The following is a 1036138-nucleotide window of genomic DNA, read 5'->3' as shown; positions in this document are numbered from 1 at the left end:
GGCTGCCATTTGTATTTTTATTTTTACTTTTAAAGCGGCAGCAGCAGCGCAGGAGCCAGAAAAGTTAAGTAGGGTTTGTTTGTTTTTAATAAAAATTCTCCTTCCCCCCCATCCGCGATCTCCTCCCCAGCCCCATTCTCCTTCCCCCCTATCCGTGTTCTCCTTCACCCGCCCACCCACCATGTCCAATGCCCCCTCCACCCGCCCCGGCCACAATCTCCCCACCCTGGCTCCGCTCTTCCCCCCATCTCTCCCGCCAGGTCTGCTCTTCTCCCCCAGCCCCCATCTCCTCCCCCGGCCCAATGGGCACAGTGCGGCTTCTCCCGGCTACTCGCGAGTAAGCCACGTAGCCAGGAAATGCTGCAGAACTGGGTAGCCTTCCGCAATCCTGGGCTCAGCCCAGGGCTGCGGAAATACTGGGCCACAACCGGTGCCGGTTATCCTGGGCCAAGGGAGGGTGTAGCCCGGCTGGACCCCGGGATCCCCTGTGCGTCATCTGGACACACAGGGGTGAGCCCGGGTATCAGCCCGGGCTAAACCTTCATCTAGCAACAGCCTGGGTTTCTGGTTTGGTTGACACTCCAATCCCACTCAAAGTGAAATCGGAAATAATCTGGTCAGTATCTTTCTCAGGAAAAAAAAGCCCTGCAAAATTTTAAGAGAAGCCAAAAGAGTATAGCCAAAACTAAGCCACATCTATACCAAGCAAGATATAATGCTTTGAAAACAGTTTGAAAACTGTATTATTATTATTATTATTATTATTATTATTATTATTATTATTATTATTTGCATTTTTATACCTCCCAATAGCCAAAGCTCCCTGTGTATATGGAATGTGTCCTGGGCCCCAACAGTGGTCACTACTGTTATAAACCATTTCAAAGCAGTAGTGCAGATCCTGCCCAAGTAAATGTTTCATACATTCAATAATAAAAAAGCCAAGGCCTTGCTAGACCTGCCTGATAAGCCGGCAGGGAGGAGGGGCAACGGCACGCTAGAGTTAGCGCGCCGTCGCCAGCTTCCAGATGCACGACGCGACAGGGCAATGGGAAGCCCCGTAGCATGGGGGAGCCAGAGAAGGTAGGTGCTTTTTAAAAAAACAATAAAGCCCTCGCCCGCCCCTGATTCCCCCTCAATGCCCGATGACCCCCTTCCCGCTCGCTCGCTCATCCTCCCCCCATCCCCGATGTCCTGTCCCCGGCTTCCCCCCCCCCCCGTGCCATCCCTGATGTCCTGTCCCTGGCTTTCCCCCCCGCGCCATCCCCGATGTCCTGTCCCCGGTTTCCCCCCCCGCGCCATCCCCGATGTCCTGTCCCCGGCTTCCCCCCCCGTGCCATCCCCGATGTCCTGTCCCCGGCTTCCCCCCCCCGTGCCATCCCCGATGTCCTGTCCCCGGCTTCCCCCCCCGTGCCATCCCCAATGTCCTGTCCCCGGCTTTCCGTCCCTTGCCCCCGATGGCTGCTCTTCTTCCCTCACCGCCGTCCTCAATGCCCGGCCTTCTCCCCCCCTCTCTCCTGGCGGGTCCGGCCTTCCCCCCGCCCCTCTCTCTCCCCCCCCGCCCCTCTCTCTCCCCCCCGGGATCCCCCCAGCCTGATGGGCACAGCGCTCGTATGAGCGCTGTGCCCAGTCTGTGGCTTTTCCCGGCTACTCGCGAGTAAGCGAGCAGCCGCAAAAAGCCACGGACCCTGCTAGATGTTTTGCAGCCCCGGCCTCAGGCCGGGGCTGCGAAAAAGCCAGGCCATAAGCGAATTTGCTTATGCCAGCTTAAGGCAGGTTTCAGCGCGGCCTGACTCCGGATTCCCCTGTGCGTCATCTGGATGCACAGGATGGAAACAGGGCCTCACACCGCGCTAACGCCTGGTCTAGCAAGGCCCTCAGTCTCCATTCAACCACAGTATTTCATTGCTGTTGGTAAAGTAGATAAACATGATCAGGTCTCTCATCTTGCTGAGCTTCTCTCTGTTAATGTAATGTCCTTGTTGCACTCTCTTAACTCAGCTCCATGATCTGCGGGCTTTTCTAGTCCCATTTTGTCTCTAGCCATGTCGGGGGGAAGGAGACAAATGCCCCTGAAAATGTGTAAAGTGCATTCCCTTACCACAACCAGCCTCAAAACATCCAGTGATTAGAGGAAGAAACTTCTAGGGCAAAGGCTGGTACTCCTAGGCATCACCTCTTCGTTCATATATGTTTGAAATCGAAGGCCTTGGATACACTTAAGGTTTATCCCAGGATCATCCCTGCCTGCTCCCGGGATATCCTATGTGTCATTTACATGAACAAGAATGACCCCAGGATGATCCCGGGATAAACCTTAGGTCTAGCTAAGGCCAAAGTCTATAGATCATCCCTGTTTCCTTCTGCTAGTGAGTCAGGAAGAGCGCAAACCACATGCATGCACTAGTGGGCACAGGGTGCGTCTACTCCGCATTCTCTGAAACTCTGCAAATGCACAACTCCAATAAATGCCATACAGGCAACTAGTGAGATTTAAAAGAAATTGTCAGTGCTACTTAAAACAGCAGTAAAAATGTTCTGCATAGCTGCTTCAAGAATTACAGCTCATTTGTGCTCGATATTATGGTCATAATTAAATAAATGCCTTCATTTATTGTTCTTGTTTTCCCACATTAAACAATAATGCACCATGCATCTGAGGCATAGTTCACTCCAGGACATATATTACTGGGATGCTATTTCATGGTCCGTTTTCTGTGTTTACTGGAAATTAAACTCGCAATAGTACCTTGCCTATTTTGTGACTGACTGTTCATTTATTACAGGGAAATGGAAAGTATACCTATTAGAACCTACACATGCTAGAAAATATTGGGGCGATGCAGGAGGTAGGGGTCCCATTTTAGTGAAATCTGCCCCTTTTTCCGACCAGTGAATCCCCCCTGATGCCCCCGGCTCAGCTTGCATTTTGGAGCCAAGCTGTGGGTAAGATTCCAAAACCCAGGAACTTTTTGAGAGGGGTGTGTGTTATATTGTGCAAATAGCTTGAACAAAGAAGTGGCTGGACATAGTGTAATTTTGTGCAAATTGTGCTGTTTATTGTCACATTTTTGAGCAAAGGTCTATTTATTTTTTAAAAAATGAAAAATCCACCAGCTTGCCTTACTCATTGCACACTGGGTCAGACCAGCTGGCAGGAAGATGGAATGGAGTCTGGGGAGGGGGGGGGCAAGCTCCACACCCAAAATGGATTCCTCCAACATCCCTAGCAGGAGAAACGCTAAACATAAGAACATAGGAACATAAGAAGAGTCTTGCTGGATCAGACCAAAGGCCTATCTAGCCATGCATTCTGTCTGTCCTTGCACTGGTCAGCCTGATATCAATGGAAAGTCAACAACAACAAAAATAAAAGTTAGCAAGACATTTTGAAATGCTTGTACACTTCTAGGAAATATCTGAATTAAAAATTGTCCCTGGAATCCTGAGTGTTTATTTCCAACAACACAACCCACAAGCTGTTTGGCACACATGGTTAAGATGTGCCCATTCTGTAGCTCCAGTTGGCATAGATCTTTCTAGGGTTTTGTGGACCCGGCCTGGTCTGACCGTGCCATCCTGCTTCTTCAGACGTAATACTGTCTCACCTTCTAGTAAGTGCAACTGCTTCAGATCGGCTCCCCTGGGAACCACGAGTGTAAACAGGACAATTGTGGATCCCAGTCCAGCAAGCCGAGTACAAAAGCCCAAGTCCACTGGCATGTGTGCATCACTCCACACCATGAGGTCATCCAGTGCCATTGCTCCAACCCAGGCTAGGCATGAACAGATGTTTTTGCATTTTTAGAAATAATAAAGCGCCTTCATTTTGTTAAGTGAGCAGATAAAGCTGCCTTTTTTATTTGGAGATGCTGGAGTTTGAAACGAGGATTTCTGTATTCAGTGGTCCAAGGCTGGATACCGCAGGCAGGCAGAGCTGCTTCGACAGTCAGAGTGGAGAAGCCCCTCATCAGAGCTCCGCTTCGAATTTCGAAGCAGAGGGAACTGCTCTGCACATCCCTCAACATTACCCTAGGAAGGCTTATCTGTAAGGGTGTGTGTGTGGGTGTGTGATATGAGATAATTGTTGTCCTCCACATATTAAAAACTGTATCTATTGACAGTCAGGAACATTTGCATCCGTCAGATCATGCTTGTTAACAACCAGTCACTGTCGATGAGTCAGAATTTCCTCCAGTGACCAGATAGATTTTTGTTTTTTTAAGTTTGTGTTTTCCTTTCTGGTCACCAGTTTGTTTGACAATGACTATCAGGTGGGTAAGCAGGCCACTAATTTTAGAGGCTCTCTATTCTTCCTGAAAAGTAGAAGGCCTTAAAGATGTAGTCTTGTGGATAAGCTGGCTAATGATTTTTGTCATCTGTCCTGCGCGCTTGCTCTAGTAAACAGCCATGCTTCTGGGGACTATATAGTCTGCTATAGTCATTCTAATCATACAGAATATGGCTCCAGATACCTCAAATGCCTGATTCCATATATTATTAAAGGCCATGATCAGCAGAGCTCAGTAAACAAACTATGCTGCTTCCACAGTAAAAAAAAAAAGAAGATTTCCCCTCATAGTTTCAGGGTACAAATTACCACAGGCCTCAGGAGTTACTAATCTCCTTAATTGCACACTACATCCATTAGCAAGTTAATGAGCAAGTCTTGAAGAACCTTGATGAGTAGTTTATTCTTTCTTGATTCAAAAAACTATCATAAGCAGTTGTTGTTGAGATGAAAATCTTCCCCATGGAACACTATAAATGATAAAAGGGGGGACCAGTTGGCCATAACTCCTTCATTTTCAGAATAGAAATGATGGAGATTTCCCTGTTGCAGAAGGAAGAGTAAAGGATTAGGGATGTACATTGGAGTCAGACAATGCCCAAGCGAGGTCATTCCGGCCATTTCTGGTGCTTCCCAAGGCAAGTAGTATTCCCTTATTTATTTATTTATTTATTTATTTTAGTCAAAAGCCATCAGAACCAAAGCCAGCCCAAAACAAAGCTTCATTAATGGTTCCTGCTCAGAGGCACAGATATTTCATCTTCTCTCCAAATAGCCTATCTTGGTTTTGTTTCTCCAAAATGCTGAGAAAGGAAGGGGGAGGGAGGGTGCTTGAGTGACTGACAGGTCCACCTTCTAATTATAAGGCATGTTTTACCAGGGCTCCAGTCATTGTGCTTTAGGGAGGTCAAGGATGGCCCTGAGATGGCCATTCTTCCAATGGCACCAGGTTTCACTATGAAAAAGCCTTAAATCGATTTTCTGTCATCATAACTGTATATCCACTGCATTTATGCTTCTGAAACTTCACAAATTTCTTGGCTGGGGACATCTCTATGATGTGTGACATGTTCATACCAATCACTCCACACACCCGAACCAAAAAAACAAGAGGAGAGAAGGATCCCTCTAATGTGAGGACTCCCCTTCCACATGAACCACTGCAGCTACCCTTCTGAAATGTTGCAGTCTAAAGTACCCTCCACTCCTGCTTGTCGCTCCCCAAGAGGCATCTGGTTGGAGATACAGGATGCTTGAATAGATTAGTGATAGGGGAGCATTTCATCTGGTTCACATTTTAATGTGAACTTACCCAGTTTAGTACTTTCAGACCAACTTGTGAACCAAAACCAAGTTATTGTTTGAAGTTCTCGCTTTGAATTTTGAGGTGGAGCTCATCAGTCAAACAGTGGAGATAGCAATGCATCCAGTAGGGCAACGTGCCCCTCAGAAATGTGATTATTAGTGAAAATAATCTTAACCATGCATTCTGTTAGACAACTGACTTGCACAACATGTGCATGTCAGGCAAAACTGCCGATGAAATGTATGTACTAGGAGAAATGTGCGCAAACGTATGCAGATTTTCACGCAAACTTGAAGAAAATCTTCAAGTTCAGGATGAATAGAATTTAGGAGTGGAAAAATGAGAAACTGAAAGAAACAGAAATTGACATCTGTGATCCAGCAACAGGACTCTTCATTCTCCACTTTAAGGAAACAACACAGTGGGCAGAGGTCAAGGAAATGCAATGCTTTAATATATTTTTCTTCAGCAACTTTCATATACAAACACATCAAGGCTGTTTTCACCCAGTACTAGTCCTCTTAATCTTTAAAGTCATGGTGACTAATTTGGCTGTCACTGAAACAGCACAAACACTTTTTCCCTAATGACTGAGAGCTCCATCTGTTTTGTCAAGGTGATTTTCAACTTCCATGCATTATTCCGAGATGAGCTATCCCCCACTAATCTTGATTTGAGCTGTTAACGTGAAACCTCTAATTAAAAAGAGCTCTGGAAAATGCACTCTGCCTTTCATACACAAGTCACCCATGAGTTCATAAGAAGCTGGGGTTGGGACTGGCAATTTGAAGTATGGGCACCCATACAAATTTCACACACTTTCTCTTTGCTTGAGCTACGTTTAGCAGAATAACGGTGTACATATTACAGATAAATGTGCATATATGGAAATGAAATAATGCCTCAAAGGAAACACGATACCGAGGCTGCCAAAGTCAATACAACTGCATCGAGGCCACTCTGCTGTGCATCACAGTTCATAGATGTTATATAATATATCAGGATTGGAAGGGGAGGGACACCATAAGTTTTTTTTATTTGCACTTCCTGTGAAAGTATCGAAATGCAGTCTCCTCCTGCACCCATGATATATATGTACGATCTAGGGAATTCTCCAGAATCAGGCCTCCCCAGTCTTACTCCTGTCCTAAGTTCCCTTTCTTGGCCACACTAGGGTGAGAGATAGGTGAGAAATTCATTAGTATCACAGTGTTCTGTGAGATTACCCAATTCACATCTCCCAAACTGAACTAAGACCTGAACAAATTTGCAGTTGGATATCTGTACATTTCCAATTTTGCAATGTGTTTCACAAAAGAAAATGTATTTGAAAATATGTGCACATTTGAAAAATGTGCTCAGAAAATGTTCACATAAGAAAAATGTGCAAAACACTCTTTATCAATGGGAACATGTACACAAATGTGTAATCTGCAAGATTCACACACAAAAGCACACATTTTGAAAAATGCACACAAAAATATTTTCACATTTCTATGGAGGAACACCAACTCCACCCCTCCCCTGGATACAGAACAAATCTTGTGGTGGAAAAAGAACAACCTGATAAAGCTCACCAGATGCGGCCATCCCTGTACTACGGGGTGATGATGAACAGTAGGGAGAGGGTACAATGCGGGGGGCTGACCGTTCTACATGTTGATCTCTCTCTTCTATGATTGAACAGGGCTCGCAGTCATTTGTGAGATGAATGAATTGCTGACAGATGAACGGAAAGCCTTCCAAATCCCTTGTGGAGTCATCACACAGAGCCGTCCCTGTGTTGGTTCCATTCAAATATGCAGCTTTTCAGAATGCTTCATTTGCACCTTACTTTTGACATTAACAAATGATGTTTTCTCATTCTTTTAAACTCCGAGGAAACTCTAATAATTTGAAGATGACTAATACTGTTTATGAGAGTGAGTTTTGGTCCTCTAAATTTTGTCATGCAATTTTGTGTAACACACACACACATACAGAGAGAGAGAGAGAGAGAAATAATAATAATAATAATAATAATAATAATAATAATAATAATAATAATAATAATTGGGAGAATTGCAATCAAAAGGAATTATGCCATTTTTCTCCATGGGATGTAGATAGATTGCTCATTGGTCATATCAGAAAAAGTAATGTTCTTTCAGCCAGAAAATCAACCATTCTGTTCTCCCTAGTCTGGCAAATGTTCAATGGTTCCTTTGCGATACAGAGAAAGTTAATTCTGCGAGGAAAATAATTAAGATTCTGGCATTATTGACGTCTATTTTCACAACTCAAAGAGTGACTGGCATGAGGTCATTTAGGGCAGGGGCTGTAGATGAGGGCTGGAACCCTGCTTTGCGTGCAAAGGTCCCAGGCTCCTTCAGGTAGGGCTGGGAAAGAATTCTACCTGAAATCCTGCAGAGCCGTTGTTGCCAGTCAGTGTCAGACAATTCTGACCTAAGTAGACCAAAGGTCTGACTCAGTGCAAGGCAGCTTCTGATGTTCCTATGGCTCCCCCCTTTTTTATTGTGAATATCAACAAACAGAACAGAAAATGCATCGTGAAAATGGGGGGGGGGGACACACACACCATACATTGTGTATATAAAATTATCATAATTTTCCATCGTATGTACCATTCAAAAGGGCAGGGGGGGGAGAGTTATCCAAATCAGACCAGATATCCATACGTTTATCCACTTGCAAGTTGTGTCTATTTAACACTCGTTCAAAAGTTGATAATGTTATTAGGTCCTCGATCCACTGCATTATGGGAGGTGTGGATTTGTCCTTCCAATGTGATAGTATAAGTCTCTTGGCTGTCATAAGGGCTCTGAAGTTCTATCTGCGCTGACCAAGAAGCCGGTAGGTAATTTAGGAGCTGATGCATATTATAGATTTTATTTATTTATTTATTTATTACATTTTTATACCGCTCAATAGCCAAAGCTCTCTGTACTTCGGCTCTGTACTGATTGTTTCAGTATAAAGTTCATCCTTATTATAACCTCCTCCCAAAAAGCGGCAACTATGGGGCATTGATAAAATATGAGTTAAAGAAGCATTAGATGCATTACATCTCCAACAATTATGCAAGTTAGACAAACCCTTATTGAAAAGGCATTCTGGAGTCCAATAGACACCCCCCCCAAAAAAAATGCTGTATAAGACGTAACCTGAGATCCACAGAACCTTCAGATGCAGATGCTAGAGCAACCGTCCATTGTTTAAGCAAGATAGGGCACTCCAATTCTCTATTCCAATCTAGTCTTAAACTATGGGTATCATATTTACTGGCTGCTATTAAATACATATACGGTATATATGGGTTGTGGATCAACGTGTCAATTCAGCTGTTCTAAGTGTTTCTAACAATGCTGGAGGCTTTGAGGCTGTTAACGCAGCTGGGCCAAACCTAGGCCATAGCTAGACCTAAGGTTTCTCCCTGGATCGTCCAGGGGTCAAACCTGTTCATCTAGGTGACACACAGGGGATCCAGTGCTCAGGCAGGGGCGAACCCTGGATGATCCCAGGATACACCGTAGGTCTAGCTGTGGCCCTAGATTCCAGCAAGTGTTGCAATTGCAAGTATTGCCATAGAGCCGTAGCAGGTAACTTCTATTTAACACACAAGTCTGAAAAGGCTGACAGCGACTGAGGTTTGAACTCAGAAGCTCAATTTCATTACACCTTGCTAGTACAGAGGCCACTTATGCATCATTTTTAGGGATGTGCTCCGCTTCTAATCGGACCGGCAAATTAGAAGCGGAGCGGGGTGCTTCGCCTCCCCTTAAGGCGGAGGCGAAGAGGATTGGAGGGCCGGTGGAGCGTGGCGAAGAGGATCGAGGTGAAGGCAGATCCTTCGCCTCGATCCGGAGCTCCGCCGGAAAGGTAAGTGGGGTTTACCGGGCCCTGCTGCTGTCGCTGTCGCCCATGTGGCGACAGCTGCAGGGCACGGTAACCCCCCTCCTCTCCCTTACCTGCGTCCGTCCACGGTCCCTCGGCTTCTTCAACTGAGCCCGCGGTTTCGGCCCAGACTTCCTGGTTGAACTGCGGGCTCAATTGAAGAAGCCGATAGACCGCGGACGGACGCAGGTAAGGCCCCCCTCCCCCTTGGTCCCTTACCGGGCTCTGCTGCCATCGCCGGCAGGGCCTGGTAACCCCAACGTCCTCCTCTCCTGGCCTTACCTGGCGCCACTCCCCTCCACTGCAGAGCTCCGATTCGGAGCCGGAGCTCCGCGGCGAAGAGGAGCAGAGTATGGGCGGAGCGCGCGGAGCGGAGCAGGCTAATCCGAAATTTTCGGATTGGCCTGCGGGGCGGAGCGGGGGGTCCGTGCACACCCCTAATCATTTTACTAGAACCCAGAGATTCACCAAAGAGCGCCAGGTATAAAATACTGGTCGGGAGGCAGAAATACACAGAATTGAGGAATACCCTACCTTTGAGAGCAGAAATATTTGGTGTGGTTTTTTGCATCAGAATTGAGTTGGCAGTCATTTTGCACAAAAATGCACTCTTGGGACCTCTTCCCACCACTCCTCCAAGCTTTCTTCATTTCAGAAGCCTAAGGTAGGGGGCTAGAAGTTCATTTTTGTGCCAATTGTTAACCAACTCAGAATCAACAACAGTTGGCAATCCACCCCAGGATCTTCCAGCATGTCCTGATCTTCTGCCCCTGCATTAAACCATCAGTGGTGCCTCAGTGACGAGGGATATCTGGGTTCTGTAAAATCCATTTCATCTGCATTTTGTAGATTGTCAGGTGTGTTTTGTTCTATTGACAGAATCAGATCTTTTCCAATTTCCTGAATTTGCTCAAATTTCCATTTGTACAAATTTGCATTTGCAAAAATGTGCAAATCCTGTCCCAAAATGTACAAATCCCTCCTAAATGCACCCCCCACCCAAATGTGCATTTTCATGCTTTAGCCATGAGGGAAATACACATTTTCAACCAGGTTTTTTTTAATGCATTTTCTATGACTAAATTTGCATAAAATTCCAGAAAGTTCTTTTTTAAAAAAAGTCCTGAATTCTGTAGAATCCTTGAGACTCAGGGGAAACTGGTCCAATGTAGAATCTGCAGCTTGGATTCATAGAAATCCAAGCTCCTTTGATTCTATTGAATATTCTTCCGACATCTGGGATTCACTATGAGAGGCTGGAGTTGATGTGCACAGCCTGCCATTTGACTGGAGTCAGAGCCAAGAGAGAATGTAGATTGTAGCATGGGGCCTCAGTGAGTCGGCCGCCTTAAATAGTCTGGACGGAACTTCTGCCTGCTCCTGCAAACATCTGATTCTGGACAGGATCCGGCAGGAGGGTCACTACAGAGGAGGGGGGCTGTTGGAGAAATCCACAACTGATTCAAATGACTTTGAATTTCTATGACTCCTACCTGTGGATTCCGACCTGCGAGAGGGATTTGTGCAAAATTCATACTTGTGTTAATGTTCCCTTGTGCTAATGTGCCCTTCCACTAACACACATTAGTACTAATTCACACTTGGAATTCGCACAAATGTGAATTAGTGCTAATGTGAATTAGCGCTAATGCACATTAATGCAAATGGAACAAAAACTTTTGTACATCCCTAAAGGAAAAAATTCAGATTTTGTGAAAGAGCAAATGATCATAGAATCTTAGAATCAAAGAATAGCAGAGTTGAAAGGGGCCTACAAGGCCATCGAGTCCAACCCCCTGCTCAATGCAGGAATCCAACCTAAAGCATCCCCGACAGATGCTTGTCCAGCTGCCTCTTGAAGGCCTCTAGTGTGGGAGAGCCCACGACCTCCCTCGGTCACTGATTCCATTGTCGTACTACTCTGATTAAATGCAAGATCCCTGACAATCCACAAAACAGAGATGGAATGGATTTAACAAAATCCGTACTGCCTCACTGCAGAGACAGCAGCCTCCATTGCCCAATGTACCCATTGGGGGGCTTCCTGGGCTAATCCACCACTGTTTGAACAATGGCAGAGCAGTTTTTATGAGTGTGCGGCAGGGGGATGAACCCTCAGCCTCCCTGTAGTAATGGTAAGCTACCACAAGCCCCCCAAAGTGTTAAGATTTGGCAAGGCTCTGAAGAGCGATGCAATTTCTGTTGGCCATTTTCGCCTCTCCCACTTTCCCCAAAATTCTGCAAAAATCCAGTGTCAAAGTCAGCACTAGTTCTCATTTTTCCTAACATTACATTTCAAAGGGATACGTGTGTAACTGTGGGTGCAGTCCTATGCATATTGAGGCAGGGAAAACCCCTACAACAACCAGCATTGCCCAACCAGCCGGCCGGCCATGCTGCCATGCTGGCTGGGGAAAGCTGGGCCTTATGGGGCTTTTTTCTTCCGATACATGGGTAAGATTGCGCCTTCACTTTCTTTAGATTTGGCCCACCAAGCCCTTTGTCCTTTTCACAAACTCTTGTATGACATCCAAGCAAAGCAAAGTGTAAGAAAAACAACCCCAATCAATAAAGCCCTCCAAAGTTTGGGGGCAGGTACTAAAAAAGATCTGAATCTTAGCTCTTTGAAATGTCCATGCTCTTCATGCCTTTTCAAGTAAATTTTTCCATAATTTAAAACTGAAAAGCCCCCATCTGAAAAGTCTAATGCAATTTTCTGTTGTAGAGGCCACTAAAGGTCTCACTCCCCTTGATACTCCAGAATTAACCTTTTCTAATGTGTGCATAACCTTCTGCCTTCCTAAGCAGCTGAAGGTATCGCAGACCTTTGCTGCCTGACACTGTATAAATATTATTTGTCTGAAGCTCTTGAGTTCTACATTACAGGTCTTAATAAAATAGTTACTGACCTTTTTAGCTCATGTATAATTAAAGCTGGGCCAAACATTTTGCAAATAAATAAAAGATAACTATTTTCTTCTACAGATCAATGGCATCTCCTGCATTTTTTTTTAAGAGAGAAAGATTTGTAAGTTAAATTATAGCGCCTTTAAGTATAATAAGGGAATTTAATGTGCTGGCAACAACTGGCTGATCTTTGCACATTTTTCTAGCATGTTTCGCACTTTCAAAATGCAAACAATTATTAATATTGATTGGGACTAAAACAATATTGGATCTCAATATATCCCAACTTCTTTTATGAATTACTTTGCACCGCTACTATGATTATGATGGAGGACTATTCGCACGCTCAATTTCTTCCCAGTGAGAAACTTGGTCGGGAGCCGCCTGCATACGGTTGTGTTGATAATAATCAACCTATAGAATGTAAAGCCATTTAAAAAGTTCTGAGATGAGGCATTAAACGGAGACTTCAATCCAGTACATTATTAGAATCTAAGCCCATGTGGCAGGGTGCTGCTGTTTTATTTTTTCACCATGTACAGCATCATGTACGTTGATGGAATTATTATTATTATTATTATTATTATTATTATTATTATTATTATTATTCACTGTTGTGTGGTAGCCAGAACAAACAGTTCAGCTTTCTGTTAGAAGCATTTGCAATGGATCTGTGGTTGGGAGCTGGCATTCGCTCGAATGAGAAAGGGCACCATCCTGCACTCTTTGGTCACAGTGATCAGAGTATGGAATGAGAAATGACTTCAACAAGCCTTTAGACCATTTTGTTCCATAGCTAATGTTTGCAGGGCAATAGGATTTGATACTCTTTTTGAATGTTAGTTTTTTGTATTAGATTTTTCTGCACTTGTCAACTGCTTCATTTGTTCAGCGGTAGCAGTATGCTGAATCTGTGAATATGGATATGAGAAAGGTGATGGGGAAAGAGTGTTAAATGTTAAGAAAGGTGAGACTGTGGTCATCCAGTGAAGGATTTTCAGTTAGAAAAGATATTTAAAGGAAAGAGAGACTGTATCACACAGAGTATAGCAAAAACAGGAGTGAGTGAAGTTAAATTCAGATACATTGAATGTCTCACTTGTTCTTTATTTCAGTAATTTTAACATTAAGATGTTATGTAGAACAGGTTTGTCTTAATTGTGTGCTGTGAAATCAGACATGTGACCAAGGCCATGTTCAGGTGGGCACGCCCCCTTGGGGGCTGGACATGTTGGTGGGCATGCCGTCTTGGGGGGCAGCCATGTTGTCCTCCTTTTTGGTTTCCAAAATATGGTTACCCTAAAAACCATCAAAAACCGCCCAGAGAGCTTCGGCTATTGGGCGGTATAAAAATGTAATAAATAAATAAATAAAAACATAAAACAGTATAAAAACAACGGTATCCATTTTAAAACAACAGTTCTGGGGTCTGTTAAAAAAACAACCAAACTTAGCATTGTTAAATGCTTTTAAATGCCTGGGAGAAGAGAAAGGTCTTGACCTGTTGCCGAAAAGATAACAATGTTGGTGCCAGGCAAGCCTCATTGGGGAGATCATTCCATAATTGGGGGGGCCACCACTGAAAAGGCCCTTTCCCTTGTTGCCATCCTCTGAGCTTCCCTTGGAGTAGGCACTCGGAGGAGGACCTTAGATGTTGAGTGCAGTGTACGGGTAGGTTCATCTCATGCATTGTATTATTATGTCTTGGCAATTATTTCTAGGCCCTGATTTTATACTTACATTTGACTCCTTTTTTCACATTCACAGAGCTTAGCTCAGAATCAGGTCCTCAGAAGTGACTGGGGCCACAGCTAGACCTAAGGTTTATCCTGGGATCATCCAGGGTTCGCCCCTGCCTGAGCACTGGATCCCCTGTGTATCACCTAGATGAACAGGTTTCACCCCTGGATGATCCAGGGATAAACCTTAGGTCTAGCTATGGCCCAAGTCTGCCAGAAGTAACATGCTTTCTGAAAGTTCACAAGATCACCTTGGTTCTCTTGACACTCAAAGCAAGAAAGTGGGAAGTCAGGAATGAATAACAAAATTTACTACTGGAAAATTTACTGTCTCTTCAGGTGTTAAAAAATAGCACATGAAGAGGGCAGCAGGGCCAGATGTGCAAAGTTCCCTGTCTCAGTAGGAGGGAGTTTCAGACCTGTGTGTGTTTAGCATGACAGTCTGATGTGCTTTCTATGTGCTTTCAGGTGCACACACTCAGAATACAGTGGCCACTTATGCCTCACCAAAAATGAGGACACCAAGTTGCATGGGCTAATTTATAGTGAGATGCAAATTTAAAAAGTTCTGATTTAAATAGCAATACCAAAAATAGTAGGGGAGAATGTGGGCAGGTGAGCTGTGTGGCTGCTGCTCAGCTACTCAATCTGCTGTCCAGGTGCCAGATATTAATGGGCAGCTTTAAGGCCTCCACTGGTCTCCTCGCTTAGGCTTTGAACTGAGATTGGATTAGGCTGCCCTTCAAACAGCAGACACATTCAAAGTAGAGGACTGTCCTGAGGCTGCTATTCTAATAGAGGACTGCCTTGTGTAAAATAGCTTAGAAGCCTCCTTGTGATCTGTAACCCTGCCTTATCCAGCTTCTAGACACTGAGGAAGCTTTTAAGCACATCCAGCTAAATGCATGGAGAAACCTCTTTGGACCTGCATTCTCAATGTGCCAAGTTCTGAAGCTCCTCCCACAGGAACGGGGATGTTGTGGAAGGCCAAGGTGTACAGCCCCACTCCGTCTTTCGTGTCTTCCCTTTGATGCAATTGTGTGGGGCTCTGCTGATTGGGCTCCGCATTTGGCACTAAAATCTCGATGCAAGTTGAGCTCACGGATTTCACTGTGCTTCTTCTGTTGCACAGCTAAAGTCAAGTCTTTTGATTCCTGTGTCTGTAATTAACCAGTTCAATTTTCCCCAACCAGGAGCCATCCCAATGTGTGGAACTCCCAGGATTCCTGTCCACTGGCCATCTGACTGAGACTGATGGGGTTGAAGCCCCAAACTTCTTGAGAGTGTAATAGAGAGAAATAATCAAGGGTGCATTCCCTCAGGCAAACAGAGGGGGCAGTAAAGAGCACTATGCACAATGGTAAAAGGTTGAACAAAGAGACTGTTGTTACAAATAAGATGGTGTCATTAACCATATGGAAAGGAGGACAGGGCTCCTGTATCTTTAACTGTTACGATGAAGAGGCAGTTTCACCAGGTGCTGCATGCATACCAATGACACCTGCTGAAATTTCCTTTTCTATACAACAGTTAAAGATACAGGAGCCCTGTCCTCCTTCCAATATGGTCACCCTAATGGTGTGAGCCTATTTATGAGAGACCAGAGAAAGAACAGAGGGCACCAGACTGGGGAAGGCTGATCTAGCGGCATGGCTTTGTCAGACAGAGTCTTTCTGGGTGTCATCTCTGAAGGTACCTGGCAAGGGATGGGTGAGCATTTAGTTTCAGTTTGCAAATCATTTGAAAATACCCCCACTCACCACCCCAAAAAGGGATGCATGTTCTCAAAAACAGTTCACAACCTCCCAAACTTGTGTTTGCATTTGCAAATGTGGCATGTGCATTTTTAAAGGGTGCACTTTCACACTTTAGTCAATGGGGAGAAAGTGTGCAATTCTGGAAAATGTGTACTTTGCCCAGTTGGACAAACTGGAAAAAAAAACAGGCCACAAATGAGAAAAAGAGAGCACCAAAATAAGCTTTGAAGTAAAGTTTGGAGAATTCCAGGGAGCAGGGACATCCCTGGTTCACCCATTGCTATACTTGGCTTGGGCCACCTGCCAGCGGTTCTGTTGCAGCAAGGTCCTGGGAAAGTTCGTCATACCTACTGCTGTAGGAAGGTGGTCTCCCCGGGCTCCCCTGTCAGTTCTAGGGATCATTTATATGTCAGCCTTGGGTAATGTGTGGTGAAATGTCTCATTCTGGATGTCCAGCAATTGGGCACTTGTGTATTGCTGCACAAGTTCAATGCCACAAGCTGTAGAAGGTATTATAGGAGCCCCTGTGGCTGCAGATAGCAATGTTCCAGCTGAGTAGCCTCTTTCAGGGGGTAACAATTACTGGAGACTGGCACACACCCTGGGGGGAAAATTACAGCTTTGTCCTCAAGATAGCTTGCTACGTACATCAGGGAGTGGCTGGAGCATCATGCTGAGATTCCCTCAAATAACTAGGTCTAATATTCTTATTGAGCACAGCTAGAGTGGGGGATCCCACCCCCTGTGTATTTTGCTTTGGAATCTGAGTATCCCTTTATTTAGCCATCTTTACAATTGTACCTGAAATCTTTTCTTAGAGCATAATCAGTTAGCTTTTATATGTAATATACAGTGAAATTTGGCATATATCCCCCACATTGAAATGATTCATTCAAGAATAGCCAACAACTGCAATGCCTCATCTTCCATAGCAAGCAATGGAAAGGAAAGGAAAAGAAAAGTCACCCCACAGACCCATTTTTCACAGCTGTTTCTTAATGGCAGACTCAGGCCTTAGCTAGACCTAAGGATTATCCCAGGCAAATGGAGGGGTCATCCCTGCCTGCTCCCTGGATCCCCTGTGTGTCATTTGGATGCACAGGGATGATCCCGGGATATAGGCCTGGTCTAGCCATGGCCTCAGAGCAGAACTGGAGAGGGTGGCAAAACTCACACACTGGGGAAAAAAGAGGAATTCCATCACCAAAAAGAGAGAGCATGAAACAGGATACCATTTTGTATGCTTCAGTTGTGTGAGTCTTGGAAGTGTAGATTTGTGCACATTTCTCAAAAATATGCATTTTTTTCATGCACATTTTTATAATGTATGCACGCTGTTGAACACATCTTTGGGATGGGGTCCACAAATCATATTGCGAACTCAGAAATGTATGGACTTCTACTGCAAATTGTGCCCTAGTCCATGTTCTGTCTGGAAGGTGCAAATTGTGTAAAATTCTGATCAAAACTGAACTGAAACAAATTTCTCTATATCCCTAACTCTCTCTCTCTCTCTCTCTCTCTCTCTCTCTCTCTCTCTCTCACACACACACACACACACACACACACACACACCCTCCATACTTATACCCTTTGCATTTCATTAAAAAAGTATTTGTTTTGCTTTTGTTGAAGATACTATATAGTTCTGAAAAACTTGTATTTTCAGATATATTTCACACACACACTTCTCACGTATGCATTGAAACTGATACATTCAAATATATGTAACCACATTTTCCTTTTGTTTCCTTGATGAAAACTGCATAATAAAAATGTTTTTTAAAGGTTCTAAAATGGAAGCACTCCAGTAATATGAATCATCAGTAGCTGATAACTTTCTCCTACAGAAAGTGGAGGAAGGAACTAGAAGATCAGCTATCCTTTACTTGATACTGACCAATAGGGATGGCTTAGTGGATAAAGTAGCAGTTATGGGAATCCTGGGGGAAAGTGACCATGTTGTGCTTGATTTTAAAGGAAGAAAAAGCTGAGTGTAGCCATACACATACTCTGGATTTTAGGAAAGCTGATTTTAATAAACTCAGAACTATGATAAGTAAGGTCCCATGGCAAGTGAGCCTAATGAGAAAAGGAGTCCAAGATGGGTAGAAGTATTAAAGAAGGAAATTGTGAAGGCACAATTACAAATAATTCCAACAAGGAAAAAAGATACAAGACAACAGAAGAAACCAATGTGGCTCCACAAAAAGCTTAGAGATGACTTGAAAACAAAAAAGGACACATATAAGAAGTGGAAGGAAGGCCAGGCTACAAAAGAAGAGTACAGACAGGTAACACAGAAATGCTGGAATGTCGTCAGGAAGGCTAAAGCTGAGAATGAGTTGAGATTAGCGAGGGATGCTAAAAGCAACAAAAAAGCTTTCTTCAGGTACGTGAGTAGTAAAAGACAGGGAAGGAAATAGTGGTTCAACTACTCATTGAGGAGAGCAAATTGATTACAGATGACAAAGAAAAGGCTAAAGTGCTCAATTCCTACTTTGGCTCAGTCTTCTCCCAAAGGCAGGTCTATGACCACCCACCCACCCCCCAGCAAAAATGAAGCACAAGCAGAAGGAGCAGGATTGCAGTTTGAGATTGATGAACAAATGGTCAAGGAACACCTAATTTCTTTGAACAAGTTCAAATCTCTAGGGCCCGATGAACGGCATCCTAGGGTAATGAAGGAACAAGCAGAAGAACTCTCAGAACCACTGTTGATTATCTTTGCAAAATCATGGAAGATGGATGAAGTGCCAGCCGACAGGAGGGCTAATGTTGTGCCTATCTTCAAAAATGGCAAAAAGGAGGATCCTGCGAACTACAGACCAGTCAGTATGACATTGAGCAGATTATAAAGAGGTCAATCTGTAAGCACCTTGAAAACAATGAGTGATTACAACAAATCCTGTCAAACTAATCTGATCTCATTCTTTGATCGGGTACTCTCCCTTGTAGACTGTGGGAATGCTGTGGACATAATATATCAGCAAAGCCTTTGACAAAGTGCCCCATGACATCCTGATCAGCAAACTAGTTTTTGTGAACCACCCAGAGAGCTTCGGCTATTGGGCGGTATAGAAATGTAATAAATAAATAAATAAATAAATAAATAATGGGCTAGATGGAACAACTATTAGGTGGATCCACAATTGGCTACAGAATCGGACTCAAAGAGTGCTTATCAACGGTACTTTCTCAAACTGGGAGGAGGTAATGAGCGGGGTACTGCAGGACTCAATCCTGGGCCCAGTGCTCTTCAACATTTTTGTATGAGGTGGTGCAGGGAATGTTTATCAAATTTGCAGATGACACAAAATTGGGTTGGATAGCTAACACCCTGGAAGACAGAAACAAACTTCAAAGTGATCTTGATAGGCTGGAGCGCTAGACTGAAAACAAGAAAATGAAATTTAATAGGGATAAATGCCAAGTTCTACACCTAGGAAAAAGAAACCAAATGCACAGTTACAAGATGGGGGATACTTGGCTCAGGAATACTACAAGCAAGAAGGAACTTGGAATTGTTCTAGATCACAAGCTGAACATGAGTCAACAGTGTGATGTGGCTGCAAAAAATGCAAATGCTATTTTGGGCTGCATTAATAGAAGTATAGCTTCCAAATCGTGCGAGGTACTGGTTCCCCTCTATTCGACACTGGTTAGGCCTCACCTTGAGTACTGCATCCAGTTTTGGGCACCACACTTTAAGAAGGTACAGACAAGCTGGAGGGGGTTCAGAGGAAGGCAACCAGGATGATCAGGGATCCGGAAACAAAGCCCTATGAAGAGAGACTGAAAGAACTAGGCATGTTTAGCCTGGAGAAGAGAAGATTGAGGGGAGACATGATAGCACTCTTCAAAAGTTGTCACACAGAGGAGGGCCAGGATTTCTTCTCAATCATCCCAGAGTGCAGGACATGGAATGATGGGCTCAAGTTACAGGAAGCTGGATTCCAGCAGGACATCAGAAAAAACTGATGTCTGACTGTTAGAACAGTACAACAATGGAACCAATGACCTAGGGAGGTTGTGGGCTCTCCCACACTAGAGGCATTCAAGAGGCATTCCCATCTGTCAGGGATGCTTTAAGGTGGAGTCCTGCATTAATTAGGGGGTTGGACTCGATGGCCTCATAGGCCCCTTCCAACTCTACTATTCTATAATTCTTCTATGTCACTGAGCTAGGCTTTAGGGTACCAGGTAGAATATCTCTTGGTGCAGGTGTTTTGAACTGCCAGCCCACCTGGGGCTCCAATCCAGCTTTCAGGGTTCCCCTTCCCCTGGCCTCACCCCCTTTTCTCCTCTATTGATAATCTGGTCTTTTTCTGGCTTTTATGCATCCATCCACATGCTCTCTCTGTCTCTCTCTGAGGCCAAAATGCCCCTCCTAAGGCTTAGATACTGGCAGTAAGAGCTTGAAGCTATAATACACAGTCTTTTGCCCCCAACCTTTCTGCTTTGGGGCCACCCCCACCCCCAGAATGCACCCACCCACCAGCTTATCCAAAATGGAACCCAGCCCTCAGCCTGAAAGAGGTCATCTCCACTGGCTTAGTTGGACAGGAGACAATGACTCAGCAGCAGCTTTTGTGCTCTTCTATACTTCTGACTGAGGAGCTTTTTATTCCAAGATCTTATCACTCGTGCATTCTGGCTTTCAGACAGCCCCCTTGTCCTTAACAAGGAATGAAGAGAAGAGCAAAGGCCTGTATTATCCCTTTCTAGGTTCTGGACTGTGGGCACGTAGTCTTAACTGTTGATCCTATGTAACGGTTCTTCTGTGAGAAGAACGCTATTAAAAAAATGCATTGAGGAAGACGAAACCAAAATGCATAGAACAGTGTACAAGCTTTTGCGTTCACCAAAACTCTTCTTCAGGCCCAATGTTAAACAAATCACCAAAAAATCTGGAGAGAAAAAGCAATGTATGGCCCTGATGGATGCTCCAATCTGCAGTTTGCACACACTTTTTTGGAATGAATAGATGGAGGAGGCATTTTGCTGCATTAGGGCCACACTAAATGCAACACCATCCTTTAAAAGATTAATAGTGGGGCAGAGGGAGGTGGAAGGGAGCCTGATCTGGACTGGGATCCTAGCAGGGGTAGAACTTTAGCCCTTTCTACCTCCTACTGAACTCCTGATCCAGAATGCCCCCACCCACAACTGCCATTTGCACTGGTGCAAATGGAAGCTTTCCTTCCAATGCAAATAGTAAGTATGGGTGGGTGGGGTTAACTTCGATCGGGACCACAGTAGGAGCAAAGGTTGCAGACCCTCTACCCCCAGCCACGTTTTCAGCCTGGGTCAGGGGTCTCTGCAAATTATCGTTTAGATAATTAGTAACTGCATGAATGGTGTCATGGTCATTTGCCATGCTGACTGTGAAAGCAGTTTGGGCCCCAAAAGTTGTCAATATCATTCTAAAGTAGTTGTGCCTGGGAATTCCTGCCTGGGAATTATGGGAGTTGTAGTCCAACACATCTGGAGGACACCAGATTGGGGAAGTCTGGGCAAGTTCATGCCTGATACAAAAATGGCCGCTCTCCTTCTGAAAATACAGACGTCGACGCTTATTCTGATCTATCTCTAGCACTAATCAGAAGTCATCTTCCTTCCAATTACCAGGGGAGCACAGTCAGGGGCCTCTCCTCAGTAGACCCCCTGCCGGCATGTGGGCCTTCAGCAGGTGCCCAGCCACGCCAGTCCTTAACGCCAGCCCTGCCAAGACATATTTCAGACAACACGAAGTGGTTTAAAAAGCACACAGTAGTCCTTCTATATTAGCAAAGTTGGAGACTGATTATAAATGGTGCATTTGTTAGCATTAGTTATTGGCCAGTGCGACATCCATGATCCTGTCTGAGTAACCAACAGGGTTACCTGATATATAGAGATAGATAGATGACAAAACTTGCTGGGCTTTTGCATGACAACAGACATCCTCAGTGATATCTGGTGCCTCATTTCCCCCCTACTTTCTTTCTCTTTGTCCTTTTGATATCCTTGGTGCTTCTTTCATGAGTCCTCAGGGATTTGAAACTAATTTCCCTACCGTCATTAGTGAGAAACTTTATCCTTCATTAAAACCTAGCATAGGGGTAGAAGAAGAGTGTGGCATTTTCACACCCTTTTTAACTTGATGAAGTGATATGCAAATAATCCCGCAAGCCACGGCAGCAATAGTTAGACATTCAACACACACAAAACCCCCTCAAAAAACACTCTCTCTTCCTCATTAAAAAAAAACCCAAGCAATTATGCCAAGAACAGAAAGATGCAGAGTTCTCCTTCCCTGCCCGGTGCTAAAACTCCCCACATTCTGCAGATGTTTAATTGTCACCCAGGAGGAAAGAGCAGATTTAATTAATGGTGGAGGACAAAGAAAAGAAGGTGAGCCGAGCATTCACTTTACAGCCGGGCACTCAAGTAGCTGTGACTCTGCATATAGTGGGCTGAGTTGCTGGATGCAAAGTCACAGCCGCATGCAAATACTGAGCAAACACCAGCTACACAGGCTCCCAGCCACATGGCAAGACTGGCAGTCAGATCGGAAGTGCAGGAGTATGAATCGGCCCCAATCCAGCAGGCCCTTCCCTGCAAGGAAGACTTGCACAAGTGTACCCAAGGACGGAAGCAGGAGTCACCAGAGCCCTCTTCAGCTGGCTGGCTGCATCTTCCTGCACCCCCCACGTGCTGTGCACAACTCGCTGCCTGCAACTAGAGCTGGTTTTGCAAGTCTGCCTTATTTAACTTGAAGACATCTTAAGTGCATCTGCTGATACTGCTTCTGGATCTTGGAGGGCAACACCCAACGGTTCAGAGCCAATATAGGTGTTTTGTTTTTAATTACTCTATGCCTCCCTAAGGTGGCCACGTGTCTTATTTTAAAGGGAACAGTCCTGTTTTGGGGAGCTGGCAGAAGACAGTGTTCTATCTAAACACCAACAGTCTCGCCACATGGTAGTTCACTCGGCCTGGCCCTCGACAGAGTAGTTTCTGGCTCAAGTGTTACAGTCCCTGAAAACTGGCAGGGCAGAAGTGGTTGAAGGAGGTGTAGGGTGGCCACTTTTGGGATTGCCCAAAAAAGGAGGGGGGAAGGACACAGATGTGAATATGCAAAGAGATGCAAATCCAGACATAATGATGCTGATTTAAATAGAAATAAAGTACAACTCACCATAGTGGAGGGGACTGATTTGGTGACCTGCTGCTCAAAATATGGTTGTCATTGGACAGCCTTTCAAATAGAGGACTGTCTTGTGTAAAATTGGATACATGGCCACACTAATCCAACTTACCGCCCCATGTTGTCAGCCTAGTAGCAAATGGTGGATATGGGGGGTTGGGATGAAAGGGTACCTTGAAGAACTGAGCCCTCCATGCCTGGGAGGGGAAAATCCTGCTGGCTTTGTGCCCCACCCCCCACCCCCACCCCGCTGAAGTCTGACCAGGCCCTTCAGCTCCCTGACAGTTGTCTAGGGTGGGGAAAGAGCCCTGCAGAAAAATCTATCGTAGCTGTTTCAATTGCCAAGGAAACAATCTGGAACCTGTCATAACTATAAATGCGCAATAAAGACAGCAACACCTTCCCTGGAGCATATGGGTGGAATGAGCAAATGGAATTATCAGCTTTTGAAGGGCATGAATGTTTATTTCCTGATGGGCCCCAAACCACCCATCTCTCCATTTTATTGATGAGTCTCTCAGAAGTGCAGGAACAGAGAGAAGGCTTGATTTCATGCAAGGAAAAATTGGGGCTTTTAGTCAATTGAATACAGACCTTTTTAGCTGATTAGCCACGTAGCTAACTGGATAAGATTAAGTAGACCTGGAGATTACAAAAGCCTCAGTATAGCCTGGGCAAGGTGCTTGAGCGGGTGGTTGCAGGACAACTCCAGGCACTCTTGAATGAAACGGATTATCTAGATCCATTTCAATCGGGTTTCAGGCCTGGTTTTGGAACAGAAACTGCCTTGGTCGCCCTGTGGGATGACCTCTGTCGGGAGAGAGACAGGGGGAGTGCGACCCTGTTGGTTCTCCTGGACCTCTCAGCGGCCTTCGATACCATCGACCATGGTATCCTTCTGGATAGGTTGTCTGAGCTGGGAGTTGGAGGTACTGCGTTGCAGTGGTTCCGCTCCTACTTGGATGGCCGATTCCAGAAGGTGGTGCTGGGGGATTATTGCTCTGTGCCGTGGCTCCTAAGCCATGGGGTTCCGCAGGGCTCTATTTTATCCCCTATGCTGTTTAACATATACATGAAGCCGCTGGGGGAGGTTATCCGGAGATGTGGACTGAGGTGTCATCAATATGCGGATGACACCCAGCTCTACCTTTCCTTTTCATCAAACCCAGGTGAGGCAGTGGCTGTTCTGAACCAGTGCCTGGGCACGGTAATGGACTGGATGAGGGCTAACAAACTGAGACTCAATCCAGACAAGACGGAGGTACTGTTAGCGGGTGGTTCATTTGTCCGGCGAGGTGATGTTTGCCCTGTCCTGGACGGGGTTGCACTCTCTCTAAAGGATCGGGTCCGTAGTTTGGGGGTGCTCTTCGATCCAGAACTGTCACTTGAGGCACAGGTGAACTCAGTGGCAAAGAGCACCTTTTATCAGCTTAGGCTGATATACCAACTGCGCCCTTATCTGGACAGTGATAGCCTAGCTACAGTTATCCATGCTCTGATAACCTCTCGTTTGGATTACTGCAATGCGTTATACGTGGGGCTGCCTTTGAAAACGGTCCGGAAGCTTCAGCTGGTACAAAACAGGGCAGCCCGTTTACTAACAGGGACTGGCTGGCGAGATCACATTACGCCAGTCCTTTTACAACTTCATTGGCTGCCAGTCCAGGTCCGGGCCCGATTCAAAGTGCTGGTATTGACATTTAAAGCCCTAAACGGTTTGGGGCCAGGTTATTTGAAGGAACGCCTCCTCCCATATGTACCTACCCGGACCTTAAGATCATCTACAGGGGCCCTTCTCCGTGAGCCCCTGCCAAAGGAAGTGAGGCAGGTGGCTACTAGGAGGAGGGCTTTCTCCGCTGTGGCACCCCGGTTGTGGAATGAGCTCCCCAGAGAGGTCCGCCTGGCGCCTACACTGTACTCCTTTCGTCGCCAGCTGAAGACCTTTTTATTCACTCAGTATTTTAACACTTAATTTTAACTTAAATTTAAATTATACTGTTTTAACTCTGTATTTTAACCTTATATCAATTTTGCTGCGTGGTTTTATCCTGGTTGTGCTTTTTATATTGTATTTTGTATTTGTATTTTTAACTTGTTGGTTGTTTTATGATGATTTTAATTTTTGTGAACCGCCCAGAGAGCTTCGGCTATTGGGCGGTATAGAAATGTAATAAATAAATAAATAAATAAATAAGTATAGGTACCTTTCTGAGCAATGCAAATGAACTTACCATTTAAGAGGTAACACGCTTTGACTCAAGGCAAACCATGGTTCAGGAAGCATATAGTTTTGCATGGTACCTGAACTGTCAAAGCACAGTGACAGTTTGCTTTGCCTCCAGAGGCTGCTGAGCCATGGAGAGAGGAAGGAAGGAAGGAAGGAAGGAAGGAAGGAAGGAAGGGGAGACACACAGCTGGATTTATATTATTATTATTATTATTATTATTATTATTATTATTATTATTATTATTATTATTATTATTATATTTATTTGTATCCTGCCTTGTTTGGAAGCTCAAGCTGTCATTTGGTTTTGCCGCAAGAATCGCACCATTATTAAGGAGCTCCAGCTACTGGGCGGTATAGAAATGTAATAAAGAAAGAAAGAAAGAAAGAAAGAAAGAAAGAAAGAAGAAAAACCAGTTTGAATATACTCCTCCATTAGCGTTACACAGAAGAACCTCAAAAATGAAAAAGTAAACTTCTAAACTCATAGGTAACTGATTAAAATTTTCCCTTACTGGTTTAAATGGTTCTCCATCAACTAAAGCGCACATTTTTATTCATTTGATTGATTGATTTACATTCTGCCTTTCCTCACAAAGACCCCAGGGTGCTGAACAACTTACATAAAACACAGACCACCACCTAAACCAGGGTTGGGCAACACACAGCTTGCTCCCACCACTCCCAAAAAACAAAACAAAAATGGCATCGATAGCAGTTGCAGTGCTCCAAAAGAGCCAAATGTACCTTGTTTGCAAGCTAAATTTAATCCTCTTCATGCTCCATAGCTACTACAAAGCACTAACAGGGTTAAGTTTAGTTTGGCAGGAATTCTATTGTGACAGAGGAACAACCATTGCTTCCAGCAATCAAACAGAGTCTGGGGCTTGCCTTATATTGTGATCCTGATGACTAAGTGAGGCCAGCTGTGTTGAGCTGCAGCTAGCTTGTGCTTGCTCATGTGCTGGGCCCTTTCCCATATAATCTCAAGCTCAGCTGTTCTGTTTTTTCCTCCTCCGTCCCAAATGGAGGCACAACACACAACCGGGTTGCTACCACTAAGAAGGCCATGCTACATGTGATCTTAAATCCCAAGTTGTTCGCTATTAGGGAAGTCAGTCCTTCAAGCACCTGGGCCCTGAACCATTTAGGGCTTTGTACACTAGTACTAACACTTCAAATTGGGCCCAATAGCAGAATGGCAGCCAGTGTAGAAATTCAAAACTGGTGCTCTATGCTCTCATCTCACTGTCCCTGTCAACATACAGGTAGCAGCATCCTGCACCAGTTGCAGCTTTCAGACCATCTTCAAGAAAAACCCCGCCAGAGAGAGGCGTATCTTGAAGATCCATGCTCTAATAGCTTTCTGCTCAGAAAGCTATTAGGGCATAGACTGTTGTTGCCAGGTTAACCTGGTCCATAAGCACTCCTTGCCACCGAGGCAACTGGGGCCTCCAGTCCCAGCTTTGAGATGAGGATTACTCTGAGGTTATGTACCTTCTCCACCAGGGAAATCCTACACCTACCCAGAGAGCCTCCATCATATCAGCATTTAATTTCATCTTACTGGCACTGGTCCAGCCCACCATTGCTGCTAGGCACCTGTCAGGCACTTTCACAGCCTCTCTGAATTCAAATGAAATGGAAAGACAGAGCTGGGTGGCACCACGTCTTGGCAACACCATGCTCCAAATCCCCAGAGAAGACCCACCATTATTTTCATCATACACATGTTAAAGAGAATGGGAGATGAGATGGAACCTCGTGGGACTCCACAGCTCAACCGCCATGGAGCTGAGCAGAAATCTCTCAATGTCACTCTCTGGTACAGTAGGGTGACCCTATGAAAAGGAGGACAAGGATCATGTATCTTGAACAGTTACATAGAAAAGGGAATTTCAGCAGGTGTCATTTGTATACATGGAAAGGAAAAGGAAAGGAAAGAAACCTCTCATGCAAAGCACTTGAGTCATTACTGACTCCTAGAGGGACGCCTGCTTTCGCTGACATTTTCTTGGCAGACTTTGTAGCGGGTTGGTTTGCCATTGCCTTCCCCAGTGATGGTTACCTTTCCCCCAGCTAGCTGGGTACTTGTTTTACTGACCTCGGAAGGCTGAGTCGATCTGAGACAGCTGCCTAAGAACCAGCTTCCACTGGGATCAAACTCAGGCCGTGGGGAGAGTTTCGGCTGCAGTAACTGCTGCTTACGAATCTGCACCACATGAAAACCTGGTGAAATTTCCTTTTTATCAAACAGTTAAAGCTGCAGGAGCTATACTAGAGTGACCAGATTTAAAAGAGGGCAGGGCACCTGCAGCTTTAACTGTTGTGATGAAGAGGAAATTTCACCAGGTTCCCCAGCTATACAAATGACACCTGCTGAAATTCCCTTTTCAATACAACTGTTAAAGATACAGGAGCCCTGTCCTCCTTTTCATATGGTCACCCTAGATAAAGAACCTGAAAACAGGAGCAGAGCACTGTGATACATGAGCCTAGGCACTGACACACAGGCATCACTCTGAGCCTAAAAAATGGAAAGCTTTTAAGCATGAGCCTGTGAGCCCCACCCAAGACTCAGCTGCAGCCAATCAGTACCACTTAAAGAATGGTCTACTAATGAGGAGAACATATATATTATACACCCCCCCTTTACTCTGGGGAATCTTTATTCCTCAGGCAGGTATTTTTCTTCAGGGGGCCGACTGAGTCTGCACCTTTAGGCAGCAGCTAGGGATGTATGAGAAAGTCATTTCAGTTCATACTCCATTTGCAACATCAGATGTGAATGTACTGTAAATAGAAGTGCATTTTTTCTGAAAATGTTAACAAAGTCCCAAACTTACATTCATGTTTGTAACATGTGCACTTAAAAAAATGCACATGTTACAAACGAGGTTCAGGAGCAGGTATGAGCTTTTATATTGTATTTTATATTATGGTTTTATACTGTTGTTTTATACTTCGAATGTTTTTAATTTTTGTGAACCGCCCAGAGAGCTCCGGCTATTGGGTGGTATAGAAATGTAATAAATAAATAAATAAATAAATGCACTTTTAAAAATGACAAAACTTTTTAAATACACACTTTTTGAAAAATGCACAGCTTTAAAAAACTTTTAAAATGCCCAACTTAAAAGTATGAATTTTTAATAAATCAGAACTTTAAATTGCAGAAATTTAAAAATGCAGAACTATGAAAAAACACTTTTGAAAAATGCACAACTTGAAAAGAAATCTACAACTTTTGAAAAATGTGCACTTTTCCCATCTCGATCGAACCAAAAAACAGGTTGCAAACGAAAATGAGAGGGAGCCCAACTGAACTTTGAAGTAAAGTTCAGAGAGTTCCAGTGAGCGCGAGCATCCCGGGTTCTCCCGTCCCTGTAGCGCCTGCCCTTGCTAGGGGCTGGGTGGCCACTCAACATCTGGCTCTAACACAGAATAGGGATGTTTGGATTTTGTAAAATCCAAACTGTTTGCATTTCATAGATTGTCAGGTACCTGTTGTTCCATTGGCAGAATTGGATTCCCCCCCCTCCAATTTCCTGAATTTGGGAAAATTCTCCTTTGGGCAAATTCACACTTGCAAAAATACACAAGCCCCCCCCCCCCCCCGGGCAATGTGCAAATCCCCTCCAAAATGTGCATTTTAAAAAATTGATTTATCCGATGGGGGAAACATATTTTTGGCCAGTGTTTTTTTTTTTTTTTTTTTAGTTTATGTATTTTTCTACGACTAAAGTTGCATATAATGCCAGAAAAGCACTGTGCAACTCAGGAAAAGCCAGGAATCTGTGCAACTCAAGAAAAGCTGGTCCTCGTTTAATTGTGTTGCAAATTTCTCCAAAATCTGTAATTCAGGAGAGGAGAAGGCTCAACTGCCATCTCAGCCCAGGCCCCCTGATCTGCTTCAAGGTCCCTCAGCACCAGCAATATTTGGCCCAAAGAGCTTCAGGTCTGCTAGGAAGAGGACCCCTCTAGAATGAGAAAGACAGGGCAAATGGTCAGCCTAACCCTAAAAAGCATTCTGAGGCTTGATCCTACACAACCTATGAGGCTATTGCCTGCAACATGCATTGAGTCATCCATGGCTGTCATGGTGGACATAAAGTCCTGAGCCAGCCCAACTAAGGTGACTCTGGCATGAATGCTGAAGCCCCCCAGGACGGTGGCCTCTGGCTGAGTTAGCAAAGGCATTTTATGGGGTAGTGTTGGAGAACACACACACACGGAAATGCCTTTGCCAGCTCAGCCACAGAGATTGTTCAGCAGCAGGGTGGGCAGTACAATCAAATGGGAAGTTCTACTGTACAAGCCCCATGTCTGTGCACTACCCCTATTCAGGCTTTAATTAAGTAATCTACTGATAAAACCAATTAATGCTTGCAGTTCTATGGGGGGATGCCCCCCCTCTCCATGTCATGCAACCCTCCTCCATCCACCCTTTGCATCACTAAGAGATTTTTCTTCTGCAGGAAAGGCCAAAGGCCATTGCTGCATTTTCATAGTGGAACACTTCATACATAGCAAGCCTTAAAACAGGTTAATCTCTGCAGAAGAGCTGCCTGACAAAGAAATAATGATGGTGACCTCCGGGGCAGAAGGACCTTGTCATTAGGAAAAAGCCTGCCAATCTCAGTGCAATGAGCAAACACCATCGGCTGAACAAGATGGAAAGTGTGATCTCTCCATCGGGGAAATAGCATCCCATTCCAATTGAGGACCACCAAATTATTCTTCCTTGAATGTGACAGCTGTGAGAGCTCATCACAGCAAAGTACCTCTGCAGTGGCAGTGCTGAAGCAAGGGCACTCCCAAGCACGGCCCGCAAAATGCTCCTCCGTAAATGGCCACGTCAAACGTTCTCCACATTCAAACGGGCTGGTGGGTTCTGCAGAACAAGAGGTGAAATTCAGCCTGCTTTTTGGTCCTTGTCGCCCTGTTTGGGTTTACAAGTCACAGTGTTTGACTGTTAATAAAAAGCCACAATTGACCAAGGCCACAGCTAGACCGAAGGTTTATCCTGGGATCATCCCGGGTTCGCCCCTGCCTGAGCACTGGATCCCCTGTGTGTCACCTAGATGAACTGGTTTGACCCCTGGACGATCCAGGGTTAAACCTTAGGTCTAGCTATGGCCCAAGCGTCTTCAGAGCCTCTTTTGCCCTCTTATATCTCATTCTGTCCACGCTCCTTCTTTCAGCTCCTTCTTCTTCAGTCTACTCCCTACCCAGCAGCCTTCCTCTAGCATTCTCAGCCCTGGGCTCTATCCTTTAACTTCCCTTTGTCCTGGGATCTCCTTAACCTGCCCCTGTGTAATAAACTACTTCCCCCACAGAAGCTGGACTGCAAACTGTTCCAGTGCCACAGTAACTGAACATTCCATGCCACCACAGCAGCCTAGCCAATTAGTGCCAGAGGCTTCAATGTCACGTTCACAATACAGTACATATATTCTATGAATCTTGAATATTTCCCAAATGGGTTTGATTTTTCTGTTACATTTTATTTCAAGATTTGGCATTTAGCAGTTGACTGTGACATGCAATGGTGTCAGATTTGAAACTGACAGCTTATGAGATTTCACACTTGATGCCAGCCAAAACAATCAAAGGATTTCTACACGTGTAGAGCACGCTTATTTCCCATTTTTTTTCAGTCAGATGTCTGATTTAAAGGGGACCTGTTTCTGGAAAATCCTGTGTGTGTGTGTTGGGGGTAGCTGGCAGAGGAAGGGTGAAGAACTCCTCCTTCCTTGCCTGGCTCAAGTCACCACCCCTCTGCTTTCAACCTCGTCATCAGAGCGTCCTGCCCTCTCACCCTCAGAAGAAAAGACCCCGTGAGTTAATGGTTCAAGGACAGATGTCAGTTACACCCACCCACCCACACAAACCATTCTTGCCGTAGATGGTATATTATTCCCTGTCGTAATGCAACGTAGTTTGGGGTGGTCTTGAATGGGCAATTAAGACCCATGAGCTACATATACGAAAGTCCTGCTCCTGCTGATAGGGATGAGAGAACCAAAAACTCTCAAAAAGCTCTTCAGACTTTACTTCAAAGCTCAGTTCAACTCACTCACATTCTTGTTTGTGATGTGTTGATTTGGGGTTGTGGTTCATTCAAACAGGGAAAAGCCCCCATGTTTCAAAAGTGCATACTTTTCCCCATTGGCTAAAGCATGAAAGTGCTTTTTTTAAAAAAGAAAAAAGCACAACATAAAGTTGCGCATTTTTAAAGTTGTGCATTTTTAAAGTGCACATTGTGTGGACGTGAATGCAAGGTGGAGAATTTGCAAACGTTTTTGGTGAACATGCGCTCCTGTTCCATTCATGTTCAGGGCTGCAAATGGGGCAGTTTTTGCAAACTGATACAAAATGATCATAGAATCATAGAATAGCAGAGTTGGAAGGGGCCTACAAGGCCATCGAGTCCAACCCCCTGCTCAATGCAGGAATCCACCCTAAAGCATGATATATCCCTAAATAAAAGTGCTACAAGAGTTTTATATATATTTATATGGATTGACACAACTGCCTGCATTTTTGGCCTATCCTTGGAGGGCATAGCTATGGGGACTGTCATGATGAGTGCCTCTACTTTGGAATTCACCACTACACCACTGCATACGACTGCTTGGCCACACCACTGTTTTGTAAGAATGTGTACCGCTTCAGTTCTGGATCTAAATCCTGAACCAAAATGGGCCAATTCGGATTAGGCCCAGATCAGGCCGAAGCGGTCCAGAGTGGGTTGGATTGGGCCCAGAGCACTTCAGCCTGATCTGGGATGATGGCAAGCCACTGCCACTCAACTGCCAAGCTGCCAGGACTTGCCTGACCCATCCACTCGTGCCCATCAGCCGCTATTTTTTAGGAAGCTGAGGGCTCTCTATTGTCATAGATCTACTGTTGAAAACAATGGTGACAGTAAAGGATCATTTCCGGTTCAGGGGGGAAGCGGAGGGGGAAATCCAATGGACTCCTGCTTGGTGGGTGCCCAGATTTCCCAGGCGCATGCGAAGCAGCTGCTCGGTGGGCACCCAGGAAACCATAACATCTGACCTGCTTTGGATGTCCAGCACTTGCTTCGGATCCAGATCCAAAGTGGGTCAGACTCGGTCTGAAGTGGGTCAATTTGGAAGCTATGAATTGGCCTCCGAAGCAGGTTGGGATCCCTGACAGAAGATATTTTGCTGTATTTAATTGAAAAGAAAGCTTTCAGATTTTAATGACCCCACGAAAACACTGAATAAAATGACATTTTTATAACAAAAAGTAATGTTTTTAACCCCCTGCTTTCTAGGCAGAAAAAAAACCTAATGACCCCTTAGTGCTCCAACCACTAGGCAGTTCTCCTACACAATCTGTATGGTGCAGGATCTGCACAGCTCTTGTGCAACTCCATTCATTTCAGTGGGGGATGAGGCAGGAGAACCTCTTGATGGATGGTGCCCTTGGGGTGAGCTGACAGAGAGGACAGGGAGAACTACATTATATTTTTATGACACTGCTGTTCTTACAGTGTTCATAATAACAGAATCAAGAGGTGCCCATGATATATTCCAAAGAAGAGATCTAATAAAAATCGATAGCCTGAACTGACCTACAAAAGTGTGTGTAGTATGCAGTTATATTTATATATGCTTTGATAAGATCAGTCCAGCCACAAATTTATGCACACTTGCATTTTCAACATGTTTACAATACAACCAGTGACATCACAGAGAAATACCCTTTATCTGGTGGTGCAGGGGCTGGAAGGAGAGAGCACAATTCATTTCCAAGATCAGCTTTCCTCTGTAGGAAATGAACAGTACAGTTGGATGTTTTCATTTTTCTTGCGCTTCTCCTGTCTCAGGGAACCCAAGTGTCATTTCAATAGTCAGTCAGTATTCATTTTAGTGGAAACAGACTGCAAAATTTCTCTAAACTTTGAGGAAGAGATGCTTGGATATTTGATGCTTGACTGAGTGCTTTGGAAATATCCCAAGTGTTGAAGGAAACGGGATTACATTTCCCCCCTTAATCTCTGGGTGAACCACATCTGTATTCATGCTCACACTTTGAGTGTTCCTGTATTCTGAAAGTATTGCTGGATCCAAATATGTATGACAAAAACACTTGACTGGTATTTTACAAATGCCTGATAAGGAAGGTACTCTTTCCATCTGCCCCACACAAACACTCTTCACCCTTACACCTGAAATGTTTACTAAGGGAACTCCTTGGAAGAACGCACCCAATGTATTTCTTCATGAGTCAAGTGACCCTTGATGGTACAGCAATGAAAATATGTTCACCCCTTAGAGATAATTTTTCAAATACGGTGAGCAGTATATAAATATTGTTATTACTACTGCTGCTGCTGTAATAGTTTACAAAACTTTAGCTCAGATCTTATTTTTATGTTCTACTTACTCTGATATAGACCTGTTTCATCTTGAATCTATGGGAAAATCCCACCCATTCTACACACTTCAACAACCCATCTGATTTTACAAACCAGTATTTGATTAACACACTGGGCTTGTGTATAATGCAAACCATGCCATCTGGATCTGGGCATCTGCAATAAGGATACCAACCCTCTCTTGAGGAAATGACATCCCATCCCCCGTGGATGCTCAGTTACACCAGGTGTGGGGAACCTGTGGCTCAAGAGTAGACATCACCTCTCTCTACAAACTCCACTCCCTTTGACTCTCTAGACCAGGGATGGGGAACCAGCCTGTGTTAAGGCCCACAGGGTTCCCCATGTGTCCTAGCTGCTGCTTCCCCTGCCTCCAGAGGGAAAAGCTCTTATCTCCAATCAGCAAATCAGAGATAAGAGCTCTCCCTTACTTAGCACTGAAAAAGGCTCCCTTTCTCCATGCTTAGGAGGGAAAGGCATCTGCTGATTTGAAATAAGAAGTTTTCCCTATGGCAGTGGGACCAGGGGAGGAAGCTGCTGAGTGATTCAGCCCTGCTTCCTTCTGAGACTTGTCATGCTTACTTCTGAGTAGACATGTTGTGCATGCTTCTGAGTAGACAACCAGGGGTTTGGTATTTGGGATGCGATTTGAAAGTGCTTTCCTGAAGTTGCCTTCAAGCCAGGACCATTTGTCTAGGACAGCCTTCCCCAACCTAATGCCCTTCAGATGTTTCAGACTACAATTCCCAGGATTCCTGACCACCAGTCATGTTGTATGGGGCTGATGGGAGTTGATGTCCAAAGCATCTAGAGGACATGATGCTGGAGAATACTGGCCTAGCGACCTGCAATTCCCCCAAAGACTTGTCTGAAGAGAAGGCTGAGTAACCACCAGGTTCTAAACCTGGGGTGGAAGATGAGCTTGCTAAAATCCTTGGCGAATGAATTAGGCAACCCATCATCCAGGGCAGTTCGCTCTTCAAAGGTCTCCAGCAGCATATGAAGGACGTTCAACTGAGAAGCTGCAAGTCATCTTTGGTTGTGTTGTGGGGCTCTGTCAGTCTGGACCTCCTGGGCTTATTGGGGAAGGAGCTCACTTAAGCTCTGAACTCTGTCAGGTCAGCATCTGCCTCCCCTGGGGTTAGAGCTCTCCCAGCTCTTGCAAAGCCTGAATCTAGTAATGCCATCACTTTGGTGAGGTGGAGATTGCTACTTGATAAATGTTACCTGCCACTAGGTGACTCCAGCAGAATTTTTATTATTTATTTACTTACAATATCTATATACCACTACCCTTTCAGAATTTTGAAGCGGTGGACAAAATAAAATAAAATAAAATAAAATCAGAATAAAAACACATTAAAAGTACAAGTGCAAAATAAACCATGGTTGGCCACTAAGGGAAGGCTTCCTGGAACAGCAAGATTTTCAGGAGGTGCCGGAAGGAATACAAAGTTGGCACCTGCCTGACCTCCAGAGGCAGGGAATTCCATAGGAGGGGGCCCACCACCCTGAAGTCTCAGTACCTGAAGATCTATCGCTGGCTCTGTGTTTTGGGGTACACCCCTGCTGCATGGCCCCTTCGACAGATGGCAAATGCAATTCAACTGCCAATCTGGTCAGCTTTTGTCTATGGAATGGGTTCTGTTCTCACCTTTGCCTCAGGTAGCAAAATGGCTTGGGTGGCTCCTGTCTCCTTCCACATTTATCCAATGTAGTTGTTATACCAATGAATTCTTTTGATTGCCATATCTATTCTAGCTGGTGGCTCCGATGTCAGTGGGGCGGTGAATCTGCTCCGGGTTTCAGCTGGAAACAATCAGAACTCTAAAGGAGCTGTCTGGAGCACCTTGGACAGCTCCTTTATAGATTCACTGCCCTACTGCCATAGGACCACCAGCCTCCACTGAAAGGTATATACTAATTTTGCTCCTGGTTTGATTCAAACTCCTTTTCAACTTACATTTCATATAAAACAAAGGCTTTGACTTCTTTGTAGTTTTCATTCCTCTGCTTCTCACCCCACTCCGACCCATCCCCGGTCCCGGCCCTCTTTTCCCAGGTGTCTGTCTGTCCTCACCTGCCACCCCTCCCCCTCCTGTTCTTCACAGATGTCCCGTTTCTCCATATACTAATTGCTTGGCAGAATTTCTCACCCTCCACTGGCCTATTTCTGCCTCTGTCTCCTGGGCATGACCAGAATACAGCGAGACAATTTGGCACTTTTCATTTTGCCTCTTGGGAAGGCTGAACTCGAGGCCAGCTGGAGATTTTTTATTAAGTTGGGAGATGTGAGGCGTACGTCAAAAAGCTTTCAAATAAATCCTGTATGTTCTGAAGCGGATCAAAAGCTTCAGTGTCTGATGTGACATGGGGTAGGATTAAATTTGGACCATACATTTTTCAGGTGTGAGGATTAGGGAAACTAATAACGGCAAACTTTGGAGGAAAGCAGACCATGCGTAATTGTTGCATCTGGGATGGACCCCACCCAAGGGGTCTTGTGGAAATCTAAGCAAATTCTATTCAGTGCCAGCTTTTTAATTTATTTTTAATTTTTATTTAAAAACTTTTTTATAGCGCTACCTCACCATTTCTGGCATCGTGGCGCTTGACAATAAAACATAAAACAATTCCCATTAAAAACCCTCAACCCACATTAAAATTTAAACTATCCCTCCCCCAAACTCTTGTGAAAGTAAAAATGCCTTACAGAGGTGTTTGAAACAATTGAGAGTAGGAGCCTGTCTAATCTCCGGTGGCAAGTTGTTCCACAACCAGGGACTAATTACTGAAAAAGCCCTGGCCCACGCACATTCCAAATTGTTGCAGGGGACCATTAAAGCAACCCTGCTCCTGAGAGTGAGTCTGCCAATAGTGGGACACAGGAGTGAGGCCAGCACTCAAGGAACCAGGGCCCAGGCAGGGCAGGGCTTTATACATAGTTAACAAAACCTTGTAGCACACCCTAGCAGCCACTGGCAGCCCGTGAAGCTCTTGAAGCACCGAAGTGATGGAAGACCACTTCGGAAGCCCTTTGGCCAACCTGGCTGCCGCATTTTCAACAGCCTGTAGGGGCTGGATTTGCTTCAAGGCAAGGGAAGCCCTGTATAGAACAGGTTGCAATAATCAAGCCTGGCGATGACCAGGGCATGAACTGCGGTGGTAAGATCGGCCTCTGACCAAAAGGGGCGAACTTGGCGGAGCAGATGCCATTGATAAAAGCAGCTCCAGATGACAGTCCCCACCTGTGATGACATAGTTAGGGATTGGTCAAGAATGACACCCAGGTCTCATGTCACAGTCACAATCCTTGGTCGGATTCCTGAAAATGAAACATCTGTGAGCTCCGAGTTTTGGGGTGGGGGCTCAAGCAACTTGGAAAGGGCAGGTGTCACAACCAAGAACCCACTCGCACGCCCTCCCACCTTTCAGAGTGGCCCATTTAAAAAGCAAAGTGAGAATGGTGGTGTCGTTGGGGAGGTAGACCTAATGAACACCTTCAGGTCCTCACCACCCTCTGGAGAAGTGTCCTGTTTCTTAGCAACCCCAAAGTCGCAATATTTATTTATTTATTTATTTATTTATTTAATTACATTTATATACCGCCCCACAGCCGAAGCTCTCTGGGCGGTTTACAACATTTAAAAATAGTAAACATTAAAAGTATACAATTTAAAAACACACACACACACACACACACACACACATAAAAAAAAGTATAAAAACAACAGTATCCATTTAAAAACAACAATTGTGGGGTCCATTAAAAACAAACTTAACGTTGTTAAATGCTGTTAAAATGCTGTTAAAAATGCCTGGGAGAAGAGAAAAGTCTTGACCTGGCGCCGAAAAGATAACAATGTTGGCAATATCTGGAAGAAAGCAAACCGACATACTGCAAAGGCCAAATGAGAGGCAAGGTACCTTTCCGTCTTACCAATGGGTGAAACAGAAGCTTGTGGGGCAGGGACTTTCAGGGGGGAAACGGCATGGATGGACAGGATTAACCCCCTTTCCCTGCGAGTGTGGCCCTGCTCCAGATTCCCCCTGCCCCCATGGCTTGCTTTAATAAAAGGAAGCAGGGGCTCCAACCATCGAGTTCCCACATCAGGCCTAGTTTGACCCTAAGGTCAGAGCTGGTCCTAGGGGAAACAGCCACCCTAAGCGAGCAGCCTCTTCCGTGTCCCCGTCCCACCCAGCACCTTACAATTTATTCTATTACTATCTACAGCCCTTTATATTATTTGTAGTTCTCATAGTGCTTTGGTAATGTCCCAACATAAAGTCCTGTCTTGCTGATTTTTATCAAGAACAAAGGACATTAAACTGGAAATTGAAAAAGGAACATACTTTAAAGCTAATTGCTGGGGGAACTTTGGGGGGAAATGTTGAAGATGTTTACTCAGTGGAGGCTGTTGGCTTCGATGTCAGCGAGATGGTGAATCTGCTTTGGTTTCTGTCAGAACCACCTCACGTAGCACTTTTAGACATCTGATGTTTCTGACTGAAACCTGGAGCAGATTCACTGCCCCACTGACATGCAAGCCACCAGCCTCCACTGTGTCTACGGCTTTCCTTTGCCGTCACTCATTGCAAACAACACACTCAACAAACCCTGAATCACCAAGCTCCGCTCAGCAGCCCCTTCATCTTGGGACTGTGGGCAAGCACCCACCTTGCCGGTCCCTACAACCAGCCCTGCTGAAAAGGTCTGAATTGCTCAGAGAAGACACGGCTATGTGCAAAACTTGCTCTTTCTGCTGTAAACAACAACTGATGGTTCCCACCTACCCCCCCCCCCACCTCCATCCCAACCTACATAGTTTTCAGATGCAGGCAGGGCTGCTGACAGAATTTTCTGAGATTGGCGTAACACCTCCCCCCCCTGCATAATCTTGGGTCATCTGTAGAAACATATCAGAACCTAAGCAAGTTCCAGGCCCTCACCCTACGCCTTCACCACCTCTGCCACTGCTCAGGACCAGCCCACCCTATGACGGTTTTTTTTTTTTAAAAAAAATTTTTTTTAAAGACCCTCACGCATAGATGTGGGGATGGCAGACACAGGCCAGATCTACACCAAGCAGGATATGACCCTTTGAAAACGGTCTATGCCGTGTGCCCTGGGCCCCAACTGTTATCAATACCATTATAAACCATGATAAATTTGCAGTGTCGATCCTGCCACAGGCTCCCCAACAAGCTGTGAGTCCCCACTGCAAACACCGTCTCTCTCCAAGCATGATGCACACGTAGCCTGAGGCACAATTATGCTGCTGGAGTAACTACAACACGTGATTTGCGGGGACCCTACGAACATCCTCTGTGAGATTCTCCAGTCTCCTGGGGCAGCATCATTGGTGCCTTTAAAAATGTTTTCTGTCCCCCAGTGACCGCTTGGGCAACCAGGCCATCCCTGAGCAGATGAGACTTAAAAACTGCAAATGTTCCTCTCCCAGGATCCAAGGGCATAAATCACTGGTAATTCCAAGCATTCTGTCTCTTATTGATTTCTTTCGTGAACCGAGCCAGATGGGTTCAGATATGAGCATGATCTAATATTCCTCTTAGCTTGATTTATAGATTTCTTTGTGAATTACCTGACCACAAATGAGTCGCGTTATTTCTCGTGTGCCTGTCAAATTGCAGAAAAATATTCTTCTTGACCTTTAAACTCGGGGGAGGGGAGGACGGCAGGAAGGAGCCCGGGCAATCGGCATGCGTCACCGCGATCGGAGCTCCTTGTGCTGTCGGTTATAGATGTGTGTGAGTACGGAACAGGCCTAGTAATTTGCGTTGTGCATTTAATGATTTCATTCGGGAGGAAAGCACGCAGGAAACGTAAAGAGTGCAGAACAAGCTGGAGGAACAATTTGGCACAACACAAGCCCTTAATTCACACACCGGCACAAAACACTGAGTGTAAGAACTGGTTTGCTGGGAGTGGAGGGGGTGGGGTCCCCATTCCACTTAAGAGGAAGAATGTCTTCTAAAACGTAGTTACAATAAGACGAAAAGATAAAAACAGCTTCCATTTGAGCAGACACGGATACTGCTAACCCTGGGAGAAGGAGTATTAACCTTAAGCCAACTTCAGGTTCCTCTTGTGCAAACAGCATAGAATTAAAGATTGGAATGCAAAGTAGAGATGAGATGGAACCTTAAAATGGGGGCACACCATTTATTTCTGAAGTCTGCCTCCAAGACTCATTTCAGGCCAGATTCTAAAAAGGAACACAGGGAGCTGTCTTTTATTATGTAAGTTCCGTATGTAATTATATGTAGTATTTTCATATTGTTGTCTCTTCATATTGTATTTATTTTGTATGCAAATGGACTATGGCCTAAGCATTAATAAATTACTACTTCTATATAAAATCTAGCCAATGATCAACCTAAATGGTCCACTTAGTCTACGGTGAACACTACCATCAGCTCTTCTGGATTTCAGGAATGTGTCTTTCCAATCCTCATGATGGCAGAATGGCCACTTAAGCATCACCAAAAAGAGGAAATGCATCACTAAAAAAAAAGGACAAAAGAGGGCACTGATTTGCATATGCTAATTTGTATATAGTGATGCAAATTTAGAAACAATGGGTCTAATTTGAATAGAAACACCACACATCACCTGTGGTAGGGTGACCATATGAAAAGGAGGACAGAGCTCCTGCATCTTTAACAGTTGCATAGAAAAGGGAATTTCAGCAGGTGTCATCTGTGTATATAGAGAACCTGATGAAATTCCCTCTTCATCATCACAGTTAAAGTGCAGGAGCTACACTAGAGTGACCAGATTTAAAAGAGGGCAGGGCACCTGCAGCTTTAACTGTTGTGAAGAGGAAATTTCACCAGGTTCTCCATATATACAAAGGACACCTGCTGAAATTCCCTTTTCAATACAACTGTTAAAGATACAGGAGCCCTGTCCTCCATTTCATAGGGTCACCCTAACCTGTGGGGCTGCTCTGCCTGCTGTCCAGGTGCTTACTGATGATGTGCACCTTTGAATCTCTCCAATCTGTCAATCACTGTAACCACCACAAGCTCCATCACACCAGCGATTTAGTGCCCTGTCGCCATTCCGGGCGTGCGGATTTGCAGTATGGTACTCACATGACGCCATGCCTGTCCTGCTGACACCGTCTCTTCCCCAGCCTGTTCCGTCTTTTCCTAGAATGCCTAAAGTCTGGATTATTTTCCCTAAGCGTGTTTTCCTTTGTCGGGGGCGTGTGCTGTGAAGGGAGCTTTGCTGTTGGCTTGAATGGATCGCATCAGGTCCTGGCAGGGAAAAGCGAACTCTCCCAGCAGCTGGCTCCAAGCCTCAATATAAAACCCAAGCCTTGCATCCTAGGCTCGAAAGCATTTTTAAAAATTGTACAATGCCCAAATCTCTGCAGAGACAGGATTGTACTCCCTAAATGCCCCCAAAGAGCCAGACTAAAGGGGTGTTCCATTTTTGCTGGGCAGAAAGGCGGTCTGGTTGAAGTACTTACCTGACAGGACCTGTCTTGTTAAAGGTGGAGGAGCAACCAATGAACTGGAGGGAGAAAGAGGAGGGGCGGGGGGGAGTGGAAGAGCAAAGAAGCGAAAGAGCATTGGATGTAAAAAACACGGAGGCAAAGCAGGGGGGGAATTACATGTGGGTCTCAATACACACATGTGCTATATAGCACGGGGAGATGAGACAGGAAGTAGGACCATTCTAGACCACTTGCTTTCCCCCCCTTTTCCCTCCCCACTCCCTTTCCCGTTTGTGATATGTCCTTTTAGATGTTGAGATTTTTCAGCCTACAGGCAGGGGCTTTCTTGTTTTGATTGGCTGTGTGTAAGCCCCTCATCCTTTTGGCCAATGAGTGGGAGAAAACTTCTTCAACTCAGGGCCTTGCTAGACCTACCACTGAATCTGGCAGTGAGGAGGGGCCAGGCCATGCTAGAAGTAGCGAGGCCTGTAGGCACCGTCTACACCTCAGGCGCGACGGGGCCAACGGAAGCCCCGTCGCGTCCGCCATTTTTTTCAGTTAAAGCGGCTGCGTGCGCAGGAGCGCACCAACGACCGGTAAGTAATTTTTTTAAAAAAAAAATAGGGTCCCCCCTTCCCCCAATTCCCCCCCATGACCTCCCCTGGCCTCCCATCCTCCCTGTCCTCACATCCATGTCTCGCCGCCACCCCTGCCCCACCTGCTGTGTCCTGCCACCGCCAATGTCCCCAGTTGCTCTGTCCCATTGCCGCCGCCATCACTGTCCCCAGCCAGCATTTCCTGTTGTCGCCATGTCCGGTGACAGCATGCATCACAGGCCGGACATGGCGACAACAGGAAACGCCAGCTGGGGACAGTGACGGCGGCAGTGGCGGCAGTGGGACAGAGCAACTGGGGACATTGGCGGCAGCGGCAGGACACAGCAGGTGGGGACAGGGGTGGTGGCGAGACAGGGACGTGGGGACAGGGGGGATCGGAGGCCAGGGTAGGTCATGGGGGGGAATCGGGAGAAGGGGGCGGGAGTGCTGCAGCCCGTCTGCTGCTTTTCCTGGCTACTCGTGCGTAAATGCGGTAGCCGGGAAAAGCGGCAGAACATTCCACACACCCGCGGTCCTGGCCTCAGCCCGACCTAAGGCCGGGACCGCAGGAAGAACCGTGCTACAAGCTGTTCCGGTTAGCGCGGTGCCAGGGCAGCTCAAGCCCTGGCTGAGGCTGGGATCCCCTGTACGTCATTTGGATGCACAGGGACGAGCACGATCCTCGCACCGCACTAACCCCTGGTCTAGCGAGGCCCCAAATAAATAAAAATTGGTGCCCCTGCGTATCAAACACAGTTTCCCTCTGCAAAACACACCTGAATTGTAACCTGGAAAGAACGGCCTCTCCTCCACTTGCAAATGTACGCATCGTAACACTGATCAATTCTGCTGTGCAGGAGTATAATGCCGCACTCCTCAAGAAAGTGTTTCCAGGTGGGAAATAAGAAACAGCCTTAATTATCGGCTTTATACTGCTGGGCAGGGGAGAAGGAAACAGAAGAGGCCCCGACTGGATTAATGAGAAGCACTTCCCTGACCTTCTCACCAATAATCAATCCAACGTGAACACAAACGGAGAAGTGGGATCACAAAGCAGATCCACTGGAATCTTCCTCCTGCTGCCAGCCTCTTTTCAACATCCACAATGTATACACTCAGCCTCCAACATGAATGCAATGCTCTCGGGCCTGAAAGAGAAGCTAGAAAGACTTGCAGGGGCTTGCCTTGAAAGGCTAATTAGAGTCCGGTCGCTTAGCATAATTACTAATGCGGTGCCAAACATTTCTCTTTCGTGTGTGTGTGTGTGTGTGTGTGTGTGTGTGTGTGTGTTATATATCAATTCTCATTCAATTTGAAAGGAAAGAATTTGCTTTTGAGAAAAAATTCAAAGGAGAAGAACATTTTGGAGAAATTCTCATAAGTTGGGTTCAGGGTTTCTGGAGTTTACCTTTATTTATTTATTTATTTATTTATTTATTTATTTATTTATTTCATTTCATTTCTATACCACCCAATAGCCGGAGCTCTCTGGGGGGGATTCCACATGTCGTACTGAGGGCGCTTCCATGCGCCCCCAGTGCTTCCCAAAGTGATCATGTAGCTTGCCTGGAGAAGAGACGAGGAAGAGGCGTCCTTGCCGCCGCCGCCGCCACCCACCTACCTCCTCGCCGGCCGGGTCGGAGAGCTCGGCGGAAGAAAGCGGGGTGGAGAGTGGAGCTCTCCACCCCGCCTTCTTCCGCCGAGCTCTCCGACCCGGCCGGCGAGGAGTCCGCTCTCCACCCCGCCTTCTTCCGCCGAGCTCTCCGACCCGGCCGGCGAGGAATCCGCTCTCCACCCCGCCTTCTTCCGCCGAGCTCTCCGACCCGGCCGGCGAGGAGTCCGCTCTCCACCCCGCCTTCTTCTGCCGAGCTCTCCGACCCGGCCGGCGAGGAGTCTGCTCTCCACCCCGCCTTCTTCCGCCAAGCTCTCCGACCCGGCCGGCGAGGAGTCCGCTCTCCACCCCGCCTTCTTCCACCGAGCTCTCCGACCCGGCCGGCGAGGAGGTAGGTGGGTGGCAGCGGCAGCGGCGGCAAGGACGCCTCTTCCTCATCTCTTCGAACAGGCAAGCTACACGATCGCTTTGGGGGTGCACTGGGGCCGCATGGAAGCGCCCTCAGTACGACGTGTGGAATCCCCCCAGGTGGTTCTCTGGGCTTTCTTAAGAGGTGGCTGAGAAGTGTGTGTGACTGTTGTGTTGTCTTTCAGCACATTCCTCTCTCAGGCAGCCTGTAGCCTCCTTGCGGCCCAGACTTCCTGGTTGAACCGTGGGCTCAATTGAAGACGCCAACGGACCGCGGACGGAGGCAGGTAAGGCCCCCCTCCCCCTTGGTCCCTTACCGGGCTCTGCCGCTGTCGATGGCGGCAAGGCCCGGTAAACCTCCCGCCCTCCTCTCCCAGCCTTACCTGGCGCCACTCCCCTCCACTGCGGAGCTCTGATTTGGAGCTGGAGCTCTGCGGCGAAGAGGAGCGGAGTATGGGCGGAGCGGCGCAGAGCGGGCCGACCCGAAATTTTCGGATCGGCCCGCGGGGCGGAGCGGGGGGTCCGTGCACACCCCTAGCTACAAACCCTGCCAATGGTGAGCCCTACCTGTGTGACACTGTTGGAGAATTTCTCCTCGCCCTACAGAAATTGGGTGAAATTGTTCACCCCATTCCTCTGCCCACAAATAGGGTGGGGAAGTTTGAGAGGTCATTTGCACATGGCTCTAATAATTGCCATTACTAGATGGAAAAAAGCACCAAACGCCACTTGTGGGTGTTTCGCAGGCTGATATTCTTGAATTTCATCCCAATCTGACATGAGAATCCAAGATAGCTGACATTGATGGAAGGAATAAATTATACAACAGTGTAGCTCTTTGAATATCCAAACCAAAAAAACTGCCTGCAGCCAAAAATGGCTTCTTGTTACTCATGTAGAAGATACAGCTGTGGGTGTGCTCTAATTGAGCTTCGTCCTGCAAGTAATGTCCTACTCTGTCTGTGACATGCATGGCATGCAGGTCAATCCCACAAGGCTGGAACAGAACCCAAGGACGGCCGTATTTGGGCTCTGGGTCTTATGTTCTGCACTCCTGGTCTAGTAGGGCCATCAACTGCTGGTTCTTCTTGTGGCTAGACACAGGTTAGCCATGTGGACAAGGTAGGCATAGAGAAGTGGGTCATGCCAATGGCCTTGACCTTGAGAAAAAAGGTGCCACTCACCCCAACCCCCTGCACATCTGCACATTGGGGGTTCCAATCACATGGAGCACCTGCACTTATTCAACTGAACATGAGCAGTATCCCTTTGCAGATGTCAGATGGGCAGAGCCATCGGTGAGTGTGATATCACAGCTGGGGCCAGCAAGGTGGCCCTGCGCCCCTCTTAACTCTGTGCAGGTTGAATAGAGACGGGCAAATCTGCCAGTCTCGGTTTCTCTCTGTTGGTCATTTTTCAAGTCTTAACTTCGGTTCACCCCAAACTTTGCTTTTTTTGTAAACAATTTGGGCCAATTGTGCGTATTTTTGCACGCAATTTTCCTAATGAGGTTTGAAAGTTCTTTTCACTAATAAATTTATTTATTTATTTATTTATTTATTACATTTCTATACCGCCCAATAGCCGAAGCTCTCTGGGCGGTTCACAAAAGTTAAAACCATAATAAAACAACCAATATGTTGAAAGCACAATTACAAAATACAGTATAAAAAGCACAACCAGGATAAAATCATGCAACAAAATTGATATAATATTAAAATACAGAGTTAGAACAGTAAAATTTAAATTTAAGTTAAAATTAAGTGTTAAAATACTGAGAGAATAAAAAGGACTTCAGCTGGTGACGAAAGCAGTACAGTGTAGGCGCCAGGCGGACCTCTCTGGGGAGCTCATTCCACAACCGGGGTGCCACAGCGGAGAAAGCCCTCCTCCTAGTAGCCACCTGCCTCACTTCCTTTGGCAGGGGCTCATGAAGAAGGGCCCTGTAGATGATCTTAAGGTCCAGGCAGGTACATATGGGAGGAGGCGTTCCTTCAAATAACCTGGCCCCAAACCGTTTAGGGCTTTAAATGTCAATACCAGTACTTTGAATCGGGCCCGGACCTGGACTGGCAGCCAATGAAGTTGTAAAAGGACTGGCGTAATGTGATCTCGCTGGCCAGTCCCTGTTAGTAAATGGGCTGCCCTGTTTTGTACCAGTTGAAATTTCCGGACTGTTTTCAAAAGCAGCCCCACGTATAACTCATTGCAGTAATCCAAACGAGAGGTTATCAGAGCATGGATAACTGTAGGTTATCTCTGTCCAGATAAGGGCGTAGTTGGTATATCAACCTAAGCTGATAAAAGGTGCTCTTTGCCACTGAGTTCACCTGAGCCTCAAGTGACAGTTCTGGATCCAAGATCACCCCCAAACTACGGACCCGATCCTTCAGGGGGAGTGCAACCCCGTCCAGGACAGGGCAAACATCACCTCCCTGGACAGATGAACCACCCGCTAACAGTACCTCCGTCTTGTCTGGATTGAGTCTCAGTTTGTCAGCCCTCATCCAGTCCATTACCGTGCCCTGGCACTGGTTCAGAACAGCCACTGCCTCACCTGGGTTTGATGAAAAGGAAAGGTAGGGTCTTTCCCATAAATGGCAACTTTTGTCTTCATTTTTTAAATCAAACAACTCCACTGCCTGAGAAGTGTACATTTCAAAGAGTTTTAGTTCACATATTGCTTTAAAAGTGCAAAATTGAGTAGCTTGGACCAAATGAATTTCTCCCCCATCCCTAATCCTGTATGCATGGATAACTTGTGAATAGGGTTGCAGTTAATGCATGTTATTGATTGTGCTTCAGAGAAACATCAGCTCCAGGGTCTCCTCTTGAGACTCTCTCTCTCTTTCTCTCTTTCTCTCTCTCTCTCTCTCTCTCTCTCTCTCTCTCTCTCTCTCTCTCTCTCTCACACACACACACACACACACACACACACACACGAGAAAAAGGATTGGGTTTTTTCTAGAAATGCTAAAACTTTAATTTCTGAATCTGCATAATAAAAGGAGGAATCAGTCAGGCAGCATCACATAGATGCAAGGGATACAAAAGCTAATTGAATGGTGTCTTACAAAAACACGCAGGGTTTTGTAACCATAAAAACAGATAGCAGCCGGAGGAGGAGGCGTTCTTCCTGTTGAGGGCACTTGCTATCTCTATAGGACAAGTGACTAATGTTTTTGGAACTTGGATTCCAGAGTCGGTTTGGAGCAGATCCCCCCATGGCAGCCCTCGCTCTCCTTAGAAAGGGAGAGGAATCCAGCCAACAGAATATCCCCCCCCCCCATTGCCTGCTGGACAGCTGCACAGGAAGCATGTGGCACACTGCCTGGCATATCAACAGTAAATAACAATTCACTCATATTCCGCAGGGTACCCAACGAGCAACAATCCAGTTGGCTTGAACGCATCTGGGTATAACTTTGGGGATCCTGTTGCTACCTTTGGGAGCCTCTAAATCTCCACGATTCAGCTGATGCTGCAGTCTGCCAATAACAGGCACGCCACCACGGACTCTGTCCCAGAATCCTTCCTGTCTGGAGTGAGGCGGAGCACGACTGTGCCGTCTGTGCCACATGCAAGTGCTTTACCACGCTGCACAAAACCTCTTCCTTTTTTCTTGGCGCCTTCGTAAGAACAGCCACAAGTCAGGCTGCAACTTTATAGACAGTGATTTAAATTGTGCACAAAAAATAAGTGGGATGCACAATCTGAAGGAGCCTCCTCAAAGAACAAAGATATCCCTTCCCTTTTAATAATCTCAGTGCAATCCTATGCATTCCTACCAAGAAATAGGTACAGTTGATTTCCATGGGATGTGCTCCCCATTAAGCATTTTTAGCATTGCTACCTAAGGCTACAATCCTATGCACACATACCTTGGAGCAAGTCCCACTGAATTCAATGGGACTTACTTCCGAGTAACCATGCATAGGATTAGGCTGTTACTCTCTTTCCCCTGAACCCCTTGAACTGAGACTTAATCCATGATTTAAAACAGGGATGGAGGTCTTAAATTGGGGGGGGGGGGAGGCAGATGACAGCTGCCTCTCGTGGGGGAGGCATGAGCTGCAGCTCGTGCCTCCGAACCCTACAATTCGGAAGCTGCAGCTCGTGCAAAATGCAGCAGCCAGGTTGATTTTGGGAACCAGAAGGTTCAACCACATAACACCTGCTCTGGTCCGCTTGCACTGGCTGCCTGGATGTTTCCGAGCCCAGTTCAAGGTGCTGGTTTTGACCTATAAAGCCTTACACGGCTTGGGACCACAATACCTGACGGAACGCCTCTCCCGACGTGAATATACCCAGTCACTACGTTCAACATCTAAGGTCCTCCTCCAGGTGCCTACTCCAAGAGAGGCTTGGAGCGTGGCAACAAGGGACAGGGCCTTTTCGGTGGTGGCCCCCAGACTATGGAACGATCTCCCTGATGAGGCTCGCCTGGCGCCAACGCTGCTATCTTTCCCCCGCCAGGTTAAGACTTTCCTCTTTGCCCAGGCATATGGCGGCACATCTTAATCACCCACATGTTTAGTTTTTTAACGGTTTTTAATGCTTTATGTGTGTATGTTCTATGTTTTAGAGTTTTAAATTTTGTATACTTGTTTTTATCTCAATTTTAGAATTTCTGTAAACCACCCAGAGAGCCCTGGCTATGGGAGTGGCATATAAGTGTAATAAATAAATAAATAAACAAACAAACACATCTGGTGGGTGTCAAGTTGGGGAAGGCTGCCTTACTGTTTTCAGAGGTATCGCTTGTTGGTCTCTTACACCAGAACAACAAAGCCCCTGTGTCGGCATCAGCATGCACCCACGAGGGCTAAAATGGCGGAGTCAAGGGAGTGTGCATAAGCCCTGCCCTCAACATCCCTATCCCCACAATAACTATTCCTAAGGTGGTCATGTGCCCTCTTTAAAGAAGATAGCCCTAGATTTGGAGGCATCTTTTATTCAAGCTGTCCAATCCAAGTCCAGTTCAAAAATGAAGAAGGGAGAGCCCGGACGGGCCTTGAAGTTGTCCATCCACAGATAGCACCAAGGCAGTAGACTAAGCAGGTCACCTGGTTACATTCTTCCCCACCAGGGCAGGAGTAGTATTGCATTTCAATTGAAATTATAGTTATATTATTTCTAAGTTTGCATCTAGCCGTGGAAATTAGCACCTGCGTATTTTCTGCAAACTGCATCCTCTTTGGTCCCCTTTTCTGGCGATGCACAAGTGGCCGCTCTCCATGTCCGTCCGTCCCCCAACTCCTGCTGTGTTGAAAGGCAAGGCGTGAAGGGGCTTCTCCTCCCATTTGTTTGACTAGGAGAAGGCCCCTCCACACAAGTGGGAAACCTGCTTCATCAGAGTTCCTGACCACGCAAGTCGAAGCCTCCCTCAGACCTTGCTACTCAACGCAGGGGATCCAGCAGCCCATGCTCTTGCGTGTACGTCCCCCTCCCTCCCTCCCACCCACCCCTTTCTAGGCCTGAGGAAAGAAGGTGCCATGGCGCTATTGAGTCTTGGGATTCTCCTTGCTGCTCTTTCTAGGGGGAATGCGGCACTTGGAGGGCTGCCTTCCCCTAAATAGTGTGTTCCGTTCACCATCCTCTCTGCTTTATGCCAACCACTGGCCTGCCTGTACTGGTTTCTGCACGGATTATGTGGAAGAATGGAAGATGTTGCCACGTTTACATAGGGATGGACGAATCTAACAATTTCAGTTTCTCGCTTTTCCAGGCTTAAGTTTAGTTAGTTTAAGTTTAGTTAGTCTTGAACTCTTGAGAATTTCTCCTGTCCTTAATTGGTTTACGCTAATGTTATTTCCTCAAATATATGAATTTCTGTACACGGTTTTTTTTTTAATTGGAGAACTCCAGTGCAATATTTGGAGAAGTAAAACTTTGAAGAACAACTGGATTTTGGTTTGTATCTTGGTTCTAAAGTGTGAAATTAGGTAGCTTTGCATTAAAATGTGAACTGAACCGACGTCTTCCCCAATCCTTAGTTCTAGGATATTGTTAAAGAAGATGCTCACTTCATGTTACAGTCAAGTCTAGAGTTTAAAACTAAGTAACCAGGTGGACTCCAATTCTCTGTAAGACCCACAGCCTGCAGCACCAGGTAAATAAACAAAATGAATAATTCAGTGTAATCTATCCATTTTTCAAAACTCGTTCATTCATTTCTGGCAAATTTAGCCTCAGCAGTTGATAGGAGGTTGCAATTATAGCTCCATTGTAGCAATCTCAATGGGAAATGCCCTGGCCTGATATAATTTAAATGCTGTTTTACAGAAGCGCTTCATAACTCAAAGTTAGAACGTAATTTTTCGTCACTTAACCACCACACTTTGTTATTTTATTATCCGACATTAGACAGGGGGTTGGAAAGGGGGAGGAGAAATGTGAGAGAAAAATGAATAATACTTCAGTCTTGTACTCTGTTTCTGTAGCCAGAGGAGTTTTCTCCTCTTCTTTTTTTTAATGGGGGATATCATATTATTAGTTGCAGGTTGCAGATTCAAGAGGGGATTCTCTGTTGAAATCTTCATCAAATGTGAACAAGAACAGCGCGTGAACTCAAGAAGCTTGGATGGAGTTAAGGTGCCAAGGTCACTGCCAAAACCAGCGAGGAGAACTATAAATTGCAAAGAGCTGGATGGCGGCCAAGGCCTGGGGAAGCCACATTTAGCATATTCCCAGAGCAGCAGGATGAAACCCTAACTCACTTTTGGATGGGATTTGAATGGAATCTGTTACAGGTGCAGCTTGATTGAAACATTGCTCATAGTTTTCTCTTGAAAGCCCTGAGATGTGCTAGGATTTTGCACAGTGGTAAGGAAGAAGCGGGCAGTTTCTTTTGGGTAGCCCAAAACGCAAAGGGTCTCTGGATCCCCAGGCTGGCCTGCCTTGCAGGTGTGTTTAGGGATTATTGGGATAATGTACGTGCAGAGCTTTGGATGCCCTAAAGCACTGTGTAAATGCTTCTGAATAATAATAATAATAATAATAATAATAATAATAATAACAACAACAACAATAACAACAACAACAACAACAATGGAAAACTTCTATATGTCTGTTGCCCACTAATTCCCACAGCATTCCATGAGCTATAAACTTAATAATTAAAATCCTGTTGCATCTCTGTAAGAGTCACCACTCTGGCTTTGGCTGCAACTGGATTCTTCTGTCTGGATCAATCATTCTTGGTGCAGAGAGCTTGTCTGCTGGTGCTCTGGAGACCCAGATCAGGGACTCATGCAAGAAAGAAAGAAAGAAGGAAAGAAAGAAAGAGCAGCTGAGCTCCCCCTGTGAGGATGGGTTGCACTGTGTAAGTTTTCTTGAAAAATGCTTGCCCAATGCAACACCATCACCACCCCCGCTTTCCTAGACAGAAATCCCTTGCACTGGGTCTTGGGACAATTGAAAAAACTGCAGGGATGCTTTTCAGATGCAGAAATGTAAGTGCATGTGAGGGAGAGTGGTGCTGTGACAGACGTGGGTGGCTGAGGGAAATATTGGATCTCCTTTCCCCCCTCATTGATTGTGCATCTGTAACTAACCAAATGACAAGGACGATTCTCCTAGTTAATAATTTTTCATGCATTATTGAACAAGTATTCTGTGAACTGAAATGGCCACTCACATGGCCAGGAGAACCTTTGGGTCATTTCTTATGGCCAAACAAGGCCCCAGGTGAGCCCAAACGAAAGGTCATTCTCTCAGTTAACAGAACAGAGTCTGAGATCTCTAGCCCATGTTCCCTAGAGATTCTGAAGGCCCTCCCTCGCATTTCTGGGATACAATTCCCCTCTCTCACTCCCTCTCTCATCTCCTCATTCCCAGAATCCTACCACCATCATGCCTTCCCAGCCTCCTCATCCAGAACAGGGCTGGCATCAAGGATAGGCAGGGGGTTGGACTCGATGGCCTTATAGGCCCCTTCCAACTCTGCTATTCCTTGATTCTATGGCCGGCCCTCTGTGGAGGCCCCACACCCCAGCAGAGGCCTGCTGACAGGACCCCCTGGATCTGCCATTGCAACCTTCTGGTTCACCTGCCTCTTGCTCTGGTTCAGACAACGGTGGTGGTGAGGAGGAGGAGCAGGAGATGCCGTGGCCTCCTCCTTCACAGCAGTGACGAGAAAGAGGAAGCGAAGCAAGCATAGCCAGGGACAATGGCAGTGAGAAGGGAGACTCATTGATGGATGAGGCCCCACGGAGGGTGTCTTGCCTAGGATGGCCATTGGCCAAGTGTCCTCATTTACAGTGAACAGTCCTCTCTTTGAAGGAGTCGTCTGCTTGCAGAGCTGCTCTGTTCAGTTCCAGTTTAAAGATAATGAACTGCATTCCTATTTGAATTATAATACCTATTTTTCTAAGTGTGCACCTAAGCATATAAATTAGCACATGCTGTGATGCAAATCACTGTCCCTCTTTTTGGCCATTCATAAGTGGCCATCCTGGTCTTGCCCAGAGGTGCTCAAAAGCCTGGATCCGGCACCAGTCCAGGGACTCAGTTTGCCCTCGCTCAGCACACTGGAGCCTCTCCCTGCCTTTGCTCATCCTGCCTTCTTGTGTGGGTCTTGTCTTGTGCAGATCCCACACTGAGCGCTAAAGGAATCTTCAATCCCTCTCTAGAGAAACCAAGTCAATACAGTTCTGCTCCCTGGAATCCAAGCAGCTGTGTTATGAAAAAGGCTTTTGTTTTCTTTCCCAGCACCTGGCTAAATGAAAAATATAATTACACTTCTAAATCCCTGCACAAAGAACGGACTCCCAACGTCCTGGCAGATCTGGCATGCCTCGAGGCTCGTATGTTTTATTGGCCTGGATTCTACCTTCCCATTTCTCCCTTTTGTTGTGCTGAATTATTATCCTTCCGTAAATTAATTATTTTGTAACTCCTGAGAAATGCCAAATCCTAAAATAAAAAAAGGGGGAAGTGGCACTCTTCTGCTTCTAGCCAAAGGAAATGCAACCAAAGGGGTTCCGTTTGTGGTTAGGGCAGAGACACACAGGCTTGCAAAAAGCCACCAAGGCCGTAGCTAGACCTAAGGTTTATCCCAGGATTGTCCTGGGGTCAAACCTGTTCATCTAAGTGCCACACAGGGCATCCAGTGCTCAGGCAGGGACGAACTCGGGATGATCCTGGGATAAACCTTAGGTCTTGCTATGGCCCTAGTGCCTGTTAACCTAGTTGGGATCACTTATGGGATGCAGCCCCTGTGGTGTATTAGCTAGAGTAGCCTTCTCCAACCTGGTGTCCTCCAAATATGTTGGAATACAAGTCGATTCATCCCAGCCAGAATGGCCCATGAAGTTGAAGGTTGATCTAGAAGACAAAGCCATTGACATCAAGAAAACACTTTTCCAGCTTTAACAGGTTGTGGAAAGCTGATCTCGAGCAACTACCTCACACCAAGGAGATCTCTGTTCAAATTCTTGCTCAGTACAAAACCCAATGGGTGATCTCAGGGTAGTAATTCATATCTTTGCTTAGTGGCTTTGGCTTTTTTAAGAAGAAAATGGAGGTAGAAAACTACATCCTGAGCCCCTTGGAAGAAGGTCTGCATAGGTAATAGTCAGGCCTATATATGCAGGCCTATATATATCAATGCCTATTTCACTCAGAACAGACAAAGGCAGCTCAAATAGTATAAAACCAATACAAGGAGAGCAAAAGAAAAGGGGGAAACATTTTACTCTGTACCCAAATCCTAATCATGTAGGGCCTTGCTAGACCTCAGTGAGAATCCGGGGGAGAGGAGGGGAGACCTTGCATAAAGTTTCTAACTTTAACAGAAAAAAAGTTGTATACTTTTTTAGCTTAATGCAAGCCTATGGGGGGTGGGGAAACTGAGCTCCGATCCGGATCCGGAGCTCCACAGCGGAGCAGAGCGTACATAGGCGGAGCGGGGGCGGAGCGAAGCGGCCCGATCCCCATAGCCCAAGCTCTCCTGGCTTTTCCTCTTCAGTGAAGTCAGGCAGGCTTTCATTGTGGTTCAACTCCTTATTGTTGTTGTTGTTATTATTGCTATTAATATTAATTAGTACTGCTATTATTAATATTATTATTTTGTTGTTGTTTAATAATGGCTGTGATCACAGTGCAGTCAATCAACTCTGAAGCAAGGATCACAAAGCTTTACTCTTATCCTCCTAGCCTCCTAGTTAGTTATGGGATGCAAAAGAAAAGGCATCTCTCTGTGCTGCTCCCACCTCACAGGGATGAATTACTGGCTTTGAAACTATCCTTGGCTCACTTCCTTATGCCCCCAGAAATGTCTGCTGCCTGTCTGCCTTCCCTCCCTCCTCCCCTGCCCGCTTCGCAGGGATGGTTTGTGTGTGTCTTGCTTTGACTCAGGGGATAAGTCCTTCCTGCGCTCACTTAGACTTTTGGAAGTTCCAAATCAATTTTTCAAGTGTGGAAGAAGATTCATATAGGTTTATCTCTACTCCCCAATTCATGGCATGTTGGGATTTCCTTTGAAATGGCCCCATTGAGCTGTCTGCAGCTTTAAATCCCTGAGATACTGGGGTGTCAAATTTTCATAAATTCCCCAAAACTCAGGGGATGATGGGATTGGCTTGAGTCTTGGCATGCATGTGTATCCATGGATAATCTATCATGGTTCCAAGTTTGAGGTTTCTAACGTGAAAATTGACAGAGATATCGAAAGGGGTGTGAATTGGGGTTATGGGTGGTGCGTTAGAGGTTTAAGCCCCGCCAAAAATCAGGGGATGATGGGATTTGCTTGAAACTTGGCATGAATGTGGATCTAGATGGCATCTGTGAGGGTGCCCGCTTCCAATTTTTTTATCTGTCAAAATGTCGGAGAACAGTCCATGTCTGAAAATGGGGTGTCTGGTTTTAATAAATTCCCCAAAAATCAGGGGATGATGGGATTGGCTTGAGTCTTGGCATGCCTGTGTATACGTCCATGAGGTGTCATGGTGCCAAACTTGAGATTTCTAACTTTAACAGAAAAAAAGTTGTAGACTTTTTTGGATTTCAATGCAAGCCTATGGGGGGGGGGGAAGCGGAGCTCAAAGTCAAAGTCAAAGTTTGTTTATTTCGGTCATAGACCAGCACAACAGAAAACATCATCACAATAATATTAAAACCCCCAATATACAATAAAATACATACATAAAATCCATAACATTTCAAAGGAAATCTGAAGGAACGCCTCCTCCCATATGTACCTACCCGGACCTTAAGATCATCCACAGGGGGCCTTCTCCGTGAGCCCCTGCCAAAGGAAGTGAGGCAGGTGGCTACTAGGAGGAGGGCTTTCTCCGCTGTGGCACCCCGGTTGTGGAACGAGCTCCCCAGAGAGGTCCGCCTGGCGCCTACACTGTACTCCTTTCGTCGCCAGCTGAAGACCTTTTTATTCACTCAGTATTTTAACACTTAATTTTAACTTAAATTTAAATTTTACTGTTTTAACTCTGTATTTTAATCCTATATCAACTTTGCTGTGTGGTTTTATCCTGGTTGCGCTTTTTATACTGTATTTCGTAATTGTGTTTTAACCTGTTGGGTGTTTTACTGTGGTTTTAATTTTTGTGAACCGCCCAGAGAGCTTCGGCTATTGGGCGGTATAAAAATGTAATAAATAAATAAATAAATAAATAACAAAAAATAAAATAATAAAATCCGGATCCGGAGCTCCGCAGCGGAGCGGGGCGGAGTGAAGCGGCCCGATCCGCAAATTGTGGATCTGGAAGAGAAGCGGATCGGGGGTCCGTGCACACCCCTACTAAATACAGCTAGGGTAAAAAAAAATTCTTTTAATGCCTTTGTATCACTCAGCTCTATTGACTAAATACCTTTACTTGTAATTTGGTTGTTTTACTATTCTAATAAACTGTTGTGTTAAATCTAAAGTATCTGTAGTGTCACTCACCAGATGTCTACAGCCTAAAACCCACGTTATTGGGAAAAGGAAGGTAAAAAGAAGGAAGGTGGGACTCATAAGGCAGCAAGAGATTGTTAAAGAGGCCCAAGGGGTCCAGGACATGGAAGGAACCTTTTCAGGCCCACACAAGATTCTTGATCATAGCACAAAGGATTCAAAGCAAGGCCTCCCCAATGCATTTCGAAGAACAAGGAGGTTTGTGAATGGAATGCGAGGTGTCATTTTGCTGTGGACAGACCTCTCATCCTCCATGAATCTAATGAAGTGGACTCTAATCCATGAAAGCTTTTGCCGTAATGAATTTGATCATCTTCTGGGTGCCAAAGGACTGTGTGGCTGCTAATTTTTGCTGCAACCGAATGAAATGGCTATCCCTCAGGAAGTTCTCCAGCTTCATGCATTTGTCTGGGGTACCGCTTGACATGGATGGCCTCAATGACACAGAATGCCTTTGCCCTGCTTTGGCTGGTGCACCAGCTATGGCCACTCTTGGGCAGACATAGCTTAGCCACAGTGACTCTGGTAACTTCTTGTTTGGATTACAGCCATGCACTTTACAAGGGGCTGCCCTTGAAAAACTATCCAGAGGGGGAATGCACTTCCGGGTGAACGAGTAGCAGCGGAATCTGTAAGCTCCGGTCTCAAATAAACTTTGGAAAGCTATTAAACTCACCCAAAGCAAGATAAAGTGAGTATAAAGAGGGATTCTTGTATTGGAAAGCCTACAGCAGCTGAAAGTGGAGAAAAAACTGACTGTTGATAAACAATTTAGCTATAATAAGCTACTTTCACTTTCCGAGCTTCGGGAGTTGTTGGGTAAATGCCAGGGAAGGGCGGAAAAAAACAACAAACTCTCCCTGCATGGATAAGAGGCAAACCACAAGATAAACCCTTGGATTGTATAACAGCCAGACTTGGCAGGATTGACTTGGAGTTGGAAAGTGGAAACGCTAAAAATAATAATAATACCGAGGACTCACAAACAGCTGGGAAGGGGAAAGAAGATGGGGCCAGCCTGCCTGGAACAGCAAATAGATCTAAAAAGCAAGAGGAGGAAATGCAGATGGAGCAGATGCTGGTGAGCATCAAGGAAATGATGCAAGATAATAATGAGATTCTCAAAAAACAAATTGTGTCTGAGATATCGATTGAAATGAAAAGAACCATCTCTGAATTTCAAAAACAGTTGAAAGAAGTGAGTGGTAAAGTGGGAGAGATGGAGAAAAGTATATCAGCAAATGAAAAATCTATACAGGAACAAAATCTTAAGTTCCAGCAATGGGAACTAAAGCTGATGGATTTGGAAAACCGAGGCAGACGATCAAATCTACGACTTCGTGCCTTTGCAGAAACTTCCGGCGAGAATCCCAAAATATTGAGAGACCAAATTATGCAATGGATTGTAGTTATAGCACCAGATGTCACATGGGAGGATTCGGATATAGAAAGACTGCATAGGAGTGGCCCTAAAAGGGGAGAGATGCCCAGAGACATTATTATTAAATTTGCAAATTATTATAAAAAAGAACTCTTGATGAAGGCAGCTAGACAAAGTTCGGGTCAACTGATGTACCAATCCAACCCAGTACAAATATATAATGATTTGTGTCCTGAGACAATTAACTGGAGGAAAAGTGTGAAACCATGTGTGGTGGTTTTGATGGAAAATGGAGTGAAATATACTTGGGGATACCCAGTTTTTCTAAAATTTCAATGGAAAAGACAACAACACGGAATTATGTCGCTGGAACAAGGAATACAACTACTACGGAAGCTGGGATTACTGGAACCGGAGGAAGAAACACAGGGAGCAGATAGAGGAAATAAGGAGTAGAAGACACATATTAAAGACAATAACTTTAGGGGATGAGAGACATATTGACCGGGAGAAGAAGATGGCTGCTGCTGGGGAATTCGGAGAAGCTTCTCCCCCCCCCCCGTGGATCTGATTGATCTATGAACGAGGCTAACCACCTCGGGGAGGAGAGAGGGGGAGAGGAGTATGGATGGTGTGGGGGGGAGGTGGGGGAGGGGGGTCAGGAAGAGGGGGGAGGGGATGTAGGATGCTATTTGGGACCAACAAATACTATTAAATTTTATCAACAACAATATGGAGAGTAGATTAAGAGTTACATCACTGAATGTTAAAGGGCTAGGGACAACAATTAAACGGAAAAGAATAGAAACACTACTGAATAGAGACAAGGCTGATATTGTATTCCTGCAAGAAACACATCAAATTAAAGAAGGGATTAATGAGCTTAAGTTAAGGTGGGCGAATATTTATGAGAAAGCATATGGAACGTCAAAGTCTAGAGGGGTAGCTGTTATAATATCAAAGAAATGTGGTCTTCATGATATAGAGATAAAAAAAGATGAAAAGGGAAGATTTATAATCATACGGGGGAAGATAGCAGATGAATATTATACACTGGTGAATGTTTATGCCCCAAATGAAAACCAAGCAACCTTTTATTGTAGAGTGTTTAAAGAAATGGAAAATATACAAAAGGGTCATATAATAATGGCGGGGGATTTCAACATGGTAATGGATAAAAATAAGGATAAATCGAACCCCACCATAGAAGAAAGGGGTAAAAATATAACAAGTTTGAATAAATGGATGAAAAGGAAAGAAATGGTAGATGTTTGGAGAGAGATTAAGGGGGAGGAGAGAAGATACACATTTTACTCATCGGTACATAAGACCTACTCTAGGATAGACTACCTTTTTATATCAAAGAGCTTATTATCAAAAGTAATAGATACAGTGATAGGGGTCATTAAAGTGACGGACCATGCACTGATTAATATGGATATAAAAATTAAAAAAGAGTATAAAGTAGTTAAAAGATGGAGATTAGACACTAGGATTTTTAAATCTAAGCAAACAATAGGGAAAATTGAGAAAGAAATGCAAGATATATGGGAAATTAATATTAAAGGGCAATCGACCCATGCAATAGTTTGGGACACTATGAAGGCGGTGATGAGAGGGATCGGTATCAGGGAGTCATCTAAATTAAAAAGACAACAGGAAGAGGCTAGGAAAAATTTAGAGGCGAATATTATAGAGTTAGAAGGAAAATATATAAAAAAGAAGGATAAATACATTGGAGCACAGTTACAGGCAAAAAAGAAGGAATTGGAGAGTTTAGAAATAGGGAAAGTGCAGAGGAATCTGATTTATTTAAAAAGAGAATATTTTGAATACAGTAATAAAAATTCTAAAATGTTGGCCAGATCCACACAATAAAAAAAATTAAGAACCAAATTGGGGCAATAAAAGACAATACAGGTAAAATGCATAATTTAATGAGAGAGAAATTACAAGTCTTCCAAAATTTTTACCAAAAGTTATATACATCAAATAAGAGGCCTTTAAAGGAGATCAAAGATTATATTGAGAAAAATTGGAAAATAAAGATACAGGATACAGATAGAGAGGTTATGGAACAGCCGGTTACAGAAAACGAAATAGAGGGAATAATTGATGATTTAAAAGTAGGGAAATCACCTGGAACGGATGGATTGGGTCCAGAATATTATAAAATATTTTAAAAAATGTTGATACCAAAATTGAAGATGTTATATAATCAAATAATAAACGGAGAAAAGGCCCCACCATCATGGGAACAGTCTATAATCATTTTAATTCCAAAACCAGATAAAGATTTAACAGACCCGGGATCTTATAGACCTATATCCTTATTAAATCAAGATGCTAAAATATTGACAGCAATAATGGCAAGAAGGTTGAATAAATTTATGTTTAAATATATTAAAAAGGATCAGTGTGGATTTGTATCAGGAAGACAGATGTCAGATTTAAGTGGTAGAGTATTGAATACAATAAATAACATAAAGAAAAATAATTTGCAGGCGGGTATAATAGCCTTGGATATTTTTAAGGCCTTTGATTGCGTGGAATGGCCAGCACTAAAAATGTTAATAGATACTATAGGATTTGGAGAGAAATTTAAGGGATTGATAAATCAGTTATATTCGCAAAATATAGCAGAAGTAATAGTGAATGATGGTATTACAGAACAAATTTCCTTAGCCCGAGGCACTAGACAGGGGTGTCCCCTTTCCCCAATATTATTCGCAATGGTTATAGAAGTACTAGCAAATGCAATAAGAGAGGATGAAAGTATAAAAGGGATAGGGATAAGAGAAGAAATTAAGATCAGTTTGTTTGCAGACGATACCTTATTAACAATTCAAAAGCCGCTGGAGAAAATGGAGAAAGTACAAAAGCATTTGAAGGAGTTTGGGGAACTGACAGGGTTACAAATAAATTGGTCCAAATCAGAGCTGATGTTGTTTAATTATAAAGAGGAGGGAGAACAGGAATTAGTTAGGAAGAAATGGAATATGAAAGTTAAAAATAAAATAAAATACCTAGGGATATATATAACAGGGGATGCAGGAAAGTTAGAAGAAGAAAACTATAATAGATTAAGGCAGGATATTAAAATAAAATTAGAGGAGTATCGGCAAATAAGACTGTCATGGTTTGGTAGGATAGCATTAATTAAAATGAAGATATTACCTAAAATTAATTTTTTATTTAGAATGTTGCCAATTAGAATATCGGATACAGAGTTAAAGAAGTGGCAAATAATGTTGAATAATTTCTGCAATGGAGATAAAAAAGCTAGGGTAAACAAGAGAGTTTGGTATAAACAACAGAAGACAGGAGGACTAGGTCTCCCAAATCTAAAAGGATATTATATAGCTAATCAAATAAGATATGTGGTGGAGGGTATTCTGGGAGTAGGTGAAAGGACTTGGTTGGAAACTGAAACACAAGAATTAGAAAATATTTGTTTTAATAAGATTACTAAGGAATTTCTACAAAGAATAGGGAATCCTTTATTAAAGAATATTATGGAAATTTGGGCTAAAAATAGAATAAAATTAATACCTGCCATTTCCCCATTAACTCCAGTGGTAATGATGGAGGATTTTCCAGTAAATTTAAAAAAGGTGGTAGGGAAGGTATTAAAGGAACGGAATATAAATAGGTTGGAAAGGGTGGTTAAAATAGAGGAGTTAGATCAAATTAAAGAAATTTTGATGGGGGAAAAGTTGTCATGGTTTAACTATATGTAGTTAGAACAATGGGTAAAGAAATGGATAAAAGAAAATAAACAACTTAGAGAGTATACGAGTTTTGAAAAAATGATAGTACAAAGACAAGAGAAAGAAGGGAATTTGATCACAAAGGGAATAACGAGTGAAATATATAGAATATTGATGGCAAGAGAGGATTAGGAAGATGGTTATAAATTGGTATGGGAAAATGATATTAAATTTCAAATAAGTAACCAGAGATGGGATAAGATATGGGAAACACGGAATTTGAAAACCTTATCAGTAAGGATAAAAGAAAATTTTTATAAATTGGTATGGCGGTGGTACCTAACACCAGTTAAACTAAATCAAATCGAGAAGAAATATTCAATATTATGTTGGAGAGGATGCCAGGAGGTGGGCACTTATGTTCACATGTGGTGGGCATGTAAATATGTACAAAACTTTTGGCAATTGGTGTATAAAGAGATAAAAGAGATAACTGGAATAAGTTTAGAGTTATCCCCGAGCGTAGCACTGTTGTCCATATACGACGGGGTGAACTGCACACAACCTATTAAGGATTTGATCACGAACTTATTAACAGCAGCAAGATTAATAATAGCTAGGAAATGGAAGATACAAAGTGAATATCAGATTGAGGAATGGTATAAGGAACTATGGGACATAGCCATCAATGATAAATTAACATGTAATATTAAAATGGAAAAAGGAAGATGTAATTATAATGAATTTGAGATCATATGGAAACCATTTTTGGAATTTGTTTTGTTAAGAGGGAAAGGATGTACACCTGTACAAGAAATATTACAATTTTGGGAACAGGGATGAAGGCGTAGTTGGTCCTGGTGATGGTTGCACTGTTGTTTTATGTAATGTAATGTAACTAATAATAATAATAATAATAATAATAATAATAATAATAATAATAAATTTTTTTAAAAAAAAACTATCCAGAAATGACAAGCGGAACAGCACCATGTACATTGATGGTGCTATATAAATAAATAAATAATAATAATAATAATAACAAGAACTTGAGAGACAGAGGAGGAAGCAAGGCAGTAGAGGTGGAGGGTAGTCATTTGCAACTAAATACAGCAGGGGAACTGAGAAGATGCAACACCTCCGCTGTTTATACACTAATGAACAGAAAATGTGAAACGAAGAAGATAATCTTGAAATCCTCATATGGGATGGAAGTACAAAGTGATAGGTAACACTGGAACTTAGTGTGACTGGAATAGAGCAATTGACGGGTTTACCTTGTTCGAAAAGGAATAAAAAAGCCAACAGAAAGATGAGGGAGTAATGGTATATGTAAAGAACGTGTGCATCTGCATGGAAATCTGTGATTGTGAGAGCAGGTGTTAAGGGTAAGCAGTGAGATGCCCGAATTTGCTGATGGCACCAAGGTCATAGCTAGACCTAAGGTTTATCCCAGGATCATCCCGGGTTCATCCCTGCCTGAGTGCTGGATGCCCTGTGTGGCACTTAGATGAACACGTTTGACCCCAGGACAATCCTGGGATAAACCTTAGGTCTAGCTATGGCCCAAGTCATTTAGGGTGGTTAAAACAAAAAGGGATTGTGAAGTGCCCCAAAAGGATCTCTCCAAATTAAGAAGACATCAAAATGGCAAATGAGGTTCAATATAAGCAAGTGTAAAGCCATGCAAGTTGGGGCAATAAAATAAAGTTTACATATACACGGATATGTAGTGACTGAGAAAGAGATCTTGGGGTTGTCGCGGACAGCTCAATGGAAGTGTCAGCCCTGGTGTGAAAAAGGAAAAATCCAAGTTGGACTTAATTAGAAAATGAATCAAAATAAAAAATATCAGTATCACACAAATCTGTGGTAGGACCGTATTTAGAATATTGCATACAATTCTAGTCACCAAACCTGAAAAAGGTTACAGCAGGGATGGAAAAGGTGCAGCAAAGAGGAATCCAAATAATCAAAGGGTTAGAGAGCAACTACTCAGTTACCATGTCTGAGACTTTATAGTTGGTGTGGGGATAGGGGAGTAAGGTTTGCAAAGTTGATACATGATACAGGTTTGCAAAGTTACGCCTAGCGTGGATGAAGTGGACAGAGAGAAGTTTCCTCCCTCTCCCATAATACTAGGACCAGGGACCATCCCATAAAGCCTCCTCCCATATGTACCTGCCTGGACCTTAAGATCATCTACAGGGGCCCTTCTCTGTGAGCCCCTGCCAAAGGAAGTGAGGCAGGTGGCTACTAGGAGGAGGGCTTTCTCCGCTGTGGCACCCCGGTTGTGGAATGAGCTCCCCAGAGAGGTCCGCCTGGCGCCTACACTGTACTCTTTTCGTCGCCAGCTGAAGACCTTTTTATTCTCTCAGTATTTTAACACTTAATTTTAACTCAAATTTAAATTTTACTGTTCTAACTCTGTATTTTAATCTTATATCAATTTTGCTGCGTGGTTTTATCCTGGTTGTGCTTTTTATACTGTATTTTGTATTTGTGCTTTTAACCTGTTGGTTGTTTTATTATGGTTTTAATTTTTGTGAACCACCCAGAGAGCTTCGGCTATTGGGCGGTATAAAAATGTAATTAATTAATTAAAAAATAAATTAAAAATAGTGGGAGATTCATAATAGACAAAGGGATGTTCTTCTTCACACAACACATAGTTTGTTGATTTATTGATTTGTTACATTCATCAACTACAGAATCGGCTACCAGAAGATGTAGTGATGGCCACCAACTCGGATGGAGGGGAAGGCACTCAATGGCTACTAGCCATGATGGTGATAAAGGCCACAGCTAGACCTAAGGTTCGCCCAGGGTTCATCCAGGGTTCATCCAGGGTTCGCCCCTGCCTGAGCACTGGATCCCCTGCATGTCACCTAGATGAACAGGTTTGACCCCTGGACGATCCAGGGATAAACCTTCGCTCTAGCTATGGCCATAGTTTCAGCGACAGTATTGGCCACTCTGTGCCAGTGGCTGGAGAACGCAAGTGAGATTTGCTATTGCATTTGTGCCCTACTTGTGCGCTTCTCACAGGTTGGCCACTGTGTGCACAGAATGCTGGGCTACATAGGACTTTAGTCTGATCCCACATAGCTCCGCTTATGTGCCTAAATTCTTCAGATGAATGCCGTTCTGTATGCCACTCATATGAAGGCCGACATGAAACGCCAAAGCTGCAAGCTCTCATATTTTCAACACTTGATAGAGGAAGATTAATGGCAGAAAGGTCTTTATAAAAGGGCAGAATGCAAGTCAAATCAGCAGCAAATCCCTGCAGGGTGTAGTGACATGACTCACTGAAGGATTCGTGAGATACTACCTTCGAAATACAGAGTCCCGTAAACCAAGAATGGGTAGATTTAAACGCCATTTGGGTGCCAATATGGAGGCTACGAGTTGGTGGCAACCAGGGAGACGGCTTTCTTTGAGGACCCTGCAGTTGCGGATTCCCCGCCCCAGGAAGACTGGCCTTGTGAATTTTTAGCATTTTTTGGTGCTAAGTGAAGACTTTATCCCCCTTCCCACGGGTTTTTCAGGAGCCCTTTCATGAATGTTTAATTTTTGAAGTTCTAAGTGTTTAATTGCATTGCTTAATTTCTGCTGGAATGTGTTTTATGCTGCAATTGTATATTTATTGTGCATGTTGGGATGGCTCCAGATAGATGCTAGATCAAATGTACTGATGAAAGTGACTCCCCTGCCCCTCCCTTCCCGCAACAGCCCCTCCCGCCACCTGAAAATGCTGCCTAGAGGGTCAGGGAACCCCCTGCTGAATGGGGTGAGCTGTGGTGTGGGGGGAAGGAGGCTCTCCAAACATTGAGCAGAGGGAACTCTCACTTGCGGAGACTTTCCCCTTACAAAAAGCATTTCCTGGATCCATTTTTTAAATGTACACCATCCAGCAAATAATGGTTATGAGATGACATTAAACAAAATGTACATGAATCAAAAAACGTTCAAGTCCTGCTTATTATAATAAATAAACAAACAAACAAACAATGGAATGCATGAAACAAATGAGTTTCTGCACATGGAGATAATAGGCTGCTAATTTAAATCTATTTTGTGGGGGGCAAGTTCTGGACATTAATCACAACTCAGACAGAGCTAAGCAAAGGCTCCCAAAGGATTGTTTTTAAGACTTCCAGAAACTATGTGTAAGCCTAGGAAATCCCCCAAGCCTTGGGAACAAAGTGCTGTAACATCCTTGAGTTTGTCTGAAGAAGCACGGAAAACTCTCTGATCTAGATGTCCCACCACTCATGCAGAAATCCTTTATATATGCTCTTCACTAGCTCACCCTCTAGCCTCTCTTTTCATGGTGATGCCAAAACCTTTCCTCCAAAATGTCTACGTTAAATGCAATTTTTAAATATTGTAATTAGATAGATAGTTAGTTCTGACACATATATACCACTGAATATAATGAAGTCCCTAAATGGTTCGCATATAAACTATGTGGTGGGGGCTAGTCTGATTGATTAAGTTTGAACTGTTTGTTCAAGGATCCCACCCGCAACCTGATGAGTAAGGATAGACGAAGTCAACCACATCCGATTCGTCAGATGTTTGCCCCACCACCATCATCCTGCCCTCTTTTGAAGCTTGGTGAGCGTCCAATGGAAGTTCCGGAAATTACATATTTCCCCTCGATACTTAAATGGGGCCTTTATGGCCACCATTTACACAAGGGGGCACAACAGAGGCTCAGAAAATTGCGCATTTCCCCCCTTGCGTAAATGGATGCCATTTATGGACACTGTTTATGCAACAGGGGAAAATACGCAATTTCCGGAGGGTCCATTGTTGCACACTGTGGAGGCTCCAGGCAAGGGCAGACGACTGCGCGGGAGTTCGAAGCACAGGCTTGCTAACGCACTGCTGGTACCCAACTGGTTCCAGGGGGGAAGACATGGGGAGTCCATTGGACACCCAGACCCAGTCAGGCACCTGCAACCTCCCTACCTTTGAGTCTGTGGTTGTAAAAAGAGATTCCTTGAATGGGTCAAGCTGGTTGGGAAAGTTTAGCCTGGCAGATTCCATGCTGTTATGGAGATTAGCTGAGTGGCCTCAGAGATGGCCGTAGATGGCCTTTTCTGGAAGGCCACTTGCCTTTCTCTTCCTGTGCCCAAAGAAACATGCTACTTTCTGTTAAGGATAAGAACAACAGAGACAAGCTAAACCTGTAGTTACAGTCCACTGTGCTGGAACTGGCTTTGAAAAGGAGGCAGACAACTGTTCCCCTGGAAATCTGATGGGCAGCAGGAATCTGTTGGAGTGCTGATGTTAGGAACCCCTCCCTGCATCTTATGCTCAGCCTGCAGGTATGTGTAAATCACTTATACCACAAAAATGCCGTCCACCTCCAGTAACTTCCTTCTAAGGAAACTGAATGCCCATATGTCACAGTCTTCTAGAAATGTGGCTAAGATCAAGGAATGGATCTGTCAGAAACATGATGACAAGTCGTCTTGGATCGTGCCAAGAGTCAGAGGGCAACCCAAGTTACCTCCATAAAAGCTGCCATTGCTATTCACTACCCACCACCACCACCACCACCACCATTCCTGCTTGGTGTAGATGAGGCCCTAGAAGGGATCTTCTGCATATACGGAAGCAAGTGCCTGCCTATTATAATGATGAGGGCATGTTTAGGAGTTTGCCAATGCAATGCTAGACACGTCTACTCAGAAATAAGTTCCACTGGTTTACTCCCAGTAACTGGGTCTAAGATTGTAACATTTAGGAATTAGAAGTAGGGTGCCGTTTAATTTAATTTAATGGACTGCAATGTTATGTTATCTGCATTTTGACTAACTACATTTTTTGTCAGCATTCTGATCTGGGTAGATTCTACATCATCGTAACAGAAATGAGACAATCAAAGGAGAAAGAAAAACATGAATTGCTGATCGCTGTCATCTTAATTCTATTGTGTATGAAGGGAAATTTTCAGCCTTCAGTACTGTAAATTCTACTTTTAAAAAAATTAAGCAGGGCATTTTTTATGTTACAGGGGTGCGTTGTCCCTTCATATTATTCTCATAGCCTGCTCCCTAGGCTAAAAAGTGCATATGGTTTTATATTGCGTCTTTTGTCTGCGGTTTCCTTCTAATGCAGCCAGGTCAGAGCTGTACTGAGTGTTGTTTGGCCTTCTCCACACTGGTGCATGAAGGTTAAACTTGAACAAAGAAACAGACACATAATTGTATTGGCCATTGTCAACAAACAAACAAACGGTGGGGGAGAAAAATCACAAAAATAGCATGCCCCTGATTAAAATCAAAACTCAGAGAGAAATCTACAACAATTTTAAGTAGCGGCAAAGTATAAAAGAAAAAATCAATTTAAAATATCATGAAAGGCTAATGTGGGGTGAAGACATTTCCAAGAAGATCACATTCATCAATTTCCTATTAGCCAACACCACCTAGCCCCCCTGCTGAACTTTTCTGGGGAGCAAGTTCCACAAGAGTGCCCTTGGCCCTGGGCCAAACAAAGAGACTGGCGTAATAGCCCAGTACACCAAAGAGGAGGAATGCCCAGCCCGCAGATCAGAGGTGGCTCACCAGCTGTTTTGCCCCGCCCCCAAGCCCCCACCTTGCTGGGTTTCCGCCAGTGCAGAGCTGCAGAAAGTGCTACCTAATACCCAATAGACCATGGGTTCTCAACAAGGGGGGAATTCCCCCCCGGGGGGAATTTTAGGGTTCCGCGGGGGGGGGGGGGAATTAGGACCACAATTCAGCAAAGTACGATGTCCTTTGGGAAGTTTCAAGCTTCCCATTTAAAGGGGCAGCACAAGGCATGGGAGTTGAGAATGTAAAAGGGGCCATGCTTTGCGTTGCCCCTTTAAATGGGATGATTATAGAAAAAAATAAAAGATTTTCAATATTATATGCAGATTATTTGGAATGCACCTTTTGATTTAGACTATCTTGGGAAGGGGGGAATTACATTCTGAACAGGTTATCATGGGGGTCACATGGAAGTCAGCAACAGTTGAGAAATCCCAGACCTGAGCCACTTAGGGCTTGGTAGGTCAAATCCACACTTTAAATTGTGCACCGGAAAAAGTTGTGATCCAGAGTCCCGAGGAGCCTTCTTAAAGGGCTAGGATACCCCATCCCTTTTATCTATTATTTATCTATTACATTTCTATACCACCCATCAGACAAAGCTCTCTGGGTGGTTTACAAAACCAAAGAATGTTGCTTACTAACACCCTACCAGTCCAAGCCCATGTCTGCCTACTCTGAAGTAAGTCTGGTGGATTTCAATGAGATGTTATCCCCAAGAAGAGTTTTTATTATTGCTGCCTTAAGCTAAAATTAGAGATGGGTGGATTTTGTTAACGTCATTTCATCTGTGTTTCATAGGTTGTCGCTTGTTCTGTTGTCTGCTCATAGATGGTATAAGATTATTTTACAGTTTACTGTACATTTTGCCTCTTTTAAAATCTATTTTAAAGTGTTTTATTCTGTTTTTATTTCATTTTATCTTGTACACCACTCTGAAATTTTCAATGGGGAGCGGTATATAAATATTGTAAATAATAAAACAAAGAATGTATGGACAATTTCTTCCACTTGTACTAATGCAAAGTTGCCTCATTCCCTCAAAAAAAAACACCCACAAACTGATCCACAAGTCCACAGAATGCATCTGACTTCATGAAACCAGTCTGTAGAGGAATCTGCAGGGCAGATTCACAGAAATCCAACCTATTTGAAACCACTGCAAATTTTCCTGACATTCCTAGCTACAATCCTATTCACACTTACCTGGGAGAAAGCCCCACTGAACACGGTGGGACTTACTTCCAAGTAAACATGGATCGGATTGCACTACTGTTATTGGCCAGGATTGTGAAAGAGGCGGGCCCAGTGATTATCAGTGATAGTTACTAATTGTAGTGAAGGCTGGTGGCTCCGATGTCAGTGGGGTGGTGAATCCGCTCTGGGATTCAGTCAGAACCAGACAGAACTCTAAAAGGAGCTCTCCGAGGTGCTTGTTCCTTCAGAATCCTGACTGGTTCTGGCTTAAACCACGAGCAGAATCACTGCCCCAATGACATCGGAGCCACCAGCCTCCACTGATAATGGGGGTGGGGGGAATCTACACACATTCATCATATTTCCTTGTGATGGAGAGCTAAATATACCATTTCAGCTTAATTCTCATGGAAGTGTCTAAGCGAAGTCTGTTCGACCACTTCAGCCTGCAGATTCAGCTAACAAAATGTTTCTCCATACCACACAAGGCCCTGAATCCAATCAACTAACATGACTGAGAGCAGTGTTCCAGCAGTGCTTCCCTCTCCAATCATCCAGCCTTATAGCGGAGGGTTTTTTCACATCTGATTGAACACTGAGATTATATCCTGTTTGTTTGTATGTTTGTATGTTTGTTTGTTTGTTTCAAGGTGCTGGTTTTAACCTATAAAGCCTTACATGGCCTGGGTCCACAATACCTGATGGAACGCCTCTCCCGACATGAACCTACCCGTACACTGCACTCAACATCTAAGGTCCTCCTCCGAGTGCCTACTCCGAGGGAAGCTCAGAGGATGGCAACAAAGGAGAGGGTCTTTTCAGTGGTGGCCCCCCAATTCTGGAATGATCTCCCCAATGAGGCTTGCCTGGTGCCAACATTATTATGTTTTCGGTGCCAGGTTAAGACTTTTCTCTTCTCCCAAGCAGTTAACAACAGATGCTGAGTTTTTTAACTGACCCCAGAATAGTTGTTTCAAATGATATTGTTGTTTTTAAGCTTTTAAATTTTTGTATATTTGTGTTTCATGTTCACTGGTTTTAACTTTTGTAAACCGCCCAGAGAGCTTCAGCTATGGGGCAGTATATAAATATAATAAATAAATAAATATTGCATTTATTTTCTGTGGTTTTTTTCATCATGCAGGGAACCCAAGCTGGCATACATGATTCTCCTGCTCTCCATTTTGCCCTCACAACAACCCTGTGAAGTAGGCGGGTGAGACTCAACTGGCCCAAAGTCACCCAGTGTGCTTTGTGGCTGAGTGGGGGACTCGAACCTGCCTCCCCCCCAGTCCCCGTCCAACACTCTACCCACTACACCAAACTGGCTCTCCCATTTACTCATTCAATGGGACTTACTTCTGAGTAGACATTATAGCATCACACTTTAAATCATGTGAAAGCGCACCTGCAGTATAGCCCAGAAACAAATGATGGGAAAATCCATCTATTTCCAGTCTATGTTACTTTTGCATCTGCTCGCCCACAAGTGTTTTCTGTCCCATTTCCACATAAATCTGATACATCTATCTCAGAATGAAATAACCCACACTTCAAGAGGCAGCTGGACAACCACCTGTCAGGGATTCCTGCACTGAGCAGGGGGTTGAACTCAATGGCCTTGTAGGCCCCTTCCAACTCTGCTGTTCTATGACTCTATGATTCTATGAAAGTGTGCACTTAAATACATATTTAGACATATATCTTTAAATGTACTTTATTTCAAAATATGCATTTTTAAATATATTTGGGTGAATTTAAATAGCCAAAATAGGTCAAAACGTTCAGAGAAATCCAGAGGGTTGCGGAGTTTCAATTTGTGCATTAGTCCGGGAACTGCAGAGCAGGACAGCTTGCATCAGAATTCACAAAGCTCCAATTCCTCCAGCACAGCCACCGTGAGAACAAGGCCTGAGATATATGTTTCAAATAAAGTGTTTTGAAAGGTGTAGCACAGTTATCAATTTGGCATACTTAATGGCCCTTCTGGCTATAAACATTGTCAGAAATGTGTCTGGTTAATATCATTTTGACATGAACTTGGCATAAGGCAGCCATCCAGGGCATCGAATTATCATTGATCTGAAAAATGGCAGTGAAAGGTTTGTTAAATATGCCAAGTGCTCCAATCAATCCGTGGCTTCTCCTTCTAACAAAATATGGCAAACCTTCCCGGCCGTATTTCTTGGGACTTCTTAGAGATCACATCAAATCTGTTAATTTCTCTCAGAGTGTGACAGAAGGAGGACATGCTGTCAATCACCGGTGAGAAAGGGAAGTCAGGTGGGACGGAAGAGCGCGGCTCAGCCAGACTCAACCACAGGAGAAGTTCTCTAACTTCGGGAGCAGAACTGCAGAAAAGGGCAACATCTCCATGGAAGGGTGGGAATTTCTCTAATCTCATCAAAATTCTGATTATTTTATTATTAATTATAACATTTACATATCATCCTACAAAAGGATTTTCTCCAGAGTGGCTTAGAAATATCAATAGAATACAGTCTATTTACAAAAAAATAAAATAAAAAGCCCTCCTGCTGCTGCTCCTCTACCAGGTGACATCATCATTCATTCATTCATTCATTCTGATGATGATGATGGTGATGATGCTCACTGCCATCAGCCGCCCACTTTCCACCCCTGCTGCTTCTCAGCACCTGTTCCCAGTCCTCCTGCGCTCTGAGAAGGGGTCCAATAACAGAGGATGGGGTGAAGCTGGAGTCAAGAACTATCCAAGAGAAAACCTCTGAGGTAACCCCCTGTCCAGAGACTCCCGTGGAAGGGCAGCCCCAGGGACTAGTGATGCCCCCACCCTCCCTGCCTGAGCACCGATCCCTGCTCCACACGCCCTCCTCTAAGAACTCATATGTATCACAGGAGGGCCCCTGTCAAGTATCACACCACAGCCAGGGAACTGGAGGCCCACCACCTCACCAGAATGAACCAGTGCCTGCAGAATACAGCACAGTCCAAGCCGTTCTCCGCAGAAGGAGCAGAACTTGAAACATCCCACCTCATTGCAAGTTCACAGCTGGCTCCGGACTGTTCCTGCAGAAACATGCCAAGCTCTCTGCTTCCTGGCCAGCCTTAGAGAGCATCCATGAGCTGACCATGGTCCTGATCTCCTGTGACATGCTCAGTCAGTGCGCCCTTGCCCGCCCCCCAAGCCTGGATACTGCAGGTGACCAGTGAGCCTGAGAATCCAAAATGAGTTTTAGTCAGAATGAGTCAGAACTCTAAAGGAACTATCCAAGGTGCTGAACCAATTTGGGGAGGGTTGGAGATCAGCACCTCAGATAGCTTCTTTAGAGTTCTTGCTGGCTCTGACAAGAATGAATTCACAGCCCCATCGAAATCGGAGCCACCAGCCTCTACTGCAGGTAACAATGATGCCAGCAGAGAGGAGAAGGAGCAGCCCCTGCCCACCCACACCCCCATGTTGCAATCCTGACACTGATCGGAGGCCCAAGCTTGCAATGTGAATTGTCAAAAGAAGTCCCGTTGGCAATGAAAATTGCTGCTATTATTATTATTATTATTATTATTATTATTATTATTATTATTATTATTTTATTTATATACCGCCCCATAGCTGAGGCTCTCTGGGCGGTTTACAAAAGTTAAAAAAGTAAACATTGAAAAGAAATATACAAAATTTTAAACCATAAAAAGCATGAAATCCAAACAAAAACAGACAATATCCATTTTAAAACAACTATTCTGTGGTCAGTTAAAAAACTCAGCCTATGCTGTTAAATGCCTGGGAGAAGAGAAAAGTCTTGACCTGGTGCCGAAAAGATAACAATGTTGGCACCAGGCGAGCCTCGTCAGGGAGATCGTTCCATAATTGAGGGGCCACCACTGAAAAGGTCCTCTCCCTTGTTGCCATTCTCTGAGCTTCCCTCGGAGTAGGCACTCGGAGGAGGACCTTAGATGTTGAGCGCAGTGTACAGGTAGGTTCATGTCGGGAGAGGTGTTCCATCAGGTATTGCGGTCCCAAGCCATATAGGTCTTTATAGGTTAAAACCAGCACCTTGAATTGGGCTCGGAAACATACAGGCAGCCAATGCAAGTGGGCCAAAGTCGGTCTTATATGCTTGAACCTTCTGGTTCCAGTTATCCACCTGGCTGCTGCATTTTGCACAAGCTGCAGCTTCCGAACCGTCTTCAAAGGCAGTCGCATGTAGAGCGTGTTGAAGTAAGCTAATCTGGAGGTGTTGGGGGGCTGATCCAAATTAGGACCATAGTTGTGGTGCCAGGGTTGGGTGAAAACCTCCCTAGTCCCCCATGCTAGGGTTCCAATCCAGACTGGGAGGCCCACCCCAGCAAAGTCCTTGCATGCAAGAGCAGAATGGCATGCTTAACGTTACATGTAGTTTAGCTCTGGTAGGACATAAGATAAAACCTGAAGTCTGTCCTCATTCCTGCCGTCTTGGGCTAAAGAATAATCATCTTCAGCTCTTAGCCCAGCCTTTCCCAACCCGCTGCCCTTCGGATGTTTTGGACATCAATGATCAGAAATGCCGGGAATCGTTGTCCAAAACATCTGGAGGACACCAGATTAGGAAGGAGCATCCTGTTTATTGGGGAACAGCAAAGTAGAGGAGATCCTTCCACAGAGTGAGATGTTGTCTTGGGTCAAGCCATGAGGGTTCTCACCAAGAGCACAGCACTCAGTGCAAAGCCACACCACAATCTGAGTCCTATGCCAGCAAGCGAAGAGTACAGCACCAGGCAAGGAAAAGCCCAAACACGGCATCAATAGGCCATGCAGGATCTGCTCACAGTTGGCCATACCCTGATCTGCCTTCCTACCAATTTCCCCTGCAAGTCTCAAGGGAAGACAGAATGGGAGTCCCTGCACATGGAGCTCATTTCAGGGCTGTGCACGGACCCCTCAATCCACTTTTTAAAGTTATACAAAAATATATATCTCAATACAGTGTTTACACTTTAGTCAACAAAACCTGTGGCAGGAATGGAACCCGGGCAGACAGCCTGCACCTTTCAGATTGGGTCCACTTCGCTTCAGGTCGTTCTGCCTCCGCTCTGCTGCAGATCCAGAGCTCCGTTCCCCCCCCCCATAGACTTGCATTGCAAATGTAAAACACCTATAACTTTTTTAGTTTTCAAGTTAGAAACATGAAAATGGGCAACATGATGGCTTCTAAATAGATCCTTAGTCATGGCCACTTTGAAGGAAATCAGATCATGCCTGATTTTGGGGGGATTTTTAAAAGATCCCCCCCACCATTTACAGAAATGCAGTTATCTCTGGCGTTTTTCAAGATACACACATGTAAGTGGACACTGTGATAGCTTCCACCTTAGGCATGGCCAAATCAGATCATTTTAAAAATATTTCCAACTAACTCCTCCAAACACAGCTCCAGAAAATTTCACTCCTCACTGACTGAAGTCCTACCCCACAAAGACAGAGAGAGAAAAGTTTCTCTGTATGCCTCTAGCTTAGTCCCCCCTCCAACATTGGGATTGGAGGATGCATCACACGGGGTGATCACTTATCAGCATGATTGGGAGATGAAGCTGTCTGTCAGCGCCAAAAAGGGCTTATTTCCCCTCCCGCTTTTACCCATTAAATTAATTGCAACCCAAGCGCTGAACAGATATTTCTGAAAATCTACACAAATGACCCCCAATGAGCAATCTCTAAGCTCATTAATTTTCAGGGCTCTATCTTTAAAAAATAAGAAAGTTATAGGCATTTTTTCACCCAATACAATTCAATGGGAAAAATGCTCAAAATGGCGTCCGGACCTCCAGATCCAGGCAAAGTGATCCAAATTGAAGCGAACTGCTTCGCTTCGATCCGGAGGTCCCTAGATCCAATCCGGATCCAAATCTAGTGGGTTCGGATCGGGTCGCTCCGCTCCAGATTCAGGGATCCGAATGGAGCAGAGCACAGCCCTAGCTCATTTCATTTTATTTATTTTCATCTATTTTAACCCCAGAATTTGAAACAGAATGCTTTAGATTTGTTTTGATTATGGCAGGCTTCAAATATGAAATCTCTTTAGCTCTCAACTGTCAAGTATAGATAAATGCTATTTCTAGTCCATGCTAGCTATCACATGCAAGCAGATACCAACTACTATTGCATGTTATCTATTTTTCAGATATAAGAACACCAGTATAATATTAACAGTGCTCAAATACTGTCAAATAATAAATATCATCGTAGCAATCATCAGATGTAAACTCTAAGATAACAAATATTGGCATTGCATATCATTGTGTGTCTAACACAGATATCACATATTTGGTGAATATTTTGAAAATATTTGAGCACATGGAGAACTAGAGCATGTTGGACATTACATTTGTAAAGGAGAATTTGGAGAAGCAAATTCTTTTCATTTCCAAGTTGGAATGTTTGAGGATTTTGAGCGTTGAGCTTTCTGATACAAGCTAATCTTATCTGCATTTCCTGGACTAATGTCTTGACCTGAACTTACCCACCAGTGTTCATGCTTCCTGAAAGAACATTCAGCTCCAAAATGACAACAACAACAACAACTCAAAATGCATACTAAAATGCATGTTTCAGAACAAAATACATTGAGAAATGCACAGTTTGTGAGAAAATAAGTTTAAAATATGTATTATAATGTGGATTTTGGTTCAGATTTTTTAAAATGACAAATTGTCTATTTTTGAGGAAATGAGGTGGAGCACATTCATGAGTGAACATGTGCAAAAGTGACACATGTGCAAAATAGGCTCATGTGTCCAAACCCAGCTCCATGAAGTGCACATGAATAGAGCTAAATATACAGGGAGGGGATGAATCCTCTCTACAGCTAGAAACAAAGAACAGCTCCCCCCACCAGGCTCCCTGCTTTGTCTTGCTCAGTTGGTGACATGCTGTTCAAAGTGGGTGTTGTGCAAACCAAGTCCCAAGGTGGCAGATTTCATAGATTAGTCATGGCCAAAGCAGAGAATTTCACACCTCCTGCCGCATAGGTGTTAATGGATGATCCACCACCAAGTGATTAGTGGAGTTCTAATTGGGTAGAATAATAAATGTGTCAGAATTAGTCATCAGGAAGGAGCTGGTATTTCTTTCTGCTTTCAGATGAACCAAACAGGCGCACATACGCAAGAATGCTCCAGCCAAGATAACTTTTTCCAGTGCTGACTAAGGTTTTGTCAACGCTGGAAGCCCACTGACAGGAAACACATGGAGTTGCGTTGTATGGCCAATGAAGGTTTGCCCCCACCACCACCATTTGAAAGCTGAGGAGCCTGTCGGAAAAGAAGAGGGAGCAACCTGAATTTAGCAACACAAACGTGGCTGAATACACCGGGTTTCAAACCCAAATTTGTAAGATCTACTCACTCAAAGTCTTGAGCCTGGATAGACAAATTTATCATTTTTTCAAGTTTTTTTTAAAAAATCTCAAATTCCTTTTTTCCTGAATATGTAGAACTTTGCAAAATGTTGTAAATTTTTATCAAAAACAAACTCAAATGAAATTTTTACCGATCCCTACTTTGAAGAAGTCTTGCAAAGGAAGCTTTCTATTTATAATGCTACAAACTCCCCACAGATGCACACCAGTCCCCCAGCCCATAAATCACAGAATCATAGAATAGCAGAGTTGGAAGGGGCCTACAAGGCCATTGAGTCCAACCCCCTGCTCAGTTCAGGAATCCACCCTAAATGAATGGGGGGAAACCTACTATTGCCGCCACCAACACTATTTGATTGGCGAAAGATGAATTCTTAATGCTGCATTCCAGTTCAGGGTCTGGGAGTGTATGTTGCAACATAGGACGCTCTCATAGTAGCAAGCTCTGTCATCGAGTGGGAATCATCTGGCAGGAATGGTCATCGGTAAGTAGTAGCTGTATATTTACTGATCTTGCATCACCACTGATACTGGGTCCCTAAACTTTTTAGGTTGGTGGGCCCATATTTTGTGAGGGTGCCATGAGTGCTCTCACAAAATGGATGCCGTGGGTGACTTGGCTGATCATTAAATGGCTGCCATTGTGGCATGGCCAATCATGAGAATGAGTCACAGAGGGGTTTGAGCTCCAAAATACAAAACCACTCTGTTGAATTCCCATTTTCTGCCCCAGCATCCGTTTCCTTGAAGGCAAACTGATGGGCTTGGAGGCAAGTAACTTGGCCAAGAAACTGAATACACTGGCAGAGGTACTCTGCCTCGTATGTCAAATCACATAATTGCCCACACAAAGCACCACAAAGCACCTATTTCAGGCAAATTGGTGATACACAGGCAAACACCCACCTTACTCCACACACGTGAAACCCAGACGCACAACTGTGGGCTTGAACCCCTTTGGTGCAGACACCCTATAGCAATTAGAGGAAAGGTACCTGCATCAAGGGGTTTCTGACCTACAATTACAGACAGGTGAATCCATCAAACTGATTCTCGTGCAAGTTCTCCCTTTTTCCACGCCCAGGCGCATTCCATCCCAGTTCCATGCAAGGATTTTCTTTCCTGCGCAGAAATTCGTGTGTATTTTTGTGTGCATTTCCTTTTCCAAATATGCACATGTTTGTTTGTATGCACCCATTAGCATCTTTGTGTGCCTGTTAGAAATACACACATTTTCCTCTGCAGATGTTCCAAATGGGTACATTTGGCTTTCCAAGGTGCTGATCTCCGTTTGCCTTGCTCTCCTCTGTCACCTGACTCCTGCTAAAGATCTGACTCACAGCAGAATCTACAGCACAGAGCACTGACAGAAAACACAGCCTAAAGAGGTGCAAGGCCACAGTGCTATACCTCTGCCCCCTGGTTTGCTGTGTGTCAGCCCCCACCCTCAGGGGAATGGGATGGACAGAACCCTGTCTTTGGGTGCACCATGGCAGGAGCCCTGCCGAGGGATGCCAGTGCACATGGCTCTACATAGATGGGGGCAGGCACAAAGTATCCAACTCCAACAGGTATGTACCTCTCCTTAAAGGTTTACAATTCCAAACGAAGAGCAATTCCAACCCATGAGAAGTTGGGTCTGTTCACTAGAGAACAAATAACCAACTATGAAGCCATTCCACTTTAATGGGTCTGACTTATTAGAAGAGCTTGACCACATCTGGAGCAGGGCACAGTGAATACAAACATTGGCCATCCCTGGACCATAGGCTGTAGGCCTGGGTGATCTGCGTAGATTCCCTTTGCAGATTCTCTTCCCTCCCTCTATACCATCTCCCTGCTTTTTTCAGCCCCTGTTTTCTTCACATTTCATTCTCTTCTACAGCTAATTTAATCTTGACATTTCTAGAGCTCAAGGAAATAAATAAGATGCAGTTCACATTTCAACTTGGCTAAGGATGGTTGGATGACTCCTGTGCTGTAATTACACCCAGTGACAATCCAAAAAGGGGAATATTTCAGGGGGCAGCATAGTGACTCTTGGTATCTTCCCATCAGGCTCTCTAAAGGTCTGGGGGCTCAAGCTCCTCACAGATGGTTGTGAACATTTTGGCAATGTAAAACAAAACAAAACACTGCACCCTGTGGAAAAATGTTTATCTGCTTATGTGGCTTGCCCTCATTTGCTAACTCTCTAAATGGCCTTCACTTGCCCTGTGACATCATCATACAGCCGAATCTAATTGGCTGCATAGCAAAATTATGTCATCCAATTTCCTACGTAGTCCCTCACTAATTGGGATCACCTATGTGTCTAAACCAGGATGAAGACAGATGAAGTAGCCAGAGGGAAATCACTCCAAAGTAGAACCAGCAGCAGCATAGAGAAATAATGGCTCTTAATGAGTTTGAGAATAGGTCAATATTTGCAGCGTGGGTAAAATTTCTGCCCCATCAGAGCCTTGTCAGAGGTGGTCCCCTGATTATGGAATTTCTATGAAACTGTAAAGATTATGGACTCTCTCCCCACTGAGGCCTGCCTGGCATCAACATAGTCACCTTTTCAGTGCCTGGTTAAAACTGTCATCTACTCCCAGACATTTGGTGGCATATGATGGGGCATTTAGATCAGTTGTTTTTATCAGGTCCAGGTAAGGTTCTCAGAGAAAACCGTAACAGAACCAAATTGTTTTAGCTGTTTAAATTGTTTTTAAATTTTGTATGTTGAAGATTTTATATTATGTTTTGATTTCCTGTATTTGTAGTCCGTGATTTTTCTGACATGCCCAGAAAGCATGTCACAAAAATTTTGGGTGGTATAGAAATGAAATGAAATAAATAAAATTGATAATTTTGATCCTAAAGTCAAAACGGAAGAATATCCAACACAGAATTTCACCAAAGTCATCAACAAATTGGCCCAGATTTCAGCTGTCTCAGGACTGTCCTGATTAACCTTCTATGCACACCAGATGGTCCTGTGCCTTTTCCCTGCCCAGAAAGCACTGAACTATTTTGCAACAGATAGCTACAAAAGTGGTTACAGGGCCGTCTTGTTTGTGATCAGCAGAAACATAAAGAGCAGGTTAGCCAATTGATTTGGGTCATTAATTGTGAGGTGGAAAACCCTGGCTGTTTCCACTTCCCAAATAAGCAAAAGCTACACTACTGCTTTGAAGGTAATGCGTGACGACACTCGGATGTTCCCTTTGGAGCGGCTTATTCCGTTCCTTAAAGGATTTGCATAACATTTTCATCAATATCTTGCACCTATTTCATGACATTGTGATTCTGTGGCTGGAACTAGATGTTATGGTGCAGGCTGGGCTGCACCAAACAGTGTGTGACTGTGCCTCCGTCTCCTCTCTCCCATGGAACGCTTAGGGATACTCAGGATGAAATAGGAAGCTATCGGGCTGCAAGATTCATCCCCCCACCTAGTGTTCAGGGACCTGCTTGATTCATATATATAATGTGAGTGTTCAACCTCTTTCAGCCCAAGGGCTGGATCTCATTTCCAGGAAGCTGGCAGGGGCCACATTCCAGCAGTGGGTGGGCCAAAGGCAAAAAGGGTGGGGCCCTAATACCAAAACTACCCAAAACCTGGACATTTGAGCTTAAAGCTCTTTACTGCCAGTAAATAACGCCTTTAGAATGGGGAGGGGGCGCACACCAATACTGGGAAACCACCTAATGATTGGGGATCGGAAGAAAAGGCCAGGAGAAAAGATGTATGGCCATCTCGGAAAGTGCTACACCACTATAGAAATGAAATGAAACGGTGATTTTTGATCCGAAGGTCAAAACAGGAGAATATTCATCACAGTTAGAAATTCACCAAAGTAATCGACTGGCCTGATTAACCTTTCATGCACAGGCCTGGTGTTCAACACCCCTGGTGTAGAAAATGGGGTGGGGTCCTAATTTTATCATCAAAAGCTGAAGCCACCCTTGCTTTACTCCACCACATTTCCTCTCTATTCGGCCCTGGTTAGGCCTCATCTAGAGTATTGCATCCAGTTCTGGGCTCCACAGTTCAAGAAGGATGCAGACAAGCTGGAGCGTGTTCAGAGGAGGGCAACCAGGATGATCAGGGGTCTGGAAACAAAGCCCTATGAAGAGAGACTGAAAGAACTGGGCATGTTTAGCCTGGAGAAGAGAAGATTGAGGGGAGACATGATAGCCCTCTTCAAGTACTTGAAAAGTGGTCACACAGAGGAGGGCCAGGACCTCTTCTTGATCCTCCCAGAGTGCAGGACACGGAATAACGGGCTCAAGTTAAAGGAAGCCAGATTTCAGCTGGACATCAGGAAAAACTTCCTGACTGTTAGAGCAGTACGACAATGGAACCAGTTACCTAGGGAGGTTGTGGGCTCTCCCACGCTACAGGCATTCAAGAGGCAGCTGGACAACCATCTGTCAGGGATGCTTTAAGGTGGATTCCTGCATTGACCAGGGGGTTGGACTCGGTGGCCTTCTAACTTTACTATTCTATGATTCTATGCCTAAGTTCATCCAATAAGAAACTTGCTTTCCTACCTGCAAGCAAACAGTCTGCAGACCATAACACAAACCCCAACAACCTTGACGTGGCTGTCACCCTACAATGTGAGTAGTGCCCACCCATGCCCTAAAACAGCCTTTCCCAACCTGGGGCCCTTCAGATGTGTTGGCCACTGGCTGGGGATGATGGCGATTGTAGTCCCACACATCTGGAGGAGGCCCATTTGAGGAAGGGTGCTGTAAAGCATGTAAAAGACCAGCTGCCATTTGGTTCCTCCCTCCCCCAAGTGTCTACATGCAGATTGGTCATCACAAGGGAAGTGAAGTAGCAAGTGTCATTACTGCTGAAAGGCAGCAGACAACTTTTTCCAAAATTCGAGCATGATGGATATGAGATGCCCTTGTCCTGCTTCGTCCCATTCATAACTTTCACCAGTTTCCAAAGGCCGGGAAACTTGCGTCCGCGGCACGGTCTTTACACATCCCCTCCCCCATTCAGCAGCAACAAAAAAGCAAAATCAGAATTCACCTTTTTACCTAACAGCTCCAGCAATTTATAAATAAATCATCTGCTCAGGCTGATTGATGTCCCCCCGTAAATAATTAAGCTTTGACCTTATGCTATGGGGCTGTCTAAATTTTTCAGCCCTAGGAACTAACGTGCACTAAATTTTCACACGTTAGGAAGACGAGATGGAACAGGGGTTGTCAATATTCATTTATATATTTGTTATAATACATTTGATTTTACTCAAGATACTGGTTTACTATTGATCAAGCATCTCTTCCTAAGGCATCCAGGAAGGTGAATTGTTTCAAGTGGGTTTTTTTTCCTTGAAAAGGCTCCAATAAAGCTTATGTTTTGTTTCAAGGAACTGAATTTTTAGGATATTCTGCCATTAATAATTATATAATTGCTTTTAAAAAATGCACTCGGCCATGCAGGCGAAGCCCTGTCTGCTGCCCTCACTTTTGCAATGACATTTTTCCTCTCCTGGTCTAGGTAGCAGGTGTCAGCCAAAGTTTAATTTGGAAACCCATGAATTCAAAAGAGCTTATTCTCCAACACAGAGAGCTTTTCAAGGCCTCCTCCTGGAATAAAGAGCAAATCCCACAGACATGAAGGGAATTGATGAGAAGGCAGTTGTCAGGCAAAATGAGATCCTTTCATCAAACGGCAGCATCACCAATAAATAACAAGGATTTGGCCAGGACTGTTCTAATTTGGGAGAGCTTCGCATAGGTCAGTGGTTCCCCCAGCTGCATTCTAGGGCATGCGAGCGCAGTGCAAGGGAACCGCTGGTGTGCCGTGAGAAATAAAGAGGCTGAATAACCAAATATTCCTGTGAACTCAATGTGCACATGCACACTCAGAAGGACACACAGAGGGAAAGGGGATTCCCTGCAGCTTCTCTGTATGAGTCACTGCTCTAGCCTGGACTCCTTCCAAGCAGCCTCCATAGGCAGTAGTGGCTGATGCCCACTGGGGCTGGCAGGCTACGGATGAGGAATTCTGTAAAGTTCTTTCCATTCTGGTCGGGGGGTTGCCAGTCTCTCATGTACCTGCCCAGACCCTAAGGTCTCCCATCCCCCTGCCCCAGGTTTGTCTGTTTGTGCTCATGCTGGAGGGCAAGTCGCATGTGTGGGGGACCCTCTGCACTGATGCTGCCCCCCTGGGTGGAGGCACTCCTCACACATGGGGCATCTGGCCTGCATGGGCTGGCATCGCCCTCCTCACCCCCCTCTGTAACTCTGGTGGGGGAGAGACCTGGCTTCTGAGGGAGACTGGCAAAACATGGACTGGATCAAACCAAATTTTACAGAATTCCCCATCCTGTGCCTACAGCCACATCTGCCCCAGGGGCCACCAGCTGCTACTATCTATAGAGAACAGATGATTCTACTGCATTTTTGTGATTGGATCTTTCAGTCAATTCTGTCGCTGAGGTCCACCAGAATCACCTCCCCCAGAGGAGACTACCCAAGGAGTCTCTGCATGAATTGCTGGTCTGGACTGAGCTCCTTCCCATCAGGATTCATGCTCAGATGAATGGCTCACACAGAAACATAAGAGGAGGTGGTGATTTATCCAATGGCAGGTAATTAAAACAAATCCCTGTTACTGCAACAATGAAGGGGTTTTCCCCCCAGTTTTAACCCAGGGAGGAATAAAGCCTCAGCTCTCAGATGTTTGGGACACTGAAGCCATTCCATATTTTATTTCTGGGTTCACACAACATGCTAACCCACCCAGTGTGGGTTGTTGTTGAAGTCTCGGTTATCGTGTTGTCTGAACACAGCACTTTTTCTGCAAGGTGGGTTATCACGTTGTCTGAATGCAGTGTGTCTTCCACAGGCTTGCTTCTTAGCAATGCAGTGTGCCTTGTTAACCACCCTGAACAATCCAACAACAAGCCATGGGTTCTCAAGGTGGCTTGTGCAGAAAATAAATAAATTAACTACTGGATGATTAACAAACCACCCTGTGGAAAATGTGCTGCATTTGGACAAGAAAATATAACTCCTGGTGTTGTGTGAACCCAGTGTGTTGTGTGAACCCAGCCTGCTCTGCTGTTTTGAAACATGTTGAACTAAGAAAATAAAACGCAACCCTAACCAAAGCCAAACTTGCACTGCCAGTTCAAATCCTCCCTCACTGTATCCAGACACCTTTTGGAACTCTTCCAATGCAAGTACAATGGATATTAAGGATGCTTAAGAGTACGGCAAAACCACACACAAACACTTGTGGTCGCGTTCAATGGCCATTTTTATGTTCGCGGGGGGATAAATGTTCACAGTGCCAAACCTCCGAGCCATGGGCCAAATCAGGCACAACTGGGGTCCCAATCCCCAAATAGACATGCCCCCCTTCCCCGGCCCTACCATTTTCCCCCTAACCACCTTCCCCCCTCCCCCGATTTCCCAGGTTTTGTGCCGTTTTTCCCTATTCTAAAAGGTTAAGCACCTCTCCAAAGGCTTAGGGACTAGCAGTAAGAACTTTAAGCTGAAACGTGCTGGCATGTCTGGCAATTTGGCCTGGCCTCTTTCTGCCTATGGCTCCACGCACCGCTGGAATGTGGCCCTTGGACTGACAGAGGTTCAACCCCCGTGCAGCAGAGCAAGGAAGTGAGTAATCCTTTCCCCACCCACAACTCTCTGCGCCAGGTCTGCCCCCTACCCCCCCCGTGGTTTTGCCCCCTGCCCCAGCAGGATTCCATATGAGAGGGTTATCTGAACCAACTCACCTCCCCCCTTCCACAGCAGTTTTAGGAATATGCTTACTCCAGGTCAAACAATTTGCCCATCTAGCTCAGGATTTTGTTCAGCCCTGGGGTCTCCAGTATGGCATCCACAGCTGCAAAAGCACCCCTAAAGATCTTGGCCAGTGCCCATGGAGCTTCTGCACTTTTGGACCTCGCCGTTCCTCTCCCCGCCCACCCCCAGTTCCTTCAGCAGTGGGAAGGGAACGATCTCAGCCTTGTGAAGCGCGTAGAAGCGGGAGAGGATGTGAGAAGCGGCTCATTCTTTCCCGCTTCTCTTTCAACTCTATGTACTTTTCTAAACTGAGATGAGCAGCCAAGTGGACGGTGAAGCAACCAGGATTTATCCTGGAAAAAAGGAAATGGTAACTTGTGGTATGCCGGGAGCTGAGTGACCCAACCGGAGTGGGGAGAGGGAGGAGCTAGGAAGGATGTCTCGAGTGCCCAACTGAGTCCAGGAGTCTGACAGACTCCCCCACATCTCCCCTCCCCCCGGAAACCCAGTTGGGTGCCTGCAGCATGAGTGCTTACCAGGCGCCAGCGAGTACTCAGTACCCATCCATCCCCCGCTGCAGCAATGGGGCCTTTACAGCCGCCATTAGTGCAGCGGCTGAAGTGCACAATTTCTAGGAACGGCCTCCATTCGTGCCTTGACTCTTATATAAATGGGCCCCTTACAGCCGCCATTAACACAACAGGGGAGGGCGTAATTTCAGCGGTGGGGGCGGACGGCTGCCAAGCCTCAGAAGAAGCTCACGTGCCCAACGGCAGCAAGTAAGCGTCCGAGGGGAGGCCGCAGGCCCAAGAAAGAGCGGAATGGTTCTCTGGTTCTCTGGTTCTGTGGGGTAGGGAAGTCACCCCACTCTGGAACTGTGGATGTGCCCATGGTTTTCCCACATCCCCACTCCATTGGCATCATGAGCCCAGAGTCCAACAGGGACCTGGACACAGACTCAGAGGGTGCAGAGCCAGTGGCACTGGGCCCAAGCACCATTCGGGAAACAGAGGCCCCTGAATCCAAGAAGCCTGACCCGGAGATGCTGGCAATCCCTGCACCCAATGCCCTTGGTTGTGAAATAACAACTGAAGCCTTCAAGCCTAGCTCCAGCACTGGTCTGCCGACAACATCTCTCTGAGGTCCACCATTCCTGGAGGCAGTGCACCAATGCACCCAGCAGGAACGCTAGGAGAGGTGAAGGAGTGTTCAGCTCCAGGCAGTGGAGGCTGGTGACCCTGATGTCAGTGGGGCAGTAAATCTGCTCCGGTCAGATCTCTAAAGGAGCTCTCCAAGCCAGAGGCCTTTTAGGGCAGAGTCTGACGAGGGGTGTCTGGTCTGGTCCCTTACACACTTCCGTCTGGTCTCAGATACTTCATCAGAGAAAGTTGCTCCCTAGGAGCTCTCCAAGGTGCTGTAACATCTGGCCTGCCTTGAGCCTCAAGGGCCACTGCTTCAGACCAGAGCAGGACCACCTGTGATTTTCCCCACCCCATCTCTCTGCCTGCTTGTCTGTCTGGTCATTTTTTGCCCCTGATCTCAGTCTGTGTACAAGTCCTTCCTCTCTCCAGATCTGGTTGTGGCATGATAGCCGATTTGTGATTGGGGCTGTCTCTCCATGGCAGCCATTTTGTGATGGCACCTGCAACACTTTCTCAAAATCCCTAATGCTCCCATGGGGCCAAAAAGTCTTTTTGCATGCAAAGTTTGTACTCTGCCACTACGCTACAATTCCTACCCCAAAAGGAAAGGAGAACATGCAGCCCTTCAGTCTGTCCACTGTGGCCAGTGTGGGCCTCAAATATACAACCTATATAGGAAGACATTTTCACAGACTGTCTTAACTTTTTTTGTCTGTAGAACAGAAGCTGTTGAGGTAGCATTACACGTATGCATACACTGTGTGACAAGTTCCTCGTTCCAGCTGAAACCACGCTGTTATTAAATCTAGAGCACTTTTGAGCCCATAACTAACATAGATGTTTTCGAAATTATCTTTACCAGAACCCCTTTTCTCATCCTGCAAATAATGCTAACATCTCTGGATTCTAGCATGAGCCCCAGTCTAGGGCCGAGCTAAAATGACACCCCAATTTCACTATCCCATTTGCAGGTGGTGGAAATGGGAGGGGGATTTCTTAAATCTGGGGGATGAGTAGAGTGCGTGCAAAGCAAACCGCTGAGCCGTGTGCCCTCCCTGAAAAACAAATGCTTGTGAAAATAGGAGGTGATTGGCCTGGGCTCCCCTGATCTCAGTTTGAAGCTCAAAGTTTGCTAGATGTTTCTGCTCAGGTGTAACCTGACTCCTAATTAGGGATGGGGGAGAAATTCATGCAGTTTACATTTTAATGCAAACTTAACTAATTTTAGACTTTCAAATTGATACATGAACCAAAACTCCATTATCCTTCAAAAGTTGCATTTCTCTAATTTTTTCAGTGTTCTCCAATCAAAAACTGCACAGAGACATGTGCATATTCATGAAAAGGATATTAAAAATGCATTATTTTACGGCAGTAGCTGCAAACATGTGTATATTAGGCAAACATTGCACACAAAAATGCCTACAATTTTTCCTTCATTTTTTTTAAAAAACCCTCAATGTTCATTAAGAACTGCTTCCTTTTATCTGTCCTGAGTCTCCCACCTTTAAGTTTCAAGGGATGAACCTGGGATTTAATAAATATCTCATCCAATTTCTCCACACAACAGATTATTTTGTACACCTCTATCATATCCCCCTTTACTTACCCCTCCTTCCTAAGCTAAACAGTCCCAGATGTTGTAACATTTGTAACAGTCCTCACAGAGGAGTTGCTCTAACCCCGTAATTGTTTTAGATTCCCTTTTCTGCACCTTTTCCACCTCTGCAATATCCTTTTAGATGTGCAGTGACTAGACCTGTACACAGTATTCCAAGTGTGGCCACACATAGATTTGTATATATTACAATATTGGCAGTTTTATTTTCAATTCCTTTTCTAATTATGCCAAAGCATGGAATTTGCCTTTTTCACAGCGGCCGCACACTGCATCAATATTTTCATCGAGCTGTCCACAGCCCCAAGATCTCTTTCTTGGTCAATCACTGTGGCTTATATGTGAAGTTGGGATTTGTTTTTTCGTCCCGATGTGCATCACTTTACACTTGCTTACACTGAATCACATTTACTATTTAAAGCCCATTCTCCCAGTTAGGAGATAATCTTTCGGAACTCTTTGCAGTCCCTTTTTGGTTTACCAACCCAAGTAATTGGGTGTCATCAGCAAAGTTGGCCATCTTACTGGTCACTCCTAACTCCAAATCATTTATGAGCAAATTAAAAAGCGTTGGTCTCTTTAGAGATCCCAGTGAGACTCCCACGGTTCACATCCCTGCTTTGGGAGAAATTACCATTTATTCCTACTCTCTGTTCTTTAGCCAGTTACTGATCCATAAAAAGAGGTAAACACAATGTTAAACCATGGATTTAACATCATGCCTAGCTTGACCATTAGACACACACACACACACACACACACACACACACACAAACAGCCCACAGAAGCCCATTCTTCTGATGTTGCTTCTTATATATCCATCACTTTCTTCCCTTTCAGGTGGCACACTTTTTCAGTGCCTCAAATGGAGGAGGCAGAGATCTGACAGTCACTATAAACTGCCAAACATATTCAAAATCAAGGGTGGGGTGGGGGGGAAGGAAAACTAAAGGAAAACCCGGCTTTTATTACTGTAAACCTAGGATAAGAGTGATGATATGATACACCAGATCATCTAGTCTCACCCCAAGTAGAGATGTACAGATTGTATTCAATCTAATCTGTCTTTGTTTTGTGGATTCTCAAGCATCTTTCCTTCTGTCCTCTTTCTCATTGACAGAACCAGGTTTTTTTGCCAGAATTTCATTCTGCTTGCACTAATTCGCATTAGTGCTAATATACAGTTGTGCAGTAATGTGAATTATTATTATTATTATTATTATTATTATTATTATTATTATTATTATTATTTATTTATATAGCACATCAATGTACATGGTGCTGTACAGAGTAAAACAGTAAATAGCAAGACCCTGCCGCATAGGCTTACATTCTAATAAAATCATAGTAAAACAATAAGGAGGGGAAGAGAATGCAAACAGGCACAGGGTAGGGTAAACAGGCACTGGGTAGGGTAAAACTAACAGTATAAATCCTCCTCCCAAGTGAAAAAAACAGCTGGCAAGACCATCGTGCCTGTGTGACTCAGAAGAGGGTTGTTCCACTGTGGAATCTGCAGGATGGATACATAGAAATCTGAACTATCTGAATCCATTGCAGTTTTCTTTGATTTTCCCTGACCCCAACAATACCTAAACAATGCATCTCTGGAGCAAGGCATCATTGTTGCTGCTGCTGCTGCTTCCCAGAACAGATTTCAAACCATTTCAGGAGCATTTTATTACTAAATTATAATTTATCACCACAGGAAATCATTTTAGGAGAACTTTCAAACAGTTTCTCTAAGGAAATGCCACAGTGGCTTTACTTTGTGAGCTTTTTTCATTGCACGGAGTGCAGGATCGCAGGCAGCCAAGGTTTAAATACTCTGGGCATTTTCAGGTGGCTTTGTGCTGTGCAGCTATGGAACTGGCAGTAAATGCAGAACAGATCGTGTACAAGAGAAGAAATCAGATAAGTAAACGGATTATATTATGAATTAAACAGAAAGGTTCATTTTTCCATCTCCACGATTTATATATGAATATTTTGCTTTGGGTCAAACGTTATGGAATCATTTCTTCTAGTAGTGAATTCAGCTGGTGTTGTGGTGAGCACTAATGGGATTGTAGCCAGAATGGGGCTACTGAGAAACAAAAGGGAGGCATCAGTGTGCTTTAGGAGATCTCTGAGGATTTCAGGAAGAAGATGATGATGAAGAAAATGAGGAAGGAGGAGGAGGAGGAGGAGGAGGAGAAGGAGGAGGAGGAGGAGGAGGAGGAGGAGGAGGAGGAGGAGAAGAAGAAGAAGAAGAAGAAGAAGAAGAAGAAGAAGAAGAAGAAGAAGAAGAAGAAGAAGAAGAAGAGGAAGAAGAAGAAGAAGAAGACTTCTTACAGGGGCAAACTTCCCCCAAATAGCCCACTTAAGAGTGGCATGTTCAGTAACCACAGAATACAGAATAACAGGTGGGGGTGGTGGAACATGGTGCGGGAGGCAGGGAGGAGGAGGAAATGCCCTGATTGGAGGGAGTGGCTGGAACGCCTTTGAATGCACAGCTATTTGTTTTTCTACTCAACTGCAACTCTGTCTATGCTGGACGGTGCTGCTTTTGTTTGCAGATTATTGTGGTAACAATTCAGATAGTGCGGAATTACCAGGCTGAAATTACTGATTATACACGGGATAGAATGATCTGAAAGGAACTTTTTCAACATCAACATCGCTTGGGGCTGCTTGGAGCTCAATACAGCTGTTGGATTTCAACACCGCTGCAAATAGGTGGATGGTGTTGTTTTCGCCTAATTGAGCTTTGTGGTCGTTATTGCAGGTAGTGCGGGATTCAGAGTGAAGACAGCTGAAGAGTTGGTGGCTTGAAGAAAGACCTGTCTTAAGACTCTGTTTATCATCTGACCTCTTGACTGACTTTATATGCCCCTGTTTCTTTTCAGAGATGGGTCTGTAGGACTACGACTGGGTGTTAGAACCCCAGCCTTGGACCTGGTCTCTGCACATGATCTTTTGCAGTGCTTGGATATTATTCAGCACTGTGACTGCTTTTACATAACCTAGTTGTTTGATTCTTTCTCTGTCTGATTTCTTGTTCTTGTTTTTGTTTTGCAATCAGTTGCGACCGGTGGTGGCTGGGACAGCTCTGATTAATGCTGTTGTACTCCACCTGTTTTATTTTTCTGGCTTCATACTATTTATTTATTACATTTATATACCGCCCCATAGCCAAAGCTCTCTGGGCGGTTTCTCTCTCCTCATTTTCTTCTTTCTATTCTTATCTCCTCCTATCCATATCTCATGGCTCGTTCTCATTTCATTTCTCCTAATTTAATAATAATAATAATAATAATAATAATAATAATAATAATAAATTTATTTCTTACCTGCCTCTCCATTTTGATCGAGGCAGGGAACAACAATAAACGATAAAACACAAAATAATTAAAACATAATATACATTAGTTCCTCTTCGGTGTCTCCCCTCTTCTCAGCTGCCTTTTTCTTGTTCGTTATGGAGCTGTCAATCTATTGCTTCTGAGGCAATTGTCATTCTTGATTTATTTATCTCTAGGTCTCTTCACCACCTCACTCTTATTGAAACCTGGCTTCCTGCCCATGATACCGCCATTTCTGCTGCCCTCTCTCTTGGAGGGCTCTCTTTTTCTCACACTAGTTGCTCAGAGGGTGGTGGTGGTGGTGTGGGTCTTTTATTATCTAGCTTGTGCCAGTTCCAGCCTCTTTCTACTCCACCTTCACATTGTTTTTCTTCTTTTGCGGTACCTGGGGTGAGGCTTTTCATTCCACTGCAGTTGTGTATCGCCCCCCAGGCCCATTCTCAAAATTTATCTCTGATTTTGATTCATGGTTGACCTTTTTCCTCTCTGATAATTCTCCTACCCTTATCTTGGGTGATTTTAATATTCATGTAGATGACCCTCAAGACTCTGCAGCTTTACGTTTTCTCTCGTTATCCTCCTCTTTTGACCTTAAGCTTTGGTCTGACTCACCCACACATTCCCTCGGACACTGTCTGGATATTGTCTTCACTAGGAATTGCTCTATCTCGGACCTTTCTGCTGCTGACTTTCCTTTGTCAGATCATCATCTAGTTTCCTTTATGATTACTCATAATCCTCCTCCTTCACATCCTGTTTCTCGCTCTTGTCGTGACTTGCAATCTATCAATTATGAGGCTTTTTCTCAGTCTCTAGCCTCCTCTCTTCCTTCTGTTATTTCTGCTGTCTCCTTGGACTCAGCGCTCTCTCTCTTTAATTCTTCTTTATCCTCAACTCTTGACAATTTTGCTTCATCTATGTCACAGATGGTTCATCCTTCTCAACCCCAGCCTTGGCTCACCTTTTTCACCCGCTACCTTCGTTCTTGTACCTGGGTGGCTGAACGCCTCTAGCGTAGGACCAGGGACTGGGTGGATTTGTTCTTTCTTCTTTCTCTTCTGCTATTTCCTTGGCTAAAAAGCAGTATTAATCCAGTCAACTGCTACGCACCCTCAGCGGCTCTTTGCGTCTTTCAATTCTCTTCTGAAGCCTAGTTCACCATCTCTCCCCCTTCTTTGTTTGCTAACGACTTTGCCTCTTTGATTCAATACCAAAATTCAAACTATTCACTCTGATCTTGCCATCTCTGCCCCTCTTTCAGTTCCTGTCCCTCAATTGTCAGTTCCTACTGCAACTTTTTCTGCGTTCTCTTTGGTCTCAGCTGATGAACTGGCCAGAATACTGCACTCTTCGAAGGCTTCCACTTGTTCTCTTGATACGATCCCTTCTCGTGTCTTTATTAATATTATTCCTGTTATCCTCCCTCCCTTCCTTCATATTATTAATAGTTCTTTGTCCTCTGGTTCATTTCCTTGTGCTTTTAAGCATGCTAAGGTCTCTCCTATTCTTAAAAAGCCTTCTCTTGACGTGCTTTCTTTTCCTAACTACTGTCCTGTCTCCTTGCTGCCATTTGTTTCAAAGGTCCTGGAGTGGGCGGTCTACTCTCATTGCCTTGATTTTCTTTCTAGTAACTCTACTCTGGATCCTTTTCAATCTGGCTTTCGTCCTTTGCATTCCACTGAAACAGCTCTTACAAAGATTACCAGTGATCTTCTTATTGCCAAGTCTAAAGGCCTTTATTCTGTTCTTATTCTCCTGGACCTTACTGCAGCCTTTGACATCTTCTTTTGGATTCCCTTTGTGATCTTGGATTTTGCGACTCTGCCTATAACTGGTTTGCTTCTTACCTAGCGGGTCGATCATTCAATGTCTTGGCTAATGGCCGCTCGTCTTCTTCCTTTCCCCTTTTAGTTGCGGTTCCACAGGGCTCGGTGCTTGGCCCATTGTTGTTTTCTTTATATACGTTGTCCTTGGATAATCTTATTCGATCTCATGGCCTCCAATATTATCCGTAAGCTGATGATACACAATTATATCTTTCATCTCCAGAACTTTTTCCTGATGTTCAGGATCGTATCTCAGCATGTCTTTCAGCTATCTCAGCTTGGTTGCTTCATCGTCATTTGAAACTTAATATGGCAAAGACAGAATTGCTTGTTTTTCCTCCAAAACCTTCTCCCTATCTTTCATTCTCTATTACCGTCAATAATGTTACACTTACTCCAGTTGATGAAGCTCAAAGTTTTGGTTTTATATTTGACTCCTCACTCTCCTTTACTCCTCATATTGAGGCAGTAACTAAATCCTGTCATTTTTTTCTTATTCTTTATACTGTTTGTTTTATACTTTGAATGGTTTTAGTTTTTGTGAACCACCCAGGGAGCTTTGGCTATTGGGTGGTATAAAAATGCAATAAATAATAAATAATAAAAATAATAATATAATATAGCCAGGATCCGATCATTTTTGTCTGACTTGTCTGCCAAGACTCTTGTTCATGCTTTGTTATTTCTCGGATGGACTATTGTAGCCTTCTTCTGACTGGCCTTCCTTCTTCTCACATGAGTTCGTTGGTTTCTATTCACCTTCTTGGCTCATTGCTTTGATCATGTCACTCCACTCCTGAAATCCCTTCATAGGCTTCCAATTCACCTCAGAATCCAATATAAGTTTCTCCTGTTGACTTTCAAAGCTTGTCACAGTCTAGCTCCTTCTTATCTTTCTTCTATCATTTCACATTATTGCCCCGCTCGTGCTCTTTGCTCATTGAATGTCATGTTTCTTACCCACCCAAGGGTCTCGACTTCACTTGCTCGGCTTCGTCCATTTTCTCTCACTGCCCCTTATGCTTGGAATTCTCTTCTCTTTGCAGATCAGGAGTTCAATTACTGTTTTTAAAGCTCAATTGAAAACTTTTCTTTTTTCTGCAGCTTTTAGAACTTGACTTTGTTCTTACTTTCACACTGTTAGTTTTATTGTCCCCTGTGCCTATTTGGTACGTTCTCTTCCCTTTCTTATTGTTTTATTATGATTTTATTAGAATGTAAGCCTTAATGGCAGAGTGTTGCTGTTTTATTCTATTAGTATGTACAGCACCATGTACATTGATGGTGCTATATAAATAATAATAATAATAATAATAATAATAATAGGGGTACACTGCAATATTCTAGAAAACATAGCATTGCTCAGGCAAAGAAGTTCTTTCTTGGGAGTAAAAAGGAAGAAATTCCCCAAAGAAGAGCAGAAACACATGAGGTGAATACATTTTTCATAACACCTTTAGACGCAACTGGTCTTTCTTTCTCTCTTTTTTCTTTTTTGGTGTTGGATTAGTGTAGCTCTCTTCGAAACACAGATGAGACATCAAATATACATAGTAGCTGATGTGGATTTGCAATTTGCATTGGCTTGAAAGAATGATTGAATGCAGGCATTTCCCCATTTGGTGTTCTCCAGGGGTGTGAGATTGCAACTCCCATCATTCCCAGCTGTAATGGAATCAAATGAGTTTTGATTTCTATTTTGCAGCGGACCAGCTTTGTAGACTTTTTAAATTATTATTTTCCAGAATTTTATGCAAATTTAGTTATTAAAATATGTTCTAAAAATAACCAAAATGTGCATAGGCTAAAGCATGAAAGTGTGCATTTTGGGAAGTATTTGCACATTTTTGCAAATGCAAATTTTCTCAAGTGAGACTATGCACAAATCTGGGAAATTGGAAAAAAATAAAAACCTGATTCTGCCAAGGAGTAAACAATGGAACAAAATGTGCCTGACAATCCATGAAATACAAACAGAACAGATTTTACAAAATCTGTACATCTCTAAGCATAAGAGAACAACACATCTGGAGAGCAACGGATCGGGAAAGGCTGCATTGAGTGCGACACAACTATGCATCTCCCGAGTGGAAATTGGGGTGTTTGGATGATCTGATGGACTCAGGCAAACAAAGTGAGCCAAATTTGAAAGAGGGGGAAGCCTCAAGTTCAAATCCACAAGGGAATTTCCTTCTTGTTCTCAATTATATAATAAGGGACATTCATACACACAAGATCACCATTAAGTTCCCTGAAAAACAAACACCACCTTAATGCTTCAAGATAGTCCAGTTTATCCATCTCCATTTCTGGATACCTCTGAACATCCCAAGGATGAAAAACATCATATTCATGAGGTCAGCATGCCTTGACAGTAAACTTCTCAATCCCTTTAATTCAAAAACAACTGCTCCTTCATGCATCAGACGCAAGTAGGCTTTTGTCTGTGAAAGCTCACAACTGCAACCATATTCATTTTTTTTCTGATATGAGCCTTTATCGTTGTAAGTCTGGGCTGCTTATCTGCACATGGAATGATGGTGTGTCAGAGGGAGGCAGTGTTGCAGCTGCATCCCTTCCCTATATGCATTCACTCAGCAGGCAGATAAATAGCTTCTCAGCTGCATTTGCAGGCGATGTTTCCACCAGGGCCAGCCCTGCCATGCAGCAGGGTGTATCTACCTGCTTCAGGTGGCAACGCGCATGTGGGGGCAAGGATTTAACTTGGATCATGGTTTAATTTGTTTTTAACTGCATATTTATTGTTTTATAATGTATGTTTTTATCTGTACGCCACCCTGAGATCTTAATGATATAGGGCGTGATATAAATGTTTTAAATAAATAAATAATAAATAGATGCAGGCAGGATTTCATGCTGAAATGGTGCAGCAAGCCTTTTTCAAGTATTGGTCCAATGGCAGGGCTGGTGGAGAGTTTCGGGCTCTGTTTCCAGCAGCAAAATGACTTGGGGCAGCATTGTTCATTACATCAACAATATGATCTAACTGATTAGTCTATATAAGTCTATCGACCAGCCTTCCCCACTCTGGTGCCCTCCAGATGTTTTGGACTACAACTTCTGGCTTTCCTGACCATTGGCTATGCTGGCTGGAGCTGATGGAAATTTACATTCAAAACATCTGGAAGGTACCAGGAAGGCTGCCCTATATTATGGAAGATTCCATGAAGCAACCTTGGAGCTGGCACCATGGAGGTTTTTATTTATTTATTTATTTATTTTAAATTATTTATTTAAAATATTTCTAGGCCGTCTTTCAGGGAAGAACCCACCACCACCACCACCACCACCACCACCCCTGGGTGTTTGATAACAATAAAATCCCATATAGTAAACACCCATACAGTGATAAAAGAGCAAAAATTAATAAAATCACCAAACAGCAGCAATAAAACATCTGGCCTAGACAATACTGACATCCAGATCTGGAATACAACTGGACAAATGCCCAGATGGGTTGATAGGGCCAGCCATACCAGTAGGCAAAATGGTATAAAATATATTGTATAAAATATATATTTTATATTATGGTTTTATACTGTTGTTTTATACTTTGAATGGTTTTAATTTTTGTGAACCGCCCAGAGAGCTCTGGCTATTGGGCGGTATAGAAATGTAATAAATAAATAAATAAATAAATAAATAGTGGGAGGTGGCACAAGATGCTGCAGGTGCGAATCGTAGGTCACATGCTCTGCCCTGCATCTCCTAAGCTAAGCTAGTGAGCCTGGTGTGTTTTGGAGGAGGATGCTCCATGGTCAGGGTTGGAGAATGATCCCTCTGCCAGTCCAGTCAACTTTTGTACATGGAATAGGAGAGGCACCATCTACACCTCAGGCAGCAAAATGTCTTGGGCAGGCATGTGAGTTAGACTACAACTCCTGCCATTCCTAAACAGCTTCAGTAATTATTATTATTATTATTATTATTATTATTAATTTATATAGCACCATCAATGTACATGGTGCTGTACAGAGTAAAACAGTAAATAGCAAGACTCTGCCGCATAGGCTTACAATCTAATAAAATCATAGTAAAACAATAAGGAGGGGAAGAGAATGCCAACAGGCACAGGGTAGGGTAAGCAGGTACAGGGTAGGGTAAAACTAACAGTATAAAGTCCGCACAACATCAAGTTTAAAAGCTTTAGGAAAAAGAAAAATTTTTAGTTGAGCTTTAAAAGCTGAGATTGAACTTGTAGTTCTCAAATGTTCTGGAAGAGCGTTCCAGGCGTAAGGGGCAGCAGAAGAAAATGGACGAAGCCGAGCAAGGGATGGGCATGCTAGCTGGGGATAATGGGAGTTGTATTCCAACACATCTGGGGGGCACCAGATTTTTGCTCCAGGAACACCTCTTACAAAAAGTACCCATGTCATATTTAAAAAATGCTCCTTCGTTCCCAACTCACAAAACTCTCACCCTCTTAGCCAATGAGAAACTGCTTCTTCTCGCAAACGTACACATAGAAGTAAATAAATAAAATAAGCGAATACAGCCACAATGTCTTCCGGAGAGGAGAAGCACCTCCCTTAACCCTTCTCCCACCCTCCGCTACAAACTGCCGGACAAACTCCAGGTGAGGATCTATCCAAATTCACATTTGCACAGGGGGGAAATGGAGCAGAAGGTGGGGAGACACTTCAGCAAACCCCCCTCCCTCCCTCCCTCCACCCCCCTGGTCATCACCACCACTGTTGATTTGCCCTAAATTGCCCTGCCCCAAAACACCTGCTCTTGGAGGGGGAAAGAAGACGTCTTGGAAGGTGAAAGGCTCTACCTCCGAGGGGAGAGGAGAGGCTGCAGTCAAAGGTAACTTCCCTCCAAAGAACTGTGGGAATTTATTTTAACGGAAGCAAGCATAAACTCAGAGGCTCGGCTCCAGGGAGGAGTTGCCTTATTCCAGCCCCATGGAAATGAATGGGGACCTTGCCCATCTCCTATTTGTTTCCATGGGGCTGGTGCAGAAGCACTTCCCCTGCCTTTTGCCCTGGTGCGCCCCCCCCCCTTGAAGTTGGCACTTTTCCAAAAGAAACCCAGATACTTCCAGAGATGCTGCACTGATACATGTCGTGCCTTTAGGAAGGAGGCGTCTGGCAATGTAGCCCCTCACTCAGCATGGCTATGGACTGGCCATGAAAAACTAAGTCACAGGGATTATTAACGTGGGCAGGGGGCAGGGATACAGTAAGATTTACTTCTGAGTAAGCATGCACAGGTTTGCAAGCAGAGCTGTAATCCTGGACAGGCTAACTAGGGAGTAAGTCCAATTCAATCGGACTAATTTCTGAGTTCAGGCTGCTATATCCGTAGCCAAGAGCTTGAGACATGGACTCGGGGGTTCGAATGCTGCTCTCTGCCATGAACTAATGAGATCAGCCTCACCCAACCTGGTACCCTCCAGATGTGTTGGATTGCAACATTCATCATCTCCAGCTAGGATGGCCCGTGGCTGTGCTGACTGTGAATGGTGGAGTTGCAGTCCAACACATCTGGAGGGCAGCAGGTTGAGGAAGGCTGGGCTAGGTAGTCTTGAGCAAGCCACCCTCAGCCTGAATCCCTCACCTGCGATGTGGGGACAATGATACAGACCTACCTAACAGGGCTGTTGTAAGGGTTACCGTGTTGGTAGTACATTCTGGAGTGCTACACATGAAGCACTGTAAAGCGCTATACATCTCATGTGCTTGGGACATTTTAACTAATCCTAATAAAAGTTAAATAATTATTAAATAATATTGTAGTATAATTCATATCATATATACATTTTAATTTATTAGGAACAATCAAATATTATTAATAATTGCAAAATGCCTAGAGAAATCTATTTGATGAGTCATTGAATACATTTAATAAACAAATGAATAGATAATTGACCCTAATATTTGTTTAATAATAACTATTATTAAAAATAAGTATGATGATAGTGGTGGTGGTTATTTACTGTTGGCTCACCCCATCCCCCATGGCCGACGGACACAGGTCCCAGCAGTTTGCATCCCCGTGGGAACTGTCGCGAGGATGGGTGGTCAAAAGCTTCCCGAAGGCGCCGTCTCGCTTAGGGGGAAGGGGGGGGGGGTGGAACTCTGCCCCGGAGGCGTCCGCTGCTCTCAGGCCCGGGCTCCTCGGACCTCCTCAGCCCGCCAGCCCGGCCTCGGGGGCCAGGAGACGCCCCTCCTGGCTGGCCCCAGCAGCCTTCCCCCCACACCTGAACTAGGGTCCCTGTGCCCTCGTGGGGAGAAGGGGAGGTGGGCACGCGTGGCGCCCCCCCCTCCGCGCACTTCCGCCCGGCTCTTCTCGCAAACTTTCTTCCAACGCCACCGCCCCCCCCCCCGCCGGCCCGGCTTCTTTCAACAGGTACGAGCCGCCTCCCCCTCCCCCCCCCCCGCAAGAACTTCGGCCGCGGCCGCACGTGCGGAGGCGGCATCGGCGCTTAGCCGGGCGCCCAGCGGCTGGTCCCGTCGCGGCGGCAGCGGCGCCCCGATCCTTTGCTGCCGGCGTCGGGGGAAAGTTGCGCGAGGGAGTCTGGTTGCGCCCGGCCTGGGCCCCGCCAGCTGATTCCCCCTCCCTCCTCCCTCGAGCGAGAAAGCGGCATGCCTCTGGGCGCGTGCAGAGGGCTTGCTCCGAAAGGCGGAGCAAGGGTCCGAGGGTCGCCGCCACGCTCCCTTCACGCCCGGCCCGACGCGGGGCTTCCTCGGGAGAAAGTCGCGCGGAGTTCCCCCGGTCCGATGCCCCGCCCGCCCCCGCGCCCCGGTCGTGCACGGCAGGGGGAGGCGGGGGCTTCGGCGGGGAAAGCGCCGGGCTTCTTCGCGAGCCACTTGCCGCCAGTCCCGGGGCCGCCCGCCCGCCCGCCGCCGGAGCCGGGGCCGCCACTGACCTGGCCGGAGAGGGAGCGCAAGGCGGGCGCTCAGCCGCCCATCTCGGCGCTCGCCCGGCGCCCTCGCGGAGCGTCCGCGCTGCCGGGCCCGTCGGTGGGCGCGCCGCGGTCCTGCCTCCTCCGCCGGCTCCTCTGCGAGTGGGGCGCGCGGCGCGCGTGGAGCCCGGCTGGGCTGGGCTGGGCTGGGCTGAGCCGAGCCGCGCCGCGCTCCCGCCCCCTCCGCCGCGCCCGCCCCGTCTCCTCCCCCCCTCCCCTCCCCTCCCCCCTTTCTCCGAGGCTCCCGGCGAGACGAGGCGCTCTCCCCCGCCCGCAGGGCAGAGCCGAGCCGAGGCTGAGCCGCCGCCGCCTCCTGGCTTCCTTCCTTCCCTCCTGCTCGGCTCCGCCATAGCAACATGGCAGGAAAATTGCCAAGCCCCCCCCCCCGGCCACACACTCACACACATCGTGGAGCGGGGGGGGCGTCGGCGTCCGCGACCCCCTCCCCGGAATCCCCCCTCAGGGCACGGGTTTGCTGGACCCAGCCCCGGAGCTTTTGCAGCCCCGCACGAGGACGCCTTTGCGCACTCTTTGCTGCCTTCTTCCCGCAAACCGGACCGAGCCAAGGCCCAGCTCCGCGCACCCCCACCCCCACGCGCCCACGCCCACGCTCGCTCGGCTGCCTCAGGGGCAGGGGCGAGGCAGGATCCGCGCGGAATTCCCCAGGGGGACAGACAACCCAGGCAGCGCGCTTCTCGGAGCGCGTGTGTGGAGAGGGTGGGCAGCGCTTCCCTGCCTCTTCTAAAGTTGCGCACACACACACACACACATACACACACACACACACGGCATGGCTCGCCACTACCCCCAAAGTTGCCAAGAACTTACTAGTTGTGGAAAGGCATTAATTTCACGCAGGAGGAGAAGCTACAGCCAATTAAAGTACAAGCCAAGTGTGACATGCCCCGTCGCTCTCGCCGACGTACCGAAAAAGAACTGAGGCAGGCGCAAGTCATCGTGTTCCCGAGGCAGGTGTGACCAAAGAAAATGGTGATGACACACGTGCAGAGTGATGTACAGATGAGATGTCTGCACGTCACTCTGTGCACCGTTATCTCTAGCAACAACATCACTAGTAAAAACTAGTAAAAACATCAGGGATGCTCTAGGGTGGATCCCTGCATTGAGCAGGGGGTTGGACTCGATGGCCTTATAGGCCCCTTCCAACTCTGCCATTCTATGATTCCATGATTCTAATTCCAACATGTATCCATATGACTGAGCTACATTTCACCAGCTATAGTGAAACCGCTCACTGTCTCTATGCGCCGTCTGTAGAAGAGTTAATGAATTTTGATCCAAAGGGTGGGGGAAGGGGCTGATCATTACAAAAATAAATATTAACATAGCTTGAACTGCTTTTGTGTATCATGTGCCAAGGAATTTAACTTTGATCAAAGGGATATATATAATATGGAATGGGTTTTTTTTAATGTAGCATTCCCTCTGCCCCCCCCCCACAACACAGTATATAACAAACTGCTGAATTATTCATCACCTATAGAGGAAATTAATTTCGATGGGAGGAGGTATCATTTATATGTTTTAAAAATCTGTAACGGCGCATTGCTTGATGCTGAGCTTCAGGATAAAATAAGAATGCATTGACTTATGGAAACATTTTAAAATCCCAAGGAAAGCAATCCCAGGTGAATTTGCAGTTTGTTTCTGGTTACCTGGGCAGAAAAATATGTCCTAGCTGGGAGCAGAAAACCTCACTGAATTGCTTGTACTTTATTCCAGACATAACTCTCTTCGCGGTGCTACCTCCCACTTTTAACAGTTAACTAAATTTTGATTTATTGTTATGAAACCAAATAACCCAGGATCCGTCCCCCAGAGGGCCTGAGGGTGAGTAATCGCCCAAAGGGTAAGTGCACGAAGTAGCTGCCAGAAAAGCAAAGGAAGAGATGTCAAACAAAGAGGAGACGTCAGGTGTGTAGAGAGGCAGGAAGTTTTGCCCAGCGTCTAGGAAGGAAATTGGGCAAAGTGAGGATGGATGGGAGTCCCCTGTGGGGACCCCCCCAGAACAGAAAATCAATCGTGCTTGTTCAGCAGTGAGCAGGCAACACACCAGTTGTGCAAATGGGGGCGCGGGGGGAGGGGCGGCGGCAATGATCTCGTAACTATGCCTTTCTTTTTTTTAACCAGGCACATAGTGGATCCTGGAGCATTGAAAGAACTTAGACAGTGCCTCTGAGCCTGTGCAAAGCACACTCCCCTCACCGCTGAATAGCTGTTGTTGTCGTTTATTCGTTCAGTCCGACTCTTCGTGACTTCATGGACCAGCCCACACCAGAGCTTTCTGTTGGCCTTCGCCACCTCTGGCTCCCCCAAGGTCAAGTCCATCACCTCCAGAATATCCTCCATCCCTCTTGCCCTTGGTCGGCCCCTCTTCCTTTTGCCTTCCACTTTCCCTAGCATCAGCCTCTTCTCCAGGGTATCCCGTCTTCTCATTGTGTGGCCAAAGTACTTCAGTTTTGCCTTTAATACCATTCCCTCAAGTGAGCCGTCTGGCTTTATTTCCTGGAGTATGGCCTGGTTTGATCTTCTTGCAGTCCAAGGCACTCTCAGCATTTCTATGGTGAGAAAATCATTCTGTGCCCTTAGACTGAAGGGAAACGGCAAGCAGCCGGATGTTGCAGTGTGCTGGAGTTCCACGGCTGCAGTTCATGCTGGTACTTGGTGCCAGGTGGTGCTTTCCCCTCTGACACAAATCCTCTTCCTCTTCTCAACTGTATTCCCTTGGGAACACCGGGTGTAATCTGAGTGAGGATGAATCAGGTATAGCTCAGCCCTGGAACATCTGGAATAATAACAGACGGGGGAGAGAGGGAGAGCACGATCATGCCACCAGCTACACCCAATTAAAGTACAAGCCAAGTTTGACATGCTCCTTGGCTCTCTCCAAGGTACAGAAAAGGAACTGAGGCAGGCCCTGCTAAAAGACTTCCCCTAGGAAGGCTCCTCCTCCCTCACCTGTGATCAGCAGCAGCCATTCCAGCAGGCTCTGCTGACAGAGATGAGAGGAGGAAGCAGGGCCACCCCCACTGAAAGACTTCATCATTTTTCTCTTCCCTCCCCGTTCATTTTTCCTTGTGTGCCATGTCTTTGTAGAATGTAAGCAGGGAGTGATTTGTTTTACTGATTGCATGTGAACCACTCTAGGAGTCTTTGCCTTTGGGGGCTGAGGAGATGGATAAAAATACTATTATTATTATTATTATTATTATTATTATTATTATTATTATTATTATTATTATTATCTACTTCTGATGACAGACATAGCAGCACCACAGAATGGCCGCATTCACAGCTGTCCAGTTTGAGCCCCCTTCCTTGTAAAAATTTAACCGCCAACCAAGGCAGCTCTGCCAGGTGGTCTTTGCGAGGTTTGGAGTTGTCATTCTGGGGAGCAGAGGAGGGAACAAAGAAAGATCTGAGCCACCAGTAGACACAAACTTCCCATGGATCGTGCCCCATGTTAATTACATTCTGGGAGAGGAGGGAGATGTGTTAGTCAAGGGGACAAATTTGATTAATTTAGGGACAAATTTCCATCTGGGAACCTAGGAAGCTCAGAAATGCTTCCCTCCCCACTCCTGCATTGATTCAGTTAAAACATTTCTATACCACTTTTCCTATTAAAAAAATAAGATCCAAAGTGGTTTACAAAATCCAACAGAAAGCGGCCATGAAAGAAAGTATAAATCAATCCAGTGCCAAAGCATCATTAGCAAAAGACATGTGAAATCATCTGAAACCAGGAAGCCAAAGGCAGTTTATTTATTTATTTATTTATTACGTTTCTATACTGCCCAATAGCCGAAGCACTCTGGGTGGTTCACAAAAATTAAAATCATAGTAAATTAAAACAAAAAGAGCACCCTAATAACTCTGGGGAATGAGGACTTCTTGACTCGCCATCTTCATGGTAAAAGAGTTGCTGCCGGCCAAAGCCACCTAGCACTGGATGCTGATGGATCTGAAGTCAGTGGGGCCATGAATCCACTCCGAGTTTCAATCACAACCAGTCAGAACTGGTTGTCTGAGGTGCGGAATACCTTAGACAGCTCCTTTAGAGTTCTGACTTGTCCTGAGTGAAACCAAGAGCAGACTCACTGGCCCCGCTGACATCAGAGCCACCAGCCTCCACTGCTGCCTGGAGAGAGCATGCCATAACCGTGGTGCCACTACCGAAAAGGCTCTTTCCCCAGTCTAACCTCTGATGGTGGGGGCATCCAGAGGAGAACCTCTGACATAGATGAGACAATTGGGCTCCCCTCAGCCCCTATTCCCCACCCCCATCCCCAGGCAACTGGCCCTAAATCTTCCAAGGCACATTCTAACTTGCACGATTCTTCACTTCATATATTTATTCAATTTAGGAGCCACCTTTCAGGAGATAAATGGTCACATGGTGGCATACAAGAAATAATAAAGATAATTTACAGTGCAATCCTATGTTTACTTAGAAGCGAACCCTACTGTGTTCAATGGGGATTGCTCCCAGGTCATTGGGTATAGGATTGCAGTGTTAATGTATTCTTGGATAGCCACCAGAGCAGCTAAAGGTTATGTCAGGTAAAAGCTGGACAACTGCAGAACTGTTGACACTGATGTCTTGGCACAGAACCATGGCAGAAAAACGGAAGTATCAATTTAAACTAGCTAAAAGCATAGAAAAAAATATCTGATTTGTTTTCAGTTTCACATGACTGTGTTTCGTATACAAATCAGGGACATACACAGCAACATCTTTCAAAGCCTTCCCTCAGATTGTGTAAAAGAGACTGAATATAATTTGCTATTATGAAGAACCACAAAGAAATTCTCCAAGCAGCCAACGGATCTTGACCATATTTTTGCCTATAAAGTAAGAGGGAGATATATATTAAATGTACTACCCTCAGTCAACACTTAGACTTCAACACAAAGCCCTATGAAGAGAGACTGAAAGAACTGGGCATGTTTAGCCTGGAGAGGAGAAGGCTGAGGGGAGACATGAGAGCACTCTTCAAATACTTAAAAGATTGTCACACAGAGGAGGGCCAGGACCTCTTCTCGATCCTCCCAGAGTGCAGGACACGGAATAACGGGCTCAAGTTAAAGGAAGCCAGATTCCAGCTGGACATCAGGAAAAACATCCTGACTGTTAGAGCAGTACGACAATGGAATCAGTTATCTAGGGGGGTCGTGGGCTCTCCCACACTAGAGGCCTTCAAGAGGCAGCTGGAGAACCACCTGTCAGGGATGCTTTAGGGTGGATTCCTGCATTGAGCAGGGGGTTGGACTCAATGGCCTTGTAGGCCCCTTCCAACTCTGCTATTCTATGATTCTATGAACTTGATGTAATTTTCTTTTATTTTTTGATTGGCTGTCCTTGTATTTGGAAAATTAATAACATCTTATTCGAAAAGGATGGAGATGATACTAGATTTAAGAGTCTTCCTACAAGGCCATGGAGTCCAACCCCCTGCTCAATGCAGGAATCCACCCTAAAGCATCCCTGACAGATGCTTGTCCAGCTGCCTCTTGACTGCCTCTAGTGTGGGAGAGCCCACAACCTCACCAGGCAACTGATTCCATTGTCGCACTGCTGCTGGAATCTGGCTTCCTTTAACTTGAGCCCGTTATTCCGTGTCCTGCACTCTGGGAGGATCAAGAAGAGATCCTGGCCCTCCTCTGTGTGACAACCTTTTAAGTATTCGAAGAGTGCTGTCATGCCTCCCCTCAATCTTCTCTTCTCCAGGCTAAACATGCCCAGTTCTTTCAGTCTCTCTTCATAGGGCTTTGTTTCCAGACCCTTGAGGTTCCTTTTCTGAGAAGAAAACAACAGGGAAATTTCTGGTGACTCAATAAAAGTCAGTGCTTTTACAACCAACACAAGCTCTGCTAGCTGGATTCCCAAGTCAGAATAGATGTGCTTCCCACTGACGGCCATCATCACTACATTGAGCCAGTTCAGACAACCATCACAGGCTAAATAAGCCATGGTCGCTTGTCTAAACCACAGCACCTGCCAAATCCAATTTGTATTATCATCCACCCAGCTGTAGCTTGTCGTGTCATTCAAACCAGGGCAGCCTGGCTTGTTTGAGGGGGAAATAACTCTCAAATTACCCAGCAATACCCCATGGCGATTATGAAAATTGCACCCGGCACACGCCATGGTACAAACAAGCCACCGTGGCTTGTGTAACCTACAACGATTGTCCAAACCAGGTGCTGTGTCAAGGTATACTTCCTTTTATCTGTCCTGAAACGTCCAGCAATCGATTTCATGAGATGACCCCGAGTTCTACCATTATGAAAGAGAGAGAAAAAGGTCTCCCTCTCCACATCATGCATAATTTTGTACACTTCTATCATGTCTCCCCTTATTTGCCTCTACGTAAGCTAAAATGTCCCAGACATTGTAACCTTTCCTCGTAAGGGAATTGCTCCACCCCCTTAATCATTTTAGTTGCTGTTCTTGGCAAATTTTCATGGAGCTTCCCACAACAAACCCAAAATCTTTTTCTTTGTCCATCACCCATCAGCACATATGTGAAGCTGGGTTTTTTTTCACCCCAAGGTGTGTCATTTTACACTCGCTTCCCATTGAATCACGTTTGCCATTTTGAAGCCCATTCTCCCAGTTGGGAGAGATCTTTCGAATCCCTTTTTATTTTAACCACCCTAAATAATTTTCTGTCATCAGAAAACCTGGCCAGGACAAAGCCCCCACCCAAAGATCTTTATGCTATGGTCAGCATACAAGTGTCATTCATAGATAGAAAGACAGAAAAATAAATAAATACACCCTCACCAATAACAACAGTACAGGAAAAGCAGAGGTAGCCAGGTTGACCATAAGATAAAAATCTGAACTGTGTATTAGGTCAGTACTTTGATTAAAACAATTTATGGTCACAAAATACTGTTCAGGCTTTTGAGTTCCCTCAGAACTCTTCATGGTAAAGAAGGAGGGAGGGGAGAGGGGAAAGGTGGCTGGACGTTGAAGCCATGGATGTAGTTACAGTCCTGAGATGAGATGTGGGAGGAGGCTGCAGAGGTTTAAATTAGACTCTAGCAGTTTCTGAAATGATTTGAGGTTGCACCTGGGACTCTCCCAAGAACTGCTGGAATGGGGAAACAAAGAAGCCATGGTTGATCCCCCATTTTTGAAAATGGGAAATCCAGCTGTTACTCAGAATTTATGTTATGTTATAGTTAAGAGCTTAGCATGTTTGAAAAAGACATAAGGAACTGCACAGCCTGTGACTGGTTCCAGTTTATGGAGCACCTTCTCCTCCTTATCTTACTGTATATGGGTCTGGAACAGGTGGGAACAGAGTATTCCTCCAACCCCTTAAGTATCATGCATGAGCAAGACTGTCCAGAGCAGATGGGACACTTTTGCAGCTCCTGTGCTGCATTCTTTGTAGCTACTTTGGCCTTGAAAGAACAATAGAACTGTCACTTTACCAGTTTTGGGATTATGGAGGGTTCTGTCAGTTTTATGGCAGGTGTTGCTTTAGGAAAACATGCTATAGAGTAAATATGTTTGTTTAAAGAAGACTTTGATTCATGTCTCATCTTTAATACAAGGCCTCACACAGTGAAATATGCCTTACAGGATCAGTTCTGCTAGGCGCAAGCTGGTTGATTATTTGGGGTATGCCAAATAAATGTATTATTAATGTGCAATGCATTTTACTGACAGACTGGGGCATTGGCTTAATGCGAGTTGAGCGGTGTGGAGAGTGGCCATGCATCCCCTATGACAGCAGGCAGTCCTCTATTTCAAGGGCTCCCAGAGGACTGTGCATCCTCTCTTTGAAGGGCTGTCCACTCCAAGTCTAATTTAAACATAAAGAACCATCAGAAAGAAGAACTAAAGGGCCCTGGAGTTGCCCATAAGTATTTAGCACCCGTATTTGCACAAAGGTCACCTGATCACAATCTTCCACACCATGGCGAGATGTACTGTATTTCTGTTTTAATTATAATAATAATTTCTGCATTTGCATCTACACATATAAATTAGTATATGCAATTTTTATTTATTGATTAATTTAAAATATTTATATCCCGCCTTATATCACTAAGATATAGTGATCACTAATTTTATGCAAATGAGCATCCTGGTTTCTTTTCCCCCAGTGATTCATAAGCTACCAGCATTTGCATTGTTCAGCCTTCACTGCAGAAAGGAGAGTGGGTGATTCCTTCAGTGCATATCGACCCCTGCATTTAAGTCCTGCCTTCTGCAAAGCCTTTGGAAGTAGATATGGATTTAGTGGCATGCATGTTGTGGTAAATATGGGTTGGACTGGCATGCTGAAGCCAGCACATGGACACTTCCTGCAGCGTGCACTGAACAGCCTACTAAGACACTCAGCCAACGTTTCACAGCACAGCAATCTGCTAATGTAAAGTGGCCATCAGGTCCCACTGGAACTGGGCTCCTCCTTGGCATTAATGCAGAGGCTGCCTGGTGCATTTTGGAGTTGTGACTGGTCTCTCGGTGTACAGGGAAGAGCCAGTGTGGTGTAGTGATTAGAGTGTTGGACTGGGAGTCGAGAGAATCATAGAATCATAGAATAGTAGAGTCCAACGCCCTGCTCAATACAGGAATCCACCTTCAAGCATACCTGTCCAGCTGCTTCCTGAAGGCCTCTAGTGTGGGAGAGCCCACGGCCTCACTAGGTAACTGGTTCCATTGTCATACTGCTCAGGATGTTTTTTCTGACGTCCTGCCAGAAGCTGGCTTCCTTTAACTTGAGCCCATTAGTCCGTGTCCTGCACTCTGGGAGGATCGAGAAGAGATCCTGGCCCTCCTCTGTGTGACAACCTTTTAAGTATTTGAAGAGTGCTTTCATGTCTCCCCTCAGTCTTCTCTTCTTCAGGCTAAACATGCCCAGTTCTTTCAGTCTCTCCTCATAGGGCTTTGTTTCCAGACCCCTGATCATCCTCGTTGCCCTCCTCTGAACACGCTCCAGCTTGTCTACAACTTGTCTAGTGTCCGGAACTGGATGCAATACTCAAGATGAGGCCTAACCAGTGCTGAATAGAGAGAAGCCAGTACCTCACAAGATTTGGAAGTTGTACTTCTATTAATGCAGCCCAAAATAGCATTTGCTCTTTTTGCAGCCACATCACACAGCTTGTGGTCTACAACAATTCCAAGATCCTTCTCGTTCATAGTATTGCTGAGCCAAGTATCCCCCATCTTGTAACTGTGCATTCAGTTTCTTTTTCCTAGATGTAGAACTTGGCATTTATCCCTATTAAATTTCATTCTGTTGCTTTCAGCCCAGTGCTCCAGCCTATCAAGATCACTTTGAAGTTCCTTTCTGTCTTCCAGGGTATTAGCTATCCCACCCAATTTTGTGTCATCTGCAAATTTGATCAGCGTTCCCTGCACCTCCTCGTCCAAATCATTAATAAAAATGTTGAAGAGCACTGGGCCCAGGACTGAGCCCCACGGTACCCCACTCGTTGCCTCTCTCTTCAATTTGTGAACGTACCATTGATCAGCACTCTTGAGTCCAATTCTGTAGCTGACTGTGGATCCATCTAATAGTTGTTCCATCTAGCCCACTTTTAGCTAGTTTGCCAATCAGGCTATCATGGGGCACTTTGTAAAAAGCTTTGCTGAAGTCAAGATATATTATGTCCACAGCATTCCCACAGGGAGATCTGGGTTCTAGTCCCAACTTGGCCATGGAAGCTCACTGGGTGACTTTGGGCCAGTCACAAACTCTCAGCCCAACATACCTCACAGACTTCTTGTTGTGAGGATAAATTATGAGAGGAGAGGGTGACCATATGGAAAGGAGGACAGGGCTCCTGTATCTTTAACAGTTGTATAGAAAAGGGAATTTCAGCAGGTGTCATTTGTATGTATGGAGAACCTGGTGAAATTCCCTCTTCATCACAACAGTTATAGCTGTAGGAGATCTGCCCTTTTTTGTATCTGGTCACTCTAGTATAGCTCTAGAATAGTATAGTACAGCTTTGGCCCTGCCCACTATATGAATGTGGCCTCAAGAGCTTCTCCAAAATTGAGCTCAGCTCCCAGCTGAAAGATGGTCAACACCCCTGCTGTACGGGCATCTCACCCATAGTCCAGAACTCCTTCACAAGAACTTCCTTGCTAGATCAGACAAAGGTCCAATGAGTCCATCACTCTACCTACCTCCATCACTCTACCTACCTACCTCCTCCAACATATGGCTTTTTCCATAGCCCTTGGATGATAGGAACAACCGTATCAGGTGGAATATTTCCTTCTATACAACTCTTAAGGGCACAGGTGTTGTCTCAGGATCTGGATTTGGCAACCTCATAGGATTTGCATATGATCAAATATGGGCCATCCCAAGACATCCCTGAAGAAAAGGATAAGACTGGCTGTTGAATTTTAATTTAACAATGGTGATGGTAATTCAATACTGGTGATTGTAACTCAACACTTGAGAGCAATAGTCTAGTCTAGAGGTCCTTGTTTCAACCTAGAGCTCAAGAGGAATGCCTGAGGGGCTGCTGCCCTCCCCCACAACATCTGCCACCTGAGGCAATTGCTTCACTATGCCTAATGATAGGGTCGTCCCTGTCTTTCATGCCATGCAACAGATGACTGGACTAGATCAGATTTCCCCAATCTGGTGCCCTCCACATGTATTGGACTGCAACCCATCATTCCTATGGCCAGCATGGCCAAGGGAATGATGAGAGTTGCAGTCCAACTTGTCTGGAGGGCACCAGGTTGGACTAGATGGCCTTTAGGAAAATGTCACAATTCCTTCCCTGAAGCCCATTCAAAGGCTGCTCTCTGCTTCTGAGATGGTCTCCCTTCCGGTTATTTGTCCTTTCCCCCCAGCATGTATTTTCTTCCCTCCTCTGAGCCATTTTCCCACTGTTGTCAGACCCAGCAGGAATTGTAGATCGATCACTACTTTGCTTCCTGTTGACTCTTCCGTCGTTGCACCACTTGCTGTGTCTGCATTTGTGTCTATAAGGGACGTGGAATGGAGTCTCCTTAAGCAGGGCTGGGGGAGGGGACACCGAAGCAGAATGGAATTATTTCCCTATCGCAATCATATAAAACTGGCTGCTGGCCACCATCCGCTTAGCCTCGTATAACTCCATGAAAATCAATGGGACTGCTTGGACTTAAGGAGCATGTGGCCATTGTCCGTGTGCCCACGCAGCACCCATCTTTTCTAGAGACAGACAAAGAAGGAATAGGCCACCTCTGCAAAATGCCTCGCGTTGGAGCTCTGCAGCAGAAAGAAAGAAAGAAAGAAAGAAAGAAAGAAAGAAAGAAAGAAAGAAAGAAAGAAAGAAAGAAAGAATCATAGAATCATAGAACAGCAGAGTTGGAAGGGGCCTACAAGGCCATCGAGTCCAACCCCCTGCTCAGTGCAGGAATCCACCCTAAAGCATCCCTGACAGATGCTTGTCCAGCTGCCTCTTGAGGGACTGAGGCATTGCCTGTCTCTTTTCCCCTGCAGAATCAGGGGCAGCAAATTAGAAGTCAGGGACTTTCCTCAGGGAAAGGCCCGATGTTGCTCCCCAATGCCTTTTCCACATCTTCAAAGCAGCCCTTTGAGCCTGCTTGTTGTCAAAACAAAAAAGGCAGAAGATACGGCAGACGACTGTCCTAAAACTACTGGGGCTGCCTATGGAGTCCTCTGCTACAGCAATGGAAGCCATGCAACGGGCACATTTGATGCAGTTGCATTGCATCACGGGAACTGTGCACAGGCCTTTAGAAGCCTCTTCAGCAGCCTTCCCGAGCTTGGGGCCCTTTGGATGCCTTGGACTCCAACTCCCATCAGCCCTGACCTTTGGACACACTGGCTGAGGCTGATGCAGGATGCAGTCCAAAAGATCTGGAGGGCACCAGGTCTGGGACGGGCTTCTCCATTCCCTTCCTGAGCAAGAGCAATAGATTTCATCCAAACGGATGGACTTCTTCTGGGAAGGAAATGCATTGCTGGGAGGTGGCTTGATGACCTCCTGTTTCTCAGGGAAATGTCCCTGAGCTGTACACAAGGCACGTGTTTCTCTGTCGGGGCCATGGGAAGCTGCCTTACCTGAGTCAGTCCACTGGCCCATGGAGCACAGCATTTTCTTCTCTGGCTGGCAGCTGCACTGCTGGGTTTCTCACAGGAATCTCCTCCTGCAGCCCTCCCTGGAGATGCTAGACATTGGGCCTGGGGCCTTCTTCTCAGTAGCAACTGAGCTACTGCTCGGCACATCTGACAGGGACGTAGGAAGCTGCCTTGATTTTCAACCATGGCTCTGCAGGGGATCGGACAGGGGATCTCAGCCATAAAAGCCATGCTGGATCAGACCAAAGGCCTCTCTAGTCCAGCACTCTGTTTGCCCAAACAGGTGCCAGTGGGACATGAGTGCAGCAGCATCCTCCCGCTCATATTCCCCAGCAACTGGCATACAGTTGAGAGACTGTATGGTGTAGTGGTTAGAGCCCTGGACTGGGACAGGGGAGACCCGTGTTCGACTCCCCACTGAGCCATGAAGCTCACTGGGTGAGTTTGGGCACTGACTTGCAGCCAAACCTACCTCACAGACTTGTGGTGACGATGGAGAAGAGGAGGACCATGCATGCTGCCATAGGCTCCTTGGAGGAAAGGAGGGATATAAATGTAACAAGCCAACAGGGATAGTCCCCATGACCTTCTTCCTGCAGGGTGGCTGCTCTGCCACTCAGCTATGGCCCTTCTTAATAGAATACTAATAATTCCTGGATCTCGTTGCCACCCTCCGGTAAAGAATACTGAGCAAGTTTTCATCTGCAGATCTAAGAACACAAAGAGAACTATATGGAATGAGAGAAGGTGCTCTGAGGGATGATGTGTGGTAGACGTTCTCCTTACTGCTTGGCAGCGTGATTCACGAAGTAGGGATGGCATCAGGGATAGGCATGGTTGGGCACACCCCAGCAAGGGCCCATGGACAAGGGCCCTGACACGGCAACCCACTTGTTCACCTGCCTCTCGCTCTGGCCCAGACAATGGTGAGAAGAAAGAGAAGGAGACACCACTGCCTGTTTGCTCCCTGGGTCTCTACCTGTCCAACAAGCAAGTGGGAGCAATGATGCGAAAGATGAAGAGGAGGTGGAGGAGCAAGAGCGGCTGGTGACAATGGAGGTGAGAAGGTAGACTCACATTTGGAGGGGGCTAATTGTCCAAAGGTAGGGTGACCCTATGGAAAGGAGGACAGGGCTCCTGTATCTTTGACAGTTTTATACAAAAGGGAGTTTCTGCAGGTGTCATTTGTATATATGGAGAACCTAGTGAAATTTTCTCTTCATCACAACAGTTAGAGTTGCAGGTGCCCTGCCCTCTTTTAAAATGGTCACTATAGTATAGCTCCTGCACTTTAACTGCTGCGATGAAGAGGGAATTTCACCAGGTTCTCCATATATACAAATGACACCTGCTGAAATTCCCTTTTCTATGCAACTGTTAAAGATACAGGATCCCAGTCCTCCTTTTCATAGGGTCACCCTAGCTAATTGCCCAAAGGTAGGGTGACCCTATGGAAAGGAGGATAGGGTTTCTGTATCTTTAACAGTTTTATACAAAAGGGAATTTCACCAGGGGCTGCATGCATACAAATGATACCTGCCGAAATTCCCTTTTCAATAGAACTGTTAAAGATACAGGAGCCCTGTCCTCCTAGCCATATGGTCACCTTACCCAAAAGCCCTCAGAAGCCTGGCGCCACCACTACACAAAAGTGGCTGACCAGGTGGTTACATACATTCAATATTAAGCCTAAAAGTGCATATTTTGAAATCTTGAGAGCCAAAACTATAAATGCGATGTTTGGGTGTTTTTCTCGTGTGTGCATATGCAAAAAATGTGGTGGTAGAATCAATACTCTTGAGATACTTTTCTCTCCCTGTGCAATTTGCATAAAGCAAAGCACAACCTTTTTTCAATGAATGACAGAGTTGTTCATCATATCGTGTGTCTTTATTCACCTCTAAAAAACAGCAATGAGTTCGGTGGGGGGGAGGGAACAGAACATATGGTGCCTTCCATCGTCTTCATCACACCATGTTGGCAGCCCACAAATAGCAAAGAAGTGTGAATCTTTGTTCTGAAGGGGGGGGAGGAGAAAACTGGTTAGTTCTTAATAAAATTAATAAATATTAAAATACCCGTCTTTCTGATGGAATACTTAATAAAACATAAGGCACTCCGCAATGCACAGAAAGAGTCTAAAGTGTCAAAACAGAATCTGAAGCTTCAAAATGCAAAGCTAGAGCAGAAAATCTTGGGTTCCTCTGAATCTGATAACTAAGCCTGAAATATTGATGGGACGCAACCTCCTGCCCACTTCTTAGGAACGTTTCTGCGCTATTTAAGGCACTCAGAAGGAAAACGCTCAAACAGAAACTGAGGAGTGGGATGTAATCATTTCTCTCAGGGGCGCCCTGGATCTCCTTTTAAGCAGACATCAATTTTTTAAAAATCATTTAATCCCACTTGCGTAAAAGTTTGCAGCCTTGTCCACACAAAAAATAAAAAACCCTCAGTGGCTCTCCCACAAATTTCGTGTGTGTGTGTGTGTGTGTGTGTGTGTGTGTGTGTGTGTGTGTGTGAAGCCGTTGAAAGAGCTGCTTCAAAAACTTTATCAAACACAACACTTTAGAACATCTATCCCAGTTTTGGAAAGGCGGTTTCAAAATGAGACTGGTTGAGGTGGAACTTAAGATGTAGCGAAGGCATCAAGGTCTGTATCTGCCCAGGGTTCCAGAGGCCAAAACACAGCTGGAGTTTCAAAGCACTTAAAAGACTCAGGGCCCATAGAACACTCACTTGCATATGGCGCTGCTTTCTCACACTGACTCTATGTGCGTATTCTCCATTCCTTCACACCTGTGTGCATAACAGCTGGTGTTTCCACACTCTGGGCCTGTTCGCACAATCACGGAGGAGTGCATAAGCCATAGTGGATTCTTGCCCTCCGCTGTGCTTGCCAGTCGCTCACAAGGGAGATTCACAGAATTATCCTTGCAGGCGCAATTTGCCTTGTCATGAGAACACAATGAGGGTGGCTCATTGCTGTGGTTAACAAGCCATCCCAGAACCTTAAAAGGGCCCATGGTTTCTGAGTGGTTTGTTAACCACAGGAACAAGCCCCTCTCACCAGGTTCAAATGGTGGCTTATTTCTAGGGGTGTGATCCGCTCTGATTAGGAGCGTAGAAGCAGTAGCGGATTGGCCTGCTCCGCCTTACCCAGAGGCAGAGTAGGAGCGGACCACGGACCCCTAGAAGCAAGGCGAAGAGAAGCGGCCATTTTCGGAGCGCTCCGGTTTCCGCGGAGCGCTCCGATCGCCATCTTGAAAACATTTCGCCATAGGATTGCATTGCGGCAAATAAGCGCGGATAACTACGTTCTTTTTGAAGCTATCGTTCTGGAAATTCTTGTGCTCAGAGAGTCGTGGATGGGGGTCATTTTGAGACCACTCTCACCTCTCTGCGTCGTGCGGGTCGCGTGCTATATTTTTTGGAAAATTGGGTCAACCGCGCAGCTCAAACGGCGTTTTCGGCTTTTCGCCCATAGGATTGCATTGAGGGAAAGACTCGGGCATAACTGGGTTGGTTTTTAAGCTATCGTTCTGAAAATTCTTGTGCTCAGAGAGTCGTGGATGGGGGTCATTTTGAGACTACTCTCAACTTTCTGCGTCCTGTGGTTCACGTGCAATATTTTTTAAAAAATCGGGGTTTGGGTTTTTTTTGTTTTTTTTTTGAAGCGATGACAGGCACATTCAACTCCCAATCCTGATGAGAATTGATCACCTCAGAAAGCATCATCCTCCAATCCCAGCGTTGGAGGGGGGACTAAGGCAGACCCACCCTGAGAGCTTTCTGTTTTGTGTCTATTTGTGGGTTGGCGTTCGTGGAGAGAGGGTCTACTTACTTAGCTAGCTGCTGCTGTGTACTTTGGAGATAGATTAGGATAGATTTAGTTTGGTGCGTGTGTGTGTGTTTGTTTGCTTCTTTCTGACTTATAGCTTAGTTTGCCCTGTGTTTTTCCCTTACTTTGATTTAATATAAACTTCACTTTTAAATTTTGGAGTGTGTGTTTGGTGGGTTGGTTGGTTGTTCCCCCCCCCTTCCCTTTCTTAAAGCCTGACTGTGTTCCTTCTGCTTTTGTGAAAGCTTTCTTTTGAAAGCATACACACACTTCTTGTCCCATTTCCCTACATTTATTAGTAATATTCTTAAACATATTATTATATTCTTTTACATATTCTTAGTAGTATATTAGTATATTCTCATACATATTATTAGTAGTATTAATATTTTATTTTTCTTATACATATTAGTAGTAGTGTTTGGTTGATTCTTTCCCCCCCTCCCCTCTCTTAAATCCTGATTGTGTTTCCTTCTATCTATATACAAAAAAATACCAAAAAATACCAAAAAAAAATTATTCTCTTTTTCTTCTCTGTGTAACTTGGACTGAGTGTGCTGCTTTTGTGAAACTTGGCATCCATGTGGACACGTGGATAAGCTATCATGGTGCTGAGTTTGAGGTTTCTAACATGCAAATTGACGGAGCTATCTAAAGGGGTGTGAATTAGGGTTATGGGTGGTGCGTTAGAGGTTAGAGCCGCGCCAAAAATCAGGGGATGATGGGACTGCCTTGAGTCTGGGCGTCCATGTGGACACATGGATAAGCTGTCCTGGTGCCGAGTTTGAGTTTTCTAACATGCAAATTGACGGAGCTATCCCAAGGGGTCTGAATGGGGTGCCCGATTTTCAAAAATTCGCCAAAAATTAGGAGATGATGGGATTGCCTTGAAACTTGGCGTCCATGTGGACACATGGATAAGCTATCATGGTGCCGAGTGTGAGGCTTCTAACGTGCAAATTGACAGAGCTATCGAAAGGGGTGTGATGGGTGGTGCGTTAGAGGTTAGAGCCACGCCAAAAATCAGGGGATGATGGGATTGCCTTGAGTCTGGGCGTCCATGTGGACACATGGATAAGCTTTCATGGTGCCGAGTTTGAGGTTTCTAACATGCAAATTGACAGAGCTATCCCAAGGGGTGTGAATGGGGTGCCCGATTTTCAAAAATTCCCCAAAAATCAGGGGATGATGGGATTTGCTTGAAACTTGGCGTGCGTGTGTATACCCCCATGAGGTGTCATGGTGCCAAACGTGAGATTTCTAACTTGAACAGAAAAAAAGTTGTATACTTTTTAAGCTTTCAATGCAACCCTATGGGGGGGGAAAACGGAGCTCCGGATCCGGATCCGGAGCTCCGAGCGGAGCGGAGCGGAGCGGAGCGGAAGTGGGCGGAGCGGGGGCGGGGCAAAGCGGGCCGCTCCAAAAATGGCGGATCTCTAAGTGAAGCGGAGCGGGGGATCCGTGCACACCCCTACTTATTTCCCCCTCCAAGATCATGCAAACCCAGTAATTTCACATGAATTTGAACATTTAGCTGCACACATTGTAACCCTTACAAGCACCTTGAAAGGCTGCCCACTCTTATTATCACCAGTAGTGAGGAGTGGGAGGAGGGTGAGGGTGAGGGATGGAGCGGCTTCTCTAGAAGCAAGATTTGAATCTGGACTCTTAGCCTTGCCAGGCTATAAGTCCATACCATACCGACATGCCACAGCTTTCAAATTCTAAGCTTATTTTGTCATCCATATACATTCAGACTCCAGCTGTATGAAAGCAGAACAGAACCCTTTATTTGACGTCCGATGTAAATAATAGATTAATGTATGGCTCGAAATGTCACATTTCCCAATGTTTTTGTAGCTCACGAAGGAGGAAAAATATATATCCTGCTTTCTGTATCAGGGAGTGGTTGTTTCAGAAAACATGTAAAATGGAATTGTTGTTCTAGCAGCCTTCATTTCCAATGCCCTGATTGGATCCCCTGAATACTGACCATTCTTGAGCAAGGTGTTCAAAAACCTTGGTGGCAACTTCCCCAAACAGGTACCCTCTAGACTTTTTGCACTACAATTCCCATCATTCCCTGCCAGCTTGGTCATTGGTTGGGGAAGGCTGATTGAAGAGCTAATTGGGTTCAAGATTCAGGATAGAATATTACAGGGCTACAATTAGAATCATAGAATCATAGAATAGCAGAGTTGGTAGAGGACTACAAGGCCATCGAGTCCAACCGCCTGCTCAATGCAGGAATCCACCCTAAAGCATCCCTGACAGATGGTTGTCCAGCTCTTGAAGGTCTCTAGTGTGGGAGAGCCCACAACCTCACCAGGCAACTGATTCCATTGTCATACTGCTCTAATTGAAAGTTCCCTTAATGATCTTCAACATAGGAGTATTCCCTTAAAACAAAACAAAACTCATTGTTTCCCCAGCATGCTTTTAAAAAAGAAAAAGTCAAGTGCTGCAATTGTGATGGTACACAAAGTTACTCTGTCGAATATGGTATGGAAATTCACCATTATCAGAACTTCTGGGGGAACCGTAACTGACTGAAGGGATTCTCATGGGTTTAAAATCTCCTTCAGCTGGAATAGATCCTTGTGACCTGGAAGTTCTTCAGTACTTTGGATTGCCAGTAAGTTGCTTGAGGAGAAGCATTATTATTTTACTGTTCTGGTAGTCAAATCCTGTACTTCTAGTTGAAAATTGGGTTGAAAACCTCTTAAACTTGTCCATCAAAGAATAAATCATGCATTGCTGGAGGGATAAATGCAAGGAATTCAGTGCAACTGGGCCATTTTCCCTAGAAAATTTCTCTAATTGAAAGTTGATGTTTCATTGGTAATTCACCCATGTACAAACATTTCCTCATCTCCCCAATATCCTGCTTTTCATCCCCCCTTTCTTTTTCATTTCTAATTTACCAAGTTCACAGCCTCTTATGGACTCTTCTTTATTATTATTTTCAGAACAGAGTGCAATTCACTGAAGAACATTAACTGGGTAGGGAAGCCAAGCAAGGAGAGTGTTATGAAATCAGGATATGGCAGCTATACTGTATATGGGACCTAGACTAGGGTGACCATATGAAAAGGAGGACAGCGCTCCTGTATCTTTAACAGTTGCATAGAAAAGGGAATTTCAGCAGGTGTTATTTGTATATATGGGGAACTTCATGAAATTTCCTCTTCATCACAACAGTTAAAGCTGCAGGAGCCCTGCCCTCTTTTAAATCTGGTCACTCTCCTATAGCTCCTGCACTTTAACTGTTGTGATGAAGAGGGAATTTCACCAGGTTCTCCATATATACAAATGACACCTGCTGAAATTCCCTTTTCTATGCAGCTGTTAAAGATACAGGAGCCCTGTCCTCCTTTCCATATGGTCACCCTAACCTAGACCATTTATGGGCAGGAGCTCAAATCTGCTCTCCTGGGTTTCCCAAACAGCCACTCCCCTTTCCCCAACTGGCAATCATTCGGTGGTGGCCCAGATTTTGTGCAGCTTTTCCCCATTCTAAAAGGCTGAAATGCCTCTCCTAAGGCCTAGGTCAGCCTTTCCCAACCTGGGGGCTGTCTCTATGCGGCCAAACCCCTGCAATGGCTGCAAAACTGCACTGCGTCAGTTACATGACTCAGCCGGAGATTCGCAGATGAATTTTGTCTGTGGGAGCTCTTCCACCATCTGACCTCACTCCATGGCCAACCGGGGGAGTGTGTGTGGTTCCTGGTGGAAGGAGACTGGTCACTGGAAACCGGGGGGGGGGGGTCTACACTACTGCTTTAAGGTGCTTTATAACAGTTTTGACAACTGTTGGGGCCCAGGACACACTGCATATACAGGTTTCAAAACGTTTTCAAAGTGCTTAAAGCGCTTTAAAAGCAGTAGTGTAGATCCCCCCCAGGAAGAGGGCAGGGGGGCATCTCCAGTACCCAGATGATCGCCAGAAACCCTGCACTCCCTCCTCAGCTTCAGGATTACCTGACTCCACCCCAGGTAATCAGAAGGTTTGGGGGGAAGGCAGCACCAACTCAGCACTATGAAGACAGCCCCCTGGTGCAGATGTGTTGGACTGCAACTCCCATAATTCTAGGAATGATGGAGTTGCAGTCCAACACATCTGCAGGACATGAGCTGGTGGGGAGGCTGGCTGAGTTACTGGAGAGAAGGGCTTTTAGTTCAAAATGATAGCCCCACTCCATTTGGCCTTCAGCTCCTGCTCCTTCTCCCTTCTGCCCCCACCCTTCTCTTTGCCCCCCACCCCATCACTGGAATGCAGCCTCTGAAAGCTCCTCCAAAATGGAATTTGGACCTCGGCCTGTAAGACATTCTGCACCGCTTGGTGACTTTAAAGGCCAAACCAGCACTTTGGACAGAACCTGGGAACCAGAATTATTATTATTATTATTATTATTATTATTATTATTATTATTATTATTATTATTATTATTTCTTACCCACCTCTCCCTCTCGATTGAGGTGGGTCATAGCAGCCACATTGCTGTAACATTCTGGGGAGAGGCAGTTTCAAATACCAATTCACTCATGAGTGACCTTCGGCTGGTCCCAATCTCTCCCAGCCTAATCTGCCTCACAGGATTTTTATGAGACTAAAAAGCAGGGGAGAAAGTGGGGAAACCCTGTATGCTGCCCTGAGGTCCTTGGAGGAGGAGCAGTAGGATGAAAATGTAGTTTTAAAAATGTAACTCCAGGTGGTAAACTGGTCACAGCGTTCTGCAACAGTTGCCATTTTTAAGCAGTTCTCTCAAAGGTATCGTTACTGATCCAACCTGACAGGCTCCAGAGGGATCAAACTACAACTCCCATCATCCCCACCCAGCATTTATTCAAAAATTAAAACTCCAGAGTTTTAGCTGCATTCTGTATCAGACTAAATTTCAAAGCAATTGTCAAATTATTTTGTTAAACTCTTAATACAGCCTCACCCAACCTGCCACAGCTTTCATCACCCCAGTTAGCATGGGATTGGGAATGATGGGATTTGTAGTCTGACATTTCCAGAGGATGCTGGGTTGGGGAAAGGATGTCCTAGCAAGAGGGCAACTTTGGCATCTCCTGATCTGCCAAGTCCTTCTTGCCTGGTTCCATGATCCAATGAATGTTTCCCAGTGAATTGTAATCAAATAAAATCAAGCCTTAATAACAACCAACAATAAGGATTTTTCTCCAAAGTCAGTGTGCCTGGGACTTCAACCCTGAACTTCATTTACCACTTTAAGAACATCAAATGCAATATACATAACTTTGTTAGCAGCTAGCACATAAAATGGGAGGTTGTTGGGTTTTTTACAAGGTTAACAGGTAAGCTGTTCAAAGAATAATTTCAAATATACCCATTTGTTAGAGATGGAGCTGCAAGCTTCAAACCCTGAGGAACCGAAGCATATTTTGCCAGTTGGCAAATGGGGGGAAATAAAATAGAAAGCGTAAATAGAAACATTAAAGTAAACAAAAAGGAAGTTAATATTATTTGGACTTCGAAATAGAATATTATCATGCAACCAGAAAGAGAAGAAATTCCTTGCATCATGGGAAGGGATGTGTGAAAAATTCATTTCAGTCCAATTTACCCAATTTGCACCTTCAGGACCAAATCTGGATGCAAACCACAGTCAAAGTCCAAATATTTCTGAGCTGTAATGTGCTCCCAGTGATTCATGGATAAAAAAAAATGCTTTCCAGAGCACACAGACATTTGGAAAATGCACATGAAAAAAACTGTACTTTTGAAAAATGTGCACAAATATGCTTTAATCAATGGGAGGAAAATATGTACATTTCAAAGATGTGCACAATTCATGTGCACAACTACACAGGGAAATATGCACAAATTTTCATGTAAAAAAAACTTGTAATCTGATGTGGACTTGAGTCAGAACAACCCTCGAGGTGGCATTTGCAGAAGTTCAGTGAGCCCAGGCTTTGCTGATTCATATAACCCTAGTCATGGGGATGGGGATGGTGAACCTCCTCAGAACTGGATGGACTTACAATACAACTAACAGCAACATTTATTTAATTTTTAAGAAATCAGTTTTTCTTAATATTATCTGTTGTTCCATTTTTTCCATATTTGATTTTTACTTGAGGGAGGACAGAACAGCGGAGGGGGACTCATTTCCTACACAATATTTCTGCAAAACCATCCCTGACCCACAGGTCTTCACATATATGCCCGATGCATGTAGAAAGAGCTTAATCCTCAGAATATGGTGCTTGTTTTGCTATTTATTCTTCTTCACTGGATTGGCAAACTGTTTCCAATCAGGCACTAAAATAAATACCAATTTAGTCCACATCTTTTTTCCATGTGCCCAACTGATCATGAGAACAAGTGCAGAAAGAAAACAAATGTGTCCACTTCTGACGGAGGCGAATTCAGAATTGGAGGAGTTCAGAACATGAGATGATACTTGACCTAGCACCTTGAGCCAGACCTATGGTGACCCTTTATGGCCACCATAGTTTGCGAAATTTAATCTAGGAAAAAATAGAGCCCCCATCTCCCTTCAAAATGGTGGCTCTCATGGAAGACAGACAGCTGCTGGGAGTGAGCGGACAGGTCAGGTAAGTCCCACAGATGGGCGGGGGCTGTAGCTTGGCGTCATCCTGGATCAGGCAGAAGCAGTCTGAAGCACTTTGTACCTGATCCAACCCACTCTGGACTACTTTGGCCTGATCCAGTCCCGATCCAGATTCGTACTGAAGTCGTGCACAACCCGTTTTCAGAGCTTAACCCTGGAACACAGGAAAAGAACACAAAAGTGACACAAAGCAGATGCAACCCAAACTCCTCTCCCCACCGAGAGACAACAGAGAGTGCCCATACATCAGAAGCTAGAGGTCTTGGCAGAGTTCCACATCATATGGTGGGGCTCCCAGATATCTTGGAATCCCAGCACCAATAGTTCAGAAATTATTTTATTTATTTCAATAAATTTCCACCCTACTTTTCTATACAAGGGATTCAAAAGCATGTTTTGTTTTGTTTTAAATGCAACATCCCAATATAATACAGAACCTATAGACCAGGGCTTCAAAACTGAGGCTCAGGGGCCAATCCAATGGGAGGGGGAGCAGAGTGCAAGGGAATCCCCTGGTTATCTCTGATCACAGCTTTTTGATAACAAGGGGATTCCTCTTCCCCACTAAGCCCCCTGTAGCCTACAAGGAGGGAGCCCAAGCCTCTGTGATGAGATGGAGGACAGAGTAGGCTCAAGGTGGGGTTTCCCCTCCCAGATACAGGGCTTTAAAGGTCAAAACCAATACTTTGAACTGAGCCTGGGAACAAACTGGTAATTCAGTAAATCCTGCTCCCCTCCACTACATAAGATATGATGGGCAAAAAGTATCTACCTTCGCATGCTTGCACACACCCATGATTTCATTTAGGTTCGGTAGTCAACCACTAGGCATGTACTGTTAGCATGCCAAGAAATCTGGAGGCTGTGCTGTGCTGTGCTGGTGTGTTACCTCTCCAGGCATAGAACTGAAGGCCCAGTTTAGACAAGATATGGGAAAGTTAACAGGGAGAAATGTAAGGTATTACATTTAGGGAGGAAAAAATAGGGTACACATAGAAGATGGGCGGTTTCATGGCTTGGAAGCACCACATCAGAGAAGAATTTGGGTGTGGTCATTGACAGCAATCTGAACATGAGTCTGCACTGTGCAATAGCAGCTAGAAGGGCTAACGCAGTTCTGGGCTGCTTTAGAAGAAGCATTGTATCAGAGGTGTGTGAAGTCTTTATTCCTCTCTGCTCAGCACTGGTGAGACCACACCTGGAGTCTTGTGTATGATTCTGGGCACCACATTTCCAAACAGACACCGACAGGTTAGAACAGGTTCAGATGAGGGCAACAAAGATGATACAGGGACTTGAGGACAGGCCTTACAAGGTCAGGCTGAAGGAACTGGGATGTTCAGTCTGGAGAAAAGGAGACTGAGGGGAGACATGCGAGCAGTGCTCAGGTACATCAAAAGGTGCCATAGGGAAGATGGTCAAGAACTGTTTTCCATGGCCACAGAAAGCAGGACCTGAAATAATGGGTATAAGTTTCAGCTGCCTACATAAGGGGAAACTTCCTGATGGTAAGATCCATACAACAGTGGAACAGTCTACCTATACAGGTTGTGGGCTCTCCATCTCCGGAGGTTTTAAGAAGAGGCCGGACAGCCACCTCTCATGGATGGTTTAATTGGTTTTTCCTGCACACTGCAGAGGGTTGGACTGGATGATCCTTGTGGTTCCCTTCCAACTCAACAATTCTATGGTTCTATGATTCTATAAGGTCTTCTTGCTAGTCCTTGACACATTTTAATTGCGCCAGTTGGAAGCACCGTGGTGGAGCACCTGCTTTGTATGCAGCAAGATCCTGGCTTGATGCCTGTCAATTAGGTAGGCCTGCCTGAAACCCTGGAGAGCCATTGCTGCTGGTCAGTGTTGACAATACTGGACTAGATGGACCAAGGCAGGTGCCGATGTTCCTGTGTTCGCATGCTGTATGATATTCAGTAGGGGTGTGCACGGACCCCCTGCTCCACCCCGCGGGCCGATCCGAAAATTTCGGATCGGCCCGCTCCGCTCCGTGCTGCTCCGCCCATACTCCGCTCCTCTTCGCCGTGGAGCTCCGGCTCCGAATCGGAACTCCACAGTGGAGGGGAATGGTGCCAGGTAAGGCCGGGAGAGGAGGGTGGGGGGGTTACTGGGCCCTGCTGCCGTCGCCACCCGTGCGGCGACGGCGGCAGAGCCCGGTAAGGGACCAAGGGGGAGGGGGGCCTTACCTGCCTCCATCCGCGGTCCGTCGGCTTCTTCAGTTGAGCCCGTGGTTCAACCAGGAAGTCTGGGCCGTGCGGTCCAGACTTCCTGGTTGAACCGCGGGCTCAATTGAAGAAGCCGACGGACCGCGGACGGAGGCAGGTAAGGGAGAGGAGGGGGGGTTTACCGGGCCCTGCCGCTGTCGCCGCATGGGCGACAGCGACAGCGGCAGGGCCCGGTAAACCCTACTTACCTTTCCGGCTGAGCTCCGGATCGAGGCAAAGGATCCGCCTTCGCCTTGATCCTCTTCGCCACGCTCCGCCGCCCCCCCCAATCCTCTTCGCTTCCGCCTTAAGGGGAGGCAAAGCACCCCGCTCCGCTTCTAATTCACCGGTCCGATTAGAAGCGGAGCACATCCCTAATATTCCGCTCCGAGGCACACGGCGGATTTCCACAATTCTACACACACACCCCTTTATTTTGTAGGGGAAGAATTGCATGAATTGGGAATGCCCAGGGCCCATATATGGTGGAAGAGAGGGTTGCTGACTCATGCGCCACTTTACGTTCCTATCCATATTCGTAATATGTGAAAGTGGGGTAATGCTATAAATAGCTTCGTGTCAGGTATTTGGAACTTCACTTGAGCCTCTGTCTTTCCATGGAATATGCAGGTTACAAGGACTGTTAGAAGGCAAACCCGCCTGGAGTTTTCCTCCCCCTCACCTCCACATTATTACATCAGCAGTTCTGCTCACTCATCATGACCTGACAGGAAGAAATGTAATGAAATGCGAAGGGTGAACATGGCAAAAGGGGGGCGGGAGAGAAAGCATTGCAGCATCACAGGCTGGCTGTGAATAGGCCATGGTGGTATTTTGAGGAGGAGCTCTTGACCCATGTTTCCATCCTTGGCTCTACAGTCGGGGTCTCCAACATGGTGCCCGTGTGCGCCCATGTGCCCACGGACTCATCTCTGGGCATCTGCCTGACTCCCCGACCCTCTTGATTTTTATTTCATAAGATTTGTCACTTTAGAAATTAATGGGGAGTCTGGCTTTGCTGCAAAACAGAGTGCTGCCCTATCACTTGTGCACCCACTTAAGCCCATTCTATGCCCCCATTATTATTATTATTTATTTATATAGCACCATCAATGTACATGCGTCTTTCTCTATGCTGTGCCAAAAAATGTTTTATAACCCCAATCTTACACATAATTAGCAAAATTTCAAATGAAGAAATAACCTTACACTGTTCTGCACCCTGTAAGTTAGCCTGCTGCCTTCGGGTGCAGTGGAAGACGCCATCCCAACACCAATGTTGAGGGCAGATTCATCTGTCAGCCCAGTTGGCTTTTGGATGTGGAATAAGAGGAGGCACCATAGTGTTCTTCATTTCAAGCAGCAAAATGTCCTGGGCGAGCCCTGGATCCGAGGAGCTCACCAGGGAAGTCTTTTGTGTTCACTTCTCCATAGGACAGAGAGAGAATATCTGCCATTCTGAGGAAGATGAAAAGGAAGACCCAAGAAGTGAGTCACAGACTTTGTTCAGCCATAAGCTTAATCATAAGCTATGTCTTGTCACTATGAGAATTAGCTGTGGTGAGAATTTGGCTCACAAAATCTCCTCTTCCTTGCTCTTTCACACAAGGGGGAGATTAGAGACTTCCACTTCTACTTTGTGGCAAACCATAGTTTGCTTTTTCATCCAAATGTAGCAAACTATGGTTTGCACAAATCATATTTGTAAAAAGCTGCATAGGAAAGTGAGGATTTGCTGCAAATTAGACTTTGAAGCTTTTTGACTCTTCTGTGTGAAGGAGCAGAGGAGGAGAGGAGGGGGTGCACAGGTCTTTCTCGAAATGCAGCCACTCTGCATTGTGCTTAGCAAGCTATCAACTTCACAGAACAATATCAGCTCTCAAATTCTTCTCCATCTTCCCTGTGTTCCTAGCAAATTATCTTTCCTTGCAAAGGGATGAAGGTATTCAGCCCAGCTGACCTATCCTCATGTAAGCACAGTCTTTGTTCAATTGCACACTTTGTAAGATCACATTGGCAGGAAGAATCAAAGAACCATCCAGTCCAGCTCACTGTCCCAGGTGTCAGGGTCACCTTTTCACCAACCTTTCAGCCATGGTATATAAAACTGGGAGGTTTGTCTTTTAGCAAAATTTGCATTTACTGGAACTCTCTTGCAGGGCATGAACTGAAATGCATCTTTTCCAGTTTGAGTTATTATTTTTGTTGTGGAACTGTGGAGCCCATACCCCAGGACACAGACCAATGCCATATTATTATTATTATTATTATTATTATTATTATTATTATTATTATTATTATTATTACACTTTTATCCCACTCTTTAGCCAAAAGGGCTCTCAAGGCAGCTCACAAAAATATTTCTTAAGACAGTCCCTGTCACAGGCTTACAATCTAAAAAAGGAAGGGAAGGAAAGGAACTTCTCGTGCAAGCACTGAGTCATTACTGACTCTTGGAGGGACGCCAGCTTTCGCTGATGTTTTCTTGGCAGGCCTTATAGCGGGGTGGTTTGCCGTTGCCTTCCCCGGCCGTTATTACCTTTCCCCCAGCTAAGTGGGTACTCATTTTACCGACCTCGGGAGGATGGAAGGCTGAGTCGACCTGAGCCGGCTGCCTGAAACCAGCTTCCGCTGGGATCGAACTCAGGCCGTGGGGAGAGTTTCAGCTGCAGAAACTGCTGCTTTACTGCTCTGAGCCACACGAGGCTCAAAATCTAAAAAACATGACACAAAAGGAAAGGGGATCAGCAGGGAGGAGGGGAAAAAAAGAAGCAGCAAATTCAGGCACTAGATTCTTAGTTGCAAAGTTCAGCTGCTTTTTCCTGTCCCTCTGATGGCCTCAGCAGCAAAAGTTGGTAGCAGGAGGCAGGGGGGCTCTCAGCTGGAGCTGGACCCAGGCATGAAGGAGAGGTGCCTGGCTGCTGCTTCCTTTCCCTCCATGCCTTGTAAAAGAGTAAAGTAAACAGCGATTCCACCTGTTTTTTTCTAGAGCTAGGTAGCAACTGCCTGCCTCTCAGTCACCATCTTCCCTTGAAGTGACTTGGCTCACAATTATCTACAACATGAAAATGCAGGAGAATGTTCCAATTGTTCCTTTCCTCCATGAATTCTCCTTAATCTGAACCAAGCGTGTGTGACTTGTAACCAAGCTGATGGTAGCCCCTTAGCCAGGTATGGCAGCTCACCAGGAGAAACAAACAGGGGGAAGCAGAGATAAACCAGACTTGGAAGGCAACCCATCAAAAAGAGGACACCTTCAAGTAGAGAGCTGTCCTCTGCCCATTCTCCCAAATAGAGGACTGTCCTCTGTAAAGTAAGACACCTAGCCAGCCCTAGCTGCAATTAGTGGGTCATAAGTTGTACAGGCCCATCAGCTGTTAATGAACCTCAAACAGGAGAAGGTGGTCATCAGACATGTAATTGAGGACATTCTCCATTTGCAGCACCAGCAAACTCCAAGCCACGAAACAAGAAAAGACATGTTGACACCGGATGTCATCTTCCGTGATGCAGCCATTCCCTCAAAGCGGAGCCCTTTTGCACAGCCTAGATAACACCGGCACTTCAAATATTGATAGAAGAAGCTGCATTCCAATAAGAACAGAAGTCCCTGATTCATAGGGGAGGAAATGATTGCATAGTAACCTTTCATCGGATTGCCAGAACAAAATGAGCTGATTTTTTCTCTCTCCCCCCAGTGTCATAGAAGTCTGTTCTCTCGGAGGAAACTGTATTTCATTAGAGGGCCTAATTCCTCTGAACGGAAATAATCATTGCAAGAAGAGGCAGGCAGCAGATTGTGGGGATCACAAGAAAAATCCCAGTTTAATGAATCTCATCCAAGCAAGTTAATGGGTGAGGTGTCTCTTCCACCACCACCTCCTCCCATCATTTTCTCCATGGCTTTTTCAGGTTCCCAAACTATGGTCCACAGCCATATAGCACCCTCAGCAAATTCTACAACACCTCCCCCAACCTGACACCCTCCAAATGTGTTGGACTACAACTCCCAGAATGCCGGGAGTTGTCGTCCCATACATTTGGAGGTTCCTGAGTTGGGGGAAATTGCTCTACAGGCATCATTAGAGCCCTTCCCCTGAGACCCTTGCTGGCCATCTGAAGTTAAGCAGCATGGGGATCAGACAGGCAGCTGGGTGGATTCCACACGTCGTACTGAGGGTGCTTCAATGCGCCCCCAGTGCGCCCCCAAAGCGATCGTGTAGCTTGCCTGTTCGAAGAGACGAGGAAGAGGAATCCTTGCCACCGCCACCCACCTACCTCCTCGCCGTCTGGGTCGTTCTCCGACCCGGCCAGCAAGGAGGTAGGTGGGTGGCGGCGGCGGCGGCAAGGACGCCTCTTCCTCGTCTCTTCCAGGCAAGCTACACGATCGCTTTGGGGGCACACTGGGGGCGCATTGAAGCGCCCTCAGTAAGACGTGTGGAATCCCCCCTGGTTGTGTGGCATCCCAACTGCAGAAGACCCTCCCGCAAGGGGGCTCAAACATGATGTCTTTACAGTGTTGGGCGAAGATCTGTCATCATCATCATCATCTGCCCAAGCCATCCAGCATACCGTCAAAGCTGGCTTTAACTGTTGTTGTTTATTGGCCTGGCTGGTTTTATTGTTCTGCTGTGCTCTGTTGGTTTCTGCTGTTTTTAATGTCATATTCTGTTTTATTTGTTAAGGTTTTAAATGACCCCCAGGAGCTAACTTGGAAGTTTTGTAAACTGAAGGGTGGCATAGAAGCAACATAGAATCACCGAACAGTAGAGTTGGAAGGGGCCTCTAAGGCCATCGAGTCCAACCCCCTGCTCAATGCAGGAATCCACCTCAAAGCATCCCTGACAGGTGGTTGTCCAGCTGCCTCTTGAAGGCCTCTAGTGGGGAAAAGCCCATGACCTCCCTAGGCCATTGGTTCCATTGTCGTACTGCTCTAACAGTCAGGATGTTTTTCCTGATATCCAGACAGAAACTGGCTTCCTGTAACTTGAGCTCATTATTCTGTGTCCTGCACTGTGGAATGATTGAGAAGAGATCCTGGCCCTCCTCTGTGTGACAACCTTTCAAGTATTTAAAGAGTGCTATCATGTCTCCCCTCAGTCTTCTTTTCTCAAGGATAAACATACCCAGTTCTTTCAGTCTCTCCACATAGGGCTTTGTTTCTACACCCCTAATCATTCTGGTTGCCTTCCTCTGAACATGATCCAGCTTGTCTGCATCCTTCTTTGAGTGTGGTGCCCAGAACTGGATGCAGTACTCAAGATGAGGCCTAACCAGTGTTGAATAGAAGGGAACCAGTACCTCGTGCAATTTGGAAGTTATACTCTATTAATGCAGCCCAAAATAGCTTTTGCTTTTTTTGCAGCCACATCACCCTGTTGGCTCATATTCAGCTTGTGATCTACAACAATTCCAAGATCCTTCTCACTTGTAGTATTGCTGAGTGAAGTACCCCCCATCTTGTAACTGTGCCTTTGGTTTCTATTTCCTAAATGTAGAACTTGGCATTTATCCCTATTAAATTTCATCCTGTTGTTTTCAGCCCAGCACTCCAGCCTATCAAGATCAGTTTGAATTTTCCCCCCTGTCTTCCAGGGTATTAGCAATCCCACCCAATTTTGTGTCATCTGCAAACTTGATAAGCATTCCCCGCACCTCCTCATCCAAATCATTAATGTTCGCTGTTTTTAACTTTTGTAAACCGCCCAGAGAGCTTTGGCTGTGGGGCAATATATAAATGTAAATAATAATAATAATAATAATAATTACAACAACAACAACAATAATAATGTCGAAGAGCACTGGGCCCAGGACTGAGCCCTGCAGTACCCCACTCATTACTTCCACCCACCCCCATTTGAGAAGGTTCCATTGATAAGTACTCTTTGAGTCCGATTCTGTAGCCAACCATGAATCCACCTAATAGTTGTCCATCTAGCCCACTTTTAGCTAGTTTGTTAATCAGAATATGGCTTTGGATAGTTTTGGATGGCTTTGAAAGGGTATGAAACAAATTCATGGATGTAAAGCTAACACAGGCTACTAGTTATGATGGCTATACGTTACCTCCAGTATCATGGGCAGTATGCCTCTGTATACCAGTAGCTAGGAAGGCGGTTGGGAGGATGCTGTTTCACTCATGTCCTACTTGTGTGTTTCCCACTGGCAGCTGATTGGCCACAGTGTGAACAGAATGCTGAACTAAATGTACCTTAGTCAGATGCAGCAGGGCTCTTCTGATGTTCTTATGTAAAGCATGTTAAATAAATAACTGATTCCTATTATTGTTTGGGGATGGGAATAAAACTTGAGAGAGGTGCATAGTCCAGTTCTGTCCTTAAGTCATTGGTGCCTGTGAGCTACCTCTTTGTTCAGTTCACTCAGTTACCTACTTCAGTTCTGTCTCAGCGAACTCTTTATTTCTGATCAGCTTTCTGGTGGGCTAAGTGTCTTTCACATATCCCAATTTCAAGACTCAAGCCTGCAAAGTGCTAAGCCTTGGGATGGACTCTTCACACATTACACTTTCTAAGTGTACATCAAAGGTTTTCATGTGTCCCATCTACAAATATCAAGCATGAAGGCATCTAACAATGTATTTATTTATTTATTTATTTTATTGCATTATATTATTATTATTATTATTATTATTATTATTATTATTATTATTATTAATATAGCACCATCAATAACATGGTGCTGTACAGATTACACAGTAAATAGCAAGACCCTGCCGCATAGGCTTACAATCCAATAGCCAGAGCTTTCTGGGCAGTTCACAAAAATTAAAACCATTCAAGGTATAAAACAACAGTATAAAACCATAATATAAAATACAATATAAAAGCTCAACCAGATAAAAACAGCAGCAATGCAAAATTACAAATTTAAAACACCAGATTAAAATTTATTTATAGACTGTTAAAATGCTGGGAGAATAAAAAGGTCTTCACCTGGCGTCTAAAAGCATATAATGTAGGTGCCAAGCGAACTTCCTTACGGAGCTCATTCCACAGCCGGGGTGCCACAGCAGAGAAGGCCCTCCTCCTGGTAGCCACCTGCCTCACTTCCTTTGGCAGGGGCTCACGGAGAAGGACCCCTGAGGATGACCTTAGGGTCCGGGCAGGAACATACGGGAGGAGGCGTTCCTTCAGATAACCTGGCCCCAAGCCATTTAGGGCTTTAAATGTTAATACCAGCACTTTGAATCAGGCCCGGACCTGGACTGGCAGCCAATGAAGCTGGAAAAGGACTGGCGTGATGTGTATTATATTATAATACAGGCCCAATATGTCAGAAACCTGGGATTGGCCATCTGAGTGTACACTTTATTTATTATTTATTTATTTATTTGGTGCCAAACCCAGGTCTCATTGAATCATGGAGTTAGAAAGGGCCAGTTAGGCCATCAGGTCCAACCCCCTTGCTCAGTGCAGGAATCCAGTTTAATGCACCCCTGACGCACGGCTGTCCAGAATGCCTCCAGCAACAGAGTGCCTACCATCTCCCTAGGCAGTTGATTTGGTGTTTTTCAATGTGTGAAATGGCTATAAGAAACTGGGAATGGAGGCAAAGGTTGGTTCCAGTTTTGTATTTTTCTGCTCACATCTTTAAGGTATTTGTAGGGAAGGGAGGACATTATGGTCCTGAAGATGCAAAACTTTGTTCTATTGTGGCTGGCTGACAAGTGGTGCACTTTGCACTCACATGTGTTATACTTAGAATCATAGAATAGCAGAGTTGGAAGGGGCCTACAAGACCATCGAGTCCAAACCCCTGCTCAATGCAGGAATCCACCCTAAAGCATCCCTGACAGATGGTTGTCCAGCTGCCTCTTGAAGGCCTCTAGGGTGGGAGAGTCCACAACCTCCCTAGGTAACTGATTCCATTGTCGTACTGCTCTAACAGTCAGGAAGTTTTTCCTGATGTCCAGCCAGAATCTGGCTTCCTGCAACTTGAGCCCATTATTCCATGTCCTGCACTCTGGGATAATCAAGAAGAGATCCTGGCCCTTCTCTGTGTGACAACCTTTTAAGTATTTGAAGAGTGCTCTCATGTCTCCCCTACTTGTGGTTGACTGTTCTGAGTCTCAAAGTGTACTTTCAGGGAAAATGTGTGGGTGTTACCAACCCACTACTCTCCTGCAGGAAACATGATTGTCATGGATTAGGACCCCAACCCTCATCCTTGGTTGACCCTGGCCTCTTGTCCTCAGAAGAAGAGCCTCCTGAGTTAATGGTTCAAGGAGAGGATTTAGTTACAGAATTTTAGTCACTCCCACAATGTCATAGCCTAAGGCTGCTAAAACCGACCAGGCTCCTTTAAGTGGGAAAAAACAACCCACCACTCATTGTGGAGGTAGAACCAATCAGTCTAAAGGAAGCCAAATCTCTACTTAAGTCTCAGTCTCAAGCAAGCAATGTACAGACAAAGTTGTCTGGCTTCCATCCCCAACCCCATTCATAGCTCCTTGGGGTGCTGTTCATTTCATGCCTCTATGAAAAACCTGCCTTGCTTAAAACTTTGCTAAACACCTAACCCAGAGTTGAATCCTGTAACCCAGGAGGGAACCCAACATGTGAAGCCCTTATTACAACAGAAGCCAAACAGAACAATGGTGTCTGTTGATAGTGTTGAAGAAAGACCCAACTGCCAGTCCAGATGGTTTTTGTACAGTGAATGGAAAGGGCCACCATATTGTGCTTTGTAACAGGAAACAAAATGTCTTGGGGAACCCCTGTGTAAGAACTTTGTGGGGCCATGAAGGTCAACCCCCATGCCAGACATGCATTTGGTGACTTGAGTAGGGTCCCAACATGAACAGAAGTGGATTCCTGGGCCACACAGGTTCCTCCTTCCATGGAGGACCTCTGCATGGATATGTCAGTATGAACCTTGAGGCCCTGCTTCTGGTTGCTGAACATGAGGCATGGCCAACAGCCACAGTGGTGGCTGGGGGCAGGACTGCAGCACACTCACACACGCCTTTGTCAGGGCTGTGCCCTGGGCAGCGACATGAGCGGAGCCAGGAACCGTGGCACAAGCCAATACTTAGGACTGAAGGACAAACCAGGATGAGGCAAGGGCAAGAAGCAAGCCAGAAGTCAGACCCAAACAATGAGTGGGAGACGCAGGAACTATGAATGGCTGAATTGGTCAGTTTCACAGTCTCCCACATTCACATTTTTAAAATTGTCTCCCAAATAAAAAGAACTTTGCAAATGTTGATCAATTCTTATTAAAACTGAACTGAAATGAAATCCTCATCCATCCCTGGCAGGAATATGCCAAAGCCCAGGAAGACTTTGTTGCTAAAAGAAAGCTCAACTGGAACAGGAAGTCCTTTTCCTTCCTATTCGTTCATGGCTGGCTGGAGTCAGTCCAGAGCCTAAGGGCACTTCACTGAGAAGTTGGCACCTGCAGTTCAGTGGTTCACCACAAGAGGAAGCTGCCCAGGGATCCAGTGGGTCCTGACAGCTTTGAATGAGTGAGGTGGTTCACCTGAACCCCTCTACCATGTCATGCTTTTTTTTTCCCAACTACCTATTACTGGAGAATGAGCTATCTCTGTTGTAATGAAAAGTATTTGCGGGTGTGTGGGTGTAAATAAGACCAATTGGCTTTACAAAATACATATCACACGGAGACGAATCCACACAACTGCCTGCATTTTTGGACACTCCTTGGGGTTATGGCTATGAGGACTGCCATGATGAACACCTGCACTTCAAATTTACCAGTGCACCATTGATGCCCATCTGTGTTCCCTAAATTGCTGGTTTTTGCTTGGCTTTATGAAGCCTTGCATCTTCAACCACTCTGTTCCCAGCAAAACCACAGAGGCTTCCTTTCAGAGCAGTAAGGAAGAGCCAAGAAGGAAATTAACATCTGAATAAACTCTATTGAAGATCAATAAGTATTAGATATTTGGGGAAGACTTTCCCCGAAAATAATGTTGCACAGAGGGAGTACAATTTTAATGATTCCCTTACATCTGTGGAAGCATTCCATTTCATCTTGTTCAAACAACATTCTTTGTGGGGGCCCACAAAAAGCCATCTGCCTCCTAGGAGAACGGATCAATGTGGAAAACAGGCTCTCAAATCTGTCTGCAGGACAACTGTCTGTTCACACTCCGGAGTGCTAATTTCGTGTTCTGCTCACGGAGCTGGCCTGAAAGGGGAAGGGTGCCTAAATCGATCGCTGTCCATGGTACCGGCCTGTTCCACTCAGTGCAACCAGCAAATCTAACAGGAAGATGCATTTACACAGTGCCTTTAAGTTTTCAGAGACGCTGTGAAAATGCATACATTTCTTCTTGTCACCCTTACAACAAGTCTGTGGAGTTGGCCATTATCATTATACCCATACCACAGATGAAAGAGGGAGAGAAAGAGGGTTGCTCAGGCTCCCTAGCAGAGGTCAGGTTCAAACCAGTTTGGTGTAACAGCTAGAGTGTTCACTTGGGAGTCGGGAGATCCAGGTTCTCAGCCATGGAGGCCCACTGGGTGACTCTGGGCCAGTAACAACTCTCAGCCCAACCTACCTCACAGGGTTGTTGTATTGAGGATAAAATAGAGAGGACGGTTATGAGTTCCTTAAGGAGGAAAAAAGGTGGGATATAAATGTAATAAATAAATAAACCAACAAACCAGGGACTTCAGTCTCTTCGCCTCTATACAACACCAAGTTTTCAAAGTAGGTTTGTTCCACCTATTACTAGGCCTGGGCTTAACTCAACAGTGTAACTATGATCTCCAGTTAGCGTGCCTGAATAATGTACATATTCCCACACACTATTTATCACATTCACCCTTCAAAAATATTGGGTGTAAAGCTCTAAGGAAGGGGTGTTGAACCTCAGGCCCACGGGCCATATCTGGGATTGTTGGCTTCACAGTTTTACTCTTTGCCTAATTGGTATCTGCTTAAGTCCAAGCTATCAGCACTGACACCACATAAAAATGTAATTTGTGAAGATGCCCTTAGTTGTCCCCATTCATTTGTCTCTCTGGTTTGATTTCAGAGGCTGAGTCAGACTCAGAGGCAGAACCAGAAGAAGCCCAGCCAAGACAGAAGCAGGGGAGGAAATTCCCTAAGGCTCTCCAGGAGTCAGGGAGGAATCTTCCCAGGGGCTTATCAAACAGGAGGCCTAGGCCAGAGATCATCTCTCCCCTCCTACCCTAGGAAGTCAGTCTTTGTTGAGGGGGGGAGGGAGCATCAGAATTGATAGACCCCAGAGTACACCATAGATTCAAGTGGATGGAGCTAAGAGGAGGCGGGAGGCAGTCCACAAGGCTAGCTGCACATCAGAAGTTGTGTCATGAGGGCACTCCCTGAAGGAGGAGTCCAGTAAAACTTTGTCAGGCACAGCAAGAAACTATCCATTTAGTTAATAGGCAACTCCCTTGCTTTGGCTGGCTAATTAAGCTTAGACAATAGCTTCTAGCCTTCACAGTCACTTTCATAGAATCATAGAATAGCAGAGTTGGAAGGGGCCTACAAGGCCATCGAGTCCAACCCCCTACTCAATGCAGGAATCCACCCTAAAGCATCCCTGACAGATGCTTGTCCAGCTGCCTCTTGAATGCCTCTAGTGTGAGAGAGCCCACAACCTCCCTAGGTAGCTGATTCCACCGTCGCACTGCTCTAACAGTCAGGAAGTTTTTCCTGATGTCCAGCCGGAATCTGGCCTCCTTTAACTTGAGCCCGTTATTCCGTGTCCTGCACTCTGGGAGGATCGAGAAGAGATCCTGGCCCTCCTCTGTGTGACAACCTTTTAAGTATTTGAAGAGTGCTCTCATGTCTCCCCTCCATCTTCTCTTCTCCAGGCTAAACATGCCCAGTTCTTTCAGATTCTCTTCATAGGGCTTTGTTTCTAGACCTCTGATCATCCTGGTTGCCCTCTTCTGAACACGCTCCAGCTTGTCTGTGTCCTTCTTGAATTGTGGAGCCTTTAGGTGTGAAGAGGTGTTCTTTCTACGGAATAAGTACTTTGTGGATTGCACAGCAGACCTCTTTGTTGCCAACAAAGGGCTTGGAATCCTGACAGTAGGGCTTCCACAACCCATGGAAAAGTTTGGTAGCTGTAGTAGTAGATTTTCATCATCACCACCATCACCTCTGATCACTGATCACTCAGAGCAGCATACAAGAGAGAGAAATAGCAGCACATATACAATGCAATATTGTGGGCAGCCCAGTCTGCTGACCCATAGTGGTGGTTGGGAACATGCATGGTATCTACCAGTCTGAGCACTCAGGCTGTTGTCTGATAGGTCCCAGAGCCCTGTGGTTCACAGTCGCATGTGCATCCAATGGGCTCCTGCCCTTCATCACGTGCTGGTCCCTTTGCCCAAGGCATGTTGGGGTTTGAAAGGGGGCTGGCGTTAAGGTTGGAAAAATGATTTCCCAGCTTTTATGATTTCAGTTCAACCCTAACTCATGAACCACTGTAGGTTTTGCCACTGATACAATATAAGCACACACACAAACACTCACACAAAGAGAGAGAGACCGAGAGAGCGAGCCAAAACAACAAAGAGTCCTTGTGGCACCTTAAAGACAAACACATTTATTCCGGCATGAGCTTCCCTGCCCCTTTTGTCTTCGGTCTGCTCCCCCCGCCCTGGCTGCCGTTGCCCCCAACTGGAATTGGAGCTCTGAGAGCATCTCCAAAATCAAATTCAGCTTAAAGGGGTTCAAGGCCGCTGGGCTAGATGTCACCACGGAGGACCTAGGATGTGATGTGCAGCTGCCATTTGGAGCAATTCTCTGCATGTTCTGCAACTGCCTCCTTCAAGACCAGCTCTCTCCCATGTGCTCTGGAGGCCAGGGGAGAGTCACAGAGTGTAACTGCCACACCAGAATGTCTTGTCACAGTTCTGAATGTTTCACTTTGGGCCCTAGTGCAACTCTCGCCGTTGCTCTTTCTCACACATACCTTAGGGGACATCATCTCCTGTGTGAGTCACACTATAGAGCAGCCTTCCTCAACCTGGGGCGCTCCAGATGTGTTTGACTACAACTCCCAGAATGCCCCAGCCAGGCTGGGGCATTCTGGGAGTTGTAGTCAAACACATCTGGAACGCCCCAGGTTGAGGAAGGCTGCTCTATAGTCTGAGAGTATCAGAGCGGATCCTGCTCCAGGTTCACTTTTTGTCAGAACTGCCAGAAGATAGACTGCTGACGACAAGGAACGGGGCCTTTTTTGTAGAGGCACCTTAAATGTACAACTTTCCCTACAGATGCCCACCAACCCAGCTTGGTTTTTTACATGAAAGTAAAACCTTCACGTTCCAATGGTACTTTGGGGGATAAGGCCTTGTTGGCTGCATGAGCTGACATAGGTTTGTGTCTTTGCATTTTACAGTGAAATCCTATGCACGTCTACTCAGAAGTAAGTCACATTGAGTTATTCCCAAGTAAGTATGTATATTGGGTTGCATTCTTAATTTTCTAGGCAGGTCTTTCATTCTGTTCTCGTCTTTTCCTTTCCTTCCATCCTTTTTCTATCACTTTAGCCTGAGATAGATAGTCCTACCCCCCTTTGTTGCTGCTGCTGCTGCTGTGTTGCTGATATGTTTAATTTAAACTGACGTTGCTTTATACTATGTTGCTGGCTTCCCTCAGGGCTGCAAGGTGCCATGTCTGGGTAGGGTAGAAAGTTTAACATAAATAAACAAACAGGTACGTCCTTCCCGCCCTGAGATCCATTCTCACATGGTTACATTTCCTTGTAAAGGTGCCAGACAGAGGAAGAGCCAGCAAAAGAATCAGACTGACCCTTTGCCATGTGGTCATAACTAAGCAACTTATGTTTGGAAAGTAGTTAAAATCCAGGTGAAATATAAATCTGACCACACGAGGTCACCTTGCAAAAAAGGAAAATCAGCCACAGAAAGAGAAGGACGCGTAGCCTTGTAAAAGGTGATCTACTCAGGAAACAATTTAAACTGGGGTTGGGGAGTTGGTGTATATTAGGGATGGTCAAATCTGTAGATTTCCAGTTTCTCTCCATTTGTCAGTTTTCCAGCCTCAAGTTCACAAGGAACAGAGGGGAGTGTGCAGAGCCTATTTTGGGAATGCTCGAAATATAAATGCAGGTCTTGCACCTATTCACCATCAGAAGGTACAACTGTCCCTGCATGTTTCATCCAGTTCTGCCAAGAACTAAAGGAAAGTGTGTTTAGGAGAGCAAACTACATCAGAGGAAGTGGACTGAGTGGGATTAGCGTTTGTCAAAAAGCCACTTCCCATATATGTGGGGCAAAGCCCTGTTGGAACTGAACAAGTTCCTTGATCTGCTCTTTCCCCACCAAAAAAAGAGTAAAATATCCCTTAGGGGCAAGCTAAAGTAGCTCTTTGGATCTTGGCCACCACCTTTTAAATTTAACAAACTATGTTTTCTGTCTCTCTGGGGTATCCAGAAGTTATTAGCACAGAGTGAGGCTATGTGTCAATTGATGCGTTTCCACACTGGATGACACTCCACATTAATGTATTTGTCATGATTGAAAAGCTTTTATTATTCTAGCCTGGAACTCACGTTCTGTTGTAGGTTGCCTTAACTCCCGGCAGCGTAGGCAGGGACAAAAGCCTGCTTGGATTGAACACCAACCCAGCAAGGTAGTGTGCCACCAGCCTTATGTCCAACTCAGCCTGAGCCATGGAACACCGGGGCTGTTCACACAATTCCCTAGCCCCCATTCAGTGGTTGAATGTGGATTGTTTTCAATTGTGGGTCGTTTGTTGAACCATGGGTTGTTGTGTGGTCTGAACACAGCCATCCTTAAGGCTTATGAAGCAAGAGGCCAAGCCAGCACCTCCTATTTCAAAGCCCTATGCCTGAAACTTTAAACAGTAGCAGTAACCAAGAGGAAAGCTTTGGACTTATTAACAAGCCTTAATTGAAATGAAGCACACACGTTCACATATCTCCCACCATGAGTATTGCAGGTAAGAGCTTCATTGCGTGCATCCTTTAGGAAGTAGGTTCTGGCCTACCAAAACCGATGCCACAATGCATTGGTCGAACCAGGATCCAAAGAGCCACGCGATCAGCCCCACACACCTAAGGGGGCTTTAGGCTGAGGATTCTGGAACACCAGCCACCCAGGCCATGTAGTAAACCTCTGAGGGGACTGAGGGGACTGTCAACAGCAGGTGGTGATATGGCAAGAAATACTGCTGTTTAATGGCTGGGGAGGCCAGCAACAACCACGAAGCCCACGGGGGTGGGGGTGGGGATCGACGATGACACACAACCCTTTGGGCAGGCCAGTGATGGTTCCATGGAGCCCAGCTGGTCTCTCTAACTTTCCCCAAGATTCAACATGGCCACTCAACATGGCCAGCCAGAGCAACTGTCAATTTTACCTTGGGGCGGGGGTATCAAAAGAGCAACTCCTGTGAAACACTTCTAGAGGGGTCGCCATGTTAGTCTGCTGCAGCAAATCACAGGAGTCTTGACACCTCGAAATCTAATACATTCTTCCACCATAAGGTTTGGTGGACACCGTCCGCTTCTTCAGATGCATGAGGTAATAACCTCAAATTGCCAGGTTTATATACACACGTGAGGTGGTAAAGGTTGGGGTGTGTGGGCAGGAGCAGGGAAATTTTAACTCTGTTGTCAGAGGGAATTGTAATTGGGAATGTGCCCGTATCCGAGTCAAAGTGGGCTGATTTGGCCCACCTCAACCCGAATCTGACTCGTGACCACATCGGGCCACCTCAGCCCGAAGCAGTTGAAACGCTTCAGGCTGTTTCGGCCCAATGGTGAGCCGCTGCCCTTCTCCTGTCCCCCCCCCCCCAGGATTTACCTGATCCCTCCACTTATGCCAATGAGCCACCTGTCCTCCCAGCCAGCCTCCTCTGACCTGCCGTAGACCTAATGTCACAAACTACAGTGGCCAGAAAAAGGCATTTCTGGAAACGGATTTTCCCCGCCACCATAATTTGCAACAATAGATCTACAGTAGGCCAGAGCCATCATCTTCCTTAGAGACGGCATCTCTCCTGGAGGGCAGGCAGCTCGATGGTGTGAGCAAAGGGTTCAGGTAAGTACCACAGGCGAGCGGGCTGGTGGCAAAAGCTCACTGGGTTTGGGGGGCGAGCGGGAGAAGAGGGGAGTCCTATGGACTCCTGGTCGGCCTTGCACCTGCAATAGCAGCCCCGCTTTGAATTCTTAAGAAGGATAGAGAATGCAGTTGCAATTCTGTATCAGTTGAAGATACTATTCATGTACTGCTAGAATGCTCTTTGTATAATGATCTCAGAACCAAATACATTCATTCGTTGTTAAGATAGTTCAAGGGAAGGCCATGCCTTGTTAAGGCTTGTTTCCTATTGTCTGATGCTGAGAAGTATGTATCCTTTAGAACTCCCAAATTCCTTGTCAATGCTCTACAAATACATGCCACAATGTCTAAAAACTGTATGGAAAACTGGTTTGTTGTTGGAGTTTTAAATTGTATAGTGCTTTATTCTGTGTTTGTGTGTAATGGCAATTTGCTAAGACACAATAAAGAACTGCTTGAATATGAATTCGGAACCAAATCGTGAGTGGGCCGAAGTGGTTCCGAGGCACCACAATCCGAACTGGGGCAACCTTGGAAGCTCCGAATCAGCCTCTGAGGTGAATCGGGGGGCCTAATTGAAAGGCAAGAGGTGCTAATTACTAGGGGTGTGCACGGACCCCCTGCTCTGCCCCGAAGGCCGATCCGAAAATTTCGGATCGGCCCGCTCCGCTCCGCGCCGCTCCGCCCATACTCCGCTCCTCTTCGCCGCGGAGCTCCGGCTCCGAATCGGAGCTCTGCAGTGGAGGGGAGTGGCGCCAGGTAAGGCCAGGAGAGGAGGGTGGGGGGGTTACCAGGCCCTGCCGCCGTCGCCACCCGTGCGGCGACGGTGGCAGAGCCCGGTAAGGGACCAAGGGGGAGGGGGGCCTTACCTGCGTCCGTCCGCGGTCCGTCGGCTTCTTCAATTGAGCCCGCGGTTCAACCAGGAAGTCTGGGCCGCAACCGCAGGCTCAATTGAAGAAGCCGACGGACCGCGGACGGACGCAGGTAAGGGAGAGGAGGGGGGGTTACCGGGCCCTGCCGCTGTCACCACATGTCCCTACTAATTGCTAGGGATGTGCTCTGCTTCTAATCGGACCGGCGAATTAGAAATGGAGCGGGGGGCTTCGCCTCCCCTTAAGGCAGAGGCGAAGAGGATTGGGGGGCCGGCGGAGCGTGGCAAAGAGGATCGAGGTGAAGGCGGATCTTTCGCCTCGATCCGGAGCTCTGCCAGAAAGGTACGTGGGGTTTACCGGGCCCTGCCGCTGTCGCCCATGCAGCGACAGCGGCAGTGCCCAGTAAAAAAACCCCTCCTCTCCCTTTCCTGCCTCCGTCTGCGGTCCCTCAGCTTCTTCAATTGAGCCCGCGGTTCAACCAGGAAGTCTAGGCCGCACTTGCGGCCCAGACTTCCTGGCTGAACCGCGGGCTCAATTGAAGAAGCCGAGGGACCGCGGATGGAGGCAGGTAAGGCCCCCCTCCCCCTTGGTCCCTTACCGGGCTCTGCTGCCGTCGCCGTCGACAGCAGCAGGGCCCGGTAACCCCCCCCCCGCCCTCCTCTCCCGGCCTTACCTGGCATCACTCCCCTCCACTGCGGAGCTCCTATTCGGAGCTGGAGCTCCGCGGCAAAGAGGAGCGGAGTATGGGCGGTGTGGAGCGGGCCGATCCGAAATTTTCTGATCGGCCCGGAGGGCGGAGCGAGGGGTCCGTGCACACCCCTACTAATTACTTCAACAGCTGCCATTCACAAAATGTTGATGAGTGATAATACAGACATCATTGCAATGATGAGCCCATTCATATATGCAGTGTGCCTTTGCAGCTTTTAGTTTATTATGGCCCAGTTCACATGACATGAGGCTGATTAATAAACCGCAGTGGCTTATTAACCACGCCTGCTTGTGCTGGGCTTGTGGCATCCAAGTCCTGTAATCCCCCTCACTGGGTGTAGCTTGCTGTTACATGCGAACCTGCCAAGGGTGGGTGGATTAAGTGGTTAACAAACACAGTGTGGGTTCTAAATGGTTTGCTACCCAACCACCTTTGCTGGGTTCACATGTAACAACCCCCCCCCCCGATGCGCATGCGAACTCAGACTATATCTTTTTATATTTTACATTCAACTTCCTTCCTTCATTTTGTGAACTACCCTGAGAAGAGTTACTTCCAAACGAGGCTTCTATGACAACGGCTCCCTCCCTCATTCTCTGGATTTTACAGGCAGGGCGAGGAGGAAGGGGAGTTTCTAGGCATTTTCATCTTTCTCTCACAGCCCTCCCATGATTTCCCACCACGTCTTCAGCCTTTGTCCTTACTGCAGAAAACCCATTAAGGAGGGAAAGATGAGATTGCTGCACAAGGCTTCCTAATTCGTCGTGCTAGGGCCCCTCCATCTGGAATATGACTGAAGGGTAGTACAAAAATCCTTGCAATGAATGAATAATCCAACCCACAAGTGATGACATGTGACATGGTGACAGGAAGTAAATTGTTGCTAATGAAGTAGCCTTTTCTGTAGCAGCTTAGTCTGTTGCCGCTGCTTCCTCATGCTGACATTTACGCTTCCTCTACTTTCTGAAGTTTATCGGATTCTTTCTCTCTGCTGTATCTACTTTGGGTTTTGTTTCAGAATTGAGATTTGAGCATTAAACGGAGAACATTTCCTTTCCTGCTTTCCCACTATATAACCTCTAGGTGGCACTGTGGTCTAGTGGAATGGTGCAAATACACAAGTGAAAAAACATTTTCTTTTCACTTTTACAATCAAATACTGCATTTTCCCCTGCTGTAAAAAAACAAAACAAAACAAAACCTTACCAATAGTGTTCTTTAGACACAGAAGCACAACTGTGGAGGTTCACAACACTGTCTAAAATACCTGTAAACAATCGTGAGTGGGGAATGACAACCGCAGGATAAATGCTTCATGTAGAAAAGCCCATGGTCTTATGCCCCACATCCAAGACTGTTATATGTATTACTTCAGCTGTGAAGCACACAACCAACATTTGTCTTTTGTCACACACTCCTGCCAGCCATTCCATGCTTTACAAGTTTCTACGTTCTGAATATGTTGGACTCTAGGAGCTAGAGCAAAACAACAACAACAACAAAAGGTTTCCTGGTGCTGATACCAAACAAAAAACAATATTCTGAGCATGTGCAATTTAACATTTTAAATTCCATTAAATCAAGGGAAAGGAACCTCTTTCATCGTGAAGGCTGAATTCAATTTCTGAGTAGCTCTTGGAGGAGACATTCCAGTGTTGGGCTGGGCTAAAGTCAAAGCGGGTGAGGCCCAAAATACTAAATACGCCAGCATCATTTGGTTTAAAGCTCTTATTGCATTTCAATATTTTAGAATGGGGAGAAAAACTGCATGAAAGTTGGGAAGTCCCTAAATAATCAATGTTTGGGGTGGAGGAGGAGTGCAACCAGTGGGAAAGGGAGGGGCCGGTGGTAGGGGCAGGGGCATCTGCAGGCCCTTTGAGGGTCAAATCGTAGCCCGGGACCACCCACATTCCCCATCCCTGCCTTAAATTATGGCGCCATCAGGATTACAGGAATAGAATGGGGCTTGTTTCTGCTGCTCTAACGTTAAACACATTTTATTGGAAATACGCACTGTTTTATTGTAGAAAGGGAAAATACATTTTTGAAAGAAGTAAAAATAATAAAATGGGCATCTGTAATCATGTCCATCCCGACTATAAAATGTTTTTAAAATAAGAAGTAAGGAAGGATGCTGACTTCCCTGGTGAGCCCCAGCATGCGGATTCTGGCCCAGGAGCTGACACCAGGCCTCTTCTCGGCCCCCCTTCTCTGGGCAGTCACGGGGTGGGTGGGGGCTCTTGTGGGCCCTGGCCTTCGGTCCTGAGGCCCAGCCCTAGTTGCCCCATTTTTCGCCATCCCAGCATTCTATGACTTCATTGGGGCAAGAAGCACTACAGAGCCTGAAAGGCTACAGGTGCAACCCTATGCGTGTTTAGACAGGGGGGAAAGGCCTACAACTCCCAGCATGCCCCAGCCAGCCATGGCACACTGGGGCATGCTGGGAGTTGTACACCTTTTTTTCTGTCTAAACATGAATAGGATTGTGCCTTAAGACTGCCATTTCACCTTCTCTCTGAAGCCCAACTTTGCTTACCTCAAGAGGCATGAAACCGAGATCATGACTGCCCCCGCACTATGCCAGCTCTGTCCTTGGCTATTCCTGATACCATTTTTTTATTATTATTTAAGACCGAAAACAGCAAGTCTGGTGCCTTGAGGCATGAAGCATGACAAACTAAATTCCCAATTTTTTGTAACTGCTTTTCTCTCTCTCTCTCCCTCTCCCTCTCTCTCTCTCTCTCTTTGTGTCTTAACCATTCAGACTCTTCAGGGATGGTGGCTGCACAATCATGCGCTCGCCGTGATCACCCCAGCTTCAAAGGTGGGCCGGGGAGACTGATGACAAAGGGGTCTAAGCACCACCGGGAAGGATCTAAACGTCCAGCTCAATAATTACTCCTCCTGTGCCAGAAATATTTCTCGTGAAGCCTGGCCCCATTGTCTGATACCTGAGCAAAGAGACAATGGTTCAGGCAGAATGATTTCACCCGTTTGCAGAGTATTTCTCTCTCTTTCTTCTCATTTCATTTCATTTGCTCCCCATGTTCTCCTTTTGGATGTGGCTGATCGCTGCTTTTTTTTGCTGTTTAATGTTAGAGGGGCTCTAAAGGCCAGCTCTTAAAATTCAGGTCTTTGTCCTCTTCCTGCTTGTTGATTAAAAGCAGATAGATTTGAGGCAGCTGGTTCCCAGCTCTGCTCTGCTTCCACCCACCTTTTCCAATCTGCTAACTCAACATTGGAGTGGATCGTATTGAAGACCTGTTTTATTCTGTCTGCTTTTGAATCCGTTTTGGCCATGAAGAACAAGGCCATAGCTAGACCTAAGGTTTATCCCTGGATTGTCCAGGGGTCAAACCAGTTCATCTAGGTGACACACAGGGGATCCAGTGCTCAGGCAGGGGCGAACCCTGGATGATCCCAGGATAAACCGTAGGTCTAGCTGTGGCCTAAGTTAAGTGGATGTGACACTGGTCCTTCCTAGATATGGAATGGCTGTGGATAATGAACATCCCTGAAGTGTGTGTGTGTGTGTGTGTGTGTGTGTTGGGACAGGACGTGGCATTGAGGATGGCAGTCTCAATGGAATGTCTGCAGAGGGCAAAAGAGCCATGTAGTTCCGAGACCACGAGAGAATATCCCTTGCCAGCAGAGCCAATACAAATTTACGTCTAAAACGTCTCCTCAAAGTTCTCCTTGGCAAACTTTCAAGGGCCATATTTTAAGGCTGAAAGTTTTAGAACTTATTTACAAAGCCTTAAATAAATCATGACCAAGATACTTAAGAAGTCACCTGATCCTCTGTCTGCCGGCTTGGTTGCTGCACTCATCAGAAAATATCCTCCTGGAGGCACCCAATCAGATTTTTGGTATCATTAACAGCTGCTCTCTGTAACTCCCTACCACTAGGCAGGCGCCCCACCCCTCGGGGTTTCCAGTGCCAACTGAAAACATACTTTTCCCACCAAGCATTCCCAGGAAGGTAATATTGTCTTCTGTAGACAGTAATAATATACAGTATTTAATTATGATCTTATACTGTATTTTTGTACATCCACTAAACATTCTCTATTAATGCAAGTGATTCATCAATAGCATTAAATAAGAAAGAAATAAAGAAAGAAATTTTTCCAAAGCATATACAAAAACTGAATTCCAATAGAAAGTGGTTTAATTTATTTATTTATTTATTTATCACATTTATATACCGCCCCGCAGCCGAAGCTCTCTGGGTGGTTTACAACAGTTAAAAATGGTATGCATTAAAAAGTATACAAAATTTAAAAAACATCAAAAACATAAAAACAACAGTATAAAAACAACAGTTTTTATAAAAGTCAGGGATATAATGAGCTCCTTCAGAAATCACGTTCCCTTACCGATGACTCTGAAGCTGCATCTCTTCCACTTCTGCAACAAGCTGCAATTACACGGAGGAAGAGAGCCGGAAGAGAATTGACCACGTGGCCCATTCAGTGCAGTGGGTCAGCAACCGCTAGCGAAACTTCTCCTGTACCCAATAGGAAATACTGAGAAATGTTGCTATGGCTCAGAAGAGTCACGTTCTTGGACGATAATTTTACAATGAAAAAAAAATGTGGGAAGGAGTGAATCATAGAATAGCAGAGTAGGAAGGGGCCTGTAAGGCCATTGAGTCCAGCCCCCTGGTCAATGCAGGAATCCACCCTACAGCATACTTGACAGATGGTTGTCCAGCTGCCTCTTGAAGGTCTCTAGTATGGCATTCACAGTAGAATGACCTTCAACCTTCTTAACAATGGATGAATATATTTTGTTCTAAGAACATTATAGATAGAGTACTCTAGAAGTGCATGGAGAATAGCTTCAATTGATACCAAACTGCAACCTCATGCTCTATCCTTCTTAGGAATCCCCTTATGCCGACCTCCCAATGGGAAAGCATTTAATCTTTCCCGAGTGAAGGCTACCTTAATTTTATTATTTGGTAAATCTACCAGATATTTTGGAAGAATTAAATAAAAGAGGGAATAAAAGAGGTACAGAAGTTATTAGATTGGCAAGTCCTGATCTCAGCCACCTGAGATTGCATCTCGGATCCTTAAGCTTTTGGAGCAATATTACTTTAGCTCTATTGTGTCCTTGAGTTAAAAGAAAAGAGATAGAGAATTTCAAATTCATGGCAACCAGCTGCATTTTATTCTTCCATGAGCTTGGGTTCATCTCTTCCAATGCCATCAGACGGAATTCTAATAGTTGCTTAAAGATTATTTTTAACCAAAGAAAAAAAGGGGGGAAGCATGGCCAATGGTGGATGTCAGAGAGAGAGGGGTGGGGGGTGGGGAAAGGAAGGAAGGGAAGGAGCAAAAGGAAGAAATCACAAGAAACCACACTGTAGGCTATAGAGATCCTAAGGTTAGCTGTGGTCAAAATTCCCATGGACTAACTAACTGCAAGATTGCCCCTTTCCAGTAATTTGCAGACGAGGTTGCAATATTCTCAACACTTTACATGCCTTCCTGCCCTGGAAGAGCCAAGGTAGAGCCAGGCTGGATCTAGAAGGTTCTTCTCCATGAGACTACAGTTACATGGCTGACCACACGGGCCTGTTTCTTCAGTTAAGGACTATTAAGTCTTAAACCCAACTACTAGGGAGTAAGTCATGTTGAATACACTAGGGCCTCAGCTAGACCTAAGGTTTATCCCGGGATTGTCCCGGGGTCATCCCTGTTCAAGTAAATATATCCCAGGAGCAGGCAGGGATGACCCCGGGATGATCCTGGGATAAACCTTAGGTCTAGCTAAGGCCTAGGTCTTACTTTGTGGTGGTTTTGACTATATATATATATATATATTATATCTATCTATCTATCTATCTATCTATCTATATAGATATATGATCATATATTATGCATAAGTAGGAGCTATTACAGTCAAATGTAGTGAGCTGCTTTTAGAAGGCTTCAAGTGTAGCAAAGCTTTCTGACCTCTCCCTCACCCCGCCAATTAGTGCCTGGCAGCTGAAGCTCCATATCTTTTGCCTCTACTCTCAGCGATAAGGCTGTTGTGTATTATTCCATCCCTTAACCTGGGAGCCTTATCATAGAATCATAGAACAGCAGAGTTGGAAGGGGCCTACAAGGCCATCGAGTCCAAACCCCCCCCCCTCAATGCAGGGGGGAATCCGCACGTCATTCCGAGATCGCTTCTAAGCGACCCCAGAGCGGTGTGAAAGCGAGCGTGTAGCTTGCCTTTTGAAGAGCCGACGAAGAGACGTCCTTCCCGCCGCCCCCCGCCGCCTCCACCCAACTCCCTCCTCGCCGGCTGGGACGGAGAGCTCGGGGGAAGAAGGCGGGGTGGAGAGCTCCACCCCGCCTTCTTCAGCCGAACTCTCCTCGCCGCTCGGCGAGAAGGTCTGCGGGTGGCGGCGGCAGCGGCGGGAAGGACGTCTCTTCATCGGCTCTTCCAAAGGCAAGTTACACGCTCGCTTTCACGCCGCTCTGGGGTCACTTAGAAGCGATCTCGGAACGACGTGCGGATTCCCCCCAGGAATCCACTCCCTTGAGAAAGTTTTGGCTTTCTAAAGAAAACAGCTCATCATGCTCCCAGGGTAGGGCAAAATGTCTCAAAGACATAACCTTGGGAACAAAGGGGTTTAGGTGGTCTCGCTCCAGGAGGAGTCACAAACCAGCCTGGAGAATTTGCTTCAGCCCCTGAAGAGAGGTGTTCCAACCAAGTGGAGAACTGCTTTGTACCCTGAAGGGACGTGAGCTTTCTTTGTTTATTCTTTCTACCTCCATATATCATCTTTTGTGTATTCAATAAACTGTTAAACTGACCCATTTGTAATCTATATCATTTTCATCATCCTGGAACCTGGGATTTAGGTGGGAACCAGATCAATCAGGCTCCCATAAATCAAGCAATTCAAGACATACTTCCAAGTAAATGTGCATAGGACTGCACTGGAAGGCGGATGAATTGTTTTACCCCCGGTGATAAGAGTTAGGGAGGCTCAGGAATTTCATTCGGTCCTCATTTCAGCATGAACCAGACTGATCCACACCTCTCAGGGTGATGTGCAGATTGGAACACTGTTATCTTTTAGATTTCACACTTTTCCAAATTGTGTGATGCAGTCCTTGGCTCAAGAAGCACACCAGAATGTATATAAAACAAGCATTTTACGGTAAAATACATTTAAAAATGCATACTTCCTCACAATATACACACTTCTAAAGTATTTTCTCTCAAATACTTTAGAAGTCTGTATATTGTGAGAAAATACATTCAAAAACATATATTTAAATTCACACTTTTATGGATTTTTTAAAAAAAGAAATGTAGAATTTTTGAATGTAGACAGTTTTGAATGAACACGTGCAAAATTCACATGGACTAGGAACAGGTTGATCTGACCATCTTAGCAAGTGTTCCAGGAAGGGTCAGCCCTATGGTTAGGCAGAGTGAGGTATCACAGCAGGCTTCCGATGATAGGAGGCAGCCTCAAGGTGTTAGAAAAGAGGGAGTTGTGAGCTATGTGGTCAGCCCTGCGCCCCCTGAGCTAGCCTGCTGCCTTCCAGTGCTGCATTGCCAGCGTTGAACAAAGAGTCACCTGCCCACCCAGTTTGGTCTTGGACATGGAATGGGTGGGGTGCCACATGGTCCTTTGCCTCAGAAGCAAAATGCCTTGATTTGGGCCTAGTTTGTAGGTCTGTTCCCCCGTGTGTGTGTGTGTGTGTGTGTGTGAGAGAGAGAGAGAGAGAGAGAGAGAGAGAGAGAGAGAGAGACCCTTCCCTTCCTGGCTCTGCAACAATGGAGTTCCTAGGGTGACCATATGAAAAGGAGGACAGGGCTCCTGTATCTTTAACAGTTGCATAGAAATGGGAATTTCAGCAGGCGTCATCTATATATATGGAGAACCTGGTGAAATTCCCTCTTCATCACACCAGTTAAAGCTGCTGGAGCGATACTAGAGTGACCAGATTTAAAAGAGGGCAGGGCACCTGCAGCTTTAGCAGTTGTGATGAAGAGGGAATTTCACCAGGTTCTCCATGTATACAAATGACACCTGCTGAAATTCCCATTTCTATGCAACTGTCCTCCTTTCCATATGGTCACTCTACCTAACTGAGTGCACTAACGGAGTGACTTCAGTGAACAGGAGTGTGTTTTATCAGCTTAGGTTGGTGTGCCAGCCTATCTGGAGAGGACAGACCTTGCCTCAGTTATCCATGCACTAGTGATGTCCAGGCTGGACTACTCTAATGCACTGTACCTGGGGCTGCCTTTGAAGATGGTTTGGAAACTTCAGCTGGTGCAAAATGCAGCTGCCTGAGTATTGGTGGAGGCGAGGCGATTTCATCACCTGGTGCCTATAATGCATCAGTTGCACTGGTTACTGGCATGTTTCCAAGCCCAGTTGAAAATGCTGTTTCTGACGTTTAACCCCTTAAACAGTTTGGGACCAAATTACTTGAAGGACCTGCCCACACTTGAAGGTCAACCTTTTCATCGGCCCACCTGTGAGGGCAGTTAGGTGGGTGAGTGTATGAGAGAGGGGCTTCTCTGCAGTGGCCCCACACCCTTGGAACAAGATGCCATCAGGGGCCCGCCATGCTCCATCACTGCAGGCTTTTAGGAAGGGCCTGAAATCCGATTCCTTTTGTCTGGCCTTCTCCTGATTATGTTTCATCAGACTGGATTGTAGCTGCAGCTGGATGTGGTAGGTTTTGTTTTTATGCTGGAGATGGTTGTTTTCAGGATGTTTGCTGCTGTTGCCATTTTTTCTGTTTTTATTGCCGAATTGTGAGTTTTATCATGGTGCTGTTGTTATTGCTTTTTATTACTGTATCGGCTTTTATTATGTGAGTTTTACCGTTGTGTGTCACCTTGGGAGAGCTCCTGCCCAGAAAGGCAGCGAAGAAATATTATAAATAAATAAATCAATTGCAACAAAACAACAAATTCTGCAGCTAAAACATAATAATACATATCAGCCCCACCCTCCTCACTGTTACCCTTGAAAAGCTGGCCCTGATATGTAGGTCTTGCAGCCATAGTTATTCTGCCAATTCATTTTTCCCCACATGTGAGTGACATTCTTAACGCTGTGGCCGGGGTGTCTCAGGAAAAGCACAAGGTGTAAGAACAGCATTGAATTTGATGAATTGCTCCACACTGTGATATGCTCTTTAAATATTCACAGATCCTGATTGGTGAGATGCAGCTAATCCTATGCGTGACTACTCAAAAGTGAGGCCCATTCAGTTCAATTGAACTTACTCCAAAGTACGTGTGTATAGGATTACAGCCTGGATTTTTAAAGAAATATCCCTCAATGTTCAGCTTTAAAAGCAGACCGGAGCATTTCCGCATTTCCAAAAGTCAGCTATGGATGCTGACATTCTGCCACATTATACTGCCGAGGGAGTGAGGGGACATTTGCCTAAAGATAGTGGTTTCTGTGAACACATGTCTACTAGGAGTGTGCACGGACCCCCCACTCCGCTTCACTTTAAGATCCGCCATTTTTGGATCGGCCCGCTCCGCCCTGCCCCCACGCCGCCTGTGCCCACTCCGCTCCGCTCGGAGCTCCGGATCCGGATCAGAGCTCCGGTCCCCCCCATAGGGGGGGTTACCGGTCCCTGCCGCCATCGCCGCCCATGCGGCGACGGCGGCAGAGCCCGGTAAGGAGGAGGGGGGGCCTTACCTGCCTCCGTCTGTGGTCCGTCGCCGTCTTCAATTGAGCCCGTGGTTCCACCAGGAAGTCTGGGCGCGGCCCAGACTTCCTGCTGGAACCACGGGCTCAATTGGAGACGCTGACGGACCGCGGACGGAGGCAGGTAAGGGAGAGGAGGGCGGGGGGGGTTACCGGGCCCTGCCGCCATCGCCGCCCATGCGGTGACGGCGGCAGAGCCCAGTAAGGGACCAAGGGGGAGGGGGCCTTACCTGCCTCCGTCCGCGGTCCGTCACCGTCTTCAATTGAGCCCGTGGTTCCACCAGGAAGGCCCAGACTTCCTGCTGGAACCACGGGCTCAATTGGAGACGCTGACGGACCGCGGACAGAGGCAGGTAAGGGAGAGGAGGGCGGGGGGCATTACTGGGCCCTGCTGCCGTCGCCGCATGGGCGACAGCAACAGCGGCAGGGCCCGGTAAACCCCACTTACCTTTCCGGCGGAGCTCCGGATCGAGGCGAAGGATCCGCCTTCACCTCGATCCTCTTCGCCATGCTCCGCTGGCCCCCCAATCCTCTTCGCCTCCGCCTTAAGGGCAGGCGAAGCCCCCCGCTCCGCTACTGCTTCTCCGGTCCGATTAGAAGCGGAGCACATCCATAATGTCTACGACCGGATGGGGATTTATGTATGGAAAGAGGTGCTGCACGCGCTGTTCCTCAGCTCAATCCTACACCTGGAGCTTTGTGCATGGAGCATGCCTGATCATCAATGAGAGCACCAATCGTTTGTTTGCAAGAAGGAAGGACCTGAATTTAGCCTCCACGGCTGCCTCCTCCCTGCCAAACAGCTGAGCTGCATGAATGATTTTCAGACGGATGGATGGATCAAGGACTTTGAATTTGTGCAAACATCTTTTTAGTTCTAGAGATGAATTGTGCAGGTCAAAACTGTATCTCCCATCTATAATAATGAAGCTTTCAAGTTCATTATTATTACTAAAGCAATACACTACAATCCAAATGTGTGGGGTTTTTTTAAAAAAAACACGACAACACAAAACCAGCAGAGCAGATAAAATAATCAAAAGCAGCTAAAACAGCAGAACAACAGTCAACAGAATCAAAGATCTGTTTAGCTACCTAGTTAGTTGGGACAGGAAGGAGAGCTGTCAAGTTTGATAGCTGGAGCTCCTCAAAACTTCACATTCGATGGCAGTGAACTGTCATATTGTTACGGCATTTATATTTATAAGCCTGACATTTGCAAATGAATTAATAAACCACATGAATAATTGGCTGTTATATCCTCTTCATCATAATCGCCAAGGACATTCAGTTTTCTTGTCACAATTTTGGCCTTTGAGGGTTTCTTAGGTTAAAATTCATTATCATCACTGAGCTAACAAGCTAAAATGAGGAAGTATCTGAAGGAAATGGATAGAAAAGCAGCATCAGACCTTGAACTGCATGAAATCAGCATGTTGTTGTCAGGGATCAACCCTGAAGTTGATTGTGAACTGGTAACACAAGGCAGGGATTTCAACTGGCTATAGGAAAGTATAAGATGAGACCAGATGCAGAAGCCTCCTCCCACCAGGAGCAGAGGCAGTACGCCTCGGTACACCAGTTGCTGGGAAACATGGGTAGAAGGGTGCTGTTGCACTCGTTTCCTGCTTATGGGTTCCTGGTCAACAGCTGGTTGACCACTGTGTGAACAGAATGCTGGACTAGATGGACCCTTGGTCTGGCATGGCTATTCTTATATTTTTATGTTCACCACTGGCCAGAACAGGGCATAATGCCATCAGTAGTAATTGCTGAAGTGCAGGCACTCATCATGACATTCTCCATAACTATGCCTCCAAGGAGAATCCAAAACTGCAGGAAGCAGTAATTGTAAAAGAGTACGTGTATGATATGTGTGTGATAACATGCACATATGAGCACACACACACACACACGGTCAATATTTTTCAGGAGTTTATTTTCACAGCACTGGGAAGGAATATTTGTTTACCAAGGCCACAGCTAGACCTACGGTGTATCCTGGGATCATCCAGGGTTCGCCCCTGCCTGAGCACTGGATCCCCTGTGTGTCACCTAGATGAACAGGTTTGACCCCTGGATGATCCAGGGATAAACCTGAGGTCTAGCTATGGCCTAAGTCAAGAAACCAGCTCTAGCACCTTTCTTCTCCGGCAGGAGCAGGCCTTTTGTAAAGCTTATGATCTTAATTGTCCATTCGAGACCAAGCTACACCAAAATATGTCCCATCCAATGCAACAGCAATCTGTCATTGCTAGGAAAACCCATTTCTCCCCCAGCTGTTGTGAAGGTTGCACCCAAGCTTAGAAGGGAAACAGGGAAGCCTGAGTGGCGTGACAGATGGCAAAATCATCCGTGCTAAGAATAAGGTCCCAGCAGTTCAACCCTGTGAGCCCTGGTTCCGCTACAACACTGCATGTGGGACTCCCATGATTTCTAAAAAGTTTCTGGTTTAGACATCCTTGCCAGTCTAAGCAACCAGGTGATCCGCTCTTGTTGCATTCCGCTCACTCCCTCTTACACAGGAACTGAGTCTGACTGCTCCTAGGGGTAGGTGTCAGATAGCTAGAGGACTATAAGGACAACTGACTGAGATCATGCCTGCTCACACAAATGGATGTCATCCACCAGAAATCCATCTTGCACAGACCTGGTTGAACTGGATAGAAGTTGAGCAAGGGTCCAAACAGGAGGAAATCATAAGAACATAAGAAGAGCCCTGCTGGACCAGACCAAGGATCCATCTAGTCGAGCACTCTGTCCATACGATGGCCAACCAGCTGTTGACTAGGGAACTAAATGCAGGACATGAGTGCAATAGTATCTTCCTACCCATGTTCCCCAGCAAGTGGTGTATAAACGCTTACTGCCTTGGATAGTGGAGGTAGCACATAGCTATGGACCCTGTTCAGACAACACCCTAAGCGATGGTGGTTAAACATTTTGAGCTAAACATTATGGCTTAGCATGTTGTGTGAACCATGATTTAGCACATTGTGCGAACCATTCCTGGCCCTGGTGGCTATATAACCATGGTTTAAATATGCTCACTAAGCAGTTGCTGCAAAAGGATTAGCGGCCTAACCATGGCTTAGTGTGTTGTCTGAACAGGCCCATTAAGAGTAGTAGCCCTTGATAGCCAGAAATGTATCCACCACCACTCTTTTAAAGCCATCCGTAGCAGAATTTGGCTTCCTTTGCCATCTACATCTTTAGTTTTTAGATTCTAGTGATGGGTGAGAATTTCGTTTCAGTTAGATTCTGATAAGAATGTACCCAATTTGCACATTTCTTCATATTTGAAACAGAAAGACCATGTTATTTTAAAAAAATAAATCAAATGTGGAGGAAAAGTGGAACTGACAGATCTATCCATCGGGGCTCAGAGCTTTGAGAGCTTTGCTCCCTAAAAGAATAGATTTGAATCACTCGTGTTTGTGTTGCTTGCTGAATTAGGGTTGCCACCTCTTTTTTCAGACAGGCCCCTCATTTCTAACAAGTCCATGGCAGTCAGGTATGCCATGGTCCTCTCCCTGCTGGGAATAGCCCCACCTATTGCATTTGACTGGTGCAGATGGGTGAGGAATTTGTTTCATTTTTGAGAAGAATTCAGCAAAATTTTGACATTTCTTCATATTTGGGATGGAAGGATCTTGAGATTATTTTTAAATAAATGCAGTAGAAAGCAAACCTGAGTGATTTGTTCATCCCTAGCAAATCTCAGCCATTTTGCTCCAGCTGATTCTATTGAGGAGTCACTCACTTAAAGCTCAGTAGGTTTACCCTGACCTCTCCCTCTCCTCTCCCAGAGTAAATACAAAGCAGGGATCCATGTAAGGATAAAGCTATTACTGAGCTCCACCAGATGAAGTGCTTGTAATGTCCCCGTTTGTGAAAATCACAGCTTCAATTTCAGGGCAGCCCACATTACCCCTTCGAAGAAAACCTTTGGTGTAAAGCAAACCATTTTGGTTCCATCTTCAAATTACTATTTGCTCACCACCCTGAGAAACAAAGGCAAGTCCCCAAAGTTAACACAGTTAATCAGGCAATTTTAAAGCAGCTCAGCTGATATCTGCTTGCACAATGTCACAGTGTCCTGGCGATATTTAAACAGCAGACTCCCATTTCCTGGCCAATTTCACAGTCTCTTCAGTGATTGTCTTTCTTTTCCAAGTTCTGCAAATGTTTCATAGAAAGTAGAGCTGTTTCCAAGCATGGGGTCCCGTGCCGTTACTTGGAAATCCATCCTAGTGCATCAAATGTGACCTACTTCTAAGTAAACACACAGAACAGAATGCAGGATGAAACTGGAGGACCTGCAAATTATGAACTGGTTGGTCAAGGAAATATATGGAACAGAACTCCAAAGGAGCCAGTGAGGAGCAGGGGTTGAGACGGTTGGTTTGGAGTATGTGGAAAATCCATGTTCACATCCCCACTCAGTCATGAAGCTCTCTGGATTGTCTTAGGAAACTCACTATCTCTCAGCCTAACCTACCTTACAGGATTGTTACGAAGCTGAAATGCTCCCCTGAACTCCTGTAAAGAAAAAGGGTGGGATTAAATAAATAAAAGCCTGTCCACAGAAATCCATGTACAGGTAACCTTAAGACTATTGCAGTGCACTTTATGACCTTGTTCAAAAAACACGGTAAGCCATGATGGTTAAGCATTTTGACCTAAACATAGCTTAGTGTGTCATGTGAACCATTCCTAATCATGGTGGCTCCATAACCATGGTTTGAACACGCTCACTAACCATTTGCTGCAAAGGGGTTAGTGGCCTAATCATGGTTTAGCACCTTGCCATCTGAACAGGCCCTGTATGGGGCTGCCTGTGAGACCAGCCTGGAAGCTGCAGCTAGTGCAAATTGCTGTGGCTAGGCTGCTCAGTGGAATGGAACTCAATCTAGACAAGACTGAGATGCTGTTAGTAGGTGATTCCGCTGACAGGATGGGGGGTGTTCTACTGGTTCTGGATGGGATTGCACTCACCCTGAAGGAGCAGGTTCGTAGCTTGGGGGTTCTTTTAGATCCATCATTGTCACTTGAGGCTCAGGTGACCTCAGTGGCACGGAGCGCCTTTTACAAGCTCCGGTTGGTGGCCCAGCTACGCCCCTATCTGGACAGGGATAACCTGGCTTCAGTTGTCCATGCTCTGGTAACCTCCAAGTTAGATTACTGCAATGCACTCTACGTAGGGCTGCCTTTGAAGACGGTTCGGAAGCTGCAGCTCGTGCAAAATGCAGCGGCCAGATTGATTTCGGGAACCAGAAGGTTCGACCATATAACACCTGCTCTGGTCCGCTTGCACTGGCTGCCTATATGTTTCCGAGCCCAATTCAAGGTGCTGGTTTTGACCTATATAGCCTTACACGGCTTGAGACCACAATTCCTGACGGAACACCTCTCCCGACGTGAATATACCCGGTCACTACGTTCAACATCTAAGGTCCTCCTCCAGGTGCCTACTCCGAGAGAGGCTCGGAGTGTGGCAACAAGGGACAGGGTCTTTTTGGTAGTGGCCCCCAGACTATAGAACGATCTCCTTGACGAGGCTTGCCTGGCGCCAATGCTGCTATCTTTCCGGTGCCAGGTTAAGACTTTCCTCTTTGCCCAGGCATATGGCAGCACATCTAAATCACCCACATGTTTAGTTTTTTTAATGGTTTTTAATGCTTTATGTGTGTATGTTCTGTGTTTTAAAATTTTAAATTTTGTATACTTGTTTTTATCTCAATTTTAGAATTTCTGTAAACCGCCCTGAGAGCTCTGACTATGGGGGCGGTATATAAGTGTAATAAATAAATCAATGGGACCATATTGCACCAGTCCTGAAGGAGCTGAACTGGCAGCCAATAAGCTGCCAAGTCAGGTTTAAGGTGCTGATGCCACATAGAAAGCCCTACATGGCTTAGAAGAGGGATTCCAGATGGAGGCCCTTCTCTCTTACCTGCCTGGATATTAAGATCAGAATGCCCTCTTGATGTCACTTGTGCCTGGAGTTCAAGGTGCAGCGACTGAAGAGACGGCGTTCTGATACCAGCGCTCCGACTGAGGAGGAACGCCCTCCCCGCTCATGTACAGTTGGCATGAAGTCTTACAAGCTTTCAGCACCAACTAAAGACCCATGTGTCCAGCCAGGCTTTTGAATGAATTTGTTTTGCTGCATCATGTAAACCATTACTTATCTGTGTTACTGTTCTCACCTGTTTGCTTGTTTGTCTGCTTGTTTGCTTGTTTGTTGGAATGATCGTTGATGGATGCTGCATGGCTGTCTTGTGTTTTATTGGCTGTACCCCACTTTGGGATTATTTTATAATGAGAAATGAGTAATATCTGTTAGGTATAAATAAGTATTTGGGAGCCAGTGTGGTGTACAAGTTAGAGTGCTGGACTGGGGCTCAGGGAACCTGGGTTCTAGTCCCCATTCGGCCGTGAAGCTCATCTGCCACCCACCATTCTTGCTCTCCAGAATCTCTTGGTGGGACAGCACAGGAGCTACAGGACATTCATCCACCTCTCCCCTCAAGATGGATGCCGTAGGAGAAGGATTTCAACTCTTTAGAATGGGGAGAAAACTTCTCAAAAGCCAGGAAAATATCATAGGATTGGCAGGTGGCTACCAGAAAGAGGGTCTTTTCTGCTGTGCCCCCCCCCCCCCCACATTATGGAAGGCGCTTCCTAGAGAGGTTTGCTGGGTGTCAATGTTGTGCTCTTTCTGGAGCCAGGAGGTGAAGGCTTTTTTATTTTACCAAGCATTTTTTTTTAGCATTTTAGCATTCTAGTTTTTAGCTCTGCTGTTTTAAATCTGCTGTTGAGTTTTATGAGCTCCATCACACCAGCGATTTAGTGCCCTGTCGCCATGCCTGGTGTGCGGATTTGCAGCATGGTACTCACATGACGCCGTGCCTGTCCTGCTGACACCCTGTCTCTTCCCCAGCCTGATCCGTCTTTTCCTAGAATGCCTAAAGTCTGAATTATTTTCCCTAAGTGCGTTTTTCTTTGTCGGGGGCGTGTGCTGTGACGGGAGCCTTGCTGTTGGCTTGAATGGGTCGCATCAGGGAAAAGCAAACTCTCCCAGCAGCTGGCTCCAAGCCTCAATATAAATCCCAAGCCTTGCATCCCAAGCTCGAAAGCATTTTTAAAAATCGTTTAACGCCCAAATCTCTGCAGAGACAGGATTGTACTCCCTCAATGCCCCCAAAGAGCCAGACTAAAGGGGCGTTCCATGAAGTACCCATCTGATAGGACCTGTCTTGTTAAAGGGGGGAAGAGCAACCAATGAACTGGAGGGAGAAAGAGAAGGGGCGGGTGGAGCGAAAGAGCATTGGAGGTAAGAAACGTGGAGGCAAAGCAGGGGGTGGAATTACGTGTGATGGAGCCCTTAGGCACAGCTGCTAGTTTTTACTCTGGTTGCACTTTTATACTTGCAGGTTTAAGCCATTATATTTTATATTGTATTTTATGCTGTATTTTGTGGTTTTACTTTTTGTGAACTGCCCAGACAGCTTCGGCTAGTGGGTGCTATAGAAACGTAATAACTAAATAGTTGAGGGGGCAGGAGTGAGACCAGGGGGACCCTGGATGGTTGGTTTGGGACTTAGGAGGGCCATACTTGGTCCACAGAGCTGATGTTCTGCAACTCTGGTCTAGGCCTCTTCAGGAAGAACTCTACAGCCTCAGTGTGCCTCATTTCTGCCCTGATCCCCCAATGGGAAGCTGAGCTCCATGGAGCTGTGCAGGGGTTGAGGAGGGGTTCACTTCACCCTCCCACCACAACTGGACGAGCCCAGTCTTACACCCACACCCACCATCAGACTGCTCCAGGACGCACCGATCCTTGCTGAGATATTCAGAGTTCTGCAAAGAAAAACGGAAAACGCACATCCAGGATTGTAATCAGAAGGCATTATGCAAATTAAGTCAAGCATGTGTGTTTGCATATGTCTGGAGCATCAGCATCTGATTTTGGGCACAAAGCACAGCCAGCCTGGCCAAAGTCCATTTCCCTCTGGAATGAAATGAAAACACTATTTTTAAAGGCATTAATATGCATCCAATGAGAATGTATCTGGGTCGTCAAGTGAGAGCCTTTTCCCTCTTCTCCCTGCCTGTATGTTCTTGTTAGAGGTGTTAATTTCTTTAACGAGCCTCTTGCACGCACACACACTTGTACAGAGAATATCTGTAAGCTTTGCTGCCTAAAGTGAAAATTACATATTCATAGCTGCAGGACATTGTCCCCAAAAGTAAGAACAGTTTTTTTGGGAAGCTGTTGCAAAACTGTGTGCGTGTGTAGTGGAAACAGTGACTTGTTGCAGAAGATCTTACAAAACTAAGGTGAAATTTAAGTGGTTTTCTTGAGCAGTATGTGTTGGTAACCCTGCAATAGTATGGCTGGGGGTGGGAGTGGAGGGGCGGCAATTCCTGGGGACACCAAGGTCAACACTGCCATTTCCACCAGGAGAGGATCTACACTAGTCAAGTTAGAACGTGCCTTACCATTTTTAAGTGTGCATTTGGTAGTATTTCGCCACAATTCTTTTAGATTGTAAGCCTGTGGGCAGGGACTGTCAAGAAATACTTTTGTAAGCCGCCATGAGAGCCTTTTTTGGCTGAATGGCGGCATAAAAATCCTTAAATAAATAAAATAAATAAATGATGTATAGTTTGTGACGTTTTATTGTTGTCTGTTCTCCGGTTTTTATTTTGAACTTCTCTGAAATAAGTCATTCTATTTGGTATGATGTGGCCAATTTCATCGTATTAAATGGGTTTCCTGTAGTTCTTAATTAGCCAATCGCATTCCTGGGGGGCATGTTTATGTAATTTCTGTGCCCAAAGTTGGAGCTGTTTTTTTCTTTCAAGCCTCTTTTTTGCAGACACTTCCAGTTTCACTTTTGGGAGGCTGCTTGCTGGATTGTTTATAGGTGGAGGATTGTCTCGGAGAGAAGAGGAAGTGGGAGGGGAAATTGTCAGATGGGGAAATAGAACAAACGGGTTTCTTTTCTTAGTGTGGCCAAAAGGAATGCATTCCCCAGGAAAGAGAAAAGTAAGTAAACATTTTAAAAACTGCTACGTTTTAAATCGTTCAAAAACAAAATGTTCAATGACTGTAAAAACAATGTTTCATATACTAGTGTAGAGCATTCTTGGCTTGGCTGCTGCTGCTCCCTCCCAGGATGTCTTTCTGGTGGGGCACCCTCTCAGGAGTTGCTGGGGCTTAAATTAGAGCAGAGTACTGCTGCAACCGGGAGATCGGAACAGACGCTTGAGCAGGGAAGTTGCATTAGCCCTTCAACTGGCCCTGCTGTTGGATCCTCCTGGGCAGGAAGGGTTGTAAAAGGGGTTCCCCTGGGCACTTCTCACCCCCTCCATAAACAGTGGGGCAGCGAGGTCACTTTAGATCCTGGTCTTGTCCTACTGAGGTTCCCATTTGAAACTCACTTAAATCCTAGTGCAATCATGACAGCAGGGATAAAATGGAGTTCGTTTGTGCTGCCCTGATTGACTTGGGACTAAGCACCATAGAAAAGGACAAAAAGGATATATTTTAAAGTAAAAATAATAAATTGTGCACCTGTAACCAGGCACATGTTTGCCCAGCCACACCCCACTATAAAATTGTTAAAAAATAAGACGCAAGGACGCTGTGGCGAATGGAGCCACGTAGACTGTTTGCTGCCTGTCCACAACATCTGTTGCTCTCTGGGTCATAATTTGGGGGTGGGGGGAAGGGCTGGACTTGGCCCAGAGGTCCAGCCTTAGCCACCCATTGACTGTCTATAAATACTGAAATGGATCTAGATAATCTGTTGCAGCCTGGGGAAAGTAAAGCTGTCATGGTAACCTCTTTTCTTGCAAAGCAGAGCGAAGTACAGACTCCACCCATTCTGTTCTGTAATGGTTGAAATCGTGATATCCCTTTGGTTCCACTCCGGCTGACTTCCAGCAAGTCATCCGGATTTCAGATAGGGCCCAAAATCGGGGGAAACTATAAAGAATTACAGACAAAGTTCAAAAGCTACAATTCCTTTTTTAATATTATAAGTATATTTTATTCTAAAACCATTTGTGGGCTTGCACTGTTACACCATTTCTCTATTGTGCATTTCTATACACACACACACACACACACACACACACACATATATATATATATCACTAGGGGAGACTTTTGCAGGCAGGAAGTTCATATCTTAATTTACTTGATTTTTAAATGTTTTTTTTAACTAAAAAGAGTCAAAAGGGCAGTAGAAATCCTATACCCTCATTCACGCACAGCTTTCAAAATTCCAGAAATATCTCCAAGAACAATAATGGAGTCTAACATTTTGCATTCTGATCCCATAAACATATCCAGTACACGAGAACTTCAGAATCCGGATTGGAATCTGGCAAAGGCCAGATTCTAAAATCTACAATCCTCTACAATCTATTTATTTAGGCTGCAACACTATATGTATTTACATGAGAGTAAGTCCCATTTAACCCAGCGGGATCTACTTCTGAGAAGACATGCGTAGGATTGTGCTATCATTGTTTTTAGTTATAAATAGTGATCTGCCTATTTTGTTAAATCTATTCCATCTGTGTTTTATGGATTGTCAGGCAACTTTCGTTCTGTTGTCCACTCATTTAAGAAATCGTGTTGGTGTGCATGTTTTTTTTTAGAGACGTAGGAAAATTCTGTTCCTATTTGCGAATGCTTATTTGCACAAGTTACACTCAGAAAAAGCTCTGGAATGAGCAGGTTGGAGTCATAAAAATCTGAAGTCATTTGAATTCACTATGGATTTCTCTATTTATAAATGTATGATTTTCTTCTCAGCCTGTACAAGGTGATTTACAATTAAAATTTAACACAATTTTAAAACTTTGCAAAACAATTTTAAAATGTTGACAATTTAAAAACTTTAAACCTCACCCATAGCAGAATTAAGAGCAGGAGAGAATCTTGAAAGCAGAGTACAGAGATCAGACATTTCAAATGCTAAAAACAAAACAAAAAAACAAAATCTCATTGAACAAAAAGGCTTAACAGCCCACCTAAAACTGAATGAAGAAGGGAGAGAAGTTGAGGGGCTTGAGTGCTGCCACAGAGAAGGCCCTGTCCTGTGTTCCCACCAACCTGGGCACCTGTAAGAGGGCATCTAAAGAGGATCTTGCTACACCTAGGTCCATATGGCAGGATGTGATATCCTGACCCCATGCCATTTAGGGCTTCATAGCTAAGCACTCTTGAATTGTGCCTGGAATCTGAGTGGCAGCTGGTGCAGTTTATACAAGTAATACGGTCGAAAAGTGTGTACCTAGGGTGACCAACTGTCAGGATTTTCCCAGATTTGTCCTGGTTTTTGTTCTTTCCATGGTGTCAGGGGGGATTTTCTATAATTTTCAATAATGTCCTGAAATAACACACCTTCCCCTTTAAGGCTGCCATTAGCATGGCAGGAGGGAATGACATGCTTTCTTGAGGCACATCATTCCCCCACCCCGAGCTCCAATTGAGGTCTTAAAGGGGAAAGGGGTCATTCGTGGACATTATAGAAAAGGCCCCAATTGGAGTGGATGGTGGTGGTGCAGAATGAAATCCTTTCCCCTCCTCCACTCCAATCGGGTTCTTTAAGGTGGTGGGGGAATAATGTACTTTCTGCAGGACTCAGAAAGCTGCTTCCCCCCCACACACACACACTAGGTGTCCTCTTTTTTGGTTTCCCAAATATGGTCACCCTAGTGTACCAGAAAGCCATCTGACGACTGCATTTTGCACCAAATGCAGTTTCAAAACACTCTTCAAGGGCAGCACTGTGCAGGGTTTAAGGTTTCTGGTTTGCATTCTGAAAGCTGCAAACAGAACTAGCGCCATCTTCCAATTCCTTGCTCTAGGATATATCTCCTCATCCAGTGGTTTTGAAGCCATGTTCCAGAGGACCCTTGGATTCTTTGGGAGCTTATTACAGGTTCCTCAATGAAGTGGTCCATAAAGCCAGACACCACCTCATCTACATTCCAATGTCCACTGGGGTACTCAGCACAAGGAGAACTGGCTGTCCCCCACGGCACTTCCTGCCCACTGCCCCATCCCATGTGAAGCGGGGGGTGTCTCCTAGAATCATCTCCAGTGAACACTGGGTGGCAGAGAAGCCAATGTGGAAGGAATTCTGTGAATGAAGGAAGTTTGAAAAGCCCACCATTCACCAGCCCAAAGCCTTAGGGCACAATCCAATTTAGGCAGGAAAATAGGGCTGGCTGGGGAATGCCGGGAGTTGTGGGACTTTTTCTGTCTAAACATAATGCCTAGTCTTGCACCCTTAAGGGTTGTTTTAACCACAAACTAACCCAACCCTCTCTGCCTGAAAAATGATTTAATATGTATTCATTTAAAAGATTGTTAGCCTAACGTTTATTTATTTATTTATTTATTTATTACATTTTTATACCGCCCAATAGCCGAAGCTCTCTGGGCGGTTCACAAAAATTAAAACCACAATAAAACAACCAACAGGTTAAAAACACAAATACAAAATACAGTATGAAAATCACAACCAGGATAAAACCATGCAGCAAAATTGATATAAGATTAAAATACAGAGTTAACGTTCAGGATGTTAACGTTCAGGATGGACTGTTCTCACAAGGCAGCTTACAATATTATATGATTAAAAAAACATGAACACACAAATTGGACACAGTGCTCTCTCTCACACACACACAAAGCAATGAAAGCTAATGAATTTTCAGCACCAAATACACCCTGGAATAAATTTGTTTTAAGAGTTTCTTTTTTTCTTTTTTTAAGCCAATAGCGATGAGGCCCTATGTATCTCCAAAGGCCCACGCCACCTCCCCACCGGCCTTCTGCTGCCGGGGTAAGAGCCACCCGAGTCAGAGAGCTCAGCTTCCGCTTCCGCCGAGCTCTCCAACCTGGTGGCTCTTAGCCCGGCAGCAGGAGGCTGGCGGGGAGGCGGCGGCGGCAAGGACGCGGCCGGTTCCCCAGCCGCCACCTCCTCCTCCTCTTCCTCCGTCTCTTCTTTCTCGGTCTACACAGTCGTTGTGGGGGCGCACTGGGGGCGCATGTAAGCGCCCTCACGACGACGTGTAGATTCCCTCCATGACCCAGTTCTACTGGCTGGCAGACACATTAACTGTTTCATAGTCTTCAAGAGCTGAAACAAATTCTTTTCCTAAAGATCAAATTCCCCATTGTGGAAATTCGGTGTTGAACATTTCCCAAATGCTCCTTGCTGTCATGGCCTAGGACCTCAGTCCCTCAATCATGGAAGATGAGGCTCCCAAGTTAATGGATCAGGGAGAGGGCTTGGTTATAGAAGGACATCATGAATTCCCACCTCCTTAGGACCTAGTTCTACAAGGAGGTCCCAGGGATCAGCTGCCCTGGGTTCAGAGGAGGTCACATTGCTGTTCTTAGCTTCTGAATCTACCACCACGCTGCAGCCAAGTCAGTGTTCCCGCAGTGTGAGACAGAACATTTGCTTACTCCAGTGTAATCTATATCTGCATTTGCCAGCAATTTATGTCCGATTTCAATATTTGATAGTTGACAATTGACATGCAGCAGTATTTAGCTGAATCATAATGGTATATCAAAGACAACCAAGGAAAATTGAAGACTAAAAGATACATTTATAGTGAAATAGCTTGTATTTCTATTTAAATTGTAGTTATTCTTTCTAAATTTACAACTAGACAGGTCATGCAAATGTATGTCTTCTTTTTTGGTGATGCAATTCCTTTTGCAGGGGGGCAGTGTGTATGTGGCCACGCTACAGAGCAATGTCCTAGGAGATAACCAGGAGTCCAGGCTCTGCAACTGGCCTTTCCTCTATGGCTCTGCTTGAATAACGCTTGCTTCCCTGATGGAATCATTCCATGTCCAGAAGAGAGGAGGCCGGCAGAAGTGACAAGGCGCAAGTGGAATGGCACATGGAAGGCACAACTCCGTTCAAGGGGGCGCATCAGTGCAGCATCCAATCAGCACAGGAGCACCCTCAGATTCCTGCTCTTTTGAAATAAGAAACTATTTATTCACTTAGTTACAGACTGGGCTTTTATATAGCTGCCCAATAAGACAAATTCTCTGGGTGGGTCACAAAACAAACACACAATGTTAAAATGCAATATTAAACAATATCATTAAAATAAAACCTCAATTGAAACAGTCTTTGAAACTAGGGCTGTGCAAGGACCCCCCACCCCACCCTCACCCCACCCCACCCCGCTACCTGCTTCCAAGGCCAATTTGAAGTTTCTGTCTTCTTTTCTAAATTCCCAGCTCCTCTCCAGCCTTCACCTAAGCCAAACGAGGCTAGTGGCTCCGATGTCAGTGGGGTGGTGAGTCCACTGCAGGTTTCAGTCAGAACCAGTCAGAACTCTAAAGGAGCTCTCCAAGGTGCTTCTGAACCTTGGATAGCTACTTTAGAGTTCTCACTGTAACCCAGAGCAGATTCACTCTCCCACTGACATAGGAGCCACCAGACTCCAAAGGCTTAGGTGAAGTCTGGAGAAGAACTGGAAACTTAGCAAAGACAACAGAAACCTGAGTTTTGCAGCTGGCTGGAAAGAAGCTGGCTAAAAGAGAGACAGGGGCTTTGTGCTGTTTGCTTTTAGGGGAACTGATGCTACATTCTAGGAGAGCGTCCATGTGTCCACCCCTGTGTTCTTAGGTAATTATGGCAAGAAGTATTATGGAGCGTGTTCAGAGGAGGGCAACCAGGATGATCAGTGGTCTGGAAACAAAGCCCTATGAAGAGAGACTGAAACGACTGGGCATGTTTAGCCTGGAGAAGAGAAGATGGAGGGGAGACATGAGAGCATTCTTCAAATACTTAAAAGGTTGTCACACAGAGGAGGCCAGGATCTCTTCTCGATCCTCCCAGAGTGCAGGACACAGAATAACGGGCTCAAGTTAAAGGAAGCCAGATTCCAGCTGGACATCAGGAAAAACTTCCTGACTGTTAGAGCAGTATGACAATGGAACCAGTTACCTAGAGAGGCAGTGGGCACTCTCACACTAGAGGTGTTCAAGAGGCAGCTGGACAACCCTCTGTCAGGGATGCTTTAGGGTGGATCCCTGCATTGAGCGGGGGGTTGGACTCGATGGCCTTGTAGGCCCCGTCCAACTCCGCTATTCTATGATTCTATGACCCAACCTGATCAAAAGACACCCTGAACTACTGCTACAATTAAAGTACAACATAGTTAAACGTGGCATTCAGCCATCACTTTTGCTGCAAGTACAGTGAAGCAGAAGCAGACGTGCCTTTGGGATGCCGAGCAGTGAAATAACTTGTGCAGCTGATGGAGAAGGCCAGTGTCAAGACACCATGGAAGACAACACGGAGGGAGACAGTATTCTAAGAATTACATGGATTGCTACAACAAATGGGAGACGTGCAAGGTTGCACTAAGAGGCTGGGGCTATGTGACACACATTAGAAAGAAAGCATAAATCTGAGGAAGATTTAGGAGATACTGTCTGTAGCTAATACTAAAGGGCCTAATGAGGAAAGATGACAACGCCGAGAACCAAGAGAGCCAGGACTCCGAAGATGCCGTAAAAGGCATAAGAGTGAGCCCGTGCAGTGTACTGGTCAGCCTTGGATCAGGAGGATTCGTTTTCTTCTCCCTGTAACTAGGGTTGGATAAATCTGTAAATTTCAATTTCTCTCCATCCATTTCTAATTTGCTGCAATTTTTTTTAAAACTCCCTTTGGCACCAATGGAAACTTATAATAAGCCTTAATACAGTGTGGCAGGGAAACACAGGCTGGATAGGGTCCTCCTGTGGACTGGAGGCTTCCCATTCCTCCATTATGGGACGGGGAGCTTGTCAGCTTGCCATTCTGGGCAGGAGATCCACATTTGTGGTCATGTGGAATTCCACACGCGGCCTAATCAGGCAGGAATGGACGGTTTTCAGTAAGGTGACTCACAGTGTGCTGTTGCATTTTTCACAGGAAAACTTGGGAAGTGGTAAAATAAACTATCAATATATGTAGAAGTGTCTCTCCTGCTATTTGAAGACAGTACGGTGGTGCTGAATAATTTCTCAGAGGCATGAAGGCCATGATTTTTCAGAGACTTTCCTCACCAATACACTCCAGCTCATTCTGATGTGCAGCACGCAAACAGAACGTTTTTTGATCACTTACATTTTCAGCTTGGATGCCGTAAATTGTTTAGCTATGTTTGCATTAAAATGTCTCCATTTTATCTACTGTTTTGCCAGCTTTCAGTGAGACACATGTCATTTGTATTACATTTTATTCCTAAAGTGTCTGGTTTAATTTATGCCCTTGGCAGATCTTTCAAAGCAGACAGTTTGCTTTAAAACACACACACTAACACACACACACGGACACACTGAACATTTTCCTAGGCATTGCAGTTTGCCCCTTTTAGTAATGCCTGTTCTTTTATGTTCATCTTGGTGGTTTCTACTTGATTATTACCCAGATAATGTTGCAGAGAATTGTAAAAGCTGGTGCTGATGAACTGATGGCTCATTATTAATGAAAATAGCTTTTCAGAATCCATTTGTATGTTTTGCTGTGGTATTTCGAACAGTCCTAGAGAATGGGCGTCGTCCTCTAATTTGAAACAAGACGCTGATTCTTACTCAGCCTAATGCAGCAATCTTAATTGACAATCTCACCTCACTTTCCCTTCCATTTCAATATTCAAAAGTGATCCATCACTATAATGGGCAGGTTGGGCGAGGGGAGAAGGCATCTCACAAGGGGCTGTGCACAGGGGGAAATTACACCCAGAGCCGCAGCTATATCATTTCAGAGCCAGATGTTATGGACTTGTAGTATCTCTGTGTGGTCTTCAGATAGTCCTGGGTATTACGTCTGTCCCGAAGCACATGACTAACATTTCTCTTCCCACCACTATCTGAATTTATTTATTTTATTTTATTTTATTTTATTTTATTTTATTTTATTTATTTATTACATTTTTATACCACCTAATAGCCGAAGCTCTCTGGGCAGTTCACAAAAATTAAAACCATAAAGAACATAAAACAACCAACAATCTAAAACTACAAATACAAAATACAGTATAAAAAGCACAACCAGGATAAAACCACGCAGCAGAAGTTGATATAAGATTAAAATACAGAATTAAAACAGTAAAATTTAAATGTAAGTTAAAATTAGTTGTTAAAATACTGAGAGAATAAAAAGGTCTTCAGGTGGCGACGAAAGAAATACAGTATAGGCGCCAGGCGGACCTCTCTGGGGAGCTCATTCCACAGCCGGGGTGCCACAGCGGAGAAAGCCCATTTATGACGCTTCTACATTCTTGATATGTTAAATTTGTTAAGGTGCAGTCTTATGCATGTTTAGACAGAGAAAAACCCTACAATTCCCAGCATGCAGCCTGCATAGCTGGCTAAACATGTATGGGATTGCACCCATAGTTGACCCTGATTTTAAAACAAAATTAAAACAAAGAAATATTCTGAGCAGGTGCAGGTTTGCATTTTAATTTCACTCAAAGCATAGCATCGTTATGATGACAGGAGCAAACTGGTGTTTGCTTCTTCTGCTCAACACATTTACTTGGGAGTAAGCATCATTTTTATTATAGAAAATAAAGTGTGTTCCTGTTTTCAGCATAGCCTCCTGGTTTTCGTGTTTCGGTCACTCTAGAGCAGGGATGGTGAATCAGCGGCTTGCAGGCCCAATCCGGCTGCCTGCTTGTAGTGCTCAAGATGGCCGCACCCCCCTTTCCCCCCCATCCACCAGCCATGTGGTGACTTCACAGCTTTTGTATGTTGTTCCCAAGGCTGAAAGGCCTTTTCCTAAGGTTCAGTGACTGGCAGTACAAGCTTTTAGCTACAATCTGCTGGGGTTCTTTGCATTTGCATTTAAGCCAGATTCCAGCTGAACATCAGGAAAAACTTCCTGACTGTTAGAGCAGTACGACAATGGAACCAATGACCGAGGGAGGTGGTGGGCTCTCCCACACTAGAGGCCTTCAAGAGGCAGCTGGACAACCATCTGTCAGGGATGTTTTGGGGTGGATTCCTGCATTGAGCAGGGGGTTGGACTCAGTGGCCTTGAAGGCCCCTTCCAACTCTGCTATTCTATGATTCGGGCTCCACCCACCACTGGAATATTGCCCCTGAGAACTTCTCCAAAACTGAATTCTGTCCGGAGGCTGAAAGAGGTTCTGACACCCCTGCTTTAGAGGGTGACTGAATCCTGGAACTGTTGTATAAGCAGTTGTATAAGCAGTAGAACGAAGCCTGCATTTTGCAAGCATAGATGGATCTTTCTGGAAGTGCCCCTGCAATCCAAGCCTGAAGAGGCATCCAAATACCCACAGCTTAGGCTTCTGCCCCATTAGCAACCTTGGCTTGCTCTGTGCTGGAATGGTGGCACATATTACAAGGGAAACCTCATACCTCATATCTTGATTATTGGGTTCAGAACCACCCAGTTTTCAGACTTTCTTTGTAATGAAGATTTCCTGAGCCTCACTAGATCTGAATTTTAGGTTTCTGGGGTGCCTTTGTTTCTAGTTAGAAATTTGTAGGTATTTCCATCCGTTTTAAAAGTGTTCCTCCATGTTTGAGGAAGGCGTCAGATTTTAGAACTAGCCTGCTAGCTCCACTTCCACAGTCAAAGTGTCCCCTAACTTCCATCCCTGTGACCATCACATGGAGGGTGGAAGGTCTAGAGGGAATGGGTTTCTCCCCCTCCCTTATTCTAAAAGGTTTAAATGCCTCTCCTGATGACTAGTGACTGGAATGCAGCTCCCAATAGCTTCCCCAAAATGGAATTCAGTCCTCTAGCTGAAAGAGGCTCAACACAGCTGCACAGATTTAATATGTATATGATATACATTAGGGGTGTGCAGAGCGGGTCTGCTCCACTCCTAAAATCGGAGCAGGGCTCTGATGAGGCAATTCTCCACTCCGCTTTCCAGAGTGGCTCTTAAGTAAGGATTTAGCTGTGCCAAGTTTGAAGCTAATCCTTTCACCCCTTGATTTTTAGGGTTTTTTTTAAGTTTGAGGTTTTAAAATTATTATTTTAAAAAACTGCTATCATTTTTAAAGATAAAGAGATGAAACTCGGCAGCCTGTTAGCTCTTAAGTAGGGATTTAGCCAAGCAAATCCCTTCATCCTTTGATTTTTAGATTTATTTATTTTTTAAAAAAACACCCTCAAACCATTCCCTCCTTCCCATACATACACACACACACACACACACACACACACACACACAAATATCCGAAGGACTTTTTATCCTTTACTTTGCTGATGTACAGTTGAGGCATTCAAGAGGCAGCTGGACAACTATCTGTCAGGTATGCTTTAGGGTGGATTCCTGCATTGAGCAGGGAGTTGGATTCGATGGCCTTGTAGGCCCCTTCCAACTCTGCTGTTCTATGATTCTATGATTCAGTTTATAAAAATAGAGATCTGCTGTGCTGTATTCCCTGACCATTTGCTCTAATAGGGTGAAAGGGGGGATGCTCTCCCTATGAGAGGTCAGACAAGAACAAATGTAAATTATATATATATATATATATATATATATATATATATATATATATATATATTCAAAGCAAATAAACTTGAGTCTTTTCTTCAAAACAGGAGATATATTAGTACTAGCAATAGCAAACATTTCTCTCGCTGCTCCTTCTCTTGATTTTACGTCTGTCTGAGTTGCATCCATACTTGTGGTACACAGATCAAACTTTGGCACAAGATTCTTTTCTGTATCCTAATATTGGCTTGTGAGACTGTATGGATCTACACTGCCTGTGAGTCATCATCACTTCCTGGTGACACTTTTCATTATTTTCATAACGTAAGCCATTTTTCCTAAATCCTTCCTTTCAGCCAACATCAATTTTTCAAGAAGTGAAGAAAATTGTTTGTAGTTTCTTTCTAGTTCAGACACAGCTCCCATAAGTTAAACATATGGTATGTGGTACCAAGTTGTCACACATGGGGGACTTCAATTTTTGTAGGAGAATTTGTTTGCAATTCCTCCCTCTAAGCACTGTGATTGGAGGGGTTGGACAGGGGGGAGACTGTGGCTATTGGTTAGCCACAGATGTCAATCTCAAAACTACCCCTCCCTCACCCCTCAGCGATAGCGTCTTCCTCATATGGAAGTGTTCAGTTAGTTGTCCATCAACATGAAATGAGCCCTCATGTCGCCTAAAACACCTTTGTATATCTATGGATCCATTCGGGGCTCTGAACAACCTTCTAACCACACTGCAGGTTTCCGACTGTTTTAAAACTGCCCCTAACCAATTTGGAGGTCTGGCAGAGGTCCAGCGGACCCCCGGATTTTCGGTGCGGAACGAACACCCCTAATATACATACAGCTGCACATGGGTAGATTCCTCCATATGATCAGGAACTCTGCATAAGGGTTCCCCCATTCAGACATTCTAACAAATCTGTGGAGCCAGTAGGTCCCTCTCCTGCCCCACTTACAAAAAAAGCCTCCCACTTCAGACCCTGCAAGTAAACAATGTGTGTGCTAAATGTCAGGTTTTTCAGATTACTTGGAAATACCATAAACATTTGGAGTTACACTTTGAATTCCATCTTTTGAGGAAGTGGTATATAGATGACATTTACTTTTGCTCACTTTTAGTATTTGGGATGCCTTGGACTATGAATGAACCAAGCTTTTAGGCTCTAGCTCAACAAGAGGTACCTTAACATTTCCAATATTTCCAATATTGTTGTTCTCCAGGTGTGTTGGACTACAACTCCCAACAGTCCCAGACAACATGGGCACTAGAGAAGGCCTGAGAAATACAGCTAAATTTTATGTATCAAACATGCAAAACTATTTTTCCAGGTTAAGAATTAAAGAATCAATAGCTCTCCCCCCCCACCCCCACCCCCATAATCACCACTGAGAAACTTGGGATACAATCCTGTGTGTACCTACCTGGAAGTAAGCCCAATTGAACAAAGTTGGATTTACTTCTGAGTAAATAAGCATAGAGTTACGTTATTGTCATTGTGTCATCAGGTGTTATTGGGTTTATTGAGAGGCATAGAAATTAAACTGGGGTGTGTGTGAATGCGTATTTAACCACTCTGAGAAGAATATTCCTGAAGTGACCTAGGGCATGTCTACACCAGCCCTATATCCCGGGATCATCCTGGGATCGTTCCTGTGCATCCAAATGCCACACAGGAGATCCTGGGAACAGGCAGGGACAACCTCTCCATTTTCCTGGGATAACCCTTAGGTGTAGAAAGGGCTTTACTTTCCCTCTATGAGAACTAATTCAAAATTGTATCCTGAAACCCAGTAACCTATGCTTAAATAAAGGACAGCTCTTTTTGAAACTTCCATCCATAACAATATACTTTTGCATGCAATTTATAAATGCGTCCATTTGCTGTGTGCATGGCTGCTGTATGCATATTCGTGCATGAATGAAATAGGGAATGTGGAAGTCATGAGCCGGAAGAGGGACAGCACCCAGCCAGCTGTAATGGGAACATTCTGTTGACTTAAATGATCATCGCCATCATTGGGTGCTCATGTTCATCATCCACGTGCGGTCTCTTAAAAATCTCCAGGGAAAGTGATTCCAGCATTTTGATGGCTCTTCCGTTGATGGCATCGCTTAGACCTGCTGGATGTGACCACTGAAACCAAGTGCAGCTGATCAGCCACATATTTATTTATTTATTTATTTATTTATTTATTTATTTATTTATTACACTTATATACCGCTCCCATAGCCAGGGCTCTCTGGGCGGAATGTCAGGTTTTTCAGATGTCAGGGATTTCCAGGTTTTGCTGTCCACCCAGGATGGCAAAAGTTCTGAGGTTGTCAAGTGCCTGACAAACTGCAGCCCATAGACTGGTGAGTTGCATTCAGCTCAGGGGGTCAAACTTGAGTAGGTCTGTACTAGACCATCAACTGAGAATACCTCACAATACTGTAGGTAGGTAGGTATTTAACAAAAGTTATGAATCGCTTCTAGTAGACAAATTTCTAAGTGATGTAGAAAAACATGTCTCCATGCAGGGATAAGATTGCCTTCTTGGGGATGCCTGTTCCAAAAGGTTTCAAAAACCCAGAAGGGTTGGTGCCAGTTTAAGTTGTAGTGGGAGGAGTTCCAGAGAGTGGCCGTTATAATACCATTACCCTCCTGCCCCCCAGCCCTGGGAGGGGTGAACTTCAAGGACTTCACACTTCAGTTTTCTAGAAGGACGGTGCTGGAGTCCTGTCGTGTTTCTTTTATGAAGGTTTATTGACACACAGTTCAGGCTCCCAACAACCCAGCTCCAAGCAAACCTTGTTTCCTCTCAGCTGCCCTATCCCGAGCCATCATGGACAGGACCTTCAAAAGCTTGGGTGTACCAGGAAGGTCTCTCCTGGCAAGCTCCACCACAGAGCAAGCCAGCAGGGTCCTGAGTTGCTTAAGGCTTTGCAAAAAAAAGATTGAAATGTCATCCCTGGCCTAGCAGATATTAATGAATTAATTAATAATATATTTATTTGTTACATACCTCTTCCTCTGGATCAAGGTGGGGTACAACACAAATGCAAACACCATAAAGCAGCACATTATTAAAAAGGCATCTTAATAATAATAATAATAATAATAATAATAATAATAATAATAATAATAATAATAATATATTATAGGCAGCCAGTGCAGTTTCCTCATATGTGTAATATGCTGTTGATAAGCTGCTCTCTTTACCAACCTGGTGGCAGTATTCTGCACTGACTGCAGCTTCCAAACCAACCTTAAAGGCAGCCCAACATTGCAGCAATCCAGTTTTGAGGTTACTAATGCATGGATCTCTGCACTCAAGCTATCCCTGTCCAGGAATGGCCATAGCTGCCTTACCTGCCAAAGATACTTGTACCAACCAATGCCTTCAGTGACAGTGCTGGATCAATGAGTGCACACGCATGCACGTGCACACACCCCCCCCTACACTTCTGCTTCTTCAGAGTGTGTGGAACCCCATCTAGAGCAACTGACCCAGTTCCTGGACTTGGGAGCACCTCACCCTCAGAGCCTCCATCTCGCCAGGATTTAGACTCAGTTTATAGGCCCTTGTCCAAGTAGATGGACCTTGGATACTGACAACTGGCTGCATTGTCTTAGCTGAAGACTTGTCTTAGCTGAGCTTTGGCCATGGTAGATTGTAGGCAATTTCTCCCAGCAACTCACTGGAACATGGTGACACTGGCTTATTGCAGGAGGCCTAAGAGGAGCAGGTGGAGAAGGCGCAAGCAACCGAGCACTAATTGCAAGGCAGAATTCTGAAAAGAGATGGAATGCTGTGGCACTGATGAAGAAATCATTATTCTTCACTAATTTTGCATCTGAAAAGTGTCACCCAGCAGAGTTATTCTGGGCCCTGGGTAGTTGAGTCATACTGAGCTCATTGGCAAATTTCCTACTGATTTTGCAGAGAGATTCACTTGCTCAGAAGGAGCCGTTAGTTTGACTTCAGTTAGAGTTTGAAATAGGCGGATGACCGGTTAATACCCAAGGAGCAAATTAGAGCCATGCTAGTAAAAACCAATTAAGAAAAAAAAAAAAAAACCAGGATTCCTCTGGTGGTTGAGGTTATTGAGGCTAGAGATGAAGCAGAAATTCTTTCAGCTTGCATTTTAATGCAAAAATTGCCTAATGATGCACATTTGACCCACTGTGCAAACAAAAATTAATTGTTCCTTGAAATGTGCATTTCTCTGACTTTTGCAATGGAGTTCTCCTATTAAAAGTGCCTAAAATGGACGTATAAGGGGAAATAATGATAAGAAATGCATAATATTAGGGAAATTGCTTGCCAAATCATTAGGCAAAAATGCATGTACTAAGGGAAATGTACACAAAAATGCTTATGAATTTTCATGTGAAGTTCTAAAACATTCTCAAAGTTTGGGATGAACCAAATCTAAACCTGGAAGAATTCACAAAGGACAGATCATTTATTTATTTATTTATTCTTTCTCCACAGCTTTCTCCGCTGTGGCACCCCGGTTGTGGAATGAGCTCCCCAGAGAGGTCCGCCTGGCGCCTACACTGCACTCCTTTCATCGCCAGCTGAAGACCTTTTTATTCTCTCAGTATTTTAACACTTAATTTTAACTTAAATTTAAATTTTACTGTTTCAACTCTGTATTTTAATTTTATATCAATTTTGCTGCGTGATTTTTATTCTGGTTGTGCTTTTTATATTGTATTTTGTATTTGTGCTTTTAACCTGTTGGTTGTCTTACTATGGTTTTAATTTTTGTGAACCGCCCAGAGAGCTTCGGCTATTGGGCGGTATAGAAATGTAATAAATAAATAAATAAATAATAAATTTATTTATTACATATTTATACTGCCCAACAGCCTAAGCTCTCTGGGCAGATTACAACTAAAATCATAAAATCCAGACCCCGTGCCTGGTTCTTACCTCCTCACATTTACTCGCAAGGAGCCGGGACGAAACTGGGACAGGCACTCACACCTCCTGCGGTCTCAAGATGATCCCGAGACCGCGGAAAGAAACGGGCTAAAAGTGTCCCAAGATATCCCAGGGAAATGGAGGGATCATCCCTCCTTGTTCCCGGGATCCCTTGTGCATCATGTGGACGCACAGGGATGATCCTTGGATGATCCCTGGGATATTGAACTGGTGGAGACATGCCCCTTGTGTGAAATCATTATGATCCCATCCTGCTAACGCTGCATCCCTCTTGCGCATTTATACCTCATAGGACTCACAACGACATTTGTTGCAATGGAAGAAAAAGCAGGAAATAATACTGTGAAAGTGGTATATGGAATATGTATTGGGCCCAGCAGTTATCACTGCACTTCAATACCACTATAAAGCAGTAGTATAGATCTAGCTTTAGTTTGACATGAACCAAATTTAAGATTGGAAAAAAGAGAAACGAGAGAAACTGAAATTGACAGATTCATCCATCCCCTATTAAGGCCTGCTTTAAGGAGGCCAGGATGTCAAGAAGCCTTTGATTAAGAGTTGTTGGGCCCCATATAAAAGTTCACATCTCCAAATTAATCCCCCAGCCTCTTAGCCTGCCTCTGCAACCAACTCCCAGCTTTTTATTATGGATAATGTTGTGAACAGGGATCTGTTTGTTCATCTCCAGCACACGTGGATCTTCTTGGTTTCACGGGCCCAGCTCATCTGGTTTCCAGCCTGAATCTAGCACTGTGACCATGCCCTTGGCTAACCATTTGCAGCCAGACATCGGAAGAGGTTTATATTCCTCTTGTTAGGAGGGCAACGAGGATGAACAGGGGTCCGGAAACAAAGTCCTATGAAGAGAGACTGAAAGAACTGGGCGTTTTTAGCCTTGAGAAGAGAAGGCTGGGGGGAGTCATGATAACACTCTTCAAATACTTGAAAGGTTGTCACACAGAGGAGGGGCAGGATCTCTTCTTGATCATCCCAGAGTTCAGGACATAGAATCATGGGCTCAAGTTACAGGGAGCCAGATTCCAGCTGGACATCAGGAAAAAATTCCTGACTGTTAGAACAGTACGACAATGGAACCAGTTACCTAGGGAGGTGGTGGGCTGTCCCACACTAGAGGCCTTCAAGAGGCAGCTGGACAACCACCTGTCTGGTATGCTTTGAGGTGGATTCCTGCACGGAGCAGGGGGTCGGACTCTATAGCCTTATAGGCCCCTTCCAACTCTACAGTTTGATAACTTTAAAAACTTTATTGCAGCAATATGTGTAGTAAAAAAAAAGCAGAAGTGTTGAACCTCTGGCCCGTGAGCCAAATGTAGCCCACCTGGGGTCGCAGTCTGCCCCTTGTGGTGCTCCAAGTGGCCCATCCCATGGCCCCATCCCATGGCCCATCCCATGGGCTCATCCCTTTCTCCGCAATTGCTGCTCGTTTGGCAATTTCCCAGCTGATGCACATTCCCCCCTCCCCACTCTAAAGGACTGAAATGCCTCTCTTTGGTCTTAGTCACAGGCAATTGTAATTATTGTTTGCATTTTTATTTTGGAAGCTGCCTAAAGAGGGTTTGGGCCCCAAAGGCAGCCTAAACCATTTAAAATAAATAATTATAGGCCTCTCAATCTCCTCAGGACCCTTGCTAGGTGGATCTTCAGACCTTCTTTCTGAGCTCCAATACCCATACCATGTGCTGGTCATGGAGGGCCAAGACTGTCATATCTAGGGGTGTGCACGGACCCCCCACTCCGCCCCGCGGGCCGATCCGAAAATTTCAGGTTGGCCCGCTCCGCTCCGCACCGCTCCGCCCATACTCCGCTCCTCTTTGCCGCGGAGCTCCGGCTCCGAATCAGAGCTCCGCAGTGGAGGGGAGTGGTGCCAGGTAAGGCCGGGAGAGGAGGGCGGGGGGGTTACTGGGCCCTGCCACCGTCGCCACCCGTGCAGCGACGGCGGCAGAGCCCGGTAAGGGACCAAGGGGGAGGGGGGCCTTACCTGCCTCCGTCTGCGGTCCGTCGGCGTCTTCAATTGAGCCCGCAGTTCAACCAGGAAGTCTGGGCCACAAGCGGCCCAGACTTCCTGGTTGAACCGCGGGCTCAATTGAAGACGCCGACAGACTGCGGACGGAGGCAGGTAAGGGAGAGGAGGGCGGGGGGGGTTACCGGGCCCTGCCGCTGTCGCCGCATGGGTGACAGCGATAGCGGCAGGGCCCGGTAAACCCCACTTACCTTTCCGGCGGAGCTCCGGATCGAGGTAAAGGATCCGCCTTCACCTCGATCCTCTTCGCCACGCTCTGCCGGCTCCCCAATCCTCTTTGCCTCCGCCTTAAGGGCAGGCGAAGCCCCCCGCTCCGCTTCTAATTCGCCGGTCCGATTAGAAGCGGAGCACATCCCTAGTCATATCACCTTGTGTCATGTTTCCAAGCCCTCCTGCTGTGGTGCGAGACAATAAAGAGGCCTGCCAAGTAATCCACAAAACTTTATTCATCCAATAAACATCTCTTTGCACCTGAAGAGAATCTAAGGATTAGGAATTTTCCTCTAGGCTAAAAATTGGCTGGCTAAGCAAGACAATTGTCCTTTCAACAAAAGGGAAGGTCTTTTCCCTGAGCCACTTTATTTCAGGGAGGGTTCTTCTGAAGAAGCCTTTGGCGAGAAACTAGCTGAACTGATTGCTTCTTGCTTTCTTTTAGCTCTGCCCATTTGAGTCTGCGGTGGACTCTGGGATCGGTCAACTCTGAAGTCCCTTCCCCTTCTGAGGAAAGCTGAGTTCCCACAGACTCTGAGTTATTAGCATTTTCTCTGATAAAGTCCAGTGAAATTTCATCCCTGGCTCCTGAAGAGCCTGAAAGAATCTCCTCTCCCACTTCCTGTGATGGCTGCTACATTTCTAGTCCTGTTTCTTCTGGTTCAGAATCTGATTCCAATTGATAACCTGAAACTCCTTCCCCCACACTAAGGGGAGCAGGCACCTTGAAGATGAGAATCAGACCTTTCTCACTCTATCCCATCTCCCAACACCCAAATTCATATTACTTACTGAAGGTGGAGAGGTATGGGGAGGGTTCCATTCACAATCAGAAGGGAACAGCAGAGTCTTTGCCATACATGAGGCTCAGGGGAAGAAGACTGCAATGACCACAGTGCTCACTGTCTGCTCTGGGTCACATCAGGACCTTGGATAGTACGCTGGCTGGATAGTACGCTGAGCTGTTGTCCCAGTAAAAATCTGCCATCCACTGAAGCCTTAAGAAGGCTAGCAGAGCCTGATCTTTTAGTGGATGCCGACTGCAGACCTTAAAGGGCCAGTATACATTTCTGCAGTCTCATGCTCCTGCGTGGCTGAGGGGCAGGAGAAGTTGCAGGAGAATCCTCCTCAGAGACAGACATTAAAGACAGAGCTATGTCCCCAGGCTAGGACAGCATAGAAGGGAGTGTCAAGAGTTCCTCTCAAATGAGGCTGGCTACCTGTGACCCATCTGAATCCAACGCCCCCACAGGGAAATGTAAAGCCTCAAAACAAGGGGATCTGACACTCGTAAGCTAGGGATCATGCAAATTTACTCCCATGGGCTCCAGTTTCCCCAGAAACAGTGCAGCATGCCCCAGTCCAAGGATTGGAGGGAAATGCTGGAGTGCAGGACACAATGCCAGTTCTGGAGGCCTAGCGACAGATTACTTGGCCTGGTGCTATACAACAAAGCACAGGACTGGACTGCTAGATCTGTAGCATTCTTGCACATCACAACAATCAATACCTTGCCCCCCACCACCACCACTGTTTGCTAGGACAACAAGCCTCTTCCTCCTCCTTATTGGATAAGAGTCTTGTGAGCCACAATGATTTATTTATAGGACAAATGGAAATGCACTCTAGCAGAGGGGATTGACTATGCAGCGTGATATGGCAAGGTTATCCTTTATGCTGCAGTGCCAGAAGCTTTGTCATCCAGCATTTGAAAGGTCTTTCCATTATACGGATGATATTCTATTTCTCACCCCACCTCCAATAAAGAATAACTCCATCCAAGTCTCTGTGTTGTGTGTTGTCATGGGTACTTCAACTTATTCAGGAGCACATTTGGGAAGAAGCAAACACTTCAACATCTGAAATACGCATATGAGCAAAACCCAAGGGCTGCGTTTCTCAACACAATGCTATGAACGTACAGGAATTCATTACCTTCCTGAGCTCAGCGAGGACACTATCTGGCCCAGTGCTGACTCCATATTTTGGGGGGCCATGAGTGAGAACACCCTCCGTGGGGGCCCTCCTTCATTTATTTATTTATTTTATTTATTTATTTATTACATTTTTATACCGCCCAATAGCAGAAGCTCTCTGGGAGGTTCACAAAAATTAAAACCACAATAAAACAACCAACAGGTTAAAAGCACAATTACAAAATACAGTATAAAAAGTCTACCTTCTCACCGCCTTTGTCCCCAACTGTTATTGCTTTAATGAGAGAGATAAATGGACACATTTGCTCATCCCGAGGCACCAGCCAACCTCCTCCTCCTCCTCCTTTCCCCAACTTTAGTTGAAAGCAATGAGGAGGAAAACTGATGGCAAGGAGGGTTGGGGACAATAGAAACGCATCTTTAAGTTCCCACTGTGTTACATTTAAGAAAAGACTGCAATATTCTTGAATCGCTATCTTATCTATCTGTCTACCTTATCCATCTGACACTTCTCAGAATTCTACTACAAAACAAAACCCAGGATGGGGACAGTGCAGTGCTATCTCCAGTATTTGAGATAGTAATCCTGTGTGCACCAGTAGCTGGGGAACATGGGTGGGAGGGTGCTGTTGTTTGTTGGTCCCTGGCTGATGGCTGGTTGGCCCCTGTGTGAACAAAGTGCTGGACGAGATGGACCCTTGGTCTGATCCAGCATCAGGGCACTTCTGATGTTCTTATTTGTGACCAGGCTTGATTCTCAATGGATTGGGCACCACAGCTGAATAACACACACACTCACACACACACACACCAAGAGAGTCCATAAGCTATGTGTGCAGAGAATGACGTTTTGCTAGTTTGTAAATGGAAGCAATAAACATACCCGCCAGTTTCACATGATGGTATAAAAAGTATTTCCCAGCAATTTGATTGACCTAGCAATGGCTTCATCAGAGCACCATTTGATGGACATACCAAAGAAGAGGCAATATGAATTGGTCAAGGTACACTATAACCAGATGATACATTTCTATTTACATCCGTCTTTTCCATTTATGAGTCAATTATAGGAACATAAAAAGGGTCATACTGAATCAGACCAAAGGGCTGTCTAGTGCAGCATTCTGTTCACAGTGGCCAACTAGCTGCCTGTGGGAATAAGTAGGGCATAAGTGCAATAGCACCTTCCCATTCGTGTTCCCCAGCAACTGACATACAGAGACATACCGCCCCTCATTCTAGAGGGAATATATAGCTACCTTGACTAGCAGCCACTGACAGTTTCCATCTCCGTGAATTTGTCTAAGGGACTGTCTCTACACAGGGAAAGCCCCACGGTGGCTGCGGATCTGCACGGCGGCAGATGAAGCTGTGGACTGAAAGAGGCGGGGGTTCACCCCAACTTTTCCAATCAAATCAACGTCCGTAGCGCCTCCGCCATCTGATGTTGCTCCCAGGCCAATCCAGCGTCAGTCCAGTGGGGAGGCCTAGTGGAAGGTGACTGGCAATTGGTCGTCAAATACCAGGAAGAGGCCAGGGACGGCTCCAGTACTTGGATGGCCACCCAGAACCCCCCGTGCCCCCTGCTGACACCACCCTGGGAGACAGAAAGCACGGGGTTTCAGAGGGAAGTGACACCAACTAGGTGCAGTGAATACAGGCCCTACTTCACTTTTAAGGCCATCCAAGTTGGAGGCCATCACTTCATCTTGTGGCAGTGCACTCCAACTATGTGCTGTGTGACGGACTCCCTTTAACGATCCTGAATCTCCCACCATTCGCCTTCGTGGGATGACCCAGAGTTCTAATATTACGGGAGAGGGAGAAAACTTCTCTCAAACCATTTTCTCCGTACCATGCATAATTGTGTACAACTGTATCATGTCTCCCCATACTCACCTTTTTTCTAAGTTAAACAGACCGAAATGTTGTAACCTTTCTTTATTTGGGTATTGCTCCAGCCCTTTGATTATTTTGGTTACTCCTTTCTGCACCTTTTCCAACCCTGAAATATCCTTTTTGAGGTGCAATGACCACTACTGTACACAGTATTGTACAGTAAGTATGTACAGTAAGTATGATACTGGCAGTCCTTCTTTAAAAATGCTCAACTTAGAATGTGCAGCGAGGATATTTCCTGTTTTACTTACCCTTCAATCTTTGCAAAAATATGAAGTCAATATTCCAAGTTTCCAACTTGTATTGTGCAAGCTGTGTGGCTGCAATTTATACTAAATGTTTTACTAAAACATCTTGCCCTGGGGGTGTGTGAGAAGGAACAGATTAGGCTTCAACTGAAAAGAAGTGAAACTGCGGAAGAGAAGAAAGAAGAGGAACAGACGGGCGAAGAGCAGGCCAGCCCAGAAGGACAAGAGATGCAATGCAAACCCGAGTTCAATTAATGTATTCCCATCCATCTGGGCAACTGAATCCAGCCTCACCAGCACCATCTTCCTGCCCTGCCCCCCGCTCAGCCCTTTCCTTGTTTCTCATATGTCCTTTTTCCATTGTGAACCTGAGCATAAGGACGGTCTGATTGTTGCTTTTCGTAAGCCGCTCTGGGAGTCTTTGGGCTGAAGAATGGAATATAATTTTTTTGAACAGATAACTAAACAAACAAACAAAGGAATAAAATCATTTCAGTATTTTCAGAGAAGAGAGAGGAAGGCAGCAGGCAAACAGACTTATCATAGCATTGTTGCTGTCGCTATATATATACAGTATATATATGATACAAATGGAGATAAGAAAAAATAGCACAGAGCATGTGACACTTCATCACATGGGCTTCTTATCAATACTAAGCCAGGACATGACCACTGTAGTTTGGAAAGGGCTTGAAAAGAAGTAGTTACAACATCTGGGAATGTTTAGCTTGGAAAAAGGAGGCTAAGGGGAGACATGATGGAGGCATACAAAATATGCATGGTTTGGAGAATGTGGACAGGGAGACATTTTTCTCCCTCTCTCAAAATACTAGAGCCCAGGGTCATCCCATAAAGCTGATTGGTGGGAGATCCAGGACAGATAAAAGGAAGGACTTCTTCATACAGCGCAGAGTTAAACTATGGAATTCACTTCCACAAGATGTAGTGATGGGCACCAATTTGGATGGCTTTAAAAGGGGGTTGGATAAATTCCTGGAGGCAAAGGCTATAAATGGCTACTAGTCCTGATGGCTATGTGCTACCTCCGGTATCCAAGGCAGGAAGCCTGTGTGCACCAGTTGCTGGGAAACAAGGGTGGGAGGATACTGTTGCACTCATGTCCTACTTGTGGGTTCCTAGTTAACAGCTGGTTGGCCACTGTGTGAACAGAATGCTGGACTAGATGGACCCTCGGTCTGATCCAACCGGGCTCTTATGATTTGCCTCTGTATTGTGGCTTGGTTTGTTCTCTGCTGGCCCCTGTGATGAGAGATGATTCCCTGTGCATTGTTTGTTGACCTCAAAGTTGTTTCAGGGGGTTAAGGGGGTTGCTGCTTCCAATCCTCCATCCTCATTTATGACGGTCAGTCTTACATGTTTGTTTCCTTGGACTACTATTTTTGAAATCCTAATTCGTTTGAGGTTCTAGTTCATGCACTGTTATGGAGCAAACTGTTATGAGGTTTCAGCTTAGCTAGTGGAGTTGAATGTATCTTAACCATTTCAGTTTACACTTCCTACTTCCTGTTTGGTGATTTCTCCCTAGATTTGTTGTGGGGAAGACTCATCTATTTTACCAAGTTGAAGCCACCTTTATTTGTGCTTTTCTCCAAACTCATCCTCACTTTTAGAAGGAGGAGGAGGAGGAGGAGGAGGAGGGCCATTGTTTCTAGCCTTAACAGATGAGACCCTACAACAGGGGTGGTACCCTTTTTCCCCCTGTCATGGCCCACCTTCCCTTGTGGGTAATCTGTTAGGCACTGTATGATGGCAGCGAATGGAGTCAAAGTTAGCCATGGGCAGGGCCAGAGCCAAAGGTGAATGGGTCAGCCCTGTTCTCTTCATCTTTCTGTGACTTCCTTTTCTCTCTAACTCTTTCACAGGAGGCTGGTGGCTCCGAGGTCAGTGGGGTGGTGAATCCATTCTGGGTTTCAGTCAGAACTCTAAAGGCGCTATCCAAGGGCTGCTAAAGAAAAGTCACTTGCCACAGGACTGAACTGATCATATGCAGGAGGTTCTTGAACTTAGGCTGAGGGCTGCATGAATATAAGCTATGGACCATATTTGGCACATTCACGATTGCTACTACAAATCTCTCTCTCTCTCTCTCTCTCTCACACACACACACACACACGGTTGACAGTCTCTCTCTCTCTCTCTCTGTGTGTGTGTGTGTGTTATTTAATGCTCAGTCAATGCTGTAGCAAAAGCATTTACACTTTTGCGAGGGAGGTGAGACAGGTTTCAATTAAGGGGGAAGTCTTTGGATTACTGTTTTTATACTGCTTTCAACTACCAGGAATGACATAAACATCACTAAAGATAGGATCGGTTTTGGGGAAATGATGATTTATAGGAAAGTGTGTAATTTAACGAGGATAGCCATTTGGGCTACAGGGTCATCGCACAGAGCCATTCCAGTGTTCAGTTTGCATTCACTGAATAAAAAGGTCTCTGTCCACATCTGCCTCCCTCAATCAGGTACCCCTGAGGTTTGTTGGACTGCAACAAATACCATCCCATATTATTTCTCATCTTATTATGGGAAATAATAATAATTCTGTGGTAAGTTTAAACCCTAAAATACTACATGATAAACTATGAATCCTTTAAAACAGAATAAAACAGAGTAAAAGCCAGCAGTGCCAAGATTAAAAGCAATAAGTTTTACCCTACCCAGATCCTGTTTACCCTACCCTGTGCCTGTTTGCATTCTCTTCCCCTCCTTATTGTTTTATTATGGTTTTATTAGAATGTAAGCCTATGCGGCAGGATCTCGCTATTTACTGTTTTACTCTGTACAGCACCATGTACATTGATGGTGCTATATAAATAAATAAATAAATAATAACAACACAATAACAGATTTAAATACAAAACTGAAGGTCAAAAAAGCCCAGGGAGGTAAAAACTAGGGGTGTGATCCGCTCCGATTAGGAGCGTAGAAGCAGTAGCGGATTGGCCTGCTCCGCCTTACCCAGAGGCGGAGTAGGAGCGGACCGCGGACCCCTAGAAGCAAGGCGAAGAGAAGCGACCATTTTTCGGAGCTCCTAGTTCAGGCGGAGCGCTCCGGTCGCCATCTTGAAAACATTTCACCATAGGATTGCATTGCGGCAAATAATCACGCATAACTAGGTTGTTTTTGAAGCTATCGTTCTGGAAATTCTTGTGCTCAGAGAGTCGTGGATGGGGGTCATTTTGAGACCACTCTCACCTCTCTGCGTCGTGTGGGTCGCGTGCTATATTTGTTTGAAAATCGGGTCAACCGCGCGGCTCAAACGGCGTTTTCGGCTTTTCGCCCATAGGATTGCATTGAGGGAAAGAATCGGGGATAACTGGGGGGGGGGTTAAGCTATCGTTCTGAAAATTCTTGTGCACAGAGAGTCGTGGATGGGGGTCATTTTGAGACTACTCTCAACTTTCTGCGTCGTACGGGTCGCGCGCTAGAAGTTTTTAAAAAATTGGCGGGAAAAATACCTTTTTCAAAGGGCTGAGGGGCAGAGTCAGCTCCCGGTCATGATGATCCCAAAGTTAGAGGAGGGCATAGGCAAAACAGGTAACTTGGGATTCTGGGAAACTTCTCTTTCTTCATCTGAACGGGCTTTTCCCCGTGTTTTTTAACACAGTAGCCCCACCAAATGCACAAACACAACCTGAAATCATATACTAAGCCAAGAATAAGAGATAGAAACACAGCACTGCTCCCCACCCTAACTTTGGGGAACAACTGAAAAGATGTGGTGCAAGGGGATGAGCTCCCCTAGGGCATCTGATTGTGGACATGCCCCCACTCTCTCCTGCACTGGAAGGCCATTAGAGCCTTCCAAAGAGAGTAAAACGGTGGAGCAATGCCTATCATGAGTTGAAGTGAATGTTCACTTTTTAGTGGTGGAGCGATGCCTGTTATGAGTTGAAGTGAGCGTTTACTTCTTAATCTCAGAGCTGTTGGTGGCTGTCTTGAGTTGAACTGGCAGCTGCTTCCCCCTCCCCCGGGCATGTCCCCCTATTGCTGGTAAAAGACAGATATAGCCTTTTTTAAAAAAATCTTCTTGCTGTTTATTCAGCAACACTGCTGCTTTTAATTCCACCCCTCCTTTGTTTATTTATTGATTTATTCCATTTTATATGCATTACTGGCTTATCCTTGGCTCATTTCCTTATGCCCCCAGAAATGCCAGCTGCATGCCTGCCTGCCTTCCCTCCCTCCTCCCCTGCCCACCTCGCAGGGATGTTGTGTGTGTGTGGCTTTGACTCAGGGGAGAAGTCCTTCCTGCGCTCACTTGGAGTTTTGGAAGTTCCAAATTTTGCAGGTTTAAGCCCCGCCAAAAAACAGGGGATGATGGGACTGCCTTGAGTCTCGGCGTGCGGCGTATGTATCCCTGGATAAGCTGTCATGGTGGTGAGTTTGAGGGGGTTTTTTAACGTGCAAAATTGACGGCGCTATGGAAAGGGGTGTTGGATTTTCATAAATTCCCCAAAAATCAGGGGATGATGGGACTGCCTTGAGTCTCGGCGTGCGTATGTATCCCTGGATAAGCTTTCATGGTGGCGAGTTTGAGGTTTCTAACGTGCAAATTGACGGAGCTATGGAAAGGGGTGTGAATGGGGTGCCCGATTTTCAAAAATTCCCCAAAAATCAGGGGATGATGGGATTGCTTTGAAACTTGGCGTGCGTGTGTATACCCCCATGAGGTGTCATGGTGCCAAACGTGAGGTTTCTAACTTGAACAGAAAAAAGGTTGTATAATTTTTTAGCTTTCAATGCAAGCCTATGGGGGGGGGAAACAGAGCTCCGGATCCGGATCCGGAGCTTCGAGCGGAGCGGAGCGGAAGTGGGCGGAGCGGGGGCGGGGCGGAGCGGCCCGATCCGGAAAATGGCGGATCTGCAAGTGAAGCGGAGCGGGGGGGGTCCGTGCACACCCCTAGTAAAAACATCTTCACCTAATGCCACCCCCCCCCACCCCCCGCCACAAAGTAGGCATCAGCTGAGCCTCTCTGAAGAGGGCCTTTCACAGTGAGGTGCCGCCACTGAAAAGGCCCTCTCTCTCAAAGCCCTCTGCCACACTTCATTTAGCAGGGGCACCTGGGGAAGAATGTGTGAAGGTTATTTTTGGGTCTGGGAGGAAACAATCTTTCAGGTAAACTGACCCCAAGTGTTAGTACAAAAGATGTGCCATAGTCCAACACATCTGAAAGACCCCAGGTTGGGGGAGGCTGGTCTACAGGATAAGTAGAGCCAATGCCAAGGGTAGGCATAAGGGCCACACCCCAGCAGGGCCACACTGATAGGTGCCCCCAGGAGTTCCTCCTCCTCCTCCTCACCATTGCGACCTACTTGTTCAGCTGCTGCTTCCTCTGGACCAGACAATGGCCATTCCGGTGATGGTGGTGGAGGTGAAAATGAAGAGGAGGAGGAGGAGCAGATGCCGACTTGCTTTACTCGTTCTTTACCAGTTAAGCAAGAAACTGGTAGCCATGATGAGAGAGAGGGGCAATAGCAGGGAGAAGGTAGGCTCGTGCAGGGAGGGGCCCAGTGAAGGTGTCTTATTCAAAGGCCCACCAAATCCTAGAGCCAGCACTGCTGCAATGGGAAACCATGGAATTATAATTGATCAAGAAGTTCAATTCCATCACCTGTGGCCTGAATTGAGATAATGTCATCTGGATTCTCCATAAAAAGTGAGAGGACAAAGCATGACATTTCTAGAGAAATGGGCTAGAGTACAATGATGGTGCTATATAAATATAATAATAATAATAATAATAATAATAATAATAATAACAACAACAACAACAACAACAACAATCTTTGTCTATCTCTATTCTGGGAAGATAATCAGCTAGCCTTGCAAACCAACATTTTAAAACAACAACAGCAACAGACGCCAGACAATATTTCACAACAAACTGGTAATGATCTGCTAAACCTGAAATAAAGATCCTTATAGTTTGTAGCACAGGAGAAAAGATTCTCTCCCCCCCCCCCCTCGCCCCCTTGCTGGAAACTCTCTCTCTCTCTCTCTCTCTCTCTCTCACACACACACACACACACACACACCAGGTGTTCATGGGCTGTATGTGTGAACTTTTGAACTGCATTTCTTGGTTGCTGTATGTAAACGATACGAACAGTAGCTGCGAAAGCTACATTTCAAAATTTGCAGATGAGATCAAATTACAGCAAATCAGCCCCCATCTCTTACAGTCTGGAGGTGTTGGATTGATTATTATGCTCTGGGACTAATAGTTGGCAATTGCAGATAAATGGAGACTTTAGAGTCTCCGAGCTGAGAAGCAACAGAAGGAATAGCTATTATATGAAAGGCTGTGGCAGCATTCTTCCCAGGGAAGATGGATGAGAATCACAAGGCGGATATTGTGCCGGTTTGCCGGTGTGCATTCAAAAATGAAAAATGCAAACAAGATCATATTGCTAGAGGGTATGGTAAATACAGATAAACACACTGGCAATTTTCCTGAAGGCCACTGGCTAGATGCCATGGATATTCCAAGAAGGTGGAACTGACCTTAAGAATAGGCATGCAGTATCTCTTCAGAATAACATGGAATGAGTTTTTCTCTTCACTTTAACAAGTCTAAGCAAGGACGAAAAGTGACACCAGCACAGGTCTACTCCAGATGCTTTGGACTACAATTCCCATCATTATTTACCATTAACCATGCTAGTTGGGGCAGATGGGAGTTGAAGACCAACAAACAGTCTCGTGGCACCTTAAAGACGAACGTATTTATTGTGATATAAACTTTTGTGAACTAGTCTATTTCAATGGATACATGAAGTATTTTAGTTTATTCTATTTTTAATTCACCCAATAACTAGTGTTCTCTGTTATCCTAAGTGGCAAGTGTGTGTATATACTTATGGGGTGAGGTTGGATCTCTTCCGGCAGGCCTACTCAGTTGAATTTTAAGATGCCTTTTAATACTGTGCTGCTTTTAATAATGTATTAGTTTTAAATGTTTTAATCAATTATATGTATTTTATGGCATTTCCATTTGTGTTGTACCCCACTTCGATCCAGAGGGAGAGGCGGGTAACAAATAAATAAATATATTATTATTATTATTATTATTATTATTATTATTATTATTATTCAATATGAGATCAAAGGGAAATGAAAGGCAGAATGGACAGGCACAGTTAGAGCTTTAAGGGCGACTTCCACAAAGCACTGTTTGAATTAAGACATGTACTGTGATAAAAACCCATTATCTGCATTCCAGATTGTTTGGCATTTTCCTCCTGTTTTTGTTCAGACCTGATTTATGGACATTTTGAACCATTTAAAACAAAATTGTGGCACCAGACAGTCCAGTGTGTTGTGGGAAAGCACTACTGAAGCTATTCAGGCATCTTGTACCTTTAACTAAAAGCATCATGCTTGCTGGTCCTGCCCTTTTAAGGTTTCCAGGGTGTTCGCGAACAAAGGCCTGTTGTGAGCTTCTCTAAAGGAGTGATTTATTGCATGCTCGTGTCTGGCCACTCACAAAAGAGTGCAGGTCCATTACATGATGAGATCAACATCCAGGAAGCCTCCCACACTATCCCCTGGAAATCTCACTTAAACCCCACCCCAAGATAATGTGGTAATATCTGGGGGAAAGTGGTGTAAACTATCATTTTGCCACTAGATGGTGCTGACTCATTAAAGTGAATGGAAGTGAATGGAGCATACAGAGAGAGGAAGTACTCAGTTCAAATCACATAGCCGCCCATGGCTGCTCATGTAATGGCACCGATCATAATCCCAGAAAGAAAGCAGAAGCAGAAAGCCCTAGTAAGGCAGTGGGTTGTTTGTTTGTTTTAAAAAATGTAGAGGAGCTCTAAATGTCCCATGAACAGTTTCTCTTAATTGTTGTCAGCTTTTCTTCCAGTGGGGCACAGGGTTTTAATTATTAATTTCCTCTCATATGTTAATTTCTCTTTTCATTTTGATATATTCATTTCGATAAAAGAAAAGAGTAAAATTATGAGAGGAAGCCAGCAATTAAGGCCTCTACACCACCACTGTCCATGCAGTAACAGAAATTGACAATGACAGGGGCAAGGTTGCGGGGGGGGGGAAGAGAGAAGAATTGAAAGATGCTATTAAGGGGGGGGTTCTGTATTAAGCGTTCTGTAGAAGCTCTGTTATAATTTCACTTCTTGCTCAATGAAGAAAACCAATATCTCAGCTGCATGAAGAGGCTCAAATGTTGAAACACCCTGACCTCCCAGTCCCAGATTTACTCCGCACAACCCCTCCACCCCTCATATCTGTCATGCCCTCAAGCTCCCTCCAATTTGAGCCTGGGGTTGCGGGGCACGGGTGGGCTGGGGGGACTGACTGACTTCTGGAAACCTAGCTGTATGTTGTTATGCTGAATAAAGAGCAACTTCTGTATTCTCAAGGTCACTCCATTCCATTTTCCAGACCAGTGGTCTGGGGGCCAGGAGTGCTTTTGCTGCATAAATTGACCCATAATCAATTTGACACCCACTGACAGAAATGGCATCCTAGTTACAGAGCTCATGTCTTACAGACACAGCCTTATGTACAGGTACCCCCATGTAACATTCAACATTGGTTTGTAGTTGTCACAGATTGTGTTTCTAACTACTGTTGAAAGATACCTTAAAGGCTGATACTGGTGAAACGCAAAATATAAATGTTTTAAATAACACACACACACACACACACACACACACACACTAAAAGATAACATATCTGTCCACATTTTATTTATTATTTTTTTATTTATTTAGAATATTTATATACCGCTCCCCATTGAAAAATTTCGGAGCGTTGTACAAGATAAAATGAAAATAAAAAGAGAATAAAACAGTTAAAACCAAATTTAAAAGAAGCAAAAACAGAGATTCAAGGCTGCATATTAAGGAAAGGTTTCCTGGAATAAACATGTTTTCAGGAGGCGCCGAAAGGAGTACAAGGTTGGAGCCTGCCTCACCTCCAGAGGCAGGGAATTCCACAGGAGGGGAGCCACCACGCTGAAGGCTCTTCCCCTGGTGGGTTCCAATCGGAGGATGGATCTATGTAGAACCACCAGGAGTATGCCCTCGGATGACCTCAGTGTCCGGGCAGGTCACTCTGTTATTTTCCCCTGGGCTTCACTTTTCTCTTTCATACAAGTGAAACTGTGGGGAAAGCTATTTGCCTTACTGCGGGATTGCCACAGTGGGGGACACTGAAATGGGGGCAGATGTTGCTGGGTTTGGGGGGGGCTGGTTCCAGTTGCTCTTCCCCGTTATTCCAGCCAAGGTCATGCATGTCCAAAGTACAGGCAGAGTCACTGGGGAGTGAGGAAGTTCCTTAGTAGGGGTGTGCTCCACTCCATTACGGATCCCCGGATCAGAAGCGGTGCAGGCCGATCTGGACCTCCGAAGCCTGGTTCCGGAGCGGATCAGTGGAGGTCCGGATCAGCCCAAAGCGGTTTGGACCGGTCTGAAGCTCTGGAGCCAGGTAAGTGGAGGGGGGCTTGCACTGGCTGCCTGTATGTTTCCGAGCCCAATTCAAGGTGCTGTTTTTGACCTATAAAGCCTTACACGGCTTGGGACCACCATACCTGACGGAACGCCTCTCCTGACGTGAATATACCCGGTCACTACGTTCAACATCTAAGGTCCTCCTCTGGGTGCCTACTCCGAGAGAGGCTCGGAGTGTGGCAACAAGGGACAGGGCCTTTTCGGTGGTGGCCCCCAGACTGTGGAATGATCTCCCTGATGAGGCTCACCTGGCGCCAACGCTGCTATCCTTTCGGCACCAGGTTAAGACTTTCCTCTTTGCCCAGGCATATGGTGGCACATCCTAATTACCCACAAGTTTAGTTTTTAATTGGTTTTTAATGCTTTATGTGTGTATGTTCTGTGTTTTAGTTTTACATTTTGTATACTTGTTTTTACCTCAATTTTAGAATTTCTGTAAACTGCCCAGAGAGCCCTGGCTATGGGAGCGGTATATAAGTGTAATAAATAAATAAATAAATAAATTACCTGCCTCAGTCGTAGTCCAGGCAGCGGCTTCAACAGATGCCCAGGCCTAAGGCTGGGCATCAGTTGAAGCTGCCGCTCGGACCACAACGGAGCCAGGTAAGTGGGAGAGGGGGAGGGGTCTCACATGGCTCTGCCATCCGCTGCTGCTGTGGTCCGTGCGGCGGTGGACGGTGGAGCCAGGTAAGGGGAGGAGGCTTATTTGGCCCACATTTTGTCCCCCCTTCCAGAGGCAAGTAAATGGGGAAAGGGGGCAAAATGGGGGCCGAACATCAATCTGGACCTCCGGATCTTGCTCCAGATCCGGTTCTGAGTCGGATCGGGGAGGTCCAGATCGACCCGAACCGGTTCAGGCCCGATCCAGACAGATCGGGATCCGAAGTGGATGGGGGGCCCTGTGCACAGCCCTATTCCTTAGTTAAAATCCCGAGTGAGACCTGAGCAGGCTCAAGAATATACTTAAAATGGGAAGTTATGCAACTAAAAGGGTACAAATGGGACCTCTGTTATCAAGGATGCGGTCCTATTGATTGCATCCTTGATGATTGGAGGCTCCCAACCCTGGAGGCTTCAGATCGTCTGTGGGAGGAGCAGCAGAGGCAATCTTCAGCTCCCCATCCCCCCCCCCCCGCGCTGCAGTTTTCGCTAGATAGGCCTGTTTACCCATCTAGCAATGGTGCTTCAAAGGAAGAGTGAAGGAGAAGAGGACTCAAGATAGTTCATATCCTGGCCTTTCTGATACTCCTCCCTTCCCCACCCACTGAAACACCCACTTTTCCCCCTCCCCAAGGTCACTTTTCTGACCTTGGAGGGCAGCCAGCACAGTTGTAGCCACATTGTATGAGGCTGGAATGGGGGGCAGGGAGGGATCTTTGACTCTTCCTGTATCCAAGCTTGGAAGGGGGAATTCCCAGTATCCTAAGGCCCCTCAGACAATGTTTAGGGGGGCCCTTAGCTGCTGCTGCTGCTACTTCTGCTGCTGCTGCTGCTGCTGCTGCTTCATTATTATTATTATTATTATTATTATTATTATTATTATTATTATTATTATTATTTAGATTTATATCTCACTTGCCAGCTGGAGTCCTCCAAGTGGCTTGCAACATTTATAAAACAAAACATGTATAAAATATAATGGATAAATGAAGAAGTATATACTCAAAACAAAAGGAATACCCCTGCTGCAGCAGGAGGTGGCATCTGAAGCTTCGTCCCACAGGGCAGTTGGTGGTAGACGACACTTTGTAGAGAGGGAGAATCATTCCTGCTCCAATCCGCCTAGCTTGCTTTCCTTACCTGAACAGGTGTGCCTGTGACTCACCTGACCAAGAGAGAAAACTGCAGCCATATGGACAGGCTCCACTCAGCAACAGATGTATAAATCCCAGCTGAGTGTACTGTGCTTCAAGGATTAATTTATGGGTAGTGGCCCCTGAAGCGTCTCTCAAGCCAGATAACACAAAGAGGTTCCACAAAACAAATGTTTATGGCTCAGACAGTCTTACAGAATCAAACTATGCCATGGTAAAACAAGCAAGACACATTGCTCTATACAATATATAAAAGTAAATTTTACATTCTTATTTATGCTCTTAACCAACAAAAGAGTTATCTTTAGAATCTTATCTTTACCTTTCTGGCAGGTATGGTTGCCAGAGCTTAGGTAGTCATATTTGGTAGGCTTCTCATTTTCCCAGGACCTCTTTGCCCAACCAGGTCAAAATTTTACTATTCACAATGTTCCACCTAGCATTAGCTTAAGTCTTTTATCTTAAACAATCATCTACACAGCTTAACTCAAACAGGACCTAAACATGGGTCCTACTCTTATCACACCACCCAGGGCAGAAGTATGTGACTCTCCTGTATAGCCAGGATTACTACTAACTGTAGAAGCATCCAGTTCCATCCCCTACTAAGTTAAGGGCCTTTCATAGACCTCACTTTGCACCTGTGGCAAGCTCCCTTGGCCCGGATCTAAGAACATACTCTGCAATTAAAACTAGCACATAGCAGGCTCTGAGGTCTACTTCACCTCTTTCCCCCGATCTCCTGTTTCCAGTGGTGTAATTATACATTCTGAACACTCATCCTGACAGTCTGCATGGCCAATGGACAGTCCAAATATGCTGGCACCTGTGTTCATAGAATCATAGAATCATAGAATAGCAGAGTTGGAAGGGGCCTACAAGGCCATCGAGTCCAACCCCCTGCTCAATGCAGGAATCCACCCTAAAGCATTCCTCACAGATGGTTGTCCAGCTGCCTGTTGAAGGCCTCTAGTGTGGGAGAGCCCACAACCTCACCAGGCAACTGATTCCATTGTCGTACTGCTCTAACAGTCAGGAAGTTTTTCCTGATGTCCAGCTGGAATCTGGCTTCCTTTAACTTGAGCCTGTTATTCCATGTTCTGCACTCTGGGAGGATCGAGAAGAGATCCTGGCCCTCCTCTGTGTGACAACCTTTTAAGTATTTGAAGAGTGCTATCCTGTCTCCCCTCAATCTTCTCTTCTCCAGGGTAAACATGCCCAGTTCTTTCAGTCTCTCTTCATAGGGCTTTGTTTCCATGTTGATCCATAATGGGTCTTAAATACCCATTCAAAAGCAAGCCATCCCAAAATACTTTGTATTAGGGGTGTGCACGGACCCCCCGCTCTGCTTCACTTGCAGATCCGCCATTTTCCGGATCGGGCCGCTCCGCCCCGCCCCCGCTCCGCCCACTTCCACTCCGCTCCGCCCGGAGCTCCGGATCCGGATCCGGAGCTCCGTTTCCCCCCCCATAGGCTTGCATTGAAAGCTAAAAAATTATACAACTTTTTTTCTGTTCAAGTTAGAAACCTCATGTTTGGCACCGTGACACCTCATGGGGATATACACACGCACGCCAAGTTTCAAAGCAATCCCATCATCCCCTGATTTTTGGCGAATTTTTGAAAATCGGGCACCCCACACACAACATCCCTGCGAGGTGGGCAGGGGAGGAGGGAGGGAAGGCAGGCAGGCATGCAGCTGGCATTTCTGGGGGCATAAGGAAGTGAGCCAAGGATAAGCCAGTAATGCATATAAAATGGAATAAATCAATCAATAAACAAAGGAGGGGTGGAATTAAAAGCAGCAGTGTTGCTCAATAAACAGCAAGAAGAATTTTTAAAAAAAGGCTATATCTGTCTTTTACCAGCAATAGGGGGACGTGCCCGGGGGAGGGGGAAGTAGCTGCCAGTTCAAGACACTGACAGCCACCAACAGCTCTGAGAAGAAGTAAAACGCTCACTTCGACTCATAACAGGCATTGCTCCACCACTGAAAAGTGACCATTCACTTCAACTCATGATAGGCATTGCTCCACCGTTTTACTCTCTTTGGAAGGCTCTAATGGCCTTCCAGTGCAGGAGAGAGTGGGGGCACGTCCACGATGAGATGCCCTAGGGGAGCTCATCCCCTTGCACCACATCTATTCAGTTGTTCACCAAGGTTAGGGTGGGGAGCAGTGCTGTGTTTCTATCTCTTATTCTTGGCTTAGTATATGATTTCAGGTTGTGTTTGTGCATTTGGTGGGGCTACTGTGTTAAAAAACACTGGGAAAAGCCCGTTCAGATGAAGAAAGAGAAGTTTCCCAGAATCCCAAGTTACCTGTTTTGCCTATGCCCTCCTCCAACTTTGGGATCATCATGACCGGGAGCTGACTCTGCCCCTCAGCCCTTTGAAAAAGGTATTTTCCCCGCCGATTTTTAAAAAACTTCTAGCCCGCGACCCGTACGATGCAGAAAGTTGAGAGTGGTCTCAAAATGACCCCCATCCACGACTCTCTGTGCACAAGAATTTTCAGAATGATAGCTTAAACCCCCCCCAGTTATCCCCGATTCTTTCCCTCAATGCAATCCTATGGGCGAAAAGCCGAAAACGCCGCTTGAGCCGCGCGGTTGACCCGATTTTCACAAAAATATAGCCCGCGACCCGTACGATGCAGAAAGTTGAGAGTGGTCTCAAAATGACCCCCATCCACGACTCTCTGTGCACAAGAATTTTCAGAATGATAGCTTAACCCCCCCCCCCAGTTATCCCCAATTCTTTCCCTCAATGCAATCCTATGGGCGAAAAGCCGAAAACGCCGTTTGAGCCGCGCGGTTGACCCGATTTTCACAAAAATATAGCACGCGACCCAGACAACACAGAGAGGTGAGAGTGGTCTCAAAATGACCCCCATCCACGACTCTCTGTGCACAAGAATTTTCAGAATGATAGCTTCAAAAACAACGTAGTTATGCGCGATTATTTGCCGCAATGCAATCCTATGGCGAAATGTTTTCAAGATGGCGACCGGAGCGCTCCGCCTGAACTAGGAGCTCCGAAAAATGGGCGCTTCTCTTCGCCTTGCTTCTAGGGAGTCCGCGGTCCGCTCCTACTCCACCTCTGGGTAAGGCGGAGCAGGCCAATCCGCTACTGCTTCTACGCTCCTAATCGGAGCGGAGCACATCCCTACTTTGTATTATAACAAGAAACAATATATTGTTGCTGAGGAAATAATTTTCCCCAGCTACTGTGAGAATTGCAGCTAAGCTCAGAGGGAACAAGGAAGGTAGGGCAGATGATGTCAGCAGCCCTGCTGATCTCGGACTGAGGGCACCCTTTAGATGCAGTCGTTACCACCCTCATGCCATAGAAGTCAGGAGATGCAAAATTGGACAATGCCACTTTAAGAAGCAGGCGAGGCGTTCACAGCAAGTGCACACCGGCCAGACTTCAGAAGGCCTTTACATGTTGCTGAGACAACAGCTCTGCCTGAGTGTCTTCTACCTATTTTAAATCTCTCCAGGGCCCTGCCCTACAACCAGATTTGACTTGATTCTATCTCACCTTTCAAAAAACTGGCACTGGCTCTGATTGGCTCCCCTGAGATATTCTAGACAGGACAGTTGCCCCACCCCCATCCAGGGCAAGAAACAAACAAAAATCACACAATTCTGACCATAACAAGGATAATGAGTTGAGACATGTGTTAACAAGGACAATTTATTTACTTTAACATGCCAGGATATACAACAAACCTAACCGCTGTGTCAGATACTGATGCCAGGGCCGTCTTGCAGCTATCCTGGCCTTGAATTCCCACACTTCAACTTTAAAATCCTCTTTTTAAAAATAAAATAAAAATTGACATAAATTTTGAAGAGACAGCAGATCCAAGCCTTCCACCATCTCACTCCTGTCCTCTCCCCAATAACAACCCACAACACTTCAGCTCTTTGCCAGCTGCAGGTACTATGAGAGGAGCATCGCATGTTCACACTAAGCACATTCCTTTCATCAGAGTGGGACAACAGTTGTGATTCAACTTTCGCTCTACGAATGTTATTCCTTCCCCCCACAAAACCTTCCATTTCATGCAGCACCTGTCTCAGCTACTGATTTAAAATGGTCCAGACAAGGAGCTCCCCCTCCGCTTTCAAATATGGTGATGCCCGCTGTGGTGCCGTTTGAACCTTGACAGGTGCCATTTATTTATTTATGTGCAAGACTATCCCTTGAACTGCTGCTTGGAGCCCTTCTGTGACTGTTTTGCTTTCCCCCCTGCCAAGAGTAGCGATTTTATTTATTTGCAGACGACCTGCTCCTTTTGCGGCCAGGCTCTCCTGGATAAAAGCTGCCAAAGAACAGCAGAAGACCCAAAGGAGTTAGGGTGGCCCAGCAAGCTGTGAGGAGCTGTAGGATATCTGGAACCCAGTCCAAGATCCAAAAGGACTCACTAGGTGAGCTGAATAATGCAGAGGGAGCACAAAGTGGATAATTTTATCTGTACACCACCTGGAGATCCTAGTGATATAGGGCGGGAGACAAATGTTTTAATAAATAAATTTAATAAATAAAGTGTGTTGATTCAGCCACCACCGCCCCAAACACTAGTTAGCTGATGTACGTGTGGACCTGATCCAGAAAGGGCACTATATGTGCAGCCTGTAGTCCTGGCCAAGGCTTGTTGATTTCACCCTGCTTAGCACCTTTTTGCTAGATCATGTAAACTGTATAAGCAATATTAAATTTTATACTGTATTTTATCGTCTTGTATTTTATGGTTTTAATTGTTGTGTGAACTGCCCCGAGAGCTCCAGCTATTGGGCAGAATAGAAATGAAATGAAATGAAATAAATAAACAAATAAATAGTGTTTCACCCTTTCATACCAATAATACAACATCAATTTCATTTAACAGGTGTTCTGTGCAACAAAACCAATTCTTGGTACATCATGTCAGACTGGTGTGTTTGCCAGTTATATGAAGTGGATCTATAGTATCTCAGAAGAGAATGATTATGCCTGTCATGCTTGTGTTATTGAAATCAGTGGGGAAAGTTAGTCATAAGAACATCAGAAGAGCCCTGATGCTGGATGAGATCAATGGTCCATCTAGTCTAGCGCTCTGTTCACCCAATGGCCAACCAGCTGCTGACTAGAAGCCCACAAGCAGGACACGGGGGATGTCTACACAGCTTCTTTACCCTGACCTAAACACGCAGATTTGCATTTCAGCTCACATGATGCAACCGCCCATTCGCCACAGCGCCGGGTTTTTAACTGGAAAATGTGCAGATTCGTAGTTGCGATTTACTGCGGGTTTTGGTTCAACCTTCGAGTTTGCACCGCATTAAAGTTACGTGTCATTGGGGAAGTTAAATCGGATTTTGAAATGTGGGCATAGCTTTGAGGGCAGGACAAAGTGATTGGCCAATTTCCCACCTTCCCACCTATCATGTCCTCCTCTGGCTGCCTCGTTCCTTCCCGCTGTTTTCATTTTTAAATATATGAATCTGTGGAGCTCCAGAGACAGAGCTTATAAAATTAAAACAGAGAGGGGGGGAACAGGCAGCCAGAAGGAGGAGACATGTTCAGTCCCCCTGTCGCATCCTCCTCTGCTGCCTCGTTCCTTTCCCCCACCGGGTTTTCTCTTATATGAATCTGCGGAGCTCCGCAGATAAAACGGTAGGGTTCTGTAGCGTCGTATATGTGCATTAATAACTGCACTACAAAAAAGAAAGGTTCACACCCACCAGAGCAACTTTGCTCTGCATGGGCTCTTGTATGACTGCATATTCTGAGCAGTAAATTCAGGAGATAAATCGCTGGTGCTGCTGCAGTGTGACGCTCTTTGCCTAGATTCAAATCTACAAAAATTCAGGTTTATATTTAATGAGGAGCAATCCCGTTGTCATATAGACGGGGGGCAGGGGGGCAACAGCACCGTCCTGCTCATGTTTCCCACAAACCGGTGTATGTAGGCTTATTGCCTCCAAGACTGGAGGTTGCACTTAGCCATCAGGACTAGTAGGCATTGATGGTCTTCTTCTCCAAGAATTTATCCAACCCCCTTTTAAAGCCATCCAGATTGGTGGCCAATGTAGTCATGACTACATTTATTTCCATAGGATGTAGGGTGGCCAGATGGTCTATTTACAGTCCTCTGTTTTGGAGAACTGGCAAAGGACAGTCCTCCGTTCTCTGTTTGAGTCCAGTCCAAGTCTGGTTTAAGATCAAAGAACCATAAGGAGGGAGGGCAGCAACAGCAGGGGCCTTGGAGTTGCCCGTCCATATTTAGCACCTGGGCAGCAGACTGAGCAGGGATACACCCCTCAGCTCCTCATGTTCTTCTCCCCCTCTATGGTGAGATGCATTGTGCTTCTATTTAAATCAGGGGTGCAGAACCATTTTGGGAGAGGCCGTAGCTCAGTGTGACAGAGCATCTGCTTGGCATGCCAAAGGTCCCTGGTTCAATCCCCGGCAGCATCTCCACGTAGGGCAAGGAAACAATCCTGCCTGAAACCCTGGAGAGCTGCTGCTGCCGGTCAATGTTGACAATACTGGCCAAGATGGACCAAGGGTCTGACTCAGTACAAGTGACACTCCGCACTATAGCCCTATTCAGGTATTTGCTTGAGCGCGTGAGGGCTCGAAGTGTGCACTGGGTGCACCCTTGCCCCACCCCTTCCTCTCCATGAGTGCCAACCCCTCCTTAATTTAGAGCTCACCGTGTTGAACTGGCAAGGTCTGGACAGGGTCCTCACACCTTCAAGCAAATGCCTGAATAGGGCAAATGGCTCCTTGTTTTCTGAGTCATGCTGCTGAACCAGTGCCTGGATTTAGTCCTGAGAGGGCCAGGGCCCATCCAAGACATTTTTCTGCCTGAGGCAAAAGGCAAGACCTCCCCCTTCCACCTCTGCCAGCCCCATTCCACCACATACAGAAGCAAACTGGATTGGCAGTTGGACTGCACTTGAACGTTGGTGTCGAGACAGTGTCCTCCACTGTAGCTGAGGTCAGCAGGCTAATTTAGGGGTGCAGGGCAGGCCCTGTAGCACAAACAGTTCTGGACACATACAGAGGGGGCCAGGAGGAATGGCCACGAGGCTGCTCCTGCTGCCCCCACCCACCACCTGCTGCTCCCTTCTATAACCATCACATGACCTGCGGAGCCCAAAAGGAATATCCGTAGACCCCTCCTCCCCCATTCCTTCTTGAGACTCAAAACATGCAGACTCTGTGATGTCACCATCAAGTCAAGTTACTTCTCTCCCCTAATTCCCAAACCTGCTTTTTGTAACATCTTGCCTGAGAGCTCGCACAATAATCTATATCGCTATAATGAAGATATTACAGTAGTATAGATTTTGGATAGATTTACTTATGGTCAACATGGGTACCTTTGCTTTTTATTATCATTCAAGCTGTAGGTAAAAACGTTTTATTCCCCTAGGCTTTTAGGTGGATTTACGTATGTTAAGCCTGTGATCCTATACCCAGGTACTTGGGAAGAAGCCCCAATCAATTTCATGGGAGTTACTTCAAAGTAGGCATGTTTAGGATTAAACTATCAATAACTAAAACAGCACAACTGCGAAACAATGCAAAGTAAAAAATAGAAACTGGCGTAGGAAAGCCTGACGTACCCTATAATGAAAGTGCACAACTGTGAAATACTGCAGCAATAAAGATGGAACAGCTGTACTACGAAACAGTGCTAAGTGAAGAGGAAAGGAAGCCTGTGTCAAAACGCACTACTGCAAATGGGGGGAAAGGGGAGAATGGGAGGGGGAAATGGGACAGCCCCCACATGATGACGCAACAGGAAAACACCCCTTGATCAGGTTATAGATACACTGCTAGGCACACCCAGTATGCAGGATTTAATTCTGGGAGGGGGGGTGGAGCACACTTCAGCGGAACCATGTGAGAGCTGCATTTAAAGGAAAACGACACGGTAAAACAACTTTGCGAAAATGTGTCTTTTTGAGTGGGAAGCCATGTGGCTGCTGTGGAGTAGCGACAACGTCACGTGCCATGAACTACCATGATGTGCTCTCGCTCCACGTGAAGTCACCTGTGTAGATTGGCCCTGGAGAATGCTGGGAGTTGTAGGACTTTTTTCTGTCTAAACATGCATAAGATTGTGTCCCTAGCGCTTTAGTTTTGAGCTAGGAAGTACATTCTTGTTTGGATTTCTTGTGTATTGTATATTTTATTATTTTAATTATTATAAACTATCATGGGATCAACTGACGAAGTGCAGTTTAAAAAATTAAAAAATAAAATCTCTAAAATAAATACATAAATAAGTAAATAAGACTTTATCTGAACAGAAGTGTGTCAATCATGTAAAGAGAACCCTAGCACTGTTTTGCTGCCCACTTTGTGATGAAGACCCGGTTAACACGTCCCCCCATGCTCCACCCCACCCCATACTGCAATTTCCATGGTTTACCTTGAGGAATGCTGTGTTATCTAAGGAAACGTGCTAAGGAAAAAACACAATTGGATTTTGTGTTCCCGAAGAGTTTGGTTTAGTCACAGTAGCTTGTACCAGATGTTTTGTGCTGCTGTTGCTCCTCCTTTGCAAGCTGCCTTCCCGCATTACAGTCTGTCTCAAGGGACCGTTGGAGATAGATCCGGGCAAGCGTAATTGCTTTGGACCAAGGCGGAATGGCCGCTCCAGTCAGGAAAATATAAAATATGATTAGAGCGTCTTATGGGCAGTTGCTTGCCACTTTGTTTCTAAATTGAAGACGGGAGGCAGCTGGGTTAAAATTTTCCATCAGATGAAAAGGGGATTAGGTGTTCAAGTTACATTAATGAGAAGTTGTGTTCTAGTACGTGACAGTCGGAGACGAGAAATGAGCCCTCGCATTCATCTAGGGCCATGCACATTCACAGCTTTTGGAGAGGAACAGATGCGCCAAGGCGCGCACATTTTGCAACTATCAAGGATCCATGGCAACCAGGCTCTCGCTCTGTGGTCCTGTCCCCGGGGGTGGAGGGGGGGCAACAATAGAAGATAAGAACAGCTGAAGGCTCATGTCAGCCTTTGGGGTAGCTTTTTAATTGCTTCTAATTGTACGTCTAATTCTACTCTCTTACTTTTCCTGTAAGCAGCCATGAGAACCAGTCAGGTTGAAAGGCGGCCTAGAAATTTAACTGATATTTCTCTCCGACCCTCCCGAATTGGCCGGGAGTATCGATATTCACAGCTTGGGTCAGATCATCCAGTCCTGAGCCTACACCAGCCTTCCCTAACCTGGTGCTCTCCAGATGGACTACAACTCCCACCACCCCCAATCTAGGTGGGAAGCAGTCTGCTAGGTTAGCCACTCGCCAGAGTTTTCAACCTGAAGTCCCTCCGTGAAGGACAGATTCAGGAAAGGCTTGTTGGTCACTGTGGGAAACCATCTATTGAGTTCATAGGCAGCTGCCTTCTTTTGTTAGGCTAATTAAGCCTAGAGGAGAGCTCCTAGCCTTCATACTCCCTTCAGGTGTGAAGAGGTGTCTATTTACTGAATAAATCTTTGTGGATTGCACTGCAGATCTCTTTATAGTCTCACTTCTCAGCAGGAGGACTTGGAATCATGTCAGAGGGAGAGAGCCAGAAAAGACCAGAGTGTGAGAAAAGAGCAGAAAGAAGCAGCCTGAAAAAGACTAGATGAAACTTTGGGGAAAAGAACTTGCATTTTTGCAACTTTTATTTTGTTTTAATGCCTTTGTACTACTCAGCTCTGTTGACTAAATACGTTTCATTGTAATTTACTCATTTTAATATTTTAGTAAACTGTTGTGTTAAACTCCAGGTGTCTGGTGTGCCAATCACCCTATGTCTACAGCCTAAACCCCTTATAAGTGGGAAGGGGAAGGTAATAAAGAAGGAAGGTAGGACTCTTGAGATCCTTAAAGAGTCGCTCAGGGGGTCCAGGACACAGAAGGAACCTTGACATAGCCCAAAAAAGACATGGGCCATAGCTAGACCCAAGGTTTATCCCTGGATCGTCCAGGGGTCAAACTTGTTCATCTAGGTGACACACAGGGGATCCAGTGCTCAGGCAGGGGTGAACCCGGGATGATCCCAGGATAAACCTTAGGTCTAGCTGTGGCCATGGAAGGTACCAGATTGGGGAAGGCAGTCCTACACTGTCTTACCTAAAATGGCAGATTTCTTGGCACTCTTTGTTTCTGGGAAATGGTATTATCTGTTCTACATCCATATCCAGTCTATGAAGAACCATGGAGAGCTCTGACTGAAACCTTCAGCAGATTCACCGCCCCACCAACATCGGAGACACCAGCCTCCACGGGTCCATACTTATGAAGTTCTGCAGGTCGCTAAAAGCAACTGGCTGTCAGACCTGGTCCAAAACATTTTGCTGCCTGAGCCAAAGGACAAGATGGCACCCCTGCTTCCTGCTCTATGCCGCATACAGAAGCTGACTGGACTAATAGCGGAAGCTCACTTCTACACTGGCAACAAAATAAGGGTCTCTGCCACCACACTTGAGGGCACCAGGCTTGTTTAGGGGTGCAGGACAGACTGGGCCATTTCTCACCATCACAGCAGTCCCCCATGGGGTGCAGTGCCTGTCAGGAGCCATTTTGAAAATTCAACTCCCGGTGGCGAACTGCCATATTTTGCTTTGTCATCCAGACCCAGGTGGCAGGGGTTGATGATGAAGGACCAAACAACCTTCCCATAACTCTAGGCCCTGGGTTATTGGGAGATTGTTTTCTTCCACAAGCCATGCTGCCCAAATTTGGACAAGACGACAGGCTGAGGCTTGAATAGCCAACCTGGTGCCCACAGGCACTACAGCTCAGCAGGGTGAATGGCAGTGATAGTGCAATCCAGGTCACTGTGTGGAATGCATAGGTCTGTGCTCCAAGGGAGGAGAATGTTGAAGGGGCTCAGGAGAAACAGCTGAGGGGCTGCCATTGTTGTCTCCAGCAACTGCCACCTGAGGCACTCTGCCTAACAGTAGGGCCGGCCCTGCTGACCATCAAAACCAAGCTGGCTTGATAAAGGCCACTCACCCCTTTCCCTGCTTTGACAGGTTTATGAAGAGCCAGCAGATATTTTAAACTATGAACACAGAAAAAGCCAGCTCAGCTTCTGAAAAAAATATGGGAAATCACTGAAGGGTCTCTTGCTACTTCAAGAATATAGTGTATTGTAATTCATATCAGATTGATTTCCTGAAGCTACACAGGGTTGCTCAGGAAACATTTGCATAGTCTCTACAATAGATAATACTTGTTATATAAAATTCCAAGCAACTTTGGAAAATCGTTTATGAAGGGCTCTGAAATAATGCCTTGTCTTGATTTGTGCTGTAACGTATAAACATAGAGTTTCAATAAGAAGAAAAATAAGCATTCATAATAAATAATCAATGTGGTGCAAATCTGTCTTGGAGACACTCAAACTTTGGGTGGAGTGGATACTGTTCGATTTTAGAAACCAACACCGAACTCAACCGGGTGAGTAATAAGACAGCTGGAATACTACTTTCCCTTCACTGTCATTTACAATCATTTAGACATTGGGAGAAGCAAGGGCATATTTCAAGATCCCAAAGATCAATGCAACAGAATACATTTAGTGCGAAATTTCTTCATGATGAAGAGGCCAAAGGCAGGTGCTTTTGTTTAATCAGTTTGGCTGAAGAAGCTTTTTCATTCTCATTTTGAATAAAAGACTTGACTTGTGACCTCTTGACCAACTAGATATTGAGCATGTCTGCACCCTTCACCAATCAAAATTTTATATTTCTATAGCATATTAATTCTATAGCATATTAAGCTTGTGAAGGGACAGAAAAAGTTTCCATTTTTGTATTCAGTTTTCTTTTTGGATACTATGGGGTTAAATTGTGTGTGTGTCAGTATCAGCCAAAAGGTCAAAAGTTTAAAGTGTCTGCTCAGGAAGCCAAAGGGTTGCAGGTAGCTCAAATCAAAACTTTAGTTAGATATTGGAGCCAGGATAGCTCCCTCTGTGACATCTGAATCAGGAGATGCTGTGCAATCCCTGGACCAGTGTACAGACTCAATAGTCTGGATGAAGTTGATTCCTGGCAAGACGGAAGCTCTGTGGGTGAGTAGTTTCCGAGTCTGGGAGATAGACTCACTACTTCTTCTGGACAGGGTTGTACTCCGAAAGATCAGGTTCATAGTCTGGGGGTACTCCCAGGTCCATCACTGGAGGCCCAAGTGGCCATGGTGGTCTGGAATACCTCTGATAATCTTCCGCTGTTTTACCAGATATGAGCGATCCTGTACAGGGATAGCTTAGCCACAGTGGCACAGGCACTGGTATCCTTAAGACTGGATTACTGCAATGCACTCTATTGCGGGGCTGCCCTTAAGGCTGCTCCAGAAGCTGGAACTAGTGCAGAAAGAAGCAGCTCATCTGTTGTCAAGAGCTGCCTCTTTTCAGCATGCAATTCCTTTGCTGAGGGAACTGCACTGGCTGCCTGTTTGCTACTGGGCCAGATTTAAGGTTCTGGTACTAGTGTACAAAGCCCTGAACAACTTGGGACCAGGTTATCTGAGAGAGCGCCTTCACCTTTACCAGCCTGCGGCCGCCCAGTCACTAATGACATTAGAGGGCATTCTCCGGATGGTTCCACATGGACCCATTACCTAACTGAAGTCCACCAGGAGAAGAGCCTTTAGTGTGGTGGCCCCTTCTCTTTGGAACTCCCTCCCCCTGGAGGTCAGGCAGGTGCTGCTTCTGGCACCTCCTGAAAACAGAAGAAAAAGGGAGATGTGTACTCTGGTGCTAATTAAAATATTTAATAATGATTTCTTCAATAAAAATAATATGTAAATTCAACTGAGACAGATTGAAGCGTACACTAGCTTAACATTCCGGGCCCTTAGGTCCTTCAACAGGAGCTGCAAACAAATCATACAATCTATCAGAAAACATCTCTTTAAAAATAGACATACTTTTTACATATTAACTTCAATATACAATACAAACAAAGACCAACACTCATGCAAGCAAACGCCTTTCAGCAATCAGTTTTTAATCGACCGATCTTTTTCAAAGGATTCCACTGCCATGAACTCAGGGAGCCTATACTATAACTCCAATATTTTTAATGTGCTGTGTAAGCTTACGTATAACCATAACTCCCCGGAATCTATTTTAGATACGAAGAGGTGTATAAATATTGTAAATAAATAAATAGCCCTGTTCAGGTGAACACATGAGGGCTTAAAGTGCGGAGAGAGTTGGGGCTGTACATGCTGTTCTACATATCTAGGTCTGCTCACCTGAGTTTAGACCTTGCTGCGTTGAATCAGCAAGGTCTGAACAAGGGTTCTACCTGCATTTGCTTGATGGTAAGTGGAACTTTCCACACGATCACAGACCCTGCCTTCTCAGGGATCCATATTGGGATCAATGCTTTTCAACTTATTCAAACATGATCTGGAATTAGCAGTGAAGTGACCGAGTTTCCTGATGACACAAAATTATTTACGGTGGTTAAACAAAAAGGGATTGTGAGGAGATGGGAGAGTGGGCATGATTCAAGGTAAGTGTAAATTGACCTAATTGGGGCAAAAAAAAATCCCAATTTCAAGTTGGGAAAAGTTGTAGAAAAGGGCAACTAAAATACAAAATGCCCTATGAGGAAAAGTTACAACGTATGAGATTGTTTAGCTTAGACAAAAGGAGGCTAATGCGAGATTTGATAGACGTGTAAGAAGACGTTTTTCTTCCTCTCTCAAAATACGAGAATCCAGGGTCATCCCATGAAGCTGACTGGTGAGAGATTCAGCACAGATAAAAGGAAACCCTTCTTCATACAGTGCATAGTTAAACTATGGATGTATTCATAGAATCATAGAATAGCAGAGTTGGAAGGGGCCTACAAGGCCATCGAGTCCAACCCCCTGCTCAATGCAGGAATCCACCCTAAATCATCCCTGACAGATGGTTGTCCAGCTGCATCTTGAAGGCCTCTAGTGTGGGAGAGCCCACAACCTCCCTAGGTAACTGATTCCATTGTCGCACTGCTCTAACGGTCAGGAAGTTTTTCCTGATGACCATGCTGGAATCTCGTTTCCTTTAACTTGAGCCCGTTATTCCGTGTCCTGCACTCTGGGAGGATCGAGAAGAGATCCTGGCCCTCCTCTGTCTTTGAAGAGTGCTCTCATGTCTCCCCTCAATCTTCTCTTCTCCAGGCTAAACATGCCTAGTTCTTTCAGTCTCTCTTCATAGGGCTTTGTTTCCAGACCCCTGATCATCCTGGTTGCCCTCCTCTGAACACGCTCCAGCTTGTTTGCGTCCTTCTTGAATTGTGGAGCCCAGAATTGATGGCCACCAATTTGGATGGGTTTAAAAGGGGTTAGACAAATTCCTAGAGGAGTAGGTTATCACTCGCTAGTAGTTCTGATGGCTATATGCTACCTCCAGTATCAGAGGCGGTATACCTATGTACACTAATTGCTGGGGAACTTGGGAAGGGTGGTGCTATTGCACTCATGTCCTGCTTGTGGATTTCCTGTGGGCAGCTGGTTGGCTGCTTTGTGAACTGAATGCTGGACTGATAATCCTTTGGTCTGCTCCAGCATGGCTCTTATGTTCAAAGCTATGTACTAGTTAGGGACATCTGCCACTTAGTGACTGAAGATGGTACTGCAGGCTTGAAACACATGGACACATTTAAATTAATTAAAATTAAAAAAAGCATTTTGAAAACGAAATATCCCAGAAGGACCCACCCTTATGATGCCAAATTTCAGGTGTCTAGTTTCAGGTGTCCTGCTGCTATGGTGCTGGCATCGTCTTTACATTATTATGGATCTGTTCCCAATAGCACTCTAGCAGTTCCTTCATGGCATGCTTGTGTTCCTTGGCCAAAGCTCGGGAATTACTATTGTCAGCTCAATCAACCTAACTAATGGGAAGATCTTTGTGGACTTAGAAAAAGCTGTAGATAAATGCACCATCGCTTCATTATCCCATGGATTTTCTAGTAGACCCTCCTGCTAGGACTTCCTAACATTAATATCCCTCTCTTGGTTGCCAGGCAGCCTCAAAGCACGACACAGCAAGAATAACAGTTTAATCTTGGTACAGCAACTGCTGGACCTCTTTGCTCCTTAATCATACAGATGCTGCTTCTCCTCACCTGCAGCCTATCCAGAGAGAGCATCTGCCTTGATCTAAGACTTTATGTCAATTACTGGGGGACCCTTGCCAAGAGAGGACCCTGCCAACTCATCCCTAAGCCTTGACACGAGCCATTGCAATTATTCATCAGACCCAGGCAGGAGTGGCCTGCATGCCTGGAATGACTTTATCTGTGACATTTTCATGCCAAGAAAGAACGTCCATCTTTTCAAATAACCCAGGGCTCTGGTCTCTCATTTAAGCACCACTGGCATCAGTGGCATTTATGTGTTCATGACCCTGTGCAGGATAAAACCTAGGTGGTATCTCCAATAAATGTTTCTTTGATGTGGGATTGCCATGGGAGAGACACCCTTTTGGTACCAATCCATTATCAATTAATACAGAATTTCTGGAGATGCTTACAGGGCTACATAAATACAAGACCATACACTTCTATTCCACTTTAGGCTGCAATCCTATGCACATTTAACTGGGCGTAAATCCCATTCAACACCGTGCAACTTACTTCTGAGTAGACATGCAAGAACAACTATCACCCACCCCCCAAGCGGTTGGTTTTCACCGAATCCCTTCTTCCCTCTTACATTTGAATGGTTGGAATACTAAGAATAATTCTGTAATCATTCTGATAGTTGAATGAGACCGGTTCAGTAAAGGTCTACACCTCCAAGCATGTCCCAGCCAGCCATGCTTCCTGGGGCCTGCTAGGAGATGGAGTTTTTTCTGCCTGTGCCTGTACAGGATCGTGCCCTTAGAACATTGGGTTTGGTCAGTCCATTTGTATTGTTTTATAGCCCGGGATTGTTATGATGCTGTTGGACTATAACTCCCATCATCCTTCACCATTGTCTATGCAGCTGGGGCTGGTGGGAGTTATAGTCCACTAACCTTTAGAGAGCCACAGATTCCCCACTCCTGTTTTTATACAAAGCTGCATGGATGGATGATCACTGGATTTATATCTACACAATGTGTTTTCTTGTTGAAACTATGGTTGTTTCCAACTGTTCCTAATAGAGGGCACAGCCTGTCATGTTTCCAGAGCCTGAGCCCACAACTGCAAGTTCAGGGGTCCCAGAATGCCAAGGTGGTCAACACAAACAAGGCCAGGTTTCCACGGGCAACAAGTTTCCAAGACAACGCAGCAGACACGGGTTAGGCAGCAGGAGGGTCAGAGTCCAGTCAAGGAGCAGTCAGACCCGGAATCAGTCAAGGCAAGAAAAGGTAGGTTCAGGAAGGTCTGGTCAACATCATTTCCAGCAACCCTCTCAGCCTCACACTGCTGTTTTTGTGCAGAGGCTGTCAGAGCCACACCTGAGCTTCAGCTGTTGGTGACTGGAGCTGAAAAGGCCCTTCTTGTGAGCAAGCCTCCTATGTGCAAGTAGTCCTTTCCTCATAAGGAAACCTGTGGTGCAGTCTAACACTCAATCTGAGTTCCTGTATTTTCAGGCGGCGTCTGTCCTGAGGACATAGGAGTTCCTCTGCATCTAGTTCGGAAGCAGGGTCCTTGTACTCCACAGGTGCCCTCCTGATGGTCACCTTGTAGGGTTTGGGCTCTTCCTGGCCTATTGGCAGTTCCTGGGCATGGTGGTGGTTCCTGGTCCTTCAGCTCTTCCTACCAGGAGGAGTCTTCCAGTGGAGCCGTGACACACATGTCCTAGTTTACAGATGGCAGTCTGTAAGAGCTGTTAGAGAGCAGTCCTCTAGTTGACAGGCTAGCCAGTCCTAATCTTGTTTAAAGTCAAAGAAGCCCTTTCTTGTGGTGTCTCTCTGGTGTCTCTCTGGTCTCCTTCTGCCGCCTGTCATGTTTCCACCACCACCAGTAGCACCACCTCACCCTCCTTCCCTCCGTCCCACCCTGTTTGCTCCTGATTTGGGCAGAACTCAGCTAGGGCGAATATGAGCAAATTCTGCAACTGGACGGAGTGGGAAAACACTGGAGGGCTACAAATGGAAGACAGCATTATCTGGATACCTGCCCCCTCCACTGTCAAATGCCATGAATGAGGAATTGAGAGATGGAAGTCTCTAACAAGTTCTAGATGAAGGGGCTACAGAGCACCAAAAGAACAGAAACTGTAAAGAAGCCTATTGGATTTAAAGTTTGCACGTTTGGAACAGCAACTGCTTTGTTTCTGGCTGATGCGAATCTGAAAATAGATTACCTTCTGCTTAACCAGCAAGACATTCAAGGGAAAAGCAGTTCTGTATATTTGGCAATGATTAAACCACTTCCTTGTACAAGCTCAGCATCTAGAGCATTTGTTGTCTCTTGGGTAGATAGTGTGTGAGTGTGTGTATGTATGTGTGTGTTTAAAAAAAACATTTTTCTTTTAAAGGTTACTTTAAAATGGACTTCATTTTTCTCCCCTTTTTTCTTTTGTGCTGACACAATATTTTTTTTTTTAAGTGCCATTTAAAGCTCCATCCGACAAGCATTTTATTGCATGCTGGTTACTGGGCACTCACTTGAGGGGGATTCCACACGTCGTACTGAGGGCGCTTCCATGCGCCCCCAGTGCGGCCCCAAAGCGATCGTGTAACTTGCCTGTTCGAAGAGATGAGGAAGAGGCATCCTTGCTGCCGCCGCCACCCACCTACCTCCTCGCCGGCCGGGTCGGAGAGCTCGGCGGAAGAAGGCGGGGTGGAGAGTGGACTCCTTGCCGGCCGGGTCGGAGAGCTCGGCGGAAGAAGGCGGGGTGGAGAGCAGACTCCTCGCCGGCCGGGTCGGAGAGCTTGGCGGAAGAAGGCGGGGTGGAGAGCGGACTCCGACCCGGCCGGCGAGGAGGTAGGTGGGTGGCGGCAGCGGCGGCAAGGACGCCTCTTCCTCGTCTCTTCGAACAGGCAAGTTACACGATCGCTTTGGGGCCGCACTGGGGGCGCATGGAAGCGCCCTCAGTACGACGTGTGGAATCCCCCGGAGTTTGCTCAGGTCCCTCACATGACGTCGTCTACCTTCCGCCCCTTCTGGTCTTCCTTTCGCAACAACCCCCCGCCCCATTCAGCATTGCATCCTGAATTCCCATTCTGGATTCCCACTTCAGATGTCCTTCACCTTTGTCCCTGGAGGCAAATGAGTACCGGTTGTGTAGCAATGGATGAATGTGGGCTACACTTTATCACCTTCCAGCCTTATGCACTGAGCCAACCATTTGCTCTGCTTTTCAGGCATTAACAAGTGTTTTGAAAGGGAGCGCTTCTTCTTTTTTCTTTTCCTGACGTCTGTTTGCTACCTTTTTCATTTATGCCCATGTGGCCCACTGAAGCACCAACCCTTTTCAGACTATGAAAAATAAATGATCAGAAGCTTAAGAACATCAGAAGAGTCCTGATGCTGGATCAGAGCAAGGGTCCATCTAATCCAGCATTCTGTTCACACAGGGGCCAGCCAGCTGTTGACCACCAAGAACCCAGAAGCAGGATATGTGTGTAACAGCTCTCTTCCACCCATATTCCCCAGCAACTGGTGTATATATAGGCTTACTGCCTTGGATATTGGAAGTACCACATAGCCAGCAGAACTAGTAGCCATTGATAGCCTTCTCCTCCAGGAATTCATCCAACCCACTTTTAAAGCCATCCAAATTGGTGGCCATCATTACATCTGGTGAATTACAGGTAGGGCACATCTACACGGGCTCTTTACAACAATGTAAATGCTCAGATCCATGTTTTAGGACACATGACGCAGCCATCCATTCGCTGCAGTGGCAGCTTTTACCTGCGATAATGCACATATTCTCATTTCCGATTTACTGCGACTTTTAGGTAAATGACTAAGTTTGCTCTGCGTTGGTTATTTGACATTGTGGGAATTAAATTGCATTTTAACATGTGGGCATAGCTTTGAGCGTGCCCAGGGCAAACAGTGTGTGTGTGTGTGTGTGTGTGTGTGCGCACGCGCAAGGGCGACCACCTTCCCTCTCTCGGTGGTTGCAGCTAGCTTGCCTGCCCATGCACCTGCCGCTTCCACCCCCCCCCCCCGAGCACCGTGTTTAGCAGCAGCAGCATCTCAGCCATGGGGTCGAGTGGGCAGTGCGCAACGGTGGACCCACGGCGCCCCTAACCCCCGGGCAGCAGCAAGAGCAGCAGCAGCAGACGCAGAATAGCGCTGGAGCTCCAGGTACAGTGGTGGGGCCCAGCCGGCCAGCGATAATGTCACAAATCGGCGGTTTCAATTTCACTTTTCGCAAGAGGAATGGCCACCCAAGGAAGAAGAAGAAAAGAAAGTGGGGTTAAACTGCTGTGTTGGGTGAGTGCTTGGACACACAGGAGAGCATTTCCTGAACACCCCCCCCCTTCCCGGGGTTTGGCTTTATCTGTCCCGGAAGCAAAAGTGTTCCTGAGCATTGGCAGAGCGCGCGGCAGGGAATTCTTCCGCATCACCCCTTCAGCCTCCTTAATGGGGAAATGAGCGTGAGGCTTGGCAATGCTGAATTAATATTGGCTGGACACGCCATTTTTGCACCCAAATTAATTGATTATTGACCACCATCCTCTTATTATTGCTAAGTATAAAGTGTGCAGCATCAAGTACAACCAAAAAAAAGAAAAGAATTGAGGATATAAATTGCTGTTGCTGCTGCAGTGTGACCCTTGCTGCCTACATTCAAATCGGCTAAAATATGGGTTAAATTTAAATGAGAAGCAATCCCGCTGTCGTATAGACGAGGGCCTAGTGAATTCCATAGCTGACCTGTGCACTTCCGCTAGCTTTATCCCACTTGATTACAGACTTTCCCCCCCCCCATTTTACCTCCTATGCTACAATAAGGACTGAATCACAGAAGCAAGCTTTGTTATAAACATCCAACTGCCCATGGCTATAGAAAAGCCCTATTTTGATTTGCACTAAAGCCCTTAAACACAAATCTTTTATTTCAAAGGTTGCATCCATTTCTGGTTTCAATCCATTTCAGGCTTCAGAAATGCCTTCTTTTTTAAAATAAATAAATAAATGCTTGGAGTACATACCAGTAGGGTGACCATATTTTGGAAACCAAAAAGGAGGACAACATGGTCGCCCCCAAGGGGGCATGTCCAGTACCAAGGGGGCGTGCCCACCCGAACATAGCCTTGGTCACATGTCTGATTTTACAGCACACATTTAAGACAAATCTGTTCTACATAACGTCTTAATGTTAAAATCACTGAAATAAAGAACAAGTGAGAGATTCAATGTATCTGAAATTAACTTCACTCACTCCTACTTTTGTAGGTTTTGCTGTACTTTGAAACTTTTGCTATACTCTGTGTGTCACATTCTCCCCTTCCCTCAAATATCTTTTCTGACTATACCTTCACTCATTGCAAGCTGCTGTTGTTGTTAACAGGGTTTGCTACTGGCCCCAGATCTGTTTCAAATTTGGTATGGCTAAAGCTCTACCTAAAAGCTATCATGGTGCCAACTTTCAGCTCTTTATCTTTAAAAATGAAAGTTTAAGAAATAATAATTTTAAAACCTCATTTTAAAAAAAATTCCTAAAAAATCAATGGATGAACGGATCTGTTTCAAATTTGGTGTGGCTAAAGCACTACCTAAATCCTATCATGGTACAAAACTTCATCTCTTTATCTTTAAAAATGATGATTTAAATAATAATAATTTTTAAACCTCAATTTTTAAAAAATTCCTAAAAAATCAATGGATGAACGGATCTGTTTCAAATTTGGTGTGGCTAAAGCACTACCTAAATCCTATCATGGTACAAAATTTCATCTCTTTATCTTTAAAAATGATGATTTAAATAATAATAATTTTTAAACCTCAATTTTTAAAAAATTCCTAAAAAATCAATGGATGAATGGATCTGTTTCAAATTTGGTGTGGCTAAAGCTCTACCTAAATCCTATCATGGTACAAAGTTTCATCTCTTTAAATTTAAAAATGACGATTTAAAAAATAATAATTTTTAAACCTGAATTTTTTTAAAAAATCCTAAAAAATCAATGGATGAACGGATCTGTTTCAAATTTGGTATGACTAAAGCCCTTCCTAAGAGCTACCATTGTGCCAAGTTTCATGTCTTTATCTTAAAAAATGACGGAGTTATAAGCATTTCTGTTAATTCCCATTAGAGCTGCTTTTTGAAAAAAATCCGGATTTCCCCTCCCCCTCCCGGATTTGCCATCAAAATATGGGCAAATCCGGTCATATGGTCACCCTTCTAACAAGACTTTTATATATTAAAAAATACTTACAGTTTGGCAGACCTTGAATTTCTTGAAGGGGAATAAGAGGTAAACTGCTCCATGTTCTAAATATTTTTAACATGCTGGAGTCCAGGGGCAGGTTGGGCAGCAGCTCCAGGTCCAGGACCGGCAGCGGCGACTGCAGGCTAGGCTGGGCTGCTGCAGCGGCAGCAGTTCCACAGCCAGGCTGGGCAGTGGCAGTTCCAGGGCCAGGCTGGGCAGCGGTGGCTGCTGGTCTAGGCCGGGCTGCAGCAGCAGCTCCAGGTCCCAGCCAGGCCACGGTGGCTGCAGGGCTAGGCCAGGCTGCTGCCACAGCAGCAGCTGCAGTTTCAGGCCGAGCGGTTGCTGGGCTAGGCTGTGCTGCCGCCACTGCAGCTCCAGGACCAGGCTGGGCTGTAGTGGCAGTGGCTGCAGGACTGGGCAAGTCCAGGACGGGCTGCCTGCCACCTGTGCGCCCACCCACCACCGGCTCCAAGGCTAGGCTGGGCTACGCTGGCTCCAGGACCATGGCTAGGCCGGGCTGCGGCGGCTTGCAGTAGTTACGGCTCGGCCGGGCCACTGCTGCCACCGCCGGTGATCATGGTGCCACTGCCGCCACTGCTGCTGCTGCTGCTGCCACACCCTGGCTGGCCCCGCTGTTGCTGCTTCAGTGCCTGGGGTCTTTTTGGCGTGTGAAGGTGCACCTCGCCATCTCAAATCTTGCCAGGCTTCTAGGATGCAGGAAGTCTCACAAGATTTGCTGAAACTTCCTGGAAAAAGCAAATGGTGGTGAAACGAGGTCTGACCATTGCTGCCAGATGCCCCTATTGCCGGATAAATTGGCCTCACCCCCGGTTGCTCTGATGTCGTGTCATTTTACCAGAGGTCTCTGGATATTTCCGAGTTATATGGTCACCTTAATCAAACCAGACCACTGAATGGGCCCCATGCATGTTGTTTACTTCCTCTTTCAAAAGAGGAAGTAATGAGGGACAAACGCCTGGGGGGAAGAAGCGATGGTAAGCAAATGTGATTTCCCCCTGTGTGATTATGCTCTTCATCACAACATTTAAAGCTGCAGGAGCTATACTAGGGTGACCAGATACAAAAGAGGGCAGAGCCCCCAATCTGGAATGAAACCTCTGTGTGTGTGTGTGTGAACCGACCACCCACCAAGCTATTTGCCTGCTGAAAACCCACCCGTCCTTCCTGAAGCTGGGAAAACATGTGGGCCTCTCCAGATAATAAATGTTGTTGAGTGTGCTTTAGGTTACAGTTATTCTAGAAGTATGAACCATTCTGTTATGGGATTAAACATACTATTAATTATTAAATTACTTTTCTGAACTCAAAACCCAGTAAAGTTCAAAAGCAGAAAAAGACTATGATTACATAATTAATAAAAATAAGAAATAAAAATTAATGATCAAGTTTGCTAGTGCACCAGGATGAGGACCAGTCCAGCCTTAATTTTCTGGAACATATCTTGCATAAAAGAACCTCTGTCCTTACTTATCCAATATTGCTTTCTGAGAAAATGCATGCCAGGGTGCAATGCTTTTTAAATATTTCCAAATCTGTATTATCAGGCTATCTCAAGGATATTCAGTTTTCTTCATCAGGCAAGATATTACAAAAATGTAGGTTGGTGAATGGAGGTGGGGGCAAGGTGGAGAAGGAAGGTGGACTGGATGGTCAGAGGCTTCACATGCTGTGGAGGAGAAGGGCTGGCAGACATTCAATTTGGACTCTTCTAGGTGATGTGGCAGTTTCAGTACCTCGTAAGACCACTGAGAAGGAGAAAGACCCAGATAATTGTAGATCCTTTTTAAAAAAAATATAAAATCCAGCTGTTGACTCAAAACTCCCTCCAACCTGGCCAAACCAGACAGGTCCCTAGGTTTGGTGGAAAATACAAGTAGAGTATGTTGCAGCTGCAGTTATATCTTGAGCTTCATCTTGACATGAGAGAAGCCATGTTTGATCAATCTAATTAATCTAAATTATGTTGACCATATGAAAAGAAGGACACACCTCCTGCATCTTTAACAGTTGTACTGAAAAGGGAATTTCAGCAGGTGTCATTTGTATATATCGGGAACCTGCGGAAATTTCCTCTTCATCACAACAGTTAAAGCTGCAGGTGCCCTGCCGTCTTTTAAATCTGGTCATTCTAGTATAGCTCCTGCAACTTTAGCTGCTGTGATGAAAAGGGAATTTCACCAGGTTCTCCATATGTACAAATGACACCTGCTGAAATTCCCTTTTATTTATTTAAGCATTTTCTATGCAACTGTTAAAGATACAGGAGCCCTGTCCTCCTTTTCATATGGTCACTCTAGTTTTGAGTTGAAGCTACAACCATCACAACTAGACTTACTGTGAGATGAAATATTCTCTTTAAAGTTCTCGAGAGAGAAAGTGAGTTATATTTACTTGCGTTGTGCCAAAATATCTACAAACTGAGTAGAAGACGCTATAGATCTGATAAGGTGGCTCTGGCCCAAGAAAGCTTTGTCATAATGAATCTCACACAGCGTAATCTTCTCTCATAATACTAGAACCCAATGGGGCCATCCCATGGAGCTGATTGGTAAGAGATTCCGGACAGATAAAAGGAAGAATTTCTTCACATAGCACATAGTTAAACTATGGAACTCACTTTCACATGATGTAGCAAAAGCCACCAATTTGGAAGGCTTTAAACGGGGGTTAGACAAATTCCTGGAGAAGGCTATCAATGGCTACTAGTCCTGATAGCTATGTGCTACGTCCAGTATCAGAGAGGCACAATGCCTTTGCACACCAGTTGCTGGGGAACATGGGCAGAGGGTGCTGTAGCAATCATGTCCTGTTTTTGGGTTATTTGTCGGCAGCTGTTTGGTCACTGTGCGGGCAGAATGCTGGACTAGATGGACCCTTGGTCTGATCCAGCAGGGCCTCTTCTTAGGTTCTTAATTTTACTCATGTTTACTTGCAAGCAAGTTCCACCTTCTTCAGTGGATTAGACCAAAGTGATTAGACAAATTCTCGGAGGATGCTATCAATGTCTGTTAGTCATGATGGCTATAGATCACCTTCAGCACTTTTCAAATATTTAAAAGGTTGTCCCACAGAGGAGGGCCAGGAACTCTTCTCGATCCTCCCAGAGTGCAGGACATGGAATAACGGGCTCAAGTTAAAGGAAGCCAGATTCCAGCTGGATATCAGGAAAAACTTCCTGACTGTTAGAGCAGTACGACGACAATGGAATCAGTTACCTAGGGAGGTTGTGGGCTCTCCCACACTAGAGGCCTTCAAGAGGCAGCTGGACAACCATCTGTCAGGGATGCTTTAGGGTGGATTCCTGCATTGAGCAGGGGGTTGGACTCGATGGCCTTGTAGGCCCCTTCCAACTCTGCTATTCTATGATTAAGAGTAGGGTGACCAACTGTCAGGATTTCCCCGGATTTGTCCTGGTTTTTGTTCTTTCCGTGGTGTCAGGGGGGATTTTCTATAATTTTCAATAATGTCCTGGAATGACACACCTTCCCCTTTAAGGCTGCCATTAGCATGGCAGGAGGGAGTGACATGCTTTCTTGAGGCACGTCATTCCCCCACCCCGAGCTCCAATTGAGGTCTTAGAGGGGAAAGTGGGTCATTCGTGGACATTATAGAAAAGGCCCCAATTGGAGTGGATGGTGGTGGTGCAGAATGAAATCCTTTCCCCTCCTCCACTCCAATCGGGTTCGTTAAGGTGGCGGGGGAATAACGTACTTTCTGCAGGACTCAGAAAGCTGCTTCCCCACACACTAGGTGTCCTCTTTTTTGGTTTCCCAAATATGGTCACCCTAATTAAGAGACAGTATGTGTATGTACACCAGTTGCTGGGGAATATGGGCAGAACGGTGATGTTGCAGTTGTGGATTTTGCACAGGCATCTGGTTGGACATCAAGTGAACAGAATGCAGCACTAGAGTCTCGGTCTGGCCCATCTCCATTCTTATTACATTCTTAAGCGTTGTCCCAAAATGGATTTTGAGAATTTTCTTATGTCCTACACTGCAACCTTTGTTTTAAATGGTTGTTTTTAATGAAATGCTTATTAGTATTGTGTTTTAATATTGTTTTTTTAATCCTGGTTGTGCTTTTTATACTGTATTTTGTATTTGTGTTTTTAGATTGTTGGTTGTTTTATTATGTTCTTCATGGTTTTAATTTTTGCGAACCGCCCAGACGGTTCGCAATTGGGCGGCTATTGGGCGGTATAAAAATGCAATAAAGAAATAAAGAAATAAATTGTGTCTTTTGGTTTTTACATCTATTGTCAGCTGCTCTGCAGCTGCTTATTATTATTATTATTATTATTAACACATCTTTTTAACTCGGCCTTTTCAATTCTTATGATTTTTAAGGTTGCTTTTAATGTTTTTACTGTGCTGGCTTCTATTATTATTAATAATTTATTATTATTATTGTTGTTGTTGTTGTTGTTGTTATTTAGTATTTCTGTACTGCTGCTGCTGTGTGGGTGGCAGGGGGGGGGATTTAGCCCTGCCTGACAAGCAGCAGAAGCGCCCCCTGAAGCCGCGAGCGGATTCTTCCTCCGGTCCTCCCCCACCCAGCCCAAAGGGACTAGAAGCTTGGATTGGAGGGAAGAAAGCCTCTCGCCGGGCGAAGGGCTCCCCGTTGCCAGGAGCAACGAAGCCACGCCCCCTCTGCTCTAAGCGGCTGACGAGCGCTGCGGCAGCCACATGACCGAGCGGGTCCAGGGAGGCAACATGGCTGCGTCCGTGGGGTAAGCGAGAGCGCTGCCGCCGCGTTGTCCTGGCTGGAGCTCAGGGGCGCCCGCGGCTGCTGCGAGCGAACGGGCGGGCAGGCAGGAGGCACCGGCTGGCTTTCGTGACGCCTTCCCCAAGCTGGTGCCCTTGCAGAGCGGTTGGACTGCAACTCCCATCATCCCCAGCCAGCGCAGTCGCGGACCTGCTGGCTCAGTGTGGACGAGAGTTGCAGCCCGGCGCCTGTGCAGAGCCCCAGGTTGGGGAAGGCGGCACGAAAGCCGGCCAACCTCTGCAGGTCACTGCTGCCTCGGGATGTTGGGAGCTGTAGTCCAACATATCTGGAAGGCGCCAGGTTGGGAACGGCTGCCTTAGGGATTCCTTGCATGGACTGGAGGGAGGGAGAGCCGTGGTTCAGTGGCAGAGGCCTGCTTCTCTAAGGAGGGCTGGAAACATTCCGGCCAGAAACTCTGGAGAGCTGGTGGTGCTGCCGCTAGTCGGTGTCGACAGTCTCTGGCAAGATGGACCAGGGTCTGACATCATATAAGGCAACTTCCTATGAGAAATAGGTCGCATGTTCTTGCCCTGCGCCCTCCCCCTTGGGAAGATAGCCGACCCTTTCAGCTGCTGGCGTGCCCTGGGCCTGTGCAGGTTCAGCTCCCATTCCCGGTGCTACATGAGTGAATGGGATCCTTCTAGAATTCTGAATAGCCCTCATGGTGCAGATTTCTAAGCCACACAAAACGCCCCAGGCGCCACCTCCTTTCCCTCTGTTTTGTCACAGTCTGTCCAGATAGGTAGTAATGCGGGTGCATGAGTTGTAGCTGTTTGATAATAATAAATTTCTTACCTGCCTCTCCCTTCGGATCGAGGTGAAGAACAACATTAGTACGAAAACACAGTATAAATCAGATACATAAAATCAATATAAAATCAATACAACATCAAAATAACAATCAACACATCTTAAAAATTCTTGGCTTAACATTCATCTGGGTGGGCCTGCCAGAAAAGGCTAGTCTTTAAAGCTGCCTTAAATTCAGAGAGAGAGTTAAGTTTACGAATCTCCTCTGGCAGGCTATTCCATAGTATGGGGGCAACAGAAGACAAGGTTCTCTGGGTAACAGTTGTCAGCCTAGTTTTGGGCGACTGAAGTAAGTTCTTCTCAGAGGACCTGAGTGTGCAGGGTGGATTGTATGGGAGAAGGCGATCCCCCATTTAACCCGGACCCAAACCAATTAGGGCTTTAAAGGTAATGACCAACACTTTGTGCTTTGCCCAGAAACTAATTGGCAGCCAGTGGAGTGATTTTAATGTTGGGGTAATATGCTCACCCCTAGATGTACTGGTGACCAACCTGGCTGCCATATTTTGAACTAAGTGCCACCAGTTCCAGTAGGCTGTTAAACATGTGTGAAGCTATCGTCTTCCTTGCTTTCTGATCAGCTTCCTGCTTTCAGAAGCCTTTCGCAGTGCAGACAGAGCAGTGTCCTTGTGGGGCTGCAGCTCAGTAGTAAAGTGATTACTCTGTGTGCAGTTTCCACCCCCTTCTCTGCCTGGAGCTCTGGAAAGCTGTTATTAGTGGTAATCTAGACCTGAGGCACTTCAGAGCTTTTGGACAACAATTCCACATTCCTGACCACTGGCCATGCGGCTGGGGCTGATGGAAGCTGTCTAAAACATCTGGAGGGCACCGGGTTGGGGAAGGTAGTTTTCTAAGTCTCAGGCAGGGAGGGGCCCTTCTTACAAGTGCATTTGGGTGCTGCTAATTTCTTCTGTAGAGCATTGAAGGATGTGTGTGGTCATTTCTTTCAATTGTCTCTATTCCTCATTCTGGGGAGTTTTGTGTGTGTCTTCTATAAAATATTAGTGAGCACTTTTATCAGATGTGAATGAGAGTTCTTCAAGTTCCAGTCCTCTTTCCCAGACCTTTAGAGACATCGAATCCTGGAGTGGGGAGAGAATGCATCCAATCTCTAGTGTGCATGCATATAAACACACAGGCATGCATGAGCATGCAATGCCAGTGCGCTGCTTCCCTTCCCGCACTGCTCCAGAACTGCCTGTCCAGACAATAAATTCTGTTGAACATGTTTTGGGTTGCAGCTGTTATGTAATAAGTACAGATGGATCATCTGTAGATTAAACGCTAAAAAATGGGAAGCCTTCTGGCTGGTTTCCTAATGCACCTTGCCTCAAAAGCTGAGGGATGAGAACTGATTTAACAGATATACGAGTGTTTCTGTTTCCATTTGCGAGAGATTGTATTGGTAGAGTGCAGGTGTGTGTAACGGATATACCTAGCTGGCTTATCCTTGACCAAGTTGGCACACCTGTTGCCCTTTGTGCTCTACACTCCCTGAAACCTGCAAGTTGGTGTTCGTATGCGAAATACCACCTCTCCCATCTGCACGAGCAGTCTTCCCCAGCCTGGTGCCCTCTAGACATCTTGGAATTGAACTGGAAGGGCCGTGGCTCATGCAGAAGGTCCCAGGTTCGATCCTTAGCACCTCCACATAGGGCTGGAAGAATTCCTGCCTGAAATCCTGGGGATCCATTGTTGCCCATTAGTGGTGACAATACTTGGCTAGGTGGACCAAGGGTCCAGTATAAGGCAGCTTCCTACGTTCCCATCTGCCCCAAGAAACGTGGTCAGGAATGCTGGAAGTCATAGTCCAGAAAATCTGGAGGGTGTCAGGTTGGGGAAGGCCATGCTTTGGGGATCTTGTTGACCAAATACAATCTCTCTTGACTTTGCTGTTGGTGCGGACAGTTTTGCTTAACACATGCTCACAGGCACAGTTGTATCAGCACAATAAGCAGTCTCAGATTTTGTTCTTGCTCCCTCCCTGCATGCTCTATCCAGGAACAGATGTCTGCTCCTGGTTGGGTTTCCCTATGGATGGTAGTGTCCTACAGGAACTGGAGTGGGTGCTCAAGGAATCTGCTACCACTCTGAAGGTTGTCGGGGCTTGGTGGTGTGATGAGGAGGCAATAGCAGAGAAGAAGGAGGCTCTCCTTAGGGGTCCTTTTCTTTCCTTGGCTGCACGGGACCTGCAGCATCTCAAGCCTAGCAAGGCCAGGAAACTAGACGACTAGAAGGTCAGGTGGCACTGAGCCGTTGCAGGGACTTTACCTGCCCCTCTCCTACGTTCGTAAGGCTAGGAGAGCTGCAACTTCCCAAGTAAGCTGAAGATTTGCACCCTGAGTTCAGGATGCCTGGGAAGTGAGTGTTGGGAGAGGAAGGGAAATGGGACAAAATTAATAGGAACCTTATGTTTGAGTCCTTTTGGCATCAGGTAGAGAGAGAGGCAACTCACCTGCCAGATACAGTTTAGGAAATCATTTCCAGAGCAATAGCTGTGTTGGTCTGTTGCAGTAAAAACAACGCTGTCTTGTGGCACTAAAAAGACTAGCAAATTTATTATTGTATTATGGAATAATGTTTCAGGCATTGCAGTCCACTTCATTAGATGCATGAAGGATGATGTAGAGTTACCTACAATATATGTACGCACATGGTTAGGCGTGGTAAAGGAATTGCATACACTCAAGTTAAGGAGAAATGAAATGAAGATAGTACAGACAGTGTTAATTACTGTAACAGTTTCCAGGGTGGTAATTGCAGGACGCGTGGCTTTTTCACTTTAACTAATCACGCACGAAATGGTTGTCGGGTGCAAAGATCTCTGAGTTATACTCCAGCAACTGTTTTGTGAATGGATGCTATAAGTAAGGTTATTATCACTGTCTGTACTTCCTGCATTTACTTCCATGCTGACTCACTTGTAACAATTCCCCCCACTGCCGTGTGTGTGTGCATAATAGCTGTATTATTATATTTTTGATTTGCCCAGTTGCATATGTCATCTGGGCAGAAAACTAAAACAGTGGTGGGAACTGGTGGGAACTCCAAATGTTTTTGCCCACAGTCCTACCTACGCCATTGGCTCTTCTGCTTCGGTCTGTTAAGAGTTGTAGGCCAAAACATCTGGAGGGCCACAAGTTGCCCACCCTTGAACTGAAAGAATACAATACAATATAAAACCATAACAGCTAAAAGATTAAAATACAATATAAAAGCAAAAAAAGTAAAATACAAAACAAATAACAAAGAACACAGGAATAAATATGAAATTTATGAAGACTCCCATCACATCTAAAAACTAGGGGTGGAATCCTGCTGGGTGCTGAATGGGACCTGCCACTTGGGCAAGACTTAGTGCTTCCAGAAGCCCTGAAACAAGTGGAAATGTCGATTTCTCCAGTGAGACATCTCAGTGGGGCTTCCTTATGTGAGCCCCGCCTACCTGCCCTGTTCCAGAAACAAGTGTTTTTACTCATTTCCAGTTGCTCCAGGAGCACTGCACCTTCTTTCTGCATGTGATGGTGCTGCTTGGGGATGGGAATTGGCTGGGTGTAAAAGAATGGACAGAGGCATAAGCACCTCCCTGGATTCTGCCCTAGGTGCCTGAGAGAAATGAAAGGTCTTTGCCTGGTGCGGAAAAGGTAATAATGTAGGCATCTGGCGATCTTCCTTGCAGAGAGTATTCTATAAATGTAGTGCCACCACTGAGAAGGCCCCCTCTCATAGCCACCCACCTAACTTTCTTCAGCAGGGGCACCTAGCTTTGCCTTGTTGTTTGCTTTAGCGGTGGGCCAGCTGCTGTGATCTGGGCTACTGAAGGATGCTTCGGGGTGGGGAATCGGACATGCAGGAAGGAAGAGAACGCAGTAAGCTAGTTAGGGGGGTGGGGGTGGGGAGCCTAAGAAGCAAAGAGGAATGTGAATGGCTAGTTGCGCTGCACAGGTGCTGGCGGTGAAATTGAATGCATGGACAAAAGGTAGAGCCAAATGGACCTTCCCTGGGAAATCTTGCAGTGCCAGCAGGGCACTCTGTCAGTGATGAGAAAAAGACTCATTGCAGTCCAAAGACCAAATGAGCCTCTTGGGACGTGCCTACCTGGTGACTGACAGATAGGGCCTGACTTGGATGACGTGGAAGGGGAAGAGGAGGAAAAGCCAGAAGAGGCCTCCAGCTGAGTCCAGAGCAGAGTGTCACATTTCTTTACGAAAAATGTTTCCAAAGCAAGTGATGGTAATTAAATGTCCTACGAAGAGTCTGTCATGTTTTCTTTGTGCCTCACTGGGTGTGGGTGACCCACCTGATCTATTCATTCGTGTCAGAAAGATTTAACCTCCCCTCCACCCCCCAAGTTTGTACTATTCTTGGGTGAAAGATGTTCTGAAGTGAAGGCTGAAACTTTTGATTAAGGGAATTTCGGAGTTGTCCATGCCAATTTTGAATTCTTGACATAGATAAACCTTCACGTTCCTTATTTTGCAGCGTGTCGGCAAAGCGAAGTGACTGAGAGGCCCATTAAGTTCACACTGTGGGATTTACAAAGCATTTTGCAAAGGGCCTGAAAAAGCTGAATAGACCTTTGCCAAACCAGCTAGCTTTCCCCCCTGCTGTTTCTTACAGATCTTGGGGTGTGAGGCTTGGATGAAAAGCTGCTGGCTTTTATATGTGCATTTGTACTTTTGCCGTTTGATCACATGCAATATTTGTCCCGCTTAATTCCTTTGCAGTCGCAGTAGGATGAAATGATGGAATTGCTTTGGCATCATCAAAGCTTTTGCTAAATTCTAAGTATTCCTCTTAGTGATGTAGTGTTTTCTGAACTGGTCAAAGTACTTTATATAACTCTCATTCATTTGTGTAAGACCATTATCATTATTATTACATTCATGTGTTGCTTTCTGCTGCAAAAAACAGTCTCGAAGCAACTAAAACTCGTAAATACAGAAATGCATAATTAATTTGGATAAATTAAGAGAACATTAGCTATTGAGTGGATTAGAAATGTAATAAATAAATAAATAAATGAAAATAATAATGGGGGGGGGGAATCCAAAATCAGTAAAAGCCATCATCAGTGCAAAAATACAAATAGAAATAAACCCCATAAAAAAGAATCTAAAAATAATGCAATACCGTAAGCCTGCTGCTTTATTGGAAAGCAGAGATTCCAAGAGAAAAGTCCCCGATAGAACTGTGAAAATGGGATGGAGGCGGCGGCAACGTACAGTCCGATGTCCATGTACAGCCTTGCTGGCCTTTTGTATGGCCACCAAGACACCAATGATTATGTTTTAAAATGAGTGCATACTTTTTTTACAGCAAAATCAGGGATGGGACATAGGTTTGCTGCAGTGCCACGAAATATCAGTGGCAAATTTGTTGGCACAGCAGCAAGGGTTAAGGGTCTCCGGTGGGTTCTGGAGGGAAATTAGCCTCCAGACAGCCACCTCCCCCAAAGGAGTACTCCCAAGCTACACATCTGCTCCTTCAGAGCGAGTGCAACCTCATCAAGAACCCGGACTTTGCAGTCCGGGTTTACCCAATTCCCGGACTTGGGAACCACCAATCCACAGAGCTTCTGTCTTATCAAGATTCAGCTTCAGTTTATTAACCCTCATCCAGCCCATTACAGCCTCCAGGCACTAGTCCAGCACTTTCACTGCCCCAGCTGACTCCGATGACATTTGGAACCCCCCAATATCACTCTCTGGAATCAGCCCTGCAAGTAGGAGCAGAACCACTGTAACACAGTGCCTCCTACTCCCATCTCACAGAGCTGATCTAGTAAGATACCATGATCAATGGTATCAAAAGCTGCCTAGAGATCCAGGAAGATTAACACTCCCCTGTCTTTCACCCCGAGAAGGTTGTCGGTCAGAGCAACCAAGGCTGTTTCAGTGCGGTGTCCTGCCCTGAAACCAGACTGAAATGGGTCCAGATAATCAGTTTCTTCCAAGGACATCTGAAGCTGCCCAGCCACCACACGCTCAGGCACCTTGTCCCCAAAAAGGGGATGTTGGCACAGCTCGTAACATCAGAGACCTTCCCTAGGTTCCTCCCTTTCATCCAAGCAAAGGCTCGTCAGTTGCTTCTTCTCCAGTGTGAATGGTAAGGGGCACTTTGGCCAACCCTCCCGTTATTATGGAGTCCAGCTGTTTCTCTCCAATACATAAGCTAAGGCACAGTGTGGGAGTGTGAAGCTGATGTGTACAGAGCTGGGTTGGCTGATGTCAGGCTTGCAAGATCTATTTTTTGTTTTGTGTTACTATAACTCAGAAGATCCACCAGCCTGTTTTAAACACCATACACTTAGGGCTAAAACAAACATTACTTTAAATCTGTATGTAGCACCTATGTTTTTCTTATTTAGAGTAGAAACAGGGGGCTCAATCCGGACCTTCAAAGCGCCTGCCCCCTTGCTAGGGTCTCAGTTCAGATTAAGGCCCCTGCACCTACTCTAGAGTAGAAATGGGGTTTTTTTAAAAAAAGAAAAGAAAGAAAAATGTGGCTGCTAGATAGAGATTTAAACTCATGTCTGTCTGGACTGTTAGAATTAAAGAATCTTGAGCCAAGATTTTGTTCTGAGGACCAGAAATGAATGGAGCTCATAGTCTTTCCACATGAAAAATCCACTTCAAGCTTTTTTCATTTCCACATTATATTTTAGGAGAGAAAAGAGTAATTTTGTTGCTGCTATAGTTAAGCAATTACGAATCCTTGCCAGTCTGTTAGAAACTACCCAGAGATCTGGCAGTAGACTGAGAGCTGCCTTCTTCCTACCCCTGAAATAGAGGACCGGCGTTCCCAGAGTTGCTACCGTTGAGGAAGAGGAGATTCTGGAGTCCTTTGGCTGGTGCCTTCGGTGGGTGGGTGGAGCTAATGTCAATGGCCCTTCAGCTCACGGCAACTGAAGACAAGTTGTTGGCCGGGGCTTTAGAAGCTGCGTTTGCATATCGAAAGGCTTTGCAGAATTATCTCCAAGTGTTACAGATTAGAGTTCCTTTATGGTACAGTTGCTCCATGCAACATGCGTTTTGGACTTCTGATGCTGGAGTTGCACTGAAGTTTGGTCTTTGCCGCTATAAAACAAGGGTTCGCTTTCTGAGTTACTGTTTTCCAAGAAAGCCATATAATAATTAACACATGAGGGTTAATGTGCATTGATATCTATCTTCATCTTAGCAACAGCTGAGCATAGTGACTACGTGTAGCTGAAGGCACAGCTGTTGTTTTTTCGAGAATGGTTTATTTTGTACATAATGCACTTTAGTTACAGGGAGAAGCCCTTTCAGGAAGCTTTCTTTTCTTCTTTACACTTCACCACTCGGGAATCTTTGTTAGATATAGAGCAGTTTATAAATTTAAAAAATAAATAAGTGTTGGCTTTCTAAATGACTTTAACCAAACGTAGCTGCCTTTCTCGCTTGTAGGTCTATGCTAATGTTTCCTCCTCCTTCGTAGGTCCTCTTTTTGGTTGGGGAAAGAAACCTTGAGAGTCCCAGCGGCACTTTTTGCCCTGAATAGAACCCGCCTGTGTGATCGGTTGAGAGCAAGCAACAACGTGCCCGAGAAGTCCATTGTCCTCCTGCAGGGTGGAGAGCAGACCAACAGATACTGCACTGATACGGGTGTTATCTTTCGCCAGGTGAGCTTTGGGATGAACAGACATGAGGCTTATCTCTCCCTTTTTATTGTGTTCTTTCTCTCCGTATCTCTTTAAGAGCACACAAGTTAGGCTGCTTGTTCAGATCTCGGCCTTTTTATTAGTTGCCGGCTACTTTCCAGAAGCTCTGAATTGGAAAACACTTATTTGAACCAAGTACGCATACACATTTCATAAGGAATATAAAAATTGCATCGCATCAGTGTTTGAGTGCCATCAAAATTGCTTTTGCAACATTATCAAATCATAAAGTCAATCCATATACCAGCTGAATGTGCATTTTTTTGCCATAGGTCTTCGTTAGCCACTTGTATGTAACAGTTCAAGCCAAAAGTTACATTTAGAGTATGCTTGGGAATCTTCCATGACACAAAGAGCAACCAGCTTATTTCGAAAGCCTCCAGTATGAACCCTTTACTGTTTTGTAAGTTGGACATGTAACCATCTACACCCATAAACATGCAGATTCAGCAAACAGGAGAAAAATGTAGTTGCATTCGGTGTGCTACAGAGCAGAATGACTTCCTTAAGTAAGATAGGAGGCTCTTCTCCAGGGACACCCACAATTATTTATTTATTCAATTAACAGGGAGGTTTGAGCATATAACACAGATTCTGGCCCGCTTGCATTGGCTGCCTATATGTTTCCGAGCCCAATTCAAGGTGCTGGTCTTAACCTATAAAGCCCTACATGGCTTGGGACCACAATACCTGATGGAACGCCTCTCCCGACATGAACCTACCCGTACACTGCGTTCAACATCTAAGGTCCTCCTCCGAGTGCCTACTCCGAGGGAAGCTCGGAGGATGGCAAGAAGGGAGAGGGCCTTCTCAGTGGTTGCCCCCCGACTGTGGAATGATCTTCCCGATGAGGCTCGCCTGGCGCCAATGTTGTTATCTTTTCGGCGCCAGGTCAAGACTTTTCTCTTCTCCCAGGCATTTTAACAGCATTAACAATGTTAAGTTTGTTTTTAATGGACCCCAGAATTGTTGTTTTTAAATGGATACTGTTGTTTTTATACTGTTTTTATGATTTTTAAATTTTTGTATACTTTTAATGTTTACTATTTTTAATTGTTGTGAACCGCCCAGAGAGCTTCGGCTGTGGGGTGGTATATAAATGTAATAAAATAAATCCACTTTTTTGTCAAAACATGGTGCTCAAGGTGGCTAACAATAAAATCCAGATTGAAAACAAAATCTTAATTAAAACATCATATGAAAAGAAATACATTAAAAACACAACAATAAAAGAAATAAACAGCCTCAACCAGTCAATCCCACTCACTTCAGCAACAGACCAGCTCACATGGCAAAGGCCTGCCGGAATAAGAAGCCTTTGCCTGCTCATGGAAGAACAACAGAGAGGGGAGCAATCTAGCCTCCCTTGGCAGGGAGTTCCAGAGCCTTCGGGATGGGCTGTGGCTCAGTGGTTTTGCACGCAGAAGGTCCCAGGTTCGATCCCTGACATCTCCCGGTAGAGCATGAAAAACTCCTGCCTGAAACCCTGGGGAGCTGCTGCCAGTCAGTGTCGACAATACTAGGCTTGATGGACCAAGGGTCTGACTCAGTAAAAGGCATGTGCTCCTATGTACCACTGAGACGTCCCTCTCTCATATGTTCCTCTGGCTGCAGCAGTCCTGTAAAACAGACCTCCCTTTATTTAATTATTTATTCAATTTATGAATCACCTTATAGTCAAAGCTCTCGTGGCAAGATACACAATAACAGCCAAACAATTAAACCAAGGAGAAAATCAAGGAGAAAAGACATTAAGAAGTATTGCTTTCAAAGCAGCAACAAAAATCCATCGTTTAAAAGAGATAAGTAACTGAGCTGCGTAAAACAGAGAAGATGATTTCAAAAGGTAGCATTACATATATTTAAAATAAAGCAAGCAGCATTTAAAAATGTGTTTTAAAGGGAGAATAAAAAGGGCTTTGCCTGGTGCCAAACAGGCAAGAAAGTCAGTGTGAGGCGGACCTCTCTAGGGAGAGCACTGTAGGAAAAGGTCGTAGAACCCCAGCAGGCTTGTATGGGAGAAGGTGAGTGGTGGCCAGGGAGAGCGGCTTCTTCAGCTGTGACCCTGCCTACTTTTATCTTGCCAAGAGGGCAGGGCTCCTGCAGCTTTAGCTGTTGTGATGAAGAGGGAATTTCGCCAGGTGCTGCATGCATACAACTGACACCTGCAGGAATTCCCTTTTCTATGCAACTGTTAAAGATACAGGAACCCTGTCCTCCTTTCCATAGGGTCGCCCTCTTCAACACCCCTGTTGTAAGATGACGTGCCTGTGCTTTGCATCGCCTGCATATCAGATGGCATGCAGATATTCAAGACAGATCTACGCCTGCTTTTGTTTCCCATGGCATAGCCCCTGGGGATGCTTTGGTTTGTGCACTGCTGCTCATACCCACCCTCACAGGCCTGGGATAGCGTTTCTTCTTCTGGCATAAGCTCCAGTGTCTCTGACACCAGCGCAGAAAGGATTCTCGTTGCATCCTCCAGCTGTTTGTTGGCTTGGGTAAAGCACCGTGCAAGAGGTAGGTCAGTAGTCATGGCACCTTGTAAAAAGTTGCATCCCCATCTTGGGATGAGGAGGAGCTTGCTTTAATTGTGGCAACTACTCATCTGTCTTCCACAATGGGATTAAGTTCCATTGAAATAAACGTCTCTAAAATCGGAGTGCAGAGTGTCGTAATTACCATCGGTCCTATTTCTTACTTGGCCAGCGTTCCTGTTTACTTAAATAGCCTATTTAAAACTAGGCTAAGATGATCTGGAAGGTGTTTTGTGTTTATTTGAAATCATTAAACCTGATTTATGTTACCACACGTGGCACTGTTTTTGATACAGCTTGCCATCTTTCCAAATCTTTTTTTAATTAAAAAAAAAGAGTCCAGAGAAAAGGAACGGAACAATGAAATGTCCTTTAACTCATTGATTCTAGGAATCGTACTTCCATTGGACTTTTGGAGTAATTGAGCCCGACTGCTACGGAGCAGTTGAGGTTGACAGTGGAAATGCCGTTCTCTTCATCCCGAGACTCCCTGAAAGCTACGCAGTTTGGATGGGGAAGTAAGCTTTCTTTCATGTCTTTCTTTTCTTGATACTTCTGAAGTCTTCCTTGAATAGTCTTGTGCATTACTGTGGTTGAGTATTAAAAATAAATGTTCTTTTTTCTGGGGGAAGTGAGTGGCATTTCCTGTTTGGGACAGAAACGTCTCTTCTGGCTTGAAAGATAAAACAGTCCAGTTTGCTGCAGGGAATCTCAGCTGCACCCTTGTTTCGTTTCTGTAGGCAGTGAGTGGCCAATAGCTTTCCATCAGGCATAGCTCTAAATATCCTGTCCTCTCTGACTGGGAGGTTTAAAATTGACCAGCTCGTCTGTCAAATCGGAACACGTTCCTTCGTCAACTATTCGACTCTTAATTTACTGCAATGCAGAATGACAAAAACAGTCATAATGATGTTTAATGGCATACTTAAAACTACAAATCCTAGTTGAGTTGCCTAAACTAGGTAACATATAAAACATTGAAATGGAACAAAAACAGTTTTTTTTAGTTCTAATTAGGATTAAAAGTAGAAGAAGCAATTGTGTAGAAACATACCGGAATTGTCTTGAATATCCTTATATTCTATTAAGCTAATTCAACCATTTTAAATGTGTGTATGTGCGTGTGTGTAATTTATATAAGTTACGACATCTTCATCCGTCTTTGCTGGCTACATCTAAAGAATGGGTTTGTGTGTTTTTTTAAAAAAAGTCAAATTTGTGGATGAGACAAAACTGGGAGGGATAAACACCCCAGAAGAAGGCCATGAAATTCAAAATGACCTCAATAGAATGAGAAACTGGCTAAAACTAACAAAATGAAATTCAACAGAGACAAATGCAGAGTTCTGCATTTAGGCAAAAAGTAAATGCACAAGATAAGGGATGCCTGGCTTCATAGTGAAATAAATCTCAGGGTCGTAGTCGATCATAAACTAAAATCGGCAGTGTACAATGCAGCTGCCAAAAAAGGGCTAATGATTTTAGTTTGTATTAATGGAGCTATCTTTTCCAGGTCATGTGAAGTAATAGTTTCACTTTATTCTACACTACTCAGATCTCATCTGGAGTACTGTGTTCGGTTCTGGGCACAGCAGTTTTAAGAAGACTGTAGACACATTGGCATAGGTTCAGAGGAAGACAACAGAGGTGGTCAGTAGTATGGAAAACATGTCCGATGAGGAAAAGTTGAAGGAATTGGATATGTTTCCCTTGGAGAAGGGAAGGTTGATGAGGGCTAGTCTTCAAATTGTCAAAGCGGTATCACATAGACTTGGTCTCTGCTTGTCTGTCAAGACCCTGCGCTATAGCCTGGGTTGCAGGGTGGTGCTACTGATCAGATCTTGAACAGAGGTCAGGTCTCTCAGGGAAACAAGACAGAAAGAGATCAGCACAATGGAACAGCTGTTGCAGTGCAACACTGAGGTTTAAATAAGAGTGTGGTTTAGGCTGGTTGGCTCCATCTCTGTACTGTCTGAGGCTGGGTCTCTTAAAGGGCCCTGGCCAGTTTCAGCAGTTGCAAGTTTCCCCATGGCCTGAATCTGACTCCCTCTGGATGCAGGAGAGCTGGCGCCAACGGTCATTTTGGAAACCTGGGTCCTAGGGAGGTGGACACCTCATGATGCCTTTCTGTAGCCTTTCTGAGTCCTTTCCTTGAACCATTCGCTCTGGAGCCTCTTCTTCTGAGGCCGAGGGGTCAGGATCCTCTGAGGATTGAGGGTTCAGGGTCCCGGTCTGTGACACTGATGCCTGCCCCCTAGTGGCTGAAGATATTACTGCGGGCTTCAGCCACATGGCCACATTTAAATTAATTGAAATTAGTGAAAGCATTTTTTTTGCATTCCCTGAAAACTTAACTTTTATTCCATTTTATTCCATATCTGAGCTCCCCAGAGAGGTCCGCCTGGCGCCTACACTGTACTCCTTTCGTCGCCAGCTGAAGACCTTTTTATTCTCCCAGTATTTTAACACTTCATTTTAACTTCAATTTAAATTTTACTGTTTTAACTCTGTATTTTAATTTTATATCAATTTTGCTGCGTGGTTTTTATTCTGGTTGTGCTTTTTATATTGTATTGTGTATTTTTGCTTTTAACCTGTTGATTGTCTTACTATGATTTTAATTTTTGTGAACCGCCCAGAGAGCTTCGGCTATTGGGTGGTATAGAAATGTAATAAATAAATAAATAAATAAATAAAGCATTTTAAAGACAAAACAACCTCAAGGTCCCGTTAGCATGCATGGCAGGTTTTGGGTGTCCAGGTTTCATGATCCTGGCGATATAGTGTGGACGGATAGACAGTCATGCATCTGGATCTGACCCAGCTGCACTATGGCTCCTTACCACTAATCTCCATGTGTTACTTGGCAGTCATTGGAAATTGCATCAGCAGAGGGCGCATCCATTGGCTAACACATGTGCAGTCCAACGCTTCTGGAGAGCACCAAGTTGGGCAAGGCTACTCTAGACCGCAAAAGAGTCCTTGATAAGCTCAGAACCTGGGATAGAAACAATAGGCGTGGGAACGTATCTCCCCTCTGCCTGTGTTGGACTGTGGTTCCCAGCATCCCTTGCCATTGACTGTACTGGCTGGGGCTAATGTACGCTGTAGTCCAGCAATATCTGGAGGGCTGCATGTTCCCCATCCCTGTCCTACAAAGAAACCAACATGACATTTGGACTTAATGCTTTTTAAGTCTGGCATTAAAAACCATTATCTGCAGCATGCTCACCTGGTCAAGTGTTTCCTTGTGGATCCGTCGGAAGGCCCTGTTTGCAGGAGCACCTCAACTTCACACAAATTTTAAAAGGGGGATAAAGCTTTTTTACAAACTTTTTTTTAAAGCAAGGAACAGAAGTGATGTTTCCCCCGTAAGATTTTATGGCCGTTTGCTGTATTATTACTCTTAAGGAGACAACAAGGGATGGCATTTAGTTCTTTTAAGAAGTATTGAAATTTGAGATGGAAGTCTAATGGTTTTTATCAACTGCATATCATCATCAACCGTATGTCAAGGTGCTCGTTTGAAATGTATACTCTTTATCATTTTCTAAGTAGTTCCCTTGAAAAAGAGCCTTCAGCTCAAAATGCTTTGGGATTTTCCAGGAAATACCGTTCTGTGCCATTTAGGGAGTTTATTGCTTTTCTGCAGTGATTGTTCCCTGTACCCTATAGGGGAGGAATGTTAAACCTCTTTAAGAGCAAGAGAAAAATAATCCATTTTGCAGAAGCTACTGGAGGCCAGAGTGCAGTGGTGGGCAGGGCCAAAGGTTGGGGAGGAGCCAGGGGGAGGGGCGGAGCCACCTGGAGGAATCCCAGGCTTGAGGTTCTCCCCTCCCCTCTCTTAAAGGGACATGAGCGAAAGGCAAATCTGCGATCCTTGGGTAATTAAGAGGTAGTGAGAGTTGATGACTTCTGTGCATTAGCTAGAATTGCTAAAAACCTGTGTGTGGTGAGAGGTGTTTTTTTTAAAGATTCTGGAGCTTGCTGCAGGGAAACCTCCAAGTTCCACTTCTCTCCAAAGGCAAAGTGCAAGCAGGCCGTGGTCTGTAGTTGCTGGCAGGCTTATTCGTGCCCCCTCCACCCCCGGCCCCACGTTCTTGTCTTTGCATTTGCTGCTATTGTCAAGTTACCTCCAGTTCTTTGGGAGCTTGGGCCCACATTGCGCGTTGTTCATCCTCTCTGAATCATAATTATATTTATGCTGTGCCTAACACGTTGTAAATTTTCAGCCTCTGCTCTGTTTTGTAATTTGGAATTGTTTCTAATTTAATATTTTTGTCTCTTTCTCGGATTGGATGGCTTCTAATTGAAGCGATTACTCTTCTTTAAATGCTAATTCCAGACCGAGGATGCGGTTGCAGCTGTTCCCACATGGCAAAGTGTGCTGGATAGACCATATGGCAGGGAGGGTTTCTGTCTCTGTGCGAAGAGGGCTATTGTCTTAGAGCGATTCAGTTCTGTAAAAAGAAGACAGCCACCTGTGATGGTTAGGCAGCGCCTCCTGGACTCCCACCTATGCTGTATAACCTCCTCCAAACTGGAGCGTTTCCGAAATCCTTTATGGCAGAAATCTAAGCTGTGCTTTTCCAGGTGGTGCTTTTCCTATAGAAAATGTTAACCTTGTTTCAGAAGTTCTCCTAATTTGTGACATGACATAAAACTGCCCCATGCAAAGATGTTGGTGTAATTTTTTCGTCCCCCTGCCCTCTCTCTAGCAGCAATCAACGTGGGGAGGGGAGAAGCTTTGCATACTCTCCGTGAGCCCCTGCCAAAGGAAATGAGGCAGGTGGCTACCAGGAGGAGGGCCTTCTCTGCTGTGGCACCCCGGCTGTAGAAAAAGCTCCCTAGAGAGGTTCACCTGGCATCTATGTTATTCTTTTTCTGGCGCCAGATGAAGACCTTTTTATTTTCCCAGTATTTTAGCATTTTACCATCCTAGTCTTTTAACTCTGCTGTTTTAAATCTGTAGTTTAAATCTCTGCATTGCCACTCAGTTTTATTCTGGTTGTACTTTTATATTGTGGTTTCATATTGTGGTTTACTGTTCCATATTTTATACTTTAAGTTGTACTTTATAGTTTTTATAATTTTTGTGAACCACCCAGAGAGTTTTGGCTGTTGGGCGGTATAGAAATGAAACGAAATAAACAAGTATTTCACTTTATATTTCAGTTTACATATTTCAGTATCCTGATGTTATGTGCGTCCCCTACCCTTGCTTCATGTCAGAGTTGGGCAACTCCCGATGTTTTGACCTACAACTACCACCAGCCCTAGCCAGTATAGCTAATAGAGAGGGATGATGGGAATTGTAGGCCAAAATACCTGGAGAGCCATATGTTGCCCACCCTTGCGCTACACAATTCTCTGGCAAGAGCAGGGAAATACAGAATGTTGGAACTGTCATAAGTTTTAATTCTGTTGTGTCGCGGAAGGGAACGGTAGGATGCCAGGATGCCATTTTTGATCGTTGCAACGTGCAGTCCTTCCCTGAGCGCGAGCATCCCGAGAGCTGGCATGGGTGTTAGTTTTCCCATACACCATACTGCTCCTCGTCTTGCTGAGATTTCATCCCATCAACTCTGCTTGGGAAAACAAGTTTAGATCTCTTCCCAAACTGGTTAATACCGGAAGCCCTATGGCAGTGTTTCCCAACCTACTGCCCCCCAGATAGGTTGGGCCCCAGCTGGCTTCTCTAGGGATCTTCTGCATCTGCCTTGCACTGGAAGTCCCAGTCAGATCTGGATTCAACAACTCTTTGATAGGCCTTCGGTTTTGGCCTGTACCACCTTTCCGTAAGGCCTGACATGTGACCCTTGGAAACTTGTTCTTTGCCTATTAACTGATCTAGAGTATAAATCCCATTCTCATCCTAGTTCCTCCGCAAAAAGGCTGCGTTCCTATTTTCACAGCAGGATTATTCCATAAACTTAACTTAGCATGAGAATATAGATCAAACTGCAGCTGACAAGCTCTCTCTCACTGCTAAAATTGCAGGTGGAGCCATTTCTTTCTTTCTTTCTGTTCCTAATGCCAACCAGCAGAAAAGAGGTGTCAAATAAGTTGACTCCAAGACAACTTACCGAGGCGTACTAAAGGAAGAAAGATATCTTCCGGTCATTGGTATGAGATAACTGATAAGCCTTCGATCATGGCTTGAAAAACCACATTTATAATGGGCGAATCCAATATCTTGTCAATCTTCCATACACACCCACCTATTTACAAATTGTGTATGCATTGTGGCTTTACTGCAAAGTAGAACTCAGCGCAATGCAAGGCAGTATAAACCTAAAACAGCCACACTATCTGAATAAAACCATAATAGAACTTCAAACAAGACGAAAACAGCCATGTACAATTTTAAAAAACACAATGAAAGTGGAGTACCAACCTTTAAATGGCTAGATAAATGAGACAGATTTCAGCTGATGGGAGGAAAATGTACAAAGTAAGAATAATAATGCTTCGTGTTTATATAACATTTAGAAATCTTTCTATCAGTCTTGCTTATGGTATTTAATCCCATATTGCAAGTTGGGAGGCTAAGATGCCGTGTTCTCAGCATGCAGCGCAAGGAGGCCTAATAGATGTATGCATGTAGGCTCCTCCACAAGAAAGGTGTTTGGCACTATTTGATGTGTGTATACTTGTGTATGTGTAGAGCCCTTCACACTGATACAGGCTGGTGTTCATGTTAGGAACAACAGAAGCTGCTTTATACTGAGTCAGACCCTGGATCCATCCAAGTCCAGTATTGTTGACACTGACTGACAGCAGCTCTTGAGAGTTTCCACCAGGATTCCCTACCTGGAGAAGGCAGGATTCGAACCTGGGACCTTCTGCACGTAAAGCATCTGCTCTGTCACACTGAGCTATGGGGTGTGTGGCTGGCATGTGCTATACCTCAGCACTGTGCATTTGTGAGAATAATCATGTGAAGCCCCCCCCCCCCCCCATTATGACTTGTATGAACTGGGAGGTTGTTGCATCAGACATCACATTTTTGGCTCAATTCCAATTCACGCCCAAATTCACACCTCAGTACTGGAATTAACAAATCATGGTTTGCTAGAGATGTAAAATTTCTGGAAATTTTGAAGCCATGGGAAAAAATGGTTTTTTTCCGGCTTTTTCGGAAAAAAACGGAAATTTTCAGAAAAATTGAAATAATGCAACATTACCACTTTTTACAGATTGAAAGTCACTTTGTTACTTTAGTAACATAAAATGTAATTATGTCCAAGTTGGTTTGGCATAAAATTATTACATTTGGTATATTAAAAGTACAGTGTATTCAAGCAATTATTACAAATTTAATTTACTTTCTTTGTTTTTTTGGGTAACAAATGAGCTACAAGCTCCTGAACTGTTAGGAACACCTGAACTGTAAGGAACTTTGGTTCTGCCAGTTTATGAGGCGCAGGCAAAAAATCAATTTAAAACAACAAAAGTAGAAACCACCAACATTAGTAACAAACAAAATTATTTATGTTTCAGCTTGTCCTCCAGTGTCAAGACATAAAACCCCCATTCCCATAAAAAGAACTGAGAAAAAGGGACCAAGATTCAATGAATATGCATGAAATTTCAACAGACTCATTTTCTGAGCTATGGCCATCACTAACAGTTTCAGTCTCTTCTTCAATGGCAGTGCCCCCTAGAGCCAGAAATGCATCTTGCTCTTGCATTTGAGAGTTGTAGTCTCAGTTTGCAACCTAGGACTTGCTTGTCCTTGGTGCACAGACATTGTAATAATATGATACTGGACAGTTTTTAGAAAACATTTGGAGAAGTAAATATCTGAACACCTTGTCTTATAATTTTGTTCATCATGCTAAAATAAAACATCCCATAATCCGTTTTTCTTCATTTTTTCATTTTTTCCAATTTTTCGGGAAAAAAACAAAAGAGGCTTCGGAAAGAAATGTGAAAAGCCAGTTTCCCCCCGAATTTTTCTGTTTCCCTCCCCGGGCCTTTACATCTCTATGGTTTGCAAATAGCCAGCAAACCCAATTTCAGAAACCATGATTTGGAATGGGTGCTAACTGTTGTTTGGCACGATGGATTGGGGTTAAGGTAACATTATTCCCCCTCCAGGGTCTGCTGTGTTGTAGAGATAGAAGCGCATGTTGGAACTTGGGTAGCTGAGAGGACAATAAATGAAAATTGGACAGAGCAGCTCTAAACTCTGATTTGCCTGTTGACTGTTGGGAGACTCCAACCATGGCTTAGATTCTAAATTATGACTACCGGAAACCACGATGTGATATACCGGACTTGAGTTGGAGCCACTGTGCTACGGATGTCGAATCTCTGTCAGATGAAGACTGAGTTACATTTTGGAGAAGCTTTCAGTGGCTGAATTCCACTGGTGGGGTGGTCCTGAAGGCAGAAGGGGGAGGCCAAAAAATACCAACGTATATTAGCTTAAAAGTTCCTACTGCCAGTAACGACGCTTTAAGGAATGCATTTGAACCTATATAGAATGTGTTTTTGTGTCCAAAATCTGTCATTTAGAAGTTGGGGAAACTGGGTGTACAGATTTGGCCCACGGTGCTGAGGTCCAATATCGGAAGAGGGGCCTCCACTGCAGGAAAAACACTGCTCTGTGTCCCAACAGTTCTTGCCAAAGTAGAAGGGACCAGGAGCATGAATGCCTCATGGATTTTGACTTGCTTATGTAGATACAGTGTGTGCTTAGACATTTTAAAGTGTTCCTTCAAGTTGTTTAACACCCTCTTAACTGACGCTTTTATGTGTAATTCTTTAATGTATCGGAAGCAATAAAAACTCTCTTCTTGCTGTAGAGTTTTATGCAAAGTGAGCTGTTTATTCAAATATTGCTGCACGGCCATCAGGGGTGTTAAATTTTTCTTTCTCCTGCTGCACTCTGCTGCTTCCAAAAAACAGTTATCAGTATTAAAATAGAGCTGGCTTACAGATGGACTTGGTGCTAGATTACAAATTCGATTAGGAATATTGCAATTACCTTCTCACCAGCTGCATTCCATTTCTTTTTGGTGATCATTTTGTCTCCAAGCCAGTAGGCTTTTGGAAGACTAATGCAATATGAAATGATTATTGAAACAATAATAACTGTGAAAAGGGGCACATACTGTAAGTCATGCTGACAGCTGAAAGTGGGATGTAGAAACAGGAGAGAAATGCAGCCTTTGCCTGATGAAGCGGTTACTTTGGTTAAGCCGTTCTGTTACCTTGACTCAGAAATTATTTATATTTATTTATTACATTTATATCCTGCCTTTTTCCCTCCAATGAATCCAAGGCGGCATACATACTCCTCCTCCTCCTCTCCATTTTCTCCTCATAACAACAACCTTGTGAGGTATGTTAGGCTGAGAGTCTGTGACTATCCCATAGTCACCCAGTGAGCTTCCATGGCCAAGTGGGGATTAGAACCTGGATCTCCCGACTCCCAGTCCAACACACTAACCACTTACACCACACTGGCTCTCAAATTAATACCCACACTAATGATGTAATGGCCATTTCCAGGTGCAAACAGATCTGTACTTCGAAAGGAATGCCCTCATGTATTCATCTGGTGTGGATGCAATGCCAGTGTGTACCGTCCTTGGCGCAGCTGCATAGCAGGGTTATTAAAAAGAAACAAATTGGCAAGCAGTGAGGTCAGAAGGAAGTGAAATGCAAAAAGTACAGACAGTGATAATTACCTTAAGAGTCGCCATTTTAAAAAAAGTTGTTGGGCAGGAGAGCCTGTGTGGTGTAATCGTTAGAGTGTTGGATGGGGACTCAGCAGACCTGGATTCTAGTCCCCATTCAACCGTGAAGCTCTTTGGGCCAGTCACTGACTCTCAGCCTGACCTACCTCACAGGGTTGTTGTGAGGAGAAATTGGAGAGGCAGAGGATTATGTCCACTGCCTTGGTTTCCTTGCAAGAGGAAAAAGGTGTGTGTGTGTGTGTGTGTCACACAAATAATAATAATAATATTATTATTTAACAACCTATTTTGCTGGAACAGACAAAAAGTTAACAGGTTTATAATTTCCTAATCCTTCTTGAATTCTTTTTTAAAAATTGGCATTGCATTGGCCATCCACCAGTCATTGATCTTAGCAGCATGCTACATATATTTGTTAGAAGATCAGCAATTTCACTTTTGTGTCCTTTAAGAACTCTGGACCCACTTTCAATTTGTTTTAAGGTCGAGAACTTAAATATACTTATCACTGCACAGAAGTACAGGAGGATGAGCCTGGGAGCCCCATTGAGAGCATCTGGATTAAAATAAGTGGGGCAAGGAATAAAAGGAGCATGATAGTCGGAGTCTACTACCGACCACCCAATCAAGGAGAAGACGAGGATGAAACCTTTGAAAAACAAATTGCCAGTGTTTCAAGGAAGTGTGATGTAGTAGCGATGGGGGACTTCAGTTACCCTGATACCTGTTGGGAGACAAATTCTGCCCAAAGTGGTCCTTCCAAGAAATTCCTGACATGTGTGGCTGATAACTTTCTCTTACAAAAAGTGGAGGAAGGAACTAGAGGATCAGCTATCCTTGTTTTGATACTGAGCAATAGAGGTCATGGCTAGACCAGGCCTATATCCCAGGATTTTCCCAGGATCATCCCTATGCATCCAAACGCCACACAGGGGATCCCGGGAGCAGGCATGGACGACCCCTCCATTTGCCTGGGATAATCCTTAGGTCAAGCTAAGGCCAGAGATGACTTAGTGCATAAAGTGGCAGCTATGAGAACTCTGGGGGAAAGTGACCACGTCATACTTGAATACTTGATTTTAAAGGAAGCAAAAGCTGAGTGTAGCCATACACGTACTCTGGATTTTAGGAAAGCTGATTTTAATAAACTCAGAACTAGGATAATTAAGGTCCTATGGCAAGTGGACCTAATGAGAAAAGGAGTCCAAGATGGGTGGGAGTTTAAAAAAAAGGAAATTTTAAAGGCGCAATTACAAACAATCCCAATAAGGAAGAAAGATAGAACACAACAGGAGAAACCGATATGACTCCACAAAGAGCTAAGAGATGACCTGAAACCAAAAAGGGGCATATATAGGAAGTGGAAGGAAGGCCAGACTACAAAAGAAGAGTACAGAGAGGTAGCACTGGAATGGTGTCAGGAAGGCTAAAGCTGAGAATGAGTTGAAGCTAGCAAGGAATGCTAAAAGTAACAAAAAGGCTTTCTTCAGGTCTGTGCTTAGTAAAAGACAGGAAAGAAATGGTGGTTCAACCGCTTAACAAGGATGGCAAATCGATAACAAGTGACAAAGAAAAGTCCGAAATGCTTAATTCCAACTTTGGCTCAGTCTTCTCCCAAAAGCGGGTCTATGTGACCCCTCTGGAAAAAGTGAAGCACAAGCTGAAGCGGCAGGATTGCAGTTTGAGATTGATAAATGGTCAAGGAACACCTAATTTCTTTGAACAAGTTCAAATCTCTAGGGCCTGATGAGCTGCATCCTAGCGTAATAAAGGAGCTAGCAGAAGAACTCTCAGAACCACTGTCCATTATCTTTGCGAAATCATCGAAAACGGGTGAAGTGCTGGACTACTGGAGGAGGGCTAATGTCCCTATCTTCAAAAAGGGCAAAAAGGAGGAACCTGGGAACTACAAACCAGTTAGTCTGACATCCATCCCTGGAAAATTTTTGGAGCAGATTATAAAAAAGTCAATCTGTAAACACCTTGAAAACAATGCAGTGATTAATCATAGAATCATAGAATCATAGAATAGCAGAGTTGGAAGGGGCCTACAAGGCCATCGAGTCCAACCCCCTGCTCAATGCAGGAATCCACCCTAAAGCATCCCTGACAGATGGTTGTCCAGCTGCCTCTTGAATGCCTCTAGTGTGGGAGAGCCCACAACCTCCCTAGGTAACTGATTCCACCGTCGCACTGCTCTAACAGTCAGGAAGTTTTTCCTGATGTCCAGCCGGAATCTGGCTTCCTTTAACTTGAGTCCGTTATTCCGTGTCCTGCACTCTGGGAGGATCGAGAAGAGATCCTGGCCCTCCTCTGTGTGACAACCTTTTAAGTATTTGAAGAGTGCTATCATGTCTCCCCTCCATCTTCTCTTCTCCAGGCTAAACATGCCCAGTTCTTTCAGTCTCTCTTCATAGGGCTTTGTTTCTAGACCTCTGATCATCCTGGTTGCCCTCTTCTGAACACGCTCCAGCTTGTCTGCGTCCTTCTTGAATTGTGGAGCCCAGAACTGGACGCAATACTCTAGATGAGGCCTAACCAGGGCCGAATAGAGAGGAACCAGTACCTCACGTGATTTGGAAGCTATACTTCTATTAATGCAGCCCAAAATAGCATTTGCCTTTCTTGCAGCCATATCACACTGTTGGCTCATATTCAGCTTGTGATCTACAACAATTCCAAGATCTTTCTCGTTTGTAGTATTGCTGAGCCAAGTGTCCCCCATCTTGTAACTGTGCATTTGGTTTCTATTCCCTAAATGTAGAACTTGGCATTTATCCCTATTAAATTTCATTCTGTTGTTTTCAGCCCAGCACTCCAGCCTATCAAGATCACTTTGAAGTTTGTTTCTGTCTTCCAGGGTATTAGCTATCCCACCCAATTTGGTGTCATCTGCAAATTTGATCAGCGTTCCCTGCACCTCCTCGTCCAAATCATTAATAAAAATGTTGAAGAGCACTGGGCCCAGGACTGATCCCTGCGGCACCCCACTCGTTGCCTCTCCCCAGTTTGAGAAGGTTCCATTGATGAGTACTCTTTGAGTCCGATTCTGTAGCGAACTGTGGATCCACCTAATAGTTGTTCCATCTAGCCCACTTTTAGCTAGTTTGTTAATCAGAATGTCATGTGGTACTTTGTCAAAAGCTTTGCTGAAGTCAAGATATATGACGTCCACAGCGTTCCCATGGTTCACAAGGGAGGTTATCCTATCAAAAAATGAGATCAAATTAGTCTGACAGGATTTGTTCCTGACAAATCCATGTTGGCTTCTAGTAATCACTGCATTGATTTCAAGGTGTTTACAGATTGACTTCTTTATAATCCGCTCCAGAATTTTCCCAGGGATGGATGTCAGACTGACTGGTCTGTAGTTCCCAGGTTCCTCCTTTTTGCCCTTTTTGAAGATAGGGACAACGTTAGCCCTCCTCCAGTCGTCCGGCACCTCGCCCGTCTTCCATGATTTTGCAAAGATAATAGACAAAGGTTCTGAGAGTTCTTCCGCTAGCTCCTTCATTACTCTTGGATGCAGTTCATCGGGCCCTGGGGATTTGAACTCATTCAAGGAAATTAGGTGTTCTTTGACCATTTGTTTATCAATCTCAAACTGCAATCCTGCCCCCTCAACTTCTACTTCACTTTTTCCAGGGGAGTCATAGGGAGTCTTTTGGGAGAAGACCGAGGCAAAGTAGGAATTGAGCACTTCAGCCTTTTGTTTGTCGTCTGTTATCCATTTGCCATCCTCATTAAGCAGTTGAACCACCATTTCTTTCCTCTGTCTTTTACTACTCACGTATCTGAAGAAAGCCTTTTTATTGCTTTTAGCATCCCTCGCTAATCTCAGCTCATTCACAGCTTTAGCCTTCCTGACGCCATTTCAGCACTTCTGCGCCACTTGTCTGTACTCTTCTTTTGTAGCCTGGCCTTCCTTCCACTTCCTATATGTATCCCTTTTTGTTTTCAGTTCATCAATAAGCTTTTTGTGGAGCCACATTGGTTTCCTCTGTTGTCTTCTATCTTTTCTCCTTGTTGGAATTGTTTGTAACTGTGCCTTTAAAATTTCATTTTTTAAATACTCCCACCCATCCTGCACTCCTTTTCTCATTAGGCTCCCTTGCCACGGGACCTTACTTATTATAGTTCTGAGTTTATTAAAATCAGCTTTCCTAAAATCCAGAGTACGTGTATGGCTACGCTCGACTTTTGTCTCCTTCATAATCAAGAATTCAAGTATGACGTGGTCACTTTCCCCCAGAGTTCCCGTAACTGCCACTTTATCCACTAAGTCATCCCTATTGGTCAATAACAAGTCAAGGATTGCTGATCCTCTAGTTCCTTCCACCATTTTCTGTAGGAGAAAGTTATCACCCATACATGTCAGGAATTTCTTGGAAGAGCCGCTTTTGGCAGTAATGGTCTCCCAACAGATATCAGGGTAATTGAAGTCCCCCATCACTACTACATCACACTTCCTTGAAACACTGGCAATTTGTTTCTCAAAAGTTTCGTCCTCGTCTTCTCCTTGATTGGGTGGTCGGTAGTAGACTGCGATTACTAGAAGCCAACATGGATTTGTCAAGAACAAATCCTGCCAGACTAATCTGAACTCATTCTTTGATTGGGTAACCTTCCTTGTGGACTGTGGGAATGCTGTGAACATAATATATCTTGACTTCAGCAAAGCTTTTGACAAAGTGCCCCATGATATTTTGATTAACTAGCTAAAAGTGGGCTAGATGGAAAAACTATTCAGTGGATTCACAGTTGGCTACAGAATTGGACTCAATGAGTACTTATCAATGGTACCTTCTCAAACTGGGGTTGGGGGTGGAGGTAACGAGTGGGATACCACAGGGCTCAGTCCCGGGCCCAGTGCTCTTCATCATTTTAATTAATGATTTGGATGAGGAGGTACAGGGAATGCTTATCAAACTTGCAGATGACACCAAATTGGGTGGGATAGCTAATACCCTGGAAGACAGAAACAAACTTCAAAGTGATCTTGATAGGCTGGAGCACTGGGCTGAAAACAACAGAATGAAATTTAATAGAGATAAATGCCAAGTTCTACACCTAGGAAAAATAAACCAAATGCACAGTTGCAAGATGGGGGATACTTGGCTCAGCAATACTACAAGCGAGAAGGATCATGGAATGGTTGTAGATCACAAGCTGAATATGAGTGAACAATGTGATGTGGCTGCAAAAAAATCAAATGCTATTTTGGGCTGCATTAATAGAAGTATAACTTCCCAATTGCGTGAAGTACTGGCTCTACTCTATTCTGCACTATTTAGGCCTCATCTTGAATATTGTGTCCAGTTCTGGGTACCACACTTCAAGAGGATTGAGACAAACTGGAGCGTGTTCAGAAGAAGGCAACCAGGATGATCAGGGGACTGGAAACAAAGCCCTATGAAGAGAGACTGAAATTGAGGAGAGACATGATAGCACTCTTTAAATACTTGAAAGGTTGTCACACAGAGGGCCAGGATCTCCATTCGATCATCCAAGAGTGTAGGACACGGACTCATGGGCTCAAGCTACAGGAAGCCAGTTTCCGGCTGGATATCAGGGAAAACTTCTTGACTGTTTGAGCAGTACGACAATGGAACCAGTGACCTAGGGAGGTTGTGGGCTCTCCCACACTAGAGGCCTTCAAGATGTAGCTGTCATGGATGCTTTAAGGTGGATTCCTGCATTGAGCAGGGAGTTGGACTATAGCCCCCGTCCAACTTTATTCTTCTATGATTCTATGATATTTTATCACCACCATTTACCTCAATTCCTCAGACTGCCTTCCTGAAAATGTTAGTTCAGGCAGAGGTTTCTGTTTTAGAATCATAGAGAATGAAAAGAATTAATTTCTCTTCTCTGTAATTTTCTCTCTCCCAGTACTCATTTAACTCTGTTGTCATCCAGCGGTTCAGCTGCTTCCTTGTTTTGGTTTCCTGCTTTTAATTTATTTAAAGAATTCTTTATTGTTGGTCTTGATATGCTCTTGAGAATGTGTTTTTGCATCTCTTATTGTCTACTTGCATCACCTTTGTGTAAGCTTTTGTTCCCTTTTGTTTTCTTCATTTGGGCAAGATTTCCATTTTCTGAAGGAAGCCCTCGTTTCTCTAATAGCTTCCTTGCTTGTTAACCATGCTGGTGACCTCTTGGACTTGGTGCTACCTTTCCTAACCTGTGGTATACATTCTAGATGAGCTGTTATTGTGGTTTTGAGTAAACTGCAAGCATTTTGAAGGGATTTCACTAGGGATGTGCACGGACCCCTCAATCCGCTTCGTGGCCCGATCCGGAAAATCCGGATCGGGCCCGATCCTCTTCGCGCTGCTCTGCCCGTCTCCCGCTCCGCTCTGCGGAGCGAGAACCGGCTTCGCCGCCGTCACTATATGGACGGCGGCGGCGCAAGGGAAACCACCCACCCACCCCGCCCCCTTACCTTCCTCCGTCGCGGGATTCAATTGAGGCCCCGGTTGAAGCCGGAAGAGGCCTCAGCCTTCACTTCCAGCTTCAACCGGGGCCTCAATTGAAGCCGGCAACGGAGGAAGGTAAGCGTCCCTCCTCCCTGCTCCTTTACCTGGTGCTGCCGCCGCCGCCGCCGCATGGATGGCGGCGCCGGCAGCGCCAGATTAGTCCCCCTCCCCCCCACTTACCTTCAGGCGAAGCTCCGGATTGAGGCGATCCTGTTCGCCTCGATCCGCAGCCCCCCTGACTGTCTTCGCCTCCGCCTTAAGAGTAGGCAAAGCCCCCCGCTCTGCTCCTGCTTCTCCGGTTCGAGGAGAAGCGGAGCACATCCCTAGATTTCACCATCTTGACTCCCTCTTTCAAGTTCCTTTTTACCAGTTCCATCATTTTAGAGAATTTTCCAATCTCCTGCTTGGAGTGGGAGGAGTGCATGAGGCCAGGGCATGCTCACATAACACTAAACCATAGTTCAGCATTGCACCAAAACGGTAGTCTGTCCTTCAATTAGACATGAATAAGGAAGCTCCGTGGACACCTGGAATGGATTGCTGAACTGATGGAGCTTGGCCTGGGGCACCTGTTGTCTCCCCCTGCTATTTCAGTGCACTGCTGTCACTCGAGCCAATCTCTGGAGATTAGGTGGACTATAAACATGAATGCCTGATTTAAAGCCAGTGTACCTGCATCACTTGCTTGTAGGCTTCAGTGTAGTTAATTAATGCTGCACCTGCCATTTACCTCACCTTAATTATAACTGACAGAACGAGTCCGTGTATTGATTAAAGTTGTTTTCTGAAGCAAAACATACTGTACAACAGCTGGTCTGTGAGCTACATATGGCAAAATAACTTCATCGCCTTGCGGGGAAGCATCTTTGGCCTGGAATATCCTGGAGTGAGTGAATATCCGGATCCAACTTTGTGCTCTTCCTTCCTTTCTTTAAAGAAGGAGGTGCCACCTCCGTGGCTGGCTCCCCATTTGCTTTTCCCATAACTTGCTTTTTAGCAGATGCTTCTGGAATGCAACACGTTTACTCTTGTGCCGAGCATTGAACAAGCGAGCGGGAAATGTGGGAACAGCTCGGCACCAGTTTGATGTGTGATATTGAATGGAATGTTACATATTGCCCAAACACTGGCAAGGATTGAACTCTCTCTCTCGAACTCTCTCCTTCTCTCCCCCTCTCTCTCTCCAGAGCATCTGTCTCCTTTCTTTGTTCCGATGCATGCTTCACAGTCACCCAGCATGAGCTTTGTGGCTGCATTTGCTCAGAACGCCAGACTCCAAATAAGAAATGGTTGGATTTGCATTGCGACCAAGGTTTTTGGCCATGTCGGGATTCTGCATCATGGGAGTGTGCTGCATTCCAATAGAAATTATTATTTTTATTAGTATTATTTATTTCATTTCTATACCGCCCCATAGCCGAAGCTCTTTGGGCGGTTTACAGCAATTCATAAATTATTATTATTATTATTATTTATTTATTTACATGGTGCTGTACAGAGTAAAACAGTAAATAGCAAGACCCTGCCACATAGGCTTACATTCTAATAAAATCATAATAAAACAATAAGGAGGGGAAGAGAATGCAAACAGGCACAGGGTAGTGTAAACAGGCACTGGGTAGGGTAAAACTAACAGTATAAAGTCAGAACAAAATCAAGTTTTAAAAGCTTTAGGAAAAAGAAAAGTTTTTAGCTGAGCTTTAAAAGCTGCGGTTGAACTTGTAGTTCTCAAATGTATAAAATACAAAATACAATGTACAATGTACAATGTATTTTGTACAATGTACAAAATAAAGATACAAAATACAACATAATAAAAAAAGTCTAAAATATTTAACACAGAATCATTAAAACAATGCAAGTGGCTAAGAACAGTGTAAATAAATGATGTTTTTCCCTAGTAGAAATGTTCTAAAAAACAGCAGGCATTAATCATCATATACCATTAAATGCCTGGGAGAAGAGGATGATCTTTACCTGGCGCCGAGAAGACGGCAGTGTCAGCGCCAGGCAGGCCTCCATGGGGAAGCAGGGGCCTGGTGTCTACTGAGCGTGAGGATGGCACCTGGTGGTGAAGGAGACGGAAGCCTGGCTACACTTGGTAGCTCAGGATGGAATCTGGTCACCGCACCTCAAAACGGATCTTGTAGAGTTGGTAAAGGTGCAGGAAAAGGCACCCAATGGGATCAAGAGGCTGGAGCAACTGCCCCGCGAGGAAAGGTTGCCATGTGTGGGGCTGGTTTAGCGTAGAAAAACAGCAATTATAGAATCATAGAATAGCTGAGTTGGAAGGGGCCTACAAGGCCATCAAGGCCATCGAGTCCAACCCCCTGCTCAATGCAGGAATCCACCCTAAAGCATCCCTGACAGATGGCTGTCCAGCTGCCTCTTGATTAATGTGGGGGGACACGATAATTAATGCAGAGGGACACGATAGAGGTGTATGAAATTATGCATGGTGTGGAAAAAAGTGGATAGAGAGATATTTTCCTCCCTCTTTTCTAATATGGGAATAGTGAGAGATTCAGGATAGGTAAAAAGAAGTCCCTGACATGGCACATGGTTAAAAACTGTGGAATTGGCTGTTTGTATGGCGTTAAAAGGGGATTAATATTCATAGAGAAACTGTCTTATCAATGGCTTCTAATCACGATGGCTATCTGTATTGCCTCCAGTATCAGAGGCAGTGTGCCCATGTGCACCAGTTGCTGGGGAGCATGAGCAGGAGGTTGTCCTATGTCTGGACCTCATTCCCACAGCCTGAATAGTTTTGTACACTCCTACAGTGCTCCCATACACTTTTCTTTTTTTCTAAGCTAAACAGTCCAAGAGGTTGTGACATTTCTTCATAGGAAAGCGGGCCTTTGTATCTCTAGCTCCTGATCCCTCTTGCGTCCTTGTTACAATGTTTTGTACAAGGTTGTGCCTTCCCACTTGTAAAACATGTGCGGAGTGCTTTATCTTCAGTGTCCTCTTAACAATCCTGCAAGGTAAGCCGCTATTACTGCCTTTTGCAGGTGAGAAACTGAGGTTCTTCTTCTATCGTGGTCTTTGTGCATCACACATATATGGACTCTGCACCTGTGCAGAGCCTCGTTCGAGAAAAAACGTCTATAGCTGAGGCGTTTTAGGCAGACCCCCCTCCCCCACACCATACTGCGCATGACTGAAGGGGTTCCCACCTCAGTCTCCTCAGTTCCCTTTCGACTGCCATTGTGGTGACCTCGTCTGGGAAATTCTCCGTGAATTACAAATGAAACATATCTTCTAGAGGTCCAGGGCAGAATGGGAGACTTGAACGCGGGTTTCCCAGAACTAGAATACTCCTTCTCCTCTTCCCCCAATTCCCACCCACTGGACCACTCTGCCTTTTAAATGCACTCAATTGTTTTAAGCATCATTTAAAGGAGTGATGCATCGACTCGAGGATTTTTGTGCCAGGATGGCTGGGGAAAAATCAGCTGCCAAGAATTCCTCCTTTAGCTTTTCTTGGCTGTTGCTTTCATGACATTCTGTGATGCAGTACAATAAATCTCATAATCAGTTTTCAACTGCGTCGCTGAATCTCGTGTTTCTCTTTGGGAGGGAGGGGGCGCAGGTGTGCCATCTGTGCCTGTTTTTTTTTTTAAAAAAAGATTGAAAGCTTACTACCTGAAACAACACTTTCCGCTACGGTGGATGCCCAGCAGTGCGCAGAACCGAACGCATCAGATCTGGCCATGAATAGATTGTAATCGATTGTAAACCCACGCAAACTTTCATACCCGGCCACCACCACCGCAAGTAAAGGTACATATTCAATAGCCAAATTGTAAAATGGCCCACCTTAGCAGGGGAGCGTTATCATCTCTAACTTTTCTTCCTTTTTCTCTCTTTCCTGGCAAACATTAAAAATCTGTGTTGCTGTGCACAGAAGAGGTTCTTTTTGAATATTTGGCACTGTCAGAAACATCTGTCACTGCCGTCTAAAGTCTCCCATGTTGTCCTTCCAAGCTGGGCCTGACACCCTCTTGTTTAGTTAACACTTTGCCATCTGTGCATCTGATGTTACTGTAACGAGGAGCGAGTGGGTTGGCGAGCGTCTTGACAGCGTTTAAATGTCCCTTCCGCCTTGCTCCAATTTTCCTTGCCTCATTGATGGCTTCCTGCTTCGCTCAGCCAGTTACCGTCACGTTCCCTTTCCCTTTCGTCGAGACTTTTACTTGTCAATTTTCAATTGTAAAAAGTTACGCTATTGACGAGCAGTTCCTAGCTTTTACAGCAGCCTTCCTCAACCTGGGGCGCTCCAGATGTGTTGGACTGCATCTCCCAGAATGCCCCAGGGGCATTCTGGGAGTTGTAGTCCAACACATCTGGAGCGCCCCAGGTTGAGGAAGGCTGTTTTACAGGGTTTGGGTCTTGTGGATTTCTTTTTTCCAGGCTTCTGTATGTGTGTTAAAGCTGCTTTCATGGTGGGGTGGGGAATGTTTGGGAATAGACATAAAGCATGTGAGAGGATTGCACTGGGGCTGCAGTGATTAGTTTACAGGTGGGTGGGTCGGTGAGTGGGCCGCACATGGTCCCTTCTTTGGGGTCCCTGTATTTGGGGGCGGGGGGAGCTTTCACCTTACCCCGGTGCTTCCAATGTAGCCAAGATTGCTGTTCCCCTGATAGTGGGGAAATGGAAATCTGGATCAGGATTCCTAGGGGCCGAGGCTTTAAGCTCACTCCCCGCCCTCAGGAATCCCCTCCCATGATCTTGGTGGGCAGGGAGGGGAGGTTTGAACCTCACCACCTCTGCACAGTGAGATGTGGGCGGTGTGCAGGAACTTGCGTGCAGCTCCTTTCCCACCATGCAACAACACTCCCTGCAGTGCTCAGGGCCAAAAAAGGTTGCCTGCCCCCCCCCCCCCCCCCCGGGCTTAGCCAAAAGCACTTTGGCTAAAAAGATGCCTCCAATTTGAAACTGAGTGGCGGATTTTATAACTTTTATTTTCAGTGGATTTTTAAAAAATGTAGCTGGCAATCTTTGGAGAGGATCCTCTGTGAGACCAAGAAGACCTCTTCTAAAATGATGCCTATTCTGACCTACCTGTGCATAACCTGAAAGCAATGTATTTCCCCCCCTTTCAAACCATTTTTCTCATACATGCAAATGTAATCCATTTTTATTTGTATATTCACTCGTATGTCACCTTTCAGGACAAAGACCTTACAAGGCGGTTCACATAATACAATGTTTAAAATATATAATATAGTTTAAAATGTTAAAGCTCAGCTGATTGACTTAACATGTTTTTTTAATTGGATGCTAGTGCTGGGCAGTCTGGTCATCTAACACCAATACTGTGCCAGCTGAACTGGATTCCAATGGGGTTCCAAACCCAATTCGAAGTGCTGGGCTTAGCCTTTAAAGTCTTAAATGGTTTGGGCCCAAATTATTTCACAAACCGCCTTCTCCTGTACAAGCACTTTGTGCACAGTACTCTGAAGTCTCACTTGCCTGCAGCCAAGTGCAGTTAGACTGGTGAGTACAAGGAAGAGAGGGCCTTTTAAGTGGTGGCCCCATCCCTCAGGAATCAACTTCCATCAGGGGTTTGTTAGGCCCTTCCTTAATAGGTCTTCAGGAAGGACCTGAAACCCACTTGTTTTCACTAACCTCTCCACTGTTTGTCGGCTGCAGGTTTTATTGGTGTCATCTGTTTTTAGAGCATTTTTAATAAATATTATTAATTTTTCCATTGTATTTGTTTTGCGTAGTATTGGTTTTATCTTCTACACCAGTGGTTTGCAACTGGTCCAGACCCAAGACCCACCTCAGACTCCCAACCTGCAGCATGGGACTAACCTTCCACAATTTTCTCCATGTCCAACATGGCAGCAACAGCTTTTCTGCGACCCAAAAATTGGGTCAGGACCCACTGGTTGAAGACCACTGCTCTGCACCGCCTTGAGAGGGTTATAACCTTAAAGTTGGCCTAAAAATCATTATAAATAAGAAAATGAAAACAGCATAGTATATCATATATATATATGCGTATATGATATATACCTCCCTCAACTTGGTGTCCTCTAGATGTTTTGTACTAAAACTCCCAGGAGTCTTGACCATTAACCATGCTGACTGGGGCTGATGGGAATTGAAGTCCAAAACATCTGGGAGGCGCAAGGTTGGGGAATGGCTGATGTGTGTCTGTGGACTGAGGCTGCTCAGCCTGTTCTGGATGAGGTTGCATTCCCCCCCCCCCCCCCGCCGTAGGAGAAGGTTCATAGTTTGGGGGGTTCTCCTGCAGTGATCTTTGTCTGTGGAGGCTCAGGTAGCCTTCTACCAGTTTCAGCTGGTGACCCAGCTATGCGCCCATGTGGGAAGGGATAACCTGGCCTCAGCAGTTTATGCTCTGGTAACCTCAAAATCTACTTACAACTGATGTCAGATTTCAAGGGGACTTGGAAGATTAAACTACTTACCGTATTTCTTCGATTCTAAGACGCCATCGATTCTAAGACGCACCCCATTTTTAGAGATGTTTATTTGGGAAAAAAGGGCATCTTAGAATCGAAGAAATACTTCCCTCACCGCCCAGCCAACCTCCTCCCCCCCCCCCCCGCGCTTTCTTCTAATGGTTGTGTCCTTTTCTTTTTTCCCTCTATGAGAGAAGAAACCGCCGTTTGCATGGGAAGAAGGGGGGGGTGTTGAAACAAAGAGTAAAGAATATTTTCAGGCGGGGAGAGGGAGGAGAAGACGCAATTAAGGAGCTAAAACGCTTAACTCTCCAGTCCCGCTCTTTACTTGTCTGTGCACCAGGAGACGACAACGACATGCGAGTAAGTCCCATGGAAATCGATGGGACTTACGAATAAATTTGACTAACAAAAAACCAGGCGCTTACCCTCCCAGCTCCTCCTCGCTCGCATGGCTCGAGGCTGCTGCAGGAGCCTCCTCTTTTCCTCTTACCATATTGCTTCGATTCTAAGACGCCATCGATTCTAAGACGCACTTCATTTTTAGAGCTGTTTATTTAGGGGGAAAAGTGCGTCTTAGAATAGAAGAAATACGGTATATATAATGCAGCAGTATAAACGATTCAGAATGGCAAAGCTATCAGTAAGTGGAGATCATCTCTGGTAAAATCTGAATCAGCAGCAAAATACACCAGGATATGCATTTGTGGACAGAACAGTGCCGAAAGTGTTCTAAAGGAAGTCTTTGCCATCCCTCCAAAGGGCAGCAGGGAATGGACCTATTGTGGGGAGGGGGGATTTTCAAATGATGAAACACCCCCCATCCCCCAAGACCACTGCTCCACCTTACATGGTGGTGATTGATTTCTGAAAACCTCTGCTGCAGTAGCTGGATTTAGAAATGAAATGGACAGAACTCAAGAAAGATGATGCCCTCTGAGAAAGAAGTTGCAGCATCAATCCTGCATTGGGGACAATCTGTAAATCTTTTACTGCTAGAAGCTGGGAATGAATGGCAGGTGATGGAAGTCTTCCCTCATTTCCAGGCTCTTTTGTATGTCACTGTGTGTAGAACAGTGTTGTGCCCCTGAGACAAACACATGGAATTAGACCAGGGGTTCTCAAACTTTCTATCCCCACGACTCACTGGAGAGGGCTGAAAATCGCTGAGACCCACTAACCCAAAATGGCTGTGGGTGCAGGCGGAGCCAGAAAACAGAACTGTGACCACAGGTTAAGAAAACCTGGACATACTGAATATAGCCTTAAAATTTATATTAGGAATTAAATCATAATTTAACAAGAATCTAATTTCTTACAATCAGTAAATTTAGACTTATACAGTTATCACTTCTCCTTCCTACCACAATCCAGTTGTACAACTGTTCAACATTCCTAAAAAGAAATACTTTGAACATGTGCAGTTCTGCACTTTAGACTTGCTCATATCACCATCATGACTGCAGGCGTAAAATGGAGTTTGCTTGTGCTGCCCTGATGCAGCCTAAATTAAAAGTAGTAGAAAATGTGTGTGTGTGTGTGTGTAAAAAATAAAGGGAAGCATGAGCCAGCCAGGCTATCACATCAAGCTAGTTGTTCTCTCACCCAAAACATGTTTTGCTACCCAAACCACAAAAAGCCAGCAGACCAAAAATTATTATAGCCCTTGCCTCACAAGGAGGAACATCATGGTAAGGGGGAGACTGACCTGGCCCCATTAATTTCTTAGAGAAGAAAGAGCTGCAGGGAGCTTCTTTTGCCCTTTCCTGCCAGAAAACTTTATACCTTTGAAATGAACTGGTGCCTGAGTTTTGCTTCTTTTTTTCTCCTCCCTCCCAATCCTTTTTCCTTTTATTTTGTAAGCCTGAGGCAGGGACTGTTTTATTATTAATCTTTGTCAGGTGCCCTGGGTGCCTGTTTTGGCTGAAGAACGGGATACAAATGCTGTAAACAAAGAAACGAAACAGTCCCTAAAATAAAATAAAAAAATACAGGTCACTCGCAGATATCACATCAAGCCAGGAACCCCCACCCACCCCAAAGGTTCTTCCCCCAATAATTTTGGCTAACCACTCTCTTATCAAACCAGTAGGGAAAATATTACAACGCAGAATACCTTTTCCTTAATTACATGCCACCTCAAACATACCAGTTAATTCAAGTTGCCCAGTTTTTTTTAAAGCAGAAAAAATGTACAAGCATTGCAAGCCCCGAACCAGCACTGATTTTAACTTCCAACCAGAACAGATTCTAAGGCTGCCATCCTATACCCACTTACCTGGGAGTAAGTCCCATTGAACTCTGTGAGACTAAGCATGCGTAGGATTGCATTATAAAAGTAGACGTGATAATGATAATGAACAAAAAGCGTTTTTCCCTGTGCACTGGAATCTGAGGTGAGCTGTGATGGTGCCACAACACACTCATGGTCTCTGACATGCACACAGAGCTTCGGCTATGGGGCGGCATCTAAATAAAATAAATAAATAAATGTGCAGATCAGGAGTTCAATTACTGTTTTTAAAACTCAATTGAAAACTTTTCTTTTTTCTACAGCTTTTAGAACTTGAACTTGTACCTACTTCCACACTGTTAGTTTTATTGTCCCCCTGTGCCTATTTGGTGCGTTCTCTTCCCTCTCTTATTGTTTTATTATGATTTTATTAGAATGTAAGCCTATGTGGCCAGGTGTTGCTGTTTTACTCTTTTACTATGTACAATAATAATAATACAACAACAAACACACATAGTCCACAGCAAATGAGAGTTCAAGCCTATGTAAAGCCTCACAGTACTTTTCATGGTGAGTTCTTAGTAATCCAAAGTTTTACTTAGCAGGGAGCATGTACAGAGTGTCCCCGGAGTCTCAGATGATGAGGGAGGTTTTCCAGGAATGCAGAGCAGATGTTCCTGGAGCTCTTCACCTTTGCACCAGTTTAAAAAGGGAGGTGCAGGCCTTTTCCAGACCACTTGACAGACGGACGGCCTTTGGGCCTTTCAGCAATGGCCCTGTCCAAACAGGCCGGTACAGCTCAGCCCACCATGGTGATGCTTCAAGCTGGGCGATCTTTCTGCAAACCCCCAGCCCTTTCTCTATCAAGTTCTCCCAGACAGCTTCTCTGCCAAGGCCAAGACAAGCAGGTGGCTGCAGGGAACAGGGCAACTCCCCATCCCTGCACTGAGGACGCTGACAGAGATCGACTCACACAGATTCTGACATTCCAGAGACCGAACAGGCCCAAAGCCTTCCAGACTACTTCTAATGAAGCCTTAGCTAAAAAATGACAAGACCCCATGGCGATGCCCTAGCTATCCCTGACAAGTGCTGTTAACCCGTCTCTGTGTGAATTTCTTTCCAAATATGGCATCTGCGAGTTCCATCATAGAGCCTCGCTGGGTGCCAATACCCCCCCGTCCTGATCTTAGCAAAGGAGGAGAGGGAAAGCTCCCCTCCTCCTCTGCACATGCCTGAAAAAGGGATCTATCAAAGAAGAAGAGGAGATTGCAGATAAGCAGTGGGAACCAGCTCTGGGGTAAACAACGCTTTCTTTGAAGAGCTGGGGGCGAGCGGGCAGAGAACAATTAGGGGCAAACCAGCTGGAAGAGCCCCTGTGACCCGGTTGTCGATTGAGCCCCACAGTTTTGAGAAACGCTGCTCTAGACCTTGTCTAACTGCAGGAAATGCCAGGCTGAACGGTCTCCTCTATCAGTTCTCTGTCAAAACCAGTTTTGCACGTGTTCCATCAGGACTGTCCATGTCTGGGACAGGGGTTCCATACCTCCTAAAGCTCCCGCATCTGGAGACATTGGTGGCTTCCAACCTTAACCTGTCATCTCTTATTTTCTTCTAAAATAGAGGCTTTCAATCTGGGGTTCATGAACCATGTTGGTCCCCGAGCTCCATTCAGGTTGTCCACCACAGCGTTGCAAAAATAGCGCGTTCCCTGGGGTACGAAGTCCAATACAGCACACAAGGAGGAGAGGAGATGAAGTATGCGTCAAACAACGCTTATTCTGCAGAATAAAGAGACACAAGGAGCTAATTGCTCCAAAGCATGTGCCTACCTCACAAGGGTGGTAGCTAGGTTTTATACACTATCTTCTCTTGTGCTGCATATGTAGACACCATCTAACAGGCAATTTCTAGCTGAAAAGAGAATACATGGCATGTTCTTTTGGCAAGCATCAACACAAAGAGATAGGTACTCACTGTTCCTTAAGAGAACATTAACTTGATTTTGCTTATCCTTGGAATGGCTTCTCATAGACATTTTGCAACATTTCGTTAGGAACTACCGTAGCAACGCTGCCTCAGAGAGGACACTTTTCCAACATTCCCCACTCAGTATAATAGAAGAAAAGGTTTTCTTCACTTTTATATTCCATATTTATGCCTATTTAGCAAAGTGATCAAGGAAGGAATACATTGCAAACAGCAACAAGCACAGATACAAAGGCAGAAAATAGCAAGTTTTATTCCTAGACTTTTCCAAATCCAGGACAAGTTACTAAACCATGGAGTCAACTAAGACTTCTATGGAATTCTCATAATGTTTCAAGTGTGTAATTTCTTTTCCTTGTCCCCATCCCTTCACCAGGACTAGGAATACAATGGCCCCATACATGTTTGAACAAAAATGTAGCTATGTGAGTTTTTTGAACAATAGCTTCAGTCCTGTCTCCCCTTTTTGTACAGTCCAATCCCAATAGAGCAGCTGAGGGTGGCCCTACACTTCTTTTTTCTGGCAGTGCCATTTTGAACAGGTCCAGATTATTGAATAGCCCCCCAGAGCTCTGGCCTAGGACCTCTGGTTTTTATGATATAGTGCTAGTGCAATCTACTAATTTCCCCCTAAACACTTACTATTTAGAGGGGCCCTTGTCAGTGGCCTGGCCTGTTATTTATTTAATAGACTGATCATCCCATTTCTTGACTAGCGCCCTCAAAGCGGATTACAATATTTATAGAACACAACAGATACAAGAAGAGCCACATGTCTGAAGAACAACGGGCAGGAGCAGCATCCGATGTTTCTTACCACAAGGCAGTTGGTGTCAGTCTGGGGGTTTACAGTTCAACTGGAGTAAGCCACGATGTTCCTTTTGCTTGCTCTTCTTTCCCTTGGGACTGTCGTCGTCATAATGTGGCACTGGCTTTGATGCTGTTTCGGAAGGGGGAAAAGGTTTTGTATGTGCTTTGGCCTGAAGAACAAACAAGCAGAAGTTTATTAAGTGGTCCCCGAGACCCTGAGCAATTTTCAGGAGGTAGATACACAAACAAGTTTGAGAACTGATGTAAAACTGTGCAGCTTGGAATTGGAGTAGTTCACACAATGCGAATTAAGTTTCCAATGCAGTCCCTGTCCATCGCTCATTCAGAACACACATAAGGTAAATGGAAACCCGAAAGTTTGTGTTCCTGAAACTTCTAAATAAGCAAGTAACTGTGATTGCTGGGAGATTAGGATAGACCAGCTGTTTTAGATACTTATACTAGTGAATCCATAGACGTTACATGCCGGCATGTGCCTGTATTAATAATTAGTGACCTGCGAACGGACTTCTGTCAAAACACTGGGCCACTTGCTTGAATGCAATTCTGATTTTCAAGCGGTGAAGTCACAAGCAGTTTATAATTGTGTGTGCGAAAGAGAGAGAGAGAACAGGCTGAATTGGTCTACTTGCAGTCTATACCTTTTGCATATGTCCTCAGATCCACTGTCCTGTTTCTGCATCAATCTGTGAATTAAAAAAAATATATCTGCAGGAATGTTTGCATTTAAATGCCTATTTTAAAATGTGGATTCTTTGCAAATAAACTTTAAAACAGACTGTGATGCGTTTTGAGCTGAGAATTGTCTCGATGCTTTTGGGAAGTGAAGTAGTTGGTGTATAATGAAGTTCCAATCTGTGGATTAGGTTGGGAGGTATGGATTAGGTGAGTTCATAGTGGAATTCACAAAGGTGGCCTGCCTCAGGCATCCCTAATGAGGAGAGGCCATCCAAAGAAATTGAAGGCTTCCTAGCCCTGCATAAAGGCAACTTCCAGAAGTTACTGTGTGTGTTGCAGTGTGTGCCTGTTCCCACAGTTAGCTGCATGGAGGGAGCAGCATTAGGTAAGCTGTGATCCCACAGCTCCACCGCATGTCCAGTGTATAGTTTCCCGTATGTGTAGAAGGGGCCTTGATTGTGATCTCTGCCATGCATCCTAACCTGCATAACCTTCCCATTCTCAATAATAATAATAATAATAATAATAATAATAAGAAGAAGAAGAAGAAGAAGAAGAAGAAGAAGAAGAAGAAGAAGAAGAAGTTTCTTACCTGCCTCTCCGATTGGATCGAGGCGGGGAATAACAGCAAGCATAAAATACTGATTAAAAACATAGTATACACTGTTAAAAGACATCCTAAAAGCATCCTAAAGTTCATGACGTGCGTCAGGCCAGTTCTTCTTAAAGGCTGAAAAACGTAATATTGGAACAGAACCTTTTGAAATTGGCTGCTAAACAATGAAAACTATGATCAGAACAAGGACCTCTTATTTTTCCATGTCAAGGGTGGGGAACCTAAAGCCCATGGGCTAAATAGGTCCCCTAGGGTCCCAATCCAGCCCTCAGGGGTTGCTCGGATGGCCCCACCCCTTCCTCTGGCCCCACCCTCTTGCCCTGACTGCTGGCTCTTTGGTGGTTTCCTGACCTTTGCGTAGCTCCCCCCCCCCTTCTAAAATGCTGAAATGCCTCTCCTAAGGCTTAGTGATGGACAGTGAAAGCTAAAATAGGCCTGGTGTTCCAGCCCTCGGGCTGAAAGCGGTTCTCCACCCCTGTTCTTGGTTTGTGTTGCACCGAGTTCATGACGTGCATCAGGCCAGTTCTTCTTCAGCAGTGCTGAACGGAATTATCTGCAGTTAGCATCATCCGTCTCGGCTAAGGGCTGTCAGTCTTGAATTGCAAGGCTGTTGCCTAATGAGTGAATGGACAAAGCTGATCGCTCTGCTTTTAATTGTCTGTAGGCATCGGATCTTGGGCATTCTAATACTACCTTAGAATGGCTGATGACTTCAAAAGCTCTCTGAGCATTGTATTTAAGATGTGCCAGGTGTGCATGACAATGGCATTTTTAGGCGAAGGGAGCCTTTAGGGACTCAAAGATTGTAAGTGACTGCTGCAATTTAGCCTTATTACATATTCATTAAAAGCGTGCAGGTGGTCAGACTGTCTGAGAGTCTCCTGTTTTCAGCCTGAATGACAGGGCATTAAGGTGGCCTCTTCCTTTCCCGAGGAACTCATTAGCTGATGCTTCGTATGTTTCATGCCTTCAGGTGCAGCAAAGGGCAAAGCCGAGGGACTGGAGTAACACCTCTATGAGGAAAGGTTACACCATTTGGGATTGTTTAGGTTAGAGAAAAGGCAAGTGAGCAGAGATGGGATAGAGGTGTACAACATTATGCATGGCATGGAGAAAGCGGATAAGGAGACAGAATACTAGAACCCAAAGGGATCATCCCACAAAAGTGAATGGTGGGAGATGGAGGACAGAGAAACGGAAGTCCTTCACACAGCGCATAGTCAAACTATGGAATTCACCACCACAAGATGTAGTGATGGCCACCAATTTGGATGGCTTTAAAAGGGGATTGGACATGTTCATGGATGATGAAGCTCTCCATGGCTACTAGTCATGAGGGCTACTTCCATTGTTCTAGGCAGTTTGCCTATATATACACTAGTGAAACATGAGTGGGAGGGTGCTGTTGCACTCCTATTCTACTTGTGGGCTTCCCATAGGCTGGCTACTGTGGGAACAGAAGGCTGGTCTAGATGGACCCTTGGTCTGATACAGCATATGTTCAGTTTGACTGACTAAAAAGTTTGTTCCATTTGAGCCCAGTTTTTACATGTAGTACCTTCATTTTTGTGTTGGCTTCTCACAAAGCAGAGCAGCTCAGAGATGTTTATTGCAACACGTGTGATTGTGCAGTGCATTGCTTTCAAATCTTTGAACGCTTTTGACGTTCAATTCACTTAAAGGAAGAAGCAACTGTGGTTGCCAACATGGTTTTTCTCAAGGCCTTTGCTTGTCCTCTTGTCAGGGCTGTTTCATTTTTATTTTTTTAAAGAATGCTGAAGTTGCAGAATGTGCAGAATGCAGAAGTGGGCAACATATTCAACTTCCTCACAATCTTGGCTTTCTTTAAGGGCAAGTTCCTAGGCCTTCCCGATCCTGATCCAAGGATGTGCTTGGAAAATATGGACTTAGCTAGACCTAAGGATTATCCCAGGCAAATGGAGGGGTCGTCCCTGCCTGCTTCCAGGATCCCCTGGGTGTCATTTGGATGCACAGGGATGATCCTGGGACAATCCCAGGATATAGGCCTGGTCTAGCCATGGCCGGAGTGAGAAAGTGACTGCTAGGAGGTCAGGAGCCAGAGAAGTCGTTAGAGGCGAGAATTCACTGCCCTGCATAGCTTCTTGCCCCTCCCAAGGACTAGTAAAACTGAAATATTGTGCAAAATAAAACAAAAAACTTGCAGGATAAATTATATCACAAAAATGATATAATAAAATGATATATAATAAAAATGATATATAAAAATGAGGCCACCAGTGAGGGAGGAAGCAGCAGCCAGGCACCTCTCCACCGTGCCTGGGTCCAGCTCCAGCTGAGAGCCCCCTCCCTCCTGCTACCAACTGTCTCTGCAGAGGCCACCAGTGAGGGAGGAAGCAGCAGCCAGGCACCTCTCCACCGTGCCTGAGCCCAGCTCCAGCTGAGAGCCCCCTCCCTCCTGCTGTCACCTGTAACTGCTGAACTTTGCAACTAAGATTGTAGTGCCTGAATTTGCTTTCCTTTCCCCCCCTCCTCCTCCTCCCTCCCAATCCCCTTTCCTTTTGGGTCATGTCTTTTAGATTGTAAGCCTGTGGGCAGGGACTGTCAAGAAATACTTTTGTAAGCCGCCGTGAGAGCCTTTTTTGGCTGAAGGGCGGCATAAAAATCCTTAAATAAATAAATAAATAAAATAAAAAGCAAGCGAGTATACAAAATTCTCAATTTACATAGTATATCCTTTGTGTAAAATCTAATTTTATGTAGCACAGAATGTCAGTTGCCTGGATGCTGCAGTATCTTACATTTTTCAAGCAGAGATGCACTTAGCCTACATTCTAGTCCCGTTTCTGTTGCATCAGTTGTTTCCATCCCTTTTAGGTCCTTCCTCCCATGAATTTAACAAACTGACTTCCAACGGAATATATCCTTTCCCCACCAGTTAATGCTGGCCCTGGTCAAACTAGTTCGTGCATCCCTGAAGCAAGTGTTCTTACAATGCTGAAGGGTGTATATAATTAAGGATATTTGTAACATAAACAAGTGTGGATAATGATCTGTTTTGGATTCCATTTCATTTTAATGTTTCTGTAATTGTACTTGTGTTAAGCAGCTTTTATAGCTGCCTTTTTTATAGGTTGCTCCGCTATCATATTTGGCTGACAGGATGACATTTAAATGACTTTTTATAATTAGTATTTAAAAGAAACCAACTGCTCTTCAACTTTCTTTATGCTTGGCCTTTAAAATCTAGCTCATAAATGTCAGAAATTAAATTTGAGAATTTTGTTAAAATTAGATAGTGTGTTTAGAATGAAGAAATTGGAAACAGATTTTCCTCACTCCACGATTCCTCAACTTTTGGTATTTATGCCTTTTCAAATGCCTTTCCATCCTGAAGAGGTTAGCCTTCTGCCACTCAGCTCACTGCTGCTAAGCATCATGTCAGGGGCGGCAAATGTGTTTTGGCCCAGGGATCAAATTCCAATGTGGAGGCCATGTTCCAACAGTGGGCAGGGCCAAGGACAGTTGTAATTCATACCAATTTGGCCATTCTGAGATGAATGGAATGCCGCCATGAAGAACCTCGGCGGGCCTTCTCTGTGGAGGTGCCCACCCTCTGCCCACCCACTTTTTAATGTTTTAAATTTATACTTGTATTTTATGGTCTTTATTTGTGCACTGCCCAGAGAGCTTCAGCTGATGGGCAGTATAAAAATGTAATAAATAAATATTGCTGTCCAGGTGCTTAACTGTTGTTGGGGAATGTCTAGGCCCTTCAAATAGAGGACTGTCCTCTGTAAAAGAGGACACATGGCCACTCTAGGTGGATCCTTGGTCTGATCCGGTAGGGTGGCTCTTAGGTTCTTACAAATGGCTTTTAAAAGGGGTCGCTTTTCTATAAAGCATTATTTATCCATAAAATGTGTTGATACCCAAGGCAATGTCTGACTTAATCAGACTCCATAAAACAATGATATAAAAGAAATCCAGGTCTAGTCAGGAGGCGCAGACAGACCCCTGGCTGCAGCTAAGCAGGTCTGGGGCTAGTTAGGCTCTGGATGGGAGACTGCTTGGGAGGCCTTTGGATGTTTCTTGGAAGAAACTGGAGCCAGGATGTGTTGGACAGATGAATTAAATAGCAGTAAAAATCAGCAAACAATAGAACAATGCAAAAAGCAATAGCTTTAGAAATTAGATGCATAATAATAATAATTCACAAATCCATCAGCGAAGGGTCTTGGAGGCCTCTTTGGGTTGCCGGTGGAGGTGGGTAACCATGATAGGTTGCAAGAAAACGGCTGGTATGTTGTGAGAAATAAATTGAACTCCTCTATTTTGGATGCTGTTCATCGCCCTTCTGCATGCATGTCATTGGATTATATAATCCATCATACCCCGACCGGGAGTCATCCAGAAGTTGTTCAACTCCAGTCCGTTCCAGCCAACATGGTCAGTGATCAGGAATGCTAGCAATTGTCCAAAACATCTGGAGGGCCCCAGCTTGGGGAAATCTAGTTTAATCACTCCCATTGTGTAGGTGGAACATAGTTACCCATATGCAGAAGAGGCACCAGTTACAACGTTTTAGGCTTTGCTGCCATGGGGTTGGCCCCTTTCAATCTGGGATCATACTGAGACCTGTGGTTCGTGCAGAAAAATAAGAGAGAGGCTCATGGCATAGGTTGTCTTCAGCAATAACATTCCGCTACAGCAGAATGTCTGCCATTTGTGGAAGCCCTGTTTTTATCCTTGCGCAAATGTAAAATTCGATACTCTGATTCTGTTTGCACAAGCTGTAGTAGAAGCTGTTGCACAGCCTTCTGCAAATCGTTGCACAACACATTACGACTTCATTAGACTCGGCGTTGCTGTGCTTGTTGTGCAACTTCTGCTAGGAGCTGTGCAACTGCTAGCAGAACCAGACCAACTCTTGCAATTTTTCAGTAAGCATAAATTGGGGACGGACGGACAGGGGACGGACAACACAAAACTAGCAAAAATCACACAAGCAACAAACACCTAGTCTACTGAGGTCATGAGGTGTGCAATGACTTGTGTAAGCAGAGTCAGAATTTTGGATTTGACACTTGTGCAACAATAAATGAAAAAAACAGTGTTTCCGCAAGTGTTAGAAACGTTGCAACACACCACTGGATACAACCCATAGCCTTGCAAATCCTACAAAGAAAATTCTTTGAGGGCTAAGAGTGAATTATGCCTCCAACATCAGCTCACCAAGAAAATTGCGCCTTGGCAATCAGAAGGTTGGGAAACATTTGGAATAAAGCTTGTCTGCGGTTTTGCGAATAAAACTGTGAGTGTCTCTAATTGCTGAGTTTTGAATTTTTGGAGAAAGATATAAATGGTGATTTTAAAGGGGTGATTTGCAGTGCCGCAGAGCGTGCAAGTAACCGTCGTAAGTGTGCTTTTACTACTTTACAATTATTTACAGTCTATAGAGCATACCTTTTATTTATTTATTTTATTTTTTTGCTGGTTTTATAGCTGAGGTTTAAGAGGCATCAGATGAGATTTCATTTTTTAAAAAATAGAGGAATAATTAATGAAGTGCATTGGTGGGTGACACTGAATGCGCACATACAAAGTGGGTTATTAGAAATAGCTTTTGGGCTCTTTAAATGTCCTGTGCGAAGGGGAAACTATCATAGTTACATCCTGTAATAACAGCAACAAAATCTTGTGGCACATTAAAGGCTAACGAATAAATGATGGTATACGTTTTCATGGACTAGAATCCAGTTCAGCAGATGCCTGAATTGTTATCCTGATCTGCAGGTAGGATGGCTGAGGACAAGAAGAGCGGAATAGTAATTGGCGAAGTCAGAGGGAAATGAAATGCAGGTTAGATTTAGTTTAGATACGAAGGCAAACATGCTTATACCTAGATCAGGGGTGCAGAACCTCAGGCCTGGGAGCCATTTCTGGCCCTCCCGGAGTCCCAATCTGGCCCTCCAGGGTTCCCCAGATGGCCACGGACCTTTTCCCTGGTCCCACCCCCTTTCCCATGACCATCAATTATTTGTTATTTTTTCCGGTGTTTGTGCGCTCCCCTCCCCCTATTCTGAAAGTTTGAAATGCCCCTCCTTAGTTGCTAACATTAAGAGCTTCAAGCTACAATATGCTGGTATTTCTGGCTCGCCCCCCTTTGGCCTCATAGAATCATAGAATTGTTGAGTTGGAAGGGACCACAAGGATCATCTAGTCCAACCCTCTGTAGTGTGCAGGAAAACCAATTAAACCATCCATGGGAGGTGGCTGTCCAGCCTCTTCTTGAAAACCTCCAGTGGTGGAGAGCCCACAACGTCTATAGGTAGACTGTTCCATTGTTGTATGGATCTTACCACCAGGAAGTTTTTTCCTTATATTTAATCAGAGTCTAGGTAGCTGTAACTTATACCCATTATTCTTTTTCGTGGTCTCTGTGCATCACACTATGGGCTCTGCGCTTGCGCTGAGCTTTGCCTCGGAAATACTTCTTAGCTGAGAAAAACGTTAATTTAGGCGGGAACCCTCCCCCACCATCCACTGCGCATGACTGCGCGTGTTCCCGCCTTCCCCTCAGTTCCTTTGCGACCGCCTTAGCTGCTGCCTCGCAGGAATACTTCTCCTCCTCATCCAAAAAGTTTGAGTAGCTGAGTTACCTATATTTATCTTCTTCTTCTATCGTCCCTTTCTTCTATCTCTCTCTCTTTTCTCTTCCTAAATATATATATATATATATATATATATATATATATATATATATATTCTTGTTAATATTTTCTCTTACTTCTACTTATTTTGTATGGCCCTTAAGGCACCCTTTCGAAAGTGCGTCCGTTGTGGCAACAAACTACCTGCAGCGGACGGCCACTCACTTTGTCTTTTGTGCCTGGGTGAATCTCACATAGTAGAAACGTGCCATTTTTGCCAAGGTTTCTCTAAACAAACCAGAAGGCACAGAGCAGACAGACTAAAAGCTGAACTCTGGAAACAAACACTCCAAAAGGTCGATAATCCAAAAACTATGGCTTCCTCTACTACACCCATACAAGACGCGATGTCGACCGAGCCCTCAACATCGGCACCACGCAACAATCCATCGACATCGAAGCGCTCCCTTGCCGTATCAACGGCAAAAAAGCTAGCAAAGAAAGCAAAAACTGCTAAGTCTCCTCCTACCGTACAAGACAAACCAAAGAAAAAGAAACTCAAATCCGCAAAATCGGGCATGCCTTCGCCACGCCCAGCGGCTACAACAGAGAGTTCTAACCCGGCAGAATTCCCGGCTGTTGAACTACTCTCGACAGTTTCAGAAGGGGAAATTCGAGAATTACCGACACCTACTCAACTATCGAATATTCCTCTAACTCAAAGGGACCCGCCCGACTTAAACACAAGGCGCGACCGCTCTCCTCCACATCGATCTACATCCCGACCTACATCTACGGCAAGATCAAGAGAACGCAGTGAAACCCGCTCCCGATCGGAACGCTATGAGCGACATAGACGCCTCTCCAGATCACGGTCTCGATACCGATCACCGTCAGCCTATAGCGATAGATACGCCAACAGACGTCGACACTATTACCGTAGCAGATCCAGATCCCCATACCGTGATCACGATCGCTACTCTGAGTATTCATACCCTCCGAGGCATTATGAATACTATTACGACAGGAGACCATCTCACCATGACGATCGTAACTCACATCGCCCTCTTCAGGCAAAAGACCTGCCAACGACATCGACTAATACAGACGCAGGTCGATTACCAGCCCAACCAACACGCGAGGATACACGCGCAACCTCGCCAAGGTCTCCAATACTCGTTGACGACTATGAGTCTGATGCCTCTTCGACATCGGATCAACAACCTTCTCTGCCCTCACCCGACGATAACCTCGGCCCCAAAGAAAGAGGATCACCTTCCGAAGAGATGGGCTCCTTCGCAGAACAGATACTCCGTATGGCTCAAGCCCTCGGCGTCGATGCACAGCAACAACAAGAACAACTTACAGACCCTATCTTCGAACCAATATTTACTGAGGCATCAGCCCCAGTAGAAATTCCATTTGCACCTACTCTACTCCAGGCTATTAAACAGACTTGGACCTCTCCCTCTCTAATGACGCCGACATCACGTCGCTTAGAATCGATGTACAGGGTTCAAAAGAAAGATGTAGAATTTCTCTTTACTCACCCACGCCCGAACTCGATAATAGTCGAATCATCCCACTCAAGGTCTCAAAAGCTCCACTCTTCCCCTGTTGACAAAGAGGGTAGAAGATTAGATTTCCTTGGCAGAAGAGCTTACTCCGCATCAGCTCTAGGCTTACGTGTCACAAACTATCAAGCCCTCATGTCTCGGTATCAGTTATTTCTTTGGGACAAAATCGGCTCATTGTGTGATTACTTACCGGAAGACCACAGAGAACTAGCTCGCGTATTCCAATCAGAAGCCTCGCGACTTTCAAAACTACAAATCAATACGACTCGACACCAGACAGATTGCTTTGCAAAACTGATGATGGGCTCTGTAGCCCTTAGACGCCACGCTTGGCTTAGATCAGCAGGAATGGCACCTGAGGCACGTTCTAGAATAGAAGAATTGCCTTTTGATGGCGATGGACTATTTAATGCTTCCACAGATGAAAAAATGGACACAGTCCAAAAAGCCAGAAACAATGCAAAAAAGATGGGTTTAGGCCAGCAAAACCAACCCCAACAACAAAAAGGTCGTAAGTGGTTCCGCCAATATCAAACGTACCCTCAAAGACCAACGGACAAAACACCAAGATTCCAATCTTCACAATCTTTTCAACGGAAACCATATCCTCCAACCAATCGTTTCCGACCTCAACAGAAATCGGACAACCCACACAAACGGCGTCTTTGACTCACCCATACACAACGACCAATACCTTGCATTCAGCGATCGTCTATCCAAATTTTACCACGCCTGGGAAACCATCACCACAGACACCTGGGTACTCCAAATCATCCTCCACGGATACAAAATCGAATTCGAGACCCTCCCTCCTCTAGGTACAGTAAAGATTACAACCCCCTCTGTCACACTCACCCAAGAAACTACCGCTCTTCTTTCAAAAGGAGCTATAGAACGCACTCCACTCGAATCCAGCCACATGGGGTTTTTCTCCAGATATTTCACCGTACCGAAAAAGGATGGGGGTCTCCAACCCATATTAGACTTAAGAAATCTAAACAACTTTATTCGCCCCAAAAAGTTCAAAATGACGACGCTAAACAACATCTTACAACTTCTAAGAAGGAATGCATGGTTTGCGGTCATAGACCTAAAAGACGCTTATTTTCATATTTCCATTGCCGAGACACACCGCCACTACCTCCGATTCGCCATAGGAGAAGACATTTATCAATTCTGCGTACTTCCCTTCGGACTCAGCACGGCCCCACGAGTATTCACCAAATGCATGGCCGTAGTCTGCGCCCATCTCCGCCTATCCAATGTCGAGGTATATCCATACCTCGACGATTGGTTACTGACATCGGATTCAAAGGAAACTCTGTACCACAACATTTCCCTCACGCTTCAAACTCTAAACACTCTAGGACTTTATGTAAACATCGAAAAGTCAATCCTACAACCAACCCAATCCATAAAATTCATAGGAGCAAGACTAGAATCTCCTTCAGGAAGAGCATACTTACCTCAAGATCGAGCGTACCATCTAATCTACAAAACAAAAGCTCTCATCATGAAACCACACACATCAGCTCACAAGATCCAACGCCTCCTCGGTTACATAGCATCAACTACCACAGTCGTACAATGGGCCAGGTTCCACATGCGCCCTCTACAACTCTGGTTTCTTCAGCACTACGACAAAGATCGCGATTCAAAAACACACTTCCTCAATGTCCCTCCCATCGTTATCAACAGCCTACAATGGTGGACAAAGCCACATCACCTTTTAGGTGGAGTTCCTTTCCAACAACCGGCCCCATCCAGAATACTTACCACCGATGCATCCACAACAGGATGGGGAGCCCATTGCGGGTCATTACAAATCCAAGGCCAATGGACGGCCAAAGAGGCTACCAACCACATCAACTTCTTAGAACTAGAAGCAGTCCGGAAAGCCCTCAAAGCATTCGAGCCATACATCAAAGGTCACCATGTCCAAGTACTCACCGACAACACTACAGTGTTATGGCACATAAACAAGCAAGGAGGCACAAGATCCCCAAAACTAGTCGACCTCACTCTTCAAATCCTCAAATGGTCCATCCCCAAGAACATTTACCTGTCTGCTCTTCACATAGCAGGAACCGACAACACTCTCGCAGACTCCCTCAGTCGCACATTAACTCTTCACCACGAATGGCAGATGTCAAATGCCATACTGCATCAAATCTTTCAAACCTGGGGTCAACCAACAGTAGACCTATTTGCTACAGCAGAGAACGCTGTATGCGAACGGTTCTGCTCCAGAGGAGGACTAGGTCACAAATCCATGGGAGACGCATTCATACACAAGTGGACCAGCACCCTCTTCTATATATTCCCACCTTTCCCACTATTAAACAGAGTAATCACAAAAATCATACAAGACGAAATGAACTGCATTCTAATCGCACCGTGGTGGCCCAGACAAACATGGTTTTCACAGCTGATGCGCCTTGCCAGCGGTCACGCCTATCGACTACCTCTGACTCCATCACTTCTATCATGCAACCACGGCCAAATCCTCCACCCCGATCTACACAGACTCAAACTGACGGCATGGAGGATCAACCACAATCACATCTAGACAACAACACGCTACCCTTACCACCTGAAGTCCAACACGTTCTATCCGCATGTGTAAAACAATCCACCAAGACATCTTATGCCAAAAAATGGGCATCCTTCCGTACATTTGCAATGGCAAACTCCTTTCAATCTGATCAGTGCTCCATCACTGACATATTAACTTTCCTACGACACCTTTACGACAAAGGACTAAAATATTCCTCGATTCGTGTCTACCTAGCCGTTATATCAGCACATCGAGGAGAGATTCAGCATAGATCCATCTTCTCCACTCCAATAATAAAGAAATTCTTAAGGGGTCTCAAAAACTTAATACCTCCAGTTAAACCGATTACCCCCAACTGGAGCCTATCTGTAATTCTGAATGCATTGACAAAAAAACCATTTGAACCTCTTGCTACGGCTCCTATACACCTTCTCTCTTGGAAGGTAGCATTCCTAGTAGCAATAACGTCAGGAAGAAGAGCAAGTGAGCTCTCAGCCCTTCGCATCGACCCTCCTTTCACCATTTTCCATAAAGATAAAGTTGTCCTAAGACCAGACATCGCTTTCTTACCTAAGATAGTGTCGGATTTCCATATCAACCAGAACATTGTCCTCCCGACATTCTTCCCTTCTCCATTGACGAATCTAGAGAAAACATTACATTGTCTCGATGTTAGGAGAGCACTGGCATTCTACAAAGATAGAACAAAGACATTTCGAAAGTCCCAAAACCTCTTCATATGCTATGGGGGCAAACAAAAAGGACAAACACTCTCCACTCAAAGACTTGCTCAGTGGATAGTGCAGACTATCTCTCTAGCTTACCGTCTAGCTAAACTACATCTCCCACAGGCAGTGCGTGCACACTCCACCAGGAGCCTGGCAACTTCCACTGCCTTCGCAAGAGGAATTTCACTAGAGGACATCTGCAAAGCAGCGACATGGTCACGTCCTCTAACTTTCGTCAAGCACTACAGCATTGACACCCGCTCTCGCAGAGACTCTTCATTCGGCAGAGCAGTGTTATCAGCTGTACTCCAGTGACACCTCCCCACCACCGGTGAGTGTTAGCTTGGTAATCGCCCATAGTGTGATGCACAGAGACCACGAAAAAGAAATGCATGTTGCTTACCTGTAACTGTAGTTCTTTGAGTGGTCATCTGTGCAGTCACACAACCCTCCCACCATCCCCACTTCGGTGTCATACACTGAAGGATTATCCTCTCGGTACCAAGATCGTTAGTCGGTCTCAAAGGAACTGAGGGGAAGGCGGGAACACGCGCAGTCATGCGCAGTGGATGGTGGGGGAGGGTTCCCGCCTTAATTAACGTTTTTCTCAGCTAAGAAGTATTTCCGAGGCAAAGCTCAGCGCAAGCGCAGAGCCCATAGTGTGACTGCACAGATGATCACTCAAAGAACTACAGTTACAGGTAAGCAACATGCATTTTCAGGTCCTGCTTTCTATGGCCATGGAAAATAGTTCTTGGCCATCTTCCCTGTGGCGTCCTTTTCTGTACCTGAGCACTGCTCGCATGTCTCCCCTGAGTCTCCTTTTCTCCAGACTGAACATCCCAGTTCCTTCAGCCTGACCTTGTAAGGCCTGTCCTCAAGTCCCTGTATCATCTTTGTTGCCCTTCTCTGAACCTGTTCTAACCTGTCGGTGTCCATTTGGAAATGTGGTGCCCAGAATCATACACAAGACTCCAAGTGTGGTCCCACCAGTGCCGAGCAGAGAGGAATAAGGACTTCACACACCTTTGATACAATGCTTCTTCTAAGGCAGCCCGGAACTGTGTTAGCTCTTCTAGCAGCTATCTTGCACTGCTGACCCATGTTCAGATTGCTGTCAATGACCACACCCAAATCCTTCTCTGATGTGATGCTTCTAAGCCATGAATCCCCCATCTTGCATGTGTACCCTACATTTTCCATCCCTAAATGTAATACCTTACATTTCTCCTGGTTAAGGGACATCTTGTTCCTCTCAGTCCAATCTTCCAACCTGTCCAAATCAGAGTGCAGTCTCATTCTGGGTGTTAGCCAAACCTCCTGGTTTTATGTCACCCCCAAATTTGATAAGAAGCCTATCAATCCCATCATCCAGGTCATTAATAAAAATGTTGAATAACCCCTCTTCATAAACGGTGTCTTAAAAATAAGGCAATGTTGCTGGTGTTGACTAGACCAAAATGCCATGTCGTGTATTCTAAAGTTGATGGCGTATAATTTGTCCTGGTGTTTTCATATCAACATCACTGACAGTCAGATTTTCTTCTCCTCTTTCATTGGGTCTATCTTGCAAAAAGAGGGGTGGTATAGATGTGTAAAAATATGAATAAAACATTGAGCTGTTTGCTTAATTGCAAAATAACCAAGTGTGTTTTCTTAATTGTATTTCAAAGGATTCATCCTCCTGAGCACTTTAAGCAGAAGTACGCTGTCAATGAAGTACGTTTTACAGATGAGGTGAGCGTTCCACTTTTACCGAGATATTGCAAAAACATTTTGGGGTAAGCAGTTTTACGGTAGGTAACGTTAACCCTACAGTTTGAGGAGAAGAAGTAGGAAAGTGTCTTCTCTCTCTATCTGCTGGTTGTCTTCAGATTGCTCTGAACCTTGAACTGAGGGTTGCTAGTCCAAATAGACCGCGGGGACCACCACTGTGACGCAGTCCAAATTGGCTCCTGGGTGCCAAACCTTGGCGCTGAGTTTTGGTGCCTCTCTTGAAAAAGCATTTAGTGACCGAGTCCCAAAAGCTGTGGTGGCTTCAGGGAAGCGTGAGGGAAAGTGGCAGAGCCCTTGTTGCTGTTGAAATGAGTTACTGTGTCTTTGGCTGTGATCCAAGCAGATACTTTAGGCATGCCTGGTGGAATTTCTTTGGCTCTCTTTTCTTTTTATCCACAAACCTCCTTGCTCTAATGCAGTTTGCTTTTGAAAGTTCCCACTGTTGCAAAAATGGTTTGCCTCGTGCCAAGGGAGAGAGTTATTTGAGGAAACAGAAGCCCCAAACTGTCTTGGCACACGTAGAACTGTGTATTTATTTATTAAACGTTATTTCCATTTTAAAGCATTCTTTATCCTGCTCTCCAACGGAAAGGGCTCCCGGAGCAGCTTTCTTTCAATCACTGCAAAACAAGGTAGTCTCTGCCTACAGGCTTACAATCTAAATGACACAACACAAAAAGAAAAAGCAATGAGGAGGGGAGAGGGGGAAATGAGCAAATTTGGGGACCAGTTCTCAAAGTTAAATAGCAGAGAACGTTTGATATTGGCAGGATTAAAAATATAATAGACATAGACAGACAGACAGATGTTACTTATAATGACCAGCTGGAATGGAAACAATTCAAGCAGAAGAGAAATCAACAGCAGAATGGATGGAGAGGCCCCGGTTCCTATGCCCCTTTCTTCTCCAATCTGAACTTACAGAAGTAGTTGTATGGCTTTTGCCCTTCCTGGCTTCTATGTCAACTTTTCTTTCCTTCCCCAGAACCCCTCCCATTTTTCTGGGTGATGTTACCCATTGAGTTCCGACTCCCTGTGGGCTAGGGATAGGGTGACCATATGAAAAGGAGGACAGGGCTCCTGTACCTTTAACAGTTGCATAGAAAAGGGAATTTCAGCAGGTGTCATTTGTATGCATGCAGCTCCTGGTGAAATTCCCTCTTCACCACAACAGTTAAAGCTGCAGGAGCCCTGCTTCGTGTGACCAGATACAAAAGAGGGCAGGGCTACTGCACCTTTAACTGTTGTGATGAAGAGGGAATTTCGCCAGGTGGTGCATGCTTGCACATGACACCTGCTGAAATTCCCCTTTCAAAACAACTGTTAAAGATACAGGAGCCGCCTGTCCTCCTTTTCATACGGTCACCCTAGCTAGGCAAATATAATCATGTACATGTTTAACTAATTGCCCATTCGATTCCTGACTAAATGCATTTGCAAATTTGATTTTAGATTGTTGATACACTGTGAAATTTGATATGCTAGTTGAGAGCTTGTGGTATTTACTGGAAGACAGCTTGCGAATCCGGACGTTTCTGGTTGAAATGTTGCCTTTGTTGTGAACTTGCTTAATGGGCTTAAAACAGGGGTGCTGAACCTCTTTCAGCCCCAAGGGCTGAATTTAGTTTCAGAGAACTCTCGGGGGCTGCATTCCAGTGGTGGGCAAAGCCAAAGTGACAAACGGTGGGGCAGAAGGCAAAATGGGGAAGTGCCAAAAAAATAAAACATACCCCCAAATATCAGAGTATTTAGCTTACTGACAGTAGCTAAGCCTTAGGAGAGAACATAAGAACACCCGGTCACTACGTTCAGCATCTAAGGTCCTCCTCCGGGTGCCTACTCCGAGAGAGGCTCGGAGTGTGGCAACAAGGGATAGGGCCTTTTCGGTGGTGGCCCCCAGACTGTGGAATGATCTCCCTGATGAGGCTCGCCTGGCACCAACGCTGCTATCTTTCCGGCGCCAGGTTAAGACTTTCCTCTTTGCCCAGGCATATGGCGGCACATCCTAATTACCCACATGTTTAGTTTTTTAATCGGCTTTTAATGCTTTATGTGTGTATGTTCTGTGTTTTAGAGTTTTAAATTTTGTATACTTGTTTTTACCTCAATTTTAGAATTTCTGTAAACCGCCCAGAGAGCCCTGGCTATGGGAGCGGTATATAAGTGTAATAAATAAATAAATAAGAACCCTGACGCTGGATCAGACCAAAGGTGCATTTCATCCAGCACCCTGTTCCCATAGTGGCCAACCAGCTGTCAAGCAGGAACCCACAAGCAGGACATGGTGCAACAGCACCCTCCCACCCTATCTAAAGGAACGCCTCCTCCCATATCCTCATCCTCAGGGGTCCTTCTCCGTGAGCCCCTGCCAAAGGAAGTGAGGCAGGTGGCTACCAGGAGGAGCAGGGCCTTCTCTGCTGTGGCACCCCAGCTGTGGAATGAGCTCCCTAAGGAGGTTCACCTGGCACCTACACTATATTCTTTTAGACCCCAGGTGAAGACCTTTTTATTCTCTCAGTATTTTAACTTTGCTGTTTTAAATTTCTATTTTAAATTTTTATTTCTGTGCTGCTGCTGATTTTATCCTGGTTGTGCTCTTATATTGTATTTTATATACTGTTGTTTTATACTTTGAATGGTTTTAATTTTTGTGAACCGCCCAGAGAGCTTCGACTATTGGGCGGTATAGAAATGCAATAAATAAATAAATAAATAAATAAAGTTCCCCAGCAACTAGTGCATATAGGCATACTGCCTCTGATACTGAAGGTTGCTCTCAGTCATCAGGGCTAGTAGCCATTGATGGCCTTCTCCAGGAATTCATCCAACCCCTTTTTAAAGCCATCCAAATGGGCGGCCATCGCCACATCTTGTGGTAGTGAATTCCATAGTCAGTCTTTTAGAATGGAGGCAAAACTGTACAAAGCCTGGGCATCACTAACTGATTGGTGGCCGGGACAAAGTAAAGGGGCTTAATAATTTACATATATGGCAAAAGGCTTGGAACACTCTCTCTAAAGCTGTATTAATATTATATGTTTGCACCTGTATATCTAGCTGGGTCATAGCTGTATTTGTCTCCTGACCGTAAATTGAATTCGTTACCGGAGGCTCCGTTACAGATTCCACCAACCACAGTGGTGAACTTGGTGATTACTTGAGACAGGGCCTTCTGGGTAACAGCCCCCTGGCTGTGGAATTCTTTCCCTAGAGGGGTAGGATAAGCTCGTTCCTGTTATCCTTCGATCTTGTTCTGTCAGGCTTTTAAAGGTTAATGTTACTCTTTGATTTCATTGGTACTTAATTGCTTTTTATTTTTTTATTTTTTTATTTATTACATTTTTATACTGCCCAATAGCCGAAGCTCTCTGGGCGGTTCACAAAATGTCTTTCATTTTTCTTTAAATCCCGTTCTGTTTTATGGGATCGTGGGTGTTTTATTCTTTCTCATTGGCCTTTTTCTACTTTGGATATTACCTCAAGTGCACATTGAGTGGCGAGGCAATGCATAAACATGATAAACCAACCAACTAACCACTAAAGGATGCTTTCCAGGTCTATCCTCCCTCCCCCCCCCCCGGGGCCCCCGCAGCTTTGTCTATGATAATTGTGGGCTGCAATGTAAAAATTAAGATGTCTAAAACAAACAATCATAAATCCCACCCCGCGCATCCTCTGACGTTCTGTTCACAACGTCTCACTTTGGGCTGACATTTGAAATGCTGCTTGATTACTGAGATGAATATATCCGTGGAAATAGCGTCATGCTACTCATTTCCCTCCACTCCGGCTGTGTGGAGGAGGTTGAGCTGCTCGACATATCTCGATTGGAATCGTAGTTTCTTGTTATCAGGCTTTATGTGTCGAATACAGAAGTGCTAGTTAAGGACTCCTTATCTGCAGGAGTGGATGACAAGCGATTCCTGGCCAGAAATTCATTCTCCAGTGCTCAATATCACATTTATTGGCAAACTGTCAAATGTGCCATCCACAGACGCAACGCTCAGTTGGAGTTCGGTGCTGAATTTGTTCTGGGGGGTGAGGGGCAGGAAAAGAATGACACGTGGGGCCTTCCTTTTCTACCGTGGAAAACTCTAGACAAGGGGTGCGGAACGCGCATGGACTGCATGTAGGGCCCCAGATGGTTTTTGCTGCCTGCCTCTCCCCTGCCCCCAACTATACCTAATTTTGCCAGCTTGGTGGTAGTGGAATAAGGGGAAACTCAATTTAAAGGAAAAGTTGGCAGATTGCCGCTGAAATTCAGCAGTGTTGCAACAGCAAAAAAGGGGACTATTTTAAAGTAAAACAGCTCTTTTCCCTCCTGCCCCCCCAGTCGGTCATTTTTGTGGCTCCCCACTGTCCCACCGGTACTGTGGCGGGGGGGGGGGGAGCCCTGTTGCAAAAGGAAAGATGGGTAGTTAGCCCCGCTTTCCCTGCCCCATCGCCGAATTTGGGTGATGTGGCAGTGGAAGAGGTCTGGGGCGGGTATTGCAGCCTGAACCCACCCTAGAAGTTACCCGCCCCTGCCATAGACCTTTGCAGGGGTTGGAGAAATGCTTTCTGGGTGACCAAATTCCTTGGCCCCTATGTCAAAACAGAGCTTCTGCTGTTGGGTGCTATAGAAATGAAATGAAATAAATAGACAGCGCATGTGTGCTGAAGCATCAACGTGGTTCCATTCTACAGGTACTGGAACAGTTTCCCTATCGGATATAATCTGTAGCCTGCAGACCTGCCTTAGCAAAGTCCTCCAAATTTGGGATGGGCTTTGAAGACCTGTCTGTTCAGACAAGGCTTTTTATGTTTAGTGTGCTTAAATGATTTCTCCTTTCTGTATTGGATGCTGTCCATTTTCTCTGCTTACTTCTCCTTTTTGGTAAATTTATTGCAGTATTAACTTTTCCCTGACCCCTTCCCTTGGGCTTGAGGATTTGTTATTGAAAGGTGGGTTATAAATAGGGCTGTTGCCAGATTAGGGAAACCTTAGTCAATTAATTGCCTATATTTTAGTTAATCAAATTTTCATATGAATAAAATGGAGCAAAAAAGTGTATTTGGTTTTAGATTATGTATCTGCGTATTAGGCATTTCCTTAGTGGCATTCCCTCCTCTGCGCATGAGAGACAAGTAGGGATGGCCACTAGCTATTTGCAGTTTTTATAAGTACTTGTTATAGAAATAAACATTTTTAAAAATCCCGAAACAATCTGCTTGATTTGGGACACCATTTTATCCAATCAAATGTTTTTAAATCTGTGATGAGCCAATTAAAGGTTGTAACAAATTCTTTAACGAAATATTTAATAGTCTTGAACGCACAGGTCATACATTTTGCTATTATTTAGGGTGGTTAGAACAAGATGGACCAGTGAAGAGCTCTGAAAGGATCTCTCTAAACCAGCCTTCCTCAACCTGGGGCGCTCCAGATGTGTTGGACTACAACTCCCAGAATGCCCCAGCCAGCTGGCTGGCTGCATTCTGGGAGATGCAGTCCAACACATCTGGAGCGCCCCAGGTTGAGGAAGGCTGCTCTAAACGGTGGAAATGGGCATTAAAATGGTAAATGTAGTTCAGTGTAAACAAATGTAACATGATGCACAGTGGAGCAAAATATGGGGTCCAAAGTGGCGGCAATTGACCAGGAGAGGGATCTTGGGGTTGTGATGGAGATCTTGGTGGAAATGTCAACCCAGTGTTGACATATTCATCACTGGATTTGCAACTTCATTCTGTGTTGGGGAGCACTAGGGATGTCATTGAAAGTTAAATTGCCAGTATTATAATGTCTTTATTGAAGTGCACGGTGTGGCCATACTTGGGATGCTAAGTGCACAGTTCTGGCCACCGTACATAAAAAAGGATGTTGTAGAGCTGGAAAAGATGGAGAAAAGGTTAACCTAAATGATCAAGAGGCTGGAGCAATTCCCGTATGAGGAAAGGTTACAAACTTTGTGGCTCATTTAGGGGGGGAAAGGCAAGTAAGGGGAGACATGATAGAGGTGTACAAAATTATGCATGGTGTGGAGGAAGTGGACAGGGAGACCATTTTCTCCCTCTCTCATGATACTAGAACCCAATAGGGTCATCCCATGAAGCTGATTGGTGGGAGAGCAAAAACAGTTAAAAAGAAGTACTTCTGCACACAGCATATAGTTGAATGATAGAATTTGCTACTACAGGATGTGGTAGTGGCCACCAATGTGGGTGGCTTTAAAAGGGGTTTAGACATATTCATGGATGGCTGTGTATCACCTCCTGTATCAGAGGCAGCATTCCTCTGTATAGAAATTTCTGTGGAATATGAACAGGAGGGTGGTCTTGAACTCCTGTCCTGTTGCGGACATTAGCATCTGGTTGGCCCCTGTGGGAACCTTTGGTTGGATGAGTCTTTGGTGTGGTCCAACACAGCTGCCATTATGTTCTTAGTATATGTACCCTATATACTAAGAGCAGACTCAGTTCTTTGAGTGTGGCTGCTGATGGAGTGAAAGCAGTGAGCTTCATACCCAAGATGGAAGCATGAAGCTTGCAACAGTACAAATAATCTTTTTTTGGGGGGGGGGGACCTAGGAGGCAACCACCTCTCAACCCCCCCCCCCCCCGGGACCCATGAGGTCTGAGCAGGCTCAGTGGCGATGCAGTACTGACTGGCATTCAGGGTAGGAATGGAAAACCAGCTTGGTTTTATTTCTTACCTGCCTCTCCATTTGGATTGAGGCGGGGAACAACATTAAATTACACCAGTGTGGTGTAGTGGCTAAGGTGTTGGACTGGGAGTCAGGAGATCTGGGTTCTAGTCCCCACTCAGCCATGGAAACCCATGGGCCAGTCACATGGAAACCCTTTGGGCCAGTCACAGACTCTCAGCCCACCCTACATCACAGATTTGTTGTTGTGAGGATAAAACGGAGAGGAGGAGGAGGATTATGTACACCACCTTGGGTTCGTAATGAGGAAAAAAGGTGGGATATAAATGAAATAAATAAAATAAAATAAATACAACAATACAGTAGAAATCAAGTGCATAAAATTGATAAAAAGAGCATATTAAACCGACACAATATTAAAATAACTATCAGGACATCTTGAAATTCTTTGATTTAAAATTCATCTGGATAGGCCTGCTGGAAGAGGCTAGTCTTTAAAGCTGCCTTAAACTTGGAGAGAGAGTTCAGTTTATTTATTTATTTATTTATTTATTTATTTATTTATTACACTTATATACCACCCCCATAGCCAGAGCTCTCTGGGTAGTTTACAGAAATTCAAAAATTGAGATAAAAACAAGTATACAAAATTTTAAAATTTCAAAACACAGAACATACACACATAAAGCATTAAAAATTGTTAAAGAAACTAAACATGTGGGCGATTAAGATGTGCTGCTATATGCCTGGGCAAAGAGGAAAGTCTTAACGAATCTCCTCCGGCAGGCCATTCCACAGTCTGGGGGTGGAAGAAGAAAAGGTCCTCAGGGTAACAATTGTCAGCATAGTTTTGGCTGACTGGAGTAAGTTTTCCCCAGAGGACCTGAGTGTGCAGGGCGGATTGTATGGGGGAAGGCGATCCTGCAGGTAGCCTGGACCCAAACTATGTAGGGCCTTAAAGTAGTGTTATAACAACGATAGTCAGATATTAGATGTCTGGTGTTGAATGCAGTGCAAGTATGAATGGGGAAATGGGTTAGGGTTGGTCGGGCATTGCAGATTTGCCTATTGCGGCAAACACTGGCGGATAATAACAGCTGGGGCTGTCTTCTTATTTTGTCAGCTGTCCCAAGTCTTGGCTTCAAAGAATCCTTCAATGCTTCTGACTCTGGTAAGTGGCTTCAGATAATACGGTATTTGATCTACAAATAAGTTTATCCAGTGTATCTTCCTAAATGGTACAATTTGGCTTTTGTACAATGAAAGGAGCGTTTTTCCCCCCCCCAAATAAAAGTGCAGCGCTTGGATTTATTTATCTATTTCTATTATTATAGATTTAACATTTCCTAGGTGCTTTTATAAAGATGAAAAATGAGGCAGAATATGGCCTCAGCCTCACAATGCAAGACACAGTATATGAAGACGGGCAAGCAAATGCGGGCACCGAAACTTTTAATTACATTGTGACCAAGTTTCAGGAGGGGAGGAGGAAAATTTATTTATCATTTTCTTTAAGCTATTTATATACTGCTAGATATTGTAAGATTTCGAAGTACTTTACATAAAAAATACCCAAAATACAATATAAAAGTCATTATAAAAAACAATATATAACAATAAATACATTTAAAACATTAAAGAACCTATAACACAGAGGAGTGGAATTACACCTCAGAGAAAGCGTGAGTAAACAGGTGCATCCAAGATGCTTCTAAAGTTTGCCACAATTTCTGCCTGTTGGACCACACATGGGAGAGGGTGGGTGCCACTTCTGAGAAGCCCCTTTTAATGCTACTCGAAAGGTCTCAGGGTCAATTCGATATGTATAGGGGAAGATGGTTTGTGAGGCATCCTGGTCCTGAGTGGTTCAGGGCTCAAATGACCTTTGTAGAGTGGCCCCGTGCATTCTTGCCTCTCCCTCAGTGGTAGCCAGGTGGCATGACTGCAAATGCCCATGCTTTGTGTCAGCCATCCTGGTATCTTTCTCCAGTGGAAAATTATTGCACGCTAAGCTCCAAGAATGATACCTGATATCAGGGGAGGCTCAGACGCTTAAGGCTGAGGGAAGGAGGCTTGCCCATATCAGCACAAATTGATTGAGAGCCAGATTCAAGCTCCTCAGCAATCATGGCGGCCACTGGGGTGTCCCCAAGTTAATTAGTTGCCTCTGTGTCTAGCAGTCCTCACAGGGTGGTTATTGACGACAAAATTAGATCAAGATTTGCAAAGGGTTTTGCCTGCTGAAAAAGGCTTTTGCATGTTGCCCCCATTCATCAGGAACCGATAGCAGTGTGGATGGATGTGGGTTGGGGAGTGGTTGCCTTCTCCTCTGATGGTGCAAGAGGAATGCTTTCACCCCTCCTCTGATGGTGCAAGAGGAATGCTTTTCCTCCTCACTGCATGCCCACGTGCTGGCCTGTCGCCACTAGGCTTCCCAAACACTGATGCAGATGGGCATGATTCTCAAACCTTTTTTCTTTTGGAAAAAAATGGGAATGCCTGGACCTTCAGCCACTTTTATTTCCATCCTTCCATTTTGAACTGTACACCCAGGAGCCCCGGTCCCAATTTTCCCAGGGTGGGGCTGGCGCATTGGGTGCCTTGAGAACACACCCTCCTGGCTGAGACATGCTGGGAATTGTAGTCCAACATATCTGGGGGCACAAGGGTGGGGAAAGAGTTGCTCTTTGGTAGTTCAAGACTGAACCAACTGGTCTGTAGTTCAGGGTTTCACACTTCGTTTTTTCCCCTTCCCTTTCCAGCGAGGAGTTAATACTGACAGTGGAAGCGTGACCAGGGAGGCTTCGTTTGAAGGAATCAGCCAGTAAGTGATCTTCTGGGTTTGCGTGTTAAAAGCAATTGGAAGTTAGCGAATAATTTGAAATATGACGTCATTTTGAGGATGACCTTGCTTAGGCTGCAATCCTGCCATGGCCGCCTGATGATATGAGCAGCCGGGGTGTGAGAATCACTTGCATTTATACTGTGTTTTAGACTAGAATGTAGGCGAAGGTCTTGTAACATTATTTGGTGGGTGGGGGGGCTTGCAACAGCCCTGGGAAGCAGGTCAACATTAGCATGGCACTCATCAAAGTGCCATGAAGCAGCATGAAGCAGCAAATAATTTCTCAATTTAGAGCTAGGACTGGGTCAGCCCAAATTCTGGGGCTGGGTGGGTCGTTCAGGGTGAAATGACCTCCTAGTATTTCCAACTTTAAGCAGCGTGGGGTACGGGTGTGGGGGAGGACTTCCCAGAGCTTCTGCTGCTTTGATTGGCTGATGGTCACTATTTTGTTTCCCCCCAGAAGTCCCCATTCCAAGGGGCATTCTGGAGAAAATAGTGGGGGCTCACTCTCCCCCCCCCCCGAATGCACCATTCCATTTGACCACTCTGTGTCCAACGCTTCTTGGAGGGAACCTCCCTGTTCTTCAGCCAGTTTTCTCTCTGTGTGTTTGTAGATGTTCTTTGGCGCTCTAACCACAGAGCATCAATTCATCTTCCCGCTGCCTTTTGACAGCTGTGGATCATTTGTGTGAGCCCCCTGTCAGCGAGAGTTCACCCACTGATGCGGTGGTGAGCGGCACGCTGCTGGCTGTGTGTCAGAGCAACTATCCTCTCTCTCTCTCTCTCTCTCTCTCTTTCGTTATAGCGCTCCTTCTCCCTTATCTCCAATGTCTTGGGCGCAGACTTCTCGACAGACCTGCCAATTTTGAAATTTCCTTGACCACGTCGGATAGGGCTGATGCTGAGCCCTTGCAACTAATTAAGCTACGAGAGAAAGGGCTCAAAGTCTGCTCTCGGTTCCTGCAGCTGCGAGAAAATTGTGTTGCTTTGTCTGCCATGCAAACGGACTCCACACTGATCTGGACCTTTTTTTAAAAAAAGGGAAATGGTTCAATCAGAGCGATGGGCATGTTTTTTTGTTTTTTTAAACAAAACAAGTGTTGTGTTGTTTTTCTCTCCTATCCATCCTTGATTTAAGAGACTTCCTGAGGCTTTTAGTGGAATGTCAGGAACATGGCCACCCCGACCCTATTTGCTGAGTGCAGCATAAGAATATCAATTAGTATATTCATAGCTAATTCGGAGGAAGCTGAATAGGGTCACTTCTTATTTCCTTCTCCCAAATTCTTCTTCTTGTCAGAACTGCCATTGAGTAAGTTCCTTTTAAACTTTCTTGATACCCTATTTTGTTGAACGGGATTTATTCATACACATACACAGCCCGAGCTCGTGTCAAGTTTAAAGTGATGGTTTGAGTAGGTTATTTTGGATTACCGTATTTCTTCGATTGTAAGACACCATCGATTGTAAGACGCACACTAATTTCAGTACCACCAAGAGAAAAAAAAACAAAAACCCTAAGACACACCCGCGATTCTAAGACGCACCCCATTTTTAGAGATGTTTATATGGGGAAAAGTGTGTCTTAGAATCGAAGAAATAGGGTATTTATTATACCGCTTCTGCAGATTGCTGAGGCTTTGGATGATCTGGTTCTTGTGGAAGCAATCCCTGGAGAATCTCTCCTGTGCAGACCCCAGTGAAATAAACTCTGTGCCTTCATCCATTTCCCAGGGCTTCCACTGCCAAGGGTAGATTGTGCCCCTCAGAGTTCTGCAAATGTCATCTTGGACTGTTGTGGGAGATTACTCCACCATTTGTCTCCCCAGTTCCTCTGAATACAACTGACAAGGCGCCATTGTGCATTGCGTTCCTTCCTGCATCTTGTCATCTTCCACCCTTGCCCCATTCCGGAACTTCTCACAACAGCTGGACTTTCTGCTCTGCTTTCCAGGCTCTCTCTCTCTCTCTCTCATTCACTCGCTCTGTGTCTTCTATCAAAATCCGTCTCTTGCTGCGCTAATTATTGTGCTGCAGTTCTTCCGTTGTTCAGCTTCTTGAACATCTTCTGGATCACTAGTCCTCATTGACGTTCATGATTTCCCTATGACAGTAAGTAGCGATCTCTATGTACCTGCATACATGGATGCTTGCATGCAGTGGGCCTCTCATGCATGGTTTCACCGGAAGATGAAGGCAGGATATGATAGGGTTTCTACTAATATTAACACGCAGAATAATTTTGCAGGGGCGGCGAGTTGAAATGCCTTCGCACAAGTCGTTTGGTGTGGATGACCCATGCTCATTTCTGTCTGTTACTTTCGGTAGGAACGTAAGAGGAGACACGCTAGATTGGAATGAATGATCTCATTAATCCAGCATTCTGTCCACCCAGTAGCCAACCAGATGCCTCTGGGAAGCCCATATGTAGGACATGAGTGCAACAGCACCCTCACAGTCATGTTTCCCAGCAGCTGGTATACGTAGGCGTACTGCCTTTGATACTGGAGGTAGTATATAGTAGGGATGTGCTCCGCTTCTAATCGGACCAGCGAATTAGAAGCGGAGCGGGGTGCTTCGCCTCCCCTTAAGGCGGAGGCGAAGAGGATTGGGGGGCTGGCGGAGCGTGGCGAAGAGGATCGAGGTGAAGGCGGATCCTTCGCCTTGATCCGGAGCTCCGCCGGAAAGGTAAGTGGGGTTTACTGGGCCCTGCCGCTGTCGCCCATGCCCCCCCCGCCTTCCTCTCCCTTACCTGCCTCTGTCCGCGGTCCGTTGGCTTCTTCAATTTTCGGATCGGCCCGCGGGGCGGAGCGGGGGGTCCGTGCACACCCCTAGTATATAGCCATGGATTTCTCCTCCATGAATTTCCCTCAGACAACACAGCGAGCTGCAAATCCTTCCCACAGTGGTTATTTAGGGGGCAAAAGTACTCCGTCTCCTCCCCCTGCCCCACTCCAGTGGTAATTTCCTCTGCAGTTCTTCTTCTGCTATAAATATTGTGGTCTTTCTACTACTTTTCTACCTTAATGAGGCTTCTTGGGTCGTTCCATTGAGGCTGCAGGCATGGATTCTCATTTCCGCTATTTTATACACCATCAGTAAGTTGTGTGTTTATGGCTGATCCCTTGGTTGCATCGGGGATGCCAATTCTTTTAGTAACATGTAGACCATCTCTTCCTTTTTTACGTAGCCCAGGGGCTGAGGGCACATGGACCTGGTTTGCATGGCATGACAGCCCACTGTGGCTATCGTGTCATGTGTGGCTCCTGCAAGCGCCCGGCTTGCCGTGGCTTGTCGTGTTGTGTGAACCCAGGCAGCAGGGCTTGTTTGAGGATTAGACAACCCTCAAATAAGCTATGGGTTCACATAACAGGACAATCCACGGCAAGCCGAGCACTTTTAGGCACCATCTGCAGTGCAACAGCCCCCATGGATAGATTAAGCCACGATAGTCTGTCATGGCATGTGAACCAGGTCTGCGGCTCCTGTCGCTGGAAAGGCCTTGCCATTGTGAAAAAGTGTGGGACAAAGTGTCTGTGTGAAGCTGCTCTGGCCAGTCCTTTATAGGAAAAGAAGTCTTTCCATGCCTTGCCGGTATCCTCAGTACAGAACCGTGATCATAGATTCACAGGAGAGGCGCTTGAGATTTATATTTTTGCTGTGTCGTGAGTGTTTTTCTCCAACCTGCACTGTCATCTGAACACTGCCAGACTGCTCCCTTGAAGAAGGGAGCCTGCTGGCTGTGAAGTCATTGCTATTTTCACTTGTCCTGGCTCCCAATTGGGCTGCTCCCTGGGTGAACTCTTAAATGTTCAGTTCTCTGTATTGATCTTGATGCCAGAATTATGTCCCGCTATTCTGTGCGCAGCTCGCTTTCCTGTATCTCCTGGTTTCCTTCGTTGCTCGTTAAGATCATGGTGGGATGCTTTGAGCTGAAATGGAGCCCCGGCCTTTTGTTCCCTGAGCTTCATAGACTAAACATGCCATTTTTCTCATCAATGGGTTTTATATCAGGTCGCCTTTGTAGTTAACCAGATTTTGCATCCCTGTTTCTGCTTTTGTGCTGAACCATATATATATATATATATATATATTGCAGAGCTATAATGCTCTTAAAATTTTCCAATTGGAAGAGTGTTTCGTTTATGTTCAAAGCATGCGAATCTCATTAGCCACGCTCCTTTCCTCCCCCCCCCCCCCCCCGGTGACCGGCTGAGTTCTGTGAAGGGCCTGAAATTGTGTGGCTGACTTCATTGCGAGGTGTTGAGTTGAACACTGGCTAAAACTGAACACCTGACAGCGGAGGCGTCGAGAACAGGGGCTGAAAAAGGCCAGCCTCACACGTAGAGAGCAGATGGGGGTGCTAAGAATTTGAAATATCACTTCAGGCCTTTGGCAAGGCTGTAAAGCATGCACACAGCGGTGTCTTAGGAATGTCATAAATTTCTTTTGCCCTCGCGAATGGAAGACAGCCATTCATTTTGAATGCAACCCCTAAATAGTCCTGGGATGCTACAACAGTCAGGACCATGGGGGTAAAACAGCCACTGATGCCCTTGGGATGTTGATTCACATATGACTTTGGCCTCTGTTTCTTTTGTGTTGCTGTATGTGCAGATACATGTTCATTTCAGCGGAGAGAGAAGTCTCCAGTGGGTTCCCGTCTGCTTTTGCTCTGACTTCCTCTCCCCATGCATCTATCTAACCACATTATCCTGCAACAGGCCAGTGCAGCGAACTCTGAGTCACAGCTCTGAAACATCGGACACTCCCCGCCTCTCTCTCATATCACATGCAAATTCCACCCTTCTCTTAATAAACTCTAGCTGTGGTTAAGCATTTCTATCTGCACCAGTGTTTGCCTGGAGTGCCATCTTAAACAGGTTTTGAAATAGGTTTGCAAACCTTGCTTAAGCAGGGTCCTAATTGGCATTTACATCGATGCCGGCCAGGACCATTGTTACAACCCTCAGAGGAAGGACAGAAACCACATGGGAGAGGAAACGGGCTAAGAGCAGGCGTGTGCAGCCCTCTGGCCCACTCCCAGCAGATGGTGAAGAGGTGAGGGTGCCACAACCTCTCTGGCTCAATGTGTACGATAACCCAGAGACTCAGGAAATCAATTACTTGTGCATACATCCACAGCTTTTGTAAAATCTAGAGTTTAAATGAAGTTTTTGTAGCCCCTCCCAATGCACCACCCCACCCCTGCTTCAAATTACTCCCACTTTTACACTATACCCAAAAGAGTGCCTTCTTCCCACACAAGCCTGCCAAGTTTTTAATATCTTCCAGGGAAGCCCTTCTCCTGGTTCCACCACCACCAGAGGCGAGCTTGGCTGCAACTTGAGACAGGGCCTTCTTGCTGGCTGCTCCCAGGCTCTGGAATACCTGGCCAAGGGAGGCTGGATTGGCCCTTACTCAGTTTCACTTCTGCAGGCAGGGAAAGATGGTGCTATTCAGCCCGGACTTTGGCATATAACTTTGGCTGATGCTGAGGGGTCTTTTAATTGGTTGGTGTTGGCCACGGCAGCTCGGAGTGCCCTTTACCAGCTTTGGCTGGCTCGCCAGCTACGGCCTTTTCTGGACAGGGATAGCTTGGCTACAGGGGTACGGGCATTAGTAACCTCAAGACTGGATTACTGCAGTGCGCTCTATGAGGGGCTGCCCTTAAGTCTGCTCCGGAAGCTGGAGACAGTGCAGAACGCAGCAGCTCGGCTGTTGTCAGGAGCTGCCTCTTTTCAGCATATAACACCTTTGCTGAGGGAACTTCACTGGCTACCTATTGGCTACTGGGCCAGGTTTAAGGTTTTGGTACTAGTGCACAAATCCCTAAACAACTTGGGACCAAGATACCTGAGAGAGCGCCTTCTTCCTTACCATCCTACCTGATCTTTGGGGTCGTCAGAGGGCCTGCTCCTGGTGGTTCCGTGTGGACCTGTGGCCCGATTGGAATCCACCAGGAGAAGAGCCCTTAGTGTAGTGGCCCCTTCTCTGTGGAACTCTCTGCCCCTGGAGGTCAGGCAGGCACCAACTCTAGGCTGCTTCCGGCGCCTCCTGAAAACAACTCTGTTTTGAGAACCCTTCCCCAATTGACTAGCCACTGTTTTTTCTGGCTCCTTTGTTTTTAAATTGAACCATTTTAATTTGCTCTTTAAATCTTCTTTCTTTTGTTGTTTATACCTATGTTCACTGCTCTGGAATCTGTGTTAGATAATTGAGCAGTATATAAATATTGTAAATCATCATCATCATCATCATCATCATTGTTCTTTTAAGCTATTTGTTTTTATGTTATATTTAATTCAGTTTTTGGTTTGCTCTGCCTTTTGGCAGGAAGGAAGGCTATAAATTAATGCATAATCTCCTGGCAGCTGAGATGTTAACCTGGAGTGAAGAAGGCATCTTTGTAGCCTGGATCCAAAGTCAAACTGCCCCTAGTTCTTTCCAGGTGCCCTTTCTATGGACGCCTCGCCAAGAGCATCTGCTGCTGAACGGGATGGTTTGTGGCAGCAGTGAGTGAGCTGCTGAGGACACCCCACAACTTCTTTCTCTGAGGGCAGCTTCCGGCGGGACCTGCTGGCAAAGGTTCACGGGGCGGATTTCTAGGTGAAGGGAGAGGTCCGTTCCCCCTGCTGCTCCCTTTCTCCCTGCCTTCTCCATCCCTGCATCCTTTTCAGCAGGCCCTGGCTTGCATTCTGTGCTTGTTCAACGCCTAAAACCAGAGATATCGTGGTGGTTTGGGGACTTTGTTTAGAAGCCCCCCAATCCTCTCTCTCCTCAACTTGCTGCCCATATTTTGCAAAAGCTGTTATATCTTTAGATGAGGTACTACATGACTTGCTGGCTGGAAGCTAACCCTGTATGAGCAGCTTACATGGTTAATTTTTGTTTCCCTTTCTTCATATAGGTTTGAGGTAAACAACACAATTCTTCACCCAGAGATTGCTGAATGGTATGTTACCTTTTCACCTGTGTTTTCCAAACTTGACCACACCTGGATTCGGTCCCCTGGAGCTTCTCTGAAATGCAGTTCAGCCCTTGGCCTGAAAGCCGTTTGACTCCTGCTCCCGGGGAGGCCGCGCCTTTGATGCTCAGGGGCAGCAGGGAGTTTTTTCTCTCTCCCCGAGGCTGCCTCTGTCCCTCCTGGAGTGAACGGCAGCTATTCATTTCTGCGGGAGAAAACAAGGAGTGGTAGTGGTGGGTGCTAAGTCTGCCTCTAGTGACCTCCTGTGTCTGGGCTGAGGATCCAGTTTTCCCTCCTCTTGATGGATCCCAGATGGTGATCGATTTACTTTGCTCTGCAGAGTGCTGTAGAATCCATTCTGCCTGTGCAGCCCCGCCCTTAATTTGCATGGCCCCGCCCACTTTCCCTGCTGTTTCTTCCACCTGGTCAAATGTGACAGAATCAAACTTCGAAGTGATCTTGATAGGCTGGAGTGCTGGGCTGAAAACAACAGGATGAAATTTAATAGGGATAAATGCCAAGTTCTACATTTAGGAAATAGATACCAAATTCAGAGTTACGAGATGGGGGATACTTGGCTCAGCAATACTACAAACGAGAAGGATCTTGGAATTGTTGTAGATCACAAGCTGAATATGAGCCAACAGTGCGATATGGCTGCAAGAAAGGCAAATGCTATTTTGGGCTGCATTAATAGAAGTATAGCTTCCAAATCACGTGAGGTACTGGTTCCTCTCTATTCGGCCCTGGTTAGGCCTCATCTAGAGTATTGCGTCCAGTTCTGGGCTCCACAATTCAAGAAGGACGCAGACAAGCTGGAGCGTGTTCAGAGGAGGGCAACCAGGATGATCAGGGGTCTGGAAACAAAGCCCTATGAAGAGAGACTGAAAGAACTGGGCATGTTTAGCCTGCAAACGAGAAGATTGAGGGGAGACATGATAGCACTCTTCAAATACTTAAAAGGTTGTCACACAGAGGAGGCCAGGATCTCTTCTCAATCCTCCCAGAGTGCAGGACACAGAATAATGGACTCAAGTTAAAGGAAGCCAGATTCCAGCTGGACATCAGAAAAAACTTCCTGACTGTTAGAGCAGTACGACAATGGAATCAGTTACCTAGGGAGGTTGTGGGCTCTCCCACCCTAGAGGCCTTCAAGAGGCAGCTGGACAACCATTTGTCAGGGATGCTTTAGGGTGGATTCCTGCATTGAGCAGGGGGTTGGACTCGATGGCCTTGTAGGCCCCTTCCAACTCTGCTATTCTATGATTCTATGATTCTATGATGGAATGTTGGAAACTGGCTTTTAGATACTTGGATTTCTCTATTCCACAGTGTTGGCTTTTCTTAAAAGAAAAATATGCAAGTTATTATGGCTCCCTGAATAGAACACTTCATTCTTCTCAGCAGACCCTAAGCTGTTCGTGGCAAGAGTGTTAAGATTTATTTATTTATTTATTTATTTATTTATTTATTTATTTAACAGTATAAAAACACAATGTAAAAGTACAATATAAAAGCACAAGCAGGATAAACCCAAGCAGCAATGCAGAGATTTATACAGATTTAAATCAGCAAAGTTAAAAGACTTAGATAATAAACTGTTAAAATACTTGGAAAATAAAAAGGTCTTCATCTGGCACCAGAAAAAGAATAACATAGATGCCAGGCGAACCTCTCCGGGGTGCCACAGCAGAGAAGGCCCTCCTCCTGGTAGCCACCTGCCTCACTTCATTTGGCAGGGGCTCAAAGAGAAGGACCTGTGAAGATGACCTTAGAGTCCAGGCAGGTACATACGGGAGGAGGCGTTCCTTCAGATAGCCTGGCCCCAAGCCATTTAGGGCTTTGAATGTTAATACCAGCACTTTGAATTGGGCCTGGGCCCGGACAGGCAGCCAGTAGCAAACCTAAAGGATGCCGATAAAACCACACAATTACTGACAAATACTTTGAGGCCTGTTATGATAAGCATAGCTAGGTTTGCAGTAAAAGCAGCCCAGATCAGAAGAGACTGAGGCCGTAGCTAGGCCTAAGGTTTATCCCAGGATCATCCCGGGTTCGTCCCTGCCTGAGCGCTGAATGCCCTGTGTGGCATTTAGGTGAACAGGTTTGACCTCTGGATGATCCTGGGATAAACCTTCGGTCTGGCTACGGCCTTAGAGGCCAACTGCTCCGCTTAATAGTCCTGTGCCTGCAAACATCTTTGCTGCCCCTTCTGAATGTTTATTTTAATTACAATTTTAAACTTATGTATTATAACTTATGTGGCAAGTGGGTTTCACCTTTTTATTGGAAATATTGTATTGAGTGTATAATTCGAATTGAGACTCGTGTGGCGCAGAGTGGTAAAGCATCAGTTTCTGCAGCTGAAACTCTCCCCACGGCCTGAGTTCGATCCCAGCGGAAGCTGGTTTCAGGCAGCCGGCTCGGGTCGACTCAGCCTTCCATCCTCCCGAGGTCGGTAAAATGAGTACCCCGTTAGCTGGGGGAAAGGTAATAACGGCCGGGGAAGGCAACGGCAAACCACCCCGCTATAAGGCCTGCCAAGAAAACGTCAGCGAAAGCTGGCGTCCCTCCAAGAGTCAGTAATGACTCAGTGCTTGCACGAGAGGTTCCTTTCCTTTCCTTCCTGTATAATTCGATGGTTTTTTGTTTTTGTTTTCTCTCCCTCCTTTTATTGTAATTGTGGCTGAAACCTACACAGGTTGCCTAATAAACGTATTTGATTTGATTTGGAAAAGGACTGCTGTAATGTGGTCTCGTTGGCCAGTCCCTGTTAACAATTGTGCTGCCCTGAGAACATGGGAACCTTGGTCCATATAGCCCAGTATTGTTGACACTGACTGGCAGTGGCTCTGGATGGTTTCAGGCAGGATTCTTTCCTTACCCTACTTGGAGAACCCAGGGATCGAACCTGGGACCTTCGACCCATTAAGCTACGGCCCTCTCCCAGGTTTATTACTTTCCCATAGGCCAGACGTTTTCGGTGCGTAAGGCTGGCCTTGCTGTTGAAATACGAACTCCTTATCTTGAGACGCAGCCTGTTTCGTGGTCCTATCTATCATCCCCCCCTTAACAATATAGGCTGGTGGTTGGGAGGAAAACAATTTTGAATAATTTTAGATATACGTCATTTTTGTTTCATTTCTGAAGTCAGGGAATGCTAACTTTTGGCCCTTTACCATTTCAGGCTGTGGGTTCTGTCAGTTCTCTGCACTGTAGCTTGGGTTGCAGGATTCTGCTATGGGCCAGGTATTTCGCCTGCGTCAGGTTAGGTCAGATTCCTCAGGGAAGCCAGATAAAAAGGAACAGCGTTGTGGAATGCTCTGAATGGTCCTGGAGGTGGAGGCCAGACATGGTTGTCCGTATGATGCTCCAACAAGGAGCAGATCAAGAGTGAGCCTTAAGTGCTCACTCTTAATTATTTATTTATTTCATTTTTATACCACCCAATAGCTGAAGCTGTCTGGGCGGTTCACAAAAATTAAAACCATGAAAAGCATAATAAAACAACCAACAGTCTAAAAACACAATTACAGAATACAATATAGAAAGGCTCACTCTTGAGTGAGCCTTAAGCTGCAGTGCTGTGAGAGTCGCTGTGGCATACGGGTGTCCTTAGGGCTGAAGTTCTCAGAGTCCAAAGACGGCAACACAATCTCCTCTGGCTACAGGAGCGTGTCAACCCCTGGGATCTTTTTGGGGAAACTGGGTTCGGGGGATGCGGAAGCTTTGGGACACCTTTCTGTGACCGAATTGTCTGCCCAACCTGTTAAAACCTGAGCCACCTCTGAGGACAAGAGGTTGGGATGCTCTGAGGAAGAGTTTTCCAGGTCCTACAACTCCCATGTTTCTTCACCACTAGCTAACCTGGCTAGAGCTGGTGGGAATTTTAGGCTAAAACAACTGGGTCCTCCAGTTGTTTTAGCCTAAAATTCCCACCAGCCCTAGCCAGGTTAGCTAGTGGTGAAGAATCATGGGAGTTGTAGGACTAAACTCCTGGAGAACAACAAGTTGCCCACCCCTGTCTTAAATGAAGGTAGGTGTGTGTGTGTGTGTGTTTATTCCTACCCCCCATCTTGAATTATTTCTGCAACCCTTGTTTAGCATGATGCCCAAACTGGGATTCCTGGCTTGTTGTTCTCCTAACAAACTGGACTCTGAAGTTAGGGTTTATTCTTCTTTTTAGATTTTGGCCTGTTAGGAGAGCAACGGAACGCTGAACAAACCATGGACAGAGGTTTCCCGGTTTGTTTAGCCACTCCCACAGGCAGGAGGAGCCAAGCAGGAGGGATTGGGTGGCGCCCCCCAGCATGCTTGCTTGTTCCCAATATGTCAAAATTCCAAAGGATTTTGGCTTATTGTTACGTGCGAACCAGCCCATTTTGTAATAGCACGAGGAAGAAGAATGAAATGGTACTGACATAATTTGCTGAAAAATTCATTAATGTTCGCCACTGTGTAGGTACAAATACAAATAACATTCATTATAATTAACACCACGGCAGCAACTACCCAAAGAAGTATTAATTGAATGTCTGGCGGAGTGGGTAATGTTATATAAATGTCAGACTATTATTGCCTCCTTTTGGGATTCATTTTAAAAGCATTAATTCTAATGCATTCCATTGGCAAATTTATGGATGTTCTTTTTAATTACACTTGAATGTCAGTGGAGTCTGACATTAGCGGAAGCGTACCTGGAAGAACCCAAGTTCCAAAGTCTTATGCAATGGTAATATTTTTTAATTTTAATCCCCCCCTCTCGCCCCGGTAAGGTGGCTATTAATGGCAATTTTCTGTTATTAGAAAATAATAGTCCTCTTGTTCCAAATGGAGGTGCTATGAGCCAATTTTGTGAGGATTTAAGGAACAACCCTGTGTGTCTTCTCCTTTTCTCGGCTCTAGTGTGGCGTAATGAAAGCTCATGAGGCATCATGTGCTTTTCCATCTGTCGCTTCCCTGCCCTTGCGGGCGACAGCTGATGGTGCGGAGTTTGGGGGTGGGGAGATGCATCACATGGCCTCTAGTGCTTCCATCTACGCATGTCAGAGGGAGGAGGAGGGTGGGCGGGAGACGCATTGTCATTCCTGCCAGCTCCCCTTCGCCATGTCTAGTTCCGTGCTGCAAGTACAAATATCAAGAATATTCCCCCCCCCCATGATTTTACAGGCCCAGTTGGGTTGATGCTCCATGTCAAACGATGCTTTGTTCAGGCCAGATGAACTCTGTTAAGCTAAGCTGCTACTCAGGTTTTGACAGATCTAGGATGATGATGGTGATGATTTTATTTTATTTATTTATTATTGCATTTATATCCTGCCTTTTTTCCTGCAAGGAACCCAAGGCAGTATACATAATCTTCTTCCTCTCCATTTCTATCCTCAGAACAACAACCCTGTGAGGTAGGTTGGGCTGAGAGTCTGTGACTGGCCCAGAGTCACCCAGTGGGTTTCCATGGGCAAGTGGGGACTAGAACCGGGACCTCCTGACTCCTAGTCCAACACTTTAGCCACTATCTGATGATGATGATGTTTTGGCAGTCCTTTGAGATACCGGGGGGGGGGGGAGGGCACCTTGAGAAACAACTGTATAGGCCTGTTCAGTTATGAATTTCTTGAGGCTCAAGTTCCACTTCCTTTAATTTGATTGTGGCCTTAGTTCTTGGTTCTTGTGAGAACTCACCAATTTCAGACAGCACGAGTTCAAAATGGTCTAGTAAACAACAGCGAAAGCCAGATGAGCTGGAAGGGAGCAGGCCGCCTTGCAAGCAGGAGCAGCCTAAAAGTGCTGTGCTTCTTTCCAAATGCAACAGGTTACTTTTTATCCTCTCTGTTAAAAAGTAATTAATTCAACCATCTTAAGAAATAGTAGGAAAAACAGGAGCACCAAGGGGCCTGGAGGGTGCCAAAAGAGGTGGCTGTGGGCACATGGGTGCTCACGGGCACCCTGTTGGAGAAAGCCCTGCTCTAAAATAATGCCACGGATGAAGCCTCCCATTTCAGCTGATGTGAAAAGTTTGCCTCGGCTCTCAGAAATGTGGGAAGTGTTTCCTAAAGATCATCTCATTAGCAAGAGCAGTTCACGCTGTGGTTGGCCTCCTTTTGAGTCCTTGAGAATTAATGAGACCTGTTTGCAGACAGGAGGAAGCGGATACTTGCACAGAATGAGCAATTGGAAGCAACGGCTTAAAACGTCTTCCAGTGTTCGGCGCAATATGGCTGGGCAGCTGCCTCTCATCTACCCACCTACAAAGATGGCTGCTAATAATAATAATATTTGTTACCTGCCTCTCCCTCTGGATTGAGGCGGGGTACAACGCAAATGCAAAACACCATAAAATACATATAATTGATTAAAACATATCAAATTAATACATTATTAAAAAGCAGCACATTATTAAAAAGCATCTTCAAATTCAGCTGGGTAGGCCTGCCGGAAGAGATCAGTCTTAGCGCAGAGCGGTAAAGCAGCATTTTCTGCAGCTGAAACGCTCCCGCAGCCTGAGTTCGAGCCCAGCGGAAGCTGGTTTCAGGCAGCCGGCTTGGGTCGACTCAGCCTTCCATCCTCCCGAGGTCGGTAAAATGAGTACCCAGCTAGCTTTTTATTACCTTCCTGGGGGAAAGGTAATAACGGCCGGGGAAGGCAACAGCAAACCACCCCGCTATAAGGCCTGCCAAGAAAACATCAGTGAAAGCTGGCGTCCCTCCAAGAGTCAGTAATGACTCAGTGCTTGCACGAGAGGTTCCTTTCCTTTCCTTTCCTAAATTCCGGAAGACTCTTCAGTTGACGAATCTCTCCTGGGCATTCCATAATCTGGGAGTGGCAGAAGAAAAGGTCCTCTAGATAATTGTTGTCAGCCTTGTTTTTTGTTGGCTGGAGTAAATTCTTCCCAGAGGACCTGAGTGTGCGGGGTGGATTGTACGGGAGAAGGCGATCCCACAGGTAACCTCAACCCAAACCATGTAGGGCTTTAAAGGTAATAACCAACACTTTATATTTCGCCCGGAAACTAATTGGCAGCCAGTGAAGTGATTTTAACATTGGTGTAATATGGTCATGTACCGGTGACCAACCTGGCTGCCATATTTTGAACTAATTGAAGTTTCCAGACTAGGCACAAAGGTAGCCCTATGTAGAGCGCATTGCAGAAGTCGAGCCTCGAAGTTACCAGCGCATGCACGACCGTCTTTAGGTCTTCCAAGTCTAGGAAGGGGTGCAGCTGGCAAATCTGCCGAAGCTGATAGTAGGCACTCCTGGCCGTCGCATCTAACTGGGCTGTCATTTGGAGCACCGGATCCAGAAGCACCCCCAAGCTGCGAACGCAGTCTTTCAGGGGGAGTGTAACTCCATCCAGAACCGGTTGACACACCTCCAAACCCAGGTTATAGCCTTTGACAGCAAGCACCTCTGTCTTGCCTGGATTCAGCTTCAGTTTGTTTTTCTTCATCCAGCCCATTACCGCCTCCAAGCATTCATCCAGAGGAGACATACCTTCCTTAGCTGATGCTGTTGTTGAAGGCATAAAGAAATATATTTGGGTGTCATCAGCATACTGATAGCATACTGATTTTTTATAAATAAATAATTTATTTCTTACTCGCTTCTCCCTCTGGATTGAGGTGTGGAACAACATTGAATACAAAATACAAAATACATACAACTGATTAAAAACATAAAACCAATACATTATTAAAATTCTAAAACCTTTTAACGCATTTTAAAATTCAACTGAGTAGCCTGGTAGGGGCAGCCCCTGGTTTGGCTGCAGTTGGGACGTGGCGTGGCTTTTGGAATCAGCGTGCTCAGCCTTAGAAGACCATCTTGGCACCGTTCTGACATGCCGGTCTTACACTCCTGCCCCGTTGTTAAAACCAAAGTTGGTTTCTGAACCGAAGGACGGAATTAAAAAGCAGTATCACAATTTAAAAGTCCCGTTATTCCCTCTCAGTCCTTTTTGAAAGCAGGCTAAAACCATCTCCTGTTCTGCTCACAGGTATCATAAAATGCGGCAGAGATGCTGACCAAGGGCCTTGCTAGACCCGGCCGGATAAGCCGGCAGGGAGGCAGGGCAACGGCGCGCTAACTTTAGCGCGCGCCGCCCCGCCTCCTAGACGGCCGATGTGCAGGGACTACGGAAGCCCTGCAGCGTCGGCCATTTTTTTTGTTTTTGTTAAAGGGGCCACGTGCGCCCCAAAGACTCCGGACAAGGTAAGGTTTTTTTTTTTACTTAAGCCCCCCCATCCTCCCTCCCATGTGTCGCCCTCCGCCCCCCCTCGCCCTCCCGTGTGTCGCTGTCCCGTGTGTCACCGTCCCGTGTGTCGCCCTCCGCCTCCCCTCGCCCTCCCGTGTGTCGCCATCCCGTGTGTCGCCCTCCGCCCCCCCTCTCCTGCCGGTCCGGCCTTCCCCCCCCATCTCCCCGGCCCGATGGGCACAGCGCTCATAGCGCTGTGCCCAGTCCGTGGCTTTTCCCAGCTACTCGCAAGTAAGTGAGTAGCTGCAAAAAGCCACGAACCTTCCTAGACATTCCGCAGCCCCGGCCTGAGACCGGGGCTGCGGAAAAGGCACACCATAAGCGACTTCGCTTATGGTGTGTTAGGGGAGGCTTCGGTGCGCCTTGACCCCGGATTCCCCTGTGCGTCATCTGGATGCACAGCAGGGAAACCGGGTCTCAAAGCGCGCTAAGGCCTCATCTAGCAAGGCCCCAAGTTCTCCCATGCCAAGTTCTGGGCAAAGAACGTTGTGGGCTCATTAAAGCCTGCCTCGAGTGGGAAGCAAGATTTAAAGGCCCCTAAAAATCTTCTCCAGTTTGGATTTCAGTCCAGGTTGGGAAAGAATTGCTAGCCTGGCCCCTGCAGGGTCCCCCCTCCCTCCGCCCCGCCATATAAAAGCTAGTGGGGCGGCTTTTCTCAGCCTTCATAGAAGGGGCTGCACTGCCCAGCTACATTTGGAGGCTGGGGGAGGGAGGACCCTGCTGAGGCCTCTCAGACAATGTCCCGGAGCCAGGGGTTTGCACCCTTAGAAGGAGGCGGTGGGGGGGGGGGAATTGCACAAAAGTTGTGAAACCACAAAACGACCGGGGTCCATGGAAGGACGTGGGTCCAGGGCAATTGGCCGTGGCTCTCCGGGGAACTCCAGAGGGCCATTTGGGAACCCCAGGTGTGGGCTAGGGAGTTGGCTCCAGGCCAGAGGCATAGCACCACTGCTGTCAACGTTCCACTGCTCTTCTGCAGATGACTTCCCAAGTGTGCAATTGATTGCCTTGGCTGCTGTTCCAGATCCTTTGGGGAAGGACCAGAGGTCCTAGCTCCATGGTTGGTCCTTCAGTCCTCCTGGCTTCCCCTGTGAAATGCAGGAAATACTCCAAATGAAGTGCAGCTGGGTGAGAGGAAGGGTGTTTGTGGCTGAAGGAGCTCACCTGCTTCCTCCTTGTCCCTCTCGTTTCGATAAACGATTGTTGTCTTTGGGTTATGCGTGATTACTTCTGAGCTACAAAGAGTGCTTCTGTGAAGCTCACAGCCCTACAGTTGCAGTGTGCGGCCTCGACTGCTGCGTCTCTGGAAGTATGAACGAGATGGGAAAGCACTCGGTGAACTTGTTCCTTGCTTCCGCCAGGGTCGGCCTTTCCCTTAGTTGCACCCGGGTTCCTCCAGCCTGCCTGCGAGTGATTGCAGTAATGACTCTTTCTACATAAATCATTTTGTCCAAGTAGAAATATAATCATGGCAAGGAGACGGCACCAGGATAAATGGTGTCCCTGTTGAAATCTTGGCATTCATCTAAAAAATGGTTCTGCAGGCAGGCGGGCGGGTGGGCAGGCAGGCGCGCCGTTCTCTGCTAGCGCTCTGGCTTTGTAATTGTGGCAGGACTGAAATGTGATGTAGAAAAATGAGGGCTGCTGAGGCTTTTGAGATTTTGGGGGGTGCTTAAAGTTGCTTGCATTGTGTGAGTGTTGTCAAAATAGACCGAAGCATAGGTGGGTGGGTGAGGGGGTTACTGCTCCTTGAGAGAGACAGAGAGAGATGTTGGTCTGGTGCAGCCATTAACACTGTGGAGTAGGGGAGGAGCCACAGCTCAGGGGTGAAGCACCTGCCCCCACCTTCCATGTGCAGTGCTGCAGGCCGTGGCTTCCTCCGAGACTGGGGATTGAAACCATGGTCTGCAATGCAGCTTTCTCCTGACTGTGGCTAAAGGTACAGTGATGTTGCAACTCTACAGGGGCCATCTATGAGGCATAAGAACAGAAGAAGAGGCCCTGATGCTGGATTAGACCAAGGGTCCATCTAGTCTAGCACACTGTTCACACATTGGCCAAACAGCTCCCCACAGAGAACCCACGAGCAGGACAGGAGTGCAACAGCACCCTCCCGCCCATGTTCCCCAGCAACTGCTGCACACAGACTTATTGCTTCTGCTGCTAGAGGTAGCACATAGCCATCAGGGCTAGTAGCCATTGATAGCCTTCTCCTCCAGGAATTTATCCACCCCCCCCCCTTTTAAAGCCATCCCAATTGGTGGCCATCACTACATCTTGTGGTAGTGAGTTGCATAGTTTAACTGTGTGCTGTGTGAAGGAGTCCTTCCTTTGATCTGTCCTGAATCTCCCACCTATCAGCTTCGTGGGATGACCCCATTGGGTCCTAGTATTTTGGGAGAGGGAGAAAAATGTCTCCCTCTCCACATTCTCCATGTCATGCATGATTTTGTACACCTCTGTCATGTCTCCCCTTAGCCTCCTTTTTTCTAAGCTGAACAACCCCGGCTGTTGTGACCTTCTCTCATAGGGGAGATGCTCCAGCCCCTTGATCCTTTTAGTTGCCATTTTGTGTACTTTTTCCCACTCTAAAATATCATTTTTTAAAAATTTGGTGACCAGAACTGTACAACAATAACCATTTGCTGAACCGATTAGTTGTGTAAAAATGAGGATACTAAACAGCTATATAGAGCCTCGTGTGGCGTAGAGCGGTAAAGCAGCAGTTTCTGCAGCCGAAACTCTCCCCACGGCCTGAGTTCGATCCCAGCGGAAGCTGGTTTCAGGCAGCCGGCTCGGGTCGACTCAGCCTTCCATCCTCCCGAGGTCGGTAAAATGAGTACCCACTTAGCTGGGGGAAAGGTAATAACGGCCGGGGAAGGCAACGGCAAACCACCCCACTATAAGGTTTGCCAAGAAAACGTCAGCGAAAGCTGGTGTCCCTCCAAGAGTCAGTGCTTGCATGAGAGGTTCCTTTCCTTTCTTCAAACAGCTATATAGCACTTTCGTTATATCCTTATGATAACAAGGATATAATGTGGCAACAAGGCAACAAGTGTGGCAACAAGGGATAGGGCCTTTTCGGTGGTGGCCCCCAATGTTCTGTGTTTTAGAGTTTTAAATTTTGTATACTTGTTTTTACCTCAATTTTAGAATTTCTGTAAACCGCCCAGAGAGCCCTGGCTATGGGAGCGGTATATTAGTGTAATAAATAAATAAATAAAATAAAATAAACTTTGTAATAGAGGTCTGTACTGATAATAATTTATTGTGTTTAAAACATTTATTAACCACCTTTCTGCCCAGCTGTGCTAAAATAGCAATAAAATCAGATTTTAAAATATATCCTCTATGAAACGGCAAGAGCAGTAGTGATGGCTGCTGAGTTGCTTCTTTAGGTGAAAGGTGTGATAGCTGCCTGCAACGGGCTGGTTGGAAGCGGAGGAGCTTTTGTGCCCTTCACGTTCTATGCCAACGGTGGTAGAAGAGGGGGTGCTGAAGCCAGCATTGTGCCAAGGCACTGCTGCTCCCTGGGTGATCACCTTGGTGTGGACACTGGTTGCTTGTGTCTGCAGGAGTGACCATACGGTTAGTAACAGTGCACTTGCAGCAGCGCTACGTTCAATACTTTCTGCTTCTATTACCAATAGATGCTGTGTGTTTTCAATGGAAGCCTTGTTCAGTCACTCAAGAAGTGTATGCGTGGAAGTGAGTGGGAGGTGCTGCACACCCACCCACCTGCCCACGACCTCCCTGTGTTTACTGGGAAGGTCTGAAGTTAAAATGTAACCATGGTTGGGTGAGTGCGGTCACAGAGCTTTAAAAGATCCCCCACCCCCTCGGTCACCAGAAAAAGTGAAGGGTGGGAAGCTCCTCCCTTTTCTTTTGACACACTGAGGTTGCTGGCAGTTTCACTTATCATAGAATCATAGAATCATAGAATAGCAGAGTTGGAAGGTGCCTACAAGGCCATCGAGTCCAACCCCCTGCTCAATGCAGGAATCCACCTTAAAGCATCCCTGACAGATGGCTGTCCAGCTGCCTCTTGAAGGCCTCTAGTGTGGGAGAGCCCACAACCTCCCTAGGCAACCGATTCCATTGTCAAACTGCTCTAACAGTCAGGAAGTTTTTCCTGATGTCCAGCCGGAATCTGGCTTCCTTTAACTTGAGCCCGTTATTCCGTGACCTGCACTCTGGGAGGATCAAGAAGAGATCCTGGCCCTCCTCTGTGTGACAACCTTTGAAGTATTTGAAGAGGGCTATCATGTCTCCCCTCAATCTTCTCTTCTCCAGGCTAAACATGCCCAGTTCTGTCAGTCTCTCTTCATAGGGCTTTGTTTCTAGACCCCTGATCATCCTGGTTGCCCTCTTCTGAACACGCTCCAGCTTGTCTGCATCCTTCTTGAATTGTGGAGCCCAGAACTGGACACAATACTCTAGATGAGGCCTAACCAGGGCCGAATAGAGAGGAACCAGTACCTCACGTGATTTGGAAGCTATACTTCTATTAATGCAGCCCAAAATAGCATTTGCCTTTCTTGCAGCCATATCGCACTGTTGGCTCATACTCAGTTTGCAATCTATAACAATTCCAAGATCTTTCTCATTTGTAGTATTGCTGAGCCAAGTGTCCCCCATCTTAGTAGCCATTGCAGTGGTTATCACTGAAGTCAGTGCGTTAGGACCCTGTACCTCATTAATAGTTCAGGGTGAGGATTTGGTCATGGAAAGATGTTGCAAGGTATCTATCTCCCCAGGACCCAATTCCCCCAAAAGATCCCAAGGGTTGGCTCGCCTGTGTCCAGAGGAGGTTGCCTTGCCACCTCTGGACTCGTGCCATGAGGATATTTCCATGCTACAGCCACTCTTACACCGTTGCAGCTTGAGGCTGCTAAAACAGGCAAAAGAGACAAAATCTCAGTCAGTGTGGAGGCAAAACCATCTTAAAATTTTGTTGTTGTTTATTTGTTCAGTCGCTTCTGACTCTTCGTGACTTCATGGACCAGCCCACGCCAGAGCTTTCTGTCGGCTGTCGCCACCCCCAGCTCCCCCAAGGTCAAGTCTGTCACCTCCAGAATATCATCCATCCATCTTGCCCTTGGTCGCTCCCTCTTCCTTTTGCCTTCCACTTTCCCTAGCATCAGCCTCTTCTCCAGGGTATCCTGTCTTCTCATTATGTGGCCAAAGTACTTCAGTTTTGCCTTTAATACCATTCCCTCAAGTGAGCAGTCTGGCTTTATTTCCTGGAGTATGGACTGGTTTGATCTTCTTGCAGTCCACGGCACTCTCAGAATTTTCCTCCAACACCACAGTTCAAAAGCATCTATCTTCCTTCGCTCAGCTTTCCTTATGGTCCAGCTCTCGCAGCCATAGGTTACTACGGGGAATACCATTGCTTTAACTATGCGGACCTTTGTTGTCAGAGTGGTGTCTCTGCTCTTAACTATTTTATCAAGATTTGTCATTGCTCTCCTCCCAAGAAGTAAACGTCTTTTGATTTCCTGGCTGCAGTCAGCGTCTGCAGTAATCTTTGCGCCCAGAAATACAAAGTCTGTCACTGCCTCCACGTTTTCTCCCTCTATTTGCCAGTTTTCAATCAAGCTGGTTGCCATAATCTTGGTTTTTTTGAGGTTTAACTGCAACCCAGCTTTTGCACTTTCTTCTTTCACCTTTGTCATAAGGCTCCTCAGCTCCTCCTCGCTTTCAGCCATCAAAGTGGTGTCATCTGCATATCTGAGATTGTTAATGTTTCTTCCTGCGATTTTAACTCCAGCCTTGGATTTGTCAAGCCCAGCACGTCGCATGATGTGTTCTGCATACAAGTTGAATAGGTAAGGTGAGAGTATACAGCCCTGCCGTACTCCTTTCCCAATCTTAAACCAGTCCGTTGTTCCGTGGTCTGTTCTTACCGTTGCTACTTGTTCGTTATACAGATTCCTCAGGAGGCAGACCAGATGACTTGGTATCCCCATACCACCAAGAACTTGCCACAGTTTGTTATGATCCACACAGTCAAAGGCTTTAGAATAGTCGATAAAACAGAAGTAGATGTTTTTCTGGAACTCCCTGGCTTTCTCCATTATCCATCTGATATTGGCAATTTGGTCTCTAGTTCCTCTGCCTTTTCTAAACCCAGCTTGTACATCTGGCAATTCTCGCTCCATGAATTGCTGGAGTCTACCTTGCAGGATCTTGAGCATTACCTTGCTGGCATGTGAAATAAGTGCCACTGTCTGATAGTTGGAACATTCTTTAGTGTTTCCCTTTTTTGGTATGGGGATATAAGTTGATTTTTTCCAGTCTGATGGCCATTCTTGTGTTTTCCAAATTTGCTGGCATATGGCATGCATCACCTTGACAGCATCATCTTGCAATATTTTAAACAGTTCAGCTGGGATACCGTCGTCTCCTGCTGCCTTGTTATTAGCAATGCTTCTTAAGGATCATTCGACCTCACTCTTCAGGATGTCTGGCTCTAACTCACTGACCACACCGTCTGAGCTATCCCCGATATTATTATCCTTCCTATACAGATCTTCCGTATATTCTTGCCACCTTTTCTTGATCTCTTCTGTTTCTGTTAGGTCCTTGCCATCTTTGTTTTTGATCATACCCATTTTTGCCTGGAATTTACCCCCGATGTTTCTAATTTTCTAGAAGAGGTCTCTTGTCCTTCCTATTCTATTATCTTCTTCCACTTCCACACATTGCTTGTTTAAAAATAATTCCTTATCTCTTCTGGCTAACCTCTGGAATTTTGCATTTAATTGGGCATATCTCCCCCTATCACTGTTGCCTTTTGCTTTCCTTCTTTCTTGGGCTACTTCCAGTGTCTCAGCAGACAGCCATCTTGCCTTCTTGGTTTTCTTTTTCTTTGGGACGGTTTTTGTTGCCACCTCTTGGACAATGTTGCGAACTTCTGTCCATAGTTCTTCCGGGACCCTATCTACTAAATCTAGTCCCTTAAATCTATTCTTCACTTCCACTGCAAATTTGCAAATTCCAAAGAATTTAATTTAATTTAATTTCATTTTTAATTCTTAAAATTAGTCAAACTCTAATTTTAGGCTCAGTTTTGCTCTGCTCCTTGTTGAAGCAACATGCAGCAATCCTCTCTGACTTCCAGCACCACTTGGAGTTTCTACTGTGCTAATTTCCTCTGTGACTTCCCTGTGACTTCCCTGTGAAACCTGTGAAACCTGACCTACTCAGACCTCTGCTAAAGAACCGCCCCCGGTAGAACCCTGCAATCCAAGTTACAGCAACGCCCAGTGATGTGAAACCCTTGCCGTAACTGAGGCAGCGCAGAGCGTTATTATTATTATTTATTTATATAGCACCATCAATGTACAGGACCCACAGCCTGAGATGATACATCAGGAGTCCACTGTGTAAAACTCATGGCAGAAGGAAGATTGGAACTGGGGCCTTCCTGACTTGTAGCTTTGTCTCTTAGCTGCTACCCCAGCTCTCGTCTAAAGATATGTGAAACTTTGATTTTTGCTAAACTCTTCATCCAGGGGTTCATAAATTTAATACAGCTCTAAGCCAAAACAATGTGTTGAGATATTTTCCCCCTTCTCTGTCTGCTTCCTTTGCAAAGCTAGCTGCAATAACCCAAAGGATTTGATTGCTTTCGGCAAGAATTCATTCATATTCTATTACTGTACTTGGCTTTCAATTTTGTAACTTGAGAAATAGCAGGAAGCAGCCATGCTAGGAGCTTGGGCCACCTTTAAAAATGCCTTCTTATTCCTGGGGAAAACTGCAGTGAAACTAAATAAAATTCATCTTGGTTGGTCCCATAAAAGAGATGACTTCATGATTGTATGACTAGCACAATAAAAGTGGGGAACACCCAATCATTCAATAATAATAATTACGGATCGAGGGAGAGAAAGTCCAATAATGCATGTTAATAAGGATGTATTGATTAACCCCACCTGCTTTGAGCTTTGTGGACCAAATGATTATGTGAGTTTTAATTGAAGCCCAATTCAATCATCCAAGAAGTGTATGTGTGGAAGGCACAGCACCCACCCACACTCCAAACCCCATCACCTTCCTGGATTTACTGGGAAGGTCTGAACTGGAAATGAAACCACATTCTGGTGTGCGCAGTCATAGAGCTTCACACAATTGCCCCCTTCTCCACTGTACACCCAAAGGCTCAGTTAGCACATACAAACAGCCTACGTGTTGTTTAAGCCATGGGTTGTTAGGGCCAAATGGCAGTGAGTAAATACGTTCGCTCGTCACTTCTACTTTCAATTAGCAACCCAGGAACTCATCATTATCGTGATGTCTGAACCCAGAGACTCTGGGTTAACCCACAAACAACCCACAGTTTTATTTATTTATTTATTAAAATATTTGTATCCCGCTCTAGGGGATCTGAGGGCAGCATACAGATAAAAATCATGCAAACAGTAAAAAACAAAAAATATACACCGCTAAAACCAGATTAAACCATTAATCAAGCTAAAAACAGTATAGATTTAAAACAATTTTAATTGTAAAAACAGTTTAAACCATGTGCAACCTTGGTGAATTTAGCAATCAAAGGCTTTGTTAAAAAGCCATGTCTTAATTTGGCACCAAAATGAGGCCAGCACTGGCACCAGTCGGGCCTCCAAGGGGAGGGCATTCCACAGCCAGGGTGCCACAACTGAGAAAGCCCTCTCCCATGTCCCACCATAGCATGTGTCTTGCATTGGTGGGATGTGGAGGAGGGCTCCTCCAACAGTTTTCAAGTCTCAGGCAGGCATATATAGGGAGAAGTGTTCCCTCAAGTATCAAGGCCCCAAGCCGTTTAGGGCTTTGAATGTCATTGCGAACACCTTGAATTCTGACCGGAAGTGTAGGCAGCCAGTGCAATTCCTTTAAGACCAGTGTTATATGATCTTTGTGGGACGAACCGGTCAGCAGTCTAGTTGCTGCATTTTGCACTAGCTGCAACCTCCGAGTTGTCTTCAAGGGCAGCCCCATGTAGAGTGCATTGCAGTAGTCTAATTGGGAAGTTACCAGCGCATGCACTACTGCAGCTAGGTTCTTCATCGTGGTCTCTATGCATCACACATATGGGCTTTGCGCCTGCGCAGAGACCGAACCGGAACCTTCTATAGCTAAGTGGAACGTTTTTGGCGGGAACCCCTCCCCCGCGCTACCGCGCATGTTCATGGGGTTCCCGCCCTTACCTCAGTTTTTTCGTCGTCCGCCATTGTGCTTAGACTTGCAGAACGAACCTCTTAGCATTTTTCAAAAATCTCTTCTTCAGAATCCTGTTTCTTCAAACTTTTCTTCAGATTCTTCAATCTTTCTATTTTCTATTTCTCTCTCTATATATAAAAAATTGTTGTTAGTTAAATTCTCCTCAGCGACTCTTCGTCGCGCCTGCCTGAGCCGTATGGCAGTGAAGGCCCCATTTTGCAAATGCGTTAAATGTGGAGCGAAGCTTCCTCCCATGGACGGACATTCATTGTGTGTTCTCTGTCTGGGCGAGACTCACATAGTTCAAGCTTGTCATCACTGCATGGCTTTTACCAAGCAGACTAGAAAGAACAGAGCTGACCGTTTACGCGCCGTTTTGTGGGAGAAGGCCCTCAAGGCCACGAACGTGACGAAAATGGATAAAATGGCATCAAATAAGGCCGTTGGAGACCGCAGCACTGAAGTGTGCGATGATACCATGGCGAACAGTAGGGCACTGATACCCCTCACGCCTGGGCGGTCATTGGCAAGTTCCGCAGCCAAGAAAATTGCTAAAAAGGCTCGGACGCCAAAATCTTCCTCTGACCTGGAAAAGAGGAAAAAGAAGAAGAGGAAGGACTTGGGAAAGTCCCCCTCGACATCCACAAAACCGGCTCATAGCCGCTCAACTGTAGTGGCGGTATCGACAGTTTCTAAAACTGCCTCGGTACCGAGAACCCACTCGTTACCAACACTAGAGGCTACAGCTACGGTACCGACTCGGCCCCCGAGCTTATCTGAAGGGGAAATCCGAGATTCGGTTTCTGCAGCCTCGATAAGGGAACCAGCGCCCTTAGGAACCGAGGAAAGTAGTGCTGTACCTCAACCGTCACCGAGGCCAGCGGTCATGGACAGACGCCCGCCAAGGCGTGAGTGGGACGGGGTATCCCAGTACTCTGAACCCCAGTCCAGGCACGAGTACTATGATTGGGGCTATTATCGGCCACAATATTACTACCCACAGGACCAAACTTACCAGTACCCGCCCGAGGCTTACTTCGCCCAGCCTCCTCCTACATCTAGGGTTCTTCAAATCCCTGTAGCTCCACCTTCGTCTCATCAAACCTCCCCGATACCGAGCCATAGACGGCATAGCCACATCTCTTCGGCACCGATGTCGACCGCTATCGCTACAGTACATGCTCATCAGGATCAGGCTGAGCCGGCACAACAGCAACTCCAGCCTCTCAGATTGCCTTCGCCTGAAGACGATTATCCATCTGATTCAGTATCAGTTATATCAGTGACACCTTTGGCACCATCACCGGAAGATGCGGTTCACTCACAAGACCCCTCTTCACCATCTGAAGACATGGGCAGGTTCTCAGAACACATGCTGAGAATGGCTCGAGCACTCAGCCTAGATATCCAGCAGCCTGATGATCCAGAGGAGGACCCAATTTATGACGTTTCATACTGCAACTAATGCAGCAGTTGCTATTCCCCTGCTTTGAAACAGACTGCGCAGCTTTCTTGGAAGACTCCAACTTCCACACAAGCTACCTCGGGGAGGCTGGAAACTCTCTACCGCATACAGGAGAAGGATGCGGGGTTTCTATCTCAACACCCCAAACCCAACTCGATTGTTGTGGAATCAGCCCAGGGCCAATCACAAAGGACCCACTCTGCCCCCGTAGACAAAGAGGGCAGGAAATTGGACCTCACAGGCAGAAGGATCTACTCCTCTGCCTCTCTCGGTATCAGAGCCTCCACGTATCAAGCGACCATGGCTCGATACCAACTCTTCCTCTGGGAGAAAGTAGGGTCACTATGTGACTATCTCCCAGAGGACAAGAGAGAACTGGCGAGAGTTTTTCAAGCAGAAGCCTCAGCGATAGCGAAACAGCAACTATCAACTGCGAGACATCAAGTAGACTGCCACTCTAAAAGCATGATGGGTGCCGTCTCTCTAAGGAGACACTCCTGGCTAAGATCCGCCAATTTGACTCAAGAAACTAAAATTAGGATCGAGAATATGTCCTTCGATGGAGAAGGCTTGTTCAACTCCAAGACTGATGACATGTTGGACTCGATTTATAAAGCCTGTACTACGGCAAAGAAGATGGGCTTTACTGCCCCCTTCCACAATACAGACCTAGATGTTGGGCGAGACCACCTGCCCAACAACAACAACAACATCGCCCTCAATATCAGGGACAGCCGAGGCAGCAACACCAACTCCAGAGGAAACGACCTTACCAAGGCCGTTATCAGCAAGAAAAGCGTCAGCCCGACTTCAATAAAAAACAGCGGGTTTGACTTCTTCGTCCCAGATCCACTACCTTTTGCGAACCGCCTAGCACCTTTTTACCATCGATGGGAGTCAATAACATCAGACTCCTGGGTGCTCACTATCATCAAGTCGGGTTATGCCATCGAGCTCGATGTCCTCCCTCCTTCTTCGGGGGTGAGAGTAACAGCGCCATCCCCTCCTCTGCTTCTCGAGGTACGAACCCTACTAGCGAAGGGAGCCATCTCTCCTGAACCCATAGGGGAATTCAATCAGGGTTTTTTCTCGCGCTACTTCACAGTCCCGAAGAAAGATGGAGGTCTTCGACCAATCATGGACTTAAGGCAATTAAACAAATACATCACCCCGAAAAAGTTCCGTATGACAACGGTTACTTCTATTCTGCAGCTCCTACACAAAGGAGTTTGGTTCGCTGTGGTGGATCTGAAGGATGCGTACTTCCACATCTCCATCAGGAAGTCACATCAAGCTTACCTTCGATTCTCAATCGGTGCATCTCAGTTCCAGTTCACCGTCCTCCCCTTCGGGCTTGCCACGGCACCGAGGGTCTTCACGAAGGTGATGGCGGTGGTGTGCACCCACCTAAGACAAAGAGGAATTTACATATACCCGTACTTAGACGATTGGCTTCTGGTAGCGGACAACAGTTACACACTCCAGAAGGACATATTAACCACTCTCGACCTGTTGGACTCGTTAGGTCTATGGGTCAACGAGGAGAAATCCATCTTGACCCCACATCAGAAGTTGGACTTTATAGGGGTAACCCTATCGTCTCAAAACGGGAGAACATACCTACCCTCTGCCAGAGCAGACACCCTTCGGGATTTAGTCATCGCTACCGAGAGCCGTCTAAAGGTCTTGGCATGGACGATCCAACGACTATTAGGGTTAATGGCAGCGACTACCGCAGTCATCAAGTTTGCAAGACTCAGAATGAAGATCTTGCAGGGCTGGTTCTTAAGAACATTCGATCTTCGACGCGATGCCCGCCGAACTTACCTATCTATCCTGAGGCAAGTAAGAGCATCCCTGAAATGGTGGCTATTGACAAAGAATCTTTTAGAAGGGATTCCATTTCAACAAGAGACCCCTTCGGTAACGATTACAACGGATGCCTCGTTGGCCGGATGGGGAGCACACTGCAACTCACTCACCGCTCAAGGCCGCTGGCCTCCTTCTCAGAGGAAACAGCACATCAACCACCTAGAACTTTTGGCGGTGGAAAATGCAATAAAGACCTTCGCACAAATTATCGAAGGCCGAAACGTCCTGATCGCGACGGACAACACCACCGTAGTGGCATACATCAACAGACAGGGTGGAACAAGATCACACCCCCTGAACCGATCGGCACTCAGAATTTGGAACTGGTGCATAAAGAGAAATACTTACCTGACTGCAATCCACGTAGCGGGAAAGGACAACATCATCGCGGACTCCCTCAGCAGGTCCTTCCACGTCGACCACGAGTGGGAGCTCGATACCGAGATAAGGGAAGACCTTTTTCGGTACTGGGGACAACCTGCTGTCGATGTCTTCGCTACCGAAGGAAACGCAGCCTGTTCCAGATTCTGCAGCAGAGCAGGAAGAGGAAAGAACTCTCTAGGAGACGCTTTCACCAGAACTTGGAAAGGAGATCTTCTCTACATCTTTCCACCGTTTCCACTGTTGACGAAAGTACTAGCCAAGATCCAGACAGACAGGTCGGACTGCATCCTCATTACACCGTGGTGGCCTTGACAGATGTGGTTCTCCCACGCCCTTCGACTGTCGAACGGGAATTACATCAGACTCCCGTCGACACCAACGCTGCTGTCTCGACACCAGGGCAGGGTTCGACACGCAAATCTGTCGACCTTCAAGATGACGGCGTGGAGGATAACAACCACTCCTCTCCTCAAATCGAAAACTTAACTATAGACCATATATTGTTGGCATCACTAAAGCCTTCAACAAGAAAGTCCTACGCAGCAAAGTGGCAAAGATTCCAGAAGTTTGCTTTAGAAAATGGTCAAGCACCAGAATCTTGCCCTTTGTCATTGATTCTCAAATACCTATTGGCACTTTACCAGCAGGGACTCAAACTCACTTCAATCAGAGTCCACTTAGACGCTATTACGGCTTCTCATCGAGACATGGATGGTTTTTCACCCTTTACACATCCAACATCGAGGAAATTCTTAAAAGGACTTAAGAATACGATACCGACAGTAAAGAAGATTGTTCCGCCATGGAGTCTGTCAGTTGTATTACAATCACTGACAAGGAAACCCTTCGAGCCTATGGCCTCAACAGACCTTAGACTCCTAACATTCAAGACTGTCTTTTTGGTGGCCATTACATCGGCAAGACGTGCAAGTGAGCTTAGAGCTCTCAGAATAGACGCTCCTTATACTATTTTTCACAAGGACAAGGTGGTGCTACGCACAGACCCTGCCTTCTTGCCAAAGGTAGTGTCATCCTTTCATCTTTCCCAACACATCACGTTACCAGCCTTCTTCCCAAATCTTGCAACACCTGTTGAGTCTTCGTTACATACACTGGATGTAAGAAGAGCTCTTGCTTTTTGCAAGGCTAGGACAGAGGATTTTAGGAAAACAAATCAATTGTTTGTTTATTATGGAGAGCCTTCTAAGGGACTCCCTGTGTCATGCCAGCGGTTATCGCGCTGGATCGTGGAGACAATTGAAATGGCCTATGCCCTCTCAAAACTAGAGCTGTTGAAGCCTGTGACAGCTCACTCTGCTAGAGCCGTCGCAACGTCTGTTGCTTTCAGCAGAGGTGTTCCATTGACAGAAGTCTGTAGAGCTGCAACGTGGTCCACTCCGTCCACGTTTGTTAGACACTACAGTTTGGACACCCGTGCGAGACAAGACTGCTCATTTGGGAGGACAGTGCTTTCGGAGATCCTCAGATGATGCACCAACCCACCTCCAAAAATATGTCAGCTTGCTACTCGCCCATATGTGTGATGCATAGAGACCACGATGAAGAAATGCAGGTTGCTTACCTGTAACTGTAGTTCTTCGAGTGGTCATCTATGCATTCACACAACCCACCCACCATCCCCACTTGGTGGTGTGAAGCTTACAAATGACACAGTTATATGTGGAATGTACTTTATTAAATTTACACTCATGTTTATGGGGGCACAATGTCGGACTCCTGTAAACTGAGGTAAGGGCGGGAACCCCATGGACGTGCGCGGTAGCGCGGGGGAGGGGTTCCCGCCAAAAACGTTCCACTTAGCTATAGAAGGTTCCGGTTCGGTCTCTGCGCAGGCGCAAAGCCCATATGTGTGAATGCATAGATGACCACTCGAAGAACTACAGTTACAGGTAAGCAACGTGCATTTGTCCCTGTCCCTGATCTGTAGCTGTCAGATCAGCCGAAGCTGACCTCAAGTACTCTGGGCCACGGAATTAAACCATGATTTGTTGTTGAGTTAACTCTGGATTGTTTAACCCCTAAACAACCTAGATTTTCTGGGATCAGACATCATGGTAACAACCCAGGGATGGAGCATTCCTGGGTTGTTAATTGAAAGCAACGGGACTAAGAGACGGGAAGCTACATGCTTGCTTGCTCGTAATAGATATCCGCAATTCCATGTCGGTATCTTCCCACTAGAGAACATTTGAAAGAAGCAACCATCATCTTACTACATCATTTTGAAGTGAATAGTGATGTGGAGCGGAATGTTTCCCAGTGCTTTGTTTTTCTATGGATTACCCCCCCCCCCACGTGTGATAAGTTCATTAGTAACCATGAAAGGATGCCAATTGCAAATACAATATTAGGCAAGCCTGGCGGCCTCAAAGTTGTAATTAATGTTTCTCAGGTGATTATCCCAAGTAGCAAATATGTGACGGAACACATATATGTCACTGAAATACATGTGAAGTGGAACTAACAAATGGTGACACTGAAACTGAAGGTGCCCCAACAACTTTAGCGGAAGGGAGTTGAACTTTGCTGAAATAGATGCGTGATTATCAGCAGGTCATGCACAGTTCTTTGGGTTGCGAAGATTAATTAGCGTGTCAACTGTTTTCAGTACCTTTGTTTTTTTCTTAACTTTAAACAACGTAAGAGAAGCTGGTACAAAACAGGGCAGCCCATTTGCTAACAGGGACTGGCCGGCGAGATCACATTACGCTAGTCCTTTTATAGCTTCATTGGCTGCCAGTCCAGGTCCAGGCCCAATTCAAAGTGCTGGTATTGACATTTAAAGCCCTAAACGATTTGGGGCCAGGTTATTTGAAGGAACGCCTCCTCCCATATGTACCTGCCTGGACCTTAAGATCATCTACAGGGGCCCTTCTCCGTGAGCCCCTGCCAAAGGAAGTGAGGCAGGAGGCTACTAGGAGGAGGGCTTTCTCCGCTGTGGCACCCCGGCTGTGGAATGAGCTCCCCAGAGAGGTCTGCCTGGTGCTTACACTGTACTCCTTTCATCGCCAGCTGAAGACCTTTTTATTCTCTCAGTATTTTAACACTTAATTTTAACTTAAATTTAAATGTTACAGTTCTAACTCTGTATTTTAATCTTATATCAATTTTGCTACGTGGTTTTATCCTGGTTGCGCTTTTTATACTGTATTTTGTATTTGTGCTTTTAACCTGTTGGTTGTTTTATTATGGTTTTAATTTTTGTGAACCGCCCAGAGAGCTTCGGCTATTGGGCGGTATAAAAATGTAAGCAGCTTTTAAAGCTCAGCTAAAAACTTTTCTTTTTCCTAAAGCTTTTAAAACTTGATGTTGTGCAGACTTCTACTGTTACTTTCTACTGTTAGTTTTTCCCTACCCTGTGCCTGCTTACCCTTCCCTGTACCTGTTTGCATTCTCTTCCCCTCCTTATTGTTTTACTATGATTTTATTAGATTGTAAGCCTATGCGGCAGGGTCTTGCTATTTACTGTTTTACTCTGTACAGCACCATCTACATTGATGGTGCTATATAAATAAATAATAATAATAATAATAATAATAATAATAATAATAATAAATAAATAAATAAATAAATAAAATAAATAGGGGAAGTGCATCCTAGATACACTTCCAATACAACTTTCAACAGCATTTAAATCACATTAAATGTGATTTAATTTCCCCCCTCAAATATTTCAGTTCAAATACTCGTGGTGTGCTAAAGGGGAGGGGGGAATAGCATAGGGCACTTTTTTGAAGCTTTGTTTATTAAGTAGAAATAAAGTAAGTGTTACATTAGATCACTCTCTGGAGCAGCATAACATCTTCCCTTGCAAATCATCCCATGCAGATTTATGCTCAGGAGCCAATCAAATGCAGCATTCCGTCTCACTCAGTGGCTATAGGACTCAAAGGCAGGCCCTCCTCTAGTGGCCCATAGGAGCATGAAAAGGGCCTGATCCACAGAATCCATAGTGGCAGGCAGCTTTGATAAGGGTGTCACAACTTGTCATACTTTGGCCTTCAAAGAGTGCCACTTGGGTTTGAAGTACCGTGTGTGTACAAACATGCACATGCTCCCTGCCCACTCCCACGCTGGCATGCTGCCATGTTGTTTAGTCTACTGAGCGTGGAAGAAGGCAGCAGTGCACAGAAGGAGAACAAGAGGCAGCTGGACAACCATCTGTCAGGGATGCTTTAGGGTGGATTCCTGCATTGAGCAGGGGGTTGGACTCGATGGCCTTGTAGGCCCCTTCCAACTCTGCTATTCTATGATTCTATGATAAGACATGGATTGCGTTCACACAACATGGTAGTCAATGGTGGGGGTAATCATTAACTAGACAGTTGTTTATCTAGGGGGTACTCCCTGCACAACATGATAATAATCAACCATGGTGTGGATTAGGATCAGCATTGAGTTGATTATTAGTCCACATTGAGTTGACTCACTCATCTCCCACCCTCACTTCCCCCTTAGTCCTCCTGCTAATATCTCATCTGCCATGGCTGCCGAAAATCTATCCTGCCAGCTGGACTAGAGCGGCAGCCAACGCTTTGACCGCTCTTGCTTTGTGACTCTGTGGTTGCTGAAATAACCAACAGTGGCCAAGGAAATAACCAGGGGTGCTCTCCACACAACACAATAACCAATGGTGGTTCAAATAGGTGTTGGACTGGGAGTTGGGAGATCCAGGTTCTAGTCCCCACTCAGCCATGAAAACCCACTGGGTGGCTTTGGGCCAGTCACAGACTCGCAGCCCAACCTACCTCACAGGGTTGTTGTTGTGAGGATAAAATGGAGAGGAGGAGGATTATGTACTCCACCCTGGGTTCCTTGGAGGGGAAAAAAGCAGGATATAAATGCAATACCGTAATAAATAAATAAATAAAATAGCCAACTCTGGACAGTGTTGGTTATTTGCATTCGTTATTTCAGCCAATTAGTTATTTCAGCCAGTTGGTTAAAAAAAAACCACCTCCCTCCACACAACATAATAACCCATGGTGGATTAAATAACCAACACTTGACTATTTAAACCACCATTGGTTATCGTGTTGTCTGAACCCAGTCAGAGTCTTATGTCTGAAGGCCATGTTGGTTCATGCTTCTGCCCTGTTGACAATCGAAGCAGGGAGCGTGCCCTTTCTTTCTTCCCTACTTTCTGATGCCCAAACACCTTTTCCTGCTTGTCTCCCTCCAACTCCAAAAATGAACGCGAGAGGAAGGGAAATGTTAGAGCAATGGACTCGCAGACAGGTGAGGAAGGGCCAGCCTTCCCTTACTTGTGCACTACCTCTGGTGTTTAAAGATTGCAAAGGTGACTCTACTGATTTAAAAATCATTTGGTTCACCTGATGCCAACACGGCCGTCTTTTCGGCACCAGGCAATGACGTACTTCTTTCCCAGGCATTGGGACCCTGGTTACGGCCTGCGAGTCGTGGGCTGTTTCTTTGGGGTCCATTCTAGGCTGTGCATGGCGGGTGGGGGTGGGGTAGAGATTTTGTGTATTGTGGACGGATACATTTTGTATTGTTTTGGTTTTGTCATGCTGAATTTTAATTATATTTGTATTATTGTGCTGATTATGCTTTGCATTGATTTTTGCTTTTATCCCCCTGTTATATTAATTATGGGTTTGTGTGTATGTAAGTCACTTCGCAACTGCTTTTTGCAGTGGGAAGCGAAGATGATGATGATGATGGCCCTCAATATACCAGGATTGTGCTGACTTCTGTCTTCTTAACAAAACAAACACAAATCTAGAATTCCCATGGGCCACTGATGTGTTAAATTTACAAAGCAAGAGCGCATTCTCAGTCTCTCGTCACACTCCAAACATAGCTATTCTGTTAAATGATCCTGAGAATCCAGTCTTGCTTAAGAACATCAGAAGTACATTTCTGGATCAGACTAGTTCATTGGATGTGTGTTAGCTGGCAGTGTTAGCTGGTCCCACAGAGGACTGGGGCCGTAGAGGGTGGGCAGCTTGTGGCCCTCCAGATGGCTTGGCCTACAGCTCCCATCATCTCTCGCCATTGACTATGCTGACCAGGGATGATGGTAGTTGCAGTCCAAAACATCTGGAGGGCTGTCATAGATCCTTCTCCTCTTGTCCACAGACTGCTGCTGCTTGTAACCCACTTATGGCATATGTGCTGCACTTATGTTGACCAAACTCAATACATTGTAACAGCCTTGCAAATACTTCCCAGTGCGTCCTACCTGGGTAAATGAATGCCAAGCAAACATTTCATTTCTTAATGTCCCTTATTTGCTGCAATCTCATAATAGCTTCCTGCTTTCCTAACGCATCTGCTCTGCAATAGGTTTGCCAATTAGGTTACCTGGCTATTCTTTGTGCTCTCGACTTAATCATTGCTGAGCTGTAGGGGGAATTACTAACCTGATTTTCCTCTTCTCCTTTCCTTTTGAAGCCGTGTGATTAAGACGGACATGGAGTTGGAAGTCCTCCGCTACACCAATAAAATTTCTAGTGAAGCTCATAAAGAGGTAATGGATCTCTTACAGATAATAATTTTTTGCTCTTTGTGTAACAGTCGTTTTTCAAAAAAAATGTTCACCGCTACTTGAATTGCTTAGTAATAAAGTAATGGAAGAGCTAGGATAGAATTAGGAGGATAATGTTCCCCCTAATAGAATCCTATCATACACCTTGCCCTTGCCCTTGAACTTACTGTTGATGAGTAGGGAACAAATAGCTTCCACTGTGAGGCTAGGGCACTGAGAAAAGACCACCTTCAGGATCTGGTATGCTCAGTCCCATGCAAACGTCCTCCACTTTGCCCAAATATCTCCCTCCCCAGTTTTCTTCTGTAGTCAGCACAGATATATTTGCAGACAAACACTTTTTCTTGTACTTGTCTGTCAGATGACTTTCTCACATGGACTTCACACATGCAAGTCATCACTTGATGTTGCCTTAGAGCAGCCTTCCTCAACCTGGGGCGCTCCAGATGTGTTGGACTACAACTCCCCGAATGCCCCAGCAGCTGGCAGGGGCATTCTGGGAGATGCAGTCCAACACATCTGGAGCGCCCCAGGTTGAGGAAGGCTGCCTTAGGAACATGCATGTGGGAATCCCCACAGTCCTACCACCACCACCACCACCACCACCAGTTTATTGCTTATTAGCCAATCAGGCCATGCGCATACTGGAAGATAATAAAATACTCCTCACTCCAGAGGTAATACCAAAATACAAAGTGTTAATAAAATGGCTAACCAGAGCAGATTAAAACATCTTGTAATCCTGGGCAATATTTGCTGACGTATTATATTATATTAATAAGTTTAGTCTTTTATGGCTGCCAGTGACTTTCGTTTCTCCAGAGCCCGTTTGACAAACTTGGTAGTCCTATATGATGTGGAATAATCTGTACCAGCCAATAGTGATAGGGTTATGCTTGCAGAGGAGATATAATTGAACCCAACGATTAAGGGCTCTGCGTACAATGGGCCCTCTACTAGGGAGTGGACCATGTCTTCTGCCTTGAGACAGCCGGCTGGGTATCTGCTTTCACACTGTGGTGGGGCCTGTAGAGTGCCTTCGTCTCCATCAGCTGGAGTGAATTCAGCCTGCACCGAGTCATAAGCCATCTCAGCTCAGAGGAGGTGACAGAAGTTAAGTACGGGAGGACCTTCTCTGGGAAGGTAATAATACTTTTATAGATCATGTTGGAACTCCCAGCAGATCATGACTCCCAGCAGTGACGGACATTGCTGTCTGGATGTCAGCATCATGTAGCCTTCTGAAGCTCTCCTCTCTGGCCCTATTGTATCCCCTTGCTTGTAGGTAAGTTTGTGAAAAGCCCAGCTCAGAGATAGATATTCTTATCTTGTCTGCCCATGAGTCTTTCCCCATATCTTCATATGCTGATAAAACCAAGGGCGAGACCAGTTGGAACACTATCTTTAGCCAAAAGAAGATGGCTGCTTTTTGGACAAGCGTTCCCACTGAATGACAGGCTGTTTCTAATCGGACAATGGCCTTGGAGGTGGATCTAGGTACCCACAGTCCTACCTCTTTCTGTGTCTACTCAAACACAATGCTTTGAACTGAGTGACCCAGTTCGCACATAATGGCGGCAAATTGTGAGTTAATCAACCTATGATTTGCTGGCTTGTGTGCAGCGTGCAAGCCACTTCTGCTTTTCATAATCAACCTCCTATCAGCTTAGTCGTAAGTTGTTGCGTGATGTGTGAACCTTGGACACTTTGGGTTAAACAAACAAAAGTTACCCTACAATTAGTTCTTAGGTTAACTTTGGGCTATTTATGCCACAAACAATCCGAAGTGCCATGCCTCACACGTCACGCAACTTCCTAGGGTGAACCGCCCAGAGAGCTTTGGCTATTGGGCGGTATAAAAATGTAATAAATAAATAAATAAAATAAATAAATAAATAGGTTGGGCCAATCGGAGGTTGACTATGCAAAGTGGAAGCGGGTTGAGGGTGGCACACCATTACTCAAATCACAATTTGCTGTAGTTATATGCAAACAGGCTCAATAAGTTCAAGCAAATCACAGCCTGAGGACTGACCCACAGAGGTCTCTCTTGGTTTCCGCATCTCTTTGTTTCTGCATAGATGTCTCATGAGTAACTTTGGCTCAGCTGTTCAAGGGCTGGTTTGCACAACATGAGGATGGTTAACCACCTCCATGTGCCCGTCGCATGCCAGCCTGATTTACATAATTACCCTTGCTGGGCACACCTGGTTATGATGTGCAGACCTGGTGAGGGTAAGTGGTTGGATTGGTTAACAAACCACCCCAGAACTCTACAAAAGACCTTGGGGTAATTATCGACAAGTGAGTGTAATATTGCAAATCTGGTCGCGACCGGCATGCGCAGGGTGGTTAACAAGCTAGGTTATTAACCACCTTGCAATCATGCAAACCAGGTATGTGTGTCAATCTTGACTTTTAAGGTTTTCCTAAAAGTAAAAGTGAACGTTATTTTTAATACGCAGCATGCAGCCACATCTGTTTTGTTTTGATTTAAGTCTTTTCAGAATGTTCACATGGAGGCTGTGGGGGCTTTTGTTGTTTGCCCCCCTCTGTGATCCCAACATGGACTGTTGTCACACACACACACAAACACACACACACACACACATACACATACACACGCCCATGCCTGCAGTTTACATAAGGGGAAAGCATGTGTTTCAGTGGGCGTATTTTTTCCTATGGAAATTGCAGGCACACTGGGGAATAAAGGGTTAAGCTCCCCCTAACCTCCACCCCACCATAGTGAAGCTGGGGCATTCTGGGAGATGCAGTCCAACACATCTGGAGCGCCCCAGGTTGAGGAAGGCTGCTCTAGGGCAAGGGCTGCATTTCCTTAGGGTGACCATATTTTGGAAACCAAAAAGGAGGACAACATGGTCGCCATGTTAAAATTATTTTTAAAAAATAATTTTAAAACCTCAAACTTTAAAAAAAATTCCTAAAACTCAATGGATGGACAGATCTTTTTCAAACTTAGCATAGCTAAAGTCCTCGTTAAGAGCAATCATGGTGCTATTTCATCTCTTTATCTTTAAAAATAACATTTTTTTTTTAAAAAAAATTAAATCCTCAAATTTTAAAAAATTCCTAAAAATCAGTGGATGAACAGATCTGTTTCAAATTTGGTATGGCTAAAGCTCTACCTAAAAGCTATCATGGTACCACTTTCAGCTCTTTATCTTTAAAAATGACGATTTTAAAAATAATAATTTTAAAACCTCAATTTTTAAAAAATTCCTAAAAAATCTATGGATGAACAGATCTGTTACAAATTTGCTATAACTAAAGCCCTTCCTAAGAGCTACCATCGTGCCAAGTTTCATGTCTTTATCTTAAAAAATGACGGAGTCATAAGCATTTTTGTTAATTCCCATTAGAGCTGCTCTTTGGAAAAATCCGGATTTCCCCCCTCCCGGATTTGTCATCAAAAACCCAGACAAATCTGGGCAAATCCGGTCATATGGTCACCCTAATTTCCTGTCCTGGTACAGAAGTGTTTCTGACTTACAAAACTCACTTGCCACAGTATAAATCCTTAATACTAAACACCTTGGGTTTTGTAACAACAGGTACTTCATTGGGTACTGTAAAGTTTATTTTCCTCTTTTTGCAATAAGGAAGAGCGTGGATGATTCCTTTGCTCAAAAGCTTCCGAAGGAAATCACCTCAGCTGTTAATAAGAACAGTCATAAAACTCACGTGCAGTGTCAGACTGCCCAGTTCCTTCATGAGATGGAAAAGGTACACACAGTCCTCCTGTAGCGAAAGCTTCCCGTGTGCATGCGGGGGCAGCTTTAGTGAGCTCTCGAATGATGCAAATCGCCCCACTGCACATGACGCCGTCTGCACAAGACCTTTGTCACATGCGCGGTGAGGGACTCGGAAGCTGGAAACTGCATGAACTGGACCCCAAACTTGTAATCCACAAACCCTTTAAGCCTGAAATCCTGCCACAGACTTTATTGAGGGAAAGGCTCTGGGGAGATAAACAGGGAGCTAAATTTAATGTTTTGAAGCTAATCAGATAAAAAAAGAGCATTTTCCTTGAGATAAAAAAGCATGAGTGTTGGGAGGTGCTTTCTTCTTTCAGTTCTCAAGGTCACTTTTTGCCACTTTTTGCACTTGGTAACCTGGGTACAAAATATGCTTCTCCCTTATAGATTGTTGGTGTAAAATGTTGCTTTCTGTAGTAATAATAATAATAATAATAATAATGATGATGATGATGATGGAATGGCACATTGGATTATAGAGCGACACTCCTTCCTTCCTTCCTTCCTTCCTTCCTTTAAAATTATTTTAAAGCTGCCATTTAAGGGTGCAACCCTCTCAAGGTGGGGTACAAGAAACTATGCAATAGAAATAGAATAGAATATCAATTCTCCAAAATGGAATTCGGCCTTTGCATTGAAAGAGGTTCAAACCCCCTGGATTAAGGGTTGCAGCACTGGTACAAATGAATAACACCAATAAAACCTGCAGCTCACAGACTGTGGAAAGGTGCATCTGTATATGCTACTTGTCTGTGATTTTGTTTGGATTTCTGTTCCTAGGTACCAACAGTAAACCGCCCAGAGAGCTTCGGCTATGGGGCGGTATATAAATGTAATAAATAATAACAACAACAACAGCACACACACCCCTCCGGAATCATCCCCTAGATGTAGACATAGGCAGGTGTTCAACCTGGTCAAATGAGAGCAAAGTGTGGGGAGGAGGGGGCTTGGGTGGGCAGGCATCCAGTTCCTGCCCCCAGCATGCCCATCTGCTCAACGGAGCGAGAAGGTCTGAAGGGGACTTCTACACATGTACAGCTGAACGCACGTAGACATTTTCATGTGATCAGGAACCCTGGTTTCTCAGCTTTCCTGATTATGCTGTGGTTTCTTCTTGCATTCAAGTCTGCACAGGGAAAAGCCCCCCTTCAGGTCTTCTGTCTCAACACAGGCAGGCTGGGGACTGAATTGCTGCATGAATAACTCCCAGATTCCTTAGGGTGTCTCTCATGTTTGTGACCATAGGTGATGAAGGCTGTAAAAGCAGGCATGAAGGAATATGAGCTGGAAAGGTAAGTGCCTTTTCTTTTCTTCCTTTTTTTTACATTCATGGCAAAACTATGGGTAAGCATTTCTTGGTTAACAGGAAATGCCACGGATAAGGCCAAATGACACTGATTTAATGGCAATTACATGAGCTCATTTCGAGGTAGTGTTGGACATATTACTTTATTATACAGAAAGCATTTCATCAGTTTCCTTCGTCTTATTGGATGACAATTGCTTTTAGGTATGGTTTTAAAACCGTATAATTCTCTTTGCAAGACTTTTATGTAATTTACAGAAACTATACCTAATAGCCATTATTATTGCTTGATAGCACCCAATAAAGCAGCTTTTATGGGTGTGAATCTCACGGTTCTGCCTGTTGCGTACATGAGTATTTATGGGGGCCATAAAACGTCCTGGAGTGTTCCGTTCGATCTCTGCTGGAGCTGGAGCAAGCGTGGCTGCTTTTGTTTACGCAATTCGATTCCTGTTTGCTGTGTTGGTTTCCCCAATGATAATGAAGATCGCTCTGTCCTGTCCTGGATTCACAGTGCTTTGCCTCTTTGGAGAAGGCAGCTGTGGATTCACAGTGGTGGTGGTGGTGGTGGTGGTGGTATTATTATTATTATTATTATTATTATTATTATTATTATTATTATTATTATTATTATTATTATTATTTATATAGCACCATCAATGTACATGGTGCTGTACAGAGTAAAACTCTGTATGTGCTGCACTCTTCCCATGCGCTCTGCTGATGAACAGAAAGAGTGAAGTTCTCACCCAGTTAAAGGAACCTTAGGCGATTCACCTGAATGAGTTTGATGCTAAATCTGTACACAAGAGCATAGGAATGAAACAACTGTTTTGAAGAATGAAGGATATTTTTATGTGGTGTCTACATCGTTGCAACAGGCATCGTATTAGAAGAGGCATTCCATCGGTGGGAGAGTGGAAGAGATGCCTCATTGAAGGGGGCATGAGCCCCCTGGAGTTTTTATAAATTCTTACATTAAAGTTTTGTGAACCGCCCAGAGAGCTTTGGCTATTGGGCAGTTTAAAAATGCAATAAATAAATAAATTAAAAGTAATTGACTTGAGAATGCATTGCTTGGCTAATCAGCAACATCTTTTTAACCTTTGGGAAGGTTTTGAATCAACTGAATCTATCAAAACACAAGTGGAGAAACTCAGCACCAGGGCCCAAATCCTTCCCCTGGCCCCTTCCTGTTGACCACCGTTCCTTTGGTGGTACCGTAACTTTTGTGGCAGTTTTCCCCCCAGTTCTAAAAGATGGAATTGCCTCTCCTAAGACCCAGCTACTGGCAGAAAGGCTTTATTCCTCATAAATTCCTCTCCTTTATTCCTCATATTGAGGCAGTAGCTAAATCCTGTCGTTTTTTCCTGTATAATATTGCCAGGATTCTATCATTTTTGTCTGTCTCTTCTGCCAAGACTCTTGTTCATGCATTGGTTATTTCTCGGTTGGACTACTGCAACCTTCTTCTCACTGGCCTTCCTTCTTCTCACATCAGTCCGTTGGTTTCTGTTCACCACTCTGCTGCTAAGATCATCTTCTTGGCCCGCCGCTCTGACCATGTTACTCCACTTCTGAAATCTCTTCATTGGCTTCCAATTCACTTCAGAATCCACTATAAACTTCTCCTGTTGGCCTTCAAAGCTTTTCACTGTCTAGCTCCTTCGTATCTTTCCTCTCTCATCTCACACTATTGCCCCGCTCGTGCTCTTTGCTCCTCTGATGCCATGTTTCTCACCTGCCCAAGGGTCTCTACTTCCCTTGCTCGGCTTCGTCCATTTTCTTCGGCTGCCCCTTACGCCTGGAACGCTCTTCCAGAACATTTGAGAACTACAAGTTCAATCGCAGCTTTTAAAGCTCAGCTAAAAACTTTTCTTTTTCCTAAAGCTTTTAAAACTTGATTTTTCTCTGACTTTTATACTGCCTGTTTGGTGCATTCTCTTCCCCTCCTTATTGTTTTATTATGATTTTATTAGAATGTAAGCCTATGCGGCAGGGTCTTGCTATTTATTGTTTTACTCTGTACAGCCCCATGTACATTGATGGTGCTATATATAATAATAATAATAATAATAATAATAATAATAATAATGCTAATATAGGCTGGCCTTTTTGGCCACCTCCACCCCTTGTGAGTTTCTCCAAAATGGAATTCAGCCTTCGCATTGAAAGAGGTTCAACTCGATGGCCTTATAGGCCCCTTCCAACTCTACTACTCTATGATTCAACACCCCTGGATTACGGGTTGCAACGTTGATAGAAAGAAACTATGCTTTCGAAAGACAGAAGAGAGACAGACTGTTACGAGACCTGGTGAAGGTCAGACTGGGTTTCCTTGAAACGAAAGGTTGACCCTCAGGCGCTGAGCACAGCTGGCTTTCCTGTGGGTTGTGAGAACCGTTTCTCCCTGAGCCTGCCAAGGAAATGGTGCGTTTCTACATAGGAAACGCAACTGTGCTTTTGCAGCAGCTTGCCTGCCCAGATCATGTGGGGCTGTTTACATAAGATGGACCAGCTCTCCTAGATCAGACGAAACGCCTACCTAGATCAGTATTTTGTTCTCACAAGTAGAACGCAAGTGCACAACAGCACCCTCCCACTGATGTTCCCCAGCAACTGGGTTGCAGAAGAGTCCTGCCTCTTAAACTGGAGGCAGCATATCGCCATCAAGGCCAGCAGACATGGATGGCCTTGTCCTCCATGAATTCGTCTAATTCCTTTTCAAAGCCAGCCAAGTTGTTCACTACATCTTGTGGTAGCCAGTTCCCTAGTCTAACTCTGCACTGTGTGCACAAGCCCTTCCTTTTATTTGTTCTGAATCTCCCACCATTCAACGTCATTGGACGATCAGAAAACCTTTGTCAAGTCTTCCTTACTCTCCTTTTTTCTAAGTGAATGAATCTCAACTGTTGCAACCTGTAACTCATGGAGGAGTTGCTCTTTTGAAGCTGGTCCATTTTAAAAGTCCAAATGGTTCTCTCCAAAGTTTATTCTGAATCTCCCACTATTCAACTTCAATAAAGTAATAAGAAGTCCTAAAAACTATTGTAGCATTTTTGCCAGAGGAGTTGAAGCAATGTCGAGGTTCATCAGATTTTTTGAAAGAGATTTCCTGGGAAGTTGTTTGTTTGTTTGTTTGTTTACAATGTTTTTATATTGCCCATAAACAAAATGTTCTTTGAACAGCTCAATAATAATAATAATAATAATAATAATAATAATAATAATAATAATACAATAACAACCACCTGTGGCGTCTCGTTCCATGCATGTGGGAACAGGAGTATCTTGTGAAATACTATGGTGGTAAATATATAACAGAACACTTCTTTGTCCTTCAGAATGTACTGCTTCAGTATTTGATTTACACGTTTGGCCCTGGTTAGGCCTCATCTTGAGTATTGTGTCCAGTTCTGGGTATCACATTTCAAGAAGGATGCAGATAAGCTGGAGCATGTTCAGAGGAGGGCAACCAGGATGATCAGAGGTCTGGAGACAAAGCCCTATGAAAAGAGACTGAAAGAACTGGGCATGTTTAGCCTGGAGAGGAGAAGGCTGAGGGGAGACATGAGAGCACTCTTCAAATACTTGAAAGGTTGTCACACAGAGGAAGGCCAGGATCCCAGAGTGCAGGACACGGAATAATGGGCTCAAGTTACAGGAAGCCAGATTCTGCCTGGACATCAGGAAAAACTTCCTGACTATTAGAGCAGTACGACAATGGAATCAGTTACCTTGGGAGGTGATGGGCTCTCCCACACTAGAGGCATTCAAGAGGCAGCTGGACATCCATCTGTCAGGGATGCTTTAGGGTGGATTCCTGCATTGAGCAGGGGGTTGGACTCGATGGCCTTGTAGGCCCCTTCCAACTCTACTATTCTAGGATTCGATGATCCTATTCCAAAGCTCCTAAGGGCTTTACAGAAGGGGCGGCAACTTTCGAGTCGGGTGGCTGCATTGCCCCCCCAGACCCCACAGTTTTGGGACCCTCCCCCGTCCCCAGGTTCCATGCTGAATCCAAAAGGGGGGAATTTTTCTTGAAAATAATGTGTGCACTCCCCTTGTTTAAAGTACAAACAAAGATCGTTTGTTGCATCTTAGCAAATTACCGTTATACACAATTAAAGTGAAAAACCACTATACAATTTAAAGCTCTTTTAATGGACCATCAGAGGTTGAATAATTTTCCATATAGCCTTTAAACTTTATAAAACATATCTGTAGAGCATTGACAAGGTATTTAGGTGTTCTGAAAGATACGTACTTCTTAGCATCAGACAATAGAAAACAAGCCTTTACCAAGGATGACTTTTTAAAGTACAATTTGACCCTATTCGCAGCCCTGCCAGAAACCGCTGATATTTTTGCTGCTACTGCAGCAAATTCAGTAGGGAAAGTGGAGTCCACAAAACAGGTCAGGTCTGTGGGCCAGTATTTACTTATTTAAAACATTTCTTGGCTGCCTTTCATATTTAGATGTATTGTACATAAGTACACACATTCAACAAAAAGTAACCATTTATAATTCTACTTTCTCACTTCTCAGCTCCTCCCCTCTTCCCTTGCTGTGCCAGCTTTCGCTCCCACCCACCCACCACCCCATCTACTGTGTTTAGGGGGTGTCTGGGTCTGGAAAGTTGGCTCTACCCTACTTCTGTTTGTGGCACCAGGCCCGGGGGGGGGGGGGGGCGTGTTTGAAGGGGAGCCCTTCTTTACATTTGCAGATCCAGCCCTGCACTTCCCCAAATTTCTGCAAGCAATACACCTGTAACCTGCTTATTTTTCCCAGTTCAGGATCAACAGAGACTTTTGGATAATAGTTAAGGTTCTGTTCTGTTCAGGTAAAAAAATCTTCTTGTTTTTGGTTCAGGTTTATTTTACAGCCCTGCCTCCTCCTAAACCCATGATTTGGATTGTAAGGTACAGGGAGGAAGAGCGTATTTATTTATTTATTACATTTCTATACTGCCCAATAGCCGGAGCTCTCTGTTACCTTCTCCAGAGACAGTTTTCTCCTTTCTGTTTCTTGAATGTACTTGGGGTGTGACAAAACAAGTTAAACTTTGTGTGTGTATGCACATGTGCAGACACTAGTGAAGTGCATGTTTATGATAGGCCCTACTGCATACACCCCTACCGCAAGTTTTCTGTCGGGGGTGGGGGATGACCCAGAAGTGGAGGGCCAGGCTCCTGCTTCTTCATAGCTGCATCCCAGCACCCTGAATCTCCATTTTTGTTGTTTATTCGTTCAGTCGTTTTCGACTCTTTGTGACTTCATGGACCAGCCCACGCCAGAGCTTTCTGTCGGCCGTCGCCACCCCTAGCTCCCCCAAGGTCAAGTCTGTCACCTCCAGAATATCATCCATCCATCTTGCCCTTGGTCGGCCCCTCTTCCTTTTGCCTTCCACTTTCCCTAGCATCAGCCTCTTCTCCAGGGTATCCTGTCTTCTCATTGTGTGGCCAAAGTACTTCAGTTTTGCCTTTACTACCATGTGAGCAGTCTGGCTTTATTTCCTGGAGTATGGCCTGGTTTGATCTTCTTGCAGTCCAAGGCACTCTCAGAATTTTCCTCCAACACCACAGTTCAAAAGCATCTATCTTCCTTCGCTCAGCTTTCCTTATGGTCCAGCTCTCGCAGCCATAGGTTACTACGGGGAATACCATTGCTTTAACTATGCGGACCTTTGTTGTCAGTGTGGTGTCTCTGCTCTTAACTATTTTATCAAGATTTGTCATTGCTCTCCTCCCAAGAAGTAAACGTCTTCTGATCTCCATTAGGTTGGGCCAAATGTCTTGCCTGGATCCCCTCCTCACCTTTCCCTTTATTTGCTTGATTGAGGGGGGTGGGTGACAGCATTGGGAGGACCCGGGTGAAGGACACTCCCCTCACTTCCTTCCTTCCTTCGTTCCTTCCTTCCCTTTACCCCAGCCTCATTCTGCGGACCACCACCACCCTAAATTTCCCCTGCGGCTGGTCCTGCCATTCCCACATTCAGGTAAGTAAAAGGATTGGTGGGGTGGGAGTGTTTGGGGGACCGGCAAGGGTGGGGAGGGGACATTCCTTTCCTGGGCCCTATAGATTCATGTCCACGTCATTCTGAGCAGAGCCCTGGGGAATTGACCCATCTGGATCCATGGCATGCCGAAATCCCCCCAGAGCCCCTTCCGATGGTCATCCAGATTCTTTACTGCAGGCTCTGAAAGCACGATTGGGATGAGGCTGACAATATTCCGCGCAGTTAAGCTGCCATAAATAATGCCAAATCAATAGAGTAGAAGAATATTGTAAGGCTTAATGGTGTGTACATGCAGCCCTCCTTCATTTTATTGCTTGTTTTGGGGTTTTCTTTTAAATCCAGCTTTAATAAAAAGGTTTGTTTGACACTTAAGCAGTGACAAATTGTAAAACAGATAACAGGGGTCACAAGGGCTACGGCTCCGATCCAGAGCTGCTCCACTACGGATTGGGGCATCTTTACACCAGGAGAGACTGCTGAAACGTCCCAAGGCAGCGGTGGGGTGGATGGACGGGCAGGCAGGCAGACGGACGCAAGCAGCTTCGGGTGGGGAGGGGGGACTTTCAGCATTTGCTACGTAACCCTTGAAACCTTTCCAGAACCTTTGAGGTCAGTGAATGAGACCGAGTTGGTCACTTCCTAATAGAGGTGACAGAGCACCACACAGTCTCCTAGCACAGATCACACAAACTCCGCTTGTGGGGCAGAAAACTTTTGTGGGGCTATTTTGAGTTCTGTTGCCCCTCGCACTCTTGGATTGCCTTGGGGTTGATTTCCAGAAACAGCCAGGTCCGTGGATGTGTGCAAAACAGCTGGTGCGCACGGTGCTGTGAAGTTTAGCCTGCATAACCCCCTTTCTGCTTTTACACATTTTTGTGGGTCGGGGCTCTCCATCACTGCAAATTAAGAATGCACCTATGTTTCTTTGTTTTTCGCATTTCTTTTCGGACAAGCATTTCCCAGCTAGTGACTAAATCCCAGGCACTGCTTTAATGACATTCCTGTTTTCTGTTTCATTTATTGTACACTGCTCCAATGTCTTTGGGTGTGGAGTGGTTTATAAATTGTATAATAAATATTAAGTGAGTGACAGGAGCTCAGGCCTACTCAGGCTGCTTAAGAGACACGGGGGGGGGGGGGAGGGAATGCTGTGCTAAGCAGGGCCCGCCTCCTTCCTAGAATATAACTCTGGCTGTTGCCCATGAGATCCGCTTCGGCATTCATATCCACCCACCCCTTTTGGGTATGGCCCGGCCCACCTTCCTCCACATCCTTCAGAGGCATGGAAATGGACCAGCCCCTGGGAGAAAGCGCTCTTACGCCTGGCTTCACCTTGAACCGTGGTCTCTCAGCCTGCTTCTAGAGAGGCTCCTGTAGTTAACTGTCTTTTAAACTCCTGCCACCCACCCACCTGCTTCTCTGCCCTTAATCTGGTTTCAGGGCAAGTCTCTATTGCGTCCTTCTAAAAAATCAATAGTGTAAGTGGGATAAAGGAAATTGGGAGCCACGCAGACTCAGCTGTGACTTGTTTAGATGGCAGTGATGTTAAGTCTGAGCTCTTCCACTCGCACCGTCCCTCCCCAGCTTTTTGCATTGGCTGCATAGCTCACCCCTCCTCGCCCCGCAAAAATAGCGTCTTCACAGTTTGAAAGGTCAAATTTGGTTTGTTATTCTGTATTCTGCTCATTGTCGTCCTTTGATTTCTAAAGTAGAGCTCAGGCTATCAGATGAGTCGCTGTCATATATCTGTCGGTGTTACATCCCCATATCTGTGGAGCTCCTCTTATGGATTACGGCTCGCACCTTCCATTTATTCTCCCCCCCCCTTTTTTCAAGGGCACAAAAAGAAAATGAAGACTGCACACATCCTAAGAGTGAACAATTGGAGCCAATTTTTCTCCCTCTGATTATTTTCTTGATTTGTGGCTTCCTATCTTGTAGAAGATATTGCTTTTTAAGTTATTCAAATATTTATTTCCCTGTTTTCAGTTAGAGGGCAAACGTTTCATTGTCAAGACAGCTTTGTATTTTTATTTTTTAAGAAATGTTACCAGCCCCAGTCAAAATTAGAAATAACCTTTTCAAGTGGAGGGAGCGGGGGCAGGAATGTACTCCTTATTTTCTGGTGCATTGAGAAACAAGTGAATTCTTTCAACAGTTTCCGGAGGGGCAGCTGCGTTCGTCTGTTGCAGCAAAGAGTCTTATGGCCCCTTAAAGATGCAATTATTCTGGCATAAGCTTTCACGGACACTGTTCACTTTATCAGAGGCAACTGGCAGTGATGAAGTGTCCAGTGTCCACAAGAGCTTATGCCAGAATAAATGTGATACTCTTTAAGGTTGCACAAGACAAAGAGTCTCACAGATGTTTCGTAGACTGTCACAGAAATCTGATTCAGGCATCCATCCTGAACGTGGGAAGGCACAAAGTGTGTGCTGCCAAGCTCCTTAACATCTAGTTCAGTTTATGCACTTTGGTGATCCTGGCACATGGCGTGTTTCTCTACCAGCAACTGCTAATAAGAACATCAGAAGAGCCCTGATGCTGGATCAGACCAAGGGTCCATTTAGCCCTCTCTTCACACGGTGGCCCACCAGCTGTCAACCAGGGACCCACAAGCAGGACACGGTGCAACAGCACCCTCCCACCCATGTTCCCCAGCAGCAGGTGTATTTAGGCTTGCTGCCTCTGATACTAGAGGTAGCACATAGCCATCAGGGCTAGTAGCTAGTGAGGCCAGTCGCTGTGTGCTTAGTGAGTGGGATGTTGTTGATCTCTTACCAGTATTCAGCTAAGTAATTTTAGACCCTGGATATAATGGTCTTATGGTGGCGTTGGTTTCCTCAAATGACATTGTGCATTATTATAAATTGTGCATTATAAATTATTATTATTGTTGTTGTTGTTGTTGTTACATCAGTTGTGAAGAACGCAGTTACAATTTCTCATAAAATGAGCATCAGTAGCCGTGTACATGCTCGGCCATTCTAGTCCCCTGACTATAGAATTTAAAAAAAAAGAAGAAGAAAAGGAAGGATATTGTGGCAAGCGGCATGATGGTTTTGCTACTGCCCCCCCCCCATCTGCCATTATCATTTTTGCTGCAGCCCTGTCTCTTATGTTATTGTGGTCTCGCTGGCTGTAATGGAAGATAGGATGTTGACTCTGTGAATTCATGCCCGTGCATGGCAGATCCTTCAGATTCAAGAAGCAGACATATATTGCATGTTTTAAAAGTAATGCCTCTCACTGCTGTTGAATTGTTGCTAGCAAAAAGTTTCAGGTGCACTTAACAAGACCTCGTCTTTTCTGAAGTGCTCCCCCCTCCCCCCCGTTCTCGGGGTGTTATAATATCTCTTGTGCTCCAGTTCTCAGAGTTTTCCTTTGAGGCGCAGAAGTGAAAATTTATTTTCTTGGGTGTTGCTGGTGGGAATCTTCTGGTAGCACGTTTTGCTTCCAAGATTAGAAAAAGCTCCAAGTTGACTTTTTTTTTCTTTTGTCCCCTGCCAATTTTAAGAGAAAGGAAATCTTGCAAAATTGTCAGGAGCCAGAAGTGAAATGCACACAAAAAGCTCTTCCAGCCTCTTCCTGCAGCGCCTCAGGTCTTTTGTTCTGCCTCCCCAAGATGGAGGGACCCTGCCTTCTGTGTAAATTAGGTTTAGATCACTCTAAATAGGGTATAGATATCGCTTTAGAAATAGAGGAAAGGAAGGCAAACCTACTACTAATAAATAATATCCCACATTTCCTAGTTCTCTCCCTGATTTTCTTCTCACAACAGCCTTGTGAGGTAGGTCAGGCTGAGAGATGGTCACCCAGTGAGCTCCATGGCTGAGAGTAAAGCCTCTGTGAAGGGTTGGCCTGGCAGAGTACTGGCCCGAGGCCTACACCTCAGCAGGGGCCTGGCTGACAAGAACCACCTGGACTTGCTTTGCTCCTCCTCCGCACCATGGCAATTCCTCATCTGTTCCGCCTAGTGCAGTGGGGAAGGAAGCAGAGTAATGGTGTTGCTTCCACTGGCAGAGGGGCCGTGACTGTCTTATAGGAGAGTCCATATTGCCTCTCTCGGGGGGGGGGCACTTCTCTTTGTGTGTAGGGGGCAGTGAGGCTTTCGGAGCAGCAGAAAAGCCCTCTTGAGAGGGATCTCCGGAATCTGGCTTTGGACTGTAGGGGAGTTTACCAGTGGCAAGAAGGTGCCTGAGTGGACTTCCAGGTTATTTTAAGAGTTTTAACCCTGTCTTTGGGGTACATTGGTTTAATACAGGGGTGCAGGACCCCTGGCCCATGTGCCAAAACTGGCTTGCTGTTCTCCCCAATCTGGCCCACTGAGCCATGGGTTCCTCCAGAGTGTTGGGCCACGCCCACTGACATCACCTGGCCTGCAGGGGGCCTGGGGAGGTGCGATCTGGATCCTGCCCACGTACAGTTGTGCACCCTTGGTCTAAGGCAATCTGAAGAGAAGACCGAGGGGAGACATGATAGCACTCTTCAAGGGCTGGAAAGGTTTCCACACAGAGGAGGGCCAGGACCTCTTCTCCATCATCCCAGAGTGCAGGACACGGAATCATGGGCTCAAGTTACAGGAAGCCAGATTCCGGCTGGGCATCAGGAAAAACTAGGGAGGTCATGGGCTCTCCCACACCAGAGGCCTTCAAGAGGCAGCTGGGCAGCCATCTGTCAGGGATGCTTAAAGGTGGATTCTGGCATTGAGCAGGGGGTTGGACTCCATGGCCTTGTAGGCCCCTTCCATCTCAACTATTCTATGATTCTATGGCCCTCCGGAGTTCCCTCATTGCCACCCCCTTTCCCCCTAGCTCCCTTTCCCCCAAACACCAATCATTTGGTGGCTTCCCAGCATGTGTGCAGTTTTTCCTCCATTCTAAAAAGTGGAAATACCTTTCCTAAAGCTGAGTTACCGGCCCTGAAAGCTTTGTTACAACCTGCTGATATATATGTGAACCGTCCAGAGAGCTCCGGCTATTGGGCGGTATAGAAATGTAATAAATAAATAAATAAATAAATAAATATATTGCGTTTTTGGCCCCACTACTTGTGCCTCTGCCCCCACCTTCCCAAGAGTGTCTCCAAAATTAAATTGGAGTGTTGTGTTGGATGGGCGTTGTTTGGCAGTCTTGCCAAAACTTCATGTGCCGTGTTGTCTACCTCCTCCCTGCCCCCATTAGGTAGTACTATATATTAATAAGATCCCAGGTTACTTGTGGGTTGCTGGGATCCCATCCCTGCTGCCGGTTGTACATCGTTGCCCTGACTTTGTGCTCTCCTGGGGACCTGTTTTGGGGTGCATAATCCTCGTTTGCATGCAGCCCCGTTCCTTGGGTTTTAAAGCGTGCAGTGGCTTGTCCGTCTTTGATATGGGAAGTACTCTGCCTGTGCACAGGAAACGCTATCTAGTTGGTGCAGTAATATGAGCCTCTCTGAATTTCAGCTGAGGATGCTGTTATATTAAAATTACTTGTCCCACCTCCTAACCGAGTCACGGGTCTCACGTTGGCCGAGAAACGGAGAGAAAGATCAAAAAACAAGCCAAAGCAGTTGAAACCGATCTTGAAAGCGAGTGAGCACAGCCAGCAGATCCCAAAACAATCACGTCCCTAAAAGAACAGCAGCTGTCTGCCTTTATACCTTCAAAGATGACCTTCCGTTCACCTCGGGAGAATCGGGCCCAGTTTATGCAGTAATTGGAGTTGAGTGCCAAAGCTTTGCTTGAAGGGTGTCACATAATAATAATTTCAAAAGTAGATCCGCCCTCGTCAATTTGGCATTAAGGCCCTCTAGCAGACAGCTTGTGGGGGGGGGGCTGTATGATCGAATACTCCATTGCATGGACGGGCAAAGCCATGGCACAAAGAAACATTGCGGGGAAGGATCTATACACTGGACCACTTTTCCCAACCTGGGGGAGCGTTCAGACATGCACTTTCCCCCTGAAGTAAACAAGGTTACAGCTGCTATCTGGGTAGGGCCATCCCTTTGCCTACCCAAATTACTCATTAATAGCTCAAGGGGGTTGCTTAGATGTTCGTTCAGTGTGAGCAAATGGCCGGGAGGAAATAGTTGAAGGTGAGCATCTGAATGGGAGAGCTAGCACGGCCAAGAAGGTGATGCAACCCTTCCCCAGCCTTCTCTGGGGTGTTGTGTGTGTGAACAAGAAAGGCAGGTTTTGGGACAGGTAGGAGCAGGAAGAGAGGTGAGGGTTGACTGCAGGCTGGGAACATCTTGAGGGTGCAGGCGTGGGTGGGCCTGGGTTCACCGACCCCATTTTAGGAGGCTGTGTGTCACTTGCCCCCATCTGTGCTCTGCTTCTTCATTTGAAATAAAGGGGTCTGGATCAGGGGTCTGGAAACAAAGCCCTATGAAGAGAGACTGAAAGAACTGGGCATGTTTAGCCTGGAGAAGAGAAGATTGAGGGGAGACATGAGAGCACTCTTCAAATACTTGAAAGGTTGTCACACAGAGGAGGGCCAGGATCTCTTCTCGATCCTCCCAGAGTGCAGGACACGGAATAATGGACTCAAGTTAAAGGAAGCCAGATTCCAGCTGGACATCAGGAAAAACTTCCTGACTGTTAGAGCAGTGCGACGGTGGAATCAGTTACCTAGGGAGGTTGCGGGCTCTCCCACACTAGAGGCCTTCAAGAGGCAGCTGGACAAGCATCTGTCAGGGATGCTTTAGGGTGGATTCCTGCATTGAGCAGGGGGTTGGACTTGATGGCCTTGTAGGCCCCTTCCAACTCTGCTATTCTATGATTCTATGCTGTGAAACATCATTGGGGAACAACCCTTTACCCCCTGGACAGTGCCCGAGTGGCCATAGGATAGTTTGGATTCCCAGACTGAGGTTGGAGATGGCACGGCAGCCTTGGAGTGGGGAATCGGAGCTCTGACTGCCCCCTGCTCTCATAGCTGATGTGGAAAGGGGCGCACCAGCTGCCTCTCCGGGGGTGGAAACGCAATCTCAGAGAGGGGGGAAAGGGGGCCTTTTGGGGTGGGGGTAGGGAGGGGGTGAAAGTCTAGAGGCCCGGATAACAGCTATCTTGGGGACTCTCCCCCGTCCCTCCCTCCTCCGCCAAGGCAGTTTCGGTAGACGGGCAAAAGCAGCCCATCTAGCAAACCTGCCAGCCGGGAGGAGGAGCAGAGACCAAGGTCCCCTCCGCCACTCCTCCTGCCCTGCCCAGGATGAACGTAAACCTCTGAGTTTGAGGATTTATGATCATGAACCGTAGGGTTGCGCCCCAAGTCTCCAGGGTGCTCTTCTGCCTCAAGAGGAAGCCAGATCATGTGGAATGTGGACCTGGGAACCAATCACCATTCAGGAGTGGCGGGGGGGGGGGGGCGGTTCGTAGTCAGGGGTTTTGTTGGGCATTTAAAAGGTTCAGGTCCCAAAGGACAGAAGCCTGCATAAGGTTTGCCTATGTTGATTTATATCTATATATACAAATGTCAAAATAATGACTAGGATTTGTTTCAATTTCACAGGAGGCAAAGGCAGCTAATTAATTTCTCAGCCAAATAATCACAAATGAAATAAATTGTTCAGTTCATTTGCACCCTGTCCCAGATCACCCCGAACCATCAGGGAACAGTGTTTTCTAAGCTTAATTACCAGGCAGGGAAGATATTTGGGGGCAGGGAGGGGGTTGAAGTCTATGGGGAGGGGAGAATTATCCCATCCCTCCCCAGCAGCACCTTTCCCCCCCCCCTTGAAAACCACCACCCCCTGCATGGAAATTATGCTAGGCAAAACAAAACAAAAAATCCCACTGGCACCAGTGGACACTTGGCATCGATCCGGGGCTCTCGAAAATATGCCCCTGCCCTTAGCAGTAGGAAAGGGCCTTGGTCCATCTGTCCCATTATTGTCTGGGGTTTCCCCGGGGCCTTCCCTCACTTTTAGCTGGGATTGGCCAGAGATTGCAGCTGGGAGCATCTGCATCCAATGCTCCTGCTCTGCTGTTGAGCTATGCTCCATCCCAATAGGACGCTGCCTGAAGAAGTGCCATGTTGGATCAGACCAAGGACCCATCTAGTCCAACCCTCTGTTCACACACTGGCCAACCAGCTGTTGACCAGGGACAAACAAAGCAGGACATGGTGCCACAGGACCCTCCCACCCATGTTCCCCAGCACCTGGTGCACACAGGCTTACTGCCTTGAATACTGGAGACAGCACACAACCATCAGGGCTAGTAGCCCTTGATAGCCTTTGCCTCCAGGAATTTATCCAACCTTCTAAAGCCATCCCAATTGGTGGCCATCACTACACCTTGTGGTAGTGAATTCCGTGCGCCATGTTAAAGCACTGGTTTCTCTAAACCAGCCTTTCCCAGCCTGATGCCTTCCAGATTATTATTATTATTATTATTTATTTATATAGCACCATCAATGTACATGTGTTGGACTACAACTTCCAGCATCCTCCTGCTGGCTGGGGGGATGCTGGGAGTTGTAGTTCGAGTCATCTGGAGGGCAGCAGGTAGGGAAAGGCTGTTCTATACCAATATTGTCACCTGAGTCCAGCAGTGCTGTCAAGGATTTGTGGAAGAGGTTGCCCCTGGGCTTGCAACCAGAGATGCTAGGCCTTGAACCTTGGGATTTGCCAAGTACGGGCTCTGATGCTCAGCATGCCACAGGCTTTGCCCCTTCGTGCTGGGGAATGAATGCTATGGGCCCTGGTTTTTCTCTCTCTCCTCTCTCCTCCTCTCCCCTCCGTTGGTCCTTATTTGAAGTGGAAGCCTAGGCCTGATTTCTCTTGACTAACTAAGAGTAACGCTTGCATCTGAGTGGTTCTTTCCTTCACGGGAAAAGTCAACAGGGCTGGAGGGCCTCCTCACTTGTTGCATGTTCCCTTCCTCCTGCTGCTGCTGCTGCTGCTGCTGCTGCCGCCCGTTCAGACAAGTAAAGCCGAGAGATGGCCTGGATCGGTCTCCTCGACATTGTGCCCTGTTTGCTCAGCAACTGGGGAATTCAACAGTTTCCACACGTCGACCTCCTTCTTCCCGCGACCACAGATGCTGCATAATTGAGCTCTGTGGGCGCAAATGTCGACCGCTTCAGAGCAGAATGTCTGGAATATTAATTTTGGCCACTTAATAATAAGCTGTCAGATGTTGCAACCTTAAATTCACATCTATCCCGGGGAGGAAACTGAGGCCTGAGTCTCTTCCTCGCTTGCCGGCCCTCCCCCTGGTCGCAAAGCGCAACGGCACAGTGTTCATGCTATAGGTGCCCTCCGGGGAACGTGCATCTTTTTACAGTCACTCTTTACTCACTGTTTAAATATAGATTTGAATTGTGCACATCCATGTAAGTTTGCACAGAAAACGGTGGGTTCAATAGAATGGTTTTGTGTTTTGGAGTTCAGACTTGTACTTGGGGAAGTTATTTCTCTCTCAGGCTAACCCGTCTGTCTTCCAGGAAATGAGTGTTTTGTAGGGATGTGCTCCGCTTCTAATCGGACCGGTGAATTAGAAGCGGAGCAGGGGCCTTCGCCTGCCCTTAAGGCGGAGGCGAAGAGGATTGGGGGGCCGGTGGAGCGTGGCGAAGAGGATCGAGGTGAAGGCGGATCCTTCGCCTCGATCCGGAGCTCCGCCGGAAAGGTAAGTGGGATTTACCGGGCCCTGCTGCTGTCGCTGTCACCCATGCGGCGACAGCGGCAGGGCCCGGTAACCCGCCCTCCTCTCCCTTACCTGCGTCCATCCGCGGACCGTCGGCTTCTTCAATTGAGCCCGCGGTTCAACCAGGAAGTCTAGGCCGCACTTGTGGCCCAGACTTCCTGGTTGAACCGCGGGCTCAATTGAAGAAGCCGACGGACCGCGGACGGAGGCAGGTAAGGCCCCCCTCCCCCTTGGTCCCTTACCGGGCTCTGCCGCCGTCGCCGCATGGGCGTCGACGGCGGCAGGGCCCGGTAACCACCCCCCCCCGCCCTCCTCTCCCGGCCTTACCTGGTGCCACTCCCCTCCACTGTGGAGCTCCGATTCGGAGCCGGAGCTCCGCAGCGAAGAGGAGCAGAGTATGGGCAGAGCGGCGCGGAGCGGGCCGATCCAAAATTTTCGGATCGGCCCGCGGGGCGGAGTGGGGGGTCCGTGCACACCCCAAGTGTTTTGTGAATGGCCAACCCTCCCCAAGGTGGCCATTCTGTGAGAGCACCCATGACATACACTCAAGATTCCAATTGTGCTCACCAAACCCAGAGAAGTGGGTAATTAACTGAAAGAATTCACTATCACAAGATAGGATGATAGCCATTGTCTGGTTGTGGTTGTTGTTATTGAAGTTGTTGTTGTTGTTGTTATTATTATTATTATTATTATTATTATTATTATTATTATTATATTTATTTCTTACCCGCCTCTCCCTTTGGATCGAGGCAGGGAACAACATTAGGTACAATGATACAGTATAAATCAAATTCATTAAACTGATTAAAAGAGCATATAAAACTGATACAATATTAAAATAACAATCACAACATCTTAAAATTCTTAGGTTTAAAATTCATCTGGGTAGGCCTGCCGGAAGAGACTAGTCTTTATAGCTGTCTTAAACTCAGAAAGAGCTTTAAGCTGACGAATCTCCTCTGGCAGGCCATTCCACACTCCGGCCCTGGGGCGGCAGAAGAGAAGGTCCTCTGGGTAACAGTTGTCAGCCTAGTTGTGGCTGACTGAAGTAAACCCTTCCCAGAGGACCTGAGTGTGCAGGGCGGATTGTACGGGAGAAGGCGATCCCGCAGGTAACCTGGACCCAAACCATGTAGGACTTTAAAGGTAATGCGTGGATGCCAAAAAGAGAAACCAACTCTGGTGCTTGACAAACGTATTGAAAACTATTTTATTCTTAAAATCCAAAAATGCTCTGCTCAACGTTTCGGACGTATCGTCCTTCGTCAGGAGCTATAATAAAATATACAGTTCTGGAAACAGTTGCTGTGCTAGCAGGAGCTTCTGTGTCTCACTGGTTTTCTCACCCGCAGTTACAGCGTTGGTTTCTCTTTTTGGCATCCACGCTTATTGGTGTGTTTTTCCCCCCTACACCGGCATACCTTTAAAGGTAATGACCAACACTTTGTACTTCGCTCGGGAACTAATTGGCAGCCAGTGGAGTGTTTCTAATGTTGGTGTAATATGCTCACCCCTAAGTGTGCCAGTGACCAACCTGGCTGCCATATTTTGGTAGAGTTGACCATTTCAGATAATAGATGGCAGAATCACTTTTGGATACTCCCCAATGTGTGTGTGTGTGTGTGTGTGTGTGTGTGTGTGTGTGTGTGTATTTAGCAAAGCTTTTGACAAAGTGCCCCATGATATTCTGATTAACAAACTAGCTAAAAGTGGGCTAGATGGAACAACTATTAGGTGGATTCACAGTTGGCTACAGAATCGGACTCAAAGAGTACTTATCAATGGAACCTTCTCAAACTGGGGAGAGGCAACGAGTGGGGTACCACAGGGCTCAGTCCTGGGCCCAGTGCTCTTCAACATTTTTATTAATGATTTGGACGAGGAGGTGCAGGGAACGCTGATCAAATTTGCAGATGACATAAAATTGGGTGGGATAGCTAATACCCTGGAAGACAGAAACAAACTTCAAAGTGATCTTGATAGGCTGGAGTACTGAGCTGAAAACAACAGAATGAAATTTAATAGGGATAAATGCCAAGTTCTACATTTAGGAAATAGAAACCAAATGCACAGTTACAAGATGGGGGGTACTTGGCTCAGCAATACTACAAACGAGAAGGATCTTGGAATTGTTGTAGATCACAAGCTGAATATGAGCCAACAATGTGATATGGCTGCAAGAAAGGCAAATGCTATTTTGGGCTGCATTAATAGAAATATAGCTTCCAAATCACGTGAGGTACTGGTTCCTCTCTATTTGGCCCTGGTTTTATTTTATTTATTTATTTATTTAAGGATTTTAAGGATGGTTAGGCCTCATCTAGAGTATTGCGTCCAGTTCTGGGCTCCACACTTCAAGAAGGATGCAGACAAGATGGATGCAACACGCGTTCAGAGGAGGGCAACCAGGATGATCAGGGGTCTGGAAACAAAGCCCTATGAAGAGAGACTGAAAGAACTGGGCATGTTTAGCCTGGAGAAGAGAAGACTGAGGGGAGACATGATAGCGCTCTTCAAATACTTGAAAGGTTGTCACACAGAGGAGGGCCAGGATCTCTTCTCGATCCTCCCAGAGTGCAGAACACGGAATAACGGGCTCAAATTAAAGGAAGCCAGATTCCAGCTGGACATGAGGAAAAACTTCCTGACTGTTAGAGCAGTACGACAATGGAATTAGTTGCCTGGTGAGGTTGCGGGCTCTCCCACACTAGAGGCCTTCAAGAGGCAGCTGGACAAGCATCTGTCAGGGATGCTTTAGGGTGGATTCCTGCATTGAGCAGGGGGTTGGACTCGATGGCCTTGTAGGCCCCTTCCAACTCTGCTGTTCTATGATTCTATGATATATACACACGCATGCACACACACCTCTGCAAATAGAACATTGACACACACACGTTCTGTGCTGCGTTTCTTTACTATCTGCAGGGAGTTTATGAATGGAAGTGGCTTTAGACTGCTTAATTCTGCTGTTTATGCCTAGACGAGGCCTTGGGTGGTTTTGAAGCAGAGATAGTGGTTTGAGGATTTCATTCATGATCGTTACTCTTTTCCCAGATGGAAAACTCAAGTCTTCTACCTTCCCTACCTTTACACAGTTCAAGTATTCATGTTCAGTTGTGGTAGCTTCTTCACGTTTTAATTCCCCCTCGGGCTGTTGTTGTTGTTTTTTAAAAAATATTGTAACTCACCTTGCCTCTCCCTCATCCAGATCTACCTCGGAAAATCTGTTGTCTTAAGAGGCGTTTGGGAAGGAAGAGGGGAGACCCCGTGGGGGAGCGGAAGTTTAGCAACTACCGCAACTGAACATAATACATTATTAACCAATTAATACATTTGTATGCTATCTTTCTTCCAAGACGTTCAAGGTGGTGTACATGGGTCTCCTCTTCCTTATTTTATCCTCACAATGACCCTGAGAAGTGGGCTAGGCTGAGAGCCGCATTTACGTGTAAGGTTAGCTATGATTCTGGGAATCCTGGTTTGTCATGAACAGGCTGTGTGCTAATGCACACAGCTCATACACTCCTGCTTAGCTCTTCCTTCTAGCACAAGCAGGAAAAATGGATGGACACTGCATGTGTGTGTGAGAGAAAGGGCTTAGGTGAGATTTGGGAGGGATCCTGAGTGTGTTTTTGTATGTGCTTGCATTGGAGAGGAGGGAGGGGCATGCATGTAAGTGTGCATGCATGGTGGATACATGGTGTGTGCGTTTGTGTGAGAGGGGGTGGGGAAGCAAAATGTTTGCGTTCCATGAAATGGGTGTCTGTTGGCACTGAAAAATATTGGTTCAAAGGAGGTGTTTAACATGTCGGGACTCCAACCCCATCTCTGGATTGTACTCAGTCCGGGGGCAGGTTACTTGTCCTTTGTGACTAGCCACACCTCCTGTGGCAACCATTTTGTGGTGGTGCACAGGATGGTTTATCAAATTCCCAGATGTGCCCCTGGGCCCCAGAAGGTTGCTTACCTCCTAGCTTGTTGTTTCGAAACAAGCCAGACTTAATAAACCAAGAACAAACCCTGGATTACAATCCTGGTTTATAAACTAGGTAATCTTGGTAATAAAGTAGGTAACAAGCCAGGATACCTAGCTTGGACAACATGTTAAATAAAATCATTACTGGTTTGTTTCGGTGCTTGCTTACGCTACTGGGAGGAACCAAGTGGGAGCAATCAGGCACACAGCTCAATAAGCTAAGATCCCTCAGAATCCCGGCTTACTGCTCCGTATAGATGAGACCAGTGACTGGGCCAAGCTGAGCTTCATGGCTGAATGAGGATTTGAACCTGGGTTTCCCCAGTCGTATTCTGACGCTCTAGCTGCCATAATCTACTGGCTTTTTGAACTCAAGACCTGTTTAACTGAAGGATTTGGAAGATGAAAAATTCAGTCTGGAATAGAGACTTTGGATGCAATCTCTGAGCCATTTCCACTAACTGCTTGCTGCTAATCTCGTAATTTCGTGCGTATGGCTTACATGACAGCCCCCTTCTCCCCGCTTGGGGTAAACGGAAGGTTGCAGAGCACGGTGTGGAGGGCCATGCCACACGGCTGTAGCTGCACTACTTTTGTTGCCAGTGTAGCGGGTGTGTGCAAGTGCGCTGAGTTTAAAATTCTGCATTTACTAATAAGCATAACTAATACAATTTCAGGTAATTAATTATTTCTTGGGGGCAAAGCACTCCTCTTCTGTGCCTCCTAACACTGCATGAGAAGAATGAGAATTAATTCACCCTATTAAAAATGGTGAAATGAAAGAGTCGTTTATTTTCACCCTGTTTATTCCCCCCCCACACACACACACACTTTCTTTTTCCGAATGGCAAACCCCTTGCCCCCCTTGCTTGTGGGGACATCTGTTCCGAGCTGCCGGAGCGGCACCTTCCCCCTTCCGCTTCATGCGCCAGGGCAAACCATGATTATGCTGCAAGGTGAAGTTCAGGGCTTCACTGAAAGTCTCCTTCAAAGCTCCATTGCAGTCAAGCACAAAAAAACTCCCGTGACCTGTGGATTGGTCCCTGCGGGAGCAATTATTCTTTTCAGTGAGGTTTTAACTTTTGTTTTTTTAGCACTGAATATTATAAATGTCAGGGACAAGTTTTAACCTCACTATCTCTCAAAGAATATTTCCACACTCCATGCACCTGCAAGCGGTTTTGCAAGTAAACTACCTTGATTGTTGTTGTTTATTCGTTCAGTCGCTTCCGACTCTTCGTGACTTCATGGACCAGCCCACGCCAGAGCTTTCTGTCGGCCGTCGCCACCCCCGGCTCCCCCAAGGTCAAGTCCATCACCTCCAGAATCCCATCCATCCCTCTTGCCCTTGGTCGGCCCCTCTTCCTTTTGCCTGCCACTTTCCCTAGCATCAGCCTCTTCTCCAGGGTGTCTTGTCTTCTCATTATGTGGCCAAAGTACTTCAGTTTTGCCTTTAATACCATTCCCTCAAGTGAGCAGTCTGGCTTTATTTCCTGGAACTACCTTGTACCATTTATTTATTTATTTTAAGGAATACCTTGGCCCAATCCTACTCTCGGTCCAGGAATATTTGGGTGGCTGCAGGATCATTCCAAACCGCTTCAGCTGGTGGAACAATGTCAGCCGCCACATTGCACCAGGGCAAACGTAGCCTGAGCGAGCGCCTTTGAGCAAGCGGGGCTGAGGTGCTGCGTCACATTTGCAAGGCTGGCCGAGCGGGGGGCAGCAGCAACTCTGGTGGACGATCTTGGCCAGAATGCCAGGAATACGACACTGCTTTGCATCGTTGCAGCTGTGCACACAAATGTATTGCATCTCAGCCCTCGAACAGATTGCTCTGCCTTCTGCCTGCCTTCTCCTGAACCGTGTTGAAGGTGTGGGCGAGAGGATCCTCCACCCTCGGAAATCTGAGAGCAAGGGGAATATGAAAGACTGTGTCTAGCAAACAGCATAAGCTTTCCCCTGGGACTGTCTCTCACCACCATCCTTTTCCCTTTGAAACAGCCTTCCTTTGAAGTGCCCCTGTGACATCAGCAGGCATGACACCCCTCCTCGCCTTTTTCTTAGACCTATTTGCATGCCTAGCAACCAACACTCTGCACGCTAAGGAAAGGGACAAAAAGCAGGCCTGGGACAAAAGGAAAGGGCCAAGAATGCCAGAGATGGGCATCAGCCAGCACAGCTATTCCACGGCCTATTCTCAGCCCTTGGTGAGCATTTTGTGGTTACTTGTATAGGGTGAGTGATGTACAAGGTTCCTTATAGAGGAGAAGAAACAAAACTCAAGGAGATTGCAGGGAAGGAGCAGGAGAGGAAAGGCAGAAGCTGGGGTCCCAGGACGTTGATGTGAGAATTGAATGCAGTGGAATGTTCACAGGGCCAGCAGGATCTTACCCATCAGTGATGGAAGAGTGACCGTCTGCTTGCCTTTGCGCCCACGATGGGTTTGAGAAGGAGACATTCCAGTGGATTCGTTTCCTTTACTGACTGTGTGTTGTTGTATTCTTTGGATTTCGTTTCTATTAGTGGCCGTGTGTTTTTGCGTTCCTTGAGATAATGATGCATTTCCTCTATTTTAACCAAAAGTAAATAAAGGCCGTTGCAATCCCTTGGGGAATCTCTGGCAATGTGAAGGCAAGCGACGCGGTTCGGGCGGACCTCGAAATAACGCCATCCCTCTTTCTCGTTACCGTAGCGTTGTCACTTTGACCTACATCGCTTTCTCCTCTTGGCTCTTACCAGGGAATTGAGAGCTACCTGTTTGCGTTAGCAAGCTGAGAACAATGCCCAAGATGATTGTAAAGAAATCTCTTCTGAATTTGACAGGTTCCCGGGGAGAAAAGCTTCTTTTGTTGTGGTTGGGTTTGATCCAATTCACTTACGCTGTCAAGTGAACTTCTTGCTTGGTTCATGGTCAATGTCTTATTTAATTTTTTTTTTATCTTGCAGCTTTTCTCAAACAAAAAGATAAGCCTTTTGAGATGGAACTGAGCCAGCTGCCCTTGTAAAAGGTGTTTTTTTAAAAACACACACATACACACACATCAAGTGCTTGGAAAATGAAGGGAGTAGGGGGCACTCTTTGCCTGCAAGCAAAGCAATTGTGGCTTCTCCATCAACTATCTCTTTCAATTTTTAGATGTATGCTTAGAGCAGGTCATAGAGCCTTCAGTATCCAGGGCAACCTTGAAAACATATCCTGAATTGGAGGTCAGTGCTAACTTTCACACTTATGACTATTTTGTATTATTAAGTGAAGGTGAAGGGTTTTTTGTTTGTTTTTGAAGACTAGTAGGTTGTAAATGAACTAAATGACCCGCATGGGTTTTAACAAGCAAAATGTCTTTGAAAATGGAAGAAAATGCCACCCAGCATCCATAATCATCAGCATAACAGTTGACACCTTTACAGGGCCGTCTTGCCTGTAGGGATACAGCGATCCAAGGTTGGAGAGTGTGGCATATCCAGAGCCCCGCAGAGCTCCTGTTGACGGGGTCGCAGTGAAGAAGGAGTGGCAGCACGTTGTGTATCGCCTCTGTATTCCTCCACTTGAGTGGCTCATCTCTTTCTGAAGACCCCGCTTAGTGCTCTTTCAGGAAAGAGGGTGCCCTCTCTCCCATCCCCAGCCCCCACCCCGTCACTCCTCATATGCAGCTAAAAATAACATCCTTTTGTGTTCTTGCTGAAAGCTAGGAAAGGCTTGGAAGCAAACATGGTGATTTGAAATCCCGCTGCAACTGGGCTGCCAGGCTGAAATGCTCTCGGTGAGAGCTGGGACCGTTTTTGGAACTTGGCTGCCAGAGGTGTGTGAGAGGACGGGGAGGCTGTCTCACGGAATTAACACACGGAATCTGTCTTTAAAAGCAGCAGCAAAATGTATGATACAGTGGAGCACGTGATACAGTAAACCCAGATGTTGCAATGGATCTCATAGGCCAGGACAAAGCACTATGAAAGCGGTATGAAAGTGGTTTATGGTCTGTGTCAGTGGATCCCAACAGTTGTCCGTGCACTTCAATACCGCTATAAAGAAGCAGTGTGGCTCCTGCCTTTTATATACTGTTTTCATACTGCTTTCATAGTGCAATATCCTGCTTGGTGTAGATCTGGCCATAGTCTCTCTCCTCCTCTTCTCCTTTAGGGAGTGCATCTTGGCAGCATTTTGTTGGGATTCATTGCATAAAATTTTCTGTTAAAAGATAAATATGTTAAAAATTGCATGCAGGGTGATAAACCCTGCCAAAGGCTTAAAAACTAATGGCTCCCTATTTGCGTTTTGAACTAGAAGGACTTTGGCACCCAAATTCCTCCCACAATCTATTAGTTGTAGTAGTACTTATAATAGTAGCCCTGTTGCATTAGTACAGTGATTACACAACACAGGCCCCATTCAGAAGACACCTTAAACCATGGCTTTAACTGTGGTGGTTAAGCCAGAAAGCCGGGCTGTGTTCAGAAGACACCTTAAACCAGTGGTTCTCAACCTTCCTAATGCCGCGACCCTTTAATACAGTTCCTCGTGTTGTGGTGACCCCCAACCATAAAATTATTTTCGTTGCTACTTCATAACTGTAATTTTGCTACTGTTATGAATCGTAATGTAAATATCTGATATGCAGGATGTATTTTCATTGTTACAAATTGAACATAATTAAAGCATAGTGATTAATCACAAAAACAATATATAATTATATATTGTGAAATATTTATTTCTAATTACAAATAAATGAAATTTTGTCTCGGTTCCTAAGACCATCGGAAATATGTGGTTTCCAATGGTCTTAGGCGACCCCTGTGAAAGGGTCGTTCGACCCCCAAAGGGGTCGCGACCCACAGGTTGAGAACCGCTGCCTTAAACCATGGCTTTAACCATGGTGAATAAGGCTCATGGTTAAAGCCATGGTTTAAGGTGTCTTCTGAACATGGCCGGGCTTTCTGGCTTAACCGCCATGGTTAAAGCTGTGGTTTAAGGTGTTTTCTGGACGGGGCCACAGTGATTTTACGCCTTGAAAATCCTCAAGCCTTCCCTAGCCTCGTAATTCCCAGATGTGTTGTACCTCAAAATACCTTCCTGTTACTGCCTCTCACAGTTCCTCCTTCTGGCCACATCCAAACATTTGCTTGTCTCCTGAACGTTGCACCATTTTTGGAGTTTGTGCTGGTTGACTTCAGCTGAGGGCACCATCAGCAGCTCCAGGCTCTCCCTGAAAGGGCTGTTTGGCGGCCCGTGTAGCTTGGTGCTCTACAAGGTGTGAGAGGATACTGCCAAAAGACAAGAGGGCCCTCCATTGCTCCCCATGCATGCAGTCAGAAGCACTCTCTGCTCCCAGACCAGGGCAGGGGAACGGGTCTTGCCCTCCATGTTAAATGGGATCACAGTGGCCCATCTTGCAGGACAGGAGGCCAAGGCTGACGCAGTGTAGATTGTATTTCACACCATGAAAATCCTCTGCATCAGCCATTCCCAACCTGGTGCCCTCTGGATGTGTCTGACTGCAACTCCCAGGATTTATTTATTTATTACATTTATATCCCACCTTTTTTCCTCCAAGAAATCCAAGGCGGCATACATAATCCTCCTCCTCTCCATGTTATCCTCACAATAACAACCCTATGAGGTAGGTTGGGCTGAGAGTCTGCGACTGGACCAAAGTCACCCAGTGGGTTTCCATGGCTGAGTGGGGACTAGAACCCAGATCTCCCGACTCCCAGTCCAACACCTTAGCCACTACACCACACTGGATTCCCATGGCCGTGCTGGCTGAGAATGGGGAAGGCTGCTCTCTCTATTAATAGCCACAGAAGAAGAGAAGGAAGCCCTCCGTAGGGTTGTGGATTTGCATCCCCTGGGGACAGCACATCTGGTTGTGGCAGGCTGTTGTCTCCAGTTCCCTTCTGTTGATAAATCTGACCCGTCGCAACAGGTCTGAGCCAGTATCTGAAAGCAGCATTTATTTCATCATTGGTCCTGCCCCATTGCAAAGGCAGGGTTGCCGTGCATTTCAAGTTGGGATTAAGTCGCTTTTTTGCTGTTTCTTCTTTTAACTATGGGGTCACGGCAAGCTGGTTTTACATGTTTTTCTCCTGTCAACTTGAGCCACTTTCTGAGTCTATGAATCGCTTCTCTTGGTAGCTCTTCTTCTTTTCTCTCTTTTTAATGATTACTCTTTCAAATGGGCTGAAGGTGGAAATTCATCTGGCCGTCGGAGTGAAAAAGCAAAGCAAAAGAAATGAGTTTCTCAGCTGTTGTGCTGCATCGCAAACCCAAAGAGGTTGCTGGTGGCTTTTGAGATCAAACAGTAGTGAAATAGCTTCTCTGTTGAGAACCTGAGAAATGCTTAAGTCGATAACAAGGAGTGACTTCCTTTTGATTTGCAGCGGGGGCTTTGCAATCATCGGTGAGCTTTTGAAGAGAAAGGAATCCTCCTGGCAGAATGGGGAGGGCAACCCTATTAGCTCTTGCGCACCATTGCCGCCGCTTCTTGGATTTAAGGACTGGGTTTGAGAGGTCCTGCTGATGTGCGCGCCAGAGACTTCGGCTGCTCCACATCCCTGTGCGGCGGGCGACTCTTGGGATGCTTATATTGTACACGTGAATGTGAGCTGAAGAGAGAATGTGCGTACGAGGCCACCCGTAGCGTGTATTCACTAACATGGTGGAGAAAGCACACAAAATCATTGTCGTATTTTAACTATGTTTAATGTGAAAGTGTTTTATCAGTAATCGTTTATTACTGTTATAAGCTACTTTGTGCTCCTTTTGGAAGAAGGGAGGAGTATAAGAATTTTATATACGAGAACAAATGACATGAATGTAGGACATGACATTTGGCATATTCCCCATTGAATGCGCAGTGTCTCCATTGGGACACTGTGCACCTTCACTGATAAAGACATCTCCCGTAATTGCTTTGAAGTTATACTGACTGGCTGGATGGCATTCACACTTCCCTGTTCATGGTGCTATATGTGCACATATTCCTTGGCTTTCTGATGAGTGTGCACGCTAGCTGAATAATGATGCACATTCCCCATTCAGCAGTTGCAGAGCTTTTCCACACAATGGTTTCACTAGTGCTGCACTTGATGTTTGGTGATACTTTTAGCTCCCTGAGAATCTCTGCCTTATCTTGTAAAAGCAAGTTTCTAGCCCTCTATGATCTCAAAGTCTGCAGACAGTGCTGGTGAAATCTCTTAATGCCAGACCAGAGACAGAATAACTGGTGCCCTCCAGATGTCTTGAACTACAACTCCCAGCATCCCCCCATCCAGCAGGAACATGCTGGAAATTTTAGTCCAACACATCTGGAAGGCATCAAGCTGGCGAAGGCTGGTTTAGAGAGGCCAGTGGTCTAACACGGCGCAAGGAATTCACTACCACAAGGTGCAGTGATGGCCACCAATTGGGATGGCTTAAAAAGGGGGTTGGATAAATTCCAGGAGGCAAAGGCTATCAAGGGCTACTCGTCCTGATGGCTATGTGCTACCTCCAGTATCCGAGGCAGTAAGGCTGTGTGCACCAGGTGCTGGGGAACATGGGTGGGAGGGTGCTGTTGCACCGTGTCCTGCTTTGCTGGTCCCTGGCCACTGGCTGGTTGGCCACTGTGTGAACAGTGTGCTAGACTAGGTGGACCATCAGTTTGATCCAGCAGGGCACTTGTTATGTTTTTATATTCTTATGTCCTGTTGTATAAATTCTAACCCAGATTTTCCCCCTCCTGGTGCGCTCTGGATGTTTTGGACTTCAGCTCCCATCACTTCCAGCTAAGGGTCAGGAATGCTGGGAATTATCATCCCAAACACCTGAAGGGTTGATACCAGGTGTGGGAAGATGTTTCCAGAGATTGTGAATTCAGCATCTTCATGCAGCCTTAAACACCTTTCCCCCCTCCCCACTTGGCTAGACCCCTCCTGCTGAGACCACTGCACCCCCATTTTCTTTCCCCTTAATGGTACGACTTTCACAGAAGGAGGCTAGAGCCAATTGCCTGGAGAGCTTTGGCTGTTGGGCAGAATAATAATAATAATAATAACAACAACAATGACAATAATAATAATAGGCCTGTTGGTAGGAAGAATCTTCCCTGATATAAGCCACTCCATCCTTGATCCTAAATTTAACTCCATGATTCCCCACACCCCCAGTGCAGCCCATTATATAGCTTCAAGGGCATCACTGGAACGTAACAATTACCCGGAAAATAGAGCCTTGGTCATGTCCCTAAGGCCAGAATGAGCCAGGCAAGGGGATGCTGGAAAACCAAGGGCAATATCCACTGGGCTCCCCTGTCATGGTTGCAAGTAAGATACCTTCCCTTTGCTGTCGGAGCCGATTGAGAACATGTGTATGTATACCTTAGAGGACAAGATTTTTTCCCCCTCTTCACCCTCATTTTTTTTTAAAAAAAAATAAAAATTCAGGAAAATATATATGTATAGCTGTGTCTCAGGTATTAGAAGCTGGGAAACTCTGATATAATTACTCAAAAGGAAAAAACACACATGCACACACACTCGTTCTTGTGTCTTTCCCAGGGGCTGCGAGATCTCTCTCTCTCTGTCTGCTTTACTTTTCTTGATGCGACTGCTGAATTGCTTTGACGTCTCAGTAGGTCTCTGCTGCTCTTGAAAGTGGTCTGCTCTGCCCCTCCTGTGGCAACCCCCCACGGCCCCTTTCCTTTCTGCCGTTGGCTCAGCCACTCTCGTAGAGCAGCTTTTATCAGCTTGGAGCCCTCCAGATGTGTTGGACTACAACTTCTGTCATCCCTGGCCAGCAGCAGCCAACATAGACCTTGGTGCTTAATCCCCATCCCGCTCAACACGGTAATACCTACACACACCCCTTGACTTTTTTTTTTCTGCATAGCCACTTGCTACATGTGGAGCCGTGAGTCAATATTCACCAAGGATCCGACTGTCCAGCTAACTTTTCATTTAGCATTTCATTTGATCAGCCTTGTTCTTTTCTGAGCTTGAGTTGGGTTGGTTGACGAATACGACCCTGCCAGGACTGCACCATTAAAGAAGTGACTGTGACGAGTGAGGATCGAGGGCAGTGGCACTGCTAAAAATAATAAGAAATACTTCCATATGCTTTGTCCCCGTCCACAGATCCTTGTGCATTGGAGTAGACTGCATGCGCTAGGCTAGCCTTCCCTGACCTGGTGCTCTCCAGATGTTTTGGACTTCAACTCCCACCAGCCCCAGCCAATGTGGGCAATGGTCAAGAATTCTGAGAGTTGTAGTCCAATACATCTAGAGGGCACCAGGTCGGGGAACGCAACGCAGGCTGTGCGCAAGGGTTTCTGTTACTTGCCTGTTGAACTGACGTGGTCAAGGGTGGATGGGGAGGCGGTCACAGAAGAGTTCGGACATGTTATTTATTTAGTGTTGGTTTATGTTGCTGGCTCTCTGACCTGTGGTGCTGCCAGTGGAATTGGCATTGTGTGTTGCCAGTGGAATTGGCATTGCCCTGATGCTTTGGCTCAGGGATCCGTTGTAATTCTAGAAGGGACAGGCCGAAAACCCATCAGGCTCCGCGAGTGTTGCAGGAGCATGGGAGTCCCAGGAGAGGCTTGCTGCCGGCCTCCTTCTTCCTTGGTTGCCTCCCAGTCCTCCCGCTCTGCCCTTTCCATCATGCCACCTCCCTTCCTTTCCTTTTTTCTTTTTGACAAATGTGAACTTCCCCTATCTTAGTTCTTCTCTGTCTTTTCTTTTAGAACTTACATACTGGTGAGTGGGGTGGGATACTAAGCAAGCCATTTTAATCCTCTGTTACAAATGTGCCTGCCTGCTTGGGAACGAAAACCTCTATTTTGTTTGAGAATAGATATCTGTAAAAATAATGTTCCTGTTTTTGAATGAGTGCCTGAGCTAATTCGCTCATTTAGAAGTCGGTGTTCTCCATTTGAGTAACAGCCTGGTGCAGAAATCCGTTGTGTGTGCTCCACGGTGCTGATTAACCCACCCACCCACGACACATGTTGGTTGTTTCACATCTGTTAAGACACATGAATGAGAAGCCCTGAAGTCAGATGGAACGTAGGAGGGGGGCCCATTTCAAAGCACTTTGAGAAATGCAACTGTAATCTCAACAATGCAGCTGAGTCTGTAGTAGGTAAATCTGTGGAGTTCCCTTCCAGGTCTTGGTCTGATGAAATTGGAAGCGACTTCAAGGTTATCTACTCCAACCACGCATTGCGACATCGCATCATATTTGCCTCTTGCCTTTTCTCCAGGGAGGGGTGGTGTGCTTGGGATGATCCCCTTGTCTCCTTGCCACAACCTTCTGCCCCGTAGAGTTTTCTGGATCAGCATTGGTCCAAGGTACTTGAATGCTGAAGGGCCGTAGGTCAGCGGTAGAGCACACACTTTGCATGCAGAAGGCCCCAGGTTAAATCCCTGTCAAAAGATCCCAAGGTTTACTCTAAGTAGGGCTGGGGAGACCACTGCCAGTCAGTGTAGACCGTATTGAACTAGATGAACCAACGTTCTCAGTTTTCAGGCAGCCTCTTATTTGGCAAGGGGCTGTAGCTCAGTAGTAGAACACCTGCTTTGTTTGCAGAAGGTCCCAGATTTAGGTTCAGGTTGCTCTCAGGAAGACCTCTGACTGAAAAACTGCAGAGCTGCTGCTAGTCAGTATGGACAGTGCTGAGCTAGAAGGACCAAGGGTCTGACTGTATAGGCTCCTTCCCGTGATATTGCACCAAACCAATATGGTTTGCATTAACCGTACTTTAGAACTCAGATCAAACATACAACTGGAAAACCACGGCTGCGTGTCTCATTTGGTTGACATCCTGTCTTTGCTCACGTTCATATGTTTACTCTTATCTCCAATGAAGTGATGGCCAAAACTCTTGCCTATCAAGTGAGACATCACACCAAACCATAGTTTGCAAAACCACTTCAAACTGCGTTTTCTGATTCTGGTTTGCTGGCCCAGCGTAAACTGGCTTTTGACACTTGGACATGGCTCCAAACCATGACTAAAGTTCTCAAACCGTGGTTTGGTGTGATGATGGAAGTGATTTGCCTCAGCTGTTCAGTGAGCTCCATGGCTGAGTGGAAATGTGAACCCAGGTCTTACTTGTCTAAGCCAGACATCTCCACCAGCTCCACCAGGGGCTGGTGGAGTCTACTTGGCAGTCTACTCTGCAGCTGTCCTGGCTAAGCATGAGGCCTAAAGGAAGCAGTCTTCATAACAACACTCATTGCCTTTTCTTGGTCACCCTAAGCAAGGCAGGAGTCAAGACAAGACCTTGGATAGCATACTGCAGGAAGTGCCAGCTGGAGCATTCTCCCATAAGGAGCTGTTGTCTCAGCAAGGACCTCAAGAAGGCTGGTCTTTCAGTGGCTCCACCCCTGCTGAATGCTTACTACAGCTCTTAAAGGATAAGTTTCTTCAGTCTCATGCTCCTGCATGGCTGAGGGACAGCTATGAGTCATCTTCAGAGTCAAATGATGGGAGAGTAATGTCCTCTGGCTGGGAAGGTTTAGAAGGGGGCATTCAGGGCTCTTCCCAAAGAGAGGTGACCCATTGAATCAGAGTCCTTGGGGAAGTGTGGAGCCTCAGAATCAGGGGACATGACTAGAGATGTAAAATTTCCAGAAATTTCGAAGCCATGGGGGAAAAAACATTTCCCCCGGGTTTTCCCCCAAGGAAAAAAAAGATATTTATTTTTAAAAAATTGAAAATTTTTTTTGCAATATTCACACTGGTTTGTCCTCGGTGCACAGAAATTATAACAATCTGATACTGTACATAGTTTTTAGAAATCATTTGGAGCAGTAAATATATGAATACCTTGTCTTAAACATTGTAATCATCATGCTAAAATAAAACATTCCACAATTCATTTTCTCTTCATTTCCCCCCCCCCCCCCCATTTTTCCCGGTTTTTTCCCGGGCCTTCACATCTCTAGACATGACAGAATCCCTGAAAGGTTATCCCAAGTCACAATGCAGCAAGTCGCGGGGAGAATAGGCAATGGACGTCCTTTGTGCCATACAGAGCTGTTCTTGTATGACGTGGCGAAAGTTCCTTCTTGTGCCATGTGAAGCTAAGGGACGGTGCTCTTGCTTCAGTCGTTGCAATCACTGAGCCATGATTACCAGCTTTTGTCTAAAGAGCACTTGTTCAGGAGGAGGCAGGCACCGTGTAAGTGGAGCGGGTTTTGTCGACCATTGCTCTAAGTCAGCCTTCCTCAACCTGGGGCGCTCCAGATGTGTTGGACTGCACCTCCCAGAATGCCCCAGCCAGCTGGCTGAGGCATTCTGGGAGTTGTAGTCCAACACATCTGGAGCGCCCCAGGTTGAGGAAGGCTGCTCTAAGTGATTGCTTTTCAATAATGCGTACACAGTATCTTCACTTTTCCAGTACGAAGGAATAGGTTTTTCACTAAAGAGTCTAGGAGGTGTTTAACAAAATAAAACACACACAAATGTACACAGAGAGAGAGAGAGACAGACAGAGATGTTCTATCCGCTTAAGGCCCTTGCTTCCCAAATTAGTTATTAGTTATTGCCCGTATGAAATACTTGCTAAGCCTAAAAACACTTTTTCTGGCATGTATTTCTGCATTCATGCATTACAATTATTAATTATGCTTTCAGTGGAACTGATGTTGTTGTTAGCAACAAAGAGGCTGTGTTTGTACTGAGTGAATTTGTGTGAATATCATGAATGCTGAAGAGATCGCATTAGCATAGTGCATCTTTATTCTAGCAAATGCCCGTTCACAAGGGAGCCTTTTAGTGTGTTTTATCGTCTGTCTTCTTCTTTTCCTCTCAGTCCTACTTGGGTTTCTGTTTTTATGCAGGCCAGCAGTATCCAAGAAAATGTTAGGGTTGTTACCTGCCAGAATCCCCTTTGTAATGTCACTGTTTGGAATATCTGATTCATGGACTATAAAGTCTTGAAATATTGGGTGTTCTGGTGTTTACTCTCCAATCCATATCCCTAAAGTAGAAATCATGTTGATCAGCATGTTGGGGTATTTAGGTGAGAGTTGCAAATGATGGGGTCCTTTTGCTAATCGGAAAATGGGCGTGAATCAAATTAGTTCTTTACTTTCTCTAAACAATTGTCTCTTCTTCTTTTTTTCTTTTTTTGGATAATTTTAGCTGTTTGAGAAGGGACAAACTTTTCTGAGGGTATAACATCTGAACTTTTGTACCAGCAGGAACAATTTTGCAAATAAATAAATAAATGGGCTCTTCTCTGGGTGCCTCCACAGACAAAAGTGTGATGGGCAAGTTCAAAGGAAAGAGCCTTCTCTGTGGTGGCCCCTCATCTGTGGAATGCTCTTCCCAGGGAAATCTGCCTGGCATCCTCACTGCATACATTGAGACACTGGGTGACGGCTTTCCAGCACACATTTAATCTTTAATCTGTTACTCTGGTTAATTAATACTTCAGTATTTTTGATATTTTCATTGTTGAATTTATTGTTTGGGTTGTTATTTTATTGTTGTTATGGTTTTCTTTAATGATTGTAAATCACCACAAGCACATCTGCCAGTTGGACATTTTTGTGAACCGCCCAGAGAGCTCCGGATATTGGGCGGTATAGAAATGTAATGAATAAATACATAAATAATTATTGGACGGTATACAAATTTAATTAAATAAGTCAACAAGCTACCAGTCCTCAAACACCTTTAATACTTGTCTGCTACATCCTCCCTGAGTTTAAGTAATTGAGGCGTAAAAGAAACAGAACCAACTTTTGCAAGGATCTCTGCTATCCCAGGGGCTATACTTATTTTCCACAGGTAAGATGCCGATGTTGATGATCAGATCTGAATGCTAATTCCAGTCTGCAATGTTATGTGAGGATATGGTGTTAACCATTTTACTCCAGTTGCACTTTTTGAAGTGCTTACTGCAGTGCTTAGGTCTCCTACAGGAGCTTCAGAAAGGCCCAAAGGATAGATTTCAATTAGGAATGGCAGAAGCTCCCAGAATGTTTAATGGATCCTTTATGTCCACCCCCACCCCAATACAATATGTGCCCTTCAATTGGAGGATCTTTTAGTAGGCCAGCCCAAGTCCAGTTTAATGTTAAACAACCATCAGAAGGAAGAGCTGAAGGGCCTTGGGTCTAGGAATGGGCGAACTCCCTGGCATCCTGTTCGCACTCTGCTTGCCGGGCACACACCGGTTGCCTGACCACAGAAGATGTCTGGGGCGAGCCACCAGATGATCCGCAGGTGCCTGATGAGAGCTCATGACTTTTGTTTGTTTGTTTGCCTATGATCTACTGTTTGCGCAAAATTGCAGCTTGGAATATTTACAGAAATTGGGGGTTGCGCAAAATTGCAGACAAATAGTGCAATTTGCGTAAAACTGCAAACGCAAAGGACCATTTACACCTGCAATTTTGTACAAATTTCAATTTCACAAATTTCAGTTTCACAAATCGAGATTTGCACAAATGAAAGGCAAATTCATGAGCCGAGCCAGCTCAGGGATCCATGAGCTGGCATCTCAGAGGTCGAGCTTGTGAAAACATGACAAACTCCACCTCATGTATGTTGTTACATACATTGCCCAGTAGCCACAGCTCTCTGGGCTTATTCACAAAAGTTAAAACCATATAAATTACTGTATGCACATTTTGTGCAAATGGCTGTCCTCTTTTGTCTTCTTTTTCTGGTGATTCATAAGTGGGAAAGGAGAATGTAGTGTGGGGCTACATCCAGCCTTGGGGGCAGCCCCTTGCTTCTTAGGACACGTGGCATCATCTTGAAACGCCAACATCACAGGAGTATTTCTCAAGGTTTTCCCAAGCAAAGACCATCAAGTGACAGAGATGAGATGCTCTCTCCTCATCTAAGAAGCCCTGAATGTCAAATAAATGTGGTGACCGTAGAAATGCTAAACGAGGTAGTTCACAGTGCATGTGAGCAGGATTTTGGAATTGTAAAAACAAGATTGCAGTCTCACCCAGATGAGATGGGCTCAACTTCATGCATTCTCTTTTTAATCAAGAAAGCATTTTAAGATTAACTGTGAGTGCTGTGGGGGCAAGGCAATATCTTGCAACTTCAGATAATAAAACGTGCAAGGAGGCACGCTCATTTTATTCCTTTTTATTCTTTTGTTTTATTCCTTTTTATTAAACTTTATATCCTGGCAGTCAGTCCAAACAGAACTCTCAAGGTGGCTTACAAAGTTTACCCAAACTGTGTAGCAGTTTTCAGCTGTTTAGATATGAAAGGAAAGTGAGCAGTTTCTCCTGTGTCACATGCAAGTGCAGCAGAATTCTTCATGAAGGCAACTCAGGCCTTAGCTAGACCTAAGGTTTATCCCGGGGTCGTCCTGGAGTCGTCCCTGCCTGCTCCCGGGATATCCTGTGTGTCATTTACATGAACAGGGAGGAGCCCGGGACAATCCCGGGATAAACCTTAGGACTAGCTAAGGCCTCAGATTCTGTATTCCATGGAAAGCGTGTAATTCAGGCAAATTTGCAGAATTTGTCTTCATCTCAAACCCCCGGTCTCTCCCATGAAGCCTTTCCATTAATCCACCAGGGACTGCAGAACCCTAATCCCTAACTGATACTGAGGTTAAATAAAAATGAGTGCCATTTCATTTGCTCCTGCTCATCCGTGCCTTTTTCTCTCCCCTTCTCACTTTGGCTCCAACCTCATGGTGAAGTGACATGTTTATTATTGTTACTCATTTTGAGTATAAGCCTCCTGCAGAAAGAAAGATTTATATTTCCTCTGGCAGCGTTTATCTGTTATTTAGATCCTCTAGATATTAAATTTCTTAGAGCTTGTTCCCAGTAAAAGTACTGTGGTAATATTTAGCATAGCAAAGCGAGTAACTTGATCAGAGAAAAGAAGGGAGAAGGGGAGGCAGGGGGTCTTACAGAACTTTTTTGTCACCAGCAATGATTTTTTGAATATTTCGTATTCCCTAATCATACTCCTTTTCAATATGACGTGCTATTGATTATTTTGCAAGGAGCAATATTGACCTATTTTTTGCCTGATTTATTGCACAAAGCTATATCTATCTGTTTTACATATACATTTGGCAAAATACCATTTTGCAATGAACAGCCCTGCAATTTGGCCTAACTGGTTACGACAGCAAAAGGAGATGCGCTTCAGAATTGAATTTTAAAGTTATTTATGCATTGGTCCGTCTCTGTGCTAGTCTCCTCTAAATCTGGTCCAAACCAAGAAAGCTACACACACACACACACCGCCCTCAGTGGCTGACTGAAACTCTATTTGCATTTTTTTGCATTTGATCAAGAGATCAACATTAAGGCTGCTCAGAACACCCTTTTCTGGCTGTTTATGTATGTGTTTGATGACAGCAACCCACCTCTCTCTCCCTCCCTCCCTCCCTCCCTTCCTTCCTTCCTTCCTTCCTTCCTTCCTAGAATTGCATTGAAAGAGGGAAATCAAGTTATCAGTTTGGCAGGGATTGTCCATAGGACCAATGGCTCTCACTTGAAGTCAACTTCATTTGCCTTCAGGGACATCACCACATAGCCAGGTTTAGTCATGCGGTGTTGTGGTGTAATAGTTCTTCAGTACATCATCCCCGATGGAGCTAGGAAAGAGGCAGATTCCTAGCAGGAGAATATGGGCACCGAAACAGCAAGAGGCTATCAGGGAGCACTCCGCCACCAGCACATTAAGTGGCACATTAAGTGAAATATTTCAACACCCCTCAAAAGTTGTTTTATGTTTCACTGACAAATCCAGATTCAGTATAACCCTAATCCAGATATTATTTTATTGATGTCATTAGTGTGTGCCAAAAGTTTGAGGACAAGTAACCATCATTTAAATCAAAAGCCGTGCACTGTTGTAGTAATACGCATCACTCCTAATATAATCGAGGTGACAGATTTGGGACACCAGTTTAAAATTAGTGTTGCTGTAGAAAAATGATTATTTACTAGAATTAAAATTGGCTGGGCTGCATTAACATTTACGTTACAAATCTAGTTAGTGGTCGTGAGACTAGAAGTATAGTGTTTTTAGTTTCAGGTGTGGGCTAGTCTGTAACATCGTAGGGATGCTGAAGAAATTCGATGTGGACTACAGTGAGTGGATTTCTAAGAATCCAACCTGTGAAATCCGCTGCGAACCGGGCTCCACAGGCCATGCAGAATCTGTTGACTTCTGATTTATTTATTTATTAACTTTCTTGAAATTTATGCAAATTCATTCGCAGGAAAATACGCAAGTTTCTGCTGAGACATATGCCATGCTGTAAAATAGATGTGGGGAAAAGTCGAATGGAATTTGGGAGAATGTGCTAAATGTTAAATGCTAATAGAAATTATGTAGATAGTTGCAAACTATCTTACAGAATTATTGACGTATATTTCCACATAATGGGGAAAAAAATCAAATTTGTCTGTGAATGGATGCTGGAATGAACAATACTGCACAATCCACAAAACACATGTGGGGCAGATTTCACAAACTCCGGACATCCCCAGTAGCAAATCAGAACCTTTATACTGTTAGTTTTACCCTACCCTGTGCCTGCTTACCCTACCTTGTGCCTGTTGGCATTCTCTTCCCCTCCTTATTGTTTTACTATGATTTTATTAGATTGTAAGCCTATGCGGCAGGGCCTTGCTATTTACTGTTTTACTCTGTACAGCACCATGTACATTGATGGTGCTATATAAATAAATAAAAATAATAATAATAAATAATAATAATAATAAATAATAATAATACCATTACTGTCATAAGAAGAGCCCTGATGCTGGATCAGACCCAGGGTCCACCTAGTCCAGCACTCAGTTCACACAGTGGCCCACCAGCTGTCGACCAGGGACTGACAAAGCAGGACACAGTGCAACAGCACCCTCCCACCCATGTTCCCCAGCAACTGGTGCACACATCCTTACTGCCTCGAATACTGGAGGTAGTCATTGCAGGATCAGCCACTGGTGTGACCCAGTATAGTCATTCTTATATTCCATTATGTAGAAAAATGATAATTAAAACAGCCTATATAATAATATATTCCAACAGCTGTTAGCAGCCCTGGCTAGGCTCCCCCACTACGGATGTAAAAGCTGGGGTGGCCATATGAAAAGGAGGACAGGGCTCCTGTATCTTTAACAGTTGTATAGAGAAGGGAATTTCAGCAGGTGTCATTTGTATGCATGCAGCACCTGGTGAAATTTCCTCTTCATCACAACAGATAAAGCTGCAGGAGCCCTACCCGCTTTTATATCTGGTCACTAGTATAGCTCCTGCAGCTTTAACTGTTATGATGAAGAGGGAATTTCACCAGGTGCTGCAGGCATACAAATGACACCTGCTGAAATTCCATTTTCTGCACAACTGTTAAAGATACAGGAGCCCTGTCCAACTTTTCATATGGTCACCCTATAAAAGCTGGGGGGAGAGAACCCAACTATGTCTCACTCCCCCCGCCCAACTCCACAAGGATTTTGGAAAAAAAAAATTTAAAGTTCCCCCGTCCCCTTCACATCTCTGTCCCCCACGCCCCACCCTGTGTTCTGCCGAGGAGTATAACTCCCCTACTCGAAAGAGATTAGGCACCCTGTCACAATGCCAGGTGCCTCAGGGGCCAGGGATACACTCAGAGGAGAGATGCTGCAGGCAGGTGAGGGTGTTGTGCCGCTTGTGTCTTTCAGGATAGCGATACCAACACTGGGGGCCAATGCAGAGCCTCTTGGAGGGAAGTGGGGACTCCTCCATGGGATGAGCCATCCGGGTGCAATTGCCAGACCCCTCCAAAATGGTGTTCCCAGGACTTGCGTTCCCTTTAGCCAGGTGCCATCCTTGGTTGCCCTCACTCTGTGTCGGCTTGATTTGTCCTTCGTTATGGATAAACCTCCAGGCTGGGCCTACTTCCCCTCCCCTTTTGGGGTCTCAGACCCGATGGGGAGTTGGATGGAGCAAAACCTTCAGAGAACGTGGTACAGCCCAGACGAGCGACTGTGCTCAAAACCTCTAGCGATGCCTCGTGTTTAAAGAGGAATGGGCTCCACTCTGTAATCCCACCAGGACTCTCCAGATGACTGAGCAGACTAATCATGGTTGTTGCTATTCCCACCCACCACCCACCCTCGCTCCCCAAAACTCTGCTTTTCTAATTTTGTTTTCCTAACTCTTTAGGAACAAATTGCCACTTGAGCAATTGCATAGGAAACTCGATTAGCAAACATTATAATTACTGTTTACTTAAAATAGACAGAGCGATGTTAAGCTTGTTTTGAAATATTAATTATAATGTTTTTCTCTGAACACTGAGATATGAAATTCTGATCAGATCACAAGATCGAGTGGGGGGGGGGTAAGTGGATTTGCCTAGTTGGTGTGACAGGCGTGCATAAATATGCGTACTCGCATCTCCTGGCTGTATCGGTGTTCTTCTATGACTTGATGAAAGAGCATATTTATTTTTTTAGTTATTCAGAATCCAAACAATCTACTGCACAAAGCGGGGAATGCATAGAAGTAGCTCCACGCTGGGGGGGGGGGGGCGTACTCACATGAAGTGCATCACCTGGGTGTGAGTTCTTTGTAAAACTTTCTGAGGTGGCCCCTGGAGGAATACGTGGAGGGCCTGGAGTACAAATCCCACCGAGTATCCTGCTGCTTCCAGTTTACTGCAGGGGTGCAGAACCTCTTTCAGCCTGAGAGCCAGACCCAGTTTCTGAGGAGCTCTCAGGGGCTGCCTTCCAGGGGTGGGGGGGGGGGGGCGCGAAAGCAAAAGGGGGCGGGGGCAAAAAAAGAGAAAAAATGCCAACATATCTTAGTTCAAAGCTCTTACTGCCAGTAACTAAGCCTTAAGAGACACCTTTCAACTTTTCAGAATGGAAAAGCCTGGAATCCCATCAAATGATCAGTGGCCTGGGGAAAGGGGGAGGGGCCTTCTGGGTAACTCCAGCAGATGATCATGTATGCCACCGTGGGATGTAAGTGGAAGGAAAGGCGGAGTGTACATGGAACAAATAAATGGAACATATATAAATATTACTGGGTTGGATACAGATTTACACCGGATCAACTGTACGGACAGAAGTGGAATTCCTCACCACCTTCACCCCACGGCAGCCGCTCCTGCCTCCTGAAAATGCCACACAGAGAGTCAGGAGACACTGCCGAATGGCATGAGCTGTGGGGTGGGGCGAGAGGGATTCTCCCAAATCTGGCAGAGGGACCTTCTGTAAGCGGAGCACTTCCTGTCATGGAAGGCAGATTCTGGACCCAACCCTTTATATTTGTATTTGTTATGTTCGTATTTATAACCTATTCTCTTACTACAAAGTTTTATTGCAGATTTAGCCTTCTTAAGGACTCTGGACTAGAAGTAGAAAATGGAGCTAATATTAGAGGAATACTGGGATCTGGGGTGATCCAATGAAGCTGAATGGTCAGTACAGGCAAAAGAAAGGACTTCTGCATGCAGTGTGTAGTTAAATTATAGAATTCTTTACCACAAGATGTTGTGAGGACTACAAGCTTGGATGGCTTTAAAAGGGGATTGGACAAATTCATGGAGGAGAAGGCTGTGAATGGCTACTAGTCCTGATCACTCTATATGATCACTTGATCACTCTTGATAGGCTGGAGTGCTGGGCTGAAAACAACAGGATGAAATTTAATAGGGATAAATGCCAAGTTCTACATTTAGGGAATAGAAACCAAATGCACAGTTACAAGATGGGGGATACTTGGCTCAGCAATACTACAAACGAGAAGGATCTTGGAATTGTTGTAGATCACAAGCTGAATAGGAGCCAACAGTGCGATATGGCTGCAAGAAAGGCCAATGCTATTTTGGGCTGCATTAATAGAAGTAGAGCTTCCAAATCACGTGAGGTATTGGTTCCTCTCTATTCGGCCCTGGTTAGGCCTCATCTAGAGTATTGCGTCCAGTTCTGGGCTCCACAATTCAAGAAGGACGCAGACAAGCTGGAGCGTGTTCAGAGGAGGGCAACCAGGATGATCAGGGGTTTGGAAACAAAGCCCTATGAAGAGAGACTGAAAGAACTGGGCATGTTTAGCCTGGAGAAGAGAAGATTGTGGGGAGACAGGATAGCACTCTTCAAATATTTAAAAGGTTGTCACACAGAGGAGGGCCAGGATCTCTTCTCGATCCTCCCAGAGTGCAGGACACGGAATAATGGGTTCAAGTTAAAGGAAGCCAGATTCCACCTGAACATCAGAAAAAACTTCCTGACTGTTAGAGCAGTACGACAATGGAATCAGTTACCTAGGGAGGTTGTGGGCTCTCCCACACTAGAGGCCTTCAAGAGGCAGCTGGACAACCACCTGTCAGGGATGCGTTAGGGTGGATTCCTGCATTGAGCAGGGGGTTGGACTCGATGGCCTTGTAGGCCCCTTCCAACTCTGCTATTCTACGATTTTACGATATGGCTTCTAGTATCAGATGCTAGTTGCTGGGGAAGGCAAGTCAGAGGGTGCTGTTGCACTCGTGTCCTACTTGTGGGCTTCCGGGAGGCAGCTGCTTGGGTACTTTGTGAACAGGATGCTGGAATAGCTGGGCCTTTGGTCTGATTCAGCAGGGCTCTTCTTATGTTCTTATTGGAAGGTTCATGGGAGGCCTTTCAGAAATGTTCCCAACTTGAAATGTGTTAATGATGTTCGCTCGTACAGTATGTCATCTTTTTTTTTTAAAGGAGAATTCAGTAATTGGCTAGATTTCTGTATTGTGCTCATATATTTCATCAGAAGTTCCCGTGTGGGAGATGAGTGGATGCAAAGTCTTTGATGTGTGTGTCTCCATGGGAATCTTCTCCACACCACTATTACAAAGGAAAGTTTTATGTCAGGAAGCCAACAAATTTTAAGTTCCATGATCATGTACTTTGCTTGGCTCCATTTTATGGTCAGTAACTTTGAGTTTGGGCTAATAGTTCAGAGGGAAATCACACAACTGAAGACTCAATGGAGTCACCTAAACGTCATTCTCAGCTGTCTGAAATTAATGTTCTCCGTAGCCCAACTTTTTTCCCTGTGATGTATGACCCCCCTCCATTGTAGACATGCTTAATGGCTGATAGTTCCATAGTCCCACATGTGGCTCTGCAGAGTCATCCATCTTGGGTCTGGCTCTCCACAGAGTAATTCTGCTGTATTGAATCACCAAATGTTTGAAATTCAGAAGACTATAAAATTGATTTCTCCATAAAGAGGTAATTTGTGGCAATTGGCATAATCCTCTGGGCAGCTATTCACTCATTCTGCATGTCCAGGATTCCTAAAATGTGGCCGGGGAGAGCTTGGCAAGTTGTATTCGTGAAACACTTTCTTTCCACCCTCTCTTAGGATGATGATTTAGTATTTACCCAGAAGAGCCCAGCTTCTTTCTCTTGTTTGTATGCAGCAGCACAGTTGATGTGAAAGCAATCTCCATAGCAGCTATGGCTTCATTGCCACATCGCTCAGTCAACAACAACCATGTCTATCTAGCCACAAAAGTGTGTGTGTGTGTGTGTGTGTGTGTGTGTGTGTGTGTGTGTAGAGCCACTAAAGAGGGAGCACTTACATACACACCGCAGTATCAGCAAGCAACATATGAAAAGGTGCACTGTGACTGAGCAATCACTTGAGGAGTATTGTTGGTTTGAGAATTTGAGGTAGGCATGGAGGAAGTAACTGAGTAAATCAAACATGCATGGGCTTCACGGATGAGACCCCATTCTCGGTGACATGAGAGCTAGCTGAATCCTCTTCCTAGACTTCTTAGTGTTGGCTCCCTTCTGGATGGCTCTGTTCCTCCCATGATAGACAGAGCCTGAACTGGATGTGAGCTGCTCTCTCCTTTTCAAATGACAGAAGGACCTTCAGTAGGAGCATTTCTCATGGATCTGCCAAGCATCTCCACCTTTTTTCTTAGTATATGAACAAGTGATCTTGGGTTGTACAAAACAGGGGTGCAGGACCTCAAGCTCAAGGGCCGAATCTTGCCTACCTGGGGTACTAATTTGGCCCTCCAGTGTTCCCCACAACGCCCCTCCCACTTTCCTGGCCCCACCCATTTCCTTAACCATCAATTGTTTGGTGGTGTCCTGACTTTGTGCAGCTCCCCTCCCCCCCCCCAATACTCTGAAAGGTTTCAGTGCCTCTCGTAAGGCTTAGTTAGTGGCAGTAAGGACTTTGGTCATGCCTATTTGGCCTTTGGCCCCGCCCCCTTTTGCCTTCATCCCCGCCCACCACTGGAATGCAGCTCCTGAGAGCTTCTCTGGAAATGAATTTGACCCTTGGGCTGAAAGAGGTTCAACACTCCTTGCATAAATGGTGGCACCAAGATGATCAATCCATTGAGAAGGGACAGGGGAACCCCTCTCCTTTCCCCCCCCCCCCCGCCCCAGTTTGACCATGAAGACACAACACTGAACACACTCCTTGGCTCACTGGCCCAAGTGATGCTTGATGGATATGATGGTCAAGTACCAGATATGTTGCAGTCCTTATTCGATCTATTTTTACATATTTGTTTAAAATACACAGTGCAAAAATATTGTTTATCTAAACATTGTTTATCTAAATATTATTATCTAACAATATTTATCTAAATGTCCCATTTGTTCTTGGCTTGGGAACAGAACCTGATTAGGACTTTGGCCAGATATATAACTGCAAAGACCTCCTGGGTCTGGAAGGGCAATATCAGCATCTTTGAGAATGAACTGGAAGGGTCTAAGCTCAAATGGGAACAGGGGGCTCACACGTCCTTTTTGACACCGCGAAAACAACAGAAACTTGTTTCTCTTCCGCCTACCCCCGCCTCCCTCTGCTGCCCAGTTGTATTGAAACAGCTGAAGGTTCATAAGACAACGTCCCAGTATCTCTTCTGGCATTTTATCAAGTACAGTGCAAGAGATGACTCGTGCGATTTTATGCTATAGGCGTACAAGTTCCAGTTTCATCTTGACAAGTCTCAAATCATGGAATGCAGTAAAATCTTGACACTGGAACTGCAGTGCAATGTAAGTAACTGTGCTGGAGCAGACAGAATTTGGGAATCCATTTAATAACTATAATTTTTCAGGTGTGTTGGGCTGTCTCAGGAAACTAAAAATGCCCATAGTAAGCAACATAGAATTTTTAAAAGGTAGATTATACATAGAATCATAGAATAGCAGAGTTGGAAGGGGCCTACAAGGCCATCGAGTCCAACCCCCTGCTCAATGCAGGAATCCACCCTAAAGCATCCCTGACAGATGCTTGTCCAGCTGCCTCTTGAAGGCCTCTAGTGTGGGAGAGCCCACAACCTCCCTAGGTAACTGATTCCATTGTCGCACTGCTCTAACAGTCAGGAAGTTTTTCCTGATGTCCAGCCGGAATCTGGCTTCCTTTAACGTGAGCCCGTTATTCCGTGTCCTGCACTCTGGGAGGATCGAGAAGAGATCCTGGCCCTCCTCTGTGTGACAACCTTTTAAGTATTTGAAGAGTGCTATCATGTCTCCCCTCAATCTTCTCTTCTCCAGGCTAAACATGAACAGGTCTGTGCAGTGCTGGTGTTCAGTGTGTTTTGGAAACAAATAACTGATCCAGAATTTAATTTTTGCCACTTTTTGAAAGTAATTATGGACAAAACACCATGCTATCAATTAGTGGTGTGCAGTTCAACTGTGCGAGTCTATATAATCCGTTTACTGAGAAATATTTAGAAGTGGATCTTTGTTAGGTCCACAGAACTGTTCTTAATGCTGCATTTGGGCCTAAATCCAAGTCCGGCCTTTGTGCAGCTGTTGGGCAAAGCAGCTCCACTCTTTCCAAGCAAAGCCAAATGCTACATACATAGATAGGAATGATTGAGGATTTTCTCTGATATAAACTGAACTGATCCATGCCTCCTGCTTGAATGTGTGGTTTGTAATTTAGGGATAAATTACACCCAAAGTTAAATATGTCGCACGCAGTTCATCCTCGCGGTTTTGTTTACCTTAGTGTAAGTGTGTGGGGCCCTGATCTGACTGAGGATCACTGCAGACAGATCTGTCTGTTCACTCTTGAGCTCTCTGCCTTTTGGTGTTGAAAGTGAGTTGAAACTATCTGTGAGCTCTCAGAAAACTGTCCACAAAGTCTGATGCTTTGATTTATCATCTCCTGTCAAATCATGGTAGAGTGTCTCTCAGTCTGTAAATGCAGAAAAGAATGGCAATCTCTTGGACTTCTCACTGCATTTCATAGCATTAGGATGGAGTTCTACCCAGAACCAAAACCCCTCAATTGTTCAGTGGGAATCTTCAGAAAAAAAGGGGGGGGGGAATAAAACCCCAGATGTGTCAAGGACTATAACTTTGTTGTCAAGAGGCCTGGTCAGAATTCCCAAGCAACCATTAGTGGCAGCGGCATCTTGTTTGCAGAGTGTTATTTTCTATTCAGCTGTTTTGTGGTTGCATGGAGACTTCCAGATGACTAAATATCTTATTCTTAAGCTTGTTTTACCATAACATACAATTGTCCATACAATTGTCTGGTTATGTAGGAGGTGTGGAAGTTAGGAATCAACTGCACCACCGTTGGCCAACTTTACATTGACTAAATGCTCTTTTGTGAACTGCCATTTCTATATGCAAACTACCAAATAATAATTGCAAACCAGCAATTGGATCCATAGCAAAAACTGCGATCTGTTCTAGATTTAAGAATATCAGATGAGCCATGCTGAACCAGACCAAGCATCCATCTATCCAGCATTCTGTTCACACACTGGTCAACCAGCTTCCTGTGGGAAATTTACAAGCAGGACGCAAGAGCCCCCTTCTGCTCATCTTCCTCAGCAACCGAGCGGCATATTGCATTTGATACTCAATGTACTATATGTAGCTATCGAGACTAGTAGTCTTCTCCATAAATTTGTCTAATCCCCTTTTAAAGCCACCTATATCCGTGCCCTTGATTACGTCTTGTGGTTGTGAATTCCATACTTTAACCATGTGTGCCATGGGATAAAGAACTTACTTTTATCTGTCCTGAATCTTCCACCATTCAGCTTCATGGGATGACTCCTTTGGGTACCCGTATGAGTCTAGATTTGACTGCCAATCCAGTGGGCTCATCTGCGTGCAGTGGAGAAGGCAGGTGGGCGCCCATACTCTTGTCCGTCAGCTTTGGCCACGAAATGTCTTGCACTGCGCCCGAGTGCTTGTTTTCATAACTCTTCCTCTCAGTCCAGAAGGTCAGCTTCTGTTCCACTTAACTATGTAACTTTTTCTGCCCTCATAAATTTCAAAAGCCCAGGTCTCACCATTCTGTGGAGAATGACATTATAAAATTGTTATTAGGACTGTGCTTGCAAAATGCTGATTTCTGATTGTGACCCAGAGGTTGCACAGGGGCCATATTGGCTTGGGATTTATAGTAGGAATGTGAAATTAAACCAGTATAATTTCCTAAAGGAAAAATACCATCTATACAGTCTATTAATGCTGACTTCTGAATCTGAATGTATTAGAAGCAATTACACAGTGGATAGCTCTGCGTATTATTAATTTGATTGAAAGATTTTAAACACAGTGCATTACTCACTGGAAATCCCTAGCAGCCTATAGTCTGACTTTACATAATTCCTAGTGGCCTAAACCTATCCAAACAGCAGAAAAGGAGATGTAAAATTAATGTATAGTTATTACCAAAATTACCTCATAAATTACTTAAGTACCCCCATCAAGGTTAAAATGAACATTATTACTCTTGGAAAAAAAAGTCTCAAAGGCTTCCATTCTTGGTATTACTTTTATTGGGAAAGAGTTGTTTTGAAACGAGTCTGTAAGTTAAATATTCTGTCAGCAGTTCTGACAACAGTGGCATTCATGAGATTACAAAGGAGTTGAAAGTTGAGAAGTGGTTTGTTCTGTCACATAGATGGTGTACAACAAGATGTTTGTTTTGATTTTTCACATTATACTGCCATTTCATTGATGCCGTTCCTTGTAGCTTCTTCCTTGTGAAAGTAGTCTCTGAGGCAATGTCAATGTAACATTTCTGGCTGCATATCCTGTTGTTGTTCTGTCTCCATCATGGTGAGAGCTTAGCATTGTTGGGCACTGGTAAAGCCTGGTTTACATGAATTGTGCCCTTACCAGGATTTGGGGCAAATTAAGTTTCCCAGGGAGGCAGGAATGGGAATAGGACAGCACCAGCTCCGAGTGGTGCTGGGACTGCAATCCAGGCAAGCTTGTCTGTATTTTGCTCCAACAACTGCCAGACTCAGACTGAGCCTTAAGTATGACTTGGGATTTCTAGAGGTTACTAGCTCCTCCCACACACTGCATGAGGCCATACTAGTTTTTGAAGCCTTTGACTGTGAAGCCTTTGGGTGTGGTGTGGTGGTGGCTTCAGAACTGGAGTCCTCCGAATCTCAGGATGGCAATGCAACCTCCTTTGGAAGCAGTGGGGGAGGGGCTTGTCTCAGCAGCTCTTCTGGGTTGAGAGCCAGGAGGCAAGAGTGGCATTGATGGGTGCTTCCATTGCCACATCCTCTTCTGGTTCTAGGAATTTTCTCCTCCTGAGGAGGGGAAATCATAACCCTAGGTCATGACAATCAAGGATCTCTATGGTGCAGCTGTGAGAGGTGCCCCCTATAGACAAGGACTCCTTGAAAAGCACAAGCCTGTTTATTAATGAAATTTATCCCCCAGTGTTTTGGTGACTCAAACCAGCTGAAGAGGTCCATCTACACAAGCCACCTTCTGTGCAGGTATCACTTGCTGGATCAGGAACCATGACCATAACTACGATGCACTTCTAAACATGTGGACACACTATATTGCTTCCATTGGGTTGTGCATTTGAACACGTGGCCCCCATCCCTGTTCTGAATGTCATGTCCAAATACTTCTTAAAAGTGCAACTAGGGTTGAATTGTGGCAATAGTATATGCATGTGGTATAAACACCATCTCAGTGACATGTTAGAACCATTTCATATGCTTTGTTGCCTGTACAGCCATACTTGGGTGCAGGAAGTTATATGATGGCAATGACTTATTAGTTACCCAAGGTTTGTATGTTGCCCAAGCTATGGTTTCATCCAGTTTTGTTTGACATGCCCTGGTGTGATTTCGTGATATGGCTTGATTTGGGGACTAAGTATCTTTATTCTTGCAAGCAGGTGACTCCGAGAGAATTGGCTGCATTATTCTGCAGTAGTGCAGACATTAAAAGTGCCTTTATTTGGTTGTCACCCCAAAAGGAATTATTAGTGATTCATAAAGAAAGCGTATGCATTGTGCTACATCTATTAAACCATGTTTTATGTGTAACCGTAATTAAAATATAATTGAAATCATGAGTTCTTCTAATTATTGGTTTTACATAATGTACGTTTAAAGATTGGGTGCCTATAAATGTCTCCTTTTTATATCCAGAAATGGTTTTTTGGCAGCACCATAATTAAAAAGAGGGATTAGTTAGCATACAACTTAATCATTCTGTCATCAAAAGATTTAGACCTCATTAATTAGATTTTAATAAATCGTTATAAACACAAACAAATCAATTTAAAATATGTCAATTGAGATATAGAATTATTATACTGTGAAAAGTGGAGCAATAGGTCTTCAGTCGTCATGCTGGCTCTCTTTTATTCAGTATGAAATTGAATGTGCAATTGTGGCCGTGGGCTTGTGCTGGGATTTTCGTGTGAAGAGCCACGTCCTGGGTAGGGGGAGGAGGATTCCCACCCGGAACTTAAAGGGGTCATAGGTTGGGGCACCCGAACTTGGGGGACACTCCTCTTGGGGCCTGTATCCTCTGAGGTTGATTCCGTCCTTCCACCCACAGTGGGCCTGTAAGCCAGGCTTTGCCAACCTGGGAACAGCCAGATGTGCTGATTACAACCCCCATCAGCCCCTAGCCATATGGGATTTGTAGTCCAACACATCTAGAGGACGCCAGATTGGGGAAGGCTTGTAGTCCAACACATATAGAGGACGCCAGATTGGGGAGTTTGCAGGCTCTGGCCAAGTCCAGTTCCCTTCCAACTTCAGCACCAGGCTGAAGGAAAGCAAGTAACGGGTCGCCCGCTCCCCTTCGGCTTCATTCTCAACTCCAGGGTAGCGGAGGGCCCGTGTCTGCTCACCGCTCTGCTGCTAGCATTCCTGGTGAGCGTAAGGGCAGCAATGCACCCACCCATTTGGATGTTGGGCTTCTCCCCCAAGCCATTTCTTTCCTGCTAGCCAGCAGGGTTGCCATTGTGCCTGAGGGCCATACACTCTGGTTCTGTTCATTATAGCAGCTGGTGCACCTGCACGCCGCATAACACCCTTTACGACAGTGTCAGGTTTAGAGGAGCATCATTGTGATGAAGTGCGTAATGTGTCTAATGGGAAGGCTCGGTACTTCAGCCAGTGACGGTATCTGTGGTGTTGGATGCTCCTACTTGCTGCGCAAGTCAAGAAGATGATTTACGATTCCCTGTTATGCAATTAAAATGCCAATTACTACTCACCTAACTCTCCCCAGTCTTAAACTGAAACGATCGATTGATTTCATTCTCTGTAAATCACCCATGATGAATGTCGCTGGGATGTGTTTTATTTTCGTTTTAATTTGTGAACTCTGAGCTGCCTTTAATGTGTGTGTGCGTGCGTGCGTGTGTGTATATCTGTTAGCTTCTGCCCATTTTCCAATTAAGCTTTGTTTCTCAGTGAACATCTCTGCAGGTCGTACGCATTTTTGAAAGGAAGGAAAACATTGTATTGTTATCTACTGGGTTGATTCATATGTTCATGCATCATTCCTGCTTTACCTTTCTTGTAACTTCTGACAGCAGACATAACATTATTGATCCCTTAACCATGGTTAGCACATCAAGAACATGCTGGAGGCTCTCACACACCAACCCCTTCCCTTCCTTGTCCGCCTTATGTGCAAATCCCCCCTTCTTCCCCTTCCAGGGCAGTGTTAAGTCTGCACCAGTGTTATGCTAAATATTATTAGATTTAATCAGGGTTTGCAAACCTTGGTTACAAGCTGTAATTGGAAAGTAATGGTGGCTAGTTTTCACACTGGTGCAGACTTAATTCGGCACCATGTTTAACTTCAAAAGCGTAAGGGGGGATTTGCATCACTGTGCTTTTACCCAAAACTGGTTGGTATACATTTTTTAATGTGATGAACTCCCTTACCGATAAGACCCCACAGAACCAATGTCACATCTTTGCAATACTTAAGAGAGCTAAATATCTCCCAGCCTTGATCGTCTCCTAGGGAGGACTAATTCGTCACAGAGGTCAAAGCTTTTAGTGTCTCTTCACCCCAGCTCCTAACACTGTAACCTCCACCAATCCTCCGGAAATAAACTTTATCAGAGGACACCCCATCCCAATGCATTCCTCACCACCTTCTATGTTGGGAGAGTCAGCAACTGCAAAATCAAGCAATACCCCCTTTAAGGGACAGCTTCTCAGTAAGGGTGGGGTTAACAGTGGGTGCAAGTCAGCCAACCTCCATAAATACTCAGATCTCTGCACGTTGCTGGGACAACAGCTCTTCTTGAGTGATTTCCAGCCATCATAAATCTGTCCATTGTCCTGGCAGACTCCACCTTGCCCTTTTAGAAAGTGCAGCCGCTTCCGACGGGCTCCCCTGGGAACCCTGAGCCAAGCTAGACAGGACGCCACCATTTATATAGCAGCTTCTGTGCGTTGGACTTAAGGCTTGCGTCTGGCTTCCTGCCCCCACCCATTTCCAGAACACCATAATCGTTTTCAGGTGGACAACTTTGGGACCAAGTCCAGCTGTGTCTTCACCCCCCCCCCCCATACCATTTCTCTCAAAAATATTCAATGCAGTAACAAAAGAAAAGAAAACTTTAGCATGGATGCACTATGTGGGTGGGGAGAGGTGGCAGCATGTGTCCAATGCCCTAACCATGGAGCTTGCCCACATGCAGTTCAGAAGAAGAAGACGGAAGTCCTTCTGGGCAAAGAAATCTCCCTGTCAGGCTCTGATGATCCTAACTTGTGTCTTCAGAGCTGGTTTACCATATAAACACTGAGAGTAGCCACAAAAATAATTATATTTAGTATGAATAATAATTTCAAAACATCCCAGTCTCTTAGAATATTATGCGTGATGTACTGCAGCTTCATGGGGCCTCATATTCTGGAAGCATTGCCTTGTCAGCCCAAATGCTTGTTAAGAGCTTAACTTGTTGACACGTTTAGACCAAATTGATCCCTAGAGTTTCCTTAAGATTTGGCCTCCAAGCGTAGCTAGCAGTTCCCATTTCTAGGACGTTATCCAGGCCAGGACACTTACCGTAATAGCTTGCTTTTGATCTTGGGGTACATATCTTGGGAGCACATGGGAAATGCATGCATTGCCTGTCTCCAGTTCTGGCAAAAATGTGATTAGGGAACACAGGCAGAACCTATATCAAAATTTGACCCCCTTTTAAGATTATTAATGTGAGCCTTTCAGTACTAAGTATTGGCTGTGTTTTTCTCCCTTTGCATCAATAATGAGACATGTCTGAAGCACAACTACTTTTTAAATAAGTATTAATATTAATAACTATAAAATTACTTCTTGCATTTGGGCAAAGATAACAAATGTCTGGTGTAAGTCCTGCACTGATAGGTAGCTGATGTTTTGTTATTTTTGTTCTTATCTTCATACTGGTGAAGTTTCTGTATTCTTTTTATTAATATAATTTATTTATTAAATTTATATACCGCCCCATAGCCCAAGCTCTCTGGGCAGTTTACAAGGTCTCGGTGACTTTATTATTACCACCATGACCATTGCCTGCTACTTTCGCCCTTAGTATTAATTGCTGTGAGCCCAAAGTTTGCAAGGGATCCTAATGGATCATTGAGTGAGCCCCATCTCCTCACCTGGAAGCAGGACACCTTTTCCTTAAAACAGGGGTGCAAAACTGTGGCCCGCCGAGACATTCTCTCTAATCTCTCATTAGAGATAATGAAGAGATTCCTTAGCTAGTGCTAGCAAGGGAAACCACTCGTTTGTCTCTGATCTTCGGTGAGAACATGAAGATCAGGGAGGAAACCCGTTGGCACTAGCAAGGGAATCCCTGAGTTTGTTTGTGTGCGTGAGCGAGCGAGCGAGCGCACGCTTGTGCAGCCTTGGCACTGCCCAGTGCAGCCCTCGGAGCCAAAAAGGCTGTGCACTCATGACTTAGACCAGCCTTCCTCAACCTGGGGCACTCCAGATGTGTTGGACTACAACTCCCAGAATGGGAGATGCAGTCTAACACATCTGGAGCGCCCCAGGTTGAGGAAGGCTGACTTAGGCCATGGCTAGACGAGGGGGTTGAAGGGCGACAATCTCACGATTTTATGATCATGAGATCATCGCCCTCGTCTACACGTGGTACATGACATTGCGGTCACCATTTTGGTTGTGTGTTTTTAAAGGGAAAGGAGCGCTTGAGCGAAAGCTAAGATTTTTTTTAAAAACAAAACAAAAAACCCACCCCACCCCTGATGGGCACAGAGCTCCTGAGGAGCACCGTGCCTGGTCCCCATCTCCTCGCAGTTACTCGCGAGGAGCCAGGACAAACCCCGATGCCCGGACACACTTTCCGCAGTCTCAGGATCATCCCAACACCACGGAAAAAGCAGGAAAAAATGCCCTCCCTATATCCCCAGCCAAGGGAGGGATCATCCCATCCTGCTCCCGGGATGCCCTGTGCGTCACAGGGATAATGCCGGGGCGATTGCCGGATACCCATTCATCCCCATCCCCACAAATGTCTGAGATTTAATAACACATGCCATGTGCGCCATGATAGGTGCCTAATGTTTCATTGCTCTGGTAGTTAGATGTTTCTAACTTTGTGTGTAGCTGAAGCAATGTCTTAAATGCTCTTCTAATAGCTTTCATTGTAGCAGCTGCTGCCAAAGGACAAGGCCGTGAACAGCTCTGAAATCTGAATGGGTTCCATTATCACTCCGTGTTAATGAAATGATTTTAATATTACAACAAATGAGGATCCCCCTCCCCCAGTCCTTTCAGTATTAAAGGGAATTGGATCGTAATTAGAACATATTTCACAAAGACTGAAAGGGGCCCTAATATGTGCTTGACTCTTAAAGCAGTTAATCCTGTATTAATTGTTCTTTGCACACATCTGTCCTTGTCTGTTGGCTGAGCATCCATCACTCAGCGAATGTCGGAGGGCTTTGGGAGGCAGAAGAGCTCCTCCCGCAGGATGATTTTGAGGTAATACAAGATCAACTTTGGTGGAGATAGGCAATTTTTATTTAAGAAAGTGGATCTGATTACAACCAAAAAAAAAATTACTTTTTCATTCCAATAATGGTACTCGGGAATTCCTTTCGCAGCATGAAATGTATTTTGGATTGTAATCAGATTGAAGATCTGGTACATTATTTTGTCGTTCTGCCCCTACTATCTGGACTTTGAGAGTAGGGGGATACTGTTACAGATTCTTCAGCAATGTACGGATCAGACTCATGATCTGGTGGTAGAATTAGTGGCTGACAATCAATGCTTTTGTGATAGCCTGGGTTGCAGTGAGTTTCAAGAAGACACGTTGCAGTTTTATCTTGCTCTAGTTCATAAATTAAGGGCTCCTTTTTCTCTGAGAGCATGGAATATGGCACTATGGCCTAATGGTCAAAGGCAATCATAGAATCATAGAATAGCAGAGTTGGAAGGGGCTTACAAGGCCATCGAGTCCAACCCCCTGCTCAGTGCAGGAATCCACCCTAAAGCATCCCTGACAGATGGTTGTCCAGCTGCCTCTTGAAGGCCTCTAGTGGGGGAGAGCCCACAACCTCCCTAGGTAACTGATTCCATTGTCGTACTGCTCTAACAGTCAGGAAGTTTTTCCTGAAGTCCAGCTGGAATCTTACTTCCTGTAACTTGAGCCCGTTATTCCGTATCCTGCACTCTGGGAGGATCGAGAAGAGATCCTGGCCCTCCTCTGTGTGACAACCTTTTAAATATTTGAAGAGTGTTATCATGTCTCCCCTCAATCTTCTCTTCTCCAGGCTAAACATGCCCAGTTCTTTCAGTCTCTCTTCATAGGGCTTTGTTTCCAGACCCCTCATCATCCTGATTGCCCTCCTCTAAACACACTCCAGCTTGTCTGCATCCTTCTTGAATTGTGGAGCCCAGAACTGGACGCAATACTCTAGATGAGGCCTAACCAGGGCCAAATAGAGAGGAACTAGTACCTTACGCGATTTGGAAGCTATACTTCTATTAATGCAGCCCAAAATAGCATTTGCCTTTCTTGCAGCCATATTGCACTGTAGGCTCATATTCAGCTTGTGATCTACAACAATTCCAAGATCCTTCTCATTTGTAGTATTGCTGAGCCAAGTACCCCCCATCTTGTAACTGTGCCTTTGGTTTCTATTTCCTAAATGTAGAACTTGGCATTTATCCCTATTAAATTTCATCCTGTTGTTTTCAGCCCAGCACTCCAGCCTATCAAGATCACTTTGAAGTTTGTTTCTGTCTTCCAGGGTATTAGCTATCCCACCCAATTTTGTGTCATCTGCAAATTTGATAAGCATTCAAAGCACCTCCTTGTCCAAATCATTAATAAAAATGTTGAAGAGCACTGGGCCCAGGACTGAGCCCTGCGGTAGCCCACTCGTTGCCTCTTCCCAGTTTGAGAAGGTTCCATTGATAAGTACTCTTTGAGTCCGATTCTGTAGCCAACTGTGGATCCACCTAATAGTTGTTCCATCTAGCCCACTTTTAGCTAGTTTGTTAATCAGAATATCATGGGGCACTTTGTCGAAAGCTTTGCTGAAGTCAAGATATATGACGACCACAGCATTCCCACAGTCCACAAGGGAGGTTACTCGATCAAAAAATGAGATCAAACCCTGCATTTTATTTAATGATACTGTTGAATCTTTGTATATTGGTTGTATACAATTGAGTTTTACCTAACCTTATTGCATTGTAATAGCTTTATGGCTATATGCAAAAAAGATTACAATGAGAGTTGAGAGCATAGAATCATAGAATAGTAGAGTCGGAAGGGGCCTACAAGGCCATCGAGTCCAACCCCCTGCTCAATGCAGGAATCCACCTTAAAGCATCCCTGACAGAGGGCTGTCAACACTGGATCAGGCCCTCAGGCCACAGATTAAGCTCTCCTGCCTTAAAGACTAAAACGTTTATTCTGACATAAGCTTCCACGACGAACACTGTCTACTTCTTCAGCTACGTGAGCATCTGATGAAATGGTCAGTGTTCATGAAAAGTTATGCCAGAATGAATTTGCCCACTTTTAAGGTGCCACAAAATTGTTTGTTGCTTTTTCTGCAATATTTAATTTGTAATGACATTAGCAAAAGCAGATTGCAATTGCTGAATGAAGTAAAAATCTTAATATTATTATTTCTTTTTTACTGTCTTGGTTTTAGATTTTTAGGTTTCTTGATTGTTACTTTTTTTCTTGAAGTTTTATAACAGCCAATGGCTAAACAATAAAAACTAACTGAGCTGAACTGACAGAGTTACAACTTGTAATGGAACATATTGTTCTCTCCCCCCCCCCTTTTTCTTTCAAGAGGCAGACTTCAATTCTGGTAAAGAAGGGTTCCATGCTACTAGCTCAGAATCGTGGGTGTTTGTGGGTGTCAAAGCAGGTCATCACTTGCTCCCACCAGATTTTAGCCTTTGCGTGGAAGTTGCCTGTTCAGAGACAATGGCCTGTTTCGCACATAACACTAAGCCATGTTTGTGGTTTGTTGAAATCTGGCTTGTCGTTGTGTCTGAACCCATTCCTGCAAACAAACCATGGTGTATTAACCAGTCACAAACTACAAATAGAACCCATAGTCTGTTGTTTGCTTACAACGTCTTGCTTGTCTATGACTTGCTGTAATGTTGGAACGCAGAATGGTGGCTTATCCCTGGCTTATTTGCGCTCCTGTTTGCCTGCAAACAGAGGTGTCCAGGAAGAGCTGGCTGAAAATGAAACTGCTCTGAAGGCTGGCAAAATGGGCAGAAGAGAAACAAACCAGAAACAGGGAAAATAAGCCATTGTTTGGATGCTTGTCTGCAAGAAAGTTCATGGCCTAAGCAACAAACCGTGATCAACACAAACCATTGTTTAGTATTATATGCAGATACAGAAAATTATCCCTTTCCTGTGTCTGTCATCCCCCACCCCCCAAGGAATTCTCTTTAGAGGACTATCTGGAACCCCCTGAGCTGGATGTCCAGCAAGAACTGCTCTCTTGCTGGATTAATGCCTCCGTGTTTCACCATTTGCCTGTTTATTGATTTGCCCTAATACTAAATCTGACCCAGTCCTGCCATGACAGTGCCACGGAATGTGGTGGGAGTGGAGCCAAAGTTAGGACTGGTCCAGGATCTGAGCAATGGCACAACGGGATCATGGACCCAAAGAACCGTTGAGCGTGTGTTTCTCAACTGAAAGCCCCACATGGCAACCCAGTTTCTGAACTGAAGCAGTTTATGATCTGAAGTGGCAGGCAGGTCTGCTACTGTTCAAAGGCCCCAAAGTCCAGCCTCCCACTGGGGGTGCCCACTCCCTTTGGGAGTGCCTAAAATAGCTCTTTGGATCCTGGCCAAGGTATAAAGGAGATGGTGGCCCTGCTGCTTCATCACCCTTCTTTTTTATTATTTTACCAGCAAACAGACCCAGCATCACACAGGATGGGATTCCCCTTAGTTCAGCATTCCCCAACTTGGTGCCTTGCAGATGTTTTGGGCAACACCTCCCAGCGTTCCTGACCATTGGTCATTCTGGTTGGGGCTGATGAGAGTTGAAGTCCAAAACATCTGGAGGGCATCAGGTTGCCGAAAGCTACCTTAGTTTAATAAAGCAAAGCCTTCAAGCAAACATGCTCCGAGCTGGCCCTCCGGCACCCCTAAGGGGGAAGTCTATCCACTCCATTCAGCCCCATAGCCGCGGGCAGGTGTACAGTTGTGACCCTCGGTCAACTAATCTCCCCCGGCTTTAAACAGTATGAACTGCACAGCTATGTGCTACCGTATTTCTTCGATTGTAAGACGCCATCGATTGTAAGACGCACACTAATTTCAGTACCACCAACAGAAAAAAAAACCCTAAGATGCACCCGCGATTCTAAGACGCACCCCATTTTTAGAGATGTTTATATGGGGGGAAAAGTGCGTCTCAGAATCGAACAAATAGGGTAATTAGGGAGGTCTGCTCCTGGTGGCTAAAGACATGACTGATTCCAATCAATTAATGCTTTAAAAAATAAAATAATTCTGAGGTGCACAGTCCTAGGGGGCCCTTAGTACGCTTATTGGCCTTCAGGTGTCTAGCACTATGGAGCTGATAAACAGACAGACACGCACGCACACACTTTTATTTTTATGGGTTTAAACAAGAAGTCGTGGACTGCAGTGCCGCAGAAGGGGAGGACATATAATTCAACAAACTATATAAAATTTAAATAAAATGCAAATGGTACTTGTAATGGCTGTCAAGGGAGACAGTAGCCTTGGCGGAGTATTAAGAGATGCAATTGCGTGGTTCAGCAGAAGGGAGCTCAGTTTTTATAACAGTAAAAGGGCAGGGGGTGGGGGTGGAGGTGGGGAAATAAAATTAATGGTCACAAAATGGTATGGTGATGCCGGAGCTGCTGCTGGGTGAGGCAAGCGATGCCACGGGCACGATCCATAACATTCACGCAGCTGCATTAATCCACACAGCATTTGTGAACCGCCCAGAGAGCTTCGGCTATTGGGCGGTATAAAAATATAATAAATAAATAAATAAATAAATAAATAAAGGACTCACTAGCTAAGGGGGAAGTTGCATCTTCCTTGTAACCAAATATTGCTGGCTTGAATAACGACGATTATGCAATACCTGCCCTAACAGAAGCACAGCTTTGGAGAAAGGCTGGTCGATCCCCAGCAACGAATGAGTCACTGAATATTAAAAGATATCGGCAATAAAAAGGTTGCCAAGCAAGGCTCTCAGTCCAACTCGCTTTCTGCTCGGTCCCGTGTCCCCCGCCCCAGCGTAAACATGCCCACTGGCTTTGCCTTCCCACAACCTCCATGTGTCAGTGGCGGGTCTGAAGAGCAGTGCTACCCATGTACGCTTCTCCACATGACTGCGTCGAGGAGCTTGTGCAGATTTATTGTATTTATTTATTTTATTTATTAAATTTTTATACCGCCCAATAGCCGAAGCTCTCTGGGTGGTTCACAAAAATTAAAACCACAATAAAACAACCAACAGGTTAAAAGCACAATTACAAAATACAGTATAAAAAGCACAACCAGGATAAAAACACACAGCAAAATTGATATAAGATTAAGATACAGAGTTAAAATAGTAAGATTTAAATTTAAGTTAAAATTAAGTGTTAAAATATTGAAAGAATAAAAAGGTCTTCAGCTGGCGACGAAAGGAGTACAGTGTAGGTGCCAGGCGGACCTCTCTGGGGAGCTCATTCCACAACCGGGGTGCCACAGCAGAGAAAGCCCTCCTCCTAGTAGCCTCCTGCCTCACTTCCTTTGGCAGGGGCTCACGGAGAAGGGCTCCTGTAGATGATCTTAAGGTCTGGGCAGGTACATATGGGAGGAGGCGTTCCTTCAAATAACCTGGCCCCAAACCTTTTAGGGCTTTAAATGTCAATACCAGCACTTTGAATCGGGCCCGGACCTGGACTGGCAGCCAATGAAGCTGGAAAAGGACTGGCGTAATGTGATCTCGCCGGCCAGTCCCTGTTAGTAAACGGGCTGCCCTGTTTTGTACCAGCTGAAGCTTCCGGACCGTTTTCAAAGGCAGCCCCATGTATAACGCATTGCAGTAATCCAAGCGAGAGGTTATCAGAGCATGGATAACTGTAGCTAGGTTATCTCTGTCCAGATAAGGGCGTAGTTGGTATATCAACCTAAGCTGATAAAAGGTGCTCTTTGCCACTGAGTTCACCTGTGCCTCAAGTGACAGTTCTGGATCGAAGAGCACCCCCAAACTACAGACCCGATCCTTTAGGGAGAGTGCAACCCTGTCCAGGACAGGGCAAACATCACCTCGCCGGACAAATGAACCACCCGCTAACAGTACCTCCGTCTTGTCTACGACCATGCACATGTAATGCTCCCCATCTTAATACATGTCGCAAATGGGTGCAACACTGTTCCCCTGCCCATTCGTTCTCTCAGTGTGTGGAGCAGCGATGTGGAAATGGCTTACAGCTCAGCGACGTGCCCTGGTTCATCATGCAGCACCTTTGCTAAAGGTGCAGCGACGTGCCCTGGTTCATCAGCAGTCCTGGATCTAGTCTGGATGGGAGACTCTGTGGGAACCCTGTGCTTGGCAGTAGAACAAAGCCTTGGACAGAAATGTAACGAACACGTAGGTCCATTGAAAAGTATTGTTTTTAAGGTTTTGTTGGTTCTGTTATGCCAGGTATGTGTGTATATATATTGAGAAGAGATCCTGCCCCTCCTCTGTGTGACAACCTTTTAAGTATTTGAAGAGTGCTCTCATGTCTCCCCTCAATCTTCTCTTCTCCAGGCTAAACAGGCCCACTTCTTTCAGTCTCTCCTCATAGGGCTTTCTTTCCAGACCCCTGATCATCCTGGTTGCCCTCCTCTGACCCCCTGCAACTTGTCTGCATCCTTCTTGAAGTGTGATGCCCAGAACCGGACACAGTACTCAAGATTAGGCCTAACCAGTGCCAAATATAGGGGAACCAGTACCTCATGCGATTTTGAAGCTATGCTTCTATTTTTGGACAGTTTTTGGACATCTCCCTCTTCCATAATGCTAGAACCTGGGGTCATCCCATGAAGCTGATTGGTGGGAGATTCAGGACAGATAAAAGAAAGGACTTCTTCACACATCACATAGCTAAACTATGGAATTTGCTACCACAAGATATAGTGATGGTCACCAATTTGGATTTCTTTAAAAGGGGGTTAGATAAATTCCTGGAGGAGGAGGCTACTAACAGCTACTAGTCCTGATGGTTATGTAATACCTTCAGTAGCAGAGGCAGTAAATCTATGCACACCAGTTGCTGGGGAACATGTCCAGCTTATGGGTTCCTGGTCAACAGCTGGTTGGCCACTGTGTGAGCAGAATCCTGGACTAGATGCTCCTTGGGCTGATCTAGCAGGGATCCTCTTGTGTCCTTACATTCAAATAAATAAATAAATTTTAAGAAGCTATCAATTGTTTGGCTCCAGAAGCATGTAAATCTTGAAGTTTAGGGGATCGAAGTTCATCTTGCAACTGCTTATTTTCTGCAAGCACATGGTGAGCTCAAAAACCAAAATGAGATGATTGGTTGATGTACAGCTAAGGATAAATAACTCCTGGTTTTCTTTCAGTCATGCATTGTTTGCTGTTTATGTGTTTGGTCCTGAGCAAATTATTAATTTCTTGATTCCTTGATTTGCAGCCTGTTCGAGCACTATTGCTACACTCGCGGAGGCATGAGACACACCTCGTACACGTGCATCTGTGGCAGGTAAGCCACCTTGGGGGGGGGTGTTCATTTCCCGTGGGGTTGGCTGAACTCCGGGTGTGGTTTACAGTGGCATTTGAGAAGCCGTTCAATTATCTGCATGTGATTCGACTCAAGTACCTCTCCATCATGCCTGGGTCCAGCTCCAGCTGAGAGCCCCCCTCCCTCCTGCTACCCACTGTCAGTGCTAAGGCCGTCAGAGGCAAAGGAAGCAGCGGCTGAACTTTGCAACTAAGAATCTAGTGCCTGAATTTTCCTTTCCCCCCCTCCTCCCTCCCAATCCCCTTTCTTTTTGTGTCATGTTTTTTTAGATTGTAAGCCTGTGGGCAGGGACTGTCTTAAGAAATATTTTTGTAAGCTGCCTTGAGAGCCTTTTTGGCTAAAGGGTGGGATAAAAGTGCTATAATAAATTAATACAACAAATAAGTACTCCAGGAAGCAAGCCCAGTGGCATAAGAGAGGCCTGTCTTGAGTGTGTGGAGTGAAGCCTGTAGCGCCTTGAGCGGGGCCTCTCCCGGGCACACGAATTCGGGCCTTTCCACAGAGCTGAGGGCAATGGTCCATCTCTCCCGTCATTTCGAGTTGCACCAGTCCAAGTGGTTCTAAACTGGGGGTGAAAAGCTGGAGCTACCAAGGTGAAATGCAACCCTTGCTCCTTGTCCTGGCCCACGAAATGTTGCTGCCCGGAGCAGAGCGGAGCTCAGAGCACCCCACCTTTTGAAAAAGACCTGCTGAGGTCTTTTTCAGAGGCCAATTTCTGTCTCCGTCTGTCCACCTTCACGTGGCGTTGCCTGAAGCAGATTGCTTTGTTCTCTTGCATGGCAGGAAGAGCCCTGTCAGAGACGCACCGGCTGAGCTCCCCCACCTTGCCAAACTCAGCTAGTGGGGGCGGGGGGGGGGACAGAGCAGTAGCTATGGCAATAAGGGCTCGCTGACAGTCAGCGTTGTGTCGTGGTGCAGAAAGGGCTGGAGCCAATGGCGAGGGACCCACAGCGCCCCCCAAATCAGCATCCAGAGAGCAGCAGGTGATGAGGGCAACAGAAACAAACCCCATTTTATTCCGGTGGTGCTGTGGATTAAGTGAGTTTAAAATGCAGAGGGTTTTTTTAAAAAAAAAATCAGGGTTGGTAAACAATGTTCTTCTTCCTTTCTTGTTCTTCTAACATTATCAGGAATGTAGGAACAGTTTTAAAGCGTGGCAGTTACGGGAGGGGGAAGAGAAATGTTAGTTATGTGTTTCGCAATGCACCTAGTAATACGCACGGACATCTAAGGGGAGGGCATAAGGTCATTAAGGCTGGGGCCTAAAATTGCCCAGATGTGCCATTGACTTCGCAAGTAGGATTGGTCCACCATCCTTCCTTACAAGTTGCTGACCAGGATTCCAGACAGTCTCAAGGAATTGGGGTTATTTTCCAGCCCTAGCTCCTGATATCCAGTTCAACTGAGAGGGCTGAAGGCTGAAGCGAGGGTTCTCAAGCTGCCAAGCACCGGCCCTCCTGCTGTCCTGTGTCCCTACCGAATGCCCTGAGCTTCCCATGTGCCAGTTCTGTGCCTGCCTCTCTCAAGGGGCGTAAGGACCCTTAGCAGCTTCCATATGGGGAGGGGGGGTGTTGTGGTGATGTGCGTAGGATGGATGGGGGCCCAGCAGTACACTAAAGCCGCCTGCCGGCCATGATGCTTCGAATTTCACGTCTTTCCCAAGTGGAAGCTGGGTTTCAGGGAAGACAAAGCTGTTTGCCACAGGGGCACGAGGGTGCAAATGCCCTGGTGCAAATGCCCTTGCTGCTGACGATAACGCAAAGGAGGATGCAGGGAATGACATTTTGGGAGCTGGCATCTGGAGGGTGACGAGTTGGGAAAGGGGGTCTTAAGCAAACTCGGAAATGGAGGCTTCCTGCCTTCCGCCAGCCCCACTTGCTTTACTTGGGCTGCTCTCTCACATGCGGAGGAAAGGAAAGGGCTCCTTCTGCACAAAGGCTATTCTTTCCGAGTCACACTTGAAGTGGTTTGTTCTGCTTCACGGTGCCTTACTGTTCACTGTGTGATTTTCTTCCTACGGTAAGCCTATTTGTTACAGCTTCAACTGGCCCAGTAAAATTGTATTTTTCACTCTTCCTCAAAGTTCGCAGCTGCTCCTGCAAGGCAGCTAAGACTTAATTAGTGACATGAACTTGACCTGTTGTGAAATACAGGGACAGAAGGCAGAGAACATTTCTGGGGTGCAGGTCCTATCCAAAGGAGAGAGACCTCTGGATCCACAAAATTTACTCTGGGTGCCCCCCCCCTTAAGATTTTGGCTGTGTTCCCATTTGCCTGCTTGTTTGCTTCCTTTCCATACTGTTGATTTAAATGTCCCTGCAGCTCTGTTACATATAAAGGCTTGGACTTTATATATACATTTCTTGAATTTTATAAGTTTGGAAAAATGGAATTTTAGGACACTTGGAGGGACCATGGCTCAGTGGTAGAGATTTGATTGATTGATTGATTGATTGATTGATTGCATTTCTATACCGTCCAATAGCCGAAGCTCTCTGGCAGCATCTCCAGGTAGGACTAGGAATGAATCTTGCTGAAACCCTAGAGAGCCACGGCTGCCAGTCAGTGTTGACAGCATAGGGCTAGATGGACCAAGGGTCTGACTGCCAGTATAAGGCAGCTTCCTGTCAGCTTTCCCAGCCCCTCAGGCAAGCACACATTCTGGCAAGCTGACACGGGACACCCAAATCAGTGAGACTTCTTCATTGCAGGAAATCCCATGGTAAAAGCTTAATGGTTGCACACTTCTGAAATCATATAGCTGATGGTCAGTAGCTAGAGGCTCCAAGACATTCCAGAACAGTCCAAAGCTAATCACTACTACTATGTGATGAGATCCAAAAAAACATGGTTTCCCCGTCGCCATCTCCACAGTTCCGAACACAAGGGAAAGATCAATCCATACATGGGTTCCAAACCTGGACAAGGAGTGGTGATGATTCCTGACATGATCCCTCAGGCAATCAAAGGAGCAAATTGTTGAAAGGCCTAACAAACCACCCAAAGAGAGCTAGGCCAACTTTGGATCATTGGAGCATAACTTCAGGCAACATGGCCAAAGCCTAAACAAGATCAAAGGAAAGACATGAGGCAGTTCCATGCTGTGTGAGTCCAGGCAGAGGAAGTCCAAAAGCCATAGATCAAACCCAGGCTGCCGGTACACTGAGCTGATGACAAGCAAAGACACACAGTCCACAGCAAACGAGAGTTTGAGTCTACGAAAAACCTCACGTAACTTTTCATGGCAAGTCTTTAGCAATGCAAAGTTTCGATTAGGAGAGTCCATGTGCAGAGTGCCTCCAGAGTTTCAGACGATGATGGGTCCAAACAGGGAGGTTTCGGGCAATGCAGGTGAGATGTTCCTAGCAAAGGCTCCTCACCTTTGCATCAGCTTAAAAAGGGAGGCGTGGCTGTTAAATGCCTCCTCCGGACCCCTTGACAGACAAGGGTGTTTGGCCTTTCAGCAAGGCCCCTGTCCAAACAGGGCAGTAGTGCTCAGCCCCCCCACTCACCCTGCCCCCACCCCAGAAGATGTTTCAGTCTGGGTGATCCTTCTGCAAACTCCCAGCCTTCCTCCCTGCTCTGCCAGGCTCTCGCAGAGAGCTCTCCCAGCTTCTCAAGGCCGATTCGGGGGAGTGAAGCAACTCCTGCCTGCTCTGCTCTGAGAACACTGACAGACACAAGCTTGCACCAATTTTGACATTCCACAGGCCAAACAGGCCCAAGCACTTCCAAGACTATTTCTAATTACATCTTAGCTACAAACTACACAGCCCACTGCAGTACCCACACTATTCCTTGCAGTACTATAGTGTACTGCAACCTTCTTCTCACTGGCCTTCCTTCTTCTCACATCAGTTCGTGGGTTTCTGTTCACCACTCTGCTGCTAAGATCATCTTCTTGGCTCGCCGCTCTGACCATGTTACTCCACTTCTGAAATCTCTTCATTGGCTTCCAATTCACCTCAGAATCCAATATAACCTTCTCCTGTTGACCTACAAAGCTTTTCACTGTCTAGCTCCTTCCTATCTCTCCTCTCTCATCTCACACTATTGCCCCGCTCGTGCTCTTCGCTCCTCTGATGCCATGTTTCTCACCTGCCCAAGGGTCTCCACTTCCCTTGCCCGGCTTCGTCCATTTTCTTCCGCTGCCCCTTACGCCTGGAACGCTCTTCCAGAACATTTGCGAACTACAAGTTCAATCACAGTTTTTAAAGCTCAGCTAAAACCTTTTCTTTTTTCTAAAGCTTTTAAAATTTGATTTTGATCTTACTTTTATACTGTTAGTTTTACTCTACCCTGTGCCTGTTTGGTGCATTCTCTTCCCCTTCTTATTGTTTTATTATTATTCTATTAGAACGTAAGCCTATGCGGCAGGGTTTTGCTATTTTATTGTTTTACTCTGTACAGCACCATGTACATTGATAGTGCTAAATAAATAAATAAATAAATAAATAAATAAATAAATAATTCTCTGACCCTTCTTGGGTTCCTGTGACACAGTCCAGCTCTTGGGAGGAAAAGGAAAGTTGTCAGGCAACAGAGATGGAAAGAAAAGCTTTTCGGGGTTGGCTGAAGACAGAAAAGCTCAGGGGAAAGAGGGCGCTGGAAAACAAAGGGACGGGGCAAGCGTTGGGAGGGCAGATAAGGCGGAGGCAGGCTTTCAACGTTGCAAGCTTTTTGGAAGGCCCTTATATTCGTTGTCTGTGACCTTCCCCGGCACGGCACATGTCTCAGCGGACTGTTCTGGTTTCGTAGGTGCAATTGTGCTGTAGATTCCGTTGCCATCTGGGCAAGATGTTTTATTGCTGGTGTTCGTTGATTTTATTAATTTTTGCTGTTTTATCATAGTTGTGGGATTTGATTTTATGTGACTTTATTGTATAAGTTGCCTTGGGAGGGTTTTTGCCCTTAAAGGCTGCCTAGAAATATTTTAGAGAAACAGACAGACGTCTGGGACATAGGAAGATGGAGGAGGAGGTAGGCGGATACCTGAAAGGAAGATGGACGGGGCGTTGAGAACACGAGGGATCGGAGCAACCTCCCCCAACCTGACCTACAACCTGACCATTGGCCACACTGGCTGGGGATGATGGGAGTTGAAATCCAAAACATCTCAAGGGTACCAGGTTGGGCTCGTGGCAGACGTAGCTGCGCAATTTATTTATTTATTTATTTATTACATTTTTATACCGCCCAATAGCCGAAGCTCTCTGGGCGGTTCACAAAAATTAAAACCATCATAAAACAACCAACAGGTTAAAACACAAATACAAAATGCAATATAAAAAGCACAACCAGGATAAAACCACGCAGCAAAATTGATATAAGGTTAAAATACAGAGTTAAAACAGTATAATTTAAATTTAAGTTAAAATTAAGTGTTAAAATACTGAGTGAATAAAAAGGTCTTCAGCTGGCGACAAAAGGAGTACAGTGTAGGCACCAGGCGGACCTCTCTGGGGAGCTCATTCCACAACCGGGGTGCCACAGCGGAGAAAGCCCTCCTCCTAGTAGCCACCTGCCTCACTTCCTTTGGCAGGGGCTCACGGAAAAGGGCCCCTGTGGATGATCTTAAGGTCCGGGTAGGTACATATGGGAGGAGGCATTCCTTCAAATAATCTGGCCCCAAACCATTTAGGGCTTTAAATGACAATACCAGTACTTTGAATCGGGCCCGGACCTGGACTGGCAGCCAATGAAGTTGTAAAAGGACTGGCGTAATGTGATCTCGCCAGCCAGTCCCTGTTAGTAAACGGGCTGCCCTGTTTTGTACCAGCTGAAGCTTCCGGACCGTTTTCAAAGGCGGCCCCACGTATAACGCATTGCAGTAATCCAAACGAGATGTTATCAGAGCATGGATCACTGTAGCTAGGCTATCACTGTCCAGATAAGGGCGCAGTTGGTATATCAGCCTAAGCTGATAAAAGGTGCTCTTTGCCACTGAGTTCACCTGTGCCTCAAGTGACAGTTCTGGATCGAAGAGCACCCCCAAACTACAGACCCGATCCTTTAGGGAGAGTGCAACCCCATCCAGGACAGGGCAAACATCACCTCGCTGGACAAATGAACCACCCGCTAACAGTACCTCTGTCTTGTCTGGATTGAGTCTCAGTTTGTTAGCCCTCATCCAGTCCATTACCGTGCCCAGGCACTGGTTCAGAACAGTCACTGCCTCACTTGGGTTTGATGAAAAGGAAAGGTAGAGCTGAGTGTCATCCGCATATTGATGACACCTCAGTCCACATCTCCGGATAACCTCCCCCAGCGGCTTCATGTATATGTTAAACAGCATAGGGGATACGATAGAGCCCTGCGGAACCCCATGGCTTAGGAGCCACGGCACAGAGCAATAATCCCCCAGCACCACCTTCTGGAATTGGCCATCCAAGTAGGAGCGGAACCACTGCAACGCAGTACCTCCAACTCCTGGCTCAGACAACCTATCCAGAAGGATACCATGGTCGATGGTATCGAGGCCACTGAGAGGTCTAGGAGAACCAACAGGGTCGCACTCCCCCTGTCTCTCTCCCGACAGAGGTCATCCCACAGGGCAACCAAGGCAGTTTCCGTTCCAAAACCAGGCCTGAAACCCGATTGAAATGGATCTAGATAATCCGTTTCATTCAAGAGTGCCTGGAGTTGTCCTGCAACCACCCGCTCAAGCACCTTACCCAGGAAAGGGCAAGAGATTGATGCAAGGTCGGAAGACAGGCGAGGCTGCAGGCTGACCAGGATGGCTGAGCATCAGGGTGCCCAACGGAAAGACGGTGGGTTTGGCCGTGTCCAAGAGAGCAAGCGCGACGCGTGGTGAAGGCACGGCGCCGAAGAAAGGCGAGGCCATGGAGGAAGTGGGGCGTTCGCCTGCGTAGGGCCTGGGAGCAAGAGGAACTGGGCCTGGGAAGAGCAAGAGATCAAGGCATTACGGCTGAGGTCCCCAACGTGGCACGCTCCAGATGTATTGGGACTGTAAGTCCCATCATCCCCCAACTGACTAGTTCAACACATCTGGAGGGCAGTCGGTTGGGGAAGGCTGCATGAAGGTGAGCGATGCAAGCAGAACTGGGCCAGCATGTGCGTGTGTGTGTGTGTGTGTGTGTGTGGAGGGTGTTCCTTTGGTTTTGCTTTTGATTCTGCTTTTGCGTCGTTCACCTGGACCAGTGGTTCTCAACCTTCCTAATGCCGCGACCCTTTAATACAGTTCCTCATGTTGTGGTGACCCCCAACCATAAAATCATGCTACTTCATAACTGTAATTTTGCTGCTGTTATGAATCGTCTTGGTTCCTAAGACCATCGGAAATATGTGTTTTCCAATGGTCTTAGGCGACCCCTGTGAAAGGGTCGTTCGACCCCCAAAGGGGTCGCGACCCACAGGTTGAGAACCGCTGGCCTAGACCTTGTGCTGAGCCACACAAGCAGCAGACGTTTGCGCTGTGCCTTTTGGCTCAGTTCGCCACGTCAACGTGCCAGTGGGGATTCCACACGTGGGACCTGCCGCTGCATTCTCCTGCCTGTTCAGATTTCCAGCTCTACCCGCCTATCTCCCCATAAACAGCCCATCAGCCTAGCCCTGAGCGCACTTGGTCCAGGGTCTTTGCCCCTGGAAGGATTCCTTCTTCTCCTTTTTCCCCCGTGCCCCCCCCCCCGGTATTTCTGCAAACCTGTGTGTGTCGTTCCCACCCCACCCCAACCTGCTGATAGCTCTCTCTGGTGCTTGGCTATTTTGCTACAAAAGGGCCAGCACTTATTTGGAGTACTGATATTACTTTGAGCATATAAACAGCCTTCCCCAACCTGGTGCCCTCCAGGTATTTTACACTCCCACTCCCATCAGCCCCAGACAACATAGCCAGTGGTCAGGGTTGATGGAAATTCTGGTCTAAAACATCTGGAGGGCTTCAGGTTGGGGAAGGCAAATATTTATGAAGCTTTACCTACAGTCCTTCCCTCTGATGTGGTAGGGGTGTGTGTGTGTGTGTAGAAGGGGGTGTCTTTTGAAATATGTAAGATGAGTAAAGTGTGAGAATCTACCCCCCTCCCCGGGCACTCTAAAATGTTCCTGGACTGTGCCATGCTCCATCATGCTCGTCTCCTGGTTGTGCAGCTTGGCTCTGATTGGCTGCCTTCTTGATACTTTCCCTACTTCCTGGCCAAGACCACCGTGGGACTTACTTGGGCCACCATTAAGCTGCTTGGTTCAATAAAAATAACATCTTGCGGATCAATATTTCTAGAAAGCAGGAAATGGACGTTAGCGAGTCTTCAGAAACTCGTATTGAACATGCTGACCGAGTAAAGAGATGTACCTAGATGGTGGAAGAGTGCCGTCAGCACTCAGTGTTCTTTCATACATATTTCATTGGTGGTTAATTGATTAACTTATTATATATACAGCACCCTTTTAGCGCATATTAGGGATGGGTGGGTATCCCCTGGCCTGTGTCGGATCGGTGTAAGAATAAGCCAAGCCTCTTCCCAAACAATGGGAAATAGCTTGGCTCATTTTGGTGCCAATCCAGATTTGTGAGACCTGAACCCACCCACCCCTTCCCTTTGAATCCACTTACTAGGCTGAGATGGCCGTGGCGCCCCAGAGGCAGCCAGCTGCAGGAAGAGGAGAGTGGGTCTTTCCTCCCCCTCCCTTTTCCTGCAGCAAACACACACACACACACAGGAGACATTCTCTTTTCTCCAGGGCATTGGAGTCACCCTAGGGGAAGCTACACTTCCCAGTGGCTACTGAGGGATTGGTGCCGCAGCTGCTCCAGGGTTTGGAAGTCCCTTGAGCAAGACACCCTCCATGGCCTCCCTCCTGCCTCTGTGAGTCGACCTTCTCACCACCATGGTCACCAGCTGCTATTGCTCCTCTTCCTCTTCCTCCTCCTCATTGCTACCACTTGCTTCCTTGTGAGCCAGTGAGCAGGAAGGCTGAGCGGCATCTCCTCTCCTCTTTCTCATCACCAGCGTTGTCTGGGCCAGAGCGAGAGGCGGATTATTATTATTATTATTATTATTATTATTATTATTATTATTATTATTTTATTTATATAGCACCATCAATGTACATGGATGCACAAGCAGGTTGCCATGGTGAAGAGGAGGAGCAGGTGCAGGGAGCTCTTCAGTGGGCCGCTGCTGGGCCCAAACATGCCTACCCTTGGCTCCGGCCTTGGCATCATTGGCTTGCGGTAACACGACTGGCACAAAGGGTTGAAGAATCCCCTCTCCTCGTTTGCCGTAACGTGGCACTGCTGCTGGTAGAGAAGTGTCTCAGTAAGTGGGAGGGAAGGAAGGAAGGTATTTGGAGCGATCGGTCTGGTGATTGGGTGGCTGGTCAGTCAGTCGATCGGGGAATTCTTCTCCAGCTCAGGTTTTAATCTGATTTGGGGAACTATTCAGGGTTCTGTCATTTTGCTTATCTTAGATTAAGCTTTTGCCCTTTACCGTCGGTCCCTGCCAGAATTGTGCCTCTAATCTGCACGGGGTATGTTGCCAAGACTCCTATTTCCAGACTCAGAAATGCAAATTTGGAATTGCAGGGGTGTATACTGCTTACCTAGGGTGTCCATTTAATGCATCACCAAAAGAGAAGACTTAAATTTGCATCAGAATTTGCCTGTCCTAATTTATACAGGGAGTTGCAAGTTTAGCAAGAATTGAAGGAAAAGGAAAGGAACCTCTCATGCAAGCACTGAGTCATTACTGGCTCTTGGAGGGACGCCAGCTTTCGCTGACATTTTCTTGGCAGGCCTTATAGCGGGGTGGTTTGCCGTTGCCTTCCCCGGCCGTTATTACTATATTACTTGCTATATTACTACAGCAAGAATTGCTATAATTTAAATAGTAATGCAATACATCTCATTGTAGTAGGAAAGAGTTGTGACCGGATGACCTGTGAGCCTGCTCAGTCTCCTGTCCAGTGCTAATTGTGGATGGGGCACCTGCAAGGCTTCTCCTGCTCTCCTTCCTTATGGTTCTTTCTCTTTAATCTGGGCCTGGACTGGACAGCTCTTCAGACGGAGGGCTTGTTCAAAATAGAGGACTGAGACAGCCTTCAACTAGAGGACTGTCTTGTGTAATGCAGGGCACATGGCCACCCTGAACTTACCTGTATTTGAGGCAGATATCATGATGCAAATACTTAGACTAGTATTTGTGAGCCAGGAAATAGAAGTTGTGTCAGGAGAAACAGGGAGGCACGGGGACAGGCAAGACCTCAAGGTGCATCATCCCTGCCAGGCAGACCACCACACTTGGTGGGCCACCACCAAATACCCTGATTACTTTTTTATAAGTGAATATTGTTTGTTGTGATTTCCTTCATATATTTTGATGTTACTTGTAAGCCGCCTTAGAAGGATTTGTAAAATAACACTTCTGTAATAAATAAATAGAAATAAATACATAGTGGGATCTGTGATGTCATTCCCTGCAGCTGGATAGGAAGGGTGAAGGCTTAGTCTTCACTCTAGATGTGTTGGTTCAACTCCCATCATTATGACATTTATATCCCACCAATTTTCCTCCAAGGAACCCAAGGTGGCATTCATAATCCTTCTCCTTTCCATTTTTATCTTCCCAACAACAACAAAACTGTGAAGTGGGTTGGGCTGAGAGTCTGTGACTGGCCCAGAGTCACCCAGTGAGCTTCTATGGCTGAGTGGGGACTAGAACCCAGATCTCCCGACTCCCAGTCCAATGACCTATGGAGGTTGTGGGCTCTCCCACACTAGAGGCCTTCAAGAGGCAGCTGGACAGCCATCAGTCAGGGATGCTTTAAGGTGGATTCCTGCACAGAGCAGGGAGTTGGACTCGATGGCCTTAGAGGCCCCTTCCAACTCTACTATTCTGTGATTTTATGTAGCCACTACATCACACTGGCATCATTCCTAGCTAGCCATAACCATTGGCTTCCTGGCAAGAATGGGAGTTTCAGTCCAACACATCTGGAGGGTACCGGTCTGGAGATGGCTGCTCTAACATTGCACCCAGCATCTCTCTTAAAAAATAGTCGATTTCTGCAGCGGCATTCAGGTTTGCACCCTTCAGATGCAGTGGCTAAAACAGCCTTGGCTTATCTGAAAAATCCTCCTGTTTTAAGGAAGTCTGAATGTACACTTAGTATTTCTGGATTTTGTGCCATTTCTTTCTTTAAAAGATTTATAAGCCCCTCTTTTCGGGTCAACTCTCCCAAGGTGTCATACACAATTTGAAACCACAAAACACAATAAAGCAACAAGAGCAATAGTGTTTGTTTGTTTTTATAATCCACCGGCAAATAGGATCAATAATTTATACTATCATCTCTGTCTTAAAAATTGGCTTTGAACCGTGTGTGTGTGTGTGTAAATCTAGATGTAGCCTTGCCTTGGCGTTGACTCCTGGCTGAATGCTGGAGACGGTACCTCAACATTCCTGGCCATGTCCTCGCAGTGGGTTGGACCATGTCTGTAGGGCATAGATGAAGATGCGCTCATAACTGCACTCATAGGCCATGCTCAGTCTCTGGCACGATGCCAGTAATGAGGACCTCTGAGAGACGAATGTATAGTGGGCCTCTTGCTGGAAACGAGACAGAGCAACGAACTGTGTGGTTAGCACGAGCCACGATGCTGAACGGCAAACAGGGCTGAGGCACGCCCTGGAGCCGCCAAGTAAATGAAGGTTCTTTGTTCTCCTGCATCGAAATCGCAGCAGCAGTAAGCAAGAAGGGTCATAGAGTCCTGCTCCCCACCGCAAACCCCCCCCCCCCCGGTAATTCAAACTCAGATAGATGAGCGATTTTGCCCTATTCCTTTGCAATGCAAGTATTATATTCGGCATCTCCGATTGAGAGGGCACACATCTATCGACGGATCTCTACTAAATTACCCTTTTACCTCCGAGGTTTTTGAAGTATCCCCCCATACGGTGTTAAAAGGACTGTGACTTAAGATTGCCTACCCTGGCCCAAGCCTCAAAGAAGTCGGTGTGTAGGCGGAGAGAGCGCAGTACGCCTGGAGGACAGCAGAGTTAACAATAAGGATAATTTATTTTCTTTTGCATTGATGTAATCAGTTTGAAAATATTTTATAATACAATAATTATGCAATTAAAACTCATGGTGAGTCACTGGAGCAACAATATATCGTTCCCTCCTTTGTACCCAGACAGGCGGGAGCAGCAGCTGTCCATGCCGTTTACACCGCCGTCCCGTAGGAAATCTGCTTGTAATACAGACTGACATTTTTAATGTTCATCATTTGCTAATGCCTAATTAGTAATTGTCTATGTAGCATTCATGCCAGGGCGAAAACGCTGGGTGTTGGTGCAGTAAGTAGCGTATCAGTCTCGCCGTCCAAAGGTCATGAGTGCCATCCTCCACATCAGACAAGCCTTTGCTTTTTGTTCAGCAGCAATAAGCCTCTGTCCCATTCCGTGGTTATCTGAGGCCTGCAAGGAGAGCTAGCATCACCTAACATAGTCAGATCTGAGCAAGGAGGCTCATTCTATGTCAAACAGTCAGGTCAAGGCAGCTGAGGTTGAGTCAGGTGCCAAGGCAAGTGCATCAGTCACAGCAAGCTAGATAAAGGCAGAAGCCCTCTTGTGTAAAGGGCAGTTGCAACAGGACCATGGATAGCTCAGAGGAGCTTCGCTGGCTGGAGCGCTCTCCTACTGGAAACATAGGAGGATGTTGTCTCAGAAGTGAGCTAGAGCCAACGGAAGCCTTATGTAGGCAGCCACAATCTGTAGTTCTGCTGGGGGTACCTCCTCTGACTGATAGCAAGGCCATGTCTTTGGCCGAGGGGGTCCTGAATATACGAGTGACTGACACTCTGGAAGAGCAGTCTGATCTTCATCAGAATCTTCTCCTGCACCCTGAAAGGGCCGAGAGTTAGTAGACATGACAACCTCTGTTTATCAGCTCGTGGTGGGCACCAACAGGAAGTAGCCGTGTCCACCATGTCCACTTTGTTGGCTAATGAGAATGCTCCTGATGGAGTCAAAGTTGTGGCCTGGGTGGACTTTGGGGGTCTCTTTTTGAACCCTCACACATTTTTTAAAAATTCCTGTAAGTTGTGGCTTAGATGGACTTCGGTGTCTTAGCCAGTCCAGTGTAACATTTCTTGTGTCCTTAAAATTCAGTCTTGCAGGCAGATGATGTGGCGTTTGTAAGAAAACAAAAATATAGATTTCTCTCCCTCCCTATTCCAAGGACACAGGGTGGGTTTCAATTATTTCTCATCTTAACCTTGGTCCACAACCTTATGAGTCAAGCTAACCTGAGGTTGCTTTCATAAGCCAGGCTCCTTTTCTACATGTCATGCCTCTCCGCGGTAACGTTGCAGCCACCTCCTTTGTGGTCTTTCACAAAGGAGGATTTTTCACTCTCTTAATCCCCCCTTCCATCACACTTTAATTTGCAAGAGGTCTCGCTATCAAGAGGAAAGCCCTGATCTTTCATACTCAGTAATAACTTATACTAGCTCAGAAATGTGAGTGCGTTGGCACCTTTCAGATTAAAAGTCTGGATAGGTAGGGATGTGCTTTGCATTAAAAGGCTGTTTCTTGCATTAATTACCACAATAACAATATTCCAAAGCTCAAATCGGGCATAGTAGTAGGGGAATTGCATTTTCTGTATTGATTGCAAAAACTCCCCAGGGGAGGAGGATGTGTCCAGGGTCTGCAAATGAGCTTCATGGCTTTTCCACATGCATTGGACTGATTCTCAAAGGCCTTGAAAGAGCATCGACGCCTCTGGAGATGTAAGCCAATGGTGTGGGTTCAACCATCTGTGTAGATCTCTTGATTCTGGTGCTATGTTTTACTGTAAATATGACTTCCCAGTCATATTTGCTTGTGACAGATAGTTATCTTCAATAAATGCTCTGAGACTTATCACCCGTTGTATTAATATGTTGTCGAAACCAAAACAGTTAATCACTTGAGATATATAAATGAGGGGATTAGCAGCTGGAGGTCCTGGAGCCAAATCAAGCCTTCCGAGAAGTACCAGCTGACGTCCCCGGGCCCCTAATGCAAGGGAGATGGGTGGAGGGAGCAGTAGAAGTGAAGTGGGGGCATTGGGACTCAATGGCAGTCACCTTTGCAAGAGGAAAACTGGCTCTCCCCCTCCCCGCCTCAAAAATGACCCTCCTGGAGAAGTAGTTGCTAATTACGGGGTGCAATCGGTTGACCATCCAGTGCATACTATTGAGGCTGAACTCAAGGTGTGGACCAAGAAGCTGGAAGTGTGAGTGGAATGAAGTCCTATGCTAGAGACTGCAAGTCGTGTATCTGAGTCGGGCTTGGGTCATCCCACCACTAGCTGCCCCACCCCGCTTCCCAAACAAGAACAGATGAAAAAAAGCCCTTCTCTTGGCAAAGGCGAACGGCATGGCCGGCATCAAGGAGAGCTCCTTAGATAGCAGAAGATGCCTGGTCTGTGGTAGGCTTAGAACAGAAACTCCCCTCCTCTGGTGAAGATGCTGACACCGAAGACCCTCGGTCCCTCCCAGAGGCACCCCTCGCACCAGGCCCTTCGTCAACAACAGTCCTTGCGGGAACTGTGGGCGGGGCTCCTGGTGAACCTACCTCACCCGTGGAGTCAGAGGAGGAAGGCAAGCAGCCACCCAGTCCTAAGGGATGTTGGTGGCAAAAGATGCACGTGCAGGCGGACTCCTGTCGGTGAAGCAAATGCCAGAGGGCCCAAAGGAAACAGTAGGGGATCTTCAAGAGCAGGAAACCCGGAGAATTGTGTTAACCCTTTAGGGGTGAAGAGCAGGCTACATAAGCCTTCAGTTCTGGTCAACTGGTGCTGGAACAACACAGGCCTGTGTGACGCAGCTGTGCTCTCTGTTTTGCTGACTCTCAGCTTTGCCTTGCTCTCAAGGCTGTGCTCGTCCATCGTCTTCCTCACTTGTAAGTGAACCTGGCTTCCCTCCATGGACCAGCTGAAGCAGAACAGGACGCTCCTCACGGGAGCCCCTCCCCCTTAGCAGAAAGGATGCTTTGGAATATGTCCTGGAGTATCGATTCCCGCCTGCTGTCCTGAGGATTCTATCGCTTCCTGAACTGGCTTGGGAACAAATTGGCAACCATGAGGTCCTGGGAGCCTTACAGGGGAGGGTTCAGGAGCTGCCCCCACAGAGTTCTTCATTTGAAAATCTTTCCAAGAACCTGGTAGATTTGAGGCCTGGTCTACACATGAATACAGAATCAGTCGGTCGAGTGGACTGCACCACCTCAGACTGGTCATGAAGGGAGGAAATCACATTTCTAAATGGTCTCCCACATAAAAACAAAAACTGCAACTCCCCGCAAGCAGGAAGTGAACTGGACTAAGGCCTTTCTCCCTGACATGCTAGTTCCTTACTTGCAGGATTTTTTTTTTTTCAAATGCAGGAGGATTCAAAAATGGCTTCCTCCTGTCTGGATTGGTACATTATGCTCTAGCCTTTCTAGTTTCAACCAGCTCATTCTTCTGCATGTGCAAGCCAGGCCTTGCTTCTATCCAGCAGTTTCTTGGGTAGGTAGCAAAACCAACATCTTAATATAATTCTGTCCTTTAGGGAAGAATATACATCTCCCCCCTCCCCACATCTTGCATGGCTTTTTTCACGGCACCTGGCCCACAAACGCTCAATGCCTGTTCAAATGTTGGATGTTCTAGTTGCATGGAAGTAGACCACAAGTAACCCGTTGGGGTTGTCCAAATTACTAACGGTTCCACTTTAAACTGAATCGCCAGTTGGATTCTAGGTTGAAAAGGTGGGACATTGCCTGAGGGTGAGAGATCAGGCGGGTGCTGCAAGGAGAAGGTGTGTAGCTTTTGCCATGAAATGCATCTTTTTGCCTAATTTGAGGATTTATAGAAAGGGGGGGGCATACAGCTGAGAAGAATGAAAGGACATCTGCAGAACTGGATGTTCACTCTTCCTTTTATCCTAACGTTTGAGGGACCTAAAAGGAATAGCCAAAGATGAATTAAAAGATGCTGGAACCCAAAATAGGTCACTGAATGGATCACAGGGATCTTCTGAAGTGAGGAGCAAACACCTGTGTGGACCTGCTTGTGGTGAAGCCATTTTGCTCAGGGGGTGTAGGAATAAAAGTATCCTTTGGTCAAAACTGGCCTTCGCATGTTTCACAAAATTAAAAAGGAAGAGAGAATGAAAGAAGCCAACGATGGGCATTTCTCTGACTTGCAATGCTGCTGACAATACTTTGTGCTACAAGAAGAATTTCCAGTGCAGCAGGGAACACACACACACACACACATATGCTGGAAGCATTGGTGTGCAGACAACGGTGTGCAAGCAGGTTGGTTGGGCTGTTGGTGTCTTTTCACTGTAGCGGAAGCTCTGGAAAAGCATCTCATTGGCAAATCCATTCCTTCTCCCCTTTAATTTCATCACAGATCCTGAAATCTTCTCTTAAGCGATTGAATGGAACTTTTTAAGCAAAGAAAGGAAACTGAATTGCATAACATTTGCAAATATATGGAATTTTTACGTCTGCGTGCAAATTTAGAAATAATTATTATTTAAATAGAAATACAGAAGACATGTCACCATAGTGGATACCCTGTCATGCACCTGCTCCGTCTGCTCTCCAGGTTCTGACTCTGGATGGGCAACTTCAAGGCCTCTGACTGCTCTCGCTCTCCTTGGAGTTCTTTAACATTAAATCAGACTTGGACATCAAATAGAGGACTGTAGAATAGGACACCAGGGTACCCTATGTGTGTACTCAGAAGTAAGCCCCACTAAGTTCCGGGGTGGGAGGTTAGTCCCAGGCCAGTGGGTATAGGATTGCAGCCTTAATGTTGCTAATTTTCAAAGGCCAGGGTTAGGAATTTCACAAAATGGCTAAAATCACTAGTCCTGCTATGTGGCTAATTAATGTATGTACAGAAATGTGCCGTTTACATTTGCAGATCTCTCACTCTCTCTCACGTACACCCCTTGGAGGGTTCCCCCCCCCATTCTCTCTATTACATTTATTAATTCACAAATTTTATCGTTTTCTTTATTTCAGTGGACATAACAGCTCAATTTTGCACTATGGCCATGCTGGGGCTCCAAATGAGAAAACTGTTGAAGACGGAGACTTGTGGTGAGTAAAAAAATGACTGCTGCTTCCTCGTGGCCAGAACTACCGTCTACGCTGTGCCGCTTCTTTTTTAAATGAAATTCTGTGTCCAGGCTATCCAAATTCTGCACCAAGAAAAAGCTTAATGTTGCAACCAGTATACAGTTATAAAAATTGAACACTTTATTCATAATTTGTCTTATTTTGCATCGTTCTGCCATTTTTGCTATTTTGTGTAATTTTGGGGTTTGCTGGTCGAGCAAGGGGAAAGGACTTTAGAGGACAAATAAAAGGAAGGAATTCTTCACCCAACACATGGTTAAATTATGGGATTCCCTACCACAAGATGTAGTGATGGCCACCAATTGGGTTGGCTTTAAAAGGGGGTTGGATAAATTCCTGGAGGAGAAGGCTATCAGTGGCTACTGGCCGTGAAGGTTATGTGCTACCTCCAGTATCCAAGGCTGTGTGCAGCAATTACTGGGGAACATGGGTGGGAGGGGCCTGTTGCATCATGTCCGGCTTGTTGGTCCCTGGCCAACAGCTGGTTGGCCACCGTGTGAACAGAGGGCTAGACTAGATGGACCCTCAGCCCGTTCTTAAAGCACTTTCCCCCACAAGTGGACATCTTCTTCAGATATACCCTGTCAGCTTCTGAGATTTTAGCAGGTGTTTGGCCCACACAAGTCTGTGCATATATTTGCAACCACAAGGGCTAGAACCTTGGTTGTTGTTTGTGGTGTGTGTGTGTGTGTGGTGAGTATGTTTGTATGTAAAAGGGGGAGGGTTAATAAAAGCTGAGATTCCTAAGAACCTAGATTTTGCCTTCAGCATCAAATAGCGTTCTGTGACTTTTCCTGCAGTTCTCTGGAATGTGACTTCAGCTGCACTTCTGAACTACTTCAGCATATTTCATCCATATTATTAATATAAAAAAGCAGCCCAAAGACAACAAATATCAGGAATTTGGTGAACGCTGACATTTTTAGGAGGCCAGTGGGAAACTTCAGGAAATTCTACCTGGTCAATCACAAGCTCATCTGCAACTTGTTTTTGATAACTGTGCCTCAGTGAACACTGTCCTGTACTTGAACTGTGGGTGGAACGTTGGTTATTACTCAAGGCACTTGTTCGTCTTGAGACTTACTAGTTCATGTTAGAATTTTCTGACATTTACCACAGCCTTCTAAAAAACTTTCAAGTCAATGTCAGCCAAGGCCTCAGCAAAGCCATCAGACCTTGCCCCGTTTCAGAACTCTGCATGGCTGGGCTTCCTTGTTCATTTTGGTAGAGGAGCTCTGAGTATCCATCTTATTTAAAATAGCCGGAGCTCTCTGGGCGGTTCACAAAAATTCAAAACATTCAAAGTATAAAACAACAGTATAAAACCATAATATAAAATACAATATGTATTTCACATATGTGAAGCTGAAGGGCTGTGGCCCAGTGGTAGAGCATCTTCTTTGTACACCGAAGACCCTGGGTGCAATCCCTGGCATCTCCAGGTAAGTCCATGAAGTATCCCCTGCCTCAAAACCTGCAGAGCTCATGTCATTCAGTATAAACAAGGAGTCCTCAACTTTTTGAAGCCAGTGGGCACATTTAGAATGTTGAGAGAATGTCATGGGCGCTCTCACAAAATGGCTGCCATCCCATAAAAGGTCTTTCTCCTGTGTTGCCCCCAAACTAAGGAATGTGCTACAATTGACTCCCCCCCCCACACACACACTTTTTTGGCCTTTAGAAAGGGTGTAAAGATGCATCTTTTCAGTTTAGCCTTTTAAAATGTGTTGTTTTTAAGGTTTTTACTGTTTTAATGTTTTTTTATTGTTGCAAGGTTTAATTGTTTTAAATTGTTGTATGCCACATTGATGGCTTTTTAACAGATGAGGTGGTATATAAATGTTTATTCAGCAGCAGCAGCTGCCATGTTGGGCCTGGCCAGTCTCAAAACACTCATTTCCCAGAAGGCAAACTGGTGAGAATATAAGAAATTTGCCCCCAAACGTAAAGGTAGAGGTGGTGATGTCTGAGCTTCAGAACACACACAAAAGAAGACTGTTGAACCCAAATAAAGAGGGCGCTAGAGGGCAGCATGCCGGCCTCCCAATTAAAAACAACATTAAAAAAGCACCTTGAGAAATACAACCGAAATCAGAAGGAGCCTGGTGCGTGCCGAGAGATCCCAAGTATTGCCAATACTGAGCTAGCTGGACCAAGGGTCTGACTCTGTATAAAGCAGCTTCCCATGTTCCGTTGAAGTGAATGGGGCCGTCCTCCTGGGTGGGTGGGAGGGAGGGAACCAGTGGAAAAATTGTATGCCCCTTAGTTGGTCTGTCAGTTTCACCAGCTTGAGAGTGATGGGGCTGCCTGTGCTGTGCTTTGACTCTGTACTTAACTCGGCTGCAGATCCTGTCTGCTGCACGTCATCCGTTGTGCCTTCTTCAGTGACCCTCGGTTTGGGTTGATCACAGCACTTTGATTCCTCAGGAATGGATCAACGGGGCCCCTTCTGCACCCAAGGGGCAGAGAGAGCAAAAATCTGAGCTCAGTGCTGTTCAAGTCGGGGCTGCAGCGCCTGCCTTCTTTACAGGGTGCTCCTCTTCGTTTGCTTCTCAGTAACACACACAAGAGAAAAACCAGCATTGCATTCGGCAACTTTGGCAGGTTTCCTAGCCCAAAGCAGATCGCCTTTTTAAGAGAAGTCTCTTCTTGCCTTGCAGAATACAGACATCGTTTGGCTAAGGTGCAAAATGTGCTGCTTGGTAAATAGTGACACGTTCCATTTAGGGTTGCCTTTTTCAGAAGTCATCCACCTTCTGCCCGTTTCCTTGGCACCACGTTGCGTCTTCAGGGCGATGAGGGGGGTGAGTGGTGCTTGCTGAGCAGCTGGCTCCAGACTCAGAAGTCGCCTGGATGGACTTCCATGGCCGTGTGTTGGCAGACGGAGCCACGGACGCGCTGCCTTTAAAAGCGCAGAGGAGGCAGGCAGAAGGAGGGCAGGAGCCGTCTTGGCAACATCCAAAAGCCATCCTGCTCAAGGCAATAGGGAACCATGATGAAGCCAGGAGACCTGGAGGGGGAGGGGGGAGCGGCTGGGCTAGCCGGGGTGGACAGGAGGCGGCACCTGTGGCCCTGAGGCAAGGCGCTCATCCGTCCTCGAAGCAGAGCCTGCTTCCCTGAAGACTGGGGGAGCATCGCAAGCCTGGCTGAGGGAGCGGGTGAGTTGCGAGCCACGGCAAGCAATGTCAGGTTTGACTTGAGCCCAAACTTGCCGCTCTGAGACTTCTCTGAAGAAGCCTCAAGTCCTGGCCACACTTATACTCACCTGTCCTAGGACAGAAGCCATCCTAGTCCTCCCTTCCCCCCCCCCCCCATGTGTAGGAGAATATTTATCTCCTAGTACAGTCAAGAACATTGTATTTTCAACTGGAAGCTGGAGTCAAGCATTCTTGTTGCTGTTGCTGTTGCTGTTGCAAGCAAGCATTTCTGCTTTGTTTATGACGGAGCCCGCAGAGGCTGGGTTGATGCGCCCTTGCCGCCTCGCCACCAGGCACGGAAGGGGTTGACAAAATCCCAAGGCCTTTTTGCCGATTTGCACGGACAGCAGGGGAAACACCTCTGCGTTCTGCAGGAGGATGCGCAGGAGGTGTGAGGTCCCCCTGCCCCGGGTGGCTTGGATTGTTCCTTCAGCCACTACCACAGCAGAGATCCTTGCGGGGTGTTTGGTCTGGACGCCTGAGGCAGAGCGTGCCTGTGAGGCAGGCCTGGGGTTCAAAGCCAGCCTGTCTGGCATCCCAGTCTAGTCCACCAGCATTCCCCAGAAGGCCCCACCCCTCCGTCTTTGGCCCCGCCTCCTTTTGCCTTTGGCACCATCCACCAGGAGGTGGTCCGCAAGCGCTTCTCCAACGTGGAACCCAGCCCTCGGGCTGAAAGAGTCTCAACCCCCCTGTCCTTTGAGCCTAAGAGTTTCTCTGGCCACACCTACTCCATCACGGATTAAGTCTCGTGGTGTCTGTACTGATACTGCAGAGGATGTTAGTAGTGACCATATTCTGCTCGGCAGGCATAACGCGTGTGTAAGTTCGTGAGTCGGATCTCTCTGTAATCAAATTAATTGACCAGTTGCTGAACCCCAGAATGCTTTTCTCAAAACCTTTCATTTGCCAAAGGGCTGTATTTCTGCAGTCAAGGTAATGTCTGAGACCGTCTTTCTTGCCTGGGGGCTAAACACACTGATGACCAGAAAAGACTTTGGAAACCAGACATCTCATTGCCAGATCTTGATCCAGATCTTGTGCCTGCATTTGCACGCGATTTTGGAGAACTGTGCATTAAAATATCCAGAGCTAGGACTTCTTTGTCCAGATGGGGGCAGTGTTGCATAAAATAAAGAAAATTAAACCCTCATTTTTTTTCCATTGGATTATGAATGTTCTCTCCCTGTTCCCCCTCCAAACGAAACCTGCCTCCTCTGATGAAAAGACATTTTATAAGGCACATGAATTAGATATAGTTACTGATTTTAAGAAACCTACTTTTTTAAAGTGTGCTCCTAATTTATATCACTGCACTCAGCTCCTGTTGCAAGTTTGATTTCCCCATTCGCTTCAGTGGAAAAACACGGCATGTGTAGTTCCGGACTGACAGCAATTTCCAGTGCAGTGCTATGCATTTTTGCTCAAAAGTAAATCCCATTGTACTCAATGGGACTTACTCCCAGGTAAGTGTGCATGGGATTGCAGCCCTAGTGAATTCAAGTCTAGAGATTGCAGTTCTGCATGGACTTTTTCTAAGAGGTCCGTGTGACGTACCGCTGAAAGCGTTTTAGATGTGTACTCTTAAAGAGGCGAATGCACACTCCCAAACACAGAGAGAGTCTTAAACATAATAGTGTTGCTTATTTATTGAAATATTCTTATTCTGCCTCTTTTACACTGCAGTGCCCTATCTATGGCTTCTATTAAAATTGCTCTTGTGCGGTTTCTTCCCACTGTCAAAATTTCAAACCAGTAGGGGGGAAATATTAAAGTGGATGAAAATCCGCTTTTCTGCACTTACCAAATTCTGCCCATACCAGATTAACCGCATTCCATCCAGATCTTAAACCCTTCTCACCCTACACAAAGGTTACACGTTATAGTGTAAATGTTTTGATTTTAGCCTCTCCTGCTCAAGGTCCTACAGATTTAAGGCTCTGTTCTTATCACACCCCTTTCCTTACAAAACTCAAAGCAGCTTATAGAGTGATGACATCATAGTGGCCCTATTTTAAACAAGTTGATGTTTCCAAACAGTCCTCAAATGCAGGCCCCCTCTAGTCTATCCCTGCCCATGAGGGGTTGCAGCTGGAATATCACTCATAATGGGCCTGCTGGTTAAGGCTTTTGGTAGGGTGACCATATGAAAAGGAGGGCAGGGCTCCTGTATCTTTAACAGTTGCATTGAAAAGGAAATTTCTGCAGGTGTCATTTGTATATATGGGGAACCTGGTGAAATTCCAGCTTCATCACAACAGTTAAAGGTGCAGGTGCCCTGCCCTCTTTTAAATCTGGTCAAGAGGGCAGGGCACCTGCAGCTTTAGCTGTTGTGATGAAGCCGGAATTTCACCAGGTGCTGCATGCGTACCAATGACTCCTGCTGAAATTCCCTTTTCTAGACAACTGTTAAAGAGACAGGAGCCCCCTATCCTCCTTTCCATAGGGTCACCCTATAATAGATATAAAACAGAAACCATTGGTTTAAAAGCAAATGCAATGCACCGGCAGCCGTTACCAGTATAGGAGCACAATCCTGTGAAGATTAGTTAATCAGAAATGAAGACAAAAGAATGCTCCTTGCAGGAGACCTTGGCTGCCTTCTCTTGGTTGCAGAGGGGAACGAGTGAAGCTCAGAGCGACGTTTCCTAGAATTTGGCACCTGTTAGAATGGCTTCTCTGTATCCGTACATGATAAAGGGATGATAATTCCCAAGCATTCATAAGAAGGTTTTGAGTATTTCTTGTAAACACTGCCATCTTGTGGTGAAAGATGAAATGGCACCTTCCTTTTAAAAACAGCCCCCCCTTTTTTTAAAAAATGAACTTTTCTCATGGTCTCCTCTGCTAACTCTGCACACCAGAAATCACCTTATCCCCTTTTTCTCCTTGTTTGGATTTTCATGTGCTTAAAACATCAAACGCTTACATCTTCATCTCTGCTTTTCTCTCTTCAAAATATAGCAATAATTAAGGAGGAGTAGGATGTCTCTTTAATATTGACGCCTCTTCTTGAAAAATGTAGTAGCGAGTCTGTCTTCTTAAGCAAATTTTGCCTGTGTTTTTTCCCCATGCTCCGTGGTTTCTCCTCCAGGATCTCCTTACTAAATTTTCCTCTCCAGTACTTCATTGCAATAGAAGTTCCCTGTCTCCTAGCAAATGCGGTCAACTTTCTTAAAGTCTTCTGATTCCTGGCAGATCAGAGAAACCAAATTTCCTATACATGGACCCTGTTCAGACGACACGCTAAGCCACGATGGTTAAGCATTTTGAGCTAAACATGATGGCTTAGCATGTCGTGTGAGCAATGCCTTCGTGCGTCATCATCATCTTTATTTGCAGTCAATTGACTAGAAAGAGAAAAATACAAATCATTTCAACAGGGAATCAATACATTGACTTAATTACAGAAAACATACCATTAAAACACATATGGAAATAATACATAGGAATCAAATGTGGAAGGGAGCAGAATCAAAAGAAGGATACATAAATTAACGTTAGGTCTTGAGCTGAATATATTCAAACAATTATACAATCATACGTGGTCTGGTAAGGATGGCCAGGTTCAAAAACTTGGCGACCGGTATGGTAATTGTTTTATTTTGGCCCTGAAGGAGACTAAGCCTTAGTGTGTCATGTGAACCATACCTAACCACAGTGGCTACATAACCATGGTTTAAACACACTCACTAACCATTTGCTGCAAAAGGGTGACCGGCCGAACCGTGGCTTAGCATTTATCACCTTCCTTGGTGCTTGAAAATCTATCAATGCATTAATTACATTGTCACTACACTCAAAAGAGCGACTTTTGGATCCTCCTTGGAATATCTTTAGAGGAGGCATAATTCCCCCTTCTGCCCTATGGAAGTGTGCACTTTTTCTGGGCAGGCCCGGCTCTTGAACCCGCCACCATCAGAGCCACATTTGGTGTGAAATGCCAACTTCAAGTATAACCTGATGGGATCTGAGCTGGCGATCTTGGGATTGTGGTGGACAGCTCAATGAAAATGTCCACCCAGTGTGGGGCCACTGTAAAGAAGGCAGACTCCGTGTTAGGCATTATAAGAAAAGGGATTGAGAATAAAACGGCCAGTATCGTACTGCCCTTATACAAATCTATGGTGCAACCACACTTAGAGTACTGCATACAGTTCTGGTCACCTCACCTAAAAAAGGATATTATAGAGCTGGAAAAAGTGCAGAGAAGGGCAACTACAATGATCAAGGGGCTGGAGCAACTCCCCTACGAGGGAAGGTTACATCAACTGGGATTGTTTAGCTTGGAAAAGAGGAGGCTAAGGGGAGACATGATAGAGGTGTACAGAATTATGCATGGTATGGAGAATGTGGCTAGGGAGACATTTTTCTCCCTCTCTAAAAATAGTAGAACCCAACGGGGGTCATCCCATGAAGCTGATGGGTGGGAGATCCAGGACAAATAAAAGAAGTACTTCTTCACACAGTGCATAGTTAAATTATGGAACTCACTACCACAAGATGTAGTGATGGCCACAATTTGGATGGCTTTCAAAGGGCGTTGGATAAATTCTTGGAGCCGAAAGCTATCAATGGCTACTAGCCCTGATGGTTGTGTGCTGTCTCCAGTATCAGAGGCAGTAAGCCTGTGTGCACCAGTTGCTGGGGAACATGGGCAGGAGGGTGCTGTTGCACCATGTCCTGCTTGTTGGTCCCTGGTCGATGGCTGGTTGGCCACTGTGAACAGAGTGCTGGACTAGATGGACCCTTGGTCTGATCTTATGTTCTTAAACTGCTCTTCTGTTCCCCTGAGCTTTTCACTTTGCCTCAGTAGTCCTCAGACCTTCACAGAAGCATTCAGAGGTATCGTTCATCCGTGAACATTGCTTGATGATGCGAACTTGCCTGTATGAATGGATCCAGGTCTGGGCAGAATATTCACGTTGCCTCAAGGGTGGTGCTTTTCCCTGGAGCTCATTCATTCAGGGGTTGAGACCAAGGGGTCACAATCATTCCACTTCTCCCTGTGGCAACCAAGTTTTACAGGTTCTTGCATCATTTCAAAAACCTTGCAGCCTGTTTGAACAGATGCAAAAGTGTGCCCCATAGGAACTGAAGCCACTTCCCACTCGCTTGCTGAAAAATGGTCTAGAGGTGATCACAAAGTTCCACCAGGGCTTTAATAACTTCCACTCCACTGTCAACCTGAGCCATGACCAGTTCACACAATAGGTTCATGTTCTGGACATGTGCAACTATGTAGTGGACATATAAGCACCACTTTCTAATGGAAACCTACCGACTGTTACATATACTTACATTCTTCCACCTGGATCACACCACAAGATCTATTGTCTACATCCAACTATATCTGTTCAGATCCGTCGGACAGAAACACACCACTTAAGCATTCAAATCAGGCATCCCTCAGACGACAATGCCCACTCAGCAAAGTGAGAAAACAGATGGACTCGGTCAGGAATAATCTACTACTGGATAGATCCAGGAGAGAGAACAGCAGAGCACCACTTGTTGTCACCTATAGTTCCCAGCAAGAACGGCTCAAAGGTATCCTCAGGTGTCTGCAGCCCATCTCCTCTGGCAACACAATTGCAGGACCTAATAATGTCATCCACACATCTGCTCATCTTCCAATGTGAAATATACCATCATCTGCTAGCAGGGCTGCCCCAAGACATTTTGCTGCCTGAGGCAAAGAACAAGATGGCAGCCCTCCAATTGCAAGTACAAAAGCCAATGGGGCCTGGCAGATGAACCTGTCAACAACATTGATGATAGGACAACATCCTGAAGGGAACAGATTAACTTAGGGGGCACAAAGTGCACCACAAGGCACGCAGTCTCTCCTCCAACATCTTGTTGCCACCTCCCAGCATCTGCTGCCTGAGGCGACTGCTTCACTCTGCATAATGGGAGGGCCGGCCCTATTTGCCAGCAGTGCCCTACCTCAAGGGTGTTGAACCTCTTTCAGCCTGAGCGTGAAATTCAGTTTCAGAAGCCACTTTCCAATGGTGGGGAGGGGCAAAAGCAAAATGGGGGGGTGGGCAAAACCTACCAGGATACTTTAGATCAAAGCTCTCACTGCCGGTCACCAAACCTTTGGAAACAGATTCTAGAATGGAAAAAGCGGGAACTACTGCTGACGTGGTGAACGAGTGGGAACACCTGGGAGCCCCGGGGGGGCGTTTTTGGCCCCTGGACCTGAGGTTCAGCACCCCCTGCTCTGCTGTATTCTACATCAGGCAAACTGGCCCCATCTCTACGCAATGAATAAATGGACACAGATCTGACATCAGAAATGGCGTTGTTCAAAAACTAGTGGGGGAACACAGCGCCTGCTGCAAATTAGGGAGGTGCCGCTCCTTCTGGGTTCTTCTCAGTAGGGATGTGCTCCGCTTCTCCTCGAACCGGAGAAGCAGGAGCGAAGCGGGGGGCTTCGCCTACCCTTAAGGCGGAAGCGAAGAGGATTGGGGGGCTGGCAGAGTGTTTCGGAGCACATCGAGGTGAAGGCGGATCCTTCGCCTCGATCTGGAGCTCTGCCAAAAAGGTAAGTGGGGTTTACTTGGCCCTGCCGTGACGGCAGCTGGGCCCGGTAAACCCCCCCTCCCTCCACTTGCGGCCCAGACTTCCTGGTTGAGCCATGGGCTCAATTGAAGAAACCGAGGGACCGTAGACAGACGCAGGTAAGGCCCCCTCCCCCTTGGTCTCTGCAGGTAAGGGAGAGGAGGGAGGGGGCCTTACCTGGCGCCACTCCCCTCCACTGCGGAGCTCCAATTCGGAGCCGGAGCTCTGCGGCGAAGAGGAGCGGAGTATGGGCAGAGCGGCACGGAGCGGAGCGGGCCGATCCGAAATTTTCAGATCGGCCCACGGGGCGGATCGGGGGGTCCGTGCACACCCCTACTTCTCAGCACCTGCTGAAAACATTCCTTTTCCAACAGACATTCCCAGGAAGGTAATCTTGCATTCCAGCACATCCTTTAGAAATGTTGTTTAATATGAGTGATTCATAAATACCATTATAAGGAATAAAAAAACAGAGGTGGGCGATCCTTACGATGTATGCTGCAGAGCACCTGCTTTGTGTTTGACCTGATCCATATAATCCAAAGACCGCTCTTTAAAAAGCACGCGCGGAGACGCACAGCTTTCTGTTTCTGTGAAACGCAGGCGCATTTTTCTCAACCGGGGGGGGGGGGGGGGGGGGGAGAAAGCAGCAGCAGCAGCCGCCACCACGGACTTGGCTTGTGAAGCTGCACCCCCTTGTGACCACGTTGCCTGCTTGGTGGGGCATCTGCAGACGGAGAGGACCATTCCAAGCCCATCATCTCCTCGCTCTCGGGATGTCTGAGCGCCTCTGTGTAGTTAAGCCACCGCATCAAGAGGGCTTGATTCAGAGCCAAGGACAACTCAGAGGGTGTTCTAGAAAGGAAAGGCATTGCTCAGTGCGCCGTCTGATACCAGCCGCCTTACTCATGGCAAAAGTGGGAGGGGGGTGACCTTTTACATGCATGTGGTGGGCATGACGCTATTTACAGTAAAAAGTCCACAATTGGAAGGCTGCCTTTTGCCCTACTTCTCTAATCTCCGCATGTTTGATCAGCGCACCGGGAGCAAAATGTTCCAGCTCGGAGATCCAGAGGGAACAATTGGCCCAGCCGGCACTCCCAGTGTGGCCATGTCCCTGGGAATGGCCGCAAATCTTTGCCATAACGTCACTGGTTGGCCTGGCCAGCATTTTCTGGCCATGCTGCGTTTTGATAGCCGGTTTTTAAAAGTTCCGGCAGAGACATCACACAGAGAGCATTTCTCTCTGTCTGCAGCAAAAGCAGCAGAGAAACACCTTAAAATCCCATGGATTACACGCACAGAACATACTTGCGCACACACACACTCTTGCATATGCATACTCACTCTTACATGCACACACTCATGTACATGCAGAGATTTGCACACACACACACACACACACACACACTCATGGATACTCAGTCTCACTCACGCACACACCCTCTCTCACACAGGCACCCTCTTACACACACACTTGAGCACATAATCGTGCACAAACACGCACACTCTTGCATGGACACTCAGTCTCACACGCACTCTTATACACTCTTATACGAGTGCATACACACTCGTGCACATACACGCACACATACTCATGCACACTCACATACACATGCATACAGGCACACTCAGTCTTACATGCACACTTGTGCACAGATGCGCACACTTTCTCCCGCACACACACTCTCTTGAAGCACACACACACACACTCACACACACACTTGCACACTGTCACTCAGACATACACATACTACCCAAGAATAGTGGTAATAACGTCAAAGAGTGGGGGGTGAAATGGCTGTGACTATTGCTACAAAGCCTGTGACATCTCCGCGTAGGGGCCAATGTACAAAAGATAAAGAGAATAAAGTCACCGTTGGCAGGGGCAACAGCAGCAGTCACTGGTGATATTGGTCTCCAGAGCCCTGTTCAGAGGTTGGGGTCACACATGATACCAGAAGGAGCTTCAGATCGGGTGGAAGCCTTGGTGATGGTGGTGAAGGACCACCACACCTGCAAAGGCTCCCTCCCTGCAGATGTTCCTGCTCTCCTCATGGTGACCACGAATCCATGGTGACTTTGAGATCAGCAACTCGATATTGGAATTGTGCCTGTTTGGACCGGCCTGTTCATGTGTAGACAACCGAGGGCATTGCTTGCTTCCATCTGAGATCTTAATGATATAGGACGGGATATAAATGTTTTAAATAAATAAATAAATAATGTGCTGTTGGTGGCACATGTCAACAGTGGCCGGTGAGCAGATGCCCCTTAGGACATGTAATAGGGTGTGTGGTGCCCTTAGGACATGTAATAGGGGAGGAGGGGATGGAGCTAGCACCTGAGCTGATCACCTGCGCCCCGGTTTGTGTCACAGATCTGAGCTCAAAGCTCTTACTGGGATTAACGAAGCCTTAGCAGAGGCGTTTCAACCTCTTAGAATGGGGACGGGGGGATGGGACTGCACCAAAGCTGGGAACCATCAAACAATCTGCTCTTGGGGGGAAAGGCTGTGGCCATCTTGGGAGCCCTGGAATGCCGGATTGGGCTCCCAGGCAGGCTGGATTGGGCCTTCAGGCCTGAGGTTCAAATGGTGGCTTTTGTAGGACATCTGTCCACCCCTCTAATACAGCTGGCAGGAATCTCCAGACGTTTTGAGAGCTGGTGTAATGTAGTGGCGAAGGGAATGAGGCACTAAATGCAAAGTCCTTGCTTAAGAAAGCTATAAAGACTGATCTCTTCTGGCAGGCCCACCCAGTTGGATTTTAAGATGCCTTTTAATAATGTGCTGCTTTTAATAATGTATTAATTTTAAATGTTTTCATTAGTTATATGTATTTTATGGTGTTTGTGTTGTACCCTGCCTTGATCCAGAGGGAGAGGCGGGTAACAAATTATTATTATTGTTGTTGTTGTTGTTGTTGTTGTTGTTGTTATTAATATTATTTCAAATCTCACCTCTGCCATGGACATGCTAGTTGACCAGAGCCTCTGCAATACAGGAGTAGTAATGCTGGCCTACCTTACAGAATTGTGATAGGAATTGCTACAAGATAGTGAGGCTGTTCACACAACACACATTCAGTGGTTGAGTGTGGGGTTCTTCTTGAACTGTGGATTGTTTGCTGAAGCCTGGTTTAGCATATTGTCTGAACACAGCCAGGGTGGCTTGTTAACCATGCAGTGTGGCTTATTTTCCCAAACAAGCCATCTTGGGTTGTTCAGGATGGCTAACAAGCCATGCTGCGCTGCATGGTTAACAAGCCACGCTGGCTGTGTTCAGACAACACTATAACCCACAGTTCAGAAACAACCCACACTCAGTGTGGGTTAGTGCGGTGTGAGAGCAGTCTCACTGTATATACTGTAAAGGGCTCCAAAAAGACGAACAAAAATGCCAAGTCTCCTTATTCCGTTATACCCAGATTATCCACAAGGAAACACTTCGAGTTAGAACTGGTTTTGCTGAAGCCACAGATCAGCTGTTCTTGGAGACTGATTCTGGGCTGAGGCTGCACCTCCAATCCAGGCCCACATTAGGATTTCTTTCTCTCTTTCTTTTTATTCGCCGCCCACCCACCCACTCCGGATGCCAGGTTTTCACCCCGGGGCTGTTTTTCCCTCTTCCCTGCAGCTTATTTGACATGGGCGGCGAATACTATTGCTACGGCTCAGACATCACCTGCACGTTTCCAGCAAACGGAAAGTTCACTCCCGACCAGAGGGCCGTCTACGAGGCCGTGCTGAAGGCGTCCCGGGCTGTGCTGAACGCGGTCAAGCCAGGTAAAAGATCAGTGTGTGTCAACAGGGAAGAGGGGCCCTACGCAAATGGCCCTGCTGCCGGAGGCTGCTGTGCCTGGAGAGAGCGCCCTCCCTGCTCTAGGCTGATGCTTAGCCCTCGCAGACCAGAATGGGCCGGCCACGTCTCACACTGGCCCCAAACGGAGGGCGTGGGCGGCCTCCTGTCTGTCTGTGCAGGCAGACAAGGATTGCTGGCAACCCCTCTGCCCACCTTTCTTCTATGCACCAGGTGACTTTCCTGCCATGCTGCTCACCTCTTCCCTCTGCTGCTTAAATCTGTAACAGATTTGCTTCGCTTCACTTTCCTTAAGGGTAAACTTGGCAGCAGCAATGTCTGAGCCCTCTTTATAGTGCTTGAAAGCGCTGGTCTTCACGTTTCCCACCTTGAGGTTATTAATTAGTGCAGTTAGCTAAAGGCATTCTTGCCCCACTCTTCAGCCGAAAAGACTCCCGGCTGGCTTCCGCAGGGTCAGTAAAACAAGACCGCTCCTGCCCAGAGGCTGGCTGGCAATCTCACATACACAACACAAGAGGCAGGAGAGCGGAGGAGGGAAGACAAAAGCGAGCGAGCTCCGACGTCAGTTCCATAGCATTTGTTGTAACGGCCAGCTGAAAAGGAGACCGTTCCGGGAGAGGAGGAGCATGCTGGAGCGGGACTTTCAGCAGAGCCCACGGAGTGGCCCTGTTTTCGCCTCTCCCTCTGTGGCCAGCTAGTAAGGAAGGGTTGAGGCCGTTGGAGCTGGGGTGGCAGCAGAGCCGAGGGTGTGGCCCTGCTTCCCATCGCTCACGGTGCCACAGCCTGATGGAACAGAGGGCCCAGCGGAGCTGCTCACCCAGCGGAGCCCCCCTGCCTCAGCTTGTGTGCCGAGGAATCCCTGCACGTTCTGGGACACTCTCTCAGCCATGTGGGGCATTAGCAAGGGCCCATCACTCGGCGTCAGGGGTGGAGAACCTCAGGCCCGTGGGCCAAATCCAGCCCAAATCCAGTCCCGATCCAGCCCTCATGTCAGGGTTCCCCCCCCTCCCGATTTTGCTCCGTCCCCTCCGCTACTTAAAAGACTGAAATGCCCCTGCTAGTACTTCATTCTCGGCAGCAAATGCCTTAAGCTAAAAGATGCTGGTAATTTGGGGTGGGGGCAGCCCTTTGGCCCTTTCCACCACTGGAAGGTGCCCCTCCCCCCAAGAGCTTCTCTGAAATGGAACGCGGCCTTCGGGCAGAAAGGCGGCCCTGACCCCGGGGACAATGGAAACGCTGCCACCCAGGAAGACCCGGACGACAGTTCCCATAATCCCTGCCTGCTGGGCCATGCTGGCTAGGGCTGATGGGAGTTGTGGTCCAGAACATCTGGCTAGCACCGCATTGGGGAGTGCCGCCCTATTTCATTAGGCCCGTCTCCCTCTGAGACGCATCGTCTTCCAGTTCACAGCCTTTTTGTCTGGCAAACATCCCCCGAGGAAAGAGACGAGAGGCACCAACTTGGCCACCGCTGATGCCTCCCTCCCGCCAAGCCCCGTTGATTTATAACCTTGCGTGCCCCAAGTTCCCCCTGAGCTGACGTGGCAAGTGGGCTCCCGTTGGGGCAAGAGTTGATGGTGGCTGCTTCCATAAAACACGAACAACGCAAAGCGCTTTCAAACCTGCACAGTCGTGGACACGGTTTTCCACCCACCCGGCTCCTTTACCGGCAACTGTGCATCCAAGCTGTTAGAGCAGCCTTCCCCGACTTAGCACACACACACCCCCGATGTGTGGGACTACAAGTCCCAGCATTTGCCAGACAGCTGGGAGTTGTAGTCCTAACACATCCAGAGGGCTACAGGTTGGGGAAGGCTGTCCTAGCACGTTCCGTACTGGTGCTCCATGAAAACAAAAGATGTGCCTTTGGTCAGTTGTCCTGTGCAGCTCCCAGCCGTTCCACTCGGGCCTCTGCAGGAGAACTTCCCACGGGGCCAGGTCTGTCTGTCGGCTGCTCTCCGGCCCGATTCTGCCCCATCTCGCCACGTAGTAAGACCATTGAGGGGTCCTGGATGTCTCGGCCTCCCGCACAAGCCTCCTTGAAAGGAGCCCTAAAGCCACTTGTGTGGGGGACCTTCCTGCTGGATTGTGCCCCGTGAGTCGGGTCGGCCCATCACTGATGCTGCTGTTCTTGAGGGCACTCCAGATCGTCCGTGCCGGGCAGCCATTTCTCTGGTGTTCACGTCCCTCCCCACCCCTTTTATGGAGCAACGAGTGAACGGACCCCCTGGGTGAGACGAGCCCTTAGCTTGATACAGCGAAGCCTTCAAGCGAACGGACATCCTGTGCCCATCCCGCACTCGTAGCCACGGCCCCTGCCACGATGCACCCCCGTAGCCCCCTGAGGCCGGGGACTCCCCACTCCTTTCCAGCAGGTGGGAGAGGCAGCAGGTGTCTCACTGCGTCCCTCGGACTGCTGATCTCTCCTGGGTTCAGACTGTGTGGTCTGGCGTGTGGCTTAGGGCGCATGCGGCTGAAGAGGTTTCCGCAGGCTTCAACCCCACGGACGCATTAATTACATTTAATTTATGCATTGTAGAAACTTCTAAGGTTCTCTTAGTATGCATGACAAGTTTCAAGTTCTTGGTTACAGGGTCTCGGTGCTGTTCATTTATTTATTTATTTATTTATTCGCTGTATTTTTAAACCACCCCTAAACGGGTGCCACCATTGAGAAGATGCTCACCTCTTTAGGTAGGGGCACCGGAAGAGGACCTCAGGTGAGAATCTTAATCTCCCAGTAGGTACGTGTGGGGCTGTGACACAGCGAGACACGCACAAACTCATCCTCTGTTGTTGTTATTAAGAAAGAAAGAAGTCGCCTTCCCACTATGAAAGCTCTCTATCAAGGTGCACAACTGTGGTGGTTCTGGCTGTGATTTCTGGCTGCATTTAGTGTTAATGCAATTAAGCAGCTCTTCTTTTATATGGTGTGTGTGTGTGTGTGTGTGTGTGTGAGAGAGAGAGAGAGAGAGAGAGAGAGAGAGAGAGAGAGAGAGGACTGTTAAAGGTGTTCTGACCAGGCCTCTTGCCTCCATGGATGGCAAGCAAGAGCTGGCCAGTGAAACCTTTGTGAGCCTTTTGTTCATTGGCCTGCAGTGAGAAGGTCAGTCATTGGTTCGCTGACCTACATTGCATAGTATCTCCTTTGGCAACGAATTCAGGACGGAGCAGACGCACCATCAGCAGATTTTCCCCGAGCACAGACGTCTAGGGTGACAGCGGTCCAAAGTCCAAGGGTCTGCAGTCTGGCTGTGTAAACCTGGCCCTCCAGGCCTGACAGCTGGCTGGCTTATAAAACACACGGCGGCGTTGAGGGCCAGGCTGAATTGCCCAAGGATCTGAATGGGGCAGGACGGGTCTATAAATAACTCCAGAAGTAATTCATGGCAGAGGCCGTTTCAGATGGGGGTCAGTCTTTGCAGGCAAACCGTTTGAAAATGAATGGATGTTACAGAGGCACACGAGGGCAGCTGCTGGTTAAGGATCTGTTTTGCCTCCAATTATACAGAATCAATTTGCATGTTAATTCTCTTGCCTTTATTTGAGGATTGGACTAAGGCTGCAGAGAAAACTCAAGTCCAAATCCCGACTCATCCACGAAGCTCCCTGGGCAGCCCTGGGCCGGTCAATACCTCTTAGCCTGACCCACCTCATAAGATGGTTGTGAGAATAAAATGGGATGGGTGGATAGGGGCATATGGGGCGCTCCAGCTATTTGAAGGAAAAACAGGATATAAATGCAATTAAATAACAATAGTTTGTGTGGGGGACACGGGGGACATGGCTCCCACCCTGGCAGCCCCCCTTGACCTGGAAGAGGTGGTGTATGCAAGCCCCAAAGTACCCTATCCTGCCTTTGACCATTTTAGTTGCCCCGTGCAAAGTGTGGGAATTGTGGGTGTTGGGGCAGAAGGTGCTCTGGTGCCCTAGCAAATGCCCAACCACGCCAACCTGTTGCAAAGTAATTTCTGCGGATGCCCCCCCTAACACGAATAGCTAGGTTGCAAGACCGCAAAACATTTTTTTCTGGGTTCTTCGAGGAAGGGGAAAGTCTTGCATGGGCCTTAAAATTATTTCTCTAATGAAAGCTGCTTATTCCTGAGCTGTATGCAAAAATAATGAGGTGTTTTCTCCGACTTCTAATTTTTAGAATCGTATCTTTTAAATTGGAGGTTTGGAGCATGAGGGAAAAAGGAATCTGACGTCCCTCAAAGCACAATATATGAATATGTCTCTGAGCACCATTAATGAAGTTGCTTAGATGCACAACGCTTGGCATTGCGTCGTCCCTTCGGTCTCCATCAAACTGCAATGTGGCGTCAGGGTATTGGTGAGACCATCTTCCGAATTCCACTGGCCTGCAATGGTTTGTGGAGCATCTTGCAAGGACCTCGGCGTCCTTCGTTGGGCCTGTTGGTTGTACTAATAATTTGGTTACTGATGTGAAGTGTGTCTTCGGCAAAATCAAAGCGAATTGAGGCACCGAGGGGGTCGCCCTCCCCAATGCTTGGATTATGGTGAGAAAGGAAGGGGACCTTAATGAAATCCACAAGGCCCATCCTCCGGTCCCCCCTCCCCCAGCCATTTTCACCAAACCGTGCCCCCTTCGCCTTCTATAAACAGTCGCTAAGCACCTGTCCTTGTGGCTTAAAAGTGGTGGAAGATCTTGTACGCATTACCATATATTGTCCCTCGTGTAATGTGCTAAGGCAGCTGCCACCAACCTGGTGCCCTCCAGATGTGTTGGACTACAACTTCCATCATCACCCAACTAAGGGGATAATATTTGGGTCGGAATTTAGAGAGATATTTAGGGAGGTTTGTCCATGAGACTGATTTATAGGCAAGTTTAGTATCGGATGGGAAAGGGAGTCCGCGGTGCCTTGTCAGGAGAGGCAGAACTTTAACTTTATGGGCGATCTTATATAATATTATGCAGGTTTATATAAATTTATTTATTTATTTGTTGCACTTCTATACCACCCAATAGCCGAAGCTCTCTGGGCGGTTCACAAAAATTAAAAAAAATGAAGACTATTCAAAGTATAAATCAAACAGCAGTATAAAAACACAGTATGAAAGTATAACATAAAAGCAGAACCATGATAAAACCGAGCAGCAGTGCAGAGGTTAACACCGTTTTAAAATACAGATTAAAAACTGCAAAGTTTTTAAAAAACTAAAATGATAAACTGGTAAAATACTGAGAGAATAAGAAGGTCTTCATCTGGTGTTGAAAGGCGAACCTCTCTAGGGAGCTCATTCCACAGCCGGGGTGCCACAGCAGAGGAGGCCCTGCTCCTCCTGGTAGCCACCTGCCTCACTTCCTTTGGCAGGGGCTCACGGAGAAGGACCCCTGAGGATGTTCTTAGGGACCAGGCAGGTAGATACGGGAGGAGGCGTTCCTTCAGATAACCTGGCCTCAAGCTGTTTAGGGCTTCGAATACCAGCACTTTGAATCAGGCCTGGACCTGGACTGGCGTGATGTGGTCTCGTTGGCTAGTCCCTATTAACAAATGTGCTGCCCTGTTTTATGCCAGTGAAGTTTCTGGACCGTTTTCAAAGGCAGCCCCACGTATAACGCATTGCAGTAATCCAAACGAGAGGTTATCAGAGCATGAATAACTGTAGCTAGGCTATCTCTGTCCAGATAAGGGCGCAGTTGGTATATCAACGTAAGCTGATAAAAAGTGCTCTTTGCCACCGAGTCCACCTGTGCCTCAAGTGACAGTCCTGGATCCAAGAGCACCCCCAAACTACGAACCTGATCCTTTAGGGAGAGCGCAACCCCCTCCAGAACAGGGTGAACCTCACCTCACCAGACAGACAAACCACCCGCTAACAGTAGCTCCTTCCTGTCTGGATTGAGTCAGTTTGTTAGCCCTCATCCAGTCCCATTACTGTGCCCAGGCACCGATTGCACTTACTTTAACTAGAGATCAAGCATTTCAAGTTTATTCTATAATGGGCCTGTTCAGATGACATTTCAGGGATTGTGACTGGCGAAACTGTGGTTCTCTGGGGTTAACACTAACACAAGCTGTGCTGTTGAACACAACTCTTTAAGCCACGGTTAGAGCCACTAACCCTGCTGGGGTGAGTGAGTGAGCCGGGTTTAGCAAAACACATTGCAGAAGACACCTTAAACCCTGCTGCTGAACTAGCAGGGCTTAAGGTGCCTTCTGGGCCTGGGTTTGTGTGTGTAAATGTGCTATCTTTCTACTGACATCTTTTGTTAATTTTTTTTGTGATGGTCTGACAACTATATACAGTTAAACTGATCTGGTCTGATCAGTAGCTAAGGGGTTTGCCACAAAGGTAAGGGGAGGGTCCCCTAGGCCCACCCTGCCCCATAATTCAATGAATGAGCACCACCTCAAATCCCTAAATGAAGAGATTGCTCACAAGTCTTTGTTCTCAACAAGTTCCATTTTTCATACAGGGATTAAATCCAAAGCATCAGACATCCTAAATCCTCTCGTCATATGATACATGAGCATAAAATGTCGCCGTCTTTTTTTGCATGTTCAGAGGTTTAAAAAGCACCTGGTGGGTGCAGAATCTTAAGTTTCCTGAGGATCTTAGCTTTCTTTCCCCTCCCCATCTTTTTCTAAAAAGAATTCACCCTTGCAGAGCTGGAATGGTTTTCAGGAAGAGGTTTGATGGAAGGGAAGGGAAAGGCGTTGGCACCACGTACCTGTTTCAGAACGGAGCTCCACACACGCACGGCCTGTTTATGAATGTGGTGCACAGTCTTGAGAAAGGAGCTCCACACCAGCAACGGCGGGGCCAAAGCAGACTCTGAAGAGGGGCCGCTGCTCCCCCGATGTCCGCGTCAGCCATGCAGATTCCCTTCTGCCGCCGACTTCTAAGGAGAGAACGCACAGATCAATACAGTTTAGCGCCGGCACTTGGCTGAGCACCTGGCGGGACCACTTTCACTTCTGGGAAATCAGCTGCAAATTGCAGGTGGGGGCGTCATGCAGGTGGAAGTCCGCGCATCACCCGAGAGGCGCTGGGCCAGTTCACGCGTCATGGCAACCCACAGTTTTGTAAAACCCTGCGTTGCGCCCGCATGTGGCCCAGGCTCTCCCTCCCCGTGCAAGTGAGAGCAGCTCAACAGAGAACAAGCCATGGGTGCTTTCTCTGGCTTAGTGCAGGGGAGGCCAGACAGAGATTCGGGTTCAGATGCCACGCTAAGCAACCCAGGGACAGGGGCGGAGTCAGCTGGGCGGGGTTTGGCTAAGGGTCCTGCTGGTCTCAGAGCCGCCTGCGGGGGCCGTCCTTCTTCCTTGGTAGAAGCTGCTCACCCATTTTGAGATGAGCTGGCTACGTAATACGAGGGCTGCTAGACAAAGCTGAGGAAGGGGGTTTTTAATAGGCAAGCAGGAATAACTGATCCAATGAAAAGCAGAATGTACTTGAGAAATGAAGGTGGGGAGGAGGACGTGCAAAGGTGGAAGGAGGCAAAGACGCCCAAGTGCTGATACTGCAGACATTTAGCTGAATGGGACCAGTGGAGGCTGGTGTCTCCGAGGCCAGTGGGGTGGTGAATCTGCTCCAGGCTTCAGTCAGAATCTCCAGATGCATTTAAACCCCTTTTCTATTTATGTATTTCTCTCTCTCTCTCTCTCTCTCTCACACACACACACACACACACACACACACGAGTCTGTTTCATCCACTCTCTCTCTCGCTCTCGCTCTTAAAAAAAATAAGGACTGACCTGGTTTGCACAATCAAAACAGCCCACCATGGGGTTGTTTAAGCCACAGTGGGCTCTGGCGCATGCCGGGTGAGATTTGCCTTTTGAATGCCTGGCTGTGGCTTGTCATGTTCTGTGAACCCGATGACCAAGGGCTAAACAACCCTTCCAAAACCCACGGCCCACAGTTCCCATCACACAGCAAGCCGCGACCAGGCGAGGAATATTAAGTAAGCCAAGGTGGGCTGTGGTGTGTGCCGGAGGGTACGGATGGGCATTTTTAATAAGCCGTGGTGGGCTGTTTGATTATCTAAACAGTGAAATACGTATTCTCCAAGAGCATGACTGGGATGGCCTGCTTTGCTATGGGAAGGCGACGTCGCGTATCGGAACGGAAGCCCTTCTCCCGTGAGGTGCCAGGAACGACAACGTTGCCCCTGCCAAAGGAAGCTGTTGGTGCTGGGTCTTTTCAACCACAGCTCTGAAGGCTACAATTCCACTGAGAAACTCTGGCGCTGCCTCCACGTTCACCAAGTCCTTCCATTAGCAGGTCGAACCCTGGCCAGTGGGGTTTCTGCAAACAGAAATGTTGCTCTTCCTTTTCAGTTTAACTGAAACGTTATGATTGTGCCCCACTTGTGTGTGTGGGTGTGTGTTGCGGGGCAGGGGGTGGTGGATTTTATTTATTTATTTAAAGCCCACTCAACCAAACAGCCTCCCAGAGCAGCTTAGATACAACCAATAAGTACAAGACAGTCCAGAGGCTTACAATCTAGAAAGACACAGCACCAAAGGAAAAGGGGATGGGGACGCGTGGGCAAGTCGTATCTCTGCAGGGTGGCTGGAATGCCGTTTGAGGAGGCAGGAGGAGTCCAGCAACATGCACCTAATCTCGGGGAGAGGGGGCTCAGTGCCTGATTTAGGGTGCATGGGGGGTATTTTTGGTATTTGAGGGAGGAAGCAGCAGCCAGGCACCTCTCCACCGTGCCTGGGTCCAGCTCCAGCTGAGAGCCCCCTCCCTCCTGCTGTCAACTGTCTCTGCAGAGGCCACCAGTGAGGGAGGAAGCAGCAGCCAGGCACCTCTCCACCGTGCCTGGGTCCAGCTCCAGCTGAGAGCCCCCTCCCTCCTGCTGTCAACTGTAACTGCTGAACTTTGCAACTAAGATTGTAGTGCCTGAACTTGCTTTCCTTTCCCCCCCTCCTCCTCCTCCTCCCTCCCAATCCCCTTTCCTTTTGTGTCATGTCTTTTAGATTGTAAGCCTGTGGGCAGGGACTGTCAAGAAATACTTTTGTAAGCTGCCATGAGAGCCTTTTTTGGCTGAATGGCGGCATAAAAACCCTTAAATAAATAAATAAATATTTTTGTTATTATTTGTGGCGCTTACGAATTTTACTACTGCGGTGTGAAGCCGTCACCACGCAGCTCTGTCTTTTCAGGGGCTGCCTTGCGGCGCTCCTGCAATCTTCGAAAGTGGCCGGGGTGTGTGTGTGTGGGGGGGTTGCTTAAACAGGCGCTTGGATGCATGCCGTTATCGGAGGCTTCTTTGCTGCTGCGCACGTGGCGTCGCCTCTGGCCCTTGCAAGGAATGCTCAGCCCTGCTCTGCGTTCATGCGAGCCTCTGTGGAACGTTGTTCTCAGCCAAGCTGTGCAAGAAGGCCCTTATCAGCCAGAGGTCATCTGAGCCACCCAAGCAAATATCTCCTTGAGATATTTGGGTAAGATGGTAATGTCGAACAGATGTGATGCCTACACAGCGCGCACAAATCAGGATATTCTGCTACTGCCCTTTATTCCAGAGGCATGTGACGAGGGTAGATTTCTATTGGTGCTGAGCTTTGGGAGGATTCCTCCCTTCTTCAGCTTTCAACACATTTTGTGTCTGTTTTTTTAAAGAAACAACGGGTTATTCCATCCCCAAAGCTGCCTCCTCCACTCAGGGGGGTAAAAGCACATTTACATTTGGAGGGGCTTTTGGATGCGAGAACTGCTGACACGGGGATGAGCGTGCCAAAGCCGAACAAGGAAAAACGGCCACTGCTTAAACCTTGGCCCCAGTTACCTTACTTCAGCAGCTGCCTCCGCTGGGGGTGACTTCGTCCCCTTGGCAGAAGGAGCAAGCGGCGGTTCTACGCTGCGGCTGCCACCAGTGAGAGACAGCCCTCCAGGGCAATGAGGCCACGGAGTGCGCCGGACAAAACAAAGCAATGGGATTCCCATCACTGAAATGTCTGTACAGGGAAAGTTTACCTGCATGTTTTGGAATGTCTGTTTAGGACAGGAACGTCTTTTCAACCCGAGGGCCAAACAGCAAAACGGGGAAGGTCTTGGGAGCCACATTCCATCCGTGGACATGGCCAAAAGCAGAGCCAGGTGTGATCATTGCCATTTTAAGCCTACTCACAAGTAAGCAGGGCTGAATCACTCAGCAGCACTTTCAAATCGCATCCCAAATGCCAAGCCCCTACACGTCTACTCACAAGTAAGCAGGTTTGCGTGCCGGCACAGTGCGCATCTCAGTGCTATGCAACCGGTCTCCTGCCTGCATAATGCACGCTTTAGGTTATCTGAGACTTCCTTAAACGGTGAGCTAGCAGGCCCTTGTGAGCTGTTGCATGGAGGTGTGCGGGCAAGTGGTGGCCCTCCAGATGTTGTTGGACTACAACTCCCATCAGCCCTAGCCAGCATAGTCAATTGTGTGGGATGAGGCATCTGTACAAGTTGCTGGCCTCTATTTGAAAGAAGATTTATTTATTTATTTATTTATTTATTTATTACATTTCTATACCACCCAATAGCTGGAGCTATTGTTTGCAGAGGGCCATTTTGCTGCCTGCCTGCCATGAGTGCGTGGTAGAGTTCTCCCTACTGCTTGACAGGATGATACAGCTGGCAAAGTTACCCTGGAGCTCATCCGGGCCTACATCGGCCATCGACATGGGCTGAAAGTGATGGAGAACTGAGCACCTCCATTAGTTTGGGTCGTCTTGGGGCAAAGAAAGCCCACGATGAGTGGGTGAATTGTTTCTTTTTATAAAATTATATCCTGCCCTTTTCCACTTTAAAAAATATCTCCAAAATAAAATATTTTAACAAAAACAGCATCAGTTTTGCGGCTTTGACTGTGGAAGGGTGTTTTTTGTGTTTTTTGTGTTTGGTTTTGTGTGTTTGGGCCGAAGGGGAGTTTTTTGTGTTGCCTGTCGGAGAGTGAACATTTTAATAGAGAGGGGAGCTCCTCCTCCAAAAACGAGGGCAGGCATATGGAGAAATTGGCTAGAGAAAGGATGTAGGGTTTCTGGGCTCCCTGGTATGGGGTGTGGGGGAGGAGATCAGCTTAAAGAGAAAAGTGTCTCTGGGTGGCCTGGGGGTGGGGAGAGAGCATTTGAGGAAGGCTCTCATGAGATTGTGAACCTTTTGGGACAGTGAATTAGAAAAAGAAGGGATTGAAATCCCTTTGCTTTTCTTCCCTCCAATTTCTAAAGATTGGAACGAATGAGGTCCACGTTGCATTTGTGGAGTCATTTGATTTGTCACTTTTGCATCTTTGTGCCCCGTTCTTCGGGGAACGTAAGGCCACATTTATGAAATCCATCCTCTTTTCCTCTCCCCAAAAGGCCTGGGAGGTAAATGACGCGGGAAAGAGCGTGACGGGCCCAGCCTTTGTGGCTCAATGGGGACTTGAAACCCATTCTTCCCATTCCAACGCCAACATGGAAATAGACCTTGTAGTTCCCAAAGTGGGAGATCAGGCACATCCTTGCTTGCCTCTTGAGCGGCTCTTGTTCGGCGACATTAATTAAGGCTGATTTAGCTGTTTGTGTGGATCATTGAAAACAAAGGCATCCCCTGCCAATTTTAAAAAGATCTGGTTTCTTCTGCCTGCCCAGCCATTTTATTTCATTTGAAACACCATTTGTAATCACACGGAAGTAATGATCTTTTTGTCTTCGAAAATTAAGCCAGGCCGGGTGGGCTTGCTGTTGCTGCTGCTGCTGTTTATTTGATTTTTAAAATGTATGTGTCTATCTATCTATATAATCATAGCCGTTGCTTTCTGCTCTCCCCAAGGGGTTGCCTGGCCTGATATGCATCGGTTGGCAGACCGAGTCCATCTGGAAGAGCTCACGAAAATTGGCATCCTCCGAGGCAATGTTGACGACATGGTGAAGGTCCATATGGGCGCGTTATTCATGCCGCATGGGCTTGGACACTTCCTTGGAATCGACGTGCATGATGTGGGTGGCTACCCAGAGGTCAGTGTCCGCACGTCCCCCACTGTCCTAGACCGCCCCCGGGGCGCCTGCAGCCCCTGATTGCAAAATGGAATCAAAGCCCTGGAAAGGGCCAGGGCCACGCTCCGCGTGTGCAGCTCAGCTCAGGCCCACATGCTTCCACAGACCCTCCTGCCACCTCTGTACAGCGTTCTTCGTTTGGATATTTATTTTTCGAAGCTTAGCCAGCCTGATCAGTCTCTCGAAGCTGCTTTAAAAATCCTAAACCAACAACATCCAACGGAAACAACAACACCCCCAAAACAGTATTAATTTCGTTTGGGGCAAACTGAGCAGGGCAAGAAACCCCAAAGCCTTTCCGAATTATTATTAGTAGGGATTAGTAAGGCGGAGGCGAAGAGGATTGGGGGGCCGGTGGAGCGTGGCGAAGAGGATCGAGGTGAAGGCGGATCCTTCGCCTCGATCCGGAGCTCCGCCAGAAAGGTACGTGGGGTTTACCAGGCCCTGCCGCTGTCGCCCATGCGGCGACAGCGGCAGGGCCCGGTAAACCCCTTGCCCTCCTCTCCCTTTCCTGCCTCCGTCCGTGGTCCCTCGGCTTCTTCAATTGAGTCCGCAGCTCAACCAGGAAGTCTAGGCCCCCCTCTCCCTTGGTCCCTTACCGGGCTCTGCCGCCGTCGCCACATGGGCGGCGGCGGGGCCCGGTAAACCCCCCTCCCTCCTCTCCCTTACCTGCAGGTAAAGGAGAGGAGGGAGGGGGGCCTTACCTGGCGCCACTCCCCTCCACTGCGGAGCTCCGCGGCGAAGAGGAGCAGACTGTGGGTGGAGCGGCGCGGAGCGGGCCGATCCGAAATTTTCGGATCGGCCCGCGGGGCGGAGCGGGGGGTCCGTGCACACCCCTAATTATTAGTAGTAACATTTATATACCACTGAATATAATAGAATCTCTCAATGGTTCACAACTTTAAAATACAATGTTAAGAACACAATAGCATTAAAACACAGCATAAAGACAGCTACAATAGAGGAGCAGTCAAATGGAGGAGCCCCGTTCGTTTGCTGACAGCCCCGGGAAAGCCTGGGTGAACACGTGTGCCTTCAGGAGGCGTTTAAAAGATGCCACTTTTTCTGCCTTCCAAAGATACACCAGTATCTTGCAGGTTGCAGGAGACTCAAACCCAACGGGCGTCCCAGGGGAGCGAGTTCTGGCCCAGTCAGCCGCCATCCACACCTCCGCAAGAGAAGGGAAGCCGTGTCTCACGGATCGATAGCTCAAGGGTGCTGAACCTCCTTCAGTTTTGCATAAGTTGGGGGGGCGCATTCCAGTGGTGGGTGGGGCCCACGGTTCAAGTCCAGTAATCGCAGCTGAAAGCTCTTCCTGCTGGTTACTCCGCCTTAGGAGAGGCATTTCAGCCCTTTGGGATGGGGCAAGAAAGCTGAGAAACCACCAGTTGATGGGCAGGGAAAGGGATGAGGTTGGGGAAGAGGAGCACAACCCTCTAGGAAACTGCGGAGGACTGGATTTGTCCCATGAGCCTGAGGCCAGAAGAGTCCGCCTTTTGTGTGCAGGTTGACTTGTTCACTAAGGGTCAGCTGGATATGGGGTGGGGGTGAGCATTCCCTCTAATAATAAAAACTCTCTTCTGAGAGAGATTCCACCAAGTCCACCAACTTCAGCCGGGCAGTCCTCTGGGCTGCCCTGAATTCAAGGGTTGACCCTTTGCAGGGTCAGGCTGGGCGTGGGTGCCGTAGGAGAAGCTCCAACGTCTTTAGGTCGGGGAGGGGGGGAACGGTCTATGCACCGAGTTGCTTCCCTGACTCTCCTTTTGCAGGGCGTGGAACGCATTGACCTCCCGGGGCTCCGGAGCCTGCGCACGGCCCGCGCCCTCGTCCAGGGCATGGTGCTGACAGTGGAACCTGGCATCTACTTCATTGACCACGTGCTGGACGAGGCCCTGGCCAACCCGGCCCAGGCGTGTTTCATCGACAACGAAGTCCTCGCGCGCTTCCGAGGCTTCGGCGGGGTGAGTAACTCGCTTTGTGCTGCTCGCGTCCGAGTTCTGCCTTGGGATGGAGAGAAAGCTGTGAACGGAGACGCGGCAGTAATAATTATGCTTTGCACTTAGGAAGACTTGCATTCAAAACATTGTACATGCCTCATCTCAGTAAATCTGGCAATGATGTTCCTGGAACATAGGTGGTGGTGGTGGTCGTCGTCATCATCGTCATCATCATCATCACCACCACCATCATCCCTGTTTTACAGGTGCGGGTGGGGGAGAGGGTGACATTGAAAGAGAGAATGGTTCCTGCCACGACACAGGCTCTGAACACCAGACCTCACGGCTGCCACCACTCCTTATGGGGCGACACAGGCTCTGAACACCAGACCGGGCCAAGGCTACTCCCTGCTCAAGCCAAGCACCACCGCTTGATACGCCTGAGGCAGGGGATAAAACCCACCTTCCTCCAAACTATGTGGAGAAAGGGGTTAAAATGGAGAAGGATTTTAATATATATAATAATGCACTGTGAGTTATATCTGCTGAGGTGAATGATTGTCAGAGTGGGTGTTAAATGTGTAAACTTAAGATGATAAATGCCAAACAGACACGTGGGATTTTTGTGGTAGTTTAAAAACAAAACACTCAAAATTTATTTTTAAAAGTTCATAAGCTTTGTTTCAACTAACAACATTTAAAAACCTTTTTGAAACCTTTCATACAATCCTGTCACTCATTCACATACGCGCTTTCCTTTTTCTCACGCAATCACTCTTGAACTTTCTTTATTATCAGTATTGATTGATATACCTCAACTACGTGCACACCACACCCTAAAGACACCACTCACTACACTGACCCTCAAATTTCCCAGAACTTAAGTACCCTAAACACAGAGAGCACTACAGACTCTAAGAGTACCTAACAAGTCTCCCTGAAAAGGTTCCCCGAAAAGTTCTACTCAATCCCCTCAGTCCTTCCCTTATATATCACTCCTCCCCTCTCCCAAGACATTCTAACTCCGCCCACTCAGGCCAACATTCTAAAAACCACAGACTTACAAACCGCAGACATACATTTGGAATTGACTTGTGGGGTGTAATGCCACAGTTCCCTCCACTGAATCCAATACAAGCTGCTGCTGCTTCTTCCTTTTGAAGCCTGTCATGATCTGGCTCCTCCCTGCCTTTCGTCCCTTACTTCACTCCATCGCCCTGCTCCTGCCCGCCACTCCAACAACACCATGTCTCTTACCTGCCCAAGAGTTTCCACACCTCTCGCTCGTCTTCGCCCGTTCTCGCTCGCTGCCCCTTATGCCTGGAATTCTCTTCCAGTGCATTTGCGGACCACGACGTCAATTTCTGTTTTTAAATCTCGCTTGAAAACATTTCTTTTCTAGAAAGCTTTTTAACCGTAGCGTGGTCATACTAGTCTATATTTAGTTTTAATGTCCCTACCCCTGTTGGTTTTCCCCCTCCCTCCCCTGTCTGTTACGGTGATTTTAGATTGTCAGCCATACGGCAGATTGTCTTGTTTTGTTTTATTCTGTACAGCACCATGAAAATCGATGGTGCTTTATAAAATAATAATAATAATAATAATAATACCACCACCTAGTGAATTTATAGCCAGGGTGGACTTTGAACTGGAGAGCTCAGCCTCTCCGCCACGGTGCCCTCCTGTGCCTCACGCCCTGAGTCTAGCAGGGAGAGGGACCAGTGCTTGGAGAAAGCAGCCAGGATCCCCTCCCAATCAGGATAGCAAGCAGCTTGCTAAGGGGAATCTCCACACTCCTCCATCCGGCACCCCTGTCGGGGCGCAACGCAAGGTATTCCAGCTGGGAAGGAGCCTGTCCAGAGCGAAGCTGGGTCCCCAGTCAGCAGGAATAAAACTGCATCTGAAAAGGCCAAGACAGTTGAATGGACAATGGGATGAGTGCCATGCGGACCTCTCCGGGCAAAGCTCTCCAGAGATGCTGCACCAAGAAGGCCCTCTCCCTGATACCAACAGAGACAGGCAGGCTCAGGTGCCCTGGTCCTAAATCCCAAAGGGCTTTCAAGGCACTTTGAGTCGGGCCTAGAAATGAACTGGCAGCTCATGCGGTTGAGGTAGCAAATATGGGCCTCATGCCCAGTCCCAGTTTGTAATCCTGCAGTTTCTGGACAGTCTTCAAAGGCAGCCCTGTGTAAAGTGCATGAGAGTAGTCTAACCCGGAGGTTACCAGAACATGGATGACTGAAGGTAGGCGATCTCGGTGCAGGTGGAGCTGCAGCTGGTGCACCGGCTTTAGCTTGTGAATGGTGTTTCCTGCTGTAGGAGGGACTTCTCATAGAATCATAGAATAGTAGAGTTGGAAGGAGCCTCTAAGGCCATCGAGTCCAACCCCCTGCTCAGTGCAGGGATCCACCCCGAAGCATTGCCAGTCACTAAGCCCTGGGAGAGGCATTTTGACCTTTTAGAAGCGGGGGGGGGGGAGGATCGATGGTCTTGGGGAAGGGAGAGGGGCCGCCCGGAGAACCCCAGAGGGCTGGAATGGGGGACTCGGCAGGCCAGATTTGGCCCACAGGCCTGGGTTCAGTCCCTCTTGTCTAAGTTGTTGGCCAGGCTTGTGGGGCCTCTCTGTCCCCTCCGTTGAACTGAGCCCCCCCAGAACACCTCCAGCAATACCCTTTGGCTTCACATTTCAGGGGACATTTACCCACCGTGACCGACCTTCTTGTCGAGAAACCCCTGGCAAGGAAGGGCTCCTGGCCTGCTTAGTGGCCCACACATGGAAGCTTCCAGGCTCTGCTTGCTTTTCACCAAATCTGCATCAGCCTTCTGTGCTGAAAGTAGGAAATCCCCCCGCCCCAATTTAGGGATTGGTGTGTTATTTCCAGAATTAATTGCTTAGGGAAAGAACGGAGAGAAAGGAGAACGGAATCAGGAAGGCATCATCACTGCAGGGGCATTGCCAGAGAGAGCCCGGGCACAGGAGCCATGAAGCAGGGTTGCAGAACCTGAGACATAGGGGCCAAATCCAGACTACCTGGAGCCCCAATCCAGCCCTCCAGAGTTCCCCAAATGTCCACCCCCCTACTCCCCACTCCATCCCCCAATTGCCACTAGTTTGGTTGTTTCCTGGCTTTTGCACCTCCCTTTCCCCTTTTCTGAACTGTTGAAATGCCGCTCCTGAGGCTTGGTTACTGGCAGTAGGATTCTGCTGGTATTTTGGTCCCACCCCTTTGTCTTTGGCTCCGCCCACCCCCGGAATGTGGCCTCCAAGAGCTTCTCTGCGATTGAATTTGGCCCTCGGGCTGAAAGAGGTCTCGTGCCCGTGCCACAGAGGGACCCTGTAGGAGCAAGCTTCAAACGGGGACCTTCGGCCCGCAGAGCATGCGCCACCGAGCCAGCGCCCTTCCCCAGTTGCTGGACTGTTGGCCCGTTTCTGCAGTTGTGGTCTTCCCTCCGTTTTCTGGAGGAATTCTGCCACTGTTGCCAACCTGCGTGGAAAATGTCTGCGATTAATGTTCCGAATGGGAGGGAGATGCGAACTCCTCCCTGGGCCCCGCTTGAGCACTCCAGCAACAGAACGTAAGGGTGGGAAATGGCCGGCCCCCAGGTCCCACCACATCCCCAAATACAACCCTGTAATTCGGCACTCAGTGTGCCTAAAATCACCACCGTGATTCCACTGCGTCAAATTGAACGCGGAGTTGAGCTTCCGTCACCACCTTTACACCTGGAAGGTTCCCTGTTCCCTGAACATCCAGTTCTCTGAGTCATTCGGTCTCGGCTGTCCCCTCAGCGCTTTGAAAACCCTGTATGCAGAGCATACAATCTTATCAAGCCAGGTGGGACTTTACCTTCTGCTGGCGAATTCTCTCCCCAGGCCTGTGAGGTTATCTTGGCCTTGTGCTATTCCTTTATCAATGCATGTGAGCCAACCAGGATCCCGGGGGCTGAAAGGTGCGCGTCACCCGCCGCATTCAACGCAGCTTCTGTGCCCTCACTGATTTTGGAGCGTCACCTGGAAGGGCTCCTGGAGCCTGCCGTGAAGGGGTGGGGGTGGGATGTCCCAGGAAGCAACCCAGGCTGAGCGTAGGGCTGGCCCCAAAAGGTTGCCCCTCGCAGGTGGATGCATTGTACAGCCCGATAGGTTGGGGTGCCCCAGGGGTGCCTGGGAAATCCGAGTGCTCCCCAGCGGCCTTCTCCACAGCACTGCAGGAGCTCCTGGGACGCACCGCTCGGAACACACCGAGGCAGCTGTGGCTAGTAACGTGGGGGGGTAGTTGCCCTCATTGAGCAGGAAGAGGCGAGAGCAGAAGTCAAGATGGACAGTTTGAAGGCGGGGGGGGGGGGGACAACAGATTTTTTTTCCACCCAGAAAAACTGGAAATTTTGGAAAAATAAGTGATGCTTATTTTTTTATTTTTTTAGAGCTCTTTACAGATCTGAGGACACTTTGTTGCTTTAAGACAGCCTTCCCCAACCTGGGGCCCTCCAGATATTTTGGACTTCAGCTCCTGCCAGCCTCAGGCAGCAAAAGTCAGGAATGCTGAACACTGTAGTCACAAAAATCTGGAGGGCACCAGGTTGGTGGGGGCTGCTTCAGGGACATAAGGGAGCCAAAGGTTATTTATGTATAACTTTGTTAGTTATTTCTTTATTTTATTTACAATGTTTATATACCACTCCATATCTAAAATAGATTCCGGAGGTGGTGAACATAAAAAATAAAATAATAAAAAGATTAAAAGGGTTAAAACAGGATATTAAAAAGGGCCATTTTAAAGACAGAATACCGATCAAAACCACGGCTGTCAGTTGAAGAATGCTGCCTGGGAAAGAGCGCCTCCTAGTTGCCATTGCTAGTCCTGCTGGCTGGGAATTCTGGGAACTGTAGTTCAATATAACAGGAAGGAGCAGATTGAAGAAGGAGGCAATATAGGGGGTGGGGTAAAGGTGGGCTGCAAGGGAAAGCTCAGCCACGTTGGTGCAGCCAGTAGTAATGTCAAGACTGGATTACTGCCACGTGGGGCTGCCCTGAAAGCTGCTCCAGAAGCTGGAGCGAGTGCAGAACGCAGCTCTGTTGTCCAGAGCTGCCCCTTTCCAGCATGTAACTGGCTGCCTATTCGCTACCAAGCCAGGTTTAAGGTTCTTGTACTTGTGTACAAACAACTTGGGACCAGGATACCTGAGAGAGCACCTTCTCCCTTACCAACCTGAGGTCAGGATAGGACCTGGTCCTGGTGGTTCCACATGGCCTCATGGCCCGATTAGCATCCACCAGGAGAAGAGCCTTTAGTGTGGTGGCCCCTTTTCTTTGGAATTGGAGGTCAGGCAGTTGCCAACACTGTGCTGCTTCCGGCATCTCTCCATTTTATTCTCACAATAAGCCTCTCTCACTTTATTCACACGAAGTCACCCAGTGAATTTCATGGCCATGTGGGGACTAGAACCCAGATCTCCTGAGCCGCAGCCCAACGCATTAACCACTTCACCACACTGGCTGCCATAACTTAGCACATGAATTAGTAGGGATATGTGTGCTGATATGTAAAGAATAAAACAAAAATCTCAAATATAATCAGTGTTTGAGATGGAGTTGCAACCCACAGGCAAAATTTGGCAGGGTGGGGGGAATTTTTAAAAAAGTTTCATAGAGCATTCTAAAAGAGAAAATATTTCCTGTGGGTTATTCTCTTTCATTTTTCAATCAAGAAGTGGAGCGGGACCCTAACCCTGTACATGAGGTCTGTAAGTTGTGCCACCCAGACTAAGGTTCATTATCTAGCATTGAGCTCAGCACAGACTTTAAGCCCTCTGTGGATCCTCAAACACTTTGGACTGGTGTATCAGTCTGCAGTTTTTTTAAAGCCACTAAGCAGCTATACAATCTGTCCAGTGTTCAGTTTGCTGATGCAGTTCCTTCTTCTGTGGCACCAAGCCAGACCCCCTGCAAAACTGTCAGGGACTTAATTTGCAAAACTGACCATTTAATTTGCATCCCCTACCAATCTGCCCAACCAGGCACCATCCAGATGTGTGCGACTACAGCTCCCATCATTCCCAGCCAGCACCCCCATCTTCTGGGTGGCACCCAGTTAAGGAACACCTAGCTGGAGCGTGTTCAGAGGAGAGCAACCAGGATGGATCAGGGGTCTAGAAACAGCCCTATGAAGAGAGACTGAAAGAACTGGGCATGTTTAGCCTGGAGAAGAGAAGATTGAGGGGAGACAGGATAGCCCTCTTCAAATACTTCAAAGGTTGTCACACAGAGGAGGGCCAGGATCTCTTCTCGATCCTCCCAGAGTGCAGGACACGGAATAATGGGCTCAAGTTAAAGGAAGCCAGATTCCAGCTGGACATCAGGAAAAACTTCCTGACTGTTAGAGCAGTACGACAATGGAATCAGTTACCTAGGGAGGTTGTGGGCTCTCCCATCTTAGAGGCATTCAAGAGGCAGCTGGACAACCATCTGTCAGGGATACTTTAGGGTGGATTCCTACATTGAGCGGGGGTGGGTGGGTTTGGACTCAATGGCCTTGAAGTCCCCTTCCAACTCTACTATTCTATGATTCTATGACCATACGGCTACTTCTGTTGCTTGCCTTTTCGTGCCAATTGATTTCGAGGGGAAGGAACTGAGAGATTTCAAAAATGACATTGGTACAAGGGATTGGTTCTGCTTTGCCATTGCAAGTTTAATATTCCTGTTTCTCAAAGGCTCTTGAGAAGGAAAGGGCAAGAGCCTGCAGGTTTGGACTGGACACCTGTTAGCCTGCTGGGTGTGAATTCTGCAAAGTTTATTTAATTCAGGTCTGGAATACACTTGAATTAATATCAAACAGAGAAGACAATCAAACAGCCCTGATTACAAAGAACAGTTCTGATTGTAATGATAATCCGACAAACTTTAATAGAGCTCGATGACTCACTTTGTTTGAATAAATGGATTATTTTGCAAGCAGAAGGACAAATGTTAAACTAGCATTATTTTTAGATCAAACTGGCCAGAGGTCAGAAATAATTAAAGCAACTGTATGGTGGGAGTCACTGGGGTTTGTGTTCCTTTGGATTTGACACTTGGCTAAAATTGCTTTTATTGCAGCTTGGACTTACTAAGCACGTTTCTGATAAGATAAGGGATAATGACTGAGTCTGCATATTTAACTGGCAGAGATTAGAACGGCCTGGCCTTTTCTTTCACGCCCTGCGAGAATGGCAAAGATCGCAAAGTTCTTAGTAACACTATCAGCTGCTATAAGGCAGCCGTTGCCATGACCCCTATTTAAAAAGACAAGAGAGACTTATGGTTCCCAAATGGGGGATTTGCTGGATCTGGGTTTGGGCTATAAGTACGAACTAAGTATTGTCAAATTGGATCCAGCTGAGAAGCAGCTTTCCCCAAACTGGTGCCCTTCAGATGTATGGGACTACAACTCTCAGCATCAACCGCCAGCTGGCTGGAGGGTTCTGGGTGTTATAGTCCGACACATCTAGATTGTGGAAGGCTGCTGTAGAGGGAGGGTTTTCTCTGTGCAGCACTTATTTTTCCATATTGGCAGTAGCTCTGCCTTCATTCCATCTCTCCATCCCTGCACCTTGAAAGCATTTGTTCTCACTCCCCTTTTTCCTTCCCAGCTGAAATAGGTGAGAGATAGAAGATTCTTTCACCCTGATTCAGTTGGAAGAAACGTGTGCCTGTACGCATGGCATTGGATTGTATTTATTCCTACTGATTATTAATTTATGAGGGGGAGGGGTGTCTGTGATCCTCAACTGTGCCTCTCCTCTCCATCCCCAATAGATAAGAACATAAGAAGAGCCACGCTGGGTCAGACCAAAGGCCTATCTAGTCCAGTACTCTGTTCACACAGTGGCCTGTGGGAAAACCACAAGTAGGACAGGAACACAATAGCATCATAAAACTCTCATATGCCAGCTATTGGTGCAAGCGTATCTTCCTGTCACAATGGGATTGTAGCTCCAAGTCGTACTCTGACCAGCTAGGCCTAATCCACTTCACATTGTGCCCAGTGCCCACTCACCTAGAATATGCCAGTCAGGTGTGTGTTTCTTTTCCCAGGTACGAATTGAGGACGACATTGCCGTGACAGCCAATGGGATGGAGCTGCTGACCTGTGTCCCCCGTACCGTGGAGGAGATTGAAACGTTCATGGCAGAAGATCAGCACGGCGCCAAATCCTTTGCTTCCAACTCGAATCAAAAGCCTTAACTAGTACGATATTGTAGCCCCTCATGGGCACGGTGGCATTTAACTGGCATATCCAGTTCTTCAAGTGCTCCGTTCGGGTGAAGCAGATGCTTTATTAATACTTACTACAACGTGCCATATTTTAAAAAATTGCAACACAGATGATTGAACCGGATCTTTGCCTAAGCTAACTTCACTTCTTGCCTCTTTATCAAAAGCCCTACCCTGTCAATGCCAAGAATCTTTTTGAATGATGGATGTAGCCTCTGTGTAAGAGACACTAATCTTAAACAAACATAAAAATTTATATTTTACCACCTTTTTTTCTGAACTAACACAGCAGAATTCAGGTAGATCTTTATGCTGGAAACTGGATTGAATAAACAAATGAATAGAAATGTTGCCTTAAATATCGCTTCCTTCTATTCCTTTCTCTGGGATTGTTTTCCGTTGGGCTTTTCTTTGCATTTTTCTGGAAGGCTGGGCTGCCATCTACACTCCATTCATTTTGGGGTAACACCACTGAGATCAATTGGACAAGTTTGGAACTACGACCCTCTAACTCTGGAGGCAGCACTGGGACTCGTAAGAGCCCTGTCGCTTTGAGGTTTGAGCCTCCAGACGTTGTACAGTAGAGCAACCTCCAACTGTGGGGATTTGCCTCCTTTGGCAACCAGGCAGGGCCATTGGCAGGAAATGATGCCATTAGAGGCAGCTTCCGCTCATATCCAGCAGTCCGACTAGCAATAAGCAGAGATTTAGTTGCTGTGTTGGAACCTGCAGCGCCAATTCAGCCATTTTAAAAACGCCTCCCTCCCACACCCTTTCCCTTCCTTAGCCAGGGAAATCGGATGCACTGCATGCGTTCTGGCCGCAGGGAGTAGGAGCAATCTACAAGACCAGCATCTCTCTTGGAGGCAGAATAGAACGCATCAACAGGAATTCTACAGCCGCAAGGCCCATCAGCTCTTCTCCCCAACTTCAGGCCAGGAGCAAGAGCTGGAATGAGATACACCGAGCAGGCCAGACCAATTAAGTCCCACCTAGCAACTGCCAGAGTTCTTCTCCACAACCTCCAGGCTGGGAGAGTAAGGAGAAAACAGAGGCATGGCCACAGCCGAGCAAGCCGCTCTGTGAGCGCACGGCCAGAGTCCCTTCCTACAAGGCCTTCCCTACAAGCCTTACTCACATGCCCCCTATCTTGGTTGCAACGATGGAGACGGGCAACCAAGGTAAGAGTATTCACCATGCTGTGGTGGCTCACAGCACTGCAGGTACCATTAGAGGGGATGCCTCACCTTGCAAGACTGGTTTACTTGGGGAGGCATTGAGCTAACAACATGATTGTGAGAAGTTGCCCCCCAGCCCTGTTAGCCTGCCCCACTTGACAAACTTCTGCAGCTGACCATGCTTGGGTTGTACCTTTTTTCCCTGTCAGTTGTATATGCCAAGAAAATCAGAGAAGGGAAAGCATTATAGTCCAATGTTCCTGTAGTCTCTTCTCTTCCAGCCACCTCTAAAACTAGAACGTAGCTTCCTCAGACAAGCTCTCTGAATCTGGTCAAGCTTCTCAGCTTGAGGGAGAACTTTCCAAGGAAGGCTAAAGAACAAGAGTGCCTCTTTGGAACTTCTCAAAGTTCTTCAGATCTCAGAACTACGGGAGGATCAGAAAGAAGTCCAGAGCTCCCAGAGAAGCCAAGTAAAAGGAACAAAAGCCAATTTCCATTCCCGACTGAGGTTTTTGAGAAGAAGCTCCAAAGGAATGAGCAATACCCACGGGTGTTTCATATTGAAAGATGTGCTAGTAACAACTGAAATAGCAAATGAATTGAACATACTGAAGTATTGAATTGAACATAGTGAAGTATTGAAAATTTCCGAAGGTGAAGCTAGATAAGCATTCATAGTAAAGCATTGGTTCATGGACAATTTAATCTTGCTCATTTAAAAAGTATAGGAAAAAGTAAGAAAACAGTACATGCAGATAGAAGAACAACGTAAGAGAAGAAAGAAGTAATCAAAAGAGATCGACACAACTGACCATTGTAAAAGAGAAACTGCATATATTGGAGTTGCACAAGATATAAACAAATTATATACAAAACACTTCTGAATATGAAAATAAAAGTAGTAAGATGTTCGCAAAAACTAAGAAACGAAACAAGAAAAAAGTTTGATAGCCGCATTTCTCTTGAACCCTGAACAGTGTTATTACAGGAACATCAGATTAAAGGATATGAAATTGGAAGTAAATAACAAATTGTGTACACATGCTGGTGACATAGCTATAAATATGAAGGATGTAGTTTCCTTAGCTGATGAACTGAGCAAGTTAATTCAAAATTATGGAGAAATAACTGGTTTCAAAATAAGCAACATAGACAAACTTCTAAGTCTTTTTAAAAAAGTTGAACTAGACTCCAATAAACTGAATTTATAAAGTAATCTGGACATAAAGGGCATTACATTGCTAGGGATGAGTGCTCATGGTGATGTTAGAAATTACCATCAAATTATGCCCCATACAAGAAATCAGTACTGAAAACTTTGGAATGGAAGGAGAAATGCAAAGGTATCCTAATGTAATAAAATTGTCCATTTTACTAAAATAGATTTTTTTAATTTTCAAATGAATGGCAAAATATAATAAATGGAGAAAGAATAGAAGGGTGGCCCCAGACATGGTGCAGATGGTTGGCAAAGTCATGCTCGGGAATTATTAGAATCCAGGGCTCTCTTGCCTTTGCCAGCACACGTGGAACATGGATCCACTGGGCAGGGCTCAGGCTCTTTTGGGGCTCGGATCCATGGGCACCACTGGCAACAGTGATGGTACAGAAGCGCTCAGCCTCTTTGTTGTTGCAATTGAAAGCCCATGCAAACAAATTGTTTTCCATATGAATTCCTCTCTGCTGCATTTATATAATAAATGAATTTATCAGACCGCATGCTAACTCATGGTTCAACAAAGAACCCAGTTCAACAACAACTCACACTCAACCACTGAGTGTGGGCTAGCGTATTGTGCAAAACCAGTCGTTGCTTTCTCCTTTCGGATCTTGCATCAGCTCTGAGGAGTGGAGGTTCTTGTATACCGTGCAGGATTTCTTACATGCTGAGAAGGGTGATCCATTAACCAACCCCATCTGACATCCCCACCCCATCAAACTATAGTTTCACTGGCAATGAATCTCACCATCAACTGCTTTAGCTCAAAGCACTCAGATGTTTTATCCCTCTGTAGGGAGAGATTTCCACCAAGATTCTTTTGTAGTTTTACAGAAGTACAAGTGAGCATAGTTTTGTAAGGTTTTTTTTTATTATTATTATTTTCTATCACCATCACTGGGTTCTTGACCCAGTCTTTCTAAATACATATACAAACACAATGACTTAAAGGGAAGAGGAGGTATAAACGTCATTTTCGCTACTCCAATCAGTCATATGCAGACATACTATGAACGAAAGTATTTTGAAAGAGAAAATAAATTAAAAAGGTTACATCAACTTCCCTGCTTTGTTTAATGAGTTAAATTTCCTATGCACCACAAAATATAGAAGGGGCTTATCACCAACATTTGAAAAGTATCAAAAGGCTAAGTTCCCCCACCCCATCCCCAAAGGAATGCCAAAGAGCAAGGAATTACTTTTGTTGACTAACCTATGAGGAATACCTTTTGAAAAAATCTCAAACATACTTTATGTTCCTGTAGCCTGCAGAATTAAATACCCAACTAATTTGGGTCACGGGAGGTAATAAACAGTCAGGTCACCTATCCCAGTCTCACCACAATGCTTCATATTCCTTGCTCACCTCAAAGAATTAGCCAAGAAACTTCTTGGTCACTTGCACCTTGACAGCAGTGCAATTTCTGACATGCAGCGTTCTAGAATTAAGGATGTAAAAGTCATCAAACAGAGGCCAGAAGAGTAAGGCTTCTATCAGCTTTACTTTATACAGTTCTGCGTAGCCCTTCCTCACATAGCAGTTTTCTGTGGGCATCAGTTATAATCCATTACTATTTATCGCAAAAGGACTGTGAGCTTTGAAAATACTTTTCATACACCGAGCTCCTACACTGTGATCAGGCACTGCCATCAAGCAAGGTGATCTACATTAAAACACATACAAGTTCGCTCCGTTACGCTGTTACCTTCTTCACAAAGGGATGGGAATTGAGAAGGGAGCGAGCTTTAGACATAGGGCTGACAGCAGCCGCCTTCCAAGCAGAGCCCACTTGGGTTGACAACTGCCTTTCCTCTACCAACTCTGACACCCATTTTATCCACAGGCTTATCTGGCAGCTGGAGCTGGCAAAATGCCCCACAATACCCAAGAGATGCTATGGTGAGACACTATACGCTCAGGGTACCCAAGCATTTTTTGGGTTGGTGGGCGCACTTGGAAATTTGAGTGCTGACACTCTCAGAACATAGCTGACGTGGCAGGGCTTGCTCATTCATAATAAAAAGCTGCCATGGTGGACGTGGCCAGTCACAAAGCACCCATTTCCCAGAAGCAAAAGTGGCAAGACTAAAGGAAAAGTAATTTGCCCAAGAACCTAATGCAAGGCAAAGGTGAGGCTGAGCTTCAAAACATAAAACCACTCCTCTGAACCCAAATAAAGATCACTCTGCTGCATATTAGCCTCCCAGTTTAAAAAAGAGAGTAAAATCTCCTAGAACCCAGCTGTAGACAATTAAAATGGCAGGCAGCTTGCAGCCAAACGACACTACTACTTCCAGCTCCTGGAGGGAGGGGTGGCCTCAAACCTGGAACAGGCCCTGCATTCTCCCAGTCTCAAACCATGGGCCAAGTAACATTGGAGCAAGCCTACAGAATGCAGTAATCCTCTGAGTTGTTCCTCTGTCCTTCTCCTATCCTTACTATTTGTTAGGCACTGTTGCTGAACATACCCTATGAACTGTAGTAGCAGTATCAGCAAGGTTTTGTGCTACATGTTTGAAACACCCCACCCCAAAATAAAAAGCAAACTACCTCAGTGAACCTCACACTACAAAAATAAGTGGCGAAGAAATAAAACTTGTACAGGTTATATAGCCAGCTTTTTAGCCAATCACCATTACACAGGATATTAATTTGTCACCCTGATGAAGAATCCCATGTCATTTTAATCACTAATTTAAGGCTGTCACCCACTTCATAATCTTCAGTTGACAGATCTACATATACTTGCATATGAATAAACATTATGAAGATGGTTCATATTCCTATGATCCATATTCCTATGATCCATACACGTGTTTGCAGTAGGCATCGTCTTGGAAGAGATGTTTTCCTCCTGTACAAGAGAAATTGGGAGGGAGCCAAGAATGCCTCTACTATGGCACCTGTGGCTATTAACCATTATTTTTGCAAGTTCTTGTACATTTCTAAGAACTGTTGCTCAATTAGCATAATTTGAAAAGTATTTAAATCAATTAATAATTTAGTATTATTTGACTAAGTGGTGCAGCCCACATTTTAGTGAATACAATTTTACAGATGTTTGTCCATTTTTATAATTTCACTTAGTCAAAAATGCCAGAGCAGAAAATACATTAACACTTAATTCAAAACAAATACTTAATAATAAACAACTTGCATTTACTTGCATCAACCCTTCAGTGTTAAGCCTACTGTTTTTTTAAAAAAATGCCACAAATGACAGTTGTTACAAAGTTTAGAGAGAAGTCCCTTCTCTGTTGTTGCCTCTGACCTGCATAGGGAAAGCTGTATCCACACTGTCCTGTCCATGAGTTGGGTAAGCATATCTACTGTCCAGAGCCATCTGAATTTGTCGCCGTGTTTTCTGTGCCAAGAGGTTGCACATTGTCTGTGAAGTTGTGAGCATGTTCAAGAAACAAGTCTTTGAGTACACTCAGCTCCTTAGTAAGCAGTTTGATCTTGGCCTCCAAGCGTTCATTTTCTTCTTTCAGCTGGTTGACCCTCTGCAACGTATCCTGAGCCTTCTGCTTGCTTTTCAAGCGGCTCTTTTTCACCGCCATGTTGTTGCGCTCCCTGCGCTGGCGGTATTCATCGCTGTTTCTATCCACGATGGAATTCTTCTTGCCCTGCTTACTGGGAGGTGTAGCTTTGCCTCCACCTCCAGGACTAACAGGTACCAGCTGAGGAACCTGTTGCAACCCACTGGTGTGTGCTTGGGTGTAGATGACACTTACTCCATTGGATTCTGCAGTTGTGTTCTGCTGTGATGTCTTGCTCATTTGGACAGACTCTTCTTTAAACACCCAGTATGACTGATAAGAGAAAAATGTAAGATGTTCTGGATTTCCAGGATGTTTCTGGAACAACCTTCACATGGATTATACAGAAGGTGAACCTAGAAAGAAAAAAAGGTTATTGGTAATTTACAATGCCACACCTAATCAATCTTGTTTCTATTCAACATCTGCACTAGAAAGCCGCACAATTAGGGCATAAACATTTTTCTGTCACACATACATACATTTTTCCTAGGCCACTTTCAAATAGCTTTATAGTTATTCCATGTCCCTGCTGCTTCACCCTTAAGCAATTTCCCTGCAACATTGCCTGGATGTATTCAACTATCAAAAAGGCATCCCTAGTGGATGAATGTCTAGCCAGATCTTAAATGCTTCCAATTTCACAACCTTGTTTTGGCAACTGGTCTTACTGTCTAACTTTTGCTCTACTTTTAGACATTTTGCCCAATTCCTTCAAGCTGAAAGTTAACACAGGAGTCTGGAGAGCAATGCTATTTATACCCTTAAAAAAAATTAAATGGAGACTTCTATTTTCCTTCTCCCAAATGGCCTCTATTCTACATGTGCCACATATTGCTCAAGTGCTGCATCACTAACAGCAAAGGGATGTTAATGCCATCATTCAGTGCTTAATTTGTAAATTGAAGGGCGTCAGCACTTCAAGCCTTCCTGGAATATACAGCCCGTGACACAGAGGAGCTGTTCAGATAACATGCTAATCCACATTCAATGGTTGAGTGTGGGCTGTTGTTGAGCCATAGGTTAGTGTGTTGCCTGAACACAGGACATTTCCTGCAGGGTGGCTTGTTAACCATGTGTAGCATGTTAACTACCCTGAACAACCCAGCAACAAACCAAGGGTTCTCAAGGTGGCTTGTTCAAGAAAAGTAAGTCAGAATCTTAACTGATGTATTTCTTTTTTTTAAAAAAAAAAGGCTCACATGCACTAGCTTTGTTAGCATGGTACAGTATGCCAGGATCCAATTCCTGCTTGAAATGTCATGTTAATCAAACCATTTTTGTTTTATCCACTTGCATTAGCAGGAGAAACCATGTGAGAGTGAACTGACTGTGGTCATTCATGGTAAACCAGGATTCTGGGGATCCTGGTTTAGTAATTATGCAAATGCTGCCAGTCAGTTTTGTAGCTAGCCCATAAGAATAGTGAAAGCTCCTAGAGACTGAGGGTCAGACTACATGTTATGTTGATTACATATAGTATGCAGCTGACTCTCTCACTTTCTTACCCAAAAGTAAGTGCATGTAGCCCTGATTTGGATCAGGACCAGTGCAAACTAAGGAGAGATTCGGCGATTGGGTGGTATAGAAATGCAATAAATAAATGAATACTTAAACATCCCCAGCCGTTTGCTTCCTTTGTACTAGAAACCACCACTGAAGAGGTCTGAAGTCACCCTGTGGAATATGGCAAGGATGTTTTGGACTACAACTCCCATAATCCTCTAGCACTCATCAAGCTGGCTGAGCCTTATGGGAATCACAGTCCAGAACTTCTGGAGGACACCAGGTTGCCTACTTGTGCTATAGAACGAGATTAACATATGTCAGAGAATATTAGTAACTCTGGGAAAACTGCTTGTAAGAGAACAGAATTATACCTCACTGGTAGATGGCGTATTCAAACCCCTGCCAAGCTTATTTCCAATCAAAGGGGACAGGACAGAACAACAAGCCCCACATGCTTGCCATGTTTATCCCTGTTGAAATCAACCTACTAACTCACTCTGGTTTACAGGTGTCACTAATCTGCCACTGCCCTGGAGGTGGGGGGTGGAGGGGTCATAGGATTTCCAAAGCCCAATTCCTATTGAGCTCTGGATAGCTGTATCAATGCAAGTATCTGGGATAAGATAAACAGGACAGTTTCAAACACAGGAGAAAAACTTTAATTTTGATCAAGCTGATTTACTCTATATATTTTATTTTAATAGAGTTACTAGGGACAAGTAGCAAGAATCTGCTGTCTGGAAATATTAGGTCCAAGACACACTATCCATTGAACAGGATTGTTTCTATACATATCTCAAGCCATTTTTCTCAGACAATAAAGACGAGTAGGGACTTATTTGGCCATCTGCAAGAAGCATTTTTGTTTCTTTTCTTTACTATATATTGTCTAGGCACTTGTGTGAGTACATTTTCGCATTATTGGGGTCCACACTTTTGGGCTGACCTTGGCAGCTAACCCCAAAATTGTGGATGGCAGGACCCTGCCCCACCCCACACCGTGTTCCCTTTCCTCAGCTCCATATTTGTGGGGCTGGAAAAGGGCGGTGGGGCTGGTCTGTTGGCTCAGCACTACCAAGCGCTGCAGGTGGCTTGACATCACTACAGTCAAAGAATCATCCTTTCCTGGTGCACCCTCCAGAAATAAGGATGGCAAGGGATTATATGTCTAAGCCAGGTGCTGCCGAGGCCTTTCAAATGCCTTGGCAATGCAGGTCCAGAGGAACCTACACCTTCCTTCCTACCTTGAACTGGAAAAGAAGCAGGGATTGCCACACAACTACGTGGATGATTTTCACTGTATTCTACAACTCCAAACTTAGGAAGGAGACTGAAGCTGTCCCGCTTGCCAGACAGAAAGTATAGAAAGGATGCAAACCTCTGCATTATGAAAACTTTATTTCAAAGTATTGATGTACCATTTCCCATTTTAAAAAATCCTGAAGCTGTTTACACCAAATTATAAAACAATAAATCATTAAGACAAGTTAATGACCGGGAAAGCTGGGTTAAACAAGTTTTTAACAAACGCCAAAAGCATATGACCATCAGTGCCTGACATGTTGTAGAGGGCAGGTCATTCCAGAGAGTGAGCGCCACCACAGAGACAGCCTGTTCACGTTTTGGGGCCAGATGGGACTCTCCGGCATGTGGCACGAACAAGGCGTCCCTTAAAGATCATAGAGTAAATTGACTTAAACTGTTTAGGGCATTATATGGTAATACCTTGAACATGGCTAGATAGCAAACTGGCAGCCGGTGCAGTTTTCAGCAAAGGTGTTGTATACGCATGTCAAGGCTCAACAGCTTTGCTGCAGCATTCTGCACTTTCTGCACCTCCCAAACCAACCTCAAGCGCAGCCTCACGTAGAGAGCATTACAGAAGTATACAAATTTCCATTCAGAGTAATGCAGGGTAAAATTGTATACACCATTAGCTTTCACAAGTGCAGCTAAGCCAACCATGGACATTAATTTTTTGCCTCAATTCTACAATTTTATAGACATTTGATACTTAAGACTTTTAATGCTTATTAATTGCCATGCAGCTGATATAAAGTCCATATTTCTCCCACATGAGCCTGCCTAGGTTTTAAAATCTATTGGGTGTGTGGGTGTCTTGGTCCTACCACCTTCATAGGCATTATTTGCTGGAGACACATTCGCTGCAGAGGCTCCCAGGTTCTAGAACTCTCTGCCAAGGGAGGAGGGAGAAGGAAGGAGGCTGGAGAAGCCTGGGGATATAGCGTAACCCAGCTCCTCCCCTCCCCCATGAATTGCCCCCTTTGCACCCTCGGAGAGGCAACTAGTGCAGGAGAGGGCAGGGAGTGCAGATTCCCAGATCCAAGGTCTCTGAATTTGAATCCAGGAATCCAAAATATCCTACTGCCCCCCAGTCGCTATCCAGGGCCATAGGATTGCTTTCTCCGTCTATTTGTTTTATAATTGTTTAACCAAGTTTATTTGAATCTTGGTTTCATTATCTACCTTCGTAGAAAGGGGAGATATAAATCAAATAATCAATCATTCAATTAATTATGCATTTTAAACAAATGTAAATGGCAAGAAGATACCTGGGACCGCACAAGGAACCTGGACCATACAACTGCCGCATTCCTAAAAATGCAGGAATCATTCAAAGGGATTTTCCAGTGAGGGGTTTTAAGGTGCTATTGGCTTCCTTCGTTTGCGGAATTTAGGGAACTCCTCAGACTCCTGCAGTCCTCCCATGTAATTCCATGTTTCCCCAGTAATTACCTTCTTGCCCACTTATTTCCCTGATTTGCAAAAAAAAAAAAAAAAAAAAAAAAAGAAAAGAAAAGAAAAAAGATGTAGCTGCCTGATTTTGGGAGAGTGCATTGTTTTGAGGGGGGCTTGACGTGGAATGTGTTATCATGGCTTCAGGCCAGCCAACAGCCACATTTCTCACTTGCCCAAAGCCAATTGCATCTTCTCCACTCTCTCCACTGCTGCTTTATTCCCAGCCCTTTTACTGAGATGTAGTAAATTATATTTGTACAGAGGGATTTTTTTTTGTTCATTCCCCAGAAAATGTGCAAGTCCGGAAGATCAGAGGTTGACTGCTGCAGCTTCCTTCACACTTCCTGGTTTGTCTTCTACACTTACACTCCCTTCATACCTACCCCTCGCTCGCCTGCTGCTCGCCTGCCACTATTTTGCCCACTTTTTTGCTTTTGCTACGAGAATTTTAAACATTCAAGGTGAAGGAAGCTGCAGCAATGAACCTGATTGTCTAATGCACAGTTTGGTGGGAAAGAACAACAAAAACCCTCAGCACAAACAACATGTTGGGAGGGAGCAGCTTTGGCTACACCCACTGGTATGGACAGTAGGCAATGGGATTTAATGGCTACTTCCCCTGACATGGGAATTCCGCTTGTAGTTTTACATATACAGAATTATTTGCTTTTCTTTTTGGTACATCCACCTCTTGGGCAGCTGAATACCTTTCTTATATTTATACACTGCTTCCTAGCTAGAAAAAGTCTCTATAAATATATACAAAACAGAATAATCAGCTTCAAGAGAACAATTTAGAAAAGCTTTCTTTTTAAAAAAGGGCTTGATCAACTTTCTAAATGCAAGGAGGGAGATAGCTAGCAGAGGTTGTCTTGGCAAGGTGTTGCAGAGTGGGAACCACAGCGAAGAAGACACGCAACTTCAACACCTCTCATCTAGAACTTCATTGTGCAGCACATATCCCAACACCAGGGATCCTGCCCTTCCAGGAGCCTAAACATTGCCAAGGAATGCTGTTTCCCCACCCCCATTAGAGACACTATTGACACCAGGAGTCCTACTCAAGAGCCAAGATGAACTTCCTCCCCAAACTGCTCCAGCTATTCTCTGAATTTTATTTGCCAAACAGTTGATATCTGCATTCAGTACACAGAGAAGCCAGTCTTCAGTTGCAATATATAGATGAAAATATTGGGCTACTTTACAGGCTAGAAATCTAGCCAACATAGAAACATACATGCAGACATTACATAAACCCTTTTGAAAACTTGACAGCAACATTAAAGGGATAACTTTAAACACTAATACAACTGAGTCTATGAAGTGGCAAATTCCCAAAATAATTTGTCAGATTGGACAAACAACAAAAGTGCTTTTTTCCTAGAGCTTGGTTGAAGGAAGAAGCATCTTGTTGTTTAAAATGACAATATAATGACAGGGCCAAGAGATATTTTCTCTTGCTGCTGTGCTAAACAGCAATCACCTGATACAAAAAGCCCAACATGATTTTTTAAATAGACCAAGGCTCTTCAACCCTGCTGCACTTGTAAAAGAAAGAAGAGTATGCACCCAAAGGGTGTGGCCACACTAGGCAGAAGGTTTTCCCCACAGCACTATCCCCATGGAAACTGAAGGCGTAATGAGGAAGCTACACAGATTCAAACTTGCAGGAGGTAATGTTCCTTCCTTGTTGTCAGAGCAAAGCGGCTTCAAGAAATCCCGAGTCTCACGTTCTGGAAATACCTATGCAGCACTATCCAAATGACGAAAGGCAACTTTCTGTCTCCCTTGTACTTCAACCCTAACACCTTATTTCCCCCTGCATAAGTGCATTTGGGTACTGTGTTGATAGCCTCTTAGAAAGCCCAAGGAAATACCAGAAACTGATTGCAAGTTGTATTCTTTATTAGGGCAACATTAAAATTATTTAAAACCTTTAGGCATAATTTGTGTGCCATTTACAGTTTATTTTAGCATATTATTCTGACCAAGTTGCTACAGTGCAGTACAACAACATAACCAACCTAGAGAGGTCTTGGGTTCTACCACACTAGAGGCCTTCAAGAGGCAGCTGGACAGCCATCTGTCAGGGATGCTTTAAGGTGGATTCCTGCACTGAGCAGGGGGTTGGACTCCATGGCCTTATAGGCCTCTTCCAACTCTACTATTCTATGATTCTATGATTTTGTTTTTACTTTTTAAAGCCTGCTATTATAGCAAATACTGGTAGTAGGAGTGGGTGGAGGAAAATCAGGACAATTGAATAACAAAGAAACGCTGGGTGTTTTATGCCATCTTCCAATGAGCAGACTCCTGGGAAGGATAAAGCATTTTTGTTCAATGTTGTCTGCAAGAAAAGTCTACTGTGAGACCTGCCCTACATAAATAGCAAAACACAAGTGGAGATTTATGGTTAAAAATGTAAGGGCAATTTAAACAATGGGGGAGGGGGAGAAGTAAGTGAACAGTGCCCTCAACTACCAGCATTAAAGATGCCATTCTAGTGTTTGAAAGCAATGGTAAGACCTCTATGATCTGATTTTAAATATTTCACTTTTGTATTTTGGTTTTGTTTTCTTCTCTTATTGTTCACCTCTTAAGAAATCTGTTTAATATAGAGCAATATTATAACATTTGTAAATAAATAAATATAAGACCTCTATATGAAGTCCTGTAGACCATTAACTGGAGATGTCATTTAAGGTTTGCAAATTATTAAATATAGTTTTTGCTAGGGGAATGTGCCCTGGGTATTAGTTTGCTGGGCACCTTTCTAACAACTCTGGCCCAAGCAGCACATTGGTTGTGAGTTTACCGCTTCCCAGTTCTCAACTTCCTCAAAAGTTCTGTTGGGATTTCCATCAACACCACCCATGTGGAAGCTAGCTATAGAACTGTTAAGGGGAAGTTTTAAAAGGTAAGAACATTTGGGCTCTTTTGCCCTCCACAAAGCAAAGGTAAGAACATATGATGAGCCAAGGGTCCAGCATTCTGTTCACACAGTGGCCAACCAGCTCTACTCTATCTTATTTAGGGAGAATGCAGCAGAGGTGGCGGCTGAAGTATTTATCCACAGTGGCTATGCTATGTGGGTGATGGAGAGATGGATGAGCATGTGGCACTTGAGATACACTGAATGTAGGAAGCTAGTGGAGGGAGTGATCTTATTCCCCCCGCCCCCAGGTGCGGAGATAGGATAGTTTGGTTTCAACCTCAGAACCAGCAAACTGTGCTCCCCGCCCTCTCGTCCTCCCAGCTGGCGAGGAGAGAACCACGCCAACTATCTCTACAAGAGCAGAGACAGGGGAAACGGGGTGTTCCTGGGGACACGGAGGGGAGGAGACTACAGTGGTTGCAATTCGCCATATCCTATGGCCATCCCAGCCTCTCCCCGCCCCCCAAACCGAGCACCGCTGCTAGATGGATGAAATCACCTGTCTAGCAGGAATGCAGGGCAGCTGGAACAGGGAGGCAAAGATCCCCTCCACTGCTCTCCTTCCTTGCATTAACTACTATGTAGCCTCCAACTTTGAAGGCTGATGGCAATCCATACAGGATTGTTCCCTAAATCATCAAAGATTACCTACTGAAAGAACAAGTGAAACACTGGCCCAGAACCTAGGCTTGCCACTGATGTGATGGCATTTATTTTTATTTTCTAAATTTTTCATTAGAGAATTCAATACACCTAACAAAAGATTTTTAAAAAATCAAACAACATAAAATACAGGGCAAACAGTCAGGGGGAATAAGTGACAGAAGCAGCAGAAAATCAATCAGTCTCCCACACACCCCACATATTTTTCCAGGCAGCACAATATATGATGGGGCCCAGGCAAGTTTCCCTTGGGAGAGCATTTCAAAGCCTCAGCACCACAACAGAAGTAGCCCCATCTCTTGTACCTACCTCTTGCACCTCAGATATCAGGGGAACATGGAGTAGGGCCTCTCATGTTGATTGGAGTGCATGGAAGAGAATAAATGGAAGAAGGTGGCCCTTACGGTACCTCTCTTTTTTTATCTAGCATTTCTACCTGTTGCGAGAAGAAGAACTCTCACCCTGCCCAGCTGGCTAAATGTAGCACCATAGCTGCCCCACTGGAGTAGGGCCATCCAGTTGTGTGAATACACTCGATATTTCTCTCTAAGCATCAAATCAGGGCAGGCACTAACATCAGGAAAAACTTCCTGACTGTTAGAGCAGTACGACAATGGAACCAGTTACCTAGGGAGATTGTTGGCTCTCCCTCACTAGAGGCATTCAAGAAGCAGCTGGACACCCATCTGTCAGGGATGCTTTAGGGCGGATTCCTGCATTGAGCAGGGGGTTGGACTCAGTGGCCTTATAGGCCCCTTCCAACTCTACTATTCCATAATTCTATGATTCTAAAAGAGTGAGGGATCTAACAATCCAATGCTCTTCTACATCTGATGGCACGACCTGGCTCTCTTTTTTTATTGATGTGAGCCACTTTTAGAGATAGTAATTGTCTGAATAAGTGAGATATAAATACTATAATCATTATTATCATTAAAGACAATCAAGAAATTCTAGTTAAAACTGGTAACATGCATGACAAAGTAGTCTAGCAAGCCAACTATCTACTTTTTAGCTCGCTATAATATCCAAACTACCTCATCAGTTGGGACCGCAATACCTGATGGAGTGCCTCTCCCAACATTAGCCTACCCGTATGCTATGCTTAGCGTCTACGGTCCTGCTCTGAGTGCCTCCTCTGATGGAAGCTTGGAAGACGGCAACAAGAGAGAGGACCTTCACAGTGTAGCTCCCCCCCCACCAATTATGGAATGATCTCCCCACCAGGGTCTGCCTGTCACCAACATTATTATCTTTTCAACATCACGTCAAGCCCTTCCTCTTTTCTCAGGCATTGGACAGCATACAATGAATTTCATTAGGTCCTGGATTTATCGTTTCTTCAGGGTTGATTGTTTAAAGTTGTTTCAGATATGTGTTGTCTAAAGTCTGTTTTATGTGTTTTAATGTAAATGGTTTAAACTTTGTATATTGTATTTTTAATGGTGTTTAATCACTGTAAACCACCCAGAGAGCTTTGGCTATGAGACAATATAGAAACATAATATTAATAATACCCAGATAATTCTCAGAAATCAACAAAAAATAGTCTACCTGGTTTGAGTTATTAGTTGACTGTTGTCTCTAATACCCCCAAAATCGTTTTAATGAGAAGTGGATTGAGAGGAAAGGGAGACCTAAGAGCTTATACTCCTAAGTTTATCAACAAACAATTCCTTTATTTGTTCCAAAATACACAGGATTGAATCCAGTATCTGTCTTCAAGATGAAGGGGTCTGCTCATGAAAGGTAGCCCTATCACAGCTCGCCCCATTCAAAAGGGTCTCTTGACTCTATGTCTCATTTTCAAGGAATGGGAGGTACTGGCATGAGAAGGAGGGGGCAGGGAAATTCATTTTTGCAAATGCAGTTAATCCATCTTAAATGTGGATCGAAACCAGTGAATTATGAGCAAGCTTTCAATTTCTCTAGGACTCTTCATCAATCTGGGAGAAGGGGGAAGAGAATGGAGAAAGCCTTGCTTGATGTTCAAGCAGCAAAGTCTGTATTTAATCAAAGTATTAAACTGGAGTGCAGGAGGCTGTAGTAGACATGAATAGGCTCAACTAGGTCAGATGTTATATAGGTTTCAAATTTCCCTAGGATTACTGGGAGAAGGAAACACATAATGGCAGCTCCCCCTTTTTTTCAAAATATAAAATCAGTCTCAAGCCTTGAGTGAAACACCCAGGTTCCTTGCTAGGTAGAAAACAGAAGTAACAAGAAACATGGTAATTTTAATATTAGCAAAACTGGAGATTATTTTTTGGTGGTACATTAGGTAAAGTCAATAACTAGGGAATGTAACCCTCAAAGAGTAAATTTTCACATTCAAGTAGTAGAAAATCACCTTCTTCCAGTGTTAGGATTCCGCTCCTGTACAACATCTTAAACTTACACACACACAAAAGAAGCCATGTTGGAAGAAAGTCAGCTACATCCTCTTGTACTCTATTGCCCCATTAGTTGCTTTAACATCAAACCAGCTTCCCCAACTCTATTCCCACCACCACCACTTAACACCCAGCCTGAAGAAGAGTTCAGGAAAACCGGAAAGCTTGCTCACAATTTTGTACATTTTTATTGGTCCTAATAAAGGTGTTGCCCGATCATGGATTTGGGAATTTTTCTTAAGGACCAACATGGCTCCCTTTGGGATTTTTTGCATTCCAATCTTGAACCTTAAAGCAAAGAAAAGCTATAAGTCAAATAAAAGTAATATAACTTGTGAGACAGTCATGTTACAGTCAGTTGTATTTCTGCACAAGCTGATCTTTACGATTTGGTCTTCTCCTTCTTGTTAGTTTTTTCTACGGTGAGGTAGGCAACTTGTCCCATAATTCTCATCAGCCCTAGCCAAAGTAGCCAATAGCGAGGGGAGCTGTATGGCCATCATCTAGAGGGCCTTCAGTATACCAAACTTAAAAAGGCCCCATGCTTACAAGCACTTCAAACAACTTTTAGCAAATTAGTACACCCAGAAGCACCACCACTTTTGCTTGAAATGCTTATAGACAGCATCTAGAATTCTTATTAAATTATTTTCAAAAATCTTCCAATTTTGTGGTCTGTTCACAGCCTGTATGTTTTGTGTTTATAGCTGGTATGCTGGGGTTACTGAACTAATTGACTTGAAAGGGAAGGGGGGATACTGCAAGTTCTATTATCACTCCCCCCCCCCCAAATGCTATTCCTTAGTTATGCAAAGCTTTTGGTGACATTACAAATGCTCTACCAAGGGTTTCCATAATCAACGGCTGCCCCACTGGTCACTGATATAAGCCTTAGATCAACTGTAAGGGAATGCTCTGCATGTGCAACAGAGATTGTACACAGAACATTCAATGACAGTGAAAGGAATGAGTAGATTGCCATGGTCATCACTATCCCTTCATGTGAACTGAAGCCAATGCTTTGGATGAATAGCTACAAATACTGCAATTATGTATGTATAAATCTCAACCTGTAGCCTTGAAAACAATTACTCAGGGTTGTTACTGTAGTGTAGCACGATACTACTTCCACCACCATTCTTCTCCTCCCCAATCCCTATAGCCTTCCTCATCTACATGCTCCCAACCAAGAACAGGAATAAGGGATGCACAATTTTTTTCATACCTTGCCATTGCTTAATACAGGGCAGGACTATGGTGGTGGATTCTGCACCTATTGCTGGTGCAGAAGCAGTCAACTAGAGGTATAAGTTATTTGGCTTTACATCAGTGCCCACAAAAGCTAAATCGCAAGACTGTGCAATCTGTAATGGAATTATATGCGAGTACATCATGCATAATCACAACCACTAGGTTGCTGAGAAAAAGTCTAACATTCATTTTAGCTTCAAGTTTAAAACATCACCGCCCAGCACCACCCTGACCCCTATTTTCTTAGAGCCTGCATGGCTCTACCAAATTTGAGCCAAGCGATGGTAAAATCTTTGCTTACAGTTTCAAGTTATAACAAATATTTTGCAGATCTTAATATACAAATTCCAAAGGAGAAACATGTGGATGCACATATTTGCATGCAATGCTTGTTTCTACACACACATTCTCCATATGTAGAAAGTGCGGCAGGGACTTTATTACAGTGAAAGAGTACTTTGATTCTCACACACACTTCCAGCTCTGGGACCACTGTCTGGAGAATAGCATGACTCCTGAGAATACTAGCACAGGCAACCTTTGTCATAAACAATGCCTCCTTTAATATCCTTCCCTTAGTTTTTAGAAGTATCTATTTTAAAATAATACTTTGATATCTATATAGTGCTGTAGGCTGAACTGCAGAACATCCTAATGCATTTCACAAGCACTTCCGAAAGAATTTATAAGGTGTCTGTATTTAAGAGCCTGCTATTGGGTAATACAGGAATGTATCAATCAATAATAAAATAAGAAACCTATTCAGGGAAGGATCAGAACTTCTCTCAGAATCTGTAAGAGAGCACTTGCATCTGTATGCCAAGATAGACCATTGCTCTGTGGTACAACAAATCCTTTGAATGAGAAGGTCCCAGGTTCAACCCCCAGCCTCTCCAGATAGAGCTAGGAAAGAATCCTGCCTGGAGAGTCGCAGCCAGTCAGCACTGACAATACTAGGCTAGATGGACCCATGGTCTGATTCCATATAAGGCAACTTTGTATGTTCCTATGTGCAATCATTTTTATTTTCTTTGATCATACTTTAACAAATCCAAGGTATTTCAATGAATGCTGGTTGCAGATACCCAGGCAGAAAGTGTAGCTAATGAAGCTCAAGGAGTAACAATAACCACGTTGACTTGTTTTTTAGTTTCCTTTAGCCTGGGTAAGAGATGCTTTCACTTTTGCTTTGATTGTGGCACCTAGAAAGAGATCATAACCTTGAAGTTCAGCATTCTTATGACAAGCATAACATTCTATCTATCCTAAACAATTAAGTTGTTTTCTTAGATCCAATCAGAGAGGCGGGTAAGAAATAATTTCGACCAACACTAAAATTACCATTTCCTGAACTATACTACACTTCTAAACAGAGGGTTCTAAATTTAACTGGGAGACTGATCTCGAAACAGTATGCAAACAGCTAGAACCCAACTGGTGCCGTCGTAGAGAAGAAGGAATGAGGAGCTTGTAGTAAATACAGTGTAGGCTATCTACTTAAAATTAACCTGGGCTTGTTTGCCACAATATTAAGCGTGGAAGAGGAACACACAGCCCCTAACCAGCCTGCTGGATTCAGATCCACCTTTCTGAAGAGCTGGGAGTTCCTCTGTCAATAAAACAAAACAAAGGAAACCTGGGGACTTGCAGCTTGTGGGGGGAGGGGGAGGTCCAGGTGTGCAGCCTTAGAACTGTGTCCTCCAGATGTGCTGGGACTACAGCTCCCTGTTGTAGTCTAACATATGTGCGGAAGGCTGCCTTAGAGAATGGATACTCGTGGTGGTGTGGGGTGTGCACCTCCCCCCCCCCACACACTGCAAGGGGAGGGGGGGCTTTCTTCCCTGCTTCCTTCAGGCGGGGAGGCTCAGATGCGGGGACTCCGGCGCTCGCCCCCTCCCTCTCCCGCCCCCCCCCCACGGGATTTCCCTCGTGCCAAGACATGACCTCATTCCCAGCAGGGACGGGGCCGGAGTTGCTCCGAGGTTGCATCATACTTCGAGACACATACACACGCGCACTCTAGACACGCGCCGGCTCCACGCCACAACCAAGGCGGCCCCTAAGCGCCCCTGACCCCCGACGCCCCCCCCATCCCCCAGGCAAAGAGAAACTGCTCCCGTCTGCCCCACGGAGGGGGAGGGAAGGGGGGCTTCATGGAGAACGAACTCCTAGTGCGCGGGGGGGGAAGGGGAGGCTGCCCTTTCCGCCCCCCAGCACCCCATAAGTGCCCTCTCCCCCCCTACTACCGCCCCCCCATTCTACCCCCAGTCCCCGCATTGGCCCCACTTCAGGGTATACAGGTGAAGGGCCACCCCCACCTCACATATTCCGTTTAGTGGGGGGAGGGGGCCTCCCCCACATAAGGGCCCCCTTCGCACCCCCGAGAGGCCCCATCCCCTTCCCTCGCGCCGGAACTTTTCAAACTCGCCCCCAAAGAGGGTCTCCTGAGGGGACGGAGCCCGTCCACCCCCACCCCCACCCGTCCACCCCCACTTCCCGCCGCGCGCTTCTTCCCCTCAAAACCTGCCCCTGCTCCCCCGTTAACAGCAAACAGCCCCTCCACACACACCCCGTTTCCTTCTGCCCCACTGCGAAGGGAGATGGGGGCGGAGAGGAGCCTCGCCAACCCCGCCCAGACCCGTACCTGGCCGGTATCGATCCGGGGTGGGGAGGGGGAGGCGCGGGCCCGGCCAGGCCCGAGTCGCTTTTTCTCTATCTTTTTCTCCCTCTCGGTCCTTTCTAAAGGCGAGAGGGAACGAGAAACGATTGCGAAACCAGCGCCAGCCAATTAGGCGGCGGCCTACCTCAAGGATGATGCAATCCACCCGCCCCCGGTTTAGAGTGGCTGCTGCGTGATCCAACCGGTGGTCGCGTCCCCAGGGAAGGCCGCCCCTTCTCCCGCCGCAGCCAATGCGAAGCTGCCGTTGTTTGGATGGACAGGGCGTGGAGCTAATAGGATACATTGCCTCGCTATTTTTTGTAAAATAAAAATAAAAATAGGCGGTCTGACTGAGGGTTGGGGTTGTTGATGGTTTCCTTTTCAGAATTTATTATTTTTATAGTCTGGGTTTTATAACGTATTTCTCACAACTTTCAATGAAGCTCAACGTTTTCCTACCTGTTGCCCAATACTGTAAAAAAGGAATATTGTAAACCTGGGGGCCTGGCAGGTATTTCGGTGCTTCAATTGCTGTTATTGCTTCAAAATAATAAATGTTTAATAAATAAAAAATAACGAGGTACCCAAAGTTCTCTTACAAAAGATTAAAACCTTAAAAATAAAACAAAACACATAAAAGCCATATTATTATTATTATTAATTGCATTTTTATACTGCCCAATAGCCGAAGCTCCCTGGGCGGTTCACAAAAACTGAAACAATTCAAAGTATAAAACAAACAGTATAAAAGCATGATATAAAATACACATTAAAACGAATTAAAACATACCATACATGATTAAAACATCTTTAAAACATCCTGAAAACATTCTCAAATTTCACTAGATAGGCCTGCCGGAATAGATCAGTCTTTATTGCTTTTTTAAATTCTAAAAGACTGTCAAGTTGGCGAATCTCCTCCGGCAGGCCATTCCACAGTCTGGGAGCAGCAGGCGAGAAGGTCCTCTGGGTAACAGTTGTTAATCTAGTTTTCTTAGATCCATATAAAGACAATTTAAAATAATCAACAAGAAAAATAATAATCCCAGGACTGGTTAAAACCTCATTATGCTGTCAAAATAACCAATAATAGAAATCACAGGACCATGTTTTTAGGGTGTTAAAGGTGAAAGAAGAAAGTGCAAAAGCTGGGTTGCAGTTAAACCTCAAAAAAACCAAGATTATGGCAACCAGCTTGATTGATAACTGGCAAATAGAGGGAGAAAACGTGGAGGCAGTGACAGACTTTGTATTTCTGGGCGCAAAGATTACTGCAGACGCTGACTGCAGCCAGGAAATCAGAAGGCGTTTACTTCTTGGGAGGAGAGCAATGACAAATCTTGATAAAATAGTTAGGAGCAGAGAGACCACACTGACAACAAAGGTCCGCATAGTTAAAGCAATGGTATTCCCCGTAGTAACCTATGGCTGCTAGAGCTGGACCATAAGGAAAGCTGAGCGAAGGAAGATAGATGCTTTCGAACTGTGGTGTTGGAGGAAAATTCTGAGAGTGCCGTGGACTGCAAGAAGATCAAACCAGTCCATACTCCAGGAAATAAAGCCAGACTGCTCACTGGAGGGAATGGTATTAAAGGCAAAACTGAAGTACTTTGGCCACACAATGAGAAGACAGGATACCCTGGAGAAGAGGCTGATGCTAGGGAAAGTGGAAGGCAAAAGGAAGAGGGGCCGACCAAGGGCAAGATGGATGGAGGATATTCTGGAGGTGACAGACTTGACCTTGGGGAAGCTGGGGGTGGTGACGGCCGACAGAAAGCTCTGGCGTGGGCTGGTCCATGAAGTCACAAAGAGTCAGAAACAACTGAACGAATAAACAACAACAACAAAATATTATGTTTTAATTCAGTTTTATGTATTTTATATTTACTGTTGTTCCCCGCCTCGATCAAAATGGAGAGCTGGGTAAGAAATGATTTTATTATTGTTGTTGTTGTTATTGTTGTTGTTATTAAAACCTCATTATTTTATTTTATTCCACCCCATAGCTGAAGCTCTCTGGGCGGTTTACAAAGATTAAAAAGACTGAACATTAAAAATCAATATACAAAATTTAAAAACAAAAACATAAAAACAGCTAACATTTAAAACAATTTTAAAATGCTCAGCCAGGCCAAAGTTCATTTTGGAGTCATTTAAAACTCAACATATGCTGTCAAATGCCTGGGAGGAGAGGAAAGTCAACCTTGCACTGAAATGACTATGGCCACAGCTAGACCTAAGGTTTATCCTGGGATCATCCAGGGTTCACCTCTGCTTGAGCACTGGATCCCCTGTGTGTCACCTAGATGAACAGATTTGACCCCTGGACGATCAGGGATAAACCTCAGGTCTAGCTATGGCCTATGTTGGTGCCAGGCTGACCTCACTGGGGAGGGTGTTCTATAATTAGGAGCCACCACCAAGAAAGCCGTCACCTTTGTTGCCATCCTCTGAACCTCCCTAAGAGTAGGCACTTGGAGGAAGGCCTCAGGTGACGATCATAGTCGTAGGAGTAAGCCCAGTGAACTCAGTGGGACTTACTTCTGAGTACGTATGCATAGCATTGCACTGTTAATAACACTTTGAGAAAAGTTAGACTGATCTATCACACAGGGTTGTTGTGGGATAAAAGGCTGTAGCGTGCGTGCTGTACTGCTGAGTGGACATTTGAACATGGGACTCAGTCCTAGTTTCACACTTTAACCACTACACCACCCTAGCTTGCACAATTCAAGAAACATGGCTGCTGCCATCCCCTGTTATGTGGCTCTCAGCCTTCTTTTCAGAGTTTCCATGGCAAAGAACTAAATCACAGGGTATGTTTGCCAGATTTTACCCTCCCCAGACCCAGCAACTCACACATTGAAACTCAGGGGATGGAGCCTGGGACCTAAACGACAATGCCTCATAGATCACAAAGGTACCACGGATGGCTGCCATGGAAAGAACCTTCTCCTATAGAGGCTGGTGGCTGAGAGCAATAAATAGTGGAGCAATAAATCCACCCCAAGTATCAGTCAGAATCAGTCAAAAGTTTAGAGCTGTTATCCAGGGTGTGAAACACCTTGGATCGCTCCTCTAGAGTTCTGACTGAGGCCCGGAGCAGATTCACCACCCCAGTGACATCAGGGCCACCAGCCTCCAGTAGCCTACTCTGTAGCAGCCCCCAGTGCATGGAGGGAGCTCTGCATGGTGACCTCGCTATCTACATTTAGATGCCAGGTTTATTTATTTATCTATTTATGAAATACATTTCTATATCGCCTTTCTGCCAAGGCGGTTTACAATTTTTAAAAATGGGAGACGGAGGAAAATGTTACCAAAAGTCCCCCAAAACAAATAAACATTCAGCAGTACTTTAGGAGCTGATGGCATGACTTCCCCGGCCTGGGCTCCCTCTTCCAGTTGGCATTTTAATCTTTAATCTGTTGCTCTGATTATTAATTTTACCACTGACTCACTAATGTTTTATTATGTTAGTGTTTTCTTTATTGTCTTTATTGTTTTAGCTGTCATTAAATTGCTCGCATTTTATTTTATGATTGTAAATGGACCCAAGGGCATCTTCCAATCGGGCAGTATATATAAATGTAATAGACAGATAGATAGATGGGGGGTGATGGGGGGGTGATGGGGTGAAGCCAGGTGTGGACAAAGGTTGGCACCTTGGTGCCAGGTGGCAGCACCCAGCTGTGCCTGTCAGCTCAGGCAGAGAGCCTGATAGACATGGGAATGGGGAGGGTAGCAACAACTTCCATCAGGCCATGTAGGAAGTCCCCTTGACTTCAGCCCCTTCGACCTTCCCCTGGAGAGAAGACCCGGAGAAGGAGGAGGAGGAGGAGGAGGCTAAAATCCTGAAACTTCAAGGCGAACCCAAGATCTGCCAACACTAGCTCAATGTGAGAAGCCACAAGCAAGACATGTATTTATTTTTCACTTCAAGACCCATCCCCAGTCTGCTCATGCTGAAGGTTAATTCCGATAATGAACGAGACTCTGGCATGCTAACTAGTTATGCGACCCCCGAGCTAAAACTCAGCTAAAAAATTTTCTTTTCCCTATAGCTTTTAAATATTGAGTTTGTTCTGACTCTATACTGCTAGCCTCACCCTACCCGGTGCCTGTTTACACTTCCCTGTGCCTGTTTGCATTCTCCTTCCCTCCTTATTGTTTACTACAACTTTATTAGATTGTAAGCCTATGCGGCAGGGTCTTGCTATTTACTGTGTAATCTGTACAGCACCATGTACATTGATGGTGCTATATAAATAAATAAATAAATAATAATAATAATAATAATAATAATAATAATAATAATAATAATAATAAAAAAACTACTCTCTGCATCCCAACATTCTAGCATGTTCTTAGTATGTTTTCTCCTTGTAGGGGAGAGTGACAGAGAGGTACTAGGGAATCTCGAAAGCTGCTGCCAGCGAGGTTACACCAGAGGTGCAGAACCTCTGGCCCATGGGCCAAGTCCAGCCTGCCTGGAATTCCAATTTCGGCCCTCCAGGGTTTTCCATATGGCCATGTTCCCTTTTCCCCAGCCCCCAATCATTTGGTAGTTTCCTGGCTTTTTGCGTGTTTTTCCCCATTCTTAAAGGTTGGAATGCCTCTCCTAAGCCTCACTCACTGGCAGTAACAGCTTTATACTAAAATATACTGGTATTTTTATATACTTTGGGCCTGACCCTTTTGTCATTGGCTCCAACCACCACTAGAATGTCCCCCCTTCCCCCCCCACACACAAGAGCTTCCCTGAAATTGAATTTGTCCCTCAGGTTGAAAGAGGTTCAACAACACCCCTGGGTTACACAGTGCCAAGCTAGAGGGACCAACAGTCTAAGGCAGCTTCCTATGTTCCTATCAGTTGTGCCAGGTCATAGCTCAGTTATTTGTACAAGTTCCCAGGTTTGATCCCCAGCATCTCCAGGTAAGGCTGGAAGAGAACCCTATCTGAAGCCCCAGAAAGCCAACACGGGTTACTCTGGTAGACAATACTGATAGATAAGCTGAACAAGCCATATGAGGCAGACAACTTGCTGTGTTCCTTGAGGTTACAGAAGAGAGGCTTCAGAGCTCTTCCATTTTTTTAAAAAAAATCCTGTAGCTCCAAGCTCTGCCCTCTGATCCCACAGATCCCACCCTTGAGCCCCCAGCCACCCCATGATGGTTCTGAGAGTGTCATCACACAGGAGTTGGGGGGTGGGGGGAGTCACGTTTCCTTAACGTCACTTCTCATCCCACCGCTTTTGTCCATATTACTTCCTCTTTCTGCCTGGAGTGGATAGAGGAAGTAAACAAAGACAATGTGGCCCATTTAGGGGCCATTTTAATTGTGCTGCTTTTCCTGAACATGGCACATCATGGCACATTCTGGGTGGTGTTTTTTTTTTAAAAAAAAAGTCAGGTTAAAAGGGGTCTATTTTGTGACAGAAATATGAGCGGGAGGTGCATAGAAGGTGGATGATGTTGTCTAAAGGACACACGCACATCCGTAAGTGGACAGTAGCGAGCATGCAACAAAACACTCATCTGATGAACCTCTGAGTCTCAGGACACATGTAGCACACCCTGCACCATCACACACTGCTAGAAGTTCTTTTCCGCCACCTGTGCGTTAAACTGACTAGGCCCCTGTCTTGACAGCAGTGCTTTGGCGCCAAAAGCCGCCTCGCTCCCGCACTTGCATTCCTTCCCTGCATCTGCACGGGAAGGAATGCAAGTGCGAACTTTCCCCACGATCTGTAAAAATAATTTTTAAAAATGGGGGGAGGAGAGGAATGGTGCTGTTCCTCCCCTCCCTTTTAAAAAATATCATTATCTAAATCTGGGGGGGCTGGAGGAACGAGGCAGCCAGAGGAGGACACGAGGAGAGGGATGCCAGGTGAACCACCTCTCCTCCCTCTGACCTCCCTCTGGCTGCCCATTCCTCCCCCCCATTGTTTTTTTAAAAATATTATCTGTATCTGTGCAGCTGTGCAGATACAGATTTTTTTTAAAAAAGGGGGAAGAACAGCCCCGTTCCTCTCCTTCCCCCCCCCCCGGTTTTTTTTATTATTATTTTTACAGAGGCGCAGGGCCTGTTCCTCTCCTCCTCCTCCCCCTGATTATTATTATTATTATTATTATTATTATTATTATTATTATTATTATTATTTACCACAGGGCTCTCCTGAGTTCCTGGATGTCTGCAGCCTTCCCTGTCCAGCCCATGGCAATCAATCAAGGGGCACCATGGGGGTGTGACAAGGCACCGCGGCCAAAAAAGTCGGGGTAAGTGCCCGACTTCTTTTCAGTGGAGTTTCCGGGGTTTGCCTTCCAATGGCTTTGCAACGGCAGCTGCATCATGTAGATGATGTACCGCTACTGCGAAGCCACCCTTCATTTAGACATGCCCCATAACACTGAACTTAACAAAATGCAAAGTCTTTCAATATTTAATCTCACAGTGGGTCTAATTACATCTATTATAGAACAGATACATCTCAAGCAGAAACTGAGCAACATTTACTACCTGGATAGGAGGTTATGAGAAGTGGGGAAGAAAAGCCAAGTGATGCAGTACTCTGGTATTTTTGTGCCCAGTGTGCACATGGATCTAAACTCAAGTGCATGAGTATCAACACGCATCTAATGCCATCCCCCATTCAGAAACCCCAGGGTCTCCTATTGACAGAAACTATGCAAAACCCCTGGGTCCCCTGACATGATCTGTGTGGAAAAACACTTCATTGAAAGTGTGGCTCACTGATGCACTGATGACTACGTGCAGAACTTGTAGTTAATGCTCTATTGTTTCTCACCTCCTTCCCCTCAGGGAATTCCCTGTGGAATAATTTCGTCAAGAGTCGGGAAGGAAATATGAGATGTTTATTAAGGGTGATTAATTCTGCTTGGTGAGCAGGATAAATATGAGAGAGAGAGAGGGAGAGGGAGGGGGAGGGGGAGGGTGGTTGGGTGGGGTGGGAAAGTTACTACCTACCTTCTAATATTCCCCCTTTCTCTCTGGGATGCAAAGTGACCACAGTCTGAATCAATGAAATGCACAAGAGAAGTACTTTACAGAGGTGCTTCCAGATATGGCTTTTAGGGGGGCCATAATTCTGCTTCGTTCAAGGAATTATACAGGGCGTCCAAATATCACACAATCATAACCCTCCCTTGTTTTCTACCACTAATATCCCCCCCCTTACTATAGAAAATCTGTTAATGAAGAAAAGATAGGATAGTGGGACAATATTTATTTATTTATTTATTTATTTATTTATTTATTACATTTTTATACCGCCCAATAGCCAAAGCTCTCTGGGTGGTTCACAATGCTTTCTGTGCTTTAAGTGCTCAGAGCCCTCCGTCTAGAAGCACCTAAAGTTTCTCCACTACTCGAACCGTGAGGGGTAGAATGCTACCAACTTTATTTTTCAAACGGATTAATGAATTAATGGCTGAGAATGTGTGGCAACCTTATCAGAAACCTCAAACAATCGTTTTTAAACCTTAAAAAACAGTGTGTGTTTTTTTAAAAAAGGAGTCCTTACCTAACAACCTTAGCTGTGAATTTCCCCTCTATGTGTACTTTGATTCATCTATTACAAAGAAAGAAAGCTGCTTTTAGACAGCCCATGGTCCCACAGATGCTGCTATTGATACATGGCATTGCTGTGCACATGAAACTTCCTCAGTAAATTCAGGGAGCAGGTGTGCCCCTGTTTTCTGCTGCCTGTGATAAACTGCTGTCTCTGGACAATCTTTTGGAGGTTTAGGAGTTGCACTTTTAACATGTTATTAACATAAGATGTCAGAGCAGGTGTGCGCAGTTTGCTGGTGAGGGGCCACGTACAGCCCTCCAAGGCCTTTACTGTGCACCCCCTCCATTGCTGCCAAATTCACCCCAGTACCACCACCAGTTTCCCTGCTGCTGGCACTCTCCCCTCCCCCCCCCCCGCCAGAGTTCCTCATATAGATCACTTTTTCCATTGCAGCTTGCAGCAAGGAAGAGTGCTCTGTATCAGGATCCCTGGTGTGTGTGTGTGTGTGTGTGTGTGTGTGCCACAAGACTCTTTAAGGTGCCACAAGACTCCTTGGGTTGTACCCGATGTTAGTCCTACTTAAAACAGACCCAATGAAATGATGTTAGACTAACAGTAGATACAACTCTTTGTTGCTTTTATGGTAACAGACATAGCTACACCTCTGGAAACAGTTTTATAAGGGTACTTGTGCTAAAGCTTATTAAGAACCTAATTAGGACTCCACTTGCATCTTTAAGAAAAAAAACCCAAAACAATTTTACTGAATAAACATGAGCTCTCATAAGCAATTATTGACTTTATGGGTTGGATCCGGGATCTGCCCTGTGAAAAAGGGCTCCACTCACAGAAAGTCCCTCCCCTCAATTTTTGGAGATCCCCCCCCTCCTCCACACCACACCACACTCTACACCACTGGTTCCCAAAGTGGGCGGTACCACCCCCTTGAGGTGGGTGAGATTGCATAGGGGGGAGTTAAGAGGCAAGGGAGCGCTCAAGGTGGTATTTTCCGTACCAGGAGTTTTGGTTATAGAAGGAAATTTCTGATCGCTATCCTGCACTATGGAGAGTGGTTCAGAAGCCCCAACATCATATTTGGTGGAATGTGGTTTTAGTGTGGTCTGCCTACTTCTCTCCAAGCAAAGAAATCGATTCCAGATAACTAAACATGGTGATTTAAAACTCATGTTAAGGGACTTTAAACGAGACATTGGGAAACTGGTATCCCTTCATCAAGCCCATCCATCATATTAGGAATTTACAGAATAGTGAGGTACTCTACCCTAGTTACTAAATGTGATATCTAATATTCTTGCTAAACGACTTTCAGACTTTGAAAAGATGATATCACTGAATCAAGTTCATCAATTATGTTTAATTGAATGAACTAAAAAATGCAATTGGATTTTGAATAAATATTCAATTAATCGTTACTGTTTTGATTTTTAATGTTATTATCTTCCTTAGCGGGTCATTGAAAACCGCTATTCTGAATGATGATTTTTATAGTGTAGGGTAGGGGGCACTGGGCATGAGTTTGTGGAACCAAGGGAGCGGTTACCTGAAAAAGTTTGGGAACTACTGCCCTACACCATTCAGCAGGGTCTTCTGCCTCTGAGTAGCATTTTCAGGGGGTTAGAGGGGCTGCCATGAGAAGAAGGTGTGAAGGTCAACTTCCATTAGTGCAGTTGATCCAATATTTTCAATGTTGCTGTTCTGTATTTCTTCAAATCCAATTTGTGATGATTTTTTTTAAAAAAAAATTAAACACAGTTAAATTTACAACAATTACAATTAAAACACAATGTGGGCAGGGAATACAGGCTCTTGTGTCTTTAATTAAAACATTCCAGCTTTCAGCAAGTGCTGTCTTTTTATTGCTTCCTGTTCCCTGCAGCAACAGAAACTGATAAGGGGCAATTAAGAGAAGCTATACAAAGAGCAACTAGTAGGCTACTCACCAGTTATTGTACTCAACAGGAAGCAATAAATAGAGGCTGCAAGGATGAAGCTTTTAATGAACATTGTAATAAACCTTGCTATATGATGGAGACTTATTTCAATAAACCTCATAGAAGCTTTGCCATGGAGAAGGACATTGTTTGATAATGTAGTGCTAGATTAAGTGCTGTGTGGAATTTGTTTTAATTCCATTTCCCACTGATAGCCAAAAAGTAATCTTTCACCAGTGTTATGATTTCTAGAGTAGAAGCAACCACAGAGCAGTGTTTCCAAATCTTTTGATACTTGGAGGAATGTTGCTTTTTCAGGCTTAAAATTAGAGAGGTCCTTCACACTAAAAAATGGTAAATATCCATTTTACTAACCAGCTCCCAGAACAATGGGCATGCATCCCAACAAACCTTCTTTCTTGCACTGTCCCAACCAGACTTTCATAGAATCATAGAATAGTTGAGTTGGAAGGGACCTATAAGGCCATCGAGTCCAACCCCCTGCTCAATGCAAGAATCCATCTTAAAGCATCCCTGACAGATGGCTGTCCAGCTGCCTCTTGAAGGCCTCTGGTGTGGGAGAGCCCACAACCTCCCTAGGTCATTGGTTCTATTGTCGGACTGCTTTAACAGTCAGGAAGTTTTTCCTGCTGTTGAGCTGGAATTGGCTTCCTGTCACTCAAGCCCATTATTCCATGTCCTGCACTCTGGGATGATCAGAAAGACATCCTGGCCCTCATCTGTGTGACAACCTTTCATGTATTTGAAGAATGTTGGCTTGGATGCACCTGTGTGAAGGTGCCCCAGATGCTTTTCACACTGTAATGTCCAAACACCCCCTTCACTGTTCACTTGGGAATGGCCAGCAGGATCTTACCAAAGCAAATGCCAAAATGCAAATGCAACCTTTGGCAACTTTAAATAACACAACCATATATGATACCTTAATTGATTCAAAGAGTGCTATAATGTTATTTCAGAATTCTGAGATGATCATGAGCTAAAATGGGCTGCACTTCATTCTGGTGCTTTTCTCTGCCCAGATATCTTTTTGTACTGTAATTACTGGCATTCTTATCTGTTTCTGCTGGAGCAGGCAAAGATTATTGTGCACAAGAAGGCACACAATTGCTTTATGAATTGTTTTTATTCCAGAAAGGTAGTAACTCTCAACATCAGCATTAAGTAAGCTAGTGAATCCAGCACTAGAATGCCATGCACACATTTACTGAGTTTTTATGTGTTGCCTTCTGCTGTGGTGGAAGGACACTATAGCAAAGTGCCCTAGGAGTAGCAGATGTATCTAAAATGCCCACAACAGGTGGCATTAGAATTAAATTTATAGCTGGTATCCTAGGATCTCATGTGTTTGCTTTAGATGTAGAAAAAGTTTTATTTGCTGCAAGACTTGGATGAAGCAACTACCTATAGAATATCAATGTGTGCATAATCGGCCAAGAAAATCAGAGCAAAATTTGTGTGGTTTTTTTTAATGTGATAACTCTTTTGTTACAGCCTTTGGCTTGTACAATAAATTGAGTATGTGACATCCATTAGGGGTGTGCACGGACCCCCCGCTCTGCCCCGCGGGCCGATCCGAAAATTTCGGGTCGGCCCGCTCCGCTCCGCGCCGCTCCGCCCATACTCTGCTCCTCTTCGCTGCGGAGCTCCGGCTCCGAATCGGACCTCCACAGTGGAGGGGAGTGGTGCCAGATAAGGCCGGGAGAGGAGGGCGGGGGGGTTACCGGGCCCTGCCGCTGTCGCCGCCCGTGTGGCGACGGCGGCAGAGCCCGGTAAGGGACCAAGGGGGAGGGGGGCCTCACCTGCCTCCGTCCGCGGTCCGTCGGCTTCTTCAATTGAGCCCGCGGTTCAACCAGGAAGTCTGGGCCGCAAGTGCGGCCGAGACTTCCTGGTTGAACCGCGGGCTCAATTGAAGAAGCCGATGGACCGCGGATGGACGCAGGTAAGGGAGAGGAGGGGGGTTTACCGGGCCCTGCCGCTGTCACCGCATGGGCGACAGCGACAGCGGCAGGGCCCGGTAAACCCCACTTACCTTTCCGGCAGAGCTCTGGATCGAGGCGAAGGATCCGCCTTCACCTCGATCCTCTTCGCCACGCTCCGCCGGCCCCCCGATCCTCTTCGCCTCCGCCTTAAGGGCAGGCGAAGCCCCCCACTCCGCTTCTAATTCGCCGGTCCGATTAGAAGCGGAGCACATCCCTAACATCCATCATCTGGCAAATGAGAGGCAGGTGAGCAGTGGCAGCAAACTGAAACACACCCGCCAGGCAGGCACAGTCCCCATATTAGAGGGGGGTACATGCTGGAGCAGTAAAGACTTAGAAACTCATCATTGAAATGCTGCACTAAAAGAACAGCAAAGTGGGCAGAAGAGGCAAAAGGGCAGTGGCAATGTTGTGTATAAGTTCCAGATGCATGCAAGCATTAGCCCTGTGACTTCCCACATCCAGTGAAACAATTGCAGTCTCCAATACATCATTCTAGCAGTCAGTCAGATGGGCAGAGGCAGATGGGCAGAGGCAGCAAACTATCATTGTGAAGCAGTCTCTCTATTAGTGTGAGGGACTGTAATTGGTGGAGCAATAAAGTGCTTCAAGGCCAGAGCTGAGTTGCTACACTGAAGAAACCCAGATCCCAAATGGAAATTAAAACAGAACGAGAGGAAAGTCCTGGAAAGGCTGAGTGTAGCATCACAGTGAGGGTGAGGCACTCAGGCCACAGCTAGACCTAAGGTTTACCCTGGGATCATCCAGGGTTCGCCCCTGCCTGAGCACTGGATCCCCTGTGTGTCACCTAGATGAGCAGGTTTGACCCCTGGACGATCCAGGGATAAACCTTAGGTCTAGCTATGGCCTTAGTCACTGTCAGGAGCTGCTACACCTGTGTACAGCTCCCCCATGTGGTGAACTACTGAATTGTAGGTGGCAGCTTCTTGGTGAAGAACCAATTCTGCGCACCCAACCTTCTAGTCAGGAAGGAGTATTAGGAAGCCTCCTAGTCCAGCTGAGTCTTGGGCCTCATCTACACCAAGCAGGATATTGCACTATGAAAGTGGTATGAAAGTGGTATATAAAAGGCAGGAGCTACACCAAGCAGGATATAGCAGTATAAAAGTGGTAGATGGTCTGTGTCAATGGGCCCCAACAGTTGTCAGTGCACTTCAATACCACTATAAAGCAGCCGTGTGGCTCCTGCCTTTTCTATACCGCTTTCATACCACTTTCATAGTGGAATATCCTGCTTGGTGTAGATTAGGCCTTAGTCTGCCAAATTTATTTATTTATTTATTTAATTACATTTATATACCGCCCCACAGCCGAAGCTCTCTGGGCGGTTTACAACAATTAAAATGGTAAACATTAAAAGTATACAAAATTTAAAAACCATCAAAAACATAAAAAACAGTATAAAAACAACAGCATCCATTTAAAAACAACAATTCTGGGGTCCATTAAAAACAAACTTAACGTTGTTAAATGCTGTTAAAATGCTGTTAAAAATGCCTGGGAGAAGAGAAAAGTCTTGACCTGGCGCCGAAAAGATAACAATGTTGGCGCCAGGTGAGCCTCATCGGGGAGATCATTCCACAGTCGGGGGGCAACCACTGAAAAGGCCCTCTCCCTTGTTGCCATCCTCCGAGCTTCCCTCGGAGGAGGCACTCGGAGGAGGATCTTAGATGTTGAGTGCAGTGTACGGGTAGGTTCATGTCGGGAGAGGCGTTCCATCAGGTATTGTGGTCCCAAGCCATGTAGGGCTTTATAGGTTAAGACCAGCACCTTGAATTGGGCTCGGAAACATATAGGCAGCCAAAGCAAGCGGGCCAGAATCGGTGTTACATGCTCAAATCTCCCTGTTCCAGCTATCAATCTGGCCGCCGCATTTTGCACAAGCTGCAGCTTCCGGACCGTCTTCAAAGGCTGCCCCATGTAGAGGGCATTGCAGGACCTTATTGGTCCAAATAAGGACCAAGGAAGGCTTTGGGGTAATGGTGGAGCGGTGTTTGGAAGCCTATTAGCAATGGGGGAAGCTCATGTTTTAATGCACCGTTTGCTGCACGTGTGGGCAAAGCAGTTGGGTTTAGAGCTAAACCTGGAGAAAGAGAGAAAGTCCAAGAGGGTATATATTTACTTGTTTCAGAGGAGGAGGGAAACAGAAAGCTTCACTTCTACAGCTTTCATAAGTGTTCCGAGGATCACAGAGCCAATGGCTGACCCAACTCCAGCAGCCTTCTGGTTACAAACTAATGCTGAGGCAATCAGCCCAGTCTCATTGACAAAGAGGTTCTCAAGAGACATCCAAAAGAATGACTTTAAAGGAGAGGATGGGGGGGGGGCAGAACTGATAGAAGTCTATGGTGGGTTTAGGAACCCTGGAGCCTCACATGGTGTGGAGTTTAGTTGCAAAAACAGAACTTAAGGTGGAAGGCAACAAAGCAAGGCCTCTCCTGAGATTCTAACTAATCAAAAGAAAACAATCAGGAGTCACCCTCATGTGAGTATATAAAGCACAGGATCTCTGGATGCAGGCAGATGTTAAACTTCCCAAGAGGCCAGTTAAATGGGCCAATCCAAAACCTTGGCAGGAAATGTGCCCCTCTCCAGATCTGCTGCCTTATGTGGCTTTTATGATGTCATTGCCCTGTCTCATTCACAGAATTGTATGGCGAGTCCAGGTGTCATTGACTTCCATTGGTAACCCTCTGAGTGTTTCCCCATTGCTTTTGAACCGGGCCCCGGGGGTGTGTGTGTGTCGAGACTTCTGTTAAGGAGGGAAAGATGAAATAGCACCACAACGCCTTTGTTTTGATTAGTAGCACTAGAAGCCTTCTATCTGGAAGCACAGCTGAAGTGTTCCTTTCTCCAGAAAATCCATTGGTGGCTGTTAGTAACTCTCAAAGTTGGAGCACCTCCATCCAACCCACCACTGCATAGCTCAAGACCTGTGATGTACAAACATCCCCTAGACCTTCAGAGCTCTCATGGCCCCTGTGTTCTAAGGGCCCCACACTCCTCAGAAAACAGAGCCTTTAGAAGGATTTCCCCCAGGCACCATATTTGTTCAGATTGCCCCCTTAGATGCTCACCTTCCTCCCTTCCCACCTCTCCCCACCCACCACTGGAATGCAGCCCCCAAGAGCTCTCTGAAATGAAATTTGGCCCTCGGGCAGAAAGCGGTTCAACACCTGTTTCATGTAAATGATATTGGTGGCCAGCTGGGTACTTGTAATGTCGTGCGGCAGCTTCCATTGTATAGATTCCATGTCTCTATTCCAGTGAACAGATACATCTGCGACTTCAGTCCACCATTTTACCACTGACAGACTTCCAGCTCCAAGGTCATGGAGATGCTGGGACTAAGCACAACATAGAATCCTATGCCATATTATGATTGCCTATAGAACACACCTGTTAAGGGTGTAGCCCTTAGCAGCAATTTCCCCAACATGTTGTAGTCTGAGTGAACATGCTAAGCCCTCAACACAACACGTTAATACAAAAGTTTCTTTTTCTTTTTTAATGGAATGTTGTTATGATCTTAACCCACTTTCAGAGGTTTGGTTGCATGCTTTGGCCTGTCATCTCATTTCTGTTTGAATCCAAAGAAGAACTTGGCTTGGGGAAATCTGAAGCTCTTTATGCCCCTATTTATTATAATAGGGAGATCAACGAATGGTGTTGTCTTTTTCTGTCTTTTTCAATCAGGAGGAAAAATGATGTAGCTCTGCCACTTCTGTGTTTTCCTAACTTTACTCCTTTCACTGTTCTTAGTATGTACAGGAGGTTGTGTATATTTTTTGGATAGGGAATGCAAATAGCACTTTCTCTTATGACTGAAGAAGTATTATTTATTGTGTGGATTTGTACCCCCCTTTTTTTAATAGAGTCCTCCTCAAAGCGGCTTACAAACCATAATGGATACAACAAAAGCCACATGCTCAAAAACCAAAACTGAACGATACTTCAAGGGTTAAATCAGTTAATCGTGCAGCATCCTTACTATTTCTTCTGGCATCAGCTTTCCTGGAAACTGGACACATCATTGGATGTACCAAGAACGTCATCAGATGGGAGAGAAATCACATTTCCCTATTGTCGCTTCTCCCCCCCCCACCCCATATCTGTCCCACAATACTTCCTCTTTCTTCACACAGAGAAGAAAGAGGAAGTAAACAATGACCACATGACCCATTCAGTAGGCATTTTTATCGCACTGCTTTTCCAGCACACAGCAGGAAACTGGCAGCACATTTCGCTTCCCCAAAAAACACCCGGTTTTACTGGGGTCTTATTTTGTTATGGACCAGAAGGAGTGGGATGGTGGTGTCAAAAGGGCCAGTAATGAGTGTGCAATAAAATGCTCATCTGATAACGCTCCAGGTGTCAATCTGAAATTGGCCAATGAGGGGAGGGAGAGGGGAGATGTAAAAAGTGTTGCCAAAGGGAATTGAAATGCAGAAAGTGCAGTGAAAATTCCCTTTACAATTGCCATTCACAAAACATTGTTGGGTGATAATTCAGGTGTCATTGCAATGGTGAGCTGATTAACATACTGTAGTTAACATGATTATTTAAAAAAAATCAACTTTGTCCTATTCAAAGCACAGGAAACAGCTGAGTTTCTTAATGAATTGTTCTTCAGCAGTTTTGCATGGGTGTCTTGTCTTTGAAATTCCCTTGTTCAAGAATGGCCACTTTGATGTCATTCACTGGATGTCCTTGCAGGTGGAAATGCTCCCCCCCCCCCCAATGGGTTTCTGCACATTGCCATCCTGTGTCCATTGATTCTTTGTGGAGGGCTGGGCCTGTGTGTCCTATGTGGAGTGAAGTGGAGCATTGCTGACAAATGATAGCAGATAATAGAATGAGCAAATGTGGAGACCCCTGCTGTTGTGGATACCATCTTATCAGGCGTCCAGGGGTCGACCACACCAGAGATCAGTCTACAGAAGAAGGCAGGTCAGGAAAACTCAGTTGCAAGGTCCCTGGGAGGTGAAATTAAGGTGTCCGTTCAGCAACCCTCCCTGCCTGGGACTGAGGTTTATAAGCTGGAGCTTCCAGAGACCGCAGCCAGGATTCCACTGCAGCACCCCCAGAGGTATCTAGAAGAAGCCCTCCTCATAATAAAGGCCAAACCTAGGAGAAGCCCTTTACTAATGAGTATGAGAAATTCATTCCAGTTTGTTTTTGATCCAATTTTCCCCAGTTTGTACCTTCTGGACCAAACCCAGACTTGGCAGCAATCTGCAGTCGAAGTTGTTCATTTCCAAGCTTGCAATGTGATTTGCAGATCAAAAGCAACGTCTTGGACAGCATGTGGACATTTGAAAAATGTGCATGTAAAAATGCACTTTTGAAAAACGCACAAAAATGCACTTTAATCAATAGGAGAAGAACACGTACATTTCAAAGATGCGAACAATTGATGTATACCTTTGGGAAAATACACATGAAAACACACACTGATTTTCATGCAAACGGGGGTGGGGGTGGGAAATAGGGGTGTGCACGGACCCCCCAATCCGCTTCGTGGCCTGATCCGGAAAATCCGGATCGGGCCTGATCCTTTTTGTGCTGCTCCGCCTGTCTCCCGCTCCGCTCCGCGGAGTGAGATCCGGCTTCGCCGCCGTCACTACATGGACGGCGGTGGTGGAGGAAGATAAGCCACCCACCCACCCCGCCCCCTTACCTTCCTCCGTCGCAGGCTTCAATTGAGGCCCCGGTTGAAGCCGGAAGAGGCCTCGGCCTTCACTTCTGGCTTCAACCGGGGCCTCATTTGAAGCCCACGACGGAGGAAGGTAAGCGTCCCTCCTCCCTGCTCCCTGGATGTACAATTTTGGCTGGAAAGAGTATTTGGAAGTGCATTGGATGAGTGGCTGCCCATACAAATTCCTACGTTACCATTCCAGTATGAGGAATGAGAGTGCCTCTGCCCACAAAGAGACTTTGGGAACATGTCTGAGCATAGAGCATGTGCTACGGATCTCGGTAGATGATCGAAGTGGTCCAAACTACCACATCTGGCAGAAGTCAAAAGATTTCTAGGACTGAATGTGAACTGAGTAGGACTTCCACATAAAGCCATACAGAATGGCTGCAATATGAAACACTCTTAAACCTGCACGGCTTCAGTGTGAAACACATTGACTCGGGACGAAGGGGGAATCTACACCCGCTGTTTATTGCAGGATTGTATCACTGTCATCACTAATGGGCCACAGGACTTTCTCCAGCTCTCTCACACACATTCCAAAGTTGGTTTCCAGTGTGCCCCTCCCCCATTTGCGAGGTCATTGCTGTTCGCCCGAGTTCCAGGCTCAGCAAACAACCAATCAACTGTGAGGGTATTGGAGGTACGTGGGAGTGGACCTGTCTGCCATTTCCACCACATGTTTTGGATGGGGAGCAGCGTGTTTTACCACCGAGTGTGCTTGGTTTCTGTTTTGTTTTTTAATACAAACATATCTCTGCACAGGGGCGCATCTTCAACAGAGTTCATATCCCCTCCAGATGTTGCTGCATGTTTGCACTCATGTGCATCCCTCACGAGTCATTAAAAAAACCCTATCTCCCTAGCCCCGCCCACGTCTACCGATATAGTTATTATTAATTTATTTATTTATTACATTTATATCCCCCCTTTTTTCCTCCAAGGAACCCAAGGGTTACCCTCACAACAACAACCCTGCGAAGTAGGTTGAGTTGAGAGTCTGTGACTGGCCCAAAGTCACTCAGTGGGTTTCCATGGCAGAGTGGGGACTAGAACCCGGATCTCCTGACTCCCAGTCCAACACCTTAGCCACTATACCACACCATACAAGTGCCGTAACGGGGCACACGTGCGTCCACAACGGCACTCTTACCATTGTGGTAAACATCAGTCGTGTGTGCCACATGAGCACCAACCACAGAAGCAGGGAAAATTCAGAAGCAGCCCTCTTCTGTTGCGAAAGGACTGCAGGTGTAGATGATGATGATTAGGGTGACCTCCTATGAAAAGGAGGACAGGGCTCCTGTATCTTTAACAGTTGCATAGAAAAGGGAATTTCAGCAGGTGTCATTTGTATATATGAAGAACCTGGTGAAATTCCCTCTTTATCACACCAGTTAAAGCTGCAGGAGCCCTGCCCTCTTTTAAATCTGGTCACTCTAGTATAGCTCCTGCATCTTTAACTGTTGTGATGAAGAGGGAATTTCACCAGGTTCTCCATTATTATTATTATTATTATTATTATTATTATTTATTTATATAGCACCATCAATGTACATGGTGCTGTACAGAGTAAAACAGTAAATAGCGAGACCCTGCCGCAATTCCCTTTTCTATGCAACTGTTAAAGATACAGGAGCCCTGTCCTCCTTTTCATAGGGTCACCCTAATGATGATGGTATTTGCATAATGCCCCACAGATGAAGCTCTCTGGGGGGTTTCCTAGATTAGGGCTAAGTCCTCTAAAACACGATGGGGTTTAATTTTGAATAAACATTAATAGGGTCAAGTTGCATGGAATTAAAAGATGGAAAGGGTGATCTGGTGAGACAGATTATTTTGTTTATTATATTTATCTCTGAACTTTCCTGCAATGAGTTCAGAACAATGTATATGATTCATCCTTCTCCCCCGCCCAAGTTTATCCTCACAACAACCCTGCAAAGTAGGTTAGGCTGACAGATGTAGTGACTGTTCCAAAGGCACCCTATTCCACACTTGGAGGCTGAGTCTCTTCAGTCTTACTGTGCCACACTGTTAGTATTTATTGTTGTTGCCGATGAAGATGTTTGCAATTTAACAGCAAGAACTGCAATGGAGCGTTTTAAAAATGTGTCTGTGTTCATGTCGCTCTCTTGTGCACACCCACCCTCTCTTTCTCACACACACAGCTCTCTTGGAATGCACTGCTGAAAGTACCTTGGACTTTCCTGAACACTCCATGGCCTTCCTTATCTGAGCCCCCAGGTTGTTAAGCCTTTGGACAGCATTAATCTGCAGGGCAATTTGGAAAATAAAAAGGTGTTTTTGGCTGAGATCCGAGATGTACAAGTGCATTTGCCGGGTGAAATGGGGTTCGGAGCCAAAATCTAGGCTTTCCTGATATTGGCGCTGGAGCAGATGTGAAGTCTGTACAGGTTGGGACTGGGGGCTGGAGGGAGCTTGTAATCACTGGGGCAGGATCAGTGGGGGAGAGATGTCAAGTGATGCCTGTAGAATCAAGAGGTCTGCACAGACATGCTCTTGGGAACCTTGGGATATGAGGGGGGGGGGAGTTCATTCGGAAAGTAGGAAGCATTAAGCACCTTTCCTAAGCACATACCTCTCAATTGCCCTTTCCCAAAGCCGCTGCACCTTAAAAATAATAATCCTGAAGGAGGGGTGGGGATGGGGTGAGGCAGTTACACAGGTGTCGCTATCTCCCAGTAGGTTGGAAGTGGAATTTAGTACTGTCATACTACTACTTACCTTTGTAAGCGGCTCTGGTTGCGTTTTTGGTTAAAGGGTGAGGGGGGAAATGCTGTACAAATATTATTGTCGAAATAATGAAGTCAGTTTGGGAAGCGCGTGTTTGGTGGGGAGGGGGACAACAACTTGCACCCAACAGACCAAGGACCCACAGTTCCATCCCGAAGTGCATGGGAGGCGGTGGCGGTGGCGAGAGACGTTACTCCCGGTTGCTCCCAAGCAGCAGCAGGCAGGCAGGAGGCAGGCAGGCAGGCAGGTGCGCGCACCTCGGAAGTCGCTGCAGGGCGCTGGCGTTTGGCCCGTCCAGGCAGCCTGCCCGGAGAAGGCGGAGGGGGGAGGGAGGGGAGGGGAGGGGAGGGGGCGTCCCGGGAGGCCCCGTCGGGGCTCCGACCTCTGCCGAAAGGAGGCGAGGCCGGTCAAAGTTCCCCGGCGGTCCCAGCAGGAGGAGGTTGGACGCTAGAGGGCGATGCCCGGCCCTGTAGGGAAGGGGGCTGGTATAAAACGCAGGCCCAGGGCTGGAGCAGCCGGCAGGCAGCCCGGGCGCAAGTCGAGGCGGAGTGCGTTGCGGAGCGAGCAAAGGAGCCAGCCCGCGAGCCAGCCCGCGACCGAGGGCAAGAGGCGAGCCGGGCACAGCCTAAGCCTGGATCCGGCCAGCCCCCCACCATGCGCGGCAGCCCGCTTTAGCTACTCCATGGAGCCGGGCAACTTCTACGAGGCGGACTCGCGGCCCCCGATGAGCAGCGCCCTGCACCCGCACCCGCACGCGCACCGCCACCCCACGCAGCAGCAGCAGCCGCCCGCGCCTTCGCCCGCCTCGGCGCACCCGCACCTGCAGCAGGCGGGCGGCTACGGCTACCTGGCGGCGTCGGAGCTGCCGGACATCTGCGAGCACGAGAACTCCATCGACCTGAGCGCCTACATCGACCCGGGCGCCTTCAACGACGAGTTCCTGGCCGACCTCTTCCAGCACAGCAAGCAGCAGCAGGAGCGCGCCGCCAAGGCCGGCCTGGAGTGCGGCGCCGGGGCCGCCATGCCGGGCGCCGGGTTCCCGCCGGGCGCCGGCGGCCTCTACGGCTACGCGGACAAGCTGGAGGCCGGCGCGGCCTACGAGCGCCTGGGCCCGGGGCCCCCGCCGCCGCTGCCGGGCCTGCGCCCGCTGCTCATCAAGCAGGAGCCGCACGAGGACGACGAGGCGGCGGCGCTGGCCGCCCTCTACCCGCCGCCGCCCGCCGCCGCCGCCAACTGCAGCCACCTCCAGTACCAGGCGGCGCACTGCGCGCAGACCACGGTGCACCTGCAGCCCGGCGGGCAGCCCACGCCGCCGCCCACGCCGGCGCCCAGCCCGCACGGCGCCCACCACCCCCATCACCCCCACCCGCACCGGCTCCACCACGCCGCCGCCCACGCCCACGCCGCGTCGCCGTCGCCGGGCGGCAAGTCCAAGAAGTCGCTGGACAAGAGCAGCAGCGAGTACCGCGTGCGGCGCGAGCGCAACAACATCGCGGTGCGCAAGAGCCGCGACAAGGCCAAGCAGCGCAACGCCGAGACGCAGCACAAGGTCCTGGAGCTGAGCAGCGACAACGACCGGCTCCGCAAGCGCGTCGAGCAGCTCAGCCGCGAACTCGAGACGCTGCGCGGCATCTTCCGGCAGCTGCCCGAGAGCTCGCTGGTCAAGGCCATGGGCAGCTGCGCCTGAGCGCCCCGACGGGGCCGCCGAGAGCGCGGGGCCGGGGAAGCGGGGGGCAGGCCGGGAGAGGTGCCGGGGCTCAGCCCTCGCTTGCCCTTCTCCCGGGGGCCCCGCGGGACGCGAGGAAGGCAACCTTGGGCGCCTGTTTGCTCGCAGAAAAAACTGATCCGCGCCCCCCACACCTGCAAGGTTCCAAACCAAAACCGTCCTTTCTGTGCCTTAGAGCGACACCCCCCCCCCCCCCGTCAGCCGGGCTGGGCCTTGGTTTACGGGACCTCCCCCTCCCCACCTCCTCCAGCCTTGTCCTGAACTGTTTACTGGACTTGCCGGGTGGGGCTCAGAATGTGAACCCGGAAAGTTGTGGTCCCCCACCCCCGCCTCCGGGGCTCCCAAGAGCTGTCAGATCCTGCGCTGCCTGGTGCAAACTCGGAGGACTTGTAAATCCACCTGCCCCACTGGATCGGAGAGGAGGGTTTGTGGCGAAATGGACCAAGCGAGTGGCGTGGGGGGCTGGTGTGCTTTGGGGTTGGGGAGGAGGGAAGAGTGCAATAGGGGCGAGGGGATCCTCTGCTGCTGCTTTTCAAATTGACATTCCCCTCCCCCCTCCCCAACAATGTTGGCAGGCAGACGGGCAGAGAACGAGAGAAAGAAGCGCATCTTATTTCTTGCGTTGCCAAGCTGTTCATCCCCCTTGGACGGAAATCCAGGACTCAAAGGGATACCGAACGCCTCCAAAGGCGGCTTTGGGACAGGCCTCGCCTTACGCTCTTAAGGGCGAGCAGCGTTTTGCCCATACCGAACGTTAAGGATGGCAAAGCCCCAGACTGGACTCGAAAGACCTCTGGATGTGGGTATTGACTCCGGCCGCCTTCTCGGTTCTCTGCTTGGTTACTTTTGCCTTGTTTCTCTCCCTCCTCCTTTCCCTCCGGTCTGTGCCTTCTGTACTGTGAAAGCTGAGAGGTTCCCCTTGGTCTCTGCTCGGTGCCTTTTTATTATTATTGTTATTGTTGTTGTTATTATTTTGTATTTTATTGCTCCGATCCTTGCCATCTCACCAGCGGTGTCAACGGGACGCAGTCCTGCCACGCTTTTTTCTTCTTCATATTTTCACTGCTGGTTTTCTTGACCTGGAGGCTTACTTGGAGTTGCCATAGTAGTTCCAGTTAATGTAACTTGCATAGGATGACCACTTGAAGGGCAGGTGCAGGTTGGGTCTCACACGCTACTGCACTTGTAGGCATACACACACACACACACAAACACGTATCTCTGGGATCTCAGTGCCTAGAAGTTCTGGCTGTGTAGAGTTACCATTATTTGGAGAATGCAGGAAGCTGTTCTATCCTGCTCTTCAAACTGGACACCGCCACACACACCCAGTACCAGTAAGCACTTTTAACTAGCTGGTGCTTCTATTAAAGAAATAGCACTGAGTTTGTTCTTTTTTTTTACCAAAGTGCCAATTTTGAATTCTCATAGTGCCTGGTAGAGAAAAAATGTTTTTCTTCTTAAATATGGATGCCTGGAAAGTGTGTGTTTTTATATATAAATATATGGTGTATTTTTGGAGCTAAACTAAGGTACCACAGAACTAAAGATCCTGGTTTAAAACTCATAAATAAAATACAAATATTCTGCCATAATCCTTTCCCCCCCCCCTGTCTGCTGTCTGTTCGTTTGGAAGTTCTTCATGTGAGCAAAGGGATTTGCCAGGAATCTCTCTTAACTGACCAATTAGAACACACATCATGCTGGATTATTTTAACTATGTGCTAAAAATGGTCCAAGTAGTTGCGATTCCATGTGCACTGAACTACAAGTAAGGCTTTTTCTAAGCAGAGGGCTCCCAGCACTAACACTCAAAGGCCTTGTTCCGCTGTTCTCTCCTTCCTTCATTAAGGAGTTTTTCTAGTAAAAATGATGGGAGATTAAAAAAATAAAAGATGGGGAAAGATGTGGAGACACTGGAGGGCTCCAAACTGAAGGCAAAGTCTTCCATACCTCCTGTAACATTTTATGAATGAGGCAGTGCCAATGTACACCTGGAAGCACCATGTGCCTGCCATCCTATATGCATTTTCCTTGGAGTAAGACCCACTGAACACAGTGGGACTTGCTTCTGAGTAGACATGCATAGGATTGCACTGTTAGTGTCCATGCTTATGCATACTTACATGGGAGTTCATTTTACCAAAGTTCTGAAGATAGTTAAGACTTGCTTCTGAGAGACCGTGCATAGGAAGGGGTTGTGAGTTTGTTTCTGGAAGGAAGGGAGTGTTTTAATTCAGTGCCTGTTCCACAGGGCCCAGCTCTGATTAAAAGGTGTGTTTTTTAATGAGATTTTAATTTGCACCTAATGAGTTGAACAAATTAATGTTTCAGACCTAAGAGGGAGCAAAACGGATTATATAGCAATATGATTTGTAGGAGGTAACATTTGCCTCGCAAATGGCAAACTTTCAATCTCTTTAAATTCATTACTCATTTTAAATTTAGTTACTAAATTATATATAAAGCTATAATTCTTTGCCCCCTCCCCATTTTTGGCTGTGACTCTTGTATGACCCAGTGCTTTGACCTTAATAGTTTAATCTAGCTTTCCCCAACCTGGTGCCCTCTAGATCTGTTGGACTTCAACTCCCAGCTGCCAGTTGCAGTCTGACACATCTGGAGGGCACCAGGTTGGGGAAGGCTGGGGTAAGTAAACTTGGAGTGAGACCCTCTTCCCCTCCTTCTGCTACTTACCATGCATCAGCCAGTCCCATGAGGAATGTGTGTTCCAAACATGTTCCTTTAGGGGTTTATGTTGAGAGGCAGAATAATCCCAAAAGATTTCCCCTCTATTCCAGGGCATGTTTACTCAAAATGTTTACATACTTCCATTTCTTCCATCTGTAGATTAGCAACCTTAATCTGTGACCAGACTCTTTATCAAACTGACAGAACACATGGGTACGTTCAAGGAATAAGACCAGATGTGCAAATAGCTACTCGCTTGGGGCGAGAATGGCCTCCAGGTGACCAAGCAAAGGCTTCTAAAGGTGGCTTTTTCTAGGCTATGAACAATTAGCACTGCCTTGTGTGGGCAAGTACACCCTAGGGACGACTTTGAGCTCAGAGCATGGAGATGCAGAAGGGGAAATGGTTGAAGAGAGCAAGTATGAAAAGCTGACCCCTAGGGCTGCTGCTCCAATCCTATTCAGAGCCCACTGCAGTGTTTGGGTAAAAATGAAACAGGAGCCCTGATAACACTGATTCTTTTGGCCTTCCTTTGGCTAGAGGACGAAAGTTCAATGCAAAAAACAAGGCCAGCAGCACCACAAGAGAACCCGTCTGCTGTTCATTCCTGGTCTGGCTGCTACTTGAGTAATAACAACTCGGCTGAACATTTCCTGCATAATTCAGCTGTCTTTCTGCTGCTGGTTTTTGAGCAAAGGAATTGTGTAATGATCGGATAGATCAGCTCCTCTTCCTGATGTTTTTCTACTTATATTCTCTGACCTCTTCCCCTAGCAGGACTAGAGTGCTGATACTACCTTGAGGTCCAAATAGTTGTGCTTCACTCCCACACTGCAGAGAGAGTGAGAGAGCACTGGGCACATTAATTTGCAAATAAATCCACTGTGGAACATTTTCTGGAAGTATTGATTAAATGGTTGATTCCTAAAGAAGGAACCTTGGAAAATCAAGCCACCATCTTGGATACAGTCTAGGTTCATCCGAAGGGGAAGGAGTAAAGTTGCACTGGTGCTCCATGAGACAGCACATGCCACCGCTGACAAGTGTGAAGGATGATTCCCTGAAGCATTGCCGTGTTCAGAAAACATGGCCCAATCCCTGATTGACCAGGCAAAGGGAGGGCTGGGAGTGGGGGGAGGGGGCGACAGGAACCAGGTCATCCTACAGTTGAAAGGTAGATTTCTGCCTCCTGTGTTGGGAGCTATTTGCAAAAATCCTATCTAATAGTGAGCAGCTATTATGCTGCCCAAATGGCACCATCCTCAAACAAGAGGGAAGCACCTGAAAGCTTGGGGGACCCCCAAGAGTTACAGAAGTACAAAAAAAAAAAAAAAAAAAAAAAAAAACTTTTTTGGGGGGGGATCCCAAATTGGGGAAGAAACCTAAAATTACCTAGTGAGTAGTGGAGGCTGGCGGATCCACTCCAGGTTTCAGTCAGAACTCTACAGGAGATATCTGAGATGCAGAAGCTAGTGAGGACTGGGTAGGCACAGTGTCTATTTGGCTTGTGGGGGCAAGATGGAACAGAGTGTCGTGGAAAAGGGCATAGCTGGCTAATTGGGCCCCTGAACAGGTCCTGCTTACACAATGCTCCTCCATTGTTATAGTAACATGGGCTGTTCCTGGCTATCAAGGATGCTGATTTTACAAAGTGAGGGAGAGCTACAGAGCTGGGGCAGGCAGCAGGTGTCTGTGGCTGTTGGAACAGCACTGCCTTCCATGAGAAGGGAAATGGGTTGTTTCATATGAAGAGCAGAGCAGGAAAAAGTATGGGTCTCCTGCCATCCCTCCATGGGAGGAAGCTGAACTCAAAGGAGGGAGATATGGGCATCCAAACCATTCCCACAGGTGCTTTCGAGAGGAAGAACTGAAGACAGAAAAGGCAATGTTGCTAGATGCTGCCTGCACATTCAATGTTCGGTTCAGCATCTAGGTGACCCACCTAGAGTTAAGCACTTTTTTAAAAAAAAATCTTTTAAAAAATTACTTCTGTCATAAAACCAAACAATAAAAGAGTGTATGATGTTTACAAAATGTTTACAAGGTGCAGGGAACACTTATCAAATTTGCAGATGACACAAAATTGGGTGGGATAGCTAACACCCTGGAAGACAGAAACAAACTTCAAAGTGATCTTGATAGGCTGGAGCGCTGGGCTGAAAACAACAGAATGACATTAAATAGGGATAAATGCCAAGTTCTACATCTAGGAAATAGAAACCAAATGCACAGTTACAAGATGGGGGATACTTGGCTCAGCAATACCACAAACGAGAAGGATCTTGGAATAGTTGTAGATCACAAGCTGAATATGAGCCAACAGTGTGATATGCCTGCAAGAAAGGCAAATGCTATTTGGGCTGCATTAATAGAAGTATAGCTTCCAAATTGCGTGAGGTACTGGTTCCTCTCTATTCGGCCCTGGTTAGGCCTCATCTAGAGTATTGCATCCAGTTCTGGGCACCACACTTCAAGAAAGATGCAGACAAGCTGGAGCATATTCAGAGGGGGGCAGCCAGGATGATCAGGGGTCTGGAAACAAAGCCCTATGAAGAGAGACTGAAAGAACTGGGTATGTTTAGCCTGGAGAAGAGAAGATTGAGGGGAGACATGATAGCACTCTTAAATACTTGAAAGGTTGTCACACAGAGGAGGGCCAGGATCTCTTCTCAATCCTCCCAGAGTGCAGGACAGAATAACGGGCTCAAGTTACAGGAAGCCAGATTCTGGGTGGACATTAGGAAAAACTTCCTGTTAGAGCAGATTGACAATGGAACCAGTGACCTAGGGAGGTCGTGGGCTCTCCCACACTAGAGGCCTTCAAGAGGCAGCTGGACAACCACCTGTCAGGGATGCTTTAGGGTGGATTCCTGCATTGAGTAGGGGGTTGGACTCGATGGCCTTGTAGGCTCCTTCCAACTCTGCTATTCTATGATTCTATGAAAAGAATTTTTTTTATAAGGTTGAACACCTGAAGACTATTATTCCAGTGCATGAAATCACTTTATCCACTAATCTGCTTGGGTGTGACATATTTCCTTCATGTCTTATAAATATGTCCCTTTGGCTAGGAAGACCATGTCCCAAATATTTTTCTAACAATCAAGTAACCACAGAGGTCTTGGGGGTTTCCAATAGGAAGCAATAAAAAATGTGAACAACTGTAGATAATCACCTAATAATATTCTTTAAATATCCCAAGAGAACTATTTTCGAATGGGGATGGGATTCTGCATCTTGTCATTTCCTGCTTCCTAAATGTTGGTCCTAGAAAGTCTTAAGAAAATGGCAAGGCCAAAATAAAGCATAAGTGACAAGTGTGCTAATTGTTGAGAGTTAAGTGCTTAAGTTCAATTCATTTGAATAAAAGTGTTAAATTAATGGAACTTTCAAAACTGCTTAAGCATGTGCGATATTTTTAAATTGGATTCTCTGCTTCCATAAAGGGATTTCTTTCTGTCTCTGTAGTTATTTCTTCTTCCTCATCCATTCAATTAAGTACAAGTGGCTTAATTTTGAAAGCAAATGCCCGTCTCTTGAACATGTGAAATAGTAGTGGGGAAAGTGCCTCATAGCATGTGAGGAGCAGCTGTCCAACATGCTATGAAACCACATCCCAACCCACAGACATCTGGGTTTAGAACAGAGGGGTTCCAAAGGCCACTGCATGACTTCCAGGCAGAAGTGCCACTATTTCACTCGTCAGTAATGACGAACAGGCTAGCAAACCCCACTGAAGTGAATCGGTCACTGGCCGTAATGCGAAACCGGCATGATCTGACCGAAGGTGCCTTCCGCATTCAACAGCAGCTGAAGAAATGTCTCCAGGAAACCCACCAGCAGAGTTTGAAGGGCTTTTTCTTTTTGATATTACCGTAACTGGCATTTGCAGACCCATTGCCTTTGAAGATGGATGTTCCATTTAGCTATTTATGTTGCACTGTGTTGTGGTTTTATTTATTTATTTATTTATTTATTTATTTATTTATTTATTTATTTGTATCCCACCTTTTGCCCAATACTGGACCTCAAGGCGGCCTTACAAAGTTTAAAACATACATTGTAAAACCTAGGAAAATAAATGTACCAATTTTTTTTAAAAAAAACGTAAATGTTTAAAATACACAACAAAATTATAAGTCATTAACATAGATGGAGGACCAGATTATTCTCCAAAGGCCTGCTGGAACAAAGAAGTTTTAGCCTGCTTCCGAAAGCCCATCAAGGAGGGAGCCAGTCTAGCTTCCCCAGGAAGAGAGTTCCAGAGCACCGGAGCAGCCACCGAGAAGGCCCTGTCCCATGTTCCCACCAAGCGCGCCTGTGAAGAAGGTGGGACTGAAAGAAGGGCTTCCCCAGAAGATCTCAGAGCGCGGGCAGGCTCATAAGGGAGAATACTGTTTTTCAAATAACCTGGACCCAAGCCATATAGGACTTTATAGGTCATAACCAGCGCTTTGAATTGAGCCTGGAAACAGACTGGAAGCCAGTGGAGCTGTTTTAACAGGGGAGTTGTGTGCTCCCTGTAACCAGCCCCGGTCAACACTCTGGCTGCAGCTCTTTGAACCAGCTGGAGTTTCCGAACACTCTTCAAAGGCAGCCCCACGTAGAGCGCGTTACAGTAATCCAATCGGGATGTAACTAAGGCATGTGTCACCGTGGCCAAGTCCGACATCTCTAGGACCGGGCGCAGCTGGCGCACGAGCTTTAACTGTGCAAATGCACTCCTGGCCACCGCCGAAACCTGGGCATCCAGGCTCAGGGCTGTACACCCAAGCTGTGGACCTGTGTCTTCAGGGGGAGTGTAACCCCATCCAGCACAAGCTGAATCCCTATTCCCTGATCTGCCTTTTGACTGACCACCTCTGTCTTATCTGGATTAAGCTTCCATTTGTTTGCCCTTTGGTAGTGAAGCCTCTGGCCCTGGTTGCTTGAGCCATGTGATGGAAAGTGCAGAAACATTGTCACTGTTCAGGGAACAGAGTCAGCAACAGAATATTCACATCAGCATACTTCTGTAAGCAAGGATAGTTGTCAGTTTGGCTGGGAGTAAAACATCATGGGAGTAGGGGGGAATATGCAGTAGACTGAGATAACAGTAATCCAGAGTAGGACTGCCATGTGTCTGCTTTACAGAGAGCAGTCCTCTATTTTGGAGAGCTTGCAGAGGACAGTCCTCTATTTGCAGGTGTCCTCTATTTGATCGGCTGTCCAGGCCAAGTCTAGTGCAAGGTCAAAGAGCCATAAGTGGGGAGAGCTGGGCCTTGAAGTTGCCCATGCACAATTGGCACAACAGACACATATGGGTCACCTGGTCAGCCTTTCCCACTAGAGTGAGGTGTCTCGTATTTCTATTTAAGTGGCATCTATCGATATAAATATGCAAATGTCCTGCAAAGCGATGCCTTCTTTTTTGGCAATGTGCAAGTGGCCACCTTAACCCAGCCGGGGGGCGGGGGAACTGGGGAAAGACCTGCAGAATAGTCAAGGGTGGAGGGCAAGGAGGCATCAAACCGCCAGGTCAAAACCCTGCAGGGGGACTCCCTCCTGTGCCATTTCAGAGTTGTGTAGGAGGGAGAATCAGTTGCCCAGCCGGCCACCTGTAGCTTCACCCGTCAGGGCAGCGTGGTGTAAAGTGGGCGACCCTAAGGGGACGGTGAAGTCCCGAAGGTGGTGGGAAATGGGAAACCAAATCTTGCCTGCTGGGTCAGGTTGATCATCACGGTGTGGCTGCCGAGGTTTTCCAGAAGAGGGTTTTGCAGAAGGGCTGGAAGGCTGAGCAACGTTAAACTTCAGCGGGGGCGTTTCAGGCGACTTGGCAGTTCAAACTGAAGGTGGGGGCCGGCCTGGGCTGGGTGGTGGAGGCGGCAGCAGCAACAGCCTGTCTTTGCTCACTGCTTTCTGGGGGGCGGGCGGGGGAGGCAACAAACTTCCGTCATTGCATCAAACAGCCTCAAGAGACTGCGAGGAGAAGGAAGCTGCCTGTACCAAAAGAAAAAAAATACCCCCAAAAGAAAAAAAGAACCAGTTCCTGGAGCCCTGTTAGCAAAAACTGCCCAGGAAGTCCTGCAAAAACAACATGCAAAAACCTCAAGCAGCTACGGAATAAAATCTAGGGTGCCCAATATGTGGAACAACGTAGGGTCCAAGCAGACATTTTTAGAAATCTGTCCCTAGAAGCTACAAGTGCAGGGGACAGATCCAGACCTTAAACCCCCCACCACCACCACCACACACTAGGATCCCAATCTGGACCAAGGTCCCTGCACCCACTAGAGTAAAAAATGGCGGGGACGGGGGAGATGTAGCAGGTCGTGATGACCGTTTTGGCCCTTGGGCTGCGGCCCTGCCAGGCCTCCAGGGCTGGCATCGAGGGTAGGCAGGGTTGAGCACCTGTCAAGGGCCCCCTGAAGAGCCCCCTGGAGTGGCTTGACCTCCTCACTCTTGCAACCGGCTTGTTCACCTGCCTCTTGCTCTGGCTCAGCCAGCGGTGGTGGTGGTGGTGGTGGTGGTGAGAAAGAGGGGCAGGAGATGCCACAGCCCCCTTGCTCCCTGTCAAGCAAGCAAGCGGTGGCGATGATGAGAACGAGGACGAGCAGCAACAATATCAGCCAGTGGCGATGCTGATGAGAAGGAAGACTCACTGACCCCTCCAAAACCTGGTCCAGATCTACCCCAAGCAGGATGGGACACTTTGAAGGCAGTTTGAAAGCAGCAGGTGGCATGTGTCCTGGGCCCGTTGTCAAGCAGCCAGCGCAGCTCCTGCCTTGGGGTGGGCAGTGCCTGCCTTCCTCTGGCGTTTCTCTCGGCAGCCCTCTTCACCATCCTTGGCAGAAGGGCTGGGCGGCTGCAGGCTAGCACTAGGCAACCATTGCACTGGCGGCTCCGATGTCAGTGGGGCAGTGAATTGGTTCCAGGCTCCAGGCAGAACTCTAAAGGAGCTCTCCAAGGTGATTCCACACCTGGGCTGGCTCCTTTAGAGTTCTGACTGAAACCTGGGGCAGATTCACCACTCCACTGACATTGGAGCCACCAGCCTCCAGCAGCAACTAGTGGCCCTGATAATAAGGGTCCCCTTATTATATTCGCTAGCAAAGGGCTCTTCTCCGCTCGCATGTGTAGGGAACAGAGGCTTTGTCGTAGCTGCCCCCGCCCCACCCCATCTCTTTCATCTCTTCTCCTCAAGTTATATTGAGGCGAAGCTTTTACCTTGCAATCCCCCAGCCTCATTCGCAGCATTTTAATGGGGAATCTGCCACCATCTGCCATTTGTACACACACACACACACACACACACACACCCCTTTTCCCATGACTTCGTCCATCTTCCTTCCTGCAACAACAACAAGTTAAAGAAATTTGGAATAGCTGCTCAAACATAGGCGTGTGCAGCACATTTCATTAGGTGGTTCGGCCAGGGATTATTTTTTTTAAGGTAAACATTGATTTTTTTTTCATTCATCAAACAAACAAAATAAACGAAAACTGAAGTAAACTGTATTTTTTTTTAATTAACAAGTAATCTGTACTGCACTGTTGTAATTATTTGATTGGGACTGAAGTAGAGGAGCACTAATTTTACTGTACTTATTGTCTTTAAATATGGTTAAATATTTAACACAGTTACCTTGCTATTCTGTTTCTACAATTCTTTTTCTCCTGTCTTTTTTTCATCCTCTCTTCATTTTCAGGCTGCATCCTATGCACATTTACCTCAGAGTAAGTTTGATTGATCTCAGTGGGGCTTACTTCTGAGTAGACGTACATAGGATTGTGCTGCAGCTCTGTTTTAAAGTGACACAAGATACACACATCCCATGTTTACCAAAAGAACGTCTTGAGAAAAGGGGGTTGGACACCCTGAAATAAGCAAGGGCAGATAGGAATTGTTTTAGCAAGCATTCTGTAAAAGGTGCTGCTGAATGAACCCTCCTTAGCCCGGAGGACCTGGGGGGCATTGTGGTTCTCCCCCTTCTCCATTTCTTTTCTCTTGCTGTAATCCAGACTGGGGTGGGTGGTGGGGCAGCAATGAGGAGAGAAGGCACGTAAACAGACAGCTTCTCTCTCTCTCTCTTCCTGCCAAACATTACAGTACCTGCAGGGCTGATGGGGAGAGGAGGGCAGCAGCTCCGAAGGGGGGAGGGCCCCAATCCGCAGCTCCAGGCAATCTTACTCCTTACAGAAACAGTCCCCTCCTCAGCTCCACCACGTGCTGCTTCCTGGCCCCAGCGTGGCTGCTGCTCCCACCTTGTCCAGCAACTGTCGCGAGAGGTCAGGCAGAGCAGCTGGGAGCAGGGAACGGCTGAGTGAGTGAGTGAAAGAGCGAGCAGGGTGGGGGGGCAGTGGCTGCACCGGTGAAAAAAGCGTTCCGGAGGAGGAGCGGGGTGGGGAGCAGCTGAATTTGTCGCTCTTTCCTACAGCTAGCACCGGCCCTGCTACTGCAACATGGCGGCAGCAGATTAGGGTGTTCAGCTGAACCCTTTGAACCTGTTGTCCGCAGGCCAATGTGCACAAAATCTTTTGATTGGAAGCGCTAGGTTGGGATGACTAGGTGTCCTTCTTTACAAATAGTCCTCTATTTGAAGGTGTCCTCTGTTTGATGGGCTGCCCAGACCAAGTCTGGTTTAAGGTCAAAGAACCATAAGGATGGAGAGCAGGGGGGATTCTACACGTCGTACTGAGGGCGCTTCCATGCGACCCCAGTGCGACCCCAAAGCGATCGTGTAGTTTGCCTGGAGAAGAGACGAGGAAGAGGCATCCTTGCTGCTGGCCGCCACCGCCACCCACCTACCTCCTCGACGGCCGGGTCGGAGAGCTCGGCGGAAGAAGGCGGGGTGCTTCTTCCGCCGAGCTCTCCGACCCGGCCGGCGAGGAGTCTGCTCTCCACCCCGCCTTCTTCCGCCGAGCTCTCCGACCCGGCCGGCGAGGAGTCCGCTCTCCACCCCGCCTTCTTCCGCCGAGCTCTCCGACCCGGCCGGAGAGGAGTCTGCTCTCCACCCCGCCTTCTTCCGCCGAGCTCTCCGACCCGGCCGGAGAGGGGTCCGCTCTCCACCCCGCCTTCTTCCGCCGAGCTCTCCGACCCGGCCGGCGAGGAAGTAGGTGGTTGGAGGAGGAGGCGGCGGCAAGGACGCCAGGGCCTTGGAGTTGCTCATCCTCAGTTAACATCTGGGCAGCAGGCTGAGCAGGCACATTGGGGTCACCTGGTTAGTCTTCTCCACTATGGTGAGATGTCTCGTATTTCTATTTAAATTGTAGTGATTATTTCTAAAATTGCACCTATCCATATAAATGTGCATATGCATATGTCACTTGGATTTTTACATGGCTGAAGTGACCTGTCGAGTCAACGTTTAGAAGCCTGCCGTTAGGGCAAAACTGTTACAGCTTTGCAGAGCCTCGTGAGACGGGGCCTTGCATACGGGGGATGGTGCGTCTCTCCCAAATCTTTCTGAAGTCAGAATAACCACCTTTGTTGCAGGTGTTTTGACTCGCCGTGTCCCGTTCAATACGCCTGTCCTGTGGTTCCCAACAGGCTTCCAAAATGCATTTGATGCACGCCGCACGCATGGAGGCAGGGCTGCCGTCAAGGATAGGCTCAGTTAAGGCCCTGCCAGAGGCCCACATCTTGCTGCCCTGAGAGCTTAATGAGTTAGGGCAAGATACAAATGCTTTAAACAAACAAATAAATAAATAAATAAATAGCAGGGCCCCCTGGACTTGCTCCTCCTCTGCCCCGTTGCAACCTGCTTGTTCACCTGCCTCTTGCTCTGGCCCAGACCAGGGTGAGAAAGGGGAGCAGCAGCAGACGCTGCGGCCTCCTGGCTCACGGTCTGTAAGCACCTGGTAGCAGCGGTGACGAAGAGGAGCAAGAGTGGCTGGTGGCGATGGAGGTGAGAAGGCAGACTCCACGCTGAGGGAGAGAGCTCTAGCCTTGCCCACGAGCCCCACAAGGCCGGCGTGACTTGGAGAGGCCTCCAAGGCCCGGCGAGAAAGACTCGAGGTCCCAGTGCTAGTGGGAGAAGGCACCCAGCTCAGCCCCAAGGCTCCCCTGAGGTCTCTGCTTGCTGCCCCAGGAGCCTAACTGAAGAGAACCCTCGGGGGTGGCCCCCTCCCTCCCCGAAGAAGGAACGGAAACCTCCTTTCCCCTAGATCCAGCATCATCCGAGAGGGAGAAACGGCACCGTGCTGCAGCACTGTGCCCTTCTAGGTGCCGGGAAGGGCTCCCGCTGCTCAGAGTCCCTGCTAGATCTGGCTACTCACAGCCCTCCCTCAGGTTTTCGTGATGTCTGCTGCTTGCCCCAGCTTGTTTGGTTTCCAGTACTCCCCCACCCCCGCCGTTCAGACTGGATTCCAGTTTTTCTTGTTTTTCAGATTTATGACTAAAGATACAGGTCTTTCTTGGCTTCCCGCCTTGGCTGGATGATGGCACCTTCCCGAAAGGGGCCCATGCCCAGGTGCAGCTGAGCCCTGGTATTTGCATGGCTTGAGGAGAGGGAGGGAAGGAGGGAGGGAGGGAGGGAGGGGGGAATGACGGTCCCACCCAGCGCCAGAGCCTTTGCCTCACAAGGGATGGAGGCTGGAGGAGTCGCTCCTTCTTGCTCCCCCCATTTCACTTGTATCTCATTTGGCTTGCATGGCAGCCAGCCGGTCTCCCTGAGAGCCCATTCTGCCAACTTTAAAAAATGCAAAGGAGAGGGACTGGTTGACACAGGCTCCTCCTGCTGACCTTGAAAGCACTGGTCTCTCTCCCTGCCCCCCCTCCCCAGAGTCTTTGAGCCACAGTAAAAGTAATGCCAAGGAAACGAGACGAGGTGCTGCCAGCCTGGCTTGCCCAAGTGCGGATGCCAGGGGAGAAGGGGGAGAAGGCCACTGGGTAGGGGGGAGGACTCTAAAGTGGGTAAACTAACAGAGCCAAGGTGGTGTAGTGGTTAGAGTCTTAGACTGGAACAGAGGAGACCCATGTTCAAGTCCCCACTCAGCCATGAAGCTCACTGGGTGACTTTAGGCCAGGCATTGACTTGCAGCCTAGCCTACCTCACAGGGTTGTTGTGAGGATAACATGGAGAGGAAGAGGAGGATTATGTATGCTGCCTTAGGCTCCCTGGTCAGAAAAAAAGGCAAAGGCTATCAATGACTACTAGCCCTGATGGTTGTGTGCTATCTCCAGTATTCGAGGCAGTAAGCCTGTGTGCCCCAGTTGCTGGGGAACATGGGTGGGAAGGTGCTGTTGCACCATGTCCTGCTTGTTCATCCCTGGCTGATGGCTGGTTGGCCACTGTGTGAACAGAGTGCTGGACTAGATGGACCCTTGGTCTGATCCAGCATCAGGGCACTTCTGATGTTCTTATGACTTTTGCCTAGCAAGAAAAACAAATAGGGGAGCACATGCTGAACCGGCCCCAAACATTTTGTGCCTGATTTGAGGCAAACGACAACACCCCCTTGACCTCCCCTGCCCATTAAGTAGAAGCTGACTGGGCTGGGCAGGTGAATTTTACTTCCCCCTCCCTTTCAGAGGCCAACTGGACCCATGAAAGCCCAATTTAAAAAAGAAATCCCTGAAAGTTTGGGATGAACAGAATTTAAGAAGTTCTCAAAGTTTGAGACAAGTGTGGTTTAGTGGAGAGCCAGTGTTGGTGTAGTGGCCGGCTAGAGGGTTGGACTGGGAGTCAGGAGATCCGGGTTCTAGTCCCCACTTGGCCATGGAAGCTCACTGGGTGACTTTGGGCCAGTCACAGCCTCTCAGCCCAGCCTACCTCACAGGGTTGTTGTTGTGAGGATAACACAGAGAGGAGGTGGGTTATGTATGCCACTTTGGGTTCCTTAAGGAGGAAAACAGACAGGATATAAATGTAATAAATAAATAAAACTGTATTTAATATTGGAGAAATGAGAAATTGAAAGAAAGTGAAATTGACAGATTCATCCATTCCTAGTGTGAAAAGCTCAATTGCTCTGTGATGTCCTTTTATATTTCATCCAGGGCTTCTAGTCTGAAATTATAGTTCCAAACCATAGGAGAAAATTTAGGGAGCGCTGTGCATAGAGTGCATGCATGTGTGTGACCGGGGGTGGAGTTGGGTAGGAGGTCACATCAGAAATGTTCATAAACTGAACTTTTCCCAACCACCCAGGCTTGATCTGAGACATTCTGGGGCCTGTGATGGAAAATGAAGACAACGACATCCCTCTTCATCTTTGCTCACTCTTCCACTTCATTTAAATGGGGTTTGCAGAGGAAAACTTACCAGTGGATTTTGCCTTTGGGTCAGTTCCATTTAGGGAGGACAAAAGAGGATGGTACTTTGCATAAAATTTGCATATGCCAATTTATAGGCATAGAGCAGTATCCAACGGTGTCATTCCACAAACTCAAACAGTGCCAGCAGAAGGCCAGTTGTTAAAGCAGTTGTGCAAGTGTGATGCACACCCAGTACTACAACTGTTATAGTGCAAATGTAATCTTTCGTTGGATGGTTCACTTTCAGTGCAGGGTTCACAGGGTACCAGATTCCCCTAGCACAACGTCATTTGCAATAGCAGAAAGACACAATTGGATACTGCCTATAGATGCAAATTCAGTAATTATTATAATTTAAATAGAAATGCAGTACTAAAATGCATAATTTAAGTATTTAAGTGCATAATTTAAATAGAAATGCAGTACATCTCACCATGTATCTGTGACGAGGTGACCTGTACACCTGTCTGCTCAATCTGCTGTCCAGTCCAGGCACTAAGTGTTGATAGGTAGCAGTTCTTATAGTTGTTTATCCTTAAGCTGGAATTGGACAGGGCAGGACCTTCAAGCAAAAGATGCCATCAAATAGAGGATGATCAGGGGTCTGGAAACAAAGCCCCATGAGGAGAGACTGAAAGAAATGGGCAGGTTTAGCCTGGAGGAGAGAAGACTGAGGGGAGACATGATTGCACTCTTCAAGTCCTTGAAAGGTTGTCACACAGAGGAGGGCCAGGATCTCTTCTCGATCCTCCCAGAGTGCAGGACACGAAATAATAGGCTCAAGTTAAAGGAAGCCAGATTCCAGCTGGACATCAGGAAAAACTTCCTGACTGTTAGAGCAGTACGACAATGGAACCAGTTACCTAGGGAGGTTGTGGGCTCTCCCACACTAGAGGCCTTCAAGAGGCAGCTGGACAGCCATCTGTCAGGGATGCTTTAAGGTGGATTCCTGCATTGAGCAGGGGGTTGGACTCAAAGGCCCTTCCAACTCAACTATTCTATGATTCTGTGATCATCTGGCACCCTTCAAATAGAGGATTGCCTTCTGGAGCATGTTCAGAGGAGGGCAACCAGGATGATCAGGGGTCTGGAAACAAAGCCCTATGAAGAGGGACTGAAAGAACTGGGCATGTTTAGCCTGGAGAAGAGAAGATTGAGGGGAGACATGATAGCACTCTTCAAGTCCTTCAGCAGGGGGTTGGACTCGATGGCCTTGTAGGCCCCTTCCAACTCTGCTATTCTATGATTCTATGATTCTGTAAAAGAGGACACACAAGGTCTGTCTCCCATTCTGTTGTCTTCCAATGCCACCCAAGATTCATCTAAGTGGAGGTCACTCCAGAGAGGTGTAAACCAATTTGGTGTAGTGGTTAGTCAAAAACCTCATAGACAGCGACCTTACGCATACGTGCAAAGTCTCCCCTTGCTTGAGAAGCCCTTCACTTTGCAAGCAGGGAGTAATTATGAATCACACCTTGGCTACAAACAAGGCAAGCAGGAGAGACTCACAGGCACACAAATACATACCAGGTGTATCTTTTTTTAGCCTCAGGTGGGGGGAATGATCTGCCTCCTTCACCTCCTGGAGCTTGATAAGAGTGTGAAATTATTTCTTTGATAGAACTAATCGAGGACGGTGTGGAATTTCACTAATGCAGCCTTGAAAATAAACACTGTGCCTCCTCCCGGCCTTTATTAATCTTCTTCTTCTTCTTCTTCTTCTTCTTCTTCTTCTTCTTCTTCTTCTTCTTCTTCTTCTTCTTCTTCTTCTTCTTCTTCTTCTTCAAAGCATCAGAAGCAGAGAAATGAGTTTGGCCTAAATAACTGCTATCACTGGGACTAGCTCTGAACAGTGGAGGCTGGTGGCTCTGATGTCAGTGGGGCAATGAACGTGTTACGGGTTTCAGTCAGAACTCTAAAGAAGCTCTCCAAGGTGCAAGTTCTGGCTGGTTCTGAATTAACCCCAGAGCGCATTCACTGTCCCACCGACATTGTAGCACCTGCCTCCACCAGCTCTGAAGCCACTGTGCCAGGTCCACCTTGCTGACAGAGTCATAACTTGGGTCCCTCTCACTCTGTATTTTCCAGACTGATGGACTCCCCATCCCTGTCCTACCTGAGTGCTACCTGCTGCCCATCAGAGCTGGTGGGGCAGAGTCCAGAACAGCTAACTGCAGGTGGCCTGAATCATGCAGCAAGACAAAAGTGTGCCTTTGAACCCACATTTTTCTGGTCCAGCAGTAGCACATTGCACAGAAAAGGCAAACTCAGGCCAAGTTTTTTAAAAAGAAAAAAATCCTATATAGTTTTACATTTAAAAATAAATTAGTGAGGAGTAGGGGCTGGCTTCCAGCCCTCACCATCAAGTACAAGACAGCAGAGTGAAAAATGAAGAAGAAAGTTGAAAGGGGGGGACCCCCAGCCCACAATCACTCCCAACCCCCAAAACACCAAGTGAGAAATAATTCTGAAAACTCCCAAAAATGGGGGAGTGGGATGGAAAATGGAATAAACATTAGGAATGGGATAGAGGTTCCTGGAATTCACCACCACCACCACCCACTCACTGACATGATCACTCCCACACACCCAGGATGCCAGTTTAAAAAATGGGTGGAGAAATGGGGCACCCTCCTCTTTGCCTCCTCCCTTTCCTCTTTCACGCGCACACCATTAGTCCTTGGAAAGGGTTTTTGTTTTACTCTCCCAACCCCAGCTGAGCCAGAGCAAGCCGCCAGGCACCCAAGGGACAAGCAGGAGGGGAGCCAGGCAGCAGGAGGAGGAAGAGAGAGATGTGTTCTTTCAGGAACAGCTGAAGCTGGCTGCAGACACACGAGTTACTGCCCAGTGTCAGTATCCTCTGGAGGACAGGAGAAAGTGTGGACTCTGGCTGGGGGGCTCTCTGGCAAGCAGGAGGCAAGCAGGAAAGGTAGGAGGTCACTGCCTGCCCTGCCCTAAACAACGCACCATCCTTGCCTACCTGGTGCTCTGTGACTGGCCTTCCACCCCTCTCCTGGACAGAATATCACAGCCCAGAAATCAATCGCCTTGGCACAGGGTGGAATGGCACCATCCAGTCGGGGCATCCTAGGATTTTGAATGGCACCCAGATGCCCCGCCCTCTTTTGTATCTGGTCACTCTAATAGAGCTCCCGCAGCTTTAACAGTTGTGTAGAAAAGGGGATTTCGGCAGGTGTCATTTGAATGCACGCAGCACCTGGTGAAATTCCCTCTTCATCACAACAGTTAAAGCTGCAGCTTTAACTGTTGTGATGAAGAGGGAATTTCACCAGGTGCTGTGTGCATACAAATGACACCTGCCGAAATTCCCTTTTCTACACAACTGTTAAAGATACAGAAGCCCTGTCCTCCTTTTCATATGGTCATCCTAGTACGGTGTGTGTGTGTGTGTGTGTGTGTGTGTGTGTGTGTGTGTGTGTGTTTAAACTACCCTTTTTGTGTCTCTTGTCACTGTGAATGCACAGTGATGGTTAATACCAAGCCTAGATAATACTAAGAGGAAAACAGAGCCCATGTGGAGCCTTTGTTGGATGACTGTGACCGGCCTCCTCCAACTGACCTCCATGGATCACCTTTCCTGTCCCAGCATGTCGCCGTGCGTCCTTGTTCACACAGACATGTAGCATCTATGTATACACATGCAGCCATGAACACGGTTCTAAGGGGGGCTTTAACCTGAGGTGTGGTGCACGTACAGAGGATGGATGCAATATAAGCTTCCTAATAATAGAGGAATATCTATTATTAATTATTATTATCTATTTATTTATATAGCACCAACAATGTACATCTAGTGTTCAAACAGAGAAATTAGCTCAAATGCTTCACCCAAACAGCAACTCCCAACACTGCCAAGCTACCTGGCCCCTGTTGCCTGAGCAGCTGCTTCGAGAGTCTTGGTGGTTTACGCAACACGGATCCAGGCCTGGTATCGGCATCTCCCCACTACCCCAATCTTGGCTGGGGAGAGTTTGATTCTCTGGGGTAAAGAGTGCTGGCTGATAGGCATCATGGACATGCAAGGGTTCCCCAGGACAGAGAGCTCCAGGGCGTCACCTTCTCATTTCCTGGAGACGGCTCTCTGCCCAGCTAAACGGTGGCACCTTCCGGCCCCACAGGTTGCAAGGGGGAACAGAGAAGGTCGGAAAAGATTCGCTGACAGACTGGGTGGGCTCAACTGGCCAGTGTGGTGTAGTGGCTAGAGTGTCGGACTGGGAGCCAGGAGATCTGGGTTCTAGTCTCCACTTGGCCATGGAAACCCACTGGGTGACTTTGGGCCAGTCACAGACTCTCAGCCTAACCCACCTGACAGGGTTGTTGTTGTGAGGATAAAGTGGAGAGGAGGAGGATTATGTACGCCGCCTTAAGTTCCTTTAAGGAAAAAAGGCAGGATATAAATGCAATAACTAAATAAATAAATTGGCTGATAGCAGGCCATTCCCAGTTTGGTACATAATTTTCAAATCAGTGATAGCAAAGCACCCACAATTCGGTGGTGGTGGTGGTAGTATGGAAAAGCATCCACCCTAATTTTGAGAGGAGAGAAAATAAACCAGGATGAATGAATAGCTCAGTCCCCAGTAAGCTCTCTCTCTCTCTCTCTCTCTCTCTCTCTCTCTCTCTCTCTCTTTCTCTCTCTCTCTCTCTCTCTCTCTCTCTCTCTCTCACACACACACACACACACACACACACACACACACACACACACACACACACTTTGTATCTGCATCCAAGTGTGTGTGTTTTTATTTTGGGCCATTATACCTCATTTCCCAAATTTAATAAGCAGCCTTTGGGAAAGTCAGACCTGGCAGAGGAGAAACTTGGAACATCATGAGGCTGACTGACTCATGGTGCCTCAGAGAACCTTGCAAGAATCACACGCTGGCTTCTTCTTGCCAAGATTCTGTCAAGCCCATGAGATGGATCTCTCCATGTGTAATGGGCAGATTGAAAGCCTCACGCATCCATGGCTGGGGGTCTTGCATAGGATTCCTCCCCAGAAGGGCCTCAGACTCCCTGTGAGGTCCTTCCGGGGGCCTGGACACAGCTCAGCCCCTCAAAGGAATCCCCATCTCAATCCTCCCAAGCTTCCTTCTCTCCTACTTGTGTTTTCAATTTTACTAGCTGGAACAGACCAAGAGTCCATCTAGCCCAGCATTCTGTTTACACAACTAGCTGCCTCTGAGAAGCCCACAAGGAGGACACAAATGCAACAGTATCTCCTGCCCATGTTCCCCTGCAACTGGTCCTACTCCCTTTCAAAGCCATGCAAATTGCTGGCTATTGCCACCTACTGTGTGAAGAAGGACTTAGAATCATAGAATCATAGAATAGTAGAGTTGGAAGGGACCTACAAGGCCATCAAGTCCAACCCCCTGCTCAATGCAGGAATCCACCCTAAAGCATCCCTGACAGATGGTTGTCCAGCTGCCTCTTGAAGGCCTCTAGGGTGGGAGAGCCCACCACCTCCCTAGGTAATTGATTCCATTGTTGTATTGCTCTAACTGTCAGGAAGTTTTTCCTGATGTCCAGCTGGAATCTGGCTTCCTTTAACTTGCACTCTGGGAGGATCGAGAAGAGATCCTGGCCCTCCTCTGTGAGGCAACCTTTCAAGTACTTGAAGAGTGCTGTCATGTCTCCCCTCAATCTTCACTTCTCCAGGCTAAACATGCCCAGTTCTTTCAGTCTCTCTTCCTTTCATCTATCCCAAAACTCCCACCAATCAGCTTCATGGGAGACCCCATTGGGTTCTAGGGTCGTTGTAAAGCAGTGGGCAAAAGGAGGAGCTGTAGTGGTTCAGCCCACAGCTTAGAATGATTCTCATCTGCTGCTGTCGCTCCGTAGGCTTCCGTGTGATCCTGCTCTCCTCCTTGCTGCTTCCTTTCAGATTGGGCATGAAAGATTGTGTGCATGCATTTGCAAGACAGGCATGCCACAGCTGAGGCTCCGCCCCTTTCCCATGTTATGCACACATGTCCTACTTACAAAGAAGAAAACACAGGCAAGCTTAGCAAAACCTCCCGTCCTCCAAGAGCACCGAGCTCGATTACAAGTAGGGTGGCCAAGTGCCGTACTTTACAGGGAACAGTCCTCTATTTGGAGAACTGGCAGAGGAGCGTCCTTTAATTCGAAGAGGCCCTCTGTCTGAAGAGATATCCAATGCAAGTCTGGTTTGAAGTCAAAGCTCAGAGGGGAGAGCAGAGAAGTTGCCCACCCTCAGCACCCCGAACAGGCAGTTAAGGGTCACCTAGCCAGCCTTTCTCCTTATGGTGGGATTTATTGCCTCCCTGTTGAATGCAAATGAATGTCCCCTTTTGTCCTCTTTTTTGGCAATGCATAAATGGCCACCCAAATTACAAATTCTGACCAAAGGCAACTCTTGCTTGGTGCCTCCTGACTTCTATTACTCTAAGTAATCATGTACATTGATGGTGCTATATAAATAAATAAATAAATAAATAAATAATAATAATAATAATAATAATAATAATAATAATAATAATAAGTGGCTTAAGTGATTGAGGAAAGGGTTAAAGCCTTGATCCAGATCTCTCTCTCTCTCTCTCTCTCTCTCTCTCTCTCTCTCTCTCTCTCTCTCACACACACACACACACACACACACACACACACACACACACCACAATTTAATATTTTTGTTTAGAAAAAAACCACACACTCATTAATTAAATGAATGGAGCCATCTCTTACTTGCTCAAGAGAGAGAGAAGGAGAGGTTATGGGGAGAGACAGAAGTATAATACAAATTGAAAGCAGGTTCCATGTTATTCTTTGAGGTTAAAGGCAGATTGCAAGTCCAGAAAGGTCAAAAGCAATGGAAGGGGCTGGCCCAAGACTTTCTGTTGCCTGAGTCGAAGAACAAGATGGTGCCCCCTCCAACTCCATGTCCAAAAGCTGACTGGACTGGCAGTTGAATTTTCCTTCAAGACCGCTCTACTGTGCCTGAAAGCAGCAGAGGCTAGCTTTTTTGGGGGGGAGGGCAGGCTGCTTGGGACATGGCCCTCTCCTCCAACACCTTGCTGCTGCCTCTCAGCATCCACTGCCCGAGGCAACTGCTTCACTCTGCCTCATGGTAGAGCCGGCCCTTGCAATAGATACTTTAGTATGGTCCACAACCACTGGGTCAGAAGAGACAACAGTCTACCGTGCATTTAAAAGACCAAGGCCATCCTAATTTCAGTAGCAACGTGGATCCAATGAACTAAGAATGCGGTGCATTTTATGCCGGCATTAACAAGAACAGGTGGGAATTTGGGCTTCAGGCTCACTGATCCAGGACGCAATACATACAGGGAGGGCTTCTACTGCCTGCTGATTTCCTTGGTTGGATTGGGGCAGGAAGCCTAGAGTTAGGGTTGGAAAGGGAAAACAAAAGGAGGACGTCTTTCCTCCATTTCCTCCTGTTCTTCTCCCTTGTGAATGGGATAGAGGACACGAAGGGAGGAGCAAAATACACGTAGTCTGAAAAAAACAAAAACATGTTTTCACAGGTCTACTCTTGTATGTATGTATATTAAAATTACATATCTTAATGTACATCAGTATTATATTTTTATTGCCATTTTAATAGGTTTTACAATTGCACTTTATTGTTTACTGTTAGCTGCCAAATGAACTCACATGTTGGGTAATTTGGTGGTTGATACATTTTAAGAAAAGTACATATCAACAAACCTCACTGCTCCTCTGCTTGGCCTGGGTGAGAGACCTCATCCAGAATGCTTAATCCACCTCTGAACTCCAACCCACGTGGCTCCTGTCCACTGCGAAGTCTACTGCATGTTTGAAGCACCACGTTTCTCCTCAAAATGCGGAGACAGAAGACACCCATGGGCCTTTCCCAATATTACCGACTTATTTATTATTTGAAGTATTTTATCCTACTCCTCACCTAAAAACAACCTTCCATGCAAGCATCAAAAATGACCGACCCTTGTCAGCAGGCTTACAATCTAAAAAGGTGTGACCAAGAGGAAAAAGGGCTTTGGAGGGCAAAGGAAAGAATTACATCGCCTTTTACAGCAGGGCTGGTAGAATGGCCCTGCTTCCCCCTCAGCTCCAGCCTGCTGGAAAGGCTGCTGGTGGTGACAATGGAGGGAGGAGGTGCCTTCATGGGGAAGGTCTAAAGTGAGAAAATGAGCTGATAGAGAGAAACGGGTCGAGAAAAATGTGTGCTGGTGATGGACTGTACACGGGGAAAGGAGTGTTTTAGACGTATGCGTACCATTTTCAAATGGCTGCTGCCTCATGGGTCAGTGTTTAAATTTCTGAAATGCAAGGTGTTCAAGGGAAGAGGGGGTCATCAAGCCTCCCTGGAGGCTACTGATTCTGGAAGTGGGTGAGTAGGGCTGCAGGTGCCAACGGGCAGGGGAGCAGCATCGGGTCAGAACCGAGTACCTTCATCTCTGCTTTCTGCTGCTGCTGCTGCTGCTTGCAATAAGCCACTCAAGGGACTTATGTTCTTATTAAAAGGAGGTTGGATAAATTCCTGGAGGCGAAGGCTAGCAATGTGTGCTACCTCCAGTATCCGAGGCAGTAAGCCTGTGTGCACCAGTTGCTGGGGAACATAGGTGGGAGGGTGCTGTTGCACCATGTCCTGCTTGTTCATCCCTGGCCGTTGGCTGGTTGGCCACTGTGTGAACAGAGTGCTGGACTAGACGGACCCTTGGTCTGATCCAGCATCAGGGCACTTCTGATGTTCTTAAGGGCTAGAAACATAGGAAGCTGCCTTATCCTTAGTGCAACCTTGGGTCCATCTAGCTCGGTATTGTCGACACTGACTGGCAGCAAAGGCACCCCAGGGTTTCAGGCAAGATTCCTTCCAAGCCCTGTCTGGAGATGCTGCTGGGAATTGAACCTGGGAACTTCTCCAATGCAAAGCAGGTGCTTTACCATGGAGCCACAGCCTAAAACAGCGGAGAGGAACATCTGGAGCTGCCTTATGCTAACTTCACCTTTGCCTACCTTGACTGGCAACATCTGGAGATGCTGGGGATTGAGCCTGGGACCCCCTGCTCCAGTGGTGTAGCTAGGTGGTGATTTTAGACCCTGGACTCAATGGTCTCACCATTTCTCCTGGTGTGTGTGTGTGTGTGTGTGTGTGTGTGTGTGTGTGTGTGTGTGTGTGTTCACATGGCCATGTGCATTACTTTATCTGTGAAGCACACAACTAAAATTTCTCCCCCAACCCTGCACTGAACCTACATTCCAAGGTTTACAACTGCTTCTTCATTTGTGGTATGTTAGAACAGCAATGACAACAAAACACCTGCACCTCGGATCGTGCCTTTAGAGTTCTGACTGAAACCTGGCGCAGATTTCTCGGCCCACTGACATCGGAGTCACCAGCCTCCACTAAATAGCCGATGGGTGTGCATTGGGGGTGGGGGTGGAGCGTGACACTAAAGAAGGGCTTTTTTTTTTTTAGTCTTCCCTCGTGTCATTTTCCCCATTACAACCCTCCCTGAATGACCATTTGCTCTGTAGGGCTATCCGTGCAGTTGATGTTTTGCTCCATGGTGCAAAGAACAGATGTGGGGGGCAGGGGGAATTTTTTACTGGGAATATAGCAGGGGAGGAAAGGGTTAAACTGCCCCCCCCACGGTACCATAGCCTTTCTCCAACTCCCCCTCCTCCACCACACATTAAAAAGCCACAAAACAGGAGATCCTGCTCACAGATTTATTTATTTACAATATTTGTATATCACCCCACGTCCACAGATTTCAGAGTGGTAAACAGCAGGATGAAAACACCACGTTAAAATAATTAATATTTTAAAAAAAGAAATAGAGTTTTGATATAACTGAGTTTTGATAAACCATGGCCAGTCACTCCAGGAAGGCTTCCTGCAATGACAGGGCTTATCTACACCAAGCAGGATATTTCACTATGAAAGCGGTATGAAAAAGGCAGGAGCCACACTACTGCTTTATAGTGGTACTGAAGTGCACTGACAACTGTTGGGACCCAGGACACGTCTACACCAAGCAGGATATAACACTATGAAAGTGGTATGAAAGCAGTATATGGTCTGTGTCCTGGGTCCCAACAGTTGTCAGTGCACTTCAATACCACTATAAAGCAGTAGTGTGGCTCCTGCCTTTTTTATACTCCTTTCATACCACTTTCATAGTGGAATATCTGCTTGGTGTAGATGAACCCCCCTTGTGCTACAGATCTCCTGCCCCTGGCCTGGTTTGGTCCTCAAGGCAGAAAACAAAAAAACTGCTCATGTTCAATAGCTCTCTGGTCCTCTTTTTGGTTGATGTTCTGATTCTGGGTTCAAGGCCTGTGAATCCTGAGTCAAATTAAGCCCTGGAGTCAAGGATCTGATTAGGCTCTGGGGTTATTTGAAAGAGTTTCCTTTCCTTTCGGTTATGTGTACAAGCGCCTGAGACAGACACCTTAGTCAGTTCTTTTAATCTGCCTTGATTTTCATAACTGGTTAGCAGACATGCTTACATGGCCCCAGACAGTCTGAAAGAAAGATCTCTTCAGAAACTGCATTGCTGGTATGTAGAGCGAAAGACCTTGACAAGAATCTATCATCTATTTGTAAACTGGGATGCAAATGCTGCAAAATTGCATGCAAATGCTGATGGTGGCAAACTCAGGAAGGAAGATTTTGAGATGGAGACCCATAACTTTGCAAAGCACTACAGGGCTGTAAATGACTTTGCACCAATTTCACAGCTCCATGGCAGACAGACTAGGGACGGACAGCGAATCTGTCAGTTTCTCTTTCAACTTCATTCAAATTTTCGAAATCTTTCCCTCCCAAAATAGGAGGGCCAGGGTCTCTTCTTGATTATCCCAGAGTGCAAGACACGGAATAATGGGCTCAAGTTACCGGAAGCCAGGTTCCGGTTGGACATCAGGAAAAACTTCATGACTGTTAGAGCAGTACGACAATGGCACCAATTCCCTAGGGCCCAGTGCTCTTCAACATTTTTATTAACGATTTGGACGAGGAGGTACAGGGAATGCTTATCAGATTTGCAGATGACACAAAATTGGGTGGGATAGCTAATACCCTGGAAGGCAGAAACAAACTTCAAAGTGATCTTGATAGGCTGGAGTGCTGGGCTGAAAACAACAGAATGACATTTAATAGGGATAAATGCCAAGTTCTACATCTAGGAAATGGAAACCAAATGCACAATTACAAGATGGGGGATACTTGGCTCAGCAATACTACAAACGAGAAGGATCTTGGAATTGTTGTAGAACACAAGCTGAATAGGAGCCAACAGTGCGATATGGCTGCAAGAAAGGCAAATGCTATTTGGGCTGCATTAATAGAAGTATAGCTTCCAAATCACGTGAGGTACTGGTTCCTCTCTATTCGGCCCTGGTTAGGCCTCATCTAGAGTATTGCGTCCAATTCTGGGCTCCACAATTCAAAAAGGACACAGACAAGCTGGAGCGTGTTCAGAGGAGGGCAACCAGGATGATCAGGGGTCTGGAAACAAAGCCCTATGAAGAGAGGCTGAAAGAACTGGGCGTGTTTAGCCTGGAGAAGAGAAGATTGAGGGGAGACATGAGAGCACTCTTCAAATACTTAAAAGGTTGTCACACAGAGGAGGGCCAGGATCTCTTCTCGATCCTCCCAGAGTGCAGGACATGGAATAACAGGCTCAAGTTAAAGGAAGCCAGATTCCTGATGGACATCAGGAAAAACTTCCTGACTGTTAGAGCAGTACAACAATGGAATCAGTTTCCTAGGGAGGTTGTGGGCTCTTCCACACTAGAGGCATTCAAGAGGCAGCTGGACAACCACCTGTCAGGAGTGGATTCCTGCACTGAGCAGGGGGTTGGACTCAATGACCTTGTAGGCCTCTTCCAACTCTGCTATTCTATTAGGGTGACCAACTGTCAGGATTTCCCCGGATTTGTCCAGGTTTTTGTTCTTCCCATGGTGTTAGGGGGGATTTTCTATAATTTTCAATAATGTCCTGGAATGACACACCTTCCCCTTTAAGGCTGCCATTAGCATGGCAGGAGGGAATGACATGCTTTCTTGAGGCACATCATTTCCCCACCCCGAGCTCCAATTGAGGTCTTAAAGGGGAAAGTGGGTCATTCGTGGACATTATAGAAAAGGCCCCAATTGAAGTGGATGGTGGGGGTGCAGAATGAAATCTTTTCCCCTCCTCCACTCCAATCGGGTTCTTTAAGGTGGCAGGGGAATAACGTACTTTCTGCAGGACTCAGAAAGCTGCTTCCCCCCACACACACACTAGGTGTCCTCTTTTTTGGTTTCCCAAATATGGTCACCCTAATTCTATGGTTCTATGATTCTGATTCATTAGACACCTTTGGTGCATTCTTAACAATATCCAACTGAAATGGAATTCTCGCCCATCCCTATGGTGGACTGTGCTCGCACCCACATCTGGCTCTCATTCTTCCAGATTTCTCCAGCAACAGAGGGCAGCACTCAGGAAGTAGCTGCAGGCCTGCTAGGGAATGGAAGTTGCACTTTCTCTCCGGTACTCCAAACTTCCAAGGCAATTTGAAAAATTATAATCTCGTCCTCTACCGTGTTTGCACTTTTTTTTTCAGTTTTGTGCCATTGATGAGCAACCTTGACGAGCACGCTTTCTTTCCGAGGCCTGCTGCCTACGCCCTGGGCAGGGGGGACCGGCATTAGCACCCAGCAACATCAAGAACTGCAAACTGCCTGGGGCAGATCTTGCTCGACATCCCATGACGTTACTTGTCTCAGAATTATGCTGGGTGGGTAAAAATGAGTGTCCTGAATGAAGAGCAGTAACTTGGTAGAGTAGAGGTGGTTGTTTTTTCATCTCCCCGTGCTTTTGATTAGCCAAAAGGTTTCACTATATTCAACTTGGCGCTTTCTCTTAAAGTCACACAGGCACAAAACAAGGTCAGCTCTCCAGAGACAAATAGACAAGGCCTCGTGCGTGCTTAATTCCTGCTTTGCAGTTTTTATATGACTCTGTGGCAGAAAGAACAGTGGAGCAGAGGCCAATACGACCCAATGGTCTATTAGCCAGTGTTAAAGCCAAGTCTACCTTAACCGCTAAAGAATGACTCAGCTGTTTCTGCAAAGTTTTCTCTTTTTGAGGAATATGTGGTTCCCTCCTCCTCCCCGCCGCCCGCTCTGCGCTGGTGACATCTTTCCCACCCTCATGTTGCAAGTAAGGCTCAGAGCCATGCAGAGAGAGGTAATTCAACAGCTACACTTTGGATCCGTGATGTCAGTTTATAAAAAGGTCTTCTTGTAAAGGGGTGTATTTTGGGGCCCGGAAAATGGATTTTCTGATTGGATGACTGGGTTGGAACACCCTGATGTTTTAAGGGGAAGATTTATTCCAATCTCAACTGTATCGTGTTTCGTTTCTCTGGAGCCTAATTTATAACGCATCTTGGCTACATGTCAACCATGGAGATATAACTTTGTTGCATGCATGTCCACCCTCCCCCCAGGCTTCAACATTTTATTTATTGAAGAACTGCTTTAATCATTTACCCAGAGAATACCCAATACGTTATGATCATTTTTGTTCTTGTTCTAAAGTATGTCAAATAATGACCAAACAGAAACAAGGCTGAGAGATGGTGCTCAGATTGACCATCGAAGGGCAGGATAAACATTTTAGAAACAACAACAACAACTTAAGGGCCACACAGGGGTTAATTTGTGGAATCCATGAGCAGGGTGGACAGATACCTCTGCTTTACAGAGGACATAAGAACTTAAGAAGAGCCCTGATGCTGGATCAGACCAAGGGTCCATCTAGTCCAGCACTCTGTTCACACAGTGGCCAACCGGCTGTCAACCAGGGGCCAACAAAGCAGGACATGGTGCAACAGCACCCTCCCACCCATGTTCCCCAGCAACTGCTGTATATAGTAGAGCTGTGCACAAGTGGCCTCTCAAATTTCTCCACCCTATTTATGGATAGAGAAATTGAGGGGGGGGGCAGAAGCCCCATGCTCTCTCCTTGGCCTCGGAATTACCCAACGCCACCGTGGAGGAGGGATAGTGAGGTGTTGTCGAGGGACACGGCGCCAACCCAGCACCGTGAAGACACCCCCTAGGATGGGAGACACCTGGTTTGAATCCCCCCATCAGCTCTCCAAGCTTAGTGGCTAACCTTGCAGCAGTCACAATGGCTCAGCCCAACCTATCTATTTTTCAGGAAGTTGTGAGGATAAAATGGGGAGGGGGAAAACTATGTCCTCCCCAACGAGCTCCTAGGAAAGGTGGGCTATAAAAGTAAAATAAATAAATAAATAAATAAATAAATAGAGGCGGTGCTTCAGACAGGTTTGAGTTGCATCCCCTCTGGTTTCTACCAATGATGGAACTCCCAGATCAGTATTTTTCTGCCTGCCCTGTTTAGTGAGAAATTTGGGTCTGTGGAAGAGAAAACTCATAGAATCATAGAATAGCAGAGTTGGAAGGGGCCTACAAGGCCATCGGGTCCAACCCCCTGCTCAATGCAGGAATCCACCCTAAAGCATCCCTGACAGATGGTTGTCCAGCTGCCTCTTGAAGGCCTCTAGTGTGGGAGAGCCCACAAACTCCCTAGGTAACTGATTCCATTGTCGTACTGCTCTAACAGTCAGGAAGTTTTTCCTGATGTCCAGCTGGAATCTGGCTTCCTTTAACTTGAGCCCGTTATTCCGTGTTCTGCACTCTGGGAGGATCGAGAAAAGATCCTGGCCCTCCTCTGTGTGGCAACCTCTGTGGGACACAGAGGGCCCAACCCCCCCCCCCCCAGGTTTCACAAGCAGACACTGGACAGTAGAAAAGGAGTGCAGCTAGTGACAGGTCACAGGATGGCGTATGGACTGTGACACTTTCTTGCACACTTTTCTGATGTAGGTCACATGGTGAACTACCAGTCTGCACCCTGAGTCACTGATGAAGGGGCCTGAGTCACTCACGCACAAACCAGGAACAGAAGCAAAGAGAGGGAGAAAGAGAAAGATTTTCTCAAGGCCACGCAGTTCATGGCTAAGGTGGAACATGAACTCCAGAAGAAACTAAGCACTCCCTTATCTCTCTGAGCATCAGGGTTTACAGACTTTCTTCCTTAAGGGAACTCCTTCTAGAAGGCTGCATCTGCCCAAGTCCCCCTGTATGTTGCAAAGAATTCTGACTTGGAGGGGATCTACACGGCATACTGAAGGCGCTTGCGTTGCCTCCAGTGTGCCCCGAAAATGATGGTGTAGATCCTGCTGGAAGAGGCGGAGGAAGAGGTGGAGGAGGATGCGGCTGGGGAATCCCGCCGTGTCCTTGCCGCCGCCGCCACCACCCACCTCCCCGCCGGCCTCGTCCCAGCCATGGGGGTGGGGGGACCAGACCCCCTCCCACCGCGGACCAGGCTCCTCCTTCCCTGCCCAGGCCAGCCCCAGCCCCAGCACGTCCTCCGGGCTGATCAGGAGGCCGGCGGGGAGGTGGGTGGCGACGGCGGCAGCAAGGATGCCTCCTCCTCCTCCTCTTCCTCTGCCTCTTCCAGGGCAGGATCTACACACATGCTTTCAGGTCACACTGAAGGCGCTTGAATGCGCCTTCAGTACGCTGTGTAGATCCCCTCCTAGAGCATTCTCCATTCAAACAGGTTGCTGTTGAGCTTCACCACTGGTTGCATAAACCAGGGCTGCAGAATTGTTTTTTGTCCATGGGCCAGATAAGAACATCGGAAGAGCCCTGCTGGATCAGACCAAGGGTCCATCTAGCCCAGCACTCTGTTCACACAGTGGCCAACCACAAACAGGATATAGTGCAACAGCACCCTTTCACCCATATTCCCCAGCAACTGTATATAGTAGAGCTGTGCACAAGTGGCCTCTCAAATGTCTCCACCCTATTTATGGATAGAGAAATTGAGGGCCCATTTCAGTGAATTTCTCCAGGGGTTAAAGAAATTCTCCAACAATTTTTCACAGGTAGGCACCACCATTGGCAGCTTCTTTCCTTTCCCCCCTAAAGGTTTTTTGGGGGTTTTGCACTGCCAATACAAGGGGCAACAGCATCAACTGTGTTGGCAGCCTGGCCCCCATTTTGCATCCTCCACAATGACCCATAGATCTAGGATCACTCCACGGCACTGAGGAGAGGGAATGCAGCCACCACAAAAAATTAATGGTGCAGAAAATGAGAGAATTCTGAAAAGTGTCCTTTTATTTCTAGGATATAAGAAAAGAAAATTCTCAGGAAGTTCTTGAAAATTTTCTTACCCCAAGAAATGGGGTTCCATTTTTCTCTCTCATTCTCAAGGCATTTTATAATTTATTTTGAATGTGTGTTGGTGGGGTGTTTTTGTTTTTTGTTTTTTTTACCTTAACTAATCTCTGTGAGGTGGCTGAGGGTACTGGCTATATTTTTCTTCCTATTACACACCTCACCCTTGCTCTACAATCTCCCAGGCTGCCTGCACTTCCTGATCTGAAAAGGCCCCTAGGGGGAGGAATAGATTCAGGATGGGCAGGAAGTGGGGGAAGTCAAGGAGGCTACAGGCTGTCAGAGAGATGACTGTACAATGAAAGACAGGATACACATCCACACTCCTCAGTCATCTCATAAGTAAAGTAAGCACAAGAACCCTTGACTGAACCCATGAGAATTTCTCCAAAAATTCTTCTCGATTGAATTTCTTTTTGAAATCAATTTCTTTTCTATCAAATTGAATGAGAATTTTCGTTGGAGAAATTTTCAGCACAGCGCTAGTATATGGGCTTACTGCTTCACTAGACCTACCGCCTAATCCGGGTGGGAGGAGCGGCGAGCCCATGCTACAAGTAGCACGGGCTGTCGCGCCTTGCTAGATGTGGATGCGACGGGGGAAAGCAAAGCCCTGTCGCGTCCGCTATTTTATTTTTTAAATGGACCGGATGCAGGAACACTCCTGCGCTTAAGCAAGGCCCTTTAAAAACAAACAAAGTTCTCCCCATTCCCTCCACCCTGGCCATGAGTCCCCCACTCACCTGCCAGCTTCGTTTCCCCCCCATCCCTGCCAGCCCGTCACCCACCCACCAGCCCCCTTCCCCCCTGCCTCTGATCTCCCCCCCCACCTCCCCCGGGCTCCGATCTCCCACACACACCTCCCCTGGGTTCCAATCTCCCCCTCACCTCACTGGGCTCCGATCTCCCCCCCACCTCCCCCAGGCTCTGCCGCTTGTCCCGGCTACTCGCAAGTAAGCACGGTAGCCAGGAAAAGTGGTGGGCTCAGCCCGAGGCTGCGAGTAATACCGGGCCAAAAGAGGTTCTGGTTAGTCCGGGCCGAAGGAGGTTGGCGGCGGTGGCGGCAAGGACGCCTCTTCCTCGTCTCTTCTCCAGGCAAGCTACACGATCGCTTTGGGGGCGCACTGGGGGCGCATGGAAGTGCCCTCAGTATGACGTGTGGAATCCCCCCTGGTCGCATAGGGGCCAGCCCGGGGCTCGTACCGGGCTACCCCATCGTCTAGCAAGGCCCTGTGTCTGATACTGGAGGTAGCACAGCCCATATCCCTGCTGTTATCTCCAACCAGAGATAACAGTTGGAATTTCCCCAGGGAAAATTCCTCCAAAAGGTGGGGTTTGACATCCAAACACTGTTGAGGAAACCAAGGAGGTGTGGAACCTCCATGGGCCAGAGTTGGCCAGTTGTCTGGAGGTTCCACATTCTAGGATACTGGAACCTGGGGTCAACCCATGAAGCTGATTAGTGGGAGACTCAGGGCAGATAAAAGCAAGGATGTCTTCACACAGTGCATAGTTAAACAATGGAATTTGTTACCATGAGACTTAGGCCAGATCTACACCAAGCAGGATGACACTTTGAAAACAGTTTGAAAACGGTCTATGGAGTGTGTCCTGGCCCCCAACAGTTGTCACTACTGTTATAAACCAGTTTAAAGCAGTAGTGTAGACCTTGCCTTAGTGATGGCCACCAGGTTGAATAGCTTTAGAAGGCTGTTAACAAAAGTATGTACAACAAGTCTGTCAATAGCTACTAGCTCTCTCCAATATTACAGCCAGTATGCTTCTATACACCGGTTGCTGGGTCACATGGGTGAGACAGTCCTGTTGCTTGGTCAGACCAAGGGTCCATCTAGTCCAGCATTCTGGTCACACTGTGGCCAAGCAGTGGCTCATGGGAAACCCACAAGCAGGACATGAGTGCAATAGCAACCTCCCACCCATGTTCCCCAGCAGCTAGAATATGTAGGCATACTGCCTCTGATACTGGAGGTAGCATATAGCCATTAGGACTAGTGGGAAACCAAAAAAGAGGACACCTGGTAGAGAAGGACACTTTTTGGTGCCTCCAGAAAGCATATCCCCCCTCCCATGCTAACGGTGGCCTTAAAGGGGAAAGCATGTCAGTCCCGGACATTATATAAAATTACAGAAAATTCCCCCTGACACCCAGGATAGAATAAAACCCTGGGGAAATCCTACAGTTGGTCACCCTAGACGAGTAGCCACTGACTGCTTTCTCCTGCAGGAATTTATCCAACCCCCTTTTAAAGCCATCCAAATTGGTGGCCATCACTATATCTTGTGGTAGTGAATTCCAGAGTTTAATGATGTGCTGGGTGAAGAAGTCCTTCTTTTTATCTGTCCGGAATCTCCCACCCATCAGCCTCACAGAAATGACCCTGGATTCTAGTATTTTGAGAGAGGGAGCTCCTTCCCCAGTGCTAAGAAAGGAAACCCTTCCAGCATTGGGGTAGGGAATAGGGTTTATCTCCAAAAAGCTGGGGTCTGGAAGAGGGAGGGAACTGGGTTTGAAGCTTGGCAGGTTGGATGGTGATTTCCTGGGGGCCATATTTGCCCACAGGCCAGAGGTTCCAATGCTGCGATGAGGTGAAAGGTAGGGGATCTATAAAAAAAACCATACAAACAAGAGTCCCAAGTGAGTCTCACAAACTGCAAATCACTTCCGTTCTGCCTGCTTGATTCTTCATACAAAATCATTCCTTGTACATAGAAAGTGAGATACAAGGGACATTGAGTGCTAATCCTCCTTGCCATGCTACTTTCCTTTGTGTAGTATATTATGATTAGGATGATTAAGTTGGACTCGGATGGGGTCAACAGCGCTCTCGGAAGTGGGCTTCCCCGCACCCTCCGGCCAGTGCCGGCTCCAGTTTTGGAGGGCCCTTGGGCAAGACGCTCTCCATGCCCCCCCTCCTCCCTCAGTGAGTCGACCTTCTCACCACAATGGTCACCAGCTGCTCTTGCACCACATCCTCTTTCTCATCACTGCTCCCACTTGCTTGTTTGGCAGACAGAAAGCCAGTGAGCAAGCAGGACGATGCAACTCCTGCTCCGTCTTCTCACCACCAGCGTTGCGTGGGCCAGAGAGAGAGGCAAGTGGGCAAGCAGGTTGCAACGGGGGCGAGGAGGAGCAAGTCGAGGGGGGGCTCGTCTGTGAGCCCCTGCTGAGGAGTGGGCCCTCAGCAGGTGCCCAACCAAGCCTGCCCTTGACACTGGTCCTGCCCCCAGCCGCCTAAAATGACTACGCAGAGACTCAGGAGGCCCTGCTGAATGGGGTGAACTGTGCTGTGGTGGGGAGAGGGAAGCCGAAAAAATGATTGGAGGAATCCTTTGAGAGTGGAGCCCTTCCTCTCATAGAAGGATCCTACATTATTATTATTATTATTATTATTATTATTATTATTATTATTATTATTATCGGTATTATTATTGGGTTTCAGACTACTTCCTCCTGTAGTCTGACATGGCACAGTCAGCTCCTCTGCTGTTTGTGAAGATTGGACCTCAGGAGTTTCTTTGCTGCCCAGCTTCCTAGGAGCCAGCCGCTCAAGTGACTCTGCTTTATTACCTGGGAAAGCATCGGTCATTCAGCAGCCCTGCAAGCCAGCAACAAGCCAGGCACTGCCCTGATCCAGTTAATGACCATACATACAGAGACTCAGGCCACAGCTAGACCTAAGGTTTATCCTGGGATCATCCAGGGTTCGCCCCTGCCTGAGCACTGGATCCCCTGTGTGTCACCTAGATGAACAGGTTTGACCCCTGGACGATCCAGGGATAAACCTTAGCTCTAGCTATGGCCATAGTCTTCCATTTGTAACCCTTCCAGGTTTATCATGATAGTCTCATCTTTCTCTGTTCCAAAAAAGAATCCATTATGGAAAGATGGAACAGGTGCAAAATTGTTTTGGTTGGTAGAGCTAGGAACCAACCAAAAACAATTTTGCATCTGCTGAGGTGCAGATCCTTCTACCTGTACTAGAGCAGGCTCTCAACGCCATGTCCCTTGCTGTAAGAACAAAGGCTCCAAGGTAGCTGGTTGCATACCTACACAGAGGAAACATTCTGGACATCATAATATTTTGGTGTTAGGACCTGCATGGTGACCCCTCTGCTCCTCTGTATTTGGGGCATCTAAACCACTTAGGCCACAGCTAGACCTAAGGTTTCTCCTGGGATCATCCAGGGTTCGCCCCTGCCTGAGCACTGGATCCCCTGTGTGTCACCTAGATGAACAGGTTTGACCCCTGGACGATCCTGGGATAAACCTTAGGTCTAGCTGTGGCCAAAGACAGACAGACAGACAGACAGAGAGAGAGAGAGAGCACCTGCCCTCTCAGTGACCCCGGCTTTAAACTCAGCAAACCTCAGCACACAGGGCAGAGTTTTTGGGATTCAGTCAACATGAAACTGAAAAGGATGTGAAACTCAGGGAGGCAAAACATGTAGGAGGCTTTGCATGATTCCCCTGTGAGCTGGAGCTGGTGGTGTCAGGGCAAACAAAAGTCAGTGTGCCTCCAGGAAAAGAGAAGATCCTTCTCTGTCTCCAGGTAACGTTGGTATTTCCATATTGCTCCTCCTGATTCACTTGCTTGCAATTACCCACCAGGAGTTCCATCCAGCAAACACTTGTTCAACTTGCTCCCGGGCAAGCGAGCTGCTTTGTGTTTAATCCATACTGCCAGTGACGCCTTCCTGCAGCCTGGTGAGGTGTTCGGTTTCCCCCAGTTCTGCCTTGGCGCTAGAATTACTTGCTCTCATTGGGCAACAGTTTCCTCTCCCAGTGCCAACAAATAAAGTTACTCTACTCCATTTTTGCTGATCTCCAAAGTGGCTCAAAGGAATATTTTGTATAAACCAGGGTTGGGCAACCTGTGGCCTTTCGGATGTTGTTGGATCACAACTCCCAGAAGCCTTAGCCAGCATAGCCAGTGGTCATGAATGATGGGAGTTGTAGTCCAATATCATTGGGATGGCCGCAGGTTACTCAGCCCTAAGGTGAACAAAGAAGAGAGTGCCCGTTTGCCTGGGACTACATTTGGGCAAGTGCCAGGCTCGGTCTCATCCCATTTTGCCTCCCATAGAGCTTCTGAAAGTAAATGGAGGTGGGCACAGCATGATACCTGCAGGCTGAATTGAGTTGAAACCCAGGGCTGGCCCAAGGTATTTTGTTCCCTGAGTCAAATAAGATGGTGCCCCCTTTCATTCCATGTTCAAAAGCTGACTGGACCTGCAGCAGGTGAATCTTTCTTGTGACGGACAGCCCCCTCTCCTCCAATGCCTTGCGAGGCCCCTTCCAACTCTGCTATTCTATGATTCTATGATTCTACTACCTCCCACCATCTGCCGCCTGAAGCAGCTGCTTCACTGGGCCTCATGGTTGGGCCAGCCTTGTTGAAATGTGAGCCAGGCAGGTCTACCCACTAAAGCTCCCAGGCTAGGCAAAGTGCAGAAGATCTTGTGAGCTTAACAAGGGGATGCAATTTCATAAAGTTTGAGACATGCAACTAACAGACTGATTTAAAAATGGTGCATTGGGTTCTGCTACCATTTATCTGGAGTTTTCCAATGGGAAGATCAATAATAGCAGGCAAGCCTCTCAAAATAGCAACTTGCCCACTGTTGGCATTAAACTTACCTTTCTATGGGCGGCTACAGGAGACTGTTCTCATGCTGGGCAACATGAGTCCAACAGACCCAGTCAGTTGGAACTCTATGGAGACTGATAGTGCACCCTAGAATATGCCCAGGATCCTCTGTAACAGGACTTCAGGGGCTCCTCCAAGTTAAAATAGGATGTGGGTCTTCTCAGAGTTTGGAAGCCTCTCTGGGTGGTTCCTCTCTCTCTCATCCTAGTGATGATTTGTTTTTTAAATGCGTTGCTTACTACGTAGAGCAACCTTCTGCTCGTCTCTTTGTGGTTTCTTCCTACACTTGTGTCCACCAATTCCCAGACCTACTAAGCCAGCCTTCTCCATCAAATGTCATGGGCTACAACTCACTGCAACCCTAGCCAGCATGAAAACAGACATTTGTTTTACATAACAAAGCTATTTCTTGACACCATTTCCTCATATACCCAACTGCGGTTGTCAGTGGCTTTTAGCCAGCTGATACACGTAAAAACTGGAAGGGAAAGGTCATAGGGCAGGTCTCCACTATATTCTTGAACAGGTTTAACACCATTCCCTCTTCACAGGAAAGGCTAACAGGGTATTCTCACCAAACTACAATTCCCATGATTCTTCGGGGGACATCACAGCATTTAAATTGGGATCAAACTAATATAATTCTGTAGTCTTGATATGCTGTTGTACTGTTAGTTGTTACAAACTGCCATTTTTTCAGGGTGGTGGTGGTGGTGGTTGCTGGTGTGAGGGGGACAGAGGCTGAAAAGATGGACGAGGGGACAGATGTGTTACCCAATCCTATGTTACAAGGCCAGGACAAGCCATTTATATGCAATGCCAGCATGGCAGAGGCAGGAAGGCTGGTGTGGATTGAGTGGGGAAAAAGAAGAGTCAGGAGAGTGTGCCTAAGTCCAGGCAACCATTGCCAGGGGGACCGGGAAGGATTCTACACGTCGTACTGAGGGCGCTTCTGTCCCATCACCAGTGTGAAAACATAATTCTTCTGCCAGTCGACTTGGCATACTAGAATGGTGGGGGGTGAGGTGGGAGATGCCGTCTTGTACTTAACCTCTTGCAGGAAAATGCTTCAGGCCAGCCCTGTGCTCCTCACAGCTTCTCTGTCCCTTGCAGTTTAGGGTGTATCGCTCAGTCTCTAGACCAGCTGTCCCCTACCAGATGCTTTAGACGAGAACATCCAGGATTTCTGACCATTGGCCAGGCTGTCTGGGGCTGAAGGGAATTGAAATCCAAAACATCTGGAGAGCCCCAGGTTGGGGAAGGCAGCTGGAGGCTAAAGGTTGCTACCAGCACCTGAGTTCCGACTACAGCTTCCTCAGTGGCTCTCAATTCAATAAATCTAAAGCTGGGATAGTGAACCTTTTACATCCTGAGGGCCAGGTTCAATTTCAGGGAAGCCCTCGGAGGCCACATTGCAGTGGTGGGTGGGGCTGAATGAAAAATGGCGCGCCAAGCTCTCTGACCCGGCTGGCGAGGAGGTAGGTGGGACAGAGAAGCTGTGAGGAGCACAGGGCTGGCCTGAAGCATTTTCCTGCAAGAGGTTAAGTACAAGACGGCATCTCCCACCTCACCCCCCACCATTCTAGTATGCCAAGTCGACTGGCAGAAGAATTATGTTTTCACACTGGTGATGGGACAGAATCTTCTCCTGCAACTGAGGACAGCAGCCTGGCATAAGGTGTGGAGGGCAGGCTGCCTGGAATACACAGCTCCGTCCTCCAGCAGAGGGAAATGAGGCAGGCACAAGGGGTGTGCCGGGTGTGCCCAGGCACACCCTAATGTCTCAAGCAATAAGCGCTGAATTGAGAGGGCCATTGAGTAGGGATCCAGAGGGGGCTCCAGACGTAGCAGGAATGGTCCTTCAGCTTCCTTCTGGCTGCTCCACTGTTGCCGCCCCCAAGAGCATGCCGTTGCTCCCGGCAGCACAAGCGGAAAGGAATCACTCTCCTGGGAGCCACACTTCAAAGACGCCAGGAGGAGGAGCCCTTAAGGCTAATATTGCCTCGTAATCCCTCCCTCTGACCGATGCTGGGGCTTGAGGAGTGTGTCCTCATTCCCCCCCCCCTCTTTACCTGCAATGGCCCTCCCAGGCAAGCTGAGTGTGGAGTGGGGCATCAGTGTCTACAGTGTTTAACACATACATGAATAAAAACAATGTCCTTTATGACTGAGTATTCGATAAATGATTGCCTTTAAAACAAATAAAAAACTCCCTGTGTGCATAGCCTAATGAAGTGTGCCGCTGCGCACACCTATGCTGCCATACCACCACACAGCATCTGCGGCCTGAAGTGACCCCCTCACTCTGCTCATGTTAGGGCCAGCCCTGAAGGAACAGGAGAACTGGCAGCCTGCCGTTGCAGGAGGGTGACATTAGCATGGCACCCATGCAGCATCATGCAGCACTATGGCACCGAGCAGGACAGAGGCATCTGTCCATGTCTACTCAGAAGCAACCCCACCGGGTACATGTATATCAGATCACACGTAGTGTAGTGGTCAGAGTGTCAGGTCAGGACTTGGGAGGTCTGGGTTCTAGTCCCCCCTCCGCCATGGACACTCACTGGGTGACTTTGGGCCAGTCAGTGATTCTCAGCCCAACCTACCTCACAGGGTTGTTGTGAGGATAAAATGGAGAGAAAGAGGATCATGTAAATTGCCTCGAATTCCTTGCAAGAGGAAAACAAATGTGGGATGTAAATGTAATAATATAAATAATAATAAATACAATCGCACTGTCAGTTAAATATAGAGAACAAGGCTCAGCATATTGTATTGAAGGGATACAGGATCGTAACGTTGTCATATGTTGAAGGGAAGTTATGTATAAAGCGGTCGAAACCACTTAAGTGTTTCTTCAGGTTTCAAACTCCCCTCCCAGATTCCTATGCAGTCCAACCATAGTTTGCATTTGCCGCACCATTTATTATTGATAAAGGGTTTGAAAATAGTTTAGGGCTCAAACCCACCACTTGTACATTTGAAACATTTGCAACTTTGAGGCTTTTGCCTGACAGAATTCATTGTCTTGCAAGCCGTCATCCAAAGCCATAAAAACAATAGATTGAAATAGATGGGGTATAAGTTTCCTTTCCCCCCCTTTAAAAATATTTTGAGCATTGCAGGAAAAATTAAGTTATTTTGCCTTGCAATAAAAAGAAGAAGTTCAGGCAAACACTTATTCCAAATCACATTTAATATGATATATAAACACACACACACACACACACAGAGAGAGAGAGAGAGAGAGAGAGAGAGAGAGAGAGAGAGAGAGAGAGAGAGAGAGAGATACAGGGCAGCTAAAGATTTTGCAATATTTATTCATGCCAAATGAATAAGTAGCTGCAAAAAGCACAGTGGCTTCTGTAATTCACTGGGCACCTTCTACAAAGACTGACTCCATTCCAAACAACAAAGAACATAGCAACTCTAGGCTCATGGCAACATCACCAACTTGTACCCATCACTAGTGATGAGCAAACCTATCCCAAACCAGTTCATATTTCTTTGGTTCATATTTCTTTCTTTGGAAAGCAGTGAATGCATTCATGTAACCTTGGATGACAGTTCTTAATTCAAAAGATTGTTCTGTATATTTGAGTTTTTGTGAGCACACAATACCAAACTGCATCTCAGGAGCTGTAGTTTGGGATCAGGTACTGTGCCATGATGCATGGTATGAAGAAAGTGATAGGGAGACATTTTTCTCCCGCCCTCATAATACTAGAACCTGGGATGATTCTATGAAGCTGATTGGTGGTCGATTCAGGACAGATAAAAGGAAGGATTTTTTCACACAACGCATAGTAAAACAATGGAATTCACTAGCGCAGTGGTTCCTAATTAGCTAAGTACTGTGGACCCCTTGTTTTCCAAATGCCAAGCCATGGACCCCTACTTTAAAAAAATTTGTTATCTCTATGGTAGTTACCTGTGCGAAGCAATTTTTTGGAGAAAATAAGGGGTAGCCCCTAATAAGCAAAAGTTTTTAGATAAACTAAAAACAGACCATAAAAATTGTGATATTTGTGATATTACCACGCAAAAATGACAATGATTTAGTTAGGAATATAAAGACGAATTTAATTTTACTAACGTCTAGTTTACAATTGAACAAATTGTGACATGTCTAGCAGCTACTAAACCTAAATGTGATGGGAGAACTCATGCCTCTTTTTGTCCCGAACAATCCCTTCCACATCCAGTTCAATATTTCCTACTTTTAATCTCAAATCTGGATCAACATCAAGCCGATTTCTATGCTTGTTCTTCATAACAAAATGTCAAAAATGTTTGTTCACAAAGCTATGTGGAACAAAAGGGGACTAGATGTTTCAAAGCTTTTTCACCTAACTTCTTATAATCTGGAAAAACCTTCACCCAGAATTGGTCCAGTCTATGTTCTTTGAAAAATGATTTCAATGAACCATCACAAATCACGTCAACAAGTGCATCTTGCTCTTCCACAGATCGAGTTGTTAGTTGTACATCACACATTCAAAAGGATTTCTTATCCATGAGTTTTCGGGATTAGGTGCAGGGAAGTAATCTCTGAAGCTAGTGGCTAAATCACGCAGGTGCTCAGTGATGGTATGTTTTACTTCTGATAGGAATTCGTCGTCAGTGGACTCCAGAAATGAACAGTGAATATGTGAATAGTGCCACGGACCCCCTGGGTGGGTTACACGGACCCCCTGGAGTCCACGGACCACCAATTGGGAACCACTACACTACCATATGACGGAGTGATGGCCACCAATTTGGATGGGTTTCCCATAGGGAGCTGTTCACTATGTGAGCAGAATGCTGGTCTAGATGGACCCTTAGTCTGATCCAGGATGGCTGTTCTTATGTTATGATGTCACACAGCATCATCACATTATGTACCCCTTTCGTAATCCAATGATTCCACATGGGCTTTCTACATAATGTTTACATGTCATCACTGAGCATTATATGGAGGAGAGTTATATGGACTGGTATATGGAGGTGTCTACAATATACAGCCACGTAGGTTGTAGTTACCTCCATATACCAGTCCATATCTCTCTGCTTCATATACTGATCAGTAATGGCAAATAAACAGTATGTATAAAGGCCATGTGGAAACAACCAATTACAAAGAGGTAAATGATTTCATTTTGACGCCAAGTAAAAACATGGCTTTTTAACAAAGCCTTTGATGGTTAAACACATTGTTTTAACTGCTTTTGTTTTTAAATTATATATTGTTTTAACTTGGATCATGGTTTAATTTGTTTTTAACTGTGTATATTTATTGTTTTATACTGTATGTTTTTATCTGTATGCCACTCTGAGATCTTAATGATATAGGGCGGGATATAAATGTTTTAAATAAAATGTTTTTTAAAATAAATAAATAAATAAATAAATAATGTGGTACAAACATAATTGATTTGTGGAAACAGTTCAAATTCCAACCTTTCCCTAAAGGGTTAAAGTGACACCATCACATTTCCTCCTGAAAGAAAATACTCTGCGTATGGGCAGAAATGCAGATGCTCTATTCTGAACTTAATAACAAATTCTTAAGACCATGAACCAAGCTCTTTACAAAGATGAGCGTTACAAATGCAGACGTTTCAACCAACAAGCTGACTAACTGCAACATTAAGCAGCATCACAACCAATCACACAGTTGCATATACATGCAGTTACATGTGTCAGGGATGGAAAGAGCCATTCCACACATAATATATTTAATACCGTAAGCTGCCTCGGGAGGACTTCTGCCCTGAAAGGCGGCCAAGGAATGTTTTAAATAAATACATCAAATAAATAAAGAAGAGGAGTAGGTTCATCAGGGAGGAAAAGGTGGCCACCCCAGTTTATCACCACCAACATGGTGGAATATACAGGGATTCTAACCCAGGCAATTAAGAGCAAAGCACTCAAAGACTTGGCCCTGGACGGACAAATCTACCAGCTTTGCTTCCTCCCACAGCCCCATTTGTTTTTAATCTCAAATTCTTTTTGTCTCATTTATGGAAAAACGTGCAAATGTTGGTAAGTTCTTATCAAAGAAATGAACCAAAGGGAATTCTCACCCACTCATAGATAGGGCACAGGTATACTTTCAAAAGAGCAAATATTGGCACCTCACTATCTGGAGCACTGGAGCCAGACACAAGAGATATGAGGAATTGTGCTTCTAAAGCATAACTACAACTCCAAGTGGAAGAAGCTCCCACTAGATCAGCCTTCCTCAACCTGGGGCACTCCAGATGTGTTGGACTACATCTCCCAAAATGCCCCAGGCTGGGGCATTCTGGTGTTAAGTATATGAAAAGAAATACTTGCTTAGTCATTAAAATTGTGTGTGTATGGCTATCTCAGGGTTAAACAGAGAAAATCTATCTGTGGGCAATTACCTTGAGATAGAGGCTGTTCTGGGAACCTTGCCAAGATTCTAAGTTAGCCTCATCACAGCTGTATGTAATGTAGATAAGAATTGTGTAGATCTGTATATAGTTTCTCACTTGTGTAAAATGGAACTGATCAATGCTTACTGATCACTGCTCTATGATCACTGCTCTCTGTGTATGCCTCAGTGTGCTGATCTGAACTGATCTGAATTGGACTGCACAGAAGCCTGAAGGAAATAAACCAGCTCTGCTGTGTAAGACCTGCGTGATGTGTGTTTGTTTCTGAGCACAAACAGAGTTCCAGATAGAGAAAAGTTCTGGCACAATAACCCAACAAAGGTTATGGGCCCAGTCCAGTCCAGGAAGCCTACGCCAGCCTAACCCAGGCAGAAGAACCAGAACTTGATGGGAACGGTGCAGTATCAGAACCAGGAGTCTGCTAAAACAGAAAACTGTTGATGAAGGAAGACATCAAGCTAAAGCCAGTGCTGCAAAGTGAGGAAAAATCTCAGTCGGCTGACTCTGAGGAGGACTCTGAGCAGGAGGACGGTGAGATACCAATTCCTAAAGCAGAGGGAATGGCAGGAGCTAATATGTCTGGTTTGCATCAATTGTTAGAAAAGCTGAATGACTCTAACTATGCATTATGGTCTTACAAAATGCAAATGTATCTGATTCAGGCTGAACTGTGGTATGTAGTCACAGAGGATCCACCAGATAGAGCAGATCCACAGAATGCTAAATGGTTTAAGGACGATGCAAAAGCAATGGCAGTTATTGCATTAGCTGTGGAAGACTCTCAAATTTCCTTCATTCAGTTTTTGAATACATCAAAAGAGTGCTGGAATGCGCTAAAAGCTGTATATCAAAGAGAAACAGCGGGCAGTAAAGTAATTCTAACCCGGAAACTGTATGGAATGAAGCTGAAACCAGGGGAGTCTATGTCAAACCATTTGAAAAGCATGAGAGAAATCTTCAATCAACTCAGGGCACGAGGGATGGAGTTTACAACTATACACCAAGTCTATGTGATTTTGTCAAGTCTTGATTCATCGTATGATGCGGTTGTTACCATGATGGAAAGTCAAGAGGAGAAAAATTTAACCCTCGAGTATGTAGCTGGAAAACTACTGGAAACCTATGAAAGAAGACAAGCTTCAAAACAACAGAGCCTTAAACATCCTGTGGCTGAATTTCAACAAAGCCATAAATCTTCTGACGTGGTGGCTGCATTAAAGGCAAGGAAATGCTTTAATTGTGGTTCCACAGAACACTTAAGGCGGGATTGCAACAACAAGAAGAAAAAGCAGTCAACAGCAAAGTGGAGAGAAGAAAACAACATGAATGAAGCTGAATCAACAAAGAAGTGTCTTCTAGCAAGAGTCAAAGAGACAATGAATCCTTGGTTTTTGGACTCTGGGGCTTCAATAAGTATGGCAAAAGACAAACTTTCATTTGTAACCTTGGAAACTTCTACTTCAGAGCAAAAGTGTGTTACCCTTGCAAATGGAACAAAAATCCAGATTTGTGGTGTGGGTAATGTATATTTTGATTGTCTGGGAGTTGAACTACAAAGTGTTTTATATGTACCAGAATTAGAAACAAACCTTCTAAGTGTGTTTCAGTTAACAGAAATGGGGTATGAGGTTTGTTTTACTGAAGAAAATTGTACTATAAAACAGGGAAACAAGGTGTGTGTGCAGGGAATAATGAAAGAATCTTTGTATATAATTAATACTTGTACAGAAAATGAAGTTGTAGCCAGCAAAGTCACAACAAAAACAATAGCCAATTGCAAACCACACCAAGAGTGCATCCATTTAACTCATAAAAGGTTTGGTCATGCTAACTATAAAACAATTTCTAAGATTCCAGAATTGTGTGAAGGGGTGAAAATCAAACCATGTTCTAACTATGTAAAATGTAATGTATGCAGTGAAACCAAGTGTCATAAGTCAAACATTCCAAAACATAGTGAGAGAACAACAAAAAGAATTTTTGAATTAATTCATGCAGATCTTGCAGGTCCTTTTGAGACAAGTCAAGGAGGAAACAGATTTTTCTTGTCTATTGTTGATGATTACAGTAGATTTGGATTTGTGTATGTGTTAAAACAGAAGAGTGAAACTTTTGGAAAGTTTAAAGCCTTTGTTAAGTGGAGTAAAAATAGATTTAAAGAACCTATAGCTAATCTAAGAACGGACCGGGGAGGTGAATTTCTTAGCAACCAATTAAAAAAATTCCTCAGTGATGAGGGTATACAACATGATCTTACTGCTCCATATTCACCATTTCAAAATGGAGTTGCAGAAAGGAAAAACAGAACCTTGCAGAACATGTTAAGAGCTCTATTGAAAGAGTCAGGATTGTCTAATCTGTTCTGGGCAGAAGCTTTGTCCACCTCAAATTATTTGTTAAACAGGCTTTACCACTCTGTACATGAAAAAACTCCATATGAAATGTTTTACAAAAGAAAACCTAGAGTGTCACATATAAGGGTTTTTGGAAGTAAATGTTTTGCTCATATTCAGAAAGAAAACAGACCAGGAAAACTAGCTCAAAGAGGTTTGGAATGTAAACTGTTGGGATATGATACACAAACAAAAGGCTATCGTTTGTGGTCTCCATATCACAAAAGTGTAATTGTGAGCAGAGATGTAGTTTTTCATGAACAAATGCAGGAAACAAAACAGTATGTAAGTTTGCCTGTAGAACAGAAAGCTGTAGAAACAGAAGAAATTCCTGAACAATCTCAGCAAGAGAGGGAGGGGGAAGAAACTGTAAAGGAGGAAACTGTGCCTGTAACTATGCCAAAGCGACCAGAAAGGGAACGCAAAGCTCCAATTCGTTATTCAGATGAATACCAAAGCAAACAGGTTTCTCATAGAGCTTTACTGATAGCATATGAACCTACTTCATTTGAGGAAATTCAGGAAATGGAACCTACAGAAGCTCAGGGCTGGCATGAAGCAATGTCAGAGGAAATCAGAGCAATGAAAAAAAAAATGAAACGTGGGAGCTAGTACCTTTACCTGAAGGGGTCGTAAAGCCATTACCTGTAAATGGGTATTCAAAGTAAAACAAAATGAGAAAGGACAGGTGGAAGGTTCAATGGTAAAACACAAAGAGATGCTTTAAAGATAGGTCTCAGATTGTAACACAATTTAAACAACATGCGCAAGAGGAGGACTGTTAAGTATATGAAAAGAAATACTTGCTTAGTCATTAAAATTGTGTGTGTATGGCTATCTCAGGGTTAAACAGAGAAAATCTATCTGTGGGCAATTACCTTGAGATAGAGGCTGTTCTGGGAACCTTGCCAAGATTCTAAGTTAGCCTCATCACAGCTGTATGTAATGTAGATAAGAATTGTGTAGATCTGTATATAGTTTCTCACTTGTGTAAAATGGAACTGATCAATGCTTACTGATCACTGCTCTATGATCACTGCTCTCTGTGTATGCCTCAGTGTGCTGATCTGAACTGATCTGAATTGGACTGCACAGAAGCCTGAAGGAAATAAACCAGCTCTGCTGTGTAAGACCTGCGTGATGTGTGTTTGTTTCTGAGCACAAACAGAGTTCCAGATAGAGAAAAGTTCTGGCACAATAACCCAACATCTGGGAGTTGTAGTCCAACACATCTGGAGCGCCCCAGGTTGAGGAAGGCTGCACTAGATGTTATAGAAGGAGTTGAGCTCTCCCCACCCAGGCTAAAGTTACCTAGGGAGGTTGTGGGCTCTCCCACACTAGAGGCCTTCAAGAGGCAGCTGGACAACCATCTGTCAGGGATGTTTTAGGGTGGATTCCTGCATTGAGCAGGGGGTTGGACTCGATGGCCTTGTAGGCCCCTTCCAACTCTGCTATTCTATGATTCTATGATTCTATGAAATTCTACATATACAGCCCACCCATCCCAGAATTGATGTTCTCCCGGAGCGCACTTGTTCTATGTCAGTTTTGTACTTTCTCCCCGTAATCGCTTCCTTAATACCAAGTGCATGAAGGGGGGGGGGGTTGTCCCACATGGAGAGTGAGACTTGGATTTCTGCCCTGTGAGTTATGCTCAGAAGCTATTGAGAAACCAAATCAATCAAAATATTCTCTATGGAGTCAACAATGTGCATGAATCATAGAAAGTGAAGACGCAAATTTCATTAAAGAGCCTATACCATGAGAACTGTCATCAAGGCTGACAGACTTCTTTTCCTATTAATTAGTGCAAAGTGATTGCAAGTGATTGCAAAACGTTCTAATTATTCCCGTGGCAGCTTTTGGGCCTGATATCAAAAGTTCTCAAAACAGTGGGCCCCACAAGCTGAAATTGTAGCAGTTTAGAACCTTGGATGTATGGTTGTGATTCCCTGAATAACCATTATTCAGCTAATGAAGTGGTGTTTAACTATTGTGCCCACCATGTAGAGCACCTCCATGGCTAAGCACATTTTTGGAGGCAGTCACAAGATGAAGCTGATGTTTAAACTGAGCTTCAGTCCCATGGAAGCAGAGAGCTGCTAGATTGTAGAATGATTCACCCAGGGATGAGAGGAGAAATGCATTGATTTGCATTTTATTTTCACACTTTCAAACCAGTATGTGAAACAAGTTTCAGTTACATTTGCACTTCTCGGAGTTTTGCAATGGGGATCTCCTATCCCCCATAAAAAAAAGTGGTACAAAACATGTATATTAGCAGAAATCACTTGAACATTATATTAGGAAAGTTGCTTACAAAAAACACATATATTAGACAAAAGTGTCTACAAAAATGCATACATTAGGAAAAATGCACACAAAAACACATATGAATTTTCATTCAAACCTTTAAAAAGAACATCTCAGTATACAGGGTGAACCATACTTGGAAAAATGAGAAATCAAAATTAACAGATGCATCCATCCCTAATAATAACTACTGGATGACTTCTGGGACTTCAGCTGAGTATTCACAGGGGTGAATGGACCATCACAAATCTATCAACCTAATTAACACCTCTAGATTTCCCAGGGCCACCTCACATGTAATACTTTCCAGTGGGGAATCAGTCCATACATGCAGACCTCCCACCATGAGTGGAGCAATGAGATACATGCAAGTGAACCAGGCCTGTGAGAAATGTTCTCTAATGGATTTGGAGAATTCTTTCCTTGCTGATTGACAATGGAATACAGCAAATGGGATGTCAACTTTTTTTTAGCCTAGAAAGGATTTGGCTGCTACCACCAGAGTGTATTTACTTAATGGTATTATTTAACATTATCATTTGGTAGTCTCGTGTCTATCAAGGTTAAAGGCATTTTCAGGACCACAAACTATCACCCAGAAATGGCACTGCTCAACTCTGTGCCAATGTCTCTCCCTCATTTAATCTGAACATGGTTGTCTGCTCTTGAAGTAGCTGTCCAGCAGTATAACCTGCCACAAGCTGCACAGACTGAGTGCAGAAACAGCAGTTACAGAGGGCAAAATGAGTTTTTATTGGCACTGGCAGCTCTAGGTTTCTGAGGGCCCTTGGGCAAGATGTCTTCAACGGGCCTCCTCCCCTACCTTCTCACCACCATTGCCACCAGCTGCGATTACTCCTCCTCATCTTTTGCAGCATTGCTACCACTTCTCGCTTAACAGGAAGAGAGCCAGGGTGCAAGCAGGCAAGAGCATCTACTGCTTCTCTGGCTGCTCCACGGCTACTACCCCCGACCGCGTGCCGTTGCTCCTGTCAGCAGGAGCGAAAAGGAATCATTTTGCTGGGAGCCACACTTCAAAAAGGCCAGGAGGAGAAGTCCCCGAAGGCTAACGTCACCTCCCAAGCTCCTCCTTTGGCCAATGTCACCACATAGCCCCACCAATGCTGGGGCTAGAGGGGCGTCTCCCCTTTCCCCCCCCTTACCTGCAACGCCCCTGCTACAGCCACGCAAGCCATACGCGGAGTAAAGCATCAGTGTCTACAGTGTTTAATAAATAAATGAACAAAGATAATGTCCTTTATGACTGAGTAGTCAATAAATGTTTGCCTTTAAACAAAACCTGGATTCACACCCCAATGAAATGCGCTGCGCATGACTATGCAAGTGGGAGTGTGCAATTGCACATATCTCCATTATGGTATCTGGAAGACCACTGTGGGAATAGTCTGCTGGACTAGATCGGCTTTTGGCTTTGATGTTTTGATGGCCCCACATCTGCAGAAGGGTCATATTTAGACCCAGCCATAGTTGGACAGAGATGTGACTCCACCTGGAGAAGAGCCATTTCCCCCTAAATGGCACCCCTGATTGAAACCATGCTTCTTCACACCAAGGAAGCAAAAGAGAAGAGGCATGTTTCAACCCCTTGTTACTGCCTCCTGTAATGTGCAGAGCTGCCCTTGGATTTTATGTAGGAAGGGCTTTGCAGAGCTGTGGGGCAGCTGCCAGCCATTGCAAACACAACTGTGGCCACAGCTAGACCTAAGGTTTATCCTGGGATCATCCAGGGTTTGCCCCTGCCTGAGCACTGGATCCCCTGTGTGTCACCTAGATGAACAGGTTTGACCCCTGGACGATCCAGGGATAAACCTTAGGTCTAGCTATGGCCTGTGTGTGTTCCCATGTTAACCATCACATCATGATTCTTTGGAGTACAGAGTGTTGCAAGAGCACCCAGCACATTGTCTGCACAGTTTAATGATCCTGTAGGTGGGACTGGTTAGCTCAGCCGTGATACAACGGAGTGACTAGAGCCCTCCAGGCAACTAACAATTGGATCAGCCTAAAGTGCAGTGAGTCTCCAGGCATAAGTGCTGTCTCAGCAGCACCAGGAAGAGGTCCACTTGTCTTGCTAGCTAGGAAGGTGCTGTGCTCTGCAAGAAGATTTATGGCTCAAAGGATTTGGTTTTGTTTGGTCAATCCTGGTGGTGCCTTGTCCTCTGGATGTGTTAGACTGCAACACCTTTCATCCATAGCAAACTACACATCGGGAAGCCACCAAGTTGGGGAATTATCCCTGCTGTAGACCTAGCAGAGAGGGCTCCAAAATCCCATTCGCTGGCTTCCATTTCCTGTTTGTTTCTGGGCACGATTCAAGTTTTTTTTTAAAAAATTATTTATTTTTATTTAAGGATTTTTATGCCGCCATTCAGCCAAAAAAGGCTCTCACGGCAGCTTACAAAAGTATTTCTTGACAGTCCCTGCCCACAGGCTTACAATCTAAAAGACATGACACAAAAGGAAAGGGGATTGGGAGGGAGGAGGAGGAGGGGGGAAAGGAAAGCAAATTAAGGCACTACAATCTTAGTTGTAAAGTTCAGCAGTTACAGGTGACAGCAGGAGGGAGGGGGCTCTCAGCTGGAGCTGGACCAGGCACGGTGGAGAGGTGCCTGGCTGCTGCTTCCTCCCTCACTGGTGGCCTCTGCAGAGACAGTTGGTAGCAAGAGGGAGGGGGCTCTCAGCTGGAGCTGGACCCAGGCACGGTGGAGAAGTGCCTGGCTGCTGCTTCCTCCCTCACTGGTGGCCTCTGCAGAGACAGTTCTGGTTTTGACTTACAAAGCCCTAACAGTTAGGGCTCAGGGTATCTGATGGACCTACCTCCTTCCATGTAAACCTGCCTATAATTACAATAACGTTTGGAGGTTTGGTTATAAGTCCCACCACCTAGAGAGGCCAGAATGGTGAGTGGTCAGGACAGAGTCTTGTTGGTAGCAGCACCATGACTGTGGAGCTCCCTCCCAAAGGAGGTGAAATTGGCTCCTTCCTTATTTTGTTTTAGAAACACAATGAAGAGTGTTCCTGTGTTTGTTTGATCCTGTCTTCCTTGGTTTTACCATGAGTTTTCATATTTTCTTGATTGGATATGGCCATGGGTGCCTAGAAGGTGGAGGACACGATTTATCAATTCAATAAATGAATAAATAATAAATGTAGGAAGGCTTTTTGCATATATAGCCTTCCTACCACCCCAAATCAATACTTTTTCTAATAAGCACTCCCAGGAAAGTAATCTTGTTGAGCTCTGTATTGACCTGTGTGAGAAATTCGGTTCAGATCATTTTTGATCAGTATTTACCCAGTCCACACATTCTGGACTGAACACAGACACAGTCTGTACATTTCTGAGCTTGGAATGTGATTCACAGACCCCAAAAATACGTTCGACAGCAGGCAGACATTTGAAAAATGCATATGAAAAATGTGTACTTCTCAAAAATGTGCACAAACACACTTTAATCAAAGATACAAGAATGTGTCCATTTCAAAGATGTGCACAACTGATGCACGCTTGAAATATGCACAAAGATATGAACTGATTTTCAAGAGAAAAAAAAAAAAAGCTCACAATCTGATATGGCCTCAAGTTGGAACAAACTTTGAGACAGAATTAAGAGAACTTCAGTGAGACTTGAGTTTTTCTGATTTGTGCATCCCTATTTCTGTATACGTTAATTCATTACATTACATTTGCTACAGTAATAATCTACAGTATTAAAGTATGATCTAATCCTGAAGTTTTGTGGATTGATTAGAAATATCTTTTACTGTAAGTGATTTATGTCTACCATCTCTCTATCTATCCAATGATTTTTTTCCATTAATAACACAACATGCAGTGCAAAATACTCAACAAATGAAGAAAAATTCTCCTATATACCTCTGTTAGCTACTTTAATTAAGTTCCTCCTCTTCCTCCTCCTCCTCAACCTCCTCCTCCTCCTCCTCATCATCATCAATAATGGAAATAATGTGTTCAAGTTACAGAAAGCCGGATTCCTGCTGGACATAAGGAAAAACTTCCTGATTGATAGAGCAGTACAACAATGGAGCCAATGACCCGGGATGCTTTAAGGTGGATTCCTGCACTGAGCAGGGGGTTGGACTTGATGGCCTTATAGGCCCCTTCCAACTCTTCTATTCTAGGATTCTAGGATCACAAAACCAACAAGGTGCCAGAGGGCACAGGAACCAGGGACATAGTTAGCAAGGCCTTTACTCTTTACATCACTGGGGTAGCTCTTTGGCAGAGGAAGCCATTGGCCTGATCTTGGCTACTCTGCAGCAGCAGCACCCGGATAATGGCCAGAAGTTCATCAGCCTAACTGGACCAGATGATCTGAGCCGGCTCGCCTTATGTAACTGTTGCTTCAGGACGAATTTCAATCTGAACAACTTGCCAAAGAACAGCCCTGCAAAGCCCTGCTCTGCTCTAGCCTCTGTTGGCACCTGGCCATTTCGCCTGCACACACATCCCTCTGGCCCACCAATCTTTGTGGGCTGCTTTGGCTCAGACTTTGGCCTGATGTGGAATATATACCTGCTGCCTCTGGCGCTTGCAGTTGCAATTCTGCTGTTGCACCGGCTGAAAACAATTCTCCCAATGATCCAAAAGACCACCGTTCAAGCCTGAGCAATCTAATAATCTGTTGCAGTTCTACTGCAGGTTTTTAGTTCATTTTCTCTTGCGTTTTTAATCTGCCCTATAACAAACATTCTCTGTGACAGTTTTGGCAAGTTTCCTGAGTATGCCTCACCTAAAATCAAGCTTTGCAGCATAGTTGCTACTGCTGCTTTGAACACACCATGGTGCAGCAACAGAGAGCTTGGGGAAATAGGTATACTATATACTCCCCAATGGTCTGTACTGACCAGAAGCAGTGGCTATTTTCTAGAACTAGAACAGGAGAAACCCCAGAGAAACCCCAGAGCACCCATGAGCCAGATCGGAGCCACAGACCCCACAAACCAGATTAGCTCCACAGATTGGGCATTCTGTCTCCCCGTAATGCATGCACCGAACCTGGGTGGATCTGCTTTGGTCCATGAATAAACAAAGCAATGCACACATGTTGAAGAGATCGAGGCATGGAGGCTATGGGAGTCCCTTAGTGCAAGGCAGATGAGCATCCAAAAGGAACACACACACACACACACACACACACACACACACACACACAGAGAGAGAGAGAGAGAGAGAGAGAGAGAGAGAGAGAGAGAGAGAGAGAGAGAGAGAATACATGCTCAATAAAAATCCATAAAAGCAGAGATTACCCATAAAAATAAATGAAAACAGATTTGTGATAAAACCTGCTAGCCAACTGTACTAAAATTGAAATGTAGTTCTACACTGGAAATGGGACAGCGTTCTCCTTTGCACAGCAGGCTAGTTTAGGGGGTTCAGGGCAGGTCGCCCGACATAGACCCTGTTGAGACAACCCGCTAAGCCACGGTGCTTGAGCATTTTGAGCTAAAAGGCTTAAGCACTCTGCAAATGCAAAGACTTTTCAACAAACATGCTCACTAACCATTTACTGCAAAAAGGCTAGCATTCTAACCATGGTTTAGCATGTTGTCTGAACAGGGCCATGCACAGCTTTGTCCTCCAATGCCTTGCTGTGTCTCCCTGCCCCCAGCATCTGCTGCCTGACGCAGCTGCCTCACTCTGCTTAATGGTAGAGCCGACCCTAGAGAATTCTTAGATGCATTAGGCCCACCTTGGAAACAGGGCTCAATCCAGGAGTCCAAAATCCAGGGATACGTTCAGATGATGGGAAGGTTTCAGAAGCGTGGTGCCCATAACCCTAATCTAGCCTATATTTCCAATAGAACTACACATAAATGCATTTTTATTTTATTTATTTAAAATTACTTTTAGGCCACCTTTAAGGGTGGAACCCTCTCAAGGTGGCATACAGGATAAAAACCATACCAAGTGGATGCAATAACAATCAATAAGTACATATTAAATACAAATCCATAACAACATAAATTACCAATACAAATCAATACAATCAGAAATTACCAATAAATCCAGCAGCCCACGACACTATGGGAAGGCCAGTGAAAACAGGTAGCTAGAAATGTAGGGTAGGGTAAATATAGCCCTATATGTGTACATAGCCTTGAAATTGGGCTACAGCCATGTCAGAAGTACCATCTTGTTCAGACTCTTACGAGTCAATTTTAATGAATCTCCACTGGAGCAAAAATTAAGCAAATCTTTACAGAAAATTAGATGCAAGCGGCTATATTCAGGTTCAGTGTACTCAAGAGAACTGTGTGGAAAAATGACTGAGTCAATAAGAGATGCAGGTTTGGTTTGGCTCAAGTTGAGTGTCTCTGCAAATGCAAAGACTGTTCAACAAAGCAAAGAAACAAGAAAAACCAGAGTCTCTCTCACTCATTCCAAATGCTCTCAGCCCTTGCGCGCAGTGACATAATGTACCCTAAAGGAGTCTGTAATTAATCCAAATAATTACCCCTCATGATAAAGAATCACGGCATTGACTGGCAAAGGCTAAAACTTTCACCTTGTTTACAGAGCACCTGATGTTTTCATGATTCAGAGTGATCGTGAGTTTCAGCTGATTTGCAAGAGAAATAATGAAGCTGCAACCCCAGATGAGCAATGCAAACTCTTTGACACCATTGCCAACATCTGATGGGCTGTCGGTTTTTCATGAGTAGGCACAGCAGCTTACGTAACGTATTGATTTATTTTATTGCCTTGAAATTATTTCTAGGCCGCCTCTCAAGGGGGTATACAAGATACAAACCATACGAACTGGATTCACTAAAAATCAGCAAGTACATGCTCAATAAAAATCCATAAAAGCAGAGATTACCCATAAAAATAAATGAAAAGAGATTTGTGATAAAACCTGTAGCTCACCGATTATGGAAAGGCCAGTCAAAACAGGTGGGTCTTCAGAGCCTTCTTGAAGACCTGAAAAGAAGAAGCCCAATGAACTCCTAATGGAAGTCGACTCCAGAGGTGTGAGGCCACCACTGAGAAGGCCCTCTCATTTGCACTCAACAGCCTAACAACACTTGTCAGTGGGCAGGTGAGAAGGGTTTCTGTTGATGACCTCGAAGTGCAATGAAAGTAATTTGGGCCCATCCCATTTAAGTCTTTAAAGTTTTAAACCAGCACTTTAAATTGGGCTTGGAAACACACTGGCAAATATGTACATTGATGGTGCTATATAAATAAATAAATAAATAAATAAATAAATAAATAAATAATAATACCTAATTGAACCTCTCAAACAGAAAGCATTCCTGGCCAGGGGGGTGGGCAGCAGTGTGGCTGGGAGCTGGCATTGTAATTTCCTATAGTGTAGTTCCAGGGCATTCTGGGAAATTTAAATGGTGGCTTGCAAACTCAGCCCCTAGCATAGGAGGCCCAGGGCAGGTGTCAGTGTTGATGGGCCCTGTGGGGGCCATGGTGTCCCGGCAGCTGCCCGAGGATCCCAGGTGCTGACATAGGGCATGATAATGACACTTATTTCATATATTTCGAGGGCCCACCCTGCACCAATATTACTATCTTTTTGGCACCAGGTCCAGACTTTTCTCTTTTCCCAGGCATTTTGCAGAATATGATGGCTTTGTCTTACGGCTTGGCTGATTGGTCAAAGTTCTTTTTAGCTATATGTTGTCTCTGTGTATACTGTCTGTTTGTGTGTTTTACATTTTGCATATTGTACTTTTAACATTTTTAATCTTCATAAACTGCCCAGAGAGCATCAGCTATGTGGAGAGGGTTATAGAAATGTCACAAATAAATAAATAAATATTTCAAACATTCATATGCTGCACTTCCACTATAAGCAACGTTTCAAAGCACAGTTTACTGTAATATTAAAACTAGGGTGACCAACTGTCAGGATTTCCCCGGATTTGTCCTGGTTTTTGTTCTTTCCATGGTGTCAGGGGGGGATTTTCTATAATTTTCAATAATGTCCTGGAATGACACACCTTCCCCTTTAAGGCTGCCATTAGCATGGCAGGAGGGAGTGACATGCTTTCTTGAGGCACATCATCCCCCCACCCCGAGCTTTAATTGAGGTCTTAAAGGGGAAAGTGGGTCATTCGTGGACATTATAGAAAAGGCCCCAATTGGAGTGGATGGTGGGGGTGCAGAATGAAATCCTTTCCCCTCCTCCACTCCAATCGGGTTCTTTAAGGTGGCGGGGGAATAACGTACTTTCTGCAGGACTCAGAAAGCTGCTTCCACACACACACACTAGGTGTCCTCTTTTTTGGTTTCCCAGATATGGTCACCCTATTAAAACAAGATATCAGTTATTTTTAAAAAGTGACCAGTTACAAAAAGACAGTAGATTGAAGCAGCCTTCTCCAACCTCGTGCCTTCTAGGGATGTTGGACTGCAACTGCTGGTTAGGCATGATGGGAGCTGGACTCCAAGAAGAGTGGTCTAAAGAACTGAAACTGATGGGACCTCAATATAGTACCCAAAATTTCTCATCCTTGCCTAACAATTTAGATGGGGCAAATTATATTTGGAAGCAAACGTCCCAGCCAGGAAACACAAATGTTATGATTTAAGCAGGTTGTAATTTCCTTCTACTTCATTTTCGAGTGTTCAAAATGCTTGTCATACATTATCCCTACAACAACCTGTTAAAGTAGGATAGTTTATTATCCCCATGTAGTATGGAAGAGGCATTTGGAGGGTCTTGCTCCCAGGAGAAAGGCTACATGTCTCCCCTACACAGTCTCTTACCTTCCTCCCCTTGTCAGCTCTGTCTCAGTCAATACTTCTCCTGCATACCCTGAAAAGATGCAAAGGGAGATAACACAGACAGATAAACAGGCTAGACCAGCCTTTCACAAAGTGCCCCATGACATTCTGGTCAGCAAACTAGTTAAAAGTGGGCTAGATGGAACAATTATTAGGTGGATCCACAGTTGGCTACAGAATCAGACTCAAAGAGTGCTAATTAATGGTACCTTCTTATACTGGGGGGAGGTAACAAGTGGGGTACCGCAGGGCTCAATCCTAGGCCCAGTGCTCTTCAACATTTTTATGAATGACTTGGATGAGGAGGTGCAGGGAACGCTGATCAAATATGCAGATGACACAAAATTGGGTGGAATAGCTAACACCCTGGAAGACAGAAACAAACTTCAAAGTGATCTTGATAGGTTGGAGCGCTGGGCTGAAAACAACAGAATGAAATGTAATAAGGATAAATGCCAAGTTCTACACCTAGGAAAAAGAAACCAAATGCACAGAAGACTGAGGGGAGACATGATAGCACTCTTCGAGTACTTGAAAGGTTGTCACACAGAGGAGGGCCAGGATCTCTTCTCAATCATCCCAGAGTGCAGGACACGGAATAACGGGCTCAAGTTAAAGGAAGCCAGATTCCAGCTGGACATCAGAAAAAGCTTCCTGACTGTTAGAGCAGTATGACAATGGAATCAGTTACCTAGGGAGGTTGTGGGCTCTCCCACACTAGAGGCCTTCAAGAGGCAGCTGGACAACCATCTGCCAGGGATGCTTTAAGGTGGAGTCCTGCACTGAGCAGGGGGCTGGACTTGATGGCCTTATAGGCCCCTTCCAACTCTACTATTCTATGAGTCTAGGAATCTGGTGCCCTCCAGATGTTTAGGAGTTTATTGCCATCAGCCCCAAATTCAATGGGCCTGTTCAGATGACACTTTGGTTAGCGAAACTGTGGTTCTCTGGGGTCAGCACTAAGCACAAGCTGTGCTGTCGCAAACAACACTTTTAAGCCACTGTTAGAGCCGCTGCAAATGGTCCAACTGTGGTTAATGAGTGAGCACAGTTTATCAAAACGCATCGCAGAAGTCTGCTGCTTAACCAAAAGCCTTAACCAGCAGCGTTTAAGGTGTCTTCTGAACAGACCCTATAATTTAACTAGAAATACAACACGGGCTAATCTTCACCTGCAGGCATTTCGGCATGGAAGAGGGATACTTCTGAATGTTCCCCACTTCTGCAATCAGCACTCAAGGGGCACACAGCACTGATGTGTACCGCAATTTCAGGAGTGCCGTTGAGGGAACACATGTGCCCCATTATGCTGCTTGTGCATGTGAATCGGCAGAAGTGAGCGGTGCGGGGCAGATTACGTGGCTATGAGGCAGAGACTTTTTTTAATGTCTCGTGAGGTATTCGCACGAGCGCAAAATCACAGCTATGCATGGGTTGGATAGGAGGTCCAGAGAATATACGCTCCTGCGCAGAGGTATGTTCGTATTATAAAAAAAACAGCCCACACACTTGACGGGAAGACACACCTACCCATCCAAAACATGTGGCAATGGTGAGCAGGTCCGCTCCCACACACCTCCGATACCCATGCACATGCCCCTCACAAATGATTGGCTGTTGGGACTTGCAGTGAACAGCGACAACCTCACAAGCGGGGCGGGCGCACTGCAAAGATTCTTCAGAATTGACACAAGAGAGCCAGAAAAACAGTGACAAAAGCAGTCAGGGATATTCCAGGAAAACTGAGAGGTGGAGCCGAGATCGACGCGGGAGCAGGCGGACGTCATGTGCCCCGTTAGGGATGACTGCGATACAGTCCTGCAATAAACGGCTGGTGTAGACTCCCCCTACACCTCACCATAGTGGAGAAGAAGAGTGACCGGGTGACTAGTTTGTGCCTGCCCAGGTGCTAAGTGTGGATGGACAACTCCAAGGCCCCTGATGCTCTCCCCTTATATTTTTCTTTTCTTTTAATTATTATTATTTTACTTTAAACCAGACTTGGACTGGACAGCCCTTCAAACAGAGGACACATTAAAATAGAGAACTATCCTCTACCAGCTGTCCAAAACAGAGGACTGTCAACTGTAAAGTAGGAAACCTGACCACTCTATTTGAGGCAGAGGGAAAGCTTCACTGCGGCAGAGTGGCGGGTATCTAACTTGGACTGTTTACAAATGGCAGGAATGGTCTGTTTGCTCAAAGGAAAATAAAGGTCAAGGTAGAGGCCCAGTTACTCTTTGTTAATCAGTAATTAAAACTTCAATACAATGCAAGTTTACAGATTCTGCCTGCCCAGCACCATCGGCACCAGACCACAGTGCCCGGTTCTACCCTCCTCACCCATTTCTCTTTCTCATCCCTTTGGTAGGTCCAATTGAAATGCACAGAGAGAGAGTGAAAAGAAAGACCGAGGGCCATCATATGCTGCCTGCTGGGACTCAAGTTAAAATTGATAGAAGATGACTTTGGAGGTCTCCTTCCTAAAATGTTTGCTTTACAGGAAATGGCTGCCAGCTTTACGTGCTTGGCTCCTGAGTAATTCTCTCTCCCCCATTTTCTTTTTCAGTTAGAACCATTTGGATTAAAGCAATCAAAACCAGGAGTCAACTGAAAGCCAAACTTTGTCAGATGGTGACAGCCATGTTAAATTACTCATGCGTCTGCCTCGTTTTGACACATGACTAGACTGGGAGGTGAGAGATTCTGATTTTAATACTTAAAGGGGTGCAGGAGTGATGGACTTGAACCTTTCCTGCTTAAGGATGTATGGATTTTCTAAAATCTGTTCTGTCTTGTGTTTCGTGAAATGTCAGGTGTTTTTCATTCCATCATATGCTCACTGAGGGAATTTGAATTTTTCGCAGTTTCCTGAACTCATATTCATATTGGAAGCTGCGCACTTGTGCAAATGTACACTTCCGAAAATGAGCATTTGCACAAATGCGCAAATCTCCCCCAAATTGCATTTTCAAACTTTAGCTTAGGGAGTCCCCCCGCCCCATATGTTTTGCATTTTTGTATGACTAAATTTGTGTAGAATTCTGTAAAGTAAAAACTCAATCCGCAAATCCATGAGACTCAGAAAAAGCCGGACGGCTGCGGAATCCGTCGCTTGGATTCATAGAAATCCAGACTCATTTGAATCTATTGCAGATTTCTCCCACATCTCTACCCCTGCCTTAACCTCCCCACTTCTACCATTTCAGGCACGCATACGCCCCACCCTGCCTGGCCTTAACACTGGGAATCAGCCAGGCTGAGAGAAAAATGCATGAAGTGATGGACCATGGAGAGGTAAGGCAGGGGGGTAGGTGAGGGTTCTGTTGCCCTCAGCCATGCTCCTCTTCTTGAAGTGAACATTAGGTCACTTCCTCCCCCTCCACGCCCACATGCCTAATCTGTGAAGGGAACAGACTGGCGACTAAACAAACATGACCACCACTGTCAAGTTTTACCCTGCATTGGACCCAGCTGCAGCCAATGTCATTGACGTCGTCGTGGGTCAGAGGGTGACACAGGCGCCTGCATCACCTATGAATTTTACCCACCGCCTGTGGTTAAAGATCAAACCTAGATGATTGAGATATCCACTTCTGTGAGGTCCTCGGACAATTCCCTCACGAGGAACGTTGGCACAAGTGGCAGCCACGGTGAAGCGCAGCAAGGCAGATGTATTCACAGTGAAGGACAGTTGTTAGGATTTGTATGGATGCAAAAATTCAGTCTTGAACAAATCTATTTTGCTTTGATAAAATGGCCGCTGGTCTTCCACCAATAGGCTGACCTAATCATGCCCTTGGGCTCATCTACACCAAGCAGGATATTCCACTATGAAAGCGGTATATAAAAGGCAGGAGCCACACTACTTCTTTATAGATGTACTGAAGTGCACTGACAACTGTTGGGGCCCATGACACAGACCATATTCCGCTTTCATACCTCTTTTAGAGTGTTACATCCTACTTGGTGTAGATGTTTCCTGGGCCCCAACAGTTGTCGGTGCACTTCAGTACCACTATAAAGCAGTAGTGTAGATCCTGCCCTTATATACCACTTTCATACCACTTTCATAGTGGAATACCCTGCTTGGTGTAGATGAGCCCTTTGTCACAACCATCACCTTTTTATTCAGCTTTCTAGTACCTTCTTTACTACAGTGTGTAGTGTCTTTATTGCCCCCTCTGGTAGCCTGAGAGAACGCATCCTTGACTATTTCTATATATTACAGTCTCTGGAAATGGTTACTACCAACATGCAGCGCACATGGGCGAGGGTGACAAGTTCCTGCACAAGAGTAATATCCATTATTTTTCATTAAAAGACTGAAGACATTCCATGACTCATCTCTGACCTGGTTCACATGACACGACATCCTACCATGGGTAAACGTCCATGGTGGGGTGTCATCAGTGGAGCGTGGAGGCTCCGATGCCAGTGGGGAGATGAGTTTGCTCCGGCTTCCAGTCAAAACCAGTCAGGACTCTAAAGGAGCACCCCGGATAGCTCCTTTAGAGATCTGACTGGTTCTGACTGAATCCCAGAGTGGATTTACCACCCCACTGACATCAGAGCCACCAGCCTCCACCAATTGTTGGGACGTCTGACCCCAGCATGGTTCCCACAGGGTGGATCACATTTTTATAAATCTTCAAAAAACAAAACAAAATCAGTTAAAGCTGCAGGAGCCCTGCCCTCTTGACCAGATACAAAAGCAGGCAGGTCTCCTGCAGTTTTAACTGTTCTGATGCAGAGGGAATTTCACCAGGTGCTGCATGCATACAAAGGACACCTGCTGAAATTCCTTTTTCTATTCTCTTTTAAAGATGCCAGAGCCCAGTCCTCCTCTCCAAAGTATTACATTCTATTTTTACATCAGCTTTGGCAAGCAGTTATTTTGCTCTAACATATAGAGAGCGTAGAAACAATTGCACAGCATGAAAAGGGGGCGGGAGAAATGTTCACTGTGTGCTTCACAACTCAGGTAACACACATGGCTATCTAACGCCCCCACCCGGGTAAGACAACTAAGTCCAGGGTCTAAAATCGCCCAGTTGAACCACCGCTGCAAAGGCAGTGTGACCTCTGGCTAGGGGGCAATTTCCAGGCACACAGCAGGAGGGTAATGAGTCATAAACAGCCTTATTGCTTTCCCCTCTTCTACTCCCAAAGAAGTAGCTTGAGGGCCAAATCCCATTTCAGGGGAGCTCTTGGAGGCTGCAGACAAAAGGGATGGAGCCAGCATACCAAAGAGGCCAACATATTTTAGCTTAAAGTTCTTGCAGCAGTGATTAAACTTTGGGAGGGGGACATCAAACTTTAGAATGGGGGGAAACATTGCAAAATCTGGGAAAGGGTGTAAATCCAGGGTAAGGGGGCTGCTTTGGGAGTCCTTGTGAGGAAGGGAGGGATATAAATCTGTTGTTGTTGTAGAGCTTCGGCTATTGGGCGAAATAAAAATGTAATAAATAAATAAAAATGAATAAATATTCATTTGAAAAACATGGAAGGGATGGATTTGGACCCCAGGGAGGCCAGGTTGGGCCCAGGGGGCTGAGATGCTGCAACGGTGTCCCAACGGCTGCGTTTCATTAGAAAGGAAGAAGGAACTGCCAGGGGACACGAGCCTCTGTGCCACATCTTGTTTGGTCCTGAGGGCGCTGGGAGAGAGTGACGTTTAAATTCCGGGGAATACATTTGCAACATCGCTGGAAGAGATGTGGAACAGAATTCTGGCCCTGCTCAAGCTCAGTTGCGGGGGATTATCCTTTCATTGGCTGCCGCAGCGCTAAGCTGTTGTGTCGTGTTCATTGTGCGGAAGTGTCGTGCGAACGCTGGCAGGCTCTGTCCCCGTGCCAATTTTCCGCAGCAGAATCAAGAGCAACCTGTTCGTTCAAATGTCCTCCGGCAGACTCCGCTACCTCACCTCACCTCTTTTGTTGCCAACTTTTCCATGCCTTGTTTTCCCCCACGAGATGTGTCCTGTTTTAAACCAGGGTGTTCCTTTGTCTGGCCCTGACAGCACCAGCTACCCTGTTTTCCCGAAAATAAGACAGTGTCTTATATTAATTTTTGCTCCCAAAGATGCGCTAGGTCTTATTTTCGGGGGATGTCTTACTTTCGGGAAAACAGGGTATTACTGAGACGTTTGATGCTCCACCTGCCTCAGATTATACTTACGTGTCAGTAGAGCGATACCCTGAAGATCCAACGAGAGCATTTGATTGCTGGCTGGGCTGTGGTCCATGGCTTTGATCCTGATGCGCCAGTGGTTTCAGGGAAACGTGACAATCAGAAACGGAGGACAAGATTTCCAGAACAACACTTGCCCTGTTAAGCCCCTTCACTGCTTCCCTGATTTTCTATTTACAGGACCTTTTTAACATAGCAGAACATTAAATGGTGCTGTTCTCCTACCTGCAACTGATGTTTCCTGGAGCAGGAGAAGGCTACCACTGGCTGCTAGTCCCAGTGGCACTATGCTACCTCCAGTATCAGAGGCAGAATGCCTATGTACACCAGTGGCTGGGGACCATGGATGGGAGGGTGCTGTTGCACTCATGTCCTGCTTGTGGGACAGCTGGTGGGCCACTGTGTGAAGAGAATGCTGGACTAGATGGACTTAGTCTGAACCAGCAGGACCCTTCTTATGTCCTGTTCTATACGTTGTCGTAATTGTTACTTTGATCGATTACATTATAAACTCGAACCTAGGGTGACCCTATGAAAAGGAGGACAGGGGGCTCCTGTATCTTTAAAAATTGTATTGAAAGGGGAATTTTAGCACGTGTTCTTTGTATGCATGCAGCTCTGTTGAAATCCCCTGTTCATCACAACGGTTAAAGCTGCAGGAGCCCTGCCTAGCATGACCAAATACAAAAGAAAAAAACACACAATTGGGGTGCTGAGCACTCAACCACAAAGACTCACACGTGAAATATAAGATAGATGCAATATATTACAAATGTGGGTGATATATACAGTATTCTTACATATACAGTTTGTAAATAAGCATACAAAACACTTTCTCCTTACTGATACACCGCCTTAAACCCCTCCAGAAAAATCCAACGGTGCAGAAGCCTCTACTATATAGAAAATAAAGAAAACAATCACAATAATTGTGTCTAATGTGTCAGCACTAAAGTCTCAATAACTATTACCAAACAGCATATGGGAAAAATGTTTTTGTAGTAAAAGGATAGAATTGTATCCCCACACACATTCACTAATCAGGGCGACTAAATAAACATTCACAACTCTGGGTGTCTAAATAATTCTAGGTGTCTAAATAAAACAGGTGTCCAGTACAATTCCTGTTTCGACGAGTCTTCATCAGTTGGACACTTGTTCATAGAAGGAGCCGTAGCTGTATGTGTGGGGTGGAGCCCTCCAACATTGTCACCTTGTAGTTTTCATGTTTAGATCAGCCACATAATGCTCTCAACACTCCACCCTGCTCCCTCCCATCTGCTGCCCCCGCCCCATTCACTTGCCCACCGATTCACAGGACTTTCCTTAAGCCTCCACGCAAACCGCTTTGGCAATGATAAGTTTCAAATGCTGCCGCTCCCGCCCCCACCGCTCCCTCCCAGACACTTCCCCCACTCCCAGCTGTGTTTATATACCCTGTTTCTTAGGAGCTCAAAGTTCTTCTCATAGCTCAGAACCTCCAGGGTACAAAGTTCTTCTCATAGCTTAGAACTTACAGTGTGGCACGCATTGACATGTCGTTATCTAAGCATTTTATACAGAGAAATGATTAAGATTATGATTTACACATTTGTTGCACCTGATATAGAGGAGACATCTATCATCAAGGAAACACTTCTGCTATAGGGAAATTCCTTCCCCCTGCCCCCATCACACAACTTTCCACCAACCGTTTAAAGCCCTAAACTGTTTGGGGCCAGTTTATTTGAAGGAACGCCTCCTCCCATATGTGCCTGCCTGGACCTTAAGATCATCCACAGGGGTCCTTCTCCATGAGCCCCTGCCAAAGGAAGTGAGGCAGGTGGCTACCAGGAGGAGGGCTTTCTCTGCTGTGGCACCCCGGTTGTGGAATGAGCTCCCCAGAGAGGTTCGCTTGGCACCTACATTGTTTTCTTTCTGTCGCCAGCTGAAGGCCTTTTTATTTTCTCAGTATTTTAACACCTAATTTAACTTAAATTTAAACTTTGCTGTTTTAATCCCATATTTTAACCTATATTAATTTTTGGTGTGTGGTTTCATTCTGGTTGTGCTTTTTATATTGTATTTTGTATTTGTGTTTTAAATTTGTTGGGTGTTTTTATGCTTTTCATGGTTTTAATTTTTGTGAACCGCCCAGAGAGCTTCTGCTATTGGGTGGTATAAAAATGTAATAAATAAATAAATAAATACCACGATGTTACTAGTAATGCTCAGTTAACACTTCCATCTGAGTCAGGAAAAGGGTGAGGAGCTGAATGTAATGGAGGCAATGGAAGGTTCTGTTTATCTTTTTTATATAGAACATTTATTGGTCACATCTCTGAATTGCAGCCAAAGCCACTTATGGCCTAAAAACAACAATAAAAGCAACCAACAAAAGCAATACCATAAACAACCAACTACTGACATTTCCAAATTAAAAAGCCACACAATGATGGTAAAACGATCACAATAAACATCACAAACATCTAGATGAATAAGTCTACATAAAACAGCAGGAAATTCCTATCCTCCAAAAAAGCCTGATACATACAAAGACTGATATATAAAAATTAAAGAGCCTATTTTTCATTGACACTAGTAAAAAAACAGAAAGGTGGTCTGCAAGACCTCTTGCCACCATCTTGCTATTCCCCCCACCCACCCCAAAAGAAAGTGCGTCAGCGCTACATCGGAGATTGATTCTTCCTCTGTAGAAACCAGGGCAGAATTTCCTGCTTTTGTTTCCCTTGGGGCTGCTTTTGTGAGAACTCCAACTTTAACCACTACCACAGGAAGTCTAAACACCAGGGTCAGGAAACTTTCTTCTGTTGAGGGCAGCATCCCCTCCAAGTGGGCCGGGCATCCCTTTTCTCTCTCTTTCTGTCTCCCTTTTTTCTCACCCTGTCATCTCCCTCCCTCTCAGCACCATGGGGGAGACTCACCAGGGGGGATTCCACACGTTGTACTGAGGGTGCTTCCATGTGCCCCCAGTGCGCCCCCAAAGCGATCATGTAGCTTGCCTGGAAGAGACGAGGAAGAGGCATCCTTGCTGCCGCCACCCACCTACCTCCTCGCCGGCCGGGTCGGAGAGCTCGGCGGAAGAAGGCGGGGTGGGTCCACCCCACCTTCTTCCGCCGAGCTCTCCGACCCGGCCGGCGAGGAGGTAGGTGGGTGGCGGCGGCGGCAAGGACGCCTCTTCCTCGTCTCTTCGAACAGGCAAGCTACACGATCACTTTGGGGGCGCACTGGGGGCGCATGGAAGCACCCTCAGTACGACGTGTGGAATCCCCCCTGGTGACCGCTGAGATCTTGCCTGCTCAGGTTGCTGTCCAGGTGCTGCTAAGAGTGGAGAGGCAATTGCAAGACCCCCTGGCTGCTCTTCTGCCTTCTCGTTCTTTATCTTTAAACTTTAGACTAGACTTCAAATAGAGGACACCTTCAAACAGAAGGCAGTCCTTTGGCAGCCGTTCCAATAAAAAGCTTATTTTGTAAAAGAGGACACATGGCCACCCTAATTCAGAAACCACGGAACGTAGGGTGACCATATTTGGGAAACCAAAAAAGAGGACACCTAGTGTGTGTGTGTGTGGGGGGGAAGCAGCTTTCTGAGTCCTGCAGAAAGTACATTATTCCCCCGCCACCTTAAAGAACCCGATTGGAGTGGAGGAGGGGAAAGGATTTCATTCTGCACCCCCACCATCCACTCCAATTGGGGCCTTTTCTATAACGTCCACGAATGACCCACTTTCCCCTTTAAGACCTCAATTGGAGCTTGGGGTGGGGGAATGATGTGCCTCAAGAAAGCATGTCACTCCCTCCTGCCATGCTAATGGCAGCCTTAAAGAGGAAGGTGTGTCATTCCAGGACATTATTGAAAATTATAGAAAATCCCCCCTGACACCATGGAAAGAACAAAAACCAGGACAAATCCGGGGAAATCCTGACAGTTGGTCACCCTAACGGAACGGCCGTTGCTAGGGCAGTGGTATCATAGTCGGCTTTGAAAGTACAGGTGCTCAAGGAGAGTCCAAAACTGCAGGCAGCTTTGTTATTCCATATCTACGAAGCAGTTCTAGCCACCACCACCCACCACCAGGAGCAGGATGTTTGCAAAGCTGTTGGGTTGTCTTAACTGCTCATTCAAGACCAGGCCATCCCAAAATACTTTGCAAAATAACTTGTTGCTGGGAAAATCCATATTCCTCACAGCTGCTGTAAGGATTACAGCTAAGCTCAGAGGGCATAGGGAAGCCTGAGTGGGTTGGCAGATGCCGTCATTCCTGCTAACAAAAAAGGTCCTGGTGCCCTGTCCCTGCAAGCCCTGATTCTACTGCCTCATTGCCACTGAGGTGCCACCGCCTTCAGGCCTTTGCTCCTGGGCTTCCCAAAGTCATCTGGTTGGCCTCTTTGAGAAGCAGGAGGTGAGCGTAGTTTGTTGGCCCTCATCCTTTCAGAGCCTGGTCAGCCTCATAGGGCTTGTTCTTCTGGTTTCAAAATTCCTTTCACTTCCTTCATCCCACTTGGTCCTGGTTGCAGACCTCCTCCTCCTGAAAGTTCAAGCATTGCTTTTTACAAATGTAAAAAATTCAGAATAAATTTCAGTTTTGCACCCATTGCCTAGCTGTAATGTTGCAGATTATATGATGATAATGCTCATGGCGATGATTTATTTATTTATTCTATGAAATTAATATTCTATGAAATAAATTTTGATGGCAAAGAAAAATGGAGAGACACAGTGGTCAGATAGAACCATAATGCAAGATTTCACATGCTCCAATTGTGCAACATTCTTGCGATTCTTGAAAGAGGTACCTCTCTCTTTTCTCTTTTTGTTGTTGTTGAAAGAAACCCAGAAATTGAATGAAAACGGTGATGGATGGTTCCAGCATGTGGTGAAAACTTTGTGCCTCTTCCTTATTGAGAGAAGGTGTCATCCAGAGCAGCCCCTGTATAGCAAGCACTGCAGCAGTCAAGCCTCATAGTCCCAAGGGCTCTCCCTGCAGAAGGCTGCCAGTCATAGAATCATAGAATCATAGAATAGCAGAGTTGGAAGGGGCCTACAAAGCCATTGTGTCCAACCCCCTGCTCAAAGCAGGATTCCACCCTAAAGCATCCCTGACAGAGGGTTGTCCAGCTGCCTCTTGAAGGCCTCTAGTGTGGGAGAGCCCACAACCTCCCTAGGTAACTGGTTACATTGTCGTACTGCTCTAACAGTCAGGAAGTTTTTCCTGATGTCCAGCTGGAATCTGGCTTCCTTTAACTTGAGCCCATTATTCCGTGTCCTGCACTCTGGGAGGATTGAGAAGAGATCCTGGCCCTCCTCTGTGTGACAACCTTTTAAGTATTTGAAGACTGCTATCATGTCTCCCCTCAATCTTCTCTTCTCCAGGCTAAACATGCCCAGTTCTTTCAGTCTCTCTTCATAGGGCTTTGTTTCCAGACCCCTGATCACCTGGTTGCCCTCCTCTGAACACTCTCTGCATGTCCTTTAGAGGCCTTTCTCTATGGGCCCTCTCTGAGAGGAGTTGGGCTGGAGGAGACAGTTTGAGAATGGGCATTTTTATGTCACCATGGAATGCTCTCCCAAAGGAAGCTTGCCTGGTACTGACACTCTCATCTTTGAACCATCAGGCAAAGACACAGTTATTTTCCCCAGGCATTTGGACATAGTTATGGCCCAATTTTGAGCTGCTTTTGTGGTGGTCATTCTAGGCTGCGAAGTGTGTGTGGGAGGGAGGTTTTCTGTATTGTGGATTAGCACTTTTCATATTGGAGAGTTATTATGCTGATGATGGTTGATATTGATATTGTTCTCTTATATTAATTATGGATTTCTGTATTTGTGTGTGTCAGAGGTTTTTGTGTTGAGAACTGACACTTACATTTAAGGTAGGGGCCATAGCTCAGCGACAGAGCTTCACATACAGATGTTCCTAGATTCAATCCTTAGCAACTCCAGGTACAGTTAGGAAAGAATACTGCCAGAAATCCCCGGAGAGCTGCTAGGTTAGATGGACCAAGGGTCTCACTCAGTGTTAGGCACCCTACCAGACAAATCTGATCTTATTCTTTGATCATGCAACCTCCCTTGTGGACTATGGGAATGCTGTGGACATTTGTAGATGACACAAAATTGGGTGGGATAGCTAATACCCTGGAAGTCAGAAACAAACTTCTAAGTTTTCTTGATTGGCTGAAAACAACAGAATGAAATTTAATAGGGATAAATGCCAAGGAAAAAGAAATGCCCTAGGAAAAAGAAACCAAATGCACAGTTACAAGATGGGGGATACTTGGCTCAGCAATACTACAAATGAGAAGAATCTTGGAATTGTTGTAGATCACAAGTTGAATATGAGCAAACAGTGTGATGTGGCTGCAAAAAAGCAAATGCTGTTTTGGGCTGCATTAATAGAAGTATAGCTTCCAAATCACATGAGCTACTGGTTCTCCTCTATTCAGTACAGGTTAGGCCTCATCTTCAGTACTGCGTCAATTCTAGGCACCACAGTTCGATCTAGACAAGCTGGAGTGTGTTCAGAGGAGGGCAACGAGGATGATCAGGGGTCTGGAAACAAAGCCCTATGAAGAGAGACTGAAAGAACTGGTCACGTTTAGCCTTGAGAAGAGAAGGCTGAGGGTAGACATGATAGCACTCTTCAAATACTTGAAAAGTCGTCACACAGAGGTGGGCCCACGTCTCTTCTTGATCATCCCAGAGTGTAGGACATGGACTAATGGGCTCAAGTTACAGAGAGCCAGATTCCGGCTGGACATCAGGAAAAACTTCCTGACTGTAAGAGCAGTATGACAATGGAACCAATGACCTAGGGAGGTCATGGGCTCTCCCACACTAGGGACACTCTAGAAGCAGCTGGACAACTATCTGTCATGGGGTTGGACTCAATGGCCTTCTAGGCCCCTTCCAACTCCACTATTCTATGATTTTATGATCTTCCAATGTTAACAACAACAACAACAACAACAACAACAACAACAACAACAACAACCATACTAAACATATTTTCCCAAAACAATCTTGGAAAATGCAGATCATAAAATATACTGGGGCAGAACAATTCATACAGACCAGACAATACCTTGCAATTGACCAGACATAACAGTTATAGACAAAAAAGAAAAATACACATACCTCATTGGTATAGCAATACCTAATGACAAAAACATTGTAGAAAAAGAACAAGAAAAGAGAAAAAATAGACACCACTGGCTATGGAAGTTAAAGAACTACAGCAACAGGAAAAGGTCACAATTATTCTATTAGTCACATCAGTCACTGGCATCACATCAAAAAACTATACAGAAATCCTTCAGAAACTGGGCCTACCAAAATACATTCATACCAACATCAATCAGTCAATCATTATTTACAGTCAACAGACCATTATTATAGCATGTAGGCACACACGTTAATAAAAATACATGATGATAAAAAGAAAGGATAAAAAATCTGTACAAATGCTAATCAGTAGATTTAAAGAAATGATCAAACATCCATGAATGCTCTAACGAGAATAGCCAGATTCAGAAATTTGGCCACCTGCTCAGTAATAGGCTTATTGGTGCCCTGGAGTAAAATAATCATAGGAGACTCAGGAGAGTGGCCAGGGAAACACTGTATAATAGGACATATTAGGTCTTTCCTGGCCTCTTGATAGTCACTGCAGTAGAATAAAACATGTGAGATGGACTGGGCATGTTTAGCCTGGAGAAGAGAAGATTGAGGGGAGCCATGATAGCACTCTTCAAGTACTTGAAAGGTTGTCACACAGAGGAGGGCCAGGATCTCTTCTCGATCCTCCCAGAGTGCAGGACACGGAATAACGGGCTCAAGTTAAAGGAAGCCAGATTCCAGTTGGACATCAGGAAAAACTTCCTGACTGTTAGAGCAGTACGACAATGGAACCAATGACCTAGGGAGGTTGTGGGCTCTCCCACACTCGAGGCATTCAAGAGGCAGCTGGACAACCACCTGTCAGGGATGCTTTAGGGTGGATTCCTGCATTGAGCAGGGGGTTGGACTCAATGGCCTTGTAGGCCCCTTCCAATTCCGCTATTCTATGATTCTATGACTCCACCTCAGCGTTATTACAGGGGCAGTATCTATTATTCATTGGGATTTTCCTGAATCTGCCCTCTAATAGCTTGGAGTTGAGAACATTGAACCTTGCTAAGGAGAATGCCTTCCTATATTTAGGGCTAGTTAGCCATCCTAAGTATGGGATTCCATCTTTGCAGGTATGGCCTGGTAGACACAATGACTGAGTGGAATATGGTCCCCATTGAGCTCCCTGGAGCTCCTGGTAGTCTATGTCCAGTAATCTCTGTTGAACGGTCAATTTGTCACTTTCTCTGTCTAAGTGGGAGGGCGAAAGCCCTACTGAGGTGACTTTTTGCACCACTGCTTTTGTCCAAGGAGATTCAAAAGAAGGAGCGATTTTGCTACAGGGGTGACAAAGTTAGTCAGTATTCTCCCCTCAACCTGTGAAAGAACATGGAAGACAAGGGCTGTTGGCACTTTGTGTGCCAAAGTGGATAAGTTATTTGTCAAAATAAACATTGACAAAATGGATGAGAACTAGGGCTGTGCACGGACCCCCCGAACCGCTTCAGGTCAATCCGACCCGACCCTACTCCACTCTGCGGAGCGAGATCCGGAGGGTCAGATTGAGATTTTGTCCCCCTTCCTCACTTACTTGCCTCCGCAGTGGACAGCGGAGGCAGGTAAGTGGGGAAGGGGGGACAAAATGGGGGCCAAATAAGCCCCCTCCCCCTTACCTGGCTCCATCCGTCGCTGCACAAACAGCGCTGCCGCCAGGTAAGCCGACCACTTACCTGTGTCCATTGTGGTCCGGCGCTGGCTTCAACTGAGGCCCAGGCCTCAAGCCGGAAGAGGCCTCTTCTGGCTTGAAACCTGGGCCTCAGTTGAAGCCGGCGCCAGACCGCGATGAACACAGGTAAGCCCTCCTCCCCCTTGCCCCCTTACCTGGCTTTGCTGCCAGCGCCGCATGGACTGTGGCGGCGGCGGAGCCAGGTAAGTGCTCCTCCCCCCACTTACCTGTGTCCATCACAGTCCGGCGCCGGCTTCAACTGAGGCTCAGACTTCAAGCCGGAAGAGGCAGCAGCCTGCTTCCAGCCTGGGCCTCAGTTGAAGCCGTTGCCGGACCACACTGGAGGCAGGTAAGTCCCCCTCGCCCCTGCCCCCTTACCTGGCCCCGCTGCCGTCGCCGCACAGACTGTGGTGCCAGCACCAGGTGAGCCCCCCTCCCCTCCACTTACCTGCGTCCGGATCTCCGGATGGAGGCGAACCGCTTCGCCTCAATCTGCAGCTCCCTCGACTCGATTCGGATCCACCTTTGGCGGAGGCAGATCGGGTCGCTCCGCTCCGGATTCGGGAAACTGAAATGGAGCGGAGCACAGCCCTAATGGGAACATAAGAAAACCCCTTCTCAATCAGACCAGAGGCCTATCTCGTCCGGCATTCTGTTCCCACAGTGGCTTACAAGATGCCTGTGGGAAGCCCACAAGCAGAACATGAGGGCAACAGCATCCTCCCACTTGTGGTCCCCATCAACTGGTATACAGAAACATGCCTGGAAATAGTTTATAGCCACCATGGCTAGAAGCCTTGTCCTCCATGAATGTGTCCAACCTCATTTTAAAGCTATCTAAACTAATGACAGTCACCACATGTTGTGTTAGCAAATTCCGCAGCTGAATGAAATGCTGTGTGAAGAACTTCCTTTTCTTTTTCAGTTGCATCTTCTACCATTGTTGTTCTTGTGTTTTAAGAAAGGAGGAAACCCTTCTCTTTATCCACTAGCTTCAGCAGAAACTGGGCTAAACTAGGACTTGGCAGCCTATAATGCTCTACTAGGGATAAAATTAGTTCAGTGAGTGGGACAGCTGTATCCTCAACAGCATTAAGGAGGAGGATGTGATTCCTCTCAAAGATGCAGGAAAGTCAGGGCTGTTGAATCTCTATTGGCCTGAGGACCACATCCAATTTCAGAGTGCTTCTCAGGGGCCACATTCCAGCAGTGCGTGGGGCCAAAGGCAAAAAAAGTGTGGCCAAAAACACCAGCATATTTTAGTTTAAAGATCTTACCGCCAGTAACTAAACATTAGGAGAAAGATTTCAATATTTCTAAATGGGGGCAAAACCACATGTACAAAAAGCCAGGAAAACACCCCCCCCCCCAAAAAAAACCCAGCAGTTGGGCAAAGGGGCGTGTGGCCTTCTGGAGATCTCCAGAGGCCCAGATCGAGACTCCAGGAGGACCAGAATAGGTCCCCAGACCTGAAGTTCTGCACCTTGCGTTGCGTTGACTTTTCCCACTGGCTACAGAGTTCTCTGGCAAGAGAGGCAAAAGGAGCGGGTGCCACTCTAGGACAGCCATCGGGATTGGGTTTTTCCCCCTTTAAGTAGTGGCTGATGGGATACCATCAGGAGGACTGGGGGAGAAGAGAGGGTGGAGGAACTGTCAATCAAACATCACGTTACCTTTTACTCAACTCCACGGGAGCCTACAGTCACACAATGGTGGACTTAGAACATGTTGTGTGGGAGTACCTCCTAAAAACTACACTGTTGAGTGGAGTTTTTGAACTGTGTAGAGAAATGCATTGTCTGAAATGAGCTGATATAAAACCTTCAAAAGAGAATAAAGGCAGGGTAAAAATCACCAGCAGGAAAAGATCTAAAACCACAAGAACACATGTTTACAAACAAACAGAAGGACTGAAAAGACTGGGGAAATAAAACGTGGCACCGAAAAGACCACAGTTAGGTGCTAGGCAAACTTCTATGGAGAGGGCATCTCCCACTCTAGAGGCCTTCAAGAGGCAGCTGGACAACCACCTGTCAGGGATGCTCTAGGGTGGATTCCTGCATTGAGCAGGGGGTTGGACTCGATGGCCTTGTAGGCCCCTTCCAACTCTGCTATTCTATGAGTCTATGATTCTATGACCCCACAGGATAGTTGTGAGGATAAAATGGAGGATGAGAGAACCATGTACTCCACTTTGGATGCCTTGGATGTAATTAACACATACATATCATGAATAGAGAGAGCCTTTTCCCTCAGAAGTTCTTCTAGTTACACAGCTTTCTCTTCCACAGCATTCCTAATGTTACTCAACCTCCTGAGCCTGCCTTGTGAGCATTCAGCAGACGGGGCAACCACCGAAGGCGCAATGAAGATACGTTATTGAATGCCAGTGGCTTTTCGCCCCATGAATTTTTCCTTGACTGCTGTTAACTTAAGACCAGTTCACCTGACGGAGCAATCTTTGGTCTGGCGAGTTCTTCCTCTCTTTGGAGCATATCAATTATCTTGGTGTTACCTTGCGAAGGTGTTGCTGTGTGATCGCCGTCCCTCTGCTGCAGGGAAGGGGGCGGTTGAATTCCTGGGCAGCACTTCTCCGAGGCTGGTGGGTGAAGGGGTGGGGAAGCCAAGCTATAGTCCCAAAGAAGCAATACAGAACTGTCCACACCCATGGCACCCTCAGTGTGTGTGTGTGTGTGTGTGTGCACGCGCACACACACTAATCCTATGAGACAGGAGAGTTCTCTGAGAAGGCAGATGAGGTTTTCCCAAAAAAACTCTTGTCAAGAAAGTTCATAAACTCAGAGCCAATTCTGATCTCACCCATCCTTATGTTAACAAGTGTAAACAACTTGTAAGCTAACAAACACCCAGGTTATAAATCACAGAATGTACTTATATAGATTGGTTATCGTGTCAGTATTGGGGGGGGGGAATGTAACAGGGCATCCCTGAGCTTTCCCCTTCCTAGTGCCATGCTGGTTTGAGTCGATGACTGCTCTAGGGAACCAGGTTGATCGTGTGGAGTGGGGGGGGGGGGACCCAGAAACAACACTGAGGATTTTAAGGGGAGACCAGTGAAACACAGTGGTACGATTCTCACTTTTGTATGGAAGCCAGAACTCCTGAAAGCACCACTCAAAGTTGTGCAAACCCCATGGAATAATTTAATGGGGTTTGTTGTGGCTTTCTGAGCTGGGACATAGCTTGGCAGAAAGACACATCCCCTATAACTCCAGCTGAACCTTGTAATGATGTTTGAGGGAGCAGGGGAAGTCGGGATGCTTGCAAAGAGCAAGTTAACAACACATCTGGACAGTGACAACAAAGAATTTGGCAGATTTGCCGAGAGAGAGAGAGAGAGAGAGAGAGAGAGAGAGAGAGCGCAGCAGCTCCACCATCACCTTTCTTTCATAGCATCTCTTTCCTAACATGTTCTTGTGCAGCCATCCTTTGTGGTTAGATATATTGGATCTCCAACAAAATCCAAAGACACTGATAATAAATAAATAAACAAACAAACAAACAAACAAACAAGAACACTTTCATCAAGAGCAAACAAGGGGCTGGTCTAAACCAGCCAAAAAAGGAAGGAACCCCAAGAAGGAAGCCAAACAAGCCAGAAGAAAGGGGGTAAAAACGGAGATGTGGTATTTTATTTTAAAAAATACCAACACGTTTCGCACTATAGGTGTAGGAGACCGCGGGTCCACGAGAGAATTGATAGCTTTTTTTGTTCCGAATTACCCTGACGAAGGACTTTATGGTCCGAAACGCATTGGTAATTTTAAAATAAAATATTAAAATTTTTGCCCAATGCTGGGCCTCAAGGCGGCCTTACAAAGTTTAAAACGTAATAACTACATTTCTGTTTTCATCCCTTTTGCCTCTGGCTTGTTTGGCTTCCTCACCAACACCAAATAGGACATTCCATTATCAAAGTGGTATGAAAGCGGTATATAAAAGCCAGGAGCCACACTACTGCTTTATAGCGGTATTGAAGGGCACTGCAGGATCTACACTACTGCTTTATAGTGGTACTGAAGTGCACTGACAACTGTTGGAGCCCATGACACATCCACACCAAGCAGGATATAACTTTATGAAAGTGATATAAAAGTGGTATATGGCATGTGTCACGGGTCCCAACAGTTGTCAGTCCACTTCAATACCACTATAAAGCAGTAGTGTGGCTCCTGCTTTTTATATACCGTTTTCATACCACTTTCATAGTGTAGGGTGACCAACTGTCAGGATTTCCCCGGATTTGTCCTGGTTTTTGTTCTTTCCATGGTGTCAGGGGGGATTTCTATAATTTTCAATAATGTCCTGGAATGACACACCTTCTTCTTTAAGGCTGTCATTAGCATGGCAGGAGGGAATGACATGCTTTCTTGAGGCACATCATTCCCCCACCCCGAGCTCCAATTGAGGTCTTTAAGGGGAAAGTGGGTCATTCGTGGATAGGGTGACCATATGAAAAGGAGGACAGGGCTCCTGTATCTTTAACAGTAATGTAGGAAAGGGAATTTCAGCAGGTGTCAATTGAAGTGAGTGAAATTCCCTCTTCATCACAACAGTTAAAGCTACACTAGCTATAGTAGAGTGGCCAGATACAAAAGAGGGCAGGGCTTCTGCAGCTTTAACTCTTGTGATGGAGAGGGAATTTCACCCTCTTCAATTGACACCTGCTGAAATTCCCTTTCCTACATTACAGTTAAAGGTACAGGAGCCCTGTCCTCCTTTTCATGTGGTCACCCTATTCGTGGACATTATAGAAAAGGCCCCAATTGGAGTGGGTGGTGGTGCAGAATGAAATCCTTTCCCCTCCTCCACTCCAATCGGGTTCTTTAAGGTGGCGGGGGAATAACGTACTTTCTGCAGGACTAAGAAAGCTGCTTCTCCGCACACACACTAGGTGTCCTCTTTTTTGGTTTCCCAAATATGGTCACCCTATCATAGTGGAATATCCTGCTTGGTGTAGATGAGCCCAAGGTTTGCAATGTGCCATACAATCTTTCAAGTTTCACAGTATTCTTTCTCAGATGGGATCTCCGATTTTCAGGGAGGGAAGGTAAATTCTGTTTGCAGTGCGGTTCAGTCTCAAACGATGCTGGAGGAAGCCTGAGTACTGGGGAGAAGGTCTCAGATTATATAGCACCAGCTTGGGTTAGAGAAGCTATAGAGGACTTCTTTTTGGAAATACAAGAAGAAAACCCAGTTACTTTAACTGGCCTGTGGTACTAATTTCCATCTCTCTAATGTTTTGCATAATGAAATTAAGATGCGCATTCTCTCTCTCTCTCTCTGTCTCTCTCTCTCTCTCTCTCTCTCTCTCTCTCTGTGTGTGTGTGTGTATCTTTTGAGTCAGTGGGTTCATTTGGAATTTTGAAAGTGTGGTGGGCACTCTCACAAAATGACATTTGTTTCCAATGACATGCCTGTTCAGAAAATGTCTACCATAGTGGGCAGGGGCAGGTACAAATTAGTTATTTCCCAGAAGGCAGATACAAAACCACTCCTTTGAACCCAAATAAAAAGTCCAGTGGGGGGAGGGGCAGAACTTTACAGCATGGCAATCTCCCAATATAAACAGCGAATTTAAAAAAAAGAAAGGAAAAAAAGCTAAGATATAAAATAAAAACCAGGAGGAGCACTGAGCCTGGTAATCACAGAGGGGCAGGCACATTGGTGCACATGTGTACCATGTTGGAGACCCCCCCCCCCCCGATGTACATAATAACTGGCAGCTGAGCAGAATTGGGACTAATGGGCAGAGGGAGTCTAAACTTTCCCCTCTGGCCAAGTTACTTCTCATTGAACCACATCACTTTGCTTTGAAATGGGTGTTGGAGTGGAAAATTGGGAAATGGGTGTTTTGTGAGTGGCCATGTTGTAAGCCGCCTTGTGAGGACTTCTGCCCTGAAAGGCGGCCAAGGCATGTTTTAAATAAAAAAAGAAATGGTGCTTCCATTCCAGCAGGCTGTATGGCAGGGGATAAAAGAGAGAGCAGGGCCATTCCACTGCTGAAAGAACTGCTGTCCCTGTTATTGCCAGGGTAGGCATCACTGGGCTCCTGCTGAGGGCCCACATCACAGCAGGGGCCCACTGACAAAAGCCCCCTGAACTTGTTCCTCCTCTTCACCACTGCAATCATAGAGTCATAGAATAGTAGAGTTGGGAGGGGCCTATAAGCCCATCAAGTCCAACCCCCTGCTCAATGCAGGAATCCACCTTAAAGCAACCCTGGCAGATGGCTGCCCAGCTGCCTCTTGAAGGCCTCTTGTCTGGCCCAGACAATGGTGATAGTGGTGAGAAGGAGGATCAGGAGTTGTCATGGCCTCCTTGCTCCCTGCCAAGTAAGCAATGATTTTTCCCACCATAGCTAACCACTAGCACAACTTTCTTTTAGCCAATCCTGCAGCCTACACAACACTCATTAGTGGCATCAGTGACCAGGATTCCAGCATAACATATACTCTTGCCAGCCATTCCATCTGGCTACACCCACAAAGAGATGAAAGGCATTGTGGCACCTTCCACCAACTCAACCCAACTGATGCTTAGTTCCTCCCTTCCCAGAACTGTTCCCTCCAGGGCCCATTCCACCTGGTCATTATATAAAGTCATTATGCATCAGTGAGAAAGTTTTGAAACCTGAACACACCTGTGCTCCTCTTCACAGCCCGCTCCTTATTTCTTTTGTATGATGCATCTTGAGATGGCAAACCACTGGGTTTGGCTTTGAAATTACAGACCACCTTGAGTGCCTTGGCTGAAAGGTAGTATATAAATGTTGTAAATAAATACAGAAATAGATACCCATGATTATGCTGAGGTTGGAGGTAGCCTTTTGGCATCTTCCTGCTTCAGCAAAAGAGAACACTAGGGTTTGAGTGATGGCGGGGTGGGGCGGGGCATGGGCAGGGCCCCTTCATCGGGATAAAAACAGGGCACTTACTTTGCAAACTGGGAATTATCCAGTGCAGACACTTCTTGGCTTTTTTAGTACTGCGTGTGAAGTGAGAATGGTGCTACCACTGAGGCTGTGAAAGGAGATGGCGGGGACACTGACAGTATTTTGGCTCCAGCAAATGGTCAACTTCGCCATTATGGTTAGCGTTTGATCAGTTAAAAATGTGATCAACTGACTAATCAAATACTGGTCAAATATGTTCAAAAGTAATCAAGTATTTAAAGCTCAGGCTCAAGGGCCAAATTCAGCCAGCCTGGCATCCCAGTCCAGCCCTCATAAGGACATCTGAAGAGCCCTGAGGCTGGATCAGACCAAGGGTCCATCTAGTCCAGAATGTTGTTCACACAGTGGCCAACCAGCTGTCGACAGGAATCCCACAAGCCAGGCATGAGTGCAACAGCACCCTCCCGCCCATGTTCCCTGGCAACTGGAGGTAGCACATAGCCATCAGGACTAGTAGCCATTTATAGCCTTCTCCTCCAGGAATTTGTTCAAATTGGTGGTCATCACTATGACTTGTGGTAGCGAATTCCATAGTTTCACTATGCACTGTGTGACGAAGTCCTTCCTTTGATCTCCATAAAGCTCCACAGATAGCTGTATGCAGAACGGTCTGGGAACAGCTACATCCCCTCCCCGCAACTACAAACTCTCCATTTTAACATGGGCTGGGAAGGTGCTGCTGCACTCATGCCTGGCTTGTGGGATTCCTCTTGACAGCTGGTTGGCCACTGTGTGGCCACTGTGTGAACAACATTCTGGACTAGATGGACCCTTGGTCTGATCCAACCTCAGGGCTCTTCAGATGTCCTTATGAGGGCTGGACTGGGATGCCAGGCTGGCTGAATTTGGCCCTTGAGCCTGAGCTTTAAATACTTGATGACTTTTTAACATGTTTGAAATGCCTCCCCTATGGCTTTAGTCACTGGCGTTAAGAGCCTTAAGCCAAAGCATCCTGGTATGTGTGATAGTTTTGGCCCCGCCCACTTTGCCTTTGGCCCCGCCCACTACCGAAATGCAGCCTCTGTGAGCTTCAGTCTGAAAGCAGCTTAGCATCCCCAATTTAAAGCACTTATTTCTTTAAAAGATTCATATCCTGACTTTGATTGAATGTTAATAGGTCGTAATAATACACCTCAATCCCACACAAGTGAGAAGCCTCGAGTCCCTGGCTTAGCTTGTTTCCCTTCAGTTCTGTCGTCCTCGGGCAACAGTAACAAAGACCAAAGATAATTATACTAATTTCAAAAATGATTTGTCATCTAGAAGACTTCGGCATCTTCCTGAAAGTTTCACAGAGCACTGTGCCAGATCCCACTGAGGCCTGCCTTCCCCACAGCAAATTCAATGAACTCCATAGAAGTCTTGGCTACTGGCCATGTGCTACTGCTGCCACTGATGGCTGCTGGTGTGAGTTTGCTTCCTGTTTCCTCCTGTGTTCCTTCCTGTTCCTGTGCAGTTCCTGCCTGCAGTTCCAGACATGGCCAGAAGGATTAATTGGGAGAAAGGGAGGAGAGGATTATTCACCTGGTATTGGTTGCAGGGCAGGATTGCATCCACGCCAAAATTTGAGGTGGGCATCCTAAAACTCTGTCTAGGGACCCTCATTGTTATCAGGTGACCCCAAAGGCAGATGCCATTTACAAACGGGCATTCTTGTCAGCAGGGGATATTTTACCCCATTTGAGCATGGTCTAATTATAGGCAGTCAATTGACTGACCAATGGACCATATTTGATTAGTCTTCTGTAGCCCTCTGGGTGTCCTTCTGTGGTAAACAGTTGCATGAGATGGCTTCCCAACTCTCTGGCTCTATGATATGTGAACTTCTGGTTGCAGCGCATACTTGCTGTGGCGTTAGCTAATCGCATGCTTTGCTTTAATCATTTTCTTTAATGGGCTGTCTTAGAGATAAGCAGGTGTTGACTGGGGCCCTTGTTAAACTTGTTTTGAAGCAACAAGGAGGTACTGGAAGAATGAATGGCATATCTGCCACCACCTGTCCCCCAGCCACATGTGGTGGTGGTGGTGGTGGTGGTGGTGAATTAAGTTTGACTTTGGGACCTGGGGAGTGATTTCATATGAGTGGATGTTTTAATATTACACAGTGTGCCAATCCCACAGCTGGAGACTAATGCTTCATTAAAACATGGCATGATTGTCACATTACTGCATGGGTTGCTTCTGCTGGTCACATTGCATGTAAATTTTGTTTTAACTGTTTTATTCTGTTTTTATTTTCATTTTATCTTGTACACCACTCCGAAATTTTTCAATGGGGAGCGGTATATAAATATTCTAAATAATAATAATAATAATAATAATAATAATAATAATAATAATAATAATAATAATATTTGTCCTTGCAATGTGGCCCTCTCTTTGGAATCTATTAGGAAAGTCAAATGTGCCTTCCTCCATTGGAAGCCGAAAAGTTCTACCTCAACAGACATGTTGGACTACCACTCCCATCAACCCCAGCCAGTGAGGCCATTGACTGTGCTGGCCGGGGATGCTTGGAATTGTACTCCAACACATCTGGAAGGCACTGAGCTGGGGACAGCTGTCTTATAGCCAGTTTCCTTTGCTCAAAAAGCATCTGACTCACCTCCAGCCGTAGGCAATTAAGTGGTTATTATGGGCTGTGGATTCCCATTATTGGGTTTATAGAGCTCGGTCTGGAATGGATTGTTGCGGAGATTAATTGGAGGGTAAAACTCATCATTTTCTCAGGCTCTCCGTTGGCTCAAACTCCTTATATTGGTGTTTACGTTACACATTTTCTTGTTTAGAGTGTTGATTTCCCCCGCCCCCCTGCTGTAATTATGCTTTCAACCATTATCCTTTCGGCTGTCCTTATCCTACCTGCTTCACACTCTCAACGTCAATATATTATTTAATACTTCCATGGCTGTAGGAAGGAAAGTAACCCCAGGCGGAATGGTTTGAAGATTCACAACAAATGTTATGAAATGGTGTGGGTGCCCCCACCCTATAACAAAGCCAAGTTGCAGTAGAAAATATAATTTTGAGGAGCCCCCACCTCTCCCCACAAGTATCTATCATATATATCTTGCAGCATCATGGAAAAAAGTCACTCTCATGAAATAAAGCAAAATATTGGCATGTTCGGGAAGTGGTGGTGGGGGCACTTCCTGAGCCTGCTGGGGTGTGTGGGAGCTAAGAGACAACCCCACCACCACCACACACACACACACACACACACACACACACTCAAAAGAAATCTCAACCCAATGAGGACTGAGAATGCTCAGTAGCCAATGCACGTTAGGTGCAATTCCAAACTGCAGTCCTGAACAGGAGATGTCCCATTAGAAGATGTGGATGCACTGCAACGTTATGCAAGGTCAACCTGAGAGGGCAGCTCACCCATTTCCATCCATTCTGCTTTCTCTAAGTAAAGGTATTTCAGTCTCTGTTGTGCATGCGCCATACACTCACCCATTGCTCATAACAAGCATAACAGTATATAGAACTATTGAACAGGACGATCTCCATATAATTGGGGGGGGGGCACTGTCCCCTCCCTAAATGGTGCATTTGAAACAAAAGCCAGGCTGAAGGAACTTGGGTTTGCCAATTTCTGATTTTTTATTTTTTAAAAAACTGGTCTCTCTGTAGAAGCACAGGTTGGTCAATGGCTGAGGCCTAGAGAAGGTTTTGACTTGTTGGGGAAGTGGGGTGGCATCTGGTGAATTTTTGGTGGATCTGGGCAGATTCTACACGTCGTACTGAGGGCGCTTCCATGCGCCCCCAGGGCGGCCCCAAAGCGATCGTGTAAATTGCCTGGAGAAGAGACGAGGAAGAGGCATCCTTGCCGCCGCTGCCGCCGCCGCCACCCACCTACCTCCTCGCCGGCCGGGTCGGAGAGCTCGGCGGAAGAAGGCGGGGTGGAGAGCGGACTCCTCGCCGGCTGGGTCGGAGAGCGAGGAGGTAGGTGGGTGGCGGCGGCGGCAAGGACGCCCCTTCCTCGTCTCTTCTCCAGGCAAGTTACACGATTGCTTTGGGGCCGCACTGGGGGCGCATGGAAGCACCCTCAGTACGACGTGTGGAATCCCCCAAGGAAAGGGGTAGAGCAGGCTTCCCCAAACCAAATGCCCTCCAAATGTGTTGGGCTGTCTGGGAATGATTTGAGTTGTACTCTGGAGGGCACCAGGTTGGATAAGGCTGGGTGAGAAGATTTTGGTAGACCTGCAGACAGAGCCTGTTGGATCGTGATGGGGGTGGGTGGGATGAAATCCCGCCTCCAGTGTCACCACCCTGAAAAGTCTCGTGTCTGTCAAAGCCTGCCTAAACTTTCACTGCCATTTACAGAGTCTCTGTTTGGTTTATTTCTAATTACATTTTTCCTCCTGTTCTTCCTCTAAGAAATTCAGAGGGGTGGTGATGAATGTTTTCCTTTCTGAAGTCTCACCACAGTCCTGTGAGATAGGCCAGGCTGAGGAGGGAGCGCTTGGCCTAACTTTGCCCAGGAAGCTTTGGAGGTGAGTAGTGTCGGCGCCAAGTTTTGGAAGGTCCTTGAGAGAGACGCCCTCAGCGTGCCCCCTCTGTCACTCAGTCTACTTCCTTCCCTCCATTGTCACTGGCTGCTCTTGCATCTCCTCCTCTTTCCCACCTCCTTGCTTGATAGGCAGAGAGCCAGGGAGCAAGCAAGCGGTGGCATCTCCTGGTTCGTCTTCTCACCACCACCACCACCGTTGTGAGATGTAGGTGAAGAAGCAGGTTGCCATGGTGAAGAGGTGGAGCAGGTCCAGGGGGCTCTTGCCAGTGGGCGCCTGCTGGGGTGTGGGTCCTTGGCAGATGGCTGACCATGCCTACTCTTGGCCCTGGGGCTAAGTGAGGATTTGGACCTAGGTCTCCCTTGGCTATGTGTGACCCCACATTGGTTCTCAGTTAGAATTAGGCTCTCCAGGGTTTCTGAAGGCTCCTTAACGAGTGATTGATTTCATGCTTGCAATTGGCCACTCACGGAAGTTTTCATGATCCAAAAACAACCAGGGGGACTCCCTCTGAATCCTCTGGAAATCCCGGGATAAAAAGAACCACTTTTAAAGTGGTAATAGCACAGAATCTTCCGTCCTTAGATGGCGCTGTCTCAATAGAATTCAATGGGACTGAATGGAGGGGAAGTATTCAATTCAAACCCATTATTATTATTATTATTATTATTATTATTATTATTATTATTATTATATTTATTTGTATCTTGCCTTTTGCCCAATACTGGGCCTCAAGGCAGTATTACAAAGTTTAAAACATACATTTTAAAACACAGGAAAAGAAATGTAAAAAAAAATAATAATTAAAAATTAAAATTCACAACAAAATTATAAGTCAGTAGGAGGAGAAAACAAAACAAGCAAGCAAGGGGACAGGACCCGCCCCCAAAGGAGCCCGCCTCTTAAGCTCCCAGTCCCAAAAAGTTGTTGCAGCTGGGAGTGAGATGGTTCTGTGCTGGGAGCCTGAGTCTGCTAGGAGGCAGTTGGAAGGTCCCGCAGACTAGGCAAACTCCCAAGGCAGGACAACAGCAGCCGCTGACTGGCCCCTTGCTTTATAGACTTCCTCTCCTGGCTGGATCAGATGGACACGATCCCAGGTAGCAGGAGCCTGCCTCTTATCGCTTCGCTCTTCCTGTGTAATGCAGCCCATAACAATTGCACCAAAGAACTAGGAAGCACAAAAGCTCCAGGTAAACAACGTGATTTCCCTTAATATAGAGACACTCATTGGCCACGGCCAGACCAGGCCTATATCCCGGGATCCTCCTGGGATCCTCCCTGTGCATCCAAATGACACACAGGGGATACCAGGAGCAGGCAGGGATGACCCCTCCATTTGCCTGGGATAATCCTTAGGTCTAGCTAAGGCATGAGTCTCAGGGAGTTTAGCCTGGAAGCAAAGTGATGGTGCCTGGTAGACTAGGGGGTGGTGTCAGGTGGGGGCTCCTATTGGGTCAGGGGAGGAGCAAAATGAATACCAGACCTCTAAAGCCAACGAGAAAACAGCATTCTCCCTGGATCCCTCAGCCAGAGATTTAATGCCTTCCCTTGGAAATCTTTAGGAAGGCAGTTCTCTTGGATCCTAGCCCAGTCTTCTGAGCAACTGTAACTCTGACATGAGACCCTCTAGGTCAAGTTGGCCTCTGGGCGAGGAATCACTGTGAATCCTGGGAGAAAGCTATGATAGCTCTAAGGCGCTTTTCAATCAGCACCCGGAGGTCCTAAGTGCACAAAGTTAAGCACACAAAAACAGGTTTAGCATGGCCGCGTTTATTTTCCAGGAACAGCAAACCTGTTAAACTAATAAAAGTAAAGGATCTCTGTAACTTTCCTTGCCTCTGTGTGTGTGTGTGTGTGTGTGTGTGTGTGTGTGTGTGTGTGTGTGTGTGTGTAAAAAGGAAGTGTGTATGCTCTCTCTGTGTGTGTGTGTGTGTGTGTGTGTGTGTGTGGCAGAAATTATAGGATATTGGGATAAGGAAGTTGCCTAAGTCAAAGGGCCTGTTTAGACAACAGGCTAAGCCATGGTTAGGCTGCTAACCCTGTTTAAGTAACTGGTTAGTGAGCATGTTCAAACCGTGGTTATGTAGCCACCATAGTTAGGAATGATTCACACAACATGCTACATTAAGCCATAATGTTCAGATCAAAATGCTTAACCACTGTGGCTTAGCGTGTCGGCTGCTGATAATACCCTTTGACAGACCTCTCCTGCACAAATGTGTCTTAACCATGTAAAAAAGCTATTGGGGCCACAGCTTTCACATCATCTCATGGGGGTGAATCCCATATGTTAATTAAAAGTTGGAGTAGAAAAATAGGTTGCACATCTAGGGTGAGACCTTTGCAGAGAGAGAGAGGAGCATTATGGGATCATAGAATCATAGAACAGTAGAGTTGGAAGGGGGCTATAAAGCCATCTAGTCCAACCCCCTGCTTTGGACATATAGAACAGTTACTAGAAGAGAAAATCTTGAAATTGAGGCTATCATGTTTTGGACATAATGAGAAGAAATGACTCATTAGAAAAGACAATGGTGCTGGGAAAAACAGAAGGTGGAAGGAAAAGAGGATGACCAAACAAGAGATGGATTGACTCTGTAAAAGAAGATGAAGTTACAAGATCTGAATAGGGTGGTTTACAACAGATGTGAATGGGAGGTCTCTGATTCATAGGGTCATCATAAGTTGAAGCTGACTTGATCGCACATAACAAACTAACTAGAGTTGGAAGGGGCCTATAAGGCCATCGAGTCCAACCCCCCGCTCAATGCAGGAATCCACCCTAAAGTATACCTGACAGATGGTTGTCCAGCTGCCTCTTGAAGGCCTCTAGGGTGGGAGAGCCCACCGCCTCCCTAGGTCATTGGTTTCATTGTCGTACTGCTCTAACAGGAAGTTTTTCCTGATGTCTAGCCAAAATCTGGCATCCTGGAACTGGATCCCATTATTCCGTGTCCTGAACTCTGGGATGATCAAGAAGAGATCCTGGCCTTCCAATGTGCGACAACTTTTCAAGGAGCTGGAAACTGGCTTCTGTAACTTGAGCCCATTATTCTGTATCCTTGGATGAACTGTTCTAAAAGATTGAAATGCTTCTCCTAACGGTTACTTAGTCAGTAAGATCTTTAAGCTAAAATGCACTAGTATTTTTTGTTTTTTGGCCTCATCCACTTTAGCCTTTCGCCCCACCCACTTTGCCTTCTGCTCAGGCCACTACTGGAATGTGGCTCCCAGGAGCTTCTCTGGAAGTTCAATGTTCCAGTGCTAAAGTTTAGGACAATCTGGTCTGACACGTATTAGCAAATGGGTCTCCCCCTGGTTTTCTTGATTGCAGCTCATGTTCCCTTGCTCCAAACAGGTAAATGGGATGGATGGTACAGGGATCTGAATAGGTGTCCCCATCCTCCAGTCACTTCCAGCAGGGCCTTCAGAGTCCAGAGAGGATGCTCACTGAACTTGCTGCATATTTTTTCCACTTCTTAATTTTGCCTCAGATTTATTTTTATTTTTTTTATGGCATAACAACATCACAACTTTGAAATCCATTTTGGAGCAGCACCAGAAAGTCATTGGCAAGTTGGCCATTTGAGTCCTTAATTGTTCTTAGAAAAGAACACTCTTCAACTCTTGATAATCTTGCTCCATCTACAACTCGCATAGTTCGCCCTTCTCAACCCCAACCGTGGCTCAGCTCTTCCCTCCGCTACCTTCGCTCTTGTTCCCGGGCAGCTGAACGCCTTTGGCGTAAGACCAGGGGCTGGGCAGACTTTGTCCATTACAAATTTGTACTCTCCTCTTTCTCTTCTGCCATTTCACTGGCCAAACAGCAGTACTACTCAACGTTGATCCAGTCAAATGCTAGGCATCCTCAGCGGCTCTTTGCGTCCTTCAATTCTCTTCTGAAGCCTAATCCGCCATTTCTCCCCGCCTCTCTGTCTGCTAATAACTTTGCCTCTTTTTTCAATGCTAAAATCCAAACTATCCGCTCTGATCTGGCCAGCTCTGCTCCTCTTCCAGTTCCTGTTCCTCATCTGTCAGTTCCTCCTGCAAATTTCTCTGCGTTTCCTTCGGTCTCAGCGGATGAACTGTCTACAATACTGCGCTCTTCGAAGCCTTCCACTTGTTCTCGTGATCCGATTCCTTCTCGCGTCTTTATTAATCTTCTTCCTGCTATCCTCCCTTCCTTGCTTCATATTATTAATCTTTCTCTGTCCTCTGGTTCATTTCCTTCTGCTTTTAAACATGCTACAGTCTCTCCCATTCTCAAGAAACCTACTCTTGATAGGCTATCTCTGTCTAACTACCGACCTGTCTCTTTGTTGCCGTTTGTTTCAAAGATCCTGGAGCGTGCGGTCTACTCTCGCTGTCTTGACTTTCTTTCTAGTAACTCTGCTTTGGATCCTTTTCAATCTGGATTCCGTCCTCTGCATTCCACCGAAACAGCCCTTACTAAGATCACCAATGATCTCCTTACTGCCAAGTCTAAAGGCCATTATTCCGTTCTTATTCTCCTTGATCTAACTGCAGCCTTTGACACGGTTGATCATGATCTTCTCTTAGATTCCCTTCACGACCTTGGATTTTGTGGCTCTGTCTATAACTGGTTTGCCTCCTATCTAGCGGGTCGCTCTTTCAGCGTGTTGGCTAATGGCAGCTCGTCTTCCTCCTTTCCCCTTTCAGTAGGGGTTCCGCAAGGCTCGATGCTTGGCCCGTTGTTTTCCTTATACATGTTGCCCTTGGGCAAGCTTATTCAATCTCATGGCCTCCAATATCATCTGTACGCCGATGATACACAACTATATCTGTCATCTCCGGAACTTTCTCCTGATGTTCACGATCGTATCTCGGCATGTCTTTCAGATATCTCAGCTTGGCTGCTTCATCGTCGTTTGAAACTCAATATGGCAAAGACTGAATTGCTTGTTTTTCCTCCTAAACCTTCTCCTCATCTCTCATTCTCTCTTACTGTCAATGATGTTACGCTTACTCCGGTCAAGGAAGCTCGTAGCCTTGGCTTTATATTTGACTCCTCGCTCTCCTTTATTCCTCATATTGAGGCAGTAGCTAAATCTTGTCATTTTTTCCTGTATAATATTGCCAGGATTCGATCATTTTTGTCTGTCTCTTCTGCCAAGATGCTTGTTCATGCGCTGGTTATTTCACGGTTGGACTACTGCAACCTTCTTCTCTCTGGCCTTCCTTCTTCTCACATCAGTCCGTTGGTTTCTGTTCACCACTCTGCCGCAAAGATCATCTTCTTGGCTCGCCGCTCTGACCATGTTACTCCGCTTCTGAAATCTCTTCATTGGCTTCCAATTCACTTCAGAATCCAATATAAACTTCTCCTGTTAACCTTCAAAGCTTTTCACGGTCTAGCTCCTTCCTATCTCTCCTCTCTCATCTCACACTATTGCCCCGCTCGTGCTCTTCGCTCCTCTGATGCCATGTTTCTTGCCTGCCCAAGGGCCTCTATTTCCCTTGCTCGGCTTCGTCCATTCTCTTCTGCTGCCCCTTACGCCTGGAACGCTCTTCCAGAACATTTGAGAACTACAAGTTCAATCGCAGCTTTTAAAGCTCAACTAAAAACTTTTCTTTTTCCTAAAGCTTTTAAAACTTGATGTTGTGCGGACTTTACACTGTTAGTTTTACCCTACCCTGTGCCTGCTTACCCTACCCTGTGCCTGTTGGCATTCTCTTCCCCTCCTTATTGTTTTACTATGATTTTATTAGATTGTAAGCCTATGCGGCAGGGCCTTGCTATTTACTGTTTTACTCTGTACAGCACCATGTACATTGATGGTGCTATATATATAAATAAATAATAATAATAATAATAATAATAATAATAATAATAATAATAATAATAGCTAATTTGCAGTGGCCACCTCTTGCATACCTGGCTAGAACAGCACTGGGGAATCTGGATTCTGGCTCACAATTATTATGCAGGAATGGTTCAAAGGAAAAGCACCTGCTGTTGCAATACCTCCGGTTATATGAGGCCAACCATGTTTTCACAATACAGTATTAAAGATGAAGGAGATACTTCTGAAAGTGCGGAGTACAGCATGCAGCTTACAGGCTTCAGTGTAGTTGCTAAACTATAAAGACTGTGCATATATACCAACAGTCAACTTTTATAGCATGTATCCAGTAGTGTCATGAGAGCAGGACTTTGGACCCTGCTCAAATTATTCCAGGCTCATACTTTCTTTTTTGCTGCTAATCCATCTTCACTTTTGTTGTTAATTTCACAATAAAAATTAAAACCCAAAAATCTTTACTTGGGGCTTCTTTTTCTTACAGCCCAGGTTGAGACTTAAGTCAAATTCTCCCGCAGATTTTGCAATGGAAGTAAAGCAGCCTCTGCTACCGGAGGAGTCTTTCCTGAAATTTCCCCCCTGACAACACACACACACACGCACACTCATTACACAGCAAATGCAGGGACCAAACATTTCCCACAGTGCATAGTGTGCAGCTCCCTTCTGAGAAACTGAAAAAAATGGCCACAGTCTTAAGAATGATCTTCTCCCCCTGCTAGAAGAGCTGTTGATTTGCAGAACGTGTCCCTGTAAAATGCTCTCCTCACCCCCAATTTACCTTGTGTTGTAAATAATATCAATTTTCATGATCTGCAAATCAGTAGTCTTCTCAGGGCCTTCTTAGTGGCTGCTCCCAGGCTCTGGAAGCTCCTCTCTCTGCTGTCTTTCTGCCAGCAGGCAAAGCTGTTTTTATTCAGGCAGGTTGTTGGCATGCAAGCTGATCTGATGGCAAACCATTTTTTAATTGTTTGGTGCTTTTAATTTTTTCTACTGATGTGTTTTTATTTGTGTTTATGTTATTTTTTTAATTAAGATATTGTTTTTAAGCAGGGTTTTATTGTTAGCTGCCTTGAGCACCATTGTTTGTTGGGAAGGTGGGATTAAAAATAAATAAATAAATAAGTGTACAAATAAATAATCTTACATAGGGTGTCAATCTTCTTTCCATATGTGTTATTGTTATGTCATCTAAGCACCATCAGGAAATAATTGAACCTGTCCAATTGCATAATTAGCACAGCAGAGAAATTGAAGCCTTTTAAACTTTTACTTATAGAAACAGTGCAGTTATAGTCAGCATAATGGACTGCTGGATTTACTTAGCTGCTGCATTTGTGATTCAGTGATAATTAAATGAATACTTAGTTATAATAAAATTACTTGTGCCTTGTACATCTCATATTCCTCATCAGATTCCTTCTAATACCATTGCATCGAAGGTCCTTTTTGGCATAGCATGTAGGTTTATATTTCAAATATTGGTGATGATAAATTTTAATTAAGTCCTACTCATTTTGGTGTCATAAAAACAATGCTAGTTAGAACGGATTCAAATGTAGGGAAGAGTCCCAAGAAGAATGTGGACTTTTGCAATCAATTAACAAATGTAAGGGGATCAGCTACTGAGCTTCAGCTATTGGGCGGTATAGAAATGCAATAAAGAAATAAAAAATAAATTGTGTGTGCACTGTAATTTAGCAGTTTGGATGGTTTCACTAGGGCCAGCTTGTATTGATACTTTGCTTGGTATTGATACGATCCCATCACAGGGCAAATTTATACCTCCTACACAATGAGCGTCATCGCACGAGGGGAACCGCCCAGAGAGCTCCAGCTATTGGGCGGTATAGAAATGTAATAAATAAATAAATAAAATAATAAATAAATTGCGTTTGCTTACCATCGCTTCTCCGCCCATGTGACTGTCTGTCATTACTTCCTCTTTTGAAAGAGGAAGTAAACAATGTGCATGTGGCCCATTCAGTGGGCTGTTTTGATCCCGCCGCTTCTCCTGCACACGACAGCAGATAGCGGCAACTTCTGACTTTAAAAATAAGTTGAACTTGGGTGTTTTTTGCCATGCAAATAAGGCCAGGAGGGGCGGGAGGCGTGTGGGAAGCAGCCGACATTGTGAGGGGGTTCCGCGAAAATCCGTGAGTGCCCATTAATGAGTGTGCAATAAAACACTCGTCTGATGGAGCTCAATGATATCTGAATAATATGGAATAAAAAGCAGGGAGTAACTCTTCTGCTGCAGTAGATTCGCCACACGAATTCTCTCTGTGGCTCTCTGGAGCCGGGGCCTGCCCAACAGCACACAGCAGGCGCTCTGGAGAGTCCTACCAGCCCTGTACACTGCCCCCACCCACCGTCTGGCTCGCTCTGAGGATGCCTGGCGGTACAGTGACCTCCAGGGACACCCTTCCCACAGCCCTTGGCTCTGAAGAAAGACCCCCTCACAGCCAGGCATTGGGGCCTGGCCAGCTCTCTGAAGATCTGTGCCGGCTGCTTTTTCTGGCCAAGGCAGACCTTCAGAGAGAAGGCCTATGGAAAGGTGGGGGAGGAGGAGGGGGTAAGGGGTGATGAGTGACAGGTGACTCAATTGTGCCTGCAGGGGTGACATGGCGGCTCATGTGTGCTCTCCTACCATAGGCCCTGACATATTGGCTACATCTACTTGATTCATAGCATTCAACTACCATAAAACTGAATGAACACTGGTGTGTTTGTGTGTTTGTGTGTGTGTGTGTGTGTGTGTGTGAGAGTGAGAGAGAGAGAGAGAGAGAGAGAGAGAGAGAGAGAGGTGTTAAGGGTGCAATCTAATCAAAGTGAACTGCTTTTAAGTGTAATTTATTAAATGTGTTTAACTTAGCATTCATTTATTAAATGTGTTTAACATTTAGCATTCATCTATTAAATATGTTTAACATTTAGCATTCAACATCTAAGGTCCTCCTCCGAGTGCCTACTCCAAGAGAGGCTCGGAGTGTGGCAACAAGGGATAGGGCCTTTTCGGTGGTGCCCCCCAGACTGTGGAATGGTCTCCCTGATGAGGCTCGCCTGGCGCCAATGCTGCTATCTTTCCGGCGCCAGGTTAAGATTTCCTCTTTGCCCAGGCATATGACGGCACATCCTAATTACCCACATGTTTAGTTTTTAATTGGTTTTTAATGCTTTATGTGTGTATGTTCTGTGTTTTAGAGTTTTAAATTTTGTATACTTGTTTTTACCTCAATTTTAGAATTTCTGTAAACCGCCCAGAGAGCCCTGGCTATGGTAGCGGTATATAAGTGCAATAAATAAATAAATAAAAATAAATAAATCCTATGGGGAGGCTTATGGCCATCCATTGCAAAACAAGGTGGTGCTGCGCCTTGGAGAGCTCCTTTAGAGTTCTAACTGGTTCTGACTGAAACCCGGAGCAGATGCATAGCCCCAATGACCTCAGAGCCACCAGCCTCCACTGGCACCTGCTCCTTCCCTCTCCTCATTCTGCGCTCTCACAGAATCACTGCATCCGTACGGCTCTGAAGATCGTGGCTTGGCTGCCTGACTCAATCCTGGCTTTCCACACCACTAAGATTTCAACGGATGGTTGGAAAAAGTAGAAAATATAGGCGAAGAGACAAATGACAGTGAGATATTGGTGAAACACATGTCTCCCGTTGCGGCTGGTGCTCCAGAGTAAACAACAGCCTGTTAAGAAACATTGACCTGATTTGTTTTTAATCACATGCTCCAGCATGAACACTCGTAAAGCTTCCATGCCAGGTGCAATCATTACTCAGTAAATTAATCATACATAATTACCGACTTCGAATCTAATTCACTTGGCTCCCAGTTTCCCACCAGAAGCTCAGTGAAACTGACTAGTTCTTCTGGGGGGGGGGGCTCTCACTCTCTCTTATGCACACGCAAACACACACGGATTTGCAGCCTTTGGCAGTGGTTCAGCTAGAAACTCTGGGCTTAAAGGTGTTCTGGGAATCCCCTATAATGTGCGTGGTGTAATGGCTGAGGTGTTGGACTGGGAGCCGGGAGATCCAGGTTCTAGGCCCCAGTCAGCCATGGAAACCCACTGGGTGACGTTGGGCCAGTCACAGACTCTCAGCCCAACCTACCTCACAGGATTGTTGTTGTGAGGATAAAATGGAGAGGAGGAGGAGGATGTATGCCACCTTGGGTTCATTGGAGGAAAAAAAAGGCAGGATATAAATGCAATAATAAATAAATAAATAAATAAATAAATAAATACATGTGTATCAGTTGTGAAGCACAGAACTAACATTCCTCTGGTGTTCCCCTCCCTACATTCCACACTTTAAAACTGCTTCTACATTCCAGGTGTTAGATCAGCCCTCCCCAACCTGGTGCCCTCCAGATGCTTTAGACCAGTGGTTCCCAAAGTGGGCGGTACTGCCCCCTTGGGGGCAGTGGAATTGCATAGGGGGCGTTAAGAGGCAAGGGGGCAGCGGGGGGGGGGGGCACTAAGAGGCAAAGGGGCAGCAGGGGGGCATTTGAGGTGGTCTTTTCTGAGAAGCGCCTCTCCAGAAGGTCTTAAAACCCAGGGACATTTTTATGGGAGAAGGTAGTTTAGTCCCAAGCCATATAGGGGAAGAATCCACACATGTAACAGTATTATGTATTAATACAGTTTAAGAAGAGTCCTTTTAATGGTGAATTGTAATGTTTCAAAAGCACCAAAACGCTAATGAAGAAACATACTCTGCTTGGTGTGCCCTGCCACACCGGCTGCAAAACAGAGGCATTCGCTTTCTTTTCCCTCCCTCCCTCGGTAAGCCTGCGGCGGGTGCTTTAGATTTTGAATAAATATTCAATTAATTGTTACTGTTTTGAATTTTATTGTTATTATCTTCCTTAGTGGGTCATTGAAAACTGCTATTCTGAATAATGATTTTTATAGTGTAGGGTAGGGGGCACTGGGCATGAGTTTGTGGAACCAAGGGGGCGGCTACCTGAAAAAGTTTGGGAACCACTGCTTTAGACTATAACCCACCCACCACCACCCCACGCAGTCTTTACTTTTGGGCATGCTGGGTGGGGCTCATGGGAGTTGAAGTTCAAACCTTGGAGAAGGCTGTGTTAGACTCTGAGCATAAAACTACAAACTACAAATGAGAAGGATCTTGGAATTGTTGTAGATCACAAGCTGAATATAAGCCAACGGTGCGATATGGCTGCAAGAAAGGCAAATGCTGTTTTGGGCTGCATTAATAGAACTATAGCTTCCAAATCACGTGAGGTCCTGGTTCCTCTCTATTCGGCCCTGGTTAGGCCTCATCTAGAGTATTGCGTCCAGTTCTGGGCTCCACAATTCAAGAAGGACACAGACAAGCTGGAGCGTGTTCAGAGGAGGGCAACCAGGATGATCAGGGGTCTGGAAACAAAGCCCTATGAAGAGAGAATGAAAGAACTGGGCATGTTTACCCTGGAGAAGAGAAGACTGAGGGAAGACATGACAGCATTCTTCAAATACTTAAAAGGTTGTCACACAGAGGAGGGCCAGGATCTCTTCTCGATCCTCCCAGAGTGCAGGACACGGAATAACGGGCTCAAGTTAAAGGAAGCCAGATTCCAGCTTGACATCAGGAAAAATGTCCTGACTGTTAGAGCAGTACGACAATGGAATCAGTTGCCTGGTGAGGTTGTGGCCTCTCCCACACTAGAGGCCTTCAAGAGGCAGCTGGACAACCATCTGTCAGGGAAGCTTTAGGGTGGATTCCTGCATTGAGCAGCGGGTTGGACTCAATGGCCTTGTAGGCCCCTTCCAACTCTGCTATTCTATGATTCTATGATTCTATGAAACAACAAAAGCACAGTTTGACAACTCTGTTTTATGTTTTTTATAGTGTTTTTTAAGGAACGCTCTGAGCAAGTGTGATTTCACATTTTAAATTCCTTTAAAGCTTGGCACCATCAGGATTACAGGAGTAGGAGTCCTCCCCCGCCCCTAGTGCTGTGTTTACTGATGAGTATGTGTGATTGCCCTGTCTTTCATTGTACAACCAACTCTCTCGCTCCTCAACTTCCTGCGTTTCAATTAAAGCCCAGGGGAAGACATCATGGGCTCATTCCTCCCATAGGGCTTTTACAGATCAGGAAGTGCAGGCAGCCTGGGAGGCTGCAGCCCAGTGGGGAGTTGTGTAATAGAACGAAGAAGAAAAACATGCACGGAACCCTCAGCCCCCTTGCAGTGATCAGGGAAGCTCAGAAACACTCCCCAAAGAAGTTCGAAATGAATGTTAAAATGCCCTGAGAACGGGGCAGAAAAATGGAAGCCGTTTTCACGGAGGAAGAAAAGTTTCAGGAAATGGGAGGACAGATTTGGGCACAGCACTAGCTCCACCTCTTTCCTAGAGCTGGACACAATACTGCCTCCTCAAACCTACTATAAGGCTTTCAGGGAGGTTGAAGAAAGTGTGGTGGGAATTCTGTGAATTGGCCTTTTATATCTAGAGGTATGGGGTGCTAAGAAAAGGAAAATCTCAATAAGTTTTCGGAGAAAAATGCCTTCTGAGAAATCGTGGCTCAGTTCTGGTTGCAATTCTTCAGAAAAGGACCAGTAAGAGGGAAAATCTAAGGAAGCATCTCTCAGGGGATCATTGGACTCCCCTACTAAGGGGATACTCCTACTTTGACCCTCCCCACCCCATCATATGTCCTGGGTAAAATTTGCTTGTCCATTTGAGCAACCAGGTGATTGTCTGGCTACAGGCTTCCTTTGCTCTTGTTTGATTGCTGTTTTCCTTTTAAGCAAGGTAGAAAGGGAGGAAGGGAGAAAAAAGCAACCTCTGGAAACCCTGAGAAGCCCACTGAAGGAGAGAGACGCCTTCCTGCACAAAGACGCAGCTGGACCGCCATCTGCCAGGGATGCTTTAAGGTGGATTCCGCATTGAGCAGGGGGTTGGACTTGATGGCCTTATAGACCCCTTCCGACTCTACTCTATGAAATTGATCTCTGATGGTGACAGTGATGATACCGGGAGGTGCCCCAAAGAGGATGCTTGGATCACTTGCATCTCTTCTTTTTTGTGCAGTCATAGAGTCCAAACCAGAAGATGTCACAGAACTTTAGTCTTCTTGCTCCTCAACCAGCCTTCCCCAGCCTGGCACCATGTTGGGGGGCACCAACGTATTTCAGACTCCAGGCCGAGTTACATTTTGAAGAAACTCGGGGGGAGGTGTACATTCCAGGGCTGAGTGGGACCAAAGGCAAACAGGGTGGGCCCCCAAATAGCAGCATATTTTATCTTATAGTTCTTACTGTCAATACCAAAGCATTCTGAGAAGCGCTTCAGCCGCTCGGGATGGGGAGAAGGGGCTGGATGGAGAAAAGCCAGGAAACCTTCAAATGATCAGCACTTGGGGAGGGGTGAGGGGTGGGGCCACCTGGAGAACCCGAGAGGGACAGATTGGGACTGCAGGTGGGCCGAATTTTACCCACAGGCCTGAGGTTTAAAACCCCTTAAGTGGACGAAGCCCCAATTTTGCACTTAGCAACAACCTAGTAGCTGCTGCCCGTGACTACTTCATCACTGCTCTGGGACCCTCAGATACAGCAGGTCTGCACAATGCACCTGGTCAAATCCAGTGTACCAGCTGGGGGCTTGGCAAAGCTTCCTGTTTTCTGGTGCCTGCCTGCCTGCCTGCCTGCCTGCCTGCCTGCCTGCCTGCCTGCCTGCAACAAAAGGGAAGACTGCTAAGTACCCGGCCAGCCTCCATCCACAACAATGGAACCAATGACCTCTGGAGGTTGTGGGGTCTTCCACCTTAAGAGGCCTTCAAGAGGCAGCTGGACAGCCATCTGTCAGGGATGCTTTAAGATGGATTCCTGCACTGAGCAGGGGGTTGGACTTGATGGCCTTACAGGCCCCTTCCAACTCTACTGTTCTGTGATTCTACGATTCTATGGTTGGTGGGTCAGCGTCTGACAGGCGAGGCCTAGGGTACAGAGCCTGGACCTCCTGGTTGTGGCACGCTCACTGTTGCAGGGTAAGGATGGTATAATAGACAAAGTGTTGGAATAGGACCAGAGTGACCTGGGTTCAAATCCCTGCTCAGCCATGAAGCTCATTGGGTGACCTTGAGCCATTCACTGTCTCTTTCACCTACTTCTCAAGATTGTTGTGAGGATAAAAAGCGGGGAGGAAGAACCAGGTGTGCCGTCAGTGTAACGGGGACCAAATGTCACTTCCTTCTTTCAGAAATTTGCTGAGCTGCAGTTGCTGCTATCAGGAGAAGTCATCCTACATCCTGATGCTGCCTCTTGGTCAACTTCACAGCCAACTGGTGATCTCTTGCATTCCTGGATCTTCAGGTATGAGCCATCTACTCAAACAAAGATACTATAGTCTACCATTCCCATGAGTCACAAATGTCTGTAATCTTAAAATTGAGATAATTGCAAGAAATTATGGTGTGTGTCCCCCACATCCATCAACACGGATGGCATTCAGACTTTACCATAGGCTGTTGCTTGTCAGTGATTGTAAACCGCAACCCAAAACAAACAATGAGTTTTGAATTCTTGGCTTGGTCCCCTGGATTTCAGCTGCTATGTTTAGCCGCATTTCCTGCAGGGCCTGCTACAGCGACATGCAAACAGAAAAGCCTCTCTTCAGGGCTTGAATCCCAGGGCCTCCGTAGTCTGCAGTGAGCGACTGAGTGATTTAGGGCTGCATGGCTGCACAGAAGGATCACAGCCAGTGCAATTGGTGGGCGGCACGACGCCGTTCAGTTGGCTGGACCTAGTATAAGAACTAAGTCACCGGAGGCTGCTAGAGTGGCCAGGTGTCCTACTTTACAAAGGACAGTCCTCTGTTTCGGACAGCTGGTAGAGGACAGCCTGGTGCCAACATTGTTATCTTTTCGGCGCCAGTTCAAGGCTTTTCCCTTCTCCCAGGCGTTTTAACAGCTTTTAACAACGTTAAGTTTGTTTTTAATGGACCCCAGAATTGTTGTTTTTAAATGGATACTGTTGTTTTTATACTGTTTTTTATGTTTTGAAGGGTTTTTAAATTTTGTATACTTTTAATGTTTACTATTTTTAATTGTTGTAAACCGCCCAGAGAGCTTTGGCTGTGGGGCGGTATCTAAATGTAATAAATAAATAAATAAATAAATAAATTTCTGAAAGAGTCTTCTACTTGATGGGCTGCAACAGTCCAAGTCTAATTTGAAGTCAAGGATCAACAAGAAAGGAGAGCAGGCAATAGGACACCTGGCCACCCTCTTACTCTGTGACCTCACTGGAATCCCAGCTGCAGTGCGCATCATTATATATTAGAAAACATAGTTCAGCTTTGGATAATATTATTTCTCTCCCCCTTATCACCACTTGATTCAGAGAACCCACAACTGCTGCTTCACAGGTAAGGAACTTCCAAGATGTAGACATGGAGCCGTTTGCTCCATTACAGATAATGGAGCAGGTGAGCTCTTTAGGGCCACTGCAGTTCCCACCCACATAGAAGATTGGGGTGTAGATTTCTCAACTGTGGTCACAGCAGGCCGTTGAAAACAACACCTCTTAGACCAGAAGGTGCTTAGGATGTTCTCTTATCCTGATTTTAGAAGGGATCTGTGTGATGTGAATCATCAGGGCTTGATTGTGTTCCAACTCGTGTCTGTGTCAGAACATCAGCTTTGTGTTTTTCTTTTCACATAAAAAAAAAATACGTGTGAGCAATTTCATGCATGTTTTCCCAAATGTACACACTTCTCAAATGAATTTGGTATTGCAGCACAAACTTGGGAATGAAGAAACTCTGACCATATATTGTGTTTGCTCCCACATTTGGTTCCAGGAGGTGGGAATTGCCCGGGGGGGGGGGGGGAATGAACGGACACAAATTTCTTATACATCCCTGGATTAAAAGAACTGGGCAGCTTGTCCAGCTGACTGGTAGTGGTTGTCCAGAGGTCTTTCCTACCCCTATCTGGAGATTCTTTGATTTGAATCCTGGCCCTTTGGTGTGTAAGCCAGGCGTTCTGCGCTCGGCCACAGCCCTACGCAATAGGCTCCATTTCCACTGGGAAGTGTCCTAGCAGGAACTTGTATTGCTGGGTTCTAGCCACAAGAACAACCTACAGTTGTGGAAGGAACAAGTGTTACCCTTAGGGCTAGGAGACACACAAAAAGATATTCAAATAAAATAATTATGATAGGCCGCTCTTCAGTAAAACCAAAAAATATCCCAGGGTAGATGACAAAGTGTTTTAAAAACAAGCACAACAATAAAATAACAAAACAGAAAAAAGTGATGGTATTAACAAGTTTAATAAAACAGGGCAAATCGTAAGGTCTTCATCTGTCAGCAAATGGAAAAACGGCCCTACCGTTAGGCAGAAAGAGGCAACTGCCTCAGGCAACAGATGCTGGGGGGGGGGGAGTGGACAGCAGAGCCATTCCACTATCTTGGAGGGCAAAGCTGTGTGTGCCACATAGTCTATCCTGCGCCTCCTAAAGCTAGCCTGCTAGCCTGAGTTGTGCTGGCAGACCCTATCCTGTTGCAGTGTTGAAATAGGACACCAGTCCAGTTGGCTCATGGATGTGGAATGGAAAGGCTGCCATCTTGTCCTTTTCTTCAGGCAGCAAAGCGCCTTGGGCCAGCCCTGCCAAGTGGGCATCAGACTCAGTACAGTCCGCTAGTTGGAAGAGCTGGCAGAAGACAGTTCTCCCTTTGCAGGTGTCCTCTTTTTGATGGCTTGTCCAGTCTAAGGGGGATTCTACACGCCGTACTGAGGGCGTTTCCATGCGCCCCCAAAGCCATCGTGTAGCTTGCCTGGGAAGAGACGAGGAAGAGGCGTCCTTGCCGCCACCGCCGCCACCCACCTACCTCCTCGCCGACTGGGTCGGAGAGCTCGGCTTCCGCTGAGCTCTCCGACCCGGCCAGCGAGGAGGTAGGTGGGTAGCGGCGGCAGCAAGGACGCCTCTTCCTCGTCTCTTCGAACAGGCAAGCTACACTATAGCTTTTGGGGGCGCATTGGGGGCGCATGGAAACGCCCTCAGTACGGCATGTAGAATCCCCCTAAGTCTAGTTTAAAGTCAAAGATCCAGAAGGAAGGAGAGCAGGCTGAGGCCTTGGAGTTGCTCATCTACAGTGGGTACCTGGTCAGCAGACTGAGCAAAGCACATACAGGTCTCCTGGCCACCATTTCCCTTACTGTGGTATTTATGTATAAATTATAGCTATCATTTCTAAATTTGAACTTATCTATATAAAAACATGGTAGTGAAAAGCTTATTACTCAAGAACTACCAGACTGATTTTGCTCATTTTTGTTTTAAATTGAAGTTTGAACAGTGTAGACATGCAGCAAATTGTGGGAAAGTTCAAAGCTCAAGCCTTATTAGCAATTAATTTCCTCCACGCCAAACAGGCAGGGCAGCCCTTCTGCCAGTGGGATTACGGACAGCCCAGCTTGGCCAATCAGTGTGGCTTGAAGGCAGCCCACCACCACCACCAGGCACAGTCACAGGGTTAGGCTAACACTGCCAGCGGGAAGGGTTAAGTGTGAGGCAGCGTGGTGTAGTGGCTAAGGTGTCGGACTGGGAGTCAGGAGATCCGGGTTCTAGTCCCCCACTCGGCCATGGAAACCCTCTGGGTGACTTTGGGCCAGTCACAGACTCTCAGCCCAACCTACCTCACAGGGTTGTTGTTGTGAGGATAACATGGAGAGGAGGAGGAGGAGGAGGATTATGTACGCTGCCTTGGGTTCCTTGGAGGAAAAAAGGCGGGATATAAATGAAAATAAATAAATAATAAGGGTTAAGGGGACGGAGGCAGCCAGTCAGGGCATGCAAGGGAGGGTGTGTGGCCATGCCAATTTTAGAGGGGGGGATTCATTATGCATGAGCCACATTTGCACTATTCACGAGCCCCTCTGTGGTGGGGGGACTGAGGGGCAATGTAGCAGGGCTCCTAGTGCCTGTGGCATCATGGGAGTTATACTAGTGCATATATAAATGTGCATGGGAGCTTAAGAGGCAGGCTCCTTTGGGGACGGGTCCGCCACCAGCAGGGTCACCCCCGAAGGGCCTGTCCCCTGGTTGGTTGGTTTTGTTTTCTCCCCCTACTGACTTATAGATTTGTTGTGTATTTTAAACTTTTTTTTTTTTTTACATTTCTTTTCCTATGTTTTAAAATGTATGTTTTAAACTTTGTAATACCGCCTTGAGGCCCAGTGTTGGTCAAAAGGCAGGATACAAATAATTATAACAACAACAATAATAATAATAATAATAATAATAATAATAATAATAATAATAATAATAATGTGACTTATTATTATTATTACTGTTGTTTTTATACTGTTTTTATGTTTTTTAAATTTTTGTATACTTTTAATGTTTACTATTTTTAATTGTTGTAAACCGCCCAGAGAGCTTCGGCTGTGGGGCGGTATATAAATGTAATTAATTAATTAAATAAATAAATACTAACGTTATGCAAAGTAGTATCCTCATTCATCCTCTTTCTTTCTTTCTTTCTTTCTGGCGATGTGTAAGCGGCCACCCTCTTGAAGAGAAAAACAGCTAGATTTTATGACCACCGCCTGGACAGCCTCGGTGCAAACCGCCTGTATCCACCCCCCTTGCCATTTTTAAACTTTAAACATTCCATAGGATGGGATGTAATTTACCATACCATCACTCCTCCTTTCCCTGGGAGGAGGCTTTACGCTGGACGGGCACGCTTTCCGACTCCTTCCCTCGCGCCTGATTCTGTGAGCCTAAGCAGAGCTGTGCAGAAGAACGCCAAAATCATGGAGGCTGCCAAACAAATCAAATTTTGTGTGTGGAAAAGATGAAAGCGAAAAGGACAAGGATTGGTGAAACACGGACTTAGAAGGGAAATAGATCAGAGCGGACACATTCCTTTGGAAGACTGGAAAAAAGAAATGGAGATATCTTTTCTTTCACGTAGTAGTACCAGATTCTGAGGGGACCCAATGAAACTTGGAGGGGCCGAGGCTCAGTAGTGGAGCACCTGATTTTGTGTTGGGGGGAGCCCTCAGGTTCAATCCCCGGCAGCATTTCCGGACAAGGCTGGAAAAGAATCCTAACTGAAATCCTGGGGAGCCGTTGCTGCCAGTCAGTGTTGCCAATACTGGGCTAGGTGGGCCAAGGCTCTGGCTCAGTTTAAGGCAGCTTCCTATGTTTAAACTAATCCACAGTTGCTTTTAGACAAGGGCTACCTAGAGCACTTCTTGATGGCTGGTAAACCCTGCAAGCCAGATAAGAACATAAGAACACCAGAAGAGCCCTGATGCTGGATCAGACCAAGGGTCCATCTAGTCCAGCACACAGTGGCCAACCAGCTGTCGACCAGGAACCACAAGCAGGACATGAGTGCAACAGCACTCTCCCACCCATGTGTCCCAGCAACTGATGTAGTGCTTCTGCCTTCTGGCCACAAAAGGAACAAGAGCAGGTCTACCCAGTAGGGCTGTGCAAGCTTTGAGCCTCGGATTCGAAGTTTGAATCATGGAGGCCATTTTCTGGCAGATCCGCCATTTCCTCTCACAGCCCTAAGCCCTCGTGCAGACTACAACTCCCAGCCTGCAGTGCCTGGGAGGGCTGGACTTAGCAAGGCCCAGGAACAGAGGGAAGATGTGTCCTTGCTGCCACCATTGGCTGCTCCTCGGCCCGTTCACCGCCTTCCCTGCAGCCATCGCCACCTTTCCCGTGCAATCAGCCACCTTCCTGGCGTGAGATCGCCTGCCGTCCCCGCGAGATCGCCCGTGGTCGCCGGCCAATCTTGCAGGGATGCCAGGCGAGATTGTGCCAGGAAGGCAGCTGATTACATGGGGAAGGTGGCGATCGCACCGAGGAGCGGGTTAAAATTAGGAAAGGGGGGGGGTACTAGCATCAAACCCGACATGACTTCAAGCATGTTTTGAATCACATGCATGCAATTGGCCTCTTATTTGAAAAAAGCGACCATGCCCCCCTCCAATCCAGATTGGGGGCACCCTTGGGAGGTTAAACTTCCTTCTCCTGATCTGGATCCAGCCCACCCCCTTCCCCGTTGCATGGCTGCTTTTTATAATCGAAGAGCTATGGCTAGTCTCAAGCATGTGATTCAGAAATGTGTTCTATATTGACTCTCCGATTCTGTTGTTTCCAGGATCTTGAGTGGGCCAGTGGCTGTGTTCCCCATTGAGAAATTTCCGGAGAAGCCTGAAGTCCATCAAAGCCCACCAGCCTACGCATTGCCTGTGCTGACTATTGGTTTGACTATCTTCAAAGGGCAACATCAGTACCCTCAATATAGGTTTCTGCTGTTCATTTTTCTCTAAGGTCGTTGCTCTTCTGGCACGCCAGAGAAGATTGCATCTCCAGAGCTATATTAAAAATCCAGACCTTCAAAACACTCCATTCTTGTTTGTACCTGAAAACTCATAAATTTGTCTGTTCGCAAAGCACTGGCATCCCGCCTAGATCTCCCCTTCATGGCCCAGGCGCTCCCTTAAAAAGCTGTGCAATGCATCTCCCGGTGTCAAAATGGGCATCTTTTGCATGCAAAGGATATTTGTCTGAAGCTGCATCTGTGGTCAAAGACACACACAGTCAACTGACCACATGGAATTCCAAGACAATTCTCCCAGTTTGTTTGCCCTAGCATTCCATTCCATCTCCTACATTTGCCAGGACTGAGTTCAAAAGGCGAGCATAAATAGTTTTATTTTTTCGGGGCGGGGGGGAGGGACAGAGGAATGAGAAGCCACACAGGGTCAGAAGTCCAAAGCAAAAATCACTTCTGCCAACATTTGTGTTCTTTCTGCAGCTCAGAAGCAACCACTCATTTTAGTGATTCAAGATGGTATTTAAACATCCACAGTCCATGATGCACCTAGGGCGGAACTTGGGGCCAAAGTCCAGGGGCCAAAGTCCAGGGGGCTCAAAAATGACCACCCAGAGAGCAGCAGGTGATGAGGACATCAAGGCAGAAGAAGCGAACCCCATTCTATTGCTGTAGTCATGATGGTGCTACTACTTCAGTAAGTCTTAAAATGCGAAACCACAGATGTTGAGAGTATTATTATTTTTGAAATTGGGTTTGACAAACAGCGTTGTTGTAGAAGTTGTTCTAATATCACAGGATCGTAGAACAGGATTTTCTCCTGTCCCTTAGAAGGTGAAGGTGTGAAGATGCATCTTTTCAATGTAGCATTTTAAAAGATACAGTTGCTACGGCCCCTGTCTCCCTCTTTGGAGACAGATCTGACTTTCCACCTCCCCCAGTGACTCTTTGCAGCTGGCATGGGAAGAACCACATTGGCTGCCCTCCAAGATCTGGGGGGGGGGGAGGGTGGAAAGAGTGTTTCACTGGTCAGGGAGGGGAGGAGACTGGAGAGGCCAGGATACAAGCTCTCCCGAGCCTCTTCCAGCCTCATTCCACTGTTGCTAGATGGGTAAAAAAGGCCTTCTAGCAAAAAGTGCAGAGTGAGAGGATGCGGAGGCAAAGATCTATTCTGGATTATCAGAAGCCTCTGAGTTTGGGGGCTTCACTCACCAAGGACCCAATTGACAGAGCTGCACCCTTAATGGTTTTAATGTCCTTGTTTTTATTGTTTTAAGGTTTTGTGGTTTTACATCTTTTGACACCACTTTGATGGCTTTTCAAGAGGTATATAAACATTAATAGTAAATAATAAAATAAACAGAAGCAGTTTTAAAGCATGGAATGGCAGTTGTGGGGGACGACGACTGTTAGTCGTGTTCTTCACAATTGAAGTAATACACATGGTCATCTAAAGGGGCTTTCCATAATACCATTACGTCCAGGATCTAAAATTACCCAGCTGCACCAGTGTAGAGTGGAAACCTTTCCTAGGAAAAGACCAAGAAGAGCAAAGGCCCACATAAATCCATGCAAGTGGGATTCTTCTACCCCCTACATAAAATAATCCTCTTGGACCAGATCTACACCAAGCAGGTTATAGCACTATGAAAGTGGTATGAAAGTGGTATATGGTATGTGTCATGGGCCCCAGCAGTTGTCAGTGTACTTCAATACCACTATAAAGCAGTAGTGTGGCTCATGTCTCTTATATACCGCTTTCATACCACTGTCATAGTGCTATATCCTGCTTGGTGTAGATGTGGCCCTGGTGGCTATTCTCCCTTCACTCTGCCATATACTCCCTTATTTATAGGGTGACCATATGAAAAGGGGGACAGGGCTCCTGTATCTAACAGCTGTATTGAAAGGGGGATTTCAGCAGGTGCCATTTGTATGCATGCAGCACCTGGTGAAATTCCCTCTTCATCACAACAGTTAATGCTGCAGGAGCCCTGCCCTCTAGAGTGACCAGATACAAAAGAGGGCAGGGCTCTTGCAGCTTCAACTGTTGTAATGAAGAGGGAATTTCACCGGGTGCTGCATGCATACAACTGGCACCTGCTGAAATCCCCCTTTCAATACAACTTTTTAAAAAAGATACAGGAGCCCTGTCCTCCTTTCCATATGGTCACTCTACTTATTTATGGTACTCTCACACAACCGTGTTCAGATGACATGCTAAGCTATGGTGGTTACGCATTTGGAGCTAAACATGATGACTTAGGCTGTGTCTATACCAGCCTTTTTTCCAAAGGGAACAGACGGGGACGACCCCTCCATTTCCCCAGGATAACTGAGACCTTGGTTATCCCGGTTTTACCTGTGGTCCCGGGATGACCCTGAGGACTGTGGGTGCCGCCCCGGCTTCTTCCCTCCTCCCCATGAGTAGCAGGGGTCCGCAGAGGGAAGGAGTCAGGCCAGGAGGAGTCCAGAGACATTGAGGGTGGAGGGGAGCGGGGTCGGGGCTCCTTCTTTTACTTGCTTTTCACTGGAGTGCAATTGCGCTTCCAGGTCCCGCCTTTAAAAAAAATGGCGAGCGCAATGGGCGCAACGTCCCTCTTCCCTTCCAGGACATTGTGCTTCCATTTGGACGCCAAGGGAGGATTGCGGAAGCAGGTAAGTCTGTGATCCTCCCCCTCCCTCCCTCTATCTGTACCCTTAGGTGCAGAAAGGGCCTTAGTGTGTTGTGTGAACCACTCCTAACCACGGTGGCTACATAACCACAGTTTAAACATGCTCACTAACCATTTCCTGCAAAACGGATAGTGGCCTAACCATGGCTTAGCCTGTTGTCTGAACAGGCCACGCACATGCACTCTCTCTCACACTCAACATTTTATACATGAAGTCTAAAAATTGGCCAAAGCTGCAAGAATGCCGCCTGTGGCGTTCTCTGTTGCAACCTTTCCCAACCCCCATGTGCAACCTGGGGGGAATCTACACGTCGTACTGAAGGTGGTCGCGCGTGCCTCCAGTGCGCCCTCAAAACGATGGTGTAGACGGAGAAAGAAGAGACAGAGGAAGAGGCGGAGGAGGAGGAGGCTGGGGGACCGGCCGCGTCCTTGCCGCCGCTGCCTCCCCGCCGGCCTCCTGCTGCCGGAGTAAGAGCCACCCGGGTCGGAGAGCTCGGCTTCCGCTTCCACCAAGCTCTCCGACCTGGGTGGCTCTTACCTCGGCAGCAGGAGGCCGGTGGGGAGGAGGCGGCAGCGGCAAGGACGCAGCCGGTTCCCCAGCCGCCGCCTCCTCCTCCGCCTCTTCCTCCGTCTCTTCTTTCTCCGTCTACACCATCGTTTTGAGGGCGCACTGGAGGCGCACGCGAGCGCCTTCAGTACGACGTGTAGATTCCTTCTAGTCTACTGTGATGACAGTTAAAAAAAAAAAACACCTCCTGAGCTACTGGAATGCTCATAAACATTCCATAACACCTCAGCAGTTGAGTCAACGGCCTTAATATTTACATCAGCTGGAACAAGAACTGTTGCAGCCGATTGCTATGGAAGTCTCAAAAACTACAGCCTGGGTTCTCCCCAGTTCCCCCACCCCACCCTTACATTTGATTATGAAGTAAATTAGCAAAACCACCATCTTCCGGCCAATCTATGCTTTCTGTCCTTTAATTTGATACTTCATTCACCATCCTACATTGGCTCAAGTGAACAAAGGAGCTGTAATGCATTATACACGAAGCTGCCATTGTTCAGAAAACTTCCATTCATTCAGAATACAGCTGCTGGCTACTAAGTGGGACCAGCTAGAGAGATCTTATCTCATCAGTTCTGGAACAATGGCACGGGCTGCCTGGCCATTTCTGGACACCGTTCAAGTGCCCCTGCTTCGCCGTTAAACTCTCAGACTGAAGGTAACAACAGGGGTTCCTCATGGGAGGGGGAATCCTCTGGGGGGTGGGCCTTGGAGGTCAAGCCCTGCCCCCTGGAGGAACCCAAGAAACCTCCACAAGCCAGAGTGGGAAGCCTGGTGCAGCAGATGCGGCCCAGAGGCTGGGGCTTCTGCACCCCTGTTCAGAATGACCACCTCCTCCCATGTGAGCCTGCCGTCATATTATGTTCATCCTCTGAGGCCCTTCTTCAGGCCCTTCTGAAGGTCAGGGACAATGGCCTTTCCCAGTTGTGGTGCTCCCACAGTGATGTACAACTGTTTAGAGAAAATCACAGGTGTGTGAATGAGTGAATGAGTGAGTGAGTGAGTGTGATCTGTATTGGAACCATTGTGCAAGGGGAAGGTGGCTTTAACCTTTTGTTTCCTGGGTTGAGCACTCTGTGCCTGTTATTTGCATTTGGAGGAAAGTTCTTATTGGCTCTATTCACACAATTCACATGGGGAGAGTTCACCTGAATCCCATGGCCCATTTGGGATCACCACAAGTTTACCCTACCCCCTTAACCTCTCCTGCCGGGGCTCTGATCTGGGAAAACAACCTCCCTTCGGCCAAATCCAGAGGCCCCTCTCTCCATTGGGGCCAATAAGGACCCTGTACTTCCCCCTCCACTGTGCTGTCTATATACCTTGTTCCTGGGCAGCCCCATTACTTCCTATGGCTTTCAATGCTACCTGTGCTACCTAGATGATACCTAGCTATATCAAAGATATGTCACCCTCCTTCCAATCCCACATCTGCAATTGCTTCTTTCTGATATTTCTGCGTGGATGCTTCATCATTGTCTCAACCTCAATGCGCCCAAGGCCAAATTTCTCATTTTTCTTTCCTTGCCCTCATCTCCTACCTATTGACAGTGCTCAGCCAGAAAGCCCTGGTTTTCCGTTTGAGTCTAATTTGACATCCTAATTCAGTCCATCTTGTCGCTTCTCTCTTTACAACCCTTCAGTGAAAACTCTTGTCCACATCCTGGTCATCCTCTCCTCTCTGGTCCTCCATTGTCTCACCTTCATCCATTCATGTCCACCTTCGCTCTGCTGCCCAAATTATTTACCTCTCTCATCATCCTGATCATGCAGACCCTTTCCATAACCCCCCCTTGCACCAGCTTATGCTACTAGCATTGCACTTGAGGTCGCTTCCGCTGGTGCTATGTCGTCACATAAGCGCAAGGGCCATTCCCACAGAATAGGGAGGGAAGTGGGTTATGGGGGGGGGGGAGAGAAATTAGGAAATTGAAATTAAACCTTTTGTTAAAAAAAAAAACCCTGCAAATTCAGAAACACACATTTAATAACCTTGCTCCAAAAATGCATGCAATGTCTATCATCCATTTTGCACTGCAGGAACTAACTCCATAGCCGTGGCATGAGTAACTGTCCCTTCAGGGGCCCTGGCCTACATTGGGAACCTGCAAAGTTCCTCTGGATTTTATTTTCCCTCACTCCTTCAAGATAAAAGTGACTCATGAGAAACTTTGAGGTGGAGTGCTTGAAACAAGGAGTGTAACCGATTATGAAGGGTAGGTCAGTGTACTCGTCTTTCAAGCCTGAGCATGCCCCGTTGTTGATGGCACATAAACAATACTCATTAGATGCCTGTGGTTGTGGATGAATTGTTAATACCCTCCACGGCTTTGTCACCCTTTGCTGACTGGCAGTATTTACCATCCATGCAGGGGCGCCATTTCAGGTCTGGGCTGGCTGAGTGGGGCTTTCAGCAAACTTCCAGCGGCGGGTCAAGAGGGGGGAAGGGAAGTTGGCTAGAGAGAGAAGGGGGGCAGAAGGTAAATTTGGATCTACTGGTAGATGTCTGGGTGATTTGCAGTAGGCACAGGGAGAAATTAGTTCAGTTCCCTTTTTAAAATTTTTTTACAATATTTATATACCACTCGCTATCTGAAAAGATTCCAAAGCGGTGAATGTAGGTTTAAACAGTAAAAAGAAAGAAGATTTTGAAAGCAAATTAAAATTGTTCAATTTAAAACAAAGGAACCAGAAAAACAGTGGCTAGTCAGTTGAGGAAGGTTCATCTATGATCTATCCTAAGCAGGATATTCCACTATGAAAGTGGTATATAAAAGGGCAGGAGCCACACTACTGTTTTATAGCAGTATTGAAGTGCACAGACAACTATTGGGGCCCATTGACACAGACCATATACTAATTTCATAGTGTTATATCCTGCTTGGTGTAGATGTGTCATGGGCCCCAACAGTTGTCAGTGTACTTCAGTACTACTATAAAGCAGTAGTGTAGACCCTGCAGTGCACTTCAATACCGCTATAAAGCAGTAGTGTGGCTCTTGCCCTTTTATATACCACTTTCATACTGGTTTCATAGTGGAATATCCTGCTTGGTGTAGATGAGCCCAGAGTTGTTTTCAGGAGGTGCCAGAAGCAGCCTAGTGTCGGCACCTGCCTGAGCTCCATGTAAATTTATTTAATTTCAAACTTTCAAACCATTACGCAAACTGAAACTCAGTGATCCTTTGAAATTCACACTTCTAATTTTTCACTGGAGTTTTCCCATTAAAGATGCATACAAAGAAGTGCATATTAGAAGAAATAATGTCAACACATCTATTATATTAGGAGAATTGATTGCAAAAAAAAAAGTGTATATCGGGCAAACTGCATAGCAAAATGCATGTATGAGGTTAAATGTGCACAAAATTGCTAATGATTTTTCATACAAACTTTAAAAAGAAATGCCCAAGTTTGGAACAAACAAACCTTAAGACTGGAGAAATTCTCAGTGTTTAAGACAATACAAACTTAAGGTTGGAAAAATGAGAAACTGAAATGCGTCCATTCCTAATTTACAGGACATAGGCAAGGATTTCCATCCCCCAATCATTTAACAACAGAAGCAAGAAAATGATTCCTCCCACCTGGCAGCTGGATTATACTGCTGAAATGGTGGTGGTGGGGGGAGAAGTTTGGGGTAACCAGGAGGGAATCTACACGTTGTACTGAAGGCGCATGCATGTACCCCCAGTACGCCCCCAAAACGATGGTGTAGATTCTGCCTACCTGCAGCCCAGAAGAGACGGAGGCGGCGGCAGCGGCAAGGACGCGCCCGGTTCGCCAGCCGCCTCCTCGCCGCCTCCCCACCGGCCTCCTGCTGCCAGGGTAAGAGCGACCCGGGTCAGAGAGCTCGGCGGAAGCTCTTACGTGTGGAACTGCTCCAGGGAGTGGATTTTGGTATGGAATAACTGTGAGCTCCATTCTGTTCTGGTGCTCAAGACAGATTCCTGGGCTCAGTGCTGGTTCTAGGTTTTGGGCAAAATACCCTCCATGGGCCCACTCCCTCTCTGGGCCTCCCTTCTCACCACCATGGTCACCAGCTGCTCTTGCTCCTCCTCCTCCTCCTCTTCCTCATCATTGCCACCACTTGCTTGCTTGATGGGCAGAGAGGCAGGGGGCCAGGGGGCCGCGGCATCTCCTCCTCCTCCTCCTCACCACCACCGTTGACAGAACCAGAACAAGCCGTAGGTGAAACAAGCAGGTTGCAATGGTGAAGAGGAGAACCCTTCCAGGGGGCTCTTGCCAGTGGGACCCTGCAGATATCCGGCCCTAGGGCAGGTTCTTAATAGGGGTGCGCATGGACCCCCCCCCGCTCCGCCCCGTGGGCCAATCCGAAAATTTTGGATCGGCCCGCTCCGCCCCGCTCTGCCCATAGTCCGCTCCTCTTCGCCGCGGAGCTCCGGCTCGGAGCTCCGCAGTGGAGGGGAGTGGCGCCAGGTAAGGACCCCCCCCTCCTCTCCCTTACCTGCAGAGCCCGGTAAGGGACCAAGGGGGAGGGGGGCCTTACCTGCGTCTGTCCGCGGTCCCTCAGCTTCTTCAATTGAGCCCGTGGCTCAACCAGGAAGTCTGGGCCGCAAGCCGAGAGACCGCGGACGGACTCAGGTAAGGGAGAGGAGGGAGGGGGGTTTACCGGGCCCTGCTGCTGTCGCCGCATGGGTGACAGCGACAGCGGCAGGGCCCGGTAAACCCCACTTACCTTTCTTGCGGAGCTCCGGATCGAGGCAAAGGATCCGCCTTCACCTCGATCCTCTTCGCAACGCTCCGCCGGCCCCCCAATCCTCTTCGCCTCCGCTTTAAGGGGAGGCGAAGCACCCCGCTCCGCTTCTAATTCGCCGGTCCGATTAGAAGCGGAGCACATCCCTAGTTCTTAAGCACCTGTTTGGCCTCCGCACTTATTCTTAAAGTGATGAAAGAGGCAACATGTGTTGCCGTGCAATATCCAGACCTCCCAAATGTCGTGCTTTGGTAATATGAATACCAAACACAGTGGATTTTGCCACATCAGATATGATTTGTGCCAGGGGCCTTTTCAATAAACTTTGATATGATATATCAGATCTGTCATATCTGAAGCCTCTTTTCTCTCTTACATAAAACTTAATTTAAAAAAACAACTATCAGTGTCTTTGTGGGTCATCGGAGGATGACAGTTTCCTAATCAGCGAACAGCTGGAGAAGGATCAATATTGGATGGCTCTGAAGCAGCAGATAGCAGCTTGGAGCTGGCTAAGATGGACTCACATTACACTTAGCTGCCGGCTCTTTGCAATGCTTAAATGAACTTACTTTCTCTTTTGGATGTAGTGCTTGCTTCCCAACAACGTTATACAATAGCTCGTACGTCAAATTTCAAAAGATTTGGACACCTGCAATAACAAACGGGGACGTCACTGGAGCTACGTGATGATCACAACTGAAAGATTTGGTCAGGAGGATCCAATGGTAACAAACTGCAGTGGGGTAGCTTGGTTAGTCAGTTGCCAAAAATGCTGGGAGTCTTGTGGTGACATATGATTCATGTTTGTGTGGGCAAGAACCAAGACTCGCCTCCTCAGTGTTTATCTATTGATTGTTTGATCTTTTAATCTGATTCCACCAACAGTTGTGCCATTCTTCATAGAATCATAGAATAATTGAGCTGGAAGGGGATTATAAGGCCATCGAGTCCAACACCCTGCTCAGTACAGGCATCCACCCTAAAGCATCCCTGACAGATGGCTGCCCAGCTGCCTCTTGGTATGGGAGAGCCCACAACCTCCCTAGGTCATTGGCTGCATTGACATACTGCTCTAACACTCAGGACATTTTTCCTGATGTCCTGCCAGAATCTGGATCCCTGTAACTTGAGCCCATTACTCTGTGTCCTGCACTCAGGGAAGATCGAGAAGAGATCCTGGCCCTCCCCTGTGTGGCAACCTTTCAAGTATTTAAAGAATGCTATCATGTCTCCCCTTAATAATAATAATAATAATAATAATAATAATAATAATATTTCTTGCCCGCCTCTCCATTTTGATCGAGGTAGGGAACAACAATAAACGATAAAATACATAATATTCAATTAAAACATAATATACATTGTTAAAAACATCCTAAAAACATCCTAAAAACATTTTAAAAACAACTGGATAGGCCTGCCAGAAGAGATCAGTCTTCTTCTTCTCTTCTCCAGGTTAAACATGCCCAGTTCTTTCAGTCTCTACTCATAGGACTTTGCTTCCAGGCTCCTGATCATTCTTGTTGCCCTCCTCTGAACCCCCTCCAGCGTGTCTGCATCCTTCTTTGAGTGTGGTGCCCAGAACTGGATGCAGTACTCAAGATGAGGCCTAACCAGTGCTGAATAGAGGAGAACCAGTACCTCACACAATTTGGAAGTTGTACTTCTATTAATGCAACCCAAAATAGCATTTGCTTTTTTTGCAGCCACATCACACTGTTGGCTCATATTCAGCTTGTGGTCTACAACAATTCCAAGATCTTTTTCACTTGTAGTATTGCTGAGCCAAGTATCCCCCATCTTGTAATTGTGCATTTGGTTTCTTTTTCCTAGGTGTAGAACTTGGCATTTATCCCTATTAAATTTCATTCTGTTGTTTTCAGCCAATCAAGAAAACTTAGAAGTTTGTTTCTGTCTTCCAGGGTATTAGCTATCCCACCCAATTTTGTGTCATCTGCAAATTTGATAACCATTCCCTGCACCTCCTCATCCAAGTCATTCATTTAAAAATGTTGAAGAGCACTGGGCCCAGGACTGAGCCCTGCGGTACCCCACTCATTACCTCCCCCCAGTTTGAGAAGGTACCATTGATCAGCACTCTTTGCGTCCAATTCTGTAGCCAACTGTGGATCCACCCAATAGTTGTTCCAGCTAGCTCACTTTTAGCTAGTTTGCTGATCAGGATGTCATGTGGTACGTTTTCAAAGCTTTGCTGAAGTCAAGATATATTATGTCCACAGCATTCCTACAGTCCATAAGGGAGGTTACCTGATCAAAGAATGAGATCAGATTAGTCTGATTAGGATCTGTTCTTGCATTGTTTTCAAGGTGCTTACAGACTGACTTCTTTGTAATCTGCTCCAAAATTTCCCTGGGATTGATGTCAGACTAACTCATTTATAGTTCCTCCTTTTTGAAGATAGAGACAATGTTAGCCCTCCTCCAGCCATCCAGCACCTCACCCATTTTCCATGATTTTGCAAAGATAATAGACAATGGTTCTGAGTGTTCTTCTGCCAGCTCCTTTATTATTCTAGCATGCAGCTCATCGGGCCCTGAAGATTTGAACTCATTCAAAGAAATTAGGTGTTCCTTGACCATTTGTTTATCAATCTCAAACTGCAATCCAATTGCTAATGCCCTGGAAGACAGAAACAAACTTCTAAGTGATCTTGATTGGCTGGAGTGCTGGTACTTCACATTTGCCAGCGGTGGGTGGGGTCATAGACCCTCTTTCAGGAGAATACTTAGCCAAAGTAGGAATTGAGCACTTCGGCCTTTTCTTTGTCATCAGTTATCATTATGCCATCCTCACTGAGTAGTTGAACCACCATTTCTTTCCTCTGTCTTTTACTGTGCACATACTTGAGGAAAGCTTTTTTGTTGCTTTTAGCATCCCTCGCTAACCTCAGCACATTCTCAGCTTTAACCTTCCTGATGGCATTCCTGCACTTCTGTGCTACCTGTCTGTACTCTTCTTTTGTAGCCTAGCTTCAGGCACTGCCCTTAAATTAAAAATATAATCCAGCACAGACATCATCAATAGCCCCTGCTCCATAGCACCGTACAGTCTGCATGAATGAATAAATGGTGTCTACAATGATTTCCCAAACTCTGACATAGCTTTCTATTTGTCCTCAGATTTCTGGAAAATTCCACCAGAAGAAACAGCTAAACAGTTGAATGAGGTTGTAGAATTGACTGTGCCGCTTCAGGCTGCAGGTGATCAAAATTCCCTCTAAGTGGAAAATTAACACAGCAGGGAGAGAACTAGTCTAAAAACCCTCTTCCTTGAAAGGCTAGTTTTCTACTAACAAGGGGGTGGTGGTGGTTGTTTTTTTTAAAAAAATTGGCACACACACACCACCTGCAGTCTGGTGAAACATATCACTGCTCTGAAAAGGGAGAAATGCTATTAAAATGGTTTAAGTCTACAGAAAAGTTGAGAGACTAGCAGAATTTCCAAAGCTCAGGGAGCAGGGCCCTCCATGGCTCCTCTGATCTGACTGGAGGCAGCACCAGCAATGCAAAATACTATTTTGAGTTGCTTTATTTTGGAGCTCCTCTAGCATAGTGGCAAAGGGCCAATCTACACCAACGTGTAGATCTACACTACAATCTACACTCACTCACATGGCACACTGGTTGTCCCGATGCTGTTTCTCCCTCCACGTTTCATTTCCCCCCGAATTATTTTTAAGACTTTTTTCAGCAGTTGCTGTTTCCATGCACTACACAGCGTACTGAAGGCGCTTGCATGAGCCCCCAGTGCGCCCCGAAAACGATGGTGTAGATCCTGGTGGAAGAGGCGGAGGAAGAGGCGGAGGAGGAGGCGGCTGGGGAATCCAGCCACGTCCTTGCCGCCGCCCACCTCCCCGCCGGCCTCCTGCTGCCTGGAGGTGGGCGGCGGCAAGGACGCAGCCGGATTCCCCAGTCGCCTCCTCCTCTGCCTCTTCCTCCGCCTTTTTGGCAAGATCTACACCATCGGCGCACTGGAGGCGCACGCAAGCGCCTTCAGTACGCTGTGTAGATCCGCCACAGGTAATGTATATTCTAGGGTGACCATATTTGGGAAACCAAAATAGAGGACACCTAGTGTGTGTGTGGGGAAGCAGCTTTCTGAGTCCTGCAGAAAGTACGTTATTCCCCCGCCACCTTAAAGAACCCGATTGGAGTGGAGGAGGGGAAAGGATTTCATTCTGCACCCCCACCATCCACTCCAATTGGGGCCTTTTCTATAATGTCCACGAATGACCCACTTTCCCCTTTAAGACCTCAATTGGAGCTCGGGGTGGGGGAATGATGTGCCTCAAGAAAGCATGTCACTCCCTCCTGCCATGCTAATGGCAGCCTTAAAGGGGAAGGTGTGTCATTCCAGGACATTATTGAAAATTATAGAAAATCCCCCGACACCATGGAAAGAACAAAAACCAGGACAAATCCGGGGAAATCCTGACAGTTGGTCACCCTAGTATATTCCAGCCTAGTGGTATTATAACTCTTACCAACAGGTGTGGCTTTAAAGCTATAGAACCTGTTTTGCAACATTTCCCCCCCCCCCCCCCCACGTTCTCCCCACTACAGTTTTCTCCTTCTCCACCACTTCCTTGCTTTCTTTGCATGGATTTTGATGCGATTTGCAGTCAGGAAATCCATGATTTCTTAACTCTATTTTTCACAGTGAACCTACAGAGCTACAGAGCTGTGAATAACCACACAATTTGTTTTTAAACCTGTATTCCTGCACAGCTGTAAAGCTCTGCATGCAGTTTCCAAACATAAAACACAACCTGAACAGTCAGCATCTCCTCTCACTTCTCTTGCAGATGCAGCACAATATCTTAGCCTATAAACACAAATGATGAAGCACATGTGATCTTTCAAACTGTTCCTTCTTTGCCCTCAATTACAACATTATGCATTGCTGTGTGCCACTTGATCATGTTAGAAACACAGCACTATATTCATTAACATGTGTATGACAAAATAATACTGGCACAGCAGTGCCTCACAAATGAAAGAGGTTCCAATGGAGAACCTAGTTAAGAGATTGAGCTACAAAGCAGGAAGATTGAGGGGAGACATGATAGCACTCTTCAAATACTTGAAAGGTTGTCACACAGAGGAGGGCCAGGATCTCTTCTCGATCCTCCCAGAGTGCAGGACACGGAATAATGGGCTCAAGTTACAGGAATCCAGATTCCAGCTGGACGTCAGGAAAAACTTCCTGACTGTTAGAGCGGTACGACAATGGAATCAGTTACCTAGGAAGGCTGTGGGCTCTCCCACACTAGAGGCAGCTGGACAGCCATCTGTCAGGGATGCATCAGCGCTTAGCCACTGCTGTCGTACTGCACATGAATTCTGGTTGTGCGCTGTGTTCTGCTTAGTAGGTTGTGCGTGCAATCCTCCAAGGTCTCCTCTTTGCATAGTCATCTTCAAATGCTTTTCTGTGGAGCATAAAGTAATGTGAACCGCCCAGAGAGCTTCGGCTATTGGGCGGTATAAAAATCTAATAAATAAAAATTAATAAATAATAAATAAAATAATAAATAGTAATGAGACCTTTGGCTGCAGTGTTTTAAATTACACCTTGATGTGGAATGTTTATTTATTTTCATAATTTTATTGGAAAATGTCAGCTTTCCCCTCAGGAAATACAACACAGGTTCCTATTTTACACGGCTGCGAGAGTTCTTAGTAGTCGTAACGATTAATCTCCATTTGGAGGATGTTTATGTAATATCAAAAATACCAATCTCTGGTATTTTTGTAGCATCGTGTTTACATGGGCAAGCTGCCACCCACAATGAAGAAATAAACAAAGAGCTGTTCTTTGCGGGGAGGGAAAGCTTTTTTTTTTTTAAGTGTCCACTCTCTCTTCATAAGGCACTCCTTGTTATATTGCTTAAAGTGGTTCTTTAAGATAACCCAGTTTTGATAAAACATGCAATTTCTGGGAGAGTTAATTGCAGCGCCTAAGAGAGTGAGTCAGAATTTTTCTTTTCTTCAGGGTTTTTTCTTTTCTTTCTTTCCTTCTCAAGGCTAGTTTGTCAAACTTTGCTGAAGGGGCATGTTGGATTAGTAAAGGATAAGGAATATGGAGCATCTCACCTAATTGCAACAATCCAATTTCTCTTGTCCCAGAGGCCAAACCGATCTATCTTTCATGCATGGTTGGTGAAAATACATAAAATGTTGGCGCTGGACAGGGGTTCACATTCTGACCGAGCCAGAAGAAAGGCCTTTGGCAATTGACACACACCTCTTGGCCTGCGTTCCCCAGCTGTAAAACCCGAACCTATGAAGTGTCCTCCCAGTGACCAACTGCTGACCAGACAAAGGAAGCAGAGTGTGCCTTGCATTTTTCAAAAAAAAAATTTTTTTTTTAACATATCTGCCATCACCTTGATTTAAGTTGATGGAGAATTAAGAAAGACAGAGTGGTCTAGTGGTTAGAGTGTTGGACTGGGACTTGGGAGACACTGGTTCTAGTCCCCACTCAGCCACTGGGTGACTTTGGGCCAGTCACTGACTCTCAGTCCAACCTACCTCACAGGGTTGTCGTGAGAATAAAATGGAGAGGAGGAGGGTCCTGTGCACTGCCTTGGACTCTTTGAAGGAAAGCTGGGATATAAACGTAACAAATAAATAAGGTGGCAAACACTACCTGAGCTGTACAAGCCAAAATTCCCCCCTCTTAGTATTTCTGCTGCACATGGATTTAGGGCTGGTTCATTTAGGGCGCTCTCTGTGCGAGCAACCCCAGGAGGGCACACGGGCTTCCACTGGACTTGTGGCCCCACTTAGAGGCTGTGCAGCAGCCACAGGGCTCTGCATCACCTTGCTAACCCTTTTTATGGTGTGGTTATGCTCATTGCAGGGTTTGCCTGTACAGCCAATGACTTGGGATCATCCGTATGATCGACAATGAGCGCCAAAGAGCTCAGCCCCTTGCTAGACAAGCAGATTTCAAGAGGGGCTCCTCTCAAAGCCTGTCAATCTGGGCCATGCATGTTTGCTTCCATGTTTTGTTCTGAAGCCCCAACCTTTATCTGAAGCATCTCAAACCTCAGGCCCACCTGGGGGTCCAAAAGGGCAGAAAATGATGGGTGTATGCATGACCCCGACACCTTTATGAAAAGGGAGCAAGGGGTTTCCCTCAGTGCTATTTTAAATTGCCCCCATGTGCAATTTAAAAAGGCTGCCAATTTTTGCAAGGCCATTCTTGGTTATATTGAACATTTGACAGTAGTTTTTATCATGGTCAAATAACAGGTGGCCCGTTGACAATATTTAACCATCAATTGACACACCGCCCAACTCTACCTTACAACGGATAAGGAGATGATCATTCAGGAGACAGAGCAGAGAACTGTGGCACCTGTTTGAAAGTATCCCCATGTCACTGGTCCAACTCTGGCTGAAGATAGCATCCCAGTTTTATGGGAAGAGCCATAGCTCAATGGGAGAGCATCTGCTTTGCATGCAGTAGGTCCCAGGCTCAATCCCTGGCATTGCCAGATAGGCCTGGGAAAGACCTCTGTCTACAATTCCCACCACCTGCACCCAGCATGGTGACTGGTGATGGTGAAAGTTGTTGTCCCTCACATCTGAACAGCACTAGGTTGGGGAAGGCTGGTGTAGACAACACTGAGCCCAATAGGCCTATAACCTTACCCAGTATGCAGCAGCTAGGAGCCTATGCAAGTGTACGTGAGACAGCTTTTCCAGCCAGAATCGTTTGATTTGCCGCTGTTACCAGGGCCTGTGCTACCATAGAGGCCACTCAGGCGGCTGCCTAGAGCGCCAAGCTAAGAGGGGCGCCAGGCGCAGCACAGCACTCATGCGCGTTGGCTGTGAGCCGGCCCGGTCCGAGGATTCAGCTGGGCCTGGGCGGGCGAGATGGCGCCCCGCGCCCACCCAGCTGAAGCAAAGCCAGGGACGATGCGGTGAGGGGGGGCGGCTCCACATTCGGGCATCTGAACGTGGAGCCGCCGCCCCCACCCCAGCGTCCCTGGCTTCGCATTGGCTGGGCGGGTGCAGAGCGTCATCTCGCCCGCCAAAGTGAAGCCAGGGATGCTGGGGTGGGGGGTGGGCAGCTCCACGTTTGGGCTTCCAGAACGTGAGTGGGGTGCATGGGGTCTTTGAGTGATTGCATGTGTTCATGCATGTGTTTGTTTGGAATGAGTGATGCTGAGTGTGTGTGTGTGTGCACGCATGTGTGTGAGTTGGGGGGGATGATTTGGAGGTGATATTCCTATTAAATAATGCATTTTAGACCCATAGATGTTCCTTTCCAATTTGTTTGCTCTAATTGGCATGATGTATTTCTTGGACTTTAAAATAAATTTAGTAGTTTCAAGTTTTGTGCTTCTTATTTTTTTCCAGGAAACACATGTTCTTAAAAAATCAAAGTTGGCATTTTTGGGGGTGGGGGTGAAAGTAGCTCGCCTTGCCCAGGGCGCAAAAGAGTCCGGCACCGGCCCTGGCTGTTACTCATAAATGGTCCTCTCACCCAAAGAGGTGGCTGCTGACAACACTTGTGTATGCAGGCAAAAAAAGAGAAAAAGTGGCACTCCTAGCTGACCTCAAATGGTAGCTGATATTTACTTACAGAACAACAGTTCCCCGGCTCTTAATCTTCTCAAACACTCAGACAACTCATTTAGGTAGCCGCAGCTTTGCAAGGAATGCCGCGGACATGAAGAGATCAGGCAACATGATAGGCCGTGAGTTATGGGCGCATTGCTCAACTGTTGGGAAGAAGTTTGGTACCTTTCTGTGTATTCTCCACATGCAGGTCTGCAAATAAGCTAAGCGGGCTAATTTATTTACTAGTCAAGCTTGTACTTGTTCCTGTGTTAAGGATTTATGGGGAAAGTGAATAAACACAATTGTTGTGGTAACAAACTCAAGGTAGATTGGAGATCTCTGCTTTGGGCAGACTTTTGTTTATAGTGCTGTTGTTAAGCGGTAGTTTCTGCTTCCAGGAGAGAAAATTCTCATACAAAGGTGTTTTTTTTTTTTTTTTTCATTTCCCAAAACCTGGCACAAGTCCTCAAATACACCGGGCAGTGTGTGGACAGACACCCATTTCAACTGGGCTTTTGGCCAGGATATAGGACTGAGACTCTGGGGGATTCCACACGTCGTACTGAGGGCGCTTCCATGTGCCACCAATGCGGCCCCAAAGAGATCGTGTAGCTTGCCTGGAGAAGAGACGAGGAAGAGGCGTCCTTGCTGCCGCCACCACCCACCTACTTCCTCGCCGGCCGGGTCGGAGAGCTCGGCGGAAGAAGGCGGGGTGGAGAGTGGACTCCTCACCGGCCGGGTCGGAGAGCTCAGCGGAAGAAGGTGGGGTGGAGACCGGACTCCTCGCCGGCCGGGTCGGAGAGCTCGGCGGAAGAAGGCGGGGTGGAGAGCGGACTCCTTGCCGGCCGGGTCGGAGAGCTCAGCGAAAGAAGGCGGGGTGGAGAGCGGACTCCTCGCCGGCCGGGTCAGAAAGCTCGGCGGAAGAAGGTGGCCTCCGCTCTCCACCCCGCCTTCTTCCGCCGAGCTCTCCGACTCGGCCGGCGAGGAGGTAGGTGGGTGGCGGCGGCGGCAAGGACGCCTCTTCCTCGTCTCTTCTGCAGGCAAGCTACACGATTGCTTTGGGGGCGCACTGGGGGCGCATGGAAGCGCCCTCAGTATGACGTGTAGAATCCCCCTATATTGGTCACCTGAGTGGATGACCTATGCTTTGACCAAGACCCTATTAGTTCTCCCAGACCTCTCAGTAGCTTTTGCTACCATTGGCCATGGTGTTCTTCCGGACGCCCACCAAGACTGGGCCTTGGAAATGCTGTTTTGCTGTCAGACTGTGTCCAAAAGGTGGTGCTGGGGGGTTGCTATTTGACTCCACAGCCATTGGCGTATAGTGTCCCCAATGGGTTCTATCATTTACCCCATATTATATAACATTTATAAGAAATTGCTGGGAGGGGACATTCAGAGCTTTGGAGTAAGGTGCTATCAATATGCTGATGGCACCCAGCTCTATGGCTCTTTGTCAGATCAGTTCTGTTCATTGCTCAACAGCCAACCAGACTTTTGCACAGGGCTCTTTGTCATCGAACATCAAGGCAGCGGTCAAAATCCTTGGACTTGTCTAGGTTTAGCAATGGGCTGGATGAAGGTGAACAAACAGAAGTTAGACCCAGATACTGGTCAGTAGAAAGCCTGATCCTGGGATTGGGATCCAACCTGTTTTGAAAAGATCAAGTCTGTGGCTTGGGGGTGCTACTTGATCCCACACTGTCCCCAGATCATCAGTTGGCAGCAGTGTCAAGGAGTGTGTTGGCACAATTATACTCAATATGCCAGTCGTAACCCTTCCTGAGTCAGCCTGACTTTTCCTTGCCTTGGTTACACCATGTTTAAACCATTGCAAGGTGCTCTACGTGGGGCCACCCCTGAAGAGTGTCTGGAAGCTTCAGTTGGTGCAAAATGCAGCAACTAGACTGCTAACCTGTGTATGGTATCAAGACCATGATTACGCCTTGCCTGGAAGACCTGCACTAGTTGCCAAGCACTTTCCAGGCTTCCTTCAAGGCATTGGTCTTAACATTCAAACCCCTAATGGTTTGGGACCCAGGTATCTAAGGGGCCACCTGTCTCGCTATGAACCTGCCCAGGTATTAAGATCTGCAGTAGAAGTTCTTTTGAGGACAACATTACCCACAGGGATGCGTGGGATGCATGGAAAGGCTTTTATATTGTCTTTTATATTGTGTTTTTATACTGTTGTTTTATACTTTGAATGGTTTTAATTTTTGTGAACCGCCCAGGGAGCTTCAGCTATTGGGCGGTATAAAAATGCAATAAATAAATAAATGAAATAATAAATTAATTTATTATTTATTTCATTTTTATACCGCCCAATAGCCGAAGCTCTCTGGGCAGTTCACAAAAATTAAAACCGTTAGGAACATAATAAAACATCCAACAAGCTAAAAATAATAATTTTCTCCAGTTCCTCCCAAGCGGTGGAATGCGCTCGCTCCTGAAGTACAAAGAGTAAAACGTTTGTAATGTTCTTATTTTTATTGTTTTGAATTGGTGTACACCACTTTGTTGGCTTTTTAGCAAAAAGGAAAAAAAAAGATGGTAAAGGAATGCCAAAAACAAACAAACAAACAAGCAGAGGGAAGCCAGAGCAGGATAAGAAAACCCAGGTGTGCCTATTAAAAATGACTCCATTGGTTCAGGATTTGACCCCCTCGGCCTGATGATGAACAGTTGTCAAACTGGATACATTAGAAAGACTAAGCCCCCCCCCCCCTGCTTTGGGAATTTCATTTTCATTTTCAAGCTGCCTCGATGTTTCAGAATAGGGCAGTTAAAACTGGAACATCCGACCTGGTGATGCGCATATGTACATGTGCGAGTAAGTTCTCTGACATGGTATGTTGAGAGAGAGCCAGACTAGGCAGCGGCAATTCCAGGTTTTGGGGGGCCCTTTGGGCAAGGCAGCCTCAATGAGCCCCCTCCCTCAGCGAGTGGATGTCACCCCCATGGCCACCAGCTGGTATTATTATTCCTCATCCTCTTTGCCATCACTGCTACCATTTGCTTGCTTGGCAGGTAGGGAGGAAGGAGAGTATGCATCTCCCGCTCCTCCTGCTCCGCCTCCTCCTCACCACCACCGTTGGTGTCTGGGCCAGAGCTAGAAGCAGGAGAACAACCAGGTTGCAATGGAGAAGAGCAGGAGCAACTCCAGGGGGGCTCTCGTCTGGAGCCTTTGCTGGGATGTGAGCCCACAGCCGGGACCCAACTATGCTTACCCTTGATGCTGGTCCAGTGCATGAGAAGTCTTTCCCTGCAGAGTCACTGCGGAGGTGGTGAGGTTAAAGCCATCAAGTTTTGGCCACATCGCTGCAATGGGGAGGGGGCTTTACCCTCACACACATCGCACATCCATGTCAGCCATGTTTCAATTTGCATATTGGTTCAGGAATTGTGAATTAGGTAGGCTCACATTAAAATGTGAGCCATGTTTATATGCATGTGCACAAGAGATAAGATGCATTCCCTCCCTCTATGCCAGCCTTCCTCAACCTGGGGCGCTCCAGATGTGTTGGACTACAACTCCCAGAATGCCCCAGCCAGCTGCTGGGGCATTCTGGGAGATGCAGTCCAACACATCTGGAGCACCCCAGGTTGAGGAAGGCTGCTCTATGCGGTATTAATTATTTAGAATTCTGGGACAGTGGGCTGAAATCTGAAGAACTTTCATATAATTGTACATACATTTACATAATTAAAAAGTCACCCCCTATCTTAAAGCAAAATGGGGACAGCATTTTCCAGGAAGATGAGCCAGAAAGAAGGGGTGCTTAACAGAGACAACTACAACTTGTAAGCATCATAACTTTGGACATGATGAGCTCTCAAAACACCCCATGGTGTTCATCTCTAAATCTCAGCATGCTAATTTCGCGGGGGGGGGGGGGGGCTCCATTCCCATGACCTGGACCCATTAGCATTGCACCTCCCACCCCCAAATTTCCTCCATAGGCTACTCTGGAGAATAATTTTTCACCCAGCAGAAAGAAAACTACAAAGCCTCATTTCAAATATATTTAGCAATTTGCATACCAAGCATACTATAGAATACCCCCAAATCCTGGGAGGAGGGAGTGTGCAAAATGTCCCAGACTTCTAGAACCCAGGAACTACTCTTCCCATAATCCCTTGAGACGCACATCGCTGAGTGTGCTCGAACGTCCTCACAAATGTTCCATTGTTCCTGCAGCTCAGTGTTTACCACGAACTGTGGCATTGGGCCACAGCCGCCAGGGAGATGTTTCAGATACACAAAACAATCTTCTCCAAACAACTGAGGAATGTCCTCTGGGCCTGGACTCTCACATGATGGCCCACAGTGCTCTGCCTGCTGGCACTGGTTTCTTACCCTCCAGAGGGACCTCTTCCTGAAAACATCAGATTGTTCCACCTTTAGCTTACCAGGCATTATCCATCCATGTTAAAGTTTGGTTCGTCCTGAACTTGGGAGAATTTGGGTTTTTTAAAAAGTTTGCATGAAAATCCATACGCCCTTTTGTGCACATTTCTCCTAATATATGCATTTTTATATGCTATTTTGCTTAATTTGCACATTTTTGCCAGCAGTTTTCTGAATATAATGCACGTTTGGATGTTATTTGCACGAATATATGCATTTTATTTATTTATTTACAACATTTATATAACACTCAATTATCTAACAGATTCCAGAGCAGTGAACATAGATATAAACAGTAAAAGATAGGCTATTAAAAAAGCAAATTAAAAATATTCAATTTAAAAACAAAGGAGCCAGAAAAAACAGTGGCTAGTCAATCGGAGAAGACTTCTCAAAACAGAGTTGTTTTCAGGAGGCGCCAAAAGCAGCCTAGAGTTGGTGCCTGCCTGACCTCCAGGAGCAGAGAGTTCCACAGAGAAGGGGCCACTACACTAAGGGCTCTTCTCCTGGTGAATTCCAATCGGGCCACAGGTCCACACGGAACCACCAGGAGAATGCCCTCCGACGACCCCAATGATCAGGTAGGATGGTAAGGGAGAAGGCGTTCTCTCAGATATCCTGGTCCCAAGTTGTTTAGGGATTTGTGCACTAGTACCAAAACCTTAAACCTGGCCCGGTAGCCAATAGGTAGCCAGTGCAATTCCCTCAACAAAGGTGTTATATGCTGAAAAGAGGCAGCTCCTGACAACAGCCGAGCTGCTGCGTTCTGCACTAGCTCCAGCTTCTGAAGCAGCTTTAAGGGCAGCCCCTCATAGAGCACATTGCAGTATTCCAGCCTTGAGATTACTAAGGCCAGTACCCCTGTGGCCAAGCTATCCCTGTCCAGAAGAGGCTGTAGCTGGTGAGCCAGCCAAAGCTGGTAAAAGGCACTCCGAGACACCGTGGCCACTTGGGCCTTCAGCGACAATGATGGACCTAGTAGTAACCCGAAACTACGAACCTGATCTTTCAGAAGGAGTGCAACCACATCCAGAACAGGCAATGAGCCTATGTCCCTGACTCAGGAACCACTCACCCACAGGGCTTCCGTGTTGCCAGCATTCAGCTTCAGTTTATTGGCCCTCATCCAGCAAAGGAATGCAGTCGGTTCAGGCCTTAAGAAGGTTGACAGAGCCTGGTCTTTCAGAGGCTCCAGCCCTGCTGGATGCTGACCACAGTTCTTAAAATGCCATGGCCCAGTCAAGCCTGCAGCTCCATAGTTTGCCCTGGTAAATTACACTGTTTTTCTCCACTAACTTTGCTTAGAGGTGCATTGAACCAATCAGACTCTGACTCTGTGTGTGTGTATATGTGTGTGTGTGTGATCAATGAGGGCAACAGAGAGGTAAGAAGCTATCAAAGCCTCTAGATTAGACTTAGGTTTGTGAGGGCAGCAGCTGCCAGCCTTGACCTCAGCTGCTGTTCTCATGCCCCCTTCTTTCTGGGTTCCTCTCAGTTCCTGGTCTGAGGGATTTGTTCCTATGGCTGTGCATCTCTCTGGCTGCCTATGGCCAAGCATGATATGAGCCTTTCTGATCTAGAACCTCATTCTGAAGACCACCAGCATACCTTCTGGTGGCTCAGTTTTGACCTCAGAGAAACAAACACGTTTCCCCAACAGCCCACAGACTTCCCAAAGGACCACCACCCACCAGACGTATGCAACCAGAATTGTAATCTAATAAACCAGGTTTGTAAATGACAACAAGTGCATTGCTCTTGTCAGAAGGGAACGCCAAAGGCAAAGTTCTAGGGAGCGTTGGCCGAAGCAGTTGAGGGCAGAAGTTGTACCAATCTGGGAGGCAAGCTAAGATGCCTAGAAAAAGGGTCTTTGATTTGTTTTAAGTCTCAGAAAACCTATATAAAAATCATGATAATCAGTTCTGTTTCCCTGTCCCAAACAGTAGAAAAATGTGCTGGTGATGCAAAATTCACCCAATCTTATGGGTGCATTCCCATTATTCATGCCTTTCTCAGGCCTTCGCTAGACCTAAGGTTTATCCCGGGATCGTCCCGGGGTCATCCCTGTTCATGTAAATGATACACAAGGGATCCTGGGAGCAGGCAGGAACAACCCCGGGACGACCCTGGGATAAACCTTAGGTCTAGCTAAGGCCTCAGTCTCAGTTTTGTTTAGCTTAGGCACACAATCTTTTTAACCTACATTTGTGCTCATGGGTCACATTGTCTTAAAGTTTCTACTCAGTGTTCAAATTTTTAAATAGATCTTTATTACAGATGAAGCTGTGGGATTGGACAAGATGAGGGGGGGGGCTTTAATGGGAAAGGGATGGTTAATTGTGAAATATCAATGGCTTGTTGTTGTGTACTCTTCATAATACTAGTACGAACAGACAAATTTGTCAATTTTGTTTTCCCTCTGTTTCTCATTTTTCCATTCTCTAGTTTGTTTCAAACTTTGAGAATTTCTCCAGACTTCACTTTGGTTCATCCCAAACACTGAGGTTGTTGGGATTTTTTTAAAAAAAAGTTTTCATGAATCTTAATAAGTATTTTTGTGCACGTTTCTTCCAATACATGAAGTTTATATTCATTTTTTGCCTAATGTACAAGCGCTTCTCCTAAGATAATGCAAACTTGTTTTTCATATGAACTCCATTGCAAAAAAAAAAAAAAATCAGAAAAGTGCGAATTTTCAAGGATAACTGATTTTGAGTTCACATGGAGGTTCAAATGCGCAAAATGAGAGCGAAGAGGAAGAAGAAAAAGCCCCAGTGCTTAGACAGGTTTGCTGTATCATATTCACTTCCAAGCAAATTTCAGAACAAAGAAAAGGCTTCAACAAAAAAATCAACCAATTAAAGCCAGATAATTATATGAGAGACACAGAGTTGAGCCAAAGCAAGCTGCCACTTTGTTATCAAAGACAAATTGAGAAAGAAACATTTTAGTTATCTCTGCAAAGGCTGTGCGTGTGTGTAAGAGAGAGAAGGTGTGAGAAGAGGGGCAGTCAAGTGCACCACTTGTGGGAAGGCATTCCAAAGCAATGGGGCTGCAACATAAAAGGCCCTACTTCTATGTGTTTGCATATGGTCCAAACATTATAAGTTCCCTGTATTTCCTGCACATCTTGGGGTCACTCTGATACCCTAGTAAATATACTATATTAGGGTGGGCACTTATAGAATCATAGAATCATAGAATAGCAGAGTTGGAAGGGGCCTACAAGACCATCGAGTCCAACGCCCTGCTCAATGCAGGAATCCACCCTAAAGCATCCCTGACAGGTGGTTGTCCAGCTGCCTCTTGAAGGCCTCTAGTGTGGGAGAGCCCACAACCTCCCTAGATAACTGATTCCATTGTCGTACTGCTCTAACAGTCAGGAAGTTTTTCCTGATGTCCAGCTGGAATCTGGCTTCCTTTAACTTGAGCCCGTTATTCTGTGTCCTGCACTCTGGGAGGATCGAGAAGAGATCCTGGCCCTCCTCTGTGTGACAGCCTTTTAAGTATTTGAAGAGTGCTATCATGTCAGAAAATGAGGAAGTGCACTGACAAGAAAAGTGGACAAAAGAAGGCAGATTTCATAAATTGTGCAGTTGCTGGTGTATGTGTGTAAAAGTGCAACTTTAGAAATAATTACTACAATGTAAATAGAAATTAAGTCCATCTCACCACACATTGGGAAGACTGACCAGGCCCTGCTCAGTCCGTTGTTCAGATGCTAACTGCCAATGGGCAACTGCCTAGTTTCTTTCCTTATGGTTGTATTGAAACTGGACTTGGACTGAGCAGCCTTCAAATAGAGGACCGTCCTGTGTAAGGTAAGACAGCCAACCTAGGCTATCTGCATTTGCCAATGCACACTTGCTGGGGGATGTTCTCCTAAGTAAACACGCGCAGGATCATGCTGGGTTACAGTGTGATCCTCGGCAACTTCAAACAAACAAACAACCTACCCTGCACATAATAGTCCCGGAGTGTCCCCCCGGGCTGAGCCCCAAGGGGCATCATAGAGATGAAGCTTGATTTAAATGGGAATGGCAACAGCTTCTTCTCCTTGATTGATTCCTTTTATCTGAACGATCTTGACAAAGAGGTGATGTTCCACCCATTCAGGAGACGCTGGCAATCGCCCAGCTTGGGAAGCTGACTGGGAATGTCTGTGTTTCCTGCTTGCCTTACCAAAAGATCTTCTTTCCCCTCCAAGAAGCCCTGGAGTCCTGGAGGCAGCTCTCTCCACATTCGTCATCCAAACAAATTAGGAATAAACAGAAAGGTATCGCTTGCCCAGAATCTTCTGGCTGCTCCACCCCTTGAAAAGCTCAAATTGCACGCTACTGGGAGTCCTACGATGATTTCTCCCCTGTCCTTCTTTAAAACCCCAAAGCACCCCAGGAGGAAGCTGCATTTGAGGGGACGAAGGGGAGTGGGGAAGGGGTGCAGAAGTCTCCCCCCTTTGAACCCAGCTTGCTTCCCAAGCAAGGGCGCTGGTGTCCATGTGCAAACGGAGAGTGTGCTTGAGAACAGGGTAGAAAACTCTGGGGGCACTCAGCTTGTAGGATCATAGAATCATAGAATAGCATAGTTGGAAGGGGCCTACAAGGCCATCGAGTCCAACCCCCTGCTCAATGCAGGAATCCACCCTAAAGCATCCCTGACAGGTGGTGGTCCAGCTGCCTCTTGAAGGCCTCTAGTGTGGGAGAGCCCACCACCTCCCTAGGTAACTGATTCCATTGTCGTACTGCTCTAACAGTCAGGAAGTTTTTCCTGATGTCCAGCCAGAATCTGGCTTCCTGTAACTTGAGCCTGCTATTCCGTGTCCTCCACTCTGGGAGGATCGAGAAGAGATCCTGGCCCTCCTCTGTGTGACAACCTTTTAAGTATTTGAAGAGATAGCCATGCTGCTAGCAGTGTGGGATGGATGGTACACGCTCTGGAGGGGCAGCCACCCCTTGGATTGTGCACCCTTTGGGCTGTGCCACCTTAGGGCTCCACCTAGCCGGCCTCTGCAGCCAAACTCTCTGTAGGTCGGGGTGCTATCATCACAATTGAGAGAGATGCTGTGATGTCCTGCCTATTTCCCCAGCTTGTTGGGTGTTCTTAGACTGTGCACCGATGATTATTCTATGGAGCAGTCGGAGAGTCTTCCCTCTCACTGTTACCGTGACACTAACTCTGTTCTAGCACACACCTGTAGGAACTGTATAAACCTAAAGGGAGGAGAGTCCTGGCAGCAGGAAGGAAAGCCCATTCTCTTTGCTCTTCCATCATTCCTAGTTGTTCTCGCTAATCTAGAGGAACAACTCTAGATTAGTGGCCACTTGCACATCTCTTGGGTTCCTTGCAAGAAGAAGAAAAGGTGAGCTATAAATGTAATAATAATAATAATAATAATAATAATAATAATAATAATGAAATTGCATCACCAAAACGGGGACAAAAGAAGGCACAGTTTTGCAAAACATTTGCATGTGCTACTTTATAGAGAGAAGTGCAAATTCAGAAAGAATGGCTAGAATTCAAATAGTAATACAATACAAGACATAGGGAAAACAGTGACCAACTGTGTAGCTAAATGTACTAAATGTTGTGGGGCAACTTCAAGCCAGACACACACACACACACTGCTCTCCCTTCTTTATCTTTAAACTGGGCAAGCGTTCAAATAGAGGACATGTTAGAAATAAAGGACTGCCTTCAGACAGCCCTCCAAATAGAGGACTGTCTTCTATAAAACAGGACACATGGGCACCCGCAATGAAATCTAAATGGCTTAGTCTTGAGGGCTTTCCACCTGGTCCCCAGGGTGCTCAAGACCCCTTCTAGGCACTACAACCCCAAGATATGCGCCTTTCTTCCATGTAGAAGTGCAGGGAAATAAATTCTTCCCCACCACCACTCCAGGTGTGATTGAAGTCCCTTGGAAATCAGCTGCATAATTAAATTAACTAGATTAGATATGAACATAAGAAGAGCTCTTCTAGATCAGACCAAGGGTTCATCTAGTTCAGCATTGTGTTCGTACAGTAGCCAACCAGATGTCAACCAGGAACCCACAAGCAGTACATGAGTGCAACAGCACCCTCCACCCATGTTCCCCAGCAACTGGTGCATATAGACATACTGCCTCTGATACTGAAGGTATCGAGCACAGAGCCATCCAGACTAGTAGCCATTATGGCCTTCTCCTTGAGGAATTTGTCTAACCGCCTTTTAAAGCCTTCCAAATTGGGGGGCATCATCACAACTTGGGGTAGCGAATGCGATAGTTTAACTATGCGTTGTGTGAGGAAGTCCTTCATAGAATCATAGAACAGCAGAGTTGGAAGGGACCTACAAGGCCATCAAGTCCAACCCCCTGCTCAATGCAGGAATCCACCCTAAAGCATCCCTGACAGATGGTTGTCCAGCTGCCTCTTGAAGGCCTCTAGTGTGGGAGAGCCCACAACCTCCCTAGGTAACTGATTCCATTGTCGTACTGCTCTAACAGTCAGGAAGTTTTTCCTGATGTCCAGCTGGAATCTGGCTTCCTTTAACTTGAGCTCGTTATTCTGTGTCCTGCAGTCTGGGAGGATCGAGAAGAGATCCTGGCCCTCCTCTGTGTGACAGCCTTTCAAGTATTTGAAGAGTGCTATCATGTCTCCCCTCAATCTTCTCTTCTCCAGGCTAAACATGTCCAGTTCTTTCAGTCTCTCTTTATAGGGCTTTGTTTCCAGACCTCCTCTGAACACGCCTCCTCTGAACACGCTTCCTTTTATCTTTCCTGAAATCTCCCACCAATAAGCTTCATGGGATGACCCCATTGGGTTCTAGCATTTTGAGAAAGGTAGAAAAAATGTCTCCCTATACCCAGCTGCTAATTTATTACTTTTTTAAAAAAATAATGTTTATTCCCTGCATTTTTTGTGTTTAAAAATAAGCAAATATTGCCAATTGATAGTATTATATTCTACAATATGCAGGAGGGTGGGTGGGAAACCAATCTTCTTCTAATAGCCTCAGAATATATTTTGATGTAAGAATAAACTTGAATGACATATGAGGGGACATGAAAAAAATATGTACCATATTTGTGAACATAAACCTTTTTTAAATATATAAAGAACATAGTATTTCACTTTGGGATATGCTAAAAACTCCAGCAAAGGAGATCGTTACCTTGTCATCGTGCCGGAGCTTGAGCACCTCAAGGATACCATGAGCTAAACCGTGAAGGGACACCCAAGACGGGAAGGTCATGGTAGAGAGGTCAGACTAAATACGATCCCTGGGGAAGGTAATGGCAACCCACCCCAGTATTCTTGCCGTGAAAACTAAATGGATCAGTACTTCTTCTTGGCCCTGTGGGGAAGAAGAAAGAGCAAGGGGACAGGAGCAGGCAGAAGAAACATCATGGCCTGCTCCTGAAGAAACATCATGGCCTGCTCCTGTTGGACTCTTCCCCCACCCCCACAGGGCAAACTGTCATCTTGACAGTTCCGTTCTTATTCTCCTTGATCTAACTGCAGCCTTTGACACGGTTGATCATGATCTTCTCTTAGATTCCCTTCATGACCTTGGATTTTGTGGCTCTGTCTATAACTGGTTTGCCTCCTATCTAGCGGGTCGCTCTTTCAGCGTGTTGGCTAATGGCAGCTCGTCTTCCTCCTTTCCCCTTTCAGTAGGGGTTCTGCAAGGCTCGGTGCTTGGCCCGTTGTTGTTTTCCTTATACATGTTGCCCTTGGGCAAGCTTATTCAATCTCATGGCCTCCAATATCATCTGTACGCCGATGATACACAACTATATCTGTCATCTCCGGAACTTTCTCCTGATGTTCACGATCGTATCTCGGCATGTCTTTCAGATATCTCAGCTTGGCTGCTTCATCGTCGTTTGAAACTCAATATGGCAAAGACTGAATTGCTTGTTTTTCCTCCTAAACCTTCTCCTCATCTCTCATTCTCTCTTACTGTCAATGATGTTACGCTTACTCCGGTCAAGGAAGCTCGTAGCCTTGGCTTTATATTTGACTCCTCGCTCTCCTTTATTCCTCATATTGAGGCAGTAGCTAAATCTTGTCATTTTTTCCTGTATAATATTGCCAGGATTCGATCATTTTTGTCTGTCTCTTCTGCCAAGATGCTTGTTCATGCGCTGGTTATTTCACGGTTGGACTACTGCAACCTTCTTCTCTCTGGCCTTCCTTCTTCTCACATCAGTCCGTTGGTTTCTGTTCACCACTCTGCCGCAAAGATCATCTTCTTGGCTCGCCGCTCTGACCATGTTACTCCGCTTCTGAAATCTCTTCATTGGCTTCCAATTCACTTCAGAATCCAATATAAACTTCTCCTGTTAACCTTCAAAGCTTTTCACGGTCTAGCTCCTTCCTATCTCTCCTCTCTCATCTCACACTATTGCCCCGCTCGTGCTCTTCGCTCCTCTGATGCCATGTTTCTTGCCTGCCCAAGGGCCTCTATTTCCCTTGCTCGGCTTCGTCCATTCTCTTCTGCTGCCCCTTACGCCTGGAACGCTCTTCCAGAACATTTGAGAACTACAAGTTCAATCGCAGCTTTTAAAGCTCAACTAAAAACTTTTCTTTTTCCTAAAGCTTTTAAAACTTGATGTTGTGCGGACTTTACACTGTTAGTTTTACCCTACCCTGTGCCTGCTTACCCTACCCTGTGCCTGTTGGCATTCTCTTCCCCTCCTTATTGTTTTACTATGATTTTATTAGATTGTAAGCCTATGCGGCAGGGCCTTGCTATTTACTGTTTTACTCTGTACAGCACCATGTACATTGATGGTGCTATATAAATAAATAAATAAATAATAATAATAATAATAATAATAATAATAATAATAATAATAATAATTGGACCTGTGGGGAAGAAGAAAGAGCAAGGGGACAGGAGCAGGCAGAAGAAACATCATGGCCTGCTCCTGTTGGATTCTTCCCCCACCCCCACAGGGCAAACTGTCATCTTGGCCCTGTGGGGAAGAAGAAAGAGCAAGGGGACAGGAGCAGGCAGAAGAAACATCATGGCCTGTTCCTGTTGGACTCTCTCTTTCTCTCCTCCCACCCTCCCTCCCTCCTGAACTCCTGTTCCTTGTGTGTCATGTCTTTATTAGACTGTAAGCCTGAGGGCAGGGTTTTTTGCTAAGTGTAAGCCGCTCTGAGAGCCTTTTTTGCTGAGGAGCGGGGTATAAATATGATAAATAAATAAATAAATAAATAAATAAATAAAAAATAAACCAGAGATATGTCGGTATACCATCGGAAGAAGGGACCCCCAGGTCAGAAGATGGTCAAAATGCTACTGGGGAGGAACAGAGGATAAGTTCAACTAGCCCCAGATGTAATGACGCAACTAGCTCAAAGCCGAAAGGACGGCTAGCGGCCGACGGTGCTGGTGGTGAACGACGAATCCGATGTTCTAAAGTTCAACACACCATAGGAACCTGAAATGTAAGATCTATGAGCTACGGCAAATTGGATGTGGTTATTGGTGAGATGTCAAGATTAAATATAGATATATTGGGTGTCAGTGAACTGAAATGGACTGGAATGGGCCACTTCACATCAGATCACCACCAGATCTACTACTGTGGACAAGAGGATCACAAAAGAAATGGAGTAGCCTTCATAATTAATAATAAAGTGGGATACAATCCAAAAAATGATAGAATGATCTCAATTCAAATTCAGGGTAAGCCATTTAACATCACAGTGATCCAAATATATGCCCCAACCACAGATGCTGAAGAAGCAGAAGTAGATCAGTTCTATGAGGATCTGCAGCACCTACTGGATAATACACCAAAAAGAGATGTTATTTTCATTACAGGAGACTGGAACGCCAAGGCGGGTAGTCAAATGACATCTGGAATTACAGGTAAGCATGGTCTAGGAGAACAAAATGAAGCAGGACATAGGCTGATAGAATTCTGCCAGGACAACTCACTGTGCATAACAAACACTCTCTTCCAACAACCAAAAAGACGGCTTTATACATGGACCTCACCAGATGGCTGACACCGAAATCAGAGTGACTACATCCTTTGCAGCCAAAGGTGGCGGACATCTATACAGACGGTAAAAACAAGACCTGGAGCTGACTGTAGTTCAGATCATGAACTTCTTATTGCACAATTTAGAATCAAACTAAAGAGAATAGGGAAGACCCACAGATCAGTTAGATATGAGCTCACTAATATTCCTAATGAATATGCAGTGGAAGTGAAGAATAGATTTAAGGGACTAGATTTAGTAGATAGGGTCCCGGAAGAACTATGGACAGAAGTTCGCAACATTGTCCAAGAGGTGGCAACAAAAAACGTCCCAAAGAAAAAGAAAACCAAGAAGGCAAGATGGCTGTCTGCTGAGACACTGGAAGTAGCCCAAGAAAGAAGGAAAGCAAAAGGCAACAGTGATAGGGGGAGATACGCCCAATTAAATGCAAAATTCCAGAGGTTAGCCAGAAGACATAAGGAATTATTTTTAAACAAGCAATGCGCGGAAGTGGAAGAAGACAATAGAATAGGAAGGACAAGAGACCTCTTCCAGAAAATTAGAAACATCGGAGGTAAATTCCAGGCAAAAATGGGTATGATCAAAAACAAAGATGGCAAGGACCTAACAGAAACAGAAGAGATCAAGAAAAGGTGGCAAGAATATACGGAAGATCTGTATAGGAAGGATAATAATATTGGGGATAGCTCAGACGGTGTGGTCAGTGAGTTAGAGCCAGACATCCTGAAGAGTGAGGTTGAATGGGCCTTAAGAAGCATTGCTAATAACAAGGCAGCAGGAGACGACGGTATCCCAGCTGAACTGTTTAAAATATTGCAAGATGATGCTGTCAAGGTGATGCATGCCATATGCCAGCAAATTTGGAAAACACAAGAATGGCCACCAGATTGGAAAAATCAACTTATATCCCCATACCAAAAAAGGGAAACACTAAAGAATGTTCCAACTATCGGACAGTGGCACTTATTTCACATGCCAGCAAGGTAATGCTCAAGATCCTGCAAGGTAGACTCCAGCAATTCATGGAGCGAGAATTGCCAGATGTACAAGCTGGGTTTAGAAAAGGCAGAGGAACTAGAGACCAAATTGCCAATATCAGATGGATAATGGAGAAAGCCAGGGAGTTCCAGAAAAACGTTTATTTCTGTTTTATTGACTATTCTAAAGCCTTTGACTGTGTGGATCATAACAAACTGTGGCAAGTTCTTGGTGGTATGGGGATACCAAGTCATCTTGTCTGCCTCCTGAGGAATCTGTATAACGAACAAGTAGCAACGGTAAGAACAGACCACGGAACAACGGACTGGTTTAAGATTGGGAAAGGAGTATGGCAGAGTTGTATAATCTCACCTTACCTATTCAACTTGTATGCAGAACACATCATGCGACATGCTGGGCTTGATGAATCCAAGGCTGGAGTTAAAATCGCAGGAAGAAACATTAACAATCTCAGATATGCAGATGACACCACATTGATGGCTGAAAGCGAGGAGGAGCTGAGGAGCCTTATGACGAAGGTGAAAGAAGAAAGTGCAAAAGCTGGGTTGCAGTTAAACCTCAAAAAAACCAAGATTATGGCAACCAGCTTGATTGATAACTGGCAAATAGAGGGAGAAAACGTGGAGGCAGTGACAGACTTTGTATTTCTGGGCGCAAAGATTACTGCAGATGCTGACTGCAGCCAGGAAATCAGAAGGCGTTTACTTCTTGGGAGGAGAGCAATGACAAATCTTGATAAAATAGTTAAGAGCAGAGACACCACACTGACAACAAAGGTCCGCATAGTTAAAGCAATGGTATTCTCCGTAGTAACCTATGGCTGTGAGAGCTGGACCATAAGGAAAGCTGAGCGAAGGAAGATAGATGCTTTTGAACTGTGGTGTTGGAGGAAAATTCTGAGAGTGCCGTGGACTGCAAGAAGATCAAACCAGTCCATACTCCAGGAAATAAAGCCAGAGTGCTCACTTGAGGGAATGGTATTAAAGGCAAAACTGAAGTACTTTGGCCACATAATGAGAAGACAGGATACCCTGGAGAAGAGGCTGATGCTAGGGAAAGTGGAAGGCAAAAGGAAGAGGGGCCGACCAAGGGCAAGATGGATGGATGATATTCTGGAGGTGACAGACTTGACCTTGGGGGAGCTAGGGGTGGCGACAGCCAACAGAAAGCTCTGGCGTGGGCTAGTCCATGAAGCCACGAAGAGTCGGAAGCGACTGAACGAATAAACAACAACAAAATCTTAAAAAAAAATAATCAATAGAAGGTTTCTTCTTTTCTTGAAAGATATCCCATCTCTGTATGATTTCTTTTCTTTCTTTCTTCTAATATAATTAGTGAATTTAGCCATCACTGCTGGATCCCACATTTTATTATACCAATCTGTCACAAAAGGGATGTTTTTGAGATCTCTAGTTCACCCTAGACAATATCCAAGTAGCAGCAACAAACATATAAGACACCAATTCTTTGTGTCTTGAATTCAATAAAGTTCAAAGAAACATTACTGGGTCCAAAGAAATTTCATTACCTAAAATCTTTCCTATAATATGTTTCATTCAGTATTTTTGAGCTAAGGAACAGTACCACCAAAGATGGAAATACTCTCCTGTTTTGTCATGACATTTCCAACAGATAGGGGAACAATACTTATTTATTTTGCTTATTTTATGCATTTCGTGTATTCTTTTTTAGTCTAAATCTGCTTGAATACTGCCTTTGTATTACCTTTTAAAAGGGATTCTATTTGCACACATGTGGTTATGTGCCCATCCTTTCAAAGGTACAGAACAAACATAGCATTATTATTTTTTAAAAGAAAGAACAAGTCCTGCTACTTGGTATTCAGGGGAAAGGTGAACCTAGGCAAGGGCTGGAGCTCAGGGGTAGCACACCTGCTTCACCTGCAATAGGTCCCAGGTTTGACGATTTGCCTTTGCCTTTGGCTAGTTTCAGTTGGTACATCAAATTTTCTGCCAAGGCTTTTTGCCAGAGTCCCATATACCAAGATTTCAATGTTAGAGGTTCTGTGGTTTACCGACTTTTAGCTCTGACCCTTCGGGTTGCCATCAGCATGAACACAATTAAGTGATTAGATGTCACTTGCCAGGTGTACTGGTGTGATATACCACCTGACTCTTATAAAATATGGCAGTATTTTATTTTATATACTCATCAGGGACATACACAGCAGTATCCATCAAAGCCTTTCCTCAAACTATGGGTAAGAGACTAATTATAACCTGTTAAGGTGAAGAATTATAAAGAAAACCTCCAGGCAGCCTATGGATTCCATCTATATCTTGGTTTCTAATGTAAAGGGGCAAAATATACATATATGTTAAATGTTCTTCCCTCTTGCAATGATCCAATTTAAATCCCATGTGTTTCTTTTTAATTTTTGTTTTCTCTTTTGCTTGGTTTGTTTAATTTTGTTTTGGGGAAAATAAAATCTTTTCTTTTTCTTTTTTAAAGGTCCCAGGTTCAGTTCTGGCATCTCCTGATAGGATCAGCAAAGATGACAACTGAATCCCTGAACAGCTGCTGCCAGTCAATGTAGATGAGATTTGGGGAATGGGAACATCTTACAGCTCAATTCAGACATAGAAAAGCTCTCGGGTTTTGCAGTCCAGTGGTGGGACAGCTGGAGGCAAAATGGGAGAGGGCAAACGGGATGGAGGCGACACCCCCACCCCAGCCTATTGTAGTTTAGCTTGTATTTCCACTAATTTATATTTATCTTTAACTCGCCAATATTCTTCCTCCAAATTTGTAATTTCTATCTCTAACTTTTCCTGCTCTGCACGTTGTTGTCTTTTTAAACTACACGTTTCTCTAATACAAATTCCTCTTACTACAGCCTTCATGGTGTCCCAAACGACTGACCCAACTGTTCCTCCCTTTTCGTTAATTTCCCATGACTCCGACAGTTCCTTCTGAATTTTCTCTACCACTTTATTATATTTCAGTATTTTTGTGTTTAACTTCCATCTATAAGCCTCTTTATAATTCTTCTTAACTGTAAATTCTAAGCTTAACAAGGCATGATCAGTTACTTTTATTACCCCCCTTTCCATTTTACAAATCTTCGTTGCTAAATCTTTTGAGACAAATATATAATCTATCCTGGAGTACGTATGATGAACTGGGGAAAAATATGAGAATCCAGGCTCAATCCCATTGAGTAAACGCCACGAATCTGAATAATCATTTTCTTTTACTAATTTATTAAATATAGTTATATTATTCCTTTTTTCAACATTAGTGGGATTTGACCTGTCCCATCTATTATCCATAACCATATTAAAATCCCCAGCTAATATAACATACCCCTCCTTGAATTCTTCTATTTCTTTAAATAACTTTATAAAAAACTCTCTATGTCTCTCATTTGGGGCATACACATTAATTAGCGTATATACTTTTCCTTCAATTTTACCTTTTAACATAAGATATCTGCCTTTATCATCCTTTTTTATTTCTTCTAATATAAACCCACTTTTTTTTGAAATCAAAGTGGCCACTCCATTTTTTTTTGATGTCCCTAATGACTTTTCATAATAGGCTAACCACTTTAATTTTATCATATTCGAATTCTCGGAGCCTTGGTGTGTTTCTTGGACCATTATAATATCCGATCCTTCTTTGTTAAACATTTGTTCTATTCTCTTCCTTTTCACGACTGCCCCCAAACCTTTAACATTGAGTGTTGATACTTTTATCTTTTTATCCATAATCACCCTTTTGAAATCTCTTCCGATCCCTTGTGCTCTGCAACTCACATTTACTTACATAAAAACACAAATTCCATACAACAATCCCCCACCCTCCTACCTTAGCCCCTACCCTCCTACCTTCCCCCCCTCCCCACCCCCCCACTCTGATCCCCCCCATATCCCCGTGAGTCTAATACTCCAGCCATCTACTTTAAAGGGGGGGGGAGGCAGTGCTGCGCCTGGCCGGCAAGTTTCTATATTGGCATTTCTATTTGCAATTATCTCAAAACATAGTTAACAATTCTATTACGCAATTATCTCAAGACATAGTTAACAATTCTATTACTCCCCAGATGTCCCAGCCTCGTTCCCTCCCCCACCCAGTCCAGTCCCACTTGCTTCCCCATACAGACCCAGCCTCTTCAGCAACTCTTTACCTTGATCCAATGAGGTTACTCTGTGTTCCCCCCTCCCATATGTAAATCTTAGAAAAACCGGGTAACCCCATGCATAAGGAATTTTATTCTTCATTAATGCTTCAGTTATTGGTTTGATACTGCGTCTCCAATTTAATGTGTGTTGAGAAAGATCATTATAAATTTGCACTGCTTTGCCTTTGTACTGCAACTGAGCCATAGATCTCAATTCTTTCATAACTTGCTCTTTTTTGTAATAGTTACCAAATTTCACCAAAATGTCTCTAGTCCCTTTGTAATTTTGCCCCCCCACACGGTGGACTCGATCCAAATCCGATCCATCAATTGGTATATCAGGCATCAGCTCCTTGAACCAATTCAGAATGATTTCTCTAAGATCTTCTCCTTGTGTCTGCTTCAGCTGTTTTATTCGAATCGAAGATCTACGAGATTGGTCCTCCAAGGCTATCAATCTTAATTCACAATCTTTAAATTGAATATTAGTTGATTTTTCAAAAGCCTCTTGCTTCTTCTGGTCCAAATCCGCTTTTGCCTCTAAATCTTTGATCTTATCTGAATTTTGAGCAGTCTTATCAGCCAGAACACGCATTTGTTGTCTAAACACTTCCATTTGCTGATCCATTTTTTTGAAAATAATAACGTTATTCTCTGCTATTGCAGCTTTAATTTCCACTAAAGAGGGAGGGTGACTGCCAATTGCTTCTCCCCCTTCAGCCATGTTTTTTTCTTTATTTGGTACTGTATCTAAGAGAACTGGGTCTATATCTTCGTCTTCCTGTTCTGCTCCAGGGGCTGTATCTTCCAGGTGGCAGAGATTATGATTTGAAGGTTTCTTTTTTTGTATATTTAGCTTTTGCCACTTCTTCCTAATTCTGCTTTTAACGTTAGACATAGGAAACTTCTGGGCAGGGCATAAATCTTAGAGTCCGGCTCACTTTCTTGGCAACTTTTATTAGCTTCTCTTCTGTATCTTAAACACTCTTCCTTCTTCCCAAGGGGGGGGGATATATCCGATTCACTACAGCATTCACTAGAGGGGATCAGAACTAATCATTCACAGTCTATCCATATCCCACATCTCCCTCACAGAATGCTGTTTTCTTCCACCCCTACACCCCCCCTTCTCGCCACACCGATAATTTCAATAAGCAACTTCCACTTTACAAGGCCAGTCTTTCAGTCTTTCCCATTTAAGATAAAGGATGAAAGGTGAGAATCGCTATAAATCAAGTCAGCGTCTGACAAACACAAATTCCTTCTTTTCAAACTGCGTCACATACAGTCCAGTTACTTTCGCTTTTGACGCCGCAGCTTAAACAAACATTCCGTTCATCTCACCTTATCTCTTCAGTTCTTCCCAGCATCAGAAGCCTTTATAGTCTTTTTTTCTGTCATTTGCTCAAAGATTTATGCCCATTAAAAGAGAGATAATTGCTTTTCCCGGCAAAGCCGATCAGAGCCTCAAAAGAAACCCGCCATCTCCGTGGCCGCCAAGCTCCGCCCCCAGCCTATTGTAGTTTAAAGCTCTTACTATCAGTAATTGATAGCTTCATCACACCAGGGTTATACTGTGCAATCACAGCAAATTGCGTGCAAAGGACTCTGAAGTTTTCCATCTTATAATCTGCTTTGACAGTGAAGTACTCCCATGCATCCTGCTTTAATTGTGCTATAAAGCCAAAAGACCCGACCTATTTTGCTACTACTTTTGGAGTGAATCATTTGTTGTTTTCCAAGGGGCCACTGGGGGGCGCAGGAGCAGGATTTGATAGGTTTAAAGAAAAATTAAACAAATGCTTACATCTGTGTAAGTTTTAAAGATAAAGACATTAAGGAGGGCTTTCAGCATACCAAATTTGAATTGGATTGGGTCATCTGTTTATTTTTTATGATTTTTTACATTTCCCCCCCTTAAACCCTTTTCCTGGTATGCAAAGGATCTTAGGAGCGCTGCCGCCCAGGGTGTGATTTAGCTAACAATAACAACAGCTTTATGCTATGGGGATAATTCAAGGGAAATGGGTACGTGGGATGAAGCCCTGAGAAGAAGCATTTCAACCTTCTATAATGGGGGGAAATGAGCAAAAGTCAGGAGAAAACCTAGCAATCCATGGTTGGGTAAAAGGGAATGGACCAGGGGAAGAGGGCATTGTCTCATGGTGAGGACCAGATTGGGACCCCAAGAGGGCTGGATTCGGCCTCCAGCGCCAGTTTCTCCACTCCCGTGCTAGCAGGAAGAACTCTAGTTTGAAGCAGCAGGTTGGAAGAATCCTTCCTGTGCAATGAATCTTCGGATCAGTAAAGCAACAAAGTGTGGGGAAAGAACATTATGGGAATAGGAAGGACAAGGAGGAACTCAGGAGTTTGGACAAAAAACCCTATGAGGAGAGACTGAAAGTACTAGTCGTGCTGGCTGAAAACAACAGAATGAATAGGGATAATTAATAGGGGAAAATGCCAAGTTCTACATCAAGGAAAACGAAACCAAATGTACAGTTATAAGATGGGGGATACTTGGCTCAGCAATACTACAAGCAAGAAGGATCTTGGAATTGTTGTAGATCACAAGCTGAATATGAGCCAACAGCATGATGTGGCTTCAAATAAAGCAAATGCTATTTTGGGATGCATTAATAGAAGTATAGCTTTCAAATCACGCGAGGTACTGGTTCCTCTCTATTCGGCCCTGCTTAGGCTTCATCTTGAGTATTGCATCCAGTTCTCGGCTCCACAATTCAAGAAGGACGCAGACAAGCTGGAGCGTGTTCAGAGGAGGGCAACCAGGATGATCAGGGGTCTGGAAACAAAGCCCTATGAGGAGAGACTGAAAGAACCGGTCATGTTTAGCCTGGAGAAAAGAAGGCTGAAGGGATACATGATAGCACTCTTCAAATACTTAAAAGGTTGTCACACAGAGGAGGGCCAGGATCTCTTCTCGATCATCCCAGAGTGCAGGACACGGAATCATGGGCTCAAGTTACAGGAAGCCAGATTCTAGCTGGACATCAGGAAAAACCTGACTGGTAGCGCAGTGTGACAATGGAACCCATGACCTAGGGAGATGGTGGGCTCTCCCATACTGGAGGCCTTCAAGAGGCAGCTGGGCAGTCATCTGTCAGGGATGCCTTAAAGTGGATTCCTGCACTGAGCAGGGGGTTGGACTTGATGGCCCTTTCGGCTCCTTCCAACTCTACTATTCTATGATTCTATGGAGCCACCAGCCTCCACTAGAGCATGGCAGGTGTTTACAAGGTGTGGGACCGTCTCTCTATATATACATTTTTATTTTGTTTCTCAATACAAGCATTCAAAACAGTTTCAATACTTCAAAAATTCACATCTTTTTCCATTGTATCAGAGCTAGTATGCATGTTGAGCACCAAGCTTTTTTTGCTAAGGGGATCCTTGTGTCTATTAACGTGTTACTCATCATCTCCATTAAATCTCTAGGAATCTGATTTTTACTCTCAACCAGCAGTGTAGTTGTTGGGGCTAATTGTAACTCATAGCCTGTACTTTCTCTGATAAACAGCATATCTCCTTCCAATATTCCTCAAGAAGATTACAATGCCGCCATATATAAGAAAAATGTCCTCTACCATTACACCTCCAGCATCTATCTGTTACCACTAGGAACATCCTAGAATTCTTGGTAGATGTATAATGCCATATGTATATTATTTTATAGAAATTTGCTCTAGAAGTCATGTCTAGTACGTTTCTACATAATTCCATTTCTCCTCCAAAATTGTTATGTTATCTTTCCCACTTTTGTTTATTTATCTCTGTTCTATTAACATGTAAATATTTTATAAACTTTGGACAATAATCTTTTCTGTATGTTTGAGCTCAATCACTTCTCAAAAGGAGTATGAGATCTAGCCAGATCTATTCCCCTAATTGGTTCCTGAACAAAGTTCTAATTTGCAAGTATTGGAAAATGGGAAGGCACAAATTATCTGCAAGCTAGGCCCATGAGAAAATAACTGCCGGTAAAATATAAGCTGTAAATTTTCAAACCCGCTTTCCCCCCAATCTTTTAAATACTTTTGAATAGTTGAGTCCACTGTACCATTGCCATTAATATAGCTGCTTGCTAATATTAGGGGTTGAATGTCCTCCTCTGTCTCTCTCCTGTTGCAATATTTGTGATCTAACCTTTGCCTTTTTATAGTTATAGATGATAGATAGAGATTCCTGAATGAATTTTATCTAAACACCTAATTGGCAATGGAAGAAAGAGAAATCTAGTTAAAATGTTCATCTTAATGACTGCATTTTTCCTTGGCCATCAAACAGGCAATTTTGGCCACTTTTTAAGATGGCTGCCAAAATAATATGTTATATCTTTATTATTTGTTCATAATCCAAACACATCCTGTATTGCTATCACCTTAATTCAAATGTTTACGATTTACAAGCATTATGAACACGACAGCTAAGGACCCCCCAAGACAATTCATCTATACGACAATGGAATCAGTTACGGAGGGAGGTTGTGGGCTCTCCCACACTAGAGGCCTTCAAGAGGCAGCTGGGCAAACATCTGTCAGGGATGCTTTAGGGTGGATTCCTGCATTGAGCAGGGGGTTGGACTCGATGGCCTTATAGGCCCCTTCCAACTCTGCTATTCTATCATTCTCTTAATAGGAGGTAGTTGATAGAATCCATGCCACTTACTCATTAATCAAAGTACTACACATTGTTACAAAACCCTTCCATTTAGCCTTACACGATGAATTCATGCTTGCAGTTATATGCAGGCTTCCCTGGGCAGGGTTTCCTCTGACACAGTCCAGGGGGAAATTACAAGCCAACACCTCATCTCCCCTTCTGCCAAGTTGGAGGCGTGGCAGAGTCCTCACAAATGCACCTGGATTAGTACTGGAAACTCCAGCAATAAGACGTTTGGGGAGCTGCTGACACCTGCTCCCCCAGTCCTTTGGCTTCTACACTCATTCGTTGCTCTGCTTGGAATTGTATACAGGCTTTCTTGGCTGGGTTTGCCACAAACCGAGGCCTTCTCAGTGTTGGCATCCCAGCTCTGGTTTCCTGACCACTTCCCTTTCCAGTTGGCAGGGAAAAATGGCCCTCTTTCCAGCACCTTTTTTTTCCTAGCTGAAATGAACAGTGCAATCCTATAAATGCCCATTCAGAAGTAAGTTTCGTCGAGTTCAGTGGTTATTATTCCTAGGCAAATGGGTAAAAGATTGCAGCCTTAACTGTTTTAAACTGGAAAACGTCCTGCTTTTAATCCTTACCGTGATTTTATGGTCACCTTACAATTGTGGGGTATATTGGTTCCTTTTGTCGTGATCTGATACATTTTTGTAAACTGTTTTGAGAGTACCAGGAAGTCCTCATTAAAGCAGAGTGACTCATAAATACAAATCTATCAGTCTGTGAGGATCATTGCCATGCAGACAGCAGCCACAATCAATATAAGCGGTGAGGCCATGAATTAGTCTGTAAAACCTGGCTTCTGAAGTACTTAGATGTTTGAAGTGCTTTGTAAATAATAAATACGTATGGTGAGAACCTACAATCATCACACTCACTTCCACAGATCCAGCTAACACCCAAAACTAAATCTCTCTCTCTCTCTCTCTGTCAGAAAGGTTCTCTTTAACCACACACCCTCCATTATTACCGACATGTTTGAAAATCACAGGCTCTAAACCAGAGGTATTAAAACTCTTTTAACGCAAGGGCCAAATTCAATTCCGGATAAAGTCTTGGGAGCCATATTGTAGTGGTGGACAGGGCCAACACCGAAACAGGTGCAACCAAGATACCAAAGGTAACAGCATATTTTAGCTTAAAACTCTTATTGCCAGTAGCTGAGCCTTAGGAGAGGCATTTTGACCTCTTCAAACGGGGGGGGGGGGGATCTGCGAAAGCTGGGAAGTCACCAAACAATCAGCATGATGGGTTTATATGATATTGCTGCCTCTTGTTAAAGAGGCAGTTAGCAGAGCAAAAACAAAAGGCAAAACAGCGCTTATCAGCCTGCGTGAACACGCAAGGCTTCTTTTGGTGAAGAAAAGGAGGAAATGGTTTACTCACAATTTCTTGCACATAACATGCAGACACAGTGTGTAGTTTGAAAAAGGAGTTTGTTCAATCCATTCCATTATGTTCCATTACACAGGCAGGAGAGGGAGCAAGAACATGTGCTCCCAGCAATGGTGGAAGGCGGGGGGGGGGAGGGGAGAGGAAGGGGAAGAGCAGTAAAATGAAGACCGTAGAAATCCTCAGTCTAGGTATGTCCAAAATTCCACGCTTTAATTAGCTAACCAGCCCCTTCCTGTAACTTGCAGATGAGGTTGCAATATCCCCAACACAGTGATCAGGGGAAAGGAGCATGGCCATCTGGAGAATCCTGGAGAGATCTGACTGGCATTCTAGATCCCTGCTCTAAATGGCAGGCTGTGACTTTTTGCATAGCCATTGATCAGTAGGCATCTCACTCATTAAAAGTCAATGACACACATCCGACAAGCCATGAATGTAGCCAATGACTTCCATTTTTCAACCCAAGGACAATTCCCTGTGGGTTCAAGCCATTCCACAGCTGTAAAGTAGACAAGAGAATGCCAGCTGATTAGGGGTCTGGAAATAAAGCCTTATGAGAAGAGACTGAAAGAACTGGGCATGTTTAGCCTGGAGAAGAGAAGGCCGAGGGGAGACATGATAGCACTCTTCAAATACTTGAAAGGTTGTCACACGGAGGAGGGCCAGGATCTCTTCTCAATCATCCCAGGGTGCAGGACACGGAATAATGGGTTCAAGTTACAGGAAGCTGGATTCCGGCTGAACATCAGGAAAAACTTCCTGACTGTTAGAGCAGTAAGACAATGGAACCAATGTCCTAGGGAGGTAGAAGGCTCTCCCATACTGAAGGCATTCAAGATACAGCTGGGCAGCCGTCTGTCGGGGATGCTTTAGGGGGATTCCTGCATTGAGCAGGAGGCTGGACTCGATGGCCTTATAAGCCCCTTCAAACTCTACTATTCTATGATTCTATGATATCAGAGATATGTGCAGGGTGAAATTTGGATCAAGGCTGAGGTGCATTGCAGTTGGGGGGATCCCAATTCAAACTGCTCCCCATATCGCTGCTACTAGCCATCGAGGGGAAACATTCAGGGGCCTGTCTTCATGGTGCTGGGTTGGCACCGCCACCCTCTAAAACCCTGCACTTTCCCTCTCCTGGGGCGTCGTCGGGTAATCCAATGCTGAGGAAGGATCATGGGGTTTCTGGGCGTCCATCTGGGTATCAGAGTCACCCCTGCCCTCTTCCTGGTGGAAGGCGACCAATCGCCGTTCTCCTTCCACCAGGCACCTCCCCAGGATTGGCCCTGGAATGATGTCAGATGGTGGAAGCACTCTGATTGAAAAAGTTGGGGGTAAATCCCTCAGTTTTCCAAAGCACAGCATTACAGGAGAGCTCCGCGGTGGCCGCAAAGCTGCACCTGTGCTGTCTAACCAACGCAGCACAGGTCCACAGTCACCGTGGGGCTTTCCCTACGTATAGACAGCGTATAGGCAGGGCCCTGTTTTGCTTGTACGTTTCCTCATCCACAGTTAACAGCAGCTCTGGAGGGGCAGAAGCTGTGTCATGGCGGGGGAAGGATTAAAAAGAAATCCCTCCCCACCCACTGCTTCAAGGCTTCAGTCTAGAACGAGCTTTTCTGCTACTTTTTTCTTTAGCAACAAACAAAAAACAGGCCAAAGACGTCAGTGATGCATTCACACATCATGCTTAATTTAGTTGAACTTGAACCTGAACCAGAATGGATGAAAGCCCTGGAAAAGAGTAGCTGGTTCAAAAGATCTTTTCACCTTAGAGAGGCAGGCAAAAGAGATTATATTCCCAGGAGGAGCAGGAGGCAGGTTCTGAGAAAAGTCGCCCTTCCAACTCCTGCATTTACACTGTTAGAAGAGAACCAGTTTGCGCTCTCAGACACCATTCCTGATTTTTTAAAAAGCACTGCCATGTCCCCTCCAACTCTTTCACCCAATAATTGCAGGAAGATGCACCAGGGCCTTATGCCGCACGATCATCTGAAGTGCACTTCCTCAGAGGTTCAATGGGACTCACGTTTTAGTAAGGATGTTTACTGTTAATGACTGCAGCATTAGTTGTCTTCCTTTAGCTTTTTTTCTCTCAGTTCCCCATTTTTTATTAGATCAAGTGACCACAATTGTACACAACATTCCGTACGTGACCCTGCCGCAGATTTACACAATGGCATTCTGCTTGCTGCCCTTTATTGCTGGGAGAGACAGAAGGGGGAAAAGAAAACTGAACTGAGCTATCGCTCTGCTTTCTTCGTGATCCCACAATGCCTCTGCACATCAACGTAGAAGGATTTTGCCCTCTCAGTGGGCCAATATGATGGACTGAGTTCCAGAGGATGTGATTCTGGAGCATTCTTCCCCAACCTGGTGCCCCTTAGATGTTTTGGACAACAACTCCCATCTAGAGTGGTCAAGTGTCCTACTTTACAGAAGACACTCCTCTATTTTGGAGAGTTGGCAGAGGCCACGTTCTGTTTCAAGAAGTACTCAGTCCAAGTCTAGTTTAAAGACAAATCTCCATAAGGCGGAAGAGCAGGCCGGGGGCCTTGGAGTTCCCCACCCACACAGAGCACCTGGTCAGCAGACTGAGCAGGATCATATGGCTCACTAAGTCACTCTTCTCCACTATGGTGAGGTGACTTTTATTTCCATTTCATTATTTCTAAAAGCGCCCCTATACATATCAATCGGCATAGGCAAATGTTATGCAAATGGGTGCCATCTTTTCTCCTCTTATTTCATGGTACAATTCCTCTTCTCTTTTTTTTTAGTAGTGCATAAACAGCCACCCTACTCCCATCCCGCCAGACCATTGGATATGCTAGCTGGCGCTGATGGGAGTTCTAAACCCAAAACATCTGGAGGGCACCAAGTTAGGGAGGAAGACTGTACTTAAGGATGTACGGATTTTGTACAATCCGTTCCGCCTGTGTTTCGGGTGCCCTTCCGTTCCCATCACCTGCTCCTTGGTGGAACTGGATGTCTTCCAATTTCTCAAATTTGCTCAAATTCGCACGTGCAAATTTGCACTTGCGAGAATGCACAAATCCCCTGAAAATGCACAATTCCTCCCCAAAACCCTTTCATGCTTCACCTATAGGGGGTATGTGCACATTTTCAACTGATATTTTTTTATTTTAGGGTTTTTAAATTTGTAATTTTGCATTGCTGCTGTTTTTATCTGGTTGAGCTTTTATATTGTATTTTATATTATAGTTTTATACTGTTGTTTTATACTTTGAATGTTTTTAATTTTTGTGAACTGCCCAGAGAGCTCCGGCTATTGGGCAGTATAGAAATGTAATAAATAAATAAATAAATAAATAAATAAATAAATAAATAAAATCTTATGTATTTTTCTACAACTAAATTTGCATAAAATTCCAGAAAGTAAAATAAAAAATGATCCACAAGTCCAGGGAATTTGCACGACCCAGGAAAAGGCGGTTCACTATGGAAAACATGGGTTGGATTCGTATAAATCCAAACTCATTTAATTCCGTTCTGTGTTTTTCCTACATTCCTACCTGTACTGCTAGAAAGTGCAAATAGAATATCTATGGGGGGTGGAGGTATCACTTTTCTCAAGTTACATATTCATCCTCATATTAATTTTGAAGGTGTTCCATTGCCGTTTTAAGAGTTCCTGATATTTACTTAATCTTGCACAATGTGTGACTTGCTAAGACACATGCAATCCACGAACCACTGAGCAAATCTCCTGGTTTTGCTGCTTGCCTGGGACTGTAAAAATAGCTGGGGTTGTGGGGAGAGAGGATTGCTAGGCTCCTTGGCAGGCCAGAATCTGTTAGCAGCAGGGGGGCTGCCTTCAGCCTTGTGGGTGACAAGTTGTACAGGAGCAGGGTGGCCACTTAGGTATCACCAAAAAGAGGACAAAAGAGGATACCAATTTACAAAAAATCTGCCTATACTGTTTTATATGAATAGATGCAAAATTAGAAATAATTTCTGGAATTCAAATTGAAATGTCAAACATCTCACCACAGTGAGCAGGAGGCCTGCATGTCTCCAATCCAATCCAAGATCATCTACAGGGGCCCTTCTCCGTGAGCCCCTGCCAAAGGAAGTGAGGCAGGTGGCTACTGGGAGGAGGGCTTTCTCCGCTGTGGCACCCTGGTTGTGGAATGAGCTCCCCAGAGAGGTCCGCCTGGCGCCTACACTGTACTCCTTTCGTCGCCAGCTGAAGACCTTTTTATTCACTCAGTATTTTAACACTTAATTTTAAAAAAATTAAATTTTACTGTTTTAACTCTGTATTTTAATCTTATATCAATTTTGCTGCGTGGTTTTATCCTGGTTGTGCTTTTTATACTGTATTTTGTATTTGTGCTTTTAACCTGTTGGTTGTTTTATCATGGTTTTAATTTTTGTGAACCGCCCAGAGAGCTTCAGCTATTGGGCGGTATAAAAATGTAATAAATAAATAAATAAATAAATAAATGTCTGGTCCATCATGTTGTCCAGCTGCTCTTGACCGGCAACTTCCAGGCGCTTTAGCTATTCCTTCTGAGGGTTCTTTATCTTTAAACTGGAGTTGGCCTGGACAGCCAATCAAATAGAGGACACCTTCAAAGTAGGCAACAGTCCTCTGGCAGCCCTTCAAATAGAGGATTGTCCTCTGTAAATCAGAACACTTGGCCACCCTGGCAGCCTGCCTCAATCTATGCAAAAGAACAAGTCCATTTTTAATCAGCATCAGAGTTCTTTTCCAGAGAGTTAGAAAGGCAGATGAACTTGAACCAGAACTAAACCCAAACATTCAGAGTTAGAAAAAGTGCAGAAAAGGGTATGTGAAATGATCAAGGAACTGAGCAACTCCCTTATGAGGAAAGGTTACAACATCTGGGGCAATTTAGCTTAGAAAAAGGGTGAGTAAGGGGGGACATGTAGACATAGAGGTGTACAAAATTATACATGTTGTGGTGAAAATGGATAGGGAGATATTTTCCGCTCTCACTCGTAATCCTAGCACCCAATGGGTCATCCCGTGGAGCTGATTAGTGAGAGATTCACAGCAGAAAAAAGGAAAGACTTCTTCACACAGCTCCTAGTTAAATTCACTTCCACAAGGTGTAACAACGGCCACCAATTTGGATGGCTTTAAAAGGGGTTTGGATCAATTCCTGGAGGAGAAGGCTATCAGTGGCGACTAGTCCTGATGGCTATGTGCTACCTCCAGTATCAGAGGTAACAGACTTATGTACTCCAGTTGCTGGGGACCATGGGTGGGAGGGCGCTGTTGCTCTGCTGTCTTGCTTGTGGGTTTCCCATGAGCATCTGGTTGGCCATTGTGTGAACAGAACGCTGGATTAGATGGACCTTTGGTCTGGTCCAGCAGGGCTCTTCTTATGTTACAGCCTTATATTCAATTGTTGACTCCCTGATGACAACCCTCATGCTCAAATCCTCCCTGTCACTTTCCTGGTGGCCTGTGGTTGTGAGATATATATATATATATATATATATATATATATATATATATATATATATATATATTTAAGTGGCCACGACTGAGTTGGTGCTCCTAGTCTTTGCATCCTTCCACTGGTCACACCCAAAGTCAGCTCCCTGCTACCGACATGGGAGGCCATTTTGAAACCAGATGTTCAAGCCTACAAGAGGAAGTCCAGCAGCTCAGAAGATCTTATCTCTGCTTCACACATGGCCTTGAAACAGGAAATGAGTGGGAAACAAATGAGCCAGCCATACCACCCAAGACCCGAACTAAGCACAAGAAGTTTACACAATAGCTACCAACCAAGGCCTGCCATCTCACCCACTTCTTTTTTTGGGTGGGGGGTAGGGATCCTGCATCTTAAAAACTGCAAACAACAGGCAGAAATGCAGGAGATGCAAACGTGGCCTAACATAGGTAAGTGCAGAGATCAACGCTGGACCTTTTGAATTTCTGCATGTCATGTGGAATGGCTAAAGGCACCAGAGTCCAAACCAAAAAGTTTGCGGCAACCTTGTAAAAGATGGGCAAATTGGTCACACTGGCTGAAAGCATCTGCATAATTACTGTATTTATTACTGTCTGTATATACAGTACTGTAAATAAATACTGTATTTATACACATGTAAAAACGGCATATGTGTCTGTAAATGGATTGAAGTCAGATAGCTTTTTAGCTTGGCACCTGTTGGGATTTCCTCTCTCACTGCATTTATAGAACCTACTGTACACTTGGAGTACCTGGAGAAGGACCTCCTGTCCAGACCGTTTAACCATTTAGGAGAGCAAAAAGTACCCCCCCTCTCTCATTTCATTTCATTTCATTTCTGTATCACCCCATAGCTTAAGCTCTCTCAGTAGTTCACAACAACTGATTAAAAAAAAGAGAGGACTATACAACATTATGGTAAAAACAGAGTCTAAAAAAAACAACTTAACAGCTAAAAACAATATCAGTAGACAATTTTTAACAGACCTATTCAAACAAATGCCCCACCATAGGTCATTAGATGCCTGCGAGAGCAAGGCGGTCTTTACCTGGCGCTGAAAAGATGACCGTGTCAGTGCCAATTGATACGGGACCCTAGGAAATAAGATCTAGGATTGGGCCCACATAGGCTGAAACATGTTCTCCACCCCTGCTTAACGGGATAAGGAGCTTCTCAACATCTGGGCCTGGAAATGTGCGAAGTGGCATTGATGCCACTGAATGTGGCATCGAACTCCCACTAGTTTAATTTGCTTTCAAAATGAGTTAGATGACTTCACAGAGGTCTGGTCCATCTATGGCTTCGTGCCATAGAGCCTCCATCTTCAAAGGCTGTATATCTCTGAACAGCAGTCACCTTTGTGCTCCTACTTTTGGATTCTCTGGCAGCATTTTGGCTGGCTCCTGTAGGGAAGAGGACCCAGGGCTAGATCAACCTTGGTCCTTGCTGAGTGATTGTCCCATGGGTTTCTCAAAACCAATATTTTCCCTGCATGTTTCTGTTTCTCTCATTAGAAGTGCTGGGGGAATATTGCTTGTGTTACTTGAAGCAGTTGGGATTAGGTATCAAGAAGACAAAAGCCTCCTTTGTGGCAGAGCGAATGTGAATGGCATTGTACTAATTGAGAGCACAGCTGAAAAGGAATCAGACTGCACGTTCTGTTTAAATCCAAAGACTCAACATCTCCACCAGGGCTGTAATGATGATAATCCCTTAATTACTGGCCCTTGAAGGCCTGCCTTGCAAAGGAACTGATTGCATTAATGAAAATGTCTCTCGCCTGTGTATGGAAACCCAACTGAAAAGGGAGAAGAGAGTGTGAGGGAAACAAACACTCCACACACCTTATATCACTTTGATACCAGTGTCTCCAGCGTGGCTGCTGGGAATTGTAGTTCGGAGGGACTGCTCAGCTCTCTCCGTTAGCTCCCCACCCTCCTGCCTCAGATCTACAGCTCACAGGATCCCCTGGGGAGACGGAAAAACCATACAAGAGGAGAGTTGAACCTCTTTCACCCCAAGGTCCAAATTCAGTTTGGGAAAGGTTCTTCGGGGCTACATTCCAATGGTAGGTGGGGTTGAAAGCAAAAGGGGGGCAGGGCCAAAAGTTCCAGAATTACTGAAAACACCAGTGTATTAAGCTTACTCCTAGGAATTAAGGGGGGCACTGCAACCTTTTAGAATGGGGAGAAAGGTGCACAAGCCAGGGAAACACCAAATGATTGGCAGTTGGGGGGAGGGGCTGCGGAAACCCAGGTGGGCTGGATTTGGCCTGTGCTCCTGACCATATGCCCGGATTTGTCTGGGTTTTTGATGACAAATCCGGGAGGAGGGAAATCCGGATTTTTCCAAAGAGCAGCTCTAATGGGAATTAACAAAAATGTTTATAACTCCGTCATTTTTTAAGATAAAGACATGAAACTTGGCACGATGGTAGCTCTTAGGAAGGGCTTTAGTTATACCAAATTTGAAACAGATCCGTTCTTCCATTGATTTTTTAGGATTTTTTTAAAAATTGAGGTTTTAAAATTATTATTTTTAAAATCGTCATTTTTAAAGATAAAGAGCTGAAAGTTGGTACCATGATAGCTTTTAGGTAGAGCTTTAGCCACACCAAATTTGAAACAGATCTGTTCATCCATTGATTTTTAGGAATTTTTTAAAATTTGAGGATTTAATTTTTTTTTAAAAAAAATGTTATTTTTAAAGATAAAGAGATGAAATGGCACCATGATTGCTCTTAACGAGGACTTTAGCTATGCTAAGTTTGAAAAAGATCTGTCCATCCATTGAGTTTTAGGATTTTTTTTTTTAAAGTTTGAGGTTTTAAAATTATTTTTTAAAAATAATTTTAACATGGCGACCATGTTGTCTTCCTTTTTGGTTTCCAAAATATGGTCACCCTAAACACCCTTACTATGTCCACGGTCATTACAGATACAACCCAGGAAGAAGGAGAAAGAACCTGTTGGGTTTGCAAATATGAAGAGTTTCCAATTTGCTTTTTATTTATTTATTATTTATATTTATTTATTTATTCCATTTCTATCCTGCCTTTTCCCCTCCATAATCCTCCTCCTTTCAATTTTATCCTCACAACAACAACTCTGTGAGTTGGGTTGGGCTGAGAGTCTGTGACTGGCCCAAAGTCACCCAGTGGGTTTCCATGGCTGAGTGGGGACTGAAACCCGGATCTCCCGGCTCCCATTCCAGCACTTTAGCCACTACACCACACTGATAGGTGCCAGCCAGAATTAAATTGGGCTGCTTTCAATTGGACTGCTAACTAAGGTCTATGCATGCATTTGTCTGCTGTGCCTTTAAAATAGAAATTTGGCCCATTAGCCTTTTCCCCAAAATCCAATACAAGTGATAGAGAACAGCATCTGATGAATGTCCACCCGTTAATAAAGGTGCAGGAGCCCTAGTTAAAAGCCATGCCCAGTGAGTGTGGGCGTTCTGTGGTTACTCAGGGGTAATGGAAATGCTCTTAGCACATGCTCAGAGGCATTCCTTTTTATCCATGCTTCTGCATGGATGCACAAGGCCTATCTTTATGGCAGATGAGATCTGTTCAATCATTTATTTGAAATTATTTTTAGGCTGTCTTCATGGATAAAAAATGAGGGGGGCAACTTGAGAACCTGGGATGAAACACAGCCAGGGTGGCTTGTTAACTCTGCAGTGTGGTTTATTTTCTCAAACAATTCACCTTGAGAACCCACGGTTTGTTGTTTGGTTGTACAAGGTGGTTAACAAGCCACCCTCCCTCTCATGGATGAACAAACAACCCATGGTTCAGAACAACCCACACCAAATCACTGAGTGTAGGTTAGCGTGTTGTGTGAACAGCCTCACAGACTCAGGGCTCTGTGGCCACTGCACATTTTCAGCTCTGATTGAGTTGTTTGGGGAGGTTTTGTTCCCTTTGATTTCCTTCCCACAGATTCTGTTTTTCCTTCCGCAAACCACGTGGTCCCCCACAAGGATGCGAGCCTCTCCCTTTTAGTGGCCGCATTTGAGCTACAGTTATAACGACACGCAATGGCAGGATTCGCTCTTACTAGTGGATACGATGATGACTTGATTGCCATGTTCCAGGACTGAGCACAGGTGTGTCTCACCTCAAACAAATCCTGATTTTCTCACACTTTCTTGGCACTTTACACTTTTCACCGCTCCATTTTTATTTCATGAGGCAACTGACCGGACGGCTGACTTGGGTGCGCACCGTGCAAAGAGTTCCAGGTGTGGCTTTAGGGGAACACCGTGTTCATCTCCCAAATGCTTCCTCTGCCCGCCACACTGGAAGACGCGGGCTGTGATCCAACAGAGCGCAAACAGAGGAGTCAGGGCTGCTCACGCATGCAGCTCAGCTTTCCCCCAACCCAGTGCCCTCCCAATGTCTTGGACTGCAACTCCCATCATTCTCGGCCTGGGAGAACAAATCGCTCACCATCAAAAACCTTTCCAAGATGTGTTATGGCATTTGCCACTTACCGGGGGAATGGGGGGGGGGGATGTCGCACAATTGCTGGGTAAGGTGGGCCCTCTCTTGGTCCAAACTCAACTGTACTCTAACCTCAAGGAAGTCAAGGGGGGAGGGGCTGCTGTTTCCCAGGCTCATAATTAGGGATGGGTGGGGATTTAGTTTCAGTTCAGTTTTTGATAAGAGTTTGCCAAAATTGGCAAAAGTCCTCCATATTCAGAACAAAAAGGAGGTTTTAAAAATTAGAATGTGGGCAAAATCAAAGCAGGCAGATTTGTCCAACCGTACCGAGGACTTTGAGCAGTGGCGGTTGGAGACTCTGATGTCAGTAGGGTGGTGAATCCACTCCAGGTTCCAGTCAGAACTCTAACGGAGCCACCTCGGAGCGGATGCACCACCCCACTGACCTGAGAGCCACCTGCCCTCACTGAACAGAGGACACCTTCAAGGCAGAGTATAGTCTTCTGGCAGCCCTTCAAACAGAGGACTGTCCTGTGCAAAAGAGGACACATGGCCACCCTAAATGGGGGAAGAAGGAGGGGAGATGCAACGTGCTGGTTAAGGGGTTGAGCTGTAGTCCCCCATTTGACTTGCCCCATCTCTGCCCTGAATTCACTAGCAAGCCTTTGTCAAGACATCCTCACCCGCCTCTCCCTCCCTCTCTCCCTCCCTTTGCCCCCTGCCTCCACTTTCCTCTCCTTCCTCTGTTGCTCCCCAACAAAAGCCTCCTCTGACTTTGAGGGAATCTACACGTCGTACTGAAGGCGCTCGCGTGCGCCTCCAGTGCGTCCTCAAAACGATGGTGTAGACGGAAGAAAGGAGAGACGGAGGAAGAGGCAGAGGAGGAGGCGGCTGGGGAACCGGCCGCGTCCTTGCCACCGCCGCTACCTCCCCGCCGGCCTCCTGCAGCCGGGGTAAGAGCGACCCGGGTCGGAGAGCTCTCCGACCCGGGTCGCTCTTACCCCGGCAGCAGGAGGCCAGCGGGGAGGCGGCAAGGACGCGGCCAGATTCCCCAGCCGCCGCCGTCGCCGCCTCCGTCTCTTCTGGGCAGGTAGGCAGGAATCCACACCATCGTTTGGGGGGCGTACTGGAGGCGCATGCAAGCGCCTTCAGTACGACGTGTAGATTCCCTCACTGCCTTCCTCTAAAAAGTCTGGAACTGAATCCCCATGCATCCACCGTGTGTGTGGTGATGAATTTGGGTGGCCACCTCTCCTTTTTTGACAGAAGACAGTCCTCTGGCAGCCTTTCAGATCTGATAAGCATTCACCAATGTTCTGGGGAGAAATCATGTGAGATTTTAAAAATCCAAATGGGGAGAAGGTGAAACTGGAAAGGATGTAAGTGAAATTCCTCCTCATAATCCAACCAGCCTATTTTACCAGGCTGTTGCAGGGGTTACTTAAGGAACTTGTGGAAAGTGCTTTAGGGCTGGCTGGGGCATGCTACAAGTTGTAGGACTTTTTTTCTGTCTAAACATGCATAGGTTTGTACCCTGTCACTTAATAAAGGCATGGTATAATCCTATGGGTTTGGTATCTGGAGAATCGCTATCTTTCTAGTGAGGTGGGTCTCTAACTATATGCAGAATCGAATCAATGAAGTAGAAGACTCAAAGTCCTGTGTTCTCTTAGAATTCCACCCTATAAATTATCCCCATATTGCCAAGGTGAGAAGGAGGAGTCACTTCCACCCCCACACCTAGAGAGCTCCTGGAAGAGGCAGGATGTGAGCAAAGTGCCCCCCCTCGCAGGATGAGCAGAAAGTCCAGCAGGTGCAGTGGCTCCAAATCCATCCAGTTCAGAGTATCAAATTGCTTCACTGCATCACCAGATTTGAGCTGGGAGCTTCTGGGTTCAGAACACCATTTGTTGACCCCCAGTCAAGACCAGCCATACCATTAGACAAAATAACATGGCTGCCTCATTTGAGAGATGCCGGGGGGGGGGGGGGGCATTGGCAGGCGTGGCCATCTACCCTGCAGCTGTATCACCTGAGTCCCTGAGCATGGATAAGACCAGTGAAAAACCAAACAATTTGGGGGGGGGAGGGCTGGGGCCATCTGGGAAAGCCCGGAGGGATGGATTGAGATGCCAGGTGGTCCAGATGTTACCTGTGGGGCTGAGGTTCAACACCTTGCATTTAAAGTTACCTCTGTCCTTGTAGGCCCCTTCCAACTCTGCTATTCTATGATTCTATGATTAACTGAGGAGAGGGTGTCCTTTGCTGCCAATCATGTTCAAAGGCACAGCAATATGGGGTGCCTTCACCTCCATATACCAATCCATGTACATCTCTTCCACTTACTGATTAGGGACAGCAAGTAAACTAGGGTGACCATATTTGGGAAACCAAAAAAGAGGACACCTAGTGTGTGTGTGGGGAAGCAGCTTTCTGAGTCCTGCAGAAAGTACGTTATTCCTCCGCCACCTTAAAGAACCCGATTGGAGTGGAGGAGGGGAAAGGTTTTCATTCTGCACCCCCACCATCCACTCCAATTGGGGCCTTTTCTATAATGTCCAGGAATGACCCACTTTCCCCTTTAAGACCTCAATTGGAGCTCGGGGTGGGGGAATGATGTGCCTCAAGAAAGCATGTCACTCCCTCCTGCCATGCTAATGGCAGCCTTAAAGAAGAAGGTGTGTCATTCCAGGACATTATTGAAAATTATAGAAAATCCCCCCTGACACCATGGAAAGAACAAAAACCAGGACAAATCCGGGGAAATCCTGACAGTTGGTCACCCTAAGTAAACATTACATAGAAATCGCCAGGTGAGGAACAGGCTGCAGACTTTAAGCTGGCATTTATGTTGCCTTTCTGTTGTTCCTCTGTTTTGTTCCTCTCCTCCTTCTCTCTCTTCATAACAACATCTGGGGACTTTGCAAATTTCTATTGCTGTACTTTAGACTGGTTTGGGTGGAAATATTTGTGAGGAGGTTCGACAGCAAAGGAGCAATTTGCATACACAGTGGAACAGCTCATAAGAACTGAGGCTTAGCTGTGCCCTTTTAATTATGCCGGCAGCACCATATGCAAGATGCCGGCCCCGTTTTTTGTGGTAATTATTTAATTAAAATTATTCAACAGCCTCGATGTGTTTAGAAACAAAACTACTGGCATCCCAAATGAGGATGTTCCCCATTTTCAACAAAGAGAAACGGAACAGATGTTCTTTCTGTCGCCGTCCTTTACCAACTCAGTGGGGGGAGCAGCGGAAATTTGCCATTCAGAACAATGGAGCTATTAAACTAATGGTGCACTTGAATTTTAGCAGGGAAAATGAACCAATCTGAACAGAATTTGCATGGGCACAAAGTAGAAAAGGGGAGGGGGATATATTCTGGGTGCTAGATGAACAGTTGTAAAACCAGTACTTTGGAGAGAAATGGGGCAGTGTGCGTGAAATCCAGCCCCCCCCCCCAAACAAGGCTAATTCCTTCAATTCGCTTCTCCTGTGGTTGTTCACAAAGTTCACTGCTATGGAAGAAGCCGGTTGCAGCCAAACTCTGGAAGCCTCGACAAAGGGGAGGGCAGCTTCACACTTGCCTAATGAGGCTGCAAAGCTGCAGCCTGGACCTTGGCTCAGCACTAATTCTGACACTTGTTGGGTTTATTAAAACCCAGCCAGGTATAAGCCGCTGCAACGCTTTATATAGCAGATGGAGTTTTATTTTGCCCACTGGATAGGGACGCAATGCTATGTTTAAGCCGTTGGATGAACCAATGGAAAACATGTCAGTTGGTTAAAAAGGTGGCCTCGATTCATCCGCGCCTGGGCAAAGGCAACGCTTAAGGGTCTGAAGGGTGCATGCAGGGGGAGAAAGAAGGAGGTGGGCCACCGGTTTCGCTTTAGAGCAGCGCAGCTACCAAGAGCAGGAAGCCTGAGTCATTGCCTGGCAAGTGTGGATGCTTTTTCTCCAGCAGCTTTAAGCTCCATTCGGGAAGTTTTGGCAGCCCAGAAAGTTGCCTGGTCTGTCTTTATGGTAGGGCCGACCCAGACGATGGCTCCAGAGACACAACCCCCAGTGGATCTTTTGAATGGGAGCTTTGGTATCTCTCACAATGGCACCCGGTGGCAGCCTTCTCAGAACATGGCTGCTGCTCCTGGGTTCCTTTGCCATGGCTCCAACTGGAAATTCAGGGATGGTAGAATCTGCTTATTTCACTTTCTCTCCATTTCTCGTTTTTCCAATCTTAAGTTTCATTCATCCTGAACATCTTAAATCTGGCATTTCCCGAACATTGAGACTTTTTAAAAATGTGTACTCATTTTCCTGCAATTTTCCTAATATGTGCCTTTTTTGTACACAAGGTTGCCTAATATACACATTTTTTGCAAGCAGTCATGCTAATATAATACATTTTAAATGTTATTTTTATTATTTGAATTGAGCTGAAATTATTTGTCTCCAGCACAAAGGCCATTTCAAAATACGATACCAAATAAAATATAGCAAAGTATAAAACAAAATACCAATAAAAGTGAGAAACACATTTACTAAAGGCCTATAACAGAAGCATCTCCTTTACAATACATTGCAGACGATGTTTACATTTTCTGTGCTGTTACTGCAAAGGTGACCATGTTTGTGATGGAGTTCCTATAATCTCCCAACAAGTCACAGATAGTGTCAGTTGGAGGCCATCCATTTGCATCCACTTCCCCCCTAATATATGACTTTTGACACATTTTTGATTGGAGACTTCAATTGCAACATTGGGAGATGCGTGAATTTCAAAGGAATTTGCAAATTGTTTTGAAAGTGATGAATTGGACAATATAACAATAAAATGTAAACTGAGACAATTTCTCCCCCATACCTAGGAAAAATTGACCACATTGGCTTGGTGCTTCCCCTGATTCAGAAAGCCAAGAGAAGTTTTGTTTCCCGTCAGTTTGGTTAGCTTTCCTGTGACTATCACCCCACAGGACTGAAATTGCTGCTATTATTATTATTATTATTATTATTATTATTATTATTATTATTATTACGTCCCTTTTCCCCCACAACCTCTCCAACAATCTGCTGAGTACTGCTTATTTATCATATTTAATCTTACTGGAGTTAGATGCCACCTCCATATAATTTTATAATAATTCTCTTTTATTCTCACTGACATATTCCTTAACACTCTTTCTTTTAAAACCTCTTCTATTTTCTCACGTGTGTCCATCCCTCTTAAGTGAACACCATAGCTCAATCGCAGACAATGGCCATGATGATTCAATTTGACCAGTGCTTTACAAAGAGCAAGGGGACAGTTCCCTGCCCTGAGGAGCTAGCAATCTAAAATTAGACATTTGAGAAACAACAGAAGGAGGAGAGGGAAATGGAGGTGGGGGAGAAGGCTGAGTGTGTGTGGGGGGGGGGGGGTCTTGACAAAGGCTTGCTAGTGAATTCAGGGCAGAGATGGAGCGAGTCAAATGGGGGACTACAGCTCAACCCCTTAACCAGCATGTTGGATCAGTTAAATGCCTGGAAAACCTCCCCTCCCTCTCCCCCCCTTTAGGGTGTCCACATTTGCACAGGACAGTCCTGTGCTGCTAGAGGGCTCTTTCTGTTTTGATGCTGTCCTCTATTCAGTGGAAGCTAGGCACTCGGAATCTGCTCCAGGGTTCAGAATTCTACAGGGTCTTGAATAGCTCTTTTAGAGTTCTGGCTGGTTCTCACTGAAATTCGGACCAGAATTACTGCCCCACTGACCTCAGCGAGCCACCAGCCACCACTGCCTCTATTTGAAAGGGCTGTTTTGTCCAATTCCAGCACCTAGACAGCAGACCGAGCAGGCCCTGAGCTCCCTCGTCACGCTCTTCCCCACTGTGGTGGGATGGACTGTATTCCTATTTAAATTATAACAATTATTTCTAAATTTGCACCTACAGCATTCACGAGGCAATGAATCGAGTGCTGCTGGATGGAATTCTTCTGCTCCGTCTGGACCTGGGTTTGTGACCAAATGCTAAGGACCTCATGGCAGAATCGCTTGCTAAATACGTTCCCTTTCATCCGGTTCTGCACGCCTTAACTTACTCCGTGCTAGTCCAATTCTCTGAAATGGCAGCATGACTGAGGGCAAAATATTGGGATGGCGCGTTTCTTGGGCATTCCTGCTACACAACCAACACATTCTTGTGAAGTCCTCTTGGCCACTCTTGGAAAACAGACGTACTATGAGACAACTAAAAGCAGGCCCCTCTCAATCAGGGGTGTTGAACCTCAGGCCCATGGGCCAAATCCGGCCCTCTGGGGTGCCAGAGGAGGCCCCTCCCCCTTCCCCTGGCACCAACCCCTTTTTCTCTGACCACCAGTCATTTGGTGCTTTCCCAGCTTTTGAGTGAGATTTTTCCTCTCCTAAAGTTTAGTTACTGGCAGTAAGAGCTTTAAACTAATCTATGCTGGCATGTGCTATATATTTTGTCCCTGGCCCTGCCCCTTTTTGAATTTATGATGATGATGATTTATTGCATTTGTATACCACCCCCATTGCCGAAGCTCTCTGGTCAATTTACATAAGAATTTAGCCCCACCTACCACTGGGATGTGTCCCTCAAGAACTTCTCTAAAATGGGCTTCAGCCCTCACGTCGAAAGAGGTTTGACCCCCTCTGCTCTGAAGAAAGCGGCTGGTTGCTGAACTTGTATTCCTAGAAGAACCCTTTTCACATCTTCTTATCTATGCATATTCCAGAGGATTCTCAGGGATACTCTCAGAGTCTATGGTAGACATTCAGTCTGAGCAGAGCACTGGGCACAACCCTGCATTTTCCCCTTTGGCCCTTCCCCCGTGGTTTGAGCCCTATAGGGAGAGGCAAGGCAAAGGACAGCAGAATTGGGAAAGGCAGCTTTATTTCAGTGGCTTCCTCATTCTAGACCAATCTCCCCCAACCTGGTGCCCTCCAGATGAGCCACAACTCCTAGCATCCCCCAGCCAACCATTACCTGGGGATTTTGGAAGTTGGAGTCCGACACATCTGCAGGGCACCAGGTTGGAGAAGACGGTGCTAGATAGACCAGAAGGGTTAAAGCATCTCCCAAATGCCCTTGGGGCCTGGCGATGCTGCCTGCACACTTCGCCAGATTGGGCTCTATGACTGAACCGTGGTGTTTTCACTGACCTCCCGCCCCGATTCATTTGGCCAATCTAAACAAACGCCAATCCCGGCGATGCATTCATTGGATATTATTCTAGCCAGACCAGTTGTGAAACTTTACTCCACCACCCCTCAAGCCACAAAAAAAGCTGCCAAGTTGTTCAAGCCCTGTGTTTCCATAGCTTTCATACCATTCGGAATAGTTTGCATTATTTCGCGCACAGAATCAACAGACCTTTAAATCAGCCTGGACTGCTGAAATAGGAAAGAGATGGTTGTGTTTTAACCATTTGCTGTGCCCCCTACCTTTGCAAAGTCAACTAGAGTGTATGTAACAACCTCCTCCTGTCTTCCAAGGCACTGCTGCCAGAATGCAGAGGTTCCCCACCTCAAACTGAAACCCTAGATGGGTCAGAGTTTGGCCTGTGGGCCTGAGGTTAAACACTCCCCAGACTAGATGTTGCAAAGAACCTGGTCTGACTCTGAAAATGGCAGCCCTGCACCTCCTCTTTCCCCTGTGCTACAATATGCCCCATATCCTGATGCTGTTACCATATGTTTTTCACTCCCCCACCCCCTCACATCATTGGGTGGGAGTGGAAAAACCACACGTATATCTTAATGACAGCAAGTCAATGGATAAGTTCCCTGGATACTACTTTTAAAGGGGAAGTTTCTTGACAGGTGGCTGCCATTTTCAGTGGCAGCCCCACGTCCTTAGCCCTTGGCTGTGATCTGCAAACCCACTCAGATTAGAAGGTAAGGCAGCGGGTGCAGAACCTCTTTCCAGCCAATGGCCAAATTTCATTTCGAGGAAGCTCTTAGGAGCTGCATCCCAGTGCAGGAAGGGCTGAAGGCAAAGGGAATGTGCGCTGCCCAAGAGCTTTCCTGAAATGGAGTTTGGTGCTTGGAAGTGAAGAAGGTTCAACACCCCTGCTATAGACTCAAGAGTGGATTGAAGATGGGAGAACAGGATATGAAACACACACCTGCTTCATCAAGGAATGGATCCCTTGTATTGAAATGAGCAATCATGCATGTACATTCGGGGGGGGGGGGGAGAAGAGATGCAGGAACGAAACTGATATCTATGGATTCTAGGGTCAAAGCGAAACTAAAGAAAATATTGTAATGTGGCACAATGCAAAATTCTATGCAAATTTTATGCAAAGTGCAATCCTCTATTTTGGAGATACATTTCCTTTTTTTTTTTTTTTTAGTGATTCATAAGTGGCCACTCCTAGTTCCAGGCCAAATTTGGCAGGTGTTATCCCTGGGATGATGGGTGGTGGTCGGATGCCTGAATATTTCAAGGCAAAGGGAGAGAAAACATGGAAGTTACAGGCAACAGAAGAAGAACGGACTCTTCCATTGAAATCTATGGGAATGAATTAAAAACCCATTGGAATGAGAAAGATGGACAAAATTTTCAGATGAAATGAGCTTATTCCCTACCCACCCACCCACACACACACACACACACACACAAGCCATGCTGAAAACCCATGGCTTCTTGTAGGGTTGTTCATACCCATGATGGGTTATCACAGTATCTGAACCAGGGAGAATATTTTTTGTGTGTCTTCCACTTTTTCAACACTTCCCCGAATCTCCAGCTAATCTAGAACGGGGAGATATTACCTTCTCCCCACTTTTCACTGCTCCACTTTGGACCAGTTGCTCTTCAGCAAATGTGTGTTAGTATTTACATTAATAGGGCCCCGTTGGTGTGTGTGTGTGAGTACTGCTGGTGCAGACATCCCATTTGCTCTGTCCTGTTCAGCCACCTTCTCATGGATTTTTGTTCAAACCTGTAGTTGGGAAGTAAAACAAGGTGAAATTTGCTCACATTGAAGGGCTGGGAAATACATGGGGGGGGATTTGCACACCTGCAATATGAGCAGGAAAAAGGGGGGAGAGCCAAAACTCCCCTGTCTGGACTTGCTGGAGTTTCGGAGAAGTGTTGAATGGGAAGAGAACATTTAGAAGCAAGAGGATGACATTGCCAAGAGGGAGGTATTGTCCTCTCCCCATTTGGTTCACTTACTCTGTTCGTCTTTTCCTTCCATTTTCAGGGGTTCTGAATTGTGCTATTTTCTCTTACTCTGATTTCTCTCCAGTCCTTTGCAACTATGTGCAGATTAGCCTAGATGCAGCCGTGTCTTGTCAATGTCCTTGCATGTTGCCTGCTGTGCTTCAGGCTCCAGTTCACAGCTGCAGCAAACATGGCCATGGACAAGGCAAGATTACACATATGGCACAGGAGAAAGTGCACTCTTATGCACTTGCAAAAGAATGGGGGTTAATAATTTAATAATTGTGAACACATTTCCATACTTCTGAAGCACCGGGGGGGGGAGTTAAAAATTAAAATAATATTTTTTAAAAAAAAAGAAAGATGGAGAATGTAAAGGAGTAGCAATTGGAGCAGGAAGAGATCCAGGGCATGGAGATAAGACAGAGTCTGCCACAACGGCATCTGGGATACATGCCGGAGCCATCTGGAAGACTGAGGCAGGAAAATGGGGGGAACAAACCACTGCAAGCACAATCGTCTATCAGTGAACAACCAACCCACCATGGCTCATTTGTTTTGGGTGGCTTAATACCCATGTCCATGTCTGCTAGGAGGGGAATTCAATTCCATGGATTCTGCCCAGAGATCCCATTTCTCAAATGCAGCAAAGTGTGCTTAACCAGGAGGGAATCTACACGTCGTTGTGAGGGCGCTTGAATGCGCCCCCAGTGCGCCCCCAAAACGACTGTGTAGATCGTGCCCTGAAGAGACAGAGGAAGAGGTGGCCGGGGAATCCGGTTGCGTCCTGCTGCCGCCGCCGCCGCCCACCTCCCCGCCAGCCTCCTGCTGCCGGCAGAAGCGCCAGCCGGGTCGGAGAGCTTCTTCCGCTCTCCCCCCCCCCCCCGCCTTCTTCTGCTGAGCTCTCCGCCCCGGCCGGCCCTGAAGAGACGGAGGAAGAGGCGGAGGAGGAGGAGGCTGGGGAATCCGGCCGTGTCCTTGCTGCCGCCGCCACCTCCCCGCTGGCCGGGTCAGAGAGCTCGGCAGAAGAAGGCCGGGGGGGGGGGGGGAGAACGGAAGAAGCTCTCTGACCCGGCTGGCTCTTCCGCCGGCAGCAGAATCTGCCTTAGCTTGCCGTCATGTTTGAAATTATTTGGAAAGAGGTGTGCGGGCAGATACGCAAGGTGTATTGTACAGGTGGCAGTGAGAGAACCTGAGGTTTCTCCCCAGGTGGGATCGAAGGCCAGATGCCAACGCTGTAACCCTTTTTAAACGTCCTGTTAAAATTCAGTTAGAACACTTATGACTGCAATGAAGGAAAGAGCTTCACTGTATATGACCTACATTTTTAAAATTTATTAATCCATTTAAAACATTTTTACCCCACTTTTCATCCAAAAAACATTCCTGAAGCAGTTCTAAAATATTTCTTTTTAATGACATTATTACTATTGTAAATGAAATGGCAATATATTACAAATGATTTAAATTTAATACGGATTACAATTTTTTATCTATTTAATTCTGTTGGTTATTCTTTATCTGGAACTGTATTACATTAAAAAAAATTAAATAACCTCCTCCCCCATGTTTCATTTGTTCTTTGCCCGGTCACTGAGGTCATCCGAGGGCCTGCTCCTGGTGATTCCACATAGATCCATCCTCCGATTGGAGTCCACCAGGGGAAGAGCCTTCAGCGTGGTGGCCCCTCTCCTGTGGAATTCCCTGCCTCTGGAGGTCAGGCAGGCACCAACTTTGTATTCCTTTTGGCGCCTCCTGAAAACGTCATTATTCCAGGAACCCTTTCCTTAATTATTTATTATTTACTTATTGTAGTTATATACCGCCCCATAGCCAAAGCTCTCTGGGCGGTTTACAAAAGTTAAGGGCAGTTTACAGAAGTTTCCTTAATGACCAGACATGGTTCACTGTACATTTTGCTTCTTTTAAAATCTAAAGTGTTTTCTTCTGTTTTTATTTTATTTTATCTTGTACACCACTCCAAAATTTTGAATGGGGAGCAGTATATAAATATTAGGGGTGTGCACGGATCCCCCCGCTCTGCCCCGCGGGCCGATCCGAAAATTTCGGATCAGCCCGCTCCGCTCCACCCATACTCCTCTCCTCTTCGCCACGGACCTCCGGCTCCGAATCGGAGCTCCGCAGTGGAGGAGAGTGGTGCCAGGTAAGGCCGGGAGAGGAGGGGGGGTTACCGGGCCCTGCCGCTGTCGCTGCCCATGTGGTGATGGCAGCAGAGCCTGGTAAGGGACCAAGGGGGAGGGGGGCATTACCTGCCTCCATCCGTGGTCTGTCGGCTTCTTCAATTGAGCCTGCGGTTCAACCAGGAAGCCGACGGACCGCGGACGGAGGCAGGTAAGGGAGAGGAGGGGGGGTTACCGGGCCCTGCCGCTGTCGCCGCATGGGCAACAGCGACAGCAGCAGGGCCCGGTAAACCCCACTTACCTTTCCGGCGGAGCTCCGGATCAAGGCGAAGGATCCGCCTTCACCTCGATCCTCTTCGCCACACTGCGCCGGCCCCCCAATCCTCTTCGCCTCCGCCTTAAGGGGGGGCGAAGCACCCCGCTCCACTTCTAATTCGCCGGTCCGATTAGAAGCAGAGCACATCCCTAATAAATATTATTAATTAATTAATTAATTAATTTATCTCCTAGTAGGGATGCTTAAGGATTTTGTTTGGTCCACATTTTGAAATGAATGCCCCTTGATTCACACTTTCCAGGTGCAAATCAGAACATGATTATCCTTCAGTTTTGCACTTCTCAGATTTTTATAGTAGAGTTCTTGGCTCAAACTATCAAAACGCCTATAAAAATGCACAAAAAAGGTGTATTTGGTGGATAAATGCATTCAAAAGTAATGTAAACCTTTCTGCTTTTTCAAAACCAGCAGCATACATCACATACAGAGAGAGATTGATGCAGAAAGCAGGATGAAACAGCCTTACTAGTAAACACATGTGAAACTGACAAGGGCTGGAACTAGGCCAATCTGGGGGGGATCTACACTACTGCTTTTAAAGCGCTTTGAAAACGTTTTGACAACTGTCTATGGAGTGTGTCCTGGGCCCCAACAGTTGTCAAAACTGTTATAAAGCACTTTAAAGCAGTAGTGTAGATCCCCCCCCTCTCCACCCTGATCTCCTGATGGAACCAGCTCTTATTTCTGTTGTCCCTGACCTCTTTTGCCACGGAATTTGCCTCTTTTAAATCAGGAAAACATGAACCATCCTTCATTTGAGAAGATGGCATGTAGAAAGATGTTCTAATAAACGAAATAGTGTTTCTGTTTCCTGTTGAATCTTGTCCTTCATCTTTTTAGAACCCTTTTTTAAAAATATGTTGCTCATGAGTATTTTATGAACTAAAAGTCATACCAACCCTTTCACTTGAAAACAAGGATAGTCTTTATCTTTTCTTTTTCTGAAGGTATGTTCAGTAATTTTGTGATCCTCATTGTTCCACAGAAATATTGCTGATGGCAAAACATCTCTTTCAAGGTTTGGGGATTTTACAATCATTGGCAGTAGTTCCCATGTATAATTGTTTTTGGACCACTCTGCATGTTCCTTGCTGCCAACCTTTTCCACCAAGCAAACAAGGTAAATGAAAAAGGACTTATTGTGCTGCTACTCCTACAGGTGTTGGAGCCATTATGTCATGATATAATTTACATTTTGCACTTAGACTATAGGGGTGATGGGGGGGAGAAGGGATATGTTTTCCCTCAGGGGGGTTGACTGCTGAAGCTTCCAATGAAAACAGAGGTGGTTCATTGGAATCCATGAACAAAGACCATTGAATAGCAGCAATCCAATTAATTTTACACCCGTATTAACAACATGTTTTTGCAATGCATTCGTGGTGCTACTTGCCTGAATAACTATCATAGAAGTGTCATCAGCAGAGCTAGAGACTTTTAGCTTTATCACACCAGCGTTATACTGTGCAATCACTGCGAATTGCATGCAAAGGACTCCGAAGTTTTCCAGCTTATAATCTGCTTTGACTGTGAAGTACTCCCATGCATCTTAGCCAAAAGAACCAACGTATTTTACTACCTCTTTAGGAGCGAATCTTTTGTTGTTCTCCGAGCGGCCACTGGGGGCGCAGGAGGTGGATTTGATATGTTTAAAGTACAAATTAAACAAATGCTTACATCTGCATAAGTTTTAAAGATAAAGGCATCAAAATTGGCACAGTAATAGATACTAAGGAAGGCTTTAAGCATACCAAATTTGAATCGGATCGGATCATCCATTGATTTTTTAATGATTTTTTATATTTCTCCCCCTTAAACCCTTTTCCTGGTATGCAAAGGATCTTAGGAGTGCTGCCGCCCAGGGTGTGATTTAGCTAACAACAACAAAGACAGCTTTATGCTATGGGGATAATTCGAGGGAAACGGGTACTTGGGATGAAGCTCTTTAAATTGCTTCTGGCTGAAAGGGGATACAGTCCCATACCAATTTGGGGGCAAAAGTGGTTTGAGGCATTTTTAACTGAAATGTACTCAACCTCTGAAATGGCTCTGGGGTTCAGGAGTGGCTGTAATATCGAGATCTGATCTCTCATTGCTTGCAGAAACCATTTTCAAATGATGTTCTTATGAAATCAAAGCTTCATAATGTTTCATAAGAACATAAGAGGAGCCCTGCTGGATCTGACCAATCGTCCATCTAGCCCAACATTCTGTTCACTCTGTGGCCAACCAGCTGATGACCGGGAACCCACAATAGCACCCTCCCACCCATGTTCCCCAGCAACCAGTGTATATAGGCCTATGATACTGGAGGTAGTGCATAGCCATTAGGACTAGTAGTCATTGATGGGCTTCTTCTCCAGGAATTCATCCAACCCCCTTTTAAAGCCATCCAAATTGGTGGCCATCACTACATCATCAAAGAGAACATTACCAATGGTGGACACTGGGTTGCCAGGTATAAGGCTATGACCTGAAGTTTCAAGGCTTTACCAAGGCTGGAATCAAGGGCTGGTAGGGTTGGGGACCTGCCAAGGGCCCACAACCCAGCAGGGTCCTTCTGACAAGGGTCTCCCTAGAGTTGTTGCTCCTCTTCACCACTGTAACCTGCCTCTTGCTCTGGACTCAACAATGTAGGGGAGGAGGAGGAGGAGGAGGAGGAGGAGGAGGAGGAGGAGGAGGAGGAGATGATGATGCCATGGCCTGCTTGTTCACTGTCTCTCTGTCTGTCAAAGAAGCCAATGATAGCGAGGAGGAGGAGGAGGAGGGGGAGCTGGTGACAATGGCAGTGAGAAAGCAGACTGAGGAGGGTGGAGCATGGAGGGTGTCCTGCCCAAGGGCCCTCCAAAACTTGGAACTGGCACTCGTGGAAGTGCACTGTGGCCCTGTGCAGGCATCCAAGGCTTAGTGAGAAGGTAGACTTACAGGGAAGTCTTGCCCATAGGCCCAACAAAACCTGGAGCTGGCACTGGCTGTAGCTATGGAATCTCACGGGGAGGGGACACAGCCAAGGAGTCTGGCTATTTGCTGCTTCACTAGGGAGCTTTTGCTATTCATTCTCCACCATCCACCAGGCTCCATGCTGCAAAAGCCAGGCACCACCTTTGACCCACCAGGTGCTGACTTCTGCACCCAGCAGGCACTGCTAGGCTCTACCCACTGACCCATGAGGCACAAGCCCCAAGCTCCAACCCCTGAGACTCAAGGTTTGACCCTTGGAGGAAAGGTCTGTCACTTGGAGGACCTGGCAACTCTAGGCAGACGAGATGCCCCAAACGGAGATTGGCAAAGGTGAAGGTCTTACCCAGAGATGCACAATTGCAAGGGGCCAGTTGCACAGTTGCAGCTCACGAGGATGATACCTGAGCTTGACTGGCATATCTTGCAGCCTGTGGAATCGAAGTATGCCCTAGAATGCGCCCCAGGATTCTCCGCCATGCTCGGTGCCGGTGCAAGCTCTCCTGCCACCTGAGCCTGCAGAGCACATGCATCACAGCCTGCCACCGCCGCTGCAGTTGCTGCAGCTGTCCCAGCCCCCGCAGCCTCCATCTCCCCTCTCTCCCTCTTCCCTTTGCCCTGACCAATTGTGCCTAAGGCTGCAATCCTACGCACACTTACATTAAGACACGTTGAACTCAGTAGGGCTTACTTCTCAGTATGTAGATAGCAAAGAAGTTAAGGAAATAGGTAATACAAGAAGTGTATAAAATTTAATACAAAGTATAGTGATCATAGAATCATAGAATAGCAGAGTTGGAAGGGGCCTACAAGGCCATTGAGTCCAACCCCCTGCTCAATGCAGAAATCCACCCTAAAGCATCCCCGACAGATGCTTGTCCAGCTGCCTCTTGAATGCCTCTAGTGTGGGAGAGCCCACAACCTCCCTAGGCAACTGATTCCATTGTCGTACTGCTCTAACAGTCAGGAAGTTTCAGCTGGAATCTGGCTTCCTTTAACTTGAGCCTGTTATTCCGTGTCCTGCACTCTGGGAGGATCGAGAAGAGATCCTGGCCCTCCTCTGTGTGTCAACCTTTTAAGTATTTGAAGAGTGCTATCATGTCTCCCCTCAGTCTTCTCTTCTCCAGGCTAAACATGCCCAGTTCTTTCAGTCTCTCTTCATAGAGCTTTGTTTCCAGACCCCTGATCATCCTGGTTGCCCTCTTCTGAACACGCTCCAGCTTGTCTGCATCCTTCTTGAAGTGTGGAGCCCAGAACTGGACGCAATACTCTAGATGAGGCCTAACCAGGGCCGAATAGAGAGGAACCAGTACCTCACATGATTTGGAAGCTATACTTCTATTAACGCTGCCCAAAATAGCATTTGCGTTTCTTGCAACCATATTGCACTGTTGGCTCATATTCAGCTTGTGATCTACAACAATTCCAAGACCCTTCTCGCTTGTAGTTACTCCGCTTCTGAAATCTCTTCATTGGCTTCCAATTCACTTCAGAATCCAATATAAACTTCTCCTGTTAACCTTCAAAGCTTTTCACGGTCTAGCTCCTTCCTATCTCTCCTCTCTCATCTCACACTATTGCCCCGCTCGTGCTCTTCGCTCCTCTGATGCCATGTTTCTCGCCTGCCCAAGGGCCTCTATTTCCCTTGCTCGGCTTCGTCCATTCTCTTCTGCTGCCCCTGACGCCTGGAACGCTCTTCCAGAACATTTGAGAACTACAAGTTCAACCGCAGCTTTTAAAGCTCAACTAAAAACTTTTCTTTTTCCTAAAGCTTTTAAAACTTGATGTTGTGCAGACTTCTACTGTTACTTTCTACTGTTAGTTTTACCCTACCCTGTGCCTGCTTACCCTACCCTGTACCTGTTTGCATTCTCTTCCCCTCCTTATTGTTTTACTATGATTTTATTAGATTGTAAGCCTATGCGGCAGGGTCTTGCTATTTACTGTTTTACTCTGTACAGCACCATGTACACTGATGGTGCTATATAAATAAATAAATAATAATAATAATAATAATAATAATAATAATAATAATAATAATAATAATAATGTAGTATTGCTGAGCCAAGTATCCCCCATCTTGTAACTGTGCATTTGGTTTCTATTTCCTTGAAGTAGAACTTGGCATTTATCCCTATTAAATTTCATCCTGTTGTTTTCAGCCCAGCACTCCAGCCTATCAAGATCACTTTGAAGTTTGTTTCTGTCTTCCAGGGTATTAGCTATCCCACCCAATTTTGTGTCATCTGCAAATTTGATAAGTGTTCCCTGTACCTCCTCGTCCAAATCATTAATAAAAATGTTGAAGAGCACTGGGCCCAGGACTGAGCCCTGCGGCACCCCACTCGTTGCCTCTCCCCAGTTTGAGAAGGTTCCATTGATAAGTACTCTCTGAGTCCGATTCTGTAGCCAACTGTGAATCCACCTAATAGTTGTTCCATCTAGTCCACTTTTAGCTAGTTTGTTAATCAGAATGTCAGGTGGCACTTTATCAAATGCTTTGCTGAAGTCAAGATATATGATGTCCACAGCATTCCCACAGTCCACAAGGGAGGTTACCCTATCAAAATGAACACTTACTATAAGTTTCCAAGAGCACTTATTATACACCTTCAAAGTCAATAACACGATAAAAATCGTGCTCAGTCATCACAAAAAGCATAGGTCAAACATTTTGGTTTTGGTTATGGTTAGCCCCTGTTTTTTGTGTTACTGTCTTACTTCTCAGTAGACATGCATAGGGTTGCACTATGAATTAGTGATTATAATCAAGTGTCCTATATCATAATTTTTGTACTTGCCAAGTGACTGTGCTAAGTAATTGGTTGCTTTAACAATTAAAGCATACTGGTTTGGCACTAAATAGAAATTTTATATGAGCATAATTCTAAACTGCTGCCTGAAGAAAAAACAACATAGAAGCTGCCTTATTCTGAGTCAGACCATTTTGTCTATATAGCTCAGGACTGTCCACACCCAGGGTCTGGATCTACTGTGATGTGTTTTGGCAGAGGCTCAATTTGAAGACATTCAGACCTTAACGTGTTTGTTTCTGTTAAATTCCAATTTCATTTTAAACTAGTTTTCTTACATGGAGCAAATGCAAAATCATTATAATTGCTTTTTTTTCAAAAGCAATTTATTTATAAATAAGAAATAAGAAATTTATTTATTTATGAATAATAGCTTCAGCTATCAGGCAGTATAAAAATGTAATAAATAAATTTGGTTGATTCCTTTAAAAAAATATTAAACAGCCTTCCTCAACCTGGGGCGCTCCAGATGTGTTGGACTACAACTCCCAGAATGCCCCAGCCAGCTGGCTGGGGCATTCTGGGAGATGCAGTCCAACACATCTGGAGCGCCCCAGGTTGAGGAAGGCTGTATTAAAAGAATAATCCACTTCGTAATAACCGCAGTCCTGCTTCAGGAACCATGAGCAAGAAGAGCTGCAGCGTATGTGTCAAGAGAAAGAGAGAGAGGACTTGATGCACATGCTTATCTTGTAAAGAGAGTGATGACAGGGCTCTCGGAAGATAAACAGACGTATATGGAGAAGGTGCCAGCTCTAATTGATACTGACTGAAATGATAATTGTGCTTTTTCCGGAATCTTGCAACTAATTCTGCTGGCTGTGCAGCACAGCCGTTTAGATGTTCTTTTGCTGGTATATGAATCCATCATTGATTTCTGAGGAAGTTGCTTAATTGAGCAACTAGCAAAAACAGCTGCCTGAGCCTGGCTGTGAAGGATGCGAAAGGGCCCGGGTGTCAGCATCTCATAGACACCATAAACTTGACTTCATTCCTCTCTGTGGAGCTGTGTTTTGGTGGATTGCACTTGATTTGCTTGATAATCCTTGGATGAAAACATTTAGGTCACTCCTGCCCTGCTGTGCACCCCCTTGTTAATTGTGAACCTATCAGTAAGGGCTGTTCCCTCCGCCTTCCCCACACACCCACACCCACACCCATGAAAATGGCTGTAAAACACAATTCACAAGTTCAATCGCAGCTTTTAAAGCTCAGCTAAAAACTTTTCTTTTTCCTAAAGCTTTTACAACTTGATGCTGTTTGGACTTTATACTGTTATACTGTTAGTTTTACCCTACCCTGCGCCTGTTTACCTTACCCAGTGCCTGTTTGCATTCTCTTCCCCTCCTTATCACTCTACTATGATTTTAATAGAATGTAAGCCTATGTGGCAGGGTCTTGCTATTTACTGTTTTACGCTGTACAGCACCATGTACATAGATAGTGCTATATAAATAAATAAATAAATAATGATAATAATAATAATTCACTGCAATGGTGTTCCCCCCTGTCTCTATCAGGAAAGATAATGGATGGACTGCTGTCACCTAATCTTGGGAGTCCTTTAGGAACCTCATGTTATTCCTAATCTCTGATGGATTTTCTACTGATGTCATCACTGGCATCAGATAAGTAAGGCAAAACGTAGCATTTTCAAGGGAGAAGAACATAAGGAACCACTTGAGAAGTAAGGGGGGGGGGGGAAAGCAGGCAAAAAGAAGAAGAAAAGCACCCTCGAATGTGCCATAAACTCTAAGTGTCACACAAAAGATGAAGGTGGCCATGTTGACCAAAAGAAAATTTTCAGAAAGAAAATGCTAAACTCCATATTAACATAATTCCTTTATTATGCAGCCCTGAGCTCATGTAGATCAGTTCTTTCACAGTCCCCTCTTTGCTGGTAAAGATCAGCCCCGGGGAAAGAGGGGCTAAGTAGAAATAGTGTCCCTAAGCTCTGTTCGGTGTAATAGGGCTTCCTTCTGAGTAGACGCGTACCGGATTTTGCTGTCAAGCACAAACGGATTTGAGAATTATTTGTGGGGGAAATCCCTCTGGTGATTCCAGCATCGAGGTAATACAGGGCAACTGAGAAGACGTGGGAATGAACAGATAATATTTTCAGAGGATTTCAGAGATTCTGAGCAATTTCATATATTTGGGAGGAAAAGGATAACAACAACAACAACAACAACACACACACACACACGGATTTCTCTAAAATCCTTTATGCCTCTTTAGCTGTCATAGATTCTCTGAAAGATTCCTGGATTCTGTAGTTTGGTGAGAGTAAAGAGACTCTCTCTGCTAGAGTTTCCTAAATTCCCCTCACTGAACTGCGAATCCCACAGATCTGTGGGGAAAGGGAAGGACTGTTAAACTACTTGAGCCAGCCTTCCCCAACGTTGTGCCCCTGGGAGATGCTGGTCATTGTACTCCAACACATCTGGAGGGCACTGGGTTGGGGAACGTTGACTTAAGCTGTAGTATCAATACTCTGCTGCTTTGTACGAACAAACGTTGCAAATCTTACCCTCACCTCTCTATTCCTCTTGGTTTTTCATGTAATGTTCCAGCACCAGAAATAATTGCAAAGTGGAGCAGAGCTAAAGAGTGGCTAAAAGAGCTCAGTTTCCCCCCCTCAAATATTTTCAGCAACATCAAAAACCATCCCGCCCTTTCTTGACGATGCTTGCTGATCGCACAGAAAGGGGAGAAAGTTTTCTGAATTGGCTTTATTTGCCATTAGTGACATCAGCATGGGGCCTGATCCAGGTTTGTGGGGTCCCTCAGCATTCTCTCTCTCACACACACACCAGTTATGGCCGTTGACTTCTCCATTGCAATGGGTAAGAGACAGCCCCAGTTCTTCTCTCTTTAAAAAGCCCCTATTTTTAGAGAGAGAAGGGCAGAGAGGTGGGTGAAAACTCCCTGCACAGGGGAGGAAAAAGCAGCACGGATGGAGGAACTGGAAGTCAGGTGGGGCAGCATCAAAGGCAGTGCTAGGCTATCAGCAGCAGCCTGACTATATGACTCCTGGTGGCCAAATCTGGTTGGTTATGTAGTGGTGTGGTGTGATCCCTGATTGGCTGGGATTGCCCATAAGACTAACTGAGGAAGAGGAAGAAAGAAAGATGCTGAAGCAAAAGCAGAGAAGGGACAAAAATGACACCAAACAGGACTGGGGGAAAGAAGAAGCTTCTCATAATTTGGCTTTTCCCCCCTCCAGGAAATATTTCACACATAACCCAACTACTACTTTAAACCTGAAAAGTGAAATGGGGAAACTTCAATGCAGCCTTAATACAAAGAGGTGCAAAGCACAATTCCTGGTTAAAACAGCATTTTCAATAGCCTCTGTCCCTAATAATAATCACATTCCCTGGAAGCTGTTTTTAGCTTGAGTCTAACTTTAGATTGTGCAGCAGCGATCAACCTGGCTCTCTAGAAGTTCAGACTCCCAGCTTTGTATGATTAGACTGACCTCGTGCCCTGCATGGCTTAGATTTTAATCTGTTGTCTGTCTCCCCCTCTTTCTTGCATGAATCACGCTCCCGATTCATTTTATCATGCTAACTAAACTGTTTTTGCCCTCACTTTACGCTCTAGAGCTAGCCAGATGTGAAGGGTAGATAACTATTTGGAGGTGGTGGTCTTACTGCCCGTGCATCCTTGTTTAAATGGATGAATCCAGATAAGCAGCCCCAGAAGGTGTTGGGTTTATAATAAATGGTCATTTTCTTCCTTTCCCCAAAGAACATGTTATAGGAAGCAATCGACCACAGAAAAGAGCTGCCCTCCTTTGATTTTGCTGCGGGTCTGTCCACAGGAAACGTTGCACATTTCGGTCAACCAGGATAAACAGCTACAGCTTCCTCTTTTGAGAAATCATCCTAAAGCAGAACCCCTCCCCAGGAAAAGAGGTTTGCCATTTTACATAATGTTGCAGCAGAAGTTGCAAGAAATGGCTTGTTCTTGTTGGGTTTCTCTCCCTCTCTTCTTCTTCTTTTTTCTTTTTTCTTTTTACAGAGCAGGTTGTGAACTTCAGAACTCTGACCACAGATCAGTTATGTATCATAACAGGAAAGATGAGAGCCAAGATATTTCCCAACCTTCGCAGAGCCAAGCACGCTGACAAGCTCCAGGGTTGTCTATTCAACTGACAAAGGTTCTTCAGAAATATTTCATTGGGTTTCTTTCTGGGTGCTCTTGCCGTGTGCTCTGTCTTGGTTCCAGGGTCCCCAGGAACAAAGATGTAGGCAGACTTATGCAACAAAACATGAGGTCAGCCATCATGTAGCTCTCTATGCAGGGGGAGAATGTGACATTTAGTTTTAAAAAAATCCTATAAAAAGCCAGTACGCTGCATCTACCCCTGATAGCATGTTCTTGGAAGCCCTTAAATAAAGAATCCACAAAGAGGAACTAGGGTGGCCATCTGCCCTCTTTTACAGAAGAGAGTCCTCCATTGGAAGGGCAATTCCAGTTTTAAAATACAGCGTTTCCCATCCACAGTTAGCACCACCTGAATAGCAGAGTGAGCAGTCGGCACACAAGATACCTGGGCCAGATCTGCACCAAAGAGGATATAACACTTTGGAAATGGTTTGAAAACTGTATATGGAGTGTGTCCTGGGCCCCAACAGTTGTCAAAACTGTTATAAACCACTATAAAGAAGTAGTGTAGATCCTGCCCTGGTCAATCTTCCCAACTATGGTGTGATACATTGTATTTCCATTTAAATTCTAGTAACTACGTTTTAATTTAACTTTACGGTCACAGACCAGCAAAATCAACACCAAAACATACAAAGGATAGATAAAAAGTGACATAAAAACAAAATACAGCTTGGTGAGTTACTTCTCTCAGAAGGACTGCAATGTTATTTTTCTAATTTGCATTGAGGTCATGAGAAACTTAGAGACCCTTTCAGTAATATGGGAGGACACATCCTTTAAACAGATTAATACCAACGTTGTGGGGCTATATCCAGAAAAGGCTGTTAATAAAGGAAAGATTAACTTTTTTCTGCATTCCTCAGACACGTTACATTGCAAAATGACATGTTCAACACACTCTATTGCTCCAGAACCACAGGGACAGATCTGTTCATTAACCGGGATCTTACTAAATTGTCCTTCTAGTAATGCTGATGGCAACACATTAAAGCGAGCGAGGGTAAATGCTCTCCTATACTTGGGAATGGTTAAAGCATACAGATATGAAGCTGCAGTGAGCCCATAGTTATTAAAATTATTGCAGAGCAGTGGAGAGCAAGATTGGTTAGCAGCAGTTCTTAAATGCTGTAGATCTAGATCTATTAGTCTTTGAACAACAAGAGATTGGGCCTTCTGGAGCCCATAGTTGCCTACAGCTTCCACAGAGAAGCCCAGCCTAAGTAGTTTCTCCTCCATCTCTCTCATCCAACGACTGACGTAGGAATCTGAGAGCAGTAAAAAGAGATAGCTACCAGGAGCTGCAAGGAAGTGTAGCCGTAGCCACCATTTAAAGGCCTCGATCCATGCTTTGCATTCAACTAATCTAATACCCACTTCCAGATAAATAGCTGCGTTCCCCACACAGGAAGGGAGGCCTAGTAGTTTTCGAAGAAATACAGATTGGACTGTTTCAATTTGGGCATTAAATCCCAGTATCCGAATAGGAATACCGTAAGTAAGTTGGGCCAGAGTCTTAGCTTTGTAAATTTGAATTGCAGAAGGGATGAAAAAGAATCTTAGGATCAGCTGCTGACTAGAATTCAATCCTAGAAACTATTTGTGTTTTTAGACTGTTGGTTGTTTTATTATGGTTTTAATTTTTGTGAGCCGCCCAGAGAGCTTCGGCTGTTGGGCGGTATAAAAATGTAATAAATAAAGAAATTAATTAAAATAAAATAATTTTTAAAAATGTATCTAACAAATTAGCATATGCAATAAGTATGCAGATCTGCACCCTCTTCTATCCTCCTTTTTTTATTACACATTTCCCCTTTGGGGGGTTGAATGTACAAGCCCACCCTAAGGAAGGAAGGATGAAGCCTTTCATGTTCTGTACTAACAAAATGGGAGAACACAACAATTAAAGTAAATAAAAATAAAACAACAAAATAAGGAAACCTAAAAACAAATGCAAAACAAAACTCCGCAATATTGCCAACCAAGATTCAAGACAAACAAAAGGAAGACCTTCTTCATGGGACACATAATTAAGGGATGAAATTCACCACTACAAGATGCACTGCTAGCCATAGGGAACCAAAAATACGAATGTTTAACGTCGCCCTTAGGGTCCTGCTAGGTCACTTTGATTGGCTGGGGAAGCTCTTCTGGTTAGTGTGTCCAGATGTGCGCATCGCCAGAAATGGGGAAATGCATCACCAAAAAGAAGGACGAAAGAGGACACCAATTTGCATGACGTTTGTAAATGCAAATTTGTATGTTGAGATGCACATTTAGAAATAATAACTGATTTAAATTGAAATACAAGACATCTCACTATACCTGAGAAGACTGACCAGGCGACCTGTGTGCAGCTCAGTCTGCTGTCCAAGTACTAAGTGTGGATCATAGAAACATAGAGTTGGAAGGGTCCTATGAGGCCATGGAGTCCAACCCCTTGCTCAGTGCAGGAATCCACCTTAAAGCATCCCTGACAGATGGTTGTCCAGCTGCCTCTTGAAGGCTTTTAGGGTGGGAGAGGCCACAACCTCCCTAGGTAACTGGTCCCATTGTCGTACTGCTCTAACAGTTAGTTGTACTGCTCTAACACTTAACTTCCTTCTCAATCTTTGACTTTAAACTAGATTTGAACTGGATGTAACAACAAACAGAGGACACCTTCAAATAGGAGACTGTTCTCTGTAGAGTAGGACACCACACCACTCTACTTTTGGTTGTGGCACAGGTTGAACGGGTGCATTTTGCAGGAAGCAGGAAGCAGGGCCTTCTCTGTCGTAGCAACTCTCCCTGTGAATCAGTCTTCCCCTTGAACTCCAACTGATGCCGGCACGGCTGATCTTTCATCACCTCTTGAAAACTCAACCCTTTGCTATGGTCACATTCCAGTAGTTGGCATTTGGCTTTGCCTGATGGCTGTTTTTTTTAAAAAATATTTTAATGTGGTGGTTTTTTTAAGGTTGTATGTTTTAGATTGTTTAACTTGTTTATCTGTTCTTCTTTTTTGTGCATCATCTTCTGAAAGGTGGGATGGAAATGCTTAAAATAAATAAAGACATAATGGCGGAGAAGGAGGTGGGGGGGAAGAGACCCTATCAACAGCTGTTAGCAGTGAAGGCTACATAGGAAGTCCACATTCAGCAATGGCAACACCTCTTGAGTACCCAATGCCAGGGCCAAACCATGAGGTGGGAAGAGGGCTGTTGTTTTTATATCTGGCTGTGGGCTTTTTGGGGTGCTATGGTCAGGTGTTCTCGTTTACAGAAGACTGTCCTCTATTTTCCTCTATTTGAATAGTCCAGTCAAAATCTAATTTAAAGATAAGGAACTCTAAGAAGGGAGGGTCCTTGAGTTGCTCACCCACAATTAGCACCCGGACAGCAGACTCAGCAGGCAGACACATTACCTGGTTACAGTTTTCTCCACTATACGATGACATGTATAGTGTTTCTGTTTAAATTACATGGTTTTTCCCCAATTTGCCCCTATACATATACATTTTCATCGTAGCATCTTCTTTCATCCTCTTCTTTGGTGTTGCGATTCCTCTCTTTTCGCAAAGTGTAAGTGGCCACCCTATCTTGGAAGTATCCACTTGGCCACATCCAGAGACAGGAGACTGGAGCCGAAGGAGCAAACCAGGCTCTTCATCTGTTGTTCTCTTCTTAGATTGTTCCTGACCTTCTAGCGACCTTCAGCCCATTCAGCATCTCTTCTCCGTTCATGGCATTTAATTCTGTGATCCTTAGAGGACAGGAGGTAAACATCCCCAGGATGCTATCTTGCCACCTTCATGTCACAAGAAAGCTGTGGCAATGGATCCTTTTCTGGTGTTCCAGTGACTTTATCCTTTTGTTTGCATGAATAGCAGTTAAACCAGGTGCTTTTCAGCCTAGTGGAAATATCTCCCTATTTTCCCGCTGAGAATGCCTCCACCTACGCGCATGAATTCCATGGATCACATCTGGGCCAGTCAAATCACTTGTCTATAGTCAGTGAGGGATTTGCACGTGGGAAGCTGCTCACAGCTACTGGCCATGATCCAAGACAAGTACAGTTCAACCACAGGAATCAGAACAGTTGAACTGGATCATGACTAGGGAAATATGGAGGCAAAACCTGGCTATGAGATTCAGTAATGAACCAGGAAGATCTGGTCCAGATTCCATCTCATCCGTGAACTCAGTAGGTTACCTTTGTCATCCACAAACTGGGAATAGTTACGCAGATGTGACAGCAGCCGGTAGAGAGGAGTGGGGGATGTGATGTGAGAGAATATGGAAGATCACAGCCATATCTTTCATGATTTAAAGAACTGCACCATGTTGTCTTCCAGGATCCCCCACGTCACTCGCTCCACTGCTCCCACATATGGGCCACCTACATAAACAGTTATTTGGGAAGTTCAATGGACTCCTGCACCCCAGTCTTTTGTACAACAGCCACTTATGAATCACCAAAGAAAAGAGGAAATGCATCACCACAAAGAGGACAAAATAGGGCAACGGTTTGAATTAACATTTGCATATGCTAATTGTTATAGAGAGATGCAAATTCAGAAATAATTATTATAGTTTAAATAGAAATACAGCACATCTCACCATAGTAACCTAACATTGTTGCACGGAGATGCTCGTGATGTAAAATTGGGTCGATTAGGATCCACTGGTAAGCCCCTGGCTGATTTGAAGGAGTTCTTACCCCCACTGTTTTAACGGTGGCAACGGCAAAATGGCTCTCCTCGCCATTATACTGCTGAAATGACAAAAGCTTGGAGGAAGCAGGAGTGTTTTTGTATGTAGAAGGACTCCGAGCTCCATTCAGTTCTGGTATGAAAACAAATTCTTGGTCGCAGAATTCTTTAATTCCAAGTGTACATCTTTTGCACCAGGTTCCGGCTAGTGAATCTCAGAGTTCTAGTAAAAAGAAAAAAAGAGGGGGGGAAAGGACATCTTGGTGGTGGAATAGACAAGAGAGATTCTGGGGAGACATGAGGTTAAATCCTTTCCCCAGATGTTCCAGCTGCCACTGGTATTATTCTTTTATGGGGCTTGTGGAAAGGCTAAATGAAATACACCCTCTCTTGGAAGTGTCTAGCCCTTTGGGGGACTGTGAATGTCTTTGCCTGGAATCCTGTCTCCTGAAAACCAACCAGATTGATCGTAGAATCATAGAATAGTAGAGTTGGAAGGGGCCTCTAAGGCCATCGAGTCCAACCCCCTGCTCAGTGCTGGAATCCACTTTAAAGACTGATCTCTTCCAGCAGGCCTATCCAGTGGAATTTTAGGATGCTTTTAGGATGCTTTTAGGATGTTTTTAGGAAGTTTTAAATATTGTGTTTTAATTAATATTTCATGGATTTTATACTTCTTGTTGTTCCCTGCCTCGATCAGGATGGAGAGGCGGGTTAGAAATATTATTATTATTATTATTATTATTATTATTATTATTATTATTATTATTAAAGCATCTCTGACAGATGGCTGTCCAGCTGCTTCTTGACGGCCTCTAGTGTGGGAGAGCCCACCACCTCCCTAGGTAACTGGTTCCATTGTCGTACTGCTCTAACAGTCAGGAAGTTTTTTCCTGATGTCCAGCCGGAATCTGGCTTCCTGTAACTTGAGCCCATTATCCCATTATGATGCTTAAAAAGAGTACAGAATCTAACACTGGCATTGTTTTTCAATGTTGGAGCTCTCCAGATATCTACTGTTAAATATATACATGCATCCATACAAAAGCCCAAAGCAATTTTAACTCTGCCCGCCTCAAACCAAAGGTCAAAGATCATCTGAAGCTAAACACAAGTGGTATCCCTTGATCAAATTTGGTTGTGAGAATAATAATCAAAAATACTTAATTTAATGATAAAAAATGCTATTTTAAAACTAGAGTTAAGGCTGCCTTAAGCTCCACAAAGCCAGGAAACTGGAAGCTAAGTCTGATGCCTTCACAGATGTGCCCCATGTTCAGTAATTACGTTGCGTAATGACACAAATTGTGTTTGCTAACAATTTACCTTGCCTGCACCCAAATTTTTCCTGCATCTTTAAGGCCCAAATTCAGAGGGGAGGATAAAATGACTGAGAATAGCAAAGATGCCCCATGTTGTCCTGGTCCTGGATTGCCCTTATGAAACATATCAGCCTCACTGTGATGCTACGGGAATCCTCCATTGAGGATCCACTGAGTTGATCCATGCCTATTTGTTGATTGTTGAGAAAATTCATATGGGGTGGGGGTGGAAACATGGCAGATGATGATGATGATGATGATGATGATGATGATAATAATAATAATAATAATAATAATAATAATAATAATAATAATACCCAGTGCTGCATAGGGATGTTGGAGGAATCTGTCCAAGGGGTCAAACTCACCAAACTTTCATCAGCTCTCTCTCTCTCTGTCTCTCTCTCTCACACACACACAGACTTCAGCTCATTTTCCCTGCAAGCTGGTCCAACTCAATCTGTATATGTCGAGCCAGGTGGAGGATTTTTCTGTTTCTGAATTTTCATAAATAGAAGTGTGTGGAAGTTTTGGGGTGCAATTTGCATGATTTACACAAATTTCAACCATAATTTGTGCAAATTATGCAATTTGCAGCCAAAATTTGCTTAAATCACTCAATTGTGCCTCCGCAATTTGTGTATATTTCTATGTACATCATTTTTAAAAAACATGAAAAGTTCCTGGATTTCCAGGAGAGCCCTCACATGCACAACTCAGCCTGCAAATGCAAGGCAAGTTGGGTGCTCAGTAGAAGTCCATCAAGCCCCAAAAGGTCCAGATTCCACAGCGATGGACATCTCTAGTGCTACATCCTTGTGAATCCTGGTTCCACTACACCACCAACCCATGAAAGGGGATCGAATTGGGCCCACTCACCCTGCCCCACCCTCCACATATTAATCCAACGCAGTGAACAGCCTATGATCAAGAATCTGTTCAGAGCTGCTGAACAGATGGAAGGAGGGGCAACAGGATTCATCCCAACCCACTCCTCCCTTCATATTCATAGAATCATAGAACAGTAGAGTTGGAAGGGGCCTATAAGACCATTGAGTCCAACCCCCTGCTCAGTGCAAGAACCTACTTTAAAGCATCCCTTGCAGAGGGCTGCCCAGCTGCCTTGTGAAGACCTCTAGTGTGAGAGAGTCCACAACCTCCCTAGGTCATGGGTTCCATGGTCATACTCCTCTAACAGTCAGGAAGTTTTTCCTGATGTCCAGCCGGAATCTGGCTCCCTTTAACTTATTCTGTGTCCTGCACTCTGGGATGATCGAGAAGAGATCCTGGCCCTCCTCTGTGTGACAACCTTTTAAGTATTTGAAGAGTGTTATCCTGTCTCCCCTCAATCTTCTCTTCTCCAGGCTAAACCTGCCCAGTTCTTTCAGTCTCTCTTCATAGGGCTTTGTTTCCAGACCCCTGATCATCCTGGTTGCCCTCCTCTGAACACGCTCCAGCTTGTCTGCGTCCTTCTTGAATTGTGGAGCCCAGAACTGGACGCAATGCTCAAGATGAGGCCTAACCAGTGCCAAATAGAGAGGAACCAGCACCTCATGCGATTTGGAAGCTATACTTCTATGAATGCAGCCCAAAATAGCATTTGCTTTTTTTGCAGCCATGAACACCTCGCACAAACGGGGCTTTATTTGGTACAATGGATGTATATTTCTAGGTAGAAGCATAGGTATAAGAATGATCCCATTGACAGCAAAGCAAATCTCGGCAATGCATCATCATCATCATCACAACAACAGCAATAACAACATGCAGAGAGATTAATTGATTCTCCCGTAGGATCCCATTATGGTTTTAGTTACACAGATTAAGATGGAAGGAACATTATCCTCTGTTTAGAGAGCACGGGAGTGCTGTAAAAATGGAGATTGTACGTAAAATTCAGCTGCAGAGAAGCGCGTCCAATGGTCCGTATCCACCTTCGCTGCAAATAACGGCAATAAAACAGTACACTGGAAAGAAAGAGATTCAAGCGACTCCACCCGCAGCCCAAGGAGTACAGTTTACTGAGACATTCAGTACTACCAGGTTTGAAAGGCTCCACCAGCGAAATTCTCAACAGCAGCCCTGGGGAGGGGCGTCGCTGGCAGCGGGTAGGCAAAGGATGTGGCTACTGGCCGGCTAGCAGCTCACACCAGGGGTGTGGCGGCTGGCATCCCATGCTGCTTCTGGGGCCAGCTGGGATGCCCACTTCCTCCACTCTTCCCCTCCTCCCTTGCCGTGGCAGGATAGAGACCCCAGCAAACTCCCTCACTGCTCTTCGCTGCTCATTCCACAACAGGGCTCTTCGACCTCATGCCTGCGGGCCAATTCTGGCTCACCAAGACCCAATCTGGCCCTCTCTGCTTTGCCAGACGGCCACACTCCCTCCCTCTGACCCTACCTCCTTCCCTAGGGTAATCATATTTTGGAAACCAAAAAGGAGGACAACATGGTTGGCCCCCAAAGGGGCATGTCTAGCACCAAGGGGCCCCGAACATAGCCTTGGTCACATGTCTGATTTTACAGCACACATTTAAGACAAATCTGTTCTATAAAACAATTTTAAAACCTCAATTATTAAAAAATTCCTAAAAAATCAATGGATGAACGGATCTGTTTCAAATTTGGTATGGCTAAAGCTCTACCTAAAACCTATCATGGTGCGAAGTTTCATCTCTTTATCTTTAAAAAAGACGATTTTAAAAATAATATTTTAAAAACCTCAATTATTAAAAAATTCCTAAAAAATCAATGGATGAACGGATCTGTTTCAAATTTGGTGTTACTAAAGCCCTTCCTAAGAGCTACCATCGTGCCAAGTTTCATGTCTTTATCTTTAAAAATGACGGAGTTATAAGCATTTTTGTTAATTCCAATTAGAGCTACTCTTTGGCTGGGGAAGATTAGAAAAATCCGGATTTCCCCTCCCCCTCCCGGATTTGTCACCAAAACCCCTGGCAAATCCAGGCAAATCCAGTCATATGGTCACCCCAGTGCCAATCATGTGATGGCTTCCCTGCTTTTGTGCATCCCCCCCACCCCCATGCTAAGGTGTTGAAATGCCTCTCCTAAGCTTTCATTACTGGCAGTAAGAGCTTGACATTCAACTATCCACCACTGGAATGCAGGAGAGGTTCCCCAAAATTGGAGAACTCCATTTCAGAAATGCCCTCGAGTGCCACATTCCAGTAGTGGGCGTAGCCTGATGTAAAAGGAGTGGGGCCCAAACACCAGCACATTGTAGCCTAAGGTTCTTCCTATTAAGTCTTAGGAGAGTCATTTCAAACATTTAGGGCCTTGCTAGACCTGCTGGCTTACGCCGGCAGGGAGGCAGGGCCGAGGCGCGCTACCGTTAGCACGCCTCCCCCAGGCTTCCAGACGGCGGAGACGCAGGGAGGACGGAAGCCCTGCATCGTCCGCCATTTTTTTTTTTGTTTGTTTGTTTAAAGGGGGCGCGTTTGGCCCGAAGACTCCAGAGATGGTAAGTGGCTTTTTGACTTATTTTTTTACAACCGGGGGGGGGGGGGGCGAAGGATGGGAGGGTGGGTGGCACGGGGGGAGGGCGGGTGCGATCACGCCGCCGCCGCCCAAGCAAGCAGGCGAGCGGCGCTTGCCCGGGCAATGCCTGGGATGGGGCGGCATTGCCCGGGCAAGCGCCGCTCGCCTGCTTGCTCGGGCGGCAGCGGCGCGATCGCACCCGCCCTCCCCCCGTGCCACCCCCCTCCCATCCTTGCCCCTGCCATCCTTCGCCCCCCCTCCCCCCGCCGATGGGCACAGCGCTCCTATGAGCGCTGTGCCAGGTCTGCGGCTTTTCGCGGCACCTCGCGAGTAAGCGAGGCGCCGCGAAAAGCCGCGGAAGTCTACACACTTTCCCCAGCCCCGGCCTGAGGCCGGAGCTGGGGAAAAAGCGTGCCATAAGCGCATTGGCTTATGGCGCGTAAGACCAGGCCTCAGCGCGGCCTGTCTCCGGATTCCCCTGTGCGTCATCTGGACGCACAGCAGGGAAGCCAGGTCAGAAGGCGCGCTAAGGCCTCGTCTAGGAAGGCCCTTAGAATTGGAGAAAAAACTGCGCAAAAGCTGGGAACTAACCAAATGATTGACAGTTTGGGGAAAGGAAAGAGGGTGTGGCCATCTGGGGAACTTCAAGAAGCAAAGGCTATTTTGGGATGCATTAATAGAAGTATAGCTTCCAAATCGTGTGAGGTACTGGTTCCCTTCTATATGGCACTGCTTAGGCCTCATCTGGAGTATTGTGTCCATTTCTGGCCTCCACAGTTCAAGAAGGATGCAGACAAGCTGGAGCGTGTTCAGAGGAGGGCAATGAGGATGATCAGAGGTCTGGAAACAAAGCCCTATGAAGAGAGACTGAAAGAACTGGGCAGGTTTAGCCTGGAGAAGAGAAGATTGAGGGGAGACAGGATAGCACTCTTCAAATACTTAAAAGGTTGTCACACAGAGGAGGGCCAGGATCTCTTCTCGATCATCCCAGAGTGCAGGACACAGAATAATGGGCTTAAGTTTGAGGAAGCCAGATTCCGGCTGGACATCAGGAAAAGCCTCCTGACTGTTAGAGCAGTACGACAATGGAACCAATGACCTAGGGAGGCCATGGGCTCCCCCACACTAGAGGCATTTAAGAGGCAGCTGGACATCCATCTGTCAGGGATGCTTTAGGGTGGATTCCTGCATTGAGCAGGGAGTTGGTCTCCATGGCCTTATATGCCCCTTCCAACTCTACACTTCTATGATTCAATGATTCAGTTGGGAACCCGCGGCTGGTTGTTCGTTATTTGCATTTTTTTAAACAATGTGCACGCTAAGTGCCCTCATGCAATTAACCTCAGATTTAGCTTTGCCCTCTAGGCTTCACTTCCAGAAACTGTGGGGTTTGTGTGTGTGTTTGTTCTGAAATCAAAATCATTTGTATGCTCAGCGCTTTCTAAGAAGGCACCGCTGCTACCCTACCTCCTCAAATTTGGCAGTGTTTTACAAACCAATGAGGCACTGCTCGACCAGGATGGTGTGAACATTTGAAACAACCCCTGCCCCGCTCTGTTTCCTCAGAGAACAAATTGGCCACCTTTTACCCACCTCCAACAACAAAGCCTCGGATAATTCTATATTTAGTTTAACTCAACCAAAGTGCATTTCTATTATTAACAGTGTTGCACAAAAGATCTGGTGCTGGGCGTGGAAGGCCTGCAAGAGAAGCCAAGTGCCTGCTTGGAACCAATCGATACGACGAAAGTTCTGACCTTAGTAACCAAATGTACGTGCAAACAAATAAAAGAATGAGACGGAGATTTTCTTGGAGGAATAATTGCAATGTGCAAATTTACTTGGGCCTGGAGCCAGCTGATGAGAATTGTGAAGTGCCTTTTTTCATGCCAACACCCTGTCTTGGAGCTCAGAGACTCTTGACTCCTCTAGCAGGAGAGATTTTTGGCTTCTTCTCCCAACCCATATTGCTGACTGCAGGGCTCCAGCAGCAAGAAGGAATTACGTGTAAGTGTCAACAGTCTTGAACATTTTGACACCGCATGATTAATATGACAACCATCATAGTTTCCAGCAAAGTCAGTCCAGTGGGCTGACCAGTAGTGGTGAGGGGGTGGAAGGGCCTGGTCAGACTTTGCCAAAGTCATGAACAGCATGGCACTGTTCCTCCCTAGTCTTCTTGAACATACTCAGGGGGACATCAGAAATAACAGGGCTCTTCACACAACACACAAACTGACACTCAGTGGTTGAACCGTGGACTGTTTGTTGAAGTGTCAGTTAGGCCATAGCTAGACCTAAGGTTTATTCCTGGATCGTCCAGGGGTCAAAACTGTTCATCTAGGTGACACACAGGGGATCCAGTGCTCAGTCAGGGGCGAACCCTGGATGATCCCAGGATAAATGTTAGGTCTAGCTATGGCCTTAGTGTATGGTCTGAAGCCAGGACATTTTCTACAGGGTGGCTTGTTAATCGTGCAGCATATTTTATTAACCACCCTGAACAACTCAACAGCAAACTATGGGTTCCTCAAGAAAATTAAGCCACACTGCATGGTTAACAAGCCACCCTTCGGAAAATGTCCTGTTTTCGGTCAACACGCCAACCCACAGTTCAACAAACAACCCACACTCAACCACTGAATGTGGGTTAGCATGTTGTGCGAACTCAGTTGATGTTCCATCGGTGTCAGCTCCAGACTTTGAGGGCCCTCGTGCAAGACACCCACAACATTCAAGCAAACTTTTTTTTAAAATCTCCAGTTCCATGACGAAATAAACTTAAAATTGGAACAATGAGAAACTAACTTTGACAGATTTGTCCACTGCAATCTCTCCCTCCTGGAGCTGATGCTGTGTTCCACCTGGTGGCTCATCAATTTGCTGGCCTCTCCTGGGGATTGCTTTGAACGGCGGTGGGGAAACTCTGGCTAGAGGCCACATCTGGCCTCCCAGGCCTTCTCAACCAAACCACTGAGACCGAGAGTGGGCCCCCACTGTGAAGTTCTGCCCTCTGGGAAGGCAAATGAACGTGGCTCCATTCGGAGCTGCTGCTGCCTCAAGGTGCCTGGACCACCTTGACGTGTCAGTTCCTGAAGACGTTCCTTTCCTTCCTCACTGCAGCTCCAGCTCTGGACTTCTGTGTGAACATGAGGCCACCTGCTCTGCCTTTGTTCCTTGGTGTCCCTGGTGGGCCTGGAGCCAGGGGGGCCTGGAGTCCAGATGCTTCTGTTCTGCCAATGCCACAGCCTCCTTCATTGGGGCATTGCTCCTGGAGGTGGTCTCAGGAGGCCTATCAGTATTGTCTGACTATTCCTGACCCACACAACCTCTACAACTGTTGACAGGATCCTCCTCCCCCTCCTCCTTGATGTCTCCTCAGGTTCCAAGGTTCTCCTGCCATGAAGGTCATGGGATATGACACCACTGCTCAGCTGTTTCCTGAGATGGGGGGAGATTATAGGGAAGGGAAGGGAAGGAACCTCTCGTACAAGCACTTGAGTCATTGCTGACTCCTAGAGGGACGCCTGCTTTCGCTGTCGCTTTCTTGGCAGACTTTGTAGCGGGGTGGTTTGCCGTTGCCTTCCCCAGTCACAGTTACCTTTCCCCCAGCTAGCTGGGTCCTCATTTTACCAACCTCAGAAGGCTGGAAGGCTGAGTCGACCTGAGCCGGCTGCCTGAGAACCAGCTTCCGCTGGGATCGGACTCAGGCCGTGGGGAGAGTTTCGGCTGCAGTAACTGCCACTTACCACTCTGCGCCACACGAGGCTCAATATGAGGAGGGGAGTTTTAAATGTTGGTGGGTCCTGGGGAAAAAGATGGCCCAGCCCTGGGCTACAAGAGCAGCCACAGGTCTCTGGTGTTTCTGGTGAGAGCCTTTTCCCAGCTCTACCTGGAAATGCTGGGGATCGAACCTGGGGTCTTCTGCATGCAAAGGAGGGGCTCTACTGTTGAGCCACATCCCGCCCATTCAAAGTCTACACTTCGAATGGACAGTGCTAGGGCCCATGCAAGTCAGGGCACCTGATTTTTGCTGATCTCCCATATCCACTCAACCCCCACCCACCCCAAACAGCTGGTCCTGAGCGTTGTGTGACCCTCTGGAAAAGAATGGGATATGATGCAGAAGGCTGCAATAGATCTGTGGAGATGGGTGAAAAACCAGTGTCCGAACTTGCACATGTGCTGTTGGATAATGGGAATAATTCCATATGCTGCCAGACACTAGGGGGCGATAGAGAATATCCCATAGCTTGATCAGTTCCTATTTCCTGCTCCCTCCACTTCCGCTTCCTTCTTTCTCTCTCCTTCTTCCTCTGCCACAAGGAGTGCCATGTAGCTCACTTCCTGAAGGAAGCAAGTAATCATAGCTCACACCTTCACTCACTTTCACCCACTTACTTTGGTGGGTGCTTGCACTTAAACAAATGTTAAATAGCCCTCTCTGACAATGTGTCTAAAAGCACTAATAAAGTAAGTTGATTTAAACTTCTTTTACAATGGCTCTAGCCTGCGTTTATGGCTTCCAATACTAAATGCTGTGTTGCCGTGTTTTCTCTATCTAAAGCAACTCTGCTATAAGTCACACCAGACTTTCCAACAAGACTCATGTCTGTAACCATGCCACATTTTGTGCTGGTCCCTCCTACTTTGGATGTGGCCACGCCTGCTGCTAGAATATGGGTCACAACAGTTTCCAACAGGAAGGTTCTGCTTTAGGCCAGCAGTGCAAAATATCTTTCAGCCTAAGGGCTTAATTCCATTCCAGGGAAGGTTTCGGGGGCCACCCTCCAGGGGTAGCTGAGGCCAAGGGTCCAAGCATGGAGGAGAATGGATGGGCTCTTCAAAGAGAAGGGAGAGCAGCATGGTTCAGCCGAGGGTGGTAGAACTGGTGAAGGGAAGGTCATATCAGGACCTAAGGTCAGAGCAAGAGAGAGCTTTGAAGGAAAGGGCAAGGAGTCTGTGCTCACAATGGAAAGGAATGGGAAGCTCGGGCATCATCCAACTATTTATTTATATAAAGTATTTTTTTTTATCCTACTCCTCAGCCAAAAAGGTTCCCAAAGCAGTTTACATATAATCAATTCAACAAGATAGTTCCTGCCTGCAGGTTTACAACCTAAAAAAAAACATGACACACAAGGAAAAAGTGGTGGAGAGGAATGAGGAAAAAAATCAATCATTTTTTTCAGCTTGGCTGGTGGCGTGGCCCTGTTTCCTCTCTCACATCCTCTCTACAGGCTGATGGTAGTGACAGTGAATGGAGGAGGAGCTGTCATGAGGTGATTGCCAGCCGGGCTGGAGCCTTCTCATCATCTCAGCTCTACAGGGCGTTGTGATTCTTTGAGCTGAAAGGATCCAAAAGGGGTTGCGTTGCCAGCCACACCATTTCCTTGTGTGTTTTCGGGTGCTGAGCATTGTATGCCTCAGCCACACACTAGACTTGGGAGAGGGGGGTGCCCCTGTGTCTATAGGAAGAGCAGATGCACCAGAAACCGAGCTTTGCATAACTAGCTCTTCCTATTTCAGTGTCAAAACCCTGTGATGACCTTTAAAACTCCTTAGCAAGCTGATGCCTTTGAATATATTTAGACCAATTTTAAAAAAAACCCTTTCCATCAGAAGGTAAAAGGAAGAGACAGGACTCATTTTTTACTCTGAGTATATTGTGAATCATGAGCTTATTAAAGAGTTCAGAAGTTCATCACAGGTCCGTGACTCTTATGCCATTTGGGAAAAGAAAAGAATTCAGCAGAAAAAAGTCAAACTCCAGTCTTTTTGCGTGTATATGTTTGCTAAATTTTTTAATTTTAATTCATATACGCATTATTTTATTTTTAACATCTTGCAACAGAGTCTGGATACAGGCAGATGTAATGCTTCAACTTCAGCAAAGTTCAGCCAGAATTTGGCTCAACCAGAATTTTGACTGGTTCATCTTGATGGAGGTATGTTACGCTAATTCTTAAAGAGCTATCCTATTCATGGCTGGAGCATGCTGGGAATTGTCAGCCTTTTTGCTCTCTAAACATGCATAGGATTGCACCCTTAAGGAATTGCATGGTCTCCCTATTCATTACCAAGCCCAATTCAATTAGAAGAGAGACTGAAAGAACTGGGCATGTTTAGCCTGGAAAAGAGAAGATTGAGCGGAGACATGATAGCACTCTTCAAATACTTAAAAGGTTGTCACACAGAGGAGGGCCAGGATCTCTTCTCGATCCTCCCAGAGTGCAGGACACTGAATAACGGGCTCAAGTTACAGGAAGTCAGATTCCGGCGGACATCAGGAAAAACTTCCTAACTGTTAGAGCAGTATGACAATGGAATCAGTTGTCTGTTGAGGTTGTGGGCTCTCCCACACTAGGGGCCTTCAAGAGGCAGCTGAACAACCATCTGTCAGGGATGCTTTAAGGTGGATTCCTGCATTGAGCAGGGGGTTGGACTCAATGGCCTTGTAGGCCCCTTCCAACTCTGCTATTCTATGAATCTATGATTCTATAAAGCCCTAAAAGGCTTGATGCCCAAATTCATGAATTTATTTATTTATTTATTTGCAATATTTATATACCACTCCCCTGTCAAGAATTTCTGAACGATGACCAAATAGAATAAAAGAATAAAAACAGAATAAAAACACATTAAAATACATTTTTAGAAGAAACAAAGTGCAAATAAAACTGCAGCTGGCCATTAAGGGAAGACTTCCTGGAACAACAATGTTTTCAGGAGGCGCCAGAAGGAATACAAAGTTGGCGCCTGGCTGACCTCCAGAGGCAAGGAATTCCATAGGAAGGGGGGTCACCACGCTGAAGGCTCTTCCCCTGGTGGACTTCAATCAGGTCATAGGTCCATACAGAACCACCAGGAGCAGGCCCTCAAGATGACCTCAGTGACCGGGCAGGTTGATAGGGGAGAAGGTGTTCTCTCAGGTATCCTGGTCCCAAGTTGTTTAGGGTTTTATACAGTAGTACTAGGACCTGAAACCTGAAGGACTGCCTCCTCTCATTCTAACCTATTCGGGCACTAAGATCTTCAGAGGATCTGCAAATAACATCAATGGGAGATAATACGCTATGTGTTTATGAAGGAGACGGCCTTCTGTGTTACGGCACTCTGACTTTGGAATGTCATCCGGATGGGTGCCAAGTTGAAACATATCTTTTCGCTCAAGCAGTTTAACATGTTGACCTGCTAACTTTTTAGAACTTTAAATTAAGCGTCTTCTTAAACTATTGTGTTTTTGTTTGCCTTGCTGGATGAGAAGTCATTGTTTTAATTTGACTTTTAATGGGTAATTACATGGCTTTTATATCTGATTTTTTTAGTTGTTTTAACACCACCCTAGGATCCTTTGTGGTTTGCACAGTAAATAAATAAATAAATTACATCTCCACCAGTGTTTTCACTTACCAGGTTCAGCTCACACCAAAGAATGTGAATCTGCTTCCATCCCTAAGTGCAAAGTGCAGTTTGGTGCCCATCAGGATTGGTTAAAATGCCTGGGCAGATGCAACATGAACCATGATCAGTGGAAAAAATGAGTGCCATGCAAGGCAGGAGGAGAAAAGAAAAGGAAGGGTATGCAAACCCACAGGGCGTTCCTATACACTAACAAAGGGTCAATGCCCTCGTTTTCCAGGCTCAATTCAAGGTGTGGGTTTTAGTCTTTAAAGCACAGGCTTTTAAAGCCAGCCCTGAGTGGACTTGCATGAGAGGTGCAGCCATGTCTGCTCTTTGCGTCTCTCCTCCGCTCACATCTGAATGGGATGGACTGGGGGGTCAGCTTCTTACAAAAAATGTAGTTAGTTACGGTGGAGAGCAACTGAATTCTACGCAGCGCCAGCTCCAGGTGTTTGCGGGGAGAGGCTTGGGCAAGGTGCCCTCAAGAGGCACCCGTCTCAAGTATGTCTTCTTTCTCACCAATGTCCCCAGCTGCTCTGGCTCCTCCTCCTTTTGCTCATGTTTGCTACCACTTCAAGGGGCCGGAGCAACTCCCCTATGAGGGAAAGTCACAACAGCTGGGACTGTTTAGCTTAGAAAAAGGGTGAGCAAGAGGTGGCATGATAAAGGTGTACAAAATGATGCCTGGTGTGGAGAATGTGGACAGGGAGACATTTCCCTCCCTTTCTCGTAATACTAGAACCCGGGGTCATTCCATGAAGCTGACTGGTGGGAGGTTCAGGCTAGATAAAAAGAAGGACGTCTTCACACAGCTCATAGTTAAAGTATGGAAAACGCTACCACAAGATGTTGAGGTGGCCACCAATTTGGACAAATTCCTGGAGAAAGCTATAAATGGTTACTGATCCTGATGGCTATGTGCTACCTCCAGTATTAGAGGCAGTATGCCCATGTACAACAGTTGCTGGGGAACATGGGCAGGAGGGTGCTGTTGCACTCCTGTCCTGCTTGTTGGGCTTCTCGTGGGCCACTGTGTGAACAGAATGCTGGTCTCATCTACCATGGTGCTCTTTATGTTCTTATGTTCACTTGCTTGCTTGACAGCCAGTCAACAGTGGCATCTGCTGCTCCTTACCACCACCGTTGTCTGGGCCAGAGTGAGGAGAACAAGCAAAGATGAAGAGGAGGAGCAACTCCGGGGGGCTTTTGTCAGTGGGACCCTGTGGGCCTCAGTAAGCACCCAACAAGGCCTACTTTCGATGCAGGCCCTGCCCGTGTCTTCCACCTTAGTCCATCTTGTTGAGTTGCTGCTGCGTGATGGAGCAGGGCAAGACACGGTGTGGAGGGGCAGGCTCAATTCCCCTCCCCCAGCACCCCTTGTTGTAAAATGGAGGCTCCCTATCCACATCTTCGACATGAAGGCCAATGAATAAGTCATTGTGGCCGGCAGCCCCATCTCATCTCATTTGCCCCTCTGCCTGGGCCCTGGGGTAATTTGCATTTTAAATGGACTCCTCTCCTCCCTGCTCCCACATCTCCCAGTAACTCAAGCCCTACGCAGGCGTCCTAAAGCGCGTTGGGACTACGTGCGAGGAGTGCTTCGGTCTATTACAAAATGAGAAAGTTTGAGAGTGAAGGTTCTGATGTCCTTGAAAGTGCTCTGTGAAAGTAATGGTGGAAGTGGAGGGGGAAATGCATATTCCGTTGGTTAATTAAAAAAAAGGGGAACGCAAACTCTACGAGGAGCCAGGGCACGTACCGGTTACTGAAAATCAACAGAAGGTATTCCAGTAAAATCTGAGCAGCGGAATGACTCATCCGATAGCACCATGGATACCTCCTGGTTTAGATGCACTGGCTGGATCACTCTGCATCCAAGGGCGGACTTTTAGAAAAGGAACTGAAAAAGGCTGACTGTCAAGGTCGGATGCTGAGAGTTCATCATTTGTGCTTCAATAAAAGAGATTAACCCTCGGGAATTTTAAATTAGATCAGAGCAGCGTGCGCCTTGTCTTGTCTTATGTGCTTCAGCTCTTTGGTCACAGGTGGTGCGAGGCGAGCTTGAACTTGGCGCATGGGTCACTGTCATCAGGGGTGGGGATGGGAAATGGATTGCTGGATTTCTGTGGAACATATGAAGCTGTGAGACCATTGGTGTGTTTGGCTTAGTATCAACTGGTCCATCTCCCCGTAGTAATAGGGAGAGAGAGGTCTTTCTCAGCCCCATTTTCTGTGAGCATTTGACCCACTTTCTAGAATGATAGAATCAGAGGCCCTTTCTACACCTGAGGATTATCCTAGGAAAATGGAGGGATCGTCCTTGCCTGCTCCCGGGATCCCGTGTGTGTCATTTGGATGCACAGGGACGATTCCAGGATGATCCTGGGATATAGGGCTGGTGTAGAAATGGCCATAGAATCATAGAACAGCAGAGTTGGAAGGGGCCTACAAGGCCATCGAGTCAAACCCCTGCTCAATGCAGGAATCCACCTTAAAGCATCCCTGACAGATGGCTGTCCAGCTGCCTCTTGAATGCCTCTAGTATGGGAGAGCCCACAACCTCCCTGGGTAATTGATTCCATTGTGCGCATTTGCAAGGTAGGTTGGTCCTACCTTGCAAGCAAGGGTTGCCCTGGCTGGCCTAACTGATGTAAGAGGTTAGGGGTGTTCAGGAAAGACCTTTTGCCACCTGAAATGCATGACCAGAGAAATGTGAGCCCTAGCATCATCAGATACATTGCAACGGATTTTGGAGCAAGCACTCTGTTAGGTTTTGTCCTGTTCTATGTTTCCTTGACAATCACAGGGGAACCTGATAGCAAGACCAAGGCAGGAAAGCAGATCAGGGCAGGGGGAAAAGTAGGATCTTGGAGAGCTCCAAGTGGGTCCTGTTGACTAGAACTCTCTCCTACTAGGACCACAGAAGAATGCTGTCTCAGCAGGGAGCTAAAGACAAGTGAAGCATTATGAAATCTGTACTGGTATTAGCTCCACCCTTCCTGGAAGAGTCTGGATTGTTAAAAGGCTCTCACCTGAATTTCTATGAGGTTGGGCAAATGGAAGTTTGGCTGGGGACTCAACCTCTGAGCTAGAGGATGATAGCAGGGCCCTGAAGAAGGCACTTACTGTCCTACCCCCAAGGAAGTTTCCTCGTCAGAATCCTCTGCTGCACACTGGAAGATCTGAGGGAACTGGGGGTCATGCAGGTTTCATGTATAGTCGAGCCTGCTCTGGAGATCAGCCCACATAAGATAGGGGCAGAAGCTAGGCTGAAGCTTGCCCCCCACAGCAGATGGACATAAGAAGCTGCCTTCCTTTGGGACTGACCATTGGTCCATTGAACTGACTCGTCTATATTTTCCAGACCTGCTCGTTTGATATCCTTTGCCAAAGCTGCTAAGGATTGAACTTATGACATTGTGCGTACAAATCATATGCTCTCTGGGGTGTTACACCCCACAAGTCAGTTCCTTAATGTATGTCTGTTTTGGTAAGTCTGTGGTGCTTAGAATGTTGACCTGAGTGGGTGGAGTTAGAATGTCTTAGGAGGTGGGGAGGAGTGATACATAAGGGAAGGACCGAGGGGATTTGAGAGAGACTTTTAGGTACTCTTAGAGTCTTTAGCGCTCTCTGTGCGTTAGCTCTTGGTGTGTAGAGTACTTGGGTTCTGGAGAATTTGAGGTTCAGTGTAGAGAGTGGTGTCTTTTGAGGGTGGTTTGCTGATAGTTGGTGTATATTAATCAATACTGATAATAAAGGAAGTTCAAGAGTGAATGTGTGAGAGAAAGGAAAGCGTGTATGTGAATGAGTGAAAGGATTGGATGAAAGGTTTCAAAAAGGTTTTGAAATGTTTTAATTTGAAACAAAGCTTGTGAACTTTTAAAAATAAATTTTAAACAATTTGGTTTTTTAACCACCACAAAAATCCCACGTGTCTGTTTGGCATTTAACATCTGAAGTTTATACATTTAGCACCCACTCTGACAATAATTCACCTCAGCACATATCATTCACAGCACTTTATTTTATTATTGAAATCCTTCTCCATTTAACCCCTTTCTCCACATAGTTTGGAGAAAGGCGGTGTTTGTCCCTCGCCTCAGGCGTATCAAGCGGTGGTGCTTGGCTTGAGCAGGGAGTGTCCGCGGCCGGGCCTGGTGTTCAGAGCCTGTGTCGTGGCACTCTCCTTCTGAGCTTTGCCCCCTTCCCAGGAAATGGAGGTGGGACATGTCAGACGTTCCTGCAAGACAGGCATGCACACACAGGGACAAAAACGGGGAGATGAATGAGCCATGACATGCATCTCAGGGAAAGGAGGAATAAATTCACCTTATAAGTTTTGACCCTTACTGTGGATGGAGCAATTGGACCCTTCCCCTGACAAGAGAAGCTTAGCAAAGAGAGCAGCAACCCAGAGAAGCATATTTCACAAGCCAGAGGTGAGGGAGGGAGGGAGGGAGGGGAGAGAGAGAGAGAGAGAGAGAAAGAAAGAAAGAAAGAAAGAAAGAAAGAAAGAAAGAAAGAAAGAAAGAAAGAAAGAAAGAAAGAGGTCAATCAGTCTGTTAGCAAGGTACAATTTGAAGGCTAGTAAGTGGATGGAACGTGTGTGTGTGTGTGTGTGTGTGTGTGTGTGTGTGTGTGTGTGAGCGAGCTTCCCCAGAAGATGTGCTTCATGTAATCTGGGAGGGAGAGAAGCATTCACATTTCTTCCATAATTTAAATGTTTCTCCTTGATGCTGTTTTGTTGTACCATCAGAGGCAGAAATATCGCTTCTTTACAGACAGAGCTATGGTCAGCAGCTACCCTTTTCTCTTGTCATGCTCAAATTTTAAGGCTTTTAAAACTCACTTGTGCATGTTGTTTGTGGGATCACTGTCCATCAAGAGTTGACTTGCATGTGTGGAACAGCCTATCCCAGATCTGTCAGCAAATGCACAGCTTGCATACGATGACAAATGCAATATTTTTCGCTGCAGGCAATTCCCATGCTTAGCTGCAAGTCATGAAGTAGTAAGCAAATTCAGACATTAGATCTTTATGCCATGTTCAGTTCAGTTTATTGCTCAACAGCCAACCAGGCTTTTGCATATACATGTACAGTACATATACGGGTTAAAAACACAAAGGAAAAATATAGAATGCCAACATACAAGAAACAGTAAAAGTTTAACAAACCATCAGCAACTGGTTTGTATACTAAAAATGATTACATTAATTTAATAGCTCAACAACCTGTATTATCATCTTTCAAGATTTTTTAAAAAATCATTTTCCCTAGAGCAAACTTGATGAATTTAAAAGTACAATATGTCACAAAATAATCTGTCCCAGCCAATAAAAACAACATCCTATTTAAAGGGGAGTTATCTCTAACGCCAACAGAAAGCTGATAAAAGTGCCAAGTCCTCAAATCTGGATACAATGGGCATTCCAGAAAAAAGTGAGCCAATAACTTCTGGCTTCTAACTGTAGCATCTATCTGCTACTTACCTTCCATTAACTACAACTAATGGGTTAGATCCAGGACCTGCCTTCTGAGAGAGAAAGGGACCTTCTGTGAAAGGCAGCGCTCTGCTTGCGAAAGGCCTTTCCTCCCAATTTTAGGGATCTCCTCCCTAACTACATTTAGAAGTGTCTCCCAGCTCTCTGAGTAGCATTTTCAGGGGCTTGGAGGGGCTGCTGTGAGAAGGAGGGACGGGGAAGTCCATTTCCATCACCACAGTTGATCCCACGTAGGTCTGCATCCATTCCAAGATGTTTTAAATGCACCTAAAACCAGAGTATGAATGAGACAAACCCATCTTTTGCAAATATGAATATTTTACAAGTAAGATCGCCTCTATGTTTAATTCTACATCAGTCGCAGCCCTCTGCTTCAGCTCAGGTTTGCCTCTGTGTAATTTTTTTATTTATTACATTTATATCCCGCCTTTTTTCCTCCAAGGAACCCAAGATGATGTACATAATCCTCCTCATCTCCATTTTAACCTCACAGCAACAACCCTGTGAGGTGGGTTGGGCTGAGAGTCTGTGACTGGCCCAAAGTCACCCAGTGAGCTTCCATGGCTGAGTGGGGACTAGAACCCGGATCTCCCGAGTCCCAGTCCAACACTCTAACTACTATACCACTACTGTCCCATAATGTGTGAAGCAACCCTCTGAGATAAGCTAACTGTGATGTCATAGTTAAAGTGAATCTAGAGTGCAGGACATGGACTAATGGGGGTCAAGTTACAGGAAGCCAGATTCCAGTTGGACATCAGGAAAAACTTCCTGACTGTTAGAACAGTATGACAATGAAACCAATAGGGGTGTGCACGGACCCCCCGCTCCGCTTCACTTAGAGATCCGCCATTTTTGGAGCGGCCCGCTTCGCCCCGCCCCCGCTCCGCCCACTTCCACTCCGCTCCGCTCGGAGCTCCGGATCCGGATCCGGAGCTCCGTTTTCCCCCCCATAGGGTTGCATTGAAAGCTAAAAAAGTATACAACTTTTTTTCTGTTCAAGTTAGAAACCTCATGTTTGGCACCATGACACCTCATGGGGGTATACACACGCATGCCAAGTTTCAAGCTAATCCCATCATCCCCTGATTTTTGGGGAATTTTTGAAAATCGGGCACCCCATTCACACCCCTTGGGATAGCTCTGTCAATTTGCATGTTAGAAACCTCAAACTCGGCACCATGAAAGCTTATCCATGTGTCCACATGGATGCCCAGACTCAAGGCAATCCCATCATCCCCTGATTTTTGGCGTGGCTCTAACCTCTAATGCACCACCCATCACACCCCTTTCGATAGCTCCGTCAATTTGCATGTTAGAAACCTCAAACTCGGCACCAGGACAGCTTACCCACGTGTCCACATGGACGCCCAGACTCAAGGCAATCCCATCATCCCCTGATTTTTGGCACCCCAAATCAAGTCCCATTCTACAACTACGTCAATTTGCACGTTAGAAACCTCAAACTCGGCACCAGGACAGCTTACCCATGTGTCCACATGGATGCCAAGTTTCAAGGCAATCCCATCATCCCCTGATGTTAGGGGAAGTTTTGAAAATCGGGCACTCCAGTATGTCAGGGATTTAAAGTTGCAACGCAGACAGCTCAATGGGGCTAGTTCAAAGGAAATCCCAACATGCCATGAGATAACCCTAAATCTTCTTCCACACTTGAAAAATGGATTATTGAACTTGATAAAGTCTAAGTGAGCGCAGGAAGGACTTCTCCCCTGAGTCAAAGCAAGACACATACACCATCCCTGCAAGGCGGGAAGGGGAGAAGGGAGGGAAGGCAGGCAGGCAGGCAGGCAGGCAGGCAGGCAGCATGCATTATAGTGCCGCAAGGATGGCTTGAGCACTAACGCATAGCAAACCAACCCGTAAGCGGGCGCAAGGAGCAAGTGAGGCAAAGATGGCTGGTTGTTTCTTTCTAAGCCAGCAGTTACGCCTTGAGGGGCACAGAGGAGGACGACTGGGAGCAAGCGTGCCAGAGGGTGCTGGGCACGAACCGCAAAGCCCATCTCCCAGGCACCTGGCGGGCAGAGCAGGCGAGGAGTCAGTCCTGGCAGATGCCCCACCACAGCAGCACCCCGGGGGAGGCGGGCAGACGGGCAGGCAGGCAGGCAGGCATGGGTTGGCGGGCCCAGAAAAGCTGGTACCTTGCACAAGTAAGCCATAGATCTGTGGGGGAGTCAGTCCCAGCAGATCCAGCTACCTCACAAGGACGGCTCCCAGCAGGAGAGGCAGCCTGCTTACTGGTGCCAGCCTGAGCCTTGCTGCTTTCAGCACACCTGCTCCCTCTTTTCATGATGACTAATAAAATATTAATACTACTAATAATATGTATAAGGTACTACTAAGAATATGTATAAGAAGAATATAATATGTTTAAATGTAGGGAAATGGGACAAGAAGTGTGTATGCTGTATAAGAAGAATAAAATATTATACTACTAATAATATGTATGAGAATATATACTACTAAGAATATGTAAAAGAATATAATAATATGTTTAAGAATATTACTAATAAATGTAGGGAAATGGGACAAGAAGTGTGTGTATGCTTTCAAAAGAAAGCTTTCACAAAAGCAGAAGGAACACAGTCAGGCTTTAAGAAAGGGAAGGGGGGGGGAACAACCAACCAACCCACCAAACACACACTCCAAAATTTAAAAGTAAAGTTTATATTAAATCAAAGTAAGGGAAAAACACAGGGCAAACTAAGCTATAAGTCAGAAAGAAGCAAACAAACACACACACACACGCGCCAAACTAAATCTATCCTAATCTATCTCCAAAGTACACAGCAGCAGCTAGCTAAGTAGACCCTCTCTCCACGAACGCCAACCCACAAATAGACACAAAACAGAAAGCTCTCAGGGTGGGTCTGCCTTAGTCCCCCCTCCAACGCTGGGATTGGAGGATGATGCTTTCTGAGGTGATCGATTCTCATCAGGATTGGGAGTTGAATGTGCCTGTCATCGCTTCAAAAAAATTTTAAAAAACCCAAACCCTGATTTTTTAAAACATATTGCACGTGAACCACAGGACGCAGAAAGTTGAGAGTAGTCTCAAAATGACCCCCATCCATGACTCTCTGAGCACAAGAATTTTCAGAACGATAGCTTAAAAACCAACCCAGTTATGCCCGAGTCTTTCCCTCAATGCAATCCTATGGGCGAAAAGCCGAAAACGCCGTTTGAGCCGCGCTGTTGACCCGATTTTCAAAAAAATATAGCACGCGACCCGCATGACGCAGAGAGGTGAGAGTGGTCTCAAAATGACCCCCATCCACGACTCTCTGAGCACAAGAATTTCCAGAACGATAGCTTCAAAAAGAACGTAGTTATCCGCGATTATTTACCGCAATGCAATCCTATGGCGAAATGTTTTCAAGATGGCGATCGGAGCGCTCCGCGGAAACCGGAGCGCTCCGAAAATGGCCGCTTCTCTTCGCCTTGCTTCTAGGGGTCCGCGGTCCGCTCCTACTCCGCCTCTGGGTAAGGCGGAGCAGGCCAATCCGTTACTGCTTCTACGCTCCTAATCGGAGCGGATCACACCCCTAGAAACCAATGACCTATGGAGGTTGTGGGCTCTCCCACACTAGAGGCATTCAAGAGGCAGATGGACAGCCATCTCTCAGGGATGCTTTAGGGTGGATTCCTGCATTGAGCAGAGGGTTGGACTCGATGGCCTTGTACAGGTCCTTTCCAACTCTACTATTCTATGATTCTGTCCCCGTTCAGCCACAAAGCTTTGGGTCAATTGGCATATTTCAGCCACACCTACCTTATAGGGTGGTTGTGATGGTAAAAGGGAGGGAGGATTAGGGATAGATGGATCTCTATCTTGCTGAGATTCTCATTTTATTTAATTGTGTGCTGTTTCTGCATGAACTTGTGGGGAAAACATGGAAATTCATAACTTTGTTGTGCACATTTTTCCTAGTTGTGCATAAATATAGACCTTGTGTTATTAATATACAAGAAGGGGATGTCTTGTCAAGAGTCCCCAAACTAGACTTTTTGGAATATATACAGAAATCAGTCCAAACAGATGATTAATTGTGAATATGCTAACACAGAAATGGTTTTTACACAGAAGAATGTTCAGGTGACATCAAAAGCTGGATTATTATTTTTTAACATTTGTAATAAAACTGACATTTGGTAAGAATGCAGAAGGTCTTCAAATATATGCCATGTCATATGGTCTTTGTTAGTTAGTTACTGGAACTAATTTATTAGATATCAAAATATCCCTTTAACATTTTTCCTATTCTTTCCGTATGTCCTTGGTTTGTTACCATCCCTTCTGATGTATCTACTTTTTGCACGTTGCTTTTTAATTCATTTGAAGTGGATAACAGGATTAAGTAGTTGCAATTTCTTTAAGCTTCCGTTTTTTTCCCAATCCACTCGCTGCCATGCAGATTTCACTGAGTGGAAAACTCTAGAAAGGAAGATGACTCACACAACGCCGGCAAGTCATTCACTTTTCACTCATTTAACTATGGTGAGCTCCTGTCCAACTGTGGAGAGAGATAAAATTAGGCAAGGTTCAGGACGTAGAGAAATAGAAATAGGGAAGTCTTCTTCCTAGAAGTGACTAGAATCCTATTTCCTGTGTGCGCCACCCCCACTATTCATCAAGCACATCTTGATGTAAATTAGCCAAGAAGGATCCCTGTTATCAAAATAGATAAGGCCGGGATGTTCAAAGGAGAACCCACTACTGAACATTTCTTATTGAAATGTCCAGCCTCTCCCCGCCCCATCCCTATTCCCCATGGGCTACATTTTGGAGAAGTTTCACCATTTATCAACCTGGCACATGGCTACATAAATGCAGGCTGGAAAATGCCGTGTATATACACACTTTTTCCAGTTAGAACTGGATGGAAAGTGAGGTTTATGTAATATTACTTTCGGTTTTGTGGCATGCAATCTTTGGCCTCACTTTGCACTTCTGTACTGTTCTATTTGGAACCATCATCATCCTCTATAATAAAAAAAGAGGATGTGTGTCCTTCTGTCTGTCGGTGCCATTGCTCCATGGCCATGAAATCTAGACACCTGTAATTTGGTATGCACACTAAGCAGACCCTAGGGCTTTTTTAATGCATTAATTGTTTTAAATTCATGTAAACATCTCTATGTGCTTGAATCTGGCAGTACCATCTTCAGTCACTAGGTGGAAGGCTTCCCTAGCTGACATATACTTTTGCAGTCAATTAGGGATGTTGCAGCTCACCGAGCTTTCATCAGCTCACCCCCCCCCACCCCAGACTTCAGCTCATTTCCATCAAGCCAGTCTGACCCAATCTCCATCGAGTCAGGACAGTCAAAAAAATTGCATAAATAAAAATTTGCTCAAATTGCAACTGCAATTTGCAGAAGTTGCACAATTTTTGTCAGGTATAAGGCCAGAGGCCTTGTTCGCTGTAGGTAGATTTATTAGGAATAGTTTTAGAATGTCAATGTCTCTGCATGCTTATCTTTGCCAGAGTTTCTCACGGGAGTAGCTCTCTCATGCCCTAGAAGCTCTGAAGGTTCTCTGGGAACTTAGCAGTGTTTCGGAAAGGTGGGGGCCCACTTATTGAAGGGTAACTCAGATGGTAGCATCACCTTAGTGGGTTGCGCAGTTGGCACATGGGCACGGTGACGAGGACCTGTCTGTCAAGTGGCTTTGAACAGGCCAGGCCGCTGGTCTATAAGAGCGGGGAGCAAGGCTGAAGAGCCTTGCTAGGTTTCATCTCTCGACGCAAGACCTGAAATCCCTCCTGCCTGGATCCATCTCCGATTTGGACTTTGAAAGCACTCTGCACATGGACCTGCTGCTATTTGGATTTCTAAGGATTATGCAATGAAAATTACTGTGAGGCTTTTCATAGACTTGAACTTGCACTTGCTGTGGATTGCGTGCGTGTGGCCTGACTCAGGTGACAGAGAGCTCCCTGGAGCTAACGTTACATGCAGGGGAGTGCTTGTGCCTGAGATATTTCCCTTCCCAGTGATCATGTCTACCGGGTCAGCTCAGTGTATGGCAGGCTGGGATTGACTGGTGCATGATCTTTCTCTCTGCCAGACTCAAGTGGCAGGGAGTTGCCAGTGCTAAGCAGAAAGCGTGGGGCTGGGGCTCCTGTGCCTTGGTGCTTTACCCTACCCATGATCTTGTTTAGGCTTTAGTCACGTCCCCTTGAGTTACCAGTGTATGCAGCACCTAGAGAAGCTCCCTTGGGAAGGTTTGTTTAGCTTTTCAAGAATTCCCCCCACCCTGTGTGATTGCCTGTGATCGTATCAGGAATGGAGCCTAAAGTGTTCTGACCATCATTCAGCTTTAAGTGTGCTTTTGGAGTGTGTGTAACCATTAAGCCTGTTACCCTGAGATTTCCTCAATAAAAAGAAGTCTCACTGATGTGAGTGTCTCGGGCCAGTTTGCCAGCAAGTGTGAATGCCAGAGGGAACAAGTATACACACGACAATTTTGGCTGTAGTTTGAATAATTTGCACAAATTGCCACCACAGTTGAGTAATTTGAACAAACTGCGGCTGAAATTTGCACACATTACAATCACAATTTTTTGCAAATTTCTATTTACACGTTCCCAGATTTCAAGAAAAAATCCTGGCTCTGCTCACAAATGCAAACTGAGTTGGGGGCACCACAGAAATCTGGCAAACCCCAAAGGGTCGAATTTTCCAGCAACAGACATCCCTACACTCAATACAGTTTAAAGCCAGGGAGAGTAAACTGCTTCTCCCTCCCCCACCCGATGGTGTGAACAACAGACCCCTCTCAAGAAAATGGAATGGGCAAAGCACTCCTCAGGAGGCGATACGGGTTCACCATGGGAGGGGATGTGCCTAAGGGTGCCATCAGCAGTGGTTTCTAACTTTGACAACTTTTCTCGAAGGCTTTGTGTATCAAGCTAAGGGTTATTTCTACCCATGTGAACCCATATCGATTCACTAGTAATCATATAATAACATAAAGGCAGCTGCTGCCTGTTGGAACATCACTCTGTATCCTATGAATCAAGGCTGCAGGAACCATCCCAAGGCAGCATGCAACACAGAATTGGCATCCTAGAATCCTTTGAGTCATTTGGATGGCATCTTGGGAGAGGGGGGAACGTGATGGAATGCACATTATTTTATTGACACTTTATCAACATTGGCAAAGTACCCTCCTACGTTGCAGTTTTGGAGATGAAAAGTCTTAATAAACATGATAAGGGGGATATCTATACGGCTTCTTTACCCTGACCTAAATGCGCAGATCCGCGTTTCAGGACACATGATGCAGCCGCCCATTCGCCACAGCGCCGGGTTTTTAACCCGATAATGCGCATATTCGTAGTTGTGATTTACCGCGACTTTTGGATCAACCTTCGAGTTTGCACTGCATTATAGTTACGTGTCCTTGGGGGAGTTAAATCACATTTTGAAATGTGGGTGTAATTTTGAGGGCAGGACAAAGTGATTTCCCGATTTCCCACCTTCACACCCATCGTGCCCTCCTATGGCTCCCTCATTCCTTCCCGCCGTTTTCATGTTGAATTTTATGAATCTGCAGAGGTCTGCCCAGTAGTCCCAAACCAGAGGAGGGCCCTGTGCACTAAGCTGGAGGTAAAAGAACATGAAGTTTAGTTGGGCACCATGGATTTAATTAGCATGTCGCATATCCCTGAGATTCTCTGCCCATCTATCATCTTTGAGACATCCTGGAGAAATGTTGAGGTGCCATACGAGTGGAGGCAGGCTTTACTTTACTTTCTTTATTGCAATCTATAGATCCATAAAAAGAAAACAACCAAACAACAAACAACCAAACACAAGAATCAGACATGAAATCATACAATTAGAGCTATTATCAACTTTAGTCTAATACACAAAGAGCTCTAATCTTGGCCGCCACTGTAAGAAATTTAGCAACAGCCAAAGTTACACTTGAAGACTTATCTTCCAACAGAAACTTAACATAAAATTTGCCTGAAGTTCTGGACAGTTTGCTCAACAATGGGGTAATCATAAGATGGCGGGCCTGATTATAAAAGCTACAGGACAGAAGGATATGCTCCATCGTCTCCACTTCCGTATTCCTACAGGGGCACCGTCGTTCCTGATAAGGGATACCAGCATATCTGCCCTGAAGTAATTCAATAGAGTAAACATTGCATCTGGCCTTGGAGAAGGTAATACGATATTTAGCGACCGACAAGTTCTTTAGATAGTCAGCCAGCTGAAGAGGCCCAACGTAATGAACGTGCAATGCACTGGGAGACCAAGAGACATGAGAGCGAGCACGTAAGTCGCAGAAGGCTATATCCCACAGTCTTTGTTTGATAGCTTTAAAAGCAAAATTCAAGCCCAGATTAAGGAGGAGGGAAGAGGAGAGACCTATTGAAGCTGCCTTCCTGGCAAGAAGCTTGGACCAGCTGTTCACGTAGTTGTCCTGAGCCAGACAGGGAAGCAGACCTGAGCCCCTCCCAAAAAGACTAACTTCCATCCAAAATTTTAAGGCAGACCACCAAGCCCTAAGCGAAAGAGAGCTTTCCCCGGTTTCCAACAAAAGTACCGAATTAGGGACACACTTTGGGAGTTGAAGAAGGGTCCTCAAAAACCTTGTCTGCAGCCTATCTATCTCAGATGTTAATCCCCCTATCCAGATATTGGAGGCATATAAAAGCTGGGCTGCAGACTTGGCATTAAACACTTTGATGGCAGACGGTATAAACATTCCCCCTTTAGTAAAGAAAAAGCGTGTTATTACAGCTGAACTGACTGAAGCTTTATTAAGGGTGGCCGATCTATGGGCACTCCAGGACAGGGTATGATGGAATAGCAGCCCCAGGTAAGAGAAAATTTTCACCCGTTCCAGGATATGCCCATCAAGGGACCACCGACGTTGAGAAAATCTATTTTCAAAGACCATGACTTTAGATTTCTCAAAATTAATTTTCAGATCATTAGTCAAACAAAAGTTGGAGAATTTCATTAAAAGATGTTTCAAACCAGGTCTAGAGTGGGAGAGAATAACAGCATCGTCTGCGTAAAGTAAAATAGGAATTTTCCTTGCGCCAAGTTTGGGCAAGTGTCCTTCATGGTCAGACAGGGCCTCCTCAATATCATTTATGTATAGGTTAAATAGTGTAGGTGCGAGGATACAGCCCTGTCTTACTCCTCTAGACATAGGAATTTCATTTGAAAGCTGTCCCTGTGTGCCACATCTAACTTGCATCCTGCTGTCGCTGTATAGAACCATTATAAGATTAAGAAGTCTTTTGTCCACCAGGATTTTATCTAATTTCTCCCATAGTTTAGTTCTAGGGATGGAGTCGAAAGTGGACTTCAGATCCATGAAGGCGACAAACAGTTTGCTACGTAGAAACTTTAGATGTTTCTCGGCTAAGTGAAAAAGAATCAGACCATGATCAGAAGTGGAATGATTCTTTCTAAAGGCAGCTTGGGCCTCCGTGACAACATGATTGGCCTCGAGGATGTCAGTTAGTCTATTAGATAGAAATCGAGCACAAAGCTTGCCTATTATTGAGAGGAGGCTGATAGGTCTAAAATTCCCAGGATCCTTTGGATGTCCCTTTTTGTATATCGGAACCACAATTGCGTGTCTCCAACTGTCAGGGATTTTGCCAGATTGATTTATAATGGTAAAAAGAGCGGCTAACAAAGGGGCCCACCAATCCTGATTGATTTTAATAAATTCAGCAGGGATAAAATCTATGCCGGGTGCCTTACCCCCTTTAAGTTGTTGGATTAATTCAATCACTTCCTCCTTAGAGACTGAATTCCAGGGGGGGAGGGAAGAGAAAGTGACATCCTGCATATCAACCTGAGCTGATTGTATAGTGTCTGGGTCGGTAAAAATGGCTCTGAAATGATCCTCCCAGACCTGAGCTGGAATTGTACAACTGGGTGCTTGGCAGTTGGATCGTAAGGCGCCCGACACAATCTGCCAAAACATTTTTGAATCATTATTCAAGGAGGCATTTAACAGCAGGGACCAGGAGTTTCGTTCAGCTTGGCGTCTTTTTTGGGCTATGAGGGACTTATATTGCTTTTTTAGCTGAAAATAGGTAGAAGGGAGATAATTGTAGCCCGATTTTCTGTAGGTTATATACGACTCCCTTAACTCATTTTTCTTCAGGTAACATTCTCTATCAAACCAAGTAGGGCCCTTATAGATCGTAGGGGCAGTATTGTCTGGGGCTGACCTGCCTGCATGAGTTAAAGCATCTTGGAAGGAGTCGATTAAATCATCATATGCTTTTATAGAGGATGCAGCCGATTCCTTGCACAAAATTGCTGATCTTAATCGAATTATTGAATCGGAGTTTAATCTTTCCTCTAGAAGACTGCTTAATTTATCAGACCATTTTACCCTTATTCTGTGTGGGCACTCAAGCAGTTAAATGGGTATGGGGTAGTCTTAAATTAGGAGTTGGGGCACATAAAGTAAGGGTTAAAGGCTGGTGATCGCTACAGGTTCTGGTACCTATATAAAAATGATAAACTAACTGGAAGGCATTTCTAGACGCCAGCCCATAATCTATTGTGCTTGAACCAAATAAATTTGAGAAGGTAAATTCACCTGAGCCTTCCCAAAGGTCCACCCCATTTAAAATAATTAAATCTAGACTGAGCTGAAGTTGAGCCAGGCAAAAGCCAGCATAATTCAGAAACTGATCTTTTCTGTGTGGAAAATTTCGATTTTCCCTAAGTTCACTCAAGAAAGGGTATCTTGCTTCTAGATCGTTGTTATTGGAGCCAATCCTGGCATTAAAGTCACCCAGAATATATAAATATGCATCAGGGAACCTAATAATTTGAGTGGATAAATAGCTCTCTACTTTATGCCAGAGTTTCTTGATCTGCTCATTGGATTTAGCAGGAGGGATATAAACATTCACAAAAATAAAGTGACTAGCATAAATTTCCAAGCAAATTCCAAACACCAGTTGTTCACAGTTTTCTAATTCAGTAACCTTAGCTATCAGTGAAGAGGACACCAGAATGGCAAGGCCACCCCTTGGACGGCCTTTCTTATTTACCCGGTGAGCATTCAAAGAGTAGGAGGAAAATCCATTAACAACAGTATCCATGGCCCAAGTTTCCTGAAGCAAGATCACATCAAAGCAAGAGATATATTGACAGAAGCAGCTATCCCAACGTTTGTTTGCCCAGCCTGCAATATTCCAGGATATGATCCTGAGGTAGGAATCACCCTGGGGCCACTGGCATCAATCCAGTGGGGTAATCCCGATCAGTGATCCATCCATGTCCCTCTGAATGCAGCCATTCCTTTTTGCTGTCATGTGGTTCGATGGAAGCTGTGGGTCGGAATCGATGACACTGGGCGATATTAACTCTGATGTCGGCCCTACTTGATTAGCATTAGGCAGCCCTCCAGACAGCTGTGGCAGTTGGCAGAATGGGATGGATGACATCTTGCTCCCCACCGATGTATGCAGCACTCCTGGATAGAGGCACGACGTCGGATGAACATTGTCAACTTTCACAGGAGTGTCTTGGCCAAAAGTTATCAGATCTTGCAAGGTAGAGATGGTATGTTGCCCTTCGACCAAGGGCTGAGCACAAAAGAAATCGCCCTCCACCCCCGAATGAAGTGAATCAGGAGACAGTTCCTGTTCCAAGATAAGGGAGTCGGAGGGCCTGCTCGGAGATTGCTGCATGCTTTGAGGTTGGTATTCACACAGTAGGCAGGAGGATGGTATAAAGCTTTTGTGTGGTAAATCTACTTCTTCAGTCACCGCAGTTGAAAAAGCCATGGATTTGCTGCTACTCAGTTTGGGGGCATTACACTGCAGCTGGAGGGTAGAATTAGAGCGGCTTTTGATGGATATTAATGGTTTAACCTGGAGATCTTTAAAAAGCCGTGATGGGTAGATCCCCACAGTGTGCAGAAAAAGTTTTTCCTTCATTAGTAAATTTGGGGTGGTAGGTTTAGTAAACTTCAATAGGTACCTCTTATAAACAGGTGAAGAGAAAAGTAGTTCCACAGCCAACAAATATGATGGCTGAATATTTAGCAGCCATTTGAGGTTTAAGTTAGCACTTTGAACCGATGCCCAGAATGGGTGTTGTCCTCCATGGGGATGTACATCTATAACCATCGAGCAGGGCTGAAGAACTAGGCCACCATTTTTTAGCTCTATTATTCCAATATCTGGTCCACTATTGGGGGTTGTAGATAAACAGCCTCCATTATTGCAGTGAGGTTCGAAGACCAGATCTAAGCGGGGAGGGCGTGGTGGAGGTTGAGCCTGGATGCCTTGGCAGAGAAGCTTTTCTGGGAGCCACGTCAACAGTTTATTTAAAGAGCTAAGCAGAGTTTCTAAGTTAGAACTAATCGATTGGAGTGTCCTCGCTGTTAGAAAACATTGCTCAGCCAGTAATTCAAAGGAAGAAGCTTCACTTTGGGAGTTTTCCGTGGATTTGCCAGTTGGCTGGTTTGTTTGAGAAATGCCAGCGTCCCCTAAGATAGACTCACCGGTAACTTCACCTCCCTCGGCCAGAGGAGCATATCTGTTAGACAACGTGATTTCATCTCTCGGAGAAGCAGCAGAGACGGCATGAGGAGGCTGCCGAGCAATAAAACTGTCGAGCCTGCACTGTTTGGCACGAGGCGCGTTACTTGCATTTTGTGGAGGTGATAAAACTCGTTTCCTTCTCATGGTCAGTCAAATGACCAAGAGGTAAGCAAGCTAAAAAAGTCCACCCTACTAAAAAGTTTAAAACCCCTTTCAGGGAGTGGCAACTAATACTCGAGTGTTAATTAAATTCTTGGTAAAAAGCAGTTTGCAGTTCAAGGAAGGAGGCAGCACGTCAAGAGCTGCAAAACTGCAAGCTGGAAATGCAGAGGCAGTAAGAGCAATTAAAAACAAGTGAAAGAGTAAAACAATAAAACAATAAAACTGCTTAAAATAGGTCAATAAAACAGTAAAACTTCTAAACTAAATTCTATTGAGTCGCGGAGACTCACACAGCACTGCAGCCTCCAACGCCATTTTCCCGGAAGTGTTCTGTAATAGTGAAAGGCTGGGAGGGATTCCTTACTAAACAGTCATAGTGGAGACAGGCAAATATTGTTATAATCTTATTTATTTATTTATTGCATTTCTATATTGCCCAATAGCCAACGCTTTCTGGGCAATTCACAAAAATCAAACACATAAGTACATTTTAAAATATCAAACTTAAACCATAATGTAAAAACACAATACAAAAGTGCGATATAAAAGTACAACTAGAACAAAACCGAGCAGCAATACAGAGATTTAAAATACAGATTTAAAACAGGAATGTGAAAAGGCTAAGATGATAAAATGTTAAAATATTGATCTTGGGAAAGGAGGATCCAGGAAACTATAGCTTGGTCCGTTGGACTTTTGCTAGCAGGGAAGACAGCAGAAGAGATGACAAAGGAGACAAATTTGTGAGCACTCAGCTCATTGCACCAGGATGGCTTCGAACCCTCGGCTGTGTCCATCTAACCGGTGCTGTGCAGATTTGGAGCCATCCTAGGGCAAAGAAGATGTCAAGGCTGCCCCTGGAGGGTAATGCCACCTGGCGGATTCACAGCTGGTTGGAGAGCTGTGTCAATGCCTCCCCATCGAACTGAAGGGAGATTTCTGGTGGGGTGCTGCTGCAGGGCTCTTTCTTGAATCCAGCACTCTTAAATGGGGGGTGGGAGTTATATGAAGGAGTAGAGGGAACCTTTGTCATATCTGAAGATCACACAAAACTAGGACAGAGAGCCAACACCTCAAAAGATGGGAATAAAATTCAGAATACTGTTATGAGAATGGAGAACAGCGCCAAAACCAACAACATGAAATACAACAGAGACAAATGCAGAGTTCTGCATTTAGTGTGGGGGCAGGGATCAAACGTACAGCTGTGGGACGAGAGAAACCTGGCTTGGCAGTTGTACATGTGAAAAGGATCTCAGTGCTGTGGGTCTGAAGGATACATAAAGTTAGCTGTTGTCATATGCATGCCAAGCATGTGCATGAGAATGCATTAAAGATATACATGTGTGTGTGTTTCTAACTCTTATAGCCTGACCAAAGGGGGAAGCTTACGAATGTACTCTCTATAACCTGTGAGATCAGCATCACCTTATATCTTTGTTAATTTTCAAATCTATTTATGTTAAATGCGATTGCAGGTTTTTGTTTTTGTCTTAAAGGTAGTCAACCTCTCGTCCTGCCTCTTTTGGACTCTCACTTAAAGATCTGCTCTGGGATGTTTACTAGAGAATGCATCAAAAGATGGTTTGGTGTTGATCTCACCTCCTCCCAGAAATGCAGGTTTGCTCTTTTTGGGCCCACAGACATTCTCTCCACCCCCCCCCCCCGCCCCACTGCCATCACTGCAAGGGAGCACTCCCCTTCAGGCTGTGTAATTGTTAAAAAGAGGAGCACATGTGTTGGCACAGAAGTTTTTGTAAATAGAGTCCATGTCCACAAAAGCTTCTGGTCAAATACATTTGTTCCTCTTTAAGGTGCTGCACTTGCTGCTTTTGCTGTAACAGGCAAACACCTTTGTCCCTCTGGATGTTGTCTCTAAAAATGAAGTATTTCAGGTGTTTGCCTCCAATTTCAAATTGGGGCTGTGTTCCTTGGCTCCACACACACCTACGGCCTCCCAGGCACCAACTCCAAGCTTCACTCCCACAGGTCCGTGAGCACTGCTGGGGCTGTTCAGCTAGCAGGCATTCATCACAGGCCTTTTTCCTGGCCTCAGAGAGTGCGAGTCCACGCTGTGCCAAAATCATGTGTGCATTTATTTGGAGAGCACAACTCTCAGGACGGCCCAGTGTCAGGCAGCTAGAGCAAGAACACATGAACTGACGAGGGAGGCTGCAATACAACAATCCCTTTAGGACTGAGATGGAAGATCCATCTCCCAAGCAGGTATGGTTTTCCCAGGAAATCCGAATTATAAGGGATGTATGAGAATTTCATTTTCGTTTGTTGAAGACATGGGTGCATGTCTTAATCATGGCCTCCTGTGGTCTCAATCTGGCCCTCTGGGGTTCCCCAGAAGGCCCCACCCTCCCTCTGGCCCCACCCCCTTTCCCCTAACCGCCAAATTTGGTTGCTTCCCTGCTTTTGAGCAGTTCCTCGGCTACAGGTTTGAAATGCCTCCTAAGACTTAGGCTGAGTTCGGACAACATGCTAATCAACGGTTGTTTCCCATTTTGTTTCTATTCTGCCCCCGCCCCCAGTTGATTAGCGTGTTATCCGAACTCAGCCTTAGTTACTGGCAGTGAGTGAGACATTCAATGTATGTGAAACTAACTTCACTTCTACTTTTGTGGCTTTTGCTGTACTTTGAAGCTTTTGCTATGCTGTGTGAAACAGTCTCCCCTTCCTCAAGTATCTTTTCTGACTGCAAATCCTTCACTGGATTACCATAGTCTCACCTTTCCTAACATTTAACACTCTTTCCCCCATCACCTTTCTTGTATCCATACTCACATTTTCAGCATACTGCTACCACTGAACAAATGAAGCAGTTGACAAGTGCAGAAAAATCTAGTACAACAAACTAGCAACCTAGCATTCACAAAGAATATAAAATACTATTATCCTGCAGCCATTAGCCATGGAACAAAATGGACTAAAGGCTTGTTGCTGTCTCGTCTCACTAGCAACACTTCATTTCTGGTTTATCAGTGAGATAAACCAGTGTTATCAGTGTTTTAACTTCTGATTTATTAGTGAGAAACTAATCTAAAAATGTGTCATTATGTCTCTGGTTCATTAGACATGTAGACAAGACCATGGTCAGTAGCAATACAAAGAAATGCCTGAACAGATGCCCATTATCATAATGCTGGACAAGAATCTTTCCCTCCTTTTATCCAAATATCTCCTGAATTTATTACAGTGCGTTAGTGTGCAGAAAACAGAAATCCCAATCAGGGTCCCAAAGAAACCTCAGAAACAAGCCCTACTGATTTCAATAAAGCTTACTCCCAGATAAATGAATATAGGATTACAGCCTCTTCACATCTGTTCACCTTACAGTAGCAAGTACAAGCCCCTCCTGTCAAGGACAACCATGCGCTCACAGAACGTGGCCTCGTGGCTCATGCAACCAACAGGTGCTCTCCAGAAAGATGCTTTCGGAGCCTAGGAGGTCCAGACACACTCAAAGAAGACAAGCCAAACCATGCTATGCACTCGCATAATTATCTTGCTGGGACAGAACAATTCTGGGACAACATTTGAGACATCAGCTGCCATGTCACGATAACAGTTTATTTGCAGATAATTGAGAATAAAATGTGAACACGCCAAGATAAGCACAGGTGGCTACTGAGAGGAGATTGAGTATAGCTGAACAAGTAGCCCATGCTTGCAGTGTAGAGCAACGATGAATCAGTGATCCTTGTCCTTCAAATCATGCCGAAAGACAAGCATGCTGCTTTTCAAAACTACGGGTTGTATTCAGAGGCTACATTCCATTCATTTCAATGGGTCTAATTGATGTAAGACTAACATTGGATACAGCCAATTGTTCTCTTTCTCAAGGGAATTTTCATACACCATCGTCTTCATCTTCTTGCTGTTGGTTACACAAATGTGTACGGCAGCTGCAGATTAAATGTTGCTAGCATGCTGACATGAATACTACTAAAACCAGATATCTCCAATATATTATACCGTTTACAAGCCTACCATCAGGGATTTTACTGAAGCAACTGCCCCCATCATTCCAGATGCTCTTAAAAGGACTAACGCCTAAACTTTCAGATAATCCCATTCATACAACGAAATACAATGGAAAACTTTACTGAGGTATCATTTTATGGCAATTCCAAACTCACCCTCCCCAAGACAGTTAAAAACAAACAAACTTCCCCACACACACTTAACTGGGGGGCAGGGATCCAGCCCACACTCATGAAAGGCAAAATAATAATAATCCACAGCCACCCACACAAGAAAAAATAACATTCATCAACATAATAAATCCACACAGACATACACACCCAAGGCAAAAAAAGCCTTTGAAAATGCAACACACACCCATATACTCTCCCAAAGCATCATGATCATCACCATAATTCCACACGTGCACCAAGGCAAAAACCAACCAAACAAAAAACATACATACACAACCAAGGCTAAAAATAAAATACAAATCCACACCGGCTGAAGCAGAGGGCAAGTCTGGTCATGCCCCCCAAATCAACCAATTTTCTATCTCTCTTCCTTCTTTTTTTAAATTTACCCTTTTTTTGCTCTCTTAGTCTTGGTTATAAGAACATTGTTTTTGGGTTTTTTAATAGAAGGTAAAAATTAAACGTTCACACAGGCCAAATAGAAGGAATAGAAAATTATGCAATCGTGCAGGCCAAATGGAAGGCAAGATAGGCGCTGGGAGGGGCTAAGGGACGTGTTTCCGGAAGCCCGGAAATACGTCCTTCCAGCCCTACCCCCGTGCCAATCGAGGCCTTTACTTGGCCGGCACAATCGTGCAGGCCAGATAGAAGGCCAGATTGGCACAGGGAGGGACATGTTTCCCTGCCGGGCGCCCATTTTCCCTGGAATTTGGGGGTCAGCCCCAGTTGCCCCGGAGACGCTTTGTTTTACCAGATGTCTCTGGGGTTTTGCAGGTCATCCGGTCACTCTAACTAAACCACCTGTCTGTTGCAGTTAGTTAATGCATGGGAGTTTAGACCACTGCTACCTTTAGGACCTCTATAGCCTACATTGTGGTTTCCTGCTCTTCCCTTTCCTTCCTCTTCTCCCCCCCCCTCTCTCTCTCTGACATCCTCCATTGCTAGGAGCACCTGAGCTTGCTCTCTCTTGCTCCTGCCAGTGTAATAGACTGGGGGGGAAACACAAATAGACTGAACAAACTTTATTGAAACTCTACGCTTGCCTATATTATATGTTCAGGAATATTGTCAGTAAACTAAAGAAACGTCTGTTCTCTTTTTCAGTCTTGTGTGCCTGTGGGACTGGTAAATGCTCATGCTGTTCCGTCTTTTGTTTTTTCTCTGCTAACTGCCTTTTTAACAGGAGGCAGCAATACCAAATAACCCCCATCATCTTCCAGATGTGTTGGACTGCAATTCCCATCAACATGCCCAATGGCCATGGAAGGCACCAGGCTAGAGAATACTGCTTTAAGGTGTCACAAGATTCTTAGTTGTTGTTTTTGCTGCAACAGACTACATGGAAACAGGTATCTGGGTTTTCAATGAACATGGGGGGCCCTGAAGAGTATTCCCACATGCTGCCAGAACTTTCTCCCCCTTCTTATGATGAAAGTCCAATGGACATTCATGAGATTGAGTTCTCCGGGTATACATATGTATGTGTGGGCAACTCCTACATTGGAGATGCAGGGTGGATTCCTGCATTGAGCAGGGGGTTGGACTTGATGGCCTTGTAGGCCCCTTCCAACTCTGCTATTCTATGATTCTATGATTCTATGATTTACGGTGCCTCCTAAGAACATCAGAAGAGCCCTGCTGGATCAGACCAAGGGTCCATCTAGTCCAGCATTCTGTTCACACAGTGGCCAACCAGCTGTTGAGCAGGGACCCACAAGCAGGACATGGGTGTCCAGCACCCTCCCACCCATGTTCCCCAGCAACTGGTGTACATAGGCTTAGTGCCTCTAATACTGGAAGTAGCATATAACCGTCTGTTAGGACTAGTATTTGTGTTTTTAGACTATTGGTTGTTTTACTATGGTTTTAATTTCTGTGAACCGCCCAGAGAGGTTCGGCTATTGGGAGGTATAAAAATGTAATAAATAAATAAAATGTAATAAATAAATAAATAAATAGTAGCCACTGATAGCTTTATCCTCCATGAATTTGTCCAGTCAATCCTGAAGTGTAGGAGCTCTCCGTAGGTATACAGCGAGTATACACCAGCTCTTAGCTACAACTCCAAGTAGAGGCCAAAAATGGAGGCAGCAGTAGTGATCCATTTCAGCAAACCAGTTCTAGCAGATTTCTTCCCCATCAGGAGCAGGCCTACTGTAAATCTAACGGTTCTTAGTTGCCCATTCAAGGCCAGGTCATCCCAAAACAATTTAAAGTACAATAGCAATAGTTCAGACAAGACATTACTGCTGGCGAAAAACATTTCTCCCTGAGCTATCGTGAGGATTGCAGCTAAGCGCAGAGGAAGCATTGGGGTGGCGGCAGATGATGTAATTGTTGCTGCTACTCAAAAAGTCCCGTCACTTCAACCCTGCGACCCCTGGCTCCATTACGCCACTGGTATTATACATGTTGAGATCTCATTCCGATGAGCGTTTGCCAGACATTCATCTGGGGAGGCAGCCTAGAGTTACAGTGGTGCGTAGGGCTAATCCACACAGCTGTGCTACTCCCTTCACATGGTCTTTCAATACGTCGAGGGCAACAGGAACACAAAGGTTTCCTGCGGTGGTCAAAAACAAAGCGCTCACATCTGGTAGTTCTCCCTGAACTTTGGCAATAGGAACTCCAAGCCAGAAAGCTACATTTGCAAATTACAATGCTGAGCATTTTCATAGAATCATAGAACCATAGAATAGCAGAGTTGGAAGGGGCCTACAAGGCCATCGAGTCCAACCCCCTGCTCAATGCAGGAATCCACCCTAAAGCATCCCTGACAGATGGTTGTCCAGCTGCCTCTTGAAGGCCTCTAGTGCGGGAGAGCCCACAACCTCCCTAGGTCACTGTTTCCATTGTCGTACTGCTCTAACAGTCAGGAAGTTTTTCCTGTTGTCCAGCTGGAATCTGGCTTGCTTTAACTTGAGCCCATTATTCCGTGTCCTGCACTCTGGGAGGATTGAGAAGAGATCCTGGCCCTCCTCTGTGTGACAAGTATTTTAAGTATTTGAAGAGTGCTCTCATGTCTCCCCTCAATCTTCTCTTCTCCAGGCTAAACCTGCCCAGTTCTTTCAGTCTCTCTTCATAGGGCTTTGTTTCCAGACCCCTGATCATCCTAGTTGCCCTCCTCTGAACACGCTCCAGCTTGCCTGCGTCCTTCTTGAATTGTGGAGCCCAGAACTGGATGCAATACTCTAGTTCTGGGCTCCACAATTCAAGAAGGATGCAGACAAGCTGGAGCGTGTTCAGAGGAGGGGAGAAAGCAAAATGCCAGCATTTTCAAGTCCAGGGCATTGCACTTTTCCACTTCCCCGCCCCCTGCCCCCACTCCAAAGACGAAGATTTTGGCTATACCTCTTGATCTTGCCATCTACACCACCATCCCAGTTTCCATCAGGGACGATGTCAGTGTGGGGAGGAGCCAAAGCATAGGCCCTTCCCACATGGCTCAACGAGTGTCGCCTTACCTGAGCAGCATAGGAAGAAATTTAGATTTAGCAAAGCTGTCATACAACCCAATGCAGCTGCGAGATCTTGCAGAGTGTATTATTGTCTTACAAAGTTGCATGGCTACAGTTGGCAGGCAGGCCTTAATTGTCAATAATAGTGTTTGGGGGACCACAGTGAACATGAGCTCGGCTAGAACAAAGCACGACCAGGTTTCATTTGTGTTACTGTGGGACGTTTTCTGCAAAAACTGGAAGAATCAGAATATCTGCACTTGGACGCTGTGGATGTGTGGGACCCATCCTGGTCTTCTTTGTGGAACACTGGTGTAAAATTTAAATCAGCTGCAACCTGGAAAAGTTATGCGTGGGTTTACAGGCTACATTTAACTTTACGCTAAAGAGTGTGATTTGGCCCTGATGCTTTGAATTCTCAAAACAGACTGTGACTCATGTTCATACAGTTTGCTCTCCCAGGCACATGTACACCACAGTGCAAACCACAATGATGTAGAGAGATTTTCTTTTTTCTTCTTCATTTTTTTTTTTTGCTCAGTGATTGAGTTTTGTAAACACTTCAGGCAGCAATGAAGACTTGGCTTTCCATTTATTACATACAGAAATAATTCTGCGAGTTTTAATTTCAGCTGCAACCTTATGCACACTTGTGTATCACATTCCAAATGTTGGAGACAGACTCCCAATTATGAGGAGAACGTATGTTGCTAATTCCCACTAGTGAAACAGCAACTGACCGTCCAAGGCCATTTCCCTAACAAAAGATGGTCTTCCAGCATCTCTTACTATCTGTCTATCTCTCTATCTATCTATCTATCCATCCTCTGCATACCTCACAGTTCTTGAATGGTGGACAGATGATTCTGTCTCTCTCCTGCTTTGAACTTTGGGCTTTGAAATGTGGCTTTGTCCACTTCCATTGGTAGTGGTTAGGGCAGTCTCTCCCCCCAAGCTGAGCTCCTTAGATCACAGCAATTGGGTTTTTATTGTTTTTCAAGCTAGCTCAGCAGCTGAGCATGAAAATACATTTTGCCTAATCTGAGCTGCTGCTAGATCATTTCAAGCCCACTGAGGCATACGTTGCTAAACTCAAAACGATGAGTTAATCCTTCTATAAGGGCCTGTAAACAGATTTTGCTAGACTTTATGTTCTACCCTCTGTTAACAACGGGATGTAAATAATTCTGGGACATCATAGAATCATAGAATAGTAGAGTTGGAAGGAGCCTACAAGGCCATCAAGTCCAACCCCCTGCTCAATTCAGGAATCCACCCTACAGCATCCCTGACAGATGGTTGTCCAGCTGCCTCTTGAAGGCCTCTAGTGTGGGAGAGCCCACCACCTCCCTAGGTAACTGGTGCTATTGTCGTACTGCTCAGGAAGTTTTTCCTGATGCCCAGCTGGAATCTGGCTTCCTGTAACTTGAGCCCGTTATTCCGTGTCCTGCACTCTGGGTTGTAGTTACATGAGGAGGTTGAAATCTCCAACAGCGGATTCTCTCCCAGCAGATTCCAGAATTCTAATGTATAGACATGTTAATAATGCTGATCACCCCATGGAGTTGTTAAAACTATTTTCTGCCTGATAGGAAAGGGTTAAGAAACTCAATAAAGAAAAAAAAAATCTCATGCAAAACATGCGTTCAATTTTATACCCCTTCCAAAACCTCCAGCCTTGTTTCTGCCAGTTTCGACGTAAACCTCCTGCATTCCATCCTTCAGTGGCACCTGCCTTAGGCGTGGCAGATGTCTTGCACCCTTCCCACCCCAAGGCGTGCAATAGCGATTGTAAATATTGCTCATGAAAAGTGACAGATCCCTGAAAAACATGGAATTCCATTCCTCAGTTGAAAATGTGTATCTCGTGGGAGTAGTTCTTCAGTTTTCCAAAGTGAGTTTTCCTGACCGCAGAATGACAACATGCCTCTTTTTCTAGCGTCTTTCAACACTTCCTAATAACTTTTCACCTTGTGTTGAAGCATCTCTGTTTCTGAGAAATTGTCTTAGGAAAGAAGGAAAGGCAAGGTTTTGAAGGGAATCCTTTTAAGTTATGATGTGCAGACCAGCAAAGGGTGGCATAGCTTAGTGGTAGCACAGCACCTGTGCAGACGTTCTGACCTCTCCAGGTAGGGCTGGGGAAGGACTCACACCTGTAGCCTTGGAGAGACACTGCCAGTGAGCAGAGACACTATTGAGCTAGTATAAACAGTCTGACTGGGTTGAATGCAACTTCTGGTTTAAAGCAGCTCTTACTGCAAAACCATGAGAAGGACAGCCTGCTTTGTATGCAGAGTCCAATCCCTGGCATCTCCAGGTAGGGCTGGAAAATTTTCCTGTCTGAAACTCTAGAGAGCTGCTGCCAGTCAGTGTATACAATACTGAGCTAACTGAACCAATGACCTGACTTGATGTAAGGCAGGGTTCTGTGTTCCTAAAGGTAACTGTGTAGTAACTGTGAAAGGAGAGAAGGAAAGGAGAGGGGGGCAGTTTCACACAACAACCTAACCCACACTCAGTAGTTGACTGTGGGTTATGGGTGAACCATGGGTTCTTTGTTGAACCATGGGTTAGCGTATCATCTGAACCTGGGTAATGTCCACAGGATGACTTGTTAACCATGCAATGTGGCTTATTTTTCTTGAACAAGCCACCTTGAGAACCCATGGTTTCATGGTTTACTGTTGGCTTGTTGAGGATGGAGCGTGTTCAGAGGAGGGCAACCAGGATGATCAGGGGTCTGGAAACAAAGCCCTATGAAGAGAGACTGAAAGAACTGGGCATGTTTAGCCTGGAGAAGAGAAGATTGAGGGGAGACATGAGAGCACTCTTCAAAGACTTAAAAGGTTGTCACATAGAGGAGGGCCAGGATCTCGTCTCGATCCTCCCAGAGTGCAAGACACGGAATAACGGGCTCAAGTTACAGGAAGCCAGATTCCAGCTGGACATCAGGAAAAAATTCCTGACTGTTAGAGCAGTACGACAATGGAATCAGTTACCTAGGGAGGTGGTGGGCTCTCCCACCCTAGAGGCCTTCAAGAGGCAGCTGGACAACCATCTGTCAGGGATGCTTTAGGGTGGATTCCTGCATTGAGCAGGGGGTTGGACTCGATGGCCTTGTAGGCCCCTTCCAACTCTGCTATTCTATGGTTCTATGATTCTATGAAAATGCTCAGCATTGTAATTTGCAAATGTAGCTTTCTGGCTTGGAGTTCCTATTGCCAAAGTTCAGGGAGAACTACCAGATGTGAGCACCTTGTAGGCCCCTTCCAACTCTGCTATTCTATGATTCTATGATTCTATTAACCATTCATTCTATGGTTAATAAGGCACACCACATGGTTAATAAGCCATCCTGCAGAAAATGACCTGGCTGAGTGTGGGTTAGCATGTTGTGTGAACAACGCCAGAGAGGGGGGAGAGAGCTTGGGAGGGGTGCATTTGTCTCTAGCTTGAACTGATTTTTCAGAAGTTTCATTTTGCTTTCAAAACCTGCAAATCCTGTTCAACCTGTAGTGACAGAGGAAAAAACGAAATGAGTGCATACAACAGCCTTCCCCAACCTGGTGACCTCCGGATGTGTTTGACTGCATGCTGGCTGTGAGAACCAATACCTCTTCTCCAACCACATACATGCTTATGGCTTATCTGACCCCAGCCTCACATGCATGTAATTTAGTTTGGCTTGACGGTGATCATGCAAGAGGGAATCATTGACAAGACTCCCCCACAAAAATTCTTCTTTTTTTACATGTGAAAAATGCTGTCATGGATGTGATTACAGATGTTTTATGATGGACAATGTAGAAATTCCCTGCTGTTAAAAGAATCCAGGCAGCATTTGCAAGCTTCTCAGTCTGAAAGAAAGAAGGTCTGATGCAAACGTTGTAGAGTCATCTGCTTCCATCAAGTACTCCAGGTCACTGTTCAGATATGTATCCCTTAAGGCTTCCAGGGCCCCCGAGAATCTGGGCGGAGCAGAGGAGATAAACAGGGGGGGCTTGTAGGTACAGTGGGGAGCACACTGGGAAGGAGTGGGAGGCAGTGGGAGGAGAGATGTGGTGCCTGATGGATCAGGGTCATTTATTTGCAAGCCATCGACATTAATAAAACCTGTACAAAAAATTGGATTAGGTTTAAGCGCCAGCCAAGAGTATGGCTAGACAATTTTAGACATAACTGTCTTACGGGCAGGTGGCCCCTTATGTATCACCCAAAAAGAGTAATCCCATCACCAAAAAAGAAAAAAAAGGTAACAGTCTTCCTAATGTTTGCATATGCAAATTTATATGTACAAATTTAGAAAACCATGATTTCAACAGAAAATAAGACATCTCATCATAGTGGAAATGTCTGACTATGAAACTCATGCTCACTCTGATGCCCAGTTGCTGCTGATTGTGTATGAGTAGCCTCAGGGCCGGATTAAGGCCAGCTGATGCCTTCCATTGCTTGGCCGGCAAGACATGAAGTGCTGAAGGTGAAATAAGACATTAAAAACTCAGTTTTCTTCAAGGGCATCCCCCACGCCAAGTTAAAATTATGAACAAAAAAACAACACCTGGTTGATTGGGTGTAATAAAGCTCAAATAATAAAAATTTGCCGCTCTTAGAATATGCCGCTAGGCCCTTTCTATGGATCTGGGATTCCTTAAAATTAGATGGCTACAGCTATACTCTGTGGTGCCACCCTTCCCTTGGTGCCCTAAGCAAGTGCTTATATTGCTTAATTTGATGTGCTGTCCAGTCCAGGTCTGGTTTAAAGTCAAAGGTCCAGAAGGAGGGAGATCAGGCCAGAGGCTTTCAGCTGCCCATCCACCCTTAGCACCTGGACAGTAGAATAAGCAGGCACATACAGGTCAACTGGTCAGTCTTCTGCACTACGGTGAGAAGCATTGGATAGATAGATAGATAGATAGATAGATAGATAGATAGATAGATAGATAGATAGATAGATAGAGTAATTATTTCTAAATTGGCAAATATTTAATGCAAATGTTAGGCAAATTGGTGTCTTCCTCGTTTGCTGATGCATTTCCTCTTTTCTTTTCTTTTCTTTTTTTTGCAGTGTGTTCAGTGGCCACCCTTCCAAAGACCTTCAAATTGAAGTCCTCATTTCTAAACAATTCGTAGCCATCCTCCAGAACAGTCAGTCTTAAAATGAAATTGGTCTGGGGAGGTTCTGTGTTTCTCATGGATGCAGCAAAGAGAGGGAGGGAGGAAGGGAGACAGTCACGCCGAGTTCTTTGACACCCTGCCAGGCCGGCAGGCATCTGGAAGACGTTGTCAATTTCACATCAACTTTTGTGTTCCAAGAAAAAGAGAACTAGCATTGGGTTAAAAAGCTGTTGCAATCATATCTGCTGGCGGAACAGGGCTTATTTTTGCCTAAATCTCACTAATAGTGAGCAAGAAACAGAAATTAGATACTATTATCACTCCTCAGCCTGCTCATCTGCTCTGTCTGGCCCAGGGTTTTATATATTTAGATGCACCCAAGACATTCCACATGAAACAGTGCGAAAGAATCCAGCAGCAGCTCATTTCTCAAGCCCTGAGTGCTTTCCTCTGCCTGGAAGTCCGGTCTTCTCTCCTGCAGCTCTGCTTGGTACGGAGCAGAGGTCTGTGGGCCCAATCTGGTTTTCCAGGAGCCCCAATCCTCCCCTCTGGGGTTGCCCAGACGTCCATGCACCCTTTTCCTCCTGACCCCCTTTCCCCCCCCCCCCCAACCCTTTGGTGTTTTCCCAGATTTTGTGCAGGTTTTTTTCCAGTTCTAAAAGGTTGACAAGCCTCTCGGAAGGCTGAGGCCATAGCTAGACCTAAGGTTTATCCAAGGATCATCCCGGGTTCATCCCTGCCTAAGCGCTGGATGCCCTGTGTGGCACTTAGATGAACACATTTGACCCCAGGACAATCCTGGGATAAACCTTAGGTTTAGCTACAGCTTGAGTCTTTGGCAGGAAGAGCTTGAAACTAGAATGTGCTGGTAGTTTTAGTATTTTGGTCATGCTCCATTTTGCCTTCAGACCCACCCCCCACTGGAATAAAGTCCCAAGAGTTTCTCCAAAAGTCAATTCCGCCCTCAGACTGGAAGAGGTTTCCTGCTCTGCTCTAAGGTTAGGATATAGCATTGAGAGAAATGAACCTTTGCATGTGCTCAGAGGCAGCCTCTCAACACCTCACATTTTCCGTAGGCTGAGCCCTGGCCCTAAAAACCAAGTTCCTAAAAGGAGACCAACATTATGCCCTGGGCTCACATCTTTTGACACCGAAAACTTTTACACTGCTATTGAATCGATGCTCAAGATGCTCAGTCTTCTCCCAGACTCCCCTTGGAAAAAGTGCAGTACAAGCTGAAGGGGCAGGATTGCAGTTTGAGATTGATAAACAAATATTCAAGGAACACCTAAATTCTTTGAACAACTTCAAATCTCCAGGGCCTGATGAACTGAATCCTAGAGTAATAAAGGAGCTAGCAGAAGAACTCTCAGAACTACTGTGTATTATCTTTGCAAAATCATGAAAGACGGGTGAAGTGCCGGATGACTGTAGGAGGACTAATGTTGTCCCTATCTTCAAAACGGGCAAAAAGGAGGAACTGGGAACTACAGACAAGTTTGTCTGATATCCATCCCTGGGAATTTTGGAGCAGATTATAAAGAAGTTAATCCATAAGCATCTTGAAAACAACACAGTGATTACTAGAAGCCAGCATGGATTTGTCAAGAACAAATCCTATGAGACTAACCTGATCTCATTTTTTGATCCGGTAACCTCCCTTATGGACTGTGGGAATGCTGTGGACATAATATATCTTGACTTCAGCAAAGCTTTTGACAAAGTGGGCTGAATGTAACAACTATTTGGTGGATCCACAATTGGTTACAGAATTGGACTCAAAGAGTGCTTATCAGCTGTACCTTCTCAACTGCGGGGAGGTAACGAGTGGGGTACCGCAGGGCTCAGCCCTGGGCCCAGTGCTCTTCAACATTTTTATTAATGATTTGGACAAGGAGTGCAGGGAATGCTTACCAAACTTGCAGACAACACAAAATTGAGTGGGACAGCTAATACCCTGGAAGTCAGAAACAAACTTCAAAGCCCAAACTGCTGGGCTGAAAACAACAGAATGAAATTTAATAGGGATAAATTGTTGTAGATCACAAGATAAATATGAGCCAATACTGTGATGTGGCTGGGAAAAAAACAAATGCTATTTTGGAATGCATTAATACAAGTATAGCTTCCAAATCGTGAGAGGTACTGGTTCCCCTCTATTTGGCAATGGTTAGGCTTCATCTTATGTACTGTGTCCAGTTCTAGGCACCACACTTCAAGAAGGATGCAGACAAGCTGGAGGGGGTTCAGAGGAGGGCAACGAGGATGGTCGGGGATCTGGAAAGAAAGCCCTATGAAGAGAGACTAAAAGAACTGATCATGTTTAGTCTGGAGAAGAGAAGATTGAGGGGAGACATGATAGCACTCTTCAAATACTTGAAAGGTTGCCACACAGAGGAGGGGCAGGATCCCTTCTTGATTATTATTATTATTATTTATTCATATAGCACCATTGATCATCTCAGAGTTCAGGGCACGGACTAATGGGCTCTAGTTACAGGAAGCCAGATTCCGGCTGGACATCAGGAAAAACGTCCTGACTGCTAGAGCAGTATGACAATGGAAAGAATTACCTAGGGAGGTCATGGGTTCTCCCACACTAGAATCATTCAAGAGGCAGCTGGACAACCATCTGTTTGGAATGCCTTAAGGTGGATTCCTGCATTGAGCAGGAGGTTGGACTCGATGGCCTTATAGGCCTCTTCCAACTCTACTATTCTATGGTTCTAAGAACACCTGCCATGCGCTGGCAAGCCACACACGCACTAATCAGACAGGCTGTGGGTGTTGATCAACTTTCAGCTCAAGGCCTGAATTCCATTTCCAAGAAACTTTCGGTGGCCACATTCCAGTGATAGGCGGAGCCAAGGGAAAAGGGGTGGGGTCAATGGCAAAAGGGATGGTGCCAAAATACCAGCACATTTTAGTTTGCATCTCTTACTACCAGTAACTAAGGAGGGGAATTATGACCTTTTCCAATGCGGATGGGGGGAGAAACAACACAAAAGCTGTGAATCAATTGATTTTTATTGGGGAAAGGGGGTGGAGCCATGGAAGGGGGCATGGCCTTCTGGGGAACTCCAGAGGGCGAGACTGGGGTCCCAGGTGGACTGGATTGGACCCTGATCTCTGAGGATCTGCACTCCTGAGAGAGACCCCGCTTCATTCATAGAATCATAGAATCATTTATACTGTTATACTGTTATACTGTTAGTTTTACCCTACCCAGTGCCTGTTTACCCTACCCTGTGCCTGTTTGCTTTCTCTTCCCCTCCTTATTGTTTTATTATGGTTTTATTAGAATGTAAGCCTATGCGGCAGGGTCTCGCTATTTACTGTTTTACCCTGTACAGCACCATGTACATTGATGGTGCTATATAAATAAATAAATAAATAAATAATCATAGAATAGCAGAGTTGGAAGGGGCCTACAAGGCCATTGAGTCCAACCCCCTGCTCAATGCAGGAATCCACCCTAAAGCATCCCCAACAGATGGTTGTCCAGCTGCCTCTTGAAGGTCTCTAGTGTGGGAGAGCCCGCAACCTCCCTAGGTAACTGATTCCATTGTCGTACTGCTCTAACAGTCAGGAAGTTTCTCCAGCTGAAATCTGGCTTCCTGTAACTTGAGCCCGTTATTCCGTGGCCTGCACTCTGTTGAAGGAAACAACAACATGTATTTGACCACAACTTAGTGAAATAAAAAACCCCAAATTCACACATACGAACACAACCCAGCAGCACTAAGTCCGCTACTCAGTCACTGGGAGCTGATCTTGGCAATTGGTGCTCAGAGGTCTTTCTGGCAGCTCCTCCTCCTTTGGCTCATGAATAGGGCCAGGCTTTGTCTTCCCTGTGCGATGATGTTATAGTAGTCGTCGTAGTCGTCGTCTTGTTATAATTATTATATTATTCTTAAAATTTTATACATTGGTTAATCTGTGTCGATACAGACATTCTCCGACAAAGCCTTTTAGATCATTCCTTCCACCAAAGGAGTTTTCTTCCGACCATTCAAATGCATAATGAAAACAAAGTTTATTTCTTTTCATTACACATTTGAATGGTTGGAGGAGAATTCCTTTGGTGGTTATTATTAAATGTATTAAGCGCCTCAAAAAATAAATTTCTATAGCTGTTTTACAATTTAAAATATCAACATCATCAACAACATATTGCAATAAAATCAACAATATAAAGCTAATAAACATGCCAATGCAACATAAAATACAAGATGAGATATAAGAGGTAAAGCCACATTGTAGGGATTAAAATAATAAAGTGCAAAAATGCTAAAATAATTGAACACTTTAAAAGATATGAAAAGGCTTTAAAAGCCAGGGAAAAGAGGAAAGTCTTAGTCTGACACCGAAAAGTGCGGTGTGACAGGCAATGTTCCCTTGCATTTAAACTGCCAGAATTTACACCTTATGAGAAATAGTTCAACCTTTTAGAAGGGGGGGCAGGGGGAGGAAAAAAAAAACCCAGGAAACCTCCAAACAATTGACTGTCAGGGAGAAAGAGGGCATGGCCAGGGTAAGAGTGTGATCACATGGGGAACCCTGGAGGCTGTTCTACTTCATAGAATAGCAGAGTTGGAAGGGACCTACAAGGCCATCGAGTCCAACCCCCTGCTCAATGCAGGAATCCACCCTAAAGCATCCCTGACAGATGGTTGTCCAGCTGCCTCTTGAAGGCCTCTAGTGTGAGAGAGCCCACCACCTCCCTAGGTCACTGATTCCATAGTCATATTGCTCTAACAGTCAGGCAAATAACAGTTATTTGCCTCTGTTGTGATGAGGGCTTTGTGTTGCCGGGTGCTGGTGAGATATGGGCTATATGGTTCTCTTATGGTTGAGGTGTTTACCAAGGTTTTGGGGAAGGCAGGTTTCTCAGGGAAGGAGGAACGGAGCAGGGCAGCACCTTGGAGAGCGCCACGTTGTGCTGGGGCTGGAAGCCAGATAAGCTCTATATGTTGTTCCAGCAAGGAGCAGATAGAGACTGGGCCTTAAGTTGAGAGTTGGCTTCCTTTACCTCTGGTTAGCTCCACCTTCACACTGACTAGGCCTTTTCTCTTAAAGGGGCCTGGTCAGCTTTAGGAGTGTCAGGCTGCAGGATTGGCTGCAGCATGCTAGACTCTTCATGGCTGGAGTCCCCAGAGTCTGAGGGCATCAGTGTAAGCTTCTTTGGTCACAGGGGTGTGTGTGTCAGGTCCCTGGAGTCTTCCTGTGGAACTGAATTCTGAAGGTCAGAAAGTCTTCTGACACCTTTCTGTAATGGAAACGTCACCCTGAACCATTAATTCAGGAGCCTCTTCTTTTGATGATGAGGGGTCATTATCCTCCAAGGATTAGGATTCAAAGTTCTGATCCATGCTGGAAGTACCCCAGGTGGGCTGGATTAGGGGAGAAGGGTTTTTTTTCCCCCACTTTTGAAAAATGCTTTGGGGTCAGTTAAGACCCCTTCCCCAAAGCACAGGAATGCTGGCTGTGGGGGAAATCGCTTGATTGGTTGTGCAATGTCTTCGTCTTGCTAAGCTATCACTTCATATGTCATAGTCATGCCCTGGACTTGCTGTGCTCTTTGAAGAGTCTCATCCCTTCTGATCTGGGCACAGCAGGCACTTCCAGGGTTATTTGAATGTTTAGCAACCCAATCCGTACACAGGAGCTTTTGGAAGAAAAACTATTGTTCACCACAACTTACCCTTTGCTTTGCAACAATTAAAATCTAGTTGAGACAATTTATCAGAATGTCCTGACAGCCTTAATGACTGGGAATTTCAAACCTGGCTGAGCTTGTAAGAGTGTAGGAGGGAGAGTTTTCGACAAGCCTTAAATAAAGAGCAGTATCCTGTATTCTCACCACCACCTCCACCCCACCTATCTAGAGCCTGGAATTGTTTTGATGCAAAAAAAGAAAGAAGATTAAGAAGCGTTTTTGTTGAAAATCATCAAACCTGTCACAACGAAGACAGAATACATAGTTCACCTTGTCAAACTACAGAGAGAAAGAGAGAGATTTAGGTCTGAAATTAGGAAGAATGCCTAAGATCTAAGAACAGTTCTCTGGAGAGCTGGATCAAGGCCAATACTGGGCCTTGAAGAAGTAGCAGCAATGACGGGAAAGACGATGAGGAACAAGAGCAGCTGGTGACGATAGCAATGAAAAGGGAGACTCACTGAGAGAGGAGCATAAGAACATCAGAAGTGCCCTGATGCTGGATCAGACCAAGGGTCCATCTAGTCCAGCACTCTGTTCACACAGTGGCCAACCAGCTGTCAACCAGGGACCAACAAAGCAGGACATAGTGCAACAGCACCCTCCCACCCATGTTCCCTAGCAACTGGTGCACACAGGCTTACTGCCTCGAATACTGGAGGTAGCACACAACCATCAGGGCTAGTAGCCATTGGTAGCCTTCTCCTCCAGGAATTTATCCAACCCTCTTTTAAAGCCATCCAGATTGGTGGCCATCACTACATCTTGTGGTAGTGAGTTCCATAATTTAACTATGCGCTGTGTGAAGATGTTCTTCCTTTTATTTGTCCTGGATCTGCCAACAATCAGCTTAATGGGATGACCCCGGGTTCTAGTATTTTGAGAGAGGAGGAAAAATGTCTCCCTATCCACATTCTCCATATCATGGATAATTTTGTACACCTCTATCAGGTCTCCCCTTAGCCTCCTATTTTCCAAGCTAAACAATCCCAGTTGATGTAACCTTCCCTCATAGGGGAGATGCTCCAGCCCCTTGATCACTGTAGTTGCCCTTCTCTGCACTTTTTTCCAGCTCTATAATATCCTTCTTTAGGTGTGGTGACCAGAACTGTACACAGTATTCTAAGTGTGGTTGCACCATAGATGTATGTAAAGGCAGTATGATACTGGCCGTTTTATTCTCAATCCGTTTTCTTATAATGCCTAACATGGAGTTTGCCTTCTTTACAGCAGCCGCACACTGGGTGGACATTTTCATCCATCTGTCCACCACAACCCCAAGGTCTCTTTCTTGTTCGGTCACTGCCAGCTCAGATCCCATTAGGTTATATGTGAAGTTGGGGTTTTTTGCCCCAATGAGCATCGCCTTACACTTGCTTATAGTGAACTGCATCTGCCATTTGGAAGCCCACTCTCCCAACTTGGAGAGATCACTTTGGAGCTCCTCACAACCTTACATAAGTTGGTGTAGTTGGCAAACTTGGCCACTTCACTGCTCACTCCTAATCCCAGATCCATGAAGGCTCCTTGCCCAAGAGCCTTCAAATGCCTGAGCAATGGCTCTAAACTTAGAGGCTATAATGTAAAAAACAAAACAAACAAAAACTCTCCCCACATTCACCACACACTCTGTTCCCAACTCTGAAATCATACACAGGACATTGACGCATGCAAATACACACACACATGTACTCAAAGAAAACTCATATATAACAACAACAATGCAGGGGTGGAGGGGTGGGGTGGAATCATGACATACTGTATCTTAGTGAACCATCATCTTCCATGGTCTCTCCTGTGAGCAAAAGACACTAATTCATGATCAAATGGTACTGTTCTTTATCAAGTCACTTTCATTGGTGCATTCATTGAATGCACCAATGCATTCAACCAACTCGCCAACTGTGTTGATCTGAGATGGAGGGATTTAATTACCAGCAATTTGGAAAATGAACATTCAGTATCTCAATTTGAAATTTGAAGAGCCTGATACAACCAAAATACAACACGTATGTTGGTAAAACATCTTTCAAACCATTTCCCAACATTTATTTATTTATTTTATTTATTTATTTATTTATTTTATCACATTTATATACCACCCCACAGCCGAAGCTCTCTAGGCGGTTTACAACAATTAAAAATAGTAAACATTAAAAGTATATAAAATTTTAAAACCATCAAAAACAGTATAAAAACAACATGTCAATCCAACCATGTCAGTCCTTTGTTTTTTATTATTATTATTTCTGCCTTTTTAATGCAGTGGTAAAAATGAGATTTCACTTTCCAATCTATAAAAGAGAACACTGCTGGTTGCTAATATTTCATCTGGTTGCTAAACAGAACTGCATTTGGTGAGCAACTTCAAAAAGTATGAAAAGTTCTGCAGGAGTTCCGTTGTGACAAAGTCAATAATAACATGAAAGGTTTTGACTTTAAGCCTCTTTGTGGGTGAAAGGTTAGCTACACTATGCATGTTTGCATCAGAGTATTTCTTCCACGGCAGTGTGTAGCTCTTAAAAGCCTGAGTTTGACTCCTCACGGACTCAGCCTTATCTGTGGAGCTAAATTAGGGTTTCCAGCTCTTTTTCTTGACAGGTTCCTCATCTTTAGGAATGGCAGGTTCCTAAACCTGGCAGGCATCATGGACCTTTTCATGCTGAGAATAGCTGTACCTGTTAGGTTTGGCTGATGCAAATGACTGAGAATTTAATTTCAGTTGGTTTTTGATAAGAAGTTTGCAAAATTCGCAAAGTTCTTCATATTTTGGAGATCTTGAAAAAAATTAAAAAATCGAATAAGGGAGAAAGTGGAACAGGCAGATTTGCTCATTTTGAGAACTGGAAAGTTTGGAGCCTATTGGGACAGGTAGTTTAACAGAAATGTATTGCTTGCAATTTTGTAATTTTGATGCATTGTGTACACGCAATTTAACTGATGCTCCTTTCTATCATTCTGTCCTTTGAAGTTGTGACATGGAATAATAAATAATAATCCAGCCCATCACACAGTGCACAATGCCAAGGTGAAAGGATGCCAGCTGCCCCTTCGCAAAGGCTAGGAGGTTGGCTCCCCCTGCTGGGCAAAGGAAGGAACTTGGAATTTGTTCAGCAAAGAAGGTCCCATGTGATCATTTATCTTGATATATTAGCTGTAATCAAGAATTGCAAGGGGTAGATTATGTCTCTCACATGCACTCTGAATCAGTAGAGTGCATTTTATGTGAGCTGGGGAAAGATTCTTTGTTCCAAGGTAGTGAAATCATAGTAAAAGGAATCTCTAAGTTCTCAGCCCAGATGAATGACATCTACACCAACATCATGGAGACAAGATATAACTTCTCCTACTGTGGGTTCTATGGGGTTTAATTAGAACAAACGTGTAAAGAATATATATATATATATATATATATATATATATATATATATATATTTAACAAAACATGTCTTTACTAAACATTCAAACATAGAAATATGCTACAGTCTGTCTTTGTTTGTGCAACTACTACAACAACAAATATGGATTTCTTGCTCGCAGCTCAATCCTGCTTGGTGCGCTGAGTACTCTGGGAGTCCCTTTTGGTAGACTGGTTCAACTTTTAATTCCCAGGGCAATCCCCAAGGAGTAACAAGACAGTTCAGAGTATTAGCCCTGCAATAATATAATTAGTACAATTATCAATACAAAAAATGGTTCTCCACCCCTTAAAATGCTACTGTACACAATTAACATTTGAATTTACCTTATACAAGGTGATAAGGGCTTATAATTAAACAGAATTCACATAACATTCAGCAGAACTGGCTCTCCTGCTGCTGCTTCTCTAGGCCTCTAGCTCACAGTGAGAGCCCCGCCCAAGGGACCAAACCATCTACTCCATAGGGGTTACAAAGACATACTGGGTTATATCAATATATGAATGGAGAAGCACAACTAGGTCATTTTAGACCATGGATGTAACGGTCTTAGTAGAGGGGCCCTTCAGTTGCGAAGCAGACAATTAATGTTCCTCTTTTCTCCCTACCACTTCCATTCTATGCTTTACAACTGCTTCTTATAGGCTAGAGCAATTGTGCACAACCTCCTTCAACACAAAGGCCAAATTCCATTTTGGAGAAGCTTTCAGGGGCTGCATTCTAGTGGTGGGCAAAGCCAAAGGCAAACAGCAGCAGGGCCAAAACACCCAAAATGATAGCAATTGTTTTTGATTATTTGAAAATTCTTCCTGCTAGTAAGTGGGCCCATTCAGAAGACATCTTAAATCATGGCTTTAACCACTGTGAATAAGGCCTTTTGCTTTATTCACCATGGTTAAAGCCATGGTTTAAGTTGTCTTCTGAACGGGGCCACTAAGTCTTAGGAGAGGCTTTTTGATCTATTAGTGTTGAAGAAACAACTGCACAAAAGTCAGGAAGCCATGATGGGTGGTTGGGGAAAGGGGCATGGCCAGGGGAAGGGGGTGTGGCCATCTGGGAGGCGCTGGAGGACAGGAGTGAGGCACTCAGGTGGATTGGATTTGGGCCGTAGCCTGAGTTTCTGCAGCCCTCCTATAGGCATTTGTTTCTCTTTGGATACAAAAAGAAAGGATCGGGTGAATGACATCCCTTTGCTCATTTACAATGCTTCTCCTAGAGAATTAATCTCTGAACATACGCATTGGAACCATCAGAGAGGCATCACTTTAACTGCAGAAATCATGAAATGCAGAACACATCCCTTCTCCCAGGACTCTTGTTAATAATATGATTTCTGTTTCAGAGCTAATAATCCATGAGGCCAGAATTTTAATGCATTTATTTTTTTTGGCTCTCTCAACTCCTGCTAAACTTTTATAGCATCAATATTCCCCATGGAACCTTGTACTCAGTTCCATTTATGTCCCAAGATTATATAATGCAGCCGTCGGCAGTTTCTTACCATTTCTATTGAGCACACAAATAAGAAAACCAGCAGTGCTGGCACTGGTCTTACCCTTTGTGCAAGGTGCCACCAATTACCCATCACCAGAAAGGAGGTAATGTTTCATCAAAGAAGAGGGCAAGAGAGAATGTCGACTCGCATAACTTTTGCACATTTTGAAACGATTGCTATAATTCAAATAGAAATGAAGGACATCTCACCATAGTGGATCTGCCTACTCAGTCTGCTCTCCAAGTGCCAACTCTGAATGGGCAATTCCAAGGCCGCTTCTCCTTTTTGATTCTTCGACTTTATAACAGACTTGGACTGCACAACTCAGCCTTATACACCCCTTCCAACTCTACTATTCTACTATTCTATGAAATGGAGGGCACGGGTAAATGACTGTCCTCTGCCTGCTCTCCTAACGGAAAGTCCTGCTGCATAAATATAAATCGCCTGTTAGGTCCATCTCTAGGTCAACACTTTGACCCGGAGAGCAGCCAGCCAGATGGGGCACGTGCATTGGAGGAGGAGAACCAGGCAAACTGGTCAAAATCTGGTCAAGCAGCAATTCCAAATACTCAGCAGGCTCTCCGAGTGCCTACTCCGAGGGAAGCTCGGAGGATGGCGACAAGGGAGAGGGCCTTTTCGGTGGTGGCCCCCCGACTGTGGAATGATCTCCCCGATGAGGCTCGCCTGGCACCAACATTGTTATCTTTCAGGCGCCAGGTCAAGACTTTCCTCTTCTCCCAGGCATTTAAAGGCACTGAACGCTAAGTTTGTTTTTTTAATGGCCCCCAGAATTGTTGTTTTAAATGGATGCTGCTGTTTTTATACTGTTGTTTTTATGTCTCGGATGGTTTTTAAATTTTGTATATTTTTAATGTTTACTGTTTTTAGCTTTTGTGAACCACGGAGAGAGCTTCGGCTGTGGGCAGTATACAAATGTAATTAAATAAATAAATTAGTCATCCTGAGTTGTAGAAATATCTACAGAAGCCAGCACTAAAACAGATCATCAAACAGTTTTGTTCAGAGTTGGGTAAGAACTTTCGGTTTGGTTTTGATTTACCAAAATTCACTTTTTTTCATATTCAAGACAGAAATAACGTGAGATCAAAATAAATGTGAATGTGAGAGAACTGAAACTGACGGATTTGTCTGTCCAGGCCCAAGGCTTTGAATGCCAAGCCATGTTAATGCTCAGTTAAGGTTGCCACCACTTTTTTTCGGACAGGCTCTTTATTTATTTTTAATAACAACATGGCAGGCAAGCAAGCCCATCTCCATACTGGGAACAGCTGGGCTTGTAGAATTTGGCTGGTGCAGCTGGGTGACAATTTCATTTTGTTTTGTTTACCAAAATTCACAAATGTCTTCATATTCAGGATGGAAAGAACTAAAAAAAAAAGTCTGAATGCATGAGAAAGCGGAACTGACAAATTTGTTTTGTTAATTCATTAAAATATGCCATTTTGACACTCATCTTTGGGCATCGAGGATGTCAAGGAAGTCATCAGTACTTTTCATAAATTCCTTTGATAGCACCAGTGTCAATATTTTTATTCCTTGTCCCCATGGCAACAGGCACAACTCTCCCCCATCACCCTCAAATAAATCCTGTTGAAAGGGTTGTTTCAGTGCCTCAAGCAAGTCAAGTTATTTTCCAGATATATATTCAAATTTTGTAGGTGTCAAGTTTTGGCATTCCATCTGATTTGTTTTTCCTCCTCAGGTGAGTAGGAATGTTATATTTCATGGGATCATAGAATAGTGGAGTTGGAAGGGGCCTCTAAGGCCATCGAGTCCAACCCCCAGCTCAATGCAGGAAAAAGCATCCCTGACAGATGGCTGGCGAGCTGCCTCTTGAAGGCCTGGCGTGTGGGAGGGCCCACCACCTCCCCAAGTCACTGGTTCCATTATGCAGGACCTCTTTCAGCCAGAGGGTCAAATTCCATTTTGGAGTAGCTCTTGGGTGGTGAATTCCACTGGCAGGTTGGGCTGAAGGCAAAAGGTGTGAGGCCAAAAGTATAAAAAAAACACCAGCATTTATTCACTTTTCACTCTTACTGCCAGCAGCTAAACTTTGGCAGGGACATTTCAACCTTTGAGAATGAGGGTGAAATAACTGCAGAAACCCCAGGAAACCCCCAAGCAATTGGTAGTCAGGAGAAAGGGAGTAGGGTCAGAGGAACCCTGGAAGGCTGAATTAGGACCCCTGAAGTCCTGCACTCCTGCCTTCTAGCTTGCCTGCCTGCCTCATTGCTCCAGGTTCTCTTCAAAGAGGTTTCTCAGCCCTCCCTGCCTCCATTTTTTGTGAACCGTCCAGAGCGCTCCGGCTATTGGGCGGTATAGAAATGTAATAAATAAATAAATAAATAAATAATAAATAATTTTGTCCCTCCAGTGGATCTGCTCCAGCGTTCCTTCTAATCCCAGTCCCAATCTGGCTGGGACTCTCACTTCAGCTGCCTTGGCTGCCAGCAGCCCAGCACTGCTGACAGCCAGGAGATGCAGTCCCATCTGTAAAGCATTGTGAGAACATAAGAAAGAGGCCTGCTTGCATCAGACCAAAGGTCCCTCTAGCCGACAGACACTTCCCTAAAGTAGCAAACCCAGATGCCTCCAGGAAGCCCACAGGCAAGACAGTTCCACACCCCTTGCTCTTTGTCCCCCAGCTCTGGGACTCGAAGATAAATTCCCTCTGAACGAGGGTGGTTCCATTTTGTGATAAGGATGGACAAACCTGACAATTTCACTTTCTCTCTTCCTTTTTTCAATCTTAAATTTGGTTCTTCCCAAAGTTTGAGAACTTCTTTTAAAAAGAAATGTTTGCATGAAAATTTGTACACGTATTTGTGGGCATTTCTCCTAATGCATGCATTTTTATGCAAATTTGCCAAATGTAAACACTTTTGTAAAGACTTTTCCTAACATAATACATTTTTGAACTTAATATTCACTAAGATGTCCATTTTTCTGGGCACTTTCCCCTAAAACGCACACCTTTTTATGGCTTGTTTGTTTGTTTGGAGAAACTCCATTGCAACATTGAGAGAAGTGTGAATTCTGAAAGAGAACTGAGTTTTGGCTTGAGCATGGAAGTGCAAAATCAGGTAAATTTACATTAAGATGTGAACTGAATGAATTCCTCCCCAAATGCTGCATCTCTCTTTCTCCCTGCCCATGTCTTGACGGTGGAGCGCCTGTGCCGCGAGGCCTCAGGCTCCCACATTGGCGCTCCTTCCTGGCATCAATGCGGAGTTGCCACCACTGCTGCCACCACCAGCAGGTTGAGCACAGGGGAGGGGGGGAGGAACGGGGCAGCCTCCTCTCCTCCCTCTGACCTCCCTCTGGCTGCCCCGTTCCTCTCCCCCTCCCCCATTTTTTTTAAACTGTAGATTTGAACCTTTGCATCTACAGATTAAAAAATAAAGGAGGGGGAAGCAACAGGGCAGCCAGAGGGAGGTCAGCGGGAGGAGAGCTGGATGCCCCATTCCTCCCTGCCCCCGGTGCTCAACCCGCCGGTGGCAGCAGCCTCCCAGCTGCCCCGTTCCTCTCCTCCACCCGTTTTTTTATTTATTTATTTACAGGGATGTGCAGTACCCACCTTGGAGCTCCCAGAGGTCAGCCCCCTTCCCTGTCCAGCCCAGCCAATGGAAACCAATCAGGGGACGCCATCGGCTGCACATCCAAAAAAGTCAGCGCCCAACTTTTTTCAGCCAAGTTTTTGGGGTTTGCCCCCGGATGGCTTCACAATGGCAGCTGCATCATGTAGATGACCTGCCGCCACTCCGAATCCACCCCGGGGCAAATCTTTCATCAAGACAAGCCCCATGAATGGTCTTCTTTCTTCACACCACACATGGTTTTATAAACCTCATCAGATCTTCTGCCACCTCGCTCACCTTTAATAATAATAATAATAATAAGTTCCAATGTGTTCATATTTTAAATGTACTTATTTTACCAAATTGGGTTTTGCATTCATGTTACACTGTGCGCTCAGTATGGATAGCTCCTCTGAAAATGTTAACACACCGTTTCTTCCTCAAAGTAGCCCACTATCAAGTCAATCTTGTTATGGAGTTACAGCACCATCTACTTGCTTGTTTGTTTATTTATTCATTTATAGAAAGGGGAGGATGCATCTATCCATTTTGGATTCACTTGGTTTCTCAGGTTTCCAATGTTAAATTTGATTTGTCCTAAACACTGAGAATTTTTAAAACAAAAACTAGAATAAAAAATTGTATGCATTTTTGTAAGCATTTCTCCTAAAAGCATTTTGTACACCATTATGCCTAATATAACATTTTTTGCAAACTATTTCCTTAATATAATGCATTTTGAATGTTATTTTCATTAATATACGCATTTTTGTGTGCACTTTCCCAAAATTTATTAAGTTTTGTATGCATATTTATTATTGGAAAACTCTATTGTGAAATTTTGAGGATTGTGAATTTTGAAGCATAACTTAGGGCATGTCTAGACCTGCCGATATTCCGGGAATCGCCCCAGGATCATCCCTATGTGGAAAAGTTACAAAATATGGGATTGTTTAGCTTAGAGAGAGAAAAGTAAGGAGAGGTGTACAAAATTATGCATGGTGTGGAGAAAGTGGCTGGGGATATATTTTTCTGCCCGTCCCATAATATTAGAACCCAAAGGGATCATCTCATGAAGCTGATTGGTGGGAGATTCAGGACAGATCAAAGGAAGGACTCCTTCACACAGCGCAAAGTTAAACTATGGAATTTACTACCACAAGATGTGTTGATGGCCACCAACTTGGATGGCTTTAAAAAGGGGATTGGAGAAATTCATGGAGGAGAAGGCTAGCAATGGCTACTAGTCCTGTTGGCTATATGCTACCTCCAGTATCAGAGGCAGTAGGCCTATGTACACCAGTTGCTGGGAAACATGGGTGGGAGAGTGCTGTTTCTCTCATGTCCTGCTTGTGGGTTCCTGGTCAACAGCCGGTTGGCCACTGTGTGAACAGAATGCTGGACTAGATGGACCCTCGGTCTGAACCAGCAGGGATCCTCTTGTGTTCTTATGAGCCCATCTGAAAACACACATTCTCGCTTTCTCTCCTGAGCTTGGGTTTTCAGGACTGAAAACTGATTCCCTACTTGTGGGCCCATTTAGGTGTAGTGGTCCCCTGTCCAATTTGTACAGCATACTGTGCAAAAAGCCCCTTTAAATGACACGGGGGGAGGGGAACTTTGATGAAAATCCAAATTGCTAAAGTTTAGTATAAAACCTTGAGAGAATAAGACGTTTGGTATAATTTTTGTTCTCATGTGTTTAGGGAGAGCGCTATTTTTGTTTTCATTTCTTTTCTAGGCAAAGATGCATCAGCACAAATTGATTGTCTCAAATGGGAAGTGGTTTGGAGCTTCCCCTTTCATGTCTTTGTCACTTTTAGAAAGTTTGTCTTGTGATTTCTATTTGGATAAACAAACCCAAATCTCCCTCTCTCCCCCTCCCATTGAATATACCTGAAGTAGAGTCCCAGGGATATCGATCCCAGAATTCAAATGTCAACATCAAAATTGCAAGCACTGGGAATCTGGCAACTTGCAAAATGTAGTACAATTCTGTTTCAGCTGTGTAGTATTCTCTTACGCAGGGGTGGGCAACACGTGGCCCCCTCCATGACCTGAAGTGCAGTGCCACCCACCCACCCCACTGCCCCCCCACTACTGAAATGTGAGGGTGCAGTGCGACGTCACCTGCCCCCTTCCACTAGGCCCGTCGCATAAACCCTTCTCAGGCCAAGCGCCACCACCTGAAAACCTGAGGAAGGGTTAATTAAAACCTTTCCCCTAGCTATGAGGGCAACAGGTTTACTTCAGGAGCTGCTCTAAATATACTGTGGGTATAATCTCGTGTGGGTGTTTAATAACAGTAGGGCAGATAAATAATGCCAAGGTATTTGGTAGCTAACAAAATAATAATAAGTTTATTGTTATTTAAAAGCTTTAAAGCAAAATATAATACTTTCAATCCTGCCTAATCTGAACTCTCCACACACCAACCACTTCACTCTCTTTACACAAATCCTAAATCCCTTTAATCCAAACTCTACAAATAAACAACTCCCCACACACTCACACCCCATACAAACTCCCAACACTCTCCATATATATATATATATATATATATATATATATATATATATATATACTCCTTTCCCCCCGACCTATGATATCACAAACCACACCCACTCAGTTTTAACCCTCCGTACTTACCAGACATACTAATCCAGACATATACTATATAATCAATTGTCACATGCAGCAGCAAAGAAAGTCAGCAGTTTGCTGCCAAAATTCAGCAGCAAACTGCTACGGTGACACAAAAGTGCCACATTTAGCTTGTTTTCAACCTAAATGTGGCCATTTTGAGCCTATGCAGTGGTTTGGTATTGAATTTTGTCAGCAAACTGCTGATACGTTTTCCTGTTGCAGGCAGTGCTGCAGTAAAAGTGTGGTCTGTGGGGGGGAGGGGGGGGAGTGGACCTGGGCCTGGAAATTGGCTCCCAGATTGCCTAAAGTTGCCCATCCCCAACCTAAGGACAGGAAGAACTGAATAATCTTTTTAAAATAGGTGTGGAGTCCAAATTCAGTTTTGGAGAAACATTTGGAGACCACATTTCAGTGATGCGGGGTGGTGAAGGAAAAAGTGGGGGGCAGTAATACCAAAATAATCACTATATTTTAGCTGAAAGCTCTTACTGGCATTAAAGCCTTAGGAGAGGAATTTTTACCTTTTAGAATTAGGGAAATTGTGCAAATGCTGGGAAACAACCAAACACTTGGTGGTGGGGCAAAAAGGGGTGAGGCCAGGGAAGGTGGGCCATATTGGGACCTCAGACAGGCCAAATTTGGCCCACTGGCCTGAAGTTCAACTTTAAGGCCATGAAGTTCATACAGGTTGTTGACGTATGTTAGGGTGACCATATGAAAAGGAGGACAGGGCTCCTGTCTCTTTAACAGTTGTATTGAAAAGGGAATTTCAACAGGTGTCATGTGTATATATGGAAAACCTGGTGAAATTCCCTCTTCATCACAACAGTTAAAGCTGCAGGAGCTATACTAGAGTGACCAGATTTAAAAGAGGGCAGGGCACCTGCAGCTTTAACTGTTGTGATGAAGAGGGAATTTCACCAGGTTCTCCATGTATACAAATGACACCTGCTGAAATTCCCTTTTCTATGCAACTGTTAAAGATACAGGAGCCCTGTCCTCCTTTTCATAAGATCACCCGATGTATGTACATGTGTTTTTGACAACATAGAAATGATTTTTTTTTTAGCCCATCATAAACACAGCCAAATGGTTAAGTTTCCTCCTCCTCCTTCTCTTCTTTTTCTTCTTGTTTGTGAAAGATTCTTGACCTGAAACCATGCCATTTGGCAGCTGGCCACTTCCCTAATAGCATGCTGCAGATTACCACGGAAATGTTTGTTTACAATGGTGAACACATTTCATGGGGGCCTCTTGGCTTTGCAAATGCTGGCTGCAGTGTGCTCATTTGTATGGCATTTACAAAAGAAACCCATTGAAGAAGAAGCAAGCATGAAACTCTAGGACAGAGAAGGGGGAATGCCAAAAGAACTTTTGTCATCAGATTACGTTCACGACACACAAGAAGGAGAGAATGGTCATTCTGTGCTTTCTACAAGCCCTATGGAGCCTCCAGGTGTGTTGGAATACAAATGGACCTTCTGGCTGGAGGAAGATGGGAGTAGTAGACCAGCACATCTGGAACCCACCCGACTGGGGAATGCTGCACTAGTATTATACCATTCCTTTTCCTTTTGATTAAATTACTTACGCCTGGTTCCTGATTTATGCACACAGCATATCAAGAATGTCAAGAGGTTCAAATCTGTTTGCCAGCACATAACTGGTTCCAAAATCTGGTTTATATCTACTATTGGACTTATGTGTTGACATTTTGGCTTTTAGTGCTTTGGGTTCCTTGAACTACTAATTTTGTTAAATAATCTATGCAACAGAGTAAGGTTATTCTCTAAAAAAAAAAAAAAAAAACACGGCCATGGCCAAAGCATTGGCAGTTTAGATTGCAGGGGAGGTGGGTGTCTGGGTGGGATTTCCATCAGAGACTTTTTCTGTTCTGAATATTTTCCTGTGTTTTAAAAGTAATTTGTCACTTCTTAAAAGAGTTGGAGATTCCTGTTAAATTCAGTTTTTTGAGTTGCACGTTCATGCATTTCATGTAAACCGCCCAGAGAGCTTCGGCTATAAGGCGGCATATAAATGTAATAAATAAATAAATAAATAAATATTCACAGTTCATGGGAGATTAAGTTCACAATTTAGCAAAGTACTTCTTGAATTTGGTAACTGGGGCACATATTTTCCTGAATTTGAATTGGAAGTGCACACATTTCATTCTCACACTTGAGGTGGTTCGATTTTAGGACTGGCTGCTGCCCGGGAACAGTTCCCATGGTTCCTCTTACCAATGGGGACTGTCCCTGGGCAACAGGCATTCCATCAGGTTGTAGCAGAGGAAGAAGGTTCCTCCACTTCTTCAATTGTTTCCATTCCAGCTGGTCTTTACAAGAACTATGTAACTTCAATATGCCCAAGTCTGCTTCTTTTCCTCCTCCTCCTCCCCACTTCCCTTCTGTGTTTAGTCATTTAGATGGTAAGCTGGTGGGCTGGGGCTGCCTTGTTTAGAGGTAGTATTGTTTAGAGGTATTTAGAGCAGTCCGACAATGGAATCAGTTACCTAGGGAGGTTGTGGGTTCTCCCACACTAGAGGCCTTCAAGAGGCAGCTGGACAAGCATCTGTCAGGGATGCTTTAGCGTGGATCCCTGCATTGAGCAGGGGGTTGGACTCAATGGCCTTGTAGGCCCCTTCCAATTCTGCTATTCTATGATTCCATGTAAGCCACTCTAGGAGCCCTTCTTGTTGAAGAGTGGGGTAAAAATGCTTGAAAGAAACAGGCATGACCTTACCTCCTCTTAGAGCGGCCCACCTGATGTTATTCTGCATGAATCACTAATCTGGGTGCGTCTCCTAATTGACTTACTCAGAGTCCCAATAAGCCCTGTAGGTGGGTAATTCTGTTACAGATCTGAATCAAGAACTACTGAATAATCCAAACACATCTGATGCAGTGAGCAAAGCAACGGGATTAGCATTACCCACCCACAGATGAGGCTCTTTAAAGGAAACAAAGCATGGAGGTAAATTGTGCTTCACAAGACCTTCTCTGTGGCGGCACCATGCCTGTGGAACTCCCGCCCAGAGGAAGTCAGGCTGGCTTCTTCTTTGTTCAGTTTTGGTCAGGATGTTAAGGCATGCTTGACCTGTATGACATTTTAGTATTTCAATGGGGCTCTCCAGCCTATGAGGGATGATCCCAGAGGATTGCACTCTTAGGGGGCAGTCCTATGGGTTGCACCCTTGATGACCATAATCCCCCAAATTTGGAGGTCTGTGAGCAACCTGTGCAGTCCTCCCGCCCTGCCTTTTTCACTAGACAGGCTTTTTTGCTCTTCTAGCAAAGGCATTTTGGAGAGGACTCAAGATATCGCCTATCCTGGCCTGCCAAGTCTCCTCCCCTCCCTACCCACTGAAAAGCCCCCTGAAAAGCTGGGTTCCCAACCTCAGAGGCCAGCCCCTGGGATTCGTTCCATGCCACCTGCCAGGGGGAGGAGACTTAGACCTCTGATTCCCCCTCCGAGGTTGGAGTACTGTCTCTGACCTCAGATCGGGGATTCCCAACTATCCAGTTTGAAGGTTTTAAATTGTTTTAAATTGGAATTGGAAGTTGCCATATGGGGGAGGCCATTTCAGCTGAAAGGAGACTCAGACACAGATAAATAAACAATAAAAATGTGCCAAGCAGCAACAGGCAGATACTTTGGGCTCACAGGGTCCTTCCATTCATTTCTCACAGCGTGCTCGCCCCTTCTGCACGGCAAGCCAGGGTGCCCGTACACGTAGTTTGAGAAATATTTGAAAGCTGCCCATCAGCATCACCTGGACAGCAGGCTGAGCAAGGCACGCCGGTCATCACATCACAGTTTTCCACATTATGGTGAGATGTACTACATTTCTATTCAAACTATGGAAATTATTTCTACATTTGTATCTACTGATATAAATCAGCCTATGCACATTTTATGCAAATCGGTACCCTCTTTTTGAAGATACATTTCCTCATTTTCAAGATTTGTAAAATGGCCACCACTGATGTGTGGTGGGATCATATGGCTAGTATTACTTCAGGCTGTAAAGTGGCTTAGCCAGGTTTTTTTAAGGCAAATCTTCCAATTGTAGAAATGCCCTGTGAGATTTTCCAATTGTACAAATGCCCCCCACCCCTGCCCAAGCAAATTTTCCAATTGTACAAACGCCCCCCACCAAACACATTTTTTCTCTTTCACGACTGGACAGATTATCACCAACACTAGTAGCACCTTAAACTTATAGACAAATTGACAGGGCAGTACGGATACCCAGGAAGGGAGGCAGACCAAGAGAAGCACACCACTGGTGGTCACCTACAGCCCCCAGTTGAAACCACTGCAATGGATCATCAGTGAACTCCAACCCATCAGCAGCACGGACACTTCTCTCTCACAAGTCTTGGGAGGCAGAACAGTCCTGGCCTACAGACAACATTCCAACCTGAAGCGGATGCTAACCAGAAATAGTACACAGGACAGAGACACAGACAGAGGGACCAGGCCATGCAATAGACCCCAAGTGCCAACTCTGCCCCCACATCTATTCAGGCAACACTGTCACAGGACCCACCAACATCAGTCACCCCATCAAGGGCTCTTTCACCACCTGCATCCTTATATAATTTGTGTTACATGCCATCCCTGACTTTGTCTATTGTTAAGTTCTTAATAAACACATGCATGTCTTATTTTTTGTGTCTTATTTTTTGCACCACTTTTTTGAACTGCACATTATCAGATTTCCAACTGCACATTTTTCCCCAACTGCACATTTTGTGTCCAACTAAAACGAAACCCTGGGTTTAGCAGAGCACAATTTATCATGGACTGGGTGTGTTTTGGCTTCAGAGCCTACTTCGGGCACAGAGGGGAATGGCCGAGTGCAACATTGGATTCTGTGATTCACAGGGCAGTATGAATCCTCTGGATTGGTCAGGCCTGGTATGACTATAAGATAGGGTGACCATATGACCGGATTTGCCCAGATTTGTCCGGGGTTTTGGTGACAAATCCGGAAGGGGGAGGGGAAATCCGGGTTTTTCCAATCTTCCCCAGCCAAAGAGCAGCTCTAATGGGAGTTAACAAAAATGCTTATAACTCCGTCATTTTTAAAGATAAAGACATGAAACTTGGCATGACGGTAGCTCTTAGGAAGGGCTTTAGTCATACCAAATTTGAAATAGATCCGTTCATCCATTGATTTTTTAGGAATTTTTTTAAGAATTGAGATTTTTAAATTATTATTTTTAAATCGTCATTTTTAAAGATAAAGAGATGAAACTTCGCACCATGATAGGTTTTAGGTAGAGCTTTAGCCATACCAAATTTGACACAGATCTGTTCATCCATTGATTTTTTAGTAATTTTTTAAAAATTGAGGTTTTAAAATTATTTTGTAGAACAGATTTGTCTTAAATGTGTGCTGTAAAATCAGACATGTGACCAAGGTAATGTTCGGGTGGGCACGCCCCCTTGGTGCTAGACACGCCCCCTTGGGGGCCAACCATGTTGTCCTCCTTTTTGGTTTCCAAAATATGGTCACCCTATATAAGAAGCCTGGTCTCTGCTGTTACCAGGACAACAGAATACCATCTTGTGCCTACTGCACTTGAGGCTGGATCTCAGGGCCCTGGCCTCAACGATCCCAGTCTGAAGGCTCAAGTGAGGCATGGCTGCCTGACACAGTGAAAGGAAGCTAATGTGTGTGAGAGACAGTGGAGGCTGGTGGCTCTGATGTCCGTGGGGCAGCAAATTCACTGCGCCATGGACATCAGAGCCACCAGTCAGCACTGATGGGAGAAGAAGGATCGTTCAATGAATATTGATAGAGATTTTCACACAGTCTTTTCAAACTGCAACATATCTCCTACTTTAGATTTCTGCCACTACTGAGGGTGGTTTTAAAGGCCAAACTTCCAAGCCCACTTTCATCACCAGGCTGCTATCTAACATGACATTTGACATGTAGTAACCTCAAGACAGAGTAACCCAAGGAATATAATATTCAGCATGTCTAGTGAATGGTTTTGATTGTGGGCTGATTTTGTGAATGTTATTTTTAGTTTCTCTTCCACGCCTTGTGTTTTGTTGGTTGGTTGTCACATCACAAGACAGCTGGGCTCAGAGACTGACTGCCGTGAACTTGCATAACACCGGGGTGGGAATATCTGGACAGAAAGGGAGGATGCCAGAATTTAATTTCCAATTCAGCTAATCATTTCTTCTCCTTTTGTTAACGCTGTTATAAACTTGCTCACCGCAAGCCATGGCGTATGAAGTGTGTCCGTGTGTGTGTCTGTGTTTTAGAAATAGAACCAAGTCTTGCAGAAATCTCAAGTTGAATGCTCACATTTCTCAATCTAGGTGGTCTTCTTAACATTTGGCCTCACAATTAAATATTTGGATATTGGCATTACGAACTGCTGTTGAAATTGACTGTTAATTAAGTCTATACAAAATGTACCCAATTCTTTGTAAGTCATTTGCCAGAGATTGTTCAGTATTGACTTGAAGGGCCCAGGTGCCTCACTTTACCGAGGACAGTCGTCTGTTTGAAGATGTCCTCTCTTTGATGGGCTGATCAGTCCAAATCTGGTTTAAAATCAAAGAAACTGAAGGAATCCGGGGCCTTGAAGTTAGTGATCCATAAGGAGGGAGAGTAGGCCAAGGCCTTGGAGTTCCCCATTCACAGTTGGCCCCTTGACAGGAGGCAGCAGGCACATTTGAGTCACCTGGTCAGTCTTCTCCATGATGGTGAGATGTATTTCTATCTAAAGTATAGTTATTGTTTCCAAATGTGCACCTATCCATATAAATTTGCAAATGCACTTATTATGCAAATTGCAGTTCTTTTTTCAGTGATGTACTTCTTCTCTTTGGGTGATGCATAAGCGGCCATTCTGTATTATCGGGTGACCCTATGAAAAGGAGGACAGGGCTCCTGTATCTTTAACAGTTGTATTGAAAAAGGAATCTCAGCAGGTGTCATTTGTATATATGGAGAACCTGGAGAAATTTCCTCTTCATCACACCAGTTAAAGCTGCAGATGCCCTGCCCTCTTTTAAATCTGGTCACTCTAGTATAGCTCCTGCAGCTTTAACGGTTGTGATGAAGAGGGAATTTCTCCAGGTTCTCCATATATACAAATGACTCCTGCTGAAATTCCCTTGTCTATACAACTGTTAAAGATACAGGAGCCCTGACTTCCTTTTCATATGGTCACCCTAGCTCACTGGAAGAGCAGCTATTTTGCAGGCAGAAGTTTCTGGGTTCAATCCCCAGGCAGCATCTCCAGGTAGGGCAAGGAAAGACTCCTGCCTGAAACTGTGGCGAGCTGCTGCCAGTCAGTGTGGACAATACTGGGGTAGATGGACCAAGGATTTGACTCAGTAGAAGGCAGTTTCCTATGGTGAGGGCACAATTATCCAAAATAGTTTAATGGCAAGGAGGCATGCTTACCACATTGGTGAGAGCGAAGACAGCTTCCTCTATTTCTTTTCTTTTTGTATGGGGGCCGGGGAGGGTAGAAGTCTGTAGTAGCAACAGTAAGAGAAGGGATGTTCTTCTATACGGTGGTCAGAATTTACCACCTCCCACACCCTGCCCTGTAGGGCTGACGAGGGGGGGGGGAACCAGTACAAATTACCGGGGCCCGTGGGTCTGGAAGGGGGCCTGGGGGTCGACTATGTTGCATGTGTTTTCGCCTTTCTCATTAGTATCATTATTTGTCAAGTGTCACCTGTGAAACTAGCAAAAATGTTTAAAGGGGCTTTGAGTAAGTGTTGGAAATGTAAAAAAGAAGAAGGAACCTTTTATCATCTTTGGTGGACTTGTAAAAAAGCCAAGACATTTTGGACTCAGATACATTCTTTAATCCAAAAAATACTAAAGACAACCATAGAAATGAAACCGGAAGCTTTCTTACTTGGACTAATGGACAAACAAACAAAAGAGAAGGGGGAACTTTTTGTATGTGGTGACGGCAGCAAGATTGCTATTCACACAGAACTAGAAAGATCCAGCGATACCAACAATGGAGGAATGGATGTTGAAGGTGTTGGAACTTGCTGAGATGGCAAAACTTACAGCAATAATGATGTATTTGTTTGTGGATTTTGATTAAGATGGGGAAAGGCAGGAAAGAAGTATAATTCTGTGAATCCAATGTGTAAATTGCGTAATTATGAAATTAAGGGACATTTCTGGCAGGAAGAGGGCAAAAGAAAATTGTAACCTAACCTAGGGAGACCATATTTGGGAAACCAAAATAGAGGACACCTAGTGTGTGTGTGTGGGGAAGCAGCTTTCTGAGTCCTGCAGAAAGTACATTATTCCCCCGCCACCTTAAAGAACCCGATTGGAGTGGAGGAGGGGAAAGGATTTCATTCTGCACCCCCACCATCCACTCCAATTGGGGCCTTTTCTATAATGTCCACGAATGACCCACTTTCCCCTTTAAGACCTCAATTGGAGCTCAGGGTGGGGGAATGATGTGCCTCAAGAAAGCATGTCACTCCCTCCTGCCATGCTAATGGCAGCCTTAAAAGGGAAGGTGTGTCATTCCAGGACATTATTGAAAATTATAGAAAATCCCCCCCGACACCATGGAAAGAACAAAAACCAGGACAAATCTGGGGAAATCCTGACAGTTGGTCACCCTACCTAACCTCTCCCATAAATGTTTTTTAGTGCAATTGTAGTTGTTATATGTATTTTTGTTTGTATGCATTATGTGTGTATGTATTATGTGTGTTGCTGGAAAAATAGAAATGAATATATATATATATATTTGTCAAGTGTTTTTGGGATCCATTGTGAAATTGGTAAATTTCTAAAAAATATATTATTATTATTATTATTATTATTATTATTATTATTTATTTATATAGCACCATCAATGTACATGGTGCTGTACAGAGTAAATGATAATATACAATAGTAATGATAATATACAAACATTTGCTTCTGTGTTTTGACAGGAGAAGTGGGGGGGCCTTCTCCAGCACTCAGGGGACTTGGAGGGGCCCAGAAGCGCTTGGGGGTCAGGAGAAAGAATGACGGGGGAAGAGGCGGCCAAGGCCCCCACCCCACCCCACCCCACCCCACCCAAGTGCCATGGGATTCGCAGCACATCTCTCGCCACGGATGGTGTCCATTGCCAGCCGGCCAACCCTGTGGCCCGGGGGAGGCTGCCGCCAGGGGCCTACCAGTCCTGCTCCCCAGGCTTCATCGAGGGTCAGGGTGGGGGAGTGGGCAGCCAAGCAGGCCTGCCCAAAGCAGGGTAAGCGAGTGGCACTGGCAGGCCTTCCGACGGGGACAGGCTTGGGGGTGTGCAGCTGGGCCTCAGGCAGCTTTCCTCCTCCAGGAGCACTCCTGCTGCTTGGGATGGCAGCTTCCTGCCCACGGGTCATGCTGGCTAAAGATTTTTAGCCAGTCCACCCTTGCTGGGGGGCTCTGGGGAAAAAATCATCAGGGCCTGAACCTGCTCTCCCTGCAAAGAATGTCCCCATAATTGGATGACCCTATGGAAAGGAGGACAGGGGGCTTCTGTTTCTTTAACAGTTGCATAGAAAAGGGAATTTCAGCAGGTGTCATTTGTATGCATGGTGAAATCCGCTTTTCATCACAACAGTTCAAGCTGCAGTAGCCCTGCCCTCTCTTGAATCTGGTCACTGAAATTCCCTTTTCTGTACAATTGTTAAAGTGTGTGAATGAAGAAAATATTTTTTGTGTGCGTTTTTAATTAATAGTACAAGTTAAAAAGAAAAGTCAGTTAAAAAAAAAAGACTCCAGGAGCACAGTCTGCCCCCATCAATAGCAAAAGCAACAATAATTCTTAATCCGTCAATCCCAAACGGCCTCTTGGGGAAAGCCACATCTTGGTCAAGAAGTGAAAACAACTTAGGGCCCGGCTACTCCCAACTTAGGGCCCGGCTATATGAAAAGCCCTGCTGCCCCCAGCATTTCCCAGCCAGCTAGCAAGGGAATGCTGAGAGGTGAAAGACATTTTCTGTCTAAACAAACACAAGATTGAGTTCTTAGTTATGTGTTCAGGTGGTCTTCCCTGGGGAAGGAATTCCAGAGGGCTGGGGCCAGGATTGAAAAGGGCCTAACCCTCAGAGAGTTAGCCACAGCACAGGGAGTTAGCTCAAAATGCTTAACCACTGTGGCTTAGTGTGTCAGCTGAACAGGGTCATTGGCTTGGCCAACAGTCAGGGACAATGGGTGTTGTTGTCTAATTGAACGCTACCCTCAGCATTTTCTTGCGTTTCCTGTTGGGATGGGATGGCCCAAGGAACGTGAACATACTGTATTTGTTCACGACAGATCCCTTGTCGCTATTTGTACACCAGGAGCCGATGTGAGATTGGCAACATCTTATAAAGATGCATTCAAAAGATAAAGCAATCCAAGAACTTTCCTTCCTTTGAGGTATTATGTGCATGTCTACGTGTGCTTTTCAATAAATAAATAAATAAATATTTCAGTTCTGAGAATCAAAGTCTTAACCAATTGCATCAGCTATGCCAAATTAATGATGACATCGTCTTAATCCTTGTCAGTTGCATTATTATATTAGCCCTTTCAATATGTGTACATGTAAAATACAATAAGGAGAAAGAGAGATTATAGGGTGTGTGAGAGATTTTATCCATATAGTTTTGGTATGGAAACATTTTCTCATAAGGCAGCTTCTCTTGAGAGGGAAACATTTAGGCCAGACTGCTGAAATATTTGAAACTGTGTTGACCCCATTCACTGGATGTACTATATTATCCTACCCCAACCCAGTGCCCACCTCTAGATGTGTTGGGACTACAACTCCCATTGTTGGTTGAGGAAGTTAGGAGTTGTAGTCCCAACACATCTGGAGAGCACTAACTTGTGGGTACACTGTTCTCAACCCTGTGCCCATACCAGAAAAAGTTACTTGTACTGAAATCTGAATCAATACAAGTTTGTTGTGCAACTAAATTGTCCCGTTGATATCAATTGCACAAACTTCAGTTTACTGCCAATTAGGGCCCCATGAAAAGTTTTTTGGGGATGCTCTGGCCATGGTCCCCACCCACCCCAAACATGGTGTGTGTGTGTGGGGGGGGGGGGTTAACACTGACAACATCACACAGGGAGACCCAACCAAGATTCATCTCCTAATCATCACAGTCACTTCTAGATTGGAGTTCCATTTTCTCAGTGGATTATAAAATGTGCTTATAGGCTTGACAACCTGATCTAGAAATGTGGGTTCCCCCCCCCTTCAAAATCTGTCAGCTGCTCCATCGCCTTGCATACAATATGGCACCCTGCATCCCTCCGAGTTGTCCTCTGGTGTAACCTCACATTACACAGCATGGGTGGGAATGTAAGAGGAGATTTACTTTCTTGAAGAAAATTGGATAACTGACATTTCAGTGTGAACATCTGGCATGCTTTTAGCTAAATGCTTATTTATTCAAACTTGGGGTTTGGGGAGGAGGGAGGAGGGCTTCTACATCCTCTGTGTGAAGATGGTACTTCTCTCTCTGCGGATGAGCAGAAACTCTTCAAAATGTGAGGCCCAAGCTCTGTCAGGTGTTGTCTGAGAATGCACGGAGGGAGGTGTGGGGCTAACCCTGCCCCCAACATCCAAGCCTTGCCCTGACAGCTGAAACCTCAGACCTTCATGCATTGAGCAGAAAAGTCTATAAATGTTTGCCCTTTCAGCAGGGGTCCCAAGCACACAGAAGATTTGAAGTGTCTTCTGCTAAACATGTGATGATTCCACCTTCAGAGCCTCCACTCAGCATGCAAAGTTCAGAGGCCCTGGTGGAGGGCACAATGTTTGGGTGGTGCTAGTGCATGGGGCCCCACTGCTATTTCCACACGTTCTGAGGACACATGGAAGTGAACACCTGAACAAGGATAGGGATTGTGTTAAATAACTGGGAGAGGCTGGAAGAGAAAGGTAAGCCCTCCTCCAGAATAGTCTATCTTTGGCCATCTCTGTCCACAACTAATCTCCATAACAGCATGGGACCTGTCGGGCTAAACTCACCCAACCAGTTTGACCCATTCTAACAATCTCTTTTTGCAGTCAGGCTCACAGAGTAAAGGCGAGGGAATCCCTGAGAGATTATGCACACCATCCACAAACCATAACAAGGTTTTGGTTGCATTTGTGTACGGGGATATCATATCCTTGGCCTGGCTTAGAGATGTAAAGGCCCGGAAAAAAACTGGAAAAATTTGGGGAGAAACCGGGGTTTCCCCCCATTTTCCCTGAAGCCTCTTTAGGGTTTTTTTCCGAAAAATTGAAAAAAATGAAGAAAAAACAGATTACAGGATGTTTTTTTTCAGCATGATGAATAAAATGTTTAAGACAAGGTGTTCAGATATTTACTTCTCCAAATGATTTCTAAAAACTGTACAGTATCAGATTATTACAATGTCTGTGCACCAAGGACAATCAAGTCCTAGGTTGCAAACTTAGACTACAACTCTCAAATGCAAGATCATGATGCATTTCTGCCTCTAGGGGGCAGCACTGCCATTGAAGCAGAGACTGAAGCTGATAGTGATAGCTATAGCTCAGGAAATGAGTCTGATTAAATTTCATGCATATTCATTAAATCTTGGTTCCCCCTTTTTTTCTCAGTTCTTTTTATGGGAATGGGGGCTTTATGTCTTGACACTGGAGGACTAGGAAATGAAAGGAACCTCTCGTGCAAAGCACTTGAGTCATTACTGACTCCTAGAGGGACGGCTGCTTTCGCTGACGTTTTCTTGGCAGACTTTGTAGCGGGGTGGTTTGCCATTGCCTTCCCCAGTCGCAGTTACCTTCCCCCCAGCTAGCTGGGTCCTCATTTTACCGACCTCGGAAGGATGGAAGGCTGAGTCGACCTGAGCCGGCTGCCTGAGAACCAGCTTCCGCTGGGATCGAACTCAGGCCGTGGGGAGAGTTTCAGCTGCAGTAACTGCCGCTTACCACTCTGCACCACACGAGGCTGCTGGTGGACTAAAGGAAACATAAATAATTTTCTTTGCTACTAATGTTGGTGGTTTCTTCTGTTGTTGTTGTTTTAAATTGATTTTTTTGCCTGTTCATAAACTGGCAGAACCAAAGAGGTTCCTTACAGTTCAGGTGTTCCTAACAGCTCAGGAGCTTGTAGCTCCATTTGTTACCAAAAAAAAGTAAAAAAAGAAAATGAAATTTGTTATAATTGTTTGAATACACTGTACTTTTAATATACCAAATGTAATGATTTTATGCCGAACCAACTAAGTCATAATTAATTTTATGTTGCTAAAGTAAAGTAAAGTAACTTTCAATCTGTAAAAAGTGCTAATATTGCATTATTTCAATTTTTCCGGAAATTTCCGTTTTTTTTAAAAAAAAAAAACCCGGAAAAAAAACTCGGGTTTTTCCACGGCTTCAAAATTTCCGGAAATTTTACATCTCTAGCCTGGCTTGCTCAGAGTCGTTTAATTTTAGTAGTTTTTATCTTTTCCTCTTTTGCTGCTAGGTTCATTTGGGCAACCTCTTTTATTGTCCAGTCTCTTAATAGCAAAAGCTGAATAGATTGCTTTATGTGGGTACTATGCTGATGTTATTTGGCATTAGATATTGTTAATTTAATAATATGCTGAAAACCCTAATATGCTTAAATGAACTGTTAATTGTTGGACTGTCAATGTTACATTGGAGCATATTGTAATTAGATTATGCATTCTGCTATTGTGCTGTTATTGCATTTAAATTGTCTCCTTATTTTCTGTAAACTACTTTGCGTACAATATATTTGTGGGAAATGCAGTATATAATGCCTAAGACTAGGGCAATAACATGTATATGAAACACTGTTAGAAAAACATTTTTCCATGACTTGATTAAAATTTAGTGGGCCATATAAACAGCAATCTGTGGACTGCCAGTCAGCCATCCTTACAATATACTATTTATACCCTGCAGGTAGGGCATTATTCAACCACAGCATCTCTTATGCATAGAAACTATTTCCAGGAGGTTGTTCCTCCGGCCTGGCCAGAACGGTCTGAGCAAGGACACGTTTGCAGGGAGCGGAAAGGAGGCAGGTTGTGCTGTGTGGGATGTACGTCCACCCTTCACGTAGGTGCTAGGGCAGGAGGGCTTTATAAGTCATCTCCGCCTTGGGACTGTCCTTCTCCCATCCAGTTGCAAAGAGGATTAGAGTTCCACTCAAGCACACCTCAAGCCACAGTTCTGTGTCACTTGGGCCCTCTCTGGCCTATCTGGCATTCAGGCATTGGCAGCCTAGGGCTTTGCTAGACCTACCAGGTGTTCCGTCGTTGAGGAGCGGTGAAAGCGGATTTTCCCGTTCAGCCGTGACGCCTCATGATCCACACCTGCCTTCGATTTGTGGCGGAAGTTTGCGCCGTTTGTGCTGCTGCCGCCGCGAGCACGGTTGCGCAGCCACACCGGCCTGATTGCCGCGGCTTTTTTTTTTGCTCGCTGCACGGTTTGCGCAAGTCTGAAAGTCCGCAAACTTGCGCAGCCGTCAGCGATGCCGCCGCCAGCCCCGGCGGCGGCGGAGCCGGAGCCGGCGGCAGCGGTGGCACCGGCAGTGCCAGTGCCAGCTGAAGTGGGTAGGGGATGGAGGGGAGCCAGTTGCCATTGGTGGATGGCTCACAGGGGGCGCGGCCAGCGAGCGCTGGTGCTGAGGGTCAACATTGATGCGGTCACTTCCTGATGGGGGTCGTGGCGGGTGTCATATGACCCGAGGTCAGTTGTCTGCATGGGCACTCTGTGCCTACTTCTCCCATCATGCCTCTGAAGTGTCGGCGGCGATGACCGCCTCTGTGCCCTCTCCCCCATCCCACGGAGCCAACCCACATCTGGCCGTAGTCATGGCAGCAGCCCACAAACAGCTCTGCCCTCTGCCAGCCTGGTACCCACACTAACAGGCAGTGTACAGCACCGCCATTATGCGGCCACGGTAGCTGCCCACTGCAAGGAGTCACCAGACACTTTTCCGTTCCTCCGTTCCTGCGCAAACTGTCACTGGGGGAATAAAAAAAAAAAGCCGCTCCACCGCGCTGCCCCAGCTGGCGGACTGCGTGCAAATGGCGGAGGCGGCTTGACCGAAGCCGCTGACCACTCCCCCCTAGCACGCCTTTTCCTGCCCAGTGCGGACCTCAGTGACCTCACATCCTCCCACACGTACTCCGAATTACCACGGGACGGCAGGAAAAGGCGCACTAGAACTCACTTTTTTAAAGTCGGGAGAAAGAGGCTTCACCGCAGGATAACGGCGGATCCTCGTGAACGTCATCTGGAAGCCTCGACGTGACTGCGGAAGGTAACGCGCGCTAGAGCCTCGTCTAGTAACGCCCCTAGTCAGGTGCTGAGACTATTCAGACTTCCACAGTGGATGTTTCCATCTCACAGCTCCACTGGCTGCTTATTAATTAGTAGGCTTGAAGCCTCAGTTTCATCAGGCCTCCACAACAACCTAGGCCCCTTATCAGAGCTTCTAGCCTTGCCAGCTTATGCAGCCCCATCCTTTCTGGACAACGCAATCCCGACAGCTGGGTGTACATGGCCCAGGTGCATCGGGCCTATCCGGCCCCAGCATTCAGGCCTATGTTGTCCCACCCATTTCAGCAGAGGCCTATGCATCAGCCTGGGCCTTGGCCTACGTGTCTCATCCTGTGTGGTACGTCAGACGGGATATCATTACCAAGCCTTTTAGGCCTTGTTATTCTAGGTCGCATGGCCAGGGTTTTTCCTGACCTATACGATCCTAACACACATACCCTCCTGGGCTTTCTTGGCTTTAAACCCTAAGGATCTCACACTGTTGAGCCTAGCTAACAAGATTTGGCAGTTTGATCAACTTAATAGATTACGGATGCCATGATTTGACTGGGTCTCAAGAGCAACTCTTACAAGGTGTGGCTTACAGGTATCACTTTCCCCCTTCAGCGGAATGCCTCCCAAGAAGGGATGTGGGAATGAAAAAGGGAAGGGAAAAATCCCTAGAGGGAAACCTTTATCACATGAGGAGGAGGTTGGTAAGACAGGCACTTTTTCTATCATGCATGGAGGCGCTTGAGAAGATAGTCAAAAGCTGTAAAAAGCCCAATCCAGGGCAATACGACAAGTCGTATGAGCTGGTCAATGCACAATGTTGCATATAACAACAGTCGGTCCGATTATGCAGCTCAGTTAGCCATGCTGGAGGAGGAACTGAGGACCAACTCTATCAACATCTACAACTGATCTGGACCACATGGAACAGCAGGAGACACCGTACGTGGAATCGCCCACTTCTACAGAGACTGCCACGGGTTAGTTTGACTATCCTTCTCAGCAGAGGATTGACTTGGTTGGAGTTCCTTTCCCACTTTTGCCCCTTCCATTCTGGGGTCCCAGACAGACAGGTCCTTTCTCTGCAGCAGTTAGCCAAAACAGAGTGAATACAGGACCAGAGCCACCACTTCAAAATCCCAGTAGCCAGCAGGAACAGATCTCTTCTAGCCTGCATGGAAGTATCTCAACAGAATATAACCCTTACCCCTGATAAATCTTGGGCAGTGCATCATCCACACCCATGGCCTTGCCCACATGACCCATGGCTGCACCAAAATAATCAGTGGCCATGCAGCAGTAGGCAGTACAGAAGCCATACCTTCAGCAAAAGTTGGGTAACCATATTTGGTTAACTAAAAAAGAGGGCACCCGGGGGGGGGGGAGGTGGAAAGCGGCTTTCCAGGGCCTCTGAAAAGCATGCCATTCCCCCCTCCCTGCCACCTTAAAGGCCCCGATTGGAGTGGAGGAGGGGCAGCGGGAAAGCAGCCATTTTTGCGGCAAGGTGGAATGACACGCTTTCCAAAGGCCCTGGAAAGTGCGTTTTCCCCTCCTCCATGCTTAAAGGCCCTGATTAGAGGGGGAAGTGTGTCACACACACCCTTCTCCAATCGGGGCTTTTCCTATAATGTCTGAGAATGACACGCTTTCCCCTTTAAGGCCCCAATTGAAGCAATGGGAGGGGGGAATGACATCCCTCCAGAAAGCACATCATCCCCCACCCTGCTGTTGCCATGCTAATGGTGGACTTAAAGGGGAAAGTGTGTCATTCCAGGACATTATAGAAAATTACAGAAAATCCCCCAACACCCAGGATAGGACAAAAACCAGGACAAATCCAGGGAAATCCTGACAATTGGTCACCCTAAAAGATTCTAAGCTGCCTTTTGGGGAGATATCTATCCTACTGGATTACTACCTTCTCCCCATTATACAAGAAAAGGTTTGGAGCAGTGAGCATGTCGATCTTTTTCTAGGGCTGTGCAGGGACCCCCCGATCTGCCTCGTAGGCCGGTTCGGAGCCCCCGAAGCAGCCCCAATCCACCTCGGGGTTACCTCAGGGGTTGGCCAACTCGCCTTGGCACCAAAGCCGAAGCAAGATTCAGGCTCTCCGAGGTGACTCGGACTTTTCTAGGTGCCGGCTGCACAGCCGGCACCCAGAAAAGCCTCCCTTATCCCACGTACCTGCCACCTCCATCTCCTTCTCCTCCGCTGCCTCACTTCTGCGGCTTCCATCGCCAGTGACGCAGGTAAAAATAACCAGGCCATGCGTTACCATCAACAGAAGCTGGCAGAAGTGAGGCAGAGGAGGCAGAGGTGGAGGGTAAGGCCTGCTTAACTGCCTGACGTGAACTGCTCCTGTCTGGAGACAAAATGTACTACCTTCAATGCTCATAGGCTGCTGCGTGACCGAACATGAGTGAGTTAGCATCCTGCACACTCACTTTCCACCTTCTGCGGGTTTTCGTTAATTATTACATAAATGTGGCCCCATGTCCCATGCCTTGTCCCTTTAATTCTAGTTCCACTGCAAATGTTGGCAACTTTTGTTGCTTGCATCTTTGTGGAGAGGGGAATATCTGACTCTCCCACCCTCCATCTGTCTCATATTTGATTTATATCATGCCCTTCCTCACAAAGATCCAAGCTTGTTGACAACCTATATCAAACACAGGACACCGCATACACATTCAAATCATGACTCTAAAATCATAAATATATAATACAGTACAATAAACCATCTACGCAATCCATTAAAAAATAGATAGCTTGCCTATATCCCCAAAGCTTGCACAAATGAATAGGTCTTTAACTGATACCTAAATGACTGCGGGGAGGGTGGGTGACAGCCAAAATACTATCGGAAGAGAGTTCCATAGCCAGGGTGTCACCGTCAAAAAGGCCCTTCCTTGTGCAGTAGCACGATGGGGCACGCCATCTCTCTCTCTCACACACACACACACAAACACACACACACACGATTAACCCCACTCTTCTGGGATCCAGAGCAAGTTTGTCTGAAATGCTGTTTGATGATACGTATATCATGTTGGACCCAGGTTTATGCTGGATCAACTACACCTTTCCCCACTTCCTCCTTCCCATGGCAGCCCCCCCCCCCCGCCAGCCCCGTGAAAATGCTACACAGCAATCTGCAGAATGAAGTGAGTTGTATTGTGGAAGGCAGATCAAGTGTGCTTGTATGTGAGGATTTTTAATAAAACTGTACATTCAATACTTTTAGTTCCTCATCCTGACCCTATTTACTCCCATTATTGTTGTGGTGTAGGAGTCAATACGGATCACTCTGCCCCTGGGTAACTTAAGCCCTGGATCATGAGGAAAGAGTTTGTCCTATAGCAACTTCCCCAATTAATGCCAACCCTCAGGAAAGTGCATTAATGTCGACCTGCCCCTATAGGTTTTTGGGTTTCTCATGCAGCCTGGGGCTGGTGCAGCTTCCAATCTGTGGAGTAACTTGAGTACCAGGACATAGAAAATTCTGTTCTGCATGTATACATGTAAGCTCTTGATACCTTGGCATAAGGCCAAAACCGGACAGACAGAAAAGCTCCTGCAAGATTTACACAGGAAGCCAAAGTTGCTACTAGTACAAGAGCAGCAACACAAATGTCAGATAACCATCACGAGGTGGCGAAAGACATGGGAATAGCTCCAGGTCATTGTGCAATGAATTTAACCGAGTATCGTTTACATGGGCCCCAACTCCTGCAGCCCTTCCCTAGGCACAATCCAGTGACTTGAATTTCAGGAGTCCTGCTCTCCTCAAAAGTGGACACACAATTCTGAAAACAGGGCTGAGCCTCCACAACTTCTGAAATGAAAAGCACCGCATGCAGTGCGCGGGGGAGGTGCTGCTGAAACGAACAGGGAAACGTGGGAGACCTGGGAACGCGTAAGGATAAAGGGATTACTCCCGGATTACTGTGGTTAAGTAACAGAGGTGGTGAGAATAAAGAGAACAAGGGGAGGTGATCAGTCAAAGTCAAACTATCCTCTGTCAGTCTCCTCAAGAGAAAAAATGGTTTCAACTTCTCGAAAATCAGGGAGACAAACATTTTCTAGACAAAAGCTGCTAGTCAGCATAAATCTAGGTCAGTCACTTCCTAGCTGCTATGAGCAAAGAATTAATTTTAAAATATGAAAGGCTTCCACACACAAAATGGCTGGCCACTGCGTTGCTATAAGATGCAGTATTCTTCCAATGGAGTAGTTTCGATGCAGCAAGTATGATGGGATCTTTCAATAGAAGTGGGCCCTCAGTAACATTTTCCATCTATGGAGGGATGCACAAGCCATTGCTCTAGGTCTTCCTCCTTCCAATTAAGAGCCAACTGATGCTAAACACAGGGATGGGCTTCTACTGGGAGCAAGGAATTCCAACCCTTACACACTCTGAAAGTGTTCATGAGCTGGAGCAATGTCTCCAAAGGAGCTCGTAACCCAGCGATGGTCTAGAGGAGACCAAGGCCCTTTCATGCTCATTGTCAGCCTGTCCTCTTCCTGGTCTCAGCTGGGTCACCGCTTTCAGCTGGATCTTCTCTCTCTTCCTAAGTAGACCCATGGTAAGAAAGCTTTCTGGCAGCCTAAGGGCTGCTGCTGTAGTGACTCCGGGCCTCCCACCAGATCCACTGTGCCTTTCGCTCTTGAGGGCTGGGGGCAAAGGACCTTGATTGGGGACCAAGGCAGAGCTTGGGAAAAGATTGGAGGAGTTATTGGGGGGGGGGAGGTGAAGCATCCCTGAGTTGAGGCTATTCAGGCAGTCTATCCTGCCCTTTCTAGAGGAGGAAGAACTAGAGCCTCCAGAAACCAAGGGCCCACAAGGTCAGTTACTGGCACCAAATCAGGAGAAGCCTGGTCCTTCAGGAGAGATGGCTCCAGGTTCTTCCCTGTCAAGGGGAGGGGACTCTGACTCTGTTGTTGAGACTGAACAGCCACCTGACCCCCAGGAGTGTCATCACCTCAAGCAACAAGCTAGTAGGCCTTGTGTAAGAAAGGAGTGCCCTGCTTATAAAGAAGGTCATCTCTGGAGAAAGTGACACCTCTTGAGTACAGCTCTGGCCAGAGAGCTCTAATGGACAGCAACAGACCTTGGACTCCTGCTTGACTCTGCCACTGGATTGTGTATGTATCTGAATGCCTGCCTGTGCCTTTGCCTGAACACCCTTGACCTAAAGTCTGTCTTCTGGAACGTTGGCCTGGTTTGGCACTTTGCCTCGTGGTCAGCCCTGTGATGGAGACTGCTACAGCCAATTCAGGACACTGTCTTTGGGCTGCTGCAGGTTCCTCCTAGTCTTCAACTGAAGAGGGATCTCTATGGAGATCCCAACTCAGGACTAGCATCAAGAGTAGGGATGGGTGGGCACTTATCAAGGGCTGGCACACTAGCATGAGCCCGCTGACAAGAGTGCCCTAGGTTCACTCCTCTTCAGCCCTGTCACCTGTTTGTTCACCCGTCTCTTGCTCTGGTCCAGACAACGGTGGAGTTGAGAAGGAGGAGGAGGAGCAGTTGCTCCTGCCTGCTTGCTTCCTGGATCCATCTAGTCCAGCACTCTCAGAGAGAGAGAGAGAGAGAGAGAGAGAGAGAGGGAGAGAGAGAGGGAGAGGGAGAGGGAGATGGAGAGAGAGAGAGAGAGAGAGAGAGAGAGACCAGCTGCACTCGTGCTGTGGCAAATACCACTGCAGAAAAGCATCTGGTGCAGCTCTTTGGCGCACTGCCCATCCAGGGCCTCACAAGAGTCCTCAGACCAAGGCATCAGGTGAGCAGGCTCTCTGGGGAGAATGTCCAGCAGCAGCAGCAGCAGCAGCAGCAGCAGCAGCAGCAAGAGGACAGCTGACATGACTCTTCACAGAGTCCATGTGACCCAAATGCCTCACTCTGAGGGGTCCTCAGATGCCAGCCCTGCTGTAAATGGCTTTTTAAATACCTTCCAGCCAAGCAGTCCTTCCTCCTCCTCCTCCTTAAAGTACAGGTTAAAATAAAGTACAGGTTAAAACCAAACTCTTAATTAAAACATAACATAAAAACAAAAACTAAAAATAATAATCAATATTTCGAAGCAAAGACTAAACTAGGGTGACCATATTTTGGAAACCAAAAAGGAGGACAAAAATGGTCGCCTCCCAAGGGGGCGTGTCCAGTACCAAGGGGGCGTGCCCACCCGAACATAGCCTTGGTCACATGTCTGATTTTACAACACACATTTAAGACAAATCTGTTCTACATAACATCTTAATGTTAAAATCACTGAAATAAAGAACAAGTGGTAGGTTTTGCTGTACTTTGAAGCTTTTGCTATACTCTGTGTGTTACATTCTCTCCTTCCCTCAAATATCTTTTCTGACTGTATCTTCACTCATTGCAAGCTGCTGTTGTTGTTAACAGGGTTTGCTAATGGCCCCAGATCTGTTTCAAATTGGTTGTGGCTAAAGCTCTGCCTAAATCCTATCATGGTGCCAACTTTCATCTCTTTAACTTTAAAAATGACAGTTTTAAAAATAATAATTTTAAAACCTCAATTTTTAAAAAATTCCTAAAAAATCAATGGATGAACGGATCTCTTTCAAATTTGGTGTGGCTAAAGCTCTACCTAAATCCTTTCATGGTGCAAAGTTTCATGTCTTTATCTTAAAAAATGACGGAGTTATAAGCATTTTTGTTAATTCCCATTAGAGCTGCTCTTTGGAAAAAAATCCGGATTTCCCCTTCCCCCTCTCGGATTTGCCATCAAACGCCCGGACAAATCCGGACGAATCCGATCATATGGTCACAAAACCCTTTACATTTACAGAAGACAACAGTTTCAAGCTAAAAGAAACCCACATGTTTCAGACCCTTTTCTGGTTTCCTAGCAACACATGTCTGAAGCAGCAAATTGGGGAAGGGCTACAGCAGCCTTCCTCAACCTGGGGCGCTCCAGATGTGTTGGACTACAACTCCCAGAATGCCCCAGCCAGCTGGCTGGGGCATTCTGGGAGATGCAGTCCAACACATCTGGAGCGCCCCAGGTTGAGGAAGGCTGGGCTCCAGCATTTGAATTACGTCCTTATCCCAGGGCTTTTGGGTCTCTATAGCACAGTGGGAAGCAGTCCATAGAGAAGTGGATGAAAAAGTAACCATTTCCAGATTCTAATTGTGGACAAAATGTGTAGTATAGTCCAAAAAACTCTTTCAGCTTTAACGATGTTTCTTCTTGTCATATGGAAATTATTGTGTGTTTTGTTCTAACAAGAACCACAGATAACCCAAGGTTGCTCTTAAACTGGAAGAAACCAAACACTTTGAAATAGTTGCACTAGGTGTGATGTTATGTGATGGTTGTTAATCGCCATCTAGTGGCACCACGAGGCAAAGCCTTCTTAAAAGTAGAAGCAGATGCTCTGATGATCGATGTTGATGATAGAGATGTAGATATTAATATTAAGAACATGAGAAGAGCCCTGCTGGATCGGACTGACGGTCCATCTAGTCCAGCACTCTGTTCACACAGTGGCCAACCAGCTATCGGCCAGGGACCAACAATCAGGACATGGTGCAACAGCACCATCCCACCCATGTTCCCCAGCAACTGGTACGCACAGGCGTACTGTCTCAGATGCTGGAATTATTATTATTATTATTATTTATTTATATAGCACCATCAATGTACATTGCCAGAATGCTATGGTCAAATTGGTGTTGAAGATTTTTGTACTATTTCAAAGGCCTGAAAACCTGTTGAACAGAGGCAACGATGAGGCAAAAATATGTGGAGCAAATAATAATTTTAAGGAGAGGGCAGCAGAGGAAAGAAAGTTTTGTTCCCTCATTCTCTCCACAGTGTGCACATGCATCTGTCTCACATGGGAGGCAGGGACACACAACCAAACAGGGCTGTATGCAGTGGGTCCTTAGGTTACAACTGGTAACTGACATTTCTGGGACCGCAATACCTGACGGAACGCCTCTCCCGACATGAACCTACCCGTACACTGCGCTCAACATCTAAGGTCCTCCTCCGAGTGCCTGCTCCGAGGGAAGCTCGGAGGATGGCAACAAGGGAGAGGGACTTCTCAGTGGTTGCCCCCCGACTGTGGAATGATCTTCCCGATGACGCTCGCCTGGCGCCAACATTGTTATCTTTTCGGCGCCAGGTCAAGACTTTTCTCTTCTCCCAGGCATTTTAACAGCATTTAACAACATTAAGTTTGTTTTTAATGGACCCCAGAATTGTTGTTTTTAAATGGATACTGTTGTTTTTATACTGTTTTAATGTTTTTGATGGTTTTAAAATTTTGTATACTTTTAATGTTTACTATTTAAAATTGTTGTAAACCGCCCAGAGAGCTTCAGCTGTGGGGCGGTATATAAATATAATAAAATAAATAAATAAATAAATTTCTAAAACTCAATCAGTCAGAGCACAATCGTATGCATGTTAATACCCTACAAGGGGTACATCTGGCCCATGAACTTAAGGTTCAACACCTCTGCAGTAAAGAGTTAAACATAGCCTCCACACCCACCCCACACATCCTGCTCTGAAAAACTGGCAGTTCCTAGCCCTGCTGTATTTCAGTAACAACAACAACATCTGCTATTTGTTTATTGCCTTTTTGTCATGCCCAGTAGCCAAAAAGGTTCCCAAGGTAGCTTACAAAGATAAGAAGTAAGACGGTCCCTGCCCGAGGGGCTTACATGATGCAAAAGGAAAGAGGATTGGGAGGGAGGAGCAAAAAATAACCAATTCAGGCACTAGATTCTTATAGTGAGGGAAATTGCGTTGTTTACTTGGGGCATTTGTGCTTCCCGGTTCTTTGGCACAATTGTTATGGGCAGTATTACATGGGAGAAGAGGGTTGACAAGGGGTTTGAATTGAATACTTCCACTCTGTTCATTTCTATTGAGACAGCACTATCTAGTGGCAGTAGATTCTGCTGTTTCCCGGCTATTACCACTTTAACAGCAGTTCTTTTTATCCCAGGAATTCCAGAGAATTCCGTGGGAGACATCCTGGTTGTTGGCATCATGAAATCAACCCGAAAACTTCTCTGAGTGGTCAATCACAAGCATGCAATTAATTGGTCATTTAGAGGAGCCCTTAGTTGCAAAGATCAGCAGGTCATGATCCGTGCTGCTGCTTCCTCGCCTTCTGTTTGTAGCAGAAGGGGTATCAAGGCTCATAGAAGGGGCACCTGACTGCTGCCTCCTCTCCCTCGAAAGCCACAACATGCAGGTTGACCCTCATGTTCTCATTGGGCAACTGGCTGCACTGCAGTGAGGTGTGGCTGCCATTGCATTCTGAGCACAGGAGGAGTGTTTCAAAAGTGGAGGGGAGGTGGTTCCTGGCCTCATGAGAGGAAAGTACTGGATGTCATCGTTTTGTGGGCATGTTCTCTCCAGGTGTGGGGGGCTAATTTGCTACCTGCAAGCAATGCCAACTTAGAATCATAGGGGCCTACAAGGCCATCGAGTCCAACCCCCTGCTCAATGCAGGAATCCAGCCTAAAGCATCCCTGACAGATGGTTGTCCAGCTTGGCTGCTTTCTTCTGCAATGGGCTCTGGACTCTTGTGTCGAAAGATGGCACTCGCACAGCTCGGCTTGAAGCAGTTCAGCCAGTTAATAAATCAGATAAGGTATTGAATTGATGAATTAGAGAGCGCCAATTTTCATCAGTGAAGGGAAGCTTTAATGAGTAGCACTGAGAGTTCATTAAGAACTGGCTGCTTTATTTCTAAGGCTGTGTTGGGGTCAAACTCTGTCAGCCTGGTGCCCTCTAAATGTGTTGGACACAAGCTGGCTGGGGGATTCTGGGAATTGCAGTCCAACATATCTGGAGGGACAGGAAATGGGGAGAACCTGTTTCTCCCCCTTTTTTTCTGCCCTGATCTGGATACTCTCCACCTTTTGGGTTCTTCTTCTTCTTCTTCTTCTTCTTCTTCTTCTTCTTCTTCTTCTTCTTCTTCTTCTTCTTCTTCTTCTTCTTCTTCTTCTTCTTCTTCTTCATATCTGGAGGACACCAGGTTGGGGAAGGCTGAATGCTGTGTTGCATTAAGCACAGAGCTTTTGAAGCCAGGGTGCACCGCTTCTGCCTGGGGTCTCTGGGCTTCCCCAGATGGCCACACCCTGCATTTCCCCTGCTCCCCCCCCCCAGTTGTTTGGTGCCCCCCTCAGTTTTTGTGAAGTTTTTCTTCAAACTTAAAAGGTCTTCGTTATTGTCAGAAAGTGTTTCACTCTTAAATACGCTTGTATTTGTGTTCTGAGGCTTTTTAAATAAGGATGTCTTTCGCATTCACTAAAAGCAAAACAATGTTGGTGTTTGCCTTACATCAACAGGCAGGGAGTTCCATGGAGAGGCAGCTGATACCCTAAAGGCTCTACTCCACGTGGACTCTGAACAAACCGTGGGGCTGTGCTGAGCCGCCAGGATAGCCTCACCTGAGGACTCCAGCCATGGCGCAGGCCAGGAAGGGAGCAGGCACCCTCCCCAAAATTAAGGAACAAGCTGCCTCTGAGCCAGTGGAGTCTGGTGACTCCAGGGCTGTGAATCTATTCTGCGTTTCAGTCAGAAGTGGCAAGAACTCTAAAGGAGCTCTCCAAGGAGCTGAACGTATCTGCAGGGATAGGGTTGGTTCTCACTGAAAACCAGAGTGGATCCACTGCCCCACTGATATTGGAGCCACCAGCCTCCATTGCATTATGCAAATTGTCTAACATGTAGCTTAGGCTTGTCTTACAACAGGGAAGGACTGCAGCTAAACTAAGAGGGAACAAAGAGGTCTGAGGAGGGTGGAACATGACGTCAGCGTCCCTGCTAATAAAGTGCTGGTGCTGCGTCCCTGTGAACCCAGACTACACTACACACCACATACACACCTTTTTGCTTTGCCAACAGCAGATTTCTTGCCCCTGAACTGAACACAGATTTTGTATTCTGTTTTACATCCCTCCCTCTACCTGCCCACCTTTGTACAGTTTATGGCACCAGTTGTCCCTATATACTTTTACAAGTTCATGTGCTGCTTTATTTATTTTTTAGAGAGAAGCAAAGTATCAGGGTTTTCTTTATGATTGAAAAACTGTTCTATGGAGCTGACAGAAGCTGGCCTATCAGCACTGAGGACAGTTGGCTTCTGCTGCAACTTGGCAGAACTGGTTTCCCCTAACCTCAATCCTGAAGAGATTTTTTTTATAGGTCTGAATAGAAGTTTTTATATTTCTATGGTACTCTCTGCTCAAATGATGTATGCCTTTATGCATTGTTTACCTGCATATAAGGCTTAGAACTGGCAGAGTTAGAACAAATATATAGGTTACCATAAATGTCCACTCCTACTGAAAAACTGAAAATTCACAGATTCACCTTGAATGTTGACAATCATCTAAAAAGGTGTGGGAGACATTTTCAGACACACAGTTTATCTTAGATTGTCAGCATTCATACGTGAATGTCAACATTCCTCAAATTTGGGGCATTTGCTGCCATATTTTTCTTATTTCACATGCTCCAGACCTTGGTGTTTAAGATGGCCCTGAGGCCAAATTCTGGATGAAAATAAGTCCTGACCACAGAATATAGATGCACATTCATACATATAACCTGGAGCAAGAGAGCTATCTGCTTCATTCTGTGAATGCAGATGTGTTTTTAGAACTAAGCCAAAACTGCTCACTGTTTTAAGGGAACATTTTCAGCAGTCAAAATAATAATAATAATAATGCCCCTTTCTTGCAACAATTTTTCAGCAATACCAGCAAAAAGTCCACTTATTCACATTGTCCTCTCTTGCTTGCTCTCTCTTTAACACAAAGCCAAATCTGACTGGCTGCATCGGGTAGGTTTTACCATCCCATTTACTCTGTGCTCCCTGACTGGCTGGATTTGCTAACGTGATGAATCCAGATAGAAGACAAAATGGTAACTATTTTTATTTATTTATTTATTTATTTATTTATTTATTTATTTATTTATATAACACCATTAATGTACATGGTGCTGTACAGAGTAAAACAATAAATAGCAAGACCCTGCCGCATAGGCTAGGGGGGGGGGGGGAAGGGGTGCTGCAGCAGCTAAGGGGAATGATGAGACTGAACAGGGCTTGGGGAAAGGTGAATATTCTCAGTATCAAAACCACTTCCAGGAAATATTTCTCCCATTCTCCTCCCTTGATAAAATGGCTGTTTTCAGCTCAAAAATTGAATTGGGATACCATTTGGCACAGCTCTATGTATTTTAGTACCACTCAACTGAGCACACCATGATGCAATTGTACCTGACATCAGCTTCAAACTATGTCACCAGGACGTTTCTGCCCTGCAGCAATTCTGGCCTGTGACGTGAGAATAGCGTGACTTGGTCCTATTATTGTTGGGATCCTTCATGGAATGGGTGGATCTTCAGGATTCTTTTGTGATGGGGAAGGGAAGGCTTTCTGGTAAGGGCAGATATTAATCTTAAGCATCTGGGGGTGGCATGAAAGAAAGCAGTAACCTGAGGAGTAGGTGGCAGAGACAAAGGGAGCAGTCAAGAGCTGAGCCTGGGTGGAGGACAAGAAGCACCAGTGAGTGGGATGACGCGGGAGCAAAATAAATGTTTTAAAAAGCATATAGGGGCAATGCTCAACCACAGCTTGGCAAGCAAAGACGCAAGCCTCATCCAGATACCTTTAGAACAACAGCTCCCATTGTTATGAGCTGGGTCCAGGATCCACGCCAGCTTTTGAATCTGTCTCCAGGACAAAAAGGGGTATATATTTTCCCCACTTTGTCCCTGGAGGTCCTTATGATGCTTTGATGCATATTTGCAAGACTCTTGACCTTGGGGTCAATTGTTTAAACTGGAAGAAGCAGCTACTGTTGACTATACCAGACAGAAGGCCAGGCCTGGCTAACCCAAGAGCTTCCTGCTACCTGCCAATCAGCAAAGGTGGGGTGGCCATGTCCTCTTTTACAGAGAATAGGTCTTGTATTTGAAAGGCTGCCAGAGGACCGTCCTCTACTTCGAAGGCGTCCTCTGTTTGAAGGGCTGCCCAGTCCATCTCCAGTTGAAAGGTAAAGAGCCATCAGAAGGAAGAGCCCAGGGACCCAGAAGAGGCCTGTCGACCGTTGGCACCAGGACAGCAGACTGAGTGAGGCACACAGTTTCCCACACCATGCTGAGATGTACTGTATTTCTATTTTAATTATAAAAATCATTTCTACATTTGCATCTATACCTACAAATTAGCATATGCAGTTTTTATGCAAACTGGTGTCCTCTTTTAGCCTCTTTTTTGAGGATGGGATTTCTCTATTTGTAAATGGCCATCCCACATCAGAGGCCTAAATCCAAAGTAATACACATAGGGTGGCCATGTATCCTACTTTGCAAATCACTATCCGCTATTTCAAGGGCTGTCGGGGGGCAGTCCTCTCTTTGAGGACCTCAAAGTAACACACATAAGGTGGCCATTATCCTACTTTGCAGAGAACTATTACAAAGGCTGTCAGGGGACAGTCCTCTCTTTGAGGGCTTCCTCTGTTTGAAAAGCCGTCAAGTCCAACATAAAGAACCAGAAGAAAGGAGAACTTGAAGATGTCCATCAACAGTTAGCTCCAAGACAACAGACTGAGTAGCCCACAGGTTACCTGGCCAGGATCTACACAACTGCTTTATAAAGGTTAATAGTAGTATTGACAATTGTTGGGGCCCAGGACACACACTCCATATACCATTTTCAACCCTCTTTCAAAGCGTTAGATCCTGCTTGGTGTAGATCTACCCTTGGTCACACTCCTCCCTACTATGGTAAGATTTAAACTGTACTAATTATTTCCACATTTGCATCTATACATAAAATAAGAATACACAAATTTTATGCAAACTTGTGTCTCTCTTGCCCTCTTTTTAGCTAGTGGCCACCCTACCCTCAGAGCCTGTGTCAAAATCTGGAAATAGATCCCTCAGCCATTATTCCTACTGGATTTGTTTATTTAGTTGCAATATTTAACTTAGAGATATTTTAAATATGGACAGTGGTATATAAATCTATTAAATAAATAAACATATTGTTATATATACCACCCAATCACAAGATGTTTTCTGGGTGGTTTAAAAGTTTAAACAATGAAGTATGCAAATAAAACATAAATATAAAATCTTATGTAAGAATACAGTAGTGTATGTCTTATTACTAGAGATCCACCAGACCGCGTTTGCTAATTTTTGTTTTAAACTGAAGCTTGAGCAGTGTAGATGTGCAGAAAATTTTGAAAGTTCAACAAAGTTCAAAGCTTGAGCTTTAATAGCAATTAATTTCCTCCACACCAAACAGGCAGGGCGGCCCTTCTGCCATCTGGATGACGGACAGCCCTGCTGGGTCAATCAGTGCAATATGAAGGTGGATCCCAGGTGCAGCTGTGCAATTAGGCTGTCACCGCCACCAGGGGAGGGGGGAAGGGGAGAGAGGTGGTCAATTGGGATGTGCAAGGGAGGGTCTGTGCCACATGAAAACTTCAGAGGGAGGGATTCACTATGCATGAGGCACATTTGCAGTATTCATGAGCCTCTCTGGTGGGGGGACTAAGTGGGGAGGAGGAGGTAGGAAATCAAAAGAACTACTAGCGCCCATGGCGACATGGGTGTTACTCTAGTAGAAAATAAAGTAAAACAGGGATGTGGGGCAGGCTATGCTATATTTTCATAGAATCATAGAATAGCAGAGTTCGAAGCGGCCAACAAGGCCATCGAGTCCAACCCCCTGCTCAATGCAGGAATCCACCCTAAAGCATCCCTGACAGATGGTTGTCCAGCTGCTTCTTGAAGGCCTCTAGTGTGGGAGAGCCCACAACCTCCCTAGGTCACTGGTTCCATTGTCGTACTACTCTAACAGTCAGGAAGTTTTTCCTGATGTCCAGCTGGAATCTGGCTTCCTGTAACTTGAGCCCGTTATTCCGCGTCCTGCACTCTGGGAGGATCGAGAAGAGATCCTGGCCCTCCTCTGTGTGACAACCTTTTAAGTATTTGAAGAGTGCTATCATGTCTCCCCTCAATCTTCTCTTCTCCAAGCTAAACATGCCCAGTTTTTCTCATGACATACCGTATTTCTTCGATTGTAAGATGCCATCGATTGTAAGACGCACCCTAATTTCAGTACCACCAACAGAAAAAAAAGCTTTGATTCTAAGAAATAATAAACGCACCAGCGATTCTAAGACGCACCCCATTTTTAGAGATGTTTATATGGGGGGAAAGTGCGTATTAGAATCGAAGAAGAAATACAGTATGTACCTTTCATCTAACTTGGCCATCTTGATGTTGTAATAATCTGTTTCTGCCAGGATGATCATTTGTTATTTATGTGACAGATCTTGTTTTCATCCTGGACTGGTACCTCCTGTGTTTCTTAAGTTGGGACTGTGTAGGCCCAGCTCCACTGAAATGCTTCATGAACACTGGACTATTTTTACAGTACAAATGGGCTTCTTCACATTCCCAGCTATAATAATTTGTCACTGGGGGAGAAAATTGTACACATACACAAAACAAGCAGATATAAAAGTAAGATGAGAAATGCAACACTGAAAATACGTACTTAAGGGAGTCCAGTGTTCATGAATCCGATGCAATTCAAGAAGGATGCAGACAAGCTGGAGGGGTTCAGAGGAGGGCAACCAGGATGATCAGGGGTCTGGAAACAAAGCCCTATGAAGAGAGACTGAAATAACTGGGTATGTTTAGCCTGGAGAAGAGAAGATTGAGGGGAGACATGATAGCACTCTTAAATACTTGAAAGGTTGTCACACAGAGGAGGGCCAGGATCTCTTCTCAATCCTCCCAGAGTGCAGGCCACGGAATAACGGGCTCAAGTTAAAGGAAGTCAGATTCCAGCTGGACATCAGGAAAAACTTCCTGACTGTTAGAGCAGTACGACAATGGAACCAGTGATCTAGGGAGGTTTTGGGCTCTCCCACCGTAGAGGCATTCAAGAGGCAGCTGGACAACCATCTGTCAGGGATGCTTTAGGGTGGATTCCTGCACTGAGGAGGGGGTTGGACTCGATGGCCTTATAGGTCCCTTCCAACTCTGCTATTCTATGATTCTATGATTCTATGTTTAGACAGAAAAAGTCCTACAAGTCCCAGTATTCCCCAGCCAGCCATGCATAGGATTTCAACCTTAAGCAATTATTACACAGCTGAGCGGGCACAGAAATAAAAGAACGAATTAAGTAAACCTCTGAAGGAAGACCTTTGTTGTGAAGATTGCTGCATCTAAATTAAAGTAATTTAAAGAAAGGCAGTTGAAAACTGGATAAAAATGGACAAGGAACAAAGGGTTAGAAGGGCTTGAACAAGGACCATGCAAACTACCCCCAGGCCATGTCCAAATCCTCCTGTTCCTCGCGGCTGCTCCAAAGAAATACAGTCTTCCTGGCAGAGGAAACAATACTGAGGAGTAAGAGGCTTCTCTTCCGAAAGTGGAAAGGCTACACTGTCCTCATCCCCCTAGTCAACATCTACCACTCCACATAAATCAGGGGTGTTAGGGAGACCCTATGGAAAGGAGGACAGGGCTCCTGTAGGTTTAACAGTTGTATAGAAAAGGGAATTTCAGCAGGTGTCCTTTGTCTGGCTGCAGCACCTGGTGGTGGAATTCCCTCTTCATCTCAACCATTAAAGCTGCAGGAGCCCTGCCCTCTTTTGTGTCTGGTTTTGGAAAGAATGTGTGCTGCAACACTCAATTTGCACACACTCAAACTAGACAGACTGTAGAAAACACAACACAGAACTCAGTGGAGAAGCAAACACACACACACACACACACACACACACTATAATTCACAGCAGGCACTGGGGGATGAAATGTAAGATAAAATATTGGAGTAGAAAGATACAGAGGTTTTTTGTATTTTTTTAATATAGTTCTGGGGGAGTATACTGGGTAACAGTAAAACATGCACACAGGGGTGTGGAGCTATGAAGCAACTTTGATTCAAACACACTGAATCAGGTTTTGCATTTAAAACTCATTTAATCAAGAGTACAGGAATAAAATTGAGTTCTCTTTTGCTGCACTGATGCTCAACACATTTACTTGGGAATAAGTACTATTTTGCTGTAGAAAATGGTAATATATTCTTAAAGTAAAGATAATAAAAATTAGCATTTGCATGACTGCTGATTGAGAATGAATGAAATAATAATAATAATAATAATAATAATAATAATAATAATAATAATAATAATAGGATGCTGCAGTGACCAGTGCCAGTCTTGATGGGCCTGTATGTCTATCTAGTCCAGAGGGTCGTGCTGGGCCTGTTTGCCAGTGTCCTCATCCCCTGCTACTCTCTGGGTGGTCATTTGGGGTCACCTGGGCTGCAAAGCCCTGGATTTTAGCACTGAACTTCTGCCTTAGTCAAAGGACGATGGTGGTTTTGATTTCCGTGGGACTTTGAATCCACTGGCCATTTCTACACCAGCCTGAAACTTCTGCCTTAGTCAAAGGATGATGGTGGTTTTGATTTCCGTGGGGGCTATGAATCCACTGGCCGTTTCTACACCTGCCTGAAAATCCGGGCTGGTCACAGCCAAGTCCCTGTGCATTCAAATGACGCACAGGGACTCCCAGGAGGAAGGAGGGCAAGAATGGGTTTTCCCAGGGATAAGTACTCCCTGGGAAAATCCAATTCTTCCTGCAGTCTCGGGATCATCCCGAGACCACGGGAGGTGTGGCCACTCATCCTGACTTCTTTCCTCCTCCCCGCAAGTAGCGGGGAGCAGTAGAGGGAAGGAACCGGGCCAGGAGGAATCAGGGGGGCAGCGGGGGCAGGGCTTTTAAAAAAAAATATGCATTTAATTGGAGTGCATGCACGCTCATTTCCTTTAAAATATAATAATGGCATGTGCGACATCTTCCTTCCTCCCGGGATGTTGCACCTGCGTGTGGACTAAGGTGAGGATCTCGCAATCAAGATCTTGCAAGATCCTCCCCCCCGCTCTACGGTGTAGAAAGGGTCACTGTGGGCTTTAGGGCTCCATCACACCAGCATTATAGCCCACTGTCAACATGGGTTGTGTGGAAAGGACTCAGATGACATTGTCCATGCCCCACCTTGACCTCACTCCCCCCCCCTCTGTTTTTTGGTGCAGGGAAAGTCTGATTCTTCCAGTAAATCAAAAGGACAATGTGCTACCCTCAATGTGTATTTTCATCCATCTTCTGGGGGGTGGAGAGGGGCGTGCCTTTTCTCCAGTGGGTATTTTCACGTTAAAAGAAATGTGGAAAATGTACCCTCCTTGCCAGCAGCACCCTCATTTTTAAAGATAAAGAGATCAAAATTGGCACAGTGATAGCTCATAAGGAGGGCTTTCAACATGCCAAATTTGAATTAGATTGGGTCATCCTTTGATTTTTTTAATGATTTTTTAAATTTTCCTGCTTAAACCCTTCCCCTGGTAGTTCACTAATGCAAAGGATCGATCTTCCATTGCTTTGATCATGCAAAGCTGTGCATCTTCAAGTTCATAAACTACAGATCTGCTGGTTTCCTTACTCAAAAGTAAATCCCATTACTCAACTGCATTTACATCCCACTCATACTAATGCATGTCTACCTTTGAGCAAACCCCAATGAATAGAGAGAGAGAGACTTACTTCTGAGTAAACACATATACGACTGACTTTTAATAGTGTGGTCATTCAGAAGCTTTCTTTTTTAAGTCTTAAAACAGCAAACTGGGAAGAAGTGCTCTGCAACACCATGCTTACTTCTGTTTACTCAGCTTACTTCTGCTTACTTCTGTTTACTCAGAAGTAAGTCTCTCTCTGTTCAATGGTGTTTACTCAAAGGTAAGCCTCAATCTGATTATACTATGTTCACGCTCCAAAGCCTCCAGGCAGGGTGAGGGGAACGAGCGTAGCCCAGGCAACAGGGAATAACCATGTAGGGAGGGCGCGGTGTCCAACTACCACCAACCAATGAACTGTAGGTGGAGGTACAGAGCAGATCTGTTGGGGGGATGTGCATCTCAACAGAAGAACAGCAGTATGCTGGTGCACACGAGAGGAGAGGTGTAAAGATGAATGAAACATAGAAGCGCAAAGGTGTAAGTTGATCAGGATTTCACACGCTATGGAAACGAGGGCAGATGATTAGAGGGCAAACCAAGGCAAACATGCAGGTGTGATGGAGCTCTTAGTCACAACCAGCCAGAACTCTAAAGGAGCTATCCAAAGTACTGAACCCTACCTATCCTTTAAATATCGGATAGCTCCTGCAGAATTCTGTCTGGTTCTGACTAAAACCCAGAATGGAACCACAGCCCCACTGGAATTGGAGCCGATGGCCTCCACTGGCCCTCATTGCACCACTGTCGCTGTGTGTGGATGTTCTGTTACAAAGCGAAGAATCCACCTCCCAAAGCGAAGAATCCACTTCCCAAACGGAGGCAGAAGGACACTTAAAGGCAAAGCCTGCGTTAGCATTGAAGATAAGGAGAGAAACCAAGAAGGCAGAGTCGGAGAGTGCTGGGCCTTTCTACATTTCTTCAGGTCGACAAGATACAAACTCCTCCCCAGCAGAAGAATGATGTCGATGCGCCACCCTGATTGATGTAACATTTTGACCTCTGTCTAATGACTCCTTGGAGGCGTCTGCAAGCAGCAACGGGGAGTTGCAGCGTTTTACAGTGCCACATTATTGCCTGCTCTAGACGGTCTTAAAATCTGAAGCACCAACAAAAGAGGGCGTGTGAGGCGTAAGCAAGTTTGTCATCATAATTGCTCCATTATTTAAAATTATTGAATAATTGCTACAGCAACCCCTGCCGTCACATCGCAGACGCCTCCTCACATGCTGAAACCAGCGATTTTTACTGAGGGGATAGATCCTGTCAGTGCTCAGGACCGATGTAGAACTAGGATGGCCAGGCATCCTACTTTACATAGGATAGTCCTATATTGTAAGGGTTGTTAGAGGAGGATCTTCAATTTGAACAGCTGTACAATTAATGGATAATTCTTGTAGCTTTCTAAAACTTTGTTTTCATTCTATTGTAAGCTGCCTTGAGTATTTTTCTTAAAGGTATCAAAGACATTTTATTAATTAATTAATTAATTATATCGAAAGTGTAGTACTTTCTTTAAATATATATGCACATACATATAAATTAGCATATGCAAATGCTATGCATATCTACACCCTTTTCAATCCTCTGTTTTGGTGATGAATTTCCTATTGTTTGGCAAAGTATAGGTGGTCTCATTACATAGAACGTGTCATTGATTTCACAGCCTGCTCATTCTCAGTTGTTTGATACGTTTCAGACATTTTATATGAGACATTGCTTTAGAACAGGAACAGAGAACCTCCAGGCCCCTGAGCCAAATGCAGGCTTCTGAGCCTATCAATCCAGACTTCTGAACTTTCCCTAGGCCCCATCTCCTCACCCTGCTCTGGATTTTTGATACTATTTATTCCTTCCTGTTCTATCCCCTAATCACAAAAATGATGAGTGGAACCTTGCAGAAGGAGAATGCCTGGATGCAAAGATCACTTCACAGATCTGGAATTAGCAGTGAAGTGGCCAAGTTTGCCAATGACACCAAATTATTTAAGGTTGTTAAAACACAAAGGGGTTGTGAAGAGCTCCAAAGGGATCTCTCCAAGCTGGGAGAGCGGGTGTCCAAATGGCAGATGCGGCTCAATGTAAGCAAGTGTAAGGTGACACAGGTTGGGGCAAAAAACCAACTTCAAGTATAACCTGATGGGATCTGAGCTGGCGGTGATAGAACAAGAAAGAGATCTTGGGGTTGTGGTGGAAAAGCTCGATGAAAATGTCCACCCAGTGTGCGGCCGCTGTAAAGAAGGCAAACTCCATGTTAGGCATGATAAGAAAAGGGATTGAGAATAAAATGGCCAGTATCATACTGCCTTTATACACGTCTATGGTGCAACCACACTTAGAATACTGTATACGGTTCTGGTCACCACACCTTAAAAACGTTATTATAGAGCTGGAAAAAGTGCAGAGAATGGCAACTAAAATGATCAAGGGGCTGGAGCATCTCCCCTATGAGGGAAGGTTACAACAGTTGGGATTGTTTAGCTTGGAAAAGGAGGCTAAAGGGAGACATGATAGAGGTGTTTAAAATGACTCATGGTGTGGAGAAATCAGATAGGGAGGCATTTTTCTCCCTCTCTCAAAATACTAGAACCCAGTGGGGTCACCCCATTAAGCTGATTGGTGGGAGATCCAGGACAAATAAAATGCTTGTCCATGCAGACAAGCTGGAGCATGTTCAGAGGAGGGCAACCAGGATGATCAGGGGTCTGGAAACAAAGCCCTATGAAGAGAGACTGAAACAACTGGGCATGTTTAGCCTGGAGAAGAGAAGATTGAGGGGAGACATGAGAGCATTCTTCAAATACTTAAAAGGTTGTCACACAGAGGACGGCCAGGATCTCTTCTCGATCCTCCCAGAGTGCAGGACATGGAATAACAGGCTCAAGTTACAGGAAGCCAGATTCCAGCTGGACATCAGGAAAAACTTCTTGTTAGAGCAGTACGACAATGGAATCAGTTGCCTGGTGAGGTTGTGGGCTCTCCCACACTAGAGGCCTTCAAGAGGCAGCTGGACAACCATCTGTCAGGGATGCTTTAGGGTGGATTCCTGCATTGAGCAGGGGGTTGGACTCGATGGCCTTGTAGGTCCCTTCCATCTCTGCTATTCTATGATTCTATGATTCTATGAAGTAATTCTTCACACAGTGCATAGCTAAATTATGTAATTCACTACTGCGTTCCTGGATGAACACAAGTAGGCTTCGTGAGCTAGAAGCACAACCTCTGTGGACCTGATTAGACCAGCAGGCCAGAGGTTCTGCATCCATGTGATAGACCAATTCAAAGTAATTGACAACCCACACACCTAGCATGAGGTACAACTGGCAGAAGGCTGCCAATCCAGAGTTGTTAATGACAGACGTGTCAATCCATTTGAATAGCAAGCCTAGAGCTTTTTCCCTTCCCCTATCATGTAGCACCATGAACATTTTCCTCACTGGATGTCTTTTTGGCTGACACTCCAGGCATAAGTGATGACGGCCCACCAGAGCACCATTCCTCCAGGAATTACTTTCTTTGGGGTCCTTCCTATTCAACTCCCTGTGTTGTACTTGAAGAGCTGCTGTCTATAAGAACAAAGTCTACCAATGTGTTCCGGACAATGCTTTTGCTCAACTAGAACTCACACCTGTGTCAGCATCAATGGAAATTTCAAGTGTCGCATTTAGGAGGGTAACAGCTCAAATATACAAACCTTTTGGCATGGTTGGGAAATGCACCAACATGCTTTCTCGGCTCCAAGGAAATGTATATTTTGCAGATAATATTTCAGGAATTAATAATGGTGCTTGGCAGAACTCCAGAACACTTTGTGTGCATTCAGACATGACTGAAATGAGAGTCTGCACATTTCCCCTGCTGCTGAGTCAACAACCCCAAACCATTGCTTCTCAAATGACACATATAATTTGTCTCAGAATCCAATCCGGATTTATCCTTTTCATTTTTACACTTTTGTTTCATGCTACTGGTTGCCTTTCCTATTTTATCTTCTTCTTTTTCAAGCACTCCTCAACATTTATCAGCATCTTTATATAAAAGAAAGAAATTTTAAAACTTTAAGTTTTATTGTGTCGTAGGTAGGGGTGGGGATGTCACGAGGGCCAGCCAATCAGCACTAAACGCAGCCCATGTCTGTTGGAAACTCACAGAATTGTTTTCTCCTGAGCTCAAACCCACATGGGTCTGTACGTTTCATCAAAATGGGGTAAACCCACTGGAGGCTGCTGGCTCTGATATCAGGGTAGCTCTTTCAGAGTTCTGACTGAAACCCAGGGTGGATTCACCACTCCACTGACATCAGAGCCACCAACCTCCACTGGGTAAGTATGCAGTTTCACAGCTCCTTGATCGTTCAAATTCTGTACATACTGCATAGACTATCAGAGATGGCTGGGGCTGGAGAAAGGTCACATGTTCTTCCATGGTTTGAAAACGGTATGAAAGAGACATCGCTGTCCAAGGTGTGTGTGCCCAGTTTGATATGATCTCTGCTAAACAAGTTTTGCAGGTTTGGGAAATAATATAGCAGCTTACCCCAACTTGGTGCTCTCCAGATTAGTTGGTTGACAACTCCCAACATCCCCAGCCAGCATACTTTGGCATGATGGGAGTTGTCCTCCAACACAACTGTCAGATGCTAGGTTGTGTCAGGCTGCAACACGCCATGAGCAATGCTGCCTCTGACATACCACCTTCACCACCACGAAAATGTTTATCTGACTCCAGTCTAAGTTAAACTCTTGCAGGTGGGGGCAGTAGTATCCTTAGGTGGTTCTCTTTCTCCTCCTCCTTCTCCTCCTTCTCCTTCTCCTCCTCCTCCTCCTCCTCCTCCTCCTCCTCCTCCTCCTCCTTCTTCTCCTTCTCCTCCTTCTCCTTCTCCTTCTCCTTCTCCTTCTCCTCCTTCTCCTTCTCCTTCTCCTCCTCCTCCTCCTCCTCCTCCTCCTCCTCCTTCTCCTTCTCCTTCTCCTTCTCCTTCTCCTTCTCCTCCTTCTCCTCCTCCTCCTCCTCCTCCTCCTCCTCCTCCTCCTCCTCCTCCTCTTAATTTCTGGTTATATTTATTTTCCATAATACAACTATGCCTGTTTTTCTTTGACAAATATTGGAGGATATGCTTAAAGTTGCAGCTTGTGGAAGTAGAGAACAGGCGATTTCTTCTGGAAAGGTTTCTGTGGCGGCGGCAGCTTCAGACGGAGGATCCTTGAAGTTAATGCCTACGGTTTGATAGAGGAGCAGATTTCTTTTAATCATATTCTGCCCCATCAGGCTTTGCTTCCAACTGGGAAACTATAATGAAAACTGAAGCCCCCCACTGAGAGAGACGGGCAACCCATACGGAGCTCCCAGAAGAGTAAGCGGAGCTCCAGAGAGCTAAATTCAAAATCTCTGTGGCAGGTCCACCTCACCAGGGTGAAGCCAAACAGCACCCCAATCTATCTAGTAGCAATAGATTTTGGGGTATCTTGAAAGGGCAGCAAAAGAGACAGTTATGGAGTTCATTTCAATCCTAGGGCGCATTGGAATTCTCTGCCTTGGGCAGCGAACAATTTTTGGGCCACATCTGTCTGTGACAAGTACAGATTCATGCCGCAGACTACAAGCACACATGCGCAACAATAAGCCAGCACACTGAATGCACTTCGGGCATCCATGTGGGAACTACAATGGCAAAACAGAGGACAAACGAGGGCACAAATTTGCATATGCTAGTTTATATGCATAGGTCAGGGTTCTTTCTATGTCCTTGACCCCGTGAGCAACTCTTTAAGGATCTCTTGCCTTCTTAAGAATCCCATCTTTTCCCCTACCCAGTAACATGGGCTTTACAGTGTAGATGAGGGGTGATTGGCACACCAGATGCTGAATGATGGGATATTCAAGGCAGACAAACAAAGTCCTTGTTCACACAGCGTATACCTAATGTCCTGTTCCCAGTACTGCAAAGACAGAGCAGCTAGGAATTTGCATTATCAGTACCCAAGGCAAGGTCTGAAGGCAGTCTAACATCCAAACACAATCCATTCCAGAGAAGAGCTTGGTTATCAGCATAATACAAGATGGAGAGCTAGTGCAGAGACACTAAGGTGACCCTATGGACAGCAGGACTAGGCGTCAGCAGTTCTAGGCGTCTAAATAATACAGTTGTCCGGTACAATTCCCATTTCAAAGAGTCTTCATCAGTTGGACGCTTATTCATAGAAAGAGCCATGCCTGTATGTTTGGGGTGGAGCCCTCCAATATTATAGTTTTCCTGTTTAGATCAGCCACATAATGCTTTAACAGTAATATAGAAAAGGGAATTTCAGAAGGTGTCATTTGTATGCCTGCAGCACCTGGTGAAATTCCCTCTTCGTCACAATAGGTGAAGCTACAGGAGCATACTAGAGTGACCAGAGACAAAAGAGGGCAGAGCTCCTGCAACTGTTAACTGTTATGATGAAGAGAAAATTTCATCAGGTTCTGCATATATACAAATCACACCTGCTGAAATTCCCTTCTCTATACAACTGTTAAAGATACAGGAGCCCCATCCTCCTTTCCATATATGGTCACCCTAAGAGACACAGTTCAAGGACCTCACGCCTAAAAGTGGAGGCTTTGCAGCCTGAGCCTTCAGGGCCCAACTCAGAGCACCATTGCAGGCCATCAGCACCACCTAAGGAATACTCTACTCATTAGTAGAGCCTTGCTATAGTGCTTTTAAATGTATGCATTTATTGTATGCTTTTGTGGTTTTTAATTTTTGTATATTGTTTTTAAGTGTCTTAATATTATGTAAACTGCACAGAGAGCTTCGGCTATGGGACAGTATACAAATGCAATAAAATAAATAAATGAATAAATAAATAAATAAAAATAAGTATACCTTTCCTCCTGAAGAGCCCTTATTCCTCAGGCAGGATTTTCTGTGTGTTGCAGCCAGCTGAGCCTGCATCTTTAGGTGCCTATGGCCCCTGGGTCTAGGTGGCCATTCAGCATCTGCCTCTGAGCCCAAGAGAGGGCTGACTAACATCTTGAAAGCAGCCTCCCCTGAAGGCCCAGGATCCCCCCCCCCGCTTCACGATCTGCCTTGGGGTCCCTCAACACAGGCTGCTCCTCTACATGTTTGACTCAAGGGAAGCAGCTCCAGCTCATGCTCTGAAGAGGACTCCTCCAGAGGAGGCACGCGAGGCTGATGTGCTGATCCGTGCATTGGTGGGTGTACTATACATGGCTTTTGCAGAGCTAACAGGTCTTAATTACCATGCAAGACCAACTGGGTTGCAAAGGTGCAAATTCAAACTCAGGTAAGACCACCAAATTAACACAAAGCCACCCACAAAACCGTTGCATTACAACAGGGATAGCTCATAACTAGGGATGTAGGAGAAATCCATAGCAGAATCAAATGAGTTTAGATTTTTATGAATCCAATCTGTGAATCCCACAGTAGACCAGCTTTTCCCCAGTCGGGCAGATTCCGCACCCTTGTGAGCTGATTTTCTAATTTTCTGGAATTTTGCACAAATTTAATAATAGAAAAATATGCCCAAAAAAATGGCCGGAGATGAAGATTTCCCCCATAGGCTAAAGTGTGAGAATGTGTATTTTGGGGTGAATTGCAGATTTGGGGGATTTGCGCAAATGCCAATTTATGCAAACGTGAAATTGAAAACTTGACAACAACAACAGAATCTGTCAATGAGCGGACGATGGAACGAAAAGAAGCTGACAATCCACGAAATTTAGACGGAACCGGATGTTACATAATCCAGACATCCCTAGTCTCAACAGTATATTCTGGTGCTGTGCCAAAAGTTTCTCCCATAAGAATTTCAGCCATTCTCATTCAACTTGATAGAAAAGAAACTGTGTTTGAAAAGAAATTCAAAGGAGAAGAAATTTTGGAGAAATTCTTATGGGTTTGGTTCAGGGTTGTTGTGCTTACTTTACTTACGAGGTGGCTGAGGTGTGTGAGTGACAGTCCTGTCTGTCATTGTACACACATCTCTCTCACAGCCTGTAGCCTCCTTGGCTTCCCCCACTTCCTGCCCAAGGGAAGACATCACACATTTTATTCCTCCCAGAGGGCCTTTTCAGATCAGGAAGTGCAGGCAGCCTGGGAGACAGTAGAGCAATAAAGAGATGTGTAATAAAAATACCACCAACAATAAAAATACCACCAACACTCATTCAAAATAAAATTTAAAAAATGCCCTCGGAATGAGGCACAATAATGGAGGCCTTTTTCATGGGTGGACAAAAACTTTAAGGAAATTCCTGGAATTTTTCTTTTCTTAGCTCCTAGAAATTAAAAGATAGTTTTCAGCATTTTCTTCACATTTTCTTCACCATTATTTTTTGTGGTGGCTGCATTCCCTCCCCTCAATGCCCTGGAGTGATGCCAGATATATCAGGCATTTTGGAAGATGCAAAACGGGGGACAGGCTGCTGACACAGTTGATGCTGTGGTCACTTGCGGTGGCAGTGCAAAGCAACCCAGAGGAAAAGAAAGAAAGAAAGAAGCGTTCCACAATCCTTGCCACTGGTAATGCCTGCCTGTGAGAAATTGTTAGAGAATTTCTCCTCCCCCTAGAGAAATTTGGTAAAATTGTCCCCCCAATTTCTTTATCCACAAATATGGTGGAGAATTTTGAGAGGCCAGTTGTGCACAGCTGGATTTAACTAAAGCTGTGGAACAAACTCTGCCGATGAGGAGTCCTACTTGTGAGGAAACTATTGGAGAATTCATAGAATCATAGAACAGTAGAGTTGGAAGGGGCCTACAAGGCCATCGAGTCCAACCCCCTGCTCAATGCAGGAATCCACCCTAAAGCATCCCTGACAGATGGTTGTCCAGCTGCCTCTTGAAGGCCTCTAGTGTGGGAGAGCCCACAACCTCCCTAGGTCACTGGTTCCATTGTCGTACTGCTCTAACAGTCAGGAAGTTTTTCCTGATGTCCAGCCAGAACCTGACTTCCTGTAACTTGAGCCCGTTATTCCATGTCCTGCACTCTGGGAGGATCGAGAAGAGATCCTGGCCCTCCTCTGTGTGACAACCTTTTAAGTATTGGAAGAGTGCTATCATGTCTCCCCTCAATCTTCTCTTCTCCGGGCTAAACATGCCCAGTTCTTTCAGTCTCTCTTCATAGGGCTTTGTTTCTAGACCTCTGATCATATTGGTTGCCCTCTTCTGAACACGCTCCAGGAAATTGTCTCCCCAACTTTTCGGCCCACAAATAGAGTAGAGAATTTTGAAAGGTTCTTTGTGCATAGCTCTAATTAATGTTATGGGGAGTGTGTTGTTTTTGCAAAACATCATAGGGGAAGGTTCCAACTTTGACAACCCCTTCAAAGGAGCTGTTTATAGCAGCCTCACGACTGGCCACTCACAAAAGTTTCCTGGTCAATTTCATGACGCTGCAATCCTCCAGTGCCTCTCTCATTTTATCAGAGTGATAATTGATAACAGAATATAAGCAGTAATAAAAATTACTCCCTTTCCGTTTCATCAGGAAAAGAGGACATCACACTATTAAAGAAACAGGAGACAGCACCATCTTGTGGCTGTATAAATGAAACCTATAGAGCTTGTGTTTAAAGGGGGAAAGTGGGAGGGGGAAGGAAATGAGTGTAAAGGGAACATGTTGTGGTTGTGGGATGAGAACGGAAGCCAGAAGGCTGCCCTACAGTTGCAAGATTTTCTCCTGGTGTAGAAATCCCCTCAGGCTGCTGGTTGGGTATATTGGGATATGTTGGTTTATATTTACAACCTTATTTAGTTATTGCCAGACTGGGCTTCTGGCCAATAACCATATAGCAGAGTTTTTGCAGCGGTTTCCAGCAAAGTCAGCACAGACACAGATTAAGACTTAGACTTTCAGTAGGTTTAAACAAACCTTTACTGGCATATAAAAATATAATTTAGTTATGGCAATCACAAATACAAATACTTACATACGGTCAGTCAATACAGCTCTGATAGAGTGATCATTACTGAGTGATCATTTCTGATACATGTACATGGGAATACATTCCTTTTTATAGGCTAACTGTACAGTGATGCAAGTGCTTGCAATCCCTTAATTGAAACAATCAAGTTACCAATTATTCAATCATGACATCAATGTCCAGGTGCAACGTTGACCTTTAAGTTTTCTGCTGAGTCTTCTGATTCCTCCAGCTCCTCAGCAATTAGTAAATCCATGGAAACATAACCAGGATCCATTCCAGGATCCATCAGGGTACATCCAAACTAGGGTGACCATATGGGCAGGAGGGCAGGGCTCCTGTACCTTTAATAGTTGTATAGAAAAAAAGGAATTTCGGCAGGTGTCATTTGTATGCGGGCAGCACCTGGTGAAATTCCCTCTTCAGCACAGCAGTTTATGCTGCAGGAGCCCTGCCCTCTTTTGTATCTGGTCAAAGCTTATACTTTGAATGGTTTTAATTTTTGTGAACTGCTCAGGGAGCTTCGGCTGTTGGGCGGTATAAAAATGCAATAAATAAATATGTAAAGCTTGTGAGTTAAAGTGCCTGGAAGCCACCAAAATACAGCACCAGAGTGCCATCTGTTGAAGAAGCCAGAAAATGACACTGGATTCTAGCATTACGCAGATGCTGGGTGCAAAACTGCCAGGAAATTCTCCATATTCAAGAGGACTCAGTAAAACAGCCTCACCCAAATTGGTACCCAGTGGATGTTTTAGACTATAGCTCCCATCAGCCCCAGCCAGCATGGCCAATTGTTAGATATGATGGGAGCTGTGGACTGAAACATCTGGAGGGCACCAGGCTGGGGAAGGTGGCTTCAAAATGAAGGTTGTTGCCGAGGTCCTACAACTCAGTGCAGTAGGGATTGTAGGGAATACTGGCCAAAATTCTTCATCCCTCCTCCCCGAACTCAAATCCACTCTCCTCATCCTTTACATGCCTTACCTGGCTGGCAGTGCTGTGATGGCAACAAATACTCAGAACATCATCAGACAAGCATTTTATTGAACACTCGTTAATGGGCATTCATGGATTTTCGCAGGACCACTTCACAACGATGTCCGCCTCCTGCGTCTCGCACCCCTTCTAGCCTTCTTCCCTTGACAAAAAAAGACACCAGTAACTCCAATTTATTTTTTAGAGCTGGAACTTGCCACTATTTCCTACTGTGTGCAGGAGAAGGGGCGCGGTAAAAATGGCCCATTGAACGGGCCACGTGGACTTTGTTTACTTCCTCTTTCTTCTCTGTAGTAGTATTGTGCAACAGAAGCGGGGCGGAGAAGCAATGGCAGGAAACTATGATTCCTCCCTGTCTGTCTGACGGAGCTCTCAGAGGAAGAAATCATAGAGGGAGCTCTCCCCACACACCCATCCGCCCGTTGCCCTCCTAGGTGTTAGAATCCAAGCTTCCAGGAGGGGGAGGACACCTTCCTTGGAAGCAAAATGAGCACAGTTCTGCTTCCAAACAAGACACAGACTCCACACCCCTTGTTTTTAAAGAAAATTGCCACTTCTTTGGCTACCATCACAAATTGGGTGGTGGGGCACAATGGAGGCCACACAAAAGGCCAGGGGGCGGGGAGTGCATGTTGCCCACCCCTGTCCTGCACTCAAAAAACCCACCCCGACTTCCATCTGCAGCCATGGGCAGGGCCAGTGCTACCATAGAGGCCACTCAGGCGGCCGCCTAGAGCGCCAAGCTAAGAGGGGCGCCAGGCCCAGCGCAGCACTCACGCGCGTTGGCTGTGAGCCAGGCTGGGCCGAGGATTCAGCTGGGCCTGGGCGGGCGAGAAGTGAAGCCAGGGACGCTGGGGTGGGGGTGGGGCGGCTCCACCTTCGGACTTCCGGAACGCACCCGGAAGAGAGAGAGAGAGAGAGAGAATGTACAGGTGAACAGGGTGCATGGGGTCTTTGAGTGAATGCATGTGTTTGTTTGGAGTGAGTGATGCTGAGTGTGTGTGTGCGCGTGCGTGTGAGTTGGGGGATGATTTGGAGGTGATATTCCTATTAAATAATGCATTTTAGACCCATAGACGTTCCTTTCCAATTTGTTTGCTATCATTGGCATGACATATTTCTTGCACTTCAAAATAAATTTAGCAGTTTCAAGTTTTGTGCTTCTTATTTTTTCCAGGAAACATATGTTCTTAAAATTCAAAGTTGGCATTTTTTGGGGGGTGGGGGTGAAAGTAGCTCACCTTGCCTAGGGCGCAAAATAGTCTGGCACCGGCCCTGGCCATGGGCAGCTCTTGCTTTCTTCACTCTCACATCTGTTTAGACAGACAGAAGTCTTACAACTCCCAGCATTCCCTCACACCTGAAGCCCCCTTTAAGCCGTCCACCTTTGTTGCTTTCAACCACTGGTCAAATCCTTCCTTTGAGCATCATCAGATGGTGGGAGGGGGAATCGTGTTTGCCTGCCGTCACTTTTCTACTCCACAATAGGGACGACCAGCTTCCTCTTTCTTCACACGGGGAAGAAAGAGGAAGCAATCAATGACCACGTGGCCCATTCAGTGGGCATTTTCATTGCGCTGCTTCTCCTGCACACAGCAGGAAATAGCAGCACCTTTGACTACAGCCCAAAAAAAGTCGGATTTTCCGGGTCTTCTTATATGACAGGAAAATGAGCAGAAGGAGCAGGAGGTGCACTGGAAACAGGATTCATGAGTGCCCAGTCACGAGCGTGCTATAAAACACTCGTCTGATGACACTTTTTGTCACAACCTTTCCACCCCTTCCCTTCTTTGATGAGTGATGAACTTTATGACTGGCCTCTAACTCATTCTTCCATTCTTAAGAAAAGTAAAGCAGACACACACACACAGAAAGAGAGGGGGGAGGGAGGGAGAGAGAGAGAGCACACTTTATTTCTCTCTCCCATATTACACAAAACACATCCTTCAGGTATGGAATTCCTTAGTGCATGGAGCAGGGTGATGGCCGCTGAGTTTCGCTGGCTTTAAAAACGGGTTCAGACAAATTCGTGTTCAGTTAGCCATAACAACTAAATGGAACCTCCCTGTTCAGAGACAGTGTACCTCTAATTAACAGATCATGGGGACAATAATAATAATTAATAATAATTATAATAAAATTTATTTATTACCCTCCTCTCCATTTTGATCGAGGCGGGGAACAACTGCAAATATAAAATACATGTCTTGCTCTGCAACCTGGCTGGTGACCATTAAAAACTGCTTAACTAGATGGTCCCTTGGTCTGGTCCCGCAGAGATTGCACCTCTGTGCCCAGATATTATGCATCCTTCCCCCTTGGGGTATGTTACAGTCATGGGGTACCAGGAATGGCCACCTCCCTGCTCAGACAGAGCTACCTTCCTACACAGACTGAGATCCAGGCTCCTCCTCCCCCCACCCCCCAATCCCCAACCCCGTGATACAGAGCAGCAAAAGCTGGATTCTTCTGGGAACTCCAAGAGGCCTCAGCAGGCAGTTGGCAGTAGGCAAGTGGGCTGCACCACCCTCTTCTGAAAGGGCAGGTGGTCAGTTGCTTTCTCAAGTCAAGGCTCCTCCAGTTGCCACAGGGCAATGCGATCTTGAGCTGCAGGGGAGACATGCAAGGGGAGACATGGTACCATATGTACCTGCCCAGACCCTAAGGTCATCCTCAGGGGTCCTTCTCCGTGAGCCCCTGCCAAAGGAAGTGAGGCAGGTGGCTACCAGGAGGAGCAGGGCCTTCTCTGCTGTGGCACCCCGGCTGTGGAATGAGCTCCCTAAGGAGGTTCGCTTGGCACCTACATTATATGCTTTTAGACGCCAGGTGAAGACCTTTTTATTCTCCCAACATTTTAACAATCTATAAATACATTTTAACATGGTGTTTTAAATTTGTAATTTTGCATTGCTGCTGTTTTTATCTGGTTGAGCTTTTATATTGTATTTTATATTATGGTTTTATACTGTTGTTTTATACTTTGAATGGTTTTAATTTTTGTGAACCGCCCAGAGAGCTCCGGCTATTGGGCAGTATAGAAATGTAATAAATAAATAAATAAATGGAAGGTGATGTTGGAATAGAAATGGCAGAGGATAACACCAAATACAGCAGGGGTGGAGAACTGTTTTCAGCCCAAGGCCAAACTGCAAAGTGGAGAAGCCAAAAGAAGAGTGGGTATCGCCAAGTGGGTTTACTACCATTTTAAGCCTACTCAGACAAAAGCAAGACAAAGGCCCCATCTACAAATTAAGAACGTAAGAACATTAGAAGAGTCCTGGTGGATCAGACCAAGGATCCATCTAAGTCAGGGATTGAACCAGTGGAGTCTGGTGGCTCCAATGTCAGTGGGGCAGTGAATCTGCTCCACCTTTCAGTCAGAATTGAACCCTTTCCCCGCAGTGGCTTTGGTACCTTGGATAGCTCATTTAGAGTTCTGACTGAAACCCGGAGAAGATTCACTACCCATGGACCGAACCTGGGGTTTTCTGAGGACAATGCAGGGGCAATGCCAGCGAGCGACAGCCCCTCCCGCCAAACTCACCAAACTGACAGATGTACCGGTTGTGGGTCTTGCAACGCTGATCATTCCAGTTGAAGGAAGCTGTTGCCTGCAGCTCCACACAGTTGCTGAACCTGAGGTCAGAACAGCAGGAAGACAAACAAAGCATTTCCACACACAGCCCCAAAACAGGGCTAAAACTCTTCCGGAACGTCACCGCTCAGCTCTGGAATGTGTAAAATGCACAGAGAAAGTGACTTCCAAGTGAGCTCAGGCATAACGAACACAGCTCTGTACTGACAATGACGGTGCGTGCGTGTGACTGACAGTCACACTGAATCGTTTAGCTTTTAAATTAAAACCAGTTAATGCAACCCATTAACACCTTTAACAATGACTAAACCAGGGTTTCTTCATCGTTAGAGCACCCGTGGGGGCCATGGCTCCAACGCAGATGTTGCAATGGCAGCCAAGAACGCTCCCCCCCCAGGCCGCCTTAAAAAGGGGGGCATGGAGGGGAGAGGTGGAGGCAGCAGGTATGAGGGTTACCTGCCGCTGCTGTCTGCCACCGCCACCATCCTTGCATCCGGTGGCTTCCGCTGTCGCTGGACATATAAGTCCAGAAGTAGGTGTACGGCAGAGGCACCAGGTAGGAAGGAGGGAGGGGGGCTTACCTGCTGCTGCCGCCTTTGGTGCTGAGGCGTGTTGGGCAAACTCCGAGGCAGCTTCGGGGGCTCTGGAGCGACCTCTGAGGCGGATCAGGGGGTGGGTGCACAGCCCTAGTGGCCTCCTGAAATCTCTGAAGCCAGAGGGAGGATGAATCAGGTTCCCCATGGCTGGGGGGCTTCTCTGGCCTCTGTGTCTCCTTGCCTCAACCCATGACTAGTAAAGCAGGAATAAATTTTATCAGATAGCAAATGTTGCAAATCAATTATGCAAAACAAGAGATATAAACATTTGTACAGACTGCAGAGTAAAAGCTTTTCTTGGTACTGTCTTTTTGAAAACAACAAGGGTGAAATTTAATAGGGATAAATGCCAAGTTCTACATTTAGGAAATAGAAACCAAAGGCACAGTTACAAGATGGGGGATACTTGGCTCAGCAATACTACAAACAAGAAGGATCTTGGAATTGTTGAAGATTGGAAGCTGAATATGAGCCAACAGTGCGATATGGCTGCAAGAAAGGCAAATGCTATTTGGGGCTGCATTAATAGAAGTATAGCTTCCAAATCACGTGAGGTACTGGAAACAAAGCCCTATGAAGAGAGACTGAAAGAACTGGGCCTGTTTAGCCTGGAGAAGAGAAGATTGAGGGGAGACATGATAGCACTCTTCAAACACTTAAAATGTTGTCACACAGAGGAGGGCCAGGATCTCTTCTCGATCCTCCCAGAGTGCAGGACACGGAATAACGGGCTCAAGTTAAAGGAAGTCAGATTCCGGCTGGACATCAGGAAAAGCTTCCTGACTGTTAGAGCAGTGCGACAATGGAATCAGTTGCCTAGGGAGGTTGTGGGCTCTCCCACACTAGAGGCCTTCAAGAGGCAGCTGGACAAGCATCTGTCGGGGATGCTTTAGGGTGGATTCCTGCATTGAGCAGGGGGTTGGACTCGATGGCCTTGTAGGCCCCTTCCAACTGTGCTATTCTATGATTCTACAGAATTTGGATTCCCTGGGGGACAGTATTTTAAGTTATTTCTAGCTCAATGTCTACACAGCCCTGGCTTCAAGGGTGGCAGAAGCATGCAAGATGCTGGTTATATCACACCCAGCAGAGAACTCACCCCTTGTTATTTGGCTGCCCAAAGGCAAAGCTGGAGAAGGAAGGAGGATTGCTATCATCCCACCGAAAGGAGTCCAAAGATGTCTTGTAGGTCAGACCTAAAAAGGGAAAGCAACACATTGGAGGAGCCCTGCTCTTTGCTCTCCACTGAGCAGGGTTCCTGCCATCACAGCACCTTTCCAGTTGGGTTTTAGGAAGCAGAAGAACACATTCTTAGGGTTAGCCCCTCACTTCTACTAGGCTCAATCCAGCACCAGTAGCATGATTAGGCGACCAAAAAGAGGACAAAGGTTCATGTATAATTTGCATAGTTTATGCATAGATGCAAACTTGTCCTCCGGCCTTAACGGTGGGCTCCCTGGAAGTATCTGCTTGGCAAAGGAGGCGGCTGGCTGGACTATGTGGACCCGCATAGACAGTTCAATTCGCTTGCAGAGAGGAAGAACGATCTTGTCAAGTGTTTTGCTTTGTTTGAGGAAACTCAAACAAAGCAAAACTGGTGCTTGGAAGCTTAGCTATGTTTCCTTACAAGATGAGCTAGGAAGCCTCCAGGAAGGCAAGAGTATCCAGGAGGAAGCCAGGAGACGGATGGAATCATATTCACGGGGCCCCAACCACGTGGGGTTGGTGGTACAGATGTACGGGTTGTATGAAATCCACCTGGCCTGTGTTTTGCGGATTGCGCCGTGCCATTCCTTCCGGTGTGCATGTACAGATGGTTTCGATGCTTTTCCCCATTATGCGGGAAAGTACGCAAATAATTCTGTAAGGAAGTTCGTAACAATTTACATAATTTGTGATAGTACGTAACGTTTCGTGTATTGTCCTCCATTCCATTCGAATTCTCCTCGCGTATTTTTCCCAGCATGGCATATGTCTCAGCAGAAACTTGTGTATCTTCCTACACATGAATTTGTGTAAATTTGGGGGAAGTAAAATAAAAATAAAAATAAACATCTGGACATCCACAGACACTGCGCAGCCTGGGTTCACAGTAGATTCCGCAGGTCTGATCCTTAGAAATCCAACCTCATTTTAGTCCATCTCGAATTTTTCCAGCATCTCTAGTTGGTGGACCTATTTCTAATTTGGGAAGAGTATTGTGGGTGCCCTCACAAAATGGCTGCCCTGGGGGATGCCCATTTATAAAATGGTGGACATAGATGGTCACAAAACACCCATTTCCTGAAAGGCAAACAGGTGGGACTAGACGAAATGTCACTGGCCCAAGAACCTAAGTCCAAGGCAGAGGCTGGATCTGAGCTCCAAAACCCAAACCAACACTTTTGAACTCAAATAAAGATGGTGCTGGAGGGAGCACTCCACCCACTTTGCAGCATTCTACCTTCCCAGTAAAATAAGAATGAGAATAAGAGCAGCAGAAGCTTTGGCTACTGGGCAGTACAGAAATGTAATAAATAAATAAATAAATATTTTTTAAAAATTATTGCAAAAAAATAAAAATCAGGGAGGGCCGGGAGCTTGCTTGGCACCAAGAGAGGTGACGCACCATGGGCACCATGTTGGAGACTTCAAATGTATAATTCAGAGGTCTCCATCATGGTGCCCATGGGAGGTTCCCAGTGTGGGAGAGAATGGGTGAGCCTGTTTTGTGCCACAGGAGCAACAATTCTGCAGCTATATCCAGCACCTTCCAGGAAGAAGAACCCTGGAACCAGAAGAGACCTCGCAAGGAGAGGATCCTGTTACTGGTCCAAATGGTTGGAAGGCTCAGGAGAAGTTAGAGGATGCCAACGGCCCTCCTGGGACCACCCCCAGGAGCAATTTCCCCACTCGAGGAGGCGGTGGGACTGGAAGAACTAAGACACACGGACTGACCCTCTAGCCAAACCAACTACCACCTGACACTTTACTACACCAAATCCCTAAATGCCAAATGGCATCACTTCATATTTACCAATCCAGAAATTCCAGGTCTGGAAATCCACGTCCATCACCTCGTTGATGGTCTCCCTCCAACTCAGATAAAAAGCCAGGATATCTAGGACTTTCTGGGTCTTGATGTGGGCTAGCCTGGCACCCTTCTCCTGCCATCAGCAAACCACAGGGAAGCCAGTGAGCACCGGTGGGCAAACAAACAGAGCAGCAAGAAACCTTCACCTCTGGGCATGTTTTTAGAAATGTCTGCAGTGTATTCCGGGCATTTTTCATATCCGCGCATCTTTTTGAACACATTTTTTCCTTCTTCTGAGGAATGCTTCGTCAGCCTGGAAATGTATGGATTTCTGACCGTACATTGTACTGGGGTTTCGCATTCAGTTCTGTGAGGTGTGAATCAGGTAAATCCATTTAAAAACCTCACTGCAGGGGTGGGCAACCTCTGGCGGGTCGGGGTGCCATTGTCCCCCTAGAGCACCCTGGAGGCCACACCCCATGCTGGATTTGCCACAAGGAAGCAAGCAGGATTGTGCTCCCAGAGGGGTTCAGAGAGCACAGTCCTGTTTATAAACAAGGTGCACCCTCCTTGCATGGCTTGTTTCCTGCAATTGTTGGTACCACTACCAAAGCAGTAGGAAATTGCTGAAATTAATGGAATGCAATACTCCAACAGCAGTAGGGTGGCCATATGGAAAGGAGGACAGGACTTCGATTTCTTTAACAGTTGTGTTGAAAAGGGAATTTCAGCAGGCATCATTGATATGCATGCAGCACCTGGTGAAATTCCCTCTTCATCACAACAGTTAAAGCTGCAGGAGCCCTGCCTAGCCTGACTAGATACAAAAGAGAGCAGGGCTCCTGCAGCTTTAACTGCTGTGATGAAGAGGGAATTTCACCAGATGCTGCATGCATACAAATGACACCTGCTGAAATTCCCTTTTCAACACAACTGTTAAAGAAAGATCCAAAAGTCTTGTCCTCCTTTCCATATGGTCACCCTAAGCAGCAGGCCTTCTCAGTGGTGGCACCCATCCTTTGGGAAACCCTCCCTCATTAAGTTTGGGAGGCAGAAAGTCTGACAACTTTTAAACCCCTCCTAGAAATGCACAATTTACCCAGGCTTTCCCTGGGTTGTAATTAAATTACTCCTGCCGCTCTGTTTTACTGTTTCTTGTGTGGCTTTTGTTGCAAGTGTTTTGAATATTGTATTTTCGACGTGGTTTTAATGTTTATTGTGAACCACTGAGGGATTTTATTACATTTAACGGTATATGAGTGCCACAAATAAAACAAAGAAAGAAAGAAATTTGGAGGGGGCAGAGAGGCGCAAAGCCAGCCCTGGGTAGGTGCACGTGGCCTGCAGGTCACCCATCCCTGAATTCCAGGGAGCAGCTGAATGAAGGAGATGTTTCTCCATGAAGGAAGTTGGTTCCTGTTGCTGCCTTGAGCTTGAAGCCGCAGGAGCCAGGATCCGACACCCCTTCTCCTCCTAAAGGAGTCTGCAACTGATTCCCTTACAGGCTTACCTGGCATTTCATTTTGGCTCTGTAGTACGTCTTGGCCTCTGAGGAAACCACAAAGCAGTCATTGTCTATCTGGAGGTCACAGACATGGTAGGGGAACCGGACCTTGGCTGGAACATTGAAACAGGAGATTAACCGAAGCCTTGGTGTGTCGCCTGCCCAAGGTGGCCGTCCACAGCTCCTCACAAGGAGTACCTGATTGCCGGCCCAATCAGTTATTTCTGGCAAGGGATGACAGACAGTAGTTCTTTATTCAGGCCTCATCCTTGAAGGAAGGTTCTCTTGTTCACAGCAGCAACCCAGAACATCCCTTCTTTAGGCCACCCAACAGATCAGGTGCCATTGTGGTATATTTATTTATGGATTGCTCCTTTAACACTATTTGGGGGGCTGCCAAAGAACTGGCCAGGGCTGGCCCAATTGTAGAGCCAAACGAAGCAGCTGCAAGGGGCTGCCAAAACCCAGGGCCCCTTGCCTCACAGGGGAGGTCCTTAGTTCAATGGTAGAGCACCTGCTTGGCACCCAGAAGGTCCCAGATTTAATCTCTGGCATCTCCAGGTAGGGCTAGAAAGGAGTGACACGGCCCGTCAGTGCTGGCAATTCTGTGTTAGATGGACCCATGTTCTGATTCAGTAGAAAGGATGTTCCAATGCACATATATTCTTCTTCTTGTTGCTGCTGCTGCTGCTGCTGTTGTTATTATTATTATTATCATCTACATTCCTAAACCGTCCCATAGCTGCAGCATTAAAAATACATTATACGAAGTAGGGCTGTGCACGGACCCCCCGAACCGCTTCGTGGCCCAATCCGGAACTTCCAAATCGGGCCCGAACTGCTTTGGGTTGATCTGCCCGTCTCCCGCTCTGCTCTGCGGAGCGAGATCCGAAGAGGCGGATCAAGATTTTGCCCCCCCCTAACTTGCCTCCACAGAGGCAGGTAAGTGGGGAGGGGGGGACAAAATGGGGGCTGAATAAGCCCCCCTCCCCCTTACCTGTGTCCGTCGCATTCTGTCAGGGGCTTCAATTGAGGCCCCAGCTTGAAGCCGGAAGAGAAGGCCGTGGCCTCTTCCGGCTTGAAGCCAGGGCCTCAACTGAAGCCCGCAATGGACACAGGTAAATCCCCCTCCCCCCTGCCCCCTTTCCTGGCTCCATCGCCGTCGCGGCATGAACTGCAGCAGCAGCAGCGGCGCCAGGTGAGTCCCCCTCCCCCCCACTTACCTGCATCCGGAGCTCCGGATCGAGGTGAACTGCTTCGCCTCGATCCACAGCCCCCACCCCACCTGATTCATCTCCGCCTTTGTCGGAGGCGAATCAGGCCACTCTGGTATCGCTTCTACGAACCGAAGCGGAGCACAGCCCTAATACGAAGTGTAAAACCATCTACATAAAAACATATACTGGCAACATAATATATCTAAAACAATTTTAAACAATCAACCATAAGACAAAACCAGGGCCTGATTAAAAACTCATATCGTATGCTGCCAAATGCCTTAGAAAAGAGAACGGTCTTGACCGGGCACCAAAAGGATAACAATGATGACGCCAGCAGGGCTTCGCCGTGGAGATCATTCCATAATGGGAGGCTACCACTGAGAAGGTCCTCTCCCTTGTTGATGCCTTCTGAGCTTAGGAGTTGAACGTAGCGTATGCGTAGCTTCATGTCGGGAGAGGCGCTCCATCAGGCATTGTGGGCCTGAGCCACAGAACGCCTTGAAGAGTGAGCCACTGCCTATACCAGCCGTCCTGAACTTGGTGCTCTCCAGATGCAGTGGGATGTCGCCTGGGAAGGCCTCGAGAACCTGAGCAACCTTGTTAACCTTATCTCCTGAGACACACCAGGACATATCCAGGACCCCCCAAACTGTTGGCCGCAGGGTCCCCAAGACAACGACTCACTTCCGCATTCCGCTCCCCCGTAGCCAGCGCCGCACACGCAAGAGCACTCCTCCTCTTTGCGTTTCCCATGGAGACATGGAAGGCTGCATTTCACTGCAAAACAGTCCAGGGGTTAGATTGCAGCCTGATGTGGCAGAAGCACTGCACTGCACTGCACTGCAGTGGGGCCACCTCGCAGTGGGGCAGAGCCCAGCCCAGCCAGAGGCCATGAAGCAGGAATTAACAGGAGGAAAGCAGGCTCTCCCCAAATAGCACTGGACACACCCCAAAACAGCTGCCAGAAACGAGGATACACAAAAGGTGCTTTCCAAGCAACAAACGTCAAGGGTAAGAATTCTTTTCCTCTCCAACAGCCCAAGCACGCATTCCACCCATGCTGAAACTCTTTCCATCCCAGGGCTGAATTCCACTTTCGAGAAACTCTCAGAGGCTGCATTCCAGTGGTGGGAGGGGCCAAAGGCCAAAAATACCAGCATATTTAGCTCTTCCTGCCATAGAATCATAGAAGAGTAGAGTTGGAAGGTGTCTATAAGGCCATCTAGTCCAACCCCCTGCCAGTAAAACTAAGCCTTAGGAGAGAGGCATTTCCACCGGTTGAATGAAGGGGTGGGGGGACTGCACAAAAGCCAGGAAAGCACCAGAGGGTTGATGGTTGGGGGGAAAGCAGGTATTATCATTAGGAGAACCTCAGAGAGTCAATTTGGGGTGGGGTGGGGACCCAGTAGGCCGGATTTGGCCCCAGGGCTTCAGGTTCTGCACCTCTGCCATAAACAACCTGGCAGAGCCTACAAAAGGCCAGCAGATCATGTAATGTTTTTATAGCAGTGTAGTTAGTTTGGGTGGGGGAAATCCAGTGCATTTGGGGGAATCAAGCACTTTTCCCCAAGATGCCCTCTGAAAAATTAGCACAGGTTTTCCATGACTGTAGCAGTGTCCATCGGCTAACTAGCATCCATACCACAACTAATGCACCTACTCCCAACCTCTGTAGTCGTTTTGGAAAGGTTTGCACAACATTTTCTTTTAAAAAAGAGGTGAAGGATGAACCACTTTGTACTTTTTATAGAACTCTTATCTGTCCCTATCTTAAAGGACTTCTTAGCGATGGCCCTCACTCCTAGAATAGGAGGGAAACCTGGCACCCTTCATGTTTGAGACTACAACACCTATAAGCCCCAATGGGCATAGCAAGTGGTGAGGGTTATGGGAGTTGTAATCCAAAACATCTGGAGGGCACCAAGTTGCCTGCTCCTGCCCCAGAAATACATGTAGCTCTATCTTTGTGATTTCAATTTGAGTTTTATTCATTGTTTTCCCTTGGATTACTTTATACTCTTCATTTTAAAGGCTGCATGTATTATCAAAGTGATCTTGATAGCCTGGAATGCTGAGCTGAAAACAACAGAATGAAATTTAATAGGGATAAATGCCAAGATCTACATTTAGAAAATAGAAACCAAATGCACAGTTACAAGATGGGGGGTACTTGGCTCAGCAATACTACAAGCGAGAAAGATCTTGGAATTGTTGTAGATCACAAGCTGAATATGAGCCAACAGTGCGATATGGTGAATGTGGGATGTAAACTCACTATAAAACAAGGAGCCCTCTTTCAAACTGAACTGAAAAAATCATACTCTCTTTCCAGCTTTTTTTCAGCTGGTGCCTTCCTAGTTCACACAACAGAGAAGCCTGTGGACTGTGTTTCTCTGTGGCTTAACTTCTTGCAATGAGCACAGCACAAGCGAAAAGGCATCATGCTTTTTCGCAGAACACTTCTGAGATCCCATTCATGTTTTGAATGCCATTTACTAAAGATGCTCCAAGAGCCTCGTGAAGGCTCCTCCCCAGTGACGCGCCTCCTCCCTCAGGTATCACCACCACCTATCACCACCCCTTCTAGAGGCTGTAAAGGAGATGAGAGGGAAAGTGGGGCCTGCAAAGGCTTCTGGGTGAATGGCTGCTTCTGCTTCTAAGCTAGCAAAACCGTGATTGCCTTCTGTACCAGTCAGCAACGTTCCTTTGTGTTATGGGAAAGATGGGTCAAAAGCACAGGTACAGCGATCTCATGAGAACAGCAAGTGTCTTATCTATGTATCCTGGTAAAATATTTGGAGGCTCTAACGAGCTGACATTCCAGCCACTTCAGCCCATTAGTAAGTGCACCTGAGTGAAGAGGATCCTTACGTGTGCCAAAGAAATGCCAAGTAGTGCCTTGTTTATCACAACAAACTACACTTATGCTATAGATTCTTATGATGAGAAGAGCTGCTTTGTTATTAACAACATGCAATTAATCACTTAAGCTTAACTTGGCAGCTCTGCCACGTTCAGTCATGCTATAACTGTTCCTGTGCCCAGGGATCGGGGGTCCAGATTTTGCTGAAGGGTGTTCTGTGCAGGGAGCTTTCGCAGTCTGGTCCACTTTATTGGGATAGGCATTGAATGTGCTGAAATATACCAACAAATCAGTCTCCTTGTAAGCAAACCTGTGAGTCTGGCTACTTTTGTCTCCTAGGTAACCCTGAAGCTAAGGCCGGAGCTGGAAGAACTGAAACAAATCCTTACTTAATTTTTTCCTCTTCCCTCCCCATCCCTGTTTCCTTGTGTGTCATTTATTTTTAAATCACTGCAATGACTTCTAGGTTTCTGCCCTGAAAGGCAGTCTAGAAATGTATTTTTAAAAATAAAATAATAAAATTGTAAGCCTGTGGGCAGGGTGTGCCTTGTTTTACTGACTGCATCCCCTGGGAGTCTTTTGGCTAAGGAGTGGGAAATACTTTAAATAAATAAATAAATAAATAAATAACCCAAGAAGTGCAGAGGTTTCACAGATATGGCACAGATGTGTAAGAGGATGGCCGGGCACAAGCATGCTGTGGGATTTGACTCACCTTGGCAATACCTGCCTGCGAATCCTGGGAGACAGTCACAGTGGCAGGAGTTTATGTCCAAGCTCCCACCGTTCCTGCAGCTCATGCGGCATGGGTTTCTTGGCACCTCTGATGAAAAGCAGAGGAGAATGGGAAAACATTGCGAAAGAGAAACAAACCCAGCCCTGTCGTGTAAGGGTATAGCCACACCACAAATCATGAGACCGGGGGGGGGGGGGGGGAGGAATCGCGTTTCTCTCCCGTCGCTTTGCCTCCGGCTACTATCCCACAATAGAGATGAGCAGCTTCCTCTTTCTTCACACAGGGAAGAAAGAGGAAGCAAGCAACGACCACGTGGCCCATTCAGTGGGCATTTTCATCGTCCTGCTTCTCCTGCACACAGCAGGAAATGGTGGCAAGTTTTGTTACAGATTTTCCGGGTCTCTTTTTTTGTGATGGAAAAATGAGCAGAAGGAACAGGAGGTGCACGGGAGGTGGACAGCATCATCAAAAGAGCCAGCAAACATCCATGAGTCCCCAGCAACGAGCATGCTATAAAACACTCGTCTGATGATGCCCTAAACCAGTTTATCTTTTCCCCATCTCAAGGAAACTATGGGAAATGTAGTTCTGTGTGAAAAAACCCTCTACATTTTCCAAGACTGAGGAAAGCCAAGTTTAAGCAGGGCCAGCATCAAGAGTAGGTACGGCTGGGGCCTGGCCGAGGGCCCACACCCTGGCAGGTGCCCCCTGACAACAGCCCCTGTGAGTTGCTCCTCCTGTTCGCCTGCCTCTCACGTTGGTCCTGACAACGGTGGTGGTGAGGAGGAGGAGCAGAAGATGCTGCGGCCTCTTGGCTCCTTCAGTCTCTGCCAGCAGGTCCTAGCAACGATGAGGAAGAGGAAGAGGAGCAACAGCAGCCATGACAATGAAGGGAGGGGAGAATCTCACCCAAGGCCCCCCGAACCTGGAGCCGGCCCAGCTGGCAAGGAATTGATATGCAATTGCGGCTCTAGCTAATCGCCCACCAGCAAGGACCGAGAATTATTCCCGCTCTCCAAAAAATCTGATGATGGTGTATTCAGAGAAGGCTAACTAAGGCGCTTTCTACACCGGCCTTTTTTCCAGGGCGCATCCCTGGATCATTCCTGCGCATCCAAATGATGCACAGGGGATCCTGGGAGCAGGGAGGGATGATCCCTCCATTTCCCTGGGATAGCTGAGACCTCAGTTATCCTGGTTTTACCTGTGGTCCCGGGACGATCCCGAGGACCGCGGGCAGCATGGGCACCCGTCCCAGCTTCTTCCCTCCTCCCTGAGAGTAGCAGGGGTCAGCAGAGGGAAGGAGCAGGGGCAGGGGGAGTCCAGGGCCATTGGGGGTGGGGAGTGAGATCAGGGCTTTTTGGGGTTTTGTACTTACTTTTGCACCTCGTGTGGTGCAGAGTGGTAAGCGGCAGTTACTGCAGCCAAAACTCTCCCCACGGCCTGAGTTCGATCCCAGCGGAAGCTCAGGTCAACTCAGCCTTCCATCCTTCCGAGGTCGGTAAAATGAGTAGCCAGCTAGCTGGGGGAAAGGTAACCACGACTGGGGAAGGCAATGGCAAACCACCCCGCTACACAGTCTGCCAAGAAAACGTCAGCGAAAGCAGGCGTCCCTCTAGGAGTCAGTAATGACTCAAGTGCTTGCACGAAAGGTTCCTTTCCTTTCCTTTGTGCTGAAGCGCATGCGCGCTCCGGCTCCTGTTTTGTGTATTTTAAAAAAAGGCAGACGCGACAGGCACGACGTCCCTCCTCCCATCCAGGATGTCTCACTTCCATGTACAACAAGTGCAAAAGCAAGGAAAACCCCGTGGGGGAGTGCAAAGAAGCCAAAGGCAAAGGTAGAACCAGGCAATCTTCAAAACGGAATATTTACAAAAGTTTATTTACAGCGCCAAGGTGCCGCCGCCTACGCGTTTCGAACGCAAACTGTAAAACGCCTTGTAAAACGCCTCTAATTGTAAATATTATGATTCAAAGGACTTTTTTATTTATTTTTTAGATAACAGCCCTGAGGAAGAGCGCAGTTTGCGTTCGAAAGGCGTAGGCGGCACCTTGGCGCTGTAAATAAACTTTTGTAAATATTCCGTTTTGAAGATTGCCTGGTTCTACCTTTGCCTTTGGCTTCTTTGCATTTCCATGTAGACACACAGGGATGATCCCAGAAGCAGGTAAGTCCAGGATCGCCCCCCCCTCTACACCCTTAGGTGGTGAAAGGGCATAAATTTCAGTTGGCATGTGAGTCTGAAAATGTAGAATTAGATACATTTGCATTAAGATCCAAAACAAATGAATTTTGTTTGAAATTGTAGGGATGTTTTCAATGGATAAATGTCTGTTGTTAGCCAGCTTTAAGCTCCCAGGAGAAATATTTATTTATAGATTTTTTTCTGTCCTGCGCCTCAGGCAATACAGCTACCAGAGTGTCTTTCATCCAGTCCATTAAACAACGTGCCACAGGCTTACAACCTAAAAAGACCTGACATGCAAGGAAAACGCGACGGGTAGGGAAGAGGGAAGGGAATTAAAATGTGTTGGCAAATTTCAAACATTTGTGAATATTCATGTCATTCATTCAGTACTGAAAGATTTGTGAATATTCATCTGTGAATAATTGTGAACACATTCACTTGTGAATACTCTAATAAGGAGGCTAAGGAGGGCTGTACTCACCACAGAGACCCCCACCATGGTCCCATGATTTGAAACATCCTGAATGCCCGGAGGTGCAGAGCGAACACCAGGCCCCTTTCTTATATGGGACAATCATCTTCCCATTTATCTCCCAGTTCCCTCTGTGGGAGAACAGACGTAGCCTCAGGATCAGGGTCCATACGCACCCCACCACCAACACCACCAGGCTGCTCAGTGTGCCAAAAGAAATTGCCCACCCATGGGATAAATTGGTCTGGTCTAGCCAGCTATTGGCCACACGGTCTCCTCTCATGCCTTTCCCTCCTGCCTTGTCTCTGGCACCTTTATTTTCCAGGGAAGGGGCCTCTTTATTGAGGACTAGTGAATTGACCCAGGTTGGAGTAGCCCTTATGAGTGCAGCCATACCTCTGAGGGAGGGGTCTGTCCTGTGAAGGGGGCTGCCCCAACAGTGGGAGAAGAGGATGTTCTAAACTTTTCCCCTTGGGCTAGTCTCTCCTCCCCGCCAAGCTATGCACTGATTATGGAAGATTGCCACCTAGTGACTGGAGATGGCACAGGCACATTTAAATTAATTAAAAGGAATGCACTGAAAGAAAAGAAACGAAAAGAAGGTGAGATTCACGCCCCTCTGTGAAATTAGATTCTGCCCCCATTCATGTATAAAGTAGGGATGGGTCTAATTCGGGAATGGGGAACCTCTGCATCGCAAGCCATATTTGGCCTCCCAGGCTGGCCCATCCATCCTTCAGGTGAGCCCCTCCTGTTCCGAAAGAAGAGTGAGATGGGGAAGGCAGCGGATGAGAAAAGTGGTCCTGTCCCATATTATTTATTTATTTATTTATATAGCACCATCAGTGTACATGGTGCTGTGTACATGCATGTTCCACGTGGAGGAACATGATGGAGGAGCACTTTGCCAGGCTTCACTCTGTGCGGGCTTTCCCTAGCTTGTCCCCTGATGCCATCCGTCCTGTGGAGGGTGGGGTAGAGGGACCATCCAGCCTTCAAGCCCAAAAAGGTTCCCCTGCCCTGTTCGAATTTTGGACACAAAAGGCCTGCGCAGGAGAGAGGAGCCAGACCACCCCACCCACCTTCCCTTCCCACATTCTGTGGCTCCCAGCGGCTTCCTCCCAGTCTGACTCATGGGAGATTTCCGCTCCCCTGACCCATGTGCTCTTTCTGATGGAAATAAATAAAGAAATAAATTATTACTTGAATTTTATCATTTATTTATATGTGAATGGGGCAGGTGTGTGGATAAAGAGAAGTGGCAGCCCCGTTGCCATCTTGTGCGCCTGTCAGGAGGCAGGGATTCAGTCGACGAGATCAAACTAATTAAACTACCGAACTACCTAATTAAATAAATAGATAAAAGGAGATAAACGGGGAGAATGCCTGCGATTGTCATTTGCACTGTTTTGCTTTAAAGGGGAGCAAGGATTGGCCTGAAAGGCTGCCCCCTGGAGGACACGGACACACACACACCGCAGTGGGAATCCTTAATCTGGGAGGCGGGGCAGCATGCAGGAAAACCGCAGACGCCGGCTGAAATCTGGGTTTAGAGAGAACAGTGAGAATACAGCCGTGGAGGCTGGTGGCTCCGATGTCAGGGGAGCGGTGAATCCTCTCCCAGTTTCAGCCAGAACTCTCTCTATGGAGAGCTCCTTTAGAGTTCTTTCGCACTCACTGTGCGCCACATGAAACCCAGGACTCAGTTTCAAGTGTGGACGTGTGTGGATGGGATGGTCCCTTTTGCCCTCATCGCAGCGAACGGCCTACAACAGGGATGTGCTGTTTAATTCGGTCATCAAAATACCTGCAAGAGCCCTTCCTTTGGGCATGCGGATATACCATTCGAAAAGAACCTTACCATGCTAGGGAGTGCTTCCAGGATCGGTCAGTCCTGTGAGTGATCCTGCAATCGTGGCTCTTGTCCAGTGGCGTGCTCTTACCCTGGGGAGTAGGCGCAGACAAAGAACTCTCTCCTCTCCCGGCCCCAGGGGCAGGTGTGTTTCCCGCAGCCCAGCTTACTGGAGGTGGCCCACACCAGCTGAAAGAGAAACCGCCCCACGTGGCCTTAGCACGCCTGGTGCTTGGCCCCAGTCCCTCCATTACCAACAGATCATCATCAAATTCCCACTCGAAGGGAAGATGAAACAATACTGGAGTCCCTTCAAAATGGAACTCCTCCTCTCGCCCAAGCGTTCTATTGCCAGGATGCCACACAGCCTTTGGCAGTTTGACGGGTCAACGAGATCCTATTTTGCCAGCCCTTTCCAGGCCTGATTTGAAGTGCTGGCATGAACATTCAAAGCCCTAAACAGTTTGAGGCCAAGTTGCATGAAGGATCATCAACAATGCGATATGGTTGCAAGAAAGGCCAATGCTATTTGGGGCTGCATTAATAGAAGTACAGCTTCCAAATCACGTGAGGTACTGGTTCCTCTCTATTCGGCCCTGGTTAGGCCTCATCTAGAGTATTGCGTCCAGTTCTGGGCTCCACAATTCAAGAAGGATGCAGACAAGCTGGAGCGTGTCCGGAGGAGGGCAACCAGGATGATCAGGGGTCTGTAAACAAAGCCCTATGAAGAGAGACTGAAAGAACTGGGCATGTTTAGCCTAGAGAAGAGAAAATGGAGGGGAGACATGATAGCACTCTTCAAATACTTGAAAGGTTGTCACACAGAGGAGGGCCAGGATCTCTTCTCGATCCTCCCAGAGTACAGGACATGGAATAATGGGCTCAAGTTACAGGAAGCCAGATTCCAGCTGGACTTCAGGAAAAACTTCCTGACTGTTAAAGCAGTACGACAATGGAATCAGTTACCTAGGGAGGTTGTGGGCTCTCCCACACTAGAGGCCTTCAAGAGGCAGCTGGACAACCACCTGTCAGGGATGCTTTAGGGCGGATCCCTGCATTGAGCAGGGGGTTGGACTCGATGGCCTTGTAGGCCCCTTCCAACTCTGCTATTCTAAGGTTCTATGATTCTATGATTCCCATATGTACCTGCCTGGACCCTAAGGTCATCCTCAGGGGCCCTACTCCTCCGGGGGGGGGGGCTGCCAAAAGAAGTGGGGTGAGTGGCTACCAGGAAAAGGGCCTTTTCTGCTGTGGCACCCAAGTTATGGAATGAGCTACCTAGAGAGGTTCACCGGGCACCTGTGTTGTGCTCTTTCCAGTGCCAGGAGGTGAAGACCTTTATATTTTCCCAGGTATTTTTAGCATTCCAGTTTTTAGCTCTTCTGTTTTAAATCTGCTATTGCATTTTAAAATCTCTGCCCTGCTCCTTTCTTTTTAAAATGAACAATTTTAATTTGCTTTTTTAATCTTCTTTCTTTTGTTGTTTATACCTATGTTCACTGCTCTGGAATCTGTGTTAGATAATTGAGCGGTATATAAATATTGTAAATCATCATCATCATCATCATCATCTTAGATTGCAACCTTATGGTCAGGGACTGACTTGATTTTATTGATTGTACCCTAACCTGCCTCCAGGAAGCCTTCTTGGTTGAAGAGTGGGATTAAAAGTGCTTTAAATAAAATTAAATAATTACATACATGTTTTGTTCAAATACAAGGATCTAGATCAGCTTTCCTCAACCTGGGGCGCTCCAGATGTGTTGGACTACAACTCCAAGAATGCCCCAGCCAGCTGGCTGGGGCATTCTGGGAGATGCAGTCCAACACATCTGGAGCGCCCCAGGTTGAGGAAGGCTGATCTAGAGCTCAATGCCAGCTGAGTTTACCAGCACCTACATCCCTGTTGTTTTCTCCCATCCCTCTTGGGGGATGGGGGGGGGAGGGAGAAAATTTCTCCAAGGCGAGGCTTGGAAGCCAAGTCCTGCCCCCTGAAGAGACCCTAGGAAGTCCTGTGGGCCCGCTTGGGGATACTGCGGACTGGATTAGGCCCATAGACAGTGGAGGCTGGTGGCTCTGACATCAGTGGGGAAGGGAATCCGCTCTGGGTTTCAGTCAGAACCAGTCAGAAATCTAAAGGAGTGATCCAAGGTGCTTCACAGCTCTATCCATTTCGATAGCTTCTGCACCTTGGAGAGCTCTGTGCCACGACACAGGCTCTTTACAACAGGCCTGTCCGCAGACACTCCCTGCTCAAGCTAAGCGCCACCACTTGAGGAGCCTGAGGTGAGGGACAAACGCCACCTTTCTACAAACTATGTGGAGAAAGAAGGGGTTAAACAGGAATAATTTCAGGAATAAAATAATGCGCTGTGAATTATATGTGCTGATGGTGAATTAATGTCAGAACGGGAGTTATATGCATATAACTGCAAATGATAAATGCCAAGGAGACACATGGGATTTTTGTGGTAGTAAAACAAACTGAATAAAAATGTATTTCAATGTTCACAAACTTTGCTTCATAATAAAACTTTTCAGACCCTTGTTAAAACCTCTCGTCCAATCCTTTCTCTCTTCTCATACACGCTTTCCTTTCTCTCACACCTTCACTCTTGAACTTTCTTTATTATCAGGATTGTTTAATATACACCAACTGACTATCTGCACACTACACTCAAAAGACAACTCTCTTTACCCTGATCTTCTAATTCTCCCTCGAATCAAAGTACTTTTTTTTAAAAAAACCACTTTATCACCTCAGTCATTCCCTTATATATCCTCCTCCCCCCCTCCTAAGATATTCAGTCTCCACCCACTCAAGTCAACATTCTAAACACAATAGACTTACAAATCCTAGATATACATTAGGGAACTGACATGTGGGGTGTAATGCCACAAGCTCTTTTAGGGTTCTGACTGAAATGCAGAGTGGATCCATTGCCCCTCTGACATCAGAGCCACCAGCCTCCACTGCCTGTAAGCCAGGGTTCTGCACCCCTAATCTACACAGTCCATGCCTCCCTCTCTGACCTAAGAATTACCTGGGTGTAGTGGCTGCAAGTTGTGTTGACCAAGCACTGGGCTGTACCGTAATCATAGCTTCGTCCCTCACCAAACCATTTTTTGATCACATCGGCAAAGGGAGCTTCCTCCTCAGGCACCAAGTGGGTGTTCCAGCCCACATACTAGGCATGGTGGGCTGCCAGGCTATAGAGAAATTCAGGTTGCTTACCTGTAACTGTAGTTCTTCGAGTGGTCATCTGTGCATTCACACTTAATGGGGCTCTGCGCCTGCGCGGAGCCTCGATCGGACTTTTAATAGCTGAGAAAACTTTTGGGCGGGAACTCCTCCCACCGTCAGGGCGTATATATATATGGTGTTCCCGCCCACTCCCTCAGTTCCTCGAGACCGACGACGATCTCTGGATTCGGGAGAAACCAACATCGGTATGGAGTGTATAGACACCGAAGTGGGGACGGTGGGAGGGTAGTGTGAATGCACAGATGACCACTCGAAGAACTACAGTTACAGGTAAGCAACCTGAATTTCTTCTTCGTGGTCTCTGTGCATCACACTTAATGGGGCGATTAGCAAGCTGACTTACCGGCGGAGGGTCGGTGTCTCACTGTAGGATTGATGAGAGTACAGCTTTTCCAAAGCGAGCAGTAGATCTTGCTTGTACATCCATCTTATAGTGTCTGATGAATGTGGAATGCGAAGACCAAGTCGCTGCTTTACAGAGGTCGCTAAGGGGAATTCCTCTGGCGAAAGCGGTAGAGGTTGCCATGCCTCGTGTAGAATGGGCCCTCACTATAGGTGGAAGGTCCCTTTTTGCAATTTCGTATGTCAATCGGATTGTTTGTCGAATCCAGGCAGCGAGACGTTGTTTAGAAACAGGTGTGCCTTTTTTAGGTTCGCCATAGCAGATGAACAGTTTTTGCGAGGCTCTGAAAGGCTGGGTTCTATTCTTGTAGAACGCCAAGGCTCTGCGAACGTCTAATGAATGTAATTGTTTTTCTAGGTCAGAAGACGGATTCGGGAAGAAGATTGGAAGGGAGATGGCTTCATTCACGTGGAAATCCGATGCGACTTTCGGAAGGAAGGAAGCGTCCGGGCGCAAGGACACCGATTCTTTGTGGAATGTCAGGTAAGGAGGGTCAATCCTTAGGGCTGAAAGTTCGCTAACCCTTCTGGCTGAGGTTATGGCCACTAAAAATGCGACTTTCCAAGATAAATGTTGGAGAGTGCAGGATGCCATGGGTTCGAATGGGCGAGTAGTAAGCATTTTCAGAACCAGTGGTAGGTCCCATGCTGGTGCTTGATCTCTGAGTGGAGGTGCGAGGTTATTCAGACCTCTTAAGAAGGATCGCACCAACGGGTGGCGAAACAGTGTGTAGCCCTCGACAGCGGAGCGGGTGTTTGATATGGCTGCTAGGTATACCTTGATCGATGATGGCTTAAGGCCGGAGTCGAAGAGGTTAGCTAGAAATTGAAGTATATCCGTTATTGGGCACTGGAGAGGATCCAGTGCGTTATCGGATGCGAAACATTGGAAAGTTTTCCATTTAGCGGCATATGAGCGTCTTGTCGCGGGTCTTTTTGATGCGTCTAGGATTCTTTGAACTCGAGTAGGTATCGAGGTTCTTGGTGTATCCTCCATGCTGTGAGTCTCAGGGTTTTGAGGTCTGGGTGGTGAACTCTGTTCTGAGTGTGAGATAAGAGGTCGTGTCGCAACGGGAGGTTGATATAGTTCCGTTGCGCTAGACGGAGGAGTGTGTGGAACCAGGTCTGGCGTGGCCACCACGGCGCGATGACAATGGCATCTGTGTTGTCCTTGGCTATTTTTGCTATGACCCTCGTGAGAAGGGGAAAGGGCGGGAAGATGTAAAATAATGTCCCGAACCAGTGGAGTGAGAACGCGTCCCCTAGGGATGCACGGTGCCACATTCTGGAGCAAAACTTGTTGCATGCCACATTCTGTGGGGAAGCAAAAAGGTCTATGGTAGGTTGTCCCCACTCCAGAAATATAGACTGGCGAACTTCGGTTGCTAGTTCCCATTCGTGGGATGTTTTTGGTGTACGGCTTAGGGAGTCCGCTAGAGTGTTGGAGACACCCGCGATATGGACTGCGTTGAGCCGTATGTTTCTGGACATAGTCCATGTCAGTATGTCGATGGTGAGGCTGACGAGAGGTGGCGAATGGGTGCCACCTTGTTTGTTCAGGTGCCATAACACGGATGTGTTGTCTGTTAGAATTTGTATATACTGGTTCGTTATTATTGGCTCGAATGCGATCATTGCTTTCCAAACGGCCAGGAGTTCTAGCCTGTTGATATGGAACTGTGCCTCTATTGAAGACCAGTGACCCTGGGCTTGTAGGGGGCCGCAGTGTGCTCCCCATCCGGTAAGAGAAGCGTCTGTTGTGATGGTCTTCGTGTGAGGGGGAGTCAGGAATGGAATTCCACGAATTAGATTTGACATGTCCATCCACCAGAGTAGGGATTGGGCTACGGTATCTGGGATGGTTAGGTGGATCCGAAGGCCGTCGGACTCGAAATCGAAGACTTCTTGTAGCCAGAGTTGTGTGGGTCTCATTTTGAGACGTGCCCATTCCACCACGGCTACGGTTGCGGCCATATGACCTAGTAGTCTCTGAATGGTGTGAGCAGTAGTGCGTCTGCTGTAAAACACTGTGGAAGCGAGAGATAGGAGTTTGGTGGCTCTGTCTCTGGGAAGATAGGCCCTTCCTTTCTGGGAGTTTAGTTGCGCTCCGATGAACTGTATAGTTTGGCAAGGTTGTAGGTTGGATTTCTCGGAATTGACACAGAGGCCGAGGTCGTTTAGGAGACGGAGAGTGTATTCGAGATCGGATTGGAGTTTGTCCTTTTTGGTCGATACGATCAACCAATCGTCCAGATATGGGTAAATTTCGAGGCCCTGAGTCCGAAGGAATGCACACACGGGAGCCATGCACTTTGTGAAGACTCTGGGGGCAGAGGAGAGGCCGAATGGAAGGACTTGGAATTGGAAGACCTGTGACCCGATTGCAAAACGGAGGTATTTTTGGTGGTTGGGGTGTATTTGAATGTGAAAATATGCGTCCTGGAGATCGATAGATGCGAACCATACCCCTTGACGTAGCAGGGGTAGGATTGTTCCCAGTGAGTTCATTCTGAATTTTTCGGTCGAAATGAACTTGTTTAGGGGGCGGAGGTCCAAGATGGGGCGGAGTCCCCCGTCGTTTTTGGGGACGGTGAAATATCGGGAGAAGAAACCCCCCGAAAAGGGGTTGGTGGTCACTTGTTGTATGGCTCCTTTTTGTAGGAGAGTGGATGTTTCCAAGCGGAGGACCTGTGTCGAAGGGGTAATTTTTACAATTCCGAGTGGTGGCAGGGTGTTGAATTTTAGGCGGTATCCGTTTGAGATAATGTCTAATACCCATGTGTCTGTAGTGATGGAGCCCCAAGTGTGACGAAACTGGGCTAACCTGTTGCCAAATATAATGGGCGCAACGGAATGGGCGTCAAAGATGACGTCGCTGTGGTGGATCAGTGCGGCCTCGGGTTGGGCGCAGCTTGGGAGCTTGGTACTGTTTACGTTGTTGTTGAGGTTGGTACCGTGGAGTGCGATCCGTGAACTGTCTATTATAGTAGGGATTTTGCTGTCTGAACCACTTGCCCGGTCTAGTGGTTGGCTGTGCAGGTGGTTGGCCAATTCCCATCTTTTTCGCTGTGGTTCGTGCCTTCTGTACAGAGTCTAGTTGGTCATCTGTTTTAGAATTAAAAAGGCCTTCCCCGTCAAAGGGGAGCTCTTCGATTCTGGTTCTGGTCTCTGGAGTGAGACCTGCTGAACGCAACCACGCATGTCTGCGTAATGCGATGGCTCCAACCATAGACTTTGCGTGACAGTCTGTCTGATGGCGAGCGGTATTTATTTGGTGACGGGAGAGTTTCATCGCCTCCGATTGAAAAACTCTAGCCAGTTCTCGTTGGTCTTCAGGGAGGTAATCGCAAAGCGATCCGATTTTGTCCCAAAGAAAAAGCTGGTATCTGGACATCATCGCTCCATAATTAGAGACTCGAAGGCCCAGGGCGGAAGTGGAATATAACTTCCTTCCGAGGGCATCGAGTTTTCGGCCTTCCTTATCGGTTGGTGCACTATGTTGTCTGTGAGTTCTCCCTTGTGCCGATTCCACTATTATGGAATTTGGGCGCGGATGTGAGAAAAGAAAAGCAGCATCCTTTTCTTGCACTCTGTACATGGATTCGAGGCGTCTCGATGCCGAAGTAATGGTTGCTGGGGTATCCCAAGTTTGTTGTATAGTCTGGAGGAGAGCCGGAAGAAGTGGGACGGATACTGGTACCGCTGATGCTGTGTAGATTGCATCATACACAGGGTCCTTGACCTGTTCAGTTTGTTGCTGGGCATCAACTCCAAGACTTTGAGCCATCCGAAGTACTTGGTCCGAGAAAAATCCAAGCTCCTCCGATGGGGACACTCTGCCTTTTGTCGGTACCGTGTCGGCCGGGGATGGCATGGATGGAACAGGTGATCGAGTTGAGGATGAATCGGATTGGTAGTCATCCTCCGATATAGGAGAGGCCTGCCTGGCACTTCGCAGTGGTAGTTGTTGCCGGTTCGGTGGAGGTGGAAGTGGGCGGTCCCGTAGAGGGGATCTCCGCGCTATCCGTGCGGCGGTCAATGATACCCCTCTTGGTGGTACCGGTGGGGGAGGCGTAGGGGGCCTCTGTCTGGGCGCACGCGATGAGGGCTCATAGTACGAGTCCTGGTACCTTGGGCTCGGATGGGGTGGGTACCCCCTCCAATAATCATACACATGGTGTGATGGTGGAGGGTAATGCTCATAAAAACGATCCCAGTCCCTATGCGGTGATCTGGAGCGAGCACGATATAGATCATGTTCCGAGCGATGGGAGGCCTGTCGTTCCCTATCCCTGGAGCGGGATTGTGAGGGTGAACGAGGTGGAGTACGCCGGTTCCGAGGAGAAGCATTAAAGGCTGCTTGATTCGATGGAACTGGTCGGTCCGGAGATGATTCTCGGGTTCGAGTAGCTGGGGTCGGCTCTCGATTGCGAGAAGGTAATTCCACAATCTCCCCTTCCGATGCTGTTGAGATAGGCTCGATCACCAGAGGAGGTAATGGAGACCGTATCAGTACTCGGATTGGGGAACCCATAATGGGAGGCGACAGTGGTGGCATCTTAGGAGGAGTAGAATTATTATTCTTTTCCTTTCTTTTCTTCGGCCGGGTTTCGGCAGGTGCTTTAGGCCTCTTTGCCTTCTTAGCAAGTTTTTTAGCCGCATTTTGCGCCGTAGAGTTCCCAGAGTTAGGGAGACTGATAGGCGGGTTTCTTGAGGTAGACGCGGTATTTTCGTCGATGGACGCCATATTGGGTTGACGCCCAGCGTCGACCGATTTAAGGGCCTTTTGCCACAAAAGAGATTTCAGTCTGTCTGCCCTGTTTTTCCTTGCTTGTCTGGAAAAGGACATGCAGTGTTTGCAGGACTCTACAATGTGGGTTTCTCCGAGACACAGAAGGCAAAGGTTGTGTCCATCGGATGGTGGCAATTTACTACCACACTGGCTGCACTTTGTAAACGGGGCCTTCGAGGCCATGCGCTCGGGGAACGCTATGGATAACGTTACCCTTCTGATTTTGTTCTTGTTTTCCTTATTATCTCCAGAAGATGAAGAAGAACACGGAGAGAGAGAGAAGAACGAAACGAAGAAGATCTCAGCAGAAGTGAGTAAGAAGTAACTCTAGTCCCGACGAAGCGAAAGCGGCGGCGGTCGAAGAGGAACTGAGGGAGTGGGCGGGAACACCATATATATATACGCCCTGACGGTGGGAGGAGTTCCCGCCCAAAAGTTTTCTCAGCTATTAAAAGTCCGATCGAGGCTCCGCGCAGGCGCAGAGCCCCATTAAGTGTGATGCACAGAGACCACGAAGAAGAAGGCAGCTAGCTGCTCGCTCCTGGGCGAGGTCAGCAAGTTGGTCGCTCCAGTCCTACGGAGGTGAAGGAACAAGGTGATCAGCAGCACAGGGATTTGGGCTAGGATGGGACAGAGGAATAAATCAAGGAGTGTAAAAATCATGCCATTGCAGTGAAAGGATTATTTAGTAATGATGCTTCCTCTTCAAAAGGCAATCAACAGATAAAAAAAAAAGGCAAAACAGAATGAGCGTTTACCAGTCCCACATGCACACAGGCTATCATAGCACGATAAAGGCAGAGGCCACACGTTTCTTCAATGGGGGAAAAGAAAACAGCTTTACTCACAGGTATTCTTGCATATACAATGCAGGTACAGTGTAGAGTTTCAAAAAGCAGTTTGATCAGTCTGTTTTGTGTTCCATTACACAAGCTCTCACTAATGGTGGAGATCAGAGAGAGAGGGAGAGGGAAGGGGAAGGAAGGGGAGGAGCAAAAGGGGCAATCATAGGAAACCACATTGTAGGCTATAGAGATCTATAAACAAATAAAAAAACAAAAAAAACAAAAAACAAAACAAAAAACGTGGTAAACAAAAAAACAACAACCATGAACTAGCTAACTGCAACACTGCTCCCTGTAGTAACACTCACCATCCTGCGCATGTTGGCTGCTGGGGGCTGGACCTTACTCCTCAGCTTGTTGTGCAAGGAAAGCAGCAGGAAGCTCTCCTTCTGTCCCAGAGCTTGGCAAGGGAACCAAACACCATCAGTAAAGGGGGAAATATCGCCACCTTCTGCACACACACACACCCATTTAGAAAGCAGAGTTGGCCGGACCCATCATCCCATACAAGGGCAACCAAAGCAGTCACTTACTACAGAAATCACATTCAGGGGCACCAAGACCAACAGGTTGCAACCCCAGAGGCGCCCCTCTCTGAGCCCTTGTAATGGCAACTATTTCATCTTGTATATTCTGTCACGCCCTTGTCATTTACACACACTGGACTCAACACAGCCTCAAACGCTGCTGCAGTCTTTGCAAAATGGCACCCCAGGAGGCCACAGAGTGCAAAGAACAAACTTTACTTAAAGCAGAGGTGCAAAACCTCAGGCCCAAAGTTCAAAGCCAGCCTGCCTTGGGTTCCAATCCAGCCCTCTGGAGTTCCCCAAATAACCATCCATGGAAAGGAGGACAGGGCTTCTGTAGCCACCAACCAACACTCCTCCATCAAACAACTGGCCAACCACAGGTGGGAGCAAGAAGTTTCCAGGATCTCCTTAGCCAATAATACACAGGTGGAATCCGTACTCAGAACTAGGCAGGAGAGGAGAGCAGGGCAGGATGGGAGAAAAAAAGCACTTTTGTGGCCTCAACCAAGTCCTCTTTGCTGCTTCAGCTGGCTGGGAATGTTGGCCTAGCCCTTCTGGAAGGCCCCGCCAAGGCAAGACCTGTGCGATATATGGTTTGTAGACCCTGTGGAGGTTGGTGGCTTCAATGTCACTGGGATGATGAATCTGCTCCGGGTTTCAGTCAGAACTCTAAAGAAGTTACCAAGGTGCAAAAAGTTCTGACTGGAACCAGTTGCAGATTCCTGGCCCCACAGACATCAGAGCCACGAGCCTCCACGGTACTGCTGCCAACGGTGGAACCTCTGACCTACCTCTGGGTCCTGGAGTCACAAGAGGCTGCCTCTCAGGACCCCGGGCGACTGTGCTGTCCTCGAGGATGGATCCCAGGAAGCTGCAGGCAAGAGTCAGGAGCTGACCCACGACCAGCACCCGATGGCCCTTCATGCAGGGATTTGAATGCCCACGACGCACACGAGAAAGACACGACCAACCGGGAGGAAGACCTGGCCCTGGGGTGCCTGTGAGTCTCTGGAAGCAAGACCTCTCCTTCTCTCTCTCTCTCTCTCTCTCTCTCTCTCTCTCTCTCTCTCGTAATTTCAGTGCGATTCACAACTTCAGTCAAGCCCTGCTGGACAGTGTAGACAAAAGCAAGGCGGGGGAGTAACAATGGGGCCGTCTGGGAAGCTGCCAGCCATTCAGAGGGAGAGAATGAAAGAGACACCAAGACTGGTTCCCTGCAGCCCTCCTTCCCCAAACACAAGCCACGAAGTCTTATTCCCCTTGAACCACGCTGGGCTGGGTTGGGCTGATTGGGCCAGGAAACTTTCCAAAGGTGCAGCCAAGGGAAGGAATGGAAGTCGGGCTGCATCGCTCTCTGCGACTGGGACAGGCCCTACGCTTGGACCAACGTGGGCCCCCATCAGCCTGCCTCCCCTCCCACGTCAACCACTGCTTAGGCTTGGGGTGTCAAGGCAACTATCGGGAATGTGACTCACTGGATGGGCTCAGTCCAGGGGCTCCAGAGGACGGGATCTCAGGCTGGAAGTGAAGCATCCCAAAGGAAGCCGGCTTCCCCTCGCTGTGAGTGAAACAAACGGCAGAGAGGGGGGGGCACCTCCGGGGAGAAGAGCCGGAGGAAGATGGAGCCCTGATAAGTCCGAGACGTGATAAGATGGAGGAGACTGTCGCGGGTGAGGTACAAAGAGGCCAGCCGTTCACACATCCCAAAAGAGAGGAGAACGGGCACAGCAATTGGCATGGTCTCTGTTGTCCTTTTGGGGGTAATGCAGTTCCTCGTTTGGGGCTAATTTACAATAGAAATGTCAATAGAAATTCAGGACAGCTCATCACGGTGAAAAAGACTGACCAGTGAGCATATTATTATTATTATTATTATTATTATTATTATTATTATTATTATTATTATTATCCGCCCCATGGCCAAAGCTCTCTGGGCATTTTACAAAGATTAAAAGACTGGACATTAAAAATCAATATACAAAATTTAAAAACAATAAAACAGCTAACATTTTAAAGAATTTTTTAAGCTCTCAGCCAGGCCAAAGACAGTTCTCAACATATGCTGTTAAATGCCTGGGAGAAAAGTCTTGACCCGGCGCCAAAAATATAGCAATGTTGGCAACAGGCGGGCTTCATTGGGGAGATCGTTCCATAATTGGGGGGACACCACAGAGAAGGCCCTCTCCCTTGTTGGTGTCCTCCGAGCTTCCCTGGGAGTAGGCACCTGGAGGAGGACCTCAGGTGTATCTACCTGCTCACTCTGCTGTCTAGGTACTAGCTGTGGATGTACATCTTCAAGGCCCTGCTCTGATCCTACCTTCTTATGGTTCTTTGACTTTAAACCAGACTTGGACTGGACAAGTCTATCAAACAGAGAATACCTTCGAATAGAGGACTGTCCTCTGAAAGTTCTTAAAATAGAAGACATTGGCCATTCTCGGTACAAATAAAATGCAGCCAGAGGGGGGGGTGTGTGTGTGTGTGTGTGTTGGCAAACCATAGAATCCAGGCAGGAGGAGAAACCTTCCTGAATTCTGCAAAAACCAGATTTAGATACTGGATTTTGGCATTCTAGAATAAAGTAATACCAACACCATGTAACCCTAGAAGCAGAACCAAGGGTTGGGTTTAAATGTTACCTTTTCCCGCTCTATTTCACTTTAAGCCTCCACCTAGGTCAGCCGGGGGGGGACCTCACATCGGAGGCCTGGGTGCTTCTTTCCCTACACATACACCTGAGATGTGTCCCACAAAAATACTCACTCAAATTAAGAGGCAAAACCAAACAGCATAAATGCACACCCTGGGATATCTCACTAGCTCATTTCCCCCCAATGTCTCAATGTGCCCATGCCAATCCGCGTCTTCTGGCCTTATGCACAGGTGATCCAAGGGTGCAGCCTGGCAGTCAGCGGCACCCTCTTCTTTGTCCTGCCAACATGCAAATAATTGGGAGTGTGGCACTCAGGCAGATCCAGTAGGTGGCACTAAGCCAGTCCCTGTGATTCTTTGGATCTTCACTGATCCATTTGATAGGAAAGTCCACAGCATAACCCCAGTGAAAACAGCAACGCCTTTCTTTCATTTTAGTGATTTGAACCAAAAAGGAAAACTGCCCCCTTACTGATTTCAATGAATAAAAATTCTAAAACAAAATGCAGCCATGAAGATGTATAGCAATCCTAAGAACATCAGAAGAGCCCTGCTGGATCAGACCAAGGGTCCATCTAGTCCAGCATTCTGTTCACACAGTGGCCAACCAGCTGTCAATGTACATTATCTGCCGTAACTCAGTTCACCACTGGTACCTGACTGTTGCAATGCCTACTGTTTGTAAACACACACCTGGGTCCCGCCCCCCACCCTGCACACTTGTGAGGCTTCACTCATGCGCAGGGGCGTGCCCAGGTGAGGCGAACGTGTCCTGCAATCATTCCAAAATGGAATGGAAGCCTCTGGTGCTTCGATTCACTGAATGGCACAGCTGTGAAGGACCAAGGCAGGGAAACAAAAATGGGAAATCCCACAGAGGTGACGAAGGTGGGCTCTGCCCCCAAAGTATGCTCACCACCCAAACCCGCATTCACCCCATCAATGACACACACACTGAAGAGCTGTGGCAACAATGCACCAAAGTCAAAATACACAGTAAAGCGCTAGTGTGAGAACTATGATGAGCTGAAAACAACAGAATGAAATTTAATAGGGATAAATGCCAAGTTCTACATCTAGGAAATAGAAACCAAATGCACAGTTACAAGATGGGGGATACTTGGCACAGGAATACTAAAAGCGGGAAGGAACTTGGAATTGTTGTAGATCGCAAGCTGAATATGAGCCAACAGTGCGATATGGCTGCAAGAAAGGCAAATGCTATTTTGGGCTGCATTAATAGAAGTATAGCTTCCAAATCACGTGAGGTACTGGTTCCTCTCTATTCGGCCCTGGTTAGGCCTCATCTAGAGTATTGCGTCCAGTTCTGGGCTCCACAATTCAAGAAGGATGCAGACAAGCTGGAGCGTGTTCAGAGGAGGGCAACCAGGATGATCAGGGGTCTGGAAACAAAGCCCTATGAAAAGAGACTGAAAGAACTGGGCATGTTTAGCCTGGAGAAGAGAAGATTGAGAGGAGACATGATAGCACTCTTCAAATACTTAAAAGGTGGTGGGCTCTCCCACCCTAGAGGCCTTCAAGAGGCAGCTGCACAACCTAAAGCGTCAGGGATGCTTTAGGGTGGATTCCTGCATTGAGCAGAGGGTTGGACTCAATGGCCTTGTAGGCCCCTTCCAACTCTGCTATTCTATGATTCTATGATGTGGCTGTGAATTGGTGGTTGGGTTGTGTGCCCAAAGGTGGGGCAAATTCTCAGCCACAGTGGAGTAAATACCCTGTGTAGCTATGCCCCATGATCAAATGTAAAATCTGTTGATATTTCTCTCCAGAATGGAATTCTCATCCCTCCCTGCCCATGATGCAAGCCTGGTGTGACATAGCTTTCAAACCCCGTGATGCCTTTTAGATTTCCATGGTTTAATGCTTTTGAACACAGCTAACATTACAGACCCAGTTTCAAGGCATCCCATATATCCCTACCTTAAACCTGCACCTTCCCTTTGACAAATCCTGCAGAACCATGTGTTGCTTTTTTTTGCAGAAACAGTATTTACACTCGCTGTGAAAGCTAAATGTGAGAGCTTGAAGAAAAGACATTGGATGCCTTAGCCCAGACACTAGCTTCACTGTACAGCTGGCTCTCTTCAAAACATTCATTTATGGTATTTCCCTGCCAGTTGCTGAAAAGACGGGTGTGTTGCGTCCCAGGGTCTTGAAACCAGGATTTGGGTCGTGCTTGCATTGGAGAATGCGGGACTTGCTTTTTATGTAACTCTGATGGAAGCTGAAAATCTGAAAACAAATTAAGTAGGAAGGCAAACATAACATTCTTCCATGTGGCCATGGTGGATTCTTCACCCTTGGCATGAACCCGGCTTCCCAACTTTATTTTATTTATCTTATTTATTGCATTCCTATGCTGCCCATCCACCAAAGCTCCAGGCAGTTCACAAAACAAAACTTTAAACCATCAAATGCTATAAGATAATAAAAACATAATATAAAAATCATGAATTTAAGACAGAATGACATCAAAGCTGGAACCAAGATAAAAGCCAGCAACAGGGCAACAATCTAAAAATGCACGGCACAAACGCTTGCTTTGCCCAAGTATTCAGCAGCACGTTGAAGGCTCCATTACCTGTCAGAGTTGCCACTTTTCAAATGCTTCAGGCTGACTGATGTAAAGTGTTTTAAAGTGACATATACATGAATCCGTCATACGGGTGCAGCTAGGTCATTTTAGACCGAGGGTGGGGTGGGGGAGGTAGAACCTCTCTCAGCCCAATGGCCAAATCCAATTTTGGATAAGCTCCCAAGGGCCGCACCGCTGTGGCGGGTGGGGCTGCATTGGTGTTAGGGCTGTGCACAGACCCCTGGATTTTCGGGTTAATTCGGACCTCCCCCGATTCGCTTTGGATCTGTTTTAGAGAGGTCCAAATCACCCTGATTCGCTTCGGATTCAGGATTCGGATTCAGAGAGCTTCGGCTATTGGGCGGTATAAAAATGTAATAAATAAATAAATAATAAATAAATAAATAAGCGGTACACAGCCCTAATCGGCATTACTTCGGTTGTGAAGCACTCAATGGACCCTCGCACCCCACCACAACCATCCCATTCCGAGCGTGCACTTCTGCATTTTGAACTCAAATCCTAGCACTATCCTGACTACAGGAATTGAATGGGGTTTGCTCCTGCTGCCCTGTTGCAGACGAGGATAACATATATTTTAAAGCAGAAGTAATAAAAAAGTAATATTTATTTTATTTTAAAATAAAATAAATATATTTTAAAGCAGAAGTTATAAGTATCTATAACCATGGACACGCTTGGCCAGCTGCCCCCCAACTATAAAATGTTGGAAGTCTTTTTTTTTTTTACTGTCCATGCCAGCCCGGGTGCCATTTCCAACTGTCCCAATCACCTACCCCTCTCCAGATGGTCATTTCCTGTGGGGCCCTGGAGCTGCACCATTGATCGCTCCCCTCCTACTCCCTCTCCCACATTTCCAAACAATTTAAAAGCCATCGCAACATTGCTCTGGGCTGGGATAGTAAGGGATGGTATGCTGATGATGACATTACAGGGCACGGGTGGATTCACCCCAATATTCTTGAACCCTGCAGAATCATTGTTACATTTTTCTTTCTTTCTTTTTGCCAGGACCTTAAAATGTACGTTGATGTGTTTTTAGGACAGTAAACGTTTCAAAGTGCTTCCTCCACATTTAACCTACCCCTATCCAGAGTTTTCTTAAGTTTCTCCTCTGTTTGCAACTGGGGCAGGGGAGATCAGAGAGATACGTCTTGCCTTGTTATGCCATATGAGATGATGCCAAGAATGCTAAGCGTCTTCAGTGAATGGAGCACTTATGTTGAGAAGGAACTCAGTGTGCAAACCTCACATCCCACTTGGCAGAAACATCAAGCGCAGACGCCTCTCCTATCACGACCATCCATGGCCAAAGCCATTTCAGAATGGGACAAGGGTGGGCTCTCTGCCCAGGCATGCACCCGTCTGGGCTTGGGGGTGCCACTCTGCCTCCAAAGGGCTGCGAGGGAGCCAGAGTGAACTTGTTGGCTGGGTGTCATACTTTACATAGGACAATCCTCTATTTTGGAGAGTGGCAGAGGTCAGTCCTCTGTTTGAAGGTGTCCTCTGTTTGATGGGCTGTCCAGTCCAAGTCTGGTTTAAGGTCAAAGAACCATAAGGATGGAGAGCAGGTCAGGGCCTTGGGGTTGCCGACCCATATTAGTTAGCATCTGAGCAGCAGCATGGACAGGCATGTTGGGATCACCCAGTTAGTCTTCTCCTCTATGGTGAGATGCACTATATTTCTATTTAAATCATAGTAATTATTTCCCAGATTTGTACCTATACATACACATTTGCATATGGAAATGTTATGCAAAGTGGCACCCTCTTTTTCTTGGTGATGCATAAATGACAACCTGAGTGAAGGTAGGCTGAAGGCGGAGCCATGACTGAAACTTCTATCAACTGCAGCCTGAGCCTGGTGTCTCAGTGTGCAGGACCAGCCGGCGTGCAGCCTGTGCAGATGGCCAAAATGTGCAGATGGCCAAAATGTACACTGCACTGCACACATGGGGAGTGGGAGAGAGTCAGGATGACACCTTCACATCGCCCAAGTGCTGTGTGTAAAACAAGGGACATTTTTCTCCGTCTCACACTACTACTTGAACTGAGGCTCACCCAACAATTCAGAGCAGGGGTCCAGAACCTCTTTGAGCCTGAAGGATGCAGCATTCCATTTTGGAGAAGCTCTCCATAGGGTGGAGAGGGTGGGCGGGGCTAAAGGCAAAAGGGGGTGTGGCCAAAGCAACCCCAATGCAAGCACATTCCAGCTTAATGTTCTTGCTGCTAGTAGCTAAGCTGTAGGAGAGGTATTCCATCCCTAAGCTGTAGAGGTGGCATTTTAACCTTTCAGCAGGGGCCAGGTCTGTACACAAGCTGGATGACTCTCGAACAATTGGTGGTTGTGGGGAAGGGGAGGCAGAGGAAGGGAGCACTCCTTTGGGGAACGTCAGAGGGGCCAGGCTGGGAACCAAGGCAGGCTGTACTCGACCCCTGGGCCTCTGGCTCTGCACCCCTGATTTAGAGACACTGTGGCAGAGGGACTAGCGTGTTGGACTAGCCAAATCCTAACTTAGCCATGAAGTTCAGTAAGTGTCCTTGGGCCTTTCGCAAGCTCTCAGCCACCCTACCTCACAGGGTTGTTGTGAGGATAAAATGGAGGGGGGACTGTATGTGCTGCCCTGAGTTCCTTGGAGGAGGGGTGGGATAAACACATGAGAGAGAGGGGGGAGGGGGGACAGATGAAAGAAGTCCTCCTTCACACAATGCATAACTCACTTATGGAATTGCTGCCCAAGGGTGGCCATTGGCTTAGATCAGCCTTCCCCAACCTGGGGTCCTCCAGATATGTTGGACTGCAATGCCCATCATTCCCAGCCAGCAATGTTGAAGTGGACAGTGACCATAAAAGTTTATGCTAGAATAAAATATATTAGGGTAACAACCAACATTTTTAATTGATCTTTTTATTGTAATTTGATGAGGTAACATCTAACTCCTACTTAGAGTGAGACTGAAGTGAGTCAATGGGCTTACTCTACAAAGGGCCTATTTTACCCTTTGTCTTTAGTGTCCCACAAGGCTCTTCGTTGTTATGACTAACTTCAGCTCCATTGATTTCAATAGACCTACTCTAAGTACGACTAAGAACACGCTCACAAACGGACGGAAATTGTGTTTGCTTACCGTTGCTTCTCTGCCTGCACGTTTGTCCCTCATTACTTCTTCTTTTGAAAGAGGAAGTAAACAACGTGCACATGGCCCATTCAGTGGGCTGTTTTGATCGCGCTGCTTCTCCTGCACACAGCAGGACATAGTGGAAACTTCTGTCTGGCGCTGTGGCATGGGAGAGGGGGGTCCCCCAAAGTTGCATGGAGGGGCATGCCGCAAGCCAAGCACTTCCTCCAGAGGAATTTGCATCCCTCTCCAGGAAGGAAGGCCCTGACTCCAACCCCCAGAGGAGAAGAAAAAGTAGGTAACTCTGGGGTACCTGCCTTTTCCCTCCTCTGGGGCTAATGGGTCGCTGAGGAGGAGGGTTAAATCAGGTAAATGGTGCAGGAATTGCAGAGTAACCCCACTCGCCAGCCCGTGGCCCTGATCCACGGGGACTTGTGGCCGCTCTTCAGTCATAAAACCCCCAAAAGAACCAACCAACCACGGGGCCACCAAAGCTCTGCTCTCCTGCCTCTCAGCCGCCCTCTTTCTGCCTAAACTTGCCCTTGTGGGGGTGAGCAGGATCCGGCCCTCTCCCCAACCCGGAAAGCCTCGCCACCGCCGAAGCAGATCTAGGCCTGCCCCTCCGCCTGTGGGATGCTGCCCCTTCGCACCGCAGCAGAAGCTGCCTCCTGAATGAATCCCTTAGTATGTTTCTGGGAACATGTCTCCGAGGACACAGGGCCGCTTTCTTACTGCGGTTCCCCCTAACCCGAGGGGCAGCGAGCGAGCGAGGGAGGGGGGACTCCGCTCCCCTGTTCCCCCCCCCCCTTTCACCGCACGACGACGCATTCCAGCGCCTGGATCCTTTGCGGCGGCTGCAACGGCTGACCGCCCTGAAGATGACTTGGATTGCAACTCCCATGCTCCCCAGCCAGGTTGGAGAAGGCTGCGCTAGAGCCAGGCACGGCTGCCTGATGCGGCGGGAAGAAGCCGACGGGGCAAGCAGCGCGCCTCCCATAACTCCCAGACAGCCCGTGGGCTGTTGCTGCTGCAGGGTTGCCCCGCTCCAGCCAGCCCGGCCGCCGGGTTCGCAAGAGAGCGCCGGCGGCGCCAGCAGGGGCCTGAGAAGCCGCGGGGGCTTCTCCCCCTCGCCGCACGTGGTGGGAACCCGGTCGGGGGGGGGCGGGGGACGGGGGACGGGAAGGGGCTTGAAGTGGCCCAGTCACAGCAGGAACTGGGCAGCGGACTGAACAACCCGGGGAGGGAGGCTGGTGGCTCCGAGATCAGGGGGGCGGTGGATCCGCTCCGGGTTTCAGCCAGAACCGGTCAGAACTCCAAAGGAGCCTTCCAAGGTGACCGGGTGGCCCGCGTGGGCCTGGGCGTTCAGTCTGCTGCGAACGGGCCACTTCGCTGGCTACTCTGCTGCCCCTGACCTCGCTATGGCGCACGTGCATTGCCAGGACCGGGAGTCTTCCGCCACGGGCATCTCCACGCGCGCACGTGGCGCGCCTCCGCATCTTCCACTTTGGGGGAGGTAAAGAGAGCGACGCACCCCACCCCACCCCCCAGGACCCGCCCCGCGCCTCGGGCAGAGGGAGAGGTCGGGCCCGGCACGCGGCTGGCTCGAAGGCGCTCGCCGCAGCCGGCCAGGGCCAGACCCGGGGGCGCCGGCGTCGTGCCCAGGCGCGCGTTTCCTGCCCGCTCGGCCCGGGGGAGGAACAACAAGCGCTCAGTCCGGGAGGGTCGGCCCGAGAGCCCGGCGCGCCGCGGGGGCGGGACGGGGGGCAGCCCAGGGAGGGACGGAGGGACGGAGGCGCGCCGCCGCCGGCCGCGCTGCCCTCTCGGCCTCCCCCAGGCACGCCGGCCGGCCAGGGGCTGCAGCCGCCGCGTGGCGATCCCGGGAAGCCCAGCGCCGCCGCCGCCGCCGCCGCCGCCTCTCCGGTCCGTGTCGCGCTTCCTCCTGCTCTTTCTGCTGCTTCGGCCCCACCAGCGCGGTGGTCCAGCGAGCTCGGCGTGGCCGACCCGGGCTGGCAGCAGCAGCGACTCTGCGGGGCTTCAGGAAGGCGTCTCCCCACCGCTGCCTGGAGACGCTGCCGGGGATGGAGCCGGGACCTGGGGCTGCCCCGCCGCCGCCGCCGCCCCTCCCTGGCAGGGCAGCAGCGGAGGACGAGGCTCCCGCGCTTGCAAGCCGCGGCAGGGGCAGCCGTGGCCCGCCCACGCCGGCCTTCCAGGGGCCCCGTTGGAGCCGCGCTGCCGCCGCCGCCGCCCGCCTTGGCAGGGGCAGCTGAGCAGCTCGCAGAAGAAGCGGCTTCAGCTGGGAGAGGTTCGCTGCTGCTGCCCTGCAGCCTCCCCCCAAACCGGTGATGCCGGGATACATTGGACTGCGGCTGCTATCATCCCCAGAGTGGGGATGATGGTAGTTGCAGTCCAACACATCTGGAGGGAATCTGGTTGCGGGAGGATGCTGGAGCAGTGAAATCCCCGCACCCACCCCGTCCCCACTGAATCAACTTCTCCAGCACTTTGCATGGCGGTTTTGTTTTGTCTTGTCCGTCTCATCCTAGCCGCTTTCCAGCCCTGCTGCTTGTCTGCACTAACTACTCAGACTTAAAACAGATTTAATCGCCACGCTGTCTCCTCTAGGGACTCTGGCAACTCTAGTCCCGTGAAGGTACGTGTGCAAGCGCAGGGAAGCCTTCCCCAACCTGGTGCCCTCCAGGGGCCTGGGACTACAATCCCCATCTTCCCCAGCCAGCATGGCCAATGGTTAAGGAATATGGGAGTTGTAGCCCCAAAGATATGGAGGGCAACTATTTGGGAAAGACTGGCAGAGGGCTTCCTAGCAGAGAATTCTCAGCACACACACACCCCGACTGCCCTCCTTATGCTTGCTTGGGACTGGGGCGTTCAGGACGGTTGGCATGAGGCTGGTATGAGCTTGCGGTAGGGATGCTAGCTTCAGTCGTGGTCCCTGTAGTTGCACCAGAACAGCAGCCTGATCTTTCAGTAGTGGCATGGGTGATAGCATGGTTGCATCTGCTGATTTCTGAAAATCACGCTGTAGATAAAGGCTGCAGGACTGTTCCTGACTCCTAGCTGAGCAGAGCAGAGCAGAGGAGCTGCCCCAGCTAAACTAGAAGCTACAAGAGGAAGCCAGCTCCCAGAGGCTGCAGGACAGCTAGCAATCGAGTGACTGGGTCCAGGTTTAAGTCATACTTAGAGGGGACCTGTTGAGATCAATGGGACTTCAGTTAGTCACAACCAACTCAAGCCCCATTGATTTCAATCAGATCAGGGAGAGAAATGTTAGTTGTGTGCTTCACAATGGAAATAATACATAAAACTGTCTGAAGGTGTCTCCCTTGCCCCTACCCCAATTCATCTCACCAGGGCCTAGCTGCACCATTGCTTTCAGTGGTAGGGCTTTAAGTAGGTCATGACTAACTGAAGCCTCATTTATTTCAATGGCTCTACTCTAAGTATGACAATGTCTGGATCCAGGCCTTTGGTTTGCAGTGTGGATAGAACATCTTTGTGGAGTGGGGTGGGGTGGAATTGGGGGAGGGAAGTGTGGAGGTTTCCAGCAATCTTGGAAGGCCTGTCCCCTCCCTCCCTTGGGAAGGCTCCTTGAAGACCTGCCCTGTTGAGTGGGGGGGGGGAGGGGGAGCCAGGAACTCTCCCTGCCCTCTCACTGACTTCCCTCCCATGTTTTTATCTGGCCAAAACAGCTGCGCAGAGAAGCCGCTCCCCTTCTACAGGAGAGCTCAAAATGCAACCCAAGATAGTGGCTCTGGTGGTGATGGCCCTGGGCACCCTGCAGCTGCCCATTAGCAGCACCCAGGTAAGAGTTTCTCACCTCTGAGCCGGGCAGGGGGTCGGGAGGGATGGTGCCCCTTGTAGCCCTGGGACTGGAAGATGGAACAGAACCTGGCACTTCCAAGGAAGAGGGAGATGAGAGGGGAAGTGGGCCATTGTACCAGCCCTGATGAAAAAAGCATTTGGTTTTTCCTCTTCCCTTCACATCCCCTTTTCCTCTTGTGCTATGTCTTTTTTAAAAAAGGATTTCTTGTACTTCTGCAAACTTCAGGATGCTCCTGAGCCTGCTGAGTCCTCCCTTCTGTTTCACGGAGGAGCCATTTTGCCTCCATCTTTTAGGCAAGGGAGCACTGAGGCCAGCCTCAGAGGGAGCGATGCATCATCCACTCCAGCCACCGGTGTTCATCTGTGAAATGATGGAGGGTTGCTATTGTGAAGCCTCCCAAAAGTAGTGCTGCACCGAGCAACCCCAGATTCTTGGGTTGGGTCCAAATTTAAAACTTAGAACTAGAATCATAAATAACTTTGTCCATTCATTTCAATGGATCTACTCTTCATATGACTAAATCTGGATCCAACCCTTTGTGTACAAGCTCTTGTGCTCATATGCCAGCCCCACAGATGCCCATATATTTGTTAACAATGGACTGCGGATCCTATCCAGAATCAGCAGCTTTCTAGAGCCTGATGGGACTCAACTGGCAACGTGGGTCACCTGATCACTGCTGGGCTGGAAGCTGTTGTGCCACTCTCTGGCCATCAGCAGTGGTGGCGCTGTAGAGCTGCATAGGGGCAAAGGAGTACATGGGACTGGATCATGGCCCCAGCTCAAGACCCTTTGTGCCTGTGCTGTCTTTTGGGGAATCAAGCTAAACTCACTGTATTTTGTCAGAGGCATGGCTAGTGCTGGACTCCAAATGAAAATGGCAGGGGCAGAAGCAAACTTCATTTTATTCTTTAGTCTTGATGATGCTTTAAACTGTGATGTTAGTTTAAAATGCAAAATTGCACATGCTCTGCGTGTGTTCTAAAATCACAATTGGCAAACAGTTTTGTCGTTATTTGCAGAATCACAAAAGCATTGCGTTGGAAGGGCCCCCTGAAGCCATCAAGTCCAGTAACCTGCTCAGCTTAAAGCATCCCGGACAGATGGCTGTCCAATGTCTGCTTGAATACCTCCAGTGTCTGAGAACCCACCACCTCCCAAGGGAGATAGGTCCATTGCTTGACTGCCCTGACCTTTAGGAAGTTTTCCTGATGTTCAACCAAAATCTGCCTTCCTATAACCTAAGCCCGTTATTTCATGTCCAACAGTCCTCGGTCCTCTTCTGCTTGACAAGCCTTTAAAAATGCTATCATGTTCTCTCTCCTCATCCCACCGCCACCACCCCAGTCTCCTTTTCTCAAGGCTAAATGTTCCCCAGGTTCTTCCATCTTTCCTTGGAGGACTTAGCTTCTAGTCCCCTGATCATCTTTGTTCCCCTTCTCTGAACTTTTTCCAGTATCTAACAGACCGGTAACATTGAAGGAGCTTTGAAGCATAGAAGGGCCGTGGGAGGGGAGGGGAGAACTGTTTGTGGTGTGCTTCACAACTCCAGCTATCCACCTGGCCGTCTAAAGCCCTCTCACCCATCCAGTCCAGCATGTAAAATTACCCAGCTGCACCACTGTATTTTGCTCCCAGCCTTGGTGGGTTCCTTACCTGCCTGCCGCGCTTTCTTCCTTCTGTCCAGGGCTGCCTGAGCAAGCAACAGGTGGCAAATGTCATGAGGCAGATGCAGAAGTTGCTGTCCTCGCACGAAGCGGCCCAGCTTCTGAGTCTGCGCAACTTCAAGAAGCAGCTGACTGTTCTGCAAGACAACGTCCAGAAGGAGGCGGCCAAACGCAACGGTAAAGGGGAGAGGCAGAGACAGAGCAGCCCGGGCTGTACCGGGGCTTTCCTATCTATATACCTATCAATCTATCTATCTCGGGTTTTTTAACTCACAACAATGCTGTGAGGTAGGTTAGGCTGAGAGAGAGTGGCCCACGGTCACCCAATGAGCTTCAGGGCTGAACCCAGGTTTTCCTGGCAGAAGCCCATTACATGGCATTGAGCCTTTCAGACAACACACTAAACTATGGTTAGGCCACTAACCCTTTGGCAGCAAATGGTCAGTGAGTGTGTTTAAACTGTGGGGTCATGGCTCACACGACACACTAAGCCATGATGTTTAGCTCAAAATGCTTAACCACCATGGCTTTAGTGAGTCTTCTTAACAGGGTCATTGATTCTCAGTGCAGGCTGGCTCCTGTTGGGGCTGACTGGATATGATAGAGTAGGGTGACCCTATGAAAAGGAGGACAGGGCTCCTGAATCTTTAACTGTTGTATTGGAAAGGGAATTTCAGCAGGTGTCGTTTGTATGCACGCAGCACGGGGTGGAATTCCCTCTTCATCGCAACAGTTCAAGCTGCAGGAGCCCTGCCCTTTTTTGTATCTGGTCATGCTAGGCAGGGCTCCTGCAGCTTGAACTGTTGCGATGAAGAGGGAATTCCACCCGGTGCAGCATGCATACAAATGACACCTGCTGAAATTCCCTTTTCTATACAACTGTTAAAGATACAGGAGCCCTGTCCTCCTTTCATAGGGTTACCATATGGCGGTCCATGTGGGTCGTTAAGGGTCTAGGAATCTGTAAAATCCAGAGAAGCAAGGTGAAACCCTGTAGTTGAATATCCGTTGTCTGAAGCAGAGAGTCGGCCCTGACTGAGCTGATTTATAACAGGCCATTAATCAGCACAGCTGGCTAATTAGGTCAGTGTGCTGCTTTTAAGAGACGTCGCGTGCTCTGGCCTCTTCTTGCGTTTCTGCTGCGTGTGTTTAAGCCTACGTTGTTTGGAGGAATGAGTCGTCTCTGTCGCCTGCATTTGGGGGAGTCCAGGAACAGCACTGGAGGTGCCAGGCTGCTCTTCCAAGTGTCCCAGGAAGTGCTGTCATCCAAAGCCTCCAGTCCCCCGCCTGGTTCTGTCTGGGGTTCACTATGCTGGCTCTCCCCCTCCTCTTCCTCATCAGATGACTCTTCCTCCAGGTAAGGCATGACACCTGCACCAGGAACTGCCCTGAGCTATGCCCACTTTCCTAATTCAGTGAAGCCACCAGTGACAGACAAAGGAAACAACATGGTGACATTGCGGTGCAGTAGTTAGAGTGTTGGACTGGGAGTTGGGAGATCCGGGTTCTAGTCCCCACTTGGCCATGGAAACCTACTGGATGACTTTGGGCCAGTCACAGACTCTCAGTCCAACCTACCTCACAGGGTTGTTGTGAGGATAAAACAGAAAGGAGGATTATATACGCCACCTTGTGTTCCTTGGAAGAAAAACGGTGGGAAGTAAATGTGTGTGTGTGTGTGTGTGTGTGTGTGTGTGTATAGAAGTTGTGTTAAAACAGCATCATGAAAAAGCAGTTTTGGGGTAAATAGGCTGAAATAGACACTCCCCAAGTTCGCCACCCATTTCCCATTTTACCCTTGAGGGCCATTTTCAGCAGGAACGCAGCCTAGAAATGTTTGGATTAATTGATGGGAAACCCAGAAAAGGTGGTTTGCCTGGCTCACCCATCTCTTCTCCTGCTGTCCAACAGAGAGTTGCCCTCCCCTGCCAGCGCCCTCGAATGGCCGGAGGCTGGGCAGCAAGAGAGCCGTGGGGCACGAGGTGCATTTCGTCTGCGATCTGGGCTCCCTGCTGATGGGCTCTGAGACACGGACGTGCCTGGAGAACCGCACCTGGAGTGGGCAGCAGCCCTCCTGCAAACGTACGTGCACTGGGGTGGGGTGGGGATGCTGTGGCCATGGGTGGAGGGAAGGTTTCAAGGTGGGCGGGTTTCAACCCCAGGGATCCTGCACTAAGAGTCTTTTCCTGCTGTGCTTCCCCCTTACCCTGCTTTTAAAAAACACTGAGATAAACAGCTCTTTTTTTTTAAAAAAAAATGCACATGTAAAGTTGGCATTGCACTATTCTTTTGCTACTAGATGACGCTGTTTCATTGAACGAATGGAGAACTCAGAGACAGGAAGTATTCAATTCAAGCCACGTGGCCGCCCATGTAATAGATTGTAATCGCAGAAAGCCCCAATAAGTTAGCGGGACTTGTTAAAAATGAGAGAAGCACTGGGTCTCAGATCGATTCCATGCAATGCCTGGAAAGCTCTGAACAGTGTAAGAGCCAGTGTGGCGTAGTGGCTAAAGTGTTAGATTGGGAGTCAGGAGATCCTGGGTTCTAGTCCCCACTCGGCCATGGAAACCCACTGGGTGACTTTGGGCCAGTCCCAGCCTACCTCACAGGGTTGCTGTTGTGAGGATAAAGTGGAGAGGAGGATTATGTACGCTGCCTTGGGTTCCTTGTAAGAAAAAAGGTGGGATATAAATGCAATAAATAAGTAAATAAAACATCGCTGCACTCGAGTGGTTCTAGCTGAAGGAGGTCTGGATTTCATTTTGGAGAAGGTCTCGGGGGGCCAAAGGCACAAACGAGGGGGAAAGAAAGATGGCACGGCCATCTGAGACACCCTGGATGGCCAGATTTGGCCCCTGGGCCTAAAGTTCTGCACTCTGGTCTGCCTCTTGACTCTCTGCAGCAGGCACCGTGCTTCTTAACACCTGCACAGGTGAGGTTGCAGGAGGGCAGTTGTTCCAGCAAGCCACGGATCATAACTAGACAGGAGCAAGCCAGGCATCCAAAATATCTGATGCCCTCCCCTTCTCTTCCCTCCAATGGTGGGACCTGCGTGGAGGGCGCCCACCGATCCAGCTGCGTGTGTCCCAGCGGATGGTCGGGCAGCACCTGCCAAGCCCCTCTGTATTCCTGTAAGTCGTGGGGCGCTGCCAGGCCTCTGTGCCCGTGGTGCAGACGAGCAGCCAAATCCACCCCTCCTGCGGGCCAGAACCAGCCCTCCAGAAAGTTGTGCCCCCTTTCACCCAACTGCCAATCATTTAGTGACTGGCAGTATTTATTTGTTTATTTATTTATTTATTACACTTATTATTATTATTATTATTATTATTATTATTATTATTATTATTTATTTATTTATTTATATAGCACCATCAATGTACATAGTGCTGTACAGAGTAAAACAGTAAATAGCAAGACCCTGCCGCATAGGCTTACATTCTAATAAAATCATAGTAAAGCAATAAGGAGGGGAAGAGATATATACCGCTTATATACCGCTCCCATAGCCAGGCCTCTCTGGGCGGTTTACAAAAATTCTAAAATTGAGGTAAAAACAAGTATACAAAATTTAAAACTCTAAAACACAGAACATACACACATAAAGCATTAAAAACCGTTAAAAAACTAAACATGTGGTTGATTAAGATGTGCCGCCATATGCCTGGGCAAAGAGGAAAGTCTTAACCTGGCGCCGGAAAGATAGCAGCGTTGGCGCCAGGCAAGCCTCGTCAGGGAGATCATTCCACAGTCTGGGGGCCACCACCGAAAAGGCCCTGTCCCTTGTAGAAATTGTAAGCCAATATATGCTGTCAGTTGGGGTATTTTTGCCATGCCCTTTGGCCTTTGGCCTTGCCCACCGCTGGAATGCGGCACCCAAGAACTTTTCTGAAATGGAATGTGCTGCCACAGCTTGCGTCCCCCTGGCTTTGCATGCACCATTTCTCCCCCAGGTGTTGATTGGGGCTCGTGGTGAGGATTAGCAAGGAGGGGGGGTCCCCAATTCCCTCCCCTCTTAGCTGCTTATTTCGAACCCAGACGATGAACTGACAGCTGCCTCTTGACCACAGATTGGGCGACGCTCAGTAACTCGTCCTTTAGCCGCCAGCCCCGCTGTGCCGACAACCCCCTGGGCTCGCGCCAGTGCAGCTGTGACTCCGGCTTCCAGATGCGGGCAGGAGGCATATGCCAAGGTAAGGGCTTGGGGGGGGGAGGAGAAGGGTGCAAGGCCAGCCCTACCATTAAACAGGCTCCTGCGGCCACATCAGACAGCGGAGCAGGGAGAGTGGCGAGCTGCGCCCTTGTCCTCACGGCCCGGCCAGGAGAGCCCGCTGGCTGCTGCCTCCCCACCACCTCCAGCGGGTGCTCCGGAGAGCTCCACCGGCCACGCTTCTGCTGTGGCGTTTGCTGCAAGAGAGCGCAATCTCTTGCAACCCTGTTGGGTTTGGCTTAAAAAGAAAAGAGATCCCTGTCAATCCTACTCAGGATAGACCCATTGAACAATATATGCTTAAGGCATTCTTCCCTGCCTTAATTCCCAGTGATTTCTACGGTTCTACTCCAAGTAGGGCCAAGCGTGTATTTCATGTTGACTAGTCACAAATTTTCTATGTAGGAGCAAATCCAAACTCTGCCACACACACGTCTCCTGAAGCCTCAGATGCCGCTGGCATGTAAACAAACGACGAGAAGTTCCAAAAAACCTGGCTTTCGCTTTAACACAGCCTTCCTCAACCTGGGGCGCTCCAGATGTGTTGGACTGCATCTCCCCATCTGCTGGCTGGGGCATTCTGGGAGTTGTAGTCCAACACATCTGGAGCGCCCCAGGTTGAGGAAGGCTGCTTTAACAAAAAGAATTGTGTTCTGGGCTGCCAAAGCTCTAAGCAAGGGCGGGAGGTCTCGGCGGCCCCTCAGCAGGCACTTTGCTCTGTTCCAGATGTGGATGAATGTCAGCTGTTCCAGTCCAGCCCCCACACCCGCATCTGCCTCCATGAATGTGTCAACCTGCCCGGGTCTTACCAGTGCACCTGTCCCAGCGGCTATCGGCTCCAGACTGACCATAATACATGCAACGGTGAGGCCCTTTGCAGGGGAGTTGAGGGGTGGAGGGAGAGAAAGGTTGGAGCCGGGTGGTGTCAAAGTGCGGGGAGGGGATGTCATAACCAACTATATGGCCAACGGATTCACACCTTCTAAGCTGGAGTGGCAAATCCAATTAAATATAAGGAAAAACATCTTGACAGTAAGAGCTGTACAACACTGGAACTTTCTACCAATGGAGGTTGTGGGTTCTCCATTGGTGGAGATCATAGAAACATAGAATAGCAGAGTTGGAAGAGGCCTACAAGGCCATCGAGTCCAACCCCATGCTCAATGCAGGGATCCACCCCAAAGCATCCCTGACAGATGGTTGTCCAGCTGCCTCTTGAATGCCTCTAGTGTGAGAGAGCCCACAACCTCCCTAGGTAGCTGATTCCACCGTCGCACTGCTCTAACAGTCAGGAAGTTTTTCCTGATGTCCAGCCGGAATCTGGCCTCCTTTAACTTGAGCCCGTTATTCCGTGTCCTGCACTCTGGGAGGATCGAGAAGAGATCCTGGCCCTCCTCTGTGTGGCAACCTTTTAAATCTTTGAAGAGTGCTCTCATGTCTCCCCTCAGTCTTCTCTTCCGAAGGCTAAACCTGCCCAGTTCTTTCAGTCTCTCCTCACAGGGCTTTGATTCCAGACCCCTGATCATCCTGGTTGCCCTCCTCCTTCTTTTTAAGGAAAGGCTAGACAGCCACCTCTAGTGGATGGTTTCATTGGCTGTCCTGCACATTGCAGAGAGTTGGACTAGATGACCCTCGTGGTCCCTTCCAACCCAACATTTCTCTGATTCAATCTTTTTTATGTTGATGGCTGCAGGTGGTGAAGGAGGGGGCTGCAGTTTGTAGTCAGCCATCCATTTTTTTCCGCCACCCTCTCTATTTCTCCCCTTATTTCTCTCTCATCTCTTCCCCGCTCCCGCTTGGCAATTAAGCTTAGTGCAAACGGGGCCTTCTTTTTAAGCTCGGGCTGCTGAATCTTTTTCAACCTTTTAGAACAGAGAAGAAATCATACAAGAGGCTGCCGAAAGATTTGGGGTGGGGGATGGAATGTGGACTTCCGGGGCAACACCACAGGGCCACATTTGGCCCATGGGACTGAGTAACTAACTCTTAGGCGAGGCACTTCAACTTTTTAGAATGGGGGGGGGACTGCAGACAAGCCAGGAAAACCCCAAATGATTGGTGGTCGTGAGAAAGGGGCTGGATTTGCCCTGGGGGAACGCAGCTGCTGCATGGGAGCAGTGCACAGGGAGAGGTTAATTCTTCCCGACTCCTGTTCTAGGGGCTTATAAGAAAGCAAAGGTCAACATAAAATCTTTAATCAATGGCTGGGAAGAAAAACCTGAGATTTGAAACCCACCCACCTACCCTCCTATTTTAGCACAAGTAGCTTTTGAGTAGGGTTCTGAAAAGGGCTGCTAGTTTGGGGATGGAGTTAGGACAATGCCGTGGAGAGGATCCATTCAACATTCTCTCAACTGGTGCCAGAACAGCTCAGCTCTTTGTCTGGCCAGTGTTGCTCCAGTTCCAGGAAGCGTGGTGTTAGCACTAGAAGGCAGTTATGGCGTGGAGGCTAGGGGACTTCCAACATGATCAAGTTCCAAACTATTTAATAGTCCCAAATAGTCTCAAGCTATTTAATGTAACATCAGGTGGAACTCTTAGTATGACTTAGGGCTTCTCCACACGGGGCTTATTTTGTGCGATCGAGATTGGTTACTCATAGAAGTTCGTGTGTCCTTTACATGACGCCATCAACCTCCAGGGCCCCTCCTGCCATTTATGACCTTGATCCCACAATTGTGAAGTGCAGGGAATGTCCAAGCTTTTTCTAGGAAGCGCTTTACTTGCTGGGTGTTTCTGTAATGGCATTATAACAGCAGCGCCATCTAGTGGCTGTAAAATGAAATATAGAGAACGGAGCCTATGTAACAGGGCCAATCTTAATCCCCCAAAGAATCTGGAAGCAGAAGGACGTGATATTTTAGCTTGTGTGGTGAAACACCTAAGCTTTTGCAGTAGGATGGCCACTACTGCATTGCCAAAAAAAGAGGACAGATCTTTGTACAAAAAGTGCATATGCTACTTTATATGCATAGATGCAAATGTAGGAATAATTCCTGTGAAGAAGGATCCCCAGCCATCCTGTTTTGGAGATAACGGCCTATTCCGTTAGATGCATTAAACAAATTGAGAATGTGGCGGATTGGTTGAGAAATGGCGGAAGGGTAAATCAAGACACCAAGGTGAGAACTGAAGGTGACTGGAATGTATAGAACATGTCCGAACAGATGGAGTGGTAAACATGAATGCAGACTAGGAGGTGCATCATGGCACGTATACCCTACAACCAATGGGGCCCCAATACCCTGCCTTTGGGTTTGGTATCTATTTTAATTACATATTCATTTCCTTCCCATTGGTCAAGACACTGTATCAGCATCAATAGTGCCCCATAGTTGCCAGAACGCCCCATTCCCAGGGCAGTGTGGGGTCTGTGGTGCTCGCCAGATGGAGTGGGGAGAAGGGCCTGAGACCACCTGTGCAGAGACTAGAGGTCAGCATGGCAGAGTGACTCTCTCCGTTGTCTTTGCAAGATGTGGACGAATGTGCTGAGAACCAACACAACTGCAGCCGCGGACAGACGTGCGTCAACGTCTTCGGAGGCTTCCGCTGCGTGCGGCCCGAATGCCCCAAGGCTCAGCTCAACACCAGCTACGTCAAGACTTCCACTTTGTAAGTACGACCTCCAGGCTTCACCTCGGACAGGGGGGTGGGGCGGAACCTTAGACCTGGGGGCAAATCCTGCTTCCTGGGGTTATCCAGACGGCCACACGCCTTTCCTGGCCTGGCCCAGCCCCCTTCACCACTCATTTGGGGTGCTTCTTGGGTTTGGCACAACTTCCTCCCCATTCTAAAAGGTTGAAAGGTCTCTCCTACGGCTTATTACTGACAGTGAAGGATGGTGGTGCTCTTGTGATTTTATGTCCCTGCCCCTTCTTGCCTTTGGGCCCACCCAGCACTGTAATGCAGCCCCCAGAAGCTTTTGCAAAACGGGATTTGGAGGGGAAAGGGGGTTGGGGTCAGGGGAAAAGGGCATGGCCAATTGGGAAGCCCTGGACGGCTAGATGAAATGAGTGATGTGCTATTCCCCAGGATCCCTTGTAGACTCACCCCTCTCAGATTGCCTGGTGCAACCAATTAGGGAGGCAAAACATCTCGTGTCGGCCCTAAGTGGATTCTCCTTTTTTCTTTTCTTTTTTGCCTTCTCCCAGGCAGTGTGAGCGGAGCCCTTGCCCCATGGACAGCAAGGCCTGCCGTAGAGCTGCCCACTCTGTCTCATTCCACTACCTGCCCCTCCAGTCCAACCGCAGCGTGCCCAGGGTCCTCTTCAAGATGTCCACCAGCCGCTTTGTGGGAGACAGCCTGCGCTTTGCCATCTTAGGGGGCAACGGGCAGAGGAAGCTGATGGTGCAGCGCTCCGACCAGCACACGGGGGAGCTGGTGCTCACCCGGCCAGCGGTGGGGCCGATGACACTGGAGGCTGAGCTGGAAATGAGCGAATTTGCCCGGAAGATCCTTCTGGGAAAGCACATCTTCAAGATCACAGTCTTTGTTTCCCAGTACGAGTTTTGAGCCTGGTCCCTGCTGGCCCCAACAGAATCTGGCAGAACCTGGAGGAACATCGACCAGAGAATGTGAGTCTCTGCCTGTGACACCGTCGTGCGCTGCAAGAGGGGCGGAAGCGAAAAAGGAAGCCACCCCTTGAGACATTCACCACCACTCTGCGCTCTTTGGGGTGGGGTGATTCCATGCAGTATGTTGCTTCCACTTCCAGCAGAAGGGAATAAGGACATGCTACCGTTCCCGGCTACGTCCGACAGAAGCTGGGAAAGCCCCGAAGCCCCATGATAGTTAGAAAGCACGGCCTCATCTGTGAGCTCTGATTGGGCCACAGGAAATGCGGGGTTTCAGGAGGCAGCAGTATTAGCCGGGCTTCCCCACACTTGTCTGTCATTCTGGGGGCTGGTTAAGAAAAAATAAAAATGAAGCGTGCCTCTGATTTTGCGTCTTACTCGTACCTCCCAACATGCTGCCCTCGACCAAAAGGCAAATGCCAACTTCTGAAGGAGACACCAGCACACAAATCTTTGCAACGTTAGAAAGGTGGGTTGTGAGCAAGGGAGGGGGCGCTCTCCAAAGATGAAGACGTAGCTCTTATCCAGAGTCTTTCACCGTTACAAAGGTTTTGAGTTGCTTGATTCTGGTGGGAACTACGGGCGTTCACACAGCGTGGCGGCATTTGGGAGAGTTTAACCAGGGTGTGCCCTGATGAAATTCACTCCACATTTTGGGGAGAAGTGGGCCTCTTTTCCAGCTCCCTGCAATTATTGTAAGCTTCAGCATTGATTCTTTTGATTTGTCTCTGGGCAGAGAAATAGGTTCAACAGCTATTCTCTCAAGTCTATGAACAGCACCAGCACAAACTCTGGCTTAATAGCAGAGGTAGAAAATGTAAAATATATATATTAAAATTAGTCACCTTTGCTATGTTGATACCGATCATTAAAACATAAGTTTAACTCGTATGTTGTATGGAGAAGTTTGTTGACTAGTAAACTATGTGTACAAATGTCAGAGAAAGAAAAGGCCCAAAGACAAGAAAGGTTACTGTCCTGTAGCAGTAAGATGAGGGTGGGGGAGGAGGGCGGGCGGGGGGGGGGGGTTGTGTGTGTTTTCAAATCAAGACCAAAACCCACTCTTTCTTGCCCCTATAAATGAAGGGCTTTCTTTAATCTAGTCATAATACAGTTTGACACCAAACTAATAGAAAAAGAAACCAATCCCGTCTTATTTTATTCATACAAGCCATGTATTGAACTTAAACCATCTAGAAAATTATAACAACGGAAACTTTTCCAAAACTGGAGATTTCAAAAGTGGCCATCGCTCTGATGTGACCTAGCATTGAACTAGAGGTCATTCCATAAAAACAAGATGTTTGTGGCACCTTAAAAACCAACCAATTTGTTAATTGAAACATTATTAAAATGACATACCTGTGTCTAAAGCCCAAAGACCTAGAATCAGCAGACTTTCAGATGTCTGTTGTTCCAGAATCATTGCAACTTTTCTTCATGACAAGTTTTGCAAATAAAAACAGACTTTGAAATGAGCTGCTGTGGGTCAAACCACTGGACACACGCAGCTCGACGGTAGAGCCATTGTGCCTGTGCAGATGAATTCAGCAAGGCAGCGATGGTTCATTTTGCATATTAGTTTGACATTAGGCCCTAGTTTTCAGTAGATTGGCTGGACTACTTTGAGATGGGGTTAAGGACAGAACTAGTATTGCCTTAAATAACAAGAGAAAATGTTCAGGCATCCCCCTTCCAAAGGTTTGGATTGGGCAACATGAGTGTGTTAGAACACAGACATTCCCATCTGTCCCGCAAAGCTGAGCAGCAGCTACAAACATCTCCAGAAGACGGTCTTGCCGCCCACTGCCCCCTCCTCATCTCCAAATGCCCCACTGATGTAGCCACGCAGCCCCAAGCCACACTCCCGAGAGCTGCCACGCACACATTGCTAGCTTGGTGAGAGCTTGCCAGATGTGATTGGGGAGAAAGGGAACCAGGGTTAAGCTGCTGAGCAGCCAGGCCAACCTCAGTAAGAGACCACCACCAGCAGCAGCAGCCAACATTGATTGCATGGATATTTAGCCTTTATACGAGCTTTGCAATGTGGGGCTGAGCGAGAAGAGCTTGCCCAAGAACTGCTGCTAGTACAGCCTTCCCCCAAACTGGTGCCCTCCAGAAGTTTTGGGCAACAACTCCCAGCATTCCTGGCTATTGGTCATTCTGGCTAGGGCTGAAGGGAGCTGGAGGGCAGGAGCTGGGGAAGGCTGTTCTTGTGGGCTCATGACTGAGGCAAGGTTGCCAGGCAGGGACCTCCTAGCTCCATCTCAGCCACCACACCTGCACTCTCCACGGGTCCCATCAACCCCACTCCTTACCCCCTTGCACCCAATAGCCCCTACCGCCCCGCCCCCCATGCAAAGGCTTCCATCTGGGGCTGGAGGTGGCATTAGAGACTCAGCCCAGACGTCTTTGTCTCGCAGACAAATGGAACAGGAAGATGGGCTTGTGCCAACCTCAGAACTCAGCCAAGTCTCCAGGCGGGCCTTGTAAATAACCCAGGGACTCCAAGGCAAAATAGTTAAAACAATTTATTGATTTACAAACCGGGTAGCGTTGAAACCCAGTGTGGAACAGGAGGGATCCACTGAAATGCTACATGATGAAGGTGCAGCGTTTCAGTCGGAGGACAGGATGGGATGCAGCTGCTGCCCCCTTGTGCGCTTCAGATCAGGAGTTCTCAGGACTGGCTTTGGCCAGAAAAAGGAGTTCAGGGTCTCCGCCCACGTCCACTTTCTGCAGGCCAGCCGCAGCAGCAGCCACTAACACCATCTCCTTCCTAAGTGTCAGACGGCTCAAGGCCCTTCGATGGCTGAGCAGCAGAGTCCGGGATGGGAGACGGGACGGAGGGAGGGAACATTCATGAGCATAAGGCACTCTGGAGGAGAGGTTCACTGAGCTTCAAACTCTAGCGCCTGTTCCGCAGAAGAGATGATGGCAAAAGCTTTTAACTTAACAATAATGATAATTATAATAATGCTAAATATATATATCCCCACCAATTTTGGAGTTGATTCCTAGAAGGAACGGATGATCGTGCTGGGGGTGCATTCAATGCCAAAAACGAACAACCTGTTTAAAGTGCTTTTGAGAATAAAGGAGTGACTCTTGAAGTGCTGATTTTGGGAGAAGAGAAAGGGAAGATGCAGGTGATGGTGGTGGTGGGTGTTTGTTACTGCAAGTTAAGGAAGCCTCCAAAACTCTTTCAGAAAAAGCCAAAGGTGCAAAGCATGTGAATCTGAGACCAAAACTCTGCAGGATCATAGACATTGCTTTTAGGTTGGAACAGAGCGATAGCCTGGAATACAGCAGGACTGTCCAACGGCTTGCAAGGAAGGCCTACACAGGGAAGGAACCACACACATCTCTGCTCTGTGACCTGCCTCAACTCCTTCCTGCAAAGCGTCCATCTTTGGTGCGAGGAAAGCTGGATGTAGGCTTAGGAGAGTTTGAAAGTGATGTGGTAGAGGGCTTTGCTCGCTTTGGATGTATACACACATTTCTTCCATCCTGCTGTCACCTTAGATCCAACAGGTTCAGCAGATTTTGGCACCTCAAAAACCTGCTTAACCAGAAGCCAAAACAGGAGAAGACACACCATGAGTAGCAGATCCTCTTTCAATCTACTTTAAACCCACTGCAAAAAACATCTATCTCATCTCTGTGTGAGATAAATGGGAAACATCACAAGCACAGGGAAGACATAGAAAGGGCTTCTTTAGTCCAGCTGACAAAGCAGACAGGTGCTGCGTCATGGTGGAAACCTTGAATGTCGACGTCTGTGTTTCAGAGTAAAAACTCTGACAGTTGCAGTGACTCTTTACAAGTGCAGAGAGCGAGAAAGCTGGGCTCCTTTGGGTTTGGAAGATTCTCTACCAGCAGAGAGCAAGCAATTTTCTTGCGTGTGAAATGTTTGCATTTTCCTCCTGGAGGAGGCGTTCTTACCCCAAAAGGTTGCTACCGTGACTCAGCAGAGCTGCTGGTTTTCCCTCTCTTCCCCACTTTGATCTGGCTGGCCTCACTCACACCTCAGTGGGTGTCCCACTCTGCACCACTGATTTGGGGAGCCATGCCCCATAACAACCTTCCCCATCCCAGTGCCCACCAGACGTGTCGGACTGCAATTCCCAGCCCTCCTAGGCAGCATGGCCAATGGCTGCGAGTTGCAGTCTGACATACCTGGAGGCCAAGAGGTTGGAGAAGGCAGCCTGGCAGGGCGGAAAACGCAGCCTGAGGCCTCCTTCGGTTCGCATTGCAATTCTGCCTCTACCAAGGAGGTGAGCGCGCACAGACAGACCATCCCTGCTGGGCACATCCTTGAATGCTACTTCCCCTTACCCCCAAAAGAAATCCGAACTAAGAGGCAGAGTAGGAGAACAGGGGCGCTCAGCTCCTTATCTCAGAATCGGGAGCAGTCGTAAAAATACGACACGGATAACACACCTCATCGTTATGTGCATTGTGCCACCCAGACAGGCAAAAGGGAGAAATTGTGTACCAGGTGGAATAAAAGAAAGGGGTGGGGGGTGGGACAGAGAGAGAGAGAGAGAGAGAGGAGGAGGAGGACACAAAGCCGTATCCAGGAGCCAAAGAGAAGTACAATAAACCAGCTCACTAGGAGAGGAGAAAGAATGGGCAAGGCACACTCATTCTGCCTTTCGTCTTGGCTTGGTTTCATCACTTACTGGGACCAAGTTGTCAGTTGCAAACTGCCAGAAGATTAACTTTGATGTGAATTCAAACTCAGTAATCGCTTGCGAGGGAGAGCGGCTAGTCTCGAAGGAGACCTCTGGCCAAATTGTTCCAACACCAGTGAGCAGGCTAAAAATCCTCCCTCCACAAACAAGCACTCCTGAGTCCTACGATGGTACAGTCCTTACAGGAAAGGGCCTCTGAATCTGCTCTCAGCGGTTGCACTGGAGGTTGGTGCTGGGGCGGGTGGGGGGCAACGAGAGGCAAGCCAGCCCCTTCCCCCTAAAAGGCCAGCAGGAGGTGAGGCATTGCCCACGGATCAGCTCCCATAAGAGGCTGTAGCAGGTCCCCTACAGGCACAGAAGCAAACGCGTTTCACGTTGCACAACCTTCGAAGGGGAGGATCCAACATGATTGCATCACTGAGCGCCAACATGCCATGGGATTACCGCTTGCTAGGCCCAGGGGAAAAGCAGCGCTTGGCCACCGAATTTCAGCGGCGAGTTTTCCCCCTTTGCCTAGCGAGCAGCAGCCCTGTGACAGCACCAGCTGCCGCCAAATGACAACACACACACACAGCAGAGAGAGGGGAGGGGGGATCAAAACCTGTCGCCTCAACTGCACCACCAGAGGCTTTCACCCCACCGTCGGGGATGCCACCATCCTGATGACTTGCAGTCTCCGGTAGGACGTTACCCTGTGCTGCCTGTCAGAGGGGCTGAACTGAATGGCCAAACCCTGGCTCTCCCCACCTCCGCTAACGGATTGCACCCGTCTCCTCACGCAGAGATGAGCTAGTAAAGCACCTCCCAATGCCAGGCGGACCCTCCGAGTGCCAGCGGGCGAGAAGGGAAAGGTGGGCTCCAGCAGCTGGGCTTCCCCGGCTCCGCAGGTGATAGGATTAAGTGCCATAAAGGGAGAAGAGAGTCTGAGGTCCAGGCGGCCCCAGGAGGCCGCTGCCTGGATTCTGAGGGCCCGTTCGCGTCAGCGAGTCCTTGCCGGCTCCGTACGGAGAGAGTCCGGGCCCGCCATCTTGGGGAGCCCGTTTTCAGCCTGGAGCTCAGCGGCTGCAGCCAACGTAGGAGCTCGGGTTGTAGGAGCAAAAAATACGTATGCAAGGTCAGGAAAGGGGCTAAAATGTATGAAATGTAACAGACTGGAGAGACGGTACCACAGCTGTCCCCAACACCCTCCAGATGCGGTGGACGGCCACTCCCATCATCCTTCAGCCAGAATGATGGGAGCTGTAGTCCAACACCTCTGGAGGGCGCCATATTGGGGAAGGCGGCTATACCGAGTCCAGCGCCCCTGGAGCTGCAGCCGTTCCTTCAGCCACGAGGCCCGCCCTACTTCCCCTGGTAGCCGCTGAACTCCATCTCCTCCTTGCGCCGGCGCGGCGTGAATAGGGAGCTGAAGGGGTACAGCTTGGCCTTGGCCTGGAAGCGCTGCCCCGCAATGTCGATCTCGTATTCGCCCCGGTTGACGAAGTCGGGCGTCACCAGCTGCTCCTGGCCGGTTTCCGGGTCCAGGTTCTGAACAAAACCCAGGCAGACGTGCCGCTCCAGCGTGTAGCTGTAGGCGCTGCTGGTGGTCTTGCCCACGTAGTGGCCGTTCCGGTAGATGGGCTCCCCCCACCAGGGCCAGAGGTCCAGGTCTGTGTCATGGTCCTCGAGGATGAACATGATGAAGCGCTTGTGGACCCCTTCCTGCTTCTGGCGGAGCAGCGCCTCCCGCCCAATGAAGTCGGTGCCCTGCAGGGAGGGAGAGGCAGAGAGAAAGGGAGGCGTCGGCGGAGCAAGGACCCGGCAAGCTGGCAGCGCATGAACCAACTGCTGAAGCACCGAAGAGCCAGGCGGCCCGCGGCCCCCGCGTCGTCTTATTCTACAGGGAACGGGCCGAAAAGCTAACTTCCAGTCAAGAAACTGAGTGATGACTGACAGAGCTGCCCAGCCTTAGTCCCTGTCCTGCAAGGAAGCAAGCAAGTTGGTGACCTGCTGCAGTGATAAAGACTGATCTATAAAGACTGATCTATTCCGGCAGTAGGGTTTCAGGGTGGTTTTAGGATGTTTTAATAACGTATACTATGTTTTTAATTCAGTTTTATGTATTTTATACTTATCGTTGTTCCCCATCTCAATCCAGACGGAGAGGCGGGTAAGAAATAAATTATTATTATCACTATTGTTATTTTGTGAACCGCCCAGAGAGCTCCGGTTATTGGGCGGTATAGAAATGTAATAAATAAATAATAAATAAATAAATATTATTAGGCCGTCAGCTCGAGCACTGAAGTCTAGCGGTGGTGTGCTTCAGTTTCAAGGCAGCCTGGCTTTTATGCTCCCACCCCACCAGCCGTTCTGAGCCCTTTCACGCACCTTCTCTAGCTTCACCCGGAACTCGCGCCCACATTCCAGCGGGGTGGTGAAAGCATCCAGGTCTTGTCCCCAGAAGGCGAAAAACTTCTCAATGCGCAAGCTGCGAAGGGCGTAATAGCCGGAGTTCCGGATCCCGTACTTCTGCCCCACACTCATCACCTCGTTGTACACGTGCAGGGCGTACTGCAGGGGGGAAGACAACAGTGGCACTGAAAGACCCGTGGTCAGAAGCTGCCCTTGGCGACTCTAGAGACAGAAAGCGGGCAAGGGCCCGTGGCCGGTGGCACCACACTGCATGCAGCAACCCTGCCCCCCCCCTCCAATGAACCAAATCCACCAAACGGTACCTAAAAGTTCCCACCAACTGCAACTCTAGGTAAAGGATGTTGGGGAAATGGTTCGTGAGCTTTCAGCCCAAAGGCCAAATTCAATTTTGGAGGTGTTCTTGGAGGTCACATTCTAGAGGTGGGTGGAGCAAATCCAAAAGGGCTGGGGCCAGAAATGCCAGCATGTTTTAACTTAACGCTCTTGCTGCGAGTCCCTAAGCTGTAGGAGAAGCATTTCAGTCTTTTAGAGTGGGGGGAAACAAAAGCCAGGAACCTACTGAACCATCAGGGGTCTGGGAAAAGGGATGTGGCTGGACCAAGAGCCCAGGTGGGCCAGAAATGACCTGCAGGCCTGAGCTTCCACAGCCCTGCTCAGGGGTCCTCAGTTACAGCTCCAGAGATCCACCTCTCTCCTCTTGAAAAAGGGCAGTCTTGCAGACAGGCACAGGGGCACAGACTATTGCTGGTTCTAAGACAGCTTTACTGGCTATAATCAAAAAGATTCCGTGCAGGAGAAGTCATTTCCCAGGTTTTTGGACCAGTCAATGCCAGGTTTGGAATACAGAAGTCTGCTTTTAAGTTACATATTATGGGAGCTTGCAAGAGACTATCAACACGGAGAACCATAATTAGCACGTATTCTGGATTTATTAGTGTGCTCTTGAATAAGAAATGTGCACATCCAGTATTGACCAAATCATATATACATTTCCCAAGAATCCTAATTAATCGAATTAGTAGAACATGGAAGCTGAGCAGTTTTCCAGGGAACGTCCCAGCTTCTCATCCAGCAACTCTACCATCAGCAGTGCTGCTCTTTGAAGCCATAGGATCATCTGTTTTAGCAAACTGCATCTGCAACGTAACGCAACGTGTGGTTCCACAGACAGACAACAGCAGCCTTGTGCAGGCTCCAGCGTCAAGCACTCTGCAAGCAAATCTAGAAGCATTTATTTTTAGCTCAGACTCTGGCCAGCCGTGACAGTAACAAATTTACTGTCGCTATCTAGGACTTCTCAGCCAGAGGTGTCAAACCTCTTTCAGCCTGAGGGCAGAATTCCATTTCGGGGAAGGTCTCGGGGGCTGACACTCCAGTGGTGGGCGGGGCCAAAATACCAGCATATTTTAGTTTACATCTCTTACTACCAGTAACTAAGCTTTACAAAGGCATTTCAACTTTTAAAAATGGGGGGTGGGGAAGAGAATGTGCAAAGGCCATAAAACCTTGGATGTTGTCAGGAAGGAACTTCACTGGTGGTCTATTTGCTACCAGGCCAGGTTTTAAAGTTTTAGTACTAGCATACAAAGCCCTAAACAACTTAGGACCAGGGTATTTGAGAGAGGACCTTCTCCCTTACCAACCAGCCCAGTCACTGAGATCAAGTGCGAAAGCAAGGAAAACCCCGTAGGGGAGTAAAAAGTAGCCAAAGGCAAGGGTGGAACCAAGGAATCTTCTACAATAATATTATTAGTAAAAGTTTTATCGAAGTGCCAGGTGCCTATGCGTTTCGAACGCGGTTGCGTTCTTCCTCAGGGCTTTATAACGTTAGTGTAGTTGTCTGCAGACGCTGCTAGGCTAGTATGATACAGAAAGAAGTGAGATATATAGGGAAAAGAGACTTTTAGGGAAAAGAATCTTTGGAACTATCAGCATTGTTATAAGAAACAGCTGTTTCCAACTAGTTGTCAAGGTCTCTTTTCCCTATATATCTCACTTCTTTCTGTATCATGCTAGCCTATCAGCTTCTGCAGACAACTGCACTAACGTTATAAAGCCCTGAGGAAGAACGCAACCGCATTCGAAACGCGTAGGCACCTGGCACTTCGATAAAACTTTTACTAATAATATTATTGTAGAAGATTACTTGGTTCCACCCTTGCCTTTGGCTATTTTTTACTCAGTCACTGAGATCAGCAGAGGTCAAGCTCCTAGTGGTTCCACATGGACTGATAGTCCGACTAGAGTTCGCCAGGAAAAGAGCCTTTTCTTTGGAACTCCCTGCCCCTGGAAGTCAGGAATGTGCCAACATCGTGTTCCTTCCTGTGCCTCCTTTTCCAGGAAGCATTCCTTAATTGGCTGGCAATGATTTTTACTGGTATTTTATTTTTAAAAGAACAATTTTAATACGACGTTTTCATCTTTTTAATGTTTTAATTCTTATGTTCACCGCTCCAGAATCTATCTTTGATGTGCAGCAGTATAGAAATGTTGTAAATAAATAAAACCACTAAATGATCCACGTTTGGGAGAAGGGAAGGGTGTGCGGCCATTTGGGGAACCCTGAAGGTCCAGACGGAGGACCCAGGTGGGCAGGATTTGGCCTTGCAGGCCTGAGGTTCAACACCCCTGCTCTAAGCAAACTTTGGGTCCATATATACTACCTTTGGGGAAAGCAGAGAATTGGTCTCCTCGATAGTATCTGTCCAGAAGCCCCCAAAATCAGTGTGTTTGTCCAGGCTACAAGCTGCGCTCACCTCAATGGGGATGTAGAGCATGAATCCCGGCTCTCCAGTATGCGTCATGCTCATGACACGGATGCCATTGGCATAGCCCACGCTCATCTCCTGCGGAAACAGAGACCACACTGAGAGGAGTCTGGTTGGCCCAGCACTTGCCAAATCCAGACCCAGACCCAGGACAGAAGTAGAAGGGGAGCAATCAACCACGCTCTCCAAGGAGCCGTAGGTGACCTGCAGCAGGCTTAAACTGCAGGGAAGCAAACTGAGATTACACATCAGAAAGAACCTGATCCAACTCAGAAAGTCAGTTCCGTATCAGTTCCGTGTAGAACAGGCTTGGGAAGCCAGCGGATTGCAAGGAAAGACTGGGCTGACACCTGGCATTAGGGACAGGAAGCTTTACCGTCTTCAGAGTGTGGGATGGACTCGATCCGCGGTTTTCAAGACAATCTCCCTTCAGGGAATGTTTTCAGCTCATCTGCCAAAGAATCCTTGGGGCATCTTCTAGGTCAGGGCTGGGGAGCATGTGGCCCTCGACTCACATCATCCCTCACCATTGCCTCTGCTGGCCGGGGCTGATGGGAGTGGTGGGTCAGAACATTTGGAGCGCCACAAGCTGCCCAACCCTCTTCTAGGTGCACGGTCCGCTCACATGGGGCACTGGCCAGGCCCGCAAGATTCCACTGTCAGTCCACATGAATCAAGGCTGAGCCCAAGAACCCATCCAACCGTCTCTTACAGCGGCACATTGCAAGGGAAGATCACCAGCAGGGGTCAAGGTGTATTTCAGAAGAGCTCTGTCTGTCTGTTGGACCCCCACTCCCCCCACATACACTTCCAAGATACCACAGAGCACTCCGGAACACACCGCAACCATTGGCCTAGATCAGAGCTTTCCAAACTTTTCATGTTGGCGACACACTTTTTAGACATGTATCATTTCGCGACACAGTAATTCAGTTTTACTAGCAAGGGGGGAAAGGAAAGGAACCTCTCGTGCAAGCACTGAGTCATTACTGACTCTTGGAGGGACGCCAACTTTCGCTGACATTTTCTTGGCAGGCCTTATAGCGGCGTGGTTTGCTGTTGCCTTCCCTGGCCGTGATTACCTTTCCCCCAGCTAGCTGGGTACTCATTTTACTGACCTCGGGAGGATGGAAGGCTGAGTCGACCCAAGCCGGCTGCCTGAAACCAGCTTCCGCTGGGATCGAACTCAGGCCGTGGGGAGAGTTTCAGCTGCAGAAACTGCTGCTTTACCGCTCTGCGCCACACGAGGCTTTTACTAGCAAACCGGAGCTTAAACCCCTTATAAGAGATACGGACACCGACATAAATTGTAATACGTTCGCGCGACACACCTACACACTGCAGCCGACACACTAACGTGTCGCAACACACAGTTGGGAAAGCTCTGGCCTAGATTATCCAATTGGTTTGTTCGAACTGTGTGATGCTGCAGCCTCCCCTTTCTCCGCCCTACATTCAACTCACCCGTTCTAGAATTGAAATTGCAGGCCACTGGCTAATGACTCTCAATGAGAAACAACAAAAAGGCTTGTGACCTTTTAACTGCCGAGGCATGAATTACACTTTTTTGAGCCGGAGCCCAGTTTATCAGACGTGTCTCCTCTGATGAATGAGGGGGTGGGACAGAGACTGCTGCGTTTGCCAGCAGGGCATGACTGTTTCAACCTGCGTTGCCGCACTCCTAGCTCTAGGATCCTCCAGAAGTGTGTGTGTGCTTGTGCTGGATCCAGCTTCAGGACATCTGCCCAGGGAAAGTCTTGCCTCTCTGGGTGCTCTGCTATCGAGAGAGCCAGGAGGGGAGATGCCCCTGGGAATGAGGGAGACTTTCCTTGGCTCAGGATACAGGTTCTTGGTGGGAGGAGGGTCTCTTTCTGCTCTTTGGGGCAGGCTGCTTGAAGTATCTGGTGGTTATCTCCTCTGGGTGCCTACTCCAAGGAGGCTCGGAAGACGGCAACAAGGGAGAGGGCCTTCTCTGTGGTGGCCCCCAATGATGGAATGATCTCCTCAATGAAGCCCGCCTGGCACCAACATTACTATCTTTTCAGTGCCAGGTCAAGACTTTTCTCTTTTAGCAATATGTGATGACCATAACCGATTTTGGGTCTGTTTTTTTGGTTCAGTTGACATCTTATAGTTATTTATAGTTGTATGTTTTTGTGCATACTGTATGTTTTTATGGTTTTAAATTTAAATGCTGTTCGTTTGATCTTATTCGTAGGTCTCTTAATACCAACAACAGAATGAAATGCTTAATGCGAGTATAACGTTGGCATTATTGGTACTATTATTGTTAACTGAACTGCTGGTGTGTCTTGCCCTTGCTTAAATTTTGGTATGTCTTAAACGAACTGTAACTGAATTAATGGTGTATTGTACTGAATTATAATTATGGTGACTGTATTTGTTTTGTGAACTGCTTCGAGCACAAGGTGTTATGGAAAATGTGACATATAGATAAATTGACTACGACGACACAGTCCATGAAGCCACAATGAATGTCTTAAGTTGCAATCTTATGCATATATCAATTCCCAGCTCACCCCAGACAGCATGTAGGAGTGGTTGGACTTTTTCCAGTCTAAGCAGGGAGTATGTCATTCCCTTGTTACAAACAGTTTCACTGGCACAATTCAAAGTCCTGGTTATGACCTACAAAAACCTGTACAGCTTGGGAGAGGCTACCTGAAAGACCATCTTCTCCCATACCAACCCTGCCACGTTTTCCAAATCTTCAGGGGAGGTCCTTCTCTCAGACCCACCACCATCGGAGGTGTCTTTGGTAGGGACGTGAGAGAGGGCCTTCTCAGTGGCTGCTCCCAGCCTGTGGAACTCCCTGCTGAGGGAAGCTTGGCCCCCTCTCTTGTCCTTCCACAGGCAGGCAATCAGGCCTCCAGCACGTAACTTAGTCTGTTGGGAGCTTCTGTTCTGTAACATTTGCATTTTATCTGTGTTTTGAATGTATTATTGTTTTTAACTAAGTTCTATTTCTAAACTTCCTAAGACTGCTAGCCACCTCGAGCGCCAGTTTCTTAATGGAAAGGCAAGATAGAAATCAAATAAATAAAGGTGCCCCAGACTCTTTGTTGGTGGGTGGGTTACACGGCTGCTCCTCTAGAATCTGTAACTAGGGACACTTTCCCAGATGCTCTGCCATTTCCGTCAATGGAGACAATATGAAACCCTAAATACAGAATCTGGAATGCATCTCATCTGGAAATCGAAGGTTCCTGATGCCCAGTCGGCCGGCAACTAGAATATCTTCTGCAAGTGGGTCAAGAAAGAGTTTCTCCTGCTTGTTTGGTGGCAAAAATAATTAGAGAGCCTTCAAGGCCAGGGGTGGGGGAAGGGGAGGGTTGCTAGAAGTCAGGCCTCCTCCGCCCCAGAGCATTCTTCATTCACAGGGACCCAAGGATGAAGACAGGATTCTCTGTCTGTGGATAGCAGAGTTGTGTATTTTGGAGAGAGGAGGGGAACGCTAAAGAAAGTGCACCCATTAAATAGACGGGGGTGGGGGAATAAATGCACAGGTTTTATTTGCCTGCCAAAATGACTCCAGGCGTTTCAAACCGCTCGTATTTCTGCAGCAGACACAAACACCTCTTACAATCTGCTCATGGCCGGCTGGTTTATGACCAAAGCCACCGCCCTGCTATAATTCGGCGGGAGGGAAACTCCCAACTGGCTCCTGGGCTCTGAGTATCAGAGCTCCCACTGTAGCCTTTCCAGCCAGCGTAATAGAATGTACATTACGGGAGACACTTTATGTTTGGAAGTGTGAAACAAGCCACTGCAGTGTGTGAGAAAGCCAGCGGAGCGGGGAAAGACTCAGAGCTATGAATCTGGGAAGGCCTTGTTCAAATCTCACCTCTGCTATTAAAAAAAATGATCCCCAGTTGGCCTGAGGCCAGACCCACCCCACCCCAAATCTGCAAACTGGGGGGAAACAAGAGCAATGTACCTTACTGACTTGTTATATCACTGAGCACGTGAAGTGCTTTGAACACTCTCTAAAGCACCATATAAGACTCAAATTGTTATCATTATCATTGACAGGGACTCAGAAGATAAGAAGAGACCTGCACTGCTTTGTAACAAAGAATTATCTAGTCCAGCCTTCTTCAACCTGGGGCGCTCCAGATGTCTTGGACTGCATCTCTCAGAATGCCCCAGCCAGAGGGCAAAAACTATTTATTGGAACTTGGAACTTCCATAGAAAGCTGCAGTTCTGAGGAACGTCCCTAGATGGCGCCAGAGGGCAAAAACTATCACTGGCTTGGAGGAGCAGTCTTTGCTTTTATATGTCTAGACTAGCAAAAAAGCTCATCATACAACAGGTGTAGAGGAGCAGCTGGTGAGGAGGTTAGTGAGTTTTGGCCCCTCTGCTAGGCCGGAAGCTCCTGACAGTTCCTGGGACAAGGGAGAGGGCTTTCTCTGTGGTGGCACCCCGACTGTGGAATGCCCTCCCCTTGGAGGCCCGATTGGCGCCAACATTGATTGCATTTCGATGCCAAGTAAAAACATGGCTTTTTAACAAAGCCTTTGATGGTTAAACTCACTGGCACATTGTTTTAACTGCATCTATTGCTCTTAAATTATATATTGTTTTAACTTGGATTATGGTTTAATTTGTTTTTAACTGTGTATATTTATTGTTTTATACTGTATGTTTTTATCTGTACGCCGCCCTGAGATCTTAGTGATATAGGACAGGATATAAATATTTTAAATAAATAAATAAAATGAATAAATCTTTCTCGGAACATGTAACTTCCATAGAAGGCCGTAATTCTGAGAAACGTTGCTAGATGGCGCCAGAGGGCAAAAGCTAGAAATGGCTTGGAGGCGCCCTCTGGTCTTCTATCTTGGAACTTCCCTAGATGGCAGTTATTTATCTTGGTAGATGGTAGTTATTTTTCTTGGAACTTCCCTAGAAGGCCCTGTGAGCTCAGAATTTTTAAACATGCAAATAGGAGAGAATGCAGCGGCAGTGGATCGGCCTATAAGTGCAAATAGGAGAGAACATGCAAATAGGAGAGAAGGCAGAGGCAGTGGATTGGCCTACTGGTTGGCGATGTCATTGTGATATCACCAACCAGTAGGCCAATCCACTGCCTCTGCCCTCTCTCCTATTTGCATAAGTGGCTTGGAGGAGGCCTCTAGGCTTTTATATGTCTAGATTAGTATGTCTGGTAAGTATGGAATGTTAGAACTGAGTGGGTGTGGTTTATGATGTCATAGGTGGGAGGGGGAAGGAGTATATAAGGAGAATGTTGGGAGTTTGTATGCGGTGTGTGAGTTGGAGTGCGTGTGAGGAGAGTTGTTTAGTTGTACAGTAAGAAGAGTTTGGATTCTAGGGATTTAGGATTGGTGAGATGAGAGTGAGGTGGTTGGTGTGTGCGGAGTTTAGATCAGGCAGGATTGAAAGTATTATATTTTGATTTAAAGCTTTTAAAACAACAATAAACTTATTTTTATTTTGTTAGCCACCAAACACCATGTGTCAGCTTGGCACTATTGACCTGCCTTACAGTTATTCAACACCCACCCCAGCATATTCCCACAGTATATTTTGAGAGATCCTATATTAAACCTGTTTCCCTCGTAGCTAGGGGAAAGGTTTTATTTAACCCTCCCTCGCGTTTTCAGGTGGTGGCGCTTCGCCTGAGCAGGGTTTATGCGATGGGCCTAGTGGAAGGGGGCAGGTGACGTCGCAGCCTCCATTTGCTTGGCCGGGGGGGACGGCATACTTTCCGGAGGCCCTAGAAAGCACACTTTGCTTCCCCCGCACCAATTGGGGCTTAAAGGCCCTCTTGATGCAGGGTGAAGAAGGCCTTTAAGGCCCGATTGGTGCGGGGAGACAGGGAGGAACCCTAGTCCCTCAACACTGGGGAACCCATGTATTTTTCCCCTCCATGCCAATGGCAGCGTTTCTCCCCCACTCCCCACCGACGGGCGCCTTAAAGGTCCCGTTAACAGGCCCGTTAAGGCCCCCATCGGCGCAGGGGTTGGAGGAGAGAAAAACACAATTTCCCCAAGGCTGAGTAAAATCTGCAAGCCCAGGGGGATTTTCGCCCCAAGGCTACCCTCACTACAACTTGTGCAAGTGAATCCCATAGTTTTAACTATGCGCTGTGAGAAGGAGTCCCTTCTTTTATCCCTTCATGGGACGACGCCACTGGCTTCTAGTATTATAAGAGGGAGAAAGATGTCTCCCCGTCCTCCACTTTCTCCACACCGCACATTATTTTGTGCATTTGTATCATGTCTCTCCTCTCACTCACTTTCTATTTTAAGCCGAACAGTCAGTCCCAGCCATTGTAACTTTTCCCGATTGGAGAGTTGCTCCAGTACCTTGATCATTTCAGTTGCCTTTTTCTGCACCTTTTCCAACTCTACTATATCCTTTTTGTGGTGCAGCGACCGGAACTGTACATATAGCATTCCAAGTGTGGTCACACAACATAGATTGGCAGTTCTGTTTTCAACCCCTTTTTAAAATCACACCAACAAGGAATTTGCCTTTTTCACAGCAGCTGCACACCGGGTTGACATTTCCATGGAGCTGCCTGCCCACCACAACCCCAAGATCTCTTCCTTGTTCGGTCACTGCCAGCTCAGATTCCATCAGGTTATACTTGAAGTTGGGATTTTTTGTTCCAACCTGCCTCACTTTCCACTTGTTCACATTGAAATGCATTTGTTATTTTGACGCCTGTTCAGAGAGTTTCTTTTAGATTCCTTTGCAATTTCCTTTTGTTTTAAGCACCCTAAATCATTTGGTGTCGTCTGCAAACTCGGCTAAGGAACGAGAAAGACCCAGAGTCCACACCAGGCTGTGAATGTCTAATCATTACAATTTAAACAAGAGTAAGAGGCAGTACAGTCCTTTGGTTAGAAACACCATGACCCTTGGCTGCAAACAGCCCAAGATACGAAACCAAGACTAGACTAATTCTGTTCAAGCAGCTGTTTCTCCACAGGCTTGCCTTCTGAGGAACTCCTATGTTTGCAACATGGATTATTTGCTGAATTTGACGACCTGATCTCAAGCCTGACTAGTCTCACCGCTGCCCCACACGTTCCCAGAATGTGCTTTGGGGGCCGCCCCGTGGCAATTTCTGCAACTGCGTATTGCAACCCCCAGAGAACTTTCTTAGGGACTACACTGCACAAACACAACTGCAAGACGAAACGTGAACATTGAGTTAATGCCACTCTCTCTTGAGCATGGCCTGTAGATTTTAAATATGGGGCAAGGACATGCACATTGCTTAAAGCTCTCCCATTTAGTTACGCCTCCGGAATACTTGTTGCCCGTGCAGGAGAAGCAAGCAGGTTTATAAGCTAGCTGGAAAGTCACATACCTTGCAAAAGAGGGAGGGGAAGTGCTCTGGGGCCATCGGTGCATAGGACAGCTCTGACAGGACATCCACAGCCCGAGGGCCAATCAGATTCAGAGCTGGGTGGAGAAAAACACAAAGGTTTCCGCCGCTGAGCAGCCTGCAGAACGGCAGGGAGGGCCTCACTGTGTCAGCTTTGCCCCCCCCCCCCCAACCCGGATTTCTTTTATTTTCTAGCTCAACAGCTCCGGTGTAATTGACAGAGGAAAGGACGACAGGCATGGAATATGGAATGCTGCTCGGCAAGGGAAGCCCACCGAACAGGGGAGCGCTGCAGTTACTGAGTAATTGTTTTAGTGAAGTTTCCAGAAGTGGTTCAAAAGTTATGAAAGTTTTCCTGCCCCATTAAAGCCCACAGCAGTAGCCACTGGCAAAATTAAAAGAACGCAAGGAGAGCCCTGATGCTGGATCAGACCAAGGATCCACCCAGTCCACCATTCTGTCCACACAGTGGCCCACCAGCTACCCATGGGAGGCCCACAAGCAGCCCTCTTTCAGGGATCCTTACTGATTTGTTCATTGAGGAAGCCAAGGCTCATCTGAACATAATTTGAAGGAGAAAAATCCTCCTCTCTAAGCAATTTGACCTGTAAGAAAATTGTCATCATAACTCCAACTAAAAACATGACTGTTTACTGGGAGGGTTTGCAAGCTGCTCCAGCTGCATCTGGCAGCCCCAACGTCCCATCTTGCCTCACCTGTGTACTTCCAGGTAACATCTTCCAAAAGCAGGTTGCTGTCATCCGGCATGTGCTTCTTCAACCAGGCCCAGCAATGGACTTGCTGGTCTGTGGGGGAAATCATGAAGAAGCTGGAATACAAATGACATTGCAGCGATTAAGCCCGGTGTAGGGGCCACTGTGGGAGGCCAGTGTGGAGACCATGCTGCAGAAGCAGCAGCAGCAGCCATTTTCAGCCCAACAGAGGATTTAAACTAAAGCCTGTTTGGGGATTTGCCACTCGCCTGGGATGGATAGCAACTGACTCCAGGCGATCAGGCTCTGAGGGCGAAAGGGGAGACATGGCCTGCAACTAGCCCCCTGGGGCCCTCCAGATGAGTTGGGCTACAAGTCCCACCATGGCTATGATGGGAGCCGCAGTCCAACTCATCTGGAAGGTGACGGGTGGGTGAAGGCTGGAGTAGAGCGAGGGTAGGAAGCCACCACTTGAAGAATCACTTGCCACACGGCCAATGCCATCTTGCCCACCAAGCCATGCTTGGTCTGGAAAAGATTTAATTGAAACAGCCCCTGAAGCATCCACTTTGTGGCCTCTGAAGACGCACAAGTGGGGAGGCCAGGCGCCTGCCTGGGCACAAAGTATTCCCATGGCCAAGAGTGGCGTGGAGGTGAGTGGATTTATCATCAAACCCTGGCCAGAAGCCTCTCCGAGTGCCTCCTTCGATGGAGGTTCACAGGATGCCAACAAGAAAGAGGGCCTTTTTAATGGTGGAGCCCGGGGGGGGGGGGGGGGGGGAATGCCCATCTTGAACCAACGCCGTCGTTTTTCTGGAGACAGGTACCTGAAGGCATATGATGGGCAGGTTATTCATCACTTTGTTTTGGGTTTGGTTCTTCAGATGTTTTCGTTGTCTTATCACATTTCAGTATTTTAACGAAGATTCTTTTTAGCTGCTTTGTATTTTGGATGCTTTAAATAATTTTGTGGTTAAGTTGCCCTCAAGGCTCCTTTTTAAGAAAAAGGAACACAGGAAGCTGCCTTGTATTGAGTCCGACGCTTGGTCCATCTAGCCCAGTATTGTCAACACGGACTGGCAGTGGTGGCTCTCCAGGGTTTCTGGTAGGGCTGTACACAGACACACACCCCTGATCTGCAAATTCTGGATCGGATCGGGTCCGCTCCACCCCACGTCAATCCGCCTATGGTCCGCTCCGCTCCAGTTCCGAATTGGAGCTCCGCCGCCGCTGCGGTAGCAGTGGCAGGTAAGACCCCCTCCCTCCTTACCTGCGTCCATTGTGTTCCGGCAGCGGCTTCACCTGAGCCCAAGGACTCAAACCGGAAGACCAGGCCGCAGCGGCCTGGTCTTCCGGTTTGAGTCCTTGGGCTCAGGTGAAGCCACTGCTGGAACACAATGGACTCAGGTAAGACCCTTCCCCCCTGCCCCCTTACCTGGCTCCGCCGCAGTCACCACACAGACTGCGGTGGCGGTGACAGGTAAGGCCCTCCCTCCCTCCTTACCTGCGTCCTTCACGTTCCGTCATTGGCGTCACCTGAGCCCGTGGACTCAAACAGGAAGACCAGGCCGTTGCGGCCTGGTCTTCCGGTTTGAGTCATCAGGCTCAGGTGAAGCCGCTGCTGGAACGCGACGGACTCAGGTAAGACTCTGCCCCCCTGCCCCCTTACCTGGTCTCGATCCTCTTCACCTCGATCCGCAACACCCCCCCGACCCGCTTTGTCTCCGACTTTGTCGGAGGCGAATCAGGCCGCCTCGCTATTGCTTCTACGCTGCGAAGCAAAGCGGAGCACAGCCCTAGTTTCCGGCCCTACTTGGAGATGCCAGAGATCGAATCTGGGACCTTCTGCATCCAAAGCAGATGCTCCACCACACAGCCATGGCTTCTAATAAATTCTACCACAACAAAGTTATTTGGTATTATATATGTATTCCTAAGGTCATTTTTAACAATATTTTTGTACTGAAACCACCCAGAAATTTTATTGTAAACAAGTATGACTAATAAATAATAATAAATGATCTTACCATCGCTTGTTTAAGCGGACCACGCTGCAGTCATTCTCATACCCTCCGTTGTGATTGAGCATCCCTGTGTGCACAATGTGTCCAACCGGCACATCCAGGTCATTGGAGAAGAGATACTGCAGGACCTCCAGGGCCTGGTCTCCCGTGGACTGGGGGATTGGGGGAAAAGAGAGAAGGATCAGACAGCGGACGCAGCCTTCATCCCGACGGAAAGGCTTTCAGCTCCTGACATGCCAGAGATCCCAAGACAACCATGGTTTAGGCGTAAAAAGGGACAAAATAATATTCTGAGACACCCAGGGAGGACTAGAGCATTAGAGTGGGGATTAGGGGGAGAGAAAGAGATTCTCTCCATCTTTCATAAAAGTACAAGAGGTGGCCACAAACTTTTATATATGTGGACCTTTTAGACAGCGTCATTAAAACATTTGTATCCCACCCTATATCATCTCAAGGCGGCGTACAAATAAAATCAAACAGTATAAAAAAATAATAATGTACACAGCTAAAAACATATTAAAGCATTAAAACATATTAAGCATGCATAGGATTTGCCCCTAAGACTCTAAGTACAAATCAGAGATGGGGTCAGAGTTCCAAAACACACCACCACTCTTTTGAACTCACAGATTTGTGTTCCAACACTCATTTTCCAGAAGGCCCTAGTGGAAATAACCTGACTAAGGAATGGAGTATAGGGCAAAGAGGGATTCTGAGCCCCAAATGCCAAAGCAGGTATTTCTACCACCCCTCAAAGCACAGCAAGTTACCCATTTAACAGACGGTGAACTTGTGATGTTCAGGCCAAACACACAAAATCCAGGCTAAACACACCACACCGCAACAGACAAAACAGCTAACCCACCCACGTGTGCAATCCCCCACCCCTGCACAGTGCTGGCAAGGCACTTCCTCGCCCCCTGGCCTCTCTAGCCCACCCCCATGCCTGGATCCTCACTGCCCAGCGACATTCCAAAATTTTTCAATGGGGAGCGGTATATAAGTATTCTAAATAAATAAATAATTCTTGGGAATGAAGGTGGTGCTGGAGGCTGGAACTTTGCTTTGCAGCACGCCAGGCTCCCAGTTTAAACCACAAGGCATAGAAGCATAGAATCATAGAATAGCAGAGTTGGAAGGGGCCTACAAGGCCATCGAGTCCAACCCCCTGCTCAATGCAGGAATCCACCCTACAGCATCCCCGACAGATGGTTGTCCAGCTGCCTCTTGAAGGCTTCCATTGTGGGAGAGCCCACCACCTCCCTAGATCACTGGTTCCATTGTCGCACTGCTCTAACAGTCAGGAAGTTTTTCCTGAAGTCCAGCCGGAATCTGGCTTCCTGTAACTTGAGCCTGTCATTCCATGTCCTGCACTCTGGGAGGATCGAGAAGACATCCGCGGTGCCTGCAGGCATTGGGATGGGGGCTGCAGTGTCAGGACTTGGGAGTCTCAGGATGAAATGTGCCCACCGACCCAAAAAGCTTGGGAACCCCTGCCCTAAGCTTTTAAGAGTTTGGTCTGCCGTTGCCCAAGGGTGTTCCATTTCCATTTGTCTCGGTTATGTATCCCTTGATTCGTAGTCACAGCTAATAGCTGTTGGAGGTTTGGTTTGGTTTTGAATAATTTAAGGCATTTTATCAACCCAACAAATATTGGAAGACCGAGCAAGCTAAAGGAACAGGTCCCCAAGTAGATAGTGCTGGCCTCTTTCTTTCTTTCTTTCTTTCTTTCTTTCTTTCTTTCTTTCTTTCTTTCATAGAATCATAGAATAGCAGAGTTGGAAGGGGCCTACAAGGCCATCGAGTCCAACCCCCTCCTCAGTGCAGGAATCCACCCTAAAGCATCCAATTCTTTCTTTCTTATTTCACGTCTCTGCATCCAACTGCAAAGTTCTCTGGGCAGTTCACACTGCTGTTCCCCGCCTCGATCCAAGTGGAGAGGCGGGTAAGAAATAAATTATTATTATTATTATTATTATTATTATTATTATTATTATTATTATTATTATTATTATCATTATTATTATTATTACCATAAAATACAAAATAAAAATCATATAAAACATTTAAAATTTTACAGCCAGAGTAAAAACCAGAGCCCGAGAAAATAAAAAGTTCTTCACCTGGCACCATAAAGACCCCAAAGTAGACACGAGGCAAGCCTCTCTGGGGAGGGCATTCCACTACTGGGGTGTCACCACTGAAAAGGCCCTGTCCTTAGAAGCCACCCGCCTCACTTCATTTGGTAGGAGCAACAGGAGGAGGGCCTCTAAAGATGAGTTTAAGGTCCGGGCAGGGATCTATCTATGGGAGGAGGCAATTCCCCTCCTGCGCCACACTTACACTTATTTCAAACTTGGTGAAGGAGGACATGTCAACGACGCACACCGCCTCCTTGCAGCACTTGACCTCTGCCCCCACGATGTCAAACCAGTCCGGCTTGTAGAAGGTCTTGCTCTGATCCAGGGCCAGCAAGTCTAAAGGAGAGGAAGCACGAGACTTAGGCTGGCCCGGCTGGGTGCTGGCCCTCTGCTTCCCAGGGCTACTGACGGATGAAGAGCGGCCTCACCTTTTCCAGGTGGCACGAAGAACTTTGCCCTCTCAAAGCCATGCTTCTCCATCCACCTCGCTCCTTGGGCGTCCAGCCGGTCATAGAGGGGCGACGTGCGCAGTTGCCTGCCGGTCTGGAAATCCCAGCGGGGAACTTTCAGGTCATAGATCAGGGCTGGAGGGGCCACAGAATCACAGAATCAAAGCGCTGGAAGGGACACAAATCCATCACCTTACTCGTCCAGGCAGGACATCCTGCACAGCCCCGCCCCAAAAATATGTCTTCCAACCTTGAACAGTAAAATGTCCAACAAAGGAAGGAAACTTCACAACAACCTCCACCAACACCTTGTTCCTGGGCTAAACCATTTTTGCACTTTGGAACAGTGTTCCTATGTTTAATTTAAATCTACGAGCCTGGCCCAGTGTAGACGTAACTTTCCCTGATCTTAAAAGATTAGGAGCACCCAGTGGGTTCTTCAGTTCTGTTTCTCTCCCCTCTCCCAGCAACACCCCATCAGCAGTTCCCACATTACTTATGTGCCATGGTTTACACTAACCATGGTTAGCTTTAATGCACATTTGGGAATCAGCCTTGGTTTCAAACTCCTGTAGAAAGCTAACCATGGTTAATGTCAGCCAAGTGTGCTTTGCTCCTGCTTTGCATTCTACTGCAGAGAACAAAAAGTGGAAGTGACGCCAGCTGAGTACGGCCAGGTCCCTTCCCTTCGCGCACCACAGCCTCACCCAACGGGAGAAGGAGCAGGGCAGGGGGAGCTCTCCTGCCCGATGCATCTTCCACCCAGCATATTGGTCAAAACAGCTTTGCTGTAGTACACAGGCCTTCCTCGATGGGGGAAGCCTCGTGCACAATAAAACTGGGAGACACGCCAAGTGAATTGTCCACCACACCCAACCCCACCCCAAACTCCAGGAAATTTGTGCATATTTTTGGTGTCGAGCCATAATTTGCTCAAATAGAGATTTGCGCAAAACATTGTTGAAATTTGCACAAATTTGTACAATGTGCAAATTGCAGCCAAAATTTGCACAAATCGACGCTATGTGTGCAAATTACACAACTCTGCTTAAATTTCAGCTGTGATTTGCACAAATTAACAGGGGCGGAAAATCCGCAAACTGGCCCCATGCGTTGCAGAACGAGCTGGGCTCCGCAGCAGAAAATGGAACGAACTTCAGGGTGCCAAACCGAGGAGAGCACATGCGCTCCACCCCCCCACTAAGCAGATTCTTCTGAGATCCCTGCTGAGATCCAAAGCTTTGGACACTCGGCCCAATGCGAGACAGATTGCTGACACCCTCTCCCTCCCCATAAGAGCCTCGGTATTGCCAATGGGCAGACCAAGGCCTCAGCCTACAAGTTACTTACGCATCACTTCCATGACACGGTGGCGGAGAAAAGTGCGGCTGCTCTGCAGGGCGCCAAAGCGCTTCAGGTCCAGGGGCCACACGTTATCGGAAGGGTAGCCGTTCACCATCCATTCAGCCAGGTACCTGTCCAAGTGGGGGGAGCAAGAAGGGCCCAGAGATTAAGTGGCGCAAGGGGCAACCATGGCATGACCCAGATTGTTACACCAAGGCGTCATTTCTGTGAACGACTTGAAGAGGCAACACAGCCGGAGATGAAGCTAACCGTGGGGTCCACTTAGGACACAGCCCTTTTGGCAGTCCAGGACTCTTCTTGCAAATTAGAGCAAAATACAAGTCCCAGGGCCCAGAGATACAGCTGCCTAAGGCAAAAAAACCCAAAAACAACCAAGACAGCACCCCATTCCATGTACAAAAGCGGAGTAGACTGAAGCCTTCTTCAATACTCGCAACGGGGCCTCCTCCTCCTCCTCCACCACCACCACCACCATCCCTGAGGGCAGCAGGGCATCTCAGGGGGCACAGGGCTCCCTCCTCCAAAACCGTGTTGCCTCCTTCCAGCATCTGCCACATGAGACGACCATCTCACTGTGCCTAAGGACAGGGCCAGCCCTGTCAAGCCCTATAGGCACAAACCTGTTTTGCCTCCCTTTGAGATAGAGGAGGACACGGAACAGCTGAGCCTGAGAGTGTGGGCGGAGGGTCCCAGCACATGGGCGAGCCGAAGAGAGCTGCGCTCCACCCCGCTGGCCTCACCCATCCATCAGCCTTGGCATAAAAGGCAAGCATCAAACCCAGTTCAGGTGCTGGAAGCAATGGTTGCTTCTGCTTATCTATAACGGTAGCATTCCTGCCAGCTCCTGGATTATCCGGCCTGGATTATTCTTGAACCAGAATAACCAACTATTCTTCAGCGCATCTTTGTCAAAGCTTTTGACAAAGTACCACATGACATTCTGATTAACAAACTAGCTAAAAGTGGGCTAGATGGAACAACTATTAGGTGGATTCAGTTGGCTACAGAATCGGACTCAAAGAGTACTTATCAATGGAACCTTCTCAAACTGGGGAGAGGCAACGAGTGGGGTGCCGCAGGGCTCAGTCCTGGGCCCAGTGCTCTTCAACATTTTTATTAATGATTTGGACGAGGAGGTGCAAGGAACGCTGATCAAATTTGCAGATGACACCAAATTGGGTGGGATAGCTAATACCCTGGAAGACAGAAACAAACTTCAAAGTGATCTTGATAGGCTGGAGTGCTGGGCTGAAAACAACAGAATGAAATTTAATAGGGATAAATGCCAAGTTCTACATTTAGGGAATAGAAACCAAATGCACAGTTACAAGATGGGGGACACTTGGCTCAGCAATACTACAAATGAGAAAGATCTTGGAATTGTTGTAGATCACAAGCTGAATATGAGCCAACAGTGCGATATGGCTGCAAGAAAGGCAAATGCTATTTTGGGCTGCATTAATAGAAGTATAGCTTCCAAATCACATGAGGTACTGGTTCCTCTCTATTCGGCCCTGGTTAGGCCTCATCTAGAGTATTGCGTCCAGTTCTGGGCTCCACAATTCAAGAAGGATGCAGACAAGCTGGAGCGTGTTCAGAAGAGGGCAACCAGGATGATCAGAGGTCTAGAAACAAAGCCCTATGAAGAGAGACTGAAAGAACTGGGCATGTTTAGCCTGGAGAAGAGAAGATTGAGGGGAGACATGATAGCACTCTTCAAATACTTAAAAGGTTGTCACGCAGAGGAGGGCCAGGATCTCTTCTCGATCCTCCCAGAGTGCAGGACACGGAATAACGGGCTCAAGTTAAAGGAAGCCAGATTCCGGCTGGACATCAGGAAAAACTTCCTGACTGTTAGAGCAGTGCAACGGTGGAATCAGCTACCTAGGGAGGTTGTGGGCTCTCCCACACTAGAGGCATTCAAGAGGCAGCTGGACAACCATCTGTCAGGGATGCTTTAGGGTGGATTCCTACATTAAACAGGGGGTTGGACTCGATGGCCTTGTAGGCCCCTTCCAACTCTGCTATTCTATGATTCTATGATTCTATGATCTGGTTTTGATTCCCATGGCTTCAGACAGATATCTTTAGCTTATTGACCTTAGACTGTTTAATGATTCCCTCTAGCTCAGCGGTTCTCAACCTGTGGGTCGGGACCCCTTTGGGGGTCGAATGACCCTTTCACAGGGGTCGCCTAAGACCATCGGAAAATACATATTTCCGATGGTCTTAGGAAACTGTATTGACTGAACTATGTCATGTATCATCTTTTGTATTATTAAAGCTATTGTTATGTATTATTTTCATTAGCAAACCATCCCATGACAATGGATCGTGTAGAGAAGAACGAAAATAATTTTATGGTTGGGGGTCGCCACAACATGAGGAACTGTATTAAAGGGTCGCGGCATTAGGAAGGTTGAGAACCACTGCTCTAGCTGCTATCTCTCAACTCCCTTGATTTACAACAAAACCAGAGGAAAACCGGAAGGAGGCACAAGCTGTCTCGATCAAGATTGTTCATTTTGAGGGAAGCCACTCTGAAGACTCAGTGAACATCAAAGAATGCAGCTTGCAAGTGTAAAGAACTTCTGTTGTATAGCTTTGTCAGTTATATAAATCCACCAAAATTACTAGCCTGACATTTTGGGCCTGTTCAGACAACACACTAAGCCATGGTTCGGCTGCTAACCCTTTTGTAGCAAATGGTTAATGAGTGTGTTTAATCCGTGGTTATGTAGCCACCATGGAAAGGAATGGCTCACACGACATGCTAAGTCATGGTTCACATGACACGCTAAGCCGTAATGTTTAGCTCAAAATGTTTAACCACCACCATGGCTTTAGTGTGTCATCTGAACAGGGACTTTATTTTACTGTTTTACCAGCTGGCCAAGAAGCTAGTCCCCTGCATTTACATGCTGGCTGAGGAGGAGAGGAAGCTCCATCCCCTGCAATCATCATAGAAACACAGGATATTAGCCTCTTAGAAGTTTGATAAGAACTATAAAATCCTTCTGCCACACAGGGACACATTATACACACAGGGACACACACACACGCACACACCTTCTTGCTTCCTCCTCCTCTAGGCAGACAGAAAGGGCCGAGCCACTTACTTGCCTGCTCCCCCACCAAAGGACGTGCCAGCCGAGTTCATTCCTGCCAGGACAAAGTAGCCCTGCACGGTGGGCGACTCTCCCATGATGCATCGCATGTCTGGAGTGAAGGATTCTGGGCAATTCACCAGCTGCACAATCTCCAGGGCCTCCAGACCTGGCATCCTCCGCAGAAGGGCACTCAAAAGCGGCTCTACGCCCCGAGACAAGACAGAGAAACGACCATGTATCTTCCACCACGTTATAGAGTGCGCAGCTCCCAAGCTCTCGCTGCCCCGGCCTCACCACTCCCAATAAAGACCCAAGCCTACAACAACTGCAGCGGGCCGCCCTGCTTTCTTGGGGTTAGGAGTGTTTTCAGCTGGTAGCTTTGCCCATTCAGTAGAGCCTGGCGTTCAAAGAGCCATGTGGAGCGCCACACGGCTGCCCAGAGTGGGTGGCACTAACTGAAACCCGTGCAAAAGCAAAGAGGAAACACTGGGGTTCCCCACCAACCAGGGGTGTTGCTAGTCACTTAGTCATGGGACACAAATCTGGATGATCAGGGGTTTGGAAACGAAGCCCTATGAGGAGAGACTGAAAGAACTGGGCATGTTTAGCCTGGAGAAGAGAAGATTGAGGGGAGACATGATAGCACTCTTCAAATACTTGAAAGGTTGTCACACAGAGGAGGGCCAGGATCTCTTCTCGATCCCCCCAGAGTGCAGGACACGGAATAACGGGCTCAAGTTAAAGGAAGCCAAATTCCAGCTGGACATCAGGAAAAGCTTCCTGACTGTTAGAGCAGTGTGACAATGGAATCAGTTACCTAGGGAGGTTGTAGGCTCTCCCACACTAGAGGCCTTCAAGAGGCAGCTGGACAACCATCTGTCAGGGATGCTTTAGGGTGGATTCCTGCACTGAGCAGGGGGTTGGACTCGATGGCCTTGTAGACCCCTTCCAACTCTGCTATTCTATGATTCTATGTGCTAATATATCTCTATGCATACAAATTTAGGAATAATTAAGATGTTTTATTTACATTTCACAGCAGGCAAAGCCAGACAATTAATTTCTGAACCATCTCAAAATCAGATCAGATCAGATCAAACCCATGGGAAACGTTCCTTTCGAAGCTAAATTGCCAAGCATGGGAAGATTTTTTGGGGGGCGGCGGGGGTCTCAGTGTGTGAGAGAGTTAAGCCTCCTCTGCAATTCCCCTTAGAAATTTCCCCCAGCATGGCAAGTAAGCCAAAGGAAAAAAACTTCAACTGGCACAATGGATCCAGGCCCCTGGGCAATAGATTTGGGTCCAGGATCCCATTGGCCAGTCCTAGCAAGACCCCTGCAGACAAACCAGAAGGCCCTCTCCCCGCTCTGCTCCACCTCACGAACGCTTCGCTCAAGCCAATGCCTGACATCTCCTGCGTGAAGGGAGCACCGAGAAGACTCGCTCCCCTCTCCTTTCCAGGCCCACCAGCGTACCAAAGTGATCCCAATCCTCTTGCAAGTTCTGTATCTCCAGCTGGTTCCGTCCCTCTGTAAAAATGGGCTTGGGATTCTTCTCAAAGCCACCTGAGAGGATGCCACCCTGCCAGCTGCGAATGTAGATCCTCCCGTCGGGGTCCACAATACCTGCACAAGAAAGGAGGAAGAAGCCATCCTTGGAAACGGGCAGGCAGCTGCCTACAAGCTTAAGGACATCAGAAAAGCATCGACGCTGGATCAGACCGAGGCTCCATCCAGTCCAGCACTCTGTTCACACAGTGGCCAACCAGCCATCAGCCAGGAACCAACAAAGCACGACATGGTGCAACAGCACCCTCCCACCCATGTTCCCCAGCAACTGGTGCACACAGGCTTACAGCCTCAGATTCTGGAAGTAACACATAACCATCAGGGCTAGTAGCCATTGATAGGCTTCTCCTCCAGAACTTGGCGTCCCAGTAGGGAACAAGCCAACTTGGACACTTCTTCCTCCACCCTCTCCCGCTCAGTCTTCTGTTTACGGCACGTGTGCGAAATGTGTGGCCCATGGGCTGCAGGCCACCTCCCAAGCCCTGCCCAGCAGCCCCCCCCCCCCAAGACTTCTCCCCTTGCCTTTGCTGCCATTGAAACCAAGGGGGGGAGGGGAAGGGGGAAATGTTCTAGGAATGGGCTCTATGGTTCCTGCCATAAAAGCCTCGCTGTTAGAAGGCCCTAGGAAGCAGTGCTCGTTCCTAGGACTCTTCAGGGATGCTCTAGGAAAGAGGCTTTTACAGCAGGAACCATAGAGCTCATTCCTAGAGCATGTTTTCCTTTTTCAGCGGCCTCGAATGGGAAGTCTTAAAGCTGAAAGTAAGCAGGTGTCTGGATGTGTGAGTGAGAGGGGGAAGTGAATGGAGGTTGTTTGTGCCCGGGGGGAGGGGGGGACATAAGGGGACCTGACAGACTACCCACACACACACTCACACACCTCTTAAACTGAAGGGGTTTTAATATAGCAGAATGATTGCAAGACAAGCACAGTGGGAGTGAGAGATGGAACCCTGCTTGGGCAGCTCTCAGTGTAGACACCCAAGGCGGCTGACAGTGACAAGAACCACTATGCAAGCAAGGGCACCCCAACCCCATCCCACTCCACGACAGCTCAGAGAGAACTGCAAAGCACCCCTTCGGGGCCAGGGCTTCTGCTCGCTCTCTCCAAGCCACTGGAAGCCGCCTTAAATGGGGTCTGATCAAGAGCCTGCCTGGCACGGTCCCACCTCTTCCCACAGAGATCAGTTCCCCTGAGCTCTGCTCCCTGCCAGAACTTCCTGCGCCTCCAAACATATCCTCTTACGATGGTGTTGTAGCTCCGAGCATCTGCGAGGGAGGCGAAAGGGCCCCGCTGAGCAAGAGAGAGGAAGGAAGAGACCGGGGCAAAAGAAGGGCTCTCACTTGGCGTGCTGCTCTCCAGCGGCGTCTTCAAGGGGCGTGTCAGGACATAGAAGTGCTCACAGGCGTGCAGCGGGATGCTGACCGGATCCTCGTTGGAAAGGCCCAGCTCGTAAGCCCACTGAAACCAAGGTAGGAGACGTCAGTGCCTAAGCAGCAGGCAGGGATCACCTCGGGGCAGTTTACGCCTCAACTGTGGCTGCTTTCAGACTCTTTGAACAGGTTCGCACAATCACAAGGGGCGGGGGAGGCGTGGCAGCTTGTTGACAAGCTTGGGGGACTACCATACCGTATTTCTTCGATTGTAAGACGCCATCGATTGTAAGACGCACACTAATTTCAGTACCACCAACAGAAAAAAAAAAACTAAGACACACCTGCGATTCTAAGATGCACCCCATTTTTAGAGATGTTTATATGGGAAAAAAGTGTGTCTTAGAATTGAAGAAATACGGTAATTATCCTTGTGTTGTGCACACCCAGCCAGGGGGGCTTGTTGCCATGTGTAACAAGCCACCCAGAAGCCTACAACAGCCCACGACTTGATACTGCAGCCGCGATGGTACAAACCAGGTCTTCTAGTTGCTTTGAATGTGATCATCCAGCCAAAAACAGGGAGCCACCAAGGAGCCATAGCACAAAAGTGACACAAAATCTCAGAGGTGCCTGTGTATTTTGTGCGGTGACAAGGGGGGTTTAATGCCTGAAGCGTTGGGTTGGGCACTTTTAGGGTTGTGTGTTTGGGGCTAACATGACAATACGCCAGATGCACCGCTGGGGTCAGGGTGGCAGGAAAGCAGGACAGGCAGCTGCCTGCTGAGTAGTAAAATGAATCTCCTGGGGTAAATTAGTCCATAGGTGGGCAACTTTTGCCCCAAGACACTCCCTCCCCCTTCTCAGCTGCAGCTATCTGCTCCAAGGACTGGGAGAAAAAAATGCAAGAGCTAATTTTGACCCCCTGTAGCCGCTACAGACGCCTTTTTTTTAAAAAAAAGCAAAACTGAACTTGGGTAAATGGTGGGTGGGCACAGCATGGGCTGTGAGCTGCCCACTCCAGATTTAGTGCCGTACAGCTCCACGCTCTTTCCCATGAACAGACTCTTTGACCAAGTTCACACAAATGCAGGGTGGTTCAAAGGCCACGGTGGCTTGTGGACCACGCTGCGTGTGCCGGTCACGTGCCGGTTGGGGGGGGATTAGCATAATTACCCTCGGCAGCGTGGCTTATTCTGCTGCCCTAGGAAGCGGCGCTCAATAAGGAAAAATAAATTACGTGAAGTTAACAAAAATCAGCTACTTATGCGCGAGTCATGCACGCCGCAGTTCTGTGTTTTGCTCTGAATGCTAAGCGCTGACTACACATACAGGCCGAAGCCCATTCCTCACCCACAGGCCTTGAGGCAAACAGGCACTCACCACAGCTGCCTTATTCAACCTGGTGTCCTCCAGATGTGTTGGACTACAACTCCCAGTATCCCCTACTCCAACACACCTGGAGGACATCAGTTGGGAGAGGCTGCACTACAGGAAGCCAGCTGTGCATAATTCACACTGGTCCTTCACCCGACCCCAGACATATGCACAGCACACGGAAACAACCGACAAGTCTAGAACCTTTTTAGACCCGTGGGCATATTTGAGAATCTGAAAAACTGCTTGGGCACCACCACAAAATGCCCCCCACAGAGGACGTGGCTTGTCACAGCACAGCTGCTGTGGAGGCCTGGCTAGACAGAAACTGCTTGGGCACCACCACAAAATGGCCCCCACAGAGGATATCTGAAGGAACTGCCTGGACCCTAAGGTCATCCTCAGGGGTCCTTCTCCGCGAGCCCCTACCAAAGGAAGTGGGGCAGGTGGCTACCAGGAGGAGCAGGGCCTTCTCTGCTGTGGCACCCCGGCTGTGGAATGAGCTCCCTAAGGAGGTTCGCTTGGCACCTACATTATATGCTTTTAGACGCAGGTGAAGACCTTTTTATTCTCCCAGCATTTTCACAGTCTATAAATTTTAACTTGGTGTTTTAAATTTGTAAATTTGCATTGCTGCTGTTTTTATCTGGTTGAGCTTTTATATTGTATTTTATATTATGGTTTTATACTGTTGTTTTATACTTTGAAAGTTTTTAATTTTTGTGAACCGCCCAGAGAGCTCCAGCTATTGGGCAGTATAGAAATGTAATAAATAAATAAATAATAGGATGTGGCTTGTCACAGCACAGCTGCTGTGGAGGCCTGGCTAGTCAGAAGTGAGCTAAAGAGGGCCGGGGGAGGGAAACAGTGGGGATGGAGGCCGGGAGGGAGGGGCAAAGAGCAAGGCAAAGGGACAGAGGGGAGAGGAAGAGCAGGGCTGGAAGCTGAAAGAAAGACGACGACCCTCCTGTCTTCCAGGGTCTTTATTAAAACAAGTTTGGTGGAGAGCTTCCATGGGAGCCATTGGAGGCGACCATGTTTGGGGGGGACAGCTGCTGTTTTAGATTATGACAGCAACCAGCAGTCCTGAAATAGCATTTCCCATTTTCTGAGCTCAAAACCATCCCCACTGCCTCTATGCCAGAATATGGGGTTTCTCTCCCCGCCAGCCCTGCAATTTGGCCAGTATTTCCAGCACCTGCAGAGAGGGAAACGGAGGACATCCACAGCTGCCACCAAGCAAAACACCACGGACCCCCTCCCTCCCACTACCACCACATGACACAAGCACCTGACCTGCCCAGCACAGTTCACAAAATACTGGCACTCGATCAGCCCTCTGTCGGTCTCCACTCCAGCCACGCAGCCCTTTTGGCACAAGACATGGATGACGCTCGTTCGCTCGTGGATCTGGACCCCTGGGCAGAGGAAGAGGAAAGGAGGCGTCAGCAGGCCTCTAGTCACCCCACCCTCCAAAGAAGAGCTGTGGATCCGCCTGCTCCATTGGCTGCTTCCCTTAGGCCCCGCTTGCCTCCGGCCGAAGAGAAGTCACAGCCATAGGGGTGTTGAAACGCCTTCAGCTCAAGGGCCCAATCCCATTTCAGGGCTGCTCTCGGAGGCCGCGTTCCAGCGGTGGGCGGGGCCAAAGGCAAAAAGGGGTGGGGCCAGAAATTATGCATGGTGTGGATAGGGAGACATTTTCCTCCCTCTCTCATAATACTAGAACCCAATAGGGTCATTCCATGAAGCTGATTGGTGGGAGATCCAGGACAAATAAAAGGAACTCCTTCTTCCCATAGCACACAGTTAAATTATGGAACACTACCACAAGATGTAGTGATGGCCACCAATTGGGATGGTTTTAAAAGGGAGTTGGATAAATTCCTGGAGGCGAAGGTTCTTAATGGCTACTAGCCCTGATGGTTGTGTGCCATCTCCAGTATCCGAGGCAGTAAGCCTGTGTGCACCAGTTGCTGGGGAACATGGGTGGGAGGGTGCTATTGCACCATGTCCTGCTTGTTCATCCCTGGTCGACACCTGGTCAGCCACTGTGTGAACAGAGTGCTGGACTAGATGGACCCTTGGTCTGATCCAGCATCAGGGCACTTCTGATGTTCTTTCTGCTCCTCTCTCAGTGAGTCCCACTTTTCATTGCCATCATCACCAGCTGCTCTTGTTCCTCATCGTCTTTCCCGTCATTGCTGTATATATTCTTCAAGGCCCAGTATTGGCCTTGATCCAGCTCTCCAGGGAACTGTTCTTAGATCAGTTCCTCATCTGTAAAATGGGCACATGAGGCAACACACACCAAGGTCTGTCAAGTACTTTGCAAATTAAATGGGCAAGCAGAACAGGACCGCAAGGAGCAGCCCTTGCTCTTCAGCAACACCTTTCCAGATAGAGCAGACTTCCTCAACCTGGGGCGCTCCAGATGTGTTGGACTGCATCTCCCAGAATGCCCCAGCCAGCTGGGGCATTCTGGGAGTTGTAGTCCAACACATCTGGAGTGCCCCAGGTTGAGGAAGGCTGAGCTAGAGTTTCTCTAGCCGCTTGGCCGGCAGAAGAAGGGCCAGGGCAGGGCCGTACCGTTCGAAGAGGCAGCACTGGCCAGGGCGAGGCTCACGTCGGCAGACGACACGACGGCATCCTCCAGCACGTGCATGGCCCCCACCAGGTCGTGGATGTTGATCAGTGGGTGGAGCTGCGCCACTTTCTTCGGGGGGATGATCTCACACGGGATCCCCATGACCCTGCCGGAGAACACACACAGCGGAGGCTGCTCACTAGCTGCTCCGGAAAGTCTGCGGCATGCATCATGCGCCCGTCCCACACACACACTTACTTGAGCCGCGAGGCTATGCGCTTCAGGGAAATCAGTCGGTCCTGCGTCTGAGCTAATGAGATAGAACCGGTCCTCACGTAACCTAGAACAAGAACCAGCAGCCTGTCAGGGCTCAGCACAGCCCCACCTCCCCAACGGCTGATTTCCCAAGGCTGAAAACTATAAGTATTTCTGACTCTTCCAGGGAGGAATGGTATGGTGTAGTGCAGGGGAGGGGAACCTCTGGTCTGCAGGCCTAATATGGCCCCCAGAGGTACTCCATCTGGCCCGCGGAGCCTTCCTGAATTTCCCCAAGGGGCAGTCTCCAAGCCCCGGCTCCTGGAGGATGCACGAATGTTATCTCCAATCTGTGATTGGAGATAACAGCGAGGATCTGCCTGCACACAAGTATTACGTCGTAGTAGTAAGAATGTTGGCTGTGGATCAAGAAAGCTTGGGTTCCAATCCCTGCTCAGCCATGAAGGTTGACCTAGGCAGTCCGAATCCTCAGCCTAGCTTCCCTTACAGAGTTATTGTGGGGATCAACTGGAGAAAACGTGACAAATGCTGCCAGGAGGATGGCCAGGATTTTAGTGTACTAATAAATACTAGCCACTCTAAGGCAGAGCCAGCTTAAGCACTTGCAGGATCCAATTCTCCAAAGGGGAGAGGAAGCTACTTAGGCGTCATTGAGAAGAGACCTCCCTGAGGGAGGACGAGAGAGTCAGGTGCTACGAGTTCGGGGCAACAGGCAAAGTGGCAATTAGGAGCACAGGAACACACTGGAATCCCACCCGTCAACCACTGGAAATCTTATTCTGTCACCTTTCTAACGTTTGAGATTTCAGAATGCCCTGTCCACCACACGCTGCTCTCAAGCATATATTTGAAGCCATCAGGACTAGAAACTTCCTTTCCATCCCTAAAACGAACGCTCAGATTTTCAGGAGGCAGAATTCAAAAGTCCACACTACATCCTGCTCTGCTGGAGTGCACACGGAGCCCCCTTTTCAAAGGCCCTCAAAGCCTTTGGCCCAACGTTCCCAAGAGACTGCTTGCTGTGCAACATCCCACCGTAGTGTGATAGATCAGCCAAGGTTCAAAGAGACTGCAGAGCAGCCTCCCCCAATCTAGCGCCCTCCAGATGTGCTGGACTCCCAGGATCCCCCAGCCAAGCATACCTATGCTGGCTAGGGGGTTTCTGGGAGTTGTAGTCTAACATGCCAGGTTGGGGGAGGCTGCTGTAGAGTCGTGGTTGGCGTTTGCCTGGAGCTAAAAAACTCCCTCCTTGCATGCAAGCCTGATCACTTTGGGCAATGCTGCAAGCAGTCCTTCTCCTAGAAGTTGACAAAGAAGCAGTCCTTCTTGAGGACGGGCCGTCTGGTTGAGATGCTGTTTCACCTCAGCCCTCCACCCAGTGCTGGGGACCCACCCAACTCATTTTAGTCACAAGAAACAGGAGGCGAATTCAGGCTTCCAATTTCGGCAGAAAGCTGAAAAGTGAGAGTGGTGGGGAGGATGTTGTCTCAGCAGGGAGCTGAAGCCAACTGAAGCCTTTTCATAGAATCATAGAATCATAGAATAGCAGAGTTGGAAGGGGCCTACAAGGCCATCGAGTCCAACCCCCTGCTCAATGCAGGAATCCACCCTAAAGCATCCCTGACAGATGGTTGTCCAGCTGCCTCTTGAATGCCTCTAGTGTGGGAGAGCCCACAACCTCCCTAGGTAGCTGATTCCACTGTCGCACTGCTCTAACAGTCAGGAAATTTTTCCTGATGTCCAGCCGGAATCTGGCTTCCTTTAACTTGAGCCCGTTATTCCGTGTCCTGCACTCTGGGAGAATCGAGAAGAGATCCTGGCCCTCCTCTGTGTGACAACCTTTTAAGTATTTGAAGAGTGCTATCATGTCTCCCCTCAATCTTCTCTTCTCCAGGCTAAACATGCCCAGTTCTTTCAGTCTCTCTTCATAGGGCTTTGTTTCTAGACCTCTGATCATCCTCGTTGCCCTCTTCTGAACACGCTCCAGCTTGTCTGCGTCCCTCTTGAATTGTGGAGCCCAGAACTGGACGCAATACTCTAGATGAGGCCTAACCAGGGCCGAATAGAGAGGAACCAGTACCTCACGTGATTTGGAAGCTATACTTCTATTAATGCAGCCCAAAATAGCATTTGCCTTTCTTGCAGCCATATCGCACTGTTGGCTCATATTCAGCTTGTGATCTACAACAATTCCAAGATCTTTCTCATTTGTAGTATTGCTGAGCCAAGTGTCCCCCATCTTGTAACTGTGCATTTGGTTTCTATTCCCTAAATGTAGAACTTGGCATTTATCCCTATTAAATTTCATTCTGTTGTTTTCAGCCCAGCACTCCAGCCTATCAAGATCACTTTGAAGTTTGTTTCTGTCTTCCAAGGTATTAGCTATCCCACCCAATTTGGTGTCATCTGCAAATTTGATCAGCGTTCCCTGCACCTCCTCGTCCAAATCATTAATAAAAATGTTGAAGAGCACTGGGCCCAGGACTGAGCCCTGCGGCACCCCACTCGTTGCCTCTCCCCAGTTTGAGAAGGTTCCATTGATAAGTACTCTTTGAGTCCGATTCTGTAGCGAACTGTGGATCCACCTAATAGTTGTTCCATCTAGCCCACTTTTAGCTAGTTTGTTAATCAGAATGTCATGTGGTACTTTGTCAAAAGCTTTGCTGAAGTCAAGATATATGACATCCACAGCATTCCCACAGTCCACAAGGGAGGTTATCCTATCAAAAAATGAGATCAAATTAGTCTGACAGGATTTGTTCCTGACAAATCCATGTTGGCTTCTAGTAATCATTGCATTGATTTCAAGGTGTTTACAGATTGACTTCTTTATAATCTGCTCCAGAATTTTCCCAGGGATGGATGTCAGGCTGACTGGTCTGTAGTTCCCAGGTTCCTCCTTTTTGCCCTTTTTGAAGATAGGGACAACGTTAGCCCTCCTCCAGTCGTCCGGCACCTCACCCGTCTTCCATGATTTTGCAAAGATAATAGACAAAGGTTCTGAGAGTTCTTCCGCTAGCTCCTTCATTACTCTTGGATGCAGTTCATCGGGCCCTGGGGATTTGAACTCATTCAAGGAAATTAGGTGTTCTTTGACCATTTGTTTATCAATCTCAAACTGCAATCCTGCCCCCTCAACTTCTGCTTCACTTTTTCCAGGGGGGTCATAGATCCGCTTTTGGGAGAAGACCGAGGCAAAGTAGGAATTGAGCACTTCAGCCTTTTGTTTGTCGTCTGTTATCAATTTGCCATCCTCATTAAGCAGTTGAACCACCATTTCTTTCCTCTGTCTTTTACTACTCACGTATCTGAAGAAAGCCTTTTTATTGCTTTTAGCATCCCTCGCTAATCTCAGCTCATTCACAGCTTTAGCCTTCCTGACGCCATTTCGGCACTTCTGCGCCACTTGCCTGTACTCTTCTTTTGTAGCCTGGCCTTCCTTCCACTTCCTATATGTATCCCTTTTTGTTTTCAGTTCATCAATAAGCTTTTTGTGGAGCCACATTGGTTTCCTCTGTTGTCTTCTATCTTTTCTCCTTGTTGGAATTGTTTGTAACTGTGCCTTTAAAATTTCATTTTTTAGATACTCCCACCCATCCTGCACTCCTTTTCCTTTTAGGCTCCCTTGCCACGGGACCTTACTTATTATAGTTCTGAGTTTATTAAAATCAGCTTTCCTAAAATCCAGAGTACGTGTATGGCTACGCTCGACTTTTGTCTCCTTCATAATCAAGAATTCAAGTATGACGTGGTCACTTTCCCCCAGAGTTCCCGTAACTGCCACTTTATCCACTAAGTCATCCCTGTTGGTCAATAACAAGTCAAGGATTGCTGACCCTCTAGTTCCTTCCACCACTTTCTGTAGGAGAAAGTTATCACCCATACATGTCAGGAATTTCTTGGAAGGGCCGCTTTTGGCAGTAATGGTCTCCCAACAGATATCAGGGTAATTGAAGTCCCCCATCACTACTACATCACACTTCCTTGAAACACTGGCAATTTGTTTCTCAAAAGTTTCGTCCTCGTCTTCTCCTTGATTGGGTGGTCGGTAGTAGACTCCGATTATCATATTCTTTTTATTCCTAGCCCCATTTATTTTAATCCAGACGCTCTCGACGGGGCTCTCAATCTCATCCGCCTGTATTTCTGTGCAGGGATAGGTATTTTTAACATATAGTGCAACTCCACCTCCCTTTCTATTTCTTCTGTTCTTTTTGAACAAGTTATATCCTTCAATTGCTATATTCCAGTCATGGGAGTCATCCCACCAAGTTTCAGTTATACCTATCAAGTCGTATTTGCCTTCATGTAATAAGAGTTCAAGTTCATTCTGTTTGTTTCCCATGCTCTGAGCATTAGTATATAGACATCGAAGACCATGTGTTTTATAGTCTGGCTTTGTTCCTACCTTGTTGCAGACACTATTTTGGGACTCTGTTGGAGCTGTTCTCTGTACTGTGGTGCATTGGCCTTCATCCATTGTTGCCTCAAAATTTACGTCTCCCACCCCCGCAAGATTCAGTTTAAAGCCCTCCTGATGAAGTTCTTCATGCTGTGGCTGAACTCATTCTTTCCAGCCCTTGTGAGGTGCAACCCATCCCTTGCCAGCAGTCCATGTTCCAAGTAGCGTAGCCCGTGGTCCCAGAATCCAAAACTCTCACGACGGCACCACTTTCGAAGCCAGTCGTTCATCCGGAGTATTTTTCTTTCCCTTTCTAATCCTCTTCCAAGAACCGGGAGGATGGATGAGAAAACTACCTGGGCCCCAAAGTTCTTCAGTTTCCTTCCCAGAACTTCAAAGTCTGAAATGATTTCTTTGTAGCTCTGCTTGGCGACATCATTTGTTCCCACATGGATGAGAAGAAAGGGGTATGTGTCCGTGGGCTTTATGAGCTTCGGTAACCCTTCAGTCACATCTCTAATCTGTGCTCCAGGGAGACAGCACACCTGGCGAGTCCATGGGTCTTCACGACATACTTGGGTTTCAATCCCACGCAGCAGGGAGTCTCCCACAACGACTACTCTTCGCTTCTTCTTGGTTGACCTACCTTCTGTCTCTTGGTCACTGTTGCATGGTGCCTCCTGTACTTCTTCCTCTGCAAACTGTCCTTCAGTCTCATTCTCCAGAAGCTGAAAGCGGTTGCTTAACTGCAATGGCTCCACCGGTGCAGAACGCCCTCTAATTCCTCTTCTAACTGTCACTCTTTTCCAGGGAGTTTCCTCTTCATTGGCTTTCCTCCCCTCAGCATACTCCACTTCTGCTTCAGCTGGCTGTTGTTCTTCAATCTCATGTGCTTCTTGTTGCTGTTGCAGTTCCACCGTTCGGTCTAAGAACTCCTCGACTTCTCTTATTCCTTGGAGGGTGGACACTCGCTGCTCAAGTCCTCTCACTTTTTCTTCCAAAAGTGCCACCAGCTTGCACTTGTTGCAGGTGTACGCCATGTGGAGCTCAGGCAGAAACACGAACATTGCACACCCTTTGCAGGTCACTACCTCTAGGGACTCCTTTCCATCCATAATGTCGATTTCTGCTTTTGTTTTTTTCCTTTTTGATTATAGTAGAATTGCCTTTGCTTTGTTGTGTCCTCTCTGAAGGTACACAACTATATGAGGATGTCTTAAGGGAAAGTAATCTTTTGGGGGTTTTTTTGCTTTTGTTTGGTGGTGGTTTTGTGGGGGGTTTTTTCTCTTTATGCTTTTCTTTTTTCCCCCACCTCTTTTTTATTTTTATTTTATTTATTTTTATTATTATTATTATTATTATTATTATTTAGAGGCCTCCCCCTTGGCCTCCCCTGCCGAACTCCTGTTTGCTCTCCCTGTTCGCTCGCTCCCTGGGAATCTGGCTTACTTTTCTAGCTCCTCCTTGAGCTGGGCCAGCTGCTTTTCCTTGCTTCTGCTCAGCTCCAAGTCAGCAACCAGAATGAGGTCACTGAAAGGCCAACAACAATCAACAGCAATTAGGCACTGATTGCTGAGACCAACTGACAATCAGGCCACTCCCCCTTCAGCTCCTGCAGCAATTATAAACACCAACCTCTCACTCAGCACTCAGGAGCACATGGCAAGCACACGGCCTCTTTGAATTGGCAGCCTCCTGGGTTTCCTTGAGGCTTCTCTTGTTCCCCTTTCCTTGGTCTCCTCTTCCCCTACACTCCCCCTGCCAAACTCCTGTTTGCTCTTCCTGTTCGCTCGCTCCCTGGGAATCTGGCTTACTTTTCTAGCTCCTCCTTGAGCTGGGCCAGCTGCTTTTCCCTGCTTCTGCTCAGCTCCAAGTCAGCAACCAGAATGAGGTCACTGAAAGGCCAACAACAATCAACAGCAATTAGGCACTGATTGCTGAGACCAACTGACAATCAGGCCACTCCCCCTTCAGCTCCTGCAGCAATTATAAACACCAACCTCTCACTCAGCACTCAGGAGCACATGGCAAGCACACGGCCTCTTTGAATTGGCAGCCTCCTGGGTTTCCTTGAGGCTTCTCTTGTTCCCCTTTCCTTGGTCTCCTCTTCCCCTACACTCCCCCTGCCAAACTCCTGTTTGCTCTTCCTGTTCGCTCGCTCCCTGGGAATCTGGCTTACTTTTCTAGCTCCTCCTTGAGCTGGGCCAGCTGCTTTTCCTTGCTTCTGCTCAGCTCCAAGTCAGCAACCAGAATGTAGTTCTGGGAAAGTCAGCAACCAGAATGTAGTTTTGTAGGTGGGCGAGAACTTTTGCATGGTAACACTCTGCCTGTCTTGGAGGAGCTGACTTGGACTGTTAAAGGGCCCTCATATGATTTTGTCCCTGGTACTTCTTCGAGGCTGGGGACTCATCCTCTGAGCCAGAGGACAATGACAGGGCTGTGGCTGAGAGGGACCTCAACAAGGCGCTCTGTCCTACCTTCAAGGAAGTAGCCACTGCTTCGTTCTCATCAGAATCCTCTACTCTGTGAAAGGTGTGAGGGCTCGGAGTCATGACCCTCTCTGAGGTTTGGGTGCTTTGCTGAGGGCCTGCTATATCCTGGAGCCAGAATTCGGGCCCATCACAAGAGTCGGAGTACAAATCATTAAGACAGTGAATTGCACTGGGACTTAGAGGGTTTCTACTGCACAGGATCACCTTCATTCCAAGCAACCTAAGTCCCTGCAAGCCCAGGACCGGACCGTCCTTACCAGTTTTTATCCCTGTCTCCTCCTCAAGTTGCTGATACAGCTTGTTCGAGTAGTCGGCCATCTTCAGCTCAATGGACAGGTGCTTTGCTGTGCTGACAATTCCTGAGCAGAATCTCGTGGAGCCAGCTGCTAGCCTGAAAGAGAAAACTCAGGAAGGCCTATGGAAACTCTGAAGTTACCCCCAAGTCAGACGACACAAGAGGAGGAGGAGGCATGCATGACTGGGGATGATGGGAGCTGCAGTCCAACGTATCTGGAGGGTGCCAGGTTGGGGGATGGTACAGCCTGCACATATCAGTGATCAGGGCCAGTACAAGCCGAGGCTGGTGACTTGCCTAGAAGGGGGTGGATCACACGTACCACCACAATGGTTGTGATCCCTACATTTCTGCCTGGAGGGAGGAGCCTGGACCTGGACTGGAAGCAGCCATTAGCCAGAAAACACTACCGGTGAAAGGCGGCTCCTTTGGACTGGAATCCATCAGGAAACGTGCAACATCTGTCCACTTCAATTGTGAACCTTTAAGCAGGAGCGTCTGTTTAAATTTGTGTTGTTCATATAGAGAATGAAAACTGCTGAAAAACTAGAGATGTGAAGGCCCAGAAAAAAACTGGGAAAATTCTGGGAAAAAACATTTTCCCTGCTTTTTTCGAAGCCTTTTTTGTTTGCCCCCCCCCCCAAATTGAAGAAAATGAAGAAAAAATGAATTACAGAATGTTTTATTTTAGTATGATGAAAAGACAGTTTAATTTTCTTTGTTACTAATGTTGATGGTTTCTTCTGGATTTTTTGGAATTTTTTTTTGCCTGCTCCTCATAAACTGGCAAAACGAAAGATGTTCCTTACAGTTCAGGAGCTTGTAGCTCCATTTGTTACCAAAAAATGTAAAATTTAAAAAAGTAAATTCAATTTGTAATAATTGTTTGAATACACTGTACTTTTAATATACCAAATGTGATAATTTTATGCCAAACCAACTTGTACATAATTACATTTTATGTTCCTAAAGTATCGAAGTGATTTTCAACCTGTAAAAAGTGCTAATATTGCATATTTTTCAATTTTTCCTAAAATTTCTGGTTTTTTTCAGGGTGGGGGGGACGAGAAAAAAAGAAGTCCTTTTCCCATGGCTTCAAAATTTCCGGAAATTTTACATCTCTATGTAAAACAACGTGGACACCATGTTCCTGGAGCCTAAAGGTTCACTACATGGGAGAGGGCTTTCTCTGTGGTGCCCCCCCGACTGTGGAATGCCCTCCCCTTGGAGGCCTGACAGGCGCCAACCCTGACTCTATTCTGCCGCCAAGTAAAAACATGGCTATTTAAGAAAGCCTTTAATGGTTAAATTCACTTGGCTTGCACATTGTTTTAACTGCTTTAATTGCTTTTACTGCTTTTAAATTATATATTGGCCCGATTCAAGGTGCTGGTATTGACATTTAAAGCCCTAAACGGTTTGGGGCCAGGTTACTTGAAGGAATGCCTCCTCCCATATGTACCTGCCCGGACCCTAAGGTCATCTTCAGGGGTTCTTCTTCGTGAGCCCCTGCCAAAGGAAGTGAGGCAGGTGGCTACTAGAAGGAGGGCTTTCTCCGCTGTGGCACCCCGGTTATGGAACGAGCTCCCCAGAGGTCCGCCTGGCCCCCTACACTGTACTCCTTTCGTCACCAGCTGAAGACCTTTGTATTCACTCAGTATTTTAACACTTAATTTTAACTTAAATTTAAATTTTACTGTTCTAACTCTGTATTTTAATCTTATATCAATTTTGCTGTGTGGTTTTATCCTGGTTGTGCTTTTTATACTGTATTTTGTAATTGTGCTTTTAACCTGTTGGTTGTTCTATTGTGCTTTTAATTTTTGTGAACCGCCCAGAGAGCTTTGGCTATTGGGCGGTATAAAAATGTAATAAATAAATAAATAAAATAAATAAACTTGATTAATGGTTTAATTTGTTTTAGCTGTGTATATTTATTGTTTTATGTTGTATGATTTTATCTGTACGCCGCCCCTGAGATCCTAGTGATATAGGGCTGGATACAAATGTTTTAAATAAATAAATAATACAGTGTCCCTGTAGCAGGGAATATTTTGAGCTGCATGTTGACAAGAGGTACACTTTCCCTGCCTTTCCAGATGTCCAAGGAGAACCAGAGGTGTATAGGTGCAAGGAGGGCTTTCTTCCCTCAAGGAATAGCAGAGCAGCAAGAGCCAAATGAAGGACAAGCCCTTCGCCCTTGCATGCCACTGACGGGGCAAAGTCATCACACAGAGACACAGGTCAACACCCTTTGGAATGGAAACAGAAAGCAATGGGCCGGCCCTTTCCACGGGGGCTGCTTTCATTCTTGACAATCCTAAAGACTAACTTGGACATCCCCCACAAGGTCGTCACTGAATGCCAAGCGGGGACTTCTGCCAGGGGTTCTTTGCCAAACTGAACCTGCTCTTGTTTAAAAGTCACCTCTTTCCATTCGAATCAAGCACGTGGTGCTCCAAAGAGAGAAATAGACGTAGATACAGCTATTCTGAAAATAGGTTCTAAAATAAATACCGATCGGGGATATTTTTAGGAGGTTCAATAATCCAACATAGGACAAGAATTTGGATTAGCTCAACCCCTGGATTCTTCCTTACTCTTATCTACACATAGGCAAGACCATACCAACGTACAAAAAGTTATTGTAGAAAGTTATTGTAGAGTAGCTTCCACCCCAGAATCTACACAACAAACCAATAAGGGATTAGAGGCTCCGGCCCATTCTCGTACGTCTGCTCTAAAATGATGGGGGGAAACTCTTAATCACATTTTAACTACATGTTGATTATGACTGCAACAAGGTCATTCAAGATTAACTAACCTTAATTCTGCATCCTATAATTATATAAACAAGGCAAGAGAAATTCTACAGAAACCATTACCCAATATTTATATTGTACGGAGCACATGGCACTGAAGCCTCTAGTACCAGTATTAGCTGAAATTTATTTATTTATTACATTTATATCCCGCCTTTTTTCCTCCAAGGAACCCAAGACGGTGTTCATAAGCCTTCTCCTCTCTATTTCTGTCCTCACAACAACAACCCTGTGAGGTAGGTTGGGCTGAGAGGCTGTGACTGGCCCAAAGTCACCCAGTGGGTTTCCATGGCCGAGTGGTGACTAGAACCCAGATCTTCTGACTCCCAGTCCAACACTCTAGCCACTATACCACACTGACAGTATTGGTGTATCATAAACATTCCAACTGCTCTGGGAAAAACTGTCAGAATGCTCTGGCACTTCCAGATCCACAAGAGAGGTGATGGGGGCAGTTTGGCTGAGACTGGAATAGAGAGCAGTAGCTTTGTGGGGCAGGCTTCACTACCTTCAACTATTTAACAGGGGTAAGTGCCAAGTTCTACGCCTAGGAAAAAGAAACCAAATGCACAATTACAAGATGGGGGACGCTTGGCTCAGCCATGCTACAAACAAGAAGGATCTTGGAATTGTTGTAGATCACAAGCTGAATAAGAGCCAACAGTATGATATGGCTGCAAAAAAAAAAGCTACTTTGGGCTTCATTAATAGAAGTATAGTTTTCAAATCGCGTGAGGTACTGGTTCCCCTCTATTTGGTCCTGGTTAGGCCTCATCTTGAGTATTGTGCCCACTTCTGGGCTCCACAATTCAAGAAGGATGCAGACAAGCTGGAGGGGGTTCAGAGGAGGCCAACAGGGATGATCAGGGGTCTGGAAACAAAGCCCGATGAGGAGAGACTGAAAGAACTGGGCATGCTTAGCCTGGAGAAGAGAAGATTGAGGGGACACATGACAGCACTCTTCAAATACTTAAAAGGTTGTCACACAGAGGAGGGCCAGGATCTCTTCTCGATCATCCCAGAGTGTAGGACATGGAATAATGGGCTCTAGTTACAGAAAGCCAGATTCCAGCTGGACATCAGGAAAAACTTCCTGACTGTAAGAGCAGTACGACAATGGAACCAGTTACCCAGGGAGGTTGTGGGCTCTCTCACACTAGAGGCATTTAAGAGGCAACTGGACAGCCATCTATCAGGGATGCTGTGAGGTGGATTCCTGCATTGAGCAGAGGGTTGGACTCGATGGCCTTAGAGGCCCCTTCCAACTCTACTGTTCTATGTTTCTATGATCTGCTTCCTCAAGTGACTGCTGTTTCTCCTTTGCTGCCCCTTATGCCTGGAACCTGCTCCCCAAATGCTTCCACGGTGCCACCTATTGTACTTTCTTCCAATCCCTCCAGAAAAAAACACCTTTTCTGTGAAGTTTTGGACACAACCTCATATTTATTTGGACTACTTCTATACCAACCTTCACTCTTGGGGTGTCAGATAATGTGTTACAATGAGAAGCAAAAGGTTAAGGAAAGCAGACACAAGAGATGAGATGCCAAAGTCAAAGGGAAACAAGGAGAAAAAGAAATCCAATTACAAAAATGAAAGAGAAAAGGTTAAGCTCTCCTGAAAGACAAGATATAAAGCAGTCTGAAGGGAATTCCACCCATAACATGGCAGAAACGGAAACTGACAAATAAGGAGAAAGAAGGGATGAATGAGAACCAATGTGCCCAGGAAACAAGCATGCCAGAGAAATGGGTTCTTGCCCAGCCCAGCCTGGTCCTCTATGTGCGTGAGGGTGGGTGGGATTATTAAGTCCGGGGGGGGGGGGGGAGCATTGACCCTAACACTTGCATGTACACCATTGGAGATGTACATTCAGAGAATTTGTATGTTCTCTGAGAAAGAGAACCTGAACAGGTACATAAGAATATAAGAAGAATCATGCTGGATCAGACCAAGGGTTCATCTAGTCCTGCATTCTAGTCACACAGTGGCCAGCCAGCTGTTGACCAGGAACCCGAAAGCAGGATGAGAGTGCAAAAATACCTTCCTACCCATGTTCCTCAGCTTGCAGCCTCAGATACTGGAGGTAGGACATAGCCAAGAGGACTAGTAGCCATGGATAGCCTTCTCCTCCAGGAATTTATCTAACCCCCCTTTAAAGCCATCCAAATTGGGGCTCGTCACTACATCTTAAAAGATCAGTTCTCAGCTTGGTGCTACAGTGAACCAGCCAACAACCGCACAGACAATTTACCTTGGCTACAAAGCCTTCTACTTTCCCAAACCTGGTGCCTTCCAGATGTATCAGACTGGGAAGGCTGTTCTAAAACAACAGACTTCAACAGGGAGACAGCCATCTGTAGCATCAAACAATTGGTTTTGCTTTAGCAAAGAAAAACAAAGATCTTTACCTGCCCTGTTCCAGTAAGACGATGTCCTTCCACCCTAGTTTGGAGAGGTGATATGCCACGGACGTACCCATGATTCCACCCCCACAGATAACCACCTGGGCGTGGGCTGGCAGGGGCGTCAGGTAAGGTTCTGCTCCACTTGTACTGCTGTGCCGAGAGCTGGACGTGCTCCACCAGCCTGGGCCAATCCTTTGCCATCGGACATCCGACAATAGCCGGAGGAACATCTTGACAACAGGTCCGTCGGATCTCCCCAAGGCCCGACGGAGAAATCCACACAACGTCTGCTTCTGGGGGTGGGGGGGGGAAGAGTTCTTTTCGTTATACAAAATCGAACTTGGGGAAAAAGTAGAATGGCCTTAAAAGGCAACAGCCAATATTACCATATTACTTACATATAAGGCAGAGATGCACCACCTTTTGGGTGTATAACTTTTTGGACCCAAGACCCACACTGGACACACACTAAGAAACACGCAAGGTTTTTTCTTGCTCACACTAGCAAGGAAGCGCCTTCCTCAGCAGAGATCGGAGTTAAGGAAGAGATTCCCTTGCCAGTGGCAGCAAGGGAAACCCCAGGCAGTGCAGCCTCTAGAAATGTGCGGCTACCAGGAACGACTTGGCGGGCTACAGGGGGCCTGTTGGCTGCACATTTTACATCCCTGATAAGAGGTAACTTATATTAACCATCAGTTCCTCTAGCCCAATTTAGTGAACCCTAATAGACAACAGCTGCCCACAGCCTTAGTCAGAGATGTTTCCCGGCCCAGAGGCAACTGACTGCATTACAATGGCAAAGGACGTAATCCCAGAAACTCAACATTACTAAAAACTATACAGGTTACAGAAGAACAAGTAGTGGCTGCATGATCACTTTTTTACATAATAAACCTGCAGAATTGTAGCAATTCCCGAATAAGCAAAATAATTATCAGGGAATCCCAATTCTGTTCAGATTTTGTCTCATCCAATGTGAAATACTGAATATCTATTCAGCACAAATAGCGTGCAAACAAAATGTATTTTCCCCCTGTTGTGTCATGGACCCTGAATTAACTCCATAGTAGTAGTGTTTTTTTTTAGCACTGAAAATACTAGAGTATTAGCCATCTGAAGGCTAAAGAGTAATAAGTGAATTATAAGAAATTAAAGTATACATTTTTTAAAGTTTCTATTATATTTAACTGTAAACATGAATTAAAAAACTGCTTTTGCTTATTTGAAGTTAAGTACTTCAATACTTGGAAGCTGCATGTTGTCGTAAACATTTTATATGATTTCAAAGCCAACCAAGCCAACGGGGAGACAATGCCTTCCTCCAGAATAATGTGAATCTTGACTACTGATAGTCTGTGATCCCCAAACTCTTCCAGCCAGCAAAGTTTGCCAATTGCTTTGACCTACAAAGACCTCTCAGGGAACTGCAGTAATTTCAAATCAGTTGTAACCAATTCTTGAATGGCAGATCTCACAGATGAAAGCCTACTTGTGTGTAATCACAGATCTAGGGTAAAGATGTATTTCTTTGAGACCCTTTAAGCCAAACTCTGAGAAGCGGATACCTGGTTAATCTTTGCTGAAATGCTCGGCTTCATAAACAGTGTTTAATTTATTCATTTTGCCCCACAAATGACCAACCATGGAAACCAGATTCTAAAGTTTGGTCAGTGTTTGTCTTGAAGTCCTGCAAGTTTAATTCAAAAGCCGTATCTACAGATGAGGGATGGAGGGAAGGGAGCTGTATTATATGCATAGCCAACACATCTGGATGCCATCCCAAAGGCACAACCAAAAGCAAAGGCTCTCCTGCCACCGCTGCGCTTGGGCACAATCCCACCTTCAGTCATGCCACGGGGACAACATCCCACCACATGGATGCAAGAACTCTATGCAGCACTGACAGGGAGTGGAGCACTGAAGTATGAGGCTCAGCAGCTAGAAACGGTTCGGAGTAGAGCGACCAGACACAACAAAAGGCTCTCCAAGCAGACTTCGACATCAAGTCAGGCTTTTCTTCTCCTCCTGTTTCCTCTCCATGTACTTTTGGTAACATCTTGGCTAACGAAGAGACCTGGAGATCTCACAAGCTTGCACAGTTTTGGTGACCCCTGTCAGCTTAATAAAGTGTACTGCTCTCTTACACCACAATAAACGCTGCCCGTCCTTAAGGCAGCTTCCTCCAACCTGCCGCCTCCAGAGGGGTGCTGGGCTGCAACACTGCTGGCTGGGAATGATGGGGGTTGAACAGCACCAGTTGGAGAAGGCCGGCTTGACGCTTTATGCATCTGGGGAAGAGCCAATGAAAGCTCATGCGGGGGGGGGGGAATTGGCTAGCCTTTAAGGTGCCACAAGGCTCTTCGTTAGAATAGGGTGACCCTATGGAAAGGAGGACAGGGCTCCTGTATCTTTAACAGTTGCATAGAAAAGGGAATTTCAGCAGGTGTCATTTGTATGCATGTCACACGTGGTGAAATTCCCTCTTCATCACAACAGCTAAAGCTGCAGGAGCTATACTAGAGTGACCAGATTTAAAAGAGAGCAGGGCCCCTGCAGCTTTAACTGCTGTGATGAAGAGGGAGTTTCACCAGGTTCTCCATGCATACAAATGACACCTGCTGAAATTCCCTTTTCAATACAACTGTTAAAGATACAGGAGCCCTGTCCTCCCTTTCATGGGGTCACCCTACGTTAGAATGATTCCAAAATTTTATTTATTTATTTATTTATTTATTACATTTCCATACCGCCCAACAGCCGAAGCTCTCTGGGCGGTTTACAAAAATTAAAAGTTGACATCAACAGCCTCCCCCAACCTGGTGCCCGCTGGGTGTTTTGGGCTACAACTCCTATCATCCCCAGCCAGCATGGCCAAGGGGCAGGTGCTGGAGCCTCGCTGCCTGCCCCCCCACCCCAGGCGCGGCCCTGGGTTCAGGTACGCTTTGCAGTGGCCCCACCCCCTCCAGCGGTCATTTGCATGCTGTGACCCCGCCCCCTACGGCGCTCATTTGCATGCCCAGGCCCCGCCCAGGGCTAAATGGTCGGGAGCAGCCCAGGGTGGGCCCAGCCGCAGCCGCAGCCGCAGCCGCCCCCGCCTCACCTGCGCCGCTTCCGCGCCCTCGCGCGCGACCTTCCGCCTTCCCTCCCTGGATTTCCCGCCTGCGCTTTACGGCCGACGCGCGCGACAGCGTCGCGGACGGTGCCGTCCCTCGACCGCGCGGCGGCGACCAATCAACGTCCACCGGGGGGGGGGGAGAAGGGGAAAAGCGCTCGAGGCGGCGCGCAGGCGCACTTGGACTGGCAGTGGTGGGGGTGAAAGCGCGGCTCCTGGTTTGCGCAAGCGCACTGCGGCCGCCTTGCCCCGCAGCGCCCTTCTGGTTGCCTCCCATCCCCGCTGCTCAATGAATAAATGCACTCCACCCCTTATGCAGATCAATGGCCGGATCGTGCCCCTGCTGGGATCAGGTCCTGGTCACACAACACATCCAAAGGGCACCAGGTTGGAAGAAGGCTGCTTTCCAGCACTGTCTTACACGTGTCTGTCTACCCAGACGTATGCGCCGCTGCGTGCAACGAGGCTCTACTCCCAGGCAAACGGGCGCAGGATCGCAGCCTCAGCCAGCAAAACTACCGTTCAAGAGAACCTGGCTGGTCTTTTTGAACCTCCAGTCTGCCGAGTCGATTCCATTTAGACGCGGGCACCATGGTTTAAATCAAGGCATCTCGTTGCCCGTGTTGGCTGGGAATGATGGGAGTTGTAGTTGATGGAAAAGAAGAGAGAGTCTCTAGTGTTGGAAAATAGAAAAAGGGTTTTATTTTTTGCTACATATATCTTCAATCTTTAAAAATTGTATTGTTGTAAAAGGACTTAATGTAAAAAAAGCTCGATGTTCCGGATCTCCCGATCCTTCTTCAGGAGCTTCTGAAACATAATAACATCCGTGAACCACAAGTCCAAATACAGTAAGCTAAAACAGCTAAATGCAGCAGGTTTTTCCTTCTTTCTCTGCTGTAGACGTTCTTCTGTTTAACACACCCGCTCAACTGCAGCAAGCCCTGGGACTGAGAAATAGTTTCTCATTACGGTGAACCAGGGAAGTGCAGGAGAGGCACGCTCAGCGCAGTCCCAGGCAGGCAGGAAGGCAGCTAGGATTGTAAACAACGCCGGGTGGGCGAGATATAAATTCCACGCGCAATCCTATATGCGTGTTTCCAGAGGAGGAAGCCCTACGACACCTAGCTGTGCTGGCTGACTGGGGAGTGCTGGTTATTGTAGGGCTTGCATTAGCTGCCTGTATGTTTACGACCCCAATTCAAGGTAGTGGCAGGGCCAGGCAAAGCTGGTACTAGGCCCGGGCCAGATAGGAAATGTAGCCCCCATTTCAAACTGCTTATTAAGTATTTTTTAATCAGTTCTAAATACATATGAACTAGAACAATTTATAAAAAAGGTAATGGCAAGCACTTTTATTCAAGATGTATGTAAGACATCACTTCTTCACATTCAGAAATGCTTTGTGCTTTTCTTTGGGCAAATTCATCAACAGAAAAATCAAGCAACTTTGCCCAGGGGGACTTGGAGTAGCCCCCCCCCCCAAAAAAAATCATAGGCCCATGCCAACTGCTCACCCTCTGCCCAGTCCTGGGTAGTGGTTTTAACCTATAAAAGCATGGCACAGCTCAGGATTGCAATACCTGAAAGAATGCCTCCCCCAACCTGGAACATACCCAGATGCTATGATCAACATCAAAGGGGGGGGGGGGGCTCCAAGTGTATGTTGTATTTTCATGAATTATTGTAAACTGCCCAGAGAGCTAGGTATAGAAATGAGATTAATGCGAATAAATTTTCTCTTTCTAATCTTGCATAGGATTGTGCCCTCAATAAAGTTCCTTGTGCATAAGGCTAAGGAATGGGAGGATGCGGAGGTCTGGCATTTTCCTTCAGCTCCATTACTCTCCACGCCCACTGTGTACAGAAGACCCTTCTGGTTTCCCAAGGGCAAAGGGACCCCCTGCCCCCAGGGCTGCCTTTGGATCACAAAGTTGCTGTAAGCAAGTCCCCCATGGAGCGCACATCAAAGGGGACTGAGTGTGGTGGCTAGATTCGACCTGGGTGCTTCATGTATAGCCTAATCCTATGTATATTTACTCAGACCTAAGTCCTACCGGAAGGCAGCACAAGAACACTGAACTGAACCCATGAGAATTTCTCTGAAATTTCTTCTCCCTTTTCTTCTCGAAAGCAATTTTTTTCTGCTCAAAAGTAATGTAGGAGAAATTTTTGGCATGGAAGTATTACGAACACTGGGGCATCGTTGTCTTCTGCAACTGTGACAATGGCTGAATATTGTGGTAGCTTACCCATTTTGAAGGACTCTGCTCTGCTGAATTACCACCTATCCAATTTATGCCCCCAACAGTTGGATCAGCTGCTGATCCAGGCCTTTTAGATTAGCTGGTATCCTAAGTCAGTCTAAATGCCTCCTCCCTAGATGCTTGCCTGCCCACCCAATCAGCCCCACATCAGTCAGGGTCTGTAGCTTGGGACATCACCATCAGAGAACCTATTATCTTGGTCAATGGGGAAGGAGAGTTGGAGGCGTTTTACAGAAATGGAGCGTGTTAAGGCAGAGCAAGAATTGTGAGAGCTGGCAGGCTCCATCACTCCAGCCCAAATCAATCAAGACTTAGAAGGGCTATTATAGAAAGGTAGCTGAGGAAAATTCTCCTTTTATTCCTAGCTAGCAGAGACAGAAGCAAAACAAGTAGAAACCTGCAGACTCTTTTTTATTAAATTCTCCCATTTCATCTGTACAGAAAAAAATGCACATTATGTTCAGTATTTCAGTTAACAATTCAAAATTACACAGCATGAACATGTAAAAACAAAGAATGGCCAAGATTTTGTACATAGAAAGGAAAAACAATTTACAAAAAAAAAAGCCCCCACCCTTGTTAATGTTACATTTTTAAAAGGACGTAGTCAACATTTGCTGTATAATCTACCATTTACTCTTTCTCCGTTGGGCTGGATTTCAAAGCTGCAGGAGGGACATCGAACATAACCCCCTCTATGTCATCCCGAGTAACTCCATGCATGCATCTTGCTTCCCTCAACCCCACACATGCCAGTGTGGGTCAATCTGCAATCAAAAATCACAGTTATGAGACCCAAAGCAGACCTGAAGGGAAACGTTGCATGCATACTGCCTGCCATGCATTTCCAGGGAATTATGGCTAAGCAATTGCTCCAATTAGGGAGCTTCTGGACGGAGGAGCCTGCAAGCGCCAGGTGCAGAAGCAGCACACCTGAACCTCACAATCCAGAGAAATTGCCAATTCGCCCCAAAGGATTAGCAGTGAGCACAGGCAGCACAGCAACCCTTGCGGCCAGTGCCAAGGCTTTCCATCCCAGCTGGTACCTCTTCCTGAAGAGAGTTTCTTCTGTCTCCCTATTGCCAATCCTCTGGAAGCACCCTTGATATTCGTATGGGAAGAGTGAGTAACCCATTAACCCAGGTCATATATAGGCACGGGAGAGCAGCATGTCTGATCCTTCTTGTTTTCCACAACCAAGTTATTCAGCTTATGGGGACATGATGCAGATCGTCAAGGCTATGTCTGAGAAGGGCTGGCACTGCTCTTCGGGCTCCACCAAATATCGGCCCCAGACCCTTCAAGTGGGAACCCTAATCCCTCCTTAACGTACCGGGGCCACGTCACAAGTGCCCAACCCACCGAAGCACCCCATCCAGTGGATCATCCTTGAGAAGAGTCAAGGTTCCTTTCCTCTGAAGGGAGAAGCTTCAGCACAAGCACTAGAAACGGGAGCTGCTTGTGGCAACAACACAACGCAGGCCAAAGTGGTGCAGCAAGCGAGTATTGCAAGTTCAAATAGGGTTGGTTTTTAAATAGGAAAGAAGCAGGCTCCTGTCTCATAATTCATTAAGCATTTTTAAACATTCAGCATCTGGCTGGGCAAAATGGAGCGCAACCGCTTCCATCTTCCTCAAGCAGCAGCCCTTTTCCTGTCCTGCAACCCCCTCAGGAGGAAGTGGAGAGTACAACACCTGTGATGCAATGCATGTTCACTGAGGAAATCGTTTTAATTAGAAGCGGGCCCTGATATAAGGGTCCAAGGAGGAACACTGAGCTTTTGGACAGACTGGCACTGTTCCTCAGAGACTATCCATGCACAGGGGAAAAACAATGCCTGAACCTGAGGAAAAGGCAGAGAAGTGTAGCGGAGGAGGCTCTTGGGACCGAGAGAAGGAGATTTGCAGCACTTGGATTGAAGAGGCTGCTGCTGCTTCTCTTTTAAGCAATGCTCATGGCTGCACATGGTGTGTACTGACTTGTCACAACTGCTTGGGGTTTGTTTGTTTTGTCTCTTCTCAGGCAGCAAATCACTCGGGATCTATTTCGCACTATCTCCTCCTGGCCTCTCTCTTCAGTAGCAACATTGCACGCCAGGAGCTGAAACAAAACCCCCAGGTCATATCAGGGTACTGCTGCTTCTGACTGGCACATGCCCAGTAGAGAATCGTTACCAATAGGGCACTCTTACCAGGATCGGAGGGAGGGAACTGTGATTAGCTGAAGGACAACAAGGACAGCTTCTTTGTGCATAATATTCTAGTGCACATGCTAGCCAAGATGACAGGGAACTCCTCTTTAGCAGCATTAGCTGCAAGGTCACAAAGTTTAGCAGCCCATAAAGCACTAGTTTCTTCCCAACTTTTAGGATCCTGAGCAAGACATGCCCCAGGCTATTCCTTGCCTCCCACCAGGCCACTTAAACCACCAACCACCTTGCAATTTACATTCCACAGCTAGCCTCTCCGTTGGGCTTACGTTACACTGGGAACAACTGTTTTCCCCATCTCCCCACATTTTGGTCACTTTCTGGATGGTAGCAGATGCAATCATGTCAGTGTCAGGATCACACTCCACAATGTCAAGGCCAGTATCTGAAGGAGAAACCATCCTGTTTCTTGGTTTCGTTAGGTCAAAATACTGAAAGGGCCTTTGTGGGGGGAAGAGAGATGAGAGATTTTGGAACACACTGCCCATGCACTCACTAGGAAATCACAGCACAGGCTCCCTCCCACATTCAGAGGACCAATGATGCCAGAAATAAGCGGGGGGGGGGGGGGAGAGTTCATACTGCACTTTCTTCCAAAAAGAATACAGTGGCCATCGTCCAAGAAACTGTTCAGTACACACGTTAAAAGTGGGATCCATTGAAACTGCTTCTCTAACTACATCCCTCTAACTCTGAAGGCCTGGAAGTCTATAGCGATAAAAAAAAAAAACTTTGCACATGCTTTTCCAGCATACTATCCCCAGGGATACAGAACTAGACAGAAATTGCATTGCTCACTTTCCAGTGGGATGAAAAACAAGTTTCCTAAAGCTAAAAGCTTTGTATCTTTTACCAATACTTCAAAAGCAGCAGAAAATATTCACAGTATCGGTATGCATGATAGCCTGTCCACAGCCTCATGGCCAACTGGTCCCTTTGCAGAAAGGCCCCTCTATTTTGTGAAATTAATGCAGAATACTGAGAACTTGACATTTACCTAGCGGTTGCAATAGCAAAGCTGGAAAACGGGAGGGGCGAGGAGGGACTACGCTCAAGCTTTACAGCAGGCAGAAAAACCAGGCACATGACTTGTCCCTCCAGCGCACACAGGTGACCATGTCCAACTAGTTAATAGATACAATACAGACCAACGAGTCTGGCACAATCGTTGCTGTGTTTCCTCTCCCTGTGCTCCCTAATCAGACTAGGAGTTGCACCCACACTCAAAACAAGGGTAGCAGAAGCACTGATTCAAAGATTTCTTCTCCTTTCAACTTGTATAAAACCACAGTCCATTCCTACTCCCCAAAGCTCTTCTCCCCGCCTCCCTCTTGGACATACACCTGTTCTTGCCTGTCTTCCCACTTCTCAAAAGGCTAAGGGGCCCTTCAGCTGGATCCTGAGCAGGGAAGTCGCACTCCAGCTGTGGCTGTTGTCCCTGGTATGTCAGGGAGAAACTTTAGGACCTTGTCAATAACCAAGCATCCCCAGCTGTGCCCCTTCTCTTTGCTGTGCAAACATCCTGTGTTTCCTTTCAACCTACTTCCTACCCTACACCACACCTCCACTATGGCTCATCCAAAGGCCTCCCTTGGGGTGCAGTACAGATTTGCAAGGGGCACCTATAAGACCAATAGATTTATTTATTTTTTAATTCTGGTCAATATTTTATTAATCCCAAAGATGAGGGGAAATATGAAAGGCATTGCCTTTTGGCAAAAATGGAGGAACAAGCCATAAAAATAATAATAATAAAAAAAAAACACGCACACAACAGAACACAGTAATAAAAGCAGGAGATCAGTAAAAATGATGGACCTCTGGAGGCAACTTTTGCAGATTATGAGCTGGAGATGCTTGTTCAAGAGTGAACCAGACGTCCAAAGCAAGGCCAGCTGCGAGCGGCGGGAGATGTTCCTTCCCCTCAGTCCTCCTGCCTAGCAGCCAAGTGTTTCCCCACCACGACCCGCTGCCCAATGCTATGCCTGGAACAGATCTTTAAAAACGTACTTTAAAAACCTCTTGAGCTGCAGGTTGTCAAGTCTGGTTTGGAGAGCGAGGGAAGTTCCCACGGTACGAGAAAGAGAGAGAAAGAGAAAGAAAGAAACTCATCTACAGGCAGGCAAACAACAGTCGCTAACGATGGGGTAACGAAGCTGCTGGCTGGACCGCCAAGGCTGCACGTGCCAACTCGTTCCAAGGATGGAGAGGTCATGGACGAGATGGGAAACTCAGCTGACCCGTGCTGCTGTTTTAATTTGCTTGTACTCTCCGAAGGAGTGTGGTGAGTGAGGAGACTATACAGAGGAGGGCTGTACAAACTGGGCAATGGGCAGGCCTTTCTTCTTCCTCCCTTTGACTATCAAGGCAGGCTCTACCTGTCCTTCAGCTCTCGTGTCACTCGCTTAGTGATACGCCCACACATCAGGCCGATCAGGAACAGGACACAGATGCCCGCACTGATCACTGAAAGGATGTAGTTCTTGGATGGAGAAGTCATCACTTGCATGGCAAGATCAGAAAAGCCTTCTGCTGGAGCAACCTGGCAAGCACAGAGGAAAGGAAGTCAGTTCCCAAGACAAGCTCTCCAACAAATGTAAGGATGGAATTTAAAGGCCAACGTTTCAAGCAAATCTTTGTGATACAAATTTACTACGATTCCTCTAAAACCCTACAAAGGGCTTTTATTCGATAAACCATCTCTCAAGCCTCAACCTGTTTACAATGCAACTACTGCTAGCATGCAGTACAACTAGTATACAACCGCAGAACATAGAAATAAATTATTGACATATAATTGCAAAAATCCAAATTAAAATGAAAACTTGACAGCAGCTTTATATTGTACCTAGCTTAAAATGGTTTCATAACTGCAGACAGTGAAGGAAATCAGGCTTTTCAAGATAAGAAGTTTGGTTCACATAAGAACATAGGAAGCGCCCTGAGGCTGGATCAGACCAAGGGTCCATCTCGTCCAGCACTCTGTTCACACAGTGGCCAACCAGCCATCGGCCGGGGATGAACAAGCAGGACATGGTGCAACAGCACCCTCCCACCCATGTTCCCCAGCAACTGGTGCGAACAGGCGTACTGCCTCTGATACTGGAGGTAGCACATAAACATCAGGGCTAGTAGCCATGGATAGCCTTCTCCTCCAGGAATTTATCCACCCCCCTTTCAAAGCCATCCAGATTGGTGGCTATCACATCTTGTGGTAGCAAGTTCCATAATTTAACTATGCGTCCTGTGAAGAAGTCCTTCCTTTTATTCGTCCAGAATCTCCCACCAATCAGCTTCATGGGATGACCCCATTGGGTTCTAGCATTTTGAGAGAAGGAGGAAGAAAATGTCTCCCTATCCACATTCTCCATACTATCCATAATTCACCTTGGTAAAATCTAAATTAAAAGCTCATCTCATTAACAAACAATTTCTGTTTAAAACCCATAAAAGCAAAAGCGCTGTCTGTCTCCTATATAAGCATGCGCGCGCGCACACACACACACACACACACACAGAGTGCTTTTGCTTTCATGGGTTTTAAACAGAAGTTGCAGATCTGTATTATCTATCTATCTATACACACACACAAACAATAAGGCATCACGCACAACTTTAGCTAAAGCTCTGGCATTCAAACTGGACAAAACACACTATAGTGAAGTTGCTTGTGCATCAAGCCCTCAATCTGTTGTAGGCCAAAACATCTAGAGGGCGACAAGTGATGCACCTCTGCCCTGCCAATTCCAAATGTTCAGTCCCCACTCGCATGCCCTTTGCGGGAAGCTCCTGAAGAATAAAGCAGGGAGCCCTGCTTACCTTGGCGGCATAGCTCCACATTTCAATCCGGTCGTTGAGGCGCTTCTTACACTCTGGCTGTAACCGCACACGCTTATCCTCCAGGGCCTCCATCAGGCAGGACATCTCTGCAGAGCAGAGGACATATTGCAAAAGGCAGCCTCCCTTTAGGAGGCTACGGAAAAGCATTCTGTACCCTTCTCAGGTCCAGTACACCCCTGGAAGGAGGCAGGTGGGGAGAGAATACCTCCAGCCCTGGAACTGGCCTAAGTCATTTCCTTCCCACTGGGACCACTGAGAGGGAAACAGTTCATTCCTTTGTTTGTCTATTATTAACATTTATATACTGCCTTGTTTGCTTAAAAATCCATCTAGACAGTAAGCAACTATTTTGTATACATGCTTGTCACTTCTACACGTTCTCTTTTTATCTGTAAGTTATAGCCGAAAGCAAATACCTTCCTTCACTTCCTCCTTGTTGTCTCATGAACCCCCTCCCCTCCCTCACTCTTCCCCCACTCATTTTTCCAGGCCTTCACATCTCTAGCAAGGGTACAAATCTGTCCTAACCAAGTACTTGGGGGTGCAAATATATTGAAGCTTCTAAAAGGCCAATATGTGGAACGAGAGGCTGCAAAGCATGGGCAAAGCAGTACCGGTGGTACAGGGGCATTTCCTGGGCTCCTCAGCTAACGTGAGACTTACGTCGCCCTCGTCCAGGAGGGATGGCTGCACAGTGGTGCTTGATGTCAAGGGCACAGGCCGTGTGAAGGACAGGGTCCACAAAGATGTCTGCTTTACTCTCTTTCAACATGTTCAGCACCTCCTGGAGGGCAGATGAGCACAATGTACAGTATTATGATTTGGGAATTTCAACTTATTTCCCCCCAACCACTGGCTCAGTGTGTGTGCGTGTGCGTACTAAAACATGACTGTTAGAGCAGTATGACAATGGAACACTAGAGGCCTTCAAGAGGCAGCTGGACAACCATCTGTCAGGGATGCTTTAGGGTGGATTCTTGCATTGAGCAGGGGGTTGGACTCGATGGCCTTGTAGGCCCCTTCCAACTCTGCTATTCTATGATTCTATGTTAAGGATATACAGGCATCTCAAGCCAATGTGATGTTGCCATCATAGGCTGCAACCAGTACCTTGGAGACAGGAGGCAGACCTTGGGCAGGCTGCCTATGGCATTAGACTGTGGAGCACGAGTGTAATGTGATAGGCAGCCTGTCCTGTTAAGGGCCTGCTGCAGTGCTGCAATATCTAGTCACTAAGGTCAGCTCCAAGTGAAGCACATGAACAGTACTCTAGCCTCAAAGGGGAAAAGGCATTAAGATCCTTGTTGGGCCTTAATCTGAAAGCGATGTGATGCAGTGTTACTCAACCAAGTGACAAAAGAAGAATGCTTGGCGGAAAGCATGAATCCCTTCCCCGGGCTGATTCCGAGGGGGCTGGGAGGCAGTGATAAAGTGGAGGCAAAATACAACCACCACCAGGAATTCCTGAAAAACCCAACCTAGAGCCCACAATTCCAGTACCAGATGAGCACAAACAGCCACTGACTGAGCTCCACTCAAGGAGATCCCAGCCGGTATTCACAATGTTCTCCCCACTCCCACAAAGCGCTACGTTGTACATAGTTTACCTTTTTGCACATGTCTGCTTTGATTTTTAGCAGATTGACTTTGAGACACTCTTCCACTTGCCCTGTCTGCTCCTGGGCTGCCGCTTCCTCTGCACACAAGCTAGAAATCTTTTAAAACAAAATACATTAGGATGACGGACCTGCCTAGTAGCATAGGACAGCAAATTACCTTCCAATGTTTTGTGGTGGAAGGGGGATACACTTCATGTGAAAAAAAGAGTCCAAAATACGGTAGCAAGCAAGGAAAATAAAATATCCCACTTTCCAGGGTAGCAAGGCAGAATACCTCTGCTAAAAACATTATATCCCTGTATTACTGAGGCCTATGGTGCCACTAGCACCCTGAGCTGGAAACATTTCCTAAAGGTCCTCAGTTGTGGGTTCTGCCTAGACTCAAAGTTGGAAACTATTCACGTAAGGATTCGCACGGGGTTCACTACTTATGGGAGGACATCAGTTGCAGCCACAAAAGGTTGATTCCAGAGTCCTCTCCAATGTCTCAGTGCCCAAATCCAGCTGACAGAGTCTGTAGCAATCTCTGGAAGAAGAAGAGGTGACATAACTGCCAATCAGAAACTACCACACAGAGCAAGCTGTCTGTCTGGAGTGCAGCATAAGGTCTTTAAAGGCCAGCTACTCCTACTTTTAAGTTTTCTGCTTCTTCCCTAGTATGAGAGAAATACCATTACGTAGCAGAAAGTATATATGGAGGGCTTGCCACACACCACTCATCGCAGGGAAGGAGCGTATGGGTGCAATCCTATGAATGTTTAGAGGATTGCACTGTAAAAGATTATTTTGAAAAGGTGAATGTGGAACTGGTAATTATACTTTGGACAGCAAAAATCCCTCAACAGCTTCCTTTTGGAAAAAGGATATTGCCCCTCCCTTGTCTAATTGTTTTTTTAGGATCTGGGATGCTGCAACAATGATGAAATTAACTTATCATATAAGGACTAGAGAAGAATAAATGTTTGAAGACAGGTTTATTGAAAGATGGAGTGTGTGTTGTTTTTTGAAATGATGCATTTAGTCCATCCACATTGTTTTCTTTGACTGGAATCTTTGCGGAAGGATTATGTGTATTGGATGATTACTCATTTTTTTTAAAAAAAACACCTTGGCATACCAGATGAACAACCCCGGCAATTTCTGTGTAAGTTGCCAAGTTGGGATTCCACAACGCGTTGCTCCACTCACAAATCTACTTTCTGCAAATTTCAGCAATAGCCACAAAATATGACAGCCACAAGGGTACTTTATACCACTGGAGGATACAACTCAAGACTGCCATAGTTTGGATTGTGTGACCAAGAGTTACAAGACTTTGCCAACATATATAAAGTGAAATAGGATTGAACTTAGAAGCCCCCACCTCATCTGAGCAGTGCATCTGCAACTGAGGATCTAACCGGTAGTCAAGAGCCGACTCCTCAATAATCACTCGGATCTGATCTTCGCAGTCTGAAGAGAGACGCTGTTCAGGGGACAAGAGCGAGAACAGTCAGGCCAGGTGTGCCCACAGGAGACGAACCAAAGTTCACACGATCCTCAGAACTGGATGAACTATGCAGGTGTAGGCAAATAGGTGCCCTCCAGATGTTGCCCATCTGTCCCAGCCAACATGGACCAACAGTCAGGAATACAGGTAGCCGGAGTCCAACGTGTCTGGAGGGCACTAGGTTGCCTGGCCCTCAAATATATTAACAAGTTCCTGCACCTTCACCTCTGCTACTTTTCCTTTTAAATGATCATATACAGGTTCTGCCCTCACCCTCCATTTTCACATAGTGATGTGCCTGGTAAAGAAACATGGCAGTGCGGAGCAGAGTTCCCACTCCATGCACCCGCCTGGCAGTATGCGGTTGCAGCATGTGCGCACTGAACCACCACACTCATTGAATCCAGACTTTGCCAGTGTCAGAGAAGCCGTCTAGTCCCTTATCTAGAGCTGCCCACCCTACCAGCTTCCCAGATAAATAAACTTGTACCACTAAGGGCTGCAGCACAGATACCCTTGTTATACTGCCTGCCACATCAAAAGGAGATTATGTCATTTTTATAAACAGTATAATTTTGAGGATTATAATAACAGAACCCTTTTTTAGCGATTAAGTAAGGGGGCACTGAGTAACAGGTGCACCTGTGTGTACTGCAGTTAAAACGTGAAAGGGTTCTCTGCGATGAGAGATGGACAAATCTTTCCATTTCAGTTTCTCATTTTTCCAATCTTAAGTTTGTTTCATCCCATTTTTGTATCAATTTGCAATTTTTAAAAAGTTTCAGCATGAAAATTCTTACACATTTCCATGTTCATTTTTCCTAATATAGGCACATTTGTATTCTTTGAATCTGTTGGAATATGTATAAAGCACATTAAATGTGCTTTATTAATGTACTATAATTTCAAATGCTTTGCTCATTGGAAAGAGCTAGAGATAGAGAGTGTAAAATGAATACAGTGTACGTTTTTAGTTACGTTTGCTAAATACAAGTCAAACATGCTAAATGAGATTCCCGTCAATTTAAGGCACTGGAAATTTTTCCAGAAAACCAGAATCACTGGCTTTAAGCTTCTAATACAGAATTCAGCTTTCTAGTATTTTAAATATGCTTGATTTACCCAACTGGCAAGAAAGAAAGACAGTGTACATGCGCCACAGCCAATGGCCCTTTGCAGGCCTCCCTGCCTCAGCCATGAACTGGTGCACATGCCCCTCAGTCACCTGGTCTGCATATTTCAGCTTCAGGCAGGATATGACCTGCCCTTCCAGCTCCGAGTCATCCTTGGCTTTGCTCAGAATGCTCTGGCAGAATTTAGGGATGTCCGCTTTGCAGGCCTTCCTGAGCACCGGATTCAAGCGATAATCTACCAAAGAGGAAAGGAGCCAAATTAGTATTTGAAACTAGCCACTGGAAGGAGGCACCACTTGCAGAGGTGTGCTTCTTTACTAAGCAGCCTACAGCTGGAATTCTCTCTGGTTGACTTGCCTTTAATTTAATGGAGTTACAAGAACTCTGACTCTCTGGAAAGCAGCCACGTACAGGATTGTGTGGATGCCGCCATACTATGGGAGTGCAGAAAAAGCCAAGAATGCGGTAGTGGATGTGGAATTCAGCTTTCTGCACCCCAGGCCTAATCGACACCTGCTATTTATCCCGGGGTCAGCTCAAGGTCATCCCTGTTCATCCAAATGATGCATAGGGGATGCCGGGGTCAACCGGGGATGACCCCAAGGGCTGCGGGCGCTGTGGCGTGGGCTCCCGGGTCCTCCCTTCTCTCTGCAAGTAGCAGTGCTCTTCAAACAGGCACTGAGGTGTGTGTGTGGGGCTCCTTGCCCACCGAGGGGCAGCATTTCCGCCATCCACGGGCTGGCTCTCGGCATGTTGGGGTGCAGAATTTTTTCATTTTTTGAAAAAAACCCAAAAACGTAACAAGGTGCTGGATCAGGGGACAGCAATTGCACAAATGTCTCCTGTTCTGGGACGAGACGCTGGTGCTTAGACGTAGGGGGACGATCCCGGAAGCAGGTAAGCCTGGGATCCGCCCCCCACCTGGTCCCAGAAAGCCTCTTAGGTATAGATGAGGCTCCAGTTTTCATTTGTTTTCAAAGCAGTAAATTTCTAGACCTTATGACTGCAAAGATGCTTAAATGTGTGTATGGCCGATATCTGCTGAAATCTCAAAAGCCAGAGAAGCAGCTAAATAAAGATGTCAAGACCAGGGGTGTGAGGAGATCAGTGTCAACGCTCCTCTTATGACTGATAAAATAAGAATTCAAGATCCGTTCCAGTGCTAAATTTCCATGAATCTGTGTTGCAAGACTCCTGCATTGAGCAGGGAGTCAGACTAGATGACCTCCAAGATGTATTCCAACTCAAATGCTATGCTTCTAATTATGTAAAAATATGTAATAATTCAGTTTTGGCATAGAATTTGGCTTGCCTGGTCACAATTGTTTAGCACAGCATGTGTAGCACATTGTATGTGTTAACCAAGCTATTTTATGGAACACTGTCCCTTAGCTTACAGATGCGGATTTTGGTATGCCTTAGGAGTGATCACACAAGCATGTAAATCACTCAACTTGCAACTGAATGTGTGAACTGCCTCCCATTGACAAGTATCATGTCTTGTTGATGGGACAAGTAATATGAGTGCTCTTCTATAGTGGCTACTAACTGATGAGTTGTGAGCAAATAGAGGTCAAAATGTAAACATAAATAGCCAAAGCTACGCCACAGTTCCTGCAGTGTTTCATTCCAACTGTCCACCTTAAGGGCGGAGTCATGTTACTGGAACAGGGCAAGAGTGCTGGATACCATGTGGATGGATTCCATAAACTCATGGTAACGTCCATAGGAAGTTATCACACAAGATGGGTGACTGATGTAGTTACTTCCCAGCCAATGGCAAAATAAACCAGGGCAAAAATTGGTGATCTTAAAGGGAAAATTCAACAAAATCTGAAAAACATACAATCAGAAGAAAGCATACCAAAAAAGTAACTGTCAATTTGCTAAATCCCTGAATTAGAGAGTAGAAGATCCAGTGTTAAGCGCCAAGGTCTTTCCTAAGCTTGCTAACTGGGACCCTTTTGACGTCAGGGATTTCTTACATGCAAAACATGTGCTCTACCACTGAGCTATGGAACCTCCTCTACATTTCAAGTACAGTTAATAACTTGGTAGGCAGGCGTTTCTGGAAACCAGATCATGAAAATTCAGTTAAATGGGGAAATGCTTTTCAGCTGAGCAAGGCTGTACAAAGAGAGGGATTAACACTCGTGAGAAGTTTCTCCAGGAGAAGGTCTGGCCTCCAGCAGACATAGGCCCAGTTTGCACATACAGGGGCAAGTTGTGGGCTGTATGCCACACCATTTTAAATACGCAACCTTGGCCAGATTGGAAGTTGCTCCATGATGTGCGAATCCTGACACTATGTGTTAAATAACCCAAGGTTAACCTACAATTAGTCGTTTGGTTAAGTTGTTTAACCCCCAATTAACGCCGACTAACAGTGTCTGGGTTTGCACACGATGGAGCAACCTCCGTTCGGGTCAAACTGGCAGCGGCATGTACCCTATTTGATGCTGTCACATGCGAAGAGGGTCATACAAGCTACACAACACAGAGAAAGCCAACAAGATAGTCCAGCCTGGCAGGCTGAATCGATGCCCCTGGTAGTTTCTCTCACAGAAATACAACCAGCATGGCCGCAATATAAGGAACAACAGCTAGTTGCCCTGGGACCAGAGAGCAGAAGGGAAGCATATTCTGACTTAGGGCCACTGGGAGGCATCAGAACACTCAGTCTGGTGCCCAGGGCTGAATTGATGGCTCCTATGGCACAGTTGATGGTGGAGCTTGTGTGCTTGGGCTATGAAGTGTGTATGATGAGAGAAAACTATGGGGGTGGTTTTGTTCAACTCTGAAAAGTGCTCTGAAAAGCTCCAAATACAGGTAATAAAGATCCCAGCACTTGGGTGCAGGCCCCACCACTCCCTGCCCCACCCCTAATTCCAAGCAGTCCACTATTACCTGTGTTCTGTGTAATTTGGCGCTTGGTGATCATTTGCTTGCACTTGGGATCCATCACCTCACTGTTCTTGTTCTGCTTCAAACACTGCAACATGTTCTTTGCATCTGCTTCTGGGCAGAATCTCTGCCAAAGAAGATACAACTCAGTAAGGGGTTGGTAAAAGCATTTCTCATCCCCTGAACGCGAAGAAGTATAGAGAGACAAAACCAGACAGAGCTGCCTTGCTTGCCTGTCTCAGTTGCGCTCCCCAGAGGTTGCTTGAAATGGGAGTGAATTCTTTAAAAAGTGCCATGTTAATGCTTGTACCCGTTAATGTCAGGAGAAGTGGTGGGAATGGCAGTGCTGAACCAGCTTACAGTGCACTGAACCAAAACAGGGCACGAACCTGGAAGAACGGGGCTTAGGTAGGCTGCACTCACACTGGACTCTCCTTCTAGCACTTAATGAGCCATCAAGCAACCCCTGCAGTTCAAAAGTCTTTTTGCTGCACTTTCCTCTGCATCAGGCCTGAAGCATCTCTGACTGACTGCAGTCTTAATAAAGCATTAAGCTGCAGCAGGGGGTGGGTGGTGGAGAAAGCCTGCTCCTGATCCAGATTTTGAAACTTGGCCAAGCCAGACTTACCTCTCTAATTTCCAGCCAGTTGGATGTTCAGGACTGGATACCCACCCCACCCACAAAACAAAACAAAAATAACACTTGAAGGCAGGACAAGTAGTTTTGAAATGATTAAAAATATGCAGACCAAGGGACTCAAGACTCTAAACCCCAAAAATGTCAGAATTGGTTTTGGCCATAGGGTATTATGAATATTAAGCATTCTTCCCATGCCAAAACAGCCTCTGGGTACACATAGAAGATAGGCCAATTTGGATGTAAAAGTTTGCCTCTGCAGAATAAGTGTGTAAATCAACACAACCGAGAAGACTTCATGGGGATGGACAGGCAGGAATCCAGGTTTCACACCCACAGATGTTCCCAGAAAAGTCCACACCGATTCCCCTTGCTTGCATGGTGGAAAAATGTTACGCTGGAAGTGGCATGAGATGGTCCAATTCTAACAGTAGAGCAGTTAAGCAAGGATTTGGTCAAATCGTGCAATTTGGGATAAAAGCATCAAACTTGCCCTGGACACGCACTGATTATGCCTAAAAATGTCCTGATGCAGATCCTCCTTCATACTTACTTATACTTATGTTTATACTTTTTGCTTGTAAATCAATATACTCTGCACTGAATGTTACCAATAGAATTAAATGACAAATTTAAATTAAACAGAGAAAGCACACAAAACAAAGTGCATGTGTGTGTTCATAATATACAGCCCTATGACAGGAGTGGAAAACCGGAATGCTCCCCAGCACCACAGCCCAGATGGCATCAAGGGGCAGGACCCCAGCCCTTGGCGCCATTATTATTATTATTATTATTATTATTATTATTATTATTATTATTATTAATTTATTTATATAGCACCATCAATGTACATGGTGCTGTACAGAGTAAAACAGTAAATAGCAAGACCCTGCCGCATAGGCTTACAATCTAATAAAATCATAGTAGAACAATAAGGAGGGGAAGAGAATGCAAACAAGCACTGCGTAGGGTAAACAGACTTTAAACTAACAGTATAAAGTCCGAACAACATCAAGTTTTAAAAGCTTTAGGAAAAAGAAAAGTTTTTAGCTGAGCTTTAAAAGCTGCGGTTGAACTTGTGGATCTCAGATGTTCTGGAAGAGCGTTCCAGGAGTAAGGGGCAGCAGAAGAAAATGGACGAAGCCGAGCAAGGGAAGTAGAGACCCTTGGGCAGGTGAGAAACATGGCATCAGAGGAGCGAAGAGCACGAGCGGGGCAATAGTGTGAGATGAGAGAGGAGAGATAGGAAGGAGCTAGACAGTGAAAAGCTTTGTAGGTCAACAGGAGAAGTTTATATTGGATTCTGAAGTGAATTGGAAGCCAATGAAGAGATTTCAGCAGTGGAGTAACATGGTCAGAGCGGCGAGCCAAGAAGATGATCTTAGCAGCAGAGTGGTGAACAGAAACCAACGGACTGATGTGAGAAGAAGGAAGGCCAGAGAGAAGAAGGGTGCAGTAGTCCAACCGAGAAATAACTAGTGCATGAACAAGCGTCTTGGCAGAAGAGACAGACAAAAATGATCGAATCCTGGCAATATTATACAGGAAAAAACGACAGGATTTAGCTACTGCCTCAATATGAGGAATAAAGGAGAGCGAGGAGAGCAGCCCCCAGCGAAGCGCCAGCAAAAGCTGGTGCCTCCGTCGGGGAGCCTTCTTCGCTCTACCTTGGCTTTCCCCATCCACAGCTCAGTGGGGGTGGGAGTTGCACTCACCCATGTCCCAATGGGCCGGCCAAATTTGGCCCACGGTCCAAAGGTTTCCCATCCCTGTCCTGTAAAATATTTAAAAATAAATGGACAGGCAAGTGGTTCACTAGAAAAAGCTGTTCATCAACACAAAGTACTGTTTCTGAAAAAATGTCTACCCATCTCTTGGAGGTTTGGATAGATGATTTGGGTTGGCCCAAATTTTGTGTGTTGTTGTTGTTATTATTATTATTATTTATTTATTTATTTATTTATTTATATAGCACCATCAGTGTACATGGTGATGTATAGAGAGTGTGTGTGTGTGTGTGCGCGCACACACACACCCCACTTCCTGATTTATACATATTTTGGTAAGTGTTGGCATAGTGGCAGTACACCTGACTGTGCCTGGCACCCAAAGGCCGCAATGGGCCAAAACAGACGCTATGGCTGGCAATTCAGAGGACACTGTGTCGAAGATGTTGCCACCAGATCAAACACTTTGGATGTTGTAAAGCCTCCCTCGCCCCCGGTGCGCACGCACACAGCTGCTGCCCCCTTAGGTAGGTTGCTTCACTTTGCTGCATGGGGGGACAGGGGACACACACACCTGGCTAGGAGTCACATAACTCTTGATGACACACTGCCAATTGTTGCAGATCTACCCCTATTTTCCATCCCTTCACGTGTAGACCTTGATAAAATCACATTCATCATTATTCATCACATATGGTAAGAATTTTTGCACTGGCTTGTGGTCTATACAATGGGCAGAAGGTAGATTTCCAGATGTTTTGGACTTCAACCCCCAGCATTCCTGACCATGCTCACAGGGGCTTCTGGGAGTCGATGTCCAAAACATCTGGAGATCTACGTTCTGGTCTAGAAGGCAGAACACATCTCTTAGTCTCCTGCCCCCACCCACAGGGGGAACTGCTTACTGGTATCCCTATAAAAAAAAACCGCTTAGTATAGGTGTGCCGAATTCCATACTTTTAACCCAAAGTGCACGATTGTTTTAGGCTGAACCACTCCGCTATAAAAAGCAACTGGACTCCCCTACTTTGTCAACCAGTCATCCTTACCTTGATCATCTGTTTACAGACACGCATGAGTGTGTAATCCAGTTCTGGATCCATCATCTCTGTCTCCTGGAGTTTGAAGACCTTCTGATGGCAGCGGGTGTTCAGTTGTTTCTTGTTTTCCTTCAGACACTCAATAATCTGCAGTTAAATAGCAGTGCTAAGAAAACACCTCAAGGTTAACCAGCCACTAGGTGGCAGCATTGCTAAGAAGGATCTGGGAGTTTGCGAAGGCTGACCCACTGGTCAAAACACATGAGGCTGTGGAACAAGGCAGCAAATGCCATTCTCATGCTGTTTTAAGAGGCATATCACCTGAAGAAGGAGCAGTGATGCCACCGATGAAGTCTCACCCAGAGTACATTTTGGGCAAAGTATTTCAAGGAGGCTGTTAAACTGAGAAGTGATAAGAACTACAAGGACTGTTAACTTAAAGGCAATATAAGACTGAAGGGACGGTGTTCACTTAGCCTTAGGAAGACTTTTAGCAGCCAAAAGTTCAATTAAGGGTAACTAAAAGCGTCAATACAATTTAAATGCAAGAACAAACTTGAAATGGAGCTGTTTCTGCCTTCAGCACTCAATGCAGCAGCTTAACTCTGAGCTTTTTCAACAACAGGTTGAAAAAGAGGGAGGATAAAACTGAAGCCATTGAAAAAAGCTCTAGAATATGCTAGTGAAATGTCAGTTTTTGGGGTGCTGTATCAGCCCACTGGGCGAGCAATGCGAAGAGCCAGAGCAGAAGCGAAAGGGCTTGAAATCAAAGCACATCCAAATGTGCTTCACTGAAGAACATATCCCCAGCTGAAGCCTTTTTTTTTTTTTTGCTAAACAGAAACCTCCCACAATTTTTGTGAACCGCCCAGAGAGCTCTGGCTATTGGGTGGTATAGAAATGTAATAAATATCTAAATAAACGAACAAACTGGGAGTCAGTATGGGGTAGTAGTTAAGAGTGTCAGACTTGGACAGGGGAGACCCAGGTTCAAATCCTCACTCAGCCATTAAACTCACTGGGCGACCCAGGGCCAGACACCATCTCTCAGCCTAACCTACCTCACAGGGATATTGTGAGGATTAAACATGGTGGAGAACGCTACCTTGAGTGCCTTGAAGGAAAGGTGGGTTACAAATCTAGGTGAGCGGGAGAAGCAGGGCCATTCTACCAGCCCTACTGAAAGACTATTTATTTCCCCGCCTCTTCCCTACCCCATATCTTTTTTCCTTACGCTTTCGATCTTTTCAGATTATAAGCTTGGGTGCAGGGACTATTTTAAGCCACTCCTAGAGCCTTTCTGGCTGAGAAGTGGGATAAAAATAATTTAAATTTAAAAAAATCTAGCAAAATAACAACAACAACAACAACAACAACAGGACCATCACCTGCGCATTGCCATAGGGAATATTTGGGCAGTAGTTCTTGATGTCAGTTTTGCATGCTTCATAAAGGTCTGGTTCCAGACGGATGTCCTCAGACTGCAAGGCAAATCATCAGGTTAAAACAAGATTCATACCCAAAGGGGAGTGCAAAAGGAATTCCAGGTTTAAAAAAAAAAAAAAAAGGCAAAGGAAGACAAATTGATCCATGTTAAAATAATAACAACAACACTGTAGAAAAGGAAGAGGAAAAGAGAGGAAAATATACACCACTGACCGTGGAAGTTAAAGAACTATGGCAACAGGAAAAGGTCCCAATTATTCCGTTAGTCACATCCTTCTCCGACATCGCATCAAAAAAATATACGGAAAACCTTCAGAAACTGGGCCTACCAAAATACATCCACACCAACATCCAGAAAGCAGTCATACTTAAAACATGCTCAATTGTCAGGAAATTCCTGAATCTCTAAAAGACAGCATGACCTGGCAAAGTCCGGCATGTTCGTCTAGAAAAAACGCCACAAGCACGAAAAGAGATGATCATCATCATAATCAAAAATTCTCAATCTGGCAATATCTGTATTAGGACTGACCAGAATGTCATAAAGTAAAGATCAGCTTTTAGTGTTCTCCAAAGCTCTTCGTCAGGCTGGATGTTAAGCAGAGTGAGGGGGGGGCGTAGTGAGAAAAGGTGGATCAATGTAGAAGCCTGAACGTCTGCATTTCGAGAAAGTCTTAAGAGGGAGTGTTGGAAGAGCTAGGATTAGGTTCTCCCAGGAGCTATTATGCAGACAGCTTTCTGCAGGCCACGATCAGCACTATGGGATGCACAGCAAATGCCAGCTGCAGGTCTAAGCACATTCTCCTTGTGTGCGCGCACTCCTCATCTCCTTGTTACCCAGGAGAGTTCCCAGAAAGACCTCTTTAAGATAGGCTGAGCAAGACCATCACCACATCCCAACCATTGGGGATGGCCCTGGCTTAGTCAGAGGAGGCTGCCTTCTTCTGGCAAGAGGCCCAGAAAAGCCAACATTTCTACAGAAACCTACCATAAGCCAGATTTAGAACATAAGAAGGATAATTAGTGAGTAGCAATCTAGCACTGAGGGATGGCAAAATATTTTCACGGGAGTGCAAGCTGGATCTCCTGAGGAGCCTCTGCAAGGCCTCAAAGGAACAACTGGGCACTTTGGTGCAGGGACACCGGAAGCTTCCTTATACATAGTAAAGCCATGGGCCTATCTAGCTCAGTATTGATGTCACTGACTGGCAGCAGTACTCTGAAGTTTCAGGTGGGAGTTTCCCCAGCCCAACGCGGAGGGTGCTTTTGCGCCGCGTCCTGCTTGTGGGTTTCCCGTGGGCGGCTGGTTGGCCACTGTGAGCGCTGGACTGGATCCAGCATCAGGGCTCTTCTTCTGTTCTTATGTGGTGGGGATTGTACCTGGGACTGTCTGCATGCAAAGCTGGCCCTCTCCCGCTGAGCTGCAGCCCCTCCACATTACCATTTCCAGCTCCTCGACCCGCAGCTGCTTCCGGCACTTCACAGACACCCGGTGCTCCTTTGCGTCCTGCAGCGTGTCGTTGCGCACTGTGGTACTCAGGCAGATCACCACATCCACCCTAAAGAGGAAAGCAGCGTTACAACTCCCATCTGGATCAAATGCCAACTTGGTGCAAAGCCCCTGGCTGCAAACTATTTGCCAATAGAAGAACAGAATTTCTCGAGTTACACCCACAAGGCAGAATGTTCCACATACTTTTTCTTGATGTTCGGACACAGCTTCAGTACATCTTCTTTGCAGGCCATTTTAAATTTGTAAGAGAATCTGAAATCCTTCATCTGGAGCTAAAGAAAGAAAAGTAAACAGGCTCCTTTCAGGGCCAGACATAAGAAGCCCCTCATCACGAGAGTTTCTAAAGCTCTTGGTTATTCCACTGGATGTCTCCTCCGCTGTTCTTTGCTTTGCTTCAGCCCAGGCTGAATTTGCATACATCACCCACAGTGGGGCTGAATTTGCATACATCACCCACAGTGGGATCAACCACATCCACCTCGTTGCGGGCCACGCAAATTGAATGACAAATCTAGGGGGAAGTGGCTGCCATGTGGTCTAAGAAATTAAGAAAGTCTTCTGTAGCAAGTAAACCAAGAGGACATTGAAGAGGGGATTTATCCTTAAGAGCTCAATTCCCAACAGCTGGGAAGACCTTTGGCCTTTAAGAGAAAAGGAGACATTGGCTGTCTGGCTCCCAGTCTAGACCAGGCTATGGGATGCTGAAGGACCAAACAAACTCACCAGCTGGAAGTGTGTGACACCAATTGCACACTTCTCATTCATCTCCTTCTGGTGTTTGTTCTGAATGAGGCACTCCATGAGGTCTCCTGAGTCAATCTGGTTATCTGCTACTTCCTAAATAGGAGATAAGAGACACACTGACTACCTGTGAGGATCTCACCCCCTTCCTTGCAGCCTCATTGCTCCAGTGAAGGAAACAATGGGACCCATAATTCTATGCTTGGGAATGCATAGCGCTGCTCTTTGCTTTGACTGTTACTATTATGGTTAAAATACCAGCCAGGGGAAGGTTAAGCCTCAGAGCTCCTAAATTCCTCTTGGGTTACATATGTCAGTGGCTCTTTTGCTTTTGAAAGGCCCAAAAGCAAAAGTGCCTATTAAATGCCATGCAAGCATTTTGCAACACAATCAGGACATAAGAACATAGGAAGCGCCCTGATGCTGGATCAGACCAGGGATCCATCTACTCCAGCACTCTGTTCACACAGTGGCCAACCAGCCATCGGCTGGGGTTGAACAAGCAGGACATGGTGTAACAGCACCCTCCCACCCATGTTCCCCAGCAACTGGTGCACACAGGCTTACTGCCTCGAATACTGGAGACAGCACACAACCATCAGGGCTAGTAGCCATTGATAGCCTTTGCCTCCAGGAATTTATCCAACCCCTTTTTAAAGCCATCCAGATTGGTGGCCATCACTACATCTTGTGGTAGTGAGTTCCATAAGGTAACTATGCGCTGTGTGAAGAAGTACTTATTTGTTCTGGATCTCCCACCAATCAGCTTCATGGGATGACCCCAGGTTCTAGTATTTTGAAAGAGGGAGAAAAATGTCTCCCTATCCACATTCTCCAAACCATGCCTAATGTTGTACACCTCTATCATGTCTCCCCTTAGCCTCTTTTTTCCCAAGCTAAACCACCCCATGTAACCTTCCCTCATAGGGAAGATGCTCCAGCCCCCTAATCATTTTAATTGCCCTGTTCTGCACTTAATGGAGCCAGAACAAGTATGAATGAGAGTCACTTACGTGGCAGAAGGTCTGGATGATTGGCTCACATGCTCGCATCAGTAAGGCCTCTATCTGGATATCCTGCCAGAGGGATAGAAAGCATTAAGTCCACCCAGAGTCATGCCCAATTTGTTCAACCTGGGTTTCACCCTAAGAGAGTTGGTGCTGCTGTGCTGGAGAGCCCTCCTGGGGTGTCAGCTTCCCTAAATCCTGGTCAAGCAGCCTCCTGTAAGAAGAACAAGCTCCCACATTTGAATCCATGTCCTTGGGAACAGGAACTGATTTCAACAAGTATCTCGTCAACTTTGCTGCCCCAAACACAGTCCTGCTAGATCTGACCAAACCCTGGCAGAGTTACAGGAAATGATACCTGTGATATTTTTTTAAAAAGGCACAGACTCTTAACATACAGACTTTTACAAATAGATGTTTGTTTACCTGACTACACTTTATTTCCAATGATACCAGGCTTGGATCATTCTCTCTGTGCAACCAACTAAGGCCTAAAATGCTTTCTCTTCTTTCTTTCATGACTAGAATGCCATAAACTGTCACCCATTTTAAGACAGTTCACACAACACACTAATCCACAGGCAGTGGTTGAGTGTGGGTTGTTTGAACCATAGATTGGTTTGTTGAAGTGTGGGTTATCTTGCCATCTGAAAGCAGCCAGGAGAGCTGGTTAACCATGCAGCACGGCTTATTTTTCTCGAACAACTCATCTTGGGAACCCATGGTTTGTTACTGGGTTATACAGGGTGGTTAACAAGCCACCGTGGCTGCACTCAGACAACATGCTAACCCTCTTGCAGAAAATGTGCAGTGTTCGGACAACACGATAACTCATGGTTCAAAACAACCCACACTCAACTGCTAAGTGTGGGTTAGCGTGTTGTGTGAACCCAGACACCGGGAGGCAAGCATCAGCCTATAGGTGCATAGTCCACTGGCAACCACTCACACAATCAAGCGGAACTACTATAACGCTGGAGTTTCCCCTTTGGGAGAAAACTGCTAACCTCAGATTCCAGCTCTGTGAGGTTTCCAACTATGTCTCTGCAGTCAATCACCAAGTCATCCAGATGGTCCTGTAGACATTCAAGTTCCTAAACAGGACAGAGAATTAACAGAATATGAGCAGGTGCATTTCATTACTCCCTTGAGAATCCCTCAATGCCCCATGTGATCCTGCTTTCCTGAGCAAGAGGCAATGTTACCAAAGCCAATCACAGCCACCTCCACTCAGGGTTCTGCAGTGGATTCCAGAGGAGGGGTGTGCAGACAACCCTTTCCCGATCAACTTAACTTCCTGGCCCAGCAACTTACTACTCTTCCTATAGGTTGGGATAAATTAGAACAGCATGGGGAAAAACAGGTCTTGCTACCTTCTGAAGCACTCACAGATCTATGGGTGTTCCTGTTCAGCTAAAGCAGATTGATTTAAGCACATTATGCAATTCAGCCAAGTGTTTAATCTAAAGAGTTCCTGAATTTTGCAAGATATTAGAAAGTTTAAAGAAAGGGAAGTAGAACCAAGACTTTTACAGTAAATGTGTTTGGCTTTCACACGCAACACACACATAGTTCAACATGAAATCGTTACTTTTGGTTTTACATTCTATACATCCAGCTTGTTACTTATACTACGAGTAACACAACCATTGTTGCTAAGAAGAATACCACTTAAACAGGCAGGCTAAATGTTCACTAAAGTACAAAAATACATCAGTATCCAGCAGGACAAAATTGTTATTGAGCAATCAGGAGCCTCCCTCATTCCACCCTACTGAAGAAGCTTGAAAATGAATGCCCAAGATTTATTTATTGCATTTCTATACCGCCCAATAGCCAAAGCTCTCTGGGCGGATCACAAAAGTTAAAACCATCAAATACAAATCAAAGGATTATTGACTCGATGGCCTTATAGGCTCCTTCCAACTCTACTATTCTATGATTCTATGAAAACACAATATAAAAGCACATACCTGTCCACCATTCTCTGTTTTCTCACTGCACCATTTCCCCAGATCTATCATGCACTTGTCCTGAAGAGCTGGATCCAGTTTCACATCCAACGCTCGCTGGTGCAGAATCCGTTGTACTTCTGCTCTACATTCTCGGGACAGCTGTCAACCACAAGAGTATAGATTTGTTCCAGATGAACAATCCCAATTGCTCGGATCTAGGCCTTGCCCTTCCAGATAAAGACAGCAATTCTCCTAGGATATCCTTGCCTCCCATGAAGGTCCGGAGCTGTGTCCCCTCAAATTCATACCTCCCTTGTAGTTTGAATGAGCACCCAGTTAAAAAGGAACGATTCAAAGAATTTTTTTAAAACAAGTTGCCAAAATAAAACACATGAAGAAAACAGTTACATTGTGAGGAGGGACTCTTGCTGATTGAGATAAAGCATTCAAAAACATGCTTGGGTACCATGTTAGGAGGACAAGCACAGATCGTTAGGCGAGGAGAGGGTTCGGCTGATCCAGAGGACTTGCAGGGGATTTTAAAGTCCTTGGTGCTTTGAAAATTTGACGAGAGACGGGCAGCTATGCGTGGTACCTGCATCCAGTTTACTAATGCATCAAGAACTAAGACCCACAATAATTCTCATTAGGTGAAGAAGGCAAGAAGGAACAAAACGGTGCTCCATTCCTCCACTTTATTTCTCCGCAGGAAACTCTACAAAACTTGCTCCATGAAGTTGTTTTGCAAGATGATTAAGCTGTTTGCCAGGATTGTCTAATCTCTCCCAGTGGAGCAACTTTGTCAGACTTTAATCTTTAAGGCCCCTCTTCTTTCGTTCTCTCTTTCTCTCCCTCTTTCTCTCTCTCTGACTGCAACAAACGTATGCAGTTGCTTCTCTGAAAATTTTGCATAAACAAGGTTTGTGCATCCTTCCCTTTTTCTAGGAGGCTAACATAGGACAATTCCATCTGAGAGCAAGCCGTTGTCAAGAAAATAACGAAGCCAAAGCAAACAAACACTGGGAAGGGGGGCAGGAAACCACACTTGAGCCCAACGAGGAGCGACATCAGGAGTTATTTGCACAGAAAATACTTCCTCAACATCACAGCCACAGCACGGCATACAAAGCCCTCTAATACAAACTCTCTGTCCCCATCTCCATGATGCTGGCAGAGGGATCTTCCATGAAAAAGCAAAAGGAGGAGCAGACAATCTTCTTAACTCCCTCTGTCCTGCCTTCTCTACCCAATGCCTCCGTTTGTTATATCCATGCTTCAATAGTAAACATGGTGCAGGTTGTCATGCACAGCTGGAAATCCCTGGCAAGACAGCGGAGTCTGCTTTATACCACATCTGTCCATCTAGCTCAATACTGCCTACTCAAATTAGGCACACAGAGGTCTTTCCATCACCAGCTGACAGAGTCTTTGAAGTGGAAGATACCAGAGACTGAGCCTGGAACTTTTTGCATGCAAAGTATGTGCTCCACCACTGAGCTCCAGTCCCTCCCCTTCAAAGGACCTCCAAAATGCCAAGAGCTTTTCACCCCTTCAGTGTCCCTGCTCTTGTCAGTGTCCTGGCCAGGTCTTCAGCTGAGAGAAGGGTGTGGAGGCCTCTACACTGAGACATCCTCATCTGTACATGCACCTGCACAGCTGAGCTGGCTGGGTCATACAACATATTGGTGACCTGCAGGGTGGGCTATAGTTAGTTTGTCTCCACAGTTTTTCCCAGAGCCACCTGCTCTGTTTCTCTGCTCCCTTAGGGATTCAAGGCCTGCCTTGGGAACCACAAATAAAACCACCACATGCTCTGAAATCACACTCGTTTTCTGATAAAGGAGGACTGCTCAAGCCTACCCTCCTTCCCTGTTCCTCTGTGCGATAGGCGTGTCTGTACAGGCAGGAGAAGACAGCCCCAGGGGGAATCATCTCACTTGTCTCATTCCAGCTGTGTGTGTGGCAAAGTCGAGATGCATCTCCCTGGCACTTGCGGTAGAGGACAGGATCCAGCCTGTTAAAGCAGAGGAATCATGGGAGTCACTAGTAGGTTCTAGGATGCATCAAGGAGAACGGCGATTCCCCTTAACACAGTATTTCACCTCTGAAATGTATCAATTCAGAACTGAAAACCAGAAGAGGGGCAAATGCCATTTATTCATTCATTGAAATCAGATCCAGACACATTTCGAGCCCACCAATAAAACATTTCCGCATTTGTGGTCTGAGATTTTAATACTGTCATGAAGATTTTCTGTAAGCCACTTTGGGGCTATAAAACTATACACAAATGTTTAAATAAAAATAAATGAAACTATTGGTCTGCATATGAATATGACAGAAAGGTCATGGGGGGGAAACAGTTTATATGCTAGACTACAAAGAAGTCTGTCCTTAAGAGCAAAGGAAAGTCTACTTGTTATGTTATATTTAAGTGGAGATTCTCTCTGAGCTAGTAGTAGATTTAGAATTGGGGTGAGAGGGAACCACCCTGCAGTATACATATAAGAGGCAGCTTTTGAAGGTAGCTACCAGACTAGAATGTCTATTGAAAATTCTATCTCCTGGTAACTTTATGAGCAAACCAACTTATGCATAATATAATTTATGTTCCTAACGCAGCTTCCCCCCAACTTTGTCCTCTCCAGATGTTTTGTGGTACAACATCCAGCAGTCCTGACCACTGGCCATGCTTGCTAGGCCTGATAAGAGTTGAAGTCCAAAACATCTGGAGGGCAGTGGGTTAGAGAAGATTGCTGTAGTCATTAGTTAAATGTGGGAAATAGAAGAATTGCAATAACCATGTTCTCCAGGTTCTAGATGAAAACCTCTTTTAGAACTGGACCCAGTGAATCACTAGACAATTAACGCCAGCCATGATCCTATAGTACAAGACCGCTTTGACCCAATTATCTTCAAGGGGGTGGCATTGCTGGGAAGTCCCCCTGTGGACTGCAAGGCTGATGAGAGACCCCAATGAGACCTCACCACTCACTTCCAGTCCCGCGAGATAAAGTACTGGAGCTCCAGGAGCCTGTGCTCACAGTCTTCCACCATCTTCTCAGTGTACAAGTGCTCCATAAGGCAAGAGAGAATCCTACAGGAGAAGCAGGAAAGTTAGACCAAGAAACGGTACGTTTGGAAGCCAACACACTAGACACTGACCCAACCAGCCTCTATGATTAGCAAAAAGGAGAGTCACAAGCTATTTGAAGCAAAAGGGAAAGAGAGTAATTGCATGCTGCAAAGCACTTATGCCTCTCCGTACAGAGAAAGGCTTTCCTTTCGGCCCTTGCCCTCCCCAGAACTCTCGTTGGTAAGGCTAATGAGAGGGTAGCATGCTGCATAATAAAAAGGCCAGCCTGTACACCCACACCAACCTTCCACCCTGGGTCCAAGTCTCCTCACACACGAAACACCCTCAAGCCATCCTCTCCCAAGTTCATTAGACTCCTTTGTAGCCCAAGCTATGCAAGCAAGGAACTGCAGCAAAAACAAGAGGAACTCCACAGCTGACTCCATCACCTACATGGGGTCTCCAGCACGGATGTGTTTGCAGGCCGTCTGTATCACTGATTCACAGGCTTCATTCAAAGCTCTGTCAATGCGGTAATCGGCGCCAGGGTCCGCCTCCTGGATCAGCGTTTGAAGCTGGAGGAGGAAGAGAGGTGGGGAGAGTTTAACGCCGGCGGAGCGGATCAGAGAGTTCCCTGGCTTCTGTCCTTGGCAGAACTGCGAACCGAACTGCATTGGATTCTACCCTCCCGTTAATTTCAGAGACTGCTGCTGCAAGTGAGGAACATTATTTTTCCCATGGATGTTTGCCACTCCCACACACAGGAAGGCAAACAGTTGGCCAAGGAGAAGCAGCCTCTGAGCAAATGATTTATCTTTCAAGCCCAGTTAATAGCAAATAGCCCAGACATGCCAAAGGGAAGAGCATCCCCCTCTGAGCATGACTCATTAAGGCAGGCAAGGCCATCCTACAGCATGGTGGCATCCAGACATTTTGCAATCCTGGGGGTTTCCTCATTATTTCTGGGGGGTCCAAAGGACACTTAGTGGGCTAAATGATGCAGCTAGAGGATAGTTAGGGCAGCTGCATTTTCCCCATTGGGGCTGAAGAGGAGAAGAACCAAGAGAGCAGGAAGAAGCCATTTTGACTTCCACAACAAGGCCAAGTCTCCCAAAGGCAGTACCCCTGTATGAGTATGAAGCCCCTCCTCCACATGTCTGAAGCAGTCCTGATGATTGGCAGCCTCCTAGAAAGTGGCACTGTCTCTCAATAGGGCCCAGAGATAAATAAGGACAGCCTAGTGATAGTCAAATTCTCGTAGAGTTCACATTTGGGGTGGAAGGCAGGTGATAGACAAAGTTACTGGGTAGCCAAAGAGGCGAGTGAGCTGAGCTGAGGATTGTGTTTCAATCTAAAAGGTCTTTTAGCAGAGAGGAAGCTTTTCAAGGACTCAGACTCCACTGAAGTGTGACTCAAGTAGGTGGGTAGAGTTATGCAACTCCGATTTTTGCTAAAGCAGCAGCAGCAGCACCAAGGAGGCAAAGCTAAATGGCCTCTCACATCAAGCACTGAAGGAGACACAATGGAGCCTAAAAATTCCTTGGACATATATCACCCACCTTTGGAAAGGGGGATTAAGCTCTACAAACTAGAATGGAGAGTCTGAGAATAGGCTTTTATTAGGAAGCAGATTTGTGTTTAGATCTTATCATCTGGTAATTTTCTAGTGGAGTTTGAAGCCTGGGAACTGTGCCAGTTTTAGATTTAGAGCTCCATTTACATTGCTGGTCTCACCTGGTTCGAGCTGCATTTACTGAAATACATAGCATGGAGGAAACTGGGCAAAGATGTTCATTTCTTGTAGACTTGGAAAAGTAATTATCCATCATCTTGTCACTTCCCTTTGCTTGGTTTCTTAGGAAGAGCCTTTGACCTTGACAGAATCACAGGGCATTATTTGCAGACTGATGGGCATTTCCTGTTTCCTTGCAAGTAAGGCTCTTCCTTAAAAAAGCAAGTGCAGCTACTGTTTTCCACAGTTTGATTGGGATTTGCGGGGGGTGGGGGGGTTGATGTTGTATGATTTAATTTTATCAGTTGTACTTAGCTTTGGGATTATTTGTAATACAAAGCAGGTTATAAATTAATTAATAGATAAAATAATTGTGGCAAGATGGTCCAACACGGCTTCTCACACACATACACCCCCAGCATTCCAGTGTCCCAATCAAAATCTATCAAGTAAAGGGCATGATACTGGTGGTTCCACTTGGACCTATGGCCTGACTAGAGTCCACCAGGAGAAGAGCCTTTAGTGTGGTGGCCCCCATCCTATGGAGTTCCCTGCCTTAGGAGGTCAGGCAGGCACCAACATTGTGTTGCTTCTGGTGTCTCCTGAAAATATTGTTATTTCAGAAAGCCTTCCCTGAGTGACCAGCCACGGTCTTATCAGAATTCTATTCTTTTCAAAATAGTAATTTTAACATAGTGGGTTTTTTTTTTAATCATCATCATCATCGTCATCGTTGTCATCTTATTTCCTGATCATCGCTCCAAAATCTTGGATGTGGAGCAGTATAAAGTTGTGTCAGGGTTGTTTTTGTTTTGAAATCATATTTATAAACTGCTCAACTATTGACACGCCCTTGGAGCAGTTTACAACCATAAAAAACAAAAACAAAATACAAAACAATACAACCTAAACAATAAATCCAATAAAAACATCAAACTATTAAGCATATTAAAGAGCAATCAGTTGATAATCGGAGCAACAGATGCAAGATTCAGTGCCTGCTGTAAGAGGAAGGTCTTAACACATACACAGAAGATGCTGGCCAGATTGCCCTGGGAAGGCTCTTCCCCCATAACCAGCCCGTTGCACCACTTTAGGTGGTGGCTCCCTAGAGACAAGCCCTCGGAGATTATCTTGGCCATCAGGCAGGGGGACATACGGGAATCAAAGCCTCAACTTAGAGGCATCAAAACCACAAACCTCACTGTCTGACAGTCACAACAACCCCCTCCAATGTAAAAGCTTCCTGATTTTATCCCAGGCAGAATTCCATGAGTTATGCTAGGACCAGCAAGAGAACTCCATGAATCACATGCTTGTGCTCCTCCAGCTCAAATGCCAAACTCTTTAATTCATAAATTGCTGGCAAACACCAGGATTAGGACACTAATTACTTAAGAGGAGAAGAAAAGCAGAGGCACAAGGGTGTACAAGGCTCTCCCACAGTGCTCCTGAATACCACCCTATACAACACTAACCCCTGCAGCTATCACTCACAATGATTGTTTGGCATGTTTAAAGATATCAGGGAGAAAGACAGGCAGCACTGGCAAGCTTGTGTGTACAGAAATGGGGCAGAAGGTGGTGGAACCAGGAGCCATGAAGGGGCACGTGGAACCAGGCCAGGTCCTGTACCTAGAACACAGGAAACTCCCACTCCATTCTAGTCTCTGCCTGGTTTCTTGGTTGTTAGCACACCCTGCCTGTGACTCTTCAGATTTGCATCTACAACCATGAGGGCTAGGACCTTGCCATTCAACACACATAGCTATGCCACACACAATTTTCTCCTTCACGCCAAAATTAATGCCCAAGGAGTGTATCTTATAACATGATTCACACTTCCCAAACTAATACGCAAACTAGAATACACTTCTCTGATCATGAAATTTCCCAATCCGAACAGCATACATTAGGGGAAACTGCATACAAATTGCCTGTAGTGAGGGAAATCGCATACATAAAAGCATACAATCAGAGAACACTGCTTGCAAAAAGTGTGCAAAAATGTGTATATAAAGAGAATTCCACATGAAAATGCATATCATTTTTTGTGGATTTTTAAAATAATAAAAATTAGCATATTGATGCATGAACAGTACAGTACAGGTTGTGCTTCAAAAAATGGGGAACTTGTAGAAAATGAAACAGATACGTCTATCCTTATCTCCCTTGATTCAGACACTAAAAACCAGGAGGCCTAGATAAAGTGTATAAGATTATGGTTGAGACAGAAATGACCACCTTACCGATTGCTGACAGTTGACGCCCAAGCTCCCCTTCTCTCCTCGCACAACTTTCATCAGGCAGTGAAGTGTGCGGCCCTTCCGGTGCAGCCCCGAGCAGTGGTGCTCAATCTCAGTGCGGCAACCAAGGATGATCTCCGGGCTCAGCGAGAAATCCTCCATCAACATGCGCCGGTAATCCAACATTTCGCCCTGGCACTCACTGCTCACCTGCCGACCTGAGGCAAGCCACGGGAGAAACAGGTTATAAGACCTCTGCCTGCACACGGCCAAGGCACTTGTTACAGGTGCAATGGAGTCTCATCAGCATAGTTAAAGCTATTCTGCACTTAAGACTTTACTGAAGGATACAAAAGAAAATAAATTCTCTGCGCACGTCCATATGTTAAGTAACTTGCTCATGCTGCAATGTTTAAAAAGGTGTTTTTTTCCCTCCCTAGCAATTTACGGTTCTTTCAGAATCAGAGTCTTGATAACAAGGAAGGAATGGAAAGCATGAGTCAACTAGGATGCAAGGATAGGGGCAAGGCCACTAGGACCCCTACATGCCTGTCATCCCCTCTGCTATTAGCTTTACAGTTTTCAGTTCTATTTTTAAGCCTCTCCTTACCACAGGGCTGCATTCTTTTATCTCACAAATGATCAGAGGAAGCGAGCGACACAGAAGACTTCAAATTCCAGGCTGCATTAGAGTGTGGATTATAATCAGGACTGTGGGCTTTTCAATATACTGTGCAGGTGGCAGCATTTGCTTCCCTAGAACACCCGTTTTCTTTGTGTCGCAACTTTTGTGCTTCACATGTGTGAGCAGTGACTCAGTCAACTGCTGAAGCCGTGGAGAGGAAAGGCAGGGAGAGAAATGGACCTGGGCAACTCCTCCAAGGAACCAGGAATGGGTCATCCCACTCATATCATTAGTGGCAGAGAGGAAGAGCACCAAAACCTGGACAAGGGATTGCCAAGTTCACACCCTGCCAGATATAAGATGCCAAGTTTGCAGCAAGCAGACAACATCTGCAGAAGAAAACACTGCCTTGGTCCTTAAAGCAGCTTACTTGCCACACCACCAAACCCAGGGCTATTTAAAGAACTCATATGGGCAAGCCCTCCCTATCTCAAGCCACATCAAGAGGAGAGAGATGAACATTATTTAGCATTTGCTTTTCTTTGAAGAGAATACAGACCACGAACATTAACCTCAACACCTTCAGCAAATGACTCAAAAGCTCCCCAGTGTGAAGAATTGAGAATGGGCTGCCACAGGCCAGAGGTAACACAGCAGGCAGGTCTTCCACAGTGCTGCCCAGCTGAGCCAGCATTCGGAGTATGACCCAAGGCAAGCTTCTCCCTTAGTTAAGAAAGGCCTGAAGAGATGGCCTCATGCTTGGAAATAGGAGCCAGGTCTGCTACTCTCACTCTCAACTCTGGCCTCGCCTCCACGAACAGACTTCAGCATGAGGCTTTCGGAAGATGATGTGAAAGACAGAAGCTGCTGTAAAATGAGACTATGTCATTAATGTACATGCTGACTCAAGAGTAATCAGGGCGGTCCAAATTCAATTCCCAAAATACAAAGTGGATTTTAACTCTATTGCCGTTTAAAGTTGAATCCTTCTCTAATACTGACAAGTGACATTTTGTAGATAAATGTCACTGCCTTGACCTCACACATTAACGGAAGAACCCTCAGATGAAACCAAATATAGTGGAACGGTTCGGAAGCACACACTCCACACTCCATTTAAGGAAACAAAACCGATTCCACGGCTCAATGGCAGAGTGCATGCTTTGCATGCAAAAGGGTCCCAGGTTCAAACCCTGCTACCTCCATGCAGTCCTGGGGAGGGTTCTTTTCCGTCTGAAAGGCTGACATAGTATGAGGCCCAACAGCCAGCTCCCAGTGCCCCTGCTAGTAAACCATGCCATCCCCATCTGTCTGCCTGAAAAAAGAAGAGAAGTGGGGAGACTGCACATGCCCTCTCAATGGCTACTTTCTTCTGGTCTGGAAGATCGCATGGCAGGAGTACACCACAGAAAGCAGACCTGATGGTCTCCAGGGAGCTGACAGGAGGTATTCTTCATACAAGTGGACCATTTTGATTCAGCAGCACTAGCATGAGGCCTAGTTCTGATAGAGGTGTGTCTGGGTTATTGCCACTTTAGACTGCAGATAGGGGCTCACATGAAGAACGCGCCTCCATATAGACAAATTCTCTGTACATAGATAACTTATCAGAAAGAAGGATTCCAATCTAGTTTTCGCTTTGACATGCTAATTTTCTATATGTAGCATTCCATCAAGGACACCCCCATCCCAACATGCAGCCTGAAGTGGCACCCATCTTCACAGGTGTCCCACCTCTATGGGGGTTAGGACAATGCCTCCTTATGGATCAGTAAGACAGCATTCAATGGTGCATCTAGCTGAGCTCCTTCAGTCCCTGACCACTTTGCATTGCCTGCCGACATAAGACAAGCTGTCAACTGTCTAGCCCCAGCATTAGCCTCTCCGCAGAAACAAAGATGGGGAGTTGAAACATCCTAGAGCTAGCGGCTGTCTGTGTGTGTGTGTGTGTGTGTGTGTGTGTGTGAGAGAGAGAGAGAGAGAGAGAGAGAGAGAGAGAGAGAAGCGCAGGTCTTACCTCTGTGCACAGCAGATTCCAAACACATGAGGAGGTAGGAGAGTCGCGCCTCCCGGGAGCGAGGAAGGTTCTCTACATTACAACGGTACTTCTTCAGGTCACTTTTGCAGGACTTTGCCAAGGAATAACTGACTTTGTAATCCTGAGCAATCAGTTTTTGTCGGGTTGTCAATGCATCACGACACTGAGGAGAACAAGTGAGATGTCAAGTGATCCGCCACCTCCTGTTAGGGCACATCAATGCACCACTCCTCTGTCACCCAGAGTTTAACTTGGCAAACACCAGACAAGGAGGTGGAAGAGGAAACAGCAACTGGGCCTGAAATTTGGGGAGGGGGGAGCCCTAGCTAGAAATGGAACACACTGGTGCTCGAGTTTAGCATCCAAAGATTACAATTCTTCAGGGCAGATGCTTCATTATTTCTAGAGAAGCCATGACAAGCAAGAAATTGGGGGGGGGGGGCGCTCAGAAAGCAGGACTGCACGGTTCCTGAAACATACCAAGCCACTCACATTGCTTGCCATTTCACCTTGTTCTTTATTTCACACCCACTGCCCAAAAATACAGCAGGAAGTGATGAGGCATCACACCTGGAATCATGGTCAATAGGATGCTTTGTGCTCAAAATCTTATCTCTCAGGGAATGTAGACTTATACTTCAAAGATCAAAAATCTCTAGAAAAAGTAACCTTCTCACCCCACCCCCTTAAGGAAGAGCAGGATTAAGTGACTGCTATCACACAAAACAACCCTGTAGTTTAGAGATGGACTACAGATATGGCTGCCTTGGAAAAAGAAAAAGAAAACCTCTTTGAGTCTATACTCAAGACTTGCACATCCTCTCCCCCACCCCTCAATCTCCCACAGACACTTAAAGGTAAAAGAGGAACTGATAACTCTCAGCTAACATTAGAGTTGCACATTACTTGTTTTCCCAGGCCTTGCATACAGCTCAGGGCACTCGAGAAAAGAGGTTACCAAGAAACAAAAACTTTGGGGTCAAGCGACCCAGTAGCCTTGATCCCACATTTGGCCAGCTGAGTGGAATACTTACCTTTTCACTCATAGCATCTTCAAACTTGTGGTTAAAGAGACACTTGTACACCCTGCCTTCCCCAGCCTGAGTCTGTGAAACAGAAGAACAATAATGGTCACACAGTTCATTTGATGACATGTTATGATTCAGCCAGGATATGTATTTTTAAAAATGTATTTACTCCTTTCTTACATTTATATCCTAGCCAATCTTGAAGGAGCTCAGGTAGAGTATATGCAATTATCCCATGTTACTATAATAAACCCACTAAAAAAAAACCAATGAGGTAGTTTAGGAGGAGACACAATGATTGTCTAAGACAGAGATGGGCAACCTGTTGCCTTCAAGATGTTTTAGACTCCAGCTCCAAGGATTCCTGACTACTAGGCATGCTGACCAGGATGGGAGTTGTCCAAAACACCTGTATGACAAGGCAGGAGCATCCTTGTACAATTGGGAAGGAGGAGGATAAGCAACTCACGTTTTCACAGAAACGTTCCCGATCATCCCGGCAGGCAAAATAGAGGTGCCGGTCCAAATGGAAGTCATCAGAGGAGAGCTCAGCCACACGCAGAATCGCCTTCTTGCACTGCTCCGCGACCTTTATTCGGGGCTCATTCTCTTCCGCCTCCTTCACCAGGCCTTTCTCCAGGCAGGCCACCACCTCTCCTTGAGAATGGGCATCCTGAATGTAGAAAAGGAGGTTAACCAACAGCAGTAAGTGCATGAATTCTTCCACCACTCTTGCTCCAGAAGCATGAAAGTAGTTGAAAGCATCTGGTTCAATTTTATCCATATGCGATGCTGAATCACTACTCCCTATATGCAGGTGAACACATAGGGCAAACTATTCAACTTGGTGGGCATGTTTGGAGCTTGAAGAGGCTTATGGGTGCTCTCACAAAACGGCTGCCATTGGAGGGACTTGGCCATTCATAAAATGGCCAGTCACAAAACTTTCATTTTCGAGAAAGCAAACTGGTGAGACTAAGAGAAAAGCAACCTGCTCAAGTGCCTGTACTCTTAGGCAGAGGTGGTATCTGAGCTCTAAAACACAAAACCACTGTTTTGAATCCAAATAAAGACAATGATGAATGGCAGCCCTTCATTTTGCAGCATGTAAGCCTCCCAGTCAATTCTTTTTTCTTTTTCTTTTTTTTAAAAAAAGAACAAAAAATAAAAAATCAGGAGGCACAGGGAACAGTGATGTGGAGATCCGGGGGGGAAACGGAAAAATGGGGGGGAGAGAAAAAAATTGATTATGGAATGTTTTATTTTAGCTTGATGAATAAAATACTTAAGACAAGGTGTTCATATATTTACTTCTCCAAATGATTTCTAAAAACTATGTACAGTATCAGATTATTACAATTTCTGTGCACTGAGGACAAGCAAGTCCTAGGTTGCAAACTGAGGCTACAACTGTCAAATGCAAGAGCTAGATGTATTTCTGCCTCTACAGAGCAGCAGAGACTGAAACTGATAGTGATGGCTATAGCTCAGAAAATCAGTCTGATTAAATTTCATGCATTAAATTTTGGTCCTCCGTTTTTTCTCAGTTCTTTTTATGGGAATGGGTGCTTTATGTCTGCTTGACATTGTGGAGGCCTGGCGGAGACATAAATAATTTTCTTTGTTACTAATGCTGATGGTTTATTTGTTTTTAAAATTGTTTTTTGCCTGCTCCTCACAGACTGGCAAAACCAAAAGAGCTTCATTACAGTTCAGGAGTTTGTAGTTCCATTTGTTACAAAAAAAAGTAGAATTTAATTTAAAAAACTAAATTCAATTTGCAATAATTGCTTGAATACACTGTACTTTTAATATACCAAAAGTGATTTTATGCCAAACCACCTTGGACATAATTACATTTTATGCTCCTAAAGTAACAAAGTGACTTTCAATCTGTAAAAAGTGCTAATATTGCATTTTTTTCAATTCTTCTGAAAATTTCCGTTTCCCCTCCCCCTCCACCAGAAAAAAACCCGTTTTTTTCCCATGGCGTCAAAATTTCTGGAAATTTTACATCTCTAACAGGGAGGCATGAAAGGCGTCTGTGGGCACATCAGGTCCCATGGCACCACATTGGAGTCCAGCCATTAGCATGTCTCAGTGGAACACCTGAGCCTGAAAGAGCTCAGCAGCCTCAATCTGAGGGCACCCTCAGCTTAATAAAGGCTAATAGAGCCTTCCCAGGATGTCCTTCCAGAAGACAAGTTGGACTCACTCCTGAAACATTTTTCAGCCAAACACTGGTACAAAATCATAGGAATTATTCTCTCCCCTCCCCTCCCATTTAATGGACTTGGAATCAGCAACATTTCGGAACAGATTACCTTTTCTCCGGGTCGAATGCTGCCACACTTCAGGAGGTTAATATCAGCCCTGCAGAGATCCATGAAGCCACAAATCAGGCGGAAATCACTGAAAATTATGGCTGTCATTTTGGTGATGTACTGGTGACACTGGTACTCGGTGATGTTTCCTCTGTGATCTACCAAGCAGGACACCAAGTAACCTTTTCCAATAGGCTCATCAGCACATTCTTTGATCTGTCCAGGAAGATCCATGACAAAAACAAGTCTGTATATTATTTGGCATTTGTGGAGGAATTTATTTACTGCCTTCCCAGTTTTTGACATTCAGGGTCTGTTTCTCTTTCTCCATATAGAGAGACTATGTGAAAACCCTTATGCAAATTTTACAAAAAGGGGCTGAAATCGATATAAGAACCAACTACAGAACTCCTAAAAGTAGCTGAAGTGCCCCCCCCCCCTACTGATCTCACTCTGAAGAGCAAAGATGCAATCACCAGGAGGACGATTAGAGCAAAGATTAAGGTATATTTGTTGGAATCTCCAGACAAAAGATGGCTCCCAAGGACAGATAGGCAACAGGCTGAGAATCCAGGAGTTTCAAATATAGCCAAGACATTGAAAACCACCTTAAATTTAATCCACTACTCTTCAGGCACCATGTATTTTTTTTAAAAAAACACATGACAGCAATAACACACTCCAATAACAAAAAAACATAATCCGTTTTCTGAAAAACCTGCAAGTGACACAGCAGTATTGCTGTTAACTTTAGTATTAACATTTATATAGCACCTTATTTGCTAAAAAGTCATCAAGGCAGTATACAACAATATAAAACCATAAAACCTTAACACAATAAAAACAAGAACATTAAACCCCTAAAAGTATTAAAACTACATAATTTAATAGGCTAAATTAAAAAGATGTGTCTTCACATCCTTTCTAAAAGCAAAGAGAGTGAAAGACACCATGGTTTTGAGGGAGTGCATTTCATGGTTTGGGAGCAACACAAAAAAAGCCCTTCCATGCATGCTTGAAAAATGGGCCTCTACAGGGAAAGGTGCTCGCAAAAGGGCCTCTACTGCAGATCTTAATACTCAGGAAGGTTCATAACAAGATAGACAAACACTTATAGAGCCGGGCAAACCCTTAGATAGCCAGGTCATAAGCCGTTTAGGGCTTTAAAGGTTAAAACCAACCTTGAATTGAGCCTGGAAAACAGTTGCAGGTCTTTCATGAGAGATGTAATATGAGCCCAATACAAGGCACCAGTAATAGCCTAGCTGCCTCTGGGCACTCTTCAGGGGTAGTCCCATGTAGAGCACATTGCAGTGCTTTAAACACAATGCAATCAAGGCATGGATAATTGTTGCCAAGTCAGACTGACTCTGGAAGGTCAAGGACTGGCATTCCAAGCATAACTGTGCAAACACACTCCGACAGCATACTGGGTCAAGGAGCACTGCCAAGCTATGAACTCGATCTTTCAGGGGAAGCGGAACACCTTGTGGAACAGGTTGAAAATCTCCACGTCAGACCAACAACACCTCCATCTTGTCTGGGTTTAACCTCAGCTTATTCAACATCAACAGTTACACTTGGAGTGCTGTTATTAAACCCAGGCAACAAGGTTCAGGAGTTTTGAAAGTTTCATTGCTGTTAAGTGACAAAGAGCAGTAAAGGTGGGTGTTGTGGCGTTACACCCCACAAGTTAGTTCCCTAAAGCATGTCTGGGCAGGGCCAGTACTGCCATAAAGGCAGCTCAGGCGGCAGCCTAGAGCGCCAAGGTAAGGGGGGCGCCGAACAGCGCGCCTGGAAGCCACTCTCCCACAGTGGCTCTGAGAGGGCAGGTTCCGGCCACGACGTTCCGAAGCCGCCCGCCCGCCCCACCACCCCAGTGTCCTGGTTTCGAAGCCAGGAGCAGCTTCCGGCCAGGCGCTGGCTTCGAAGCCAGGACGCTGGGGTGGGGGAGCAAGCGGGTGACTTTGGAATGGTGCGCCCGGCCGGAAGCCACTCTGGAAGAGCGGCTTCCGGGTGCGCCTTTCTGAAGCCGGCTGCCCCCCCCCCAGCGTCCTCACTTCACTTTGGCTGGGCGGGTGAGATGGCGCCCCGTGCCCAGGTACGATGGGGGGAAGGGGGGCAGCTCACCTGCCTAGGGCGCAAAATAGTCTGGCACTGGCCCTGTGTCTGGGAATTGGTAAGTCTGTGGTGCTTAGAATGTCGACCTGAGTGGGTGGAGTTAGAATGTCTTGGGAGGTGGGGAGGAGTGATATACAAGGGAATGACTGAGGGGATTGTGAGCTCTCTGTGTGTTAGCTCTTGGTGTGTAGTGTGTACTTGGGTTCTGGAGAATTTGAGGTTCAGTGTAGAGAGTGGTGTCTTTTGAGAGTGGTGTGCTGATAGTCAGTTGGTGTATATTAATCAATACTGATAATAAAGAAAGTTCAGGAGTGAATGTGTGAGAGAAAGGAAAGTGTGTATGAGAAGAGTGAAAGGACTGGATGAGAGGTTTTAAAAAGTTTTTTTTTAACTGTTTTATTATGAAACAAAGCGTGTGAACTTTTAAAATAAAATTTGAATCAATTTGTTTTAACTACCACAAAAATCCCACGTGTCTGTTTGGCAATTATCATCTGCAGTTATTTACATTCAATACCCACTCTGACAATAATTCACCTCAGTACATATAATTCACAGCGCTTTAATTTATTACTGAAATCCTTCCAATTTAACCCCTTTCTCCACATAGTTTGGAGAAAGGCAGTGGTTGTCCCTCGCCTCAGGCTCCTCAAGTGGTGGGGCTTAACTTGAGCAGGGAGTGTCCACGGCCAGGCCTGTTGTTCAGAATCTGTGTCGTGGCAGGTGTCATCAGCATCTTGATGGCACCTTACTCCAAAGCTCTGAGTGACCTCACCCAGCCATTTCATGTAAATATTAAACAACAGAACAAGTGAGTGCTTAGGCAGGGTAATGAACGGGAAGGCCAACAAACAGCCTCAGGCCAAGCAAGATGGAGGTACTGTTTGTTTGTGGTTCAACTGTCTGGTTAAGTCGTGTTCAGAAGAGGTTGCACTCCCTTAAAGGATCAGGTTCATAGTCAGAAGGTTCTCCTGTACACTTCAGTTAGTCCAGAACAGGGCAGCCAGACTTAACTGGGACTGGCCAGTACAACCACATTACGCCAATACTTTGCTGTCTACACTGGCTCCCCATCCATTTCTAGACCTAATTCATGGGTTTCTAATTTCCCTGTACACTGACCAGAAAGCTTTGGTCATTGGTCAGTCTAGATAAGCAATGAATGTTTTGCAGGTCCCACTTGTTTAAGATTAAGTGTGTTAACGTGAACTGAAAAGCTCGTCTTCCACAACAAGGTAGATACACATTCTGGGGGTCTCATTCGAGTCAGCAATGTTTATTTCTGCATTAACACACACACCCAGAAAGTCACCAAAGTATATTTGTTTATAGTCATCCAACACAAATCATTAAATTATTTAAAAGTATACAATTTCATACTTCATAGAACATTCTGCGTACATTTGGACTTTAAACAGTTAAGAGAGACTATCTGGCGAATAAAGTTGTCAAGTCCTCAACCTTCCCAGTAAAGACTAAATTAGTAAGTTTGATGTTAATATATTCCATATTCATCTCAACTGACTACCAAATTGTAGAGTTTCCATCTTTTCATTTGGCTTCAATTTCAATTCCCAGGGTAGCTAAATTAATAATCGGTTTCATGTCTCTTGTTATCACCATCACCTTTTTAATAAGTCCCAAAACTGCTAAAGTATCTATTGATAATGAACACTCAACTGAGATATTCACGAATTTTGAAAGAATGCACAATGGAGACTAGTAGGTGTTCTTTGAATTATTTGTGAAAGGCACCTCAAATACCATGACTCTAGTTTTGAAACACCTTAAACACAAGACCTCCTGGCCTGGAGCAGTTCACTGAAATTAGAGTGGGCTTGTTTCTGTGGGTCCCAAGTGCTCAGGCCAATGGAGACATTCACCATCAACTCACAACCAGCTCAATTTCTTCAGCACATACAGCAAAAGCAGCAGCTGACAAGGATCCCCATCCGAAGTGAATAGAGTCACAATGGCCAGAGCACAGGTCACAGAAATTCCTCATACAGTTCTCAATTACCAGGTGAAAATTAAGCCACTACGAGGATAGCAAACAGATCCAAAGAGACCTGTTCTCTGGCCTAAGGAAAAATCTCACCCTTAACAACAGGGGTAGTCAAGTGTTGACTGGAATGGGAAGCAAAAGGAAAGGTGCCCCATAAAGAACAGCTCAGATCAACGTGCTCTCAGAAAGGACAAGTCTAAAAATCAAACTCTTCCTGGAGCCCAAGTACCTGTCAATCAATAAAGGCCATGTCTAGGTTCCCTGAGAGGGCATGGACAGGTTGGTGGCTTTTAATTACTGGCTGTGAACTGAGCCACCATGGAAGATTCACAGCACTATCTTTTTCTTCTCTTTCTTGGGCAAGATCAGCAAACTTGCCAACAGGGTTTGGACACCCCTAAATTTTTTTAACACAAAGTTGCAGCCGTTAAATGATCTGAAGCACTCTGGGTTTATAAATGAAACCAAAGACAGGGGAAGGCTTATCTTGTTGTTCAATAGAGACCTTGAAGGCACAGAGTACGGCATGAGCTGCTTCTTGTTACACAGATATTGGAGAAATCCGGCCTTTATTAGTTCCTGAAAACATGTTCAGGTTGCTGAGAAGAAGCTCTGTTTCAACACCACCCCTCACTATACTATACTACACTACACTACACTACACACTATTCCCCTATTTGGGGAGTGCTCTGAGGGAAGCCATGTTCTCACGCCTGGTGACTTAAATGTACTGAGTTCAGATAGCATTGGAGGCACTCTTTAGATAAAGGTAAAAACGCAATTTTATACTAGTCACATCCAGTAATGATGAAGAAATCTATCTGCATCACGCAGCATCCTTATCCTAGTGAGAAGACTTCGAGCTGGCTTTAAAAAAAGCTGAGCCCACAGGCCAAGTTAAGAGATGAATTTCCAGTGGTGAACTGAACCAGCAAGACAGTAAAGTGGAGGTAGTAGTGCTGTTTGCCAAGCTCAGCAACCTTCTTAACTGAACTTTGAAAGAATTATCTATCTAGATTCTAGAAAATGCCTAGGACTATGAGATATAAAATATCCTTAATAAAGAATTAGTTGCAAATTATCTCCAAAATAAGATTTTGAAAGGTTCTATTAAAAATAAATCAAGTACTTGCAGCCTTAGGACAGTAACCAGGATTCATAAGCTACATAAGTTATTAAAAATTAACTTAGAGGCCAAGAATCTGCCCCTGTGGTTTCCCATATGTGTAAGTCTCAAATCAACCCTCCACTTTTCTCACAGATGTCCATTAGTGGACTCTGGTCCACAAGAGCTTAAACCATAATACATTTGCAAGTCCTTAAGGTGCTATAAAGACTCCCATTGCTGCCTACAACAGACATATGTCTTTTTGCAACTGCTTCTTGCTTAAATACAGATGTCTACCCAGTTGCACAATGACAAACTCTGCCAGCCCAACCATTAATAAGTAACTTTTTCTTGCAAGGACATTTATACCTTCTCAAAACTGAGTCTGCACTCAGAAGAAGGGAGCAGAGTTTCCAACAATTACTGCTTAAAAATAAATGCAAAAGTGACTGCAGACATACTGCCCTTGCAGAAGGTTCAATAAAATAGTGCCAGGTAGATGTCAACACAATCATCACTTGAAATTAGATTAAAACAAAAAATCCTAAATGTATCTGAACATTTCTATAACTGTGGCAGAAACAGCAACTTCAATTTTTAATGGCCTTGCCTTCAACATTTTCACCATGCTTTCAAAATATTAGGCAAGCATCTAAAAACATCAAAAACTAATTCTCACTGAAGCGTTCAAGGTGTCAAGAGGACCATATCACAGACAGTGGACTGATTGTTTCTCCATAAAAACTAACATGCCCAGGAGATACCAGTAAGGAAACTCTTTGTAAGAGAAGCATTCAAAGCAGCCCACTCAAAGGCTTACAACCACTACCATGAAAAATACACAATAGACAACTGTTAGGGAAGATGAAAGCTCCTTCAACAACTTTGACACAACCAGGATTCATGATGCATCTTGGCTGGATGGGGAGAAAGCATGCTAGAGTGCAGTGGTTCCCAATTGGGGGTCTGTGTAACCCACCCAGGGGGTCCATGGCACCATTCACGTATTCACCATTCATTTCTGGAGTCCACTGACGACGAATTCCTATCAGAAGTAAAACATACCATCACTGAGCACCTGCGTGATTTAGCCACTAGCTTCAGAGATTACTTCCCTGCACCTAATCCCGAAAACTCATGGATAAGAAATCCTTTTGAATGTGGTGATGTACAACTAACAACTCTATCTGCGGAAGAGCAAGATGCACCTGTTGACGTGATTTGTGATGGTTCATTGAAATCATTTTTCAAAGAATATAGACTGGACCAATTCTCGGTGAAGGTTTTTCCTGATTATAAGAAGTTAGGTGAAAAAGCTTTGAAACATCTAGTTCCTTTTTGTTCCACATATCTTTGTGAACAAACATTTTCGACATTTTGTTATATGAAGAACAAGCATAGAAATCAGCTCGATGTTGATCCAGATTTGAGATTAAAAGTAGGAAATATTGAACCGGATGTGGAAGGGATTGGTCAGGACGAAAAGAGCATGATTTCTCCCATCACATTTAGGTTTAGTAGCTGCTAGACATGTCACAATTTGTTCAATTGTAAACTAGACGTTAGTATTAAATTCATCTTTATATTCCTAACTAAATCATTGTCATTTTTGTGTGGTAATATCACAAATTTTATGGTCTGTTTTTAGTATACCTAAAATCCTTTGCTTATTAGGGGCTACTCCTTATTTTCTCCAAAAAATTGCTTCGCACAGGTAACTACCATAGAGATAACAAAATTTTCAAAAGTAGGGGGTCCATGGCTTGGCATTTGGAAAACAAGGGGTCTGCAGTACTTAGCTAATTGGGAACCACCGTGCTAGTGTACTAATATGCCATCAATATGTGCTGGGGCCAAGCTGCAAATCCCGATTAAGCTTGCTGGCAGACATTTCATTCCTTTGGAACCTTTCCATGAGCAGCTTTAAGCATACTGCAATTTCATGCTCCCCATCTTCCCACACTTTTTAAAAAATCCATACTATTGCACTTTCTAGTACAATGATTTTCAAATTTTAGGGGAAACTATGAGGCTCCCTGGAAGATTAGGGGCATGTTCTAGGGCACCTTTCTCAAACTGGTGTCCTCCAGATGCATTAGATTACAACTCCAAGCATTCGCCAGCCAGCAATGCTAGTTATGGGATGATGGGAATTGGAGTCCAACTCATATGAATGGCACCAGATTGGGAAGGCTGTTCTAGGGTGTGCTCTAAGTTCACACAGAATTGCAGTGAGGCTCAAGCGGGATGGCCAGTGCTTTGTGGAAACTGATGCACTGCATATTGCTCCAGCACCCTCTGTTGAGTGTAGCATTTTCATAGCAGATATGTCAGGGTACTTTGGCAGTCAATGTGGAAAGGGTTCCCTCAAGGAGGGGAAGTTCGGGGCAAAAAAATCTCATTCTATTGGAATGTTTAAAGCCTATAAGACTCCTTAAAAGCCCACTTTAACAGCAATGTAAATTTAGCATTTGACCAGTTTTGTGACTGGCAATCAATAAAAGTTGTCTACTGTGTGCAACTGGTGTTACTAATCCAACTGGAGTTTTACAGAATCATTCACTGGATGACTTAACACACTGCCTCTCTGCATCATTAACCACATGTTGCATAAAGCATTAAAATTCCATTAAAATCCTGCATCTTCTTCTTTGCATTTATATGCTTTTACATAAGATTTATAGCGCAACACTTAGAAAAGTGAAAACACTGTTCGTGTAAAAAAATGGATGTTAATTTTGCTGCATTAAGTAACCATTTCCCTACTGAAAAATAGGCTACAAACTGCATGAATATGAAGACCTATGATCTGAACAGAAATACAATCTGTAGTCAACTGTTCCACTGTCAAATAAGTGTGTGGGGGGGAGGGAGATTACAAAATTATTAGAACAAAAGAACAAAGAGAATTATTCTAACTACAAAGCAAAAAATGTTTACTAAAAGACTCCAGTCCCTTCCAGAATTTCACAATCCTCTAAGCCAGATCATACGGACATTCCTCTTTCTTCAGCAAATGCAATGGACACTGTGGTAGTCCTGCGCACTTGATTAGTGCCATGTGAAGAAGGCTGCTTTGTGTGCACAATTCACACACTTCCTCCTAAATCCGGTCTTCCTGTTACTAAGTGCCAGCAGATACAAGCATACAGTCAACAGAAGCTAGGCCATGTGCCTTAAGGAGGAAGGGAGAGAGTAGAAGTTCCTCACACGTTGCAGGGCAGGGGTATGTTTGTAAATGAGGGGTATGTGACCAGAACTCTTACAAATCTAGGAAGCAAATGGGCCCTCACTCAATGACTCCATGATGCAATAAGAAAGTAGATCAACATAAGGGTGGTCAACATAAGGGTGACTATATGAAAAAAATGACAATATTTGAATATGATCAAATAAGGCATTTATTTGTTTGTTTGTTTGTTTATTTATTTATTAAATTTATATACCGCCCCATAGCTGAAACTATGTAGTCAATTCCTAGCATACACACTTACAGAGACACTTGCTGCATTTCACATTCATGCAGGTCTCTATTACTGTAAGTCAACTGGAGTATCTGGTCATCAGTTCACGCCACTTACTACGAAGTGAAACTTTCACAAACATGTGGCATCAACTTCCACTCCTGAAAACTAACTCAAAAAGTTCCCTACTCATAGGGCCTGTTCAGATGACACCATTAACCCTGCTGATAAATGGTTTTTGGTTAAGCAGCAGGGTTTAAGGTGTCACGTTTTTCGAGTGATACATGCAATTTAAAGGGCTGTGTAATGAATCCGGCCCTTTTTACTACCCAAAGGCATGTCTCCAATACAACCCTGTCCAGAATCCAGCCCTTGTGTTGTACAATTACTCCCAGACCAGGCAGACACTCCCAAAATGGCAGCAAGCTCAGGATGGCACCGCAGCGCCTTCTGTGTAAACAAATCTGCTGGCATAACTCCTAGCCGGTGAGAGGGTGGGGATCAATACTCCTGAACAGCATTACAGCCAGAGGACAAGGTGATCACAAGCGTCAAGAGCCACATTACAGCAGAAGCTGATCTAAAATGGCAGGGCACAAGTGTAGCACAAGAGCTGGTGGGATACGGGGCAGAGCATTTGGAGGACTCATGTGCTCGTCTAACAGGTTTGTGGTTGGCATGTGGTTAAGGATATTGGGACCCAGACAGGGTTTACGGTGTCGTGTGCGACCATATGTCTTGCAGTTAGTGCTAACCGCAGGGAAACATCGTTAAGCTAACCACAGAATCCTCAGTGTCATCTAAACGGTCCCATACAATGGGAATTAAATATACAAAGCTTTGTTGGTTAGCTAGATATATTTGTTCTTCTAAGATGACCCATTCCCTGGGATTCCTTTCCAAGTCTTCCCACCAGTGCAAGTGCTGCCTTGAAGCAAGAGAGAAGGAAAGCCACAGGCAACACTGACTTGCTCTTAGACGAAAAGTGCTCAGAACAGCCTCAGCGGAGCAATATTAAGAGAAGCTTTTTACTGGAAAAAGCATCAGTGTGCTAATGACCTGAAGGCAAACACTTTCAGCAATGATACAAGCAATTATGGATTCATCAAAGGCTGATGCTCTTCAAGTAAACATAACATTCTGCCACTTTTTACCCTAAAACCTGTGAGTAGAATAAGCTATACTCAAGTATATTATATCCAGTTAACACATCACCTTAAAACTACCTTTTGTAGGATGAATTTATCAGATGCTGGAGAACAACAATTCTAGACTTTTTCCTAAACCCTGAAACATATTCAGGTTAAGGATTTACATTTACTTACACCAGTAACCAAGTCTGAAGAGCATTAGCAATTTAAATGGTACTGCACATTCTAGTTTAGAATTGTAGGGATGGTCCATCCATTCTACTGAAATTATAGTATACCAACAACATATATCAATCATAACTCAATCAAGCTGCTTTGCAGATTCTGATTTTCAGCTACTCACTGGGTTGACTCCTCCCCTCAACTGCAATGGATGATTTAATTATTTATTAGCAGATTATTATTTCCAATATTTGTTTTTTCTATCCTTCTTCAATTCTTTTTTTTTAAAAAAAGTCTATGCCTTTTATCACTTGTCAAAGCTCCCTAGAGAAATATGTATAATCCTCACTACAACTGTTGAGGAGCTCAAGCTGGAGGAACTTATCCTGCTGTTCTTTGATCATCAATTGTGATGAGATAGGCTGTTGCTTTCCACAATAAACCATTTTGCCATTTATTTTTCCCATGTCTTAGTAACATCTGGATTAGTGTGCTGAAGTGTGTTGTAGGTGAGACTGCCTTGAAAAGATAATCAGAAACTCCAGTTCTGTAAAGACTCAAATAGCTGTGGAATTGACTGGATCATACCTTGCCAGTACTGAAACAATGCCCTGGTTTCCTATCTTTTTCCAAGCACAAAATAATCTTTAAGGACCTTTCCTGCTTGGGACCAGGACACCTGAAGGATTACCTATTCCCATATAAATCTGTTTGCATATTATGGTCTTCATCCAAGAGCCTTCTCTGGGTACTAAGGCAGGTAACAACCAGACAGAGAGCCTTCTTTGTGGGAGTCCCCTATTTATGGAATGTTCTCCTTAGAGACCTCTCTACTGCTTTCATTGTTAAGTTGTAGGTGTCCAGCAAATACCTTTTTATTTGCCCAAGCCTACCCATGAATAGTGAATTTGTTTTACTTGTTACTTGCCATTTATTTACTGCCTTATCTTGTTTTACACTGTTTTATTTGCGGCTGAACTGGCTTGTGTATCTTTCTTTTTATGTTGTTTTGATTTTTACAAAATTGTTGTAATCTGATTGATTTATGCTGTGAATTGCCTTGAAAGCTAAATTATTATTATTATTATTATTATTTATTTATATAGCACCATCAATGTACATGGTGCTGTACAGAGTAAAACAGTAAATAGCAAGACTCTGCCGCATAGGCTTACAATCTAATAAAATCATAGTAAAACAATAAGGAGGGGAAGAGAATGCAAACAGGTACAGGGTAGGGTAAGCAGGCACTGGGTAGGGAAAAACTAACAGTAGAAAGTAACAGTAGAAGTCTGCACAACATCAAGTTTTAAAAGCTTTAGGAAAAAGAAAAGTTTTTAGTTGAGCTTTAAAAGCTGTGGTTGAACTTGTAGTTCTCAAATGTTCTGGAAGAGCGTTCCAGGCGTAAGGGGCAGCAGACGAAAATGGACGAAGCCGAGCAAGGGAAGTAGAGGCCCTTGGGCAGGCGAGAAACATGGCATCAGAGGAGCGAAGAGCACGAGCGGGGCAATAGTGTGAGAGGAGAGAGGAGAGATAGGAAGGAGCTAGACCGTGAAAAGCTTTGAAGGTTAACAGGAGAAGTTTATATTGGATTCTGAAGTGAATTGGAAGCCAATGAAGAGATTTCAGAAGCGGAGTAACATGGTCGGAGCGGCGAGCCAAGAAGATGATCTTTGCGGCAGAGTGGTGAACAGAAACCAACGGACTGATGTGAGAAGAAGGAAGGCCAGAGAGAAGAAGGTTGCAGTAGTCCAACCGTGAAATAACCAGTGCATGAACAAGCGTCTTGGCAGAAGAGACAGACAAAAATGATCGAATCCTGGCAATATTATACAGGAAAAATCGACAAGATTTAGCTACTGCCTCAATATGAGGAATAAAGGAGAGCGAGGAGTCGAAGATAAAGCCAAGGCTACGAGCTTCCTTGACCGGAGTAAGCGTAACATCATTGACAGTAAGAGAGAATGAGAGATGAGGAGAAGGTTTAGGAGGAAAAACAAGCAATTCAGTCTTTGCCATGTTAAGCTTCAAGCGACGATGAAGCAGCCAAGCTGAGATATCTGAAAGACATGCCGAGATACGATCGTGAACATCAGGAGAAAGTTCCGGAGATGACAGATATAGTTGTGTATCATCGGCGTACAGATGATATTGGAGGCCATGAGATTGAATAAGCTTGCCCAAGGGCAACATGTATAAGGAAAACAACAACGGGCCAAGCACCGAGCCTTGCGGAACCCCTACTGAAAGGGGAAAGGAGGAAGACGAGCTGCCATTAGCCAACACGCTGAAAGAGCGACCCGCTAGATAGGAGGCAAACCAGTTATAGACAGAGCCACAAAATCCAAGGTCATGAAGGGAATCTAAGAGAAGATCATGATCAACCGTGTCAAAGGCTGCAGTTAGATCAAGGAGAATAAGAACGGAATAATGGCCTTTAGACTTGGCAGTAAGGAGATCATTGGTGATCTTAGTAAGGGCTGTTTCGGTGGAATGCAGAGGACGGAATCCAGATTGAAATGGATCCAAAGCAGAGTTACTAGAAAGAAAGTCAAGACAGCGAGAGTAGACCGCACGCTCCAGGATCTTTGAAACAAACGGCAACAAAGAGACAGGTCGGTAGTTAGATAGAGATAGCCTATCAAGAGTAGGTTTCTTGAGAATGGGAGAGACTGTAGCATGTTTAAAAGCAGAAGGAAATGAACCAGAGGACAGAGAAAGATTAATAATATGTAGCAAGGAAGGGAGGATAGCAGGAATAAGATTAATAAAGACGCGAGAAGGAATCGGATCACGAGAACAAGTGGAAGGCTTCGAAGAGCGCAGTATTGTAGACAGTTCATCCGCAGAGACCGAAGAAAACGCAGAGAAATTTGCAGGAGGAGCTGACAGATGAGGAACAGGAACTGGAAGAGGAGCAGAGCTGGCCAGATCAGAGCGGATAGTTTGGATTTTAGCATTGAAAAAAGAGGCAAAGTTATTAGCAGACAGAGAGGCGGGGAGAGATGGCGGATTAGGCTTCAGAAGAGAATTGAAGGACGCAAAGAGCCGCTGAGGATGCCTAGCATTTGATTGGATCAGCGTTGAGTAGTACTGCTGTTTGGCCAGTGAGATGGCAGAAGAGAAAGAGGAGAGTACAAATTTGTAATGGACAAAGTCTGCCCGGTCCCTGGTCTTACGCCAAAGGCGTTCAGCTGCCCGGGAACAAGAGCGAAGGTAGTGGAGGGAAGAGGTGAGCCACGGTTGGGGTTGAGAAGGGCGAGCTATCCGAGTTGTAGATGGAGCAAGATTATCAAGAGTTGAAGATAAGGAGGAATTAAAGAAGGAGACAGCTGAGTCCAAGGAGACAGCCGAACAGACAGAAGGAAGGGAGGAGGCTAGAGACAGGGAAAAAGCCTCATAATTGATAGATTGCAAGTCACGACAAGAGCGAGAAGCGGGACGTGAAGGAGGAGGATTATGAGTAATATTGAAAGAAACTAGGTGATGATCTGACAGCGGAAAGTGAGCAGTAGAAAAGTCCAACACAGAGCAATTCCGAGTGAGAACAAGATCCAGACAGTGTCCAAGGGAATGTGTGGGTGCATCAGACCAAAGCTTAAGATCATAAGAGGAAGATAATGAGCGAAATCGTAGAGCTGCAGCATCTTGAGGGTCATCCACATGAATGTTGAAATCACCCAGGATAAGAGTAGGACAGTTGTCAGAGAGGAAAAAGGACAGCCACGAATCAAAATCAGAGATAAATTTTGAGGACGAGCCTGGGGGGCGGTACAGAACTGCAACCCGCAGTCGCAGTGGAGCGAAGAGCCTCACCACATGTACCTCAAAGGAGGAGAAGCAATGTGAAGGTGGAATGGAAAGAGGCTGGAACTGGCACAAACTAGATAATAAAAGACCCACACCACCACCCCGACCCTCTGGGCGACTAGTGTGAGAGAAAGAGAGTCCTCCAAGAGAGAGGGCAGCAGAGATGGCAGTATCATGGGCAGGAAGCCAGGTTTCAGTAAGAGCAAGGAGGTGGAGAGACCTAGAGATAAACAAGTCCTGGATGACAGGGGCCTTAGAAGCAAGAGAGCGACAGTTCCATAAGGAACACGAAAAAGGCAGCTGAGAAGAGGGGAGACACCGGATAGGAACTAAGTTAGGAGAGACGAGATTGGAACGAGCCATAAGGAACAGATATGAGGAGAAAAGAACTGAGAGGAGACAATGAGAAGATCGTGACCTGAATCAGAAAGTGGCAGCGACCGGACCGTGGCTGGGGTTTTTCCTCCAGAGTAGAGGATCCGCTTGACCGGCTTCGCCCCACGGCTGAGAGCCACAGGCCGAGAGCCCTTGTGCTCTCGCCCTTCGGCTCGCGCCTCCAGCAAAATGGAGGCTTGAAGTACCTGAAAAGGAGGGGGGGAGGAGCAGAAGCTGCAATTCAAACAGAACAATGGCAGTTAGTCAATGTTGCTCAATGGCTTCTCAGAGAGCTAAGTTGCTTCTCCTCTTCAAGTTGCAAACTGCAGCAAATGAAGTAAAGGGGAATTATAAATGCTGGGAATAAATAGTAAATAAAAAGCATACCCACCTTCCTATTAATGGAAGTGTCCATGGCTGTGTACTCAAAATTTAAATATAAAAGCCCTACTAATCAGTACTTATTAAAATATTAACTAATCCCGACCACAAAGCCAAAATCAACTTCAAAGCACCATCTATAATATTCTCTCTCTCTCTCTCACACACACACACACCCTAAGTCTTTGGCAAATAATGCATTCTTTACCTCACAAACATTCCATAGACTAGGCCTCACCACAGAAAATGCCCCATCCATGGTTATTAACCCCTTCTAAACTCCAGAAAAGATGTCAACCAAAGATTCAAAACAATAACCTCAGCAGAAGGGCAGATTCATATAGGAGAAGGAGGTCCTTCAGAAACCACAATCCAAAGGCATCAATGGGTTTAAGGTCAAAAGCAGCATTTTGAATTCCACTAGAAGTCAATGTAGTTTCAACGCCAAAGAAATAATATTGTCTGAAGAGTGCCAGTTATTAAATAACTGAGTTGCTGTTTTCCCAACCGTTGCAATTTGAGCAGTGTTCATAGATTGCCAATGTAAAGCATATTACAATAAACTAACTTGGATATTACTATGGTATGGATAACAATGGCAAAGTCTATAATTGGATCAGGATGCTGCTGGCAAAATAGAAGAAAAGTGAGAAAAAAGGAGAAAAAATGCCTCAATGATTCTTAATCGGAGAGCGACGTTCCCAATGAGGTTGCCAAAGTGGTAGACGAAAGAGAAATGAGGGATTAGGTGGTAATGCATTAGGACATGCGCAGTAGATTGTGGGCAAAGGGTTCCTGCCTAAAACGCCTTAGCTAGAGAAGTTTCCCAAAACGAGACTCGGTGCAGGTGCAGAGCCCATGTGTGCGATGCACAGGGACCATCTATCATGGGAGCAGGGAGCAGGCTGCTGCTGGCAAAACAGAACTTAGAAAAAGGCACTTTGATCCACAGATGCCCATCAGCAAGACTGGATGTAAATGCACTCCCAAGCAGCAAACCTTAGCCTTAAGGAGTACGCAACCCATCTAAAAAAGGCTGACCACCATCTCAGTAGTCAACTGTACCACCTACCTACCATACCATTATCTTTTCTGCAAGATGTTTATTAGTCCTCTCCCAGCCACTGAGACCAGGCACTGATTTGAGACATCCACCCCCCCATCTGGATCAGATGAACAGGAGAAATATTCATGACATGTCCCTAACAACCTCTTCTAGGAGTTTCATTTAGGTGTTAAAAAGTGTGAAAGATGAGACGGAAGCCTGCAGCACCCTTTACCATAAATGCCATAAGGTGGTGCAACAACCTTTCAGAATAACCTTCCAGTACCAACCCTCTAAGGCATGGTGCCACCATTTTCCTGATCGGTGTTCAAGAATGCTATGAAAAATGGTATCAAAATCCTCTGCAAAATTCAAGAAAATCAGAAACATTGTCCATCTGTCCGTCCGTCCCCATTCTCATCTCACGGGAGGTTACTAACCAGAACAATCAACGTAGTTTGTTCCAAAACTGAAAGGTCAAAATATCTCAAGAATATCACTTTCATCTGCATTCATCTGATGCTGTGCCACTAACCACCTGCTCAAGCACCCTGCCTAAGAAGAGGTGGTTTGCAATCAATGATCACTGGAAAACCTGTTATGGTCCAAGGAGAGTTTTTAAAGAAGTGGCCCTCACAGCTGCTTCATTTCAGGCAGTCAGGACTTTCTCTTACTGAACCATTCATTACTTCCAGGCTCAAATTAGTCACTCTCCCTTGATTAAATATTATCAACCAACATGGGCAAGGGTCAGCCAACTATCTTGTCAACATCCTCAAGCATCAAGAACTGGAACTTTTCCAAGCAAAAGCAAATACTGGCTCAGTTTGAACATGTTAGTCAACGGTGGTTTTAGAATACCACGATGGAGTTTTTACACCACCATTGAGAAATGTGTTGTCTGGCGGAAAAACTCCATGCAACGATGGAGGGTTATTTTTGGAAAACACTCCAAGCAGAATATCCACACTGCGCAGAGGAGAATTCCTGCACAACAGTTGTGCTGTGTGTTGGGCTCCGTGGAGTTTTCTGATGCAGTGAGTTGACTTTTCCCACAGGCTGCAGAGTTCTCTGGCAAGTGCAGCGAAAGGAGCGAGTGCCACTCTAGGAGAGCTAGCGGGATTTTTTTTTTAAAAAATGCAGCAATGGCTGATGGGATATCATCAGGTGGACAGGGAGAGGTGAGAGGCCGGAGGAACTGTCAATCAAACGTCGTGATGGATTTTACTCAACTCCATGGTAGCCCACAGTCACACAATGGTGGTGTTAGAACATGTTGTGTGGGGAGGACCCCCTAAAAACTCAACTGCTGAGTGGAGTTTTCACACTGCACTGACTAATGTGTTGTCTGAACTGAGCCACTGTGTTTTAAACTGTTGCCAATAGTTCTCATGTACTTTTCCCTGATAGCAAGATGAAGATGATCTAAATTTAAAATAGGGGTTAATGTTCCACTCATGTAAAGAGCAGTAGGGGGGAAATCCCTGTTTGCAGCTGTTATGCAATACTTAGGACATATTTATAAAGCGCTTTTAAAAATGCATTCAGTGTCTTCATCTCAACAAGAGTTTAGTACTTGCTTTCGTGAGAAGAAAATTATGATTTCCACTCATCCAATCTCCCTCAGTCTTACCTCTGATATGGTGGATTTGCAAACTTCTCTAGCCACCGATTCGAATTTTGGATCTGTAGTGAGGTTCAACTTGTAGTTCCACAACAGCTAGAGAGAAGGCAAGAAACACAAGATAAAGCTCAGGGGTGGGTGGGTGTTATACCACAAAAGTATTTAATGAACTACGATAGCAAACAGGCTTTTGGTTTACTTAAAGCATTAGCTCAGCCTCAACTAACAATAATTTTACTGTAATATTGAGACTGTGCAGCTTCAAGTCAGATTTAAATCTATATGTAAGCCAGTCAATATATTCCCAATATAGCAATTTTCAAAATATTGTCAAGAGCACAGTATTAATATACTCATCTCCATTAGAAGTATCTAAGAAGATTGACTTTAGGAAAGAAAAAGTTGTAAGCAAACCTCAGCTTTTTCTGAAGTTAAGTGACAACTTACCCAACCATCACGTCATGAAGAATCAGAAAACAAAGAGTACAATGGTTAAGCAACTCTGGGCTTCTCTAATGAGAAGCATCCACAGCTATCTGATCCACCTGCTCCAATAGCTCTCTAACAGCTCCAACCCATGAGACCATTCCAATCTAAGGTAACCTCCGCTATTCTTAGTGACTGTGTTCGGACGATCGCAGCAGGCGAAGCAACAACCATGGCTGCTTCCCTCTCCCTGCCATTTGCATTATTCCCCACGCTGCAGCGCAGGATAGCATTCCGTCTGAACATGGCACTCAGAGGGGGGAGGGGGGCTTCATACCCACCCTACGACCCACAATGTCCAGTAAAGATTGTAGGGTGGGTACAAAGCCCCCCTCCCCCACCATACTCTGTGTTCGAACAACATGCCAACCCATGCTGCAGCATGGGGCATAATGCAGATGGCAGTCATGCATGGGGGCAGAGAGCGGCCACGATGACATCTTCCCCACTGTGATGGCCCGAATGCACCCAGTATGTTTTCTTAAATGGCATCTTGTTTCTGGCAGGTGAGTGACAAATTAATAGCTTGGGACCACAATACCTGATGGAACGCCTCTCCCGACATGAACCTACCCGTACACTGCGCTCAACATCTAAGGTCCTCCTCCGAGTGCCTACTCCAAGGGAAGCTCGGAGGATGGCAACAAGGGAGAGGGCCTTTTCAGTGGTGGCCCCCCGACTGTGGAATGATCTCCCCGATGAGGCTCGCCTGGCGCCAACATTGTTATCTTTTCGGCGCCAGGTCAAGACTTTTCTCTTCTCCCAGGCATTTTTAACAGCATTTTAACAGCATTTAACAACGTTAGGTTTGTTTTTAATGGACCCCACAATTGTTGTTTTTAAATGGATACTGTTGTTTTTATACTGTTTTTATGTGTGTGTGTGTGTGTTTTTAAATTGTATACTTTTAATGTTTACTATTTTTAAATGTTGTAAACCGCCCAGAGAGCTTCGGCTGTGGGGCGGTATATAAATGTAATTAAATAAATAAATAAATAAATAAATAAATAGGAAACACACAAAAAAGTATGATCAGCTGCAAAAATGCTTTTCATACATTTAGAAACTTAAGTATTTATATTGTAAAAGATAGAGATATTTATTTTTTGAATGTAATTTTTTAAATGGTCAAGATTCCTCTTAAAAAGACACAAGTAGGGAAAACTAAGCAACCTAGCAAATAAATGCTATGGCATCACCCATACAGATGCTTCCACATTCTTTATCATAGAATCATAGAATAGTAGAGTTGGAAGGGGCCTATAAGGCCATCAAGTCCAAGCCCCTGATCAATGCAGGAATCCACCTTGAAGCATCCCTGACAGATGGCTGTCCAGCTACCTCTTGAAGGCCTCTAGTGTGGGAGAACCCACGACCTCCCTAGGTCATTGGTTCCATTGTCGTACTGCTCTAACAGTCAGGAAGTTTTTCCTGATGTCCAGCCGGAATCTGGCTTCCTGTCACTTGAGCCCATTACTCTCCTCCCACCGCATCAAAAACCACAGTACTAAGCAATGAAAGTTGCAAGACACTCCCACCCCTCTTTTTCTGGCTTTACCATGCAAGAGAAAGAATAAAACATTACAGCCTCCACAGTTTCGGCTTCTCCTGCCCCTTCCACTATGTTCTTTTCTTTTGTTTATGTTTGTTCTTTCACAGGATAGCTGAGCACATTGGGCAGAATTCAGGTGAATAAATTAGAGGAATTGATTAAAAGCGATTTGGAGAAATTAATTGGCTTGCTCTTGGTGAAACAGGCATCCTCTTGGAGGAGAAAACTGGGTTCAAGGGAATGGTTTTGCATTTGGGGGCTCAGAGACCACCTCTGCCACTCAGGTTCTTGGGCAACTTACTTGTATTTCAGCACTACCAGTTTTTCTTCTGCTAAAAAGTTGTTCTGTGACGGCCATGCCTTCCAGCAGCCATTTTGCGGCTGGTCATGCCCCATGACCAGCCAGTTTGTGACAACACCCCAGACATTTTCTCAGAATTCCAGCGGTGCCCACAGGCTCAAAAATGCTGGGGACCCTGCAATAGTTCTTCAATACATTGCTCAGCCTTGCAAAGCAGCACAGGGCTAAGGCCATGGTAGGAGTGCAGGCATGTGCTAGCTGCCCCTCAGCTGTTTACCCAGTGGGGACTACTGCATGTGACAAATTCTACACTCACCAACTACTTACATCTCCACTTTAATTAAGGTATGCTCTAGTGCCTACATAATGCAAAGATCATGATGTTTTTATTAAGTTTATCACCAAGGAAACCTTCTAACAAGGAGGCATTCAACTGGAAATCAAAATGCTAACTCTTTACATAGATGGCCACAGAGAGGTAAAAAACCTTTTCTTATTTTAAGGAGATACCCCACGATTCTGGAAGACTGCCCATTTGCCAAGAGCAAATGGGGAACATGCCCTCTAAGGAGCAAGCCCCAAACCCCTAGAAAAAGCAATACACTTACGTGGTTGCAGTCTGATGAAATTTCATTGTCCGGCTGGAAAAAGAAACAAAAAGACATTGATTCAGAATAGGTCAAGATACACTGCCTTCTTTCCATGCAAACAGGCAAATGCTATTGTTTCAGAATAATGTGCATTATTAAACTAGCCTTGCACATTAATCTACAAAGGTCAGCATCCCAGAGGTTAAATGCAGGTTTATCTAATCTAATCAATCTCTGCCACCAAGGGATTGGCCTTGATTCAAAGGCATCAGCTACATGTTGCTGTTATTAATGTTCCTCTTACGTTGCTTTTCCGAAAGTCTTATATCATAAAGCAATATAGTCTAGACAGGCCAGAGGTTTATACAGCTTACAAGAGTTCCATCAAACAAAAGCCAGTAGGATTTCACTAATGAATGCTCAACGACTCCCATGGCCTCTTCAGAATATAGGACAGTCAACACTTTTTCCTGCCCATGTGTCACAATTTACAATTATGAATTGCAAGTCCAGAGAGAAGAGAAATGCTAACAAAACCCATGCAAGTATTACTCTGTCCCCTTTGGACCTGAACTAAATAACACCAAGAGCAAAAGACCAGAAGAGTTCTCCTCAATTCAGCAAACAATTCATGGTCTGTGGGGTCTCCTCCCACAAGAACTGTCCACACAGAGAAACAGCCTTAATGAGATGTTTATTTATTTAGTATTTATTTAAAACATCTGTATCCCGCCCTATATCATTAAGATGTTGCATTCAGCCATCCTTTGCATCCCTCCTCAGAACTACCAGCTACAGCTTGATTTGCTGGAGACTTCTCTCAGCCAGTTCTTCAGACTTTTTAGTATGAATTCTCTGGCTGCCTCATCAGAAGGACCCCTCAGAGCCAGATATTGAGGGGAAAGTAGCAACTGGCAGGAGAACCCACATGGCGGTGGCGGCATGGGGGTCCATGTGGCAATGGCTCATGCTGCCCCCTCAACAGTGGCATGCAGCAACGACTCCATTCCCCAACTGCACTGGCTGTGGTACACAGCTATTCGCACTTCCCTCCCATCGCAGTGTGCAGTGCAAAGTCCTGCGCTAGCCCTGTTCAAAGTCCTCCTTGAAAACCTAACTTTTCCCGGAGGCCTTTAGATTAACCCCCCTTAAGTACTTGTAGGCATATTTCCTCACATGCAGCACTTGTCAACCCCTTTCTTCCCTCCCCTCCCTGTAGTTTCAATATCAATTAGCACCACCTTTGGTTTCATTACGACACTCCAAAGCAGGTCCACTGATGGAACTATACAGGAATAATTCTATCCACCCCCAGCCAAGAGGCCATGAAAACCTTCGTCTTCCCTGGTTTTCAGTCCCTGCCCCCAACTTTCTACTTGCTCCAGTGAAATTCACTCTGAATTCTAGTTGAATGCTACTCTTTCCGTAACAGCAGCTTGATGTTACAGGAGTGCAGATGAACAGACAAAACCTTTGCAATGGGAGCGGCACAGGCACCAGTGATCCCGGCTCCTCATTTCACCTTAAACTATGTTGGTCTGCTTGCTCCAAGGGCTTCCTTTTCATCACAGTCTTCGTCAACTTGGATTGTGCCAGATGTTTTAGACTACAGCTCCCACAAACCCCAGCCAATATGGCCAAATGTCTGGGGTGATGAAAATTGAAGGCCAAAATATCTGGAGGGACCAGGTTGCATTAGAGCAGCAGTTCTCAACCTGTGGGTCGCAACCCCTTTGGGGGCCGAACGACCCTTTCACAGGGGTCGCCTAAGATCATCGGAAAACACATATTTCATTTATTTGTAATTAATGTAAATATTTCACAATATATAATTACATATTGTTTTTGTGATTAATCACTATGCTTTAATTATGTTCAATTTGTAACAATGAAAATACATCCTGCATATCAGATATTTACATTATGATTCATAACAGTAGCAAAATTACAGTTATGAAGTAGCAACGAAAATAATTTTATGGTTGGGGGTCACCACAACATGAGGAACTGTATTAAAGGGTCGCAGCATTAGGAAGGTTGAGAACCACTGTGTTAGAGCAAAGGTTCTAGGTCCTTCAGGCTTAATTCAACCACTCTACCCTCATAATTGCTTGTTGCATCTATCCTTGCAAAGTAACCATTTGATATCTGTATTCCACTAAGTGGGCAAGAACTAGTGGTTCCTGTGTCACTTTTAACAAGCGATGTAGGCATGGGGAAGTGTTCTGCATTGTAGGGAGATGCTTACAAAGCCTAAAAGAAGCACAGGTGATGTTCAAGATTTTGTTCCTCAGTGCACAATGCTGTTTATGCCTTGTGGAGAAACTGAGGTAAAACGGATTTTTTTTTATTTATTTATTTTTACTATTATGCTTTATTTCAATAGCTGAGAGTCTGACTGGGTTAATAGTAAAAGAAAAATGTACACTTTTTTCTTGAGGCTTGAAAATATGGTGTGCTGGCAAATTTGGCAACTGATTGGAGAATAATTTGGTATCATCTGATTGGAGAATAATTGAACATTGTAAGGAAACCTGTGACATTACACCACAGTTCTGTTCACTTAGGTATGTCTGCGCTTTATATATCTAGTGAGTGCAGAATGTTGGACTGAGTGGGTGTGGCTGATGATGCTGTGAAAGCGGGGAGGAGTATAAATGTTGGTTAATTGGTGGGGAGTGTCAGTTAGGATTGTCAGTGTGTGGAGAGTGAAAGGAGATAAGATTTTAAGAGACTTAAGATTACTGTTTTTATTAAAACTAGTAGATTGAGCAGGTTAACTTGAATTTGAAGTAACTAAGATCTGTTAAACAAAAATAAACATTTTATTTTGTTTTGTTACCTCGAACCACATGTCTGTTTGGCTTTATCACCTGCTCTACAGTTACTATCATAAACACCTTATATATAACCTTCAGCTTATTACATACACAGTAAAACCTTTCCAGATTCTAGCCTTTACCCTCTCATAGGAGGGAAAGGTTGTGTTTTACCCTAGCCTCAGGTTGTTCAAGTGGTGGCGCTTGGCTTGAGGACGGTTTGTGTGTGACTAGGCCTGGTGTGTGAGGCCTGTGTCTTGACAAAACCCATTGGGCCGAAGTCTACACAGAGATGACACAATGTTGGCCACGCCAACACTGATTGGCTGGAGGGTTTTGACTGAAGTGAATATAAGGAGCTGGGGAGAGTCCGTCAGAGGAGTCTGACAGGAGACCTTGCCTGAGGAAGAGTCATCAGGTGTCCTTATGAGAGGTTGGGGAATCTGAAGAAGATATCAGCCAGGAAGAAGATCAGCTACAAGACCAGGAGGCCCAGCTGAGAGTATGTGAGGCAGACGCTAAAGGAGATCTGCAAGTAGGGAGAGGAAGACTGCTGGAGCAGCCTTCAGAGGAATGCGCTGAAGCCTAAGTGACAAGTGGTGGTAGTGGCCTGAAGACCAAGCAGCTGCCAAAGACTTCAGAAGAAGCATGGTCAACACCACTGACAGTTCTAGGTAGAAGTCAAACAGAGAGTACACTGCTTTTCAAGCCTTCTTTGCTAGGCTTTTGAGTTAACTGGGGTGGAGCTTGATTGGGGAATTGGCTTATGTTTGGTTAAGGATAGGAAATGCGGTGTCTTACAGCTGATTGGTGGCAAAAGTAACGGTACAGAAATCCTGTTAAAAAGTAATAACAATGTTCATAAATAAGATTTCTTGTTTTATTTCCTTTTAATATACTATATATCTTTGTTTTATTTCCAGGCTCCTCTGATCTGTTTTGTCTCACGCCTAATGACCAGGTATCTTAAGAAAAAGGGTGTATTTTAAATAAAGAGGTGTAGTTTAATAGTGTCAGAGGAAGTAGAGGGAATGATTGCCCATTGGTGAAGAGTAATCCTCCACATTTGGAGACAGGATGGGACTGCCCTAGAGTAGATGCCTCCATCCTAAGGAGAGGTTCTCCATACCGTATCACTACCCTCACCAGTTAACATGCTCGATTCATATTCTGTATCAAAGAGTGTCTAAAAATTATGCTGGAAAAATGAAAACAATACAAAACTACTACATTCTAGTTTTCAAAAGTAAACATTGGAGAAGGAAAGTGAGACAAACTTTAAATAGCCTTTCAACAAGATCCACCCCCCACCCCAGCAAACAGGATACAGTATTTTTAACCACAAAGGGATACATTTCTCAGAAAACAATTTGTACACAGGTTAATTTAGTACTATTCTAATTCCTGGAAGTCCTATTGAATTGCTTCTCTCTTCACCAAAGCAATGCATGAACAAAACATGGGGCTTAAGATATTTGTCTCTTCATCTCCTGACATATACTATCAAGTTAAGTTTTTAACATTAGCATAATTCATGGAACAACTTTAGTTCTCAAATATCAAAACATGAGAATAAATTCATAACAGAACATATCTCTCTATTTAGCCCTAAGTTCATGCTCAATGGTCTAGGTCATGAAAAAATGGGTTTTAAGTTTATAATCGCCAAGATCAGCAGCTTAGGGGCACAAGCAACAAGGCACCTGGGATTTTTCCAGTTTACTAACTTGTTCTGTTAGGTGAGATGATCTGAATGTTAGCTCATACTCGTTTCAGGGGTACATGAATGGGGCTGCTAAAATGCCCTTTAAATGCCCACTAAGCTCTGTTTGGGAATGAACAGAACAGCAAAGTTGGCAAATGTTTTTGGCAGCCACTGATAGCACCATTACTAACGATATAAAATTTCCGGAAATTCTAAAGCCATGGGGAGGGGGGGGGGGAACAGTATTTTTTCTGGGGGGGTGGGGGGGTTCAGGGAAAAACATTTTTTTAAAAAAAAAATAAATGAAATAATGCACTATTAGCACTTTTTACAGATTGAAAGTCACTTTGTTACTTTTGGAACATGAAATTTAATTATGTCCAAGTTGGTTTGGCATAAAATTATTACATTTGGTATATTAAAAGTACAGTGTATTCAAACAATTATTACAAACTGAATTTACTTTTTTAAAAAAACCTTTTCGGTAACAAATGGAGCTACAAGCTCCTGAACTGTTAGGAACACCTGAACTGTAAGGAACCTCTTTGGTTTTGCCAGTTTATGAGGAGCAGGCAAAAAATAATTTAAAAGCAACAACAGATGAAACCATCAACATTAGTAACAAAGAAAATTATTTATGTCTCTGCTAGTCCTTCACAGTGTCAAGCAGACATAAAGCACCTATTTCCATAAAAAGAACTGAGAAAAAAAGGGGGGACCAAGATTCAATGAATGTGCATGAAATGTAATCAGACTCAATTCCCGAGCTATAGTTATCACTATCAGTTTCAGTCTCTGCTTCAGTAGCAGTGCCCCCTAGAGGCAGAAATGCATCTTGCTCTTGCATTTGAGAGTTGTAGTCTCAGTTTGCAACCTAGGACTTAGAATCATAGAGTAGCAGAGTTGGAAGGGGCCTACAAGGCCATCGAGTCCAACCCCCTGCTTGCTTGTCCTCAGTGCACAGAAATTGTAATAATCTAATACTGTACATAGTTTTTAGAAGTCATTTGGAGAAGTAAATATCTGAACACATTGCCTTAAACATTTTATTCATCATGCTAAAATAAAACATCCCATAATCCATTTTTCTTCATTTTTCCAGAAAAAAATCCAAAAAGGGCTTCAGGAAAAAAACATGGTTTTTCCTGATTTTTTCTGGGTTTTTTTCCAGACTTTCACATCTCTAACCATTACATGATTATCTCCTTGGGCAAATGAACGCTACCTTCATCACCACACTAAAACATTAGCTTATTTTTCTATTCTAAACTGCTTTTACCTTAGCAGGGCTAGCCATTTATTACTGTTGCTCTTTCTCGAAGTGTAGAGTTAAAATGTGCATCCTATTTTTATCCAGAAAAAAGTGCTCCAGGAATCCAAGTCTAGAAACACTGATCTAGAGATTGGGACAAGCTGCTGCTGCAGCAGTTTCAGACTGCAATCAAGGTTGCCCTACATTTATGACAAGAACGAGCCACAAAACATTTCCCTGTAGAGCCTAGCAAAGATTACTTCCTGAAATACCCACTACCTTCATGGGGCAGGGGATTTTGGTCATTTGTGCTGTAATGCTCCTAGAATAGAGTCATCAAGACAAAGTGGCCATAAACAGGCCCTGGTTCTCCCTGAAATGGTTAAAGAAGCTGGTATCTCCTTTCAGATGCTCAGAAATGCAAGGGATGCTGAAGCAAAATGCATCCTACAGGCTTTATGTTAAATGAGATGCAAGTCAGATGGTACTTCATGCCTTCACAGAAAAATAAGCCTCTAACAATACAGGCTTACTGGTCCAAATAGCTTTTGTAGGGTTACACACAAATGGTCTTATGAAGAAATCATGAATTCACACTGTTCCACTATAGCATCAAAGCTGTCCAAACTGTTTTGTATATACATGCACAAACCCAAGAGCAGAACACAATGTAGGAAGGGAATCTCGGCTGACTGGCTGATGACAAGGAAGGTAAATCCCTATTTAAAAAAAGTTCTACAAGACTCACTCTGAAATAAAAGCAACAGACTCCTCCAGTGTTTAAACCTCAACACAAACTGGCAAGTTGCTACTGTTCTACTGTCATTCTGAAGAGAATTAAAGCATGGAGGGGGTGGAGAAGTAGAAAGGAGAAACGAGCTAAGAATCAACTCTTCCAATTTGATCAAGTATAGTGTAACTTCCAAAAGAATCACTGTCTAGCCTCCTGGAGACAGGGCCGGTGCCAGAATCCAGTGGGCCCTTGGCATACTGCTGGCAATGGGCCCCCCCAAGGCCCCTTCCCATTACCCAGCCAACCAGCACCCACCCCCGTTATTTTTTTTAACTAGGAGGGAAGGAGAACATGAGCTCCTCCTTCTACTCCTTACCCCACTGGCCCTGCTGATAAAGTGCTGTGACACCCAATTGGCCAAGCTTGCAGGACCTGTGCATTATTTTAGAAAGCCTTTTTAAAAAATTACATTTTGAGTAGCAGCAATCCAAATCAATCAGATGCTGCCTTTTGGTGACGGGGTGGGGGTGGGGGTGGGGCTTGGCCAATGGGGGCACTATAGTTGCCTGTCAATGCTAACCCGTGATGCCGGGTCTACCTACAAAGCACTCTTACAGGGAAACACCTACTGACAAGGCTTGGTTAACAAACAAGCATTCACGACAAAGGACAGAGGCTAACCACTTTTTCATGTTACAAATGAAGAAAAAAAATGAGACTGCTTTCCCTTCCTGCCCCAGTTAGCAAATAGCTGTTCCCCACCCTCTGCAAAAACAAAACAAAAAACCCACTATCTTACTCCTTTAAAGAGATGCAAGCTACAGAAAATGCCAATAGTCAGTTAAAATCATAGCCTAAGTTCTTACAGACTGCTGGACTTTTGTTTCAAATTTTCATGTCCTCTTGTCCAAAGGAACTCAGTACTAGGAACAATAGTAAATTGTACTCTACGTATTAATTTACACAGCAGTTTTAGTGTCTTTGGACAGGCTCTGGTTTTAGAAAAGCTATTACTGGGTGGGGGGAAGATTTTATGCCTTACAATAGAGAACATTTCATACAGTTTTATGAAAATTAGTAAAGACACCTGCAGAGGTAAAATTTTCAGAGATGTTGATTGTAATGGAGATGTAGGGGGAGAGAGAAACCTGCCCCCAATTTTGGGAGGGGTGGGAAGAGAAAAAATGAGGGAAATTAAAATATATGTAAGATTTATTTTATTATCAAAACTAAACTTTGTTTGCTACTTTAACATAAAATGCATTTTTCATAAGTTAATTAGCATATACAATTTGGCATGTTTTATGAATTTTTCAGAGCAATTTTATTTAAACTGATATCTTTCAGTTGCCTTTTAAGGTAAAACCTTCCAATGGTAGCTTACATAAAAGAAACCTACGGATGTTTACTCAGAGATCCCACACTGTTTATTGGAGATTTCTCACAGGTAAGTGCACATAGGATTGTAGCCTTGTTTAACAGAAAAAAATCTTCTCTCTTCACTTTTTGAGTAGAACTTCACTCATTTAAAAAAAAAATCACAGAGGAAGTACCCCCACTCCATTGCTGTTATTGAAAAAAACTGTGAAACGTCTTTGGGAAAAGAAAAGAAAAATCCCCCCCCACACACACACACACACACACACATGCCCTCACATCTCTAAATATGCCCACTGTACTAGCAATAGCTTGTTTGCTGCTATGGTTTCTCATATTAAGAAACCATCCTCTTTCTTTAGTGTCCTCCAAAAGATGTGCTCACTGAGCTTTTGAAAAGTATTAAGATTACTTTCAATTAATCTGTGTGACAAATTATCAAAGAATAGTCATAGTAGACTGTCATATGAAAAAGTCTTGTGGCATCTCAAAGACCGATAGACTTACTGTGGCAGAAGCTTTTGTGGAGTAGAGCCCACTTTTTAGAGGCATGAAATGTTATCCTCAGTTGCCAGGTAGTTTACAAAAGCTTATGCCATGGTAAATCCATCAGCCTTTAACATTTTGGGGGCTGGGGTGACAGCTCAGTGGTAGAGCACTTTCTTTGCATGCAGAAATTCTAAGGTTCAATCTCTGGCATCTCCTTGTAGTAGAGCTGGGAAAGAATCCTGCCTGTAACCCAGGACAGCCGCTGTCAGTCGTTGGCTGCGTACGGACAACACAATAATCAATGGTAAGTTAATAGTTAACTCCAGGGTTGATTATCAAGGGGGTACTCCCCACATGACATGGTTAAAATCAACTGTGGAGTGGATTAATGCCAGTGTTGAGTTGACTATTAGTCAACTGTGTGTTTGATTGACACAAACCCCACCCTCTCTCCACCTCAGTCCTCCTGCTGTTATCCCATCAGCGATTGCAAGTTCTGCCAGCTAGACTAGAGCAGCTAGACTAGAGTGGCAGTCGCTGCTTTGGTCGTCCTTGCTGGAGGATTCTGTAGGCAGCCGAAATAGTCAACTCAATGGGGCAAAATAGTCCACAGAGCATTACAGACAACACGCTAACCAACAGTTGTGCAACTAGTCATCTCTGCAGAGCGTTGTTTTTCTCCGTTGGTTATTTCGGGGAAATAGTCAATGATGTGGTGGGTTTTGCCTGACAGACAAACAATAACCAATTATTGACTATTCAACTAACAGTTGACTATTTAAACCACTGTTGGTTATTGTGTTGTCCAAATACAGCCATTGTCAACAATACTAGGCAAGATGTATCAACGGTCCAATTCAGTCTAAAATAACTTTCTATGCCACTAGATCTGTGTGTGTGTGTGCAGAATCAGTTAAAAATCAAATGCTTGCAACAGATATAATTGGTAAACACCTCTAGAAAAAAGACAGTGATGCAAGTAACCCACATACAGCTTCCTACCAAAAGTCATTGTCCAAATGCCCTTGAAAGACACAGATTCTAAGGGACTATTTTGACCCTCAGCTGAGAAGCCAGAGGATTCCAGCAAACCACATATGGACAAATATCATGATGGAAGCAGAATATCCAAACTTGCTTGTTTGTGGGTATCTTAAGCTGCACCATTTCTGAAGCTGTAGGTAAAAGTTTGATAGTCCCTTGGGCAGATGAGCACTGAGAACCTCATATACAAAGAGAAGAATTGTATAGGGGGTGGGGAAAGTTTCATTCCTTCCCCAAAAGTACTGAAGATGAGATAGGCCTTATTTTAATGAGAAGGGCATCCTGCTGAGCACTCCAAAAGGAATAAGCTGCAAAAAAATACCCCTAAATAACTAGATCTTCAAGCTGCTGAATGGGGTTCTTTGAAATTGACCAGTTAAAAATAGGGGATTTTTAAAACAACCACTTTGGTTTTAGAATAAGTTGCGCCTTAGGTAGAACTTTGCCAGCGGATTCATCAGCCTTTTAAGATCATTCTCGGTAAATAATAATAATAATAATAATAATAATAATAAGAAGAAGAAGAAGAAGAAGAAGAAGAAGAAGAAGAAGGTCATATCACCTGCATAACAAAATACTGATGACCCTATTTTCTATAGCTACTGGCCATGCATTCAGTTCTTTAAGCAACTGAACCAAACCATGTATGTCATAAAGGTTAAAAGGAAGGGACAACAACACATAAGCACCTGTTTAACACCCTTCATAACTCGGATTGAGTCTGACAAAACCCCACTTCAATTTATTGCATTTTAAACAACAAAGTGCCACATGTTAATATTTTTACCAATACACCAAGTATTTGACCTGAAATGTTTGAGGGGGAATTAAAGCATCCTGATATTATATAAAAACTTTTATTAAACATTTGTAAAAAATGTAAAGACAATACCATGTACTTCCCTTACATTGTTTACATTCAAGAAAAAATAAAGTTACTGAAAGCTGTTTACTTATTTGTTACTTTTATATCCCACCTTTCCTCCAAGGAACACAAAGCAGTGTATGTGACCCTCCTCCTCTTCTCCATTTTGTCCTCACAACAATCCTGTGAGTTAGGTTAGGGTGGGAATCAGTGACTGGCCCAAAGTCACCCAGTGAGCTCCATGGCAGTATAGGGACTAGAACCTAGGACCGTTATTCCACATTGGCTCTCTGTTGACATGCTAATTTTAGCAACCAAAGAATTGTGCATGATTTGCTGAAAACCACTCATGTATTTCAACAGAGTTTAACGTTCTTCCACCGAGGTTATTGGGCACACTGAGTTTTGCTGTCACTACTTAGTTTCACTTCACAGTGAGACATATATGTATTTTAATGATGTATATGTATTCTCTCATATAATTGTTTGGAATAATGGCCTGAAAAGCATTATACAACTTCGAAATTGCCAAGTTTGCTTAATACTGTATTTGTAATTGGCATACCACCTCATTGTTTAGTCATAATTCTCATTGGTATTTTCGGTTTGTTGGCTTTTGTTGTATTTTCTGATTCTTGAGTTAGCTCCCTTGGCCTCTACAAAGAATGGCAGTATATAATTATTTAAAGTAAATTAATTGTTAAATCCTGCTGGTTAAGTCTCAACTGCCTATTCACAGAAATTACAATCCTTGTGAAGAACTCAAGCTAGCTGCTGTTCAATATTGGGTACATGTCTTAGAGCAGGAAATTCCAACTCAAAATCCTGTCCCCCTGCTACTGGTATCAAAGCTCTGCCACATCATCTCATTAAAACATGCAAACTCCTTTAGTATAAAAGTCAGTTTAGGCTCATACAAACAAGAAGATTGTGACAATGCAGCTTTCACAGCTATTACACTGAGCACAACTAATGATGCTTTTGCTTTTAGTGCTGTCTTGCTCTGCTTCGCTTTGCAAGTCTTGTTATGAAAAAGATTTTTCATACATTTTAGCAAGAGGGTGGGAATTTTCCCTCAGTCAGTACTTTTATTGTACAAGTCCACCTGGACTGGCTCTTTCCTGTTGCAGTTGCAACATCTGAAACTGCTTTGAAATAAACCATTTGCATCTTTTTTTAAAAAAAAAAATGAACAGAACTTGTTTAAAGAGCTCAATTAGCAGCGATCCCAAAGGAATGTTGCTATTCTGGTTAAAATATCAAGCAGTAGAACGTGGATACCAACCCTCTTCCTCCCCCACACCCACACAATTCTCCTCAGGAAGACCTGCTTTTCTGGTTAACATTCATTATCTACACTCATCCTTTTTGTGGTTTAACTATGTACCCTGTGGCAACCACTGCAGTATCCAGCAAAAAGAACTGAAAGTAGCAACTGTTCTATCCAAATTCCAAATCTCTGATTTACAAGAAAGCTAGTTACAATACCCTGCTCTATAAAGGATCGTAATTTGAAAAAGAATGAAAAGGCCATCAAGTCTATGAAACTCTATTGTCCACCCACACCATAAGTGGAGAGCAAGTAGAATCATAGAATAGCAGAGTTGGAAGGGGCCTACAAGGCCATCAAGTCCAACCCCCTGCTCAATGCAGGAATCCACCCTAAAGCATCCCCGACAGATGCTTTAGGTACAAGTACTCTGCAGAAAGATACTTGCAAAGCAAACTAGTCTAGTTGACACAATCAAACTAAGTCACAATGCTACAGGTAAAGAGGAAAAATGCAGTGACAGTAAATTTCAATTGCTACTGCAAAGATAGGGACCTGGCCCCTGTGCTTCATGATTTGGTGTTCTCCAGATTGGAATACTACAATGCACTTAATATGGATCTGACATTCAAAATGTAGCGCAGAATGCGGCAGCCCACAGGTATGGACCAATATTCACATACATAACTTATTCTGAAACATCTACACTGGCTGCCATTTGGCTCCCAGTCCCAATTCAAGATGCTGGTTCTTGGGCCCCAATTATGTCAGGGAAATCTTTTGCAGTATGAACCCCTTACCACCAACACTTAAGATCTTCTGATGAGGCCCTGCTCTAAATTCTTTCCTATAACAAAGTTAGGCGTAGCCTTCACCAACAGTAGGCCCTTCTTTGAAACACTTCCAATGTTGTGGACCATTCTGCCAAGGTAGAATCTACATTGGACTCTCTTTCAATTGTGAGGCACCGCTGTGCTAGTATTTCCCAAATGTGAATGCTGCTCTGTGAGTATACATTAATGAGTACAGTACAGTAGCTGCTGGGTGTATAATGCAATCAAGTGTCATAGACATAGGGAGGCCAGAGGAATCCATATCGAGTCAGTGCAGGTCTTCGATTTAATGCCATTTACGCAAATTGCACCCGCAATTTGCCTAATTTGTGCAAATTTGAACCGTGATTTGCACAAATTCCAGTTGTAATATGCTTAAATTGCACAAACTGCAGGTGCAATTAGCACAAAATTAAGTATATTACAGCCGCAATTAGCACAGATGGCGATTTAAGGGGGAAGGGTAGAGAAAGTCCCTGGATTTCAAGAAAAACCCTGCAGCGCGACACACAAATGCTAAGCCAAGTTGGAGATTCTGGGGAAATCCTGTGAGCCCAAAAAGGGCCAGATTTCCCCATGACTGCCATTCCTATTAAACACATTCCTATTAAACACCCACACCAATGTCCTGTAACAGCAGTAGAAGTAGGAGTATGAAAAGTCATATGAGTTTTACCATTTTTTTTATAGTGTGAGCACAAGCTATAGCAACTGCAGAAATGGAAGATCATGCTGCACTTTAAAATTCCTTTTTTTCAGGTCTGGTAACTGCATGTATATGTTCACAATTGTTCAGGAATGTAAACTTTAAAGTAAGTCATGTGGTTACTCACAAATGCACAACTCTGTATGTGCACAGTGGAAAATACCCTTAAAAGCACCAATTTCTGACCTACGTCCCATCAAAACCATGGAAAGAACAGGGAAGGGGAGAACTGAAAAGAGAAAGAGGTAGTGGAAAATATTGCAAAACTGGTTCTACAGCTTTAAAGCCAGTAGATTCAAACAGAAATTGCTATCACGCAAAAAGCAAAACAAAAATGTCATAAAAGCAGTTTGAAATAATAATAATATAATTTTTTTTTGTTACCCGCCTCTCCCTCTGGATGAGAAATAGTGTCAGAACAATGAATTTGTGAGTACATCATGTACCACACAACTGAGGTACAATTTACAGTTCTGGTATAAAATATTAGTTGGCCCCAATGCAATAGCCTCCTGCTTGCTAACTTCCCGAAACTGTGACAACACTTGTTTCAGTTAGCATTTGAAAATTACTCGGGCAATTATGGTTCTGATCCTTATATAGATTTTATTCCTCTGCCATTTCTTTTCTTGTTTGGTTTATTTAGATTGTATTATTATATGGCTGTTGTTTATCTAGTTTGTCAACTGCTTTTCAATATTAATACAAAAAACCTCCTACTAAATGTATCCCACTCTTGCCTTGCCTTGGATAAAGTGAAGTTCGTTGCTTGCACTGGTCCAGGGTAATGAAACCCCTGCTCCAGTTTCAAACATAAAATTCTTAATGGGCAATTTTGCAGGTTACTTTTGGTATCCACAATATTCACTGACTCAAAATGGTTTTCGTCTCACTGTTACCTGCCCTCTATCAATTATCTTTGAGGAGTCCTGGAGAACTGGGGAAGTGCCAGAGGACTGTAGAAGACCAAATGTAGGGTATGTCTACACCATGCATATATCCCGGGATTGCCTCTAAGTCATCCCTGTGCATCCAAATGACGCACAGGGGATCCCGGAGTCAACCAGGGACTACCAGAGACTTTCCCCAGGATAATTTCAACCACGGATTTCCCAGTTTTTCCGCAGTCCCAGGACAACCCCGAGGACCACGGATGGTGTGGTGCAGCCACCTGGATCCTCAAACGGGCACAGAGCTGTGTGGGGTGGCAGCAATTTCACCATCCCTAGGACAGCGGGGAGGATTTGGGCATGGAGTTTGGCGGGGGTGTCCTTACTTTTTCACTATTATTTATTTATTTATTTATCATATTTATACCCCACTCCTCAGCCAAAAAAGGCTCTCGGAGCGGCTTACACTTAGCAAAAAAGTGTACACACTACACACTGCTCCTCTCCCCACCCCAAAAAAAGGGCGCCCGCAACATCCCTCATCCCTTCTGGCACGTTATATGGCCATATACACACTGGAGGAGGATCGTGGAAGCAGTTAAGCCTGTGATCCTACCCCTCCCTCCTACTACACCCTTAGGTGTAGATGAGCCCATAGCCCCTCTTCAAGAAAGGAATAAAAGAGGACCCCAATAATTATTGGCCGGTAAATCTAATATCAATCCCCGGAAAGATGTTAGAGCAAGTAACAAAGCAGGTGATTTGTAAGCATCTTGAAGACAATGCTGTGATTGCTAAGAGTCAGTATGGCTTTGTCAAAAATAGGTCATGTGAGACAAAACTTGTCTCCTTCTTTGACAGGGTAATACTCTAGTCGACAAGGAGAATGCTGTGGACATAATCTACCTCGATTTCAGCAAAGCTTTTGACAAGGTTCCACATGACATTCTCATTGACAAGCTGCTAAAGTTGGACTTGGATGGGCCCACAGTAAGGTGAGAACACAACTGGCTGGTGGCCCATTATTTTGGACTACAATTTCCATAATCACTGATCATATTAGCGGGGGATTATGGGAAATGTAGCCCAAAACATTTAGAAGTGCCAGGTTGCCTACTCTAAATTAAATATCCCAGGCTTTGTACATCTTGACTCTTGAGTTCTTCATCCCCTAATCATTTAGCCAATGTGCTGACCCATAAACCGTGGGGAATTTGATCTACTATATTTATTAAATATATTATGTATGCATTTCACTTGTCACTTTTGAGTGAAGGATCCAACATGTTGGAAAGACCTCAAATGAAATTCTATAATGTAATTAACTATGTACATATAGCAAAAACATAAAACAAAACTTAGTTGTAACACTGACCCTTAGCTACATTCCACTGCTATATTATACACATATACTAAAATGAAATGGATCATTTAACAGTCTTGAGCTATATAGTGCTAGCACTTGTGTCATCACCACTACTCCTTTTGCCTTTGCAGTGCCACCATTGAGCAGGGGGTTGGACTCGATGGCCTTATAGGTTCCTTCCAACTCTACTATTCTATGCATCAGATTACTAACAGAGTCATTTCTTCTGTATATCCGCCAACATTCTTACAAGATAGACCACTATTCACAACTGTGCATTTTACGGTCACATATCTGTGTAACATTTTTCCGTATTTGCCTGCTAACAACACTGTTAGCCAGGACATTTTGAATTGGAAAATTTTCTGGTCATTTCCATCGGAAAATATTCAGATGCACTAGGCTGTTTCTTTCACACTAGATCACTGTGAAGGAGAAACCTACACAATGTAACACTTTTGATTTGGTCATTACATAATCTTTGCCCAATTTGTCCCTATCTTCTTACCTCAATTACACAACTGGAGGAGAACTTTTCTGCTTTCGTAGGATCTTTTTCACGAAGCGAAACTTGCAGAACATTAGCGAGTCAGACCTTTTTAAAAATAGCAATAATACCAAGCTACAAATAAGAACTTAAGAAGAGCCCTGATGCTGGTTCAACACTAGTCCAGCACTCTGCTCACACAGAGTACAACCAGCTGTCGACCAGGAACTGACAAGCAAGTCATGGCTTTCCTTACATAGTCCTCTGTTGATAGTTCAACACAACTGAGATGCTGGAACTTTATTCCCATGTACAACCTATGCAGTAAGTGCAATGTCTGATTCTTTTTTAAATATAAGCATCAAGGAATCATATCCACATGCATTACAGAAATGTACAAGGAGAAGAGTATATCTTGATATTCTTGATACCAGTTTGAAAGTTTGCTTCACAATTATGTCAGCTCCTCACATCATGTTTATACATAACCATGATACATAGGAACACAAATCGCCTTTAACTGAATAGGAGTTTCTCTGAGCCATAACTATGAACTTGTGAACCCAGAGCTACCAGCCAATTTACAAGTGTTTTCATGTCATGGCTGTCAGTTGCTTATTGGAAAAATTGTCAAAATGTCTGTCTACTTTGTCCTCCTTAACACCTCTACCTAGCCTCTTTCTACTGCAATCAATGTACCTATCAATGTGCCCAGACATTCATGACTATCTACATCACATTCTTTGTGAAGTTGCATTCTTTGACCAACACATAGGCCATTGGAGACTACTCCTGAATATCATCACTTTCATAATTTATATTAAAGAGATAGCGGTCTCAGCTTATTCATGGTCATGTCGCAATGTCCATACAAGGATAAAGATTCTCTGCCAAATCCAAACATAGATGCAAACATATTTATCATTATGATTAATAATGAGTTAAAATGCCTGTGCATAGACCAACTCACTGTCATACTTTTGTGCATGCATGCTCAATTTTTAGGTATTTCCTAGTTCACTGCACTGTGTGTATCTTCTTCATCAAGGGCATGTAAAATTCTTGTGGCCAAGATACTAATGTCATAAATACACCAAAGGAAATCACAGCATTAGTATCTGAATAGCCTACGGATCTTATCATTGGCTGTATTATCGCTGTGTGTGTGATACTACCGAAGTCTTCAGCAATGTTGAAAGCATTTACATACATCTTCAGCTTGCAACTCTTGCCACAGGTTGCAGGAATCCAGGATGCACTTTCTCCCTGTGTTATCATTTGATTCTACACCTTAAGTGTTTGGAGGCCATCTTGCATGTCTCTTTAGACACGTGCCCACATGCATGAAGTAACAGGATGATCCTATATTTAATCCCCAGTATCACCAGGTAGGGCAGAGGGAAAACCTATTTGAAACCCTGAAGAATTGTTGCCAGTCAATGTAGACAATACTGAATTAGATGGACCAATGGTCTGACTTGATATAAAGGCAACTTCCTATTTTTCTAAAACTTCAAACGTCTTATAGACCAAAGTGCATTAGTGCACTCACCAGTTTGACAAACGATATGAGCACATGCATGTCTCCCAACTTGTACCTCTATACATGCTGAAGAAATACAAGCCTGCACCAAATGAATTTGCACTAAGCACATATACAGAAACAAAAATACTTTACTTGTACTCATTTTCCAAGTACTGCATTTCACATATTAATTCTAGCTGCCCTTTGGTCTTGATCCACTTTGAATTCTTCCTCCTTGTGCATAGATGAACAAAACAGGACACAATGTTCTACATAGTCATACTAGTGTCTTGTAAAACAGTGCTTGTTTGTGCTTTTCTATCGCTAACAGAGCATTCAAGAACTGTATTTGCAACTCAGTATCTTGTGATCAGCCAATACTGCAAGATTATTCTTTCTCCCATTGTTCCCAGCATATGAGCCCCCAACCCCAACCCAACTATGCCTAACACAAATCTGTGGTCTTACACTTCTGTTACTAACGAGTTTCCATTTGACTAAGCAGCACAGTGTAGTTCAAATTATTGGTTTGGTTGTACAGCTGCAAAAATAGGGGCAGTGCAGGTCTACAGACATGGCGATAATTCAAACTGGTGCCCAGCTGCCTCCACACTCAAACTTCTTATTGAATATTCATTCTTTAATGGAAGGTTTAGCTGTGTCAATACTGGTTAATTGAAGCCAAGAGAGCAGTGAATGATAAATTATAGCTGTGGTTAAGCAGACCTAATGCAAAAGGGTGAAGAAGATGACACCCTAGTTGCAATTATTTTCACTAAAGTCACTACTGTGAATGCCAGCCTGCAATGTCATTGCTCCCACCCTGCAGAGTTGCACACACACTTCAGCACCAAAGATTTATATTGTCTCATAGAGAACCACTCTTACCTGATTTGGTTAAACTACAGATTAGCCAACACCCTGCCCCTCCCCCTCCGAAGCATGCAACAAATTCATAATGCGCATTTCATTCCATTTTTTAAAATTTATTTCATCCAAAGCAATAGAGCTTCTCCTCTCATCCTACATCCAGAAATGCTTGGTAGTTTCATTCCACAGGCATTTTTATGCTTCTCTTATCTCAGTATTAACTCAGGACTATGAACTGGCTCTCAGGACAAAGGCAGTGATGCTGTGACACACAGGCTAGAGGATTTCCCCACAAGGGGTATTAATATAGCAGAGAGCAGCATCTGAAATCCAGATCATTACACTCAGCAGTTGTCCTGCATGTTAATTAGGAGATAACCTCCTCCCCCACTTCCTACTCATCTCAGATAGCTCATTTGTATGGAAGAAGAGAGGGGACAAATGGCTATTTACCCATTATCTGGACCATTTTCAGCATCTGTGCTTGTTTCAGTAAAGAAGTTTGCACTAAAAGGAGAAATATTACATTTTAGCAAGACCTGAATGTTTGGTTTTCACCTATGTAGGTTAATCCATAGACCTTAGGATGCAGAAAATAAGGAGGTGGTGTTTCTCCAATACTAAAAAAGAAATATACGGTGTACACTTAATACACAGGTCTGATTAGGGATTTCTATAAATATTTACTAGAGAGGCTAAATATCCACTAGCACTTATCACAGCTAATCGTGTGCCCAAAACTGCTTGCTACCAATACTAGAAAGGCAATATATCCTTTGTTCTAGTTCAAATAGCAAATGTTTTGGTACTGGATCCAATCTGAGAAAGAGAGAGAATAAAGCCCTGGGTCAAACAGAAAACTGAACTCCACCAAACCTCCGAGGGAAGGTCTGTGCCTCTTCATCCATCAATACTAAAACCAACGATCCTAAACTAATCTGCTCCTGGGCTGAAGACTGCATTAGCTGGAGAAGAGGAGTACAGCAGCCAAACGTGGCACCATATTTTTCAGCTAAATGAATTCAAGGGACAGGTCATCCTAGAGATGTGAAGGCCCAGAAAAAAACAAGAAAAGTTTGGGGGGAAATTTCCCCCCATTTTTTTTAAGCCTTTTTTTGGAGTGGGGGGGGGTTTCTAAAAAAAAACTGGAAAAAAATGAAGAAAAAATGTATTATGATGGAATGTTTTATTTTAGCTTGATGAATAAAATGCTTAAGACACGGTGTTCATATATTTACTTCTCCAAATGATTTCTAAAAGCTATGTACAGTATCAGATTATTACAATTTCTGTGCACCGAGGACAAGCAAGTCCTAGGTTGCAAACTGAGACTACAACTCTCAAATGCAAGAGCAAAATGCATTTCTGCCTCTAGGGGGCAGCACTGCCATTGAAGCAGAGACTGAAACTGATAGTGATAGCTATAGCTCAGGAAATGAGTCTGATTAAATTTCATGCATATTCATTGAATCTTGATATTGTAGAAAGTATGAGGAAACATAAAAAGACTGACTTTAGCATTATTCAAACACACTAAAAGCCCACATGCAAAATGGAGGTGGAAGTATTTAGTATAAGCATACAACAACATGTTAAATATTGTTTGACCTGCAGTTACTCCTATGAATGAAAAATTAAGCCAACTGGAATAGCCTGAACACAAAACTGTAGCAAACTAGATATATTTTTGAAGGAGCTATGGCTTTTTCTATAAATATAATTATTATTCAGGAGGAGGTAGAAAGGAATAAAAATGTGAGATAATTTGCAAAAGCCTAGTCTAGACCATTTGGTCACTCGCTACCACCTCATTCCCTCTGCATCTTCCTCATTCTAGTACGCTTATGGTCTGTTCAAACCAGAAATAATTTACACTCCGAGGACCACGGTGGATAAAAATCAATGATTTTTTAATTTTTTTAAAAAAATGGATTTTTTTTATTTAAATCAAAGTAATGAAATGCTTTTTGAGGAAAAATCTATCTAAAGATAGTTTTCTATTTAAGATACATTATAGTCCAAAGGTATTCATCATGAAATAAGGATTCGTTTTTAATTATGTAGCATGAGGCTGTTTAAATTTTTTGGTAAACGAATTCCATTAATCCATTCATAATGTCATGCTCTTCCAGAGGTTTCTGTAAGATTATTTTTCTCCTTCCAATAAAGCACAGCAGAAAAATTGTCCCAATATGAATGATTAACCTATTTAACTGGAGATAGTTCACCTCACAATAATTTCATAATTATCTATCTAAGATGTGTTTCTAATAGTATAACAAAATCAGTATTTTTTTGATATAACTGTAAAACTAATCTGAAAAGTTGCTATTCTAAAAATGAAACCTTAATCTGTTTGTAAATATTAAGATTATACCAGCAAGAGTGAGTCTTTGGTAACTCTGAGTTGTATAAAATATAGAGAGGAAGAGTGCACTTTTTTTGGGGGGGGGGGGTGTTACATGATTAAATCGAGTCTTTCTGAGCAGTCATTAAAATCATGATTTAAATCAAATCCACCCTGCCCACGACACAATCTCTGCTAGGTGACAGCTAGCAGAGATAAGCCTGGAAAGATCATAAAGATAGGAAGATCACCTCTAAACAGCCACCTGTTAAAAAAAAATGAATCAGTTTCTCTGAGAGGGTCTCTTGAGACTTTACCACCAACTCGCTGGAGGCCGTGAAGACTAGGACATGAACGTTGAAAAGCAAGATAACCTATTCCCACTATTCTCAAGCTGAATATGTCATGCAACTTATACCAGATACAATTAGGGCTGTACACACACACACCACAATTTGAATAGGAGGCCAATTTGGAGGTTCCAAATCGGCTCCGATTCGACTCAGGGTGCCCAAGCTGACTCACTTGGCAAGGTCAACTGGGAGTCCACTGGACTCTCCCAACCCCACCCCGCAGCTGTCACTCATGGGACTTACCCGAGGCTCTGCATGTGCTGGTGAGAGAGGGGGGTGGGCAATTCACCAGCACACGAGGCACTAGCCTGGGGGGTGGGGAGAGCAGTGAGACTTACCTGAGGCCTCCATGCACAACAGAGAGCTGTCCAACCTCCACTCTGCCCTGCCGTAGATCTAGCGTTGTAAACTATGCCAGCTGGAAATACTATTTTCAGTCACTACAGTTTACAACAGTAGATCTACAGCTATGCAGAGGAGGCCAGGCGGCTCGCTCGCACGCGCAGAGAACTCAAGTACGTCCTGCAGGCGGCAGCAGCTGGCCATTGGGCTGAATCAGCCTGAAGCAATTTGGCTGTTTCAGGCCAAGGTGGCCCGAAATGTCCTGCTTCAGCTTGGATTCAGGCTTCAGGACTGAGGTGAAGCCCAGCCCTAGATACAATTATTGCATGTAATCAAGCGCAACTAGTAAACAGTCTGATTAAGGAAAGAACTACGCTGAACCCAAGCGTTTCTGCCCTGTATAGCTTCTGGTATACATACATGAATGTGTTGTGGCTATATCTGTTTACCAAAGATGGGACCCAAGTCCTTTACTTTCAATGTTTAACCCAGACATATCTGTACGTCTGTGTAGAGTCCTGTTCCTTGCCCTCCCTGCTATGCCACAGGACCAAAAGCAGATTTCCTAGAATATGTGACGTACTGAGAGAGGGAGAGAGAAAGCTACTAAGGCCCAAGGAATGGGTTTTCCAGGAGATGTATTCAAGGGATGGATGTGCAAATACAGCTTAACTGTTCAAACTAGCTTGGTGAAAAGAAATAGAACTGCTGGAGCATTCAGGCAATAGCCGTTAGAACACAAGCATGACTCATCACCACAGCTATTACACTGTGGTTATAAAAATGCAGAAGTGGATATTATTTGTCTTAATATAGTTTCAGTGAAGGGCTATAGGGGAAGAAGACCACCGCACTAAGCAGCTTCCCTTCCCCCACTGCCTTGGGCCGGCATGAGGCAGGTGCCATTTGTACACCAATTCATCTTTGCTTAAGTTCATGCTTCTTAGCCCAGCTATGTAAGCTTGATCTTATGCATCTTGCTCTAGCGCTGCTGGAAATAGGTAGACTACCTGTTTACTACATTTTTATAGGCGACTATCTATTAATGAGCCTTAACTAATGAGTTAAACAGCTGTACTAACTGCTTAATGACCAAACTTATTCAAGCAACATTGTTGAAGATCTCTGGCACCATCTGCTCACTTGAATTTTCATGAAGGCAATAAGTTATCATGCCTATCTCACCACAAAGTGTACAAGGAAACCCGGGTATATAAGCCCTGAAGCTTTTTTACTCTGGGACAAGATTTGACAACAGGATAACATGGTACAAATGCTAAAATAATAATAATAGACACTCGTGCAAAGACAGCTGAAGTCCTCCTGGAGAACGTAAATATATGCAGTGATTTTCATAAAGGGCCATCCATATAACTTATCATGGATACAACCTGATCTGATCCAAAGTGGTCTGATCTAAAGTGCCCATCTGCTGCAGTGACCATTCCACCATAATGTACTTTATTGCATAACATATGATTTTGCCCCTAATTTTGCTTATTTTCCTCTTCTCTCCCAATTTTTTTCCTTTCTTTTTTATTACTTCTCAAATTGTAAGCCATTATTTTAAACTGTAAATCACCCTGAGTTCTTCAGTAGTAAGGCAGTAGGTGAATGTTGTAAATAGCATTATTCCAAGAAATGAGAGATTGTAGAGGAGACACAGGACATCATTTTGTTGTAGGTCATAGTTACACTGTCACTTGACCACACAGTGATTGGTTAAACATTTCCAAATATCCCAAGAAAGCCACTGTGTAGATGGCATACATTTTTTTTTATTTCATTATGGTCTCATGTATTAGCAAGAGTAACTTGCCCCTTAGCCCTTCAGCAGTCAGGGAAAAACCTAGCAGCTGAGCAAAGCTTCTTCCATTGGCTATATGCTCCAAACAGGAAGACAAGCAGCCAGGGACCCCCAACCTCACGGGATTTGTTTTTTATTTTGTTTAATTATTCACTCATATCCAGCCCACTCAGGGCAGCTTACAATACAAATCAAAAGCATAAAAACAGTAATAGAAACAATACATGAGAGACCATAAGCAGCTAAAATCAAATTATAAAATGTTGTCTGCCTCACAAAAAATAAAGTTTGTCAAAACAAAGAAGTCTTCAACAATCCATGAAAAAGAGTGAAAGAGAGGGCCAATAGTATCTCATGAGGCAAAGGGTTCTACACTCTGGGTGTGGCCACCAAAAAGGCCCTGTCTCTTGTCGTACCAGGCTGGGTTTGCACAGCAGGCAGAACACAGAAAAAGATATCTTTGTAAGATTATGAGGAACTGGCGGGATAATACAGGAGGAGGTTTTTTGGAGAATAATATTTGGGGAAGGGAGTACCCTTGGGAAAAAAGTAGAATAAAAATAATTTTAAATAATAATAAAATGTCAATGTTTCAGATTTATTATTATTATTATTATTACAAAAATGGTTCTGAAAACATTCGCCTAAGTATCAAACCTGATGATTAACTTTGTTTTTTCATAACATTAATGTTTAAACATACTTGACTGATATATATTCTGTCAAACAGCCAGATCAGTAATGCTTTCCAATTTGTAATGAGGACAGATCTATGTGCAAAAGTAAACTCAGGAGAGTTATCACAACCCTTAAAAAGTCTTTTTAGTCTATTTTAGCAAAAAGAGCAGCAATGGACAACAGATGAATACAAGCATGCTCACCTTTCTAACCCACACGTTGCTGTGGAATACTAAAGTTATGTTACTGTATCCCTGTCTAGGAGAAGGGCAGTTGCACACCGCACACACACCTGCACTTATAAAAGATGAATTCAAAAGCCTTCAGGCTCACTTTGTTCGCTGAACTAAGATTAAACGAAGACTTACAAACTCAATTCCCATCCAGAACTCACTTTATGCACATTTATATCTAACTATGAATAACTGAAAAATATTCACTTTTTCCTGGAGTTAAAAACTGCAAATTTTATAACACATTCTACTTTCACCTTCCATCAGTTAAGTGTCCACGTGACAACAATATTACACAGTAATATACATATCCGCTCCAAATCAGCCCCACAGAGATGAATAGGGTTTACTCCCTGGGAAACAGATACAGGATTACAGTCTCAGGCTCCCATCCATACTTACCTTAAAGTGTGACCCTCTGAACACAGTGGATCTTCCTTCAAATAATACGTGTATAGAACTGCATTGCTATTTTAGCCTAACCTGCGTTTCTTTTTACTTACTAGTTCAACCTTTTAGCTAGCAAGTACAGCTCCTACTGAACAAAGCATGCCAGAACCATCACTCTAGTTGCTCTGCAATCCAGAGGCACATACACACTGTAATGTCTTTTGTGGGTTTTGTATGCCTTTGAATAGTCATACTCCTTATTTACAGAGGAGAACAAAAAAAAGCAACTTTTCTACAAGAAGGTAAAAGCAGCAGCATCCCCAGAAGGCACAAGGCAGCATCCAAGCAAGGAACACAACAGCCCAGCTCAGACTTCATGTTCTATGATTCTATTCTGTGAGGGATGCTTTAGGGTGGATTCCTGCATTGGGCAGGGGGTTGGACTCGATGGCCTTGAAGGCCCCTTCCAACTTTGCTATTCTATGATTCTAGGTTCCAACAAACATGCGGCTCCTTGGGAGTGGGAACCAGCAATGAACTTAATCACTTTTCCCTATTCCTTTTTTCTCCCATGCCTGGCTGCAGAAGGTTCCTGTTTGTTAAACCAGTTTCCTGGTCCTAATGTTACAAGACATCTCAAACCAAGACATCTCATTTGAAGCCAGGTACAGGAAGGGAAGGGAGTACTTGAGCTTCTTGCTCGTTTCTATTCCAACTATGGTTTGCTGGACCAAAAATATTACACCTGAACCAGGTCTGTATGTAGCAAAATGGAAACCAAAATGGAACCCTGCACAGCTTAAAAAATATTTAACCATCAGAATGGTGGATCTGTGAAGATAATAGATGTTTCCCATCAGGTGTCTATTAAATATAAAGCTACCTGATAGCTCTTACACACAGAAGTCAGATGGGACCATGAGAGGCATCAGAAACTAGAAAACTGAATCCTCTGTAATGCAGACATTCCAACCCAGTAGGATTTTTGATACCAATGCATGTTCATCGCCAGGCTTTGAAAAGAAGATGCATAAGGGAATACAAGCAGGAGAGCTGTCAGTAGACTCTCCTATCAAAGAATCACTAATATTACAATACTCCAAAACCCCAAAAACTTTAAAATGACAGAACGCCCATGTTACCCAGGTCTATTTTGGGTTCAGGTATTGGGGAGAGTGGGCTTTATAAGGACACCATGGAACACAATTTATTTATTGCATTTATATACTGCCCCATAGCCAAAGCTCTCTGGCCGGTTTACAAAGATTGAGAGTAAAACTTTCGGTCCACAAGCAAGCCTGTCTTTCCTTTAGGGCAAAAAGGTTTTGCTGAGATCCAGGCAGTCATGCTGACAAAGCAATGATCAAGCCATGGAACTATGGCCCAGTATGAGAAGATACAATATGTGTTACTCCCTGCAGCAAACAGCTCCATGAGTCCGGAATCTTCCCATGTAAGGCCTAGGGTAACATGAGCTACCTAAAACTAGGGGGGGGGGGGGGAGACTATTTTTGAAGGTTTCTGCCTACCCAATGTCATTAACCAATCCAAATTTCTAGTTGGCAATTGGAAAGAAAGGAAAAGGCCAATCAGAAGGCAGGAAAGTTTAATGGAGTCAGTGAATCAAAAAGCAACTGCATCCTAGGAGGAATTTCATTGACTTGTTGCTCTTGTTTGTTCGTGTGTGTGTCTTTTAACATAGCTCCAGTTTTTGCTAACAGGTTTTTGGTAATTTGGGGGGCTTTGGGGGGCATAGTTTGCATGTTTCCCTTCTTTTACCATGACTACGTCCCTTCTACAGTTTTTAAGGCTATAGCTGTCAATCATTTCTGAACTAGTTTTGGGACTAGATGTTTGACTCCTGAGTAACTTGGAACAGATTCAGTTTCTCCCCCTTATTTTATTTTACCCCCTAGAATATTCTATTTTATTTTATTCACCTTTTTCATTCTTAAACCATTTTCTACCTGGATTAATTTTCCTATCTGACATTGCTAAATCGTACACCTTAAGACTCTGGGAAAGGCCTCCTCCAATCTTCTCCTTGGTCCACAAAAGTCTGTTCCTTAGATTGTTAATAGTATATAAACAGGAGCAGACAAAACCTAGTGTCATCTAGATGTTTTGGGCTACAACTCCCCTGATCCATGACCACTAGAGCCAGTGTGGTGTAGTGGTTAAGGTGTTGGACTGGGAGCTGGGAGATCCAAGTTTTAGCCCCCACTCGGCCATGGAAACCCACTGGGTGACTTTGGGCCAGTCACAGACTCTCAGTCCAACCTACCTCACAGTGTTGTTGTTGTGAGGATAAAATGGAGGAAAGGATTATGTACGACACCTTGGGTTCCTTGGAGGAAAAAAGGTGGGATATAAATGAAATAAATTTATTTATTTATTATTTAGAGTATTTTTATCCCGCACCTCAGCCAAAAGGCTCTCGGAGCAGCTTAAATAATAAATAAATGAAATAAATTGATTTATTTTTTGCATTTTTATACCGCCCAATAGCCAAAGCTAAATATTAGACATGTTGGCTCAGGCTTATTGGAGTGGTTGTCCAAAACTTCTGGAGAGCACCAAATAGGTGTTAGCTATATATCCATGGGTAGGCAAACACAGCACCACTGGAGGCTTTAACTATAAAGTTACAGGATTATATCTGTGGCTTAAAACATTGCAGTTGTCCAGTACAGTTATTTCTTACATAAAGCACATTCCTATGAAATACTTTTTAGAATACCTTTGAAATGTTATGTTACTTTACAAAGCTTTGTTATTATCCCCCAAACTTTGGAATGCGCTCCATCAAGAAATGCAATTGGCTCCTGCTCTCTTAGCCTTTAGAAACTGTATAAAGATGCATATTTTCAATTTATCCCTTTCAAGAAATGGAGTTTTAACTTTCTTGTTTTTATCGTTTGTGGTTTTGTTTTAAACTGCTGTACACCACATTGATGGTTTTTTAGTATAAATGTTAAGAATAAATAACAAATAAATTATCAAATACAGTATTCCATAAGATCTTTATTTCTAATATTTCTTATTTTCATACCAAACCTCAAGGGGAAAAAGGAAAACTTTCCCCCTCAAATGTTTCCAGCTCCTCTCCCCCAAATGCTAACATTTCTAAGCCAACATCTAAGCTACACGACAACAATATTCCAGGGACTGCATTAACCAACAATTTCCTCTCCAAAAGCTATTAGTTAGTGAATGACATTTTAAAGTTTACAAAGCAACATCTCAAATCATCTGGCATTCAGAGAACCAGGAAGAAAACTATAATAGCTGTGGTACATTTCAGGGTGGGTGGGAAAGTTTTTAAAAAGCTTTTGATTATACTGGAACAAACCTGCCAGCCTCCAGAACTACCAAATCCCTTTAAGTAGCAATTTCAAGATAAGACACTGTCAGGTACAAACAAAATAGAAGAGTTAAACTGATGTAGCCAAGTGCACCACATCTGAATGACACAAAAAGCAACTGAAATTTGTGCTCCTCATTCCTGTGCAAGTATAATCCTATCTACGAAATTAAATTATCATAAAATTCCAGCAACACAAAACAGAAGGTTCCTCTTAAGCTGAGCACATTTTTTTCCCCTGCCCATGAAAAAGTTGAGTAATTGTTCATCCCAGACCTGTTTTTAATAGAATGATGGTCCATGAAACTCACTCATGTAATTCATTGAGAATATAAGTTCCACAGCCAATTAAGTAACCTAGTGAAATAATGGCAGCAGAATAAGGTAGGTTTATCCCAATGCTTAAGTAAGATGTTAAGTTAGCACACCTTTCCAATAAACACATACAAGTGTTTACATGTAAACACATACAAGTGTTTACATACAACCATCTGTCAGGCATGCTTTAGGGTGGATTCCTGCATTGAGCAGGGGGTTGGACTTGATGGCCTTGTAGGCCCCTTCCAACTCTGCTAATCTATGATTCTAAGTGTCAGGTACAATTAAATAGATGTATCATAGCAGCTAAGAGACTAAGCTATGAACAGGAAGTCCCCAGTTTGGGTCTCGCCTTTGCCATAGACTCACTAGGTGGCCTTGGAGTGTGTCACTCTCTCTCACACCCTCAATTACCCCCCCTCCATCTGCAATACATGGATGATAATAATATTGTCTTGCATTTGAAGCGTTTTAATCTCTTCTAAGTGCTATATACAATATTAAGCAATAGACCACAACCCAGAGGGGCGTGTACATTATTTTTGCTCACATTGAAAACAGCATTGACAATTCCCTATGAACTCACTAAGCTCAGTTGCTGGAACTGCACTCCAAGCAACAACTTTAAAAGCAACAATTGCTTTTAAAAATCTATGTTAAAGTGTTTTATTGTTTTTATTGAATTTTATCTTGTACACTGCTCCAAAATTTTGAATGGGGAGTGGTATATAAATACTGTAAATAAATAAATAAACAAACAACACTGAAATGTAAGGAACCATCTAGAAAAGTGGTCTTCAACTGGTCTAGACCCGAGACTCACTTCCGACTCCCAACCTGACACATGGGACCCACTTTTACAATTTCACAATTGCCCAACATGGCAGCAACAGCTTTGCCATGACCCATCTGGACTGGCCTTGCAACCCAACAATTGAAGACCACTGATATAGAAGACAGGATACAATCCATCCTAGTGCAGGCATAGCACCTGCATGCAGAGGGATCAATATAAGATGAATCATCATTGCCCCTGATTCTTACTCCTCAGCATGTGCACTTTTAACTGGGTCATTAGGGAAGTCTGTGGCTGTGCACACCATCTGTCTCTTGTATCCAGCCCTCCACTACAGCCCCAATTACTCGAGCTCAAAGTGATTTATACCACGCCAGAATGGTTTTTTGTAAACTGCCCAGAGAGCTTCGGCTATGGGGCGGTATATAAATGTAATAAATAAATAAATTAACGGAGGGCTAGTTGGGGATCCATGGTGTATGTGCAGCACCAATATCAAGGAATGAAAGGTGGGGTGGGTATCTATTGAATCTTACGGAGATCCCTTCACATGGGCTTTCATTTAGTTTTGCTCAGCCAGAAAGTGAAACTTCTCCTAAATCTGGAATTCCCCATCTATGATTGCATTGCTAAACAATTTTAAACTTCTTAGGCACAGCCGCAGCACACAGACTGAGGTTAAGGCTGTTTCCTTTAAATTTAAATAAATAAACCTTCTCACCATAAAGTTACTAGTATTTTTTTATTAGAATACTTGTTTGCCACTTTGCTAATGAATATTTAAAAGAGGGGATCTCACAACAGTCAGTAGTTATCAGTACTTTTTCCAACAGTAAATAGCAAATGGATTCCAAAGACTACATTGAGAAAACAAAAAGAAATTGAAACCTATTCTGGATTCATTTGGAAGATTCTGTAAGATGCATCAAGCTGCAGAGTAATCCCTATAAGTCAGAGCTATCTCAACTGAAGTAAGACTGGACTGCTGTCTCACTTTTTGAATACAATCCTAAACACACTTCCCAAAGAGCAAGTCCAACTGAAGACATTCTTCTGAGGAATATGCTTTATATTCCAAGTCATCTGATGGTGATAAGCAGTGCATTCAAGCAGCAAATAATGTCTTGACTCACAGAGAATGTTTTGCTTTCTTTGGAAATCAAGTATGGGGAGCATTTGAAGGCTGAGCACTTGCCTTCCAATGATCCCAGAGGAGGAGCATATCACAAGCCATGCACACGAAACAAGTATGCCTTCTCTTTTCTCACTAGAACGGAAAGTGCAACTGCTACCCCCATGCTGGGGCTTCTCCCAGCATCAGCTTCATTGCCACAACTACTTTCCTGCTAATTGCCCTCTGCTCGACACAGCTTTGACGTGATGGACAAGGATACCTGAGCAAGCACTGACAAGGATGGGGCAAAGATAACACATAAAATCCACAAAGTTGCATGGGAAAGAGTTTATCAGAGATTGGCTGGTTTGTTCACTTGAGCCAAGGTTTGTTCTCAACCTCCCAGAATATCTTCCCTAATGAAAGGACAGTTACAGAAATAGGCAGGCAGACTTCAAATATACTTGGTGAATTTCTATTCCGAGAAGAGATCTCAAAGAATGACAGTGTGTGGGTATTAGTTTTCTCACAGTATCATGCAAATATGCTTTCCAAGTTAAACAGCCTTTCAATTTACGAACAATATCTATTGTTTACTATTACTCATTCAATCTGCAATAATATATAGTGGAAACAGTGACTCAAAATTCCTAGATTCCTATCAATCTAACTAACCTGAAATTGGATGCAAGTTATCAATTTAAGGCTGTGGCAAGAGGCTTGTTTTACAATAAGTTAAAATATGACATGCTGATATTAAAAACAATCTATACAAGACTCATCCATTACCTCATTTCACTACAGCAAGGTATCAGTGACTTTTCCATATTCTTTTTACAGTACAAACTATTCTTACCTCTGCAGCAGCTGAAGTGAACCTAGAGGTGCTTTATGATTAAAATCCACAAGTGTTACTAGCCTGTCTGCACAAACATGCTTATATTAGTCATTTGTAGCATACAGTATGAGAAAAGGAAACAACTGTCAATTGTCAAAAGCCTTCCTCCTTACATACATGAACAAGATTCTTTCTCACTTATCACAAGCTGCCAAGCAAGGAACTATTGCCAAGCTTGAATTATAAGATCAAGCTGTCTACCTCTTTGGGGCTAGAACTAACAGGGGTGATTCATTTTAGAACAGAATGCAACCAACCATAAGCTGCACTATCTACATATATCCACATCTTTGAGTCTCAAGATCCACAAACAACATCTTTATCTTCAATGAAACTAACATCAAAATGGGGAAAAGAATCACAATATATTCATTAGAAGCAATTCCTTCCATCAGTAACATTGTTTTCTGGCACTATCTCTGCTTCCCCCCCGCCCTTCTTTTGTTAAAATTGAGATTAACCTGTGTCTGCAAAGACTTCAAAACCCAGTTGCTCTGCTGCCAGTGATGTCCAAGCCAGCCAAAGCTAGGGGCTGTGTGCAGGCTTTCCCTTTACTACAGGAGTAACAGCAGTACCCCCACACGCACGGGCACTGCCTCATCTTTGACCCCAAAGTAGGGATTCTCTCTTCTGGGAGAAAGGAATGGAGTCCTTGCATTTCTGGAAGGGGGGATCAGTACCTGCCCCATAGTACCCTGGTGACCCCAGACATGAAGCAGCAGCCAGATGTTAGCACCCTTGACTAGGTGCAGGGCTTTGCCTTTTGGTCCTGCCAGTGCATCGTTCACCAACCAGAGTATCCTTCTTTGAGGAAGAGCTGCAGCTCTGTGGGTAGAGCCCCGGCTTCACATGCCGAAGGTCCCAGCTTCAATCCCCAGGCAGCATCTCCGCACAGAGCTGAAAAACTCCTGCCTGAAACCATGGAGAGCTGCTGTTGCCAGTCAGCGTCAGCAACGCTGGTCTAGATGGACCAAGGGTCTGACTCAGTATAAGGCAACATCCTCGGTGCCAGATACATTGGACTACAACTCCCATGCCGGCTAGGGGCATGGTGGGAGTCGCAGCACAACACACCTGGAGAGCACCTGCTTGAGGAAGGCCGCGCCAGATCATGAGGAAAGCGGGGGGCGGGGCGAGGCCGGGCAGGTCAGGTCTCCTCAGTCGCCTCAAGCCCACGCGGCGGCGGCGGCTGCTGCCCCCCTCTCCCACAGCCTCCCTCCGCCCCTCTGAGGAAAGTTGCTCCTGGCGGCCGCTTCTGTCAGCCGGGCCGCCGCCGCCTCCGGCTTCCCCGCCAGCCGCGCTCACCTCCCGCACGTCCTGCAGGCACTCGAGGACGGCCAGGTTGTTGACCCAGCTGTGCTTGGGGCAGACGCGGGTCACGTCTTCGCGGCAGACCGGCTCGTCCGCCAGCTTCCAGCCACCTCCGCCCGCCGAAGAGCCCCCGCGAGGCCCCCGGCCGCCTCCGCCTCCGCCCCCGGCCGGGGCACCTCCGACCACCAGCCCCGGCTGAGGCGGCTGCGGCTGCTGCTGCTGCTGTACCGCTTGCTGGGGCCCCAAGCCCGCCCCCGCCGGCTGCTGCGGCTGCTGTTGGCCGAACAAGCCCCCGGCCGCGCCGCCCTGCTGCGCCCGGCCCGGCCCGAGAGCCGCCAGCAGCAGCAGCAGGAGGAAAGGGCCCGGCCCGCGACTCCGGGCCCGGACACGTCCGCACGGCGCCATCTTGGATGCGACTCCTCAGCTCAACCCGGCCCGGCCTCGCTGCCCCAGCCCCCGCCCACCGCTGGTTGCGTGCGCCGACGGCACTGATGGGGACACGCCCCCTGCCCCGCCCCCTCTGCACGCGCGCGGCGGCGCGGCGTGCCCCTCTGGCGGGTGACGTCAGCGCCTGGCGAGGAGAAGAGACCAATGGGAGCGTGGCGCGCCATCTAGCGGCGGGTCTCTGAGGAGGGAGGGGTCGCCCGCGACTTGCTCCGTCGCTTGGCAACCGCTGCTGCATCTAAACTCGTGGTGGGGGGGAGCAAGAAGGTTGCTGTCCAGATGTTCGGGACTTCAACTCCCAGAACACCCTGCCAGCATGGCCAAGGGTCAGGCGTGCTAGGCGTTGAAGTCCAAAACATCTGATCTGCTTTCTGCTTAGCTGTGATCTAGATTTGTAGGTGTCCTCCAGATGTGTTGAATTATTTACCAACACATTTAGAAGGCTCCAGGCTAGGGAATCCGGCTGATCTAGAGATATTTGGCCCTGCTAGAAGCCGTCCTGCAGTACTCTCTGCCCAACTGCTCCGTTTTCCTAAGGGATGGACAACTTGTGGCTGTCCAGATGTTTCACACTACAATTCCCAGTAGTCCTAACCAGCATAGCCAATGGGATGATGGGAGTTGTAGGCCGAAACATCTGGAGGATCACAAGTTGGCCACACTTGTTTTAGGGGAAGACGTATTTTATACACAGAATTATTAAAATCTCATTATTTTCTGTGAAGGCGGAATTGTATGTTTAAATACTGAGTGCCACCGTCAGGTTTTTTAAAAGTCTTTTGTTTTTTACTATCATATATTGCCCTTAGGGGCTGTTATTTCACCACTGCATTTAGTAAATGAAGTAAAATAACAATATAAATGTTGCCTTGCTAGATGAGATAAGGTCAGTCTAGCTAGGTTAGGTCAACCTTCTCCAACCAGGTGCCTGCTCTAGATGTTTTGTCAACTCCCATCATGCCCACTAGCATGGGCAATGGTGAATGTTGGGAGCTGTAGTTAAAAACATGTAGAAGGCTCTGGGCTAGGTGAAGATGGACAAAACATTGTTGGAGTGCTGCAATCCTATACATGCTTTACCTGGCAGTCAGACTTACTTCTGAGAAGACATGAATAGGGTTGGGCTTTTAAGTGTGATGGAAGTGGCTTCAGCACACACTGAAGCCACTATGGACAACACGCTAAACCATGCTGCTTAACCACAAAATGGTTAAGGGAATGCTTTAACCTTAATGCATTCCCCTTAACCATTTTGTGGTTAAGCAGCATGGTTTAGCGTGTTGTATGAACCAGGCCACTAACTCTTTTGCAGGAAATGGTTAGTGAGCATGGTTAAACATAGTTATGTAGCCACCATGGCTAGGAATGGTTCACACGACACTAAGCCATGTTTAGCTCAAAATGCTTAACCACCATGGCATAGCGTGTCATCTGAACAGGGTCAGCATCTGACCAAAAACATGCCAGTCTGTGGCGAATGCAACAAATATCCTCCCTCCCTCATTTTTTATTACACTTCATAAAGCAGCAGTTGGGAATCTGGGAGTCCTTAGAGCCAAAATTGGCCTCTTGAAGGGTATTAGTTGCTCCCTCACAACAGTTGCCAAGCTATTAAGTATTGAAGGCACTTACAGCAATGGAACATGTTGGCAGTCCATGCCATTCTCCAGCTCCTCCTGCCTCCTCAGTAGCCATCCCATATAATTAATTGTAGGCAGCAGTTGTCCTAGTTTTGCCTGACGAATACCAATAATTGGCCTTGTGCAAAGATGACAATTACTGACTTGTCTTCACCTTTCCTTGGCCTCTTCATCATGGTGCCAAGAAAGAGCTGCGTTCTCTTACAGTTGCTTCAAACTGTGCAATACCTTCTGGTCCAGACACACACAGAGGAAGATGTGAAATGTCTATGTATCATTTATTTATTATGTGGATAAAAATAACGGCCTATCTTGCAGAGCTGGTTTAAGGATCACTGTGACATGGGATATGTGATGTGCTTTGAGAAAATGCTATAAAACACTATTAATAATTATATCATTATAATTATTACTAATACTATACCTGGGACCCGAAGAAAAATGTTACAATGCGAAGTTTTCTGGTGAGAGTGGAATAGGGGAAGAAAGAAGGTGACAGACTGGTGCCCTTCCTCAAGCTTCATTAAAATCTTGGATTCCCCTTAGTTCCTCCCCTCAGCAGTATTTAAAAATAGTTTATCACTGTGAAGCAAGAAACCCAGACAGTGAAATGATTCTCTGCAGTCTTTTTACATTTTCTTCCTTCCTCTTCTTCCAGCCATCCCGTTTCATTCCTTTTAACCCCATTAACAATTTCCCCACTATTCAGTCAGTATTTCATGGCCACTGATTCCTCACTGGGCTCCTTTTCGGGTTTCTGACCATAGTTTTCTTCTCTAAAGAACTTTTGTACTCCTGAAACCACAAATCTGCTACCGTATTTCTTCAATTCTAAGATGCACTTTTTTCCCCATATAAACATCTCTAAAAACGGGGTGCGTCTTAGAATCGCAGGTGTGTCTTAGGTTTTTTTTTCTGTTGGTGGTACTGAAATTAGTGTGCATCTTACATCGATGGCGTCTTACAATCGAAGAAATACGGTAATACTCCCTCTTGTGTACATCATTTTGGCTATGTTTGTGCAAGCCCAGGAGACTTGAATCAGAAATAAGAGGGGATGAGAATTATATCACCTTTTGTCAAAACAGCTATCCCTCAAGTTTTGCTGGTAATATTTTCTTCCACCACATTCTTCTGAATATGCTCGTTATGGGGGACAAAATCAATATCATTTCTACAACCCTATGTTGTAAAATTGATCAGCTATTTTTATAGCATTAAGATGACCATAACACAGAAGATAACCCGCAACAACCGGTTTGATACTTAGGCTAACTACAAAAGACAAGTTAAGGAATGCCAGTGTTTTGTAACAACTAGATGCTTTTTGCCTGCCACATGCTGCATTCATTTACTCTAAAGTAGCTAGTCCTCCTGTGAAGTAGACATGTTTGTCAAGTGACAATAAGTATCCTTTTGCAGAACTTTAGAACATTTGATCTCAAGTAGACCAAGGTTGTTTATAATAATTGCAATTTAAACAGTCAGCAACATTTACTATCTGCCTGGGGAAGGTCTCTAACAGAACTTTAGCCTAACTCTCACCACACATCAATCCCTTACCAAGAATAGCACCATGTGCCTCAAGTACAGTTTTAGTCTTGGCTGCAGTATGCACAAGACACATTCAGTCAGCATAATCTTAAACGTACCCTATTCAAGTGTTTGATAAAGAAATGTCTTTATTATACAGTTATAATTTCAGAACAATCCTAATTCTCACACCAGAGTCACAAACATATATTTACATTACATTCTATATCATGTACTTTAATATAAAGTGACTGATTTGCTGTTAAAAACTGAATTGCAGCTGAACTATATGCAACAGTAAAAGGACAACTGCTGCTTGCTTAAGCATCCTTTCCACTTAGATAAACTATAAGATGGTTGGGCGACTTATGGCCCTCCAGATGTTTTGGCCTACAACTCCCATCAGCCCTAGCCAGCATAGCCAATAGCGAGAGGTCATGGGAGCTATATGCAAAACATCTGGAGCCACAAATTGCCCATCCCTAAAGTACAGGAATTGACCCTAGCCTTTAGAGATTCGATATCAGCCTTCCCCAACAAGCTCCCCTCCAGATGTTTGGCTTACAACAACCGACATGCCTGACCACTGGCTGGGAGTGTCCAAAACCTCTGAAGGGTAATCAAGTTAAGGAAGGCTAGATGGCTAATTTCCAGCAAACAGCTGAGGAACAGTTCCACACTTGTTCCTAAACCTTGACAGATTAACTTGCCACAAGGAACTATCAGTTACAAAAATTATTATTTCCGCAAGATCTTGGAATCCACTAGTCCAAGCCCCAGACACTACACTTCCCTCTCCCTTTTTTGGCATCTACAGGAGCCTAAATTAGTGTCTCAATTTTGTAAGCTATTAGTCTGGCATTACATGCCTCAACTTAGCATTGCACTGCAGGTTTTTGCCATTTGGAGGAAACCATAGGTATTAAATTAAACATTCTTTATTCTTCTTGCTTTATAAAAAGATCTAGGAACAAGAGAATTACACAAATTTAAGGACAATGAAATGGAAACAGGTAGTAAGACAGATAGATGACCAATAAACCTAAGCTTTAGGAATGTTGTTCTGTGGTTTAGTATACCAGACCAGACAGCACAAAAAGGAGCAATTTACACTGGCTTCTGGCAAAGCCAAGAAAAGTTCTCAGATCAGGTCAATCTTGCAGATTACACCACACTCTTGATTACTGGTCTTTGGCAAGGTACAAAAATATATATCTCCCATTTTAATACATAGCAGACAATGAATTACAACGTCCTCAGCAAGGCAGTTTCCCCCCTGCAAACAGACTTGGTAGAATTCTGAAATGGCTTCACGTTTCAAATCCCAATGATCTTCATGTTTCAACTCCCACAGCATTCGGCCTGGTTCTCACTGGAGGTTTGCAGGAAGTCCCATAAAGGTAAGATTTGTACCTGAGGTTTGATTCTTCATCAAGCCACATTATGTTTTTTTTCCATTCAAAGTATAATTTAGCTGCCAGACCCTAGGAGACGTGTCAGTGGAAGGAAGAGCTCATTGCAGACTGAGTTCTCATCTTCTTACTATGAGATGGGTTAAACAGGAATGAAAGCTGCCTTCTGCTTCATACATGACACAGTGGCAAAGTAAAAACTACCCATGCTGCAAGTGTCCAGATCACACCAGGAGCAAAGCTAATAATCTCCAGTTGATTTAGGCAATTGCCAGTAGTAATTTCTACGAAATATACAAAGGCAGGCAAATCTCTTCTCAGGGGCCATAATCTGGCCAAGGCAGTAAACCTTGGAAAACAAAGGATCCATAACAAGTTACAAGCAGTTTGCTGTAAGAATAGGGAGAAACAACTGTCTATAAATAAAGGAATAACGAACTGGAGAACCATCGTGTGGACTGGTCTGAGCAGGCGGAGGAGGGAGTTGCCCTGAGGTGCAAGGTTTTGCTTGTTCAGGCAACGCTAGCAAGGCCTCCTCCTGTCTTCGAGGCAGCTTGCATCAAGTCAGCAGCAAAGCAGGCTTTTGGGGGAATTGGCTCCACTCATGAGACCAGTTCGCTAGAGAAGCATGTAGCAGATGGTCATTGCCACTTGTAGATCTTCACCATCTTCTCTGTCAAGGTAGCAAGGAAGCTGTTGCGATTCACCTCGTAAGGGCAGATGTCTAACACGGGAAGGTCAGCTGGAAGTTTCTGCAGCAGGGAGCCACTCCCTGCATCCCAGAGCTATGGGATAAACAGAAAGAGGTTACAGACCACCAGGCACCTTCCTGAGGGGAAACATTGTTCTATGGCTCCAGCTGATACAGGACAGGACAAGAGGACAGGTTATTCAACAAAAGGGGAACTCTCAACTTTACAGGTATTGAGCGTGCCCTATATAGCAAAATTCCTGTCCTACCCTCCTGACTCAAGACAAGCATCTCATCACCACAGCAGATTTTTGAACAGATTCAAAGAAAGCAACTAGCAGGGTAATTCCGGGGACATTCCCTTCTGATGCTACCCATGTTCAAGGAGGAGTAATTGCAGCCCCAGAACTAACAATATGGATTTTCCGACAGTGTTCTGCCCCTTGGAAAATGGGGGGGGGGGGCAAGAAAGCTCAGTTCCCTCATCAGTGTCATGTTATAGAACTGAACCCCAAGGAACGACTCCAGAGACTCAGGTGCATGCAATGGCATTTTCACTAGAACAAGGACTTAAACTCTCTCCCCATCACACCAGGTCTGAGCTCTTGGGAGTCTTAAAAGCAGAGAAAAAACCATTACTAAAGTACTCCACCGCCACTCCCCAAGATTTCAGAATTTTACTTTATTAATTCAAAGGCAGCCACAAGTCCCTAATCCTATACCAAGAACAAAACAGTACCATGGCAGAGTTTGATGCTTCATCACCAGCACACACAAGGATGGTGCCATCATCTTCAGGACTCTGGAAAATGGCATTTTTGGTCAGGAGTTTGCATGTTGGACCCGCAGTAAGAGTCTGAACTGGGCGACATGAACAGACGACATCTTCTGCCCCATCTGTCAGCTGAGTAGAGGTCAGCTCCATCACCACACATCGCAAACAGTTGTGGTTTCTATCTGTAGGGTAAAGATGGAGGTAAAAATAGCTTCCTAGAGAACACAGCTGACATACAAGCAGCTACATAGGAAAGTATCAACATGTACTCAGGTTTCAGTGCAGACCCCACCTAGTCCCACTGAGAGACCATTCCCTGGTCTCATGGTAGCTGCTCTGTGTCTGTGCACTCCCTTGCATGTCTCCCTAAGGCAGGCCTTCTTGGGAGATACAAAGTTCTAGGAGGGAAAGGATCCAGAAGCAAGTGATATATTTCCTTCCCCTGGCAAAGGATCTACATTGCATTTCTGTGGTTACGGTATCCTCACTGCCCCATCAATATAAACATGCTTTAAGAAAAAGGGAGCAGAGAAGAAACACTGCTTTGTTCTTAAGCTATTTCACCATACAGTGTTTTAGGAGTGGGTCAGAAGTCGTTTCTTCTCATCTTTGAATGCCAATGTTTGGTTTAGCAACTTAGGTGCGCAATGCTATACACAACTCCCAGCATCGGAATGACCTTAAGAGCATAATCTCATCTCATCAGGTGCATCAGTGGGAAAGGAGTCATGGGTAACCTGCATAGTCCAACAATCCCCTCCTTCATTCCAAAGCTAAAAGGTTAAATTAAACTTACAACAGCTTTAGGACACGTTTTGGGCAGTTTGAAGATTGAACTACCCTTCAGCATCCCTTCAGTCTCACTCCAGCCCTGCCTATCCCAATATCTGACCAAAGGTGTGTCAATAGCTTCGCAGGTGCAAGGTTTTGCTACCCTCCATGCCCCATCTATCGATTCATGCACATGCTTGACGTGGACTCCTCAAATCAACACACCTAACACACCAAAGAATGTATGATTCTCTATACTGCTAGTCTTTGGTTGTGGAACCGCCTCCTTTCCTCAAAAAGGCATGGTCCATAAACCAACAGATATTTCATAAAGATACAACCATTGCAACACAGACTGCCCCGCCCCTCCAACTAGCAACCTCTAATTTAAATCAGGAAGAGGCAGCCCACTTCTAAGCTGCCTGGATTTATAGCAAGGACAAACTGAATCCAAACCCACTAGGGTTTATAACTGAAACAGCTGCTGAGATTCACCACCCCCATTTGCAGGTGGCAGATTGGGCTGGCCGTTTTGATGGTTTTCAAGATGAGAAGCCTCATTATAAGAACCCTGGGGGGTGGGGAGTAGAGGCATGGTGCCAGCAGAAGCTTGTTCACAAATGCAGCATTTTAAAGAAAAAGTTAATTAAAAGTAACAGGGGAAGATAATAAAGTAGAGCTGCAACCACTGCTAGAGGAGATGGTGTTTCCAGGTAAAAGAAATAACCGCCACCCACCCTCCCAACAAAACAGTGCTTCCACCATCATTTGGGGGGCGGCGGCGAGGAAATGTCCAAACTGAGCAAAAATAGCCCAACCCTAATATCCATGCCATGACAACTTACTGGGTCTGAATGTTGCAAGGCAGTGCCGAGTGTTGGCCTCCGTCTGAAGGTCAATGCAACCTCCGGGCTCTAGAAGGAGGTGGTGAGGCCGGTAGAAGTTGCTGGTCTTCTGTTCCCAAAAGCAGGCTCCTTCTAGCGTCCCAGACACCAGTCCACCATAGGGCAGTGAGGCGGAGGCCATTCGAGGAAGGTACGACACGGACACCACAGGGCACCTGGGCAGGAGACAGGAAGCAGCAAGAACCAGCAATGTCAGACGAGCCCAGTTTCTCCACTCATCTTGTGATGCACATCTTAATTTGGAAGGATTAAAAATCAAAAAATAACTTTGTACTCTCTGACTTCTGGAGACCATAGGATTGGGTTGCACATCACCCACCCCAGCAGCAGCGCAAGGAAAGTTGTCATCAATGCAGGCATCACTGTAAGCATAACTGATTCTCTCCCTGACTTTGCCCTCAGCCTTAACTATTCCCTGTCCCCAAAACTGACTGAAAAATATGGTTATATCAAAAGCGGCGGAGCAATGCTTCAAGGCCTGGAAATGGTTCCCAGACAACAACAACCAGGCTAAGCTACTGTCATTAGCCCCCTTCAATCTCACCAATTTCATCATGGGTCACGGTGGGGAGGAGGTAATGAGAAGAAGTTACTATTTTCCATCCAAATGCCCCCCAAATTATGCTAATAATCCATAGTATGCAAGAGTTTGCGAATTATATGCAACATTTAGATCTGCATATGCTTTAATCATCATTTAAAAGAGTCTATGTTTTCAATTCACATGTTTAGAACGAAACCTAATTTTACAAGGCTAGAGATGTGACAGCCTAGGGGCGGGGGAATAGGAAAAGATGAACATCTTCAGATTATGAAATATTATCTTTTAGAATAATGAATAAAATATTTAAGACAAACCACCCTGAAACCCTAGAACAAGCCAGTTTTGGGAGTGGTTTGTAAACCATCCCAGCCAGCCACCATCGCTAGTGCAGCATGACGACAACTTGCACCCGGTGAGGGTAATTATGCTAATTAGGCAGCCTGCAACTGGCACACACAGAGAGGGGAAATAAGCCACCGGGGCTTATTTTCCCTCCACGATTGTGCGATCTTGCCAACTATATCATATTACAGAAGAAAATATTCATTCTTGACAGTTTCAGTTTTATAGAGAGACTTGTGCTTCTGGGCTTGTTCTGGTTAGATGCTGTAGCAGTCAATTTATGTAGTTCTAATGTTGTTGTTGTTGTTATTATTTACATTTATATCCCGCCTTTTTTCCTCCAAGAAACCCAAGGCGGCATACATAATCCTCCTCCTCTCCATTTTATCCTCACAACAACAACCTTGTGAGGTGGGTTGGGCTGAGAGTCTGTGACTGGCCCAAAGTCACCCAGTGGGTTTCCATGGCCAAGTGGAGACTAGAACCCGGATCTCCAGACTCCCAGTCCAACATTCTAACCACTATTCCACACTGGCTGTTATCCTGCCACTACCACCAGATGCGACATAATAATTGAGTTATCTCACCCGTATTTCTTCTCTCTTTAATTGTTAACTTTGAGGTTTGGGTCTATAGAACTCACTGCCGCAATTTTTAATAAAGTTCTCAATTAGACATTGTCACCAGGAAATACTGCCCCAGCTATAAAAACATTTAACTGCTCTCTCTAAGAAAAAGCCTTCTCTGTCTATAAGAAACTCAGTAGCCTGGTTGCTATGGAGTAGGTATGGGACTTGAAAGCACCACTAGAGACAACCTTTCAAAATGAGCAAAAAATAAAATATTCACTTTGTAAATAATTTCCATTAATGAACAAAATGTCACTCTCCAAATAATAGGTGGAGATTACTAGATTCTTAAATCAAATATGGTTGCTATCCATTCCTAATCTGAATCTTTCCCAGCTAAATAAAATTTCAGAAGCATTTTCTTCAGAACAAATTTTCCTAAACTCCACTCCACAAACAGGAACAAGTTTAGGAAATTCTCTAAACTTCCATAACAAACAGGAACAGATGCTGTGTAACAATCTTCTTCCGTCTTCAGTTCTTCCTGCTTCTTCTGGCTTCTAGGATTCAGATGTTTGAGGGAATACTTGCTGATGTTCCCGCTGGTCCAACATAAAATAGAAACCTAAAATATGTTATATATACTTGCTTTGCTCATAAAACTATCATATTTGGTATATTAAATGTAAATGTATGGTTTATTCAGACAATGATTATAAATTTACTGAGTTTACTTTTAAAAGTTTTAATTTTAATGGTAACTTTATGAGCAAACCAAGCTATACATAATATAATTGATGTTCCTAAAGTAGCTTTCCCCAACATGGTGCTCTCCAGATGTTTTGGATTACAACACCCAGCAATCCTGACCAATGGTCATGCTGTATGGGGCTGATAGGATCTTGTCCAAAACATCTTGATGGCTTGGGAAAGGCTGTCCTAAAGCAACACAATTACATTAGATTTGTAAAGAGTGCTAAAAGAAATGTAGAGCTAATTTCCCTCCAAATTTCTGGTATTTTCCCCCATGCCTTCAGAACATCCAGAAATTTTACATTTCTACACAAGGCTGGAGGAATACCTGGACTTCTGTGGAGCAAGCTCCTGGACATGAGAGCTCGTGTCCCGCAGGTCATACACCAAGACAGAGCCGTTGACCAATCCAGCATAGACATAGTTGGTATCATCAAGGCACCAGCAGCAGCTCCAGATGGGGCGGCCGGCATTGTACGTCTGCACAACGGTGTTTGTCGTCAAGCTGAGAGAAGAGCCAAAGAAATTTGTAACTTAAGAACGTAAGAAGTGCCACACTGGATCAGGCCGAGGGTCCATCTAGTCCAGCACTCTGTTCCCACAGTGGCCGACCAGCTGTCGGCCAGGGAGCAACAAAGCAGGACATGGTGCAACAGCACCCTCCCACCCAGGTTCCCCAGCAGCTGGTGTACAAAGGTATAGTGCCTCTGATACTGGAGGTAGTACATAGCTTCAGGGTTAGTAGCCATTGACAGTCTTCTCCTCCAGGATTTATTAAAATTTATTATTTATTAAAACATTTGTATCCTGCCCTACATCACTACAATCTCAGGGCAGCACATAGATAAAATTATACAATATAAAACAATAAATGTACACAGGATGATAGCCTTCTCCTCCTCCAGGATCAGCACACACCTGCCCTTGGGACCAGGGCTCTCCTCCCCCTGGCCCATGCTACCCAGCAGTTGTGAGGATAAAAGCACAGCTCAGACGAAACGTCTCTGGAGAAACAGGAGTCGCTTCCAGAACAAGACCTCATGCCAATACTTGGGCCATGGGGGGGGAAGCAGTCCCCCCACCCATTATCAGCACTCACCTTGTAAGCTTGAGGGTATGGTCCAAAGCAGCAGACAAGAGTAAACCATCTGCACGGTTGCTGAAGGCCAGGCCCCGGATCTGCTTGCTATGGATGGGGACGTATTGGCTGCTCTTCAAATTGACAGCACTCATCATCTTAATTCCACAGCCTAAGACACAAAGAAAAGGTGGTTAGCAGCAGGAGGCTCGCAATGCAGCTGCTGCAACATCTGTCCTCTAGATCGAATGAGACTACAAACAAAGTCCACTATTTCCACCTACAACGCTCGAGGACATACTTCAGTTTGCAACTCACCAGGAATTAGAGTGCTTTGTGGAGAGGGCTGTGACACCACGAGGCAGCTCAGTGGGTCGCAGTATGCCATAACCCGACAGCTGCCCACCTGAGACACCAGAAAGGCTCTCTCGAAATGGTACTTGTGCTGGCCCTGGCTGGAGGAGAGACAGCCTGGGAAGCAAGAGCGGGAGTTGCTGGGCTGCTGAGAAGAACTACTGCTGCTGTGCCGGGCCATCAGGGCCTTCAACTCCTGGAGAATGGGAAATTGGGGGCGAAGGGGAAAGAGATAGAGGGCATGTGTGAAATCCAGGGTACTGTGGCCTTCCACATGCAGGGACATCTTCAACAGTTAGGACCAGTGGTTTGTTATTTTATCCACAGGGAAAAAAATTACAACAGAAGCCAGAGCTGTTCCAGCATGCAGCAGTTCAATCCTAAATTCACCGTCAACCAACTGCCATTCTTCACTCCACATGCAGTTCCTTGCCTGGGCTAGTATGAATTTCTTCACCTCTGTCTCCTATGAAGACCATTTGTTTCCCCTTCCTATATTGGGGGGTGGGGGGTGGGGGTGCGAGGAGGGAATGCAGTGGCCTTCCCATACTTTGACAGGTGGAAGAATTTACAGTATGCAGGATGGTGTCAAGAATGCTGCTGTTTCAGACAGCTGTTTGGAGGGCTGTCTCTGGTGGTATGTCAGGGAATGCCCTGTGTACATGCTGATTTGGCATTCTTCCTATTACCTAAATCCTGGAATGGGGCAGGATAAGGGGGACTAGGAAGAAGACAGAGTGACATGTATCTTGAGAAGCTCCATCCAGGCACGAGTCTTGTCTTTTCAACTTATATATTTATGTCTTGGAAATGCATCTGTACAGACTTGCAAGCTAGGAACCCCAATTCTGGCCCCATGACTAGGATGTGCACTAACAGTGTAATATTAACATCTTCTCCCCAACCCCACCAATTAACAATCTTTTGACTTGCAAAATCAAATTCTGCTAAGATCAGAAAATCAGAGAGAGGATGTCCTTCCATTCTCCTACGCCCCAGCTAACAGAGTGGAGAATAAGGCACTTTTTCATAAAATTGCATATTCATTTCAGAACGTGGGGAAAAGACAGAGAGCATGTAGAAGGTCCTGGGTGAATAGGCTAAACGTAAACCTACCTGAACTTGCTGCCGAAGTTTACTGCACTCATCTGTCAAGACCTGCAGCTGGAGGCGGCTCTGTGCTGATTCCAGCTCTGCTTTTCTTCGTAGCATTTGCTCCTTTTCTAAAGAGCTGCAGAAGGAAAGACATCAGACCCCATCTTTACCAGCTGAGATTCAGAATCTGCTACCTCAAACAAACCCATCAACCAACTTGGCCTACTGTTCCCTCCCCAATGGCTTGGTTCATTTTACTTTCCCACCTGCCCAAGAGTTATCAGAAACATATTCAAATAATGGTCTCTTGAATGTTTTGAAAGGCACATTTGAACAGCAGCATAGAATCATAGATTAGTCAAGTTGGAAGGGGCCTAGAAGGCCATCAATTCTAACCCCCTGCTCAATGCAGGAATCTACCTTAAAGCATCCCTAACAGATGGCTGTCTAGCTGCCTCTTGAATGCCTTTTTATTCTGTGTGACTACAGGAGATTCAACCCAATATAATACTCGTCTCACTTGATCTTAAGGATATACTAGTTCCCCCCACCCCCAAGTGACAGAACCAGGCAAATCTCAACATAAAGGAATCAAAACCTTCACCTGTAATAGGTGGCTAATAAAAGCATGTCCCTGAGACAAAACTTGATGTTAGATGACAAGATCTACAACTTTCTGTACCTGATTGGCCTGAGTTTCTGAAAGCGCAGCAGACTAAAAGCCTCAATGATAGCTGGCAAAGTCAGATGTTTATTATTTATGTGTTTATTTTATTTTTAATCTGTCCTGCAATGGCTATTCTCTGGGAGGATTATGAACAGTTAAAATAATAAAATACAATACAAATAGTTAATCTTTATTCTGGGTACTATTTCTCCCTTAAAATAGGGGGGAGGATGACAGCATTTACCTTTTCATGTGTTCCTGTTCACTGGTATCCAATGCTTTCAGAGTCCGTGCATAAAGGACTACAATGTCCGAGCGTTTGGCTTTCTTATTGCACTAAAATGGAATAAGGGGGTGAATGTGAGCCAGCTTCTTGGTTACTGAGACCATCTACTGCCTGCTGTTGTTCAGTCTTCTGTGACTGCCGCACATCTAGGTGGTAGACCTGTTGCTTCTGTTTTTTAAAATGACACCTCTGCAGAAGCAGCCGAGAATGTGCACACCAGCCTTCCACAACCTGGGGACTTCCAATTCTCAGCATTCCCCAGTCAGCTATGCTGGGAGTTGTAGTCCCACACATCAAGAGCACACCAGGTTGGGACGGCTGGTGTGCACAATGTTGGCTTGCATACAGCTGCCCACATCTCAAGATGTTCTCCTGTAATACTCCCTAAACATGCAAAAGTGGACATCATGCCCAAGTATGCCCCCAACAAGCCCCCTAGGGGCTTGCTGACCTGATTGAGCCCAGGCAAACCCCACAAGCTAAGGCAACATAGTAGCGACAACAGTCTGCATTCTGGTGTTATCTGCTGCTCTCTCTCACTACTCCAAAAATATTTATCACCAAATATTATTATAAAGTCTCCTAACAAGAACCCTTTTTTAAGAGATATAGAAAACAGAACAAAGAAGAAAATGCCTCAATAAGAATAATTGTACAATCATGAGAAGTTCCCAAACGAAGCTGCCACGATGGCGGTCAATACAGAACTGGGGGAATGGGCATGCACCATCAGCATTGGAGGAGGGGTTCCTGCTCCAAACGCCTCAGCTATAGAAGGTTCCTGAACAAGGCTCTGCGCAGGTGCAGAGCCCATATGGGTGATGCAGAGAGACCACAAAGAAGAACTCTGTTTTATCACCAAATATTATTATAAAGTCTCCTAACAAGAACCATTTGACCAAAGGGCAGAACTACTTCATGGAACCACAGCTTATTACTCCAGTCCCTGGAGCCCAGACTTGAAAAGTCCTGCTCCACTCAGCACTGGCTGAGGCTCTATTCAAGTACTGCAAACAGCATGGGTGCCAAAACTGGGAGAAGGACATCCACAAAACTGGGCAGAGTTCGGAGAATTGCAATGAGAAACAGAACCAGGTCTGCAGAAGGCAAGCCACGAGAGGACCAGACGCAGGAAGATGGCCTGAAAAATAATCGGAGGCGGAGAGGGAAATGTGGAGAGAGAGAGAGAAAATGGAAATAATATGCTGACAGAGGGAACCATTTCTTCCAACAAGAAATGGGCTCCAGTAATTACAGAAAACAAGATTTAGATTAGCCATGAGAGACCAAAAAAGGAAGAGACACCTTTCCAAGATTTGAACAAGCTGAAGTATTTCCTTCTTTAGAAGGCAATGCATCACAGATTATTTTATTTCTTGTCAGGAAGTAACTAGTAAGGTCACACCATCTCATGCTGGTGAAATACACTCCAACACAGAACTGATAGCTGAGAGGTCTGGAGCTGCAGATGTCAGGCAAGAGACATACAAAGTCCCATCCACCACCACCCTTGCCTTAAATCCAATCTTTTTTCACTGAGGGACCCGGTTTTTAGGGAGACAGTCCTCCTCAAGGCATTCAACAGGCTTTTACCTGTGGGCACTTCCCTGCCTGCCCCTTCAGCCACCTCTCAATGCAACTGTAGCCAAAAAGATGCCCACAGCGTAGTGCAGAGAGACGATGCTCCCCAGCATTTGTCCACTCTTCAAAGCAGATGGCACAGGTATCACCACTCTCTTCCTCCTCCTCTAAGGGAACCAGAGGTGCGGCTGGACTGGTTCTCTTTAATGGAGTTGTCTGGAACATGAAACACATGGAAGCAAGGTCAGGCAAATACAACCCTGGTTAACTTAAACCCACTCCAAAGTCCCTCAGTCTTTCCCACCTTCTTCTGCTGGACAGTGGCGCCGCTAGGGTCAGGGTGCTCTGGCTCACCAGAAACAACTCTAGGAGGCTCCATTTGGATTGAGCCAGAGACTGCAAAGGAGAAACAAAGGAATAATTCATACAGCGATGCAGGAGGTAGGTGGGGGGGAAATAGAAGACTTACAGACCAGACTGCATTTAGTGCCACCTAAACATTATAGACTCACTATCAAGTTATTAGAGGAAATGTAGAATGAATGAAGGTATAAAATTAGTTTGTACAACAAACCCAAAGAAGCAGCTTAAAATGCCTGAACCCAAAGCCACTGCTGTTTAAGACAGGAAAGAGCACAGAGATCAGCCTTCTCAACAAGATAGATTTATAAACTTACAAGTATTTAACAAGTGGTATAAAACACTTGGTAGGAATTAGTAAAGAACAATTGGCTACAAATTTGCTTCAGAAAATGATCGGATTTAGTAAGATTTCTGGCAATAAAATAAATCTAGGAAAAATGATCAAATATAAATATGTTAGAAGATAATGTTATGCCCATGTTAGAGATGGCTTTTTTAAAAAATAAAATAAAATAACACTTAGCATTAGAATACACTAGAACGTTTTTAAATAAATGCAAGTCAGAACTCAATACATTTAAATGAAATTTAAAAATCCACAGAATTAAGGCAAAAATTACTCATGTTCCAGAGTAAAAAACTATCCATGAGAATTACAGATTCCACTAAAATCCCCAAGTCATAAAGAGCCAAGTTAGAAAAGAACATACAGACATTGCTACATATGTTAACCACAGCATGAATTCCACTGGCAAAGTCATTTACAGCTTACAGACGTATATGGGAAGGAAGAACTCCATGGCTGTACATAGCTCTTCCAGAACATTTGAGAACTACAAGTTCAATCGCAGTTTTTAAAGCTCAGCTAAAAACTTTTCTTTTTTCTAAAGCTTTTAAAACTTGATTTTGATCTGACTTTTATATTGTTAGTTTTACTCTACCCTGTGCCTGTTTGGTGCATTCTCTTCCCCTCCTTATTGTTTTATTATGATTTTATTAGAATGTAAGCCTATGCGGCAGGGTCTTGCTATTTTATTGTTTTACTCTGTACAGCACCATATACATTGATGGCGCTATATAAATAATAATAATAATCTATAATGAAAAAAGGGAATAAATCAGGCTGGCCAAATGAATTTACCCTTCAGTACTCAGATGACAAGACACCATTCTGAATTTCCTATGTTAGTTTCCCATCTTCTCCAGCAGCCAACACAAACTCCTCCTTCCTACTGATGTATAAACTAGAGTGTCCATTTCCCCCGACATAGAGACACATGTCCAAACATGTATTCGCACACGCAAGCACACATGTACATGCACACGCACACACACACACACTTTAGGACACCCCACCAGAAGCCCACCCAGGGACACCTGCAAATAAGCACAACAAGGAAGAGAAGGGAAGTAGCCAGACGCCCCTCAGTAAAAACTCCATTTACCCCCATGTAAGTAGCATGTAGGTAACTTCCAAGCCCCTTTCTTGCCAGACAAGTTAATCCTGTTGAATCCACATTGCTGGCTAACTGCCAGGACAACACCATAGGTCAGTTCGAAATGACACCAGCCAGTTAAACACAGCCAAGTCCTTAGGACTGCCCCCCCCCGCCACATCGCCAATGGCAGAAGAGCTACAGGTGAAGCACATGGCAATTTCAGCTGCAATTCCCCTTTCTGGCCACTGCTTAAGAGTATATAGGCTGTTGTCCGGCCCTAGGCTGGTGTGACACTGAATTACAGCATGAGCGAGAAGAGTCACCTTATTCTCGAGAGTAAAAGTTTGGAGCCCAACACCTTCTCTGTGATCTTTCGCGAGTGTCTCAATATTGGATTTTGGCACACTCAGATTTGGCATAATTTATGCAACACTATTTTCAAAGTTCGTCCCACCCTGTGTTTGTGCCTTCATCTCCTAAGATGTCTTAGCTTCTGACATTTCCTTCTGCGTCTCTACTATCATCAACCACCAGAGGGCTTCCTCCTGCTCTTTCAGCAGTCCGTCGGCTGGTGGGGGTCTTGTACATCAATCTTCTAGTAAAGGCAACTCCTAAATCTAGTGAAAAATCACTGCTTTTATTCTTACAGCTTTAGGGGCCAATTTTACTCCTATTGGAATGATTGAGAAAACAAAAAGGCATGCACAAGTGCTAAGCATCACAGCAACCCAACAAATAAATGTATTTGCTTACATCAGTCTATAGATGCTTACACCTGAAACTGTTCTTTCCATTTCTTCTGAGAAAGGAACATATGGGGGGGGGGGAATGCAGCATCACTCATTTTCTTTAATATCATTACAAATGGTATCAGGAGTCCACACATGATCAGAACCTCACTTTACAAACATGAATTTTTAAAGTTTTTTTTTCCAGTTGGAATTTTCCTTATGGCACAGCAAAAGTGTATTTCTTCAGCATAGGTATTTTCAGAATTCATACCACTTACTGATCCTGTTTTGGGGATGGGGTGGGAATTTTGAAGCCCATTGCATCCTCAATTGTTTGCATGAAACCTGAACTTTCATCTCAGCAGTTGGCCAGCCTAAACGGCAATTTAATCAAGGGCCTTTAAATGACAGCTTTTGCTAACATGGAAATCTTTGCAAAATGTATTGTTTAGAGTTGCTCTCAGGCATCTTTGGAACTAGCCCTAAGAGCTTAAACCAGACAGTATTTGAGAAACTAACATTTACAGGATTCTAAATGGAATAACATGTTTTTCACCAGCGTATCACAAGCGAATGAATTAGATAACTCTGCTTGGCACACTGAAAAACAAACAAACCAGAAATTTTCCCAGCTTCTTGAAACATCGATAGCAGCATTTTTGGTTTTCAAGATTTGACAGTTGTAAATAATGTAAATAATCATTGTAAATAATGATATAGCAATCTCAGACCACAAATCCAAGACTGAGATCATTCTTTATTATAATAAAACTAAAGGTGACGTGGATGGCTGTGCTTAGATGGTCTCCACAGCACACAAAAGCTGAAGGGCTAACATATTCAAATCTGAAAATTTATTTGTTCTTAATTTCCCTGATGACATACACAGGATTACAATACATTTTCTCTTATTTATCTCATTGTATTTCTATTTTTGGTAATCCATTGCCTGTTTAATGCCTACACAATTTGTAAGATTAACAACTCACAATGGAGTGCACAATCCAAAACACACCTCTCCTAGTGGATGTGAGTCTAGAATTGATCAAATCCTGCATTGAGCCTAGAAACATAGCCAAATTGCCTCGTACATTGACAGAAGCAGCCTCAGACTGTGGGCCCTACCATATAGCTGATATCATGCTCTTGGTGGTTCCCCAAGACCTTTTTATTCACTCAGTATTTTAACACTTAATTTTAACTTAAATTTAAATTTTACTGTTTTAACTCTGTATTTTAATCCTATATCAACTTTGCTGTGTGGTTTTATCCTGGTTGCGCTTTTTATACTGTATTTCGTAATTGTGTTTTAACCTGTTGGGTGTTTTACTGTGGTTTTAATTTTTGTGAACCGCCCAGAGAGCTTCGGCTATTGGGCGGTATAAAAATGTAATAAATAAATAAATAAATAAATAAATAAAAGAAACAGCAGGTATCACCTCTGTGACCAACACAATGGTAGGGAGTTGGACTCGATGGCCTTATAGCCCTCCTTCTAACTCTTTTTATATTGTAGTGCTTTTTATATTGTATTTTGTATTGTATTTTGTATTTGTATTTTTAACTTGTTGGTTGTTTTATGATGGTTTTAATTTTTGTGAACCGCCCAGAGAGCTTCGGCTATTGGGCGGTATAAAAATGTAATAAATAAATAAATAATACATAAATAAATAAATACTATTCTATGAAAACTGGGTTTCAACCTGGTTACGGGACTGAATCAGCCTTGGTCGCCCTGATGGATGACCTTTCTAAAGAGAGGGACAGGGGGAGTGCAACCCTATTCTGCTCGATCTCTCATCAGCTTTTGATACCATTGACCATGATATCCTCCTGGATCGACTCTGTGGGATGGGGATTGGAGGCACTGTGCTACAGTGGCTCCGGTCCTACCTACGGGGTCGTTTTCAGAGAGTAGCACTGGGTGACCAGTCCTCGGCCTCTTGGCAATTGAGCTATGGGGTGCCACAGGGCATCATCTTGTCCCCAATGTTATTTAACAGCTATATGAACTGCTGGGAGTGGTCATTAGGGGATTTGGAGCTAAATGCCATCAATATGCTGATGATACGCAGCTCTATCTCCCTTTGACAACTGAACCAGATTAGGCTGTTCAGGTTCTGGACCGGTGCCTAGACTCAGTAATGGGCTAGATGAGGGCTAATAAACTGAAACTAAATCTTGGAAGCCCTGTGGGTGGGTGGTTCCCAAGTCCGGGAGATAGGCTCATTGCTTGTTCTGGATGGGGATGCACTTCCTCTGAAAGAACAGGTTCGTAGTTTGGGGTACTCTTAGATCCATCTCTGTCACTGGAGGCTTAAGCGGCCCTGGTGGCTTGGAGTGCCTTCACCAGCTTCAGCTGGTTCACCAGTTAGCCTCTCCAGGACAGAGATAGCTTGGCCATGGTGGTACAGGTATTAGTAACCTCAAGAATGGATTACTGCAATGCACTCTATGTGGGGCTGCTCTGGAAGTTGGAGGTAGTACAGAATGCTGCAGCTCAGCTGTTGTTTGGAGCTGCCCCTTTCCAGCATGTAACTCCTTTGCTGAGGGAACTGCACTGGCTGCTTATTCACTACCAGGCCAGGTTTAAGGTTCTTGCACTAGCGTACAAAGCCCTAAACAAGTTGGGACCAGGATACCTGAGAGAGCACCTTCTCCCCTACCAACCCACCAACCTCCCCTACCAACCACTGAGGTCATCCAAGGGCATGCTCTTGGTGGTTCCACATAAACCTATTGTCCAATTAGAGTCCACCAGGGGAAGGGAAGAGCCTTTAGTGTGGTGGCCCCCCTCCTATGGAATCCCCTGCCTCTGGAAGTCAGGCAGGTGCCAACTTTGTATTCCTTTCAGCACCACCTGAAAACATCATTGTTATGAGAAGGCTTCTCTTGATGACCAGGTACAGTACACTTTGCATTTTGCTTCTTTTAAAAACCTACTTTAATGTGTTTTTATTTTATTTTATCTTGTACACTGCTCCGAAATTTTGAATGTGGAGTGGTATATAAATATTGTAAATAAATAATAAATAAATCTCAACAGCAATGTGCTTCATGTAACTATTTCATGTACCCTATTCATTCAGTTGTGAAATGTGATTATGTAGAGACTGCTTGAGAAGTGTGTGCTATAGGGCAACCCTTCTGCTTGGTCTGGAAGCTGCAGTTGGTGCAGAATTAATTAATTATCATAAATTCATATCCCAGTTTGGCTAGAGTCCTCCAACTGGCATACAACATTAATACAACATAACAAATACAGCAGGATTCACACAACCTCAAAAAGCAAAGCTGAACAACACAACCATCTGGACGAAGAGGAAAGACAGATAGCCAGGCCTCAGCGCCAGGAAGAAGCTTATCTACTAAAAGTCCTCGAGTCATCGCAGAGCCAGAGGGAGGTGTGAAAAGGAGGTAATTGCCCAGAGCCGAGGGAGGAGGGGGCCAGGATGAAACAGGAGGGAAAAGGTATATAGTTGGGGGCCCACCCCAAACTCCTTGTCTTGTCTTTGCCAAAAGGATGTGGAAAGAGCTACGTGGGGGAGGGGGGGCAAGGCTCTGTTTGAGTAAGTAGTCACAGCTAAGCTTTTACTATTTTAGTTGTTACTGGGTTTTATGCTATGCATGCTTTCATGATATTTTTAGTTATTCTCCCCATGTAACAACCCTACTCTTAGTCTTAATAAAGTCTTCTACCTCACATGGTGAGCTTCCTTTGTCTTGGTTTAAGTCCGTGCTAAATCCAGTGGTAGCAGGTCGCAGAAGGGCTTGTTCTACCTTTACAGTAACATCTTTCAGAATGAAGAGATCTGGAGATTTCAAAAGCTTTCACTTTTTTGTGTTTTTTTCAGTCAACCTAATAAAGAATTACATTGATATGGATTTTGGAATTAAAAGAGAATTAATAGTTAAGTATTCCCAAATGGTATCCTCTTGTTGTGTACATCTCTTATTAAGCAAGCCTCAAGCAAGACCACAGGGTGAACTGAATTAACGTAGAGTATTTTCCTCTAAATTGTACAGTGGCCCTGCAGGCATGCTAGAGTCTTAACTCCCATCAATCCTAGCCAGCATGGCCAATGGTCAACGATGATGGAAGCTTTAGTCCATCGATATGTACATGACATATGATTAAACACATTACCTGGGTCTATGGTATGCAATGCAGTATGAGGTTTTTCTGAAGTATCAGGCTCTCTTAAAGATGTAGAACCAACACAAACCTCCCAAGCTGGCTGGTCCAGATGTCTCCTCAAGAACTCCTGCTAGCTCCTCTTCCTCCTCCTCTACCTCTGTGGAACTGCTGCTGTTACTCTCAGAGTCACTTAGAACCACAGTCTCATCTGAACTGTTCCCACTGTGGCCTGGTAGATGGTGTGATGCCACTGCTGCTTGGGTCCTGTTGACCTGGAAGTAACTATCAAGCGGTGCTGTGGATCTGAACACGCAAAGTATAGATTTTCATTAGTGTCATGTGAAACAGAACACATAGTATCCACCCATTTCCAAGCCACAGACTCCTGAAAACACACTTCTGCACCCAGGCTGTAATTAAATTAATCATGTTGCTCTGTTTCACTGTTCCTTCAATCGTTTTTTATTGTAGTTGGAAATGTTTTAATGCGGTTTATTTAATATTGTATTTTAAGTATGGTTTTAATATTTACTGTGAACCACTGAGCGATTTTATTTTCACCTTTTCACCCATGCTGTCTCTGGGCTGCATGGAAACCAATTATGCCACTACATTTTGCTGCTCCTTAATAGTTTTACTGTGGTTGCTTTAATGTTATGCTTGTAATGTTTATTTATTTATATTATTGCAATTCTATACCACCCAATAGATGTTGTATCTAAAAGTATTTTAATATTGTGAGCCACTGACGAATTTTACAATATTCAGCGGTATATAAATGCCACAAATAAATATACTGCTAGCTTGAATAGTAAATCTCAAGCAAGCAAGAGCCCAAGAAGGAGAGTGCTCTTGAAGCTCCCAACCAGAACTGCTTTGCAGTACTGAAGAGCATTTTGCCCACATGCCCACCCGCTCAGCAGCAACAGAAAGGTGTACCAGGCTCCTTCCCCTCTTGCTATGGCTAAGCAGATTGCAGTCTGTTTCCGTCTAACAGCACCACTAGGAGGTCGAAAAGGCAAGGTCTGTTTTGTTTTGTTGCAAGACAACAGCACTGTAAGGGGAGGGAAGAGGAAACCTTATACCCCATTCAATTAGGTTAAATGTGTACAACAGCAGATATATTGGGGACATTGCTGCCTGAAAGGGAAAGAAATTGCCGAGGCACCCATGCTGCTCCAAGATACTTTCTGGCTCATTGTGGGGTAGCTGCAAGACAAAAAGTAGAGCATGCAGGACTCAGCTAGGGTTACAGTTTCCTCCCCACAGGAAACCTGACCTAAACTCATGAATTTTGAAGCTCTAAAGAAGAGGATTCCACACTGACAGTATTTCACAATGCTTAATGGAACTAGGGTCTAAAGGTGATATGAGGGTTTCTACTTTATTCTCAGGCTCTGCAGGAAAAGAAGTAAAATCCCAGGACTATATGCCAAAAATATGGGAGGAAAGCACAGGCTATTTTCCCCAAAACTTCCCCTACATTCTTGAATTTAACACACATCCTTTCCCAGAACATTATTTATTTCGGAAAAGCGACTAAGAGGTGGGCAGAGAAAAATTAGGACTACAATCATCAAGTACTGGAAAGCTTTGCCAGAAGCCACCCGGTACTGGGATGACATGTGAGAAGAGAAAGAACAGTTAGAAACAAAGCTGTTAACTAAGTAATTGCAACAGCTTCAAACCTCTTGGGAAAAGCCCCAAAGAAGCCTAGGAGATGGACTTAAATGTTATTACTATAGAAAGAAAGGCCATTTCCAAAACCAGTGCAGACTGAAGCAGAAAAAGGGAAGTCAAAGTAAATATTGTCCTGAGACACAAGCTCCAGAGCCAAGAGATTAGCAATCCGAAACCCCAAGGATTACACCCTCCAGTTTGGAGTGTTAGCATTTAATGTGGTTAGAGTAAAACACCCCAAACCCCTACAATGAGCTTGCCAACTTACAAAAAATGTTTTCTTTTGTATTGTCATAGCCGACTGTAGTGTGATTATTCAACAGCAGCCAGTGGCATATTTCCGCCTTGTCTAAGAGCGAATGCTGCATCTGCTTTGCATGTAGAAAAAGGTTTTATCAAATCAGAGATTGACTTGATATGAACAGATATTGCATGGAGAATCCAGATAAATCTACTACCTTGAATCCAGGTATCTTGTTTTCTTTGTTGAAGACAACATACCTGAGATCCACATGATTGAGAAATTGAAATTTAGGAGTTAGCTACTCCCAGGCAAGATTGAAGTTGCCTTGACAATACCAGATTGCAAAAGACATACCCAGAGAAAAATTTGTAACAGGAAGTATTGTGGTTTCATGCCAAGCTGACAGAAAAGAGGAAGCAAATTCTTGTAATAGGGAAAGTTTTGTCCTGTCCCAGGTAGCATAGAATGGATTGTTTTGACAAGCAAAGGGCTTATCCATAGATATTCACACTAGTGTTCAACGTTCCTTCTCAATTTGCTATGTAGCCAGACAAATCTGTAAACCTCAGAATTTCATGACAGCTGTGGGAGGCCCAGTGGCCAATCCCTCTCATTGCGAAATTGCTTGAAGGAATCTTAATTTCAAAGATATAGCTGTCAAAGAAAAGATGGGGAAGTTGAAAAATAAAGTATGGATATCTTATGATGCTAAGCCACTTGCACCCTGAGATTTAGTTAAGAATTGTGTAACATGTACAGAATTTTCAAAAGCATTAAGAAAACCTAAAGTTGCAAGTCGTTCTTTGAATTTACTAATGCTGTAGAGAGAACCATAGAATCATAGAATCATAGAATAGCAGAGTTGGAAGGGGCCTACAAGGCCATCGAGTCCAACCCCCTGCTCAATGCAGGAATCCACCCTAAAGCATCCCTGACAGATGGTTGTCCAGCTGCCTCTTGAATGCCTCTAGTGTGGGAGAGCCCACAACCTCCCTAGGTAGCTGATTCCATTGTCGTACTGCTCTAACAGTCAGAAAGTTTTTCCTGATGTCCAGCCAGAATCTGGCTTCCTTTAACTTGAGCCCGTTATTCCGTGTCCTGCACTCTGGGAGGATCAAGAGATCCTGGCCCTCCTCTGTGTGACAACCTTTTAAGTATTTGAAGAGTGCTATCATGTCTCCCCTCAATCTTCTCTTCTCCAGGCTAAACATGCCCAGTTCTTTCAGTCTCTCTTCATAGGGCTTTGTTTCTAGATCTCTGATCATCCTGGTTGCCCTCTTCTAAACACGCTCCAGCTTGTCTGCATCCTTCTTGAATTGTGGAGCGCAGAACTGAACGCAATACTCTAGATGAGGCCTAATCAGGGCCGAATAGAGAGGAACCAGTACCTCACGTAATTTGGAAGCTATACTTCTATTAATGCAGCCCAAAATAGCATTGGCCTTTCTTGCAGCCATATCGCACTGTTGGCTCATATTCAGCTTGTGATCTACAACAATTCCAAGATCTTTCTCGTTTGTAGTATTGCTGAGCCAAGTATCCCCCATCTTGTAACTGTGCATTTGGTTTCTATTCCCTAAATGTAGAACTTGGCATTTATCCCTATTAAATTTCATTCTGTTGTTTTCAGCCCAGCACTCCAGCCTATCAAGATCACTTTGAAGTTTGTTTCTGTCTTCCAGGGTATTAGCTATCCCACCCAATTTTGTGTCATCTGCAAATTTGATCAGCATTCCCTGCACCTCCTCGTCCAAATCATTAATAAAAATGTTGAAGAGCACTGGGCCCAGGACTGAGCCCTGCGGCACCCCACTCGTTGCCTCTCCCCAGTTTGAGAAGGTTCCATTGATAAGTACTCTTTGAGTCCGATTCTGTAGCCAACTGTGGATCCACCTAATAGTTGTTCCATCTAGCCCACTTTTAGCTAGTTTGTTAATCAGAATGTCATGTGGTACTTTGTCAAAAGCTTTGCTGAAGTCAAGATATATGACGTCCACAGCATTCCCACAGTCCACAAGGGAGGTTATCCTATCAAAAAATGAGATCAAATTAGTCTGACAGGATTTGTTCCTGACAAATCCATGTTGGCTTCTAGTAATCACTGCATTGATTTCAAGGTGTTTACAGATTGACTTCTTTATAATCTGCTCCAGAATTTTCCCAGGGATGGATGTCAGACTGACTGGTCTGTAGTTCCCAGGTTCCTCCTTTTTGCCCTTTTTGAAGATAGGGACAACGTTAGCCCTCCTCCAGTCGTCCGGCACCTCACCCGTCTTCCATGATTTTGCAAAGATAATAGACAAAGGTTCTGAGAGTTCTTCTGCTAGCTCCTTCATTACTCTTGGATGCAGTTCATCGGGACCTGGAGATTTGAACTCATTCAAGGAAATTAGGTGTTCTTTGACCATTTGTTTATCAATCTCAAACTGCAATCCTGCCCCCTCAACTTCTGCTTCACTTTTTCCAGGGGGGTCATAGACCCGCTTTTGGGAGAAGACCGAGGCAAAGTAGGAATTGAGCACTTCAGCCTTTTCTTTGTCATCTGTTATCAATTTGCCATCCTCATTAAGCAGTTGAACCACCATTTCTTTCCTCTGTCTTTTACTACTCACGTATCTGAAGAAAGCCTTTTTATTGCTTTTAGCATCCCTCGCTAATCTCAGCTCATTCACAGCTTTAGCCTTCCTGACGCCATTTCGGCACTTCTGCGCCACTTGTCTGTACTCTTCTTTTGTAGCCTGGCCTTCCTTCCACTTCCTATATGTATCCCTTTTTGTTTTCAGTTCATCAATAAGCTTTTTGTGGAGCCACATTGGTTTCCTCTGTTGTCTTCTATCTTTTCTCCTTGTTGGAATTGTTTGTAACTGTGCCTTTAAAATTTCATTTTTTAGATACTCCCACCCATCCTGCACTCCTTTTCTCTTTAGGCTCCCTTGCCACGGGACCTTACTTATTATAGTTCTGAGTTTATTAAAATCAGCTTTCCTAAAATCCAGAGTACGTGTATGGCTACGCTCGACTTTTGTCTCCTTCATAATCAAGAATTCAAGTATGACGTGGTCACTTTCCCCCAGAGTTCCCGTAACTGCCACTTTATCCACTAAATCATCCCTATTGGTCAATAACAAGTCAAGGATTGCCGATCCTCTAGTTCCTTCCACCACTTTCTGTAGGAGAAAGTTATCACCCATACATGTCAGGAATTTCTTGGAAGGGCCGCTTTTGGCAGTAATGGTCTCCCAACAGATATCAGGGTAATTGAAGTCCCCCATCACTACTACATCACACTTCCTTGAAACACTGGTAATTTGTTTCTCAAAAGTTTCGTCCTCGTCTTCTCCTTGATTGGGTGGTCGGTAGTAGACTCCGATTATCATATTCTTTTTATTCCTAGCCCCATTTATTTTAATCCAGACGCTCTCGACGGGGCTCCCAATCTCATCCGCCTGTATTTCTGTGCAGGGATAGGTATTTTTAACATATAGTGCAACTCCACCTCCCTTTCTATTTCTTCTGTTCTTTTTGAACAAGTTATATCCTTCAATTGCTATATTCCAGTCATGGGAGTCATCCCACCAAGTTTCAGTTATACCTATCAAGTCGTATTTGCCTTCATGTAATAAGAGTTCAAGTTCATTCTGTTTGTTTCCCATGCTCTGGGCATTAGTATAGAGACATCGAAGACCATGTGTTTTATAGTCTGGCTTTGTTCCTACCTTGTTGCAGACACTATTTTGGGACACTGTTGGAGCTGTTCTCTGTACTGTGGTGCATTGGCCTTCATCCATTGTTGCCTCAAAATTTACGTCTCCCACCCCCATAAGATTCAGTTTAAAGCCCTCCTGATGAAGTTCTTCATGCTGTGGCCGAACTCATTCTTTCCAGCCCTTGTGAGGTGCAACCCATCCCTTGCCAGCAGTCCATGTTCCAAGTAGCGTAGCCCGTGGTCCCAGAATCCAAAACTCTCACGACGGCACCACCTTCGAAGCCAGTCGTTCATCCGGAGTATTTTTCTTTCCCTTTCTAATCCTCTTCCAAGAACCGGGAGGATGGATGAGAAAACTACCTGGGCCCCAAAGTTCTTCAGTTTCCTTCCCAGAACTTCAAAGTCTGAAATGATTTCTTCGTAGCTCTGCTTGGCGACATCATTTGTTCCCACATGGATGAGAAGAAAGGGGTATGTGTCCGTTGTCTTTATGAGCTTCGGTAACCTTTCAGTCACATCTCTAATCTGTGCTCCAGGGAGACAGCACACCTGGCGAGTCCATGGGTCTTCACGACATACTTGGGTTTCAATCCCACGCAGCAGGGAGTCTCCCACAACGACTACTCTTCTCTTCTTCTTGGTTGACCTACCTTCTGTCCCTTGGTCACTGTTGCATGGTGTCTCCTGTACTTCCTCCTCTGCAAACTGTCCTTCAGTCTCATTCTCCAGAAGCTGAAAGCGGTTGCTTAACTCCAATGGCCCCACCGGTGCAGAACGCCCTCTAATTCCTCCTCTCCTAACTGTCACTCTTTTCCAAGGAGTTTCCTCTTCATTGGCTTTCCTCCCCTCAGCATACTCCACTTCTGCTTCAGCTGGCTGTTGTTCTTCAATCTCATGTGCTTCTTGTTGCTGTTGCAGTTCCACCGTTCGGTCTAAGAACTCCTCGACTTCTCTTATTCCTTGGAGGGTGGACACTCGCTGCTCAAGTCCCCTCACTTTTTCTTCCAAAAGTGCCACCAGCTTGCACTTGTTGCAGGTATACGCCATGTTGAGCTCAGGCAGAAACACGAACATTGCACACCCTTTGCAGGTCACCACCTCTAGGGACTCCTTTCCATCCATATTGTCGATTTCTGCTTTGGTTTTTTTCCTTTTTGATTATAGTAGAATTGCCTTTGCTTTGTTGTGTCCTCTCTGAAGGTACACAACTATATGAGGATGTCTTAAGGGAAAGTAATCTTTTGGGGTTTTTTTGCTTTTGTTTGGTGGTGGTTTTGTGGGGTTTTTTTTCTCTTTATGTTTTTCTTTTTTTTTTCCCCCACCTCTTTTTTATTTTTATTTTTTATTTTTTTTTATTATTTTATTTATTTATTATTATTTTTTTTTAAGAGGCCTCCCCCTTGACCTCCCCTGCCGAACTCCCCCTGTCAAACTCCTGTTTGCTCTTCCTGTTCGCCCGCTCCCTGGGAATCTGGCTTACTTTTATAGCTCCTACTTGAGCTGGGCCAGCTGCTCTTCCCTGCTTCTGCTTAGCTCCAAGTCAGCAACCAGAATGAGGTCACTGAAAGGCCAACAACAATCAACAGCAATTAGGCACTGATTGCTGAGACCAACTGACAATCAGGCCACTCCCCCTTCAGCTCCTGCAGCAATTATAAACACCAACCTCTCACTCAGCACTCAGGAGCACATGGCAAGCACACGGCCTCTTTGAATTGGCAGCCTCCTGGGTTTCCTTGAGACTTCTCTTCTTCCCCTTTCCTTGGTCTCCTCTTCCCCTACACTCCCCCTGTCAAACTCCTGTTAGCTCGCTCCCTGGGAATCTGGCTTACTTTTATAGCTCCTACTTGAGCTGGGCCAGCTGCTCTTCCCTGCTTCTGCTTAGCTCCAAGTCAGAAACCAGAAAGAGATTTAAATGCTACCTGACTGTTGCATACACCTTTAGTAGAATGCATTTCCTATAAGGCCTGCAATAGCACGCAACTGCAGAGTCTAATGTAAAATGTCTAATAAGAGAAGCAGGTATTTCTAGCAAAGTAACAATTCATTTATGAGTATTTTTTATTAATTAATTAAATGTGTGCTTCGGTTACAATGCCCTTGTTTACCCTAGCTCAAACTTTGGTGTAAATCATTGGTGTAAATCACTTTCTCAGTTTTTAGCCAAAAGATCAAATTCTACATACTACGTGTCTCCATTTTGAGCCAAGGGATCAATTCTACAGGCTGATGAAACTCGCTACGTGTCTCATCTCAGACCTGAGTAAGATGGAGGGAGTCAGGTTTAAGCCCTTAACCATTTTGTGGTTTAGCGTGTTGTCTGAACTAGGCCTCAGCCCTGATCTTCCTCCACACCCCTTCCACTGCTACCACCACTGGCAGCCTCTCCAACCCTCCCATCACAGGCGCCATCCCCCATAGGAAGCCCCTTCAAACCACAACCATAAGCTCCGCCCCCACAACGCCCCCACCTCCACAGGCAGCCCACTGAACCACAGGCTCCGCCCACCACAGGCAGCTCTGCCCCCGTAATCACCATTCTTTGATACCTGCCACAGTATTTATTATTATTATTATTGACATTTATATACCGCTGAATGTAACAAGCTCTACAGCGTCAAAGACACAGTATTAAAACAGGGCAGCACGGTTACTAACAGGGACTGGCCGACGAGACCACATCACGCCAGTCCTTTTCCAGCTTCATTGGCTGCCAGTCCAGGTCCGGGCTGATTCAAAGTGCTGGTATTAACATTTAAAGCCCTAAACGGCCTGGGGCCAGGCTATCTGAAGGAACGCCTCCTCCCGTATGTACCTGTCTGGACCCTGAGGTCATCCTCAAGGGTCCTTCTCCGTGAGCCCCTGCCAAAGGAAGTGAGGCAGGAGGCTACTAGGAGGAGGGCTTTCTCTGCTGTGGCATCCGGCTATGGAATGAGCTCCCTAAGGAGGTTCGCTTAGCACCTACATTATATGCTTTTAGACACCAGGTGAAGACCTTTTTATTCTCCCAGCATTTTAACAGTTTAGAAATAAATTTTAACTTGGTGTTTTAAATTTGTAATTTTGCATTGCTGCTGTTTTTATCTGGTTGAGCTTTTATATTGTATTTTATATTATGGTTTTCATAGAATCATAGAATAGCAGAGTTGGAAGGGGCCTACAAGGCCATCAAGTCCAACCCCCTGCTCGATGCAGGAATCCACCCTAAAGCATCCCTGACAGATGCTTGTCCAGCTGCCTCTTGAAGGCTTCTAGTGTGGGAGAGCCCACAACATCCCTAGGTAACTGATTCCATTGTCGTACTGCTCTAACAGTCAGGAAGTTTTTCCTGATGTCCAGCCGGAATCCGGCTTCCTTTAACTTGAGCCCGTTATTCCGTGTCCTGCACTCAACAGTTTTATACTGTTGTTTTGTACTTTGATTAGTTTTAAATTTCTGTGAACCGCCCAGAGAGCTCCAGCTATTGGGCGGTATAGAAATGCAATCAATCAATCAATCAATTAAACCACCCCCAGGTTCCCATCCCCTCCCTGGTGCCCCCCGCGACCCCTAAGGCGACCTGGCCGGCGGCCCTCGCGGGGCTGCGGCTTCTCCTCTTGCCCTCTCACCTGGCTCGGGCCGCCCGTTGGGAGGCGGAGGCGGCGCGCGCTCCCTGTTGAGTCCGCGGCGGGTTCCTCCTGGCTCGAGGCGGCCTCCGCGGCTCCCGCTCGCCCACGAAGGCGCCCCATGAGGCGCGGGAAGCGGCCGGCCGAGGCTCCGGCGCCGAGACACCCGCGCCGACCGGGGCCGGCTCTTGAGAACTGGTACTGGCGGCGGCGGCGGCGGCGGCGGCGGCGGCGGCGGCAGGCTGCTGGGGCCCTTGGGCCGCCTGCTGCAGATCCACGTCCATCGCCTCCTGGGCCATCGCGGCCGGGCGCTCCTCCGTCTCCCCTCAAGTGAGGGACCCAGGCGTCCGGGCCTCAGGCCACCGCCACCACAACAGCCTCTGAATCTCCCCGCCGCCGCCGTCGCTCCGCCTCCCGCCCCCATTGGACGCTCGTTCAGTCGCGAACGGCGCGCGCGAAAGCGAGCCTCGCCTCCTATTGGGCGGTGATGTGCCCATCACGCCTTCTCAGTTCCCGGTTGGGGGATGAGATGGGGGAGGGGACGGTCTTAGCTGTAGCGCATGCGCGGCAAGAGCTGGCCTGAGAACGTAGATTTAAACATTCTGTAGACTGACAACTGCAGCGGCTGAACACGGGTCTCCCTGTTTGCTTATGGCAATGGTTTCACACCCGCCCACCGACCCCGCTCCTCTTTCCCAAAGGTCAAAAATGGGAGCTGCTCATGGGGGGAAATGAGAAATTCCAAGGTTTTCTCTTAGCTCCGACTGGGCAGCGGCATGTCTCTCCTCCCCTCTCCCCATTGCACACAATTCATAATAGGAAAATACTTCTTCCAACTCAAATCTTATTACATGTGAAAAATGTGTTTGCTTGTTTCTAAGACATGACCTGTCTGCAAATTTTATTTATTTACCATATATACCACTCCACATCCAAAGATTTCAGAGCGGTGAACAACAGATAGGATAAAAAAATAAAACACCATATTTAATTTTTTAATTTTTTTTATTTTTTTATGGACAGTATTTTATGCACATCTGAAATTCCCTCTCAGGTGGTCAAGCTGTCCCTGCTGCCATCTTGGTCAACGAGGAGTTGGTTCACAATCCCTGCAAAACAAAAGGTAAGTTGTCTTTCAGCACAGGACATTCCCCAAAGTGAGGCTGAGGTTGTGTTGAATCTTTGTTTGGCCGTTAGGCCTTCTGAGACAGCAGGCATGGGGGTGGGGGGCTACCTTTGCCAATGTGGGGGCAAGGAGGGGGCACAATGCCTTGCATCCCTTTAGCCCAGGGGTGCAGAATGTCTTTTAGCCCAACGGCCAAATTCCATTTCAGAGAAGTTCAGTGTGTGTGTGCACATTCCAGTGGTAGACAGGCTGAAGACAAAAAGTCTGAGGCCAAAAACCAACCACATTACAATATAAGTTCAGCGTCTATGCAGAACAGCTGTAAGCAACCCGGCATGAGGATTTACAGACCCTCTTTCAGACTGAGCACCAATTCCATTTCAGGGAAGCTCTTGGGGGCAGGGTTCCAGTGGTGCGCTGGCATGAAGTCAGAGCCAAAAGCAGAAAGGATGAGGCCAAAAATGCAAATAACACCAGTCTATTTTTGCTTCAAGCTTTAATTGTCAACAACTAAAAGCGTCATCACACAGGGGGAAATCGTGTTTGCTTACCATCACTTCTCCGCCCCCGTGTTTGTTCAAAAGAGGAAGTAAACAAGGTGCACGTGGCCCGTTCAGTGGGCTGGTTTGATCCCGCTGCTTCTCCTGCACATAGCAGCAGAGAGCGGCAACTTCCATCTTTAAAAATAAGTCGGACTTACTGGGGTGTTTTTTTGTGGCTAGAAGGGGCGGGAGGCAGACGACATGATGAGAGGGACCCACGAAAATCTGTGAGTGCCCGGTAAGGAGTGTGCAATAAAATGCTTGTCTGATGGAGCTCTAAGCCTTAGGAGAGGCATTTCAATATTTCAGAAGGAGGAAGAAAGTGCACAAAAGCCAGGAAACCACCCAATTATTGGTGGTTAGGGGGAAAGGGGAGGAGCCAGGAGAAGGGGCGTGGCCAGGCTGGGACCTCAGGTGGGCCAGGTGTGGACCCTGAGCCTTAGCTTCTGCACCCTTGCTTTAATCTCGCCAATGATCTCCCCTACTGCAGGCTGGGCCTCCAGTACCTTCAGCAGATGGGCGCTTAGAAGGGTCAAAGTCCCGACACTGGTTGATGATGTCCTGCAGGTAGTGGGGGCAGTCTTCTCTCAGCGGTTCCCGGTATCTTTGCTTGAAAACCTTCTCATAGATCTCCTCTGAAGCACAGCCTGTGGTAATAATCACAAGGACAGGGAGATGCCCTGGTTATTTACCATACTCAGCGAGATGATGAGTCTCATTCCCAACTCTTACAGCCTAATTAATTAATTGAAATCGTTTTTGCCCTGCTTTTCAGCCAAATGGTTTACAGATCAGTAAAAAAACAGGACAGGGCAGGACAGGACAGGGATACAATCTAAATGACATGACATGAAAGGAAAAGAGAATGGGGAGGGAAGAAGAAAACAGAGGCACTATAACAAAGTTCTAATAGAGATCAACTGAAATGGAAACAGTTCAGGGAGAGGAGGAGGCAAAAGGAGCTGGTGTCTCAGCAGAGCCACTAAATGGCCCTGCTCTGCTGCAGCCTGCTAAATCACATCCCTAATGAGACATTAAATGCAAATGCCGACAAAACTCTTCAGGAGGGGGCAGTTTTCAGATGAGAAATAATGGAGTCTATGCTTAAGCCAGACTTCTCCAACCTACTGCCCTCCACATGTGTTGAACTACAGCTCCCTTAAGTTCTTGGCCTGCTGGCTTAGGGCTTATGGGAGTTATAGTCTAACACATTTGGAAGAAACCAAGTTGGGGAAGACTGGCTGGCGTAAGCCATTCCCTGCCAGCCACATCTGTGATGCAACTTTCTGCACAAACAGGGGAAGAGTTCTCCACCTCTTACAAACATGCCTTGAACTCCGTAGTAGCAACAACAGCAGCTATAGGATGGCGTTGCAGTGGGAAAGTGTGGCGATTCCCACCTTTCTGTCCCTTAGGTATGTCTGAGTTTGTATGTCTAGCGAGTGCAGAATGTTTGACTGAGTGGGTGTGGCAGGTGATGCGGTGAGAGAGGGGGAGGGAGGAGTATGAATAGGTTGGCTGAGGAGTTTAGTGTGGTTAGTTTCGTTTTGGTCTTAGTCTGGGAGTTTTAGTCTGGCTTGTGCTTCGTGAGAGTGTTTGGTGTGGGAGGAGTGAGAAGAGACAGAATTTTAAGGGACTTGGGATAGTTGTTTGAAATATAAAAATAAGCAGGTTTGACCTAAATTGAAATACCAAAGATCTGTTCAATTTCAATAAACTTTACTTTGTGTTCTGTTACTGCAAACCACGCGTCAGCTCGGATTTATTACCTGCTATATTACACAGTGTAAAAGCATTTAACAATTCACCTGCAGTTCAGTACCTCAGCAATAGAACCTGTTTATCAAAACCCTTTACCTCGTTCCCTCACATATAAGGGAGAGGTTGTGTTGTTTTTACCCTTTCCTCAGGCTTTTCAAGAGGTGGTGCTTGGCTTGAGAAGGGTGGGCTAGGCAAGGTCTTCTGGGTGAGGTCGGTGCCGTCGCAAAAGGCAATGGGTGGGGAAGCAGTAAAGCAACCCAGGACCTGTCTTGATGGCGCAGTGCCAGAGCCGCGAGAGCACTAATGCAGAGTTGTCGCCAGCACCAGGCTGAGCACCAGGGAATGGGGCAGATGGCTCACCTCCCTCTGGCTGCCCTATTCCTCTTCCTCACCATTTTTTTAAAATTAATCTGTAGATGTGAACCTTTGCATATACAGATTTTAAAAAATGGGGGAGGGAGAGGAACGGGGCAGTCAGAGGGAGGAGAGTCAGTTTGGGTGCCGCGCGTCACTGTCTTCCTCCCCCTCCAGCTGCCCCGTTCCTTCCCCCACTGTTTTTTTTAATCTGTAGATGTAACAGGCAGCAGCGGAGGACTAGGCCAGCAGCACCACCCAATGAGAAGGTACGTGGTTGGCAACCATCCAGCAACCCCCCTTCCCTGCAGCCCAGCCCCCCTAGCAGATGATGATATTTGATAATAGATGATAACAGTGATAATGATAATAGATGATGATGATGATAATGGTGATGATGATAATGGTGATATTGCTAATGGTGGTGATATTGCTAATGGTGGTGATAATGGTAATAGATATTGGATGATGATGATTGATAATGAATGATGATAATGATAATGGTTGATGATAATGGTGGTGATGATAATGATGATATTGCTAATGATGGTGATATTGCTAATGGTGGTAATAATGGCCTTGTTTTATAGATTTGATAGGAGTTGAAGTCTGAAACATCTGGGGAGCACCAGGTTGGGGATAGCTGTTGTTGATAGGATCAGCATATGAAAAGGAGGACAGGGCTCCTGTATCATTAACAGTAGTACCCTATTTCTTCGATTTTAAGACACACTTTTTTTCCCATATAAACATCTCTAAAAATGGGGTGCGCCTTAGAATCATGGGTGTGTCTTAGGTGTTTTTTTTCTGTTGGTGGTACTGAAATTAGTGTGTGTCTTACAATCGATGGTGTCTTACAATTGAAGAAATACGGTATTAAAAAGGGATTTCAGCAGTTAAAGCTGCAGGACAGGAGTCCTGCCCTCTTCTGAATCTGGTCACAGTTCCTGCAGCTTGAACTGTTGTGATGAACAGGGACTATCACCAGGTGCTGCATGTATACAAAACAACACCTGCTGAAATTCCCTTTTCTACACAACTGCTAAAGATGCACGAGCCCTGTCCTCCTTTCCATATGGTCACCCTATAAGTAACCTATTATCTCCATGGCACAAGGAATTATATTGGGGTGGGGAATATTTACATTTTTGTCTGAATTGTAAGGTGTAGAATTAGATATGTGTGAGAGCCAGCGTGGTGTAGTGGCTAGAGTATCAGACTGGAAGTTGGGACATCCGGGTTCTAGTTCCCACTCAGCCATGGACACCCACTGGGTGACTTAGGGCCAGTCACAGACTCTCAGCCCAACCTACCTCACAGGGTGGTTGTTGTGAGGATAAAGTGGAGAGGAGGAGGATTATGTACTCTGCCTTGGGTTCCTTGCAGGAAAAAAAAGCCGGGATATGAATGCAATAATAAATAAATAAATGTGACCGAGGCCATGCCCCCTTGGGGCCTGGACATGTTGAGTTGGCCCCACCTTGGGGGTGGGCATGTTGGGGTGGCCACGCCTCCTGAGAGTGGCCATATTGTCCTCCTTTTTGGTTTCCAAAATATGGTCACCCTAAGTTTGATAAAAGACCTGTTCCTGGTGGAGATGAAACCTGTTAGAACTGGTTTCCTGATATGGCTCAACACAGTTGCCTGCAACTTTGGCCTCTCCTCGGGGCCGTGGCTACAGGGACTGTCATGATGACCGCCTGCACTGCCAAGTTGATTACTCCCCTACTGATTGTGTGATAGGACCTGACAATTCAGCCCCCCTCGCAGTAGCTTCAGGGCTTTCTTCACCCTCTGAAAGCAGAAGAGGAGTTTAGTCCCAGTCACTCTCCTCGACCTGGATGATGTGCTGTCGCACATAGGCCTCACCTGCAAACGGGATCTTGCCAGTCACAATCTCCCACAGCACAATCCCAAAGCTGAAAAGAAGCAGGGAGGCCAGGTTAGTGTGGCCAGGTGGCCTACTTTACAGTCCTCTATTTCGGAGAACTGGCTGACAACAGTCCTCTATTTGAAGGTGTCCAATCCAAAGTCAAAGAACCATAAAGAGAGAAAGCAGGCTCGGACTTCGAAGTTGCTCATCCACAATTAGCACCTGGTCAGCAGAGTGAGCAGGTGCTGCTCACCTGGTTAGTCTTCCCCACTATGGGGAGATGTGTTCTATATTTCTGTTTAAATGGTAGCAATTATTTCCAGTGGAGGCTGGTGGCTCCGATGTCAGTGGGGACAATGAATCCGCTCCAGGTTTCAGTCAGAACTCTAAAGGAGCTCTCCAAGGTTCAGAAACCCAGTACTGAAACCTGGAGCAGTTTTACTGCCCAACTGACTTCAAAGCCACCAGCCTCCACTGCTTGCACTCCTCACAGGGCTTCCCTTCCTCTGCCCCATAGCGTTGTGCAGGACTGGGCAGCCCCTGGCCTTTTTTGCACGTTCACCTCCAACTCCAATTAGTAGCTGGGGGAAGTTGAGGGCGTGGCTCTCTGAGGAACCATAAAGGGCCGGATTGGGACCCCACTTTGCACCACTGGATTAGTTAAACAATATGCGTGGCATTACGCCTTGGGACAAAGCACATCCCCTTCCCCTGCAACTGAAAGCCAGCGATGCAGCGGTTGGGGGGCAATTGAGGAGGTGGGCTTGAGCAAGGTGCCTTTACTGCCTCCTCACCACCATGATCACGGCTGATGGTTTATGTGCCCTTTCCCTCAAGACCCACTCGCAGGGAGAGCGCGATGCAAGTAGACAGTGTTGCACCATCTCCTCACTTGCCAAAGCTTGCATGAGCCAAGCAGACAGGCAGCTCCAGAGGAGGAGGGACCTTGACAGGTGCCCAGTGATGCTGACCCGGGTGTGCTGCTGGGCGTTTAAAAGATCCAAGGTCCAAGCCTGGAGGACACAATTCTGCAAAAAATCTGCCTATGCTAATATATATATCTGAACATGCAAATACAGAAGTATTTACAAATAATTTCCGATGCAAATCATCTCAAAGAAAACAATTTCTTCCATGAATTCGCACCCTGCTCCAGATCATCTCAAGCCAATGGGAAATGCCCTTTCCCCCTAAGCTTTAGTTACACAAAGACTATGCAGGGAATGTTGCAGCGTGTGGAGGGGAACTCTTCCCTCCCCAGCTGCAATCCCTCTGAAAAATTGCCCCCCTGTGTGGCAATTAAGCTGAGAAAAAAAGTTTGTTGGCATGAAAAGACACTCAGGTCTCTGAGGAATAGACCTGAGGTTCTGGGGGGAATAGATTTAGGGCTGAGTCCCATGGGCCCAGGCCTGACAATGTCCCCGGAGCCCTGAGCAGGAGCAAAGGACATAAATGATGCCCAACCTTGTTTGCTTAACTGACACAGGAGAGGACGAGGATTGACACCAGCTCTGCATGTGTCTCCCTGTAAGTGTGGTTAGGTCCTCAAGGACTAGAGCCTTGGCTAAGAGATGGGGTGAGCCACAGCTGTGAAGTGGCACAACTGTGGTGGCCCAGTGGGATGGGTACCTGTATATTTCGCTAGCCAAGTTGTATTGGTGGTTTACTGACGCCAGACCCTCAGGGCAGATGTAGGCTGAAGAAGAGACCTCTTTATGGGCTTTCTCCCTGCCTTTCCGACTGATGGAAGACTCCGTCTGATCCAGCTTGAATCCTGACAACTGAGAGGAGCAGAGGGAAGGCCACACGGCCAAGTCACTCAAGAGCCAAATATCTGGAATGCAATGCTGTTGAAACCCAGTGGGAGGAGAAGGCAGTTTTGAAGTGCTTTAAAATAGTCGGAGTAAGTGCCCGACTTTTTTAAAGCAAAGTTTAGGAGGGTTGCCCCTGGATGGCTTCAGGACGGTGGCTGCATCATATAGATGACCTGCCACCCCTCCGAATCCACTCCAGGGCAAACTCCTTGTCAAGACAGGCTACAGGAAGCTGTGTTGGTTCATATCAATATGCCAGGACCTGGTGTTTTTAAAGCTAATGAGTCTTAATTGGCGTATCGTTGCTGGGAATAGTGTTGCTGGGAAAATTCATTTTCCCACAGCTGCTGTGAGAACTAAGCTCAGTGGAAACATGGACAGTGTGTGCGTGTGGGATAGCAGACGAAACCAGTTTAAATGCTAATTAAAAGGAGGGGCTGCGACCTGTGAGCCCTGGCTCCACTGCACCACTGGAATTGACCTTTAAACCACAATGTATATGTTGGAGCCAGCAAGCACACACACACCTGGTTTGCTCACAAGACAGCCCACCGTGGCTTAATTTATCCACAGGGGCTGTCACATTTTGCCAAGCAGCCAGCTTAGTGTGTTGTGGGAATCCAGGAGGCAGGGGTAGTGTGAAGGTCAGACAACCCTCAAATAATCCTAAAACAAGCTATGAGTCATTTGAGGATTGTCTAACCCTGAAAGAATTCCTGTTGCCTGGGTTTGAATGACATGGCAAGCCAGGCGCCCAGCACAACATGGCAGGCCCTGTGGGTACGTTAAGTCATGGTGGGCTGCCATGTCATGTGAGCCAGGTCAGCGAGGGAGGCAGTAACCAAGTCTGCATGATCACCGCAGCTCACTGTGGCTTATTTAAGCCGGGGTGGGGTGCATGTCATCATGTGCCCAGCGACTTTTGAATATTGAAGTTGCGACTGTGGCTTGTTGTATGGGGTGGGTTGTTGGCGTGATTAACAAACCACCCCCACAACCCTAAAACAGCCCATGGGTTCTGGGTGGTTTGTGGGCCGTAACAACAACCAACCCTCACAGGGTTCCGATGGCACAACAAGCCATGGTTGCATCTTGAATATTCAAAATTGCCTCCCATCCACGCTGCAGTCCACCATGGCTTGAATAAGTCACGGCAGGCTGCTTGATTGTGTGATTCAGTCCAGAGAGAGATTGGAGGGTGGGGAGAGGGGAAAAGAGAGTTCTCACCTTGACACAGTAGCCTTTGGCAATGAGGAACGTAGTACTGTTGATGCAGCGGTGCATTTGGCATTTGTCCAGCGTCTGGTGCAGCCTGCAGCCAGCAAGAACCAAGAGCAACACTGTAGGCTTGTGTACAGCCTGGGTGCAAAGGCACATTGTTCAATGGCCAGCCTGCTATAGACCCACAAAACCTGCTTTTTAGACACTTGGTCAGCTCTTCTCATTCTAATTGCATGCCGTCCTTTGGGTTTTTGTGCAATTCCAGATACTTCAATGTGGGTTGGCTGGTTCTTTTGTCAATCATGGAGTTAGCTTTCCAATTTTCAAGGCAGAGCTATGCGGAGCACTGGTTGGCTTGTCTTTGTGTCAGTCACAAAGCCAACTCCCTCCCTTAGCAACATCGGCAGCTGCCTTATGTTGAGTCCGATCCCAGGTCCATCTAGCCCAGTATTGTCAACATGACTGGCAGCAGCAGCAGCTCTCCAGAGTTTCAGGCAGGATTCTTTCCTGGCCCTACCTGGAGATGCCTGGGGTCGAACCTGGAGCCTTCTGGATGCAAAGCAGATGCTCCAAGACTGAGCTATTTATTTATTTATTTATTTATAAGCTATGATACCTTCTCCAAATAGTTTTGAAAGTATTTAAAAACAGCATTAAAAAGCACCCCCCACACACACACACACACACAAACTGCAAACAAACATCTGATCATATAAACATGCCAAACCCTTGTGGGGGGTGAGAATAAAATGGACCGCTGTCTGAAGTATGTGGGGAATAGTCAAGAGGAAAAGGCAATCAGATCTTGATCCACAGGCTGCATTTGTTCCTTTGCAGGAGCAAAGATGGAGAGGAGGAGCAGAGTCCATTCTACAACCAAAAAGGCCTTGCACCTGCCTCTGCTCACAGGTATGTCTGACTTCACCCCACGTCTTCCAGCATAGGTGTTGCTAGGCACTCAAAAGATCCAGGCCCCAGGCTCAAAAGACGCAGGTCTGCATGAAATGTGCATTATGTTGATTTATATCTTACATCCCTTACAAACCTGCCCGTGCTTTAAGATCTTCTGGGGAAGCCTTTCTCTCTGTCCCACCAACATCCCAGCCACGCCTGGTGGGAACACGGGAGAGGGCCTTCTCAGTGGCTGCTCCCGTGCTCTGGAACTCCCTTCCCAGGGAAGCTAGGCTGGCTCCCTCCTTGATGGGCTTGTGGAGGCAGGCTAAACCCCTTTTTGTTCCAGCAGGCTTTTGGTGAATAATCTGGACCTCCGTCTGTGCCAAGAACTTTTAAAATTGTCATTTTAAATGTTTTAATATTGGAACATATTTAATATATTTTTAACTTTTGTATATTTCTATTATAGGTTTTAACTGTATATGTTTTAAATTTAGTAATGCTGCCTTGAGGCCCAGCATTGGGCAAAAGGTGGGATATAAATAAAATAATAATAATAATAATAATAATAATAATAATAATAATAATAATAATAATATCTATTCATGCAAATGCAGAAATAATTAGCAGTATTTATTTCAATTCAGCAGAAGGTGAAGCCAGCCAAATTAATTTCTCATCCAGATGATCACAAATAAAATAGTCAATTAATTTGCACCCTGCCCCAGACCATCCCAAACCAATGGAAACAGTCTTTTCTAAGCTTAAGTGCCATGCGGGGAGGGATGGGGGGGTGTTGCAGCCTCCTCGGCTGCAATCCCACCTTGAAAACCGCCTCCTCCGTGGCAATTAAGCTAAGGGAGGGGGAACCCCTTCCATTGGCAGCAACAGACATTCGGACTCCTGGTAAGCAGCAGTTACTGCAGCCAAAACTCTCCCCACGGCCTGAGTTTGATCCCAGCAGAAGCTGGTTCTCAGGCAGCCAGCTCAGGTCGACTCAGCCTTCCATCCTTCCGAGGTCGGTAAAATGAATACCCAGCTAGCTGGGGGAAAGGCAGCCGTGACTGGGGAAGGCAATGGCAAACCACCCCGCTACAAAGTCTGCCAAGAAAACGTCAGCAAAAGCAGGCGTCCCTCTAGGAGTCAGCGATGACTCGAGTGCTTGCACAAAAGGTTCCTTCCCTTTCCTTTCCCTGGGCCTAGCAACAGCCCTCCAAATCCAAAGATTTCTCCATTAGCCCACATGAGCTGCTAAACAGCAGCAGGAAAATGTACATTTGTTTAGACAGCAGAGAACACACCTCCGCTATGCCAAAAGCATGATATTGATCTTCACCCCCTATGTAATGACTCTCGATCTTTGGGGAAGAACTTTGAACAATTCAAGGGCAATCAATCCAAGAAGCCTTCAATACCAATTTTGTGGAGTGAGTTTCTGCTAAGCAACCCTGCACTGGTCGCCTTACTGAGGATGATTCAGGGCAGGTTTATTCAAGATTTGGGAACAAGAGAGAATATTGATAGAGGGAATGGTCATGGCAATGCTCCCATGCAATTAGACTACAAGTTGGACTCGATGGCCTTGTAGGCCCCTTCCAACTCTTATTCTATGATTCTTTGATCACATCCTGAAACTTGTAGAAAGCTTGATTTAATGAATAAGAAATCCAAACATTCATTCATTCATTGAATTTATATCCCGCCTTTTTTCCTCCAAGGAACCCAAGGCAGCATACATAATTTTCTTCCTCTCTATGTTATCCTCACAACAACAACCCTGCGGGGTAGGTTGGGATGAGAGTCTGTGTCTGGCCCAAACTATATGTTTATTTTCATTTTTTCTGGAAATGGCAACTTGCGTTCTTACCACATAGAAGCCCATTCCCAAGACCATTGTGCCACATGACTATGGAAGGGGACAGTTATCTTCCAGCTGCTCTTCTGCTCAAAAAGAGATGTCTGGTTTGGTTCATGGGAGCATCCATGGACTCCCCTATTCCCTCTACTGTACCTGTACAGACCAGCGGCAGCATCAGACGCCATTTCTGTGCGAATCTTCCAGGATAAGTCTGGTTCCTTCTTCAGCACTTCCCTCAGGGTGCCTTTTTCACAGTATTCCACAACAATGGAATACTCCGGGGTTGGCCCTAGTGCAACGAAGGTATGCAGTGAATTGAGGCAACCTCTGGGGTTTCCATCTCGATTATAGAGCCTTTGGGCAACGGTGCTAAATCTAGAAGCAGACAGTTTTCAGCTTCGTGACACATTCCTGCCTGGGATAGGTTAAGACAGGGGTGGGCAAAAGGCAGCTCAGGATCCGGTGGGAGATCTCTGGGTGAGTTGCAGTAGATTGTCAAGGGTTACTGTGACTCCTACTTGTTTAACAATGGCAACAGGAACAGCAGTGTGATTTCCCCCAACTACATAGGCTTCTGAAATGAAGAAAGCCTATTTAGGGTCCACTCCTATTTAGGGTAACGGCCAGGGAAGGCAACGGCAAACCACCCCGCTATAAGGCCTGCCAAGAAAACGTCAGCGAAAGCTGGCGTCTCTCCAAGAGTCAGTAATGACTCAGTGCTTGCACGAGAGGTTCCTTTCCTTTCCTTCCTATTTAGGGTGACCAGGAGTGGACTTGTGTGTGAAAGGACCATGTGCTCAGTTGGGTACTTTCTGGTGCAGAAAAGAAATTCGTAGGGTCAGAATGAGCTCAGAGACACCCTGTTCTTTAATTCTAAGTGTTTTTGTTTCTTTGGTACCTGGCCCTTGTTGGTGGATCTTGGGTTTCTATGTTGTGTTTCAGCTAGTGTTCCCTGTTGTTACAGTGAGGGCACTATACATTGTTGGGCACTATGAGGTACAGTGATAATTTGGGGCAAGTTCAGTGGATTCTGAACAAGCAGTAGTTAGATTTCCTAGAGTCACGGGATATAGATCCACAACACTGAGAGCTCTGGTAATCATGACCCCCCAGCCCTCAGACCTCCCAGTGTGCAGCAGAGGACTCAGACAAGGATGAGGCACAGGATGCATCCTTGGAATAGTTCAGTCAATGTGTTATTTAGCGCCCTGCCAACCAGAGGACACAGACCTGCCATCATCCTCTTGCTCAGAGGATGAGTTTATGGCAGAGCATCCATCTCCCTAATCTCACAGGAGATTTAGGCTGCAAAATAACATCCAGTCAGTTCTTCCAACAGGGGCAGAGCTGACCATGCTACAGGTCTTGTCAGCCTAGGTAAGGCTTCACTTGGCTGTAGCTCCCTGCTGAGACAACATCCTCCTATTGTCTTAGAAGGACCCACTTGGAGCTATCCAAGATCCTATTTTCTTCTTTCCTTGATGTAACTGTCATCATATGCCCTCAGCTTCCCCTGCAAGCCTCAAGAAACACAGAACAAGACACCAAGTGATGCTGGGGCTTGAAGCCAGATAAGCCTGCTGTTACATTGTTCCGACAAGCAGCAGGTTGTGACTGAGCCTTAAGTATGGGTTTGGCTTCCTTTAGGCCGGTTAGCACTCCCTCCCTATTGACTGAGGCCTTCTTATTAAAGAGGCCTACTCTGTTTCAGCAGTCTCAGTTTGCAAGAACACGGACATGGCTGCAGCATGATGGTTCCTTCAGAATCTGAGAGAGCCGTGCAACCTCCTCTGAAAACAGGGGTACTGTTCCCTGGGACCTTCTTGGAGAACTAGCTCCTAAGGGGGTGGGAACTTCATGATGCCCTCCCCAGACCCATTAACTCAGGAGCCTCGGATGAGAGGCCAGGGTCTTGGATCATGGCATTCCAATATAAAATAAATAAACAAACCTGCAAGCCTAAGACACAGATTTGGATGCATCAGTTGTCAGCTTCTGCTTCGGTCAAGTTGGGGGTGAGGCACAGCCCCCAAAGCCCCCCAAAATAGACAAAGGGGAGAGGAGAACCTATGTCTGTGACTTTGTGCTGTGCTGCTAAATCCAGAAGTGGACAGTTCCCAGCCCCTTACCATGCTTGTGAGATTGGCAAAAGGGTGTGTTTTCCCATCATGGCTAACTGGGCTTTACTAAGGAAAGGGTCTGGCCCCATCAGCCAAGGTACAGGCAGAGTGCTGCCCAAAAAGCCCTTAGCCCACTGCAAGAACAAAGTCTCCAAAATTGTTTATTTTATTTGTACCCTGCTTTTCTATCGAGAAAAAGGCACTCAAGGCAGCTTTCAATTGTAGATAAAGAAAAAACTTGCTTAGAGTGGCAATAAAACAAACACATCAGAAGCACAATTAAAAACACAACAATAACACAACAGATACAGTCCCCACCCCAACACAGCCACGTCAATGCCAAAGACGTCCTTGAATATGTTGCTCAGATCAGTGGACAACTCTGATCAGGAAGTTTCAATAGCAACCTTCCCCAACCTGGTGCCCTCCAGATGTGTTTGACTATTGGAGGTGCAGTCCAACACATCTGGAGGATACCAGGTTGGGGAAAGTTGCTTTGCAGGGATTAGGGACATTCACCTGACCTCCTCTGGGCTGCCTTGGCATTCTGGCTGCTCTCCTTGAATGCCGTCCCACCTTTGGCCAGAAGTGGGTAGTGAGACCCAAGCTTAACCAACACCCCCCCCCCCCACACACACACACACATCAGGCATCTCTCAAGACCCACTGCTGTCTGATCCCAGAGCGGCCTTTTTCTCTGGGGAGAGAGAGAGAGAAACAGATAGGCAGACACACACAGTCAGCAATCTCTGTAAGCAGGACTCGGATTCTTGGAAGGAGGAGGAAGGGGCCTCTCAGACGGCATCATGGTCCATGCAAGCCCCTTACCCCCAAATACAAACAATACACATCAGGCCAAGAACTTACCGGTCTCATCTATGCAGATTCCGTACATACGAAGGATATAGGGGGACTCGAGCCTCTTTAAGGTTCTAATCTCCTCTGCAAAGATTTTCCTCACTTTCCTGGAGGAAACAGCAGAGGGGTCAGTCTACGGTACAAGGCTGAAAGCCTCTCCACCAAATCTTACTATCCTGCCAGGTCAGCATCAGGGGTTGAGGGCGGGGGCGTGTAAGTAAGCTGTCCTTCCATGGTGAGACTGAGATCAAAATTCGTAAGAGCCCTGTCCTGCTATGGCTGCATCAGGCTCAGCGTGAGAGCAAATTATGGGGCAATCCAAAAGGCAAGGCAACAAAAATGAGAAAACAAGCACAAAGATTCCAGTCCAGTATGGGATCAGGCTGAGGCAGGAGCAGTCAAGATACAACACTGGCTAGACTAAAACTGAAGGATTATATAGCCAGAGCTACCTGAGACCCACCCAGGGCTCAGTTGCAGTGCATTACAGGCCCTCTGTCAAAGGTCCTACATGGGTGAAGGGCCTTGCTCCTGACGAGTCCTCCTTTGTAATAGAACATTTCTTCTCAAAGGAGTTCTATTGGCCTACTTCTTGAGGTGATGACACTCTTGGGGGCTAGGTGGTCACCCAACTGCCACCTCAGAGGCAGAGCTCCCCTCCACCTGCGGGGTCAAACGAGTGGTGATCTCCCCTGAGGGAGGAAGTAGGCTTCTGGAGGAGCCACAGAATTTGTCAGTTGAGTATGAAGAAGAGAGTGGGAGAGAGAGATTCACTAGCTCCCCTGCCCCCCCATCAGACTTTCTCAAAGACCCTCACTTTGTGTTGGTGGTCAAAGGGTTTTTGAAGACTTTGACGGCCACAGGGGACTTGTAATATTCTCCTTTGAACAGGGTGTAGCACTTCATCTCCATCACAGAAACCATCTTTGTTATCAGGCTCTTCTTTATCTCGGTGATTTCGATGTGAGGATCAGCCCCCTCCCCTGGAGTAAAAGGAAGGGAGTTAAAAATAGAGCCACAGAAACAGAGCCAAAGAAGGAAAGAGGGAGGCCCAAAGTCACCTGGGGCTGACCCAAACGTTCAAGCGCTCAGCTGGCAATATGTTTAAACAAGGTGACCATATGGAAAGGAGGACCGGGCTCCTGTATCTTTAACAGCTGTATTGAAAAAGGAATTTCAGCAGGTGTCCTTTGTATGCATGTAGCACCTGGTGAAATTCCCTCTTCATCACAACTGCTAAAACTGCAGGAGCATGACCAGATACAAAAGAGGGCAGGGCTCCTGAAGCTTTAACTGTTATGATGAAGAGTGTCTATGGAAGCTTATGCCATAATAAGTTTGTTGGGTCCCTACCTGAAGCCCTGTAGCTAGGCTGGCGCCCACCCCCTCTGCCCGTCCATGTTGGCCTGCTTCCTCCCTTCTCTCCTGCCCCCCTCCCACTCCCCTGTTGTCATAGGGAAAATTTCTCCCCATAAAACACGGAAGCACCTTTGAGCATCTCCTTCCAGGAGACCCTGTCCTCCGCAAGGTCCTGGCTGCCTTCCTGGCACACAACACATTCCTCAAAACTTGCCAGGATCTTCTGCTCCACCTGCAGTTGCAGCAACAGCGCTTGGCCAATATTGCCAAAGCGTTCGTTCTGGTTTGCAAACTTCTCCAGCATGTTCCCAGCCTTCATAAACTTCTCCACGCCATTCCAGCCCTCGTACTTCTCAAACAGCTCCTGGGTTTCCTTCATCAGGTCCAACATTTTCTTCAGCATCCCCCTCAGTCCGGAGGACAACTCTTTGGGAGACCCGGCCTGGAGAAGCTTGATGGGGCAGAGCAGGATCTCCATACGTTCCACAAGGCGCTCTCGATGCTTCCTGTAATGCTTCATTTGCTGGCATTGGCCATAGATGACTTGTGCAGCTGTCAGAATGCCCTCCACAATGTCCATAACTGCAAGAAGGGAAAGATACCAGGAGCCAAGTGGAAAACAGCTCAGAAGGAAAGCAGTGGACATTTAGGGGGAATAACAGTCACCATTTGTTTAATTTGGGTAATTTGTTCTTTTGAAATGGGGTCAGGGAGAGAATGTTCCCAGTACACATTTGTGCAGCTGTGCACTGTAGCACCTACTGATATTTATTTATTTATTGCATTTCTGTACCGACCAATAGCCAAACTTTTTTTGACTGCATACCTACAGATCTGCACAGAGTTGCTCTCATTTCAAATATCGTTTACTTTAGATATCTCGCACAAACAACTACACAGGCACTATCATAGAATGGGGTGCATGGGGAAGGATGATTTGGGGGACATCACTACAGCACTTTACCCCTCAAAAATGTATTTGAAGCTGAACTAGCTACAATTTCCTTGGGCACACAATTCTGAATTTATAACGGCAACCAGTTGAGCTTACAAAACGGGGCAACCTGGTATGTTGTCACTAATACCAGTCATGGCATTTCAAAAATTCTCTGTGGTGTCCTATTTTACAGAAGACAGTCCTCTATTTCAAGAGCTGTTAGAGGAAAGTCCTGTCGTCTGTTTGATGGGATATCCAACCCAAGGCCTGTTTAATGTCAAAGAACCAGAAGAAAGGAGAGCAACCTTAAAGTTGCTCATCAATAGTTAGTATCCAGCCACTAGACTGGGCAGGCATATTTTATTTATTTATTTATTTATTGCATTTTTAAAATGCCCAGTAGCTAGGGTGACCATATGAAAAGGAGGACAGGGCTCCTGTATCTTTAACAGTAATGTGGGAAAGGGAATTTCAGCAGGTGTCTATTGAAGAGGGTGAAATTCCCTCTTCATCACAACAGTTAAAGCTACACTAGCTATAGTAGAATGACCAGATACAAAAGAGGGCAGGGCTTCTGCAGCTTTAACTGTTGTGATGAAGAGGGAATTTCACCCTCTTCAATTGACACCTGCTGAAATTCCCTTTTCTACATTACTGTTAAAGATACAGGAGCCCTGTCCTCCTTTTCATATGGTCACCCTACCAGTAGCCAAAGCACATAGCTCCTCAGTCAGTCTTCCCTGCTATGGTGAGAAGTATTGCTTTTCTGTTTAAATTATAATGATGATGTCTACATTTGCATGGGTTGGACACAGGTTATGCATTGTGTAAGAGGAAGGACCTTCCACAAGAAGAAAGGCTCTGCTCATGGTAGGTCCCTCTGCTCAGTTTTGGGGATCCCCCCACAGAGTAGCATTTTCAGGGGGTTGGAGGGGCTGCTGTGAGAAGCAGAGGGCAAGAAATTCCACCTCTGTTATTGCAGTTGATACAGTGTACAACTGGATCCGACCCCATATATATATAAGGTGTCCTCTTTGTTGGTGATGGATCTTCTTTTTTTGAAGATGCATAAATGGCCACTTTACATGGCATCATCCAGCCTGCCATGTATCACCCACTTCGACATTATTGCCATGTAGTCAAGAATTGCCTAATATCTGTGGGATAATGTAGTATCCTATTGAGTGGCATTCCTGCCTTCCGAGACAGGAGGAGCGCATTGCCTCAACAATGAAAGGAGCACATTCATGGTTCCTCCCCAAGTAGCCACCATGCTCTAATAATTGTGTTAAATCAGTTGTGAGATTGAGAGCTTCTCTACATGAGTAATTCGTTGCATGCTTATGATTGCCTACTCATGGAAGTGTGCAGGCCCTTTACATGATGCTGTCAACCTCCAGGATGTCTCCTGTGCTTTTCCATGGTAATTTCACTTTTTTTAAAAAAAAAATGCTGTATTTAAATTATCACGGGATTCTCCCAGAATTTAAAGCTGGCTTATGCTATATTTCTGCCGCTAGCTTGTGATGTTTCATTTAACAGAATTCATTCAACAAAAGAAGGCAGTAGTGTAAATGATCCAATACATATAGAGTGCCCAAGGCACACAACTACATAACACACCTACAGTGATGGACAGTAACAATTAACCCTAAACCCCATTAATTTACAAATATATATAAAATATAAGATAAACTGATGCATAACACTTGCACGGTCATCTGTGGCAAACTAGTTGCCTAATAAACTGCATGTGAAGAGTTCTCCTAATGCAACAATTCTTTTTTATAATATTTTTTTCAATGTACATAGAACACAATCACAGTTTTTTAGCACAATTTAAACACAATTTTTTTTACACAATATAGTGCTGGCTATGACATCAGCATGGAACCTAGACATATATTTATAATGGGAGGTTATATTTATTATTTTCTAGTTCTTATCGTATTTATTATTTTCTAATTCTTGTCAGCATTGTAGATTTTATTTATTGACAGGTCTCCGCGGTTTGTTTTCCTGTTTTCGCTAAGAGCTTCGTTGGAACAAACGCCATGGCGAGTCGGCTGAAAACCGTAAATTATTGTATGGTCAACATCTTCAAAGATTATTATGGGGTAAACACCTCCAAATGAAACAGCCAGTCTGCTTGTAGCCTGAAAAAATGTGAATGGCAGCTGTGCCAAAAATTGTGCCAAAAAACTGTGATTGTGTTCTATGTACATTATACATTGAAAAAAATATTATAAAAAAGAATTGTTGCATTAGTACTCTTCACACACAATTTATTAGGCAACTAGTTTGCCACAGATGACCGTGCAAGTGTTATGCATCAGTTCATTTTATATTTTATATATATTTGTAAATAAATGGGGTTGATGGTTAATTGTTACTGTCCATCATTTAACAGAATAGCATTGCTGAGAAGCGAAGTTTTCAATTCAAAATCGCATCATCACCAACTAAAGGTGGCAGTCGCAAACATGGAAAGATTCCAGAAGAAGAAACCCTGATAAGGATGCGTTCTTCCTCTTAATGTAGAGACACCCTGAGCATCGGTTTCACATACAGTAGGCAGAGTAGATGGATGGGCTATGTACTGTTGCTCAGAGGTAGAGCACTTGTTCTGCATAGAGAAGGTCCTAGGTTCGATCTCCCTGGAAAAATGCTGCCAGTCAGGGTTGTCAATACTAGTCTAGGTGGACCAAATGGTCTGACTCAGTATAAGGCAGCTTCCTACGTTTCTTTGCAAACAGTGCAGGGCTATGGCAATAAGGCTAGTCATATTAAACCCTATTGTGTTACGCAATGGAGAGATGGACAAATATTTCAAAACTCTTGATTTTATTACATTTTGCAGGAGATGCCTAGGCCACTGAAATGCACATGGATAGAATAATCAAGATCTTATATATACCCGGATGACAGTTATGATCCTCAGAGGAGGCCCTTCTGGCCATTCCAAACAGAATGCCACCATGAAGAACCTCGGTGGCAGAGCCTTCTTTGTGGTGGCCCCCACCCTCTGGGAAACCCTCTTTTGTGCAATTTGGGAGGCGAAAAATGTTATATCCTGAAAACATATCTTTTCACACAGGCTTTCCTTGGATTAGCTGGTTTTATATTGTCTTTTCAGACTTTTAACCTTTTAACTTTATCTATACTTGTTATATTTTATGGTTTTAGTTGTGCACTGCGCAGAGAGCTTTGGCTGATGGGCAGTATAAAAATTGTAATAAATAAATAAAAATCTAAATCCGTTCTCCAATTTCTCCAGAAATGCTTTTGTTTTAAGCTTAGCATCCTTGACCACAGGGGTGCTACTAGGACACAAGAATATTTGCAATTGTGAGATGTGGGGGAGGCAATGGAAGCTGGTGGCTTGGAGGTCAGTGGGGCAGTGAATGTGCTCCGGGTTTCAGCCAGAACTGGTTCCGACTGAAACCTGGAGCAAATTCACCACCCTAGTGATATTGGAGCCACCAGCCTCCACTGGTGGAACGTGCTGCAAGCAATAGCTTCATCCTGTTAGCATAGGTGCCTCCATTTTCTAAAGGAAGCTATGAAGTAGCCATTATACAGTAAGCGAAGTGTCACGTATGCGAGAATATCTCCTTGAGTGCATCCTTGCATCTGTCTTATCTAACATAAACAAGAGCCTCGGCTCCAGTGCTCCTGTGTCAAAGTTAGCTTACTGTAACTTACTGTAGAACAAAGGGGATTGTTTATAGAACAAAGGGGATTGTTTAGCAAAATTAGCTATGCTCCAGTGTTATGTTCTGATTGGTTTATGCTGCTACTGGGCCCTGCCCCTTGCAGGCTCAAATGCTGAGCTGAATTCCCAATGTCTTTGTCTGATTGCTCCCTTTGAAGTGACCAGACCTTGATTACTAATCAATAAAGCGCTTTTGCTTAGGGGCTGTTTGGATTTCATCCCTGGGTGAAGAACATTGATCTAACAATCCCATGTACATGTTCCCCTCAAATTATCCCCTACAGCGCTAAGCTGTTGTCGTTGTTGTTGTTGTTGCTAGCTAAATTCTGGTTCCTGACTTGGAGCTAAGCAGAAGCAGGGAAGAGCAGCTGGCCCAGCTCAAGTAGGAGCTTTAAAAGTAAGCCAGATTCCCAGGGAGCGAGCAAACAGGAAGAGCAAACAGGAGTTTGACAGGGGGAGTTCGGCAGGGGAGGTCAAGGGGGAGGCCTCTTAAAAAATAAATAAAATAATAAAAAAATAATAAAAAATAAAAATAAAAAAGAGGTGGGGGGAAAAAAAAGAAAGAAAAACATAAAGAGAAAACCCCCCCACAAAACCACCACCAAACAAAAGCAAAAAAACCCCAAAAGATTACTTTCCCTTAAGACATCCTCATATAGTTGTGTACCTTCAGAGAGGACACAACAACGCAAAGGCAATTCTACTATAATCAAAAAGGAAAAAAACCAAAGCAGAAATCGACAATATGGATGGAAAGGAGTCCCTAGAGGTGGTGACCTGCAAAGGGTGTGCAATGTTCGTGTTTCTGCCTGAGCTCAAATGGCGTATACCTGCAACAAGTGCAAGCTGGTGGCACTTTTGGAAGAAAAAGTGAGGGGCCTTGAGCAGCGAGTGTCCACCCTCCAAGGAATAAGAGAAGTCGAGGAGTTCTTAGACCGAACGGTGGAACTGCAACAGCAACAAGAAGCACATGAGATTGAAGAACAACAGCCAGCTGAAGCAGAAGTGGAGTATGCTGAGGGGAGGAAAGCCAATGAAGAGGAAACTCCTTGGAAAAGAGTGACTGTTAGGAGAGGAGGAATTAGAGGGCGTTCTGCACCGGTGGGGCCATTGGAGTTAAGCAACCGCTTTCAGCTTCTGGAGAATGAGACTGAAGGACAGTTTGCAGAGGAGGAAGTACAGGAGACACCATGCAACAGTGACCAAGGGACAGAAGGTAGGTCAACCAAGAAGAAGAGAAGAGTAGTCGTTGTGGGAGACTCCCTGCTGCGTGGGATTGAAACCCAAGTATGTCGTGAAGACCCATGGACTCGCCAGGTGTGCTGTCTCCCTGGAGCACAGATTAGAGATGTGACTGAAAGGTTACCGAAACTCATAAAGACAACGGACACATACCCCTTTCTTCTCATCCATGTGGGAACAAATGATGTCGCCAAGCAGAGCTACGAAGAAATCATTTCAGACTTTGAAGTTCTGGGAAGGAAACTGAAGAACTTTGGGGCCCAGGTAGTTTTCTCATCCATCCTCCCGGTTCTTGGAAGAGGATTAGAAAGGGAAAGAAAAATACTCCGGATGAACGACTGGCTTCGAAGGTGGTGCCGTCGTGAGAGTTTTGGATTCTGGGACCACGGGCTACGCTACTTGGAACATGGACTGCTGGCAAGGGATGGGTTGCACCTCACAAGGGCTGGAAAGAATGAGTTCGGCCACAGCATGAAGAACTTCATCAGGAGGGCTTTAAACTGAATCTTATGGGGGTGGGAGACGTAAATTTTGAGGCAACAATGGATGAAGGCCAATGCACCACAGTACAGAGAACAGCTCCAACAGTGTCCCAAAATAGTGTCTGCAACAAGGTAGGAACAAAGCCAGACTATAAAACACATGGTCTTCGATGTCTCTATACTAATGCCCAGAGCATGGGAAACAAACAGAATGAACTTGAACTCTTATTACATGAAGGCAAATACGACTTGATAGGTATAACTGAAACTTGGTGGGATGACTCCCATGACTGGAATATAGCAATTGAAGGATATAACTTGTTCAAAAAGAACAGAAGAAATAGAAAGGGAGGTGGAGTTGCACTATATGTTAAAAATACCTATCCCTGCACAGAAATACAGGCGGATGAGATTGGGAGCCCCGTCGAGAGCGTCTGGATTAAAATAAATGGGACTAGGAATAAAAAGAATATGATAATCGGAGTCTACTACCGACCACCCAATCAAGGAGAAGACGAGGACGAAACTTTTGAGAAACAAATTACCAGTGTTTCAAGGAAGTAATGAAGAGTAATGAAGAGTAATGAAGTAATGAAGAGTTTCAAGAGTAATGAAGGAGCTAGCGGAAGAACTCTCAGAACCTTTGTCTATTATCTTTGCAAAATCATGGAAGACGGGTGAGGTGCCGGACGACTGGAGGAGGGCTAACGTTGTCCCTATCTTCAAAAAGAGCAAAAAGGAGGAACCTGGGAACTACAGACCAGTCAGCCTGACATCCATCCCTGGGAAAATTCTGGAGCAGATTATAAAGAAGTCAATCTGTAAACACCTTGAAATCAATGCAGTGATTACTAGAAGCCAACATGGATTTGTCAGGAACAAATCCTGTCAGACTAATTTGATCTCATTTTTTGATAGGATAACCTCCCTTGTGGACTGTGGGAATGCTGTGGATGTCATATATCTTGACTTCAGCAAAGCTTTTGACAAAGTACCACATGACATTCTGATTAACAAACTAGCTAAAAGTGGGCTAGATGGAACAACTATTAGGTGGATCCACAGTTGGCTACAGAATCGGACTCAAAGAGTACTTATCAATGGAACCTTCTCAAACTGGGGAGAGGCAACGAGTGGGGTGCCGCAGGGCTCAGTCCTGGGCCCAGTGCTCTTCAACATTTTTATTAATGATTTGGACGAGGAGGTGCAGGGAACGCTGATCAAATTTGCAGATGACACCAAATTGGGTGGGATAGCTAATACCCTGGAAGACAGAAACAAACTTCAAAGTGATCTTGATAGGCTGGAGTGCTGGGCTGAAAACAACAGAATGAAATTTAATAGGGATAAATGCCAAGTTCTACATTTAGGGAATAGAAACCAAATGCACAGTTACAAGATGGGGGACACTTGGCTCAGCAATACTACAAATGAGAAAGATCTTGGAATTGTTGTAGATCACAAGCTGAATATGAGCCAACAGTGCGATATGGCTGCAAGAAAGGCCAATGCTATTTTGGGCTGCATTAATAGAAGTATAGCTTCCAAATCACGTGAGGTACTGGTTCCTCTCTATTCGGCCCTGGTTAGGCCTCATCTAGAGTATTGCGTCCAGTTCTGGGCTCCACAATTCAAGAAGGACGCAGACAAGCTGGAGCGTGTTCAGAAGAGGGCAACCAGGATGATCAGAGGTCTAGAAACAAAGCCCTATGAAGAGAGACTGAAAGAACTGGGCATGTTTAGCCTGGAGAAGAGAAGATTGAGGGGAGACATGATAGCAGTCTTCAAATACTTAAAAGGTTGTCACACAGAGGAGGGCCAGGATCTCTTCTCGATCCTCCCAGAGTGCAGGACACGGAATAACGGGCTCAAGTTAAAGGAAGCCAGATTCCGGCTGGACATCAGGAAAAACTTCCTGACTGTTAGAGCAGTGCGACAATGGAATCAGTTACCTAGGGAGGTGGTGGGCTCTCCCACACTAGAGGCATTCAAGAGGCAGCTGGACAACCATCTGTCAGGGATGCTTTAGGGTGGATTCCTGCATTGAGCAGGGGGTTGGACTCGATGGCCTTGTAGGCCCCTTCCAACTCTGCGATTCTATGATTCTATGAAATCACACCCTGTGCGGCAGCGCTCCTAAGATCCTTTGCATACCAGGAAAAGGGTTTAAGGGGGGAAATGTAAAAAAATCAACGGATGACCCAATCCGATTCAAATTTGGTATGCTTAAAGCTCTCCTTAATATCAATTACTGTGCCAATTTTGATGTCTTTATCTTAAAAACCTACGCAGATGTAAGCAGTTGTTTAATTTGTACTTTAAACATATCAAATCATCTTCCTGCTCCCCCAGTGGCCGCTCGGAAAACAACAAAAGATTCGCTCCTAAAGAGGTAGTTAAATAGGTTGGGTCTTTTGCCTTTGAAGCACAATTAAAGCAGGATGCATGGGAGTACTTCACAGTCAAAGCAGATTATAAACTGGAAAACTTCAGAGTCCTTTGCATGCAATTCGCAGTGATTGCACAGTATAACGCTGGTGTGATGAAGCTCATAGTCTTTCCTTTTCCTCTAGACTCCCCCCTCCCCTCCACACTGCTATCACCTTCCCTTCCCACTGAGCACTCAGCAGTAAGTGGAACCTGCATAGACTTGTCCTGAACCATGTCAGTCCTCGCTTGCATCAACATGCCCCCCCTCCCCACATATACAGGGATTCTGGATGTTAGTATATATTACTAGAGAAATAATAATAATAATAATAATAATAATAATAATAATAATAATAATAATTTCTATCCCACCTTTTGCCCAATGCTGGGCCTCAAGGCGGCCTTACAAAGTTTAAAACATACATTGGGGGTGGGGGACAAAACCATCAACATTTAAAATACACAACAAAATTATAAGATAATAACATAGATGGAGGGCCAGATTATTCTCCAAAGGCCTGCTGGAACAAAAAAGTTTTAGCCTGCTTCTGAAAGCCCATCAAGGAGGGAGCCAGCCTAGCTTCCCCAGGAAGAGAGTTCCAGAACACTGGAGCAGCCACCGAGAAGGCCCTCTCCCATGTTCCCACCAAGCGTGCCTGTGAAGATGGTGGGACTGAAAGAAGGGCTTCTCCAGAAGATCTCAAAGCACGGGCAGGCTCATAAGGGAGAATACGGTCTTTCAAATAACCTGGACCCGAGCCATATAGGGCTTTATAGGTCATAACCAGCGCTTTGAATTGAGCCTGGAAACAGACTGGAAGCCAGTGGAGCTGTTTTAACAGGGGAGTTGTCTGCTCCCTGTAACCAGCCCCGGTCAACAATCTGGCTGCAGCTCTTTGAACCAGCTGGAGTTTCCGAACACTCTTCAAAGGCAGCCCCACGTACAGCGTGTTACAGTAACCCAATCGGGATGTAACTAAGGCATGTGTCACCGTGGCCAAGTCTGACATATGTAGGAACGGGCGCAGCTGGCGCACTAGCTTTAACTGTGCAAATGAACTCCTGGCCACCGCCGAAACCTGGGCATCCAGGCTCAGGGCTGAATCCAGAAGTACACCTAAGCTGCAGACCTGCGTCTTCAGGGGGAGTGTAACCCCATCCAGCACAAGCTGAATCCCTATTCCCTGATCTGCCTTTCGACTGACCAGGAGCATCTCTGTCTTATCTGGATTAAGCTTCCACTTGTTCACCCTCATCCAATCCATTACTGCCAACAAACACCGGTTTAGCACAGAAACTGCTTCCTTGGAATTGGGTGGAAAGGAGTAGTAGAGTTGGGTGTCATCAGCGTACTGGTGGAACCGCACTCCACAACTCCGGCTAACCTCTCCCAACGGTTTCATGTATATGTTAAATAGCATGGGGGACAAAACAGAGCCCTGAGGGACTCCACAGGCCAACGGCCAAGGAGTCGAACAGGAGTCCCCCAGTACCACCTTCTGGGTCTGTCCATCCAGGAAGGAATGGAGCCACTGTAAAACAGTGCCTCCAAGACCCATCCCAGCAAGGCGGCCCAGAAGGATACCATGGTCGATGGTATCGAACGCCGCTGAGAGGTCCAGCAGAACCAGCAGGGACACACTCCCCCTGTCCAGTTCCCGGCGAAGATCATCCACCAAGGTGACCAAAGCTGTTTCTGTCCCATAACCAGGCCTGAAGCCAGATTGAAATGGATCTAGATAATCCGTCTCATCCAGGAATCCCTGGAGTTGGGAGGCCACCACACGCTCCAATACCTTGCCCAAAAATGGGATGTTGGAGACTGGCCGGTAGTTATCCAATACAGTGGGGGCCAAGGAGGGCTTTTTTAGTGTGGGTCTTACCATTGCCTCCTTCAAACAGGCTGGCACCCTTCCTTGGCGAAGGGAGGCATTGACCACTCCACTTACCCACTCAGCCAGTCCCCCTCTGGCAGCTTTTATAAGCCAGGAAGGGCAAGGACCAAGTATACACGTAGTGGCTCTCACCAATCCAAGAACCCTGTCCACATCATCGGACTGTGCAAATTGAAAGGTATCCAATAATACTGGACAAGCAGGTGCCAAAGTTACATCCACTGCGTCTATATCAACAATAGCATCCAAGTTAGAGCAGATCTGAGCGATTTTGTCTGCAAAGTGCTGGGCAAATTGGTCACAACAGGCTGTTGAAAGGTCTGAAATCACTTTTTGGGGGCCAGAGTGTAGAAGGCCCCTGACCACCCAAAACAGCTCTGCTGGACGGCTCTTTGCAGACGCAATAGTGGCAGAGAAAAAAAGTTTTTCGCTGCCCGAATTGCCACAGAGTAGGCCTTCAAATAGGCTCTAGCCTGTGTTTGATCAGATTCACTTCGAGTTTTCCGCTAACATCGCTCTAGCCTCCGTCTCACTCGTTTCATTGCTGCCAGTTCACTGGAAAACCAACGGGCTGGTGTCCACAACATGAGAGAGGACGCTCAGGAGCAATCGTGTCCACCGCCCTGGCCACCTCTGCATTCCAGAGATCAACCAGGGCTTCAACAGAATCACCTGCCGAGGCAACAGGAAAATCCCCAAGAGCCATCAGGAAACCATTTGGATCCATCAGCCTCCTGGGGCGGACCATCTTAATTGGTCCTCCACCCCTGCAGAGGTTTTGAGTGCCAGCAAGTCTAAACCCCACCAGGTAGTGATCTGTCCATGACAACGGAACTATATAAAGTTCCTCCACTCTCAGATCCCTGTCACCCCATCCAGCACAGAAAACAAGGTCCAAAGTGTGCCCAGCAACATGAGTGGAGCCAGATACTACTTGGGACAGACCCATAGTTGTCATGGCAGACATGAAGTCCTGAGCCGCTCCCGACAGGGCAGCCTCAGCATGAATATTGAAATCCCCCAGAACAACAAGCCGTGGAGACTCCAACACCAAATCCGAGACTACCCCAGCTAGCTCAGGAAGGGAGACCGTTGAACAGCGGGGTGGATGGTACACCAACAGAATCCCTAGTAAATCCCGGGCACCCACCTTCAGATACACACATTCAAAACCTGCAGACTGTGGGACAGGGCACCTGGTCAGGGGGATGGAATCCCGATAGACCCCTGCCACTCCACCTCCCCGCCCTCCAGGTCTTGCTTGCTGCTGGACAGAGAACCATGGTGGGCAAAGCTGAGAGAGATTAACTCCCCCAGCTTCAACCAACCAGGTCTCAGTGACACAAGCCAGGTCGGCATGCTCATCCAGGATCAAGTCCTGGATAGCCGTTGTTTTCCCATTAACCGACCTGGCGTTCACCAGCAGCAATTTCAACCCAGGAGGTCTGTTGCCAGGGTCATCCAGGTTATTTGAAATGGGGACAACCAATACCCTGTCGTTGCACCCTCTCTTATTACAATGCAACTCTCTCCCCCCCCCCCCCCCCGGTATCTCCCTCTGCCCTGTATAACTGTGATGGCTGCTCCTGGACTCCAATCACCTCCTCCACTCCCAGGAAAGCAGATATTCATGACAGGTTGGCAGAACCCTCACACAATGAAAAGGAGGCAGTCCAGCAGGCCGAAAGTAGGGGGAGGGGGAGAAAAGAAAAGAAAACAAAACAAACAAGGGGACAGGCCCTCGCCTTCGTGGACTTCCCCAGAGTGGCAAACCCCTTTGGTGTCACCCCCTTTGGCGGCGACCCCGCTGGTGGCGGACCCAGCCCCCAAAGGAGCCCACCGCTTAAGCTCCCAGTCCCCCAAAGTTGTTGCAGCTGGGGGTGAGAGGTTTCTTTGCTGGGAGCCTGAGTCTCAAATGATTGTATATGATCCAGAATTATTTTTATTATCAATATACAAAGGATCTAATGTAAGTTTGATATGTAAAGATCTGTTGTTATTATTCTTACTAACTGCTGCTCACCAGACAATTACACAGCAATGGAAAAAAAATGAACAAGTTGAACTTATCAGCATGGTACCGAAATATATGGTCAGTGGCAATATCAGAAAAAAAACAAACCTCATGCTTTGCTTCTAATCCAAGGTGAAAAGAAGGGAGAAATGAATTCGCTATTAACAATCTGAGAAAGACATTCTGTTGATAAGATTTTTGCAGACATCTTCCTGCAACCCCCTGAAGGAGGCCTTGAAAAGATTCAGGCCGAAGCGCGTCTGGCTCTTCAACTTACAAATAAATAAGTTCCGCATCCTGAGAAATTGTTTCTCCCTTCTTTTCACCTGATTTGGGTGTGTTTCTCCCCATTTTTGCTTCTAATCCACGGAAAAACAGAACCGCTATCCTTTTATGCTATATAGGGGAGATTCATTCAACAAAATCACAACCGGACTTACAACAATATATGCCCACTTCAGCTTTGAACATTTGGACATTATAACAACAAATGAAGATCATAAAGCACACTTAGTAATTAGTATAATGGTTTATTTAGTTGTTTCTTCTCTCCCCGCCCCGATTTTTCTTTCTCTTTCTTTTCTTTTCTTCTTTTCTCTTTTCTCTTCTTCTTTGTATTGGTTTCCCCCCTACAATTGTATTAATTATTATTTCTTCTTCTTATATAACAGCTGTTAGACATCAGTTGTTAGGGGACTGATCGCCTTTTGGTTATATTTTCTTTAAAAACAAAACAAAACACCACCCTATGCTGGAATCCACAGGTTGTATGGAGAGTGAAAAGCAGCGGCAGGCAGGAGTCATGAGTGAAAAGTTTATTTTCTCCCTCACTTCTTCTCTGCGATAATCCCTGGCCCCAGACACACACTTCCTATGAATTCAACATCTCACACAAGCACATGGATGGTACCACCATTTCATAGAGATGGACCCAGAGTTGCCCGTATCTTCCCCCTCAGCCCTCGCAGTGGGGCAGGATGCCTCCGCCCTGGGCCCAGATCCCCCGTACCTGGTCTCTCTGAGGTGGCCTCTCTCCCTCTTGCTGAGTATTCAACAGTTTGCTACAAATGCTTCAGGGAACTCCTGCAGTTCCCCTTTTTCACTTCCTGCTGGAGGCTGATGACTGGGGTGGTGGCAGTTCATGACATGTGGTGCCGGTGAGTTGGAGCTTTGCTTTCAGTTTCAGAAAGGATCATAGTTCCATGGTTGAGGCACTCTGCAGGAAGCCAGTGGTGTGTGAGTGTGTGGTGTGTCTGTCTGTCTGCTAATCCTCCCCTCCTGGTGTGCAGAGGTCCCGATCCAAATCAGAATCATGTGCATTTACTGTCGAGGGAGAGAAAAAAGATAAACCCCAGCTAGGCACAACAATGCAATTAGTGTAGTGAGTATGCCCTCTGTGTGTATGTGGAAGTAGGGAAGAGAATTGTTGCAGCAGAAAGGAAGAATAAGTCGGTGATGCAAAAGAGAGGAGCAGAAGGAGGAAACAGTTACTAGGCACAGGACAAGAGGGTCCTGGGGATGCCTTCACGGCACTGACTTGGTGCCGCCTCCCTCAGAAACCCTCTCCTGGTGTAGTGTCGGGTAATCCCAGTGCCAGGGAGGGAGTGCGGGGCTTCTGGCAGCCATCTGGGTACCGGAGATGCCCCCACCATCTTCCTGGTGAAAGACAACCAATCCTGTTTGCCTCTCACCAGGACCGCCCCTGGATTGGCCCCAGAGTGATGTCAGATGGCGGAAGAGCTGTACTGACTTCGATCCCATTTAAAAAGCCAAAGTACGTCCCTGACTTTTTAACAGCGCAGATTCACAGAAAAGCCGGCGGGGGCTGTGAAACTGCAACTGCAGTGTATAACTGACGCAGCGCAGATCCACAGACACTGTGGGACTTTCCCCGCATATAGGCAGCCCCCCAGAGATAAGAAGTTGGCCAAATGGTTGCTTAAATAAAGGACATTGGCCTAATATAACACCAGCCTAATTCCAATGTGGTTGCAAACACCAATTGCAACAGTCAGTGAAATCCACATGCCAGAAATCCAGTCCTCGAAACATCCTGTCATACTGTAGGGTGACCAAGGGACAGAATTCAGGATAGGGTTCGCTAGCTAAGAGCAGCCTTGGCTCTTAATTGGGGAGATTGCATGGGGGCAGGGACTAAGCAGAGACCTTCTCCCTTTCTCATTGATTGGGTTGCAGCCTTGCTTTACTTCTGCTGCAATCTCCTGAGCCTGCACCCCGTCCTGTCTTCAGGAAGGATCCAACAAGATGTGAGGAAAAGTGTGCCAAACCTCTTTCAGCCTGAGAGCCCCTCTGGCCCTTTTCTTATTCCCCTACACACTCTCCCCCCACTAGTCATACCCCAGGGGAGGAAGAGGGTAATTCCAAGGGGGAGATAAAGGGAAATTAATGACAATTACAAGGGCGGACTAAACGTAAAGGGGAAGGGAGAGGAAGGGACTAAACCACAAAGTGCAAAAGGGGCGAGGTCTGGGGCTCATTAGCATGAAAGGGGGCAGGGTGGGTGGGGGTGTAACCATAAGTAGAATGCACAGCCAACCACTTTCACAACCACTGACCCCTAGTGGATACTTGAACATGGATGAGTCAGTAGTATGCCTCACTATTGCCTCTAGTGGATGACCATGGAATAGCAATTGTCAATGACTAGGGCTGTGCAAAGATTTGATTCCCCTAAAATGGCCACATGGCCACAAAATGGCCACCGAGGATTGTGAGAACACAAAATGGCTGCCATGAATCCGAATCTTTGCACAGCCCTAGCGCATTCCAGTGGAGGGCTGGGGGCTGAAGACAAAAGGGGTGGGAGCAATATATAAAAAAATACTAACATAGTGTAGCCTTGAGGCCCAACATTGGGCAAAAGACAGGAAATAATAATAATAATAAATAATAATAATAATATGAGACGTTACTATGGATATATTATTTAATATATTATTTAACATCTATATGAAGCCGTTGGGAGCGGTCATTAGGGGATTTGGAGCTAAATGCCATCAATACGCTGATGACACGCAGCTCTATCTCCCTATGACAACTGAATCAGGTGAGGCTGTGCAAGTCCTGGACCAGTGCCTAGACTCAGTAATGGGCTGGATGAGGGCCAATAAACTGAGACTGAATCCTGGCAAGACGGAAGCCCTGTGGGTGTGTGGTTCCCGAGTCCGGGAGACAGGATCATTGCCTGTTCTGGATGGGGTTGCACTGCCTCTGAAAGAACAGGTTCATAGTTTGGGGGTACTCTTAGACCCATTTCTGTCATTGGAGGCTCAAGTAGCCGCCACGGCTCGGAGTGCCTTTTACCATCTTCGGTTGGTTCGCCAACTACGGCCTCTCCTGGACAGGGATAGCTTGACCACAGTGGTACAGGCATTGGTAACCTCAAGATTGGATTACTGCAATGCGCTCTATGTGGGGCTGCCCTTGAAGCTGCTCCGGAAGCTGGAGCTAGTGCAGAATGCTGCAGCTCGGCTGTTGTCTGGAGCTGCCTCTTTCCAGCATGGAACTCCTCTGCTGAGGGAACTGCACTGGCTGCCTATTCACTATCGAGCCAGGTTGAAGGTTCTTGTACTTGTGTACAAAGCCCTAAACAACTTGGGACCAGGATACCTGAGAGAGCACCTTCTCCCTTACCAACCTGCCCGGTCACTGAGGTCATCCGCGGGCCTGCTCCTGGTGGTTCCACCTAGATCCATCCTCCGATTGGAATCCACCAGGGGAAGAGCCTTCAGCGTGGTGGCGCCCCTCCTGTGGAACTCCCTGCCTCTGGAAGTCAGGCAGGCTCCAACCTTGTACTCCTTTCGGCGCCTCCTGAAAACATCTTTATTCCAAGAAGCCTTTCTTTAACATGCAGCCTTGGATTTCTGTGTTGTTGTTTTGCTTTTTAAAAAATTTTGTTTTAACTGTTTTATTCTGTTTTTATTTTCATTTTACCTTGTACTCCGCTCCGAAATTTTTTCAATGAGGAGCGGTATATAAATATTCTAAATAAATAAATAAATAAATAAATAAATATACTATATAAAAAAGGACACTGAATGGCCATTGAAATGCATTGGTTCATTCCAAACGGACATTGGAGATCATAGGAAATGCCTGCAACAGATAAACAGTTGTTTTTCATAGAAAACACTACAAATCAAAATACTTAGGGAACAACTCCTATGGCCACTAACAGAGCAATTTCTAGGGATCATCTCCAAATAGACAAAAAAACTGGAATGCAATAAATAAAAGGTGATTGCAGTCTTACACAATGATCTACAAGCACCATATTCAAATGACCTAGACATATGGGGGTTTGCTAAAGATGCCTGGGATTATTTCCATGCTTAGAGAGGCCCTCGCCTGTACTTCCAAATGGCCATAGGAATGCATTGGAATGATAGCAGCCAGTCGCACAGGAAACAGCAGGAGCCCAAATATTCCTCATGGCTGTACTGAACTGGGTTATGTGTAAGTACATTGCCACTAGCAATGTCCCCTACATGCACAGGGCCGTAATATTCAGAAGCCCTTCCAAAGGCCAGAGGAATGAACTGGACTGAGACCAGCAGCCCCAACAGAAAAGAGAAAGAGCCCCAAAATTGCTCACGGATGATAGAGTTAGTACCCACAAACATCCCAAGAATCCTGACTTGATGCGTGCTCCATAGGAATGCCTATGCCCACAATATCCAGCTTCTTTTTGAATGGCCATAGGAATGCCTTGGAATGGATGACAAACAACACAGGAGTTCCAACACTGCTCATGGGTGGAGCGGTGGAGCCCCCCCCCCAAAAAAACAAACCAAATCCCAAGAATCCCAAAGCCATGCATGCTTCATAGCATCGGGTTCTCCTTCTAAATGACCATAAAATTCAGCTGGAGTGATACAAGGAACCCCAGAGGAAATACTTAAAGCTGCAGGAGTATAACTAGAGTGACCAGATACAAAAGAGGGCAGAGCTCCTGCAGCTTTAACTGTTGTGATGAGGAAGAAATTTTACCGGGTGCTGCATGCATACAAATGTCACCTGGTGAAATCCCCTTGCCTACACAAATATTAAAGATACAGAAGCTCTGTCCTCTTTTCCATATGGTCACCCTATTTCAACCTTTAGGAATGGGGAGGAAACTGCACAAAACTGGGGAGATCACCAATCAGTGGTTAGGGGAAAGGGGTGCAGTCCAAGGTAGGGGATCTGGCATGTGGGGAAATCCATAGGGTTAGTGTTGGCCCTGAAGTTCTCCATTCCAGGGCTATAAGAGATATCAAGGGAAGCCACATCTACAGGTGAATTCCTCAGAGCAGGGCCCCAAAGACATTGCCAGATTCTGGTGCTTTTAGCCAGAAATGCTTAGTCTCCATCCATTATGGCTCAGTCAGAACACCAGGAAATGGCCCTCTGCCCCCCTCTAAATAACAATCACAAGACACAGGGATTGTTAGGGTGACCCTATGAAAAGGAGGACAGGGCTCCTGTATCTTTAACAGTTGCATAGAGAAGGGAATTTCAGCAGGTGTCATTTGTATATATGGGAAACCTGGTGAAATGTTCTCTTCATCACAATGGTTAAAGCTGCAGGTGCCCTGCCCTCCTTTTAATAGGGTCACCCTAGTGATTGCCACATATGCTCTAGTTGTCCATTGTGATGCAAGAGCGTTCCAAATGGGCAGAGGGCAGCAGGAGTTAGAGGGCATTTCCCCAGAGTTCAGGGCTCAAGCTCCTGGTGTTAGGAGGGAAAAAAGAAAATCAATGTAACATGGAGTAGCACAACACAGACGCGCAGACCCATTGAAGCAATGTAGGTAAGTAAGGCTTCTTTTTGTGTGCGACTAAGGAACAGTAGATCAGCCCCGCCATTGCCAAACTATTGACACTGCAGCCGACCAGGTGAGCACTTGAGGTTCCCTATCGCCAACTCTGTGTTGTGGGGTGATGGTTTATGGGGACGGGGAGGGGAAAGTTGCTTTGGAAGCCGGACGCCATCCAACTTTTCCTGATTCTATCAATCTGGACATATCTTTGTCATTACGGTACGTGCCATTGCAGTAGACAGCATTTTCTTAGATGAATAAGTAAAAGAAAACATTACAGACTTTAGAACGCCACCTTTTTTCCATTTTCTCCCTACTCAGGGCATACATATGGACAGAGAGAGAGAGAGAGAGATGTGGTTGTGACCTGGCACAACAGCAAAACAACAAGGAAGTTGTTGTGGATGCAGACAGGCTTAAGGTAAAACGTATGAGTAAGATGGAAAGACTAGGAATAGTATTTTAGAAATATACATTTTAAGCTAAGTGTTTTGGCGTCAACCTTCATCAGTAGCTGTGCCTTTAAAAGGATATCAGGAGCAGCAGTTTAGAATTCCTGGAGTTGAAAATTGCTTAGAATGGGGAAAAAACCAACCAGAGGTATGATTGGTGTCATACTTACAGCTTGTCCTCCAGATTAAGGCCTCTTAGACTGAGAGGTCTCTGTCTATAGACCTGAAAAATTTCCCTTTTGTCAACCATATCAGAGGTTTGTTTATTCTATTTATTAAATTCAATGATGGTGAGGATATAGGTGGTCCACCAATGTCTTGTTACTTTGTTATTGTAAGTACGCTTTTCTTGGTTGATATTTATTGGCTTTGCTACTGTGCAAATAATTGTGAGTGCTCCTTCAGATCGAGAGGTGACAAAGTTTAAGAGGTGAAATGTAAGAATGAAGCAGGATGAGTGTAATCAAAGCATTGTTGAGATGTTTGAGAGTCTAATGTGGAGTAATTCCAGAAATAATTAAAAGGATTAAGGCTGGAATTAAAACAATAATAAGCCATGAAATCAAGCAATCCAATGTTGCTCTCCGTTCTCAAGAATGGGAGGTAAGCATTGAATCTCCTTTCTAACATCATCATTACATCATAGGTGAATGTGTTTTCCACCTATTGCTTTTTGTGTTGTGTTTTTGTATTTATTACTATTATTGTTATTCCCACCTAGGTCATAATTCATGGAAGGGCAGGGATATAATTATTGATTGTAAATTAATTATTGATTGTAAATTACTCCTGTGCCTATGTTTTGACTAGGGGTGTGCACGGACCCCCCGCTCCGCTTCACTTAGAGATCCGCCATTTTTGGAGTGGCCCGCTTCACCCCGCCCCCGCTCCGCTCGGAGCTCCGGATCCGGATCCAGAGCTCCGTTTTTCCCCCCCATAGGGTTGCATTGAAAGCTAAAAAAGTATACAACTTTTTTTCTGTTCAAGTTAGAAACCTCACATTTGGCACCATGACACCTCATGGGGGTATACACACGCACGCCAAGTTTCAAGCAAATCCCATCATCCCCTGATTTTTGGCGAATTTTTGAAAATCGGGCACCCCATTCACACCCCTTGGGATAGCTCTGTCAATTTGCATGTTAGAAACCTCAAACTTGGCACCATGAAAGCTTATCCATGTGTCCACATGGACACCCAGACTCAAGGCAATCCCATCATCCCCTGATTTTTGGCGCGGCTCTAACCTCTAACGCACCACCCATCACACCCCTTTCGATAGCTCCGTCAATTTGCAAGTTAGAAACCTCAAACTTGGCACCATGATAGCTTATCCATGTGTCCACATGGACGCCAAGTTTCAAGGCAATCCCATCATCCCCTGATTTTTGGCGAATTTTTGAAAATCAGGCACCCCATTCACACCCCTTGGGATAGCTCCATCAGTTTGCATGTTAGAAACCTCAAACTCGGCACCAGGGCAGCTTATCCATGTGTCCACATGGACGCCCAGACTCAAGGCAGTCCCATCATCCCCTGATTTTTGGCGCGGCTCTAACCTCTAACACACCACCCATAACCCTAATTCACACCCCTTTAGATAGCTCCGTCAATTTGCATGTTAGAAACCTCAAACTCAGCACCATGATAGCTTATCCACGTGTCCACATGGACGCCAAGTTTCAAGGCAATCCCATCATCCCCTGATTTTTGGCGAATTTTTGAAAATCGGGCACCCCATTCACACCCCTTGGGATAGCTCCGTCAATTTGCACGTTAGAAACCTCAAACTCAGCACCAGGACAGCTTACCCATGTGTCCACATGGATGCCAAGTTTCAAGGCAATCCCATAATCCCCTGATGTTAGGGGAAGTTTTGAAAATCGGGCACTCCAGTATGTCAGGCAATGCAGACAGCTCAATGGGGCCAGTTCAAAGGAAATCCCAACATGCCATGAGATAACCCTAAATCTTCTTCCACACTTGAAAAATGGATTTTTGAACTTGATAAAGTCTAAGTGAGCGCAGGAAGGACTTCTCCCCTGAGTCAAAGCAAGACACATACACCATCCCTGCAAGGCAGGAAGGGGAGAAGGGAGGGCAGGCAGGCAGGCAGGCAGGCAGGCAGCATGCATTGTAGTGCCGCAAGGATGGCTTGAGCACTAACACATAGCAAACCAACCCGTAAGCGGGCGCAAGGAGCAAGTGAGGCAAAGATGGCTGGTTGTTTCTTTCTAAGCCAGCAGTTACGCATTGAGGGGCACAGAGGAGGACGACTGGGAGCAAGCGTGCCAGAGGGTGCTGGGCACGAACCGCAAAGCCCATCTCCCAGGCACCAGGCGGGCAGAGAGGCAGGCAGGCAGGCAGGCAGGCAGGCAGCGGGCATTTCTGGAGGCACAAGGAAGTGAGGCCAGGATGGCTGGTTTCTAAGCCAGCACTGCAGTTAGTCACGCATTGCAAACGCAAACCATCCCAGCGAGTCGGTCACCGAGGAGGACAGGCTAGCAGAGGGGCAGGCAGAGTGACATGTCATAGATCTAGTATTGGGGAGGAGTCAGTCCCGGCAGATGCCCCACCACAGTAGCACCCTGGGTGGGCGTTGGAAAACGCCATCTTGTGGGTCCATACTTCCCCCACCTCATGTCCTGCAGGGTTGCCTGCCTAACCCTTGTGGGGATGGGAGATGGAGAGCTTAGAGTGGCAGTGCCAGCAGCAGCCTTCGGCTTTCCCCTGGAACCAGTCGCCTTGCCCGCCTCTTTCCCCAGCAAGACTGACTGGTGCTTCCTCTGAAGATGCATCTTCATGCTGCTGGTTCCATAATGCCCTGTAGATGAACCCCTGCTTAGGCTGAGTTTGCAGTGGCGACAGACAGCAAAGCGGGGATCCGCTCCCAACTCAAAGTGGTCCCACACGATGCTTGTCTTTCGTTTCCGTGGTGACACCACCAATTGCCCGCCTGAGCTCTCTGGTGTTGCCACAGAAACAGGGGTGTGGGATGAGACTGGGGAGAGAGCCTCGGCCTGCTGCTGCTGCTCCTCCTCCTCAGCCCCCACATCCTGGAGGCCCACCGCCTCCCCCTCCTCCCCCTCCACTGTGCTGAGGACCTCGTCTAGGTCCATCAGCGGGCTCATGGGCTCAAAGGATAATGAAGGAGATACTCCTACTCCTCCTCTAATGGCACTGCTGCCACCTGCCTCTTGCAACCTGCCTCTTGCTGCCACCTGCCTCTTGCCACCTGCCTGCTTACTGGTGCCAGCCTGAGCCTTGCTGCTTTCAGCACGCCTGCTCCCTCTTCTCATGATGACTAATAAAATATTAATACTACTAATAATATGTATAAGGTACTACTAAGAATATGTATAAGAAGAATATAATATGTTTAAATGTTATTTAACTGCAGAACAGTCAGGCTTTAATAGAGGGAAGGGGGGGCAACCAACCCAACCAACCAAACACACACTCCAAAATTTAAAAATAAAGTTTATATTAAATCAAAGTAAGGGAAAAACACAGGGCAAACTAAGCTAAAAGTCAGAAAGAAGCAAACAAACACACGCGCCAAGCTAAAATCCTAATCTATCTCCAAGTACACAGCAGCCAGCAGCTAGCTAAGTAGACCTCTCCCAACGAAAGCTAAACCCACAAGACGCTGAGAGCTCAAAGATCTCAGGATGACTCTGCCTTAGTCCCCCCCTCCAACGCTGGGATTGGAGGATGCGATCAATTCTCATCAGGATTGGGAGTTGAATGTGCCTGTCATCGCTTCAAAAAAAAAAACAAAAAACCCAAACCCCGATTTTTAAAAAAATATTGCACGTGAATCACAGGACGCAGAAAGTTGAGAGTAGTCTCAAAATGACCCCCATCCATGACTCTCTGAGCACAAGAATTTTCAGAACGATAGCTTAAAAACCAACCCAGTTATGCCCGAGTCTTTCCCGCAATGCAATCCTATGGGCGAAAAGCCGAAAAACGCCGTTTGAGTCGCGCGGTTGACCCGATTTTCAAAAAAATATAGCACGCGACCCGCACGACGCAGAGAGGTGAGAGTGGTCTCAAAATGACCCCCATCCACGACTCTCTGTGCACAAGAATTTCCAGAAAGATAGCTTCAAAAAGAACGTAGTTATCCGCGATTATTTGCCGCAATGCAATCCTATGGCGAAATGTTTTCAAGATGGCGATCGGAGTGCTCCGCGGAAAGAGAAGCGCTCCGAAAATGGGCGCTTCTCTTCGCCTTGCTTCTAGGGGTCCGCGGTCCGCTCCTACTCCGCCTCTGGGTAAGGCGGAGCAGGCCAATCCGCTACTGCTTCTACGCTCCTAATCGGAGCGGATCACACCCCTAGTTTTGACTATAATTTACCATTAGACCTTAGGATCTGTGTGAGGAGATAGGTCAAAAGATGTGGAGCTCATGCACCTGGATTTTCTCAAGTAGATCCTTTTTCACCTCTCGGTAAGAAAGACTCTTTCTCAAGGAGGAATTCTTTATCTAATCAGGTTGATTTTTCAGTTAAAAGGGGGTGGGGAGAGAATCTAATGCATCAGAAGATATTTGCAGATCTTAAATCTGATCACTGGCCAGCCTGAAAGTGGAGGATCTCCAACGCAAAATGGAAAAATTAAAACAAACCATTAATTGAATTCAATTGAAAGTGAGAAGCGGGTAGGTATTTCAGTCTCTGTTGCTCTCTTTGGTTATGTTTGTGACTCTTCAAGTAGTTCAAACAATACATTATAGGCTGCAAGCCACATAGGCAATGAACATTTTGGAACTTCTGGAAATGGAGTGGATCCGGTGCTTTTTCTGAGTACAATCTACAAAATCAGGAGAGAGACAGGGGGTGGTCTTGAGGTGAGTCAGCCGTTTTCATCATTAGGTAAGAAATGCTCCTTATCCTTCTCTCCAAACTTTCAAAATATCCGTCTGAACATCAGGGAATCTATATGCCACTGTACATTTGTTAATCTTTAAGGTGCCATAGGACTCTTTGTCTGAATAACTATGGAGTGACTGGAGTTCTACAGTTTTCCTATTCACTGATGACGAGGATATGGGTGGTCTCCCAATGTCAGGTTACTTTCTGCGTTGTTGTAAGCATGTTTTTATTGGATGGTATGTGTTGGTTTTGCTGCTTTGTGAGTTCCTTTGAAGGCTCCTTTCAGGTTCAGAAGTGACAGACAAAATTTAATTGCTATAAGACTGATGCAGGACAAGTGTCATCAAAGCATTGCTGAGATGTTTAAGAAGATGGCCAAAAATCTATGACACATTAAAAAGCCAGCAACACTTCCATTATCCATTATCATTACCACCATAATCATCATCATCATCATTGGCAGCAGCAGCATTGTCAATATCACCATCATTCATTATCAATATCACCATCATTCATTATCAATATTACCATCATTCATTATCATTATCAGCATCCATTATCATTATCACCATTATCATTATCCCCATTATCATCATTACCATCATTGGCAGCAGCAGCCTTATCATTATCAGCATCCATTATCATTATCACCATTATCATTAATTTTTGTGAACCGCCCAGAGAGCTCCGGCTATTGGGTGGTATAGAAATGTAATGAATAAATAAATAAATAAATAAATATCATCATCACCATTATTGGCAGCAGCAGCATTACCAATAACACCATCATCCATTATCATCTGCTTCCATTATCATTATCACCATTATCATCATCACCATCATTGGTAGCAGCAGCATTATCAATATCTCCATCATCCATTATCAATATCTCCATCATCCATTATCATTATCATCATTCATTATCATTATCCCCATTATCATCATCACCATCATTGGCAGCAGAAGCATTATCTTTATCACTGTCATACATTATCACTATCACCATCATCCATTATCATTATAACCATTATCATCATCACCAACATTGGCAGCAGCAGCACTATCAATATCACCATCATCCATTATCATTATCAGCACCCATTATCATTATCCCCATCGCAGGTCATGAGTAACTCTGTTACTTGTCACTGCATTGAGATGATTTCTGTCTTCCCTTTTTGGGAGAACAGCTAGAAGTGTGAGCCGTACCTGAGCAGTACGAGAATGGAACCAGTTACCTAGGGAGGTTGTGGGCTCTCCCACAGTAGAGGCCTTCAAGAGGCAGGGATGCTTTAGGGTGGATTCCTGCATTGAGCAGGGTGTTGGACTCGATGGCCTTGTAGGTCCCTTCCAACTCTACTATTCTGTGATTCTGTGATCATCACTATCATTGGCAGCAGCAACATTATTAATATCACCATCATTCATAATCATTATCAGCATCATTATTATTATCACCATAATCCATTATTATCAGCACCAATTATCATTATCCCCATCATCATCATCATCATCATCATCACCAGCAGAAGCATTGTCAATATCAACATCATCCATTATCATTGCCAGCACCCATTACTATTATCACAATTATCATCATCACCATCATTGGCAGTAGCATTATCAATATCACCATCATCCATTCGAGTTATCAGCGTCCATTATCATTATCACCATTTTCATCACCATTATCATCATCACCATGATTGGCAGAAGCAGCATTATTATTATCACCATCATCCGTCATCATTAACAGCATTCATTTTTATTATCGTCATTACCATCATCACCATCATTGGCAACAGCAGCGTTATCAATATCACCATCATTCATTATCATTATCAGCATCCATTATAATTATCACCATTATCATAATCACCATCATTGGCAGCAGCAGCATTATCAATATCACCATCATTCGTTATCATTATCATTATCCATTATAATATCACCATTATCATCATCACCATCATTGGCAGCTGCATCATTATCAATCTCACCATCATCCATTATCATTATCTTCATCCATTACCATTATCACAATTATCATCATCACCATCATTGGGAGCAGCAGCATTATCAATATCATCATTATTAATTACCATAATCATCATGCATTATCATTATTACCATCATTCATTATCAGCATCCATTATCATTATTTCCATTATCATAATCAGTATCATTGGCAGAAACAGCATTATCAATATCACCATCATTCATTATCATTATCAGCATCCGTTATAATTATCCCCATTATCATCATCACCATAATTGGCAGAAGCAGCATTATCAATATCACCATCATACATTATCATTATCAGCATCAATTATCATTATTACCATTATCACCATCATTGGCAGCAACAGCATAATCAATATCACCATCATTCATTATCATTATCATAATCGATTTTTATTATCACCATTATCATCATCACCATCATTGGCAGCTGCATCATTATCAATCACACCGTCATCCATTATCTTTGTCCTCATCCATTACTATTATTACCATTATCATCACCAACGTTGGCAACAACCATCATTCATTATCATTATCAGCACCCATTATCAGTATCATCATTATTAATTACCATTATCATCATCCATTTTCATTATTACCATTATCATCATCACCATCGTTGGCAACAGCAGCATTATCATTATCACCATCATTCATTATCATTATCAGCACCCATTATCATTATCACCATCATTCATTATCATTATCAGCATCCATTATTATCTCCATTATCATAATCACTATCATTAGCAGAAGCAGCATTATCAATACCACCATTATTCATTATCATTATCAGCACCCATTATCATTATCACCATCATCCATTATCATTACCAGCATCCATTATCATTATTCTGGTTGCTGACTTGGAGCTGAGCAGAAGCAAGGAAAAGCAGCTGGCCCAGCTCAAGGAGGAGCTAGAAAAGTAAGCCAGATTCCCAGGGAGCGAGCGAACAGGAAGAGCAAACAGGAGTTTGGCAGGGGGAGTGTAGGGGAAGAGGAGACCAAGGAAAGGGGAACAAGAGAAGCCTCAAGGAAACCCAGGAGGCTGCCAATTCAAAGAGGCCGTGTGCTTGCCATGTGCTCCTGAGTGCTGAGTGAGAGGTTGGTGTTTATAATTGCTGCAGGAGCTGAAGGGGGAGTGGCCTGATTGTCAGTTGGTCTCAGCAATCAGTGCCTAATTGCTGTTGATTGTTGTTGGCCTTTCAGTGACCTCATTCTGGTTGCTGACTTGGAGCTGAGCAGAAGCAAGGAAAAGCAGCTGGCCCAGCTCAAGGAGGAGCTAGAAAAGTAAGCCAGATTCCCAGGGAGCGAGCGAACAGGAAGAGCAAACAGGAGTTTGGCAGGGGGAGTTCGGCAGGGGAGGCCAAGGGGGAGGCCTCTAAATAATAATAATAATAATAATAAAAATAAATAAAATAAAAATAAAAAAGAGGTGGGGGAAAAAAGAAAAGCATAAAGAGAAAAAAACCCCCCACAAAACCACCACCAAACAAAAGCAAAAAACCCCCCAAAAGATTACTTTCCCTTAAGACATCCTCATATAGTTGTGTACCTTCAGAGAGGACACAACAAAGCAAAGGCAATTCTACTATAATCAAAAAGGAAAAAAACAAAAGCAGAAATCGACATTATGGATGGAAAGGAGTCCCTAGAGGTAGTGACCTGCAAAGGGTGTGCAATGTTCGTGTTTCTGCCTGAGCTCCACATGGCGTACACCTGCAACAAGTGCAAGCTGGTGGCACTTTTGGAAGAAAAAGTGAGAGGACTTGAGCAGCGAGTGTCCACCCTCCAAGGAATAAGAGAAGTCGAGGAGTTCTTAGACCGAACGGTGGAACTGCAACAGCAACAAGAAGCACATGAGATTGAAGAACAACAGCCAGCTGAAGCAGAAGTGGAGTATGCTGAGGGGAGGAAAGCCAATGAAGAGGAAACTCCCTGGAAAAGAGTGACAGTTAGAAGAGGAATTAGAGGGCGTTCTGCACCGGTGGAGCCATTGCAGTTAAGCAACCGCTTTCAGCTTCTGGAGAATGAGACTGAAGGACAGTTTGCAGAGGAAGAAGTACAGGAGGCACCATGCAACAGTGACCAAGAGACAGAAGGTAGGTCAACCAAGAAGAAGCGAAGAGTAGTCGTTGTGGGAGACTCCCTGCTGCGTGGGATTGAAACCCAAGTATGTCGTGAAGACCCATGGACTCGCCAGGTGTGCTGTCTCCCTGGAGCACAGATTAGAGATGTGACTGAAGGGTTACCGAAGCTCATAAAGCCCACGGACACATACCCCTTTCTTCTCATCCATGTGGGAACAAATGATGTCGCCAAGCAGAGCTACAAAGAAATCATTTCAGACTTTGAAGTTCTGGGAAGGAAACTGAAGAACTTTGGGGCCCAGGTAGTTTTCTCATCCATCCTCCCGGTTCTTGGAATAGGATTAGAAAGGGAAAGAAAAATACTCCAGATGAACGACTGGCTTCGAAAGTGGTGCCGTCGTGAGAGTTTTGGATTCTGGGACCACGGGCTACGCTACTTGGAACATGGACTGCTGGCAAGGGATGGGTTGCACCTCACAAGGGCTGGAAAGAATGAGTTCGGCCACAGCATGAAGAACTTCATCAGGAGGGCTTTAAACTGAATCTTGCGGGGGTGGGAGACGTAAATTTTGAGGCAACAATGGATGAAGGCCAATGCACCACAGTACAGAGAACAGCTCCAACAGAGTCCCAAAATAGTGTCTGCAACAAGGTAGGAACAAAGCCAGACTATAAAACACATGGTCTTCGATGTCTATATACTAATGCCCAGAGCATGGGAAACAAACAGAATGAACTTGAACTCTTATTACATGAAGGCAAATACGACTTGATAGGTATAACTGAAACTTGGTGGGATGACTCCCATGACTGGAATATAGCAATTGAAGGATATAACTTGTTCAAAAAGAACAGAAGAAATAGAAAGGGAGGTGGAGTTGCACTATATGTTAAAAATACCTATCCCTGCACAGAAATACAGGCGGATGAGATTGGGAGCCCCGTCGAGAGCGTCTGGATTAAAATAAATGGGGCTAGGAATAAAAAGAATATGATAATCGGAGTCTACTACCGACCACCCAATCAAGGAGAAGACGAGGACAAAACTTTTGAGAAACAAATTGCCAGTGTTTCAAGGAAGTGTGATGTAGTAGTGATGGGGGACTTCAATTACCCTGATATCTGTTGGGAGACCATTACTGCCAAAAGTGACCCTTCCAAGAAATTCCTGACATGTATGGGTGATAACTTTCTCCTACAGAAAGTGGTGGAAGGAACTAGAGGGTCAGCAATCCTTGACTTGTTATTGACCAACAGGGATGACTTAGTGGATAAAGTGGCAGTTACGGGAACTCTGGGGGAAAGTGACCACGTCATACTTGAATTCTTGATTATGAAGGAGACAAAAGTCGAGCGTAGCCATACACGTACTCTGGATTTTAGGAAAGCTGATTTTAATAAACTCAGAACTATAATAAGTAAGGTCCCGTGGCAAGGGAGCCTAAAAGGAAAAGGAGTGCAGGATGGGTGGGAGTATCTAAAAGATGAAATTTTAAAGGCACAGTTACAAACAATTCCAACAAGGAGAAAAGATAGAAGACAACAGAGGAAACCAATGTGGCTCCACAAAAAGCTTATTGATGAACTGAAAACAAAAAGGGATACATATAGGAAGTGGAAGGAAGGCCAGGCTACAAAAGAAGAGTACAGACAAGTGGCGCAGAAGTGCCGAAATGGCGTCAGGAAGGCTAAAGCTGTGAATGAGCTGAGATTAGCGAGGGATGCTAAAAGCAATAAAAAGGCTTTCTTCAGATACGTGAGTAGTAAAAGACAGAGGAAAGAAATGGTGGTTCAACTGCTTAATGAGGATGGCAAATTGATAACAGACGACAAACAAAAGGCTGAAGTGCTCAATTCCTACTTTGCCTCGGTCTTCTCCCAAAAGCGGATCTATGACCCCCCTGGAAAAAGTGAAGCAGAAGTTGAGGGGGCAGGATTGCAGTTTGAGATTGATAAACAAATGGTCAAAGAACACCTAATTTCCTTGAATGAGTTCAAATCCCCAGGGCCCGATGAACTGCATCCAAGAGTAATGAAGGAGCTAGCGGAAGAACTCTCAGAACCTTTGTCTATTATCTTTGCAAAATCATGGAAGACGGGTGAGGTGCCGGACGACTGGAGGAGGGCTAACGTTGTCCCTATCTTCAAAAAGGGCAAAAAGGAGGAACCTGGGAACTACAGACCAGTCAGCCTGACATCCATCCCTGGGAAAATTCTGGAGCAGATTATAAAGAAGTCAATCTGTAAACACCTTGAAATCAATGCAGTGATTACTAGAAGCCAACATGGATTTGTCAGGAACAAATCCTGTCAGACTAATTTGATCTCATTTTTTGATAGGATAACCTCCCTTGTGGACTGTGGGAATGCTGTGGATGTCATATATCTTGACTTCAGCAAAGCTTTTGACAAAGTACCACATGACATTCTGATTAACAAACTAGCTAAAAGTGGGCTAGATGGAACAACTATTAGGTGGATCCACAGTTGGCTACAGAATCGGACTCAAAGAGTACTTATCAATGGAACCTCCTCAAACTGGGGAGAGGCAACGAGTGGGGTGCCGCAGGGCTCAGTCCTGGGCCCAGTGCTCTTCAACATTTTTATTAATGATTTGGACGAGGAGGTGCAGGGAACGCTGATCAAATTTGTAGATGACACCAAATTGGGTGGGATAGCTAATACCCTGGAAGACAGAAACAAACTTCAAAGTGATCTTGATAGGCTGGAGTGCTGGGCTGAAAACAACAGAATGAAATTTAATAGGGATAAATGCCAAGTTCTACATTTAGGGAATAGAAACCAAATGCACAGTTACAAGATGGGGGACACTTGGCTCAGCAATACTACAAATGAGAAAGATCTTGGAATTGTTGTAGATCACAAGCTGAATATGAGCCAACAGTGCGATATGGCTGCAAGAAAGGCCAATGCTATTTTGGGCTGCATTAATAGAAGTATAGCTTCCAAATCACGTGAGGTACTGGTTCCTCTCTATTCGGCCCTGGTTAGGCCTCATCTAGAGTATTGCGTCCAGTTCTGGGCTCCACAATTCAAGAAGGACGCAGACAAGCTGGAGCGTGTTCAGAAGAGGGCAACGAGGATGATCAGAGGTCTAGAAACAAAGCCCTATGAAAAGAGACTGAAAGAACTGGGCATGTTTAGCCTGGAGAAGAGAAGATTGAGGGGAGACATGATAGCACTCTTCAAATACTTAAAAGGTTGTCACACAGAGGAGGGCCAGGATCTCTTCTCGATTCTCCCAGAGTGCAGGACACGGAATAACGGGCTCAAGTTAAAGGAAGCCAGATTCCGGCTGGACATCAGGAAAAACTTCCTGACTGTTAGAGCAGTGCGACAGTGGAATCAGCTACCTAGGGAGGTTGTGGGCTCTCCCACACTAGAGGCATTCAAGAGGCAGCTGGACAACCATCTGTCAGGGATGCTTTAGGGTGGATTCCTGCATTGAGCAGGGGGTTGGACTCGATGGCCTTGTAGGCCCCTTCCAACTCTGCTATTCTATGATTCTATGATCCCCATTATCATAATCACCATCTTTGGCAGCAGCAGCATTATCAATATCACCATCATCCATTATCATTATCAGCACCCATTATCATTATTACCATCATTCATTATCATCAGCACCAATTATCATTATCCCCATTATCATCATCACCATCATTGGCAGCAGCAGCATTATCAATATCACCATCATCCATTATCATTACCAGCAACCATTAGCATTATCCCCATTATCATCATCACCACCATTGGCAGCAGCAGCGTTATCAATATCACTATCATCCATTATCATTATCAGCACAAATTATCATTATCACCATCATCCATTATCATTATCAGCATTCTTTATCATTATCATCATTACCATCATCACTATCATTGGCAACAGCAGCATTATCAATATCACCATCATCCATTATCATTATCAGCACCCATTATCATTATCACCATCATTCATTATCATCACCAGCATGCATTATCAGTATCCCCATTATCACAATCACCATCATTGGCAGCAGCAGCATTATCAATATCACCATCATCCATTATCATTTTCAACATTCATTAACTTTTTCATCATTACAGTCATCACCATCATTGGCAACAGCAGCATTATCAATATCACCATCATCCATTATCATTATCAGCATCCATTACCATTATCACCTTCATCCATTATCAATATCACCATCATCCATTATCATTATCCCCATTATCATCATCACCAATATTGGCAGCAGCAGCATTATCAATATCACCATCATCCATTATCATTACCAGCACCCATTACCATTATCCCCATTATCACAATCACCATCATTGGGAGCAGCAGCATTATCAATATCACCATCATTCATTATCATTATCAGCACCCATTATCATTATCACCATCATTCATTATCATTATCAGCATCCATTATTATCTCCATTATCATAATCACTATCATTGGCAGAAGCAGCATTATCAATATCACCATCATTCATTATCATTATCAGCATCCATTACCATTATCACCATTATCATCATCACCATCATTGGGAGCAGCAGCATTATCAACATCATCGTCATTCATTATCATTATCAGCATTCATTTTCATTATTACCATTATCATCATCACTATCTTTGGCAGCAGCAGCATTATCATAGAATCATAGAATCATAGAATAATAGAGTTGGAAGGGACCTACAAGGCCATCGAGTCCAACCCCCTGCTCAGTGCAGGAATCCACCCTAAAGCATCCCTGACAGGTGGTTGTCCAGCTGCCTCTTGAAGGCCTCTAGTGTGGGAGAGCCCACAACCTCCCTAGGTAACTGATTCCATTGTTGTATTGCTCTAACAGTCAGGAAGTTTTTCCTGATGTCCAGCTGGAATCTGGCTTCCTGTAACTTCAGACCGTTATTCCATGTCCTGCACTCTGGAATGATCGAGAAGAGATCCTGGCCCTCCTCTGTGTGACAAGCATTTAAGTATTTGAAGAGTACTGTCATGTCTCCCCTCCGGCTTCTCTTCTTCAGGCTAAACATGCCCAGTTCTTTCAGTCTCTCTTCAATGGTGAAGAGGAGGAGCAGGTCCATGGGACTCTTGCCAGTAGGCCCTCTGCTGAAGTGTGGCCCCACGGCAGGTGCCCAGCTATACCAACCCTGGTCTCCTCTGTCCTGACAAAACACATCCTACCATGAATCTTTCGATCTCAAATCTCAAAACCCTACATGTTTTAGTGCTTCTCTCTAGCACTCCCTGCTGGCACTACCCCAGGATGGGGTGGAGAAGTTCCGCCCTTTCCTGGCACATGACTCTCCGCCACAGCCACAGCCAGAGACAAGGTGTAAGGACTACAGGTTATGAGGAAGATGTACACAGTCAGCCCCAAAGGCTTGGACAGAGATACCTATGGCGTTATTTTCATCGGTTGGGGAAGTTCACAGGCAAAGTGAAGCATTTTGAATGGACTGAAGGGCAGAAAGTGACAGTGCAGAAGACAAGGCCCAGCAGAAGACAAGGCCCAGCACTGGGCTAGTGCTGGCAAGGACCTGGGCCCACAGAAGAAATATCCTTACTTCCCAAACTTAACAAACAGGGCCTAAGAACATGAATACAATCCATTCTTCACACACACACCCCAAACCTTTTTCTTTGCATAGACTTAGAAAACCCGATAAATATCTATAGAAGAGAGAAATGACTCACTCAAAGTACGTTTTAGGATCTTCAATAGGATTTAAAAGTAAATCGTACAGCAGAAAGAAATTGCCTCTTTAAAATGCAGCAGTTTTGACGTTCTAACAAAGAATGATTTCATTATTCATTCTACACAGACGGAAAATCTTCTCCTTCATAAGCAAACCCCATATTTTAAAGAACACAGCTGAGATGCTGGGTTTAAAATAAATTTAGTTCTTTGTCAATTAGTGTTAAATCTAGACTTTGTTGCTTATATGCTAGCTATATTTTAATTTAACATATACAAAGCGGTTCTTTCATTTTCATACAATCTGTGATCTCTGAATATTTTGCTGCTAGAGATCACAGATTGTATGAAAATGAAAGAACATTATCAATACCACCATCACTCATTATCATTATCAGCACGTATTATTATTATCACCATCATCCATTATCATTATCAGCATCCATTATCATTATCCCCATTTTCATAATCACCATCTTTGACAGCAGCAGCATTATCAATATCACCATCATCCATTATCATTATCAGCACCCATTATCATTATCACCATCATTCATTATCATTATCAGCACCAATTATCGTTATCACCATTATCATCAGCACCATCTTTGGCAGCAGCAGCATTCTCAATATCACCATCATTCATTATCATTATCATAATCCATTATCATTATCACAATTATCTTCATCACCACCATTGGCAGCTGCAGCATTATCAATCTCACTATCATCCATTATCATTGTCTTCATCCATTACCATTATCACCATTATCATCATCACCATCATTGGCGGCAGCAGCATTATCAATATCACTATCATACATTATCATTATCAGCACAAATTATCATTATCACCATCATCCATT

General features: G+C 45.9%; 10 protein-coding genes and 1 long non-coding RNA gene across 20 annotated transcripts; 5 read left to right on the top strand and 6 right to left on the bottom strand.

The window, feature by feature from the left end:
• Positions 1–218883: 218883 nt before the first annotated feature.
• On the top strand, positions 218884–434931 carry PEPD (peptidase D). Of its 2 annotated transcripts, XM_063141337.1 has the most exons (15): positions 218884–218961; positions 227268–227451; positions 230418–230545; positions 272172–272235; positions 280045–280092; positions 281684–281745; positions 288677–288721; positions 316354–316429; positions 321475–321521; positions 381554–381622; positions 398686–398763; positions 412201–412349; positions 424158–424342; positions 426151–426342; positions 434393–434931. In XM_063141337.1, the coding sequence occupies exons 1-15, from the start codon at positions 218918–218920 to the stop codon at positions 434540–434542; spliced, it is 1521 nt and encodes a 506-aa protein (XP_062997407.1). In that variant the 5' UTR covers positions 218884–218917; the 3' UTR covers positions 434543–434931. The 2 variants fall into 2 exon arrangements, with proteins under 2 accessions (XP_062997407.1, XP_062997408.1); XM_063141338.1 differs by lacking the exon at positions 288677–288721.
• PDPR (pyruvate dehydrogenase phosphatase regulatory subunit) lies at positions 390554–863566 on the bottom strand. 6 transcript variants are annotated; one of them, XR_010026139.1, is made up of 19 exons: positions 863478–863510; positions 860381–860667; positions 855110–855243; positions 847941–848022; positions 847685–847848; positions 846395–846516; positions 843692–843809; positions 842258–842407; positions 840794–840986; positions 837660–837784; positions 836289–836444; positions 836063–836196; positions 833720–833868; positions 831696–831808; positions 830962–831056; positions 823586–823675; positions 820785–820967; positions 818403–820160; positions 390554–390567 (listed from the first exon to the last, which is right to left on the bottom strand). XR_010026139.1 is itself a non-coding variant. In XM_063141333.1 (18 exons), exons 2-18 carry the CDS (start codon positions 860605–860607, stop codon positions 819756–819758), a joined length of 2640 nt encoding a protein of 879 aa, XP_062997403.1. In that variant the 5' UTR covers positions 860608–860670; positions 863478–863566; the 3' UTR covers positions 816232–819755. The 6 variants fall into 6 exon arrangements, 4 of the variants coding, with proteins under 4 accessions (XP_062997403.1, XP_062997402.1, XP_062997404.1 ...); XR_010026138.1 differs by lacking the exon at positions 390554–390567 and adding an exon at positions 674627–674637 and having other exon boundaries at positions 817523–820160; XM_063141333.1 differs by lacking the exon at positions 390554–390567 and having other exon boundaries at positions 816232–820160; positions 860381–860670; positions 863478–863566.
• Positions 440163–454775, bottom strand: CEBPG (CCAAT enhancer binding protein gamma). The gene is made up of 2 exons (XM_063140991.1): positions 454665–454775; positions 440163–440865 (listed from the first exon to the last, which is right to left on the bottom strand). The coding sequence occupies exon 2, from the start codon at positions 440747–440749 to the stop codon at positions 440297–440299; it is 453 nt and encodes a 150-aa protein (XP_062997061.1). The 5' UTR covers positions 440750–440865; positions 454665–454775; the 3' UTR covers positions 440163–440296.
• CEBPA (CCAAT enhancer binding protein alpha) lies at positions 475210–476351 on the top strand. The gene has a single exon (XM_063141165.1). It carries the CDS (start codon positions 475331–475333, stop codon positions 476333–476335), a length of 1005 nt encoding a protein of 334 aa, XP_062997235.1. The 5' UTR covers positions 475210–475330; the 3' UTR covers positions 476336–476351.
• LOC134408720 (uncharacterized) lies at positions 535433–538496 on the top strand. The gene is made up of 3 exons (XR_010026122.1): positions 535433–535501; positions 535704–535830; positions 536344–538496. It is a non-coding gene; the product is annotated as an uncharacterized LOC134408720 (long non-coding RNA).
• Positions 765616–791960, bottom strand: CLEC18B (C-type lectin domain family 18 member B). The gene is made up of 15 exons (XM_063141478.1): positions 791828–791960; positions 790815–790906; positions 790172–790235; positions 789000–789161; positions 785579–785688; positions 784247–784390; positions 781294–781391; positions 779360–779481; positions 776669–776776; positions 773775–773867; positions 771877–771983; positions 770370–770499; positions 768453–768549; positions 766707–766798; positions 765616–765769 (listed from the first exon to the last, which is right to left on the bottom strand). Exons 1-15 carry the CDS (start codon positions 791958–791960, stop codon positions 765729–765731), a joined length of 1593 nt encoding a protein of 530 aa, XP_062997548.1. The 3' UTR covers positions 765616–765728.
• LOC134408958 (collagen alpha-1(I) chain-like) lies at positions 798134–801768 on the top strand. The gene is made up of 3 exons (XM_063141477.1): positions 798134–798222; positions 800459–800575; positions 800865–801768. Exons 1-3 carry the CDS (start codon positions 798134–798136, stop codon positions 801766–801768), a joined length of 1110 nt encoding a protein of 369 aa, XP_062997547.1.
• Positions 803078–814188, top strand: LOC134408670 (fibulin-7-like). Its single transcript, XM_063141034.1, has 7 exons — positions 803078–803245; positions 804954–805110; positions 806845–807015; positions 809004–809126; positions 809870–810007; positions 812617–812755; positions 813295–814188. The coding sequence occupies exons 1-7, from the start codon at positions 803174–803176 to the stop codon at positions 813653–813655; spliced, it is 1161 nt and encodes a 386-aa protein (XP_062997104.1). The 5' UTR covers positions 803078–803173; the 3' UTR covers positions 813656–814188.
• A 2580-nt stretch (positions 863567–866146) lies between the features above and the next one.
• Positions 866147–954897, bottom strand: GLG1 (golgi glycoprotein 1). 3 transcript variants are annotated; one of them, XR_010026140.1, is made up of 29 exons: positions 954440–954897; positions 922282–922314; positions 919344–919430; positions 902089–902304; positions 900234–900437; positions 899771–899842; positions 898716–898899; positions 896077–896291; positions 892549–892670; positions 892015–892116; positions 890880–891033; positions 889038–889178; positions 888072–888158; positions 887071–887133; positions 886040–886153; positions 885500–885588; positions 885245–885362; positions 883746–883838; positions 882367–882504; positions 878954–879077; positions 876139–876281; positions 874788–874889; positions 873413–873520; positions 872469–872589; positions 871785–871891; positions 870344–870507; positions 869976–870008; positions 867736–867856; positions 866147–866523 (listed from the first exon to the last, which is right to left on the bottom strand). XR_010026140.1 is itself a non-coding variant. In XM_063141339.1 (28 exons), exons 1-28 carry the CDS (start codon positions 954848–954850, stop codon positions 866457–866459), a joined length of 3612 nt encoding a protein of 1203 aa, XP_062997409.1. In that variant the 5' UTR covers positions 954851–954896; the 3' UTR covers positions 866147–866456. The 3 variants fall into 3 exon arrangements, 2 of the variants coding, with proteins under 2 accessions (XP_062997409.1, XP_062997410.1); XM_063141339.1 differs by lacking the exon at positions 867736–867856 and having other exon boundaries at positions 954440–954896; XM_063141340.1 differs by lacking the exons at positions 867736–867856; positions 869976–870008 and having other exon boundaries at positions 954440–954896.
• Positions 954898–958984: 4087 nt separating this feature from the next.
• RFWD3 (ring finger and WD repeat domain 3) lies at positions 958985–985821 on the bottom strand. 2 transcript variants are annotated; one of them, XM_063140956.1, is made up of 11 exons: positions 985795–985821; positions 970190–970281; positions 969898–970101; positions 968263–968354; positions 967373–967487; positions 966221–966452; positions 965924–966074; positions 965153–965329; positions 962557–962771; positions 960905–961122; positions 958985–960259 (listed from the first exon to the last, which is right to left on the bottom strand). In XM_063140956.1, the coding sequence occupies exons 2-11, from the start codon at positions 970262–970264 to the stop codon at positions 960116–960118; spliced, it is 1623 nt and encodes a 540-aa protein (XP_062997026.1). In that variant the 5' UTR covers positions 970265–970281; positions 985795–985821; the 3' UTR covers positions 958985–960115. The 2 variants fall into 2 exon arrangements, with proteins under 2 accessions (XP_062997026.1, XP_062997027.1); XM_063140957.1 differs by lacking the exon at positions 985795–985821 and adding an exon at positions 976645–976708 and having other exon boundaries at positions 960941–961122.
• Positions 985822–986841: 1020 nt separating this feature from the next.
• Positions 986842–1015345, bottom strand: MLKL (mixed lineage kinase domain like pseudokinase). The gene is made up of 10 exons (XM_063141475.1): positions 1015296–1015345; positions 1001701–1002153; positions 1001030–1001195; positions 1000222–1000319; positions 997388–997523; positions 994489–994573; positions 993077–993228; positions 991444–991493; positions 987966–988106; positions 986842–986900 (listed from the first exon to the last, which is right to left on the bottom strand). The coding sequence occupies exons 2-10, from the start codon at positions 1002149–1002151 to the stop codon at positions 986842–986844; spliced, it is 1338 nt and encodes a 445-aa protein (XP_062997545.1). The 5' UTR covers positions 1002152–1002153; positions 1015296–1015345.
• Positions 1015346–1036138: the final 20793 nt, after the last annotated feature.

The sequence above is a fragment of the Elgaria multicarinata genome, chromosome 14 (assembly GCF_023053635.1).
Source record: "Elgaria multicarinata webbii isolate HBS135686 ecotype San Diego chromosome 14, rElgMul1.1.pri, whole genome shotgun sequence".
NCBI lineage: Eukaryota > Metazoa > Chordata > Lepidosauria > Squamata > Anguidae > Elgaria > Elgaria multicarinata.
This window is presented reverse-complemented; position numbering and strand designations above follow the sequence as displayed.

Excerpts from the sequence above, each read along its gene's own strand:
- PEPD (XM_063141337.1), top strand. The coding sequence starts at position 218,918 with ATGACCGAGCGGGTCCAGGGAGGCAACATGGCTGCGTCCGTGGG. Across the intron at positions 381,623-398,685 it reads TACACGTGCATCTGTGGCAG|TGGACATAACAGCTCAATTT; the intron begins GTAAGCCACCTT and ends TCTTTATTTCAG. Across the intron at positions 412,350-424,157 it reads GCTGAACGCGGTCAAGCCAG|GGGTTGCCTGGCCTGATATG; the intron begins GTAAAAGATCAG and ends GCTCTCCCCAAG.
- CEBPG (XM_063140991.1), bottom strand. The coding sequence starts at position 440,749 with ATGAGCAAGACATCACAGCAGAACACAACTGCAGAATCCAATGGAGTA.
- CEBPA (XM_063141165.1), top strand. The coding sequence starts at position 475,331 with ATGGAGCCGGGCAACTTCTACGAGGCGGACTCGCGGCCCCCGATGAGC.
- CLEC18B (XM_063141478.1), bottom strand. The coding sequence starts at position 791,960 with ATGAAGGGCCATCGGGTGCTGGTCGTGGGTCAGCTCCTGACTCTTGCC. Across the intron at positions 776,777-779,359 it reads CCATGGTGGGGGTCTCTGTG|AGGTGCCAAGAAACCCATGC; the intron begins GTGAGTACAGCC and ends GCTTTTCATCAG. Across the intron at positions 766,799-768,452 it reads GGGCAGCCAAATAACAAGGG|GTTCAGCAACTGTGTGGAGC; the intron begins GTGAGTTCTCTG and ends TTCTGACCTCAG.
- LOC134408958 (XM_063141477.1), top strand. The coding sequence starts at position 798,134 with ATGACTGAAACTTCTATCAACTGCAGCCTGAGCCTGGTGTCTCAGTGT. Across the intron at positions 798,223-800,458 it reads CCTGTGCAGATGGCCAAAAT|GGTTGCCCCGCTCCAGCCAG; the intron begins GTGCAGATGGCC and ends TTGCTGCTGCAG. Across the intron at positions 800,576-800,864 it reads CCGCACGTGGTGGGAACCCG|GACCGGGAGTCTTCCGCCAC; the intron begins GTCGGGGGGGGG and ends GTGCATTGCCAG.
- LOC134408670 (XM_063141034.1), top strand. The coding sequence starts at position 803,174 with ATGCAACCCAAGATAGTGGCTCTGGTGGTGATGGCCCTGGGCACCCTG. Across the intron at positions 807,016-809,003 it reads GCAGCAGCCCTCCTGCAAAC|ATTGGGCGACGCTCAGTAAC; the intron begins GTACGTGCACTG and ends TCTTGACCACAG. Across the intron at positions 809,127-809,869 it reads GGCAGGAGGCATATGCCAAG|ATGTGGATGAATGTCAGCTG; the intron begins GTAAGGGCTTGG and ends GCTCTGTTCCAG.
- PDPR (XM_063141333.1), bottom strand. The coding sequence starts at position 860,607 with ATGTTCCTCCGGCTATTGTCGGATGTCCGATGGCAAAGGATTGGCCCA. Across the intron at positions 840,987-842,257 it reads AGAGGATTGGGATCACTTTG|AGCCGCTTTTGAGTGCCCTT; the intron begins GTACGCTGGTGG and ends CTCGGGGCGTAG. Across the intron at positions 820,161-820,784 it reads TCCGGGTGAAGCTAGAGAAG|GGCACCGACTTCATTGGGCG; the intron begins GTGCGTGAAAGG and ends CCCTCCCTGCAG.
- GLG1 (XM_063141339.1), bottom strand. The coding sequence starts at position 954,850 with ATGGCGCCGTGCGGACGTGTCCGGGCCCGGAGTCGCGGGCCGGGCCCT. Across the intron at positions 885,363-885,499 it reads TGTCCGAACATCAAGAAAAA|GGTGGATGTGGTGATCTGCC; the intron begins GTATGTGGAACA and ends TTTCCTCTTTAG. Across the intron at positions 874,890-876,138 it reads AGCTGAAATATGCAGACCAG|CGTCTCTCTTCAGACTGCGA; the intron begins GTGACTGAGGGG and ends TCCCCTGAACAG.
- RFWD3 (XM_063140956.1), bottom strand. The coding sequence starts at position 970,264 with ATGGAGCCTCCTAGAGTTGTTTCTGGTGAGCCAGAGCACCCTGACCCT. Across the intron at positions 967,488-968,262 it reads GAACAGGAACACATGAAAAG|CTCTTTAGAAAAGGAGCAAA; the intron begins GTAAATGCTGTC and ends TTCCTTCTGCAG. Across the intron at positions 961,123-962,556 it reads CCTTGCAACATTCAGACCCA|ATAGAAACCACAACTGTTTG; the intron begins GTAAGTTGTCAT and ends TTTACCCTACAG.
- MLKL (XM_063141475.1), bottom strand. The coding sequence starts at position 1,002,151 with ATGGACATTGTGGAGGGCATTCTGACAGCTGCACAAGTCATCTATGGC. Across the intron at positions 988,107-991,443 it reads TGGCAAGATCCCGTTTGCAG|GCTGTGCTTCAGAGGAGATC; the intron begins GTGAGGCCTATG and ends TTATTACCACAG. Across the intron at positions 986,901-987,965 it reads TAAGCGCCCATCTGCTGAAG|GGATTGTGAACCAACTCCTC; the intron begins GTACTGGAGGCC and ends TTTGTTTTGCAG.